This window comes from Lycorma delicatula, chromosome 2 (genome assembly GCF_047948215.1).
Source record: "Lycorma delicatula isolate Av1 chromosome 2, ASM4794821v1, whole genome shotgun sequence".
NCBI classification, from domain to species: domain Eukaryota; kingdom Metazoa; phylum Arthropoda; class Insecta; order Hemiptera; family Fulgoridae; genus Lycorma; species Lycorma delicatula.
The window spans coordinates 17,060,804-18,191,313 of NC_134456.1; the positions used below are offsets into that span (position 1 = coordinate 17,060,804).

At 30.8% G+C, this 1,130,510-nt stretch overlaps 8 protein-coding genes across 16 annotated transcripts in view; 1 reads left to right on the top strand and 7 right to left on the bottom strand.

Moving 5' to 3' along the window:
- The window catches only part of l(2)gd1 (lethal (2) giant discs 1), an 80,035-nt gene extending 73,361 nt beyond the window's left edge, over positions 1–6,674 (bottom strand). The window contains exon 1 of the mRNA XM_075357516.1: positions 6,513–6,674. Within this exon, the coding sequence (XP_075213631.1) occupies positions 6,513–6,578 (66 nt within the window). The 5' untranslated portion in view covers positions 6,579–6,674. The remainder of the gene's footprint in view (positions 1–6,512) is intronic.
- A 17,909-nt stretch (positions 6,675–24,583) lies between these two features.
- LOC142320508 (uncharacterized) lies at positions 24,584–550,048 on the bottom strand. The gene is made up of 33 exons (XM_075358371.1): positions 549,933–550,048; positions 162,588–162,782; positions 160,229–160,273; positions 155,001–155,222; positions 150,061–150,123; positions 148,225–148,488; positions 144,812–144,973; positions 141,676–141,805; positions 139,098–139,247; positions 137,732–137,908; positions 129,534–129,698; positions 121,488–121,649; positions 119,606–119,793; positions 116,374–116,623; positions 111,166–111,359; positions 106,467–106,673; positions 104,769–104,874; positions 98,974–99,153; positions 92,598–92,713; positions 84,036–84,126; positions 83,607–83,764; positions 78,249–78,447; positions 75,813–76,012; positions 70,590–70,689; positions 63,399–63,584; positions 59,766–59,868; positions 49,954–50,131; positions 47,139–47,229; positions 44,478–44,648; positions 42,576–42,761; positions 35,444–35,621; positions 26,799–26,913; positions 24,584–25,518 (listed from the first exon to the last, which is right to left on the bottom strand). Exons 1-33 carry the CDS (start codon positions 550,008–550,010, stop codon positions 25,204–25,206), a joined length of 5,325 nt encoding a protein of 1,774 aa, XP_075214486.1. The 5' UTR covers positions 550,011–550,048; the 3' UTR covers positions 24,584–25,203.
- Positions 550,049–550,137: 89 nt separating this feature from the next.
- LOC142320509 (uncharacterized) lies at positions 550,138–788,746 on the top strand. Of its 2 annotated transcripts, none has more exons than XM_075358372.1 (33): positions 550,138–550,227; positions 550,412–550,481; positions 631,782–631,952; positions 639,480–639,614; positions 646,320–646,427; positions 648,647–648,868; positions 656,451–656,639; positions 658,448–658,564; positions 668,215–668,379; positions 671,960–672,167; positions 676,528–676,622; positions 683,285–683,468; positions 686,168–686,364; positions 695,586–695,792; positions 698,859–699,027; positions 708,833–708,957; positions 713,047–713,209; positions 719,540–719,662; positions 727,490–727,642; positions 730,677–730,802; positions 733,822–734,045; positions 735,224–735,490; positions 740,231–740,402; positions 743,420–743,665; positions 746,207–746,329; positions 753,508–753,741; positions 755,373–755,588; positions 765,131–765,300; positions 767,912–768,113; positions 773,227–773,398; positions 781,837–781,951; positions 784,522–784,784; positions 788,113–788,746. In XM_075358372.1, exons 1-32 carry the CDS (start codon positions 550,205–550,207, stop codon positions 784,777–784,779), a joined length of 5,349 nt encoding a protein of 1,782 aa, XP_075214487.1. In that variant the 5' UTR covers positions 550,138–550,204; the 3' UTR covers positions 784,780–784,784; positions 788,113–788,746. The 2 variants fall into 2 exon arrangements, with proteins under 2 accessions (XP_075214487.1, XP_075214488.1); XM_075358373.1 differs by lacking the exon at positions 788,113–788,746 and adding an exon at positions 785,157–785,175.
- Positions 788,747–814,061: 25,315 nt separating this feature from the next.
- On the bottom strand, positions 814,062–866,687 carry SP555 (SPRY domain-containing SOCS box protein SP555). Of its 2 annotated transcripts, none has more exons than XM_075358375.1 (3): positions 866,586–866,687; positions 834,649–834,749; positions 814,062–814,763 (listed from the first exon to the last, which is right to left on the bottom strand). In XM_075358375.1, exons 2-3 carry the CDS (start codon positions 834,742–834,744, stop codon positions 814,146–814,148), a joined length of 714 nt encoding a protein of 237 aa, XP_075214490.1. In that variant the 5' UTR covers positions 834,745–834,749; positions 866,586–866,687; the 3' UTR covers positions 814,062–814,145. The 2 variants fall into 2 exon arrangements, with proteins under 2 accessions (XP_075214490.1, XP_075214489.1); XM_075358374.1 differs by lacking the exon at positions 866,586–866,687 and adding an exon at positions 854,833–854,959.
- A 64,885-nt stretch (positions 866,688–931,572) lies between these two features.
- Positions 931,573–954,207, bottom strand: LOC142319846 (uncharacterized). The gene is made up of 4 exons (XM_075357517.1): positions 954,096–954,207; positions 950,426–950,544; positions 947,723–947,921; positions 931,573–931,808 (listed from the first exon to the last, which is right to left on the bottom strand). Exons 1-4 carry the CDS (start codon positions 954,205–954,207, stop codon positions 931,573–931,575), a joined length of 666 nt encoding a protein of 221 aa, XP_075213632.1.
- A 69,397-nt stretch (positions 954,208–1,023,604) lies between these two features.
- Nup35 (nucleoporin 35) lies at positions 1,023,605–1,042,934 on the bottom strand. 3 transcript variants are annotated; one of them, XM_075358379.1, is made up of 6 exons: positions 1,042,775–1,042,934; positions 1,042,195–1,042,414; positions 1,038,931–1,039,059; positions 1,029,254–1,029,530; positions 1,026,164–1,026,325; positions 1,023,605–1,023,786 (listed from the first exon to the last, which is right to left on the bottom strand). In XM_075358379.1, exons 2-6 carry the CDS (start codon positions 1,042,410–1,042,412, stop codon positions 1,023,709–1,023,711), a joined length of 864 nt encoding a protein of 287 aa, XP_075214494.1. In that variant the 5' UTR covers positions 1,042,413–1,042,414; positions 1,042,775–1,042,934; the 3' UTR covers positions 1,023,605–1,023,708. The 3 variants fall into 3 exon arrangements, with proteins under 3 accessions (XP_075214494.1, XP_075214491.1, XP_075214492.1); XM_075358376.1 differs by having other exon boundaries at positions 1,029,254–1,029,533; XM_075358377.1 differs by lacking the exon at positions 1,042,775–1,042,934 and adding an exon at positions 1,042,603–1,042,756 and having other exon boundaries at positions 1,029,254–1,029,533.
- A 7,811-nt stretch (positions 1,042,935–1,050,745) lies between these two features.
- Positions 1,050,746–1,081,877, bottom strand: LOC142320513 (putative cytochrome P450 6a14). 4 transcript variants are annotated; one of them, XM_075358380.1, is made up of 6 exons: positions 1,081,702–1,081,875; positions 1,071,688–1,071,806; positions 1,062,879–1,063,869; positions 1,059,795–1,060,013; positions 1,055,053–1,055,298; positions 1,050,746–1,051,430 (listed from the first exon to the last, which is right to left on the bottom strand). In XM_075358380.1, coding segments are annotated over exons 1-6 (1,743 nt in total). In that variant the 5' UTR covers positions 1,081,703–1,081,875; the 3' UTR covers positions 1,050,746–1,051,263. The 4 variants fall into 4 exon arrangements, with proteins under 4 accessions (XP_075214495.1, XP_075214498.1, XP_075214496.1 ...); XM_075358383.1 differs by lacking the exon at positions 1,055,053–1,055,298 and having other exon boundaries at positions 1,081,702–1,081,877; XM_075358381.1 differs by lacking the exon at positions 1,071,688–1,071,806 and having other exon boundaries at positions 1,081,702–1,081,874.
- A 5,333-nt stretch (positions 1,081,878–1,087,210) lies between these two features.
- LOC142320514 (putative cytochrome P450 6a17) lies at positions 1,087,211–1,109,130 on the bottom strand. Of its 2 annotated transcripts, none has more exons than XM_075358384.1 (5): positions 1,108,942–1,109,130; positions 1,102,171–1,103,160; positions 1,093,623–1,093,841; positions 1,090,800–1,091,045; positions 1,087,211–1,087,576 (listed from the first exon to the last, which is right to left on the bottom strand). In XM_075358384.1, exons 2-5 carry the CDS (start codon positions 1,103,141–1,103,143, stop codon positions 1,087,410–1,087,412), a joined length of 1,605 nt encoding a protein of 534 aa, XP_075214499.1. In that variant the 5' UTR covers positions 1,103,144–1,103,160; positions 1,108,942–1,109,130; the 3' UTR covers positions 1,087,211–1,087,409. The 2 variants fall into 2 exon arrangements, with proteins under 2 accessions (XP_075214499.1, XP_075214500.1); XM_075358385.1 differs by lacking the exon at positions 1,108,942–1,109,130 and adding an exon at positions 1,105,277–1,105,356.
- Positions 1,109,131–1,130,510: the final 21,380 nt, after the last annotated feature.

Consider the following 1,130,510-nt stretch of genomic DNA (forward strand, 5'->3'; position numbering starts at 1 on the left):
TAGAAATTTTCTTATTCATTTCAATTGTCCTTTTGGGCAAAACTTGATTTTATGATTTACATGCAGAAAATGCATTTTAACAAATAAAATCTTTTATTTTAATCTGTACGTAATAATAACACATTTAGATTACATAAAGAAAAGCTGGATAGGCTACTCCAAGTATTAAAAATAATTCGATTCCATGTTCAGCTGTGAACATGGGGCTGATCAGAGCTCCATCACGCAGTACATGATTAATAACATAAAAAATAAACTTTATTAAAGTCCATATTACTACCGATTTAAAATATGTACAGATGAAATAACATTAAGGTAAAATACATGACATATACAAGTGACTGAAAAGTACTTCACCATGGGCAAATTCTTAATATTTCTTTTTTGTTTTGTCAACTTGCAGGTAATGATGCAGTCACAGTTGGTACATATATAAATCATCCTTCTGTGTGGATGTGAAAGTTATTTACATCATGATGGCTGTAATGAGTTCAATCGACATTATCCCGAACACCAACCTATATACACAGTATTGTGAGAAGATTACTGAAAAAGTTTATGGGGGCAGGTAATGCTGCCAATTTGCCCCTATTGGGAAGGCTATAGATTGTTGACTCAGTACAAGAAGCTGTGATTGGCAAGGACTACATCAGTGCAAAGAAATCAATCTGGCAAACCAGTCTGGAACTTAATGTTCCTGATCCATCATTCATGATATCCTGATTAAGGAAAAATTCACCAGTCCAACTACTGCAACAGTTTTCAAAAGATGATACTGATCATAGGATGGAAATGTGGTTCTGGACAGGATTGAGGAGAACGTTGACTTCTATCCTCATACTGTTTTGTGATGAGGCTAACTTTTACATGAAAGGTGAAGTCAACAAACAAAATCTGTGTTACTGATCGCAAGAGAACAGTACTGATCCCTCCATACAGCAGTGGTCTGATCATAAAGTGATGAGTGGTGTGGCATCCGAGATGATCGTATCATTACCATACTTTTTTGAAGGAAATGTGGATGGCAAAAAGTACTTGCAAAAGTACCTGCCAACACTGGATATCATTGGAAAGCAAACTGAACAGTTCATAACAGTTCAAGACAGAACTCCACCACACTATGCAAATGCTATACAACATTGGCTGGATTCCTGAACAATGGAATGGTCCAGAGGACCTGTTGAATGGGGCCCTATGGTTGCCAAATTTCAATCCACTGAACTTTATGGGTATCTGAAATCACAGGTGTACAGCGTGAAGATTCACATTGTGGCCCAACTGCACACCAAAACTGAGAATGGATACAATGCCATATACAATCAGTATGGCCACAGGGTTTTAAACAACCTATAGATTTGACAAGAGACATACTGAACAAATACTGTGATTTTGCCTATGGTGCAGAATTTTTCTTTCACCTCTATATAATAACTACAAAATAATTCACAATTTAAAAGGGGTTGATAAAGATTATTTTAGCACATATTTATATACTCGTTTAACAGAGATTCAGAAAATTCTGGGTCTATTTAAACTGTTTAATTAAAAATTCATTGAGAGAGTAATAACGTTTCTGTGAAAAACAAATTTTTTTATAATATTTTAAGGAAGGTTTTTAAATGATTCAATAATTTATTAAAAAAAGGGATGCAAAATAATATCCATATCATAAATATTGTGTTCGAGTTAAAAAACTAAAACAGTTCTACTGTCTGGTAACATCAAAAGATTTTTTTTTTTTTTTAATTAAAAATAAATAAGATCTTAATTATTATACAAAAAATTTGATGTGTTAAAAGTAGGTTCCTTTTGCAACCTATTACAACAGTTTTTTTAATGTTATTTACTCATTGAAAACATATTTCAGTAAAACTTTCAAAAGTGCAATAATTAAAACAAATAAAATATGACAAGCAAAATATTTTTTTGAAATTCTTTCCACATTCTGGTACTTTTCAAACTGGTACTGGAATAATTTTAAAATATGATGTATTATTTAATAATGTTTATGAATTGAATAATTTCAGGAAATATATAATAAATTTGTAATTTACATTACAATATATTTCACATAATACTATTTTTAGATAAAATATGGATGGGTACCTGAGAGAATTGCAAATTGTATAATTCAACTTTTATACTCTACAAATGAACATTAAATTTCTTTGTTTGTATATGTACAGTCTATAGCTTTAAATGTGTTACATAGTTTGACATACAATCTAATGTGCAAGTGATTTTGTTTATTGTATACATTCAACATGTACTGAATAATCTCTCCGTTTCTCCATAATATATAATGTGAAAGGATTTATAAAAAAAGCAATGCCTTAAAGCCAAGAAAGATGCACCTGTGAAAGATCGCAGGTTGGTGCTAACAAACTCTATAAAACAGAGTAAAAAAATGGCCTTGTCTGTTGTCCTAATTCTCTGTCAGTCTTCTCACATTACCTTCATGTATGAACAGTAAATTAAATTTTTTGAAACTTGATTTTTTTTTTTTTTTGAGTGAAAAATGCTTTCATTTTATCACCTGGGTTAAAATAACAAAAATAGGCTTCTTATTAGACATTAAAATATTATAATAAAATATCAAAATAGGATTAAAACTATGATGAAAATCGATATAGCAATAGAAATAGAATTGAAACAGTAAAAGAAATATAACAATTAGGATAATATATGAAATGTGAATAACCAAATAATATCAAAATATTGACAGTTAAATCTTCATTACAACATTAACTCTTTTTAGAAGTAGTAATACCCAGTCTAGTACATTCTTGTCATTTTCTAGGATGCACTGAATGTCAACTGGCAATTTAAATTTGTAATGTAAGGCCACATAGCATATGCGGTACACTGTCAAATGGCAGTAGCATCAAACACACAGTGGTACACTCTCCACTGACATCGAGTGTTCATGATTAGCTTTGGTATGTCCTAATTGCAATCAATACAGAACTACTTCCCCTCTGTGAATTTTCCTGCATGAAATCCCATGGTAGCACGTGTCTTTTATGTGTCTGAGTTTATTATCCGCTGTAGCAGTCCAGTCATCTTGCCACCATCATCAAAGTGTATGTTTAATGGAATTGATGCTATCTGTAGTTGTAACTCAAGTGGAGTAAAATGGTTGGCTACATGCATCTTTAGCAGCGGAATCCAGATGTTCGTAACCCAGTATTACCACATGACTAAGGATCCAGTGGAAATTCACCTGTGTGTTGTGACAATTTAATTTAGGGATTATATTATGTATTTCAGTGACAGTAGGATGTCTGGAACACAAATCCTCTATACTTGGAGAGCACTATATAAATCGCTACAGATAAGGATGACGATATTTTGATTTAATGATGTTCAAGGCCATTTTGATGGCATACAGTTCAGCATTGTATACACTTGTAAGTACAGCAACACATAAGTTCTATCATTTACAACAAAAGCGCATCCTGCAGTATCATTCTGCTTTGACATCTGTGTACTACTGCATCTGGATTTTTCTTTGACAGAAAATGGTAAAAGTTTGCTGAAAAATGAGTTGTTAATTTTTTTTATTATATACAGTAAGGTTGTAATTAAAATTAATGGCGTCAAATCTCCGAAGAGGATATGTACAGAGATAGTTTGGAAAAATAGAAAGTGGGTCAAAATGTAAAAGGTACATTAATCGCCAGGTACGGATACCCATTGGGGTTGTATTAAATGGATGGTTTTCATACTGTTGGAAATGAGGGTTTGCGAGGATTGCTTTAAGAACCGGGTAATCAGGTTGTCCTTTAACATGAACAGAGTAAGATGCTAATAGCTGATCCTGCCTATCCTAAAGTGATGGCTCACCACAATCAACAAGTATGATTGTGACAGGGCTTGATCTAATCACACTAATGGCAAAGTGAAGAAAAGAGTAGTATACAGCATCCAGCATCTTATGCTGAAAGCTTGCCACGCTTAAGAGTAGATGATACAACCATAATCTAATCAGAATCAGAAAAGAATAATAAAACCATAACATACATTATTGGTCAGCTCCCCACTTGGTGTTGTTAAGGACTCATAACATATCTAAAAGTTTTAAACATCTCACCTTTAACTGTTCTGTTCAATGTGTTTAGCCTACATACGGCAACTGTTGAAAAGTAAACCTAGAAATTTAATCTCAGGAGAGATAGCAACTGGCTTTCCATTGAGCAGGACTAGTGGAAGTGGAGTGAAATGGTCTTGTGGGGATGAGAAAAGACTACACATTTTTTATTTCTCTGGTGAGAACATGAATCCGGTGAATTTGGGTGAAGTTTCAGGGCAAGATATAGTATTCTGTAGTAGTCTCTCAGCTGAGGCTGTTGAATGAGTCGTGGTATATAGCAAAATCATTAACAAATAGAGAACCTGAAAAAGGTGGTTGCACACATTTAGTAATGTTGATGGCTATAGTAAACAAGGTGGCATTTAATACACTTCCTTGAGGCACTCCATTCTCCAAAGTGATGCTACTTGACAAAGAATTTCCAACACGAACACTGAATAAACGGTTATTTAGGAAGCCCCTAAATAAAGGCAACCATATTACCCATGACTCCCCATTCTTTAAGGATATTTAAAATACCTTGTCACCAGGCTGAGATGTATGCTCTCCTGATGTCAAAGAAAATAGCAATGAGTTGCTGGCCAAACAGAGAGGCATTTTGGACAGCTACTTCCAGTAATACCAAATGATTGATGGAAGATCATCCTTGGTGGAAATCACATTGTTCTGGAGATATCAGTGTGCTTCTCTAAATACCAGGTGAGCCTTCAGTTCACCATTCTCTCCGTCACTTTGCACCAAATGCTCATCAAGGAGTCAGGCTGATAGTCTGAGGAGCGTACACTGTCTCTACCACGTTTAAGAACTGGGATGACAATTACTTTCGACCAGATTGGTGAGAAGACTTGAATGGAGAACAAACTATTTTATATACATAGTAGGTGGGAAGGGCCAAATTGGGAAGGTTTGAAAGCATACAATTGCATGAAGTTTAATCCACAGCAGATGTGGAAGTAATGCGGAGGTGGTTTCTATTTAATTACTCCATGACATTCTCCTAGCTTGTATGAATACATGACGCATTCTGCTCCAGCTCTATGACATGAAACATTATGAAAGAGGCTATACTGTAGTCCTGATTTAACTTTGGCTAAATTTCATAACAAAAACTTGGTATATCTTACTTTTTTTTTTTTGAGCAAGACATGATATGGCTGAAGTCAAATAATATCTATTTGTAAAACCAACAAACTTTTGACTGCTAGATTTTGAAAAACTTCTCATAAAAAAAGCATATTTGTAAAAAAAACTACTGATTATTCAAAGAGAACAAGTGCTTCTTTTTACTACAGACTATAGTGAAAATAGTTAATTAGTTTCAACTTTTAACAATTTTTTAAAGTGCTCATTAAGTCCTACTCCTAAATTGTTTAATACCATTTCATTACGAATTTTATATACTAATACAGTTTTTCTTTTATGAATGCCATAAGGGAGATACAGCATTAGAAATAATAACTACATTAACATTCAGTTGATAATGTGGTCAGTACAAGTAAAGTACAGTACATGTGGTCAGTAAAAGCCTAACTTTTGATTCCATTCAAGAAGCTGACAGTTCTTCATCTTTTACCTATCATTCTTACCATTATGAATAAAAGTTATAGCAACAAAAGTCACGTATATGAGGAACATATTTTTATAACATAGTATCTTTTTAAATTTTACTTTTATGACATTAATACCAGGAAATTACCATTAAATTAACAAATTGCGATCAAAGAAATAATTTTCTATGATTTAATTAAAATATGATACAGATCAAATTAACCATTAAGGACCACACATACAAATTTAACTTTAATCAGATAACCTTAACCTGCACAAAGGCCAAATAGATAATAAGATTACATTACAAACTATCTTCGAAAACAAGCAAAATAAATTTAATTTTGATTGTAATGCAGTTCTTTGGATTGATTACATAAACTATATAGTGAATTTATTACAGTATGCAGTATATCATATGTTTGTTTAGTAGTTATATATATTTTTTATTTCATAATTTGCAGCATAACTTGTTATTTTTGAATAACTATTCACAAAATATGATAAATAAACAAATTTTGTAATTGTGCTTTATTTTTATTGTTATTTTTTGTTAAAAATTAAACAATAAAATTTTAATTTTAAATTAAAATTTTCATTATAAAGTAACTTTTTACTATTCATTTTAAAAATAGAAGACATAACAAAGGAAAGAGAGTAAACTTCAACATGAAAAACAATAAAATTAAAAAACACATCTAAAAATGCAAACTTATACAATCTTATAAAGAGATAAGGGCTATTAAAAATACAAGTTTTTGTAATCAGTTAAAGTGTATATAAAAACACATGGCGCAACGTTATATGTAATGATTATTAGTCATCAAAGTCTATAGATAAAAAAATTGTAATCTATTTGTAAATATATTACCTGGGCCAATCCCCCACTAGATCGTCGAGATTTTTTAGGATTATCAACTTTCTTTCGACCAAACATTATTTAATGACAGATAATTTTCTACTTATTTTTTCACACTGACTTATCTCACCTAAACGTAAACAAGAGATCCGTCCCCAAAATACATTTAACCTATAAACTGAATCAGCTGATAAGTAGCGGGTTTCTCGCGAACAAAGAGGCTAATTTTGTCAGCTGATCTCATTGATGTACGAATGAACGTTCTATATACAATAGCTTTGGAATGCTGTTTGAATTGAATAATTGCTAGGAAGTAAAAGAGCTTTCCTCACCTACATTTATCACCTACATTTATTTAAAAAATACGTACAATCCAAAATTGATTATTAATTTAAAATAATAAAGTAGGCTTTTTAGATACGTAGGTAATATTAAATAATATCATTAATATAAAATTTCAGATGCCGCTGAAAACTAAAAACATTAATATTTAAAAACTGATTTTTTAAATTTGAACTCACACTTAAACATCAAATAATCGGTACCGATAACTTAAAATGATCTTAAAAATTTTGATATGGTCACCACGTAACTTACTTGTACACCTATTAAATTATATGCACACATTTTTTAAATAAAAAGTACGTTAAATCTTATTTCATTAATAACTTCTGATATTTTATCATATCTTTTTTTTAACTGTTATTATTGAATTATTTATTGTAAAAATCTTTTTACAATCAGAGGTTAATAATTACTAATAAATTAATATATTTAAATTTAAAAAAAAAGAAGATAAAATCAGATTTGAACCAATGTGCCTTCCCCTTTAAGATCCAAAATTTCATTAATTAAAACTTTATTTGGCTGTAACTCTGGAACCAATGAAAATAAGTACCACTTATGATATGTCGTTGAAAAGCTCTCAATGAGGGCTTATTACTGAAGTTAACAAGAAGTCCAAAATCCATTTTTTTTTAATTTTTAGCTTTTTTGGACACTTTTGTGCACCTCCAGGGGAGGTGCACAACTAGGTGTTACAACAGTCCTAAATCCAAAATTTCAACATTCTACACCTATTCGTTTTTGAGTTATGCAAGATACAAATGTACATACATACAGACTTCATGCCGAAATCAGTCAAAACGGATTCAGGGGTGGTCAAATGGATATTCCCATTGAAATCTGATAACCGAAATTTTTCACAATCACAATACTTCCTTTATTTTATACAAGGAAGTAAAAAGTTACTATCTCAGCATTTACCTGAATGGATCAAACCTTGGTTAATCATGGTAAAACTGATACAAGCAGCATCACAGAATACACAATACAAAAAATTCATTTGATTAACACACAAAGTGGCACAAATTAAATTTAATGACAAAATATTCTTAAATACAGTATTTGTAAACATGTTCTTAGTTAAAATTTATGTTATTTAAACTTAGGTTATTGTATACAATTTAAATTAAATAATACTAAAAGAAACATTAGTTTTGTTTAAAAGGAAAATAAATGTGAGGGTATATAATTTTTTTTTTACAAAACTACACAAAAACAATGTAAAAATATGAACAGTTAAAAATTACAAATTCTTTAGATATAAGTCTTTTCAAAGTCACATTTTAGTTGCATTTTTTGAAACAGTGTTTGCAGATCTTCCTTGCACATCCTAGGCAAATGGTTGCTTCACTTTGCTGACAAACATATCTGGTCCTTTTTTTAACTCAGAAAGACAAACTGAATGTGTTTTTCCTTGAAAGAATTCTGGTAAATCTACTGGATGATTTTCAATCTTTAGTATCCTCCTGATTGAAAATACCAGTTCACGAGGTAAATTCCTTGTAGTTTCCATTCTCCTTGTCATATATGGATATATCAAGCTGTTTGCCAATATCTTCATATACTCAAATCGAGTGAATTTTTCAGCATCCTGAACCAACATCAATAATTTTAAAAACAATCACCACAGGCCAACGCCGGGTTCTTCAGTTTGCTGTGTAGCTAGCACAATTTTTGGTCGACTTCATCAACACTTCCCTTTTAGGTTATAAAAAGCAATGATTTCAGGCTTCCCTGAGGAAACATCATCAGCAGGTGCATGGTACATAGGCCCCAGTTGCTTTACTTTTGGTTTTAGTCCAGGAAGTTGAAGTACTATATTATGCCTTCTTGTTTTAAGATTAGCTGGAGGATTTTCTTTTCTCCATTTAAATGGTTCTTTTTTCCACCCTTCTTTTTTTCCATAAAAATACATTGGATCTTGACACTTTGGCTGAGCAAGAGGCTCATCTACATTCTGTTTTTTAATATCTCCTGCATCAACATATTCTTGGTCAATACTCTCATTTCTATCTACCTCCTGCTATGAGTCAGAGTATTAGAATTGTGATTACTATCAATTTGATAGCCTGAATCCTTAGTGCTATCATAAGGATCAAATTCTGAAGTTCCTTCTAATACATCACACACCAAATTTTGAAGATCACTTTCAAAATTCTGAGCACTTACACAGACTTTATTGATAACTAGTTTTCCATATGAAAGGCCAGGAATATCAGAATCGTTAGACACCATGTTTTATTTTAAAATATATTCAAGACAGTATTTACACAATTAATATCAATATAAATTCAATAAAAATCATAGTATAAAAGTTACAAAATAAAGTCACTCAAGGAACACAATATGTCTCCGAGATGGAAGTAGAGCTACACAATTAACACAGTACGTTTCCTAGACAAAACGGAGATAACAAGTATACCTGGAAAGGGCAATTACCATCAGAAGCATAAACCATTTGCACTGAACAAAGGTTGCTAACTGACTGAACGGTAGAGGGGAGAGTGTGCATAATTCCATAGTGAATGTTAACTATAAAGGTTTTTAATTTCTCACCTATCTCCTAAATGTATCATGTCTGTTAAGGGCTAATAGGATTAAGATTGTATATGTTAATTTCTGTATCTAGCCTTTCTATTGAAGGAAAAATGATGGAAACTTAGAATTCAGCTCAGATAATAGCAAACTTGTATAAAAATGTATCTCAAGTTTTTCTTCAAACCATCACTAAAATGACGAAGTCTGATAAACAGTTGATTTCACACATGTTATTTATTTCTCGATCCAATACTGATAGGAGCTAGAATTTGTCTCCTTAAAAAATTCCAATAATATGTGAATACTGAGGCTTCCTATTTAATTATTTCTAAAAGGATGAAACTGAATAAACATGGATAATTAAATCCCAGTGGTTATATCTAACACAGTGAATAAGAACAAATCTCTACAGAGATGCTAACTTTGTAATTCTGAGAAAAGATATCTTGAGTGGCCTGTTTAAATTCAAGGAGTTGATACTGGGAAAATGAATTTGATATATTTAGTTTATTTCCCAAAAGTGTTAAATCATTTAACAAAAAATTCATATGAAGAACTAAACCTTAACATCAGGTAGTCATTCATGCATTTTCCTTCAAAGATAAAATTTCAAATTCACGAAGTGCATATTGATTTGTAGGAACGATATGTTTTCTTGAGCTCGAAAAAGAAAATACATACAGTAGGGTGAGCATAAAAACTTAATATTTACCCATTCGATGATTTGGTACTTCAGTTAGTTTATTGTAACACAGTATACCGGACCTTACACGATCAATAATACTGTATTATTGATCGTGTAATGTGTGTATTGATGGATTTTTGGGGCATATTGAAGAATATCCGCCGGATATTTTGAAATCCAAACGTCAATACTGGGTGGAGCATCAATCCTACTTCAACCCGCCTCTTTTTAAAGAAGGTATGACAGTATTATTTGTCTTGTGCGCTCTTGCATCAATATTTTCTTCAGTACAGCTACGTTCTTATCTGTTCTTGTGTAATTACAATATAGATATTGAGGTTAACGTTTTTCGTTCTGCTGTTTGAAATGTCCAAAGTAAATGAATCTGAGGTGAACACGATTCAAGAGAATCGTGTTCTTTTTCTTAAAAGAAATGCTTAATGAATATGTTATATGAAAAGTTATCAGAATTATGGAACCTAATATTCGGAATATATTAATAAATATTAACGTAATTTGGCAGTTCAAAAACTGTTATACGTGTATTCTAAAATTATGGTTACCGTCACGATCCATGACGTCAGAAAAAAAATTAAAACTTTGAGGTCTACTTGCCGAAAAGAAATAAAAGAAATTACTAATTCAATAAGAACTGGAGCCGGTACAAATGGTATATACGAACCTTCTTCATGAGTGTTCCATGCGGTACAGTTTTTACGAAATATCAAAACACATTAGTGAAATTGAACGCCGATTCAAGTATAGAAGAGATAGGTATCATTATTTTTGAGTTAATTATTTACTTCAGTAATTTGTATCGTTTTCAGAAAATAAAATAGTCCACTTATAAAAACTATACTGAACATGCCGTTTAGCAGTACGATTCGATTCGGACTCGAGCTGAAGACAAGCTACATGACCCGAAACGTACGTCCTCAAAAGAACTAACTCGTACTGCTAAATGGCAAGTCTAATATACTCCTTTATTAGATTAATAATTGTAATAATAAAAATACAAGAATGATGTCATCAGAAGGAAATAAAATAGATGTTTTTTTTAGAATTTTAATCTTTCAAAAACAGTTACCAATGTATTTATTTCTTTACGAATTATAGTAGCTATAACTAAAACAGTATAATAAAACAAGTTAAGTATATTCTGCATATTAAATGCATTCAAGAATACAGTAGTACTAATATTTAAGGAACAATAACAATTTTATTAATATTACTTAACACGAAAACTAACAAGTGTCTTAAAAATTAATTTTCCCTTCACAGTTATAATATTTACCAAATCTGATTCCGATTGCTTTAGTATCTGTACAATCATTTCATTTCAATGTAGACTGTAAAGAAGTTAGTTTATCTTCGGTAACGTTATCATTACTCGAAGGCGAGTATGTCTTTGAAGATTCTTTCGTCAGAGAATTGTGTAACAACAAACCATTGCAATCGTTGAAGCTTTATTTGGGTTGAGAGATATAGGCTTCTGAAAGATTTTAAATCTGCTGTCGAGAATTTCGAAAGCATTTTCTACAACAGACGTAGCTCTACTTAATCGGTAATTGAAAGCTCGTCGTTCAGACGACTTATAATTATATTGTGAATACGGTTTCTTTAAATGAGTAGATAATACAAATGCTTCATCCCGAATAAAAAAATGGAAATGTTTCTAAAATATTCGGTAATGGACAAGGGCTCGACAGATTTAATGCTCTTTGCTCCATTAACTCTCCAAATTTTGTATGAAAGAGTACTGCTCCATCTGATACTCTACCGTTCATGCCAACATCAACCATGATGAACTCTTTATTTGCGTTAACTACGGTAATAAGTACAACACTAAAAAAAAACCCTTTATAATTATAGTATAACTATCCAGAATGAGAAGGCTTTTTATCTGTATATGCTTTACATCCAACGCTCCCAAACAATTCCAAAATTTCGTTCCAAAATCATCGCTAATTTGCTTCCACTGTTTAACTGTTGATGGAAACTGAAACAAAACGAGCATTTCATTTTCTAAAAATTTGAAATACAACTTTTATTTCAAAGATGTTTAATAAGTTAAAACAATGTCATAAATTACATTTTTTTTTATTTATTTTTTTTATTTTTAGGGAGCCTCATGAGCCAGGAAAGTTAATTGTCAACAGCGGGGACAACATTGCAACTCTGTAAACATCATTGTCTTCTGTCCTATCCAGGTCGCTTACGGCCAAAAAGCTTTAGGCCCCATTGCCAAGCAAAACGAATTGTTATCTGTGGCTTGCAGCTTCTTGGCCAAGTCAATTTCAGAAAACGATAAATCTAATACTGAAAGCAGTGCTATGGCAAAAGTTTGGACCCAAAAATTGTACCGCCTTGAACCACGTCAAAGATTATATGTCGAAAAAGCAATAAATGACGTTTTATTTGAGGCTGAGCTTGGTCATTTGAAAAAAGATTGGGTAAAAATTAACGAGCCGCCACCACCAATGACGTATCAAACTACTTGGTGTTCACATCTGCAGCAACATCTAGCGTTGTTAGTCTTTTTCCCTTTTCCCTCACCGGCAGCGCAGTGCAAGATGAAAATAATACTGTTTTATTTTTCTCGTTTACTGAGGACAGTTAATTTTTTTTTAATTGAAATTTGTTTTTATTAATTATACACAAAACTACAATCATAAACTTGCATAAAAAATATTTTTTTTAATCTTATTTACAATATAAATTGATTTATTTCATATATTTTATCTTTTCATTTGTATGACTAACCTTCATGCAGCTTTGTTTTACATAAATTAATATTCGCATGTCTAGGATTGTTGAAGTTACAGATGATGGTGAGATAGTGGCTAACAATTTTAAATCTTTGAAGCAACTTCCAGTAGCAAGGTATTCTAATGTCAATGCTAATCTTTCATGTATGCCTAAACGGTTTCTCATAACTGTCTCATTACGAGATAATATTGGGGCAAAAAGAACAACTAACTTGTTAAAAGTGTTTTCATTCATTCGTAAGAAAATATGCGGTAGTCTTCCACTTTAATTTGTTACTGGAATTTCACTCAATAAACGAATGTGAGAATATTCTTCCCGCCTTTTTAGCCAGTCTTTAACCAACGTTTACGTTTAATTGATCGTTTAGTGCTATTATTATCGCTAAACACGCTTTAGTTTTATCATCCGTGATCGCAAACCAACATTAAACAGAGCACTATTACAGAAAGTGCTGATTAAAGATATTCTCAGTATTATTGTCGTAATGTATAGCAGGTATTGAACCTATATTGATGGAGAGAGTATTGATAGTATTATTGATCATGTAAGGTCCCCAAATGTCTGACTAACCGGATTCCGTGGCGCCAGTGGTAGCGTCTCGGCCTTTCATCCGGAGGTACCCCGGGTTTAAATCCCGGTTAGGCATGGCATTATCATACACTACAAAAATTGTCATTCATCTCATCCTCTGAAGCAGTACCTACCGGTGGTCCCGCAGGTAAAAAAAAAGTATATCTGACTAATTCATAGTCAAATGAATGATTCTTTGATTAGTAAAGATTGCTAACACAGTAAGGTATTGAGGATATTTTGAATATCTGTTCAAAGTCTTGAAACATGTGATGTGATGCGTTTACTACTTGATAACATCTGTACTTAAGGTTTTATTGTTTTTGTGTACAATTCTCATGTTACATGTTAGTAATAAGTAAATTTATTTTTCATTAAAATCCACAGGTTTTGTTGAATTTTCTATACCACGTGAACTGCTGCCTATTACAACACATTTAAAATGGGAAAATTAAAAAAGGTTTTAATTGGAATGCTATACTGGTTATAAACACTTCAATTAAAGAACCAAAAAATTTTAACTTCTTTTGTTTATTTTCTTTTTACATTAAAAAAATGTTGCTTATTTTGTTATTATAATTACTGTAACAGATATTTGTACTAAAATTTTACGCATTTAAGGTTTAATGATTTCATTATGTTTCTTTTGAGGAATTATATGTCATCTGTTACTGTATGGTAAGTGTAAGATATTCATGACCGAAAGGAGTAATAACATAATTTTTGCTATAACTTTGTTGGTCCGTGAATATTGATGATTGTGGTATTTGACCCATCCACTTCAAGTATGCTGTTTTCTCTGAGAAAGATGATTTTCATTGAACAGTCAGTCCATATGGTGAACAGAATGAAGGTAACACTTGTAGAATTGAATGTCTTTTCAAACTGTTTGTTGTGTTGGTTGGGCATATGGTTATACATTAATATGCTGAATATAATTGTTACTGTTTAACAGATAATATTTTATTTGACCTTTTTAAACTATTTAATTATATTTTTATAGGTCATATTTATAAAAAAGTCATGTTTTAAAAGTAACAATTTCAATTAAAAACTATTAGTATGAATATATTTAATTGACACTGCTTAACCTAAAACCGATTTTATTAAAATAAACTGCTGTATGAGTCAATGTAACTGCTTTTTGAAAACTTTCCCTGTAGCTAACCAAAATTTTTTTTTGTTATTACCAAGCTAAAATAAGAAACATTGGTATGTTGGGAAACAAACTGGAAACCTTTTCACTTCTTACTATAGTATTGTTGGGCATTATATGGAATGAGCAACAATTTTTCAGCTTAGGTATATTATATTCAGGTGTTATTTGCTTATGTCAGATTGCCCATTTCATTAACAGCATTGTTATTTTTCACTTGTGGTGTATAGCCTGCTGATTTTAGGGTTGTTAGATGAATTAAATTGCTAGCAATCAAAATTTTCTATATTACATTCTAGTAATAATTAGTATTAATTAACATACTATTAATGTTGCTGTATTACTTATTTAATATCTCACCAGTAAACAGATATTTATTTATTCTGTAAGCATCAACAAAGTTACACTTAATGATAGTTGAAGTTTGTAGTATGAAAAAACATTAATGCTAATTAAATTCTTAGTTAAAACAGACTTTATTACAATTAAAATTAAAGAATAATTAATGTAATAAGACTGTAATTTAAGAATAATTATTTTAATATGACAAATCAAACCAAATATACTAAATATACACTGGGTTTTTAAAACTTTTATGCATCTGTTAGATGCATCATCTAACATAACATCTAACAAAGATGGTTTAAATAGTGAATGGAATTATTAAGTTTTTTAAATATACACACACACACACACACACACAAGTGATTCATCATTTCATATAAATATCAGATAAGAGCATAAAAAAATTATGGTACATAAACTTTAAAATTATGGTACATAAAACTTCCTGTACACTATTTACCATAGTGGAGTGTGTTCAGTTAGCATCAGATTTACAGTTTTAAAAAATTATTACTCTAAATTTTAGCCCTTTGAAAAAGAATTACCATGTTAAATAAATCATTTTGTGTATATGTGCTATGGTTTATTGATATATTAATTTTGAATTTATAAAAACAGTAGAGTTCTGTATATTTACTTTCGGACATTAAATGTGCTAGTGGCAGGGGGTTCAATCTAGCAATACTAAATTAGGAGTCCAATGCATGTGACTGGGGAAACTTTTGTTAGTAATAGTTTCCCTTTATGTGGCTATGTTGTGGAGGTGGATGGTTTATCCTTAATGATACTGTGCCAGTTAGACTGTGTAGTATTGTTTACTCTTTTTTACAATTGCAAACTTCTAAAATGAAAAATAGACTTTTTCAGATTAGGTTTGTTTAGTAATATTGTTAAAAATAATTTTTTTTCTTTGAAACTTCTTATTTTCACTATCATTGCTATATTTTATTCTTTCAGTAAGCTTCTGCTGCAAACTTTTACATTTCTGGTGATCCGTCCTCATTGAAATCCAACTTATATTAGGTATTTATGTTGTTAAACACCTCCTCTGATTGAATTAATTTTCTGATTATTTTTTTCTTTTATTGCTTTTAAAATTACTCATCTGTTATACATCTTTCTTTAAATAATCAATTTTTTTTTTGTAAATATCTTATTTTACACATAAAATAATTTATTCATTAAAATTGTCTAATTTTGCATCAAATCATAGAGTATCAGTATCATATAGCTGCAAACCTTAGCAAATGAATTGGTATCCTACAAAGTGTTTGTTTTTGCTTGTCTTGTTCAGGTATTGCTTGCATTCTGATGTTTTCTAAGTCATATTTTTAGATACCACTTTCTGTCTGCTAAACGTGAACTAACAGGTCACTGACACAGAGCTTGCTCATTAATAGCAATAGCTGTGTTTTATTGTTACACACTATTAAAAGAAGTATCTTTCATTAAGAGATATGATTAATAATGAATTCTTAATGTTTAAATAACACCAGAACAACATTCTGGTACCAGTGCATCTCTGGCAATTAGCAAGTAGTCTGTACAATCTTGAAATTGCGATTTCAAAGTTAGAAGACTAATGAATGAAAAAGATTAATGTTAGAAAAACAGAATTAATGAAATATCTTCTTAAAATAAGGAAGAATTTAATAAATAAAACAGTACAGAAATTTGCAGATGTAAAACGAAATCAAAAAAGGTAGTATTTAATAAAAAGAAACAGTTATAATGTACTAAGATTGAACCCTTTAGTACATTTTTATGTTTGAGTGTACTTCTTTATGTTATTTATGGTGTACCAAAATGAAAGGACAAATCTGAAGGTACATCATAACTTTTTAATTTATTTAAGTATGGAGGATATTGAAGATGATTACATTGATAGACAAAGAGAAAAATGAAAAAGTAATAATGAGAGTAAAACAAAATAGAAAATCTTAGAGTAATTCAAAAGAGTAAAATTTATTGGCTGCAACGTAACATAAGTGAAGTAAATGTGATTAAAACAATGCCAGAAGAAATGTAAATGACAAAAAAGAAAATAAGAAAAATGTTACACAATACTCTTGGAGTATGACCTTTTTTTTGAGTGATTATTTTTATGTATAATTCTTGTTTTTTTTTAATTAGAAGTGTATTATTGTATAGATTGGGATCTATAATGTATATATATATTGGGATAAGGGTAAGCGATAATATTTTCCATTTACTTACTGATTCTCTTAAACTTCAGTATATCACTAGACTGTTGGTAAGTGAAACTATCAACTTCTGTTCAAAAGTAGAGAACTGTATAAAGAGTAAAGTGGATAAATAACTGTTCAGAGTCAAGAACACGAAGAAGACTGACTTTTGTACATCAGTAACATATTATTGAAAATTGTCAGCTTTGATCAAAAGGGGATGCTTATTGATGAGCAATTATTTCAGCACAGACCTGGTTTGTTACATTGTTATTCTATAAAAATGCAGACTTGAAACCAACATATAAAAGTGAAATTAGGACATACAGAGCTGTAATCAAGGCAACTGGCGCTTGTTTAATACCGACGGGTCAGTTGAAAATCAGCAAATCCTACAAGTACATTAACTATATCAGAAAGTTGTTTTATGTACTCCACTCCCTACTACTCCTCAACACCTATTAGCTAAATCCCACCAAAATTCGACATCTCCTTATGCTGATCAAATGTTCAATTCACCCCTATCTCTGCCCAAGTTACCCATGCCTTAGGTTCCCGTAATAAAACGTGGTATATTAGTGCTGACTAAATATTATCTAAGGTCACGTTGGGTCAGAACTTGAACCTGGTCCTAGTCAGAATAGGAAAGGACAGGTCAGGGTTTCTATGTTAAACAAATCTCTGATGCAGTTAATGTCTTATAGGGTCTTCTACTTTTCTTCTTAATTGTCAGCATTAACCGTCTTCTTTCTTGACACCAAACACATGAAATAAAAACTAGGTTTTTGCAGCATTGAGCACATATAAGAATGGAAGTGTGTTATTTGCTCTTTTTTTATTCTTTACTTGGTCTTGGTGAATGAAAATATCAATAGACTGAGTTTATCTTCATAGGTAATTCTACTCGTCTGTAGAATTAGAGAAACACTCCTACCTTTACTTTTTTACTTTATCATATCATTTTCAGGCCTAATCTTCAGTGATATTTTTTTATAAATTTTTAGACTATTTACATTTACACATTACTCTATTAGTTTTTACATTTTGTAAAAATTGTTTAAAAATAATTTTTTTTTATATCAATATGAAATATTAAATAAGAATATTTGTCAATATCAGGGGTCTGGAAGAAAAAATAAATCAGGAAAAAAATTATTAGTATAATTTTTTTATCAGCAATGAATTTTATATATATATTAAGTGTACCCTGCATACCGCTGCTAGTGTCTTCTTCTAGTTCAGTTCTAACCTAACGAGGCACTAGTGTCACGGTAACATAACCTCAAGGGTGCACCAACTAGGCACTACATACTCAGTGTCGGCCACCTTGGAATTTATGTTTTCACTGTGGGAAACTTCCTTTTGTCTCATAATGTTGTCAATTAACAAATATTTCAAAGGTTGGCAAAACTGCAGATTCATCATCTTCCTTTTGTTCTTTTTCCTGTTTAGCCTCCGGTAATTACCGTTCAGATAATACTTCAGAGGATGAATGAGATTGATATGTATGAGTGTAAATGAAGTATAGTCTTGTACAGTCTCAGTTCAACCATTCCTGAGATGTGTGGTTAATTGAAATCCAACCACCAAAGAACACCGGTATCAACGATCTAGTATTCAAATCTGTATAAAAATAACTGACTTTACTAGGATTTGAATGCTGGAACTCTCGACTTCCAAATCAGCTGATTTGGGAAGATGCGTTCACTACTAGACCAACCCGGTGGGTCCGTCATCTAGTTCCTGCCTACTACCTATGTAATTACTGCCTGCTATTGATGAATGAAGCTTCTTTATTGTCTTACAGTGTTGTCAATTAACAAATATTTCAAAGGTTGGCAAAACAGAGGATTCTTCATCTTCTATCTTCTGCCTGCTACCTACCTAACTACCACCTACTACTGATGAATGAAGATATTTTATTGATATTTATTAGAACTATATCACAATCCTAATCGTTCGTCTTATGCCATCTTAACCATTTCTGGAAGAAACATAAATCAGAAAAAAATTATTAGTACAGAGTAATTTGTTTATGAACTATGAATTTTATATTTGTATTATACAATAGAAAAAAAAAAGAAAGAGAAATTTTAGATGGTCAGCGCTTTTATAAAATGGATACCCAATAAGGAAAGATTTTGAAAACCTACGTCTCAAAGGTGATGAAAAAGGCAGTGGAAAAATTTTTTTTATAAAAGTTCTATATCTCAAGAACTGAAGGTGTTACAGTCATGATAAGTGGTATTTAAAACCTTAAAACAATTTGACAAGTGTTTCACCATTTTCAAAAATCCAATTAGGAGGAAAAGAGGTGATACAAAATTTTGTGTGAAAATTTTAAATCTTAAAATTATTGGCCAGGCTCCATGCATGAGTGGTAAAATCTTGACCTTTCATTTAGAGGTCCTGGGTTCGAATCCCGGTCAGGCTATTTCATCTCATTTAGAAGCATTACCAAAACGGTGGTAAAACTTAAAATATTTAACGAATAATGACTGAATTCTAGAAGACTATTCCCATCCACTTTCTCCATGGTTTTATTGTTCAAATTCGATGCCAAATATTGTTAATTTGTTGCTCAACTAATGTTTTAAACCAGGTAAATACTCCAATTTCTCAATTCTTATGATGATAATATGTATAACTATGATAATATGATCATAGTTTATCATGATTATCATCATGAATTGATTATCATCAATTCTTATGATGATAATAGAATAGACTATGTTCTATTAACACTGCAATCTTCTTTTTCACTGTATATATTGTTAACACATATATGCGTAATTTAATATCGGTGGACAAACACGGTAGCAGCTCAGATGTTAGCTGGATCACAGTATACATACGCACTGGTACAGTGTCACTCCAACTGTGCAGTTCTCCCACCACAGCGACGCTGCGGCCCCACCACTCTCAGGCTCCAATAAAAGGTGTGCACTCTGTTTTGGTTTGTGGTGAATCTTTTCCAGAATTACTAATATTCGAAGCATTACTGCTGCTAGTAATCGGTTTTTGAAAAAAGTTTGTAATACATTTTTTCTTTTCATTGCTCAGTTTTAAGCGTCTGAAATATATCAAAAAATTAATGCCAGTTATTAAATAAACAATACATACTTCTTATTTTTTATGTCTAGCAAAAAAACAAATTTAACATTTTCATAAAGCTATACCACAGAACAAATTTAACTGTTTAAAACTCAGTAAACAGTAAAAACACCAATTTCATACAACTGACAGACAATGTTGCCTAATGTAAACCGCAGTTGTACGGTAAGCATGAGCTCGATTTTCTCAGTTGTATGCATTATTATTGTCATTAAAAAGTGAGTAATAATGCATTTGAAGATTGTAAAACTATTCAATAAATATAAAGGAAGTTCGCGGACCACTAAAATTTTTCTGTGGACCACCAATTCAGAAACAGCGCTCTAGAGCGATATTTAGAAGTTTCCCTTGTGTTTATATTTACCAATAATGCAAAAAAGAATAATCATTTATTCTTAAAAAATAACAATAAATAACTCCACCAAACCAGACAACAGAACTTTTCATATTCAACTCAGTATTTCAGTTGAAGAGAAAGGGAAAGTTTAAGAGAAATTTGTTTCTGTTACCACTTTTAATAAATCACTGAACCATTTAAAAACTTCCAACAATTTATTTAAAATACAATTAAAAGAATTTTTTTCCTTTAACAATATTACTTTAATCTTTAAATAATATATTTAAAATGTACATTTAATTTACTTATGCCGACCTTCGGGACTAAGTAGGTAGCTTCCGGCATTTCTTGCGTGGAGGTCCTGGGTTTAAATCTCATCCAGGCATGACATCTTTTCATACACTAATAATTTCCACCGGGTTAATGGCCAAAGGTGTTCTTGCTCGCTTTTTCATAACAGAAAAAGAAAGAAATATATTTATAATATATTTTTTAAAAATTGGAAAAAATTATTTTCCCTTGTAGAAGTACATTACTTTAGAAATCATATCTAAATCAATTGCTCTTTCAGACCTTGAAATACTTCAACTGCAAAAATACAAGACTTGAAACACAAATTGCATGAAACCATAATAGTTTAGAAAGAATTTTTTGATGATCATCTAGGTGAATATTAGAATCTAGGAATATTATCATCTAGGGTTCATTTAGAAGAATAACAGCCACAAAATTTTTCATAATCAGAAATTAAACTTCATTAAATACAACGCACCACATTTTTCTTTAGGCACTTGTAAAAAATACTGTGTGCAATAATAATCGTAATACCACCGAAAATTATTAATCAACGCAACAGATTAAATTTAAAAAAATTTCAAAAACTACATTATAAAAGGCATCAATAGAAATGAAAGAATGAAAGCTTGACTTGAGGCAAAGCTTCAATTTAAATGTAGTGCACATTTTAATAGTTCTTGTAAAATTTTATTAAAAATTATTTTTTAAATCATTCCTATGTTAAATAAAAAGAAATCTATTAAATTAAATACAAATTATTTTATTTTATTTTTTTGTGTTGAAATAATTATTGACCATCAATATTAGCTAAATCTAAAATGTTTGTCTGTACTGCTGATTAAGCAATTGCAAATTTCCATTTATCTTCTATTAGCATCTATCTAGATGTTAATAAATGCTACCTCCTTTATTAAATTTCTTCTTTCAGTGCAGACCCGTTAGAACCTCTTGGGTTATCTCTTTTTTGGATTGTAATTTTTATTTTATCTTTTTGCTTTTTTTGTTTGTGGTTTGTTTGAACAATTAAATATTAAAGTATATGTAAAATAAATAGTTGAGTAGGGAATGTGGTTCTTGATCTGTGCTACTGCAAAATTATTGCTTACCAAACTGGCTTTGTTACTCTGCTACTCAGTAGAAACTGCATATCTGCAAAGCATTGTCACAATTTAATTCTTTAAATTAAAAATTCAAGCAGCTACAAGCTGGTTTTACTTTCAATAATAAAAGGCTATATATTATTGCTTCTTCACAGTTATTTTTTTCTTTACAGATTTCTTCTTTGGTTGATTATTATAAACCAAAATGCAATAAACAACACATAAAATACTTTTCTCTTTAGTATGCTATGTATGAGATCAGAAAATTAAAGTTGAATACTGGTGAACATTTTTAAAACTAACATACGTTAAAATAATTTAATTAATGAGACATGAAAAATCTTACTGTTGTCATTTTTTATTTCTGCCTTATCAACACAATACATATTTTATATAAACACATGTTAATTGATCATTATAATGATCAATTAAAGCTGTTTTTCTAATGAACAGAACTACAATATGTAATATTGGCTTAATGTATGACAATGTGTAGTGAATTGCTTTTTTTTGCATTTTGCATGTTAAATGATTTTAAAATTTCACCAAAAAAAGTAATTAAAAATCTAATGTCCGGGTCATGTTCATATCACAAATCATAAGAATAAAATTAATGACATGAATATCAGTAACCCAAAGTTATTTCTTTCGATGATTTTAGTTGTAGAAAAATACATCTTGATAACATGAACTTCTTCATGTTGCTTATATTATTTATTTATTACACATTGGTTAAAATACCCACTAAATACTTCTTTAATATTTGAACTAAATAAACATGAAAACAATTTTAAAATACCCAGTAAAAATAAAAAGTTGTATAAATTTTCCAGTAAAATCCATAAGATTAAACAACTCATCTATTAACTCTGGCCACTCAGTGCTATGCTCTTGACGGACAGTTACTTGGGAAGAAAATTATTAATAAGCATATTTCTTAATAACTTTGTGGATTTGCTTTAGCATATTTTTGATTAATTTTATTGTATATTCTTGCTGATTTTTTTTCTTATTGCTCACTGATTATCTTACAAAAAATGTTAATTGATGTTAGTGGCACAATATAAAAGGTAACTTTTTAAATGTGACCACAAAATTTTTATAAGACTGATTTAAGCCTTGTGGTTACCAGACTAAAATCCTGATTGTTAAATCAATTCATGACTGATTTCGCTGTATGCTTTAGATCTTGACCTTGTTGAAAAATTATAATGGTTTCCTACAATGTTATTTTATTAATTATATATAATAATTTTGTTTTTAAAATATCTAAATACGTATTTTGATTCATAATCCCATTGATGAAATTTTTAGGCTATTCATTTTAGACTGATTGCTTATTCTTTTTTTCCTTTCCAAAATTTGCTTCTTTAACAAATGACACTTCATTTGTCATTACTGGGCAAGCAAATGTTTGTTTAACCTGAGATATTGAATAAAATAAAATTTTTTTCTTCTGTTTGAATAAAATTTTGAGATAATTAATTGAAATTAAATTAAATCCATTAATGCCCCTTATATATAAATCATCATCATCATGTCAAACTTCATCCAAATTTTTCAGTTCAGTCTGGAGATATGAAATAAAAACAGGCCAACATAAATGCATATGAATATATATATATATATATATCCTATCAGAATTTTTCATTGCTAATATTTTGTTTTTTGCTTAGAGGAGGTTATAAAATGTTAAGATGCATGCAGGAAAACCTAGACTTGCAAAATTTGACCCGATTATCAAACTTTCCCTTATAGTACACTGTGCAGGTATATAGTTTAATGCTGGAAAGAGAAAATTAATGGTGTTTACTGTGAATATAAATTTTTAACTATTAAAGTTATGAAATGGATTTTCTAATTTTAATAAATGAAAACAGTCAATAAAAAAAATTATAAAAGTAAAGACATTATATACATTTATTATTATTGTATTTTAAATACTACAGGCAGAAACTGAATTAAATTATATAAAACAACATATGAACAACATTATGGCAGTGTTCTATTCAATTAAATTAATATAAAGATAATAATTAATTAATCATTTTATAATGGCACAATATTCAAAAGCAATGGTCTAAAAACCATATTTACAATTCAAAAATACAATTATTTTACAGTTAATAACAATAATAATTATAACAATATAAATTTTATACAAATAAATCAAATGTTAAAAAAAAAAAAAACATTAAATTATAATCATAAAATAGCAATAAATTCATTTAGTAAAAAAAATTATTTTATGATTGCAAATATTCAAAACTAAAATTTATCATTTACAATTTTAAATAAAAATATAATTTAAAAAATCATAAATTCTGTAAATATATACTGATTCAAATATGTTTTATTCTATTTCAGAATTTTTCATTGATAAGCACCATTTAATTTAAATTTAATAATAAATTAAAATTATTTTTGACTAGTATAAAAAATATACAACAAAAGTATTTAAAATTAACTTAAAAATCTAATTAATTAATACAAAAGTAGAAAAGGAAAAGTACAAAATGCAAATATATATTTATAATATATATATATAAATTATTTCTATAAAGAGAAAAAAAATAGTAAAAAAGGAGATACATTCCAGAGTCAATGTGGAAAAAAAATACATAGTGTGTGTATATATGTGTATATATATGTTTTTTCTTTTTTTAATTTTTGAATATAGAAAACAGAGGTTTCCGTACCTCTCTGTCAGTGTTCCAAACTAGTATAATAGAGACAAAGAATTTTTTATTAATATCTCTACACCTTGAAAAAAATATAAAATTTTCTTTACTCTGCAATATTTACATCCAAGTCTAAGCAATAAATTTTAAAATTACTCTGAACAAACTGATTTGATCTCTGAAGTTTATATAACACTTAAGTTTTAGGTAATTAAGAATCCTGATTTTATAACTGTGATTACAAAATAATCCAGCTACTGTTTATCATTGCCTCTTACATAAATCCATTTTAACCAAAATTTTTATGCAAGAACAAAAAAATATTTATTTATGTAATTTTTTTTTAGAATGTTTTGGAACTAATTTCGTGCATTGGAAAAGAAATAGAAACATCATCACAATTCATTTCTACAATCACATACATTTCTTTAAAAATAATTTTCTTTTTATTTCAATTTCTTATGTTATATTACTAGTAACAATTATAAACATAAAATTATTATAAATATATACAAAATCACACAGTCTATGAGTCATTTCGATTAATAATAGATCATTAAATACCATCTACCAATTTAATTTAAATAAAATTATAACCACGATACGTATATGTAGAAGGGCGTGGATTGTAACCGTCACTCGTTTTCTTACGAATACATACAGCACATCTACTTATTCTACTCTTTAATTGTCCAGCTTTTAATGTTTGTTGTTTTGGTTTTCTGAACATCTCACGTTCTTCAATTGTAGCTAACCAGTATGAATATGCTGTAGTAAAGTAATTACAACGTCCTTCTCCGTGACATTCAATGAAAGGATTAGGCCGGAAGTCTTCTAAGCATGATCCAGGACTTACAAGCGATTGCCCACCTCCTTCAGCTCCTGCATCTGTATGCTATAAGAGATGAAAGATTATAGAAAACATTATAAGCTTATTCAAAGTACTATACAAAAAAGAAAGATGTATAACAATGTAGTATACACTGTTATACAGTACATTGTACTGTATACATTGTTATTATACAGTATAATAATAATAAATAATAATAATAATAATATATATATACATAACACTATAAAAATATATAATTGTATAATGATTTATACAATTAAAATTTCACCTTTAACTTTTTTTATGCAGTAAAATTCAAGATGATGCTGTGATTATTGTTCTTAAACAGCTGCTTGTTTGTTTCAATATACTATATTAAGAAAATGAGCCAACAGCACGATTTACTTTTTTACTTTAGATGCAATGTAGCTGCTTCATACTGATGCCAAAAAGCTAATCATATGGAACAGAATTCATCAGGAGGAAAGAATATTAGTGTGTGTTCTTAGCAATTAATACATATTATAAAACATATAATTACTACACTAAAAAATATTTCCTCAAACAATAATCTGGCTAATTAAAAGATCAACCTAAAACACACAAACATCATGCAACAATTAAGACTGTTCATTAATAACATAATAGTCCTGCTGTTGATCAAAATACTGTAAGTTGGTGGGCAATCAAATTTTAAGCATCAAAAGCTAGAGAAGTGAATATTGAATGGTTGACCAGTTTCTACTACTGATGAGATGCACCAAAAGAAGTTGGATGAATTAATTCAAAATTATGTATAGAGACTGCTAATACAAGACAATTTTTTTGAATTCATGCATGACTGAAAACGGAAAATTTCTATCTATTTACAGGAATTGAACAATCGATAGGAAGCAACAGAAATACATTATAGAGTTTTTCTCATCAAGTAAAACTATATATACTGTATCTAGTTATCATAATTGCTACTATTTTGTCTTTGTTAATATTTAGTTTCTTTTTCAGCTTTCTATAAAGCCTGAATTCTTTAATTATTATTTTTCAGTTTTTTTTTCGCTCTCATGAGGGTAATGGACTCTGTGTGGTTCAGGGGGCAGAGAGCTCTGGCTAGATGAGAATGGCAAGTGAAGCAAGCTCTGCAAGCGGTTCAGGGATTGAGTTCCTGAGCAGACAGGTATGGCAATTAAAGCAGCTGTGGGGTTGGCCTCATAACTTTGGGCAGCCATGGGGAGCCCTGGTGTTAGCCCCAGAAGTCCAGGGGGTGAAGCCCCCTAGCTATGGTCGGGGGAGCAAAATGACCCCTGACTGGCTAGTATATTAATAAAATCAGTAGCACAACTTACCATAATAAATGAGAAACCTATCCAAAGTTCTTCCCAGTTTGGTGGACAATCTGGAATTGCCATAGACTGACTATGAATTGCGATAACTCTTGTAGGAGCTTCACACACAGAACATCTAAACAGATTTAAATCAAAAGAATGAATAACATGAAATGAGAAAATTATCTATATTAAAAATAAATTTTATAAATACATAGAATTAAAAAAAATTTTATAGTATTATTTTGATTTTATTATAAATATTAGAAAAGGTTTTACATTAATGTATTTTCACGTAATATAGCTTTTTTTTTCTGAAAACTAAATCATATTCCTAACAAAACCTATTTTGGAATGGCTACAATTAAAACAGAATTACCACCCTTTGATGTACTAACCCCGGTTTAACAATTTTAAAAGTCACATTTTCACAAATATCTTTTTAAAACAGCCTCAGATTAAAAAACTGTTATGAATAATACTTGTAGGGCTTTTAATTTGATTTTTTGTTTGATTCTGTATGACTAAAATTTACTGAATTATGGTAGTTTGAAAGTTAAATGGCATTCTTTTGAACATTCTGCCACTCATCACCAACCGTGCTCTTCAGAAAACAGACAAGATCATTTGAAACAATGCAATTAGTGAAAGGAGGCTGCAAAAATGCCTCTTTTGCTGCAAATCAGTGCTCTCATTGCCTGAAATTCAATATGGCTGGGGATCAAGCAGAAGTTCACAGTTTTGCTATACTGAAGTCATTATAGAGATAACAGACTGCACATAAAGCTTGCCGACCACAAAAGCACAACCAACAGAACTAACGTTTTTAGATACGTCCATATGAACTGTAGCATCAGGATTCAGACTATTTATAATAATATATTATAAAATTTTCCTTGTAACATAACTGGATTTGTGTTTTTTTTTATGATTGACATAATTCAGCCAAAATTTTTGTTTAGTTCACCAAAACAATAAACGGCAAACAGCCTTTTCATTGCGGAAGGCGCAGAGCAATTCAGTCATAGGTCTTCGATTGAATATACGTAAAGCCCTGCGCTGATCCCTTAGTACATGTCTGCAGTCTTCATCCCACCAAGGAACAGCAGGCTGTATTGGGTTTTCAGATATTAAAGTGATGAATTCTTTTGCACTATTGAGAATTTGGTGTATAAATCTGGCAAGTAGCACTACATACCACTCTTGTCATATTGGCCAAAGAAATCCTTGTATCCAATCCAGACAACTTTCTGAACCACCCACTTGTGTGGCTGACTCTGAGGTAAATCACTGTTACTGATTGAGGTAATAACCAGAATATGATCACTTCAAAATAAATTTTTGGAGACACGCCAGGTAAGACATGGGGGTAGGGTTGCTGAACATAAGGACAGATCAATGCACAAAAATGTACCTGATGAAGATGATACAATTGTGTATGATCCATCATTCAATAAGCAGAGATCTAGGTTCTGCCTCAGTCGAACAACTGTACTGCCTTGGTAAGAACATGGTGATGAGCCCAATGAATAGTAACAGGCATTGAAATCGCCAATTATTAGGCAAGGTAAAGGAATCTATGAAAACAGGCTGGACAAATCATCCTCACTGATATCAGAATTTAGTGAAATATAAGTAGTAGATATTGATTTTAAATGGCACCAATATCTTCAATGAGACTGCAAGAATATTTGTCACTAGCGGAATATGCGCTACTAACACGATTTCCTTCTGGAAAACAGTCACACATTCACATCCTCTACCCTCAGTTTGATAGCTGGATCTCCTGCAGACATAATTGCAAAAGGATACATTATCCTGTGGATGAAGGTGAGTCTCCTGCAGACAGAGTAATAAAGGATTTTCTTCCTTTAGTAGGATTTCAATATCCTCACAGTGACAAATAGGTTTGCTCGGAAGGACTGTGGGTTGTCTGGCTGTCAAATGTACATGCTGTACCGAGGTGTCTTCGAAAGCATGATCTCTTACACAGCACCCGTTTGGGTGCATAGGTTGGATATGAATAGAGCACTTGTTCAAAATTTAAGGAGTGCCCAGCACAGAGCCTTAATTGTATGCACTAGTATTTTTAAAACAACCTCCTATGAGGCTACCACCGTATTGGGAAAGGCTCTCCCAATTAATTTAGTGGTGAAAGTTCAGGCAGCCATGTTGAGATTGTGAAGAGGCCGGGAGGCTGAGGTATTTGGATTGTGGTTTTGGGTCAGGCCAGTACCGGAACAGAACGGTGATCACAATGCACCAGATCTAAATTTTGTTCAGTTGCCCATCTCCTGCCTGCGGAAGAAGCTGCAGAGCCTCACGATGGAAGCATGGCAGCTGGAATGGGACACCACGACTAAGGGAAGGTCCCTGTACAAGTTTAAACGGGATCTGGGGAGAAGGTATGCCTCGAGTTCATTTTTAAGGGCAACAGGATCCCAGGTGCTCACCAATCATGTTAATTTGAACCAATATCTGTTACGGTTCAGTCTGGCAGCTGATGAGCTGTGTGTCTTCTGGGAGGTCCAGTCAAATAAACACCTGATGTTTGACTGCCCTGCTCTTGGGGGGCCACTGGGCCACCCTGGAACTTAGAGGTCAACGGGAAAATTGGCCACTCACAAGTGGTGAGTCAATGTGGCGAGACCTTGCCTTGCATTGCCGGACCTTGTGTGAGTTCCTTGATGCAGTTGCTATGTTCAACTGACATCAGTAGTTAACTTAAGGGAAAGAATCCTAATGCACTGCTGTGGGAAGCTAACCTTGAGATATATGGCTGACCACCAGCCAGTTAGGTCTCCAAGCGCAAGGTACTTGCTGGCATTCAGCGACCTAGGCATGGCAGCGAATTCCTGTCTTGACAAAATAAATTTTAATTTATGGATGTCATATATAGTTCTAGTAGTTGATGGGGTGCCTACCCATTTTAGTAAATATATGACAAGTGAGCAGTTGGGACATGTAAGCCAATGGTGTATGGCACCGCGCTTAGTCCGCTCATGCTAATAGGTAAGCTCTAGGAGCTATTTAGGACACTGGTCACTAAATTGTTTCGAGGCTCAGTTGCCATTTGTGGCACAGACATTCGGTCTTATGCTTTAGGGCGACCAAATGGGGTGTTGACAGGAGAAATGCCAAGCAAACCAAATCTTCATGGTGAGAACAGAGACCGCAAGCATTCAACTGAATAATATTTGTAGCCATAGGAATCACTTTTTTCCTGTTTTATATAAAATCTCTGCGTGCAGATTACTTATCAAACACTGGTTTTTCTTTTTGGATTTAATACCTTTTGGAAGTGATTTACTTCTTCAGACACTTTATCTCCCACCATATCCTCGTAGAGACCTTAAGGTGGTGGTGGGGATTCAGAAGCCTGGTTAGACGGAAATGCTGTACCAGGAGATGTTATTTTAATAGATCCTTTCACAAGGATCTTGGTAGTCTGCTGTGTAATCAGTACAGCAAGAACCTTCTATGGTGGTTTACCTACTGAAGTGGTTTTTGGTAAACCAGTATTGGTCTTTATAGCAGAAGTTACCTTCTTGCTAGTGTTCAATGGTGTAATTGCAGCTATGATGGACTTCACTTGTCCTGATAAAGCTTCTATCAATTTGGTCAGTTCTTTACAAGATTCGCATTTATCCTCTTTTTGTATATTGTTAGAATACAGGTTGTACAGGATTCCTCATGTTGAGGGACTTTCTGTATTCCCGATGAGCCACAGGAAAGGGAACTTTCTGTTCAGTACAAATCTTCAAAACACCTTTCTCTTCTTTGTAAATTGTAAATTCTTGCTGAGTGTAGACCTTTACTATATGCACATTTTTCTTCTTCAGCGCATGTGATGTCATTGTGTCCTGTACAGCTGCAACACACACAAACCTGTTCCTTTGTGCAACCATCTTTGTTATGACCAAACCCTGACACTGGAAGTTGCTTTTAGGGTTAGGTTTATATTGTCGCACACAGATAACAAGTTAACCTACATTTATTATTAGGTAATTTGGTCGTACACAGATAGAAAGGTAACCTACATTTATTTTTTTGGGAGCAGTCTGACTTGAGAAAGTTACAACTAACAAATATCTTGCTACATCAACACTGTTCTCCTTTCTCATAATTCTGTGCACTGTCGTGGCTGACTGCGGTGACAACAATTTTGTCACTTCAGGTAACTCTTTATCAGCCAAATCAACTAACAAAGAGATCACTCCCTTGCTGAAATACAGCATCTTATGGGATTCCCCTACCACTCTATCCTTCCCTATATATTTAAATGTTGCCAGTTTCCAACATGTTCTTTATTATTCATTTCAATAAGCAGGGTGCCACTTCTTAGCTTTTTAATCGATTTTGGAGAACACCAAGCAGGTAAAAAGTACTTATTTATCAGGAAAGGAGAAACTTTACCAAAGAGTTGCAAGACCCAAACAGTTTTTATGCAGATTACCATACAATTTCCTTCTTTTTTTTTTTTAATAGGTGGGGAAACCCCATTTACAAGCACCTAGGCAGTGTCGGGCTCGCTAACAGGTTCCACAAGATTTTATTAAATGCACACGTGTTCCTGCGCACTACCGACTAAACCTCCCCTCTGGCTACCCACCCTTCCTGACACAGCTGGTGTGCATTACTTCAGGAAGGGGGTAATACACCCTCACACACATTCAGACACCACAGTCAACAGACACCGACCTAACACCCACAAGATATCAGACTAGAATCTCACAAGATACTCCGTGACATCCAAACATCACTCAGAATACATACTTCACACCGCACACTCCACACATCACATCAAAAAATAAGTCACATCCAATCACATAGACAAACATTTCAGCATACTTACTTCATGGTCACAATCGGATGCAGGAGCAGAGTGCCCTGACCTCATCACACCCAGGTGACCCCCACATGTACAGGGAACCCCTCTAGGCTCTCAGCCATGTGCCTGTCTGCCCCCACACCCTCTGACTATCCCTTCTTCTACCTCTGCAAGACTCCTCCCAGACAAACTCTGTAATCTTCTTCCTGCAGGTGATCTCCAGACCAACAGGTAATATTCCTGCCAACACTTCCTGTGCCTCTTGAGAAACTGTCCGATATGCAGCTGTAATACGAAGGCAGCTGCTTCTGTGTATTGATTCGAAAACACCCCTGTATACGCCGTATCTTGTGACCCCTTCCCCATACCTTGGCACCAGAAAGTAACATGAAGTATATCACTTCAGACAGCAGCCTCCTTGGTCCCCAACAGTTCGGCAGTAATCTGGCAACCAGACGCATCACTTTTTCAGCCTTCGAGTTGGCCTTCAAGATGTGGGTGCCGAAACGCATCTTATTCTAAGATATTTTATCTCGGTGCTTGAAACTCTCCTTTGGCTCTCAAGCACCATCTTCAATGTTAGCCTTCGCTTGGTTGTTGTATCCATCACTACAATTTCCATCTTAACTGGTGCCAAAGTTAACCTGACTCCAGCCATCCAGGTTTTGATTGTTGTGTATGAGTCTTGTATCTGTGCGATGGACTCAGGGTACTCAACTCCACCACAAGGACCAAGTCATCTGCGTAACCTACGAGAGTAATGCCCGGCAGTAGAGGAGTGCGAAATACACCATCATACATTATATTCCAAAGGGCCAGCCCAAGGATCGACCCTTGTGGAACTCCTCTATCTATGCAACATTCGACCACTACGACCTACACTTCATAGATCAATTTGCACTCACTGTGATAGGAAAGAATTATCCTTCTCAGATATGGAGAACTCTCATGCTCTCTAGTGCAGTTCTAATGGCATCATTGATCACACAGTTAGATGTGTTGCGAACGTCAAGCGCCATGAACATGCAGATCTTCCTCCCTCCAATGATTCTCCTTGCCATACCAACAACTTCCAACATAGTGTCCAAAGCAGATCTTCCTCTACACAAACCAAATTGTCTATCCAAAAGTCTCCCTATATCCTTAACTCTGGTCAGCCTCTGCAACAGCATGTGCTCAAGCATCATTGGCATGGTGTCGATCATCACCAGCGGTCTATAACAGGATGGCAGCACATCCAAAACCAGGCGCTGCTGTCTCCACCTACCATACAATTTACCTTCCTTGCTGTATCTCACTGCAAGAAACCTTACATAGAAAAATTTCACCTCTGTATAATGTTTGTTTCCTCATCATTAGATAAATCTTCAGCTGACAAAGTCGGTCAAAGTCTTCTCTTGTAACTCCCAGGTTTTTTGGCTTTTTAAGTGGACCAAAAACCACTGAAGGAATATTTTTGGGATTGACATAAGGTTCCCACAAGTACCGGCAATATAATAGACCACTCCAGCAGAGTTTACACATACAGGAACTAGGGCTGTATACAACTGGGTTCACCCTGGTGGCCCAGAGAATGAGCCATCCACCCATTGGCACAACAGTTTCCACTTCGGGTTATGGTTGCATTTCGTAAGGTGTTGCAACAAATCGAGTTGTGTTGCTATGGGTATATGGTGTAATTTGTGTAGTGTTTGTAGTATCGTGCAAGTGTATGGTGTCAAAGGTTCTGCAGATGTGTGTGTAGTGGGAAGAAAAGCTGCAGAAGCAAGGACCATGGGGAAAATAAACATCCTTTAAAAGACCATGGTACTTTAATTTTTCATATATAATTGTCTGATTTGTCTTAATATTCAAAAAACATATCATTGCCAGTGCTTATCCATTCATATATAAAGTGACAAAGCCTATTTTGTTTATTTTATTTTAATCTGATGAATGCAACTCTGTTTTCAAGAGTGGAAATCAACATATATTAAAAAAAATATGAAAGAATTAATAAAAATATTGAAAAAGACAATTTTTTGATAAAATTTTAATTATTTGTGATATGGTATGAATAAATGAAATTAAAAAATTATATACTCCTTTCAAAATAGGTAGTTATAACAAAAGAATGAGCAGAACACATTATTGCATAACTAGCTTCCATAAAATAAACCAACTTCTGGCTTCTGAAATTTTATTGTGACAACGGAAATTACTTCCTTTTCTATGTATTGACAGGAGATGAAAACTGGGTGATTATTCACAAAACAAAAGAAAAACGGCAGCGCATGGGATATTAGCACTATGGTTAGTCGCAATAAAAAAAATTCAAAACACAATCCTCTTCAAGAAAATGTGTTCTAGGACTTCAAACGTCTATTCATAACAGACTACCTAGAATGTTGATTTTAAATTCTGTACAATACATAGAAAAATTAAAACATCTTAGGAGATGTGTGTTTTATGTTCAACAATCCATGGAGCTGATATATTTACAACATGTTAATGTTTGGTCATAAAAGCGTTATGTTGCATTAAGGTCACGTGTGTTTTCAAGTGTTAAGGTCATGTGCATCTGAAGAGGCTCTTGTGAAGTTGAAATTTGAACCTAATCTCATAACCTCCATATTCACCAATTATGACCTCAAATCATAATTTTTAATTTGACGGCTTCCAATTATAACTTCTTATCATATTTAAAGATGGATATTAAAAGTATTTATTTTGGTACATATAATGAACTGAAGGACAAAGACCTTCAAGGAAAGGTTCCTAGTAGATCAAGAAAAAACTGCTAGCAATCTTCATTAATGGATTGAGAAAAATAGTTCACCTTGGAAGAAATGTGTAGCTGTAAATGGTAACTGCATTGGGAGATAAGTTAATTTTTTTAGCAAATAAATATCCAGAGGACACAGTATACATTATCAATACAAAGTTATGACATCCTTCTAAAAAAGACTGACATTCCAATTAATTCATATTATAAAAATCCAACAGAAAACTTTGTCTGCTTCATAATACTGCCAAATTTATTTTGTGATCTATGACATAAAAGCAGAATAACTGAGCAAATAATAAGCAGTTAACAAATTGTAAGTTTTATCATCCCACATTGACAGTAATGTTACAATAATCCAGTAATAATAATGAATTTGTAAATCTTCAATAAACCCAAAAAAGTGAAGCTTATTAGGTCAAATGTGCTTAAAGCTTTTTTAAACATTCAGGATGACTGAAAAAAAGGTTCAGTTTGAAGACAAAAAACAAACATCATTATCTGGTAGTGATACAATGTCTTTAGTAAAAGATTTGAAAAAACATTTGAATTGTAAAAACACAACTTATGGTTTCTTAACTGTGACAATACAATGTGCAGTTGGTTTGTGATTTTACTACAAAGAAGAAAACTCTGCTAATCTTGCCATGTAGACTTTTTTTACGTCTAAACTTGAAATTCCTGTTCAAAGCAAGATTTGCAATTATAGAAAAGACAAAAAAAAATACAAAAATGAAATTATGTGTGATAAAAGTATAGTACATAGTAAGAGTGTAGAGCCAACAAATTTTTCCAACTTTGTCAGAAAAGTAATACAGTTCTTGTTATCAGGGGTTTTCCCTTGGTAAACTACTGCTTACAAGGAAAATTATTAATCACAAAAAATTAAAATTATAAACTCTCACCCCTGAATGAAATTGCCCAAATCTAGGAAAGGTGAATAAATTAGAGTACTTCTTTGAAGATAAAACAAATATTTAAAAAGTTATACCATTATAAATATAAGTTGAAAAACTTTTTGTAACCTTAATTTTCTATTTCTAAATATAATCTGGGTAATTATAAACATACCTAGAAATGTATCTGCTTAATTCATCAGCTGGTATCGGTCTCATATGCATCGGCATAGGCTCTGGTGTACTCAACCAATAACTGTAATCATTTCTACTTGAATAGTGGCATACATTATTTGGATTACAAAATAGGAAGGGCATTGTTGAAAACTTTTGTAAACAGCTACCAGGTGCACCTTAAACACAAAATAATTATTTTCATTATTTGAAAGTATAAAATAAAATAACTGTATAACAATAATTTTGTTAAAGATGATTCTACAACCAAAAATTAGAAAAAAAGTTCATACAAACAAAGCTCAGAACACAGTTCATTAGCAAGTTTCAGCTCGCCAAACATTTAGCCCTTCTTTCTCCTCTCTCTGAGAAATTAAACTACTAAAATTCTTGGGGTGCAAATTGAGGGATAAATTTTGTGCTTACTTATGGATTTTGATCTAAAAAATTGAATAAAAGTGGTCTCAGATCTCTGTCTTACTTAAGTTTTAAGAAAAACGGGGTAAAACTTAAAAAGGTTTTGTTGGAAAATACACTTTTTAAAGTTTTTGTAATAAAACAACTTTATTAATTTATCTTTTTTTTTTTTTGTCTTCAGTCATTTGACTGGTTTGATGCAGCACTCCAAGATTCCCTATCTAGTGCTAGTCGTTTCATTTCAGTATATCCTCTACATCCTACATCCCCAACAATTTGTTTTACATACTCCAAACGTGGCCTACCTACACAATTTTTCCCTTCTACCTGTCCTTCCAATATTAAAGCGACTATTCCAGGATGCCTTAATATGTGGCCTATAAGTCTGTCTCTTCTTTTAACTATATTTTTCCAAATGCTTCTTTCTTCATCTATTTGCCGCAATACCTCTTCATTTGTCACTTTATCCACCCATCTGATTTTTAACATTCTTCTATAGCACCACATTTCAAAAGCTTCTAATCTTTTCTTCTCAGATACTCCGATTGTCCAAGTTTCACTTCCATATAAAGCGACACTCCAAACATACACTTTCAAAAATCTTTTCCTGACATTTAAATTAATTTTTGATGTAAACAAATTATATTTCTTACTGAAGGCTCGTTTAGCTTGTGCTATTCGGCATTTTATATCGCTCCTGCTTCGTCCATCTTTAGTAATTTTACTTCCCAAATAACAAAATTCTTCTACCTCCATAATCTTTTCTCCTCCTATTTTCACATTCAGCGGTCCATCTTTGTTATTTCTACTACATTTCATTACTTTTGTTTTGTTCTTGTTTATTTTCATGCGATAGTTCTTGCGTAGGACTTCATCTATGCCGTTCATTGTTTCTTCTAAATCCTTTTTACTCTCGGCTAGAATTACTATATCATCAGCAAATCGTAGTATCTTTATCTTTTCACCTTGTACTGTTACTCCGAATCTAAATTGTTCTTTAACATCATTAACTGCTAGTTCCATGTAAAGATTAAAAAGTAACGGAGATAGGGAACATCCTTGTCGGACTCCCTTTCTTATTAGGGCTTCTTTCTTATGTTCTTCAATTGTTATTGTTGCTGTTTGGTTCCTGTACATGTTAGCAATTGTTCTTCTATCTCTGTATTTGAACCCTAATTTTTTTAAAATGCTGAACATTTTATTCCAGTCTACGTTATCGAAAGCCTTTTCTAGGTCTATAAACGCCAAGTATGTTGGTTTGTTTTTCTTTAATCTTCCTTCTACTATTAATCTGAGGCCTAAAATTGCTTCCCTTGTCCCTATACTTTTCCTGAAACCAAATTGGTCTTCTCCTAACACTTCTTCCACTCTCCTCTCAATTCTTCTGTATATAATTCTAGTTAAGATTTTTGATGCGTGACTAGTTAAACTAATTGTTCTGTATTCTTCACATTTATCTGCCCCTGCTTTCTTTGGTATCATAACTATAACACTTTTTTTGAAGTCTGATGGGAATTCCCCATTTTCATAAATATTACACACCAGTTTGTATAATCTATCAATCGCTTCCTCACCTGCACTGCGCAGTAATTCTACAGGTATTCCATCTATTCCAGGAGCCTTTCTGCCATTTAAATCTTTTAATGCTCTCTTAAATTCAGATCTCAGTATTGTTTCTCCCATTTCATCCTCCTCAACTTCCTCTTCTTCCTCTATAACACCATTTTCTAATTCATTTCCTCCGTATAACTCTTCAATATATTCCACCCATCTATCGACTTTACCTTTCGTATTATATATTGGTGTACCATCTTTATTTAACACATTATTAGATTTTAATTTATGTACCCCAAAATTTTCCTTAACTTTCCTGTATGCTCCGTCTATTTTACCAATGTTCATTTCTCTTTCCACTTCTGAACACTTTTCTTTAATCCACTCTTCTTTCACCAGTTTGCACTTCCTGTTTATAGCATTTCTTAATTTCCGATAGTTCCTTTTACTTTCTTCATCACTAGCATTCTTATATTTTCTACGTTCATCCATCAGCTGCAATATATCATCTGAAACCCAAGGTTTTCTACCGGTTCTCTTTATTCTGCCTAAGTTTGCTTCTGCTGATTTAAGAATTTCCTTTTTAACATTCTCCCATTCTTCTTCTACATTTTCTACCTTATCTTTTTTATTCAAACCTCTTGCGATGTCCTCCTCAAAAATCTTCTTTACCTCCTCTTCCTCAAGCTTCTCTAAATTCCACCGATTCATCTGACACCTTTTCTTCAGGTTTTTAAACCCCAATCTACATTTCATTATCACCAAATTATGGTCGCTATCAATGTCTGCTCCAGGGTAAGTTTTGCAGTCAACGAGTTGATTTCTAAATCTTTGCTTAACCATGATATAATCTATCTGATACCTTCCAGTATCGCCTGGCTTTTTCCAAGTGTATATTCTTCTATTATGATTTTTAAATTGGGTGTTGGCAATTACTAAATTATACTTCGTGCAAAATTCTATAAGTCGGTCCCCTCTTTCATTCCTTTTGCCCAGCCCGTATTCACCCACTATATTTCCTTCCTTGCCTTTTCCAATGCTTGCATTCCAATCTCCAACTATTATTAAATTTTCATCTCCTTTTACGTGTTTAATTGCTTCATCAATCTCTTCCTATACACACTCTACCTCATCATCATCATGGGCGCTTGTAGGCATATAGACGTTAACAATCGTTGTCGGTTTAGGTTTTGATTTTATCCTTATTACAATGATTCTATCGCTATGCGTTTTGAAATACTCCACTCTCCTCCCTATCTTCTTGTTCATCACGAAACCTACTCCTGCCTGCCCATTATTTGACGCTGAGTTAATTACTCTAAAATCACCTGACCAAAAGTCGCCTTCCTCTTCCCACCGAACCTCACTAATTCCTACTATATCCACATTTATCCTACCCATTTCCCTTTTTAAATTTTCTAGCCTACCAACCTTTTTCAAGCTTCTAACATTCCACGCTCCCACTCGTAGAATGTTATTTTTTAATTTTCTGGTGACCCCTTCCTTAGTAGTCCCCACCCGGAGATCCGAACGGGGGACTATTTTACCTCTGGAATATTTTACCAAGGAAGGCGCCTCCATTATTGCTATGTGAAAATGCAGAGCCACATTTTCTTGGAAAAAAAGCAGCTGTAGTTTTCCATTGCTTTCAGCTGCGCAGTACTCAGAGGACTGAGTGATGTTGATACGGCCGTTTAAGTCGTCCTGACTCACGCCCCTAACAACTACTGAAAGAGCTGCTGCCCTCTTTCAGGAATCATTCCTTAGTCTGGCTCTCAACAGATACCTCTCCGATATGGTTGCACCTTCGGTCCAGCTACTCTGTATCCCTGAGCACTCAAGCCCCCTCACCAACGGCAAGGTCTCATGATTCATAGAGGAGGATTAATTTAATTTATCAATAAATAAATAAAAATCTCAAGTTAACTTTGTAGAAATTTAATTCTGAAATTTTTTTAGAATTACCAATTTTTTCAGAATTAAAATTAAAATCTATTAAAATTAATCACAAATTTGAGATGTTAAACTTTAATTATGAACATTTATTATAAACTGATACGTATAATGCAATTTGGTCTAGCATACCGTTTCTAGATAAAATTAAAATTTTTCTCATTTTTTATTGTTTTATTCAGCTTATCTTACATAATTTAGTTCAAAATTAAATTATTTACAAGTTCTGTTTAAAAGTTTTACGTATTTATAGTTTTACCTGTTTAATAGTTACCATATATTAAACATAAAAAACAAGGTTTTTTACCCCAATTTATTGGTCTTTACCCCAGATTTCTTAAAAATTATTGCAGATATGATTCTGGGACCTTTTTATGCGATTTTTAAGATCAAAAACCATTAGTGATAATAAATCACTAATTCTGTCCTATAATTAACATCCTAAAAATTTCAGTACACCAGGGTAGCTGAATTCCAAGCGAAATATGTTTCTCTAGCCATAACTCATAAATAAATGAAGCATTTTAAAACTTATATTTATATGAATTTTTTCCATTATTTTCAAAAGTAGAATAGGTTATGAAAGTCTCAGGAGAACTTCATAATAATCTGTATATATAATATTGTATGTAATATAAACCACCAAATCAAAGAAATTAATAAGTTACCATACTAATTAACTAACCATAACTTATGTATGGTAACTTATTAATTACTGTGATTTGATGGTTTATATTTCATACAATATTATATGTACAGATTATTACGAAGTTCTCATGGGACTTTCATAACCTATTCTACTTGTGCAAATAATGGAAAAAGTTTGTATAAATATACATTTTAAAATGCTTCATTTATTTATGAGTTATGGCAAGTGATATATTATATATATATATATATATATATATATATATGTATGCGTGGGTGTGTGCGCGCGCGCGCGCACGTGCGCATGTGTAATAAAATTATAAATCTTTATAAATTAAAATTATATAATTGAGAATTATATTTCAAAAGCATTTGAGCGTTTATATTTCAAAAGCATTTTAGGAAGCAATTGATAGATTATACAAACTGATGTATAATATTAATGAAAAGGGGAAGTTCCATCAGACTTCAAAAAGAGTGTTGTAGTCATGATACCAAAGAAAGCAGGATGAGATAAATGTGAAGAATATAGAACAATTAGCTTAACTAACTTTGCATCAAAAATCTTAACTAGAATTCTGTACAGAAGAATGAGATGAGAGTGGAAGAAGTGTTAGGAGAAGACCAATTTAGTTTCAGGAAAAGTATAGGGGCAAGGGAAGCAATTTTAGCATTCAGATTAATAATAGAAGGAAAATTAAAGAAAAACAAACCAACTTACTTGGCATTTATAGACCTAGAAAAGGCATTCGATAACGTAGACTGGAATAAAATGTTCTGCATTTTAAAAAAATTAGGGTCAAATACAGAGATAGATGAACAATTGCTAACACTTACAGGAACCAAACAGCAACAGTAATAATTGAAGAACATAAGAAAGAAGTCGTAAAAAAAAAGGGAGTCAAACAAGGATGTTCCCTATCCCTGTTACTTTTTAATCTTTACATGAAACTACCAGTTAATGATGTTAAGGAACAATTTAGATCTGGAGTAACAGTACAAGGCCAAAAGATAAAGATGCTACGATTTGCTGATGATATAGTAATTCTAGCTGAGAGTAAAAAAGATTTAGAAGAAACAATGAATGGCATGAATGAAGTCCTACGCAAGAACTACCTCATGAAAATAAATAAGGACAAAACGAAAGTAATGAAATGTAGTATAAATAACAAAGATGGACCACTGAATGTAAAAATAGGAAGAGAAAAGATTATGGAGGTAGAAGAATTTTATTATTTGGGTAGTAGAATTACTAAAGATGGACGAACCAGGAGCAATATAAAATGCTGAATAGCACAGGCGAAATTAGCCTTCAGTCAAAAAATATTATTTGTTTACATTAAAAATCAATTTAAACATGAGGAAAAGATTTTTGAAAGTATATGTTTAGAGCGTAGCTTTATATGGAAGTGAAACTTGGACGATCGGAGTACCTGAGAAGAAAAGATTAGAAGCTTTCGAAATGTGGTACTACAGGAGAATGTTAAAAATAAAATTGGTGGATAAAGTGACAAATGATGAGATATTGCAGCAGATTGATGAAGAAAGAAGTATTTGGAAAAATATAGTTAAAAGAAGGGACAGACGTATAAGCCACATATTATGGTATCCTAGAATAGTTGCTTTAATATTGGAGGGACAGGTAGAAGGAAAAAATTGTGCAGGCAGGCAATGTTTGGAATATGTAAAACAAATTGTTAGGGATGTATGATGTAGGGGGTATACTGAAGTGAAACGACTAGCACTAGATAGGGAATCTTGGAGAGCTGCATCAAACCAGTCAAATGACTGAACACAAAAAAAAATCTTCAAAATTCCACCATGAATGCAACATGTTGTGACTCAAAATACAGTTTAAAAAAAAAATTATATATTGATTTAAAAAACACCTTTAACAATAGAATTCTATTAAAACACACTGAATTTCATAAAACATTACACAAAATGAACGTATGGAATTCATGATTATTATTAAATTTATACAAAGGAACTTCTTTCATGAAATTCAACACAATACTTTGACTTATGAGAAAGTACTTTACAATGCTCCCATTGATATTTTAAATAAATTACAGAACCATTTGTAAACTTTTTCCATAAATTTATTTAAAATAGAATTGAAAGATTTTCTTTTATGGTGCATTATATCTCTGTTAATGAATTTCTAAATAATACTAATAAAAAATAAATGAAAATGATATATATGCATCCTATTTAATGTGTATATAAATATTTGTTCAAAATAATTTTCAATAGCAGTTTCTGAGTTGTGAATTATTTTTATATTTATTGTATTTTCCTTAACATTATTAATTTAATATGTTTGAATTTTTATAATTAATATGGACTTTAATAAAATCTATTTTTTTATATTATAATTTGCTTTTATATTTATAATTTATCTTATACTATATTATTATTTAAAACATTTTTCATTAACCGCAATCAGAATAAAAGATCATTTATGTGTGTTTACCAAGTAGACATAACATAGCTAATAGCTTGAATCTATGTAATAAAATAATTTAAACTAAAAGTACAATAAGAATAAAAATGTATACCAAGATCTTGTCCATGTGCTTTTGCATCTCCCATAAAATGTAATAATGAGTACCCACTCCACATCTGTACAGTATGCTTAGGACATGGTGGTACCATATCAGTCTGTGAATGGTATGTGAAGAAGAATCCACGGTTTGGTACAGGTTTAGGAGGAGGTGGTGTTGAACCAGGTAAGCCGGCCATACCTGTAAGTTAAAAAAACAATTAAACTTATCAAGTTCATTTTTTATTATTTATTAGCTAAATTACTCTGTTTTCTTCCAGTTATCAATTCTTATCTAATGCAAAAATTTTCAGACTAGAATTGATGGTTATTGCTTGACTTTCCGATGAGGAAGGTGTAAGTTTAAAGCTTTGCTGTAGTATAAAACTAACAGTAATATTTAAATTTATGTGTGGATGGCATAATAAGATCAAATTCTATCAACTCGTTGGCATTCATCTTAAAATTAAAGTTCAGTGTACATTCATCATGCCCTAAGGAGAATTACATAACTTAACTATGCTTGCAGAATGGAATACCAAGAATAATGATTTGTCTTTTCGTAGATCTGATCTGCTGCCCACTGTTAGTTTAAATTTATCGTAATACATTCACCCAGCTTCAGATGTGTTCACATCTACTACTTTATGAGAAGATGTGAACACAAAAATACAAATTCATGCATAAGTCATGTATATATATATATATATATATATGTTCATAGTTTACGTCAATGTTTGACACACTAAGAAACAATAGTATTTTTAAAGGGTACAATGAATAATACTAGATAAAAAAGTTTTTATAAAATCTTGATTTTAATCTGACTGGTAATTTTTATTTGTACACAACATCGTTTTGGAAATAGGAATTTAATATTTGTGAATCCTTCCATCTTCTGTCTACTTGTGCGTTTTAAGTAGTATAACGTGTGTATTATATGGTTTATTTGAACTAAAGTAATTGCTAGTATACTATCAAAGTCAAGTAGTCTACCAGGATTGCTGATGAGTGTATTCTTAGATGAAGAGAGGAGCTTAAAAGTTTGCCGCCATTATCTGTTTGTAAATCATGTGTTTTAGAATTGTTTTGTGTAATTTCTATTGTAAGTAAATTTTTTCATTTCAGTATCTTAACTTTCATCAGCACACTCTCTAACAATGGATTAATAAAATCACACTTGATGATGGCAGCTTGTTCCCAAAACATGTCATTAAGAAATAAAGAAAGAAGTTGCTAGACAAATATAACTTATGGTTAAAATAAAATTTTGGTATTAATGTAGTAGGTGATCTGTCGCTGTAGTTAGTTATTCTTAAATGGCGCCACTAAAATGCTATATTGAAATAAAAAATTAAAAGATAAAATTATAAATATAATCTAACCAAACTTAACCTATGCTTGCTTTGCTAGCTAACCTTGACTAGCAAGCAAAAATTAATACCAAAATTTCTTAATTTAACCAAATTAGAGAACATGAAAATTTTAAGAATCATATCAGCTGGTACTATCAGGTAATATATGGTATGACTTTAAAAGTAAACACTTCTATTAAAATTGAGCATCAAGTACTAAAAAAAATTATCAAACCGAATTTAGGGGATACCTACAATCAGCGGTAATATGAATTCAAACTGATTTATTTTCAATGGACTTCAATTTAGGCAGTAAGTAAATTTCCATTTTTCATATTCAAAACCTAAAATTTGAGTAGAAGATTGGAAAATGGATCATTGGGGGGAAACAAAAATACAAATCAATAAAAAAGGGTATAAAAAAATCAGTAAATCAATAAATTTACAAATTAGATATGTACTGCAATGAGAATATAAAATCTGAAAAACTAAAAATAAAACATAAATTTGTTTTATTATAATTTCCTATTTGTATGATAAATAAGAAATTTTTTCACACATACCAATAGGACCACGTTGTCCTACACGACCTGCTCTTCCAGCATCTCCTTGTTCTCCTTTATTTCCAGCGAGTCCTTTGAAGCCCTTTAATCCAGAATATCCTTTTTCTCCTTCTATTCCCTTAAGTCCAGGTTCACCATGCCTTCCATCTATTCCATCCTCTCCAGGAAGACCTTTGGTGAAAAATCAGAAAATTTCAAAGAATTAAAATATACTTTCATGTATGAAAGGATATTTTAATTTTGTGATTCTTGTAAGAATCACAATTTCAGCTGCTGTATACAAATAACCTGAATGCAGTGTTACCATTTAAAAAATATAGTGTGTCTATAAAACTAATGATAGAGTTTCAAGCATTCATAATTTCAGAACAAAACATGATAGAGACATGAATTATGTGTCTCAAAAATGAAGAAATAAACTGTTCACGTTTTTGATATAACAACAAGCAGATTTCAGTAACAGTAGATGTGTCCTGTGTTGTGCTATAATGTCAGTAGTTGTATGTTACTCAATTATCACCATAATTACAGCAAAAAGGATGATTCAATATTGTTGTTGTTAAGATAATAATTACTATTATCTTTTCTACTAAGATCACTATAGTTTCTATGTTTAGCATTGCTTACCTTTCTTAGCTTCATTCTTTTATCTCTCATTGACACTTTTAGTCAACTCATAGTGTTTATTCAATGGCTGTGTTAAAGATTAACAGAAATGTAAAGTATCAGTACAATAAGTTTAGACAGTGGAGTGGTTCTGAAACACATTGACAAAAGATAAAAGAATGAAGCTAAGAAAGGTAAGCATAGTAAAGGTATACATAGAAAATATAGTTCAATATGTTTGATAGTTCTCTAAACATCACCATTATGTGTTCAGTGAAGAATCACTGCATGAAAAATGGTATAAACTACTCATAGAAACTCATAGCCTGCTGCAGCAGCTACATTCAGGATTACCATCAGTGGCTGCAAAGACTGTTGTAGCTGTGCAAACAAGTTACTTGGATAGCCTGAAAAAATCAGTATAGAGAGATGTTCTTTAGAGTGAGGAGTTTCAAAAACAATTGTTTATAACTGTTGCAATTTTAAAAAAATTCTGAAATGGACACCATATGATTTCCTTGTACACCTATTAAATTACATATTCACATTTTTTTAAAGTGAAAAGAACATAACATTTTATTCCACTAATAACTTCTGATATTTTTCTTTTTTTTACATACAGAGGTTAATAATTATTAATAAATCAAAATATTTAAATTTAAAAAAAAGTTATAAAAAGGAAATGAAGTTGGATTCGAACTGATGTGCCCCTTGTAAGATCCAAATATTTCATTAATTAAAATTTTATTTGGCTATAACTCTGGAACCAATGAAAATAAGTAAGAATTATGGTATATAGTTGAAAAGCTCTCACTTAATGAGGGCTTATTACTGCAGTTAACAAAAAATTCAAAATCAAAATTTTTTTGGCATTTTTGGTCAAGGCGATTGCAATCAAAAGGGGAGGTGCACAATTAAATGTTATAACAGTACTAAATCCAAAATTTCAACGTTCTACGACTAATCATTTTTGAGTTAAGCAAGCTACATATATAGGTATGTACCTACGTCATGCCGAAAATAGTCAAAATGAATTCAGGGATGGTCAAAATGGATATTTATGTTAAAATCTGAAAACCGAAAGTTTTCATGATTACAATACCTTCCTTTGCTTTGTATAAGGAAGTAAAAGTAAGTATGTATTTATATTTATTACATAAAATGTAATATTACTTAAATTTTATCTACAGGAAAAATAAAACATTTGAATTCACTCCACAGGTAATCTGGATATGGAAGACCATGATGGACAGCTTTTAAATGAGTTTATTTTCAGTAGTAAAGCTATGTTTCTAGATGAATTCATCAGCAAATTGTTTAAATACAGGTACTGAATCTCCATGTCATGTGGGATATAACAGCCCAAATTTAATGTGTGCTACATAATTGGATGAGCCAGAGTTATTTGTCTGTTCTGTTTAGCTGAGCAATCTGTATTGGGAAACAACTTTCTGGGTGTTTAGAGAAGTATGATGATCAAAATCCTAGGGAATTCCATTTTTTAATTAGATGGAGCTCCTCCACATTCGTACGGCATTATTAACGAAACATTTCCTCAACGATGGGTTTGGCAATAATAATAGATAGCCTGGCCTCCAGATCTTATTTCTATGAATATTTTTTGTGTGATAATGTGAAAACACAGTGTTCACTTTTCAAATAAGAGATTAGGACCTTTTAAACGAACGGATTACTGAAGATATTGTGTCTATCACGCAGAAATATTATCGTCTATGACAAGATGTGAAATATCATCCTGTCTGCAGAGCAACCATAGAAATTGCATATTGAAATCTACCTAACAGGTAAGATTCTTGGAGAGTTTTTTCTTTGTACTGACATAACTTCATGTCTCTAGTATGCTTTGATTCAAAACTATAACTCTTCCAACCATTATTTTAGGATCAAATTGTAGAGTATGGTGAATTTACCCATTCTTTGACTTACGTCCTTGAAACACCTTTCATATTAAATTTAATTAGATCAATTAATTACTATAATTTAAGTATCAATATTTATTAAAAATAAGTTAAAAGGTGAGGATTATAGACATACCAGGTGATCCTTCATCACCTCGATCTCCATGAGGACCGACTATATTTGTGTATGAATATTCAATTGTTTCTCCTCTGTCACCTTTCATTCCCTACAAGAATGAAAACACAAATTATCAAGTTTTAAAATTTCATTAACAATTTTTTTTAGGTTTGTAGGACAATAGCTTTGTTAAATGACTAATAAATGTGGAAGATTTAATAACAAAAATTGTAGAGTTTAATTCTAATAAAATTAATATAAATACAGTAAAAAAAATAAAATAAAAACTTTTAAAAATCATTTTTTTTATTGAAGCAAAACAAAGGAAAAATAGACAGAAAATTGTATTATTCCTAATAAACATTATTCTTCATATAGTAAAGAAAAAAATACATGAAATGATAAATGGTAACAGAGTAAAACCTCAGTTACAGTAACTGTTAGAAATTCCTTTCTTCACAATGTACACAGCACTCTGCCTGACGTAAAAATATTTCTGGTGGCTTTCCATACCCTCTAAGGATTGTTTGTATAATTCAATAGTTTATGTATTTTAATGAGTAATTCTTCTTTAGTATTAACTTTTTGTTGGTATACTATCGTTTTTATGTGGCCCTAAATGAAGTAATCTAATGGTGTTGAGTCAGGTGATTGTGGTGGCCAATCAATTAGTTCACCACATCTAATCCAGTTTAAGAAATTAGCATTCAAGTGATTTCTAGCTATTAAAGAAAAATGTGGCATTGTACCATCGTGCTAGAAAATCATTTGCAATCTAGGTTGTAAAGGTACATGCTCCAAAACAGCCGGAAAATTATTTTTCAAAAAATCAACGTATGCATCTCCTTTAAGGCTATCATTGAAAACAAATGGTCCCAGAATTTTTTCATAAATATTGCCACACCCAACATTAATGTTAATATATGTTGCAAACTAGTTTTCATGATGCAATGTGGATTGTCTTTGTTCCATAAACCTTTTCTCCTCTTCCTCAGAGGATTTCCCACACATATGTTAGCTAATTAAGCAAAGCAGCAAGCATTGAAACAGTTAAAATCAGTGGGAATACAATTATTGTAAGAAACTAACAGGGCCTGAATCAGTAAAACAAACACAATGTAAAAATAAAATACTAGTAATTAAGCCACATTTAAATTAGATCTCAAAATACAATTGTTTGCTAAGACCATCTTCTAATGATCCTTTTAACTTACTAAAAATAAGTGATAAATAAAAAAAAAAATTTTTTTTATTGCTGCCTGTTATGTATCATGGAAAAAATTAAACAAACTATTGTTTTATTCTCTCCTTTTGGCCTAAAACTTTCTTTTTAATTTTATGAAGCTCCTTCATTCTAATCACACTTTAATCATTTTACTTTTACTTTTTCATAACTTGAATGATATTTTTTTAACATTAACACATTTTTACGGCAGTGATTTAATATTTCTAAAATATCAATTTTTTTAATAATATCTGAATTGTTTAGAGAACCCATTTTATAATATTTTTTTATCACATTTTATTCAGACTTTTTTACAGAAACAATAGGCTGACATTCATATATTGATTTTTATGATGATTTTTTTAGTAAATGAAAGATATCAAGTCTGAATCCAGATCTTTCCAGTTGAAAGGCAAATATGCTACCATTTCGCGGCATTGACATCAATGCTGGAATGGAATGATAATTCTATTAACAATAAAATCTTTAATTCAAAGATTTTTTGTTTATGTTCTTGGGCATAGTACAACATCAAGCAGCAGCTGTTTTACATTTTTATGTTATTTTATATTTGTTGTAATTATTATCTTTCATCGTGTAAATTATGAAGATGATTAACATCGTAGTTTTGTATGTTTTAATGATATAGCAGAAAACAAAAAAATCAACTATTTCATAAAGAATTCTACAGAAGGTGACTTCTTCAGAAAAAAAGAGATTTTATATAAATACTAAGAGATTCAGGCATGAAATTAAATTAAATAGCTGCAAAATCTAAATTATCATGTTCAATTATAAGTTATGTCAGAAGAAAACAAGGATAAGTATTTGAAATAAACAAGAAATGTTACAAAAAAGTATAATTTGTGAAAGTCTTGCACTTGAAGTGAACTAAATTTTAATAGAATGGATTAACTAAGAACCTAATTGGCTAAATATCACTCAATCAGACATCTATTTCTGCAAAGGCAATGACAATATTTCAAACGTTAAACAACAGCTTTGTGAAACTGAAGAAGCTGTTGATGTCATCCAAGAATGATTTGATAATTTTAAAAGGTGATCAAATTAAAGATTTAAATATTGAATCAAGCTGCAGGCACAGATATAATATCCATTGAAGACTCTGCTTAATGTAAGCTTAAGTTGTAACCTTAATGTAATAGAATAAGACAAAAGTAGTCAAACTGTTTGATATTTAGTATAAATAAAATTGGTATCTGGTGGAAATGTAATCCATTTTTTAAAAAAATGTATGCAGCCAAAGAAAAATAAAGTTATATTTTAGTTAAAATATAATAATGCTGTAAAATCATGTTATTACACAATATAGATTGATATAAAAAACTTTTCTTCATTTAAATTTGAAATTTAATATTACCTATTAATACACTGATAAAGGATCTTTGAACAGTCAAGTCTGCAATTTACAACTACTCTATATGAACCAATAGGTATGTATGGTGTAGTAAATTAGTTAAAGATAATCATCACAATAAATAATGCAGTTTTAGATTTCCATTTGAATTACTAACTGCAGACTGTGAAAAATATTACATTTTGTTAGCCCTCAATAATAATATATCAAAAAATAAGAAAAATATTTACCTTAAGTCCTGGAAGTCCATGAAGTCCATTAAGCCCATCATCTCCTGGTAAACCTTTTGGTCCAGTAAATCCAGGAGGACCTGGTGGCCCAGTTATACCTATATCCCCTAGCATTCCTTTAGAACCAAATGGTCCAGGAGCTCCTCTAGGTCCAGTAAATCCAGGTAGTCCTTTTGGTCTTGAAATAACAATAAAAAAAAATTGCTGTTAATAATAGATGTTTCAGTTAAATTTTGATTTTGTTAGTATTCATTCACTTTTTACCTCTTACTAATCTTTTCATTGCACATTATTAAGGAAAAATACAATTTAAAAATATTATTAAGCAATCTATAATTATTTATGCAATTCATAAAGTTAAATTTATGTTTCAAATTATAAAACAAATTTCATAATATATTACATAATCTTCAAATGAACAGGGTTTTCAAACTGTAAAATAATTTATCATATTCATCAGTTAAGTCATGATAAAGGTTTTTCAAGATGAGGATTTACTTACATTACAAAAAAAAATGGTTAGTCATAAAATAATATTTTTTACTTCTTCTTTTGGCATATCAATGATAGGCTTATTCAGCCCATACCAATCTCCATCTTTTATTTACACTTCCTTGATCTCTCCTTCCACAAGGATTATATTCAAAAGCTTTGACTGGTAAACATTGTGATGACATTCTAATTTAATGGTCACACTAATTACCTCTATACTTCCTAATTCTGTCTAGCAATGGTGTCATATTGGGTTCTCATCAAATATTTTTGTTACGTTTCTTGTTTAGTCTGAAGTAACCAGCCACACCTCTTAGATATCTCATTTCTGCAGCTTGAATCATAGATTCTTTCTTTTCGATATCACCCATGTTTCACTCCCATAAAATAGGATTGGAATATTATTTATATTATATTAAACGAGAGCAGACCACTCTTACTTTATTACATATAAACACTATAATTCTCTTAAACTCATATGCTGACTTATCTGATTGCAAACATAGGTAGCCATATTATCCATTCGCCTTGATACTGTTTCGTTAGAAAGCGGATTTTTTTTCCTTCTTCCAACACTAATCATATCAATTACAGCGGTAGTATGAGCTTTTCTGTAACTGTATGATATTTGGACATCTTAGCTACTCTTAATGCTGTGAGATAAAATACTTTAAATCTACTTTTATCAGTATGGTTTGATTTACAAACCGAAGCTTGTTGTCTCTCAAAAGTATGTGATTTTCTTTTGAAAAATTCAAGTGTTTGCTTTTATGATCTGGATGTTTAGTTTCCAAGTGTTGAATTAATTTTGATGGCTTTATACTTTCATTGGAGATGTCTAGAAAGCAAATATATTTGCACATATTATGTATTACATAGCTTGATTATACACACACACCCGTGCATGCACATACACACACACACACACACACACACACACACACACACACACACACACACACACACACACATACACATGCACAATCGAACTATATATGAATGTATTATAACTAACTTATTAATTAATAAGTTAAGTTAATAACTTCTACACGTTACCAAAGTGATTTCAATAAATCTTGTTATCAAATTCTTTGTCATGTAAATTTCAGCGTAGCACACTTATGTTTATGTTTGCTTTATTTTTTATGTTAAACTCAGAGAATTATCTTGTGAAGGGCTATTTTAAGAGTGTGTACATAGTGACAAAGAAACATTGGAGGTGGATAAATGTGTAAGTGGAGGAAATTAAGTCAACAAATAGGATGAAAAATTGACTTGAATAGTGAATCATCCTTGCAGAAGGATAGGACACTCACTCGAAATTAATGATATATATATAAAAAATGTATTTTTAAGATAAAGAATTTGATGATGATAGTGATGGTTCTATTATGACTATCGATCAATCAAGAAGCAGATCTAAATCTATGGACAGTTTAAATCCCAATTCCATAATAAAAATGAGCAGTTTGACACAGCTGAAATGGTCAAACACTTCTCTACCTATTTCATTATCATGCTTGTTCATCATCATATTATGGGACAAATACAGCCAAAATATAATCATGTAATAATATATGAAATCATTTATATTTTTACTGAGAGTAATTCAGAATCTGAATGAGTGACTGCTGATTGTAACTGACGTAAAGAAAATTTTAAACCAAAGTAAAATAATTTTAAGAGCTACTGGTATTTACCCCCCTCCCATCATACACAAATAACAGATTTTGTTTATTCTATTTCTTAGTAGTGAAGAAATGTAGAAAGAAAATTATGTTATTTATTTATTTCCATTTTCAGATGGATCACCACCCAATTATAGCCATTGATGAGAGAAGAATTTTGATAGCATGTGAAAACTACCAAGAGTGAGTGGAATTTGAACCTAGAACCTACCAAATGAAAGATAGAGACACTACCACTCTATCACAGTGGTCTGCAAATTAATGTACTGAATTTGTAATGTGAAAACATTCTGAATTTTAGAATGTTATGTTAATGTAATTTTTTTCAGAAATCCACTGTTCTTTCCTGTCTTGCACGATTACTACATACTGCAATAAATTTGTCCAATCTACGTTATATTATTTAGTAGCATCATAAAAAACATCAAAAAGACATTGTCCTGTTGCATGACTAGGCATAGATTTGCAAAACAGCATATTTTCTTTGACTGATCTGTCCTTATCGCATTCATATCTCACAAAACATAAGAACTGAGAAATATTTGCCACATCTGTTGATTCATCAAATTGAATACCAAAAAGTTCACTTAAACTCATTTACTGACTTATCTTATGCAAACATAGACAACCATGTCATCCATTCATTCACCTTGATACCTGGATTAGAAAGCGGATATTTTTTTTCCTTCTTCCACACTTATTAAAACACTGACCATATCACTTACAGCAGGCAGTATGAAGTTTTCTGTGACTAGATGAGATTTGGACATCTTAGTTACTCATAATACTGTAAGATAAAATACTTTAAATCTACTTTTAGTATGATTTGATTTACAAACAGAAGCTTGTTGATCTCTCAAAATGTGTAATTTTCTTTCGAAAAATTCAGGGATTTGCTTTTATGAAAAACCAAAACTTCAATTATTATTATTATTTTCATTGAAACTAAGCTTTTAAATACTTAAACAAAGGCACCAGATGCACCCATCATTTTCGAAACTAAACTGACGTTCTGCAATCCCTTATACCTCTTCAAAACTGCTGAGAGCATGACTTGTTCAAACTTATCATATGCATGTTCGAACATGATGCTCTCATAGCGATTATTATGGAATACGATACTGGTTTGGTAATGTGATACCATTTTGAATTTTACAATGTTAAAATGAAAAACATTAGAGTAGAACTTTTTTGTAGGGTAAAATTTTGTAAGTACTATTTGAAAATTTAGAATTAACACTGTAACTTTTTGAAATCCTCAAACTAGTTAATTATGTAAATATTATTTACTATTGTGTAATAATTATTTACTATTATTGTTACTAACCATGGTTCATAGACACATTCCCTAAAAAGATTTCTGGCTAAGCAGCCATAGAAGCTTCAAAATAATCTAAAATATGAAACAAACTGCTGGAATAGATAACTATAAAAGAAGGAGGTATTAAGACAACATAGGAAGATCTTAAGATAATTTCTGATGTTATTTTATTTAGTTAAAGTAAAGATTAATAAATTGTAACTTGATATTATTTTGTAAAAACAACAACATTAATAGTACATTTTATTTGCGACAGAACAATTTTAAGATGTAACTGAAAATAATCATAACTATTCCATAATAAATAATTAAGTTAAAAATATTGTTGAAAAGCATCTTGGACAAAAATTGTTGTAGTTTTATTTATTAAGAGAAGGTATTGCAGTAAAGTTGTCAGATTCCTACAAACAAGTTCAGTTCACCCAACAGTCAATTTGTCACATAATACAAATATAGTACTGCAATTACCAATTAATTTATGAGTTAATAATTATGTAGGTAGTAATGTTCTTTATAGGAATTGGACAATACCTTATTAGAGCTTGAAGAAATCAGATATCTGTATAAAATTTCAGCCCATCATCATCATTCATATATAAATAAATAATATAATATTTTTTCAGCCTTCACAAAGTACAAAATTAAAGGGCCTACGCCTTTTTCAGGCCTAAGTCTATCAAAAATATATTATATAATATACTAGCAGACCCAGCAATACTTCGCTATTGCTAGATTTTAGTTTTAGTGTGTGTGTGTGTATATATATATATATATATATATATATATATATACATATATAGATTAAACGAACACAACTGAAAATTTGATAAAACATTAACAAATGAACATTACAGAACTTCACAAAATTAACCGTTCTCTTTTATGCCTTCTCTCTTTTCCCCTTTTCCTCTCCCACTTTACTTTTCCCCTTTTTCACATTTTCCTTTTCTCATTTTCATTTGTACCATATTCCAATTCCCATTTCCTTTCCCCATGTTCCCCTTGCCATGCCCCATTTCTCACTTTCCTCCCCATTTTCATTTCCTTCCCCAATTTTTCTTTTTCTCCTTTCTCCTCTTCATTTCCTTTTCCTGTTTTTCCTTTTCCCTGTTTTCCCCTTTTTCTTTTTTCCATTTTCCCCTTCTTCACTTTTTGATTTTTCCCTTTTCTGATTTTTTACTTTCTCCTTTTTTCCCTGCACGTAAATCAATCCAGTAGTTTTTTGTCTATAGCAGGCACAAATATCAGAAACATTGAAATGGAATCGTAAAGTATTTAGTATAGCGTGTGTTGCTTTAACATTCAACAAATAGCGCTGTTTTTAAAAAATAGCACCTGTCACAGGTGTGATGTCTTAGGTATATAAATAGTAGGTATGTAAAAACTTGTGCATATTCGAGTGCAACGTTGTGTCAAAATTTCAAAACAATGGCTGAAAAACGTTCGGAGATTTAAGATTTTGAATCAATGAACATTTACATTTTTATTTAAATAGATTTATTATATAATACTTATTAATAGGTTGATCACATTAATGTAATATATAATGTATTTTTGAGAGATTTTGTATACATAAATTTAAAAGAAGATTTAATCTGATTAAACTACAAACAGAGTATGAGGATAACACAATAATAAAAGCTGCAATAGATGGCAGCACTTTTCCAGATATTGGTTAATTATAATACTTCCATTTCAAATCTGTACATTAATGTAACATTGGCTAGCCAGGCCACAAGTATATTTATTCCATTTTAACCTATTTATTTATTATTTATTTTAATTTTAATATTTTTATTAATTGACATCATATTTTTATATATGTAATTTTTATTTGTTTTATTTTTGATTTTAAATTTTAAAAAATACTTAATTTTAATTTTTAACTTAAATTATTGATTTTTATCATTTATATATTTTTTTTTAAATTAACAAAGTTTTTATTGTACTTTATAAAAGAAAAAGTTATTACTCTTGATAATCTTTATGTGTAATAAATAATTTGATGTTAACAATTTAAAAAAATGGATTACAACTGAGGATGCGAGAAATTCGCGAAAACATTTTTGTGAACATGATAAAATAGGGTAAGTGTCATCCTACTTTATTGTTCTGTACTTAGGTTTATCAAGTTCTTTAAATTTATATATATATATTATTATTATATATTATTATATTATATATAATATAATAATATTATTTATTATTATTTTTATTAAATTTATAAATAAATATTATAGATGAAAAGCATCCATTTGTAAGTAAATATTGTGTAGATTAATAATAATAATAATAATCCCCCGAAGTAAATCTATCTTCATGTCCGGATCAGTAACATCTACGATCCACGTCCAGGGGGACAACGGCTGTGCACTTGTTTCAGACTTGTACGAATCTCCAAGCCGTCTAACGGAGCTATGGTCAAAGTCCATTCTGGATGATGTGGTCATGGGAGTATGGATCACTGTCGCTGTCGTTTTTCATCTCAAGACTGAACTCCCCTGCATGTTTGCCGTGCGCGGAGACCTGTTTAGCTGGAAATGGGGATCCTGGCGCTTGAGTGAAACCACGCAGTTGGTTTGGAAAACCACGGTTGGATGTAGCAATAGGGCACTTTGGCTAAACAGGAGGCCAGTTTGATCGTTTATGACTGAACCTTCCGCTTGCGGAGGAGACGGGTAAACAGGAGAGAGCCCGAGATACCTTGACAGGACTAGTTTCCTGTTTGGGGTGGATTGGAATCTATATTTCTCTGGTAGCCCTGGCGTCCTGATGGGCGTCCCAAATGTGTGGCTCCGTGGTGGGTGGGGAGCCAGAGAGACTAATTATTCTGTAATACTCTCATGGAATCTAAAACTTTAAACCCTCGTTCGGTAACCCCGAACAACCTTGAGGGAAAATGCCCTCGTTCTGAAGTCTCTCCTACTTCGACGTCATCATCGAAGAAGAAGAAAAGTGTAGATGTACGACATGCTCCAGTAGTTCCATCAACAAGAATTCCTTGACCAAAATATATTGTTATTAAAAGAAACAATGGGTCGGGAAACGGTTTTTCAAACATTAGTCCCTTCGTCATAGCTAAGGAACTCGTGACAAAAGCTGGTAGACCAGTTAAGGAAGCTAAGAAGACGCAGGCTGGATTATTCATTGAAGCGCTAAACGACGTACAATCAGCAAAATTATTAGAAATGAAACAATTAACGAACATTTATGTTACTGTGGAAGCTCATGGTACACTCAACTACTCCAAGGGAGTAGTAGTCTGTCGTGACTTACTTAATTATAGTGAAGAGGAGACTGTTAGTGAAATGGCATCTCAAGGCGTTATCGCATGTAGGCAATTGAACATGAGATGGGCTGGTGAAGTGCTACCCTCTTCTTCTCATGTCCTTACTTTTAATAAGCCATTGTTGCTTGAAAAAATCAGGGTCGGAATCCATCGGTTGGATGTGCGTGCCTATATCCCACTGCCGATCAGATGTTTCAAATGCCAATGTTTTGGTCATATCTCCGACAGATGCAATCATGAAGAGATTTGTGCGTGTGGCCAAGCAATCCATGAAGGTGAACCCTGTAAAGAAATCCCTTTATGTTTCAATTGCGGGGGACAACATTCAGCAAGATCTAGGAATTGTCCTGCTTTCAAGAAGGAAATTGCGATACAGGAGACTAAAGTTCTCGGGAAACTTAGTTATCTTGAAGCGAAGAAATAGTTAATGCACAGACGCAGGGGAAAAATCCTTTGCGAAAACAGCTGCGTCTAGCACAGATACATCTTCCCCACAAGTAGTTGACAGCTTAATCAGGCAATTGACACCAGTTTTAACCACGGTTTTAGACAAATATATAGGAAGGAAATTTGCTACAGTTGAACCAGTGCCATCGACTAGCAGTCAGCAATCAAACATCATCGCCAAATCAAATGAACCATTGACGTCGCAAACACGAGGGATTAGTCAGGAGATTGAAGGTAGCGATAAGAAGCATGTTCCATATGCATTCGTTAAAAAACTTAACGACGATAATAAAGCGTGGATGTTACACCTACTTAATAGAATATGGACCTCGGCCTCATATCCATAATTGTGGAAAGAAGCAGTAATCATACCGGTTTTGAAACAAGGAAAAGATCCTTTAGACACTAAGAGTTACAGACCAATATCTCTAACATCGTGTATCGGCAAACTCTTAGACAAAATGATAAATGCTCGTTTAGTATGGTTATTGGAAAGGAAGCAACTTCTTTCACCGTATCAAACCGAATATAGACAGCGTCGTACTACGACTGATAACATGATACTTATTGAGAACGCTATACAGAATGCTTTTATTAACAAGAAGCACTTTGTAGGAGTATTTTTCAACCTTGAGAAAGCATTTGATATGACGTGGAGGTATGGAATTTTAAAACAAATGTATGAGTGGGGACTACGTGGAAATCTTCCCATGACTATCGCAAGCTACTTATCTCAGCGAACTATAAAAGTACGGTTTGGCAACACCTATTCGACTTGTAGGCGATTACAGAATGGAGTTCCGCAGGGATCACCCCTTAGCGGCACCCTGTTTACAATTGCTGTCAATAGGGTTCTACAAGCAGTACCATTAGGGATTGGTAAATGTATGTACGTCGACGATCTGGTGATTTTTTATGCCAGCATGGAAACTGCAATGGCCTGCTAGAAGTTACAGCGAGCAATCGGTGATATTATTGATGCGGCTGAGAAGTCTGGCTTCAGGTTTTCAACCGAAAAGTCATGCGTCGTACATTTCTGTCGCTTTAGAGGTGCGCACCCTAGTCCACGACTTACAATAAAGGGTGTTAGAATTCCGTATAAAGAAGAAGTGAAGTTTTTGGGACTAATCTTCGATAAAGGTCTTACATGGCATCCTCATGTGTGACGATTGGCAGCAAAATGCAAACGAGCGTTAAACATAATTAAATGTATATAGAATATAATTGGGGATCGGATCGAGAGGTTCTTCTACGTCTGTATACTTCATTGATACTTTCAAGAATCTACTACGGCTGTTGTTTATTCCTCGGCTCGAAAGAGCTGTCTAAAAGCCTTGGACATCGTACAAAATGCCGGAATTCGATATGCTACTGGAGCGTTTCGCACCAGTCCCATTGACAGCCTTGTATGTGAATCATGACTGTCTCCACTATGTTTTCGAAAGACATCCTGTTACTTCGCTATGCGATCAATGTCACGTCTTCACCGCACCATGTAAATACACCAGCGTTCATTAGACATCCTCTCCAAGAAGCTTACTGCCCTGCCGGTAGTTGCATCTGTTTATACAGCTGAGTTTTATGCCATTTGGCAAGCTCTGAGGTATTGTGAGCACTATAATGTACCATCCTTTTTAATCTGCAGTGACTCAATGAGTAGTATTCAAGCACTGCAAGATGCGTACTCAACGGACCCCTTGGTGAAAATGATTTTTGCACTGTTTCAGGTGCTAAGCAAGAAGGAGCAACAGAGCACATTGATGTGGATACCGGGACACTCCGGTGTTGCTGGTAACGAGGCTGCAGATGAGGCAGCTCGAGTGGCTGCTGACGAGCCTGAGCCCGAGGGAATTCCCATCAGACCTGGCGATGTTAAGTGTCACATGTCTGCCTGTGTCAGACGTAAATGGCACAGAGTTTGGAACGGGTTAACCACAAAAATTAACGCCGTGAAAGACTTTTCTGGCAAGTGGACCACTCCGCTTCCGATCAAAAGGAGAGAGCAGGTTGTTATAACACTGTTGCGAATGGGGCATACGAACCTAACGTCTAGTTATATGTTGACTGGCAGCAATCAACCAGTTTGTGAGGAGTGTCAGCAATCATTGACAGTCAAGCACTTATTTGAGGATTGCATCGTACATCGCAGTCTGCGTCGTCAATTCGAAATAGAGGGAGAAATAAAGAGATTTTTGAGAAATGAGGAATGTGCTATTAGAGACTTGCTGCTTTTTCTTAATACGGCCGGACTCTTCTATGTATTTGAATTTCATTTTCGGAGGCATGTCTTTAACACATATTCTATGTCAAGAGAGGATAGTTAGATTTTCCTTTTCTTTGTTTTATTTTTAGTTTTTTGCATCCCATTCGGGTGTATGAACTTTTATCAACGTGTGTATACGTTTCATTTTTTTAGCTACTTCATGCTTTTCATTAAATGCTATCGTTTATTCATACTTTTTGTTTTGAGAATTGGCAAGGGTTAATGATCTTGGTAATCGATGCCCAATAACAAAAAAAAAAATAATAATTATAAAAATACTATAATAGATGTAAATAAACAGAAAATATTCACCCATTGATTGAATATCCCCTGACACCTTTTACTCCAGGTAAACCAATTCTACCATCATTACCAGGTAGTCCATCAGATCCAGGTCGTCCAGGGGTTCCAATTCCTAAATTAAAAAAACAAAAAAATATTTTCTTCATAAATAATTTGATTAAAATGTTTTAATATTGTTAATATTCATTATAACATTACTAAAAAATATTAATGTTTAAATAAACGCACATAGGAAGCAAAATCTAAAGTGAGCATATATAATATCAAACGATAATCCACATCTACTCTATTTATTACCACTAATTTTCATACCATCAGCAATGTAAATTGAGTGATGAAATTTTGCTACCCTTCCTTATTCTGCTCTCAAAACTGAGCAAGATTCTTTTTAATAATAAAGTTTGATTATTTAAAAACCAGATTTTACAGGTCATTCTTTTTTTTGAGAAGGAAAAAAGTATATTTAGAACTTTGTATAAATTAACAGTTTACTAAGACATCAATTTTCTAGGAGTATTCACCATAGAACTTCATCCTTACATTCCCGAAATTTGACCACTAGTATTACATTCTACCATTCTACCTAGTTTTATACCAAAGGGGGTGGGCAGGAATTAACTTCCATTGAAAATTGTTTATAACTTTTTTAATACTTAACCAATTTTCATGAAACAAAAAGCATTTTGTTCCTTACAATGGTAGAATTTATTACATGATATCTCAATAATGTCATTGCAGGTATCAGTGGCGGACCATGGCACAACGTCTAACCTTGCGTGAGCAGAGGCTCAGCTGGCATCCTGGTATGAAGAATGGTGGTTGGTGGTACAAGAACAGAGATGGTGGCAAAGTGTGAAAGGAGTGCCTTGGTAGATGCAAAGACCATAAGGAATTGCTACTTGAAGCTAATGGACACAGATTCTGTATCAGATGTTAGAAGACGCGCAGCAAATCATAAAGACAGGCATCTCACAAAAGTTGTTTAATGCGACACACAATCCAAGCTGTTCTGAAGATAGAGTTGAATTTTCATCCATGACAACCACATTACTACCAGGAATTATTGCTGGAAGACTGTGATCATTGGTTGGAGAGATGATGCTTGCTTGGTATGAAAGACTGGTCCAATATTTTCAGTAATATTCTGTGGTCAGATGAAGCCATGTTTCATGTTGGGAGACAATTGTTATTATTGGGCAAAGAGGATCCGGGGGTGGTTGTTGAAAGAAGCCCCAACATCACCCAAATGTCATAATGTGGTGCAACATGACATCCACAAAAGTTGTGGGTCCATATCTCATTCAAGACACAAAGAATGCAGAATGGTACCTTGATATGCTTTAAAATTAAATTCATAGTATTATATTCACATTGGACAATTACAATGACCTAATCTTTATGCAAGATGGAACCCTGCCTCATTTCACAAGTCCTGTCTGTGCGTGGCTTGACACCCATTTTCCAGGATACTGGATGGAATGTCCCCCCCCTTATATATATTTTATATATAAAATCATTCATTCTGATAAATAGTTCCCCTGTGCCACTTTGTATATGTCATATGTAGGTTCTTATAATTGTAAGAGTTCAAGAATAAATTGTAACCAATCATTCATAGTTTCTTACAAATGTTGTTCTCAGTTAATTATTAGTTTATTATGTCAAAATCTTATTTTTATTCCGCATAATAAAGAATGTGATGTAATTTGTTTTAAAAATTAAAGGAATTTAAGTAAAACTTTAATAAAATAAAGATACATTTATTTATTAATTTTTTGCTATTTAATACTAACTTCAGTTGTGAAAAATAACATCAAGAATATAATGGATGATAAGTAATGTCCTACAGCATCTAGGTTATTTAAATTTTAAATCACTATTTAAAGATGAGTAGGAAACAAAATCATTTCTCCTAGATGTCTAAGATTATTAAACATATTTGATTTCATCCTGATCAAGTGAATGTGCATTATGATATAAGGGATGCATGTAAGTATGCAAATATTTATTACACTTATAAGGGTATTTAAACCCCATTAAATATTAAAGTGGGGTTTCTGTCTTGTAGGTCTCATAAATTAAACCCACTGGGTTGATTTAGTGGTGAATGCGTCTTCCCAAATCAGCTGATTTGGAAGTCCAAAGCGTTCCAGCGTTCAAGTCCTAGTAAAGTCAGTTACTTTTACACAGATTTGAATATTAGATCTTGTATACCGGTGTTGTTTGGTGGTTGGGTTTCAATTAACCACACATCTCAGGAATGGTCGAACTGAGACTGTACAAGACTACATTACATTTACATTCATACATATCATCCTCTGAAGTATTATCTGAACAGTAATTACCGGAGGCTAAACAGGAAAAAGAAGAAAAAAGTCTCATAAACAGGTAATTTTCAAAAAAAAATTAAAAACCAGCAAAACTAAATAAATAAAATTTTGTGTATGTAATTGTACACATTTATTAAGTAAAAAAAAAATTGACAGTTTTTTAATCAATGCAAAAGTAAGGAGAACTGTTCAAAGTTGTGGTATCACTGAACGTAGCAGTAGATAACTGAAAATAATAATTACTGAAGAAATTATTTAAAATTATAAAATTAAGCAGTTTTATAATCAGCGCAAAAAGTAGACTAGAACAAAATTAAAATAATAAATTTTTACTGTTACAGCTACTTAAATAAAAATATTGATTTTATCTCTAAATTTTTTAACATCTTTATTGTATAACAGAAAAATTGTAAATATTGTTTTATTACTTAAATCTATAATATGAAGACGATATTTCGAACATTTAAAACTCAGAACTATAACTATTAGATAACTGGGTAGGTACTGAGAACCTCCATCAGTACAGAAGAAGTGTTTTCGAGAAAAGAGCATTTGAAGTTCCTAAGAATCACAAATAATACTGATGTTGATTCCAAAACCTTGTTTGCTTTTGTATAAAAATTGACCTCAATATCACATTTTTTTAGACTTCAGTAATGTTTTCAATATATATTTTCAAATTAATCTATCAGTTTTTATATTTTGTCAAAATACTCATAAACAACTGCTTCTTTTGTAAGTAAATTTCTATAAAACTGTTTTTTTTTTCTTTATGTCTTGGATGTGAATTACTTCCTCTTTTTCCTTTTGCACTGCCACAGACATCAGCATTACATTGGAACTCATTAATAATGTTTATTTGTGTTTTACATTAAGTGTTTAATGTTCTATGGATAGTCTGTGGAGTACAAATGTTTTATTCTGAGGATATGCTAAGGGTATCCTAGCTAGATCCCAACAGGTGATTTTTAGAATGTCAAAAGGAGTATAAAAATCATATCCCAAGAATGTCCTATAGGATGCTTTACACATTCTGTAGGTATAGCCCAAGCATATCACTGGGGCTAAACATCCTAGAATATCTCATAATATCAAGGGATTTAAAAAAGAACACTATAGGATATAATGCACATTTATAATCAGAGGATGTTTTTGTGTTGTCTGGATATTAAACAAATGATATAAACGATGCAAATGATGAAGCAAATGATACAAATGCGTTAAGCAACCACTAACATAGCAACTAGGAATACTTTCAAAATAATATTATTTTGAAATATTATTTCTTATAAATAAAATGAAGTAAGATTACCTGGAAGTCCTCTCATTCCTTTATATCCTCTAGGGCTAACTCCTGGTAAACCAGGTGAACCAGGCGGTCCTTCATCTCCATATTCTCCAGGTGCACCTTTTTGACCAGGCCATCCTCTAATTCCAGGTCTTCCATCAAGACCATTAAGACCCGGTTCTCCTCTTTCAGCATCAATTCCCGGTAATCCTAAGTAAAAAGAATTATATGTTAAAATACAATTTATTAAAAATCTTTACATTTAATTAAACTAAATTACATTATATTAATACTTCAGAGAACATAATTCCAGAGAATTTAATTTGTCTTCGAATACACATACTGTTTAAAAATAGTTATACTGTACTTTTAGTTTAAAATAAATTACATTGTAATATGTATTTATAAAATAAAAAAAAACAAAAACAAAAAAAAAATCAGAATTAAACAATTTTTTAATAAGGAGAAAATTTAATTTATGAGAGTTAATCAAATATAAACTGAATTTTTGTTTTTAACATTAATTAACACAGAATAAAAATAAAAACACAGTTATAGTTTTTCTATTTAGTTTCCCTGAAGTTCTATGGATTTTTCCCAGCATGTGGGAAACCTGTGGATCCCTTCTTCATAAAAAGTTTGAGGACATGTCACCAAATGAACACAAACTTCTCTACTTTGTTGTCACTCTGGAATCAATGCCCTCTCAGTGCCTCATCCGGAGGACCAAACAAAAAAAATTGCAGGGGGATAAATCAAAACTGTATGAGGTAGTTCAGTAAAATTTATCCAGTTTATCCTGAGTGCTAATGGCTGTGAGACCTGGGATTGTTATAAAGAAGAATCACATCTCTGATTGGTTGATGGCTTTCAGTTTGTCCAGGAGCTGGCTAGTATGCAGCACTCACAGAGTGACATTCATGGAGAAAATCAACAAGTAATATGGCTTTCCGGTTCCAAAAAATGATTTAAAAGTAAAAAAAAATAATTGCTGGGAGGTAAGTTGAAGTTGAAGTTGTAAGATTGAAGGTTTTTCCAACAAAAGTTTTCAAATCACTTTACTGATTTATCCCAAGAAGCAGTAGCCATAAGCTTCTTAACTGAAGGATTCGTATTTGAACCTCTTCGGTCTAGGAGATGGTGAATGCTGCCATTACACTGACTGCTGTTCTGTGTCAATGTTCAAATAAGATATCTAGGTATCATCTCCAGTAATAATGTGATCAAACAATTAATTATCTTCATTTTCATAACGCTGCAAAAATTCATGCTATGTAGCAAGACATTTTTTCATTGTGTGTTGGCTAACATATATACTACCCATCTAGTGTACAATTATTTATAGCCCAATTTTTCAGTAAAAATTTCATTAATCAATGTTGCTGAAACATCTGCAACAACAAAGATAATTGTGATAAATGAAGCGCCGGTTTTCTCAAAATTTTTGTCAACTTTTTCAATCAAATCATTCGTTATCACCAACAGTCAGCCTCTGTGTCCTTTATGATGAACGTTCATTCATCCTTCTTGAAATGAATGGCACCAATATCTTACTCTAGCAAAAAATAATATTCAGCCAACAAACAATGCAAATTTGCCTATGAATCAGTTTGAGAGTTTTTTTTTTACATCAAAAATCAGATTATTCCTTGTGCTTCACACTTGGTGAAATCATGAACTGTATTTCTCATTATAAATGGATGAATTTAATATATGCAACTAACAACAAAATGACTAAACTATTGTTTATAACAGCTGATTATGGATTGAAGTAACTGAGCTACGCAAGCACCATTTGTTTAAATAGTGTAAATAGGCGGCAAGTTCAAACCAGACTTTACTTTTAAAAAAAAGCCTTGTACATTAATAAATGAACTATCATAGGGTAATAACTATCTTAGAGTAATAAGACTGAACTCAATTTGAACAAATGAAAAATTTTCATAGAAGAAAGTTTTCTTTGGGACGAAAATGTATGGGCACAACCTATAGGTTTCACAAAGTATTTATTTGAGCAGTTCAAGTGAGATTACCATCTCCCACTTAAACTTTAAATGAACTTAAGAGAGATGAACTTATGGATGCACTGAGTGGCTGCAATCTTTTTATAAAGATGCATTCTCTGGCTAACTATAAAACCAATTAAGAGCTCATGGATGGGGTTAATATAATAACTAAATAACTGGACACCTCGGTTGTAAAGTTTTTTTGAAAAGGATCTATCTGATAAAGCAGGTATCATAGTAATGACAGTATGTGAGCAATAACTAATAATAATAGTAAAGAAATAGTTTAGTTTAGAAATAGAAAAGTAATAATAGTAAGAGAAATAATAGTAATGTGATATATATATATACATGGTGTCTCATGAAGAATCAAAAAGAATTTCAGGATGTGTTTTACAGGTAAATACAAAAAAAATGTAGTTATAAACATAAGTCCTTAAACGCTTCATTTTTGAGTCAGAGCTAGCAAAAAATTTTGCCCTGATTTCTGTTCTATGGGTAAAATGAAGTCATATTACAATTTCTTGAACTTAAATTATGGGATAGAGTTTATGGTTTTAAATGATTTTTAACCAGGAGAATGAAATAGAATAAGTTAGAGAATTGTATCACTTGTAATTTTTGAGAAAATTGTTGTGAAGCAGAAAAAAAAATTTGTGTAAGAAAGCATAATTTTTTTAGGTTGGCATACAATAAATTGGTTAAATTGACATTAAACAAATAAAATTTTTAGGGAATTTCATTATGAGAAAATTTATATACTAATGTATGCAGGAAAATAGTGACTTAACATGAAGAAGAGTTTAAGAAATCTGATTTTTATTAATAACAAAAAAGGTCAAAACATGATAGAAGAATATTATATTATAATTTTAAACCGAAGCAAATATCATTTCAATATTGGAGAATATGTAGAAACAAAATCAATAACTTGAAGTAAATTAAAAGAAAAATTAAATAAGATGATAGCTTAATAACAAATCTTTAGCTTGGAGTTTTTATTATAGTTTATATAGAATGTATCACAAAGTTCTCCTGGTACTTTCATAACCTATTTTTCTCATTAAAATAATGGAAAAAAATTATATAAACATATGTCCTAAATTGCTTTGTTTGTGAGTTTCAGCTAGTGAAAGATTTCATTCGGATTTCAGCTATCCTTGTGAAATGAGGTTAATTTAATAAGGACGTTAATTAAAGGGCAAAATTAATGATTTCTTATGGATTTTAACTTAAAAATTTAATAAAGTACATCCCAGGACTATATCTATGGCTGTTTTTTGAAAATCAGTAAATTGGGGTAAAAATCTCTGTTTTTTATGTTTGACATACAATAACTTTGTAAGATGGATAATAAAGGCATAAAACTTTCAACAAAACTTGTAGGTAATTTAATTCTGAACAAAATTGTGTAAGATATAGTTGCCCGAGCAAATCTACGAGCATGTGCTGTCGGCTCATTATATTATTGTTTTCCAAAACATTATTTTTGCATGTAATTATTATTTTTATTTCATTTTTCAAGTTTTAAACAATATGGGTGTCTGAAAATACATTTATGTTGTGTGTTCAATTTTTTCCACTTGAGTTGATTACATTACAAAAATACTTAATGACTCAATCTTGTAAACAATAACAATTCCTTAACCAATGACTAATGCTCTGATTGGTATTATGTATAGGCCTATAAAAATTTTTGCGTGCAGTTAGAAATTATGTCTTTCATCACGACTATACTTAGATTCGTCATTCGTAGTACACAATGTGTGTATAAAGAAATAAACTTTAGTCCATTTTATAATGTGTTCAGTGAAGGTATTTGGATAGCATTTTTGTGTGGTCATTTTATAATTACTCATTGTTTTTCATAAATTTTTTGTAATATATAATTTTTTGTTTTATTTTTGTTCGTGTGTTATTGGTGTGGTTTGTTACGACAGAATTTAAGTCTGTAGTTAAGAAAAAACTTAGGAGTCAAGCACATGAAATTATCAATGTTTATGATTTTATGAAAAAAGAAGTTCTAAAAGTCGGTAAATTAATTGACAATAAACATATAACTAGTATTCAAAAATGCAAAGAAAGAACTGCTGCTGCTTGTGGGGTATCAAGAACACAGGTTCAAAAACTCAGAAGAGAAAAAAGACATGACTCTTCAATCAACATTCCAATCGTGTTCTTTCAGCATGCCGAAAAAGTATAAATGATGTTCGAAACCTGCCAGTGGACTGGACAGTTTTGATTTAGGTGTAGTTAAAAGAACAGTTAATGAATTTCATTCAAAGAAAAATGAATTACCTACTTTAAAAAAATAAGGTAAGAACTTCAGTTCATCTATTGATTTTAAAGGCAATCAATCAACTTTAGTTGTTATTTTAAAAGAGTTAGGTTTCAAATGGCATAAAACTGAAAATAACAGAAAACCTTTAATTAAGAAATCTGCTTTCCGATATCAGGTGGAAGAGAATTGAATATTTGCAGACAATGGCTAAGTACAAACAAAGCAATGCTACAATTGTTTATTTGGATGAAATGTAGCCGTAAAATGACATGTGGCGTCATAACACTTTTCTTTCACAAATGTTGAAAAATTAACTACGTAAGAAAACTAATTCCATGAATGATGATGACTGAAAACCTTATTGTGAAAAAGTAAAAAATATTGAAAAAGAGTATGAAAAACTGGAACCACTGATAGATGAAATGGCAGAACGTTATATTATATGTTTAGACTCTGATAGTGAAAGTGAAAATAAAAGTGACAGTGATAGTGATTCGTTTAGCTAGGATGGTGAACTTGCTAGAAGTTTGAATTAGGTACATGAAGAAAATTCAAGTAAGCTTTTGTTTATTATTAAAAATTAATAATTTAGTACAGATAAAGGTTTTAAAAGAATTAATTACATATTGTTTATAATTAGTAAATGTAAATATCATTGTTATTATCATGTACAATATGATAGTAATACTTTGATGTGATACACAGAGTTGATGTTTTCAGGCCTAGTGGTAGTATGCAGTCTGCTCATGACATCACAAGCTCGTACATTGGCTGGGCCAAGTATAAGTAGAAAAACACACAGAAACCTTAGAAAGATTTGAATGTTATTTAGAAACAATACATTAATATATTTGTCAGAAAAGTACTTATTTAATTTAAACAAAAACGAAATTCTTTTTTTGGTGATGTCAAAAATTTGTAAAAACAAAATTTACTGTTAAATATTGCTGTTAAAAAATTAAAAAAAGACTGGAAATTACAATAGCAAAAAAATAGATAAATAAAAATTACTTAAATAATAATTTTTTTATTAATGACAGTAAATTATTTGAAATATTATTATTTCAAAGTTGGCAATAAAATAACAGTTGTTCAACAATGCGTAATACTGTATTAGTGTTTAAATCATTCTGTGAGGTACATTAAGTACATTGGGTACTGTGAACTGTGCTGTTCTTAGTGAAAATTTTCTGTGAATTTTTATTTGAATGTGATCTATTTGCCATTGAAGTAATACCGTACTTATTTACAAATTTGTAACAGAGGAAATGCTTATATGGTATTCATGTTGGATGTGTGTAATGGTAATACTACAGCTGGTGCAGTAGAATATGAAGTGCGTATTCCGAACAGCGGGAATCTAGATCCCAAAACAATTTGCATGATGTTTTGCAATCTTCGGGAAACAAGTTCACTACCTAGCATTCATGCCAGCTATGAATGATCTGTCCAATATGATGTTATTAATGAAATTATTATTAATGCAGTTTAGAGCAGTCCGGGCATCAGTACACAACATCTTTCCATGTGGATTAGAGTTTCGCATTTGATGATTTTGAGGATGTTTAAACAAAACGAATTTTATACTTATCATAAACAGCCAGTTTAACATCTACACCCAGGAGACAGCCCATTTGGCTTGGAGTTCTGCAATTGATCCAGCTATTTGAAGATGTTCCTCTAGCACTGAGACGCAAAGTATACTTCCAACACAATTATGCGCCTCCCCACTTCTCTTGTGCCGTGTCCAATTACTTAATTCATTATTTCCCTCAGAAATGGCTCGGTTGTGGAGGGTCACATAACTGGCTACCAAGATTGTCTGATCACCTTTAGATTTTTGCATCTGAGGATGGATGAAAAATGTATTGTATACAAAACAAAAATATATTCTAATGATGAATTAATTGTCCGCATTGTGGGTGCAGCTGAACAACTTAAGAACAGCCCTGAAGTACTAAAAAGAGCATCAAGAGTAGTACAGAAGTATGCCAAGAAATGAGTTGAAAATTGCGGGTTGAACATTTATTTTTAACATTTATTACAAACTGGTACATATGTATATTGCATTTTTGTCTAGTATACTGTTTCTAAATAAAATTCAAATTTTTCTAACTTTTCTTTGTTTTATTCATCTTATCTTAAACTATTTTGTTCAGAATTAAATTCTCTGCAAGTTTTGTTTTTTGTATCTGAAAGTTTTATGCATTTATTATCCATTTAACAAAGTTATCTTACATCAACCATAAAAAACAGGATTTTTTACCCCAATTTGCCTACACACCAATTTTTAAAAAAACTACCACAGATAAGGTTCTGGGAAATTTTTTATTCAATTTTTCAAGTCAAAAGCCATAAGAAATCACTAATTTTGCCATTTAATTAACATCCTAAAAATTTCAGTACAACCTCATTTTACCAGTAGCTGAAAAAAAAGGGTAGCTGAAATCTGAGCAAACTTTTTCACTAGTTGTAAATTGCAAATGAAGCATTTTAGGACATATGTTTATCTGAAGTTTTTACATTATTTTCACAAGTAGAATAGGTTATGGAAGTCCTGTGAGAACTTTGTGATAACATCTGTATATTAATTACTATATTAAATATTTATTTTGTTTGTTATTCAAAAAAAAAAAGCAGAGAAGAAATTAATTATTGCATTTGTAGTGTCATATTGTAAGAAGAGCTACAGTATGTAAACATTTATAAAAAAGTAAAATAAATAAAAAATGAATGCTAGCTGATGGATGGGATAATAAACTGATGAATTTTCAAAACAAAAATGATAGAAATAATTTGTAGAACTAGTATGTTTAACAACTAATTGACAAAAATAATTAAGAGAGATCCTAGGTAAATAGTCACTATGAGCTAATGTAGCTGCAAATAAATTATATAGTATGAAATAAATATCAACTAATAAATTACCTGCCATTCCCTGAGGACCAATATCACCAACAGGACCTGGGAAACCTGGAGCTCCTTGACTACCTTCAATACCAGCAAATCCTTCTTGACCCATTTTACCCTGAAATTAAATCATTAGAAAGATTAAAAAAATAAAAACATAAGTACATTAATAAAAATGTATAAAAAAATGTTAATTAAAATGTTACTTAAAATGTATTAATTTATTAAAAAATAAATACATAAAATTTATAACATCTCTATATTTGTGCACTTACAGGAGGTTTTTAAATAGTTCGGTTACTTAAAGGATTGAAATTTTCTTTAAGTAATTAAATACTAGCTGACATCTAAGGAAAATCCTGAAGCGACAGCTTTTTACATTTATCCTTTTGGGAAAAAATTTTCTTCAGAAAGTTGAAGTAGTATGAAAATTTTACATGCAAATAAATTTTGTGTGACAGCAAACATAAAAAGCACAAACTTACATAATATGTTTATTTAACAAAAAATTACTTTCAACACTCAAAAAATGAAAAATGTATCTTTTCTCTGTATTATATGAGTATATAATACATATTGAGGTAGTATCAAAAAATGTACAGCATGATTACCAATGAAATAGACATTTTGGGTGGTTTGTAAAAAATTTACTTTTTAAATTTGGAGATTATTACTCATACAGTTTTACCAAAAAAAATTTTTTTTATTTTATATAAGTGGTGATGTGTGCACCTTGAATTGCAGATAGATATAAACATAATAGTCTAAATCATCCCAAACATGTGAAAGTATATCCTACTCAAGACTAGCAACAGTGTTTGTGAAATTAAGTTTATCAGCATCAACAGAAAGGTGAGGGACAAAAACTTTGTCTTTAATAAAATCCTACAAAGAACAATCACAAGACGTTACATATGAGCTTCTGGGTAGCAAAAATATCAATGCTATGTTTTCATCAGCCAATCTAATATCGTGGAAGGTATTAATCTAGATTAGTGTTTCTCAACCTGGGGGTCGCGGTGATATGAAAGAAGGGACACAGAATTTTCCTACAACTTTACATGTACGTATAATGAAATAATTTACGAATAATGAGTGAATAATCATTTTCTGAAAAAAAATCATTTATTACAAACATTTTACTTGCAATTTTAAGTACTCATGTAAAGAGAATAAATTAATTAGACAGTTGCATTTGCTTTTTCCATTCAAAAGTTTCTTCCATATGTGGATCTATGTCAGAAACACACAAAAGCAGACTGTTTTCAAATGATAAAAGAGGATTCCTATATTTAATTTTTAGCACAACCATAGACTAAAAACCCTTTTCACATAGGTAAGACATGGTGAAAGGGGTTAATATTTTCACTGCTTCTGTGACTAAATTTCCATATTCACTTCGACAAGCAAGGCAAAATGTATCTAAATCTTCAGATGAGAATTGTAGTTGTTATGTTTTATCGACAGACATTTGGATGAGGTGGTCATTAATCTCAGCTGGTAAATAAGCAGGTGCAACAATATTTTCACTAAGTGAATTCAGTAACCATCTCTTTGAGAAATCATTTTTATCTTGCGGGAAATACTCTGCTAATTGAATTTTTGCCTAGCTCAAATGAATCATCATGCTATCCAAAATGTGGTGAATAATAGTGTCTCCTTATTCACCCAAATCTTTCTCAATATAATCAGAAGTGAATGGAAACATATCAAAATTTTTCCTTTGACGCAAATAATCTAAATATCAAGCTTCTTAATGAAAGCATGAACTTTGTCTGTTATTAATAAAATGTTTTTATCATGTTCTAAATTCACATTCAATTCGTTTAAACGTGAAAATACATCAGCTAAGTAAGCCAACAATAACATTTACTCATTATTCTGTAAAAACATTGAGAATGGTATTTGTTTATCCTGAAAAAATATTAATAATTCATCTCACAATTCCAATATCCAGGTTAACACTTTTCTTTTTGTCTATTTCATTGTGTAGTTTAGGAAACAGACAGCTTATTCTCTAATGGTCAACTTTAAAAAAATTAACCATTTTTACTGCTTTACAAAGAAATTGTTTGAGATTTCCCAACAAATTTTTTGTGGTAAAACATATCTGTGAAGAAAGTAGTGTGTTGATTCCACCCTTGGTGTAAGATGATATTTTAATTTTTTTAGAAATCCACTGTTCTTTCCTGTTATCATCTTTGCAGTAACACTACATACTGCTATAAATTTTGGCCAATCTATGTTATAGTTTTTAATAGCTTCATAAAACATCAAAAAAACATTGTCCTGTTGCATGACCTGGTACTGATTTGCAAAACAACATATTTTCTTTGATTGTTCTGTTCCTATTGCATTCATAACTCACAAAAACATAAGAACTGAGAAATATTTGCTACATCTTTTGATTCATCAAACTGAATACTAAAAAATTCACTTAAACTCATTTGCTGACTTATCTGATTGCGAACATCGGCAGCCATGTCATCCATTCGCCTTATACTCTGTCATTAGAAAGTGACATTTTTTTTCATTTGTTTACTTCTTTTCCATGCCTATTAAAACACTGACCATACCAATTGCAGCAGGCACTATGAGGTTTCCTGTGACTGTATGGAGTTTGAACATCTTAGCTACTCTTAATACTGTGAGATAAGATACTTCAAGTGTACTTTTATCAGTATGGTTTAATTTACAAATAGAACCTTGATTTCTCAAAGTGTGTAATTTTCTTTCGAAAAATTCAAGGTTTACTTTTATGATCCTGATGTCTAGTTTCCAAGCATCAAATTAATTTTGATGGCTTTATTCTTTCATCAGAGAGGACTTGAACACAAACAACACACTGGCTTTCCATCCAGTGAGGTAAAACCATAATTTAAACAACTGTCATTGTACAGTCTTGCCTTTTTACCAATCGATTCTCTGGATGTAAATAGCTCACTTTGTTTTTTCACAAATTTATCCTTTTGCATAAGAACCTAACTGAAAAAAAAAGTTGCGTTGTTTGGCTACACACTATAAAACCAAAACCTCAATTATAATTATTTTCAGTGAAACTAAGCTGTTAGATACTTAAATAAAGGCACCAGATGCACGTTTCATACTTGAAATTAAACTGACATTCTACAATTCCTTATGCCTCTTTTATACTGGTGAAAGCATAACGTGTTCAAAAGTACCATATGCGTGTTCGAACATGACACTTTCATAGCGAATACTATGCAAGCAGACCAAATTACTAGGGGCACGTACACATCAAGTTGGAACCCGAAAATTGCTCATGTTTGTACACTTCATACATGCATGTTCATAGCCATTGCTATCAATGCAACTAAAGGTTGCAACTAATGGTTTAAATAGGTTTCACTGGGTTGTGGTTGGGAGGTTTGCAAAATTATTTGTTATATTTTTTTTTTACTTTTTGGGTGTTGTGGAGACCGTAAAACTATGGTTCCATGTCTTCCTTGAGCTGAGGCGTTAGACATTCACTTAACATCTCTAGATGAATTCCTCCAACTACTCTTTGCTTATGAAAAATGTGGTCTGTACACCTTTTTGAGAGAAATAGCACAAATCTCATTCATTTAGGTGAATCATGTATTTACTACACACTTTTTCAACAATTTTCTATTCCCCATATTTGTATGTTGTATCTATTGACCCTTCTACTAACATGAAACCTAAACTAGTCACTAAAAATTAAGTGATGAAAAAACCATTTCCTTTGTCAAAAAATTCCCAGAAGTTATAATTTATAAGGCATCATTTTCAATCATTTTTGCAAAATTTTCCTTACAATCCACTATAGAATTTGTATTTTTAAACTAGACTGAACTAGCTGATTTACAAAAACTATGTCAGAACAAGGCAAGAAAACAATCAATTTGCTCTTCTGACATAGGGAGATCTCCCAGAACTCTTTTTTATTCCTGACACACTGTGTCTTCTAATATGTTTTTCTACTCCTAATGGATTGCCTTGTTGGTTGGAGGTTGTTTATCATACTTTCTTCTGAAACATCACTGCACAATAATAACAGATTTGTTTCAGCTAATTTGAACATAGAAAAACTTTCTCCACAGAAGTAGCAGCTATTTTTTCAGGCTTGTTATGCGATACAGTAATCAATATTGGTGTTAACAACAGTTGTACTAGCTTAAAAAGATTTCCTATAAAATCATATTAGTTAGCTTCTTTATATATAAAAGTTTATGAATCATAAAAAATATTTACTTAATTTGTAATCACTCTATATTATGTAATAATCTGATACTCTAATGGTGGATATTCTGATATTCTAATGGTTGGATGGTGGATATTCTAATGGTGTATTAGACTGAGATAAATGATAAACAGTATTTATAATTAGCATTTTACTGTGCATTATGGAAAGAAAAAGCTTGTCTTTGAGGAGTTACATCTAACAAATCACAATAAGAAAAAAATATCAGTTTTACATCAAAATAAAATTTGTAACTTTCTTTCATTTTTGCTGTACTTCTAATTTAATAGAAGAAAAATCTCTAGGAACTAAAAAATTTACCCATTAAAATATATCATTTTTCTTTTATTTTCTCAGTAAAGCAAGTTATTGTTCCATAACTTAAATTTTAATAAGTTATCAATTATGTGCAGCGATTTATCTATAATTTAATTATTTTAACTACTTTTTCAATATTGTGATCATTTATAAAAAAAAATTGGTGTATCAATTCTCAGTAGAAATAGAAATGTTGTTTTACAATGAAAAAAATATTTTTAACAAGACTATTATCATATGTACAGTATCATAATTTTTAATTTGTAACAAGATAAAAAAGAATTGTGTATAAGAAAGAAAATTTTCATTAAAACTACTGAAATATTAACTAATTTGTTTGTATAGAATATATTTGTTTCATTAAAGTATACAGAGAAAATGTAGTAAATGTCTGTACAACTGTTTTGGTAAGTGGCATTATGAACTTTTTGGAAGAATATTTTCAGACATCTTAAAGAAGTTATTTGAAATTTGTTTAGACAGATCCATTGATAAGGTGTTACTGATAAAAATTAAGCCGAACAAAATTTTTTATAGTACGTTTAACATTCAAAATTTTATAATTGAAAGAAATTTAACCTACAACAATAAAAAAATAAGCTCTTATTTTAGTAACTTTAATTATTTTTTTCTAAGTTTGAATCAGGAATATTTTATTTTAATATATTAAAAAAATATATAACATAATACATATGAACCTTCTGTCCACGGAAACCAGTTAAACCGCTATCTCCTGTTAAACCATCTTTTCCTTTAAGTCCAGGATAACCTGGTTCCCCTCTATCTCCTTTTGTTCCAACATATTGTGCTGGATATCCTGGCTCTCCATCAAAACCTCTTGATCCTTTAGGTCCTGGAAAACCTCGCTGTCCTGGAGGTCCTTGCTCACCGGGAAGACCTATAATGTGAGCAAAAAATACAATTAAGTAAATCTTATTTCTCAAAAACGCTTACATATAAATAATAATACTCATTACAAATATATCATACACACTGAATCACAAGTGCATACATAAAAAAATATCATAGAATTTTTTCTTGTGAGAGTACCTCTTTCACCCATTCATTTCTTATTAAGTCTATCCTTATAATTTCCTTAGTACTCTTTAGAAATTTTATTTCATTATCCTGTCTTTTGCTAATGTATATTTTTTCTATAACCTACAATTCTCCACACAAGTATTGTAACATAATATGCCTGTCATATCATTTACTTACTTTTCTGGGCTATGTTCAGTTCTTAGATTAGATTCCCACACTTTTTAAAAATAAACATATTTATGTACTCCAGTCATTATTATTTCTTCTTTCCTCTGGTCTCCTTTTCACTTAAGCGGCAGTATAAGTTGTCAACCCTATTTAGCTGCTCTACTCTAACATGATAATATAGTAATTTATATTACTTGTTTGTCTATTCTTTATCATGATTGTATTGATTACCACCACATACTTCTCTGCAGTAAATCTTATCCAATATTTCTCTAAAATTTCTCTTCCCACATCCAACTGTCTCCAAATTTCATGTTGTCATTATTAATTATCAACAACACCACTTTTATAAATCACTCTTCAATTTTTTTCTTTTTCTTCTGCCTTTCTTAGTAAATTTCTTACAACAATAAGTAGCATACATGAGAATGCATTACCTTGTTTCAGACAATTTTTCTGTTTTATCAAGTTTTTTTTTTGTAAAGGTAGGCAAAGAACCTTCTTTTTTCCTGTTTAGCCTCTGGCAATTACTGTTTAGGTATTGCTTCTGAGGATGATACGTATGAGTGTAAATGAAGTGTAGTCTTGTACAGTCTCAGTTCGACTATTCCTGAGATGAGATGTGTGGTTAATTGAAACCCAACCATCAAAAAACATGGTATCCACGAACTAGTATTCAAATCTGTATAAAAGTAACTGCCTTTACTAGGACTTGAATGATGGAACTCTCGACTTCCAAATCAGCTGATTTGGGAAGATGCGTCACCACTAGACCAACCTGGTGGATTAGGCAAAGAACTTATCTTTAAACATTTGAAACTTCCTTCATCCTTTAGACAATCTCTATCTACTCTCTTTATCACTAATAAACTATGTACATACTTTCCTCCAAATACAATAACAGTTTGGAAAATTCTAGGGCTGACAAATAAAACACAAGATATTTCAGAAATTTAAAAAAAGTTTTTCAACATAGTCACATTGTAATTTGATACATTCAGACCAACGAATTTCCAACTTTTTAATACATTCAATAGAATGCATATTTACAAAAATTATTTTCTTCAAAATAAGCAGAGTTATCTTAGATTTTGATCTCATCATTTGAAGTGAATATTTGTCTGGGGAGCAATTTCTTCATTTTTGGGAATAGTAAGTAAACGCTGGGATTCAAATCCAGTGAATATGTCGTATGTGAAACAACATTTAAGCATAGGTTGTGGAATTTTGCAGCAACCACTCAAGACACGTGTGCAGCCGCATTAACTCTGATTTTGGCCAGATGTGGATGTTTGGTCTGAACAGCACCCTTCAATCAGTCGAATAGTAAAGCATAATATTCCCCACTGATGATCCTGTCTTTTTCCAGATAGTCTACGATCATCACTCCACAAGAATACCACTAAAATGTACCTGTTCTTTACTCTTCCTGCAGATGGAACTGTTTTTGCTTTCTTTTGTACATTTTCATCTGCTCCTACCCATCATTGAGACATAATGATAAATTCATGTTTCATCTAATCTTACACTGAAAAAACTCAGTGAAATCATGTTTAAATAAGTCTAAACACCCTAAGGTAGAGTTTAGCTAACTATGTTTTGGTTGACTATTTGCAAAAATTTAAAAACAAAGTACTTTATAACAGTACAAAATTAAATTTATTAATTTTTCAGAAAATGTCAAAACTTGTTTGCTTACTCAGATCACCATTAGCAAACAACTAAACACACGCATTGGAACTTTGAAGTATGCTATCTAAAGGGCCATACTTGACAAAAATCATAGTTATTTGGTCATATTTGTGCCATTGTCAGGCCAAGAACTTTCCCAACAACGTAGTAGTTACATAATAATTCAAACAGTAACCAGTTAAATAGCTACTTCAATCTTTAGAAATCAAAATACAGAAAACTATAGAATTTACCTGGCCAGCCCATTTCTCCAGGATCTCCTTCCATTCCTTCTAACCCAGGTGCACCAGGTGGGCCATATGGACCTAGTTCGCCAGGTCTTCCAGGTATTCCAGGTCTTCCCTTATGTCCATTAAATCCATTCAAACCTTGCTCTCCTTTATCTCCTGGTAAACCAGCCATGCCATCAAAACCATCACGACCATCCTTACCCTATTTTTAAAAGGTAAAGAAAATATTTATACAAAAACAAACTCTATACATCACAAAAAAAGTTAACAAATAATCTGGCAAATATATTTTACAAGTTCAGCTGTTATATTCAGCTACTAAGATAGTAATAAAATCAATCAAAAATTTAACTATGGTAGAATCAGTGAATCTTTAGATAAAAATTCCCATTAATAGAAATGATAGTGTTTCTGTTGCCTACAAAGCAAAATTTCTAGGTGTTTTATTTGATGAAAATTTCTCTTGGAAAGATTCATTAAATTGATTTCATTTTTAACAAAATCAAGCTGTGTACTGTTGGTTCTGAGGCGCTTTAATAAAATGGTAAACTTGTCATCATTATTAAATATTTATTATACCTACAAATATATATTCTTGCTTACAATACAAATATCTCTTTTGGTTCCCTCAAACAGTGAAAATGAGTTTTTAAGATATAAAAGTAGTCTGTCACATTATTTTCTGGTGCACATAAGTATAAATGGTATATATTTAAAAAATTAAATATGTTAATTTATCTTTGTGTTTTTATTTATGAATATGCAGTCTTTGCCAAAAGGAACTCTGACAAATTTTTACTTCCCTAGCAATAGATATGCAGTTGTTTCAGTAGCTATTGCTATAAAGGAAAGTAAGGAGATTGCTCAAAATTTTGGGTGTGAGCGTTTTTGCAAATCTCAATGTTTCATGAGCCTCTCTGATCAAGACACAAAAACCCATGGAAAATTCTAGAAGAATTTGTATACATACACACATATGTATTTTGATAATATTTTCAGACTGTCTGAACATTAAACTTGAAATCTGGCTCAATTATTTTTATATTTGGGACACTGATGTATTAAATTTTTAAATTAAATTGTCCAAGGAGGTATTTACCCCACCGTTTTAAAATTAAAATTTTTTGTGGGGGACATTGTAGGAACTTGAAGTTTAGTACAGTGGTATTACTGTATGAGTCGTTTACATAACTGAAATTTTAAGTCGATTGGACTTAAGAGTGGGGATGCAATTAGCTTAATTATTGTGGAGGATTTTTTAAATAATTCTCATAACGGACCATTAAAAACTGAAGAAACCAGTACCTCAAAAATTGAAAACAATATTCGTCTAAATAAATTTTTATTAAAATTTTGACATTAATCCAACATGAGGTATCACCATACCCGAAAAAATTATTTTTTTAGATTGCCTAATATTTCTAAACCAGTTTAACCACTTAGCTAAATTAGGCCAAAGTATTTCCATCCAAGAGATCTTAATTTTATTAAGTTTTAGATCCTGACAAACCAATGGATGAGTCTGGTGGTACTCGATATCACAGTTTATTAGTTTTCTTCTGATAACATTAAACAGATTTTATATTAAAGGTGAAGTTTAATTAAAATGTTTCCTTAATCAAAGGGAATCAAACAAAAGCATATTAATTTTTACATGAAGTAAACACTATTACATCAGTGCCTTCTATCACCTAGTGAAATCTCACCAGAACCTTTAAAATTACTCTGTAGAAATCAATTTCTTAAGTCATTTTCTGATATTATTTACTAATTTTGACATCTAAAATCATTTTCAAGTTTTGTTCTTTAATAATTAATTAGTTTCATCAATTTTAAGTAATAATTATAATAAAGTCATTAGTATATAAACCTTATGATATATTTAAAATAAAAATTTGTCAAGAGCAAAGCTGAGAAATTTATGCAAACTTTGAATCCTTTTACCAATTAAATAAACCCAAATTTTTACAAGTTTTTTTAAAAAATATATCATTAAATAAGAACTAAAATAAAATATATAACTAACTTTATTAAAATAAAATAAAATAACTAATAATTACTTCAAAATTAAAAGTATTTTAATCTTTCAAAAGTCTAAGTTTATCATACTAAAAACAATTGTTTTTAATTTTTACAAATCCATAACACATCTTTCTGTTAAGTTTTGTTCTTTAATTCCTAAAATTTATGTTGCAGTCTGTTCAACCAGTGAATAATAAACCCCTAGCCAATGATATGTATGACATGTAAATGGGGTGTAGTCCTGTACAGACTCAGGCCAACCATTCCTGAGATGTATTGTCAATATGTTGCTTATTGTTCACTTGTTGAACAGATTGTTGTAATGTTAACATTAAATAATAAAAAAAAATTTTTGTTCTATTTAGTTTTTAATAATAAAGTTAATTTTTTTTATTTTTCATATACTTTATTAAACAGATTTATTATAATTTATAACATAAATTAAATTCTCTACAAGTTCTGATAATAAAATTTACACATTATCTGGTCATTTAAGAAGGTTAATGTACTTCAAACCTAAAAAAAGCATGTTTTTCATCACTGAATTTTTTTGTTTTAGTTGGATATCATGAAAGCTGCGGGAGATACAGTTGTGGAACATGTTTTATTCAATTTTTCAGGTTAAAAAACATAAACTCAAGTTTGCTCTTTATATAATGCCTTAAACATTTCAGTATGACCTCATTTCACTGGGGGAAATGAAATTCAGGTAACATTTTTAGCTAGCTGTAACCTGAGAATTTTTGGATGTATATTTGTATAACCTTTTTCCAGATTTCAAGCTCTAGAATCAGTTTCCAAATTATTTCCCTTTCCTCCTGAATCACTTTGTTTATTAGGCATATAAGGCTGGTCTATTTCAGTATGAAAATGTAGCTGCATTTGACAAATTAAAAAAAAAATGTATATTATAAGAAGAAAATACGTCAGGATTGTGTGAAGTTTTGCATACTGGTTTTCTCTTCCACCTTACTCAAAAGCTGAAGTTCACAAAGAAAAAGACAAGGCTAATGGAGGTTTAAAGAAATTAGTTCATATTACTGTACATCAGATCCCAATAAAAATAAAATCACTCGTGGTATCAGTATGACTATATGTAACAGTGTCTGCAGAAGATAATGATAATATTAAGACTATAGTTTATAATTTTTGGAATCAGTTTGATTTGGGGTCACATCTGATATATACTTAAAATGTTTTTTCTGTATCTGTAGTTGTGTAAATGTATATACTTGGGGTATTGGATAAGGATGTTGGGGTGCTGGATGCTCAAATGCAAGAAATGATGCTGAGATCATTCTTAGTATCCTAGATGTCTGCTAGGCATATATACCAAGTTTCAGTCAGATGAATTTAAAATTCTGTTGTTGATTGTCGTTTGAATATTGTGGTTCATAAAAAATTAATGAAAGAGAATTTTATGTGGTGATCAAATGTTAATTTTTGAAATGCAAAACCATACAGAAAACTGAAGCCAAACTGCATAAAATTATGGTGAGACAGCTCCATAGAGTAGAACAGTTTATAAATGGTTTAGTTGTTTTTGGAGCAGTCTTATGAGCACGAATGGTGCTGAATGTTCCAATCAGCCTGTTGAAATTATAATTGGAGATAATATTGAAAAACCGATGATACAAAGATGGAGGATAGAAGACTAAAAGTGTGTGAGATTTCTAAGACAATAAGCATTTCAAATGAATGAGTGTATCATATTTTACACTTATATGACCATGTGGGAAAACTGTCTGCAAGATGGGTGCTCGTAATTGCTCCCAATCATCAAAAGCATGAACAGGTTAATACATCTTAATACAGTTTGTGACTTTTTCAGTGTAATTGAGAGGAATATTTGTCCCATTTCATAACAGCTGATGAAACTTTGATACATCACTACTGATCTGAAATCAAGAAAAATTCAAAATAGTGGGATGTATCAAGGAAATTTGCTACTCCCACTATTCCCAATTTGCTACGGAGGTGAAAATTGTTCTATCAGGAAAGGTGGTGGCCACTGCCTTTGGTATGCTTATGGGATTATCTTCAGTGACTCTTTGGGAAAGTGGAAAATGATAATCATTAAAGGTAAATGATAGTATGCCTCTTTGTTGAATAGCCTAAATAAGGGAATAAAGAAAAAATAAATATATTTGATGAAAAAACTAAAGTTCTTTGTCACCAGGACAATGCACTCTTCTGCAATTATGGTAGCAAAATTGTTTGAATTATATTACAAGATTATTCCACAACTCCTGACTTATCAGACTTAGCTCCTTTGGACTGTTGTTTGTTAATGAATGTAGTCTATTTTAAATATAAAAAAGTGACTTGCCAGAAAGAGGTTTATGTGAAATGATGAGGTTTTACAGAAACATTTACCCCTTAAAAATTTGAATAATTCAAGAAAAAATTTATCTCTTGATCTAAGATAATCTAGTGATCCAGATCAAAAACCAGACCAAAACTTGAAAGGAAATTTTACTAAAAAATAAAAATAAAATATTTTTAAAAAAAATGTGTATTCTATATTTTTGTTCAAACTTTTCAAAGATTCTTGTACATATCTGTAAAATAATTCAAGTTTTATAACTGTATTCTATAAAAATAATTAAAAATCTAAAAAATTCATTTTTTGTTGCAAAAATGTCAGTACTGAAGATGGTCTAAGAAATGAAAAATTTCTAACAATTTGTGAGTTATGTTTAATTATTGATTACTTTACTTAGAAAGTTTTCATACTCTGATTGCACATATCTAATACTATAGTACTCTAATAATTGTGCGTGAGTGTGTGTGTGTGTGTGTATATGCATGTGTGTGTGTGTGTGTGTGTGTGTGTGTGTGTGTGTGTGTGTGTGTGTGTGTGTGTGTGTGTGTGGGTGTGTGTGTGTGTGTGTATATGCATGTGTGTGTGTGTGTGTGTGTGTGTGTGTGGGTGTGTGTGTGTGTGTGCGTGTGTGTGTGTGTGTGTGTGTATGTATATATACATATAAATGGTATGTTTAAAAACAGTTAAAATACAGCACAGCACATGAATAATTCAGTAGCATAGTTTATATTAGTAAGTATATTCAGAAAATATATACTGAAATTTTGTATTTTTTTTTAAATAGTGAATTAGCTGGAAAATTTAGGTACTAAGAAGTAAAACATACAAACATATTGAAAGAGAAATACAATCCTACTTTTATAAAGTAAAAAAATTTATTAATGCAGCAATTCATTTTTTTTTACTACAGTAATACAAAATCTTTAATCAGAGTAAACACCAGTTTTATTTTTAACAAAACTGTAAAAATTTGTTTAAAACATCATAGAATGGGCAAAAAACAATTGACTGACCTTTTCACCAAATCGTCCTGGAAAACCTGGCAGACCTTTATCTCCAAGATCTCCTTTACGTCCAATAGGTCCATATACATCATCTCCTTTTTCTCCACTTTGACCAGGTAAACCATCCATTCCTGGTAACCCTGGACTACCTGCAGGACCAGGAAGACCTGAAAATAAACAGAAAATAAATTTAAAAAATATCAAATGGCTGAATTATGAACAAACTTTTCATACGCAAAATCATAATCATGGTTAATTATTGACAATATTTATTAACAGCACTGAACAACAATTTTAATCCAATCTTTATTAAAATTATGCTTAACTGATAATTGTACTTTTGTGTACACACTCATACACAGACAATACAAAATTCTTTCTCTTTCATTCCTTCTTAGTCTCGCTACATAAAAATTATTTTTATCAATAATTAAATACCAGGTTCTCCCTCTAGTCCTTTAGGACCACTAAATGAGGAACTGCCAGGCATGCCAACAGGTCCAGCTGGGCCAACATCTCCTTCTTCTCCCTAAAAAAAAAGTTATAAATATAATATATTCTTGTACATATATGTGAATTGACAATTATAAATAGAAGAATAAAAGATAATGAAAAAAATTAACAAAAAATAAATATATCTGAACAATTTATAGATTAATCATTTTATTCCAGTCACTTACAAATATTTAGATATAATGATTCTTAAATCTATTTGATAAAGAAATAAAAAAATATTGTGATAAATACTGCAATAAATTACCTGAAGTAATTTATTTAACTGCTTCAGTTACATAGATAAAATAACATTTAATATCACATTTTTTATATTCTATTTATTTTCAGACTGTAGACTATTTAATATTATTTTTTGAGTCAACATTTCAGTCAGTGCTTAATATCTCAAAATGGCTTCATTTTTATAAGGACTGTACATGATGGGTAATTAAACAACTTATAGATGTCCTCAAAATAAAAATAATAGAAAAGGCATTGACTTGTTTTTCAGCAATACTAGAACAAAAAATTGAATTTCTTGATAGTATTGTTAATGGGGAAGAGACATGGATTTAGTACATCAACAATGTGGCAAAAGAACAGTCCAAACAGTGGATGCACACACATCTCTGTACAAGACAAAGGGTTCAAACAAATAAAAAATTGTGTTTTAGGAAAAAAATTTCCTTTTTTACAGAATTATAAACCCAGATATGACAACTGCAGAAATTTATTGTGAAACATTGACAAAAATTAGGAGAGCGATACAAAATAAACAGCAAGAGATGCTAACGAAGGGGATCGTTTGTTTTTTTTTAATTACAATGCACACCATCAATAGCATTTACGGTATACTAAACAAGTTTAAGTGGCAGATGTTTCACCATTTCCCTTACAGCCCTGATTTGATACCAACTGATTTTTTGTTCATGAAATTTAAGAATTTGCTGGCAACTCAATACTTCAAAAACAATGATGAACTCATGGATGAGTACTTCGGCGGCACGTTTCTTTGAAGAGGGAATAGACAAGCTGGTGTTACAATACGACGTTTGCTTGAATTTGGATGGGGAGTGTGTCAACAATTAATATAAGTAATCATGGAAGTTTTATGTATAATAATCTTTTTAATTTATTTTGTTCATTTTTATTACTTGATCAAAGGCTAATTAATAAGTAGCTTTGTTTGTATGTACTGGCATGTTTGAGTAGCTCAGTTTTCTTCAAAGTATTGAAAATTGTGTACTATAATTAAGACATATCTTAAATCTAATTTCATCAGTCAAGGTATAATACAGCTTTCAGGTTTGATAAAATATGTATTTTGTTAACTTAAGGGTTAATGTATTGATAATATAAATTGAAATTACATATATATATATATATATATATAGGGATAGAAGCATTATAAGATAGATAGTTGTCCAAACATCAAAAGGCAATTATAAATGTTAAAGAAACTGAAATTGGAAAGATGAAAAACAGGAAGAATAGGTCAGCAGTCTGTCTCCTATGCTGTATATGTACGAGGGTGGTCCAGAAAGTAACTTACGTTTGTGCCTAACATGGAGATGGGTGGGGATAGAGCCGCCATCTTGGCGTAAAAATATTTTTACACTCAGTATGCATCAAGCTGTTGTAGCGTGTGGACTGATTTTTCTACTTTGTTCATTGTGAATTATTGAAATGTGCGTTTCAATAGAAAATCTCACGAGTTGTGAGGTGCATTCAGTGATTAGGTTTTTACTGGTAAAAAATCTCAAACCAACTGATATTCATCGGTAACTTTGTGAGGTGTATGGAGATGGAATAATGAGTGACGGTGAAGTGAGGCAGTGATGCATTCAGTTTAAAAATGGCTGCACCATTGGTCATGATGAGGACTGCAGTGGTCGGCCTAGCTTTGTGATTGATGAACTGATGGTGAAAATGAACGATAAAATTCATGAAAATCACTGCTTTTCGATTACAGAACTCTCCCTTCATTTCCCCCAAATTTCATCAAGTTTACTGCATGAAATTATAACGAGGAAGTTTGGTTATCACATGTTTTATGCAAGATGGGTGCCAAAAATCTTGACGTAAGATCACAAAAAACAGCATCTTGCTGCATCGCTGAATTTCCTTGAAACCTATGACAAGGATAGTAATGCACTACTCGATTGTGTCGTAACGGGAGATGAGACATGAGTAAACATGTCAATTGTGAGACAAAAACAGAGTCCATAGAATGGAAGAACATTAGTTCTCCCAGAAAACAGTGTTAACAACAGTGGTTGAAATTAAGGCGGCAGATTTCTACAGAGAAGGAATTAGAAAAGCTTGTGCATTGTTATGATAAGTGCCTCAATTTAAATGGCGACTATGTAGAAAAATAGTTTAAGATTGTCTATTTCAAATGTATATAATAAATTTTTTTTTTGATTTGGTTGGTTTTTTATTTCAAAACATAAGCTACTTTCTGTACAACCCTCGTATATTAAGCAAATATGATTAAATGAAAGCAAAAAATAATTATAGGGGAATTAAAATAAATGACTATTGAATATACGTAATAAGCTTTGTGGATGATATTGTAAGTATTTTAAAGGATGAAAATGGTCAGAGAGGGTTAGAAATCCTTAATGTCATTTAAAAAGTAAATACAAAATAGAAATTAATAAACAGTAAACTGAAGAGTAGTAGTTTGTTCTAAGTTTCCGGAAACTATTCATATTAAAATTAATGTTCAATATCTCAAAGAAAAATAAAAAGAGAATTAATAATCTATTCACTCAAATCCTATAAACTAAATATTGTCCAAAAAAGAAACTGATCTCCTATTATTCATTAGTAACTCAAGATTGCAGTACGGAAAATATCTTGCTAGGGCAGCATTTATAAAATACACATCAAGCTTGTTGAAGTCAGGGAAAAGAAATTAATTAAAATCGTAATTAATGGAAAAAGTAAATATGTAGCATCATTTATCATTTTAGAAAAACTATATATACTATTTTTATGCTCTCTCTTTCTCTTTTTAAACATGCAAAACATCAAACACTAATTTGGTATACACATATTAGTCTCCAATAAGTAATTTTTTTAGTATTCTGAATCTTCAGTTGATATAAAATTCTATATCTATTACACTAAAATATATTCTTTTAATAGTATATTGGATACATATATATATATATATATATATATATATATATATATATATATATATATATATAAGTTTAAAGAACATGTACTTAAGTACAGAACAATAAATAAAGTAGGATGACACTTACCTTATTTTTTATAAAAACGTTTTCATGAATTTCTTACATCCTCAGTTGTAATCCATTTTTTTAAATTGTTCGTGTCAAATTATATATTATACATAAACATTATCAAGAATAATAAAAAAAAAATGTTCTCTTTTTTATAAAATACAATAAAAACTTTATTATTTTTTTCTTTTTTTAAAATATAAAATATAAAAATCAATAATTTAAAGTTATAAAATGAAATTAAAATTAAATATTTTTTAACATTTAAAATCAAAAATTAAAAGTTGAAAATTAAAAATTACAAATGTAGAAATATGATGTCAAATGATAAAAATATTAGAATTAAAAATTAATTAAATAGTAAATAAATAGGTTAAAATAGAATAAATATACATGTGGAGGGGCTAGTCAATGCTACATTGGCATGCTAGTGGCAATGTTACAATTCTTAAAAAAATTGACTTAAGAAAAAAAAATTATATATATATATATATATGTGTGTGTGTGTGTGTGTGTGTACTGTTTTAATAAAATAAAATATTATGTAAATATAAATCACCAAAACACAGTAATTAGATAAGTTAATATTAACTTTTAATTAATATTAATTTACAATAACTGGTTTTTGCCGTATTCTCCAATTTCAGTTGGTATTAAATTTTATAAATATTATACTAAAATACACATGTTTATTTAATTCAATGATTTTAACTAAAGCACATGTGCATACTGTATTTCATTTGCATGGGTGTGGCGGTGCCAGCGACCACTTTAAATCCTTTTTTACACTTTAAATATTATTCATACTACTCATGTGTGATATTACTGTGACATAACAACGTAGCCGACAACTACAACAGCTGTGTTTCAGTGTAGCACTGAAACATGGCAATAACACAGTATACCCACTTAGCCAGTTTATTTAGAGCATTTTTTGGGATGGGGTGCAATTTTGCAAAAAAATATTTTTGGAAATATTATTTTTTTAATTATTAACAAATGTGCCTAAGAAGAATAAGACCTTAATTAGGTGAAACCTCAAGATACTGCAATGACCTTGCTTTACAGCTTCACCCCCCTGACCCTCTAAATTAAAAATTGAATGGCATCAATGCCCCATATATAAAATTAATCTGACCAAGTTTGGTCAAAATCGGTAAAGTAGTTCTGAAGATACAACATAATTTATGGTGAACACCAAACACACATGCATACAAACATCCAGAAAATTTCCTTCTGGTTTTTTGGGTTCCTTAGGTGTCAAAATGTAAAGATCTGGTGAAAACTGCATATGCCCAAATTGGACCGATAACAATACTTACCCATGTTAGTCGGAAATCTGTCTCAAAAGTTTCCAAAAAACTGCTTGAAGTGGCTCCAGGGAAAAAGAGAAACAGAAAGAAACCTGTGACAGAACTCTATGACTAATAAAACAGCGATTGGAATGTTTTTTTATGATATTTATAGAAATAAAGAACTTTCTATGTTAAAAAAAAAAATATTTCATATTTTAAACGAGTGGAAGTTATTTACAGGCAAAACAAGTTCCTTGTGGAAAGTAATTCATAAACTTGGGTTTATGTGGAAGAAAGTAAACAATAGAAAGTTCCTGATGGAAAGGGCTAATACTGTGTCAATGAACTGTAATTGTTTACATTAAATGTCAAAACCCAATTAGTCAACAGCAGTATTTATTGATGAAATGTGGGTAAATGCAAGATATGTTAGGATAAAATTGTGGACCAATAAAACAAAACCAAGCTGTAGAAAGAAATCTACTAGCAAAGGCAGAAGAATCATTGTTGTCTATGCCAGCACATACAAGGGATTTGTACAAAATGCTTTATTACTTTTTAGGTAAAATAAACAGGGCGATTATCACTTGGAAATGAATGCGGTTACTTTCAAAAGATGATTTCTCACCCTGCTAGAAAAATATACCACAAAATTCAGTAATAATAGTGGATCTTGCTCCCTGCCATTCCGTTTAGATAGATAAGCCTTCTAATTAAACTGTTCTCAAAGCTGAACTGATTGGTTGGTTACATAAGCACAATATTCAATTTCAAGAAGCACTGATGAAATGCCAGTTACTTGATGTAATTAAAGCTAACCGAATGTCAAAAACATGATAACTGGCAAAGCAGAAAGGTCATAGAGTTATTTGGTTGCCTCCTCCTTACCACAGTCAGTTTAATGCAATAGAAGTAATTTGGGCACAAGTTAAGAGTAGGGTAGCCAACCAAAATAAAGTTTTTACTGTAAATAATGTTGAGTTATTGTTTCGAGAAGCAGTGGATGAAATAACTGAAGAAGACTGGAGTAAAGATGCAACTCGTACAGCTAAAGAGATTAAAGAGGCTTATGAAAAAGAAAACAGTTAGTAGAAACTGCCATAGATGGATTAATTATAAATTTAAGAGATTTCCCGGCTTCAGATTCCAGTGACTTGGAAAGTTCATGTGAATTTGAATCCGATGTAGAGTCGGAAGGTAACGTTGATGTTGATCAGCCCTGTACAAGTATAATTGAAGGTCTACAGCCTCTTACTGCATATTCAAATGAAACAGTTTAAATGAATTGTAAATAGAAATAAATAAGTTGTAATTACATCATAAAATTTATATTAGTAAACTTCATGTAATTATTGTAAATAATTTAGATTAAAAAAATTGTATCCTATGTAATTATTCAAAATAATGTTAATTACTTTGTAAAATGTAATTTTAATTTTTTTCTGCTGTATTTTAGTAAGTAATTTTTGTAAAATATTGTAAATAAACAGATTTAAAAATTTGTAAATATTGAAAATGTTAAATGGAAAAAATTTAGTTTTTTTAAAATATTGTAGTGATTTAAGATTGCAAAAAATAAAATTCCCCAAATAATAATAAAATATAAAAAAAGGGAGAAAAAATAAACAAAAGAAGACAAATAGAACCTACATAAAATTATTAAAAAAACAATTCAATTATTATTCCAAAAAATCTTCTTAACAATAAAAAAAATATATGTTCAGGAAAGTGTATGTAATATGCAGCAAACATCCTGACAATAATATGTAACAGTAGAAAAAATGAGTGCCTGGTAGTGCGCACAGTGCATCTGTGAATTCACATTCACTGCAGTATCTGAGATGAGTAGGTAGACATCACATGGGTTGTCATCTGTACAACCTTTTGTGGAAGGGGAACATACTTTCCTCCCATTATGAGTAAAGATACTATAGTAAGCGTATTCGCTTGTTATTTAGTATTTAGTAATATTTTTTTTTTTATGCATCTTTTAATACTGCTGATAATTTTAAAAAATAATTTGAAAACATGAGTAGAGATAATACACACACAACATCTTAATCAAGTTAATACAGATGTAATAAATAGACCAGATTAGTTATTTGTTTATTAATGTACTAGCAGACCCGGCAATGCTTCGCTATTGCTTAATTTGAGAATATATATATGTATATAGATTAAATGAACACAATTGAAAGATTGATACAACATTAACAAAATGAACATTATGGAAATTTACAAAATGTAACCTTTCCCTTTTCCCCTTTTACCCTTTCCATTTCCTCCCTTTCCTTTTCCCCCACCTTCCTTTTTCCTGGTTTTGTTTTACCGTATTCCCTTTCCCCAATATCCCTTTCCTCCCCTTTTCCTTTTCTTCCCATTTATCTTACCCCTTTCTTTTTTTTCCTTTCCACTTGCCATTTCCTTTTCCCTGTTTCCACCATTTTTCTTTATTTAATTTTCCCTTTCTTCCCTTTTTACCTTCTTCCCTTTTATGTTTTTCGATTTTTCCCTTTCTCCCTTTTTCCCTGTGTGTAAATCGGTCCAGTAGTTTTTTAGTCTATAGTGGAAATATATATGGGAACATTGAAATGGAATCGTAAAATATTTAGTATAGTGTGTATTGCTTTTCTGTCCAACAGATAGCACTGTTTTTCAAAAAAAGCATGTTTTTACCTGTCACAGGTGTGACATCTTAGGTATATAATAAGTAGGTATATAAAAACACACGCGTATTTGAATGCAACGTTGTATCAAAATTTCAAAGCAATTGATGAAAATCTTTTGGAGATTTAAGATTTTGAACAAACAAACATTTACATTTTTATTTATATAAATTGAGGTAACAATAGTACTTTAAGTATCTGATGTCTTTCTTAATTATTAAGAAGTAATATTATGCATACTTGTCTTGACATGGTAATTTAAATGGTACTTACTACAAAATTATATTATATACAATTAACCAATTCTAAAATGGATAAATATGTTGAGGTAAAATAACTCAGTGGAACTTCGAAGTCTTTAAACTTCAAGTAACTGAACAATTTGTCCACTGATGGAGAAATAAGAGAGATGTGAGATAAGTTTCATAATAAGAGGTAGCTATTTTCTTCAAAGAACCTCTATTAGCTATTCTGTGGTTCAAAGAACCTCAGTTTGTGTATGAATAAGAGACTAATAAAGAGCTCTAACGAAGTGTTGTTTTTTATGTTGATCCCTGTGGCGAAATTTTAGTGTCTTTGCCTTTCACCCTGGGTTTAAATCCCAGTCAGGCATGCCATTTTTTATACACTATGAAATCCATTTCCATATTCCGTGTTCGATCTTCAAAGCTTCGGTGTAATTTCATCAACCAAAAAAAAATATTTAAATATATTTGTAGTTCTGAAATGTGTACTGTGGAAAGAAAAATGAGAAACATTTTGGAGGCTTTTGAAGAATAGTGTTGGAGGAGAAAGATGTTTTGGTTAAATTAGAAAGAGTGATGAAAACCAAGATACCTTAAAATAGGTGAGGAGAGTAAGGTTGCTCTTAAAAACGTTATCAAACAGTAGACATACTTGATCAGGTGTGTATTGATTTTATGGTTAACCTTCTAACCAATGACAGTGTTAATATTTTAGTCAAGGATGTTTAGTTAATATTCTAGATGGTGTAATACCTGAACAACTGATTAGAGGAAGGCCTCAGTGCATTTTTTAACATAAACTGTCAAAGATTACTTAACAATTATGCAAATGACTTGTAATGAATTAAGAATACAGTTACCAATCTATCATAAAACTGAATTGGCAAAACACTGTAATAAAAAAAAATATTTTAAGAACTAAATAATAAATAACAGCTTTATGTATAGACATTATTACAAATTAATGTTAATGCAACATATATATACTACCATGTTAATACAAATATAATGTTTAATAAAATCAAAAAAATAGTATTATTACTTTTAATCCAATGGATCCTAGTTGTCCTCTGATACCTTCATCTCCTATAAGACCACGCAAACCTTTTTCTCCTTCAGGCCCAGGAAAACCTGGCAAACCAGGTAGACCTTTTTCCCCTATTAATAATAAAAAAATGTATTAAAGAATAATTTATTAATAAGCATCACGGCAGTAGAATTATTATTAACTATTAATTAAGTAAAGAAACACATTTACTTCTTTTATTTTCTTTATAAACTTAACAAATGTTTTTGCAGTGTTCACTGCTTCATCAGATGAACATTATATTATAAAATTGATCAAATGTTAAAACTTTAGAGAGATACTCTGTCAGTAAGCAATTTAAAAACCAATCCACAATCTATAAGACCAATGCTATTGCCATCTGGTGGTTATGAATTTAACTAAATTATTTAAATATATTTTATTATTTCCCACATCCATTCATCATTATAAAATTTTACTTGTTCATTTATAATACTGTTATTATTATTTTTTTATTATGTGTATTTTTTCAAGAATTTGAGTGATTAATTTTTTTATTATTTGATTCTATTATTGATATATCTTCTAATTTAGAAAATGTGTGTTTATTTTTGTGGATGTGATCTGCATAATTATATTTTTGTTTTCCATATTTATATGCTTGTATATTTTGTTGAAATTGTTTTTTAAATATCCTGTTAGTCATACCTACTACTAATTCTTTTTCTGGTTAGCCTCCAAAACCACACTGTACAGTATTACTTCAGAGTATGAAAGAGCATGATATGTATGAATGTAAACGAAGTGTAGTCTTGTACAGTCTCAGGTCGACCATTCTTGAGATGCATGGTTAATTGAAACAACCACCAAAGAACATCATTATCCACGATCTAGTATTCAAATCCGTATAAAAATAATTTATTTACTGCCTTTAGTAGGATTTGAACCTTAGAACTCTCAACTTTGAAATCAGCCGATAGTCATACCTACCATATACAAAATTTATCACAATAATTGGAACCATATTTTATTTTATTTATACCTACTTTGTTATAAATGTAACAAATTTATTATTATTAATTATTATATTTAATTCTCTATTACTTGTTCTTGGTGCTATTTTACTGAATGAAAGTTGTTTTTTAATTATACTATATATAATTTTGTTGTATGTTATGCGGGTATGTAGTGTGAGTTTTTTAAATTGTTTTAATATACTGTTTTTTTTTTTTTTATTTGTATTATTTATATGTTTAGTGAGTTTTTTAATAAAATCACTGATTACTCTTCTCTTTTTTTTGTTATAGTCATTATTAATAACAATATTTTTTATCAACTGAATTCATTGTTTAATCCATTTTTATTATTTAAATATCTTAAAACTATGTGAATCATTATCCTATAAGATGAAAATTTTGGTGATGTGGATGAATGGGTTTATTATTTATGGTTGTTAAGGGTGATACAGATTTTCTATAGAGATTTTAAAACAAACAAAACAGTAAGTTTTTTCTTTATTTAATTAATAATTTGTAAAATAATATATAAATTTTAATTTGTAAGAATTGATTATTTCAATAATGCTCATACTTTGAACAATTGTAACATTATTAACAAATAAGTTTGTATATGCAAGTGTTCCAGAAAGATGAAACCCTAATTTTGATAGTGTACAGTTTGTTCATAGTCACACAAACCATTTCAGACAACAATCCTAAATTATAAGTTTGTAATTATAGGGTTTTTTGCTGAGATTGTACTAGACAAGGCCAAAATCCATAGGTCATGTGACTCACCCGTCAGTTTACGTTAGTAGTATGTAACAGTACAATAAGAATGCTATTTTCACAGGATTAATATATATTTATTGTGATACATTGTTGAATTATTTGATCTTATTCTGAATGCAGGAATGGTTTTATGGCTATTTTTTTCAATTATGCATACAAAATAAATTGCTTATTTTAAAAATAAATTAATTGCTTAATTAGTATAAAATAAGTAATTTATTGCTTATTTTATTCTTGAAGTAGAATTAAACAGGAAATTCCACCAGATGTAAATGCAGTGATTTTCTGTCAGCATTACATAATGAAAATTTGCTGCATTAAGTTCTATAGAAAAGTTGCTTGGGAAACTTTTTCAACAGACTGGACTTTCATTCAAAGTAGCAGTTGATACGCCTACGAAAAAAAATTATGTTACATCTAAGTTCAATTTGAGTAGTACAAAAGTTCAGACTTCAACAGATGACTTCAATGCTATTGGTGGTTTAAATGTTTTATATGAGGTGATGTAGAGATTTCAGAAAATATTTTTATTTGAATGTATTCACAAAAAGTTGATGTGTAGCATGTGATTTCACAACAGAGTGTGGTAAGACTCATTTTCCCAGTAATATTATTCAGAAATTATTAAAAATTTTGTAGCTTTGCTTGAAACTGAAGTGTGAACTCTTGATTACAGCAAAATGACACTACATTCCCCATGGTCTGGCCTCCATAGTTCCTAGCTCTCTCACAATCAGATTTTTATTTATGCAGTAATCTGAAAGTTTTCAAGAACAACTTACTTTGAATGATCTGAAACTATCACAGCATCTCGAACAATAATCTAGACACTCTAAGAAAAATTGCTATTTAGAAACAAGTTGACACTTGAATCAAGGTAGAGATTTTGAACATTTTCTGTTATGTAAGTGAAATATGTAATATATAAATTGCTATTTAGAAACAAGTTGATACTTGAATCAAGGTAGAGATTTTGAACATTTGTTGTTATGTAAGTGAAATATGTAATATATAATATAATATAATCTGCTTGGTTTCCTGTATCATATAATTAAATTATGCTTATCATTAAAATAAATAAAAAAATGTTTGTCATAATAAAAATTATGCGTCATTAAATATGGTTTATTTAGCAAATGGGTTGGTTGTTTTTCACTCTGAATATTTAAACAGCTTTTTTCAATTTTCTAAAATTGAAATTTTAGATCATTCATACTCGTAATTAATTTCAAAACAGTTGCTGAAAATAATTGACACTAACCAGGATGTTAATTCTTATGCATTTAGTGGCCACTTTTCAAAATGTTTGTTCACTGATGTTTTGAATCTCATTTTCAATGTTAATTTTCAGTTTGTTGGGTGCTAAAAGATTCCTCTGAAAAACTGTTTTTTAAATAATATTCAAAGTAAAATATTTGGTATTGTAAGATCTGGAGAGATTGGTAATCAAAAAAGGTTTCTCAAATTAAGCAATAAACTAAGAATTTCTTTTGATAAGGCTATTTGTACCTCTTACATTTCCAAAGATAATGGTTGCAATTATCTTAAAATTTATCTTACAATTATATTAAAATGAACACTCTGTGTTTGTAGGTAATAAATAATTAATAAAAATCACCTCTGAATGCAACAAAATAACAAAATCTTTAATATAAAATATTTATATGTAAGAAGTTTTTACATATATACAACATAAGTTTTTCAAATCTGTGGATTCATCATAAGTTATTAAATACCACGTCAGGAAGTTGAATTCTACCATCACATGTAAAAATTGATAAATGTTATAATTAATCGATGTTAAAAAGAAAATTTTACAATATTAAGCATATTTTTAATTCTGGTGTCAAGTAATCAGCCTTCCAGAGTTGAAGTAAATTATTATATTTAAAAAGATATCTATCTACCTAATAAATATGTAAGTATTATGTAAGGATTTCATATGCTCTTGTATTTGGATGTTTAATGAATTTCTCACAGGTACCTATAAAAGTTTTACCATTTTTCATTTTCCTAATAGCTTCCTTCACTATCATTCATTAATATATTCTTCATTCAGATTTCTGCCCTATATAGTTGTTACAAAAACTGTAGTCAAACCATGTTTAAATCTCAGCAAAATACTCTTGCCATTTTTCAATAACTTGCATACCAGTATCTTCCTACCATGGGTTTAAATAACATTCAAAGCTTTCTTTGTTTTGGTATTTCCTGTGAAATCTTTTCATTCTACCACATATGTTTTCCTAATCATTGATTTTTGTATTTTTTACCTTTTGTTTCTCTCCTCTATATTTTTGTTGTTTTTTTTCTTGGATTTTTTTTTGTTATTAATTACAAATTGTAAAGATTTTTTCTGTTACTAGCTTCTTCAATTCTTTAGTTTACCAGTTAGCAGTTTTCCAGCTTTAATTAATCATGCATCTATTGTGTAATGCAACTCATTCAATTAAGGTGCATTATAGATTAAAATCAGGGAAACCATTTTTAATGAAACACTGCTAATGAAAAACATACATAGCACCTACATTTTAGTAAAATTACATTCTTACTACCCATTGTAGCTTTATAAAATCTACAGACGAAGAACAAAAATTAATATTTTTCATTTAATTTCTCTGCTTAAACTAATTTCACTTAAAATCTTATCTAATTTTTATAAAACTTGTTAAGGAAGGTTACTTTGATTTTGGTTTAAATTTCAGTAAAGTTGTACCAGAAAAGTTTTTGAAAAGACATTCCTTTTTTGGCAGAACCCAGGCAACTCCAGATATGTAAGTAATACACGAAGGTCATTTAATAATTAGAGACAACGATTATAGAAAAGTTATTATTTATTCAATAACACCCTAAAACTAACACTGCTTTTTAACATAAACCCCAGCTACATTTAGGCACTTTCTGTGTACTTTCTATTTCTTATAATAAAGAATTGTTCATCTTAGTGTCTGAGCCATTCTTGTACTGCATTCTTGATCTGTTCATTGTTATCAAATTTGATACTCTGAAAAATTCTTTGAGAGAATCTGTTAGTTTGAGAATCTGTGGAATTGAAGGATGAAAATAAGAATGTAAAGGATTGAGATTGTAAAGTGAATGTAGCAACACCTTTGACCCAGTTGTCAAGTAGCTTCTCATGATTTTTGAGCGATGTTGGAGCAGGTGTTATCAAGTAGAATAATTCCATCCATTTGAGAAAGAACTAGGGTACTTCCTGCTTGTTGCAGTTTTCACTTTATTTTTTAGCATATGACAATAGTACTTATTATTGATTGTAATTGCTCTTCTAAGTAATTGCTTTAAATTTGTCCTTTATAGACCTAAAAAAAAACCATTAACATTACTTTACCAGCAGATGGTAGGTTTTGAATATCTTCCTGGCAGGCAAATTGAGATGTTTCCGTTACATACTCTGATGTCTGGTTTCTGGCTCGAAATGATAAATGATAAATGAAGTTTTAATATGGTTACTTATATTCTGAGATCTAAAAATGTATTATCTTCCGCTAAAAACTTTCTTTTTTTTAATCTCCATACTATGTGAATTCAGCTGTTTTTTGATTTTGAATTGACCCATCAAAACTCATCTTAAACATGGTTTTTGGTAATGTAGCTTATCATGGATAATGGAACAGACAGTGCTGATACTCACCCTACAGATTTCAGAAATTTCCCTAATTTTTTTGCATCTATCCTAACGAATAAGATCATTAATTCAATTTCAGAAAGCATAGGCAAAACATCCACTGGTCTTACAATATGATGAAAATCGATAACACTTGTTGCCCGATTTAAATTCACTTATAAAATCCGCACAGTTTATACACTCTTTACCAAACTTTTTTAAGATCCATGAATGAATTTCAGCCAGTTTTACACTTTCAGAAAATAATAATCAGAGCATGCAGTTCTTCTATGATACACACTTCAAGCAAAGCTGACATTTTGAAATAACAGAAGAGATTGTAATAAATAATGAAAATTATTTTTTAACAGGTGATATTTTCTATCAGTGTCAACTTGAATAGTCAGATAATTTCAGTTTATTCTATTAAATAGTTTTTCTGCTGTTATTTGTTTCTTTAATTATTGAACAGCCCTTGTATAATAAGGTAAAAAATTCAGTTATTTAGTTAATAGAAATTTATAAAAATTGTAATAAAACAATGACAAAATAACTTGTAAAATAAGATTAAAAATTAATAAACATAAATTTTATTTTTTTCAAGAAATTAATTTAAAATGAAGTAATGTAATTAAACAAATATGTTGTTTCTGGATAAAGTAGTAAATTGTATTTCTTAGAACCTTATGGTTATAAAATATTTTGAATATCTCAGGGAACAATAACTTGTAAATCCAAAGGCATGAAGTCAGATTAAAGTGCTAATGTAAAAGCTGTTTTTAATAAATTATTTCTAACTGATCACCAGATTTAAACAATGTTGAGTGCAGTTATGCTGCATTCTGTTGATAGTTATCTTTAACAAATATATTATGATTTATTTATCTTTTAGTTAATACTAAAACAAACAAAAAAACAATAGAAAATTAAAAAATATCAATATTAATATTAGAAAAAAATTAACAAGTAACCTTACCTGGAATTCCAGGAAATCCAACACTTCCGACAGCTCCTTTCGAACCTGGTACTCCAGGACGTCCATCTCTTCCAACAATACCTGCAGGACCAGGTTCACCAGAAGGTCCTCTTGATCCAAAAAATCCTGATTCCCCTCTTAAGCCTTTTAAACCTGGTATTCCTTCTATGCCATCAAGACCTGAAAGAAAGTTTTATTTGTGTACAGTGTATTTATTTTTAAAAATTAAAAAAAAAATTAGGCGCTTTCATAAACAGTGTTTTCTGGTATATTACATAAGTAACACAATAAATTGCATTCAATTTAATCAGGATGCAACAAGTCCTAAAAAAGTTGACACAATTAAATAAATTAGCTCATATGCTTGAAATTATATGTAAAACAAAAAAAAATCTCGGTACAAAAAATTAAAGATAACTTTTAAGTTGTGTAAATTTCTTAACTTTCCAAATTTTTAAGATTCCCTTAATTCTCAATTCAATACTGACAGAAATCATCAATACAGGGATTTTTCAGTAATAAATCACCAAAATACATATCTGTAAAATAATTGTGCGTTGAAATAGTTTTAGTTTTAGAACAAAGCATGACAGGTATATGAAAAGTAAATGTCAAAATGAAGAGGAACTTTCCAAGAATATTACTTGTTCAGCAGATTTTGATATGCACTCTTTTATAGTCTGTTCAGATCAAAACCATATTCAACCTTTTGCCATGTAAATAGAGAAGATCTGGTAAGACAGATCAACACCTTCAGTGATTTGTTCTTTTAAATGGTCCATATTCCTTATTTGAACACAGAACACTTATCTTTTATAACCCCACAAATAAAAATCCATAGGAATTAAATCTGTAGACCGTGGGTAAGAAGGGCGTATCATCTTTTTATCCAACCCATCACTGAGGAAATGTTTTGTTTAAGTAATCCCGTATGAATTTGGCTCCTCCTAACAGGGAAATGAAATTCTCTGGTATTTGGAGTATTGTAACCTTTCTAACATATTCAGGAAGTTTTCACATTATAATTTTCAGCAAAAACATAGTGACCAATAACAATGACTTACTTGATTGTGGACCACACATTAACTTTTGAAGTGTTATGTTAATGTAACATAATGACATGTGGAGGTTCAGTGCTCTATATTTCAACATTAATGCCAATTAACTCATTCTGAAACATGAAAGTATCTTCATAATTGAAAATAACTTGTTTAAAAATTCTCCATCACAATCTAACCTATCCAGAATGTTTGCAGAGAACCCAAATTGATTATTTTATTAAATGTGACAGTTATCTTTAGAATACCTAATGCTTCAGAAAATTTCTGTGCTGACTTTTTCAGGCTAAGTAAATAACTTGTTCACACAGCTTTAATGATCTCATCAGACACTGATGATCGTTCTGGATGTGACTGCTTCAGTAGGCTGCCAGTTGCACTGAGTTATTTGTTCCACTGGTGAATGTTACTTTTGTGTGGTGGTTCTTTAATGAACATATGATCAAATTCTTGCCTAAAAAGTGTACCTGACTCAAACTTATTGAATCATAAAACAAACTGTAACTTTCTCTGCAGTATAATCATGGTAATTAATGGGCTTCATGTGTAATTAATCTTGTAGCACAGTGTTCTTGCGCTGATTCTATAACTACATATTCAAAACTTTAACAGTTTCTCTTCTATTTTGATGCATATTTAATATCTCTGGCATGCTTTGTTACAAAACTACAACTGTTTGAAACAGATTATTATTTTATGTGCATATTGCATTTGCCCAGCAACAAATAATGATAATTCTGCTACTGCCAATGCAGGATGCATGGTGTGATTATAATTTTGCCAGCTGAAGAAGCAATTCCACTAAGAAACACAGACAATTTTATATTGTTTTTATGTTAATAAAGTTAATACTATATTTAAGTGAACTAATGGGTAAATAACTGATCATAGGGCAAGCAAACAATAATTAAGCAGATACAATTGAAATAAGTATTTACCTACAGTGATAACACTGTAACTGGTACCACAGGTGAAGTTTTCTGATGGAAATCATGAAATTCAAAGCCAAAAAATAACATCAAAAATTTATTGTAAAATGCTGAATAATCTTCATAACTCTGTTAGGTCTACATAAAAGAGACAGTGTAAGTTGCCTATAAAGAGCCCTATTCCACCTGACAATATGTGGGCCCCCACAAAGTCTTTTATTTAACAATTTAACAGAACTATTTTCAAGCATCCCCTTATTTCTGAAATGGACCACCAAGTAATTAACACCTCTTTTCCAAGATAAAAGTTTAATTGGCTGATTGGTACCTTGAAATCAATGTAGAGCAATCTGTGAACAGTCAGCCTGGTACCAGTTATTAAGGGTGTAATGTTTAACCAGTTCTGACATCCTCAAATGGAGAGAGGAATCTAACAAGACATTTCTCTCTACAAAATTGAAAATCAGGAAGAAAGAATGAATACAGAAAAAGTAGGTGATGAAACAGTATGATTTGCTCAACATTCTTAGTAATTGGATGAATGATGACTGGAGACTTGATGATGAAGGCAGATTGAGTTAATTTACTTTACTGCATAGACCCTAAGGTAGGGGGTCAAAAATTGGCTTCTGATGGTGAATTTCCTTATCAAGACAAAGTTTTCAAAAGCGGATGTTAGTCAGTATAAATGCCTAAACATGTGGTCATAATTATCACCATCTGGTGTTCTGCTTAGCAGGAAATTCCTTACATTGCTGCTGTTTCTATCCATTTCTGTTCTAAGCTTTCTCCTTTGTCCCCTTATAATTTCCTATTTTCATCTTATCTATTAATTTTATCTTTCTTCTTCCTCACTTCCTCTTTAACTTCTACTGACCCTTTCATTGCAGTTGTAAATATTTAACTTTCTCTAACCACACATCCTAGTTACAGAAAAGGTTACAGAAACCTTTTCTTCCCACATAAGTGCTACCTCCCACATAATTGGTATTTTTCTTTAATCCTCTTCATTACTTCCTGATTTCCCATTTTAGCTGTCTATCTTAGTTTTTCCATTCTTTTCTGTTCCCACAAATCAAAGCCATTCTCCCACATTATACATCCTGTCACACAGTTCAACTATATCTTTCACTCCTTCCTCATTTAACCATTCATCAAATTGTATGGGAAATTCATCTATTCCTGTTGATTTTTTATTTTTTATTCTTTATTTCTTTAATTGCTTTCTGTACTCCACATTTTAATATCGATGGTTCTTTTTCCTCTTCAGCTGTTTTCCATCTCTTTTCTGTGTTTAGTTCTTCAGGTTTCTCTCTTGTCCTTATACATGTCCTTCAATTTTCTTCAACCATAATTTTTTTATTTTGTTCTCCTCCTGTAACATTTTGCCATCCTTATCCTCAATTTCTTTCATTTTACCATTCCCTTTCTAGTTCCTCCTCAATATCACTGCATTCCTCCCTGAACCATCTTTTCCTAGTTTTTGTGTTTCCCTTCTTAATGTATTATTTAACTTATGATTTCTATTCTTTAGTGTATGTGGTACTATGTGATAACTAGTTGGAGAAGTATGCAATTATGTGGAAATCTGGGGTAGAAGATAAAAGATTGGAATCAAAAAAGACACTTCTTTATGTCTGGAGTAAAATAACTTTATTAAATGGGTAATCAACATGTACAAGTTTGGAACAAAACTTATAGAGAATTTGATACTGAGTAAAATGGTGTGAATAAAGTTCACAGAAACTAAAAACAAACTTAAGAATTTTGAAGATTATTAAAAATAAAACATTTCAAAGTGTGGCAGATTTTAAACAGATATGAAACAAAATGTTCAATACTACAAAACAAAAGAATTAAATATTTTAGAAAAATGTTTAATCTTTACATCTTTTGTCTTTTACCCCATATTTCTTGAATATTACTAAAAATACAGTTCTGGGACTAACTTTATTTTCAATTTTTCAAATTAAATTTCATTAACCTCAAGTAGTAAGTACCTCATATGAGTTTAATATAAAACCATTAAATTTACCCCTTAATTTGTGTCTCAAGAATTATAGTCTGCCTTAATTTTATTGAAGGTGCACAAATCTTGGCACCAGCAGACACTCACTTATGAAGTGTTTCTTAACATATATTTATATGAATTCTCTACTTCATTTTCAACAATAGAATGTCCTGAAAGTTTGTTTTATACACTTCAATCTTTTTACCATTTTTTTGGAAGTCAGTTTTGGAATAGCAGCAATATAAATGGCTCTACCGGGTGTGGAAAAAGATAGTAATCACTGTTCCTAATAATCTGATGGGTATGGTCTTGTAAAGAATTTCAGGAAATAAATATTCATCCTTATCGTAAAAGAATGTAAAGTAGGGAGGATAGTGTGAAAGTTTGAAGTCACACTTTATAAATTGATTGCCATAGTTCATTGAAATTATAGAATGCATATAGAAGTTATATGCAAGTTATAGAAGTTATAGAATGCATTAGCATTTTTCAGTTAGGTTGGTACGATTTACATTTTTTGGTTAATAGCATTCATTATCTTAACCCTGTGACTGAGGTCCATGCAGCAATTGCGTGGTTGCAATGTTGCAATATGGTGCAGAGTACGCAGGGTCTGTATGGTCGTTTTTTGTAAAACAGTACTTGTGTAAAATTCCGCTCACCTTACACAGTCGTATTTTTGTTGATTCTACGCTTCATTTAGTGTTTGATTTGTGTAAATTTCACATCGTTCTGATGTTCAACCACTTTTTACCCGACCAGACAGTTGATTTCCATGCATATAACTCTGAGATAAATTTTATCATTTTATAAAATTATTTTAACTTTATTATCTTATAATGTATCTAATGTAATCAGAAATAAAAAAATAAATTAGTAAATTTATTTTAATGAATGTTATTATTGTATTTTTCATGTTTTATAAACAGCAAAAAATATTCATAAAATATGTTATACCTTATTTTCACAATATATTATTAAAGATGAATTTATGCACATGTGATGTGTGGTTGCCTACACTAAAGAAGTAAAATCGCTTTGTGAGGCAGACCACGTAACAGGTGCGTGGTGAAGGTTTCCCAAGTTTTCCGTCTTTATAATCACTTTTACCAAGAAATCAAGTCAGTGCATAATCAAAAACACTGATTTAACAAAAAACTAAAAAATTTCCCACCCTTAGATTGAGAATTTTATTAAAGTCCCGCAGTCAAAGGGTTAAGATAGTAATGAAAAAAATAAAATAATAAAAAAAGTAAAAATAATTAAAATTAGATAGTTAATAAAAAATAATTAATAATAAGGAATAGGTTCAGAATTTTGTTCCAGGTACTCATGTTGAAACTATTTAAAAAAATTCTATCCCCTAAAGCCAAAAAATCCATACTTTTATTTTATTTACATAATAAAATGCTAAAATTTAAAATATTTATTCAAAAAAATATTTATACTAAAAAAAAAAAACTATCATAAACTAACTGAAATAAACACAAAATAACTGAAAACAGTCCGGTCCAAAATTGATTGTAAAAATACTCTTCTGTCAATCATTACAGAAATTCAAAACCTCAGAGTCTAAATAAGTAATTTTTTTTTTTTTTAATTCAGTATTATTTTCAAGACTTCCAAAATGGTAGAAGTTTTGAACATTTGTAAAATTTAACAGTTGCAGATGACACATATATAAGAAATTGATTTAATAATTTTAATCATAGTAATCCTACAATAATATTATAGTATTACAAAAATTTTCAAGTATGATTACAGATGATATAAACAAATAGCTAAGTAAAAACAAACCTCTTGCTCCAAGTGAACCAAATGTACCAGGCATTCCTGGAAGTCCAGGATTTCCAGGTAGTCCTGGAGGTCCAGGTATTATATCACCATGCTGACCTTTCCTACCCTAGTAATAAAAATAATGTGTAAAATTACATACAATAATATTTGTAGTATTTTATTTCAAAATGAAAAATAAAAAGGAAAAAGCAGAATACAAATTACAAGTCAAGAGTAGCTAACAATCCTTTTGTTAAGAACATAAACTAAACTGATAAAAAAAAGAAATAAAAATGTCTTAGAAATGTTTCATTATACTCAATATAAATGAAAATTTACTTTATTAGTCAGTTTAATTTATTAAGAATTCCTATAAATATATAAAACAGATTAATCTGCGTTAAAGATAATACGATACTTTTGTAAGAGCATACCAACCAGTGCACAGAGAATGTTCCAACAAGTGATGCTGGCTAGAGCAAACTTTGAAAATGCACATTTTGACATGTCATGCCACCACTATTAGTTTTCTAAGCTATGACAGTTGAAGTAAATATTTATAAATAACCTCTCATCAGATTTAAAAAAAAATGAAAATGAAAAATTGTTGAACATGTTAGGGTAAAATTTTTCTTAAACTCAGTAAAACTTCAAGAGGCCTTTAAAATATTTTAGCAATCATTTGAAGAAGACTTTATGAGAAGACCACTGTGGTGTGGATGGTTCAATTGTTTTAAAGGAGTAAAATATTGACTAATGAAGATCCCAGACATGACAACCTTCTACATAAACAATAATGATAACATTTTTGTAATTCATAAAAATCATCACTTAACTAACAAAGAGACTGTTGAAAGAATAGGTATGAGCATACAATTTTGAGTGAAAAATATAATGTGCATCACATCTCTACAAACTTTTTACTGCATTGGCTGACTGATGATTAGAAAAAGAAACACCTTAACACATCAGTCAAGATCTTGATCATGCTGATAAACACTTTTGAAAAACATTAAAACAGAATTGGATTTATGGCTACAATCTTGGAAAACCAAAATGTAATATCGCAGTGGGTAGGGAAAAGATCACCCTGACCAAAAAAAGGATGCGTGAGCCAGTCAAACAAGACAAAATTGGTTTTTTTTTGACTGCAAAGACTTGGTCCTTTAAATTCCTTTCATTTGGTTAGAAGTAAACAAGTTCTAAATGAAAGTTTTATGACATTGATAATGCTGAACGTGGAAAGAGGTCTGAACTATGGAAAAACCAGAGTTGTTAAGTGCACTATGACAAACAGGCTTCACATGTTGAATCCTATCCATTATTATACTGCAAAATGTGAGGTTTAACTATCTATATATTTATGTACAATAGGTATAATTAATTAATTATTATCAATTTTCACACAAAATACTCAGAAGTTGTTCAAAGAATGTTGATCATGACAACTACTGGTTTTTGAATGTAAAACCTGATATACGTTTTACCTATATTTTGAAAACTTGATATAATATTTAACACTGATGAATTCATGGATCTGGAAAGTTTTTATGTAATTTGTTGTGTTTTTACACATTAATCAACATGTTTAATAAAATTATGTGTACATAAATTCATATGACAATTTAAAAGAAAAAAATTTAATTAAATAAACAGTATTTCTATAATTCTAAATGTATATTTAAATTTTATTTAAAAATCAAAAATCTCTGTACTTACAGGTAGACCAGCTAATCCAAAAACTCCAGGTGATCCTTTCTCTCCTTTATATCCTTTTACACCATCCGTACCAGGAAGACCAGCAAATCCAAGAGGTCCTTCTTTTCCAGGTTCCCCTTTTTCTCCAGCAATTCCTTTAGGACCTATATCTCCGCCAAGGATACTACGTCCATATTCCCCCCGTTCACCCTTTAGTCCTTTAAATCCCTATGAGAAAAAATAGATTTATTATTTATTTCATTAAATAAAGAGAAATTTTAAGAAAGTGCACTCATATTATCATTAACATTTTTACTGAGATTTAGATAAATCCTAATTAAATCAATCTTGAAAGTAAATCTTAGCGGTGATTTTATTTTATTGTTCTTTTCAAATTTATATTTTGTATTGATTTTAAGATGATATTTTTGGGAATCATTTACTTTTCTTTGTTTTTTATTTGCCCTTACTCAACATACATTCAGTATTTTTCTATTCATTAGATGAAATGTCTTTTTGGAGTTCATTTAGGTTCCTCAGTATGTCATATAGATAAACTAAAAACTTTGTCTGTACAGTTCAAGGATATATTATTTTGTTACAAGTTTATTTCATAAATACAAATATACTTTTGTAATGTGCAGTCGAATATGAGGATAAACAACTTGGAAATGAACAATCAGATTTTAATAAAATATTCACAAAAAATTTAGCTCATTCAGTTTTATATTTGTTGACAAAAAATTTTACACACATCAACTGTAGAAGTTAATAGTTTCCTTATCAGTATAAAAGTTGATTGCCCAAAAGGAATCAGGCAACATTGTATACCTGCAGTTCGATTAAGTTTATCATTAAAATTTGAAATTAGTCACTTTATATTGTAATATGATGCATAAATATATTGTAACCTTTAGCTCTGTCTTTTTTTATAAACAAAAAGCCAATCAATATACTCAAATGCAGATGAGGAAGTCAAACACAGATGCAATTGAAGGTAAAAGAGAGATGTCACCGTGGTTGGTGACTCCTGAGAAATAATAAAAAAATAAAAGTGATAGGTTTTATAGATGGCAGTAGAAATAAATAAATTTGATTAATAAAAATAATTTACTCATAATAGCTGGTGATTCTAATGCACAAGTCGAAAAATGATCAACAGAAGAGAAAGTTAGTAAATTTGGCGAAGCTGTGGCTAATTAAAAACATATTAGACTTATTGACTTTGCCATCCTTAACCACTAAGAATTACAAATACCTTTTTCAGAAAGAAAATTATTAAGTTTACTCAGGAATGTCGAGAGGTCTGTTAAGATTATGTGCTGATAAATCTCTAACAAATAATTGTGCATTTTGAGAAACAGAAATAAATACTAATCATAACAAAGAATGATTACATTTTATAAAAGGGTGGTTAAGCTTCAGGAAACCTCTCAGAAAGATAAAAAACCAGTTTATATGTTGCACTACTTAGAGAAGGATTGTGTAAGGAATTCATATTGGACAAGAGTGAATTATAACCTGAATTTTTCTCCAGCTAATGATGTTAAAGAAGACATACAGTTCCTTTTTTGGGGGTAAGGGATTACTAATAATGACAAAGGGTCATTATTAGCATGCCTGGAATCAATGATTTTACAATAAATAAACTAATTCTATAACAACATACACTAAGTATAACTGATATATAGACTAAATAACACAAAAATTAAAAAAAAATAAAAATTAACAAACTGCACAATAACACAGGAAAATTAGGAAAAAGTAAAACAATATAAAATACCAAAAATACTTATTAAAATAATTATAAAATAATTGAATACAGATGTACAACTTTAAGAAACAACCATTTATATGCTGCATTTATATTGTAGCAAGTGAAGGCCTAGACACAAGAGAATGTGTCCAGGATTGTGTCTAGACACAAGTCAGAATGTGAACCAAGGATGGAAGATCTAGAAAGCATGTGGATTTAAAATAAAAAAATTTAAAAATGTAACTGATAACAAGAAAATGAACTACCACATATACTTTCAGAGTAGAAGTAATGAGAATTACAATTATGTTCATTTTAACTTTATAATTAAAATGAATGTTGCTAAACAAACTGTTTGGATGCTCAAAATGAAAGGTGAAGAAAATTTGTGGCTTCCTAGAGTATAACTTACACAGAAGTCAATCTTATATGTTTATGAGGTTATGAAAATATTTAATCAAGAACTAGTATAGTGTTTATAAATATGAGGGCTAATCAGAAATTAACGTCTGGTCCTCAATATTGCGTGAAGGAGGGGAGGTAGCAATTCTATCTTTACACAGTTGAATAGCTGGTTCAGTGTGGTTCTAGTAGTGTTATATCAGTTTTCTTCGAAAACCTGTAAAGGCCCATCAAACGTTTTCTTCAAAAAAGCTGAGGGCATTGTTTTTTTAAGACCATAAAAGTGTAATCTTGGGTGATTTTATGGAAAGAGGCATGACAATTAACAGTGAAATTTTCAGCAAGATGATGAAGAAACTAAGAAGGTCTATACAGAACAAACAATGTGGTGTGCTGAGTTCAGGCATCGTTTTTCTTCACGACAATGCTTGTGCGAATATTGCAGTATGCACTCAACACCAAATCGACGGTTTCAAACGTGAGTTCTTTAACAATCCTTCATGCAGCTCTTGATTTGGCTGCTAGAGGTTATCACCTTTTCCTGAAAATGAAGAAATGGTTAGTAATGCAGCGTTTTGAAAATGGCGATAAAGTGATAAGCAGTGTTACTACCTGGCTTAATTCACAGGGGGCAGAGTTTTATGATGAGGGTATTCAAAACTTCTTTACAGATATGGCAATTTGGACAAAAATTTTGTAAAAAAGAAGCTGTAAGATGTATATAATAAATTAGTTTTTTATCAGTTGGTGTTTGTTTTTAATAACGACTCAGAAGTTACTTTCCAAATAGCCTCCATATGACAAAGAAGAGGATAGATTGTATAATTTTCACACCATTAAACCGATGATGACATTGAAGGTGAGAATAAGGCGTCAAAGGGTGTCAATCTGATTTCTTTAGATGAACTGGAATATAACATTAAAGGCAATTAGAAGTAGGAAAATGTGTGAGATATACTATTAATGAAAAATTATTTAAATATAGTAGCCTCCTACTGAAGCTAATATGTTTCTGTGCTTTTTGAATGTGATGAAGATGAGTAGAAATTATGGAGTATGAGAAGTGCATTGTTCAATCTGTCTAAAATGAGCAATAGATGTCTGTGAAAATTATCATAATATTTCATCTTTCTGTTCAATTAATATTAAAATCTAAAAATTAAAACGACATTTTATATAATAGCAGAGATGAAACTGCTAAAAGAACGCAATGGATTCCATAAATGTTGTTTTTGCACAGGTAATATTTTCACCATTCAATAAATCATTGAGAAAAGAAGCAAGTATAGTTTGTAGATACATTGCATTTACTGATTTGAAGAATAATTATTTGGGTCAACAAAAACTATCATGGAAGATATTAATGCATAATGGGCCATCTCATTACTGTATTAAACTAACTTACATCATGCATGATAAAACAAATGTTTGGATAGTCATTGGAAAAGAGAATTTATTAATTATTTTAGATGTTTGACAAAGGTGTTTATTATCATTCATTTTGTTTAATTTATATCTTTATGACAAGTTCTTTACGAAAACAGCAAGCTTCACTCATTATTTTAACTTATGATACTGATTTTTTAATGATTGTAGATTATATAATTTATTATAATTACAATATAGAATATTTAAGCTTTATAATTGGGCAGAACAATATAATTTTGACATATCAGTACATAAAGTTAAAAATTATTTATTTTAAAACATAGGAATATCTGTTATGAAAATTGTAATCAAGAATAACATTATTGAAAAAGTGAGTTCCTTGACTACCTAGGTTGTATTTTATATGATGCTGTAGAAGAAATTAAAAGGAAACCAAAAATTTTAGATCAGTATGCAGTAAAATTAGAAGGAATCTCAGAAGTAAAGAGAGCATCAGAAGTTTGTTGAAATTTATAAAAAAATTGCAATGCTGATACTTTTATATGATAGTGATGCTTGGGTATTAAGAAATAAATTGAGGAGTATGATACGGCCATCCTGACCCCATAGGGGAAGACACTCTTCATGTGACTGTTTTGGTTGCCATACAACCCCCTCCGTACCTAGCCCTTATGGGCTTTACCAGAAGTCACCTTCAGTATCTCGGCAATGACATCCTTCAGTCTGGAAATGTGCTTTCTGAGTGTGAGGGGCTCTACTCAATAGGGTAGAGTACAAAATAAAGATATTGGTCAGGATTTAGGAGCCTCTTGCATTTAAGATGACTTATATAGTCTTAACTAAGATGGAAAAATAGTCTTAACTATAGATGAAAATGTGAGTGACATTTTAGATGAATTGAACAATCAAAAAATTCTGAAGGAGGCTTGACTGAATGATCTGTCTGTAAGTGAGACAGAGGAAGACAAAGGAAATGCTGGAAGGAAGCTGAAACACGACTAGGAAGTAATTCATGGTGTGAAATAGTAATGAAATTTAATAGTTAATGAAATAATAATTCACAGGATCGATAAGATTTGAATGATTTAAAAAAAAAAAGAAAAAGCTATCAACTTCTGTAAAAAGTTACAATCCATTATTTAAACAAACAAAAAAGGATTAAAAAATACTTGCTTCACTTCCTTTCGGGCCAGAATAACCAGGTCTTCCAGGTGGTCCTTTTGGTCCAGGATCTCCAGGCAACCCTAGATGACCTCTAATACCTTTCGGGCCTTGAGGAGAAATTCCTTGAGGCCCTGGTGAACCAGAAGGTCCTGGTTCACCAGCATCACCAGAAATACCCATCTCACCTTTCCTTCCATCATACCCTGAAAAATAATACTTAAATATTAAAACACACATCACTTTTTATTTACTATGTGATAAAATCTTATTATGTTACACAATTTTTAATTACGTACGTCACATCAACAAAAGAGTTCTCAGATGTAATTTGTTATACAATCACCACTTCTGCTGTTCACTTTGACTCTGATTTGAAATTTTTTTTATTGAATACAATATGTCATAAATTATATTTATTATTAAACGTATTTTTAAAATGAAAAACATTTTTATTATTTAAAAATCTATCAGAAAATAAAAAATGTTTAAATTTAAGAAAATTATTAAGAAAATGAACAAAGAATTTAATTTATTACTAAACAAGAGAATAAATTTAATTATTAATTATAATAATAATTCTGGTAACATCATGTTTTGCATAATCTGCAAAAAATCTTGCTCCTTGTATTTTGCAATTTAAAGTGAAGACAAAAATATAAACAGCATTTTTTACAGCATAAAATTTAATTATAGTACTATTAGAACACAAACAATATATAGATAAATTAAAATGCAGTCAAGTCGGGATTGGTTGAAAAGTTTGTAAAAGTGGTAGTTTCATTACAAATAAGATCCAGTTTTTGGATGTTAACTAGTACTCAGAAATCTTGAGAGGAAGCTGTATCTGCTGTTAGAGGTCACTATTTATAAGTCTCATGAATCAGTGTATCATCTGTTACTGCGGTATATACTTAGAATTTTACCACATATAAATTTTGTAAACACATATTAAAGATATTTTGTGAACTCAGAAGAAGATTACCAAAAGTAGATAAAGTGTATTGGCTTTGCCATGAAGTTAAGATCCTCAAAGCCTTTTACCAGCCTTTTGAAGAGTAAGCTTTTGAATATTAGTGTGGTTTTTCAGCGATGCTCTGATTTCAGGGGTGATAAAGTATTGTTAGAATATGAAATGTACTCGGTAGAACCACTCTTTTTTAAAATAATTTTCAAAACCTTTTTGAAACTTCTTGATTTTGAAAATGTCAAAAATATTACAAGTCAATTACGATGATTATCCGTGGTACAGATAAATCACAGTGTCTGCCGATCTATCTTTAAGGGCAATTTAAATTGTAAATCATCCTCTAAACTTGATAATCATGCTTTTACATTAGAAGCAATACCAACCACAACATATATTCTTCATCTCATGGGTCGTTAAAGAAGATGAAAATTTTTTCATTGGTATGTCCAAAAATGAAAACAGTATATAACAGGTCATTTGTATATAACAGATCAGAGTTTTTCTTCTAACATAAATGATCAGTACTGTAGAATGACCATGATAATTTTATTCATCGATAATCACATGAAAGCCATCTATTATTCTATTATCCAGCAAACTAAATTTAAGCTTCTGGCTTTGCTTTTTTTTTAAAAAAACGCAATTAAGCTTTTTCTCAGTGCTTTACATTTTGATAATTTGAAAGAAATTAAAAATGAGTCAAAGGTAAGATGATTGAAATAGAACTTCCAGGGAATTTGGTCACTGTAAAAGATCACAAGGGGACTATATCAAAATTGATAAATCTAATAATTTTTATAAAGTTAAATTAGATAAATTTTTATATTCCTGTTAATGTACAACGTATACAAAAAAGAATATCAGGGTTTTAAAACAATTTAAGATCTCTTAACTTTGACTTACAATGATGAATCATAAATAATACAAAAGAGTAACAGCTCTTACATATGTTCAATGTGAGCACTTTTCTTAATGCGGCACATGTCCACCAACAAGAGTTCATCCTGTTCTTTAACAGTACACCTAATAGTACATATCACCTAACAGTCCCAAATCTGGATTAATGGAAGCAACAGCTCAATCCTGTGCCTCAAATAGGGTAGTTCAGTTGGTAGAGGAGACACATAAAATCCTTTATAAAACATCAAGGAAAAAATCGCAACGGGGTCGATTGAGTGACCTTGGAGGCTGTTGTAAACAATCAGGTCCATGTCAACCAATTCAGGAGTAGGAGTAAAGTAATTCAACTGATCCTGTACAGAGTTATGCCAGTGAGGAGTTGTGCCATCTTGTTGCTAAATAAAATTCTCAATCCATTTTATAGTTGAGAAAGGATCATGTAAGCAGCATATCCAAATAAGCAGCTTCTATTATACATGCTACAGAGTAAAAGAATGGTTTGCAAACTTGCCTCAGGATATTGCACAGAAAACATTTAATTTTGGGAAGAGTTTATGGGGATTGTACATTGTAAGAGTTTATGGGGATTTTCTGACCCCCCCCCCCACAGATAAGGACATTATGTATCATAATTTTTACACTAAAATGAAATGTTGATTCATTAAACAAAATAAGATCAGGAAAGTTATTATCTTCATGCTGCAACAGTTTGATCATGAAGCCGGCACGCACAATGTAGTTGGTAGGTTTCAATGCCTGTAACAGCTGTAAATGGTACAGATGCATATGTAAACTTTTCCTTAAAACATTCACATGATCATCACAGGCATTGTTAATTTACAGCCAGCTTTCCTAAAAGAGTTTTTGTAGGGATACATAAAAAAGACTCCCAATCAATATTTCAATATTTTCCCTGTTCAATATTTTCTTCAGACACTCTCAGTTGTCCCATACTCTTCCCTTTACCCAGACATCCAGTCGTTTTAAACTGATTATGTCATTGATGAATACTATTACCGCTCAGAGGACCACAGCTAAACTTACTACTGAATGCATGTTGAACTGTAACTACTGTTACACAATTAGCAAACTGCAAAATGCTTTCTGTTCAGGAGTCACCATCTTTGCTGGTGGTGCTGTCAAGCGGAAAGATAAGATATTAATAAATGGCCAAGGACGCAACTAAAACTACCCTTTTTGTTCTTTGATTCTAGCCTTAAATCAACAATCTACACCTCATCCAAGAGATATTATAAAAAAATTAAAACCCCATTTTTTTTTTTAACAGCTAGTATTTGTTATAAAAACAGACAATAGTGAATCATTTAAATAATATTTTACATACTTCTTTCTTATGGTGTTATTTTCATCTACTATAAGTTGATTACAATTGCTACAAATCTTTCAAAATAGTGAGTTAACAAAAAACACATAAATGAGTTTAAAAATTAAATTATGAGTAATGTTATTTAATAATCTGTTATTTTGGTGGAAATTTTGTTACTGATTAGTACATGAGTTTGTTCTATGCATTTAAAAAAGGGAGAAAAATTTCTGTTCTGGTAGGAAATAATACAAGGTGTGTGAGAAAATTAATGAGGCTGACTTTTTACTTACCAAAGTTTTTATTTTTTTCAAACAACAATATTATCCGCTTAAAGTAGTTCCCTTGGGCAGCTATACACCGGCAGAGTCGTTGTTCCCACTCCTGGTAGCAGCACTGGAAGGCTTTAACTGGTAGAGCTTTTAACTGGTCGGTCACAGTCTTTTGAATGTTCTCCAGAGTTCCAAAATCACGTCTTTTTAAGACACGTTTCAATTTCGGTAAAAGGAAAAAGTCAGAAGGACTCAAATCAGGTGAAGAGGGAGGTTGAGGAACCGTAGGAATGCATTTTGAGGTAAAATATTCCCCCAATGGAAATGGCCGTGTGACACGAGGCATTGTCATGAAGAAGCATCCATTTGTCTGCAGTGTTTGGTCTCATGCGAATCACTCTTTTCCTGAGTCTTTCAAGGACACCTTTGTAAAACTCTTGGTTGACAGTTTGTCCTGGAGGAACAAATTCTTTATGCACGATACTCCTACTGTCAAACAAGCAAATCAGCATGGTTTTGATCTTTGATTTGCTCATTCGACATTTTTTTTGGTCGAGGAGATGATGGAGTGTGCCACTCTTCGCTTTGCCGCTTTGTTTCAGCATCGTACTCAAATATCCAGGATTCATCACCTATGATCACACAATTGAAGGATTCTTGGTCATTGTCAATCCTCTCAAGAAGATCAACACACGTTTCTTCAATTGTCCTTCTGTTCCGTTGTGAAGTTTTTCGACACCAATTTCGCACAAACCTTTCGTATGTCCAAATCGTCTGTCAAAATTTGATGTATGGTGAAAGTGTTTAAATTTAACTGTTCACTCATCATCCTCATTATTAAACGATGGTCTGATCTCACAAGAACCCTCACACGCTCAATGTTGTCATCAGATTTTGAAGTTGAAGGTCTCCCTGAGTGAGGTTCTCGGCCTTCCAAAAATAATTTGTGCCAGCGGAAAACTTGTACTCTTGATAAGCAATGTTCCCCATAGGCCTGTTTCAACTTTTCAAAAGTCACACTCGCGGATTCCCCAAGATTAATACAAAACTTGATTGCACAACGTTGCTCTAAATTCCGATGCTCCATTTTCGTAACACACAACAAAAACACAACTTCACTGATGGCGCTGTAAAAAATAAGGTGTTGGCTGAACAGAGTTGAAACTCATACTAAGCATGTAGAAGGAATGAACAAACCAGTTTAGCACAGACCGGTAGACACAGAGTTGCCAGATCACTCATAGTGTAACCAATCTCATTACTTTTCTCACACACCTCGTATATACTTTTGAAGTGATGTTAAAAAAAAAAAATAAGCTGTCCTATAGAGGTATATATCTCTTTGGAATGCTAAGAGGAACATATGAATACAAATTTTAAGATTTAAGTGGGACTACACTCTCCCAGAATTATGTGAGTAAGCCCATCGAGCTAGTCTAGTGGTTAATCATAATCACAAATCAGCTGATTAAGAAGTCAAGAGTTCTAAGGTTCAAATCCTAGCAAAGGCAGTTACTTTTATATGGATTAGAATACAAGATTATGGATACTGGTGTACTTTGGTGATTGGGTTTCAATTAACTACACATTCCAGTCGACCTGAGACTGTACAAGACTACACTTCATTTACATTCAAACACTTCATCCTCATTTATTCTCTGAAGTGGTGGTTCCACAGGCTAAACAGAAAAATAGAGAGTATTATGTGAGTAGTTACTGAATAGAAAATAATTGTAAAGATTTAATTTAATTACCTGGTTCTCCTATAGGTCCTTTAACACCTTTGTCACCTCTGTTTTCAGCATGTAGACTACTAGAATCTCCAACTTCTCCTTTTGAACCTTTATTGCCCCTCACTCCTTCTCTACCAAAGTAACCTGCATAACCTGCATCTCCTGTTAGGTATTCTTTTGAAATCCTTGCATCATCACCTTTTTCCCCTCTTTTACCTGGATATCCTGGAATTCCATCTATTCCTGGAATGCCTTGTTCTCCATCAGCACCCTGATATGACAAATTGGAAGTGAAATTAACAAAAACACCTCATATTTTTTTTTAAATACTACCAGTTATAAATATTTTTAAAAAACTCATCATCAACTTTTTTCTTAAGTTCATCATAACTTAGAAGGGTTAACTCTGTCTATAAACCTCTCTTAGAAACTCCATATCATTTCATGTTCAATGGGTATACAAAAACCACTACTTTAAGAGGACTTTTACTTAAAGTTGAGCTTATACAATATTATCGCTCAGTGATAATCTATGACAAAATAGTGTGATCACTCACACTATTTTGTTTAATGCTTTTTTCATATCAGTTGATAATTCTTTAATTAAATAAGGTCTTTTATATGCTCTAAAAATTGCCACAAATTATCCTCTTACACTGAGTGAGTCAACTTGATGATTTTAAAAATGAAACAAAAAATACAAAATATAATTTATGTAAGTATGTTTTAATATGTAATTATAGTAAATACAACACCATTTATTGGCAAAATTTCATTTTTAATCCAGGATCACTCGTGTGTCTGAAAATCATATAGTTACTCACACATAACCAACATTGGTGTATACCAAATAAAATTTGATTTTTTCTACACAATTTATAATGGCAACAAATTTATTACTGATCTAAAAAATGATAAATTGCGTAAATCTTACAGCACTTACATTTATAAATGTAAATGAAATAGTATAATAAAAAATTTATTAAATTTGAAACTTTAAACAACATTTCAAAATAACATAAATGTGTTCTGACAATCATGAGAACAAAATTCTTACTAACATTTTAGGGCATCTGAAAACTAAAACCACAACTATATAAAACTAAATTGTATAATAAAATACATAATTATTGTATATTTAAATATTTAGTTCACTGACTGAAACAATATTGCAACATATTACGAATTTATTTTGAATGTTACATTTTTATTTCTTTCATTTTCTACGAAGACATTACACTGGGAACAAGTCAGAACAATCTTTACTGTGTGCTCTTTACATATAGGGGATGAACAGCTACCACATTGATCTGCATTAATCGGTTTTTGTGCACAGGGCTGTAGACACAGCATGGCCTCCCATCTAGTCACCAAGAGCTTGATGGTGGTGGTGGTGAGGGAAGTTATGCTACCGGATTTATTTTTTGCTTGAGGCTCACATGAGGGTATAGGATGGCTGCCCTTCTCACAAGGTGTGGCTTCACCAAGGATTTTACCAGCTGGTTGAGGTAACTCTGATATGGCTTGTTGTGTGTTTGATCTAAACACTATCTGAGAGTTTATAGCACCAAAGTTCAATAGGAAGAAGAACAAAGTTAGAGGCCGTCAGTTACTGATTTCAGAAACATCAAACTCATTTTTCAAGTGATTCACAACATCCACACCCCCTTTTGTGGCCTTATAAAATTTTATAACTTCTGGTTTCAAGTCTCCTGAAGTTACATCAATGGCATCATTGTTATGCATTGTTAAAAGAAGGAGAATGTTTTTGCTTTTCTTGGGAACGTATGAAGTCAATAGGCAATTATTGGGGCGTTTTCCAAATGCAAGCATAGAGAATTTCAGAAGACGACCCCTAATAGCAGTGAGTTCAATCAGGATTTGAGATTTGTTCTTGCAAATTGTACGTACAATAGTTAGTCTATGATTTAGAAATAAATCATTATCAAGAGGGACATTAGTAAAATAGCCGTACACAGCTACATTACGCTCTGTATTGTGTATGGGTTCAATAACATGTTTTATTACACTGCTGGCATCATTTTGAATAAAATGTGGTTCTTGAGGCTGTTGTCCAGCATCTACTTCCAGTTTACTTGTGTAAAAAGTATGGGCATCTACAATTGCATACACTTTTATCCCATACTTTGCTGGTTTATTTGGGATGTAAATTTCAGGTTTACATCCCAGCTAAAGCATTACGTCCAGCATTCCATCAATAGTGGCATATTCACTTATTAAATAACCTTCTTTACATTTTTGAACAAACTGTTCAAAAAGTTACCTAATTGAGGCTAAGTTATCAATAACTTTTCCTAGCAGCTCTGGTATTTTTTCATCAAACCATATAGCTTGAACCAATGTTTGAAATCGCCTCGTCTCTTTGACAGAACAGCCGAAAAAAATTTTGGAATGTGCCATCGTTGATCCATAACTCATCAATATTTAGATGACTAACTTTTTAACATCAGCTAAATAAAGTACACCCAAGAAAGTCTTGAATTCAGGTTTATCGGTTTGCAATACATCCCTGATGCCACATATATATGAGTGGCTCATTAGCAACAATTACTGGTTAGTGCAGCAAAAAATATCTTCAATTATGTCATCTGGAAAATAAAAACTCCAGCAATCCATAATTGTATTTTTTCCTCTAGCCACATTTCTTATGGCTGACAATCTAGTAACTATATTCTCTCAAGCAGTTCGGGTAGGTCATGACAATGCTGATTTGGGCACATACCAATTACTTATGAAGAAAGGAAGTCCTAAGGGTCAAAAGTGGCCTAAGGTAAAATTTAAGTAAAGCTGTTTCATATGTGTTTATAAATTAATTGGTGCTTGATATACATTTTATATTAACTGATTTTGATAGTTTTTTGACAACATCTTGATAGAAATAATTAAAAGTTTTAAATATTTTTAATGTGTTAGTTTTAAGTGGCAACGGCCCTATACAGCCTTGTAATCTATTGTTTCATGGGTTTCCAAAATCTTTGATAAGTTTTTTTATTAGATGATCTGTTTTGACAAGACTAGTCTTTGACTACATCACTGGTGTTTTTTTTTTTTTTTTGTTTTTTTTTTAACAAGGCGGGAAATAAATATTTTCTTTTTTCTTTTTTTTGATATGGAAAGGGGCTAATGAAATCATCAAACCGCAGCAGCTGATGCTCCTAAAAAAAAATTAAATAAATCTGCTCTGAATTATCATTAAAAAATAAGTTAAATTCTATAAAAACTAAGCTCTTACGGGATTTCCATCATATCCAGGTCGTCCTGGTAGACCATCGGGTCCAGGAGGCCCTACAAGTCCCATGGGACCTTCTGGTCCAGGAAAACCTTTAGGTCCAATATCTCCTCTATCTGCAAGCATCTGATTTAAAGCTGGAAATATAACTTGACCCTTATCACCCTTTGGCCCTTGTTGACCTTGTATACCTATACATACAGAAGTAAAAATATGTCCATGAACATTACTAACACTTTATTTATAATAAATACATATTTAAAAAATTATTATTTGTTATTTATTAACAAAATATGTTTTACTACTGAATAAAAGTATCGTCTTAATACAACATTTCATGATAAATTTGGTTACTACAATAATTTGCTGCTTCACATCATGGCTGATATTTCAGCCATTCAGTTTTGTAAATCAATTATCATTTCTGTTTGTCAGCAATGATTTAAATGCTGTACATTTAATATATTGTCATTTTGTACAAATAAAATATACACACATATGTATTTATAAATATGTATAGTAACTATATTCACACAACACAAACATATAAACTCTATCAGAATTATAGTCAAAATTTGGCTCTCTGCCATTTATGAAACTACATTTTAAACTTCAAATTTATATCAGCAAAATCAAGGTTAGGCCCACCCATTTTATAACCTGCCCACCCATGTGTTCTATGCTAGAGCAGCCACTGCCATCCTGTATGTTGTAACAATAAGAGGGACTTTGTGGCCACTCTGAGGTTATGAACATATATTTATAAGTGAAGTTTTGTATATTGGGGAGACTATTTTATCCTTCAGCCTACTCATTAATATTTAAGCCTACCGTGGTAAATCAGGAAACTTACCACAGTAAGCCACTAAGTAGTGGAATTACCACTTGCTATACTGGTAAGCCACCTGGTATTATCATATAAATGGTAAGCCACTTTTATTGGCTGCAACTATCTTTATTTACATCTCTTAAAACCACAATTTTATTAAGCTTAACTTAAAAAAGAATATAATCCAAATTATTTTAAAATGATTCTGCATCATTTACTGGAGGTTAGTACAATAAACGTTGAGAACAAAGAAAATTTCTTTTTCAATAGAGATGGAGCCAGAAGTCACTTCAGTATTTTTATTTGTGAATTATATATTGTATTATTTATTTTTGAAATTGATAACACTTCTAGTACGTGTAGAACACACCTTTGTAGTACGCCCTTAATTCAGTAAAATTATTTTTAGTAAAAATTTGGCAGTAGGAAATAAATACTCTTAATTCCTCCTTAAGCAGCCAGTGGTAGACTAACATATACATATCCGAATTAAAGTATCAACTAAAATGTCTTCAAAACTAAAAACTACTTTCATTTTATTTATTAAATTCTGAATATCATATTCTAATTTAATTATTATTATTCTGATTTGACATTATTGTTTAAGCTGTTATACATAAACCCAACTTGTTTCCCAAATTCTGAAGATTTATAATAAAATGTTTAAACATTATAGACTTTCAATTTAAACTTAGCAAAAGCTTACATCTACCATTCAAATACTAATCATGTCAAAATTACTGCTACATACAAATTTTAAAGTGTAAATATACTTAATAGTTTATTCTTTATCCAAGTAATATCTTTATTTGCACATAAACATTTAGATAGATCATATCTATGGAGTAAACCCACTACAGTAACATTTGTTATTGTATAACAAAGTGGATGTGTGGACGTGCTTCCTAGTATATGTTTTAGGAGAGTAGATAAATTTCCTCTGTCATTGCAAGCAATATCATTATTAAATAAATGCAAATATCAGATAAATAGCAGCTTTTAATACCTGTGTATTGAATAAATGTCAGTTAAATTTTAAGAAATAATAAATCATACCAGGATGTCCAGGCATTCCGTCAACTCCCTTCTGACCAGGAGGTCCAGTCAAACCTTTAGTTCCTTTAAAACCACGAGGTCCAGAATGTCCTGGAAAACCAGGTGATCCTGGTATACCATTTCTACCTCCATCTCCTCTTTCTCCTTTAGCTCCTTTCTGGCCTAAAATCATAACAGTATTTATTAATTATTTTATAAAAGTGTAATATCATAAAATATGATTATAATATTTGAATATTACTGAAGTAAAGAGAAAAATCTTACATGAGTGTATATTAAAGTTTAATAATAATCAAGCAAAAAAATATTTATGAATAAAAAAAAATAGTAACTTAGTTGTTCCTAAATATAAGAAAAAATGAAAAAATTGGCAGTCATATTGGTTATTTATTATTTCTGTGTTTTAAATATTTTATTTGTGGTTGTTAGATTTTCAATATCATTACAAACATTACTAAAACTTACAATAAAGAAATATTTAAACCAGTAAACTAACCAAACAAACGCATAATAAAATATTTAAAAAAATAACAATAAAAAATAAACAATTTATAAAATTAAATGTATTTGGCATTGTGATGCCATTTATATGGGAAAAATAAATAGATACTTTAGAAATAGATTTCTTGAACATTATAGAAATTACAAAATATAATATGGCAGATCATTTATTAAACAATAAACATTCTATTTCTGATATAACACAAACTTAGAAATATTAGAAATTAATAAAGATGACAGAAAATTAAATATATTAGAAGAATATTTTACATATATAAGTACAAACAAAATTTCAATTTGATAAACCATCAGACAATGTTTGAGGGAGACGATCTCATAAAAATGAAACAGATAGCAGCACTCTTTTAAATTAATATGCAATTTTTATTATTTTAATAATTTTATTTTTAGATTTTTATTATGCAATAATGAAATTATTTCAATCATGACTGAGGATGCAGGATCCTATGAAAGTACTTTCATGAAAAAGTAATTTAAGATATATCTGATCTCAATATTCTGTACTAGGTGGTTTATTTAATAGAATTTAAGTATAACAGTACAAAGGAATAATATGAATCTTAAAAAGATTAATTTCAGTAAAACAATTGTTATTTAATTGTAGACACATTACACAAATAATTTAATTTTAATGTTCATATTAAGTTTATATTGACTTAAAGAGTACATTTAGAACCTTAAAGATTTTGGATTTACAGTTTACATGCATATAAGAGATTTAATTGATAATCGAAAAAAAAAATTTTAATAAAATAAATGAAATGAGGAATCATTTATATATAAATACATTGATTAAATACAATACTAAATCACAATAATAAAATGGAAAACAAAATTTATATCACAAGGACTTTAACAAATCTCATAACAATAATCACTAAAATAATTATCAAAAACATGAAATAGAATCAATTAATTTTAAAAATTTAATTAACTTACTATTTTTTGATAATAAAGAAAAAATAATAATTACAAAAGCTTTTCAAATTTAATTTAACCGATGTTAATAAGTATAATATAATCAAGAACATTACATTTGATACTAACTGTAATATTGATGGAATGAATAAGTCGGTTAAGAATCAAATAAGAAATGTAATTAGCCATAATATAAAAAAACAGAACATAAATACTAAACAAGTGATTACAAAATATGAGGTTAACAGACTAAAGAAGAAACCTCATGATAATAATTTAAAATAATTAAAACCGATAAGACTTACACACTGATTATAGAGAAAGACAAATACAAAGAACCTATGAATAATTGCATTGAGGGAAATAATTTAAAAAAAATAAAGGACACAACATACAGGTATTTAATAATTGTAAAAGATTTAATATGTAAATTTAAACTGATATCTAATTATAACAAATTAAATTATCATTCAAGATAATATCTCTACATATATTCACCCTCAAAACTCATTGTACTTCCACAATTACCCTGTAAGACCTTTAGCAATAAGTTCTAAAACAGCATCTGCATATTTCATAGCACAAAATACTTGGAATAAAAATGAATGTAACCTAATAAATATAACATAAAAAATGTTTACAAAGTCATAAATAAATTAAATATTATTAAAGTTAATTACAACATAAAAATGGTAAGTTATGATACCTGTAACATGTACCATAATATACCGGTTGACAAGATAATAGAAATAACAAAAAACAGGTTAAATGAAACCCCAGAATACACCAATGCATTAATCACTATTATAAAAAATTGTCTTTAAGATAACTTTGAATATGAGAATAATTGTTAATTCACAAACAGAAGCCTTACCGATGAGAACAGTTATACCTGCTGTTATGTGGTTGATAATATAAGATTTTGAAAATGAAATAATTCATGACATATTAAATACACACCAAATAGTATTGTGTACAAGATATGTGTATAACATTTTGGTCATATATAACCCATCTAAAAATAATGAATATTTGATCATTTTAAGTAAACAACATTTATAATAAGTACCTAAAATTTGCATAAGAAACAGATAAATATATTTTTTAGATACTGAAATTAAAGTAAACAAAAAAAATGAAATAGAAACATCAGTTTATAGAAGTACTGCAAAAATAATATTACAATACATTTAAATTCTAACTATCCATCATCATAAAAATTAATATAATTAAAAACATGATATTTAGAGCAATTTATTATTTAAAAAAAAAAAAAATCGCTCAAAAATAAATATTCAAAATAAAAAAAATATCAGTATTTACTGGTTTCGATGGTGAAATTATAGAAAAAAATTATAAAGTGCAAAATAAAAATTACCAAGAGAATTACACCAAAATTAAAAAAAAAACACAAAGATTGACCCTTTGCACTCTTTTGTAAAATATAATTTGACATCATAATTTACTTGTACCGCTGCCTTGCCAAGTATAACTTGGCAATGAAATTTACAAATAGCACTCCTTTGTTGAGTATGGTCTGACATTTTTAAACTAACCATGGCTATGCACAGAGATTCAAAAACAAACTGACATCTGTTCATAAGATCACAAACCCATGAAATATTGATATTCAATATTGACATAATTGAAAATAGATTGTTTTATGCTTAATTATGTTCTCAAAGTGAGGTTGTGCATTCCGTAAGTCAATATAGCAACTACAAGTCATTCTAGTAGTTTTTTAATTGATTATCATATTGAAAAGAGTTTATGATAGTAGTGATGAAGATCCTGATTATAATTTTGAAGAACATGATCAAGAAAATGCTATTTTGAACAATTATAGTGAAAGTGAAGGTAGTGATGGTGAAATAGTTCAACCCCATACTCATAACATTCCAGAAACCCAGGCTTACACTCAGAAGATTGTTTCAAAAAATATCACAGTGAAAAAAATGATTGAAATTGACATGTAAGGCCTATTTTTTTTATTAAATGAAGGTTTTTGTAAAAAATTTAATTTTTTTGATATAAGCAATTTTACCATATACATACGGTAATCAACCGTACATTAAATTAATAATTGACAGGGCTTTTTTTTAATGACAGGGCTCTAATTTTTTGATCAAGTAAGTGATCAAAAAATTGGACACCCAATGGCACTGCTTGATTTCATAAATATAGGATAAAGGGTTATTAGTAGTTTATACCTAAAATACAATTACATAAATAAAATAATAAAAAAATTATTTATGTATATGATAAAAATAAATATAAGAAAGCATATATTCAGAAATAATCACGTTATAGAATATTTTAAAAGTAACAATAATAAAAAGGAATTAAGAATAATATATAAAATTAAATGGAACGATTGTAAGAATATTTATATAGGCAAAACCAATAGATCATTTATAAAATGATTTACAGTAAATTGCACAACATAAAAAAAAAAAAAAAATCAAAAACGTATCTAATGTAGCTGACCTTGGTTATTAAATAAAATAGAATGTAAACATAATATTAAGAATGTAAAAACAAAGATTTTGTGATAATGATAAAAAAATGAATATACTCAAAATATTTCATTTATAAACAAGCAAAAATATAAAATGATGAACTACCAGATCACGTTTAAGGATGATGATTTAATTAACAATATAATGAAATTATGCTCTAACAGTTGGCAACAATGGCAACAGAATTAAAGGAAAAGAATACATTTTAAAGATTAGATCATTCCAGTACTGGACAACACATGCACATAAATTTTTAAATTGTTATTTAAACTACAACAATGTAAACATATTACTGTTTCCGAAACAAGATGACAAATTATTAAAAATAGTCATTTATAATGTTATAAAAATAGAAATAAATGTCAACTGAAGATGTGGGATACTGCAAAAAATAATAATTGAAAATTAATAAGGTAAGTTTAACTTACTGTGTTTGGTGGTTTGTATATACATATATATGTATATAAATTTAATTTTTTTTTTATATTAAAAAACTAACTTGAACAACCCAAGTTCAGAATTACAAAGTAAATGAAATGACACTAACTTAATTTTTTATTCCAAAAACACTTTCGCAAATCCCGCATCATCAGTTAAATATAAAAGATATAATTTATATAAAATTACATATAAAACATAATTTTTTTTAAAAAATTAAAATATATATATATAAAAACATATAGTCAATTAATGTAATAACTACATATACAGGCTGATTCAAAGAAACGGGAAATTTTTGAAAGTTGTGTTGGTAGCCGTGGGCGATTGGTACCACTTGATAAGTGGCGCCAGCCTCTCAAACCTAACCTGCCATTTAGTTGTCATGGATCCTTGGAGTGGTGAGCAACGTGCATTTGCTATCAAAGCGTTTTACAAAAACAATGACAGTGTGGAGGGAGCATGTAGAGAATTTCATTTTAATCTGGGATGGCACGACCGTGTTCCATCAGCACGTGCAATTAAAACATGGATATCTAATTTTGAGGAAACCGGTTCGGCAATGATAAAGAAACCTCCAGGCCGTGAGCGAACCGTCCTTACACCACAGAATGTTCAAGCTTTACAAGATGCTGTCACACGAAGTCCACATCGGTTAATCTGTCGTCTCTCAGCATCTTTACAATTGCATAGTTCAAGTGTTCAAAGAATGTTAGTGAAGGACTTGCAATTCCATCCATACAAGTTGCAGATCGTCCAGGAACTGAAACCGAACAATGCAGTTGTGCGAGCACAATTCTGTAATGTAATGCTTCAGAAGATAAATGATAACGAAGAGTTTGTTCACGAACTATGGATGTCAGACAAAGCGCATTTCCACCTCAGTGGATTTGTTAACAAGCAAAATTTCAGATCCTGGGCACAAGAAAAAAATCCTACGCAGCTACACCAGATCGTTGCACAGCCAGAAAGTGACCGTGTGGTGTGCTATGTCATCTTACGGTGTTATAGGCCCTTATTTTTTTGAGGATGACAACAGTCTTGCGATTACAGTGACGTCAACTCGTTACGTAGCCATGCTTGAAACCTTTGTTGTGGAACAACAAAAGAGATTTCCACCAATTCTTAACACAGCTTGGTTTCAACAAGATGGAGCAACATCACATACTGCAAGCATATCGATGGCAGCTGTACGCCGATTGTTTGGACAACGTGTCATTTCACGAAATGGTGACATTAGATGGCCTCCCAGATCGCCTGATATCTCAGCTTGCGATTACTTTTTGTGGGGTCACCTTAAAAGCAAAGTGTTCCACAGTAGACCTGCTACAACAGAAGAACTGAAGGCAAAGATCCGTGAAGCAATTGCGGAAATTCCAGTTAAGATGTTACGTCAAACCATGAACAATTTAACGAAGAGACTTCGTGAGTGTTTACGTAGAAGAGGAGGTCACCTGCAAGATGTCATCTTTAAAAAATAAACTAAACTGTATGTATCCTAAAATGGCAACATTTGTACAATTACATGAAATAAAATTCATTTTCTAAAAAAATTTTTTCATTAACGTTATTTAATTTTTTTAATTTCCCGTTTCTTTGAATCATTCTGTATATAAATATATCATAATTATTTTTTTTTTTTAATTTAAAATAAAATAAATAGATAAAAATATTTTTATACTATGTAACATGGCCAGCCGTGTTACATTACTGAGTGGATTTGAATTAGATTATTTATACATTATAATTATATCTATTTTTACCTAAAAATGTGCTGCCATCTGTTGCCACTTTTATAAGAGTGTCATCTTCATATTCTGTCTGAAAGTTGATCAAGTTGGAAATTTTTTGTATTTATAAATATAAAATCTCTCCAAAATGTCCAAACTTTTACTATTATTATTTAAATTAAATTTCTTGATTTCCACTATTTCCAAATTTGTCAGAGTATCAGATAGTATGTTTGCTATTAATATGGTGGTCAGCAACATTAGATAAACCCAAATTACCATTTTTATAATTTCTAATGTGTTTTAAAAATCTAGATTACCAGTCAGGACCAAACAGGATTACCAGAAATTACCAAACAGGATTCTAAAAAAAGACCTTGATAAAAAGTTCCTTTTTCACTCCTACCTAAAAAAAAAAAACAACTAAATCTACAACTTATTCCATTATTAGAGAATAAAATCTTCACATTTTATTCCCAGTAAAATCTGTAACTGCAGACTTAATTTGGATAATGTAATAATAAATAATTCAATCTGTTCCACTACTGTATAAACTCCAATCTCTTTAAAGTATCTTCAAATTATAATCTCATTACAGTCTAGTCCTGAAGATTTTCTTCATTCAACAAACACTTGTGTCCTTAAATTCATATTATGAAGAAGTTATTTACCTTTTTGATTATTAAATAAAAGCTGTTACAAATAATTAATTATATTGGATTTTAAAGTAAGTAGTGCTGATAAAGCTACCTTAAAAGTTGCTAAAAGTCTTTTTACTGCTTTAATACTGCCTCTCATACACGTGTTTGTTTCTTCAAGATATTTACTTAAAACGTTTCAGAATACTTTTGTAGTTTTTGATACAATAAATGAAATTTTCCTTCAGTTTTTCCATCATTTATCATTAGATGTATCCACCATCAATTTTGATGAAAATATTAGGTCAAAAACAAACTAGAGGCCAAAGAATTACAGGTGTACAAAAAGTAATATTGAATTTTAGAACTATATAACTCTTAACTTTAACTTATCACAGTGAATCACAAATAAAATGAGAGTATCTCTTGCAGTTTTTGCCTGAAGTGTTTAGTGTGAGCACCTTTCATCATGCGGCACATATCCAATCAATAGAGAGTTCATCCCATACTTTAACCAGTATGTCTGCAGTAATGGAAGTGATAGCTGCTTCAATATTGAGTCTCAAATCAAGTGGGTCAGTAGGTAGCAAAGTTACATGCATAAGATCCTTTATAAATCACCAAAGGATAAAATCATATAGGTCAGATCAGGTGCACTGCAAACAAGCTCTGTCATCAGGTCCATGATGACTGATCCAGCAACAGGGGAAAACATAATTCATCCAACCTCATACAAAGTTTAGCAGTTCAAGAGGTAAATCTTATCTTCTTGTCAAATAAAATTCTCAATGCATCTTACAGCAGGAAAAGAGCCGTGTTCACAACATATCTCAGTAAGCAACTCCTTACTCTTGCTTCAGAGAAAAAGAACAGTCTTGCCGTTGGGATATTGCACTAAAAACATTTAATTTCTTAGGAGACCCTTTAGGATTTTAAGAGTTCAAGGGATTTTCTGATTCTCAGATACAGACATTATGTGTGTTAACTTTTTCATTAAGATGAAATGCTGACTTATCATTAAACAAAATATAATCTAGAAAGTCATCATCTTCAAGCTGCAACATTTTGATTATGAAGCCAGTATGCATAGCGTAGTCAGTAGTCTTCAAATCCTGTAACAGCTGTAAACAGTAAGGACACATATGTTAATATTTCCTTAAAACATTCACACTGTCGTCACCGGCACTGCTTGATTGCGACAGGCCTTTAGGTGAAAATAGAATAAAAACTGCTACGAATATGATAAAACCAAGATGTAAATTTATTATAAAAAGAGATTACCTGGAAAACATACTCCACAATCATCTCCTTTAAGTCCTTTACGTCCGTTCCATCCAGGAGTACCTGGACTTCCTGGTGTACCCAATTCTCCAGGTGGTCCTGGTGGTCCAGGTTCTCCAGGACCACCAACAATTAATGATCCTGTACCAGGGTGTCCTTTAGGACCTGCATAAAATCAAAACAGAAAAAATTATTTATATTTTAATGATAAATTAAAATATAACTAGTATCTTTAGCAAGGGAGTAAAGTACATCAAATCTATGAAACTTTACATTATAGTTAAACCTTTCATAAACCAATAAATGTTTGATCTTATAGTTAAATAAAATACAGTGTAAAGAAATAGAGATATAAAATCTATACAGCATATGATGTCAGCAGGTGGCACATCTTCAGAATTAATGGTTGTTGTTCTACTTAAAAGTTTTATTATTATCTTCACTTAGTTTCAATTATTTTAAAATTCCAACTGAATGGATCCAAGCTATTTCCAATTCATTATTTGAGACAAGAGATAGAATGAACTATAACTATGGGGCCATTAGTCTATTAATATCTAATACATTCAAACATTTTAAATTATAGTTTAAGGTGATTAAACAAGGGGATTAACAAGATTTACAGGGGTGATTAAATAATGAAAGACACTATTAGCTGTGGAGGCTCACCTTACCAACTGTTTTGCCTCCTTTCAAAATAGTAAGGTGGTAAGCCTATGATGACTTTTGATCAGCTGTTTGAGTAAAATTATTTTGTTTATAACCTCCAAATCTCATTTTATGATTGTGATGGTGAGTCTTCTTGAAGTTTGTGTATTAGTTAAAAAGTGTGCAGTGATCCATTTTTTGCTTTCTGAAAAACGGGTTAAAACAATACAGACAAAGTTGTACGTTAAGAAGCAGATAGGAAAATTTAGACAGTCAAACTTCAGTGACTGGCAAGCACCATTCTGGACATCCGATTGAAATTTCAACACCAGGCTTGAAATTCACATAAATTTTCTTATCAAATAAGACCAATGGCTTACAGTTGAGATTACAGCAAAAAAATTACAAATAAGTGTCAGTACAGTTCAAAACATTATCACCAATAAATGTAAGTAAAACAAGCGTAAGATGGTTTCCAAGAAAGTTGACAGAACACTATAATAAGACAACACTATAAACAACAGTTTCAGTATGAAGGTGATTATTTTTTGCATCATATTCTAAACTGTCATGAGACATGGATTTACCATTATGAACCATAATCAAAAAGGCAGAGCATGAAGTGGAAGCAATTGAGTTTCTTGAAAAGAAAAATTCTGAACCCCACCTTCAGCAGGAAAAATCTTGATGACAAACTTTTGGAATGCAAAAGGACCAGTTTTTGTAAAATTTTCAGAAGATCAGTGAACAATAAACAATGAATACTACTGTGACATGCTTATCAGTAAAGTGAAGCCAACAAGGTTTAAAAAATTGTCCTGGATCTCAGCCTAAAGGCATCATTCTGTTTCTTGATTATGCCTGGCCTCACACTACTCAGATATCTTGAGAAATCACAACAAATTACATCGAGAAGTGATACCTCACCTCCACATAGTTCTGACAAGACCTGATTGAATTTCCACTTGTTTGGCCCACTCAAGAAGGTGCTATGTGGTAAGAAGTTTAATGGCAATACGACATCAAAGAAATTGTGCTAAATTGGCTTCAACATCAAGACAAAGACACTTTGCCACAGGCATAAATAAGCTGATTTAGAGATGAACAAGTGTATTAATGTTGCTGAAAATTACATTGAAAAGTGAAAATGTTTCATGGATTAAATAAACCATTTTAGCTACAAAGCAACTTCTGTCTTTAATTATTGAATGACCCTTGTAAATGATGCAATTCTGCTACAAGAATATATTGGTTTTAGAAGTGTCAAATTACCAGTTGGCAATGTTTTTATATTGAAAGTTTTAATACAATGACAGAAAGAGCATAATCTTGAAACCTACCTATTCTTAGATTTAGAAAAAGACTTTGATAGTGTAAATAGCAATAGAGTAAGTAGTTTTCTTTTAAGAGGAAGAAAAGTGAGGCCTTCCTATTTTTTAATACAAATAGTTCAAAGTTTATATAAGGAAATATGAATTATTATTGATACTAGAACAAAGTTATTGCATGAAATTATCATCGATCAAGATGTAAGATAAGAATATATTATATATCCAATCCTGTATAATAATCCATATAGACGACCTTATTAGGAAATGGAGACCTATGGATCGACCATCATTAAAAATAAATTATAGATCCTTGAATACTATCTTATTTAAAGATGATCAAGTTCTAATTTCTGATTCTGAAGAGAACTTGCAAAAATCATTCTCCTTTTTCCTTTTACATAATTATCTTGAGATTATAATTTAATTATGCCCAGTTTAAAAACAAAAGTTATGGTAATCTTAAAAAAATCCTGTAAGATCAAAGGTAGTAGTTAGTGACTCAACTATTAAGCAGCTTCAGTGACTAACTACTTATTATATTATAACTTAAGATCAAAAGATTAAAGTAAAGACAGATTATTTTCATAACAATTACAAGAATAATAAGAAAAAAGGATTGCTAAGATATCTAAATGAGATTTTACAACATAGCAATTCCAATTCACTCCCACTGGCGAACAAGGGATGTTTTGCCTTTTTGCCGGTCAGTGCCAATTATCAATATAATTATGTTATTTATATTTACTTTAGTATATTTATGTATCCCAGATTAGGCTGCAGAAGGATACACTTCATGGATTTGTAAAAAAAAGCAGTTTCTTGTAATTGATTCATTATCAGATGGCGTGTGTATAATTTAAAAATATAAGAAAAGCTGTTTCTTCTTATATATTTTTAGTGACCATTGGTGAGTGAACATAGATTCTGTAGCTGTGTGAAATCTAGGTTAAGAAAAAGATGGCAAGCCTCCCTGACTTTCTAGTATATGGGTATCATATCTTTATTTATTTATCCTTAATCCTGAATCTAACAAAGATATAATCAAAAATGAATCTTTTATACTACAGTTTTATTGTTAAAAAAAAATGAAATAGTACATTTGGTAAATATTTGTTTAGAGACTTCCTTCTAGAAGAACTGTAACAGGTCAGGAAGAAAATGTATGACAAAAAATTTGAGTATACCGTTGTTCATTGTTTAGTACAGTTTTTTTTCTAAAATAAAGCAAGTCATTATAGCAGTAAACCAAAATAAACATCCAGTTACAAAGATTTTAGTTTGATTCCTCTCATGAGCACATCAGAATTTTTTTCATAGCACTGGATTGCGTTTCTTTTACATCATTTTATTGTTTATTCTGAACATTTGATTGCACTTAATATGCCATCTATTACTATTATTATTTTTTCTCATTATTATTATTATTATTATTATTTTAGTATTATTATCTTTATTTTAGGAAACCATTAACTTTGCATGAGCTCTGGATATATTGGAATCAAATGAAAGTGAAATTCCAGTTACTGGTCTGGATGTTTCATTGCTACCACCTAATAATGCTAAAGATGGCGTTACAGATGAGGACTCCAGTGATGAAGAAGCCTTGATTATCGACAACATGCCACTCAGTCAGTTAACTGCACGGTTCTTGTAGCAACATCTCCAACGTCAGTTGCATCAACATCTGAATTTTCTGTTCAACACCCTAAAAGAAGGTGCCAGTCCACTGTTGGTCCATCTGAAGGTGCAAATTCAAGAAAAGTTCATGATGAAGGGAAGTGGATAAAACAGCCCCTTGCAGTACATCCTAGTAGCTGGCCAATGCTTTGTACAGTTAAATGTCAGGAAAAAGCACCACTAAAGTATTTTCAACTTTTCTATGATGATGATATAATCAGCATGATGGTCAAGTACACCAGCAAGTCTGCTGCAAAGAGGAACCGGCTGGGAGACTGTACAGAAAATGAGACGACATGTTTCATTGCAATATTACTTCTGAGTGGATATATTTTTTTGCCAAGAAAAGACATGTATTGGGAGATATCAAATGATGCTCATAACATACTGGTTTTGGAGGCAATGTCCAGAGACAGATTCAAGTTCATCATGGCAAATCTTCATGTCTGCAAAAATGATTAATTTGACAAAAAATGACAAGTTTGCCAAAGTCAGGCCACTTTTGGAAGTAATAAATTAGAAGTGCTTGGATTTTACTCCTTTCAAGCAAGAACATTCCGTAGATGAGAGTATGGTTCCATATTATGGACATCACAGCTCAAAACAATTTATCCAACATAAGCCTATTAGATACGGATTCAAATTCTGGTGTGGTGGTCCAAGTAATGGGTATTTGTCGTGGCTGGAAGCATATCAGGGTGCTGGTACATTGCCAGAAAAATATGCCGGCATTGACAGAGGGTGGCATTGACAGAGCTAATCAAAACATTTCTCTGTATCGCATTACAATCAGGGGAAAGAATAGGTACTTTCCAATAATTGCACTCCTGATTGATGTTGCAAAACACAATTCCTGGCAGCTATATAGGCAAGATGGTGGAAGATTAGAACACCTAGTACTTTGTCGACAAGTTGCCACTTCAGTACTCGAATCAAATCAACGAATTGTGACTCAATGAGGACAACCATCTCGTATGTCAAAGGTGGAGTCTAGTTTTGATGGAATGGAGCATTATGTGACAGATTTACCTTCAGAAATCCACACAGGGAAAAATAAACAATTACAAGGTCAGAAAATGCAAAATCAATGCAAGAAAATGTGTGCCATACAGTGTATAAAGTACACTGTATCACTCCATTTGTCATGTTTCACGGGTTACCATATAAAATAAGGCCAAAACTAATTTATATATTTTCATATTCAAAACTATTTTCATATTTTAGACTGTAACAAAATGTGTAAACCTTTTAGATAGTGTTCAAAACTAAAAAAAGATTTAAAAGTATTTATGTAAATTTTTAACGTATGCCCATTGTACTGTATTTTATTGTTTGTGCCAAAACTTCATATTTTCATACTGCAGAGTGTAAAAATTTTTAACTTGTTTATTGTTTATCTGTTGTATTGTACTGCATGTGTCAAAAAAATGTAAATAATGTATATTCATATATGCATTATGCATGCTGGTATATTATGCTGCAATTCTCCTGGAAGGATGAGCAATATTTTGAAAACTATCACAACAAAAGGAAAATTATAATTTGCATAACATATTAACAGTATTGGAAACAATTATGTAAGAAATAACACAATTTAAAAATAAATAATTCAGCCTTATTTAGGATAAGTATGAGTATATTTCCTTTGTATTATTATTGCATCTGTCGTATTGTATTCTCTCTCTCTCTCTGTATTTGTATTAAAGAAATTTTTGGCATTTAACAAATAAGTAAATAAAACAAATTCTTTTGTATGGTAATGAACTCTTACGAAGAAGATTAAAAAAAAAAAGTTGGAAGCAGCTAAAGCAATTTTTATTAGAAATCATAGTCTACACCAGAGGTCAGCAACATGGCACCCTCGATGAGATTTTTATATGCCCTCACTATATTACATACCTGCTAAGCCCAATAACTGTATCAGCATCACATCTATATGGCAATATAATTACACAAGCTCAGTGTCAGCAAATAGCAATCAAGGTCATACACTGACATACTTGCTACTTAGCATGTAGGAATTCTTGCTTCTGATAAATTGGTAGTATGTTACTGTATTCTGAGTCCTGTGTATTTTGATTATTATTATTATTGACTATATTTTATTATTTACATTTTATTAGTAACCATATCACGCAAGATAGTCGCGCTTTTCACTATCAAATTTTTATCATTCTGGTTAAGCGGATTTTATAAATAACCCTTCATGAATAGTTGTAAAAGAAAAAGAATTTATTATTTTAATGTTGACTAGGAAGAAAAATTTTGTTTTATTGATTTTAAAGGCAAATGTATTTGCTTATTGTGTAATAATAGTGTGGCATCCCCAATAATGTTTCATGTGCCCCCAATAACTTTTGAATTTATTTTGTGCCCTTACTGACAAAAAGGTTGCCGACCTCTGTTCTATACAATAGAGGAGAGGAAATTAAAGACATCTGGAATGGTTTAAACATAGTTGGTATTGATAAGAAAGTTAGCAATTATTGCAGCAAGTGAAAAGATTACCTTCAAAGAATGGATAATAGTAGAATCCAAGAATGACTTTGGAACATGAACCTAGAGGAAGAAGAAGCCTTTGTAACATTTGGAGTAGTTATATTCTCATGTGGGAAGAGGTTTTTATAAACCTATCCCTTGAAGAGAATAAGAATACTTTGATTTTGTCATTTTGCAAAATAACAAGCCAAGAAACTTAGTATGGAGGGATCTATAAAGTTTATAGAAGATAAGAGGATTAAAAAAAAATGTTAGTAAAGGAATAAGAATAGACAAAGTGATGCACCAAAAGGGTAACCGCCATGTAAAAACAAAAGCAGCATTTTCCGTGGTTTGATGTTATAACTGGCTGGAGATCAGGAAATGTACAATCACTCTTTTGTTTATAATGTGGATGAAATTTTTAAAGAAATAAGGAAAAAACTAGGAAAGAAGGAAAACTTGGTTGATGATGATGATGATACATCTTTTGAGCAAATATGACAAAAGAAATTCAGAGAATGTCTGACATTTGTGATGAAAGGACTAATGTACGAGGTATGAAAGTAAGTAAAGTTAAGTTCAAGCCATTAATGGTAACCAGAAGTGAAAAATAAGAAGGAGAAAACTAAAACTGCAAAATAAAATTCTTGTAATGGTAAAATGTTTTTTAAATTTTGTTTAATGAGCTAGAAAAAAAAAACAGAAAAATGATGGAGAGCTAGAAAGAAGAGTAACCTACAGAGTGCAAGAAATTTTTGACAGCATTTAAGAAAAGTAGTGTATATACTAAGAAGGTGCCAAGGGAATAAAGAAGTCTTATGCTAGGTATTTGTTGTACGAATTCTGATATATGGTAGAGGGTTGGTTTTATAAACAGAAAATAGGTAATTGCTAGGACCATCACCATTATTAAATATTTGTTATGTTTACAAGTAAGTATTCCTGTTGCAATAAATCATCTCTTGGGCTCCCTCAAATACAAGTTTTCAAGATAATAAAAATGGGCCACCAAATCAATTTTTGGAATTGTGCAGACTAATATAAATAGAAAATAAAAACTGTTAACTAATCCTTCTGTTTATATTTATGTGTTTTCAATTTTTTCTAAAATGAATAGGCTCTAAAAAAAAAAAAAAAAAAAAAAAAAAAAAAAAAAAAAAAATATCCATCTCTACCAAATCAAACAACAGAACTGTTTTTTATATAACCCAGCACAATATTTTAACTTATGAGAAGGGCCTATGTTATGCATCTGTTGCCATTTTTAATAAATTACCAAACTGTTTAAAAGATCTTCTCACAAATTTATTTTAAATAAAATTAAAATATTTTCTTTTATAGAAACAATATTACTCTGCTGATGAATTTTTAAATGATATTAATCAAAAAAGTAAATATGAAACATGTGAATTTTCTACATCCCATTCAAAGTGTATGTAAATATGTCTTCTGTGAATGAGTATGAAGGTGTATGTAAATAATGCATTCTGAATTGTGATATATTTTGTAATTCTGCCACTGTGATCAAATGGTTTAAAAAAAAACTTTATAACACCTTGAACTTAAAATTCATCTATTTTTAAAAAAAATATCAACACTTGTTCATTTTACTTAATTGTCATAAATAAACATGGGTTTGAAACTTTACAGCACACCACCTAAAGGTTCATATTTGACAATTGTCATAGTTCTAATTGCATCATCTCTTTGTCAGACTGAAACTTTCCGAATGACCTTGGTACTTCACTTCTCCAGACAAATATAAAATCAAGTCAATGAAGCGTAAAAAAAATATTGAATTACAATATGATCACTGAAGAGTTAAAGGTTATTGGAATCAATAAACTGATATAATTATTTAATTTCTGGCACCCACACTGCATTAATACTGAAACTAATATTAAGTCTGGAGAAATTTACTTATCTTCAACATACATGAAACAATAAGAAGAATTTAAAAAGCAGAATGAACAAGGTGATGATGATTTTTTTTACAAACTGTTTCTGTAGGAATTACTTTTCTCCTGTAAAAAAAAAATATAATTATGAATATATAATTACCCCTTTCTCCAAGTTCTCCTCTATCACCAGGTAATCCTTTATAGCCATCTTGTCCTGATCTACCATCTGGTCCAGGTGGTCCTCTTATTGTCAATCCTGGATATCCTTTTTCTCCTAAAATACCTGGAGGTCCAGCAAATCCTGGCAGTCCTTGCAATCCTTTTGGACCCGCAGTACCTTAAATAAAAAAAATAATTACAATTTTAAATGCAATAATGATTAACAATAAACATATATGAAACACTTGGGACAGGTTAAATTTGGATTGTAATATTATTAGTGTTATTATTAAGTGAAATATTTTTTTAAATAATTTTCTTTATAATAATAATATTAATTTTAAACTAAATTTAAAAAAAACAATTTATAAACAAATCAAAAAATGAGTATTATATTTTATTTTCCTTGGTATAAACTTATACTGTGTAGCTATAAATAATTATGTGTATATTGTTTATAAGGGAATGCATGCTAATTAGGTCAAATTTTGCAAGACAGGGATTTTGCATATTTTGTTATTTCATGATCCCTTTAACCAAAAGATTTGATGTGGACACCACATGACTTCCTTGTATACCTATTAAATTACGTATACACTTTTTTTTTTTAATAAAAGTACATGAAACTTTATTTCATTAATTACTTCTGATATTTTTTCATATTTTTTTTTTATTCTTATTAATGAAATATTATTTATCATAATTTTTTTTTTACAAACAGAGGTTACTAATTATTAATAAATCAATATATTTAAATAAAAAAAATAAAAAAAATAGTTAAAAAAGGAGATGAGGTCGGATTTGTACCATGCCCCTTCTGCTTGTAAGACCCAAATATTACATTAATTAAAATTTTATTTTACTATAACTCTGGAACCAATGAAAATAAGTACCACTATGATATATCATTGAAAAGCTCTCAATAAGGGCTTATTACTGCAGTTAATTTTGATAAGTGGAATAGGAAGATTAGAGGGTTGTGTTATCTAAAAATTCTATTCAGAGGGAGATAAATTTTAGGATATACTTTAATATCCCTCAGATAGCTAAGACACTTTCTGATTTAATGAGTGTGAATGTTGAAAGATAGACAGGTTGATAATACCTTGCCTGTGAAGTAATAACTTACGGTGCTTCTGGAGGGAAAACAGAAAAAGAAAAAAAGAGTTGTTAAGATGAACAGTATTCTGTGGCACAATCTTGTAAACTACAAACCAGGTTTATTGGTTATATGTGAAAATATCCAGGTAATTTTACTGTGTAGAGGCGAGCAAAAAGTAAAACCCTTTACTCATCCCTACAAAGGAAAAACTAGAAAATATAAAATTGATACTATGAATGTAGATTATATTTAATAAATTCTTTACCATCTAAGCCACGCTCTCCTTTGATGGACATTCCTTTAGGACCTCTAGGACCTTGTGTACCAGGTAATCCTGGTGCTCCAGGTGGTCCAATAAATCCTACAATACCTTTTCTTCCTTTATGACCGGACTCTCCTGGATAACCTTGAGGACCTATAAAAGATTTACAGACACAAATTTTAGGTCAGCTTTTATAACAATCTTGAGTAATGTAAAATATAAAATTAAAATCCTTAAATTACATTCAGAAAAATAATACTTATCAAAAGCACATTTTTTTCTTAACTGTCAGATGTTATTAAGAAGCCACATACTTCTGTAGAGAGAAAGGAATATACTGCTTTGAGAAAACTCATAGGATCAACTTATACTCAATATTAATTCAGTATAAGTTGATGGTAACACTAAATAATGCAATCATTTCCAACAGCTAATGGAATACTGTTTGCTAATGAGAATGGAATAAAGCATTTATTTAGATACCAACAACAGGCTGATGCCCAATAACAATTGCTGGGAACAATAATGAATTTTTTAGTATGTGAAAGAAGGCCACACCTGACAGGTACTTTAACCTGGAATCTCTAAATAAAAAGCAGAGATGCTGCCACTTTCTCAATGAGATTAACAGGGTGATATATACATACATATGCGGACCCTTCTTATATATATGTTTATGTGAGAGAGAAGTTGTACAAAAAGGTAAATTCTGAAGAGCTCTTAAAGTAAATACTCACATTACACCAAAATACATACATACTCACTGTACGTATGTAAATACACTACTGTAAATACTATTCTATTATAAATATATGCTCACATTAAATTGTTATTGCTATTTAAGTACAGATCTTACTCTATCTTTCTACATAATTTTTGCCATTGTTGAGGCACTTATCGTAACTGGGCACCAGAAGTTGTATTAATTGGTCATAGAATGATGAGGCCTAAAATGCATGCCAAATGTTAATGACTTGTTTCATCTCATTGCCATTGCCATTGTGGAACTGTTGGCTGACAAGTGGTGATCAAATCACTCTCAGCCAAAAGTCATGAGGAGAAGTTGCATTGTCGTGAATCAACACAATGTTCCAGGTAAGTAAATCATGTTGCTTATTTTGGATAGCATAACAAAATATTTTCCGTGTTCTCAAAAGATATTACTATTGATTGTGCAGTCTCAAGACAAGAAGTTGTCAATTTTAATTCTTTTTTTGTCCTAAAACACCGTGGACGTGAATTTGAATGAAAAACATCAGCTCTAATTTTTTTCTTTCTGAGCATGTTGTCATACCAGAGATTGTCGTTTTATATAAGGTGTTACCTGTGACACCATGACTGCACAGCTTACCCACCACTATAATCCCTCATTGACTATACAGCTCAAATAGTCATTGCCTTATGTTCTCTGAAGTAATAAATTTCCATTTCTTGGAAATTCAATTTCTCATACACACTGTTGTTTAGAAGTTATGAAATTTCTGGAAAATACACTGAAAGAGATTTGATGGTGAATTGTCTGTTCACTTTAATATTGTCATAAAATGTACTCTAAATCAAAGGTAATCAAAGATGGTTGGTGGCTCTGTTCATCTTTGTGCACTTTATCACATCTTTTATTAAATAATTGCACCCATCTCTGTACTCACTCATCACTCATTAGTAGGGAGTCACTCATTACATTTTCTCTATAAATGTCAGAAATCCAATAATGAATTTCAATTGGTTTAGTGTCCCTTGGAATCAAGAAATGGATCACAGAGCGAATTTCATATGCAGTGAATGTCTTAATTTTCTTAAACATTATAAACACACGCTAAGAAATGTATGAACTAAACAACTAAATATAATGGTGACAATTCCTCCTAACATGTCAGGCTATTCAGCATGCATTAATAGAACCATTATGGTAGTGCTGCAATGATTATATATAGAAATGGAACTTACTTTCTGGATATGTAATCCCATATATAATTTGGCTATCATCGATTACCGTTAATAAATTTCTACCCCTACTTCTTCCTTCTACTTTCCCTACTTCTTTTTCTATTTCTTCCTTTCAACCAAAAACGTTGGTGCAGTGTAGTTTCTTCTCCCTGACACCAATTTCTTCATTTTCTTATATTATCTTCTTTCTTGGCATATTTAATAAAACTCCTTACCTGGTGTAACTTTCATACAATTTCCTTTTGTCATTCGCTCTAGCAAGTTGGTGAATGGTGGCAAGTTGGTGGTATCTCATTCTTCAGACTATGCATTCAAAGGATATTGATATTCAGTAATGTTCTTCAATATTACATCTCAAAATGCTTCAAGCTTCTTTTTTTAAGGTTCTATGTTCGAATAGTATGATGCATTTTCAAATCCATGCTATGATTGTTGAGCTCCTTTCTGTTTTCTTCAAAAGTCTATTGAAAGATATGTATCACTTAATCAGAGAAATCAGTGTTAAAAATTAAATAGTTGATGTAAGTTAATAAAACTAGAAATATTCTGGTTATTCAATTTTTTATTAAATTTAATCATTTTATTTTAAAATTATTTAATAATGTTTAATAAAAAAAAAAAAGAAGTCAATTACCAATTTCTCCTTGAGGTCCTTCTACTCCTATCTTTCCTCCTGTGTCTAGATTTGGATTATAGATACCAGGTTGACCAACAATTCCTTGAATTCCAGGTACTCCTGAGTTTCCTGGCTCTCCTATTTCTCCCTGTATCACAATAAACATAAATTATATTAAAATGTTATAATTTACAAAGTGAATTGTAATGTAAATTGAAAATAAGGAGAACATGTAAGTGTACAAATGTACAAGTAAAAAAAAAATAACACATATACATTTAAAAAAAACACAATTATTAAGCATTGTATACTACTATAATGAAAATAGTAGTAATGGAAATAGGTAATTTAATTACCCATTAAACCAAAACTATTGTTTCTCAAAGCGTTCTTATTTTTTTTACTGTATCAGATGGTTCAGTTTAATATATATATATATATATATATATATTAAATATAGATATATATATATATATATATATATATATATATATATATACACACACAAGTGATTCACAAAGAACGTAACAATCTTTCAAGACAGTTCTCCTGAAGAAAATAAAGAAGAAAGTTCATATAAACGTATGTTTGGAAACACTGTTAGTGTGTATTGGCTGGAGAAAGATTTCGCCCTGATTTCTGCGAATTTGATAAAATTAAGCAAGATTATAATTCTTGGGATCCAAGTTAAGGGGAAATTTTGCTAGTTTTATATGAAATCTGATCTGAAAAATTGAAAAAAAAAGTAGCTCTCAAACTGTATTTTTAGTAGTTTTCAATATTTTGATTGGGATCGAAAAACTTAATATTTTATATCTGGTGTAAAATAACTTTATTAAATGGGTTATAAACAAGTAAAAGTTTTTAAAAAAAAGTACAGAATTTGATTCTGAGCAAATTGAATGAATAAAGCCCAAAGAAACAAAATACAAACATAAGAATTTCAAAGTCTATTAGAAACAAAACATTAACTAGGTATTAACGGAACAAAATTTTCAGTATTACAACACAAAAGAATTAAATATTTAAAAAAATAATAAACACAAACAATAAACCAACTTACAAGCAATTAAATAAATTGCTGAAAATGTCAAACTACAGATGGGATCATGCCTAGTTAAAAACTTTTACTAATATCAATCTTACAAAATTTAAAAAAAATTTCAATTGTTGAATGAAATTTATAGGGATTATAGCCTGTCATGTTAAGTTGTTTTTGAGTCTTATAAAAGAATTAGTAATGGTCAAAACCAATCAGATGTGACTTACATATTTGATCTTTTAAAAAAAAAAAATGAAAATGTTTATACTGAAATTGTTCGAAACAATTAACAACTGAGCATTAAAGTATGAGGTCATTTTATAATTAGAGACAAATTGCAATAGCAGAAAGAGTATTTAATTGAATAAACAGAAAGTGCCTTACATTCAAGTTGACACCCCTGACAGAAAGTATCAATTATTTGAAAATAATTTCCATTATTATTATTAACTGTTTTGTTTATTTCAAAACGTTGGCTTCACTTGAAACACATATCATGGAAGAACAGTGTGCTACGTGCTGTGATAAGTATTTTATTTTTGGAGGATGTAAAACCGACAAAAATTCACTTGTGAATGTTAAAACGTTGTAGTAAAAGTTTATTAACCATGCAATTTTTATAAGTGAATTGAACAGTTAAATTTGGGCAGAACGAATGTCATCAATTTTCATTATAGTATAGAAGATGGATGAAAGTTTTGATTGATGCTTAGCAAAATCACATTATGTTCTTTTTCACAAGGACAGATGCATAAAAATTGTTGAAAGTGCTAAAAAATTTTGTGTGAGCACTGTTCATAATCAGTAATAAGCTCAGTTATTGCAAAATGTGTTTAAGATGGGTTCTGTGACAGTCGACTCAAATCAGAAAGACATCCTTATTCACATTTGTACAGAATTCAAACAATAGTTTTGAGCAGAAGGTAATGCTTTTCTTAGTCGTAATAATTGAGTAACTTGTGATGAAACTTCGATTTATAATTTTAGTCTGAATCCAAACATCACAGAATGGAAACATACAAGTTTGCCCACCAGAAAAAAATTCAAAACCTACATGTCAGCTGGAAGGTGATGCTAATGGTGTTTTGGACCTATAAAGACTCAGTTTATTGTGACTATTTAGAAAGAACAATGTACAATCAACATCAAATTTTGTAGCGTATTATTATTGTGATATACCACAAAATAAAAGAAAAAACTGCAATAATGAGGAAATCAAAAGGCATAAGTTTTCTACATGATAACTCCCTCAATCATATCACTTAAAAGACATGGGAAGCTATTCAAAAGACGGTTTGGGAGATACTGCCACATCCACCTTACAGACCTGATCTTGCACTATCAGATTTCTTTTGTTCAATCCTCTCAAGAAATTTTTATGTGGTGTCTGAGTCAAATGTCTAAATGTAGCCAAATTAATGTTAATTTCAGTGTCACTGAATATATAGTAATTTTTCTACAGTCATTTATCTCTTTACTTTATTTATCGATCAACCCTCATAATGGCAGAAATGTAAAAAATTTATTCATCAGCCAAATTCAATGTAAAATTTGAATGTAACAAAGGTGTGTATGAAAATGATACCAAAAGAGATCGTTATTAAATAAACGAAGAAACATTGTCATTTATTATTTAAAAAAAAAAAGGATAGAACAATAACCTACAGTTAAGTGAAAGCTTGTAACGTACAAAGGGGACTTGGGTATTTCAATATTATTCTAATATAGTGATCATCAATATTATGTAATGTAAATAAGTATTACAAAGTTCAATACTGTGTTTTTTTTGGCATAAAAAGACAATATTATTACTTAAGTGAGTATCTCAAGGTTATATAGTTAATAAAACATATTACCTTATCCTATATGTATGAGCATATTATCCTATATTTCATCTTATCTTATATTTAGGTCCTGTTTTCCTTATAACTTTAAACATTTTATGTAATGCAAAAGTCCTTAACTGGATCTATAGCATTATATGATAACTGATTTAATGATTTATAGAAAATACTTATAAAAATATTTCTTAGATTGTGGTCTAAGAATCTAAGAAACACAATCTAAGAAATATTTTTAAAAGAAAAAGATTAAAATACTGAATAAACTTACTTTAGGTCCATCCGGTCCAGGATTTCCATAATATCCTGGAGCACCTTTATCTCCTTTACTTCCACTTGGTCCTAAACGACCAACTAATCCTTGTTTCCCACGAGGTCCATCACTACCTTGTTCTCCTTTCATACCTTTAGGACCATGCAATCCTGGTAGACCCTAGAACATGATAATATAACAACTAACATTTTTAAAAGTGATGTAGACTTATCAGAACATTTTAAAGTAATACAAAAATATGTAATCAGAAAAAAAGAAACTAGTAAAATAATAACATATATTATTGTTATGAATAAGTTTTTCATTCTACATAGAGTGAAAATATACAATTAAAAACAAAATAATTACTGACTATTTTTTTTTTTCAACATATTGGTTTACACACTGCATTTCTGAACATTAATGTATGTAGAGTATTTTGAGGAGCAAAAAGGGGGACAAATAAATATTTTTTGCAAATAACTCAATAAATATTAATAATATCAACAAATTTTATCAAACATTGATGTAAAAAATATTATAAATGTTAATATGAAATGCAGTTTACAATGATTTCATTACATATAATCTCATATATATCCCATGTAAATAAAAACATACAATGACAATATTGTAAATGCCTAAATCATACAAGATAAATGCAGTTTAGAAAGAAATGCAATTAAGAAATTATCTAAATTATTTTGCTTTAGATTTTGAATGATTAATACAAATAAAAATATATTTAACAAAACTATGACTTCTTTCTTAAAATACTTTTTATATTAATATGATAAATAAAATTAAACAACTAACCTTTAGTTAGTTGTTAAATTTAGCTAAAGTTAGCTTTATTCCTTACTTATAAACTAAAAAAATAGGGTTGTCCAGAAAATTCTCAGCCTGACCAGAGAAGGCACAAGTATGACCAAATGAATATGATATTTATCAAGTAGATTCTTTAAATGGAGTATTGCAAAGTTTCAGATGAGTGCCTTTAATGACCTCCAGTAATGCTCACCAGGACTAGAAATGGAGGGGGTGATGTGGCGACCATGGTCATCAAAGGTAGATGACTTCCCCTTTGGAGGTCAGGGTGCTTATTTGTGGCAATCAAATAAACTAACAAATTTTGGAATTTTTTGAAAAATGGATAAAATTGAAGTTTGAGCTGTCCTAAAGTTCTTTGTTTTAAAAGGTTTAACCACTGTAGACATACAAAAAGTGTTAGATTCCACTTTAAAAACAGTTCTTTCCCTTCATTTTTAACTTTAAAAAAGTGGGCTGGTGAATTTAAATGTGGTTGTACATCCATTCAAGATATTGAAAACTTGTGATGCCCAAGAGCACTATAACCAACAAAATCTTCACAAAAATTTACAATTCTTATTAAATGATCCCTGACTGAACGTAGAAAACATCTCAATAGACCATATCCACTACATTTTACATGACCTTTTGGGTATGAAAAAGCTTTCTGCTGGATGGGTGCTGCGTTTGTTAACAGTCAACTAAAAATGCATTCAACTGAACAATTCTCTAGGTGTTTAGACTTATTTAAAAGCTAATCTGCTGTGTTTCTTCGATGTTTTATAACAGTAGATGAAACATCTACTCACTATATTACATGGCAGAGACTTACAAAAATTAGGTGGGAGAAGGTAAAAGTGCACCAAAGCAAATTAAAATTGTTCCATCTGTAGAAAAAGTCACGGGTCAGTTTATTTTTGGGGATTTTCATAGTGCTGTGCTCACAGACTAACCAAAGATGGCAGAATCATTACTGGCGAGTATTATGCTTTACTACTTGACTGATTGAAGGGTTCTATTCAGACTAAATGTCCATGTCTGGACAAAAAGAAAGTGATATTGTTCATCATTATAATGCGCCTGCACACTTGTCTAGGATTGTTGCTGCAAACCTCTATGACCAATGCTTCAAAGTGCTTTCACATGCATTGTATTTACCAGATTTGGCTTCTAGCAATTAGTTTCTCTTCCAAAATTTGAAGGAATGGCTTGCTGAAAGAATATTGTCTTCAAATGATGAGCTCAAAGCTGAGACAACTGCTTATTTTGCAGGTTGGACATTTCATATAACATTGATATTACATTATTGCATTAAAAATTTAGGAAGTAGTTGGCCTAAATATATTGAATGAAAAATGACTACGTTGAAAAAAAATTTCTTAAAGATTTTGTGATTCTTTGTCAGTCCAGAACTTTCTGAATCACCCTTTCTGATATAATTACATTATATCAATTTTTTTATAAACTTACCATGACTGAATAATTAAAGATAAAGATAATATTAAAAATACCTTTGTTAAGTGTTTGATTTATTAAAACTCTTAAATTAATCTCCAATCTTTTGATTTCAGACAACCAGAAATTTCTTTCATCATTTTGTATCATTAACCATTGTTATTATTTGATTAGTGTTTGACCAGTAGCATATACATATATTTTGCTAAAACAAACATTATTATACATTTTCTCCTAAAAGTAAATAAATTATTAGATTGAGTAATTTATCATCTCTAATTAAAAAATATTATGAACCTGTTGCATGGTGGCAAGAAATTGCATAAAAAAACAACTAATGACAGTTTATGAAAAGAATGAGGATTACTGATGTACTGCATTTAGTGACCATCTAAGTAAAACCTTGATGCGCCACTAAAGTAAAATAAATTTTAATTTAAAGACTCTCAGTCTCACTTATATTAATAAAAAAATTGAAAGAAACAATAAAACTGTAAATGTTTTTCACATTCCGGAAACATGCAATTTTGACTTTTTTTGAGAGACCTTTATTATGTAATCATGAACTTGTTGGAGAGCTGTAGAGTGTTATGTGTTCGCAGTATTACATGGAGTTGAAGGATGGATGTTAAAAACTAAAAGCATGTCAAGATCAGATACTTTTGAGTTGTGGCTCTATAGGTGTATTCTTGAAATTTATTTGGTAGATAGATTAACGAATACAACAGAGGTTCTTTGAAAAATCTGTAAGAAAATGGAGTTATTAATTAACATTAAAAAGGAAAGGGCAGCATTGTATTCTGGCAATATTTTTAGAGGTAATAAATATTGTATCTACAGTTAATAATTATTGGTAAAGTTAGAGGAAAATGAGAGATTGGTCAGAAGAGGTTCTGATTTCTTACAGATCTTTTATGGAATAGAGAAAAGTAATAGGTGATTATCATCAACCTCTGGTGAGAAAATGTTGCCAAAAGAAAAGAAGACAATCTTAAGTAGTGTAACAAATAGATATCAGACAAATTGAGTAATATAAAAGTAAACCATGCCTAAATTATCCACTTCATTCGAAGGGTTTCATCTGTTTTTAAAAACAAATTATTATTGCAATAAATTAATATCTACTTACAGATATATCATATCTACAGATATACGAATCTACTTACAGGAGGACCTCTATTTCCAGATTCAGCCTTTCGACCTCTTAAACCATATTCACCATATGTCCCCTTTTCACCTTTTGGTCCTTTAGCTAAAACAGTTGGATCTGGTAATACTGATTCTTGCTCACCATTTTCTTCATATGTTATAATTCCAGTCGGACCTTTTTCTCCAGTATCACCAGTCTCCCCTCTCGCACCAGGTAATCCATACTTAGATTCTCCAGCATCTCCAGGACGACCAGGATATCCAGTTGGCCCAATCGGTCCCTATTGACAAAATAAAATTTACATTACTGTTTTTTAATTTCTAACACTTTTTGATTCGCAAAATATTTAAGCTAAATGCCCAAGTACATAATAATGTAACAATTTATAAAAGAAAATAAAAAAATTCTACCAATAAAGTACACATCAATTTGACAACTCAACTTTATAATTAGTGATATTGATTATTTATTAATTCCTTTTTCAAGCCACTACATGCTTAATACCCGATTTTTATAATGAAAAATGCCAAGCCTGACTGGATTTTGAACCCAGGGAAGGCAGAAAGCATTACAAGCCCATAAAGGTCAGTGGAATTATCAAAGAAACTTAAAATATTTTTATAAAGAGAAAATTTAACTTAATTTAATGAAAAACATTTTGCTAATAAATTTTGCTTTGGGTATTAAACAATTACTATTAAACAGTATAGTTTATCATTTATAATAATAATAATAATAATAATAATAATAAAAAAATAGATTTAGAATAACAAGTTGAGTAATCATATTATCCCACTGAAAATAAACACCAATACATTTTTTAACAGCTTCATCCCAGGTGACTCATAAAGTCTATCATAAAGTAATGTCACTTATAAAGTGAGATAAAAATTAAACTTAAATATAATTAATTGTTAACCCACAACTATCCAATTTATTATCAGAGGGGGAAAAAATCCTTCTATGGAGTAAAGATATTTTTCAATTATAAACTGCACTATGGAAATAAACAACAAACAGGATTTAGTGATAAGATTAAGTAAAGGAAAAATAGAAAAAGTAAAAAATTACAGATATTTGGGAACTATGGTCCAGAAGACTGGAAGAGCACAATGAAAATAAAAGGAAGGTTACTGATGGGATGGTAAAAGAAGCCTTCAGTAAGAAGAGAAAATTACTATGCGGTAAAAGTCTGGACTTAGAATTAAGGAAGTGGTTAGCCAAATCCTAAATATAGCATTATAGAGTATCTTGTTGTAAGAAAGTAAGCTAAGATCATGAGGAAGAGAGAGAGGGATTACATTAAGAGTTTTGAGATAGGGGTGTGAAGAAGGATGAAGAAAGTAAGATGGACATATAGAATGAGAAACAAGGAAGTAATTAACCAGGATTAAAGAAGAAAGAACACTGTGTGAGAATTTCACAAAAGAAAAGGAAATTTGGTTTGGACGTGTGGTTAGAGGAAGTGGAATCTTGACTACTGCATTAGAAGAGTCAGTAGAAAGAGAAGTTAGAAATGGAGAAGAAGGATGACTTTAATAGGTAAGGTGAAGATTGGAAACTATAAATGGACAGAGGAGAAGGCTTGCGACAGAAATTAATGGATGGAGACAGTGGTAATGTAAGGGACCTGCAACCAAACAGAACATCAGAAATGATAATGAAACAGCTTTTAGGTGATTAGTTACTCTTCATCACAATTCTCAAGAGTTCATTTGCATAAAGCATATAACATTTGCATATAAGATGTAAATATGTATTTTACAACGATTAACAAAACCATAAGTTATATAGTAATCTATTATTAAATACTATAAAATAATAATATTAAATGCAGCAATTAAATACTTACAGGAATTCCAGGTTCTCCAGGATATCCCTCAGGACCGGGGTAACCTTTTGGTCCTGGTGGGCCCTTAAAAAAGTTAAAATTAAAGCAAACATAAAAAATAAAAAAAAATTCCTGCTAAAAGACAAATTATTTTATAATTTTTAATTATAAATTTAATGTTTTCATTTTTTTCTGAGTGTTTTTTGTGCCCATTTTGCTCCATCTTTTTTGGGAGGGGATTTGTCCTGTTTATTCATTTTTTCTCTATTTTTAATGTCTTCTGCAGTTATTCGTTTTTCATTTAAATCTTTAGAGTTTTCTTTAAACCGTGTAAACTTTTTTTTATTTACAAAGTGTTGAATACTTTCTTTTTAAATCTATCATTATTCAAGCGGTCATAAAATTGTAGTTTTTGCTTTTAATTGTATTAGAGAATTTTTCTGTTTGTTCATATACCTTTACCTTGGGTTGTATTTTTCAACCTTCTTAAGTTTTTAAAGGTTAAAACATTTTCTGCAAGATTTTTTTGTACTTCTCTATTTTTTCTACTAAACCTTTATTTTAGAGAGATAAGTCTTCAGGGGCTTATGAAGCTTCTGGCTTTAACATGGTATTCTAGTAACTTAAATTTGCAATTCTGGATAGGAATTTTTTATTATAAAGGTTCTTAGTTAATGCATAAATTTTATTTATTTTGTTATTCTTTATTCTAGAGCTTTCTCTTCTAGCCCATTTTGTTCTGTTACTTCACCTAGGTATTTTAATAATTCAAATTTTCTATCTCTATTTTTTAAAACTTTGGTATGGTTTTAAAGTAAGTCATATATTTTGTTTGTTTGCTGGAAATTTGTATGCATTTCTATTAGCAATTTTATTTAAGATTTTATTTGTTTTTGCATTGATTCTAGATATTTTGGTAGGAAGGCTAATCATCTATTAAGGCAAAACTCATGCATTTTATTTAATTTTTTTTTTGTAACCTAAGCCGCCAACAAAGTCAATTTTTTGATACAATTTTTATACAAAAAATTGTGTTTATGTTAGAGTTTCTTTAATTACGTTTTTGTTTTTTGCTCTATTCTTAATTCCTATGTAATATTAAATAGGGTTATCCTAATTATAGAGTCATATGCCTTTTTGAAGTCTATAAAAGTTAGAAAAGCTTCTGGAAGATCCATTTCTCTGTCTAATTATGGTTTTTAAGTTTTTTTTTTCCAGACATGATCTTTCTTTTCTAAAACTAGTGTTCTCCAAGTTATCATATAGAATTTTTTCAATTCTGTTTTATTTGGATACACTACAGCTAAAAAGGAGATTCCTTGATAATTATTTGGATCTGGCTTACTTTCTTTCTTATGTAATGGGTGAATTATTGTAATTTTCCATTCCTTTGGGATTTTTTCAGTTTGGCAAATGTTTTGGAAAATGTTACATTTGTAATTTATTAAGTCTTTTCTATCTGTTTTTAGAAGCTCTGCTGTTACGGAATATTCTCCAGATACTTTATAATACTTAAAAGTTCTTTAATAGTTTATTTATTTCTTGTTTAAAGGTGGATTAGAATTTGGAAAGTTTCCTTTTCTATAGTTCAATTTTAATCTTTCTTTGGCCATTTTATTATTATTATTATTTTGGCCGTTTATTTATTTTTTTCCAAAGACTTCTGAAGCAATATTTTTTATTCATTTCTCTTTCTTCTGGGCGTTTTCTTTTCTAGTCTTCCAATAGTTCTTCATTCTTTTGCTTTGTTTTTGCCTTCTCTCTTCTGACCATTTGTTTTGTGAGCCTGTTATCATTGATTCTCATAAGGTGGCTAAAGAATTTGTCTCTTATATTTTTTCAAGTTTCATTGTATTTGTAAAGCTTTTTATTACTTCAGAATTTGTATTTGTTAAGATTTTCCTTTTTTTATTGCATTTATTTTACCTGACTTTAAACTAATGCATTCTGATGGAAACAGGCCTTCTGGTATAATTTTCATACTGTAATGCTTAAGTTTTGCTTTTATTGAGATTTTTACTGACTTTAAAGAAAAGTAACTGAAAAGTTTTTTCAGTGTTACTTTTGGTCACATGATGAGTGATGGGGAGGGGGGGTGAAAATGTATTTTCTTTACATTTTACGGTATGAGGAGTATGGAAATATCATTCACATAAATTGTGATTTCTTATGTATTTATTTATACGACTATAAAAAAAAGCTTTTGCTCGAAAATCTCCAAAACTACTTGACCAATTTCACTGATATTTAGATATGCTTCAGTAGTGTATCTGAAGTTGTGAATGTGAAAATTTTATGAAAATTGGTTGAGTTATGTTCAATTTAAGGCGAAAACTTTGAGCGGGGAAAGTTAAAAGTATGTTTTTTTATGATGTTGTAAGTTGGAATGGTGATGTTTCTTTACCTATTGTTAGCAATATTGTTCAGCGTATTCATATAGCATTACCTACTTTTGAAGGCACTTTGAAGGATGACTGGGTATGTGTTTGAGTGCGACAAAAGGAAATAAACTAAAATAACAAAAAGTTGGTCTTCTGGTGCAGAACTGAACAAGAGTTTTTGTATTATTAATTGCTTATTTATTATTAATATTATTAATATTATAATTATAATCTTTAAAGAAAGCATATTGAGTGGCTCTATTACATAGACAAACCTAAAATACCTAAATAGGTTATAAAAAAATTTTTTAAAGAAAAATTTTTAATATCAAATGATTTCCACAGATCACCGACATTAAATTAGTTTGGTAGCAGTTTTTGCATTTCCATTAAGTGACTAGTTATACTTATTAGTTAAAACCATAAAACTTATGAAAAAACTAAAAAAAAAAAAAACAGAATTACATAAACTCATGCTCCTTTATTTCTGTTGCTATAATGTCAAACATGGATATACATACAAGTTACATTTTTAAAAGATGGGTAAAAAATAGATAAAAATTTAGTAGTTCATTACATAATAAAAGGTAGTATCTGTGATTTTGTTTACATGTCATTAAAGTTGTGTATATGTGTCTAAAGATTTTTTTATTCAGGTATTTCTGATTTATAGGTATTCAGATATTTCAATGTAACCACATGTCTAAGTTTAGTACATTTATATTAATGTGATTACTAATTAATTCATGAACTAACTACTGCAAGCTGTCATCCAGTTATAACTGCTATAATTTTTTTTATAAGAAATAAATTCTGTAAAATGGGAAAATTTATCTGATAAAGATTCAACCCCATAATCTTCTGAATGAAAAGTAAAGATTTTCACACTTTAGAGGATGAAGAAATAAAAGTCAAAGAAAATATATATGTACCTTGGTATCTGATAGGAATGGGGGAGATTATGCATATGAGGTGTGATCAAAAAATAACAAGAATTTTTTTAATTCTGATTGCTTCGTCTTTGTCTGCATTCATATTTTCTGACACGATGGTAGCACTGTTTATTATATACAAAAATATTTTCAGCCATATTAAAGGGCTTAGTTCAAATCTGTAACTGAGCACTTGAGAAGTATTTTATTTTGAATGTTAATTTATTTTGTTTGAACATTATGGAACAAAGGATTTGCATTAAGTTTTGGATTAAAGGTGGAATTAACCTTAGTGAAGCAGTGAAGATGTTAGAGAAGGCTTTTGGGGAAGATGTTATGTTAACATCAAGTGTTTATGAATGGTGCAAACAATTTCAAGAAGGCTGTCAAGATACTGAAGATGACAAAAGGCTTGGATGTCCAAACACATTAACAACCAATGAAAATATTGATAAAATAAATGACATTGTGGTCAATAATTGCTGAATCATTATTAGAGAACTTGCTGAAAAGTTGGGAATCTCTTACGGCTTATGTGAAACAATTTTGACTGACCTTTTTTTTTGGTATGAAACAAGTGGCAGCAAATTTGTTCTGAACTGTTGAATTTTCAACAGTGACATCGCAGAACAATTGATAGGTAATTGACAGAACAATTGATAGCTACTGATCACTAATGATTCACACATGTCATAACGTATGTGTATGGTTGTGACATTAAAACTAAGATCCAATTATCCCAATAGAATCTTCCTTAACAACCAACACCATACAAAGCTCACAGAATTTGTACTTTTGTTTATTTACAAAATGTTCAGTTACTATTAAATTTAGTCTACCTTTTGTTACTTTATTGTCATGAAGTCCACAAGTACACAAATAAGAGAAAACCAAATATTCATAGTGCTGGTGGAAATATTATTAACAATATCATTAAATACTTTGATAAAGAAAAAAATAGGTAGATTACTTCATGTACTTCATTTACAAAGTATTATTAGTTCACATTTTTCCCCGCATGTTAAATTAAGTTGGCTACATTGTAGACTGGTGTTGATTGTGCCAACCAAGTCCAGAAGTAATGTTAATATGATTGTGCAGTATGTATAAATATTAAATAATTTTTTTTTTAAAGAGCTTGACGAATCATTCTCAAGAATCAAACACAGAATGTCAGCCATTATTTTTAGTGACAAGTGTCATAAAGGTGGCTAATAAATATTGAATTGTTTCTTTGTTTTTGATACCGGGTTAAGTACATGACTCACATCTTATTTAATGCACAATTTAAATAATAAATGCTATTGCTCCATATTATTAAGCATACCATTTAATTCCTTCATACGAGTAAATTAGGTTAACTGGATGGCTAGATCAATTAATAATTTTGATGTAGTATTTTATATCAATTTTGAAATGAGGTCATCTGTCATTTAAATCTGCTGTCACTCAGTTTAACTTTCAGCACACAGCACCATTACTTATAATGTAAATTATAAGAATATACTATCATGACCTAAGTAATTATATTCAGGAATTACAGTGCAATAATAATTAAACATTTTTGTTTAAATAAAATCTGTCTGTCTGTGTCTGTGTGTGTGTGCACGCGTGGGAGAACAGAGTCTTATAAAATATATATATTTACCTGAAGTGCTGGAATTCCTGCTTCACCTCTATCTCCTTTTTGTCCAGGGCTATTTGCTCCACCCTCTCCTGGATCTCCTCTTAATCCTCTCAATCCATCATTACCAGGTGTTCCTCTAAGTCCAAATTCTCCTTTTTCTCCTGGAATACCCGAAAATCCATCAGTTCCGTTACATCCATCCAGACCTTTTGATCCAGTTGAACCTGGTAGACCTATAAGACCCTGTTAATAAGAGATTTACTAATATCAAATTTATGTTTATCTACCTACTTGATACCATTAAATACATAAGTATGATTATTATCAACAGTAAATACAGCAGGTCCTTCCATCATAAGCTATCTTTTAATACTACTCAATTTTTTATAATGCAATAAACAATAACAAATTAATATTATATTCTCTAAAAAAGTAAAAAAAAATATGAAATAAAAATAATTTTTTTCAGTGTTCCTTAAATTTATTTATTTTTTTAAAGTTTCTACAACATTTTTACTAAATCTCCAACTTCCTAACCTTTAATTTGACAATTATTTAAAATTTAGGAAGTGAAAGGTTTTTATTACTATTTAGAGCAGTTTTTTGAAGTCAACTGTATTATTCTTTGAAGTTTATTCCATTTTTTATTTTTATTTTATATATGGATAGGCCTTCAACAAAGCTGACCTATAGGAAAAAAATAACTAAAAATTGAAAATAACAAATAAAACGAATAGAAAATGAAAAAAAATAAATAAATAATTTTCAATAACCCCCCTCTTAATAGTGATTTATTTTGTAAAAACTATTTTATTACATTTAATGTATTTACATAAACATTTCATGAGTAAATTTAAAATAATTAATATGGATTTTTGTCTTATATTTTTTTTTTATATGAGATGAGTTTTTTTAAAGTAAGGCCCGTTTCAAAATAAAAACCAAAACTGAAAAATATGAACAAAATTTATTACATGTGCATAAAAGTTAGATTTACTACTTTTCTACATAGCTGCCTTCAAGTTCAACATATTTTTCAGAGCATTTTACTGGCATCTTCATTCCTTCTTCAAGAAAATCTGCTACCAGTTCACACCACACTATTAAACCACACTAAGTAGTATTAAAGCCACACTAGTAGTAAGTATTAAACCACACTATATTTCAATTCCTTGTCAGCATCAAACAGTTATGATGCAAACCACTATTTAAGGTGAAGAAAAATAATATAATCGCTGGGAGCTATGTCAGGTCTGTAGGATAGATGATTGAAGATTTTCCAACAAAAATTTTCCAATTTCTTCTCTGTCTGATTTACCATGTGTGGTTGGGCATTATCATGCAAAAACAAAATCCCCTGGGATAGCATCCCACGTTGTTTGATTTTTATAAATCTTCTAAGATTTTTTAATGTTTTGCAATATGTGCTGGCATTAACAGTAATTCCAGAATCACTAATTTAGAAAAGCAAGATACACTTTTTTACCAAAAAAATGAACAGCTATAACCTTCTTTACAGAACTTCTTTGGACATTTTGTTTTTCTGAATTTTTCAGTCTAGGAGATAATGAATGTTGCCAGTGCATCGACTGCCACTTTGTGTTGATGTTCAAATAAGGAATCCATGTTTCATCTTTGGTTTCAATGGAATTAAACAAGTCACTGAAAAATGGATGAATATAAACAATTAATAATAAAATGACTAATCTAATGTTGCTAACAGGTGACTATTGATGAAAATAATTGAGTTAAGCAAGTATCATGTTTACATCAGATATCTTGGAGGAAAATTCAAAACGGAACTTATTTTAAAAATATGCCTTTTATTACAATACATTATCTTATAATGGCATTATCTTATAATGTACGAGGGCAAGTCAAAAAGTAAAGTGAAATTCAAAAAATCAATATATTTATTTGTTCTTACATAAATGATTCATCATAATTCCCTCCTACTTCTACGTACTCAGTCAATCTTTTAACAAGCTTTTGAATTCCTTCCTGGAAGAAAGTTTTCGGTCATCTTTAAATGGGCTAAAAATATGAATATCACTTGGAGCCAGGTCTGGACTGTATGGAGGGTGATCCAGCAGCTCAAAACTGAGGTCTTGAAGGCAAAGGATTGTTTTTTTGGTTGTATAAGGTTGACCGTTATCCCGAAGCAAAATCACACCTTTAGAAAGTTAGCCACATCTTTTGGATCTGATTTTTTGTTTCAGTAAATACAGTAGCTCATAGTAGTTCTCCCTGTTTATTGATTGACCATTAGGTATGAAGTAAACCAAAAGTGAACCTTCCATACCCCAGAATATTGTCATCATCACCTTTCCTGCAGACACCTGAGTTTTCAACTTTTTTGCTGTGGGAGATGAAGGATGTTTCCACACTAAACTTTGTCGCTTAATTTTGGGTTCAAAGTGATGGACCCAAGTCTTATCAATGATTATTATCCACTTAAGAAATGAGTCTCCTTCATCTTTGTAATGTTACAAAGGCTTCTGGAAAATTTTCAAACAATTCTCTATGTGGATGTTGGTTAATTGATGTGAAACCCAGTGAGCACAGACCTTTTGAAATTTTAAAGAATCATGGATGACTGAAAATGTTGAGCTATGGCTTATATTCAACTCACTTCCAATGTCATCAACTTTAATTAATCGATTATTGGGAATCATTTTTTTAACTGCTTCAATATTGTTGTTAGTCTTTGAAGTGGAATGCCTACTTTGCACTGTTCATCAGAGAGAGAAATCCTACCATTTTTAAAGCAATCAATTCATTCATAGATCTTGCTTTTGCTCAATCAACTTTCTCCATATTACAGCAGCATTCAACAAATAATCTCTGCTGGTTTCACTTCTTCTGAACTGAGGAAACATATCTCTGCTCGCATTTCTTCCTTGGTGCAATCAAATAAAGGAGCACTCATTTTAAACAGACTTTTAAACATAATCACAAATAGCTAACAATGAAACAATACTTTCAATGAACAGCTGATAGAGGTAATGAGTTATAGTTGAACAATCATTGCTGCCACAGATGTGATTGGAAGGGAAATCAAAATTTCCCTTTACTTTTTGACTTACCCTCATATTATTATATACCATTCGGAATAATAAAAGCTTATTTCATTTATTTATAGCAACATACAGTGTGGCGCATGAAATGATCCAGTATTTGTTTAGGTTAATAATTAATTATTAATGTGTTTTATGTCGGCAGAAGTGACAGCAGTTCATGAATATTAGCTTTTTCTCTTTCTGAGGGCACTGCTTGTGTATCGTTACAAGATGACTGACAAAGGAAGACTGACTGTTGAACAGTGCATAAAGACTGTGTTGTTTTTTAATGAAATGAAAAGTGTGGACTTACACAAAGACAGTTTAGTGTTTATTTTCAAACTTGGTGCTCACCCTCATTAAAACGATACATAGACTATGAAAAATTTAATAGTAATGGTTCATTATTTGACAGTAAGCATGAACGGCCTGCCAATATTCATTCTCCACAGAATGTGGAAGCTGTCAGAGCAGCGTTGTTGAAAAGCCCAAGAAGAAAGCAGCAGCAGCACAACTTGGGATTTCTAGGCAATCTGTGCAACAAATTAAATTATTTGTTGTTAATTTTAAAAATTATTTGCATCCATACAAAATAACAATGTTGCCTAAATTAATGGTTGACAGCAAACATCAAAGAATGGCATACGCTGAATGGGCTGTGAACCGAGACGTATTGTTGAACAATGATTGGTTTTCAGATGAGGCACATTTTTACCTAGACGGGTTATTAATAAACAAAATGTTTGTTTTTGGGCTTCTGAAAATCCACATATGCTTCATGAAAAGGTGTATCACGCTCCAAGAATTACAGTATGAGCCTTTATCTCAAGTCGTGGGCTGATAGGACCTTTCTTTTTTAAACAGACAGTGAACAGTGAACGTTGTCTAAACTTGGTGCATAATATTTTTGTTCCTCAGCTTCTCGCAAAAGGGTTTCAATTACAAAAACAAGTGGTTCATGCAGGATGGAGCCAGACCATACATGGCTAATGTTGTTTTAGACTTTCTCCATGAAACTTTTAACACAAATGTCATTTCAAGTCGATTTCCTAATCGTTTTGTATGTGGACAGAACTGGCCCCCAAACAGTCCTGATTTGAAGCCATGTGATTATTTTCTTTGGGGATTGTTAAAGGAAATGATTTTCACTAAACATCCTCGTACAGTGATGAAAAAGCGAGTGTTGATGATTGAGACATACGAGATAACCAGCGATATGTGTCGTCGAGTTATTAATAATGTAGGAGCTCATGTTGAACAAATTGCTAGATTTGATGGTGGTCATATTGAACATATGATAAGCAGAACATCATCTCCAGGTATATAGTAAACACATTGTATTTTACTTTTCTGTATTGCGATTTAAATAAATATTTTTTAACAAACCCAAATGTTGGATCATTTCATACGCCACCCTGTAGAACTGAGTAATGATGAGGAAAAAACAACTAAGAATAACTTTAAAAATGATGAAAGTAGATAAATTTCAGTTAAAAAAATCCTCCACAAGTGTTTAGTAGAAAAATTTACATCAGTATTGCTGGAGGTACTTCTGATAAAAAGCATCATCAAAATTTGACCTTTTGATAAAAAGTAAGAAATAAATAAAACAAAAAAAAAATTAAAAGAAAACCTTGTTGAATTGAAAACCTTATTGAAGTTATTTAATAGAAGGAAAACTGAAAATTGCTAAGTAAGATTTCAAAGACCTTCTTTACATAAATAGCATTAAAGATAAAAAATTAAAGCCCTAAGTAATGACATAATGTTTCAAATTAAATTAATCTTTAAAAAAAATATTTATTGAACATATTCCATTAAAATATAAAAGAATTATTATAGTTTGTCCTAATTTTTTTTCTTTTAAACATTTATGTATGTCTATAGTTAGAAGAAGGCTATTAAATTGTTTGTTATAAACTGAACTGTAACTGAATAGCTGAAGCAGAAATAGATATACTATCAGAGAAAGAGATATTTTATGACAAAGAAATTATCATGAGCTAGTTTCTTGGCCATTTAGCGAGAGAACAGCTTATTATTCTTACTACTACTATTATTACAAAATGCTTACACGCACAAAACATAACCCATAAATCTGGATCATAAAATGCTTATTTTCTAATCTCCAGAATACATTCTAAATATAACACTATATGTCATGTATACCAACACTTAAGATAAACTTACTGGTATGCCTGGAGGTCCACGAGTTCCACCAATTCCTTGATCCCCCTGCAAAAATAAAAGAAAAGAAAAATAAATAAAGATTTATTTTTACTATTAAAAATCTACTACAAAAAGCTGTATTATAATGAATGAGATAATATTTACTTTTAAATCAACAACCTTTTCAACTGGTTTAATATTACTCTTTGTTTTTTATTTCATCCTATCTGCTTCTCAGTTATGTTTAATAAATTCCAATTTTTGTCTTCTCCACAGTTACCTTCTACTATAAAAATGAAGTTATCCTGAAATGCCATAATTTATGGAATACCAATCTTGTTCAGCTGTTTAAGTAGAAACGTATTGTTATGGGAGATATTAGATTAATAAATAATTTGTATTTTAATTAGAAAGGAAATGTAAAGGTAGGTAACAGGCTCGCTGAGAAAATAGAAATACAACAAGAAGTAAGACAAAAACTTTTACTTTCACCATTATTATTTACCTTATATTCAAAAAAAATAATTCAAAATTATTGTGGATACAACTAAAATTAAATTAATAAATCTACTGTTCACAAAAAGTGTGTGATAAAGCTATCAATAACAGAAGATAATCAATCAGTATGAATGATAGCTTTATCAATAACATCAGATACACAGATGAACCATACTTATTGTGGTTGTGGAATCACTGGAGAATTTACAGAGATTGATTGATATAATAGTAAGGAAAATAGAAAAACAATCAACTTCAAAAAATTAAATTTATGTCCATAGCAAAGTCACAAGAATGTGAAAATTAATGGATTAAGGTTGAGTTAATAGAAAAAGTCTACAAATATAAATACTTGGAAAGAAATGTAAAGAAAGTAAAGAGAATATAGAAGAAATTAGATGACTTAGGAAAAGTATTTAATAAAATGAAGATTGGATTTTGCAGATAGGTATTTGAACTTGCAAACCAAGAATTTTAAGTCTTAAAATCAGAATATTGAGATATTATTATTTTTTTTTTTTTGTAATATTATGTAATCGAAACATGGGATGATTAAGAAAATCATCAGAAATTGAACTAAAGCATCAAGATGTAACCATATTGATTGATCTTGAAATTGAGTTGGTTAAATAAAATAACAAAGAATGAAGTGCTCAGAAGAATGATTTAAGAAAAAGAGAGAAGTGTATCTTGCTGTAAACTATCCTGCAGGGAATGATACAAGGCAAAAGAAACAGAAGAAAACATATTTCTTGGTTGCACAATTTAAGACAGCGGTACAACTGTAAAATTATTAACTGCCGCAACATCAAAAGCAAAAAATGCCATGATTATTACAACCCAACATGATACCCATTGAATAAAAAGAACCTTCTTCATTTCTTTACAAGATTCTATACTTAAATAATTTTTTGACATTCACATTTTTAAAGAAATCAATTTTTTGCAGACTAAATTGTGAACAACAATGGAACTTTTTTTCTCTATTTGATCTTGAGGAGTAGACCTTTGAAACTATATGACATAAGTATTTTTTTGCTTAAATTATGCATAGCTATAAAAGTGTTCTTGCAAAGTTGAATAGATTTCTCGTGTAATTTAACATTATAAAGATACAAGTTGTTTTTAATGAAAACTGAATCATTTTCTACTATGTTGGACTTTCTCCTACAAATGATATTCCTTGATTTGATCAAGGATTGTAAATACATATCTTGCATCTTTACCATTAAACATACTTAGCCTTTTAATTAACATAATGAAACTTCATTATGACCATTAAACTTGAAAAAACTTTTAAATTTATATACTACCCTGTTAAATGTATGTACTACCCTGTTTAATGTGATGTTCACTTTTACAATTAGTTTTTTTGTTACATTTCTTTTATAATTATCAGAGTTAGTTTTACATGTTTTACTCACTCTGCAATGTTCAACATCACAAAATAATATATAGACACTAGTTAATATATATAACAAGATTATATATAAGAACACACAAAACTAATAGTTAACAAATACTAGATGACAACCTTTAAATACCAAGGACTGCACTACTGAAGAAAGGAAGCACCTGATTACTGCTCGATTGTCAACATAAAATCTGCACAAAGATGTGCATTGTGACATCTCACACATCCCTTTTTTTACAGTAGAGATTTGTTCTAAAAAACTGTATACCATAAAAACTGACTTCACATGTCCCTGCAAGTACAATTTAATCTATCCACCATAAATATATACACAGAAATTAAAAACTAAAAATTCAGAATTTTGTCACATATCCCCTTTTTTGTAAAGTTCAAATTCACTATGTAGCCTATATGCAGCAAAATAATTGAATTATAAAACAAAAATAAAATAAAATCATTATTACCCACCCGATATCCTTTTTCTCCAATATCACCAAACTCTCCCATCATTCCTTTCTCTCCTTTTGGTCCTGGAGGTCCATCTTCACCCATTTCACCTGGTACTCCATCTTGTCCCTGTATTCCCGGTAGTCCTATTTCTCCCTGCTCTCCTTTGATCCCAGTGCAATCGCATTTGAATGGGTTCGAACATCCTGTGCATGCCTGTAAATCAAAAGAAAATAAAAAAATTATTTATTTATATATATCAATGGTCAAAAATTGCATTAATAGATAATTATTAATTCTCAACTAAATGTTATTTTGTTGGTCTCCGTGACTGAGTAGGTAGTGTCTGAGCAACTTGTATGGAGATCCGGGGTTCAAATCACAGTCAGGCATGGCATCTTTACATATTTTATAAATCTCCACTGGGCCATTGATCAACTGGGCTACCGATTTCCATCAATCATAACTACTGATGCCAGCTCTTTCAGAACAGAAAAAAAATTTGAAATGTTATTTTATAGTTAATATAGATTACTCATCATGTTTTTTAATTAAAAAGTCTTAATTTTTTTAGATATCCACAAATATTTAATAAAATTTGAAGAAATAAACATTGCTTTTTAAATTATTTAAAAAATTTTTATTAATGCTAATTTTATTGTAAGAAATACATTTTTTTTTCAACTATTATAATATAATATACAGAATTTTAACAAAGTGTAGGAACCCTTAAATAGCTTTTCAGCAGTTAATCATACAAACATGAAATATTTTAGATGATCCTATTTCAAACAATTTTTTTTTAAGATATGAGATCACCACATCCAATGTTTATGATACAACTCAAAAATTTTAAGACCTTACCTCATTACCTCATTTAAAAGAGGTAACACGAAAAGAGGAATTTAAACAAAAAATTACTTAAAAATTCAACAATCTAAAACTCTAATCAAAATGAAGACAATTTAATAGTTTTTTCCACAACTAGTTTCAAAAGTGGTCTACTGCAGTACATCATATACAGATTGTGTATCATTAAGTTCTCCCAGGACTTTATAACCTATTCTACTCGTGAAAATAATGGAAATTAAGGGACAAAATTAGTGATTTCTTGTGGTTTTTGACCTGAAAAATTGAATAAAATAGCTCCCAGAACCGTATCTGCAATAGGTTATCAGAAATTTGGATTGAAAACTAATAAATTGGGGTAAAAAACCCTGTTTTTTATGTTTTACTTACAATAACTTTGTTAAATGGGTAAAAAACATATTAACGTTTAGACAAAACTTGTAGAGATTTTAATTCTAAAAAATGACAAAGAACAGTTAGAAAAATTTGTAATTTTATTTAGAAACGGTATATTACTACATTTGTTAGAAAAGTACTTATTTAATGTAAATAAAAACCAGATTCCTTTTTTGGTGATCTAAAGAATTCGTAAAAACAAAATTTACTGTTAAACAGTTTAAAAAACTGGAAATTAAGCTACAGTTGTAAAATAAAAATTACTTAGATAATATTATTTTGTTAATGACAGGAATACAATAAATTATTTAAAAAATTATTATTTCGAAGTTGGTAATAAAATACCAACAGCTGATTAACAATACGCAATATGGTATTAGTGATCAAATCACTCTATAAGATATATTAAGTATACCAGGTACTGTGAACTGTGCAGTCGTTACGATGGTCGTCGTTAGCGAAGATTTGCTGTGAATTTTAGTTTGAACGAGATAGGTTTGCCATTGAAGTAATGCTGTACTTATTTGTAACAGAGTAATACGTTGATATGGTATTCACTTTCGGTATTGCAATAGTACCGCTGCAGCTGCTGCAGTAGAATACGTTTTCCGAGTCGCAGGATTCCAGATCCCAAAACAATTAGCGCAATTTTTCGCAACCTTCGGGAAACAGGTTCATTACTTAGTAGTCGTACCACCTACGAACGATGTTATTGTTATTAACGTTGATGTTGATAATTGTTATCGATTAAATTATTATCGATACAGTTTAGCACAGTCCAAGTGTCAGTACACGCGACAGTATACGTCTTTCTTAGCGGATCGGAATTTTGCATTCGATGGTTTGGAGGACTAAACAAAACAGATTTTATCATAAACATCCAGTTCAACATGTACACCCAGGAGACGGTCTGCTTCGCTTGAACTTCTGCTGCTGGTGGAATACAAATCGACAACTCTATAAATATGTTTTGTTTATCGACGATGCAAATTTTACTCGAGTTGTCGTCAACATCTTACGCGATGAGCGTACATGAGCAGAAGTAAATTATCATGAAACGGTGGAAGGCAATTTTTAACACCGATTTAGCGTCAATGTACGGTGCGGCTTTTTTCACAACCAGCTGTTGAAACGTTCATATTACCTGGCCGCTTAAATTCTAGGGTGTACTTGCATTTCCTTCAAGAAGCATTGCGGCAGTTGCTTGAAGATGTTCCTCTAATTCTGAGACGCAAAGTATATTTCCAGCATGATTGCGCGCCTCCCGACTTCTTGTGCCCTTTCCACTCAATTTAATCATCATTTCTCTGAGAAATAGATCGGTCGTGGAGGTTTAACTTTATTAAATTGCTAATAAAGAAATAAAATTGTGCGAAAAAATTTATAAAGAGTTTTATTGTGAAAAATTATACTACATACGTTAAGTCAGCTAAACAGGAATAAGAGTTTAAGAAATTTGGCTTTTATTAAGAAAAAAAAAAACAGTTCGAAACGTGATAGAATAATAGTGTATTATAAATATTTTTATCTGATTATACCCTTTTTTTGTAAGAAAATAGGTAAATAACCTAATGAGAAAGTAAGTAAAATTGCTATGATACTTATTAGAATTTAATATTTCAGTTTTAAGCTCTATTAAAATACTTGAATTTTTTTAACAAAATCACGGTCAGTCTTTTTAAAGTGTTTAACTGTTATTGAAAGAATGATGTCAAAAGTGAATATATAGACTCTTCTTAGGAATCAAATATGAATTTTCATTTTTAAGCTCCCTAATAAAATACTAAGCTTGTCATAATTATTAAATGTTCACTAATATTATTACGTATATACCGATCTCTGTAGTAGAATGGTAGGATCTCGGCTTTTTATCCAGAGATCCAAGGTTCAAATCCAGTCAGGCATGCTATTTTTCATAGGATACAAAATTCCATTTCCATATCTCAGCGACAACCTTCAAGCTTATGTGACAAAATCACAAAAAAAAAACTAAATGAAAACATAATTCTTCCTAAAGTATGATATATCTCTTGGGGTTCCCTCAAAAAATCAGAATGAGGGATCCAGATACAAAAATGGGCCGTCAGATCATTGTTTTACACCCATAAATATTAATCATTTAAATAAAATTTAGTAAATTAAAAATTCTAACTTATTATTATGTTTTTATTTATGAATGTACAATTTTTAATAAAAATAATGAATGGCCGCTTTTTCTTAAAAAAAAAGTAATAATATCCATATTTATCAAACCCGGCAACAGAACCAATTACGTGTAACTAAAGTACTTTGGCGTACGAAAAAGGATGTTGTATTTTTTTTTGTCTTTTTAATAAATTACGGAACTATTTAAAAAATCTTTCCACCAATTTATTTAAAATTAAATTAAAAACCTTTCTTTTACAGAAAAATTATTACTCTGTAGATGAATTTCTAATAATAATAATAATAATAATGGTGAACTAACAACGTAAAATAAAGTGCCGCTTTACGGCACGAATGAAAAGTCTAGGCGACAAAACAGATGGATTGCTGTTCGACACCTTGAAGCAGTTGGACTCACGGCACAATCGGATGATACTGATAAATTTATCCACTGTGCATTAAAAAAGATAAAATTTATCTAAAATTATTTTGAAATTGTTGATTTTATGTAATTTTATTCAAATAATCTTCCGTATTTTAATTCGGAAGACGATAAATCATTTCATAATTAACATTTCTTCCTTTTTCCTGTTTAGCTTCCGGGAATTACCATCAGGTATTAATTCAGAGGATGAATGAGGATGACATGTACGAGTGTAAATGAAGCGTAGTCTTGTACAGTCTCAATTCAACCGTTCCTGAGATGTGTGCTTTGAAACCCAACCACGAAAGAATACCGTTATCCACGATTAGTATTCAAATCTGTATAAAAGAAACTGCCTTTACTAGGACTTGAAGCTAGAACTCTCGACTCCCAAATCAGCTGATTTGCGAAGACGCGTTCTCCACTAGACCAATCCGGTAGATTTCATAATTAATATTTAAACCCAGACCGGGGTTTATATATGTAATGAGGATTACGTATGTTTCAATTCGATATGGATGGTTTAAAAAATTTTTAATCGGCTTATAATAATATGTGAGATAGAAAAACGGCAAATGCAATACAGTTTACGTATAAGTACCACCCATCTACTTTCCCCCTTGGGAAAAAATTATTTTTTTTGATGCCTTGGGCCTCGTGTTTTTCTTGAATCTTTGATACATTATCAATCTTATCAAAAATGATCGTTTTCCATTTACGGGCAGTTTACATTACCGAATAAATATTTGGAACGAGACTCGTTTAGATCCGTACTTCAACGAAGATGTAAAACAGTTGATGGCAGGCGTTGTATTTCAGGTACAATTAAAAAACCGTTCGCCAAAGCGTATTATTTTATATTATAATTTATCGCGTATTTTATAATGTTATTCTGATGATAGTATTTACTATGGTATCCCAAGATCCATTCAGGCAAATATTGGAGCAGTTTATTATTTTTTTTGTCGTGAAGTAGTATATTTACTCGTTTCTGGTGTGTTATATGAAGTGTTTTATTTTTTACAGAATAAAAGATTTTTTTTATTTGTTAATGTTAGTAATTAAAAATTATACTGACTGACCCACTGAGCAATAGGCCACATTTTTATGCTTAATAATAATAATAATGACAATTTTTTTTTTTATGATGTAACATCTAAATTTAAATTTAAGTCAAGGAAGTAAGTTTATTCGCAACAATTACGCTGAAAAATAAGTTATCTTACTAAAAAAGGATACTTGTAACTATTTGCATGACATGAACTCGATATATATATATATATATATATATATATTTATACATCGATTAGAAAGGAAATTCGTAGTCACCAGTCGTAAAAGAGATTTAAAAAGATCATAGCACACATTACATTCGTAAAGGGAGTGCCACGTGTTTGTTCTGTTCCTCTCTTATTGAATGGAGCTCCTTTCAACATTTCTTGGAATGTAAACAAATACGATCGTAGAACACTCGCATACGCAAATATAAACGCACTTACACGAACACACACAGACACACACAATAGCAATGTATAATTTGTGCTGTTATTTTATGGTTATTGACGGATGTTACCGTACCAAAGCTTTAATCTTTTTATCTTCATCGCACAGGGTAAAAGACACTAGATAACATGACCTGTAATTTTTTTTCAGACCGGCAAATAAGAACACACACGGAGTTAAATTAATTAGTTCTCACAGTAACTATGAACCCAGTATATATTTTAATTCGTCGTTTTTAATTTGCAGTAAATTAAATTTATAACATAAAATATATAATTAATCTCTTTGAAAGTTTTTAACGATCAAAAAGGATAACTACCGGCAAAATAATAATTATTTCGCTAACCGCAGAAGAGGGGAAAAAGAAATTACTCTATTAAAAAATTATTTCGGACTTCATTAAATATTAAAAAATAGTAAAACGGTTAATAGATTAAATACTCAAAGATCGGCTAAGGTTTAATTCATTCGTTGCGTTAAAATTAATCAGCAAGGCTTCACTATAGACCTGTTTTAGAGGACGTACAGTCCGGTAAAAAAGTAAATTTCATCTGGTTTGTGGTTGTGCAGTAAGAATAGTGATAGTTATGAAATTCAGCGAGTCAATACATACGATATGATAAAGGTTATTTCTAGATCCGGTAAAGGGAGCAGCATCGGTTTTGTTAACGATATATTTAGTTTTTTTTGTTTTTTTTTTATAAGGAGTGCAAAAAAAGAAGATTTTATTACTATTAAAAATGTACAATTACATTTATTTGTGCTTATATTTATTAATATGTAATCCTTGTTAAAAAAGAATAGTTCACTTATTCTTAGAAAATAACATCTATCTCTCTCAAAACAGATAACAAAACTGTTTTTTTGTTGGTTTTTTTTATTAATTCTACACAATACATCACCTTACAAGAAAGGATATTATTACGCATCCGTTGCCATTTTTAATATATTGCCGATCAATTTAAAAAATCTTTCCATTAATTTAAATAAAATATTGAAAAGTTTTCTTTTACGAAATAGTAATACTCTATCGATGAATTTTCAAATAATACTATTTAAAAATTTAAAATTCTAAACTTTCTGCATCCGATCCAAAATGTTACGTTGTGTTACGTCCAAAATTCTATTAATACAAGTTATTGTATAAACATGTGTTGTTATGTATCCATCACACGAAAGATTTATCTATTTACATTCGTACAGTTAGGTTATTATTTAATCTTTTTTTATATGCCAAACCTATTAAAACAATCGGATTAAATTAAATTTTTACTTTTTACATAAAATAAGCCAATACTTTTTTTTTTATTCTATCAGATCAGTTTAAGTTCACAAAATTAAAAATAACAAAGTTACATAAATAAATAAAAAATTTATGTGCAATTGTAATAGATAATAGATAAGAGTTTTCACACTTGAAAGTAGATTAAATCAAATTATGTACTTAAACTTATGACTTATTTACTGAGAGGTGTAGTTAATTGAAACCCATCACCAAATAACCAATTTCTGTTGAGAAATTTTGTACACAAATTTATTAAGTAATATATTTATTTCAAAAAGTACTGTACTTCCGATATCAAATTTAAATAAACAATTTTAGTTTAACAAACATCTAATTTGTCGGTTGATATTGTCACGTAGTGTTACAAAATGTACAGTTATGATATCTTCGTGCATTGAAAATATAGCAGAAAAAAATTAATAAATTGTACTTGAATCTACTCGTACAGGACTCAACCCCTATTTATCGTTACTGTAACACCACAATCATCTGTCTGTCTATCTTCCAGTTCTATTACCAGTGTTCTCCAGAACCAGGAAAATTGACGCAGGAAAATCAGACTCCAGTAAGCCGCAAACTATTCTCTTATTATATATACTACAGCCATTTGTTAAGTTTTAGGTCTAACCAACAGATGGCACAAATACGACTAAGTGACTATGCCATTTGTCAAATACGATTCACATCCTGAGAAGCGTCAGACAAGTGTGCTTAGTTGCTTGTTTTTATGGTGATCAACTAAAAAATACGTTTCAATATTTACTGAAAAATGGGTGAAATTGATATTCAGTCTATTATAAGATATTTTGTTTTAAAAGGTGACTGAAACAAAAATAATTACATTTAATATTAAAGGATTTTTCCCGTTCGTTTTCAACATTAAAAACGTGTGCTACTAAATTTAAAGTGATAGTACATCCATTCGAGGTGATGAACGCTTGGGATACCTAAAAACCGCTACGACGAACGAAATCATCACAAAATATCAAAATGCCATATTAGATTATCGCTTCCTGATACGGCAAGCATCTCGTTGGACGTGTCCAGCACATTTTTACAAGATTTTTTATCTATTGAAAAGCTTTCCGCTCAATGGGGGCTGCGTTTGTAAATAGTCGACAAAAAGCATATTCGTCTGAACACTTTTCTAGGGTATTTAACGCGATTTCACTGAGTTCCTTCGATGTTTTATAACAGTAGATAGAACACGGACTCACCATTATACTCCGGATACCAAAGAGAAAACCAAAAACAATAGATGGGAGAAGGTGAAAGTGGACCAAAGAAATGGAAAACGGTTCCACCTACAGGAAAAAAGTCTTGAGTAGGTTTTTTGGGATTTTGGTGATCATAAATTATCTGGAAAAAAGACCATCTCCGCTTCCTCGCTCTGAAAAAAGCAGAGGAATATATGGTGTATTTCATTATTATTCTCGTTTCAATATTCGAAAGTCTCCAGATATCCCAAGCAGGTTTCTGTATTCAGGGCCGTCGGCAACTGCGACCCTTGTTCGTGATATGTGAGTGAGGTTAGTCTTGTATAAAATCAGGCCGACCGTAACTGAGAGATGTGGTTAATTGAAACCCACCACCAAATAATACCGGTATCCACGATCTAGTATTCAAATCCAAATAAAGGCAATAACTCGAAGTTATTGCTATTTGTTATTAATTCAAAAACTTATTAAGTTAACTTAATAAAGTTATTGTTATTAATTCAAAAAATTCAATGCGATAACTCAAAGTTTCTAAGGAATGAAAAAAAGACATGAAGAAACAAGTTGACACCTACATCAAGGCTCAAAGTAGATATTCCAAAATAAGAAAAAGAAAATAAGATAAGAAAAATTAAAAATATAGTCTACTTAATTTCGAATATCGTAAGATACTTTGTAATTTAAAAAAAATACAGTAATCTGTTTTACAGATGGGCTATGTAATTTTTGAACACCCTGTATAAATAGTACAGATAAATAAATGTATACTAACGTAATAAGAAAGCTAAATATACATATTTAGTTTTTTGTAAGTAAAAAGCTATAAAGAAATACAATAGCTTACAAAACTTCCAACGATATTTTAATTTAGTTATTTTGTAGGACGTTTAACAAGGTAAATGAATTTATTCATAAAAAATTATAAATTGAAAAAAAAATATTATGTAATTAGTAAACAAGGTGACTACAAAAAAAAAGTGATTAATTGTAATTTTATAACACAAATTTCACTTCTAACTAAATAGGCACCCACAAGAATCATAATAAACAATACATTTTATGGTGAGATTTCTAAAAATTTTATTAAATAAATTATAATATTTAAAAACATGTTTAAATAACATTCAAAATTTAAATTAAAAATAATTTATACATTTTTATATCAAAAAATTTATAATACGATTAAAACGGATTTTTTAAAAAAATTATAGCTTTTCCCCAACCACACTTTTTTTCTGAGTACTATAATTCTAAATCATACTGTACAGTTTGAGGAAACTTAAAACCAAACCGCTACAGGCTAAAAACAGTTGTAACATTTTACAAATGAAATTTTAAAAAAATCGTAAATTAAATTTTATATTTACATTAGTTAGCAAAAGTTTATATATTTATTAAAAAAAAAAAATTGATTTGAGCGCCCTGCCAATCACTCTCAACTTCTACTCGAATGATCATATTGAGAGCCACCTGACGTAAAACGTTGTCATCAATGCGATCGATTTCTTGTTGAATTTTGGCGCTCATAGTGTGGAGATTTGATTCATAATTTTTGTCCTTCAAAACAGCCCGAAGGAAAAAATTCCAGTCATAAAAGTCTGGGGAATGTAGATGCCACTTGGCTCTGATCGTAGTTCGTTCTGTAAAATCTGCATGAATGCGTGCTAGTGAGTCGTTTGGTGTACGATACGTTACTCCATCTTGATGGAAGAAGCCGTGTTCTTTGTCACGATCTGTTAACTGAGCATAAGAATTTTATAAAAATATTACGGTATACTTCTGTATTGAAAGTTCGGTTAAAAATACAGGTCCCCGATATTCGATTACCGTAAACAGCATATCACACATCGATTTATTTTCCTAGCACACAACGAGGTGCGCTATCATCACCCGAACGCAAAATTATTCAAATAAACGATTAAAAATTATCAATTAAAATTTACCTTAAAAATTAAAACAAAGTAAAACGCCTACATGGTATGTTAAGTGCGAATAAAAACAAAATTAAAAATCTTACGTAAAACAATAAAATTGCCGAATGTCAAAAGGCAAAGTCATACAATAGTTTTAATCTAATCTTTAAATCCAGATGTACGGCCCTAAGTAATCGTAAGGCAATAGACATCATCGATGTCTATTATCTAATATTTTACTGCCCAAGATATTTCTTATGTCAGTCCCTAGTTTAAACTTCCGACGCAATACCGCACTACAGACATAGTCCACAGGTTACCGTTAGTTGGCAACCGCAGGAAACACAAACGGATGGATCAGTCTGAGTCATCAGATATCCATGAGCGAGCCTAGTGTGCCCTATTCGCAAACGGCAAATAATAACCTCCTCAGGACAGTAGTTCCTGCATGAAGAACTTCAGGGTGACACAGTGTTCTTAACTGGACGAAGTTTATTGACGTCGGTAACATTCCATTCACTTTGCCGCTCATAAAAACAGACAAGATCGTTCGAAACAACGTGATTAGTGAAAGGAAGCTGCAAACAAGTCTCTTTTGATCGATCAACGCTCTCATTGCCTGGAATGCCAATATGGCTGGGGATCCAGCAGAAGCTCACAGTTGAATTACATCGAGTCCTTTCAGATATGAAAGACTGTATTACATTTCGCTAATGGTTTAAAGGCACATGGAATCTGAACAGACAAGTACATGTCGAAAGACTGGGAAAAGTATATTTAATCGCAGGCAGATCCGCGACGAAAACACTGATGATACTGGAAAGGTCAAGCATGTATATTCTATTGTCAACCACTAAAGCACGACCATTTTTTCATCGTGAAATGGACGCTTAAATATCCGTTGAGGATTTTCAGTCATCCGTTACCTGATTTGTGCGAATTAACATGCCTAGATAAATGAAACCACGCCTAATATGATGTGAAATACAGCATCTGTTCATCGACAATGTTTTTGGAAAGCTAGACGCAATAGTAAGACTTTTTTGTTTGTCTGTTCTCTTAAATTGTTACACAATACGGTTTCAAATTTGAATCGTGATCAATCTGATGGAAAAATGTGCATTTTATACAGCTTTTTAGTGACAGGTTAGGTATACAATTTGTCGGACCGGCAGAAATTCTTCTTTGAATATCGGCTAAGGCCTGTGGAGTACTAACGTAAGGTCGCTTATCTCATTTAGCGTTTGAAACAGACTCTGTTGTAAGCTACTTTTTAATCGAATCGTGCATGCTACGTTTTTCTGGAATATTGTCATTCAAAGATTTTCCTCTAATATTTGACTCGTTTCCTGAATGGATCTACAAGCAACATAAGCTTTCACTACATCAACCGTTTACTCGATAGAATAAAGAATGTTAGAATAACAACACTGTAAAGAACGATACTATACTGCACTGAACCGTGAACAGTTGGCAATTGACAAAAATAAGTCAGAATAGTAACAAACCCAACCAATAGTGGCGCTAGTAGTAGCAGGATTAAATGTGAATGGTGGGACTTAACTGCAGTTTGAGTCTGTTCGATCGATTTAAAGTTGTTTATCCATGACGAATTCTCTCATACTTAAATAGCAATGCATATTTATAACTGGTAATTATCAAATTATAAAACATATCCCTGCTCACCAAGGAAAGTAGTGTATCTAATAGTACTACCCTTTACTATTGTTGTTATTACTATATAATTATAATGTAAGGGTGTTTCATCAGAAAATAACACTAAACTGGAAGGTGATTTTTTCTAGAACTAAAAATACGGTAAAAAGTCATGTAAACATAGATCCAGAAATGCCTTATTTTCAAGTTACACTCATGTTTAAACAATAATTACGGCAAAAATATTTTTTTATGTTATTAGACCTGAAAATTATTTTCTAAAAATTCTCAAAACTACATTACTAATATATATATGTTATTTTTTTAAGAAACAAATAAACAAAGACAACAAAAATTACATAACTTTCCCTGTTTTGCTCTTGACAAAATCTTATTTTAAACATCCCACAGGATTATTAAATATTAATGGCTTAGTATTTAGAGAACAATTGCAGCAAATATTTAAAAATTTATAAAATTTGGATCCGATTTGACCCCTTGAACAAATAACGTATTACCTTAAAAATTTGGAATAATAAAAATAAAATTAAAAGTAAATAAATTTTGTATTCCAGTTGAATTATTTAGTATAATTGCTAATAAAAAACGTTTAGGCCCTATTTAACTACATTTCTTGACAGCTACCTTGCACAAAATGTTTAATAACAGCCATAATTTGAAAAACAGATAAAGCATCAGAAATCATAACAGATTTTTAAAATGTTAAAGTTAATTCGTTTATCGTGGGACCCTCTTTTTGTGGTCTACATTAACGCTAGATAACAATATTTAACACCCCTTTAAGTTTCATTTTGATTATAAAACCCTTAATCGGTGAAGGAAGTTGTCTGGGACCCAAAATATTTTATACTTTACCAGTATTATTTTATTTATTTACATTTTTTTTCGGAAATTGCGTAAAAAAGTAATAAATAAACAGATCGGGTATAAAAAATAATGGCCCGATTTCATAATCATACACCTGTACAATTACGCACTGTTAGTAAATGAAATTTCTACCATTTCAAAATGCGTATCCTAGAGTTTCAAATAGTGCCACCAGATTGCAATACTAATGCTGGAATATACGGTAACCTATGTTATATACAGCATGATCCTATACAACAGCAGGCGTTTTGTATTCTACAATTTAGCATAACTAAGTTCGTTAAAATGATTCAGCATGCGTTTCGAAGGCGTTTCAGGACCGATCCATCATCGACTAGGAACATTCATCGCTGGTATAAACAATTTGAGGAATCGGATTTTTATTTAAAGGGAAGAGTTTAGGGCGACCGTGCAGTTTACAGGAAAACGTACAACGAATTCAAAATGCTTTTCAACGAGTGGAAAAAGTCCACTCGTCACGCTAGCCCAGAACTTGCGATTTCTCGTATGACTATTAGGCATATGTTAAGACGACTCTTGCATTTCAGATCGTACTGATTACAACCGGTACGAGGTCTTCATATAAGTGACAAATTAAAACTAAAGATTTTTATGATATGCTCCTATCCGATGCGAAAGACAATAAGTTCTTACTGAGGTTAATTATTAGCGATGAAGCAAGATTTCATTTAACCGATAAAGTTGCACTTCACAATGTTTGCGTACGGGGACTTCAGAATCCGCACGAGATTGTTCAGCAGGAGCGAGATCATTAACCAAATATAATGTTTTACGTACGGTTTCATTTATAAATGTTTATGGCTCTTTTTTTTTAATGGACACATTAACAGGGCACTTTTCTTGAAATGCTGTAGGACTGACTTTTACAACAACAAAATGAAAAGGATTCATTTTCCGGAAGACGGGATCTCGCCACATCGGCGCAACTAATGCTTAAAGGCATTTGTCGGCTGCTAAATGAAACAACGGCTCAATAACAGGGTAAAGTGTACGGTAGCCCAAGACTTGTCAGTACACTCTTGGCCCCCAAGATCCCCCGTAAATTACACCTTGTGACTTTTTCTTGTTGGAATATGTGAAACAAAGCGTTCATCTTCCACCATTACCTGCTGATTTGGATGAACTGAAAACCAGGATCAGATCTACAGTAACTTTTATAACATAAAACTGTCTGCAACACGTTACGGAAGAATTCACTTGTCATCTTGCTGTAATCCGAATCCAGATGGAGGGCATATAGATATTTATAAATTAGTAAGTGAAATTTTAAACATTTTTGAGTAGTACGTATTTCGTCCTGTAACTGTAACATATTTTTATTTTGAAATAAACATTTTCAGAAATCGTTCATTCTTTTTGATACACGATGTATAATAAAGTGATTAATTTTTAAAAACCGTGTGAAGAGATAATTGAGGAAAAAATTTGTCAAGAGCAAAGCTAAGAAAATAATGCAACTCTGCCAGATTTTTTTGTATCTTAGATTACACTTTCTTATCAAGTGTTATACATGTATATGCCTTTACAAAGCAGTTGTAAGCGATCTGATGTGCAACACAAATTATTTTTTAAAGCAATACTAAATTTTCAGGAATAATAAGCATTCCGTATCAGGTTAACTATGATAAAAACTTGTTTTCTTCTTCGCAAATCGAATTTTATTATTTGAACATATCAAATTAGAGATGATATTTAGTATTATAAGTAATTATATATTAACATTATCGTTAATTTTAAAGAAAGCAATTCTGACTGATATATTTTGAAAATTTATGGTACTTTATAACATTCATTACTAAGTCTGGAATAGATAAAGTAACAAATTAACGTATCCTTTTCTATAGGAAACAATGCATTATATAAATAAATAGCTAGCACCTGACAAAGAAAACAAAATTTAATTTTATAGTATTTATATATTCACCTACCCCTCCGTCATTCCACCACACGCGCACACACATAGATGTGATAAATTAAAATAGTGTGCTGAACAGACCTAACAACTTTATGTTTTTTTTTTCTAGTTTTTGTTAATAATAAACTGCACTGAACCAGTATAATTCTAAATGACCGCGACAGATGAGATGTGGCAGATAGATTATACAAAGATAATATCGAGCAGGCTTTGGATAGCATTCCATAGAGGATTTAAACAATACCCTTGTCTTTTCATCCAGTAACACTCACTGTTTCTACCACCCCTCAATAACATTTATATTGTATTGCGTCGAACAATCTTCTATTAGAAGTCGACCGCTGTTACAAAGACATCATTTCATTTTATTACCGCGCAACAATAAAGAAACTTCTTGTCTTATAGGTTCAATAACTTATTTCAAGTATATTATTTCTTGTAAAAATAAAGTTACAAAGCTGAATGATTAATTATATTATTTAAAATATTTCGAGTTTTTTCGGTATCGATTAAAAATCGTTGAGAAGGACAAGTTTGTATTCCTAAAACCGACTTTAGATGTGTTTTTACCCTAGTGTTATTTAAAACAGTCTATTCTGATTAAGTCCAACTTTTCATCGAGATAGTAGGCTAGTTTTCAAACATGATTCACTATTACCTGTCTTTGTCTATTACCTGCCTTAAAATCTTCAATCGTATATTGTTACCCTAAATTTCATATCTGAAGATAATTATTTAAAGGAATTGAAAATTTTGCTATAGATATTTTTAAACAAAAACCGGTAAAGGATAGTATAACTGACTTGGCTTTATACTTAAAAAACATTTTTATTTTAGATACCTCTTATGTTTTTATAAATTAATAATTTAATTATCAGTTTTTGAAAATAAAGTAATGTAAAATATATATATGATATTATAAAATATATATCATATTCACGCAATTATGTATAAATTGTATTTATTGAATTTATATAACATTGCTACAATAAAACAAACATTTAGAATATAACATATCGTTTAATTTTACGTTTAAGCAATGTACTGTCAGAGTCGGCATCTGGAACGCGACTACCCCCCACTCCCTCTTGAACAGTGATCAGAGAGGAAAATCCACTAGAAACACTTAAAAATCAGTATTTAGAGTACAATTGCAAAAAAATTAGAATGTTTAGTAAAAAACAAATATGAATCCGATGTTTTAAACCCCTTGAACAAGTGATGGTTTAACCTTAAAAATTATACATTACCTTCATCAAATTGGTTATTTTTATCAAATTTTCACGTGCACAACTTCAGATACACTACTACACAATATCTAAATTTCAGTGAAATTTGTCCAGTAGTTTTGAAAACTTTCGAGCCGTAAAATTTAATACATAAATGGTATTTTTATGTTTCTCATATCTCAAAACTAAAAGAGAATTCACTTTTACATTCCAATCCCGCTACGCGGCCGGAAGATTAGCTCAAATGTTGTCTGTTGTCGACCTTAAATTGACCGTATCGTTAATTGTGTATCGTTATTGTGTCGTTCTGGAACGACACAAGTACGGATCCTATTTGAGCCCCTTGCTCAGTAGCTACATCATACAACTATTTTTAGTGTAGATGAAGTATCATAAATTGTATAAATTTTTTTTTTACCGACTTTTCGAAGAAAATTTTGTTTTACTTTTGGTCGATTTACGATGGGATTGGGGGTTGGGGTTGGGGATTGGGGGTTTCTTTGCGTTTTGAGGTATGAAAATACCATTCAGTTAAATCCTTGTATATCTCTGCATAAAATTATGGCTCAAAACTTTCCAAAACTACTGGATCGATTTCATTAAAATTTATATACGATGTAGTAGTGTATCTGAACTTGTGCATGTGAAAATTTAATGAATATTGGTAGAGCCATTACTGAGTTAGCCTCAATTTAACGTCAACAACAGGCAACATAACCTCAATTTGAGAGAGTTTTTCGGTATATGGCGGGATTGAAGGGTGAAAATGAATTTTTCTACAGTTTGAAGTATGAGGATTACAAAAATACCATTTACGTATAACATGTGGTTCGAAAATCTGAAAAATAACAACCATGTATAAAATTTTGTGGCACGAAAATCTCCAAAACTACTGGATCGATTTCATTGAAATTGAGATATTCTGTAGTAGTGTATCTGAAGTCGTGGATATAAAAATTCGATTAAAATAGGAGCGGTTGAGTTGTTCTTCAGTTACGTTCAATTTAAGGTTGACAACAGACAACACAACTGCAATTTGAGATTACGTTAGGTTTGTATTAGTGCATTTTTCATACGCGCTTATTAAGCGAGACACAATGATGAATGAGTTTAAACTTGATACTTGAGTGTAGCGTCTATCCGTTAATCAATTGCATGTAGTGCGCTGTACTCTGAAAATCAGTACTTTTTGACTGTAAAATAGTGAGGGTGTCAGAAATGGTCATCTTGCACTGGACTGTGCAAGAATCTTTTAACTCATATGCAGTGAAATCGATTTGCATGGGATCCTCTTCTTTTAAAAAGTTTCTATATCATATCAGTACTGAAGCAAGAGTTGGATTCCCATTGTTGAAAATTAATATTTTAATTATGGGTGTTGATTTAGTCCCCGTGTTTTTTTTTTGCGGGGGGGGGGGAGGATACAAATTTATTTTTTGGAGTTATCATTTACCTTAATAAGTCGGTCCAATTACATGACATGTTATTCAAAAATAAAAAAGTAATACCGCCTTGAATCAGAATAAAGATGGGATATACGTATGTACCGAGTGGTTGAAAAGTAAGTTACACTCCCTTCTAACCGTTTTTATAATTGAGATGACTGGATGCGGTTGGCGGCATTCTTATTTGTACCGAGGGGCTACTTCAATGAACATATGTATATATATTTCACTCTTTTTGATTTTTTGTAGCGGGCAGTGTGGGACAGCTCAAAAATTTCAAATGAGACCGATGATCATTTGATATATCATTTCAAAGGGTTCGTTGAGAAGAAAAGAATTATGCAATTAAAACTAAATTCTGATTGCCCATTCCAAAATGGCATTGAACAATGTGTCTATTTCAGATAGTTTTACCTTTTTCAATTCAACTAACCAAATGATATTTTTTGTTGCCATTTTGGTTTGAATAGACAAAATTTATTTATTTATTTTTTTTTTTATAGCTTTTTTCTTGCTCACCAAGTCCTTTAAAACGTGCATCACATGACCATATGTCCCATTTAACATTTTTGAGCCCCCTGCCCCCCTCCTCCTACTGAAGGTCGAATAATCTAAATTGGGACTTATTAAGTTAGCCTCTTTTATCAGGGAATCGGGATACATCAAATAAAGAAAAAAATAAAGGGGACCATACAACCGTAGTTCTAGCTATCTGCGAGCTTTTTAAAATGATATATCAAGTGACCATTGGTCCCATTTTAAATTTTTGAGTTGCCCCCATCCCTTGCCACCCAAAAATCAAAAATAGTAAAATATACGTTCAATGAAGCATTGAAGTATCTTCTCGGTACAATGAAGAATGCCGCAATTCGCATCCAGTTATGTCAATTATAAAAAAAAGTTAGAGACGGTGTAACTTATTTTTCAGCCACCCGGTATATACATCATTACAGTATATGGTATCATTGCAGTACTATAGTTTATAGTAAAGTTACAGTAGTTTATAAGTATATATAAAATATAGTATTTTATATTAGGGTAGTTTATAGTATGCAATATTACAAATATCAACGTTTTTTGTCAACAGGTTTACAAGATATGAGGCAAAAACTGTTTAGAAATAATATTGAATATCCCCCGCCCCATGAAACCGTTTCAATTAAAACTTTTGAATTTTAGGTAAATTAATAAGCACTTTCATCGAACTAAAGTTCAATTTTCTACAACAATTACAAAAAAGTCAATTAAAAAAGACAAAAACTATTCTTCCCTTTTTTTTAATTTTTTCCAAAATTTAATCCCATCAATGCCCTAAATAGAGAAATGTGTAGAAATGAGTCTTTTACTTTTACGGGTTGCCATTTTTAATAGATTACCGAATCATTTAAAAAAAACTTTATTTAAGACTAGTAGCCCGGCAATTGCTAGATTTGAGGATACATATATATATATATATATATATATATATAGAATAATATATATATATATATAGAATACAGATTAAATGAACACAATTGAAATTTTGATGAAACGACAAAATGAACATTACGGAACTACACAAAATTTAACCTTTCCCTTTTCCCCTTTCCTTATTTTCCTTTTCTCATTTTCATTTTACCACATTCCCTTTCCCCAATTTCCCCTTACCTCCACACTACTCTTTCCATTATTTCCCTTTCCTCCTTTCTCCTTTTCCTTTCCATTTCCTTTTTCCTGTTTTGCCATTTTTCTTTTTTCCATTTTTCCCCGCACGTAAATTGGTCGAGTAGTTTTTTAGTCTATAGCGGACACGCATATGGGAATCACTGACATGGAATCGTAAAGTATTTAGTATAGCGTGTGTTGCTTTTACGTCCAACAGATAGCGCTGTTTTTTAAAAAAAGCATGTTTTTACCTGTCACAAGTGTTACATCCTAGGTATGTAAATTGTAGGTATATAAAAAAACGATCGTATTCGAATGCAACGTTGTGTAAAAATTTCAAAGTAATCTGTGAAGAACTTTCGGAGATTTAAGATTCTGAACGAACATTTACATTTTTTTTATATAAATTAAACAATTAACATATATATATTTAAATAATAATACTATTATGGCGATGAATTTTTAAATAACACTAATTTTAAAATCAAATAAGTACCCACAATTTTTTGCAACCCGTTCAAAATATACATAAAACATGTTCAAATAATTCGATTAAAGTGTTCTGAATTGTGAATTGTTTTATGTATTTAGTGTCTCAAGTATTTATCTTATTTTTTATGGTGTTGCTCTGTTCAAAGTATTTAGACGTCCCCTTTTATCCCTCCAGGTAAATGCTGAATCAGTTCCTTTTTTATTCATATAGTATCACATCTACACATTCCTGATGTGATTTATGTAATATATATAGATATATTCTGATGTTCCGATCAGAATAAAAAAGCTATTTATTTATACTTACCAAAATAACCATTACATCATAGATGAAAATATAAATATATTTTATATTTAAATACGAGGCACGTTTTTAAAGTAAGTCCGTTTTGAATTAGTAATTTTATCATAATTGTTTATATTCGTCCATTTTTTTTTTCTTGATGATATCGTCATATAAGTTTGATGCTTATGAGTACGATACGGAAATGGAATTTTTGTAGCGTATGTAAAATGTTGTGCCTGACCGGGATTCGAACCCGGAACCTCCGGATGAAAGGCCGAGACGCTATCAACCCTCCACGGAGGTAATACAATTCGTTTTCCCTCCGAGTATGAAGTACGATCAATAATCGGATTTTTGATGCCAATAAACATTTCTACGGCTGAAATTCAGAGGAAAATTTGCAACGTTTACTGGGGGAATATTATAAGTGACGCTAAGTAAGACAGAAGTGTCGTCAATTTTAAGAAAGACGAAGGAACCCATTCATGATGAAGAACATAGCGGCCGACCGTCGGTAATAACCGATAATTTAATTGAAAAGGTTGAAAAAGGTTTCGAGAATATCGGCGCTTCATCGTGTTAAAATTATATTTTATATTTCACGAACTTTGTTTTATAAAGTTTTGACTAAAAAACTATGTGCCAGACGGGTGCCAAAGTTGTTAACCGACACGCACACAAGAAATAACGTCTTTCTACAGAGCATGAATTTTTGCGGGGATACGAAAATAAAGGTGACGAATTGTTTAGTCGCACTGTTACAATACGTAAGCTGAAAGTTTGTTCCTCACCAATCGCTGTGTCTAGAGTACTAGTCTGTTGTGTTTGCATTTTATATACAAATGTGACATGTAATCGGATGATATCATCTGGCAAGAAAGTATAAAAAACCCCGTTCGCCCGTCCCGCCGATGCCAGCCGACACTTCTGTTGAATGACAGGGGCAAATGTTCAGCTCACTTAGCGTACCGGTGGTGAAACCTGCGTTTCTTAGTTAAAAATTGAGACAAAACGGCAATCGATGAGATGACGGAATTCATCATCTTCTAATCCAAAGAGGTTCAAACGAGAAAATTCGATAAAGAACCTTACGGCTACTGTTTTTTGGGAACAAAAGGGGTGTGTTGCTAGTCGAATTTAATGATTTTAGAATTACTGTGAATATCTATACGTATTGCGAAACGTTCAAAAATCTTAGAAGGGTTATAAAAAACAAACGACGTGGGATAATAACCCGTGGGATTTTGTTTTTCTATGAAAATGCCCGACCGTACACTGAAAATCAGATTGTGAGGTGAATGGAAAAATTTCGTTGGAAAATCTTCAATCATCCACCCTATAACCCAGCTTTAATTCCCAGCGATTTTTTTTTTTATTCACATAAAACAGGGGCTTGCATCAGAAAGGTTTGACGATAACGACGAATTACAGATTGGCGTTACTGAGCGGTGTAAGTCATTGGCGGCGGAATTTCTTGAAGAGAGAATGAAGAAGCTAGTGAAACGCTCCGAAAAATGCGTTGAAGTTGAAGGCAGCTATTTAAAAAAGTAGTAAAGTAGAAAACCACATTTTACTTTAAAAACTCATAATTTTAAAATCCAGATTTTTGACAAAAAAAGAAATAATAAGAATTATGACGGGCAGTCTTTTTTTTAATCAATGAAATTATGTATAATATATATATATATATATATGCACGCACACACACACACACACACACACACACACACACACACACACACACACACACACACACACACACACACACACACACACACACAATTATACTCGCGCGCGCGAGTATAATTGCACGATATATAAGACGAGTAAATATATATATATACACATATGGTAGTAATACTAACATATGAGAACGTCTTTTTCGTTCGTTCGCGATAACAGTGTAATCGTTTGAACGAATCATTACGAAATTTTTAATTATAGCTTCCTCATGAACCCTGAATTATTTATCACAATTCAAACCCCCCTTACCTAACTACTATAAAGTATAAATAAAGAAAAGTTTAAATAAATAACCTAAACTTATTTTACAAAAATTAATGTCGTTATTTATATCAATAGATATTGTCTACATCGATTTTGTCATTGTCTACGTCGATATCGACTTCTTAAGACGGTAATGTAATTTACAAAATTTTATGTCATTTTCTATAAAAGATCAGTATTGTATTATTATCGAATATACATTAAAAAAATGATTTTTTTTTTTTGCTTCATAATATCACCACATAAGCTTGAAGCTTGTGTGTGGGGATATGGAAATGAAATTTTTGTAGCGTATGAAAAATGCCATTCCCGACCAAGATTTGAACCTGAGACCTCCTGATCAAAGGCCATGAAAGGCCGAGGCGCTACCATTCCCCCACGGATATCGGTGTCAAATTAGTTTGATAATAAAATTTAAGGAAATTTTGAATATATAAATATTTAACGACTGAAAAATTGTTATTTATCCAAATTAATGTATTTTATCCGGTAAGTTGTGAATAGCGATAACTCTGAGAGTAACATCTGCCACATAATTACAAAAAATTATTTCCAATTTTCGAAGGTCTATACGCATATTGCACGGGAGAAGCCACAACAAGGAATGCTAGTGTATAGTGTGCGTAAAATGGTAATCTGAAATTGTATAGCAAGTCCACTATTTTAATTACGGTACTATACTTTAATAAGTGTATGTCTATATATATATATATATATATATATATATATATATATATATAAGGGCCAGTATAGCACAAAAGTATACCGCTGTATTTTTATTCAGTTAGATACAATAACATCAGTTATTAGTCATAGCTTTTTAATTAAAAATTTGCTGCTGTTATTAGATTTAACAAATGTGTCAACTTTATTAATAATATGACAATTATTTTTTATACGATAAAAAAGAAAAGCTAAGTTAAAAAAGAGATTTCATCTTCTCTTTTATCGCATAGTCGTTTAAAAATAATTTATCTAAATGGAATGGCGTTATTTTTTATTTTATTTATTTTTTTATATCTTTACGTATAAATACTAAGAATTTATGTTTGCATCATGCGTTTTAATTACAGCTCCCCCGTATTATATAAATAAAAATGACATAATTCTGTTTCAAGTTATCAATTATAAAGTTGATTCTTTTCTTCAGTTAATTCCAGATGTTCTTTAATTACTATTAATGTGTCGATGCGAACTGACAATACTTTCATAACTTATATAAAATTATATATAGAGTGTACCTAAAATGGTCGGATAGTTATACATTTTCGGATTCTATATGTCAAAATGAACAAAAAAATCTCCTGTGAAAAAATGTCGATTTTCCTCCATTTTCCTTCTGTACGCTGTTTTATGTTTATTAATGTAAAACCTATATTTCAAAATCGGATTGAGGATTCAAAGTAATATTTTGTACACACATATATGCCAAATTTGTATGATAAATAAAAAGTTACCCTGTAAACACGTTCACATGTTTTAAAATGACAGCTACGTCTTTTTTTTTAGTCCTTCTTAACTGGTAATCCTTAATTTTACAAAAGACGCCTTTATGTTTTTACAAACGACCACGATCAGGTAGGTGGCGCTACTGAGATGTGATATTACTCTTGTTGTAAAAATTTGACTTTTTTATTGTTACAACAGCGGCAACTCAAAAATCGGCTGAGTAGTTTATTTACAGTGAGCGCTTAAAAAAATACTTTTGTGAAAAAATGGAAATTGCACGTGAAGGTTTTCGTTGGATAATTTTTTACGAGTTTAGTAAGCATCTAACTGAACAACAATGCCTCGAATCGCTTCGTTCTACTTTTGCTAATAAATCACGATAAGGAATTATAGAATTTTGCAATTGGTTTGCAGAATTTCATCTTAGTTGTGTTTCCGTCAGCGATAAATTTCGTAAAGTCCGACCAAAATCTGTTGTGTTCCAAAAAACATCGATGCTGTGCGTAACATGATTGAAGAGAATCGGCATGTGACTTACCGCGAGATAGAGGCATCGTTAGGTATATCGATAATTACAATGTATTCGATTTTGCGTGAACATTTAGCTATGAAAAAGATCTGTACCCGATGGATTCCGCATAATTTGACCGAAGCTCAAAAACAGGATCGTGTCAATCGATGTAAGGAAATGCTCAAAAAATTCGACCTAGGAAATGAAAAATCTGTATACAACATCGTAACAGGAGATGAAACTTTGATATATATATATATATATATATATTCGTACCAACCAGAAACTAAGCAATAATCAGCTGTTTGGGCTTTTCAAGATGAACCGAATCCAACAAAAGTGGTTCGTTCGCGAAGCACATCCCAGAAAATAATCGCTTGTTTCTTCGGTTATACTGGACATGTAGCAACCATTGCTTCATAGGATTGAAGAACAGTTAATGCTGAATGGTATACAACAAGCAGAAGTCATCAATGAAATCAGGAAAAACAACTCGGACACGTCGCATTATTCTTCATCAGCTCTCTCATTGCACGTCAAACAATTGATTATTTGACGGAGAAAAACATTGAATTAATGCGTCATTGCCCTTATTCGCCTGATTTACTGGCTAAAGACTTATTTTTGTTCCCGAATGTCAAACAAAAAATGGGTGGACAGCGATTTTTTTCACCTCAAGAAGCTGTTGAATCTTGAACCTTGAAAAACCATATTTTTGAGGTACCGATTTCAGAGTGGAATAAATGTTTTGAGAATTGATTCGAGCGCATGCAAAAGAGTATGTAAATCTTAAAATCGAATATTTTAAGAAACAATAAAACGATTTGAACCAAACAATTTTTTTTCTTTCATTGTTTCTGTAAAAACTTAAAAGGCGGCCATAATACAGGGTTATCATAAAAGAATGGTGAGGTTTCAGTAATTCATAGGAAGATTGTAGGGAAATTTCTAGATGTTATATTGGTATACCTGAAAGCCTCCAACCCAAAAGTTTGTTTATCAGCAGTTGTAACCACAACGTCAGTTCTTGTATTGTTGCGGTAAGTTTAGTGAGTTACTATGTTCTCGGATAAAGACAAAGCAAAGTGTGTTATATTGATACCTGAATTAAAATCCGTAATTTTAGTTCAACGTGCGTTTCAACGTGAATTCGGAAGAGATCCACCACACAAAAATAACATAACACGTCGGTTCAAACGATTCGAAGAAACCGGATCGGTTAAGAAACAGAAATCAACCGGCAGACCAAGTGTACAGAACGAAACGGTTTAACTAATTAGACGATCGGCAATTAGAAGTCCTGGGAAGTCCATCCCCTGTCGAAGCGTCGAATTAGGTATTCCAAAATCAACAGTTCACAAAGTTTTGTAAAAAACTGAAATTACACGCTTATAAAATCCATATACTGCAAGAATTGAAACCCGATGATGGTGTAAAACGTTATAATTTCGCTGTTGAAATGTCGGACAGAATAAGTGAAAACGAATCATTTTTAGATGATATAATTTTTACTGACGAAGCTACATTCCATGTGAATGGATGTGTTAACAGACACAATTCACGAATATGGGGCTCTGGAAACTCACACGCAATTATTGAGAAACAACGCGATTCGACTAAATTTAATGTTTGGTGTGGTGTGATGAAAAATCGTGTAATAGGGCCTTTCTTCTTCGCTGAAAAAAACAATTAATGGAGTCGTGTATCTTGACATGTTAACCGATTATTGCTTTCCTCAGCCGGATGAACTCGAAAACATTCATCGACTTCATTTCCAACAAGACGGTGGTCCCCCGCACTTCAATGCATCGGTCACGGACGCTTTGAACGAAAAATTTGGAGATCGATGGATAGGCCGGCAAGGACCCGTACTTTGGCCTCCAAGGAGTCCAGACCTGACACTGCGATTTTTTCTTGTGGGGGTACATCAAAAGCGTTGTTTATACACAAAAATTCGCGACCTAAACCGCTTAAAAAACAGGATTAATGAAGCGATGACAACCGTTAACGAAGAAATGTTAACTAATGTTTGGAGAGAAGTTGAGTCTCGTTTGGACATTTGTCGAGCGACTAAGGGCGCACATATTGAAATTTATTAATTATGTAAAAAAATGTTTGGGACGACAAATTAGAAAAATAAAAACATAAACTGTTAGTAATTTTGTTTTAATTTAAACCATGTTCAAAACCGCACCATTCTTTTATGATAATTCTGTACATTAAGCATTCTATTTTGACCAAAATGACGCCTTAGGTTTTAAAATCGGTTGATAAATCAGCTTATGACAGAAACTGTATGACATAGCTCTAGAGTAAAAAAAATGGAGACCTGCGTTTGAAAGTAAGAGTGAATATATGCGATTTCATTCATAAATACAATAGAATTAATAAATATGAAAAAAGGCAACTTTGTCATAAAAAATTTGATTTCTATAAAAAGATTTAACAATTTAATATAGGTAGACAAATCTACATTTTTACATCTTCAATGTATGCTTGATGCTAACTAATTCTGTGATTTAATGCTTCAAACATATAAAAACAATAAAAACAAACAATTTTTATGTAAATGAGTTATATTATTTTAATATAAAGTACTCTGAATAAACCTTATTAAAGAGTTTTAAAAGGAAGAGGGAAGGAAATACACCACCACCCCTGCCCTAAATTATAAGTTTTAAATTTTGTAACCATTTATTGACAAAAGTTTTTTATAAGATATGTTTAAAAGTGGCATGTGGGAGGATAATTTTAACTTTTACAACGATTTGTTTAAACTCTATATTATGTCTATATTATGTCCCATAATATATTAAATATCCCATATATATATGGGACATTTATCATGTTAAAATTTTATGCAAATTTTCCGAAGAGGAAGAGGTAGAGGAAATTTGGAATTTGTCGTTTAAGATGATTTACTTCGAGAAAAAAAATTGGTAAATAATATAGTGCGTCGATACTGCAAAAATTTTCAGAATTTATACCCTCACCATCAAAAATTGCAAGTATAAACTTTTATTTTTTTAGAATATTTTAGCCTGAAGTAGCAATACATTTAAAGTTATCACACAGGGACAATCTTAATACAAATGTCTAACATACAAATTTTAAAAATTTTGAACTTCGAATAGTGGTTGATACATAATTCGTAAATATTTTGGGATTATTAATTTAAGCAGTTTTAGAATTGCTTAAATCAAGTTGTGTTGGTAATTAAAATTACTACACATCCATCCTTTAAAATCATGAAGTTTCAGTATCATTGTAAAGATAAAAGCTTGCAAAAAATTAATTTTCGGATCTTCTAGAAATTTATCATTCAATATGTCTAAATTCTTCGATTTTACAATGTATTCACGTCATGATTTTATTTTAATTAAAATATAGTAATCTTTTTAAACCGGCTTTTAATTAATTTTATTTAAATAATAGTTTAAATGAAAATAGCTGTAAGGGAAAACGTTCGAGAAACCGGTTTTTGAAACAGCTTCAGTTCCTCAGGAATGGGAAAATACAGCAACTCCGTTATCATTTTTTAAAAATATTATTTAATCCCTTAAATCACCACCTTCTATGTTATTATTCACTTATTCCTGTTACATTCTATAATTCAACCAGTTTATTAAAACAGTTTAACAGAATGAAATATATATATTAAACTTTATTAAGAAAAAAATATTATAAAAAATTTGTATATTAGTTTTGCATATCTTTGTATATATAACATAGTAATTATTTGGTTATTCGATTGAAATTAATGAAATAATCTACGGTATAAAAACAAAAAAAAAGGAAATTGATTAATTTCGCAATATGTAAATCATAGCGTGGAATGAAGAACGGTAACGGAATACAGATTTAATTTATTATTTACAAACTTATGTAGGAAAACATTAAACGCAACATGTTCGAAGCAACAATTTTACCGTAATCTTAATGCATCCAGACACACTGACTGCTAGGTGTTAGCTTCAATGTCTATATGTTTCTCTCTCTCTCTTTCTTTCTTACCCTCTCTCTTTGTCTCTTCCTTACGTATTTGTGTGTGTTAGCAATTTACTTTTGAAGCATTCTATTATGATAATCATCATCGTCGGGATAGATGAGAAGTCGATAAAATGGGATGGGTGCTCTGTTACCTGTGTATAGGTTACATGTATATATAGTCTTAGTGTCTAGAGAAGTGTATTGAAAAATTTATTACTTTAATTTGGACCGTAAACTACTTCCCAATAAACTGAAATTAAGAATAAACGGAAAAGGTTTACTGTTACTGGCTAAGATTTATTAAACAAGCTTTGTGATATCTTAGTGTTAGCCATCGAAATAAATCCATTACTAACAAGCCCTAGATAAACATAATTTTTATTTCTTTACTTTTTTTTAATAGCGGTTTGTAGTACAAATCAAGGTTATTTACTCAACCCAAAACGCTATCGGTTTTAAAGTGTCATCATCTCACAGTCCTAGCTCCCCCTTAGCGTTCACATGACTCATCCAGCCCTTTCTCGGCCGAGCATTTTTTTCCTCTTAGCAGAAAACCAGGACCAATTTTCCTGAGGTGTCCTACTCTTGTCTGCACCTCTCAGATGACAATACCATATCAGTTGCCTTTCATAAAAGTGATTATCTATCCGTTTTCTTTAGGATATCATCATTTCTTACTCGGTCTAAGGTAGTCAGTTGATAAGTTTTTTCCAATATCAAAAACATTATATTTTAATTAAAACATTAATGTTCTTTTCCAAAAACATTACCTCCATAGCGGTAATTCTACTTTTAAGTCTTGGAGATAAAATCCATACTTTGGACTGTACTTGGAACAACTAATGTTATTTTTCCGGTTATATAATTATACAGTTATTTGGCAATACAGTTCGCCATAGAAGTGAAAGTATGCAAATCGGGCAAAATGTTCCACGTCCGGGTTTTAAAAAGTAACTTAATTCAACGGTTTTAAGTCAGAGTTGCGTTTCATCTGCGGTACGTAATATGATTTAAACATTTTCTGGGAGAGGAGATGGTTCAACGGTGGATAAAATTATCTAGTAATAATTATAATTTATTATTTTTCACTTCCATCTGCTCTGCAGTAATATTTTAAGCCGCAATATATTTACTTCATACTCAATTATCTTTTTTGTAGATTCTAATCTTTGTTTTCTCTTACAACTTTTACATTCTATATGTATACTTTTACATTTCCTTCTACCAACAAACTAACTTATCCTGGATCTCTTAATAAAATAGTCGACAAAACCTTCTCCATTTTCTTTACAAGATTCTGAAAGAAATTTCTCTCCTCATTTATTGGTCTTAGGATCTCGTTATTGTGAATTTTTAACTTCCTTAGAACACCATATTTCAAAATCTATAATCTGTTTTATTTTCTAATTTTCCCATTACTTATGTAGTATCATAAAAAATAATTTTTAAAATTAAAATTGTTCGATTTATATTAGATAAAAACATATTTATTATTTATTTCGATGAAAAGATTTACTGACTTAATATCAATACATTTTTCAAGTCATCCTTAATCGATTCATACTTTGTTATTTAATTAATTAAACAAGAATATTTTGAAGCCTCTGGTATATTGTTTTCTGTTTAGGAGATAATTCAAGACTCAAATGAAAACTTGCTTTCTAGTAAAGTTTGCTAAAAATAGTAGTCAATTATTTCTATATAATATCAAACCAGACAGCACAACTCTTTTTTCATGTAATTCAACACGATGCAAGAAAGGGCACACGAATTATATTTCCCATTTTTAATAAATCATTGAATCATTAAAAATTCCCCACCGATTTATTTAAAATACGATTAAATGATTAAATTTTAAAGAAGCAATATTTTTTTTTTGTCGATGAATTTTTAAATATACAAAAAATATTTCGTAATACCCTGAATTTACTGTAAACCGTTCAATAAGTTCAACAATAAGTGTTGAAAGTATTTTTCAGTAATGCTTTATGAATTTAAAATAATTTTGTGTTATTTTTTTATATTTAGTGTATTTACCTTAACATTACTTCATTTTTTTACATAGAGTATATCTCATGAAGTATGTGTTTATACAGTGTGTGCTTTTTCTATAAAAATTTCAACCTTTTACGATTTATAGAAACAAAATAGCGGCTTTCAAACTAAAACATCAATTATATGAACCACATTTTTTATTCATTACAAAATAGCTAGTAAAAATGATTAAAAACAGATAGTTAGTAGTGGTTATAACTAAATTATTAACTTGTTTTATTCAATTTGAACAGCTGTTTCTATAAATACTAAACGGTTGAAATTTTCAGAGAACATTTTTTAGAACCTTTGTTAAAAGGTCTGTAAAGTTTCAATAGAATCTGTGGGGGAATGGACGAGTGTTACTAAATCAAAAGCGTATACCTCTTCATGCTAACCTCCGTGGCGCAAGTAGTAGCGTCTCGGCCTTTTATCCGGAGATCCCGGGTTCGAACCCCGGTCAGGCGTGGCATTTTCACACACTCTAAAAATCATTCATCTCATCCTCTGAAGGGATAACTAACGGTGGTCCCAGAGGTTGAACAAAAACAAAACCTCTTCATAGAACACTCTGTATAAAATAATTAATATAAAATTTAATAGTACATTTTTTCACGTTACTATGTTTATTTTTATATTTATAATTTACCTTGTAATAATATGATCAGTATAATCTTCTATATGTATTAAGAAGAATGGTTGTCCGTTTTTCTTTGTGATCTACAGTTTTTTACCGATTGCGATAAAATTTTGCACACTTACAGTTCCAAACGAGAAAAAAATTGTTATTTATATTTAATTTTAAAAAGCTATCCCCATCCACCTTTTCCATCCCCTTAAGCTAAATCTTAACCCACAGCTTTGCTGTTTTTCACGAATGTCTCAAAACGGTGAGGAAATCGACGCAAAATGGATATGATTTTCTGAAACCCTATACAATTTTCTACAAAACTCAATTTGTCCGGCTCTGATAGCATTCCTACTTCAAACGTTAATAACAATCAAAGCTAAAAATTGGTGCATAACAGTTTTGTTCTTTTCCCCGTCGTGAATGTGTAACCATTTCTCTGCTGTTTCCTTCTCACCCATTTTCCACCTCATTTTCGGTCTCACTCGCTTAATGTTAGGCTACAAAAAAAACCACAAGCTGAACTTCTTGCAGCATTCGGAGCTTCCGAAACTGAAGATTAAACAAGGTAGCCGCGGGTAGACGCTACTATATTACTATATACCGATCGGAATAAAAGATTAGTTTATTTTAATCAATTATTTTTCAATGAAAGCCAATTATCACTACTATTCTGGCAGCTGATGAGATCTGCGTCTGTGGGGAGGTCAAGTCAAATGAACACCTGATGTTTGAGTACCCTGCTCTTGGTAGGGGGGGGGGGGCAGCGACCAAGCCACCCTGGAACTTAGAGATCAAGGAGAAAATTGGCCACTCACAAGCGGCCAGTCAATGTGGCGAGAGCCTCCTCATTGACGGACCGTGTGAGAGTTCCTAGATGCGGTTGCTTTGTTCAACCGCATCCGTATTTTACTTAATGGAAAAACTCTTACCGCATTGCCGTGGGAAGCTAACACTGAGTATGGCGACCGCCAGCCAATTATTATGGCTCCAAGCGCTATAAAATGGTGGACAGGTACTTGCTGTCATTCAGCGACCTAGGCGTGGCAGCGAATTGCTGCCTAGACGAAATAAATTTTATTACGGATGTCATATATATTTTTAGTAGTAGTTGACGGTGTGCGCCTACCCATTTTAGTAAATTATAACAAGTGAGCGGTTGGGACACGTTAGCCGGTGGTATGTGGCACCGCGCTTAGTCCGCTCACGCTGTTAGGTAAGCTCTAGGAGCTATTTAGGACACCGGTAGCTAAACTGTGTCAGGGCTCAGTAGCCGTTTGTAGCAAAGACATTCGGTCTTACGCTTTAGGGCGACCGAATAGGGTGGTGGCAGGAGAAATGCCAAGCAGACCGATCATTACTGTTTATAACTATAATTTTGTTATCAGGTTCATACGAACAACGTAGCTCGGTGGATATAAAATACTCAAGGTATTCATGATCAAGACACATCGCTGTTTATAAGCCCCGAACCGATAAAGTTGTACTAGATATCTTCTTTCTTTCTTTTTCCTGTTTAGCCTCCGGTAACTACCGTTTAGATAATACTTCAGAGGATGAATGAGAATGATATGTATGAGTGTAAATGAAGTGTAGTCTTGTACAATCTCAGTTCGACCATACCTGAGATGTGTGGTTAATTGAAACCCAACCACCAAAGAACACCGGTATCCACGATCTAGTATTCAAGTCCGTGTAAAAATAGCTGGCTTTACTAGGACTTGAACGCTGATATCTGGAGGTTAAATAAGTTTGGAATAGTATGATAAATATAAACAGTCTAGTTACGTTACCATAGTGACGTCACGGCGTTCAAAACGTTTAAGAGTTATATTTATCCGTTCAGGACGCATCTCTTAACAATAAGACTATAGTAAAGTGTTAAGATAGTCTATCTATACACATAAACAAGCACATTATAAGTAATATAAAACCAGGTGGTTGCCTTAGGCAAAATAAAAAATAATAATAGTATTAATATGAAATGAGAAAAAAGAAGTTTTAATTTCCGTGAACCGTAGTAATTGTAAACGTAGGAAGCTTACATATTTCTGATGATGATGCTATTAAAATACAATAATAATGTTAACAGTCGATAGCATAATTATTTCAATAAAATATTCCATTAAAGGAAATTTTCATTTAAATCAATCTATATAGAGAAAATAGATATTTTTATTTTTGCTAAAAAGAGAATTAAAAAATAAATTTGTAACATTACCACGATATATATATATATATATCGGAAATAATTTGTATACCTTTATTCGATGGTGAGTACATAAGAACTATCTAACTCGATTAACAAGAGATTTTATGGATGGTGCTGTTAAGTATCGTAAACGCTAGACACGTTACATAATTGGCGATACGTTTAAATTTTACAAAATTCGCTTTCGTATATTTATATTCGTATATTTTTATTTTTAGTAGAGTTTATATTTTTTTAGGACTTAGCACATAATATTTATTAGATGATTTCAAAAGTTAGGTGACATTATGTTACAACACGGAATAAAAATAAATATCTATCTCCAACGCCCCTAATACAGAAAATACGTATCGGCCATTAGAAAACAATATCCATTATTACAACCTCTTTCGCTTATTTCAAGATATTGGCTCCTCCAGTTGAAATGTGTTTCGTGGAAGAACAACGGGCAATGATAAAATTTTCGTTTTTTGAAAATGTAAAACAGGCCAAAATTCATTTTCAGATGTTAAAAAATACAATAATCCTACATATTTTTATAGGTGGATCGAACAATATAAATCGTGTAAAACAAGTGTCATAGATTTTCATCCTAGATGATCGGAGGAAGTTTCGCCTAAAGTTTGTAAAATCGTATTAATGATCTCATTCGCAAGTACATACGCATATAAATTTGGGAAATGTTAAAATTTGTAGTGAGAGTATCGGTAATATCCATTCCGTTTTCTATAATAATCTGAATTACCTTGAAACGTATTTAGGTTACAATGGTTGACTCAAAATCAAGAAAACACCAGAATTTACACTTATCCGGATTTAAACAAGGGTTTTTAAAAGAAAGTAATGTTTATTTAGATAGTATAATAACTTATGATGAAACTTGAATTTATTATTTTGAGCAGGAATCCAAACGTCAGAGTATGAAAATAAAACTTCCTAATCGCTCGCCAGGAAAAATTCAAAACTTATGCTTCACCTATTAGGAATTACTAAGGATACATTTTATTGGGATTATTTGGAAGAACAACATACAATCTATATTGAATATTACTGTGCCATTTACAGAATAAAGTGAAAGTTGCAATAAGGTGGAAACATTCAAAAGGCGTAAGCTTTCTGCATGTTAACGCCCGTTCCACATAGCTCAAAAGAAAAGGAAAAGTATTTAAAAGTTGGATCGAGAAGTATCACCACGAATACCTTGCAATTCTGATCTCGCATAATCAAATCATTTCTGTTTGGTCCTCTCAAAGAGGAACTACGCGGCATCGATTCAAAAACAATGAGCAGTCAAGAATGCAATACAAGAATAGTTCAGACAGCTACATGAACAATTCTTTACTAATGAATTAAGAAATCTCACAACAAAAAAATACATAGAATAAGGGCCTAAATGTAGCCGTTAAAGGTAAGGATTAGTTATGTCAGTTTCATTGTCATTGAATAAATAAATAATATTACTTTCCTGGCATTACGCTGCAAAAAGAAAAGTAATCAGTCAAAAACCGGAGTATGGTTTTTTTGCATTTCTCGACGTTTTAAAATTCAGGGACCCCTCCCCCCCCCAAAAAAAAAAGGTAGGAATACCTTTTGACTGGATAAACCGAATTTGATGAAATTTGGCACAGAGATTCTTGTATATGGGGCAAATTTGTTGGTAAAATTTGGGGTCAAGATCTTCTGTGGGTGGAGTAGATAGTTTCTTTGGGGTAAAGTTTTCAAGATTTTGTTACTTTATATTAAACTTTCATGTTTACATGCTTCCATGCATATCTTTGCATTTAAAAAAAAATTGCCCCCAAATTCTCTTTTTTCCCCAAAAATCTAAAAAATACTATCTTTACTGCATATTTTTAACCGATTTTTTTTTTGTCTTCCTAGGCGTACTAGTAGTGCAAGTGACTAAAAAACCCATTTGAAGCAATATTGGGAATGGGGGAGCCGATCAAAGTTTAGAAATATCGATTTTTGGAAATTTTTAAAACTTATTACTTTCTTGTACGAAGTAAAGGAAGTATTGTGATCGCGAAAAATGTCGGTTGTCAGATTTCAACGGAAATATCCATTTTGACCATCTCTGAATCCATTTTGAATAGTTTCGGCGTGAAATCTGTACGTATGTATCTCGCATAACTTATAAACGATTATCCGTAGGATATTGGAATTTTGGATTTAGGATTGTTATAACATCTAGTTGTGCACTTTTCCTTTTGATTGCAATCGACTGGACCAAAAGTGTTCAAAAAAGCCCAAAATTCCAAAAATTTGTATTTTGGACTTTTTCTTAACTGAAATAATAGCCCTCACTGAGAGCTTTTCAATGGTATATCATAAGTGGTACTAACGTTCATTGGTTCCAGAGTTATAGCCAAATAAAATTTTAATTAATAAAATATTTCGATCTTACAAGAGGAAGGCACATCGGTTCAAATTTAACTTCATCTCCTTTCTTATATTTTGTATTTTTTTTTTTTTTTTAATTTAAATATATTGATTTATTAATAATAATTATTAACCTCTGATTGTAAAAAAATAACAACAAAAAAATATATCAGAAGTTATTAATAGAATAAAATTTTATGTTCTTTTCATTTTAAAAAATGTGTGCATGTTATTTAACAGGCGTACAAGAAAGTCATGTGGTATTCACATCAGATTTTATTTGTTTTATTTAAACTTTTAATAATATATTAAATAAAATTTCATAATTATTCACCCCATCTCCAAAAAATAATTCTTAGGTAATTTTTTACTGGTTGTACATTTTTCAGGGGAATTGTTTAAAATGTCTTCCGTTCAACATAAACGTAATTCTTTAAAGATATAAATAATTATTATAAAAGTATAAATCTAACTGCTTTTCTAAACGTAGACAAATCAAAAACCTTTCTTGAAGGTGATTTTGTAGGTAGGGAAACAGAAAAAAATATACACATATTTTTTTCATTGTCATTTATCTCTTTAATTATGGAACGACTCGTACATAAATTTACAAAAGCTAGTATACATGTATACCTAGTACATATAAAAACCTAATACAGGTTTATTAGTGTAATCTTGACCTAAAGAGAATAATGCTTGTTTATTTAATGATAATAGAGGTAAACAAAAAATAATTGCTCTACCAAAACGTTTTTTAATGTCCAATTAAAACAAAAACAAAAGTTTATTCTTCGATGTAATTTAATGTAATTATTGATTATAATTAATTTACTAATATAAACTTGTAGATTTTTCTGGGCCTACGGTAAATATAAAGGATTAATAAATTAACCTATTTCTTAATGTTCTAAAATTATAGACGAACATCAAAAATAAAACTAGTTATTATATATTATAAAGCTAAAGTATTTACTAACAGCTATTGATTTTATAAATTTTTATGTATATAATAGTCATAATTAGAAAAACACTTAAAAAACCCGAATTTATAATTTCTACGTACTTTCTCTTGAAATTGTTACGAAATATATATACACACTATATTATCTAGTTATCCGTAACTTTCATTCAGAGAAGATCAAATGAAAATAAGGTTAACAAAAAATGATATGTTAAATTATTTAAAATTGTAATAATTGATTTTTATAGAATTTAAATCATAATAATTTAAACGCATTAAGGGACAGCAAAGATAAATGATCCATAAATCTAATTCAAATTAATCCGTTTCTTGAAGTTCGAACGACAATTACTATTATTGTTAACGACAATTATCTTGTTATTGATGGATAATTGTTCGGGGTTACTAAAATGGAAAAAAAGGCGAAGCGATTGGTGAATTATTAGGAACTGGTAAAAAGATACTTATGCGAATTTAAAACTGAATACGGTATTGAAGAAGAGCAAATCAAGGTATAATAGTGTTGGAAAACAATATCGAAGCAATTAGAATGTGACCGTAGTAGTAAATGTTCCAGTAAAATAATAGTGGAATTTCAAACAGTCATAGTTTTGGTAGGAAGTATGATAAAGACAAGAAATAAACCTCATAGTAAAGAAAAATTCTCCATGTTTGTTGATTCATAAACAATTTCTATAAAAAGCACTATGCGTTATTACAAGTTCATTAGCAAGATGCTCATAGTCATCGTTCTCTGTAATAAAACTATAATAGGAAACAAATTCATGGATATGTTTGAAGTGTGTACAGTTCTTGAATTTCATTTTCGTTTTGCCCATTTAGGTAATACCACAATATTCTTATGGGATTACCTAATGAAATATTTTTCTCAGCGATAATATTGGATTACCTGGTCTCCACGGTCTTCAGATCTTACCCGTATGAATTTATATTTGTGTGTTACGTGAAGATACAAGTGTTCTCTATTCAAATAAGAAATTTGGATCTTTTAAAAAAAAAGTGGATCATTTAAGCCGGTTTATTTTATCACGGATATTCTCTACCTTGTAAAACAAGAGTTTGAATATCGTTTTGATCCTCAGAAGAGTATCTCAAAATTTACTAAAAAAGTAAGATTTCTATTCATTTTTTATATATACTTCATGTCTCTGCCGTGCCTTGATCCAAAAATTGTTACTATTTCAAACTCCATCATCATATTTAGGATACACTATATATCAATCATTAATATTTTTTGCAGATAGCAATATCAAATAGACTTAAAAGCCTTTTCATGTTATACTAAAATCATAAATACCTTTTAAACATTAATAGTTGAACGTGGTTTCACGATTATCTCTGAATTTGGGACAAAAAGATTTGATAAATATTTTGCCAATTGACACACTGTTTATAAGGACAATTCAGAGACGAAATTACCAAATAATAGGATTCAGATAATTTCTTTTGACACGTTAAATTTTTTCCCTAACGTGTAAATGACAATCTGTTCAACTACTGAACAATAAGCAACTACTGCCTCGGTCCAATGAGATGTGAATGATATATACGGTATGTAAATGAGGAGTAGTCTTGTACAGACTCAGGCCGAACATTCCTTAGATGTGTGGTTAATTGAACTCAACTACCAACGTACACCGGTATCCACCGTCTAGTATTCAAATCCGTATAAAAACTAACTTTTATTAAGATTTGAACCTCAGAATCTTCCATTAGAAAATCAGCTTTCAATCAACTGCTTGCGACGAAGAGTTAATCGGTAAACCACCTCAGCGGGCTGCATATTAAATGAAGAGCAAAGTTTTTTTTTTTGGACGATTTGGAAAATCTCTGGCATTCAGAATTTTATGCAGTTAGTATTCTTTCCCTTATAAAGTGTAATGTTTAACTATACATATAATTAGTTCTTCAAGGGAAGATTAAAAGGCATAGAGGAATTGGAAGGAGACGAACCTCCTGGTTGAACAGTATTAAGGATTGAACCGGTATTCAAGGCGAAGAACCGCTTTTTTATACTGGTCAGAAGAGAGAGGAATACGTTAGACTGATATTCATCATCAGGGAGACCTGATATGATACTAAGAACAAGAACAAGAAGGTACATTACAGCTGTCAAGCCGGGAAACTCAAAATAAATTTTTTTTACAATTTACTTTTACCTTAATCAGCTATATACAAATAGACTAAACGGAAGAAAATTTTGTAAATATGTAGAGTAAAAAACAATTTACGAAGAAGTCCAAAACATGCGTTTAGCCGATAGGGAAGATATAATATTGACGTTTTTTAAACTTGTACTTCATACAGTTCTGCTACGTAGTGAGCTAAAAAAACTAGAAGATAGTAACAATGGAAAAAAAGAAAATTCCAGCAGTTAAAAAAAGTTCCAAGACTGAAGTGGAAATATTAGGGGAAAAAATATAAAAAAAAAATACCGAAAACAGAAATCTATTTTGATATGATCATATACATTGAATTATGGTAGACGGTTAGTGATGATAATAGATAAATTCCACGACAGAGATGAAAAGAAGAGAAAAAGCGGTAGATAGATGGAATAATAATAGAAGAAAGGAATATAAAAGAAGGTAACATGTTGCATAAGAAGAGGTGGCGACAGAGATGCATAAGATAAAACCCCATTATAAACCTATCTACCATATATAAATATAGATACGGTTGACATAAGCTGAACACATACCACAAAAAAATTAACTATCCTAGAATTAAAAAGTGGAATGTCTAAAAACTCAACTTGTTTCAACAAAAACTACTTTAACAGTTTAATAAGCACGATTGTAATTTATTATACCCCTTTGAACTAAAGTTGTTTTATAGAATTATTAGAAAGGGATGAAATAGGGTTAATAAGAAAACCTAAATCCATGAATTTTGATGTAACAGGTAGTGAATTTTACTGCAGAAGACTAAAATTTACCTCTTCAAGTATTTAGAATACTGCTTGGGAAGGTAAATCGTATGTAAATCGTATATATATATATATATATATATATATATATATATATACATATATGTGTGTTTAAATAATTTTAAAAATTTAAAAAAAATTCCCGTAATTACAAAAAACTGTCACCCACACGTTCTTTGATTATCCTATATTAAAGAACAGTGTTTTTTTTTGTTTTTGCTTTTTTTTGGCAATCATATTTTTAATATTTATCTTTTATTAGAAATAATTGAACAGTTTTTAGTTAAAATTTTTTTTAAAACTTCAAAAGAAATTTAAGTAGTTATGAGGACAATGGCTAGAGGACTTTCTAAACGCAACCATCTTCGTTTGAGTTAAATCAAATCTAAGTAAGATACCCGTAGAATCTGTTCAAGTTACCAAACTAACCTTTAATATTATTGCTTTTGATTTTATTGTTATTTATTATCTGCCCTTCATTGTCACTCTAATACTCGTAGTTGACGCGTTTCGTAGTACCTCCATTCTCAAAACTACTCCCCGACGGGGAGTCTTATTCTTTAAACTTTGGGGGTTGGCATCCCCACGGCCCTAACCTCTGCAGCGTTTCTTCCTACTACACATAACGCTGCAGAACGTTTTACGCTATACATATACACTACATAAAGAACACTAGACAAATTACAACATATACCCTTACACAACTATACAACACATCCTATACTACTTCTTACACTACTCGGTGGTATTGCGACACCTTACGATTTGCAACCGTAACTCAAGGTGAAAACTATCGTGCCGATGGCTCTATGTAGTAAGTCTCAAACGATGTCCTCTGGGCACCTGGGAGAACCCAGTTGTAGTTAGCTCTAGCTCCAGTACTCGTGCGCTCTGCTAGAGTTGTCCGTTATATCGTCGGCAATCGTGGAAACCGTATGTCTCTTCCATTAAATTCTTGTTCGGTGATTGTTGATCTACTTGAAAAAACCAACAAACCTGGAAGCTTAAAAACGACCGACGTTTTCAATCAAAGATATGTCTGATGATGATGGATCGAAAGATAAAATAAAGAATGTAAAAACAGATCGATAGGGTTTCTTGTAGTCACATATAATGAAGAAGGGAAATCATTTGCAAAGGTTTCGTCTTTCCTTATTAACAAGTGCGTGGTTACAGCGTGTGGACCTTTCATCCTGGAGGTCCCGGGTTCAAATCCCGGTTAGGAATGGCATTTTCAAACGCTACAGAAATTGTCATTCATCTCATCCTCTGAAGCAATACCTAACGGTGGTCCCGGAGGTTAAAAAATAAATAAAATAAAAAACACTTAGAAGTGGCACCCTGTTGATTGAAGTGAAAGATGGCGGTCAGGGTCGGAAGCAACTGGCCCTTAGGTTCATAGGAAAGGACGAGGTGATCGTTGAATCACTTACGACCCTAATTTCCAGCAAGGGGTTATCACCTGCCGTGATTTGCCTGATAGTATTGTTCTGTTCAAAGGATAATGAGGAAGGAAAATGGTGCTGTTGTGCCAACATCCTCTCTTATTTCAATCTTTTCGAATAAACGTAGACTACCTAACTGTCTACGTCCGTCGATACATCCCAAACCCTAGACGCTGCTTCCAGTGTCAGGGTTTTGGTCACAAAATGGGTTGCACAAAGGAACAAGTCTGTACGCGTTGCAGCTGTACGGGTCATGATGATAGTGCATGTACTGAAACCGAAAAGTGTATAAATTTTAAGGATTCATATTCGGCAAGGTCCCGAGAATGCTCCTTTTATAAGGAAAAACAGACAATATTAAAGATTATAACTGAACAAAAAGTTATAAGTTCCTTCCCGTGGCTCGTCGGGAACACATCAAGTCCCTCAACATGAGGAATCCTGTACAGCCGGGTGTTAGTTTTGTCCAGGCTCTTTACAAGAAGAGGGTAACTTCTGCTATATAAACTGATGGTGGTTTATCTAACTTCACATTAATCGTTACACTATCACAGGAAGTTCCTGCTGTACCAATCACGCAGCAAACAAACGAGATCCCTGTGAAAGGATTTAATAAAACATCATCGCCTGATACGGCGTCACCGTCCTTCCGGGCTTCCAAATCCTTTCCCCATTTCGAGATCTCTACGAGAATATGGTGGCGGAGGATGAAGCACCTGAAGAAGAGCACTTCTTAAAGATCATAAAATCAAAAAAGAAAAATCGGATTGTAATTGATAAATAGTTTGCACTCCGAGTTTTTATATATGTAACAGGAAATACGTTTTTCCTATGGCTACAAATATAATTCAGTTTGTGGTCTCCGTTCTCGACATGAGGATATTTAAATCCTAGTAACGGAAGAAAATCCTTTAATACTGTGTCTGCAGGAGACTCACCTCCATCCCCAAGATGATGTGTCCTTTCGCGGATCTGTTTGCGAAAGATGCGACTATCAAACTGAGGGCAAATAACAAGAAGGTGTGGCTGTTTTTCCTAAAGGAAATAGTGTTAGCCACTGCATACAAACATCCTTGCCGTCTCAGTAAAAATAATGGCGCCATTTAAAATGAATATCTACAAGTTATACCTGCCTCCTAGTTCTGATATCAGTGAGGATGATCTGTCCAGTCTGATTTTCCAGATTCCTGTATCCTGTCTAATATTTGGCGACGCTCATCACCACTCTCGTCATGTTCTTCCCGGGGAAGGATAGTTGATCGACTGAGGCAGAACTTAGATCTCCGCTTATTGAACTATTTATCGTGCTTGTTTGTATCATCTTCATCAGGTGCATCTTCGTGCATCGACCTGCCGTTGTGTTCAGCAACCCTATTTCCACGTCTTAACTGGCGCGTTTCCAAAATCGTTTTTGGAAGCGATTACACACCGGTTAGTATCTGGGTCGGTAGTAGTGATTTGCCTCACAGTCAGCTGCGCAGTAGCAAAAAAATACTCAGCATAATATATTAAATTATTAGCAGTAATTTCAGTGAAATAAATTTTCTCTAAGATTATTTTAAATATTTAATAACCACTGGAAATAGTGACATAACACAGGATGAACAATATTTAACAGTTTACTTGTAAAGAGTTTTTATAGAGAAAATGGATAACTATTACTATATTTCCGAGAACCCAAATTAAAATAAAATATTTTCTGGTAGCTAAATGTTTAATCAATTACATTCATAAAAAAATTAGTTTGCTACTTATTTCTGAAAACAAGTTTTCTGTTTTTGGGAATGACTTGTCGCTCATATCATACACCTTAAAAACTTTAATTGAACTTATAAATATAGCTTTTACTCGCTTATACTCATATAACTTTTATGAAACTTGTAAACACAACATACATCAGGAAAGAATATGTCTCATATTCTTTCCTTTAAGAAATTTAAAGGAAAATAAAATACCTTAGGAACAGGATGGGCTTTTTTTTTAAGCCACTGGAAAGGATACAAATTATTAGGATCGATCAACATATACAGTCCTCTCTACCAGACCATATTAGTACAAAGGAGAAGAATTTAGCTACACATTCTCACGCCCTTAAAGCCTAAAAGAAATGTGTGACCAAAAAACCGTAGACTATTATCGGGAAAGAAGGAATCAACGATAAGAGAAAAGGATGAATGTATTTTCTCACAGAAAAGGCTGCCCTGCCGGAAGTGGATGTCTATTCACTCATATTCGTTGGTAGATCGTTAGTCAAGACGAATCACCACATTAATAATGATTTTTGTTAGATCAGCTTAAATATATTCTGTAATAAATTAAAATTAGACAGTAGAGGATCATCCAAGAATAGCTCAAGATTCCTTAGGGAATATCCTCGTCCATTTTCAGAATTGTTTGTGTATGACATTTTTCAACTGAACGGTAAACCTTACAGTCAGAAGCCGAATGAAAGGTAAAATTTATGTTATCATGATGTATTTTGATAATGAGATTCATTTACCATTAATAATAAGGAACATTTAACTTTTCTGTAAAAATAATAACGATGACTTCCAAAATTTAATTTGGCTTAGAAGTTGTTATAACCCAGTTAGGCTTATAACCAATTTGATTTAAGCCAGTAATTTTTTACAAGTAGATACGTCTTGTAATAAAATAAACCCTGAGCTTTCTTCATTTTTGTTCAATGTATATTTGTCTATGTGCTTAGTTTTCATTACCGCTTTTTGAATTGTGTGATTTATTTGTGAAACTAAATCACACAATTCATATTACGGTGATAATATTTCTCCGGCCTGAATTTAGTTTTCTTAATGGTTTTACTTTTCAAAAAGTAATGTTTGATCACTGTATGAAATTCTTTTTTCATCCATCAATCATTTATTTATATTTTGTCGACTCAAACGACTTCCAACAAGAAAATTATTAGTGCATCTGACGGAAAGAGACATTACGTATGCTCCTAGCGGAGATAAGGGAAACTAAGAATGACTCAAAGATGTATTACTAGCGCCATCTCTTAGATTTCAGGCAAATTAACTCGAAATAGTAATCTTTATTTTTTTTTTTTTTTTTTTTTAAAACCTACAGGTAGTGACTGTAACAAATAAAGTAATAATAAAGAATGAAAAACTACATGTTTTGTTATATGTTCCACTCGAGATTTTCATTTGTTTATAAAGCAAAATGGAACGCCTCTGGGAGTAACAATTTCAATTTTGAAAAAATTAACTGTCTTTGAACTGAAATTTGGACCACTTGTTAAGGACATCAGGACTTAAATTTTCCAGTAAAATCAAAGCAAGATATTATTATTATTATTATTATTATGCTTTTACGGCCAACATGGGACCACTTAAGTCAATTTTAGTTGGATCTTTTCTGAGAAAAGCGTGTTATTTTACTCTTCCGAGCTGCCCAGTATTTCTTCATCCGTTCAGATCTTGCTTTCTTTTCTTCATCCGTAAACACCCTCTTCGTTGTATTTTGTCGTTTGTCTGTCTTTTGTTTAAATCAAAGCAAGATATATATATATTTTTTTTTTTGCAAAAATTACTGTTTATTAAAAAATAAGTTTTTTAGATTTTTTAAAGATCTACAACTTTCCATAAAAATCTTTTTCAATAGGAATTTAAATTTTCATTATAAACGTGAAAACCCGCTGAAAATATCACTTCAACATTTTTAAACATCTATAAAGAAGAAACTAATGAAAATCTCGAATGGAAAACATATAGTTTCTCATTCTCTTTTATTACTTTATATGTTACACCTTAGCTATCTGTCTGTATTTTTTGCATTTTAAAATCTTATTTGCCTGGACTATCTTGACTTTTCACAAACTTATCAATTATTCCTCGTATTACCACTAAAAGGCCTTTATTTTTATAAACATTTTTTTTTTAAATCTTTAATAACAAATAAATTAACCATTTTTTATAATTGAAACTTTATCAGGGTGAAAACAATCTTCCATTATTTTGGTCAATTATGAGGTAATACAAATTCCGTTCTTAAAATAGTTTCATTAACTTTTTAAACATTCCAATCAATCGATTTGAAAATTATTTTTAACAATTTTTTTTTGAACTGTCATTATCGAAGTGAGTTCCGTTTTTATGAAGAAAAGTATTAAATTTTTATGGATAATACAATTTAACGTTTAAAAATTGAATTTATCAGTAATAAAATAATGTATGAATCGGTTTCATTAATTGGATCCTAATGATGAAAGTATTTCCATAGAATCCATTAATAAATAACCTGTAATTATAATCGGGCTTAAAATACATTTGTACAGTGAGTAGTAGTTATTTAATAACTGATGAATAAAAATAATAAGTAATAATTTCACGTATAAAATCTTTACTTTTGTCTTGTTTAATAATGAAAACAATTTTTACTATACGACACACGTGTAAAATTCATGTACGTAACCTTAAAAATGAATAAACACAATTAAAAAGGAATTGTTTAAAGATAGAATAGACATAAATGATTCCATATTTAATATCATCTCTATTTTTAAGTCTGGAATAAGCAGTTAAACGAAACTGAGTATTAGAGAAAAAAAAAATAACAAAAATAAGAAAGAACTCCAGAACTAATCTAACAATGTAAACTATACTAAATCTGTTCTGTAACAACTAATCGCAATGTAAAGCCGGGCAAGGCAACGCAAGAAAAGGCAACCGCCGTTGCCGCCACAGATGCCATGCAAGAACAGAGGGAGAAGGAGAGAAAACGTCACGGCCGAGTATAACCCTAAGCTCATTCTTCGGTTTATAACGTCCAATATGGGATCGGTTACGTCACTCCGACCGACACATATGCGTTCCCACAAACTGGAATCTTTAACTCGGCTTGGCTTTAAAATAATGCAATAATAAAATAATAATTATTATTATTAATAGTGTGAAACGGATCGTTCTTAAAATATTAAATGCTGACATGATCTCATCTCTCTTAGATAACTTATTTTAATTTTATTACTGTAAGAATTATGTCATGCACTTTTTTGCAATGCAAATTACGCTACTTATTTTGTTTGCTTCTGCTTCTTCCTTTACGATATTACAACTTACTAATTTAAATTACAAATGTATTTGTGATTTAATATTTGTAATCGATATCACTATATCGAAATAAATTTTTCATCCCTAATATGTAAATTACTAAGGAAAATTTTAATTAATTTAACACTTGATACATTTATGTAACAGAAAACTAAAGAAAAGAAATGAGAAGGAAAGGAAAGGAAGCAAAGATGTTTCTTTTCTTTTTCTGTTACGGAACCACTCCAGCACCACCGTAAGGTATTACTTCAGAGGATAATATGTATGGATGTACGTGAAGTGTAGTCTTATACAGTATCAGGATGACAATACCGGAGATGTATAGTTAATAAAAACCCGACGACCAAAGAACATCGGTATCATCGATCTAGTATTCAAATTCGCATAAAAATAACTGCCCTTACTAGGATTTCAACCTTCGAACTCTCGACTACGAAATCAGCTGATTTTCAACGAGTTCACCACTAGACCAACCCGGTGGGTCTAGCCAAAGATGTTGTTCAAACATTTCATCACTTAAATGAGCTTAAAATTTTTATCTTTTCTTTATAGTAATAAATAAAGATACCTAGATGAATGTAAACGAACTGAACGAAACAATAGTCAGACCTGAATAACAAGCATTTCAAGGAAGACTTATTAAAAAAGAGTAGACGACAATATGTAGTGGTTTCCTATTATTTGAATCGATTTAATACAACCTGAGCTTACCACCCATTATTAATTATTATTATGCCTGAATATTCTAGTTTGAAATAAATATCATCTCTTGAGATTTACTTAAAAGGTCCGTTAGAAAATACAAAATGTTAAGTTATCCATAAAATTATAATTATGAATAAACAATTTTTGTCAAAAAGAAGGGTAACTTATTTTTTGTTTCGTAACGAATATGTTGCAATCTCTTCAACTAGTGAACAATAATCAATCCCTTCCACGGCCCAATGAAATGAGGATGATAATATATATAACATGTAAATGAAGTATAGTCTTATATAGACTGATGCCGATTATTTTTGAGACATGTGGTTAATTAACTCCTTCCAACAAAGTACACTGGTATTCACTGTCACTTATACTTTAAAAATAATAATAATATTCGTGTTTAAAAAACCAGATAAAAAATCTGGTTTCATGTAACTTCGGCTAATGAGAACGGTTTTTATATATTTAAGTTGCCATTTTTAATTAAAAAAGAATTCTCCCAGTAATTTATTTTAAATACAATCAAAAAATATTTCTTTTACGGAAAAAATGCTACTCTGGTAATAACTTTTAAAATAATGCTAAAAAAAGAAGATTCTTCAGCATTCCGTTCAACATGAACGTAAACGTGCCTTCAACATTCAACATAAATATGTAATCAAATAATTCTCAATAATACATATAAGTTGTAATTTATTTTGTCGTTATTTATTATATTCATGCTTTTTTTTCACTTTAGCATTATTTCATGTATTTATATATTTTTTTCTTTTAAACTCCAGGACCATCGTTAGGTATTGCTTCAGAGGATGAGATGAATGACAATTTTTGTAGCGTTTGAAAATGCCATGCCTGACTGGGATTGTATAAATTCATTTATATTTAAAACAAAAATTAAATGAAGTTTAATTAATTTTTTTTTTTTTAGTGCGAAGGTCTCGAGTTTCGAATCCCGGTCAGTCATGGTATCTTTTCATACGCTTCCAATTTCCACCGGGCCAATGCCCGTAGCTGTTCTTGCCCACTCTTTCATAACGAAAAAAAAAAATATATATATGCATTATTTTATAGTTAATTGTGTATTTTGTGATGCAGCGTTGATCAAGGTTTTACCAGGGTTGCCCTTGACTCATCCAAACAAATACTAAGTCAGTTCCTTTTCTTTATCTGTATATAAATAACTTTGTTATTATGATCGGTACATAATACATTGAATAGATTATATCATTGTAAGATAAAATAGACGTGATTAAAGACCCATACTTATTATTTAAATGCAAACAAATGAAATGAAAGGTTAAGAAAAATATATTAAGCACAAAAAAATTACTACAAAATAACTTATAATTCAGGAGTTAATGAAAATTATTTGGATATAAATATGAACATCTTGAAAGAAATTCAGAAAATACTGGTATTTTTTTAAACCTTTTAATATATACAAGGGACATTCAATAATTAAAGAGACAAATTAATGTATAAAAAACCTGTGTATTAATATAAAATGTGACTTTTAGTACTTCTCAACATAATCCCCACCGATATTAATACACTTATTTCAACGATAAACTAGTTTTTTTTTTTACCTGATGCAAAGAAGTCTTTGTCTTGTTGTTTGAGTCACTTTCCCACAAATTCTTTGACTTCATCGTTGTTGCTGAACTTTTTTCCACATAAACCAATGAAAATAGACCAAACAAATGAAAATACGAGGGAGCCAAATCTGGACTGTAGGGAGGATGTGGTAGTATCTCCCAACCCAATTTTCCAATGGTTTCTTGGGTCAGCTGGGCGGTGTGAGGGCGAGCATTGTCGTGCAGCAATATTACGCCTTTACTTTGAGATCCGCGACGTGATTCTGTCATTGCTGGCTTTATTTTTATCATCAGCGTGTCTAAGTAATAGACACTGTTTATTATACGCTGATTTTCCAAATAATCACAAAAGACGACACCTTGGGCATTCCAAAAGACGGTCAAAATGATTATTCCCGCTGATGCTTGCGTTCTGAATTTCTTTCGGACAGGTCAGCTGGTGTGCACCCGTTCTATGCTTTGTCTTTTAAACTCTGGTTCAAAATGGAGAACTCATGTTTCATTATACGTTAAAATCTTGTTTAGAAAAGGGTTACCTTTCCTTTCATATTGTTCTTTCAAGTCTGTACACACTTTGAGTCTTGTTTCCTTGTGTTGTCGCGTTAACTCTTTCGAGATCCACCTTGCACTTGTTTTGTTATACTTGATAACGTTATGAACTGTGCCAAAACTTACCGCAACTGTTTTTGCTATATGTTTAATTATAATACGTCGGTATTCACGAATAATGCCAATGCGGATTTCAAGCGATGGAGTTACACTTCAACTGGCCAGTCAGGACGTTGCTCGTCAATCACTGAGGTTCGACTGTTTTTGAACTGTTCTACCCACTTATAAAAATTTCCGCGGTTCATACAACTTTCCCCGTACTGTAAAAACATTCGAGAAAAGATTTTAACCGGTCTTTCACCTTCAGAAAGCAAAAAACGGATCACTGAACGTTGTTCAACTAATATGGAAACTTCAAGCGGACACGCCGGCGTTAAATACAATATTGAGGTTATAAACATAAAAATTTTTATCCTTCAGCTGTTCCAGCTCATCTCAGTGATGCCAACCTAAGGTTAAGAGGTTAACAATTCCCCTCTAAAGAGGATTGGGCACACAAAAACTAATCCACGCTCACCTGTTTGGCTCTCCTCAGCAAACCTCTGAGGCATGCAATGTAAAATGGTCCGTAAACTATTTACTCTTAATTTCCCAATATTCGGGACTATTCGTCATCAATTAAACCCGGGTTTAGCCTGTGAAGAGTTTGCTCAATCGGAAGAAATGCATCATAAGATTTTTTCGGCTTCTCTGCGATAATGGGGTGAAGAACTCAATTTACCTACTTTGATTACGTGAGATCTCTTACGGAGTATTGTGTGAAAATGGTCTAGCGGTTAAATCTTTACTAGCGGCTTCTGATTTTATAATTATTTTGTAGCAATTTTTTATATTTAGAGTATTTACCTCAATATTATTTCACGTTTTATACTTATATAATTAATATAGTTTAATGGCAACAAGTTTTTATCTCATAATTTATTTATTTTTTTATTTATTATCTGCTATTAAAGATCTAAATAATGTAGTTTTATTTTCTGATCAGAATAAAGTTTTATTTATTTACATGTTCAGTAAACATTACTTACAGTAGATTTTTTTCAGAATTACATCCTCTATAAAATTTTATTTACTTACTGGTAATTTAACAAAAATTTCTTTTATTGGTGTACATAAAAACAAAAACTTATTTTTGAAACATCAATTTTTTGGGTTTTACAATCATTTTTTTTTTTTTTAAATTACTGAATATATAGTTCTAAGACATGTTTTATTCAATTTTCATATTAAACACTATATGAAAACATCAATGTTATTCCTTGATATAAGTACCAATGGCTTAATTTTAACCTTCTAGAAAAAATCATAGCGAAATTTTTCGTGAGCTATAAACTGGAAACGTAATGTTTCCTTACCCGTGTTTATACGTAATTTTTTCTATATTTTTACATGTAAAACATATCCTGAAATTATTTCCGTTTCTTTGATAGATACCCTATTGGATATAATTTTCGGTATTTCGGAAATATAAAGGACGCCGATTTTCCGGATATACAACTATTCCGGACCGCTTAAATCCGCACTAGGCATTTAAAAAAAAAATTAATACACTATTTAAAAAATCTAAAATATTATCCAAATAAAGAAACTTTGCCTCAACAGGAAATGTATTTTTATCTTTGTTTATAATGGGAATTTTAATTTTTTTTTTCATTTCGTGTCACACAACGATATATAAATTTAGTTCTGTGTTAACTAATTAAAAATTTAATTATTTCAGAAAAGTCTGATGGAAATACATTAACTGATCGAGCTTTAACTATGATGTAATGATGTATGTTTTTATTCAACTGTACATATGCAATAAATAAAAAAAGTTATATTATTACTGTTTGCCTTATCTAAGTTTCATAACTTTACGCAGAAAGGGTCGTAATTTTCATGATTTATGATGAAATCACAGAGATTTACTCGATGAGATATCTTAAGCCTATATCGTTAAATCTCTTAACTATAAATTCATTGATATTAAGAGTCCCGTAAGCATAATTATTTAACTGTAGTGGTGTTAACATACATGTTGATGTCGTTAACATCATGTCTGCAACAAAACGAAAACTACTTGTTTTATCGATGAAAGAAAAAGTGAAATCTTAGAAAAAAAAAAATAGTGTATCGGGTAAATCGTTAACAGATGAATAAGGCGAAGAAACAACTATTTCAAACGTTAAGAAAAATGAAGACACCGTTATAATTTACGGGTCGCAAATCGAAAAACAAGAACGAATCTTTTCCAGAAAGACAATGAAGAAAGCATCAAAAGAAGAGGTAGACCGTGCTCTTTTCTGTTAGTATTTTCAAAACCGTTCCTTTGGTGACCCAGTTTCTGAACTAATTCTAGTAGAGAAAGCCGTTATTTTTAATGTGAAACGAAATGGAGATGAAAATTTTGAAGCAAACTGGATGAATTTCGAAGTTTAAAACAGCGGTATGGAATTTCACAACTTGAAATTAAAGAAAAACTCTAATGTGGAAACCACATGACTTCCTTTTACGCCTATTAAACTGCATATACACATTCTTTTAAAATGAAAACAACATAAAATTTTATTCCATTAATAACTTCTGATATTTTTTCAATCGTAATTGTTGAATTATTATTTATTGTAATTTTTTTTATACAATCAGAGGTTAATAAGTCAACTATTAATAAGTAAACTATTAATAAGTCAATATATCTAAGTTAAAAAAAGGAGATGAAATCGAATTTGAACCGATGGACTTTCCCCTTGTAAGATTAAGATCCAAATAGTTTATCAATTAAAATTTTATTTGATTATAACTGTGGAATCAATGAAAATAAGTACCGCTTATTATATATCGTTGAAAAGATCTCAATGAGAGTTTATTACTGCAGTTAAAAAAAGGTCCAAAATCCAAACAAATTGTATTTTGTGCTTTTTTGACACTTTTGCAGTCGATTGCGATCAAAAGGAGAGGTGCAATACTGTTGATATTATAACAGTCTTAAATCCAAAATTTCAACATCCTACGGCTAATCGTTTTTGAGTTATACGAGATACTTTCATATATACGTACGTACATACGTCACGCCGAAAGTAGTCAAAATGGATTCAGGGATGGCAAAATGGATATTTCCGTTGAAATTTATAAACCGAAATTTTTCGCGATGTCAATACTGCCTTTACTTTGTACAAGTAAATAAAAATTACATATTTTTTAATCCGTTGTACCTATGTTCCAAGTATCTTTTTAATTTTGATGAAATACATTTATCTTTTTTTTTAAATCCCGGTCTTTTTATTAAGTGTGAAACTTATTAAACATTAAAATTATACGTCCAGTTCGTACGATAAATCTTTTTAATTTCCCAATTATCTGAATTTGGCTTTGCAAAGTTCAATCGCTCCCTCCCCTACCACTGTATAAATAATTAAAATCTTACAGAAATTTTTTTAATAGAGTAGCATAAGATAAGGTCTTAACTGCAAAAAAAAAAATTATAACAAATTTTAGGATTAATCTGAACAATACATATTTATACGCTGCGTTATAAAAGTTAGAAGCATTTTATATCCCGTTCAACCGTAATAAACGAAATCGTGATTACCAGCAGTCAGTATAAGCTGTTATCAAAGCACACACGTCAAGCCAACATTTTTTAATAGGACCTATCCCGTAAATCGGAAACACGTTTTACAAACCACGCGGATAAATTTAACACCGGTCGTCCGGTTCGGGTTTGAGACTAGTACCTACATAGTAAACTGCACCAGGGGTTAAGGTACATATCCGACGCTGTATATACAAAGCCACTATTTACCCTATACTCCGGCTGTTCGGTTCAAGTTATTTAACAAGAACTAGATTCCAACACGCCGCTTCTTTACATTGCCGTTTGTATAAACAAGTCAGAAAAAGCAAAAAAAAAAGAAAACAAAATTAAAGAGGTTAAAAGTCTAATAAATATAAATAAGATTACATTTTAATTATTATTACCGTGAAGAATTGTTAAATATATCATGTTCTTTTTAATATGTACATCTCCACAAATTTTGTTTTTAATTATAAATCATAATAAATACTTCAATAAAATAATAATTAATATTTTCAATATTTATTATAAATGTCTCTTTTCTGGATTAATTAATTATATTTATTTATAAAAATGCAATATATATATATAGAGTTTTAAAATTAAAAGGTACAAGTTTTTTAAAAATTAAAATGAGTGTATCATGTCATACGTAAAAAATACTAGTTTAACTTCCGGGTTTTAAATTTATTTTTGTCAGATTAATAACAGTTTAATATTTAAATACTAATAATATGAAATTTATAATTAAACTATAAATAAAACTTTAAAATGAAAAACTGAACTAAATGTTTAAGATGCATTTTAAATAAGGTATTTTCAAATATTTTCTATCATATTTGCAAATATTTCTATTTAGGTTATTAAAAAGTTATGTTTATAAAACTTCGTTCAGTTACTTTTTTTTTTTTTTTTTTTTTTTTTTTTAGAAAACTATAATTTTTAAATAATTTCTATCTGTGAAAATTTTGGGGAATTTTTTAATTTCTACTCGGGAAACCGGTTACTTTAACAAGGTTATGCAAAAACTTATACTAAAGAAAAGAAATTAAATGAAATATTAATGTATGTAAGGAAAACTTTTTCTTCTTCTTTTTGTTTTGAGATATGAAACCCACAGTGACTGTATCTCCCACATCCTAGACCGATTGAAACCAAAACCATCATTGAACTGTATTCAGAAATTATTGTAAAAATCTCATGAAAGTCGGTCAATCCACTCTGAAGATATCAAGCAAAACAATAATTTAAGGAAAAGAAACAAAAATTTAACGATTTAACAGCCATATATTAGATTGCCTGAATACATAACCAAAATGACATACTAATCTAATCACCTAATTAATAAAAGAATGTCACCTGAGTCCAAAAACGCCAAAAAAGAAAAAAAATTCCCCCACTTTTTGCGGTGGTTTAAACAAGATCGAACACCACAAGGAGTATATTAAATATCTAAGAGATATTAAATTATATGACAAAATTTACGTATCCTTTGAGTGGAATTTAAGATACAGGTTCAGAAGGGCTACATAACCCTGCTTCCTGCACCAATTGTAACTAAATTAAATGACATAATTGAGCCGTATATAGAATTCATTGAGCCAAATTTTATCCATATCTGCTTATTCAGGCTGGAGATACAAACAAAAAACGTTTATACGTACATATGTATGTATATGTTGGCCTAATGCATATACATCCTTATATATGTATATACAGGCCCAGTATAATGGATTAACGTAAGGGATTTCTTCGAATTATTACGCTTCAAGAATTAAAGGGATGTGGCGGGTACTTGTTCTACTGGCAGGGGATATAAATACTGCCAGAAACCAGCGGAGAGAGTCAGTAGTTCTGCGAGGCTGTGTTCGGCGTAGTCGAGATAACAAGCGATAACAACGAGTAGCTTGGGAAGCCCGAGTTCGGCGCGGTTGCGGTGACGGCGATATCAGTAAGCGTAAGGTAAAGTGTACGTGACGAGCTTTCCATTGTGAACAGTGGATGAATGCAGGAAGTTGTTCGGAGAGTTACTGGTAAACAACAGCGAAAGTGACAGTTTTTATTCCCTCATAAGTGAAGGGTAAATCTTTTGTAAACAATAAAAGTAATAATAATTGGAGAAAGTGAATTGTATGAACTTCAGAATATTCTATTATCTTTATGTTAATGCAGTAGTAGTTTCTAACAGTCATTATAACGTTTTTAGTAAATTGGACTGTATTTCTACATTACATTTTTTAATTGTCAGCGAATCAATTTTGTCTTTTTATTGGAATTACTCTTCTGTATATTCTATATCTTAATGGTTATTATTATTATTTGTTCTATTTTATAAGTTCATGGAGTAATAAATTATATTTGTAAGATATTTTTACGTTTGTTAGCCTCTCAATATCCTTGTCGAACCGCAAACACGTATCAATCAGTACATTACACCGGCGATTCACAACCGTTTTTGACCGACGACACAATTCACTGAACGCCCACGATATCGCGACACAGTTATTTCTTTTTGATTAATAATAATGATGATTTCGATAATAATAATAATGTATAAGCATCAGATAATCAGTGTACATAGATAAATGTTAAGACGCAAGCGGCCGCATTCATCTAAATACAAGTAACTTGTCGAGAGCATCAGAGAAAGACAAATGTAAGTGCCTGGAATACCGACCTATCTATTACCGTAAGTTCAGTTAAAAAACAAACCCATATTTTTAATTCCCACTGAAATTAATCTGAAGTCTGCGATCGAGTTGTTATACAAAGTTTATCACACGAGACTTTATGGTGAACAGGCCAACATGCAAATCATTTTCAAGATTTACCAGTCTTTTTTTATCCCCCTCCCCTGGGCCGAACCTACAGCTAGTAAAACTCAGCCCAAGGGAGTGTACTTTGACTCTAACGGGCCTTCCCGCCCACCAGATTTATGTCTGGCAAGGCAGGTCTGCTCGCCGGTTGGATCTTTTACACCTGCCAACCTCTGACCCTCAGCGAGGGGGCAGAATCCAGCAATGCTGCAACCTTTATCCCCACGCCGAAGGCCGGGTCTTGGTCTAGTCTACGCCTTATACCTCAAATGAGGGGTCTCCAAGGGGATTCCCCACCGGGACTCTGATCTTAATTCCCCTTTATTGGATGTTGGGCTCTGAAGATCGTCATTACGACAGCGAACTGTGATAGCAGTGTACGTCATGTACGGAGACCCCAACTGATCATCGGGGCTGGCACACCAAGACGTACCAGTCCTCGCAGCTGAGGCTGTCCAACGCCTCCCGCAAGAAGCCCCTTCTCCGCTCCTCATCAATGATGTACCAGTCTATTCTTCTGTATAAATTTTCACTATTTTTATTGTAGAAATTGCTGATTCGCACAAGTGTGGCGTTGAAAACGGCAGCAAAATTTTTATAGCCATCTTTGCGGTTGTGGGATACTGAATCGCACGTAAATCCAAACGGACTGTACTAAAGCGCTTAGAAATTTTCATGATAGAATCGTATGACAAATTTTTACAATTCATTTTTTTCATTTGCAATTTTATGTTAATAACATTTTGAATGTTGATCTCACCAGAAGTAACAAAAGGAAAAAAATCTTGAAACGGATCAGGTAGGGAAGTATCTTGTAAATGAAATTTGTCACGCATTTAGGGTTAATTTTATTAACTTCTTCAGGCATTCTGTCTTATTTTGTGTGGGATGATTTATAAAACTCGCCTTTTGTTTTCAAAAAATATATAACGAAGTTATTTATTGTACGTCATATCTAAAAAAAAACTGTGTTTTGCGACACCAATATTTTGTGTTTTTCAATAATTTTCTTAAACATTTCTAGAGATACCGATTCTGGTATCTGTTTTATTCAGTTCTTCAGGCTAAGCTCATATGAAACCGTGAAATTTATCCCTTAATTTAAGTTTCATTAACTTCAATATGGCTTCATTTTATGCTTGGATCAAAACTTTGGGCAAAATATTTCACAGGCAAAAACTAAAAGCGAAACATTTCCGGGCATGTTATTTATTATATGAACTATTTTCTTTGTATTGTAGAATAATTCTTGCAATTCTTTCTTTTGCAGTGTCTTTCTTTTTTACTTAAGTATAATATTACTTTGATTGTATAATTCTATTCATTTGTAAAAGCAAACTTTATTGTAAACTTTATAACATTAATAATTCAGGTCGATTATTCAATAAAATACCAACGATCAATAGCCTCATAATTATTGATCTAACCTTTTGATATGATCATAAATTTATATAATAGCTTATATTGTATCGATATAGTAAATTTTTACATTTTAGTTTATAATTCAGATTATTTAATATAGCATTAATCATTATAATTTATTATTATTTATGTTTGAAAAAAAAAACATACAACTGTTAAACTCGTAATACCATACTTTGTTCACCGGCCTTATATGACTATCGTACGTTGTCATTGTCATATGTTGTCCAAAGATTTTCTCACATTTGTCACCGGGCATATTAAATTTCATTTCTATGAAGTTGAAGGATGACATTCTTAATTTTTGTTTAACTATTTAATTAATTTAAGTAATATGAAGGAGAAAATTAGAGAGCACAGTATTTATGTTTATTAGGATAAGAAGATTTTTTGTTTTACGTTAATTAATCATAACTGAAGAGTTTTTTAATATGTTTTATTTTTCAATGGGACTATATCTGTTTTTTATTAACGCTGTATTTATTATTATATGGAAACCCCTGAAAAATTGCTGTGTCAGTTAAGGAGATCCTATATGTAACGTAAATATGTATGATGTAAATGATGAATATGATTATATGTAAATGTAAACTGTATGAAATAAAAAAAAAAAAAACACAATAATTACATACAAAGAGTTCTGGGAGGTGTTGGTCAACTAGGGACTAATTCAGGACACCAAAATAAACAAAAAAAAAGTCATAAGGAGAAAAACCTTATCTCTCTTCATTTTCTCTCTGTCAGCCATTGTGTATGTTTTTCAACAAAAATTTAAACATCAATAAAAATTTGATGTACCCAACATGTTTTACATAACAAATAAGGTTTAACATTTAAAAAATGCGAAACGGCGACCGTTAAAATATTTCAATTATTAATAGCTATATAAATATTAATTTTATCCAATTATGTTTATCAGATAAAATATTAAGTTGTTTATTTTTATTATAAACAAAATGATAACCTAATTTATACCAGTCGGTTGAAGAACAGTGAGACGTGGCTGAAGCGGATAGAAAAGATTTTCCAATCTAATAATTTTGAGCCTGTTTTCACTTCCTTCAATAATTGGATTATAAGAAATTAATAGTAATTCTCTGTTACTTGTACTTATAGGCATCGTTTTATTTGCAATAAACATAGTAAAACTTAATTCAATAAATTTAATATTTACGTAGCTATTAACGATTAAAGAATTTAAATGGCCGCTATTTTGACTTCAAAATAAAATCGCATACGTTTTTTAAAAATATGTAATCTATTATACCCAACGAATAAAGAGATTTTTAAGAAAATGAAAAATTTCATTATTTGTATTTAGGATCGAAAATTAGGTAAATCTCCTAAGACATATTACATCATGTAAAAGATTATTCAACTTCGACTAAAATTTTGAGATATAGGACCCATAGTGATTGTATCTCTCCGCTCCCTTGAAACCGACTGTAACCAAAATTAAGTAGCATCAATATTAAGAAATCATCATACAAAATTTGATAAAAATAGATTAATCCTGTTTGAAGGTATGAAGCAAAACGACGATAAATGGCGAAAAAGCAAAAAAGATATAAATAAAAAAAATACCGCTTATTAATCTCCCCATCCGTGAATGAAATTTTCAAATTAGATAACGAAATAAAATACACTAAAGTAATGGAGTCATCTAATTAGTATAACATTTTTTGACTTTGAGTCCAGAAACAAAAAAAAAAACAAGATAAAAGAGTCTATTGCCCCCTCCCGCACTTTTTGGAAGTTTGAATAAGATAAAACACCATCATAAAATAAATTAAGGGAACTAAGTTATGTGAAGAAAATTTACCTACCCTTTGAATAAATTTTTAAGTTACGGGAACCGTAAAGTAACCATATCACATCAAATCCACATATACAGAAATTATTATGCCAAATTTCTTCCAAATCGGATTTGCAAAATGGAGATCCATTTTGGTGATACTAAACAAAAGATATCCCAACATCCTTGCATACATTTTTCCTGAATTGTTAAAAGCTAGAATTTTGTGTTTTTATTTTTTATAAGAGGTTATACGTAATCAAGATGAGAATAAACTTCGAAATGCAAAATTTTATTCGATTAGCATTCTTAAACCTTATAATAGTATAACGTTTAACTACACAGTATTACTATTTTACAGATAAATAAAAATAAAATCAAAATTTAAAAAAAAATATTTTCAACTTTATATTACTGCTGAAAGGATAAATTTTATTTTTAATGTAAATGTGAGGTTAGTTCAACGACAGACAGTGTTGCCAACATTTCGTAACTGAGAGATTGTAAAGTAAGGTGTTAAAATGTAAAGGTACACGATTAATGTTAGTCTGAAATCTCTACCCTGAAGCGATTGGACCAGACTAGACCTGCCTCGACTAATTGGAATAATTATATACATACGGATCGCTAAACTCAGATGATTGCTCTCGGCTATAATGTATGCATTCCTTTTAAAATGCATTCTTAGTAAAATTTTTTGTGAACCTTTTTTTTATCTTCTTTTAAATTCCAAGTAAAAAATATTCTATGTTATTAATTTTTAAGAACGGGAAAGCGGTACTTTCTTTATAAGGTGCTGTTCTGTACAGTACATATAAACATTTTTTATTTTAATTTGTAACATAATACTTTACAGTAAGTGTGTGTGTGTTGCCTACATATGCAGTTATGCATCTTAAGTTAATAATTACAACTTGTTTCCTTCTCGCTGCGTGTGGGCTAAAGGTCACACTACCATGTGTTTGTATATTGACACCCTAACCGCCCAGCATATCACACAGTACACGCTCACATAAACAGGGTGTATTTGATATATTAATGCTAACATATTACGATTTTGTAATTTTATATCTAGTGGTCTCCTCTCCATATTAATCGGGCAATCCGGTTGAAGAAATGGCAGTGTTACCAGAAAACACATTGTAAAGAGATTTTAAAAAAGTTATGCTTAAAAAAAAATGTATTTTTTATATTCGCGACTATAGCGACATATGCTGATGTAGCAGTAACGAGAAAATAAATAGATCAGTCAAAAACTGTTGGTTTTCTTTTTAAGTTTTGTGCCTTAATGTGACATTTAAAAAAAAATGATTTAACCAAAAAAAAACTAATAATTTAAAAAAAACTTTAAATAAACCGTGAAAAAATTTTTTATTTCGATACTCCCAGGTCAAAAAAATTTATTTTTGTCAGACAGACGTTAGTGTGTGTATGTACGTGTATATATTGGCCTGTATTTTGTCTTATAACTCTGGACACTGTTGACCGAATTTCTTCAAACTTAGTAGAAGGATACTTTTGTCGGAAAAAATGAATTAAATTTTGCAAAAATTGGAATTAGGGTTGGGGGGGGGGGGTGTTTTGGACGAAATAAAATTTAAATCCTTTTCTGGGGCCTTAGCAAGAATTTCTGTTTACAAAAGTTATCGCGAATCAATCAATCGCAAATCAAAGATCGCGAATTATCAAAAACGTTTATTTAATATTCACCCTCTCCCCAAAAAAACACTATAAAATTTTTTTTTAGCTAAATCTTACTTCAAAAAAGGAGTTAGTTAATCGAAGTATTTTCATCTACATTTTTTACATAAATAGGAGTTCAAAGCAATATAAAAATATTTTTCCCACCCCACTTCAACGGTCTGCGGTAACAAAAAATATTTTTTTTAATTTAAAAAAAAAACATGTTTTTTAGATTTAAATCCATCTGGAAAATTATCCATTGCATTTAAATATAAGGATCTTAATTTTTTTTTGTAGCCCTTACCGTTTACTCGCTTTTCTCAAACCAGTTTTCCAGCTGCCGCCGTGTCTGAGTGTGTGTATGCAGGTAAATGCAATTACTGTTGCTATCGACTTTCCAGGCATGGCGTTGCTGCCGATGTAGTGTAATGTAAGTTTAAATATAACGATAAGCACGTAGCCTGGAACAGACTCAGGTCGACCACTCGTGAGACGTTTGATTAATTGAAATCGAACCACCAAAGAACACCGGTATCCATAGTATAACGTTCAAATCTATATAAAACCAAATGCCTTTACAAAGACTCCAATCTTAAAATATTCGACTTCAAAAATCTGCTGATTTTTCAATGAAAAGTTTCACGAGTAACGGATTTACTTTTTAGTAAATCTTGAAAAAAAAAAGTCGCTAAAAGTTTTCATCTCCTTTCTAGAAAATTAAAACTTTATTTATTTAGAATTATAGCAGTATTTTTTAACAATTCGTTTTTAAAAAACAAACATTAAAAAACAAAATTTTACTTCCTTTTTTGAAGTAAAGGAACTCTTGTAATCGCGAAAAATCTCGGTTTTCAAATTTCAACGGAAATATCCATTTTGACTAGTTTCGGCGTGACGTCTGTACGTATGTGCGTTTGTGTGTATCTCGCATAACTGAAAAACGATTAGCTGTAGGATTGTGAAATGTTGGATTTAGGACTGTTATAATATCTAATTGTGAACTCCCTTTTTGATTGCAATCGACTGAACCAAAATTATCCAAAAAGCCCAAAATAAAAATAAAAAATAAAAAAAAAAGTTTTTTTTTTTACTTTTTCTTAACTGCAGTAATAAACCCCAATTGAGAGCTTTTCAACAAAATATCATAAGTGGTACTTATTTTCATCGGTTCCAGAGTTATAACCAAATAAACTTTTAGTTAATGAAATATCTAGATCTTACAAGGGGAAGGCCTCCAACCGAACCCGATTTCTTTACGCTAATTATTCTTGCTAGTTCCATTCTTTAGTTTCTCCTTGTCATTTTAACCGTTTTATTTTCTATTTTTCCATACGTGTTTTAAAAAAGAATTCCAGTTAATTACTCTAATAAATATTTATTTTTGAAATTAATATCACGTTTTAATTTATTTATTTAATATTATAAAGATTATCGCGTCTAGTTTATTCCAATATCTATCTATTTTACTACTTGAGAGGTATATACACGTTATTTCGATATAAACTATACACTGTAGTTAATGCATTTGAACCTTAAAAAAGGAACAAAAACAAAACGAATACAACAGACACACGTATTCACACCTCGTTCGTTGGTCCCAGTAGTCTGTTACCGGTTTTAATGTTTAGACTAGAGGGATTTGTTTATTTATTTGTTCAGATGATTAAACTTACACGTAACTAATACGTACGCTTATATATTGTTTGTTTGTGTATGTGTTATTATTATTATTCCAGCCCCCTTCGACTACCAGCATCCAGTATCATCTACCATTTCTACAACGTTGGAATTAATGATTTTAATTGATGTAATATCCACTCTGTACGGTTTAGCCTGTTGATAAATCTGTAAATTCTACTTACCTCTTTGCTAAGCTTAGTTTACCTTAACTTAGCTATCTCTTTGTTTAGTACTGTACATTATTTTACTCCGCTATCATACTAATACGATAAACGTGGAAATAAATTTTATACGTAAATACATCAACGTATTTATTACTTTTGTTTATTTATAAAATCTGCATTCTTTTATTATTTTTATTGTTTTTTTTTCTAGTAGAGTATTTCAACGAATTAAAAGTAATTATATTTTATAAAACATAACAAATAATTTATATTATTTTTTTATCATTAAGTCCGCTTAGTAAAGTGAAATTTATCTAAAAAAATGATTTAATTGAAAAAAGTCTGCAGAGTTGTACAAACTATCCCGACTTAACTCTTAACAGAATTTTATTTCGAATACATTCTACGATTTTTAAATATTAATAACTATTCTGCAATATTTTGAGTATAATTCTGAAAAAAAAATCAAAATGTTTAATAAAAAAATTTGGTTCCTGTTTTATCCCCATATCAAATAAAAGTTTAATCATCAGTATTATACCGTATAAGAGTATAATTTTAAAACAAATAAATAACATTTTTATAAAAGAATTTTGCTACCACTTGATGAACCACTTGCTTAAGAGATATCTCATATAATATTTTTAAAATAGTCTCGATTTGAAAATCAAATAAAGTAGGATATTTTTTAAATAATTTTTAAATCGAATTCCATGGGATTTCTTTTTTTATAAGTGTTCCCATTTCGTTAAGATTAATACAAGATATTGTTTGTAATTCAATCTTGAAAATTAATGTTTCAACAAAATTAATATTTGAAGTACTTTTCCTTTCTTTTTCCTGTTTAGCCTCCGGTAACTACCGTTTAGATAATTCTTCAGAGGATGAATGAGGATGATATGTATGAGTGTGAATGAAGTGTAGTCTTGTACATTCTCAGTTCAACCATTCCTGAAATGTGTGGTTAATTGAAACCCAACCACCAAAGAACACCGGTATCCACGATCTATTATTCAAATCCGTGTAAAAATAACTGGCTTTACTAGGACTTGAACGCTGGAACTCTCGGCTTCCAAATCAGTTGATTTGGGAAGACGCGTTCACCACTAGACCAACCCGGTGGGTTGGATATATTTGAAGTACTGGACTCGGTCAACCCTCTTTTCTTTTTTTTTTTTTGGACTTAAAGTAATATTACAAAGCTAATTTAAATTACAGCAATATTGGACAAAGATAAAAAAAAGTTAGTTTATAAAACGAAAAAATTATGCGTACCGCTAAAAGGAAGATGTCGAAAATCAGATCAAACCTGGGATATATTTCAACTTTATTTTATTTAATAGTTTTTCGAGATAAGAGGCAAAAAGTATTTGAAAATATTTTTGAATATCTCTCCATATTCCACAATTTTTAATAGATTCCACAATTCCACAATAGATTTAGAATTTTGGAATTTTAATTAACTTAATAAATTATATCATCGTAGTAAAACTCAATTTTTTTTGATCATTAAACAAAAGTCAAAAACTAAAAATAGTGTAATGTACTTCGGCCATTATCTAATTTTGTTTAAACTCTAATACTATCAAGGCCCCCTATAAAAGAATATTCTTTTATATTCTATAAAAGAATAGATATTTTTGAACCATTTTTAGAAGAATTTATGCTGAGAGAGTCCAGAGATATTTATTAAAATATATGTCAACACTCACAGTTATAAATGTCTTTCAGACGCTTGCATAATTTTTTTTTTTTTTTTTTTTTTTTTATTAAGAAGATTTTGAAACGTCGAATTTTAACAGATCTCTATACTTTACCTGAATAACTATTCTACTTCAGCAGCAATAGAGATGTACCAGGAAAGCAACTGACTTCAAAGCAGTAAAAATTAATCAATTTTTAGATTTCCATTTCTAAAGATTGTAGAATTAAAATTTACACTCCGATAAAATAGACTTGCAACAATATAACAAGCCTAGTATTTACTTATTATGAAACATTATTTAATCACTCGGTATTACTGAGTGCCAGAATACGGCTAGCAATAAATCTACTATTTTTTAATTAATATAACTAATCATTACAACATGAGAGTTTGCAAGACATCATCAGTCATTATTATATTTTCCAGGAAAGTTTCTGGAAAACAGAAACTTTCTGTTAATGTGTCCAGATTTTCAATTTTCTGGACACATTAACAGCCAAAAACAACAGCGTATGTAGTTCTGAGAATTCTTTCGTTTTTCATGAAAGGCTAGTTCATTTTCAAAAACTTGATGTTCGATGAGCGATTTTTTTTTTTAATAAACATTAATTCCATAATATTACTAAGAAATTATTGCAAATTTCTCGTTTGAAACTGAAGAGCTAAACAACAATTTACAACAAGTAGGATGTTGCGTGACACAATGCCGTTTCGACTACAGAGTTGTTATTTGAATTTTTCAATGACCTTGCAATTTCCTCGGAATATGGTTTCCAAGGTCTCTGGATCTCTTACTATGAAATTTTTATTTATAGGGTTATCTGTAATACATTTTATTCAAAAATGATTCGCACACTTTGAATGGGTTGAAAAAAAATTTCGAAGACAAAATCAATGCATTATCTTTAAGTAAAGTTACACTGAAAAAACAAGCTCATGCCTGTATTAACGCTTAAGATGGGCATTTTGAACATTTATTAAGAGCTGCAAGTGGGAAAAAATGACAAATTTTGACTTCTAATTTCTTATATTATACGAGATGTGGTCAAAAAGAATCCGACCTTGGCTCATAAAAACAATAATATTAACTTGTGCCCTTCAAAGTAGGTTCCTTCTGTTGTAATATACTTATTAAGTAATGTTTCTATTATTGGAAGCGTTTATCAAACTCATTTTCAAGGAGCACCATAAGCCTTCTTGAACATTTCTTTTGACTTTCAAATCACTTTCCTTTAAGGTATTAATTTTAAGCTTAGGAAATAGCCAAAAATTGCAGGAAGTCATTTATGGTGTGTACAAGCTTGTCGAAAATGTTCGATCTCGTGCTTTGCCAAGAATCTCTAGATAAGTTGAACGGGCTGGAGCGTTGTCTTAATGAATTTTCCCGACAGAATAAAGGCTGTGCTGACATTCTGTTTGATTATTAAGGCATGGTTCATCACGAATATGCTCCTCAAGGACAAACTGTCAATAAATAGTTCTATATAATTGTTCTTTATCGAGTAAGAGATGCTGTTTGAATCAAGAAACCACAGATTTAGGAAACTGGCGATTAGAAAGCCATCAAAAACATTGTTCGTTGGACAGAGTGCTATATCAGTTATAGTGGAGGACATTTTCAGTAGTTTATTTAATTGTTTATGTAGGTTTTATTCTTTTCTTTTTCCTGTTTAGCCTCCGGTAATTACCTTTCAGATAATACTTCAGAGGATGATATGTATGAGTGTAAATGAAGTGTAGTCTTGTACAGTCTCGATTCGACTATTCCTGAGATGTGTAATTAATTGAAACCAAACCATCAAAGAACACCGGTATCCACGATCTATTTTTTTTTTCTACACTCATACATATCATCCTCATTCATCCTCGGAAGTATTATCTGGAAGGTAATTACCGGAGACTAAACAGGAAAAAAAGAAGAAGAAGTCGGTTTTATTGTTTGTATTTTCATTTGTTATTTTTTTAAATGTTTATTACTTTTTTTATTGTAATGAAAATTTCGTTTCGTTTAATGTAGTTAAAATAAATTATGAAAATCACATTTTGATATGTTCTGTTTTTATTAAAATTTTTACCTTTTATTTAGTTTCTGTGGCCTTTATCCCACCGCTTTAGTCAAAATCAAATTCTCTAATTTGACAATTATGTGTTTATACGTATAACCATTCAACAAAGTTATTTTATGCCAAACATAAAATAGTGTATTTTTCGTACCCAACCTTTTGTCTTTTACCTCAGATTTGTAAAAAAACTAGTAAATATACATTTATGGGATACTTTTTTCCAATTTTTCAGATCAGATTTTTTTTAAAACCACTAAATTTACCTCAAAATTTGAATCCCGAGAATTACAGCCTGGCTTAATTTGACCGAATTCGCAGTCTTTCGTTTACCGACACTTTTTTTTTTCTTCCCCTACTCCCCCGGGCCGGTTATCCAATTAAGTATACGCAGCCCGAGGGAGTGTCCTTTTACTCTAAGGGGGCCCCACCCACCGGCTGTATGTCCGGCACGGCAGTTTGGCCCCCCCGGTCGGATCTTTTCTTTTATTATTGCCTGCCTCAAATTCCCAGGACCAGGACCGAGTCCGGCTATGCCGTCCCCAGCCCCAGCCCCAGGAACCGGGTCTCGGTCTTGTACTTTGCCTGCCTCTAACCCCGCTGAACACCGGCATGGCCCGACTATGTCGTTCCCAACCGCGGCCAGCAGGGCTGGGACTCGGTCTTGAATTTTATTACCCCATTATTAATGTTAAAATCCTCTCCTTCTTCCCTCATCATCCTTTATCCTTATTACTTGGGTCACGAAAGATTCAAATTTGTGCCAGTTGTTATTGGCAGTCAGGAACGATAGCATATCTAAAGCAGTCAAAACCTGTATCCCGTAGCGCCATCTCAAGGGTAACCATCTGGGGCATGTGAATAAGTTATGTTCCACTGTGTCCTCCTCAACACAAAACATGCATGTTGAGGAGTCTCGACGTCCGAATCGATGTAGGTAATGTTCGAAGTTTCCATGTCCTGTCATGGCCTGTGTGGTATAAAAGCTCATTTCACCATGTTTTCTTTTAATCCATCTACGGATGTCAGGAACCATTCTTCTTGTCCAAGAGGCAGTCACGCATCTGTCCCATCTCTCCTGCCACTTATCATATATAATTTCGTTGGCCTCTTTCTTGTCCATGCCGTGAAAACGTAGCCATCGCTCAAGGACCAACAGTTCTATAGGTGGGACCGATGCCAACACGCACGCTGCCTCATATGAGATGGTGCGGTATGCGCTTATAACCCCAATCAACATCCTCCTGTGCACACTCTGAATGCGTCTGACATTTTTTACGCAGCTGTTCTTGACATAAGGCCCAGCAAAGATTTCAGTAACCCCTCAGATTGCCCACATTCATTGGCTATGTGGGAGCTGAAGGTCAGCGACTTGTCGATAATTACTCCTAGATATTTAGTGTGTTGTACTCTCCTACCGACACTTATTAACGAAACATTTCCTAACGTATATTTATATGAACTTTCTTTTATATTTTCACTAATAGAACATGTTGTGAAAATTGGTTACATTTATTGTGAATCACTCTGTATATACAAACGCAAAAATAATTTTCTCATTTTTAGCATATAACCAAGGATTTGGGACTACGGGGTGTAGGTGGCCCTCCTCTTTTTTCTGTAGCTATAAGATTATCGCCGGTAATTCATTCAAAGTATAATATATAACTCCAATAATATGTGCCAAAATGTAAATAAAAACCAAAACATTTTAGAAACAATAGCTAATATTTTAGTATAATTTATACCTAAAAAAGAAAGAAAGAAAAATTACTCAAACAATATAAATGCACCTATCCTAACAAGCATTGATTGTTAAGGCGTCACCCTCGTTCGGTGATAAATGCTAAAACATGTTTCGTGTAATAAATTATATGCCGTACAAGTTTACAGTTGATAAAGTTAGCTGTTGTAAGTAATATTAGCATGACACAACATAAAGTTTTTACACTTCGTAGAATGCAGAATGAGAAGAAATAAAAAAAAGGAATTAATAAGAAGAAAAAAATTAAAATTGTAATCTTACAGTTAAATAGCAAATCAAATGCAATACAACTTGTACTGCACAATAAGTTCTTGTTATTTATGAATATGTTATGCATTTTATTAATTAGCTTAAATGAAATAGATTTTTATTACTTCTCCATCTGTAGCTCTACTGCTGCTGCAGCAGAAAGTATAGTTAATGAGTGATCAGCTAAAATTTTGCGTATCGGGTTTATTGCAAATTTCCAGGTTTCAATACCTTAGTCCATAAACTCACAAAAGAAATATAGAAGTCTCAGAAAGATGTATGTACGTGTGTTGGCCTATTATTTCTATTAATAACTCTAGATTGACTCAACATAAATTCTTCGAAAAAAAATTCTGTATATGGCGCACATTAGTGGCATTCAATTTTGGAAAAAACTTAAAAAAGGGAAGAGTTAGTTTTTGTCATTTTTAATTTTTGACTTTTTTAGTGATTGTAGAATTTTAAACCTTATTACGATTAACTTAATTATTTAAAATTCCAAATTACGTCATCTTCTTTGGTTAACAGCCCTTAGGTTGGTTGGCAGCAGCTCCCCATTCTTCTTGCATACCAGCCTTTTCCTTTAGCTCCCAGTAAGAATCACAGTTCATACCGTCCATTTATCTGTTTTATAACTCAAACTGAGGCCTTCCCCTACAATTATTCCCGTCCTTCTGCCCTTTATCACCCTTTTAACCAGACTCTGGTGCCTAAGAATGTGTCCTGCTAGCTAAACTCCTTTTTTTTCTTTCAAGAAACTTCTCTCTTCGTTAACTCTTTTAAATCCCTCCTCGTTTGACACTTTTCAATCCAACTTATCTTCATCATCCTTCTGTAACACCATACTTCAAAAGCCAAAAGTTTCCTCTCCACCAATTGTTCATGACTTCCTCCCAAACGATCCAATACTCCACTCCAGGTAATTGTTTTCTCGACTCAAGGCTTATATTATTTCCTGTAAAAAATTTTTTTTTTTGTATAGGCGTTCTTTGTCTGGTGTATTCAGCTCACTAATTCTTTGCTGTTGCTTCTTCCATCACCTGTTATTTTACTTCCTAAATATTTAAACTCTTCTATTTCCTGAATAGTCTCTCCTCTCAGTTTTGTTGTTCTGTTCGTACTGCTCTTAGCGCATTTAAAATTTCAAGTTTTAAAACTTTCACAATATTTTACATTTCCGTTAGATGTCATAATTGATTTGAATGTTTTAAAACATTCGCGTCTGAAACGCGTCAACATCGTAGTTGACGCGTTTCAGAGTACTTCAATTTTCAAAATTACTTTTAGCACTCAAGTACTAAAAAGTATCGTGCTAAAAGCAGTTATGAGAATGGAGGTACTCCAAAAAACCTCAACTATGAATGTTAAGAGTGAAAATGCTAGGAAGGGCAGTTAGAATGACAATGCTAGGAGGGCAAGAGAATAACACTCAAATCGATTTCAAAGTTTTAAGCCGATCAGATTTATGAATAGGGATATTAAATATTATTTCTAAACAACTTTTGTCTTCAAAAATGGTTTAAATTCAATAAAAGAGCATCAGGCTACCAAATTTATTTTTTCTAAATGAATTAATTCACCTCAGAACCTTTGAAAGTATGAACATGGGATTATAGAAATGGAATTTTATAGCGTACGTAAAATGCCATGCCTGATCGGAATTCGAACCTGGGACCGCTGGCTGAATTGCCCAGACAGTACTACACCGCTACGGAGAGCAGAGGAACGGTAATAACATTGCACCAAATAGAGATAACTTATAAGTTAATAATTACTCCAATAAATAAAATTTCGAGGCCCGAAAAACAAGGGGCGAAACGGGAAACCGTATTTGAAATACCAGTTTTTACTTTCCCGTGTAGATAGTTTCTAGATGGGAAATTTGGATTAGATGGTACGATATAAGAGAAGTACATTATTTTTTTATTTATACTTTGTTTTCTTATTTAAAAAAATAATAATAATCCAAAATAACTTCTTTAATGGATGACAAAAAATTGGCCGTACTGAAGTAATTCAATACACACACTTCCAGCTACACTAGTAGTTACACTGTGCAACTATACAGTATATTAAACAAGGGAACGTATTCTAATCGAGTGAAATTTTGGATATCTTGTTCTTTCATGACTCTCTTTTAACTAAAAACACAATTTTATCGTTGAAAATTTCCAGAAAATTGTATGTATGTTGACTATTATTTATTTGATATCTCAGATCCCGGGACCGATATGGATAAAAGTTGGCACGATGATCTATATAAAATGGTATTTTCTTTGAAATTCAGCAACATACGATCGCTGCCACCTTCCCGTACCCAGACAAACTTGCTTAATATTAAATTGTAAACGTTCCCCACAATCCTTTATCATAGCAAACTAGAAGATATTGAAGACCGCCGGAAGACGGCGACGACGAATGGAGAAGAAATCGAGCTATCCGTTGGATAGATCGAAGAGGCCTGAACTATCCACTGTAATGCCCTTCTGCAGGATTTTATAAGATTACGGTTGTAAATATTTACAATCAACAAACTCGAAGATTCACGTAAAAAGAAGAAAGATAAAAACCATTCCACGATAGCGAATTTGGCTTAGCCCCAAGTCAGCTGATGTAATAAGAAGAAGAAGAAGAAGAAGAAGAAGAAGAAAAGTCTAAAAACCTAGATTCACTATCCCTCCTTCCCTCATCTTAAAGTAATCTAACCTACAGATAACACATGCGATTCCCTCCGCGAAGGGAGTGCATTGCACCTTCCAAAAACTAGGGCCTTATCAGGAACATTCCTACTAGACCGAAAGGCCTTCGCTAGACGGACTGAAGGTAAATCACGTCAGGAGATGGACGCAAATCTTAATAATCTCTCCCAAGGTATAACTCAATTAAAAATAATATTTCAAAACACGATCTTCAAGGATTGGAATACATCGCCGAGTCGTCTATCTTAAAATAAAAACAAATATATAACCGCCGAAAAATTGTGTAGGCAGGCCACGTTTGGAATATGTAAAACAAATTGTTAGGGATGTAGGATGTAGAGGGTATACTGAAATGAAACGACTAGCACTAGATAGGGAATCTTGGAGAGCTGCATCAAACCAGTCAAGTGACTGAAGACAAAAAAAAAAAAAAAAAAAAAAAACCGCCATTAAAATTTAAATACCCGCCTAATAATAGTTAAAAAGACCCAGCACCAAGGGACGATGTCCAGGCTCTGCGATTAATAAGGGGATAAAATAGCCCCCTTGCATCCCGTTTCTATATAAGGGCCATTAACTCTACTTAATTTTGATCACAATTGGTCAAGGTGGTAGGGAAATATGGACCTGATGGATTCCGTATCTCAACATTTTATTCAATAAATAAGTGAATTTTTCATATAATTTAATGTCCCTAAGATAACTAAGATATTTTCTGATGGTATTTGTTTTATTCAAACTCCTATAAAGGGGTGGAAGAAAAAAAATTATTCTTTTTTGTCGCTTCTGGCTCCAAAGTCATATTCTTATACTATGACTTCATTACATTAGTACGCTTTATTATTTTACGTAACTGGGTAATTTCACTCAGGGTTGTGAGATAAAAAGTCTAATTTGTTCACTTTTTCGTCAGTTAAACTCCCATCACCCAATTTTTATGAAATTTGGGAACGATCCTAAATATGGGTTATTGATAGCATTTAAGTTTGATTATATTCAGTCGTGGGAGTAGTGAAACATGATCACGGTAGGAATCATAACTAAAACTTTACTCAAATAATATAATAATTTGTTTTACCTAATTCAGTACCTCATAGAAGGTTTATACACTTGGTATTTTTTTGTCATAAATTAAAATGATAAGGACAAAAACCGTTTTTCTTAATTTTTCTGTTACTAAAAAATGTCTTTATTTATTAATATAATAGGTCACATACTTAAAAAATTAACCCAGCGGGTTAGTGTAGCGGTTAAATTCATCATCGTAAAATAATCTGATTTTTAAAGTCGAGAGTTCAAAGGTTCGAGTCCTTGTAAAGGCTCCTTTTATATGGATTTGAGTGCTAGATTGTGTGCGGTTGAAATTAACCAAACGGTTGACCTGAGTCTGTTTAAGACAACATATTTACCGGTATATTTACACTTACATTGCACTACGTCTGCAGGTAGGTCAGGCCTGGTAAGCCGATAGCGGTGATTGCAGATGCTAATTTATATACAAATATACAGACCCGGAAGTAGCTGGAAAACTAGTTGGAGAAAACAAACAAATTTAAAAAGTTTATAGAGTTTCTTCTGTAATTAATTTCTTAAGAAAAGGTAGACTACAGTTAGAACTATTTAAATATCTCGATAAAAGTTTGCCATAAAATTTTGGACAATGAACTGGATGTTGGGTTCAATAATGACGTAATTTATATAAAAGATTAATAATATATTTAAAAGATATTTATTCATACAAATAAATTTTGTTTTGTTAGAAAATAATTAAATTACTAGTAACTTGCTAAGGCCGAACCCTTAGCAGTATCCTAATTTACTCAACTTTCCGTGTTTCCCCGAAAAATTTATGAATCTCCGTTTTTGTTTGTCATGTGTAATTTTACTCACTTATTATGATTTGTAAAAAGCTCGAACAAATATATTGATCTATAGAGTGACTGATGGAAAGTTATTAAACAAAAAAAAGTGACAACACAACTGTAGGACTTTCCAGCTACGCGGCTTTTTTCTGATGCACGGCTTACACACTCATACATAAGTATTATTTCAAATATTTATCATTTTATTTAAATATATTATTTAATCCAATGGTTCTAACTAAAGCGCACGCGCATACCGTATTTCATTCTTGCGGGTGTGGCGGTACTAGCGGCCACTTTAAATACTTTTTTACACTTTAAATATTATTCATTTATTTAACTCTACCGCTCACCTGTGACGTCACAACATAGCACACGACTACAGAAGCTGTACGTCAGTGCTACACTAACGTTAATTGTGATGAGAGAAGGTGATAATGACACACTAATCCCACTTAGCTACTAGTTTATTTAGAACATTTTTTGGGTGGTGTGATTTTACAAATTTTTTTTTGAAATATCATTATTTTCTAATTATTAACAAATATGCCAAAGAAAAATAAGATACATCAGTTGGCGAAATCTCGAGGTACTGAGGTTGACCTTGCTCTACGCCTCACACTCCTGACCTTTTACGTTGAAAATTTAACGGCATCAACGCCCCATATATAAAAATAAGCTCGCTATTATGCGTACATACATTCCCGTTAAAAGCAGTGTCATCTCATACTTGTTCAGCAAGTTAAAACGAGTTTTCAGGAAGAAGACGGGTACATTCTAGGGCTTCATAATAAACATTCATGAAATTCATAAAGTAATTACGTATTAAGAAAATTAGAAATGTTAACTAATCCTTCTGAAAAAAAACAAAAACAATATCTATCTCTACCAAACCAGATTTCAGAACAATAGTTTTAAAAAAAAAATCAATATAATACTTTGGCTAATGACAAATAACCTTATTATGCTTCTGTTTTAGTTTTAATAAAATAAAAAACTATTTAAAAAATCTTTCCAAGAATTTAATTAAAAATATAATTAAACGATTTTCTCTTACAGAATTACTATTACTCTGTCGATAAATTTTTAAACAATATTAATTTAAAAATTAAAATAACCTCTTAGACATCTGCATAAATATGTTCTCGAATACGAGTAATTTTCTAATTGTGATTTATTTTGTATATTTTTTACCTTTGTGTGTTTACATTATCAATACATCATGTGTTTATATTTTAAATAATTAAATATTCTTAAAAACATTTGATTTTTATTTTATTATTAATTTTTATATTGCGATGATTTTAAATGGTTTCCAATGATTTTATGGATTCTCCATGATCCGCTTCAGGTAAATGGCCAACTGAGGCAGTTCCACCTTTTTTAAACGTTGAGTACCATACCTACCCATCCCTGGCGTGATATATATATATATATAACTAAATAAGTTAGAAAATTATCCAAATTAATAGAAAATTTTCTAACAGAAAATCTTGACGATGTTTTCTGCTTTTGTTTTTGCGTTGTTTTTTTTTTTTTTTGTTTGGTTGTTGGCCTAATGATTTGCATTAGAAAATTTTCTATTAATTTGGATAATTTTCTAACTTATTTAGTTTTTTTATATTTGTCTGATCAAAGAATAGAGTTTAGTTATTATATATATATAGTATATATATATATAGTATTATTATTATTATTTTAATATTATTATTATCAGAGAAAGTTAACGAGGTGTATAACAGACACCTTGATTCACAAGGAACAATCATATCCAAGATTATTAAGAATTAAGGTCTGTACGGGAAGAAATACAGCGTTTCAGTTCAAAAAACCAACTTTGGCTTAACTAGTACATAAATCACTTGGCAGTGAATCTACCTACCAAACAATGAGAATGACATTAAAAGGTTTAATCGACTGCACGTTCTAGATCTAAGTTTCCCTATAGTGTCTTAATGTGTACGTATCTAGAGTAACCTCGGATATGAATATTGTACATTTTCTATTTGACTCTTGTTTTTAAACTCTAAATTTAAAATTTGTTATATATATTTTTCTCCTTTTTCACACTGGTTCATAATTTTTTTTTTTACTTCTACTCATTATATCTTACTTTTATTTCTGTAGTTCTAGTGGAGATGACTGTCATTCATAGTTGGTAATTGTATTTGCTTTGCATAAAAGTTTTTAATATATTTTTTGAGGAGTTTCGCTACGAATACGTTATCACGTGACTTGGAAAATGATCCAATTTATTAAAGATTTATGCAAATGTAACCAATCGTAAATAAACTTTGAAATAATTAATTTTTTTAAAAAATGTTATTGTTATTATTATTATTATTATTTACATCAGAATAAAAAAAATGTTAAATTTTATATATATATATATATAGGGAAAATGATTATCTTTATTTATTACTTTTTTTTCACCGAATTTTATTGTTGAATATAATGAAGACATTCTTGTGTAATATAAGCTATATATATATATATAGGCTATCTGAAATAATTTATTTTCCTGTTGTTTTGTTCTAAAAAATAAAAATAAAAGAAAAAACCGCAAAGTAATTAGTAACATTTATTATTATTTATATATATATATATATATATATATATATATATATGTATATATGAGACTATTAATTAAAATTTTATTAGTGTCTTAAAATTACGGTTATTAAAGTAAATTAATTTTGTTATTATTATTTTCAGTAAAGAATTTTTATTTGTGACGTAAACGTTTACTGAGATATGGTATAGGCCGATATAAGTACAGAATATATATATGTATATAAACTTTAGAATTTTGTTAACTACGTTGAAATATTGTATTGCATCTTTTCCGGTTTGTATAAAAAATGCCATACCGAACGCAGTTATGATGCAACTGGGCTATAAACTACGATAAGAATAATTTTTTGTTAACTGGTTCACTGTATAAGTGGACCGATGCTTCCGGAGTTGTACGGGTCAATTTTCTTATCTCTTCCAATTACTGTAAAATTTGTTTTTTTCGAGCAATTTAGGTTATGTATGAATTCACATTCTGATAATATTAATGATTATTTTTATTATTGTTATTCAGTAATATTTTATACATTGTATTATTTTGTACGTATATTTTTTATCATAAAATAAATAAATAAATCTTTTGTTCTGATCAACATAATTATATTATATTTATATATATCACATATACCATTCCAAAAATCCAGAAATGCCTAAGCATTTACCTGTTTGAATCAAGGAAAACTGTGTTAAATCTTTGATAAGAACAGCATTGAAAAATATGCAATTAATTATAAAATAAAAAATATATGTGAATAAAATCCAAATTAATTTGTAAAAATATAAACACAAATTCATGTAGATAATAAATATACAAAATAATTCACTATTCATAAGCGTTAATGAAAATTAATTCTGATTTGCGTCTATCGATCTCCGTGATAGAGTAGTATCGTATTGGCCTTTAACCCGGAAGTCTTGGGTTCGAATACCGATCAGGCATGAAATTTTTCATACGCTACAAAATTTCATTTTCATATTCTCATGCACAAGTTTTAAGCTTTGTGGCTAAATCACCAAGAAAAAAATTTAAATATTTGTTTTATGTTCACGTTGATCGAAATGGAGAAAATTAAGCGTTTTTCTTTATGTTTTAATTAGTATTAATTAAAAATTCATTAAAATTAAAGAATTTCATTTCATAGGACTTAAATTTTCTGGCTTAAAATGTGGTTTGACCTGACAAAACTGAAAATAGGTTCAAAAAATATATGTCTAGTAATTTTTTAACAAAATTATCGTAAAAGAAAACAATTAGTAGCGTTAAACCCAATTTTTTTTAGGTTTGAGGTACAATAACTTTGTTAAATTACGAATAAACGTAAACAATTTTGAAAGCAAAATTGCTAGAAAATTAAAGAGAAAATTTATTTAAGTAATGTCAACTGAACATTAAGAAGAGTTTGACTTTTATGGAAAACAAAAAAAAAAAACTAAAATAAATGGAAAAATACTGTATTATATAATTTTTAACAGAATAAACAGAACAAAAAGTCGTAATATAATATTTATTAATCCATTACTCATACAGACAAAACGAAAATTTCCTGTCAAAGGAATAGTAAAAAAATAGAATGCATATATATATATATATATATATATATATATATACACACACACACATAAATAGAGATTGGTATTGTTAACAACAATTTATATATAGACAAACTACGTTGTTGATTTAAAAGAGAGTTCTAAGTATCCTTGGTAAAACCTCCTACACAAGGAAACAATTTTTAAAATGTAGGTCACTCGCTAAGTGATAAAAAATTGCAAAAAGATTAGGATGTTTAAAAATAGGCTACTTATTTAATCATTTCCTATAATAGGCTATATTATATCTTTTCTGATTAAACTGAAAAAAAAAATGGAACTACTAACGGATGAAAAAAAAAAAAATTGTTGTCTATTTTTTTTTTGGTCTCATCATTTAACTGGTTTGATTCAGCTCTCCAAGATTCCCTCTAGTGCTAGTCGTTTCATTTCAGTATACCCCCTAAATCCTACATCCCTAACAATTTGTTTTATATACGAGTATTTAGCGTATGGCACCAAAACACAACACCAATTACAGTCAAAAATTACAAATAAGCATTTAACAAATTAATATTAGCTACTGATTCTGGAGCAGCCATTAGGAAATCTTCAGCAGTCCCTTCATAAGCTGTCCTAGGGCAAATTTCTGTGATGTGTTTAGTTTGATTTTCACCACACTCACAAAGGGGCGTCGGTGTTTTACTATTTATACAGGAAATAGGCATACCTACCGTGCTGAGTTCGTATTCTGTTTAGCGTTGACCATGTCTTATATGGCAAGTCAAAACCCGGCGGCTTTTGAGTAATACATGGGATTTGGTTATTCTGCTTTGTGGTCCATTCTTGACGCCAGACGTTAGTTAGGTTGAATCCTCTCTCTAGCAACAATTGCTGTTTTAATAGGTGGCCTTCTAGATCGAAGGCGACCACGATTGGCATCCCCAATGTCCTCATATATTGGTAGGTTTTGATTGTCCATAATCTTCTTGTACTCTCTTACAAGAGCGTTCATACGGCCCAGGTTTGGGGGTGGTATGTGGCTCAATACTGGGAGCCATTTCACAGGAGTAGACCTGATAACCCCGGCAATCATTCCCGTAGTGTTATTAAGTTGAGCATCAATTCTATGAACATAAGTGCTGTTAAGCCACACTGGCGCACAATATTCTGCAGCCGAGAAGACGAAGTTCAGAGCCGATGTGCGCAAAGTGGAAGCCGATTTCATTAGGTACTCCTTAATTGAAAGTGTTCTATCAAGTGTCACGCCTAGATATTTTGGTGTCTTATTGTGAAAGAGCAATGTATTCTCGAATAGAATTTTAAGCTCCCTATTAGCGAACTTGTTACTCAGATGGAAGCATGACACTTCTGTTTTACTAGCATTTTGTTGGAGGCGCCATCTTCGGAAGTACCTTCCCAGTTTCTCCAGGTCACCCATTAGGACCACCTCCGACTCTTCAAATGATCTCTCTCTTTTTCCTGTTTAGCCTCCGGTAACTACCGTTCAGATAATACTTCAGAGGATGAATGAGGATGATATGTATGAGGGTAAATGAAGTGTAGTCTTGTACATTCTCAGTTCGACCATTTCTGAGATGTGTGGTTAATTGAAACCCAACCACCAAAGAACACCGATATCCACGATCTAGTATTCAAGTCCGGGTAAAAATAACTGGCTTAACTAGGACTTGAACGCTGGAACTCTCGACTTCCAAATCAGCTGATTTGGGAAGACGCGTTCACCACTAGACCAACCCGGTGGGTTCTCTTCAAATGATCTACATTTTGTTGTTAGCACCCAGTCATCGGCGTAGCCGTGCTTTTTAGATCTTGTCTCTGGCATGTCTGCAACATAGAGGCTGAAAAGGAGAGGCGCAAGTACCGACCCTTGTGGTAAACCGTTCTTGAGTATCCTTGGTGAGCTTATATCGGATCCCATAATAACTTGGAACATTCCGTCGTTCAACGGGTTATTAAGGAGGCGAGCTGTTAGTTTGCATGGTATTACACGGAGGACCTTAAAAATCATGCCTTCTCTCCAGACAGTGTAAGCGTCTGATAAATCAATGAATGCAGCACAGGTTTTAAGATTTCTTTGGAACCCCGCTTCAATGTACGTTGTAAGCGAGAGAACTTAGTCGGTGCTACTTCGTTTTGGCCTAAAGCCTGCTTGTTCAATCGGTATAACATCAAATATTCACTGACAGATTCTGTTGTAGATAAGCTTTTCTAGTAATTTATACGTCACTGATAGCAATGCTATAGGCCTGTAGCTCTTAGGTAAGTTTGCCGGTTTCCGTATATATAGTTTTATATATTCCAAACGTTGCCTTCCTGCACAATTGTCCTTCTACCTGACCCTCAAATATTAAAGCGACTATTCCAGGATGCCTTAATACGTAGCCTATAAGTCTGACTATTCTTTTAACTATATTTTTCGAAACGCTTCTTTCTTCATCAATTTGCCGCAACACCTCTTCATTTGTCACTTTATCCACCCATCTGACTTTTAACATTCTTGTAGCACCACATCTCAAAAGCTTCTAACCTTTTCTTCTCAGATACTCCGATCGTCCAAGTTTCATTTCCATTTAAAATCTACTTTAAAAACTCTTATCTGGGCGTTTAAATTAATTTTTGATGGAAATTAGTTATATTTCTAAATGAAGGCTCGTTTCGCCTGTGCTATTCTGCATTTTATATCGCTCCTGCTTTAGTAATTCTACTTATCATATAACAAAATTCTTCTACCTCCATAACCTTTTCTCTTCCTATTTTTATATTTACTGGTCTATCTTCGTTATTTCTACTACATTTCTTACTTTCGTTTTGTTCTTTTTTATTTTCATGCGGTAGTTCTTGCGTAGGACTTCATCTATGCCGTTCATTGTTTCTTCTAAATCTATTTTACTCTCCGCTAGAATTACTATATCATCAGCAAATCGTAGCATCTTTATCTTTTCACCTTGTACTGTTACTCCGGATCTAAAGTGTTCTTTAACATCATTAACTCCTAGTTCTATGTAAAGATTAAAAAGTAACGGGGATAGGGAACATCCTTGTCGGACTCCCTTTTTTATTACGGCTTCTTTCTTATGTTCTTCAATTATTACTGTTGCTGTTTGGTTCCTGTACATGTTAGCAATTGTTCTTCTATCTCTGTATTTGAACCCTTATCCTATCTCTGTATTTGACTGTCTGTAGAATATAACAAATTTATTTTTTTATTTTTTTTATAAATGTAAAAAGAGGCAAAGGGCTGCGGGCTGCATAACATACTCGGCTTTTCCTTGACAGAACTTTATCTCAAATGTACCCTGTGTTTTTATAGACTTTATTATTTTTAGTTAAAATCTATTAAATAGATTATTATAAAATAAAAATAGAAAATTATTTTGGATATTTTATTTCAGATAAAATATTTAGAAATCGATTTCAACAGAATGTTCCTAAAAATTTTAGTAATATTTCACTAGGTGGTTCCGAATCTAACAGTATCTTATATAAAATTAACTCATTGTATACTTCACTTATAAGGAAATATTTTAATTAAATTTCACGGATAAATATAGAATCTGTTTAATGATATAAGAAAACTAAAATATATGAAATCGGGTACCACGTTACCCGTTTCTCTGCAAGGTTGAAGACTGGAAATTATGCAGTCTAACATTTTTATGATTATTTTCAAGCATCTACTTTAAAAATTTCAGTCATATAGAAGTTGTTTATAAATCCATTTTAATAAATAAATTGTCATTTTATTTACAATAAAATGTTTAACATTTTATCTAATTCGATAAAACATTTTCGAAGCTAACTATTAAACAATTTTAATGACCGTCATTTTGGAATTTCCAAAGGTATAATTTTCAAACTTATTTTTTTTTAATAGAAAATGATGTTGGGTACATATATATCATAATTCATTAAAATATCTCAATCAGTTTTTAAGATATAGATTTTTATTTATATCTAAAAATACGAAAATGGCGAGCAAATGAAAAATATACTTAAGGAATCTAAATAAATTTTTTTTATTTATTTGGATCCCCTGAATGAGTCTGTTAAGTTATGGCAATAACCCTGAGACATCCTATCGTGGAGGGGGGGGGGAAATATGAGTATATGATGCCCCCTTATTGGATGGAGATTGAAAATTATGATAAAACTTGGATATATATATATATTTATAACGATTGTAAAGTTTCACAGTTTTAGGTTTTTTTTTTGTTTTATGTAATAATTGTAATATTGCAAAATTGTATTATGGTTGATTTACCTGAAGATTTATGAAAACAGAATATGTGTGATCTAAGTATTTTATCTGTTGTATTCGTACTTATTTTTACCATCTACGTAGTGATTTTTTTGTGATCTGAATATTTTATGCTTCTTTTTTTATTACAATATCCAACCGAGAAATATTAATTTATGATGTTATATATATATATATATATATATAGCCAAATTTCAACGTTTTTAGTCAACGGGATTTCGAGGTTTGAGGTGAAAACTGTTTAGAAATAAAGCTGAAATCCTCCCACACCTAATTCAGAGTGACTTAAAATTTTGAAAATTTAAATTACTTAATAAATATTTTCAACCTACTAAAGCTCAATTTCTACGACCGCTATTCAAAAATTCAAAAGATTAAAAATGGCGAAACATTCCTTCTCCCTTTTTAATTTTGTCGAAAACTTAATGCCTTCAATACCTCTATATCGAGAAAAGTTTTGAGGTAATATTCGTTAAAAAAATACAGTTCTGTTAAAATTACATTAATTAACGGTGGCAGAAGAGGTTTACTAAGATAGGACCTCCAACACGGTGAAATATTCTATTGACATACGTGGAAACCGTACTCTACAATTGATATAATATTACTTTTAGCAATCGTAAATAAAATTACTATTATAAATTAATTATTCCATTAATGATAATTTAATTTTGTTTAAAAAATTATTTTAGGATCTTATGTAAGAGGAATAATTCCTTGAACGAATTCGTATCAATTTATGTTTATAATTCGTGGAATCAGATTTACTGTCATCAACAGTTATAAAAATATACCAATATCATTTCCTGTTACGCAGTCCTGTTGTAAAAAAATATTATTACGTTTTTTTAAGTTATTTGTCCCTTTTTTATGTAACATTTATCAGTACACATGTTACATGAATCGGTATCTTATCTACAGAAGTCAATCAATCTATTGAACTTCTCTTTCCAAGGTTTTTCTGCGGCATGTACTGTGTTACTTTGAAGTGTTTTATAATAAGATTGTCATCATTATTAAATATTTATTATTTTTACGAATATTCGAATTCCCGTTTAAAGTATATTATCAGTCTCTTGGAGCTCCCTCAAAAAGTCACAACGAGTCTTGAAAATACAAAAATCGGTTATCAGGAAATTATATGGCGCCCGTATACATGAATCATGTAGACCAGTGTTTCTCAACCGCCGGTCTGTAGTAGCAATACCGGTCCTTGAACAAATTGGGCCGCAAAAAAAAATTAAATAAATTGCTACTTTTATCTGCATCCACGTATTTGTGTTAAGCTGGATTTTCACCTATTATACTTATTAAACTAAAACAAGAAACTGTTTATCAGTAAATTCATCTCTTCGATTAGATTTAAGTAATTTACAATCCCACAATGAATCAAGTGTGCAAAATGAGTCACAACAAATTTTACACCGACTTTCATTATTTACAATTAGTTTGTAATATGATTTGTTTGTAGTTCCTATTTATAAAAATAAAACAACCTAAATTTATATTTTATTTAGTTTCTGATTTTCATTTACATATTATTTTGTTGTTTATAAACAGAAATTATATTAATTAATATTATGTATATGTAAAATTAATTACTAAGGAAATAAAAATATATAAGTTTTTTCTCGTCAAAAAATTTAAGCGTGGGTCTACAGGTTCTTTTATATTTTTCTATAGTTTTACCGGTCCTCCGTAAAATAAAATCTGATGTAGACACTACATGACTTCCTTGTACGCCTATTAAATTATACATATATACATTTTTTTTTAATATGAAAAGTACATAAAATTTTATTTCATTAATAACTTCTGAAATTTTTTCTTTTTTTTATTGTTATTATTTATCGTAATATTTTTTTTTACAATCAGAGGTAGAAAATTATTAATAAATCAATATATTTAAATAAAAAAATAAAAAAAGATGTCTGATTCGAACCGATGTGCCTTGTAAGATCTAAATATTTCATTAATTAGAATTTTATTGGGCTATAACTGGAACCAATGAAAATAAGTACCATTTATGATATATCGTTGAAAAGCTATGAATGAAGGCTTATTAATGCAGATAAGAAAAAGTCGAAAATTCAATATTTTTGGATTTTGGACTTTTTGGACACTTTTGGTCCAGTCAATTGCAATCAAAAGGAAGGTGCACAACTAGATGTTACAACAGTTCTAAATCCAAAATTTCAACATCCAACAGCTAATCGTTTTTGAGTTACGCGCGATATATACGCACATACATACGTATTTACAGACGCCACGCCGAAACTAGTCAAAATGGGTTCAGGGATGGTCAAAATGGATATTTCCGTTGAAATCTGAAAACCGAAATTTTTGGGATCATAATACTTCCTTTACCGATACTTAGAAAATAAAAAATGTTAACTTATCCATACATTTATATTTATGGATGTGCAATCTTTAATAAAAAGGAGTCACATATTCACTAAAAATTATAATATCCATCTTTAACAAACCAGACAACAGAAATGTTTTCATGTAACTTCGGCTAACAAAGTCGGTTCTTATTGTACTCGTAATTTCGTTGCGACTTCTAATTAAAAGGAATCTTCCTACCGACTATTTTAAATACAATTAAATAATTCCCTTTTATAGAAATTATATTATCCTGTCTATGAATTTAAAAAAAACAACTAATTAAACATTTTAAAAACCCCTGAATACCTTATATCTCGTTTAATGTTTACGTATATATTCATTCATAGTTTTCTACTGTTAGGGTAGGTCCTGTCACGGCTGTTGCTCTCCACCTTCCTCTATCCTTTGCCAACTCCTTTGTTTCCGCATATTTTGCCTTTTCCATAACTCCGTTCATCATTTGAAATTTTTCCTTCCTCTTCCTTTCCTTCCATTTACCAAGCCTTCTGTCGTATCCGCTAATAAATACCTCATACAATGTCCTAGCCGGTTCCTTTTCCTGTATTCAATCACATTTAGCATTTTCCTCTCCTCTCCGATTCTCCTTAATAGTTCTTCATTTGTTACATCGTCTTGCCATCTGATATTCTGTGCCAAACCCGCATCTCAAAAGCTTTAATTCGTTTTCTGACTGCCTTTTGCATCGTCCACGTTTCGGCTCCGTAGAGCGTCATACTCCAAATACAACATTTCATTAATCTCTTTCTTAAATACTAATCTCTATAAAGTTAAACGCTAAGTTTAACTTTTCACTCAGAAAATTTGTATTACTGTTTTAGTTTCTGTTTATTTCTATTCTGATTTTTATCTACATTTTATGTTTTTTTGGTTTCATTTTTTGTTGTTTTTTTTATTTTAGATTTTATTGAGAAGAGAAGCTGCTGTCTTCTCTTCTTAATAAATATACGCTTACTTCTTGATATTCTTGTTTTAATTTATACTGTGCAAGTCAGGTGTTCAATTATCATCAGTTGTAAAGTTCCCTAAGTACTGAATTTTTCACCTGCTCTAAATCTTAAATTCCTTTCTTAATCACAATCCTACCCTCTTTTCCACCTAACACACTACACACTATTTCTTCTAACCTATTTCGTCTTCTTACATATATACGTGCTCAAATAATTTTCATTAAGTTCTTCTGAATTGTGAAGTTCTATTTTAGTTTTTTACCGTATTTAGTATCTTCATGTATTTTTACTTTAATATTATTTTTAATAATTAATATGAACTTCGTTGTTCAAACCTTCTTTTTTTTAAATTAATATTTTTTTGTGGTAATGCTCTGATCAAAGTTTTACCATCCCTTTTTTCCCATCCAGGTAAATGGAATGAAGTAGTAGTATCTTACTTTTATCCATGAAGTAGTACATCTACCTACGTCCAGTATCTGACGTTATCTATATATTTACTATTATATACTGATCAAAATAAAAAATGTATTTATCAATTTATGATATTTTCTGAATTTTGCAATTTGCCGCAAGTCACCCCTAAATGAAATCGATGTAATACATAATCGAAGAGACTTACTAATGTAATGGAATCATCTAATTAGTACAAGAATATGGGTTTGAATCTAGAAAGAACAAAAAAAAATTGTTCTGCTCTTACTCCTTTATGGAGTTTTTTAATAAGACAAAACACCATCAAAAAGTATTATTACCAAGAACCATTAAAATTGTGTGAAAAAATCTAACCTACTACTTCGGTAAAATTTTGAGAAATTTTACAGTAAATCTATTTTTTAGTAAAATTTCTCAGTCTTCTGAGAAAATCAGAATCTGATTGTAACTAAAGTTTAAATTATATACAGAAACTATTGTTCCAAATTTCACCTAAACAGGTCAGTGCATCTGGAAGTATAAAACAAAAATTGTTCAACAAACATACTCCATCCTTTCGAAATTTTTAATTACAAAAATTGAGTTTTAAATTAGATAAACTCATGAAACCGTCTAGGTCTGTTAAAACCCTAATGTGGAAATTTTGACTGATTAACATTATTTTCCTTACATTATTATATGCTGTGTGAGTACATCCGGTCAGTACATCCGGAAAATTAAAAGTATACTATTTATATGAAGCCATCAATACATCGGTTGATTTTTTCTGTAAGAAAATCAGCCAACCATGGAATTTTACAAACAAGAATACTTAATAAATGAATCCGTTTAGTTTAAAGCTAAGCGCTATTAATAATTTTTCTTCTAAGTATTAAACTTTTCTTTCTTTTCTTGTTTAGCCTCCGGTAACTACTGTTCAGGTAATACTTGAGAGGATGAATGGGGATGAATGCAAGGTGGGGTGCCACAGGGATCGGTCCTGGGGCCGCTGCTATGGTTGCTAGTTATAGGTGATCTCCTGCACAGAATTTTCCCTGCTGGAGTTGAGGTTTTGGCATATGCAGATGATCTCGCTGTACTAGTTGAGGTCAGGACGGTAATTGAGGTCCAAGAGAGGGCGAACGCGGCCACTCAGATCATTAATGAGTGGATGATTTCTAGGGGTCTGCAGTTGTCATTGGAAAAATGTAGGTGTATCGCCTTCACTGGAAGAAGAGTACTGGATCCTATTACTATTTTCATCGATGGTAAAGTTATAGAAGAGGTGCACAGTTTGAAATACTTAGGAGGATACTTTCCTCTACCTTCCAGAGGAATTGTAGATACACTGACCGTATAAGTAACATATGTAGGAAGGCTGAAGCAATGGTAAAGAGTCTTAACATTATAACATTAACATTGTTAATGTTATAAAACGGCAACGCAGTTTGTAATGTTAGGGCAACGCAGAATGGCCCTAGAGCATCAAAACGCAAATTGTTGGTGTCAACGATCGTATCCTCGTTGATGTATGCTGTTCCCGCATGGAGTCACGCTATAGATATCAGGCGTAACAAGGAGAAGTTAGCGAGGGTGCATAGGAGAGGGCTCCTAGGTGTGGTGGCCGCGTATAGGACAGTGTCGTATGAAGCCCTTTGTGTTCTCGCCGGAGTACTGCCGATAGACCTCATCGCGAGATATAGAGTCGAAAGATCGAAGGGCAGAGCAGATCACATCATCAAAGATCAAGATTCATCTTCAAAGATAAAGTACCTGGCAGGAGACGTGAACTAACAGCGGTGTGGGTCGTTGGACAAGACAACTCATCCCGGAGATCGAAGCGTGGATAAGAAGAGGTTTTGGCGAGATGGATCACTTTTTAACGCAATTTTTCACCGGGCATGGCTCATTTAATAATTACTTAAATAAAGTAGGAAGGAGAACAGAGGCAATCTGCATGTATTGCGAAGAGATCGACGATTCAGAACATACTTTCTTCATATGTGAAAGATGGACCGCCCTCAGATTTGACATGGCGATCGACAGGATGACTCCCGAAGCTATAGTACCTTTTATGACTAGTCGGGAATCCAACTGGAAGAAAATAGCGTGTTACACCAGACAGATCTTATCGCAGAAAAACATCGACGAAAGGAGACTGGGTTTTTGATTTAGGTTAGGGAAGGGAGGACAGCCTCAGCGGGGAGGGCCGGCATGACGAGGTGTGTCGGTTCCAATGAGCCGCTGAGGTCTCCTGGGGATATAGTTTAGGGAATAATAGAATAATAAAACACAAGATATAGAGAAAAGACCTCGACACCACGTCACGACACTCCAGGTATGGCGTGGTGTCTGAAAGGGGCATATAAAATAAAAGATTACTCTCAAAAAGAGCTACCGGTAGGCCGACCTGCCATGCCAGTATATAGCTGGTAGTCGGGAAGGCCTATTTGAGTATAAAGACACTCCCCTGGGTGGCGTAATACCAACAAGTCCCAGGGGAGCTGAGAGAAAAAAAAAGGATGAATGAGGATGATATGTATGAGTGTAAATGAAGTGTGGTCTTCTACGTTCTCAGTTCCACCATTCCTGAGATGGTATCCACGATCTAGTATTCAAATCCGAGTAAAAATAACTGACTTTACTAGGACTTGAACGCTGGAACTCTCGACTTCCAAATCAGCTGATTTGGGAAGACGCGTTCACCACTAGACCAACCCGGTGGGTTTCTAATTATTAAACTGTCTACGGGGAAGCCCACGAGTTACATAACTTTGCCGGTAAAGTCGGGAAACAGATTTTAATTTTTTAATTATATAACCGATTGTGAATAATTTTTTTAATGTAAAATATAAAATGATGAAAAAAATTAAAATATCATTTTTTTGTTTACATTTGTATTTTCGGTAAGAAGAAAATTCTAGGATCTTACAAATAAAGACTTTCCTCAGATATTTGTTTAATTTTTATGTTTGTAAAAAGGATTTATATGTTATTAATAAAAATAAATCCGCAGAAAAACACAGCTGGTGTATTTGTAACCCATATATTAATTATTGTAGAATCTATTCTTACCTTAATATTATTATTATTTTTTTTATAACATATGTTTATTTTTTTTTTAAAGAAGAGAATAGTTTCTCGTGTGTCTTTATACGTACTTTACATCTGCATGACATAAGGGTGTAATTTATTTTAATAATATAAAAAACTATAAATAATAAATTCGGCAACAGATTTAAGACGTATTTTTTAGAACTACAATAAAGAAAACTGTTATTTTTATTTTTATTACTATTACTGTTTTTTTATTATGTGTAACCCAATTTGGTAGAAACCGTCCGCCCAAGGCACAAAAGCAATGCGTGGTACAACATATACGCCTCTCATAGATACCAAATTTGGTTCTACGGTATACTAATCAACTTTCAAATATACTGTATCAATAAAAGCATAAAAAAAACATGAATAGAAGTGTTACATTACTTCTAAATTTGCTGTAAAGAATAAATTCTACGAAAATTAAAATTATGTTAAATTATAAAAGCATTAACATTATTATTTATAGTAAAATTTAGGTTAACTTTTTTTTTAAAGTAAATATTTTTTTTTTGTCTTCAGTCATTTGACTGGTTTGATGCAGCTCTCCAAGATTCCCTATCTAGTGCTAGTCGTTTCATTTCAGTATACCCTCTACATCCTACATCCCCAACAATTTGTTTTACATACTCCAAACGTGGCCTGCCTACACAATTTTTCCCTTCTACCTGTCCTTCCAATATTAAAGCGACTATTCTAGGATGCCTTAGTATGTGGCCTATAAGTCTGTCTCTTCTTTTAACTATATTTTTCCAAATGCTTCTTTCTTCATCTATTTGCCGCAATACCTCTTCATTTGTCACTTTATCCACCAATAAAGTAAAATTTACAACCAAAAGTAATACTACACTTTCTTTTTATTTCCGTTCAACGTGCGTTTCGTTTGAAGTTCCGTTGTGATCTCCCGAGTGAATAAAATTCCTAGATGATATAAACGATTTGAAACCCCTGATTCTATTTAAAGGGAAGAGAACAGGACGACCAATTGTGTCCGAAGACAATGCTGAACGTGGAAGAGAACCTTTTCTGCATAGTCCAAGGAAATTTGTTAGGAAGACTAGCCACGAATTAGCAATTCCAGGGACGTCTGTGTGGATTGTATTAAGGTAATGCTTATAACTGCATCCATATCGTTTACAGCTGTTACATACTGTAATGCCTACAGATTATGGTTTGCGTGCTAGCTTCACAAATAAAACAATGCACCGTGACGATGAAGAGTTTGTTTATAGTTCGTGTTCAGTGATGAATCAACATTTGATGTTAATGGAAAAGTACATACTCGTAACTTGCGAATCTGGAGATCAGAAAATCATTTTGAAATGTTGCAATGTGAACGAGACTCCCCAAATCCGAATGGATTTGTGCCGTATCCCGACGGCATATTTACGGGCCGTTCTTTTTCGCGGAAGCAAGTGTGTCTGGAATGAACTTTCTTGATATGCTATAACTATGTTCTTTTCTCAACCGTAATACGAACCACAGAACTTTATTTGTCAACAAGATGGTGCGCCTTCTCACTGGCATAACGCTGTACGTGACTGGTTGAATGAAATTCTCCCCGACCGCTGGATTGCTCGCCGGCGACCAGAGGACAGGACCACCACGGTCCTGTCCTCGAGGAGGTGGTCGAGGAGACCCCCTCCTCGTTCACCCGATCTAACCCCTTTCTTTGAGGGTTTATAAAGGATCAAGTATATATATGCCACTGTACCTACCCGACTTGAGACAAAGGATTGAAGCAGTTTTCGCATCAATTACGCCAAACTTGCTAATTAAAGTATGGGATGAACTTTCCCATCGGCTGGATGTGTGTCGTGTGACGAATGCTGTTCACATTGCACACTTATACAAAAAAACAGTTTGAGTTGCTTTTTTATTTATGTATAATTTTTCAATGAAAGTAAAACTTAATAAATATTAACATAACTTTAAAACCCCGATAATTCATTTTGAAATTTACGGTATTAGAGTACCATGATGTCCGTAGTCAATGGAGTTGAAAAGCAGGCCGAAGTTAGATATATGTACCAAAACATTTTAGCAAAATTTCAGCTTCTTTGGTCAATGAGTTTTTCAGATATGAAGAAAAAACTGTATAAAATAATGTTTATCGACCCGTTCCTACATCCAGTCGATTTAAAACTTAATAAATAATTTAAGCTCAATTTTCTACGACCTCAATATAAAAACTCAAAAAGGCTAATTACATCGAAAACGATTTCTCTCCGTACTTAAAATAAACTTTTTTAAATTGGAATTACAAGATCCAAATCTAACTGTATCTGATATTAATACACAATCGTTTAATAAATAAAAAATATAATTTATTATTTTAGATTGTAAACTTTATATCTATTTTTCATCTTGTGTCTTTTATTAAAAATATTATATAAGATATCTGTCGAGTAAGGGACTCAAATGAACAACCCAAATATTTTTACTAAAAATTATGAATTTTTTTCTTATCATTTATATTCTACATACAGTACAGTCGCCCCAACGAATCTACGAGCTTGTGACGTCACGTGCTGACATTTCATATTATTGTTTTCCAAAACATTACTTTTGCTATTTTTATTTCATTTTTCGACTTACAAACAATACGGGCGCCCAAATAATACATTTGTTGTATGTTCAGTTCTTTCCACTTGATTTGATTACGTGTATAAAAAATGCTCAATCTTTTAAACAATAACTCCGTAACCAATAACTAATGCCTTGATCGGTATTATGTACAGGCCTATGAAAATTTATACATGCAGTTAGAAATGATGTCTTTCGTTACGATTACATTTGGATCCGTCATTCTTAGTACACAATGTGTGTATAAAGAAATAAACTTTAATCCAATTTATATCGTGTTTAGTGAAGGTATTCGGATAGCGTTTTTGTGCGGTCATATTATTTCATAATTACTCGTTTTTCGCAATTTTTTTGTAATATATTATTTTTGTTCTACGTTATTAGTGCGGCTTGTTATAGCAGAATTTAAATCCGTAGTTAAGAAAAAAAACTTAGGAGTCAAGCACGTGAAATCAATGATGTTTATGATTTTATGAAAAAAGAAACACTAAAAGTAGATAAATTAACTGACGACAGACATATAATTGGCATTCAAAAATGCAAAGAAAGAACTGCTGCTGTTTGTGGGGTATCAAGAACACAGGTTCAAAAACTCAGAAGAGAAAAAAGACATGACTCTTCAATCAACATCCCCAATCGTATTCTTTCAGCACGCCGAAAAAGTATAAACGACGTTCGAAACCTCTCAGTGGACTGGACAGTTTTGATTTAGGGATAGTTAAAAGAACAGTTAATGAATTTCATTCAAAGAAGAATGAATTTACCTGCTTTAAAAAAATAAGGCAAGAACGTCAGTCATCTATTGATTTTAAAGGCAGTGAATCAACTTTAGTTGTTATTTTGAAAGAGTTACATTTCAAATGGCGTAAAACTGAAAATAACAGAAAACGTTTAATTGAAAAATGCGATATCAGGTGGAAGAGAATTGAATATTTGTAGGCAATGTTTAAGTACAGACGCTAGAATTGTTTATTTGGATGAAATTTACGTTTTAAGTTTGCATTGTACGACAAAGTTGTGATCTGTTGGTATTGTTGAGAGACTTCATATGCCGATTAATAAAGGTGACCGTTTAATAGTATTCGTGCTGGAGGAGAACTGGGTTTTATTTCAAACGCATTACTAACTTGGAAACCCAGTTCGAAAAGTGGCGACTACCATGACAACATGAACAGAGACAATTTTATGAAATGGACGCGTGAAAAACTGATTCCAAATCTTCCACCAATGTCAATAGTAGTTGTTGATAACGCCCCTTTACAGGTTTTGATAAAGCGCCAGATTCTAATTCCAGAAGAAAATATAAAACCGATTGGCTGGAGAAAACCCATATTCTGTATAGTTAAAAAATGCTGAAACCACAGTTATATGAATTAGTAAAATACATAAAACTAAAGTACAAAAATATCATTTGAATAAACTTTTGAAAAAACACGGGCATCGAGTTCTTAAGATTCCCACCGTATCATCCTGATTTGAATCCGATAGAGATGGTATGGTCAGCCGTAAAGTGACATGTGGTGACATGTGGTTTCAACATTTTCTTTAAAAAATGTTGAAACATTAACTAAGGAGAAAATTAATTCCATGAATGAAGATGACTGGAAACCTTATTGTGAAACGGTAAAAAATATTGAAAAAAAGTATGAAAAACTGGTACACTGATAGATGAAACGACAGAACTTTATATTATACGTGCAGACTCTGATAGTGAACTTGTGCTAGAAGTTTGAATTAGACGCATGAAGAAAATTCAAGCAAGCTTTTGTTTATTATTAAAAATTAATAATTTAGAGCAAATAAAAGTTATAAAAGAACTGATTACGTATTGTTTATAATTAGTAAATGTAAACATAATAATTATTACCGCGTACAATATGAAATGATCCAAATTTTTCTATTGAACACTTTGATGTTTTTTGTGTTTCTGTACCCGGTCATTCAAACCATTAAACTATTTTCACTCTTATTAATAATAATTATAAGCGTATATTTAATAATAATAATAATAATAATAATATTTAAAATGTTTTTTATAATTAAATAGATTTTATTTAACAGCTTAATTTTATTGTATTATTTCCATTTAAAAATTTTGTTGTACGTAATGGATTTTTAAATCCATTATGAAGGATTTTTTAATCCTTTGTCAGCTTGCTTTAAATGTTGATATCTTCAAAAGAAATTTTAATTTGTAAGCTCTGTAAAAGCTTAATTTTCTTAATCAAATATATTTCTTAATAAATTCTTAAATATAAGTAAAAGAAGAGGAAATTTATTTCTTCACGCATTCTCTGTTCTTACTGTTGGATAAAATACATAAAAGACATTGTTTCACGAAGAAAAGGCTACATTAATTTGTCGATTTACACTAATTATAAATCAGCATATTCTTTATTATGACGATGATGCAAGTAAAAAAGCTATTATACAAGAAACAATAATTAGCGTTGTTTTCTCTTAGAGTAATGATGTTAAAAATAAAAGTTCTCTTAGAGTAATATCTAAGTGAACGGTATCACTTCAGTACATGAATATGTATTGAATTTTAATGGATTTAACATTGTGATATATGAAACTATACAATCTTCTTAATGAAAAGGCTTACAGAAAACCACTTAACTCCCCAATTTCATACTTAATCCCCCCACACAAACATTTAATTTCGGTAATTTAAGCAAACATGTTTCTTGTACAAATTAATTCAAACGTTTGATTATGGAGTCCAATACAGTATCAGTATATAATCGAACAACATGTATTATTCCTACTTTTTTATGATTTATTTTAAATTTGTTTAAAGATAATAATAAATGTACCATATATAATATAATTTATTAACATATAGGTGTACATATAACGCCTCAATAAAATGGAATAAATACATATATATCATATTTGACACGTTTTAGTATCAAAACAAGCCATAAAGTTAAGATTAAAATATACGAAATTAATTTTATCGAAGCCCAAATTTAAATCTGTTTAAGTAGGTGACTGATTTTTCTTTAATAAAACACACTTTGTTGAATATAACAATATATACCAATACAATAAAATAAATTGGCTTGTTATCAAAAGATTTTAAAACCTACACAATTATTATGAAAATGAACAGACCTTGATTGATTTATTGTTTAGATAGGTTAATCTGGCCGTATGTACGAGTAATTTATATAACGTAATGTAAATTTTAAAAAGTAGCGGTAATGATATTTATAAATTTAATTGGAGTATAGGTAAATTTAATTCAACTTAAACCCTCTGTAAATGAAGAAAAATTATTTTATCTTACAAAAAGAAAACAATTAACAGATTGAATTTTTAAAACTAGTTGAAAATTTCACTCCTATACTTTACCCTTTCAAGCGATCAATATTAATTTAAAAATTCAATGGAAAAATGAAATTAAAAATGTATATCGGAATGAAAAAAGTAAATAAAATTATTATTTATGTTTTTTATTATATTCTTTTTCCCTGTGTACGTTGCAATCTGTTCAACTAGTGAACAATAAGCAACCTCCCTTTACGACCAAATGGGATGAGGATGATATGTATGACATGTAAATGAGATATTCTTGTACAGACTCAGACCGACCATTCCTGAGACGTGTGGTTAATTGAATCTCAACCAAAGTACACCGGATAGTATTCAAATCCGTATAAAAGCAATTAATATTTACTAGGATTTGAACCTGAGAACCTTCGACTTCAAAAATGAGCTATTAAAAAACTGATTGCGACGAAGGTTTACCACTAGACCAGCCTGGTGGGCTTATTTTATTTTATTTTATTTACTTTAAGAACAAATAAAATTATTTTCTTATAAGAGAAAATGAAAACCGGCACAAAATTATTTCTTTTAATTTCCATAAAAAGCCATTTATTTAATATCGTATTTAAATAAATTTGGTATAAGTTTGTTTTTAACCGAGATATTAATAATTTAAAAATTGTGTAGGCCTTCATTTTGAATTTTCATAATTTATAAACGATTTTTTTATTCTCTTTAGTATATAATAATAATACATTATATAGATCAGATAAGAAAGGAATAGATATGCTACTCCATACAAAAAAAAAGAAGACCTAGTATTTACCCCATCTACCGATCTCCGTGGCGGAGTGTTGCATCTCGGACTTTCATTCGGAAGTCCCGGGTAAGAATACCGGTCAGGCATGGCTCTTTTAATATACTATATATTTCAATTTCATATTCCGATGAAAAAGTTTCGAAGCTTATATGTTGAACTGATCATCCAAAAAAAACTATCTGCCTAGATGGATAAACAAAACAATGACGAAAACTTTATCAAAACAGCATCGTGAAATTCATAATTTGTGGTAAAATAAAAATTAATTATTTAAAATACAGACAAAGAAATAATTATAAGATGAGTAAGTAAAGCTATCCTTATTATTATATTTCTAAATATAGTTTTATTCTCATCTTTTGCAAAGTACATATTTCTTACAAATTTACATGGTAACTTAGAAACAATTTTTTCAAACTTAAAAAAAAAAATACAGTTATATAGACTGAAATAAAACATACATATCTGGATATATATAATTATATGGAAATATACCTATATATAGTACTGTTATAATAATAATAATAATAACCCGTGTGGGGTTTTCTGTCCTCCATCGGGCGCGTTCCCAGGTAGCGGATTGGGGAACGCTCCATATTTATGTGGGTAGGTGGGAAATAAAATACTACCCTCGGACCAAAAAAGAAACCCAGTGACAGGCTAACCCCCTACACTGGTGATAATCCGGTTCCTAGAAGAGGAAACCAAGCCTCGGACTCAACGCGCAACGGGAATGCAACTGATGTGATTAGTGGACGGTTCCCCTTCTGGAGAGAGAAGAAGCCGTACCCCGAGCCAGAGTATGAAAGTACGGTAACTGGAAATGGCAGCAAAAAACCTAGCTGCGAATGTTCTGCCTGACTGTCAGCCAGTAGCCACCAAAACCGGGAAACCAAAAACGCATGGCATGTTGGGATAAAATGAATAGACACATTATGCGGTGCTACTACCTCACTTCAAAGTTAAATTGGAAATACGATCCGTTCACAGGCCTCAATTAAGACAAGGCTTTTTGAAGAAATTTCCGGAATACATAAATGTTACAGAACAGAGATTAAATGGATCAGAAAAGTGTCATCATAAACAACAATAGATTACCACTATCAGAGAGAGAAAATGTAAAAAGACAAGCAGCAGAGCACCTTTATCAGCAGCGTCAACCCGCGGATACCTCTGACCGCCAAGCACAGAGCACTGTATTCAAGCACAATTTTCAGAAAACATTGATCGGCAACAAGAACATCATCAATCATCATCTTCACATACAACAGAACCAGAAGCATCCACAACCCAAAATGAAGAGCAAATATCCCGACTTATTCCACCCTGAGCCTGTAAATGTTTTAAAACAGTCATTTGTACAAGCATTCGAAACGAACTTGCTGAAATGGTCAGAAGTAGACCCAACTCTCAAACCTAAAATTTCCAATAAGAAGTATGACAATAAGAAGTCATTACTTTTAGTTCGAGCAGCAAATGCTATTCTTCCAGCTTTCATCCACTCGGGCATGTCTCTCGGTCAGCTAAATTCCATAATATATTGTACAGCATTATCAGTGTACACAATTTACAAAATAATTACACCAGCTGTTGTTGTAAGTATCTCGCACCGCGTAGAGACAAACAATTTACTGGCAGAAAAACGGAAAGCGTGCAGAAAACGAAGCTTTGGATGTAAAGAATAACTTATAATATGACTGTTAATATGAAGGTGAAAAGAAACAGAAGTCCCTGTACGTAAGCTATGTAGATTACCAAAAGCATTCGGTTCGTTTCATCACTCATGGCTACTTGAGTGTCTTAATCTGTACAGAATTAATTCTAGTGTAGATCAGGTTTTCTCACACGCGATGAGCAATTGGCGCACAAAACTCATACTCGGTAATGAAGAGATACGGATCGAGACAGGAGAAATTCAAATAAACACGGGCATATTTCAAGGCGACTCCTCGCTCACCGTTATCAATGATAACGGTGGAAACATTCATAATGAAAGAACGTTAAATCGACATAATTTCAAACACATGACGAGCACTTTATATTTTATATACAACAAAATTTTAGTTTTATTAAGAATATAATATACATTTTTAAGTTCCTGATGAACTTAAATTCTATTCGGAAAGCGCTCGAACGCATAAAAAAATTGTTAGCGAGTTTTTTAATCGTACCAACGGATCGTGTTTGATAAAATTATAATAATAAAATTATTTAAATTATTATTACATTACATAATAGTAGTATCTGGGTAACGTTTATTAAATTTTCCGCTGTACATTTCATCGCCTGTATATTTTGCATTTAATATAAAAAATGATCCAACTTCGGTTCAGTCGGAATCTATAAAAATATCGAAAATCAAATATCAATTGTAGCATAAAATCTAAACTAAGAAACAACAGCGTTAAAAAAATTGATTTCCTGTAGGCTAAAATGTGTAATTAAAATAAGGTAACAAAATTATTAGAAGAATTTTATCCCAGTGGATTAAAAAAAAAATCAAAGTTATACTTTAAATTATTATTAAATTAAATAATTTACTTAAATTTATAGCTTATTGCAATTGAAATAAAACACCTGATTTTATTGTCACTCGACCTTTTGTTCTAATCTTTGATTCTAGACCTTTTATTCTAACTTAGATTTAAATGACTCATTAATTTTATAATACTTACTAATAACTACAGTTTAAATAAGAAACGTATAGATAAAACAGAAATTGGATTCTTACCTGAAACAAATGAAAAAGAAATAAATTAATTAAAAATAATTATAATATAAGGGTAAGGATAAATTAATTTGTGAAGGAAAGAATAAGGGGTGAAAGGAGATATGAAAAAAGAAAAAAATGAAAGAGTAAAGTAAAGAGAAGATTGAAGAAAGAAGTGAGGATAAAGGATCGTAAAGAGAGAAAGGTGTAAATGAAAAAAGAAAAAGAGATGAAATTGGAAGTGGAAAATGTGGAACAGAACTTAAAGAAGGGGGAAAACGTAAATGATAAGACTAAAGGATAAGACTAATTTTAAATATAAATTAAATATATAAAATAAAATAACATCTATTAAAAAAAAAAACACAACTGCAATAAAATGTAAAAAATAACATTTTTTTCTTGAAATTTTTAAAGTTTAAGGTAAAATGTTTAAAATTTTTTAAATGTAAAAAGGTTTAAAAGTTTAAAAATAATAATAAATGCTAATAAGATTTTTAAATTTTAAAAATTGGAAATTATTTTTTTCTTTTTTAAGTCAGTATTATAGTTTTTTAATTTTTAAATTCATTATGATTTCTGGTTTTATATGTAGATAGAAATAAGACTAAACAGTAATAATAATATAAAATTTATAACTATACAGTAGTTAATGAAAGAGTAACTAATTAAAACCGTAAAAAAGAAGGAAGAAAAAATAACAAATCATTACGTAAACTATTTATTAAAAACGTTATTCATATATATATATAAATTTCCATATAATTTTAATGACATACCATTTAATGAGAGTATAATTTACAGCAGTATGATAACAAATAAAGCCCATCCATTCATAAAAGACATTCTTTAAAATAAAAAATACAAAAGGAATCCGTTCACTGATAAAAAAATAAGAAAACGAAAAAAGTTGTTTAATTTACATTATTAATATTAATAGATGAATCGATAAAAGAATAAATATAATATCAAAGTTATCCATAAGGAAGTAATTATAAAATATCTTGAAATTTAATAAAAAAAAAAGTAAAAAATATAATGGCTTAATTGTGATATAACCATTGCATATAACCCAATACGGTCTTAATATAAAAAGCTATTGAGTACCGAGTATTTACCTAATATCATTATTATTATTCTTATTTGATCGATTCATAATATGATCTCTCTGAATTAGCGCTTAAGAATATAACATGAATGAAACCTAATCGGAGAGAGAGGATCCGAACCTGAAACTTTCTGGATGAAAACAGCCAAAGGATTGCCATTAATATTGATTTTATTTATTAAAAATTATTAATTTTTACAGTAAGGTATCATTTTGAAAGAAAGATGCTTTTTATTCTCCTGTTATATAATTATATTGCATAGCTATACGCTGTAATATACACACATATATATATATATATATATATATATATATGTAAAGGAAAGTAAGCTAATTGGGTTAAATGTTACACGACGATGTTTTTTCATATGTTAAAATTTCATTAGATATATTAACTAAAAAAAGACAGTTTTAGCATTAAAGAATTTCGGAACGATGTATGTCTTATATCCTTGTATATACATTGGTCTGTTTATTGTTTAATATCTCCAAACTGGATGGGACGATTTGTATGAAATTTGGCACAATGATCTGTATTTGCAAGGCTGTAATGCCAATTTAATTTTGGTAACATTCGTTCCAGAGGCCAGGCGATACTGATCTTATGAGTAACTGTATTCCAAATTTTTAAGTTTAAAAGTAAGGTACTCTGAATGAAGCTGTTCCAGAAAATATTCATCAGCAGCCGCAGGAAATTTGTTCTGAAGGAATACGGAAGTTAACCCAAAAATAGTGCTAATTGCATTTAAAAGGAGGGTGATTATGTTGAAAAATAACATTGTATAATTTACTTGTTTTTATTTTATTTTTTTAATAAATTATAATTTAAATTTGAACGCTCCACGTATATATATATATATATATATATATGTGTGTGTGTGTGTGTGTGTGTGTCCGCGCGCGCACGTGCGTGTGGGTGGCTTGTATCATGTACGTAAATTATTCACTTAATTAAATGTCCCTAGGGTAACTAAGATATCCTGATGGTGGTCGGTTTAACTCAAACCCCAGTAAAAGGGTGGGTGTAAAAAACCCTAATTATTTTTCCTGAATTTAAAGTTCCATTTTTATATTAATTAGATGATTCCATTACATTAGTATATCATTTCGTTTATACATTTAGATGATTTTATCTACGAATGGAAAACCTTTTGCTTTTTCATCGGTCATCGATTTACTTGTTATCTTCAGATTGGATTACAATCGTTTCTGAGTACTGGAACTGAGTACCAAAATTAAAAATGATTAAGCCCCGGTTTGACTCCCATGACCCGTCTTTTTTTTCATTTAATTTATACTACATTTAGAGTATAACTGTTAAAATAAAAACAAGACTTTTAGTAAAAAAAAAAAAAAAAAATATTAGGGCCCATTTGATACCTTTAGCCGACTTCATACAACATTTTTAGTAACAGCCACAACTATAAAACCAGATAAAAAACAAAAACTAAAAAATATTCGATAAACATTATTTTAAAAATTCTATAGTCCGGGTCTTGTGGGATCTCCTTTTTTATAAAATTCTCGTGATGTCTACATCGATTCAAGATCCAGTTAGATTTTCAATCTTGAAAATTAAAAGCATGTATATTTTAAGTACACGTCCTTATCAGCCCCTTTTTGGCGGGAGAGGGGTTAAACGTTTTTTTACTGGGAAAATTATCTATTCAATATGTTGGCCTGGTTCGGTTATTTTAAAATTTTAAGATCAATTTATTAATGCGGACGATAAACGGGCCCTTTTAAAAATATTATAATTATTAAATATTATTATAATTTTTGATACTTTACGTGTTTTTCCAAGTTCTGGTTGGTATTATAAATACTATATGAGATAATGTTTGAGCAAGGAAGTTAATTGAACCCGCATGTTTTTACAAAAAAAAATTGATTTAATTACGCATTTTTATTCTAAATATCGCTCTATTAAATCATTAATATTTAGAAAGTTTTTGCGTAAAATAGAAGTCTTATGATTATTTAAAATAAAAAAAACCGTCAGGAGTAAAACCGGAAAAATTATTCAACCTTTTCCGACTTTTTTTCTGGTAGTTATGTTATGAAAAAGATCAAGTTGAACGAGTTAAAATATCTATTTATAAGGGCTGTACAAGACACGGTAAGGGAATTCCTCGCTAATGCCGCAGATAATCCCTTTGTTTAATCCGATGAATCGCATCGTAATATTTATTGGGACAGTGATAAACGATTTTTTTTTATAAAGACTTAATTTACATATTATTCTTGCAGTTGTTATTAATCAAAGATGCACACGCCTATGGATGCTTAAATGTAAGTTATTAGAATTTGATTGCAAACAAATACAAGACATTTCATAATAAATAATTTAAAATAATAATAACAGAAATATAACGTAGCAGTTGGGTTATTGAACTGTAGTAAGGAATAATAAAACGGGTTGAATATTATTTAAGCGGTGAATAGAAATAAGCGTGGACAAGCATAATGCAAATAAATTAAACAGACATGAATTGGAAATGCACATTTAGTCTCGAAGTACGTATAAACCGACAGTTTTAATTAAATCAGTTGTCAATAGTTGTACATCATTTTATTTACTGATGTTATTTTTCAGCACAATATTTCTAAAAAAATCTCACGCTGATACCCATTCTATTTTACATCACACACGCGCGCGCGTATACGACGAGCGTTCATATTTAAATTATAATTTATTATTTAATAAAAAAGTAAAATAATCATTTATTTATAGCGGCGTCAACATTTAAATTGTCGACTTCCGATGGATCGCAAAAAATTGGTGTAAAATACGTATCTTTCCGTAAGATTCCTCAAATTTGAAACTTTATCGTATAAAACCCGTTTAACAACTTAAGAGTGTAGATAAATGAAAATATACTAACCTTTTCTACCGGCTTCTCAAAAATATTGCCGACGGATAGATAGACTATATAGTTATTACATGACAAACGAGGCAGGGTTTCGTTTAAGTCTACTTCACGATAAGAAAATCGGTGTAAGATATACTGTTTCTGGTGGTCGTACAGCGGGGTAAATATTTTTTTGACCGGACTGTCAAAACAGATTGTATCATATGATTTTCGAAGAGTTCTTCCCTCAGTTAACACATTGTAAAAAAGAATACATCTTCTACCAACAAGACGGAATAACATGTTACGCATCAAAAGATTCGCTAACACGTGTTCATTTTGCTTTTACAGAAGTACAAGAAGAAGAGGATGGTGGCAAGATTTTTGACTTGCTCCGATTTTTTCCTTTGATTCTATTTGTCGGATAGATTTTACGAATTAAATCCCCACACTATGTACGGTCTGAAAACGAAAATTTAGCAAGAAATCGACGGCATTGACAACAACGTTTTACGTTAGGTTACTCTCAATATGTTCACGAGCACTAAAGTTCATCGCTGCGGCGGGCCCTCACTTTGAATATTTTTTTATAAAAATATGGTAAATTTCTTCTAATGTAAATAAAGAATTTAATTTTATTTACGTTTCATAACTGCGTTTAGTCTGTAGAGGTTCGGGTTAATTTGCTCATACGGCTTTTATAAAAAAACACTCTCAACACAGAGTGCTGGCCTCTTCGCTTCTCAGATTTGTCTAGTTTCAATTTTTTCCTTCGAAGATGTTTGAAGGATAGAGTCTATGAATCGAATTCTTTCATTATCGCTGAATTGAAGGCGAATAACCAACAAGAAATCGACGATATTTTGCGTCAGGAAACTCAATGTGATAACTCCAGGACAAAAGTGCATCGCTGCGCTAGGCGCTCACTTCGATCATCTTTTGTAAAGATGTAAATATAGAAATTTAATGTTTTCATTTCATTTATATAATTTTAAATGTCGCAACTGTGTTTAGTCTGTAGCGGTTTCGTCTTAAGTTGCTCGTGTTTTATAACAGAAAATGATATTAAAAATAAAGACACCTTTAAAACCAAAATTATTGTGTTGAAGGGTTTTCAAGAACAAGAGTCCAGGAAAGAAAAACCGAAAATAAAATGGTCAAAAGAACGCAAATAATAACATGAAGTAATGGGAATAAAGAAATCAACAAAGAAGAAAAGCAAAGGAGATTGGAAAGTGGTCCTAAAGTAGATAAAATTAAAAATAAATTAAAAAAAAAAAATCATTTAGATATAAAAATTATTAAATAAGTATAAAAGAAATAAAAAAAAAACTGATAACGAATTAAAATTGACAGCTCTGGAATGCAGTCTGAAAATGTAACGGAAAGAATATTTAGAAGAAAAACAAAAAAACAAATCAGATGATTAATGATTCTCAAAATTATATACAACCCTATCTTAATTCGAGTTAAAAAAAAAGTAAAATAATAAAAACGCTTCGAAAACAAAATATCCATTAGCAAATATTAACATTCCAAATTATTATTATTACTATTATTTATTTTAATAAAGTGGCGATATTTTTTTAATTAATAATAATAATAATAAAGTTATTGAACTGAAATAAATGATTAAATTTTGTTATATTAAAAACCAGAAAGATTGGTAGTTAAAAAAAAAAAAAAACATTTAATATAGAATTAGTTATGTTATTTCGTTGAGTTATTTACAATCAATGGTCTCGGTCAGAGTAGTCGCAGTTATCCAACCCAGGCCTCAGGCGGATAGTTGTAAAATGTTATTTGCATAATGCATATATTATAAAATAAGACATGATTCTGTACGGTGGAGTCGGACCAGAATTGCGGGGGGGAGGGTGATTCTAAGACTCGGACACGGTCACGGGCCCCGTTCTCTTTTTATTTATTTTATTTCTTCTTTCCTATTCCTCACTCCCCCACAGGTAAATCTTGTTCTTTGGGACACTTACATATTTAAATTTTTTTTTTTAATAAAAAAAACCGTAACATGGTAAATGTTATATTTAATCTACGCGTTCCTATATTATAAAGATAAAATACGTAATAAAATCATAAGGAATGTAAAATGATAAGGAAACAGTCAAACGGAATTTCATATTATAAGAAAAAATGTAAAGAATCATGTTTCTAGATATTTCCGGTATTTGTATGAAGGTGAAAAAAATAATGATCTAATCATTATTAAAAAAAATATATACATAACAAAAAATTACTTTATTCTTAGTATAATTTTGTTTAGAAAGAAAAATGATAAAAAAATTTAATTAGTTTCTTAAATCAACAAAAGTTTAAATAGATGTTCATCACCGATTATACAAAAAAAATTTCTTACTATAATAACTATGCAGAGCTGTTTGAATAAGAAATATTTTTTAAAACCTACAATATATACTTATCTAAAAATTATCATATTCTGATAAAGTTGCATATTTTCTTTTTCATCTGTATTTTTTGGATTTTTGAAGATCGGGCTTTAAACACTGGCAATTTAACCAATTAACAAATTGTTTTTTAATAATTTCACCTCATAAATACAAGACTTGTGAGTGGTAATTCAATACATATAAAAAAAATGTTCTAACAAAAATATTCTGATAGAATTAGACCCCAGTATTTTACACTTCCTCTTTAATTAAATAAACAAAAATATCAACAAAACAATAATCAAAAATTATTAACAAAAATATTTCTTTGCGTCTTCCTCTTTCCTCTTTATGAAAGAGGAAGACACCGGTTTTAATGAGGCGGTAGTTTCGAGCATACAAAAATAAGGATGTGTTGACCCTATTTCCCAGTGTCTTTGATACTGCAGCTAACTTGTCAACCCTACAGCTGAGTTTATCTTCCCCTACTAAGTGTTAACTGCTTAACGGTAAAAGGTACGTAAGAGGATCTGAGGATTCGAGGATTCTATTGTGCTTGGGATGAGAAATTATGACTAAAGATGGAAAAATCGCATAATCGATCAACCTCATTAGAACGCAGAAAACAACCATTAAAAATCCAGATGAATATCATCGGGCAATAATATGGTATAACTTTATTTGTTGTAAAACCATCCGAAATTTCCAGGAATTTCATAAACGATGTTGTGACTGATCGAGTTGTGATTTATTTGTTTTTAGAAAGCTGTTGTCAAGGTCATCTTAATGAAAATGATAACGGGTGTGATATCTAACGATTGATAGCGGTCATAGCATAATAAGCAAACATTTCAGCGTAGACCTAGCATAACCAGATCTATAATTACTAAACCCAAAATAGAAAATAATAATAATTATTGATACATTTAATAATAAAAATAGTATTTCTGTTTCCCGTAAAAAGAAATATCTAACTGTTTCATGTAATATAAATCCTCTATGAACGACGAAACCGAGTTAGTTTGCAACTACAGAATCATACCATCTTGTTTTGCTTTAAAGCGGCTTAATGAAACATTAAACTTGTCATTTTTATTATTAAATTTGTATTATGCTTACATACATTTTCGTGTAATATAATAGAACCTATTGGATATTCCTAAAAAAGCCAGACCCAAATTTCAAGGTACAAATATGGGCTATCAGATATTTGATGGCCGTAACGTGAATCATGTGGATCGGTATTTAGTAAATTAAAACTTTTAACTTATCCGTGTATTTACATTTATAAACTTGCATTCTTTGTTAAATAAGCTGACAACACAGTTGTAGGACTTTCCCGCCATGCGGCCAAAAAGCCACGTTCCGGGAAAGATCTACAACTGTGAGTTGTTTCTGATGCACGGCTTGCAAACACATACGCACACAACATAATTAAAAATATTTATAATTTTATTTAAAAATAATATTTATTCGTTTATTTAATTCAATGATTCTAACTAAAGCGCGCGCACATACCGTGTTTAATTCACGTGTGTGTGGCGGTACTAGCGGTGACGTTCGGCATTAACTAAACAAACAGAATTTCACAACTTACATAAAACAAATTCCGCTTTTACGGTCGGCAGACTGGTGTAGCCGCGCGACTTAACGCACCAGGTACCGAGTCAACCGGGCGATCGAGTTTGAGATCCAGCCAGACTGTGAGTTACTTTCTTATACTTTAAATATTAATAATTTACTTAATTCTACCGTTTACTTGTGACGTCACAACATAGCAGGCGACAACAGCATTTTTTTGGGGGAGAGGTGCGATTTTGCAAAAGTTTTTTTTTGTGAATATTGTTATTTATTAATCGTTAACAAATGCGCCTAAGAAAAATCCTTGACCTTTTAAGCTGATAATTCAACGGCATCGTATACAGAAGTAATCTGATCAAGTTTGATCAAAATCGATCCGGTAGTTCTGGAGATATAAGATGATTTAGAGGCCAACACCAAACACACGTACATACGAAAATTAACATCCGGAAAATTTCCATCCTGTTTTTAGGATTCCTTAGGTGTCAAAATGTCAAGATCTAGTGAAAACCACGTATGCCCAAATTGGACCGATTGGAATACTTTCCCTTCAGCTGTAGACGGGAAAGTAAAAAATACAAGTCACTTATAATTAAAAAATAACAATATCCACTTATATTAAACCAGACATCACAGTTTTTATGTAATTCAACCCGATTCTTCGACTTACCGGTAGTTGCTTTTATATGGATTTCGGTGCTAGTCTGTGGATATCGGTATTTTTTGGTGTTTGGACTTTAATTAACCACGCGTCTCAGGAGTAGTCGACCTGAGTCTGTTCCAGACTTAATGTTTGCCGGTGCATTTACACTTAGGTCCGGTGCAGTTAGGTCAGGCCTGCGAAGCTGCTAGCGGTTATTATTTACCTAAACACACACACATACACACACTCAGACCTGATAGCTGGAAAACTGGTCGGAGAAAAACAAAAACTTCGGATTACAAGAAAACCCAACATCCGGTTCTCATCAATAATGTACCGGATACGTTAAACAGTTAGCGCCCGCCGTGCTGATACATACGCCGTTGGAATCTGAAAATCGGTCGAGCGGTTGCCGAGATATTAAGTTGGCGCCCCGTTAGGTACCACTTGGAGCGGATGAGTATCAACGATGGGGATCGAAAAAAAATTTCAGAGCGCTAGTACCGACCGCTTTCGAGATATTTGCGATTTTCTTCCGAAAATTCTGAACCGGTTAAAAAGTTAAACCGGTTAAACATTTTCCCAAAACTACGATATATCGATATATAATAATATAACAAATATACACCTGAACATCACGGGACATGTACTAACGAATCGGGATTTTCCGCTAATGATCGGTACATTTCGGTGGTGAGCTAAGGGGGACACAGACATACATACAAATGCCATTTACTAGGGTAGGATACTAGATAGAATAAAAGATTTATTCAGTTAAAAATTATTTTAAAAAATAGGTTATTTATCTGTAATTTTTTGGAAATTAATTTTTGATTAATGTGATTATATTTTTAAAAACTAGACTGGGAAAAAAATAATGGTATCTTTTTTAACGTTTATCTGAAATGAGTAATTACAACTTCAAAACAATGAGAAAATATATAAGGCGGCTGTTATAGAAAAGTAACAAAAGAAAGACAATATGGATAAGTAATTAAAATAGTAATGTTATTTTTTATGTAATAAAACCATATTAAAATAACTAAGAAGCGATTCATTAACAAATTAATAATGATTACGTATGACCTCTACAAGTAAAGACGGCAGGGCGCTGGCATTTAAGTAGTGGAGTCATTAAATAAAGCGGCTTCATCCCAACATAACTAAATAACTAAGAACGCTAATAGTAATCGGTTATAATAATAATAAAAAATGTACTACCGGTTAGGTTGATCGATTATCAAGTTTCCGTTAATGTATGCACGCACTCTAGAGCCAACGGCGGCATAGCAGCTTTGTGATTTACTGCGGTACAAGTTTTGTATTATTTATTGACTTATGATCAAGAGGCAACAACCGAACTGACCGCTAGTTTTTTATTTTTATTATTCACGTAGGTTCATAAGGTGTTAATTAAATTAAAAGAAAAAAATATATATTTGTATTAAATTAGAAACAGAAATAGCAATAATTCTATAGTTTAATCCTTTTATTTACACACACACACACACACACACACACACACACACACACACACACACACACACACACACACACACACACACACACACACACACACACACACACACACACACACACACACACACACACACACACACACACACACACATATATATATATATATATATATATATATACATATATATATATATATATATCCTCTTAAATAAATAATTTGTAGCTGAAATTAATCAATCTGAATAATTTTTTTAACTTGATATCGCCACATAAGCTAGAAGCTTATGGAAGCTTTTTTCCATATGGAATATGGAAAAAAAAATATTATAGCGTATGAAAAATACCATGCCTGATCTGAAATTAAAACCCGGGAGCTCCGATGAAAGGCCGAGACACTACCACTGCGCCACGGACATCGCGGCGAAAATATAAAATGACAATGTATCCGACAAATATTTCATGTTGAGTATTTTATTATTATACGCTGCACAGTCTAAGATGATCCATGGCTTTTAAACCGTAGATCATCATGTATCCATCTTCTTTTTTTTTTGCGAATAGGCCAACTTAGGACCACGCAAATATCACTACTTTCTAGCCTCTTTTCTTTTTTTCCATGCGTTTCTCATTTTTTCGGTATGGCTTCGCTTCTTCTCATCTCTCCATTTCCTTCCGGTTTTCCTTTTTCCTGTCTCAAGAATCTTTGCGTTGTAAATTATTTTTCAAAAGTTATTTCTATCGTAACAGTCGTCCTGTTTCAAGCCAATCCTTAGGAGGTCCTTTTCCATCTCTTTAAGGTAGTTCGACTTACTTTTCATGTTCTACAGGTTGTCAAAGATTTGTCTATTTAGCCTGCTTGGATTCATCCTGATGATACATCCCAAGAAACCTTCTCTTTCTCACCGCTGTTTATAGGTCTTCTTGATTTTGGTAGATCTGCTCGTTAGATTTCAGTCTGTATCCTTCCTGTTACTCTCGGTCCATGGATGCAGGCCAAAACGAAGAGGTCTTCGGAAGAAGAAGAGGGAGAAGAAGAAGAAGAAGGAAGACCAGCCACTCGTCTCAACATCACGGACTGGAGTACGGAACAGAGCCCAGCAGAGATGCGTCCTGAAGGGCAGCCATACCAGAAGCGGATGAAAAGCTTCTAAACATCCTCTCCTTTTCAAAACTTACAATAAGATAAAATAACCCAGCAATTGCGACTCCTCCGGAAAAGGGGACGCATTGCTCCCTCCTTACAGGTAGTGCCCCGTTGTGGCGTATTCCTGCTAGCCTATTAAAGAGTTAGCACCGAAAGGACTTCAGTGGACGGTCTGAAGGGGAATTACGTCGGGAGGACAGGCTTTATAAGCCTAGCCTTCCGCGGTCGGCCCGTAAAATGGGTTCGATAACGCTGGTTTAACAACGGAATTGGAATGCAATTAAATCCGTCCTTAAAACACTAAATAATAATAAACAAAACTTGTAAAAATTAGACCCGCTATTTAAAATTAACCCTTTAAAAAAAAACAAGCCCGATTAGAAAGATCCAGCAGCAAGGGACTCTGTCCAGGTTCTGCGATAAAGTAGGGAGTAATAGATTCCTGCCAACTTTGCACTCCATTCCATGGATGCGCCTTAATATGTTTCTTTCGTTCCTGAACAATTTTTCGAGATCGGTTAGGTACAACGTTTCAGTACTCTCCTCTTTATTTTCATTTTTTTACAGTTTTTTTTTATGGATCGGCAAATTATTAACAACGTTTAACACTCTTATTAGTACCCATCTTCTTCATTTCCTGCTTGTACTGTTTCAATTTTTCCACGGGCCATTTATCGACAAGGGACTTTTTAAATTATCATTCAGAAGGGCAGTGGATGAATAGGGATTTCAAAAAATTCAGATGCCATCTATAAATCACCAATTCGTAATAACGCCCCGAGGGAGAAAAATCTCCCATTTGGAATTAAGAAATATTGATGAACTAAAAACTCCTGTCGGACCGATTTTACGACTGATATTTCGACAAGGAAGAGAATGTCTGAACGTATTTGGCGACTGATAAAACTATCTGCGGATAATGGAAGAGCAGATATAATTGTAATCCAAAGTTCTTCTTCTTATTTTCCATCAATCATTAGGCTTTCCCGTCAATTAACTTTTATGTGTAAAAATATTAAATTAAGTAATGACAAAATAAATCATGTTTATTACTTTATATGAAAAAGAATTTTATAGCCGTTCTCTAGATGTGCATCAAATAAGTCAAGAGACCAGCACAGAGCCATAGATCTCTGTGAGTGAGTGAGAGCGCGCGTTGTTAATATTAATAGATGAATAAAATTAAATCTGGTAATACGGAGATATTCTGAGATAGTTGTATCAGATTAAAACTCTGTCATAACTTCAACTACTTATTGTAAATAATCGTTGCTTAAAAGTAATGTAGAATTTCTGTCAATGTATAAAATATTTAATGAAAATTTATCAGTTTGATAAAATGTAACCAAGCCATTATAATTAATATACGTATGACGTAAGCTTAATAATTTACTATTAGTGAAACAAATCACAAACTGGCGCAATCAATCTGTTGCTAGTACAAAACTTAAATTAGCTACATATACCTATTATTATTCTACACATCGTATATGCAGGTACAACAATAGGAATAATAATTTATAGTAGCAGAATTATACATATCTTATGATACGACGTGAAATTAAAGTTTACGACAATTATTAATTACCACCATATACCACCATATAAAACAGAAATGTCGTAAACCAGTTTTATATTAAAAGACATATATCGTACAGTTCATAATAAAGATACGATCGCAGAAATAATAATGAATTAAAAAAAATTAAATAAATTTTTTTGTGAGGTCGGGATGAACTTTTTGTAATTTTTTACATATTTAATAGATGTGAAAGTATTAAAAATGTAAACTTTACTAACGGACCTCAAGTATATCCTTAAAGTTTTACGTCTATAAGACGGCAGGCTTCCAAAAAAGAAGTTAGCACTTATAATAATAAAAGAAGTTAGCACTTATAATAAAAAATCAGTTGATGTCGTATTTTGGCGTGCTTTTATGCAGCAATTTGTTTTGGAGCCGGAGTTAAGCTTAGATAATACTTAGATAGAGATCGTAATCTATGTTCGACGTTATATTTTTGAACGTATGAAAACAGAAATTAATACAAGGATTCATTCAAATATAAACCGGAATTTTGCCGCGCGGACTGAGAACAGCAGGGAATGTGGTGAGACAATACAGGAGGTTATTTGGATATGTGTGGAGGGGAGCAACTGCTTAGCCACCCCGTAGGTCACGTTCCACGTCGGCACCAGAATGTCTGAGCAGGAGATACCACCGTCTTTGCCCAGTGAATTATAATCAGACTTCTCGCTAACAAAGGCGAGATCTAATCCTCTAAAATTTGTCACTGGACTCCAGCAAAATTCGGAGATGCTATTCTGTCAAAAACTCAAGTGTTTAATTGGAGCAAAAAATCTCGAAGTGGTCATGACGCAGTGGATAAAGAAAGTCACGAACGTCGTCCGCGGACCAGCGTCAATGCTGACAACATTCAGGCCGTTTGTGACCTTGTGCAAGATCACGCATAACCGAATCGTTGTGCCGCATAACCGTAACTGAAACTGCATCAGAGATGGGCATAAATGTTGGGAGTGTGCATACACTTCCAACACTCAACAGTATTGTCAGACACTCTTGAATACAGCAAATTGTTGGCGAGGTGAGCTCCACGTCTTCGCGACGAGGCACAGAGAAATCTCTGAAAAGACATCTCTTAGCAGCTTCTAATCGTAATAAATGGTTTGAAAAGTTAAACGCATCAAAATATCATAAAATTTATGTTGAAAAGTTAATTTAAGGGAAAAGGGATCCAAAAGGAAGGAAAATTAAGAAAGAAATTAAGAATTTTTATCTTCCCCGTAAGGACTCCTCGCTGTCACTTAATTGCAACTAAATTAAACATTAAAATTATACTACTTTAATAAGAAGCTATAAATAGAATATGTTCCATGTTTAAGAGTGACTGAGGAAAAAGACAGATGTGGGATACTTAAAGACCTTAGAACAAGGGAGTGATTTAATAATTAAAGAGACGAATGGCTACAGCTTAATAATAATCTATACTACTATACAAAGAGGAAGGGGGACTGTTATTTGTTCGGTATAAACGAAAAACTTACCGATATATCGCTACTAAATTTTTATATTTATCAGCAAAATTGAAAAGGCTATTGGATATATTTCATCTTGAAAAAAAAAAATATATGTAGTAGTGAAGGTTTGCCGGTTGAATCACAAACTTTAATGAATTGTGAACAGTGAGTGTCTATCACTGTGTAAGCTGGGTTTGGACTGATTGATTATGAAGATATAAAAATCAATTTCTAGATTTTTGAGTTTCATTTCGAATTTCAAGGATTAAAATTGATTTTGAATTTTTTTTTGAATCCCTGTTATTTTTTTAATTTCTCGGTAACAAATGAAGAAATCAATCTGATTTTTGATGAGTGTAATTTTAATGTTAATAAAAAACCAATTTCTAGAATTTTGAAATTCGACCTTGAAAGGGGATGAAGAAAGGTAAAAAAATGTTTGAACAATGATTGTAAATTTTCCCAATCCCGACTGTAATAAACGAGATCTTCAGTAGATTTCAGTAGGACTTGCAAATACTCTTCAGATAAATATTTAAAACCATTTTCGAGTTTTTTTTTCATTCCGATTTTTTAAGGGGTGCGAAAAAATTGTGGCTCAACCACTTCAGCCACTGGCACTGTTACTGTAAGTACGAGTGGGTGCACCTGCCTCCGGTTACTTGACTAATAAACATAAAATAAAAAGACTGACAGCTACGGGAAACGCAAGTAACCATATAGCTGAATATATATATGGGTACATATATATATATACCAAAAGAATTTCCATTATTATAATATGTTTTGATTATTTTATAATCACCTCCCCTCAAAATATATTCCGTGGAAGAACAGCATGCATAGACCAAGTAGAGCATTTCATATGACAAATTCTTAGGAGTATACCGAAAGTGCCATCACATGGAAGGGGATTCGTACTTGTTTATTTTTATGTTTTCTACTCGCAAATATCTTTTTTTTTTAAATGGCGTTTCTTTTAGTCTTTGCTTGTACTACCAAAATTAATGGAGAAATTTGAATGCTGTAATGGGGTGAATTGTAGAGAATAAAAATGCAAACAAAATGAGCTTTGGAACGACTCGATCAGACCATTAGAACCGAAAAAAAATCTAGAAAAACGGAAAAAATCATCGTTATTCAAAAATTCACAATTTTGTAATTTTTCAAGTTGTAGCGCAAGTCCTTCGGATAAAAGTAATGATTGATGTATTCTTTAGTTGTACAATAGACAGGTGCTGTAGAATGAATAGTTTTTGCACAATTCCAATTTGAATTTTTTAATGTACTATATTGCCGTAGGGCTGGATGCTCGGGAGGTAGTCAGATTTAATTTTTTTTTTTTAAATTATGAAAGAAGAAATAAAATACTTCAAAACGTATATTCTTATTTTGCGTTAAAATACTGCAGAGTAGGTGAAAATGTTCCCGAACATGACCAAAAATGGCCAAGCGCTTGAAAGCACCTTGTAGTGGAGGTCATCAAAAACGAGGGGAGCGCATATGTATAGTAATAGAAGCGCGGCGTGTAAAGGTTTTTATTTTCAAGGTTTTTAATGTCAGCTCTTGGAGTTCTTTCAAAAACTTAGAACAAATTTTTAAAATACAAAAATTGAGCTATCAGATTATTGTTTGGGGATGTAAATACGCCCCCAAACAATATCCAAGCCAATTTTCCATCTCCAAAAAATAAACTATCTCCTTAAAAAATACATTATTTTTTAATTGAAAAAATAGTTCTTCGGTTTAAAAAAAGATCCTTATTATGCCACCGCTGTCATTTAAAAAAATCTAAACATTTAAAAAACTTTCCAAAAATTTATTTAAGATTAAACAATTTTCTTTTATAAAAAAAATGTTACTCTGCCGATAAATTTTAAAATAAGATAAATGATTATTTTTTAAAACCCCTGAATTTTCTCTACCCTGTTCTACGTACACATCAATATTTTCTCACATAATTTTCATTAATACCTTTGTGATTTTTTATTTGTAACGAATTTTTTATTGTACTGTATTAATTTTTTTTTTTAAATGTACTTACTTCGACATTATTTCATGTGTTAATATTTTAAAGTAGAACTTTAATTATATTTATTTTTCATTTTATAATAAATTGCGTATTCTGCGATGCTTCCTTGATCAAGGATCTACTATGGTCTTTCTTGATTCATCTAGACCAGGGGTCGGGAACCTTTTGAGTCGGAAGAGTCAAAAATTACATTTTATAAAATTTCAAAGGTTTTAAAGAGCCACAAAATTTTATTTCAAAGTTTTTAAAGAGCCACAAAACGTTTTCAAAGATAGGTTTATGAAATAACAATTTATAGGTACTTACATTTATAATTATTATTTTAAATCTACTTTTTAAATAATAAAAGCTATAAAACAGATAAATAATAAAATAGGTAATTTATTAAATATATATTTTAATAAAAACACTTTCGCGGTAATATCCAACAGTAGTACTTTGTTTCTTTTTTGACAATTCTTATCGACTTCAAAAAAGTAGTTAGGTATCTTATTTGGAAAAAAAACATGTATATAATATGTATTTTAAAAATATAATACTTATTATGTTACCTATCTTTACTTCGGTTTTTTTATTATATTATATATATGTACATACATAACTTTGAGAAGATAATTCGCTTTTAACTCTTTTACTTGAAACAACTAACTATACGTCACAGCCAAAGCACTGGTGAAGACGCCAAATTGTCTTGCGTCGAAAGCGAATTAAAACCTACATAGAAACATCCGACGACGGCGTCATTAGAGAGCTTCTGACGGACTGACAACAGTGACGACGCGTGTCACGGGGGAGGGGTGCGGTGAAAAGCGAGTACAAGTGGCAAAGAGATAGAATCGGTGGCTAATCCTCGTTAATCGATTCAGAATGATTTTTAAATGTTTTTTTTTTTTAAATTAAATATTTGCGTATGGAACTAAAGAGCCGCATGTGGCTCGCGAGCCGCAAGTTGCCGACCCCAGATCTAGACAAATACAGGGGTAGTTTCTGTTGTATTTTTTTAATCCGTAGAATAAAATGTCTTCCTTTTCCTGAAATTACCTATATAATTCTGCTATGCATCGATCAGAATAAGATTTAATTTTTTTATTTTAATTTAATTTAAATTTACGATTTATTATTGTTTTTATTTAAGATTAATCACATAAAATTATACGTATCATTTTAGTAATAAATAATTCGCTGGGCTCCATAGCGCGAGTGGTAGTGTCTCGGCCATTCATCCTGAGGTCCCGGGTTCGAATCCTGGCCAGGCATGACATTTTCACACGCTACAAATCATTTCATCTTATCCTCTGATGCAATACCTAACGGTAGTCCCGGGGGTTAAACGAATAAATAAAAAATAAAAAAAAGTAATTCGCGTAGATAGATACTTTTACTAAGTAATTCTCAGTTTTAAATTACAATATTATATTAGAGATAGCAATTAAATCGATTTTGAATTCCGAAGTTTTTTTTCTAATAGGATAAATGATTATGATGAGAGTAGAAAATTTATATAATGATTTAGTAAAAAATTAATTCTACTGATTTCCTAATAAATTACCGATTATTTCTGCTTAAAAAAATTTAATACTGTTTTATTTTACTACTGGAACACTTTGCGTTTTTTTGTAGTCTTTACAGGTTTTAAATTTTAATGCATAGTAATAAGTTCATTAGTTTGCTGTTCCACGTAACTCATCGCGTGAGTAAAATCTTTTTCATCTTTGTCAGTCGTACTTCAATTCCACTTCTGTTTCTTCCCCTTTCTTTTGTCCTCTTCTTCTTTTCTTCTTTAATTATCTGATTTGTACTTGTTTTCTTTTGTTTTTGGTATCATCAATTACTTGGCTGGTCTGATGCTGCTTCTTTGTATCGTGCCTTTTCACTTTCCTTTCTGCATTGTGCTAATCTTTTAATCCGCAATATAATTACTAACTATACCCTACCTTTTCAATTACCTATTTGATACGCGAGATGTGACCAAAAAGTATCCAACCTTATTTTTTATTGCTGTAGTCAGTTGTAGCGCGGGAAGGAAACCATCGTGGAATCTAACCTTGACTCGTACTGGTTAAGTACGATTCGCTGCTTTACTGACATTGCAGTCGCTGCTTAGCAGTTGTGAAAGTATAATCTCTGCGTACTGCTCTCTTGTTTTGGTCACCGTTTAAAATGACTTAATGGGTTGAGGAAAAATCTGAATTAAATTTTGTCAGAAACTTGGTGATACATGAGATAATAAGGAAGATTCAAATAGATTTTGACGATCCAGTTCTGGCTGTTAATCAAATGAAAGACTGGTATCGCCATTTTTAATATGCCCGAACTTCTGTCGAAAGTAACGAAAGCTCTGACAAACCTTCCACCAGAAAGAATCCCGAAAAGATCGAGCCAATTTGATAGGTGATGATGATGCATCATCGTCAAATAACAATTAAAGAGCTTGAACAAGAAGTAGGAATTTTATTTGGCTCGATGCAATAGATTTTTAACGGATGCTCTCAGGATGCGGCGCATAGCAGCAAAATTTGTACCAAGACTTCTCATTTATGAACAAAAGTGAAAAGCCGATTGCAAGTTGCGCAAGACATACTGGAATGTGCTAATAGTGATCCTGAGCTGATGGAAAAAAATAGTAACCGCATATGAACCATGGGTCTGTCTATGCCTATGACACAGAGCCAAAGACATAGTTATCCCATTGGAAAAATCCAAGTTCTCTACGGTAAAAGAAAATTAGGCAATCACAAACTAATGTATAAGTCATGCTGACAGTCTTTTTGTTTATCAAGTAATGATTCATCACGAGTTCCTTCTCGAGAACAAACTGTCAAGAAAGAGTACTAATAACTCTTCTTTATCGGCTGAGAAATGCTGTTCGACGCAAGAAATCAGAGCTTTGGGATTGGAAAATTCTTCACGACAACGCACCGGTCATTATAATTTATAATTTATTATAATTTATTCAGAAATTCTTGGCAAAACACAAAATTGATCAAATTCAGAAGGTGCCTTATTCACCAGAAATGGCTTCCTGCGAATTTAGCTGTTTAATAATTTTAAGATACCGCTTAAAGGAAAGAGTAGACTTGAAATCAGAGAAATCAAAAGATAGCGGCACGAAGACTTTTATAATGCTCACTAAAAATCACTGAAAAATGACTTCAACAATGAAAATATCACTGATATAAGTGTGTTACATCAGAGGGCACTAGTATAAAGAAGACAAGTCATCGAACTAAATAGGTTAAGTAATTCTGTTTTTATGAGTCACGGTCGGATACGTTTTCATCCCCATCTTGTATTTCACTAGTACTAATTTGTCTTCCTCTACAGCTTTACCTTGTGCTCGTCTTTCCATCACCAAATCAACTAACCTTGGATATCTTAATGCACGGCCCACCGATTTAGTTTCCTCTCTTCACAAGATTCTACCCCAAATTTCATACTTTCTGCCTTTCATCTTATCTGCTACGAAGTACAAGCCAAATCATGATTTTTAAAAGTTTTTCAAATCCTTAAATCTATTTATCACACTTCTTATCTGGATAAAAGCTCTCTTTTCTTTAACCAGCCGACTTTTGATCTCTATCTTAATTTATTTATTCTTTATAATTATATATTCTAAACAACTAAGTTATGTAACTCCTAAATATTAAAAAAAAATCTATTAAGAATGAAAATAAATATTGATGGGCTTCTATACATTGTATACAAATCATTCATATTAATTACGCCATATCTTTCAAATTCAGCATCCTTAAATCAACATTTAAAAAAATTCAGTATTCAATATTTTATTAATTGGGTATTATATTTCGTTAATAATATTTTAACGTTCTCTTTGTAATAGTTTTTTCAAAATTTGATATCTATTTTTAAAACTGATATTTCGTCTCATGCTATTGGTACATTACAAAGCAGTGTTAAAACTTTTTTTAATATTAAAAAAAAAATTAAATTAGTACTATAATGTAATAACATAATATTATATAAAGTGCATAAAATTTTATTTCACTGATAACTTCTGATTTATTCATTGTTTTTTACTGCTATTATTGAATTATTATTTATTGTAAAATAATATAAATTATTGTTTAAACAATATTACTAACTATTATGCACTGTTTTGTAAAATTAATGTCACCGGAACGACCAGTTAACTGAAAGTGTCGGTTGAACGGTAATCGGTTAACAGAAAAAGTATTATATCACTGATTTGCTATAGGTTTAATGGAAATTAGAAACCAGATTCTAACATAAAGTTCCTCAGCCTTAAACCTTTATAATACAACTTATTTTAATCAGCCATTATCCAGAGTGTATAAAAAAGAATTTCGGTGTTTTAAAGCTACTTAATATCTCTAAATTTGACTTACAGTATTGAATCATAAATAAAATAAAAAAAGCCTGATGTGAACACCACATTACTTCCTTGTACGCTATTAAATTACATATACTCATTTTTTGCTGCACTTCATTTAAACTTATTTCATTTGAAAGTGAGATGTGATTCTCCAATTCTTTAATAAAGTGGACAGTGTCACAATTGCTAATATACTAGTATTATTAATATCAAATATTTATACAATTATTAATTCAACAATACCTGAAATATTAGGTTAGAGTAAAAGTCTCTTTATTAGTCTAAATAAATATAAGTCTTATATGTTATCATATAACATGATATATGGTATACGTATGTTATGATATATGTCAAAATGAAAACAAAAATGAAACAGAAGAAGGAATGCGATGTGTATTATCAAGTAGACTAAAACAAATGCATAAATAAAAATAATACGTTTCTAAATTATAATTCTCAATAAATATTAAATAATCAGATGTTTCACCAAATTTGATATGGACATAACATGACTTCCTTGTACGCCTATTAAATTACATATACACATATTTTTAAAATGAAAAGTGCATCAAATTTTATTTCACTAATAACTACTGTTTATTCTTTTTTTTTTTATTGCTATTATTGAATTATTATTTATTGTAAAACTATTTTTACAACCGAAGGTTAATAATTATTAGTAAATTAATATATTTAAATTTTAAAAAAAATGTCAAAATGAAGTCGGATTCAACCGATGTGCCTTCCCCTTGTAAGATCCAAATATTTCATTAATTAAAATTTTATTTGGCTAAAACTCTGTAACCAATTAAAATAAGTACCACTTATTATATAACGTTGAAAAGCTCTCAATGAGGGTTTATTACTGCAGTTAAGAAAAATCAAAAATCCAATTTTTTTTTAATTTTGGGCTTTTTTTTGGACACTTTTGATCCATTCGATTGCAATCAAAAGAGAGGGTGCGCAACTAGATGTTACAACAGTCCTAAATCCGAAATTTCTACATCCTACGGCTAATCGTTTTTGAGTTATAGGAGATACATACGTAGGTATGTACCGACATCACGCTGAAACTAATCAAAATGGATTCAGGGATGGTCAAAATGGATATTTCCGTTGAAATCTGAAAACCGAAATTGTTCGTGGTCACAATACTTCCTTTACTTTGTACAAGGAAGTAAAAATAATTCTTATAGTTTTTCCTATTTGTGTTCAATGTGAGTACCTTTCATCAAGCGGCAAAACCCAACCAATAATAAGTTCTACATTTTAACGAACGTGTCTGGAGTAATAAAGGCTACAGCTGCCCCAAATCGGATAATCAATATATAACTCCAAACGAATAAATCCAATGAAGTCAGATCGGTTGATTTTTGAGGCCGCCGCAATCAAACTTTATCATTGGGTCCATACCAACCGATCCAGCGGTTGGGAAAAGGTCTTTCAACCGATCCTGTACAGAGGTATGCCGGCGAGGCGGGGCACCATCTTCTTGCTAAATAAAATTGTCTGGTTCATCTTTAAGTTGAAGAAAAAGCCGTGTACGAAGGTTAAGAATAGGCGAAGAAAAATATCTCCAGTATATTTACGGTCAGAAAATTGCACAGAAAATATTACATTTTGGGGAGTTTCTTAGGCATAGCATGCTCCTTGTGTATTATATGTGTTCAACTTTTTCACTAAGATGAATGATTGACTCGCTGTTAAATACAGTACTATCGAGAAAGTCATAATCTGTATGCTGCAAAATTTCTATCTTGAAGTCGGCATTCATACAGGTTTATTGAAGCCTACCGACAACCTGCCGACTAACAGCATCGCTGTGACCAGCCTTCCTAACAGATTTGTTAGAAGTATACAGGAAGATACTCTGACATATTCTTCCCTTTACACAGACATCCAGTCGTTTCAAACTAATCATACGAATATTATTGTCACTTGAAGGATTACAATAAAATTTTCAAACTGTAACTAAAGATTCATATTTAGCAAACTGCAAAACATAGTTTTTCTATTTAGGAGTCGCCATCTTTGTTAATCTCGTTGTCAAGCGATAGGGAATCAATCTAGGCAATCGCTCAACTAAAAATTTGCTCTTTGATTCTAGCTTAAAATCAAAACTCCACGTCACATTCAAGAGATATTATAACAAATTTAAAACCGTTATATTCTTTTTTGTACACATGGTATTATATAATGTATCCAGTAAAAAAACTTTTATTTAAAAAAAAAAATGTATTTTTTTCCTTAATGTTAATCTTATAGAAATATCAAAATATTTTAGAAACATAAAAAATTTTACCGTTATATATATATGGTAAAATATAAAATTACTAAATTAAATTTATGATAAAATCAAAGGGGGAAAATTAAGATGTTTTTTTTTTTTTTTTTTTAAAGGGAAGGCATTTAAAAAAACATTAATTTTTTTAATATACTCTTTACAGTGATTTAATCTTTAAATACTTTAACATGAACAACACAATACGAGAAAATGTATAATAAAAATATAAAATTCGTTTGTAACACAAAAACCTACGGATACTTTATGTAATATACACAATAAAAGGTGTGATAATATACAGAATTATTTATTATTATATTAATAATATGATAACTTAATTATCGGCTGAAAGAAAAATATACTAACTAATTTTAAATAAACCCTTTTATCATTAATAAAAGAGATGTAAAAATAAAACATAAGGGCCTATTAAGAAGTCTTTATATCTTTAAAGAAAAATCTTTACGTCTGACAAGTAGCTGTATTAAAATATAATCAACTATATCTTCAAAAGTAAAACTTCTTTTATCTTCATATTTGAATACATATAGGTCTAGTCTTGATTAAGACAAGATTACAGATATTGGTTATTGTATTTAGAATTAATAAAACAACTTTGAGTTTAAAAAGCTTAACGGATAGGATTGATTTGAAAACATGATAGAACGTGATTAAAAAAAAAAAATGAAAACCAAATATGTTAATTTAAATTAAACATGTTTTAAGAACTAGGGCTTCGTTCTCAGCAGACTACCGGTTAGAAGAAAAATTAAGTGGAACATAAAAAAAAAATACAAAATTAAAAAATTATTCAACTTTTTGAGTTAAATTTTAAGATACACAAAATTGACGTTGAGGACATGTGGTAACCTGTATATTCCCACCCACTTGAACGATTGTAACCAAAATTAAATGGTTAATGATCCGTATTCAGAAGTAACCGTACACAATTGAATAAAAATTAAAAATATCCACTCTGAAGATATCGTGCAAAACGATAACCCACAATAAAATATTAGGCTTATTATCCCTCATTTTATCAAAAGCTCAACTAATGAGTGGTTAACTCATCATCACAAATCGGTTAACATCTGAGTCGAAAGTTCTGAGGTTCAAATCCCGGTAAAAGTTAGTTGCTTTTATACGGTTTTGAATACTAGACAGTGGATACCAGTGTGCTTCGGTAGTTGGGATTCAATTAACAACACGTCTCAGGAATGGTCGACTTATAAAATTACACCTCATTTACGTGTCATTCTCATCTCTTTGGGCCGTGAGGGGAGTTGTTTATTGTTGATCATATTGTAACGTACACGTTAGGAAATAAAAAATTAATATCGTAGAATCATTTAACTAATAAAAAAAGCGTGATTTTGAGTCTACAAACGATAACAAATTTAAAAAACTGCCTTTTATCCTCATCCCTTTCTTTTTCTTCTTCATAATCCTGTTGACTTCTTCTGGAACATAGGGCTTTACTGTTCCTTTCACCTGACCCTGTTTTCTGCCTTCCGCTAGATCTCCTCTTTCTTAGTCCTTCCTCTCTCCCTCAATTCCTCCATCAGTGTCTTCCTTCAAGTATTCCTCGACCCACCAACCCTTCTTGTACTAGCAGGAATCCACTCAAGGGCTTTCCTAGCCACCTCACCAGGTCTCCTTCCAAAGAATGTGGTCGAACCATTGCCACTTCCTTCTTTTGATTTGCACTTCTACGGGATCTTGATTAGACCGGTGCCATTTCCAGACTCTTTTACTTTATTATGACCATCTCACTCCCAATATTTTGCTTAGAATTTGTTGACCCGTACATGAAGATTTCTTGAGATCGTCGTGCTCAGTTTCCAGGATTCAGACTCGTTCAACAACACACTCTTGATATTTCAGTTGAAAGTCCTTGTCTTAATCGTTACAGAAAAGTTATTTTTTCACGTATCTTACTCGAAATACGAATACTCAAATGCTTTACTTATTCTTCTTCTTATTTACCACGTTATGGGGGTTTTAATTAGATCGAACACAATCAGAAAATATTTTATCTACCTAAAGGGTATTATAATATCACATGAAAAAAAATTAATATATATTTTGTTAAATTTTGAAGAATCATAAGATTCGTATCTCTCTTCTCCTTGACTGCAAATAAAATTAAGTAGTATTAATGTTTCATATACAGAAATTATCGACCCAAAATTCATTTAAATCGGTCCCTCCAAGCAAAAAACAGGCCAACATACATCTTTCTGGAAATTTTGTTTATTCCTAATGTGTACGTTGCAATCTGTTCAGTTCCTGAACAATACACAACCCTCCACTGCTCAGTGAGATGAGGATGATATATATGACATGTAAATGAGGTGTAGTCTTCTACAGACTCGGGCCGACCATTCCTGAAAAGTATGGTTAATTGAACCCCAAACTACCAAAGTATAGCGGTATACACTATTCAGTATTGAAATCTGCATAAAAAGCAACTAAATTTTACTAGGATTTGAATCTAAGAACCTTCGATTCAAAAAACATCTGTTAAACAAGTGATTTCCGATGACGAATTTACCACTAGACCAACCTGGTGGGCTTATCTGAGATGAATTTAATTAAAATTAAAACTTATTTTTTTCGCAATCTTATTATTACAGTTTTGATAATAAAAGTTACATTTTACATGTGAAATGGAATATAAAAAATAAACAAATCACATTTTGCTATACTTAATATGATAAAATAACTTAAAATACTTGATTAGAACCATTCGAATCTATTTTTAATATGTATTTTTCGGTGTATTCTGTTTAGGATGCACTACAAACCACTTTTTAAATTAGCTATGAAAAGCTGACAAAAAACTTGTAATAATTTCTTGGCATTGGTTATTTAGTCTTACGTTGTGGGAAAAGTACTGATTGATGAAAATAAACCAAAAACGTTTTAAAAGAATTAAAAAAACGATATTTTTAAAATTTGATTGCCCCCTCCCCCATCCTCATTATTACCTCTAAAGTATTTTTTTGAGTCTCTTGCGCTATTATTATGCCTAATAATTAAAAAATATGTGTTAAAAAATATGCAATAAATAAGAAGATAGCTTTTTCGATTTTTGGTAAAAGGGAAAATTTTTGGGAAAAACTATTATAAAAATCATGTACTCATGTACTGAGGTTAATATAATGTGTGGATATGTTTGCAAAATTTTGAGAAAAGTTACCCCAAAGAAACTACCTACCCCACCCCCTGGAGATATTAACCCCAAAATTGAATTACCCCATACACACGAATCTCTGTACAAATTTTCATCAAAATCAGTTTATCCAATAAAATGTTATTAAGCTTCAAATACGTTAACACATGTAAGTGTTAACCCTTTTTTTGGGTTCCTGAATCATGAAACGTCCAGAAACATCATGAAAACCCATTTTTTTATTATTAGCATACTTTCCTTTTTTTCAGCATAGCAACAGAGCTATGTTACCAGGAAAGTTAAAATATTATGAAAAGTTTTGAGGTAGAATCATGTATTAAATTACATTTTTGAATGTTTAATGTTTCAAAACTTATTTAAGTATTACTCTATATTCTGAAAAATATGTTGACCGCTAACAATGAGCTGACTCATATAAAACGGAATGTTTCTCTTAAAAAGGTAAAGCTTGAAAACAGAATGTAACAAGTTTTTATATTTGTGTTACGAACATCATTTTTATTTTCATTTTATCGTGTGTGTGTAGTATGTATGTATGTATGTATGGGTGTGTGTGTGTGTGTGTGTGTGTGTGTGTGTTTAAAGAAGTAAGTTATTGCAGAAAATAAATAATTAACTTTCACTTATAATATGATATACAGTATAGAATGTTTAACTGTTTATTTTCATCTTCATAATATTACATTGCAATTTACTGTTACTGAAGGTTAAAGTTACATTAACCATATAAGATGACGAACGCATAACCTCAATTAATTTGTTATGACAAAAACCTGTTTCTTTTTATTTAAAATTTTACTCTTACTATGCACCCACACAAATATACATATTTATTAAAACTAGTAACACAAAAGATTACATATTACTTTCATAGGAGTTAAAGTATATCAAGAAAAAAACATAATAATCCCGTCAAACTTAACTTTACACTTTTTGTTTCTTTTGGACTGAAGAAGGCATGAAATGTCAAGAAATATAGAAAAATGATAAATTATGTTAATAGATATGAATGCACAGGTCTGTGTGTGGTGGCATCTATTTAAATTAAAAAAATCTGATGTGGACACCACATGACTTCCTTATAAACCTATTAAATTACATATACATTTTTTTTTTTTTAAATGAAAAGTACATATAATTTTATTTCATTAATAATTTCTGATTTTTTTTTATTGAATTATTATTTATCTTGTAACTTTTATTACATCAGAGTTTAATATTTTTTTTTTGTCTTCAGTCGTTTGACTGGTCTGATACAGCTCTCCAAGATTCCCTATCTAGTGCTAATCGTTTAACAATTTATTTTACATATTCCAAACGTTGGCTGCCTACACAATTTTTTCCTTTCGCCTGTCCCTCCAATATTAAAGCGACTATTCCAGGAGGCCTTAATAATAATAATAATTAATAAATCAATATATTTAAATTTAAAAAAAAAAAAGATGAAGTCTGATTCAAACCGATGTACCCTTGTAAGATCGAAATATTTCATTAATTAAAATTTTATTTGACTATAACTCTGGAACCAATTAAAATAAGTACCACTTATGGGGTAAATCGTTGAAAAACTCTCAATGAGAGCTTACTACTGCAGTTAAGAAAAAGTCCAAAATCCAATTTTTTTGTGGATTTGGGGGTTTTTTTGGACACTTTTGGTCCAGTCAAAAAGGAAGGTGCACAACTAGATGTTACAGCAGTCCTAAATCCAAAATTTCCTAAACATTTCCAAAACATCCTACGGCTAATCGTTTTGAGTTATGCGAGATATATACGTAAGTACGTACAGACATCACGCCGAAACTAGTCAAAATGGATTCAGGGATGGTCAAAATGGATATATCCGTTGAAATTTGAAAACCGAAATTTTTTGCGATCACAATACTTCCTTCATTTCGTAAAAGTAAGTAAAAACGTCTGGCTACGACAATCCTAACAAAGACAGTAGGCGTTTAACGTTTTTTACATCTTTTTTCAAAAGTGGTATATATTATCTCTTCAATAACTTCACAACAGTGAAACACTAAAAAAGAAATTAGGAAATAGGCCTACCACAAAAGTATCTATTTTCTTCTTTTGCATGAGAAAACTACTTTGGTTGTATTTTAAGTCAATTTGAAAACGAGCAGTGAAAAAAGCATTTAGTGATCGCTAGTTTGGGTAGAGCAGTTGTAATTCGAAATTGTTTATTAATACAATGTTTTATCTTTCAACGCTCCTTAAAACGATGTGTCATCCCAACTCCACCCTTTTCTAAAATCTGAGATTTCCCATGATTCAAGAGAATCTCCTGGTAGTGAGAGTAGAACAATTTGTTAAAAATTTCATTTTTCTTAATTTAACTGTTGAAAAGTTATTTAAAAATTGCCATATTTTAATAGCACAGTACTTGAAATAAATATCGTACTTATATTGTTAAATTTGAAATGGAGATGTTTAAAAATAGTGAAGAATTAACTTTAGGGAAAAAAATAAAAAATAAGATAATTATAAAAAATAAAATTGTTTTTTCTAAGAATTTTTTTTTCAAAATGAACCCCCTCTCAAAAAACAATATATCTTGAGATTTTTAACTTCCTCCAAATATGGTGCTAGTAGGAGTTCGCTTTTTCTGAAAGTAAAAAAGTTGATTATACAATCATGTCCATGGTACACAAAGTGAAAATTGTTAAATGTAAGGTTGAATGTAACCTGCATTTCATTAATATTGGTTTAACGATACGACACAGCAAATTTGGTTCGGTAAAAAAGGCTACGGAAAAAAGCACTCCATTATTCTTTCTCTCTCTTAGTGTTTTCCATAAATATTTATATCTCTTTGTCAGGAGTGGCTTATAATTTTCCTTAGTCTGCTTACAACAATAATTACGGCAGGTAGTCATATAAATACAGATTAACAATGAACAAGACGTAAATCGAAATGATTGGCTACTTTTTATTTTTTTTATTTTATATGAAACAGTGTTTCACCGAGTGGTTTACACGGTGTTGTGAACAATGAACATATAAAACATCAGTTGGATTTATAAATCTTCATTTAATTCACGAAAATTGTATAACAAGATTTCAGAACATGTTCTATTGGTGAAAATAAAAAAGAAAGTTCATAAATACATAAGTTATCGTCTGGCGAAAATTTTTTCCCTGATTTCTGCTCCTTCGATAAAATTAAGCGAGCCTGTAATTCTTGGGACCCAAATTAAGGAGTAAACTCAGTAGGTTTATACAAAATCTGATCTGAAAAAATAAAAATACGTGACTTTATTTGGATTAAAAAAACTGAATTTTTTGAGATTAAAGGTTTCACTTTCAGTAAATATAGTCCAACAAATTACACTAGGAGAAAAAAGAAACTGTAACCTGGACTTTTAAAAATTGGAAATGATAAAGGGGCTTATAATAAACGTAAAAAAATAAATGCATGACGGAGGTGGTGGAGGGGTGATTTGCGAGGTTGGGGGTTGAAAAAAAATTTAATTTTTCAGGTCGGATTTTATAAAAAACCATTAAATGTATTCCTTAATTTGGGTTTCAAGAATTACAGTCTAGCTTGAAGTAGAATCAGGGCGAACGTTTTCGCCAACCGAGACTCTCTAACGAAGCGTTTCAGAACCTATGTTTATAAAAGTTTTCTTCTTTAGTTTCATCAGTAGTATATGTCCTGTAAGTTTGTAAAATTCTTCGTAAATCATCATGTATATATTATTATAAATAATAAATTAGTAAAGGAGTTAAGAATTAAACATTTATTTTCTACTACTTTAAAAGTAGATAAAACTAAAGCCTCGATAATGATTTTATACACTAGTTCATGATAATGAATAATTCATGTACGGTAGATTGAAGTCTTATCCGTATCTACTTGGAAGTGTAAAATAAACTACAACACGAGAGGTTACTTTTAGTCGAACATGTTTCATGTTGGTTATGTTATCTATCTAACCGATTTAATCACATATTTAAAAATAACTGAAAGGTCAACGAAATAATTCTTTTGTATACTTACAAACTAATAAAAATATATCGTAATATTTATTTAATTTTACTTTTTCGGTAATTGTCAAAATCAGTATTGGAGTTATAATAACTTCTGATGTAGCGCAGTATAATTAACATTTTATACCAATTAAAATGTTAAATGGATTGACCTTGTAAATACACTGAATTCAAGAATAACTATAGACCTTAATTACATAAACAAATTATCAGTGCTCTATTTCCTACAGCGGTCAGTATATGAGACAAAAGGCATAGTCATTCTCAAAAATAGCAATGACTCCACGCTAAGCTTGCTTTATGAGTGAGTATTTTCCTGATGAGTTTTACGTTAAAACAAATTTATTTTTTCATTTGAAAAATTTAATAATTAATTTTTTTAATTTTTACTTCCTTGTACGAAGTAAAGGAAGTGCTGTGATTGCGACAAATTTCGGTTTTTAGATTTCAACGGAAATATCCATTTTGACCATCCCTGAATCCATTTTGAATAGTTTCGGCGTGACCTCTGTACGTAAGTTCGTACGTATCCGTGCGATGTTGAAATTTTGGATTTAGGACTGTTGTAACATCTAGTTGTGCACCTTCCGTTTTAATTGCAATCGACTGGACCAGAAGTGTCCAAAGAAACCCAAAATAAAAAAAAAACTGGATTTTAGATTTTTTCTTAAATGCAGTAATCAGCCCTCATTCAGAGCTTTTCAACGATGCATCATTGTGGTACTTACTTTCATTGGTTCCAGAGTTATAACCAAATAAAATTTTAATTAATGAAATATTTGGATCGTACAACGGGAAGACACACATCTGTTCGAATCCGACTTCATTTCCTTTTTTTTTTGGGTAGATTTCAGAAGAAAGCTACCTATTGTAATGGGTACCATGATTCAACTTCCGGAAACTTACGACATATCTTCGCGTTTCACAATCCCCAGACCCTATAACCACTGTCAGTTCAAATATACATTTATTTGATACAAAACTTGTGTCTGAAACAATTTTTATATAACCAACCCTTACGGCAAGGGTTGACCAAAATGTTGCTGGAATTGTAAGAAGGTGGAGCTTGTCATATGCTAAGCGTGGGAAACATTTTTTCACATGAAACCATTGTCGTATTGAGTAAATTTGAAGTTTTTCTTAAGTTTAAGGTGGAAATAACTTTATCACCTACTTAGAACCGGTGAAATCTACCTCCGCCTTCCACCTGCCGAAAGGGATTTTTTTAACTTTCTATCTTTTAATTTAAATATATTGATTTATTAATAATTAACACCTCTGATTGTAAAAAAAAAAGTTTTACAATAAATAATTCAATAATAAAAAATGAAAAAATATCAGAAGTTGTTCATGAAATAAAATTTGACATACTTTTAATTACAAAAAAAATAAAATTATATGTAATTTAATAGGCGTACAAGGAAGTCATACGGTGTCTACATCAGATTTTTAATTAACGTAATGACATTTGTGATCGTTTGGTCTAAATAGTCAGAATTTAATTTTTTTTGATACCGTTTTTCTTGTTCCATAAATACCTTTAAATCAAGTATCACATGACCATATTTCCAATTAAAGTTTTTGAGCCATCCCTCAAAAAAAAAATTAAATAAATTGGAGAGAGGTGTAAGTTACTTTTCAGCCACCCGGTATGTGTAAATATATATATATTCATCATAAATTTTATAGAAAGTAATTTTTCAGTTAGATGCATATCTATCGCTTTACATTTGTTATTTAATGCTAAATAAAAATTGAAAAAATGTAAAAAAACGAATTAATTCCTTTTTACGAGAATCGATGAATGTACATTTTTTCCATTCAGAAGAGAAAAGTTTTAATTTTATTATATATTATTAATTTTATGCATTTTAATTTAATACGACACTTTTATTTTATTGTAAAATACTATATTTTATCATTGTTATGATTTATTCATTTACATTTTTTTTCAAACGTTTTTAGATTGTGGTTTGAGTATGGTACCTGTAAAGATTTGTTTTCTAATATAGTCTAATACATGAAGTTATTCTTGATGGGTTAGATCTTATTACGGAATTTTTTTTAAAATGAGTTTAATGAAGTATAAGTATTTTATTAATAAAGTATTAATGAAGCTACGTTTTATGTTTCGTAATAAATATACAGGCAAACTGTTCAAATATGGGGTACTGGACCTCGGTATTTCTGATGGAACATTAACTGGATTACCCAAAAGTTAATGTACGGTGTGCAATCTGACGACACAAGTTATAGATCCTTTCTTTTCTCCTGAAAACACTATTAAGATAAATAGCTTTAAGAATATCATAGAAGGGTATGTAGAGCTCAAATTATTGAAAAATTCCATTCTTCAGTTAGACAGAGCTCTCCCATAATTTACCATATTCCAGCAAGATTACATTACATAAACGATTAGGATTCGGTCGGATGAGAAGAGTGAATAGCCTTGCCTCCACGATCTCCAGATGTTACCTTTATGGATTTTTGTCGGTAGGATTGTGTAAAGACAAAAGTATTCTTTGATCAAATAAGAAATTTGGAGCCGTTTTATTTATGAACCGAATGTTCTGTGTCATGTACGGGATAAGGTTGATTACTGTCAACCTACGTGCAAGGCTTCTAAAAGAATACGCATAAAAATCTAAACAGGTAAGATTCTTGGAGTATTTCTCTTCAGTTGGACGTATAATTAATGCTTTGTTGCAAAATTATGTCAAAATAATATAACAATTAATAAAATCCACCTTACCAGCACATTGAGATAAGCTCTAGATCTTTCGACTTACTTGAAAGCCATCATCAGGAATTAAAAATATTACATTAAAGTCAAAAATGAAAAAATCGTAGGTTAAAATGTATAAACAGTCATGACTATCCGGTCCTAACAGTATACTAAAGGGATATACATGCACTCTGGTGGATTAAAATGAAATCAAACGGAACCATGTTATCAAGAAGATAATTATTAGATTAAATTATTTCTTTATATTTATATTTAGTATGTTTTTAAATAATATATCATCTTTAAACATTTTTTGTTCATTAATTAAATTTTCATTATTACATTAAATCTGAAAAATTAAAATTATGACTGTTTAAAACCCAATTATTGTTTTACAGACACACTGTATTTGTATGTACGTCTTGTTTCTATACGATAATTTTTAAAAATTGATCCTGTTAATTTGTGTAGTGTTCTTTGATCATTGATTGAATATTCGTCTAGTCTGTTCGACGTAATTTGTGTACTCGTTATACTTTAATCAATATAATCCTATAATCTACTGGTTGTCAAATGTGTGCTTCGTATAATCTTGTTTATTGTATTAGTGGTTTTGAAACAGATACGGCAAACTTCTTTTCTAAAAATAATGGCAATTTATAAAAATAAAAAAAATTCTAATATTATATAGAACTATATTTTTTATTTTATTTTATTTAATATGTCATTTTTAATGGATATGGGTAGTCGCTACTCTATACCATATTTTATTGCAGATAATTATTCTTCTAAGATAATAATAAATCTAGAATGTTCTTGTCATATATAATGGAAGTACATATAAATTTATTGTTTACAAATTTGATAATTTTATTAATAACTAATTTTTTAGAACAGAGGACAACATAATAAAAGGGCAGTGACTTGTAAGTTAAAGTTCAAAACGTGAAGTCGTGGAGAAGAAAACTGTTGTATTTTTTTTTAGACATACTATAGCGTGAGGCTGTAGAGCAGTAGTAATACTAGTAGTACTAGTACTAGGAGAAATAGTATAGTATAGGGCGTCGTTTCGACCGCTGCTGCATCGCATATACACGGAGTTAGTCGAGTAGCTTTCCAGTCGGGAGACGATATCGAGGAGTCACGTTCTTAGATAAGGGAACGCGCATACTCAGCACCAACATACACACAATCTTATATTCTTGGAATGAAACGGGAACATGTGTGTGAATCTGTCATCGTATTTCTTCTTCTTCCTTTGCCACCGTTTAGCTTCAGCTTCTCTCATTCATTTGTTTTATCCAATTATCCCATCTCTTTTAAGATCTGTAATCTTTTTCTAGACAGCTTAATCTTATTCTCGTTAACCGACAGTCTTTAAGCCTTTCATATCCATTGTAACATCGGTGAAATTCCTGAAATTTTAAATGTTCTAGTAAAATCTGAAATGACTCCGTCCACCAATATTACAAAATGCGATATTATTCAAAAATTTAAAATTTTAAACTACTCACTTTCAAAATACTGGAAATTTTTCTTTTAAATAAGTTTTAGGAACTAATCAGAAAAAATTCATCAGTGGAGTTACAGGTAGGTGTTGTTGTTCTTTAGAAAAACTGTAGACCTTTTTCCAAAGTAAAAAAAAAAGGTTCTTAGGAAAGAGTTTCATTATTTTGGAACAAAACTTTTAATATTTAAAAAATTTAACCTTTAAATTTTAAAAAACCTTACCACTTCTCGCCTCCCATTTCTTGTTATGTTACGCCTTATTTAAATAAAAGAACTACCCGTACTATGGAAATAAATATTTTTAAAGATAGAATTTTTATTTGTAAAACTTTTTTTTAGCTTTTATTTCCACGTTAAAATGGTGCTATATTAGGGAGAAAAATCTACATGTCAACTAACTGGATTATAAGCACGAAAAATTAATGTACACATTAACTTTATAAAATAATATAATTTATTTTATATAGATCAACTTTTTATATTTTTATTTTTAGAAATTTATGTTCAGCTTTTTTCGTAATTTTTTCACTGTGTTAAAAATGACTTCAAAAATATTCAACTAAAATTTTTGGGAATAAAAAAAACTAAGTCAAATTAAATATGAAAAGCGATTGGAAATTTTATTTGTTTATATAAGACCTGAAATAAATATGAAGAAAGTAGACAAAGTAAAATAACAGATGATAATTCCAGTGTGCTCGTAAAGATAATGGCGGGTTTTCAAACAGTAGTAGTTTCCGGGTAAAACATGACGGACATATAAGCTTTAAAACCTTTAAACCTTAAAAGTTCACAGCGAATTTTTTAATTAAAAAAAAAAGATTTTTAATACTTTACCTTTAAATTTTAAAATCATCATTTCTCACCAACCATATATAAATATATATTTTTTATTACGTTTTTAGTTGGATTTCATAAGAAAGCTACCTATTGTAATGGGTAGTATGATTCGATTTCCGGAAAATTTTGAATACCAAAAGTCAATTTAAAAGTTTATATTTAACAAATTTTATATATATATATATATATATATATATATATATATATATATATATTTCACTTTCTTGTGGACACGATAACTGCCGTAATTTTGCACCAATCACTTTCAAATTGATACATAAAATATAACAATCCAAAATCTAGGTCGAGTTCGTTAATGGGCAAAATCGGACCCAGGGGGTGGAAATGGAGGGGGGCTTTTTTGAAAAAAAAATATTGCTATAACTTTCTTATTAAGTAAAATTTCGGATTCGTTTAAAATTCGACTATTATCTGGATAAGAGACTAAAACTTATCTGTGTAAAGTTTTTTGATATCACCAATTATTGGCCCAGGGGGGGGGGGAAATTGGGATTTCGAAGACAAAAAAAAGCACATCTTCCTTACTAGGGAGAGCATCGAATCATTTTAAAGTGGTCGTTAGTCTTCTAACCATTATCTAAAAGCTTTGAAACAATTTTTGATATGACCAACCCTTACGGCAAGGGATGACCAAAATATTGCTGTAATTGTAAGAACATGGGGCTTGTATGCTAAACATGTGAAATTTTTTCACATGCAACGATTGTCGTATTGAGTAAATTTGAAGTTTTTCTTAAGTATAAGGTGGAAATCTTTTTTTTCCCTCGTAGCACCGGTGAATCTACCTCCGCCTTCCGGCGTGCGAGAGGTATTTTTTCTTATTTAAATATGAATAGTATCCGTATTACTTGGCTAAATAGTTTAGAAGGTAAACTTCATGTTTCTAAACTTTAAATTTTAAATATATACATCAAAATGAAGAAAATCTCATCTAGTTTTCAATATGTAAACGATTTCTATTTCCAGTGCATGCTAAGTAGGTTACAAAGCCAGTAGTCTTATGAAGCTCATCAATTAACAGCAAGGAGGCAACTTCAGCATGTTTTATGGCTTATTTAGTTTGATTCGGTAAGGCATGAAACCGTCGTGTGTTCAATGAAAAACTACATTCGCCGATGGGACAAATGATTCATAGAAACGGGCAACCTACTGAAGAAGTCACATCGAAGGAGAACACAAGTATTTGACTAGAACATTAAAAGAGCACGAAGAAGTTCTTTACGTTGCTCGAAAAATCGGTAAGGAAGTATTCTGTGTAGTTCCAAAAACAACTATTTATAATATCGTTAAAAAATATTACCGTGCTTATTGTTATAAATTCAGATATTATTTAATTTATCGATAGACAAAATTAAACGATTTGAATTTGCTAAAAATATTCTGGATAGATTAAAATAACGATTGGGAGTTTTTAAACTAGTTTATTTGCAGTGTAGAAACTAAATTCAAGCTTCGGGGTGATCATATTGGTATACTGTTCAAATATGAATTACATAAACTTGTCCTCATGGCATATCAACATTTCAGCCGAAAAATTAATGTCGGGTGCACAATCGGGGCGAGCGAATTATTAGTCTATTTTTTTTTTTTTTTTAATGAAAAGACTGTAATGGGAAACAACTTCCTAAATAAAAGTGTCCAAATTATCGAAAAATTCCATTCTCCAATTAGAAGAAAGTCCTCTTTATTTTCCATATTCATACAGAATAATCGGAACGATGTGTCGGATGAATACGGCCGATAATCTAGCTTCCATAATCTCCAGATCTTATTCCTATGGATCGTTTTTTTTTGCGGGATTATGTAAAGAAAAGTCTTTTCTCTTGAAATAAAAAATTTGGACCGTTTAAAAGAAAGGGTTACTGAAGCTATTTATTCTACCACATTGAACGTTCTTTGATAGATATGGCAAAAGGTTGGTTATCGTCTTGATAACTTTAGGTAATCCTAAAGTAGACTATATCGAAATCTAGCAAAAGATAAGATTCTTTGAGAGTTTCTCTTCATTTTGATGTATACTTCATGTTTTGTTCTAAAACCATGATCATCTGAAATCCAACTATTATATTATAGACACAATGAATTTAGTAGTAAATAATATATAAATATATTAAATTAATATTAATATTAAATATATATTATTATATATATATTGCTATTATATAAATATGAAGAGGGTTTTTACTTTTATTCGGGTTAAACAAATAAAAATACTCGATCAATCGCAATCTAATTTTTACCCATGTTTCTTGCAATAAATGAGAAGTTTTTTTTAGATATATTTCATCTCAAAAAAAATATATATGTAGTAGTGGAAATTTGCCGGTTGAAGTACAAACTTTAATGAATTGAATTAATGAGCTGTGAGTCTCTCTGTGAGCTGGGTTTGAACGAATGATTCGAATTAATCAAATGAATAATATTACAAAAATTAATAGAATTAAATTTCGGTTAAATAAAATAATATTAAAAAAATTTAAAAAGTTTCTCTTTAACAATAATGGGCTTCCCGTGGGGACTACGGGAGGCTAGATCAATCATCACTATCAAATGGTAACAAACGGGGTGCTGTTTAGGGAGGTGCAGTGGAATGCTCTTATAACATCTCTGCAAACAATCGTCCGATTTTCAAAATTCAAACGGGGTATTTGTTAGTAGGTTGAAGGCTAACCTTTGGATGCATCAGGTACACTCTCGGTCTAACAAATGACGGTTATTAAGAAATATATACACACATATATATATATATATATATACATTTCTTTATCTGTTATCGCACCACGCGAGAACCAACCGACCGATTAGTTAATTTGCAGGATACCATTCGTGTCATCTCTCGATGATGGTTAATGGTTTTAAGCCATCAACCGAGGGTCTAACTCCCTTGAAGGTTAAAATATTCATTATTTTTTCGCCCCCAAGGAGCGTGAAGTTGTGATTTAAAGATATTCATTGAGGAAAAATAGATTAATCCTTTTACTTCATTATTATATTTCTGCACCATGGGAAAGAAATATGTTACGAGTTTTCCATTGTCAAAGGTGTGTATGTACTTTAGTTACCATAGTTAATATTATTCTATCTTTAGTAATTTAGAGCCCCTGAGTCTGGCCCGGGATTTGCCTGGGCTGACCTGAGCCCCGAAGGTTCAGGTTCTGGCTAGACGGTCCGGCTAGTATATATATATATAAATTATACGTTTGACTTTTTATATTTAGTCAGTTCCTTTTATTGTAATAAACAAAATATATTTCTTTATTAATTTTCTAACCCTTATCCAGAGGAATAAAATATAAATAAGTATCCCTTCCACAAATACAAAAGTCTATTACTTAATTTTTAAACTGTTTATAACTTTTTTTAAATCATAATAATTTATATAAGTATTTTCATATTTTACTTATTGTATAAGTTACGTATAAGATACGAGTACATGCAGACTGGAGGAGCAAAATATAAAGCAATAAATTATACAGTATTTATAACTACTAGTTATATATGCATTAAAATATTTTACTTTCTACGTTAGTACAACATGAAACTGCGGACTTAAAACAACATTTATAATATTATTTAAAATACACTCTCGCAGACAAGAGTAGAACACAGGAAAATAGGAAGAAATATATTTATTACTTTAATATATCATCGTTTGTAGTAAAGGTACGTATAAAAGAAATTATATAGTCTAATAAACAATATTAATTTTAACATTTTACGCACACCAAATTACTATTTGATATAGAAAAAATGCATCTTTTTATATAAAGAATGATTTACAAAGAAACGGAATTAATTTCAAGGACATGTTTTACAAAATAAAATAAATTACTTCACATATAAACTTGTATCCAAACCTTTTCAAGATGTAACTGGCAAAAAATGTTACACTGATTCTGTTTTAAGGGTAAGCCACTGAAACTTACACTAAGGGAAAAGGTTGATGGTTTCGTATGGCTTTTGATGTGAACGATTAAAAAAAAAAGGTCCGAGAACACTGTCTCTTGTTATTTTTTTTTAGAAAATTCTTGTATAACACTTTTTTTTTTTCTTTTTCCTGTTTAGCCTCCGGTAACTACCGTTTAGATAATTCTCTTGTATAACACTAAACTCACAAAAAAACAACTGTTCTAGATTTTGACGTAAATAATGTAATTAAAATGCCAGTGAGGTTGAAATTACACAAAACGATTTTTATTCATTAAGAAAAACCACCGAAGAAATTTTAAATCAAGCAAAATATTCAGTAAATAGTGAAAGAGGAAATTTTGAACAACTATTTTAATAGTAAGTTTTTATTTATTATATTTAATAATTGATTTTATTTTTACACTGAAATGAAATACTTTTTGTTCGTTTTTACTTCCTTGTACCGTACGAGGAAGTAGTATAATCGCGAAAAATCTCAGTTTTAAGATTTCAACGGAAATATCCATTTTGACTACACCTGAATCCATTTTGACTAGTTTCGGCGTGACGACTGTACGTACGTATGTATCTCGCAGAACTCAAAAATGATTAGCAGTAGGATGTTGAAATTTAGGATTTAGGACTGTTGTAACATCTAGTTGTGCATCTCACATTTTGATTGCAATCGACTGACCAAAAGTGTACAAAAAAGCCCAAAATTAAAAAACATTTGGATTTTGGACTTTTCTTAACTGTGCAGTAATAAGTCCTCATTAATAGTTTTCAACGATGTATCATAAGTGATACTTATTTTCATTGGTTTCAGAGTTAGAGCCAAATAAAGTTAAATTAATGAAATATTTGGATCTTACAAGGGGAAGGCACATCGGTTTGAATCTGACTTCAATTCCTTTTTTTAACTTTTTTTTTAAATTTAAATATCTTGATTTTTTTAATAATTATTAACCTGCGATTGTAAAAAAAATTACGATAAATAATAATTCAATAATAACAAAACAAAAAAAAAAAAAATGAAATAATATCAGAAGTTATTAATGAAATAAAATTTTATGTACTTTCCATTTTAATAAAATGTGTATATCTAATTTAATAGGTGTACAAGGAAGTCATGTGATGTCCGTATCAGATTTTTTTGTTAAATGATTCATCATTCAAGCTTCATATAAGCTTCAAATAATCATAGAAGCTTCGAAGCTTGTACAATAGAATATGAAATGGAAGTATTGTATCGTATAAAAAATTACATGTCTGATCGGAATTCGAACCCACGACCTCCGGATGAAAGAGTAAAAAGTTATCACTCCGCCACGGAGATCTTTTAAAATGTAATACACTATTTTTGTGTCATGTTAGGTAGATTTCATAAGAAAGCTACCAACTGTATGAGTACCATAATTTGACTTCCAGAGAATTTCAACATATTTCGCGTTTCACATTCCCCAGATTCCAAAACCACCGTCAGTTTAAAAGTTTATATATATATATTTCACTTTCTTATATAACTACCCAAAATCTCGGTCAAGTTCGTTAATGGACAAAATCTAACCACGGGGGAGGAATGGGGGGGGGGGCTTTTTCGAAAAACCAAAATATTGCTGTAACCTTCTTATTAAGTAAAATACCGAATACGTTTAAAGTTCCTATTATTGTTTGGATAAGGACCTAAAACTTATTTAAGTAAAGTTTTTTGATATTACCGACTTTCGAAGACAAAAATATCATACCTCCCTTAATATTCACAGTATCGAATCGGTTTAAAGTGGTTGTTAGTCCTCTAAAAATTACCTAAAACTATTGTCTGAAACGACTTTTGATATGACCAACTCTTACGGCAAGGAATGACCAAAATATTGTTGGAATTGTAAAAATATGGGGCTTGTCGTATGTTAAACATGTGAAAGATTTTTCACATGCAACCATTGTCGTATTGAGTAAATTTGAAGTTTTTCTTAACTTTGAGGTGGTTTTTTTATCCCCTACTTAGTACCGGTGAAATCTACCTTCGCCTTCCGACATGCCGAAAGGGATTTTTTTTATCCATTTTGAAATTGTTTAATGTTACTTTTGTCTTTGATATTACTTAAATAGTTTTTCTCAGAATTAATTGATTCGATTAAAATCTGTTATTGTCCTTTTAATCGGTTAAAATGTCAAGTCTATTTAATAATTTTTTTACTGATATGTAATCAGGAGAAGAACTATTTAGAGTCGTTAAACTGTGAAAGAAGTATAACCTATAGCGGTTGCGCCAGCCATACGTAAGTGTCCTAACATTGGTCTGGTCAATGACCTTTCCATTAGTGTGCAGCATTTTCGTGTAAATTTTATTTTATTACTGCGAATAAAAAACTGCCGTATTTTACGTGTTATCATTTTAGATTATAATTGAAGTGCAATGCCGATTGTATGTAAACGTTGTACTAAACGTATTAAAATATTGTGAATAGAAACTAAACAAAAATATCTTCGTTTTCTTTTTGTGAAGAGTACCGAACAACCGTCAAGTTAATATAACGTTTTGATATCAACTATAAAATTTATAGGAATATAAAGCTCGATAAATTGAAATTGAATTCTAACGACAATAGGAAAAAACAAAAAAATGCTTTCAATATAAAAATACTGTAATCTATGACTTTGTAATAAATAAATTAGTAGAAGACTTTTATTTATGACAGAAAATTGTTCCTAACTGCAAGAAGATATTACAAATATTTCAGAATAAAATAGATTTTAAATAAAAAAACTTATATTTTTTAAAAGATTTTGGAAGAAATGAATTGTGATGATGTGAAAAGTGGAAAATGTGATTATCTAACAGAAAAATTTGACTGAACAATAAAATGTTGTATATGCCAGATTTAGATTCTTAAAAAACATAAGATGTAGTTACACAGGATGTAGACCTCGTGACGAAAGATGCTCATATTAATACATGTAGGGAAAATCCGTAAGAGGTATTTTTTCATTTTATTTACGATTCCCTTACTGTAAACCAAAATTAAAGGCATTAAATATCTTTAAAACCCTCATATTTTGTTTTGTACACTCTTTATAATAGTACATTTACACCCGGTTTTTACAAGTTCTCACAATTTTGTTATAACATTTATTTATTCTTTTATGTAAACTAGCACTACATATTTACATGTTTACTGCGCTAGTCTTTTTTAATTATAATTTAATTAGATAAGGTACATAAAATAGTAATTTTTCTATGTAGTATAATTTTTATTTTTATAATCTTATAGATAATATTAACTATTTATAAAAGTAATGAAAAAGATTATTTCAACAGATTAATATACATATATAAGAAGTTATCAGAAAACAAAGCGTATAACAATAAAAGCACAATTTATTGTGCACTGTTAACTGGCGCCTTACAACTGATAATTTTATTCACTAGCATAGATAATAGAAATAAAACATCAAAAATACGTGAAAGAATGAATAAAATAAAAAATCCTAGAAAATCCAACCGTATAGATGTCGATTCAACAAAATTTCTTAACTCAGTATTATCTTCATTTTATGCACTAGATAAAGCAAAACAATTTTTTTTACTTCCTTGTAAGTAAAGGAAGTATTGTGTTCGCGAAAAATTTCGGTTTTCAGATTTCAACGGAAATATCCATTTTGAACATCCCTAAATCCAGTTTGACTAGTTTCGGCGTGACGTATGTATGTACGTACGTATGTATCTGGCATAACTTAAAAACGATTAGCTGCAGGATGTTGAAATTTTGGATTTAGGATTACTGTAACATCTAGTTGTGCACCTCCCCTTTTGATTACAATCTATTGAAGCAAAAGTGTACAAAAAAGCCCAAAATCCAAAAAAAAAAATTGTTTTTTTATACCTTTTCTTAACTGCAGTAAGAACCCCTGATTGAGAGCTTTTCAACGATATATGGTAAGTGATATTTATTTTCATCGGTTCCAGAGTTATAGCCAAATAATATTTTAATTAATGAAATATTTGGATCTTACAAGGAGAAGATACATCGTTCGAATCAGACTTCATCTTCTTTTCTTTTTTTTTTTTTACCTTTCTTTTTAACTTAAATATATTGATTTATTAGTAATACTTTTAGACGGATTTGAATCCTAGATCGGATCTTATTCAAATCCGCATAAAGTAACTGCCTTTACTAGGATTTGAACAGTAAAACTCTCGACTTCGAAATCAGCTGATTTGTGATGACGAGTTCACCAATAGACCAACCCCGTGTGTTAGGTTCGTACTTACAGGTTAGGTTAGGTTCGTTTTTTTTTGGTCTAGATGAACTTGTTGGACTCTAAAAACACGAATATTACTTAAGTTACCATAGTTACTACATTCTGTATTTTATAATTTAATTTAATTTTCAGGTTTCTATAAAGCCTGAATAATTTAATTGTTATTTATCTATATTATTCTCACAAACATGATGGTAACGAACACTGCAGGGGTCCAGGCTAGAGGGAAATGGCGAGCAAAGCACACTTGCGGTCCCGTGGTCGGTCCCCGGGAGCCCCGGTGCCGGCCCTGGGTGGCCTCCCCTGAGTCGGCCCCAGGTCTTGTCTGCGCCAAACAGGGCCACGGGGATCTTGGTTAGAACGACCGGCTAGTATATATATAATGTTAATTAATGTACAAAACTTTAAATAACTTTTTAAAAGTTAAAAAAAAAAATTAGCAAATGCTAAACTTGAAACGATTCTTTTTTCTGTACGAGACCACTATACCCTAAACACACATGGGGATCCTTGATGGGAAACACGATAATTTTAAATCAAAATGGTACAGATGTAGCACATCATTTTAAAAGCCAGTTGATAAAAAAATAGTTGGCCTAAAAAAGGGTTTGTTTTTTTTAGGCCAACTCCCCACTCCCCAGGTAGACCGTCCCTGGGTTCTTAGGACGTACCGAAAAATAAATCGTTATGAGGTAAGAAATGTTTTGCCAAATTTAATTTTTTGCATGTTTAACTGTTGACAATTAATTTTAGAGTTATCATACTTTGTTAACACTGTACATTAGCAGATACTGAGTTATAGATTTTACAGAACAAACACAAAAACACAGAAACAAACACAACAAAATAAAAATAAAAGATTTTTACTATAACATTTCTATAAACTGTATGACGAGTAGTTTTTGTTTTTATTATAAATCCTTTTAAAAATATTTTATAGGGTTAATGAATTTTGATAAAAAAGAAAGTTAAACAATTTAATATTAAAGAGGTGAATGCTTTGAAATTGCATTCCAAATAACAAATTTTGAATGTATATATATAAAACAGAATGTGTAATAGAAAGGTCACTTTTTGTTATAAGATTAAAATATGCACTAATAAATTTCCTTTTTTATTTCATTAATTTTTTTGTGATGTTTTTCTTCTTCTTTATTTTATTCTGTTATATCATAAACCTTGAAGATTATCACGACAGCTAATAAGTATACCAATACAAATACATACATACATAAAAACATGTGCAAACAGAGACGTTTATAAAAAAATGCTTGAAAAGGAATTATAAGTATTTTTAAATAATTACAAATATGTCTGTAAAAAAATTTAACGTGTAAAAAATTTCACGTAATAATTTTTTCGTATAATCTACAATGGATAAAATTAAAACAACTTTTTTTACTATAATTTTAAAAATGATTTAATGATACTCACTTAAAATTAAGAAATATTCTTAAATATAATTCAGCCAAAAAGTAAAAAGGAAATCTTACCTGAAAAACATAAAACAAAATTAATTAGTTAACATATTTATATTAAAAGGAAATAAAACATGTGTGTATGTGTGTGTTTGTACTATTTCGTTCGTTCTAATTTTTAATAACTTTGAACTGCATTATAATTTAAGTTTTGATAGAACGAAATTAATCAAGTTTAATTAAAAATAATTCCCATTAGTAAAGTATACATTCGTATAAAATCATCAAAGTTTAGAAAGCTCAGTCGATGCTTAGGCTTGGTTAGGATTGGTGTATCGATGACTGAAGTTTTTCTATCAACGACATCTTGCAGAGTAGATTCCCTTCACTGTATTACTAGCACCGCTGATACTACTTCAGACCAAGTATTACCCTAGCTAAAACTACTCAATGTGTTTACTCCTTATAAACTAGGGTTGGGCATAAATAACTGACGATATGTGAATAATATTTTGAAAATGAAATACTTATAGATAAGCGGTTTATTGAAAAAAAGTAAATAATACATTGGGATAGTAAGAAAATAAATATTTATACAATTTATTACGGTGATTTTATAGGATTACTTGTGGTAAGGTAGATAAGTTAAAAGAATGTTTACAAAATTCAACAATTTAATTCGAAAGGGAGATTATCACAACTTGATAAGAGCAATTTTATACGATTCTGCTAATAAATCTACTATGGAATCTAATGGAGAATTATAAACACAAAAATAAACAGAATTTAATAGAATTTAAGTTGATAAAATTTAATTTTTGAAAAAATGTCCACCATTTTCTAAACACTGTTTTAATTTACATTAAGGAATGTATGATTTTTTTCAAAGAAATTATGCAGGATATCACTTATGAAACAAAAATAGCCCCTGCAAATAAACTTGAATTTAAATAAAAGGTTGTTAAGTGTTATATATGGAGTGTAAGCATGGACTTTGGGTAAAAGAGAGAAGGATATGATCCAACCTATGCAAATGAGGCTGTGGAGGAGAATGGAGAAGATTAATTGGGTAGAAAAACTGGGTGACGAGGACGTATTGCAAAGGATAAAGGAAGAAAAAACACTATTGAAACAATTAAAAGGAGGAAGGGCTACTGGATTGGTCATATATTAAGAGGAAAAGATATATATTAACAACCGTGACTAATAAATCTTTTTCCTCTTTCTAAAGGAGAAGAGGAAAAAGAGAAGGTGATAAGAAGTCAAGAATGGATGTTACAAAGATACCAAAATGGTATCTTGGGACAGAAAGATCTGGAGAAATCAGTGATGTCAGGGACCTGCCATTGGGCAGAATACCTCATCATGATGATCACGTACGACCTCTTGAATGCGCTCTTTCAGTTCACTAACTTTGCCGTAACGTACCTCGTAGACCTTAGCTTTCAAATATCTCCGAAGGAAGAAATCCATTTCTGATAACTCGGGTAGGTCAGTTGATTCCCTATACTGCGAAATATGGAGTCTTGAGAACATTCTTTAAATATGAAAATACTGTCATCCATCGTGTGAGAGGTACCTTCATCTTATAGAGACAGAAAGAGACTTGTGGAAACTAAAATCTTCATCTTTCATGCAAACAGATTTATTTAATGAAGAAATAGCTTCAAGAAAAAGATTTCCAAGTCGTATAGATCATTTACAATTTACGGTTACCATCGTCTCATTTGGAAAGGAAAGGTTCAATATTTACACAAAGGATTTGAAAGCACAACACACCACAGCTAATTTTCTGTTTTATGGTGACCTTTGGTGTAATTCCAAGGGGTTTTCTTTGCTCAGTATCAAAATTTGTGCTTTCTATAATACCGTTTAGATGAAAGTGTTCTTAATCAGATATCACAAGATCAATTATTAAGCATCTTGAAATTTATCAATGCTAAAACATTTTCTCAAAAATAACTCTCGCTAGTTTATCTCTCACGACACTTGAATAACTGAATTTTGTGTAGGTGAAGTTGTTCTTAACTTTCAAAAAATATAAGAATATGATAGAACTGATTGTGCGAAAACTCAGGAATACTGAAGCAAATGTTTCGGATTTGGAATCCTTCTATTAGGGAATCTTTCCTGAATTCTTCATGTGCAGCTTACGTATTTAAATTACAATATCCATAAACAGAAATAATGATTTATATTCTTTATCTGTGTTCTATATCTAAAGTGTTCAGAAGTGGAAAGAGAAATGAACATTGGCAAAATAGACGGAGCATACAGAAAATTTTGGGGTACATAAATTAAAATCTAATAATGTGTTAAACAAAGATGGTACACCAATATATAATACGAAAGGTAAAGTGGATAGATGGGTGGAATATATTGAAGAGTTATACGGAGGAAATGAATTAGAAAATGGTGTTATAGAGGAAGAAGAGGAAGTTGAGGAGGATGAAATGGGAGAAACAATACTGAGATCTGAATTTAAGAGAGCATTAAAAGATTTAAATAGCAGAAAGGCTCCTCGAATAAACGGAATACCTGTAGAATTACTGCGCAGTGCAGGTGAGGAAGCGATTGATAGATTATACAAACTGGTGTGTAATATTTATGAAAAAGGGGAATTTCCGTCAGACTTCAAAAAAAGTGTTATAGTCATGATACCAAAGAAACCAGGGGCAGATAAATGTGAAGAATACAGAAAAATTAGTTTAACTAGTCGTGCATCAAAAATCTTAACTAGAATTCTATACAGAAGAATTGAGAGGAGAGTGAAAGAAGTGTTAGGAGAAGACCAATTTGGTTTCAGGAAAAGTATAGGGACAAGGGAAGCAATTTTAGGCCTCAGATTAATAGTAGAAGGAAGATTAAAAAAAAAAACCAACATACTTGGCGTTTATAGACCTAGAAAAGGCATTCGATAACGTAGACTGGAATAAAATGTTCAGCATTTTAAAATACAGAGATAGAAGAACAATTGCTAACATGTACAGGAACCAAACAGCAACAGTAACAATTGAAGAACATAAGAAAGAAGCCGTAATAAGAAAGGGAGTCTGACAAGGATGTTCCCTATCACCGTTACTTTTTAATCTTTACATGGAACTAGCAGTTAATGATGTTAAAGAACAATTTAGATTCGGAGTAACAGTACAAGGTGAAAAGATAAAGATGTTACGATTTGCTGATGATATAGTAATTCTAGCCGAGAGTAAAAAGGATTTAGAACAAAACAATGAACGGCGTAGATGAAGTCCTACGCAAGAACTATCGCATGAAAATAAACAAGAACAAAACAAAAGTAATGAAATGTAGTAGAAATAACAAAGATGGACCGCTGATTGTGAAAATAGGAGGAGAAAAGATTATGGAGGTAGAAGAATTTTGTTATTTGGGAAGTAGAATTACTAAAGGTGGATGAAGCAGGAGTGATATAAAATGCCGAATAGCACAAGCGAAAAGAGCCTTCAGTAAGAAATATAATTTGTTTACATCAAAAATTAATTTAAATGTCAGGAAAAGATTTTTGAAAGTATATGTTTGGAGTGTCGCTTTATATGGAAGTGAAACTTGGACGATGGCAGTATCTGAGAAGAAAAGATTAAAACCTTTTGAAATGCGGTGCTACAGGAGAATGTTAAAAATCAAATGGGTTGTGGATAAAGTGACAAATGAAGAGGTGTTGCGGCAAATAGATGAAGAAAGAAGCATTTGGAAAAATGTAGTTAAAAGAAGAGACAGACTTATAGGCCACATACTAAGGCATCCTGGAATAGTCGCTTTGATATTGGAAGGACAGGTAGAAGGAAAAAATTGTGTAGGCAGGCCACGTTTGGAATATGTAAAACAAATTGTTAGGGAAGTAGGATGTAGAGGATATACTGAAATGAAACGACTAGCACTAGATAGGGAATCTTGGAGAGCTGCATCAAACCAGTCAAATGACTGAAGACAAAAAAAAAAAATTTTTTTTTTGAATACTGAAAACACATTTTTGATAAGTGATACTCATGACCAATAATTTTCTACAATTTTAAAAGGATACAAAATTATTCAAATGAAATAATGAATTTCAATTGTTGATAAACTTATAATACTGAGGTTTTACAAAATAAAAGATTTCCCAACTTATTCTTTCAAAATTATTTCTAAATGATGATAATGAATTTTAATTGAAATATTCTTATCTCCATTTAAAATAATGCAATATTTTTCTGCTGCCTTCGGTTTGTTTTGTTTATAATAAAGGTCAAAATTTTATAATCTTCATTTTCAGTTAAAATAACGTGCATAGTTTTTCAGTATTTAATTCGTTACAGATTTTCTTATGAATTCTATTTTGTTTACCTGCAATTTAACCAAGTTATTGCATATTACACCTAAAAAATTGCGTTTTGAGACATATTTTTATGTTTTGTAATAATCTTTTTTAATAATAATAAGATATATAATTGTGGGACCTGTTTAGTTTCTTCAATATTTTAGGTCAAATACCATATAAAACCATGTAATATACTCCTTAATTTAAGTTAGAAGAATTTCAGTAAATTTTAATTTTACTTTCAAGAGAGAAATCAGGGCGAAAATTTTCGCAAGCTTTACCTCAAAAACGATGCTTTTCCGGGTGTATGTTAAATAATTTTTTTTTAAAACGTATCCTGAAATTCTTTCCGTTTCTCAGTGAGATACTCTGTGTGTGTATGTGTTTTCTTGCGTGTGCGCGCACGCGGACGCATGCAGAGTACCTAAATATAGAGTGCACATAAAATGGTGGGGTATACATTTTCGTATTACACCTATCAAAATGAATAGAAAATGTCGTATAAAAAAAATTCGATTTCCTCTTCGTTTTTCTTTTGTCTGCCATTTTCGGTTTCACTCTATGTAAAAAGGATGGGGCGTGAGTCTGTCTGTTTGTTTGTTTGCTGTATGTGCTCACATTTTTATTTTAGCTGTTATTGGCGCAGAGCGGACCAATGGTGGTCCGCTGGGCGGCTGTGCACGGCGACTCTTTCTCGGCCGACTCTCTCGCGCTAGAAGCAGTCTGCTGTCAATTAATTTACAGATTATTTAATCCAATTTCTAAGAGTAGATTATTTTTATTTATATTATATCTGTATTTTTTTTTTACTTATTATTATTATTAATTTTATTTATTTAATTTCATTAATAAAAGAAAGGAATTTTTAGGATATATTTAGCAGTAAAAAAAGGATTCTTTATTTAGCGGGAGACAGTCGTTGGTGCGCATCCGGCCGACGCATCATGTGGTCCGCTTTGCGCCAATAGCAGCAGCTGGACTGGTAACTAACACAACCTCACACCAACACACACAAGATTAAACGAAGACGTCGTCCCCAAGCCTAGCGTTAAACATTATATTTCTATAAAATACTATTAAATGCTATATATATATATATATATATATATATATATATATATATATATACTCTCTCCTTAAGCCTATTTTAAAAATAAAAATATTCTCTACACAATAATATTTATTTTCTTAAAATATTTCTAAAAAATACTTAATTATCTCAAACACGAGGATACGAACGCGTCGAAGATCTAGGGGGCAGAACCCCTCTGGCTAGACGGTCGGGTGAACGAAGCCCTGACCGGCTAGAATTAATAAAAAATCTATATCTCAAAATCGGATTAAGGAATCACACTTAACTAACGTTGTGTAATAAATAAACAAATTCAGTGAAAAACACGTTTACAAATTTCAAAATGGCGGCCATAACAATTTTTCAAATCTCGGAAATTCGTAGTTTTATTATGATTCGCTTTTATTTTCAGAAGTTTTAAGAATTTTATTATGAAAAAAATGACCCTGTAGTTGTTAAATTCGGTTGACAAATAACCACCGACTTATAACAACTTAAAATGTATGACATAATTTTCTGCCAGATATCATTTCCTCCTTTATCTATCTGTAATCTGATTTCAAAGAAAGATTATTTAACTTTTCTTCTCTGCCAGCATTCTATTCACAGATGAAGTTTATTTCAGTAGGAATAATGAAAAATTTCACAGCTATCGTATTTTGAGCGAACCGAATTCACATACTTTCTACCAGAATATTTTATTTTCTTCAATATTTCAGGTCATATTTCATATAAATCCTTTAAATTTATCCCGTAATTTAGGCCCCAAAATTTACAGTCTGGCTTAATTTTGCCAAAGGCGCAGAATCAGGACGAAATCTTTCGTCCGCTGACACTCGTTAACGAAGTGTTTCCATACCTATTTTTACAAGAATTTATTCTTTGTTTTCATCAGTAAAAAATTCCTGAAAGTTTGTTACAATCTTCCTGAATCCCTCTTTTTTTCTGTTTAGCCTCCGGGAATTACCGTCAGGCAATCTTCGTGAATAGTTCTTTATTTTAAATAATTTTTATTTTATAATTAATAATGTAGTTTATGATGTTCTGATCGATGTTTTATCTCGAGTTTCCTTATTTAATCGAGTTAATTTTAAATAAAAATTAAATAATTTTTAGATTAATTATTTATCAAGTACGGCAGAATAATAATTTAGCTTTTCGTTTTATAAGCACGAATGATAAAATTAATTTATCTAAGAAAAAATAGCGTAGACTATGAAAAATGCCACTACTAGTCGTGTATTGAAAAGCATTAAAATTTTAATGACCTATGTCAGTTAATGTATATGCTACACCCATATACTGTAATATTAATGAGTAAAAATAGAGAATGACGTAAGTGTCTAAAGAAAGCTTCACATTAACAAAAGCTAATTTTATTAGTTAAAAGAAAACAAATTGAATTTTTTTAAAAAAATCAACTAAAAGGCCATTAATTCTTGAAGTTAGCAACTGCATCCATCAAATTCATAAAATTTATGTTTATTAATAGAAAGACTGGAATTGAAACGCATTCAAAAACAATTCTTTTGGTAAATTACTTTATTAAAGGGTTTATTTTCTAAACAAAACATCTACTTTTAGATTCAACCTAATTAGAACAAAACAGTACACTTTACTGTACACAATTTCTGTTCATCATTATTTTTTTTACTGTTCTAACAATTAAGCTCAATTTAAACGGAAAGTTAGAAGAACTAACAATATAAATAGACATAAAAAAATGTAATTCTAAAAATAAGTTTTACATAATCCGTTTTATAACGTAACTGGTATGCTTATGTAAAATAAACCCATTTGCTCTATATTTTTGAGATGCTTCTAACTAGAAACGATCTCTCTTTTTCTGTCTAGCCTCTGAAACTACCGTAAGGTATTACCTCACAGGATGAATTAGAATGATCTGTATGAATGTGAATTAAGTGCTGCAGTCTTGTACAGTCACAGGTCGACCGTTCCTGATATGTTTGCTTAATTGAAACTCGACCACCAAAGAACACCAATATCCACGCTCTAGCATTCAGATCCGTATAAAAGTAACTGTCTTTAATATTATTTGAACGTTGAAACTCTCCACTTCGAAATCAGCTGATTTGAGAACACGTTCACCACCAGACAAACCCGGTGAAATCGAAACGATCTAGTTTCCGGTATAAAATTCACTCATTCAAACTCTTAGGGAACCTTCGTTGCGGCAACTCAAAAATGTTAAGTGGAAGCGGTAGGTTGTGACAAGTCATTATAAATTTACATCAATAAACAAATGTTTTTTTTTTCTAAAAAAAAAAAAACATTCTGATCTCAACAACATTAATCAAAATTACATCTTTTAATATTTTTTACAACATGTTTCGAAAGTAAAGAACAGTACACACCCAAAGTAATAGTCTAATACCGGAAATAGATCGTTTTAGAAATAACATTTTTATATTTAACGGTTGAATTTTGATTTAAGGGATTTCAATTTTCATTAATGCTTTAAATAAAAGCAGGTAAAGTAGCGTATAATTTTCCTACATTTTAATAATAAAAATTAAAGGAGTTAGAGCAAAAAAATTATATATCTTCTTTTATATAGAGATGGGGAATAAATTTTAAGAAACGTTTTTTCAAAAATATTCATATATGTTGGTTAAACTTAAATTTGCTTAAGTAAAGCTTTCTCTAAATCTAACACTCTCTTCAATAAAGGCTAAAATAGGAAAGAGAAAATTAAAAGAAGCTTTTCTGTATTTTAAGTTCGGGGTCTATAATATAAAAAAAAAAAAATTGAAAAATTTCTTGTTGCTTTATATATGAAGAACAAACTTTTAAAATATATTTGAACCGAAGAGAGGTTGAACAAATAAACGAAAAACATACTGTATATTTCAATTTTAGGAGGTGTGGGTTAATTCTTTGAATAGTTTTTTTAAATATTTACATCTGCGTTGTAGATAATAGAATTGCTCTAAAAAACGTTTCTCTAAAATGTTTCTGAAGAAAATCATAATTGTTTTTTTCGCGATATCCCCCACCCCTTAACGAATTTATAATAACATGATTAATGCCCGATCATAAAAATATTTGAGTGAAATTTGAAGAAAATTGGTTTGGTCAATCGTGAGATATAAGGCTAAAAGCAGTGTGACACACAGACGTACGCACATACAAACATATGTTTTTGTTTTTTTTTTTTTGGTTTAGATTAACTAGTTGCACTCTAAAACGAAAAAAATTGCAAAAAATCCAGCACTCCATTTTTTACATGATCACCCTTTAATAAAGACATTCCAACAATTTTCGCCAAGATGTTCTTCTGACAAATTGAGCTAAAATAGAATTAAAACTATCAGGAAAGAAACTACATCTGGCAAATTAAACAACTTAATTAACAATCTTAACAGCTTTGAGGATAGAACAGGTAAAATGACACAAGAAGAATAGCAACTGCTGAGAAAAATTATTGTCTCTTAAATTCATTATGAAAAACAACCAGATAAATGATATACAGAAAGGTAAATTATTAGACAGTTGTGTAACACATTCTCTCACCTACAGTTTACAAACTTAGACGTTGCCGAAGAAGTCCAAATAAATAACGGGAGTGTTACCAAACGATCAACAGATATGAAAAGAAAAGACAAAGTTAAATGTGAAAAGATATGGTAACACATTGAGTGATAAATCAATCGAGAAAATCGAAGCGGATAGGGTGACTACCTTTCAAAGTGGACAGAACGAGTTATGTTTGGGAAACCTTTCAATGAAAAAAGACAACGAGGTAGCCAGAAGAAACGGCGGGAAGATGATTCTAAAATCGCTGCAGGAATAAATTGGTGTAGGTTGGCATCGGACAGGTAAGCACGGATTACCCAGCGGGTCGGTCTAGTGGTGAACGCGTCTTCGCAAATCAGCTGATTTCAAAGTCGAGAGTTTGAACGTTCAAATAAAGGCAGTTATTTCTATATGGATATGAATACTAGATCGTGGATAACGGTGTTCTTCGGTGGTAGGGTTTCAATTAACCACATATGTCAGGAACGGTCGACCTGAGATGTAAAAGACTACACTCCATTTACACTCATACATATCATCCTCATTCATCCTCTGAAGTAATACCTGACGGTGATTCCCAGAGGGTAAACAGAAAAAAAGAAGAAAAAAGGCAAGGACGGATTATTGTGGGGGGGGGGGGAGACCTGTGGTTCAGTAATGAGCCTAGTTTCAAAAGTAAAAATGAATCAAATGGCCCTTTTTTAAATAAAATATTTTAACAGGTAACTCAAGTATTACTTTTAATTTTTTTTTGTACATAATAGTTTGTTTGTTAATTCTGTTCATTTAAGTATATATATAATGTAAAATCTAAAACCAAATTGAAACCACTTGAAACCAAATAAAAAGCTTATTTATGTTTATTAACATTCTATATGCAGTATTTCAATGGACTTTCAAAGATTTTTACGGTGCATCATTCAACTCTCTTTATAATGACAAAGACAAATTGAAAAAATTATAATGAGTCTTCATAAAAGAATGGTGAGGTTTTTAACAGGGATCATAGGAAAACAAAAAAAAACTTACAGTTGATGTTGTTTATTTGTCGAATTTGTGATCTCAAAAATTTTTTTACGTAACTAATAAATTTCAATATATACACCATTAGTCGCACCGCAAATTGCCAATCGATGCTCAGTTTTTGCCCATACTCGAATTAATACGTCTTATGTTATGGTTACAATTGCTTCATTAATCCTTTCCTTTAAGTGACGTAGGTGCGTATTTTTTGCGAAAGAACATTGTTTTTTATATACCCTCAGAAGAAAAAAATCGCAAGCTGTCAGGTCTAGACTTCTTTGAGGTCAGTGTATATAGATCCTTGCCGGCCTATCCGTCGATGTCCAAATTTTCCGTTCAAAGCCTGGCTGATGAACGCATTAAAGTGCCGGGGTGCGCCAGCTTGTTGGGAATGAATTGATTATGTTTCCAGTTCATTCAGTTGAAGAAAGTAGTAATTATTTAGCATATCGAAATAAAAATTTCCATTAATAGTCTTTTCAGAGAAGAAAAAAGGCCCGATTGCACGATTTTTCATCATACCACACCAAAAATTAACTTTGGGCGTGTCGGATCGTTTCTCAAAAATTTCATGTGGGTTTTCAGATCCCCATATTCGTGAATTTTGTCTGTTAACACACCCATTAATATGAAATATAGCTTCATCCGTAAAAGTTACACCGTCTATAAATGTTCCTTTTCATTAATTTTGTAGAAAATTACAGAAGCGAAATTGAAACGTTTTTCTCTATCATCAGGTTTCAAAACCTGAAGTAACTGGATTTTATAGGCGTGTAATTTCATTCTTTTGTGTAAAACTTTATAAATTGTTATTTTCGGAATATCTAACTCGAGGCTTCGACGAAAGTCGGATTTGCTCGGACTTCTGATTGCACATTATTTAATTCGTTTAACAGTTTTGTCTGATTACTTGTGGTCTGCCGGTTGATGTTTTCTTGAGAACAGATCCTGTTTCTTCGAGCTATTTGAACCAACACCGTATATTATTTTAATGTGGTGGCTCTTTTCCATCCATATTCACGTCGAAATGTAGTTGAACTAAAATTATGGATTTTAATTCAGCTTGCCACTAACACACTTTGCTTTTTCTTGAACAGTGATAAACCTCAAAAAAAAAAAGAAATACACTAGTGTGGTGGTTTGAACTGCTGTCACACAAACCTTTGGGTTGGAAGCTATCACGGCTACCAACATAACTTCTCGAAATTTCCCTTGATTTGAATTACAGAAACCCCACCATTCTTTTATGAAGACCCTTATTTTAGGGTTTTCAAGAAAGTAATATCATTTATCACAGACAGAGAGGTTTATGTTTGTTTTGAAGGACTTCTGTCAATGTTATGATTTCTTTTAATTTTGACATTTGATAGCTGTGACTTTCAGCCTACTTTAAAACCAAATTGCACGTAATTTTGTTTCCACCTGTTACGTTATGGTCAATTTTAATACGGAGTACAAAAACGAACATTTTCGATATATTTTACTTTTTTATTTGCGTAAAGACGAGGAAGTTGCTGAGGTCCACGAAGAATTTTTGAAGTTTACGTTATTAATTGCCTAAGACGCACGTGTCAGAATTGATTTAAAAAATTCCATTTTGGAGATTTTTCATTTAGTTGAATCAGATCGCCATATAACTGTGCGAGAGATTACACAGAGGTTAAATGTAATACTCGTAACAATTGAAAATCACATCAAATATCTTGGACTGGTTAAGAACCTTAATATTCGCGTTTCAGCATGAATTGAAAGAGATTTACTTAAAACAACAAATCATTGTTTGCGTTACGCATTTCAGATTCAATGAAGAAGAAACGAATCATCACCGGTGATTAAAAACGGATCGTCTACAACATCGATCGTAAACGTTCTCGGCCTAAGCGTGATGAACCGGCACAAGCCACGTCGAAAGCTGAATCGCATCACAAAAATATCATGTTGTCTAACTCGCTGGGATTACAAACGTGTTGTGTATTTTGAGCTGCTTCCAAGAAACAAAATTATCATTTCAGATGTTTATCGTTAATAACTAATGAAATTCAAAGAATCATTCATAAAAAAACGGCCAGAATTGGAATCGCAAAGGAATGGCATCCAACAAGACAATGCAAGGCCTCACACATCTTTGCTTGGTCGGGAAAGAAATTATGCCTCATTCGTCATATAGCGCTGATCTTGCACCTTCAGATTACTATTTATTTCGATGTTTGCAAAATTCTTTGAATGGTAAAACTTTCACTAATGATGATGACCTGAAATCACATTTGCTTCACTTTTTTGCTGATAAGCGCCAGAAATTTTACAAGCGTGGAATCATGAAGTTGCCAAAAAGATGGCAAAAGACTATCATATAAAATGGTAAATATATAAAATTGATTAAATTTTATTCTTTCTATAAAAAAAAATTGAGCTTTATTTCACACTACAAAAACCGAAATTACTTTCTTTCCAACCCATATTTCGCTTATATAATAGCAATTTTCATGAAAATTTATTCACTTAAGTTATATACAAAAAGAAACTCTTACAATAGATTCACCAGAGAAGGTTTTTCATAAAAAAACAAAAGAAGAGCAATAGTAATAAGTTTATAAAATCCATTGGTTTGGTGAAGAATGATACTTGAATGTTTTTTTTGTCTTCAGTCATTTGACTGGTTTGATGCAGCTCTCCAAGATTCCCTATATAGTGCTAGTCGTTTCATTTCGGTATACCCCCTACATCCTACATCCCTAACAATTTGCTTTACATATTCCAAACGTGGCCTGCCTACACAATTTTTTCCTTCTACCTGTCCTTCCAATATTAAAGCGACTATTTCAGGATGCCTTAATATGCGGCCATAAGTCTGTCTCTTCTTTTAACTATATTTTTCCAAGTGCTTCTTTCTTCATCTATTTGCCGCAACACCTCTTCATTTGTCACTTTATCCACCACCCATCTGATTTTTAACATTCTCCTGTAGCACCGCATTTCAAAAGCTTCTAATCTTTTCTTCTCAGATACTGCCATCGTCAAATTTTCACTTCCATATAAAGCGACACTCCAAACATATACTTTCAAAAATCTTTTCCTGACCTTTAAATTAATTTTTGATGTAAACAAATTATATTTCTGACTGAAGGCTCGTTTCGCTTGTGCTATTCGGCATTTTATATCGCTCCTGCTTTGTCCATCTTTAGATACTTGAATATACTTAATAAATTAAAAATATTTCAACCCCTTTCTAAATTTGAAGAGGTTTTAAAAGGAAACATTCAAGTGAGTTTACAGGTGAATTATTTGTACCTTTAGAAGGAGGAAATTAGTAGTGAAACTAAACAGCTATAAATTAGCAACATCTGTATCTCATTTTAAAACGCTCATCAAGATAAGAAAAATTATGTAAAGAAAAACTCTTTACTATGATTTAATCTAAAATGAGAGAGGGACAAAATCCCCTTCATATTTTAATTGGGAAAAATTACAACTCCAAAAATTAAAATTTAAAAATTACAAACTAATTTGAGATTTAATAAGATTTTCAAAATAAAAAATCATAATCCCGTTCGGAATCTATTTTCAAACATTTTTTTTTTGTAATTTCAAGAAAGTATATAAATGAAATTTTCATAAATTTCAGCTCTTTTAAGCTGTAAAACTCCTCAATATATCTTCACCCCTTCGATAAATTAATTTAAAAATTAATAATGTTTAGACCGGAAAAGTAAAAGCTGTAGTGATTGTTGTTTAAATACAAACCTGAAATATAAATACAAACAAAAGTCAGCGTACACAAACACACCCGCACAAATGTAAAATACTGTAATCAAAATTTTAGGATGCCCCGAGGGACTTTAGAGCGTCAATAAAACATAATCAGATGACGTAGCAGCAATGTTTTTTACCGATAGTAATCATCTTTTTTTTTTCTGTAGCACTAAAATACAGGCAAAATAAAATTGACAGTTTATTAACAATCTATAATACTTCTACTACGGTAACCTATAGTTAAATATATATATATATTTTTTTTTTAATTTATAATTTTAAAAAATTTTTTATACAACTATTAGTTGTAAAAAAATATTTATTATAATAGAACAATATAAAATTTACAATAATAATAATAATAAAATCTTGTAAAATCGTGAGGATAGCTGAGCTGTATACAACAGTTCTTTGGTTCATAGTAGAGCAACGCGATCCGGCGTGCAGCGTGACCTCACCGGATATGACCCTAAGCGAATCAGCTAAGCTGGGATATGTAGTCTTCTTCGCAATATATTATATTATAATATAAGAAACAATCCAGAAATAAATTATATTTTATCTTATTATTATTACTATTATAAATTTAGTAATTATCTTCTTAAAATATACTTAAGAATGAAGTTATTATATTAATAATAACTTTTTCTTTTAATTTCCTTTTATTAATTTACAATCCATTTTTTTATTCAGTAAAGTTTATTATTATTATTTTTATAATACTTATTCAACGAAATCCCCCGAGATTTCTAAGAATTTCAGAAATTGTTAATGGAAGGGTACATAATGTACCCTCCTTGAAATACAATTTTCAAAAGCATTAGAAAAAACAAATTTATGAAAAAAATTCCTATTAGAACAACTCTAATCAAATTGGCAGAAATTAAATTTTTTCCGTGCTAGTTTCAAGAATTGATTTATAGTACACCACATACCGAAAAGTAGACCGTTTTTTGGTAATAATATTTGCTAAATTTCGTTTTTTTTCTTTTAATATTTCACTGTTAAGCAATTATTTAAGATATAAACTGTCAATTATTGAAATTAGATGTGAAAACTTATAAATCATTTCAAATTCAGTTTTAAATCGGATTAAAACATTTAAATCTATTATGAATATATCAAATATTTGAATCTTAATTTTTAAAACAAAGATGTTTAACAAAGTAAAGCAATAACCGATATTTTTAAATTAATACATTATCACAATTACTAAAAATATGTTTTTAAGTTTTTGAAAATTAGGGAGCTCATGCATCTTGCATAATTTTTTACTTCCTTGTAAGAAGTAAAGGAAATATTTTGATCGCGAAAAATTTCGGTTTTCAGATTTCAACGGAAATATTCATTTTTGACTATCCCTGAATCCATTTTAATTAGTTTCGGCGTGACGTATTTACGTATGTATCTCGCATAGCTCAAAAACGATTACCCGTAGGATGTTAAAATTCTGGATTTATAACTTTTGTAACATCTAGTTGTGCATCTCCAATTTTAATTGCAATCGACTGGACCAAAAGTTTCCTAAAAAGCCAAAAAAATTGGATTTTGGAATTTTTCTTAACTGCAGAAATAAGCCCTCATTGAGATATTTTCAACGATGTATCATAAGTTGTACTTATTTTCACTGGTTCCAGAGTTATAGCCAAATAAAAGTTTAATTAATGAAGTTGGATCTTACAGGAGGAGGGCACATCGGTTCGAATTCAACTTTTGTTTAATATTCTTTTTTTATTATTTTTTTTATTTAAATATATTGATTTATTAATAATTATTAACCTCTCATTGTAAAAAAGTTTTACTATAAATAATAATTCAATAACAATAAAAAAAAGAAAAAAAACAGAAGTTTTAATGAAATAATATTTTAAGTAATTTTCATTTTAAAAAGATGTGTATATGTAATTTAATAGTTGTACAAGGAAGTCATGTGATGTCCACATGATTTTTTAATGATTAAAATATTCACTAAAATTGATTTTAAATAAATTCTGAAAAGAATTGTATTTTTTTTCAAATGAAATTTTTTTTTTTTTTGGAGGCGCCATACACAAGGGGAAGCATTGCGGTAAAATTAATTTAAAAAAATAATTATAATCTCTAACTAGTGATAATAGATTTAAGAAAATAATTTTTTTCCTCCTCTATGAATCATGAGACCTTGCCGTTGGTGAGGGGGCTTGAGTGCTCAGGGATACAGAGTAGCTGGACCGAAGGTGCAACCATATCGGAGAGGTATCTGTTGAGAGCCAGACTAAGGAATGATTCCTGAAAGAGGGCAGCAGCTCTTTCAGTAGTTGTTAGGGGCGTGAGTCAGGACGACTTAAACGGCCGTATCAACATCACTCAGTCCTCTGAGTACTGCGCAGCTGAAAGCAATGGAAAACTACAGCTGCTTTTTTTTCCAAGAAAATGTGGCTCTGCATTTTCACATATACAATAATGGAGGCGCCTTCCTTGGTAAAATATTCCGGAGGTAAAATAGTCCCCCGTTCGGATCTCCGGGTGGGGACTACTAAGGAAGGGGTCACCAAAAAATTAAAAAATAACATTCTACGAGTCGGAGCGTGGAATGTTAGAAGCTTAAAAAAGGTTGGTAGGCTAGAGAATTTAAAAAGGGAAATGGATAGGGTAAACGTGGATATAGTAGGAATTAGTGAGGTTCGGTGGGAAGAGGAAGGCGACTTTTGGTCGGGTGACTTTAGAGTAATTAACTCAGCGTCAAATAATGGGCAGGCAGGAGTAGGTTTCGTGATGAACAAGAAAATAGGGAGGAGAGTAGAGTATTTCAAGACGCATAGCGATAGAGTCATTGTAATAAGGATAAATTCAAAACCTAAACCGACAACGATTGTTAACGTCTATATGCCTACAAGCGCCCATGATGATGATGAGGTAGAATGTGTATACGAAGAGATTGATGAAGCAATTAAACACGTAAAAGGAGATGAAAACTTAATAATAGTTGGAGATTGGAATGCAAGCATTGGAAAAGGCAAGGAAGGAAATATAGTGGGTGAATACGGGCTGGGCAAAAGGAATGAAAGAGGGGACCGACTTATAGAGTTTTGCACGAAGTATAATTTAGTAATTGCCAACACCCAATTTAAAAATCATAATAGAAGAATATACACTTGGAAAAAGCCAGGCGATACTGGAAGGTATCAGATAGATTATATCATGGTTAAGCAAAGATTTAGAAATCAACTCTTGGACTGCAAAACTTACCCTGGAGCAGACATTGATAGCGACCATAATTTGGTGATAATGAAATGTAGATTGGGGTTTAAAAACCTGAAGAAAAGGTGTCAGATGAATCGGTGGAATTTAGAGAAGCTTGAGGAAGAGGAGGTAAAGAAGATTTTTGAGGAGGACATCGCTAGAGGTCTGAGTAAAAAAGATAAGATAGAAAATGTAGAAGAAGAATGGGAGAATGTTAAAAAAGAAATTCTTAAATCAGCAGAAGCGAACTTAGGCGGAATAAAGAGAACTGGTAGAAAACCTTGGGTTTCAGACGATATATTGCAGCTGATGGATGAACGTAGAAAATATAAGAATGCTAGTGATGAAGAAAGTAAAAGGAACTATCGGCAATTAAGAAATGCTATAAACAGGAAGTGCAAACTGGCGAAAGAAGAGTGGATTAAAGAAAAGTGTTCAGAAGTGGAAAGAGAAATGAACATTGGTAAAATAGACGGAGCATACAGGAAAGTTAAGGAAAATTTTGGGGTACATAAATTAAAATCTAATAATGTGTTAAACAAAGATGGTACACCTATATATAATACGAAAGGTAAAGTCGATAGATGGGTGGAATATATTGAAGAGTTATACGGAGGAAATGAATTAGAAAATGGTTTTATAGAGGAAGAAGAGGAAGTTGAGGAGGATGAAATGGGAGAAACAATACTGAGATCTGAATTTAAGAGAGCATTAAAAGATTTAAATGGCAGGAAGGCTCCTGGAATAGACGGAATACCTGTAGAATTACTGCGCAGTGCAGGGGAGGAGGCGATTGATAGATTATACAAACTGGTGTGTAATATTTATGAAAAAGGGGAATTTCCGTCAGACTTCAAAAAAAGTGTTATAGTAATGATACCAAAGAAATCAGGGGCAGATAAATGTGAAGAATACAGAACAATTAGTTTAACTAGTCATGCATCAAAAATCTTAACTAGAATTCTATACAGAAGAATTGAGAGGAGAGTGGAGGAAGTGTTAGGAGAAGACCAATTTGGTTTCAGGAAAAGTATAGGGACACGGGAAGCAATTTTAGGCCTCAGATTAATAGTAGAAGGAAGATTACAGAAAAACAAACCAACATACTTGGCGTTTATAGACCTAGAAAAGGCATTCGATAACGTAGACTGGAATAAAATGTTCAGCATTTTAAAAAAATTAGGGTTCAAATACAGAGATAGAAGAACAATTGCTAACATGTACAGGAACCAAACAGCAACAGTAGCAATTGAAGAACATAAGAAAGAAGCCATAATAAGAAAGGGAGTCCGACAAGGATGTTCTCTATCTCCGTTACTTTTTAATCTTTACATGGAACTAGCAGTTAATGATGTTAAAGAACAATTTAGATTCGGAGTAACAGTACAAGGTGAAAAGATAAAGATGCTACGATTTGCTGATGATATAGTAATTCTAGCCGAGAATAAAAAGGATTTAGAAGAAACAATGAACGGCATAGATGAAGTCCTACGCAAGAACTATCGCATGAAAATAAACAAGAACAAAACAAAAGTAATGAAATGTAGTAGAAATAACAAAGATGGACCACTGAATGTGAAAATAGGAGGAGAAAAGATTATGGAGGTAGAAGAATTTTGTTATTTGGGAAGTAGAATTACTAAAGATGGACGAAGCAGGAGCGATATAAAATGCCGAATAGCACAAGCTAAACGAGCCTTCAGTAAGAAATATAAGTTGTTTACATCAAAAATTAATTTAAATGTCAGGAAAAGATTTTTGAAAGTGTATGTTTGGAGTGTCGCTTTATATGGAAGTGAAACTTGGACAATCGGAGTATCTGAGAAGAAAAGGTTAGAAGCTTTTGAAATGTGGTGCTATAGGAGAATGTTAAAAATCAGGTGGGTGGATAAAGTGACAAATGAGGAGGTATTGCGGCAAATAGATGAAGAAAGAAGCATTTGGAAAAATATAGTTAAAAGAAGAGACAGACTTATAGGCCACATACTAAGGCATCCTGGAATAGTCGCTTTAATTTTGGAAGGACAGGTAGAAGGGAAAAATTGTGTAGGCAGGCCACGTTTGGAATATGTAAAACAAATTGTTAGGGATGTAGGATGTAGAGGGTATACTGAAATGAAACGACTAGCACTAGATAGGGAATCTTGGAGGGCTGCATCAAACCAGTCAAGTGACTGAAGACAAAAAAAAAAAAAAAAAATTTTTTTTAAATTTTTTTAAAAATACAAAGATACAGACATAATTCTAAATAAACAAAATTAGATTTTTCCAGTTTACCGGCAAAGGGTAATTTGGGATATGGATTTAAATTTAAAATAAATTAAAAAAATATTTTCGTTAATACAGACCGTTGGAGTGAAACGGGCAAAATATTTTTGTAAAGATTTGAAGGCCTATCAGTATAGAAAATATGGATGCAAAAAACTCTAATCTGTAACTAGAGTGGTTCACAACTAGATGTTACAAAATTCCTAACTCCAAACTTTCAACATTCTACGGCTAATCGTTTTTTAGTTATGCGAGATACGTACATACGTACGTACAGACGTTACGCCGAAACTTGTCAAATGGATTCAGGGATGGTCAAAATGGAAAATGGATGGTCAAAACTTCCTTGAAATCTGAAAACCGAAATTTTTTGTGAAAATCTTCACAAAATCTTCGTTGCACGCTTCATGTTAAGTAAAAATGGTAACTGTGAGAAATTTTTATTTAAAAGTAATTAGTTTTGATGTTTCAGATAATATATTATAAAAATATATATTTCATAAATTTTTGATTTTAATTTTCATTAAAAATAATTTCATTTATCAATGAATAATTTAATTAATAAAAAAATAATAATTAATAATTAGATTGCTTATATGCAGTATTTAATAGTTAAAAAACTAAAAACAAACCATTTAGCTACACATTTTCCTATTTTACTATTTCCCTCTTTGCGTACTTATGACAAAACTCCGTTATCAGTTTTAATACTAACACTAAACTTCTGATTTTGTTAGAACCTTTTAAAAACACACAATCGTATCTTCTTACTAGATCGTCAACCGTATTTTCTTTTATGATAACATAAGGGGTAACTATATGATTGATATATTTCACAAGATTCCCCTCATTTAAAGATTAATTTAACGTTTTTAATTGACTAACAAACATTTTTATCACCTCTTCCATTTTATCTTTATTACACAGTGAGAAAAATATTTTCCCAACAGAGTTTATCAGCCACTTCTCTGCACATGGGTATACGTCTATGATTTATTTTAAACTAAATAACAGAACACTCGAATCCTAAATTTCTAAGAACACAGTAAATTATTAGCTCGCAATTAATAGAATTCTTTCTTTTCCATTTATTATTTAGATCATTAAACGCGCGATAAAAATCGTTATAACAGTTATTCGTAGTATCTTCGTAAACATCGTTCACGTCAAAACCTAATCGACAACTTACCTCTAATAACGTCTTCTTAAAGTACTTGAAGCAGTTAGGAACTAGATATTGTAACGGTTATGATAATGGTCGTAGTAAAAACTCATACCACAAAACGTTTAGTACATACAGGAATTCCATTATAACGAATTTGTGATCACACTCTACATTACTGTCAAATAGGTAAGATTTCTACCATATCTTGTAACTTTCGACTACTACTTCACATTTTTAACATAAAACGTCCCTATTTAAATTTTAGCTACCACGATATTAATGAAATTTTATATTTTAATTAAAACTTCACCTTGGCAGGCTGACTGCAAAACAAAAGAAGAATATGAACTTGATATTCACGAGAAGTTGGGAATAGAACAACATATTGAAAACGTGGAGCCAAATCCTGGTAAGAGAGTTGTATCAATGATTTGCCTAAATAGTTTACGGGGTAAGTTTTGGTAAATATTAAATATTTAATCAAACTAAATATGTATGTAATGTATTGGAATTTATAATATACTTTTAGATGATAGACTTGACAAAACAAATTTTATTTAACAAATTTGATATAGTATAAATAACATAAAATTTAAAAAACCGTTTTATACAAGATCCTAAAACCACTAATGTATATTTGTAGCTGCTTTCACAGCTAATGCGAGAATGAAATCGTATATGCTGGATAGACTTGATAAAAATATAGTGTACTGTGACACAGATTCAGTTACATATATTGATGACGGTGACAATAGAGACCGGTTGTATGCTTGGTGAGCGGACAGATAAATTAGGAGGTGATTATTAATAACTGAATTTATTCAACATGCCCTAAAAGTTATGCTTATACAACTTTCAAAGGTAAATGTGGGACTAAGATGAAAAGTTTTACTTTGAACTATACAAATTCAAAAATATTGGATATGAATATGCGCAAAGTAGTCGAAAGAGAAACTGAATCTATAGCTGTTACTTATAATCAAATAATGAGAAAGTGAAGACTAAAAATTTAATAAATAAAGAAATCACAAAGAAATTTCAGTTTGATTGTGAGAAAAGGATGATTGTAGAAGACAAAGATGGAATAATCGATACATTACCTTGGGAAAAGTAAAATTGGATTTTAATGGGCTGCGATTAATTAAAATTGCGAAAGGGGTCTGGGGCCCCCAACAATTCAAAGATTTGTACACTAAAGTCAAAAATTATTGATAACCATGAGAACTCAGTGGAAATTATAAATTATGTGAATTCAAAGTGAGAAATTGTTTTAAGAGAAATTAAAATCAAAATTATTTAAAGAGAATGATAAATAATTATTTAAAGAGAATTCAAAGTCAGAAAAAACAAATTCTAAATCATCGCCTTTACTAACCACAGACAGACACATATGCATGAACAATATAGCATGAACAGATGATAAACCAATCAGCATACAATGAAAAAGTGCTCTCCACTGAATGACAGACACGAGTCGTATTGTAGATCGACGAGCCACGCGGTACATTCGGGAGCAAAAAAAATTAGACTACGCTCACACCTTAGTTATTGTTACCAATCGATGATTTTTTTTTGGCGATGGTATGTTAAATAATATGGAATATCGGATAAGCGAAGGTTGGATAAGAGAGACTCTGTGCCTGTGTCTGTGTGTGTGTGCGTGTGTGTCTGTGCGCGCGCGTGTAGAAAAACCCGCCGGGTTAATCTAATGGTTAAACTCGTCATCGAAAAATCAGCCGATTTTCGAAGACGAGAGTACTAAGGTTCGAGTACTTGTAAAGGCAGTTTTTTTATATGGATTTGAATATTAGACTACGGGTACCAGTGTTCTTTAGTGATTGGGTTTTAATTAACCACACGTTCTAGTAGTGGTCGACGTGAGTCTGTTCCAGACTGCATGTTTATCAGTACAGTTGCACTTAATATTGCACTAAGTATGCAGCTACTTCAGGGATGGTAAGTCTGTAGCGGTAATTACATTTGCCTGTACACACACCCAGATCAAGCTTGATAACTGGTTTTAGAAAATAACATATATCTATTTATATATATATATATATATATATATATATATATATATATATATATATATATATATATACTGAATACGTAAGCATGCTAATTCCTATTTATAATTTATAAACACAAAGGAAAAACAACTAACTATGAGTAATGCATGGAAATATACATTATAGATACAAAAATACTACCTACATTTACAAGTACGTTGCTTACAGTATAATATAGCCTAGATTCTTGTAGATGTAGATAAAAATAATTGTTAAATCCCGGGAACTAATCTGTATTGGTATTATAAAAAACAATGAAATAATAAGGAGAAACTTGGGCACATATAATTCATCTAGTCATATATGCATTGAGTAATAAAAAGCCTTTTATCGTACGGTTCCCTTTTTATTCTACAATCTGATAAATTGTTTACATAAATTTTCTACGATTTATTTACACGAATCTAATATACGTTCACAGAAAACAGTACAGAATAAAGTTTTATTTAAAGAATAAAGTACATGATATATACTTTAATTCCTGAAATAAATATATATATATTTATGTATAGGACGTGTTTTAAAAGTTAAAAATAAAAAATAACGTTGATACGTGGGTCCGAAACTGTTTCGTTTTCAAGTTAGAGGTTATGAAAAATTTTTCTCTCAAACCTAAATTAAGGTATAAATTTAATAGCTTCCATACGATTATTAGACTTGAATAAAACAGAACCAAGAACTGTATCTCTAATATTTTTTTAAAAGTTATTATAAAACACAAAAAGCTGATGTTACAAAACAATTTTATTTTTAGGTTTGATGTTTAATACTTCGGTAAATTGCCGGTAAAAAAAACTTTGCAAACAAAATTTGTAGAGACTTTAATTGTGAGAAAACGTAAGTACAGTCAATTGAACATGAAGAACTTAAAATCTTGAATTTTTATAATAATAAAAAAAACAAAAAATCTGAAAAAGTAGCAGTGAAATTAAATTATCATCTTAAGCCAAAAGAAAAAGGGGTTTTTTCACTTGTTCATGTCATGAAATTCTTTCAATTTTTCATGATATATATATATAGCTTAGTATTGTTATATTTAGTATGGTTCGTATGTACAGCTTAGTCTTGTGACTAATGAAATAAATTATTTAAAATATTTAGATAAAATTATATATTTATTTATTAAAAAGCGGGTCTCAACGGCTATGGTCATTAGCCCGGTGTAAATTGGTAGCGTATGAAAAGATGTCATGCCTGATCGAGATTCGGACCCGGGACCTCCGAACGAAATGCGGAAACACTACCTACTCAGCCACGGAGATCGGCAAATTAATTTTTAATTAGCTTTAAAGACGTCTAATAAATTATTTTATGAATGTGATTCTTTTTATATTCTCATTTATAGTCGCACCAACAATTAAAGTCATTAGCGACATATCATTGTAATGTAACTGTAGCGGTAAATGTGTAGTCTTGAACAAACTCAGGCCGACCATTCCTGAGATGTGTAGTTAATTGAAACCAACCACTAATTCAAGCCGGACTCCGTGTCGCGAGTGGTTGCGTCTCGGCCTTTCATCCGGAGGTCCCGGGCTCGAATCCCGGTCAGGCATGGCACTTTCATTTTCACATACGCTACAAATCATTCATCTCATCCTCTGATGCATGCCTAACGGTGTGGACCTGGAGATTAGAAAAAAAACCACTAATTCAAATCCCAACAAAAGCCACTATCTATATTAGGATTTGAAACTGATTACGCTCGACTTCAAAATCAGCTGATTTACGAAGACGAGTTAAACTAAACTCATTAATTAAAATTCCGTAGATTTAAAATTTTAAAAACCGTGGGTTTTTAAATTTTGGTTTTTTATTTTCCTGAAATATTTTATTTTTTTATTTTGTAATATTGAACATTTCGTTTTGTTAATATAAAGTATTTGATTTACCACATTTTTACATGTTTTGTTTTCAATAAACGTCAAAATTCTTGCGTTTGTATCTCTAGTTTCTATGGACTTATTCATGTTTTACTCAAAATAAAATTTTCTACAAGACTGTTTAAAACATTTTAGTGTTAATTTTCCACATAACAATGATATGTAAACCAAATGTAAAATAATCTGTTTTTTGATCCTAATCTTTTGATTTATATCCCAGATTTCTCAAAATAATATAGTTCTGGAACCAAATTTTTCCAATTTTTGAGGCCAGCTTTCAAAATAAACTAAATGTACTCCTTAATCTGAATCGTAAAAATTACAGTCTGAGTTAATTTTACCGAGTGATATCTGGAAGAAATCTTACGCCATCAGAGACACGCTAACGAAGCGTTCCCGAACATATGTTTAACTGAACTTTCTTCTTTACTTCCTTGTACGAAGTAAAGAAGTACTTCCCTCTCCCCGACGGGAAGTCTTATTCTTTAAGATTTCGGATTTGGCGTCCCCACGGCCTTAGCCTCTGCAGCTTTTCTACACACACAGCTGCAAACACTTTACACTGTACACATACACTACACCAAGAACACTAGACAAATTACAACTAATACCCTTATTAAGCTATACAACATCGTTCACTATCTCTTCTGACACTTACACTAGGTGGTCTTACGACACCTTACGAAACGCAACCGTAACCCAAGGTGGAAACTATCGTGCCGATGGGTGGATGGGTCTACGTAGTGAGTCTCAAACGATATCTTCTGGGCACCTGAACGAACCCAGTTATATTTAGCTCTTGCTCCTGCTACGCATGCGCTCTGCTGTAGTGGTCCGTTATATCGCCGGTACGCGTGGGAACTGTACGTCTTTCTCAATAAATTTTTCTTGTGGTTGTTGGTCCACTTGAAAAAATCAACAAAAAACCCGGGAGTTTGAAAAGACTTCGACCGAGGACCTTTAACTACTGAGGAAAGCCCTGATAAATGCGTGGAGATTACCTTGGACACCCCATTCATGAAGTGTATTTAGGGCTCCTCTTCTCCATGCCTTGTCGTACGACTGATGCAAATCAATAAATACAGCAACCAGGCGTTGGCAGAATTACAAGGAGTACTTCCAAGGCAACTACGTGATCCATAGATAATCTATTCTGCCGGAAATCGCATTGTTCTGGGTAAATTAGGGCGTTTCTCTCCAGTACCTTATTAGACGACGGTTGACCATTAGTTCCATCTCCTTAGTCAATGAGATAGGAGGATAATTTATGAGGCATGATTTATCATTGCCTTTACCAGGTTTCATATCGGGGATTACTAGTGCCTCTGATCAAGAATCATCTAGTTAGGGAATATTCTATTAAATAATAAGTCCATGTCGGTGTCTTTATATAAATATATATATGTGTGTGTGTGTGTTTACACGAAAACAATTTGATTTTTTGGTTGATAGATCTATATATTGTTATTATTATTTTTTAAATAAGTAATTATTCTTTTAAGCAAAGATTGCATGTTCAGAAATAAAAACAGAAAAAAACGTTTTGGGAGCCAAATAATGATCTTATAGCCCAATTTTATATCTTGATATATGTTCTTAATTTTTGAGGAAGCTTCAAGTTTCCTTAATACACTTGATTAAATGTAAGCATAATAAATATTTAATAATCATACAAACTTAACGTTCAATTGTTAAGGTTATTCTAATCAAGAAATAAGAGATGAAATAAAGAATATAATTTTTATTCATTTCCCGAATTTGAAGTGGGAGTTAGATCAATGTAGGTTGAAAATAATAAACCCAACGAGTTGGTCTAGTGGTGAAAGCGTCTTCCCAAATCAGCTGATTTGGAAATCGAGAGTCCAGCGTTGAAGTCCTAGAAAAGTCAATTATTTTTACACGGATTTGAATACTACATTGTGGATACCGATGTTCGTTGGTGATTGGGTTTCAATTAACCACACATTTTAGGAACGGTCAAATTTAGACTGTACAAGACTACACTTCATTTACACTCATACATATCATCCTCATTCATCCTCTGAAGTAATATCTGAACGGTAATTACCGGAGGCTAAACAGGAAAAAAAGAATGTTGAAAATAATAAATAACGTTTCCTTTAGTTTTCTTATAAGAAAATCTTGTAGAAGTGAAATGGAATTACATAGTTTAACAAAAAAGTGATCGGGGAAAAATCACCCGCTTTGTCAGGTTAGTTAAAAGCTTTAAATTAACCGGCAAAAATATAGTGCGCCTAGTTTAATGCGTTATTTGTATAAATAAATAAAGAAAGAGATGGTCAGAAGATAGAGAGGAAGTAGTATCAATAGTAGCCTTGCAACCATCGACCATCCGTCTTCCCGATACAATGAACATCAGAACACCGGTTGTTACATTTTATGTTATGGCATAATATATGTGTTAGAGTCCTTCCACAAATATACCAACGTTATTCTGTAAACACCTGTTCCAACTCGAAACTACAACCCCGTACATTTTACGTTAATAAATTTTCAATACGATTCATAAATTCTAGAACAGCATAACATATCTTATCTGTTTAGACCGTAAACTGTTTATGTAAATTTATTTTAGTCTATATTTTACTTTGAATTATAGCAAAAAATACTTTTTCTATAAAATTTTAACTGGAAATTAATCATTAAATATATTACTAACAAAATATAATTAGCTTAAGTTTATTACGTTGAATAAGCTAACAAAGAGAATATTCAATATCCATTTATAATAAGTTTAAAACTAAGTACGCATTTCAATTTTTAAAAGTCATCATCAGTAGGTATAAAGTAATTATTAAAACTATCATTATGTCTGTCCCTTGCAAAGTGATCTTTTCCATTCTTATTTGAACTTTTAAGATCCTAGTAGCTCCCATTTCCTTTTAAATTGTCTATAATTTAAACTATTTTCCAAATTCTCTGTACCTTCTAACATTTCTTAATGAATCCTTCTACTCTCTCGTAATACCAAGTCGTTTGGAAAGTACTCAGCCTGACATAAAAATGGATCAGGTACTATGATATGACTAGGTTGTTTAAGTATGTTTCTTTAGATGGCGTGCTGCAGTTTTAGGCGTTATTTGCTTGTTTGTGACCATCGAGCGGCGTACAGCAAACAAGTACTGAGATTTTTTGAAAATTAGATTTTTATTTTTTTCTTATTTCTACGTTGCAATCTGTTCAACTAGTGAACAATAAGCAACCTCCCGCTCACGGTCCAATGAGATGAGGATAGTATGACATGTAAACGAGATGCAGTCTTTTAGAGACTTAGGCCGAACATTCCTGAGAAGTGTGGTTTATTGAAACCAAATCACCAAAGTATGTCAGCCTCCGTGGCGCGAGTGGTAGTGTTTTGGCCTTTCATCAGGAGGTCCCGGATTCGAATCCCGGTCAGACATGGCATTTTTACACAAGCTACAAATCATTCATTTCATCCTCTGAAGCAATACCTAATGGTGGTCCCGGAGGTTATTAAAAAAAACCGCCAAAGTACACCGGTATTCACTGTCTAGTATTCAAATCCGTATAAAAGCATCCAACGTTTACTAGGATTTGAACCTAAGAACTCGATAATCAGTCTATCAGGATGCCACCGATGCAAATGCCTCGGCAGATGTTTCGTGAGTGTATTTACACAAATTATTATCGCTTTGGTATGGCTTCTTCCAGCCACGACTACCTACCATAACTTATAATGCTCAATTATTAAATTAACCGATTTGCAGAAGCGCGATCCCCGCGTCTTCCTCTAACATCGAAGGTTTTACACAAAAAATCTTAGATATCTAACTTCAATTAGACTATGAACTCAGAACATTACTTGACTGAATCTTTAAAACACCAAAAATATTCTCATACCAACAAAACAAGTGTTGATCGCAACAAAAACAAATTTGATCTACATTCAATTTATTCAATCCTCTTGATTTATTCAAAAATTAAGAAAAAAACTCACAAATTTAGTAATTTTCTAATGAAACCATACCCATCTCTCTCTGATCTGGTTCGCTTTCGGGAGCGATGTCAATGCAAACACCCTCCCACAACGTAACTCTACCACAGAGTTCTCCACATATTCTCATCCTAACAACGAATATCTCAGCTAACGGGTCCTAGATGTATTCTACCAATACACCGAAAACAGCATCAGACTCCCTCAGTCATCCTTCACAGGGCTAAGAATCTCAGTAAGCTAGCAACTATGTTTCGTCCCCTTTCGGTTTACACTTAACTATGAACTGTACTGACACTTAATTGTAATTTTTCATCTCTAATCTTAACCGTAATCCACTGGTTTTTTTAGATGAGAGAGTCTATGCGATTTTCAAGCGCTGGAGTTGAAACTTCATTTGGATATTCAGATTAGTGCTCATCAGTCACTGAAGTTCTACCGTCTTTAAATCTTTCTACCCTTTTGTAAAGATCTCTGCAGTTCATTCAACTTTGTCCGTATTGTTTGGTCATACAAGAAAAAATATTAAAACGTTTTTCACCTTTGGAAGCAAAAAACGGATTATTGCACGCTGTTCAACTAATTCGTAAACTTCAAGAAACCCGCCATCGTAAAATGACGTTTTGATATTATAATCAAAACAATTTTACTCAAACAGCCGATCAGAAATTATAACAGGGTTACCAACTTACTCTTCTGAAAATACAATAATCCTTTTACCATCTGTTTTGCTTTCACACCTCTTTAATTATTAAACGACCCCCTTATAACAAACAACTTAATAGATTTAAATAAATCCAACGCTAAATTCAATTGCAATAATATCCTGTCCAAAGTTATTAATTTATTATATATATAAAATGATGTGTAGGCTTTTTTAAAATCATTTCTTTTTAATGCTATAAAAACGTCTTGGCATGTTCACATGTTTGAGTTGGCCGAGTGAAAGTGTAGGATATATATACATATATATTAATTCATATATATTTTGTTTAGACGAATAACCAATCAGAACGGTTATAGTAATGGTTGGAGTATATTTTTATTCATTCATATGATTTAAGAAATTTTAAACCGAGGTCGGCCGGTTAAACCTACTAACCTTTCTTTGCATGAGTACATAAATACACAGTATAATATGTGTGTATTGTGTGTATATATATATATATATATATATATATATATATATATATACAGAGAGAGAGAGAGAGATAGAGAGAGAGTGAGAGAGAGAGAGAGAGATCACTATTTGGTTTAGTTAGCTTCGCCCACTTATATTTACTAGTTACTATTCCAATTTCTATCTGTACTATTTTCAATGATGTAAACTTTCATTCCCATTGACAATCTTTGTCAAAAGTTGTCTGTCAAGGACTAGATTTTTTGATTTTTTTATCACATCCATATGTGAATGGACACGAGTGAAAAATTTCAAGGACGAAAATAGGCGGACAACGGTAAGCGTTCATTGTTAACGAAATAAAAGAAGAAATGCTTTGCCCGAATATATAGTTTTGTTCAATATGAAGAGTGATAAATGCACGTTAAAACGAATAGGGTATTACTTGTTTAAATATAAAAAGGAAGGAAGGAAGCGCATTTAAAATTGCTGACCGTCTTTCAGCCTTCTTTATGTCCTTTCTTTTAATAATATATATAACTAAATCTCTTTAGCACCATAAAATCTAAGCATACATCCCTGAAAATATTTTATTATTATTTTAAATATTACAATGTTAATTTGATTTTCCTTTCCTGCTATTTAGTTTTATTACTGCTGCAAAAGCGTAGCTGTAATGGAAAAATATAAAGATTGAGTGAAAATTCAAGCGAGGAGATTTTACATTTGTCAACCCTTTATCCAAAAGACACAAAAAATATTGAAAGAAATTATTGGAAAATTTATAGTATGTAACTACATACGTGTGATGGCCTCTATTTTGATTAATATCTCGGATTGGCTCAACGTAAATTTTTTGTAACAGATTAAAATATTTCTATAGATGGAATTAAATTTTTGACAAAATTAAAAAAGGGGAAGAGGTAGTGTATGCAGATAATTGGATGATGTATATTATGTTTGTTCAAAGTATGAATTGATACGCACGGAGACTATCTGTCGGCTCGATAATATCGGATAATATCTGGATCTCCGTGTCAATTGGCGAAACCAGGCCCAATGGACAAACCCACCGGGTTGGTCTAGTGGTTAACGCGTCTTCTCAAATCATCTGATTTGGAAGACGAGAGTTATAGCGTTCAAGTCCTAGTAAAGCCAGTTATTTTTACACGGATTTGAATACTAGATCGTGGATACCGGTGTTCTTTGGTGGTTGGGTTTCAATTAACCACACATCTCAGGTGTGGTCGAACTGAGAATGTACAAGACTACACTTCATTCACACTCATACATATCATCCTCATTTATCCTCTGAAGTATTATCTAAACGGTAGTTACCGGAGGCTAAACATGAAAAAGAAAGAAAAGGCCGAATGGATAATAGTTAAGAATTTCATACACTATTTGGCGAAAGAAAGAATTAACGAAGGTATTTAGGGTGCTACCTGGTTTTTCCCGCGTTCTTTTGTTTGTTTTGTAATTGGTATGTTCTTGTTAATTTATTTTATTGTAATTTCGTGTTGAATTCACTTCTTTCACCTTCAGGTAGATGGTGAATTTTGGTTCCTTTCCGTATTTTGTTCATTCAGTCTTGTTTAAGCCTAACATAATATGTATTCTGTTTTTTCTTGTTTTTTTTTTTTTTATTGATAGTACACCGATGGGTAGGTCACATCAGGCATTCGCATCGGTGGCATCCTGAGTGAGGCAAGAACAATGCAGAGATGCCTTTTCCCGAGGTTTTGAAGATGACCTCCGGTAAAGTCCATAAGGGCTAGGTAAGGAAGGAGTGTCGCGGCGACCACAACTGCCATATGGTGGGTATCTTTCCCTACGGGGTCAGGATGTACGCCATTTTTAATTTTTGACTTTTTGTACTGCAGTCGTAGAAAATTGAGTTTTATACGATGAAAGAATATATTAGGTTATTTAAAATTCCAAAATTTTAATTCGAATTTTGGAGTAAAGAAATATTCGAAATTATTTGAAAATAAATAATTTTACCGATATCTCGAAAACCCGTTGACCAAAAACTTGAAATTTGATTATATCTCCCTCTGCTTCGGCCAGATTTTTCATCCTATGGATCAAGAGGAGCATCATGGAGCCCGTACTTTTTTTTTAATAAACTGTAATTTGTTTAACAGTGTTGAATGAAATCGCAGCAAATCGGATCGACTTATTGAAACAAATAATTGCTCCAATAAATACCAAAAAAAGCAGAGTGTGGAAAGCCACCCGTAGTTAAAATATCAATATTTTAAGCTCTAATTTTCAAGATTAAAAATTCAACTGAATCTAGTCATAAGTTTGACGACATGCGACAGGTTTACAAAATAAAAGTAATTCCCTAAGTCCCAATTTAAGAATTTAACAATTTTTTTTAATAATTTATTTTACTAAGGTGTTATAATGGGCTTCACATTTTTTTTAAATAAAATGTTTAATTTCTTTTTAGTAATTATACTAAGTATAATTGAAATAATTAAAAATGTAATTTGATCACAATGTTTGACTGAGACCAAAACATTTTAAGACTTTTGACTTTTTTTTCTAAATTATGCTTTTAATACTGCACGTATAATTTTAAATGAAAAAAATACGTTATTTCATTAAGGATGTCAAATCGAACCCAAATTTTTTATTGAATATTTTATTTATTTTTTATTTTTTTAAATTTTACACTAAATATTTCATAATTAAGTCATTAATACTTAAAAACCCTATGGTAACTCAGTCAAGGACAAAGCTGGGAATGTTGTCGGCTATTTTTTACTATAAATTTAATAATTATTTAATAATACTTACTTAAATTAAGAAATACTCATAAATAAAATTCAGCAAAAAGATAAATGGGATTCTTACCTGAAACAAATTAAACAAAAAAAAAAAATTAGTAAACTAGTATACATTTAGTAAAGGTCTAAAGTGTTACAAAACTTATCTTTTATTAATAATAAAGGTTTAGATTTAATTTAAAATCAAATCATTGGTTTATACGTTATCGGAAAACAACAAATTAATTTTATTTGTCCTATTAAAAAAAAATTAGCAGAAAAATTAAAGATATCTCTAAGTAATCGGTTTCATAAAAAAATATTTTTAAATTTTAAGGGATTTACTAACTGTACGGAATAAGGGATGAAATAAATTCCATCATTTGGTTTTCCGTCTGACATGGAAGATTTGTATCAGGGAGAAAAGGACGCAGCTTAACATTAAGTTTAGGTAGATTATTGATTGTTAAGTATCGGGTCGCAACCATCATAACCTAACAAGCAATTGCTGTACTCAGCGATCTTAAAACCGATTTGAATCTACGGAATCCAACTCTTGGGTACGACAAACGAAAGAGTAGCATAGAAGTTGTACAGCGATTTCAGAACAAACTATTGAGAAATAAAATTAGAAGCGGCAAGGTTTAAGAAAAACACTGCAATATAGAGTTATCGAAATTGCCAACCGTTCGAGAGGAAATTATAAGGCTGAGATTCGATACGGTAATTCGGTAATAGATCCGAAATATTACTGAACATACATTTGAACTGCCACCCGATTAACCTCCTAGATAACAATTAGGACATTAGGCGCCAAACACGACTGCATATATTAGATTTGTAAGTTTTCCGAGACTTGAGGTGAATCGATAACAGATTCACCTCAAAGGGTGAATCGTGCAACGCAAAATTCTTCATTTCATTTTCCCCACTTACTTTTGTTGGCTTTTTGATTTGTTTCAACGTTTCTTTTTTTGATTAGTTATTCTTTGTGCAACTGATAAGACTAATTTTTGGTGTTTTCTTTACTTTTTATATTCTGAACTTTATCGATGTTCCTTGGACTCATTTTTGTAAGTATTTAGTTATGTTAATTATATATTTATGAGCACTGTATATGTATACATATACAGTTCTTTGAGAGACTTCAATGGAAACCGCTCTTACACATCATTTTTTTAAAAATTTACTTATGGTTTCGGTAAATTGAAACCGATTGTAAATTAAACACGAAAAAAATTCAAACAAGGCTACATACCTTGAACAGTTTTGTTGATGAATCGATATTTTTATTTCCCGCTGATACCTAAGAAGTTGAAGCTTGTATTATAAATACAAAATTCTAAATACAAATTCTTTTGTATTTGTATTCCAAATATAAAGAGTGAAGTTTCAACGGCTACTATAAAATTCCTGCTAGTATTTTAACAGAAGTTGTAAATACTATTATTATAATCCGTCACAAAATTTAATTACTCAATCTTTCAACAACGGATTATTTCCCAGCCACCCTAAGACTTCCATTATTATTCCTCTTATTAAGAAAGGGATCGGCACTTAATTTAGAAACTTTTTTTATTTCTGCTCTACTTGGGACGGATTTGCATTTAAGCTTAGTTCGGCCCAATCAGAGTATCTCTAGACTCTAACGAGCCTCCCCGCCCGACGGCTGTATGTCCGGCAGTTTGGCTCGCCGGTAGGACACTTTTGGTTCAATCGATTACAATAAAAAGGGGAGGTGCACAACTAGATGTTACAACAGTCCTAAATCCAAAATTTCAACATGCTACGGCTAATATTTTTGAGTTATGCGAGATGTATATGTACACCTATATATGCTTTGAAGGCGAATAATCCGGATATCAAGCTTCTTAATGAAAACATGTGTATCACTAATAAAATGTTTTTATCACGTTCTTGTAAATTCTGATTCGACTAGTTTGAAAGCGAAAATACACCGGCTAAGTGAGCCGACAGAAACATAATATACTCACTATTCTGTAAAAATATTGAGAATGGCGTTTGTTTATCCTGGAAAAAATTAATAATTCATCTGCTATTGTAATAACCAGGTTAACACTTTCCCCGCGATATGTACAACATGGAGTGCTCAGGAAAGTTTTCCTCGATCCCTTGCATTTTTTATGACTTTTTAAAAAGGCCTACCACAAAATCTTGAACCGTTCATTATAACCTTCACCTCAACGCAGACAAAACTATATATATATATATATATATATATATATATATTTAAAACTGAAGATTCTTATTTAAAAGGAATTGAACATTGTAAGATACCGAAAATTATTCACTGAATGGATTGTGGCCACCTAAACTTAAATATGGGTATAATCGTTGAATTACGCTTTTCAAGATGTCATAAAGTTACTGATCGTATGGATAGAGTATTATTATCTATAATAATACTCTCTACAACGCAATAATTCTTGGTGTTTACTGGATGACAAGTTGCAATGGGATGATCAAATTGATTTCATATAAAACAAAATGAAGCCGTACTGTTTTACTCTGAAGCACATTAATAAAAAGCCAAGAGTTTTATCGTTATTAAATATTTATTTTGCTTACATGTATTCTAGTATAAAGTATAATTTCATCTTTTGGGGCTTCCTAAAAAAAAAATCAGAACGAGATTTTAAAATACAAAACTAGGCTGTCAGATTAATTTACCGTTCTCAAAAGATTGAACGATATAGACCGATATTTAGAAAATTAAATATGTTAATTTATATTTGTGTTTATACGTATATGTATACAAATGTGCAACTGTTGCTGCTAAAAATTAACGTTCACTTATTCTTAAAAGGTATTCATGTTTATGAAAAATTTATAACGGAACTGTTTTCGTATAATTCAATAAAGTACTTGATCTTACGAGAAAGATATTATCATTACGTTGCCTTTTTTAACAAATTGAAGGACCATTTAAAAAAAATTTCCCGCCAACTTATTTAAAATATAATTGAAGTATGACATAATATTTACAATCAAATACATAATATTAAAATTTGTATGATAAATTTAATTATCTCCTTTCGAAAACATATTATTCTGATGATAAATTTTTAAATAATACTGATTAAAAAAAAAAACCATTAATCTGCATATAGTTCGACGTGTACATAAATATGTGCTCATAATAATTCTCAATAGTACTGTTTTAACTGTGAATTATTTTTAATATTTTTTACTTTCTTGCACGAAGGAAAAGAAATATTGTGATCACGAAAAATTTCGATTTTTAGATTTCAACGGAAATGTTCATTTTGACCACTGCTGAATCCATTTTGATAGTTTCGGCGTGACATCTGTACGTACGTACGTATTTATCTCGCCGTAAAAAACGATTAGCATTAGAATGTTGAAATGTTGGATTTAGGACTGTTGTAACATCTAGTTTTGCACCTCCCCTTTTGATTGCAATCAACCGAACCATAACTGTCCAAAAAAGCCCAAAATCCAAACTAATTTTGGATTTTTTCTTAACTGCAGTAATACGACCTTATTGAAAGCTTTTCAAGGTATCAAACGTGGTACTTATTTTTATTGGTTCCAGAGTTAAAACTTTAATTAATGAAATATTTGGATCTTACAAGGGGAAGACACATCGGAACGAATCAGACTTTATCTCTTTTTTTAACTTTTTTTTAAATTTAAATACCCTCTGATTGTAAAACCGTTTTACGATAAATAATAATTAATAATTACAATAAAAAAAATATCAGAAGTTACTAATGAAATAAAATTTTATGTACGTTTCATTTAATATAATATGTATACGTTTCATTTTTATATGTAATATAATAGGCGTACAAGGAAGTCATGTGGTGTCCACATCGATTTTTTTAATTTATTTACTTTTATATATATTTGTATTTAAATAATTAACAATTGGTGTTTAAGAGATCCCATCTATTATTTATCGCATAATATTTTTTTTTATTTATAATGCATTTTATATTAAAATTATCAATGAAATGTATTTTTATGTAAAAATTAGATTAAACACTTATTAATTTATTGTAGCGAACGAAACTTAAATTATCGGACAATTTTATTAAAATATGTTAAGTACAAAAGAAAAAAATAGCACACCATAGACTTTTAAGACTCTACTAGACATACAGTATAAGCTGTTGGTTTTATTTTATTATTATTTTTTGGCATTCTTTGAAGTGACCATGACGATTAATGCGATCGTTGTGGCAGTGGCTGGCCAGCCGACTAGAAGGACGACGAACTCGACCCGGTGCTGTGCAAGAGAAAAGAATGACTAGGATGATGATGATGATGATGATTACAATGACACGCGACAATAGCTGGAGGAGATAAGCTCTCTTCACACCTTATAACCTACCACCAAAGACTAATTGTATTCAGACACACCGATCAACCATCACAACTAATTGCGGTCGGTTTTTCTCTTCATATATTTTCAAATCGATGGTCGTTGATAAAACGAAATAACGAGTAAAAGATTGTAACTTTGCAAACATTAAGTTCAAGAATTAAAACTTTCTTGAACTTAACGATAAAATCATTTTAGGTGAACCTTTTCGGCTGATAAAATAGAAAGTCATTATTATTCCTCGGAAATTCTACATTGCTTTATAAAATCGGTTTCAAAATCCCCTTCTGAAAATTACACAATTATCACCAAGAATAATAAACATCCATAATCAGGCTTACTAAAGAAAGGAAGAAGGAAATCGGTTTCTCATTGACTTGCTAAATTATATTAATTTAATATTGAATCTTAACATTGAAATCTGAAAACTATTACACTCTAACTAAAAACTTTACTCTTTTAATACAGCAACTGACAGTAACAGATTGGTTTATCTCTTTCTGTTACAAAATAATTCATTATTTAAGGTGGTTACAAAATAAATGATTATCCTCTACAGTAGGGAGTTAGTAATGGCGTTAGAAAAGAATTAAAAAATAATATTTGACAGTTTCTACAGAAAATCGGTAGTAGATAGAATAAAATAAACACATCGTTGATTTTGATTAATGCTTAACAACATATTGCGTAGATCACGTTAGGAATCGGTAGATATGCTACTAACGCGGATAAAAAAGAGAAGCTGTCCAATATATAATTAATTGTAGAATAGAACATAGATGTGATTAAAGTATAGATGTAATTTAATTTAAAACATAAACAACATAAAATATAAAAAAATAAATATATCACAATTCAGAAGGGCGTTAATGATAATTGTTTGAGCTCAATTTATGTACTGGATGAAGAAAATTTAGAATTTATTCTAATTATTTAATATGTATTATTTAAAAATTCATAAACGGAAAAATGTTATTTCTATACAAAAAAATATTTTAATTTCGTCTTAAAAAAAAAATTGAGGAGAAAATTGTTTAAACGGTTTGATAATTTATTAGAGATGGCAACGTAAGAAAAATAAGGGAAGACACTTTCTCGTATGTCAATGTATTGTGTTGAGTTATAGGAAAACAGTTCAGTTGTCTGGTTTTATTTTTAAAGAATAACTGAGTGACTATACTTCTTAATAAAAATTATGCATTCGAAATAATAAACACGTGGACACGTTAACACATTTAATTTTCCAAAATAAGTCTACACGATTTATATTATTATTTTAAAATATCAGTTAGTTAATAATAGTTTTTGGTGGATATTTAAAAATTAAAAACTGTAAAATATATGAATGTTAAAATTTAAAATATAAAAACTGATTTAATGTTTTTAAAATTTAATTCAATAATAATATATCTAAAATTTAAAAATTGAATTTTGGTAATTTCAAACTGAACCTTGAAAACATATTCTGACTTTTTGAGAAAACTCCAAGAAATTGATATTTTATTTAAACGGGAATGTACGTAACAACAATAAATATTTTATAATGAGATAAGTAAGGCAATGATGATAACAAAAAAAAATTCTATTAAATAACAAAAAAAATCATCGATAATGGGTGCATTAAGTGATGAGTAAAGATTGAACATAAATATTACAAAAAAATTATACGGGTTGAATTTAAAAACTGGTCCCTTTTTTGTCTATTAAAAATAGATTATTACAATAATAATATTTTATATTATTATGGAGTAAAATTTTAAATTATACTAATACATGGCTGAGAAAATTATCTTCTCATAAAAAAAAACCCTACAATTAGATAGCTTTTAAATTTTTATTCTGACAAAGATAAAATAGCCGATTCATTGACTATATAATATACAACGGACCATATATCTTTCAGTATACCTCTCAAAAATATATTTTGTGGCTTAGCAATCTGGTTTTTGTTTATACATGTTTTTTAAATACTTGAGTAATTTTTTCTCATAGAGTTCTAGGGTAACACAAATAAATTTGTAATGATTTAATTATTAAAAAACAGTTTAATAATTTTTAAATATCACTTTCTGGTGGATATTTAAAAATTAAAATTCCAAAATATATAAATATTAAATTTTTAATTACAAAATAAGTAATAATTTTTTTCTCTTTAATTTAATTTACGGTAGTAATAATAAAATTAAAATTTTACTTTATTCGAACCATTTATGGGAAAACGTTTAGTTACAGAGCTATATTAATTTATAAAAGAAATTCTTTTCAATAACATTAAATATCATTAAAAAAAATTAGTGTGTTAACCGAAAATCCGAAGGTTTTTTAAATAATTATTATCGTAGCCTCTCATCAATACAATTGTGATTAAAAAACTGGATCTAAATACCCAATTAGAAATTTTAATAGGTAAAATTTGAGTTTAACAATAATTAAACAATGAGTTAGAAAAAAACCGTAACTTCCAGAAAATTATTCATAATTTTGTTCCTATTACGATTTACATTATATAAAGTGTAATAAAAACCTGGGCTTATAAGCTAATAAAACATTAATTTTAACCTTCATGATTTTGTCCATTACATAGAATTATTATACTTACCCTAGTGTTTGTTTGTTTGTTTCCTCAACCGGTTACCCAGCTACTGCCGGGTTTGGGTAAGTTTGTGCAAAGATTAGCAATTGGAATCGCCGCTACTAGCTTGCCAGGCCTGACGTAGCTACTCACATAATGTAATGTAAATATTAATATACCGGTAAACAAGTAGTCATGAACAGACTGACGTTGGGCATTCCTGAGAAGTGTGGTTAATTGAATCCCAACCACAAAAATTATAACCCTATGTTGGCTAGGGATGCGATACTCTGATATATAAAAAAAAGATCATTTCAAGAGAGGATTTGCTAATTTTATTTGTCTACGTCTAAAGGTTAAAAAATTACTACAGATATTCTATACATTAAAATCCATATAAAAATTATGCATAGAGTACACAAAGTTCTCTAGGAACTTTCATAACCTATTTTACTCGTGGAAATAATGGATAAAGTTCATATAAACATGTCCTAAAATGTTTTGGTTTGTGAGTTACGGCAAGTGAAGGATTTCACTCGAATTTCAGTTACCCCGGTGAAATGAGATCATACTCGAATTTTTAGAACGCTAAATTAAGCAGTAAAATTTGTGATTTCTTATGGTTTTTGATCTGAAACAGTGAATGAAATAGTTCTGAGAACCGTATCTGTAGTAGTTCTTGAGAAATCTACGTTGAAAACAAACAAATTGGGATAAATACATCCAGTTTTTTTGTTTGATGTACAGTAACTTTATTAAATGGGTAATAAACACATAAACTTAAAAAAAAAAGTTGTAGAGAATTTAATTCTGAAGAAAATGGTTTAAGATAATTTGAATAAAACAAAGAAAAGTTAGAAAAATTAGAATTTTGTTTATAAACAGTATATTAGACCAGAATACATTATACGTACAAGTTTATAATAAATGTTCAAAAATGAGCCCGCCATTATCAACACATTTCTTGGCACGCTTCTGTACTGCTTTTTTTGCTCTTTTTGATTCTTCAGGGCTGTCTTTAAATTGCTCAACCGTATCCATAATGCGAAAAATTAATTCCTCACGAGAATATTTTTTTTCCTGTATACAATATTGTTCTCCCATCCCCAGACGCAAAAGTCTAGAGGCGATCTTGGTGCCCAGGAATGTGGACCTCCACGACCGATTCGTTTCTCAGGAAAGTGATGATTTAAGTGTGTGGAAACGGCACAAGAGGAAAGGGGATGCGCACCATTGTGCTGGAAGTATACTTTGTGTTTCAATGCTAAACAAATATATCTTCAAGCAAGTGCGGCAATTCTTCTTGAAGAAAGTTCAAGTAGACTCAGAATTTAACCGGCCAGTTAATATGAACGGTCCAAATAGCTGATTGTGAAGAAGGCTGCCTCATAGATTGACGCTAAATCAGTGTTGAAAATTGTTCCACCGTTTCATGAGGGTTTACTTCTATCTACTTGATGGTATTTAGGATAGGATTTACTTTTGTGTACTCCATGGTTTCCTATGTTTTTTGACCGAACAAATAGAATAAAATAGGTTTCAGAACCATATCTTTAGTAGGTTTCATAATATTCGAAAAAAATTTATTCTAAAAACAAGTTTTTTTACGTTTGTAATACAAAACGTTGTTAAATGACTAATAAATGCATAATATATGCATAAATGCATATTATTAAAATTTGTAGAAATAAAGTATTGTAAAAGAGCAAAATAAAAAAAAATCCAAGTCCAAGAAATGTAAATTTATTATTAACACTTACCATATGAAAACGAAGAGATTATACGTACAAAACATATTTGGTTTACAAACGTAAAAAAAACGTTTGTTTAGACAACAAATTTATCTGTTTTAAGTTTAATATTATGAAAACTATTAGAGATATGGTTTGAAATCTGTTTTATTCAATCATTCACCTAAAAACCATTAGAAACAATCAAGTTTACCCCTTAATTTTGGTTCCTAGAATTTCATTATTGTTTTACTTCACTCTGCATAACGAGTCAGGGCGAAATCTTTTATTAGCCGTAACTTGTTAGCGGAGCGTTTCCGGACCCATGTTTATATGAACTTTTTTCATTACTTTCGCTAGTAGAATGAGTTCAGACTCCAATTCTATATATTTAAACCAATGACTTCCCGAATTTTAATCTTCAGCGTTATGTGATTTGTACCGCTCTGCAGAGTAACTTGTCTCAGGTTTTACCTCATCATTTGATGTTAATTTTCGTCCAGCGATCGGTTTCTTCAGGTTTGGAAAAAGGAAGTAATTACTGGAATCCAGTTCCGACGAGTACAGTGCATCTACACACTTCGAAGCGTAGATCATGAAGTATTGCAGCAACAATCCGAGATTCATTATCGTGCTGAAAGAGCAGTTTATTTTTAGCCAGATGTAAACGGTTGCTGAAGTAGCATCCTTTGGTGTAGTAGTTGAAGTGTAATACTCCTTTTTGATGCTCCTACCTTTTTCCAGGTAGCCTATGAGCACCACAATACGAGAATCCCAAAAAATTATAGCCCTGATTTTTCTTGTACATGGAACCATTTTCACCTGTTCTCACCCATTTTTCTTTCCTTGTACGAAGTAAAGTATTGTGATCGCGAAAAATTTCGGTTTTCAGTTTTCAATGAAAATATCCATTTTGACCAGTTTCGGTGTGACGTCTGTACGTAAGTACGTATCTTGCATAACTCAAACTATTAAATGTTGAAATTTTGGATTTAGGACTGTTGTAACATCTAGTTGTGTACCTCCCCTTTTGATTGCAATCGACTGGACCAAACGTTTCCAAAAAAAGCCCAAAATCGAAAAGTATTTGCTTTTTGGACTTTTTCTTAACTGCAGTAATAAACCCTCATTGTGAGCTTTTCAACTATTATCATAAGTGGTACTTATTTTCATCGGTTACAGAGTTATAGCCAAATGAACTTTTAATTAAAGAAATACTTAGATTTTTTAAAGGGAAGGCCTTCGGTTCAAATCAGATGAAGAACACGTCATCTCCTTTTTTTTTTAAATATATTTTTTTAATTTAAATATTTTGATTTATTAATAATTATTTACCTCTGATTGTAAAAACATATTACGATAAATAATAATTCAATAATAATAATTAAAATAAATAGTAAAAAAATATCAGAAGTTATTAATGAAATAAATTTTTATGAACTTTTCATTAAAAAAAAAAAAAAAGGTATATGTAATTTAATAGGCGTACAAGGAAGTCATGTGGTGTGCACATCAGATTTTTTTTACTGCTGTTTGGTCTAAGCATGTAGTGGTGAATTCATATTTCAACTGCTGTAATAACATGTAGAAAAAGTCAATGGAATGGGGTTTGTATAAGCCTAACCACTTCTGAAAACTATTTAATTAAATGCGTTTTCGTTTGACTGTTAATAAACGCGGCACTTATTCACCGGAAAGCTTTTTTCATACCCAAAACATCAAGTAAAATGTAGTAAAAACTGTCTATAAGCTCGCGTACGCTCAGTCAGCGATCATGTGACGATTTCGTCTGACGTAGCGGTTTATGGACTATCGAACGTTCATGAAGTACAACCATGTTTAAAATCAGCAGCCCACTTTTTCACCACCGAAAACCATTATATCAATTTTTCAGAAAATTTCAAAACTTGTTCGCTTTATTCGATCATCACAAACGAGTAATTAATGATAAGCGTCTGATAATACAACGCAGCACTCCATCTAAAGCATTGATTCCCAAAGTGGTCCAGGTGGACTCCCAGGGGTCCACGGGAGACTCGACGGGGGTCTACGTTGGCGTGAAAAAAAAATGGGGGTTCACAATTCGCTTACGAATTGTGAACCCCCATGCGAAAAATATCCTGGACTGTGGGGAATTGCGAGAAAGCTTTTGATAGCGTTTCCCTCGTCATATCTTGTCGAAAAAAGTTTTAGTGTCGTTACAAACCTTTTATCAAAAAAAAGAAGCAGATTCAGTATCACAGAACGGGGAGATTTGCGCTTATTCCTAACAAAACTGAAGCCAAGTATTGATAATTTGCTGTCGATCCATCAAGTACATCCCTCCCATTAAAATTGTAACTATTTTGTGATTGTCACTGTAGAAGTTACATTACGTTATTAATGTTTAATTTTAATTATATTACGACAATTTTATTATATTACATTGCAATATGATAACAATAATAATTAATAGCGTAACGATTAATTACATATTTGAATAAATGCAACACAAAAAAATATACTATTTTTCTTTTGCTTTTTACCACTCTGAACGGGAAGTTTTCTAAATAAAATAAGTGAGAATTGATTGCTTTCTTGTGCTGTGAGTAGATGTCAAAAATGTAAAGTTGAATGGAAGCATTTTTTTTGATCGGCCAACTTTACTTTTTTGACATCCACTCACAGCACAGTCAATCAAAAATTAACCGATCAATTCTCACTTTTTTTTCGGAAGCTGTTAGTTCGTGGAACTCAGCCGTAATGCAAAATTTCATATTTAGATCTAATCTTCACATTTTCCGTCGACTGGAAATATGGTAGAAATGTAGCTGCAGGGGGTCCACCGGAACCAGCAAAATTTTGAAAGTGGTCTATGAGAAAAATAAGTTTGGTAACCTCTGATCTAAACGATAATACTTTACAAATAACATAGTTATTTACTATGTGTCATCTCTATGCCATTTCGAGAACTTTCCGAACGATTCTGGTACAAATGATACCTTTTCTCTGTTTATCACTGGTGGGTTGACTGTCATAATCATCATCATTATTAGAGAAAGGTATTACTAATGCCGCGTAAGTCTTTTGATGCTTTATTTATGTTCTGCTAGAAGAAAAAATGGAACATTTATTGTAGAATAATAAATTAATGTTATCCTTTCTGTTCACAGATTATATTTTCATTATATATTCTATTCATTAAGGAATTAATTTTTTTTTAATTAAGAAGTTGAAATGGTAAAAACTTTTTAACATATGTAACCGTAAGGAAGGATTTAATTAAATTAAGTGTTATGTAAATATCAGGTAAGTTCATTAACATCGTAGATTTAAAAAAAAAATCTTTTTCTATATGAGTAAAATCAGTTGGTAAAAATAAACTTAGTTAAAAACTATAACAAAATAGGAGATTAAAGTAACCATTAAGCTTGAAGAGCAGTTAAAAGTCGAATTGATGTATATTTGGATCGAATGGAAATGTCGTGCTAGTGGTCGTGATAGGAAAAAAACAAACACGAGCCTGAATAATTAACGAAATAGTTCCCACAGGTTGTACCTTGTTGTCTCCTATGACCCCATCCATGATGTTATCCCCTCTCTTATAAACTCACCCCTCCACCTTCTTCCCCACTTCATTCTTTCCTTATTATTCTTCTTTAACACCCCCACCCCTTACTTCAACATCAACCTTTCATCGTAGTATAAAACATCTACAAGAAAGTATTCTTTTGATGTTATAAGTCCTGTTCCGATAAATCGATACAGTGACATTCGATCCAGATATTATCCCTTTTCTCTCTGTTTTAAGTCATCCTTATAATTTTTAATCTACACGGAAACCTCATCAAGGTTTTTTTTTTTTAATTTAAAACTAGTATATGTTCGTGTCTCGTTTATCAGTTTTACTTGCATAGTAAATTAATTCTAATAAACTTGATGAAATTCCTGTATAAATTATTTTTCCAATTAAACTTTAATTTCTACTTGAAAAACGAATTAAGATTTTAAAAAAAATAATAATAAATTCTTGTTAAAAAGAATAAAAGAACTTGTATACTTACTTCTTTAATCTTTCTTTTTATTTGTAAAACCTTTTTTTTTAAATTTAAGACATCTTTTTGCTGAATAATTTTACATAGCTCATTTAAACAGGAAATTCCCCACGCTACACAAATTTTGAGATGTAAAAATGTTTGTTAAGAAAGCCTAATCACCCCATAATGGTTCTTTAACATATCTTCAGAAAAAACGATCAGTTATATCGTGGCTGGCAATGTGTAATAAATCCAACTGAGTAATGAGTATTTGTCAGCCGGATGATTGTTTTCAACGTGGAACGATTTTGAGGTTTTAATTGTCTAACATTTTCCATCTTCGGATAGATTGTTCCTTTACTAGAAATCCTATCTCCACATTAGTTATCTACTTATTTACTTCACGCCCACTGGATCAGTGTTAAGGATATAAGGAATACTTATCGTTACTATTTTCTTGATATTTCTGTCTTTTAATGAGGATAACTGTATCTGTAGACCAGCTGTACAAAAAGCTGACCGACCTGAGGATAAGATGTTTAATAGGTAAAAATTAGCTTAGTAATTATTTTTAATACGATACAATAAAATTCACCGACTAGCACATTGAAACAGGACCAGTATAATGGACCAGGGTAACGTATTTTTCCAAATTTAGAAGAAAGAAAGAGAAAATAATAATGAAAAGTAGAATTATAAAAGGGATTTTTTTTTTCTTAGATTAACAGGCCCGTTTAACAATCTGTTCTTTGTAATTCAGATAATGGCACCTCCAAAAGCAGTTGCTCGATCAGAAGGGTTATCGGGACGGAATAAGAATTTATAGAAATTCGTAAGGATGAGGATAATTAAAATTATTACGCTTCAACGATTAAAGGGATGAATCAGATACTGGTTCTACAGGTCAGGGGATATAAATACTGCCAGAGACCATCGGACAGAGTCAATAGTTCTGTGGGACCGTGTTCGGAGCATTTGTGATAACACCAATATCAGTAAGCGTGTGAGTGAAGAGTATGTCACCTGCATTCCTTTATGGACAGCGGTTAAATACAAGAAGTTGTTCGGTGATTCAATGGTAAACGACAGTGAATGTGACAGTTTTGGCAATAATAATTGCCAAAACATATTTACAGTCGGTGTATTCCACCTCGGCAAGGGCATTTAATATGCAATCCTCGGTGCCAATCCCTTTCATGAAGCCATTCTGGCCTCGATTTAGAAGTGAGTTCATATCGATGCTTTCCCAGAGTCGTTGCCCAACCAGCCTTTCAAGCAACTTTTCGATTACCGGCAAGAGGCTGGTGGGTCGATAACTGCTGACCTCACTCGGATCCTTTCCTGATTTTAAGAGCACCCTCACCAAAGCCACCTTCCAACAAGTCGGAAAGCGACTTCAACTTAGGCACCCCGAGAACAGCCTGCCAAGCGGCTCTCTTATGACAGGCAGCAGATGATAGAAAATATCCGGGTCAAGTTGGTCAATCCCCGGTGTCTTTCTCAGTGCCATTCGAGAAATCACTCGGTCTATATCTACGGGTTCCACAGCCCGTACGCCAGGGAATGGTGTCTCACCCACCCTATCGCCGACTTCTGCTTCACCCTCCGGAGCATTTGGAAACAAAGTATCCAGAAACGCCTGTTAAGTCGCCGCAGATGTTAAAGCGTGTTCACGACCACCAAACCCGGACCGAACACTGGACAGCACGTGAAATGGCTTTGGCCGGTAACGTGACTTCGCGAGCTGCCAGGGGCTGCGCTGCAACTCGCGCATGGTGTCTTGCCAAAACTTGAGTTTGGCTTCCTTGATGGCATGAACGTACTCATTACTGGCGCGCCGGTAAAGCCACAAGCCCTCAGCGCGCACGTCATCAACGATAATCCTCATTAGGAGGATACACTGGTATTTTCTCCTAGCGGACCTAACTCTTGCGCGCAGCTCGCTAAGGTCAGAGGACCACCAATTTTTCCCGGGTATACGCCTGCGTTTAACAGACGGCTTCCCGGAAGCAGCGGTCATGTCGGCTCCAGGCACTCTTCCGATCAGCGGACTAGCCACTACCTAAGGGTCCATCTATTGACCGAGGCCGCTATAGGATCCTATCACAGCCAATCTTGATAGCCCGGCCGAATTGTTCGGCCATCAATTCCAACTCCTCCCTGTGCTCCATGCGCCATTCCAACCCCTGTAAGGCAGCCGCACACTCGCGTCGCAGCCTGTGCTGATCCAGGCCCCTTAGGTTATAGCGACCCAAATCTGGAGCTCTTGGACCCCCACCGTAAGCGATCTCATAGGTTCAACTAGGTCCAACTAGATGTACACCTAAGCAGATCGCCCGTCAACTTAACTTAAACTTTTCAGATAATGTACTAACTTTGCCAACTAATAAATAAGTAGAATTTTTTTTTACTTTCTTGTACGAAGTAAAGGAAGTATTGTAATCGCAAAAAAAATTCGGTTTTCAGATTTCAACGGAAATATCCATTTTGACTGACCATCCCTGAATCTATTTTGACTAGTTTCGGCGTGACGTCTATACGTACGTATCTCGCATAATTCAAAAACAATTAACCGCAGGATGTTGAAATTTTGGATTTAGGACTGCTGTAACATCGAGTTATGCAACTCCCCTTTTGATTGCAATCGACTGGGCCAAAAATGTGTATACAGTCAGACCTCTAAATAAATTTTGATTTTGTACTTTTTCTTAACTGCAGTAATAAACGTTCGTTGACAGTATTTCAGCGAAATATCGTAAGTGGTACTTATTTTTATTGGTTCCAGAGTTACACCCAAATAAATGTTTCATTAATGAAATATTTTGATCTTACAAATTCAAGGGGAAGGCACATCGGTTCGAATCCGACTTCATATGCATATATATAATTTTTTTTTAAATTTAAATATATTGATTTATTAATAATTAACCATTGATTGTAAAAAAAAATTATAATAAATAATAATTCAATGTTAACAATACAAAAAAAATCAGAAATAATAGTGAAATAAATTTAATCAGAGGTTAATAATTATTAATATATCAATATAGTTAAATTTAAAAAAAATATGTTACATATGAAGCAGATTCGAACCGATGTATGCGTAGTTACGGATCCGACACGTCCTCACTTAACCCAGTTACCTACTTAAGCGTCGTGAAACAAAATTAATATATAAACAAATATGAATTGCTAAGGAAATCTTTAGGGCTATTCTTCTTGAGTATAATTGAATATTGCGTGTTAGTTTTTTGTGATGAACACACGTAGAGAGTGTAATTTTCAACACGCAGTATGGTTCAAATCGGTGTCCCGTGCCTTCCCCTTGTTAGCTAACATAATATGGATCTTAGGTGCTTTATACTGATTTAACTTTTTTTAAAAAAATGGTCACTAGTAATTTTTAATGAAAACTAATACTTTAGCAATTGTGTAACTGTCTACTTTATTAAAGAATCGGAAGATCGTAACGTATTTTCAAATGAGATAAGTTTGAAGTGAAGTGCAGAAAAAATGGGTATATGTAATTTAATAGGCGTACAAAGAAGTCATGTGTGTCCACATTAAATTTTTTTTTACTATTTTGACTGGTGGAATGTCCGTATAAAATATATTTTTATTATTAAAAAAAAAAAGCTGTAAACAAGTTATTGAAGAAATATGTATTCAAAGATGTTAACTTCCCACATTGTATACTGCTTGAATCATTCACTCTTATTACGCAACATACACAAGTGTATTAATTTATAATAATCTTTAAATGGAGATATTTAAATATTTAAAGGGGTAATCCCTTCCGTTATAAATGTTTATATGATGAAAAATATCCTCAGTTTGGTAAATATTTCGATTTTGATTTCTTGTTTAAAATTTTAAATTATTTGTTTAGTTATTTAGATATTTATTATTATTCTATTATATCAATTTATAAATTTTTCCTCGGGTGATTTTTTTTAGGTGAGATAAATTTTTCAAAAGTTAGCGATTCGAATCGAAATTGCACCTTTTTGCGCTTTGTCATTCATTATTTCTTTATTATATGACAATTTTTTAAATTATATAATCAATCTTGTAATCGGTAACAGTACTATGATCAAGGTTTTACTATGGTTTTACTTCATTTTTTCAGGGAAAATTCTGTATTTTATCCGACTGAAGAAAGTTCTTTATTCACTGTAAGTCCGATGCGATTGTCGTTTGACTGCACCACATCCTTGTGGATTGCGTAAGCTATGCGGCCATACGTCATAAATTTAAATGACTGAGGAAATACGGCGCGTCCTAGGAAATGACAAGAATTAACTGGACCGGGTATTGTTAGTTCTAAAAATAATTACTGTACTTAATAAGATTAAACCCGTCAAAATTTTGATATTATTTTATTATTCACGTTTCACGTATTAACCTAATTGTTACGTTTCTTTTACTATATTAATTTCATTCTTATTATTATTATTACCTTAGTTTTCATCATAATTTTAACCCTACTTCACTAATATTTTATTATCAAAGAAGAGCCTCTTGTTATTATTTTGACCCGGGTGATGATAAAGCGAAAGCGTTTTTCGTCAAAAAAAAAAAAAATTTATTTTATCTTTAGAGCAACACTTATACTTATTCTTGAAGTGATCAAAATAATATTTATTTTATTTTATTTTTATTTGTCAATCTCATCACCTGTTAGTGTACCGTTATCTTTGATATGAATAAATAAAAACGCCTACGTCATTTCTTTTTATGAAATAAAATTTTTGGTCCAAGAGATATGTTTGATTTTTAAGAATTCAGAATCCTTGAAATGTAACAAAGTAAGCTGTTGATAAATACGCATGATGACGTTATTATAAGGTAAATAAATAAATAAAATTTGACGTATGACTATAAAATTTACGACCCGATTGCAAAAATATAAACGCATCCCATTCATATACAGAAATAAAAATAGTCTGCAATAAAATTAAAATAAATAAATCAAACACTGTATATTCGAAAAGTAGATTTTCTCGATGAATACAACGTTTCTGTTATATTTTTACAGACGACTGTGTAAATATAATAACAACAGTAGTAGAGATATTATTATATATTTTAAGCAGGCATACATAAACCTTTTATTAAAAAAAATACACGTGTACAGACACACTTAGTAGTTACAGGATGTTCACGAGCGGTATATCTTTTAAAACTAATCAGCTAAACTAACGAGATGTTTATTGGGATACTGAAGTAAAAAAAAAAATGTTTAAAAATGGGTGTGGACAATAACGATACCGAAATTTTAACTGACGGACTGACAACGAGGAGGGGTTTATGAGGGTGAAAATCTTAGGTCAGGTAAGAAGATTACTATAAACCCTTATTATTATAAATAATATTTACTATTTACTCTACCGGAACACACACACACACACACACATACAACTATGTATATGTATATAAAACCATTATTATTAAAATAAGAAAAAGGACAATAACCAGTATACTTTCTTATGGGTACACTGAATGTTTCGGTAGAGTCCTAATAAACTTTACAAAATGTACTTCTAAAAGTTGCTATAGTGGTCGCCATAAAAGATAGCGCTTGTGTTAAAATATTCTATCTCGGTTAAAAAAAAGTGTACAATAAAATTTTAAGTATCATCAAAAATTGCAATTATTTTTGCAAAAACAGAATTTAACCGATATTAGTTACCGCCACCCGTTTAAAAATTACAGGCGTAAAAAGTGGAAAACTCACGATTTTTTGCTCTTTTTTTGAAAACGTTAAATTTGAATTATTATAAGCCCAAAACCGATTGAGATAAAAATTTTCTTCTATCGGAGGTAGATTAAATAATTATAATTAAGATTTATCACAAAACTACTAATATTTAAGCGAGAACGTTTATTACGAGGCGACCTTATCTTTAATGTCAATGAATATTGTTAAGTAGAAAAATATTTTATTCTGATGAGTACGTAATAATAATAATAATAATAACCCTAGAAAAATTAAAAGAAATTAATCTCAGAATACAGAAACCTTACAAGTTTTTTAGAGTTACAGTTACAGTTTTTACAGCTTTACAGTTTTACTTGTTTCTTACAAGTTTTGATAATAGATTTTACGCATATTAGTCATTTACAAAAACTTTGATATTACAAACGTAAAAAAACGTGTTTTAGACAACAAATTTTTATGTTTTACGTCGGATATTATAAAAACGACTGTAAATACGGTTTAGAAACCTATTTTATTCAATTTTTCAAGTTAAAAACTATAAGAAACCATCAAGTACACACCTTAATTTGAGTTCTTAGAATTCCAGTAAGGTTTTATTTCATTCTTTGCCAAGGAATTAGGGCAAAATTTTTTGCTAAAAGTTATTCGCTAACGGATTGTTTCCGCACACATGTTTATATGAATTTTTCATTATTTTTGACAGTAGAATGAGCTCAGAAAACGCCAGAACACTACGTTAATCACTCAATATAGATTCTAGAATTAACCATCTTAGTTTGTTAAATTGTTATAAAGCTCCAAAAAAATGGAATGAAAACAATTTTTTTTAAACTTTAACATATATTTACTTTATTAAACTATCAAGTTATAATAACTTAGTTATAATAACTATATTAAATTATAATAAACTAAGTAAATTCCTATAGAAAATTAATTTTTGAGAAAAATTAATATAAATAATAAAAATTAACCGAAAACAAATAAAATTAAAGAATTATTTAAAATAAAATACAAGAAAATCTTATAATAAAAAATTGCTATAGTTTTAAATCAAACTTAAAATCATTTTCACGTAGGAAAAACTATAACATTTGATTTTCTTTCTGTTTGATGTTTTTCTATTCTGTTCATTTTCAAAGAAAATGATTTTTCTTTAGATAAGGAAACAAATAGAAACGAATATACATAAAATTAATTAATAATTTTCATTTTTAATGTCGGATGATGAGTTTAATTGTAATATCTACGCAAATCCCGAATAAGTTCAGGAAAAATTTAGCCACATTATTTTGTATAAAATTTAATAGAACGAGAAAAAAAACAATAAAAAAGCCCAAGTATTGCATAACCCAGCTTTGTGGTTGAAAAACTTTTATTTGAGAAATATACCTTATATATTTATATTTGAAATATACCTTACGGTTTTAAATATTGCAGACTATTATTATTATCTTTTTTTTGGTGGGGTTATAGGCATTGACTACTTTGGTTATTAGCTCTTTTCTCAAACAAAAAAAAAAAAACAAAAAAAAATAGAGAAATCACTTTCACACCCTGGTAATAAAAACTAACAACTATTTAAAACATTTTTAAAAATAAAATATATTAGAAAACTTAGAAAATCTATATTGAAAACACATAACGTTTGATTAACGCCTAGGTTTTCCTTTAAGCCATCTCTTCTTATTTCTTTTTCTCCATTCTCCTGACAGCCTCCACCTCTGATGACAGGGTATCGCACATGGGATTTTCATCCTGCTCCGATACTAGGGATGTTTTTCGGCCTGCATCATTGATACCGACCTAGATGGAGCGGTTAACATTGTTGTCCAAAGACAAGAGTCTCAATAGACAAGTCTCAAGAGTCAAAGACAAGAGACAATGGTCATTCTTGTCCATTGGACAAGAGTCCAAAGTTGATGCAACATCCAGTAATACTTTTGGGGCGGTTGAGGTACTCGCCTTCTCCATAGGAAACCTCCGGACTTTTGGAGGTCCATAGCAGGATGTTGTACAATCTCTAAATCTAAGGCAATCGTAACTTGAACCGGCATCGCACCATGCACGGACTTCTTCTGCGCCCTTGCCACACCTTCCTTCACCTAATGACCGGTCGAAGAACTGATGTTTTTGGTATTTTTAGACGTTTCTTAATATTATTACGTACAACGTCCATCAGCGGCAGCATCTTCGCGGGTTATGCTGGGGAATTTTTTTTTCTTTTTTGGTCTGATGAATATAATTCTCTACAGAAGCTTACAAAGAGGCTTGTGCGTGGGAATATGAAAGTGGAAATTAATAGCGAATTAATGCCATGCCTGCTCGAGAAATGAACCCAGAACCTCTAGATGGAAGGTAAAGACGCTACCATTCCGCCACAGAGATCGGCATTATTACTATTATTATTATTTTTTTGTTTTTTTTCCCCTACTCCCTCGGGCCGGTTATCCATTTAAGTATACGCAGCCCGAGGAAGTGTCCTTTTACTCAAAGGAGGCCTCCCCACCCACCGACTGTATGTCCGGCACGGTAGGTCAGCCCCCCCGGTCGGATCTTTTCTTTTTGTTTTCTCTACATTGCCTGCCTCAAATCCCCAGGGCAGAAACCGAGTCCGACTATGCCGTCCCCAGCCCCAGCCCCAGCCCCGGGAACCGGGTCTCGGTCTTTTGGTGTTGCCTGCCTCTAACCCCGCAGAAGGTAGGCCAGGCCCGACTATGTCGTTCCCAACCACCAACTACGAAGCCGGGTCTCGGTCTTTACATTCCCAGTCCGCTCTCGTAACGCCTACTCGCGGTCGTAGGTTTCATAAAGAGACAATACTCATGAATATCCTAGTTCTACAATTACTTCAGTCTTTATTAGTACCTTATACGTCTTTCAGTATCATTTTTCTCTTTTAAAACTAAAAAGGAGAATTTTTCAAAATTATTCCAATTTTGTCTAGAACTCAATATGAAGCCGATTAGTTCCTCGGGTGTGAGATTCTGTATTCCCGTGCGAAACCTATGTGTTGTCCATTTATCGCATTCAAATATTGTATGCTCAGCTGTGTCATCGCGTTCACAGTACCGACAACGTGGAGAGCTTCTTTTGCCAAAGCGGTATAAATATTGCTCGAAATTACCATGTCCAGAGAACATCTGAGAGACATAGTAGCTGACCTCGCCGTGCTTTCGTTTGACCCATTGGCTAATGTCTGAGATCAACCTTTTTGTCCACATAGCCCCCTCATGTTGACTCCATCTACGCTGCCATGCCTGCATAACCACTTCAGAAGCATCATCCCGTTCCATGCCCTGAAAGCGAAGCCAGCGTTCCAAGACCTGGAGTTCTATGGGTTTTGTGGACGCCAGAACGCATGCCGTCTCATAAGATATTGTGCGGTATCCGAACATCACCCCAACTAGAGCCTGTCTATGTAGACTCCTCAATCGTTTAGCATTCCTTTGCTTGAATATGGCTCTATACCAAACAGGTGCAGCATACAATAAAGCCGAGGTGCATGCGGAGACTAAAACCCTACGTTTAGATGATCTTGGGACATCTCGGCCAGGTAATAGCCTTATGAGGGCTTGTAGTAATCCTTCGACTCTCTCGCATATATATATACTATATGAGCACTAAAACTCAAGGTTTTATCAATTATCACTCCCAGATATTTAGCCTGATTGACACGTTCAAGCCTAAGTTCCCCTATCTTAAGTTCAAGATCTCGCAGCCGTCTCCTTCCCGCCAACATAATATATTGACTTTTATCTACTGAAAGTGTTAATCCTTTGTCGGTTAGCCAGTTATTTACGATCTCTAGAGTGTCATTGCTCCTTTGTTCGAGGACATCTTCTGATCTCGCAGAGGTGAGTATCGCTAAATCATCAGCATAGGCCACTATTTCCGTCTCTTCAGGTAGCTGTAGTCGTAATACATCGTCAATGACCAGTAGCCAAAGTAACGGTCTTAGTACTGAGGCCATTAGTACTGGGGTCAGTACCCCATTAGTACTGACTAATAATTATTATTATTATTAGTTAAAATCCATAAAACATATCATAAAATACAAAATTGAAAACTATTTTAATTATCAAATTTATCAAAAGATTTTAGAAAATGACTATTTTAATCGATTTCTATAGAGTATTTTTAAAATTGCTTGCATATTTGACTAGATGATACAGGGCGCTGAATGTAGCAATATTTATCTTGTGTAAAAATTAATATCTCTTTGTATGAATTCCTTATGAGGAAATATTTTAATTAAATTTTCAGCTTTAATATAGAATCAGTTTAACGATATTAGAGAAGAACTGATACATGTAAAAGATTTAGGGACCTAAAATTTAACATTCATACGTAGAGACCGGATTATATGCGTTTGCATATTAAGCCCATTATCACCGGTTATTGCATATTTTCCTAAAAATCTAATGATGATACATATTTTCGCTATATTTACAATATTTTTTGGTAGGGTACCTTGTTAATAAATGAAATTTTACGTTTTAGCCGGCCAAACCTATTAGCTGCACGGCTCTTTGAGTTCACTTATCAGTCGCGGAACAGTACCTTTGATTGTTTATGTTTTCAAAAGTAACGAAATGTTAAATACTTGTTAATTATCGAATTTATCGATATGTTATTCAACTACTTACTAATTATATGCTGATTTTTTTATTATTTAAAATTGCATATTTTGACAATTTCAATACTTATTTGCATGCGTATTTCATTCAAGCTTTTTATGTTGCATAATCCGGTTTCTACTCATAAGACCTAATGGAAAGAAATACTTTTCTCTAACTCGCGGCTGAATAGTTAAACCGGTTTAGAAATGTTAAGAAAAATTTAAATAACAATTATTTGGATTTGGCCGTACTCGCTTGGTTAATTAGCGCCAAAATTTAATAAAAGTTAGAAGTTATGCAGACGATATTTTTTCTGAGATTCATGAGTTTTTTGTAATGATTTTGGAAATGTATTAGAGAAATTAAGGTACTTATGTCATCACCATATCTGATCGACTTAAAATTCCAATATTAAACAACTGATGGAGTACTGCCATTAAATGGCAATTTCCTCCGATACCCATACAAAAAGAGGAAATTCTAGAATGGCAGTAAAAACCACATTTCCTGACCAGATTTTGTTAAAAATTTAATCCCACCAATATCCCATATTAATAAAAATATTTGAGCCAAATTTCAACGTTTTAATATTCAAGCAGTCCGAAAATATTTATCAAAATACAGGCTATATGTACATATAGATGTCTTTCTGAAATTTTTTACTGGATTTTTGTGATTTTTTGATGGGTAGGATAATTAAAAAAACTGTAACTTTTATGATTATTTTATTTCAAATTTTAGATATTAGAAAATGTTTGAATTTACAAATATTGAATATTGCTATTGAATTAAAGACGTATCCGCGTTTTTAAAGTAAGAAATTGTTTGTTAAATTCCATGTAATATGTTATAAATACTTGCAAATTTATTAACACACGTTCTACAAGTGAGAATAAAGAAAAAAATTTATATAAACTATGAGTCCACAAATACTTCATTTTTTAGTTATAGACTGGGAAAAGTTAAGCCATTAGAACTTAAATTGAGGCGTAAATTTTATTTTTCATATGTTTTGTATTGAAAAAATGAAGAAGAAAACAAGTTCCAGATTACTGGTCTACATGAATTTTGTTATTCAGATAATTTTGGCTTATTCTATTTATTGATGCTGAATCTAAATATGCCACAAAATTTATCCTTAGGGATTCATTTCTTTTGTACTTGTCACTATTAAAATAATTAACATTGTTAAAACGATTTACATTCTATATTAAGACTAAATATTTGCAAAAAATCTGTTGCGAGTCAATTTAAATATTAATAATGAATGACGGAGATATTTTTAAACAAACCATATTTATATGGTTATTTACAAATCATATTTACGGCTTAGAGTGGAATGATTTGGAGGAGTGACCGGTGTGACTACACGGTATTACATTATAAAATGACGTCAACACTAACTATTTAACTGCCGAAAAAGAAAAGCACTCATAGGTGGTCAGATAAATGTTATTTCTCAAATTCTTGTAAATCCGAAGAATTTGTATCTTCGGATACAAATTACATTTAAAACTTGTTTTTTTTTCTTGATATATGCGTTGCAATCTGTTCATCTAGTAAACAATAAGCAAACCCACCGGGTTGGTCTAGTGATGAACGCGTCTTCCCAAATCAGCTGATTTGGAAGCCGAGATTTCCAGCGTAAGTCTTAGTAAAGTCAGTTATTTTTACACGGATTTGAATACCAGATCGGGATACCGGTGTTCTTTGGTGGTTGGGTTTCAATTAACCACACATCTCAGGAATGGTCGAACTGAGATTGTAGACGGCTGCACTTCATTTGCACTCATACATATCATCCTCTGAAGTATTATCTGAAAGGTAATTACCGGAGGCTAAACAGGAAAGAGAAAGTAAACAATAAGCAACCCCCCCTAGTATTCAAATCTGTATAAAAGCAACTAAAATTTTTACTAGAATTTGAACTTGAGAACCTTCGACTGAAAAGTCAGCTCCTAAACTACTGATTTACGACGACGAGTTAACCAACACTAGACTGGGGGCTGGTCTAATGGTTAACTCGTTAATTTTCAAAGACGAAGGTTTTCCGACTTCTAAAATCGGTTTGAAGAAAAATTTGGTAAAGCAATATATCGTAATAGCCAAGATTTCTTTTAACCTTAAGGTTTAAGGTTTTAACCTTAAAAGCAGGTTTCCCAGGGTCAGCGAGGCGAAAATCAAAAAAGAAATATTTCTTGAACCACAAATACTGAAACCATCAAAACTTTTTTACATTTTTTAATGGTCTTTATCCCTTTAATTTTATAAACCGTCTAATTTGTCTTTACATAAATATTAAGATGATGATAAAGCAAATTGATATTTTACAGACAATGATATTAAATTTAACAAAACACATAATAATTGTTTGAAGAAGTTTATATTGACAATGATCGATATAGGCAACAATTACAATAAATTTAGTAAAAGAAGTTCTAGGTTATTTATTTCTAAGCTTTTTTTTTATTTATGATTTACATAACAGTGAGATTGGTGAGGTTTAAACTGTGGGACCATAGTGTTTGAACTGTAGGAAAACAACAGTTAAAATTTCTAATTAATTAGTAATTTTTGCGGTTATCAAGTACAAATGAAAGAGACGTCGTCTCTTTGTACAATATATAAATCTATGTATATAACTAAATTGTTAAACGTACAGGAAACTATTTTATTTTACTACAATTTTAATAGCTTAATTATATTTGAATGTGTTAAAAGTCAAGATATATATACTACTAATTGGTGTTGGATTACAGATTTCTCAGGTAGTATTTAGTTGAATCTATTTATCTGTGAACAACTAGGGAGGAGATAGCATTTTTCCGGTGCGTGGGCACAAGTATATACGTCCTACACTGTGTTAGTTGTGTAGTATGCTGTATGAAGGAAGGTGGGGCAAAACTACAGACTGAGATACAGCGATTCGGGAAGAAAAAAAAAATTAAAAAACTCTGTGTATATGTGTTGTGAAACAAACAGTAAGAGCATCTGGTTAATCATTAGATTTTTAAGTCAACAAGTCGGTTCAATTCAAATTAAATGTCAGAACTACGGGCGCTCTCCCTAAGCTAACTAAATAATTCTACTCTGTTCTAAAACACTTCCAGTCATATTTTCATAATACATACATTATATAATGTAAATATATATATATATATATATATATATATATATATATATATGCATTGAATACAATGTTACAAGCTCTCATTACACTGTCGATATATCTACCTTAAATTTGCATACAAAAATCTTTGTATAAAAAACAACATGAATAAATCTTTAACTGTTCTACTTTGTTTTGACCTATTAATAACTATTTAATTTTATCGAAATAACTTCAAATAAACATCGATATTATGTTCAAAAAATATTTATTTTATTTGAAACATTTTTTTTTTTTGCCTCGGTGTTTAATTTACAATCGGTTCCAATTTATCGGAATTACAAGTGAATTTGATTACTAAAAAAAACATAATATGATGTGGACACCACATGACTTCCTTGTCCGCCTCAAATTGCATATACATATTTTTAAAAGTACATAAAATTTTATTTCACTAATAACTTCTGATTTTTTTTCATATATTTTTTTTTATTGTCATTATTGAATTATTATTTATAGTAAAACAATAAATACAGTCATCAGTTAATAAATTATTATTTATATAAATAAATTATTTTATTAGTTAATTAATTAGTTAATAAATTATTATTATAAATCAATTATTATTCATGAGTTATTGTTAATAAATCAATTTATTTAAATTAAAAAAAGGAAATGAAGTCAAATTCAAACCGATGTGCGATCCCTTGTAAGATCAAAATATTTCATCAATTAAAATTTAATTTTGCTATAACTTTGGAATCGATGAAAATAAATACCACTTTTGACATATCCTTGAAAAGCTCTCGATGAGGGGTTATTACTGCAGTTAAGAAAAAGTAAAAAATCCAATTTTTTTTTTATTTGGCCTTTATTGGAGACTTTTGGTCCAATTGATTGCAATCAAAAGGGGAGGTGCACAAGTAGATGTTACGACAGTCCTAAATTCAAAATTTTAACATTCTGCGGCTAATCGTTTTTGAGTTATACAGGATATATAGGTACGTACGTAAAGACGTCACCCCAAAACTAGTCAAAATGGATTCAGGGATGGTCAAAATGGATATTTCCGTTGAAATCTGAAAACCGAAATTTTTCGCGATTACAATAATTCCTTGTATTTCGTACAAGGAATTAAAAAAATCATACAATAAGGAGTTTCCGTTGAAATTCCTCAAAGAACTATACTATACATATGCATACTTATGTATACATATCTTATACAATATAAATAAATATATAATAAACATAAATAATTACATATAAATATAAGTTCAAAAAACATTGATCAAGTCTAGAATAAAAAAAGTAAAAAAAAAAGAAGTCTTATTAATCAGACGAAGAATAACTAATCAAAGAAACAGTGAAATATATCAAAGAATCAACAAAAAGTAAGTTACGAAACGAAATAAAGCGTTTTGACAATAGACAACATCCAATAGTAGCTGATTCACTTCTAATCTCGGAGAACGTACAGATGTAATATGCAGTGGTTTAAGGCGCCTAACGTCTTCGCTGTTATCCAAGAGGTTAACCGCGAGTCAGTTCATATGTTTGTTCAGTCAAATTTTGTATCTTGTACCGAATCGTCATCTCTAGAACAGTTGGTAATCCGAGATAATCGTGTATTTCAATGTTTTTCGAAAACCACGACGCTTGTGCTACATTTCTCAATAGTTTGTCCTGGAATCGCTGTACAATTTCATCGTTAATCTCGCTTACCTCACTGTTGGATTCCGTAGGTCGAAATCGTTTTCAGGACTTTTGAGTATAGCAATTACTTTCTCGATAATGATAGTTGAGCCCCTTCCTAGCAACCAGTACACCTCCCAGAACATAATATCAATCTGCGTCCTTTTCTCCCTGACATGACTCCTCTACGTCAGATGGCAAATCAGATGCAGTCTCCTTGGTATCGCATACAGTGATATCGTATCGCTATGTTCCGGTTAATATTTGCATATCAAAAATCCAACCCAACTGAAATACAAGTGATGTAGAACTAAAAAAAAAACTTCACCATATGAATTCTCTGTTTGCTGAACATCATTACTTTCACAAAAAACTACACTAATCTTTTTCTATTATACTTCAAACATTTGAGATGAATAATATCTGTTAGAAAGTATAGAAAGGAAGGTATATGGTGATAAACCATACGTCCCCTAAAAAAATAATGACATTTCGAACAACCGTTGTTTTGTAACAGAGCATGATGCAGATATGAATTATATTTCAAAATTGAAAAACTCACTGTTTTTAATAAATAAATAATTTCTAATACACATTAGAGTCTGTATTATAAAATCAGTACCCGTGGCGTAACGGTAGCGTATTGGTCTTTCATCGGAAGGTCCCGGTTTGAATTCCAGTTAGGCATAGCATTTTTCATACGCTACAAATTTCCATCTTCATATCTCCATTAGAAGCTTCTTTATAATCTTATGTATACTACGACTTGCTAAGTTCGAGTCGTTCACACTTTTTACGAGTGATTGTCGTCGTATATTCAATGAAGAACCATCAAAGGAAAATAAAATTCTCCGATGGGACAAATAACTCATAAAATTGGGCCATCCTACTGAAACAGTCGCGTTCAACAGACTGATGAGACGGTTGAAGCTGTGTGAACAAGTTATTTGGTGGCCGGCAAAGATTGGTGCGGAAGGTCAAAATATAATAAAATTTATATACAAGATAAACTTAGATTATACATACATTCTAGATGACTAGGTAAGGATTTTTTAAACAAGTTTACTTTCAGTGATATGAAGTAACTTTCATCTATCGGGATAAGTACATAAGATAACATGCGATGCACAATCTGATGAGACCATCGTCGGTTCCATTTTTGGCTGAAAAGACTGTATTAGAAATTGATTTCTTAGGTATTTCAGGTGGTATGCAGTGCTTTAAATACCGAAGAATTCAATTTTCCAGTTTGACGAAGCTCCTCCACATTCTGACAAGTTCATGTGAAATTATCTAAAGGAAACATTTCCCGATAAGAAGGATATATGACTTGATCTCCTTGGTTTCAGATCTTATCCCAGGATGTTTAATAGTTGGTATATATAAATATCAAGTATTATGTGTTTCAATAATAAATGAACCGCTTGAACAAGAAATAAAAAATGGACAATAAGAATTGGACCACTTAAATGGACTCAAGCTATTTTGGTCTACCATACCGATGTTCTCTATCATGTGTGACATGAGGTTAAGTACATTCTTGATGTTTGAGAGCAATTAAAGGAGTGCATATTAGATTTAACTGAACAATTGCTGATCTTCGTGACGAAGTGGTAGAGTCACGGCCTTTCATCGGGACGTCCCGGATTTGAATCCCGGTCAGGCATGGCATTTTCATACGCTAAAAAATTTCATTCCCGTATCCCACGCACAAGGGTAAAGCTAATGTAGCGATATCAAGCCAAAAAAAATTAAATTTGGAGATTCTTTCTTAATTTTTATTTATACTTTATTTCTTGATCATGCTTTGTAATAAAACAATGAGTTTGAAACTGTACTACTACTTTAGCGTAAAATAAAGTTATTTATGCTGAATTATTCTAAAATAAATAATAATAAAACAATTTTTTTTAAAATAAAATATGTATATTTTATTGCATGTTACACGAAAAATTAAACTAAAATAGAATAACTTTTTTTTTATAAAATAAAATACGGTTAAGATACAAGAATCATTTCTATAAATAAAGAAAAAATAATTAAGATAAACGTGACGTGTTATTCACATAAACAGATTAAAAAGAAAAAAAGGAATGGTTGCATTCTGACAAGCAATTACAGAATGATTTCTTTTTCTTTCAATTTTTTTTTTTTTTTGAGAAGATAAACTAATTGCCGGTAGGCAGTTTAGTCAGTGGTTAGGTAACGAAGAAGTAGTTGTAGATTACAACATTAGGTTATATTTGAATGAACAAACTAAACAGCTGTTAAACCTATTCAATTCCCATTTTCACAGTAAACAATTACTGACAGTAAGCCAAATTTAGTAACACGGAAGAAGGAAAGAGTACACGAGTGAAGCAAAGTGTTTATAAAATTTATAACCAGAAGCATGTATGCCCCTCTCATCTTCATCCCTTGGCCCAAATACACATGATATCTGTTCTATTTCAAATAGTTTCATGTATTTTTTATATATATATATATATATATATATATATATATATATATATATATATATATATATATATAAAATAAAACGAACCCTTTTTTCACTTAAAATGAAATAAAAATATGTACCAAATGTATATTTAATGTAACCATTAATTAATGTAAACAAATTAACATAACATAAAGTATATTAACCTACCCAAACAGAAATACAACTATACTGTTTACACAATAATTCATTTGTTATATTTACTCATGAACAAATATAGATTCAAGTAGGATACTTGACTACGTTAAAATGATATTCTGTTTAAGTTGTATGTATGATTAAAATTGTTAAGCATACAAGTATCTCGTAAGAAAAAAATGATTAAAAAAATAAGTAAAAATGTTACTGTAATTTAATAATATTTTAATTTCCATACATTTAATAAACTAAATATTTTATGAAACATTTAAAAAATGTATCTTCTTTATACTACTTATAAAGTATATATATATATATATATTAGCCGTCTAGCCACGGGGGATCCGCCTCCTGCACCTTCCGGGGCCAAATCGAGCTAGGTCAGCCCAGGAAAATCTCAGAGCCAATGCAGGGGCTCCTCGGGAACTCTTGGGGCACGGGGCGTACCTCAGGTGTGTAGAGCTGTTCTAAACTTTATTGCTTTCTTTTCTAATGCATTCTAGCTGATCAGTTCAAATTTACATTTAAAGTATTCTAATCCTTTGATTTTCTGATTATTAACCTCGAAGTTTTTAGTATTTCTCAGTATTTTATTTTTATTTATTTTTTTAAAGTTGATTCCTATTTTACCTAACATTTTCTATAATTCTTAATTTGTATTTCTGCTTTGGAAGATTTATTATTATTTTAATATATATTTTTTTTTTTTACTGGGACTGTATCATTAAATCTACATCTTCCTGCTGCAATATTTGATACGTGTATTTTGGTTTTTATCATCTGCAAACTTAAATGAATAAATATTATACAAGTTAATAAAATTGGTACGGTATCATATTATATATCGTTTAGAAAATACAGAAATGTATGCTAAGATAGAAATTGAATTTATTTATATATATATATATTTAAGGTTAACGATTACCATTTTTTGCGAAATAAAATCATTTATTACATAAATAAAATGTAGTTAAATTTTTGCAGTAAAACCTTATAAGCGGTTAAAATAGACATTCACACATTTTGTCTAAACGCAGAGATCGCCCACAAAACAAGTACGGCTTTTCTAATGTTCATATATGGTGAAAAGTTGTGGCTTAGTTCAAGGCACATGTTTATGAAAATTGGTATTTATACATACATGTACGTAAAATATCTTTTTTTTTAATAAATCAAATATGAATTATAAAAAAATAAATTCATACGTGTGAGCTACGACAAAAAGGTTACTCAACCCAAATAAAAAAAAATCACAAATGGAAACCCATATGTGAAAAAACTTCATTAAATTTTAATAAATAAATGTTAAATAATTTCATAACTTACAGTAAATATAATAAGTTTTTCAAATGTCTTCCATTCCGGTTATATAGACGATCAACTTATTTTTTCATATTAGCAGCCACTTTTTTAATGTTTGTAGCGCTAATACGGAATACATCGACTTCAGTACTCCGTTTGAATGGACAAACTGTGAGAGGATTATTTCTGAACAATCTTCCTTATAAATAGCTCCAAAGAAAATAATTCAGCGATAGATAAATCTGGTGACGTAGTTGGTAATAGAAATTACAAAATAACTTTCTCCCCGAAGAACTCGCGTAGTAGGAAAACATATTATTGGCATCGTGGGCTGATCCAGCCTTGGTGCAACCAGGAATTGTTTTCAACTTCTTCTAGCAGCGCTATAAAATCAGTTATTTTCTATCGGTAGCGTCCAGATTTTACCGTTGTAAAAAATATCGGGTCCTTTATTATCTTCTGAGAAACTGAGAAACAATTTTCGATCTTTTCTAAATGTAACGTAGCCTCGTGGAAAGTGAGATTTCTTTGCACTCCAATATTTGTTTTTCTTCAAACAGGTGAAGAAAATCTATTCAATCTGGTGTTTCTAAGGAAAGCATATATAAATCCAAATTGTAGTAGTTTGTGATATAATTTATATCAGATCATTTAAAAAAAAAAGTAAAATAAATTTTATAGGTCAAAGATCATCGTTTTTATTTTACTGTTTGGGAAGAAAATTATAAACGACCACGGTTCGCCAATCTAAGCCTTCCGCGAACCAGATTCTCGTATATATATATAGCCCGCTTATTATAATTTAAAAACAAAAAAATATTATAAAAAATAAAAAACATAAATATGGAAGCACCTATAATAATATATTTCATAGAAGTATATTTATTTAATCAATTAAAGAATTTACAAGGAAAATTCACACACACGCGTGCGCGTTCACACACACACACACACACACACACACACACACAAATAATATTAACGAACAATAAATATTACTTTCTATCCTTCTGTAAACCAATAATATGTTATTTTACGCTTCACTAATAAGAAACAAGTGAGCAGAACAATTTTTTTTTATTATTATTCTTTTTTTTAGTTGAATGTACTGGAAAAAAGGTTAGCATAAAATATGCAACTCGTGCAAGAACTATAAACAATAGCTCACAACTATCTATTCTTATTTCCATCTGGTTTTTTTTACATTTTTTTATTTATTTTTTCTTTTTAAATATTATGAATTTTAAATATTATGTACAGTAAGGTTGTGTAAAAATATATTTGTAATGAATACAGTAAAATGTAATGTACAAAAACTAGCTTAAAAAGTATCATTTTTATAAAAATGTTAAATAAATTACGTTTGCAGATTATTAATATCTAAGGAAACTGTCTGATTCTGATTTTTATGATAACAATAATAATAATATTTTTCAGAATCTATTTTTTCATCTTTTTTAGAAAAAATATAGATAATATTAGATTGATTGGTTGCAGAGGACCCAAATTATAATTCTGAGGAAGACGAGATGGTGCAGAAACCTTATACAATATCATTACTTTAAACGTTTGCTCAAAAAGGTAGGAAAATCAACTTAATGTACTACCTTTGTCACCAAAAAGAGCAAGTTCAGAATTTCCGTGAAAAAATTCAAAAACAAAAATAACATCGCCATATTCCTCGTTAGAAAACTGAAACGGCATTTTCCACAACGATATGGTAACACTACATCCTTTATCTGTACGATAATTTATGAGAACAGATTCGAACGAAATACGCAATTTTCATTTTTGACCGGCTGTTAGTCTTGCCAACCTTTAAAATAAAATTTTATTAAATATTTCTAAAGTAACATAAGTTTTAATCTAATTTTTTTAATAATTATTTCGTTTTACCTGTGTAAATTATTGAATATACAGAGCTAAAATTTTATTTTATAAATTTTGTATTTCTTCCAAAATACTTATTTTCAGTAATTAGCGGCTTTTTTTAAAATAATTTTTATTAGGTACAGGAAGAACTGTCTATTTTTCGTCTGTTTTGCCACAATAAAAAACCGATTTTCAAAAGTTTTTGTTCACTTTTTATCGGCTGTATTTACATTAATTATCTACAAGTTTTGTTACTAAAACTTTCGCATTTATTAGTCATATAACAAAGCTATTGTACTACAAACCTTAAAAAAAACTTGTTTTACGACAGCGAATTGTGTTTTACGTTGAATATTTTAAAAACTACTGGAATTACAGTTCTGGGACCTATTTTATCCTTTATCCCAACTCAAATTACACAGATACCACCAACTTTACTCCTTAATTTGGGTCTCAAAGAATTACAGTTGGACTTTATTTTATTAGAAGACCTGAAATCCGGGCGAAATCTTTCGCTAGCCGTAACTCAAAAATAAAGTGTTTCCAGACCTATATTTAAATGAAATCTTTTCATTATTTTCACTAGTAGAATATGTCCTGAAAGTTTCTCCCTTTATTCTTGGAACACTCTCTATATTGCTATAAAGAGAAAGTACATGGATAGGTCGAAAATTTTGACGTTGAGTTTTTTGCATGTCTACGTTTCAAGACCTCCTGAGTTCAAAAATCTTTAAAAAAAGACGATAAAATTTCATTATGTATGCTAACATTCGTACTTGTGTTGGTCTTATTTTGATTACTTTATGAAATATAATGAAAAAATCTTTATTAATCCGTTTTTAAACGGTAATATCTTCTAACATTAATGCAATATTCCAACTTACTCAAAAAATGTTCTTCGAAAATGACTCAAAAAAGTGTACGTAGTGATGGCATTACATTTTGTACAAAATTAAAAACGGGATAATATTTTACCATTTTTAATTTTTGATATTTTATAAATTAGTTGAAGAAAATATTGCTTTGGTACAACGAAAGTATTTTATTAATTTATTTAAAACTCCAAATTTTTCATTTGATCGGAATTTATTGTGGCAGGTATATTTAGCATTATTTCTAAACTTTTTTTTTGTCACGAAAACTGATTAAACAAAAAATTTAAAATTTCGTTATATATATCGAAGCTTCGGCCTGATTTTTGAACACATGGAATAAGGAGGCAACTCAGTACCCATATTTATTTTTATTAAATGATATTTTTTTTTAGGATTTTTGAATAACTGAAGTATATCAAACAGAATTATTGAAGTAAATAATTGTTCCGATAAACAAAACTTTTAAGGCCCAAAAAACAATGAGACTTGAAGTATTAATTTTTTTTTAAACTTTAATTTTCATTATTGAAAAACCACTGTATACAAATTTAGACGATATGGGAAATTTTTAGAAAAGAGGTCGACTTAAAAATGGGACCCGATTTAAGAATTAGATTTTTTACGCTAAATTTGCAATTTTACGCTAAACACTGCAGAATTAATTTATTAATATACAAAAACCTTACGGCATATTTGAAATAAATATTTCCAAAGGTAAAGCCGGGAAAATTATGTGTTACCCTTTCCAGGCTTTTTTTATCTTTTAACTTTTGAATAGTATATTTAGTGGTTGAACACAAATATTTTAATAATATTATTCTTGTAATTTAGAAATGTTAATAGAATGTACATTTTCTACGACTACTTTGCATCAATTTTCTCTAAGTTTTCGACAAGCTTTTATAGTAAATTTTACGCATTTTTAGTCATTTAACAAATTTTTTGTATTAAACGTAAAAAACGTGTTTTTAGACAACAAATGTTTCTATTTTACGTCGGATATTATGAAAACTATTGAAGATATGGTTCTTAAACCAGTTTTATTCAATTTCTCAATTTATTCAATCGATGGTTTCATAAGAAACCCTATTTTACCCTTAATTTTGGGTTTCTAGAATTTCAGAATGGTTTTATTTCACTTTTTACTCAGGAATCAGGCGAAATTTTTCGTTTGCCGTAACTCGATAACGAAACGTTTTCAGACGTACGTATATATGATCTCTTTTCAATATTTTTGCTAGTAGGATGAGCTCAGAATGCATTGGCAACACTACGTGAATCAGTCTGTATATTTTATTTATTATTTAATAGAAATTACGGTTAATTATACATAAACAAAAAAAAAGTAATTAAATTGATAACTACCGTTTAATAATATATTTTTTTAAATAAATAATAACATAATTCTATAGATGAATCATAATATTTTTTTGCGGGATAGATTATTAAAGGGATTATATTTAAATGTATATAATTTTCTATTGTTTGTTACAGTAAATTTAAAAAAAACATAAATGGAAACTATGTTATACAAATTATAGTACAGAATAAAAAACTGTAGGATTTAATACAAATTTTATAACTACGTTAAAATTAGTACATATACTTTATTAATCCCACGATTTAGTTAATATTATGACTGCAAAAATAAAACACCACAAGACGTATTATTACAAGTATCTATGTGTAGCTACATGTATTTGTATGCGCACATTACATAATATTAGTTCAACTAATAAAAGAAATTTTACCATAAAATTGTTATTATTAAATAATACATAATTTAATAGAAAGATCAAGATTTTTTGCCTAATAATTATTTAAAAAAAAAGACTTATTAAATTAATATGTATGTAATTATAGTAATGAAATATATAATATAAAAAGTTAAGTGGTCTATAATTTAAAATTCCATTAAAATCTATTTATCATGTTTATAACTGAAACCGATAAAAATTAGCCCATTTTTCTTTATTGGTACTATTATACATTTTAAAATTATTTGCGGTTTTTTTTTTACTGCTTCATTATGGTAAGGAAAAAAAAATTGAAGTATTCTTATGTATTCGTGTTTAGAAGTTATATTTTGTTTTTATTTTAATATTATTCCACGTATTTATATTTTAAATAATTAATATAGATTTTAATTACATCTATTTTTTTTCATTTTACCATTAATTGTGAAATGCTGATCCGATCAAAGTTTTGATCACGATTTCTCTTGACCTATCCAGGTAAATGCTGTAACAGTTCCTTTATTTCTGTCCGTGGAGAAGCGTATTTACCTACTCCTGGTATATTTAATATATTTATGAGAAAAAAAGTGACTTAATTGTTTTTTGAGCCTTAAGAGTTTTATTTATCGGAATAATTATTTACTTCAATAATTTGGTTCGATTTAATCAAACGTTATTCAACAAAGGTGAAATAATTATCGTTTATTAGAATTAATTATGGGTGTCATGTTGCCCTTATGAGGCCTTTTAGAGGCGGTTGAAGTTTAAACATTGCATATTTAACGCCGAAAATACATAAAAAATAGTACGTGCTCATATACGTTTTTAAAGGGGTTCAGTTTTCTCGATTCACACAACTTGAGAAAGAGAGAGCTGAGCGAGAGAGTGGAAGCGCACGGGTGGAGGGGAGGAAAAAATGGTAAAAAAGAAAAAAATACGCCGGCCTAAGCTGGTCTATTATACCATGGCCCACCCACTTGTTATTTACAGATCAGAATAAAAACTGTGATTTTTTTTAAGTTAGGCCGAATGAGAACTCCGTAAAGCAACATTTGTTTTTCTTCCGGGCATTTTATTTTTTGATCTTCCAATAGTTCTGCAAACTTTTGCTTTTTTTGCCTTCTCTATATTGATCAGATGTTATTGGCGTCTTTTTTCTCTCCTTCTCTTCGAAACTTTGCACTTATCTTCTTAATTTTTTTCTATCTTTTTCTTCAAATATTTTCATTTTTCTAGGTCTTTTTGAAGCTCTGAGGTCCATTCATTTTCGTTATTTTTGTTGTAAAAGTGGCTGAAAACTTGTTTGCGAACCTGTTATCATTCATTCATTCTCATAAGGTGACTGAAGAATTGGGCTTTTCTTTTAAAAATTTTATTTATTTATATATCTTTCCCATGTCAAAAATATGTAGGTCACGATCGATGGACATTCATATTCATATTTTATGAACGTTAATTTATATTCATGATGCAGTTTTCCAAAATTTCCTATCTAGTGCCAGTCGTTTCATTTCGGTATACCCTACATCCTACATCCCGATCAATTTGTTTTACATATTCCAAACGTTGCTTGCCTGCACAATTCTTCCCTTCTATCTGTCCCTCCAATATTAAAGCGACTATTCCAGGATGCCTGAATATATGGCCTATAAGTCTGTCTCTTCTTTTAACTATATTTCTGAAATGCTTCTTTCTTCATCAATTTTCCTCAACACCTCTTCATTTGTCACTTAATCCACATTTTTAACATTCTCCTATAGCACCGCATTGCAAAAGCTTCTAATCTTTTCTTCTCAGGTACACCGATCGTCCAAGTTTCACTAGTTATAGTTACTATATCAGTTTTGCTAGTATATTTTAATATTATAATTAAAAGTATTAATAAGTGGTATATCCACCTTACCGGCAAATAAGTGTTAAGTCTTCGAGATCTTTCGGTTTTTTCGAACCATCATCAGGAATTAAAATATTACAATTAAGTCAAAAGTTAAAATACGTATACAGTAATGACTGCTTGCATATTAACAGTATATTCATGTTTGCGTATACTGAGGTTTGCACGAGTATACTTTTAACATGCTAACAGTCATGACTGTATACGTATTTTTACTTTTGACTTAATTATAATATTTTAACTCCTGATGATGGTTTGAAAAAGCCGAAAGATCTCAAGAACTTAACGCTTATTTGCTGGTAAGGTGGCTATGTTACTTATTAATTAATTTTAATTATTTTATGTTTTTTAAGCTTTAATATTTTTTAATTCCAATATTCAGAAATAAAACCATTCTAATTTAAGCCTTCCGTTATAAAATGGTATTTAAATTTTCTGAGGACAACACTGGTGAAGAATAAAAATAATCGATTAAGTTTTATATACACCATAATATGATGAAACACATTTATTTTATGAATGAAATAATTTAACATAGAAAATATAGAAATACTAGGATGACGATGGTTGTAAGTAGGCGTGCAGGATGCAGCCTATGGGACAAGGGACTTCCGTTATCAACTGATAAAGGATAAAAAGCATTGATAAAACGACTAACGACGTTTCCTTTCATGACAGAAATCATCTTTTCTGTTTAACACGTGCAGACTGCATTTTTACCATAACAGTTAAATCATATAGACTTTTTCTTTTTCAATATATTGCACGTTTAAAAAAAAAAATAGGAGCCGCTAAATAATTATCAAGATTAAAAAACCAAGGTAAAGAGTAACATAATTTTTGCGGCTTTGCCCTTTAATTTCAAGTATGCTAAGGATTTTTTAAATATTTAAAACGATTTTATATAAAAAAATTTAATAAAAGATTTTGGAAATCCTGGTTTCTGTTTAATCGCCTTTTTGTCTGATAGATTCTGGAATCTTTAAAATAATATCCCGTTATATAATTCTCTAATAAAAAACAAAACGTTTTTATTTATATAAAATATTTAATGATATTAGAAGAGAATAATAAGATATGACATTAAGTACCGCCTTACTCACTTGTCTCTTGAGCATCTAAAACTTAACACACTTAAGTCCTAATACACAAAAATACTTTGATTTAATTCGGTTGTTAACGGTAAAACCATTTAAAAAATATTAAACAAAAAATATAAAACTATTATTTTGGGGATAGCCCTTTGTTAAATCATTGACAAAGTTTTTTCTTATGTCTACGTTGCAATCTGTTCAACTAGTGAACAATAAGCCACGACTTAATGAAATGAGAATGATATGTATGACATGTAAATGAGGTGTAGTCTTGTACAGACTCAGCCCAACCATTCCTGAGACGTGCGATTAATTGAACTCCAACGACCAAAGTACAACGGTATCCCCTGCCTAGTATTCAAATCCATATAAATTTAATATAAGTTGGAACTTATATAAATCAATATATTTTCCTAGTTTTTTTAGTGCCCTGTTTTGTAGATATATAAAAAAAATTCTAAAATAAATAAGGTAATTAATTACATTCTTTCTCTACGTCCAATCGAATTAAAATGTCAATTCTGTAATCAACTTACATAGTACTATTTAATTTAAAATTCCTACGGTGCGTTAACAAAAAGTTAAAATGTTAATATTGGAGTAAATATCCCACCGTCTTGTGGTGTCTTGTACTGTGGCATCAATGCCGCATATATAAAAATGATTTAATATTAAATTTTAATGTTCAAGACGTCGGGAGGTATTTATAAAAATACAGACCAACAATTTATACATCTTTCAACAATTTTTCGATGCTAAAATTGTGGTTTTAAGTGGTCATGATCAAGACGTTCGTTAGAACTTCGCCGGTAAGAATCCGCAGAACTAGACGGCACGGCGAAATAATGTATACATTTGAAATAATAAATTAAAAAATATATACATACTACAGCTTGTTTTAACAGTAAATGTTCATATGTAAATGAAAGTACTGAAGATGAAACAATATTTTTAATCCCCCATCAGTTCATCAAAAAAAGAAAAAAAAGTATTAGTTTACAAGAGATTATAGCTACTAATAACACACGAACAGTACAAAAGTGTTGCAAATGTGGCAACAAAGATTTGTTACATAAAACAAAAAATAAATTCGATCGGTAAAATTTTTATTCTACAATTAGAACTAATTGATGGAGAAATAAAAAAAACGTTCATTTAATAATAATAATAATAAAAGAAGTGTGTCCACGGATGCGATAAAAATCGTGGGTTACTCTTACTAAGTAATAAGTGCAATATTACATCACAGATCTTTCGATTTGTAAAGGTTGTATATTAGTTTTATTAAAAAAATAAAAATATGGTATGAAGTGAATGATATGATTATCAACAAAGAAAATTGGCGGAGACATTCAAAAAATGTATATTTGTTTGTTCTAGAAAGGCAATAAATATTAATAACAAATCCATAAGATAACAATCAGTAATTCATAAAAAATATTAAAAAATAATCTTACATAACATAGTAATATCAACAAAAAAAAAATTCCAATGAAATTGTAAACCGTACGGTAAGAGTCTAGCAGATATCATTTCTTCCGCTCAAAAAACAAAAATTTCTGTAATATAATTAAAACTTGTTTTTAACAGAATGATACTGATATCCAAAAATGTTAGACACTACATTTCTATTATCAAAATCTGTTTTAAAAAAATACATGTTAAATATACATAATAGACAATAGAAATACAATATTAGATAATAAACAATGTTTAAGCGTTCCATATAATAAGCAAAAAATAGAAAAATTTGTTATAAAACTCTTACCGACCCGATTTCATTTATTATAGTTAGAGAGGATCATAATCTGCAAAATTTAGACTTGGAGGTTTTGACCCGGTTATTATATTTTCCCTTATATTATGTATACTACACATATTATAACTATCTGGTTGAAAAAGTAACAAAACATTAAAGATTTATCATCTGGAAACTTCTATTTCGAATCCCCCGTTTCTTTTTCCGTTTTAAGCAAAATCTTCATTTCAATTTATCATCAAAAAAGATACCTGCAACTGGTTATAAAAATTCTATAAATAAGCAAGTTGTAATTAATTTTTTTAAACAATTTTACAAGTTATATATATAACTATATATATATATATATATAAAAAATATAATCTTTTTTTTTTTGTTTTATTTCCAAATAAGGAAACTGCCAACTTGATATAATTTACTATAGGTTTTAATATATTAGGGCGAACAATAACAATGCTTCGACCTTAAAAAATATTTTCTAAGTATAGATGCCAAAATTTGTTAAGACCTTGAAATTAAGATAATTCAACGCCCCCTCTAATGATGTCCCGCCTTTTTAAGCCAGTCAGTGTGTCTAGTGATTATTATTTATAGAATTAAATAAAAAAACAGAATTAAAGCTGATCATATATTGATAATTCTTAACGACCTCTTATATTTCTTTATATCATTATTATTCTTATCATTATTATTATTTCCATCAATTAAATATTTCTACTTATATTAACTATGAAGGTGAAAGAGAATTTGATACATTTTTTACTTTAATACAATGAATGACCTTTGGTATTACTTTTTATTTGACCAAAAAAATAAAGAGATAAAACATGAATAAAATTCTAAGAATAGAAAATGACATAATTTTAAAAATAGAATAATTATATTGTATATTTTATTTAATATTAGTTAAATCGTTATTAAGAAAACCAACAAACTAATAGACCGAATAAAATTTTAAAAGAAATAATATAATATTTCCAATTTTAACAACAAATTAAATATTTTTCCTTCCTTTTACGAAGAAAAGGAAATATTGTAATCAGATTTCAACGGTAATAACAATTTTGACCATCCCTGAATACATTTTGACTAGTTTCGGTGTGACTTCTGTACGTACTTATGTATGTATCTCGCATAACACAAAAACGATTAGCCGTAGAATGTTGAAATTTTGTATTTGGGACTGTTGTAACATCTAGTTGTGCACCTTCCCTTTTGATTGCTATCGACTGAGTAAAAAATGTGTATACAATCAGACCTCTAAACAAATCTGAATTTTGGAATTTTTCTTAACTGCAGTAATAAACCCTCGTTGAGAGCTTTTCAACGATATATCATATGTGGTACTTATTTTCATTAGGTCCATAATAATAGCCAAATAAAAATTTAATTAATGAAATATTTGGATCTTAGCAAGACATCGGTTCGAATCCGACTTCATAAACAAAAAACTTCTTTTTAACCTTTTTTTCTTTTTTAATTTAAATATATTGATTTATTCATAATTATTAACCTCTGATTGTAAGAAAATTTTAACAATAAATAATTCAATAATAACAATACAGAAAAAAATCAGAATTATTAGTGACATATGATTTTTTCTACTTTTCATTTTAATTCAAAAAATTATACAATCAGAGGTTAATAATTTATTAATAAATCAATATATTTAAATTTAAAAAAAAGTTAAAAAAAATTATATGTATATGAAGCTGTATTCAAACCGATGTGTGCATGATTACGTACGGATCCGACACGTTCTCTCTTACACCACATATCTACTGGAGTGACGTGAAACAAAATTAATATATAAACTGACCCATCAGGTTGGTCTAATGGTGAACACGTCATTGCAAATCAGCTGATTCTGCAGTCGAAAGTTTTAAAGTTTCAAATCCTAGTAAAGGCAGTTACTTTTATACGGATTTGAATACTATATCGTGGATACCGGTGTTCTTTGGTAGTTAGGTTTCAATTAAACACACATCTCAGGAATGGTCAACCTGAGACTGTACAAGACTGCACTTCATTTACATTCACACATATCATCCTCATTCATCCCCTGAAGTAATACCTTACGGTGGTTCCGTGGTCTATTCAGAAAAAGAAAATATAAATATATATATATATATAAACTAATATAAAATGTTAAGGATATTTTTAGGGCTGTTTTTCTTGAGTATAATTGAATGTTGTACGTTAGTAATTTTTGATGAAGACACGTAGTGTACTATTCACATAAGCAATATGGTCCAAATCAATGCCCTGAAGCCCGTGCCTTCCCCTTGTTAGTTACAGTAATATGGATCTTAGGTGCCTTATACTGATCACTGTTAAGATGATAATTAAAAAAAACATGTGTATATATATATATATATATATATATGTAAAATGATGATGAAATTTGTATGATATGCGTTAATAGGTAACACTTATTCTGCTTTCAATTTTTTTTGTATAAACAGATTTTTTTTTTTTTTAATTTATGCATTTGTTTCAATCTACTTGATAACAAATGTCGCTATTAAATTTAGTAACCTTCTCCTGTTTCGTTTTTGTTTTCAATTTGTTGATGGTTCATCATAATAATTTTAAAAACATAGTATTAGATAGATATAAGACTTACGTTTATTTAAAGGAACTTTCACTCTATCCTAATATTTCAGGTAAGATTGTTGAATTAATAATTGAATAAATATTTGATGTTAATAAAAACTAATAGTTCAGCAATTGTGTAACTGTCCACTTTATTTAAGAATTGGAGGATCATATCTCACTTTCAAATAATGCAATTTTAAATAAAGTGAAGCAACAAATGTGTATATGTAATTTAATAGGCGTACAAAGAAGTCATGTAGTGGCCACATCAGATTTTTTATAAAAAAGAAATAAAAAAATAATTTTTTTATTCTGATTAATGCATAATAATGCACTGTATTAGATAAAAAAGAACGGGCTGATAAATGATACTCCAAACATAAAAAATGTGACTGTATCATTAGCCTAGATGAATTGAGGAAAATCGTAATAAACTGTTATTCAGATTAGTACCACAAAATATACAATAAAATATAGGAGTGATTAAATTTTATATTAATTATTACTTTTCTGGCATCATAGCTTAAGAGCAGTGGTCTCCAAAGTGGGGTACGTGTACCCCAGGGGGTACGCAAAGTGATACTTGAAGGTATGCCAAAGAAGTAGTAGAGTTTTATTACGCGCGCGCCCGCGCCCGCGCACACACATATATACATTTATATATTTTGTATGGGTTACGACTTATAACTATTTATTTTCGTTTGAGGGATACGCGATCAAAAAAGTTTAGAGATCGCTGCTCTAAAGCTGTGCTTCATGAAGGAAAGTATGGTAATCAGTCAAAAATGGGGTATGGTTTTTTTTTTTAATTTCTCGACGTTTTATGATCCAGGAACGCCAAAAAAAAATTGGAGGGTAATGTTCATACGTACGTATTTACGTGTTTTGGCGTGTTTGAAGCTTTATAACTGCAGACTGTATAAACCAATTTTCATGAAATTTTGTGCATACGGGACCATTTAGTTGGTAAAAGTTTGTAGTCAGTATCTTCAAGGAGTGGAGTAGATAAATTTTGTGGTCAATTTTCAGAAATTTTTTAAACTTAATCCCACTTTATATTAAGCTCCGTACATGCAAGAATGCTTATCTTACAATCTTAAAAAGAAAAATGTTGCCACAAAATTACCCCTTCCCCAAAAATCGTAAAAAAACTATCTCTCTTTATTTAATGCATTTTTTTTTTTAATGTCTTCCTAGGCATAGTAAAAGTGCATGTGATCCTTAAAAAAAATTCTTTGAAAGCAGCAATAATGGAGGTAGGGAAGCCGATCAAATTTTTGAATTTTTTGATACTTTTTTTGTTTAATTTCACGTATCATTATTTTTCCATTATATAAGAATATAGTTTATAGTAAACCCTATTAATGTCCCTAAAGTATTACAACTTCGTTGTCAGCTTTATTAACATACAAAAAAATCAAACTAAATACTTAAAAATACTAATTATGAAAAACAGTTCACAATTTAAAAGACGTTAATGAAAATTATTTGAGCTTATATTTACGTACACGTTGAACGAGATACAGAAAACTCAGGGTTTTCGTAAGTATTATTTAAAAATTCATCGACAAAGTAATTTGTTTTTATAAAAGAAAATAGTTTAACTGCATTTTTTAAAAATGATACAAGGATGTTTTTAAATTTTTACATAATCTATTAAAAAATGTCAATGAAACCATAATAAAGCCCTTTCTCGTAACTTGAAGTATTGTGTTTAACTCTATACAATAAAGGTTCTGTTGTCTGCTTTTATAAAGATGGATATTGTTATTACAAAGAATAAGTGAATGTTCAATTTAGTAAAGATTACACATTCATAAATATAAACACAAGTATAAGTTAAAATTTTTAATTACTGATAAATGTCATCATATAAAATATCCTTCTTATAAGTTTTTTTTTCTTTTAAGTTAACGAACAATTTTTCCTCATTTCCGCTTCAACCGCATAATAAAAAGTTTTTGACCTAGATCAAAATTTAATTGATTAAATCAAATTTAATAATTTTGTTAATTTTTTACCGGTAAAATAAATATAATATTTGTATATGTATATACGCGCGCGCGCGCGTGTGTTCTAGAATTGTAATTCATCAGTCATCTAGAAAATTGATACAGAGCCCAAATAACTGAAATCGAAAAGCAACAGTTTTTTAAGATTAGCTTTATTAAATCTTTAATAAGCCGATAAAACTCAGCATACATGTTCTGCAGAAATTTACAAGAATGGGTAAATATGCTACTCCATGGAAAAACAGCAAGTATTCTACCATTTGCTTGGACGGATCGACAGAAATCATGATAAAACCTCTACAAGAGCAGCATCACAAATTACAAAACTGATTACAAAATTTAAAAATAGATGTGATTAAAATCCGTATTAATTATTTTAAATATAAACACATGACATAATATTAAATTAAATTAATATATGAAGATACGAGTAAATAACCCACCGGGCTGATCTAGAGGTTAACTCGCCGCATATCAGTTGTTTAACAGCTGATTTTCGAATACAAAGGTTCTGAGGTTTGAATCCTGGTAAAAGCTAGTCGCTTTTATACAGATATGAATGCTAGATAGTGGATACCGGGGTACTTTGGTGATTGGGGTTCAACCATACGTCTCAGGAGTGGTCGACCTCAGTTTGCACAAGAGTACACCTCATTTACATGTCATGCATATCATCCTCATTTCATTTTCTGTGGAGGGGGGGTTACTTATTGTTCACTAGTTAAACAGATTGTAACGTAAACAAGAGCAAAATAAAATAAAATATTACATGTAAAAATAATTTTAAAGGCGTTATTGTCAAACTATTGAGGATATTTTTATGTACATGTTGAACGAGATCAAAAAAATTTTGTTTTCTTTTGTTTTAATTAAATTAAAACTAAAGAAAACCAGACTTTTTATTTCATTTTTATAAAATTTCTAATACTTCATAAGTTTTTCATGTCGTGCCTGTGATTAAAAATTTCTTATCTTAGCCGTGAAGCAAGGAGATTAAATGTGGCTCAAGATTTTTGAATAGAAATTTTGATTTTCTAGCAATTATTTAAAAAAAAAAAAACAGTATAATTTTGATGATAAAGACGTCATTTGTTGAAGTAGGTCAACAAAGGTCAATAACTTTTTACTCAAAATATTTATTTTTTATCTCAATTATACTTTAATATGGCATAATTTTTAAGGTAATACCATCATTTAATGTATAGATCCAAATCGGACTCTCATGTTTTAATGGAAATTTTAATTTTTTCTCAGTTAGATTCTTAAAATTGCATAATTAATTTTAAAATATTTAAAAACATTATAGGGTATCAGAAATAAAAGTTTTAGAAGGGAAAAATCAGTAAATTTTATGCGACTCTTCGCCAGCTTTTTTTGAAGATAATTCTTTACTTGCATTATAACATACTTTATAATTTCGCTTAAATTTTCTTTCTAAGTATAGTTTTTCGAGGAGACCATCTTAGTAGCCAGAGTTCCATAACTTTTCCAGCTTTTTTTATTGTTATTATTCCACAGAGATATTGAAAGCTAAGTATTTTACAAGGTTGGTCAGAATTGATCCTCGCAAGCTTTCTATCTACTTTGATACGTTCAATTTCGTACCTGGGCCACATATAAGATATGGCGTACATCATCAATGGCTTTACACTCCGAACACAAGCCTGAATTAATGAAACTAAATCTGGTCAATCTATCTTGAAAAGCATCATGTCCAGAAAGAAACTGCGTAGTATGCCGTTTGGGGGAAATCCACCTAAATACATGCATACTTCTCACATCATACCCGTATTGGCCATCGGACGATTGAGTCCATTTAACCTGCCATAAATGTAAAACTGCCAGATTGGTCGGTGTATTTTGAAAGTATATGTTTGGAGCGTCGCTTTATATGGAAGTGAAACTTGGACGATCGGAGTATCTGAGAAGAAAAGATTAGAACCTTTTGAAATGCGGTGCTATAGGAGAATGTTAAAAATCAGACGGGTGGATAAAGTGACAAATGAAGAGGTATTGTGGCAAATAGATGAAGAAAGAAGCATTTGGAAAAATATAGTTAAAAGAAGAGACAGACTTATAGGCCACATACTAAGGCATCCTGGAATAGTCGCTTTAATATTGGAAGGACAGGTAGAAGGAAAAAATTGTGTAGGCAGGCCACGTTTGGAATATGTAAAACAAATTGTTAGGAATGTAGGATGCAGGGGGTATACCGAAATGAAACGACTAGCACTAGATAGGGAATCTCGGAGAGCTGCATCAAACCAGTCAAATGACTGAAGACAAAAAAAAAATTATTATTACAGATGGATTTTATATTCTATATTTCAAGAATGTTAATAATTTTCTGTGAGTTTTACTAAATGTTTATTTCTTATTATTTTTTCTACAACATGTTCAGGTTTTAAACTATTCTATTGCACTTTCTCCCTGCCAATGTTACTCCGACTTCCATAATTCTGTTTCACTGGTAGGTTGTGGAGGCCATAAAAAAAACTAACAACGCAGTTGTAGGACTTTTCCGCCACACGGCTAAAGCCGGTTTCCGGAAAAGTCATGCAACTGTGAGTTATTTCTTATGCACGGTTTCACACACATACACACAAAACTTAATTTATAATTTTATATAAATGTAATATTTTTTCGATTATTTAATTCAATTATTCCAACTAAAGCGCGCGCGCATACCGTATTTAATTCGCGCTGGTGTGGCGGTAGTAGCGGTGACGGTCGGCACTAAATAAACTATTGTAATTTTAAAACTTACATAAAACAAATTTCGATTGTGTGGTCGGTAGGTAGGTGTAGCCGCAAGGCTTAATAAATCAGGTACCTAGTCAACCTCGCGATCGAGTTTGAGACCTAGCCAGACGAGTTACTTTTTTACACTTTAAATATTATTAATTTATTTAATTATACCTTTTAAAGAGAAACGGACCAAGAATTGAACTCTGGATCACACCTCAACCTTGCTTCACTGAATTTCCAACCGTATCTCCTATTTTAACAGCTACTAGTCTACTGGAAAAATAATTCTGAAATTATTCTGATAACTTTCCACCAACACCAATAGCAGCTAATTTTTTAAACGTATATTATACTGATCAGTGTCAAACGATTTAGAAAAATCTCTTGGAACTTATCAAGTGACTCATTATTATTAATGTTCTACATTTCAATTAAAATTTATTTTGTATTTTTCAACAGTAATCATTTTTTAAATTGATTTTTTAAGATTCTTTTCTAAAATCTAATGATCGTTTAATAATCAAAATTCTAAAGTAGTTTTAAATTTTACTTAATGTAAATAGTTTTAAGCAGCATTTTTTTATTTGATTATTATTATCTAAAATTTTATTTATTTATTCTTTTATTGTTGTGAATAAAACATTTTAATTAAATATTGGATGACCTTTTAATTCACTTAGTTTATAAAATTATTTTAGCACGATCTACAGTATATTAATTTTTTCTACTTTATATTGAATAACCTATTAAAATTAAATGTTTTGCAATAAAATTTGGATTGATAGACATTTTATGTGTGTGTATATATATATATACCTCTATATTCCTCTGGGAATATAAAGACGGTTTATAAGTTCATCTTCAAGGATGAAATAGTAATAATAATAATAATACAAAGATTGATGATTAAAATTGCTGTAATGACAACTTGCATAGAAATATAAGTGAGAGGGGTGATGTGAATTGATGGAAGGAGGATAGTTATTATTATTACACTTATTGTGAAACTTATAAATAATTACTTGTAATTTTATACCATGTAAGAAATGTTCACATATTCACATATGTTTCTTAATTGGTTGCATTTTAATTCATACAGTTTTTGTAATTAACTATAATTATTAAGAGTAATAAGAGATAGAAATGATGTTATTATAATTGTATTCTTTGTTTAATAATTATCATTTTTATTAAGTTTAATACTTTTCATAAATTACATTTTAAAACACATTATTCAGTATCAAAAAAAGGTTATTTATAAATTTTTGACACAGCTGTTTTCGCTGTTGATGGCAGCCAAACTAGCATCGAATAGTCTACAATTTGAGTTGGTTTAATCAACAGATGGTTGATTACAAGGAGATTACCCGTTAACCAAGCAAAATCGAACCAAGTAACATTCACAATGAGAAAAGGTGACTGCCCTCGAGTACACCTTGATGGCGTTGTAATTTTGAAAACTTAATGTGATGTACCTACCTTGGTCTACACCTTGACCGTCGGCTAACGTGGAAAGTCCATATAAGAGAGAAAAGAAGGCAACTCAAGAAAAGTTCAAGGAAATGTTCTGTTTGTTGGGCCGACGTTCTCAGTTATCTTAAAGCTGCTGTTATATTCAACAATTCTAAAACAGATCTTTCCTCTCGTTTTCCTGTTTAGCCTCCGGTAATTACCTTTCAAATAATACTTCAGAGGATGAATGACGATGACATGTAAGAGTGTAAATGAAATGTAGTCTTGTACAATCTCAGTTTGACCGTTTCTGAGATGTGTGGTTAATTGAAACACAACCACCAAAGAACACCGGTATCCACGATCTAGTATTCAAATCCGTGTAAAAATAACTGACTTTACTAGGACTTGAACGCTGGAACTGTCGACTTCCAAATCAGCTGATTTGAGAAGACACATTCACCACTAAACCAACCCGGTTTTTTTTTAAACAGATCTGTATCTATGGAATCGAACTATGAGACACTGCAAGAAGAGCAATGTTGATGTTTTACAGTGGTTTCGAATAAGCTAGGAAGGAGCAAGTGAGAAGATTTACTGAGGACTCCTAATTATGTGATTTGGAACGTGATCCAAATTAGTAAACGTTTATGTAAATGTAACAAATTGTAAACAAGCTTTGAAACAATAAAGATATGTATCTTAGCTTAAAGCTGTAAATCCATTTTCTTTCTCCTTTATTCTGATCGGTAGATGTTAATAATAAATGAACTACACTACCTATAGTGTAAATAGTGTAGTAAATCATATATAGAATAAGTAGATAAATTATTCTACAGATAAGAAAGAACTACACTACCATTTGCCTGGATGGATCAAGGAAAACCACGGTAAAATCTTGATCAGGGTACCTTTATAGATTCCACTATTATTTAAATAATAAAAAAAAGTCACAGTGGTGACTCGTAGCTAAAATTAGTGGTGATGCTGTTCCAGAAAATGTTTTTCAAGCCCTTTTCAAGGCCATGGTTAAAGTTTTCTCTAAAATAAAAGAACCGAAAAAATGAATCAAGTAAAAAAGCTGGAAGCAGGATAATAATCTTATTCTACACTTTATAACATTCAAGAATATGTACACGTGTTTGGTCTAACCGAATAGATAACAAAATGTCAGACAATACAGATAATATTTTTTTTGCATCATTAGATAATAACTTAATAAAATGTCCGCTTAAACACACTATAGTCCAACGTTGCTTAATTTAAATTTCTATGTATAAAGAAACAAATTACCTTCTCTTTCGCCCTTCCAGTGTGTTTTAGGACAGATTTGGCAATCAAAGTGCCCACCTTCTGATCACTACTGAAAAAAAAACTAAACCGCTTTCATATTACTTCCACCGACTAAACTAGAAAAGGGAACGAACAAGGAACGTTCCATACGCACTCGGAGTAAAAAAAAAACTACGTGCAGCACGCCAGGGTCGGCACTGCGGAAGCGACAGTGCTCTGTCTGTCTCTCTCTCTCTCTCTCACACACACACACACACACACACACACACACAAACACTCTCTCTCTCGTAGCCTCGTTTGCAGATTCCTATGTGTACATGCGCACAACAGCCAAACACCACGCCGCTAGAACTGTGAAACGCACAGTTCAATATAGACTTTTGTACCATTTTCATAAACTGGGGGATGGCTGCTGATATTAAGCTTAAGGACTATATATGGTACAAGAACAAAGAAAGAATTAAAGAAAAAAGAACTCATTATATTAAATGTTATCGATAATATCAAGTGGAAGTAGGAGGTACTACACTTCCACAGTGCCTATACGCGAACCGCCACTGTAACATTATATAAAAAAATAATGAACGACAAAGGGCAAAAAGGTGCAAACTTCGATTCGGATCACTAACTTTTGAAAATTAAAATAAGATTTATCTCACCTAAAAAAAAAATCACCCCAGGAAAATTTCTAAATAAAAAAAAATAAAAGTTTAAATAGCTAGAAAATAATTGAAAATTATAAAAAAAGAAATAATTGAAAATTAAAATTTTCAATTATTTAACAACAAATTAAAAGTTGTAATTAAAAATCGAAATTTTTACCAAACGGGGGATATTTTCCATCAATAAAAATGTGTAGCGGAAGGAACTAGCCCTTTAAATTATTTAAATACCGCCATTTAAACATTATTGTAAATTAGTATAAATGTGGATGTTATGTAATAAGAATGATTCAAGTAGCATTTGATGTGGGAAGTTAATAATTGGTTAACATCTTTGAATATATATATTTATATACGTCTTCAATAACTTGTTTACAGACTCTTCTTAATAATAAAAATGATTTAATAATTTCTTTTTACATTTATAAAGAGTGTTTCAAAAGGTTTTGCTATATTTTATAACCACATTCCTCTCATCAAAATAATAATAAAAAAACGCATATAAACATAATTTAATAAAAAATGTTTAATAGATAAAACATATTTAATAGATAAATCTTCTATTCTGATCTATTCTGATTAGGCAAATATTATGTACACGTTGAATGGAGAAGCAGAAAATTCAGCGGTTTCTTTTTAAATTTATTAATTTTTGTTTTATCATGGAAGGAGAAGTAATATTACTTATGTAACAAAAACGTTTTAAACGTATTATAATAAATTAATAAAAAGGACGCTTTCTTGTAAACCGAAGTAAATTATAAGAAAAAAGTTCAGTTGTCTAATATGATGGAAGTAGATTTGTTATTTTTTTATGAATATGTCCCAATCCTTTTTAGCAAAGATTGCACATTCATAAATACAATTATAAGGTTAGGTTAACTTTTTGAATTTACTAAGTATCGGTCTACAATCCGTAAGTTATATTACAGCCGACAGCTATGGTTTCGCATCCCATTTGATGGTATATCATCCCTTTATGGCTATCCTTTCTCCTTTCTCCAATAGCTTTGTCTTGATTTTTATTAAAAACCTTCATTGGTAAAAATATAATGACTACTTTATTTATCACGTCCTTATTTATACGTTTTTAAAGTACAGGGAACTAAACCTGTTACCGGTAGAAACTTAAAATTATCGTAATCTAATTAATTCTTGATCTACAGAGTTGTCCTTAAACGTATTTGGACATACGGGATCCAGCTACGGGGTACGAAGAATAACATATTTAAAGATTAAAATATTAAAATATTATATTATTATATTAAAATTATATTATTATTATTATTATATATTATTATATTATTATTATAAATTATATTATTATTATATTAAAATATTATTAAAATATTTCAAAGATTACAAAATAAATTGGTAAGGACCATAACATAGGCGCCGTGGTTTGTTAGGGCTAGAGAAATTCACGACTAGGATTACCTACTGTTTACAAAGCGATCTAAATAATTAGCTCGCGGTAAAAACAGAAGTTAGAAACAAATAAATTTTCTAGCAGTAAACAAGTAAATTTTCTAGGCGATTGAAACGTTTCCATGCGCTGGACCCGGGAGATATAACCAGAAAACTTATCTGGAGAAGGACCCTACGAGTAGGAACACAGGATGACTGTCACAGTGAACGTCATTTCGATACTTTACAAATAACATTATTTCTATTTACCGACGAATATTTTTTTTATCTATAGCGTTATTTTCTTATATTCGTATCGATGACGTTGTTTTTATTTTTATTTTTATTCCTTTCTACGTGTGATTTATTTTAGTACGTTAAGTAGTGAACTTTACTCGGACAACTTAGACGATTGCTTTTATTATATATGAGATGTTGAACCTTTGTGTGCTTTAATGAGGAGTTTTATCGGGGATTTCTTTTCGCGTGATTATCATAAATCAGATTTGCTTACGGTTACCTATGAGATACCGACTGAAATGCTAACAGACAACCAAAAAAATTGTATGTTTTGATGGAGACAACCCTGTTGATAAATTTGCATAGACATTTTCCTGTTCAGCGGCGTTAATAAAACCCGATCTAGTTTTGAGCAATTTAATCCGATAAAGCCCAGAATCTTCTAATGTATTACGATATAAAAATATTAAAGAATTTTGTTATAAAAATTTATAGGCCATTGTAACCGGTATTGCTGTTAAATTTCAATCGTATTTGCAAATTAATTCTCAAATATCAATAAATAAAGTAAAACCTAAGTTCATTAAAAAAGTAATAATAATATAAATAAATTCGTGAAATCTTAATACTTCTATTAATATATATATATATATGATGAAGTAGATATATTTAATTGTCATTATTTAATAGCTTGAAATATAGACACGGCTTGCCTACTCTCCTTGGCCTTGCACTTGTGTATCTTGTAGTCCACAACAAAAGCTAAGGACGATTACATCACTTTATAAATATATTTATAAGCGCATTTTCATCAATCCACATCATCACTATAAACAAATTGCCATTTATTTTTTTGTTGTTATTATTCCGATTAACAGTAACTATTTTTAATAAAAATTTAAATTAAGCTATAATGATAACAGGATATTACGAATACAAAATTAAAAGAAAAAACAAACAAAAAACATGTGCGTTTATCTTAGATAGTACTCAATAAATTAATGCAGATTTTTTTTTGTCTGGTTGGGTATTAACCTTTGTAAATCGTAGAGGTCACGTTTATATAAAAACAGATCTATTAAAAATTGGCGTTATTTCATAGTTACCGAATTTAATTATCCTTGAATATTGTTAAAAATTTACTTGAAAGAAAAAAAATTAATTAAAAAATTGAACAGTTAAATAAAAAAAAACTAGTTTTTAGTTAAATTATTAATTTAATAAATAAAAAATTATATAATTTATAGATTTAAAACTAAATTTATTTAAAATGATCCTGAGATTTATCGCATTTCAACTTTATCTATTTATAAATTTCCTTCATTAAATATACATAAAAACTGTAAATTTATATCATTTCAGAAATTATTTATTCAGTCCCTAAAAATCATCATAAACCGAATGACATTAATCGGTACGTAGGAGTTGGTATTACAAAGCCGAAAGTTTGTATGTTTGTCCCCGCATCACGCAAACACCAACCGACCGATTGCTTTAAAATTTTCAGGATACATTTGTGTTATCCCAGGGAAAGTTTTAAGCCGTAGAAGGAGGCTTTGGCATCCTTGGGGGTGAAGTTGTGAATTAAAGATGTTCACATTAAATATCATAAAGAAAAAAGATTAATCCTTTCATTTCATCGTTATATTTCTGTTACTATAGCAACAGAAATATGTTATGAATTTTTCATCATCAAAGGATTACTTTAGTTACCGTAGTAGTTACTACTGTTTTGTCTTTTGTAATTTAGTTTCTTTGTCGGCTTTCTGCAAAGCCTGAACACTGCGGGAGACCAGAGACGAGCTCTACGGCCCTGTGGCAGGCTCCGTAATCCCGGGAAGTCCCTGGGTCAGCTCCCAGATTCGTCTGAGGCGATGTGGGCTCCGGTGGTTCAGGGGGCGGAGCCCCGACCAGCTAATTGTATGTTATAAATAGATGAATAAACTGCCACAAAAACTAAAAGAAAACTATACTACAATTAAATAAATAAGAACATTAAAATAATTATTATGAAAATCTGAAACTAGGCAAGATAAAGAACACTCTAATTTTTATTGAGATTTATTTTCTAATGTTTATTATAAGCAGTATAAATAAATAAAACTTTCTTCTGATTAGTTCATATAAGGAATAGATAGAAATAAAAAAGGGATCCAGTATTTACTTGGATAAGTCAAGGGAGACAATGTTAAAAACTTGATCGGCACATCATAAATTTTTTTTTTGTCTTCAGTCATTTGACTGGTTTGATGCAGCTCTCCAAGATTCCCTATCTAGTGCTAGTCGTTTCATATCAGTATACCCTCTACATCCTACATCCCCAACAATTTGTTTTACATACTCCAAACGTGGCCTGCCTACACAATTTTTCCCTTCTACCTGTCCTTCCAATATTAAAGCGACTATTCCAGGATGCCTTAGTATGTGGCCTATAAGTCTGTCTCTTCTTTTAACTATATTTTTCCAAATGCTTCTTTCTTCATCTATTTGCCGCAATACCTCTTCATTTGTCACTTTATCCACCCGTCTGATTTTTAACATTCTCCTATAGCACCGCATTTCAAACGCTTCTAACCTTTTCTTCTCAGATACTCCGATTGTCCAAGTTTCACTTCCATATAAAGCGACACTCCAAACATACACTTTCAAAAATCTTTTCCTGACATTTAAATTAGTTTTTGATGTAAACAAATTATATTTCTTACTGAAGGCTCGTTTAGCTTGTGCTATTCGGCATTTTATATCGCTCCTGCTTCGTCCATCTTTAGTAATTTTACTTCCCAGATAACAAAATTCTTCTACCTCCATAATCTTTTCTCCTCCTATTTTCACATTCAGCGGTCCATCTTTGTTATTTCTACTACGTTTCATTACTTTTGTTTTGTTCTTGTTTATTTTCACGCGATAGTTCTTGCGTAGGACTTCATCTATGCCGTTCATTGTTTCTTCTAAATCCTTTTTACTCTCGGCTAGAATTACTATATCATCAGCAAATCGTAGCATCTTTATCTTTTCACCTTGTACTGTTACTCCGAATCTAAATTGTTCTTTAACATCATTAACTGCTAGTTCCATGTAAAGATTAAAAAGTAACGGAGATAGGGAACATCCTTGTCGGACTCCCTTTCTTATTAGGGCTTCTTTCTTATGTTCTTCAATTGTTATTGTTGAAATAGACAATTAATTATTGAATAAAATAAAAAATAGACAAAGTTAAGTATATTAATTATTTAAAATATAAATGGGTAAAATAATATTAAAATAAATACATGAAAATAATAAACGTATATATATAAAATAATTTACAACTCAGAGAGAATTAAAGAAGATTATTTGACCGCGTATTTATATACAAATAAATGGAATATAGAAAAGCAGTGTTTTTTCAAATAATTTTTTTATTAAAATTATTTTTAAAAAATATGGACATAGTAATATTGTGTCCACAAACGAAAATCTTTGAAACGAAATTAAAGTGGTGGGAAAATTATTAAATGAGTCTATAATTTATTAAAAATTGCAAGAGAAGCATAATAAGTTCCCCTGCTCGTATCGTATTGAGTTACATGAAAACAGTACAGTTGTCTAATTTGATAGAAGTGGATATTGTTATTTTTTTTTTAAAGAATAAATGACAATTATTTTTAGCAAAAATTGCACATTCATAAATATAAACATAAGGAAAAGTTAACACATTTAATTTTCGAAATATCTGTGTAAATGATACATACTTACGCCGAAAAAAAAAATAATAATTTGACAATCCATTATATATATGTATAATATGAATAGGTGAATAAAAATGAATAAAAAATGCTGATCATATGAAACAAAATCGGTTGCAAGAAACACGCACGTGACAAACATACAACATATAATTTTAATCTAAAAATATTTTAAAGTGATATCAAGTTATTTTTTATAGTGTTATATGAACACACTAAACTGAATACAAAACACGATGAAGGGAAAAAGAAAGAAAAACAATTTTTTTGTTAAAACAATTTGTTTTTAAGAAAAACAAATTCTTAAATTTTTGTTAAATTTAAGAATTTATTTTCGTTTAAGTTATTTGGAAAAATAAAAATAAAAAGTCAAAGACTTTTTGTTACAAAATAAAAAAAATAATCATAAAAATCTCGTTTTTTTAAGAGTAAGATTTGAACATGTATGGTACCAATCGAATTGAGAAGCTCCTCTTTTTTGAAATTGGCTAAATAAGATTTTTCACCATCATTTTAACAGAAAACTGATTAATTTTTTTCTATTATGAGAAAACGGGCATCAACTATGGTCATTATCCCGGTGGAAATTGGTAGCGTATGAAAACACGTCATACTTGACCGAGATTCGAAACGGGGACCTCTGCAACTTAAATTCTGTTACTCTAAATAATTCACGAAATTCATTTATTTTCTAATTAAAAAAGCAAATAATAAACAAATATACAAATACAAAATGATGTTTTCATTTAATATCATATAATCTGTCACATTTTGATCTTTATTTTTTTAATAAAATTCGAAATTTCTACTTTGTATTTAGTTTCTTTAAACTTTATTCAAACAATTTTACATAAAATCAAATTCTTTACGAGTCTTATTTAAAACATTTATTTGATTATTACCCGCTTAACAAAGTTATTTTGCGCCAAACATATAATAATATGTTTTAACACCCCCCAAAATTTTGTTTTTACAACAGATTTCTGGAAAACTACTAAAAATACGGTTCTGTGAAATATTTCTTTCAATTCTTCAGATCAGATTTCATATAAAACCACTAAATTTATCCCTTAATTCGGGTCAAAAAATTATAGTCCGGCTTAATTTTACCGAAGACGTAGAAATCAGGGCGAAATTTTCCGCCAGCCGACACTCACCAACGAAGCGTTTATGAATCTATGTTTGTATGAACTTGTCTCAAGTAGAATACGTACTGAATATATATATATATATACATTATAAAGAAATAAATTAGTAAAAAAATATAAAATTTTTAATTAACTAACCGTACTTTTTATTATACCGGAAAACGAAAAATTAATCTGCGATAATAAAATCTGAGTAATCAGTTTAGCGTGCCCACGATCAAGTTGCATAAATTTCCGCCGGAAAAATGATTTTATGATTCAGATTTAATTAAAATGCAATAGTGTCATACATTTATTTATATGTTTATAAATACTCCTATACAGAGTGATTCAGAAGGAAAGTGATATAATCTGGGAGCTGATTCTAGAGCTTGAAAAACAAGAAAAACGCTCATATAAACATTTGTCCGAAAAGACTGTTATCAGTTACGGCTAGCTAAAAATTTCTCTCTGATTCCAGATCACCGGTGAAATGAGGTCATATTGAACGTTTTTAGGCAGTATGTAAGGAGTAAAGTTATAAAACTTGTTCTGTTTGGTTTTTAATAATAAAAGTAGATTCTTTTTTTGTTTTAAATAGACTTTATTACGTAATTTTTCTCATAATTAAAATTTCTACAAGGTTTAATAATAAGTTTACGCATTTATTAGTCATTAAACAAAGTTATTGTATTTCAAGCCTAAACAAACGTGTTTTTCGACACCGAATGTTTCCGTTTTTCCTTTGGATATAATGAAAATTATAGGAGATACAGTTATGGGACCTGTTTTGTTCAAAGTTTCTGGATAAAACCATAAAAAAAATCATCAAGTTTACCCCTTATAAAACGCCTTAAAAATTTCAGTATGATGTCATTTCACCGGGAGAACTGAAATCCGAGCGAAATTTTTCGCTGACCGTAACTCGATAACAAACCATTTTCGAATATATGTTAGTACGATCTTTTTTCCTTATTTAAAGCTAGAATCAATTCCTCAATTTTTTTCCTTTCCTCCTGAATCATTCTGTGAACACATTTTTGTCCCATTTATTAGTTTTTTTTATTTTATAGTTTCAATTTTATTTTTTTGATATTTTTTTTATTTTCCTAATGTTCATTAAAATAAATTAATAAATAAAATAAAGTCTATCAGTCAAAACTGCCCATTAACGTGGATTACAGTATTTTTGAAAGATAAAAACATGTGAGTTAAAAAAATGAACTGTACGTAAAATATATAATATAATAGATAAATAAATAACAATTTTTTACTCACATAGGTGTAACAAATTATGTCAGGAACGGGCAGAATTGCTACTCTACGGATAAAAAAATAAACTGTCTCGGTGTTATATCTAAGTAGATAAGAGAGAAACCATCGTAAAATCTTTATCAGAAAAGTATCGTAAAGTAGAAATTAAATATAAATAAAAAATTGTATTATAAATAAACTTTTAAGCTGCTAAAACAACAAGGGGCTGAGTAGGATTCGTACTTAAAATATCAATTAATTTAAACTTTAATCTTCAAGATTAAAAATCCAAGTTTATGAAATATTAATGTAGATGACAAGAAACATTTTTTAAAAAAGCGGGTCCTTTGTGATTTAAAGAAAAATTAATCTTTTTTTCTAATTTCTGCTATTTAAAATGTCATATGAAATAGCTGTTGAGCAGGAAATTGATCAAACGGAACACAAATTCTTATAATTTTTTTTTTTTAAATCATAATTTGCAAATAAAGTTTAATTTTAAACATAAAAACGTTGGCCAAGGGAGTCGATTGGGACTCAACATTTTTCTATAAATTTGATATTTTTTCTTAAATGTACTTTAAATACTGCATCATTTTTTACGTAAAAATAACATTTGATCAATGAGGTCATACCAGAACTAAATTTTTTATACTAAAATTTTATAGCTAAAAGAAGAGACAGACTTATAGGCCACATATTAAGGCATCCTGGAATAGTCGCTTTAATATTGGAAGGACAGATAGAAGGAAAAAATTGTGTAGGCAGGCAACCTTTGGTATATGAAAACAAATTGTTAGGGATATAGGATGTAGGGGGTACCGAAATGAAACGACTGGCACTAGATTGGGAATCTTGGAGAGCTGCATCAAACCATTCAAATAACTGAAGACAAAAAAAAACTAAAATTTTGTTCATTTTCATACTTGTAACCTGAATATTGAATAATTAAGTTATTAATATTTAAAAAAAAGGTTCACCTTTAATTTGCTGGTAAGGTGGATTTTCATTTTCTAATAATTTAAAAAGCCTATGGCTTATTTAAAATAAAAATCTGTCAAGGGCAAAGCCGGGAAATTTATGAGGCCCAATGCTGTATTGTGATATTTAGTATTTTCATAATGTATTTTTCTTAATAGTATTTCATGTGTTCATATTTTAAATATGGACGTTAGTGACGTATATATTTTATTTCGTAATTAAGTTTTTTTTTTTGATGCTGCTCTTATCAAAGTTTTACCATGGTTTTTCTTGATCTATCCAGGCAAATGTTGAGACAGTTGCTTTTTTATCCGTAAAGTAGCATATCTATCTACTATATTATTATATATATCTATCAGAATAAAAGATTTATTTCACTTATTTTTTTTTTAATTAGTTCATCAAACTTGAAAATAAATCTTCGTGGCATATGATAAAGTTTTTATCTGGTAAAAAGTAGCATTTAAATTTTTTTTTAAATTACCTTTCCTTACATGAGAATATAAGTAATGTTATTGATGAATTAATAATAATAATAATTTACAACGTTGAAAATTTATTCATTAGGAATTTATTTTATTTAATTACATGAAAAAGTGTTTAAGTCTTAACAAATTTATTTTCTCACAAAAAAATAAACGCACGTGATTAAAGGTTACAAAACATTAACTTACAATTACTTTCTTAATTTATGGAATGGAAGGGTTTAAATAAATAAATAAAGCTGTAAACTAATTCCTAATTATGAACATTTCATATCCATTCACACAATTTACTAATTAATAATAACTGGTTTCAGATAGTTGTTTTTATTTTTATTATTCCATTTTTTCAATTCGTATCTAATGTTCATTCATAATTGTAGTCAATCAACGGTGAATGAAATAAGAAATAAAAATAAACGAAGAAAACTAAATAAAAAAAATCTAAGGTGGACACATGACTTCCTTGAGCACCTTTTAAATTACATATACACATTTTTAAAAGTATATAAAATTTTACTTCACTAATAACTTCTGTTTTTTTTTTCATAATTTTTTTTATTGTTATTGAATTATTATTTATTATATTTTTTTTTACAATCATAGGTTAATAATTATTAATAAATAAATATATTTAAATTACAAAAAAAGTTAAAAAAAAAAGGAAATGAAGTCGAATTCGAACCGATGTGCATTCACCTTGAAACATCGAAATATTTCATTAATAAAAATGTCATTTGGCTATAACTCTGTAACCAAGGTAAATAAGTACTACTTATAATATATCGTTGAAAAGCTCTGAATGAGGGCTATTTACTGCAGTTAAGAAAAAGTTCGAAATCAAAATTGTTTGGTTTTTGGGCTTTTTTGGACAGTTTTATTAATTCGATTGCAATCGAAAGAAATGTGCAAAACTAGATGTTACAACAGTCCTAAATCCAAAATTTCAACATCCTACGGCAAATCGTTTTTGAGTTATGCGAGATACATACTTATGTACGTACAGCCGTCACGCCGAAACTAGTCAAAATGGATTCAGTGATGGTCAAAATGGATATTTCCGTTAAAATCTGAAAACTGAAATTTTTCGCCATCACATTACTTCCTTTATTTCGTACAAGGAAGAAATTAAAAATTATGATAAAATTTAAAAAAAATAAAAAATGAAAAAGATCTTGTGCAGTTCTGCGGAATACCGACTGTTCGTTTCCGACGCCCTCACTATTTCCCAGACAGAAACGCATTACATACCGTCGATTTACGAATAGACCCTACACACAAGTATTAAGTTTATTCTGTTCTTTTCAACGATCAAAGAATGAGAAAAAAAATTTATTTTTGATGTCAGATATGAAAAAAAATGTTACATTGAAATTTCTTCCTTTTTATAATTTAAAAAAAAATTGTATAATCGAAGCGGTGCAGTTATTTTGTTCAGATGAAGTTTTAAATGTTTAGTCAGTGCTATGTTTGTACTACTTCTTGAAATTTCTGCTTGAAGGGCCAAGTTTCTGATAGTCTTTTATACTTCGGTATTTATTTATCGTATACTGCATAGCATTGTGATGTGGAAAATGAATATCTGGAAATATTTGATGAAACATCTCTTCACGCTCGGATACAAAATTACTGTAGTAAATGATTAAAATTTTCCTTAAAAATTAAAACCATCAAAACGACTATGCGGTATGCTAAGTACGAAATAAAACCAAAATAAAAAAACTTTACTTTTTTGCCGAACGTCAAAAAGTAAAAACATATTACAGTTTTAATCAAATATTTGAATCCAGATTCGCGGCCTTAAGGAATAATAAAATACTAGACAACATCGATACATTGTTGCCTACGATACTTCTTGTGTTAGCCCCTAGTTTAATCTTCCGACGCAACGCCGCATAGCAGACATAGTCCACAAGAGTGGTGCAACGTTAGTTGGCAATCGCAACAAACACAGATGAGTGCATCGGTCCGATTTATGAGGTGTCCATGAGTAAGTTTAGTGTGCTCTACTCGCAAACGACAAATAATAACCTCCTCTCGACAATTAGTCCTGCATGAGAAGCTTCACTATGACACAGTGTACTTAACAGGATGAAGTTTATTGTAGATGGTAGCACTGCATTCACTTTGCCACTCATCATGAACCTACTCACGCTATTTATAATAATAAAAACTTTTTCTCTAAGATAACCGGATTCGTGCCTTTTTTTTGTTGTCGACTGAGATTAAAGCAATAATTTACGAGGGAAGGCCGCCAAGGGTGATAATAACGTTGAGTAAGAGAAAGTATTGGAGATTACCTGGGTTGGTCTTCTCCATTCCTCATATTGATTTACATCACTTTTTCTGTGTATTCACCACCACAAAAAAAAACACATTTTCAAGCAAAAATAAAAAAAACTGGCATTTTATAGTGTTGAAGCCTTATCTCACACACTGAGAATAAAAGACTTAAAAAAAATTTTAATGTTTTATTTTTTTTCTTCAGTCATTTGACTGGTTTGATGCAGCTTTCCAAGATTCCCTATCTAGGGCCAGTAGTTTCATTTTGGTATACTCCCTACATCCTACATCTGTAACAATCTGTTCTACATATTCCAAGCGTTGCCTGCCTGCATAATATTTCCATCTACCTGTCCCTCCAGTATCAAAGCGACTATTCAGGATTCCTTAAGATGTTGTTTGTAACTCTGTCTCTTCTTTTATATATTTTTTTCCAAATGCTTCTTTTTTCATCAACTTGCCGCAACACCTCTTCATTTGTCACATAGTATCCCCACCTGATTTATAACATTCTCCTATGGCACCGCATTTCAAATGCTTCTAATCTTTTCTTTTCAGTTACTTCGAACGTCCAAGTTTCACTTCCATATAAAGCTACGCTCCAAACATATGATTTTAAAAATGCTTTTCTGATGTTTAAATTAATTTTTGATATAAACAAATTATTTTTCTGACTGAAAGCTCGTTTCACCAGTGCTATTCAGCATTTTATATCGCTCCTGCTTCATCCATCCTTAGTACCTTCTACTTCCCAAATAACAAAATTTTTCTAACTCCATAATTTTTTCTCTTCCTATTTTTATATTCAGTCATCCATCTACTTCATTTCTACTACATTTCATTACTTTAGTTTTGTTCTTGTTTATTTTCATGAGATAGTTCTTGCGAAGAACTACTTCCATGCCATTCATTGTTTCTTCTAAATATTTTTTACTCTCAGCTAGAATTACTATATCATCAGCGTATCATAGCATCTTCATCTTTTCACCTTGTACTATTACTCCGGATCTAAATTGTTCTTTAACATCATTCACTGCTAGTTCTATGTAAAGATTAAACAGTAACAGGGATGGGGAACATACGGACTCCCTTTTTTATTAATGCTTCTTTCTTATGCTCTTTGGTTATTACTGTTGCAGTTTGGTTCCTGTAAATGTTCTTCTATCTCTATACTTGAACCCTAATTATTTTAAAATGGTTAACATTTTATTCCAGTCTACATTATCAAATGCCTTTTCTAGGTCTATAAATGCCAAGTATGTTGATTTATTTTTCTTTAATCTTCCTTCTACTATTAATCTGAGCGCTAAAATTTCTTCCCTTGTCGCTATACTTTTCCTGAAACCAAACTGGTCTTTTCCAAACACTTCTACTCTCCTCTCAGTTCTTCTGTACAGTATTCTAGTTAAGAATTTTGATGCATGAGTAGTTAAGCTAACTTTTCTGTATTCTTCACATTTTTATGCTCCTGCTTTCTTTGATATCATGGCAATGACACTCTTTTTGAAGTCTGACGGAACTTCCCATTTTTTGTAAATATTACACATCAGTTTGTATAATCTATCTATTGCTTCTCCATCTGTACTGCACAGCAATTCTGCAGGTATCCCGTCTATCCAGGAACCTTTCTGGCATTTAAATCCTTTAATGCTCTATTGAATTCAGTTCTCAGTATTGTATGTCCCTTTTCAAACTCTTTGACTTCCTCTTCTTCCTCTATAACACCAGTTTCTAATGCATTTCCTCCATATAACTCTTCAATATATTCCATCCACCTATTGACCTTTTCTTTTGTGTTATTAGTTGGTTTACCATCTTTATTTAAAATATTATTAGATTTAACTTATGTACCACAAAATTCTCCTTAACTTTCCTGTATGCTTTATCTATTTTACCGATGATCATTTCTCTTTCCACTTCTGAACACTTTTCTTTAATTTACTTTTATTTCGCTAATTTTTACTCCCTGTTTATAGTATTTCTTAATTGTTGATAGTTCCTTTTACCATCTTTATCTCTAGGAATCTTATACTTTCTACATTAATCTATCAGCTGCAATATGTCCTCTGATATCCAAGGTTTCCTACCAGTTCTCTTTGTTCCGCCTAGGTCACTTCTGCTGATTTAAGAATTTTCTTTTTACATTTTCCCATTCTTCTTCTATATTTTCTACCTTATCTTTTTTACTCAGACCTCCTGCAATGTCCTACTCAAAAATCTTCTTTACCGTCTCTTCCTCAAGCTTCTCTAAATTCTACCGATTCATCTGACACCTTTTCTTTAGATTTTGAAATCCCAATCTACATCTCATTACCACTAAATTATGGTCGTTATCAATATCTGCTCCTGGATAAATTTTGCAGTCAATGAGTTGATTTTTCAATCTTTGCTTAACCATGATATAATTTATCTAATACCTTGCAGTATTCCCTGGCTTTTTCCATGTGTATATTCTTCTATTATGATTTTTAAACTGGGTGTTGGGAATTACTAAATTGTACTTTGTGCAAAACTCAATAAGTTGGTCCCCTCTTTCATTCCTTTTGCCCAGCCCGTACTCACCCACCCATAATGTTTTCTTCCATATATCAATTCCATTGTATAGACATTCACTTCATCATCATCATCATCATGGGCACTTGTAGGCATATAGACGTTAACAACCGTTGTCACCTTAGATTTTGATTTTGTCCTGATTACAATGATTCTATCGCTAACCATTTTGAAATACTCTACTCTTGTCCCTATCGTCTTGTTCATTATGAAACCTACTCCTGCCTGTCCTTTATTTGACGCTGAGTTAATTATTCAAATCACCTGACCAAAAGTCGTTTTTTTCTTTCCACCGAACCTCGTTAATTCCTACTAGATGTTCATTTAACCTACCCATTTCAGCTCTTTAAATTTTCTAACCTACCAATCTTTTTTATACTTCTAACATTCCACGCTCCGACTCATAGAATGTTATTTTTTAATTTTTTGGTGTCCTTCCTTAGTAGTCTCTACTCGGAGAGCCAAATGGAGGAGTAGTTTACCTCCGGAATGTTTTACCACCTCCATCTTTGTTACATGAAAATGCAGAGAGCTACATTTTCTTGGAAAAAACAAAACTGTAGTTATCCAATGCTTTAAGCTGCGCAGTATTCAAAGATTGACAGATGTTGATATGGCTGTTTAAGTCCTCCTGACCTACGGCCTTAACAACTACTAAAAGAGCTGCTGCCCTCTTTTAGGAATCATTCCTTAGTCTGGCTCTCAACAGATATCTCTCTCAAATGGTTGCACCTTCAGTCTAGCTAGTCTGTATCACTGAGTACTCAAGACCCCTCACCATCGGCAAATTCTCATGATTCACAGAGGGAGTTTAAATGTTTATGGAAACAAAAAGAATTGTTAACAATGGAACATGGAAATCGGTTATGAATACAGTCAGCTTGGCTGTTAATTTCACTACTGACATTATCAAAAAACAACTTAACTAATATTTTATTGATTGATATCCAAATGCTTTTGTTTCATTCTATTTGACTTGATGATATCACCATACAAGCTTGAAGCTTGCGCGTGGGATATGAAAATGAAATTTTGTAGCGTATGAATAATACCATGCCTAACCGGGATTGGAACCCAGAACTCCGGATGAAAGGCTGAGATGCTACTACTCTACCATGATGATGTTTAAGTATACAGTTCCTTTTTTAACAGGCCATATAATATAATACATAATTCTGTTAGTAATTTTTTTGTAATTTAATAATTACAATAATTTTATTATTTGTAATTTCATAATCAAGCCGTTAATTTTTTTTATTTTTTTTTCAATTATATTATTTATATTATTAACTAATATTATTATTATTGTGTTTTTAAATAAAATAATTATTAAACTTCTTGTACATTTTAATATGTGTACGTATTACTGGTAGAAGTGGAAGTTTATATTTCGCAAGTTTAGTGAAAGTGAGATCTTCTGTTAAGAGATGGAAATATGTTTTACGTTCATTCATTTAGGAATGATGATGAAGACTGTAAACAACGGTACAATGTGCTATCGACAAAACCAAATAAGGCATGTTTTATCCATAACCTTTGACTTTAAATATAAATTTAAATAGATTTATTGCTTATATTGTTTAATAAATGAATTGTATACATATATATTTTTATTATGTATTGTATTACCATTTTTTACTGACACGACTTCTTTTTTCATCTCATTTATTTAACTCTCCACGCAATTTATTATAAGATATTTTTTTACATTTACAGAATTTTTACACGTTTATACATGCGCAATTCCCCAGGAGCTATTACCAAGTTTAAGGGACTGATTCAGTAAATTAAAATAAAAAAAGTTCAAGCTGTCCAGCTTAACAATTTTGTCCTTGTTTTCTTGCACAATTTTTTCAATCCATTTTAACAAATACAGAAATATCTGAACTATTTATCATTAAATTTGAACATATAAGGTATCATTCTGTTCAAAATAAAACGTTTAACATTTATAATTTTATAAAAATAATATTTACGAAGCTATTCATGATTAAACAATTTTAATGGTCAATTTTTCAAAGGTAAAATTTTCAAAATTATTTTGTTTAAAGAATATATTGTTGGGTTCATTTATACCAAATTTAATTTAAATATATTAATTCGTTCTTAAGACAAATAAAAAACAAAAACAAAATGATGGACAGAAAGAGAATGAAATGAGGTAAGATATTTTTCCGTATAAATTCCTTTTTTTTATGTCATGATTCAGCTTCTTAAGTATGGTCAACATATTGCGGGATTCGATTTATATATCTAACAGTATATTCACTAAAACGGGTTTATTAAGATTTTATCAACTTTAAATAAAAATATTGAATTTTTTTTGATAAGATATAAATCTTTAAATCCAGCTTTTACTTATGTACCGGAGATTATCATGTACAAGTTGAAAAAAGTTTCTATTATACTAAATCTTGTTGAGAAGTTTTATATATATATATATATATATATATATATATATATATATATACAGAGTGTCCCATATAAAACGCAATCCAACCTTATATTGGTAGGCATTGAAATAATAAAAAGGCATATGTAAATGTAAATGTATTTTTATTATTACCATCCATTACATTACATTTAGAGTAAATGTTGGAAGTGGTCGCCGTCTTTTTGAATACAAGCTTCAATCAAAGGAGGTGTAAATTACTTTTCAGACACCCGGTGTAAGATTGTACAAAAATTATAAATAAGGTTATTTAATTTTTCTTTTTATCGGATAATGGCTGTTTTATTTATTTATTTATTTTTTTTTAAGATGTTAGTTTTCAAATGCTATGTTTAAAATACGCATGTTGTAGTTAAACTCAATGTATCTTGTTTCTATGAATTAATTTGAATAAATTGATTCTTTGTTGTGTCAAGTCTATATGTTTGTTTTTTATCGCAAACGAATGACTTCTATTATGTCTGTCTTAGTATACAGTAGAGACATTTCAGTTTAATTTAAACATCCGTGGGTAATTCAGTAGCTTGATTTGAAATTTATCTGATCTTTGAGCCAATTTAAGACTGATTTCGATAAATTCTCAGGGTATCGACCGAGTTGAAAAATTATATCGGTTTTCTTCAATATCATATTATTCACAGTATATAATAATTTTGATTTATAAATATTTAAAAACTCGATCATTCTATTTTATTTTCTAAAATTTTACCGTATCTTTAGCGGATGACGTTTCATTTGTAATTATTACTCGATCAAGTGTTTATTTAACTTAATAATTTACTCATGACTAATTTACAAATGTCCTGTATATAAATTAAGATTTTATGAGCGTTACAATTCGTTTATATTGTTAAAAATTTCAAGTTCTTACGACAAACCGTTAATGAGGTACATAATTACTTCTGTGTATAAATTACCCCATCACCTTTTTTATGAAAGAGCGGTTCAACAGCTATGATGGAAATGGGTAGCGTATGAAAACATTGCATGCCTGACCGGGATTTGAACCCGTGACCTCCGCATGAAATGCCGAGACGCTACCTACTCAGCCACGAAGCACAGCAATTTTTAATTTTAGCTTAATATAATAATAATATTAATAAAAAAAAAAAATTATATATAAAATTAAAAAGAAAATCGGTTAAACTCAGTTTGAAGATATCAAGCAAAATTATAACTTAGGTACTCCACAGAACCAGTTAAGTAACTGCATAATAACGGCACATTAAACAATTAAAATAAACAAAAGTTTAAAAAAATTATCAAGTGCTCTTATCCAAGAAACGATTTAAGTTTTAGAACGAGAACACAACCTGAGGTGTACTGCACGGTACGTTTGGACGTAACTGTGTACTAAATGACCACAGCAATTATGGTTAGTATTGCCATTTGTCCCGATATTTTTTACATAATTTTTTTTAATTTAAAAGCTCTTTCAAATTATGTTTCATATCCCTCGTCTTCTATTTAAAATTTTTGAGTTGCCCCTCCATGTTGGCTTAGGATGTGACTGTTTCATACAAAAGTACAAGTACAAAAGTAGATCGTTTGTGGTAGAGGCTTTCATTAAATTAAATTTTTCTATGTTTAACTGTTAAAATGTTGTTTAAGGATTACTATATACTTTGTTTACACTCTGTACATTGTATCCTATGCATAATAAGAGATATTTCCACAGTATTTTTTTTTTTTTTTAGAAATCAGTCTAATACAAGCGTGATATACGGCCTGTCCAAATAATTATATTCTGTTTTCTTAGGCAAATTACATTCATAGTAGGATTTTTTTTTTATTTAACATCATTTACCGTACGGATGGTTTACATGGTGATTGGGCTGTATTGTTTTTATGTAAAACAAAAATTTTTCCCTCCTTGTACTAGTTTTCATCGTATGTGTAAAAGCCCTATTTACTGACTTGCAGATAAATAAACTGCAAGTCAGTAAACAGGTTCTGGATTTTACTGTTTGCTAAAGCGAATATTGATTTTTTTTAAATCTAAAATTTAACGGTATTTTTTTAAAATTTAATTTTATGTATGCGTTCTGATGTCGACTATAATTACTTTATAAAAGGAAAAACGTATCTTTTCTTTTATAAAAAAAAGCCTGCAAAGGGTTGCCTAAGTCTTCTGGCTACGTTGTAAAAATTATACATCACTTCCTACCTAGGGTTTCGTTCTCAAGAGATTACTTTTTAAAGGAAAATTAAGCGGTACATAAAAGTATATAGGTATTTCAAAAAAGGAAATACGTAAAAAAGTCATAGTCCTCCTTGAGTAAAATTTTGAGATTCGAAACCCATTGTTAGTTATCACCCCACCACCTTGAAACTAAAATTATAAGGTATCAATGACCCGTATTCAGAAATCATCATACAAAATCGATTGATCCGATTTTGGAGTATCAAACAAAATGATAACTCACGAAAAAGGTAAAACAGTTGGGGTTATCCCTCTACCCTGAATAAAATCCTCAAAATACATGATTAAAGTAATATATTAATGTAATAGAATCATCTAATTAGAACAAAGAATAAAAAAGGTTTTTTCTCCAATACTTTTACGGCGGTTTGGTACGACAGAAAGTATCTTAGCAACCTGAGGGACATTTAATTAAATGAAAAAATTACCTAACCTATGAATAATATTTTGAGATCCACAAGGTCTTCTTCTTGTCTCCTTGATCTCTTGTGACCAAAATTAAATGGATTCAATGAGTCATATACAGAAATGACTGCTAAATTTCATCCGAATCTAGTTTGAAGATATCAAGCAAAAAACAGGCTAACGTTTATAAACACATTTCCGAAATTTTTTTGTTAGACCAACCTGGTCAAAATCTACAAAAACCCGACGTGAAAATTCGATCCTACTGGAAAAAAATTCTTTATATAATTTTATTTAAGATGGCCCGTTGGTATATATATTATATAAAAATTATAAATCCTCTTATCAACAAATATTTGTATAAATTTACGTCTTAGCGCTTTCAGAAAATTATTTCCATTTTCAGGGACGTATCGTAACTAATTATACATATAATAATAATAATAATACCTCACATATTAGTTAATTTAGACAAATATTCATCCAAATATTTTTTTATTTATCTAACTTATTTAATATGTGAAGCATTATTACTATTATATATATAATTAGTTACGATACGTCCCTGAAAATCGAAATAATTTTTGGAAAACGGTAGAATGTAAATAAATTTATACAAATATTTGTTGGTAAGCGGATTTGTAATTTATATTTATTATTTTTTATTCTTTATGTATTTTATTGGTTAACTACATACTCGGAAAAAATTTTTTAAAGTCACAAATCAGTTAATTTTTCTGAATCATTGGACAGATATGGTCACGTAATTTTGACTTGAGCCAATCTTGTAACAATATATACCCTTTAATCCTAACATTATAGATACTTGGTTTTATAAAAGTAACCCCAACAACTTTTAAACTAATCAAAAATATGTTTATTAAAAAAGGTTCAACATTTAAACAAATTTAAATTGTTTTTTTTTATTAATTTTATAAACTGGCAAAGTATTTCATGACTTTCCCGTGTACTCCAGTGAAGCCAGCTTTTTCATTGTTCGGACTTGAATACTAGATCGTGGATACCGGTGTTCTTTGGTGGTTGGGTTTCAATTAACCACACATCTCAGGTATGGTCGAACTGAGAATGTACAAGACTACACTTCATTCACACTCACATACATATCATCCTCATTCATCCTCTGAAGTATTATCTAAACGGTAGTTACCGGAGGCTAAACAGGAAAAAGAAAGAAGCTTTTTCATTGCAATTAAAATATTAAGGACTTGACTTATTTTTATAATAAAATAATCATCTTTTTATAAAAGAATAACAATAATATACTATCAAGATTAGAAAACCTTTTTGTTATGCGAATTGTTTAATATTCTTAATAAGAAATTATAATATTAAATATAAAATTACAAAAAAAAAAAATTACAACTAAAATGTATGTAAATATATAATAATATAATATCTATATAAATATAAATGAACAAATAGAATTTTAAATTATACATTTTTAAATAAGAAAAAAAAATTTCAAAAAACGTTTCTTCATTTTAGGTCTGGGATGTGTAATTGAAAAAAAATTGTATAATTTATTGATGATGCTCTATATATGAAGTATGAACTTTTAAACAATTTTTTTATAACATTTAAACGGAAGGGAGGTAGAGCAAAAGAACAATAAACATATATTTCAATTTTAGAAGGTAGGAATTGATTTTTTGAAAAAAAATGTTTGATTATTTTTATATCCATTGTAGTAAACTGCTTTATAAAGGTTTCTATAAAATGTCTCTGATGAAATTAGGTTTTTTTTTACCCCCACTTCCTTTACGAACAGTTAATATGATTAATGCTCCATATATAAAAATACGAGTATTTGAGTATAATTTGAAGAAAATCGATTAGGTCATTTCTGAGATATAAGGTTAAAAGTAATGTGAAACATTTACGTAAATACATACGATCTATGTTGTGTTTTTTGTATTTTTTTTTTATTTAGATGAACTAATTGGACCCTAAAAGATTTCCAAAAAACCCGGTATCCCATTTCTAACATGATCACCGTACTTTCCATTTTAATGTTGTTAAATAAAATAAAATGAAGAAGGAAAAAAAAAGATTTGTAATAGTGAGGGGGTATTCCCTCGCTAATTTTTTTGTAACATATAAACTAAGCTTGAATGAGGGTAAAGAGTAAATCAGCCTTCGATTTTTATTTTAAAAAAAGAAACAGTTCAGGAGTGATGAGTGATTTAAAAACACCCACAGACAGATACGTTTCTCTATAAACACCTATGTCTAACATTCCATCGAATTTAAAATGCCCTTCAGTTATGGAAAATGTGTTAGAAAAAATTAAATAAAAGATAAAGTATCAAATAATGTATTAGGATAAAAAATTAATAGATAAAAAATCTATTTTATCAAAGCAATAAATTCATTCATTATTTCAATATTACTTACTTAAATTAAGAAATAAAGTTCATAAATAAAGTTCAGCAAAAAGAAAATGATTGATTCCTTACCTGTAACAAAAAAAAAATAAATAAATAAATAAATAAAATAATAATTGGTCAATATATATATTCAACAAAAAAAATACATTTAACTACATAAAGTGTTCCAGAAATGTTCCGCCTTATTTGATAAGTGTATTCCTTTCATAAAAATAATGAAAAAAATTCGTATATAAATATGCATCTGAAAATATTTTGATTTTGAGTTACCGGTAACCGAAAGATATCGCCCAGTTTTCTGGTTTATACGTCAAAGAATGCTATACTAGAACTCTATAGACAAAGATTATTAAGAACATTTAGTGTTTACAGATGTAATCTTAAATGACCTTTTTTTTAAAATGAGTTCAAAATCATTACCTTCAGTAATTTTTGAGAAATTTGTCCTATACTCCAAAAATTGTAGTTGTAAAAACCCATTTTTTAAATTTCAGATTCCTTTGTAAATTGCCAGTAAAAAATAAAATTTTTTAGAGAATTTAATTATGAGATAACTGATGAAACTAAAGCCAATAAAAAAATAGAATACAGATTTAAAAATCTCTTTTTATTGAGAACCATAAATTTCCTTTCAAAATTAGCGGTTTGATCGATGAAGACCACAAGCATGGTAGCAGAATGATCCTATTTAAATTCTTTAGATATGTCTTCGTACGGGGACACATGAAGAATTTTAGCGTTTGTATAAAAATCTACAACGAAAAGGAACTTTTACGAAGAAAAGCATGCGTCTTCGTGTTCAAGAATGTTCGAATAATTATTTTTAAAAAAAAGCAACCGACATGAAGACCATGTAATGTAATGCACGTATATAGAATTGTAAGATTCCCACTGCCCCACCGATGCTGTATATTATATATAATATATATTGGGTCTTAAAGGTTTAAAACGAGATATCTACGGGGACACATGAAGAATTTTAGCGTTTGAATAAAAATCTACAACGAAAAGGAACTTTTACGAAGAAAAGCATGCGTCTTCGTGTTCAAGAATGTTCGAATAATTATTTAAAAAAAAAAGCAACCGACATGAAGACCATGTAATGTAATGCACGTATATAGAATTGTAAGATTCCCACTGCCCTACCGATGCTGTATATTATATATAATATATATTGGGTCTTAAAGGTTTAAAACGAGATATCTAGATTTTTGATAATTTTATTAACGGTAATAGAGTATTGAAAAAGTGATGCAACCTTATGGAAGAATGTTTCCTTCTCTTGTTACATGCTTAGTTGAGGAAAATAGAGGAAAAGTGAGTTACGTAATACAGCAGAGAATATTCATTGTCTCCCAATACATTAGATATGCTAGTTATGCCCAAACCCAGAATGCCTTCACAGAAACGTATGGTGTGGACGCACAAACAAGTCCTCATCAAGCGGCTGTACAAGTTCCAGGAGGCAGGAAATGTGGCAAATGCAGATTAAAAAAACTGAAAAATAAACTAAAAAAAAAAGAGAGAAAAAAATAAAGATATAAAAGCGGTCGATCGATAATGCTAACACCAGAAAAGATGATCGACGTGCAAGCTACATATTATGTTACTCCCAAGAAGTCTGTGAGACGCCTATCTAGACAGTCTGGTCTCTTTGTTGGTAGTGCCCGCACTATATAGCGCGACTGTTTAGAGAACCATCCGTACTGAAGTGTTGTTCGCGAGTTGTTATCTGCAGACACTGGAAAACATGTAGCTTTCTGTCAGCGATTCATGTCATCTGTAATGCCAGATGGGGAAGAACTTGATGACAGATTTTGGTCTGACGAGGCATTGTTCCATCTTGATGGATACGGTGAATACGTAGAATCGATGCATTTAGTGTATGGAAAATCCAAATCAGCTGCACGGACAAAAGTGGGTGTTTGGTGTGCAATATCACGTAGACGAATCTTCATGACATACTTTCATTGCAAAGTGAAATAAAATGTGACCGCTACATACAGATGGCGCAACAATTTTTAAACACTATACTTGCAGACCGGATACAGTTTACGTGATTTCAACAGGACAATGCTACGGTTCATACAGCCAACACTTTGACTTTTTTGGATCAATGTTTTCACGGAGAAGTAATTTAAAAGTGGTTGTGGCCCCTTCGATCTCCTGAATTATCTCCTCCTGGCTTTATCTTGTAGGGGAATACCTTAAGAATACTGCTTACAAAGATCATCCTCATATCATTCCCGAATTGCTGAGAGAAATTGAACGATATGTCACTGCAATTCCTCAACAAAAGTTACTACATATATTAAGATCATGTAACGTCGTATTTAATTATGTGAATCGCATAATGGAGGCCACTTTCAACTGTTATTTTAAATTGCTCATTTTCCCCTAAGGTGGCGACACGTTTTGAATAAGCTGTACGTATCTTGTACAGAAACTCACATACCTGCCTTACAAAAGACCATGTAACATTATCTATTGTGAGAGCATATACTCGTATATTGAATTTCAGGATTTCCACTGTCCCTATCTAACCGCCAGAAGGCGAAAAATACTTTTTTTTTGCAAACTTTTAAACCGATTTTTGTGTATCTTAAAAACTTTTTGAACATCACACTACCACCACGAATAGCAGTCGAGTCGATTGATACAAGATTTATTTCAATCCGATTAATAGGGAAAAAAGGTATACGCGAACAAACATAAAAATAAAATATACGGGTCGAATACATAACCTCCTTTTTTGAAGTCGGTTAAAAAACAGTCGTCCCCCGCCCCAAATTGTATACCGAAAATAAATGCCACCCGGATTACATGTCGAAAGAAAAGGTTATTTCACACTCGGGCTACCGTAAAATTTCTTAGAAAAGCACAAAAACAACGAAAGAGATTTATGAACAACGTCTGACAGGCTATCTTGACGGGGTAGATGACTTCCAATTTTTGTAACGGAAGACGTAACTTGGTTGCATCATTACGACCCAAAAGAAAAACGGTAGCGCATGGATACCTCACAATAAAAAAAATTCATAACACAATCCTCTGAAAAAAAACTCTCTTGACAGTGTTCTGGGATTCCAAACACGTGTCACGTAATTGAGTATCTGGAAGCCAAGTCGACTATAAATTCTATACGATACATAGACAAGTTATAACACTCTAAGAGACTTGTGTATCGTGTTCGACAATTCACGGAATTGATAATTTTGCAACACGATAATGCTCGGACATACACATCGCGTGCAACCGCTGAAGCTCTCTCATGACGTTGAAATTTTAACGTATTTCACACCCGCTAAATTCACCATATTTGTCACCCTGCAATTTTTATTTCTTTTCCCAAAGAGTTACAAAAGTTAATTAACGGTATTCATTTCACCTCGGATGATTTACTCAAAATCACAGCGAGGTCTTGGATCAAGAAAAGACCGCTAGTACTCTTCATTGATGGAATGAAAGAACCGGTTCACCGTCGGAGAAATGTGTAGCTATAAATAATGATTGCTTGGAAAAACAAATGTATTTGTAGCAAACAAAAAACACTTCTTATGCCATATTTATTTCAATTGATTATCTGTTTTCATTTACGAGTTGTGTGACTGTTCATTAAATATCAGCCACCCTATATATATATTATCGTTAATTTCCGTAAATATTTTTTTCCGACAACGGAAATCGTTGCCTGACATACTTACTTTTTTCAAAGAGATGAAAATATTTAAATTTTAGAATCATAAAATAATTTCAATGTATATATATATATTTTTTTGTGTGCGTGTGTATGAAAGTGAACTCCTCCTAAACGGCTGGACTGATTTTGATGAAATTTTGTGTGTGTGTGTGTGTGTGTGTGTGTGTGTGTGTGCAAGGGGATTCGAGAATGATTTAGATTCACAATTTGGAAAATGTTTTTTTAATTAATTTTTTATTTATAAGTAGTTGTTGATTTTGGAATGTTTTACATTGGATCCGACAGACTGCACTACCATCGCAGTATAGAATATTCAATAATATTCTATTTTAATTTTAGTTTGTCCCGACAGTTGGTGCTGCGATCAAATTGAGAAAAATATTTCGTAATTTTGTGTTATTATTGTGTTACAAAAAATCGCGAGAAAACAGTTTTTTAATAAATAAGACGCTAATAAATCAGATGGAAATGTAAACAAAGGAAAACCAATCAGATCAATGCAAGATGGCCGCTGTCAAACACAACGACCAATCACAAAGAGCCCGTATGGCCGTTTCAAAAGTAAACAAAATCACAACTGATTAAGTAACAAGTAGGGAGCACTGCAATCGCCTTTAGAATTGTGCGCGTATTGAGAAATATTATATTATATTATTATTTATTGAAATAACGTTTTAAAGTGTAATTAAAAATATACAATGTGCAAATTTGTAAGGTACAGTATTGAAGTGAAAATGTTTTTTTAATTTATTTATGTGTTGTTGATCTTGGGATTGTTAAGGTTCACAATTGGGTCCGGTAGGCAGAGCTGCGATCGCGTTTTAGAAGTTTTTTTTAAATTTTTGTTTTATCAGTCAAACCCGGTAGTTGGTGCTGCGATCGGATTCTAGGAATTTTTTTTATTTTGTTGCTTTTTCGCATATCAGTTACTTGCGTCGTAGCTTAGTTTTGTTCTTACATTAAATTTCGTATTTAGAGAATAGTTTGAATTAAATCCGATAGGTAGCGTTGTTCTGACATTTGGATTTATTTACATTCTGAATTTTATAAAGTTAAAGGTGAAATTTTATAAGGTTCCGTAATGTTTTGTAAGTTTCTTAATGTTCAGTATTAATTGTAATGATTTTGCAGCCGCAACACTTTTCGTTAAAAAATTATTTTCCACCGAATACTGTGATTAGAGAGTGGTGTGAATTAAATCCGATAGGTAGCGCTGTTGTTTTGCCATTTGGATTTATTTACATTCTGACTTTTATAAAGTGAAAGGTTAAATTTTGTTAAATTGCTAATGTTCAGTTTTTTAAGGTTTTATGAAACTTTTAATTGTTGTCATTTAATCTGTATGTATACTCAGATCTAGCAATAGCGAAGCATTGCCGAGTCTGCTAGAATTGCGCGCTTATTGAGAATATTATATTATAGTATATTATTATTTATTGAAATAACGTTTTAAAGTTTAATTAAAAAATGTACATCGTGCAAATTTGTAAGGTGCAGTATTGAAGTGAGTATTTTACATGATTTTTCATGAATTTTAATGATGTATACACGCGCATTCAATAACAATCAACTTAACCTACAAATTTCAATTGCCAGTTCTAATTTGATTCTATGCAACTTATGAAGTATTGAACAGCTCTTTGAAAATAAAAATTTAAGTTTGTAAAATAAATTATAACATTTATAAAATTAAAATATGAGTTACTTATAATATAGTTTAAAGAATATTTAAAAATTTGAATTTATAATGTTTTAGCCGATTAATTTTATAAAAAGTTTTCTAAAATTATTTTTAATTTACAATTATCTAAAATTTGGTAAAATAGATGTTGAAATAAAGAATGAGAAAAATTATAACAATTTCTACTAAAATTTTAACTAAGTTGCTTTTTTAGAGTGCTTTAATTTTTTTATTAATTGATTAATTAAGCTGTTACATGGTTATGAAACATCAAAATTATTAAATAAAAAAATAAATATGTAGGAAGTACTTTTTTGGAATGATGTTAAGTGAAAATTAGTAGTAATGTGGATGAAAATTTATTAATTTGACTAATTATTAATTTTACGACGTTTCGATTTTTTAATTCAATTTTCATCGGACATCTCAATATTTAGTGAAAAAAATATTAACCATACTACATATAATTAATCAATAAACCCATTACAATAATATAACAATCACAAACTGATAATATCATACTAATAGTCATTTTAATGAAATTTAGAACACATTCCTGCTAAATTTAACTTAATTAAGTTACTTATATTTATGTGTGTGCATTTATTACAGAATAATGCCGCGTCAGGACAACGTCTGTCGCGTCCGCTAGTAAAAATATGAATGTTTGTTTGTCCCGTATGCGTTCCTAAATATGAAAAGAAATACCTCTGCAAAAAATGTTCCCTCTAGATGGCGTTGAGTGTTGAGATATTTGGAAAAATTCCATTTATGGACTGATATGGCTCATATTCAAAATATATACGTCAAAAGAGTTATGTGAAAAGAAATAATTTTGCAAAAACTATACCTGCTAGGTGGCGCCGTGTCGAAATATTTACGAAATAACAAACTTTCTTCTTTATATATATATATATATATATGTATGTATAGAAGATTACCCGTGCGAACAAGACGTATTACAAAGTTTTACATTTTTTAAATTCGTCCTGAAGATCTCGCAAGCAAAAAAAATACATAAGCCTGAAAAAAGAACGAAAGCCTGAAGATGTCGTAGGCAGAAGTATCTAGCTCTGACACCTTTTCTTGAGTGGTCACAAAAAGGACTGTGAAAATGTGCATTAGTGAATGAAGTGTAAAAAATAAATAAAAAAAGTGTTTAACAAATTTGCATACGGTTGCAGAATTTAGATAATAAGATTTTATTAAAGTTTGTGAGTTGTGTGCACGCCCGCAAAGGTTTCTGAATTAGTATGGACCCGTTAGGAGGCGCTCTGGTCGACATATTTCGAAAAATTGTATTTATAGTCCGAAATGATAAAATGTTGATCGACACACAATTAATCATATGTAATCAAATGACGCGAGCGAATCCGCGACGGACATTCTAGTATATGTATTAAAAACGTGTGTATATGTTTGTTTTTATAATTTGCCTAAAAAACTTTATTCATACCAGTATTAGTATTTTAACGAAAAACAATAAAAAATTATGTAACATTCCTTTTTAATCTGACCAAACTAACTTTAAATTAATGAAAGAGTTTAATTTTATACAAATTTCATCCGATAACAATTAACATAGATGCCAAAAGAGAAAAACTAATTAAACTTTTTTATTATTATTCGCTTTTAACAATAACAGACAGTAATAATATTAATTATAGTGTGTTAACATAACGTTAAAGTTCTTTGAACGATTCATTAATGAACTAACTTCTCATTAGTATTATCATCATGTTCATTTTGCTTGTATTGTAGTCTAACCGGAGCCTAAAGACATTCACAACCTGTCGGCAATATTTATTCGTGTGTATACCTTACATACCATAGAAAATAACAAGGATCTAGACTTTTAAAATTTAAACGTACTGGAATAAATATTACATTTCCTTATTTACATATGAATCGTCGGTCTCCTACCATTATACATACATATATATACATTCTTCATATATACATAAACTCTTCTTCATATATACTCACACAAAAGAAAAGAAAATTGAATATTTAATTACTGTGCTTTAAAATTTTAAATACAAAATGTCTTTATAATGATCAGATAATAATAACATAAAAAAAGTTAGATATACTCAATTTTATGAAAGGGGGATATAATTTTTAAATATAATTAGGAAAGGCTTTTTTTGTCTTCAGTCGTTTGACTGGTTTGATGCATCTCTCCAAGATTCCCTATCTAATGCTAGTCGTTTCACTTCAGTATACCCTCTACATCCTACATTCCTAACAATTTGTTTTACATATTCCAAACGTTGCCTGCCTGCACAATTTTTTCCTTCAACCTGTTTCTCCAATATTAAAGCGACTATTCCAGGATGTCTTAATATGTGACCTATAAGTCTGTCTCTTCTTTTAATTATATTTTTCCAAATGCTTCTATCTGCATCAATTTGCCGCAACACCTCTTCATTTGTCACTCTATCCACCCATCTGATTTTTAACATTCTCCTATATCATCACATTTCAAAAGCTTCTAATCTTTTCTTCTCGGGTACTCAGATTGTCCAAGTTTCACTTCCATATAAAGCTACGCTCTAAACATACACTTTCAAAAATCTTTTCCTGACATTTAAATTGATTTTTGATGTAAACAAATTATATTTCTGAGTGAAGACTCGTTTCGCCTGTGTTATTCGGCATTTTACATCGCTCCTGCTTCGTCCATCTTTAGTAATTCTACTTTCCAAATAACAAAATTCTTCTACCTCCATAATCTTTTCTCTTCCTACTTTTACATTCACTGGTCCATCTTTGTTATTTCTACTATATTTCATTACTTTTGTTTTGTTCTTGTTTACTTTCATGCGATAGTTCTTGCGTAGGACTTCACTGGTCATCTATGCCGTTCATTGTTTCTTCTAAATCCTTTTTACTCTCGGCTAGAATTACTATATCATCAGCAAATCGTAGCATCTTTATCTTTTCACCTTGTACTGTTACTCTAAATACTTCTTTAACATCGTTAACTGCTAGTTCTATGTAAAGATTAAAAAGTAATTGTGATAGGGAACATCCATGTCGGAAAAAAATAATTTTTTTTTGAATAATTAAAATTATTTTCTGGTTTTCTGTATACACATATAATTAAGTATTTATACTGGTAAGATAAAAGTGTAGACAGGCCTACAGTACTGGTTTTAGTCATAATTATGTCAACATATCTACCAATGATCCTGTGAAATTATCTAATTTTGAGACAGAATTTTACTTTCCCTGTATATAGTTATGCACTGTAACATACAAAATAATATACAAGAGAAAGTATATGAATCGGATAACATTATTGGTCTCCTTTTTTTACAGATGTTGACGTCTCATGCCTCCCTTTAATAATAAAAAAAAAACCATCAGTTTATTATGGAATATATTCCAGAAGGATTTTATGTTCACTTGTTTTTTGTTTGATATCTTCCAAACTAGTTTGACCGATTTTGATGAAAACTGACACGATGACTTTCGTATATGAGTTATTGATGTCATTTAATTTTGGTCAAAATTGATCAGGGAAATAGAGAATTATGACCTAAAGGGTTCCATATCTCTAAATTTTACTCAAAAATTAAGAAACTTTTTTCACACAATTTAAAATCGCTTAGGTAGCAAATATAATGTTTGACGGTATTTGGTGTTATTCAAACCCCCATAAAGGAGTGAGGAAAAGAACACTGTTTTCATTATTATCATTTTTGAACACAAAATCACATTCTTTACTAATTACTCCAATAATTTAACATATATCTTTGGTTATGTACTTTTTTCGACTGCTTTATGTATTTAAGGCTGTATGTTTAATATTATTCGCATAAAAGATAGAATTTATTCGTGCCTTTCGTACGTCAAATCTTCCTTGTAAAGGCAGTAACTTTTATACGGATTTGAATACGAGATCGTGGATACCAGTGTTCTTTGGTGGTTGGGTTTCAATAAACCACACATCTTAGGAATGGTCGACCTCAGATTGTACAAGACTACAGTTCATTTATATTCATACATATCATCCTCTGTAGTAATAAGTTAAACAGAATAAGAAGAAAGAACGTCAGATGTTTTACACGTATTCTAATAATAATAATAAAAAAACTGGACAGAAGGTGTGAAGAAATTAATTTATGTATAGATCTTTATGATCAGATAATGAATATTACGGTCAAACTTTATTCAATAAAGGAAATATACACAGTTTAATTATATATAAATATGTTAATACAAATTATTCACACATTTCCAAGCACCGCATAATTCCAGGAATAAGGAGTGTTTTTAACCTCCTTCTACAAAGCAAAGGAAGTATTGTGATCGCGAAAATTTTTTGTTTCCAGTTTTCAACGGAAATATCCATTTTGGCCATCTCTGGATCCATTTTGACTAGTTTAGGTGAGACATCTGTACGTACGTACGTATGTATCTCGCATAACTCAAAAACTATTAGCCGTAGAATGTTGAAATTTTCTATTTAGGACTGCTGTAACATCTAGTAGTGCATCTCCCTTTTTAATTGCAATCGACTGGGCCAAATATGGCAAAAAATAAAAAAAAGCCAAAAATCGAAAAAATTGGATTTTGGACTTTTTCTTAACTGCAGTAATAAGACTTCGTTGAGAACTTTTCAACGATATATCATAATTGGTACTTATTTTCATTGGTTCCGGAGTTGTAGCCAAATAAAATTCTAATTAATGAATTATTTGATTCTTTCAAGGGAAAGCACATCAGTTCGAATCCGACTTCATAAACGTATATTTTTTTAAACTTTTTTTAATGTAAATATATTGATTTATTAATAATTACTTACCTCTGATTGGTATTATTGAATTATTATTTATTATTAATTTTATTTTACATACAAAAAAAATAAGGAAAAATTCATAAGTTATTAGTGAACTAAAATGTTATGCACATTTCACCTTAATTCAAAAACTTTTACAATCAGAGGTTAATAATTATTAATAAATCAATATATTTAAAAAAAAAAAGTTAAAATAAATATATGTATATGCAAGTCGGATTCGAAACGATGTGTGCAAATTTACGAACACGACACGTTCTTACTTACACCACATATCTACTTGAGCGACGTGAAACAAAATTAATATATAAACTGATATAAAATACTGATACGGATACCACAAAACAATGTGGTGTTTACCGCAATGCAATTGTGTAACTGTCCACTTTATTAAAGAATCGGAGGACCGCATCTCACTTTCAAATGAAATAAGTTTAAATCAAGTGCAGCAAAAAATGTGTATGTGTAATTTAATAGGCGTACAAGAAAGGAAGTGTCCACATCTGATTTTTTTTTTACAGGAAAAAGTGGGAAGAAATAGGTATCTTTTTCTGCTTCTTCAAGGTAAAGAGAAAGAAATAAATTCCGGTACGGGTTTTCTTAAACGAAAAAATATGCTAAAGACTGAAAAAATCGGTAGACGTTCTGTTAAAATCATCAAAAGATAATTAACCAGAAAAATAAAAAAATAATTGATAAAAGCTTTTAGCTATTTATTGTATCGTTTAAGAAACTTTTTTCTTCTTTGTATTAGATCGATGAATGTGTGTTGATTTCAATAAGACATACAAAATTTATAGGTACAAATGACTGATAAAAAAAAAAACCAAAAAACAACCACTTCAATGAAAGATATTAAACTGAAACACTTTATTTTTTATTTTCAAATTTAAACTGTTAAAAATAACAGTTGATCGTAAAAAGTAAAACTTATTTGTGTGAAAAAAAAATCTTTAAAAAGATTTTAAAATTTAAAAAGAAAGAAAAAGATAAGAAGAAATACTTGGTGTTTAAAAATGGAAATAAGTAAATATTAACAGCAGAAAGGCACATCTGTTTTAAGCAACCGGTAAGAATATCTTGGTATGTGTATATGTACGTACATACATATATATATATGTTGGGTGAATTTGTTTAAACAAGGAACTGGAAAAAGATCCCACACACATAAATGACGGTATCTCTGAAATTAACTTCGGTGGGCGCTCTCTCATGCCATTCTACATAATCTCCTTCACATTACTGCCTACTACATTTATGTAATATTTAAGAGGTTTTACTGTTTGATAGCTGTTCACCGGTTGCTGACTTACTTTATATTATTATTATTATTATTAAAAAAACAGGTTGTCAAGTGAACGCTAATTTTGTCTTAGATATAGACGATGTTATGTTATCATCATTTAAGGAACATATTAGATGCGCTACATTACCTTTACATTTCTTTTTAAAATTGAAATGTTGGATTTTTCCATTATATATTTTTAAATTCTGTAGATATAAGTTAATAATTTGAATTAAAGAAACAAAAATGTGAAACCGGATACCACTTAAACCGCTTACCCCTCTTTCTCTCTTTCTCTGTTTATTTTCCGGAACCACCGTAAGGATGAATGAAGATGATTGATGAATCTAAATGAAGTTTAATTTTGTACAGTCTCAGGTCGACCGCTCCTGAGAACTGTGGTTAATTGAAATCCAACCATCAAAGAACACCGGTATCCACGACCTAGTATTCAAATCCGTATAAAATTAAATTTTAAGTAACCTTTACTAGGATTTGAACCTTAGAACTCTCGAATTCTAAGGTTCAAATCCTTAGAAGATCAAACCTTAGATTCAAATCCTTGGGTTCAAACCCGCTTGCGTCTAGGTGAATAACTTAATACAATTAAGACCTCATGCGCACAAATATTTTAAACATTATTTGACGCTTGATGGTTAAAATGGCATAAAAATATTTTTAAAAAATCTAAAAAAAAAAATATTTTGGGTATCCCCTTGTCAGATACGGGACAAAATTAATAGAAGTTGAAAAATATGTAGAATATCTTTTCCAAGTCTCATGGGGTTTTCATAACCCGTTCTTGTAATATATAAAATGATTTTAAAACTATTATAAAAATTAATCTTCACTCAATTAAATTCAAACGACTTAAAATTTCATTATTGTAAAAACTAATATGGTACAACCACTTGTTGAATTTTTGAATTTTAGTTCCCCATGATGCCTCACAAAAAGATGAAGTTTTAAAATGTTGGTAAATACTCCACCCCTTGTCTTATTAAGTTCAAAATTTAAAGGCATTATGCTATATATATGTATGTATATATAAACATTTGAATAAAATTTCAAATTAAAATTTTTAGGTAACCAAGAATATTTATCAAATATAAACATTCACGGACCAACATATATGAATGTTGATCAGTGAATGTTGGTCATGTACATGCTTATACATATGTAAGTGCGTGTAAGCACATAGAGAAAGAGGCATTGTAAATCTCGTCGAGATTTACAAAAGAGGCCCTAAATCAAACATTTTGACATCATCATAGTTTCTCTCATAGGTACAATTGCTGCAACAGCAATAACATTGTTATAACTTTGCTGTAGAACTTCAACTTTGATTAACGGTTTTTGAAATATGAGGGAAACCCGTTTAAAAATAATGTTCATTATCCGTCCAACTCTAAATACTATCGACTTAAAAATTTTAATTTTAAAATGATATATATTTTCATTATACTGAAGCTCAATTTTCTACTCTCAATACAAAGTCAAAAATTAAAAATGTCAAAATTATCCTTTCCTTTTTTTAAATTTTGTCCGTAATTTAACTCCAGCAAAGTTAAATTTACAATATATATTTAAAGTTACATATACAATCTTTTTGAGCTATTTTTTTTAAATTTATGTTCAACCAATCTGATGATATTAATCAAATACAGAGCATCTCTCTTACATACTTCTTCCAGAAATTTCTATAATTTTTTAAATGCGTTTTTTTTTATTAAGGAGATGTTGAAACGTCGACGTTTGCAAAAACCCCGATATACAAATTTTTTTGCCGATGCTGTACTTTATATCATTCTGATGCAGCAGCAACAGAGTTGCAGTTGGAGAATTAACAATTAAAAATGTTAGAAAACACTTTTTTAACCTATTCAATTTATATATATATATATATATATATATATATGTGTGTGTATATATATATGTATGTATGTATTTTTTTTTATTATTTCTGTCAAATGTAATAATGTAAAACTTAAATTATTATTTTATTTTTTACGTGCCTTTTGAGATAAAGATAAATTGATATTAAAAAAAAGAATTTAAATGAAATTAAATTAGGTAATATTTATGTTACATTTAAAATTTAAAATACATGAATTGGTTATAGAAAAATAATAACTAACTATATTATATACTAAAATATTCAGTTATCCAATAATGAACGAAATTTAAAACTATTTTTTCTTTTTAGTTATCAAGGAGTGTACGTTTAATAACAATAATAAACAAAAAACTTTGTATTATTATACATGAGGAAGAGATTAAAGACGAAATTTTAATTCAGGACAACTATTTTTGGAACACCTATTGAATTAAGAAAATTATTGGGATTGGTTATAAACACACCTTATTTAACAGCATTTTGAATATTAAAAATAATAATAATATGTATTTTAATTTAATTTTTTCTGAGGTAATCAAAAGAAAGTGTCTGGCGCACCTTCAACAAATTATATTTTTTTTGTTTTTATTTTTCGACATTTAAACTTTAAAGAGTTTTGCACTCGTCTGAAAAAAAGCTTCATAACCTATAATTTATAAAATGGAATTTATTTATGTAAAAAAATTTCTTCTCACTTCGAATCTAGTTTTCATAAAAAGAATAAGCATATATTATCAATTGTACTCGTAGGTTAAGACCAAATATAGATTTAAGAATTAGAAATTCTAAGAATAAGAAATTTCTTGAATTTATTTTTTTTAATGAAGGAGTAGGCATAAACAACTATGGTCATTTGCCTGATGAAAATTGGTAGCGTATGAAAAGATGTTATGCCTGACCGGGATTCGAATCCGGGACCTCAGCACAAAATGCCGAGATGTTACCTACTCAGCCACGGGAGTCGGGAAATTAACATTTTTGAAGCGTGCTCTTTATCATAATGAGACACAGAAAACAGAATTGAAAATAATCTTAAAATTATGATATAAAAGAATAAATTGTAAGAGAAAAATTTAGATAGAAGTATGACTAATTCTCTTTCAAAATTTGTGGCCCGGAGCTTGTGACGGATTCAAAATTAAGGAACCAACAATTTAGGTTGTACAAAAGTAACTTCAATCGGTTCAGTAGTTTTAGAATTTTGAATTTATCTTCTTTTTGAAGCTTCTGGGTAAATGCTTGAAAATTTGAACGGTAAAAACAAAATAAAAGTTATGATAAAAAGCATCTTGTCGTTGATTCTTCTGATCGAATAATATTTTTAGATGCGGGTCCCAAGGTGACCGACCGTACCTTTTCACTGATTAAATACTGAGTAACCAAAATTAAATACATTAATTAGCCGTATTTGGAAGCGATCGTACAAAATTTCATAAAAATTGATAAATCACTCTGAAGGGATTAATGTAAACCACTAATTCACAAAATTATTATCCCTCATCAATGAATGAAATTGCTCAAATAGGTGACTTATTACGCACTAATCTAATCAAATCATCTAATTAGTACAAGAATGTTACTTTAAGTCGAGAAACGACAAAAAAGAAAAAAATATTTTTGGTTCCCAGTTGTTTATGGGGGTTTAAATAAGACCACATATTAATAAAATCCCTTTCGGTACGCCGGAACGCGGAGGTAGATTTCCACCTTAAAATTAAGAAAAACTTCAAATTTACTCAATACGATAATGGTTACATGTGAAAAAAAGTTTCACATGTTCAGCATACGACAAGCCCCATCTTCTTAGAATTTCAGCAACATTTTGTTCAACCCTTGCCAAGGATTGGTCATATCAAAAATTGTTTCAGATAAAACTTTTACGTAATTTTTAGAGGACTAACGACCACTTTAAAACGATTCGATACTGTACCTATTAAGGAAGGTATGATCTTTTTTGTCTTCAAAATCCCATTTTTTCCACCCTCTGGGCCAATGATTGGTGACAAATTTCTAATTTGTATTTTTTTTTACTTCAGAGACCACAGTTAGATATTGCTTCAGAGGATGAGATGAATGTTTGGTACTGCGTGAAAATTCCCTTAATTGACCGGGATTCGAACCCGGGACCTTCGAATGAAATGTCGAGACGCTACCACTCGCGCCACGGAAACCAGCTTCTAATTTGTACTTAAATACATAAAGCAAGTAGCAATGTTTTCCGGCCTCCGTGAAGCGAGTGGTAGCGTCTCGGCCTTTCATCCGGAGATCCCGGGTTCGAATCCCGGTCAGGTTTGGCATTTTTCATACGCTGTATTTGTCATTCATCTCATCTTATGAAGCAATATCTAACGGTGGTTTCGGAGGTTAAAAAAAAAAGTAGCAATGTTTAATGTTATCGTGCAGACACGGTAGACAGACTAAGTACAAAAATAAAAATATAAATATGCACAATGAAGTTCGCCGAATAGTAATATAAAGAGGCAAAAAGTATATGCTATTTAATTATATTACACTTGAAACTAATAAAATCATAAATTTACTCAGAAAATAAATCGGTACACAAATAGCATATAAAACTAACAATAACTTAGAAAAGAAAATTAATACAAATATTTAACAAAAAGATACGCACAACAGTTTTAATGTATACAAAATGACTTGCGAATCGTATTATAGAATATTTATATTGAACAAACAATAAATTATAAAAATAGTTACAGCTGCTATACGATTGAATCAGCCAGAAAAATCAAGTTATGCAAGTCATATTTTAAACACGGGACATGAATATAATGTAACTGATAAAACAATGAAGATAATAAAAAGCTTATAATAAATCTACTTAGTATTCGTTTTCACTGATGAGCTACCAAATCAAACTTTATGCAAATGGTTAAAATCTTTTTAGATATATAAACGCAACTTTTGAATTTTGAACTTTTACATTAATTTTCTGCCATAACTCGAGTATTTTTTAACCGATTTTAAAAAGTAAAATGTCATTTTGTTAAAAATGAAAGGCTTAATACTATAGAAAATAAAATAAATTTTGATAAAACTAATATTTATAGAGACATAACGGATTGAATAATAAACATGGCCGCCATTTTGTAATTTGCGAAAGTAATTAGATCCTGATTTTTTTCTAATTTTAAAAATTTATTACCAAGACGCTTACCAAATATTAATGTGGTTCATCGATCCGAAATTGACAAATAAATTATTATAAAAAATAACAAAATGGCGGACAGGAGGAGAACGACGGAGAAATTGCCATTTTTCTTAAGGATATGTTTTTTTTAGTTTTACAAAAGAAACCAAAAAAGTATAGCCAGACCAAAATTTAAAAACATTCTCTCTCTCTCTCTCTCTCGTTATCTATATATATGAGAGAGAGATTTATTAATTTGTTCATCAGTATACACTATATAATACATTTTAAAAATATTATTGTTAGCAATTTTAAAATTTAATTAAATCATAAATCGAGTATTATCGTAACCTTTTAGGAAGTAAGATTATATATTACTTTACTGGTAATTAACCGTACACGTAGTTGGCGATAAGCATGCATGCTTTAATAATATACCAATACCAGTTGTGGCTTCCAGTTAATTTCTTTTATTCTTTTTTTTTCTTACTTGAAATAGAAATATGTTTTAGCATTAATTAATTAATTCATGTTATCAAACTCACCTCCTCTGCATTTTTTATTGTAAGTTTTTTTTTTTTTTAATTTAATCTATTTCTGAAAATTTTTAATTAAAATAAAAATGTTTTTTGTTGTTAAATTGTATTTCATAAAACAAAATCCCTTTTAGCACGCTGAAAGGCGGAGGTAGAATTCACCGGTGCTAAGTAGGCAGATAAAAAAGATTTCCACCTTAAAATTAAGAAAAACTTCAAACTTACTCGATACGACAATGGTTGCATGTGAAAAAGAATTTCACATGTTAAGCATACGAAAAGCTTCATCTTACAATTCCAGCAATATTTTGATCATCCCTTGCCGTAAGTTTGGTCACATCAAAAATTGTTTCAGACAAAAGTTTTAGGTAATTTTCAGAGAACTAACGATCACTTTAAACCGATTCGATACTGTGCCTATTAAGGGAGGTATGATTTTTTTTTGTCTGCAAAACCCTATTTTTTCAATCCCCTCCGACAATGGTCGATGATATCAAAAACGTTTATTTGCATAAGTTTTAGGGCCTTATCCACAGAATCGTAGGAACTTTAAACGAATTCAATATTTTACTTAATAAGAAAGTTACAGCAATATTTTGTTTTTTCGAAAAAGCCCTCCCCCCATTTCCACTCCCATGGTTGAATTTTCGTCATTAACAAACTCGACCGAGATTTTGGATCATTATATTTTATGTAACAATTTGAAAGTGAGAGGAGCAAAATTACGGCAGTTTTCGTGTCCACAAGAAAGTGAAATACACACACACATTATAATATAATCCACCTTACCACCACGTTGATACGTTCTCTAGATCTTTCGGCTTACTTGGAAGCCTTTATCAGGAGTTAAATTAAAATTAATGCATTAAAGTCAAAGTTTAAAAATCATAGTTATAATTTAAAAACAGTCATGATGTCCCGGTCCTAGTAGTATACTCAGACTTTAGTATATTAGTACGAGTATTATTATATATTAAGTATATTAGTATTTAGTATATTAATATATATTAACTGCAGTAATAAGCTCTCAATGAGGGCTTATTGGGGCTTCTTACTGCAGTTAAGTAAAAGTCAAAAATATTTCTTTTTTTTATTTTGAGCACTTTTGGTTCAGTCGATTGCAATCAAAAGGAGAGGTGCACACCTAGATGTTACAGCAATTCCAAATCCAAAATTTCAACATCGTTCGGCTGATGGTTTTTGAGTTATGCGAGATAGATACGTACGTACATACATACGTAAAGACGTCACGCTGAAACTAGTCAAAATGGATTCAGGAATGGTCAAAATATATATCTCTGTTGAAATCTGGAAACCGAAATTTTTCGCTATTACAATGCTTCCTTTATTTTATACAAGGAAGTAAACAACTGCCTTTAATTTTTCATCTGAAGGGATACAATAGAATCATTAATGTATAAGCATACTAAAAAATATTAAATTATACAACAAAAAAAAATAATTCTAATCTTTGAGAAAATTTTAAGAAAAGGGATCCATGATGACCATATCTCTTCACCCCGTTGACCATTAGTAACCGAAATAAATGACGTCATTGACACGTAATCAGAATTCAACTTATAATATTATAAAAATCGATTAACACAGATTTAAAATAACAAATAGGACGATTAAGGGCAAAAGTATGAATAATAATCCTTGAACAAATCTCCTGAATACATAACCAAGTTACATATTAATGGAATGGAATTTATACGAATGACACCTTAAATCCAGAAACAAATAAAAATTGTCTCCATTCCTTTACGGGGGTTTGAATAAGATCAAACGCAATTAAACGAGAATCTTAATTAGTTAAGGGGTATTAAATTATATAAAAAAAATAATTGTGGTCTTTCAGTAAAATTCTGGGTTACAGGAATCAACGAGATCAGAATTTTCCTGACTCCTGGACTGATTGTGAACAAAACTAAACGAATCAATAACCCGTACAAAGAATTTTTTTTGGTCAATATGTTAACATTTACAATCGATACCTCATAAATAAATACGAATCATGACAGTCACGTGAAGAGAGGTCCCAGACGAAACCCTCATTAAAGTGTACAAAGTTCAACTCGAATATAAGAGAAGCGATTGTTCAGGTTGACCAAGTAAACTTAACGTAGCACTAGAAATAAATGACAGGTAGAAAAAATTAAAATAAAAACAATGTCATTAATACAACTATATGAAAATAACAGTATCAATAAAATAAATATTTGTCGGTAAATAGAAATAGATATAATTCGTAGATTATCAAAGAGATGTTCACTACATAGCGGCAGAGGCGCCCTGTGTTCGCATTCCTAGTATCTTCTCCAATTCACTTCTCTGGTTACATCTCCCGGATTCAGCGCATGGAAACGTTTCAGTCGCCTGATTTCATCGCTGTTGTCCGATAGATTTACTGCTAGATAATTTATATGTTTGTCTAAACTCTGTTTGTACCGCGAATCAATTTTTTGGATTTGTTCGTAAACAGAAAGTAATCTTAGTCACGAATTTCTTTACCTTAACAAACCCCAATGTCTCTGTTATGATCCTAACCAATTATTTTTTAATCTCTAAATTGTTTCAATATTGCTGTTACATAGCTGGATTCCAAATGTCCAGATAGGTTAAAGGTAACTCTGTAGATCAACAGTTTATAGATAACGATAACCGTGGGTTTCTATCCGGCAATCATTTAGTTCCCTATAAGAGATGTTGTTTCCTCCTTTCTACCACACAAATCCTTGTGCTAAATTTATCTAAATTAGTTTAATTACAATTTATTTAAGTCTATTTTCTTAATTTTTTTTTTTTTTTGAGAAACATCAGGAAAGTATTCTTTTACCCGTTCCTCGCCAGGGAGATTCTTAGATTCTCCACTTAGATTCTTAGATAGAAATAACGTAATTTACTTTATTACGTGGTGGAGTAGGTGATCTTTGTTATATTATAAATAATAACTCGGTTTATTTTTTTCAATGCATGTTCTTTTTTTGAAAAAAAAACAATTGTAACGGAGAAAACACAACAGAGAAACAAACATAACCGAAAATAACATTAAAAACATTTAAAACAAAAATAAAATAAGGGAAAAAATGAAATTATTTATAAAAATGTATAAATGAAAGGTGAACCTGGATTAGAACTTCGATCTTCGTCGAAGTTAGCTTTGCTTATATCAAAATGAGTGTCTTCTTTGATGTTAGATGAGCCTGCATCAGTATTATTAACTTCTTGGAAGTCAGTTGAGCCTATATGGAAAATATGATCGTTTTGAATGCGGCCAAGTAATGTACCGCCTAAAACTATTTGGTACCGTTATAATGAACCCTCCAAAGATGCATTCTCATCATCATGTCTGGAGGTATAATGCAAAACAGACCAACCTTCCTTCCGAAGTTTTTTAATGGTAAAATTGTGTTTTTTATTCTGTTTTTTTTTTTTTATTTATCTCCCAAATTTTTACCGATACTGTACTTTCCCTTTATAGCTAAATAATCTAAATCATTAATAGTTCCGTAAATATTACTTTAATCGAATTACGTTTCACTAGATAAATTTTAAGCCTTTTATAGTAAACAAAATGGCTTGTCTCATTTGTTTATAATTAAAGCTGAAATTGTTAAATTGGATCGAGAAAATTACGCAATTTGATAATTTTTTGCTTGTTTTCACTTCCTTAAATAATTGAGCAAAAAATAATATTTTCTAATACTAATAGAACACATACACTGTTTTTTATGCATCCTCGATCCAAAAGGGATCGACGAAAAGATTTAATAGATGTTAGAACAAACGTAGAAGAATTTTTTTTTTTCATGTTTCATTAGTTTATGAAACTCATGAATACATTACTTCGTAAACGGATTACTATCCGTTTTATAAAAATGTATATATATAAAAAAACCTCTAAATTAATTAAGCTAATTATACCTACATATAAAATCAACTGAATTAAGATTATAGTAAACGACTCGTACAATACTATCATCGAGTACTTTTTCGTATTTCAGAGCCAAAAAAAAATATCAAAAATTTAGTTTAAGTATCACTTTTGTTATTAATAATTTAATATAATCTGTTAATTTAATGTTAACTAGATGAGGTTAGCGAGCGAAGCGAGCGTAGGTTATATTTGATTAGGTTATCTTGTTATACGTACGATTCATCAGTACACAGAATCAACATAATCTAACCAAACATAACCTATGCTCCCTAACTTCATCTAATTAACGTTATACCTTCGTATGTTTTTAACATAATCATAGTTTAACATAATTTCTATGCGATATTTAAACTAGATTTTTTATATTTTTTTTTTTATACCGAACCGTTCCCTTCCCTAGCCTGAATAAATTAAAAATTTAACGGCATAATGCCTCCCTCATAAGTAGAAATATATGAGCCAAATATTAAGTGTTAGCGTGGAAATAGAGGCCGATGTATAACCGTATATCCTTCAGGAATTTAGTTTGTGTTTTTCGGTTAGAGGGGGGAGGTGATGAAACGTTAAATATTAAATATCCTCCACACTCAAAATTTTGATCGATCATTAACTATACTTTACCTTACAACTTACAATTGTGAATCAGTTATATAGCTGTTGATGGGAAATGAAAATAAATCTTATTTAAATTTAAACAAAAATAATGTTTTTTTTTAATTTAGTGGTCATTTAAAAATTAAATAAACTATTTTATATGTAAAGATATACTTTTTAAAAATTAAAAATATAATTTTATTTATTAACATTAATAAAGAAATTAAATGCCACAGGGTAGTGTAGTATTATACTATATTAAATAATAATAATTTTATTATTAGTAATAATAGAACATGGAAAATAAATTGAATATCTTTTAAAATTTTATTCAATTATTTCAATCTATTTTTAAAATATAAATGTTATTTAAAAAAACAATCGTGAACAGAGGGGAAAAAGAAAGATAGGGAATTTATCCTTACGAGTTTATTTTCTTGTTTTGGTGTAGTGAATCAACTACTTAAATTTGGCCAACACCTTCCAGAATACTCTGTATATATATTTCACACCATTAAACTCTATGAAATTACAAAAAAAATAGAGGGGGAGCTGTATTTATGAATAAATCTAACAGAGCAATCGTATGTAAATCTATTTTTTGTTTAATTATCAATACATTATAATATGTTAAGAAGATACAAAAAGGTATATTTTAATATCATAAATTAACATGTATAGGTAAAGGAATTTTAAAACAGATAGATAATTTGAAATATTTACGTACTCCAAGAAAATGTAGCACATAAATTTTGTAACAACCTGTAGTCGAGACCAGTGTAAATCTTTGCTGACATTTAGTGCGATACGGAGAATGTGTATCTGTGTGTGTATGTATTCAGTCATTGCACTTGGCTATCTATATATTATAAAGCTATACAAGATGTATAGATGTATATTGTAACTACACTAAGCAAGACGTGTATTCTGTTTTGCTTAAGAGTGCGTGTCGCTTGTTACTTGTTAGTTCATCTTCTTGTTTCAGTTTAGCTTGGCTCATCTCATCGGTCTGAGTTATGTGTTCGGTAGATTATATTTTCTCATCGACCAAAGAACGCTTTAATACTACCATTCATATTCACAAACAGCCGTTGTAGTGTAATATGTAAAACTATATATTAAATACATAGCATACAAATTCAGTATTACGGATAAATTAAAACATATTACTTATTATATAATCGATGCGATGTTACATGTAAACAAATTTGTGATTCCTAAAATATTAAAATAAAATGTTGGCGTAATAAGGAACTAACTAAGGGTACAATGAAAATTTAATAAAATTTTTGTTTCTTTATTTATTGGGGTAGCTTTTATTTATTTAAGGTTGAAGGTTTAAAAAGAAAATTGGTTTTCCTTGAGTAACTCAAAAATTATAAACGCTAGGTAATCCACATATTTTTTTCCGAAAACTACAACAGATTCCTGGCAAAAATGTTTCTGAAGGATCCTTCTACGACCAAACAATACAAAATATATAATTAGTTATAAACAAACAAATATGGTGTGGACACCACATTACTTTCTGTGCGCCTATTAAATTACATATACAAATTTTTTTTTGAAATGAAAAGTACATAAATTTTATTTTATTATAATAACTTCTGATACTTTTTCTTACTTTTTTTATATTGTTATTATTAAATTTTTTTTTACAATCAGAGGTTAATTAATAATTATTAATAAAGCAATATAATTAAATTAAAAAAACTTCAAAAAAAAGAAGAAAATGAAGTCTTATTCGAACGGATGTGCCTTCCCCATTTAAGATCCAAATATTTCATTAATTCAAATATCATTTGGCTATAATTCTGAAACCAAGTACCACTTATGATATATCATTGAAAAGCTCTCAGTGAGGGCTTACTACTGCAGTTAAGAAAAAGTCGAAAATCCAAATCTGTATGGATTTTGGCTTTTTTTGGACATTTTTGGTCCAGTCTATTGCAATCAAAAGGGAAGATGCAAAACTAGATGTTACAACAGTCCTAAATCCAAAATTTCAACATCCTACGGCTAATAGTTTTTCAGTTATGCGAGATACATACTTCCGTACAGACGTCACGCCGAAACTAGTCAAAATATATTCAGGGATGGTCAAAACGAATATTACCGTTGAAATCTGAAAACCAAAATATTTCGCGATCACAATACTTCCTTTACTTTGTACAACGAAGCAAAAATAATACTCTTGAGTAGTTCTGCGCAAAAAGACCGACGTTTCGTCTTCGATGTCGTCACTATTTCTCAGTCAGAAAAACACTGATTTTCAGAAGAATATAACGCACTATATACGTTCGATTAACCATTAGATGCTACTCAGAAGCATCAAGTTCAAATTCACTCACGACTGTAACTCACCGCATAACCACGTATGAAAAATACACCAGGAAAAAGTCAACGTAACCTCAAATTGAGGTTATGTTATCTGTTGTCAACTTTAAATTGAATGTTACTCAGTAACGACTCAACCAATCTTCATATGCACAACTTCGATAGACGTATATAAATTTCAATTAAGTTGATCTAGTAGCATAGAAGTTTTTCGAGCCACAAATTTTATACATATGTCTATAAATTTATGGATATATATATATAACCTGAATAAATATATCAGGTTGTCTTAAATGTATTGAGCCTTTGGAGGCGAAAATTTAGAATACATTTATTTTTATTGGAAAATATCATCATGAGACCACGTATGAACCGTTTGTGCAGACTACTTTCTGCCATTTTTTCGACAAAAACATAATCCCGTTGCTGTAGAACTTCTGTAGTTTCCGGTCAACAAATTATGACTCGTGGTTTTCACAGGCCTCTTTTCTAACTAAACACCATAAAGGGAGTTCTGAAGAGAGCGAAACAAATGATAGCCTGACAGTGCCAGGTCCGGGCTAGACGGTGTGATATATAAAATCTCACAGGCAAGCTCTTTCAATTTCTGACGGGTCGTTAAAGATGTATGCGGTTTGGCTTTCTTGTACCTCAGTAGCTAAAATACAAGAAAGGTACAATACGACACTTTTTTGTTGATCGGTTCAGGCCGTTTCTTTTAAATTGCTAGATGCAATCGCGTCTATCTTTCTGCCTAGCAGCAGCAGCAGCTCGTGATATACAATTCCCTTCCAATCCCACAAAACACACAGCATAACCTTCCTGGACGTCAGTATAGGCTTTGCCACAAACTGTGGAGCTTCTCCTCGCTTCGTCCACGATATTTTTCGCATATTGTTGTCGTAGGTTATCCACTTTTCATCACTCGTGATCAACCGCTACAGAAATGGAACGATTTTTTTAGGTTTCAGTAGAGATCGATCGAGTAGATTTTGCTGAGTCAGATCATTTGGCACCTAAACGTCGAACTTCTTTCTCTAAATGGTTTAACACTTTTTAGCGATGGATGATTAGGTAATTAGCGATGTCACGATTGCTTACATGCTGGTCTACCGGTCTTCCTCGACTTTTTCCAGAATACGCTAACGCTATTTCGTACGCAGAAGGCTCAATTTTTTTTAGACTACTATTATATAAAGAAATTACATTTTAAGTAAATAGTATTTTCGTACTCCTCATACTTCAAAATGTAAAAAAAATCAATCCTTTTGATATTTTGAAATATTTATATTGAAAAAATCAATTACACCATTCCGTATAAGATTGTAATGAGTTGTAAGATTGATTGATGAGTCGTAACGATTGTAAGATTATAACGATGTTTGTTGTAAATTGAACAAACATCTCAATACCTTAAAAAAAAGATTAGAAGCCCATAAAGATAGAAAAAAGTAAGTGACAGCGCTCACAAAACACAATAGAACATGAACACTCGTTCGATTTCAACAGCACCAAAATATTAAACAAAGAACAAAATACATATAAAAGGACCACTCTAGAAATGATATACAGCAAGAAAAATACAAACGCTGTCAACAATAAAACGAGCGTATCCGGATTAAGCAACATATATGATAATTTAATTTAAAAAATCATATTTATATTTAAATTTAGTATTAAGAAAAATAATGTTTAATGTTTGTAACTTTTTTGAGAAAATTATGCGCATTGTAAAGGAATACAGGAAATAGCAATCAGGTTATATAAAGAGATAATTATCTAAAGATAAGTTAAGTCAGGTACGAGGAGGGGAATCTATTCCAACAAGGATGGGGATAAAATATTGTTATCTAGGATGGGTAGAACAGTTAATTTTTTAGTATGCAAGAGAATTTTGTATGATGCGTTATGAATGTGTATAACCTTATGAATGTGTAACCTTAGGAAGGTTAGAGAATTTTAAGTGAAACGTAGTGCGTTTAATTTATAAGTTTATATAGTTGATTGGTTAACCCAAGAGATTAATAAAGATAATACTTTTATTTTAAAAATATTAGAATATGTCTTATTATATTTAAATCTATCCAATCAAGAAGAAAATAAATATAAATAAATTACATTTAAGTCAATATTCGTATATTTTAAAATAAAATGAAATTATTTTATCGTCTATCAGTTGTAACATTATATTAATCCTAAGTAAATCATTAGAGCAAAGATTTCATTATTTCAGCGCGAGACTTACAAATGTTAAGTAACACTAGAGGTGAACATATTGAGCAGCTTATGTAATATTACATAATTATTTACTTTAAGAAAATTAACAGGAAAAATTAAAGTAAATTAGAAAGGCCGTACATTACATTCATGTTCTATATATATGTTTGGTAATAAATATTAAACCTTTTCTATTTCCATTATTTTTTTAAATTTTCTATTCGAGATATAGTTTACTTTTTTTTTATAAACAACTTCTTTTTAATCCAATACTTTTTAATATATATATATATTTTTTTTTTTATGAAAGAGCGGGCATCAACAGCAATGGTCATTAGCCCGGTGGAAATTGGTAGCGTATGAAAAGATACCATGTCTGATCGGTATTCGAACCGGGGTCCTTCGCATGAAATGCCGAGACATTAGGTAGACAGCCATCGATTAGGTAAAAAACAAATAGATTTTTGTTTTGTCTACTGATATCATTTAAATAAAAGTAAAATAAATAAATACTATTAAAATACACTAAAAACCCTAAAAAGTTGTATTTTCCTTTAAATCTGGAAATTATATAATTCTACACCAAATGTATGCTTGTATACTTTATTGTTTGTTATTTATTTTTAAATCAAACTGTTTTTGAAAGTTTGAAATTTAAAGAATTATTTTTTACATTCCAGCCAATTTCTTATAATGATTTTATTTATTATTATATATTTTTTTTACAGTCGCTGCATACATAGTGTTTTTCATTTCAAATTTTACTACATTGAATATGCTACTTTTGTTATTTAAATTAAAAAAAAAAAATGAAAAGGAATGTATAAAATTCCCATTTTCGTTCTTGCCAAATCTTTATTTTACATAAGTCAAAGGATTTTTAAATATTAATAACTACATCATTAGTATTTAAAATCAATCATATCAATTATAAAATAGAAAATGATAAAATATGAAATTGGGTGCCGCCTTACTAACTTGTCTTTTTTTTCTGTTTTGCCTCCGGAAACACCGTAAGGTATTACGGTGAATGAATGAGGATGATATGTAAGAATGTAAATGAAGTGTAGTCTTGTACAGTGTCAGGTAGACCGTTCCTGAGATGCGAGTTTATTGAAACCCAACCACCAAAGAACACCGGTATGTATTCAAATCCGTATAAAATTAAATCGAAATTTTTTTTGGGGGGTATAGCCTCAATCCCTGACTGATCAAGGAAATATTTAATGAAGTTAGATCGTATTTAAACGAGTATTTTTCCTAAGTTTCATGAGTTTATGGTAATCCGTTTTGAAAATATTATAAGAAAAAAAAAGAGCTAATTATATCTCCACTTTTAAGTCCGATTGACCTAAAATTTTAATACCGTAAACGACTCATATAGCAGTATCTTTGTACGGAGTTTTAAGTTCCTAGAAAAATACTCCCTAAAAAAAGTTAAATTTAAAAATAAATAAAGCTTAAATGGTGAGTTTATGATTAAAAAAAAATACCCCTCCCGTTATTTGATTACATTAAAAAATTTAATGGCATTATCACAAATGTAGAAATAATTGAGAGAAATGTTAAGTTTTAATATTCAGATATATGCCAAATTACACTGAAGTATATCGTTGAGGATCTAATTGTTTTTTTGACGGAAAATAAACATAATTTTATTTAAATTTATACAAAAACGTTAGAACAAGATTTTAATGGTCTATTTAAAAATTAAATTAATCATTTTATACGTAAAAAAATATATATCTTTTTAAAAATTAAAACATATTATTTTATTTAAAAATTAAATGCCTCAGGGTATGAAATATTATACTATATTAAATAATAATAATTACAAAAACAATAAATAAATTACGTCCGTGGATTTATCAAATTTAAATCTAATATTAAACAAAAACTTGTAAGAAAAATTAAATTAGGAAATTATTAATAATAATAATAATAATTTACCGTTATAATTAAAACTGTTATAATAATAATAATAATAATAATAATAGTTTGAAGGAACATTATAATAAAGTTTTTTTTTTTTTTTAAATTTTTCATAGAATTAATGGTAGCAATAGTAGAAGCTTCATTGTTGCATTCGCTTCTCGTATCAAAGTAGTTGTAACACCGGTTTTTGTTTGTATCTCTGTGTATGTGTGCGCGCGCGCGCGAATTTTATTAGATCATCACTTAAGATCTATATACATTATACTATATATACACTACACCCAGGGCAAAAACCCAGTCAAAACACGGTAGGAAATATGTATTCAGTAGAAAAAAAATTAAGTTTTATTATTTAAAAACAAGTTAAAACAATAAGATACGTATAAATTATTATTGTAAAATGTAATTCATAATTATCTAGCTCATATACAGAATTTATATACATGTTCTAAAAACAGTTTTTTAAATAATTATTTTTATTTTCTTTCAAAAAAAATATACATAAATAAAATAATGTATAATAAATTTATAAATGCCGCTTCTAACTGAATGATCATTTATTACAATTACGTTGCTTGAATTATATATATATATATATATATATATATATATATATATATATATATATATATAAAATATTTTGTTTTATCTAACAGTAAATTAAAATTTATGATAGCATAAAAGTGATACAATTAAGAAAATATAAAATATATTATATGAAAAATACTATAAATTGAAATAAAACTGTGCGGTAGTATTTTAATTAAAATTTTAACTGATTTAAATCTGGTTTGTTATTTTTGATAATTATAGCAAGTAAGAAAAATTAAAATGGAATAATTATTACAAGAAGAAAAAAATTTGTTGATTACATTGTTCTTTAGACAGGAAAAAAAACTAAATTAGAAAAATTCTAAACGGTATGAGTTAATAGCTATAGAAAAAAATTCCGTTTTAAAATGAGTAACAGAAAACTAAATTAAAATAAAAATGATGATTGTACGACGGATGATAACAAATATTAAAGGAGAAAAACAGAATAAAACACAATTGTAATAATTTTGTTATTTCGGAGTAAACTTATAAAGAAAGAAAGAATTTTTTTTTGTGATAAAAATCAAAGAGATTTGCAAAACAGAGGATTCATACAAAAAAATAATACTAATCTACGGTCAAATAAAGAATTAAACATTCTTAGAGATATTTGTAAGGAGTGTAATATTTATAGTAATGAAACAAAAACAACATGAATAATAAAAAGGAAAATGAAAGAGGGCCTTTGAAATATGGTACTTACGGAGAATTTTGAGAATAAGGTATACTGATAAAATACTAGACACAGAAGCCCGTAAGACAAATAAAATAAGAAACAAAAATATGTGTGGACTACATATTGATATATCTAGGTTTAGTGTTAATTTTTTGAGAGTTGTGTAAATGATAAAAAATATAACGAAAATAAAGAATAGAATATAAAAAATTCCTCTCTGCCGGAAGGCAGAGGTAGATTTCACCGGGGCAAAGTAGGGGTAGGCGAACTCGGATTGTGCGAGCTCGTATCAAACATTACTTTCCATGTTTTACGGAATTAGAATACTAATGAGAATAGTTTTCTCATTAGACTACAAACTATTGGTAAATTTATCAAGACCTCCTTAAAATTTCTGTGCCTATTAAGGGAGCTCTGATTTTTTGTCCTTGAAACCCCATTTTTTTCACCCCTTGGCCCTTATCCAAAGAATGGTAGGAACTTTAAACGAACTGGATATTTTACTTAATAAGAAAGTTTAGCGATATTTTGTTTTTACTGTTTTTTTTTTTATTTCGGTCATCCCTTCCCTTAAGGGTTGGTCATATCAAAAATTATTTAAGACAAACGTTTTAGGTAATGTTTAGAGGACTAACGACCACTTTAAACCGATTCGATACTGTGCCTATTAAGGAAAGTATGATTTTTTTTGTCCTCAAAATTCCATTTTTTTGATCCCCTGGGCCAATGGTTGGTGATATCAAAAAACATTATTATATAAGTTTTAGGCCCTTATCCAAAGAATAGTAGGAACTTTAAACGAATTCAATATTTTACTCAATAAGAAAGTTATAGCGATATATTTTTTTTCGAAAAATCTCCATATTTCCACCCCAATGGTCCGATTTTGCCCATTAACGAACTCGACTGAGATTTTGAATCGTTATATTTTATGTATCAATTTGAAAGTGATTGGCGCAAAATTACGGCAGTTATCGTGTCCACAAGAAGTGAAATATATATATATATATATATATAATAAAAAGTTTATATATATATATATATATATATATATATATATATATATATATAATAAAAAGTTTATATATATATATATATATATATATATATATATATATATATATAATAAAAAGTTTATATATATATATATATATATATATATATAAACTTTTGGACTGACGGTGGTTTTGGGGCGTGGAGGATGTGAAACGCGAAGATATGTTGAAATTTTCCGCTAGTCAAATCATGATACCCATTACAATAGGCGGCTTTCTTATGAAATCTACCTAAAAATGAACAACATAAAACCGGTTCCAAATTATTATTTACGATTACCACTTTTATTCATTACTATAGCGCTATTATCGATTGTTTGTAGTACTAATAATTTCTATTGTTATTTCATAAAATCTAATACTTAAATTTTTTATACTGATATGTCGTATTAATGATAAATTATATATATATATTTACTAGAAAAAAGGCGGCCTATGACACGCCGCGAAAATTTTACATGGTTTATGTTTCGTTACTCATGATTTTGTTAAATGTTTTTGCCAACTGTAACTAAATAACATTCCTGAATTTAGCGTACTAACAATAAACATTTTTACAACGAAAAGCTTCAAATTTCTGAGTTGTGAAATCTGTTTCTTGAGTTATGATTTTTATAACCCCCAATGTTTTCCTTTTTTACCCCCAAAACACAAATATAATTTTGGATAAATCGTTCGTATAAAGAAATATAAATCGTTAGAATGATCGTTCTTGCACTGCGCACAGCTGCCCGGCGCACCACATGGTCTACTCTACGTCAATAGCAGCTAAAATAAAACTGTGAACAGATACATCAAACAAACACACGCACCATCCTTTTTTATAGAGAGTGATTCAGAAAAAGTAGGTATGTTACTGTACCGATAAAAAAAACTACCCCACGATCCTTAATCCTAGAAGTATCAAGAGAAACCGAGGTAAAACCTCGATTAAAGCAGCATCAAAAAAAAAGAAAATTAACTAAGTATAAAATTAAAAATAATTTTACTGGCGATTTTGCATTTTTATGAGAAGACAAACCTATTTCAATTGATTTAAACAGGCTTACGAAGAGAAATTTTGACAAGTGTAATGGTGACAAGACGAACATTAAATGGTTTAAGTAAGTTAAAGAGGACCTAAGGGTAGCAAACATAAACGTAACGGATTTAAAAGGTGTTTAGGATTAGGAAAGCGATTAGGAAAAACGTCTTAGAATTCAAAGCGATCCAAAAGAAAAAGAAAGAGTGAATTAACCAATAGTGGTTGGAAGAAAGGAAGAAGCGGCACAGTAAAAGAATGAGCACAGTGAAAATATTGGAGAGTTAAAATACTAACTAGAAATTAACTACGTGGACCTATAATGACCCGGTGTCGAAAAAATCATAATTTCGTGAAGTAATGAAATACGAAAAAATTAGAATTGATGAATTTAACTATCTTGGTAACACCAACAAGAGATCCAGTAGGATTTCCTGTTGGTTATGTAGTACATTTCATTTTTTATAGTAACATATTTAAAACCCACCGGTTTGGTCTAGTGGTGAACGCGTCTTCCCAAATCAGCTGATTTGGAAGTCGAGAGTTCCAGCGTTCAAGTCCTAGTAAAGCCAGCTATTTTTACACGAACTTGAATACTAGATCGTGGATACCGGTGTTCTTTGGTGGTTGGGTTTCAATTAACCACACATCTCAGGTATGGTCGAACTGAGAATGTACAAGACTACACTTCATTCACACTCATTTATATCATCCTCATTCATTAAACTACAAAAAGTCATTAGAGTCATTAGACTCTGAAGTATTATCTAAACGGTAGATACCGGAGGCTAAACAGGAAAAAAAGAGAGAGAAAGTAACATATTTAAAGGAAAGAGGAAGAAAGATAGAATCACATTATTAGATCTGGCAAAATAAATATAATAAAAAATGACTACATATCGGTGCCAAGATAAGACATTATTAAACTCTGGTTAACTATATACTACAAAATTTTTACCACAAAAAAAAAGAAGTTGTAAATGGAAATAATTGAAAGAAAGAAAAAAAAATTGAGGAAGACTCTAAGACCGATTAGAATAGATAAAGAAGTAATAAAAATCTATACAAAAACTTGTATCAAAAATTAACAACGAGAAGGTTGATGATCTGTCATATTAATGAGAAAAAGACTGATTAGCAAAGAAGCTAATAACCAATTATGAAAAATAAAACACGACAGTTGCTTTAAAGAAGTTAAGAAAGACATGGAAAAGGAAAATATCAAAATCGAAGATGTAGAAAATAAGAAAATAGGAGTGATTATGTAAATATATAACAAAAGAAATAAAGGACCTTCAGATTAAGAGAAAACATTAAATATGAATTTTATTTTATTTTATTTATTTAATTTTTTGCTTGGTGATATTGCCACACAAGTTTGAAGCTTATGCGTGATATAAGGAAAATTAAATTTTTTAGCGTATGAAAAATGCTATGCCTGATCGAGATTCAAACCCGGGACCTCCGGATGAAGGACCTCCACCACGAAGATAGGTCAAATTGAATGAAAAAAGAAAGAAAACACATCGTGGACTTAGTGTGAGAAAATATTGGGAAGGAAGAAAAAAAAGCAGAAGAGGAAATCGTAATTGGAAGCTTATGCGTTTTCTATGTGACAAGAACGAATACAAAAAAATAAATAAATAAATAAAAAACAGATGTGATTAAAGTTCATATTAAGTATTTAAAATATAAACACATGTAATTATTTTAGAGTAAATACAAGATTTTTTTTAAAATGACGTTACCAAATTTAAAAAAAAAATAAATACAAAATAGTTCACACTATTTAGAAGGCGTAAATGATAATTATTTGATCGCATATTTTCGTACATGTGTGAACAAATATGTAGAAAATTTAGGGGGTTTTACAATTTTTTACTTAGTATTACTTAAGTTCCAAGTATCCAATATTATTATTTAAGTATCAAATTCCAAGTTCTCAAGACTGTAAATATTTAGATTTTCATCTTAACCGACGGCTTACCTGGGTAAAACATATCAAATCTAAGCGGACCTCAAACTCTAAAAACGCGTACTGGCTAATAGGACATAGAGAAAGACGGCTTTCAGTAGAAAATAAACTAGATTTATAAATCAATTTTGAAGCCTATTTGGGCTTACGGGCTTGAATTGCGGGGTACAGCGAGCAATTCCAATATTGACGTACTTGAACGCTACGAGACAAAAACCCTGAGATAAATGCTGAACATACCCTGGTACATAAGCAACAACCTCATAAATAATGATTTTAAATTGCGAATCGTTCGACAGGAAGTCTCTCTGGCGAGCCTGCGATATCAAACTCGTTTGGATCGGCACTGAAATTATATGGCAGCCAATTTGTACTCCGACAAAATTACATTTAGAGGAAAAAGAATTATTACCTGGACTTTTATAAGTGGAAATGGTAAAGGGGTTTATAATAAACGTAAAAAAAATAAATGTGGTGAGCGATCGTGGAGGGGTGATTTGGAGGCTTGGAGGGGATGAAAAAAGTTTTTCCAGTACAAAATTTGTAGATCGTGCAAAAATCTACAACTTCTGTAGAGGCCAATTTTTAACATAATCTTAAAATGTCTGATAAAAATACGAAAATCTTTTTTTCGTTTCTTATTTTTCATTTCCGCAAAAATAATTTAATTTTGATGAAACTTAATGAAAGTATACCTTTCTGTATCTTGAATAATCACAAATTTTTTGACGTCAACTTTCGCCGGAAATCGCAATAATACCATTTTTCATTCCTTTTCAACCCCCCAAAATCAACTAACCTTCCCCCACCACCGCTCACTCATTTATTTTTTTAACGTTTATTGTAAGCCCCTTTACCATTTCCACTTATAAAAATTCAGGTAAAAATTTCTTTTTCCCACTAAATGAGTTATTTCGATCGGTCTTAATAGATAACACAATCAGTGATTTTTCAAGATTGCTGAGAAACAATATTCTTGATTTGATTTAGCGTTTCAATTAGGTGACTTTACGGAGTGCTCTTTTACTTCGTTATTATCATTAAGTCACAAACCACTGGGTCTGTGGCTACTTAATGTTAGTTCAAATAGATCTTATTTACTTATTGTTCAATTCTCTTACTGATCAGATTGTAAAGTCGCTACAACGTTACAATAAAAAAAAGTATTACTTAAAAAACCTCGGTAGGGCATTGTTATTTCTAGAAAATAAAGTCTTTTAATTGTATTTTAAATAAATTAGTGAAAAGAATTTATTAAAAATAGCAACGGAAGCATCATACGACCCTCATACAAGAAAACAATTTTATTATCTAGTTTGATAAAGATGACATTATATATGGAACAAAAGTTAAAATATTTTTTCTATTCCGCAAATAGTTCTACTTACAATCAACAAAATTAGCATATTTACAATCGGCTCCTTAAGTGGAACTATTATAAGTAAATAGTTTGACAAGAAGCATATGATAGGAGGTTGTTAAGAAATTCCCATAATCGGTCAATCCATAACAAAAGTTATTAGTAAGTAATTTTATTAGCAACTTTTTTTCAGTGCGACTTGCACTGTTCTTAACAAAAAAGTAAAGAAGTAAAGTAAAATAACATCACTAGATTTGGTGACGGTAACTGAAAACTGTCATTCAGTAACCTTTAAAACCAGCAAATGGAGACGTTTCAACCTTCGGATTCCCCCGCTGTTATCAAGCATATTGATCGCTAAGTGGTCGACGTGATTTTCTAGACGTTGTTGAAATTTAACACTGTACTATCTCACAACCTCCTGAACCGTCAGAAGCTCCAAATATTCGTGAATCTCATCGTTCCGTGAAGTGCAAAAGTTTAAATTTAAACACTTAAATATGTAAAATATATGGCAAAAATCAAGTGGAACCGTTTTCAAAATAACCGTGATTTTGACGGTAGAAAAATTACATACCTGTTGGGGTTTTTGTTTTAGATATTAAAGATGAATAAATAAATCTTTTATTCTGACCAAGTTATAATAATACAATATATTTATCGTTTCAGATACGGGTAGATTTGTTATTCGAAGGATAAAAAATGAACTGTCTTTGCATTTGTCTGGTTGGTTAAAGGGAAACTATGGGAAAACCAGTGCATTATCCAAAAAATACACGATTAAAAAAAAAAAGAATAGATGTAATTAAAGTTTATATTAATTATTTAAAATAAAAACACATATGTATATTTCTACACCGAGTTTTCCAGCAATTGTCGGTCTCGGTGTCTGTGTTTATATAGGCAAATACTCGTTCAACTACGACTACTGGCTTGCCAGGCCTGACGTAGCTGAAGATGTAGTGCAATGTATGTGTAAATGTATCGACAAAAATGTAGGCTGATGCAGACTCAGACTGACCATTCCTGAGACAAGTGGTGAATTTAAAATCCAACCACCAAGGAACATTGCAATTTACAGCCTTTCCATTTCTAAATAATTTATTTCTTGCTAATTTTTTAAAAATTTATCCTATAATCTTCATCTATTCTTTTGGGTCCAAAAATGTTCCTTACGATTCGTCATTCTTCTTTGAAAAGATTTCTTATATCAAATTTTCTGAACACTCTCTGGTATGCAAGGCTTCCGAGAAAGTTACTGTTTTCTAGTGTTGTAGTTTAGCTTTGTTTAAGATTTCTTATTATAAACATCCGTTGTGTCTATAAGCTGTTTCCATTTTAGGAATCCTAATTTTAATTCCTTCTTTTTCGAGTAAAGTTGGTGTTCTCTCCCTAAAATACTTAAATTTACCTACTTTGTGTACTTTTGTCCCTTTTCAAAGGTCATTTCTTCTACAGAGTACTTATCATTGGTATAAATTTTGTTTTTAATACATTTCTAAGCCTATTTTTTGCTGTTTTCTACTAATAGAACTCTTATTGAACTTTTCAGGTTAAACACCAATGAATCCATCAAGTCATTCTCTGTTAATTTAAGTTCCATGAATTTCTTTACGGTTTCGTTTATCCTTTGGAGCAGAAACAGGGCGAACTTTTAGGTAAATTATAACTCGAAAACGAAATGTTTCCGAACCTAAGTTTATGTGATAATAAGTGATAATTTTCACTTACAAAAAACACGTCTTGAAATTTTTTCCGTTTCTTTTCGAGGCATCTTGTATATTAAGCTTAAAAAATATGAATACGTATGAAATTCTGTTGCAATGATTTTAATATTTTTTCAATTCAGGGTACGAGAAAATATTCAGAAGATATAAAACATTCCAGAGCGGTGTAACTTTTTAAACGATACCAATAATCATTATATACTACAATACTGAAAAAAAATAGAAACTTTGATATATATTTTTCGTCTTTATCATTTATAACTAGATTACAAATTATAAACGAGTAACGTGACTCGAAATGTGGTAGTTAACAAAAGTACATTAAAAAAAGGATTCAATAAAAATCAATTTAAACCGGATTGGAATATAACAACTCAAATTAAAAGAAATAAAAGTCCGTCTTATAGTAATTCATTAATTTACAAAGATATATATATATTCCATTCTATATATTAGGGTATATAAATTTATATATCTCATTAATGTTCTCTTGCAATTGCTATAAAAAAGCTATTTTAATCCAAATATAGTTAATCATCCATTGACCTAATAATTATTTATTATATGTAGTTAACAATACAGTCTCTGTGATAAAATATTCTTTCTACGCCGATATATATATATATATATATATATATATATATATATATATATATACACAAACACACACATTTAAACAAAACAAAAACAACAAGAAAAAATAAGCAAACAACTGTCGAGTTATTTCTTTGCCAATCAGCTTCAAGCTTAAAAAAAATAATGTTGAAAATTCAAGGGTGGTCCTTTTTATTTTATTTCCCTTCGTCGCTGCCACCATCTATGATAAAACCATACAATTTAATTTCATTAGTGATATTTATCTATAAAAATAAAAATGATTTTACTATATATATATATATATATATATATATATATATATATAAAATTAATTATATTATTAGACTTTTGAGCTGTGGGTCTGGAGGAGGATTGAGAAGATAAAATGGGTGAACAGAGTAAGTAGTGTAGAAGTATTAAGAAGAATAAATAAAGATAAAACGATATTGCCAACTATCAGAAGGAGAAAAGGAAACTGGATCGGACATATAATTAAGAGAAAACGAATAATAAATACAGTTCTTGAAACTGAAAAAAGAAGAGGAAGGAAGAAGCTGAAGTTAATAAAAAGACATAAACGGTAGAAAAGATTATGATGAGACGAAAAGAAAAGGGCGGGAGAAACAGATAAAGACAACAGTGGTGCCAGGGACCTGCCAACAAGCAGAACACCGCATCATGATGATGCGGTATTCTATCCAAAATTTTAATTTTACGGTCTTATTGGACCACTTTATTCGATCTGTGTCCGGTCATCTATTTCGATGAGCACGTTGTTCTGTTCTTTCAAATTTTCCAATACTTCTTCATTCGTTCTACTCTCTCCCTTCTTTCCTCATCTGTTCCTTTTCATCGTATGTCGTTTGCTGTTTTTGGCCTAAATCTTATTTTCCGTTCTGTATTTTCTTGAATCTTTTTTTTGTAAATCTTCCAGAGTTATTCGCAGTTCCTCCTCATCCTCCTTTTTTACTCGATCTATTGTAAAACTTTGCTTCCGAATCTAAAGCTTCTCTACAATCCTTCTTATTAATTTGATTTATTTCCCGGGGGGGGGGGGGGGAGTTCCTTATCGTTCACTAGTTGAACTGATTGCAACATACACATTACGAAAATAAAAAATTTAACTAAATCGGCCTGTTCGGTCTGAAAATATAAAACAAAAAACAGGCCAACATACAAACATCGATAAGCGGTAAAATTTTGTTTTTTAGTTAGAGGGGGTAATAAAATTTACATCCCCAAAACCTTCAACCTGTAAAATTTGTTCCAGTTCGTACACCTCCTTCCCTTATATTTAGTACACTGTATAGTTATTCAGTGTAACTACAGAACGAGGAAAGTAAAAATTATAAGTAATTTAAAGGATAATTAATCGTTTTTATCAAATTTAACATTTGATTTTTTTTTACTTGTACTAGATTTTTTGTATGCTATGAATAATGAACACATATAATATTTAAACTCGTTCTGAATTGTTTCTATAAAATTATTTGAAAAAGTTCATTCTATTGTTGTGTTTAACATATGCATTTGTTTTTTAATCTATAAATTAAAGAAATTCTACCATATCTGATTTAGTATTTAGTATAATCATTGCATCTTATTTTCAACAACCCTGAGTAAATTTGTTTGTTTCATTGTATTTAGTTTGACGTTTTTAACCAATATGTATAGAAAGTGTGAGTTATCTATAAAGCTTTCAAAATTAAAAAAAAAAAAAAATTAAAAAAGCTTGCTAAAGATTACAAAATTTTCCGGTATCGTCCCTTATATTCAATAAAATCTTAAAATAGAAATAATACAAAAATTAAATATTTAATTTTAAATAAAAATTGTAAATATTATTATTATTCAGCATATACGGATGCAAGAATCAAACAATATTTAGTGTCATAAAGTTAATAATTCTAATAAATAAAAATAAAAATTGTGATATTGTTATTAAATAATATAGATTATTATTCATAATATTGAAAACGGTGTTTTTAATTATTTGGCTGACTAGGTGCAGGAAGCAGATTTGTCTCACAATTGCGAAAAATATCAAAAAAAAAAAAAATATATATATATATATATATATATATATATATATATTAAATGACGGGTATCGATTGGTTTGGTCATTTTGTCCTATGAAAATGGAAATTTGTAGCGTGTGAAAATGGGATGCCTGACCGGAATTTGAAGCCAGGACCTCTAGATAAAAGGCTGAGACGCTATTACTCCGCCACGGAGATCGGCAAAATATTTGTTACAATACTTTCGGTTCGATTTGACCCTCCTTGATCAGATGCCGTTTTTATATTAAAAAATTAAACTTAAAATATTAAAAATTATGCAATATTAAAAGTATAACTAATCCACCGGATAGGTCTAGTGGTAAAACTCGTTATCGTAAATTAACTGATTTAGAAGTTGAGGGTTCTTGGTTACAAATCCTAGTAAATGTAACCGCTTTTATTCGGATTTGAATACTAGATCGTGGATAGTAGCGTTCTTTGGTGGTTGACATTCAATTAATCACACGTCTCTGAAATGGTCGGCCTGTGTATGTTCAAGACTACATGTTTACCGGTCTAGTCATATCAGTGTCTTTAATAATTGATGCGACTATAAGTAAAAAGTTATTAAAAAAAATATAAACTGCAAAGAAAAATCAAAATTGTTAGTAAAATATTTTAGTTCCTGATTGACCTCCTTGACTAAATGATAATTTTATCACCATAATTATATTTAGAGTATAATTACTAAAATATAAAATTTTTAGTAAAATTATTCTCAAATTTGATTCCCTTAGTCGACCACTACCTCATCTAACATTTTAAACAACAGTAACAACCTATAAAGCAGATAAAATATCAAATGTGAAAAATTAAAAAAATTTAAAATTTTTAAGATTGATCCCTGACTCTTTTAACTGAATCGAAGGAAGACACAATAGCACAAATAGGATAATTAACAGGAATAACCCAAAAAGCAGGCCTACAGGTATCCTTTATCATGTCGAACATCAAATTATTCATATAAAAGACAATAGGGACTAAATACGGAAAGATAAATGTCACCGACCACTTTAAGGAACTAGCAGAGTTATAAACAGAACAGGATTAGATAAAGCGTCAATTGAAAATAGAATATTAAAACTTGAGATGAATTTCTCCAATATCACAAGATTAAGATATTGTACAATTGTGGTAAGACCAGTAATCTTATATGGCACTGAAACATTACACCTAATTGATCTCGAAATATTTCCCAAGATCGAAAGAAGCTTACTAAGAAATCTCCTTGGTCCAATGGTTTTAAAGGAAGGATACTGACTGAAACTTAACAAGGAGAACTAAAAAAAAATTTAGAATACCTAGAAATAGCGATAAGGAAAAAAAGATTAAATTATTTCTTGGGATATATGATCAGAATGGATCCGAAAGATTAAATAAACAATTCTATAAAAAGCTGTAGAACATGAAAAGCAAATAAAATTACTTTAAACAGATAAGATAGGATCACCAAAGTGTAGACTTGAAAAAAAGGACTGTTTCGAAAGAGGTAATGGACATATAAGCAAATATGAAGCCAAGCGGAAAAATTAAGAAACGCATGGAAGAAGAAAAAAAGCTAAAAAGAAGTGATATTTCCATGTCCTAAGTTAGGCTTTTCGCATTAAAAAACTGCAGCTAATAGAATTAAATGAACTCAGTATTTCTTTACATCTAACTTAAATTGGTGTTAATACATTAAACTCAACTCTTGACACAAAAAGATAAAGCACGATATCTTGTATAATAATGTGTTCTGTATCATTTAAAAAATATTACATACGATAATTATATATATATATATATATATATATAAAACTTCAACAAACATATATGGATATACGTCTGTTGAGAATAAAGAAATATTATTTTCATTGATACACAGATGGATTTAGTACACTGTATTCGGTATTTAATTAGATTTTTCTCGATAAAATGTCGTCATAAAAAATAAATAAGAAATCTAATAAATTATTTTATTAATAGCATTTTTATTTGTGTTGTTTTTGTCACTTTCTCTCGTCTTTTCTGTGTTTACCACAGAACTTAGTTATATAGTGAGCATCATTACTTTCAATAAAAACAACTCTGATTGATGCAACTTGAATTTAAAAAGATATTATCGTTTAATGATATCAAAATAAAATTAGTATTATTGTAAGATATTTATTCAATTTTATTTCTATTTATTTATTCAAAATTTACTGTTTAAGTGGATGGATTATTGTTGAAATATTCATTTGTTTATAAGAAAAAAATAATAATAAAGAAACTATCATTTTATTATTTTTTTTAATAATATAGAATTTAGAAAATTAAAATATATTAATATTTTTTTCTCTTACAAAAAATGATACAACTGATGAGATTTTTACTTCGTAGAAACATCGTTTTTAAACTACAATATTGTTTATGTTAAAGGTTTGAAATGTTCGAAGGCTGCTAGTGGAATTTTTAAAACACACAAATACACATATACAAATATACACACAAAAACCATAAGATTTTATAGCTAGCAATTCTTTGAGTTAGTTTATTGTTCGCTCTCTTTATTGTAAAATATTAAAGCAAGACCAACGACGAGGCCAAGCTTGAAATATCAGAAATAAATGGTTGAACTTTGTTATAATAAAATAAAAAACAACTCTCCATGTTTTTATGAACCAGTTTTGACTCGTTCAAAAAAAAAATTAATTACAAAAATAAAATAAAAACAATAAATTGAGTAAAATAAAATTTAAAAAAAGATATATATATATATAACACACACACACACACACACACACACACACACACGCACACACACACACAGAGAGAGAGAGAGAGAGAGATTGAGTGAATCACGAAGTTCTCCCGGGACTTTCATAACCTATTCTACTTTTGAAAATAATGGAAAAACTTCATATAAACATATGTCCTAAAATGTTTCGTTTGCGAATTACAAATAGTAAAAGATTTCGGTCATATTTCAGCTACCCCCGTTGAAATAAGGTCGCACTGAAATCTTTAGGACATTAATTAAGGGGCAGAGTTAGTTATTTCTTATGGTTTTTGACCTGAAAAACGAACAAAGTAGATCCAAGAACCGTATCTGCAGTAGCTTTTTAGAAATATAAGGTGAAAACCAATAATTAAGGGTAAAAACCCTGTTTTTTTATGTACTGACTGTCCCAAGAATCACCAAAAAAAACTTCACCCACTAATTTACCCTCAATATTTTTCTGCAAAAATTAAAAAAAAAATTAATTACTTGAAAAAATAAAAGGTAATGGTATAAATTTTCGTTAATTTAAATATGTTCATTTCAATTTAAAAAAAAAATGTTTGAACGACGTTACAAAAACATTTTTTTTAATTCAAAATGTTCTATGCAAATCTGGCACACAATTTTTTGCATTTATTTGAAAACGTAGTCCTACGAGAAAAAATCATACACAAGAGTAAAAATTTATATAACTTCCAAAATTATATAAGTTCTATAAATATTTTTTTTATTTCAAAATCCCCACGTTACGACGGTAAATGATAGTAATTTGCTTATTTTACGAAAAGTTAGTTAATATATTTAGTTAATTATTCAATCAATTAAATATTAATATTATTATTTTTTTAAATTCAACCAATCCAAACAAAGAAAATAACCGTTACTATACAGGTTTATTCCTTTTTCATACAATAATAACACGGTTTAGGTTTTTTCCATTTGTTAACGGTGTTGCGGAGAAATACCATTTACCTACCCGCCACAAATGGAGGAGTGTCGGACTCGCACGGGTTCGGCTAGATGTTGATATTAGGAGCCTATGTGTCCCCGCACCCTACCGACTAAAACTCCTATTTCACCGTTACTCCCCACCCGAGGACGAATCCTCAGTTAAGCAATATGCGACCCCAATACATAGTTTAGGTTGACGCCCAATAATAATACTATAATGAATGATATATTTTGAATTTTGTAACTTGTGATAAAAAAGTCATGCCTTACCCGGGAATCGAACCTATTACTACTACTGCGTTTGATTTTCTTAAGATTCGTTTTAGAGAATACTTATATTATTTCAGCAAATTTGTTACCTGCGTGCATATATAAATAATACCCCCCCCACCCAAAAAAAAATTAAAAAATCAACAACCATCTCTTAAAATTGAAATATATATATATATTCTATTGTTCAATTATTTTTTATTTTATATTTCATTTATAAAGCTATCAATAAATGTTAACTTTTTTTTTTAATTATAGACCCCGGACGTAAAATGCAGAAAAAAATGTTGCAGTGAAAAAGCTCTGGAAGACACTGTACTGGCTTGAGCAGCGTAACTGAGGAATTTTTGCAATACTTAGCCAGCTTCTTTTTTAATTCACATTTTAAGAGAATTAAGTTGCTTTTATTAATTTTTATATGAGTTTCTGTTTTAGAAGACCACTATTAAATGTCTTATTTTTTAATTACTGTGATTTTTTTTAAACAAAACATTTTTCAGGAGAAGTGTTTAAAAAGAATCACAAACAGACTTTTCTTTATAAATATTCTATTTCTTTACATCTAACATACCATCGAATTTAAAGTGCTCTTTAGTTATACAAAACATGTTTGAAAAAAATGAAGAATAGACTTTAAACATAAAAAACGAATAGGGAAATAAATATAAATGAAAGCTATTTTAAGAAAGCGATTAATACACGTATTATTTCTGCATTACTTACATAAATTAAGACATACTCATAAATAAAGCACAGCAAAAAGATAAAATTGATTCCTTACCTGAAACAAATAAAAGAAAATTAATTAGTCCACATATATATAAAAAAAAAAAAACAATAAATACTTATAAAGATTATTTCAGGAAGTTTCTTAATATTTTTTACGGGTTTTAATTTTATGAAAATAATACAAAGATACATATACGTGTATAACTTTGAATTGGATATATTTTATTATCGAGTAACGGTTGGCGAAAGATTTCGCTTAAATTTCTCTGTAAAACTCAATTAATGCTACACTAAAACTAAAAGTATTAAGCAAAATTAGTGGTTTTATATGTAAATCTTTTCTTTTTTTTTGTTCACAATCTTCTCATTAAGTGGAAGCATAAGTAAATCGCTTAATCGCTTGATAAGAAGCTCATGATAAGGGGTTCTAAGGAACTCCCATAATAAGTAATTCATAATAATAGTTACCAGTAAACAGTAATCTTAAAGTCCATTAGAAAAGATATTTCTGCCAACACTTAATAGTCCATAAAAACAAAATATTAATAAATTTAAAAAAACCAATAAACACATAAATAATCAAGAATAATATCATTAGATTTGGCGTTGTTATTTATCAAACTGTTATTCGGAAGCCCCTAAGTCAAGCACATGAAGACATTTCAACCTTCTGACGTCTGCTGTTATCAAACAGATTGATCGCTAAGTGGTTGACGTGATTTTCAAGTCATTGTTGGTACTTAACACTGCACTGCCTCATAACCTCACGAACCATCGGATGCTCTAGATATTCATGAATTTCATTATTCCGTGTGAACCATGGTGCCTCTGCAATTGATCTCGTTATATACAATCTTAAATGAAGTAAATTTTTAAATAACACTCAGAACTGTATTTTCAGTAGTTTCTGAGAAAATTGTTGTAAAACAAAAAAAAATAGAATCTAAAAACATATTTTTTATGTTTTAAATTGTTTATAACTAATTGAAACTTCAAGAAAAGATTTGCAGGGAATTTAATTTTTAAAGAACTAAAAAATTAAAGGCAATAAAACCGAATAAAATTTTGACAAAGCAGTATTTATTGAAATTCAAATACAACAAATGCAAAAAATCTTACTCCACAAATTAAGTCTTGACTCAAAGAGGCACTTCTCTCAAAATAATTTTATAACAAAATCGTATTATAAAAAAAATATATAAAAGCAACCAGAAAAGTCTCTGGTTGTAGGTGGAGACATACAAAACATTGTTTTGTACGGAAAGATGGCCATGCGGGGAAAATGTATTCATTACACAACTAATCCCTAAATAAATCAATCAATCTTTCCAAACTCCCTAACTAAGCGCAGAGAGATTATTTAATGCACTGTTTCTTAGAAAAATGGTTACTTTTATATGTTACTTTGTACTACCAGCTTGACCTTCTTATGATTGGTACACACGTTAAACAACTTTAAGTACAAGCAGTACTAATCACTTTCCTTTTTGAGTTACAATGTGTCAACCGTTTAAAACATCTGTTTCAACAGTCTCACTCTCATTCTTTAACGACGATATCGTGTATAAATAAATCTTTTATTCTGATCGTTATATAATAACACTTATAGAGATCCGAAAAGCAATGAATATATTATAACATGAATAAAAATAAAGGAATTGCTCCAAATTTTACCTACCTGAACCAGGGGAAATTAGAGTGAAATCTTGATCGGAGCAACGTTACGAAATAAAAAATAAATTATAAAGTAAAATAAAATAAATTTAAATCCATATTAAATATTACTTAAAATATAAATACCTGAATTTATGTTAAAGTAAATAAATGAAGATAATAAATGGAAAAAAATAATTAAAATATAATTCAGTAGGTATTACAGAAAATTATATGAGTACATACGAGTATACGTCAAAAAATGTGGAAAAAATTGAGATTTTTTTTTAATTAGTATTATTTAAAATTCATCGACAGAATAATTTTTTTTTTTCGGTAAAAAGAGAGATACATCTATTTTATTTTAAATATATAAGTGAGAAGATTTTTTTTTAATAGTACGATAATTTATTAAAAGTGTCAACGAAAGTGTTATAAGGTCTTTTCTTGCAAACTGAGGTATCATGTTGAGTTATATGAAACCAGTTCTGTTGCCTAGACCCACCGGGTTGGTCTAGTGGTGAACGTGTCTTCGCAAATCAGCTGATTTCGAAGTTGAGAGTTCCAACTCGAGAGTTTCAAATCCTAGTAAACCCAATTATTTTCATACGGATTTGAGTACTAGATCGCGGATACCGGTGTTCCTTGGTGGTTGGGTTTCAATTAACCACTCATTTCAGAAATGGTTGACCTGAGACTGTACAAGAATACACTTCACTTATACTCATACATATCATCCTTATTCATCCTCTGAAGTAATACCTGACGTGATTCCCGGAGGCAAAACAGGAAAAAAGAAAAAAAAAGAAAAAGTTCTGTTGCATAGTTTGATAGAGGTATTTTTTTTTTTAGTTTTTTTTTAGATCCAGAGTTTTCAACTTAAAAGAGGCCCCATCACTCAGAAATTTATACTAAATGCATATATTGTTTGTGATATGGGCAAAATAAAGTGGAAAATTTGGTATGACTGGAGCTGGAGTGGGAAGACTTAATCCTGCACGTTTGAGTTTTGCCAGTCTTTGTCGAGCATGGGTTTAAAACAAGGTTGCGTAATCGTGTTTTGTTGTTTGTTAAAATGCGATTAACTGTTAAAGAACGTGGTTCGTTATGGAAGCTTATTTACATACGAAATCTCATGTGTGAGTAGGCGAAAGTTCAGGGATTATTCGGAAGTTAGTTAAAAAATTTTGTGAAATAGTTCGGTGCCACACCAGAAACGTGCCGACACTGGTCAGTTTTAACGACGCAGGTCATACAGGGCATTAAAGCGGCAGTTACAAGATCTCCTTATAAACTTTTGTGGAAACAGCAGCGAAAAGAGAATTTCAGTTGGTTCAGCCCACACTGCAGTGAAGAGAATGCTGAAATTTTATTCGTATCGAATGCTGAGTTCCCATGAGCTAACTAATGCTGTTTATGCTGAAAGGATTTACTACTGTCAAGAGTTGAAGAACTTCATTAGAGGCAAAATTGGCATTTTAGATCAAGTATTTATCACAGGTGGAGCGTGATTTCACCTTCATGAATATGTTAACAACCAGAACCACCAGACCTTTTTTTTAACCTCCGGATCCGCAGTCAAGCAATTCTTCCACAGAGGATGAGATGAGTGTTTTGTAGCGTGTGTGAAAAATTTTATACTGGTTGGTTACAAGCCAACGAATTTTTATTGCTGTTTATTTAGAGTTAAAATATTTTTCTTTTAATTCCGAACAAATTTGAACTTTGATTAATACTTTAAAAAATTATAAAAGGGCGTTAACTTAATTAACGAACAGAAAAAGTTATATTAGATCATCAGCCAACCGGGCTGGTCTAGTAGTTAACTCGTCGTCGCAAATCAGTTGTTTAACAGCTGATTTTCAAAGTCAAAGGTTCTGATGAACATCAGAACCTAATAACTCCTAATAAAAGTTAGGTGATTTTAACGGATTTGTTTAGTATACGGTGTGTACCAGTGTACTTTGGTGGCTTAGGCTCAATTAACCACACGTCTCAGGAATGGTTTCGGCCTGAGTTTACAAAACTACACCTCCTTTACATGTTATATATATCATCCTCATCTCATTGGCTCGAAGGGGGGTTACTTATTACTCTTTAGTTGAACAGATTTCAACGTACACATTAGGAGAATAAAGTATTACATCGTTAAAAAAAAAAATTAACCGCTGATGAGCATCTGGCTGATTAAAAAAATTTTAAGAAGTAATATTAAAATATTTTTGGCTAAATTAATGAGTATATTTATTATAATTTAACGGTTTATAGTAATGCTGTATAGATGGGAACAAAGATATGTACGCATGTTTTTCTCTTCTAATGAATGAACGGTGTTCTCAATGAATAGATAATTATGTCCTGAAGTGGTTCATTAAGTCTTTTAAATATTATGCTATAGGTTGTACACATGTTTTGCATACTATTCTAACGAATATCCTCAACATTTAAAATTGCCGACAAGCAATAAATATTTTTTTTTTGTTCATCCACCGCCACCGGTGTTTAGGTAACCGCCACTGTTTAGGTAATCACAACTAAACAAAAAATGAAAAAAGGCTAAGTTTTTAAATTTAACATATATAATTTTTTTTAAGTGTATAGCGTAAAGTTCCAACTGGAAGTATATAAAATATTTATAACCGGGTTTTAAAATTAAATAGATCCAAAAACAAGAACAACAAAAAAAATCAGGTTTTAATTTTTTCTCGTATGAAGGGGCAGTTCAAATCAAAAAAATAACATAAAATTAATGGAAATTCAATTTAATTTTCTCAAAGAAATAACAGTAAAAAACAATAAAATTACAAATACCCATAGACAAAATAAATTTACGGCAAATACTAAAAACACAGCAAATACGTGTATATTTTGTACATCATTATTATTATTATTCGTGCAAAAATCAAAAATACTTAGACCCAAAAATGGTAACAATAATTAATGGTAAAACTGATTAATAATAATAATAATAATCTCTGATTAAACGGTTTAATTATGAAAATATAAGTAAAATCTCGAATCTTTAAATCATTTTAGACAAATATTAAGTCATTTGCGAATGGCATGGCATCATGGCTGTAGATGCTGATCCTATCGTAGCTTTTGCTACTAAACTGCAAACTGTATCGGATCTAATTAACAAGTTGCTAGCTATATGAAATACAGAGGTTAGTCCCTCTAAGTCTACGCATGCTACGTTTACAATGTGGAGGAATGACTGCCCGCAAGTTAAACTTCATGGAGTTTTCATCCACCAAGTTAACAGCCGTGCGTTACCTAGGACTACATTAGGATAGGCCGTCTCACGTAGCAGATTCATGTCAAGGAGAAAAAGACGCAGTTTAACATTAAATTCAGGGAGATGTACTGGATGCTAGACAGAGGATCGCAGCTATCATTATATAACAAGCAATTGCTGTACTCAGCAGCCCTGAAACCGATTTGGTCATACGGAATCCAACCGTGGGGACGACAACTGAGAGTAACATCGAAGTCGCACAGTAATTCTGAAACAAACTATTGACAAATATAACAAACAGAAGCGTCGTGGTTTGCGAAAAACACTGAAGTACACGATTATCTGGAATTGCCAACCGTTCGAGGAAAGATACGGCGATTCGTTACAAAATTCAAAATGAGAATAACAAACATGTGTACTTGCTCGCGGTTAACTTCCTGGATAATAGCAAGGACGTTAGGAGCCTAAAGTGGCTACATATACTCTAATTTCTAGCCACCAATTGATAAATATTAATCGGTAATGATAATTAATTAATGATAAGTAAATTTCATTTAATTCATTTTCTTTATTATTATTATTATTTGCGTATCAATTAAATACTAAATTTTTTCTTAACTATAAAAAATTTAATAACAGCTGACCCAATTTTTTTCCGTTAAATTTTGCAAGGATTATTTAAAGAAAAATATATTAAAAAAATTATGGTATTTTTGAAATAAAATTTTGTCATGGGTAAAGCCGGGAAAGTAATGCAACCCTTTGCCGGATTTATTTATTTTTTAATTTAAAATACCTTAAGCACAGGTATACGTTTAGTTAGATTTTATGGTTTAAAGACGCTTTTCTTATTGTTGCTTTACTTACATATTTTATTATGCAAACTGCAGATCGTTAAATTTTTGTTGCTTTTGTTATGTAGTTGTTGAATGCATCCATTACATCAGTATGTGTTATCTACTTCACACATACACATACACACACACACACACACACACCATACTTCGAACCCTCCCTAACCAGTCCTTTGTCTATTACTCTAGAAATAATCCTTATTGTCTACAGGACGTGATGAAGTATAATTCTTTTTTTAAAGCAGTTTGAAAAATATAATACAGAATAAAAGTCTTGTTCTACTATATTTAAACGTATAATAATTTTAATTTATTTCCGTTGTAAATGAGGAAATTATTTACAGGATTTGTTATTTATGAAATGTATTTATCCTTGTGATATTGCTGTAAGAGAATATAAATTGTTTAATAATAAAATATTTTTATATGTTTTTTATGACCAAATTTTCCAATGGTGGAAAGAGAAACAATTTTTCCATCGCTTAAACGATTATTTATTGTTAATTTCTTCGTTATCTCGCGTAATATTAAAGATTTTATGAAATTGGTCCATCAAAAATAATTTGTTTCTGGATGGTATTATATATTTTCTGGATATTTAGTAACTTGCTTTAAGCTTTCGTAAAATTACATTTTATTTTATTTTTCTTGGAAGTACTCAACAAATAGAATAAGGCATTAAAGATGAATTAAGACTGGTTAATGGTCGTTCGGAAAGTTCTCAGTCTGATAAAGAAAACACAAAATTTTTTAAACATGATTTTCTATATTTGATATTTTGAATACATAGCTCGTTTAACCTTTTTTCAGTTCTGTAATCTATTCGCTTTAACAAGAGGGTGTTTGGAAATCACTTGTCATTTATATTCTTGTTTTGTTCAGATTCCATTTTTTAAATTATCATCTTTTTTGCTTATCGTCTATTTTTGCCACACCCATATGTTTTTCTATTCTCTTTTACTACACTCTTCGTACGGGTTTATATTTCTTTTACGTTTATTTTTTCAATTTTAGTTCTTTAAACTATGTTTTTGTGGTGGGGGGAGTGGGGATTTGCCTTAGTTTGGTAATTTTATAGATTTTCGAAAAGTTCTTTAAACAATCTTTGAACTTTTGTTTCTTTCACATTCTATCAGTCTCAACCATTCTCCCTCTGACACAATATTCTCTGTCAAAATCTCTCCTCTCTCTCTCTATATATATGTATATATATATGTGTGTGTGTGTGTGTGTGTGTGTGTGTGTGTGTGTGTGTGTGTGTATGTGTTTTAACTACTTTTCTCATTCCTTCAATTTCTAAACATCAGAAACGTAAATAAAGCTATAAATACACATATATTGTCTCAAACAAAAGAACTTAGGAAATGTTCTAACAGTAAAAATAAAGAAAAAAGTTCCAATAAAGTCGAGTATTGAAAGGCTTTGTTTTTCTTTATTGAAATTAGTGCTGTTTTTCTTTAAAATTATAATCTAATATTTTTTTTGGCACGTTTCAGTCTGTTTTGTTTATAATACAAGACAAATTTCTTAAACTGTTCTTCATTTTTAGTCGATGCTAATTACATATGTTTTTTAGAAATAAAATCACTATAAATTTTATTGACAAAAATTAATTTGTTTATTGAAATTTATCGACCAAGTCATTGTACGTCAAACCAAAAAAAAAAAAACTGTGTTTTTTGTCATCAATTGTTTGTTTTATAATAATTACCTCAAAAATTTAATAGTGAAACAGTCTTTATGCCTGTTTCATTGAAACCTTCACATCAAAAAACGCATGAAACTATTAGATCTACACTTTAAGTGCCAATATCTTCTTTTTTTTGGACGATTAATTCATATAAGCTTTTAGCTCGTGCATGGGAATATTAGATCCAAATTTTTGTGGTGTATGAAAAATGTCGTGCCTGACCGGGATTCTAATCTGGGACCCCCGGATAAAAGTCAAGATGCTAATACTTCGTCAGAGACATTAGAGTGGTACATCTTTATTAAACTCTTTGGAGCAGGAATCACTACAGTATTTTTTGTAAACTATAACTGTAAAACAAAGCGTTTTTGGACCCATATTTATATAAACCTTTTTCTTTGTAGAACATGTTCTGAAATTATTTTCGTGAGATACACTGCATATATACGAGGTCTGTAAATAAAGTATTGAGACTAGATTTTTTGGCAACCAAAGTGACAATATTGTAAACTAACGAGTAAACATATATATGAACAGCTGATTTATATAAGGTATTAATATTTTTAGTCTATTGTTGCCACGTTAGATGTAAACAAATTTTCGTGAAACGATTTTTTGCTGTGCGTTACAAAAATGAGTGATACTAATTATGAGCAATGTTGAGGGATCAAGTTTTGCGTTAAACTCGATGAGAATGCTACTGAAACTTTTTAAAAATTGAAAAGGGCGTATGGAGATGACGCTCTGTCACGAGCTCAAAATTTTAGGTGGTTTAAAGCATTTTCAGATAGCCGGGAATCAGTTGCGGACGGTCCACGATCTAAAAGACCTTTAACGTCAAAAAGTAACAACAATGTTGAGCGAATCAGAGACTTTTATACGGTACGACCGGTCATTAACTGTCACAATTATTGCAGAAAAATTGTATTTGAACCGTACAACAGTCCATCAAATTTTGACAAAAATTGGACATGAAAAAGGTTTGTGCAAAATTGGTGCCAGAAAACCTCACTGTTGAACAGAAAAACAACAGGATGTAAGTGTACCTTGATCTTCTACAGCGAATTGAAACTGATTCTAATTTTCTAAAAAAATGTTACCTCTGGTGATGAATCTTTGGATATTTGAGTACGATCCAGAAACAAAACGCCAGAGCAAGGAGTGGCACACTTCAAACTCAACACGTCCCAAAAAAGCAAAATTGAACAAATCAAAAATCAAAACCATGTTATTTTGTTCCTTCAATAGTAATGGCATTGTCCATAAGGAGTTTTTGCCTACGGACAGAGTGTAATTCAATATGTATACCAGAAATTCTTGAAAGACTGCGGAAAAGAGTTGCCCGCGTGAGACCAGCCATCAAAGACAGTTGGATGCTGCATCATGACAGTGCACCTTGTCACACTGCACCCTCAATTAATGAATTTTTGGCAAAGAAAAACATTCCTGTAGTTCCTCAACCATCTTATTCACCTGACTTGAGTCTCTGCGACGTTTTCCTGTTCCCGACTTTAAAAAAATAAGGGACACCATTTTGGAACAGTAGAAAACATTAAAAAAATATAACGGACCATCTGAAGGATATTTGTAATCTAAAGAAACATCATATGTTATTTTTTGTTTGAAATAAACTGTTCTTTTACCAAGTTAAAAAAGCATAAAAGAAGTAAAATATACTATTATAAAGAGGCAACATTTTATGCCTGTTTTTAAAAATTAATTTCAAAAACTCCCAGACAAGTTGTGAATTCTTTTCAAGTTTAAATGTTTATTCATTTTCAAGTGACGTAAGTTATTTAGGAATTATTTAATCCAATATGTGTATCATAATTTCCGACTGTGTTTTTTGTTATAAATGGGAATTTGTAACAGGTTTACAAATAAGGTCACAAAAGAGCGTATTTAATCTTACCTAATATTCTTAACTTTGACTTTTGTAATTAATTAAAAATAAAATAAAGAGTAACTCTCACAGATTCTCCTTACAAGACTTCAATGTGTACAGCTTCGTCACGCAACATACTCCAACCGATTGGAGACTTCTTCAGGTATTTTAAACCAAAACATTTCTAGTAATGAAAGTGACAGTTGCTTCAATCCTGCGCTTCAAATCGGATAGGTCACTGGTAGTGGAGGCACATACACAAGAACCTTTATAAAACAACAAAGGAAAAATCACATGGGGCCAAATCGTGTGACCTTAATGGCTACCGTAAACAAGCTCCGTGATCGGGTCCATGCCAATTGAACCAGCGGTTTGAGAAAACGTCATTCGACCAATCCCGTACAGAGTTTTGGCGATGAGGAGACGATCTTCCTGTCAAATAAAATTCTCTAATCTATCTTGCAGTTGAAGAAACAGCCATGTATGCAGCACATCCAAATAAGTCCAGTTACGATTGCTTCAGCAAACTAAAAAAGATTGGTCCCAGTCATGCCGTCGGAATATTTTACAAAAAAAAAAAACATTTAATTCTGGGGAGTTCTTTTTGCATTCGGAATTTTCTGAACCTTAAATTCGGAGATTACCTGTGTTAACTTTTACATAGTAAGGTATAATATTAACTTATCACTAAACATGATAAGATTATGAAAATCGTCATCTTAATTTTGCAATATTTCGATAGCAACTCCGCAAGAACAGAGAATGGGTGGGTAGGTTTCAAAGTTTGTGATAGATGTTGACAGTATGAATGCATATATAAGCATTTTCTTAAAAGATTCCTCATTGTCATCAATAGTATCGCTAGTTCGCAGCCGGCCTTCCTGACAGACTTTTAGGATTATGAAGGAAAAACTCCCTGAAGTATTCAAAATTTTCTTCAGACACCCTAAGAGGTCTTGTATTCTTCCTTTTACACAGACATCCGGTTGTTTCAAACCGACTATACCATCGACGAATGTTATTGTCACTTGTACGTTCACAATTAAACTTTCCAACAGCAACTACAGATTCATATTTAACAAATTGCAAAACATAGAAGGCTTTCTGCGCAGGAGTCGCCATCTTTGCTAATGGTGCTGTCAAGCGGAAAGATAAGGAATCAATCTTAGTCATGTGCGCAGGTAAAAATGTTCTATTTATTCTTTGATTCTAGCCTTTTATCAAAACTGTACACGTCATCAAACCGATATTGTAGCAAATTAAAACTTGATATTAAATGTAGCAAATAAATAAGCCCGATATTCTTTTTTTGTAAATTCTGTATATAAATATAATAATTTAATCAATTTTTGGAAATCAGTTCATGATAGTGTCATCAAATATTGGCATTTTATTTTTCCTAGTATAAAGATGAGATCATCAGTAGATTTACTAAATATAACAACTCCTGTAACGCTAAAGAATCAAAATAGAGCAAAAATAAAATATTTTGTAATATTTTAAAGGATCTTTATTAAAAATGTTTTCCATCTTCAGGAAAAAGTTTTAAACAAAATATTTTTGGAAATGTTTTTTGGAAAAGTCCTTATTTCATTTATTCCATTCAATTTTGATAAAAATTGAAACGTTACCAAAATGATCGATTTTTCTTTAAAAAAAAGGTTTTTCTGTTACCGAGATTTGTAAAACCTCATTATTTTCATAAGAGTTCAAACCGTACCTTGTATTTTTAAGCATCTTGGTCATTTTAACTCTTCTAATATTTACTTCAAAATATTTTCTAACTTTGTGTACAAGTTAAAACTTATAAATCTCGTTTGGTTTTATGTGAATCACCTCTATCAAAGCAAATAAAAGAATTCTTTCCTTAAATTCAACACAATCCTCTGTATTATGAGAAAGAGCTTTATTTGACTTTTTTCATTTTTAATAAATTCCAACAACTTTTTTATATATTTTCTTAATATTCCCACCAATTATATAAAATGCAATTAAAAGATTTTCTTTTATAAAAACTAAATTACTCTATTGAAGAAATTTTAAATAATAGTAATTAAAAGCTTTAAAAAACCCTGAATCTTTTGTATCCCGTTCAACATTAATATAAATATATATATTTATCAAACCAGTTTATCAGTTATTGCCGGATCTGGGTGGGTGTATGTACTCGCATAGGCAAATGCAATTACTACTACCGACTTGACGTAGCTGCAGATGTAGTGCAATATAAATGTGCCGGTAAATATGTCTGGAACAGACTCAGGTCGACTACTCCTGAGACGTTTGGTTAATTGAAACCCAATCACCAAAGAACGCCGGCCTCCGTGGCGCGAGTGGTAGCGTCTCGGCCTTTCATCCGGAAATCCCGAGTTTGAATCCCGGTCAGGCATGGCATTTTCACACACGCTACAAATCATTCAACTTATCCTCTGAAGCAATACCTAACGGTGGACCCGCAGGTTAAACAAAAAAAAAAAAAAAAAAAAAACACCAAAGGACACTTATATCTAAAATTAAAATTCAAATACATATAAAATCAACTGTCTTTACAAGAATTAAAACCTAGAACTCTCGAATAATACCAAAACAGACTTCATAATTGTATTTGTGAAACTCAATAAAATATTTCGAATTACGAGAAAGAGCTTATTCCAAGCCAGTTTTAATAAATTACAGAATTATTTAAATTATTCCAAACTACTCATTTAAAATACCATTAAAAGATTTTCTTTAAGAGAAAAAGCATTACAAAATAATCTTTCTTTTTTTCGGTAATGAAATTAAATGATATATTTATAATTAAAAAATATATATATAATGACTATATATATATATATATAAATAAAATGATATATATAAAACTAAAAACTAGCTGGGTATAAAATGCATATGAAATCTGTTTTTTATTAAGCCTCAAATTCATCGGTAAAGTGATAAATATTATTTATTTTACTTATTTTTTATTATTTATTTATTTATTTTATTATTTGATAAACGTTGTAATTAATCTAAGAATAGTATTTATTTTAATTTTTATTAATATCAAAATGTTATCTTTTTTGGAGGAGTGTTACCGTCTTTGCCCGAGTACGGAGGATGGAGATAAATAAGTATGTATCTCAGTCAGGCTCTTTACTTTTTATAAGTTAAGTAATTCTTCAATCACACAGTGATTATATTGGGAAGATGAACCTTCTACGCATGTTACTTTGAGAATAAATAAATGTGGTATATGTTAAAACGTGTAATAAATCTACATCGTCATTAAGAAATTTAAACACCTAACGTTATTTTTGTTAAAGAAAAATTCCCTTTTCATTTATTACAAGTTTTAAGAATCTTAAACAAACAATTCAAGTATTTACCTGCGGTTAATAAATAGTTAAACGAAAGAAAAATGGGCAAAAAATAAGAAAAAACAAAACAAAAAATAATATTTGTACATCTAAAATACATACATGTATATATATATATATATATATATATATATATATATATACAGAACAATCTTTTTACATGATAATCAACCAAATGTTATTTTTAAGTATACGAGTAGACTCATCGCTTTAAATAAATAAATCACTTGTCTTACACTTATTTATTTCACGATGTTTTTTACCGATCTCCGTGGCTGAGTAGGTAGCGTTTCGGTATTTCGTGTGGAGATTCCGGGTTTGAATCCCGGTTAAGTATATAATTTTTTTCATGCGTTGCCAATTTCCAACGGGCTAATGATCATAGGTGCTAATGTTCGCTTTCTCATAATAATAACAATAAAAATAAATAAATTTCTTTAGAACATAAAGATTTAATTTAAATTCTAATCAAATAAAATTATCATATTTAATACAATCAGTACCTATAAAGTAACTTGTCCTGACTGACTGGTTCATCAACGCTCAGCAAAAACTACTGAAGATAAATTGATGAAAATTTATATATACACGTTCTTCTTACGGTGTAAGAGCACAATAAGAAAGTACTTTTTGAAATTCCGAGTTTAAAACTTAAAATGGGGGTAACAATGAAATTTGCTATTTCTTCTATTTCACTGTAATAAACGTAGATATCAACTTGATTTTAGATGTTTGTAATCTTCATATGAATATCTAAAAACGAATTTCTAGATTTTTGAAATTTCGAGTTTCAAGAGCTGAAATGGATTTTGGATTTATTTTGAAACCTGGCTATCTTTTTTTTTAATTTCTCAGTAAAAAATGAAGATATAAACTTGATTTTTGGTGTTTGTAATTTTCATGTAAATATCTAAAAACTAATTTTTAGATTTTACGAAATTCGACCTTGAAAGGAGTGAAGAAACGTAAAAAAAAAAAAATAACAATGATCGCAAATTTTCTCCATTTCCGGCTATACTAAACGATATATTCACTAGATTGGGGCTTGTAAATATTCTTCAGATAAATATCTAAAAACTGTTTTCGGGTTTTTTTTAATTTCGATGTTTTAAGGGGTGCGACGGGGTACGACGCGACGGTTCAACCAACACAGCCACTGTTGCTGTAAGTGCAACGCGACTGGCTGCACCTGCCTCCGGTTACTTGACTAAAAAACATAAAATAAAAAAGTATTTAAAAAAAAAAATGAGATGTAGGTCAACTCCAAGCGGTGTTTGTCGGGTAACGATTAGAATCGGGAGACTTACATTTTAACCCGTACTTCGTACAGATAACGAGTTATAACTAATATTTTTAAGATGGAGGCCGACTATTTTGAGACCAACATTCTTGAATCGCTCAAAGTTTCGGGTCTGTATTGATCAAATTGTTACTCTGGAAAAATTATAATACACTATTATATTTTAAAAATTGAACAAACTTTAATTACTGTTTATCACAAGCATAATTTTAATGAACACAGCGGGGTCTAAGGGACAAAGCCCTCTGGCTAGACGGGAAGGGTGAGCGAAATGAGCCATTACCGGCTAAATATCTACTGACCAACACGAGAAACGCAAATAACAATATTAGGTGTCAAAACGTCAAGATCCGGTGAAAACCGCATATGCCCAAACTGGATCGATTACTATACTTTCCCTCTAGAGCAATAGCTCTGATACAGAGATATCTAGTCGGGAAAATAAAAAGAGAGTTTCTCAATAGAAAAATTTTTTTAAGTACATTAAGTCTTATATATTAACGTTACATTTAATGTTAGTGATTAATTTATTACGACGTAATGAAAATTTCTTTACTGATTATATATAATAAATTTGTTCCAGGTAAATATTAAAGAAAGATTTCTTTTAAACGAAAGGTTAATTATTTACGTGGAACATTTAAAGATTTTCACTATTTGGATTTTTATGTATTTAAAAATATGAACTATTTATTGTTATTTCTATCAATGTGATATCTTTGATAAAAAAAAAAAACAATAATAATTCTTCACAATACATCGCCTTATGAGAAGCGCCTATTTATTCACACGTTATCTTTAATATTAATAGATTATCTAACCTTTAAAAAAAAAAATCACCCCCCCCCCCTCTTACAATAGGAAATAAAATTAAACGATTTCGATGAATTTTTTAACAAATAATTCTAATTTAAACAAATTTATAAACCCTGAATTTTTGTGTCTTATCATGTTTCAACATTTACATAAATTTGTGCTCAAATAATATTCATAATTTAGAAGGCGTTAATGAATATTAACGCCTTCTAAATTACGAATTATTTTTACATTTAGCATCATGTAATTTACTCTAATATTATTTTATGTGTTTATATGTTAAATAATAAATACAAACTTTAATAACATCTAATTTTTTTTCCTGCCATCAAACTTTAGAGCTCTGCTGCAAGAAGGAAAGTAGGATAAACAGTAATAAAAGAAGAGTACGAGTTTTTTTTTCATTTCTCGACGTTTCATTATTCAGGGCCGAAGAACAACAAAAAAGAAAACAGGTTGGGCTTTTCCGTACGTACGTGTGTTGGCGTGTTTGAACTTAATAATTTTTACTGGATATACCGATTTTGATGAAATTTGGTACAGAAAATCATTTATATGGCGGTTTGTTCGTAAAAGTTTGGGGTCAATTTCTCCAAGGGGTAGTTTCTTTGGGTTCAATTTTCTCAAAATTCTGTTAAGATAATTCCGCTTTATATTAAGCTCAGTACTTGCGCATATGCTTATCTTACCATTTAAAAAAAAAATTACCCCCAAATTCTTGCTTTCCCCAAAAATCGAAAAAAACCATTTTATTTATTGCATTTATTTTAACCAACTCATTTCTATGACTTCCTAAGCATAGTAATAAGTAAAAACGACCTAAATATACTTTGGGTTCAAAATTGGCGATAGGGGAGCCGATAAAAGTTTAAAAATATCGATTTTTGGAACTTTATAAACATTTTTGGTCAATTTAAACTTTTACTAATAATATTACATCAATATTAACATTACATAATAAAATTTCATCATAATTCACCCCATCCCCAAAAAAATGCTTTGTCTAGCATTCATCGATTTTGATAAGGTATTCGACTCTGACAGTCATTCAAAACAGTAGAACTCTGACAGCCCTACTAACCTTGGGAATAGACACAGACTACGTTGAAACACTAATAATATCTACAAAGAATCGGTAGCGCTTGTTAACGTTGGAAAAATACTGACGAGTTTAAAATTGAAAGAGGGGTGAAACAAAGGGACTCAATATCCCCAAGGATATTTACAGCGGTTCTAGAAATGGCATTTAAAAAGCTCATTTGGTATGAGAAGCGTCAAAGGATGAAAATTATTTGAGAACAACTAACGAATCTGAGTCGCTGATAAAATTGTGATCTTTGTTAAAGATTTAACAAAATTGCAAAACTTAATGAACGATCTTGTTGCGGTCTGTAAATAGGATGACCTACAAATTAATTATTCAAAAACAAAGTTATGCGTAATTAATGGGTAAGACACGAATGGGTACACGTGAAAGAATTACAGTGTAGGTCAACGAATTGTAAAGTGTTGAAGAATATAACTACTTCGAACGACTCATCAAAAAGAATAAATTACTACTTCCAAAAGTGCTACGGCGTATAAAACTGGGAAGGAAAACATTTGGACGTAACTCAACAATATTAATGTCCAGAATGCTTGGAACTCTAAAGAAACAAGTATTTGATCAATGTGCCTGTCGGTAGTTAATTATGGCTGTTAAACCTGAACATTAAACATTGGAATAAAAAGAAAATTAAGATCAGCACAACGAGAAATGGAAAGAAATATGCTGGGACCGACCAGAGTAGATAGAAAGACAAGATCTATTAAAAAAATAACAAACGTGCTGGAGTATATAAAACATCTAAAGTGGCAGAGAGCACGGCACGATGCAAGGAGAGAGGATGGCCTTGGACGGCTTTGCTGCTGGACTGGTCTCCAGATATCTGACTCGGCCAAGAGGAAGACCCGCAGATTGATGAACTCAAAGGGAATGCCGAAATCGACTGAAGTAGAAGGCTCGAGGCAAAGAGATGTGGAGATTGGAGGCGGCCTTTGTCAGAGACAGTGATTAGCAGGAGTAACTGAAAGAGGCTGCACCACAACGGATTGATGTGGATCCAAATACAAATAATAATAAAACCAATGCCAGGAAAGTATAACTTTGTTCTCAGCTTTTTTACCTTATAATTAATTACAGTTTTGTGTTGCTATAATAAGGTTCTACTACGGTTTCCCTTGATCCAACTTAGCAAATCCCAGAGCAGTTTTTTTAAATGATGTACGAACTTATCTACTCTTTCCTGATCTGATCTGTATAATGTATTATTTTGTACAGATCTTTTGACAATTCTTCCTCATCATTTGCATTGAATTGCAATCATTAGCTACTCAATAAGCATTAAACTGTAACGAGCACTGTTTAATGTCAAGTCATTTTTTCAGATATTCCAGTACTGGACATTATGAGTTTCATATCAATATCAATATTCCTGTTGACAGTTGATTTTTGAACTATTCCTGGTTGGGGATTGTAGGTGTTTCAATTACAAATACCCTCTTTTCTTTTTTTGTTTAGCTTCCTGAACCTGGTAAGGTATTAGTTCAAAGGATGATATGTATGATTGTAAATGAAGTGTAGTCTTGTATAGTCTCAGGTCGACCATTCCACTCATACATATCAACCTCATTCCTCCTCTGAAGAATTATCTAAACGGTAGTTACCGGAGGCTAAACAGCAAAAGAGAGAGGTCGACCATTCCTGTGATGTGTGGGTAATTGAAACCCAACCGCCAAAGAACACCGGCCTTTACTAGGATTTCAACCTTAGAACTCTCGACTTCGAAATCAGCTGATTTGTGAAGACCTGTTCACCACTAGACTAACCCGGTGGGTATCATTTCGAAATAACCCACCCCTTGCCAAATCTATTTCAAGCTTTACTGGCACAAATACTCCACGTACAGAGATATTTGAACTAAATTTCAAGTTTTAATGTTCAAGCAGTCTGAAGACATTTATCCAAATTCAGACAACTATATATATTTAGTTATACATAGATATAGTTCCGAAATTTACTATTGTTTTTTTTTTGTATTTTTCTGATGGATGAGATCATGAAACGTCAAGGTTTTCAGAAAAGCTCCACACCTAAAATTTTAACCATATTTTCCCGCACAGCTGTACCGCTACGAAATGGTTATTGAAAATTACCATTAATTTGTAATTAAAGTAATATTTTTTTTATATATCATGAAAAAACTAAAACTTTGAGGGTTTGTTTTCTCCAACCATTTTTCCAGCTACTGACGGATCTGGATATGTGTGTGTATAAATTACTAACTGTAATCAACGTTAGCGGGCTGCCAGGCCTAACGTAGCTGCAGACAATGTACTATGTAAGTGTTAAGTATACCGGTACACATTAACTGTTGAACAGACTCAGATCAGCCACAGATCAACCTGAGACATGTGTTTAGTTGAAACGCAACTACCAAACAACACCGGTATACACAGTCTAGCATTAGAATCAATATAAAAGCAACTGCCTCTACTAGGGCTTGAACCTTAGAACTATCGACTTTGAAAATCAGCTGATTTTTATAATGACGAGTTTTAATCATTAGACCCTGAGGTTTACTACACCTTTAAAGTAACTTTATTTTAAATACATACATCATTTCGGATGTTTTCATGTTTTGTTTAATGTTTTTTTATCAGAGAGTACCATAAAATTGTGAGATTTGAAAAAAATACAATACACACCAAAAGTATTTACCAAGCCCCAAACTTTCTTTTGAAGTTGTACAACTTCAGCAGCAGGTATATTGCTGGAAAGGAAAAATTAGAGGATTTATTATAAAAATATTCTACTCATTAGTCTGTTATGTCGTCCATGGAAACATTGCTTGCGATATTGCTTCTACAGTAAGATCATTTTTAGCTTAGGGTAAATCTTTGCGAAAAAGAAATTGCGATGCTTACCGGTAAAATTACGGTCAAAAACATCCGTTATTTCATGTATAACTTTAATTTTATTTATTTTATTGTAAAATTTGTTTATAGATTCAATAGAAAATCTTATTACATACAATTACTGATTATTATGTTTTGTTGAATATAATTCTATATAATGCAAAAAAAAAAACTAAAATAAATCTATACCTATATAAATCGAATAAATAGTAATAACTATTAAAAAATTAAATTAAAAACGTAATTAAAGAAAAAGAAGAATAGAATGGTAGATGAAAGGATGTTGGTAATTTTAAGCGACAAGAAAAATATCATTAAACTAAAGAAAGTACAAAAAGAACAAAACTAACAAGCAAAGTAAAGCAAAAGCAAAAGGTTTACGTTTATTGAAGCGAACAAGCAAATCATAGAGGGTTGTGATAGCCTCTGGCATCTTTCCAGTCGGCCGTATATCCTGACCACCTGGGCAGCAGGTAAATATATATATATATATATATATATATATAATATTAACTGAAACAGAGAGAATGGAATGTATACGGTGGTCGTTTGACGGTTTAAAAAGAGTTGAAACACTCGATCTGGACCCGACTATACAATCCGATATTTTACAATCACCAATACCACGTTGGTAGGTTGTCTGTAAGAGACTTGGGTACAAGAAACTAAACGAAGAAGTTATGGGTGAATACATACAACGAATAAGTTTATATATATATATATATATATATATATATATATATATATATATATATGTGTGTGTGTGTGTGTATATATTTATAAAACCTAAATCATATATCATTGAAAAAGATATGCAATGTCATTTAAAATGACATTTGTCTCACACATACACATTAATATAAAAAAAATATATATATACAAAAACATGAAGATAACAATAACAATACTCACGCACACGTTTACGTATACGCAAAGGTAAAAAAAAAACAATAAAATAAAATGGATTCTGATTTAACAATACATTTATTGTTAAAAAGTATTTGATGATACATTCCTACATGGTTGGTGATCCATTTAACATCATTTTATTTAACTCAATTATTCATAAATATTTTCGCAATTAAATCTTAGCTCACCGGGCTGGTCTAGTGGTTAAATCGTCATTGCAAATCAGTTGTATAACAGCTGATTTTCGAAATCGAAGATTCTGAGGTTGAAAATTAGTTACTTTTATACGGATTTGAAAACTAGACAGTGGATACCCGTGTACTTTGGTATTTGGGGTTTAATATATGTCTGAAGAAATTTAATATATGTCAGGTCGGCCTGAGTCTGTAAAAGACTACATCTCATCTTCATGTCATGTCAACAGATTGTAACGAACACACATTAGGAAAATATATATTTAAATCATAAAAGAGTAGCACTCAAAATATCTCTTCAATCAAATTTCACATTATACGTAAACATAGAGTTTTATTTATTTATTTTTTTAAGATGATTATTTACCATAAAATATAAAAAGCTTATTTAAAAGAATATTGAGTCAAAAATTTTAAAATGGAAAATAAAATACCTTTAACCGGAATTCGAACCTGGAATCTTAGTAACTTATATGGTAGCTAAATATTTTATTCGTGAAATATTAAAAAAAAAACAAAAAAAAACGGAAAAAATTATAAAGTTTATTCCCTATTTTTTAAATTGCTTAAACGTTTAACCAAAGTGATATATTAACGTAATAAAATCACCAAGTTAGTAAATGAATATGATTTTTAATTCAGAAACGATAAAATATGATTTTTTTGTCCCCACATCTTTATTGAGGTTTGAATAAGAACAAACACCTTCAGAAAGAATCTAAAAGATAATTAAATTAAGTTAAAAAGTTTATCTACTCCTTCAGTAAACGTGTGAGATACAGGACCCAAAAAATTCATATCTCCCTTTCCCCTTGACAGATTGTGATGGAAATTAAATAGAATTAATTTAGAAATCATTGCGGCAAAATCAAATCGGCTCACCAATTCTGAAGCTGTTAATTAAAAAATAATTCAACATTCATACATAGATCCTTCCTGAAATTTTAATTGTTAAAATTCTTCTTTTTTACTTCCTTTTATGAAGTAAAGGAAGTATTGTGATTGCGAAAAACTTCGGTTTTCAGATTTCAACGGAAATATCCATTTTGACCATCCCTGAGTTCATTTTAACTAGTTTCGGGGTGACGTCTGTATCTCACATAACTCAAAAACGATTAGCCGTAGGATGTTAAAACTTTGGATTTAGGTCTGTTTTATCACCTGTTGTACCTCTCCTTTTGATTGCAATCGACTGCACCAAAAGTGTCCAAAAAGTTCAAAATTCAAAAATATTTGAATTTTGTAATAAGCCCTCGTTGAAAACTTTTAAACGATATATCATAAGTGTTACTTATTTTTATTGGTTCCAGAGTTACAGCCAAGTAAAAGTTTAATTAATGAAATATTTGGATCTTAAAAGGCACATCGATTCGAATCGAATCGACTTATCTCCTTTTTTTAACTTTTTTTTAAATTTAAATATATTATAAATCAATATATTCCTGAGACGTGTGATTAATTGAAACCCAACCACCAAAGAACATCGGTATCCAGAGGTACAACCAAAAAAAATTTAATTAATGAAATATTTGAATTTTGGGGAAGGCACATCTGTTCGAATCAGAGACTTCATCTCCTTATTTTTAACTTTTTTTTAAATTTAAATATATTGATTTATTAATAATTATTAACCTGTGACTGTAAAAAAAAAATTACGATAAATAACAATTCAATAATAAAAGTAAAAATATATAAAAAATTATCGGAAGTTATTAATGAAATAAAATTTTATGTGCTTTTCACTTAAAAAAAATAGGTTTATGTGTATGTACAAGTAAGTCATGTGGTGTCCACATCAGATTTTTTTTTTTGTTAGAGATTGAGGTCATGATACATGATAAATCATGCAAATAACACGTGAATCATATATATATATATATATATATATATATATATATATATATATATATATGATTTACAGCAAAACTATGCAATAACCGGGTAAGTAGAAATATTACAGATTTTAAATATTATTTTAAAATCTATAAAAAATGTTACAGAACTTAAATATAACAGATTTTAGTTGTATTATTTATAAAATACATAAAATTACTTGCTGCAAAAAATTACTCCAACCACCAACCTAAAAAATGTTTTATGTAATATATATATTTTTTTATATATATACCTGGTATTTCTAATAGTATGTATATTATCCAACGAGCCTATAATGGCAGTTGTTAATGCACTCGCCGAAGCTCGTGTCGTAAACTTCCCAAGAGTGCATAATGGCTATTATAGAGAGGTGCATACCGTGTTTTTTTCTATGGCTGAGAATATATTGGAATTATTGAATTAAATCAATGATACATATATTGCCAAATATTATTTAAATTTAAATAAAATGCATCAAGCAATTTCTGTGGCAGCAGGTAATTAGTCATAAGTTCTGCCTTTTCTTTAATATCAGTCGGTGTTTAAGACATTTCTTCCTCAGAATTCGACATATTTAATAAAGCTATAAACAGTGTAATATAGAAACTTAGTTACCTATTGGTGCAGTTTCAAATTAACTCTGCTTGCTAACTACTAAATTGGATTGAAATCAAAGTAAAAAAACAGCTGATACATTAAACTTCTTATTGGTCAGCCGTTGAAACGTTTTGATTGGTTGAACACCTACGAGTATATAATAATAATAATAATAATAATAATAATAATAATAATGAAAATTTGTTTCATAATTATCCTCACTATGATACAGGTTCCAGCTGCCTAATTCAAATGTTATAATACAATTGCAGAAAAAATAATTTAAGTGAAGTTTAAGAAAAAGACCAAGTTATATTTATTTAAATTAGAATTTAAATATATACTATGTATATACCTAGTTAAAATATTAATACTTGAAAAAAGCGTGTTTAAAATACGATATTAATTAAATTTTTATTTTACTGATAATTTTTATTAATAGAAAAATACATATCAATATACATCTAAAATCAATCTGAAACTTTAATATGAAGGTCATTTAACAATTAAAGAAATAAACAATTGTAAAAAATAAATTAATATTTATTCAATAACAAGGAAACTAATGCTTTTTTTCAATATAACCCCGGTTAAATTTAAGCACTTGCTTATCTTTCTATGAACTTTCTTATTCAAGTAGTAAAGAATTGTCCACCTCCATGTCTGAGCCATTCTTGTACAGCATCTAGACCCACTGTTGTATAGCCTATTATTGCCAAATTTTACTATTGTTGCTGAATCCAGTGCAACGTAAAAATTCTTTGAAAGAATCAAACAACAAAAAACCTGATGGAGAGAGAGCGAAACAGTAAGATGGATATGGCAACACTTCACGACTCGACTTTTAATAGCTTCCCCCTTATCTTTTGAACGATATTGGGGAGGTCATTACAGTGTAAATGAATTACATCTTTTTAGAGAGAACAGGGATCTTTATTACAGGTTCCACTTTATTTTCTAGCATGCCAGAATACTATTCGATGTCGATTTTCTTCCAAATAATCACGATAGATTGGTCCTAGGCAGTGGTGACTTGCGTATAGGCACTGTGGAACTGCAGCAACCCCTATTTCTACTTGGTATTATCGATAACATATAATTGTACAATATATAATCCTTAAGATTAATGTGCCATCTCCCAGTTTTTGAAAAAGATACAATAATCTTTGTACGGAACTGTGCGCTTCACAGTTCCGTACAAAGATACCCTCGCGAGGCTGCGAGGGAGAGAGACCACTGTCGCTCTCGCAGGGCCAAGCCTGGCGTGCTGGTGGTACGTAGTTTTTTTTTTACTCCACGTGTGTTGTGCTTAAAAACTGTGTACCGTATTCCTGAATGTGATAAAGTGTAGAATTAGACTATCATTCTGTTTCCAGCTGTTCTATTTTATTAATTTTTTTTTGGTTCTTTTATTTCACAGAAAAATTTAACCGTGGCTTTGAAAAGGCCCAGAAAAAAAATTTCTGGAGCAGTATCCCCACTAATTTGAGCTACGAGCCGCCATTGGTTCCAGGACACCGTTAGCCTAACCTTATCGGTTGACAGGCAGGTTTTGAATTATTTATGGCGAGGCGAACTCGGATGTTTCCATTTCATACGTTGATATTTGAATTTCGGCTCAAAATGATGAATCCAAGTTTCATCATAAGTTACAATATTCTAGTAAAATATTATCTTTCGATAAAACCCTTCTTTTAATTTCGAGTGGCTTTGTGATTTTCAATCAACTATCTTGGAGCCTGCGTCGAACATTTTTTGGGGTAATTCAGCTTGTTATGGATAACGGATTGAACAATGTTGATAGACGCTATATTAAGTAATTTCCCAACTTTTTATGTGTCTCTTTTTAGAATTAAGATCATTAATACAATTTTGCAAAGCGTGAGTCAAAACTTCCACCGGTTTTTCTCTACTATGAAAATCATATTTTTTTAGTTTAAAATGTTCCATCCACTTATAAAAATTTACAAGGTAAATATACCGTTTACATTACTGTTTTAATATTTGAGAGTGAATTTACGCAGAATTTATTCATTCAGAAAATAAAAATCATATCACAGCACGTTGTTCTTTCACTGTACACTTTTAAATCCGAGTTGTCAATTTGAAATAAAGAAGAGGTTATAATAATAGAAATTCTTTTTGAGCTGATATTTTTTTATGTCAGGGGTGCCAAACCTGAAAGTCACACAGTTTTTGTTTATTCTATTAAATAATCTCTCTTTTATTTACCGTTTATCTATTTAATTATTTAACACTTGTCAAAAAAAAAAAAAAAATACATTAGTATTGAAGTTACTCAGATCGATCCAGCGATTCTTGAATTTTAGGTGAACATATGCATACAAACATACACAAAACAATTCTGTTTTCTGTAACGTAGAGACAGCTAGTTGGAATAAAAATATGGGATAAATAAAAAGAATTAGAAGAAAGCCTGATGCAGTTATGAAGTAAAAAAGAAATAAAAAGTTAAATATAAAGTTAATTCAATCCAGATGGGCATTTATAAGCCTATACATATAATTAAAATAATTATAACAAGAAGAATATTTACTAAGCATAGACTAATAACAGGCGGAATATAAACAAATGAAGTTAACGGCTGAAAAGGAGACGGAGAGGAGAATTTTGACGTTCAGACAACATAACATGGTTTGGGGTCAAACAAAGTGAAGCGGTCGAGTCTTGAATAGTAAGCCTACCCTCAATTGAATAGAGTCGGCTTCCCTGTGAGTCATAACGATATAATATCAATTTGCGTTGCGGGTTCTTCCTTTATAATGACCTAATTGCTCATCTGATTGATAACAAACATACAAGACTGTTGATTCTTCTCTTTTCCTCCCTCCCCCTTCCCTCTTTAACCCTCCACCGTTTCCTCTTTCTCTGGTTCCAAATAGGACTATACTAAATGAATTCCTTCATAATCTTCCATATAAACCAGCTGTCAGTTGTCTTTTTTACTGACTTTTTGATATTAACGTCTTGTAATGATCAATGCTTCCTCTTAGATGAGGTCACATTCTTTAGAGTTAAACCGCTATTTATTTTATTAAAAAGTAACACTTTAATGAATTTAAAATATTTTTACAATAAATTAGCTTATATACTTTCTTTTTTCAAAAAATATATTACAATGAAATTATATATTTAGGAACGCGAAAAAAGAAATTAACCAATAATCATTTAGTCTTTGCAGATAATGTAGTTATCCTAGCCGTAAATACGAGTATGAAGAAGCAAAATTAAAAGTACATCTGTTAACAGAAAACGGGAAAAAATAAGTTTGCAGATATCCTATGAAAAAACAGAACTGAAAACCAATAATAAAATTTGTGTAGAAGAAATAATATTTAAAAATAGACAAAAGATACACAAAAAAGGCAAATTTAAGTATCTTGAGGAGATAATAATACCAACAATAGATTGACAGCGGATATTTATAACAAGAAATTCTTAAGCAATAAAGTTAAACTATGACACTACAAAACAGTAATTTGCCTGGAAACCTTATATACAAGCGAGTGTTTAGGAAAGCTTAACGTAAGAGATTTTTTAAAAGAAGAATTTTAAGGAAATGTTTGGACACAAAAGAACGAGAAAGGTTATAGGATAAAACCTAACAAAGAAATTTACCAAAAAATAAAACCCGTAGAAACGGAAATGCGAAAAAAGAGGTTTTTTGGACATATTTATAAAATGAGTGACAATAGCCTTACAAAATGATTATTTAACTTTTACAAAGTTAAAAAACAAAAAATAGGGTAGCACCGGGAAGTAAATCAAGACCTTGTAAAACCAAATAAAGACTGGAAAAAATAATAACAAACAGAATAGAGTTTCAAAATAGTTGAGGATTTCAAACTAGAAGAAAAGGAAAAACCAAAACCCAGAAAATTTACAGAACAGCAAACACAAATCTCCGAAGGAATTAAAAAGTAGTGGAAAGAACAGAAAGAAGAAGAAGAAGAAAAAGGAAAGATTTAAAAAGGTCTAATCGAAAGAAGAAGAAGAAAAAATCTGGATAATGTATATTTTATTTCTATCTATTAAAATAAAAGGAAAAGTGGAAAAACTGGCCAAAATAGGGGTTAAAAATAATAGTAAAATGTATATATAATACAAAAAAGACGGGAATTTTATGCAACATATCTCCACCTATGAATGAAATTTCCCAAATACAAAACCAAATTGACATACTCGTACTAATATAATTAATACACAAATGAAACTTTGAGCCAGAAACAACAAAAAAGAAATAAAAGGGTCTTTTGGCACCCCAGCTTTATTGAAGTTTGGATATCCCAAACACCAACTTATTTAAAAAAGGGTCATTAAATTATGTGAAAAATCTACCTATCATTTTTTTATTTTCCTAACGTGTACGCTGCAATATGTTCCAATTAGTGAACTATAACCAACCCCCTCCCGGCCCAATGAGATGAGAATAATATGTATGACATCTAAATGAATTGTAGTCTTGTACAGACTTAGGCCCTGAGATCCCTGAGATTTATGGTTAATTAAACCCAACCATCGATACCCGCTGTCTAGTATTCAAACCCGTATAAAAACAATCAACTTTTACTAGGATTTGAATTTCAGAACCTTCGACTTCGAAAATCAGCTGTTAAACACGTGATTTACGACGAGTTTTCCACTAGACCAGTCCGGTGAGCAACCATTTGAGTAAAATTTGAGATATTGGTGCCTCTATCTCCTCAACCCCTCGGTCGATTGTAATGAAACTTAAATGACATTAATGATTTATATTCAAAAGTTATCGTTCAAAATATTTTAAAAATCTGTTTATCCAATCAGAAGTTATGAAGAAAAACGATAATTGTCGAAAAAAAAAAAAAATAGGGTTATATCCTCAATCCCTGAATTAAATTCTCCAAACACATATTTAAAGGACATATTAATGTAATGGAATCTTCTAATTTATTATTAGAAGAATCTGGAGAAACAACAGAAAAGTGTTTTTGTCTGCTCTCCTCAATACGGGTTTGAATAACATAAAACAATATCAAGAAGTTCTTAAATTAAATTATGTAAGATTAGATCGTGTAATCAATCTTATCTAAATTAAATTACGTGTAAAACTTTATATACTTATTGAGGGTAAATTTTTGAGATACGGAACCCATATATAAGGTATGTATTTGCTTGCCCCCTTGGCCGACCAAAATTAAATTGCATCAATGTTCCTTATGTAGAAATCATAAAGTCAAATTTCAACAGCCAAATCCCTATGATCTGTCTGAAGAAATTAAACAAAAATCAGGTCAACACATATACTTACGTACTTAATGAATAATTTTCTATTTTTCATAGCTAAAGATGTATTTTTTGGGATCGTGAAATCTCAAAATCTGAAACCCCCCCCCCAATATGCAAATAAAATTTGACCCTATTAGAATTTTAAAATTCTATTAGAATTTGACCCTATTATACTTTCTCTTGTGTATAATATACGGTACAACCTTATACCCGGGAAAGTAAAAATCAGCTATGGTAAATTTTTATTGATATAATATACCAAAATAATGGTTAAAAATCTTTTACTGAAAAATTGAAATGCGTATTTTGACTATTAAACAATCATCAGTAAATTATGAATTATGAAATTACTATATGATACCAAAGGAGAGGTTGTAAGTGACCTGACATGAGACACACCCAGAAAATCTCACAGTTATATGGAAGAATGATGGTAACCAACCTAATCTAGGATTTCTACAGTAGGTGACGAATGACGTAGTTCATTGTTGCCTTCTTTAATGAACCGAATATACTAGTGCTTATCAATATATCAACTCGTCGAAATACATTTGACATTCAGCCTTAGAAGTAATGCCATCACTTTGTTCGTAACAGAGACTGATAGTAATACTAGCTAGTAGTTCCAAGTCGAAGCGGGTGGTGAACCCTGGGAATGAGGTGATAAATAGGATCGTCTCGCGACTGAAGGATATCGGGCTGCAGATTTTGTCATTTAAAACCAAGTGGTCGTAGTCTCGAGCAGGCTGAAACTTTCCCTTTTAGGGTCGGAGGCACCATTGTCCATCCTTCTCCAGCAGTGATCTGGGGGTATGGATAAATACAAACGCCAAGTTCTTGAGCCATTTAATTTAGGTATCTCAGAAGGCCGAAAAAAAGGATGCCGCCATTGTTCGGATAACGACCAACATCGTGAGTACCTGCACATCAGACTGGAAGTATTGCCACCGATGATGCTGTGGAAAGTGTTGCACGCATCATTAGCCTGATCTGTTGCGCTGGAAACTGGGAGATTCTAGGTAATTTTAAATCGGTTGCACAGGGACGTCTCCTTTTTACGGTACGCTACAGTATGCAAGATCATCTCGGACGATACCACCAGCGTATTGGCCGGACTTGCATCACTGGACCTACTCGTTCAGAAGAAGGAGGCGATATATACGAGGTGCGACAATAAAGTAATGAGACTGATGTGAAAAAAAGTGTTGCTTACCGTTTTAGTCATGTTTAGTGTTGTCTCCTTCAAAGTAGTTCCCCTCTGATTGCACACACTTATTCCAGCGCTTCTGCCATTGATGGTAACATTTTTGGAACTCATCTTCTGTAATATCCTCCAAGACCCTCGTCACAGCTTTTTAAACATCTTGTGTTTTTTGAAAATGGTGTCCCTTGACCGCCATTTTGACTCTTGGAAATAGAAAAAAGTCGCACGGAGCGATATCTGGTGAATAAGGTGGCTGTGGTAGTACAGAAATTTGTTTTGAGGTTAAAAATTGCTGTACTGACACAGCAGTATGGGATGGCGCATTATCGTGATGCAGAATCCAATTATCAGCAATGTCGGCACGGACACGAAGAACTCGTTTACGAAGTCTTTCTAAAATTTCTTTGTAGAAATATCGGTTAACTGGTCCAGGAGGCACCCGCTCTTTATGAACAATTCCCTTGGAATCGAAGAAGCACACAAGCATGCATTTCACTTCTGACTTTGACATGCGAGCTTTTTTTGGTCTGGGTGATCCTTTTGAGCACCATTGCGAACTTTGGCGTTTTGTCTCTGGATCGTATTGAAAAAACCAACCTTCATCACCAGTGATAACACGGCTCAACAAATCTGGATTGATTTCCGTTTCATCTAACAGATCGGCTGCCACATTTTCCCGTGTTTCTCGCTGTTGTGTGAGATTTTTGGGGACCATTTTTGCACAAATCTTTCTCGTACCAAGATCTTCAGTTAATATTAGACGAACCGTTTCTCGATCGATGTTGAGTTCTTCTGCAATCATTTTCACGGATAATCTTCGATCAGATCGTACGATTTCACGCACCCCGGTCAAGTTGACATCTGTCCGTGAGGTTGATGGTCGTCCACTGCGGTCTTCATCCTCAACATTCGTTCTGCCTTCACTAAAAATTTTATGCCACCGATAAACTTGAGCTCTTGACATAACCTCCTCTCCAAAAGTCTTCTGAAGCTTACCGTAAGTTGTCGTCGCGTTTTCACCCGATTTAACGCAAAAAGAAATGGCATACCGTTGCGCAATATTTTGCGGTTTCATTTCTGCGACGAGAGACACAAACACGTGTTCACTTATTACAGCACAATTCACGACTGAGCAATTGCATCAATGTGCCGCTTGGACTAGAAGTAGCTTATAGACCAAGGTCAAAGATGGTGTGCCTACGCAAGCTACAGGGTTGCCCCATCTTGCAAAGAAAAATCAGTCTCATTACTTTATTGTCGCACCTCGTATATATATATATATATGTATCAGGGGATAAGTAAGGTAGTGTTGGATGCATTGCTTATCCGTAGATGCAAAAATTCTGGAATTTTTCATTTTTAAAAATTATGTTTTTTGTTTAGAGCGGGTCAGAAAATGAGGATTTGTAAAAAAACTCCGACAAGCAAAAAATTTGATTCGATTAGAAAGAATTATACAAACATAGTCCCGGAAATGTTTTTTTTTTTATTTAGGGCTTGCCAAAAAAATTTTTTACCCTGATTTCTACTCCAAGAGGATGAAGCACGTATTGAAACTTAAATTAAGAGATGAATTTGATGATTTCATGTGGCTTATTGTTTAAAAAATTGAATAAATTAAGTTCCACAATTGTATCTTAGTAATTCTTGAGTAAATGATTATTTTGAACACAAAAAAATCGGTTACTTTTCCTTATATGGTATATTGTATAGGAAGTAAAAATAAAAATAAATTTGAAAATTCAGACATGTTATACTTATATGTATTATACTTATTCAGAGTTTATTCATAAATTACTTTACAAGTAACGCGTTGTATTTCAGAAAACAACGCAATATTAAAACTTTATTATTGATAAAAATAGACAAATTTTAAAAATGTTAGTTATCAGTTTAGGCCGAAAAATCTCCCAAAATATTTATAATTAAATTAGCTCTCATGTTTATATACTTTTATCAAAAGGAAGAATCATTTTTGAAAAAGATTTATCTTTCAAAATATAAACAATTTGCGAATGTCCGTTAAGTTATTTCCAGCGATAAAATCTCAAATGAGAAAATACGTTTTGTACTATTTCCAAAGTAAATGTATTTCTTTCTTTTGAATTTTTAACATCTTATTTTCTTTATAGTTGAAATTCGCCACACATTTAAGAAAAATAATTTCAAAACTTTTTAACTTTTATTGTTTTTGTTTTTTTGTTCTACGACTTTGTATGCAGTAGCCATGATTCACAAGAAAGCAAATACCTTACTGTGCCTATATATTTACTACTTAAGGTGTGGTATATTTATTTAAGACATTATTTTATATTTTTGCCTTAATGGAAGTGTTAAAAAGGTGTTTAGTTAGTATTCCAGTTAATACTATCCCTTTAATTTATACGCCTTTTCATTTTTTTTTTTAAATAAGTTTATTTAAAAAATAAATGTTTAAGATATACTTTATTAAACGATACTCGCATTTCAATACTTTATCATAGTATTGTTATGTATACATAAGTACTCTACTATATCTCATGTAGTGGTCACGGTTAACTGCATTTCTGACCTCAGAAGCATTAAAAATGACTATTACTATTGTTATGAAGATAAATTTCGGGCGTAAGAAACAATTTAAAATAAAAAATAATAATAATTTTGAGTACATGATTAAATAAAAACTTATTAAGACATTCATAAAAAAACGCAACATAATAAAAGAGTTGAAAAATAAATTTAAAAAAATAAAATAAATTTATGACTTCAACATGCACGATTTAAAACCGTATTCAACAAAATAAAAATGTAACTAACAAACTTAATGTTCTGTTACTATTCCAGTTAAACTAACCATTCTCACTTTTACACACACATACAAGCGGGCGCATCATACGCATACACATGCACAATCAAACGGAAACAACATGAACCAGTACCAATAATCGATATACAGAGTACCTCATGAAGAACTAGAAGGAATTAAAAGACGTGTTTTACAAATGAAAAAAAAAATTATACAAACATATTCTCAGTAAATATTTTGTTTGTACTTAATTTTAAGAAGTAAAGGAAGAATTGTGATCGCGAAAAATTTCGGTTTTCCGACTTCAACGGAAATATCCATTTTGACCATCCCTGAATCAATTTTGACTAGTTTCGGCGTGACATCTGTATGTACATGGGTACGTATATATCTCGCATAACTCAAAAACGATTAGCCGTACGATTTTTAAATTTTGGATTTAGAACTGTTGTATCATCTAGTTGTGCACCTCCCATTTTTATTGCAATCAACTGAAGCAAAAGTGTTTAAAAAAGCCCAAAATTCAAAAGAAATTTGGATTTTGGACTTTTTCTTAACTGCATTAAGAAGCCCTCATCGAGAGCTTTTCAACGATATTCATAAGCGGTACTTATTTTAATCGGTTCCAGAGTTATAGCCAAATAAAATTTTAATTAATGAAATATTTGGATCTTACAAGGGGATGGCACATCGGTTCAAATCAGACTTCATCTCTTTTTTAACATATTTTTCTTCTTTTTTTTTTAATATATTGATTTATTAATAATTATTAACGTCTGATTGTAAAAAAAAAATATATATATAAATAATAATTCAATAACAATAAAAAAAAATAGGAAAAATAAATTTTATATTCTTTTCATTTTTAAAAAAAATGTGTATATGTAATTTAATAGGCGTATTAGGTAGTTGCGTGTCCACATCAGATTTTTTATTTATAGCTTACCAAAAAATTTTGTCCTGATTTCTACTCCAAAAGGAAAAAGCAGATACTGAAACTTAAATTAAGAGGTAAATTTGATGGTTTCGTATGGTTTTGGTTTGAAAATTTGATAAATTAACTCCCAGAACTGTATGTTAAGTTGACGTACAATAACTTCATTAAATTGCAAGTAAAAAAATAAAATTTCTCAACAAATTTGTGGAGAATTTAGTTCTGAGTTCAATGTAATTAAAATCGATTGAATATGAAGAACAGTTTAACAAATTTTATGTTATTTATTAGAAATAAAACAGACCGAAATTGAGAAAAAAGATACTATAATAATTTTATCTCAACCACAACATTAATTTCAATGTTGAAAACTACTCGTATCTAGAAACAAAATTAATTAATTAAAATTTATTATAATTAAACGTATTTTTAATAATTAAATATGTTTTGGTCAAAGAGTCTGACATACTTAGCACATTGTTGTAAGAAGGTCAGTCAAATGGACTTTTGTTTTAACATCTATTCTTCTTTTTTAGTGGTACTGTTTGTTGACAGATATCAAGGAACAGCATTTTTCATGATGGTCTGTCCTGAGCTTTTTCTTTTAAATTATAGTATTCTTTTCTCCCTTTCAAATCATCCAACATTCCTGTCCTCCTTCTTCCTCTTCCCCTAACACCGGTAATCTTTCCTTCAATTATTACTTTTTGAATAAAGTTATGTTCTACTATGTGGCCTAAACAATTAGTTTTTTTTCTTTGTCTTAATCATATTCCTATTCTCATTTATATTTGTCAAGAACTTATGATTAGTTACTCTGTCTCGCCAGTTGATACTAGGATTTTCCTCCACAGCCGCATTTCAAAACTCTCCAGATATTGAATTTCATTTCTTTTTATTATTCATATTTCTGTACTATATAATACCATACTCCAAATAAAACATCTTTAAAATCTCTTTCTCAGATTAATATGAATACTTTTTGTTATAAGCAATTATCTTTCCTTCCTGAATACCATTTTACTATTCGCAGTTCTGCTTCTAATTTCCTCAGTGAAACTTCTGTCAAACTTTATTATGCTTCCAATTTATTTAAAACTACCAACCTCTTTTAATTGTTTCTCCTCATTAATAATCTTTGTTGTGTATTCTCTCGATATTTTCATTTTCATTATCGTTGAAATATTCTTTATTTTAATGATATTCTCATTAGACTTTGGATTTACCATCGTTTATTCTCATTCCGTATTTTCCTCCTACCTTGGTTATTCTATTCATCATTTGTTGTGGCTTCTCTTCAGTATTAGCCATTACTTTTCCTTTCTTTTTCCTGTTTAGCCTACGGTAACTACAGTTTAGATAATTCTTCAGAGGATGAATGAGGATGATATGTATGAGTGTAAATGAAGTGTAGTCTTGTACATTCTCAGTTCGACCATTCCTGAGATTTGTGGTTAATTGAAACCCAACCACCAAAGAACTCCGGTATCCACGATCTAGTATTCAAATCCATGTAAAAATATCTGGCTTTACTAGGACTTGAACGCTGTAACTCTCGACTTCCAAATCAGCTGCTTTGGGAAGACGCGTTAACCACTAGACCAACCCGATGGGTTTAGCCATTACTTGGTCATCTACATATTTATCTGTCTTTACTTTTCCTCCTACTTTCACATATTCCCCACTCTCTACGTTTTTCTAAGCTTCCTGAATAAGTTGGTCTCCATAAAAAAAGGATTAAAAGGATAAAAACGATTACTGGCATGTATCATCCCTGTCTAACATCTCTTTCCATCTTCATTGCTTCTGCTTTCTCTCGTTCTTTTCGAGCATGTATTCTTTGTACTACATATAAATCCTTAATAAAAAATCTTCTATCTCTTCGATTGAATCCGATTTCCTTAAAAGTTTCATTAGTTTATCCCGTTTAACCCTATCAAAGGCTTTCTCAATCAGTGAAACATTCTCCTTTAAGTTTGCTGACCTGTTCTTAGACATGAATTCATGTCATAGTCATATTCACAAATTTTTTGGGCAAATTTTTTCACCATCATTTCCAAATTTATTTTAGATGTTAACGCACTCATTCGCGTGAAATGTCATGATAATAAATGTGGCAACCGACAATAGAACATCTTGCTTTGATATGATACTGCTGATCAGAGATGCGGATCCCGAAGCGATTTGAATGTCCATCCCCTCCTCATATCTCTACCGTTAATATCCCTCCAAGAGGCGTAAAGACAAAAGCCTGATTTATATTTTATCTGAAATGCTTAAAAGTAACTTTTTATGGTTATAGATGACAGTGCTCTTTGTAAGGGGCAATTAATTTTTGGGGATCTATTATCGGTTCAAAGTATCAATTAAGATTTTTATTTTATTTTAAGAATGAAATTAAATAAATAAATAACGTTCATATTTATAACATTAAGAGAAATATTACATTTTAATATCCATGTAAATTTGGGAATATTTTAATCAAAAATTTATCAATAATTTTATAAGTTTGAGTTAAATAAAAAAAAGTTCATAAATCACTTTTTCAACAAAAAAAGGGTAAATATTTAATAAACCATATTTAAAGATCATAATATCTATAAAAAAAAAAAAAAATTGTGACGTAAAACTAAAGATCCAAGGTTTAATAACTTGAAAGAGACTAAGACTTAATTATGTGATTAATTCGCCTTTTAAATACAGATAAATTACTTTTTAAAAATCATTTTCTCATAAGAATGTTTAATTTTTAATTGAAAGAGGGTATCCAATTATCTACGGTCAGCACTTATTAATTTCAAAGTACAATACCTTTAGCATATGAGTCGATTATTTTAACGTAACAAAGTTAAATTTGCTTTCAACCATTTAACCGATTATTTAATCACACGTTTTTCACACTTTCTCGCCTTTCTAATTATTTTTATTCCCTCATTTCTTATCTTAAATTTTAATCTGGTTTTTCCGTATCTTTAATTCTGTATTCTCTGTTAGTATATAATTCACACCCGAATGGCACCTCGATTCTTACACAGGTGTAGGTGTTATTGGAGTGCAGCCAAGAATTAGTATAGTTTTAAATCTTGGTTGTTACTCTACTGTATTTCAAGTAGATTTATTTTCTGTTTTATTTTATATTATATCTGGAAAAAGTAGAAGATTTTATACTGTGATAAATGCAATATCCTTTTGTAATTTGATACTCTTTTTGAATTATTTATCGATTCATTTTCATAGATTTAATTGGGAAAAAAGTTATCTATAACTATAATTAGGTAAAGACGTTTATATGGGTTATGTTAGCGTTAACAGAAATGAAATGGTATATTTATAAAAGAAAAAAACATTATCGGGTTGATTTATTTCTAACGCGCAACTGGAAATAAAATTTTTACAAGGGAAAAATTTAAAGTAATGATTTTTTTTACAAAATGAAATGGCAGATAAATAACATATTTTTAAAAATCTGCTGGATAACAGATGACTTCCTTGTATGCCTATTAAATTACATTTACACATTTTTTTAAAATGAAAAAGTACTTAAAATTTTATTTCAGTAAAAACTTCTGATGTTTTTTTATTTTTTTTTTGTTGTTATTATTGAATTATAATTTATCGTTAAAATTTCTTACAATGAGAGGTTAATAATTATTAAGAAATCAGTATATTTAAATTAAAAAACAAAAGTTAAAAAAAAAGTGATGAAGACTGATGTGCCTTCCCGTAAGTTCCAAATATTTCATTAATTAAATTTTTATTTGGCTATAACTCTGGAACCGATGAAAATAAGTACCACTTATGATATATGATTGAAAAGGTCTCAATTAGGGCTTATTACTGCAGTAAGAAAAAGTCCAAAATCCAATTTTTTTTTTATTTGGGCTTCTTTGGACACTTTTGGTTCAGTCGATTGCAATCAAAAGGCCAGGTGTACAACAGTCCTAAAAATTTCAACATCCTACAGCTAACCATTTTTGAGTTATGCGAGATACATACGTACATACATACATACATCCATACGTACCTACGTACAGCCGTCACGCCGATACTAGTGAAATGGATTCAGGGATTGTTAAAAAGAGATATTTCTGTTGAAATCTGGAAACCGAAATTTTTCCCGATGACAATACTTCCTTAATTTCGTAGAAGGAAGTAAAAAATCTCAAACAATTACAAAATATTCCAGGTTTTTTTTGCTTAATGATATAGCCACATAGCTTGAAGCTAGTTTGTGGGGTATGGAAATGGAATTGGTTAGGATATGAAAAGTGTCATGCCTGACCGAGATTCGAACTCAGAACCTCCGGATGAAAGGCCTACACGCTACGACTCTACCACAGACATCGGTATTTAAATAATAATTATTTTATTATTACTATTTAAAATCAATTATAAAATACAAAATAGGATTACATTTTAATATAAACTTTATTAGTATAATAATAGGTAGATTTTAGATAATGACTTTAAAAATCAATTTCTAAAAAATTGTTTTTAAAGGATTTCGCGATGTTTCAGTACGCGATAGCGAATACCGAATGTAGAAATATTGCTGTGATGTAAAAATTAATATCCCGTTGTATGATTCCCTTAATATAATGCTTTAATTAATTTTTCGCTTTAATTTGAAATCTGTTAAACGATATTAGAAGAAAATTAAAATAATGTGAAATCAGATATCAGTTTGCCCGCTTGATTCTATGAACCTAAAAGTTTTCGTGCATAAAACTAGTTAGGTCTAATTTAGTGCTTAATATTTAAGACAGTTAAAAATATTGTTTTTAATCTAATTAAAAATCAATTATTTTGATATACTGTCGTATCCCTTTATCGGATTGGGATCAAATTTTATGAAAAGTTTTATTCGTCTACATATAACTTACGTAAATCAATATTTTTTCTTAGTTTTATGAGATTTTAGTAATTTGTTCAGAAATATATAACAAACATGCTAAAACAATTAAACTAAATTATATTCGCACCTTTAAGTCCGATCGATTAAAAATTTCCAGTACTGTAAAGCTGCTGTTATTATACTACTACTGTATTAAATTTCAAGTTCCTACGATAAGTCCCCGAAAAAAATAGAATCTTAAATATCGGTAAATACTTCTTTCCAATGTCAGATTAAGTTAAAAATTTAATGATATTAATGTCCCATATATGGAAATATTTCGAGCCAAGTTTCAAATTTTAACGTTCAAAAAGTACGTCATATTTTGTTAAAAAAGAGGTCATACATAGATCATTCTTGAATTTTCCATTAGTTTTTTATGGTTTTTGGTTAAACGGAGTCATAAAATGTCAAGATTTCCATAAACTCCACACTCAAAATTTTGATGGTCACCATAATTTTCCTTATAGCTGTAGTTGCTGAATCATTTATATAGCTAATAAAAGAGAGTAAAAAAAAAAAAAAATATGAAATTAATGGAATTTTCGATGAAAAAAAATCTGAAACTATTTATAAAACATAGCTCAATTATTCTCTATTGAACAGAGACAATACGTCTATATATTGCATTGTATCCCGCAGAAAGGGGTTCATTAATTTTTTGTTCTCCAAATCAAGTATTCACCTAAACAAAATTAAAAATCTACATTTTTTTCAATCTAATATCAACTTCTTTTAAGAAAAAAGTTAAATTTGATAGGTGGTTAAATAAAATTTAAATTGCCAACCCTACTTACAAAATTTTCTCGGTTATATTTAACACAACCTTCTTATAAAATATATTAATGTTATGTTTAACAGTATTTATGATCATCATCTGATAACAAAAAAAAAAAAAAAACTTATCAAATACTACCGACCTCCATGGCAGTGTTGCGGAAAGTTTCCTTTTCATCCGAAATATTCTGGGTTCGAATCTCTGTCAGGCTTGGCATTGTTTTTTTTTACAAGCTTCAAAAAAATAAACTTCTGATTTCTATTACATTTTAATATTATAAACGACCAATATATAACAAAATCTATTTTATATAAAGTTTAATAGATAAATTCACCCTAAACTCTCGCATAAATTCACCCTAAATTCACGCTTAAATTCACCCTTAGAAGATCATTTAAATGGTTCGGTTATTTATTTATATATTTTTTTTGTCTTCAGTCATTTGACTGGTTTGATGCAGCTCTCCAAGCTTCCCTATCTAGTGCTAGTCGTTTCATTTCAGTATACCCTCTACATCCTACATCCCTAACAATTTGTTTTACATATTCCAAACGTGGCGTGCCTACACAATTTTTCCTTCTACCTGTCCTTCCAATATTATTTATAAAAGATGTTAACTTAAGAATAATAAGGCCCTGTCTCATTGGTCGAAAGTATTTTGCTGTGTTAATCGAAAATATTTCTTGTGTGGTTACATAGAAATGAATTTTTTACGAAAAGTAATTAATTAGATTAGAAAATTTTATCTATTTATTTAATATTACAAATTGGACTGATCGTTCAATTTATTTATTTTTTCACGATAAATAAAAAAAGAATTGTAGAACCTGAAGAAATATTAGTTTTTGAATATTAATGACTTTTATCATAATTCATTTATATTTAAAAATCTTTTTGTTATTGATATATTCATTCGTATTATAAATTTAAAATCAACAAATACGAAAAAGTTCAAAATCTTCATTAAAAAAATTTGGTTGAGATTTGATCCTCTTAATAAATTGACGTTTTTAACTTAAAAATTATGTAGCGTAGCATTTAAAACATTAATTTCATTCATTGTGTACTGCCATTAGAGCAGGTCTTAAGGCCAAACTCCAGTTTATTCTATCCTACGTCAATCTCTTTGGGTTTTCATATTTCCCGTTTTTCATAATCTCATCCAGCATTTGTAACTTTTTCTTCTTCCTTTTTTCCATTTACCAAACACTCTATTGCATCCATCATTAAATGTTACTTTTCTTGCTTTTTTTCTATTATTTCTGATACCTTATCATTCGTTATACCATCTTGCCATCTGACATTAATCATTATGACTAAACATTATAAGCTAAATGGAAAAAATAAATCGAAACTCTTAGTAAAAATAGTTCGATCAAATTTGATCCCCTTGCTTGTGAACGACTTCAAAACGTTTGTAATAACAGCCATAACTTGAAAACAAATAAAGCATTAAAAATTATAAAAAAATCAACAATTTAAAAAAAAATTTTTCCCAAGTATCCTCCTTTAAAAAGTTTCCAAGTCTACATTAATTCATAGGACAGTTGGATTTTCAATCTCAAACATGAAAGTTAAAAAAAAAATTATATTTTATGCGCGGATTTCTTTTATGTAACATTGGAATTTAAAACCGTTATATGATTTTTAAAATGATTTAAAAATCGTATTTTAATCTTTCTAATATACAAACTTCCATTAAAACCTATAAACAATATTAAGCATTTTTGGATTGAAGGAGGTGCCTTAAAACGTTAAAGATAAAATAATTATTTCATGTTTTACGGAATATTAACTTAACAATCGATGTGTAATATCCGTTATAATAATGATGATGATGATACTACATGACGGACAGCGGTCGCATTAAAACGGAATAATAATAATAAGAAGAAGTAGATGTAAAAGAAATATAAAAATAAAGTCGGTTCATCACCACCAATCTACTGTTATTTTTGTTGTTCGTTCGTAACCTAAGGCGTAATAATTTTTTACCGATCATAAAATGAATATATCTTTGCAAATTGGTTAACATGCACTTTCTTCACTACCACAACAGCACTCACTCGCTCTCTCGCACGCTATATGCTGAATGTTTTTAAGTGTTAAAAGGCAACAAGCAAGAAAGATATGCGAAGATATTGGAGAAGATGCAAAAGTGCAATGGCCGATGAAGAACATCGAGAACACCAAATAGGTTGTGTACAAAGTGTTTTATAAGTACATCTATCTTTAATATTATTATGTTATAAAATTTTGTGAACGATCTAACTGCCAAGAAATAACTAATGAATTTTTTTTTTACAAAAAAATTAATTGTTTTCCTTCTTATTATTATACAGTCTTAATAAATAACTTTTCAACAGTTAAATAAAGAAACATTTAACAAAATTCTCTTACCTCATAATGATCTATTTTTCGGTACGAGGCCACAATCCCAGGCAGACCCCTCAAACTGAGGAGGAAATATTTTAAGTGGAAAGGATACGATTATAATATTTTTTTGGATATTAAGAAACATAACTTTTTGACGTATAAACATCAGGCTACGATAACTTTTTCAAAATGATGGTAATTTATTTTTGCAACAGCTAATTTCAAAAGTGATCTATACTACCTCTTGAATAACTTCTCAAAAATGAACCACTAAAAAATAAAATTTATTGAATTTTATTAGCCGATTTTTGTGGCGAAGTGGTAGCGTTTCGGCCTTTCATCCGGGGGTCTGGGGTTTGAATCCTAGTCAGCCGTGACATTTTCATACGCTACAAAATTCCATTTTCATATTTCTAGTTACAACTTAATGGTGAAAAATAAAAACTCTTCCACAAAAAATATTAATTTTTCCACTATTTGGGATATATTGTAGACCACTTTTCAAAGACTAGAAGTAAAAAATAATATATGGCTGTCATTTTGGTTAGATAATAACCAAAAAATTTTGGGTGTATAATTTTTGTTTTTCAGTTTCGTTTAAAATGATTCGTCAAAATACTATTCGGTTCAATCCTTTCTATTCCCACGGGAGCTTGGTCTCATTCCAGAACAACAGATCTTATTGAGGTTGAAATATTTGCAGAACTTTATTTACTTATATTTTACTGTTTCGTTGTTAATCAACTATTTAAAAGGAACTAAAGACACTTAAAACTAACTGCGAAAAAAAATATTAATATCTGCCACTTTTCTTAAAACTCAAAGTTTTTTACATTAATTTTTTTATCTATAATTTTCATGTATAATTTATTTTTTCACTATATAAGAAAAAGATAACCAATACCAAGAAAATATTACAACTTTCTTGTAAGTCTTTTTTTAATAGTATTAAAAAAATCTGTTAACAATATTGCTGAACTTTCTCATAACTTTTATAGAGATTAAAACATAACGTTAGTACAAAAGACAAAAACAAAATTGATTGATTATTTCTCTTAGGATTTTGATAGTAACTTTCTTCTTTTACAAATAATTTTTAAGAAAATAGGTCCTATAATTTAAAGAAATATTTAAAAAAAGTATTACAAATTTAAGATATTGTCCGTAAGAAATACCAGTATTAAAAGTGAAAAAAATTAAAAACACTAATCAACAAAATATTGATCAAACTGAATATCAATAGATAACAAAAACGGAAAAATAAATATCATAAACCCAATTTAAATGTTTAGGAGAAATAATCATTAAAAAAGGACAGAAAGGAAGCTTTGGAAATCCAGAATTATGAATTAAAATTAAATTTCCTTACCGAAGAAATTTACTGAAAAAATAATATTTCTATAAACTCAAAAATTAAGGCCAACACTCTAATGGCAATACTCTAATCAGACCAGTAATCCTATAAGGAATTAAAACAGTAAATCGGATTAGCCTAGAAAATCTCCTTCAAATTGAAAAAATGTGAACGACAATGGTGTCTTGATCTCACCAACCGAGTTTGTGAGGTACCTAGGACTGCGCCTAGATCGGCGTTTGACATGAAAGTATCACATGAGAGTAAATAAAAAAAAAAAAAAAAAAACAGAATGCGAGTATAGGGAACTGCAATGTCTACTGCGTGGAAAACTCATACGTCACATTGTCCGATACCCTATCCTAGGACCGATTTGGAATTAAGGTGTTGAGTTGACATCTAGTAATAGTACTCTTTTTTTTCCTTTTTTTTTTCTTTTTTTTTTTTTCTTTTTTTTTCTTCTCTCAGCTCCCCTGGGCCGGACCGACTTGTTGGTATTACGCCGCCCAGGGGAGTGTCTTTAAACTGAAATAGGCCTCCCCACCTACCGGCTATATACCGGCAAGGCAGGTCGGCCTACCGGTTAGCTCTTTTTGAGAGTTCTTTATCAATATTGCCCCCTTGGGGACCCAAAAGGGCAATACTAATACACCACGCCAGACCCAGTTCGCCGCGACGCGGTACCGGGTCCCTTCAGTATTCAGTGTGCTGTTGCCTGACTGTTACCCGTGGAGTCCTTGGTGGCTCATCAGTGCCAACACACCGCAGCATGCTGGACCTCACCAGCAAGGCTGTCCACCCAGTCCTATTCTAGTCAACACCTTGTCTTCTCTCATCGGAGTATTTCTGTAGAACAACTTGTCTAACAAAACTAGCAAAATTATTCCAGTTTGACTCGCTTCTTAGCATGTAGTCTTTTGTTGTCTGTGGAGTTATACCTGTGAGTGCCTTACTATGTCTAAGTGTGTCCCACCTATTGCACTCAAAAAAGGTGTGCTCAGCATCATCTATCTCGTTGCAGTAGTTGCCAATTGGCTCTTCTCTCTTGCCTATTTTGTGCAGGTAGTTATTGAAGGAACCATGTCCTGTAAAAAACTGCGATAGGTGATGATCAACCTCACCAAATCTTCTCGACAACCACGGCTTGATGTTGGTGATGAGGGTTCTCGTCCATCGACCCACAGCTTCCTGCGACCATCTTTCCTGCCAGATATTATAAACGGCATCCCTGACCTCTTGTTCTGGCTTGCCTTGTGCCCTCTCCACCCTCTTTTTTGCGATTAGGTCAATAGGAGGTGTACCCGATAACACGCACAGGGCGGCATAGGACACTGTCTTGTATGCGGACACAACACCTAGGAGCACATACCTGTGCGTCCTCGCCAGTCTCTCTTTGTTGCGCCTGATGGCGATAGAGCGCCACCAGGCCGGAACGGCATACATAAGCGAAGACACGACGGTGGTCGCCAGTAAACGGCGCTTTGAGGCCCGAGGGGCATTGTGCGATGACATAATGATGTTTAGACTTTTTATCATCCTTTCCGCCTTGTTGCATACATTGACTATGTGCTCGGTGTATCTACCGTTTTTCTGGAGGATAACTCCTAAGTACTTGATGTAATTCGCTTCTTCTATAGCATGACCGTTGATGGAAATATTGAACGGTTCTAGCACTCTTCTACCCGTAAAGGCAGAGCACTCTTCTACCCGTAATAGTACTCTTACGTAGATAAAATACAACGTTTTCAAAACAAGACGAAGAGGAAAATTGCGGTGGCTCCATGATTCACACGCAACGATGAGATTCACGAATATAGAGCTTCTGAAGGTTCGTGAGGTTGTGATATAATACGGTGTTAAATGCCAATAACGTCTAGAAAATCACGTCAACCAATTAGCGATCAATTTGCTTCTTAACAGCGGGGACGTCCGAATGTTGATACGTCATCATGTGCCTTGAATTAGGGGCTACTTATTGATAGTTTACAGTTACTATTGCCTAATTTATTGATTTTAATGTTGTTTATTTCTTACCTTTTTTGTTTATGGCTACAAATTATTTTGTTCTTGTCAATTTCTAAATTGCTATGTGTTTATCGACTCGCTATCGCTTCATTATTTGTTTGTTTTTATCGACTATTTATTTGTTTATTGTTTGTTTTTTACGGACTGTGAAGTGAAGACAAATATAATCTTTTACCGATGAATTTTAAGAAAATGCTTACTAATACTTTTATACTTTTGTTATAAATCGACTTATTATAGGAGTTCCTTAAGAACCAGGTACCATGTACTTATTATCAAACGATTTTCTTACGGTCCCCGTTTAAGGAGTCGATTGTAAATATACTCGTACTAGTCGTGGAACAAAAAAAAGTTCTAAGTAAATTCTATAGCTCCGGAAAAACAGAAGGGAGCAAATTAAAATCAAATACAATAGTTTATAAAAATCAAGATTTGAAAACTAAAATTAGTAAAAGAGAATTAAATTCTTGTAGCAGATGATCAGAATCCAAAAACGATTAAGTAAACAGATTTTCGAAAAACATTGAAAACTACAAAACCAATTAGAATACATAAAACAGATGAAAGAGGAATTTTAAATTTTATTGATAAAAATGAGGTCTGTGTTGGATAGAATGAAGATTAGAGAAATAATTCTTGTAGATGAAGGGAAAAAGAGCGCTCCAAGGAAATTAAAGAAATACGAAAAAGAAAAAAGATATTATATTGGTATGGTCCCAAGTAGGACACTTCAAAATAAATTAAAAGAACAGCCTAATAAAAATGAATCCATATTATTTTTCATTACTTCATTTAAAACGTAATAATATTTGAAACAATACTTAATTTAAATAAATCGTTTAAACCAAAATAAATTATTATTATTATTATTATGATTGACAAATATTAATTTCTGTCATATTTAAAATCTGACTTCTTACAATTAGCCTACATATACAACTAAGTGCAGTGTTTTCTTATTAATGCACTACCAAAATGCAGTTATTTTAATTTATTAAACTTACTTTAAATTAATGTAGACGTATAATGAAAAATGAAGTACAGTACTACGATTATTATTATTAATAATAATAATTATAATGTTGGATGATAAATAACGTTTATTATTACGTCATCAGAGACAACAAAAGGCAGGCGTCCAATTATATATAATTAGGATTTATCATTGCCAGTGAGTTTTAAGCTTAAAAGTTTACTTTGTTATAACGGTAAAAAAAATCTATGATTGTGTAATTTTATCTCCAAATCACTTTTACTTTTGTGTTAATTAATTTAATTTTAACATGATTAAAATATTTCTTAAAAAAATGTTAAACTGAAGGAACACTTTTCAAAATAAGGTTCTTTTTTGATATGAATATATTTTAACATTAATCAACTTATAAAAATATAACCTATTAATGCCAAAATAAAAATCCCTTTTAACTTCCTTATACGAAGTAAAGGAAGTATTGTGATCGCGAAAAATTTCTGTTTTCAGATTTCAACGGAAATATCCGTTTTCACCATCCTTGAATCCATTTTGAAATGTCGCAGAAGATCATCGTTATTATGATTGTAAAGTCTGAACTTTCGACGAGCCAGCGTAGAAAAATTATTCTGCACCGATTCTATTTTATCGATTGTATAATTCTACCTCCTTTTTCATATCACCGAGCAGTATTCAAGAACACTTCGCACCAGAGTGTTAAAGAGCCACAATACAAGTCACAGGGTCTTGAAATGCCTTCGAAAGTCATTTAATAGACCGAGATTTTTTTTTGCCTTACTTGTAATTACAGGAACACAAGGTCAATTAAATACAGTTAAGCATCCAATAAAACGACCAGATCTTTAACGGAATTCTGTCGACGACTGACACATGACATATTAGTTTTCCGAGAGAAAGAGACCACTTGGATCTTATCCTCCCTCAAAGGCATAACATTTACCTCTGACCGATGAAAAATTGCATCTTTAAATCGTCAGCATATAATACAAAATTAACAGAAATACAATCGGAAAAGTCATTAATGAATAAAGTGAAAAACAAATGGCCCAAATTGTAACTCTGCGGCACGCCAGATGTTGAACGAAATAATAATGAAGACAAAGTTATATATCTTTGGACTTTTTCATACAGTTTTTTCGAACCGATGTGCCTTCCCTTTAAGATCCAAATATTTCATTAATTAAAATTGTAATTTTAATTTCGATTGCAATCAAAAAGGGAGGTGCACAACTAGATGTTACAACAGTGCTAAATCCAAAATTTCAACATCCTACAGCTAATTGTTTTTAAGTTATCGAGATACGTACGTACGTGCAGACGTCACGCGAAACTAGTCAAAATGGATTCAGGAACGGTCAGAATGGATATTTCCGTTGAAATTTGAACGGAGAAAGTATTGTGATCGCAAAACATTTCCGTTTTGCGATCACAATACTTTCTTTATTTCGTTCAAGGAAGTAAAAAAGGTTAAAAAAAAGAAAAAAGGAGATGAAATCTGAAGACCGAAATTTTTTGCATCGCAATGCTTCCTTACTTCGTACGAGGAAGTAAAAAATAGCTTGTTAAATAGAGATGGTTACAATTTCCTGCCTAATAACCAGTACAGCTCCTTAAATCTGATATCAAGCTTTTTCCTTTTTACTTTAATGTGAACATCCATTTAGACGACGATCTAAGTGTATACCTAAATACCGTACACTTTCAGCTTGCCGGATGTAACCTCCGTGTAAGTGGAATCCTGGGCAATCACCTTTTCTCATCGGGAATGTCATGCGATTCGATTTCGCTTGATTGACGTTTATTTTCAATTTCTTCAACCGTTTGGCTAGAAAGTCTAACCCAGGTTGCAACTTAATCGACGCTTGAGTTGGATCATTATCAACAACGACGATTGCCATTTCGTCGGAAAAAGATACAATAGTAGTAAAAAAAATTATCTTCACTCCATTATTACAGTTTTGAAAAATTTTATTTGTTTTACTTCTATTATATCATAGGGACATAAAATTTAATCATATAAAAGTCTATGATGTTCAGCAACGGTGTTGCCAGTTTTTTCTTTTTGAAGAGGTTAATTAAAACAACATTAGGATAGAAAATCTGATTTACGGTCAAAGATTAAAAGAGTAACTGAAAATATAATTAGTTCACAGGTTAGTAAATAAAATGACTATATATAAAGAAAAAAGAAATATAAATATACTAAATATTTTTTGTTAGAATATCAATAGATAGATAGGATTTATTAATAACATTATTGTATTATGCAATAGGAGTGACATATCAACAAATAAATCATCGTTACTTAATTTTATTAATTATCCTTTAAAATAAGAGATAATAATTTAAGATGATCCTTATGAGGTCAATAATAAAACGGTTTTATAATCCTAGGACAATTATAAAAAAAAAAAAATTATAACAAATAATGAATAATCAAATTATTCTATAAATTTCATTATTTATTATTTTTTCTTGACTTTATTTACTACACTTATTTTATTCAGTTATAGATTTCATTCTATTATGCGTTAAATCTCTTTATATTTTTTACGTACACATTCATCACATATTCCTGCTGAAAGGAAATACTGCATTTTTTCCTACATAGCAATTTTAAATACAGACGTAATTAAAACGGTATTGCTTTTTCTGAAAGTGATGATTTAATTACGTATTTCGGCCAATTTGTCAGACGAGTTACATATTACTGTATATTGTCCTAACTACATTATAAAATGACAAGAAATATCCTGAAAACTATAAAAATCACAATAACTCGAGACCTAAGTGATTGATGTACCGGGACGCGCAACGGCTTAAAATACTTGGAGAATCAAGTCACATCTGATGAGGCCGCATCCAAAATTTTTCAACAACTCTGAGCCAAGACATGAGTGAACCCTAAATTATTTCACGGTAAGAAAAATGCTGAAAAAAGTTTTTTTTAACAATATTTTCCCACCAGAAACATTAATTTCATCGTTTTAAATTTTTTGCCCCGCTGTAGCCGGGTTGGACCCGCAAATTGGTCCAACCCCGCTAGTGTATATATTTCGATTTCTTTAAAAGAAATAGGGACGTAGCCCTCTAGTACTAAATAAAATTTTAATTTGTGTTCATTTTTTATTATCGTTTTATAAAAAGATGTCTGAATCGAATTTTTATCAAATTTTCGGGATGACTTTATCTTAGTTTTATTGTGAATGTTTTAATATTTTTAAATATTTTTTTTTTAAGTCCGTTACTGTTATACGAATTTTTTTTTTTAATTTCATTTAAAAGTAAAAATCTAAAAACTACAAATTTAGATATAAATTTTACTCTGTCAACTTACACTTTAATTAATAAAAAATAAAATGCTAAACGATACATAAATCTATTATCGTAAAAAAACCGTCGAAAATTTATTAGCTGCTTTTTACCATTAGATATATTGTAAAGTGTATGAAAAGAACATTGTATTTTGTTTCATGGTAGTATTCGAAAATAATTAATTTTATTACTTATCCGATTTTTTTTTTTAAATCCATTTTCTCTGTATTTCTATTGGAGATTTCTTTTTTCCAAATTTGAATAATTCTATAATTTATATTACATAGTAAATCAAGTTATCTTTTTTTAAACCAATATTAATAAATTAAGTGAACATTAATTAACCTTTTTAAAAGATTTCTTGGCAAAAAAATATAATATGTTAACTAAAATATCAAATAATTTTTGCCAGAAAGGCCACGTTTCTGTACAGAAAAATTCCATATTTGAAACTTTAAAAAGATGGAATTGATTATTAAAACTAAAATCTAATTAAAGGGACCTTAACAAACATATTTTAAAAAGTAAAATTAATGCAGAAAATTCCAAAATTTTTCAAAATTTAAACAAGGCGATGATACTTCTGCACTTCACTTAACTGTATTTTAGATAAAATAATCTGTGAATGGTGAAAAGAGATTGAAAAAACTAAAACTTCCCATCAAAACACAAAAGAATATCAATGGAATGTGTTTCTTTAACAAATGATCTAGAGATTTTTTCTAAGACCTTAACACAACACAAAGAAAAATTTAAGGAAATCGCCGAAAGAACTGAACAGTAAATTTCATTTCAAAAAATCGGAAATAATGACAAATCTAAAAGAATACTCAACAGAAAAAGAAAAAAAAATCAAGAAAATTAAAGCCGTGAAAAATTTTAATTTCTAAGTGAATTAATCCATTAAAATGTACTAGACAAAATAAGTTTATAAATAAAGTGAAAATGGCATTCCAACTAACCAAAAATCTTTACAATAAAATATCTATTTCTCATAACATGAAATTCAGACATTAGAACACGATTATAAAACCTGAAATTCATTACACGGCAGAAATTTTAATATTAAATAATGAAGGAAGACTAGAGATGGAGAATATTTTGAAAAAAAGGAAATAAAACCTCTAAGAAAAATATTAGGCCCTAAGTATAAACATAACAAAAATGTTTTAAGGTTAAAAATTTATAGAAAATTTGAAAACATAATCGGCACAAGTATAAAACACGAGAATAGCGTTTTACGGTCGTACAGAGAAAGTAAATGAAGTAAATTGTGGCTGACAATCTGCTGATCGTAGCTAAAAGCACTCAGACATTACAAGGAATGATAAAAGTATTGGAACTAGGGATGAAGGAATACGGAATGGAAATAAATGTGAGGAAAGCAAAAGTTATGAAGGTAAATGAGATGGATGATACGGCTGTTGTAATACTTGAAGGAAAAATTGAACAAATAAAAATATACAGATATCTCGGGACAGTACTAACTGAAGAGTGGAGGATTAAAGAGACGAGAATTGGGATGGCAAAGGAAACCTTTTTTAGAAAGATAAACCTACTTTGCAGCAACGTGGATCTGAACCTGAGGAAGAAATTGGTAAAATGCTATGTTTGGACTATTCTTTTGTACGATAGTGAAATAATCATATACGATAGTGACACAGACACTGAGGGAAAAAAGATAAGATCGAGGCTTTTGAGATTTGGGTCTAAAGGAGGATGGAGAAGATAAAATGGATGGACAGAGTAACTAACATAGAAGTATTATAAAGATAAATGAAGTTAGAACAATAATGGCAACTATCTCAAGGAAGAAAGGAAACTGGACCGGGGATATATTTAGGAGAAAATTAATAATAAATACATTTCTTGAAGGCTCCATTAAAAAATAAATAGAAAAAAATAGAAAGGAAGAGGCTGAAGTTAATAAATGATATAAAGGGTAGTGAATATTATGATGAGACGAAAAGAGAAGCATGGGACAGAAACAGATGGAGAAAAAGCGGTGACAGTGACCTGCCAAAAGACAGAACAGCACATGATGATGATAATCTTAAAAATAAAAACAATTGGTTTATGGAAATAGGAACGGATAATAACAAAAATAAATAGGAATTAACAAATCAGTATAAGAAGAGAAGAACTTTTAGAAAGGGGCATTTTCAATAAAAACGTGTACGAGTTGAAAAGTTTTAAAATGCCTAAAGATGTAAAAGAAAACATTAGGATAATCACAGAAGAACACAGAGAAAGATTAAAAAAGATGTCTGAAATGATAGAAGATTAAAGTCTCAAAGAAAAACTAAAGTTTGTTCACGCGGTCCAGAGATCGCCAATTCGAAAAAAAAATTGTTTTGGCCAAAGAATTTGAGTAGGAAGTTCAATTTAAACGAATCATAACAGTGTTACAGTTGCCTCATATGCAATGACACGGCAATCTTGGCGGTTAACGATAGCCTTGAAGAAATTAACATCTGCACTGGATCCCATCAGCGTTTGGCTACATAACTGGAGGATAAAGAAGTTAAATCCGGAAAGTCCAGCTACGTAACCTTCACGATGAGAAGAGAACACTGTCCTGAAGTTCATTTAAACACAGTGTTTGAATACGTCATGCCAGTAAGGTATAGTATCTGGGCTTATACCTTGATCGCCATCTAAATTGGAGAGATCATGTAAAGGAGAAAAGGATGTTGCTTTACATTAAGCTTAAAAGGATATACTGGATATTGGGTAAGGATCTCAGTTTTCTTTGCCCAAAAAGTTGCTGTTGTAAACAAGGATTTCTTGAAGCCGGTATGAACTTAAGGAATTGAACTCCGAGCCGGATTCAGAATAAAATACTACAGAACATATTACAAGCGCCGTGGTTCGTAAAAATACTATTATTACAAAGGAATTTCATACTTTCGAGAAGTTGAACGCCTAGTTTTGAGATACGTGTCCAGATTGGAGAAGCATGTTATCATCTAGCTTTGAATTTACTTGACAACAGTGAGGACATTAGAAAGTTGAAAAGACTGGTATGTGCTGGTCTGGTTCATGGAGCGTTATGATAGTGGTGCTTGTTGGAGATACAACTTCTTATAATTCTTTTTGTTTTATTTTTCGGATATTCAAATTTATGGATATTTACGTTCATTATTTATCTAGGTTATCTTAAATTTAATGTTTCATTTATTGCTGTTCAATTTACGTACCCGACTAAATTAATGGTGTGAATATATGTAATAATTCTGCATTTAACTACATTCTTAGATACTACAATAAAGTTATTTCATATTTCGTAGTTTAATTGTATTTATTTATACTAATTGTTTATGTACTCGTTGAGAATTATCATTGAATGATCCTATTTCAAATGATAGTCTATCAACGATTTACATATAACTTCAATATGGAAGCTGATTGTAAATAAACTAATCCAGAAATAAATTTGTCATCGAGATACCAAAGTTGTTTTAATCAGCAACGGCCAAGAAATCAAGTGAAGAGTGGAAATTTATAAGTAATGTTATTAATTTTGAATTTAATTAAAGATAAATGAATATAAGAAATAATTTTATCGATGTTTTTATCTACAGGTAGGCAGGTAGGTAGTTGTTCCTGCAATACTGCAAAGATATTATCGCACCGTAACGTAAATGAAACTACACTAGTAAAGAATACAAACTGAATCTGAACAAAGAATGAATATTGGCTACTGTTTGTCCGACAAAATTATCTATTGTACCCACCCGACGCGTCACCTTGTGTCTTTTTTATGTCTTATTCATTCTATAGACACAACACCTTTATTATAAAAGCAAAAGTAGAAGAGACCTTTTACTACAGTCCTCTTCTTTATAAATGAATAATACACGAGAGTGCCCGCGCGCGCGCACACACACACATATTTATATACATATATATATATATATATATATATATATATACACGAGTTCTTCAGATAACTTTTTACGTAAGAAAATGTAGTACTACACTTTCGTTAATACAAAATGTAAAATATACTGCTGGACTACAAAATTATTAAAAATTGAAAACCTCAGATTAGGGGAGGTCTTACAATTTTTTTTTTCTTTTTCAGGAGATTAAAAAGAAAATTTCTAAATATTGAAGACATGAATCTTTCACTTATTCATGTCTAAGGAAGTAAACAACGGACTTAAACATTAAGTTCAAAAAGATATACCGATTGCTAGGCAGGAGGTCGCAACTATCATTATCTCCTTTCTTTTTCTGTTTAGCCTCCGGAACCACGTAAGGTATTACTTCAGAAGATGATATGTATGAGTGTAAATGAAGTGTAGTCTTGTACAGTCTCAGTTTGACCGTTCCTGAGATGTGTGGTTAATTGAAACCCAACCACCAAAGAACACCGGTATCCACGATCTAGTATTCAAATCAGTATAAAAGTAACTCTCTTTTCTAGGAATTTAACCTTAGAACTCTCGACTTTGAAATCAGCTGATTTGGGAAGATTCGTTCACCACTAGACCAACCCGGTGGGTAACTATCGTTTTCTAACAACCGATTGCTGTACTCAGAAATGTCGTGAAACCGATTTGGACATACGGAATCCAACAGTAGGATACAAAAAGCAAGAGCAAAATCGAAGTCATATAGCGAATCCAGAACAAACTATTACAAAATATAACAGAAGCGCCGTGGTTTGCGAAAAACACTGAATTACATTGATTATCTGGGATTTCCAATCGTTTGAAAGGAGATATAGCGATTCAGTTCAAAATGAGAATGAACAAACACATATTTACAAATTTACTTATGGTTCCGATAAGTCGGACATACAAGGGGATCTCTGTAAGAACTCCCCTCCTATGAGATGCGTGATCGGTACCTCCCTCCCCACTCCTCCAGCACCGACCGTCAGTTGTTTACTGAGGGCTACTTTTTCGTGGCCCACTCTGTACAAACTCGCTACTAGTAAAAGCTGTTACACCCAACAAGTAATTTGTTTTAAAGCATGAGCCCCTTATAATCTAATCTTATGGCAGTATCATAGCTGTCTACAACGCGTGATTAAATGCGGCTACGTAAGGTATCTTCTAATTATCAGAAACCGATCTTTTAATAATGTCCAGCGATACTTTTTTTTATTACGATTACAGATAACCTTATTTAAATTTTAAAGACAGATTGTTGTTCTGTGCAAAAAGTTACGTAAGATTATTTTTACCAAAATAGGTTGCTATTTCTAACAACGAGGTTATTAATTATGACAAGAATAAAAAATATATCTTCAGTAATTTTTGAAAAATTACTGTAAAATATAAAACGTTGATATCCTAAAACACAATTTTTTATTTTTGATGTACAATAACCAAATTAAATTTCCCGTAAACAAGGCGTGTTTTGTTTTTTATAAAATTCGTTAAATCTCCCTGTTCGGTTGAAATTACCTACATCGAATTTCTCAGAATTAATTATGTATAAATTTTGTCGTAAAATGTTATTTAGTTACTGAAGTTTTTATAGTAAAACCTAAAAAATTATGTTCTTGAACCTATTTTAATCGATTTATTTAAGTAGAAAGACCGTATGAAACCTTCAAATTTATCCTTCAAAGAATTTTTTTATACCTTCATTTTATTCTTAGAGCAGAAAACAGAAAGAAATTTTACCCTAGGTATAAATGGAAAACAAATCATTTCCGGATGTATATTATGTTTATATGCAATTTTTAAAAAAAATTATTTCCATTTGTATAGCATATCCTGAAATCATTTCCATTTATTTGTGAGACAATATACATGATAAAAAATATCTAATCAAAATAATTTTTCCTTTTTGTCGAGAAATAATGCGACGAATAGTTAGGGGATATATTATCTTTCTATTATAATGGTAAAAATACTGTAATAATGTTAAAATAATAATAATATAATTTTTAAAAAACATACAAATACAAAAACAAAATAAAATAAATTTTTGAAATTTACCGCTAAGAAAACAAAACAGGATATTGTGCAATTTAATATTTATTGTAATTTTTATTGAAATAACTTATAAGATAACAAAATAATATTAAACAAATTAAGAAACCGTTAATCTATAATTAAACAAAAGTAAATTTCATTCATTTAAATAAAAATATATAAATATATTTAAAATAGGGCATTGATTTAATAGAATTATTCATATACGTCAATATTTATAATAATAAAAAAATTAAAAAAAAAAAAAAAAACAAGGGCCAAGATATCAGAACGAAGAGGGCATTCAACTCTGTTTTAGGCAAAACAAGAATGAGGACATTTATACTATGAATGAACGCTTATCTCGTCTGGTTGTTACTGACACGACTCAAATAGGGGGATAACAAGGAAAAGGAGGGGAGGTCATAGGGTGATTCAAGATAAAAATAAAAAATATCCCCGTTATAAATCAATCCCTACCCTTTTAACTTAATCTTCTTCGACAAAATAATTATTTACTATTTATTACATGCAACCGCTTGAAATTTTAAAATATTATAATTTAATAACACTTTTGTTTCGCTTTGTTATAACAAAAGAAAATGCGTAACCTAAATTTTTATAACCGCTGGTCATTATACACTATCTGCCTCAATGAAGTTTTGACGCTTGTGAAGCGTGTACAGATATATTTGGCGCAAATTAATTACTTTTTCTGGCAGTAATAGTGTAAAATATACGCGGGAAGTCCGTGTAATTAAAAAAATTAGGATGTGAAACAACTCGCGGTTTACCGATTTTGATATATATATATATATATATATGACAATGTATTGGGCTCAATAAATAAGACATTGGAATCCCATAACACTTCTTCACGTAAACATGATATTACGTATCACGTTAAGGTTGACATGTTGAGATTGACTTTGGAAGTACGTAATTAATCGGAGATCCTACAAATATTACTACCGTATTCCTACAAACCATTTAGATGTACATCTACATCTACAATATATATATATTCATTTCAAGAATGCTACGAATAAGATTTCATAATCTAAAAAAACTACGAATAATTTTAAATAAGAAACGATTTTTAGGTATAATAATGCATTGAAGATACTCTATTGGCATGTTCGAAATCTCAGCCATTTTTCCAGTACGGCGGAAAACTACACTTTTTAAATGGAAGCTCTTAATTATTATAAAATTTTCTAATATAGCCCATTATTCTAAGATATTCTCCCCTCTAAACAGCACACACAGGCGCGCCTTATCTCCAGTTGTATCTATCAGTAATACGTAACATTACGAAACACACTTCTTGTAAAGTGAGGCCTGCTTAGATTTTCATAAATAAAAAACAAAAATTAACAAATAAATAAAAATTGTTCTGGTTACCATACCAGATAACAGAGTTCTTTTTCGTTTAATTCAAAAAAATATGTCCATATTATGCACCCATTGTCATTTTTAATAAATTATCAAACTATTTGAAATATGTTTCCACTAATTTTTTAAAAGTAAAATCAAAACGTTTCCTTTTGTAGAAATAATTACTTTGTTCGTGAACTTTTAAATAATATTAATTAATAAAATATAAAAATCCCTCAACTTTTTAACTTTCCGTTTAGCGTGTACATAATATATGATCAAGTAACTTTTATTAACGACTTCTGAAGTTTATTTTATTTCGTAATTATTTTTTATATTTAATTTATTCGTATCTTTACTTTAATATTGATGTATTTATAATTTATTTACAATTTATTTTATGTATTTATAATTTATTTTTACTTTCCCACCAAGCGCTATAGCTAAGAAGAGAAATTATGGTAATCGGACCAATTTGGCTTATGTAGTTTTCACCGGATCTTTACATTTTGACACCTAAGGAACCCAAAACACCGGATGGAAATTTTCCGGGTGTTCATATGTACGCGTGTGTATGTGTGTGTTCGGTATTATGTGTTCCATCCTAAATCACCTTATATCTTCAGAACAACTCGACCGATTTTGACCAAACTAGTCAGATTATTTCTATATACGGAGTATTGATGCCATTTAATTTTGGTTACTATTGGTCTACGGGGTGGGGGATACAGTCACTCTTTGTCCGTATCTGAACCCATTTAAATCAAACGGCTCAACTGTTGCCATTTAATTTTGGTCACAATCGGTCAAGGGTGCAAGGTGAAAGGGACCTCATGGTATCATACCTCAAAAATTTTGCTTAAAAGATAGGTACATTTTTTCACTTAATTCAACATACCTATGGTAAAATATTTTCTCTTGTTATTTGCATTTATTCAAACCGCATAAAAAGTGGGTTTAAGGATTTTTTTTTTGTTTACGAACTCAGTGTTTACTCTTGTACTAATTATATATATATGATCCATTATATAGTTATATCATTTTGACTAATACTTCAGGATTTTATATTAACTTGAATTTTATAAAATGACTTCTGAACGTGGATTATTATTGCCATTTAACTATGGTTACAATCGATCAAGCGGATAGGGGAATAACGGTCAAAATGAAAATTCGTTTAACAAGAATTTTACTTGAAGAATAACATTTTTAAAAATAATAATTTCTGACTGAGATTAATATTAATACTTAGTAAATAGCCAATCACTCACCAAATATCATGAGATTGAGATATTTCAGAACTTGAAACAGGAAATTTTTGGTCTAAAAACACCAAATTATTATTTCTTATTTTATACTTGCATAATTCAAAAATGATTTAAAAAAATCTCTTTCGGCATACCGAAAGGCGGAGGTAGATTTCACCGGTGCTAAATAGGAGATAAAAAAGATTTCCACCTTAAAGTTAAAAAAAAACTTGAAACTTACTCAATACGACGATGGTTGCATGTAAAAATTTTCACATGTTTAGCGTACGACAAGCCCCATCTTTTTACAATTCCAACAATATTTTGGTCATCCCTTGCCGTAAGGGTTGGTCATGTCAAAAATTGTTTCAAACAAAGGTTTAAGTTAATGTTTAGAGGACTAACGATCACTTTAAACAGATTCGATACTGTGCCTATTAGGGAAGATATGATTTTTTTGTATCTTCAAAACCTTTTTTTTCTACCCCCTAGGACAATTGTCGGTGATATCAAAAAACTTTACTTAGATAAGTTTTAGGTCCTTATCCAAGGAATAGTACGTACTTTAAACGAATTCGATATTTTACTTAATAAGAATGTTATAGCAATATTTTGTTTTTTTGAAAAAGCTCTCCCATTTCCACCCCCGTGGTCCGATTTTGCCCATTAACGAACTTGACTGAGATTTTGGGTCGTTCTATTTTATATATCAATCTGAAAGTGAGTGGCGCAAAATTACTGCAGTTATCGTGCCCACAAGAAAGTGAAATATATACAAAAATGTATATTTATTGTTTTTGGGGAATGTGACGCGTGAAGGTATGTCGAAATTTTCCGGAAGTCGAATCATGGTACTCATTACAATAGGTAGCTTTCTTATAAAATCTACCTAAGATATTTTTCTTTAATATTCATCAATATTTTGAAGAGAATTTATACTATATTTCTTTATAAAATATGTTATTTTAAAATTCAATGATGTATTCATTTGCAAAGATGTACAGCAAATAGTATACCGTAAGATTTTAGAAAACAGATTTATCTAATGCAGTAGGATTTTGTAATGCATTCTATTCAATATAATCGACCTTTCAACCGATCGTTGGTTTTTATCTGTTTTAAATAACATCATACAGAACAATACTGCTTATCTAGATTTGTTTAAACCTGCAAAGAATCAACCGTTCACACGTATGTAAAATTAGGTAAACTTATACAATGTTTTAGTCTATTTGTTTATAACATTCTAAATCAATAGCATCATTGTTTGGATTTTTTTTTATTTCATTCCATATCTATTACTTTTTTAATTTAAAAATATTCCTTTGAATCAGACAACATCTTTTTATAAATGAGCTGCATAAAGAATTTAGTAACAACATTATAGTGTTCAGACTTCCGTATGTGATGCAACTTGTAAAACATGAAAATTTCTTTCACAATTGCTAATTTTAGAAGTTTATTAATTGTTTTAAGTAGCAATTGTAAAAAGGTTTATACAATTTTTTTTTCAATTAATCTTAGTTAATTTCAATCTTTCAATTAATTAATAATAATAATAATTTTAATAACAGGAGGGCTGCGCCCCTTGGCCGCTTCGCAATCCAAATTCGCTGCAGTGGAGCAAATATGAAAACGATAAAATTAATGTTTTTGGTAGGAAAATAGTATTTTTTTTACCATATAGGAAGTTCCAGTATTTGCTCATATCTCCACTCAGAGTTGAGGAAAAGTTTCGGTGAGGCCTCATTAGGTATAACTTGGTTCTCCAAATATTTTAAGCCATTGCCCGTCCCATAGATAAATTAGGTCTCGAGTTACTGTAATTCTTGTGTTTCCAGCATTTATAATATAGGTATGATAATAGTAATTTGACTTAGTTTCATTGATTTTGGGACAATAAAATGAAAATAATAATACCTTGATATATTGTTCTAATATAATAAAAGCAATAACAATTCTTTAACCTATCCTTAAAATTCTTCACCTACTTATATTTATCTACATCGGTCATATTAAAAACACCGAAAGCCATAATTTTTCATTCTCTTTATAATTTATCATCCGATCATAAATTGAAATCAATGAGATACGTTCTTCTTGAAGACGCCAATATTATTAAAAGAAAGGTTATCGTTGTCGCAAACCTTATTAACTGCGTCTTAAAGTCTCGCTCGTAGGAGTTAATCAACCGTTCTATAAATACCGAAATAAGTTAATTTTTTTTTAGACACATAACACTCCGTTTAAACAACACTCGAAATATTAATTATACTTAATCCACGGACAGCTTTATAGGTAAACATTGAAGCTCTTGTTTCTTGCCCTAAGAGTCACGATTCTCTAATAGTTGCGCACTCATCCTCATACGTCGAATAACGTTCAACAAGATGAATGACAGAAAACAGTTTTCTTTGGATTGTTTAAATTTTATCGCTGGTGTCATCTCTCTTATAATTCAAAATCGTGGAACAGTATTCAAGTACCGGTCGAATTAATGTGAGGTATAACCGCAAGACTATGTTTGCCGATTGAAAGTGGCGACAAATATCCTAAAACAATAACCCACCAAAGGGTTTTCAATATACAGAAATGTGCTGTCAGATCATTCTTCAGCGCCCTGAATATAAATCATGAAGACAAGAAAATTAAAAATGTTAACTTATCCTTCTGTTTATATTTATGAATAAGCAATCTTTGTTAAAAAAAATCCCTTTCGGCACGCCGGAAGGCGGAGGTAGATTTCACCGGTGCTAAGTAGGGCGTAAAAAAGATTTCCACCTTTAACTTAAGAAAAACTTCAAATTTACTATATCCCACAACGGCTGCATGTGAAAAAAGTTTCACATGTTAAGCATACGACAAGCCCCATTTTCTTACAATTCCAGTAACATTTTGTTTATCCCTTGCCGTAAAGGTTGGTCATATAAAACGTTTTTTGTCAGACAAAGGTTTAATGTAATGTTTAGAGGACTAACGACCACTTTAAACCGATTCATTACTGTGCCTATTAACGGAGGTATGATTTTTTTTGTCTTCAAACCCCCATTTTTTCCAGCCCCTGGTTCAATGATCGGTGATATCAAAAATCTTTAGTTAAATAACTTTTAGGCCCTTATCCAAAAAATAATAGGAGCTTTCAACTAATTCGATATTTTACATAATAAGAAAGTTACAGCGATATTTTGGTTTTTCGAAAGAGTCAGAATCAGAATTTGGAAATAGGGGGAGGGGTCATTTCCAAATTCTGATTTTTTGGGGTCTGAAGGATGTGAAAGAGATGTCGAAATTTTCCCGAAGTCGAATCATGGTACCCGTTACAATAGTTAGTTTTCTTATGAAATCTATCTAAAAGAATAGTCAAATATTTTTTTTAAGAAATAAAAATATCTACTTTTACCAAACCAAATATGAAAACTTCTCATGTAAGTCAGGATAATATTATTCACTTTACCAGAAAGGTTATTATTATACCTTTGTTAATATCTTTAATAAGTTACAGAACCATTTAAAAATATATATTCCAAATAATTTAATTAAGATTTTATTTTACAGAAATAATCTCTGGTCATGAGTTTTTAATAACACTAATCAAAAAATGTTAAAGAACCCTTTTTATCGAGTTTTTTTATCCCGTTCAATATGTACATAAATATATTCTCAAACAATTTTCAATTACTTCTTCTGAATTTTATAGTAGTTTTTTTTTTATATTTGTTGTATTTACCTTAACATTATCTAGAGTTTTTATATTTTAAATAATTAATATAGATTTTAATCACATTATTTTTAACTTATAAGTTGTACAAATACATGATGTGATCTATGTGTAATGTATTAAATACGTATTGATCAGAAAAAAAGATTTATTTTTATCTAATTATATATATTTAGTCAATTCTTGTAATTTTATTACGCAAATACCAAAATCCTCAAATTTCTGATATATTTTAATCCCTTAACTCAATATTTTTTCTTCATTAATGGTCTTCCTGTTGTTACATTTCATTACCTTCGTTTTACTTTTATATATTTTAAAACTAAGATTTCTCTTAGTAACAAATGCAAGTCTTTTGGTATTTCTTCTAGCTTACTTCTGGTTCCTGATAAAGAAACATTATCATCAATGAACACAAACATGTTTATTTTATTTATTTATTTTTTGCCCGTTTCAATCACATAATTATCAATGCAGCGTGCTAATTTTAACTTTCACCTTAACGATGTATAATTTATTCGGTCGCTAGAATGTATTAAACCATTAGTCGGCATTTATCTAATGGACATATCTGCAAATCATCAGAAATCACGAGAAACCAATGTGTCGTGCCTTGCGTGAAGACAACCCGATAAGATGACTTCTTTACAGCGATTGATTTACACTGACGGTCTCCGTGGTAAATTATTGTGTTATAATGTATCTTACTTTATTTCTAATTATTCACTTTGTCATATCAACATTTCAATAAATCATATATGAGATGCGATCAAAAAGTATCCGACTTTAATTTTTATTACCGTAACCGGTTGTAGCGCGGGAGGGGACCGTCGTGGAATGTGACCTTGACTTGTATTGGTTGCGTTAGATTAACTGTTTTGCTGTCATTGCAGCCAGTCGCTGTTTACCAGCCGTGAAAGTAAAACGTGTGATTAACGCTTGTCGTGTTTTCGTTGCCGTTCAAAATGATTGAACGAATCGAGCAGATTCTCTACTCGACCAAATTAAACAATGAAAAAATTGAGCGGTTAAATGATCGTCGAATAACAATCGGAGAACTTGAACATAAAATAGGAATTTCATTTGGCTCAGTCAATCGATTTTTAACAGAAGATATATGGTTGCGGCGCGTAGCAGTAAAACTTGACCCAAAACTTCTCACTCATGAGCAAAAGAAAAACCAACTGCAAGTGCAAGACGTGATTGAATGTACTAATAGCGATCGTGATTTTATGAAAAATATAATAACCGGAAATAAAATGAGCCTATGGCTACGATCCTGAAACAAAGGAATAGTCATTCTATTGGAAAGCTACCAAGTTCTCCCCGGCAAAATAAAGTCAGACAATCAAGAAGTAATGTGAAGGTTATGGTGACAGTCATTATTAATTACAAAGTCATGATTCATCACGAGTTTCCTCCTCCAGGATAAACAATCAATAATTTCGTCGTCGGCTAAGAGATGCTGTTCAACTTAAGATACCATAGCTTTGAAGAAATGATGATTGGAAAGCTCATCGCAGTAACACTCCAGCCAGTGCATCACGAATATCCAGAGATTCTTAGAAAAACATAAAATCGAACGACTTTAGCAGGCTCGTTACTCACCAGACATGGCTTCTTGAGATTTTGACGTGAAACATCTTTAAAATCACACCGAAACATACCGAAACAAACTAGAACAAAAATCTGTAGCGTAACGAAAAGGTCTATATCGTCCTGCCTTAATAACTCCCTAACTATTAGTCTAGAAAAGTAAATGCTCTGTAATTTTATAACTTACATGGTAAGCTTAACGAAACGACTTCGAGATTGCGTCACCGGTGAGTGGGTTGGCGGGGAGGGGGCACAAGCGCAGATTGGCCAAAACTGGCGCTCCCGCTCATTTCCATTCAGTGTAACTCACGACTTAGACGTGATAGAGTGGTGATTCGCTGGTGTGTGTGTGTGTGTGTGTGTGTGTGTGTGTGTGTGTGTGTGTGTGTGTGTGTGTGTGTGTGTGTGTTTAGAATTTGTTAAGATAGATTGATTTAAGTAACAAGTGTATTTTGGACAATATTTATGTGCAAAAAATTGAAGTAAAGAAGTATAAAAATTCAATATGTCACTCTCAGCCCGCCCAAAACCAGCCGGAAATATAAATTACGCATATCGTAGGAAAGGGGAGGTTATGGGCCACGCACAGGTACCGCAATGTCCGGTGCCGAGCGAACGAGATATTTCGGGAACGTCGCGAAGCTGGTACGGCGCGCTCAGTGACAACGTCGACGGCGCGAGCATCTCTATTGCTGCTGTACCCGACCTAATCGATATAACGAGTGAAGATAACACTCATACATATATCGAAGACTTCCCCGGGCTGATGGATATCAACATCAGAAGAATTGATGCGATGCAGGACCATTGGCGTGCAGCGGACAAACGCTTCAAAACGGTATTTGAAAATAATCCGTTTTATGTCTCTTACCTCTCACATCACAGACCCATTTTGAACAAAATTGTCGAATATTAGTCACAATAAATATGATGAATCGTTTAGTGTCCGTTTTATGTTAGAATTAAATTTACTTCGCAATCAATATCTCGTTTTTATTTCAATCCATTACACTAAAAGTAACTCGCTGACATACAGATTGAGGCTCCATCTCTCTACAATCTCAGCTAACTCAACCTGGACTACATAAGCACCCTGGGCATTTAGTTGAACGAACCTAATCATCTAAGGAATTAAAATACAGCGCAACGGCCCTTACGTAGCAGCCACACTCTTTACTAACAACTGGACGTTCATGATTCTTGTGCAACCTTGTTAGTTAGCACAGGCCAAAGCCTGTGCTTCGGCCTATCGGCTTCGGCTTCGAAGGACCTATGCAAAACAATCGTCACGTTTTTGGCCCTCCTCGCCACAATCGGCACATACCAAGGCAAACTTACAAAATTTAGCCCTGTGACCATATCTGCAGCACTTGAAACATCTTTGGACAACCACGTACTCTTTTAGTCGGCAGGACCCTGAATCAATAAATAGTCTGTCTGCGGACAGACTATTTATTGAGACCAGAACTCACCTCAAAGACTCCGTGATATTTCTGGGTATCACGCCTACCCGTTTTAAAGACCAACCTGCAATCCCGCCAGAAGGCGACTTCAACCGAATCAGTGTTCTGCTTCCCGATGAGAGACAAGACATCTTCGTCGGTCAAGTTACGGTCAATATCATAGACTATAATATGGGGTCTTCGCGTTCTCTTCGGGTCTATTTTCACATTCAATCGCTTAACCGCCGTGGAGTCTCTAATTGCCTGAATGGTCTCTGTGTCATCCGCTACCACAACTAATCCCTTGCCGGTCTCTTTAATGTTCCTGATTTTAAGGCCTTTCCGGTCTCCTCGAAGGGCAACCAGGAGGTCTTTTTTCAGCTGACTGCTGGACACCGTCGAGCCCTCCGCCCTATTAACAAATGCAACTTCAGGTTTCTTAGAGGTTTGGCTGGTTTCATGTCTGCCCCTGACCACCTCAGCATACCTATGCGGTTGCTTTGGGCCGAGGCCGGTTTCTGAGGTACGGTTATTTCTATAGGCTTCGAGACAAGATTTTCGAAGCCCTCGACGAGAGCTGTGAAAGCCGCTCGGAAGAATTCGAACCGAGGCAATAATCTCTTCTTGGTAACTGCACTAAAAGTGCTCGCTGACATACAGACCGAGCTATTCATCTGTAGAGTTGGCCAAATGAAGGAACTAAAATTCTCCATTGGAGACCTTCAGTTTCGTTCAAAAAATACGATGGTGGCTCTCCCATTTAACTCTACACATAAGTTAGTCGATCTGTAGCTTGGAGGAACTTCATCCAAGGTCTGAAACCTTTTCACGTTAAACCAACGGCCCTGCGCCCCACCGATTTTTGGCTCTTTTCTGTTTAAAATTCCACTTAGAAAAAAGTTGAAGAAAGAGAAGATATCAAAAGGAACGCGATAAGAGGACTAAAGGTGTTCCTAAAATTGACTGTGAAAAATGCTTCCAACAAATAGAAACCTCGCTGGGATAAATATGTTACATCAGAAGATGCTTACTTTGAACTAAAGTTAAATATTTATTTTTTTATGAGCCAAGGTCGGATACGTTTTGAACACGCCTCGTATAATCAGAAGTAATCACATGTTTTTTGAAAGTCGCTGAGACCTTCCGGTCTTCCAGACTATAGTACGGATTTTAAGAACAGAAGTACTAATGTGCATACTCTTTCTTTTTCCTGTTTAGCCTCCGGTAACTACCGTTTAGATAATTCTTCAGAGGATGATATGTATGAGTGTAAATGAAGTGTAGTCTTGTACATTCTCAGTTCGACAATTCCTGAGATGTGGTTAATTGAAACCCAACCACCAAAGAACACCGGTATCCACGATCTACTATTCAAATCCGTGTAAAAATAACTGGCTTTACTAGGACTTGAACGCTGTAACTCTCGACTTCCAAGTCAGCTGATTTGGGAAGACGCGTTAATCACTAGACCAACCCGGTGGGTTAATGTGCATACTCGTATATGAAATAACTAACTGTAATTTAAAAATATCTGATAGTAGTAGAAGTAATGCGTGCTTTCTGAATTCTGCTTTCAAATTTCCCCTTAAATTCTTTCTGTATCGCTTCTTTTATATGTAGATTAAAAACCAACAAAGATAGATAATACCCTTGCGTCAGCCTTTTTGAATCAGAGTTTAGTTTCTTCATTTTCTACTCATATTTACTTCCTGATTCTTGCCAGTAACAGTTTTTTTTCAAAATTTAATTTCAAATTTCGTTAAAATATTAAACATTTCATTTCTTTTCAAATTATTAAATTTCTTTAAATAATCGTTTAAACTAAAAAAGGCTTTATTTTTAAAGTTTTCCTTCTTATATTATTATGAGGACCAAAATGGTCTCTTTTGTACCCATGGTATTTCTAAAATCAAACTGGTATATTTGTCCAATATTTTTTTTACATTTTCAACTTTCAATATCTTTCAATATCATTTTCCTACAATATCTTATTGAGAATTTTTATTGCACGTATAAAATAATGTAACCGTTCTCACAATTATTTACTGCTGCCTTTTTTGCTAAAATAAACGCACATTTTTTTAAACATGACGGTATTTTTCAGTCTTATAAAATTTACCAACTAATGCAAAGATCTTAATCAGTTGTAGCTCTGTTATACACCATAATTATTCAAATGATCACAAAAACAAACTCAAATTCTGTTTAAAAATCTCTATATTCAGAATATTAATATATATTATTAATTTAAAAAATAAAAACGTTCTTGAGAAATTCGTTATAAAAATATCCAGTGTTTTACAGAAATATACTCCCTTAATACAATCTACAATCGGTAAAATGCAAACAGAAGACGTGAAGAAATTTCAGGCTTAGACGGAGTGTGACTTAGATGCAAGATTGGATAAGAATTCTGCCCACTACAATAACCATACGTATAAGTTTTGTAACTTAATTTACTCCTTACTTCTAAGAAAACATTTATATACCTTATTTTTGGCTTGGTACACTTTATCCTTACCGATTATTTACAGGCTTAGTAACACTAACTTTACAATACAAAAAAATCTTGTTATTTATTTTACTATCCTATATATATTTTTTTAATAATTTATAAGATTCTATTTCATTTTTTGAAATTTTTGAACTTATGAATTGTCATAAAGGTAAAAGTGCTTGAAAGACATTTTGATGAAAAGTAATTAAGATAGAATTTAGTTGTAATTCTAAACATTAAAATTAATTTTTAGCAAAACAAATAACATATCATTTTAAAGCTGTAGTATATAATATTTGTGTGAAACCAGTATCTTACCTCCTATATCGTTCTACCATTTCCCACACGCTTTGAAAATTAAGCCACCTTCAAAAATTCTTGGACGCGAGTAAAGGAAGATGAATAAAGAAGTATAAAATTTAGTGATTGTATCTGAACCCTACAAAATGTCTCACAAAAGATCATATATATACAGATCCGCAGAGAATGTTTTTTTGTTTTTAGATGATGCGAGTTGGAGAATCATTTTGTGTCAAATGCTTCTCACACATCTGACCCAACCGGTTTATAAGTTTCTAGGAATCAATAATAGTCGTCTACTGGTATATAAATCATTAAAACACCTCTTATAGTTTCCAATCGGAAATCGTTTCAAATATTCTTATTTTTTTTAGGATATCCAAAACTCTGTACAAAACTCCCTTATCCAGATTCAGGGAAGGATAAATTTCTAAGTCAACACAAAAGAAAAGTATATTAAAACTGTAAGTAAGCTTATAGCAAAGTTATTTCTAACATTAAATAAATTTACTTTTAAATTAACTCAATTTCTTCTGGTGAAGTACATTATTTTTAGTTGATATCTTTTTTCATTATCATGAGGTGTTCAGCTTGGACAAGTCCCTGGCGTCACTGTTGCTTCCATCTGTTTCTATCCCGTGCTTTTCTTTTCGTCTCAGTATCTCATCTATTAATTTTTTAATCAACATTTTCGTTATTAACATCGATAAGTCTGAAGAGATGGTCAAAGAGTCAATAACTTTTATAAAAGTTTGGAAAATAATTTTCTTTATAAAGCAAATATTAATAGTAGTAAAGATTCGATTAATGCACTAAGTAATATAATGATAAGAAATTAAACATCAGTACATCTCAACAAAACAAAATTTATTAGCAATCTTATTAAAAAAAGGTACCTGGTAAAATGTTTTTACTCGGTACAAATATTTTTGAGGCAAATTTTGTATTTTGTGGAGCTGACTTAAAGCGAAACTAAATTGAGAGAAGGATTGACTTAGTACTATTATTAACATTAGGTAGTAGATCTTTATCTTTTTTTTTCCCTACGGAAAAAAAAAGCACAGGAAAAAGCTCTGCCAACCGCCGTCAGGCCCGCACTGACGGCAGTGCGGGGCTTTTACCCGCTAAAAAACCTCTCCTTCTACCATGCAGAGACCGGATCTAAGCCATATGGTATGTACAGCTCCTGCATGATCACCCAGGCACTCCACTATCCGAACCCGTGTGACCGGAAGGCGTCCCCAGAGGGCGATCGAAGAGCGACGACTCCGAGGAGCCCCCGCCGCCACCACCAGAAGCTGATCACCCGTCATCGAACTCCAAGTCTCCATAGATTCGCATCTACTCAGCCTGCCGTCCCCTCTCTTCATTGGCCTTCTCCCGTATCGATGCGATCGTACTCGAGACACACTCCCACTTGTTGCTATTGCTGAGCATTACCTCGATTATATTGTTGGACCCCTCCACACCCTGATCCTCGGGCACTACGCGGAAGTTGCGCCATCTAGGGCAAAAAAATACTACATGCTCTGCTGTATCCAGTCCGCCGCAATCGTGACAGCGACTTGTATGGCATCTGCCCATCCTGTACAGGTAGTCCCGAAAATATCAATGTCCAGACAGGAATTGGGTGAATTCGTAGCCTGTGTTACCATGCTTTCACTCCACCCAGTTCCCCGTTCCTTTGTCCGAATCTCGCCATCTGTCACGCCAAGCCATGTAGAAACCGTCAAGTGCCTCCTTTCTGTCGCTTCCATTCACTATTGAAGCTCTCATTTGCGCTTGTAAGTCTATGGGCGGTACTCCAACTATTATTATTATTGTTATTGTTATTATTCTTGTTTGACTGATATTTTTAATTTTTATTCTAGATAGGAAGGTAAAAAAAATATAAATCATTTTAGATATTTTTATACCTACTTTATGCAGGTGATTTGGTGATCCTGGCAAGAAACTGATCTGATATTCAACATAAATTACACGTGTTGCAGAACTAACGACTTAAAAACCAACTTATTATTAATACAGATAATCTGTTTAATTTTTTGATAACCTAGTCTCATTTTCAAAATATAAAGAAAATTACAGCTAAAAGTATATGTAAGCTCGTTTGAGATAACATATTTTTATAAATTTATTTTCTTTGTTTAATGATATTGCCGCGTTAGATTGAAGATTGAGGGTGGAATATGGAAATGGAATTTTTGTAGCGTATGAAAAATATTATGCCCGACCGGATTAGAACCCGGGACCTCCGAATGAAAGGCCAAGACGCTACTACTCCGCCATGGCATATTCATATACGTTGAATTTCAAGATTTCTACCTTGAATTCTAGGATAAACTTTAAAAAACGCATAATTGGTTCCGTACAAAAAAATGTTACATTTCTAAAAGGTAATTTATTTAGAGATTAGTATTCTTTTATATAAAATTTTTAGTTGAAAATAATAAGCTGTTTTGTTTTGAAGCATGTTAAAAAACTGTAAGCTTATCATTATTATGAAATATTTATTATGCTTAATCAGATCTGAAATATATTATAGTAGGCTGTTAAAACTGTTTTTCTTGCGCCCATAAATATATTTTATTAAGACCGATATTTAGAAAAATAAAATTGTTAATTTACTCTTATTCTTCTGTTTATATTTATATAAATGTACCATCTTTAACAAAAAAAATTGTTATTTAATCTTTAAAAAATCTTATGTGGACACCACGATATCCTTGCACGCCATTACACATACACATTTTTTTTTTTTTTTTTTTTTTTTTTAATGAAAATTACATAAAATTTTATTTTATTAATAACTTCTGATATTTTTTTCCATATTTTTTTTATTGTTATTATTGGATTTATCGTAATTTTTTTCAATCAGAGGTTAATAATTATTAATAAATTAAGATATTTAAATTAAAAAAAAGAATATGAAGTCTGATTGTAACCGATGTGCCTTGTAAGATCCAAATATTATTAATTAAAATTTTATTTGGCTGTAACTCAGGAACCAATGAAAATAAGTACCACTTACGATACATCGTTGAAAAGCTCTCAATGAGGGCTTATTACTGCAGTTAAGAAAAAATTCAAAATACTTTTTTTTTTTTTTCATTTTCAGCTTTTTGGACACTTTTGGTTCAGTTGATTGCAATCAAAAGGGGCGGTGCAGAACTAGATGTTACAACAACAGTCCTAAATACAAAATTTCAACATCCTACGGCTAATCGTTTTTGAGTTATGCGAGATACATACGTACATAAAGACGTCACGCTGAAGCTGGTCAAAATGGATTCAGAGATGGTCAAAATGAATATTTTCATTGAAATTTGAAAACCGAGATTTTTCACAATCGCAATACTTCCTTTACTTCGTACAAGGAAGTAAAAATAAAATATCTACTTCTAACAAACTAGACAACAGAACTGTGTTCGTATACAAATAGTTCTTCAATTTAGAAGAGCCTTTCTAGATATTTCCTTTTGCCATTTATGATAAATTACCGAACCTTTTCCACCAATTTATTTAAAATTCGATTAAAAGATTTTTTCATGAAGAATATTAGTCTGTCGATACATTTTTATACAGTACTCTTAGTACATTTAAAATAATAAACCCTAAATATTCCGCATCCCGTTTTAAAGTGTTCGTAAATACGTGTTGAAATAATTTCCGTTTACACCTTCTAAGTTATGATTATATTTTACTGTTATTTAATATTTTTTTTTTTTTTGTAGCGGCATTAAAGAAAATAGGCAGACAGTTATTTTCTTTTGGAACTGGTTTATTAGTAATACATTAAATAATAATAATTTTGGAATTGTTTTCTTCGAACTGGTTAACGCTGATAAACCAAAAAAAAGCTGGCAAAGTATTCCATGACACGCAATACCGCAACGTTTTCATTGAAAAATCTTAATCTTTTTACAATTCAAATATTAGGAGGGTCTAACTTTTATTTAAAAATAAATAAAATTGTTTAAAAATATTGAAAAAATAAAGTTTAATTAACTTTTGTGAAAGTAAAATATATAGGCGGTAAAGCTACTTTAATAGTTATTTAAGTAAATGTATTTAATAAAGGCTATTTTAATACCTTTAAGTAAAACAATTGAAAAAACAATTTAATAATAAAAGTTAAAGGAGTTAGAGCCAAAAATCTAAAAAAGCAAACAGAATGTATATTTTTTAGATGTGGGAATAAATATAATTTTTTTTAAATATCCATATATTGGTTAAACTTAACAAATTTTCTTCATTAAATTTTTTTTAATCTAACACTCCCTTAAATAATGGCAAAATTGAAAAAAAATTGAAGCTTTTTTTCTTCATTCTACATCCGGAGTCTATAATTTTAAAAAATTGTAGACACTTCTTGGCTCCTTATATGAAGAACATATTTTGAAAAAAGATTTAAACCAAAGAAAAAAGAGTAAAACAAAAAAATATATATATATTTCAATTTTAAGAGGTGGATTTAATTTTTTGAAAAAGTTTTTTTTAAAATTATTTAAATGTGCATTGTAAGTAAGAAATCTGCTTTAATAAAGTTTTCTCTCAACTTCCTGTGAAAAAACTCGAAATTCTTCCTTTTTTTGCCGTATTCCCAATCCCTTAACAAATTTTGAAAAAATATGATCAATGACTAATATATAGAAATATTTGAGCTAAATTTAAAGAAAATCGGTTCGGTCAATCCTGAAATATAAGGCCAAAACCAGTGCGACACACATACGTATATAAAAATACATATAAGTTTTTTTGGACTATATGAATTAGTTAGACCCTAAAACGTAAATATTTGCTACTCGATACCCAATTTTTGAACTAATCATCATACTTTCCCCTTAAAAACAGTTATTCTAGGTATGTTCTCCCGGGAAGCAAAACCGATTAGTGACACTAGTTAAAATACTTCAGTTTATTATATACTTCAGTCATAAGAAGGTCATGGTCAGATGGTAGTGTTATTTAATAAGGTAGTGTACCTCTTTTCTTAGAAACAGTGCATTATCTACATTTATTTGTAGAGTTTAATCTTTACCAAAATTTTAACGAAGAAATAATCTTGTTAACTTGTTAGTATTTCTTTGAAGTAATTATAAGTTTTGCAAAATAAATGAAGGGACTGATAAACAACGCATAATTATAATGATAATAAACAGTAAATTAAAATTAAATTTAAATAATGTAATCTTTTCCAAATTATTTATTTGAATATTATTACACTATAATATTTACATTAAAAAATATAATAGTAATAATACCGTATTTTTTTCAGGAGTGGAAATAAAATGAATTCAACGAGAGTGATCATTACTATTATTGTAAAATAATAATAAACGATAAATATTTACCCAAGGAATAGAAAAACATTCTATTTTTTTTAAATTTAGAAATTAAGGGACCCTTGGATCTGTTCACCCTTTAATCCATTTAATCCAAAATTAAATGACATCGATTACGCGTATTCAAAATTCATCATAAGAAAAAAGTGCATAAAAATCGGTTAATAAATTCTGTAAGATAACAAGCAAAATGAAAAAAGGGGATGAGGCTTATTATTTCCCACCCTTTCCGTGAAATTACTCAAATACATAATTAAAATACCATACTAATGTAATGATGTCATCTAACTGTTCGGTTCGAATAAAATCAAACACTATCAGAAAGTACAGTAGCTGTATAAAGGACATTAATTTTCATAAAATACTAAAGTATTCTTTGAGTAAAAGCTTGAGATACAGAATGTACGAAGTTAATACCTTCATGCCTTCTTGATTAGCTGGAACAAAATTAAATGTAATCAATGTCCTATATATAGAAATCACTCTGCCAAATTTCATCTATCCAGTCTTGCGAAAATAATAAAAAAACAGGTGAACCAATATACACAATATATAAATCTGTATGTACGTACATACATCACTTGAAATTTTTCAATAATTGTATTTTTTCTGTCAGTAAGTGTCACGAAACGTAAAGATGACCGCAAATTATGAACACATTAGTATACTTTACCATACATAGAATAATAATATGCCACCGGTAAAACGCTGAAAGCAAAAACGAATTTTTTTATTTTTTATAGTTTCTAGATTCAAGGTCAAATTCTTGTAAAAAATTAGATTATTCCATTACATTAATGTATCACTTTGGTTAAATATTTAGGAGATTTTATGCATGAGTAGAGGACAAATTGCATAACTTTTCCTTTTTTTTATATTAAAAAACAAAATATTTATCCACTATATAAGATACTACTTACCTACCGGGTTCAAATCCAGATTAAGTATGTCATTCATTGTTCATATGTAGTTTTCATTTTTCCAAAAATTACATTCTATATTTCCATATATTAGCTACTAATATTTAAAGATAAAATTAAGTCTATAAAAAAAAGAATAATAAAAAAATACTTTGTGTTGTGTTTAATCTGGAATTTTATTGAAGAGGTATTTCTTTTGTTCTTCAAATTTAAAAAAAAAAAGATTAAATTCGAAAATATTTGTGAATGAATAAGTTGAATGATATAATGTTTAATTAATAAACAGATCGAACCTAATAAAAAAAAAAAAAAAAAAAAAAAAAAAAAAAAAAAAAAAAAAAAACATGTCCTGTTTTTTTAATCACTAATAATGAAGGAATGTGGTCATCGAAATCTTTAACAATAAATATATTGTTAAAATTTTATTCTCGTATTATACTTTTGCTTTTTTATTATTTTTACGTGCTCGAACCTTTGCTAATGCATAATATTACGTAAACGTGTGCGTGATTATTGTTGTTTTCACACACACACACACACACACACACAAGTATATATATATATTACATGTGTATGTGTGTGTGTGTGTATGAGACAAACGCCATTCTAATTGACTAGCCATATTCATTTCAGTGAAAAATATGATTTTATGTTTTATAAATAAATAATAAAAAGGTATATATATATATATATATATATATATATACATACACACACATAAAAAAGTAAAATATATGTAGTAACTTATTCCTTGAATGTATGTATGCAGCCATAACTTCGTTTAGATTCTTGTCCCTTAGTCTCTGAGTTACCAGTTATCTGAGTTATCAGTTTAATTAATAATATGGACAAAGCAGTCGAACGTATGATAGTCACCAGACTCCAGGAAGAACTTGATTCAAAAAACTGCTTACATCCAGACCAATATGGATTCAGAAAAGGTTTCTCTACAATTGATGCACTAAGCAGAGTAACTAACTAGGCAAAATCAGTCAGAAGCGGCACGTGGCGAACAAGACGATTACCCATAATGATACAGTTAGACATACAAAATGCTTTTGGGAAAGTGCCATGGTCTGCTATAAGCGTTGATGAGAATGGACATTTCCAGCTATATAATTAATCAAATTAGACAATACCTACACGAGAGGTATATGGAAGTTAATACAGAGAAGGCTTGGTTTCCTATCGGGTGTTCGGGGGTGTTCCGCAGGGGTCCGTGCTCGGTCCCCTGCTTTGGAACATTTTTTACGACCCGTTACACTATCCGGAGGGTGTGACTATCGTCGGGTATGCAGACGACATAGCAATCCTGGTAGAAGACGGGGATATAAACAATTAAGAGAATAAAGCCAATAGAGCCTTGATCCAGATTGACGAATGGCTAAGGGACAATCAGCTGCAGATATCTACGGCAAAACGCATCCTGTTCTCGGGCCGGAGAAGAATTAGGAATGTAAATGTGGAAATAAGAGGGGAGAGCATACAAGAAGTTAATAACACGAAGTACTTGGGGGTTGTGTTGAACAAGAGCCTCAGGTTTAGTGCACATGTAGAAATGATATGCAAAAGGATTGCTTTCACCACCAGAGCACTGAGGGGATTGTTCAACAATAATAGCTCACCCGAAACGTCGGTTAGGAGGTTGATAACCTCTGCGGTAATGTCATCGATGCTGTACGCTGACCCAATTTGGGTAGAGGCAATAAATGTACAGAGGAACATGCGAAAACTGAGGAGCATACACCGTCTAGCACTAATAAGAACAGTAGCAGGATATCGAACAATTTCATATGGTGCGTTGTGTGTTCTGGCGGAGGTGCCACCCATAGAATTATTAATAAAAAAGCGAAGATTGAGAACAGCAGGAATGATAAATAGTGAGGTGGAAAACATCATTGTGAGTGAATGGCAGAATGAATGGACTGGATTGCAGACTGGGACATGGACTAGACAATTGATACCTAATTTAGATAACTGGCTAAACAAGGAAAAAGGAAACATGAATTTTTACAAGACGCAGATAATGACCGGTCACGGGTCCTTCGGCCAGTATCTATACAGATTTGGTAAGCGTACAAGCCCTCAATGTATCTATTGCCAAGAGGTAGATACCGTAGAACACACGGGTTTCACGTGCCGGAGATGGGAGAACTTAAGACAAGAAATAATAATAAACAACTTAAATGTGGAAAATCTAGTGAGTTGGCTAACTAGTAACAATAATAACTGGGATTGGTTTGCAAACTTCGCTGCAGTGGTTCTCCGGACGAAAGAGGAAGACGCGAGGCGTCAAGGACTTTAGGCACTGTGTAGGGTAGGGAGGACAGTCCATCCTCGGAGGGCCCGTATGATGAGATGTGCGGGTTCCAATGATGGGGATTGGACTCCTGGGGATACTGTGAGTGGGGAAGGGAAAAGAAAAGACCGAGTCCCGACGGCGGTGTTGGTACCGGGGCTCTGCAGAGATTCTGGGGCCGGCATCGTCGGTTAGAGGCAGGCATTATGACCGAGTCCCGGTTCCCCGTGGAGGGGTTGGGGGACGGCATAGCCGGATCTCGCCTTCGAAACGGGGAATTAGAGGCAGGCACTGAAAAGAAAAAAGAAAAAAAAAGATCCCAGACCGGGGAGGCTAACCTGCCGTGCCGAGCGCACATCCGGTGGACGGGGGACTCCTCCTTAGAATATATGGACACTCTCCCCAACTGAGTATACTTAATTGGATATCCGGTTGTCTCTTATAGTTGGCCGGCGTCCGTGGCGCGAGTGGTAGCATCTCGGCCTTTCATCCGGAGGTCCCGGGTTCGAATCCCGGTATGGCATGGCATTTTCACACGCTAAAAAAATTGTCATTCATGTCATCCTCTGAAGCAATACCTAACGGTGGTTCCGGAGGTTAAAAAAGGAAAAAATTCTCTTATACGCGCAGGTAACCATTAATTTGGGTTGTCCCCCACCAGCAATTTATTTTCAGAAAAATAAACTTTTTTAGAAAAATAATCTCTATTTTTCTGCGGTTTTTCGTCAGTTATCGTTTTGCTCAATATCTTTAGATTAGATTAACCAATTTTTATTAAATTTTGTACGAAGGTAAACACGGTTGATTGATGTAATTTAATTATGGTTATAATCGGTCAAGGGTGCCAGGAAATATGGTTATCAAGTTTACATATCTAAAAATATGTTTACTTAAAAAGTAGTATATATATTTACATAATTCTTTTTACTTAACATATATGTTCCACTTAATTTTCCTAAAGTAGTAGTCTATCAAAAGCGAAGCCCTCGGTAATCAAAACTGCTTAATTTGTCAAATTTTACAGGGAAATTTATGTAACTTCTGTCTATACTATATCTCTCGTAGTAATAATTGAGAAAAGTTTTTAAAAGAAAAAAATTGGTACCGAAAAAAGGTTTTTAGAATTGAGATACAACTGCTTCATTAAATTGCCGGTAAACAAATAACATTTTGAAAAAATAAAAAGATTTGTAGAGAATTTAATACCTGTAATTTCAACAGAACGTGAAGAATAGTTTAAGAAATTTAACGACTTTTATTAAAAACAAAACACATTTTTTTGTTGAAAATTTAACGAAGTTATTGTATCATCAATCGCAAAAAATTGTGTTTGAAACATAAACGTTACGTGTTTGTATTCTCAAACGTTACTAAAGATGCAATCGTAGAACCTGTTTTATTTCATTTTTCAGCTTAACAACTATATAAAACCATCAAATTTATTACTTAATTTAAGTTCGAATAATTTTCGTGCGGCTTTATTTTATCTTTAGAGCAGAAATCACTCCGTTAAATGCAATAAATTGATTGAATTGTCAACAAACAAATAAAATTTTGTAATAAGTAAATAATGTCTGCTTAATACACTCATACTTCGGTACTACGGACCTCCCTTTAACGGATTTTTGAAGCAGCGGAAATAATATGAAGCAAACGACATAAAAGTCCCGATTTTGGGTAAAAAATGTTGAATTTATTGTATATTTATAGTAAACAGGTAGGTATTTTAGTGCCAGATTTGGTAGTGCGCTTGATTAAAAGTACAGTACCGTATTTATTCCTGTCTTTCGTAATGCAGTTGTTGATAATTAGTCAATCCTAACGTAACCTGACCTTAGTGTCAGTACTTACGGACAATCGGATTTAACAGACCGACGATCTCCCCTTTTAGTCCGTAGTACCGAGGGATGAGTGTTTGAAGAGGATTTCAACAAATTAAATTTTTACTAAAAAACAAAATATGCCAGAAAAATATTATATTATAATTTTAAACCGAAACAAGAATAATTTCAATATCGAAAAATATATAGTAATAAAAATTAAATAAGGCGATGTTTTAATAGTAATATTTAAATTTCACTGTGTTATGTTTAAAATATTAAGAACCAAAAATTCATTTATCAGAAACATTTTTTTACAATCCAGAGCTCAGTACTAGAAGAATTTTAAAAACTCACCGATTTCTCGTGTAGTACAGTATACACAATATTCAGTAAAAAAATTCTCTATCTGTACCACTTGCAGATGGGACAAAATTTAATATCTGAAGACAGCCCTGCTCTAAATTTCTGCCACCGGCTTCAAAAAAATAAGTTTTATTTTATTTACTAAAGAGGTTTTATTTCAATTTAGAGGTAATAATTAACGAAATACACGTTGAAGCTTTAAAGGTACACATAAAATAATAGAAGATCTTCAGTAGAAAAGTCTAACACAAGATTTATGTTAATATTTGGTGCGGTACTATTGATGAGCGTATTATTATGAGGCCTATCGATTTTGAAGATCGTGTTACAGGAAATTTTTACTTAAATGTTTTAGAAAATTGTTTGCATTATTTTACTTTCCCGACGAATACACAGCCAGAATAGCTACAATTATAGGAAAAGTATGGTGATTATATAAAAAATGAGGTATCAGATTTTTTAAAAAAATCTTTACGTTTTAGGATCCAATAGTTCATCTAGATAGTGAAATCATTTGTAGATATTTATGTGCGTACTATGTACTTATGTATGATGCACTGTTTTTGATCTTATATCTCAGGATTGATGTTTTTCTTCAAATTTGACTCAAATATTTCTATACACTGAGTATTGATCACATTAATTCTTTTTTTCTTCAAAATTCGTTAAACGGGTGGGGATATAGCGAAAAAACCAATTTCGATTTTCATCAGAGGGATTTAAGAGAAAATTTTATTAAAGTAAATTTGTTATCTAAAATTTATGTATAAATTAAAAAAGGTTTTTTTTACAAAATCAACCGTCACCTTTAAAAATTTAAATATATATTTTTGCTTTTTTGCTCTATCTCCCTTCGGTTTAAATGTTCTTCAAATCTTTCTTTATAATTCATATATGGAGCTGTCTACAATTTAAAAAAAATGCAGACCCTGAATCTAAAATGCAGAAAAGGATTTTGCAATGATAAATCTCAGCAATGTATTGTAAGACTTGATCGGAGTAACCGGAAAAGTTAAGCAATATTTTGCCAGCTTTTTTTAATTTAACATTTTAAGAGAATTAAGTTGTTTTTATTAATTTTTGTTCTAGAGTGGGAGTACCTCTTACAAACAAACCATTACATGGTTTGTTTTTTAATTAGTACGTAGTCTAAGTTTTAATGAGGATAAAGACAAATCAACGAGTGATTTTTATTTTTTAAATCTTCTCAGTAGAGATGCTTAAAAAGATACGCAGACAAGCCTTTCTTCATGAATACTCCATTTCTTTAATTTTAACATTCTATCGAATTTAAAGTGCTCCTTCAATTACGGAAAACACGTTTGAAAAAAAAAATAAGAATGAAATTCAAACATGAAAAACGAATGGATATAAATACAAATAAAAGCTGTCTTAGCAAAACGATAAATACACAGATTATTTTTACATTACTTACGTAAATTAAGACATACTCATAAATAAAGCACGGCAAAAAAATAAAATTGATTCCTTACCTGAAACAGATAAAAAAAAAATAAAATGAATCAACATATACATACATCTATTAAAAAAAACAGTAAATACTTATAAAGACTATTTCAGGAAGTTTTTGTAATATTTTTTACGGGTATTCCTCTCATGAAAATAATGAAAAGAACAAATATAAACCTTGAATCGGATACATTTTATTTTCGAGTTACGGTTGGTGAAAGATTTCTCTTAAATTTCTCTATAAAACTAAATTAATGCTATACTAAAACTCTACTGACAGAAAGTATTAACCAAACTTAGCAGTTTTTATCAATTTAAATGAAATAATTATAAGAATATTAAATATTATAAGAATAATAAAGAGGAAATCTGATAATGTCGAAAATTGAATATCTGGTTTTTAAAATTTTTTACGTTTAAGGGTCCAGCTAAATCATCTAGACCAAAAAACCGTATACGTATATGAATGTGCGTACGAATGTATCTATGTGTATCGCACTGCTTTTGGCCTTATATCTTAGGATTGATAAAACCGATTTTCATCAAATTTGGCTCAAACATTTCTACGTATGGGGCATTCATCATATTAGTTTTGTCCAAAGGTTTTTTAAGGGGTTGTTGTGACGTGAAAAAACCAATCTTGATTTTCTTCAGAAAAAAATTTATAAATTTGTTGCCTATAATGCATATACAAATAATAGAAAAAAAGATTTTTCAAAGAATCAACACCCCTCTTAAAATTAGAATATATATTTTTTGTTCTTTTTCTCTATCTTCTTTAGTATTTTTCAAAACTTTACTCCTTATATGAAGCTGACAAGAAATGTATTCAATGTTTTAAAATTATAGTCCTTAGACTAAAGAAAACTTTTATGAAAATTTTCTTAACTCTTTTAATTTTTATTATTAAAAGCCGGAAAAAATGCAGTATTTTTCCAGATTTTGTTTTTTTTTTAAATAGGTTCCATTACTAACGAGACAAGAAGTGATTTTTCAATATGACTGGGCTCTTCCTTTATTTAAAAAAAACGTTAATTGGAATATAGGATGTAAGAATCGGGGAGAGATTGACCAATTAATTGGCTTTATAGATCATCTGATCTTAAACCAACGAGGTTTATATGGTAAATCGTTCTATTTTATAGATATACAGAGTATCACAAACATATGGAAAGAGTTTCAGGACGATCTCATATCCGGAAAAGTTTTTTTTTTTCAAATTATAGCTTGCAAAAGATTTCACCCTGATTTCTGTTCTAAAAAGAAAATTAAATTCTACTTTTTAAATTAAGAACTAAATTTAATTATTTCGTATGGTTTTTGATTTGAATAATTGAAAAAAAGAGACTGTCTCAGACTTTAATCTGAAGTAATTTTTGAGAAAATTATTGTAAAACGCAAAAAAGTCGAAAAAATTCGTTTTTAGATTTGTCGTTTAATAAATTTGTTAAATAAATAATAAATTCGATTTCCATGGCTGAATAGGTAGCGTCTTAGCATTTCGTGTGGAGGTCCCGGGTTTGAATTCCGGTCAGACATGGCATCTTTTCATAAGCTACCGATTCCCACCGGGCTAACGATCGTAGCTGTTGATGTCAGCTCTTTGATAATAATAAAAAATAAGCAAATCGTTAAATTGTCAGTAAAGAAATAAAAATTTTAACAAAATTCGTAGAAAATTTAATTCTGTGCAAAATCTATACTTGCAAATCTGTGCAAGTAACGTAGACTGAAGTTCACGGGAAATTTGACTTATTGAAACATTCTTTATAAATTTAAATTAAATACCGTGAAAGCCGATTTAAATAATTCAGCAAACAGAGGAGCGACGAAATAAATATATTTAAGTTGCAAGAAATATTTATATAAATATATTACTTAAGTTACTTATTAGAAAAAAGTGAATTAATCATTTTTAAGCGCGCGTGTTAATAGCATAATTGTACACAAATACATAAAAATTATCTGCATAAGCTGTTTAAATTATAATAAATAATAAACAAAAAATATTACCGTAATTAAATTAATCTAATACTTCCGGTATTTTTTACTGCTGTAACTAGTATAATTTTAACGGTGCAGATGCATGGAAAACGAGACAAATCACATCTGAAAATAATATTTCTCGCTTATGTGAATTTATGTAGAAGGCTTAGCTTTTCTCCGTTTGCTTTTGGCAGAAATAAAAAATAGGATAGAAGAAATTACTGAATGACGTGTATTTATTGCTAGAGAAACGCTTAAGTATGTAAAATAAGAGTGAAATAATAATATCGATGCGTAGGGATGTGGCGATAGCGTCGTCTAGTGCCTTTAACATCAATCGACCTACCGAACCTTTCCTGGGATAAGAAGAATTCTACCTTCATTACGTCAGGGTTGAGGGCAGTTTATTGCCTTTACGGTAGAGATCACACCAAACAAAAAAATTTCATCGGTTGACAGTATCAGGATGCAGAGAACTACAGGAAATTACTGTATTAGAGATCCTGATGGATATCTTCAGTAAATCGCGTGGCTGATGTAAAATCTTGTTCGATGTAAAATCAACCTTAGTTTCCCAAACCGGTAATTGTAACGGTGAACGCGATGTTGTTCAAAAGGTTTACTCTTTTGTTCATAACAATCAAAACACCCATTATCCATCTAGGTTTAAATTTTATGTAACATTTTTGTAAGTTTTTAAAACGTAATTTTTGGTTTTCAATTTATTTCAAACGAACAAATCATTATTTCCTTGTACGAATTTGTTCGGCCACTTTAAAATATTACCTGAAAAAAACCAGACACAAATCAACCTAATCTGCTTTCCTTTATCTACTTATTTTTATTTTGTCAAACGTGAAATCACTATGATTTAAAGAACTATTTTTGAGATTTTTAACTGAAAAAATTTCAATATAAAAGATGGAAAATTAAAATTTTCTATCGGCAGAAAAATTCAAAAAACTAAGTTTAGAAATATCCCGTGGAAAAAAAACAGAATTTACAACAAATGATAAAAACTGTGTACAAAAAATATTCTTTGAAAAGGGACAAAAAAACACAAAATAGGCAAATTTAAATATTTTGGGGAAGTAATAACACCAAATGTAATCGAAAAAGAAGGAATAAACAATAGGATTCATAAAATAGAAACAGCTTATAGACTAACAGCAGATGTTTACAATTAGAAATTCTTAAGCTGTGAAGCTAAACTACAACACTTCAAAACAGTAATTGCCCGGAAACCTTACATACAAGCAAACGTTTAGGAAATTTTAACGTAATAAATAATTTAAAAGAAGAATCTTAAGGAAGGTTTTTGGACTTAAAAAAACAGAGGAAGGTTATGGGACAAAATTTAACAAAGATTTACCAAGAAATAAAAGGTTTAGAAAAGATAATGCGGAAAAGAAGAATAAGGTATTATAGAATGAATGACAATAGACTTACAAAACTATTATTTAACCTTAAAAAGGTAGAAAAACAAAACTAGGGTGGCACCGGAAAGTAAACCAAAACCTAGAAAAACTATATAAAGATTAAGATTGGAAAAAAAAATAATAGATTGAATTGAGTTTCGAAAAAACGATTGAATATTTCAAACTAGATGAAAAAAGGAAAACCAAACGGTAGCTCCACAAAAATTTACAGAAGGGCAAAAACAGTCGCTCTCGGAAACAATAAAAAAGTAGTGGAAACAACGGAAAGAAGAGGAAAAGAAAAATAGAAAATGCAACGAGATCTTTAAAGGTCTAATTGAAAGAAGAAAAAGAAAATTTCAATAATTTATTGATGAATTATTTGAAACGTAAAAATTAATTCTATAATAATTTTCCTTGATTGATTGATTGATGATTAATCTCGTTTGCATGTGTATTTTTTTGTATGTGTATGTACATTATATATATATATATATATATAAAAGAAATGTAATTCGTATTAAGTGCAACAATAATCAATACACCCTCCCACTTGCAAACACAATCATCCGCTTTCTTCCATTCATATAGACACTAAACAGGGATATATGTTACTACACATTTCCTGCCAAATAAATTATCAGTAACATTTCTTATCGACATAATAGTTACTGCCGCATTATAAGCACAAGTATATATATAAAACATACATATATCTGTCGCATGCGATATTTTTAACGCTGCTAAATAACCTTTGTTCTAATTTTAAATAGGAACAGATACACAAACACAGAGAGATACATGCACAACTTGCATATACACGCCTACTAGAATAAAGATGATATACATGTCTAGGGATAACTTATCGATTTAATATTTCCGTATGTAAGGTCGATAGATCTAAATATATAATTTGTACTATATAAAATTAAAAGCTGTATTTCTCAATTCTGTCTTTTATTATACAGAGTGTTCTGGGAAGTATTAACCGAACTTCAGGAATTGATTCAGGCAAACAAAATGAGCAAAAAGTTCACAATCGGCATAAGTCCTATTTTGCTTTGTTTTCCTTCTGGACGCCATTTTGTGATTTTTAACAAAAAATTATTTATCAGGAACGGGTAAACCTACTTTAATTAAATTTGGCAAATCTAAGACTAGTGTGTTGTTCTACAAAATAAAAAAAATTAAAAACGTCACGTTCAAAGATATCAAAATGACGGCCATCTTAGTTTTTTAATCTTCAATATCTTTGTAATTATTTGTTTGATTAAAGTTTTACTTCCACAAAATTCATTAAGTATTTTATTTTGAATAAAATTACACCTCATTTGTAAAAATCCGTTGACAAACAGTCCAGTTATTGCAGACAATTAACCCGGCAGTACGCGTCCGCAGGCAAGCTGATAATTTTTTGCCTGTTTTTATTTCCTCTATTAAATGTAATGAAAACTTTAAATAATAAATAATAACAGTAAATTAATAAAAATTATTACGCTTCCAATATCATTTTTAATAAATTACCGAATAATTTAAAATAAGTCTAACAATTTTCTTTCACTCAAACAAAATTACTCTTTTGATGAATTTTTCAATAACGATAACCAGAAATTTTTTAAATTCTTGATTTTTTTTATATCTTCTTTCAACATTTACATAAACATGCTCACAGATAATTTTGTCTAATGCCTTCTTAATTATTTTATAGTTATATTGTGTTACCTTAACATTATATTATTTTAAATAGTCTTTGTATTTTAAATAGTTAATATAGACTTAAATTACGCCTATTATTTTATTTCATTATTGATTGCATATTTTGTGATGATTCTCTGATTAAGGTGCTACATTTCCCTCAATTAAAATACTGAGGCAGTTACATTTTTTATCCCTGAAATAGGATATGTATCCTGATATGATTTATATAATGTATAATTATACACCGATAAAAATAAAATATTTATTTATTGATTTATCTAAATTATAACTTATGTAGAAAGTTTCTCGAGAACAATGAATGAAATTACTAACGGGTTTCAGTTAAATAAAGCTACACTATTTATATTGAAAATTTCCAGATGATATATTATGAGAGTAAATCATCCATTTATAATAGCGTTTTCATTTTTACTTCTCTGTCTAGATAGCGCTATAGCTCTAGAAGGGAAACTATTGTAATTTATCCAATTTGGACATATGGGATTTCCACCGGATCTTGACGTTTTAACACCTAAGGAACCCTAAAAACCAGATGGAAATTTTCCGGATGTTCGTATTACGTGTGTTTGATATTGACCTCTAAATCACCTATATCTCCAGAATTACCGGACCGATTTTGATCAAACTTAGTTTGACGAAACCTTAATTGACCAAATAGATTACTTCTATATACGGGGTATTGATGTCATTAAATTTTCAACTTAAAACGTCAAGGGCTTAAGACTGTGAAACAAGGTCACTATCAGTATCTCGAAATTTTGCCTAATTAAGGTCATATTTTCTAGGCGCTTTTTTAACAATTAAAAAATAACAATATTTACAACAAAAAAAAAACTTTTACACAATCGCAACCCCACCCAAAAAATGCTCTAAACTATGTTGTGACGTCACAGGTGAACGGTAGATTTAAATAAATGAATAATATTTAAAATGTAAAAAAGTAACTCAAGTTAATTATAAGGCTGGGTCTCGAACTTGATTACCCGGTCGACTTGGTACATGGTGCGTTTAGCCTCGCGGCTACACCAGTCTGCCGACCGTAAAAGCGAAATTTGTTTTATGTAAGTTGTGAAATTGCATTACTTTTGTTAGTGCCGTTCGTCGCCGCTGGTACCGCTAGACCTACCCTACGGGTTGGTCTAGTTGTGAACGCGTCTTCCCAAATCAGCTGATTTGGAAGTCGAGAGTTCCAGTGTTCAAGTCCTAATAAAGCCAGTTATTTTTACACGGATTTGAATACTAGATCGTGGATACCGGTGTTCTTTGGTGGTTGGGTTTCAATTAACCACACATCTCAGTAATGGTCGAACTGAGAATGTACAAGACTACACTTCATTTACACTCATACATATCATCCTCTGAAGAATTATCTAAACGGTAGTTACGGGAGGCTAAACAGGAAAAGAAAGAAAGAAAGTACCGCTAGACCTGCACGAATTGAATACGGTATGCGCGCGCTCTTTAATTAGAATCATTGAATTAAATAAACGAAAAAATAATTATATTTAAATAAGATGATAAATATTTTATATTAAGTTGTGTGTGTGTGTGTGTGTGTGTGTGTAAGCCGTGCACCAGAAACAACCCGCAGTTGTAGGACTCTCCCGGAACGGGGCTTTTAGCCGTGTGACGCGGCTTACTGTGTTGTCAGCTTTTTTTTAAAGGGAGAATTTCAAAATTTAAATAAATATTTAATTTGGGTAAATTTAAATTTAATATCGATGATACCGGGTTCGAGTACTAGCTCGGTCATTACATTTTTCCTAACAATTTCATTTAATTGTATTTGCATATGAACAATGTATACATTAAAAAAAATGCACCGATGAGCTGAAATATTTTAGTATTTATTATGAGCTAATATATAACCTTTTCACATAAAAAAATTTGAAAATTTAGTATATTATTTTCTTAATTCAAATAAAAGTAGCAATAAAATAAACAATTTAAATAATATGATTGAAAAAATTAAGAATATTAGCACAAATTCATCCTTTAAAAGGTAATCTATAGCGAAAAATAAGATATTTTTTAATACATTAATGGTAATTAAAAATATTTCTTTGTCTACTTGAACGAAAATTAAATATGTGGCTGAATTGTAGTATTTCAATATTTCACTCGGTAGATAGAACTTGGATTAAAATCTCAGTTAGGCATGATAGTGATACACTTGATTTCATTTGACTGATACTCTCAAAATTTCCATTCCACATTCCCACTCTCAAAAATTTAACCTTATTTGGTGAATTTAAAAAAAAAAAAAAATTAAATAGTGAAAAGTTGAGAACTATTTTCCTCCTGCTAATACTTTATTTAAATAATTAAAATTTGAATGAAAGTATAAAAAGCTATAATAACTATGATAATATTAGAAGGGCGTAACTCATGATATTGTGATTTACCCTGTTCCCATCCTGAAAATACCTTATTCATAAAGAAAAAATAGTTTTTGCTGAATAAAGTCATGGATTACTGCAGGAAAACTGATGTAAAAATATTATATCAATGCAGAGAGAGACACGGAGGTTAGCATACTGCCAAGCTGTAGAGAGGTTGGTCTAGTGGTGAACGCGTCTTCCCAAATCAGCTGATTTGGAAGTCGAGAGTTCCAGCGTTCAAGTCCTAGTAAAGCCAGCTATTTTTACAGGGACTTGAATACTAGATCGTGGATACCGGTGTTGTTTGGTGGTTGGGTTTCAATTAACCACACATCTCAGGTATGGTCGAACTGAGAATGTACATGACTACACTTCATTCACACTCATACATATCATCCTCATTCATCCTCTGAAGTATTATTTAAACGGTAGTTACCGGAGGCTAAACAGAAAAAGAAACAAAGAAAGAAGCTGTATAGGGGAAGCATTTTAAACATTTATGAAGAATGGTATGTCCCAAAATTTTTTCATTAGTAATTTAAGGATCAATTTAAAAATTTAAATAAATATTGTAATATTTAAAGTAAATAATATCGGTTGATATGACCGTTTAGTTTGTTGCTGTGTTGTTAATTATTAGTTATTGTTTATTATCAAAATTATAGTACTGTTTAACGTTCACTATTGTATGCATTTTGAATGTAAAATGCAATAAAATTGTTCACGCAGCGCGATTTACCTCGTTTTAGTGTTTTTATTTTTCTGATTAGCCTCCGGAACCACCGTGTGGAATTACTTCAGAAGATGATATGTATGAATGTAAATGAAGTGTAATCTTGTATAGTCTCAGGTCGACCATTCCTGAGATGTGTGGTTAATTGAAACCCGACTACCATAGATCACCGGTATCCACGATCTAGTATTCAAATCCATATAAAAGTACTGCCTTTACTAGAATTTCAACCTTAGAACTTCCATCTTCAAAATCAGCTGATTTGAGATGACGAGTTCACCATTAGACCAACAACCAGGTGAGTTCGTTTTATTGTTAACACGATTTTTCCGTTATTGAAAATTTGAATGCTTTCAACTCGATAACGAAGATATTAACATAAAAACGGGTTTCACCTTTGTTTTTCTTGTGGAAATTTTAATAGAAATCATGTGTCATATGTCCATCTTCCTATTTAAAAAAAAATTAAGTTTGATTCAATATGGCGGATCCAAGATAGTGGACAAAATTTAAAAACCTACCATAATGCAGATTTTTTTTACCTATGTAGAACCCTATTTCTTTTTGCCTCCAAATACCTCTCAGATATACAGTATAAAGCTGTTTCCATACTTAAATATCACCCGGTGTATAAAGAAAAGTATAAGTTATAGTTTTTCAATCTCGAAGTTTCTTACCCTAAGGGATCCATGAAACAACAAAAAAATTACGAAAATGTTATTTCTATATTACACATGGGGTATTGATGATATTAAATTTCGGACAAAATTAAAATAAAGGGAAAGAAGTAGTTTTTGCCGTCTTGATATTTTGTATAGTTGTAGTGGAAAATTGAGATGTTATACGATGAAAATACTTTTTCAGTTATTTAAGATTGCCAATCTTATTTAGGGGTTGAGAAATATTTTACATTATTTCTAAACAATTTATGCCTCATATCTCGAATTGCCGTTGACCCCAAAAAATTGAATTTTTTCTATATACGAGCGTATATAGAAATATTATTTCTCGTATATATTGCAGCTTCAGCCTCATTTTCAACCGCAAAGGATAAGGGAGCATCCGGATACCTATACATGTTTTTCTTATTTGTTAATTTGTTTTATCCTTGCTTAAATAACATTCTACCGACTCAAAGGCCAATTTATAGAAGAAAAATAATTACTCCAACAAATAAACGTTTAAGCTCAAATAATAAAGGGGGAAAAAGACCCGTACTTAAAATATCAATTTCTTTTGATAAATTCTAATTTTCATGATTTACGGAATCGAACTCTGGGGTACAGCGAATACCAGCAATATAGAGATTATTCACAGTTTTCAGAATAAATTTGCGAGATGCATTAAATAATTCGTTCCGAACAACGAAATTCAAGAGTACTTAGGGTTATCGTATGTCCAAGAGGAAGTCGATCGATTTGCTACTAAGTGCTAAATAAGACTTGACGACCACGTAGACTATTTGGCTGTTAATCTCTTAGACAATGAGAAAGATGTAAGTCGGTTAACGCAAATACATGTACTGGACCTCTCTTTTTTCTGTAGCCTCCGGAACCACGGTAAAGTATTACTTCAGAGAATGATATGTATGAATGTGAATAAAATTTAATCTTGTACAGTCTCCACGATCGTATCCATGATCTAGTATGCAAATCCGTATAAAAGTAACTGCATTTACTAGGATTTGAACCCTAGAACTCTCGACTTCTAAATCAATTGATTTACAACGACGAGTTCACCAATAGACCAACCCGGTGGGTTACATGAATTGGACCATTTTTTTTTTGCCTTCAGTCATTTGACTGGTTTGATGCAGCTCTCCAAGATTCCCTATCTAGTGCTAGTCGTTTCATTTCGGTATACCCCCTACATCCTACATCCCTAACAATTTGTTTTACATATTCCAAACTTGGCCTGCCTACACAATTTTTTCCTTCTACCTGTCCTTCCAATATTAAAGCGACTATTCCAGGATGCCTTAATATGTGGCCTATAAGTCTGTCTCTACGTTTAGCTATATTTTTCCAAATGCTTCTTTCTTCATCTATTTGCCGCAACACCTCTTCATTTGTCACTTTATCCACCCATCTGATTTTTAACATTCTCCTATAGCACCACATTTCAAAAGCTTCTAATCTTTTCTTCTCAGATCGTCCAAGTTTCACTTCCATATAAAGCGCATTCCATATAAGGCTCGTTTCGCCTGTGCTATTCGGCATTTTATATCGCTCCTGCTTCGTCCATCTTTAGTGATTCTACTTCCCAAACAACAAAATTCTTCTACCTCCATAATCTTTTCTCCTCCTATTTTTCATTCAGTGGTCCATCTTTGTTATTTCTACTACATTTCGTTACTTTCGTTTTTTTCTTGTTTATTTTCATGCGGTAGTTCTTGCGTAGGACTTCATCCATGCCTCTCATTGTTTCTTCTAAATCCTTTTTACTCTCGGCTAGAATTACTATATCATCAGAAAATCGTAGCATCTTTATCTTTTCACCTTATTCTGTTAATCCGAATCTAAATTGTTCTTTAACATCGTTAACTGCTAGTTCCATGTAAAGATTAAAAAGTAACGGGGATAGGGAACATCCTTGCCCGACTCCGTTTTTTATTACGGCTTCTTTCTTATGTTCTTCAATTATTACTGTTGCTGTTTGGTTCCTGTAAATGTTAGCAATTGTTCTTCTATCTCTGTATTTGAACCGTAATTTTTTTTAAATGCTGAACATTTTATTCCAGTTTACGTAATCGAATGCCTTTTCTAGGTCTATAAACGCCAAGTATGTTAGTTTGTTTTTCTTTAATCTTCCTTCTACTATTAATCTGAGGCCTAAAATTGCTTCCCTTGTCCCTATACTTTTCCTGAAACAGAATTGGTCTTCTCCTAACACTTCTTCCATTCTCCTCTCAGTTCTTCTGTATAGAATTCTAGTTAAGATTTTTGATGCACGACTAGTTAAACTAATTGTTCTGTATTCTTCACATTTAACTGCCCCTGATTTCTTTGGTATCATGACTGTATTGGACCTAGGAACCTAATAGTGATACTCAAGACGAGGCTTCTTTTCTTAGGTTGTGCATCATCAGAGTATTTATGCTTATGTTTACGATCATTTATCGTTTTTATGTTTTGGTTTTATTTTTAGTACTGAACATTATTATGATTTTTAATTCATTACTGGTTGGACTTTATCAATGCTAATTCTACCTTTGATCTACTGTTGATGTCTAGAATGCAATTAAGGTGTTTCAAAGGAAACTCCTGAATATTTTTATGATATTTACTGTTGGTTTTAATGTATGAATCCGATTGTAAATATAATTTGAAATATAAAAAGAAAAATAATCATGATTGAAAACCCAACTATGTTTAGTATTAATGTAGACTACAGAGGATTTCAAAAAAAAGAAGGGATCCAGTGACTTAAGAATTTAAAAAAATTGTTTGGAATTTTTATAAATTGTGACACTTTGTTTTTCAGGTAGTGGTAGTTATTATAATTGTTTTATGAAGTAGAGCTGTTGAGAAACATTTGACAATTTTTTAATAAGATTTTTTATTTTTTCAGCGATTATATTCCAAACACAGACGGTTTAATTCTGATTATAAAAACGTCAGTTGCAGAAAGGGAACAAATCGGACCCAATTTTTTTTCTGAACATTTTGATCTTTTTACACAATAGTACTTGAAATACTTTTTAATTAAGTTATTAATATTTGAAAACCCTATAACGTTTTTTAAATAATTATCTGCCAAAGGCAGCGGGTAAAGTTATTCAAACTTTTCCCAGCTTTTTTACATACATTGCAAAATTATGAATATGTCTTCACTCTCTTCACCGATTAAGGATGATAAATTTCTCACAACTACAAATTAAAATATAATTTTACCCAATAATATTACAATCGGTTAGAATTTATAAAAACAGATACAGATATTTGGGAATCATGTTAAATAATAATCGAAGGAGTGTTAAAATAATTAAGTAATTAATAGACATGGCAAAGGAGGTGTATTATAAAAAGAAGAAATTTCTTTGTAGCAAGATATACTTGGAGCTAAAGATAAGGATGGTTAAGTGTTACAGATGGAGTCTGCTTTTATACGGATGCGAAGCGTGGAAAGCTATTGAAATGTGGGTGTGGAAAAGAATGGAGAGGATTAAGTGGGTAGAAAGATTTAGTAACGAGGACGTAATGAAAAGGGTAAAGAAGGAGATGACACTGTTCGAAACCATTAAAAGTATGAAGGGCCACCGGATTGGTCATATATTAAGAAGAAAAGGTATATTGAGGATACTGTGAACGGAAATGGAGAAGAGGAAGCAAAAGATTGAAGATGATAAATGATATCAAGAACAGAATTTAAAAGATACGAAGAGCTGGCCTAGGAAAGAAAGAACTGGAGGTGTCAATAGTGTCAGGGACCTACCGATGGGCAGAATACCTTATGAGGATGACAATAACAACGAGAATTTATAAATATTAGGTAGATTTTTTAAATTCTTCAACAAGACTTTATTGTATTTTAATAAATATCGTTAAAACTAAATGTATAAGTGTTTATATACTAATATATTAAAAAATCAATAATTAAAGATTAAATAAATGAAAAAAGAAACAATTTTTGCTTCAACCATTATAAAAATAAAATAAAAATCAAGTTTTTCAGACAATGCATCTGTTGTACGGTTAATCAATGATAATTGACTTTTCGCACTTCGGCCACGTGCGCTTAGATCACAGCAGGATGTATAAAAATAATCTATAATTTACGATAACAAACGATATATAAAAATGTTCGACAGATTTATCTTTAACATCATTACTTTGTTTATCTTTGAAAAACAACCTGTACATCTTTTTTATTTTTTCTTGTACTATTTTTATAATTATTATTAATTGTTTTTAAAAATCTATTATAAAATAAATTTAAGTATTTTTTTAATATTAACTTAGTATCTGTTATTTATATACTACGTAAGATTATATACCTACATTTAAAATAATAGATATTTAATCGCAGAATAATTTATTATATGATCTCAACAATTAGAAAAGATTACTTACTGACCTTTTGAAAATCTTAAGGTCAGTAGGACAGTATTCAATGTCTATTAAACTAAAAATCCTCGGTTCGATTCCTAATCTACATTTTTTCTGACATTGAAAAATTACCAACTATTTATTTTTTCCTTTCGTTTGTTTTAAAAATTAATAATAAATAAAATATTTTATTAAGATCGGTGTATAATAATACATTATATATAAACCAGTTCAGAAATATTCAGATGTACAACTGCATCGATACGAAAAGGAAATGTCTAAGCATTTACTTAGATGGATAAAAGAAAACCACGATAAAACGTTGATCGGAGCAGCATCGTGAAATATAAAATTTAATAAAAACTGATAATTTGCCAATACTTTTCTGGTATTGGTTATTCATCTTATATAGTGAAAAAATAGTAGTACATAAAAAAGTTACCCAAGATTTCTTTATTGGGGTGAGGGTAACTTACGATGTTTTAATGTAAATCTATCATTGTATTTATTTAATTTATATATTTATGTAATACCAGGTTACAGAATAACAGCACAGTAAAATGATATCAACAGTACTCTACAGAGATGCCAGGGCATCTGTGTGCATTCTGGCGTGTAAGTGTAAATGCGTAGTCTTGAACAGACTCAGGCCGACCACTCTTGAGACGTTAATTGAAACCCAACCGTCAAAAAACATCGGTATCCATAGTCTAGGCTGTAAATCCAAACAAAATCAACTGCCTTTACAAGGACTCGAACCTTAGAATTCTCGACTTCGAAAATCAGCTGATTTTGCGATAACGAGTTTAACCGCTAGACTAATCCGGCAGGTCATATGTTTAATAAACTAAACAGAGTTTAAAAAACTCAAAAAAATTGATTTTTTTCTGCTCATTCACCTCAAAAATCACCTTCAAAAATTTATTTATTTATTTTTCTACGTTTACTTTGTTAAATGGAAGAAACTAAAAGTTCCATTGTACAACCAGTAAAACTTTGATCCTTTTTTTGAGGGTAGGGGTTGAATTGAAAATGACATTTTTTGGTAATATTATTATTAACGGTTTAAAAAAAAACCCAAATTTAAAAAAAAAATCATAAAAATCGATATTTTTAAACTTTGATCAGCCGCCTCCAATACTTTCCCCAATATATATATATTTTTTTTTTTTTTTTGAGTCACCTGCACGATTACTATTACGCCTAGGAATACATAACAAAAATTGTTTAAAAATAAGCAATAAAGAGAAAGATCTTATTATCCGATTATCTTTTTTTCGAATTTTGGGAAAGGAATTCTGAAATAAATTTTTAAAAAAATAGTAAGATAAGCAAGCATACACGCAGTCACAGAGCTTAATATAAAAAGGGGTTATGTTAACGAAATTTTGAGAAAATTACTCCAAACCCCCATCCCCTGGATATATTGACCCCAAAATTTTACCAATATATTATCCCATATACACGAGTCTGTACCAAATTGCATAAAATCGGTTTATCTAGTCAAAAGTTATAAAGCTTCAAACATGCCCCGATACCGTCACCACCATGCTAAAGTAACGAATGTGAAAAATCCCATTTTGCAGATTCGTCAGCAGACGACTGATCTGAGTGTCCTGTGCATCTTGTGGTAAATTATCCAATGCACATCTCTTTTAGGAAGGCTAGTTTAAACCTTTTCACTTTTACAAATATGCATTCCTATTTAAAATTTAACACTGAAACTGCTGTTTAGCTCTCCTGAAAAATTGAGTTTTTCACATTCGTACTTTAGCATGGTGGCGACGATACAAACATTACTCTCCACTTCTTTTGTACTTGGGATACCTGGATCGTGAAACGTCAAAAATACAAAAAGATTTCATATCACATTTTTTGACTGATTATCCGACTTTTCTTTTTACATCGTAGTTCTAGAGCTATGAAGTCAGGGAAATAAAATTAAATGCGATTAAAAGTCCAAATTAATTAATTATTTAAACTATAAACAAAATAAAATAGTGTTAACATAAATATATGACGATTATAAATCGTTTTAAAAAACCTACAAAATAAACCATTATTCTGAAACATCGATGATAATTACCTGAACGTAATATGTTGAACTTTATACAAACAAATTTAGGGTTTTTTAAATTTTACTTTCTCGCCTAGCGCTATAGCAGAGCTGTAACTGTAGAAGGAAAAGTGTGGTGGTAATCGGTCCAATTTGGGCATAAGCGGTTTTCACCAGATCTTTACGTTTTGACGCCTAAAAAACCCCAAAAAACCGGTTGGAAATTTTCCGGATGTTCGTATGTACGTGCGTGCGCGCACGCACGCGTATGTGTTCGGTATTAGATGTCGCATCCTAAAACATCTTAATCTCCAGAATTTCACGATGTATTTTGAGCAAACCTGGAGAGATTACTTCTACTTATGGGGGATCGATGCCATTAAATTTTCCACTTAAAAGGTCAACTTAGATGAAGTATCCCGAGATTTCGCCTAATTAAGGTCTTATTTGTTTTAGGCACATTTGTTAACAATTAAAAAAAATATTTTCAAAAAAAAATTTTGCAAAATCGCACCCCTACTTCAAAATAACCCCTAAATAAACTAATGGCTAAATGGGCATAATGTGTCATTAGTACCCCCTCTTACCACAAAGAGCGCTAGTGTAGCACTAACGTACAGCTGTTGTACCGTCTTCTGTGTTGTAACATCACAGGTGAGTTTAGAATTAAATAAATTAATAATATTTAAAGTGTAAAACGTTTTTAAAGTGGCGCTAATTTCATTCACGCAAACTCGCGAGAATGAAATACGGTATGCGCGCGCGTTTTAGTTAGAATCATTGAATTAAATAAACAACAAATATTATACTTAAATAAAATGATAAATACTTTAAATTAAGTGATGTGTGTAAGCCGTGCATCAAGCCGGCCTCCGTGGCGCGAGTGTTAGCGTCTCTGCCTTTCTTCCGAAGGTCCCGGGTTCGAATCCCGGTCAGGTATGGCTATAAATCATTCATCTCATCCTCTGAACCAATACCTAACGGTGGTCGCGGAGGTTAAGCAAAAAAGAAAGAACAAAAAAAAGCCGTGTATCAGAAAAAAGCTTAGTGGCGGGAATTTCCCACAACTGTGTTATCAGCTTTTTTTAATTAGCATTATTAAAAATCCATCGGTAGAGTAATATTTTTCTATAAAGAAAAATTTTAATTAAATTTTGAAAATTTTTTTTTAATTGTAAATTTATTTATTGTAATTTGCAAAGAAAAAATAAAGCCTTTCTCGTATTTTGTTGAGAGTTATACGGAAGTAGTTGTCATCTAGTTTGATAGAGATGAATATTGTTATTTTTTGAGATAAGTAATTCTTTTTATCAAAGATATTACATTCATTAATATGAATGTAATGTATACATAACGACAGGTTAACGTTTTTAATTTTCTAAATATTTATCTACATACTTATGGTCGGCAAACGAAAATCTGATAATTCAGTTTTGTATCTTAGAAACTCGTTCTGATTTTTTTAAAGAAAGCCCTAAAATATTGAATACTTTAGACGGAAATATACATATAAACATAATAAATATTTAATAATCTATTTATTTGTACAGTAACATCAGGCTTACGCCCACTTACAGTTACCGATGGATTAAAATGAGATTTATGGGGTTGCAAAAATGCCATGACCGGGATTCGAACCCGGGACTTCCGGATGAAAGGCTGAGACGTTATCAATAATAATAATAATAAGTTGTATTTACTGTTAATAATATCAATAAAATAAAACCAACATAGTTTTTTATTAAAGTCCTTTGAAGTAAAACAGTACGATTTAGTTTTGTTGTAAAAGAAACTTTATAATATACTATTAGAACTAGTCATAATAAACAACTGCCCAGAAATTTCTGTTTTACGGGCAGCAGAATACTATAATAATTATCATTAATGGGAATTTTATTCGTGCGATTAGCAATGTTACGTCAACCTGATAAGCGTAATACAATGGTTTTAAACCGTTATAGAATTCTGTTAATCAACAAGATTTGTGTACGAGGAATTACAATAATCAGAATAATAAAACTGATAACAAAATTACGGTATAACCAAATTTATAAAGCTCATGCTTTAACAAATTGTATTTTGTTTTAATTACCTATTATTGGTTATTAAATGAGTATTTATCTAGTATTAATCTTTTTTAATGTTTTGTGTTTATATGTAGTATTGCATATGAGCCATACGATATCTAGTATTGGCTAGGTTAGTAGTAGGTAAAACATACTATATAGTACATATATAATACACGTACATATGTAATACATATAGACTAGTATAGTCTAGTCTACGTAAAATGAGAAGTTTATTTTTTTAATTTTTCGCGAATTTTTATAAAGTTATTTGTGTAATTTATAAATTATAAATAACTTGAATGTTAAAAATGTATTATAGTGATAATTACGTATTACTTAAAACCTCTGTTGAAATATAAGCTGTCAATGATGTTGAAATTTTACAGAATCTTTATAGAGCTTAAAAAAAATTCTGAATAGTAATGTAAAAAAAAATAATCGCTATTTTAGCATATCTTATTTTTCTTAAATAAATAAAAAATTATTTTTACATGTTTTATATAAAAGTCATCGGTAAACTTTTTTTATTCAATCCTCTCTAAAAGTATTAAATTAAATTAATTATTTACTCCATGGTATCCCATAATTTTAAAGGATACAAAGATCTATGAAGGAGTGATCGTTATTTTACATATAATAAGTACATCGTACTTATGATACGTAATAATATCCGGTAAAATAAAAATATAAATAAAATAAGTTATATTATAATCACTAATTAACAGAAAAGTTCAACTGATTTTTTAGCTAAATATTTACATTCAGGTAGATCCAAATTTAAATAACAATAAACACCAAAAATTATTTAAAAGTTAAATTACACATTAATTAATCAAATTAATTGATTTTAATTAATAATATAGTGATTTTAAAACAAAATAAAAATCTATTTAAATTTTATCAATAGATATTTGATTTTGTATATAAAAAAGTATTGTAGTGTAAAAAAACGATTCGGATAATCTAGGTTCGGATAAACGAGGTTACGTAAAAATTTGTTGCTGCACTGCAGCAGCAGCAGAATTAGTAGTAGAAGTAGTATAGTAGTAATAGTATTTTATTTGATGATACCTTACTTATTACTAAAACACATGATTTTATTAATTTTTAAGTAGATAACAATTTTAATATCGTTTAGAAGTAATGTAAATACGATGCACTCTTGGGTAAGGACATAAAGGAATAAACATGACCTTAAAAAACGAAAATATATGAAGTTCTTGACATAAGAATTATAATATTATTATTACCGAGACAAAGAAATGAACCGAGGTACAACACAAGAAAGAGATTTTTACTTACAGCTTGGTCGGAGAATTCAACGACGCCTAAGAGCAGCAGGAGTGTTAGAACAAGCCGGTGTGGCATAGTTGTACCCATCTGACTGTAGTCGAGTCGGCAGTCGTACCCCGGGGAGGGGGGTACCATTTCATCTTATTGTACGGGGAGGTAAGAGGGGTAAAACAGGGAGGAGAGGAGCGAGAGACACACAAGGCAAGGGGGGGCAAAGGGTGTGTAGCTCCGAGACGAGCCCAGTGCAGTGGTGATCCGACGAGGATCCAGAAGGGACCACCATGTATCCGCGGCTTCCGCAGAGGTCAGTAGATCTACTAACCAACAACGAACGATCTTTTTCCATTCTTACATACTCTTCTTCACGAACACAATCCTTCACGTTTTACTTTTATACCTTTCTACTAAAAACTAAGTATATTATAGTTTCAGTGAGAGTATATATATCGACAGTACACTTATGCATCTTTCGTATCTTACTGTTCCAGGGTCCTCCTTTGGCAGCCTCTGCTTTGGCTGACCCTCGGATTTAATTATTTTGTAACGGGAGCGATACAGGTAAGCAATCGATTTATATTTTCATTTTTTCATAAAATCTATTTTTTATTATATTTTTTATATATTTATAAAATAAAATTTGTTTTTACATAAATCAATATAATTTGTATAATTTTACTACAAAGTGAAAATCAAACCGTAGAAAAAATATTAATCTAAAAAAAATAATTATTTGTGTTTTAATTATTAATCACAGTGAAAGTTAATGATAAGAAATTCACCCACACACGCACGTTATATATACTTTTTTTTTACATACACCCATGCCCGTTTCATCTTATTGTAATGTATTTACAGTTTAGAAACTCTTGGTAAAACTCCAAAACAAAACCGCCTTAACTGATCACTTTAATCATAAACTCTACCTACTTTATCAAATTTTTATTTATAAATATTAATATTTTCTTTTCATCTTAAAATCAAGAAAATGATTTTATCTTCAGATTAAAATATTAATATTTTATAAGTATTTATTAGTGACAATAAATAACTGTTAATAATTTATGGTAGCTCCCGAAACTATTTATTAATATCCGGAATAATGCTATTATTATTACATAATTTAATTTTTGTTTGTTTGTAAAAATACATATTAAATAAAATATATATATATATATATATATATATATATATATATATATATATATATATACATATATATATATATGTATATATATATATATATACGTTTTAAATCTCTTATTTATATATATATATTTTTTTTTTCTCCGAAAAAAAATTAATAATTTCGGTAATTTTTTTTTAATTTAAATGTCTTATTCGGGTAAAATATTTATAAAAATTATTAAATTAAAAAACATATATGTAATTTTCTTATCACAACAAAAATTATAAAACGGAACCTGTTATTATTTATAAATAATTATATTTTTATATTTATTATTGTAGTTAATAATTTTGATGAGAGAATAATCCAAACAATGTTTATCTATCAATCAAAAATTGTGTAAGAAATTTACCGTAAAATGACATAACTTAAGTAAAAAAATTTACGGTAGAATAATAATTGAACGACTATAGATCGGGGATTAAGCATCAGGTCAGGGATTTGCTAGTTCAAATCCTAGCTCAGAACCCGTTAAATTTTTATAACAAAACGAAAACCTTTTCTAACTAGGTTAATTTATTATAAAGTTACACCTTTCAGTAGAAAGGAGAACTAAATTTTAATTTACCGTAACATTATGTTATTTTATTTAATTTAACGTAGGTTAGAAGTTATACATGCAATCATCACCTCCTTATAGTACCGTTGGCAAATAGAAAAAATAGCCAACGGTAAATGATTATTTTAACTAAATATATTTGTTACAAGCTATAATTTGGAAAAAAATTAATTGATTTTAATGAAAATAAAATTGTGAAAGTGGTGAGGTACAGTTTCTTAAATTATTAAAAATTTCTTTTAATTTCTCTCATGGTCTAAAAAATCACTTAATATGTTTAGGGTATAAATTTAATAAATATATTTATTATTTAAATAAATTTAAACGATAAAAAAACAAGAACAAAATTAGCAAAACTTTAAAAATATGTAAATTTGTATTTTTCACAATATTACGTAGTATTTCTGTTTTTTTTTATCATAAAACGTAATGAACTTATAAAAATTGTAGCCGACATTCGTAGCTGAATAGATAGCGTCTCGGCATTTCGTGTGGAGGACCCGGGTTCGAATCTCGGTCAAGCCATCTTTTCATATGCTACCAATTTCCACCAAGCTAATAACCATAGCTGCTCATGCCCGCTCTTTCATAACAAAAAAAAAAAAAAATTGAAATAAATAATATACTGAATTGAAAGAGAAGATAAATTAGAATATAAAATAAATTATTTAATAAAAGAAATATTTTAAAATATGCAGAAACATATTATAAATGGATTTTTAATTAATTATTTTAAATTAATGAAAAAAAAAATTACCTAAATTTAAAATACAAGAAAAGATTATTAGATATTTAAAAAAAAAAAACTTATTTTAACTATTCATATTTACCAAAAAAAAAAAAGATTAATTGCATTTTAAAATTAAAAAAACGGCAAAAAAAATGAGATAAAAATTGATTAAAAATAAGGCCATTTAAAGTTTAAAAAATATATTTTTTTTAATATTAGTTCTAAATAATAATAATAGTAATAATAAGTCAGTATTATTAATAATAATCAGTGAAAAAAAGAGGAGGCTGTTTCCGGTTCCTTTTCCTTTCCTCCCCCACCATACATATTCCCCTCTTTTTTTAACATCCCCCTCTCCTTTTAAGGCATTCCTCCTACACTAAAATTTATCTATAGCTACTTTAATATCCCTGCTTCATCTTGTTAATTATCTTTTTATAAAAAATAAAACAGTAGTAATTTATTAATTATTTATTTTTTTTTTTTACAATAATTAAAATCTATTAAAACAAACCTTTGTTCTGATTCCATTTTTGTTTTCTGATTTTATCAACTTTTTAATTTATTTTGTGTTCTTGATAAAATTGTTCATTATACAAAGATAATGATATCAGTTCTTTATTTTTTGTGTATTTTATATATATATATATAATATTCAAGAGTATCTCATAAATAAAAAAAATGAAAAGAAATAGAATTTCATGATGTTCTGTAAAATTAATAAAATTTCACATAAAAAATGTTGTATCGGCTTCCTTTTCAGTTAAGTGCTTGCAAAAACTGTTTTCAGTTCAGAATAAAGAAAAAAAAAATTCAAAATTGTTAATACAGTAATTGTTTAAAATGCCCTTCACTCATTAAACAATATTCCGATCGATTTAAAATTGTTTTGATGGGTCTTCTTAATGAATCAAAATTGTTTTATATTTCAACTTTGTTGAAAAATCATATCTCTAATTTTTCTGTTCTAGATACGTTTTGTTCATATTACGATCCAATAGACAGTAGTCTATTAAGACTCTATCTGTGATAAGATCTGATGACCTAGAAGGCCGCCAATTAATTGGTTCGCCTTGACCGATCCAGTTGTTCGTAAATCTTATAATCAATAATTCCTAACTTCTTAAAAAAAATAATAAACGAGAAGCCCTATTATTTTCAAAAATCATTTCTTGTCTCGTTAATAATGGGAGTATCTTCTAAAAATTGTGGAAGATTACTTTCTAGAAAATTAAAGTACACATTTTCCGTAAGGCGACCGTAAAAACTTAATTGTTCTATAATATGCTTGACAGAAATACCACACCAATCATTAACATAAAACACCATTTCTTAAAAAAAACCTTATAAATAAAAAAAAAAAAAAACGGACTTTGTGACGGTTGATTTGAAACCAATAACAGGAATTTATACGTAGCCCAAAGCTTCCAGACAGTAAATCTGAACCATCACCGACTGGTAGGGGTAGAGATTTTCTTTACGAAGTATTTGACGCACGGTACTGCACGACAAACCGGTGAGATCTGAGATTCTTCTAGTACCAAGCTTCAGGTTATAAAATATAAAAGCTATTTTTATTTATAATAAATTTTTACTTTCATCATAATGAACTTAATAACTTTCATCACTTGGCATCATAGCTCTAGAGCAGTGCAGTAAGAAGAAAAATATGATAAACATCAAAATGTCAAAAATTGGGTATGGTTTTTTTGTATTTCTCGACGTTTGATGACCTAAGGACCAAAAAAAAAAAAGAACAAAAAAAGTGAGGGGTAATGTTCAAACGTACATAAATAAATATATTGACGTGTTTGAAGCTTAATAACCTTTAATTGGATAAGCCGATTTTGATGCAATTTTGTACATAGATTATGCGATTTGTTGGTAAACGTTTGGGATCAATTTTCTCAAAATTCTGCAGATATAACCCCACTTTATATTAATACTAAGCTCATTACATGTAAGAAAGCTTATCTTATCATTTTTTTAAAAAAGTTTTTGCCCAAAATTCCCACTTCCCCCAAAATCGCAAAAACTATCTTTTTATAAATTGCATATTTTTTAACAGATTTTTTTTATGTCGTCTTAGGCATAGTGTTAATGCAAGTAAATAAAAAAAAAAAATATTTTGGGAACAATATTGATGATGAGGAAGGCGATCAAATTCAAAGATATTGAATTTTTGAACTTTTCAAATTTTTTTGGTTTATTGAAACTTTTAATATTAATAAAAGTTTAAATAAAGTTTTAATAATACTCGTAATATTACAATACAATTCATAAATCACTCCCCAAAAAAAGATTTTTGCTAACTATTTATTGGTAGTATGTTTTTCAGTGGAAATTTTTAAAATTTTTTCCACTTAATATAGTATAAACTTAGAAAAATAAAAAAAAAAAATTCTTGGAAGGTGATTTTGGACGCGGGGAAGCAAAAAAATTAACAAATACCAACTTTTTGAATTTTTTTAACTTTTTTCGTTTATCTAAACATATAATGATAATTTTTCAATAAAAGTTTATTATAAATTACCCCTACCCCCCCCCCCTTCCCAAATTAGGTAACTTTTTTCATATATCATTATCTTTCCATTATTTAAAAATTAATAACCAATGCAGGAAATTATTATAACTTTGTTGTCAGATTTTTTTTAAATGGAACTCAATGAAATTAAAATAAGTTATTAAACTATTGTATTTCATAATTTTTCTATCTATTAATTTTTTTCTAGTTTTTGTTTCTAAATATTTTCTAATATTGATTTTTATTTCGGTTTTGTTTTAAATTACAGGCGACCTTAAATTCCTTTTCATTATATGAAGATATTACTAAGATATATTTTTTAAGAATTAAGTTCTGTACAAATTTTCTTGGAATTTATTATTCGCTTTTTTAGCAATTTAATGAAGTTATTACGTCAAACCTAAAAAATAGTGATTTGAGACGCTAATTTTTTGTTTTGAAAAATAATTTTCTAAAAAGATTATGCTAAGTACTTAGGACATTTTGTTCAGTATTAAATTCTCTAGAAGTTTTGTTTAAATGTTTTACGTTTTTATTACCCGTTTAACAAAATGATCGCACGTCAAACTTAAAAGCCAGAGTTTTTTTACTCGACTTTATTAGTTTTCACACCAGATTTTTCAAAACTTACTGCAGATACGGTACTCGAACCTATTTCATTCGATTTTTCAGTTCAAAAACTATAAAAATCATTAATTGATTTCTTTAATTAACATTCTGAAAGTTTCAGTTCTACCTTATTTCATCGGGATAGCTGAAATCCGAGCGAAATCTTTCACTAGCCGTAACTCGCAAACAAAGCATTTAAGACGTATGTTTATACAAGCTTTTCCATTATTTTAACGAGTAGAACAGGTTATGAAAGTCCTGTGAGAAATTCGTGATACACCTGCATACGTATAATTTTCATTTCAATTAAACTAATATTTTTTTAGAAGCGAAATAATAATTTTTTATTTAATTATTAAAAAATGATAATTTTTTAAATACTTCGAATGATAAAATGAAAGTTTTGAAATTTATCCGTCTGAAATTATTTTATGTATTTTTCTGTCTTACTCTTCATAAAATGATTCGGTCTGGATTATTCTTTTTTTCTTTTAGAGAAAAAATTCCTTGTTTGGTCGTATCGTAAATATTTATCTAGGTAAACTAAGGAAAACCCATCGGGTTGGTCTAGTGGTTAACGCGTCTTCCCAAATCAGCTGATTTGGAAAGTCGAGAGTTCCAGCGTTCAAGTCCTAGTAAAGCCAGTTATTTTTACACGGATTTGAATACTAGATGGTGGATACCGGTGTTCTTTGGTGGGTTGGGTTTCAATTAACCACACATCTCACGAACGGTCGAACTGAGAATGTACAAGACTACACTTCATTTACACTCATACATATCATCCTCATTCATTCTCTGAAGAATTATCTAAACGGTTGTTTACCGGAGGCTAAACAGGAAAAGAGAGAGAGGTAAACTAAGGAAAGTGTTATTTTTTGTCTACAAATCGTAAGACAATATTTTTTATCATCATATCTTAAATAATGACAAATAAAAAACTTCATCCCTTCACATATTCAAAGCATTTTTGCAAGAAAACGTCAGGGTAAAAAAAAAATAAATTATTACATCTATTTTTTTTAGTAATATCCTATCTCATACTCTTTATTAGTTTCGTTAAGTGTTAGTTTGTTCTTTTACCAAATGCAATTTTTTTCCTCTTTGTGAATTTGACTAACAGTTTTTTCTTACTGTAAACAATTTTTCAAAGTCTTACTTTTTTGTTACGCCACTTTGGGGCCGGACTTGCTTTAATAAGAACATAACTCCAAGGAATAATCAGGGAGAATTATTCACCACTGCACTTCCTCCACCATCTTTTTACGGATGATCTTGATCAACATCGTGGTATCCGCATGCCACGCCCGTTAGCTCTGCAGCGTAGTCGTCCTAATGATGTTATCTACGGTAAGCACCCCGATTTCCCTCCGGCATACTTCCCTATGCTGCAGAAACCGATTATAAATTATCACAGTTTGTTCTGTGGTGTTTCTCTCCCCGGAATAATCACATTATTGCGGATCGCAGAGCTATGTCTTAAAACATCTACGACCGATAAGGAACTAGGTCAACTCGTACCCGAGCTCTTCCTGTTTGCAATCCAGGCGTCTCTGGAGGTCAGGGATCAGTCAATAGTTCAATCTGCTCTTCGATATTTAATCCCGATCTTTAAAAACTTCCTAATTTCCATATGACGTATTCTATATCATAATTTTATCGTCTTATCTTTTATCAAGTATTCGTCCAATCAATTGGACGGTTAATCAAAATTTCAAATATGATTTCTGACTTACAGAAGGAGGCAAATCGCTAAGTTTTATCAGGGTAAGATTTCTATAACCTTTATCAAATAACATAAACAAAATTGAAATATTGTGATTTAATTTTTTTTTTTTTTTCAAAAAAATGTTCTGTTACAAGGAAAATTATTTATTGATACCAAAGAGGTCATGGTCAATTAATTATTCAGTTTGGCTATAAACGTAACGATTACACCGAAGTTCATCTTTTGTACTAACTATTTCTCATAGTCAGTACCGTTGATGCCAAACATAAAAAATTAAAAAAAAGAAGATGTTTTTAAATTTCACGGGATCCCGTGATCCCGAGAGGCCCCGTGAAGAAACCACTGAGTCGGCTTCGGGGTTCACCTGGGCCCTAAGGGTCTAGGTTCTGGCTAGACGGGCCGGCTAGTTTAATTATAATACAATCAAAAAATTTCATTTTGTAGAAATAGTATTTCTCTGTGATGAATTTCTAAATAACAAAAATTTTAATAAAAAAATACAAAAAAGACATGATTTTTCTGTGACCCCTTCAACGAGTGTTAAAAACAATTTGCAATACACAGCTTCTTAACTGTAATACATTTTTAAAATGTTTAATATATTTAACTTAAACATATTTCACATGTTTGTATTTAGTTAATTAATATGGGTTGAGCCAACCATTATTTTTATGTTTCGCTTGTCACGCATTGGCAAGCAGCATGTTACCAGCTGCTGACAAGCTGATGCTTGCCAGTGTATGACTAGCGAAAGTCGTGGCTCAGCCAACCATTGGTGTCACGCCGTGCGTATATTTTATTAAGTAAGATAAAATGACATCTTGTCTTAATCGATTCTGTATGCACGTATTGCTGTATATATGTATAACTGTATGTATTATTCAAGTTATCATAACATGACATCTTATCTTAATAAAATATATCATAGCATGTCGCCAACGGGTGCCTGAGCCGCGGCTTTTGTCACTAGTCACCTACTGGCAAGTAACAGCTTGTCAGCCGGTCCAACTGACAAGATCCTGCTTGTCACCCGCATGCTGCCACGTCTCTGCGATCCGATGCTCAAAAAGCCACCTCAGAGGCGCGACCTCAGTTCTATTTCCCACCTTAACTTTAGGTCACCAAAAAAGATTTACTAGATTTTGTATATTGAATCTCCATATAGTATGTTGCATATCGGTCCGTTTTGAATAAAACCTTTTGTCACACTTAAATAATTTATGTAGATATTGAATATAAAAGCGCGCTCCATGCTTTTCATTGTGGTCTTGCGAAAATAGATAACTTTAAACATTTTATTTTGTTGAAATCAAAATTGTCTTCTATTTATGCTTGCCGGATAATCCATTTTTTAGATTTTTTAAAAACGCGTTTATAAATTTTATTTTAATTAATACTTTTTATTAGTACGATGTTTAAATATCCACAAATGCCACCTAAATAACCACAAATGCTACCTAGATCAACGCAAGATGCAGGAATTGTGGTTGTTGCAGACATCTTGAAAACTTGTCTATAATACGGCAGTTTTCGATATCTCTTACAAGGGTCTTCGAAGCGTTACGTTAGTCGATCGACTACATCGATGTTCATCCCGAAAACCTACTGCGCATATTTACTTACTCCTCTCCACCTTCTGCGCATGAGCAAGCGGTAACCGTGGAACGAAATCGTTAACCGTGGAACGAAAGTGAGTTAAAGAAAAGCACCTAAAAATGCCGATCTTTTTGGCAGGGCGGTTGTAAGTTCCTAGGCTTTCTAGGTTCATAGACTTCCTAGGTTTTAACTTCCTTGCTTTGATCCGGTAGATCCCGGTTTCGAATACCGGTTAGGTATGGAAATTTTTATACTAAAAAATTTCCAAAGAAGTATTGGAACCGCAGAACATAAAGTAAAATTTGAGCTTTTTGGCAAAGCGATAGCGTCTCGGTTAGTCTACCGAGAAAGTCCTGTGATCAAACAGTGGATTAAGATTTTTATAAGTACATGTAATAACTAAAAAATAAATTACACATTTTTTTAATCAAAAAATATTTTTTGAAGAAAACTGTATAAATATAAAAATGCTGCCATGTATTTAAAAAAATTATATGAATAACATTTTAAATGTAAGTAAAAATGAAAACGGTAGCAATAATAAAAACAATGGTCTACTTTTATTCAAAATAGTAAAAATAAGTATCGATTGTAAAAATTTATGCTAAGTTCAGCGATAAAATGCCTTCTTCCATTAACCGCTGTACCAGTGGAATTTAAACCCTTTCTAACACAGTATAAAAACCTAACTGCACATGATAAATATTATTTGTTATATATATATATATATATATGAATATACTCTTTCTCTCACTCTATATATATAGTCTAATTAAAACAAGTATTTGAACAATTTTAATAATTAATTTCTTCAATTTTTAAATAACGTAATGATGTTTATAGTCGTCATTATGGTTTATATAGTCAGAATTTAATATTTTGATACAATTTTGCTTGTTTTGCAGACATTTAAAATAAGCATCGCATGACCGTATGTCCCATTTAAAGTTCATGAGCCGCCCCTGCTCACCCCGCCATCACTGAAGGTCGAATACTCTAAATTAGAGCTTACTGAGTTAGCTTCTCTTATCGGAGATGAGTTTCAAAAACAGAATCGGAATACTTCAAATAACAAAAACATTAAAGGGGAGTATTCAACCGTAGTTCTAGCTATTTGAAACAAACACAATGTTTTCGGTTGGGCGATCAAAATTTAGTTTTAGTTGTATCATCTTTCTCGTCTTATCGAGGTCTTTAAAGTTAACTTTAAATAAAAATATCCCACCAAATGGTGATAATAAATTGAAAAAAAAACAACTTTTTAAAAATGTTTAAAAGGTAAAAACATACAGAAATAATTTTAATTAAGCGAAGTTGTGATTTTCTAGGAAGGTGGTGAAAACTTTTCTCTATTATTTTTTTTTTTTAAATACTAAAGAGTAAGGTCTTTCAACAAATGTAGATTTTTACATACAAAATGCAACGAGTAAATGCAAGATGTATTTAAATTTAAAAAAAAATTAAGCTTAAAAAATATTTTTCGTTATAGACCATGTGAGTTTCATGGGCAAAAATCTTTTATAATGATTTGAAAACCTATCGATGCAGAAAATATAGATGAAAAAAACTCCCATTAGCTCCTTTTCTGAAGCAAGATATATCTAAAAAAAGAAATATTTATACAGTCATTTTCTGGGGAGGGGATGAATATTAAATAAACATTTTTGGTAATTCCTGATCTCGATAAAGAAAACTTCATTCAACTTATGTAAGAAAAATTTTATTCCAAAGTGTCGCAGTAATGATTTAAAATTTTATTTGTGACAAAACACCCTTACCCCTTTATTCCAGAATATTAATACATTCTTTCCCCCGAAGAGCTACCATATTTGAAGAAAATTGGTTAACGGTGTCCAGGGTATTATAAGACCAAATACTGGCCAACATACATTCGTACACACGCACAAACGTCCGATGAAAAACTATTTTTTTTGAACTTAGGAGTATAATTTGTAAAATTTTGAGCGGGGCAAGTTAGAAGCGCGATTCATTAAAATGCTGCAGTTTGGAACGCTGACGTTTCTTTATCTGCGGTATCTATTGTAAACAAAATTAAATCAAATTAAAAAAATATTAAAATCAAATAAACGAAAAAAAATTAGGCAAAAATCTTTTATAATGATTTGAAAACCTATCGATGCAGAAAATGTAGATGAAAAAAACTCCCATTAGCTCCTTTTCTGAAGCAAGATATATCTAAAAAAAGAAATATTTATAAAGCCATTTTCTGGGGAGGGGATGAATATTAAATAAACATTTTTGGTAATTCCTGATCTCGATAAAGAAAGCTTCATTCAACTTATGTAAGAAAAATTTTATTCCAAAGTGTCGCAGTAATGATTTAAAATTTTATTTGTGACAAAACACCCTTACCCCTTTATTCCAGAATATTAATACATTCTTTCCCCCGAAGAGCTACCATATTTGAAGAAAATTGGTTAACGGTGTCCAGGGTATTATAAGACCAAATACTGGCCAACATACATTCGTACAAACGCACAAACGTCCGATGAAAAACTATTTTTTTTGAACTTAGGAGTATAATTTGTAAAATTTTGAGCGGGGCAAGTTAGAAGCGCGATTCATTAAAATGCTGCAGTTTGGAACGCTGACGTTTCTTTATCTGCGGTATCTATTGTAAACAAAATTAAATCAAATTAAAAAAATATTAAAATCAAATAAACGAAAAAAAATTAAATTAACAAAAAATTATCTTTTCATAAAGAATTCTTTTAATATTTTTTGGCGTAATATGAAATTTGAACAGTGTTATTTACTATCGCCTTATTTTATTATTGTTATTTATATTTAGTAATTGATTTTGTTTCTATATATTTTGAAATGATTGCTGTTACGGTTTAAAAATACAATATTTTTCTACCACGTTTTGTTTTGGTTTTAATCAAGCGGGTAGACGATGGAGTACTCTACCAAATCAGACGGGCGTATTTTTATCTCTCTTACTCCTTTGCCCTTACTCTGACTCTCTCTCACTCAGTTCTCTTTTTCTAAAGTTGTGTGAATCGATAGAAATCGAGCTCCTTTACAAACGTATATGGGCATGAACTATTACGATACGTATTTTTGACATTAAATAAGCCATTTTTAAACTTCGACAACTACTGAAGGCCCCCCGATGTTTCACTCAAACTTTCCCGAAATACGACCCCCAAATTTTTATGGAGAATTCGAATCAGGTCTCAAAACCCGGAGGGCGAATAATCTGGATTCACCGGAAATTAATTTGTAGATTACTCGGCATAAAAGTAGAATTTCTTAATTTTTTTTCCTGTTCATAGATTTTCTTAGAATTAAAATCTCTATATATTTTATTCGTTTATTAGCAAATTTAACAAAATTATTTTACGTCAAACCAGCTTAACATTAAGTTAAGAGAAATGTACTGGTTACTAAGCAGGGAGTCGCAACTATCTTATCTAACATGAAAATGATGTACTCAGCGATGCTGAAACCGATTTTGATCTACGGAATCCAGTTGTGGTGTAAGTCAAGCGAAAATAACATCGAAGTCGTACAACAATTTCAGAACAAACTATTGAAAAATATAACAGAAACAAAAAACTCTAAAATACACGATTATCTGGGATTATCAACTGATCGGGAGAGGATACGGCGATTCGGCATAATATACAAAATGAGACTGAACAAACATGTACATTGGCTTGTGGTTAACCTCCTGAATAAGAGCGAGGACATTGTGCTTAAAGCGACTGCATATAAGATCTGTAAGTTCACCGAGATTTTAGGTAAATCAGGTACTTTAGGTGTGCATCGTCAAAATTCTTCATTTCGTTTCACCACTTTAGTTGGTTATTTGATTCGTTTCACTGTTTTTTTCTTTTATTAGTTATTTGAGTGAATGATAAGACTGTTTTTTGGTGTTTTCTTGGCTTTTTATTTGTTCTGAACTCTGGAGTTTGATCAGTGTTCTTTAGACCCTTCTTTGTATGTACTTATTTATGTTTGGATATACTTATTAATGTTTATTATATATTTATGTATACATGTACAATTCTCTGACAGATTTCAATAGAAACCCTTTTCTGCATGTCGTTTTGATTTGGTATTCAAATTTACTTATGTTTCCAGTAAACTGGAGCCGATTTAAAATTAAACATTGCGGCAAAAAAAAGAAAAAATGTGTATATTTATGTATGTGTTGAACAGGATGCAGAAAATTCATGATTTATTAATATTATTTAAAAATTCATCATCAAAGTAATATTCTTTCTTTAAAAGAAAATATTTTAATTGTATTTTAAACAAGTTTGTGAGAAAATGTTATTAGTTGATTCTGTAAGTTATTAAAAATGTCAACGGAAGCGTAGTAAGGTCCTGTCCCATAAACCGAAGTATTGTGTTGTAGAGTTACACGAAAATAGTTCTGGTGTCTGATTTGATAGAGGTAAATGTTTATATATATATATATACATTTTTTTAAAGAATAAATGGCTATTCTTTTTAGCAATGATTATACATTCATAAATATAAATACAAGGATAAGTTAACATTTTTAATTTTTATAAATTTCTGTCTAGATGATTCATTATTTATATTTGTCAAACAATGATTTTGATTTTTGTATTTGAAAACACTTTATAACTTTTTGAGGGATACCCAAATATGATATATTTCAAACGAAAATTACGTAAGAATAATAAATATTTATTACTGACAAGTTTACTATTTTATTAAGCGACTTCAAAGCAAAAACCATGAGCTTTATTTGATCATTCCAAGAAAATTTGTCGTCTAATAAAGCACCCGAGTTTTTTTTAATAATTTTTTCTTTATGTGTCTGCACTTAGGCAAGTCCTTGGCGCGACATCTCTCTCCATTCTCCTTTATTCTAAGATATGTTTTGTTAAACCCGCTTTACAATTAGAAAAAGGTAAGTTGTACGCTAAGGTATTCTGTCATAAGGAACTTTAAAATACACTTAAAAAAAAACCACGTCAAATTTTAGATTATAAGAAGGAAAACATTTATTTTTAAGTAACGTAAAATATTTTTGTAAAATTATTTTGTATTCCGTTAAGATAACGTACAATGAATAAAAACGCTTTTATATTTTACTTTATTGTAATTAAACAACTGTCTGTCATTGCGTATTTTCATACATTATTCTTTTTAATTATGCATTAATTAATTTTTTGTGTTTTGTGATAAAAATTAAAGAATAATTTCATTTGGGAATGTCTTGTTTATAAGCAATTTATTATATAAATTCGTTTGAAAATATTGTATATAAAAAATATTTCAAACAATAGTTTAAAGAAAAAAAAAAGATAACACAGTTACAGAACTTCTATTTTTAATAGTGAATATATCACCTTTAACTCTCTGATAACATTAGAATATTTTTTATCATCCTAAAAACATCTCATGGCAAAAAAATTTTATGTAAATGTGAAAACTTTGAACTATTAGACAAAATTTGATCAGAAGATCTAAAAGGAAATTACGTTATCAAGTCATAAAACATTTGCATGGAATAGAGGAGAATATAGATGATTCTCCATCGTCAAGAACCTGTCAAAGAAAACTGGTTACCTAGAGGCATTAAATTATACGAAAAAAATTATCTACCGAATAAAATTTTGAGGTTTGGGAGGTATGACTTCTGTATCTCCTTAACCACTTAGTTAAATGGCATCAACACTATATACACAAATCATATTGCCAAATTGCATCTTTTTCTTTTTATGTTTAACCTCTGGGACCACCGTTAGGTATTTCTTCAGATGATAAGATGAATGATTTGTAGCGTGTGTGAAAATGCATGCCTGACCGGGATTCGAACCCGGTGTCTGTAGATGAAAGGCCGCGACGCTAACACTCGCGCTTCATCTAAAATCGGCCCATAGTCTGGAAATAACAAGGAAAAATAGGCGAACAAGCATATTATATATATATATATATATATATATACAGAGAGAGAGAGAGAGAGAGAGAGAGAGAGGAATCGTGAAAGTCTATAAAAAACCTCGAAGTGGAAAAGTTTATTTAATTACCATGGTTTTCCGTTGATAAAACAAAGTATAACTATTCGTATCTAGCTGCGATAATAAACATAATGAAATAACAATTGTTTTTGTAAGAAAACAGTAGTAGTTTATAAGTATAGTCGAGTAGATATCTTTTATCTATTTCTATTTTTAGACATAGAAAAAACAGAAAGAAAGCTACCTACACAAATATTATTTAATATATATTTATGCCTGTTTGTATGTTAACAGCAACAACATGCGTAATAATTTACCGTCTGATTTAATGTAATATTTAGAATAACTTAGGCGGTACTATTATAAAACATTTGCTTTTTGTCAGGAGTTAAGGATACATAAAACTTATTTAATGAGTTGCCGATTGTGTGCGTGTGTATTTGTATCTTACAAAGAACCTCAATACAATATATCCATGCGTTAACCGAATCTATACAGAGTTGCTCAATTTCAAAACAATTCAAGTAACCCACACGTATAAACATAATACATATTAAATAAGAAATATGACCTCCTGTAAATTAATTTAATAGTAATTCCTGTTGACTTTTTTTTTGTATCGGTTCAATAATATTTCTATTAAAAAACAGGTGGTAAATAAATGATTTGTAAGATACTATACGAATATAATTAATAACTCAATTGAATAATCGTATTTACGGGGGGGTCAGTCAAATATAAACCGAACTGTTGTCTTCACGACTCGCGTACAAATATAAGTGGGCTTATGTTCGTACGGAGGAATATTGACGTTGACGATATGTAGAGGGGATGATAGACTCTCCAATCGCCTCGGCATTTGCGTCTCTCTGGTCAGTAGCGTCATGTCAGAGCAAGAGATTCCACTGCCGGTTGCTCGACCTGTTATCGTGAAGTTTCTCACGAATGAGATTGTCAAACCCAAAAAAGTTTTAACTAAACAATTTGGGGATATGATTTTGTGATGTACTTGAAGATACAAACAACCGGGCCAGTAAATTTAAAGGAAAACGTAATGCCGTAGAAAATGAAACTCACAGTAGGCGTTCCCAAGGACAAGTGTGACGTACGGTAACATTTGATTGATCCTTGATCTCATTAAAAACGATTTGTTATTAGATTGATGAAATCGCTTCAGAAGTTGGTATGTCCATTCCATTATCACAAAGCACCTCGGGTTCTACAAAATCTGCGCGAAAAGATTTTCAAGACTTTTGACCCAAAATTAGAAATCAGCCTGAAAGGAAATTTGCCAAAGGCTCCTGAATCGCTTTGACAAGAGCGAAATAATTTTTTGGATCAAATAGCCACATATTATGAGACAAATGTTAATGTATATATTATGAGACACAGGTCAATCACTAAACACCCAAATCGAAATCAGCGAGTATAAAATGGCATGAATGGGCAGGCTTGCCCTGTAAAGGCAAAAACGAGTCGTCAGTCAGTTGGAAAAGTCCTTCAAACCGTCTCTTGAGACAGGAAAGACGTGTAGTTAATCGATTTTCTTCATGAACTTCACGTCTGAATGCTGCGGACTTTAAACAGCTACTGGGCAAAGTAAAGCCTCCTACAGAAACAAAAAGCCTGTCAGCTGATAAGAGACGTGAATCTTCTTTACGGTAACCCAAGGCCTCGCACAGTTGTTAGCAGTCATTACTCCTTCCAGCTGTTTGCTGGAAATTTATTATTTCCAGTAAATTTTAACCAGTAAAAACTTATTTTATTCCAGATTTATTCCCCTGAAATTTCTTTTTGTTTGGACAATTGAAGGAAGCCGTGAAAGAATATCAAAGTAGAATAGTTCGTACGCAATTAAATCGCGGCATGTTCTCATACTTTTGATGAAGGGATCTACAGGTTGTCCCATATAAAACGCAACCCAACCTTATATTGGTAGGTATTGAAATAATAAAAAGGCATATGTAAATGTATTTTTTATTATTACCATCCATTACCTTACATTTAGAGTAAATGTTGGAAGTGGCCACCGTCTTATTGAATACAAGCTTCAATTCTTTTTACAGCGTTTCTTGCAACTTTTTTCAAAGTTTGTGGCTGGATATTTAATACAGCTTGTTTAATATTGACTTTCAATTGTTCAAGTGTTCGTGGTTTGTTGCTGTAGGCTTTTTCTTTGAGGTAACCGCCGGTCAAATCTGGAGATCTTGGTGGCCACAAGCCTCGACCGATAACACGATTACCAAAGAATTCCTCGACGAAATCAGAAGTTGAACCTGCGTAGTGCGATGTCGCACCGTCATGTTGTAGCCAGCAGTGTCTGTCTTCCTCTTCCAAGAGTGCGATGAACTGAAATAAAATACCCTGATATCGTTCTGCATTAATGGTGTACTCGAAAAAAATAGGACCGATTATTTTCTTCCGCGATATCGCACCACACGCCCGACTTCTGCGGGTGTAATTGTTTTTCGTGATAAACGTGAGGATTTTCAGCACTCCCAATTCTACTGTTTTGGCTGTTTACGTAGCCATCAAAATGAAACCGTGCTTCATCTGTGAAAAATAACGAATCCGTAACATTAATTCCCTCACGCAGAAATCGACGGAACCGGTGACAATATTGTAGCCGTTTTTTTTTGTCGGGCTCAAGAAGTTGATGAACCGTTTGAATGCGATAAGATCGTAATCGTAATCGTTTGGTCGCCCGATGAACGGTTGATTTAGACAAATTAATTTCAGCAGACAAACGTCTGATCGATTTATTTGGCGAGGCGAGTAATCGGTCTTTGATTTCGGCGACTGTATCTGTATTCAACACTGACGCAGATCTTTTGTGTTCCTTGACACATTAACAGAACCGGTCTCTCTAAATTTTGCGACTGACCTTAATACTGATGTTTTGTTAGGAGCCGGTTTATCTGGGTACGTATGGCGAAACAAATCTTGTACTGCAACCGCTGATTTCGTACTGAAGTACGACTCGACAATGAAAACACGTTCATCTAGCGAAAACACCATCGTGTTTCTAACAATACACTGAACGTTAAGACTGCATTGTTTTTACTATCGGTAGTGTTCTCCCGCGTCGCCGCGATGTTCAGATGTTGGACGAGTCCATTTCAGTAACGAGTAGGGGAGTAAGCTTGACTTTTGAAATTTCATGGATGAGTGATTGATGGGTTGCGTTTTATATAGGACACCCTGTACCTATGAGCACCCCGCACGTTGGGAAAAAATGTGTAGAAGTTCAGAGATACAACACAGAAAAGCAATGTTTTGTATCTTTACTGTGCACTAATAAATTAAAATGATAAAAACAACAGTCGATTAATATTTGACTGATGTAGTATTTTTTTTTCTATTTTTCCGTACGGACCACTTTACAATTTTCATTTCGCTTTAGTTTATTGTTTTCTCTTTTTCCAATATTCCTTCATTATTTAATCGTGCCAAAAATCATTTATAAAAAAATTTATCTAGCAATAGATTTGCTTCATTTGTCTTTTCAAGTTGTTTATGAGATGTTCAAGATACTCGATTAACTGTAATAAAGAGTAGGAGAAAGCATTTCTTCGTTTTTTAATGCAAAAGTAAACAAAGTTTATTATATTTGAAATAAAGTTTATTAAACCAAATATGTGTCATTTTGATCAACCAGCTTTTACCATTTTTGAGGTAAAATCATAATCCCTTCACTATTAAATTTCTGTGTTTTCTGGACGATAAACAGTAATAAGTGATTTTCACGGGCTTCTTTTGAAGCTAACTTTATACCGTTAACAGAGTTCTGTAGGGAACGAAAGAAATACGAATAACAGTGTGACTGTGAAATCAAGTCCATACGATGGATGCATCAAAACTACCAGGCCAAGCTCTATCAATTTTCACGGTCACCAAAGATGTATGGAGTCTGGCATTAAGTGGATGACAGACCGGGTTGGCCTAATGATGAACTTGTCATCACAAATCAGCTGATTTCGAAATTGAAAGTTCCAAGGTTCAAATCCTAGTAAAGGCAATTACTTTTGTAAATATTAGATCGTGGATACCGTGGATCGTTCTTTGGTGGTTGGGTTTCAATTAACCACACATCTCAGGAATGGTCTACCTGAGGCTGTACAAGACTACACTTCATTTACATTCATGATCAACGATCTAGTATTCAAATCCGTATAAAAGTAACTGTCTTTACTAGGATTTGAACGTTGGAACTCCCTGTATCGAATCAGCTGATCTGCGAAGACCACTACCACTAGTCCAACCCGGTGGGATAACCAAACATAACCTACGCTCGCTTTGCTTGTTAGCCTCGTCTAATTAACGTTAAATATACAAATATTAATGTTATTCTCTAACATTAGAGATAATTAATCAAATTCGCCGGTAATTATGCGCAATCACCGGATTAATCAAATTTTACCGTAACATATACGTATATTAAAAAATGTTATTACAAATAATACAACATAAAACAAAATAGTGTAGACTAATTGATGAAAAATTTATAAAACTGATCTAGTTGATTAAAAAAGTTATATTTCATCGTCTAATTTGTGATATAAGTTCCCTGAAAAAAATAATTTTAATTTAATAAATTTTCATTTAATATTTTTATTAATAGATACGATACGTAACAGTTCATTTATGATAATCTTTTTCTTTTTTTAATTATTCATTCATTAATAATAATTAATTGTTATAAAAAACTATTTGATTAAATGTGTTATTTTAATCACTGATAAAATATGAAAAATCGGGTTTAAGCTATTTATAAACACCCTAGCTCAAATTATATGAAACAAGATTAATTTTGTAATACTTTTTATATTGATAAATAAAATAAAATAAGTTACATTAAAATAATTTTTAATGTTATGTTCTCATTTAGCTTAGTATATTATCAAGTAATATTTTTATACTATTCGGACATCGAACTATTTCAATAATTTACACTTTTCGTGAATTTCTGCTTCATGAAATCAAATATATCCGCCCAAATGATAAAATTATCATCTCTTTAATTGTGCAATCCATTTTCCTGAGATTGTTCTTACAAATGGACCAAAGATTTTTAATGGGTTTTATATCTGATGAATTCCCATGCCGATCGAGAATTTTTGTTTCTTTATTCTAAAAACATTTTATGTTATTTTTGAACGCTACATCATGTGAAATGTTGCTGAAAAAAGACTGATCTATCGGGATGAAGTTTTATTAATCCAGGTTTTTTTATAGAAACCCATCGGGTTGGTCTAGTGGTTAACGCGTCTTCCCAAATCAGCTGATTTGGAAAGTCGAGAGTTCCAGCGTTCAAGTCCTAGTAAAGCCAGTTATTTTTACACGGATTTGAATACTAGATGGTGGATACCGGTGTTCTTTGGTGGGTTTGGGTTTCAATTAACCACACATCTCAGGAACGGTCGAACTGAGAATGTACAAGACTACACTTCATTTACACTCATACATATCATCCTCATTCATTCTCTGAAGAATTATCTAAACGGTCGTTTACCGGAGGCTAAACAGGAAAAGAGAGAGAGGTAAACTAAGGAAAGTGTTATTTTTTGTCTACAAATCGTAAGACAATGTTTTTTATCATCATCTTAAATAATGACAAATAAAAAACTTCATCCCTTCACATATTCAAACTGAGACTAAACAGGAAAAAGAGAGAGAGAGGTTTTTTTATAGAGAAAAGTAGCAAATATTTTTTACTATTAAATGACATAGTGAACCCACCCCATTAGCATCATCCCATCCCAAAAAAGCGTCCCCACGATTTTCTTTTAGTCATGGATAAATAGAAAATTGAAAAATAAAATTTTCTTGAAAACAAAACTATTTTTTACATTTTAGTTCGAATTATTTTTTTTTTGTTACTTATTTTCAAGTTCATACAAATATATGTCTAAAAATACAAAAAAAAAAAAAAAAATACAAAACTATATTTGATTACATATAAAAAAATATTTGTTAAAAAAGCTTTTTTTTAACTAATATTAATAGACAAAAAGTCTATTAAACTAATATTAATAGACTAAACTAATATTAATAGACTAACATTAATAGAAAAAAGGAAACAAATTAGAAAAACCCTTTAAAAAGTAAATAATAAGAATTAAATCAAATTGGGAATTTTAAACAAAAAAATTAATATATTAACAAATATAAAAATGGACTGAAAAGTAAAAAATAAATTATATAAATATCTAATAAATAACCAATAAATAAATGTAATAATTATTAAAATTTAAAATTAAAAGTAATGAAAATATTTAGTTAAATAAAAGCGTGGCGCGGTTTTTATAATTTATTTAAAACAACACAACATTTATTTTTACAACAGTTAATCTTCATTTTCAATAACGCCGCGAGGAGGCGGAAAGGTCTGCTGGAACCTCTCCAGTTGAGACTGACTAGCTACAAGTAACAATCTGGGGAAATGCACTCACTCGCTTTCTTTGTACGTGTTCTCACATAGTTGAAGTTCATCTTCGAATTCCGCTTGTAATCTAAGCCAAATTGAACGCACTCTTTCTGCTAAAGATTTTATTTTAATTAATTATGAATTTTTATTTAACGAATTCATAATTACGATTACAATTATAATAATTAATAATTTTTCAGATTACCATCAAAATGTAATAACTTTGTGCAAGATTTCTAAATTTAATTTTTATTTTTAATCTTATTAACACTTAAAGGTCATCTCGGTTCAAATTTGAACCGTCAAATTAAAACTTGGGTTATTTTATTACAGATAAATAAAGTATATACATATACTAAACAACCTCATTAAACAAAAAATATATTTTAAAATACAACAAATGTCTATAAATACTTATTGGAAAACATTGTTATAAAAACTATGCCACGCTTTTATTTAACTAAATATTTTCATTACTTTTAATTTTAATAATTATTACATTTATTTATTGGTTATTTATGAGATATTTATATAATTTTTTTTTTTACTTTTCAGTGCATTTTTGTATTTATTAATATATTATATATTTTTTTTAATTCTCAATTTGATTTAATTCTTATTTTTTACTTTTTAGAGGGTTTTTCTAATTTGTTTCCTTTTTTATTAATGTTAATATTAATATTAATTAAATAAAAGTTTTTTTTTTAAAATAATTTTTTATATGTAATCAAATATATTTTTGTATTTTTTTTAAGACTAAAAAAAAGTAAAAATATTTATTTTTACACATCGAAGTTACATAAGTGTAGCAAATTTCAATCGTTTTCATACGATAGTTCACGATAAATCAAAAATGTTCAACTAAATCCATGAATTTAGCGTAGGGGTAGCGCGTGGGGGTGGGTCATATCAAATTCCGACACCGTAGTGCTGTATTGTCATCGAAGTTTACATACGTGTGCCAAATGTCATTAATTTTCATTCGATAGATCAAAAGATATTGCAGTTGCAAGATTTGATTATTCCTAAAGCGAGTTAAATAAAAGCTTTTAAAAACGCTTTGTTATCTAGTAAGTTAACAAAATATTTCGCCCGGATTTCAGTTCCACAGTGAAATGAGGTTATACAAAAATTTTTAATGCGTTATAAAAGGGATAAATTTAATGGTTTCTTATGTTTTTTGACCTGAGAATTCTAATAAAACAGGTCCTAGAACTGTATATTCTATAATTTTTATCATATCCAACTTGAAACAAAAAAGTTCGGTGACGGAAAACAATTTTTTTTTACGTTTCAAATAAAATAACTTTGTTAAATGATTAATAACGCGTAAATTTTATTACCAAAACGTATAGGGAATTTAATTCTAAGAAAAGTGATGTAATAAAGTCTAGGTAAAACAAAAAAAAAAAAAAAAATCTACTTTTACTCGAACCCGAACCCTCCGGATGAAAGGTGGAGACGCTACCATTGAGCCTCAGAGATTATCAAAATTATAATATACATAATTTTACTTTTAAAAAAAATCTTTTTTAATACGACATTCTTGCTTTTGAAGTCACGGATACATACATATTTTAATATTTTAAAATAAAGAATTTTTATTATTAAAATCAAATAAATAATTAAATGAGAATAACAATAAATCTATTAGGTATCGATTACCGTATTTAACATAAATGTATCATTTTTATGTCATCAATTCATAATATTATTCATATACTAAAAAGATATTTAATAAAATTGTATTTATTTACTTTTCTGATAAAATAATGTAAATTTTATAACAGTATTTGAAAGTTTAATAAATAATAAAAAAATAATAATAATAACAGCATATACAGTGGGCATTAACTTATGAATAAATTGTACATTAATTTAATTAAATAAAAATAAATAACCTTGTAACACTGACTGAACAAATTCATTGTTACGGTAAACTGTAATGGTAAGCTTAATTTAAATATAATACGCAAAAATCACAAACGCTAGCTGTATCTCCAATTGCATAATCTTATATAGTACGGCGTTTTAATCTGTGTAATATTTTACTTTAATTTTATTTATTCCAAGATTTGCGAAGACAATTTTGCATTTTTTATGAAGCTTGCAAGAAATAATTGTATTCATCATATCAACCTCTAAATCTCTATTAGTTTATACAGTTTTATGTATCCTAACATCTTAAAAGTAAATAAACAATAACAAGTAAATTACAAATTTCACACACACACATATATATATGTATGTATCATTTTTTGAAGAAACGGAAAAATTTTAGGAAATATTCTAGAAGTGAAAATAAATAAATAAATAAATATATATATATGGGTTCTGAGGTTGCAAAAAATTTCGACCTGATTTTTGGTACATTTGGTGATTTCTTTTTAATAAAAGGCAAGTTTCTCTCTCTCTCTCTCTCTCTCTCTTTTTCGTTTTCGAAACCCCATTTTTCCACCCCCTGGGTCAATGGTTGATGATATCAAAGAACTTTACTTAGATAAGTTTTAGGCCCTTATCCACAGAATAGTAGTAACTTTAAACGAATTCGATATTTTACTTAATAAGTAAGTTAAGGCGACTTTTTTTTTGGAAAAGTCCCTCATTTTCATCCCCATAGTCCGATTTTTCCCATTAACGAACTCGACTGAGATTTTGGGTCGTTATATTTTATGTATCAATTTGAAAGTGAAAAATTACGGCAGCTATCATGTCCACAAGAAAGTGAGATAGATTTTATATATATATATATATATATAAAGTTTAAACTGGCGGTGGTTTTGGGGTCTGAGGGATGTGAAACGCGAAGATATGTCGAAATTTTCCGGAAGTCGAATCATGGTACCCATTACAAGGTAGCTTTCTTATGAAATCTACCTAATATGGTAAGAATATATTATTGAAAACATGCAATATGAAAAACTTCAATAATTTGAGACACAACTGATTTACTGGGATGGGAAATGGCTTAAAACACTAAAGGAATCATGTCATACCTAATGGGGCCTCACCGAACATTTTTTCTTAAACTTTGAGTCGAGATGTGAGCGAAAATGTAACCTTTAATTTAAAATCAATGACTTCATTTTCCTTATATATAGTTGTAGTATTCAATTTTTCAGGTAAAAAACAAATAAATTTACTCTCCCTTCCCAGAATTTTAGTATGGCTTCATTCTATACTTGGAAAAAATCCAATGCGAAATCTTTTGCTAGCTATAACTCGAAAACGAAGCGTTTTCGGATCAGTGTTTGTATGAACTTTAATCTTTATTTTCACTTGAAAAATAAGATAAAATATTATGTACTAGGGAGCTGTTCCCTAGTACATAACATCTAACCGAAAAAATACAATTTTAGTAGTGAAAAATACCGGAAGGATGTATTTACTTACGTTTATGTATATTTTTTCTTGATATTTTCAAACTGGAAGGACCAATATTGACAAAATTTGACATGATGATTTTTATATAAATGTGGTATGTCATTTAGTTTTTGTCAAAATTGATCAAGGGGCGGGAAAAAACAGCCCCGTATCTTAAAATTTTACTTTAAGAGTAGGTAGATATTTTCACCTGATTTAACTTCCCTTAGGTAGCTAATACACTTCTTTTTTTATAGTTTCTGGACCTCCAAATCATATTCTTATACTAACTAAACGATTCTATTACATTACTATGTAACTGGTTACGCATTCGGGCAATCTTATTTAAGGGTGAGGAAGTAATTGGCATTATTTTTCTTTATAATTTTATGGTATTGTCTTACTTTATTGTTTTGTTTGATATCTTTACATAGATTAATAGATTTTTATGAAATTTTGTAAGATGATTTTTGAATACGGGTCACTAAACCTATTTAATTTTTACTAGTAAAGGGAGTTAGGAGATATGATCACATTGGTTCCCGTATCTCAAAAGTTTACTCAAGAATGTAACCGTTTTTACGAAATTCTTTAGTTGCACTTATATATAGTAACGTTCCATTTAATTTTTTTCTATAGAATATATAAATTACAGTTTTTTTTAATAAATTTCATCATTTTTCCTCCCCCCCCGTACAAAAAAAAGAAATCTTAGGTAATTTTTTATTGGTTATACATTTTTTTTTTATTTTCCATAGAAAAGACGTTTCTTGAAATGTGATTTTGGAAGTGGTGAACAGGAAAAACTTAAAAAATACCGAAATTTATACTTTTTTTAAATTTATTTGAACATATAATGATAGTTTTCCAATAAAAATTTATCCCCTGTACACTAAAAAAGAAATCTTAGGCAACTTTATTCTTATATCGATATTTTTCCACTACCTAAATATAAATAACCAATGCCAGAAAAAAATTACTACTTTGTTGTCAACTTTTTTTTTTTTAAATAAGGGTTCCTTTTAGGATAGTGATACCCAAACGAGGTTTGAGTTATTTAAACAGTAGGGTATAACATTTCATGAATGGATTTAAGGGTGGGGGAGAAAAATGTCGACTAAAAAGTGAATAACTACCCAACTGCAATATTTATTATAAATGTGTTTATATTGCGCTAAATCATTTCTTTTGATGTTTACCGACAACATATGAATCCTTTTTTATATAATTCTAAAAAGTGTCATAAAGCGGCATTTGCAATAAAATATCTTTTTGTTTCGTAACATGTTTGTCACATTTTTCTATAAACCGGGCCTTACAGTTATAAAACGTGTAATTTAAAAAAAATTAGAACTATTGAGTATAGTTCAATTTTTTTTTCTTCTGACCTTTTTACGCCCCAAAAAGGACATTTAACTATATATATGTAATTGGAATTAGGTCAACAAAGAAATACTGAACGATATTTTTTAACAGTTATTAATAAAACACAGTTTATATATTTATATTTACAAACGTTTTGCAAAAAAAATATACTGAAACAACTATTATATTTAATATCTGCGATCTCTGCTTCGCCCGGATTGTTTCTTACTTTCAAATATTGCTAAGAATTCACAAAAGATTTTCTTTTTAAACTGGCTGAAGTTTGAGGCCAGTCATAATAACTTCAATTAGAAACAAATTTGAATGCACTTCCACGGTAAGAAATTAAATTAAATTAAAGATGACACCAATCTCTCTCTCTCATAAAAAAATTGAATTTTGTAAGTCTGCCTACGTCATCAAAAATTATATTTACAAGTAAGCAAACACTATGCTAATCTTTATATACATATATATATTTCTTGTGTGCGTGTGTATGAAAGTGAACGTAGCTTAGTGTTGTTCTTACATTAAAATTCGTGTTTAGAGAATAGTTTGAATTAAATCCGATAGGTAGTGCTGTTCTGACAATTGGATTTATTTACATTCTGAATTTTATAAAGTTAAAGGTTAAATTTTATAAGGTTCCGTAATGTTTTGTTAAGTTTCTTAATGTTCAGTATTAATTGTAATGATTTTGCAGCCGCAACACTTTTCGTTAAAAAATTATTTTCCACCGAATACTGTGATTATAGGGTGGTGTGAATTAAATCCGATATGTAGTGCTGTTGTTTTGCCATATGGATTTATTTACATTCTGAATTTTATAAAGTAAAAGTTTAAATTTTAAACTAATGTTCAGTTTTTTACGGTTTTACGAAACTTTTAATTGTTGTCATTTAATCTGTGTGTATACTCACATCTAGCAATAGCGAAGCATTGCCGAGTCTGCTAGAATTGCGCGCTTATTGAGAATATTATATTATATTATTATTTATTGAAATAACGTTTTAAAGTTTAATTAAAAAATGTAGATCGTGCAAATTTGTAAGGTGCAGTATTGAAGTGAGTATTTTACATGATTTTTCATGAATTTTAATGATGTACACACACGCATTCAATAACAATCAACTTAACCTACAAATTTAAATTGTCAGTTCTAATTTGATTCTATGCAACTTATGAAGTATTGAACGGCTCTTTGAAAATAAAAATTTAAGTTTGTAAAATAAATTATAACATTTATAAAATTAAAATATAAGTTACTTATAATATAGTTTAAAGTATATTTAAAAAAATGAATTTATAATGTTTTAGCCGATTAATTTTATAAAAAGTTTTCTAAAATTGTTTTTAATTTACAATTATCTAAAATTTGGTAAAATAGATGTTAAAATAAAGAATGAGAAAAATGATAAAAATTTCTACTAAAACTTTAACTACGTTGCTTTTTTACAGCGCTTTAATTTTTTTATTAATCGATTAATTAAGCTGTTACATGGTTATGAAACATCAAAATTATTAAATAAAAAAAAAAATATGACGGAGGTACTTTTTTAGAATGATGTTAAGTGGAAATTAGTAGTAATGTGGATGAAAATTTATTAATTACACTAATTATTAATTTTACTACGTTTCGATTTTTTAATTCAATTTTCATCGGACATCTCAATATTTAGTGAAAATAAATATTAACCATACTACACATAATTAATCAATAAACCCATTACAATAATACAACAATCACAAACTGATAATATCATACTAATAGTCATTTTAATGAAATTTAGAACACATTCCTGCTAATTTTAACTTAATTAAGTTACTTATATTTATGTCTATGCATTTATTACAGAATAATGCCGCGTCAGGACAACGTCTGTCGGGTCCGCTAGTATATATATATATATATATATATTATATATATTATATATTTTGAAGTTTTATGCATGGTACTGAGGCAATCCGATCTTTATTTTCTTGTATTTTGGAATATCCCTCCCCAATTTTATTACCCCAAATGATTTTATAAATTGAAATTTAGAAATCAACAATTTATTATTTTTCTTAATGCGTATACCAAAAATAAGATCAATCGATCAAGTAGTTTTCAAATTTTCAATTTCCCCGTTTTTGGGGTCTCTGAACACGTTTTTGAAATTTTAAATACCTAAAATTCAGCCTCGTAAAATATAGAACCGTTTTACGAATTTCATCATGTTCGGTTGAGTTTGTTCCGATGTGATGCTTTAACAGTAGACTTTTATTCTAATTAATACAGATTAAAATTTTCTAAGTAAGGTGGAGAAATAAGTTTACGGTTTTTTATTATGATATTCGGGTATTTGAAATTGATCATAGTAAAATAACATAACAGGCAATTGCAACATAATTTAATTATTTTTATATATAAATATATTTTGTTTATTTTTTTTTGCAACAGAGTTTAATTTACAATCACTTCCAAATACTGAAAGCACAAGTAAATTTGAATACTAAAAAAAATGACATACAAAGAGAGGTTTTTATTGAAATCCCTTAAAAAACTAAAGAACTAACTGTATATGTATACATATGTTATAGAATATATATAATAACATAAATAAGAACATACAAAAATGAATCCAAAGAACATTGATCGTAGTTCGAAACACAGAAAGCCAAGAAAACACCAAAAAATATAGTCTTATCAATTACTCAAAAAATAACTCATCAAACAGAAAAATAGTGAAACAAAAAACTTTCTTTATCAGGAATTATTTTTTTGTTTTAATTTATTATCACCACCTTAAGGATTGATTATTTTCTTAAAAAATTAATTTTACTTTTAAATTTGACAAAGTTTTAATGATATCAAAGATACGAAAAATTAGATTCGTTCATCAAGCATTCCCTATCTATTTATTTATACAATCTTCACATAATTAACCAAGCCAAACTAAATTTACCAATTTAACTGATCTATAACTTCGTATCTATTCAAAACTCTAACCCTAAACCAATTATTTTAATTTCTGAGAGAATAAATTCTTACCAATAGAATGAAAGACATAATCCTCCTAACCCCTTATATGTCTCTATATAGTCGATTATTCGGCGGCAATAAAGATCCTTCCGACCGAAAATTATGTTTATTATTATTTTTAATAAATGTTTTATCCGCATAAAACATAAAACCATTCTAGATCTACTAAATCGTAATTGGGATAATTTAATACACAGTAATAAAATAATTTAGATCGGTCCAACGGTTCTTTAATTAAAAAGGAAAAAACAAATAATCAGAACGCACAAACAAATAGATGGAGATTTTAATTTACGTTTAAAGATAGCAACACACATAAATAAAGGAGAAATAACGTAAAAGAATGAAAATAACAACGAGTAAATTGTAATTTATTATCGATATAAATCGCAAATTATGATTTCATCGTGATTTGTTAATAATATAAAATTATATTGTATTTTCGATTTAATTTTTATAACGATCATCCAATGAGTATAGTTTTTATTAAATTCCATTTATAACGTGATGTAATCCACCGTTAAATGAAACGTATATCGTAGATGCGTTGTTAAGTCGAAGAATCCCCGCTCTTACTTAATATACTCGACACCCTGGCGTCGATATAATATATCATCTTTAGCTATTGTTACAATTTCTTCTTTTTTATTCTTTCTTTCTTTATTCACCTGTCGGTGTTTGTTACATTCCTTTTTTGTATTATTTTATGTCACTGTAATAAAGAATAATGACGATGAATGATAAATGAGCTGACCAAAAAAAAAAAAAAAAAAATTAACATACGAGTTAATTACATTTATATTATATGCAAATTAATGGGGATCTGTACATATATTATTTTGTATAAATAAATGTTCTTTTCAAAAGATTAATTTGTTTTATACTTAACTCGAACAAATTGTTTTCTCTAGTTTAACATTCCTGTCTATTGCTCTATTGCTGCAGCAGCAGCAACATAGATGCAGAGTGATTTAGGTAGTGTTATCAGTGCGAATATAATTTATGAATTCTTTCTACTAGTAAAAATAATAAGGATTCAAATAAAAATTGGTCGGGAAATGCTCCGTTAGCGAAATACGGATACCGAAAGATTTCGTTCTGATTCCTGGGTAAAAACTGAAAGAAAACCATACTAAAATTCTAGGAACCGAAATTAAGGGGTATATTTGATGGTTTCTTATGGTTTTGACCTGAAAAATTGAATAAAACAGGTTTCAAAACCATATATTCACTATTTTTCATAATATCCGTCGTGAAACTGAAAAATTTGTTGTTTTTTACGTTTGTAATAGAGACGTTTTTTAAAGGACTAATAAATACGAAAAATTTATTTTCAAAACTATCAGAGAATTTAATTCTGAAAAAAATTATGTAAAATACTCCAATAAAAAACAAATACAAATTCAAAAATTTGATTTTATTACTAACCGCTTACCTTTTTTTCTCTTTTTTTTAGAAGTTTTTATCTTCCATAGAAGTTTGTTCTGATACCGTTGTTGAATAACCTCCACGTTTCTGTTACTGGCCTTTTCTCAGAGTTCCATATCGGTTTCAAGAAAGTCCTGTAGAACAGAACTTTGTTAAACAAAGAAAGTTGTAATATCTTACCCAACACCAAGTACATCTTAAGCTTAATTTCAAACAATTTCCTCTTCACCCTAACATGCTCCCTCCACGTCAAACGAGAACAAGGTAAAAGTCTAGGAACCGTACCGTACTGACTTGAGGTATCCTGACACCGTTTAACCGAACCGAAGGGCAATCTTCCCTTCTCATCGTGAACGTAACGGGCTAAACTTCACCGGATTAACCTTTATCTTCCATGTACATAACCAAACGCTGATGGCACCCGTTGGCAGATTGCAATTTCTCCGAGGCAGTAGCCGGTCTATCGTCAACCGCCAAGATTGCCGTGTCATCCGTGTACGACGCAACCGTGACATTGGCTGAAGTAGGCAGATCAGAAGTGTAGCTCAGGGACAGTACCGGCCCCAGAACTGTGAGCCCTGTGGAACCCCCGAGCTGTTATCGAAAAATGCTGACATCTCTTGATTGTAATTAACGCGCAAGAAGCGTCCATCTAGATAACTGTGTAGAATTAAAAAGTACGGTTGTCGTAGGCAGGATTTCAATTTGAAAAGAAGACCTGGTATCCAAACTTACCATAAGAAAATTTTTAAATGTTACAACTATAGAAAATGAAGTTACTGATACAATTAAAAAAAAAAAAAGTAATTGATACTTTTAACAAAGTTAACAGTAAATTTTCTGTTAAAACCCACAAAAAATGTATAGAAATTTCCGGTAGGTGTATATACGTAAGTGTATTCCTCTTTATTTCTATTAATACCCCTAGTCCGGTTTAAATAAATTCTCCTAAAATGGCTCAAGGAATTTCTATATATAGAGCACTGATGATGGTATTAAATTTTAAAAAGTATAAAAATGAGGAGGGGTAATTTTCCCAATTTTTAAATCAAAATTTTTGTATAATGGTCATAAAAATATGAGCTTTAGTTTGATGAAAATACATATAAAGTTAAAAATTAAAATTCCAAAGTTTTAAATCGTTGAGATTTATGAGCGGGAGAAATATTAAACATTATTTCTAAACAGTTTTTGCTTCATTTGTCGAAAATCCATTGAATCACAAAAGTTGAAATTTAACACAAATACTCTATTTAACACTGGTATAATATTAGACCCCGTCGAATAAGGGGTAAAATTTTTTGGCTCCTTTAATTTCTTTTTTTTAAATATTTTAACATTTAAAAAATTTTATCATTTTTTTAAGAAGTATCAGTTATTAAAAGTGTTACATGAGATAGTTGTCAAACGAGGGGACCAAATAAGACTCAAATATTTGTAAAATTTTTTTATTTAACAATTACATTTAAAATATATCTTATAAAGATGTGATACTTCATCATTTGGATTTAGATATCGTGTGGATGCAATTGACTTTGACTACAAAAAAGCACTTGACAGTGTTAACCACTAGTGTAATTTTTAAAAATGAATTTTTTTGGGCTTCACATTACATTAATTTCAAAAACTTTTCGGTACTTACTTAAAATGTCGAGTAATTTTGTATTATTTAGAGACTATAGGTCAGATATGCTTTGTAATATTTCGGGAGTTCCCCAAGTAAGTAACCTAGGCCCTCTTTTATTTTTTATTATTAATCAATGGTCATCTCGATTATTCAAGTTGTTTGGTGTATGCGAATGATATTAAAATTTATCACTTATTCCTTTCTAATGATGATCGCATTCTTCTCCTTCAAAATCTTGATATGATTTTAAGGTGGTCATATAAATTTTCTGGAATTAAGTATTCAGAAGGATAATTACATAATATTTAGCAGTAAATAAAATTATCAGATTTACAACTAGCGTATAAATGATACAAATTTGGTAAGAGTATTTACGAAAGACGATGAAATATTACTGGACCCTACCGTTGACTTATTCACAACAGATTGATTCCCTAATCAATAGTGTCAATAAATTACTCGGGTTTGTAATTAGGAGTTCAAACTGTTTACAGATTCAACCCGATAATAAAATTATTTTATGCATTTTTACGGAGCAGATTAGAAAATGGATCTGTCATCTGCAATTTATTCCAACAAACGTGTGTGAATTCAATATTACAATAAATTCTAAAACTTTTGTTCTTTGGAATATCCTACTCAGAATCTGAGAGAAATATTTAACATCTAATCCTTAAAAGTAAGGCGGGAAATTGCCTCGCGTTTTTATAAATTTATGAATCACTTTGTAGAGTTTCTGACGCTGCTGGAGATGTTCATTTCTTTGTGCCTCCAAATAAGACCTAGACCCGATATGTTGTTCGTTATTCCAAGAAATAACACGATCCATCATTCTATGTCTTACCTGTTAAGAATTTTTTCTCTTTTTAATTGATTAAATCCGACTATTGATATATTTAATTATAGTTTATCTCACGTTGTAAAGTTATCAACAATCGCTCACTGTGCCATAACAAATGAATAATTAAAACCGGTATTTATTCTTAGTATGAATATAAATGAAGTGTAGTTTTGTACAGTCTCAGGTCAACCAATCCTGAGATGTGTGGTTAATTGAAAGCCAACAATCAAAGAACGCCAGTATCCACGATGTAGTATTCAAATCCGTATAAAAGTAATTATGTTTACTAGGATTTGAACCTCAGAACTCTCAACTTCGAGATCAGCTGATTTGCGATGACGAGTTCACCACTAGACCAACCAGGTGGATTATATAGAGCAATCTGTTAGCCTTTATATTACTGTTACACAAATAAAAAAATAAAATATATATATATATTAAGCATAATTCTGATGATAATAAAAATGTCATGTGGTCAATGAGAACCAACCACGGTGATTCTAACTTTTTTTTTTACCAAAATTTATAATTTTTTTTCAATTGTACATATAATACTGTAAAATTTTTAAGGTAAACAGTCTTTTAAATTCAAGGGGGTAAAATCGAATTCAAAATTTGTTAATGTAAATTTTGTTTTATTTTGCAATTGTATTATAACTATTGCATAATTAAATAATTTTAAAAATTTTATCGCGCATTTGAAATAAAAATATAAAGGGCAATGACGAGAAAATGATGTAATCCTTTGCAAAATTTTTACTATGTTTTGCCAAATAAATAATTTATCCGAATGATATTCAAAGGTAACACTTCTAATCACGATATTATACTGTAGAATAGCTTGAATTATAACTATTTAAACAATTTTTAAATCATTTATATTCAGAATTTTCCTTAGCTAATAGATTTTGAAAGCAACAAAATTGTGTTTATTACATTAAAATGTGAAAGGTTCATTTCCCCTTAGAATATTATCGACCAAAACGGTAAGGTATTTTATGAAAGAAACCTTTTCTGTATCCGAACAATGGCATGAATTCATATATACATCATTTACATGGAATTTCAATTTTTATTAAACTCTGGTTGACCGGTAGCCTATACTGAGAATTAAGTCTATTTTGTTTGTTTTTTTTTTATATTAAGATTTAAAGTACGTATAATAATATTTCTTGAATTATTTAACAGCTTGTTTCAATTACATATATAAGATAATATGAGCACGTATTTAACAAATATGTTTCTAATATTCGTAGTAAATCTTTAATAGACAGAATATCCTGTAAGAACTACTGAAAAAAACGAGTATCTTACATTAATTGGTACGCTAATTCCATTTTTTCGTTCTTCTTTGATTGGGCTCTATATAAACCACTGATTTGGGTTATTTCAATTTATTACGCTTTTGTGTATTATATTTCTTTTATTTATTATTTTTTATAACTAAACACACAGCTAAAGACATCACAAAAAAACTGGTAAAAATTAACGCAGTAAATGTGTATATACATATATATATATATATGTGTGTGTGTGTGTGTGTGTGTGTGTAATATTTTAATAAGTATGGGGAGAACCGGGTTTATTTTAAGCACAAAAAGTAAAAAAAAAAATTGTATTATTCTCACTGATGCCGCGAAGTTACCTCACAATTATCTAATTGTGTAAAAAATGAAAACCTTTTAAAAATTACCATTCTGAACTCTCCGGATTCTAAAAGGGAATTTTGACTACTATATTTAGTATCATAAAACGGGGGACATAAAATTTGATTTGGTAAATTAAAAAATTTGATATTTAGGGTTAATTAATTGTAAACAACAAAAAAATCATATTCATTTTTTGTTCTTTTTCCTGTTTAGCCTCCGGGAATCACCGTCAGGTATTACTTCAGAGGATGATGTGTGTGAGTGTAAATGAAGGGTATTCTTGTACAGTCTCAGGTCAACCATTTCCAAGATGTATGGTTAATTGAAACCTAACCACCAAAGAACATCGGTATCCACGAGCTAGTATTCAAATCCGTATAAAATTAAGCCTTTACTAGGACTTGAACGGTGGAACTCTCGACTTCGAAATTAGCTGATTTGCGAAGACGGGTTCACCATTAGACCAACCCGGTGGGTTATATTCATTGTTTGTTAAATGATATTAATCTAACGGTTTTAGGGATAGATCTGACCGTAAACAAATAAATCACTCCGAAAGATTAGACTACCATTATCAAGAATATAAGCATTTCATCCCAGGTTTATTTAGGAAATAAGTAATAAAATGCTTTCCCGCAGTAAAATTATAATTCAAAGTCTATCTAAATGCAATTGTGGTCAAAAGTACGTTACATCTTCAGTTTATTAACCATAGAGAATGAATTTATATTGAACATCCGAAAAATATTTTTTTTTTAACATGCGAAATTGTCATCTGCTAACAAATTAAATTTATTCTTTATAATTAAATTACGTGTATACATATTCGTAACTTTATTTCGTATAAAAACTGATGCAAAATGTTTTTTTTTTTTTTTAAAGAAAAACTAATTAAAATTTTTTTCTCTTATTTATAAATAACAAAAGTATAAAAAAATAAAAGATTAATCTTCCACATGCAAACTGAATATAACCAGCCTAGTAAAGTACAGTTTATGATATAAGGTTTTATGTAACTTTGAAGACAAGAATAGCAATGACTAAGTATATAGTTGTTATAATACTCTTATATATGACTGTACCGAGAATTCTAAAGGACATAAAACATATAAAAGCAATACTCAGTACTAATAAACATGGTTAAATGAACCTGTATGCATCACTATTAGCAGATTTATTGTTTATCACGTACTGGGACGGGTCTTGTCGGTAATTAAATCTGGTAGAAGCAAATTTCATTATTCTGCTAACAGTAGAAAAATAGTTATAAGATATCACAGTTTTTTACAACGAAAAACATCTGAAGAAACATAAAATGAAACTTTTACTATCGTTTAACTTTCAATTTTTTTTTTTTTTTTACATAAAACAAAATCTGATAAACATTTTTTAAGCTTTCGACCTACATATAATGTTTACTTATTTTTTATTTTATTTTGTATTTTTTGTATACAAAGAAATTTATATAAAAGTATGTAAGTTTATAGGTTCATCTGATAATTTTCCAAAAAAAATCTTGAAGGATTCATTCGATTGTTATAACATTTTCAACATTTCATCTTATCAATATCTTTGGTAACTCGATCAAATTCAATTATGATTCGAATTCAGTTACAGATTAACAGACTATATTATGGAATCAAATATTAATTTAAGATAAAATAAAAACTTTTGGAAACAAATACACACACACACACACAAGCGCGCGCGCGCGCGCTTATACCGGGTGGCTGAAAAAGTAACTTACACGTAATTTTAATAATTAATTTTTTCAAAGTTTAATTAACGTAATGATATTTGTGGTCGCCATTTTGGTTTAAATGAACAAAATTTATTTCTTTAGATTATACCGTTTTGCTTGTCTGACAAAGACCTTTAAAACAAGCTATTATTTGACCACATGTCTCATTTAAAATTTTGAGTCGCCCCTGCCCACCGCCCTTTCTGAAAGCCGAACACTCTAAACTGGGGATTACTGAGTTAGCTTCTCTTATCGGAGAAAATTTCCAAAGAGATATTCGGGATACCTTAAATAAAAAAATTAAAGGGAAATATAAAACCGTAGTTCTAGCTATCTGAAAAAAAAATACATTATTGGGTCCTATTTTTGATCGGACGATCAGAATTCAGTTACAATTGTATCATTTTTCTTGTTTTATCGAGCTCTTTAAAATTATTTATCAAATTGCCATTGATCCTCCATTTGAAATTTTTGAGTTGCCCCCTACCGCTGCAGCCTAAAAATCAAAAAGAGTGAAATATTTGTTCATTGTAGTAGTTCTCAATACAAGGAAACTGCCGCGAAATGCTTCCAGTTATCTCAGTTATAGAAAAAAAGTTAGATGGAAGCGTAAGTTACTTTTCAGCTACCCAAAAGTAACAACAAGCTTTTAAACTTAATTTATTAAATTACTATTGATTTCTCTGACTGCTTTACTTGATTCTGAATAAAGAATTCTTATTTTGTTGTGCGGGTGTTATGTCACTTACACCTTAATGAAACGTACTGTACCCTTATGCTTGTATATTAATGCTCACTCCGTATATTATAAAACTGTAAGAAAAATTCAGAAAACATGAAAATAGCAATATCTCGAGACCTAATTGATCTAGTGGGACGGAAAATGGCTTACCTCAATTCTGAGTCGAGATATGAGCAAACATTAGTTCTCCCTATATAATGAAATGGTAAGGAATGGAATGGAATGCAAAGTTGGCAGGAGTCTATTACTCCCTACTTTATCGCAGAACCTGGACAGAGTCCCTTGCTGCTGGATCATTCTAATCGGGCTTGTTTTTTAAAAGGGTTATTTTTAATCTCTTATTTTTTTAATCTCGGATCTAATTTTTCAAGTTTTGTCTATTATTATTTAGTGAATTTAAGACGGATTTAATTGCATTCCAATCCGTTGTTAAACCAGCGTTATCGAACCCATTTCATGGGCCGACCGCGGAAGGCTAGGCTTATAAAGCCTGTTCTTCCGACGTAATTCCCCTTCAGACCGTCCACTGAAGTCCTTTCGGTGCTAACTCTTAAGAAATGGTAAGAAAAATTCTGAAAACACGAAAATTGACTGCGAAGCGGCCAGGTGTATATGTACAGCTTCCTTGTGTGCATACACACACACACACACATATATATATATATATATATATATATATATATATATATATATATATATATATATAGTAAATTAAAAATATCAATGTTATTAAAATAGTATGTCAATTTCTAATCTAACACGAACTCATATGGGCTGGTAAAAATATTTTTTACCTTTTGCTTTTTTTGTTTTTACAAAAATGTATGGTCAGTTCAGGGTGCTAGTAGATTTAAAATATGTGACTGTTAGAGTATTAGTTAGGAGGGTTAGTTTCGTTGTTTGATCTGGTAATGCTTAGGGAGAGAAAAGAAGGGATGTTAGATCTCTTCTTTTTTTTTGGAGTGGGAGGTCAAGGAATGCATGTCAGTAATGGTGAATGGGGTCACACGCTGTTCGGACCGACCATTCATAATATTCACAGCATTTGTCCATGTTCCTTATAGTCTACTAATATAGTATAATTATGTCTTACACTGGATCCCTTGTTTTCTGTTTTTATTATTTTTTTACACTTCATTTATTCTTTTTATGTGTAGGCAAAGACGTAAAAAATAATTATAATAAAAAATAACAAAAATTAAATCCTCATATGGTTTATTTCAAAACAACTTGTATACCAAATATAGAATACTTCAATACTACATAATACCTATAAAGAGTATTCAAATGAGGTAACGCGATATATTAAACCTGCTGGTATATAAAGAAAGCCAAAACTATATAAGCAAAATAAGTAATTTGCAGATGTAATTAGATTTTGAATAAAGTTTAGTTTGCATTTTAAATTTTATGAATATAAAGTTTATATTCATTTTATTTGCATACAGGAATTTTAAAAAGAAACGGAAAGAATTTTATAATATTTTTACAAGTGAAAATAAAGAAAACACCTGCAATGAATTGCATAACTTTCCCGCCTACAGCGGTCAAGTTCTTCAATTCAGTTTTAACCAGAAAGTATTTTCAGTTAGGTAGAAAAAACCTGTTTAGCCAGAAAAAAAGTTTGTTTCAATTGAATTACTTTAACCTCTAGAAAGTAAAACTACGTGTTAACCAGAAATGCTCAATTACCCAGCTTCAGTAATTTCTTTCATCGACGTATTAAAAAAAGCATGTATCTTAATACATTTTAACGTTATTGATTTAAAAAAAAATTTTTTATTAAATATAAAATTACCTTTTAAATCTTTTAATCTTTGAAGCCAAGATGCTTAACATTTAAAACAATGACCGACATTTTTAATATTTAAAATTTCTAAAAATATGTTTTCGAGTTTATAAAATTTGGGGACTCATGTATCAGGGGTTTTTTTATTTATAAGAACATTCACTAAAATTGATTATAAAAAAATAAAATCAAAATTTAAAAAAATGTTTTCGAAGTCGTTTTTATTTTTAATTTCGGAATTCCTCATCAAGGGAGGAGTATTAAGTTACTTTAATAACTTACTTACTTAGGTTACTTTAATAACTTAGAGTAATAAGTTACTTTAATGACTTTATTGTTTTACAAAATACATTTGAGCAAGAAGAATAAATAGAAGTGCGAATTTTTTTTTTTTTTTAATTTTGGAGGACCCCCCACACTCAAGGGAAAGCATTCCGGTAAAAATTAATTTTTAAGAAAATAATCCCTAAATGGTGATAATAAATTTTTTTTAAAAGTTTTAAAAATTACAAAGATACAGTCATAATATTAAATAAATAAAGTTGTAATTTTCTGGGAAGGGAATTAAAATTGTAGCTAATTTTTTTCCTGCAAGAAATTCTAATTAGTAAGAGCTATCAAAAAATTTAAATTTTAAAAGCAACGAGCAATTTGAGAGATGGAATTTCGTTTATTTTTTTTTTAAACCACACATCTCAGGGAACGGTTGACCTGAGACTGTAAAAGATTACACTTCATTTACATTCACGCATATCATTCTAATTCATCCTCTGAAGTATTACCTTACGGTGGTTCCGGAGGCTAAACAGAAAAAGAAAAAATGAAAATGAAAAAAACATTTTTAGTTACCACAGACCATTGGAGCGGGATGGGCAAAAAAAGTTTAGCTATCTGATTAAATTAAAATGTAATGTCATCAATACCTCGCTCAACTATAGAAATATCTGAGCTAAATTTTAAGTGGTAATGTTCAAATAAAGGCCAAATTACATTCAAACTCATCGGGTTAGTCCTGCGGTTACTCGTCATCGCAAATCAGTTGTATAACAGCTGATATTCGATTGGCGAAGGTTCTGAGATTCAAATCCTAGAAAACGTTAGATATTTTTATACGGATTTGGATACTAAATAGTGGATACGGGGTACTTTGTTGATAGAGATTCAATTAACTACACATCTCATGGGTGGTTGGCCTTGGTCTGTACAAGACTACATCTCATTTACATGTCATATATATCATCCTCAGCTCACTGAGCCGCGGGGAGGTAGCTTATTGTTTGCTAGTTGAACAGATAGCAACGTACGTATTAGAAATAAATATGTAAATTTTACTTAGAGAAAACTGGATACTTGTTAATTATTTCAGATACCGGTACAGGATTATAAATTTAAAAAGTACAATTAATGACTGAAAATGTAATAAATTCAGAATAACAAAGAGGTTTAACAAGATTTAGATTTCAATTTATTAATCAGTTATATGATGCAGACCAGTCTAAACCACCGATACTGAAATTCTTGGAACTTAAATTAAAGAGGTTTTATATAGGTTTTAAAATAAATTAGAAATTTTACGTATACATACGATAATAAATTCCGTTACTGTTACAGTTTGAGACTATTTTGACATATTAAAGAGACTATTAACAATAACTACAAAGAATACCATGGATCCCAACGATGTCTAATTGAAAAAGTTAGAAATGAAGTGGTTTCTCAAAAAAAAACAAATACCGAATATGCAATCGTATATATCACTCCAGACTAGACCGCAATACAAAGATATTATTTAACACAAACTGTTCATTTTACCAGACCATTGTGACTGACTGAATAACTGACAACATTACCTTCACAGAAAGCAACTCTGATTAGTTTTAATTGTCTCAGTATATATTATAATGAATATTGAAATAGATAGTTAAATCAATTAATTCAAGTATCCATTTCTGTGGAAAAAAATTTATTTTATGTTCTATCTCCATTCACTGGAGAAAAAACACATTAATTTAAACAGAGTGATTTATGAAAAATGTAAAAACTTTCAGGACATGTTCTACTGGTGAAAATAATGAAGAAAGTTCATATAAATATAGTATCTACACTTTGCTAGCGAATATTGGCTGGCGAAAAAGTTCACCCTGATTTCTACGCCTTGGGTAGAAATCCAATGGTTTAATTTTAATTCCAACGGTTTAATTTTCTTTTAAGAGCAGGAATTAAGGCGAAATATTTCGCTTTAACTCGAAAAATACGTTTTTCGGATCCATGTTTATATGAACTTTTATTATTTACTTTCACTTATAAAACCTGAAATTCTTTCCGTTTCTTGGCGAGACACTCTGTGTGTGTTGTTTGTATATATATATATATATATATATATATAGTATATATATACACGCATATACAGAGAATATTTATAAAGTATGGGAACGCATAAATAAACTTTTAACACCAAAATTAAGAAAATTGAAATGTAGGAAAATCTCCTACCTGGAAATGATCTATCTTTTTGATATGAGAACATCATAACCATAAGTTAACAGAGTCTCCCACGGAGGGGTATCTTGAACATTTGAAAAAATAGCCTAGGGTTGTTTTTCTTAGGTAATATCGTATCCCCTTGTTTTATTATCCTTTTTGATTCTTATTTCAGTTATATTATCCTTCTTTTCATCATTTTAAACTTATGACAAATTTCCTTATATAGCCGATTCAAACCAATTTTTTCTTATAGTTTTTATAATTTTTCTTGTGTCAAAGACTTATTGAAATTTATAATCAATAGAGAATAAAGAAAATCCGTAGTCCTCTGCTTCATCTCTTAAATGGTATTAAACCATTTACTTTTAATAGAAGCGCTATTAAAGCGCTTCTATTAAAAAGGATCTCCGGAATTCTACCTGGTCTTTACTAAGGGAAAACTCAGTAAAATATTTGTAACATCTCAGTAATAATAATCTTTATAAATAACTTATATTAGATTAAGAAGACTTAGCAATCTAGAACATTAAATATATTTATACTTATGAATTGTTTATCTATTATATATATATATGTGTGTGTGTGTGTGTGTGTGTGTGTTGTGCATCATCGTGCTTTTTTTTCCTGTTTAGCCTCCGGTAACTACCGTTTAGATAATTCTTCAGAGGATGAATGAGGATGATATATATGTATGAGTGTAAATGAAGTGTAGTCTTGTACATTCTCAGTTCGACCGTTCCTGAGATGTGTGGTTAATTGAAACCCAACCACCAAAGAACAACCGGTATCCACGATCTAATATTCAAATCCGTGTAAAAATAACTGGTTTTACTAGGACTAGAACGCTGTAACTCTTGACTTTCCAAATCAGCTGCTTTGGGAAGACGCGTTAACCACTGGACCAACCCGATGGGTTTGCATCATCGTGCTGAATTCACAGAGCTGTACGTCCTTACAATATTTCCGTGATATGTTGCTTAGCATCTCCGGAATTGTGGTTACAAAACATTCCACTACGCAGTTTTTCATTTGCTACGTATACACGTCAAGTTAAATATGACTTGATCATTCACGACAATTAATTGTCGGGTGTAATGAGTTCGGGTTGACTATTCCATTGAGCAGGAGTCGGTTGTTAATCGTTTTCTGGAAATCTTTCATTCATAAAATCCGCGCAATTAAAGAGTAAAATAAACTGAAGCCACGTCTTTTGTGAATCCAAATAAGTTTCATGATACCTTCTATTAATCATCTTTCAAAAATTATCAAGTAAGAATCACTATTCATATAATCTTCAAATATATATATGTCCAAAGTATTGCGATACCATTCCGGTCCATGTCATGAGACATTTCGTGGATTCCTTTACGACTCGCTCACAAAATAAGGACTTCCCTAAACTTAGAAAATTATATTCCTCGCTACCGAACTTTGACAGAATTCACATTGATTAGAAAACAACACTCTTGTAGAGGACATCCCATTTGGAATTTTTGCTAATAATGCACGGCAGGCTGCAGCATACTGTTCCACGTCTGTTCATCCAGTAATTAATTCACAAAAGGTTGGTCAAAACGGTTTCACATTAATTCCCTTTCAATGTGATTATGCACTTTTTGACCGTGGTGTATCAGTTTGGTCGCTCGTTTACGAATGTTGGCAAACGAAACGTGGCAAACAAATTAACGGCAGAGAAGGGTACGGGGACTCCTCGAATGATCTGTAGAAATAATTTTACTGGAAATCAATCTTCAGAAAATATATAATTTCTGTAGATAATTGTCGAGTTAATAGTCAGAAAGACTGAATATTTTATACTGCCTTTAGGTTTAATATATTGTAACTCCATTCCATCGAACCTTCAGGTTTTTCTTCTTTTGTCATTTTTACCGCCCACACTAAGTACCTGTGCTTTCCATATTTTCAGTTCCCACTTTTCTAATATATCTATACCGATTGCCCGGACCGTGTAATTTACTGATCATTTCCCTTCTGATAATAAACAGGTTTACGAAAATATTCTGGTTTCTCTAGGAAAATTATCTCCTATCCTTATCGTTACAACTTAATGATACGTACTATCCAATTGCCCTCTTGTGTATAAACCGTTTTATTAGATATTTTTAACTGTTTTAAAAAGAGAAAAAATATTTTTCTACTTATTCTAAATAGTTTTGCGTAAAGATTTTTTTATAGATAACTCATACAAAAAATAAAAATACTCTCCGAGTAAAATTACGTGACCGATTGTTTATTATGCGTAAAGAAACAGAATACTTGGGAGTAACATACACATATCAAATGCTCAAATAGTGTTGACGCCATGATATAAACTACGATATAAACTGTATACGATAAAGTAAAAAGCTGACAATACAGTTGCTTCTGATGCACTGATTTCATACACTGCATAATTAAAAATATTTATCATTTTATTTAAATGTAATATTTTTTAGTTTTAATTCAATGATTGTAACTAAAGCGCGCGTGCATATCGTATTTAATTCGCGCGGATGTGGCGGAACTAGCGGCCACGGTCGGCACTAACTTACATAGAACAAATTTCGCTTGTACGGTCGGCAAACTGGTGTAGCCACGAGGCTTAACGCACCAGGTACCGAGTCAACCGGGCGATTGAGTTTGAGACCCAGGCAGACCGAGTTACGTTTTTACACTTGAAATATTATTCATTTATTTAACTTTACCGCTCACCTGTGACGTCACAACATAGTTGTAGTTTAGAGAATTTTTTGGGGTGGGGTTGCGATTAACCAAAAGTAGTTTTTTTGCCGGCCTCCGTGGCGCGAGTGGTAGCGTCTCGGCCTTACATCCGGAGGTCCCGGGTTCGAATCCCGGTCAGACATGGCATTTTCACACAAGCTAAAAATCATTCAGCTTCATCCTCTGAAGAATGCCTAACGGTGGATCCGGAGGTTAAATAAAAAAAAAAAAATTTTTTTTTGCAAATATTGTTATTTTTTAATCGTTAACAAATGCGCCTAAGAAAATTAAGACGTTAATTTGGCGAAATCTCGAAATACTGAAGGTGACCTTCTCTACAACATCAACCCGTTGACCTTTTAAGTTGAAAATTTAATGCTTCTCCATGCGTAGAAGTAATCTGTCCAAGTTTGGTCAAAATCGGTCCGGTATTTCTGGAGATATAAAGTGATTTAGAGGCCAACACCGAACAGACGTACAAACAAACATTAACATCCAGAAAATTTCCATCTGGTTTTTTAGATTTCAAAATGTCAAGATCGGTGAAAACAACATATTCCCAAATCGAACCGATTACAATACTTTCCCTTTTATAGCTATTGCTCTAGTATAACGCTATATAGACGAGAAAGTAAAAACAGTATGTTTTAAATTTACAGATTATTTTTATAAAATTAAATTAGTATTATTTAAAATACTTTTCTTTTTATAAAAGAAATTAACAAATTATCTTGATTTGTGTCAAATTTTTATCCACGTAAACGATTGAATAACGATTAGAACTAAAATTTTAAATTAAAAATCTGAAATTTAGTTTCCATTTTGGATGAAAAATATTTTTTTCATTATAAGAAATATAATTTAACAAAAACGTTATATTTAACGTAAAAATATAACAAATTTCAAAGTAAGTACTATTAAAGTAATGTTAGTACAGATATAGAGCGTGTTAATTATTTATAGGTACCCTAAAATAACTTTACAATTGTTAAACATGGAAAATGAAAATTTAGCAACCGCTTCTATTTATAGACGTGTTATAGTTTTTCGGTATGAGATCACTACTCAATTTTGAAACTAGATGTGTTTCTAATGATTGAAACTAGATAAATTTTTAAATTAGCTGTGAAAAATATTAATTGGTTGCCGTTTTTGTTAGGATAATTTTAGAAGCATGAATTTGTTCTTGGAAATATTGTTGTTTTTAAACCTTTTCAAAGATGTCACAACCCTACTCTTTCAATTTAAAACGTTTAACTTGCTCCCATATGAAAATTTAGGGTTGTAATTGTAGTGTCATTGGCCTATATCAAAAAATTTATCTTTTTGAGGTAGGATAATCTAAGTATTATATTTTTTAGCGTTTCATTATTTCGAGCAGTATTTAAGAACTATTGTAGATAATTTTTGAATTAGCTATTAAATATTAAATGGCTTCCATTTTGGTTAATGTCGGCATAATCCTAAAATTCTACTTATTTTTAAATGCTCATTAAATTGATTTGTCATAATCCTACCCTTTTCGTTTAAACTTTTGAGTTGCACTTTCATAGCGGGCCGTCGGATGCTTGTTGTGTGGTCTCATGCCGATAAAATAAGGAGCATTTGCTGTTTTAATTTTTCTACGTTTAACTGTTAAAAAGTTATTTAAGTGTTGTGATTCTTTATGAATAAGCAGTAAATATTATTTTAGTACTCTAAAAAAGAGACTTAAAAACTTCAACCTGCCTCTTCCCCAACAGTATCATCAACAAACTCAATCGTAGTTTTAAAAGCTCTTCTGGAAGCGCATTTTACTCGTACATACTTAAAAAATGAATCGTTTTTATTTATGATAATTTAACCAAATATCTCAACTTATTTATTTTTTCATTTAAACAATGAGGATCTAGGAGGCGCCTCAAACTAATTAAATTTGGTAAAATTAAAAAATAATTTTCAGATTAACTCTACTTGAATTTATTAATATGAAATCCAATACTGATTGAATAATCCAGATTGGAATTGAATAATCCATTTACAATTTCGAAAGAGATATCCCGTAGAATATGAGGGTCATTCAATAACAGAAAACACAAAGAGCTGTGGAGGTAAAAGTTAGTAAGAGGGTTATGATAATTTCAGAACAGAAAATGTGTAATCCTGTGATAACTTGAACGCTGTTTCAGATAAAATTGTTGGTTTATAACCTCAAAATATCATTTTACGATAGCGAGTCATCTTGAAGTTTGCGAATTAGTTGAAAAACGTACAGTGATCCATCCGTTTTTTGTTTTCCGAAAGTGAAAAACCGATTAAAATTTATTCTCGTTAAACCAAATAAGATGGACAAAGTTGTATGAACTACAGAAATTTTTACAAGCGGGTAAAAATGTTTAAGACGGTCGAATTTTAGTAACTGAAAGGCACCGTTCTGGAAGTCCAATTGAAATTTCAACTCCAGCGCTTGAAACTCGCGTAGCACTCTCTCATCTGTGAACACCGACGGATTACGGTTGAGATTATGAAGTGTTACGTTTGGGTTGAAGTATATAAGCTCAAGTACCGTAAGACATTAGTAAGGTGGATTCCAAAAGAGTCGACAGATCATCATATGGAGGCAAGACTTCGCATTTGTTCAGAGCTGAAACAGTGGTATCAGCAGAAAAGTGATGCATGCATTTTCTACACAGTACTATATGATATACTGTAAAGCGATATACTATACACACACACACCTTATTATTGTTCACCAGTTGAACAGATTGCAAGAACACATTAGGAAAAATTAAAGAAAATTGGTGAAAGATTTTTAAACTTTTTCCATTATAATTTATTAAAAATATCAAAGGAAGTAAAACAAGGTCCTTTTTCGTTTATCGAAGTATTTTGTTGAGTTATGTGTAAATTAGTTGATTTGTCTGGTTTGATACAGGTGGATATTATTAAATTTTAAGAATAAATGACTCGCTTTATATCGGAGATTGTATGTTCATAAATATAAACACAAATACACATTAAATAAACACTATTACACGTTAAACAAATATTTAATAATGATTACAAGTTTAAAGTTAAATTAACGCTCTTCAATGTTCGGTTTCATTTTGTTGCAAAACGAAACGAGAACTTATCAGCTAATAAAAAACCTAGAGATTTTGATTGATAGCCAATAAAAATTTTTTCTATCACTGATGGGAATTCAATTCAAAAAAATTAGCAATGTTTCATATATCTGAGAAGCATAATGCAACTTTTTTTTCTATATTAAAGCTAGATTTTATGATTTATTTACTAAGTGTATAATATTTTGATCTGCAGAAATTTTTCAAATACTTTTAAATTATTATTTTAGAATATAGGTACAGTTATATCACCTAAGGAAAAGGTGTAAATGAATGGTTCAAAATTTTGAGACACGTTAATAGACAATAAGAAAACCAAGCGACCAAAATAAAGTGTGTGTGTGTGTGTGTGTGTGGGCGCGCGCTTGTGTGTAAGTTTGAAAATTAAAATTTATTATTGAACAAGAATTAAAATCTGCTCCGGAAGGATTTCGAGTGTAAAAAAAAATGGAAAAACGGACTGCATAATTTTTTTTACAAATTAATTGTTTGTGATTTTTTTCTAAATTTCTTTTTTCCCTAATGGAGAAGTGTATTAAATAAGAGCAAAATAAATAAAGCGTATAACCTGCATTCATAAAATTTTCATACAAATATAAATGAATAAAAATTAAAAATACTGATAATTAAAAAAAAAAAATATCGTAATTTTTATAATCTGCAGTCATTCACTTTGATTTTATGTCGTTAACCTAAGTATTTCTTTCAGTTCATCGGATAATTTAATGAATACAGTAATGACACCGTAAATTATTTAATTATTAACGCATTTTTGCTAATATCAAGATAAGATTTTTAAAAAGTTGTTCCTTATTATAAAATAATATATTAGAGTTCAATAAACTCTGAACAACAACAAAACATTAGTTTTTAATATCAATTAATCGTAGCAAGAGAAAAAAAAAGTAATAATAATAATAAAGTAAAGTGAAACAAAGTTTTAAATCTTTCGGTAAATATTCTAAAAGATAAACCACACGCAATTGGACACCCATTTTTTTTTAAATATTCGTCATGTCGTTTACATTAATACTGGATACAATTAAATTGATTATAAGTCATGAAAATTAAAGTTTAAATAGAATTGATATTTTCAGTAAGGGTCCTACTCAGCCCTCTTGTATTTTTGGACTTGAAAGTATATTTATTGATATAAGTATTTAATTCAATAAGTCGGCTCGATTTGGTGGAAAAAATTTAGTTTAAAAAAAAATTAATAAAACATAAATAAGGGTACCAAAATGTCTCATTAAATGAGCCGTTATAAGCCAATTTTTTTTTTTTTTTTGTCAACGGAATTAAGAGATGAGAAAATCTGTTTAGAAATAATGTTGAATATATCCCCCTACTCCTAAATCCAACTGACTTAAAACTTTGAAATCTTAATATAAACGTGTCATTGTACGTATGTAAGCATATTTGTTCTTCCTAAACCACATAACCGATTTCAACCAAACTTGGGACAATTACTTAACTAACTGAGCAAAAATACTGTGAATGTTAGACATCTCTATCGAAACCGCTGCGGGAGAGTTGAGAGGTGAGAACATTATTACAGTATTACAATTACTTTTAAACACTATTACCTTTTGGAAATTCTTAGAACGTCCAAAACGTTTCTACGTTTTATAGTAATCTAGATTATTCTGTAATATTATAGAACATTTTTTAATTTCGACGTATAAAACAGTGTGGAATTTTCGAAATCTTTGTAGAACATTCTAGAGTATTCCTGCATTAAAGAAGTTCTCAAAAGTTCTTTAACAATATATGTGTAAAAGGAAGTATGAAATGTCAGTCGCTTCAGTTTGAACTTAAAAATGTATAAGTTAAGATCTTCGGTGCCAAACTTAATTTTTTGACAGCGAATAAGTTCGGATTGTGTATTGTACAATAAAATTTCGGATAATATCGTCATTGAGAAGTGTATAAACTTTAAAGTATTTATCTAATGACGCCTAAAAGGAAACGTAAGTCTATCGGTCAAATTCAACCGAAAGCAAAGCTTTTGTGAGCAGACGAAATACATGATCAACGACAGCTTCAGACTGTGCGGTAACGTGCAAGACCGTCTTCAAGAAATGCGGTCACACGCTAGCACATCGAGGGTCACCGAATATTAGGACCAACGTAAACGTCGTCTTCAAGTAAAGCAAATCCAAGCTAGCACATCACGGATTAATTAATCCAGAATTAATTAATTTAATAGTCGCATAAATTATATACAGTGTATTTGTATATATTTTATAGTCGCATTAGTTATTGTTCTCTACATTGATTGAAAGTTTAGGATACAAGCACTTTCTTCAAACTTCTTGCTTTTTTTGTATGAAACGCGAGCAGTTTGAATAAAATCTAGCCTGTAATAAACAGACTATATTTGAAAGGTTAAATTCAACACAAAATAATGCAAAGGAAATTTTTGTTTGTTTTGGAAAGTTAGTTACAGTTTTTGTAAAATATACGATGGATGGAACTGTAAAACGAGCTTATGATCCCGAAAAATGCCGGTAGATAAGGTACTTTTAAATTACTTAATAAATACTTTTGCTGTACTAAAGATCAATTTTCTACGACCGCTGTGTAAAAATTTAACAATTAAATCGGCTAAAACTTCCACTGGTATTGTTTTAATATTGTGAAAGTTGAATGCTTTCAGTGTCCCATACGTAAAAATTTGTAGAAAAATTTTTGAAGAATTTATGTCAAGCCAGTCCGTAGATAATAATCAAAATACAGGCCAACACACGTATGTACGAGGTGTGATAAAAAAATACGGTGAATAATTTTGTTTTAAAAAAAGTAATAAGGTTACATAGAACTCGATTTAATCTCCTTCAAAGTACTGTCCTTGGCTAGCAATGCACTTATCCCAACGTTGACTCCATGACTGGAGGCATTTCTGGAAGGCGTCTTTCGGAAGGGCTTTCAGCTACTCGGTCGTGGCCCTCTCAATGTCAGCAATGGTGTCAAAACGTTTTCCTTCAAGCACAGTTTTAATTTTTGGGAAGAGCCAAAAGTCGCATGGTGCTAAATCCGGTGAGTATAGCGGATGTGGACAGACAGGAACACTTTTTTCGGCCAAAAACTCGCAAATGAGAAGCGAGGTGTAACACGGCGCGTTGTCGTGGTGAAGAAGGAAGCAATCGGTCCATTTTTCTGGTCGCTTTCTTCGTACGTCGTTTCGCAAACGTTGCAGTAGACCCTTATAAAATTCAGAGTTTACAGTTGTTCCCCTTGGAACGAACTCTGATCGCACTATGCCCTCGCTATCGAAAAAACAACGAGCATGACCTTGATGTTGGATTTTTACTGACGTACCTTTTTAGGGCGAGGAGATGAACCGGTTTTCCATTGGGAACTCTGCATTTTGGTCTCAAGGTCGTAGCCATAGACCCAAATTTCAACTCCAGTTACAATTTTGGCCATGAAGTCCGGATCTGCATGAAGACGACCCTTCAACTCCGTGCAAATTGACACGCGATTTTCCTTCTGCTCATCACTCAAAAGTCTGGGAACAAATTTTGCACTCGCTCGTCTCATTTGCAATTCATTAGTTAAAATGCATTGAACGGATCCGTACGAGATGTTAAGGTCTTCCGATAGCTCTGGAATAGTCAATCGCCTGTTTGAACGAACCATTGTTTCCACTTTTTGCACATTTTCAACTGTTTTTGAGGTTACTGGACGTCCCGCACGCTGCTCGTCTTCAACAGACTCATTTCCGTTTTTAAATCGGTCATACCACTTGTACACAGTCTTCAAAGTTACCGCATTATCGCCGTACACCGATTCTAACATTTCGTGAGCTTCTTTGGCACTCTTTTGCGACTTAAAACAAAACTTAATGTTAATGCGTTGTTCAAAATCCATGTTGCGCGACAGACACGATAAACACAACCTCCCTCTAGCGGCTCTGGCAGCTGACTGGCAAGCTCGAACGTGTTACAACTTGTCCTGTGTTACCCTGCCTGTCTCAGTCGATCACACTATTGGACAAATTACAGCATATGGATGTAGTGTCGGCAGTTGCCGCTATAAAAATTCATTCACCGTATTTTTTGATCACACCTCGTATAACATCTTCCTGAAATTTCTAAAACTTTTCCGTGTTTCTTAATCTAAGGGCGAATATATGAGTTTGATAATATATTTGAATTTCTTAACTTATTTACGGCAAATATTTCATGCAGAAGAAAGAGCCTGTAAAACTGGCATGGCGGTGTACGAATAGAAGACCGGCATAAAACCAACTGATGATACGACCCTGTTCGCAGTCTGTGAAGTTGAAATGAAGGAGATACTTGACCGAGTTCAGCAAGAAAGTGAGGCGCTAGGGTTGAAATTAACCATCGGAAAAATAAAATTTACGATCGTAAACAGAACCAAAAATCTTCCAGCTAATAATGCGCTGTGTGATTTCAAAAATGTCGATAGTTTTGTAAATTTAGGATTTACATTAGATAAAGACGGGGGCTTATCGACCGAAATACAAAGAACAATTATATTGGCGAAGGAGGCGTTTACGAAGTTGATATCTATTTGGAAGAATAGGGCAATCACGAGGAACACAAAGCTTGAAATTGCTTCAGGTACTAATCTTCCAGAAGTCATACACGGCGTTCAGACCTGGACCATCAAGGTGGAAGACCGGAGGTGAATTGATGCATTCGAAATGTGAACCTACAGAAAAATGCCTTGTGTCGCATGGACGAAAAAGGGAATGAAAAACTCGATTATAAACGAGAGGGTGCACAAACCAGATTGTCCGCAATATGCTTCCAGCGCAACCGTTTTCGGCCTGATAGTTCGCAGATCCGGCGAAAATTTTGAGAAATCAGACATAAGAGAAAAATCGAGGGTAGCAAGTCACGCGGAAAACCATCGAAAAGATGGCTGGACAAAATTGAAAAGGCGACTGGAGAAACGTTAGACACATTGATTCAACAGCAGAAGTCCGTAAACTGTGGCTAGAAATTGTCAGCGGGATATGAATCGGATCACCAGCTCTCAGACATGAGAGGAAGGATCACTGATGCGACTAAGGGAGTCTTTAAACGTTAACATTTGCAAAAAACCCGACACCCAAAATTTTGGTCGAATGTTGTTTTTTCCCTTTACGGCTACTCGGAAGCTAATATTTGGCAATCTACTTCCGGAAAAGTAAAAAAAAAATTACTAATTTGATTTTCGGAACAGCTTATATTTTTACTGCAATCTCAGCACATTCAGTACATGTCTGTAATGAAAATCTTTTTCCCTAATAAATACCTTCCTAGATCAACTAGAAGCTGAGTTAGTACATACATTCCAAACGTTAATATATATATATATATATATATAGAGAGAGAGAGAGAGAGAGAGAGAGAGTACGCGTATGCGCGTGTGTTTTTTTTTGTATGCATGATGGCAAATAAATCACCTAAGCTTTTCTTTTTAGATGTCTTTTAAATATATATAATCCGACAACGTCTGGATTTACTTTTGATTAAAAAGACTTCACTTTTTACTAAATGTTAGCAAGATGAATGAAGATAAATATTTATAAATTTTTAAGCAGCCCGGTTATAAATAATGCAACGAATATTAAAGTAAGGAATACTGATCCACGTCAGTGATAAGTGAAAATATCTGATAAGAAGACTGAACCGGTATGAAAACAATGATGATGAATAACACAAGTGATATTTTTTAAACGTACTGTACATACAGCGATAATAATTTCTCAGTGACAAACTGTCAAACAGCAGACGACTTACGTATAAACATAACCTATACAAATTTTCTTAAGAAGATTAAACAAGTCTAGTACAGTCTTTTCGGAAGATGTTTTAATATTACTATACTTAACATTTATTTATTTTATTATGAAAGGATAATACGTCATACGGTTCAGACCGTTATTGTTTGTATTACAATATATAGGTAACATTTATTCTTTTAAAATGTTTTTAAGATTGAGCCTTGAAGAAAAATGGAGAAGTATAATTATATATTTTATTTTATTTTCATTAATAATTCTATACTAATCGCTCTATATTCTTACCGATGCGTTTTAAGATTAATAACCCGCTTTATATCCCCATGAAGCAAAAGTTAGAGGGTTTTAATTAAACGACAATTTTTCTTCCGTTGGATTTTAATTTTGTAACAAAATGGAACCGTACTGTTTTGTGTAGTCTTAATAAATACTAACTAAACTATAATGCTTTAATTATTGAATATTCAATAATTATTATTCTATCATGTATTATTAAAATGCTTGTATGCTTGCATGCTTATATAAAAATTATTTATTATTAATAATTTTTTTTTTTGTCTTCAGTCATTTGACTGGTTTGATGCAGCTCTTCAAGATTCCCTATCTAGTGCTCGTCGTTTCATTTCAGTATACCCTCTATATCCTACATCCCTAACAATTTGGTTTACATATTCCAAACGTGGCCTGCCTACACAATTTTTTCCTTCTACCTGTCCTTCCAATATTAAAGCGACTATTCCAGGATGCCTTAGTATGTGGCCTATAAGTCTGTCTCTTCTTTTAACTATATTTTTCCAAACGCTTCTTTCTTCATCTATTTGTCGCAATACCTCTTCATTTGTCACTTTATCCACCCATCTGATTTTTAACATTCTCCTATAGCACCGCATTTCAAAAGCTTCTAATCTTTTCTTCTCAGATACTCCGATCGTCCAAGTTTCACTTCCATATAAAGCGACGCTCCAAACATATACTTTCAAAAATCTTTTCCTGACATTTAAATTAATTTTTGATGTAACCAAATTATATTTCTTACTGAAGGCTCGTTTCGCTTGTGCTATTCGGCATTTTATATCGCTCCTGCTTCGTCCATCTTTAGTAATTCTACTTCCCAAATAACAAAATTCTTCTACCTCCATAATCTTTTCTCCTCCTATTTTCACATTCAGTGGTCCATTTTTGTTATTTCTACTACATTTCATTACTTTTGTTGTAATAATATAATAAATATATTATTATTGAATATTTATTACGCTTATATACATTCACATCTGAAGTATAATATCATCTCTTAGGGGTTTTATTAAAAAATCTCAACAAATATTAAATTTTAAAAAAAAGTTCGTTTTTTTACAAAAAAAAAAGATTTTTTAAGAGCAAATATGACAATTTATCTATATGGAACACTATGAACCGTTCCCTCTTCAATTCTATGCAAAAAATTAAATCAAAACACATTCTGTCAAGCTTAAACTTTTATTTGATCATTTTCCTATTACATGAAGTTTCTTTTATATTTCAATATAAGACATTTACTTCTACATACAACTCTAAACATATTTATGTTGAACTAATGTTTTTGCAAACCATTTATATATTAAGATTTCAACGAAAGTGATGTGATGAACAAAATGTATCGCAACTTATTTTTAAATGTTATTTTTAATAGCGTTTCGTATCTTACTGAATTCATCCTGTAGAACTCATTGTAGACAAAAACAACATGTCTCGTATTAAAATGGAATTCTTATAGAAAAAATGGAATCGACCAAGTAACCCACATCATTACTCGATTTATTTCCAATCGAAAACACACGGGATTTTGATCATACTTGATCGGTCCGTCGAAAGAAATTTCAGAATAAGTTATACTCTTATATGGAAATAATTGGGCTGCTTGGACATGTAACACTTTTGTATTACAGTATGTCTTTAGAATTTTTGTACATATTCTATACTTTCATTCAGCAAAAGATTATGAGGGAGCGTCACCACCTTTCTGTCAAATTGTCTTAGTTGCCATAGGTGGCGCTAGCGATGTCCCTCGATACCTATTCTTATATCCGCCTCTATTAAATCAGAGAACTATTTTCATGTAACTCAAAAAAAAGAAACTTCTTGGACTGACAAAGAAAAATCTTGTAATGTTTGCTACTTTTAATAAATCACCAAACCATTTTAAAAGATCGTTTTTTTAAAAATAAAATTAAAAGATTTTCTTTTACAGAAACATTCACTTTCAATAAATTCCTAAATAACATTAATTAAACCTTTAAAAAAAACAACTTGAACTTTTTACATTCAGTTCAACGTGTACATAATTACGTGTTCAAAATTATACGTGTTTATAATTAATACGTGTACATAATTAATATATGTTCAAATTATTTTCATTAACAGCTCCTTTTGAATTGAGAATATTTTAATAGTAAGCGTAATAAATATTTAATTATTATGGCAAGATTAATCTTTGATTATAAGTTACCTCAAAGCAAAACAATAAAGTTTGAGTTTGTTACAAATTAATTAAATCATACCAAGAGAAATTTAAGTTTATGGTTAACAGAAATATTTTCATTAACTCATTCTCTCTCCATGATTAGTAATATTACGTCCACCGAGAAGCCCGATTAAAAACTTTTTCCATATTTAAAGTTAAATGGTTATAATCCGTCCAGCGAATAACATTTTCAGCTAATCACGTAGAAATTTAAAATAAATTTCATCTCAAAAATGTTCGATTGATGTATAAAATTTCTTCTTTTTTTTAATAACCATAATGAAATTTGCTTATTAACTGACTGGTAATACTTAAGTATTTTCATTTTGGTGGAACTTCGGTAAATTATTTTATGGTTCCAATTTTTGGTCGTTTTTCTTATAGTAAAGTAAGATTCCAAAAAACTGTTCTTCATGTTTAGTTAATACATAGACTTTCTAATTATTAAATTATCTGTAAATTTTCTTTAAAATTTAAATAAGTTATTTTATATCAAATCTAAAAACTTGTTTTTGACTCAAATTTTTTAATTTACAATAATTTTCTCATATAATTACTTTAAGTACAGTTATATGAGCTACTTTTTTCCAATTTTTCAGATCAAAAACCATATGAAACCATCAAATTTACTTCTTAATTTATATTTCAAAAATTTTAGTATGGTTTCTTTTTATCGTTGAATTCTTCAGTTAGCCCCTCATGGGGTCTTGGGGTGTGGTGATCTCATACCAAAAAAAATCTCTTTCGGCATGACGGAAGGCACAGGTAGATTTCACTGGTGCTAAGTAGGGGGTAAAAAAGATTTACACCTTAAAGTTAAGAAAAACTTCAAATTTACTCGATACGACAATATGGTTGCATGTGAAAACCCGTTTCACATATTTAGCATCCGACAAGCTTCATCTTCTTATAATTCCAGCAATATTTTGGTCTCCCTTGCCGTAAGGGGTGGTCATATCAAAAGTTATTTCAGACAAAAGTTTTAGGTAATATTTAAAGGACTAACGGCCACTTTAACCCGATTTCATACTGTGCCTATTAATGGAGGTATGATTTTTTTTTGTCTTCGAAATCCAATTTTTTTCACTCCCTGAGTAAATGGTTGGTGATATCAAAAAACTTTACTTAGATACGTTTTAAGCCCTTATCCAAAGAATAGTAGAAACTTTAAACGAATTCTATATTTTGCTTAATAAGAAAGCTATAGCGATATTTTGTTTTTTTTCGAAAAAGCTCCCCCATTTCCACCCCCAAGGTCCGATTTTGCCCATTAACGAAATCGACCAAGATTTTGGATCGTTATATTTTATGTATCAATTTTAAAGTGATTGGCACAAAATTACGGCAGTTATAGTGTCCACAAGAAAGTGAAATATACGTATATATATAAATTTAATTCTTTTTGTTTAACGATCGAAAAGCTATTTTTAAGTGTTCCTATGCTAACACTGTATATATTATATATATATATATATATATTTTTTTTTGCATCTTTAGTATCTTCATGTATTTACCTTAATATTATTTAATATGATGATATCTTAAATAATTGATAAGGACTTTAATCATATCTCTTTTTTACCGATTTTTCGAAGAAAAGCACGGTATTAATCTCGGTCGCACAGTGGGAGTAGGGGTGAAAATGAATTTTCTTTACGTTTTGAGGTGTGAAGAGTACGAAAATACCATTCATATAAAAAATGTATTGACTAGAAAATCTCCAAAATAACATTGATTTTTAAAGTATTGTGGCTCGAATATCTCCAGAACTACTGAATCAACTTCATTGAAATTTAGAGATGCTGTTGCAGTGTATCTGAAAGTTGTGTATGTGAAAAGTTGAAATTTGGTTGAGTCTTTCTTGAGTTACGCTCAATTTAAGATCGACAACAGACATCGTAACATCAGTTGAGGTTATGTTGTAGGTAAAAAAATTCTAATGTGGTTTTTTATTCTCATCTGCTAATATATTAATATATTTTTATATACATATTAATATTTTATTTAAAATAAAGAATAATTATTTTAATGGGAATTAAAAAATAGAACTTTTGATGTAAAAGAAACTTCAGGCTGCGATAATTCTAATCAAAATGGAAGGGGGGCGTTCAATATTTTTAAAATAAAAATCTATAGTAAATCCCAAGTAACCAAGCATCTTATTCCAAAATATGACAGCTGGTTTAGTGATAGAATCGTTTATAAATTTTATTTTTCTATTTTTCACTGTTCAAAAGTTTTTTTAGAGTTCCCATATTTTATTATATATACGGGATTATGTGTGTGTATATATATATATATATATATAGTATTATTTTTTTGTGATCAACGTAGCTATAGACCTGTGTCATCAAGATACTATCTTCTCAAGGGATTTAAAGTTGACCTATAATCATTAACAAAATAACGATTTAAGAAGTAACAACATTTTTACTTCCTTGTACGAAGTAAAGGAAGTATTGTGATCGCGAAAAATTTCGGTTTTCAGATTTCAACAGAAATATCTATTTTGGCCATCCCTGAATCCATTTTGACTAGTTTCCGTGTGACGTCTGTACGTACGTATGTGCGTCTGTATCTTGCATAACTCAAAAACGATTAGCCGTAGGATGTTGAGATTTTGGACTTAAATTGTTGTAACATCTAGTTGTGCAATTCCCCTTTTGATTGCAATCGACTGTACCAAAAGTGTCCAAAAAACTTTTTCTTAACTACAATAATAAGCCTTGAATGAGATATTTTCAACAATGTATCATAACTAGTACTTATTTTCATTGGTTCCAGAGTTATAGCCAAATAAAATTTTAAATAATGAAATATTTTGATCTCACAAGGGGAAGGCACATCGGTTCGAATTCTATTTCATTTTTTTTAAATTTTTTTAAAATTATTAAAAAAAAATTTACAGTAAATAATAATTCAATAATAACAATAAAAAAATGAAAAAAATCAGAAATTAGTGAAATAAAGTTTTACGTACTTTTCATTAAAAAGAATATTGTATATGTAGTTTAATAGGCATACTAGGAGGTCATGTGATGTCAACATCAGTTTTTCTTTTTAAATTCATGGGTTATATATAAATAATCAGGGTTTACAATCTAAAAATGCACACAAAAATATTATAATGTTTTAGGGGTTGAATGGTGGGAAATACTTTACTTGATTTCGTACTATATTTTTAACCCCTGATTCCTTCACTAATTTAAATCTTTTATGTGTAATCAGCGAGATCCAGTAACTCATAGGTATTATTATATAATGGTTTCTTCTTTTTTTTATATTGAACGAAAAGTTTAAGAATCCTGACAAGTAAAGCAATACTTATCTGTTACATTAAAACCGTTACCGAATTTGATTAAAGTCATAATTTTTATTCTAAGACATGATTATAAGACTATATGAAACGTTGTCAAAAATACTGAGATGACAGAATTTGTCAAAGAGAGAGAGAGAGAAGAGAGAGGGAGAGAGAGAGACAATGAGAGAAAGAGCGACGGATTAGTATTTGTTCGGTAATGCAAAAGAAATCGAGTTAATCTGCCACCCGCCGCTATTGACCTCGTTGCGGTAAGCGCGAGACTGCTTCTAAGTAAACCGGAGGATGATTTTATTATTGTTGAAAGCGGCGGCTGGTAGTAAAATGTAGAATCGCATAGACTACAACCGATGAACATGTAAAAGACAGAGACGTAAAATAAAGTCAGGAAACTAACGAACGAAAGAACGCTTCATTATTTTTTATTGCGATAAGTACAACCTTGAAAAGCTTCCATAATGTCATTGACCTAACTCGGTTATAACTGTTGCAAAATTAATAAATTCCATAAGGCGTGTAGACGATATAAAATTAATCGTACCAATTCATAAACAAGTAATAGTTTTCTGTTTTATATCTAAATAAATGACCGTAAAATATTTAATAAATTCAGAACGTACTAAAAGGTATTTTTTATTATTGTTATGAATAACTCGCTTATATACAAATATTTTTAAATTTTATCATAAAACAGTCATGTTTTTTTAAGTATGTTTAACTATCAACAATCATTTGAGGGTCATTTAATAATTAAAACGACAAATGGCGTCGGCGAAAAACTACGAAGCGTATTTTTAAAGTAAGGTCCATTTTTTATTTTCCGCCTATATAAGCAATGTAAACAGACGGAGCTTATGCATCTCTATTATTTCGATCAATAGTCAGCTGTTAGTAACAATAGTTTAATAATTTGATTGCTGCTTGTTTATATTCATCCATTATAATGAGTGCTACAATTCATGATCCACCGATTGTGAAATACGAGGAGTAATCTGATTTTTGATGGTAAAAAACAATTCTCCGGCTGAAATTCACGAGCAAATTTATGTTGTTTAAGGGTCGAATATTATTAGTGACACTAAAGACAGTGGTAGTACTTATTTCGAGAAGGATAAACGAACGTTCATGGTGAAGAATTTAATGGCCGATCGTCAGCAATAACGGATGAATTGATTTAAAAAGTCGATTAAACGAATTCGAAAAAACCGGCGCTTCACAATGTGAAAATTGTTTTTCATGTTTTATGATCTTTAATTTATGAAATTTTGATTGAAAAGCTGGGCTATAACAATTTTTTTACCGAATTTGTTAATAGACACACGCAAGCATAAACGTCTTACGAAAATAAAGATGATCAATTGTTTGATCGCATTGTTACTGGAAATAAAATCTGGATTTCGTGTTTGAATACAGAGGCAAAGTCGATGCGATTGGCGGCATTCACCTTCTCCTACTTCGAAAAAGTTCAAACAAGAATGTTCGGTAAAGAACGTTATAGCTACTGTTTTTTTTTTTTTAACAAAAAAGGTGTTTGTCAAATTTAGAGATCGCGGAACTATTGTGAATGCTGATACCTATTGCAGAACGTTAAAAAATCTAAGAAGAAAAACATGGGATGCTATCCCGGCACCTTTTTATACATGACAATGCCGGCCATACAAGGCAATCAGACAATAAGGTGATTGGAAAAATTTCGTTAGAAAATATTCAATCGTTGACCCTATGCTCCGATTTAGCTCTCAGTGATTATTTTATTTTTCTTTGGCTAAAACAGTGACTTGCATTACACAAGTTTGTCAATGATAACAAATTGAAAAATGGTGTTACTGCATTAACTTCCTTTAGTTTCTGTGGGATTTATTCGTATCAATTTACTCAAAATCAAATTCTCTACAAGTTTTGTATAAAACTTTTACGTGTTTATTACCCATTCAACAAAATTATTTTACGCCAAAAATAAGATAGTGTGTTTTTCGACCCCAATATTTTATATTTTATTCAACATTTTTCAAAAACTACTAAAAATACAATTCTGGGAACGTTTATTTCAATTTTTCGGGTCAGATTTCACACAAAACTTTTTAATTTTGGTACTAAGAGTTACGGTCTGCTTTTTTATTTTTTTGTTTAGCCTCCGAAACCACCGTAAGGTATTACTTCTGAGGATGAATGAGGATGATATGTATGAATAAAAAAGGCGGACTGTAGTGCAGTCTTGTATAGTACCAGGTCGACCATTCCTGAGATGTGTGTTTAATTGAAACCAAACCACCAAAGAATACCGGTATCCATACAATCTAGTATTCAAATCCGTATAAAAGTAACTGACTTTACTAGGATTTAGAGTTACGGTCTGACTTAATTTTACCAAAATCAGAGCGATATCTTTCACCGACGGACACTTTTTAACGAAGTTTTTCTAAACTTCTGTTGATATGAACTTTCTTCTTTATTTTCACCAGTAGAACATATATTGAAAGTTTGTTACGTACTTCGTCTCCGGTATAATAGCTATAAGCTTATTAGATAATTTATTTAAAAATTTTAATACATAATTAATAAAAACGGAAATTATATATAATTTTCATATTTTAATTAACTTTCAATAACAAGTTTATGAAAACAACTTTAAATAAATCTATGTAAAAATTAAAGTGTAATTAAATAAATTATTAAAACTGCACTTGATAATTTTCAAAGGATTAAAAAGTAATAAATAATAAAATTTGTCTATGTTCCCTTATCGTAATTTAATTATTATTTTTTTTTTATCTATTTAATTAAAACTATAAATAATCCTTTTTTCAGTTCTATAGCCCTGTAGGTGGCAATATAAAAGAAAAAGATAAAAAACCAAATTATATATTTACATCAAGGTTATCAAAACGCAGCAAACGTCTAAGTAAAAAAAAAAAAAAAAAAAAAAAAAACTATCAAATTCTATGTGTGATCCGGATTTTAAAACATTTAATTCAGTGATTACAAAATATGGGTGCTATAATCCCTCTTTAGGCGCTGGAAGACTATTGAATATTTAGCAACAAGGATATGGTAGGAGAATGTAATTAAAGCTAATTTATAAAAATTTAGAACTTTAAATTAAAATAGTTTCGTTAATCTCAAAAAATAAATTAAATATATTATTTCTTTTATTTTTCCCGAAAATAAAGCTAAAATAGCTAAATTAAATGGGAAAATATGATGATCAAATTAAAAAATTGAATTTTTTTTCAAATTTTTACTTTTTAGGGTCCAACTAATTCATCTAGATAAAAAAAACACATGACATATGTGCATACATATTTGTAGCACACCAAACGTATGTGTGTGTCGCAACTACTTCTGGTCTTTTATCTCAGGATTGACTAAACCGATTCTCTTCAAATCTGGCTCAAATATTTCTATATATGGGCACCGATGATGTTAATTTTTTTTTCAAAACGCCTTAAGGAGGGATATCGCCAAAAGATTAATTTCTATTTTCTTCAGAGGTATTTTATAATAAAATTTATTAAAGTAAATTTTTTACATACAATGCCTCAAAAAATTTTTTTTCCAAAAAATTAATCCCGGCGTCGACTCTTAAAATACAGTTATTATTCATTACATCTTGAGATTTAGAATTTTCATACAAAAAGTTGGTCCATCCCCTTATTTTCCCAAATATGGAATTTTTTTTTGATTTAAAACAGTTTTTAAAGAATATTCTAAATACAGATTTTTAATAAAAATTTTTTTTTTAAATTAAATTTCAAGCGGTATCAGCTACGACATTTATTAATAACGATAAATTATAATACCGTGCTGTGTTGATAACTTGAAATCTACTACAGAGCGTTTAAAATGTGACGCAATCTTATGGGAAAATGAGTATGCTAAAATAGTTACTTATAGCGGACTCCATTATGGGATTAACATAATTGAATATGACATTGCAAGCTATTAAACATGTTATAACGTTTGTTGAGAAATTGCAGCGACACATCGTTCAATTTCCCTCTGCAATTCGGGGACGGTGTGAAGATGAATTTTGTAAGCAGCATCCTTAAGATATCCTCACAAGAAAAAGTCAGGAGGGAATAAATCAGTAGAACGAAGGGACCACGACCCCTTCGAAATCACTTTTCCATGAAAGTACTGATCAGGAAAGTCCCAGTGTTGTTGGCTGTATGAGCCGTAGCATGGTCGGCTGAAACCACGTATACTCTAGCCGGTCTGCACGTATAGTGTTTACAAATTGTTGCACCGTCTGTATATAGCGTTCACTGTTCACCGTGTCGTGAAAGAATGTCATGAAGATTCGCCTACGTGAAATTGCACACCAAACACCCGCTTTTTGTCCGTGCAAAGACTCATGCGACTGATGTGGATTTTCCGTATACGAAATGCGTGAATTCTGTGTATTAACGTATCCATCAAGGTGGAACAGTGCCACGTCAGATCAAAACCAAACGACTCACCGGGTTGGTCTAGTGGTTAACGCGTCTTCCCAAATCAGCTGATTTGGAAGTCGAGAGTTACAGCGTTCAAGTCCTAGTAAAGCCAGATATTTTTACACGGATTTGAATGCTAGATCGTGGATACCGGTGTTCTTTGGTGGTTGGGTTTCAATTAACCACACATCTCAGGAACGGTCGAACTGAGAATGTACAAGACTACACTTCATTTACACTCATACATATCATCCTCATTCATCCTCTGAAGAATTATCTAAACGGTAGTTACCGGAGGCTAAACAGGAAAAAGAAAAGAGAAAGATCAAAACGAAATATCGATTCTTCCCCGTCTGGCGTTACAGACGACATGAACCGCAGACGGAAAGGTACACGTTTTCCACTGTCTGTAGATAAAAACTCGTGAACACGAATTCTGTACGGATTCATCTTTAAAAACTTGCGCAATGTGGTCTTGGCACTACCAACGGAGAGACCAGACTGGCTAGATAGGGATCGCTCGTACTTCTTGGGACTAACAGAATATGCAACTTCACATCGATCAACGTTTCTGGTATAATCACTTTCGGTCGACTACTTTTGGCTGCATCTGCCACACCCCCGTCTCTTGGAACTTGTCGTACAACAGCTTGATAGAGGACATTTTTGGTGCATCCACACTGTATTTTCTGTGAAGGCATTCTGGATCTGGGCATAACTGGCACAATTAATGTATCGACAGACAATGAATATTCTCTGCTGCATGTGTAACCCGTTTTTCGTCAATTAAACTTGCAAAAAAAAGAGGAAAAATTCTTCCAAGTTTTCATTACTTTTTGAGCACACGTATTACATACGTTTTCTTAACGGGTTTCTTAAATATGGCTTTATTCCATTGTGATTTTAGTTTACTTTACAGTCTTCAGTTTTCAGAATTTTATTCTTTTTAAGATGTTGCTTGTCGTTTTAACCAGAACTTTCCATTTTGATAATAAAGGTACGATGGAGTGTAAAGAGCTTAGAATACAAGAAAGTCTACGACATGATTGAATTGTATTATTTTTGCAATTTAATGCAGATTGTAAAAAAAAATGCTACAAATATTACGATACTGTAATTATTTAAAAATAGTTTTTCAGTAATATAATATTTCTGCGTAGAGAAAGAGCTTATTATGCTTCCGTTGACATTTAAAAAAGTATCTGATGTGGAAACCACTTGACTCCTTTTACGCCTATTAAATAAAAAAAAAAAGTCAAATACATATTTAAAAGATATATGCACATTTTAAAGGTATATACACATTTTTTGTTGCACTTCATTTAAACTTATTTCATTTGAAAGTGAGATACGATCCTCCAATTCTTTAATAAAGTTCTTTGTGGAGTCCGTATCAGCATTTTATATTAATTTTGTTTCACGTTGTTCAAATAGTTATGTGGTGTAACTGAGAACGTGTCTGATCCATAACCACGCACACATCGATTCGAATTCGACTTCATATACATATATTGTAAATTTTCTTTAAAATTTAAATATACTGATTTATTAATAATTAACCTCTGTAAAACAAATTTGAATTAAACTGAAATTACATAAGGTTTTTATTTTATTAATAACCCTAAGCTTCTCTGAATAACCTTCTGATTTTTTTCAGAGGTTAAATAATTTGATTCTGAATTATAAGTTTCAATTAATATTAAATAATCAGATGTTTCACCAAATCTGATGTGAACACCACATGACTTCCTTGTACGGGTTTTAATCCCGGTCAGGCATGAGATATTTCTTTCACACATTACAAAATTACACTTCCGTATCCCACGCACTAGCTTCAAGCTTCTGTGGAGATATGAAGCTAAAAACAAAATTCTTTGTTGATGATTTTTTAAATAATACTACAAATAGTTCAAAAAGCCCGCAATGAATTCCATAACCTTTTGTTTTACGTTTTTTATTTTAATCTTTTTATTAATTACAATAATAACCAAAATTATGAATTTTTTTTATAACTTACAAATTTGTTACAAAATATCAATAAAAAATTTTCAATTTTTCAGCTTCAGTTACTTCTTCATTGACATACTAAATAAAAAGTGTATCGTTTTATAATTTTAATATTATTGATTTTTTTAAATATTTTTTTTTTTTGTTAAATATAAAATTATTTGTTTGATTATACATTTTAAATCTTTCAAATTGATTGAATGAATCTTTTAAATTTTTAATTTATTGTATTTAAGTATTTTAACTTAAAATACTTAAAGCCAAGATGTTCAACAAAATAAAACAATAATAAAATTTTTTAATATTTCTATATCGCAATTTCGAAAAATACTTTTTTCACTTTTTGAAAATTTCGGGGTCTCATTTAGTTAATTATTTTTTTCAATATATACTATTGAATTGTATATTGCGTCTGAATTGTATCATTGCATTTTAAATCCGATGGGTAACGTACAATATGGATCTAAAGTTAACACATTTTTTTTTAATTAAAAAATATTTTTTGCTACCAAACACCATTGAAGTGGGATGGGCAAAAAACTTTTATGGTGGTTTGACGACCTATTGATGTAAAAGATTTTGATGATAAAACTCCCATTAACGCATTTTCTACAACAATGTATAGGTAAATAAGAAAAATACATAAAGCCTTTTTTTGGGAAGGGGTTGAATGTTAAATAAAACGTTTTGGTCGTATGTGATCTTTATAGAAAAAAAAAACAACTTTTATGAAAAAGGTTTTTGCTAAAATGCCCCAGTAAAAATTTAAAATTATATTTTGACCAAAACACTCCCATCTCTTTTTTCAATTTTTGAAAAAGTTTGTCTACCAAGTTTGAAAAAAAATCAGTCAACGGGTCCAGAGTTATTAGAACAAATACAGGCCAACATACATACATACACACTTATGCGCAAACATCCATCAGACAAAAATAGATTTTTTGGATTTCAAATAGCAAGAAATCAAATCTTAATTTAAGAGCATTGAAATAAAAATTTTTTTCGCAGATTATTTACAATTTATTTAAATAATTTTTACTACCTTGTACGAAGTAATGGAAGTATTGTGATCGCGAAAAATTTCGATTTTCAGATTTCAACGGAAATATCCATTTTGACCATCCATGAATCCATTTTGACTAGTTTCTATTTGAATAGAAATATTTGGATCTTACAAGAGTAAGGCACGGTTCGAGTCAGACTTCATCTCCTTTTTTTAATTTAAATGTATTGATTTATTAATAATTATTAACCTATGATTGTAACATTTTTTACGATAAATAGACATTCAAAAAAAAAAAAGAAAAAATATCAGAAGTTATTAATGAAATAAAATTTTATGTACTTTCATTTTTTTAAAAATGCGTGTATGAATTTAATAGGCGTAAAGGAAGTAATGTGGTGCCCACGTCAGATTTCTTTCTAAAAGAAAATGTTTTTATGGTCTACTTAGGGCAGAAAACTTCACGATAATTTTTTTTTTACCGATCTACATACTTTCTCGTTATACTTATAGCTGATTAGCGTTATATTGCCGATATCCGTTAGAGTGGAAGCGTCTCGGTCTTTCATCCGCAGGTCCCGGCTTCGAATCCCGTGAGGCATTGCACCATCATCATTTTCATATGATACAAAATTCAATTACCACGTCCCATGCACAAACCTCAGGCTTATGTAGCGATAATAAAAAATAATAAATAAATATCGGTATAGCAGGGAAAGTAAAATTAAAAAAAAATATCTGTCTGATGTGCTTGAATAGCTTTTATTATCTCTTTTCAATTATGATTGATTTTTAATTAATTTTTATATTTAGTACGGTTACATATTTAATTTACTATGACTTCATTTTTATAGCAATTCCGCATATTTTAAACCTGCATTGATCAAAGTTTTACAACGGGTTCCCTTTATCCATTTAGACAAATACTTGAGCAGTTTCTTTTTACACGCTTTCTTTGACTCGCTTTCGTTCCACAGTTAAAGGTTACACATGCGCAGAAGGTGAAGAGGAGTAGTACACATGCGCGTAGGTTTTTGAGATGAACGTCGATGTAGTCGATCAACCAACGCTTCGCAATCAACGCTTCGAACACCCTTGTATACAAGTTATCGATAACCCCCAGTTTTTAAGGAGTTCTATAACAACCACAATATCTGCATCTTACGTCAATTTAAACATCGTACTAATAAAAGTATAAAAAAAAAAAATTAGAAACATGCTTTTAAAAATCCTGAGAGATTGCCGCGCAATTTGGAATAACTCTGAATGATATATTTTGTCTGTGTGCGTGCGCGTGTGCTTGTGAATACGCTTGCTCGTTCGTGTATATATATGTACGTATGACTAAAAGAGATGTTAAGTAGAATTATGTGATGAAATATCACAATCTACCAACCTCTTTATTCGTTGGGAAACAATGAGTATATTTAAAACAGTTGATGAGTGCGCATCTATAGCTAGAGGAAGATTTTTTTTAAAAACATGTCATACAGCTCGAGCTAGAATTCCAACTAATCAGCAATTTCAGAAGAATTTTCTCATGAATTATTAACGTTATGTAGTAGAACTTCTATAAAGTATACTGTTTATTCAGTGTAAAAATTTATTATTTTTTCTACTTTTTATAACTAAATTAAAAGTGTATATTTATCCAATTATACCTTAAGAACCGCTGGTCCGATGTAACACTTCTGTTAGTATTGTTATTATTGAAATATACAGAGCGTTTCATAATGTTCTTAGAAGTTACAAAAATTCAGTACAAAAAAGTATTTCACTTACCTAAATGAAAGTTGTACGAGGTGATGCAGAGACTCAAACGGTTTTTGTTAAAATCTATAAATGTTCAATATCCTCTGGTGACACGGCACACATCAACACGAAAGTCTAGCTTTTGCCAAACTCGTTCTAACATGTCATTTTCGATAGAGTTGATCGCATTGATTACGCGATCCTTTAGCTCAGCGATATCGTGCAGCATCGGTAAGATAAACACCGTATCTTTCACGTAACCCCAGAGAAAGAAATCGCATGGCGTGAGGTCTGGTGATCTTGGAGGCCACAGCATAATGTATTGGTCTTCTTCAGACGCACGTCCTATACAGCGCCGAGGTAATGTTGTGTTAAGGTTGAAAATGGGCAGGACAACCATCTTGCTGGAAGATGAAGTCGTTGAATAGCAGAGGCATAAACCATAATTGTAACATATCCAGTATATCATGCCGGTTACTGATGCTTCCATAAAAAAGAACCGCTCATACACTACCTCACGAGAGATCGCACAAAAAACGTTTACTTTCGGAGAACCCAGAATGTGTTCCACATAAGCGTGTGGGGTTTCAGTTCCCTAAACTCGCACGTATGACGGTTTACTTTGCCGCTAATATGGAAAGTAGCTTCATCGCTGAAAATTATCTTGTTTAGAAAACCTTCATCTAACAACATCTTTACCTGTAACTGTAAACAAAAATCGTGTTTATCGCCTACATGTTTTATCTCCATCAGAAAAACGCTGGATTAATTGAAGACGGTACGGTTTGCATAATAAACGTTTACGGAGAACTCTCTACACTGTTGTTTTCGGAATTCCTAATTCTCTGCCTGCAGCCGCAGTCGATTTTGACTGGCTGCGAATGAAACTTGCACGCACACGTTCGACATTGACTTCTGAGGTTGATGGACGACCGGTTGATTTTCGCTCGCACATGCGACAGGTTTCACTGAATTGTTTATACCGTACACGAATTGAATTGTCACTTGGTGTCTCCTTATGAAATTTCAACCGAAACGCACGTTGCACAGAAATTACTGACTTTGACGAGTGAAATTCTAACACACAAAACGACTTCTCGCTTCCCGTGGCAGCCATTTTCTCTACTGTCGCCGCCTAGCAAGCAAATGGTTTACTAACTGCCTAGTATGTGTGGGTAAAACTATTTGAAGTAATCTTTTGTACAGTACTTGTTTTATTCTTATGAGTGAAATAGTTTTTTGTTAATGAATTTTCGAAACTCCGAAGAACATTATGAAACGCCCTGTATTAAAGTTTTCATTCAGTATTATTCTGTAAACGGATGAAATATATGACTTAAACCGTGTGTGTAATATTTTAAGGATCATATCTCTAGTAATACTATTTTAAATCCTTTAATAAATCATTATTCCCACGAATAAAATTAAGACAATCCAATTTTCTTATGAAAAACTTTAGAAATAAAGAAAATAAGATTTGAATTTTTTTTTGGTGTTTTATGTATCAAAACCAAACCCCTCCTTCTGGAGATATTATAGATTTAATAGAAAATTTTATTGTATCAAATTTTTATTTTGTAGGCTAGTGATGTTACCTTTAGTAATCAGCCTTATAAACATAACGAGTTACCAATTTTTCCAACCATTAAAGACAGTCATTTGTGGTTGAAATTTGAAATAAAAAAGATTTTATAAACATACATTCAAAACACTTTTTATTGACTTACTGTTATCAAAACTTTAGCCTTGATTTCTGTTGTAAAAGTAAAATAATGTTTTACTAAAATTCATGAATCATAAAATACGGGAGAAAATTAATGGTTTTATATATAATTTAAACTAAAAAAAACAAAAACAAAGCAAAACTAGATCCTAGAAAAATGCCTTCTCAATGGTTTAAATGAAAATTTTTGTAAATTTGAAATGCTACCATTTTTGTAAGTCGAATAAGGTATGTTTTTAGGTTTGGCATAAATTAACATTTTTAAAGACTAAATAAACAAAAGTTTGGAAAAATTATAATAAATTATATTCTCAAAAAATAAAATCTATCGAAAATAAATAAAAGTAATGAAATACAATTTTATTTAAAACTAGCTGAAGGACATGCCTAAGGCACGCCTCCGCAGCTCCCCGATTCCCGAACGGCGCCCCGGGAGCACTTCAAAATACTCTCATCCGTCGGGTTACCACTGGGAGCAGATGGCTATTGGCGGGTGTGTCAAAAAAAATTTTCAGAGCGCTAGGACCGACAGTTTTCGAGTTTCCCAAAACTTCGATATATATATATATATATATATATATATATATATACAGTATATCGATATATAATAATATAACAAGTATACACCTGACCACCACGAGAATCGGGATTTTCCGTTAGTGATCGGTACCATTCCAGTGCTAAGTTTGGGGAACGCACATACAAATGCCGCTTAGTAGTAGTGTAAGATGAAACACTATAAAAAATTTTAACAAAAGTTTTAAAAATATTATTGAAATTCGTCGATCTCCGTGGTAAAGTGGTAACATCTCGGTTTTATAACTGGAGATTCTGAGTTATAGTTCCCGTCAAGCATTTTTTCTCACACTAAAAACAATTTATTTCATTATTATCTACTAGTATTTACTATAGGCTGCCACCAGAATTAAATGAAATACAGAGGAGTTAACTGCTGTTGGACTTTCTTTCATTCATTGTTCCGAGGGAACAATAGTAGTTATTTAAATGTGTCGAAAATTAATATTTAGCTAATCGAAATTTAATTCCTTCATTATACATTACCTTCTCTCCGATAAGCTTGTCATAATTATTAAATGTTTATTTTGCCTTCCCGTCTTAAGTAAAATATCTCTTGAGGCTTCCTCTAAAATTCATAACGAGTTTTGAAAATACAAAAACGGGATATCTGACCGTTCACCCACAAATATGACTAACGTAAACCGATATTTAATAAATAACAAAAATATTAACACTAAAACACAAACTTAGAATTTCCTTTCCAGTTTCATATGTATCGTTTTTTTTTTTAACTCCGGCACCACCGTTATTGTATTGCTTCCGAGAATGAGATGAATGACAATTTTTTTAAGATGTGAAAAAAATGCCATGGCTGCCCGGGATTCGAACACGGGACCTCCGGATGAAAAGCCGAGACGCTACCACTCGCGCCACGGATGCTAACATGTGACGAGTTTAACCCTTTCACGGCTAAATTTCTGTAACCAAGTTACAAAACTGAAAGTCAGTGACATTTACAAATTGGGGATAAAACCGTCACTGGTTTATTGCCCTGCCACTTTACGGCAGAAATGCCATTTTTCACTAAAAACTCAAACTCTCCTCTTTTCAGTTCTGATTTTTCTTTCATCATGTCCGGGAGACCTTTCTATTTTCTTTGACTGTTCAGACAGCATAAATATTTTTCACTTTTAAAGATCCATGTAGTTTCAAAGTTGTAAAAAAATTGTCAAAAGCTACAAGACAAGGGACTCGATGAATATTATCACACATATTCATAACTACCTGCTCACACAATGAAACAGTTCTTGGAACATTCGAATCTGATTTACCGACATATGGATCAAATTTCAAAATAAATCCAGATTTTGAGTCTGCAAGCACCCGTATTTTATATCCTCCTTTGACTGGTTTTAATGGTAGGTATTGCTTTATAGAAGTTCGCCCTTTGAATGCCACCATAGATTCATCAACAGATAATTGGTTTGATGAACATAGTTGCACTTAAATGTCTAATAATTGGTGTTAGTTTATGTAATTTATCATAGGCAGGTGAATTTTTAGGATGTGCAGTTTGATTGTCATTACAGTGAATATTTTCAACTATCTTTTTGAACCTAGTTTTTGTAAAAACATTTGAAATAGCAGCCACACCTAAAACAGGATCAGTCTACCAATAATTATCTAGTCTGGGTAATTGATGTATTCCCATCAATATCAGGACACCAATAAATGCCTTCAATTCCTTGATATCGATATCAGTCCAGTTACGGGTGATTATTCTTACCACATGGCTTTTTCGAACTACAGATCGTTCCTGAGTTGCATATTTATTAGTTTTATCACAAATTCTTTGTAAAATTTCATTATCAAAGAAATTCATAAAAAAGTCAATTTCTTTACAGTGTGAAGGAGAGCTACATTCAGGAATACGTTCAAAATCTTTTGGCAAATTATCAAAGCAAATAACATCACTGGACCATGCTACTTGCATTTCAGTATTGCATAGGTCTTTATAAATTCTAATCAATGAGTTTTGTGTGTTATCAATAGGTTCGTTCAGTTCAGCATCAGTATGCATCCCTTCATTGGGAATATTGTCATGTTGAATGTTATTTACCGGGCTATTTTCTTCAATAGTCTCATCGGTATTTGAAGAATGAGAATCCAAATGAGTCTCACAAATAATTGAGGAATTAGAATCTAAATGAATCTTACCAGTATTTGAAGAATGAGAATTATCCAAAGGAATTTCACCAATTTTTGGAGACTTAGAGTAATCCAAATTTTCCAACTCCTCCCTTGCACCATCATCTTCTTCTTGATCACTGACCTCCCCATTATCTGGCAATGAATATAAAAAATTCAATATCTCTTCATCAACTGTTAGACGAATCTGCAAAAGGAAACAAAAAAAAAGTTTGTTAATTATATGTCAAAATGACAATATTTTTACAGTAAACTTACCACTTAGTAATAGTTGATATCAGCTATCAAATATTTATGACAGAAATTTCACTAAGACCTGCCTAAATGAACATTTAAGCTATTACAATGTAACTAACGCTTATAAATATATCTAACTATTGGAAGGCTAACATACATTTTCAAGTAAAAATATTCATTATGCTATATATTAGAAAAAAATTTATTTGGATTTTTATTCAGGAAGTCAGATTCAAAAACAATACTTATGAGTATGTATAAAATAGGTCAACAGGCTAATGTAAAAAATAATTTCCTGTCAGAATAATTTTTTGAATGAAAAAATGTTATTGAATCAAACAACTACAAAATGCAAAAAACAAACGTGATGTACACGATTTTATGTTCTGTTCTAAGAACTGAGCTAACCTTGTTTTGACTCGTGGGAACTATGATACCCACTTCTTAAAATTTCTCTGAAATTGTAATTAAAAACGATACATAAACTATCTATGTCTAAAAGTTACCATAATAATATAAATAAACAAAAATAAATGAGAACTACTTACTTGATCAATTATTTCATTTTCCATTTTTAAATATATTGCCAAAGTAGTCACTCAGAAACTATAACCTCACACCACGTGTTACTAAAATCTTTATACTGGACGCATTTAAATCCCGCAGTTGATTTGAATGATTTTTGTCTTGTTTTGAAAGCTTCCTAATAGACTGCAGCACTGTTCAGTAGTGGGTATGACTGTTGCCAATAAAAACAGAAGACAAAATTCATGGTGGGACCTTGTTCCCAACAACCACAAAAGAGTTAAAACATTTAAATGTTACCCCCGCCAACGAGTATCAAAACTTATTTTACACTTTCAATACTGGTTCTTTACCGTGTATTTGTCTGTAATATACAAACAAATGTATTTTATTTATGTCATATCTAGTCTAGGTTGTAAATAAGTGTAAAAATTATTGTCAAAACATTCATTCATTGGGTTGCATAACGTGTCGATTGCATGTCGTGTAGTTTCTGTCGCTGCGAATTTTATAACCTTACTTTTTGTTTATTTACAACGTATTTATGAATTTTTTGTTTCTTTCTGAAGGCTTGCCTATTTAAATTGCGGCTGTTATAGCAGTTTAGTAATACTATACAATTTTATAGTATAGTAATACTATATTTTATAGAAGTTATAGTAATAGTGATTTTGTGTTCGTTGTAAATCAAATAATTTTTCATTTGATTTAGACGATATTTCTTCACGTAGTGAAAGCGATGTTTGTGATTCTCATTTGTGTCTGATATAAAGCTATCACTCTACTTCCAGTGATGTGAATAAAAAACAGTGAAGTGAATGAAGAAATACAGGTAACTTATAACAAATCTACACACACCTTGTCTATCACAAAAGAACACAGGTTGAAATATATCTAAAATCGAATCGCTAACTACAAATATCTCTCATGAAATAGCTGTACTAAAAGAAATTATTTAGCAAAAAAATTCTGGTCTCGGTTCTGAGAAAAAAATTGGCAAAAACACTACAGTTTTAGAAAACACATAAACTCGTTGCTTCTTACTTAGAGCTGGGTCTTAAGTTAATAGTAATCAAGGGCTGGAACTAAATTTTTATTAATATTATTAATAACATTTTTTATAAACTTTTCGAAGAAAAATACGGTATTTACTTTTGGTTGGATGATGAGATCGGGGCGTGAAATTGAATTTTCTGTACGTTTGGAGGTATGAAGGAACGAAAATATGAGAACTTAAATTGTAATTCAATATTTTTATATATACGTACCTAAATATTTATATAAGCCTATGTATCAAATTTGTGTTTAAAAAATCTCCGAAACTAATTGATCCATTTCATTGAAATTTAGATATGCTGTAGTAGTGTATCTGAAGTTACGTATGTGAAAATTTGATAATTGGTTTAGTCGTTTTTCAGTTGCGCCCAATTTAAAGTCGACAACTGGCTACCTTACCTCAAATGGAGGTTATGTTCATCTCTTTTAGTTTTTTCATTTAATTTATTTTCTGTTTATTTCTTGCAAAAAAATATACATGAGATTATAAAACAGAATAAAATAAAGAAACGTCGGTCTTCTTGCGCAGAACTACGCAAAAATTTATTATTACTACTTTATTTTATAAAATTAACATTAAATTTTAATAAATACTTATAATTTTTTTTAAATCCTGATTTTTTTTTATACCCCATTTAAAATGTGATTAAATAATTTTGTTTAGCCTTTTGGATGATTGTTTAATATTTAGTAACTTTACATGTTGATGTTAATATTATTTGACTTGATTATTTATACTTCATAAATAATTAATACAGAATTTGATCTCATCTATTATTTTATTTTATTTAAAAACTAATTTTATGATGCTTCTGTGATCAAGGTTTTAATACAGTCTTGCTTGATCCATCTACTCAAATGCTGTGTTTTTTGTTATCAGTGAGTAGCATATCTACTCACTCCTAATGTGATCTATATAATGCATTATGTATAGGGTAGAATAAAAGATTTATTTATTTAAACAAAGCCTCATGTGGTATACTAAAAACAAAATGTATTTGTATTTTTAATACTTCTTAATACAGCAAAATCAATTGATTGTTTCTGCTTGACCGATTTTTTGAGTATTTTTTTATAAATTATTTAATATTTATTTACTTTTTCTTTCTGGTAACTATTGGTCTGTGCTCAATAAAATTTGACCTGTCCCTTTTCTTTTATGATGTGAATTTTATAGCATGTGAAAAAAATCTGTGCTGACTGGGATTCGAAAGTAGATAGATGAAAGGCAGATAGACTGTTTTACCATGGAGATCAGGGAAATATTACATATTTATTTATTGACTGATGAATCCACTGAAGTTTACAAAGAGATTTGTATGTGGTAATATGAAAATGGAAATTTGTAGAGTATGAAAATGCCATGCCTGACCGGGATTCAATGATTTGATCCCAGTACTCGCAGATGAAATGCTGAGCCACTATTAGTCCACTGTAGAGGTTGGCATACACATATACGAATATATATTTTGTACAAATATACATATAAATACGTACATAGAGGTTTCTGAATTCACTGCAGTTACATACAGTGTGCAATACCTTAGTGTGTATTAAAATGTTAAAAATTTTGGCAGCAGCCAAAGTACCTTCCTGAATTTAGTCATAGATGTAATTTTAGTGAATTCAGAAACCTCTGCATACGTATCCGTATGTTTATGGTAACATAATATAGAATGAATAATTTTTATGATTACAGTGTATAATACATATCAGGCTGGGTTTATCATGTGAAATAACTGAAACTAGGATTTCATACTGTTATAATGTATTTTCCTTTAAGGTTTTAGTACTGTCTATATCAATTCCTTTGGAGTGAGAGGGACAGAGGTATTTTAAGTTCATTTTATTAATCTCGCCTAATAAATTTAAAAAAATAATAAATCTTTTATTCTAATCTGTGTTTAATGATACATTACAAAGTTAGTGCTAGAGTTGCTATGCCAAGGATAATAAGAGCATTGCTACAGCATTTGCATGGATGGATCTAGGGAAACCATGATGAAGCCTTGATCAGAGCAACATCACAGAATACATAATTAAAAATATATGTAATTAAAATCCACATTAATTATTTAAAGTACAAACACATGAAATAATGTTAAAATAAATATATGAAGATATTAAATTTAGAAAATAATTTGCAATTCAGAAGGCATTAACAAGCACATCTTATGTACATACATATTGAGCAGGTACAACAAATTCATTAAATATTAAATTCTTTGTTTCTATGAAAGGAAATCTTTTAGTTGTAATTTAAATAAATTGGTTTGAAGATTTTTAAATGGTTTGGTAATTTATTAAAAATTTCAACAGAAGCAAAATAAGGTCCTTTCTAGTAAGCCGAAGTGTTGTGCTGAGTTACACAAAAACAGTTTGTTGTATGGTTTGATGAGGGTGTATGTTGTTACTTTTACAAATAAGTAACTATTCCTTTTAGTAAAGATTGACGAAATACATACCTGATATATAATCTGATCATATATTAGACAGATTTCATAAACAAAACATGAACACTATAAACAACAGTGCTATCTATATCACTGATTAAAGTAACTTGGACTCCTATAAAGTCAGAGTATTTTGGTTAATGTATTATCCTGGTTTCCAGATCTACCGGTCTCAGATACAATTTCCAGCAAGAGTCTGGCATTTTTCACTGATCATTTTGCCCTTCTTTTTACCCAATACATGTGTGGTATCTCTGAAGTTGTAACAATAAAAATAAAATGAAAAATAGTTTTGGATAGATTATAAGCAGATTTTTATCTGCTTATGAATTTATGGATTTTTTTTTAGTTTTGGAAACAACCTATTCATTCATGAATAAAATTTAATAATTTAATTAGTATTTTTTGAACATACATTTTGTAAAAAAAAAAGTTCAACATATGAGGTATGTTCAGAAAATAACCGACGTTTTTAATTACGCGCCAATGGAGATATTTGGTGACATGCGGTTGACAGAATTGGGTTTCGTATAACTTCCTCTGTAACCATATGTTCTTGGATTGTTAATATCACTTGTAGTTTTCATGTTATTGCTATTTGAGTGCAACATGTATACACTTTTTAAATCTTTTTAAAAGATTTGTTAGAAACAGCTACTCTAATGCACAAGCTTCTATAACAAGTTCCACGATTTTATATAAACTATTTGTAAAGTAAAAAATCCACAGACATATATACCCAAATTTTGTGCAAGGTTTTAGTTTTTTGAGTCTGTAAAATCTTAAAATAACTGAAAATATACATATGATTTTTTCCAGAGAGTATTTTTATTATATACATTCAGAAAAGTAAATTGAGAGTAAATAGGTTGGGTAGATGTTAATCTATGGTGAATTTCAAAAATAAATAAATCTATTATTCTGACCTCTATGTAATAATTCATTATATAGATCATATCAGGAATTTGTAGATGTACAAGAATCATTCAATAATTAAAGACACAGATTTAGATGTGGAGGTAAAGAGTTGGTAAGAAGTTTACGATAATTTAGAACAGTAAGTTGGTAACTCTGTGATGACTTTTGATCAGCTGTTTCAGTAAAATTCTTGTTTTGTTTATAACCACAAAATCTCATATTACAATGGCGAGCCTACTTGAAGTTAATAAATTAGTTGAACAGCATGGAGAGATGAGTTTTTTGTTTTCCAAAGACGAAAAATCTCGTAAAATTAATTCTTGTATGACCAAACAATACAGAGAATGTTGTATGAATTGCAGAAATTTTTACAAGCGAGTAGAAAAAATTGAAGACTCTTTGTCTGACAACATAGTGACTGACAACCACTCAAAGGTAGCCAATCAAAGTTCTGTGACAGACAGCCGATCATAGTTTCAACACCAGCACTTAATATATGTCTGTGACAGACAGCTGATCAAAGTTTCAACGCTAGCACTAAATAATCATAAAGACTCTCATCCATAAAGACTAGAGGATTACAATTGAAAAAATTACAAGTATTGGTATATTACATAACATTACCATCAACAAGCTCAAATACCATGAAACAAGCGCAAGATGGTTCTAAGAAAGTTTACAGAACACTATAAAAAGACAAAACTTCATGTGCACAGAGCTGAAACGACAGTATTGGAAGGAAAGTGGTGCTTTTTTCTACAGTGTTCTAGCCTGGGATGAGAAATGGATTTACCATTATGAACCAAATGAAAAAGACAGCATAGAGTGAAAACACAAGAGTTCACCTATCAAGAAAAAATTCTGAACCTGATCTTCAACTGGCAAAATCAAGATGATAATGTTTAGGGATTCAAAAGGTCCATTTTTTGTTTATATTCTAGAAAATCCATGAACAGTAAACAGCACATACTACTGTGACATGCTTATCAAAAAAGTAAAGCCAACAGTGTTGAAAAAATGTTCTGGATCTCAGTGCAGAGGTCTCATTCTACTGCACAATAATGCCTGGTACTGCACATCAATAAGATGTGTACATTCAATAATGCACACATCTTATGAAACTAAAGAAACTGATCAAGAGATATAATTGAGACCCCTATACATTCCTGACTTTGACCATCAGATTTCCACTGGTTGACCTACTCAAGGAGGTGCTACGTGATAAGTTTAATGACAATGACTTTTTCAAGAAAATGTGCTAAAGTGGCTCTGATATCTAGACAAAAATTTCATTACAGCCGAGATAAATAAACCTACCAGGTTGGTCTAGTGGTAATCTCATCATCACAAATCGGTTAATTTTGAAGTCAAGAGTTTTAAGGTTCAAATTCTAGTAAAGGCAGTTACTTTTATATGGATTTGAATACTAGTTCTTAGACACTGGTGTTTGGGTTTCAATTAACCACATATCTCAGCAATTATTGACCTTTCTTTTTCCTGTTTAGCCTCCGGTAACTACCGTTTAGATAATTCTTCAGAGGATGAATGAGGATGATATGTATGAGTGTAAATGAAGTGTTAGTCTTGTACATTCTCAGTTCGACCATCCCTGAGATGTGTGGTTAATTGAAACCCAACCACCAAAGAACACCGGTATCCACGATCTAGTATTCAAATCTATGTAAAAATATCTGGCTTTACTAGGACTTGAACGCTGTAACTCTCGACTTCCAAATCAGCTGATTTGGGAAGACGCGTTAACCACTAGACCAACCCGGTGGGTTAGCAATTATTGACCTAAGACTGTGCAATGCTACACTTTATTTACATTCATAAATTTCATTCTCTGAAGTAATACCTTACAACGGTTCTAGAGGCTAAACAAAAAAAGAAAGCAGGGATAAATAACCGAGTGATGATAACGTAAAAAAAAGGGATAAAAAAGCAGATTCAGAGACGGAACAAGTGTATTATAATGTTGCTAGAGATTGTGTTGAAAAAAATACATGTTAAACAGGATGGAGAAAATTAATTTTTTTTTTTTAATTTTTTGATTGTAATTATTTAACAAAAATTTTAAATAAATTGGGGGTTTGCATAATAAATAAATAAACTGGGGAGAGGAATGCATAATAAATCTCTATTTCATAAGTCATATTGAGTTATACAAAAACAGTTCTTTTGTTTAGTTCGGTATTGGTAGATATTGTTATGAGGCTTGGCTGATAAATTTTGCACATATATGTGTAGCATGGGAATGAAAAGAGATATTGGAATGAAATAAAAAATGAATAAAAGTACAATACCTTAGCTACAAAATTCAGTATTTATTTTTCAATATAATCCCTGTTTACACTGATACACTTTTCCCAATGTGTGACAAATTTTTACATTCCGTCATTTAAAAATTCTGCTGGCCTTTCTTGGATCCAAGTGGCCACAGCTTCCTTCATAGCATGTTAGTGTGCAGAATATGTGAAAAGCTGTTGTGTTTCAGAGAGGCACATGATTCTTCCTTTGTATGATAGTTGATATCAATTATACCGGGTGATTCAAAAAGGATTTCACATCTTTAAAATCATATAAAAATTTATTTAGATAACTTAAAAATTTAGTTGAGGTCTCATTTCATGGAAAAACACATCAAGTTTGTGACCCAAAATTCACTTTGGTTCGATATGGCTTTCATTTGTAATGGAGTATACATCCCACCTGAAATCAATTTTATTCCAGACTGTAGCCAACAAGTCGGGCATTACCTCTGCAGCTGCAGTGTTAATTCAAAGTCTTAGCTAAACAAGATCAGCAGGCAAAGGTGACACATAAACCCGATCTTTCATGAAACCCCATAAGAAGAAATCTAGTAGAGTTAAATCTGGGGAGCGAGGTGGCCTTGTAATTGGACCTTCATGACCAATCCACCGACTTGGAAATAAAGTATCAAGAAAATTTCAGACTTCTACGTGGTAGTGAGGTGGTGCTCCATCTCGTTGATTGTAATGGCATCCATCTTGGCCAAATCATTGTCTACCTAAGGAATTAAAAAATGTTGAAGCGTGCTCAGATAAACGATACCATTACAGTTGTCTCCTGAAGAAGAATGAGCTGTTCAGTTTCTGTTTGCTTAGCGCACAAAAAACATTGACCTTAGTGTTGCAATGAATGTTCTACAAAGTTTCACAAGGGTTTACAGTGCCTAATATTTAACAGTTATGGTTGTTCACCTTGCCACTGATGCAAAACATTGATTCATCATTAATAATTATGTTGTCCAAAAATTGTATAACTGTCTGCAGTTGTATCAATCATCACACAAAACTGCAGATGAGCAACTTTGATGTCATCTGTAATGTATTGTACCATGGTTAGTTTGTATGGCTTCAAGTGCAGTCATTTTGTAATATATGCCAAAGAGTCATTTGTGGAACACCAGTCATACATGACGTACATCGAGTTGATTTCTTCAGACTATTTGCAAAGCTTTCTCTGAATTGTTCCACAGCAGCTTCAGGGACATGGACACGTGGTCATCCTGGTGATTTTGAACAACCTTTTTTCAGTGACAGATTGGTGCCAAGATTAAATTACATATGTACTAGGAAGCTCCCTACCGTTCTCTATGAAAATTACATTGAACTGTAGTTGCTGACTGCAAACCGTGAAGTCAAAACACACAGCAATCATGTCCAGAACCGGTAAATGTAATCATGTTTAACAACACTGGTGACAGTGCAGGTGGCTGAATTCGGTACTAATGAACTACATGAGCAAAACTTGATGTGGTTTGCTATGAAATGAGACCTCAACCAAATCTGTAAGTTATCTGAATAGATTTATATATGCTTTTAAATTTTGGAAGTCCTTTTTGAATCACTCACTATTTTAATGCTAACAAATATGTAATACTGTTTACAATCACCATCTTTTGTTCTAATTAACAATACATCCAACTTTCCCAGTGATCTATGGATGTAACAAGTTACAAGTAAACTTATTGTGTGGGCAGCTACCTGTGGACCCCGATTCAAGAAGCTGCACTAATTATCTGGAGACTTAAAGAGTATCACTTGGAATTAGTGAGTCAAAACATTGTTGACTAATTTCAATCTATTTGTAATACCTGGTGAAGAGTCAGTGTCCTAAAGAAGCTAAATCTGTTCCATCTAATGAATATAATGCATGGTTGTTAAAATCACTAATATATTTTATTAATCTATTTTATATTTTTATTTGTTTCAGAATTGGTATAATCCATATAATGACTCTCGTTATCTGGATTCATACAATGGTGGTAGAACAGATTATCCTTCAGCTGGATTGTATGATAGAAAAGATCAATATAATGTGTATAATCAAAGAGGCAATTCATCAAATTGTGTCCCAAAATGTTTTGCAGAAAAAGGAAATATTGTAAGTAAATAATTATTTAAAATATAAAATATTGTTTACACCAAACTGTTGAAGCCCATTCTGCAAAAGTATAAGTAACAAATTATAATTTATAATTTCAGATATTATTTGTATATTTTACAAGATGCAGATTTTCTATAAACTATTAGAACACTTAAAAAAACTAAAATTTTACAGGTTGGTAGCAGAATAGTACAAATTGCTGCATAATTAAATATTTCAATTCCCAGAATATCCTCTTCGACATTAATTTAAATAAATGAGAAAGTTACACTTACAGATCTAAATAATATTTTTTTAAAAAGTGAAGTTTATGTATATTGAAAGAAATTAATATTTTTTATATTGTTTACAACAAAATGTTTTCATGTTAATTAACTGACTAATTACTAAATTAACTGACATGTTAATTAAATGACTTGTTAATTAACTTGAATTTTGTGTGTGACAGTTGTCTCATTTATGTAAAATAATTAAATATCTCCTGGGTGAAAAATAGTAACATCCAATAGTAACAAAATAGTACATAAAATAGTCTTGTGGTTCAATATTTGTACATGTGCAACATCAGGAAGGTATTCATTAACTATTACCTTACTAGCATGATCGTTTTCATATAAGCCGATTTCAAAGTTATTGTTCTCTTCACTTGTAATATTACACAAAGCAATATACCATTTAAAAATCTGGAGTGCAAAAACAGGCTTTACCCACAAATAATTTAAATATGGAAATTTCTTTTTTTAGAATCTCTAAAGAATTTTCCCTTATTCTTCTTGTAGACTTGTAGGCACTGTTAAATCTTCTTATTACATGATCATCTACATTGACAATTGCAGGAGGAAACTGCCAGTCTTTTAGGGGATAACCTCCTTAGTCCAGAGATGTTACAAGAACCTGCATGTAAATAATTTTTCTGGAAAAAGTAAGTTTTATTTTAATGAAAGAATTTAATATGGTTTTATATTTGTTTATTATAAATCATATGACTCTGTTTCCGTTTGCTCATACACTGTACTGTTTCTTAATACAATTACATCATGCACACTTCCAGAGTATCTGATAGTAATATAATATAATGCATAATCCGGTCCACATACAATCATACATTTAATTTATTGAATGATTTTTGTGATGGTCTACAAAGTTATTGTGCTGACATCCATTTTCTTGAGAAACATTGATATTAATTGGGAGTTCCATCAACAACTCCCATTATAAGTTACAGTTGGGAAATATATGTCTTTCTTACTATGTCTAGTACATTCTCTGGCTGATGTATTACTTGTGGAAGTTCTACATTATTTGTTATATTGATAACTGCATGACAAACACTAGACTTTGCTACTTCATCTGTATGTCTGCTACAGAGTAGTAGTGTTTATCTCTTCTAAATTAGTAAAGAGCATTCTAGGCAAAGTGACCATATTCTGGAGGTAAAGCTTGGTTTCTGTTAATAAAATGATTCAGTCTATAACCTATACCATTTTGTAATGATTCTTTAACTCCTTACTGGCGTTTGACGAAATAATTTGTCATTAACTACCTTGATAAAAATTGCCCTTGACGAAATAATGTGTCATCTACCTTTTTGCTGAAAAGTGCCATTGACAAAATAATCCATCATTATGAATTGATATGTTTTATTCTGTTTTTTGATGAGTTACTGCTACATTGTGAGCCTAGTTCCATTTTTACCCGAATTTAATGGTGAACCGCTAGTAGCATATTGGTTCTCTATTCTGTCTTGTTTCGTATTCTTCTTAACACCTGTTACCATGCACTTTTTTGTTGTTGTTTTAATCATTCAGTAAGTTGCGTTTGTGTTAGTTTTATTGTTTCTTTGTGTTATTTATTGATTTTTTCATAATTTTCATAATTGTACTGTTATTGTATCTGTGGATGCAACAATATTAAATAACAAATGACAGAGTTGTTTATTATAACCTAACTTTAGTAATCTTTTATGTAAATAAACTATCTTCTTGTTATTATTTGAATTACTTAGTAGCGTTTTGCAGTATTATTGATATGACAATTAGGAATTGTAAGTGATATTTATTACTACAACATGGCCTGTTCATCATATGTAAATGATAGTGATATAATTGAACTTTTAAATGATTTAGCTGATAGCGATTCAGGTAGTGATTCTGATTTTCTTGGGGATATTACCGATGATGAGCATGATGTGGAGTAGGATTTACAGCCTCTTGTTCAGATAGGTAAAACACTTTAAATATCTGTTGCTAAAAAAAAAAAAATACAAAACATTGGACTTGTGGTAACATCAGATGTAAGACAGAATGTCTTACTGTTACCACAAAGATTTGTAACCCTCAAATATTTATCGGTATTCCGGGAATAAACTTCCCTAATGATGACCCTAATATTGTGCATTCTTTTTTCAGGTTATTTTTTGCTGATGAATTAGTTTACATTCTAGTGAAGCAGACCAATCTTTATGCTTAAAATTTCTTAAAAAATTAAATGCTAAAAAGTTTTTGAGGTTTCACCTGTAGAGACAATCTGATAAAGATGAGATGCTTTTGTTTCTATATGCTATCAGGAATTATTTGGAGGGCACAGACTGAAAGTTGATATACAAACTAGTCTCTTTTTACTATTCGTGAAAAAATGTTATCCCATAAAAGAGTCAACTTCTGTCATGTTTCCTCCATTTTACTGATGATAATAATACTAATCCACTCAAAAAAATAAAAAATTCAGAAAATAAAGCCAATTATTGACTACTATGTTAACAGATTCAGAGAAGTGTATACACCAGAAAAAATTTAGCTGTTGAAAAAGTTTACTGCTGTGAAAAGTTAGGCTTTCATTCAGTTTATATAAACTTCATTTAGTTTATTTGAATAAAGAGGGCAAGTTTTGGTATTAAGACATATGTTATTTCAGAGTCAGAGACTGGTTACATTTATAACTTGATTAGTTTATGTAAGTGCAGACACAGAAATTGTAAAAAACTCAAACCACGGCTACACCACTAATACTGTCATGATCTTTTAGAAATTAGTAATCTATTAGACAAAGATTACTGTACTTACTTTGAAAATTATTATCGCAGCCCTGAACTTGCTCTGGCTTTGTGTGAGTGAAATACTGACTTAGTGGGTACTGTCAGAAAATACAGGCATGGTATTACAAAAGATAGACTACAGAAAAAAATTAAATAAAAATGAAATTCATGCAGTGTGTGATAGGGAGGGTGTTAAGTCACAGTTAGAATCAGAATTTTAAAACCTTTGTTAAGATGATGGAAATTGAAAGTGTTAGTTTTCCTACTGACTACTAGGGCATTCTAGCCTCTTCAGTTGCTTTGTCAGTCATGTCTCTCTACTCATTGCATTAACATGTCTCACATGAATTCATTCATTCATAACAAATCTATTGCATTTTCAATTACTATAATTGTGTTGTGTAGTTTACATACAAATCAAATTTAACCGTCTTCCATAAGTGTGCATTTTGTAATTTATCTTGATGCTTTCAACGGTTGTCATCAAATAACATAATGTATTCGTTTAAGTCAATAAACATGGTTGCAGTTCGCTTATAATTCAACAATTATTTACTATCTCTAACATTCTTAACAATTGCAATCCTTGAATGATTCAAGGAAGGTTGTTAACAGAGGGTGAAATGATGTTGAAGTGGCAAGATAAACAAGATGTCTTATGTTTGACAACTAAACACAAATTAGATTGTAGAAATAGTACAGAAAGGAAAGAAGGCAATGGTTCCAAATGTTGTCAATGATTATCATGTTTTTATGAGTGGAGTTGATCGGGCGATCAAATGCTGTGCGCATATCCACTTGAAAGAAGAAGATGAAAAGTATAGTATAAAAAGAAGTTCCACCAACTTTTAAATATCACTATATTCAGTTCTCATGAATTACATAAGAAACGTGGTTGTAAGTACATACTTCAATTCAGGGAAATCCTTATTAAGAAAATTGTTGAAATTTATCATAAAGTCATTCCCAAAAAAGGTAGGCCCTCTGTAAAAGATGATTCTCTCAGACTCCATTAATGATATTTCCCATCGTATATTCCAGCTACAGAAAAAAGGCTACAACAACAAGAAGATATGTTGTTTATTATGCAAACAACATAAAAAAAGGAGTCGAGATATTATTGCCGTGAATGTGATGTTGGTCTTTGTGCCCCCTGTTTTAGAAATTTCCACATTAATAAGGAACACAAAAATATTTCTTAAAACATTTTCATATTTTAGAAACAATAAGATCATTTTAAGAAAATAATTATTTATAACGAGTTTTAAATTGAAAATGTGTGTTGCTATTGTGTGATCTTGAACTCTAATTGCTAAATTCATAAATATTTGGGAACTATTTTCGTAAAAAATAATTTATTACTAGTTTTTAGTTTAAAGTGTTCTCATGTATCATATATGTTTTTTAATTGCGAAAAAAATATATATTGAAGATGTATATTCACATCCTTCAATCATCATCATGTCAATTAAGTTTCTTATTTTTATATTGCATGATAAAAGTATATGAACAGGTCCTTAAATTAATTTTTTTGTCATATTTCACTGCATAGGTTAAAAGTATGCAGGCAAAATGACAAAGTGTTTGTGAAAACAAAAGGGCATATTAATATGATTTTCCACTAAAATAAAGAACCAACAAGGACTTAACTGAACTCATTCTAAATGTTTCTTTTAATTCAAAGAATTTTCTAAAATTATCATTTACAGTTGGAGTTATTTATCATTATCTTTATCTGATGATGAATCAATCATTTGTCACTAGCAAAATTAAAATATTAAAACACAGTAATAAAATTTTACCTACTTTTGATGATCTTTTGATGAACTTATGCATATGTTTTATGGGAGATAGTACATAGTTGTATTTTTAAATGTTTTGGTTGTTTTATTGGTTTTAGAAAAAGCCTGTAATTTGTAACGTTTCACAGGGATTTACAAGTGTTTTTACTTGTAATTTTTTGGAACTTGATTACACTCTACTTGTTGAAAAATTATTTAAGTAATTACTATTTTTTAATTAATCTATTTTTGTTGAATACTTTACTTTTGTGGAATAGATCTCTGGTTTTATGTGAGATCAGAAGTGCTGCTGATTTAAGTAAAAAGACTTCTTCAAAATTTACTAATGCTAATTCTCCAGGTATTTACTACCCACATTGAGACATTTTTTATATTTAAGTGCAACCCTTTGCAAAATAACAACACAGTTATTACTAAACTGTTAACAATTAAATATCATTTACAATACATATTGTAAATGATTCTTTAATCCTGTTTCTAAACTGTGCACTAACTTCACAGTGCTAGATAACAGTTGTCTTCATCTTGGTAAAAGATCTTTCAAGAGTAGATTGCAAATTATTTCTACAGCCTCACAGTGATGTAACTCAAAAGATAACTATGAATTGGTATGTACTCAGTGGTATATGTCTTTCTAGTTGTAAAAAGTAAATCGTCTCACCCATTATTCCGGTAGTGAAAATGATGAGCTCCATCAACTGGTCTTTACCATTGTTAAAGAGAAAGAATAGAAAATGGGTTTGTTATGACGTAATACTACTGGCTATTGTACATGCTACATGTTAATTTGTTAGCTGGTTTACTTTCAACATTCATCAGTTGTAAATTTTGGAATAGCTCTTGCAAATTGGAAGTATGGTTACATTTGTTTGGATTTAAATGTATGGTGTACATTGAATTTAAAAATGTCATTAGTATTCAGTTAATGTAATTGTTTCTAAAGTTAGTAAATTCCATTATCTCAAGACCAATAGGATTGATTATACTAACTTTATTTTTGCTTATGTGTGGAATAATGTAAAATGAATTGTAATAAACCTTGCTAACTTGAACCACACTGGAGAATTAAAATTATTGAATTATCTAAAGTTTGATGGAAGGAAAATAGTTAATGTATCTGAATTTTCAGGAAGTTTCTTCAAAAAATTCTAAATTATTATTTTGTGTACAATACAAACTGTGATAAATTTCCCTCTACCGATACCATAAATATCTTTTTGCCTTCTCGCTGTGTTGATCAGTTAGAAATTTCTGTTTCTGAAGTAAGACACATTAGTTTGTTTGTTGTTTTTTTTTTTAACTCTTTCATCACTTTCTTTTTCTTGTTTTGCTAATACAGTCACATGAGCTTGAAGCTGGGGTATGGGAATGGTATAAAAATTGGGTTAGATTCCTTTTCCCCAATCACCGTGATCTTACCCATACATTTTGAATTTTTTAAGGTTTTTTTATGCTTTTTTTGTAGTCAGTGTGTTTGGTTTTGTTCTACGTATTATGTAATCTTTTATCATGATCATTAAATTTAATTTTTTAGGTGGATCTTATTCCAAAAATATAAAAACTAAATTCATAACTCCATGTTTTTGGATTGTGCAGCAATATTGTGTGCGTTTAAAAATGATTGATTCAATTATCTGATGGAAAAAAAGAGATTGATTTTATCAAGTTACAAATAAAGGTAAAATGTGGCTGATAAAGAAAGTAATGATATTTTGCTATCTAGGTTATCTGAAGTTGATTTCAAAGGAAAAAATGGTCGACTTCAGTGTCAAAATTCATGATTAATTCTGCAATGAAGGTTGCTTGAACAAGATCAGAAAACACAATATTTGCTGGAAAAGCAGCTCCTAATGGTAAACATAGAGACCATAATGGGCTAAAATTGATGTAAATTAGACTTTTCAAAATTGGTCAAAAGTGATTTTGTTTTTTATGAAACACATTTCATTATGGAAGGGAGACCTGTAGTTTGTTCAAAAGATAGATGCTGACTCTTCCAAACAAATGTTTCAATAGGTAAAAAATCCAGTAAAACAAGTGCTTTTCTGTCAAAGGACCTCATGTCTTTTTTTCTATTAAAGGAATGATGGATGCAGACAAATGTATAATGATTTTGAAAGAAAGCAAAGTTCTCTCGCTTGTGGAATGCAAAAATTGGGTGCTCCAGTAAAATCTTGCTCCCTGTCATTCTTTAAAAGTGGCAAAAAAGTTCATGAGTGATAATAATAATAATAATTTATTTTAGTCTGGCCAGGACAATCTAACAGTATAGCTCATTTAATTCCAACCCTGTTGAGAATGTATGTGTTGTGTCTAGAGGGGATGAGAAAGCTAGACTGCATGACAAAGGAGAAGATGATTAATGTACAACTCAGTCGTGGTTTGTGGTTGAAAAATTTAAAGAATAATTTATAAAACTCATTTATTCTATGCCATAAAGAGTAAAAGAGGTGATAAAATATGAAGTTATTTGTCCTAATAAAATTATACAGTGTAAACTCATGTAAGTAAAATATAAAAATTTGTTTAAACTTCAAAGCACTTCCAAAAAAACTAATTTGTATAACACTAATTGAATCTGCTGTTGAAATTGTTCTTGCATTATGGTTTTATCTTATTTATGCATTAACTGAACAAATATAAAATATAAATTAGAGGAAATGAAACTAAACAGTAATTGTGTTGCAGGGCATTCCTGGTATTCCCGGTACTTCTGGTCTTCCAGGGGTGCGTGGATATCCAGGAATGGAAGGTTTACCAGGACCTCCAGGTGAAAAAGGAGATGCAGGACCGCAAGGACCTAGAGGAATAAAGGGCGATAGAGTAAGTAACTATAAGTTTGTTTTATCAAAAAATGTTTTCAATTGAATTTTTTTTCACATCCTATTTTCTATTTTTAGCGTAATTAAACATAGTAGTATTATATGTATAACGGTAAGTGTACTGCATTGGTTTTATTGGGCTTTTGATGGCATAACTAAAACAAACTGAACCTTGTTTTAGTTCAAAAATAAGAATCTGACAGATTGCAGAACTGTACAGAAGATTACAAGTTAATTATTATTGTTTGTAATATAAGTCTGTTTCAACGTCTGTTTTTAACTTACATTATGAAGTTGCTTGTTTATTTTGTAATTGTAAAGGTATATTATGTAATTGCAAAAATATATGAAACAGCTTTCACATTGATTTAAGTAATTATTCCAAAAATTTTAACTAAAAATTTAATTTATAAGAAAAATTGTGAAAACATTTTTATTAAAAATATTTCTTTTTATTGTAATAAGTTGAGTTTGTACTTTTTATTAACTATTTATTTTTTAACTATTAGTTTATGAACTATTTTTTTTTTTGTGGATTGTTTAACAAAATTAGTTAACTAAAATTATGATTTCAGATAAAAGGGGGTTTATAGCAAAATTATAAAATTCCAAAAGTTGTCTAATTAATATTTGCTAATATTGATTATCATATTTGTCATTCAGATAAGTGTATATTAATTCTCTTTTTTCTCATTTTCATTTAGTTTTGACCCACTTGTGAACTAAATCTATTCCCTGCCAATAAAATCTGTGACCAAAAATAAAAAATCATGCTACTCTCAATAAAAATATGGACAAAATGTCTTTATTTAGTTTAAATACAATAAGTTTTAGGAAGTAATTATTGGTTTGGTGACATTTTTAATAATAATCATAATAATAATACTTATATTATAGTTATAATTATATTTATTTAATGATTATTTTTAATTAATGTTTTGTGAAAATAATAAGGGATCTAAAACTATATACAAAGTATTAATAAAGTATAGAACCCTTAAATTATTTTTTATTAGTCAAATACAGAAAATAAGATTTTAGCACGAAACAATTATTTTTTGGTATGAGGCTGCTTTACCCCTCAAGCTCCTGTGAGGGAAAACTCAAAAATTTTAAACAGAAAGAGTAGAGTTGGAACATCATTTTAAAGGGGATTATAAAACAAAGATTTTGATGCAAAAACTCTAGGGTATGATAACTATGTAACAAAATTGGCAGCAATTTAATGTTTTTTACACATAATTTCAGAAGTGGTCCTTTAAATGCTCGAAGTAGTCTTGCACCAAAAAATAAGTTGTTTCGAGTTAGCAGCATTTGCAAAATTTTATTTTAATATGTTTAACAGTTCAGTTATTATTTAATGATTCTCATTATTTGTTAACAAATATGTAGATTAAATTATATGTAGATAAATTTTTTAACATATGTAGTTTTATTAGCTTCAGAAAAGTTTCTAATAAATACTACTTATTTCATATGTCTGTCAATGAAAATATTTTTGGATTTAATTGTTTCCATTTAATTTTAGCATTAATATTTCTATTGAGTTCTCAATCTATGTTTATCACGAGAAACAAGAACAACCTATTCAAATAAAATTTATATTTTTTTGAATGAAATTAGTGCTGTGATGTTCATAAAATATTTAAAACTGGGGAAAATTTTCTATTTTGATTCTAAACAGTCTGATATATTATATGAAAAAAATTAATGCAACTATTATTTTGTTATACGACAATAAAAATGTAAGTGATGTATTGCTTGCTTGGTTAATTAATGTATCATCATATTTTATGATACATACTTTATGTATGTATTACATACTTTATGCCAACATATAATGTTCATATATTTAATAAGTACAAAGAAAACATATTTTTATTTGTTTCTGTTAGTCTGCATAGATCTTTAAAAAAAAGTAAATGATGTATTTAGTTATTTCAAAAATAAACTTTAAATGATGGCGTTAATTTTAAATAAATGTAATAAAATTATTTAATTTTTAAATATATGAAAATATGCTTCATAAAGACCAATCTTTTTACAGCATTTTTTTCTGGTACTTCATGAAGATATTTTGAGTTCAAGATGAAAGTCCAGTTCTTATTGACTAAGGAGTTTCTTTTTGTTTCAATTCATTAAGCATGATTAAACTTTTGAATAAAGGATCTTACTTGCTCATATTGCATATGGAAATATTTCTTAAGTAAATTACGCATTGTTTAATTAAGTTAGATGAAAAATTTTATATATTATTCTCATACTGTTTGAATTCCATTCATTATTCATGTTATAACTGAATTAAGAAAAACTTGCTGCTGAAATTATCCAGTTTACAATTAAAATGTATACATAAAAAATAGCTATCTAAAAAAGAAAGAGAAAAAGCTTTTTACTGATTTGATATTTAAGTCTATCTACATTATCTTTTTACAAACCCCACTTATTGTTACTTAAAAATTTTTGTGATTGAGAAAAGTAATGTTTTATATTCTTTATGTAAAAATATCTCCTGGATGGTTATTAAGTTTTCCTTAATGTGGACTCTCATCACTGTCCACGGTAGCTCAGTAGGTCTCCTCAGGTCTTCTTTAAACCTCCCAGCTTGCCTGAATATCTTTTCTGGTTTACTCCCTTAAGTTCTTTTGACATTTGAACTGAGAAATTCTCCTTTCACCTTCAATACCTTTGACATTGGCTATTTAATGCTGATGTCAAAGCCCTTACTACTATTTAATGCCCTTACCCACCATATATATATATATATATATATATATATATATATATATATATATATATATATATATATATATATATATATATATATATATTAAATACTACTAAGAAAATCACCCAGTACAAACTATTGAGATGACATTTATCACCTTAATTTTATCATGATAGTAGTTTTGCAGGATCTTGCATCCTCAGTCATGATAGAATTCATTTTATTAAGTTATACATTATTAAAATAAAAATATTAAAATGTAACAATATACCAGTTCATTTTATTAAATTGTACATTATTAAATTAAAAATATTAAAAATTAAAAATATACCGTGTCACTAAAATTAAACCATGCACATAGTGTAATGTTATTTACACTACCAGTACTATAATGAACATTAGTAATGTTAGTACATCTTTGTACAGTCTTAATCATCTTAGTACAGTAATAGTACTGTAACGAACATTATACTAAGTTCATGGTACTATTTTAGTGACACAATATTTTGTTAATTTTTAATATTTTTATTTTAATAATGTGCAATTTAATTAAATGAATTCAATCGTGATTGAGGATGTGGGATCCTGAAAAAGTACTATTATGATATAATTAAGGTAAGAAATGCCTTATCTCAGTATTTTTATTAAGTGATTTATATTAGTAGAATTTAAAACATAATTTACCAGTACAGAGGAATAATATGAATCCTCATATCTTAATATGAAGATATTAATTTCGATAAGTAATGAGTAGGATTTAAATAGAGCAATCCTGCAGTAGATTTACACTTGCCATATTCGAATCATTTGAGCAGATATGAAGCTGCTTCTTTTTTAGAGACCCTTATTCACAGCTAATTCACAAATTTAAGGCCAATTCACTATCCACCAACTGCTACTTCCCAGTTAGAGGTAACTACTCAACTAGAAGAGGTAAATAGTTATAACTATCTGCGAATTTACAAAGTAGATAGAGAAATAAGTAACAGTCTCGAAAGCGGTATCTGTTTATTATCAGATAACTAGTATGGCTGTGGTAACTGAGAATATTAGTACACGTATTTGGTATTGAAAATTGATCAATAAATATCAAAATCATGTAAGTAGCACTGAGATGAATTATTTGAGAAGAATAATCGGGATGATGATAAGAGACTGTGTGAGGAGTATAGTAGTGAATTGGGAACTCAACAGACTCTTGATACTAAAGAGCTAAAATGATTTTCATATGTTGTACATATGAGTGAAGTAAATCTAATCAGAAAATTATTTGAAACAGAACCTGTGAATAACAGGGGTAGTGAAGACCTTGAAATGGGAAAGATATGTAAAGAAAATTGTTGAGAAGAGAGCGAAGAAGTATTGGGAAATTAAGAGGTTGGCTGGAGACTGAGATAAATATAGAAAATGGGAAAAAATTTAATGCTTAAAAACACAAAAGGAGTGGATAGAAAAGTAAAAATCTGCTGCCATGGGATTCAGCTCGTTAAGCCACGCATCCTTCTTCTTGAGCTATTGAGAACAAAGTCATTTCATTAGATGAAGAACACCATGTAAATCACTAATAAGGGTTGGTAGTTAACTTACAACAGAGTCTGTTAATGCCCTTTTGTAGGCTGGAAGGAGGGGGTCTTTACTTTAAATCCAAAATTAATATTTCCAGCTAGACTTTAAACAACATTTAAAGATTTTTTGAATGGTTCATGTAGCTTATTTGTATACCTTTAGTCACAACGGTGACTGTCAACAAGTCTTTTTCCCGTATCAGTGACAATGACTATGGTATTTGTCAAGCATATTCCGTTAGATAGCATGCTGAGAAGTTTCAGGATTAGATCCTTGGTTGTGGCAATCGAGTAAAGCTAACAAGTTTGTCATTTTCTGAAAAAAAGGACAAAACTATAGTTTGAGCTGTTATAAATTACATTGTTTATAAGATTTAATCCTGACAGATTTGGAAAAAGAATTAGATTCAACTTCAAAGGATTCTTCCTGTTACTGCTAAGACTGATGAAATCTTCACAAAAATTTACAATTCCATATTAAAATGAACATGACTGAACATAAGTGAGCTTACTGACATTGCAACTCTCTCAAACTTTGTCCACTATTTTACAGTTTGTTTTGTGTATGAAAGTGCTTTCTGTTCAATGGGTGCCACATTTGTTAACAGCCAACCAAAAATGCATTGAACTGAACACTTCTCTTGAGTGTGTACGTGCATATTAATGCAATTCTGCTGAATTTCTATGATGTTTTATAACAGTAGATGAAATGTGGATTCATTGTCAGAAAACAAACAGCAGTCCAAACAGTGATGGAGAGGAGGTGAAAGTATGCCAAAGAAAGTGAAAAAGGTTCCATCTTCAGGATAAGTCATGGCAACAGTTTTTTGGGATTCTCGTGGTGCGGTGCTCATAGACTACTGGAAAAAGCAGGACCATCATCAGGGAGTATTATGGTTCACTTTGTGGGCATTAACCCATATCTGGCCAAAGAGAAAGTCACTGCAATTATGTGCCTGCACATACTTCTCACATTGTTGCAGCCATGAACTGCGCTTTGAAGTAATTCTATGTGTGTCGTATTTACTAGATTTCTCCCCCAGTGATTACTTCCTCTTTTCAAACCAAAGAATTTACTTGCTGGACGAAGATTCTCTTCAAATTATGAAGTCAAAGTTAGACACCCATTTATTTTGCAAAGTTGCTCGAGTCTCATTATACTGACTTATTGAAAATTGGAAAGGCGTTGGTCTAAATATGTTGAATTGCAAGGTGACTACATTGAAAAATAAAAAAAGATTCTGAAAAAATTTTGTTTGTTATTATCAGGCCAAGAACTTTTCAAATGGTCCTCATATTGCTTGATGATATAATTCTTCGATCTAAGTTTATTTTATTGATTTGTATTTTTTAATATTAAAATATAAAATGAGAGTTGCCAGACTTCTGATTTTGTTCATCTTTTCTTTTTTCTTTTGTGTAAAACAAAAGTTTAATGAAAGGAAACAGTTATTTACGTAGAAGAATATAAGAATTAATGGTACAATATAAAACTATAAAGACATTATAAATTATATAATGAACTTAAGTTCCCTGACTGAACCAGTTTCAATATGCAATATGATGGCTTCTTTATACTCCTTTTGTTATTTTTATCTATGTGCTCTACTAGAATGAGTGACATGGTGGATGGGTCAGCTAACATCCTGATTCCATCTACAGCCGTATTTTTTAGTTGCCAGCAAGGCCACTATTTCTTATTGGAATATTATGGCATAACTATCCGTTGTGCCTATAACAATTAACAAGAACTCATTATTTCCTATCTGGAGATAGAACAAAAACCTAACTAGCAGCAGTTTCCCTATTGGATAAAGCTAGGCCTATTGTTTCTTATAAAATTTAATCTAAATTATGTTATGAATTTTATGTTACATTATCTTAAAGCAAATTTAGGGTTTACTGGATTTGTAATTGTGGGCTTTAAAACGAGTTGAACAAATTACTACACCTTTAAAAATTTTTATTGAAAATTTATTTTAAAGTATGAAGATTTTATTTACTATATATTAACATTGATTAGTGTTGCAAAGATGTAATTAATGTAAGAGTGATTAAAATTGAATATAAAGGCATTAATTGTTTAAACTTAATATAAAATAATGTAAGGTTTGCAAATATTTACTGTTTGTTTTTTTGAAAACAAGCCACAGTAAAGAATGTGAAGAACATGCTGGTAGAAGTATTTCTAAAAATAAAAATAAAAAACTTTTGAAATACATCCTTCTAGCAAGAAGAGTTATCAGAGGATCGTGATAGTGAGCAGGTTAATACTCTAAACTGTAAATGGATATGATGGTCAATTCAGTAAAGTTATGATTATCTATTATGAAACTATTTTTATTATAAATATGTTTTTTAATTAATTAGCTTTAAAAATATTATTATATAATAATCAGTTAATGTTTTTCAGGGGAAAATGGGTATGCCAGGGTTTCCTGGTATAAATGGCATTCCAGGTGCAGCTGGACCTCCTGGATATCCTGGGACTCCAGGTTTAGATGGATGTAATGGAACTGATGTATGTAATCCTTTTCCATCAATTTCAAAAATGTTCAGTTATTTATTGTCTTAATATAGAATTTGCTTATTTTAATTTATGCAGTTATTTTTTCAGATTTATATTTTTATACTAACCTTTGATATCACAATATTTTAACCTGAATAAATATTGAAATTTGCTATGCAAAATTTATAATAAAAATTGTTATAATATATAATTATTTTTATTATAAAAAATTATTATAATAAAAATATTATAGTATGATTTCAAGAATGTGAGATTACTGGTTAAAAGAAAGCATTTTTTATGTTTAAAAAACCCAGTCTCAGTTCTTTCCTCGTATTATTTGTTTTCACTTCCACTTTATTTGGTAAAATACAGACTCCTCTTGCTTACAAGTTATTCTGCATGAGTTATTTTGTATATTAAAATTTCTGAAATGAAAAAAATAAGATTTGTAATATCCTTTTATTTTTAAATAAATAAATAGCAAAAGGAACTAGCCCTGTATTTGCCTGACTGGATCAAGGGAAATCATGAGAACAAATTAATATTTATGTAAACATAACCTCTAAAATCTTAGTTACAACGGCATGTCTGCTCAAAGAAAGTACATATGAAGAACAGTGTTCTGTGATTTGATTTTTACTTCCGGAAAGTATACAATTGTCAGAAATATTCTCTTGGATGAACAAACAATACGGTAGAAGTTGCATGAACCGTGCAAGTTTTTACGCATGGGTGGAAAAGTTTAGAAGTGGTCGCAAAAGTGTGACCAATGAACACCGCTTCAGGTGTCTGGTAACAGTGTTAACCTTAGCGTTAGATTCTTGTATTGATTTACTTATCCAAATAGAACGATGACTTACAGTTGAACAAATTGCTGAAAAATGTCGAGTAAGTATTGGCACAACTCATTCCATCATTCAAAACAAATTGAACTATTGTAAGACTTGTGCAAAGTGGGCTCCCAGAGAGCTTACTGTTCATCACAAAGCCAAGAGATTTTGCATTTGCACCGAACTTAAAAATATTTTCAGTAATGAAGGTGACACATTTTTGGAAAGGATTTTAACCTGTGATGAAACTTGGATACATAATTTTGAGCTAGAGTCTGAGCATCAATGTGTACACTAGAAATTCCCTGAATCGCCCTGAGTTCGTAAGAAATTCAAAACGCAGCCATCAGCTGATAAGGTCATGTTAACCATCTTTGGAGTGGTATCACTGAGGGGATAAGAAGACTCTTAAAAGATGGGGCAAGTGCAGAGAAGTTTGTGGGGATTAGATGGAAAAGTAGATAAAAGGATTATATTTATCTAATAAACCATTTTTGCTATACAATTCAGTAGATATTAATGAAAGTTATTTGAATGCATACTTATGTTAACAGTGAATGATACAGAAAGTTCAGTTTAAAAAAACCTTTTAATTATTATTTAAAAATATTATTAAAGCATAACAAGGTCACTTCTTGTAAGCCGAAGTATTGCCTTAAATTATAAATAAAACGTTCCATTATCTAAATAAGTAGAGGTGGACACTGAAATTTTTTAAGAATAAGAGACTATTCTTTTAGCAGAGATTGCACATGAATAAATATGAGCAAAATCCAAAATTTTTAATAACTAGTCAAAACAAGACATTTAAATTATTGAACACTTAAGTGAAAAATAGAGTAACTTTAATTTACAGTAATTCCTTTCTTTGAATTAACTGAAAATTTCAAGAATTAATATTAAAGGAACAGTGTTTAGCATGGTGTAAACTCAAGTTTTTCGTATCAAGTAATTCATAGGTCTTTTAAAAACAAAAGTACTTGTATTCATAAGTGTTACTTTTCAAAAGAATTTATTTTAATTCTAATAAATTCAGTAGTAGTGGCAGTGCTTCATTAATAGAAGTAAAGGAAAATTTCAATTACTGTTGTAGTAGTGATGAAGTCCACTGAATATTGATCTGTAAGTAGCAGAAGTAAAGAGTTACATAATGTTTCACAACTTTAAGAAAGGTGTATTCTGTGTATTTTTCTAGTTTCATTAGAAAAAAAATCATAAAAATGATAATTTTTAGTTTGATTATTTAATGCATTTTTTTTTGCTAACAACTCTGAAGAAAGTGTTTTAGATTTTGAATTATATATCAGATGTAGGTCTCTCTTCTTTCTAATTAAAAAAAATTATTATAAATTTAGAAATAAATGGTGTTAAATTAAAAATACATATTGTTTTTTATAGGGTGCTCCAGGATTTCCTGGTGGAAGAGGTGATCCAGGTCCTAGAGGTTATCCTGGGATTCCTGGAGAAAAAGGATTTAAGGGTGAACCAGCATATTCTGGTATTTATCCAAAAGGTCAAAAGGGTGAACCTGGAATAGATTGTGTTCTTGGACCAACTGGAAATCCTGGTCCTGTTGGAGATGCTGGTCCTCCTGGAAGAAAAGGAGAAATTGGTAGTAATGTGAGTTATATATTTTGTAAATTAATTTTATATTCTAGATATGAAAAGGCAGTTTTGATAATCCAAATAAGTAAAATTATGCTTTTTCAAGATAAGTAAAATATAAAAAATAAGTAAGATTATGGAAACAGTAGTTTTATAACTAACTATTAATTACTGAAGTTCATTGTAAATAAATGAAATAAAAATAAACTTGACTACTATTTTCAAATATTATTCTTTAAATAAAGTAAATGATAGATTGTTGTGTTATTTTACCTTTTAAATTTGGTGTCTATCTTAAGAACTGTGCTAGTTATATATAGGCTTTCCTAGCATCTGCGAATACCATGGACAGTCCGCTTTTTCAATACTCGTGCACGAAAATGTTAGCTGTTGTAAAATTTTCAGTTTTAAAAACATCTCTGCAGTTCTTAATCTACAGGCATAACATAAATATAATATACTTAGAACATGTGACCAATTTAAAATTGCCTTGATTATATTTACTTTTCTTTAGGTTAGACTCGATTTGGTTACTGTTGTTATGGCAGTTTGCTGCAATATAAAGAACTGTGACTCGCACTAATTTATGCCTGCCTGCCAGCCAAACTAGTCGAGCCTGTGATGTGATACCAATAAGATACCTGCCAAGTGGCTTGTTGAGGTTAGATTTGTCTTGTAGCTCATGTATCAGTTGTGAGTTGTATTCAACTACAAACTAACTTCTTGCGCAGTTAGTTTTGCTATGGGTAAAAGGAACTGTACATTCAATGATAAACTAAGAAATGAGTTCAAATTTTTGAAACAAGTTTTAAGTTACAGTGAAAGAGTGTCAGGTTGCATTTGTTATGCAGTGTTTTCAATATTTCATTGGGGTCGCGGAAACACTGAAGATCATGCAGGAACTGATAAACACAAAAAGCTGTCACTGCCACTACAAGAAATAATTTGGTCAAATTCTTGAAGGACAAAAACCTTCCAACTACAAGTAATTTAGATATTGCCGCTAAAGAAGCAGCATTTTTATTTCCTTCTGCAAAACATGATCTTAGCTTTAAAACCCCGGACTCTACGTCTAAGATTATTAAAAAAACCTTTGTAGATAAATTTTCATCAGCAATGAAAATTTTAGGTGATTATTTATAATGTTATTGCCCCTTTTATTCAGCAAAATATACTTTAAGATATTGAGAATGCAAATTTTCTAACTATAACATGGAAAAATTCTAATAGAAAAAGGAAAAGAAAAATGATATCTATTGTGGTTAGGTACAGTATTAAGAAAGACTGAGTTCAAGGGAACTGCTAGAATTTAGTGAACTTGCAGGTGAAACATTTGAAATGGCCATTGAATATTTGATGAGTGTAATAAAAAAGCACTTATTACCAAGTAAAGTTATTTACTTCTGTGCAGATAATACAAATTCTAAGTTTTGGAGGGTATCTTTTTTTGATACCGTCAACAAAAAAACTTGTTCAAAAAATTACAAACAAACCTAGAAAGGCAGATAATAGGGGTAGGCTGCTCGGCTCTTATTGTTAATAATAATGTAAATTAAACATGTGGAGAACTAGCAATTGACATTGAAGTACTCATTGTAAAATTGTATAAATATTTCCATATTTATACAACACACATGACTTCTTTTAAAGAGTTTATGAGCTTGTAGTTGTAAAATACAAACAACTCCTGTCGCAGAGCCGAAGTAGATTTTTGTGCTTGCTGCCATCTGTGGAATGGATTTTGAAGTCATTCAATGTTCTGAAGTTTTATTACTTGGAATCAGATGGAACTAATAAATATAAAACTTTTTTACTTCTTTTTTTTAAAATACACAAAATGAAATTTATTTGACGTTTTTGCATGGATCCTTACAGTTGTTCCACAAAACTGCGTTAGTCTGGAAAGTGATAAGATTTCAGCTGCATAAGCAAGTAACTGCTTACGCTGATTTGCTTTCTAAACTTAGAGAAAGACAATCATTACTTTTTATACCATTTTCTATAAAATGGTTACTAATAAAACAGTTACTATCAAAATTAAAAAAAAGATGGTATGATTAGTGAGGAAATGTTTTTGAGTAATGTTTCGTCTTTTTACGCATCTGCCATCTCTTATTTAGAAGAATGGGAAAGTAGCTTTGATAGACTAAATAAATTTTCATGGATAAGTTCAAAAGGTTCACTTGATTGACCACAACTAGAAAACACAAGTAATGCTGTAAACATTATTAATGATAATTTTGTAAACTCTGATGAGCTGTTTGATGAAAGAACTTCTGTAAATCTTACCATTGAAAAACTCAAATGCCATTGGATAGAAAAAGAAGGAAACAACCAATTACTACTGTACAGAAATGGCAGTTAATTTTTGATGCTCTTGAACAAAACAGCACAGCATATACAAATATGTTTAAATTGGTAGTGTTTTGCTTGTGTTTACCAGGAACTTCTGCTCCAGTTGAAAGAGTTTTTTGATAACAAACGATATTTGGAATGCAGAAAGGGGGAGACTAGAAGAACAGATAGTGAAACAGTTAATTTTAATAAAATATAATTGCCAAATGACATGTTCAAACTTTATGACAAAATTAAAGGGGACAGAACTTTTTTGAATAAATGTATCTCAAGTGAAAAGTAAGGAAGAACTCTGATGATAAAGAAGATGAGACAAATGCAGTTACTGGACCTTTTTTTACGTTGGAGGAGGAAAAATCTGCTACCACATGCCCAGCAGCCCGTACTACAGGTATGTGGGATTTCCCACCTATGCAGGGACCCATTAAAAACCATCCCCCTACACCATATGGTGATGGTAGCACCATCACCATATAAGCCATCATCACCATCACCATGCATGTCTTCAGGAACTCCCAGCATCGTCCTAAGGGTGACAGCTTTCAGTGTCTTCCGGGGGCATCCAGGAATGGTGATCCTGTTGGACTCCTCTGCTGCCCACCCTTAAAGGCTGGCCTTCCATTATCTCCCTTGGACTTACTTCCTGTTCTCAGATCCGTTTTTATTCTTCTTCCAACTTTTTCGTTAACACTCTTCTAAATCAACTACTACAACGGTTCCAACCTTCTTCCGAACTGAGCATATGTTAACCATAATCTCCTCTGGGAGTAATTCTGACTGGAATGGGTATTCTGACCTCCATCTAGAGCACCTTAAAAATGTGTGAACCACATTGTCATCATCCTCACAATACAGACACCTAGGGATCTCCCTCCTTCTCTTCGTGTGGAGGTAGACATTGAATGACCCATGTACCATTAGCCACTGGGTTGTCCAAAAGTCCACCTGCCTGTGCCCCCTGTTTAACCAGGTCCTGATGCACAGAATTAAGTGATGTATCCATCTGCCCATGCAATCACTGTCCCATCTTTCTTGCTATTTGCCCATTAACTTATCTCTGGCCACCTTCAAATCTTCGCCCTCCTCTCCTTCCATAGAGACAATTTTCAACTCTCTACCTGTCAAGTATTCTTGTATCGTTCTGATCAGGTAGGGAGTCACCCTCTTCTAATTCAGTTAGTCAATAATAGAGGTCCAAGTGATACAGTTAAATAATGTACCATTAGCCACTGGGTTGTCCAAAAGTCCACCTGCCTGTGCCCCCTGTTTAACCAGGTCCTGATGCACAGAATTAAGTGATGTATCCATCTGCCCATGCAATCACTGTCCCATCTTTCTTGCTATTTGCCCATTAACTTATCTCTGGCCACCTTCAAATCTTCGCCCTCCTCTCCTTCCATAGAGACAATTTTCAACTCTCTACCTGTCAAGTATTCTTGTATCGTTCTGATCAGGTAGGGAGTCACCCTCTTCTAATTCAGTTAGTCAATAATAGAGGTCCAAGTGATACAGTTAAATACATTCTTAATATCTAACGTGACAACGGTAGGAATTCTCCTGGTGTTTCTAGATCCGGTTGCTGCTTCGTTAGAGATCTCCATAATCCTTCTAACTGTTTCAATTGTAGATTTCCCTTTTCTAAAGCCTTATTGGTTTTCTGAAAGGCCTCCTCGACTCTCCAACTCTAATTCCGGTCTTCTAGCTAGTGTCTCAAACACTTTTCGTACAGTGTTAATGAGGGAGATGGAATGAAACCCACTCCCTCCTTCCAAATCTTCACCAAGCAGGGCGCTTTCCAGCTCCCCGGGGTAGTCCCCCTCAAGAGAGCCAAATTATAAGCCTAAATTGCCAAAGGTGACGCCCCGGCAAAAATTCTAAGAATATCCGCTGGAATGCCATCTGGCCTCGAACTCTTGCATAGTTTAAGTTTAGATTGTGCATAGTCCAATTCTTCCATGGTAAATCTCCACTGCTACCATTTCCCTCCTTCTACAGCTGGTAGCCACAGGAAGAAGCTCTCGAAGGGACTCCCTCAACTAATCTTTAGATAGCTTGGGAAGTGCCCTTCCAAATTTATTCCTCAATATTTTAAATGTGTCACCAAAAGAATCCTGTTCAAGTTTGGCACATATCTCGTGTTTTAAACAAGAATTTTATACAGAAGAATTGAGAGGAGAGTGGAAGAAGTGTTAGGAGAAGACCAATTTGGTTTCAGGAAAAGTATAGGGACAAGGGAAGCAATTTTAGGCCTCAGATTAATAGTAGAAGGAAGATTAAAGAAAAACAAACCAACATACTTGGCGTTTATAGACCTAGAAAAGGCATTCGATAACGTAGATCGGAATAAAATGTTCAGCATTTTAAAAAAATTAGGGTTCAAATACAGAGATAGAAGAACAATTGCTAACATGTACAGGAACCAAACAGCAACAATAACAATTGAAGAACATAAGAAAGAAGCCCTAATAAGAAAGGGAGTCCGACAAGGATGTTCCCTATTGCCGTTACTTTTTAATCTTTACATGGAACTAGCAGTTAATAATGTTAAAGGACAATTTAGATTCGGAGTAATAGTACAAGGTGAAAAGATAAAGATGCTATGATTTGCTGATGATATAGTAATTCTAGCCGAGAGTAAAAAGGATTTAGAAGAAACAATGAACGGCATAGATGAAGTCCTACGCAAAAACTATCGCATGAAAATAAACAAGAACAAAACAAAAGTAATGAAATGTAGTAGAAATAACAAAGATGGACCACTGAATGTGAAAATAGGAGGAGAAAAGATTATGGAGGTAGAAGAATTTTGTTATTTGGGAAGTAGAATTACTAAAGATGGACGAAGCAGGAGCGATATAAAATGCCGAATAGCACAAGCTAAACGAGCCTTCAGTAAGAAATATAAGTTGTTTACATCAAAAATTAATTTAAATGTCAGGAAAAGATTTTTGAAAGTGTATGTTTGGAGTGTCGCTTTATATGGAAGTGAAACTTGGACGATCGGAGTATCTGAGAAGAAAAGGTTAGAAGCTTTTGAAATGTGGTGCTATAGGAGAATGTTAAAAATCAGATGGGTGGATAAAGTGACAAATGAGGAGGTATTGCGGCAAATAGATGAAGAAAGAAGCATTTGGAAAAATATACTTAAAAGAAGAGACAGACTTATAGGCCACATACTAAGGCATCCTGTAATAGTAGCTTTAATTTTGGAAGGACAGGTAGAAGGGAAAAATTGTGTAGGCAGGCCACGTTTGGAATATGTAAAACAAATTGTTAGGGATGTAGGATGTAGAGGGTATACTGAAATGAAACGACTAGCACTAGATAGGGAATCTTGGAGAGCTGCATCAAACCAGTCAAATGACTGAAGACAAAAAAAAAAAATATATATTATATTTGGTGAAATTATTAAATAATAAGATTATGTTCCTACTTCTTAGAGAAAGCAGTGAGAACTGATTGCATACTCTTCGGCAGAAATCATGGGCAGAAAAACCTGCATGACAGAGATCAACACTGTTGATTTTTCAGTTGATTGTGAGAGTCATCATTTAGTTCAGTTTTGGTTTTTCTGTTGTGTGCCAGAATATACTGAGTTTAAGCGTTGAATGATGCAATTTTCAGTAAAATTAAACAAACGCCAATGGTATATTTTCAAACTCTTTCTGAGGCCTGCGTGTTTAGTCCACTAGTTTGAACGGCAAAAAATTCAATGAAGGATGTCAGAATATGGAAGTTTGGAATGTGGAATTTGGAAGAACCAAAAAAGAATGTACAAAAAATTATTCAGATTGCTTGAGAGACATCTGACTCAGTATCAAATGATACTGAAGATACTGAACTTTGATAAAGATTATGTGGAAAATATTTCCTAAGGAACTGAACATGACAAAGGTTTTTGCCAATATGGTCCATAGGATTTTCACACTGAAGCAAAAAGAACATTGCTAGGAAATTTGTACTGACATGCTAAAGCAACTTCGCACCAACACCAATTTTTTTCAAACAATCATACTTGTTATAAAATCTACATCTTTCAGTATATTCCGAGATGAAACGACAGTCAGTAATGGAAAACATTGTCATCACCAAGAATGAAAACGACTTGTCAATCAAGTCCAGACTCAAAACATATACTCATTGTATTTTTATGTTTATTTTACGTTGAAGGGCATACTTTTTAAGAATGTGTTTAAGAAGGTACAACAGTGATGTAGCATTATTATAAGGAAGTTTTGACAGAAATGTGAGAAAAACTACCTGAACTGTGGAAAAATTTTTCATTCTTCATCAGGACATTGCATCTGCTTACAAAGCAGTTTCTGTGAAGCAGATTTTGGCTAAGACAACTTAGCTTCTTTGTGCATTGCCTCGTTCAAAAGTTACTCAGCTATTTCTAAAAAATTACAAATCTTAACATTATTTTTATAAAACAATAGCTCATTTTTACAAAATAAATTTTATTTGTTGAGTACTTTTGTTATTTAGTTTGGCAAAAAAGTTAAGATCCAGAGTCGGATTGAGCTGTATGTATGTATCTGGACTGTTTTTTTCTTAAATAATTATATTTCTGTTATCTCAAAAATAAATGTAGATAAAAAGATTTGTAAATAGTATACATAAATTTCTTTTAATATTTTTAAAAACTGCTACTTTCATTAGAAATATTTTATTTTTTCCATGTCAAAGTTGTTTTTGAATTATTTTTTACAAAGTAACAAATAAAATCAAAAGTTGAGCGATGATTTTTCTTTTGTGTTATAGACACACAAAAGACACACAAAATAAAACAGTGTATTGAAATTATAAGATCCCATTTATATCTCATTCACTGAACTGCCTTTTTTTTTAAGCGCCAGTTAGTGTCTCACTTAGTGAAATGCTGTGAGGTACAAATTTATACCTCACTTTTTTCATTATAATTATACAGAGTTTAAGATGGAATGATATTGTACATAGAAAATGCCCAGATTGAAAAGAAAAAAAATTGTTATAGTGTAGTCAGATATTGCTGTTTTGTGTGTAGCAGCAAAATACCTGTCAATAAAATTTGCTGAAATAAGTTTTAATATTTAATTTATTTTGTCCTATTTATTTGTTTGAATTATTAATTATATAATATAAATAATATATTTTTTTTAAATTTATTTTATGAACAGTATTAATTTTTATTATTAAATGGTTAAACAACTTATTAAACTTATTAGACTTTATTTTATTAATAATTAATTTTTTTTTTTAGGGACCTCGAGGACCTCAAGGAATGTCAGGTGAAAAAGGTAATATGGGTATAGGTTATGAAGGACAAAAAGGAGACAAAGGACACAAGGGTGAACGTGGACCACCTGGCAGTCCAGCAGTTTTACCATTTACTCGTCCAAAGGGTTTAAGTGTTGGTCCAAAAGGAGAGCCTGGCGATAAAGGAGATGTAGTAAGCTTAATTTTATTTAGTTATGTATTAAAAACAAAAACATGTATGAAACTACAAAATTTCTCTGTTATTCATTTTTATAGAATATTTATGATTAACAAATAATTGTTGCAGATTATGTTAATATGCATAAATGATTAGTTGTAACTGTCCTTCGTTATTTTATTATTAGTTCTGTATAGTTTAAAGAAGTGTAAAAGTTGTTGTAAAATTAATATGCCACAAAACTATTACTTCTTATACCTTAAAAAAGTTGAAAGAATTACATTTATATACAGAATAAAATACTTTATTAAATGAAATATCTTTAACAATGTTTTTAAATTTATTTCATTATTTAATATTCTCTTTAATTTTATTGAGAATGAAACAAAACTTTACAGAAAATGTAATAGTTTTATATTAAGTGTGTCTGTTTAATAAGAATGTATTTCTACCTCTTGAGAAATCACTAAAAACTGATTATAAGCTCATTGGCAGAGATCTTGGACGTGTCGGAACTGATAAAACAAACATACGTAAACACTCTCAGCTATTCAGTTGATTATGAGTCGTTTAATGCTTTTGTTTTCTGTTCTGTGCTAGAATAATACTGAGTTTAAAAGTAAGGCAAAATCTAAAATTGAAAATTGTAGTAAAATTGAACAAAACACAACAGAATGTTTTGAAATGGTCAATGAGATTTTAAGAGAAACGCTATGCGTGTCATTTATTTGAGTGGAAAAAATTATTCAGTGAAAGATGTTAGAATGTGAAAAATGATCGATTGGCCTTGGATGGTCTTCCACTTCAAGAACTAAAGGAAATGTAGCAAAAATTAGCCAGATTGTTCGAGAAGACTGCCGATTCATTGTCTGAATAACAGCTGAAACTGTGAACATTGACAAAGATGTCATGTGGGATGCATGAGAATCTCGACATAGAAAAAACGTTTGTACCAATTCAATATCGTCCCCAGGGTTGTCATTCCAGAGTAAAAAGATACAGCAATGAAATTTTAAAAACATGCTGCAGCAACTTGATGCTGACCCAAATTAAAAAAAAAATCATCACTTGTGATGAAATCTAGATTTTCAGATATGATCCTGAGTTAAAACAACATTCAATGCTCTAGAAATCATTATCATCATCAATAATGAAAAAAGCTTATCAAATTGAGTCTGAATTAAATGCTATGCTTGTTGTGTTTTTGATGCCAGTGGAGGTAACTTTAGAAGAATGAGTTCTAGAAAGTACAAAATGAACTGACATTATTATAAGAATGTTTTGACAAAGCTGTGAGAAAAAACAATCAGAATTGAGGAAGAATGATTTCATTGTTCATCAGTACATTGCACGTGTTTACGTAGTAGTAGTTTCTGTGAAATAGCTTTTGGTCCACAAACACATCACTACACTAGAATATCCTCAATAGTCATTAGTTTTGCACCAAATGCCATTTTTCATTTCCCTAGAATGAGATTTGAGATCTGAGCTTAAAGAAATACGTTTTGAATCAGTTAATGAAATAAAGAAGAAAATGACTTATGTGTTGAAACAGTTGACTTTATTGGTCTGCCTCATGTCTTTGATCAGAGAAAACAAGATTGCATTGGTTTATAAGTGTTAATGAGAGCTATATTAAACGAGACAAGCACTAGAATTGTTTTACATATTAATAGAGGTGAGCTGTTGTGTCAGGCTTGTTATTTAATAGACAATCTTGTACAATTTAATGCATTTTGCCGTAGTACAAATAATATTTATTACATTTATTAATTATTCAGTTAGGTATACAGTTCTTTTAATAAAATAATGTTTTAATTTAGGGAGCAGTAGGTCCAGTCGGTCAGAAAGGTGAACCTGGTGAAAGGGGTGAGGCTGGACTTATGGGAGAAGTTGGTATGAAAGGAGAAAAAGGATTACCAGGTCCTGCTGGTCCTAGAGTAAGTTTACTGAGTTTTTTCATAAATAAACTATGATGTTTAAGTTTTTTATTGGTATTTAAAGGAGGAGTGAGAGATGATTAATCATACTCATACTGGAGATGATTAATAATGTATACTGTCTTCAAATCAAATAAATATTTTACTTGAAAAGTTTACATTAATTTATAAAGAAATTTTGTTCATATTAAGTTTTTATTAATCATTGATCTGATATTAATTACTGTAAGTATGATTCCTATCTGGAATATTCAGGTATTAAAGATACAAATCACAAATTGTTTGTGAAACATTTCAATTTTTAGTAAAGATTAATAAAAAACACAACTTAATGAGGCAGTTGAAGGGCAACAGCCATACAGATTGAAGTGCTACTTAATGGTTAGGCAAAACTCCTTTGAAATAATTTTGTATTGTTGTAGTTCCATGACCTGTTGTGGATGAAGTCCTCTTTTAAAATAACTGTTAAGTTATTTTAAAGTTGACTGCAACAGTGAGATAAATATATTCTGAGATAATCTCAATTTTTCAGTGATCTTCTTTGAATTCAGGTATTACCATGTAACCCACCGGGTTGGTCTAGTGGTTAACGCGTCTTCCCAAATCAGCTGATTTGGAAGTCGAGAGTTACAGCGTTCAAGTCCTAGTAAAGCCAGATATTTTTACATGGATTTGAATACTAGATCGTGGATACTGGTGTTCTTTGGTGGTTGGGTTTCAATTAACCACACATCTCAAGAATGGTCGAACTGAGAATGTACAAGACTACACTTCATTTACACTCATACATATCATCCTCATTCATCCTCTGAAGAATTATCTAAACGGTAGTTACCGGAGGCTAAACAGAAAAAAGAAAAAAAGGTATTACCATGTGGTGTTTACAACTCACATACTTGCCTTGATGAACACATGCATAAGGGAGTCCATGCTTTTCATCAGTCATTTATTTAGTTTTTATTGCTATATATCTTTTCTAGGTAACCATGAAATTGTAACACTAAAGTTAGTATTGTAGCTACCTGTTTTTTAAAAATAAAATATATAAATAACACTATTTAAAATTGTTACACTTATTAAAATAAACCAAACTGATACTATAGAACAGAAAGCATATGAATAAACAAACATTAATTCTTTAATTCTTAAAAACAACAAAATGAAACTTTAAAAAAATTCCAATTCCAAGAAAGCTGACAACAGCCTCACATAAAACATGCTGTTTTATTAAATAATTATCAAAAACACTGTTCAGTTTGTTGTTTTATACCATTTTGTAGTTTTGGACCGAGTTAAATATCTTTAAAACATGCATTTACTTTTCAATATAATCATTGCGATGCATTTGGTTAGCATTTTTTGATTTTGCTGCAACAAGTCAAACTGTGTTCATTTAGTAGGATTTTGAATTAGTGGAAATATTTTAAAACACAAACTGCAAGAATAATGTAACTGTTATTAAGGCTTGGTAAGCTATACTTGTCATTTAGACTCTTTTGCACATAGTATGTTGCCAAAACATTTTTTGTATTTTTATTAGTATTTCTTTTACAATATTAATAATAATTGAACTTTTATGCTTAACATTTGATATTATTGCCATTTACAAATTTCATATTCATTGTAAAGAAATTTTTAGGTAATTTTTTACCTTGTAATGGCTGATACATAACGTCTATATTTTTAATACTGGTTGTCATAATCCATTGTTTATTTTATTCATTTGTACTATTTACAAGGTGTTACAGGGTGTGTGAGCTAAAGTTATCCAAAAATAACAGCTTACATTAAGAGAACCAGTTAATATAATTTAATAACTTTTTTTTTAATATATTCAACTCACCAAGTTTTAATGTAGGTTAGTCAAGTTCAGTGCGTGCACCTTTTACAGCTTGGAAGATATCTAGATGATAATGTAGACATCAGCTTCAACAATTCTCCATTTTAAATTGTCCAAATATTGAACATTTCTTTAGTACCAACACCTTGTAATAAATCCCCAAGTAAAAATGTCCGTAGGAGTGACATCTGGAGATCTAAGTGGCCATGCAATTAAACCTGCTCATCCTATTCAACATATGGGGAAAGTGTTGTTCAAGAATATGATAAAATTTTGATAAAAGTGTAATGGACCACCACCTTGTTGAAACTAAAGCTTGCTGGAATCTGAGGAACATCAAAGATCTCAAGCATGTCAAGGTACAAATGTACCTTGACATGCTTGAGATTTTGTCCTGTCATAGTAGGCTTGGTCCATGAAAAATAAAAATTACCAATGATGCCATTTTTGTGCAGTCCTAACCAGACTTTCAGTGTGTCCCTTATATTTTTGATTACTGCATAGGAGTTTTCACTACCCCAAATTCAACAGCTGTATGTGTTAACTTTCTCACACATATGAAAAGTTGCCTCATCATCACTAAATAACAATGCATCAAGATAATTAGAATTGTTTTTTATATGGTCCATTAGCTCTGCAGCAAACTGATATTGTAACAGCAATCATTTGGTTTAATTTTATGAAGGAGTTGTAACTTGTATGCTCACAAATGGAGCCAATTATGAAAAATGTCATGAACTGTGGAACAAGGAATTTTCAGTTTGTAAATAGCCCACAAAATTGATATTCCAGGACTGGCAGTGAATTTGTTGCGTACATGATCCACAGTCTTGTCATTAATTGAAACTTTTGGATGATTTCCAGTTTATAAGACAAAGCTTCCAGCCTCTCTTAAAGCTATATCCCACTGACAAATAGATTTGGATGTAGGAGGATAGATATTCCACCTTTAAACACACATAACTGATTTAAACTCGACTAACCAAACCATACATTGAACCTTCTGTTGTGGAGTCTGTATCTTGACTGACTACTACTAACTACAACTGCATTGTGAGTCGTCTTGCCTGCGACGTACATATTCTGCTGACCTTCGAAGTACACAGAATGAATCTTGGAGGTATTTCCAAGAGGTTCTTGGAACCTCTTGGAACCTCCAAGAGGTTAGGACATCTGGTTTTCTAAATATAGGCCATTAATTTTGGATACCTTTAGTCTGGACACTGTATATAGTGAATCACCTTATGACAAAAGTATATGTTTAGTGTAATTGTTCTGTATTATGTTGTATTGTACTACTACAAACGTTACTGAACATTATTTAACTGGTTTTCAAGGGAGTTTTATTGATTAAATTTTGTAGTTTTAACCCTGTTTTAAATAACATTTCAGTCCACAGTTTTTTTTGTTCAATTTTCTTGTGCCCTGTCATAATCTTTGTTAGTTTTTAATGTACAAGAGGTTATCTCTTAATTAAAGACCGTTTCATTGTAAAACATTTATTCTGAAAACTTAATAAATATTTTTTATTTCTCTTCAACTACATACCTTATACTACTTCTCTATATAATCGCAACATGAATTAAGACATTTATCATAGCAATACATCAGTTTCAATATACCCTCATTGTATTCTTCTACTGCCAGTCCATTTAACCACTGATTAACATCATTTTTAAGTTCATTATCACCTGCAAATTGCTTACCACTCAAAAATTCTTTCAATTTCCCAATCAATTGGTAATCAGAAGAAGCTAAGTCTGGACTATATGATGGGTGATCTTAAATTTCCCATCCAAATGTTCTCAGTAAATCATGTGTCGGACCCATTACAGCTTCCTACTTCGGCTGCCTTTGGTCAGCTGCCCAGATCACCAATTTTGATTAGTGCACCGTAACTTATCTAGAGTTTCACAGTAGGCTTCTTTCATTCCACGTGGCATGAAATCAATCAGCAGTCTGCCAAACAGATCCCAAAAGAGTGTGGCTATTAGTTTGCATCTAAATGGCTGTGGCTTGACCTTTGTTGGTCTGGTTGGTGATTGAGGATTATGCCACTCACTTGACTGCTGTTTTCTCTCTGGCATGTAATATGAAATCCATGTTTCATCGCTGGTAACAATTGAATTAAGGAACTCATCACCTTTTTCTGTATAACGCATAAAAAATTCCAAAGCAGATTCCAATCGGATTTTTCATGATGTTCTGTTAAGACGTGCGGCACCCAACGTGCACAAACCTTTCTGAAGCCTAAATGATCATGAACAATGCGACTGGTAACAACTCTTGAAACACCATTTTCAGATGTTTCTTTCAATCATTACATTATCACCGTACACAGCAACCAACTGCCAATGAATTTCAGCCGGCTTAACGTTTTGATGGTTTAAAAACTTATTACTCCATGTATTTCACACTTAGCGGCAACATCAATTTTCCTATTCATTTTATAATGTAATAAAAAACACTTAATCAAAGGTACTATAACGTGACACACAACGAGTGTGTACATTACATAGCGTGGCTATAAACGATACAGGTTCATCAACCTTAGAGAAATTTCCTAGTGGTCTTTACTTTAGAGATATCCCTCGTAATATTTAATTGTATAAGTTGTATATTTTATAATAAGTATATTTTATATATTTTAATTGTATATTTTATTGTATAAGTTGTAGAAATAAAACTAAAATAAATAAAATTTTTTGTGTATTAATTTGAAACATTATTCATTTCAAAGAGCACACTACAAGATATATATGATAATATAATATATATATATATTTTTTTTTCATAAACAGGTCTGTAAATGGAAAATACTGTAAGTTAATTTAATGTTTATGAAATATTTCTTATTTTAAATAGTTAGAATCTTTGCTATGGTGGTTAAAGTAATTTACTGTACATGAAAGAAACCTCATTGTACCTAACCTAACCTGACATAGTTTGAACAATTTCCAATAGATCTTACTGGAAATAATTGTACAGAAAAGTGGAAACAAACATTGATTACTTTGTTTTGCCTTATGCAGTGTAGTTCAATTTATTTCTAAAAATCATTATTTGTATTAATATAAATAATGATAGGCAAACATTTGTGAATATTTTAAATAATTAAAAATTACTTGTTTTTTGATAGATAAGGTTATGACATCCAATCAGAATTAAACCATTATATAGGTTGTATATTAGTTAATTATTTAATATTATTTCTTCTCTTTTTTATGTTAACTTTTCTCTATGTTCTGTTGCATATCAATAGTAGACTGAGGATGAAGTACATGCAGTAAATAGCTTAAATTTAAAAGATCAGTAAAATTAAAAAAACAAATCTCCTTGTAATTATTATTATCTATTATATACGGATCTTTCTTCAGAAGTTAATTTTCATTTCTTTTTTTAACTTTAAAATAAGGCAGAAGATGTAACCTTTTTACTGAATAAGTCAGAAGAAGATTTAATTATCATTTATTTATTTTTACTTTCTTGTATTTAGTTATATTGTTTCTGCAGCAGCATAAAGGGAAAGTATGTTGATCAGCTAAAACTTTTAATATTGGGGTTTATAAAAATGTTGACATTTCAAGACCTTAGTTCAAAAAACCACAAAATCATTTACACAAATTTTCAAAAGATGTATTCGTCTTCCCCTGTATGAACAATGTTTTAATTAATTAATAAGTCCTATATAAATTCTTAAAAATTAGCTGAAAAAGTTTCTAATTCTGGATCATTGAATGCATTAATTTTTAAACAGAATTAAGAAAGGGGAGTGGAAGTTTTTTCCATTTTTAATTTTTTACTTTTTGAATAGTGGTCGTAAAAATTACGTCTAGTACCATGAAAATGTATTTAAGTTATTTAAATTTTTTTAGTTTTAGTTTAGTCGGATTTAGAGGTGGAATTCAGCATTATTTCTAATCATAATTTTTTGAAAATCTGTTGATAAAAAAAGCTAAAATTTGGCACAAATATTTGGTTTTATATATATCTCAGCTATGAAGACTGCACAGTTTAACATTATTTAACAATAATAATGTGTTTTAGGGGTTTTTATCATACAAATAAGTTATTCAATTTTTGTGTTGAACAAAATTTGTTTGTATCTGCGGACGTAGGTGGTGGGATAAGTAATTTATTATTTTTGTAAGCCTTTATACACACACAGTTGTTAGACATTTACTGAAAAACATGTAATCTATCATCAAATAAACAAGCATATTTTTAATCAATTTCTTTTTAACAATTTTTTTAAGTTTTTTGTTAGTGTGAAAAATGGTAGACAAGATATTATGCAGAAAGTAGTTTTTTGAAGAATTATTAAAAAAAAATGGAAAATAGAAAAAAGAAATTTTTATTGCTCTTTGAAGGACATATCTTATCCTATTTTTTTTACGTAGTTCATCCCAGTTTTGAATCTCTTATAGCTGGGCATGAGAAGTATCGTTTCATCATAGAATGATGCTGACTGAGATGCAACCCATGAATTAACGATTTGTTACAGGAAGTAAATTTGACACGTAATTGAAAAAAAAGATCAAAATGTTCATTTACAAAAAAATGTTGGGTTTCAGTTGATCCTTTGACCAAATGATGTTTTAATCATTAAATGTATACTGTATTTAGAGTGTAATTGCTAAAAAAAAAATGAAATAAATTTTTTTGTAAAAAATTTGACCCTCTTGCTTATTACTTACCTCATATATCATTTTTAATAACACCCAGAATATGAAAAACAGATAGAAGTATCAAAAATGTTAAAATTCCAATTTAAAAGTTGGATTTAATGGAACTCCTTTTTTTAAAAAATTCTCATTCATCTACATTAATACTAGATCACAGTTAAATTATAACTTTTTAAAATAATTGATATCAGATCCCATTCAGTCTCCTTGCTTTTTAGGGCTTAAAAGTTTCTTATTGAAGTAATTACTTATTGTAATAAATTTGCTCTACTTGACCCAGTGTTATTCAACAAGTTTAAAAAAATTGAAGTTCAGTAAAAAAAGAAATTAAATCTTTAAAAAAATGAAACATTTCTAAACATTAAATGCTAAAAATTGAAACTGTCAGACCAACTTAGCTGATTAAGAAAACAGTCCAAAGCTGGTACACATACATCCAAATTTCAACTTTTTTGCTCAACGGGTTTCAAGATATGAGGCAAAGACTATTTAGAAATAATATTTAGTATTCCCCTGTCATAAATCCAATTGACTTAAATCTTTAGACTTTTCAACAAGTACTTTATTCTACTAAAGCTCAATTTTTTACGACCATTATACAATAAGTAAAAAAATTAATATTGGCACAAATTACCCCCTCCCTCTTTTAATTTTTTCAAAAATCTAATTTCATCAATTTTTTGAGCCACTTTTGAAAAATTTGTGTTGAGCCAGTCTGAAGATATTAATATACAGATCAACACACGTATGTATACATACGTACTACTTATGGAAATTTTTTTGTGTTTTTTTTTTTACTTCCTTGTATGAATTAAAGGAAGTATTGTAGTCATGAAAAATTTCAGTTTTCAGATTTCAATGGAAATATCCATTTTGACCATCCCTGAATCCATTTTTACAAGTTTTGGCGTGACTGTACATATGTATGTATATGTATGCACGTATCCTGCATAAATCAAAAACGATTAGGCATAGAATGTTGAAATTTTGTATTTAGGACTGCTGTAACATCTAGTTGTGCACCTCCCCTTATGATTGCAATAGACTGAACCAAAAGCGTCCAAAAAACTCAAAATTAAAAAAAAAATTGATTTTGGACTTTTTCTTAACTGCAGTAATAAGTCCTCATTGAGAACTTTTCAACGATGTATCGTATGCAGTATTATTTTCATCGGTTCCAGAGTTATAGTCAAATTAAGTTTTAATTAATGAAATATTTGGCTCTTAAAGGGGAAAGCGCGGTTCAAATCTGAATAATCTCCTTTTCTTTAACTTTTTTTTTAATTTAAATATATTGATTTATTAATAATTATTAACCTGTAATTGTAAAAAAAGTTTACAGTAAATAATAATTCAATAACAATAATAATAAAATATGAAAATAAACCAGAAGTTATTAGTAAAATAAAATTTTATGTACTTTTAAAAATGCATATAAGTAAGACATTGTTATGTATTTGTATATGTAATAGATTTGGTGAAACATCTGATCACAGAAACAACATATACACTGAGGAATACATGCCCAATCTTTAATAAATTGCAAACAGTTCTTGTCTTTTACTTGATTACCCCTCTGATATTGTCGGACAATAATCCTCCCTCAGTCAGAGTTGATCGTCATTTTGTTTATTTGGTTTTTGTTCCCGATCATTTAATCGCTCTTTGGTTTGATATAATTCTTCTGATCTAAATTTGTGTACACGTTCTGTAGTTTTCAAATTTTCTCTCTATATTATTCTTCCTCTCTTAATCTTTTTATTTTTTCTTTTAACGTTTTCTTACTCTTTACATTTATCATCTTCTCTTAATTTTTTTTATTCTTACCTTGTTCTTAACATTTTCTTCTTCTACATATTCATCTTCTAGTTTGTTTTATTTTTGAGATATATTTCTTCATATTATCTTTCTTTTTCTGTACGATTGTTTCTTTTTCATTTTTTATTATTCACCAAACAATCCGATAATAAAAACTGAATATTTTACACTGTAAGGTCGAAATTACCATTTGTAACTGGTATATAGGAGTTCACTAAACAGAATTGTTTAATTATTATTAACTTTTATTTATACGACTTACTAGAAATCTGAAAATTTTATTAATCAGCAAGTCATGAAGATACGAATAATACTACTGATTTAGTTGTACGAGTAATAAAGCGACTTTTACTCTATTCTAATATTCATTTAAGATTGTTGAATTAATAATCGTATAAATATTTGATGTTAATAAAACTAATATTTCAACAACTGTGTATTTCTGTCCACTTTATTGAAGAATTGGAGGATCGTATCTCGCTTTCAAATGAAATAAATTTAAATGAAGTGCAGCAAAAAATGTGTATGTGCAATTTAATAGACATGTAAGGAAGTCATTTGCAGCACATCAGATTTTTAAGCTAAGGATTCTTGAAATGTTGATATTTGCAAAACCTAATCGCGTCATTAAACTGATCGTTAACTTGTTGCAGCAACAATAGAACTAGAGCCTGGAAAGTCAAAATTCGTATTTTTCATTTTGAATTACTTTTATTTTATAAAATTCTATCAAATAATTTTGCCTGCACATCATTTCATGCCCCAGATTACTATGCAAGTTACCTTTACTTTTACAGATGTAAAAGTAGTCTCCATGTATTTTTTTTTTAATAATTAGTATAGCATGATCAGTAGTTTATAAAAAAGAAGATGGTCTTCTTACATAAACAATTTCACCTGATGCCAGATGACCATCATTCCTACATTTTAATGAAATTTGTTAAGTAAGCCCAGTTAATTTTCAGAATAATCTTTTAATAACCTCCAATATTTTTTTAATTTTCTGTTAGATCAATAAACAGTGTTACTGTAATTTATCTTAAAGTTTATTTCAATTTGTAAATTAATATTAAAATTGTTTTTAAGTTTGTAGAATTATCGTTTATCTCCTTGATAGTTAAATTTAGTTCCTAAGTAACCTAAGTAAGTTATTGTGATTTATAAAATTGTTACTATTAATACTATAAATAATGGTAATTGAATAATGTTGTTCGTAATAAAAATAACGAAGATGTAATTTTAAGCGATGTGCGTTTTGTACTAATTTCAAGTATGTAGTTTAATCTTGATGTTATTTTATGTGTTAGGGGCGTGATGGATTTTCAGGTCCACCTGGACCTCAGGGACAGAAAGGAGATCGTGGAATTGATGGATTAAATGGATTACCTGGAAGGTCTGGATTAAAAGGAGAACCAGGTAGAGATGGAGCACCTGGATCGAGAGGATTACCGGGACCCCAAGGACCACCTGGTGTAAGATTTTTAATCACTCTTTAATGTAAATTCCTTTTTCTGCCGAGTCAAATTGGTGAATATAATGCATTTTTCACAGCAGAAAGGGCTATCTATGATTTTAACACACGTAAAGCATCTTAGGCACAACGGTACCAATCAGCATTTGCTTTCTGTGACAGTAAAGATGTTACTAGACAGCCGGCTGTTAAGTGAATAGAGTTTAAATATCACTTATCAAGTTCAATGTAACTTGCATTTCAAGCTGAATGTAACTTGGGTTTGGCTTGCTGATAGGAAATTTTATATTGAATTTGGTGATAAAGTCATGGGAAACCACTCTGTTACTTATCAAACCTGGAATCTAATTATGTTGTTCCTGAGAATGGCTGAGTAATTTTCAGGACTTTTTTTCAGTGACTTTTGACTTCCGTCAGGTCATTAAACCACCAAAGTTAAGACATTATATATATATATATTCAAATTCCTTTAAAGTTTTTAAAATGAAAAAGATAAAAAATTATAGTTGGGAAAATTTTTTCTACATATATTGGGGTTGGAGAAAACATTTTTTCATATAGTCCTGGTAGATGGCTTTAGGATTCCATAACTCTGGTAAAAATAATCAAATCTGGCAATAATTGTGTGCTTTTGAAAGGTACTATTTTTAGAAAGGTTATGATTATATTAGTTTATTTAAAAGTAATTGCATTTTTAATATCAGTGAAAATAAAAAAGAAATTCTGTAGACTTTGAAATTTTATTGTCAAAAAAGGGAAGCATGCTATCCAGGCTGTTAAAAATATTTGTGATGTTTATGCATATGATGCAGTATCATTGTGTGTGGCATAACGCTGGTTCATGCGTTTAGCGATCATGATATCAGTAACAACCTAAATATCAACCAATAAACAGTTTAAACCATCTAAAGAAGGCTGCTAATTACAAAATACCTTCATGTCACATCATTTAATGATGAATTATTTAATGGATCAGATTTCCATCTGCAAATTGTTGCTAAAGCACAGCAAAATCAAAATATTTTTGAAACAGCTCATAGAGCAATAAAAAGTAAATACGTATGACAATAATGTATAGAAAAGATCATGGTCAAACTGAGATGAAGCTCCTCAAATGATGGTAAAGCCAGGATTGATGCCAAGAAAAGTGATGCTGAATGTGTGCGCGCGCACACATGTAATCAGACAGAAATCACTTTGAACTGGTGCTACCCATTATCTGGTCAAATAATTGATTCTAACCTCTACTGTCATCAACAGAAAAGAAATCAAATTAAAGGAATTAGAATTAATTGATATGAAAGGTATTGTCTTGTAGTACAACACCATGCCCTGCACATCTTTGTTGACAAAGCAAAAATTGAGAGAGCTGGATCAGCAAGTTTTGATGCATCAACTATATAGTCCTGAGCTTGTGATATCAGATTGCTGTTTGTTTTGGTCTTTACAAAACTTTCTTAATGGTATAAATTTGGATTCAAAAGAGGTATGTGAAAATCACTTAAAACAGTTAATTGTACAGAAAATCCAGAAGTTCTATAGTGATGGGATTATGATGTATCTCAAAAATGACAAAAGATTGTTGATGTTAATATTTCAACTTCTTTTGAAATATAAAAAACCTAGTTTTAATTTGGCATTAAAATAAATAAAAAATTTTTCCAACCCTTTTATAATGAGTTAACATTTTCAGTAATGAATTTTTTGCTGTTCTTTTTTACAAGAAAAGAGAAAACTTATTAAGATAAATTCCTTAATTTTGAAAATTGATAGTGTCACAGCTTATATATTGGACACTGAAAGAATAAATAAATAAAATTGATTTTTAAGAGAATCTTTATGAGGCATGCTCACGGTAAAATTTATTTAATATGAATTAAAACTAAATTATTAATTACTTAAACAATTAATTAAATAAAAAATATACTGTAATTTTTTTTTTTTAATGTGTAAAGTATATAATATTCTATCACTAATATAATATGTAAGGGCCATAGGAAAAGTCATGTATCTTCCTGGTTAAAAACCAATATCACAAAATCCTTTGAATATTCATAATGTTGTAGATCATCTATTTTAAGATATAAATTATAAAAATTGGGTAACTTCAAATCTTAGTCAATTTTCATTGTAGAAAGTCACTTTATGTGCATGATTGTGGGTGATTTAATCTACAGTCGTTAAAACACTAAACCATCGTAAATTTGGCCTTTCTGAAAAGTTCTCAGCCTGACACAGAGATTGCACAAGTATGATCAAACGACTACGGTATTTATCAGTTGTCATCCTGTAGATGTTATGCTCCAAAATGTCAGGTGCTTGCTTTTAGGTGCTTGTTTGTGGAGATCAAGTAAAGGAATGAGTTTTGACAATTTCTGAAAAATGGATAAAATTGAAGTTTGACCTATTATGAAGTACTTAGTTTTAAAAAAAGAGTTAGATAACACTTAATGGATTCTTCCTCATAATTTTCAAAGGTAAAATAATGGTGAATAACTTTTCAAAGGTAACTTGGTGTTACATCCGTTCAAGATTGTGAATACTCCAAAATCTTATAATAGTGCATCCAAAAACAGCTGCAACTGGATGAAAGCTTCACAAAAATCCATGGTTCTGTTTTATGATCATCAACTGAAGGTATTTGAGGTTGCTGACATAAAAAAACCATCTTTATAGACCTGTCTATTACATTTTATATGATTTTTTTGTATGAAAAAGCTTTCCACTCAATGGGTGCAAAGTTTTTTAATAATCAACCAAAAACATATTTGACTGAACGATTCTCAAGGGTGTTTAAACTTACCTAAATTCAATTTTGCTGAGTTTCTTTAATTTTTTATAACAACAGATGAAAAATGGATTCACTGTTACATTGGACACAACTACAGGTTTTTTGGGAGATTCTCATAGTACAGTGCTTATAGACAACCTACCTGGAAAGGGAAGAACTTTCACCATGGAATGTTATGCTTCATACTGGACTAATTTATTTGTGCTATTCAGGTTGAAATTTCCAGATCTGGCTAAAAAGAAAGTGCTCTTTCACAAAGATATGTGCACACACTTCTCAGGTTGTGCTGCAAAACTCCATGACCTGCACTTCAAAGTGCTTCCATGTGCACTGTGTTTGCTGATTTGGCTCCCAGCAATTACTTCCTCTTCCCAAAGCTAAAGAAAAGGCTGGCTAGACGGTTATTCATTCAATTGATGAAGTCAGAGCTTATTTTGCATAGCTGGACAAATTGCTTTTTACATTAATATACTGAGGATATTAAAAAGTTGGAAAGTCACTGGTATAAATATATTGAACTGTAAGATGACTGCATTGAAAAGTTTTTAGAAATTCTGAAAAATCTTGTGTTTCTTTGTCAGCTCAAAAACTTTCTGAATGACCTTTGTATAATATATTTGATGTTTGCTTCTGTATTACATTTAGTAATTATTTAAAAATAAATTAAATAACTGATTTTATAAGAGATATTCAGGTCACTAATAATTCATTTATATTTGAAAAAAAGAATAATAAAACAAATTTTTTACTGTTATGTTTTAATATTGTTTTTTTCCAACTTATTGTATAGGGTGGTAAAGGAACTCCTGGACCACCTGGACTGCAGGGACCCCGAGGTTACCAAGGACCTCCTGGACCAAAAGGACTTGATGGATTAGAGGGTGAAAAAGGAGATAGAGGTCCTCCTGGACAAATTGGAGGGCCAGGTATTCCTGGTGCAACTGGACCTGAAGGATATCCTGGAGAGAAAGGATCGAAAGGAGAACCTGGATCAACAGGTATAAATATATATATATATATATTAATTTGGTGTGTTAAAAAAAAAAAAACTTTGTGTGTATTTCTTTTATCTGATTATGATAACTAATGGGCCTGTCATTGTCTGCTATTATAGAAGAAATTTTTATGTAAAATTTTGAGAAATATGTAGCATGGGTTGTAATACATACACACAATATGCTTTTTTATACATTTATGCAGATGTGGATGATAGTTAATTATATTTAATGATTATAAAAAAATAATATTAATTATGTTTAATAAATAAAATTTTTATGAAAAAAAAATTACTGTATAATTTTTTATACAGTATTTTATACTTTTTTATACATTTTTTATTACTGTTGATAATTTTTCTTTTAGATGTAGGAATAAACAGATAATAAAATAGAAACAATAAATTAGTTACAGGAGTTTTTAGAAAACCTACACATCATAATAATACTGTTGACAGAAAATCAAATCATCCTAGACAAAATAAATTCATATTACTATGTGATATACAAAGCTTACAAATATAAACACGTTGAAACAAAGGAGTAAAACAAATCAAATTGTTTTATAAACCAAAATGGGTAAAAGGATATTTTTGTAGAGTATATTAATAAAAAATACATAAAAAGAATACAAAACATAAATACACTGCTAATTTCATTTAAAAAAAAAAGCATGAAGCAAACATGTGATTTATATTTTATATAATTGTATTAATAAAAATACAAATAAAGTAGTTAATTTCTGCAATAGTGAAAATTACAGTAGAGGTGATTCAGGGAAATGGAAAATTGTGTAGGTAGTCCTGGGTGACTGCCAGCACTGAATAATTTATAAAAGGCAGTTCACACCATCTTATCATTTGGTTTTCATGGATACTTGGGAGTGATACACAACATACTTTTGCCATCAAAGCTTTTTATAAAAATAATGATAGTGTGGAGTCTGCACTTAGGAAAATTTTTCCACCAGTTTAATTTAGGTCGCCATGATTGTCTACCATCAACATCTGTAATTAACATACGGATATGTAATTTTGAGGAAATAGGTTCAGCAGTGAGAAAGAAACCTGCTGATGGTATACAGATTGTTTGTACTCCAGATGATATCGAGACTGTTTAAGCTGCTGTCATTAGAAGCCCACATCATTCAATTCATCATAATGCAGAGTCTTTATAGTCACATAGTTCAAATATTTAAAGAATAGTGTTGCAGAATTTACTTTACCATCTGAACAAGTTGCACATCATTCAGGAATTGAAACTAAACTATCACATAATGCACCATAAATTCTGTGAACGAATGAGTATTTGTAAAGATAAACGAGGACAATGACTTTGTTAAAAAACTTTGATTAGATGTCAGAAAAGCCCATTTCCATCTTAACAGATTTCTTAACAAACAAAATTTTTATTTTTGGGTACAAGAGAATCCTACATAGCTACGCTAGCACCCACTACAAATAAAATAAATAACTAAATTAGTATACATTTATTGGTGTAAATGTGTGTACCAAATATTATTGTGATTCCTACCTGAAATCTGATCTTGAGATATAAATTTTTCATTAATAAACACAAAATAGCAGAGAGAAGGAAAATGAGCGGATATCAAGTCAATCAAATCTGATCAGTACATAATAATATATTATATAGATCATCTCAGGAACTTCATATACTTTCAGATGTGAAGTATTCATTCATGAAAAAGATCTAGCATTTGCTGAATAAATCAAGTAAAATCATAGTAAAGCCTTGATAAGAGCTCAATATTAAAATGCATATATAAAATTATAAAATAAAAATACATTTAATTAAATTCTATATTAATAATTTAAAATGTAAATAAAAAGGAGTAATATTAAAACTGTGAAGATACTGAATATAAAAAATTATTATAAAATAAATTTCAGAAGGCATTAATGAAAATTATTTGAGTATATTTTTATATTTTTTTAAAGAACAGTTTAGATCTGGAGTAACAATACAAGGTGAAAAGATAAAGCTGCTACGATTTGCTGATGATGTAGTAATTCTAGCTGCGAGTAAAAAAGATTTAGAAGAAACAATGAATGGCATGGATGAACTGCTATGCAAGAACTACTGCATGAAAATAAACAAAAACAAAATGAAAGTAATGAAATGTAGTAGAAATAATAAAGATGGACCACTGAATGTAAAAATAGGAAGATGAAAGATTATGGGGGTAGAAGAATTTTGCTATTTGGGAAGTAGAATTACTAAAGATGAACAAAGCAGGAGCAATATAAAATGCTGAATAGCACAGCCGAAACAAGCCTTCAATCAGAAATATAATTTGCCTGCATCAAAAATTAATTTACTTAAGATTTTTGAAAGTATATGTTTGGAGCGTAGCTTTATATGGAAGTGAAACTTGGACGATCAGAGTACCTGAGAAGAAAAGATTAGAAGCTTTTGAAATGTGGTGCTACAGGAGAATGTTAAAAATCAGATGGGTGGATAAAGTGAGAAATTTGCGGCAAATTGATGAAAAAAGAAGCATTTGGAAAACTATAGTTAAAAGAAGAGAGACTTATAGGCTTTATATTAAGGTATCCTAGAATAGTCGCTTTAATAATGGAGGGACAGGTAAAAGGAAAAAATTGGGCAGGCAGGCAACATTTGGAATATGTAAAACAAATTGTTAGGGAAGTAAGATGTAGGGGGTATACTGAAATGAAACGACTAGCACTAGATAGGGAATCTTGGAGAGCTGCTATCAATCAAATGACTGAAGTCAACAAAAAAATTTATTTACAAATTAAACAGGATGTGAAAGATTCTTTTTATTTCCTTGTACAAAGTAAAAGAAGTTTTGTAATCACTAAATATTTTGGTTTTGAGATTTCAATGGAAGTATCCATTTTGACTATCCCTGAATCCATTTTGACTAGTTTTGGTGTATGTCTGTATGTACTACATTTTTATGTGTGTACGTATATATCTCGCATAACTCAAAAATGATTAGTTGTAGAATGTTGAAATTTTGGATTTAGTACTATTATAACATATGGTTGTGCCCCTCCCCTTTTGATTGCAATCAACTGAACCAAAAGTGTCCAAAAATGCCCAAAATTCAAATCATTTGGATTTTGGACTTTTTCTTAACTGCAGTAATAAGCCCTCATTGAGAGATTTTCAACAATATATCATAGAATACTTATTTTCATTGGTTCCAGCATTAAAAACCAGATACATTTTTAATTAATGAAATATCTAGATCTTACAAGGGGAAGGCATATCGGTTTGAACTCGACTTCATCCCCTTTTTTTAACTTTTTTTTTTTAATTTAAATATATTGATTTATTAATAATTATTAAACCTCTGATTGTAAAAAAAAATTTACAATAAATAATAATTCAGTAATAAAAATAAAAAAAAAGAGGAAAAAATGTTAGAAGTTATTAATGAAATAAAATTTTATGTACTTTTCATTATAAAAAAATGTGTGTATGTAATTTAATAGGTGTACAAGGAAGTCATGTGATTACCACATCAGATTTTTTTTTAATATGTGTTATTTAAAAATCATTATCAAAATAATATTGTTTAAGTAAAATGCTTTGATTTTAAATTATTTTAAATAAATTGATGGAAAGAAATTTTAAATGGTTCAATAATTCATTGAAAATGGGAGCATAATAAAGTCCTTTCTTAGAAGGTGTAGTATTCTGTTAATTACACAAAAGCAGTTCTGTTGTCTGGTTTGATACAGATGGTTGTTGATATTTTTAAGAATAAGTTATTGTTATTCACTTTGGCAAAGATTATAAATTTATAAATATAAACTCATGGATAACATTCTTAATTTTCTAGATATATGCTTATATGAGTCATAGTTATAGGTGCCAGTTGGTGATCTGACAACCCATTTTTATGTCTTAAAAACTTATTTTGATTTTTTAGAGAGCTGGAAGTGATAATATTGTATTTTAGACAGGAATATATTATATATAAGCATAATAAACATTTAACAATGATGGCAAGCTTAACATTTTTTATTAAGATGCTTCAAATTAAAACAGTAGGATTTGATTTTGTTATAAATTAAATTATTTTTCTTCCAAAAATGAATGGGAATTATATTCATGCAATAATAAATCTTCTGAATACCTGAGAAGTAACTGTTTAATATACAGAAGACATTATTTACTTTCATCATTTTTTTTTTTGTCTTCAGTCATTTGACTGGTTTGATGCAGCTCTCCAATATTCCCTATCTAGTGCTAGTTGTTTCATTTCAGTATACCCTCTACATCCTACATCCCTAACAATTTTTTTTACATATTACTTTCATCATAAACTTTAATAAATCAGTACAGTAAATGATATAATATGTTTTAGGTTTCCCTGGAGAACCTGGTGTACAGGGATTCCCTGGACCACCAGGACCTCAAGGGGCACAAGGATTACCAGGAGAAAAGGGATTATCAATTGTTGTAAGTATTACTTAATTTTAGTGATGAATGATAATCACTAATGGCATTTACAGATCATAAATAAAATAACTAATAAAAAAAAAATTAATAAAAATCACAGTTACTTTAAGAGTTTTGACTTTAGTATGAACTATTATTGTAATCAAGTGGTAATTGTTTTTAAGAACATACTACAAATAAAACAAGAGAATAAAGAAAATATAAGTTAATTGTTTGAGTGTAATGGTAAAATTAAAAGATTAATAATAATAATAATTGTGTTTATGTATGCTTGACTGTTATTTGAGATGGGAGTAATGCATACGAAGATGCAATATTAAAAAAAAAATCTTTTTTAAAATTCTTATTTGTCTTTATAAAATTAGTAAAAATGATCCTGCAAATAAACTCTTATAATAACTCACCTTGCCTCTCTTTCAGAGTGAGTTTATCAAATTATGCTATTACTACTGGGTAAGGCGCTTATAAAAATGCATGAGATTCATTGAAAATTATAAAAAATAGAATGATAAAAATAGTTATTAAAAAAAATGTCCTTTCCCTTTAAATCTAAAAGATTTATATTTAAATAATTTTCTTATTATTGCTGTGAATTTAGCGACATTTATGAACTATTGACTGATATAACAGCAAATAAGAACCTAATTTTTTAAAAGATTAAAAAATACTATAAGTATCTCTTGATATTAGTTATTAATATATTAATTTATTATTAAATAATAAAAAATATACGTGAGTAGCTATCTGTTATCATGATGGTTCCATTAAAATACTGTCATCTTTTAAAAAAGTATTAATGAAAAAATTATGTAGGTGGTTAAAAAAATTTTAACATATTTAAAAAAAAATTATTAACAAGTTCCAAAACAAAAGAGAGCAAAGAGTTAGTTGTTTAACTTTCCGATTGAAGCTTGGAATTGAACCCTTGTGTGTCACATTGGATCCTACACAAACCAAAAGTGTACAAGTTTCTAAAAAGTTATTGAATTACTCTATTCTTTGAGTAAAATTTTACATTCTACTTGTCATAGCTCCCCACCCCCTTGACCAATTGTGACCAAAATTAAATGAAATTAATAGACCATATTCAACAGTCATAAAAAATTTCATTAAAATCAGTCAGTCCAGTCTGAAAAAATAAAGCAAAATGGTAACTGATGAAAAATAAGCAAAAATATTTGGCTTGTTATTTATTACCCATCACTGAATGAAATTGCCTAAATACATAACCAAAGCACATACTAATGAAATGGAATCCTCTAATTAGTACAAGAATATGACTTTGATTCCAAAAATGACAAAAAAGAGATTTGTTTCCCCTCTGCCATTACGAATGAATTAGACGAAAAACCATCAGAAAGTATTTCATCTATCTAAATAATATTAAATTATATCAAAAAATTTATCTACTCTTTGAGTAGTATTTTGAGAACAGGATCCATGAAGTATATTTTTAACCTAATCTATTCGTTCAAGAAATTGATTAAAATTAAATAGAATCAGTGCAAAATGTACAGAAATCTTTCCAAATTTCATCCTAATCACTCCATCCAGTCTGAAGATTCAAGAAAAACAAGCCAACATGCTTACGTACATTATTCATATGTCCTGAAATTTTCCAGTGCTAAAATTGTGTTTTTTGTTAGAAGGGATCAAGATCTGTTAAAATCCAAACATGTAAAATGTGACTCGATTAGGATACTCTCTCTAAAATAGTATAACATACCACTATAGAGTATAGCTATGTGGTCAGAAAGTTAGAAAAATATATATATATATATTAGCATGTATGGGTTTTTTAATGTGTAAATTATATGTGGTTACAAATACTATATGTGAATAATATTTGTAATCATTACAAGATGCAAACAATTGCATATATTTCTTACAAAAAAAATACTAATATTAAAAATAATTATTATAGTATTTCTTTCTTCTTAAATTTCTTTAACTTATATATATATATATATATATTTTTTAAGGATAAGTGATGGTTTCATTTATATAAATATATGAATTTTATTTCTTTCTTAATAACATTTTGTAATTTTGTTTTGTACTAAATAATGATAATATGAGAAACCACAATATTTTCATTAAAACAATAAAGTAACAGAGAAATAGAAGACACAGTGAGACTAAAAGAATAGATAGCAATGGCAAAGAAAGCCTCAGTAAAAAGAGAAAATTACTTAGTAGTGAAACTTTGCACTTAGGGATTAGGAAGACGTTAGCCAAAAGCTGTGTGTGGTGTCTTATGTGAGGTCTGCAAATTAAGTAATGAGACTAGTTTTTTGACAGCCAAAAGTGGCAACACTGTAAACTAATGAGTAAACATATATATGAACAGCTGATTTATATTAAGTATTAATATTTTTAGTCTATTGTTTCCACATGAGACGTAAACAAACTTTTCATGAAATGAGTTTTTCTTGTGCATTACAAAAATAGTGATACTAATTATGAGCAATTTTTTGCAATCAAGTTTTGTGTTAGACTCTGTGAGAATGCCACTGAAACTTTATCAAAATTGAAACTTTATCATATGGAAATGATGCTCTGTCATGAGCCCAAGTTATTAGGGGGTTTAAAGCATTTTCAGATGGCCAGGAATCAGTTATGGACGATCCATTCTCTGGAAGATCTTTAACATCAAAAACTGACGACAATGTTGAGTGAATCAGAGACTTTTGGAGTTTTTGTCTAAAGGACAGAATGTAAATTAGTATGTTTACCGACAAATTCTTGAAAGACTGCGGAAAAGAGTTGTTTGCGCGAGACCAGCAATCAAAGACTAGGGGATGCATCATGACAATGCACCTTGTCACACTGTACTCTCAATTAATGAGTTTTTGGCAAAGAAAAACATTCCTGTAGTTCCTCAATCACCTTATTCACCTGACTTGAATTCCTGCGACCTTTTCCTGTTCCTGACTTTAAAAAAAAACACCTCAAAGGACACCATTTTGGAACAGTAGAAAACGGTAAAAAAATGTAACCGACCATCTGAAGGATATTCTGGTTTCTGAGTTCCAACACTGCAATGAAGAGTGGGAAAACCATTTGAAGTATTGCGTGGCTTCCCAATGGAACTATTTCAAAGCTGATCCTAGTAAAGGCAGTTACTTTTATACGGATTTGAATATTAGATCGTGAATACTGGTGATCTTTGGTGGTTGGATTTCAATTAACCACTCATCTCAGAAATGGTCAACCTGAGACTGTACAAGACTACACTTTATTTATACTCATACATATCATCCTCATTCATCCTCTGAAGTAATACCTGACAGTGATTCCCAGAGGCTAAACATGAAAAAAAATATATTTGAAGGGCAGAGTCTGTGTATATTTGGATTGTAAATAAAAAGTTTTTCTGAACCAGTCTCATTACGTTATATACAGACCTTGTATGTTAATGAAGCTTGCATGATGAGAAAGAGAGAGAGAGGGCCAGTTTGTTGATTACTATTGGCATTTTTTAATGGCTAATGACCATAGCAAAATATGAAACTTAGATGGTGTTCAAATTTAGTGTTGTAAGAGAATATTAAAAATCATTTAGATCGGTGAACCTGAGTTATTTCAGGTTAATCTGAAAAAAGAATTCTATTTAGTACATCAGTTTTTTGACATATTTAACCATTAACCTAAATAATGTTTTTCATAAATCTGAACAATTAGGAGTTGTAATTAATGGAAAAAGTTTGAAAAAATTCTAATTGATTGGAATTTCCCTAAAAGGATCATCTAGATGAGTAGATGAGTGTTATATGTTTCTTACAAAACCCTAGTAGTGTTGTTTTCCATGTGGTTTAGAACAAACCTGTTCACTATGGCTATTGAACTTCATATATTTTCATTTATATACAAAACAAAGAAAAAGTCTTTTTGTTGATACTACAGGGTGAGCAACTTAAAAGCTGAACTGCAAGTTAAATTCTGTAATTACATGTGTAAAGGTTTACATATTAATCATATTTTACAGAACGTATTCAACGTGAGCAATGCATTTTTGTGATCAAGTGATCATATTGAAAGATCAGTAACTGAACAGAAAGCAAACATTCTAGTTGATTGTTCATCTTCAGTTCATCAATTGTGAGGGGATTTGATTCATGAAATCTAATAGTCCCAAAGGAAAAAGTCACAACTAGACAATTCAGAGGAATGTGGAGGGCAATTGTTCTCTGTTTTTCTTCTGTAAAAGCTGCTTGAATCATACTAGTGAATCGTTTGATGTGAGACACATTGCTCCGTCTTGTAGGAAGAATCATTACTCCTTTTCATTATCTGGTAACTAAGCATAGAATTCTTTAAAATATCTACTGTAAATTTCTACATTGACTATTTGGTCAAAAAACATTGATCCTGCTGTACATTTACCAGAAGCAGCACACTATACACTGATTTTCTCATCGTTAAGTGGGCATTCAAACATCTGGTGAGGATATTCAGTCATCCAATACCTGATGTGGAAGTTTACATGCCCACGTATATAAAACCATGCCTCATCTGACATGAGTACAGCAGGTCTATCTGCACATCAGTAATGTTTTTGAAAAGCCAGACACAATAATGAAGACACTTTAGTTTGCCTATTCTCTTAAGTTATTGCACAGTCTTTACACTGTACAGTTTCAAATTTAATCCATGAAACATTTTACAGCAAATGTGTATTTTACTGTAGTTTTTTGTGATGACTTACTTGTAAATTTTTTTCATATCAACAAACTTCTTTAATTAAATATCAGCTATGGTCTCTGGAATAATAACAAAGGTCGCATATTTCATTTTGCATTTGAAGCAAATCATTTATGCTATTTTTTAACCAAAATGTGTATGCTACTCTTTGTTGGGATACTGATATTCAGAAATTTTTCTGCAAATATTTTATGTATTTCTTGAAGAATCCACAGTGCACTTAAACTTCCATTATAACCATCCTTTCCTCGATTGAAAAAGGCATTTTAGAAAAACAGCTATAAAAAATCTAATTGTATTATATTAAAGGATGAAAATTTTACAACTGACAACAATAGATAAAGTAGTAACATAAAAAACGATAATTGCACTAGTAGTAGTTGTAATAGCGTTAAAGATGACCTCAAGTAATTGCAGTTTGAGCTAGCTGAGTTCGATTTTAAGTTTCTCTCTTGGTACATGATTTGAATTAATTAATCTGAAAATATTTGGTGAAATGAATCCCATAATAAATAGTAAGTTCATTGTAATACTTTGTATAGAAAATTATTCAAAATTACTTATAAAATGTATACAAAAACAAGAGAAAGGAGCTATGAATATAAATACCATCATAAACAAGATCTTAAAGAAATATAGAGCACTTACATATGGTAAAGTGCTAGTTATTAATTTATAAGGAAGAATATTAATCATTTTAAATCATAATAAATCGCTATGATATAATTACTATGTTATTGAATAAATTTATTCAGTATAATTATGAAAATAGACATTTATAAGACTTAAAAGAGAAAAAAAGAGTGATAGTGAGAAAGAAATTTTACTACAGGAATAAATTTAAAAGAATTTTATATATTTTACAGATTAGAAATTTGTATAGAACATTGAAATATATGTATAAATAAAAAAGTTAACTTTTCACTTTATTATTTTTACTATTTCAAATAAAAACTATAACTTTCAAAGAAAAAATGATGTTTTCCATAGAAGAAATGCGTACTGTAGAAACTAACAAGTGATCAGTGTATTATATACTATGAAACATTGGTAAGAACCATTGCCTAAACCAAACGCAAACTGTGAATCTTTCATGTAAATCTATGTTATCTGGTAGAAAGACAAGATTAGCCATCATACCGATCTGGGATGCTTAATTTTAAAGAAGAATTAGATTGGTAGATTGAAATAAGAAGATATCTTGAAGGATATCTTTATTGATAACTAACTGCCGACTAACTTTAATAACTTTGAAGAAGATATCTTACAGTATGGTCAGACTTCTGAAATATAAAACACAAGAAACAAAAAGCAGTAAAAGCCATGATACCAATGCAGAATTAAAAGTCAATTTAGGTAGTTTTAAATTGTGAAGTAGACTTCATCTGCATATATATCTAATCTGTAATGGTGATGCGATACATCATGCCCTACTCAGTCAATATGTGATAATGAAAAGAAGACACAATGAGTTTTTCAGCTTGTAAAATTTAAGTCAGTAACTTGTTTAACATGAATATCATTGGATTTTTTTAAATAAAGAAGTTCTACATAAAAATAAGAAGTAGTAATCACCTTCGGAATCATTGACTTAAGGGAGCCAGCAACTCAGTAGATGGGATGTGTTCAGACAGGCTGGTTTGCTAACGACAAGTAATTTAAGTAGTGCAGGAGAACTATATGTCTTGAACATGTTTTCCTCTGGCTATTGGGACAGAGCTGAATTGCCTACATTTCAGTAGTCTTCTCCTCTGTCTTCTGCCTTCAGTAAGTCTGTTCAGTTTCTTGAATAAACTTGGGATTAGGTAACTGTTATTCATGAGAAAGCCTATGTAATTTTAGAAATGGATTATGATTCTTGTCAGGCTATCTGAAAACCATAATAGTTGTTGTCGCTTAGTGTTATTATGGTTATGATATTTAACGTACAGCGACATATTCTTTTTTTGATTCTTTAGGGACCAAAAGGATTAGATGGCCTATCTGGACGTGATGGAGAAAAAGGTAGCAAAGGAGAACGAGGATATCCAGGTCTTAGAGGTTATGATGGTGATTCAATAGGAATTCCTGGACCTCAGGGACCTATTGGACCTAGAGGAGAAAAAGGAAATGCTGGATTACCAGGTTCTCCTGGAGTTCCAGGTATGTTTTTTGTTTTTTATTATTATTTTTAATATTATTAAAATATCTTTGTTTATATTGTTTACCACTTTTGAAACCATCTTATTCATTGCTGGTGAAATAATATCTGATCTACGTTTGATATTATTTAATACATTGGATATCTTCATTGTTTTCAACGTACATTCTATATCTGTTATTTATCTCTCTAGAGTCATTCTTTAGTTCTGTTATCTAAACATTTTCAGCAGAAAAGTTAAGTAATTATTATTAATTTCATTTTTTGCTTCTTTGTAATTATATCACTATTTATATTGTTTTTTAAATTTTTTTATTATATTTAAGGTTATCTTTCCTCCCCAAAGAAATGATTAACCCACCTGCAAAACCTAGTATTTGCTTATAAAATTTCAAAATTTTCATGGAAAATGAATTGAAATTGTTAAAGGTGTGAAAAACTTTATCTTTTCTTAATTAAAAGAAAATAAATCTTTTTTACATAGTCCAAAAATCTCATTTTATCAGAAAAAATTGAATTTCAAATAAAATTATCATAGAACAAGTTTTGCAACTGTTTGAGAAGAAAAGCTAAAAAATAAATGGAATTGTTAAACAAAATTACTTTAATAATTTTTACTTGCTGAAACTTTAATCTCCTTCAAACTGAATGTATTTGTCTCAGTAGTTTCCCCAATGGAAACATTTTTGGAATCCCTGAAGAGGAACATTGCCAAGACCTCCAATGATTATCTTTTACTTGCTCTAAAGTACTTAAACATTTTCCTTCAATCTTTTTTCTAAATGTAGGAACAAAAAGTTGAAAAGAGAAAGATTGGGCAAGCAGGGAGACTGAGGGACAGTGGTAATTTTGTTTTTTGACGAACGAATTAAAAATTTCACTTAATCTGTTTTTGTTAGTATTTCTCTGATGCTATTTCTTATTTTATCAGCCATACTAAATTCTTTTAGTTTTACAAAAGGGATTGTTGATCTACAGAATCATTTGCATTCTTAAAGTCAATAAAGATTGCTACATAAATTTTAGACTGTTGCTTGTGCTTCGTGGATAAGAAGTTTAACAGAAAAAATTTGTTCTCCACAAAATCAGTATTTCCTAAATTCACCTTGATATTATCCTAACTTTTTTTCTGTTTTAGGTAGATTTGATTCTCTATTGCTTTAGATAATATTTTATATGAAATGGATAACAAGAATGATTTCCTTTTTTTTTACATTTGTTTTGTCATTGTTTTTTGTATGGAGGATGTATCAAAGCTAATTTCCATTCATGTGGAATTTTTTCAGTTTTCTATATTTTTCAAAATGTTTGAAGATTTCTTAAATGATTTAAAATTAGCTGTTGCTAATTAAAGTTTTTAATTCTTTTATTTCATCCATTTTTGGTGGAAGTGGATCTGGTTAAACTTCTTAAGTATGATTTGTGTTTTCCCCTTTCTGGGGGAAGGAGTTGTAGTATTATAATTTTTCAAATTAAACAAAAATTATTTAATAATTTTTTAAATCATTAAACTATTTTTCAAGGGTTCTCTTGTTATTATGGATTAATGTCATTTTAAATGTTTAAACATATACTTCAAGCATTTAATGTATTATTTTTATTTTTATTTTTTAATTCATCAAAACTTTGGCTGTTTTCTTTTCTTTTTAGAAATTCGTGAAATCATGTGGATTTTTCAAGAATGTTTTATTTTTTCCAGACTTCAGCTCTTTTGAGAAAAGCTTCTTTCCATCTTGCTTTCCACCATCTGTGTTTCTTTTTTGTGACTAAAAGGATTGTTTTTCTGCTGCTTTTTTGATTTTTTGAGATATTTCCAACCAAACAGAAGGATTTATTGTTTTAATGTTTTATTATTTTTCTTTTTTTCTTTATTTAATTTTTATTCTACTTTATTTTTGTATTTTTTTTCTTGATTGTTGCTCCATTTCTATTTAGGATGAACTTTACTTTTATTCTTGTTAAGTAATGATCTGATTCTTTGTTGGTAAATTTTAAACTTTAAAATTCATTATTTCTTTGTAATTTTTACAAGAGATGGTAACACAGTCCATTTGAATTTCTCCAAGTTTTACAATTGGGGATTTCAGTTTATTTTAGTGTAATGTCTTAACACTCTTCAAAATTGTATACTCTTTTTAAAATGTGATGTTATAATATTTACAGAGTTTAATTACTCTTACTCCATTTTGATTGGTTCTTTTGTGGGCTGGATACTCTCTGATAATTTTAGAAATTTTTTTTCTTTTTAAACTACTTGAGTGTTAAAATCTAGTAGAATTTTCTTGTTATTGTGGGGAATTATAGAAGTTTCTATGTTGAAATCCCAAAATTCTTTGATTTTTTCTAATTGAATAGATATGATTTGAATAGCAGAGAAACGCTTGAAAAGATACTATGAGGTTTAATTTATTTTCCATTCTGGCTCTCTATCTGAAAGCTTAAGGATACAGTAGTCACTAGAAGAATTGCTTTAGGAAGGATAGTGACTGTGCTTTTAGAGCTCTTCGACTTCTGAAAGTGAGGTTCTCACTTTCCGTCCAACTAATATAAAAATGGTCCGACTAGCAACCTCCTTGGCTAAAGCCAAGTCCTCCATTCCAAATATTATCCAAAATCAAAATCATAATTCTTTTTTTAATTTTAACTATTACTATTAAAGTGAAATATAATTACAGATTTGTGATGATCTTTTTTTTTTCAGGATTTGATGGACCAAAAGGTGATGCTGGTGGGAGGTGTCAAGACTGCATGCCAGGTGAACCTGGACAGAAAGGAGATCATGGTTTTAATGGAATTCCAGGTAAGGAAGGTCCCAGAGGACCAACTGGTGAAAGAGGTTATGTAGGAGAGGCAGGAGATATTGGAAATCCTGGAATTGCTGGATTGCCGGGTACTCCTGTAAGTATATAACAATTTCAAAAATATGTTTAACAAATACAGGGTGTCTCATATAAAAACCTACCCATCTGTCATAGCCTTTATATTAGCAGGTGTGTTTAAATGTAAAAGATATGAGTAAATTATTAAATATGATTTTTATTTTTATTTTACAAACTAAATTCTAGAATAAATGTTCAAAGTGGCTGCATTTGCAACTGTTAAATGCAGTTGTGACTGGCTATTTAATGCAGGTTCTTTGAAACTGACCACCAATTCTTATAGTGTTTGTGGTTTGTTGATATTGCACACCAGATGTACATCTTCAGCAAATTCAATAGTTTTTCATGATTTTAAGCACTTCAAATTCTACTGCATTGATGGTTTACATAGTTGTCCAAAAGGAATTACACTTTATCAAAGAAATATAGCAAGTTCATTGTGATGAATCACCTTGCATACAAATTATTGAAATCGATGACAGTTCTAACTATTGAATGGTTTTTTTTTGGAATCAGTAAGTTGATAAACTCTTTGAATTCGATATAATCATAGGTTTAACTGTTTTTCCTCTATGAACAGTTGATTAATGCAAATTAATCTCAGCATACAAGCATTAATTACTTTTTTGGCGAGGCAGTTAATTGGTTTTTTTTTTTTTTTTTTTAGTGACTGTGTCATCTAATGCTGTCCTATATCTTTTGTCTTTCTTGTCATTAATAGAACCAGTTTTCCTGAATTTAGTCACTGTCCTTAGTACTGATGTCTTATTAGGAACTGGTCTGTCTCAGTACTTCAGCGACAAAATTCTTGAACTTCATCACCGATTACATAGTGAATTATGACTCAATAGTAATACAAACACGTTCTCTTGTGAAAAAACCACCTTCTAACTGAAACTACACTGAATGTTCTGATCACTTTGCAATAGCTCCAATAATTGTCTACTGCAGCTGCATGATATACAGAAATTAGACAAGTTCATTCCAGTACATCCACATGCTTGAATAAACTCCAACATCTACTTCAGTTTGGTAGACGTTGGGAGTATTCTCCCAATGTGGGACGTAATAGGTATGGGAGTAGAGTAGTCAATTCAAATTTTATAGAAAGTTGATTGATGGGTTGTGTCATATATGAAACACTTTTTAACTAAAAAAAACTGATCATATGTAATTCTATATTAGCAGTAAGCTAAGACTCTTAATTGACTTCCATCCAAAAGAATGGTCTTTTAATCACCCAGTTTGCATGAGTATATTTTAATCAGTAATATATGAAATTTATTAATATATTTTGTCTTCTTGATGTAATGAATTTATTTTTAAATTTTAATATTTTCCCATTTTAGTGATTACATCAGCCAACTATACGTGAGTCGCTTTGAGTATGTGTAATATATATTGATGTGATTTCCAAAAATTCAGTGTCGAGCATTTATTTTAAGTTAGAGAATTTTTCAAGATTTCATTTATTTAAACAACAGATGTAATGTATGATTACATATAATAATGGATTTAGGAAAAAATAAATTCAAATAGCACTGAATCTGAATTTGAATTTTTGGCTTTACCAGTGATTTGTAGTAGAAGAATTATGTGTTTTCAATCATTTATTTTTGTTGATGTTATCCTAATTGCCATTTAAGTTATTTCTTTCTTAATCCTCATATTTTCCTTCTTCTTTCTATATAATCCTTCGAACTATCAAAATTGTCTGGTTTATCTTAATTTTCTTTTAGTATGTCTAAAACTTTTGATTGGGCTTTCTCAGATTCAGTTCCATTCTTATAGAAAAAGTAAAACAGATTGTATATGTTTGCCATATGAGCTTGGGTGTTATAATAATGATGAGTCGATGTCTGGTGAGTTTATTGTCGTTGAATTTTTCTACCAGATTGAGATTTGTTGATCTCAAAGCATTTAGAATGATCTTCTTTTTTTTTACTGATGGTAGTTCAGTTATGTATATTAAAAGTGTACCATATTATGATTCAGATAAATTTAAGTTTTATTTTCAAAATAATTAGAATTTACAAAGATAAAAAACTGTCAATTATATGAAAACTTCGAATGATAGTGTATTGGAGTTGGGGAAAAGTTTCTTTCTATTTTTCTGCTAAATTGTATGTGAATTACATATCTCTAGTATTATTAAGCAAATTTGTCAACACTTGCATGCTTTTGAAAGGTAAAATCATTCACTATTTTTAGAAAAGTTATGATTATATTAGTTTCTTTATTTAAAAGTTATTATCTGTTAAATATGAGTGAAAATAAAGAAGATACAGTCTGAGATTTTATTACAAAAAAGGGAACAGTGCGACTAAGGCTGCTAAAAAAATTTGTGTTGTTTACGGATATGATGCAGTATAAGTACATGTGACACAAAGCTGGTTCAAACAATTTTAATCTTGAAATTTTATGTCAGTGAAGCATCTTGTTCTGATAAGCTAAAAACTGGGAAGTCTTTGAAATCGTGGAACATTTTGAGTAAGATTGCTGCATTAGCAGTTGTGATATCAGTATCATGACTGTATACCGATCTCATGTTTAAACATCGACCACAAAACAGTTTCAAGCCATTTGAAGAAGGCTGGATATAAAAAAAATCCCTTTTGGCATGCCGAAAGGCAGAAGTAGATTTCACTGGTGCCAAGTAGAGGATAAAAAAGATTTCCACCTTAAAGTTAAAAAAACTTCAAATTTACTCAACAGAACAACGGTTGTATGTGAAAAAAGTTTCACATGTTTAGGATACGACAAGCCCCATTTTACAATTCCAGTAACATTTTGGTCATCTGACTTAACGACCACTTCAAACCGATTTGATACTGTGCCTATTAGGGGAGGTATGATTTTTTTTTCTTGTCTTCAGAACTGCCTTTTTTCCTCCCCCTGGGCCAATGGTTGATGATATCAAAAAACTTTACTTTCATAAGTTTTAGGCTCTTATCCAAAGAATAGTAGGAACTTTAAATGAATTCAATATTTTACTTAAGAAAGTTATAGCAATATTTTTTTTTTTCAAAAAAAGCCCCCCATTTCCACTTGCCCATTATTTTGCCCATTAATGAACTCAACTGCAATTTTGGTTCATTATATTTTACGTACCAATTTGAAAGTGATTGGCACAAAATTACAGCAATTATCGTGTCCACAAGAACATGAAATATATATATAAACTTTTGAACTGATGGCTTTTGGTGGTTTTGGGGTCTGAAGGATGTGAAACGCAAAGATGTGTCGAAATTTCTTGAAAGTTGAATCATGATACCCATTACAATAGGTAGCTCTTATGAAATCTACCTAATAAAGTTAGTATTTGAATGCCACATGATTTAATAGTGAAAAAATTAATGGATCGAATCTTCATTTGTGAGTAATTACTGAAACAGAACAAAACCATTTTTAAAATGGTTCATTATGAAAGATGAAGAATATATCATGTGCAGTTATGTGGGTAAAAGAATATGGTTGAAGTGCAGTGAAGTTTTGGAAACTGTGGCAAAGCTTGGACTGGCACCAATAAAAGTGATGTTTTGTGTGTGATGGGGCCAGAAAGGAATGTTTGCTATGAGCTGCTACTGCCCTGTCAAATGATTGATTCTAACCTCTACCATCAACAACTGGAAAGATTACGCCAAGCGATCTCAGTAAAATGACCAGAATCGATGAGAAGGTTAAATGTTATCTTCCATCACGATATCGCTAGACCACACACATCTTTGGCGACCCTGTTGAAAATTGAGATAGCTTGCCCAGGAGGTTTTGATGCATCCCTCATATTGTTCTAACTTTGCACTGTTAGGCTATTGTTTGTTTTGTTGTCTACAGAACTTTTTAATGGTATAAAATCAATTTTAAAAGGGGACTGTGGAAAATCACCGTAGTTTTTAGTTTAGAAAATTCAGAAGTTTTACAGTGACGGGATTATAATTTTATCTCAAAAACAGCAAAAGGTTGTCGATCAAAACGGCAATATTTTGATTAATAAACTTTTTTTGAAACATAAAAAACACCTGTTTTACTTTTGCATTAAAATATGAACAGACATTTTAGACCGACCTCTATATATATATATTATATTTGGTTAATTTATTAAATAATAAATTATGTTTCTGATCAAAATTTTATAAAATACAAATATTAAATACACACTTTGTATATTAAAAATAACAATTTACCATTCCTGAAGGAAGAAAAGTAATTTAATCTTACAAAAAATTACATTGCTTTCTGAATAGGCATGGATTATCAAGCTGAATGTGCTACACTATGTACAGAAATATAAACCACTAAAAATTATTTATTAACTGTAAGAGCTTAAAAAGTTATATTTTCAATATTCTTATTTCCTAAAATTAAAGTGAAATTATTTATTATTCATCGGTCCATTCTAGCTTCAATATGGATTTTGTTAGGGGTTATACTTACGAAAGTAATATTAAGCTACATTAAGTAATATTAAATATCACACAGTAAAGAAGATTATTCAAGATTATTTAACTAATAAGCAATGCTTAGAGTGTAATTTTCCCTCTATTTTGTGAATTTAAAATTTTACCTCTTAAATGTTTATTTATTTATAAAGTTTTATAAAACCTTTTTATTAGTAGTGTAAGTGACAACAACAGTGCTTTCAATGTAAGAAGACGAGATTTAAGATCAGCAAACAATTATCTTTTACTCAAACCCATAAGTAAAATGTTTAAAAGGAATTTTTATTATGTCACTCCTAAGATCTATAACAAGTCGGCACAGTTTGTTAAGGAAAGCAACGCAGTTAGTAAATTTTTTCATTATTCAAAAGAACGGTTGCAGAATTTTGTTGATGTAATGTTTTTTTTAGTTCAAAGTGAATAAATTATTTCATTTTTCTTATCTAAAATAATAATATTACTAAGTATTATTTTTTCAAAACAATAAATAAATAAGTGAATTCAAATACAACCTTATAAATTGTGATAATTAATTAGAAGCAACATGCTATGTTTTCAAGCTATGGAGCATTATCCAGTGAATAGTAGTAACCTTAGCTCTTGAATTTTTCCCTTCAAGATACCAGATTCGTAAATTTTAGGTAGTAAATATTTTGTGCTAATTATTTAAAGTTTTATGTAACACATTTATAAGTTTTTATTTATTTATTTATTCATTATACATAAATTTAGTTCAATTTTTCTTTTTTTTGTACAATACTAAATTGTATAAATGTAAGTTAAACTATTCGGCAAGGTTCCAGTAATTTTATAGAATAAATAAATAAATATAGGAAGTGACTAAAAAGTATAATCAAACAAGATAAAAACTAAAGAAAAGAATTTAAACTCTGTAATCCTGTAGTCTAAATTTGTGTGGCATGGGAACACTGAAGGATTAAATAATTTTATTTAAATAAACCCTATAACTGACAGACTCCATTGAGATATTTATTAAATCTTTATTTTTTAATTAACTACTCTACAAACCCACATTATGTATAAGTTTAATCAAAAATAGCTTATTATAAACTGGAAAAAAATAATTTGTTTTGTCCCAGAACAAATTATTTTTTCACCGACAAAAAATGTGTAAGATGTTTTAAAATACTTGTATGTTAAAACTTTTATACAAGTGTTTGCAAGTATTTATTTTTCTAAAATTTTAATTTTTACATTACATAGAACTATTTTTTCAGAAAATAAAACTTATTTTTATATATACAGAGCATCAAAATTTTAAATTAAATATAAAAATTAAAAGAAATTATTGTATGTATACTCACACCTCCTTCCTCATCTGAATTATTCAACATTAAAAGTAATAAAACCACAAAAACAAAATTTGAAAACTCTTTATATTTTTTTGTTGGATTATTTGTTATCAGAGAAGCATTTTTAACAGCTAATACATTACAATTTTAAAAACATATAAAATAATTATCAATTATAAAACTCTTCCACTTATAGCTAAAGAACATGATTTTATTATTGATAATTGTTGTATAAAAAGATTTTTTAAATTTTTAATAATGATTTTTGATTATGATGTAGTAAGTTGAAAAATGTTTAAGAAAATATTTGAAAATAAACATAGAATTTAAAAAAAAAAATGTTTTTATTCAGACTGTAGCATAATAATAAATTATGTAGATCACATCATAAATAGTAGAGTGTTTTACTCCATTTAGAAAAAAGAACTGCTTCATCATTTGCCTGAATGGATTAATAAAAGTGACGCTTTGTATGGGGTGGGATCAGAAAGCAATTTTTCACTATGAGCTGCTGTTGCCCAGTTAAATTATTGATTCTAACATATACAGTCAACAACTAGAAAGATTTTGCCAAGTGAAAAAAATGTTATCTTCCATTGTGATAACGCTAGACCTCATGAAACCATGATTAGAGAAACCATGAAGAAATGCTAATTAAAGCAACATTATATAATACAAAATTAATTATAAAATAAAAAATTGATGTGATCAAAATCTATATTAATTATTTAAAATCTTAGTGCTAAAATGAATACATAAAATACCAAATATAAAAATAACTATAAAATAATTCTATTTTAAAAGATATTACTGAGAATAGATAAATTAATGAGAAATTTCTTTTTAAAAAATAATTTGGTAATTTAAGAATTCATTATAAGGCCCTTTTTTGCTAGCCAAAGTACTGTTTTGAATTACATGAAAATAGTTGTTTTTTTTTTTGTTTGGTATAGATGGATATTGATATTTTTTAAGAACTAGCGACTATTTTTTCCAGCAAAGATTGCTATTTCATAAATTTAAACGCAAAGGATAATTAAAAATATTTTATTCTATTTAATTGGTATACACCGTTCATAATTATGGGTCCCAAACACTGATCTGATAGCTCATTTTTATATTTTGAAAACTTGTTCTAACTTCCTGAGAGAACCCCATATCATCTTATGGAGATGATACAGCAGTGTATGTAAGTAAAATAAATATCTTATAATGATGAAAAGTTCAGCATTTGTTACTAATGAAATAAATTTGGTATTCTCAAAAAATTTATCATCTAATAAAATACCCAGACATTTTGTTTTACGAACAACTATCTTACTATCTTTATCATTAATGGGAATTATATTAACTATATACGTTTACCTGAGAAGTCAATATTACAATGGTTTATCCGTGTTTAAAGTTAGATAGTTACAGTCATCCAGTGAATAATCTTTTTAATTGTTAATGTAGAATTTTCAAATCCTTTCAGACTAATAAATCATTAAAACAGTTTTACTAAATTGAAGGTAAAACATACAGTGAGTATAGATATCTCAATTGTCTTGTCTTAAGGTCTGGATAAAATAATTTCATTCTTCAAGTTTCATAAAATCAGGTTTTGCTGCTCATGTCTAATACCCTACAAATAAAAAGACAGTCTTAAATTAAAATAATAGACATTTGCTTCAATTTCACCATTATAATTTGGTATCCTGCCTGCTCACAGGTCCCTTACGCCATTGTTGTCTCCTTCCATGACTGTCCTAAGCCTTCTCCATCATCCCCCTGTAGTTTCTAATCTTCACCTCATTTATTATCTTATCCTTCTTCTTCTTCAGTTCCTTTCTCCATCTACTGACCCTTCTGATGCAGTTGTCAAGATTCCACTTTCTCTAAACACATACTCTTACCAGTTTTCTTCAATTTTGTACTCTTCCCACATAAGTGCTCTTTCTTTTTTAATCGTGTTAATTATTTCCTCAATCTTCACTTTATTTGTCCATTTTACTTTCTTCATCCTTCATCTTATCTACATTTCAAAAGCCTGAATCCAGTCCCTCTCCCTCTTTCTCATCGTCCATGTTTCACTTCCAAACAACGACACTGCTCCAACTTTCTTTTTCTGTTTAGCTTCTGGAACCACTTTAAGGTATTACTTCAGAAGATGAATGAGGATAATATGTATGGATGTAAATGAAGTGTAGCCTTGTACAATCTCAAGTTGACCATTCCTGAGATGTGTGGTTAATTGAAACCCAACCACCAAAGAACATCGGTATCGATGATCTAGTGTCATGAACACCCTCCATACGTAGCATTTGGCTAACCTCTCTTTTAACCATAAGTCCAGACTTTTACTACACAGTAATTCATTCTTCTTACCATTTCTATCTTAAAGGCTTCCTTTGCCATTTCTATCCTTACTTTTATTTCCACATGATCTTACAGTCTTCTGTCACCATAGTTCCCAAATATCTGCAGTTTTTTCCTTTTCCTTCTCCTCATTTATTTTTACCACTAAATTCTCTTTGTTTTTTACTTTTATTACATACATTTTTTCTATATTTATTTTCATTCCATATCATCAATATTACTCTACTATCAGGAAGTTTGTGCATTTTTTTTGTCCTAAACTTATTTCCTTCTTCTCTTTCTTATAATATACTTTGTCATATCTACAATTTAAATGTTGAACAGTGTCTAGGGGCAATATCTTCCCTAATACCTTGACCTAGACCAAGCATGTCAGTCATATTCTTATTTACTTTCATTACTGGTATTTGTCTCATGTATAATTATTTAATTGATCTTCTGTCTTTCCATTCTACTTTTTTCTGTTTAAGAATCTCCATCATTTTCTTCCGTTTGACTCCTATCAAATGCCTTCTCTTAATCTATGAAACAGACTCTTCTTCTCTCAAGATATTTTTCAGTTTGAGATCATACAAATGGATGTTACTCAACAAGGCTCCCCGCAACCGTAGCATCCATCCAATGGATATCTACCCATAGATCACAGGATGCACCAGGTAGAAATTGATAATTCTTAAGAAAGGGATGGTTACTGTTACTATTCATTAAAGTACCACAAAACAAGATAAACACCCTTGCCAGAAGGACTGTCTCCTAGCCTGTAGGTATTCATCTAAACCTGTAGTTATTATGACAGCCAACACTAAAGCAGCAATCTCATATTTTACACCATCCAGTTTAAATACACACTGCAACAAAATTTTTTTCCTTGATTATTAGAAACCATCTGAGAAGAGGCTTTTTCTTAATTAAATTCAATTTTTGTTTACCTTAAAATGGTGTGTTTTATGAAAATATATCACTGATATAAAATAACGTACAAATAATGAAGATAAATGTGGTCATTCTTATATAATTAAATCTAGTCCCAGAATTTTCTGATTCCATCATGTATTTCAGTTTTTATTACAATTTTGTGAAAATGTTGAATTTTACTGAGGTGTATTTATTTTGGTTGTCTTTTATTTTAGGGAGTACCTGGTAGTCAAGGTTTACCTGGTTATCCTGGCGACAAAGGTGATGCTTGCTTTGTTCCATTAAGTTTAGTGAAAGGTGAAAAAGGAGAAACAGGACCACGAGGAGAACTAGGACCTGGTGGTCCCATTGGACCCCAAGGATTCAAAGGTCCAGTTGGAAAACCTGGTCCACCTGGGATTCCAGGAAAGCCAGGTCTACCGGTAATTTTTTTACATTTATTATTATTATTATTTATATTGATTTTTATTTGTAATTAATGTAGGAAAGGACAAGTTCATGTATAAACAAATGTTTTTTAATCGAGGTCATGTTAAAATTCATATTTTGAAGAGTTAAATTGTAATTTTCTATTTATAATTTTATAGTTTTGAAGTCTTTTTTTTAGGTGGGAGTCTGAACAGAGTACCTTTTATTAACAGATTATCACAGTTGCAAGCTATTCCTTTTACCCAAAATGCATATTAGGTGTACAGACATATTGTAAAAATAATTTCTAAAATCTTGAAATGATTTATTGGAGTATTATATGTTTCTAATAGGTATTTCTAGGTCTGATCTTCAAGTTATATTAGTTACATACTTAATAATTTAGGGATTTATAAATCAATAGATATTTCATTCAGATCAGTACATAATTTTAAATTATAAATATCTTATCGGTAACAAATCAGCATGCTAATCAGTCTTTGGGTAACAGAAAAACTGGTCTATCATTTGGTTGTAAAGATCAAGTAAAACGATGGAAAAACCTTGATCAGAGCAATATCAAAAAATTCCAAATTAATTTTTTTTTCTAATTCTTGTGAGTAAATAACCTGATAGGTTGTAATCACTTGAAAAAAAATTTGACAACACAGTTGTAGAACTTTCCTATCATGCTACTAAAGCCACGTTCTGGGAAAGTCCTACAACTGTGTGTTGTTTCTGATGCACAGCTTACACACACAACTTAAACTATTTATCATTTTATTTAAATATATCTTTTTTGTTTATTTGATTCAATGATTCTAACTAAAGCATGTGCATATCGTATTTAATTCATGCGGGTGTGGTGGTACTAGCGGCAATGATCGGCACTAGCTAAACTAATGTAATTTCACAAGTTACATAGATCAAATTTTGATTGTATGGTCGGCAAACTGGTGTAACTGCGAGGTTTAACACACCAGGCACTGAGTCAACCAGACGATCGAGTTCGAGACCCACCCAGACTGAGTTACTGTTTTACATGTTAAATATTACTCATTTATTTAATTCTACCACTCATCTGTGATGTCATAACATAGCAGATTACTAAATAGCATTTTTTGAGGTGAGAGTACAAGTTCACAAAAAGTTTTTTTGTAAATATTTTTATTTTTAATAGTTAAAAAATGTGCTTAAAAAAAAAAGTGACCTTATATAGGCAAAATCTCAAGATACTGAGGGTGACCTTGCTCTATAGTCTCATCCTCTTTACCTTTTAAGTTGAAAATTTAGTGGCATCAATTCCCTATTTATAGAAGTAATCTGACCAAGTTTGGTCAAAATTAGTCCAGTAGTTCTGGAGATACAAGGTGATATAGATGCCAACACCGAACACACACCTATCTACTAACATTAACATCTGGAAAATTTCCATCCGGTTTGTGTCAAAACATCAATATCTGGTGAAAAACGCATATGCCTAAATTGGACCAATTATAATACTTTCTTTTCTAGAGCTATAGTGCTATCTAGATGGGAAAGAAATAGTAGCAATAAATAACACTACTTGTTATTTATGAAAAAAAAAAAACATTTTTTAAATTATAACAAAAGAAATTGAAATAAAGGTTTAAAAATGAAATTTTGCTTGCACCAAATTACTCAAAAAATAGAGAAAAAAATAAGGGGTTGTAAAGGGACTCGTACACATTTAACATCAAACTAAAGTAATTATAAGAAAAGCCGACACTCAGCAAAATTACAAGAGTAATGTAAAAATAGAAATATGAAAGTAATTAAAATAAAGTAACAGTGTGGTCTGTAAAGGTATAATTGATTTGGATTTTAAAGACCCCACTAAAAATGAACAGAAACTGAAAATATATTGAATTTCAGATTTAATTAATTTAAAATGTTTGTCAGTTTCAGCTAAGAAATCATGTATAATAATTTTTCAGCTTATATAATCACCAGTGCCCAGTTCTATGCAATTGCTTGAATCTCTGCAGTCTAATGCCCGCAGTCAAAAATAATATGATATATTGTTATATGGTAGTTATCCAAAAATTGACCCCTGATTAAATATGGCGATTGGAGGATTACCAAACAATTTGAAAAGGTCCCTGCATTAACCTGCTGTGTACTAAAAAAAATGACAAAAGACAATTTCTTCATTACTACTTGTAATGATGTCTTCTCCAGTCTCTTTTGACTGTCTTGGGTTGGTAGTTCTGTAGATTCAATAGTTTACTTTTTTTGAGTTTGATTATTTTTCCTGATAGCAAATGTTTCTGTGATGGTTATTTCCTGATGAAAGTATTTTCTATGTTTGTCAATCACAGTACAAAGATTGTTAGGAGGAAAAATCAAAATATGAACCTAAGAAATAAATTTTAAGTTACCTATAGTTTTTAAGATCTTTTACAAGATCTACATAGTTATCAAAGTTTATGATTTCATTTTATCATTTCATATTTGAGAATGATTTCTGTGTGGTATCCATAACAGCCATTAAATTATTCAAATTAAGAATCATTAATTTACACATAAAATTTGAGAATTTTTCTTTTATAAGCAAAACATGCACCAATACGATTCATTGCTTTAATAAAATTTTCATCAAAAACAGCGTAATGTGGTGGAAAAATAGTTCCTGATTCACCACATACTTTTCTTACACAATATGCCTTTCTTTTGATCAAAGGATTTTTATATAATGATTTTTATTATTCCTGCTGCCCTGCTAGTATAAGAATTACAAAATTTAAAGAACTGATCTGCAATACACATACATGCGTAATCAAGTTCAGGTCTGTGCAAACATTAAATTAATATTTCTCAAAGTGAATCCTGCTTGATATCTCCCATTTTATTATGACTCTTTTAAGGAATTGCAGTAGATATTTATTTGCAGTGAGACATAGGACTTCTTTGTAGAATTTGTAAAAGTATATTTTTGGTTATGATAGAGATTTAAAACAATACATTTGAATAAAATGAATGAAAAACTTATTTTTGTTATTCATATTTATTGTTAATTGGTTTTATTCAGAATGAGTAAACTTTATTTTATTTTATAGGGAAAACGAGGTCTCCCGGGAACTGATGGTATACCAGGAATAGCAGGATTAACAGGTGATAAAGGTGAAACTGGACTTTCAATAAAAGGAGAGCGTGGACCACCTGGACCTAATTGTTATGATGGACCCAAAGGAGAACCTGGTGGTCTTGGACAGAAAGGAGAACCAGGTGTGTAAATTTGTATTTAAAAAAAAATTCATCAAAAGTTACCAAATATTTCAATGGATATGGCCCTAACAAATTGTTTAACTCAAATTTAACTTTTATTAAAAGTCATTTGTAAAAGAAGTTGCTATACATCAGAAGGATGGTATCTGGATATTAAGAAAGTATACGGTTGTATTAGTTTTGAACTGGGATGTAGAATAGGGTTGTTAATAGAAAAAGGTTGCAGGTAGCAAGAACAATCAATCTACCTTGTAATAAAAAAAAAAAAAAATAGAAAATATTTAAAAATAATTTTTTTTCTAAATCTAAAACTAGATGTCATGCCTATTTTGATTGTTAATAATCAAAATCAGTAAATAGAGAGGAACTAGTATATAAATAAAAATCTAAACACTTAAAAAAATAGTAATAAAAGATAGAACGACAATGAATAATAATTATTAATTATATAGAGTAGGACCCCATTAATTTGTCACTTTTGAGACAATTTAATTATCGAAAATGGCAAATTACTGTATAGTGTAATAAAAGTCAGATTACATAAAAATTAATACTGCATTGACCTAACTGTTATCACCCCTCTTCCATTACTAAATGTGTTATAAAATGACTGCAAACTGATGAAATTTAACTACAGTATTCAACTGAGCATTTAGTATTTTATTATACACCAACATGTAATATACTTAGATAAGTAAACCATTCACTAACACAATTTTTTATAAAAGTTACGTATATACTGCACTGTACTGTTCTGTACTGTACTTAAAAAAAAAATCACTACACATTCAGCACTATAATACGTAAGTCTGTAACACACAGTAACTACAGAACATTGTAGGCCTATGTTAAAATTTGATGCCAACTTCAAAAAATAAGTTCCAGAAATTGTGTTGAGGATGTAGTAGAAAATTATTTTTTCCTTTTCAGTGCAGTTTTTTAAAGTGTGTTTTACATTATTTGTAGAATTGGTTTGATTTTTTAAAAAGAAGATTTTATTTTATTCTTTTTAGCTTTGTAACTTTCAAAGCTGTAATATGGATGACCACTTTTAAAATCATGAAAACCATTCGCAGCATTGTCCCCAGAGCATCATCTCCGTAATCCTGTTTCAAAACTTGTAAAGATCCTGTGAAAGCTTTCCCCAGTTTCACACAAAACTTTACATTGTATCATTGCTCCTGAAAAACACACATTACAAAAATCGCTTCTAACACTTAAACATATTGCATTCAAATAACAATAACACAAAAACTAAATAAGATATCAACAATCCAAAAACATGTGGTTACAGAGAAGGTTATGCAGAACACATTACTGCAGTAAAACAGTAATAAAGCGACTTTTGAGAATGTGATTAATAAAGAATATTGTGGTAAATAGAGGGGATGAATCATCACTTACTGATTGTTTTAGAGTGACTCACTTCTTTTCCACAGTAGCCACTTCTTTTCCTTTATTTGTTTACAAAAATATAACACGTACTGTACAGTATACAGTCGATTGTGTTTATTTTATCGTGTAGTATCAATTTTTATTCAGTCTACACTGTTAGATTTTTTTTAACAGTTTTTATGGAAAAAAGTGAACACGTTATATCTTACAGACAAAGGGGAGTGTACAACAAATATTGCACTTGAATTAAGTATCAGGAAACAAACTGTATCTGACTGGGAAAAAATAGAAAGTCAGTTTAAAATCATTGCATCAAAGTGGTAGCAAAAGACAGTTTAGGAATTAGAGATACATAAAAAAGCCAGAAAAACAGAGTTAGATAAGGGTTTGTACATCTGATTCTGTCTAGAACATGAACAAGGAGTTCCTGTTTCAGGTCCAGTTCTTCAAAGAAACGCTATAAACCTAAACAAAAAATTAGGTGGCAACCTGTCATTTACAGCAGGTTTTGAGTGGCTTTAAGATTGAAGCAATGTCATTGTATCTGACAGTAGCAATTTTCAGTGAAAGACTTTCGGCAGATAATGTCGGTAGTGAAATTTTTATTTTTTATTTTAATTTATAAAGGTTATTAATGAAAAAAATTTACTTCTATCTCAAAAATGTTGAATGCTGATGAGAGCAGTTTAAATTTTAAAATGTTACCAAATAAATCACTGATCTCTAAATTCAACTCTTCTGCTAAAGGGCATAAGTTCAATAAAGAATGACATTGTTATTGTGCATCCTAACCCCGTAGGGGGAATCACCCACCTTCTGACGTTACTGGTCTCTATACCACTCCCTCTGTTGCAAGCCCTGAGGGGCTTTATTGGAGGTCGTCTTTAGACCCTCTAACTGATTACATCTCACAGTCTTCAGCCAGGCCTCGGTCGGGATGCCACCGATGTAAATGCTTCGGCAGATATTTGAATCAGTAAAATACATACAAATTAACTGTACTGTTATTGTGCAGTAAAACATCAGCGGAATTAAAGTTACTGTTGTTTATAGAAGGAAATCTGCTAAATCCCTTGCTCTAACATGAACTTACTTTCAGCAAAGTACAGAATACACAGATCAGCTTGGATGAACACAGATCTCTTTAAAAACTGGGTTTTCAATACATTATTCCATTATTTCAAAACTTTTTGAAGGGTCAAGGATTAGAAGAGAAAGCAGTTTTATTTATTGACAGTGCTCCAACCCATACAGCAGAAAACACTTTAGATCTGGCAACATCTTTGTAAATTTTTGCCACCAAATGTAACAGCTCTCATACTGCCATATGATCAGGGTGTAATAGAGGAAGTGAAGATACAAAATGAAAATTATTGCCCCTCTATTAGAACAAGAGACCTAGAAGGAAAATAACCTTTGTGGACCTTCTCAAAAAATTGACATGAAGGCAGTAATTTATTATTCTGTTAAAGGTTGGAATGATATTGAAAAAAAAGCCTAATAAAATGCTGGAAAAATTTTTGGCCAGATAATCTGATACTAGAAAGCCTAAAAATGAAATAAATATTTGATCTGATTTTGATGGGACAAACGATGAGGATTTTGTCCCATTATGTAAAAAATTAGAAGACCATCTAGTTGTTAAGACTGAAGATGTCACTTCTCAGGTTTCTTGCAACAGTGACATCGGACATCAGATTCTCAGCAAAGATGATATCGTAGAAGCTTTTATGTCAACTTCAATGGATTCAGAAGGCAACAGCTCAGACAATGAAGAACATGAAGAAACAGTTAATCCAAATCATATTGAAGCTGCTGATATGATGGAGCAGCTACTGACCCATTTTTAGAAGCAGGAAGACACTTTTTAACTTAAAGCATCTGCAAGATTATGAAGACATGAAGCGACTTTAAAACAACAGAAAATAAGTGAAAGTGGTTCAAACAGTAATTCATTTTTTTTTTTTTTTAATAAGTGTATTTGTGTATAGTCAGTTATTGATTTTTTTCAAGTGTAATTGTTTTCATTTTTTAAGTGTGTTGTCCTCTATATTACAAACAAATAAACAAAATTTTCAAAACTTTACTATAAAACTGTTACAGTATTTTCACGATCGCCAAAAAATGAGTGTAATATATTTAGGGTGTATGTATGTTTGTTCCACTGTACAAAGCTGTACACAGCTTTCGCTCAATGGCTAAACCAATTTAAATGTAGATCCTGCATTGGAATCCTTATGTTACCAGTGTTATATGCAACATAAATATATATAAAAACACTCATGAGTGTTTTTAAAAATAATCTTTATTTCTAATAAGCACTTATTATTATAATAGACTTATCTCTTTTTTATACACACAAATACTAATTGTATAATATAATGTAAGTTATGCGTACATGCTTACTTTAAAATAAGTGCATTGAACAAGTGCCATACATGGACTTTTTATGTTACTTGTTGATTGTAACAAAGCAAGTATACAGGACTAATTTATTACTGTTTCAATTAACAAAGGATGCAGCTGCATTCCATTACATGGTGGCTAGATTTCTTAGTATTTTAGTGATATGCAGCATATGTGACCTATGGAATACAATGCATCAGAATTTTACTGTAACATAATTCCGCCTTCCCCAAATAAAACACCCTGGAGTTGATTATCAAACACAGGCATTTTTCTCTTAAATATTTTAACATACAATGACAATCAATATACAATATAATATTATAGACCAAATTGATATATCACTTGTGACAATATTATTTTTCCTGAGTACTGACAAATTATTCAAATATATATATTTTCTAATTCTAATGGCTTAAGATTTATTGATAAGTGAGATTTATTGATAATGCTGGACATTTTCTATATTTAATTCATTAACATCAGGAAATTTCAGATGCCAAGAGCTTTTACTTATAACTGTAGTGGGTATCCTTGTACAATATTTTACTATTATTTGAATCTATTAAATATATTCCTACTAATACTTGAGTTATAGCTTCTTTATAGTTCATAATTGTTAACTTTTCTTTATGTGGCATTATTGCCATAAAATATTGCAATTCTGATGTCCATTTAATCATATTTTCTTTTACTTCAAGTAAAAGTATTTGCATAATAATAATTGCAAATATAATCATAATAATGAACAAAATTATGATACGTATTTTCTAACTTAGCTATACCTCAATTAACCGGTACAATTCTAGAATTAATCGTAATATTTTTAATTTCTGCTGGACAGAAGCAGCAGATCCCAGATGGGGATCTGGGATTATTCTCATTTAAGGACATGAGGATGTACCTGCAACAGGATTTAAGTTAGCATTAGTTTCTGTATTGGAAGGTTGGTTTTATTGTCAAATTTTCTTAATTTTTCAAGGATCTTTTATATTTGATAGATGAAACTTATTTTTTGTATTATAATGTCCTCCTTCAGTCTTCGCCGTTTTTCTTTCTTCATTAATCAATGTAATTTTTTTATTATATTTATTTTTCATTTTACTTTGTTTTTGTACCGTTTTGACATATACTTCTTGCAGTTTTAATTGTATTTAATTTGTTGAATTTTATTTTAATAACACATGTATTGGAATATCTCTTCAGAAATTCCAATAGTTAAATTATCTTAGGTTTTCCTTTATATTCAGATAATTTAATACGTAGTTTACTAAATATAATTATTTTATACAACATTACTAAATTATTCTACTAGTTTAATTAAATCATATGAAACTGTATGTTATTTTATTTCAATCCTATATACTACATTTTTATTTTATTCCATTGTGTATTATTGTAATATAACTTTTTATCTTTTAGGGTATGTGAGTTAATTTACTTCTTGAAATTACGGGATCTGTATGTCTGCAAATAACTTCATTCATAAAATATTATTACTGTTAAATTACTAAATATAATTATTTCATTTTCAGACGTATATTGCATTCATTAATATCATTCTGTATGTGTACTTTTAAATTTGGAGCATAGTATTTTTTTTTTAATCTGTTGATACGTTTTTTGTATTCCATGATGATTTGTTTTTCCTACTTGATAATTATTTATTATTTCTTGTAATTCATTATTATTAATAATATCTAATAATGTAATGGTGCACTTAACTAATTGCAATTGGTTACTTTTACATTATATTTACATTTACATTACATTACGTTACTTTTATATTATATTTTATACTTGGTATCAAATATTCTTTAAGAGAATTAATTATATTTTCAGCAAAACTATTTTCAGCTATTTCTACATTTATTCTTGTCTTATAGTTTTTGTATTTTAATTTTACTTGGATTATTTTTAACTAATTTTAATGTTACTTGATTTTTACTATAATTAACTAGATCCTTTGGTATTGGTTATCATATTACCTTCAAAATTTGTGTGTCATTTGGTCATTTAAAATCCTAAATTTTTATTTACTTTTTCATTAATATTTAATTAAATACATGATAAGGCATCTGTATTCTGATTTTTCTTTCCTTTTTTATGCTATTTCATAATTAAATTCTTCTAATTTTAGTCTCCATCGTAATAACTTTGAACTTAGTTCTTTAATTGAAAATAACCATTGTAACAGCTTGTGATCAATAAAATATTTAAACTTCCTACCATTAAGATATAGGCGAGAATATTTTGTTGCCCAAACTATCACAAGTAATTCTTTTTCAATTGACAAATAATTATGTTCAGTATCATTAATAGTTCTACTTGTGTATGCTATTGGTATATCTCCATCATTTTTATTTTGACTTAATATTGCACCTACTGCTACATTAGCTAAGAAAAGCTGCTTTACATCAGTTATAAGAAAAAATTCTTTATTAAAATTGGGTATTGTAATAATGGTTCATTTAATAAAACATTTTTACATAATTCAAAACATTTAATATATTCTACATCTTCAATATTTATTTTAGCATTTTTTTCTTTAACATTTAGTTAATGGCTTTCTTATATTGGCTTAGTTTTTAATAAATTTTCAGTAATAACCTAATAATCCTAAAAATCCTTTTATTTCTTTCATAGTTTTTGGTATTGGATATCTTTTTATTGCTTCCACTTTTTTGGGGTCCAGCTTATTCCATCCGGTGTTACAATATGTCCTAGGTATCCTACTTCTTTCCTTAAAAATTCAATTTTATCTTACTGTATTTTAAATTTGCAAATCTGAGTCTATAATTACTTTTTTTAATCTTAATATATGCTCTTTTAAACTAGTAGAATATATAATAATTTATCTAAATAAACTAAACAAATTTCATTCTGTATTCCATGTAATAGATTATTCATAACTCTCTGAAACATTGGTGGACTATTTTTCAATCAAAAAAACATTCTTAAAAATTTGTAATGTCCTGTCTCAGTCTAAAATGCGGTTTTCTCTATACTATCTTGGTCTATTTCTACTTTGTGATCCTCAAGCTAAATCGAATGTCATAAAATATTGAACTCTGCCTAATTTATCCAAAATATCTGTTATATTTGGTAATGGAAATTTATCATCGATTGTTTTAGTATTTAATCTTCTAAAGTAAACTGCTAATTTGTATTTCTGTTTGCCTGAGGCATTGAGTGTTTTGGTACTATCCATATTGGGGAATTCCTGGAATGAATATGATGGCTGAATAATTTTCTGTTTTAATATATCAGTAATTTGATTTTCTACTTCCTTCCTAAATTTTTCGGAGTATTTATAATTACAAGTATATACTGGTATTTCATCTGTCATCCTAATTTTATGTTTAATTTGACTGGTAAATCTTAAATTGCTTCCATGTATATGAAAAATATCTGCATATTCTTTTATTAAGTTAATTATTTCTTCTTTCTCCTCGCTATTCATACGTCCTAATTTTTGAAAAATCTAACGCTTTCATTTGATTAATTAGATACAAATTATTATTAATATTTTTCTTACCTTTCTTATATTTTTTTCACATTTATTACTAATATTTTCCTTTTCTTTATTTATATTATTGTTATTATTTCTATTTTATTAGTTCCTTTCTTCATTTTACTAATTAAATTAAAATTAATACTAGTTCCAATCATATTTTTCAACAACATATTACTATTATTATTTATAATATGATTATATATTTCATTATTCTCATCAATAACATCTTTATTAACTTTGCTTATTTTCACAACATATTTTTATTATTTCTATAATTTTTCTTCCCATCATATTTATTAGTGTTTGGCAATATTTCAATATTATTTATTTTATTTCCTTCTTATTTCTATACTTCCATTTACTATAATTAAGTTCATTATTATTATGTTTGTAGTAATATTTGAGAATATACAATTATTATTATTCCTACCTTTCTTCTTCTTATTATTACTATTATTATATTTATTACCCTTATTAGTATTAATCTCATAATCATTACTTGTAATTGGCAACTTATTTCTATCAGTATTTTCTTTACTGCATTTATTAATATCGCGCTTTCTCTTATTATATTTATTTTCATTGTCTATAACATTTGGTACCATATTTATAAAATTTGTTACTATATTATTATTATTATTATTATTATTATTATTATTAACATTGGGCAACATTTTACAATTATTATTATTACTATTCTTCCTATTTTTCTTCCTAACGTATTTATTGGTTTATCATTATTATGCACCGGTACACACTTATAATTGTCTAAGGGATCTACATATAGTGGTGTATTACATAATATTTTCTATTTATAAGTGTAGGATTCATAACTGTACGATAAGCTTCACTATCTTTGACTGAGGAATTTGTTTGTAGGCCATCTAAGTTCCTATAATATAATACTCCATTTTTAATGTTATCCACTGGAAATTTAATGTTACATTTTGTACATGCTTCTATCTGGTACACATTTTTACTATTAACAGCTTTGTCTTCTGTCTCCACTTTACTTGTAAATAACGGATTGGTATTGCAATATTTTTCTACATAATTTATTATTTACAAAATCTAAATTAATTTTCATTTCCTTCAAATTATCTAGCCCTAACAGTAAGTTAAAATCTTTATGGAAGTCAAATAAATAGTATTTATTTATTCCTCTTACTGCCTAATACTGGTATTAACATACTAAATTTTTCCTTGGAAGTGCCATGTGCTGTGGTCACTTCAAATGGTTTTTTACCTAAATATTTTTTATAATATTCATTTCCAATAAACTTTTTTACAAAATACCTGATACTTACAGTATCAATTAAAATTCTACATCTAGTGCATGGATCTATAAGGGATCATGCATGCTAAATTGCAAAAGGATATTGAATTTTAAATGGTTCCATTAATTCTAAGCTGAGCCATGGTGCTACACAAATAAACAAATTCATAAGGCATTATACTTAATAAAACTGTATTGATTTTGGCAAAAAATTTTTTTCTAAAGGCCAAGCATGTGTTGCCCTAAGCCAAATGAAAAGTTTAGAAGGAATTAGCATTGTATGATTTGGACCCTTACAAAAGCTAAATAAACCTCATGATGACAAAATGCTGGCAGATATGCAAAAATTATAGGTGTTGCCTACATGTATGTTATGTTTCTTTTTTCTTAAAACATTATATATATTTTTTTTATTTATATTGATATTAACCAACCCAGAAACACACAAGCACACCCCTCAAACTCCATGATCAGAACCTAACAAAAAATGACCTTTTCTGATTTTTACTGAATTTATAAAAAATTCTATATAGATTTTGTAAAATTTACAAGAGGCCACTAGGAAAGTATTCCCTTTCAAATAAAAAGACCGGCTGAAATATGTTTAGTTAATGAAATTTATGGAATTATATATGAACATCAAAATGTAAAACAAGATATTTATCAATAAGAACCTCCTCCTATTTTGAAGTCAGTTAAAGTATTAAAATTCAAGCAACATACACAAAATTTTGTAATGCATGCCAAACACCAAAAAAAAGTCAAATTCATGAATAAAAGGTGTAGGTGCTGATAGAATGTCAAAAAAAGTTAAGAAAGAGAAAAACAGTTTTGGATGTAAGAACAGAGTGTAGGATAAGAATCTATGTGAGGTACATTTTATAATAAAAAGAGGAACGCAACAGACATAATGGAAAACTTAAAAAGGTGCAATGACATAGAAAAATAAAAAAAAGCATTAAGTAACAAAAGTCAGCAGAAATATTTTCTGGAGAGGTTTAAATAGACACATATAGTAACTGACCCAACTAATGAAGACAGAATAGGGAACAAATAAAAGGAGTAAGTCATTTCCTTTGTAAAATGTTGAAGAAGACAAGAGATTTTATTATATGTTTATTAATTAATTATGAAGATTAATTTAATAATTTTCAAATGCAGTATTTCACAGTTTGTCCATTTTAAGTAATTTTTCTTTTTTTCATTTATAGGAAAGTGTGATATATCACCGGAAAATCTGTTTAAGGGGGATGCTGGTACCCCAGGAGATAAAGGTGAGCCTGGAAGACCAGGAAAAGATGGATTACCTGGCGAGAAAGGTGTTCAAGGATTACGGGTATGAATTAAATTTTTGTTGTCTTTTCATGAAGATAATTTTTTTTTGTAATTAATCATGTGATTTATAGACAATATAGCTTTATAAAAATTAAAAGATCATTTATTTAAGGCAATTATTTTACAAATAAATTACTTAATACTTTTGTTTAACTCTCTCATCCTGCACAAATCGCAGATGCATCTCCTTTTCACCATATTCTTATACTGGTAATGCACAAATTCATTACATCATAACTGCTCTTTAAGTGAAGCCTTTGTAAAGATTTCTGTCTTTTCAACAGAAATGTGTTGTAATATTTAATTGTATATTTTTTTAGAAGTAATAATCTGTTAATATAATTATTTTGTTTTTTAATGACTAGATTTGAAATTTTTAATCGCATAAAGAATCAAATTTTTCCTATTCTATCACTCTCCATAAAAAAGGATGGTGTATGGGTTTGTTTGTTTATGTGCTCGCATTTTATTTTAGCCGCTATTGGCTTGCAGCAGACCAATGGTGGTGCACCAGGCAGCTGCACGCAGTGTACGAACGATTCATTCGTTTGAACAATTTATACTTCTTGATATTAACAATATCTAAAATTATATGTGTGTTTTGGTAACAAAAAAGGAAAGCATTGGGGGTTAGAGCTGTGTTAAAAAAATCACAACTCATGAAACAGCTAAGAATGTTCAAGATTTTGAAGCTTTTCATTGTAAATTTTTTATTGTTAGTACGCTAAATTCATGAATGTTATTTAGTTACAATTTGCAAAAACATTAACAAAATCATGTGTAATAAAACATAAACTATGTAACATTTTTGCGGTGGGCCTTAGGTCCACCTTTTACCCAGTTGTTCATTTTTGTTGGTACGTAAGTATAATTGTGTTTTTTATAAATATATGAATTTCAGTTTAAAATATTTGTTATTTATAGTACACTGTTTATATAAAATGCATTACAAAATGATAATATTTTTTAAGGTATCAAAATACATTTGATGAATATCTTTTTTCTTTTTTTTAATTGTGGTGTGAAAGATTAAACTAAATGTTCATAATTACGGTTTATTCTTATATTGTTTATAAGATTTATGAAAATATGTATAAAAACTATATTATAGAGTTTTTATCAGATACAAAACTATAAAATTTAATAAAGGTAACTTATTAACTTGCACAAAGCAAAAATATTTATTTATAATTGTGAACAGGATTCAAAATTAAAACTTTGGGAGTCAGGCTAATATTACTAAAAAGTGGGTAACCGGTATATTAGAAGGTAGTGGTATTTTTTCTTTATTACTGTTTTTAAAAAGTTAGGAAATTTAATAGAGATAAATAAATTACAAAAATGTTCTGCCCGAGTCCAAGCTCAGAAGGATATGAAGGAAACAGGCCAGCCATAAAAGTGTGTAATGTATTTCTACAACAAGTTCTTTTTGTACTTTTTTTTTGAGATGGGGAATCCTATTATGGACAGCTGGATAGAGCATGTCAGACTCGCAGTTGGTTCCACTTGATGTTACTTAGTGCATATGTATGACTGTGCATACTGACTAAACCACCACTCTTCTATCCTCCTTCCTAAAACTGCTGCAAGTCATTACATTTTGAAAGGAGTGGCTTTCCCTTCATTAGGTGTGACTACCTTCGGCTGCCATCATTAGAGATGTCATCATTGGGAGTGCTGCCTGCTTCATCATTCCAGGATGATCCCAGTGGCCGACACCCTCCTAGCAGCCCATTTCGAGACCTTAGCGCCAAGCCATTACCATCCCTCTTCCTTTCCTAGCATTTTCTTGGGCTTGTAGTTTTGGCATTATAGTACTGGCCCAGTCTGACACTACTTGCCAGCTCTCAGCCGAAGTGACCATTATCTCTTCGAGATCCTCATTGATATAAAAATTAATTAAGTTTGGAGTAACAACTTAGACAGTGAACTTCAGCTGGTTGGGTCAGTAGCTGTAGTAAGGTACAAACACATATTTCCCCTTTACAATATCAACATACCGTTTCAATTACAGGGAGTTAGAACTTGGATTCAGGCAGTAAGAGGGTCAATCAAATATAAACTGGGTTTTTGTTTTACCATTCAGCTATGAACATGAATGGGCTGGCATTGAGATATACTGAAGCTGGAGATGAAACAACAGGATGGATGCTCCAACTGCCTCTGTATTCATGCAATATGTCAGAGCAAAAGATTTCATTATCGGTTGCTCAATCTATTGTCGTGAAGTTTTTCTTGAATGAGAGCATCAAACACTCCAAAATTTTGATTAGCTTGGTTGAGCAGTTTGGATATGATGTTGTCATGTTTCCAAGTCTATGACTTGTTTAAGCAAATTTTAAAGAAGGTGTGAAGCTGTAGACAATGAGAGTCACAATTTAAGGACAAGTATGATGGATGACAACATTCAAAATATTCTACGATCGATCTGTGTTCTCATTGAAGATGATTGGCATCTTATGGTCAATGAAACTGCTTCAGAAGTAGCTGTGAGTTATGGAAGTGGCAATTCCATTATATCAATGCACCTTAGATTCTGCAGAGTCTGTGTGAGATGTCTTATGACCCAAAATCAGAAAAAAGGATTGATAGGAAATTTACTGCTAGGTCTCTAAATTGATTTAGATGAGAAAGAAATAATTTTTTACATCAAGTAGACACAAATGATGAGTCATGAGTCCATCAGTACATTCCTGTGTTGAAATTGACAACTGTGGAGTGGTCTGTTGCCCTGTAGAGACAAAAACACCTATTAGCTGGAAAAGTCCTGACAACCTTTTTTGGGACTTAAAGGCATATTCTTCAATTATCTTCTCCATGAACATCACAGTGTGAATGCTGCTTACTCATGCCAGCTGTTAGACTAAATAAAAGCAGCCTGCCAAGATGAAAGGTGTCATCAGCCAATCAAAAATGTGATGCCATGCCTAACACAGTTGTTAGCATACGGGATAAGTTGGATGAAATTTTCCAGGAATCCTTAGAACATCCCTGTACAGTCCAGATTTATTCCTCTTGAAGGAGGCTTTAAGAGAAGGAGGATTCTTCTCTTCTTCTTCTAAGGATCCTTAGAAGGATGCTTATTAGAACATGCTTTTGAAGGAGGCACTAGGAAGACATAGATTAAAAAACAACTAAGTGAGGGATTACGTACGCAATTGGCTCGCAGTATGTTTTTATGAAGAATGTCAAATTTTAGGGAACTATGTAGAAAAGCAAAAAATATGTTTGTATTTTTATTATCTACTAATAAATATTAAAAACAAATCCTCAGTTTATATTTGGCTGACCGTTTTATTATGACTTCTTTTTCTTTTTTTGGTTAGAATCGCTCTCAAAGCAACCAGTCTGGAAATTCAGTATCACTTGCTCACCTCAGGGTGTCATGGCAGCAGCCTGTCCTCCCTGTCTTGTTTCCTGTAGGGGTATCCCATCAGGGTCTCCCTAGTGTCATCAGGACACACCGACCTCCTCTTCTGGATAGCCAGCTCATCCATCAGCTGGATATCTACCCTTCCCATCTCTTACTTACAAACCACCAGGTGTGTGTTGCACACATCTGGTGCTTACCCCATGTGGCAATCCCCTCACACCTTGAGGGTTATCCCCCATACCATCATCGGGGAGCTGCAACCCCCCCAATCTTGCATGTGGGTGGACCAGAACAACCTAGGCATGGGGACTATCTCCCTAGCCTTAGATGTTGCCATGCTGCATCCCAGGCTTCAGTATTATTTGTAGATCCCCTCATGAAAGCAGTAGTCTCCTTGCCACTAGACTACACAACAGTCTGCTCCCCGCCTGCTGTACTCTGACTCCTTCGTTCGTAGGATCACATTATGACATTTAGAAAACTTTATAGACACAATCTATCTTAAATTTATAAATTAAAAAAAAATCCTTTAAATCAGGACAAGTTTAAGAGTGTAAAATAAATCAAATTTATACAAATCTAAATATTAATATTTAAATGAGTTAATGGATATTCCTGGATGTCTTAGTTTACAGTAATAAAATTACATAAAATTAAAATTATTTTACATATGTATATACTTGTTAGTAATTAGTTTGTTAAATCTTTTTTTTTAAGGGTGAGGTAGGGCTACCAGGTCCAGCAGGTCCACTTGGATTAACTGGTCCTAGAGGTTTGTCCGGTGCTAGAGGTGAAAAAGGTAACACAGGACCAATGGGTTTCCCTGGAGATAATGGTGCTGACGGGCCTAGAGGTTTCCCTGGTGATATCGGACCGAGAGGTAACTAATTTAACTTATACATTACTTCTTGTTTCACTTTTAATACATTAATGTTAAATTAGTTTAAAAACTGGATATATAAAGAAATTGAACAACAAACCATACTGATTATTAACAAAGTTATTTTATGCTCACAAAATTACTATTGTGGAATTTTTTTACGGGACCACATAATATAGTGTTTCGAAAAGTCAAAGTGCAGTATGCTTTAGAATTATGTGGTAAATTCTGTTCTTTCAGCATTAGGTTGGGTACCTGTACGTTTGTTGGATGTTTGTTGGATTAAACCGAGATGTCAGTTGTTGAGTTTGATTGAACATGCTTCGATTTGTTTCATACTGTTTCATTTATCGGAATCAATATTTGCGAGACATGTTACGGTTCTTTCGGTAGAGGAACACATTTTTCTCATTGAACATGTCTTTTGTAAAGTATACAAGTATACTGATTTAGTGAAGCACAAGTTTTCTGGAAAGTTTCCAAACACTGCTCTTCCTCATCACAATGCAGTTTGAAGTCTTATCTTAAAATATTGGGCAACAGGCTCTGTTGAAGACGCTGATCGAAGTGATTTAAACATTTATTGACAAAACTTCTGTAGCCATCCTTGTTATTACGTTTTTTACAGATGATGCATGGTTTCATCTGAAAGGGTATATTTATTCACTAAATACATGACTGCGGTTGACTACTAACCCCCATGAATTACACAAAGTGAAAATTGGAGTCTGGTTCAGTGTGAGTAGAACACACATTGTGGGTCCGATTATTTTTAAAAATACATTTAATAGTGATCGTTTAGTGTGCTGTTTTAACAGACCTCATAATTAGTTAACAGAAGTGAAAATCAATCACAGTTGATTCCAACAAGATGTAGCTACAGCGTACATAGCTAACAGATCAATGACTTTTCCACTTTTTAAAATTTGTCTTTGGTACCAAATCATTTTAAGGGGTTTGTGGCCTATACGATTGCTCGATATGACGCCTTCAAATTATTCCCTATGGGGAACACCAAAACAAGTATTTATCGCATCAGACCATGCATGATTGATGAACTAAAAACTACAATAACAGCATTTATACAAGACATTCCAGTACATCAACTGGTTAAAGTGTTTGAAAACAAATTGAAATGTGTGCAGTATTGTATTGACGTTGGAGGAGGTTATTTTCAACATCTCTTTAAACTATTCCAGTTATTGTAATATCCGTCTCCATAAAGTAATGAAATAAAAATACAAAGTAATAATTAATAAATTTTTGTCATCACACTTCTATAATTCCACAGCACATCAATTAATGAATGCTCTGTATATGAACATCCACCGGTTTAATTGTGAACAGGTCTGTAATATGTGTCTGAGGCTCAAGTAATAAAATGGAATACGTCATGGGGATGTATCTAGAATGATAAACTTTAATATTCTTTAAATATATATGTATATGTATGACTCATTCCATGTCAAATGGTCCAGTTTTGAAAATCATCCCCAGCTGACCAGTTCCAAATATCATCAAATTTTTGGTGGAAGTTCCCCATGATCTGAAATGCCAGTTTACCAAATTGCATCTCTTTATCTGCTATGGCTGATTTTTGTGACCTCTTGAAAAAGGGGTTCTTACTTATAGTTTGTGGACACATGTAAAAATTGTTATATTTGACTAACAATTTTGACAGCAATAATAAAGGTTCAGATTTTAATTTTGATAATGCATTACAGTTGGTGCTGCTGGCACACATTCAGTTTGTGTTTGTACCATTCATCAAAATATTAAGCTCGTGGTAGCTGCAATATCCATCAAGGATGACTGCAGGTATTGATTGAGAAAACTGTGTGCAGCTTAGAATCTAAGGATTGCATGCTACAACATTGCGAACAGTGTCCTGGAAAAATTGAATTAAGTCATATTTATTAGATGAGCTTAATGTATGACTTGGAGGAACTAATAGAATATAAGCAGTGGATTCATATAGACAGAGACACATTGGAGATGCAACATGCGACTGGAAAATTTTATTAAAAAGCTTTCCTTAAAGGTTTCTACCTGACTAGCCACCATTTCATTTCAAAACATCGAAGTTCATATTTAAAACAACTGAAAGAATATTTAAATGATAATCATATCATTATCCTGATGGATTTTGCTGAGATCTATTCATTTGTGCAAGATGCTGTACAGGGATTCCATTGAGAAAACAGCCAAGCTACACTGCATCCATTCATGGTTTATTACAATAAAAATAAGCTTCAGATTCTTAGCATTTGCATGGTCAGTGCATGATATTATTGCTGTTCATATATTTTTGACTGAACTGATCAAATACTTGAAGACTGACTGAAATAAAGCATGTATACTACTTCAGTGATGGTTCAGCTGCTCAGTACAAGAATTTAAAGAATTTTATCAATTTTTGCCACCATGAAGAAGACTTTGGGATAACAGCTGAATGGAACTTATTTGGTACTAGCCATGAAAAATCCACCTTTTGATAGAATTGGAGATACTGCAAAATGATTAGCAGCATGTGCTAGTCTTCAGCGACCTATAGAAGACCAGATATTGACACCAAGAGACTTATTTGAATTTTGTAAAGAAATTATGCCAGGAATCAGGTTCTTTTTTATTCCAAGAGGAGTTGAGAGAATCCGAGACAATTGGTCACACAATTGCTGGAACAAGAGAGAACCTCCAATTTAAGCCAATTAGCAAAGCTAAAATCCAAGTCAGCAGAGTCTCAAATGATATTTCAGTATTGAAGCTGATGTTAATGAAACTGATAAACCTATTCAAGGCATATCACTTAACAGCTTGCAACCAGGCCAATATATGGCTTGCATGTATTACAATACTTGGTGGATTGGAAATATATGTGATATATATTGAAAAAGATGAAGAAGAACATGATGCCTTCATTAGTTTTATACACCTTCATGGTGCAGCTTATTCTTATCATTGGCCCCCTAGAAAGGACACTTGCTGGATTCCATAACAGCACTATTTTGCTACTTTTGAAGCACCATCAATGGCATCATCAAGATGACAATGTATGTATCCAGGCTACATCCAGTCTATGATTGAGAAAGAATTTAAGCTGAAGTGGAATTAAATGTGCTAAAAGGCTTCTGACTACTTTAGATATTTTTATTTTATTTTGAAGCTGCTGTGTTCTATAATATTGTAATACTTTGTTGCACTCTGTTATTACTACTATGACTATATTTCATTTTGTTTGTGATTTTAGTATTTTTGTGCATATGTAAAAATATTTTAAAAAATTGTGCTTGCCATAATAGATATAATTAGTTGAAAATGTCTCCTCTATATTAAATAGGAGGCAAGTTACAGTTTAATACAATTAACAATTTTGTATTAACAGACAGCAAAACGAATGATATTACTTAATAAAAAATTACTTTCTACTAGAGAGTATTCATTTAATCCATAAAAATGACGAAAAACTTGCTCCCTGTGTGAAACATACATTATCTTTCAACTTGTTTTTTCTGCCGCTTATAAACTACAGGTCAAAAAACAAACTGCATGGATTTTTTAGTTTAAAAGTTGCTCTTTCTAACTGTTATAAAACTAACAAAATCTAAGAAGGTATACCTCAGATATAACTTTCAAAGGTAGATCTAAAATCAAGCTAAAAAATTTCTGACCAAATTTGATGAGTATCTCCTGACATAAGCCTCCAGTAGCTTTGAAATTTTAGGATGTTATATACAATTATGCCCTTTTTCAGGTTACAAAGTCTCATTCCGGTTAAATCCTAGATAAAGAATTATATAAGCTCAAACTTTAACTTACAAAATGTCACAACTTTTTAACTGAATTTCAGCTGTTATATCTCAAAACCAGGTACTAAAAGAAACTTGTGAATAACATATTTGAATTCAACATAAAATGTTAACCGATTAAAACTCAGATCTATAGCTTTATTATTGCCTTCAATATTATAAGTCAAAGTTAGAATATTTTGCATGTATGCGCGAACTACCAGTAAGTACCCTTTTTTCAACAGATCAAGAAAATCAGCAATAGCAGATATAGAGCTGCAATTTGGTAAAATGACATTTAAGATCACAGCAGATTTCCATGCAAAATTTTATGAAGTTTGGAGATGGTCGACTGGGAACCCCTGGTCCACTTGATATGGAATGACTCATGTATTATTTCAAAAATGCAATTTTTTAACATGATGTATAATTATATCATTGAGGACGCTTGATTACATTAATATTCAAAGATCTATCTAGCACCAATCAGAATTTCAGAAGAAATTAATATCCTTATTTGGCAACAGTTCCTGTATTGCATTTGCCATAAAACATTTGATTTGTTGTGAAGTAAATAAATCCAGTGCTATTCTTGGAGTATAATTTAAATTCTTGATATGATCAATTGTACAAAATAATTGTATTCTGTACAATATCAGTTGTAATTGTGTGATGTAAAATAAAATGTTCAAAATAAGATTTTGAAAAAGAAAAGAAAATTTATTTTCAAAATAAAATTTTTTTGTTGATCTCTGTGGCAGAGTGGTAATATGTTAGCCTTTTAGCCGGAGGTGTCAGCTTTGAATACTGGTCAGCCATTGCATTTTTCATGTGCTGCACATTTTCATCTTCATATTCGCACTTACAAGATCCTATGTAAGCTTCTGTGGTGAATTAATTCATCTTTCAAAAACAAAACAATAAACTTCTTGGACTATTTGCTATTCTATAAGTTTCCCTATTCATTTGGTAATTTACATCATTTTCTTTGTTGTAAAGCAAATGTATCCAAACTTCAGGAAATACACAGTTGGCCTCAAACTTAATCATAGTAAGTATGCAATTATCTCATATAATCTTCTGACTAAACCTATCTCATACAGTTTTTCTGTAAATAGTGGTACTCTAGATTTTCTATTTTTTTGCATTCCCTGTTATAGAACCAACTTTACAAATCTGTGTGAATAGTTTGGAATCTATGTAGTGGAAATTTTTTAAATTAGCTACATACATATTTAACATTCAGCCATATAATATCAGTTACGAGGTGATCTTGAGAAGCTTGATTTAACAATTGTACAAAAAAAATTAAGCAAATAGGTAATTCTGTACAAAATAGTCAGTTTGGCATACGATTGTAAAAATTTATTAAATCACCTTTCATTTTTAGTGCTAGCTTGAATACTAGAAAAGTCTTGGCCTTTTTTGTAAAAGAATTACAGTCTAGATTATAAATGCATGTTTTCATGGTGCCTTTTATCGATGTGAAGTGTGGACAATAAGGAACAGAAAGAGGGAATGGATTGAAGCTTCTGAGATATGGATATGAAGAAAGTAAGATGGATGAATAAAGTAGAATTACAAAAAAGAAAAGGAAACTGGTTTAGGACAGTACAGAACACAAGGATAGCAGGAGATTTATGTATTCTGTCTAATCGCAGAGCCTGGACTAGAGTCCCTTGCTGCTTTATCTTTCTTTTTATCGGGCGGGTAATTATTTATTTGGTGGTTATATTTTGATTTGTTTTATTTATGGACAGAAGTTTGTATTGCGCTCTGATCTTTTAGACCAGATGGGAATATTTACTAATTCTGACCTTGGGAGACTAACCACGTATGTGCTTTGCTCTCCTGGTGTTCTCCCTTCAGTCCGTTCCATGAAGTCCTTTCGGTGCAAATGCCTTCCAACCTTGCTGGAATGCGCTTCTTGAGGGCCCTAATTGTTAGAGAATGCAATGCACTTTACCTTTCCATCCCCTCCCCTCACCTCATCACTACTGGAGTCGCATGTGCTGGCAGTGGTTAGGACATGTGAAATGTAATCTGGACAACTGCTTTGAAATGGTCAGTAGAAGGGGAAGGAAGTGAGAAAGAAAAAGAATGAATTTGATAAGGATGATGAAGCTTGGAAAATAATTGGGCATGAAGGAGAAAGCTTGTATCAGAAATGGATGACAAGATTGGTGTAAAGAACCTGTCATCAGACAGATGGTGATAATGATGATAGTTTTTATTATTAATTATACATTTTTATTTAACAAAACACTTTTTAATCATTATACATTTATATTGTACAGTCCCCGAAAGAACCAAAAGATTATATCGGTTTAAATGATTTTAGAAGTCTATGTGTAGCTTTTTGTTCATTTGGGGTATAAGAGTATTTTGCTTAATATTTTAAATTACAAGCCATTTTTATTTTGACCTTCTTTTAAAAAAGTCCACTTTAAATACATATAAAAATATTTTGTGTTAATTAGTTATGACTTTTTTATTATTTTGTTTGTGCAATTAAATATAATCATTATTTTTTTAAACATTATAGGAGATAAAGGTGAGCAAGGCATTCCAGGAATTGGTCCACCAGGTCCTCAAGGATTCAGAGGTGATAAAGGAGAACAAGGATTACCTGGACCTTCTGGAAAGTATGGTCCACCAGGAACACCAGGTATAGTTACACAAGTCATTCTGGTAACAGTAATTATTTATGATTACCAATCATACTAATTTGATCTTAAAATTCAGTCGGTTTAATTTTAATTATTTGGTATCTTAGTTAATAAAAAATACTTCAGAAGAAGTGATTTACATATTAGAAAGTAATTTTAATAAATGTTCAGTCAAAGGAGCTAGGTGATCAATTAAGATTCAATTTGAAATTTGAGAACCTTGTTGTCAGAAACTAATTGAGGAAGTAAATAACAAAGCTTAGCTTAGCTTTTATGAAAAATCAACAATTAATTTTCTTAATGCATTTCAGAAGCTTTCTTTCTAGCTTTCCCTTTAGTAAAAAAGAAACAGTTTAAAAATGAAAAAAAAATCACTTGAATTACAGAAAAAATTGTAAAATCTACCTCTGTGCTAAGAAATCTCTCTCAAATGTCTAAATTTAATTTGTCTTATAACTTCCAGAATTATTTGAATAATTAGAAATGAATTTACATTAAAGATATTTGTTCCTCTTCAGATTATATTATGTTAATTTAATATCTAATTCAAACAATAAATGTTAAACCATTTGAGCAGTTATCAAAAGTAAAAGCAGATTTGAAAATCAGACAGGTCAGATAATTCACCAAAAAGAAACAGATAATGATCTGCATTCTGTTCAATGGGTACATAAATATACACTTAAAATAATTTTCAGTACTGCCTTCTGAATAGCAAATTATTTATTTAATAATTTCTTATGTTTAATGCATCTCTTTTTAACACTATTTCATGTATTTGTACTTGTATATAAATAATTAATATGGATTTTAAAAATACCTGTTTTTATCATAATTTTGTTTTTATATTTATAATTTATCTTATAAAGAGATCATTTATATAACGTATTATGTACCGATCATAATAAACTATTTATTTATTTACCGTATTTACAAATAATTTTAAGTATGGTTTAAAGAACAGCTGTCAAAACTATCTAGGTATTATTATTATTCTGTCTGAAAGTTATTATACAGCTGTATAGTAAAGATTAGAAATGAAAAAGTAAAAATAAAGGTGTATATTTACTAAGTGCATCTCATGCTTAAACATATGTTAAGAGAAATAATATTAATGCTTCTGAAGTGATGAAACTTACTTAAATATGGTTATTTAGGTTACTAATAATGCCTGGACTGAAACTGACCAGGATTGACCTGAATGATAGTAATGTATGATTGGATACTACTTTTTTTGTGACCTTCATACATACATACATACACACATTTTGGTCTGATACAATTATTGATCTCTATGGCAGAGTGGTAGTGTCTTGGCCTTTTATCCAGAGGTCCTAAGTTTAAATCTTGGTCAAGCATGACATTTTTCACATGCTACAAATTCATTATCATCCAACAATAAGTGTGAGTGTAAGTAAGCCTGTTGTTTCTGTATAAATTAATAAATATTTAAAAAGTTTATCGTGAAAAAAAATTTACCATTTTTATAACTTGTTAAAAGTTAAAATTGATAACCAATGACTTAATTTAATTACTTAAAACTAATTGCTTAAACTTCAAATTTTGGAAGGAATTTTGAAAATATTATTTTAGAACTGAATTACTTAGTGTTTCTTTAGATATTTATTTTTTCTTGTAACCCAAAAAAATCCCTATTCAAAGTTTATAAAAAGGATTGTATAAAAAGAAATTTCAAATTTTGTTGGTTTTAATTCTTATCCGCTGGCAGTCTTTTTATTAAAATATGTACTCGATGAGTAAAATGTAAAAATCTTCCGGCAAGATGGGGAAAGGAAATACCTGTTAGAAATTTCAAAAATGCTTTGTGAAAGCGGTTTAAAATTTGTTTTTCTTTTCAATACTCAGGAATTATCTGAAGAATGTGTAGAAAGATGTTCATAAAAAGAATAAAATGCATTTCTCAGCTGATGCATCTTAAATGTTTTACGATGTAAAAAAAGAAAATTGAATTTTTGTTCCCTATTCTAAATTTAATGATCATTTTTAAGAGAAGTTACTACAAATGTAACTTTCATGCTATTAATTTTTTTTTATTAAGTGTATGTTTTATGGGGGTGTGGAAAAACAACTTTTCATCAAGATAGGGCTGCTGATAAATACTTCATGTAAAGACATAAATAAATAAATTTTATATTTTGGTTGGTACATAATACTACTTTTTTAGATGATTTCAGAAATTGCTAGTTATGATAGAACTAGTCTAGCGTTTATTAGAATGGATCAAGGAAAACCATGGTACAACCTTGATCAGAGCAGTATTACAAAATACACATTTAATTATAAAATTAAAAAAAATCCGATTAAAATCGATATTAATTATTTAACATATTCGTTAAAAATTTATGAAATAATTGTAAGATTAACAAATGAAGATATTAAATAAAAAAAATTATTACAAAATAATCACTGTTTAGAAGTGAATAATGTACTTGTTTATGTGATGCAGAAAATCTATTTTTTTTTCTTAATTATTATTTAAAAATTAATAACTGGGTGATATTATTTCTGTAAAAGAATCTCTTGATTATATTTTATATAATTTGGTGGGAATATTTTTCAGACATTTGTTAATTTATTAAAAATGGTAGTGGAAACATAGCACGACCCTTTCTTGTAAGCTATAGTATTGTATTGAGTTGTAGGAAACCAGTTTGTATAGTTTGATATTAGTGGTTGTTATTATTTTTAAAGAAAAAGTGACTCCTCTTTTTATCAAAGAAGGCTGATTTTTAAATATAACATGCTTGGATAATTTAACATTTTTAGTTTTCTAATTATCATTCTATATGATTCATACTTTTCACCGGCAAACAACAATCTGACAGCTTATTTAGTATCTTGAAAATTCTATCTGATTTATATTGGGAACCTCACTTTATGATACTACACATTAGATGGAAATATATTTAACCATAAATATTTAATAATTATAAGCTTAGTTTTCTTTTAAAACATTTCAAAACAAAACAAAATTTTTTTATTTTGTTTTTGTTATTATTACAGATTGTTAATATTTTTATCATATAAATTGCAGTGTCTGATTTAAATAAGTTCATTCTGTATTAAACTTGGTTTTGGAAAATCCTGTTTAAACAGAAAGGCAGTACGAATGGTGATAATGAGCCTTTCTTCAGTTGTATATTTATATTAATTTGGAATTACAGATTGTTAACAATTTACAGTCATACATTTTATTTTATATAGTATATAATGTATATTACAATTTTATACAAATATGTGGTTTGTTCTCGTAGATAGGCTTACTAAGAAAAATTACATCAATCACCTATGTAAGAAATTTAGAAACAATATTTTACTAGATTTCTGATATTCAGAGAACAATTTTCTTGATTTTTCATGATTGAAGTACTAAAATATTTTTCTGTTATCATTTGGTTTGCAATGGGTATCCAGATACTTCTTTCTTGAGTCTTTTTCCTTAATTGTTCATAGCTTAGATATTCATATCATCCATAATCTGTCTTAAGTACTTCAGTCTTCCCCTTCCTTTGAGGCTTTTCCCTTCAATCATCTCCCCCAATAATTTTATTCTAACTCTGTCAAATCCCATTGTATGTCCAATTAGTGTATCTCAAGTTTTGTTGTATTTTTTTAAAGGATTCTATTCTAGTTCATTCATTGAGAAACTTAACATTAGTGATTTTTGTCTATCCATCTAATTTTTAACATTCACCGATCGCACCACACCTCAAATCCTTCTAAAACTCTTTTTCTCTACAGTCCAACTCTGACTCCCACACTGTGTTACACTCTTGATGAATGTTTTAAGAAACTTTTTTCATGTTTCTTAACTAATGTTGTTAGCACTTAGCAGCTCCTTTTTGTTTAAAACTATCTTTGGTAAACTGATTCTTAATCAAGAATGAGCTACTCTTTTTTGAAGCTTCCTGAGTATTTAATTCCCTTGATTTGCACAAAATTTTCATTTTTTAATTATATTTGTATTCTTCCATTATTTTGTCCACAAACCATTGCTTTCATTTTGTCTTTGATTTTAAGGTTGTAGTTGATAAAAATCATGTCCATTATCACTCGTATCATGCTTACTACCCTACCTGTAATAACTGCTGTGTTATCTGCAAATCTCATCATGTCTATCTTTATCGACTGGATTTTGATTCCTACACTAAATTTTACTCTTATTCTGTCTGTTGCTTTTTGGATGTGAGTTAAAAAGAATTTGTGATAAATTACACCCCTGTCTTATCCTTCCTTTATTGAAGCTTACTCTTGATTCTCCTCATTCTGATCACTGCTGATTCTAAAATATAAGTATATCTAAATTTATTTGAAATTTTGATATATTTATATTTTAATTTCTTTTCTAGAAGCGTACAATTCCAACAGAACATTTAGGGAGAAAGTCTATCTCACAAAAAATGTTTTTTCTTTTATAGCTACATCTTTCATTTTATGTGTACAATTTATGCAATAAAATACATGAAAAATGATATAAATATATTTTTTAAATTTATAGAGCAACCCTTAATATATGAGTGGGGGGGGGGGGGTGAAAATGCAGCTACCTGCTAGGAAGCAAATATCTCAGCAAGGAATTGTTTCATAGTAATTATTTTTTTTTAATATTTAGAAAATTAAGGTCTATTATCTGATGTATTAGCAATTTTTTTTTTTTAGAATTATTAAAACATTTATAAGAAACATTAGAAAAATTACTCATTATTTCAGGTTTCAACTAAAAAATAAAATGTTCAGTTAGGTTTAATTGTTTCTCCATACATCAGATAATAGACCTTGAAATAATGAACAATTTTTAAAAAAAAATTTAAGGCTAACTATTATAGAACTCAAGATATGGTCTTCCTAGTTTAGAAAAAAAAAACAATTTTCAGAAATTGCCTATTAAAAATGAAGAGTGCTTCTACACAGCTTTCCTATATGTTCTCAGATATTAAAATTCTTCTAGTTTATATGTACATCCTTCTTTTTCTTTATTCAATTCTTCCTTCCTGGTACTAATTAATTTCAATAATCTTTTCCTTTTTTTGTAAGTGACAATAAATGTGCACTTTTAATTTTGCGTCTTCTGTCACGTCTTCTTGCTAAAACGTAGTATTTTGTCCAGGGGACAAAGAGGCAGTCTCCATGACAGTTTTAGCTGCTATATTTTCAAAATTATACTATAAATTATAATCACATTTGGGCCAAATAAACATGTCGGCTTTCATTGATGTTTTGTATCTAACCTCTCAGACACTTTTTTAATAAAGCAGGATCATATAGCCTCTGATATAAGAGCAATATGTTTTAATACTTTCAAATTAATAGGTGTTCTGAAATTTTCTTTATGACTACCAGGTTCTTTATTTGAAGCCAACACACAGTTGTAGACCAGCTGGTAATCCCTTCAGGACACTTAATGTGCCGTGGCTCACCATTGAATCAGTGAAATCAGCAATGGTTTAATGTTGCCAGAACTGCCTGTTTCATTGAGTTGACGTCTTTATTTATATTAACATTTAATTATTTACAATAACAGCAGGGCTGTGCTGATCCTTCATCAGTTTCTGAGGGAACTTTTTGAGAACCTAGCATTTTACCTTTCCACCTTTTTTCAATAGCAGACTGAGTTTGTAATTTCTATAAACTCTTATTTATCTTTTTTACTACAATCTGTTTGGTTGGGTGGCATATTGTAAATAATCACATGTTTTCAAAAAAGAAAATAGAAAACAACTTACAAAAAACATATACATTAACCTAAATTTTAAAATAAGTTACTAATACACTAAGTTCATGCACTGCACATTCATTCATATGCAGAAATGATTCCAAAAATTTTATTTTAAAATGGTCCTTTTATTAGTTTTTAAACAAAAAGTTAAACTAATAAACACTTCATTAATGTTTAGCATCGGTATACAATATGGACATCAGCATGCAACAGAACTCAACCTGTAACCATATGTTTCATTTTGTACTATAGAAATTTCATAAGTTCTGCTATCTTCTGAAATGTAAGAATCGTTTACAGAATGCATTCAGTTTTCAAATGACATTTAATCGTTTTTCTACTTCATTTCCTTCATGTGCTATTCAAATTTGTATCACGCATAATTTTTATCGAAAATTTCAAAAATTATTGCATCGCATGCAGTACTGTTAAATTTAATTAAACATATTTATAATCACCTTAGGACAGAGATAAATACACCATTTTTTTTTTTCAGAAATATTAGACTACATATTAAATAAAAAAAAAAGGTTAGGAAATTTTTTTCCATGTATAATTGAGGTGACTGTAATGAGTGTTTTAAAATATGAATACAGTAAAAATTACTGTAAAATTCAACATACTTCAGTTTAAGCCTTAAGAGAAATCTAGAGAAATTTACACCTAAAACTGCCCTGAAGATTCATAAATAAAAGACTTGTAATACATTGTACCGTCCAAGTTATTGATTTTCTCAGTTAAATATTGTATTTTCCTGTTTATTGTACTTTATGCACAGTTGAAATCACCTGTATAAAAATTGAAAATATAATGTATATTGGTCAGGTAAATAAATCAGTCTTTGCTGTGTAGAAATATTAATTTATAGTAGAGAAAATAAATGCACGGTAAAGTAGTGAAATCACAGAAATCTAGTGACACTATGAAACCAGTTATGTATTTATTTATTTGGATGTTCAATTGTACATGTATGTATGTACACAGAAACTTTACAACTACAAGGTTTATCAGGTCTAGTTTTTTTAGGGGGTGATTTCATAAATAATTGTATTTCAAACCAAAATTATTTCATTTAAAAAAAAATTATACCACATGAAATTATTGAATTTTCTTGTTATGATATCTACTTTTGGTGACTAAAACCATTAAAAATAAAAATAATTTAAAAAAATTCATAACATTATTTTATTTTCATCTTTGTTTCACTATTCAATCTGTGCCATGTTGATTTTGGATGGGCAACATCATTTTTTATTAATAGAATTTTTCTCCTGGTGGAATTTATTTCACCTTTTGTGGAGGTCCAATCATTTTGAATTCTATTTTCAATCCTAGATGTTTACAAATCATTTTTTGGTAAAATGGCAGTTGGTCATATATATCACAATCTACGAGTACTGGCATGTAACTACAAATGAAACACCAACAAGAGTTTCAGCAGAGTATACTTTAGGAATAAGATTAGTAGCTTTGGTTGAATTTACTGTATTCTCTTCATAACATTGTGTTAATTATGCGCATATATGTATAACTATATGCATGGAAATTATGCTTTTCATATATAATGAACAGGCCTATTATATACTATGTATCTATTATTTATACTGAACATAGTTAATTTTTATAGAATGAACGGAATAATAAAATACAATTTCAATTTAAAAACGAAAAGTGAAAATAAAATGTATGAATATAAATATTTTATTTAGCGTTAGTAATAAAACTTATCATAGTCTATTCTTTACAAAGTGATAATTTACTGATACTTTCCACATAGCAAAATGAGAATATATTATGCAGTTAAGTTTTATCATAAATATAAGTAAAATAGTATATTTAGATTAACCTAGTCTTTCAACATAACTTTATAAAATAAACAGACAGCACTGATATATATAAAGATATAATATGATTCGTTCTTACATATCTACAAATAAATTTATTTTATGTCATATTATATGTTTTACTTATATATTTTATGTTATATTTATATGAGAAAATAAAAAATACATGTTATACTTTTATGTTTTTTTTTTTATATATGTTTCATGTTTATTTTGTGTATTATATGTTTTTTCTTTGTTGCAAGGTATACCGGGTTCTGTTGGTGAAAAAGGCGATCAGGGTGTTCCAGGACTTAATGGTATTGTTGGCTTAACTGGTAGTAAAGGAGAACCTGGTCCTTTAGGTCCTCCAGGACCAAGAGGAATAGATGGAGCACCTGGAAAAGATGGTCCTAAAGGTAAAAATAATTCAACTTCATAAAATTACAAGTTGAACTATTCAGTGTTCCTCTAGGCAATTGTACTACATTTTATTTTTTACCCAGAAGAAAATCCTATGCCAAAATTTCACAAAACAAATCATTCATTTTAATCTTTTCCCAGTAAAATCTTTTATCAACATTTATCCATGGTATATAGACTTTTTGTTTTAAAAACATTGTGTGAAAATCTTTACATTATTTACTTAAATTTTTTTTGAGAAACTCATCCTAATTAAATTGAAAAAGTAAGTTTACCATATAATAATAAATTATTATTAATGGGTTATACATTTATTTCAGTAAACCAGGTTTCCTTCAGGAATTAATATACCAGGTGTGTAAATATGAAACTGGAATTTGCCCATAGATGGCCCTAGCTGTCAATGTAGTTACCATCAAACTGCATCATTGGCACCATTTTCTTTCTTTGACAACTGACAAAGATTTTCACCTCACAACAGTACAAGTTTCACACAACAGCATAGTTTTAATTAGCGTTGAAGATTTCAAGTTTTGTACCTACAGACTATGATTTGCAGGCAGCATTGATTTTCTGTTACCATTTAAAGAAAACGGCTGCAGAATCACATTAATTGCTTGTTGAAGCTTATGGTGAGCATGCTCTTGGTAAATCACAGTGCTTTGAGTGGTTTAAAAAATTCAAAAGGTGCGATTTTGACATGAGAAACGAAGAACATGGAAGACCACTGAAAAAGTTTGAAGACAGCGAATTGCAAGCATTGTTGAATGAGGATGATGGTCAAACACAACAACTCACAGATCAATTAAATGTAACACAAAAAACCGTCCATACGTTTGAAAGCCATGGGAAAGATCCAGAAAATGGGTTCCACATGAACTGAATGAAAGACAGCAAGAAAACAAAAAACCACTTGCGAAATGTTGCTCGCCAGGTACAAAAGAAAGTAATTTCTCAGACAGGTGATGAAAAGTGGATACATTTTGAGGATCCGAAGCGTAAAAGATCATGGTTAACTCCACGCGAACTATCAACATCGATTTCAAGGCCAAATCGCTATGGAAAAAAGACAGTGTTCTGTGTTTTATGGGATCAGAAGGATGAGATCTATTATGAGCTGCTAAAACATGGTGAAACCATTAATACTGAACGCTACCGACAACAAATGATCAATTTGAATCAAGCATTGCTTAACAATCCGAATATCAAAAAAGGCAACACAAAGTGATTTTGCTTCATGATAATGCACCATCACACACAGCAAAATCGGTCAAGGAAACGATTCATGCATTCAGTTGGGAAATACTTTTGCATGCAACTTACTCACCAGACTTGGCTCCGTCCGACTACTATTTATTTGCATTGATGGAATACACACTAGCTGAGCAGTGCTTCACTTCTTATGAAAACGTGAAAAATTGGCTTGATGACTGGTTTACCTCAAAAGAGCAACAGTTTTTGTGGCGTGGCATTCATAAATTGTCAGAGAGATGGGAAAAATGTATAGCTAACGATGGTCAATATTTCAAATAATATTTTTTATCATTTTCATAAAATAAATGTGTATTTTCTGTACAAAATTCCGGTTTCATATTTACACACCTGGTAGGTAGACCTAATTTAACATGAGTCCAAAATAGTAATATTAATTTAGAAATTTTTACTTTCATAAATGTATGTATTTGAGGTATTTGATAAGTTAGTGCAAAAATATACAAAATACAGTTTTTCAGGAAAAATCTCTTTTATTTCTCAACATAATCTCATTTCTAGTCTATATTCTTAGCCCAAACATGTTCAAAATTCTTTATTCATCCTTATAGTATGATTTGTTCAAATCTTCAAAATAGTCAGATATTTGGCAATAACTTCATTGTTTTGTTTAAATCTCTTTCCAGCAAGCACTTCTTTGAATTTGGAAACAGATAATAGTGTGAAGGTGCTAAGTCTGGTGAACAGCAGGATGCAGAAGAATTTTATAGCATATTCAAATAATTTTGTCAGTCAAATTGTTCAATATTGTTTCATTGAAAAAGAACCTTCTTTTTTGTCATATTTGTCATTTGTTTTTTGGTTTCTCATTGTTAAGAGATAATCCAGCAAATATACGTAGTACTGTCTGGTTATAATTTTACCTTTTTTCAAAAAGCCAATAAAACTTATGCCACAAGTATCCAAAAAGACTGTTTCACCTTTTCTACTGATGGAATTTTTTTTGGCTTCTTTTGAGTAAGCTCCTTAACTGCAAACAACTGTTGCCTGTTCCTCAGTTTTAGATCAGTGGTGATGTATCCATTTCATCGACTTTATGAATTGGTGCAGAAATTTCTCTTAATTAGTTTGAAACAGCCCCAAACTGTGCTTAGAAATATTTGCTCATTCATGCTTTTGACTGACTGTGAGAAAACATGGTGTGCATGTTGTGAATAATCTTTGCATGTATGTATATTTTTATATATTCATGAAAAGAACTATACAGTCATTCATTTGAGATGCCTGTAGTTTTAGCAATCTCATATGCTTTTAATCTTCTATCCATCATTATTATATCATGAATTTTTTTAACATTATCTGCAATTATATAACCTGAATAGGACATTTGGAGCGTTCATTGTCATCTGTGCGTATATGATAACTCCAAAAAATAACCAAATTGCTCATGAACCTGAACCATTCTACTTAATAACCATGAACAGTTCTAATCAATAAAGCCAATGCACTGTGATATTTATCTGCCTTGGCTTTAGTTTCCTGAACAGTTAATCTTTTCAAAAAGTAATGTTTGTTCGCCCTACAAAATTCTCTTTTATTCATTTTTCACAAATCACAATTATTGATTACTCAAATGAGAATAACAAAATTATGAATATATCTAACTGAAACTTGGTGTATACTCCTTGCAAAGATGAGGAAAATTTAAGAATGACTTTAACACTATACTATGAGCACCATCTTTTGACTTTGTGCAGACTTAAACATCCCTTATTTGTAGTTGGATGATGAAAATTAATGTAATTTTTATGTTTTTAGGTGAACCAGGTTTGCCTGGGGAAGGAGGTAGATCCGGTCTTCCAGGATTTCCTGGTGAGAAAGGTGACAGAGGAGCTCCAGGAATAGAGGGACTAAAAGGATTCATTGGACCTAGAGGTCTTCCAGGTAGTAATATAAAAAAAAAATATTTCACTTAATTTTAAGAATATAATCTCATTAAATGCTGTAATGTGGAATTTTGTTATGTTTTACATAAAAAATAAAGAAATTATAAGGTTTTCTAGGCAGTGTGAATAGACATGATTTATTCATGAGCAGTGGTTGTACTTTGTTTATAGATGTATTTTTGAAATTATGGTAATTTTTTTCCTGATTTTGATCATAAGATTGTTATTTATAGTAAAAAAAAAAATTTCATTATAGCATATATAATAACACCATACCGTAGTGAACTTTCACTATGTAAAGAATGTTTACATGTACTGTTTTCGGGACAGCCGAGCTAGGGATAAACATTATGTTACCAAAGAGTGGAAAAAACGAGACAACTTAACTCCAAATGGATAAAATATTATTCATGAACTTTAATTTTACCCAAAAAAATATTTTTGCCCCCTCTCCATATCAAGCTAGGACTAATGAAAAATTTTGTAAAAGCTGTGAAAAAGGACAGTCCCAGATTTTTGTACGTCAGACAGAAACTTCTAAATGTAAGTGAAGGAAAAATTAAAGAAGGAATATTTTTTGATCCTTAAATAAGAGAGTTGGTCAATGTTAAATAATGTAGAAAGTGCAGCTTTGGCTTCATTTAAAGACGTTTGCAAAAATTTTCTCGACAAACAAAACTCTGACAATTATCACGATATTGTTAATCAACATCTTACTTCATACAGAGCTATGGGATGTAATGTGTCTTTGAAAATACATTTCCTCCACTCACATCTGGATTTTCATACACAGTCAATTAAAAATCACAAACACCTGAATTGACATTTGAACAGAGCATAAATAAAAATTTTAAAAAGAATTTAATGCTTTTAACTTCTGGACTTTTCAACAAGTACTTTATTCTACTAAAGCTCAATTTTTTACGACCATTATACAATAAGTAAAAAAATTAATATTGGCACAAATTACCCCCTCCCCTCTTTTAATTTTGTCAAAAATCTAATTTCATCAATTTTTTGAGCCACTTTTAAAAAATTTGTGTTGAGCCAGTCTGAAGATATTAATATACAGATCAACACACGTATGTACCTGTATACATATGTATTACTTATGGAAATTTTTATATAATTTTTTTGTGTTTTTTACTTCCTTTATGAATTAAAGGAAGTATTGTAGTCGTGAAAAATTTCAGTTTTCAGATTTCAATGGAAATATCCATTTTGACCATCCCTAAATCCATTTTTACTAGTTTTGGCGTGACTGTACATATGTATGTATATGTATGCACGTATCTTGCATAAATCAAAAACGATTAGATGTAGGATGTTGAAATATTTGATTTAGGACTTTTGTTACATCTAGTTGTGCACCTCCCCTTTTGACTGCAGTCGACTGGACCAATAGTGTCCAAAAAAGCCCAAAATCTAAAAAAAATTGGATTTTGGACTTTTCTTAACTGCAGTAATAAGCCCTCATTGAGAGCTTTTCAACGATGTATCATAAGTGATACTTATTTTCATTAGTTCCAGAGTTATAGCCAAATAAACTTTTAATTTATGAAATATTTGGATCTTACAAGGGGAAGGCACATCTGTTCAAATCAGACTTCATCTCCTTTTTTTAAATTTAAATATGTTGATTTATTAGTAGTAATTAACCTCTAATTATAAAAAAATTTACAATTATTAATAATTCAATAAAAAAAATATGAAAAATAGAAGTTATTAATGAAATAAAAGTTTATATACTTTTAATAAAAATGTATATATGTAATTTAATAGGCTTACAATGAAGTCACGTAGTGTCCACATCAGATTTTTTAGATTATATAATAACTTGTGATAAAACTTAGAATTATCAACCCAAATGTCAAAGTATGGAATGGAAAAATCAGTGTTTTTCTACCAGGAAAAATTCAAAACCTACGCATCAGCCAGTAAAGTGATGCTAATAGTATTTTGGGACTATAAAGGCTCTACTTTTTGCAATTATTTGGAAGAGCAACAGTCTATCAACAGTGAGAACTATTGCGACACATTAGAAAGTTAAATTAAACGTGCAATAAGATAAAACATCTTTAGTCTCTCTCAAAAGACAAAATTCTTCACAATAATATGTTTCCCCATACTGATTAAAAAACATGGAAATGTATTCAAAAGTTGGCTCAGGAAGTGGTGCCCCATCCAGTTTATAGTTCAGATCTTGCATCAATTTTTTATAGGCTTGTAATAAATTGCATAATATAAATTACGATTTCTTCAGTTAAATATTCTTTTTTTTAAGTGAAAATAAAATATATAAATACAAATATTTTACCATGGCTTTAGTAATAACAACTAATCATTTATAACTTACGGTTAATGAAACATTAATATACTGATACTTTCTTTGCACAAAGGAAAATGGAAATGTATTTTGCAATTAAATTAATGTACTGATTATATGCCTTTATGGACTAACAATCTCTAAGAGAAATTATTAAATGTTATAATCTCAGTACTAAGAAAAAAGGGATAATTTATTGTAATTTCTACAGGTGTTCTTCAAACAAATGGCAAATCACAAAAATAAAACAAAATAGAACAAGGTTTATTGTGATATAAAACTTGATATTTTCCATCAAATGATTAATTCACAAGTCAGCTTTTTTTCTTTTTTTTATTGATTATTTATTTCATATAAATTTAAATTACTATTTACGATTTTGGTTACGTAATTAATCCAGCATACCTTTAATTTTTTTAACTTACTTTTATATTTCATTTATTACTTCTTTCAAGCAACTACAGGTTAATCACCCAATTACAGCTGCTGGTGAGAGACAAATTCTTGTAGTGTGTTAAAAATTCCATGCCTGACTAGCATTTGGCCCATGTATCCCGGGGGTTTTATTTTACTCTGTTAAATAATTTAAAAGAAATTATTTAATATTTTTCTGTTTAGTATTTTTCACCTTGAAAACATGGATAATTCAATAAATTATTTACTTAATTTATATTTTTTCATTTTTTTACAGGAGCCCCTGGAAGGCCTGGATTAGAAGGTAGTCCAGGAGAAAAAGGAGATCTTGGTCCTTCTGGTAAACCAGGATATCCAGGACTTACTGGTGAAACTGGGCCCTTTGGACCACCAGGTTTACCCGGTCCTGTGGGTGAAAAAGGTTTTCCTGGACCGCAAGGACCTCCTGGATTTCTTGGACCTCAAGGCATAAAAGGAGATACTGGACCACCAGGACCACTTGTTAGTATTGTTTTTTATTGTTATTATTTATTTACCATCACCATTAGGCTGACAAAATATTTTACCACAACTAAATTTCCACGTAAGTGAATGTGATGATATTTATATACTAACTTGTTATGTGATGATATGAAAATTTTCAAAAAGAAATAACACTATTATCATAATTGTTTCTCTATTCAAACTACAAAAACATTTCATTTCTCATTTACATGTGTGTGTGTGCGTTTGTTAAATGTTTATAGTATTTTTTTTTAAATTCCATATTTTAAAATCTGGTTTTTGACATTAAAAGATGTTTGTGGATTCCTAAATAAAAGTAGAAAAACACATATTCATGTATTTTAACAGCTTATTGTTTTTTTAATTTGTAAATCATTACCATTTTGTAAATTTATTCAAATTTTAAGTGCATTTCTTTCAATTCTGTTTCAATTTTAATGTTATTACCTTAATTTTTAGTGCCAAGCATGGTGATTATAAATGCAAAACCTTTTGTAATGATTGTTGTTTTATAATGATTTATTAAAATTTTTGTAATGATTAACAATCATTATCATTGTTATCATATAACATAATTAGTTATATAGATTTTATATACCAGTATTTAAAAAGCTGACTTTAATGTTGTTGAAATTTCTTGCTATTTCCTTTATTTCTTGCTTTTCCCAAGTGTAGCTTTATGTTATTAATTTTCTTATTTATTTATTATTTTTTAATCAAAATTTAACATACTGCATTTGAATTTATATCACTATTCTGTTATATATTACTATTCTATTCTTTTTGAGAGATTCCAGGTAAAATATATTTAGATATAAAGGATTTTTCTTTACATAGAAATTAGAATATACCTAGATTTCATTTATTATTAACAGACTTGGACCTCATGCTTTTAATCAGACCTCCAAATAATACATACAGTTCTGAGCTTTTCAAAGGTAGATTATATTAATTTACAGTGATTGCAAACTGAATGAAAATTTATTTTTGTTTTTAGCATTTGTCTGCTGTATCTTTGTAATAGGACATTAGATTAGTGCAGACAAAAATTAAGTCTGTTTTTAATTAATGATGATTTGAAATGTATTTAAATTTAATTTAATGATCTGTATTCACATATCTATTTTATTTTTTATTTTTAGTTTTTAATTTATAATTTTTTCTTTTATTTTTAGGGGCCAAAAGGTGATGCTGGAAAAGTTTCAGAAAAGGGACAAAAGGGTGAACCTGGAATTCCAGGATTACGTGGATCACCAGGAGCTCCCGGTAATGATGGATTTCCTGGATTAAAAGGTGATAAAGGTGTACCTGGGTATAGTATTCCTGGGCTGAGTGGAGAAAAGGGAGATAGAGGAACACCAGGTCTTCCAGGACAGTCTGGTGAACGCGGATACTCAGGATTGCCAGGAAAAGATGGTGAACCAGGACTGAAAGGACAAAAAGTAAGTATTTAATGACAATGAATCATAATTAATTAGCTGTAAGAGCATCTGTACATTTGGACATGTAATGTGACAAAGTACTCTAGTTTGTATTATTGCATAAGAGGCACTGACACAAGTTTGCATTGTGAGATAATCTTAAGTAGTCACATTTACTGGATGTACAAAAAAAGTCAGGGTTTTAATTTATTATGATATCTCTTTAAGGTCTACAGTGTTGATTTAAAACTAGAATCAAAGAGCAAAACAAACAGCTTTAGTTGCATGCATTACCAAAGATTAATTCTCCTATCTTACTACTTGACGGAGCCCAACAAAGGCGGTGATTCATGAATAGAAAGCCTACTGTGTTTTGCTGTTTGCTAATTGTGAATGTGTAGTTATAGTTCAATGTGAGTTCCATAGAAAGTTTAATTGTGATCCTCAAAGTGATAATAATATTCATTGCGATGGTGTAATCTGTTTGAAATCGCTGAGTGTTTGCGTAAAGGGAAGAGTACAGGGGGATTGAGAATGTCTGAAGAAAATGTTGAACGTGTCAGGGAGTACTTCCTTTATGGTCTTAAAAAATTTGTTAGGAAGCCCATCCACAAACTAGCAGTGCTCTTCATAGAGCCCATTCAAATACCTTTCCAGGCCATACATATTCCTTCATGCTACAAATATGACTGTACCATTATAGCCACTTCATCTCCCAAACCAGTAGTCACTGTGGTTTTGCAGCCATTCCCCTTTTATTTTTTACATTTCTTATGGATTGCATTGTAGAAACTACAACCTCTGCAATATGCATCTATCTCTTCATTAATAATCTTTCTTCATCCTATTTCCATATCTCCCAAGTTTCTGATTCATACAGCAGGTTATTTATAGTAATACTACTACATACCCTATATCAGAACTTTCCAACCTGGGGCCTGTGGGCGTCATGGTGCCCTTCATTTTGTCTTTTGGCGCCCCTGCCCATTTGCCAATTTTTAATACTAATTCACATTTCAAAATAACATATAACATATTTTACATCTTAAAAAGTATATCAAAAATACATTTTAGCAGTTATATTTTTCAATAGTTCAACAGAAGTAATTCTGCCTGACTTTGTAACAAGTGTTCATTTCTTTGTCATTATTGTTGACAAGTTCATTTCCTTTGTAATGGTATAAGTAGGTATAAGACCCTCCTAGCAGCAGGTCTAGCTCAACAGAACAAACTACCTAATTGTCACTCATTTGGTGGTCTGCTCTCTACTCAAGCTATTAGCATTCTTTGTAATAAATTTCAAACTGACATTCTTTTCTGTTTTTTGGTAAAACCGAGTCCCTTTCTTTATTTGTATTTCCTAACATTGATTTTAATAAATTTTAACTTGACCTTCCTAAAATAGAAACAGATGTTTCTCATGAGAGAGTTTTTGAATTAATTTGCATGTGGGTGTGGCCAATGAATTTTCTGTTATTTAGAAAACCAGTGAGCTTCTATCTTTCAACATACTTAAGTCTTCAGCCAATAAGGAGATGAATTTGACACATTTTAACAATTCTGACTCTTTCAGTGCCATCCAATTCTTGTATTTTAACTTCAGTATAACTTGATGTTATGAAGTGAAGTAAGCCTACGTTCTGCTGATACAATTTATTATGTTATCTTTTGTTGTGATATGCTATATATTCCAAATGTTATCAGTGTTTTTAAAGTGAAATTCTTTAAATTATCAGATATTATTTTAACATAATATTTAGTATAGTCTTAACATGGCTAAAAGGCAAAGAACTTACAGCTTTAACAGTGAATGGGAGAACCAATATTGTTTTATTGAATATAGGGGAAAATCTGTGTATTTGTTGTGTAATCCTAACATGTCTGTTTCTAAAAGAAGTAATGTAGAGCAATATTTTTTGATTAATCACAAACTGTTTAATAACGCATTTCCTCTGAATTCTAAACTGGGAAAACACAAAGTGAAAGACCTTAAATCTAAATCACAATTGCAACAATCCGTGTTTATGAAACCTGTTCAGGACACCAGTTACTTGACAGAAGCTTCTAACAAAATCTGTTACGTACTAATTAAAAGGGAAAAACCATTTAGCAATGGGGAAGTCGTAAATGAAGCAATGATCAGTACTGTTTTATCTCTGCTCGAAGGTCACAAGGATAAATCTGCACTTATATCTTCTTTAAAGGTCTACAATTGTCTCACCAAACTGTTGCTAAGCGGGTTGAACATATTTCTAATAATTTGGAATCTCAATTACATCAGGATTTGCAATTATGTGAATATTTATGACTCCAGTTTGATGAAAGTACTGACATGTCTGATGATATTGCCAAGTTGTGTGTATTTATTAGAATGGTTTTCTATGATTTCACAGTAAAGGAAGAGTTTGTCAAACTGTTGCCACTTGATGGACAAACTAGGGAAGTAGATATATTTAATGTGTTCCTGTAATTTGTCAGAGATAGTAACTTTCCACTTTCAAAGTTTGTTGCTATAACAACAGATGGCATTATTCACCAGGAAGTCTTATGCACAAAGGTTTTAAAGTTTGATCATGTCATGAAAGTTGTAAATCATATGGTGAACTACATCAGATCATCTTCTACACAGCATCAATTGTTTCAAAATATTTTGACTATATCAGATAATCAGAATGGTGATGCAATTAATTCTTCATGTAGATGTAACATGGCATAGTAGGGTTAAAATACTGAAATGATTCTGCTGTTTGCTAGATGAAATAAGAGACTTTTTGAAATCATCTCCCGGACTATATTATCACAACTTGATATATCATGGCTACTAGATTTACATTTTCTGGCAGATATCACCTCAAAATTAAATGAGTTAAATCTCAAATAGCAAGGTAAATGTAGTATTTTACATATGATAAGTGTTATAAATGCATTTGTAAAGAAAGTGAAGTTATGGATTACATATTTAAACAGCAAATCCCTTTCACACTTTCCGAATTTCAAATCAATTCTAGACACAGTAAATGATGGTGAGTCTGATCTTTGCTCTTATGCCAAGCATCTTGAAACTCTTGTTTTTGAATTTGACAATAGATTTAGCCAGTTTTGAGTTCTTGAACCAGTGATATTGTTAGTCAATAATCCATTCACTTCTGTTGATGTTAGTGAACATGGAAATAGGATGTGTGAAATATTTGGAAAGCATAAAATTGAAGAATTGGAAATGGAAATTTTAAATTTTCAAGAAGACCTTTCATTAAAATCCTCATATGCAACTTGTAGCAATGTATGGATTCTGGTGGACAGATGTAAATACCCCATTCTCCTTAGTGTTGCACTGAAAATGTATTCATGCTTTGATTCAACGTATCTTTGTGAAGTTGCATTTTCATCAAAAACAAGTACCGATCTTGCCTGACAGACTCCCACTTATGGGGATCTTGCTTGTGGGACATACTCCCATAAGCATTAAGAGCAGCTTTTTCCAACTACGCATCAGATTTTCCTCAACTTGCAGCGAGCATGCAGTGTCAAATTTCACATTAATTATGTGGTGAGTAAATATAATTGATTTTTGTTTCAAATGTTTTTGTCATTATTATAATTTATAATTATTGATTTTGTTAGTAGCAGCAGTAGTGTGGAGATAGTTGAAATGAATCCTGGCGCCCGTGCAATCTTTGTAATCATTCAGATACACCCCTAGTTGTAAAAAGGTTGGACAGCGCTGCCCTATTCTTAGTTGCTTTCTATATATTATCTGACCATAATAGCATGAAATTCTTGAATATTAACTAACCCTTCCTTATGAAGGCAGAAGATGAGTTAAAAAAGAAAAATGAATCAATTTTTTTTTAAAAGTTCCCTCTCTAGGTAATAAATAAGCTAAATAAATATTTTATTCTAACCACTACATAAATAATACTACATTAAACAGATCTTCTCAGGAACAAATAGATATAATATTCCACTGATAAAAAAAGAACTGACCCAGCATTTCCTCAGTTAGGTGATGGGAAATGATGGTAAAACCTTCATCAGTGCATCACAAAGTACCAATTAATATTATAAATTAAAAAATAGATGTGATTAAAATACATTTTAATTATTTAAAAGATAAATTCATGAAATAATATAATATAATAAGACCAAATTAGATTAAACAACATTAAAGTACTATTGTAGGCTACAAGTGCAAACTTATAACCGCTGAAGACCTAACAGATTAGTTAAAGAGATAAAGGATGATGGATACAGGTTAAGGGAATAGAGTAGGGAACTCGAGTCATTTGAGATAAGCAGTGTTGATGGAGCAGATCTCTACTTAAAACACGTACTGTATGTAGCATATATGGCATATCTAGCATATATATCCAATATACCAATCCAACCAGGATTGGTATCTTGGTTATATCCAATATAACCAGGTAACTAAAAAATATGCTTGGTTTCAGCACTATAAAAGACCATGTAATAGAATCCTACTATTCAATTAAAATAATGCAATTTAATCTTAGCTAAACCAATCACAGAAGTCAAGTCTGTATCAGTACAGCTTAGAATGCTAATGGCTTAATTTATGATTACTCTACAAATCAAATATGTTGTTCTGGTAGGGATTCTATTATATTAGTTTGGTTATAGCAAGTATATTTTTATCTTGGAGTAATTCTTACTTAGATTTATTGAACCTTGAGCAATCATATAGACTGGTTTGTTTTATTTTTTTTTATACCAATGTGTTTTATATTTTTATTTTCTGTATAGGGTGTATCAGGAGAACCTGGAGTCCCTGGATTACCAGGAATGGAAGGCATACATGGTAGTGATGGTGCTCAGGGCCCACCAGGCCCTCCAGGATTCCCTGGAACAAAAGGAACTCCTGGATTACCTGGACGACCAGGATTAAATGGAACAAAAGGAGAGCCTGGACCTACAGGTATGGTTGACTTTTATATATATATATAAAATTATACATTAAATTTTAGGACTTTTTAATTATTTATATAATTTTATTAAAACTAATGTTGAAATTTATAAAAATGGATTTAATGATTCAATGGATTTAAACATAAAAAAATTAGTAAATTGATAAAAACAAAATATAATGATAATGATAACAATAAAGTAATTATATTTATAACAATAATAATAATAGTAATAATTATAATAATAATAATAATAATAATAAATGTTTAGGTTATTATAAAATACATGGAGATTTAGTAAAGAATGATTACTATGAAGATTTACAATTAAAGAATGTACATGTAATTTCGGGTTCATTTACTGATAATTGTATAAGCTGATAAATTTAACAGATGTTGTCCTTAATGAAGAACAGTTCATTGTAGCCAATGCTTTCAAATTTAATCTAGGAGATAGTGATAAGAATAATATTACTAAAAATGTCTTAGTGAATTTTAAAATAAATATTAATAAAGTAAATCCTAATAATAAAGAAATTTTATGTAATACCATTAGGTTATACTATTTAATTAGTTTACCGTTTAATACCATTTGGTTAGTTATGATATTAGTAATATGTACCCTAGTATACCGATAGAAAAAACTGTTAACATATAAAAAATGTGTAACCACAAAGACTCTGTATTTTTTGATAATATTATTACTACCATTAGAAATGTATGGCAATTAAATTATATTAAATTTAATGACAAATATTACACTCAGGAAAAAATTTTACAAATGGGTTTTCCTTTATCAGTTATTATGGCCAAAATTTATATTCAGGATTACAAAAATAAAATTATTTTTTGGCATTGCTCATTCTCATAATATTTTACTATGGCCTAGGTGTGTTGATGATATTTTTGTAGTCTATAACCCTATTTTATATAATGAGCATCTAATAGTTTTTAAAAAAATTAAATTCATACTGTAATGTATTAAAATTTACTTTTGAAATTGATATAAATATGACAATAAGTTACTTAGATGTTAGTATTGAAATTAATAAAACTAATCATTTTATAATGTCAGTATATAGAAAACCCACTACTAATAAAACCTCAATACATAGGTATTTAAATCATCCATGTTCACACAAAATTAATACATATACAAAAACGGTTAATAGAGCAATTAATTACACACAGTATAATAAAAATAAAAATAAATTAAACAAAGAAATAGATATTATACAACAAATTGTTATATATAATGGTTATAGTGAATTTTTGATTGATAATATATACAAAAAACAAATATTAAAAATTAACAATAATACATCTATAATACCAATAAATGAAACACAAAAAATTGACAATGTACATTTAAAATATGTGTATACTGACAGCATAGTTGAAAATATTACAAAGGTTTATGATAAAATTATGTTTAAACAAACAATCACATAATAAAACATTTAAAAAACATTAGATTCACATAATAATCTGGGTGGAATTTACAAAATAAAATGTAACGACTGTGACCATATTTATATAGGAAAAACCACTAAATTTTTCAAAACTAGATTTTCTGAACAGTTCAGATATTTAAAAAATGGAAAATTGGGTTTTTCTATTGTTTCTGACCATCTTATTAATAATAAACATTCAATATCTGATATTTACACTAATTTGGAAATATTAGAAATTAAAAAATGTAATAATAATAATGCAAGATAAACGCTATTGTGAGGGGAAAGTTTCACCAGCTGCAAAATTACGACCTGCAGACCCAAGGTAGCATAGAAGAAATGAAAGAAGAGGACATGTACAACTACGTAGGATGCGATCATACGATAAAATTGGAGCACAAAGACATTACAGAAAACTTAAGAAAACGTATGAAAAGAGATTAAAATTAATTTTAAAATCGGAACTTAATGGGAGGAAATAAAGTGAAGGCAGTTAACACATATGCAGTACCAGTACTAATGTATGCATTAGGTATAATAAAGTTTGTTGAAACATAGTAAAGAACAGACTCACTAGAAAAATATTCTACCAAGAAAAGTCCCACTACATCCATTCATCAAAAGAAAGATTCATGCTCTTGAGAAAGGAAGGAGGAAGAGGAGTACTTGATATTAAAAATCTATGCTACGGCCAGAACGAAAACTTAAGGGCTAACTTCCATAGCAAGCAACACCCCTTCTACCAAGCCATTGCAAATCAAAACTATATGCCATTAAACCTAGCCAACAGGACTAGCAATGTAGAACACAAGAAAGAGTGCAATGCACATAAAATCCTAGATTGGGGAAAGGAAAGAGCTGCATGGGAGACACAGGCACTGTCTAGACCAGGAAGGAGTCAACAAAGCAGCCATAGAATTAGAAATAAAATATGAAAATATAGGAAACAGCAGACTTAACTTTGTCAGTTGGAATTAGGTCGGTTCCTTTAATTTCTGACTGTAATCTAATTGGATTGTGAGTGTGTTTGCCAGTTCTTGTGGCATAGCATTAGTAGTATTGGCTTTCTAATGTAAAGAGTTGATAGTTCAAGGCTCAGCCACACCAGTTATATTTTATAGCTAAGGCTTCTTGATACTGCACCTTACCACAATTGTATTGCTGAGTACTAATTAACTACACATTCTGGCCTGATAATCTGTAGTTTTATATATATATATATATATATCAAGTGGTAGGTATGCTTATTACATGGGGAAAATATTTATCTGCTTACCTGAGTAGAAATGCTTCATATCTGGAAACTTCCAGAGTATCACATTAACCAATCAGATAATGGTTTATTAGAAGTTTAGGCAGTATTTTGAAAGTCAAGTATGCTAAGATTTGTTTATATTACATGGTCAGCTCCTTTCCGTTCGCTACTTGATGTGTTCATAAATTGATAATAAATCGTTCATTATTATTCTTAATTAGTTATAATTTTTTGAGGTTATAAAAAACGACTTTAAGAATATCATTTACACTTATGTTTTACTTTAATTATTTATATAAACATGTAACTTTTTTTTTAGGATTAACGGGTCCACTTGGTTACTACGGTCCACCAGGTGACAAAGGAGATAGAGGTCCACCTGGTCCAACTGTTGATATAAAGGGAGATAAAGGTGAACCTGGAATTTCAGGTAGTCCAGGTTTAAGAGGAGAAAAAGGTGAAAAGGGATTTGATGGTGTAGCTGGTTTAGAGGGTGAAAAAGGTGACAGAGGATTACAAGGTCCTCAAGGATTCCCTGGACCACCAGGGTTGGTAGGTCCTAAAGGCAAGTAGATATTTGTTATTTCATGAATTTCTTCTTTGTACATTTCATTATAGATGTCTTAAGGGCAGACGATTATATCATTTATTTTAACGACATTTGTGTTACTGAATTGGTACTACTAATAAAATCGATTTGTTTTTTGTCTGTTTACAATATCTGCATCCCAGTTTAACAAGTTCTCCCAGTTTTTCATTTATCATTGTCATTAATCTAGTTTTAAAACCGGCAGTTCTTCAGTATCATGTAGTATAAGATTATTATTTATTCAGAGTTTCTACATCAGTATTTCTGTTTCTGTGACTAGTCTTTAAATTTTTCTTTTTCTTTTTTAACTGCTTGATTTTAATTGTTTTCATTCATAATAACTGTAAGTACATGTTGTGTATGCTACTGTAATTTTTTCTCTAATCATTTATTTGACTTCATACTTGATATCCTGTTTCAGATCAACTTATAATCCCTTCAGTGCTTCAATAAAACTCACAATGTTAATTGCAAAGCTAGATGTAAAATTCAGTTTCTTTTTTAGATTTATCAGTTTATAAAATTAAATAAGATAAATTTTCTTGTTTATTTTTTCAAGCTATTTTTTTATTTCAATTTTCCCTTTTATTTTAAAACTAATAATAATAGTAGCTCATTTATTTAATTTTTAAGATCTTATATCCATTAAAGCATAAATAATTTTGCAAAATAAAAACAGAATAAGTTATAAAGGACTTTATTTCAAGTGAAATACTGAAATTATTTAATTTACAGTAGGTACATTATCTCAATTAAGTATTTAAATTAGAAACGTGATTTAAGATTTATCTTTTCCAAGAATAGTGAAACTAGTAGAGTTCATTCGATAATTAGAAACACAAATGTAAAAAAATTATTATTTATTCACTGACAATGAAACTAAGTGCTTATCAAACTTTTCAGAGTAATCCTCAAATACATTTAGCCACTTGTCCCATCTTTCTATGAGCTTTTTTATTCTAGTAGTAAAGAATTATTCACCTCTATGTCTGTGCCTTTCTTGTATCGGTTTTTGACTCGTTCATTGTAGTTGAATAATAAGGTGCCACTTAAAAATTCTAAAATGATTAAACAAAACAAATGTGGAGGTGCAAGATCAGAATTGTAAGGTGGATGTGGCAATACTTTCTGACACTGACTCATTGAATAGCTTTCGTGTCTTTTGAGTAGTATGCAATATGGCATTATCTTGGAGAAGAATTATTTAATTATTTCGTTTGACAGAGAAACCGCCTTTTAAGGAGAAGTCCTCCTTATTGTGGGTTTCATTTTATTCTCTAGCATGTTACAATAAGTATTATTTGTGCATTGTTCTTCCAGTTAATAAATTAGGTCTGTACAGTCCCAGAACATTGTTTCATCACTCTACCGGTTGATGCATAGATTTTGATTTTTTCCTGTCGCGCAAACTCTGATGTTTGGACTTTGGCTCAGAATGATCAATCCAAGTCTCATCGCAAGTTATTATGCAATCTAAAAAAATCATTACCTTCTGTTAAAGACTGTCACCTATGTTCCATACGGGTGTGAATTTGTATGTTTATGATTTTTAATTGACTGCCTCAGAACCCATCACGAACATGTTTTGCAGTAATTGAAGTTATTAGGGATAATAAAATGGACAGTAACAATACGTGTAGTACAGATTTCAGGAATTTCCATAATTTTTATTACATCTATCCTTGCAAATAAAATCATTAATGCAATTTTGCAAAACGTCAGTTGAAACTTCACAAGTCTTCTGCTACGATGAAAACCAGTGACACTTGCTGTACCTGATTTAAATTTGCACAGTTAATATACTGTTTACCGTGCTTATTTAACTTCTATTCTGATCAGTACACAATATTGCATTATATAAACCGCTTCAGGAATTTGTTGATGTAATATATTCGCAGATAAAAAAAGGAACTGTCTTAGCATTTGCCTAAGTAGATCAAGGGAAACTGGTAAAACCTTGATCAAAGTAGCATCACAGAGTACACAATCATAAGATAAAAAATAGATTTGATAAAATTTTATATTAATTATTTGAAATTAGACACTTGAAATATGTTAAGACAATATATTAAGATATTAAGCGTAAAAAATAATTAAGGTGTTAATGTAGTTTATCTGAGCTCATATTCACATACATCTTGAATGGGATAAAGAAAATTCAAGGATTTTAATTTTTTAGGTTTAACCATTTATCAGTAGAGTAATGTTACTTTAATAAAAGAAAATTTTTTGATTTTAAAATCGGCGTGAAGATTTTTTTAAATAGTTGGATTATTTCTTAAAGGTGGCAAAAGAAGCATAATAAAAGTCCTTTCTAATAAGCCAAAGTATTGTGATGAGGTACACAAAAACAGTTTTGTTATTTTATCTGGTATGATAGAGGTGGATATTGTTATTTTTTAGAAATGAGTGACTTCTTTTTAGCAAATATTACACGTTCATAAATATTAGCGTTGATAAAATGACTTTAAATTAATAGCTGTGTTGAATTATATAAATGTGCACGATTGATTTTAGGTGATCAAGGTCCAGTTGGTCCTTCAGGAATACCAGGACTTACAATTAAAGGAGAAAAAGGACTTCCTGGAAACCCCGGAAAACATGGTCGACCTGGAGTTATTGGAGCAGCTGGAGAAAAAGGTACTTTTATTGATTTTATTATTATGTTGTATAAATTATGATAAATTAATAACAAAGTTCTAAATAGTTTTTTTTTTTATTTGACTATAACATGAATATAATTTTGTTTTCTTGTCATCAGTCATTTGACTAGTTTGAAGCACATCTCTATTTCTTTCTATCTGCTCCAGTTTTTGTAATTTCTATATGGTATTTGTTTAAACCTACATCCTCAGTTATTCATTTCATATATTCTAATGCTTATCTCCAGTTTCTATCTTCTAAACTTAAGTCAGTTACTAAATTCACTGACCCTGCAGCTGTAATAAGAAACTGTACTTTTTTCCGTATTAAGAATTTTCCACAACTTCTTTTTTATTTACCTGTTTATCTGAAAAACATTTAATTTTAAATGTGATCAATGAGCCTAATTTTGAATATCCTTTGTTGGGTATGTTTGTTAAATAATGAAACTACCTCTTAGAAAATGCTATAAAAAGTAATTATGACCTTTTTGGCAGAGACCTTGTATGTGTCTGAACTTGTATGACAGACATTAACACTCAAGAACATTTAGTTAATTGTGAGTCATCATTTAGCGAAGTTGTGCACCAGAATAATGCTAGATTATAAGTTGAACAATATGTCAATTGAAAGTGTTATTAAAATTAAACTAAACACCAGTGTTTGAAAATATTCCAAATGGAATGTTTTTAAATACTATCGGGGAAAAGTATGCACATCTTGAGGTTATGTGTTTGAGAGCACAAAAAATTCAATGAAGAACATCAGAAAATGGAAAATGATGAACGCCCTGGATGACCTTCCACTTCATTATTGTTTTAATAAAAAATTAGCCAGATTGTTTGAGAAGACCATCAACTTAGTATCTGAAATGATAACTAAAGCCAAATACATAAAAAAAGACACTGCATGGACAATTTTGCATAGGACCTTAACATTGAAAAAGTTTGCATCAAGATGGTGTCTAAGGTTCTTATACCAAAGCAAAAAGAACTGCTCTGACATGTTGCAGAAATTTGATGCCAACTCAACGTTTTTCAAAAGTCATCAGTTGTGATGAATCCTGGATCTTCCAGTATGATCTTGAGATGAAATAACAGTCAGTATACTAGAAAACACCATCGTCATCAAGAATGAAAATAGTTTGTCAAAGCAAATCCAAATTCCTGTCATTGTGCTTTATATGCCACATAAATAATTTTGGAAGTATATTTTTCAGAAACCATTCAGCAAACCGGCATTTTTATAAGGATGTTTTGACAAAGCTGAGAGAAAGAATAAAAAAAAGACTAGGAGTGTAGAAAAATAGTTTCATCTTACTCAGGACAATGGGCCCACTCATACAGCACATTTTGTGTAGCATTTTTTAGCCAACAAAAATATTACTACAATGGAACATCCTTCTTATTCATCAGATTTTACACCTTGTAACTTTTTCTTTTCCTTAAAGAGAAATTTGTGCTTAAAGGAACACATTCTGAATCAGTTGATGCAGTAAAAAATGAAACGCAGAGGTGTTAAAACAGCTGACAGAAACTGATCTGCTTCAACAAGTGGAAAACAAGACTACATCAACATCTTAAGTATGGATGAGGACTACTTTGAAGGGGACAAGCACTAAAACATTTATATAAATTGTATTTGTCTTTTTCTTTAATAGATGCATCTCCTACAACTTTACTTTTCAAAAGCCTAAATTTTTGCATATTGCTTCTCTGGCTTTCCTGTAGTATATGTTTCAGTATGTTAAAGGGTTACACTCCAAACTTTCTTTCTAATATCTTAAATACTTTTTAAAAACTTTCTTTCTAATTCCGTAATCTATTTCTGATATTATTAAATTCCTTCAAAAAGACTCATTAGTTTTTTTTATGCGCATCTTGTATTTTTATTTTCTTCCTTATATCATTTATTCTCCAACATAATAATTTCAGTGAATAAATTAATATAATCATTAAATCTTAACATTTATTTTTCTGTATGGCTTATTACTGTGGCTCAAGTCTTTTTTTACAAATTTTTATTGCTTTCTAAATATGTAATTTAAAAATCAAAAAGAATAATTTTAAGATATTAAATGCTACTGTGCAATTAAAAAATATATATACTGGAGTAGATGGTATATTTATATATAGAGAGAGGGGTAAGATGTTTTAATATTTGCAATTTATCTCAAAAGAATACTGTGGATCATTCAGAGTTGATTTTTTTTTTTTGGATGAGCTGATGAAAGATCAGTTGAACTAATACAGTGTATTCTCAGGGAAATTCAGGCTATCAAACTTCACAAAAGTGTTATGATGTGTGTCAGTGACCGACTGAATGACCTCATCTAATGTTTGCATCCTTGAATGACCAATGAATGTCTAGTCCTTGAATGACCTCATCAAAGATTGGTGATCGAAGACTCACTTTAAATCATAAACTAGCAACTAATTACAGACCAATCTCCTTAGTTTCTAATTTCTACTAAAATTTTTGAAAAAATGTTGCAAAGCAGAATTATTAACTCCTGGATAAATATAGTATATCTTTTAGTTTGCAATTTGGCTTTAGCAGAAGTGCAGGAACTACACTTCTGATTATGCAGTTGCAAAAGTAGTAAAATAGTTATTGAAAATTTAGATGGTAAAAAGTTTGTTATTGCTGTGTTTATTGATTAGCTAATGCCTTTGCACAGTCAATCATTCGCTTTTACTTTAAAAATTCATAAAATTGGAAAAGAGGAGTTATTCTGGAAATGATAAAAATTTATTTAAAAAATAGACAATATGTAGGAGAAAAAAAATTATTCACTGACCCTATTACAATGAACATTAGACTACCACAGAGTAATATGGTGGGATCACTGTTATAAATGTCATTTATATAAATGATATTTTTAGTGTAAACTGTGATCATGATTCCATAATTATTTCCTATGCAGATAACAAAAGTTTTATACTCATCTAACTACTGGAATAATGTAAATTATAACTTGCAACATTTCTTAAATTGTATAAAAATTTGGTAATAAATAAAATACTTGAAGATTAGTTTTGTTTTGTAAATTGGTAGTAGATAATTCTCACATCATTATTATTATTATTTGCAGCCATATCAACTCGTTATGGATATAGCCTTTTTTGGTTACTCCTGCTAATCACTCTCTCTGACAAACTTCACCTCCAGTCTCCTCCATGCCTTTCTGTCGAGCCTTCTGCTTCCAGTTGATTCTTGCAGTCTCTTTGATATCTTTATCCCATCAATCTGCAGTTCTTCCTCTTGGCCGAGTCAGATATTTCGGAGACCAGTCCACCACCAAAGCTATCCAATGACCATCCTCTCTCCTTGCAACATACCCTGACCACTACCACTTTAAATGCTTTATATACTCCAGCACTTTTGTTATTTTTGTAATAGTATAATCTACAATCTTCAATGTAGTTATTGTTCATTATAATTTATAATACTATATCTAATACTGACTGCTATCTTTCTATCTAGTCTAGTCAGTCCCAGCATACTTCATTTCATTCCTCATTGTGCTGATCTTAATTTTCTCTTTATTTCATTGCTTAACAGCAATTTATTTCATTGCATTGTTTAACAGCAATTTATTTCATTGCATTGTTTAACAGCAGTAATAAGTACTACCAGCAGGATACATTAATGATGAAATACTTGTTTCTTTTGAGTCACAGGCATTCTGGACTTGAAAACCAATTAGTTACATCCAAATGCTATCCATACCAGTTTTATACATTGTAAGACTTCTGGAGGTAATGAGTTATTCATATTGATGAGTTGTAAATAGGTATATTCTTCAACACTTGCCAATTCACTTTCTTCCACTGTAGTTCTTTCATGTTTTACCCATTTATTACACATCATCTTTGTTTTTGAAGAACTAATCTGGAAACCAACCTCTTCACAAACTGCAGCAATATTATTCACAAGCATTTCTAGTACCGCTGTAAATATCTTTGGGAATATTGAATCACCTTGTTTCACCTCTCTTTCAGTTTTAAACTCATAAGTATTTTTTCCACCATTAACGAGTGCTAATAACTTTGTAGATATTGTTCAGTATTTCAGTGTAGTCGGTGTTTATTCTCAAAATTAGTAAGGCTGTCATAATTGCTGAATGATTGTCAGAGTTGAATACTATACCAAAATCTGCAAATGCTGTGCTAAAAGGTATACAGTACTGTTCCGTTTTACTCATTTCACGAAGTACCTGCCTACTCTTTTCGTTGCATTTCATCCAGTACTCCATTTATTTGATTATTAATGGCTTTCCAGTACTCCATTTATTTGATTATTAATGGCTTTCTTGAAGACTTTGTACACAACTGGAAGAAGACATATTGGGCAGTAATTTTTTTTATATCTTCATGCTACCTTTCTTGTGTAAGAAAATTATTAATGATTTGTTCTATTGGCTTGAAATAAATTCATTCTTAAGCCGTTGAGTAAAGATTTGGGCTAGATAGATATCAGTTATAATACATTTTAATACATCTACCATCAGTTCATTATGCCCTGCTGTTTTGACGTTCTTCATATCTTAACTTTGTAACTTATATGTAACTTTTTATATATGTATGTACATTATCTTTTATGTATTTTTAATCTGATTTAATTAGTAAAGTAGTAAAAAGTATTAATAATAAAATAAACTACATACTTTTCTCACTCCTTTATTTGAAAGCATTTCTTTTTACTAACTGGTTTAATAGAATAGAATATTATTAATTTTCAAGATTTAAGTGTCTATTTAATATCATAATTATTATGTTATAAGTATATAATATTAAGTAATAATAATGTAATATTAGATCCATAATTATGTTCTCAAAATAAATGCTCAGTACCTGAAGTATTAAAAAAGAATTTTAAGGAAGATCTGTTGCTAATGGAAATTAATTTTAGGTAATGATTATAATTAATTAAAATATTAAAAAAAAGTTTCTTCCAATAAAATAATTGTTTCATATGTCCAAAAATTAATGAAAAATTCTTTTGTATGTCAAAAAAACATATAAAATTTGTTTTTTTAATAGTGTAATATGAGTAGATATATTCACAGGAACAAGGCTGCTTGTATTTGCATTTATAAACTAACTACAATACTGTGGTGTTTATTGATATGCAAAAGGCGTACAACGCAGTTTGGAAGAGAGGAATCCTAAATAAACTGCATGAATGGGGTATACAAGGAAATCTCCTTGCATTTACCAGGGGTTTCCTCAGCAGTCTGTCCTTTTGAGTTCAAGTTGGAATGACGATATCCAAAAGTTTCACAGTAGAAACAGAATACCACAGGGAGGTGTCCTAAGCGTTACCTTATTTGCCATAGACATAAATAGTATAACAAACTGCATGTGAAAATCCATTGTGTATTCTTTATTTCTTGATGATTTTTCAATTTACGTAATGTCTAGAACTTTAGCTACTAGTAACCTGTTTACAATCGTGGTGTAAAATGACTGGATTCATGTTATCTCCGGAAAAAACAAAATTCATTTGTTTTTCATGCTTGAGGGAATATACTAGCCCTCAAGTGTTTATAGATGGTGAGCTAGTTGAAGGATGTACTTGGGTTAGATTTTTAGGAATGTGGTTTGACCAACAACTAACCTGGGTAACGCATTTAAAGGAGTTGAAAGTAAAATGTTTAAAAACGTTGGACATGCTGAGAGTTTTTCTAATACTTGATAGTGAGCTGATTGAGCATGCATGTTTTCTTTTACCAAGCTCTAGTCCATTCCCGCTTCGACTACGACTGTGTGGCTTATTTGTCTGTTCATTAAGGTGCTTTTCGTTCAAGCCCTCTGGCAAGTTTATTGGTGGAAATTGGTGAGCAGCCCTTTTTGAATAGACAGAATCAAATGATCTGCACTTAGGTAGTTCTCATTATAGCGCAACAAAATCATCCAACATTTGATGCGGTGTTCTCTAACCAGCATCTGATTCGATACCACGAATAGCTGAGAGATCTCCCCCAGGCATCAGAGCTTACCTTTTCTCAGCACTAAATATACAATTACCTTCAGTCCTTACTGTTGCTCAATGTTATTACCCTCCCCCTTGGCAGCCTTATCTTATTAATTACTGCTTTGATCTTTGTCAGTATAATAAAAAGAACACAAATCCAGTTATCTTAAAAAAACAAATTTTATAATATTATAAATAGCATGAATTCTGATGTTACTTACAGTTTATACAAATGACTCCAGAAACATTAATTCAGTTGCTTGTGGTTTTGTGCAACAGAACATACGTATTTGACCTTCCCACAATCACCAGTATTTTTGTTGAGTGGCAAAGTGAATGGGATAGTACTGTAACAATAAACTTCATCCAATTAAGAACACTATTTCTCTGCAGAGCTCCTCATGTAGAAATAACTGTTGAGAGGTTATTTTCTGCCATTTATGAATAGGGCACACTAGGCTAGCTCATGGATATCTGATGACACAAATAGATGCACACCTTTGTGCTCGCTTTGACTGCCAACTAACAGTGTACCACGTCCTTGTGGATTGTATCTGTTACACAGCATTGCATATGAATTTAAACTAGGAGCTAACATGCGAACTATTCTAGTGAATAATGAAACAATTTTTTTGCAATAAAGTTATCTTACGTTTTACAGTTTCTTGAGGTCGTCCATTTATATTCAAATATTTTAATTACTAAATTTATTAATATTTGAATATTCAAATAATTTAATATTTGAATTTGTTGTGTTTCAGCTATTTATCCCATTTGCCACAAAGCAGATAGTAATCTTATTATCTTAAATGAGATGTGTAGTGTGATATATCTTTGTGTTTTTATTTCGATTTAAGGTTACAGGTTTTTTTTCATTTTAAGATGTATCTTTATATTCCTGGGTTTTATATTTTAATTAAGTTTTAATTTTGAATTTTTAATGTTTAGTGTTTTACAACAAATACATCATGTCCGGGCAATGATAGCACAAAAGCATTTTTCACCCTGGAAAAAATTCCACACTTTCCATATAACCTATGGCATGATAGTACTTAAATTTTGTATATATTTAAGGTAAGTATCAGATCTAAATTTTAAATTGACTTAAGGTGCATTAAATCAATTGGTTTAAATTGATTTTTTAAGGTACAGGTTTGTATTAATCTCAATCAATTTATAGTTAAATTTTTGTACAGGTGAAAGAGGATTTGTGGGACTTCCTGGAAAACCTGGAACACCTGGCCCATCAGGAATTATTGGACAACCCGGTGAAAAAGGAGATAGAGGTTATCCAGGTCCTCCTGGACCACCAGGTTTTGATGGACAACCAGGATTACCTGGTAAAGATGGTCCAATCGGACCTGCCGGATTACCAGGAGATGCAGGTCTCCCAGGATTACAAGGAATGCAAGGATCTGATGGATTACCCGGTATATAATTTTATAATCTAATAAAATTTTGTGAATATAATTACGAATATTTATCTTGATAACATATTATAGTACTCAGCTGTACACCAGAAATTCATTTTTTCAAATAAATAGACATTTTATTCTGATTTTTTTTTTTGTCTTCAGTCATTTGACTGGTTTGATGCAGCTCTCCAAGATTTCCTATCTAGTGCTAGTCGTTTCATTTCAGTATACCCTGTACATCCTACATCCGTAACAATTTGTTTTACATATTCCAAACGTGGCCTGCCTACAGAATTTTTTCCTTCTACCTGTCCTTCCAATATTAAAGCGACTATTCCAGGATGCCTTAGTATGTGGCCTATAAGTCTGTCTCTTCTTTTAACTATATTTTCCCAAATGCTACTTTCTTCATCTATTTGTCGCAATACCTCTTCATTTGTCACTTTATCCACCCATCTGATTTTTAACAATCTCCTATAGCACCACATTTCAAAAGCTTCTAATCTTTTCTTCTCAGATATTCCGATTTTCCAAGTTTCACTTCCATATAAAGCGACACTCCAAACATATACTTTCAAAAATTTTTTTCCTGACATTTAAATTAATTTTTGATGTAAACAAATTATATTTCTTACTGAAGGCTCGTTTTGCTTGTGCTATTCGGCATTTTATATCGCTCCTGCTTTGTCCATCTTTAGTAATTCTACTTCCCAAATAACAAAATTCTTCTACCTCCATAATCTTTTCTCCTCCTATTTTCACATTCAGTGGTCCTCTTTGTTATTTCTACTTTATTCTGATAAGGTCATTGTACAGATCACATCAGGAATATTTATATATACAAATAAAAAACAGATTAAAGAAAGAACTGATTTATCTGAATAGATCAATTAAAACCATGTTAAAATCTTGATCAGAGCAACATCACAGAATACACTTTTAATTGTAAGATAAAAATATAGATGTAATTAAGGTCCATATTAATTATTTAAAATATTATTTATAATCTTTATTTATCCAAATAATATAAAGGAAAATAAATACATGAACTTGTAATTATTTTTTTATATTAAATATAAAAAATAACTACAAAATAATTCACAACTCAGAAGGTGATAATTTAAAGTATTTGAGCTTTCTTTATTAACACACTGAATTGGATGCAGAAAATTTTGAAGTTTTTATAGTTTTTAGTTAACATTATTCAAATATTCTTTGACAGAGTAAAACTACTTTGTAAAATAAAATGTGTTTTAAAATTGTATTTTAAGTAAATCAATTAGAAGATCGGTTCAATAAAAAATTTAACTTCATAAATTAACTTTGTCAGTCTGAGTGTTTAGTCAAAGTGTTTTTTTTTTTCAAAGTAATACCTATGTATCTGTTCACTGATCGGAAGTAATTTTTTGATAAATTTTTTACCACTTCCATCAATTGAAAAGTTTACTTGAAAAATTTCCTATAAGTATACAGTCATACTGGTTGTATTCATAAATTGAATGTAATACTTATTTGTTTATGTATTCATATTGTTCTGTAACGTTTGTTAATTTATAGGCGAGCATAAAAATCTCTACCCATTAAGTATTTAAGATTTTTATAATTATATATTAATTAAACACTGCATATAATTTTTTTTTGTGTAGGCCCGCCTGGTCAATCTGGATTCCCAGGCTTGAAAGGAGACAGAGGATTCCCGGGACCTCAAGGACCCCAAGGTATTAGCGGATTAATTGGTGAGAAAGGAGATTCTGGACGAGATGGTACTCCAGGTTCAGATGGTGTTTTTGGACCTAAAGGTGAAAAAGGTGAACCTGGGCTGCAACCACCAGTTGGGCCTAAAGGAGATAAAGGAGAAAAAGGTATAAGAACTTACTATTTGATCAGTATACATTTTTGTACAAAGATAAATTAAAATAAAGGTTTGACAGTTTGGTTTGACACCATTGTTTTATTGCTATAATTGATTACTGTATGAAGTCCTGCTGGCAGCACTTGTGTGGGATAGTGTGGATTTAGAGATATGAGCAATTTCGTTCACATTCAGAAATATTTCCTTAAGATTAATTATTAATACAGTAGCCCAAAATGTAGCTGTACATGAAAATAAATGTACGTCTATTATCTACTGACTAGAAATTACTAGTTAACCTGGATAATTACACAAATCTGTAAGAAAGTTGAATAATATAATTGCATTACTTTTCAGTTTGGATAAAATGACAAGGTGCACGTCTATTAAATAATAAGATTGGGCTTCTAACTCTTAGAGAATTGTTGTGAGCTCTTTGGCAGAGATCTTGGACTTGTATGAATCTGCACACTGAACATCACCACTCTTGACCATTCATTTAATTATTATTGATTAGTGGATTTTGTTTTTTGTTGTAATTCTAAATACTGCTAAATTTAAAAACTGAACAACAATTTGAAATTTTTATTAGAACTGAATAAAACACCAACAGAATGTTTACAATTGCTTATTGAGTTTTACAGAGAAGACTGCATGTCTCATGCACGTCTTTTATTGGCACACAAGATTCAATGAAGGACTTCAGAACGTGGAAAATGATGATCGCTATAGATGATATTCTACTTCAAGAACCAAAAAAAATGTAGAAAAACTAGTCAGATTGTCTAAGAAGACCACCAACACAGGGTCCAACTGTTAGCTGAAGCTGTGAAATTGACAAAGACGCTGCATGGAAAACTTTATGTGAGGATCTTAACATAAAAGATTTTCTTGGCAAGATAGTTCCTAAGGTTCTTACACCAAAGTAAAAAAACACCAAGGAAATCTGTACTGATATGTAGAAGTAACATAATGTTGACACCAACTTTTTTCAGAATATCAGTTGTGACAAAGCCTCAATTTTCTAGTACAATCCTAAGATGAAGTGACAGTCAATACATTAAAACATCATGATCACCGAGAATCAAAAAAAGCTTGTCAAAGAATATCCAAATTCAGATCCATGATCATTGTGTTTTTCCATGTCAAGGACATAAATTTTGAAGACTTGGTTCCAGGAGGCAGAACAGTGGACTGGCATTATTATAAGGAATTTTTGATAAAGCTGATAATATTTAAGTCAGAAAAAATGACCAGAACTGTGAAAAATGGTTTCATTATTCATCATGACTTTCTGTGAAGCATTTTTTTGCTGACAAACACATTACTGTACTGAAGATCAGTCATCTGATAACGTAGATTTTGATAATTTTTTAGATAATGTAGATTTTCATACTACAAGATAAGATTTTTTATCTGTAATACAAGATTTGGCGCCATGTGATTTTTTCTTTTTCTTAAAGTGAAATTTGTAAAGGAACACATTTTGAGTTTGTTGATGCAGTAAAAAAGAAAAATGGCTGTTGTGTTAAAACAGGTGATAGACACTGATGGGCTCCACATTTTCTACCAGTAGTAAACAAGACTGCATCAGTATATATGTATCATTGAGGATTTAAAGTAGGCAAGCATTAGAATTTTTAATGAACATAAATAGAGGTGAATTATTGTATCAACCTCATTATTTAATACAGACACCTTATACATGCAAATATAGTCATATCTTGTTCCTCGTCGATATATATCTGTATAAGTCTTTTCATTGTAATGAAATTTAAAACTGCTCTCTAATATTTTTGTTGCTTTACTTTATTAAAAAATACCATCAAAAATATGTGAACAGATGATATTCTAAAATTAACATAAAACTTAACCACAAAAAAAATCCTACATTTTAATCAACCCTCATAGAAATAAAAGTAAACCCTCAAAGCAACCCATGTAAAAAAAGTGAATAAAATAATTGTTTGGAAAGGATCAGAAGAAAAAACTATTATTTCTGGTGGTAAGTTTTACTTGTTAAAAATATACAGGAATAATCTTTTAACAGGTATTCAGATATTTTGTTTCACTGCATGTACCAATGTTTCGCATATAGATAGTAAAGAAAGAGTTTGTTGCTGCCTTACTTATGAAAATACATTTTCCATTTATTTTTAAACATGCAGATTCACTATTTAAAGCATAATTTATTGATGTCATATATAACACGTATTAATTTTTACTGGCACCAAATTTGTTTTTCTCTTTAAAACAAAAAAAATCTTTTGACTCATATAATATATTTATGATTATTTGTACAAATTTATACACTGTTTTTATTAATAATTTTTCATTAGTAGTATTTTTAGGAAACATAATATAATAGGGTCTCACTAATCCAAATTAATGTTGAGTGAATGGTCCTTGAGTTATTAGAAATTTAAAAAATAAACTTATTCATTTCCTTATGTTACAAAATGGGGAGTTAATTAACATAAAACATAAAATAGTAAGTTGTGTTAAATTACATAGTAAATTAGATTCTATTTTTAAATAGATCATTTCGATATATTTTTATTCCTTTTTTGAAAAAATACTATTAATTTGTATGTATTCTTAACCATTTTGATTTTTTCAGGTTTTCAGCTATGTAATATCAGTTTTACAATTCTTAGACTAATCGTAAGATAGCCTTTTATCTGTCTTCCTGTACACTGATTTTACCATTCATAGTCAGATAAAAAAATTATGCTAAAGTAATGTAGTAGCTTTTTAGTTAAACAAATTATGTTGTAGTCATACAAGGGTGTTTAAGAATTAATATTTGTTTCAAATCCACCAGCACAAATACTGCTTCTAGGTCAAATAATGAAGTAAATATATCATTCCACTTGTGTCAAATATTAATTTACCAGCTTCTGTGTGAGTTTTCAGTCCAAAGAAATAAACTTTAAAATTAGTTCAAATTTTTAGTTTATATCCAAGAAAAGATGCATTCCATAATTTAATTTTATGGCAAAAAAAAAAATAAATTAAATAATAATAAAACCTCACAAAATTCTTGAAACATGAGAACAAAAATTCCAGACCACTGAACATTCAGGTATCATGGATACAGGAATTTAAGTCATTGATGTAAAATAATCAGTAATGGTTGGGTATCCAAACCTGATGAGGCAGATGTTGAATGATATGAGGCACACCACATCATCATTGAACAATAATGTTTTTTATAGGTGTTATTCTTATTTAATTTTGGAGCAAGTAATGACTACCATTACTAATTGTTCCAAGTAAACTCTTAAGGATCTTCCGCAGGCATTAAAAAAAACAAGCATCATTTAGACTTTCATGCAGAACCAACACAACAATATCCTCTTCCATGTCACAGAAACTACTGCCTGTCTTAAAATTATACTGTTAGGAAACCATAACTTTTCCACCATATATTCTTATTCTCATTTACTCAAAAGGTTTTAGGAACATCTCAGAGGAATGTATTTTGTTGACAGTAAGGAAGTGAAAGAAATATTAAAAGTATTTGTACTCAAATTGGTCAGAAATTTCTTCAGAGAAATTTGTTTAACTCATTTACTTCTGAAACAAATACTTTTCTAATCTTAATGATTTTGAAATGTGATGAAAGATATTTAATATCAAATATTTGTTGTAAATATAAATTGGACATTATAATTTGAATGTCCCTTGTATATTAACATGTTTACTGCTGTGCATTTAGTAGCACAAGTATATATATCACCTAAGCTGAAAGTTTTTGGAGAAAATAAAAATATTAAAAATGAACATAAAACATATATATATATATATATATATATATATATATATATGTGTGTGTATGTGTATGTTCATGATTGTGATGTACAATGCATCAGATTATACTGAAGTTTCCAAGTATATGGAAAAAATCTCATTGTTACAATTAAACTGTAACATTAAAATAGATAATGTTAAGTACCAATACAAAATAAATCATTTATATTGAAAACATTTTTTGAAAGTTAATCAGTATAGTATATCAATTTTTTTATTAACCTTAAATCACAGGATTATATCTAATATAAAATTAATGCTTTTAAAGAAATATACATTGTTAAAACTAACAGTTCTCATTTAGAGCACCTGCAAATAAAGCAAAGAATTTTTCAAAAGTTGCTGATCACCTCATCATTACATACAAGGTCTGTAAATAAAGTAATGAGACTGGTTTATAAAAATGTCTTATTTACAATCCAATTATACATGGACTCTACCACCTTCAAAATAGTTCCCTTGGGAAGCCACACAATGCTTCAAACAATTTTTCTACTCTTCATAGCAGTGGTAGAACTCAGAAACCAGAATATCCTAAACATGGGCAGTTACATTTTCTTTATGTTTTCTACTGTTCCAAAATGGTGTCCTTTGAAGTGTTTTTTTAAAGTCTAGAACAAGAAAAAGCCGCAGGGATTCAAGTCAGGTGAATAAGATGGTTGAGAAACTACAGGAATGTTTTTCATTGCCAAAAACTCATTAATTGAGAGTGCTGTGTGGACAAAAGGTGCGTTGTCATGATTTAGCATCCAGTTGTCTTTGATGGCTGGTCTCACATGGCAACTCTTTTCCGCAGTCTTTTTTAAGAATTTCTCGGTAAACATATTGATTTTACAGTCTGTCCTGTAGGCAAAATCTCCTTATGGACAATGCCATTACTATCAAAGAAACAAATTAGATGTGCTCATTTAATTTGATTAGCTCATTTTTGATTTTTTGGGATGTGGTGCGTTTGAAGTGTGCCACTCCTTGCTTGTGTTTGTTTTGTTTCTGGGTTGTGCTCAAAATGCAAGATTCATCACCAGTAATAACTTTTTTTTTAGAAAATCAGTATCAGTTTCAATTCGCCCTAGAAGATTATGGCACACTTCCACCCTGTTGTTTTTCTGTTCAACAGAAGGTTTTTTGGGACCAATTTTGCACAAACTTTTTTCATGTCCAATTCGTTTGCCAAAATTTGATGGACCATGTGGTATGGTTCAGATTTAATTGTTCTGCAATCATTCTGACAGTTAATCACCTGTCATACCATATCAAGCCTCTCATTCGTTCAATGTTGTCATCACTTTTTGATGTTAACGGTCTGCCAGAGCATGGATCATCCACAACTGATCCAGGCCATCTGAAAATGCTTTAAACCACCTAAAAACTTGAGATCGTAACAGAACATCATCCCCATACACCCTTTTCAATTTTGAAATAGTTTCAGTAGCATTCTCATCAAGTTTAACATAAAACTTGATTGCACAACGTTGCTCATAATTAGTATCACTCATTTTTGTAACGCACAACTAAAACTAGTTTCACGAAAAGTTTATTTACATCTCACATGGCAACAATAGAATGAAAATACTAATACCTAATATAAATCAGCTGTTCATATAACCATATGTTAACTAGTAACTTTACAATGTTGTCACTTTGGCTGCCAAAAAAAAACTACTCTCATTACTTTATTTACAGACCTTGTACAATAATAAATATAGAAAATAATTAAGAAATAAATAGCAATAAACTTGAATATTTCAAATATAAATACATTTATAAATATAAAAATCACTCTTATAAATGAACAAATCAACCTTTAAAAAAGTATGTTGAAAATTGGTTTACCTGTCTTGATAGTGCTGACTTAATTGTAATCAATTTTAATTAACTCAATCATGGCAACTGTCAGTTTTAATTACCTGAGTGTTTTATAATGCTTTATTTAAAGAGCTGATGATGAATCAGTGGGTTCAGAAATTACTTAATGATTTACATTATGCTTTCTATTAATGTAGTAAGTATTATTTGTGTTTGCTATTAGTTTTTATATTGGTTTTTATTGGTAATATATGTAATAGTTATTGAAAATTATTATATTATATATAATATTAATTTATTATTATAATATTAATTGATTTTTAAGAAAATTAATTAAATAATTAATAATGAATGATTTTAAATAATTAATTATAAGTAAATATACAGAGGGGGTCCAAAAAAATATACTCACTGTTTGCTAGTCCATATCTCATGACAAATTTGAGTTATGACAATTCTTGGCACTGAGAGAGTGTTATGGTATGTGTTTAAAGTGACCCAGCAGCTTCTATACAACGCCCATGGCGCCAAACTGCACACTGAACTACGGCTGAAGTCAGAGTTGTCAAATCCGGACACCAAGGTGAGTACTCAACAGCACCTTTTCGACCCACCCACCAACTGGGTTTAGTTTTATCGAGGTACAACCTGACATCTCAATGGTAGTGACTTAGGACTCCGTCTTGTTGCATGTAAAATAGTTCATCACCATACAGGTTTTGGATGGCAGGCAGAATCCGTGTCTGAATCATATCATGATGCGCCTCACCATTTACGGTAAACATAAAGAAGAAGGACCATTCAAACCACGCATTGGTAGACCACACCACACAGCACCCCACAGCAGATTCACTGCTCTGTCCTCATGAGCGTGATGATTTACAGGAGCCCAGTAGACACAATTGTGACGATTCACAGAACCGTTAAGTTTGAATTGCGTCTCATCAGTCACACAAACTTCACTGCAAATTCCTCATCCTTGCCACCCATGTGCTGAAACCATTCACAATACTCCAGCCTTCAATCTGGGTCGTCCTCATCATGGGTAGCAGTCTTGGAATGTACTTTCTCCACTTTGCACTCTTCAGAATACACTTGAACGGTTCACCCAACTTTCGCACGCTCCCTTGTTCACTGATTTTTGCGATGATCTGGTGAAATGTTGACACTGCAACACTGGATACCGGACTTGTAGCTGTTTGTGATCAGCCACATCTTCCTTGTCATGAATGCAGGCAATTATTCAACATGTTGGTGGCGGTGTTCCAAACTCTCTCTGCCACTGCCGTTGTACCTCATGAATGTACCTCCAGTACCACTTCAGTACAGCCTTGCGCTCAATAAACGATAAGCGAACCTCAGCCATTGCTGCTACTTGACTGTCTTTTGCTGCACTAGCTAGTATGACTGACTCATTCCACCACCAACCACCCACGCATGTGTGATATAAATTGGCAGCATCGCCTTCCACAACAAATTTAATACCTTACATGACACTCCCATATTAGATTAGTGAGTGCAAGTCTTTTTGTTTAGATATTATTTAATTACAATTGTGAATATATTTTTTTGAACCTCTCTGTATTTAATATTATAATTATTATATTAATAAGATACAAGCAATTATTAATTTATTCTTTCATTATTAATATTTTTAAAATTAACTTATATTATGATTATATTTAAAGTAAGGTCCATTTTGAAGTAAAAACAAAATTAAAAAAATATGAACAAACTTTATTACACGTGTATAAAAGCCAGATTTATTTACTACTTTTCTTCATAGTTGCCTTCAACTTCCTACACATTTTGTAGAGTGTTCCACTAGTTTCTACATTCTCTCTTCAAAACATTTTGTTGCCAGTGGCTTAAACCAGCAGTAATGTTTTTCAATTCATTTCCATTGTCAAAACTTGTGATCTAAGCCACTGTTTAATGTGAAGAAAAAGAAAATCGGCAGGAGCTAAGTCAGGGGTGTAGGATGGACGATGGAAGATTTTCCTATATATTTTTATCAACTGCCTCAGAGTCTAATTTGTCACATGTAACTAGGCATTATCAAACAAAATCAAAATCCCACCGTATAGCATCCCTGCCATTTTTTTTTAATACGTACCAGTATTCCTAGTAGTTCCACAATCACTAAATTCAACGAACAGGATATCTTTTTACTCCAACAAAGTAGCCATAAGCTTATATACTGAATGTTCTTGTTTGAACTTCTTTGTGTAGGAAATAATGTATAGCGTCATCACATTGCTTGCTGTTTTATTTCAACCTTCGAATAAGAAATTCAAGTTCCATCTCTGGTAACCATGTGATCAAGCAATTCATTATCTTCACTTTTATAATGCCACAAAACTTCTTGCGCTGCAGCAAGACATTTTCCGCACATGCATGCATGCATGTGGGGGTGTGTGTGTGTGTGTGTGTGTGTGTGTGTGTGTGTCAGTTAACATCTTTGGCACTCATCAAGCACAAGTCTTTTTATTACCCAGTTTTTCTCTCAAATCTTCATTTATCAAAGATTATGAAACATCAGGAAATGTCAAAGATAATTGTGTGAAACATTGAAGCCACCCATGGTTTTGTAGAATATTTTCAATCAAATCATCCGTTATCACTGACAGTCAACCTCTATTACACTTCGTTAACATTAGTTTGCACTTCTCAAAATGAATGATACCACTGTGTTACTTTTTCATTACTCTTAATACTCAGAACTCACCAATTTGCTTGTAAATTTTAATCGTAAAATTAATTTTTGCCATAAAAAATTGGATTACTCCTTGTACTTAACATTTGGTGGGATCAAAAATTGTAATACTCCTTATAAATGGAAGAATTGTAATTACTAACCTTATGGTAGCCCCGAGAAGGGCTATTGTCATTGATTGGCTTTGATGGTTCATAATTCATTACCTTGTGGTGGCCCTGAAAAGGGCCGTTTTTGGTGTTAACTGTGAGTAGAGCTGTTGGGTCCAGAAGCTGGTCTCCAGCAAAGTCGGGGAGTTGTGGCTCAACCATGTGTTCTTTGGTGGTTGGGTTTCAATTAACCACACATCTCAGGAATGGTCGAACTGAGAATGTACAAGACTACACTTCATTTACACTCATACATATCATCCTCATTCATCCTCTGAAGTATTATCTGAACAGTAGTTACCGGAGGCTAAACAGGAAAAGAAAGAAGAAGAAGAAGGAAGTCCCGGCCAGGGAACTTCTGTCTTCTTCTATCTTCTTATTCTTCCCCAGGTGGTGGTTGACATGAATTGAAAATTCACTCTTGTGCATGCTCTTTTATTGGAACCTGAGAGTGGTGGGCTGCAGCGCTACTATGGTGGGAGAACTGCATGGTAGGAGTGATGCTTGTATCAGTGTGTATGTATACTGTGCACCAGCTCAAATCATTGCTACCGTGTTCACCTGCCGATATTAAATTAGGCATATTGGTAACAATATTTACAACAAACAACAAAATGACTAAACTATTGTTGCTTACAGCTGACTATTGATTGAAATAAATTAGCTATGCATGTGTCATCTGTTTACATCACATATATAGCCAGCAAATTCAAAATGGACCTTATTTTAAAAACACTTTGTATAATACAGTAAACCTTACTTCTGGTTGTGAAAATATTACTTTTTATTTTTGTTTCTATTGATAACAGTCCCATTAATAATTTAGTTGTGTAAGTAAGCCTAGATATGTAAATAACCCAATATGTCCAAAAAAGTTAAGAAAAATACAATATTCACCAAATAAACCAAATCTGTTACTTTCAGCTTTGTTTTTAATTTATTATTTAAGAATTATTATTTATTTTTTAAAAAAAAACCTTTTTTTAATGTAATTAAAAAAATATTATTAATGACACAGTTTAGTAAAATATAGTATGACACAGTTTTAATCTTTATTTGATTTAATAGGTTTTCCAGGAAGGTCTGGTGTGCCTGGTCGTCCCGGTAAGGATGGTCCTCCTGGATTATATGGTCTTAAAGGAGATAGAGGTACACCTGGTACTAATTGTCTTGCTGGAGAACCTGGTCCACCGGGTATGAAAGGAGAAAGAGGAAATGAAGGATTACCGGGTTTACGGGTATGTTATATGAGATGTCTATTCAGGACCAGTATCATATTTAATCATAGTACACTTACATAGCCACTTACATGGGCAGGCAGTCAACTGACAGCAGAGTTTAATGATACCTTTTGTAGGGTGTAAGGAGGGGGGTGGGGTCCCTACTTTAAATTCAAAATAGCAGCTTCCAACTTGACCCCATTTCCGAGTAAACTTCATTTAAAGATTTTTAAGAAGCTTATTTGTATATCATCAGATACATCATTTAAAAGGGAATTGAAAAATAATGTTCATGTAAAAAACTCCAGACTACGGTAACCCTAAAAAATAATCTCCATATAGTATGTTTTACATCTAATTTTAAAAAGTGGCGTACAGTATACCAAATGTAGAGGTCTCATACCTCAAAGTAGATCATTTTGAGGTAGGGGCATTTGCCAAATTCTTTTTTCATGTTTCATTATTTAGCAGTTATTTAAGTGGTACTACAGCTCACTTTTGAAACTAGGAGTGAACTATATTAAATGGATGCAACTTTGGTTAGGGAGTTGTCATAGTCTAAAGTTTTTTTACATCAAGTTTTTTTTTCAATGCTTTTTTTTCAGTGATTTATTTCAATTAGAATAACTTATCATGTCTATTTAAAATTTCTGAGTTGCTCCCCTTGGATGCTTGGTATGTTATTGACTCACAACAAACAATAGATTGTTTCAAGGTAGTAGCATTTGCTAAATTTCATTTTCCTATCATAAAATATTGAAGAGTTATTTGAGGGTTCCCACACATGAAAAATGAATTTCTTTGTGATTTTTTTCTTTGAGTTGATTACATATTCTGTTACTTATTGTTTTGTTGAAATGTTAATCAATAGTAGAGAAATATTTTGTTTTTTTTGGAAAGTGGTACTTTATTTTTTCATCTTTTTTCATCTTTTTTTAACTTCTATTACTGTTAAATTAACTTTCACCTGCGTAGTTTCATATAATTTATTACATATTATGCAAGTTATGATTATTGTGATTTTTTTGTTGTAAAATGTGTTCAAATAGTAATTAAACATCTTTATAAACACGATTATGTTGGGTGATTGTATTTCACGCACTGTGAGTAGTATTTTCTGCAAAGATTGGTAATCCTCCTTTGTGTGCACGTTGCTTCCTTGAGCCAGCAGGCAGGTGAGCTTGAGTCTTGCTTCTTTGTTGTTCATTACATTTTTGTCACCTTTGAATGATTGAGACTGCATCTTTCTGTGTGCGCTCAGAATGTTGTTAACTTAAGAACAGTAAATATTTCTCATCGAATATGTTTTCCATGTGAATGGTGAAAACACATAGATAGTGAAAGACCAATTTTCCATTAGATTTGCCAATGCTTCGGTTCCTAATCAAATGCAGTGTAAGACTGCTAATTGAGGAATTGTGCAAGAGGAGATTGGTAAAGCACTATGAGCATAGTGGTAGACCAGCAATACTCAATGAAGAAAACACTGTAAGACATATCAGCTGCTATGTAACATAGTCTAAACAAGTCTATGTGAAAGTTGACCAAACAGAAAAACATTGGTGTAGCAACTGCATACAAGGTATTTCTTAAGAAGCTCAGTTTCATCCCATTTGAAGTGAAAGTTGACCAAACAGAAAAACATTGGTGTAGCAACTGCATACAAGGTATTTCTTAAGAAGCTCAGTTTCATCCCATTTGAAGTGAAAGTTGTTCAAAAGTTATTGACCACAGACTGTGGAAAGCCAATTCACTACTGTGAATCATTTCAACAGTTTCTAGCAAACAATTCGGAGATATTTTTGACCATGTTTTTTATTTAGCGAGGCACGATTATGTTTATCAGGATATGTGGACACACAGAACTCATATTTATGATCTGCCAATAACGTGTACACCAGACATAAAATTCCAGATTATTGGGTTGTAGATTGAAATATCCAGAAGAATATTCTTCCCAGAAGTAATAAATTCAGCTCATTAGTGTGAAATCATTCACATATATAGATAGAGGTTCATTCACCAGTAGAGGAAAAATAAATAATACTTGGATTCAATAAGACAACACAATTGCACATATAGCCATATTATTCTTATGAAGTTACTTCAAGAGAGTTTTGGAGAACGAATCATTTCTAAGGGTTTTTGGCCACTTCTTTCTCTAGATTTAGCCGACCGGATTTTTAGTTCTTGGTTATGCAAATAGTAATGTTATCAAAGAAACCCCCACACAGCCTCCTAAAACTTCAAACTGCTATTCATGATTTCACCAGAACATTCATATAAACAACTTATGAGAGCCTTTGAGAAAAAAAAGAAATGCATGCATATGTCTGTATTTTCATGGAAACCATTTCTAACAACTACCATAAGGTTAGTTGAAGTTATAAATTGCTGTGTTTGTGCATAACAAGTATACTACTTGACTCCTACTTTTTGAATGCACAATATTATTTACACAAATTTTTGAAGGTAACAATATTTTATACTTCCACAAACATTTATTTATTTATTTTATATCAACAATATGAACAGACAATACCAAATATTTTGATTATCTAGATTTTTTTTCAATCTCTGTTACCTTATACCTGTTTTTTTTTTTTAATTAAATATTATGTGAATTTAGGGTGAATCAGGTCCACCGGGTATTCCTGGAACACCAGGAACCCCTTGCCAAGAGGAACGTGATTACTTGACTGGTATTCTATTGGTAAAACACAGCCAGACAGTGACTGTACCAGAGTGTGAAAGAGGGCACATTAAATTATGGGATGGGTATAGTTTACTTTATATTGAGGGCAATGAAAAAGCACATCATCAAGATTTGGGTAAGATTATGTTCATTTAATTATCTTATTTTTTTAATTATTTTGAATATAACGGTAGTGTGATATTTTTAAGGATAATTATTTATTTAAAGAGAAATCACTGTTCATAGTCAGCTGTGATATGGCTTTTTAAAAATGTAAATGTTATAGACACTTGTCTGTGATCAATTCACGAAGTGATACACAAATTAGTTGATTGTTAATTACTACAAATTTGCTACAGGATGAGTAATTTATAACTGAACTGCTTCACACTAGACCCAATTGCAATGTATAACAGTTTATAAATTAAATGAAAAAATGAAAATGAAATGATGAAACATAAATTAAATTATTTTTATGTTACCAAATAGTTTACATATTTACCATATATATTTTTTCAAAAGTTGTTTGAAGGGAGAACTTTGCGCTGCAGCTTTTTTGTGTTCAAATGATCATATTGAGACTTACCTGATGCAATACATTGTTGTCAATCAGTTAGGGATTTGATTCATAAACTGTATCCTTCAAATAGCTAAGGAAAAAAATCACAACTATACAGATCTTTGAAACACAAAGGCCACCACCCTCTGCTGAGAGCTCATTCTTCTGTAAAAGTCGCATGATCATGTGCTAGTAAATTGTTTGATTTGTAACATATTGCTTCATCTTGTTGGAAGATGTACTCTTTTTAATGATATGTTAACTTAAAAGTTGTACAGTAAACTTCTTTATCGACCATTCTGGTCAAAAAATATTGACCCTCCCCTCACTATGATTATCAGAAACAACAAGCATACATCATTTTACTCAACATCTAGTGAGGATTTTATGTCATCCAATACTTGGTGTTTTTCAAATTACCATGCCCAGAAAAATTATAGCATGCCTCATCTGGCAAGAAATACACTGTTAGATCTATCTGTTCATCAACAATGTTTTTGAGATTGTCATTGCGATAATAAACTTAAGAATTAATAGACAAACTGAAGTGGTTTTGTCTATTCTCCTAAGTTATTAGATGATATGATTTAAAATTTAAATCTTGAAGATTCTTACAGGAAGATGAGGAGTATTTTATACCACTTTGTTGCGATAACTTTCAAATAGTTTTTTGGATTGGTAGAACTTTGAATATCAACTATGGCCTTTGTAGTCCTAACAGAAGGTTGCCTATTTCATTTTGCATTTGAAACCCATCCCATAGTACAATATTTTTAACCACATCTTGTGTTTATTCTGTGTTGGGGCATTATCAAATTTTTCCGCAAATACTTAATGTTAAAGTGACACTCAAATAACTTTAGTTCAAATCCATTCACTTCCGTTTTAAGTAGCTCATCCATTTTTTCCATCCTCATCCAACATTGAGCTGATCATACAACATCTCCTCCTTTAGAAATTACATGCCCTGAAAATATCTCTGAAATCAGTGCTATAGATGCTCTGGCAGCATGTGCTATAGCTCCATCTTTTTGTAACCACATCTCATCCAACTCAATACAACAATAAAGCAGTTAAGGAACAAGGAAATCTTGTAACATCTTTGTGTTCCTGTCAGAATTGATTATACCACTGCATTTCCTTACTCTTTAAAAAATAAGGGCCTTTGATTCCAAAACTTCCAGAGCACATCGAACAGTTACATAAGGACTATGAAGAAGATGTATATGAAATTTGTTAGAATTTGTATCAGTCCAGCAATGACAATTTTTTTTTATTCATTGTGCCCAATAAATGAAAATGCACTTTGTCACTCATTAGCAGACCCACATCATCGGTAAACAAGTTAATAAAATTTGCACAAAATATCAACCAATTTGCTTTGTCATGCTCACTTAGTTCTTGAACTACCATCATATTATATGGTTATCAAAGTTCAATTCCTTGAACTTTATATCTTACTTGGTCCACTCTTTATATAATTTAACACTGGTAGTTGATCTAAGGACTGAAATATGTCTTATTGATACTTATTTCATTATATACTTCATTTATTAATAATTTTTTTAACAAACTGAAATGAATATAAAATTTTAATGAGAAATTGCTGGTATTCAATAATTTATAATAATAATGTGTTTGCTTGAAGACCATACATGCAGTGATTACAAGAGGTAATTATCTGTAAGCAGATATGAATCATAGAAAAGAAATGTAAGGCAACATTTTGAATGTTACAGCGATAGAAACAAAATGTAAAAGCTTGCCTTCCTGTTTTTCAAAGGAATATAAAAAAACTGAAAAAAGTAAACTGGTATCAAATCTTGTCGACATTGTTTGCACATAGATGATGTGCAAACATGTGAAGTTGCCATTTTGGCAACATCGTTGTTCTTTGTTTGGTTTGAATGAAGAAAAGGGAAAGTTAAAAATGAATGAAATATGTTTAAAGCATTTTCATTATATTGAAACTGGTAACATTTTGGATGTTACTGGGTTTAAAAATGAAGTAGGAGAATCTAAAAGTTTGCTAGAAACAGTCAATTCTCATGGTAAGATTTTTGTAGACAAAGAAAGATCTTCTTCATCAACCAGTAATGAATATTAGTTGTGAAATGTTGGATAGAAATAAACTGGAAGAAGCATGTAATGAAATTATCAGTTTTTTAACACATTTCACCACATTATTTAATAATGTAAAATAAGTTGTAGCTGGTTAATTACAAATGAGAATTATTGTAAAAAGTTTCAATTTATTCAGTTTTCAATAAGATTATAAATTATTGATTCATAAAACTTTTTTAATACATTATATAGGTATACCCACACTCATACTCTTTCATCTTCAACTTTCAGTTCAGCTTATGCTTCATATTAATCCAATTTTTATCAAGTGTATCATTTAAAGGCATGTGCTTACCTGCCCACACTGACATACTATGATTCTGTTTAATTCATATCTAGTGATTGTAAATGAAAAAAAATTTTAACTGTTGGAAGAACTGGAGCTTAATAATCTGCTATTAAAAATTTGTTTGTAAAAATCTTAAACAGCATTCTCACATTAAGGAAAGGTAGACCTACTGACTTCATTGTGATGTCTTCTGATGCTGAATGATTTCCTGATCCTGTGCACTTTCCCTTTTCTTCATTCAAACCAAACAAAGAATGACGATGTTGCCAAAATGGCAACTTCACATGTTTGCACATCATCTATGTGCAAACAATCTCGACAAGTATTGAAACCAGTTTACTTTTTTCAGTTTTTTTATATTCCTTTTACATTTATATTCCTATACATTATACATTTATATTCCATTTATATTACATTTATATTCCTTTTACATTTTGTTTCTATCGCTGTTATTTCAATATTTGCTTTACTGCTCAAATCTGTTAAGACACCATTTCTTTTGTCTTTATTCTAGTTCAGGTCCCACAATAGGTTACATGTCCAATAGTGGTTGGACGTAATTTCTCAATGTAAAATTGAGAAATTTATTTAATAATTTATTATTATTTAATGTTAACTTTAAGGGAAGAGTTGACAAAAAAGTTTCTTGTACTTTAATGCAAATGTAAAACGAAGTTTTCTTTTTGTGTTTCAAATGAAATCTATTTAACTAAGTATGTGCCATTTTAGCTAATCACCTTTTGCCTTTTTTCAAATAACATCATAATCCCACCACTGTAAAATGTCTTTATTTTCTGGACAAACAATTGTGGTAAAGGATTTTCTGAGGCCTCTTTTGAAGTCAGCTTTAACCATTAAGAGAGTTCTGTAGATATTGTAACAAATAACAGCCTGATGGTGCAAGATGAGGAACAATCTTGATCTTACAGTCCTTGACTGTATAGACAATGGATTCATCAAAACTTCCTGGCCAAGCTCTGTCAGTTTTCAACAGATCACCAAAGTATGTGGGGCCTAGTGTTGCCGTTAAGGAAAATGATTGTTATTGATCAATTCTGGTCATTTTGTCTAGAAATTGCCTGGCATAATCTCTCCATTATTGACTGTAGAAGTTAAAATCAATTCTCTGACTGGGCAGCAGAAGCTCATAGTAAACAGTTCCTTTCTGATCCAACAATACACACTGCACCACTTTTCTTGGCATCCATCCTAGCTTTGCCATCATTTATAGAGCTTCATCTCACTTCGACCACAATCTTTCCATACATTATTGTTGTATGTGATCCATTTTCCATTGTTTGTAATGAGCTATTTCAAACATGCTTTATTTTGTTCTATTTTAGCAGGAATTCACAGAGTTTATTTTCAGTAAGTTTTTCATTATTAAATCATGCAGCACCCAAAAATCAAGTTTGTTTTGTATCCCACCTTCTTCAAACAATTTAAAACTCATATGTTATCGATATTTAGTTCATTACTGATATCTTGAATTAATTGCCAGTTTTTCTCAATTTTTTCTGATTCCATTGTCTTTTTGTGATGGTAACCAGAGTGAGGTACATCAAAATTTACAGATTGAAAATGCTTAGACCAGATTTTTGTTACACATATTGATATATGACATCATATCCATAACCATCACACATTTTTTAGCAGCATGAGTCACATTGTTTCCTTTATGGGAATAAAATGTCAAAATGTATCACATTTCTTAATTATTTTACTCATATTTTTAAGAAGCAATAACTTTTATAAATAAACTAATATAATGATAACCTTTCTAAAAATAGTTCCTTTCAAAATAGTTCACAAGTGTGGCCAGATTTGATTATTATAACCAGAGTTATAAAATCCTAAAGCCATCTACCTGTAGAATATGACAAGATTTTTACTCCCAATGATTGAATATATGTAAAAAATAAAAAGTATGAGAAAAAAATATATAAAAAAGAACTACTAGTATTAGAAAAATAGTATTAAATATATAGACAGAGAAAATAAACACTTATAAGTGTTTAACTGACAAACAAAATGCAAGTCGAATTGAAAGAACATCATCAATTGCAAGATCACTTGCACTGAGTTATGTATAATCAAAACAGCTACACCATTCATCACTAAGAAGGTGTACAATGTTGAATACCTGTTTGTGCGCATTATGACACATGCTCTTGTTGAAGAGAACAGAGCATGAGTGTGGACAAACCATAAATGCGATAAACTTAGAAAGAAATATTGTTTACAATAAATCTAATTATTTTGTCATATTGTCTTCAGGATTTGCAGGATCGTGTATAAAACGCTTTTCAACACTGCCATTTTTATTCTGTGATATGAATAATGTATGTAATTATGCAAGCAGAAATGACAAATCATATTGGTTGAGTACCAATTCACCAATTCCAATGATGCCAGTCGAAGAAACTGCCATTACACAATACATTTCAAGGTATAGTAGTGAACAATCTTATTATTTATTTTAAACATTTACTTTAATCTTCCATTTCAGACAGCATTTTGTAATTTAATATTTCAAAAGGGTTTTTCAATGTAAATCAGTCCTTCAAAGTATAATGTTACACTGTTTTTTCCTAGAATACTATTTTTTTCATTCATTTTTGCTATTTTAACATGCTTATTTTACCATTGGACATGTATGTTATTAGTAAAAATCTCTCATTATCTCAATAAGTTATTGTGATAAGTAATGTAAACAGTAAGACAAACAAAAATCTAATTAAAATAATTATGTTTTTAAAGGCATTTTTATAAAATTGTCAGTTATTCAAATTATGAATAACAGACAAAATTCTCATAAACACAGAGTGGCCGAACGATTAAAAACTAATAATGAGTTTTGTTTTTATTATTCAAGCCTTCTATTTAAATTAAAATTCAAATTCTACTGAATAAAACTAAGCGTATTTAGCGTAAAAAGCTGGAAAATATGGGGTAAAAAAAGCCAATGTTCAAGATATGATTTCTAAATCAATGATAAAGCTGGGAGTTTTATTAAGTTCTCATGGAATGATGAGATTGATTTTGTTATAAACAAAATCAAAAAACTGATTTGCTCGAACTGTCTTAATAAAACACTAAGCTTGTCTTCATAATTAAATATTTATTATGCCTATATATACATACTATTTTTCTAAAATTGGTCCTTTCGGGAATCATATCCCTCTGCACTATACAAATTATATCAATCTGATCAACCCAAGTGCAGAATTAATAAAATAGGATGACACCTACCTTATTCCATAATCCAAGCAAGACCGCTTTTGTGAGTACCTCGCATCATCAGTTGCCCTATAATTTTTCAAATCTTTCGTTGCAAATTACACATTAAAATTAAAATTGTTCATTGTAAATTGCACATTAAAATTAAAATTGAGTTTTAAAATTGTTAAAAGATCCTTTTCTAATGAAATCAAAACAGAAATAAAACTAATTTTTTTTTTTTAAATTCAAAAACTTTTAATTGTAAATTAAAACTGCATATATATAAAATATGAAGTCATTAATAAAATTTAATTAAAAGTCTAATTAAAATTTCTATTTTATTTGCATTATTAATTTTAATTTTGTTTTTTAATTTAATTTTATTAATGACTTCTTATTCATTTATATGCAATTTTTAATTTTAATTTAATATTATTTTTATAATATATAAATATATATATATATATATATATATATATATATAATATATTATATAAATATATTATTTTTATAATCGATAACTAACTTGAACAACCCAAGTAAAGAATTATAAAATAAATGAGATGACACTTACCGGTTTTTTTTATTCCAAAAGCACTTTAGCAGGATCCCGCATCATCAGTTGTATATAATATATTTACATAAAATTATATATCAAACATAAGAAAAATTAAAATTAAAAGATTAAAATTACAATCATATATACAAAAACATAAGAAGTCAGTTAAGTAAAGTAAGTACATATGTATAAATGTGATGTCATAAATAAAAACTTTAAAAATTAAATTTAAAAATAAAATAAATAAAACAAATTTATACTATATAACCTGGCCAGCCAATGTTACATTACTGAATCATCAGTAATCAGGTGAGTCATCAGGCTTTATTATTATTCCCACAAACATGAGTTTAATGAACACAGAGGGGTGTATGGGCAGAACTCTGACCAGGTAAACATTCCCTGACTGCAACAGGATACACAAGTAACCATGTAGCATGGGCAAATCTGTGACAGGATGCTAGGATATATATATATATATATATATATACTAGCAAGTATTTATTAAATTAAAATTTTATGTATTATTGAAAATATTATTTTATTTATAATTTTTTTAGCTAAAAAAAATTATATATATATATATATATATATATATATATATATATACATGCGCGCGCGCTTGTGTGTGTGTGTGTGTGTGTGTGTGTGTATAGAACATTCAATGAATGTGAAACCCTTGAATGAATGTTTCATCGTAATTGGCTTGTTCAAGAAGCTGCTGACAAACTTCTACTCGATGTTCTTTCTGCTGTTCGGTCATCAAACAAAGAACAAACTTTGCTGCAACTCGATTCATATTCAATTTTTCAGTCAAAATGTCATGGCATAATCCAGTTGAGATGCTAACCTCTTCTGCTTGTTCTCTGACAGTCACTCAGCAATTTGCATGCACCAGATCATTGATTTTCTGAACAGGCTCATTGACTTCTGGGCCTTGACCAGAAGTCAAAGGCCCTTCTGGTCAAGGGTCATCTTCAATTGACTGACGACCGCTTTTAAATTGTGGAAACCATTCATAACATTGCATACAACCCAGAGCATCATCTCTATTAGCTTGTTTCAAAAGTTGAATTGTTTCTGTGAAAGTTTTCCCCAATTTCATGTAAAATTTTATATTGTATTGTTGGTCCTGAAAATTTTACATTACCAAAAACCACTACTAACACTTAAACACATTGCACTCAAATAACAATAACATGGAAACTAAATGAGACCAACAATCCTGTAATACGTGACCACCAATTCTGTAATATGTGATTATAGAAGGAGGAGGTTATACAGAACACAATGCTGACAACCACGTATCATTAAATGTCTTCATTGGCGCCTAATTAAAAAATGTTCAGTTAATTTCTGAATAGACCTCATATACTTTTTTAAAACTCTGTGAAAGAGATTAAGTAAAGCCATGTACTGCTAGTCATAAGGATGAACCGTCATTTATTATATAAAATGATATAATTTGCATCATTATAATAGTATTGAATTTTCAACACAATTGTTTATTTTCATCTGCTCTTTGAGTCTGTTACTTTGCTGTCATTTTATAGGTACACAGACTAATATACGATCTTAAAGTATTACCTTCCCTCAGAAGTAATTAAGTAACAAGGTTAATTACAGATTTATATTAGACTTTCACATTCTAACACATTTATTTTATAAATTTATGTATCATTTATTAAAAACGTATTATCAGTATAATTTTTAATAAAATGATTTACTTTGCTGTGTTTTGTATTTAGGTTGTTACTTTTTTATATGTTTCTCATGATAAAAGAAAAAAATTAATTTTAATTTGTTTTAAATAATATAAATAATTTAATTATTGTATTTAATAGACAAATGTTTATTACATAAATAAATTACTTTTATTCTGATCAGTACATAATAATACATTATATTGAGGCATGTTTTTAAAGTAAGTACTGTTTTGAAATTCTGCCGCTGCTACACTGTAGTTGGCATTCCACACATGTACACTGTGTACCTGCATTTGTTGGCAAGCTGCAGACACCATTATGGAAATATTCGACTGTGTTTATGTTTGTGAGTATTTAAAATGTCTCTGCTGATCGAGAATCCTGCTGACTGTGAAATACATGGTGTAATTTGTTTTCTTAGTGCTAAAGGTGTGAAATTGGCTGAAATTCATTGCCAGATCAGTAAAATGTATGAAGAAAACATTATGAGCGAAGAAATGGTACGAAATTGGGTTAGTGCTTTTAAAGATGACTGCCAGAATGTTCATGATGAGGAACATAATGGACAACCTAATGTCATTACTGAAGATTTGGTGCAAAAAGTAAGAGAGAACAGACACTTTATGATTTCTTCGCTGTCTGAAGAGTTTCCTCAAGTTTCAAGAAGTGTTGTCTGTGAAATTGTGACCGAACACTTAAATTATCGATGATGATGCTGTCAAAGCAACCGTGTTGCAATAGTTATTAAGTCAAGCAGCAGACTTCTATGATGACGGTGTTCAATAGCTTGTTGCACGACACAAGTGCCTTAATATTGGTGGCAATTATATAGAAAAGTAGATTAAAGTACAGGCTTTCACATAAAAATAAAATTGTTAAGAATAGTTTTCTTGTGTTTTTTTTTTAATTTCAAAACTGTACTTACTTTAAAAACATGCCTTCAGGAATAGATATGCTGCTTCACAGATAACAAAAGAAAGCTGCTCCAGCTTTTGCGCAGATAGATCGAGGGAAGCTATGGTAAACCTTAATTAAAGCATTATTCCAAAATACATAACTAATTATAAATAAAAATAGATGTCATTCAGTTACATACTATTAATTTAATCACATTAAACAATTCCGGCGATCTCCAAGGCAGAGTGCTAGTGTCTCGTCCTTTCATCTGGATGCATGGCATTTTTCTTATGCTACAAAATTTTGATTTCATATTCCCATGGACAATTCAAGCTTATATGGTGAATTAATCATCAAAAAAAATAATAAATAAAAGATATGTACACTTTTAAAAAGGTATTTATTTTTCATAAATTAAAAATAATTCAGAATTCAAAAGGATGTTACTGAACAATTTTTAAGCATATATTTACATTGATATTGAACTACTTGCAGAAAATGCAGGATTATCTAGATCTTTTAATTAGTATTATTTAAAAATTTATTAATGTAGTAATATTTTTTGTGTAAGAGAAAATTTTTTAATTATACTTTAAATAAATTGGTGGAAATTATTTTTTTAAATTGTTCAGTAATTTATTCAATAATAAAATTGAAAAATTAAAGGTCTTTTTTCATAAAAAAAAGTATCATATTAAAAATATTATAAATTTCTGTTAAGTTAAATGTTTACTTTCTAATGTAAATGCTTTTGTAGCCATTAGGACAGTTCATTATTTATAAATTATATATGTAAAATAAAAAAATAATAATAGTAACTGGAAAATAGTGCACATTAAAGCAGGTCTGTAGTTTGTTGTTTATTTGTAATTGGTTAAGTTGATTATGTTACTCAAGGTAATTAAACCTTATTACATTTAAAGAGGTATTTATTTAAACTTTATAATTACATAATCATTCTATTCTGTCTATTTACATTTTCGTTCATTTAAAAAATGAATTTATTAGTGTTCTTTTAAAGACTAGTTCTCTTTTATTTTATGGAACTGAACTTACTTATCAAAAAAAAAAAGGTCTATAAATAATGAATGAGACTAGTTTTTTTTTTGACAGCCAAAGTGACAACACTGTAAAGTTATTAGTAAACATATGGTTATATGAACAGCTGATTTGCATTAAATATTAATATTTTTAGTTTATTGTCACGTGAGACATAAACAAACTTTTCATGAAACGAGTTTTTGTTGGGTGTCACAAAAATGAGTGATACTAATTATGAGCAACATGTGCAATCAAGTTTTGTTTTAAGCTTGATGAGAATGCTACTGAAACTTTTTCAAAATTGAAAAGGGCGTATGGAGATGACACTCTGTAACGAGCCCAAGTTTTTAGATAGTTTAAAGCATTTTCAGATGCCCAGAAATCAGTTGCGGACGATCTATTCTCTGGAAGACTGTAAACATCAAAAAGTGACAACAATGTTGAATGAATCAGAGACTTGATACGGTACGACTGGTGATTAACTGTCAGAATGATTGCAGAACAATTGAATTTGAACCATACCACAGTCCATCAAATTTTGACAAATAAATTGGACACAAAAAAAGTTTGTGCAAAATTGGTCCTAAAAAACCTCATTGTTGAACAGAAAAACAACAGGGTGGAAGTGTTCTGCGATCTTCTAGGGCGAATTGAAATTGATCCTTATTTTCTAAAAAAATGTTATTATTGGTGGTGAATCTTGCATATTTAAGTACGACCCAGAAACAAAATGCCAGAGCAAGGAGTGGCACACTTGAAACTCAAAAAAGCAAAAACACACATCCCAAAAAAGCAAAAATGAGCAAATCTAATTTGTTTCTTCGAAAGTAATGGCATTGTCCATAAGGAGTATTTGAATATGTTTACCGAGAAATTCTTGAAAGATTGCGAAAAAGAGTTGCCCGCGTGAGACCAGCCATCAAAGACAACTGGATGCTGCATCATGATAATGTTCCTTGTCGCATTGCACTCTCAATTAATGAGTTTTTGGCAAAGAAAAACATTCCTGTAGTTCCCCAACCACCTTATTCACCTGACTTGAGTCCCTAGGACTTTTTCCTGTTTTGACTTTAAAAAACACCTTAAAGGACACCATTTTGGAACAGTAGAAAACAAAAAAAAATGTAACCAACCATCTGAAGGATATTGTGATTTCTGAGTTCCAACACTGTTATGAAGCGTGGGAAAACCATTTGAACCATTGGGTGGCTTCTCAGGGGGAACTATTATATTTCATAACAGCGTGTGAGTTTCAGTACCCCATATTTGAACATTTTGCAAATGTATTCATCATTAAACATGAAATTTAGCTTCATCACTAAAAATAAAAACTCCCCATCATGATACAAACATCTAGAATGTCTGTAGCAAATTCAAAGCATTTAATTTTCTCCTGTGGATGAATTTTATAACCAGAAAAGCCAATCATTTTTTCTAAGTGTTTTAAACAGTTGTTTTTGAAATGCCTAACTCTACAGAATACATCTGCATTGGTTTTTTTTTTGGATTATGCAAGTAACTTGTTTGCGTAGCAGACATTATGGTTATTCTGAACGTAACTGTTTCAGCAAGCTCCCTGTTTCTCTGAGGTGATAGTTCCTTTACCTTATGTTACTTCCATGTGATGGTTCTTTGTTAAACACATGTCAGTATACAATTCCTAACAAGTGTAACCAACAGAAACTTAGCAAGCCACAAAACACAGTGAACCTTCCCCTGCAGTGTAATCATGGTGCCGAGGGAAGTAACAACCTTTATGCAGCTATTAAGCGTATAACACAGTGTGCCTGCACTGATATGGGAACTAATATCGAAAATTTGGGCAGTTCTATTTCACTTTACCATGTACTTCATGCTTTTTTGCTTTGTTCTAAAATTATGACTTTGAAATCCTACCAGTACTTTATAAACACAATACACCAAATTAAAATTCGGTCTAAATTTATTTTACAAATTATCATTCCTGAATCTATAGTCTCATTTTTCATACAAAATATGATTTTGTCTGTGATTTAAGATATTATTATGTAAAATCCTGTAAAATATGATTATTTTTCTTTTAATCTTTGTCGCACACCTAATAACATTTTCTGAATGAATTTAAACTTAAGATTATTCTCAAGGTTGATAAAATGCGATAAAAGAACCATTAAAAATAAAATACAAATTAATTGTTTGTAACATTTTTTTTATTATTATACTTGTAGTCAAAGTACTTGCTGTGAAAAATTATGGCAAGGAATTTCTAAATTTTAAGTTAACATTAGAACATATAAACAAATAAACATTCACTCAGATATTCTTACTAACCATAGGCAAACCAAGAGAGGATAATAAAACATCCAAAACTTGAAAACCTTTAGTTTTTTTAAGTTTTATTGTCAGATGTTATGCCTGATATCAGTATTTGATGTCTCACTAAGTATAATTTGTTTTGATGAAAAAATATTTTCTTAAAAGTCTTCTTGGACACAAATAACCATTTTAGTGGAAGGAATGATCTATGATTTATCCAATGTATTTTAATATTTTTATTTTTATTTTTTTTTTTTACTTTCTCTATTCTTGCTGAAACAGTTACTTTCAGAATGACCATTAATGTCTGTGCTACGCAAACAAGTTACTTGCATAATCCGAAAAAAAAACCAGTGCAGATGTGTTCTGTAGAGTTAGGCGTTCCAAAAACAACTGTTTACTTCTTCTTCCAGTTACCAAAAGAACATGCCTTGCAATAAACAGCTAATTTTATTCTTAGGATGGCTAACATATAATTATTGAAATATTTTAATTATTGTAATTTTTTGGTTGAGCAATTAGTTTATAGTGATTTAATTTAGAAAAGTTGTATTCATTTCTTATTCTTAAAATATGAGTTATAATGACAGCACTGATGACCATCCAGCAGCACAAAATGATTGGTTTTGATATCATATGACAAGTTCTCATGGAATAATCAAATAGATTTCATTTGTAACGAAATCAAACCAAACTCTTTTGCTATGAAGCTCCTTAATAAAACACTAAGCTTGTCATCATCATTATTAAATGTTAATTGTGCATATATATATATTCTATGAGTTTTGATGATACAAAAATGGGCTTATAATTTTAATAAATAAAAAAAAAATAAAAACGCGTGTGCTGGTGTAGACTGAAGTTCACCTGACATATACTGGGTAGCATTGTGCTCTCTGATAGTAAGCAAAGAATTTGGACAGTATATAAAAAATAACACATTTCACAGACTAATCAATATAATTTTGTTGTATCTTAATTTATTTCTATAAAGATTCATACAAAATATATTTTTTAATAATGTATGACTCAGAAATAAGCAGAAAATTCAAGAGAATTTTTCTCTATTTTTAATATAATTGGCTGCTTTAAGTTTTATTTCTCTCTTCATCTTATATTATTTGATTTTTTTAACAGTACTAATATTGTCTATTTAATCTGTTTTAGATGTGTAGTATGCGAAGCACCAGCAAATGTCATAGCTATTCATAGCCAGAGCCTTAATGTTCCTGATTGCCCGCAAGGTTGGAATGGCCTATGGATTGGATATAGTTTTGTAATGGTCTGTACATATATCTACATATATTAATCTTATATCAATATATTTTGGTGTCAACAATTTATGCTTAAAAGATCACACAAAATGTACTAAAAAAGTGAGAAAAGTATATTGTAAATCATGATTATTTATTAATAAATATATATCTATCATTCGTTTCAAATATGAGGGGCAGCTGAAATGTAATGCACTCTGGAAAGGATACTGACTGAAATGTAATGGGAGAATTCCCATTACATTTCACAAAATGTAATTGGAAAAAAATTTATATTCACAAAATATAATATAAAGCAACAGGTACTGCAATTTTATAGTTTCATTTCCCTCTACCACATTTCAAAACTGCTTGATCCATGTGCTCTCATTTTCTGCTGGTCACTGTTGTTATGGAGTCAAGTTTGGCTGCTAGGTCAGTGCATCTGAAACAGCCTGCAGTGATTAAGTTTTAAGAGTGGAAAACTTGAACATTATTAATCATCATCATCTAAAAGCCATTTGTGGTGATGAAACTGATGATCAATTTACTCTGAGTAGGTGGAAAATAAAATGTTTGTATCAGATGCCAGTAAAGTAAATATTGAAGATGAAGCTTGGTCAACTGGTTTGTGTGACCAATGAGAAGCAACAAAAGAAGGGGAATGAATTGATTCAAAATGACCACCACATCACACAACAACCCATCACCGCCCAGATAGGCAGATCAATGAATGAGTAGAACAGATTATTGAAAAACCAGGCTACCGTAAAATCTGTTCATGATGGATGCCACACAAACTCATGGAAAAGAACAAACAACAAATGGAATCTTGTGAACTGCTTCTAAAGCATTATTGAAATGAGGGAGATGACATCCTTTTCAATATTTTGACAGTAGAGAAGTATAATTTTAACCCAGAAGAAAACCAGCAAGCATGGAATACCATCACTGTGATTAACCATAATCAAAAAAATTCAGAACAATCCTCTACAAAAAAAATTCTCTTAACAGTATTGTGGGATTCCAAACACACATGCACGTTATCAATTACCTGGAAGCCGGGTCGACTGTAAATTCTATGTGATACATAAGAGATGATAAAAAAACTTTGAAGATGTGTGTGCAATGCTCAATGATCAACAGAATTAATAATTTTCAATGTGAAAATGCTTATCCACAAAACATCACGTTCATCTAGACTCTTCTGAAGTTGAAATTTAAACCTATTCCACAACCTTCATACACACCAGATTTGGTGGCCTGCAATTTTTGCTTCTTTCTGCTGTTAAAAAGGGATATTAAGAGTATTTGTTTCACCACAAGTGATGAATTGAAGGACACAGTGAGGTGATGGTTCAAGTAGAGATTGACAACTTTCTTTACTGACAGTAAATTTATTACAGATAAAGTTTAGCAAATAAAATGTACTTTTTCGCCATCTTTGTTTCATTTGACTTTATATGTTTTCATTTATGAATCATTAACTACTGTGCACTGAATTTCAGCACCCCTTGTGTAAATATTAATTGTCATTATTTGTATAAAGAATTACAACACCATCCTTTTATTAAATTTAAAAAAATAACTTACTTGTACTGGTAATTTTAATTATATAAATCATTTCTAATTACATTTATATTTACAATCACTAATCATCTAGATGTGTACTTACTGTAATATAAATTGAAATACATTTACTAATATTATCAGTGAACTGTACAGTTCATTACATTTTGTTTCTCCATATAAGAAAGTAAGCTAATCAGATCAGATTTTTGCATAGCCAGGTTTTTGCAGATATTGATATTTGGTGATCCTCTTACTTACTTAACTTAAGGAACTAATTCAGGACATCAAATAAATAAAAACGTTCATATTGAAAAATGTTGTATCTCACTTCACTTTCCCTTTGTTACTATATTGCTTTTTTTCCATTAAAACTTTATACCTTAGAACAGATTGAGATAGTTTAATGAAATTCGGTGTACATTTACCTTATAAAGTTTTATCTTTGAAACTTCCAAAATGGTGGTAGTTAGAATATTTTTAGTCATTAATCGCTCCATAAATATTCGTTTCTTCGAATTGTTTTTATTAAACTGTTACATTTTTTTTATTGTGAATAAAAATGACATCTTATTTGTTCAGATAAGTTGATAAATAGCTGAAATTGGTAAAGAAGATCACAAAAACTGGACCAACATTATTGTTTCTTTTTTTTGAATTGTTAAATACAATTACTAACAGTAGAAATTATTTTAATTACTTTTAATTCAATTAGTGATGGAAGTAAAAACAGGTCTAAAACTGTCAGACTGCTTAATTTTTGAAATCTTATAAATAAAATGCAAAATGCGTTTCTGCAAACTCTTAATTTGTAAAATTTTTCAGTAAAGTCTAAAGTCGAAAAAATTTAAGTAGACTTACTATTTACCAATTTAAAACTATGTACTTACTATTTTAAAAGTAAAGTTGGTTAATTATTTTTTACAGAAATACCAATTTTTTCTAATATTAAGCATTTTATTGAATTTCATACTACAAAAACATTTTAGGAAGCCGTCTCATATGATTATTTTTGAACTTTCATTTATAGCACACGGCTGCAGGTGCAGAAGGAGGTGGTCAGTCATTAGCTAGTCCTGGTTCTTGTCTAGAAGACTTCAGAGCCACACCATTTATTGAATGTAATGGTGCTCGTGGTACGTGCCATTATTTTGCCAACAAGCTCAGTTTTTGGTTGGCAACAATAGAACCTAGTGACCAGTTTAGAGCACCACAAAAACAGACACTAAAAGCTGGTAATCTCCGAAGTAGAATTAGTAGATGCCAAGTCTGCATAAGAAGCACCTAGTCTTGGTTAGTATTACTTTTATGTATTGTTAATAACAATTTTATATAACTTTGAAAATTGTAATTTACAGATATTTTCTTAAAGACTTTTTTATTTTTACAAGCTTAATTTACTTATCTCAAGGAATTTTTTGCAGCTCTAACCTTATACATTATCTATGCATGCAGTCATTAGGATAAAAGCTAGTTTATTTGATATCAGCTTTTATAAATATTGTTCAAAAAGATTCTGCATGCTGTAAATGTGTAATTTAATGATGTAGTAATACTTTGGATGATATGGATATTAAATTTTTTAATTTATTTAAATTAAACATTTTTTAAATTTATATATTATTTTAATCATTTTATAATAATATAATGTATAAATCATGACAGGATTGGGTTTGCTCTACTCCATGTTTAAAAAAGGAACAGCTCCAAAATTTATGTGGATGGAGCAAGGAAAATCACTGTAAACCCTTGGTAAGAGCAACATAACAAAATACACAATTAATTATAAAATTAAAAAAAAACTCGCCTTCAATTTTTTTAACCCTTTCACAGTAAGGTTTCCAGTGTCCGTCGCTCATCGATTTCATTTTAGCTTTACATAGTTTCTGTACTTCTGATATTTTAAATATTGTGTTGTTGCCTGCAACATGTCATTTACCTCTGATCATACCATCTCAATCTCGGAGTTAAATCAGGATGATAAGGTGAATGCCACAGAACTTGATGCCCACCTTTCCAACAATTTGTCAAATTGGAATTGTTTTCTGGTACTTTTGTTCAACTTAATTAGTTCATACAATTGTGGTTCAAGTATTTGAGGCAAAAATGGAATATGATATTTCTGTAGCCAAACAGTCTCATGCCTTGTTTCTTGCTTGATGACAATGGAAGTTTTTCAGGAAGGGAAGGAACTAATTTTTCTTCAATCCATTTTAAATAATTTGTAGTATTCATGCTATCAAGGTAATCGCCACTTTTTTATTTGGCTGTTCAAATTAACATTGCGTTTGAATATAGCCTATTTCACCTCCAGCATGAATTTTAATTAAGCGTTCACTCTTATTTATTACTAAATGACTGCACCGCTGTCATCAGCCCATGATTTTGCCATTGAATGAGATGATAAAACATAGGATTCATCTAAGTATATGATCGCTTGGTTGCATTTTTAAAATCACTGATTTCCTGCAAATATGAAGTCCTTTTCTGCCTGATATCATGTTTGTCAATTAAAATTTTCTTTTCATTTTTTGTTCTGCACCACATAAAACTGAATTCTTTTAAAATTCTTCTTAAATTATTTCACTGCCATTAAAATTAATTTTCATTTTCATTTCTTTACAGAACTGTTCACAGCTCCTGTATCTTTCAGTGAAATTCATTCACAGTTCACCTAACCACACCTTTGTCAAAATCATCTAAATCAGTAACCAACCATTGTTTAGAATGTTTCTTTTTCTTTTTCAGGGTGATGAATGAACATTCTGGCCCCTGAATGAAGAAGTTCTATTCTTTCTTTTCTTAGGCTTTCAACCTGAGTCCTGGAAATGCCACAGGCAATTGCAGTTCACATAATTGTTTCACCCTCTAAGATAATAATTAATGAAAATTATTCCACATGATCTCAAACAACAGTTACCATAACTTTTTCACACAAATCCCCTACTTTTTTTTTTAATCCATTGTTTTCTCTCGAGTGTAATGATGAGCCCAATTTCATCAACCATAACAAATCTACAAAAAAATTTCTCTGGATTGCACTGAAAGAGCTCATGAGAATCATTTAAAATGTTTTTTTGGCAGCTTTTCGTGACAGCACCCATCTAGTGCACAGCTTGTTCATGCCCAAATGTTCATGCAAGATATTGCTCACACATTATGTTGACATGCCTACAGTCCCTGCTAAATCTGTGGTCCATCGCTAATTCAACCTATTTTAAACTCTGCAACATAGTATATATTTGTTGTATTTGATAGTAAAGACTCTCCCAATGTTGTATCAAGCTCTTATTTCTTTGCACTTAAGCCTTTCAGATAAAAGTATTTAATCACTGCATGAATTTCCAGATTTTTCAATTTTCCAAAAAACTCTCTAATTCTCCACTTTGATAGACTGTAAATACCACACTAAGTGATGCAGCAGCTTAAAAATCCTGTAAACTAATGAAGAATGGAATCATGTGATGCCCATCGAGAAATTAAGCATACTAACACCATCTCTGTGCCTGGAAACTTTTGCCCCACCCTTGTATTCTAGACAGATGTTACAGGATGGAATTTATTTATTTATTTCTTAATGAATATTATGAAACTATCCAGATACCCCACGCAGCTTTCTGGATTCAGGGTCTATAAGCAACCACATTCCTTGTTTGTGACGTGTGAGTGAGTTACGATGATGGGTTTACGATGATGAGTTAATCACTAGACCAACTTGGCAGGTTTACAGGATGGAATGACTATGATCACTTTTACCCACCTCTTTTTTACTATAATTTTTGAATTTATAGAATTAAACAAGTATGCATTATACTGACTGAAATTAGCTGTTATTGCTCAACCACACTTGTACAAGAGTTATTCAGTAATTAAAGACACAAATTAAAAATTAAAATAGACAGGCATTTGGCAAAGGGTTATGATACTTTCAGTACAGTAAGTTGGTGACCCTGTAATAACTTGATCAGTTGTTTGAGTAAAATTGTATTGTTGATACATTCAAAATCTCATTTACAATGATGAATGCTCTTGAAATTTGTAAACTATCTGATTAGCATGCAGTTATCCATTCTTTATCAGAATAAGGTGAAAAACCAGTTAACATTTACTCTCATATGACCAAACAGTACAAAGTTATATCAAACACAGAAAGTTTTACAAGCGGGTAAAAAAATTTAAAGACTGTCAGACTTCAATGACTGCTGGAATGGAAGTCCAAGTGAAGTTTCAGCTCAGTGCTTGAAATTCGCATAGACTCTCTCATCCAAGAAGACTAATGGATTACAATTGAGATTATAGCTGAAAAATTACAAGTAAGTATTTGTACAATTTGCATTACCACCAAAAAGCTCAAGTACCATAAAACAAGCGCAAAATGGATTCCAGAGTTGACAGATCACCATAAGGAGATAAGACTTCATTCACAATGTTAGTGCACAGAACTGAAACAACAGTATCGCCAAGACATGGATTCACCATTATTAACCAGAATAAAAAAAAAAAACACATGAGTTCACCTGTCAACAAGTTCATATGAAATGTTTAACATAGTTTGATTACATTTTATTTTACCATTTTCACTTATATTATGCCTTTTATTTATTTATTTATTTTTTTGTAGATATTTATTCATAACTAATGATAATGATGAAGAGAGCAGATTAGAGCACCATCTGTTATAACATGATTTACAATCAGTAATGCAGTTAAATACAGCAGTGTTTATTTCAACCAGTGCTACCTTATTTTTAATAACCATAAAAATATATATATATATATAAAATCGTACATAATGTATTTACATTTAATGTTATAATATTAGTGTTCATTTATTTTTAAGCTGCTACACCACTTTTTGTTGTCTTTTTTCACTGCCATATTTTTTGTATATTTATAATAAATATCATCATTATTATTATTATTGTATGTATATTTAATTAATTATTAATAAATTAATGTGATTGTTGTTGTTTTGTGGAATGAATGCGTGTGTGATGCTTTTTTTTTGTAAACGTTTAACGTGTTTAGTTATGTTCACATATTGTTATAAATTTTTGTAAATAATAAATATAAAAAAAGATATGTATGATTATTATAATGAATATAACCTTACTTTATTGTTATAGATTTTGTATTTTATTTGTAATTTTTTATTTTTATAAAATATTGTTTTTTTTTTTTTTACCATTTTTTAAAATGTAATTTTAATACATGTTAGATAATGTTAAGATCAAATAAATTTATTCTTTTCTTCAGTTAGTATTACATTTTTTTTATTTTTCAGAAATAATTGTTTTGTTCTATTACATATTAAAAATATATATATATTCTTTTTATCTCATCTAATAAAATTTTAAGAGAATATTTAAAATATCTTAAAACACTTTTCAGTGTAGCAAGTTTATTTTGTAATAATAATATTCCAAAACATATTTTGTAACAAATTGATATTTCTATCCATATATTATTTATTTGTTTGTTATTAGTTTTTATAAAACAAGTATTTAAAATCAATATAATTATTCTTAACATTTTTTCTTTTAGTATTTTTTTTTTTCTATAAAACATCATTCAGCAGTTTATCTTACTTTTAATTGTGATTAACATTATACATTTTGATTTTTTTTTCTTTAATTAACTGGTAAGTTTAATCAGATTAAAAAATTAATTGTAAAATTTTAAATTAGTAACATTTCTTTCTCTTTGAAATTAATCATATGACTGTTATTATTTCTTATATTCTGTTTTATTTAAAATTAATATCTGTTTAAATATTTAAAATTTATGTATATATAAAATAGAATATTAAATCATACCTGCACACTATCAATATATATAATTTAAATTTTATGCTAAGTGTAATTTTTCTCTGTAAACTTTATTTGTATTTAGAAATATATTGTAATAATTAAGAAACTAAACAATTAATATATTTATTTATTAAATAAATATCCTATAAGTATCAGCTCCATTTCCAACTTTTATTTTAATAAAATAGATCTTTTTTGACAAAATAAAAATAAAACTGATTTAAAAAATAACTGTTAAAGAGTAACAAATAATAATAATTAACTTTTCAGAAAGGAGAGTAACAGATAATATTATTAACTCTTCTTTGAAATTAGGCTTTTAGTGTTCTGCAACAATTAGTAGTGAATGACCCCCAACCGGTCTACCAAACACTAAGATATTTAATTTATTTGGACTTGCATACCCTAAGCCCATACACATTTATATCGATCTCAGCTAATCTCCTTCTACCAGTTACCGCAAGTGTAATTGTTTTATGTGGCACAAGCCTTATAGGCTTGACTGCAGTTGTTGATAATCGCAACCAAGACATTTGCATCTGCTATGACTTGTCGCTCCAAGTATCCTATGTGAGGAGGGCCACGTCATTTGCATAAGCAATTAAAACACAATCTTCCTGCACATCTTGCCTCAGCAGGTCATAAAAGGGCACATTCTAAAGGATGGGGCCCAGTACCAAGTTTTGCAGGACCCCACTCCCATCTGAAAGTGTTTCTTACCCTCCTCTATAGGGACCATAATATCTCTATCGTGCAAGTCATTACTTATGACTGCCTGCAGGTAGTCACTTATACCCCTGTTTCTTAAGGCTCCTTTATTAGTGCCCAAGGAACACTGCCAAGGCATTTTTTACATAAAGTAAAACAATGAATGGAATCTTCTGAGTTCTCCATGTCCCTTCTGCTTTACTCCTAGCCCAATTCATTGCCCTGCTAATTGCATCTATGGTCGATTTTCCATGTGTAAACCCATACTGTTGTTTCAATAGGTCCCCCTTTTTCTTAGATCTCTTCTTTTAGTTGCTTAGCTATCAACTGTTGATACACTTTCCCCATAAAATTGAGGAGGCAGATCGGTCTTAAAGTCTGAGCCCTGGTTAATGGGGGAGGAGGTTTAACGAACTTCTTCATGGTAATTTTATAAGCCCTTCCCCCAAAGATTTACATCCAGATCCTCAACCATTTTCACCCAAGCTTCCTTCTTACCTAATTTCATTTCATTTCGGCATAGAGTCTGGCCTTAGCTGATCTGTAAGCCTGTTCTAATGCCTCCATCGGCCCATTCATACTCTTCTTCCTTCTTTGAAATACTCCCCTTGCTTTTATAGCTGCAGATCTTAGCATGGCTATTTTCTCTGATCACTAGTAGACTTCTTCTGGCTGGAGCAATTCTGGAAGATAATCTGATATTTTCTTCCCTTAGAAGAGTTTGAAAGTCATCTGGACTCCATTCTGACATAGATCTTAGTTTATTTAGTACACGATCCGCAAATTGTTCTGCCTGCATTGGTATTATTCTAAAGTTGGTATTTTGAACTGTTACATTATCACTTCTGACCACAAACATTGATGGTCTGTGGTCACTGTTGTATTCACGCTTGACAATCTGCCAGTCAGTTACTCTAGTCAGTAGATCTTCAGAAGCAGCAGTGATATTGATCACTGAACCTCTGCCCCTGCCAATATATGCTGGCAGAGACAGGGTATTAATCACTTCTACTTTTGTCATACCAAGGAGGGCAGTTGGGGCATAACCTCTAACCATGGCTCTAAGACCCATGAGCTCTACACACTCCACGTTCATGTCTGCAACAAGCACTATTGGCTTTGCAAAGACCGTAATAAGGTTTTCAAGCCAATTCAGAAAATCGTAAAATCTGTTCATTCCCAAATTTGGGGAAATGTAAGTACAAATTATTAGGAATTCAGACAATTCCAGCCTGACAATACCCTCCTCACCGATGTGTTAATAACAGCAAATCTAGAAGATGTCTGGATGACTGCTACATTGAATGAACTATCCACAAACTAAACATCAGAAGCACCAACCTGGACGTTCAGCTCCGCAATCAGTAAGAAGTACACACTAGAGTTAGTTGCTGTTACCCAGTCCTGGGCTCTAGTCCTAAGCTCCTATTTCCTTTGATAGAGGCATTTCATTCTCTAGAGCACAGTCCCTGCTCCCCATTCTATGACCTGTTTTGGCACATAGAATGCATTTTTACTTTTCTTTGCAGTCAGCTTTCTTGTGATCAGGTCCCCCCACAGTTGTAGCATGAACAACTCCTATCAATACCCCTGCACGTAGCCACGGTATGGCCAACTTCCCAGCATCTAAAACAATGTAAATTTAGTTTTCTAAGTTCATTTCAATTTTTCTGATTATGTTCAGTCACATTCAAACTTCTATAAAGTAGTAGGCATAAAGGATTACTTCTTTTTGTTTTTGAAATCATATTCTTGAACTAATTAGATTATTCTGTTACATTATTATGTCACTTTGGTTAAATTACACATTTTCATTAGGGGTGGAGGATAATAAGCCTAATCTTTTTTTTATCATTTATCGTGTTTCTTGATCTCTTCAGATTGGATTACTGATTTTTATGAAATTGTGTACAATAGCTTCTGAATTCAGTTAATTTATTCTATTTAATTTTGGTTAGAATCAATTAAGGGGGTGGGGAAATAAGTCATTGGTACTGTTTTTCAAAAGTTTACTCGGAGTAGAATAACTATTTAAAATAATTCTTTACCCTTATATTTACATACTTTAATGTTCCACTTTATTTTCCTCCCAACTAGTAATCTTCGAAGGGTGAAGCCAGAGTTACATAGTTTTCATTTGGAATGACAACTTTTTCCACTACAAAAATGTTTCATGGTTTATGCTTCATTACGCATGATTTTGTTAAACGATTTTGCCAGTTATAACTAAATAACATTCATGAATTTAATATACTAACTACAACAAAATCGTTTACAATGAAAAGCTTTAAATTCCTAACTTCTTGAGTTGTGATTTTCTAACTCAGCTCTAATCCCAATGTTTTCCTTTTTACCCCCAAAACAGAAATATAATTTTAGATAAATCATTTGTATCAAGAAGAATATTTTGAAGAATTTATTGAGGACTGATCATCCATAAAAAAATGTTACATTCAGATCAAATTGGGAACTTATGCTTTTATTAAGATCAGTTAAAAATTTATTTTGCATATTATAAATTCATCGTTTACAAGTTTATTGTTTAGTATACAAAAAATTTAAATTTCAAATAAATAAAACCCATGTAGATAAAATATGTAAAATTATATAGATAAATCAAATTTGAATAGTTATAAATATAAGTAGAGGTTTCAAACAAACAGCAAATTGTATCAAATAAATGGACACAGTCCAAATCACTCACGACACTTTTTGACTACATTTCTTATGCCATGTCTTACCCAAATCTAAAAATTGCCAGTTGTAACATCAGTTGTTGCCAATGTAAGAACAGTTGTACCAGTCACTGCAGTTGATCATAAAGATGTTTGTGAAGTAAATCTTTTTAAAATATTTATTAGAGAATCATTCAATATTTAAAGAGAAAAATAACAACAATGGAAAGGCTATTCATTAGAATAAACTAAAACTGACTGATGTTCAAGTTGGCATACCTGACATAGAAAATATTAAATGTTCAAAAAATATTTTGATTATTATAAATGTTTATTTTCTTTATTTCAAAATGTCAGCTCCGATTGAAATGTGTACCATGGAAGAACAGTTGTGATAACATTTTTATTTTCTGAAGATACATTGAACTCAACTACACATCATTTTGACTTTACAGAAAAATTTATTATAATGACACTTACCTAAGTATAAACATGTCTACCAAATATTTTCATAAAAATAAAAAAAATATAAGTTGAAAATAAGTTACTATAAAAGAAAAATTAAATCTTCACTGCCATTACTAGATTCAGTATGTGACATGATTAAAAAGTCTTATATTATAGTGCTATCTTCCTTAAAGTATGTTTATATACTAATGCAAGATTTCAACATAGGTACAAAACTATAAATTGCATTCTGAATGAATAAAATTCAGTTATACATCAGAAGTGTTGCAGAAAAAAAAATCGTAATATTTTTTCATAGCATAATGAAAGGGGGGTATGTTCATCAGTAACAGTGATTCATACCCATTTCATCAATTCTGTTCAAAAAGTTATAGACATTATGCTTGGCATTTCTGAGATAACAGTTCTGAAGTTTGAATAATTATATGTACGAGGATTGTCCCAAAATTAAGTGTACTGATTTTTTATTTAAAGTGAAATTACAAGTTATCTCCTTTGAGATATGACCTTTTTTGAAGTTACACAACAGTTCCAATGTTTCTTACACGTTCGTAGCAGTACCAGAAGTAATTTTTCATAAGTGTGTGTAGCTTATCAGTTAACAGTTTTTTTATGTTTTCCATTGTCCTGAAATTATGACAGTTCAATTTCAACTTAGGGAAGAGGTAGAAATTGAAGGGAGCTAAGATCTGGGCTGTGGAAGTAGAGGAATGTTTTTCTTCACCAGTAATTCTTGAATTGAAAGTGAAGTGTGAGCTGGCACGTTATCATAGTGCAGCACCCAATCATTTACAATGTCTTTTGGATCCATTTTCAAAGTTTTTCCAAGACATCTTTGTAAAAAGCACTTAACTGTCTGTTCTGGAGGTACAAATTCTTTGTGCACAATGCCACAGCTGTCAAAAAAAAAACAGTAATCATTGTTTTTACCTTGGATCTGGTCATGCATGCATTTTTCTGACGAGGAGAACGTTTTGTGTATCTTTCCAAACTTTCCCGTTCAGTCTGTGGATTGTATTCGAACACCCATGATTCATCGCTGGTTATTACTTTATCCAAAAAATTTGGGTCAGTTTTGAGTCTTTCCAGTAAATCCTGACAAATTTCCACCCAATTTTTTTGCTCCACAAGCAAGTTTTTCGGTAAGAGTTTTGAACAAATTTTTCACACATGCAAACGATCTGTTAAAATTCTTTGAACTGCATTATTATCCAATCCCATTTTTTCTGCAATCATCCTAACACTTAATCGGTGGTCTTTCACAGTTCGCACCACTTCCAGATTTTCATCATTTGTTGACAAGGTTGGTCGTCCAGAAAAAGGGTCGCCTTCAACATTTTCTTGGCCCTCTTTGAAAGCTTTGTGCCACTTAAAAACCATAGTTCTCAATAGAATGAAATCTCTCCATAAGCTTTGGTTAAAGAATCAAATGTTTCTGTGGCAGACTTGTTGAGTTTCACACAAAATTTGATAGTGTAACGTTATTCAATATTTTCCTCCATTGCAAATGTAATGAGGTTATAAAACACAATCATACACAAACAGCCGTAGCACACAACTAACTCAAATGATCCAGTTGAAACAAATATGCACGTGTAGCCAAGGTCACCTATGCACTGATATATATCAAGGACATTTTACATTACCTGTTCGTCCATAGGAAAATCAGTACACTTACTTTTGGGACAAACCTCGTATTCTGGTTATCAAATTAAATCATCCAAATCTTAGGAATGAACTAATTGTTGTTATTACTGAAAAAATAAAACCAATAAATCATTTAACAAGAGATATCTCATAAGATGAACAAATGAGAATTTATATGATAGATCTAGGATAGAATGAGAACCTTTAGGATAGTTTGATGGGATTTTATAAAACTGGTGAAACCTTTAGTGCAGACATATTTTGATATCATTTACTAATTATAATACATTATTGTATTATAAGGGGAATAATACAAGTCTGCATGTGTCCCTTTTGCCAATAATCTAATGGTAATTACCATAAATATAAACACACTGGTCACTCATGCTACCTTAATGAATATCTACCCAAAGCATTGATGAAAGGAAATAATAAATTGGATAGTTCAAATTAGGGTAAAATTATTCTAATATCTCTGTTATGACTAGTAATCTAAAATTAAAGGAATTTTTTTGTAGAAAACTGAAATTATTCAGAATTTCATTATTTTTTTAATATTTTATGTAAATTTAATTTATCTTTTTTTAAGAATATTTCCTCTTTTTTGTGTATATTTAGTTTTACTTTGTAAACAGTTGTGGATGTGTTATTAAGGTTTAGAAATGTAAGATCTAATAAACTAAATATACATAATGAAAACCAAAACTGAAAAATCCTTGACCACTTAAAAAAAATTCTTGTTTCAGTTTATAAGTTAAACTAATGTTTTACTATTTGATTTATCATGGAACGAAGCATTGTTGTGTTTCAGAACCATAGTTTTTTCCTTTTGGCCAAATAGTAAACAACAGATAAAAAATTTAATTACAAAATGTAAAGAAATTTTCACATAAAGTGTCCAACAATCAATCACATATTGATTAGCTCTGGAAAACCTAAGTAAAAAAATTCAACATTAAGTGCCTTTTAGATGATATTTTAAATAGCGTTCTAGAACTGCAAATCATTTTTTTCAATAACTCTAATGTTTTAAGAAGTCTTAGAAAATTATTAATAAATGTATGGAATGTCTAAGAACTCACCTTCTGTTGAAGTCAATTAGTTCCATTACTGTTTCTTTGTTTCATCCAATATCTTCTGGTTTTGAATCTCATTCAAGGTTGGCATTTTTCATTTGCTACAAAGATTCATCTCTTATTAACAGTTGTAACTGGGTGGTGAGCTTGTATACTTCCTTAAAAAAATTATTTGAAAGAAAATTATTAAAAAATTGGTATAATATGAGGTGTGTGAGAAAAGTAATGAGATTGGTAACACTGCAAGTAATCTGGCAACACTGAGTCTGTGCTAGACCAGTTTTTTCATCCCTTCCACATGCTCAGTACGAGTCTCAACTCCGTTCAGCCAACACATTATTTTTGACAGTGCCATCAGTGAAGTTGTGTTTTTGTTGTGTTACAAAAATGGAGCATCGGAATTTAGAGCAACGTTGTGCAATCAAGTTTTGTGAGGTAGCTACCTCACAACCTGCATTACCTGAGGTAGCTAATACACTGTCTGGTCATATTCAGTCTTATTCAAATCTCCATAAAAGGGAGGGGAACAAATACTTTTTTTTCTATTTTGTTGTTCCTGGACTCAATCACTTTCCGATTAAAATTTGTACAATATTTTAGATTTTATATTTCTACTAGGGTTATCGTAATTGATCTTCTAATACTAGAAAGTGATTGAGTTGAGTGTTGTTTTCTGCCCTTCCTAGCAGAAAACAACATTCAACTCAATCGCTTTCTAGTACTAATTAGGCGATTCAATTATAAACAGACAATTAAAAAAAACTCACAATAATAATTAGAGTAATGGCAACACCAAGCAAGTTTTATATGTATATACAAGAGGTGGATCAAAAAATAAGTTAAACCCCTGCCATATTTTTGAACTGAAAGGGATATTTTAATATAAGTCATTTTGATTATGTGTTTGAGCACTCTCAACAGGGGTGGAGGTAATAAGCAATTTTGTATTTGCTTCTTTCCATTAGTTATCATGTTTGCTAACTTCAACATTTTATGAAATTTTATTTGATGACTTCTAGATGTGAATTACTGATGTCATTTAATTTTGGTTACAATCTGTCAAGGGGATGGGAGTTACAGTCATGATGGGTTATCAAAATTAATTCAAAGAGTAGAACATTTTTTAACATAATTCTTTTCTTGCATACTTACATACTTTAATGTTTGACTTAATTTTTTTCCTTAGCAGAGTAGGAGGGGATAATAACACTATTTTTTTGGCTTTTTTTATCAATTTTCCTTGATATCTTCATATTGGATTAAATGATTTTTAAGAAATTTTGTACGATGATTTCAGAATACATTTATACCATTTAATTTTGGTTACGATCAGTAAAGGGGGTACAGTAATATAATCACTTGGATTCTGTATTTCAAAATTTTACTCTGAATAAAATAATCCAATGTCTCTTTGGAGGCTTACAACTTTTGGTTCATGTTGAAATCCCATCAGATCATAAATTAAATGGTTAAAAGCAAAGAACCTTTTTTCATAAATTGTAAATTTCTTCATTTATTGGCTAAAATAGATCACATATTTTTTTTTTTAAATTTCTCTCCTCTTCCATTCAGATGTAATATACCTTGATACTTCTCAAATAGGCAGAATCATTAGAAAAAAATATTATTTGTATTTTGTTCCAGGATGAGGAATAAAAGCATATTTGGTTATAATTAATAAACAACAATATTAAATAAAATATCTTTTTTAAATATATTAAAAAATGGTAACAAAAAAATTAAAATAAAACAATATAAATCAACAATTCGTATGACTAGTTTTAATAACTACAAATAGAAACAAAAGAAATGTTATACTAAAGCATTAAGTGAATAACAAAACAACATGTAAGTTATGTATAGGTTACTTGACACAAATAACAAATAGACAAACATGAATACAAAAAGTAATACAACATTCAAAAAACTTGTTAAACAAAAAGCACAGAAGCACAAACAAGCATTAGAACATACATCATATTTCATTTGGTGTAGCTTAATAATATTATTTTTACAGCATATAATATTAATGTAAAGCTTTTATTTAAATCGCATTATATTTATATTCTGCGATTATTGCACATAAGTATGCTAATTAATAGTATATTTTCATGGCACGTAGAAAAGACATCCACGGGTTACCTTATTTCATTTTTAAAATACAGTATATCTTAAATAGTATTTACAAATTTTTTATTGTAATATATAATTATTATGGTTACTACAAAAATAGATTGAACTTATTGTTAATTAAATAATAATAAACTTAGTATTTCTTTATTGTTTATATTGTGTTCTCATAGGAGTTTTTTTTTTTTACATAAATTATTCTATATAAAGAAAATCGTATAATATAAATAAACTTAACACTGATTTCATAAACCACATAAAAAGAAAACAATAAATAAAATACTTTTTCTATTTCTCTTTAAATTTCAACTTTTTGAAAACACTGGCAATTGAAAACTACCGACTTAGGATAATGGGACATGATGAGCAGGTTGGGATAAAAGTGTAGTTTGAGTGCAGATCACAGTTAAATATATAATAAATCATTGTCATAACTTATATGTGTGTACAGTGAGCAGTGTAGGTGTAGCTTATGGTTTACATTGAGGGCTTAACACGATGATTTAGAATATCAAGTAGTATCTAGTATGATTTTGCAATACTGCTTACCTAAATCCAGCTTTATGATTAGTTCATATAAGTTCATTTCTTCCTCCAAATTCTTTTCAAAGAAATCATTTGTACTGTAGAAATGATTATCACTACAGCAAAAAGCTTCCTTTACCAACAACAGTAATGACATGCAGAATATTTAACTTATTCATTAACTTTGGTTTGATCAAATCAAAAAATTACAAAATGTTTTCTGTACAATTCTCAACTGCAGTTGGAATTTGTCTGGTTTTGTTTCTGATCTTTGTGAAAAGATGGTGATATTCATCCAGTTCTTGCCATTTTATTTTATATAATATACTGTAAACCTGTGGTTACTTAAAGAATTTATCACCCACCACTTTTTTGCTGATGACATCTCGTCACTATCATTACTAATGACATGCAATTAAAATACTAAAAATTAAAATATTACCACATTCTGGATGCCTCATTCAGCAAGACTCAAGTCGGATAGATTACCTCATCATAATGTTCTGTCAACTCTATGCGAATTGCATCTCCACCGCATCATAAACTAAATCTTCACCGTGACCTTCACTAATTTTGTACAGCTTCATTTATTTATTTCATTAATCAATAAAGACTAATTTTACATACAAATAAAATATATTTTTCAACATTTACTAAAAATAACTCTAACAAAGTATTATAAATAAACAAGAAATTAACTATTCATTTTCAGAATCAAGTCGCATACAAATCTAATTGAGTTTACAATACAAGTTACAAAATTAAAGTAATCTCTGAGGTGGTATACAATCACTAAAAACAAAAAAAGTATTTTATAATATACTCACTCATATTAAGCATTTCTGTCAGTCAATTGATAAGTAGCAAATACAATCAATTGTACATAATTATCTATGGTATAACAATAATATTTAGAGAGCTATTTTATCTCTCTATTAAGTACGCTTGTATAAGTATGTAACAGAAACAATAATTAATTATTAAGTCATGAACTACTCTTTAAATTAGTAGTTAATTAGTAATGCAAGGTGATAAAACTAATTTTATAAAAAGTTAAACAGAAAATAAAATCTTACTTAATACATTATTTGTTCTTTCGTTTTTCCTTCCTTCTCAAAATAGTACACAACAAATTTTTAATTTTAACTTTCCCTATCATTCCTTTTCCCCAAGTTTTCTGTTAAATATTTTATTAATCTGCATAGCTTTATAATAGCTAATTCTTATTTTTCTAACTTTAATCAAATTTTCCGTATTAGATTTAACTGACTACTGCAATCTGGCATTACAAATTTTTATGGCTTTAGTAACAAAAAAATAAACATTATTAAGTTTTGATTTACTTTTTATATCCAATATATTTATTATTTATACTTTGTTGCTGACAAATAAATCAATAATATGAGAGGTAATATAAATAATAATACTTCTAAACATTGAGCAAAAAATATATATTGTAACTACAATTTGAAAAGATAATTAATTTTAATCTACATTATATATTGCAGTTTTTATCTTATATCTTAGTTATTACAAATTACATAGCAGTACTATAAAATTATAGTATCCTACATAAAATTTTACTTTAATTCAGTTTTTAATTTTTTTCCCAACTTTTGATTTTTAGATTTTCAGAATATTTAATTTTATAAACATATTAAGTATAATTTTTATTTTTTATATTTGCATGTATAAAATAGTTACTTTTCTTTCTAGTTTTGTAATTGGGATGATTTTTAATACTTTTAAAAATCAGATATTTTACAAATACAGTAATATTTTCAGATATTCTGGTGCCTTTCTTCTAGCTGTTTTATATATAAAAAGGTAGTAAAGGGATCATAACTTTAGAACAACTCCAAAGAGAAGATTAAATTGTTTATTAAGAAAATTTGACTCCCTCGATCAAATGATGTTTTTACCTAATAAATTGTGCAGTATTAAATATAAAATTTACAAAAAATCGAAATTCTTAATAAAAAACATTTGAGATCGTTACTTTCCTTGACTAAACAATTTTTTTTAAAATTAAATTTGTATTGTGTTTAGAGTATAATTATTAACAAACTTAAATTTTAATTTAAAAAAAACAGGTTTCATTTGACCTCTTATTCAACAGCTGTAATTTCATATAACTTTTTTAATAACGGCCACAATTTGAAAAACAAATTAAGTATCACAAATTATTAAAAATTAAAAACCTAAATTTTTAAACTACAGGAGTCCATTTTTAAAGCTCCTGTGTAATCTTCATTAATATAAGATACAGTAGAATTTTCATTTTTAAAATTATAGGCAAAAAAAATGACATTTTAAATACAAACCTTGTTCAACTCCCTTATTTTTTGAGGTTCAGAAGTTTACTTATTGGAGTATTTACTTCAATGTAACTGTCCAATTTGATACAGTGTTATTCAACAAGCCTAAAAAACTTTACTTCATAAAAAAAATTATACAAACTGTGATATCCAAGTTTCGACCTATATATATATACATAGCGCCAAATTTCAACTTTTTTGATCAAATAGTTTTTATGATATAAGGGAAAAAATGTTTAATAATAATATAGAATATTCCTGTGCTCCTAAATATAAGCAACTTAAAATTATGAAATTTGAAAGACTTAACAGATACTTTCATTGTACTAAAGCTCGATTTTCTATCACCAGTATAAAAGAATAACAAAAATTATGAAAATTACCCCTTTCCATTTGGTGAACAGTTAGATATGAATCTGTATAGAAAATACAGTAAAAAAAAGTTGTTAGTGGAATAAAACATACATGTAATACATACAAAGCTAAAGAATAAATCATTTTATCATTTTTTTTTTTTGTGGATTCATCAAAGACATGGTTATGCTAGACAATACTTTGCTATAAAGAATAGTTACTTATTATTAAAACATAACAATATTCTCTGTCAAATCAGAAAAAGAACTGCATCTTAAGATAGAGTGAGGTTAAAAAAATTTCAAATGACAAAAAAATTATTAAGTATGTATTTTTATAGTAAAAATTTCAAATTACTTCCAGCCTAACAACTTTTTAGAAAAAGATAAAAAAGAATCTTAAAGTTAATAAGTTCAAATCATAAAAAAAGTATATGTGTTAGGGCTATCTGATATGAGACAAAGTCAATGTATCATAACCATTTCCAAAAATAAAAACATACCGTACAAAATATTCCATACCATACTATTATAAAAAATGAGAAGGAAAGCGGTTTTCCATTCATTGCCTTCTTCACTTAATTGAATACATAGCGGCATACCAACATATCGAATCCACTGAATGAAGATAATATTCAGCCCTCCAATTGATACATTTACTTTTTTCACCAAAGGGGCCTGACTATATAATGAACTATGTATTCAGAGAAAGCTACTGTGATTAATGACCTCATGGTACTGAAATATTCCGGAACCTTCATCTTTTAAATAATCAATTCCTTAAAACTATTATATATCTAGTAATAACAAGATTTATTGTACTTAAAAATGTTATCTTTATTAATCTCTTGGGTTAACCATAGTTATCAACTGTACAAGCTTATTAATTAAATTCATTTTGTTTCACTTAGAATTCTCTAAGCTTCCTCAGGTGACAATACATATTCATACACACATCATAGAGCATTCTAAGTGGAACATAGTGAATTTAATTTATAAGTTTGTATAGTTGATTGGTTAACCCAAGAGATTATAAAGATAATATTTCTAAGTAAAATATATCTTGTTATTATATTTAATTCTATCCATTGAAGAGGAAAATAAACTTAAATAAATTTAATATTCATATATATATATATATATATATATTAACAAATTCTTTTACGATTATTGTTACTGTTTAATCTTAATATAATATTGATAATTTTATTTGACAAATTACAATTAATTACTGTATGATTCTTTTATTTCATATGAAAACAGAATTAAAAGCTCACTAAAATTAATCACATATAAACTCACAAACATGTTTACATACACACAAAACTTTGATATATAATAATTTTATATTTATTGTATTATTATTGTTAATAATAATAATAATAATAATAATAATAATAATGAAATGTATAAAATTACCATCTTAGTAAATAATTCAATAAATTTGTTATAAATTAATGGACTGGAATTTCAGTCTTCATGATTAATATATTAATATATGTGACTAAATTAATTTTTTATACCTATAAAGTTAAATTACATTTATGTTTAAAGGACCTGATAAATCACAGACATTATGACTGATGGTATGAAAGTTTAATTTTAAGAAATATTAAAAAAAAAATACAAATTAGACTGTTCAATTAATTTACCAAAAAGCTTATATGTGGGAATATGAAAGTGGAAATTTTTAGGTAATGAAAAATGCCCCTTGTGACTTCTGGATGAATGGCCAAAATGTTATAACTCCGCCATGGAGACCAGAAAATATTTCATATTTTATATTAATAATAATTTTTTATTGTTTTATTTCACTCATTAAATTTTATTAATTAAAAGTCAATATTCATATGTATATTTTTTCTTATAATTTATACAGCTGTTATAAATTTTTATAATTTTTTTATAATCTATGTCACTGTTATCCAAATCGATCATTTTAAAGTTAAAATTTTGAAAGATATACAATGCTGAAGAAGAAATGGATGTAACTATAAGAAATATTTTAATTTCACAATTATGGTACTTAAAAAGGTGATATTTACAGAGTGTCCCAAGAGGTGTTGGCCAAACTTACTGATTCAGGACATCAAATTAATTAAAAAAGTTCATATGGACAAATGCCCTGTCTTGCTTTATTTATCTTCTGCCTGCTATTTTGTGCTTTTTCAATAAATATTTATATAAAAATAGTTTGTCATATTTTAATGAAATTTAGTATAACATGTATCCAACTTTCAAAATTTGATTATTTTGTAGAAGTTTTTGTTGGGTAGACGTAAACCAAATTTCATTAAAGTATCTCAATTCATACTTAAAATATATATTTTCATTGAAAAGGTACAAAATGGTAGGCGGAGGAAAAATGAAGCTAGATAGGACATCTGTCCAGTTGATTTTTTATTTTCATGTCCTGAATCAGTCCTTTTAGCTCAGACAACACTTCCTGGGGCACCTGCAAAAAACACTCAAATCACTCAGAATGTTTTACATTCATTGAAAATGGGATATCAATTATATAGCCAAGTTTTCATTCATTAGATTCACAAATTTTTATCAGTTGTAGCAAGATGTGAAACCCATCGATTTGAATACTAATGTTTTATAATATTTATTTTATTTATCATATTTTAAATAAAATGGAGATCAAAATCAGTTTGTATATGTAAAGGGAGCTCTCAATAAAAAAAGTAGTAAAAAAAAAAATCAAACTTTTCAAACAAATTGAAAACATTCTACTGTCGGAGACCATTGCTGCAATGAGCCTTCTGTATTTAAATTGGGGAGGGTCCCCAACTTTCGAGAGGAGGGACCAGCAATCCTAGTTGGATATTACATTTGCAACAGAGGATATTGCTGCCAGAGTTACAGAATGGCAGGTTTTGGAGGCTGATTTTGTAAGTGATCATCATTGTATTGAGGATGACACAATCATACCTCAGAGAATAAAGTGCCTGACAAGAGTTAGTACTAGAGATTTAGAGAGGTTTTGTGTGACTGAGCTCAGTCGCTGAAATGTGTTGCAGCAGATGAATTAACTGATTTAGTGTAGGAAATTGTGGAAACATGTTTGGGAGATTCAATCAGAAGAGGGAAGTGTACTGGTGGACACACGAAATTGAGAAGTGTACTCACATGTGTAGGACTGCTTGTAGAAGATTTCAACAGTGGAGAAGCAAGGGTCAGATGGAAATGGCGGAATTTGCACATGAGGATCTCAGAGAGGCGAGGAAGAATTTGAAGATAGCCATTCTTAAGTCTAAGAGAGAAATGGAAAGACTTATGTGAGGAACTCAATGAAAATCCATGGGGTACTGCATATAAGGTGGCAACGAGCAGATTTGGCACGATGCTTCTAGTTTTATCTAAGCAAATGACTGATAGGGTTATGGAAACCTTGTTTTCTTAGGCGATCAATAGTTGGAAGGAGATAGTAGCAGATGATATTCCGCCTTTTACGTTAGGACACTTCAACCGGCTTTGGCTAGACTTAAAGGAGGTAAATGTTCGGGCCCGGATGGGCTTCCAGTGGAGATAATGAAGGTGGTGGTGGAGATTATCCCATTTACAATTTTGGATGTATTTAATCATATCCTGAAGGTTGACCATATTCCACCAGGGTGGAAGTGTGCTAGGCTTGTTCTTTTAAGGAAAGAAGGGAGAAGTGTGAATGATCCAATGGGTTACCGGCCTACATGCCTTATAAATTCTATTGGCTAGTTGTTTGAGATTATGTTGGAGGATTATTTAAGAGAGGAGGTTGGAGAGGAGTAGTAATCTGTCTAAAAATTAATTTGGTGGATGTCATCAGCAGTGGATGTCATTGTAAGGGTTTTATCACCAGAGCTGATGAGGCTACTAGTAGATCTAAATGCACCAGAAGGATAGTTGTTACTGTCTTGTTGGATGTGCACAATGCATTCGGGAGTGTAACCTGGAGTGCAATAATAATGGAGTTGGAAAGGAGATAGTTCAGTCCATATCTTATTAGAGCTGTGCAGGAATGTTTATGGGGCAGGAAAATTTGGCCTCAGCAGAGGGGGAAGAATTGGTCAGTACTATGAACATGGGAGTTCCTTAGGGGGTCCATTTTGGGGCCACTGTTATGGAATATTGTGTATGATAGCGTGCTGGTTCTTGGACTGCCTTCAGGAGTAGCAGCAGTCAGATATGCCGACGACTTGGCCCTGATCGTTACTGCCAGGGAGGTTGATGCAGTGGTCCAGAAAATGAATTGTGCGTTTGCTATGGTCAGTGAGTGGCTAGCTAAGAGAGGGCTTTCCCTAGTGGCTGACAAAACCAAAGTGGTCACAATGACAGGTCATAGGGTACTTGACGACTGTCGTGAGGTTGATGGTGTGGAAATCCTGCCAGTCACCTGGGTGTGGCTAGACAGGAGTAGAAAATTTACTGTTCATACGGATGAAGTAACTAAAAAGGTGGCCAGGTTGGCTACTGTGATATCTCCAATTATGGCAAATATTGGTGGACCTGTGTCGTCGAAGCAAAGATTGATTGTTTCTGTGGTCACTTTGACTGTCTCTTCCATCGCTGACTTCCAGTTCAGGAAAGAAAAGAAAAGAAAAGAAAAGAAATTGCGGAGGGTAGAATGAAAGAGGAGGCGAGGAGTCACTTCTTAAACATCTGGCAGGAGATGTGGGACCAGTCGCCAAAAAGTAGGTGGATGCACTGTCTCATTCCAAATGAGACAGTGGAGAGTGGGTGCTAAGACAGCACGGGGGTTGGATTTTTAGATGACCCAGAGGCTTACGGGACATAGATTGTTTGGGATCTACCTCCAGGCGATTGAAAAGAGGCCTTTTTCAAATGTAATAGGTGGAAAGATTGCAGGCCATTGGATGGGAATCTAAATAACCCTGAAAATGTAGTAAAAGCCACGTTGCAGGATCGTGGGACGTGTGGCGACCCAGATAGTTTGAGTATCTGCATCTGCCAGGCTGTGCATGAAGATGAGGCAGTTTAAGGTGATGTGGCGACTCAGGTAGTTTTAGTGTCAGCATCTGCCAGGGTGTGGAGTCAGGGCCATAATACATGGAGAGGGCTGGGAAGGGATAGCTTGCACACAGAGGCGGTTGTTGAGGTGTACAGGACTCTCAACCCAGTTCTCAGGAGACCCATATGGTGAGCGGTGCATCTTGAATAATGCCGCATAGGTGGTGATTGGGGCATGTCGGCTCTGGGGGGAGGTTTTTTTTTAGAGGGTCACTGCTTCGGCAGGAAACTCCACACTGTGAACTGTACTGTTTTGCTTTGAAAAACATTAATAAAACACTAAGGTTTGTTATTATTATTAAATATTTATTATGCTTTCTTATATTCCCATCTGAAATATAATGTAATTGCGAATCTCTAAAAAATTCAGAACAATTTTTCATGTTAAAAAATGAGCTGTTAGAACATTGTTTCGTGTCCACAACTATGAATCATGTAGACAAACATTAAGAAAATTAAAAATGTTAATTTATAGTTGTGTTTGTGTACGTTTGTGCAATCTTTATTAAAATATTTTTATCACTAACTCTTAAAAAAAAAAAAAATATTAATATCCAACTATGTTAAACTAGACAATAGAACTAATTTCATGCAGTCATCAATAACTTCTTTGACTCACAAAAAAAGGCCTTATTATAATTTTATTATCAGTTGCAATAAATTACAAAACCATTTTAAAAATTCTTTCCATCAATTTATTTGTTAAAAATTTCCTTTGTTTTTGGCATCTTTCTCAATGTGTACATAAATATATACACTCAAATAGTTTTTATAAATGATTCTGAATTGTAAATTATTTTGTAATTAGTTATATTTAGTATCTACATGTATTAAATTCTTCACCCTAAAATTACTTCCTGTGTTATATTTTAAATAATTAATATGGAATTTAAAAATATTTATTTTATTATGAATTGTGTATTTTGTGATGCTGCTCTGATCAAGGTTTTGAATTGCATAGTTTTCCTTGATCCATCCTGTCAAATACCTGAACAATTTCTTTTTTTTATGCATTGAGTAGCATATCTACCTATTTCTGATGTGGTCTATATAATTTACAATTATTCTTTTAAATGTACATTATATACCTACTGATTGGTTGTGATAATTTAGATGGTATATTAGATTTAAAGTATTAATTAAATTAAAAGGTTTATTAATTTGTACAACCATGATATTTTATTTTGAACGGAATATCAAGAAACATATTTTACATTTTAATTCTTTTCCTTAACATATGTAAAATTATAATGTTTTAAAACATCTTAAAAATTGGCTCCAGTTCTAAGAATTAACGTACCTAGAGTTAAATCAATAAATACGTTTTTAAAAGAAAATGATACACCTACCTACACTAATTACTCAGAATGTTCATAAAACTGATTCTGGTCTATGGTTTTACAAAAATATTCCAATCTTTAAAAGAATTTTGAAATTTAAATACAATAATAATAAAAATAAACTGAAATATATTTCTTACAAGGAAAGAATATTTTCATTATATATTAATATCTACCACATTACTCTGTGGTTACAATGAAAATAAAGCAGACCAAACTGTACCAAAAATGATTAGAATTTCCATTCATTTGCTTCCTGACTGATAAATTAATTTTTGAATGGAATTCTTTATTATGGTAACAAATATAACGAATACTGAATTATACTGTAGTAAATTTTTTATTTTTTGCATTTCAAAGAACTAACCTCAGAGCTTAACAAAAATAATAACATATTTTTAACATTTTATATAACTCGTAGTCACATAGTGAAAATAATTAATATTTTAAAACATTTAAAAATTGGCTTTAAATTTATATTCAAAACATATGATGTTTGAATTGTTTTTGTAGTTAATATGCTGATTTCTAAATCAGCAGGTCTTAGATTTGATTCCTAATAAAAATTAACATTTTTTCATCCATTTTATTTTCCCCATTAAAATATATATAAATCATGTCAAGTTTAAAAAAAAATTAAACATTTTAATTTCAATCATTTTGCTTTAAAACTATTAAGAAATAATGAAATAGTTTTAAAATTTTACCTAAAAAAGACTAGTGATATTAAAATATAATTAAAGAAAGTACAACAAATGAATTTTTGAGTAACCCATTTTCCAAAAAAAATTATGTAATGTCAATGTGAAATCACTATGAAACTACAAAATATAATATAAATTTAAGCTGCCAGAGTAGAAGTAAGAAAAAATCTGTTTCTTTCATGATGAACACAGAGTGAACATGAATGATCACAGAGTTGTTCATTAAAAGACTTTATTTTCTTGTGATTTATTTCATTTAGCTTGGAACCAAAAATCTTTTGACTTAGTTCCTTCATTCTGATTACCCTCTCTATTTCATCCTTATTTTATTCTTAGGTACTCTAAGGTATCATCTTATTTTCTTCAAATTCTTTCATTTTTACATATTTAGCTTATTCTCCTAAATACAATCAACTTTTAAGCAGTAATTTAGAGGAATGAGGTTATCACTATATCCTTCTACATTCTGGACTATTTACTTTAAATCTTTTAGATAAACTGAGGTAGGTAAATCTATAGTAGGCTTGTTGAAGAATAGTCGGTTGGTTGAACATTTGCTAGGCCTAGGTTTGAAATCAAAGACTGGTCAAACTCAATTATTATTATTATTTTTCTTTACTAATATTCTGGATTAGCATCATTTGGTAAATATAAATCAAGATTTTCATTTAAATTTATTCTAATTCTATCTATCTCTAACCCTAGTCATTCAACTTTTCACAATGCTTTTGGTATGAGAGCATACTGGTATCAAAAACATACATTTTTTGAATGATTACAGACCCACAAATTTCATAAATAGGAATTATTTTACATGAAAGATTTAAATCATGATAAAGTGAACAGTAACAAAAAAACTTTCCATGCTTTCAGTAACAAGCAACATAATCATAAATATTTGGAAATCTTGTATCGACTGTGAATAAATAGCCAAAAAATTGGTTTGACTGTTGTTTGTAAGGAAAAAAATTCCTGTGCTTTAATGATTTACCAAACATTATACTAAAAATGTGACTTTCTTAACAGACCAATGAGAAAGCATGCCTAAAACATATTATAAAGGTGGTTACACACCATAATGACTATAAAATTAACGGTTAAATATAATTTGAAATGTTCATACCTATTTCACAGAGATATACCGCCACTGTAATTAATTTTTTTAAGTTTTTTACCTTCATTTCTTGCAAAGTTTAATGGTATTAGAGAAAATTATTGAATTTATTTATTATTATTTTTTTTTATAGAGTGAAACAAATGCATTTAAAGGCAATAAAAGATAATGTCAAAAAAGATAATTTTTATTTATCATAATGTACAGAATAAACCTTTTAATCTTTAATATGGAAAATTAGTAGATATATTATAATCAGTTTAAAGATTATGTATCAATTTTAATTATAATTATGCCTCACTTCAACATCATATATGTTATAATTTTTAAATATTTGTGAATGAGTTTGGTAGAATGATAAATAACTTTTTTCAAAAAGTAATAATTATTGTTACAATATTTTTCTGACAGGAAATGTTGTGGGAATACTTGTTTGTAGTATTAGGAAAGAAATCATCTTTCTGCCCATTCCCTTCTGGCCCATTCTTATCATTTTATATGTACTCACTCACATGGAATATGATTGTTAAAAAATTAAAATTATTGTTAGGTTCATTAAGTTTTAAATGTAGATGGCAGACCATTCATCAACACAAAGAGCAGATCTTTCATCATATTTTAATTTTCAGTTCATGGTAGACTATTTATTACACAGAATATGGGTTCAGCCAGTCAAATTTAATTCTAGGTGCTATTCCTGATGAAATTGTTGAGTGATGACAAAAGTCCATTATCTTATTATTAACTTTTCTTGGCATCTCTGCCTTTCATCTGAAAGTTTCTGGATTTAAATCCTTGATTAGGATTGGTTTTTTCATACACTACAAAATTCATTTGTCATAAAGCTATCGCAATCAGGCATTAGCCTGTTTTAGCTTTAAGATTAAATAAATAAAAATATGAAACTATCAATTTTTAATAAAATGCAGTTTGTGTCATGCTGAGGACAAGATAAATCTATAAATTACTTTTTTATTTTTTCTTACCTAGTTAAATATATTCGTAAGCTACTTAAATTCTTTATTAGTTAATATTTATATTTTTTATATTTACATCTGAATAAATTCTTAATGTATTCTTTTTTAAATTATAAACATATGATCTTCACATGTCTTATGTTAATAATAATATTTTTAAAAAAACATAATAATTACAAAATTATCAACATAAATAAATTTTTACATCTCATTTTTAGTAGAAAAATAGCATTTCCATTTTCTTTTATTGTATGTGTGTGTATATAAATATAGACTTTTTTCTTCTGTAAATGTATTAATATTAATAAATTTGTTATATATGTACAAGTGATTTTAAAATGTTACATGTTTCTTAACTAATTAAAAATTATATCTAAATTAATTAATTTAAAATTTTTTAAGCATGAAAATGACAAATGCAATACGTAATAAAGTACTTAGAAATTGGCTAGTTGGTAACATAGTGAGAGAAAAAGATTAATTATTTTGCTTATACAAGCCAACAAAATTTCTTTCTCTAGCCAATTTTTCAGTAATTTTGTTAAACAACATACTATGTTAAATTTCAATGTTTCATAACCTAAATTAAAAGCTTGTCTAATCGTACTTTTTCATTTCAAATAATCTTAAAATTTAATTTTGAATTTAATTAATTACATAAAAGCACTGTACATTTTATGTATGTATATATATATATATATATATTATTGGAAAAGGATTTTCACTAGCAATTAGTGGATTATTATTTACAATATTTTTTTTTTTTAATTTATGTATTATGTATATTATTTTTTTGTATTTATTTTATAATTAAATAAAAACCTGTTTATTGAGATCTTTATTTGTTAATAATGTTATTTGGTCTTTTTTTCTTTTTTTTTTAAATATAGTTCACTATACAAGAGCAGATAATATATATTTACTTTTTAATATTTGTAAAATATTCTGATATAATGAATAATAAAATTAAATATGAACATTTCTTTCTCTTTGTAACTCTGTTGAGTCACAAAGGAAGAAAGGTGTAGTAGAAAAAGAAAGACTACTAAAAGATATGTCTTATAGGCTGCAATATCTAAAAGTTGATTTTCAAAAATAAAATCAGGGTCTTTAAAGGGAAACAGCAGGCTTCAGTGTTGAAATTCATGATTCATTTGTAGATAAAGGTTCTTGGTTGGAAAGCATAATATAGATTGAAAAAGCAAACTATAATAGAAAATATGAAGAAAAAGAGATTACTTTGAACAAGAAATATTAAATTAAACTTTTGAAGATTGTCTGACTTTCTCTGAGGATCAATTTATCATTGTGGAAAGCAAGCAAACACAATTTTTTTGAAGGGTAGATAGAAAATCTGTTTCTTTGAAACATATTGTTCAGTCTTTGAAATGTTTTCGGGATGTTTTTCTGTTGAAAAAATCATTATCGTGTTCTTGTCAAAGGAATAATGATTACAGATTAATCATTACACACTAATTTAAAAGAAAGAAGTCTGCCTCTTATGAAAAACAAAAATTGACTTTTCCAGCAAGACCTTGTCCTTTGTTGATCTTCAGAAGCAACAGAAATGATCATGAATGACAATAATATTCACTTCTTATAGACTGACCTGGAAACCTGCCCAACTGAAAATTTATGGGACATATTTAAGAGGGAAATAAGGAACTAGTCTATGTGATAAAAGAGAAAAGAATTAACAGGACAATTCATATACATTCTTGGGATGAAACATTTACAGAAAAACTCATATTATTCCAAAAAAATGAAAGAGGTGATAAAATTTGAAGGTTGACACATTGCATACAAACAATACTGCACAGTGAAAATGCATGTAAATAAAAAAAAAAAAAGATAAAATATAAGTGTTTTCATTGATTGACCAATACTTTATATAAATTATGGTTCTACTATATCTCAGGCTTTTATCCCTACATCTAAGTCAAAACTAACACCCAAAGAATAGAATGTGCTGTTTTGCCTTTCATCCATAAAGTTCTTAGTTGAAATCCTGATTAAAAGTAGAATTTTTTTTTCAAGGCTTCTATTTCTTGTAGTATATTTATTTACATGCACAAACATTTGAACTTCTATGATGAATTAAATCATTAAAAAATACTCCTATTTACAAATCACATTTAATTAAACTATTTTGTCCAAATTTATTAGCACTTATCAATAGCATCATGAATCATATTACTATTATCAATAAATATTGTACACACAACTGTAAGAGACAATATATTATTTTTTTATTGGTATTCCAAATTATACAGCGGGATGCCGATTTTCCAAACTCTGATATCCAACTATCCAATCTACATACAGTCGCACTAGACCACTTAAAAAAAAGATTGACTCTTTAAAAAAATGTAAAACACTATTCAAATAAAGCTTTGCTTTAACAGAAAATTTATCTTTATCAATTCATTTTTTTACTGGGTTCTTTAAATAATTTTTGCAATTCATATAGTACAAAACATTATCAACAGCTAAATGCATTCAACTGTTATACATCCATATGAGAAAGCTCAAGAATATTTGTCCATCACTAAGGACTAGTTGGGGGTGACAAAAAGAATGTGATTCTTCATAAATTCTTTGTTTAAAATAATTATGTGATCTTAAAGCTCATAAACAAAGATTAAATTGAAACAAGTACAGAATATATACATATATTTCTTTAAGAAAAAATTGCATCTTTAAAGATATGTTTTGATTACTGACTGACACTAAGTTTTATTCTATTAAGCATACTACAATTTGTAATTTTTAAGAAGTGATAATTTTTATAACATAGTAATTTACTCAATTTTCCCTCAATTGTTATTTATAAGTTTATTCTCATTGTTTTATTGGCAAATTTCCACCCATTGGATTTTTTTATGCTTTTATTTAACTCCTCATGTACGAGTATGTTGTTCTGTTGACAAGGGATAATCAATACTTTGCTATTGATTTTTAACCTACTTTTCGATAAGATAGAGAGTTCATAACTGGCATATATATTCATTGTAGATGACAATCCAATGCTACACAAGGATTTTTCTCTAATAAATAGTTTCCAAAAGAAAATTCATTTTTTCAAAAATTCGTAAAAAAGACTCATTTATTTGTTCAAAAGGTTCATGGTTTGTGGAAATTCGTTGAAATTCAAACTGGTTCTTTTGATTTGTTCAAAAGATTTGTAAATATTTTTTATTTTATTTTAAATCACTCTAAATGTCTCATTTTTGATTAATTTCTTTTTTTTAATAAGTTTTTAAATAACACCTTTTATAAAACAGCAGGATAGTAAATTTTACTTTCTTTTAGTTATTTTTTTATAAATTTTCATTCTTTTATTACCACATTTCTACTCATTTAATTTTTTGTAACTTATTACTGTATCTATTTTTTTATCACATTGTATACACATTCAGAGTTTCTTTTTAATTTTACTGAAATAAATTTATTTTTTATGTTTTTACCTTTTTATTAACTGTGATGTCCATCAAACATTAGAATGATATGTTACTTATGATAAACCTTTCTTAATTATTCAGATTTGGCTAAAAAAAGTCAACCTGAAGAATTGGTATTCAACTATATTTGATTAATTATATATTAAATTTGATCTCATTTCATTAAATAAACAGGTTTTTTATTTCTGTCAATATTTATATTAAAAAAAAAGAAGATATATATATATATATATATATATATATATATAGTAATAGAATATTCTACTGTGATTTTATATGTACACTATTTATAAATAATGTGTGTATTTTTGTATACATAGCATAAAAGTTTTTGACTAGACATTGACTACATAATGTTCTACCGGGTTAACAGTCCTATGCATTGCTTCAGCTAAATATAATTTAATTCCATAAGGGAGTAGTAACGACTTTAAATCGCTTTCTGTTTTATACTCTTCTAATATAACTGCTCTACAACGATCCTGTAAATTGACAAAATCTCGTTTCATATAAATCAGTCTCATTTCTGTTTTAGCGGCAGTCGATGATACCATAGGATATAACGGTTCTCTAATTTGTTGAAGCCCTTCAAATGCAACCCCCAGACATTCACCGTCTTTATAAAATGTTATCGTACCTTGAACACCATCAAATAACACTCCAACAGTAGTCGGTTGATTTTCTCTAAATGGTTTTGTATAATGTGACCATTGCCCGTTATGCCATAATAACCCTTTATGGGATAAACCCCAACTGTGTTCATCTTCTCCGATTAAATTAATAAAATTACTTACATGAAGTCTTGCTTTTTTTGTTCCTACACCAAACATCATGCTCGTACCAAATATACGTGGAGAGATACGTAGTTCCCAGTAATATCGACCGTTATTCAGTACACGAGTACCTCTTACACCTGCCGTTCCACTACTCCATTTTGGATGGAAATGTGCCACCTGCAACAAAGATCATATAAATTCTTGAAAATAATTTTTCTTTACTGAAAATTATAAATAAAGAGAAATTAATTGCTAAATTAATAAAGAGAAGTTATTGCTATTAAATAAAATTTAACTCATTGAGATATACAACGAATTTCATGATAAAATTCAAAGAGGACTGGAGTGAGTTACTACGATGCCCTATCGCAGTAAAGTTCTCAGCCAGACAAAGAAAACACAGGCTTTTTCGAAAATCTTTTTTTTAACATAATCACCTAGCAATTTGATACATTTTGATCAACGACTTCCTAACTTTTTAATACCTTCAGTATAATGTGTTTAATCCAACTCTGCAAAATAAACGATTGTCTCAGAGTTGTAGTAAATGTGTCTGAGTTGAAGTGTGAATGAGTTCATCTTTTGAAGTAAATCTTCATCCAGGAAGCCATTTCTTCAGGTTTGGGAAGAGAAAGTAGTCTGTAGGAGCCAAATCCGACAAATAGGTGCAATGGAAACACTTTGAAGATTAGGTCATGAAATTTTGCAGCTACAATCCGAAAGTGTGTCCAGACACATTATCATAGTGAAAGAGTACTTTTCTTCTGACCAGATGCAAACGTTTACCCACCGGGTAAACTCTTCATCACTATTCAACTGATTTCATAATCGAGAGTTCTAAGATTCAAATCCTAGTAAAGGATTTGTAATCCTAGTAAGGGATTACTTTTACACAGATTTGAATACTAGATCATGGGTACAGGTGTTCTTTGGCGGTTGGGTTTCAATTAACCATACATCTCAGGAACAGTCGACTTGAGATTGTACATGACTACACTTCTACAATCACATATATCATCCTCATTCATCCTCTGAAGTAATACCTTATGATGGTTCCGGAGGCTAAACAGAAAAAAATAAAAATGCAAAAACGTTTAACCTGAAAACGCCCATCAATCAGTCTACAAGCACCACGCCACGACAATCCCAAAAAACCGTAGCTGTGATTTTTCCTGCACATGCAACCGTTTTAGCTTTCTTTGGCGCACTTTCATTCGCTCCCGTTCACTTTTTGGACTGCTGTTTGGTTTCTGGTATGTAATAGTGAATTCATGTTTCATGTACTGTTAAAAATATTGAAAAAAACTATGCTGATTTGCGTTTAAATAAGTTGAAACACTCTGGAGAAATGTTCAGTTGAATTTAACAAACGCAACGCCCATCTAGCGGAAAACTTCTTCATACCCAAAAGATTGTGTAAAATGTAGTAGACACGGTTTATCGAGGTTGTTTCAATTTTAGGAAACTCGTGTACCTTCAGTCGGCAATCATTTAACACGGCAATGTGAATTTTTGTGACGATTTCGTCAATCATAATGGTTTCTGGGGGTCCCGAGAATTCATCTTGAACACAGTTTCTGCGTATATCTTAAAAATTTTAGATCTTTTTATTAAAAAAAAAATTGAAATTTTTGCCCAAATATTTAACTATATATATATCCCAGCTTCAGCCTAATTTCTGACATCACAGAAAAACAGGGGTATCTCGATAAACCGTTTTTTTCTTTTTTACATAAGTTTAATACTTTTAGCCTTGTTGAATCACCTTCTATTGAATGGAATGGCCGACTTACGGAATTAAATAATACTTCGATAAATAAACTTTTAAGCTCTAAAAAACAAGGGGCTGAATGGGACACCTTACAACATAAATTATTTTAAAGTTTAATTTTCAAAATTGAAAATCTAACTGTATGTAATCTGTAATATATGTAATCTAACTGTACGTAGACTACATGGTAACATTTTTTTTTAAAATGGGATACGGCAGGACTCAACCTACGAATTAGACTTTTTTAAAAAAAATTCAACTTGTGGTTGTCATTAAAAAGTTATAAGTGGTAGGGCGGGAGTAAATTGGTCTAACAGGAGCCAACTTTTTTAATAAAAATTTTGATTTTTTTGTAGCAATTACATTCTAAATACAGCACAACTTTTATGATAAAATGCCATTCGATCAAGGGGGGGGCCAAAATTTTTTAATAAGAATTTTGAGCTTTTCTAAATTATATATATATATGTATATATAATTTTTTTTTATGAAATAGCAGGGATCAACTGCTATGATCATTAACCTGGTGGAAATTGATAGCGTATGAAAAGATACCACGGCTGACCGGGATTCGAACTTGGGACCTTCGCAAGGAATTCCGAGACACTACCTACTCAGCTACGGAGATCGGTAAATTACACTATTATAGTGCTTTTTTTTTTCAGTACAAATATTATATTTTATCAAAGAATTTAACTGGATAAAGATAAAAATGTTCCTTTACTGAACATTTTTATCTTTTTCGCAGTTTTACTTTAAATATTTCATAATAAACTAATTTAAATTCACCGATAAGCTCAACGCTTGTGCATGTGAATATAAAAGGGAAATTTGTAGGTATGAAAAATTGCCATGCCTGACCTGGATTCGAATCCTGGACCTCTGGACGAAAAGGCAAGATTCAACCACTTTCCTACGGAGATCGGCCACAGAATAACTCTTAATATTTAAAAATTCTTTGGAGTAATTTAAATAAAAATCTGTTAAGCACAGTTATGCAATCCTTTGCAGGTTTATTTCCCATTTATTTGGAAAATATTTTAGTAATAAAATGAAAATGTATAGCTTCCATCTTTATTAATATATATATATATATATATATATATATATATATATATATATATATATATATATATATATATATATATATATATTTTTTTTTAAGTTTATGGGGCGTCGACTACAGTGGCCATTAATCCCTTCCACCTCAAAAGAAAAAAAATAAATAAAAAAGTAAGCTTAAATCATGACATTTCGTACGAAGCTAAACACTGTCACTTAAATCCTGATTATACATGAATCTAATAAAGAAATACGATCCCGAAAAAGCTTCATTCTTGAACATATTGATTGATATTGTTTGGTTTACCTCCTAGGCTTTCCTTTTGACCATCCTTTCTCGAGTTTTTCTCCATCCTCCTTACCGCTTCTACTTCAGATGACAATGAGTCTGAAGCCTCGGACATGGCATCTTCCTCCCTTTCAGATACTAACGATGCTCTGCGGCTGACATCCGGTGATGGCAATTTAATAGGAGCGATCAGTATGGATGTTACTGAATCCAAACTCGATTCAATCTCTATTGATAGCCCTTCATGCCCTCTGGGCTTTTAGAGGTTCTGTAGCTGCCTGTTCTATAGCACCTAGGTCTGGTACTTTCTCCTTTGTTACTTGCACCTCCATCGGGCTATTTTCACGCTTTTTCTGCGCCCTTGCCACATCCTCTCTCGACCTATGACTTGCGGAAGCAATGATGGTTTTGGCCCTTTCAGATGTTGCTTTATCTTTAGGGTCAAGATCAATTGGTGTTTTTATGATTTCAGGTTTTGTTGTTTCTTTCCGTTGAAAGGATTCGATCCCAGCGTCCATCTGCGTATGAGTTTTCTCAGGTGTAATTATTTCCTTTCGCTCACTAGATTCAATGTTTGTTTCAATGATTCTTTCTTAGTCAGAAGGCTTAGTGCAAGCGTAGAAAGCAGCTGCTCCACGTTAACCTTGATTGACGAAGGGCAGCAGCTGCTACAGCATATGTCGTTGTTGGTCGAGGTGTTCTACTACTAACGATTTTCCTCGCTTCAGAGTAGCTTATTTTCTGCAACGTCTTGACTTCCTGAAGTTGTCGTCTCCAGTTTATATACAGGACAGTTTCTTGAACGACAGTTATGATGTCCTTTACAGTTAGTGCAAACTGGAGGATTTTTACAGGGATCGCCTTCATGAGTTTCAACTCCGCACACACAGATTTCTTGCCTTACACATCTGACTGCAGTGTGTCCGAAACATTAACATTTAAAACATCACATAGGTTGCGGGATAAATGCGCGCACATTTAGACGATGAATTACAGCAATTCTGCTTCTTGCAAATTAAATCGATTGAAGGTCAACAAATGTGACGCTGATGGAAGAACTTCACCATTTCTCCGCATGGTTAACCTGCGACAATGAATCACTCCTTTACTTGACATCTCTTCTACTATTTCCTCTTCCGTGAAATTAAGAAGGTAAACAACGACTCCTTTCGATGAGTTAAGTGTACTGTACGGTTGAAAAGACACAGGGAACCCACCGATCTTCTTTATAGCTTGAACATTTAGGCTTCGATTGTCGTTCACGGTTTCGACATACAAACCGTTAAAAGTCTTGCGAATCTCCTTAACAGTACCACCAGCACAATTTTTAATTTCTCGAGCAATTAATAATGGACTGACTTTCTGGAAGCTTCCATCTTTCTCGTTATCATGCCTAGGTTTCAGCGCATTACTGCTGAACATAGCCTTTCGCAAATCTTTTCTAATTCTATCAGTATCTTTCTTAATCCTTTCGGATTCCTTACTGCATTTCCTCTTCGTTTCTAAACGAGGGTGTTTACGTGCACCCTCTGCCACATTGATTTATTCAAGGTGTTCCATTAAATTTGATCCCTTCTGTAACAAGGCTACCCGCCGGGTTACACCCCCACTCCAGGGGTACTAACCTTGGAGGTTCAATCCGGTACTCCGGTGGAACCGGCATATGTCCTGGCAGAGAGCGGATGCGCAGTCTCTGCACTGACTCCAGGCTCCTACTCACCGAACCTTTCAGAGCTTCCATGCACCGACATACATGGGCACCATTGCTACATGATTGCCATCGCAGGGGGCATGTAGACAACGGAAGGGTCTCCGTTACACCTGCAATTACATCAACCCTGGACGCTACATCGCCAGCTCTAAATGCGGTATAAGTCCATTTCCAAAACATTTAATTGTCCAGATCTGAAGGTGGCCGAAAAAATCCAGTCTATCTTGGTGACCTGAAGGTGGAAGACAGATCAAACAAAAGAACACAATTCCGAGGAAAATACTCGGAGCCCCGTTAGCCAGCTATATGTATTGTACGTATGTACAGCTGTTGCCGCCCTGGTCATGGAACGTAGGTGTTGTGTTCCGGACGTGGGGAGTATCTACCTCAGGGCATTATTATTATTATTATTTTTATTATTATTACTATTATTATTATTATGAAAACGTGGGTAAAGATATAAAACGACTAGTATAGCCGTAAAGTAATTAAATTGACAATTTACTGTATCGTGGTTCCGAAGTAATGTTTTTTAATGCCGGAGATAAAATTAAATACAATTTATTTTTAATTCCTGATAAATTATCAACATTAATTATTATAATTAATGTGACGTAGAAATGATAATGAAATCTTGAGTATCTGCATGCATTTCAATGTACAAGTAAATACACATGTATACAAAGAGCAAATACAACAGTGTATGTATTACACCGTAACTATTACAAAACTGCATTTTAATAGATATGTGTTGGTGTATCCGTAGGTTAATAAAGCATAATTATTATACAAAATTAGTTATTTCCAATTACAGTTGTTTTACAAGGACGTATGAATTTACATAGAAATTTGTTTACTGAATGATGTAGAAATATTTAATGGATTTTTTTTTTTCACTTATTTTATTCGTGTCTTTTTAATAAGTAAAAGAAATATTTTTTTAACGTACTGGAAAAATCATAAATATATTTTTACATTTCCGGCTATCTGGTTATATTGCACATTCTCAAAAATGGTTGACCTGAGACTGTAAAAGACTATACTTCATTTACATATTCATCATCCTCAATCATTCTCTGAAGTAATACCGGTGGTTCCGGAGGCTAAATAGAAAAAGAAAAAAGTCTGATGTGGTTTTAATTTCATTTTAATTTTAATTATAATATACATATAACATTATATGCACAGATACAAATTCATAGTTTTAAATAATCCCTGATGATGGAGAAATGACTCTGAAAGCACTTGGATAATACATTAAAAAAAAAAAATATGTTGGTAAATGGAAATGTATGTTTACAAATTATGTCAACATACGGTGCCAGATGTTAAGAAAATTAACTTAAGAAAATTATATATATATATATATATATACAGCGTCCCGTGAAGAAACGGAGAAACTATCAGAGCATGTTCTACTGGAAAAAAATCATACATAAACATAGGTCTAGAAACGCTTTGTTTTTGAGTAACAACTAGCGAAATATTTAACCCTGATTTCAGCTATTTAAATAAAAAGAAATTCTACTTTAATTTTTTGGATACAAATTATAGAGTAAAGTTTGTGGTTTCTTATGTAATTTGAGCTGGAAAATAGGATAAAACAGGTTTCAGAACTGTAATTCCAGTAGATTTTAAGAAATCAGACGTAAAACACAAAATTCGGTGTCAAAAAACAAATTTTTTATTAGGTTTGTAGTATTAGCTTTGTTAAATGACTAATAAATGCGGAAGATTTAGTAACAAAAATTATAGAGAATTTAATTCTGAGATAATTGATGTAAATACAGCCAATAAAAACTAAATAAAACCTTTAACAATATTTTTTTATTGAAGCAAAACAGACGAAAAATAGAATTATTCTTTCTGTACCTAATAAACATTCTTTTTAAATATTCTTCGATGTATCAGCATTTACGAACGGAAGGGTCATTTCTAGCGTGTTCGTTTTCTGTTGAACGCCAAGTTAATCATCGTATTAATGATGAACATCGTGTGATTTAGCATATTCAGCGTATTCCAGACACTTGTACAAGGCGAATTTCATATCGCACTGATTTGTCAAAAAAACAAAGTGTGGTGCATCCTACGGAAAGAAAATATTTATGCTTTCCGCCTGCAGAAAGTTCAAGATTTGCGGCCAACAGATTACTGCCAGCGGTTAAACTTGTGTCACTGGCTTCTAGACAAAGCTGATAGGTAAATTCAATTTTATTTTCTGATGACGCTACTTTTACGAGAATCGAAGTCTTCAATTCTAAAAATAGTCATTTATGGAGGGAAGACAATCCATAAACATAGATTTCATATTAAAGTTTGGTGTGACATTATTGACAAAATTCTGGGACACTTCTATAGTCAAATGCTTAAATACGCACAAGGAATTGTATCAAAAACTAGCAGTCACGTAATGGCGACTGTAGCAAGCCAATAAATATAATTTCTCTGTGCATATGCGCGAAACGGCGATAGCCGCGCTGCAGCGGATATATGTCAAAACGGTACTATGTTCAGTTGTAACTGAATCTATTTCAACGAGGAACTACCGTTCCACGTACTAATTTTTAATTTACAAAATTATTTCAAATCTACATCCATCACAAATGTAAAAATAATTTTATTTCGATTTCAAATTGTTATTAGATTCGAATTAGTATTGCAGTAACGATTCTAATGATACGAAATTTATCATAAAACCCCTTAGATCTCATAAGTAATAAAAGTCATGGACCTTTTAAAAATCTTTTAATCGAACTGGTACTAGGTAGACCGAACAACATTTTAAACCGCAAAACCTTTTTTCACCATCGATTATTTTTTTACGGCTATCTAAATTTTACTTTTCCTAAAAAAATGTTCTTAAAGACCATGTTTTTTCTTTCTATTTTCACGTTAATAAAAAGAAAACGAAAAATTTCCCGGAGATTTTTTATACATTTTACGCAGAAATTATTGATGATTCTAATATTTTAACAAAATATTTTGTACATTTTTTCTGACGATAAAGTAACACTGCAAATTTAACAACCAAATTATATGGTGCGTAGTATATATATATATATAATATATATCAGTAGATAACGTACGAGTAGATATCAGCTAGTCCTCTTATAAAACTGCTTCTTTGTAGAAGTATACGGTGACAGAGACTTAGATAATTTTTTTTAATTAGACACTACATGTAGCGTAGAAATATTAATTTACCTAATTATATAAATCTAATGAAAACAGTGTAAGAGATAAATAATTTATTAAAAGACTGAATTATGTGGTTAATATAAAAAAACTAAACGTTTTTATGGGTTTGTCACCACAAATATCGAATTACAGATATAAAAGTGAGTAATTTTTATAATTATATCCGGGTAGCAAAAATTTAATTTTTTTTCTTTATAACAAAATTAATTCTATTATTTATAATACAGCTTGTGTATACGAAACTGAATACAGAAAAAATATTATTTAAAAAAAATTCTGTCAAAGAATGACAAACAGAAACTTTAAAGGCGGGCAAAAATAATCGCTATTTTCCCTCGGCATTGATTAACTGAAGCTGTATTTAAAAAACTGATTTCTTGAACGACTTCAAGATTTTCAAGATTCAAAAATTTTCCCTGTTTTCATTTAAATAATCATTAAATGAAAATAAATTGAAAGATATTTAAAAAAAATGAGTTAAAACTATAAAAATTAATAAAAGAATCATTAATGCTACAATACCGAAAAAATAATAGAAATAACATTTTAATAAAATAAAAAAATAAAAAATAATAAAAACATTTTATTTATTTAAAAAAATTAAAATTTAATTTTAATATAATTAAAAAAAAACAAAAAAAACTGTGGGTTATTTCTCATGCTTGGCTTACACACATATACAGACACAACTTAATTTAAAATATTTATAATTTTATTTAAATATAATATTTTTAATTCAATATAATTTAATAACTCTAACTAAAGCGCGTGAAAATACCGTATTTAATTCGCGCGGATATGGCGGTATTAGCGGCCACAATCGGTGCTAACTAAACTAATGTAATCTCACAACTTACATAGAAAAATTTTACTTGTACGGTCGGCAGACTGGTGCAGACGCGAGGCTTAACGCATCAGGTACCGAGTCAACCGGGCGATTGGTTCGAGAAGCAGCCAGACCGAGTTACTTTTTTACATTTTAAATATTATTGGTTTATTTAATTTTGCCGTTCACTGTGACGTCACAACATAGCAGACGATTACAACAGTTATCGAAGTCTAGAGTTATAGCAGTCGAGGGTTGTAAGGTTTAAATCCTAGTAAAAGTAACTACTTTTACTAGAATTTGAATACGAGTATTAGATCGTGGATACCGGTGTTTTTTGGTGGTTGGATTTCAATTAACCATACATCTCAGGAATGGTCGACCTCAGAATACGAACATTAACATCCAGAAATTTTCTATCCGGTTCTTTGGGTTCCTTAGGTTTTAGGTTCCGGATTTTTAGTGTCAAAACGTCAAGATTCGGTGAAAACCGCATATGCCCAAATTGGACCGATTACAATATTTTTCCTTGTAGAGCTATAGCGCAATCTAGACGGGAAAATAAAATAGAAAGTTTGTCTCAAATACCAAAATAATTTATAAACATCATACAGTTTACGATAGAAAAAAATAAAGAGCTGTTTAAAATCGTCGCGATAACAAAATTTGATAAAACACAAAAACTTGTTACATGTAAAACTTTAAATACATTCTCTTGCATATTTTCGACAACATATAGTCTCAAATTTAACTCCTCTTTACAATTTTTATTTGTTTAAATTTTAATAAAAATTTAAAAATGTTTTATAAAAATTTGGGTAACATTTTAGCATCCTCCTCGCTACAGTGTGAGCGAAACCAAGTGAAATGTTCTTTTTCCGACTTATTCTCTATAAAGATTAATGTCAAAAAAATTTAAGTGGTAGTAACAAGATGGTGGCAGTTTTAAGTTACGACCTGCGTCGTTAAAACAGATCTGTGTCGAGCACGTTTCTAGTCTAATACCGAAGCTGTTTCACGAAATCTTTTAACCGACTTCTGAATAATATTTTTCTCTGGTGCTTCTTTTTTAAATTTCTTCCCAAACTTTCGCACACACACACACACACACACACACACACACACACACACACACACACACACACACACACACACACACACACACACACACACACACACACACACACACAAATTTATTTATAAAGTGTAGGGTAATTCTTTTGTAAACAGTTAAAGTGTCTTGTTCAACTGCCGGACGTGGGCTGCTGTGAGTTGGTGACTGGGCCCCTTACAGTTGACACACAATCATAGACTGTATGTTATCAAAGGCAGAGAGGTTTCGTTCGGTAACTGACTTTGTGACACGGATACTCCAGCACAAAGACAGGGAGGATGGGATAGCGAGGGGTTGAGGGAGGACAGCCCCTTGCGGAGCTGCCGTTCGTCTGTGCTTGCACAGATGGGAGCCAGTGATGAGGTACTGGGACTCCCTCACCCCTTCTCGAAAAAGACCGAGACCCGGTGTGAGTGTCCTACACAGGTTGCTCTCACTAGAGGCATTGGCATCAAGAACGAGTCCCTGCTTCTGGGATGGGGTCCAGGAACGATATAGTCGGGCTTGGATACCCCGCCCTAGGGATCAGAGGCAGGCAATGGAAAGATCTAAGATCTAACCGGCGGGCTGACCTGTCGGACTAGACTTGTGGCTGGCGAACGGGGAGGCCCGTTTGAGTAGACAATCCCCTGGGCTGTGCTTTGTTTTGTTGTTGATCCGGCTCGGGGTGTAGGGTTGAAAAAAAAACTGTAAAAGTGAATAATATTTGCATAAGGTGAATTGTACGAATTGTATATTTTTTTCAATATTAAGTTCTACTAGTTATTACAAAAGATTTAGTAAATCGGAATTTTATTTTGTTTTTTAAAATTTAACTGTTTTATTGGTTTTTAAAATTTAACTGTTATATTAATTTTGTATTTAAATTTAATTACTATTTTTTACATTATAAATGATAAACTGTATTTGTAAAAAAATGTTATGTATGCAATCTCTCAATATCCTTGTTGAACTGCGAACACGCGACTACATATACATATATATATCACACACAAATTATATATATATATTTTTTTGTGCGTGTGCGTGTGTGTGTGTGTGTGTGTGTGTGTGTGTAATAATAAAAAAATCTAAATATGCTAATAATACCAAGCGTTTGAAAAAGAACTCCGGGATTTCAAGAACGAATGTAGTTTTTATTTTGCAGCATTCAATGCGTAATCTTGAAGCGATAACAACAAGGTTTGTTTAAACATTCTCCTTCAGATAGCAGGTGCATTAGATTGCTTCACAGGCCAAGCTGTTACGAGCCCGAGCTTTAATACAATGGCGTCATCATAAGAGAAATAATAGTGCCTATGCTGCTTCGAAGAAACAAAATCAGTGACTGTCATAGAAAGAAATTATACGGAGTCTATCGTAGAAATTTTCCGAGTGAGAAGCACACATAAGTGGTGAAAACAATTTTTGGAAACCGGAAGGGGTTTTGAAAGGACAATCATCAGATAGGTCGAAAACACAAAAAGATTCGGCCGTCATTCTAACGTTCATTTTGTACTGTCCATAAGTTGATCAGAAGCGATTGAAAATTCGTGCTTATAAAAAGCAGCTATTACGTACAATTAAACCGAATGGTTAGAAACAGAGTTCAACTTGTAACGATCATCTTAGACTTCATTTCTGCTGATGAAAATTACCTGCAGCGCATTTTATTTTCTGATAAATCTACATTTCATGTTTGTGGAGTCTTGAATCGTCATAATTGTTTAGTATGTGGCTCAGAAAATCCATACGAATCGGTGGAATTAGTTTCGAATTCCAACTTCAACTGTCCGAAAATGAATGCGTGGTGTGATATCATACAAAACCGAATTTTTGAGCCATTTTTTTCCATGAACAGATTATTACGGGGTTTCAGAATTTAGAAATGTTAGAGAACGTTTCCGAAGATTAAACATATTGAGGGCCTAATTTTCCAACAGAATGGAGTCCGTCCATATCATGGAGAAGTTGTGCGGACTGCGCTCAACTCAATTTCCCAGAAGGCCAGACAGGCAGAGAAGCTCCTATCGCTTTGCCACTGCGAAGTCCCGATTTGACGCCAATGGTTGTCTTCTTTTGGGGCTACATAAAAGACATCGTATACCAAGACATCCAGTCACTCGACTACCTGAGCCAAGGAATAACAGCAGCCGTGGAAGTGATTCCTGCTGACATGTTGGCCAAAGTGTGGAATGAGATGGATTTTCCTTTGTTGTCTGCAGAGTTGTAAACTGTTCTCATGTTGAGTTACATTAAGAAATAAAAAAGCTTTAGACTTTGTACTTTCATGTAATAAAACACATACATTTTTTATTCTAAATGTAACAAAGTAATTTTAATTTAAAACAGCGGAGTTCTTTTTACACGCTGTATTATAAAAATAAACACATAACTTTAAGTTTAGATAACATGTCAATATTTGAAATTGATATTAATCTTGAAATTTTAGAGATCTCAGTTGATGTGGTGAGTAGGAGGTAAGTTACCACGACGTCCTGTTAAGACGTAATATCCCTTTCACTATAGTATCAACAGTACCAGCACTACTTCAGACACCCCGGATAGAACTACTGATCTATATTTTTACGCTTTATAAACTTTGACAAGTAATAACAAAATTTAATCTTCGATATTTGAAATAAGGAATTAGAAGGAAAAATGAAAATGTGATATTAATGAACAAGCAAAATTTGAACACGACGAGTGGTTTAATAAAATAATAGATTTAAATTATTAAACATGTTATAGTTTTTATATAAATGTGGTACAAAAATAATAGTTTTATTAAATAATATTAGATGGTAATAGCAGAAGACTTTTTAAAAAAGGGAATATCTCACTTAAGATTTAATTTTTTTTTATAAACTGTAATATTTTCTGCTCCCTCTATGAATCATGAGACCTTACCGACGGTGAGGGGGCATGAGTGGTCAGTGATACGGAGTAGCTGGACCGAAGGTGTAACCATGGGAGAGGTATCTGTTGAGAGCCAGACTAAGGATTGATTCCTGAAAGAGGCAGCAACTGTTTCAATAGTTGTTAAGGGCGTAGATCAGGACGACTTAAACGGCCATATCAACATCACTCAATCTTCTGAGTACTGCGAGGCTAAAAGCAATGGAAAACTACAGCTGCTTTTTTCCAAGAAAATGTAACAACTCTGCATTTTCATATAACAAAGATGGAGGTGCCTTCCTTGGTAAAATATTTCGGAGGTAAACTAGTCCCCCGTTCGGATCTCCGGGTGGGGACTACTAAGGAAGGGGCCGCCAGAAAATTAAAAAAATAACATTCTACGAGACGGAGCGTGGAATGTTAGAAGTCTAAAAATGGTTGGTATGTTAGAAAATTTAAAGAAGGAAATGGATAAGATAAATGTAGATATAATAGGAATTGGCGAGGTTCGGCGGGAAGAGGAAAATGACATTTGGTCAGGTGATTTTAGAATAATTAACTCAGCTTTAAATAATGAGCAGGCAGAAGTAGGTTTCGTAATGAACAAGAAGATAGGAAAGAGAGTAGAGTATTCCAAAATACATAGCGATAGAATCATTATAATAAGGATGAAATCAAAACCTAAACCGACAACGATTGTTAACGTCTATGTGCCTACAAGCACCTTTGATGATGATGAGATAGAGTGTGTATGGCGAAGAAATTGACTAAGCAATTAAACACTAAGCAATTAAAAGGAGATGAAAATTTAATAATAGTTGGAGATTGGGATGCAAGCACTGGAAAAGGAAAGGAAGGAAATATAGTGGGTGAATACGGGGCTGGGCAAAAGGAATGAAAGAGGAGACCGACTTATAGAGTTTTGCACGAAGTATAATTTAGTAATTGCCAACACCCAATTTAAAAATCATAAAAGAATACATACATGGAAAAAGCCAGGTGATACTGCTAGGTATATCACCTGAGGTTATATCATGGTTAAGCAAAAATTTAGAAATCAACTTCTCGACTGCAAAGTTTACCTTGGAGCAGACATTGATAGCGACCACAATTTAGTGATAATGAAATGTAGATTGGGGTTTAAAATCTTGAAGAAAAGGTGTCAGATAAATCGGTGGAATTTAGAGAAGTTTGAGGAAGAGGAGGTAAAGAAGATTTTTGAGGAGGACATCTCAAGAGGTCTGAGTAAAAACGATAAGGTAGAAAACGTAGAAGAAGAATGGGAGAATGTTAAAAAGAAAATTCTTAAATCAGCAGAAGTGAACTTAAGCGGCACAAAGAGAACTGGTAGAAAACCTTGGATTTCAGACGATATATTGTAGCTGATGGGTAGAAAATATAAGAATGCTAGTAATGAAGAAAGTAAAAGGAACTGACGACAATTAAGGAAAATAAAGTAAAAGGAACTAACGACAATTAAGGAATACTATAAACAGTGAATGCAAAATAGCGAAAGAAGAGTGGATTAAAGAAAAGTGTTCAGAAGTGGAAAGAGAAATGAACATTGGTAAAATAGACGGAGCATACAGGAAAGTTAAGGAAACTTTTGGGGAACATAAATTAAAATCTAATAATGTGTTGAACAAAGATGGTACACCGATTTATAGTACGAAAGGAAAAGGCGATAGGTGGACGGAGTATATTGAAGAGTTATACGGAGGAAATGAATTAGAAAATGGTGTTATAGAGGAAGAAGTGGATATTGAAGAGGATGTAGGGGGAGAAACAATACTGAGATCTGAATTTAAGAGAGCATTAAAAGATTTGAATAGCGGAAAGGCTTCTGGAATAAACTAAATACCTGCAGAATTACTGCGCAGTGCAGGTGAGGAAGCGATTGATAGATTATACAAACTGGTGTGTAATATTTACGAAAAAGGGGAAGTTCCTTCAGATTTCAAAAAGAGTGTTATAGTCATGGTAACAAAGAAAGAAGGAGCACATAAATGTGAAAAATGCAGAACAATTTGCTTAACTAGTCATGCATAACAAATCTTAACTGTACAGAATTCTGTACAGAAGAATTGAGAGGAGAATGTAAGAACTGTTAGGAGAAGACCAATTTGGTTACAGGAAAAGTATCGGGACAAAGGAAGCAATTTTAGCGCTCAGATTAATAGTAGAAGGAAGATTAAAGAAAAACAAACCATCATACTTGGCATTTATAGACCTGGAAAAGACGTTCGATAACGTAGACTGGAATAGAATGTTCAGCATTTTGAAAAAAATTAGGGTTCAAATACAGAGCTAGAAGAACAATTGCTATCATTTACAGGAACCAAACAGCAACAGTAATAATTGAAGAACATAAGAAAGAAGCCGTAATAAAAAACGGAGTCGGGCAAGGATGTTCCCTATCCCCGTTACTTTTTAATCTTTACATAGAACTAGCAGTTAATGATATTAAAGAACAATTTAGATCTGGAGTAACAGTACAAGGTGAGAAGATAAATATTCTACTATTTGCTGATGATATAGTAATTCTAGCAGAGAGTAAAAAAGATTTAGAAGAAACAATGAACGGCATGGATGACGTCCTACGCAAGAACTACCGCATGAAAATAAACAAGAACAAAAAAGAAAGTAATGAAATGTAATAGAAATAACGAAGATGGACCACTGAGTGTAAAAATAGGAAGAGAAAATATTATGGAGGTAGAAGAATTTTGTTATTTGGGAGTAGAATTACTAATGATGGACGAAGCAAGAACGATATAAAATGCCGAATAGCAAAGGCGAAACTAGCCTTCAATCAGAAATATAATTTGTTACATCAAAAATTAATTTAAACGTCAGAAAAACATTTTTGGAAGTATATGTTTGGAGCGTAGCTTTATATGGAAGTGAAACTTGGACGATCGGAGTATCTGAGAAGAAAAGATTAGAAACTTTTGAAATGTGGTGCTACAGGAGAATGTCTAAAATCAGATGGGTGGAAAAAAGTGACAAATGAAGATGTTGCGACAAATTGATGAAGAAAGAAACATTTGGAAAAATATAGTTAAAAGAAGAGATAAACTTATAGGCCACATATTAAGGCATCCTGGAGTAGTCGCTTTAATATTGGAGAGACAGATAGAAGGAAAATATTGTGCAGATAGGTAACGTTTGGAATATGTAAAACAAATTGTTAGAGATGCCGGCCTCCGTGGCGCGAGTGGTAGCGCCTCGGGCCTTTCACCCGGAGTTCCTGGGTTCGAATCCCGGTCTGGCATGGCATTTTTCACATACGCTACAAAATATTCATCTCATACTCTGCGGAATGAATTGCTTGACTGCGGCCCCGGAGACAAAACAAACAAAAAAAAAAAAAAAAAATTGTTAGGATATAGAATGTAGACGTTTCATTTCAGTATACTGAAATGAAACGACTAGCACTGTATAGGGAATATTGAAGAGCTGAATCAAACCAGCCAAATGACTGAAGACAAAAAAAATATTTTCTAATAGTTTTCAAGTTGTGGCTGTTATTAAAAGTTTTATATGAATAGATGTCGTGTGAGAGGGTCAAATAATATTTTTTCCTCTCTCAATTGTATTCCAAGTATTACATAATTAAGTCATTAATACAGTATGGCGTATTTGAAAAAAATTATGCAACCTTTTCACGGTTTTTTTTTTTTAGTTGATAAACGTTAATTTAATTTTCTTTTCGATAATTTACATTATTCAGTTGTTTTATGGATTATGCTTTTTATAATTAGACTGCTTCTAATTCACTTAAAAAACGACCATATATTGTGGGTTTTAGATTACTATTAAACAGCCTTATACTACAAAACTGTTTTACAGTTGATGGCGTAACAGGAATTAATTTTATACTCCCTAGAAACATTTAACCAATTAAGTTAATGCAATACAGAAAAAATTACATTACAGCTATTTATACATGTAGATTCACTAGCGTCACCGCATGGCGACGTAAATGTTGCAGCGACATCGCTACGATATTTTACTCATCGTATCCAATTACGAAAACAGACATTGATTAATTTCATAATGACCTTGAAAAGAATGGGAAATAGTAAACTGATATACACACAAAAACACAAAGATTTTTTTACGATTGGATTGCATAACCAACTTGGATTTTCTATAGGGGGAACTCAATATAACAGTCTCGCTAAGAAATAAAAGGAATTTCAGCACACATGCTACAAGTGAAATTAAAAAAGTTTATATAAACGTGGTTTCCGAAACGGTTCGTTGTAAAATTATAGCTTTTCTTCACTTTCTCTTTTTCTGTTTAGCCTCCAGAATCACCGTAAGGTATATTACTTCAGAAGATGAATGAGGATGATATGTAAAAATAAATGAAATTAAAAAAATTAGTTAATTAAAATTAATTAATTACGAGTACTTAATTTTTTTTTTCTTTTAGTTTGGTGGTTGATAAGAGTGGACATTTTTCACAAACATATTGAAACATTTACTTGGTAAGGCTTTGACAAATTACTTCATCAAGCCTAACTTGATATGCAGAGATGGAAGGAGAACTTTATTCGGATCTATGAGAGCTTTTCAATGCACATTTTGTTTCCAGGTCCTTATGAAGCACTTTTTGGCCAATCTTTCCTTATCCAATGATTTTCTCTGTCCCTTTTATCCCAGTCACACAAAAAACAAGAAAATTTTAAGTACTGACGTTTTTGAACTATTATTGTACATTATTTACTTACTTTTAGTAACTGATTTCATTGTTATATGCTTTCCAAAATTGAAATGATTTTTTTTCGGTTTAAAATTTAAATACAATATTTTCCTGCTTATGTTTCGGTCTATTTAAGTAATAGTAAAAGTAAGATTTCTTAACAGCCTCTTCACGTTTAGTCAGATACATAGATTTTCCCTTGTAACCAAATAAAATAGAGTTTACAAACTTTTTTGCTTACTGGAAATTTAACCGTGTTGTTATACGTCAAACCTAAAAAAATATATTTTGCGACACCATTTTATTGTATTTTACAATAATTTTCTTAAAAATAACTCAAGTTACAGTTTTGGAACTTGTTTTTTCAATATTTCAGGTCAAAAACCATATGAGATCATCAAATTTATCAGTTAATTTTTATTTCCAAGAATTTCAGGATCATTACATTTTTGAGCAGAAATGAGGGTGAAAGTTTTCTTAAGCTATAACTCTAAAAAGAACCATTTCTTTATGAACTCATATTTATATAATCTATTTAATTTATTTTCACTTCTAAATATGTCCTGAATTTTTTTCATTTCTTGATGAGATACCCTGTTTTATGTTACCTGAAACGGAATCATGAAATTTTGAGATCCGTAAAAAAATCGCTTACAAAAATGTGTGTGTGTGTGTGTGTGTGTGTGTGTGTGTGTGTGTGTGTGTGTGTGTGTGTGCGTGTGCGTGTGTGTGTGTGTGTGTGTGTGTGTGTGTGTGTGTGTGTGTGTATGTGCGTGTGTGTGTGTTGGCCTTATTTCTTATAATATACGAGAAACAAGTTCACGCTGAAGTTTGATTCTATATACACTTCGAAAAAATTCAGATCGCTTATTTTACCATCTGTAGAGAAAACATAGAAAATTTTCATAAGGTATACTTAAGAAGGAAGCGTTTCCGCAGCAGTTTTTATGAACTTTTTTATTTATTTTATTTAAAGAATATGCCTAAAAACGTTTTTTGGTGAGACACACTTTATATTTAGGATCCTCACAAATTGTATATTTAGTTCAGAAATTTCTCGTGTACGTATTTTATTTTATATTCTGCTCGACACCTGATACGTTTAAAATAACACTTAATTCGTTACGTCTAATTATGTTGTATCTAAATAAATAATTCCCTATTTATTTTGAATATCTAAAACAATATAAATATTGTTTAAAGATTTTATTTTTTAGAAATAACAGTAAATATGTTCAGAAATATTGCTTGACTTTTTTTTTTTTTGTCTTCAGTCATTTGACTGGTTTGATGCAGCTCTCCAAGATTCCCTATCTAGTGCTAGTCGTTTCATTTCAGTATACCCTCTACATCCTACATCCCCAACAATTTGTTTACATATTCCAAACGTGGCCTGCCTACACAATTTTTCCGTTCTACCTGTCCTTCCAATATTAAGCTTCTAACATTCCACGCTCCGACTCGTAGAATGTTATTTTTTACTTTTCTGGTGACCCCTTCCTTAGTAGTTCCCACCCGGAGATCCGAACGGGGGACCATTTTACCTCCGGAATATTTTACCAAGGAAGGTGCCTCCATTATTGTTAAGTGAAAATGCAGAGCCACATTTTCTTGGAAAAAAAAAACAGCTGTAGTTTTCCATTGCTTTCAGCTGCGCAGTACTCAGAGGACTGAGTGATGTTGATATGGCCGTCATATTGTCATTCTGACTCACGCCCCTAACAACTACTGAAAGAGCTGCTGCCCTCTTTCAGGAATCATTCCTTAGTCTGGCTCTCAACAGATACCTCTCCGATATGGTTGCGCCTTCGGTCCAGCTACTCTGTATCCCTGAGCACTCAAGCCCCCTCACCAACGGCAAGCTCTCATGATTCATAGAGGAGGATTGCTTGACTAACAACATAAATCTATTTCTATTCGTATACCAGAAGGATTATCCAGTGAATGATGTACTGGATAATCCTTCTTATCCTCCTGCTCTTCTATATTCTTACTATATATATATATTCTCTTCTATTCTCTTATTTAATTATTCTATTTCTATTTACTTTTTCTTATTATTCTCATCCCGTATTCTCCTTCTTATCTTAATGAATAATGCTTCTTATTACTGAAAAATGTTTTAGCTCAATCTAACCCAAAAAATTATATCTTAAAATTAAGTATTTACTTTTACCACACAATATGTCTCGGTGTAAGTTTAATAACTTTTGACTAAATGAATTATTCTTACTATACTAAAAGCAAATGAATACTAAAAGCCATATAACATGACGGGTGATTTTTTTCGCCTTACTGCACCAAAAATCGCAGAAAAAATTAATTACTTCATAAAAATCAGCAGTTTTTTGCGTAAATTTATTAAAAATAGCACTTGTGATTTTTTTTAAATTTTCTTTCCAGAAATATTTGAAAAATTAAAATTTAGACATCTATAAAAATTTAGCAATTAAAAGGAATAACTTTCCATAATTAGATATAATTAACGGCATATTAATATTACCTTCAATCCGGTTCCAAACAATCTAACGTCAGGACTCCGGGCATAACGACTCCAAGTCCAGAAGTCATCGCACCCATGGCGAATGACTCCTGCCATCTCATCTGAGAAAAGAAATTTTTACTTTCAAATTGAAATATCCTATAAAAAGAATAAAAATATTAAACATTCTTTTCAACAAAAACTGAAAATCTAAAAAAATAAATATTTAAACGTCATACTAAAAAGTAAAAAAAATAATATTTTCAAAAGTAAAGGACAAACTGAAAAATTAGATTTAATTTAGTTTTATATGGGCGCGTTTTCATATTCAATATCTACATAAATTCTTTAAATATAACAAAAGTTTTGATGCAAAATGGAAATTATAGCTTTAATATACAATATCTAGTATATCTCTTTGGATGAACTAACGTTAAGATGTCGGTCTTGCGAAAATCGACAACTTTATACATGTTATTTTGTTTTCTGTAAAATTATCTTCTATTCTTATTTATATTTACTGAGTAATCCATTGCTTGGATCATTTTTTTCCTCGAATTGAATTAAATTATTTCGTATGCTAAGCTTAATTTTTCAGTAGTTCTTTAGTTTGAAAATATTATTTTTACTTTCTTGTGCGAAGTCGAGGACGTATTGTGAAAAATTTCGGTTTTCAGATTTCAACGAAAATATCCATTTTGACCATCCCTGAATCCATTTTGACTAGTTTCGGAGTGACGTCTGTAGTTACGTACCTATATCTCGCATAACTAAAAAAAAAAATGATTAGCCGTAGTATGCTGAAATTTTAGATTTAGGACTGTTTTAACATCTAGTTGTGCACCTTCCCTTTAGATTGCAATCGGCTGAACCAAAAGTGTCCAAAAATCCTAAAAAATTTGAATTTTTTCTTAACTGCAGTAATAAGCTCTTATTAAAAGCTTTTCAACGAAATATCTTAAGTGGTACTTATTTTTACTGGTTCCAGAGTTATAGCCAAATAACATTTTAATTAATGAAATATTTGGATCTTACAAGGGAAGGCAAATCGGTTGGAATCAGATTTCTTCTCTTTTTTTTTAATTTAAATATATTATTTATTAATAATCATTAACTCGTGATAGTAAAATAAATTTTACAATAAATAATTATTCAATAATAACAATAAAAACAAAAATATAGGAAAAAATCAGAAGTTATTAGTGAAATAAAATTTTATGTACTTTTAAAACTGTATATATATAATTTAATAGGAATTATTACAATGTGTATATGTAGTAGATTTGGTGAAAAATGTGATTGTTAAATATTAATTGAAAATTATAATTTAGAATCATATTATTTTTGGATTTTCTGCTTAATTTAAAAACCTGAAGAAAAGGGATCAGATGAATCGGTGGAATTTAGAGAAGCTTGAGGAAGAGGAGGTAAAGAAGATTTTTGAGGAGGATATCGCAAGAGGTCTGAGTAAAAAAGATAAGGTAGAAAATGTAGAAGAAGAATGGGAGAATGTTAAAAACGAAATTCTTAAATCAGCAGAAGCAAACTTAGGCGGAATAAAGAGAACTGGTAGAAAACCTTGGGTTTCAGACGATATATTGCAGCTGATGGATGAACGTAGAAAATATAAGAATGCTAATGATGAAGTAAGTAAAAGGAACTATCGGCAATTAAGAAATGCTATAAACAGGAAGTGCAAACTGGCGAAAGAAGAGTGGATTAAAGAAAACTGTTCAGTAGTGGAAAGAGAAATAAACATTGGTAAAATAGACAGAGCATACAGGAAAGTTAAGGATAATTTTGGGGTACATAAATTAAAATCTATAATACGAAAGGTAAAGTCGATAGATGGGTGGAATATATTGAAGAGTTATACGGAGGAAATGAATTAGAAAATGGTGTTATAGAGGAAGAAGAGGAAGTTGAGGAAGATGAAATGGGAGAAACAATACTGAGATCTGAATTAAAGAGAGCATTAGAAGATTTAAATGGCAGAAAGGCTCCTGGAATAGACGGAATACCTGTAGAATTACTGAGCAGTGCAGGTGAGGAAGCGATTGATATGAATTACTAAAGATGGACGAAGCAGGAGCGATATAAAATGCCGAATAGCACAAGCTAAACGAGCCTTCAGTATGAAATATAATTTGTTTACATCAAAAATTAATTTAAATGTCAGGAAAAGATTTTTGAAAGTGTTTGTTTGGAGTGTCGCTTTATATGGAAGTGAAACTTGGACGATCGGAGTATCTGAGAAGAAAAGATTAGAAACTTTTGAAATGTGGTGCTATAGGAGAATGTTAAAAATCAGACGGGTGGATAAAGTGACAAATGAAGAGGTATTGCGGCAAATAGATGAAGAAAGAAGCATTTGGAAAAATATAGTTAAAAGAAGAGACAGACTTATAGGCCACATACTAAGGCATCCTGGAATAGTCGCTTTAATATTGGAAGGACAGGTAGAAGGGAAAAATTGTGTAGGCAGGCCACGTTTGGAATATGTAAAACAAATTGTTAGGGATGTAGGATGTAGAGGGTATACTGAAATGAAACGACTAGCTCTAGATAGGGAATCTAGTGCTAGATTGCTTTGACTGCATCAAACCAGTCAAATGACTGAAGACAAAAAAAAAACTGCTTAATTTTATTTAATTATTTTGGAATTTCTGTTTAATTTTATAGTTAATTACAGATTGACTGAAAAATAGACCCTCTCAAGAACAACATATACACTGAGGCATACATGCCCGATCTTTAATAAATTGCAAAAAATTCTATCTTTTAGTTCTTCTGATGTTGTCGAACAATATTCTCCCTAAGTAAGAGTTTATCATCATTTTGTTAATTTTTTTTTTGTTGGCAATCATTTAATCGCTCTTTGGTTTGATATGATTCTTCTAACCTTAATTTGTGTTCTCTAATTATCTAATTTTCTATCTTTTTTATTCATCATCCTCTCTCAATGTTTTTATTCTTTCCTTGGTCTTAACGTTTTCTTTCTCTTTATATTTATAATCTTCTCTTATTCTTTAATTTTTTTAACATTTTTTCCTCTTCATATTCACCTTCTTGTGTTTTTTTTTAAATTTATTTCTTCATGTTATCTTTCTTTTTCTGTATGATTGTTTTTTTGTCATATTTGATTACTCACCAAATAATCCAATAATAAAAACTGGATATTTTCCACCGTAAGTTTGAAGTTAACATTTGCAACCGGTACACAGAGAGTTCACTAAACGGAATAGTTTAATTATTATTAACTTTTATTTATACGACACACCAGAAATCTGAAACTTTTGTTAATCAGCAACTCACGAAGATACGAATAGTACTGATCTAGTAATACGAGTAATAAAGGGACTTTTGCTCTATCCTAATATTTCATGTAAGATTGTTGAAATAATAATTGTATAAATATTTGATGTATCAACATCAAATTTGGTTTTTTATTAAAAAACTAATATTTCAGCAATTATGTAACTGTCCACTTTATTACAGAATTGGAGGGTCGTATCTTACTTTCAAATGAAATAAGTTTAAATGAAGTGTAGCAAAAAATGTGCTTATGTAATTTAATAGGCATACAAGGAAGTCATGTGGTGTACACATCATCTTTATTTACTTTTTAGTACGATGTTTAATTATTTATTTTTTAGATTTTTAATTTTTATAGAAAAGCATGTTTTTAAAAAAAAATTTAATCACAGTAAATAAAGTTTTTATGAAACAACACTAGTTTATTAATAAAGTAATAATTAAATTAAATTATATAATTAGTATACATATTATTATAATTAGAATGTTTTTAATAGAATTTTAGTTTTTAGGGTTGTAAAATAAAAATCAAACAAATATCAAATTGTGAGAAATTAATTTCTATTAATCACATTTCATTTTATAATTAAACCAAATTATTTATCCCGATAAATAATTTATCGGAATAAATATAAATAAATTTATAGTTTAATCTTTTTTGACTAATCAAATTATATTTAAATTTATAAAGTATAATTCACATTATATTTCTCTCACTGTTTTGATGTTTCATAAGCTTTACTTTTTAAATAGAACTGGCGTTCTCTTTCTGAACTAACATTAAACTGTTGACTTATTTCTATTGAACAAAACTGCGATTGACACTGGTTTTGTGAATTTCTACGATGGGCCAATTTCTTTTTGGTTTTTAGTTGTCAATTTCTAATCTTTTAATCTCTAATCTCTTGGCTTTATTCACATCAGCTTGATTTCTTTGCCGTTATCCGGTGATTTACCTATCCGGCTCTTGCGTGAAGATGATGACTATTCTGATGTAATTTCCGTCTTTCCTATTTCATAACACACTGACACAAAACACCACTAACTGTTATAATATCTATGAAAAAGATGTTAATATTATTAGTATGTTAAAACACATGCAAGTATGTAAAATTATATCGAAAAGCATATAAAAATATATCGAAACTTATTCATTCAATCATTTTGTAAAAAAACGTATATAAAAAAATTCGACCTCACATAGTGCGCACGTATACAAGCCACACCTACTGCGCATATGTACTATTCCTCCCCACATACTGCGCATGTGTGCTACCCACCCCTACTCAAACTTACTATGCACGCCAGTACGCGCGCGCGTGCGGTACACGTGCTAATGCTATACAAACATTTTTTTTATACAAATTAAATACAATTCAGCAAGTGGTACCCGTGAGCTAAAGAAAAGCACGTAAAAAATTAAATTGTTAGTTATAGATTACGGATAGAAGAAATATTATTATAATTTACTTATAAAGGTTAAAATAATGATATTTACAACAAAAAAATTTATTAAAAAACAACATTAATCTTACGTAATAAAGTTGATTATTTGTTGTGCTTTTTGTAGTTAAACATTCACTAACACCATTACTTAGATTAAATATTAAAAAAAATTATAATCGTGCAAAATAATATAGTATCAAACACTAACATATGCTGAGTATAGGTTTATTGTAAAGTGAAAATATTTACGTACTACATGATGAAATTGATAACCGTTTATCATTATTATTATGGCCTTGAATTAACAGTATTATTAGAAAAGTTAAAAACAGTGTATTATTTACTCAAAACTTTGTTAAGTAATTTTCAAGTTTTAATTTTTAAATTATTATAAATAAGTACAACAGAAGGAAAATCGTTATACCTGGCAAAAAAACAAAAAAAAAAAACTATTTACTCTCCTTCAGATATTTTTTTTATTTCTGGTCTTTTGATTTAGATTATGTTAAATATAGTATCGAATGACCCAGAATTGTTTACAATTCTGGATACCGAAATTAAGAGGAATATTAAAGCCGATCTACGTGGCGGAGTGGTAGTGTCTCGGCCTTTCATCCATTTACGGTCTGTAATTTGATTACAGTCGGTTCACGGAAAGGCAGACCAAAGAAGAAAGAAGACCAAAGAAAAAAAAGAACGAAGAATCAAAAAGCGACTCACCACCACTGACTGGAGTCCGGCCGGCCGGCCGAGATGCAACATGAATGACAGCCAGAGTGAAGAAATCCCCTAACTTCACCACCTTTCCAAACTTACAATTTTACTTCAGCCAGCACATGCGACTCCCTCCGGAGAAGGGAGCGGATTGCTTCCTCCAAACATTAGGGCCTCGAAAGGGGTGTTACTCTTAGATCAAAAGGCGCTAGCACCGAAAGGACTTCAGTGGACGGACTGAAGGGGAATTACACCGGGAACACGAAGCTCGTATGCGCCTAATCTCCTACGATCAGTCCCGGTCAATTAGTTCGTGTTGGTCTAAAAGACCAGAACGCAAAAACCAACTCCGTTCATAAATAAAACATAAAAGTCTATAACCGCCGCTAAATAAATAATGACCCGACCGATAAAAGAAAGACACAGCAGTCAGGGACGTTTGTCCACGTTCTGGGATTAGTAGGGAGGTAAACTTCCGCTACCCTTGTGTTCCGTTCCTTTCATCCAGAGGTCCCGGGTTCAAATCCCGGTCCGGCATAATATTTTTCAGACGGTACAAAATTCCATTTCCACATTCCACGTACAAATTTCAAGCTTAACTGGGGATATCGAGTCCAAAAAACAGAGTGTAACTACGTAAAAGGTTATTAAACCGTAATAAAATTTCGAAGTACGGGACATAATGGTGACCGTATTTCCCCATCCTCATGAGTAATTTTAACTAATATAAATAGCATAAATGACCAATATTCAGAAATTATCTTACAAACTTTTATAAAAACCAAATGATCCAGTACGAAATTATTAACTAAAACAAAAAATTAGGAAAAAATCAGGATTATTATTCCCGCCAATGAAACAAATTTCCTAAACTCATAACAACGTGAAATATTAATGTAATGGATCTTCTAATTAGTAAAATAATGTAGTTTGAAATCTGTAAAAAAACAAAAAAGTGTTTTTTAACCTCACCCATTTATAAGGGTTAATATAAGTTGAATACCATACATAAGTGTCATTAAATTATATAAAACAATTGTATGTACCCTTTGGGTAAAGTTTTAAGATAGGGAACCACGGTGACCGTATCTCATCACTCAATAACTAGTATTAGGGAAGTCATCCTAAAAAATTTCATAAAAATTGTTCAATCCAGTCTAAAAATATCAAATAAAATATGATCTTTATCTTATCCTTTGTGCTGTTAAGCGTCAGGTCCACCTCCATTCCTTGTATTCATTTCGGTCTGTTGACATTCTTTTCCCTCCTGAAAAGTTTTCCAATTATGTGCTCCACCCATTCCATTCTTCCCCGTACTCCAACACTCTCTTCTTGCTTCCAACACCATTCTTGGCCTTCTATTTTCGTTCCTTCTCACTACATGATGAAACCGTTCCAAAACTCTTTTTTCCACTTTCTGTATTAACGGTTCTTTCAATAGTTTCCAGTGGCTGTAATAATAGTTTTTGATTTTATCGTTTTATTTTTTTGCACTAACCCTCTCGGATATTTCATTTCTGCTGCTATAAGTTTACTCTCATAATTTTCCAGCAGTGTCAGGCATTCTATACTGTACATTAAATATCGTGTCGTAAATTTTCATCTTGGTTTCCCAGTCGACTTTCCTTTTACCTATTAGTTTATTACTTAGCCGGTAATATACCAGGTTAGCCTTATTTAGTCGATTTTTAACTTCCCCATCGATATTTCCATCCGAAGATATCGTAGGTATCGTTCATAGGTACTGAAAAATATTCACCTGTTCCGGCCTTATTTCATTCCACTCTATAATTAAATCCGGTTTATCCTTCCGTCTCGTCATTACCTCATTCAGTTACCGAATTTTGTAATTCTTTCTGATTCATCGCTACCAGTGCCACATCATCAGCATTACACAACCGACTGGTTTTACACATTCACATTCGCATTATCATTCTCCATTCCCCAGTGTGACTAAACTAAAACGATAACCGACGAAAATAATTTATTCATCCTTCCTCTACCCGGGAACAATATCGTCTACATAAAAAACCAAAGTAACGTAATAATGCAATGAAATTATCTAATTAGTACAAGATGTTAATTTGAATCCGAAAACGATGAAAAAGAAAATGTTTTTCGATTCCCCCTCTATGGGGGTTGGAATAAAACTAAATGCCATCAAGGGTATTAATTTATGTGAAGAAAATTTAAGTACTATTTTAATAAAACTTTGAGATACTAAACCCATAATGTTCATATCTCTGCATTATTGGCCGATTTTGCGCAAAATTAAATTGCAGCAATTCCCTATGAATAGAAATAATCCCGCTTAATTTCATACATATTTCACTTCTTCAAATCTGTAGACGGGTACGTATATACACTCTTCCGGAATATGTCTATGTTTAAAACCGGGTTATATTTTTTTATTTTTTTTTTATTAGAAGGTGAAAACCGAAAATTTTCAAAAACCTTGACAACCACAATTTTAGCGTACTTCCTTACACAATATACTGTGTAAAGATTAACTTATAACCGGAAAGATAAACATACAACTAAGATATCTTTTTAAATTAATTCCAGAACTGTATCTTAATAATTTTCGAGAAAACTATTACAAATCTCAAACAAAATTCGAGTCGATAAAGAAATTAATTTTATATCTGTCATAATTTATTTATTTTATTAAACGACCAATAAATAAATAAGAATGTATAACGCTAATTGTACACAATTTTTTCCTAATGTCTACGTTGCAATCTACTCAACTAGTAAACGATAGGCAACCACCTCCCCCCCCCCCCCCCCTAATAAGGTGAGGATGACATGTAAATGAACTGTAGTCTTGTACAGACTCAGACCGACCATTCCTGATATGTGTAATTAATTAAACCCCAACCACCAAAGTACACCGGTATCCACTATCTAGTATTCAAATCCGTATAAAAGCAACCAACATTTACTAAGATTTGAAACTGAGAACCTTCGATTCGAAAATCAGTTGTTAAGAAGTGATTTATGACGACGACTTTTACCACTATACCAGCCCGGTGGGCTGTACACAATTTAACGGTGAGAAAATTTATCTAAAATAAATAATAATTTTAATTTAAAACAAAACTTGAGGGAAAAAATCTTATAATTTTAAACGGAACCAAAAATTTTTCAGCTGTTGGAAAAAATTGCATTGTAAATGTCTATCTATACATTGATCTGAAGTATTTTTTGGTGTTCCCTCAAAAACTCTGTCTGAGAACAAAAAAGTCTGAGACACAAGAGTAGAATATCAAATCATTTTTTGGCGCTCAAAAATCAAATAGGCCGATAACCATATTAAACTTTTTTTCATATTTTAATTTCTCTACGACTGTACTATAACTTTCGAATTATGCGGTTGGAACCTGCATCATAATGAGGCTCATTATCAAACGGATTTTCATTATGATGTAGGTGTTCAACCAATCAAAAGCCTATTCTTTCCACCACTGACCGATCAGAAGCGGGTATTGTTTAATGTAGCAGCTGTTTACTTACTTTGATTTTAATCCGATTTAGAAGTTAGCAAGCAGAGGTTAATTTGAAAGTACACAAATAGGTAACTAATTTCTGCATTACACCGTTTATAATTTTGTTGGATTCTGAGGAAGTCAGTTTATGTTTTTAAAACCGATCGATATTAAAGAATAAAAAGACTAATAACTTATTGCCACAGAATTGTATTGTTTAATGTATTTTTTAAATATTAAAAACATATTCCGCAAACAATGTATTTTATCGTAATTTAAATCAACAATCTCTCATTATTTTCTCAGCCGTAGAAAAGGTACGGTATGCAAGTCTCGATAATGGCCATTAATGCAGTCTTTCGAAGTTTACAACACTCGTCAAAGCTGGTTCGTATTTTACTTCGCACTCGTATATTAATAAGCTCGTTGCATAAAGTACTATTATAGTCACATCTACAATTAAAGTCATTAGTATCATCATTGATACTCATCAGTATCTGTGTGAATGTACCGGTAAACGTGTAGTTTTGAACAGATTCAGGTCGACCATTCCTAAGTCTTGTGATTAACTGAAATCCAACTACCAAAGAACACTGGTTTCCACGATCTAGTATCCAAATCCGAATAAAAGTAACTAACTATCTTTATTATAATTTGAACCTAGAAGTCTCGACTTCGAAATCAGCTGATTTACGAAGACGAGTTTACCACTAGACCAAGCCAGTGAGTTCAAAAAATGTAATTTATCCATATGTTTGTGTGATCCATATAAATGTCATATTTTTGTTTAAAAAAAATAATCAGTTATTCTTTTTAAAAAAATCCACCTCTACTAAACCAGACAAAAGAACTGTTTCCAAACGACTCAACACAACACTGCGGCTTGCATTAAAAGGGCTTAACATGCTTCTGTTTCCATTTTTAGTTAATTATCCTTTAAAAAAAGTTAAAAAACCGTTTAAAAAATAATAATCCTATCATCAATTAATTTATTTAAATTAAAATTTAAACATTTTTATAGAAACGACAATTCTCTATCGATGATTTTTAAATAACTACTGGAAAAAAATAACACGAAAAAATCAGAAACTTCTACATCTTAAATTGTACAAAAATAAGTGCTCAAATAATTTTTAACCCATCGGGATAATTTAATGGTTAAGTCATCGTCGCAGATCAGTTGCTGAACAGCTAATTTTTGAAGTCGAAAGTTTTGCGATTCAAATCCTAGTAAAAGTTAGTTGTTTTTATACGGATTTGAATACTAAACAGTGAATACCGGTGTACTTCGGTGGTTCGGATTCAATTAACCACACGTCTCAGGAATGGTGTGCCTGAGTCTGTACAAGACTACTACTCATTTACCTATCATACATATCATCCTTATCTCGTTGGGCCGTTGCTTATTGTTCATTTCCTGAACAGATTGCAACATATACATTAGAGAAAAAAAATAAAATATATATATATATATATATATACTATTTATAATATGTATAAATAATTTATTAATGTCTTCTGGATTGTGAATTATTTTGTAGTTAATTAATTTCTTCATATGGACTTTATTACATCAATTTTTTATTTTATAATTAATTTTGTATTCTGCGGAATGCTCTGATCGAAAATTTATCAATGTTTCCCTTGACCCATCCAGGCAATGCTGTTACAGTTCCTTTTTTTATATCCGTGGAGTAGTATATTTATCCATTCCTGGTATGAATTATGTAATGTATTATTATGTACCGATGAGAATAAAAAGTTTATTTGTGTATTCATAAATATAAAATACCTCGAAATATTCACGCTTAATTTTCTTATTTCTTAAATATAGATGATCGTGTGAAGAACAAACATTTCAGCAAGTAAAAAAATAACTAAGGTTATAATGAAAAGAATAATCGAATCTCTATGAGATGGTTGAAGAACATTTGAAGATTTTTAAGCATAATTGTTCCCAATTATTTTTTTATCACAATTAGAATTTGATTTATTTTAATATGATTATCATCTTAGCAAATTTAACGTATTTCTTTATTCTAAAAAATTCTACAATAAATATTTGAAAAGAAACCCTTATCTCTCTTTTTACCGGATGTGTTATGTGATATACTTTGTGGCCGATTCAAAGATGAATAAAACAAAAACCACGAACTTAACAGAGGTAACCTTGAAGCTGTTCTTGATCATTTTTATTATAACTGACCTATTTAAATGTGCGTTAATTTATGTTCTTTTATCCAGGGTAAAATGGCGGGGTGAAGTTATGAAACCGTACACGTCTACGTTTCTTTTTTTTAATGTCAATTATAATTCTTTAATTTTCATTTAGCACATAACACGAATTGTTTAAACGTTATCTTATTAATGATACTAGGTCTTATTAATGATCGGTTCTTATGTGAGTATAAAACGGCACGTAATATTAAAGTACGCTTTATTAAATTAATACTTTTCTATTTAGCTTTCTGAAGTCCTCCACATTTTTCCCAATGTGTCCCAACGTTTAATTTAGTCCAGTTTAACCCTAATGCTAAAGGGCTTACATGTAACGATTTTATTAAAAAATAATTTCCTTCTCTTCGAAAACATTCAGAAGTTATTGGCAAAATTACCAATCGGATTTGTTTCTGATTTAAAGTCAAACATTCTGGAATTCACCTAGAACAATTTTTGTTAAACCAAGTGAAAAAAACTTTGAGAAAATATTTTGTGATAATGGTAATGGTACGGGCACTTCCGAAGTGGTTGATTTCATCGAGAATAACGTGCGGATCGTCTTAAATGAGGTCACGGATCGATCGAATGCTGTCATACGTCACCCTTGTACTTGAACTCCTATTACGATTCTCATTTTTTACAGCTTCACGACTTGGTATAAATTTTCTGGACCAATCGTAGATTTAGGTACGTAACAAGGTCATATCTCCAATCTGCGCACCCGATCTAGTCAAAATTTTGCGTTGTTTGACACCTCATTCTTGAAAATTTTCACAATAATGCATTCCCCAACTGACGATGAAACTTCTTGCTCTGATAAAACGTTACTGACAAGAAAGACGCATACACCGAGGTGGCTGGAGTGTCCATTTTCTCCCTACTTCATCACTGACAATACCCTTCCCAGCTAATCCACTCAGGTGGTTACGCGAGCTGTGAAGATAAAAGTCCGGTTTATATTTGACTGACCCTTGAATTAAAATAAAAAACAGAAAAAACAGCCCTACAAATATCTTTTAAATCCGCAATACATGACAAATATCAAGAACTTTAAAAAAAAGTTAAAAAAGTATTAAAAAATAAAAAAAAGTAAAACGGTTTAAATACCAAACAGAAACTATAGGATATAAATTGGTTCCCTTGGCATTTCTCCCGTCACTACCGATTCGGTCGCCTTAAAGCATAAGACCGAATGTCTGTGCCACAAACGGCTACTGAGCCTCGAAACAGTTTAGCGACCGGTATCCTAATTACCTCCTAGAGCTAACCTAAAAGCGTGAGTGGAATAACCGTGGTGCCATACACCACTCGCTTCCGTGTCCCACCGCCAACTTGTCATATATCACTAAAATGGATAGGCGCACTCGATCTCGTCAAATACGGCAATTTGCTGCCACGACTAGGCCGCTGAATGCCAGCAAGTACCTGTCCACCTTTAAAGCGCTTAGAGCCTTAATCTGGCTGGTAGCCAGTCATATCTCTCATTTGGATTCCCACAGCAGCGCGTAGAAGTATTTTCCCTTAGGTAAAGTACTGATGTCGGTTTAACAAAGCAACCGCATCAGGAACTTCCACACGGTCCGACAATGTGGCTCTCACCACACTGACTCGCCGCTTGTGAGTGGCCAATTTTCCCCTTGACCACTAAGTTCCAGGGCGGCCTGAGTTTTGGCTCCCCCCCCCCCTAAGAGCTGGGCAGTCGAACATCATGTGTTCGTTCAACTGGACCTCCCTGCAGACGCACAGCTCATCAGCTGCCAGGCGGAACCGAAAAAAATACTGGTTTAAATTTACATGGTTGGAGAACACTCGAGCTCCCGTTGCTCTTAAAAACGAAGGAGAGACATATCATCCCCCCAGATCTTGTATAAATCTATACAAGGACCTTCCTTTAGTCGTGAAGTGCCATTCTTGCTTCCATCGCGAGGCTGTAAACCGGTGCATTGAGAACAACGTTTCGCTCCAGTACAGACCCGGCTCGAAACCGCATCCCAAATCCCTCGGCCTCCCTGCCTCTTCGCAATCTCCACACGGCCACCCGAACTTTCACCATATATATCAGTGTATGAGGAAGACGGAGGCTAAGATTATTACCCTGAATACCTTGCAAGACAATTGGCGGACAGGTAACAAGTCGTTATTGACAAAGCGTTTGATTACTGATTTATCAGCATGATGTAATAGGAAATATGGGGAAGTAAATTTTTATATCGCTCAAATTTTAACAGGACATGGGAATTTTGAACAATATTTATTCAGGATAGGTAGGAGAGATCCCAATAGGTTATGTATTGTAATAGTGAGGATACGGTGGAACATATTCCCAACGTACGTTCAGATGCCCGAAATGGACTGTGCGCCGGTCACGTACCGGTATCGAGAGACTGACGCCTGACAATTTGATTGCGTATATGACTCTTCACCGGATCGCTGGAAGTTAGCGGATGAGTACACAATAGCAGTGCCACGCTGCAAGGATATGGAGGGTCGGTGCAGAGGAGTTTAGCATAGGGATGGGCGGACAGCCCCGGTCGCTAGGGTCGGGGACGTCACTGGAACCAGCCCCGCCGGTTTCAGTGAGCGGTCGGGGACGTTTGTTAAATTGGGTTCAAATAAGAGATAAAAGATAAAAGGTGAAAAAAAGACAGAGGCAGATACTATTAAAGTTATAAATTGACGCAATTAAAAGTCCTGAGTCCAGGTGAAAAACAGACCGGATCATTCGTCTACGTTTGTGCGGATGGGCGATGGTGTTGATGCACGGGAACTCTTAACCCCTCCCCCCCAAAGCTCAAAGGCACCCCCGGGGTTGTGCTATGCTTAATTGCTGATCCGACTTCGGGTGGGGAGGAACGGTGAATTAGGAGTTTTAGTCGGTAGGGTGAGGGCACACGTAGGCTCTTAGTAATAACATTTAGCCGAACGGTAACATGTAAAAAAAAATAAAATGAGTTTGTCCAAGCCGAATTGGCCAGATCTGGGCTAGGCGATGGTTGCCTAGCTAGCGCGGGGCTATAATTTGCTACTTGTGGAAGACAGAATATATACGGTGTATATATATATTAACTCGCTCTTGGACTAAATACGTGAGATTCATGGTACGGAATGTTTCAGTCTAATTTGTAAGCACTTCCGCTTATCCATTCGCTCTGAAATTTTTCATACATATTTGCTCCTGATGACAACACATTTTACCAGCAATTTCAAGTCACTAAGATGCCCCTAAGTTGCTAAGCTGTTAAGTGAAAAAAATGTAACTTGAATTTATGAAAGAAAATTCGTTTACATGCATATTTTCCTAGTGAAAAAAATTGGAAAATTTAGTACTTTTTAACCGTATCCAAATTTTTCGGACGAAAATCTTAAATATCTTGAAAACGGTCGGTCATAGCGCTCTGAAAATTTTTTTCGACCCCTGTATGCGGTAACTCCATCCGCTCCCGATAGTACCCGTCGGGTGATAATATTTTCAAGTACTCCCTGGGCGCCGTTCGGAAATTGGGGAAGGGGTGCCACTGTAATATCTCGGTAATCGCTCGTCCGATTTTCACGATTCAAACGGCGTTTATCAGCAATTCGAGCGCTAACTGTTTAACGCATCGTGTACGCTCTTGACCGACCGGATTTTGGTTATTCGGAAATTCAATTGTTTAGTCCTATGTTTTGATTGCGCTCATACACCTCATACAACGTACCGATCCGATCTTTCGCTAAGTACACTCAAAACTGTGCGCTAACGCACCTGTAAAGTATAAACTTATGAGGAATAAAAAGTAGAAAATAAAAAATATATAAAAAACACTTTTTGAAAACCGCTCTTATATTAAATTCACTAAAAAGTAGTAAAAAAAAAAATGTGTAAACAAAAATTTAAAAAAAATTTTTAAATTCTTAAATTAAACGCATTAAAAGGTAAAAAATAATTTTAGACGGTATCTCAGAATGGATTTCACAGCAAGCTTGATTATATGAAAGTCATAGATTCAAATTAAAAATTTGATGTTTTTGCTAATTTTTTCATATGCGTGATCAATGGCCTAAAAAGTGGCGTGGACGCACCCCTCTCTTTAGGCCATACCTCCCAGAACAAAAGGCGAAGAGCGTAAACATAAACAGTAGACATCAATCTTGCGCGTGTTTAGCTTGGATATTTTATACAATTATAAAACTATAAATGAATACATTTAGGGTTAAACACTAATCAGTAACAGCCGATCAGTCTGCATAATATTGACCCACCGGGTTGGTCTAGTGGTGAACGCGTCTTCCCAAATCAGCTGATTTGGAAGCCGAGAGTTCCAGCGTTCAAGTCCTAGAAAAGCCAGTTATTTTTACATGGATTTGAATGCTAGATCGAGGATACCGGTGTTCTTTGGTGGTTGGGTTTCAATTAACCACACATCTCAGGAACGGTCGAACTGAGAATGTACAAGACTACACTTCATTTACACTCATACATATCATCCTCAATCATCCCCTGAAGTATTATCTAAACGGTAGTTACCGGAGGCTAAACAGGAAAAGAAAGAAAGTCTACATAATATTGTATAATATATATATTTCAGTATCTAATAAAGAAATAAATTATTAATTTAATAATATATAAAGTCAGAATTAAATAAATAACTAATAAATATAAGACATGAATTCATTTAATGATTGGAATAAACAATAGTCGTACGGTATACATGATGTCTTTAATAGAGTAGTATTATAAACCCGTACTTGTTAGGCAGCAAGATACCTATGCTGTTTATCAGATCTGTGACGATTCGGCTTGGACAAACTATAGTTCATTTTACTTTCCCGTCTAGCGCTTTAGCTTTAAAAGGGAAAGTATTGTAATCGATCCAATTTGGATATATACGGTTTTCACCGGATCTTGACGTTTTGAAACTTAAGGAATCCAAAAAACTGGATGGAAATTTTCCGGATGTTCGTATGCAAGTGTGTGTGTTCGGTGTCGCGCTCTAAATCACCTTATATATCCAGAATTATTGGACCGATCTTAACCAGACTTGATCATATTATTTGTATATATGGGGCATTGATGTCATTAAATTTTTAACTTAAAAGGTCCAGTGGGTGAGGCTGTAGAGGAACATTACCCTTAGTATGTCGAGATTTCGCCTAATTATGGTCTTATACTTCTTAGACACATTTTTTAACAATTACAAGTAATAATATTTACAAAAAAAAAACTTTTGAAAAATCGCACCACCACCACCATCCCAAAAAATGCTCTAAGCTAGTGACTAAGTTGGTACACTGCGTCAATAGTACCACCTCCTGTCACCACAAGGAGCGCTTGTGTAGCGTTGACGTGCTAAATTAAGTTGTGTGTATATGCATGGGTAAGCCGCGTGAAGTAAAGTCCTACAACTGTGTTATCAGTTTTTCAAATGCATGTAAACGTCATATTTTTATCAACGGAAAGAATACGCACTTTTTTTTGCATATTTATTTTAATAGATTTCAAGAGCTTTTGTAACTGAATATCAACACCGTTTTCCACCAAGAAATACTTTCGCCAGACAAAAATTTTCAAAATTTTTTCAGAGTTTTTAAAGAGTTATAACTTCGTAATAGACAAGATGATGTATTCGGTGTTGTAATTAATGTAATTAATCTTCGTACCGGTGTTGGAAAAACATACAGGCCTACAACTATTAATTCTTCAAACACAAACATGAAGAATAATTACATTATGACATTATTAATTTTTATTCTTAATACGATTTAAAAATATAAAAATGAAAACTGTCAAACCGTTTATATTTTTCTGACAGGTTACAAGAAAATATAAACGTACTAATTATTTTTTTCATAGTAAACATATTAGAATTGTTTTGTTCACTAACACGGAAAAAAATAAGCCCGTTGGAATCCTCATATTGTAACTGAAAGATTTTTTTTTTAATTTTGTGTAAACGTATAGGAATATTAAGTGGAAAATTGATAAACTGACAAGTGATGAGAAAAAAACTAATAGGACATCCTATTGAGGATGTCCTTCTGGATACCAGAATACGGTTTCAGCTTGATGGTGCCAGGCAGCGAAAAAGACGCATAACTGTATTGATTGCGTATATGAAATCCGCTGAATTGGAAGATTAGGATCAATAAAATGGCTTGCCCGATCATCCATCAAACCTCACAGCGAATCTTTTTCCTTTTAGAAATATATGGAAGGCAATACATATCTTTGTGGAAAAACCAGAAACCTGGTAAAAAACCGGCAGTGAATTGTAGTTTCAATCAATGATGCAATTCAATAATTGTTAACTATTTGTAGATACAAATAAAAAAATTATTTTGTCTTAAATAATTTCTTATCCTTATTTTGTCTTAAGAAAAAATTAATTCCTTTTTTACTGAAAAAAAATAATGCAAATTATACATGTCGAGGACTTAATGAAAGTTGAACGGTGGGGATCTTCGAAGATGAGTTAAAAATCAGTTTCATGTAAAATGTAATAAAAATTAATTTTACATAAAATTAGATATACGATTTTATTAAATAAATCTGCTCATATACTAATAACAAAAATGTTTGCGTATAAAAATGTTTGCTGTATTACAATACAGTAAATGTAGTTGCTAGGAAAATATTATAGCTCATATTTGTGTAGGAAATATGAACTAGTATTGCAATAAATTTCTATTCTTCCGTCTTTGGACGATTTCTTTTCATTTGTTGTCACTTTCAGCCGGCAAATGTAATTGAGATTTAATATAATATTTTTTATATCTGTGCAATCTTTCCCATCGATCTCTCTTTTTCAAATCCTTCATTCAATTTTAATTTTACAATTATTTCATTTCTTTGAAAATAAAGGATCATAATTAAAATTTATTTAATTATGAGTCTCATAGTAAAATTTTTTTATATTAAATACATATAAAAAGCCATTGTAAGATTAAATACTCGTATTTAATAACAAAGGAATAAAATGAAAAATAAACATTTAACATGTATCCACTAGGAGAGATGCCATAAAAGTGAAGAACACGTGTTGGCAGCTTGGCGAGGGAAATTTCCTCTCTACCAGATTTCTCATACACGGTTGTCTAAAGAAAATATTAGTCGCTATTTGAAATAAAAAATTTTATGAAAAATATTTACTCCCACTTTAGTCCGCTCAATAACAGTTAACAGTAACGTAAACGTAAAATTTCATAATGATCCAGAAAAGGTGTTAGGTATAGCCGATTTGGTCAGGGTAAAAAGGACCTTCCTATGCTCGGGGAAGAATGGATAATAAAGTAATTTTTTATGGTGAATTAGTAATTATGCTACAATAATAGCTTATTGTAGCAGTAAGAATTATTCTGTAAGCTAAGAAATCCTACTTAATTAAAAATACTGCTCATACAAATGGATATAATACTAATAAATAAGTAAATTATATAATAGAATAAATAATAAAATTAATACAATAAAGACTATAAAATTATTACCAGAAAAAACCGAAAAAATACATATAAAAAATGAATACACGCCATGCAGTCAAAAAATCAGAAGATTTTACAAAAAGATTAACATAACACCGGCGTATACTACAAATGGTGCTATAGGAGAATGTTAAAGATCAGATGGGTGGACAAAGTGACAAATGAAGAGGTGTTGCGGCAAACAGATGAAGAAAGAAACATTTGTAAAAATATAGTTAAAAGAAGAGACAGACTTATAGGCCACATACTAAGGCATCCTGGAATAGTCGCTTTAATATTGGAAGGACAGGTAGAAGGAAAAAATTGTGTAGGCAGGCCACGTTTGGAATATGTAAAACAAATTGTTGGGGATGTAGGATGTAGAGGGTATACTGAAATGAAACGACTAGCACTAGATAGGGAATCTTGGAGAGCTGCATCAAACCAGTCAAATGACTGAAGACAAAAAAAAAATTATTTATTGCAAAAATTTGTTTACAATCAGAGGTTAATAATAATTAATAAATAAATATATTTAAATTAAAAAAAAGTCGGAAATGAAGTCGAATTCGAACCTACACTTGTAAGTTCCATATATTTCATTAATTAAAATTTTATTTGGATGTAACTCTGGAACTAATAAATATAAGTTCCACTTATGATGTATCGTTTAAAATATCGAAATAAGGGCTTATTACTGCAGTTAAGAAAAAGTCAAAAATTTTATTTTTGGGGATTTTGAGCTTTTTTGGACAGTTTTGGTCCAGTCGATTGCAATAAAAAGGGAAGATGCACATATAGATGTTACAACAATCCTAAATCCAAAATTTCAACATTTTACGGCTAACCGTTTCTGAGTTACACGAGATACGTACGTACGTCCAGACGTCACGCCAAAACTAGTTAAAATGGATTCAGGGAAGATCAAAACGGATATTTCCGTTGAAATCTGAAAATCGAGGTTTTTCGCGATCACAATACTTTCTTTAATTTGTACAAGGAAGTAAATAAGAAAAGAGATCTATTAAACGTTGTAAAACAATGATTTTTAAAAAATTTTTACTAATATTCATTCATAAAGTGGAACTTAAAAACTAATCACAAAAATTGACATTTTTCAGTATAAAACTCTTAACGTTACCGACTACTATTTTTTAAGTATTAACTAGGGACTGAAACTCCATACATAAGAGGTTAGTTTTTTCATATATTTGCTTAAAAAATTAATTTAAAAAACTGACGACACAGTTGCTATACTTTCCTTACACTGAAAACTTTTTTAAAACTAATTTCTTGAACGATTTTCCCTTGGTGTTTTTTTAAAAAAATTTTATTTAAACTATTATTTAAAAAGAATAAACTAATTTTTTATATATAAATATATATATATATCAATTATGTAAGATTACCAAAAAAGGGTCGAACAACTAATGTACGTAATATAATTGCGTATAAGATTAACTGCCACTCCTGTCAGTATGTAACTTTTGTGTTAAAAAAATAAAATATACACATGTTAATACTAGTATGTTCTCTTAAATAAATACTGTGAAATTATATAGTTACATATACAACATTATAAACCTACCTTTTACGGCCTGTTTTAATAATAATAATTATAATACGAAAATCATTAAATAGATTCAGTAAATTGATTAACGCACATTATTTTTTTAAAACTTAAACGAAACGGTAATTCCCACGTAAGAAGAGAACTACTTATGATAACATAACCTAAAGTGTACTAATAATAAATGCATGTACATTAAGATAACGAGTTAATCTGTTCATACCGCAAGTTGAAACTAGTGTTGTACTGTACTAGTAGCAGTCACTACTGCCATCTATCGACTATATTAAACAACTAACATGTCAATTTTTTTTTTCTTTCAGGCTAATCGTACTCGTTCGTGATATATCTCGGATAACCTATTTTTAACATGTAAAAAAAAAACAATACTTCAATAATTTAAATTTTCTGTTAAAATTTTAGGATCTTTTCCGTTAAGTATCAATTATATTTCATTATATTATTTTGTCTATTTTGTCATTTTTCTTTTAAACTTCTCTTTTAAAAATATTAATTAATGTTTTCATTTCAGAGTTTATAAAAATTATAAAATCAGATAAGACATAACAACGAGTCGCATATTAATTGTAAACACATGTTACAAACATTCTTTAAACGTTCTTTTAATAACGCGTGTTTTGCACGTTACAACATGTAGCTCGTATGTTGGCTATTTTTAAAGTACTTTTTAAAGTACGTATTGTGAATCGCGTGTTTATTTCCATTCAGTCGCTGCAAATTTTATTCGTCTTGTGGAAAAAGTTGCAAATCAAAATGATACTGTTGCGTTTTTATAGGAGCACGGTATTCTATACAACCCTCGCATTTATCAACGTAGTCACGAAATGATTTTCGTATAGATACACTTGCTTGCAGGACATCCTCCCTGGATAGTTGTACGGAATACCAACATTTACATCAGGAAACTTTCCTTTTGAATCTAGATTACCATTCCGCAAAATAGTGTTGTTTTTTTTTTTTTTTTTACTGCTGGGCGAAGAGGCTAATAACCGTCAAATTTTGTCTGGAGGAGTTGGAGATTAATCGTACCAAAAACATTTATCGACGCATCTACTACGAGTAAAGTTTGTTCCCACAGTATTATAAGCAATCTCTTAGCGAGCGGGAAGCTCGGCTTAAAAGTTAAAATCGATGAGAACTTGTTCTCACGTCAAAAATAATGTCGGAGGGTCCTACCACAGCAATAGGTTTCTGCAGTTTCTGCCGTGGAACTAAAGAATGTTTTCTGGTCGCTGTGCAGGACATAAGTGCAAAAACGTTTCTGTCTCTCATAGCGAATTATATTCGGCCGGAACGGTAATTATTTCAGACGAGTGGCGAGAGTACCGTGGCATTCAAAATCTACCGAATAATTATAATCATCGCTTCCGAGTGAGGTCAATCACTCGGAAAATTTGACCAGCAAACAGGAAAGTTGACCAGCAAACAGGAGCCAGTGTTCAAACGATAGAAATTACGTGGAGGTCGGTAAAACAAAAAATAAAATTGTCTGTAGTACCTGTAGAACACTGCTTGAATCGTATCTCATTTGAGTTTATTCCACGCCAGTGCTACCAAGATCGCAATTTTTTTCAACGAATCCTAAGAGATATTGCCGCTTATTAAACTTCAGAATGATAAATAAGGGAAGATTTTTTTTTTTTTTTTTTGTTAAGTACATGGCAGTTTAATATCACGTAATTTCAGAAACAACCGTATTTTGACACTTAACGGAAAAGATACAAAACTGATATGGAATCTACATATTATTTTTTTCAAATTAAAAGAAGTATAAAAAAAAATTGATATCATTTTCTGTTTAAAATTAAACATAATGTTCATAAAGTTACTCAACCCAAGTTTAAATTAGAACTTTATTATTCGAACCCCAAATTTTTGGACGATTAACTATCCGGATTGCTAACATCTGCATTGGGCAGAAAAAATTAATATACTATTTAAAAATCTAAATTACTATTGAAATAAAGCTTTATTTGTGCAGAAGCTCTATCGATCTTTTATTTTTACTGGGTTTTTTAATTAACTTTTTTGTAATTCTTATTGCATGAAACATAGTAAATTTGGGCATATGTTGAAGTAATTATAAAATTAACTTCTGAAAATATTAATGGACACACATTATGATGTAATGTAATTTAATGTAACGGTCAAGCATATGATGTAATTATATTTGTTTTAATTCTGCCGCGCGTACACATTAGATCGAAACAAATGACATCATTACTACATTGTTTGCCAAACCTTTTTAAAGGTAAGGTTTTATTATATTGACCGTCACTAAGTTTTATTCTATCTATTAAAAACAAACAAATCCAATTTTGCAGAATATCTAATTTTTGTAAATTCTGATTCTTTTATTAGCAAATTTCTATAATTGGAAGACTTTTGCCATTAAGCGACAGCATTTACGTTTATGTTGGAAGTTGCGCAAACCCGCCTCGGTGTCGGATGGAATGACATCAAAGCCGCATGACGTGTCATTACCGCCGCCACCACGCAGTAATTAATTATTTACAATATTCCATTCAGGAAATCATACATGCGAGTTGAATCCTTCATTGATTGTTGTCATTCATATATTTACTTTTGTATAGTGTACGTTGATAATAAATTGTACGACGTAAAGCTCCGTGAATTGCCTTTGATTGCCGTGGTTACCCTATTTATTTTCTGGGTGGCTTCGGTAATGTTTGTCTTCAATTTCTGCAGGGTGTGTGGATTGCTTCTATAAAAAATTTATTTTAAGTAACCCCACAGAAAGAAGTCTAAATTAGTTAGATAAGGAGATGTTGGTGGCCACAATCCTTTAGAAATTATTCTTCCAACGAAAAAATCCTTTAGTACCTCTATAGCAGAGCAAGCTGTATGCCAAGTCGCGCTGTCCTGTTACAACAAGCAGTCACCCTCATCCTTTGCAGTACACCTATGAATTGTTGAATTTCTTGATGGAAGGAAGCACCCACAGTTTTTTTCTTTCAAAAAAACAAGGATCCTATTATTCGTCACCTTAAAACCGCACACCATAAGCGTATTTTTTTGTGGGTGTGGGGGAGATTCAAAAAAATCTATGGGTTTTCAGTATCCCAGGTTCGGTAGTTCTGATTATTAACATAACCACCAAGATGAAACCACGCTTCATCTGTGAAAAACACTTGATCTAAACCGCCAATGTCGCCTCTAATGAAGTTCTTGAACCGTTGACGATAATAAACCCTTTTAACATAATCAACATTAGTTAGCTCATAGAAAATCTGCATTCGAAACGAATAACATTTCAGCATACTCCTCGCTGTAGTGTGGACTGAACCTAGTGAAATGTTCTTTTCCTGGTTTAGTCTTCGCAAAAATTTATGAGCAGATCTTAATTAACTGGCGCTTTAATATCCTGTACGATCTGTGTCATTAAAAGGCTGTGTCATTCGGGCACGTTTCCGATCTAACACCGAACCTGTTTCGTGAAATCTTTTAATTAACTTCAGAATAAGATTTTTCACTTGCACTTCCATTTTAAATCTGTTCCTGAAGTTTCGCCGACACGCAACATGAAATTTCGTCTTTAAGTAAGTTTTCATCACGAATATACGTTCTTTAACAGTAATTTCATTTTAACAAAAAACATATGATTATGTAATCTTGTTTAAAAGAAAATGCTCGACAAAGATTGGCAATACTCAAATCTGCAGGCAATAAACAGTCCTTTCCACTCCAAGCTCCAGTCATAACAATAATGTAACTAGTTATTTTATCCATCGCATACCAATATATGCATTTAACAAAAATATGTATTTAATTTCTAAGAGATGAGAGCTCTTTTAAGTTGAATATTCCGTAGTTTTAAAAGTTGTCTACAGTAACTCTTAAATAACTACCTTACAGGAAAAAATTAAGAAATAAAATTTAGCTAATCAATTTTAATCTACCTTTAATCTATTTTTAGACATGAAATCACTACTTAAGATATATTGTAGGTCATCTTTGACCTACCATGTAAACATGTCTACAACAATAGCATCTCCCGCCAAGTGTGAAATGCGTGCGGTAATTAGATTTCTTCAGGCTGAGGGGTGTAATGCTGCTGAAATTCATCGACGAATAAGTAATGTGTACGGTGAAACTTCAATGAGTAACAGCAAACTGCGACAATGGTGCGGGACTTTAAAGCAGGACGTACAGATGTTCATGATGCAGGCGGTCAGGGAAGGAAGCTAGTGTCAACCGATTATCTCGTTGAGCGAGTGGATGAGCTATTCGAGAAAATCGTCGGTTCACAATTTCTGTATTGAGTGATTCGTTTCCTGAAATTTCAAGGTCAGCTCTCTATACCATTGTCAGTGAGAGACTTCAGTATCGCAAACTGCGGGCGAGATGGGTTCCCAAGAAGCTGTCCGACCATCACAAAACAATGAGAATGTACACCTTCCTAACGTTTCTCCAGCGCTACCACAATGAAGGAGAACATTTTTTGAACAAAATTGTCATAGGGGACGAGACACGGGTCCATTTCGAAACCGAAAAAAACAAAAAACAATCCAAACAGCGGATGCATTCTCATTCTCCCAGTAAACCAAAGAAGTTCAAGCGAACCTTCTCCAACAGAAAGCGTATGGCTACAGTGTTCTGGGACTGGAATGGAGTTCTCTTGGTGGAATTCATGGAACGTGGCACGACCATCACTGCAGCCTCATACTGCGTGACTCTTCAACGTCTACGAAGGGCGATTCAGAATAAGCGGAGAGGAATGCTGTCATCAGGCAATGTCTTTCTTCATGACAATGCTCGGCCGCACACTGCAGCTGTAACAAAGAAGCTCCTGCAGCGTTTTCGTTGGAAAATGTTTGATCACCCACCATACAGCCCGGCCGTGGCTCTATCCGATTTTCACCTCTTTGCTCACATGAAACGCTGGCTAGGAGGACAACATTTTGGCACAGACATCGACCTGCAGACCAGCGTAGAAACATGGCTGAAAACAGAGGCGGCTCCGTTCTATGACGAGGGTATTGGAAAGTTGGAACCACGCGGAAATGTCTAAATCGGTGTGGCGACTATGTAGAGAAATGGCGTAACTATGTAAGTACTTGTTACAATAAAAAAGTATTTATTTTCACTGTGGTTTTAATTTCGTGACCGATCGGACCTTGAAAAAAAAATAACCCTCGTATAAGATACATATATATATATATATATATATATATAATATCTTTTATGTCAAATATAATTCCCTAACTGAAAAAGTTTTAATTAATATCCGATCATTTTCTGCGAAAAAATATATTATACATTTTTCAAAATAGTAAACGTGACAAGAATTACAGAAGCGCAGCGCTTATATGAAGCTGGGAATTGTACAATAATAATAGCAAGCCTACACATAAAAGGTATAAAATGCGAATCAAAATCTGTTACCATCATTGAGTGTTGGTATTCCATTTTATTTTCAAACAGATATTCATAAGGTAATACAAGATATTGATTACAGACACTAAATAATGGAATCTTAAATTACACCAGAAACTAATTATTTTTAAATACTAGAACAAAATAAAATTGTTTTAATAATAAGAGGATGAATGCCAACCACTTTGCAAGAAATATTCGAATTTACGAGGTTACTGTCATCAGAATCATCACTGTCACTTTCACAATCTTCTTGTAAAGCAATAATAAATAATTCAATAGCATTGTCAAAAATGTGTCCTTGTGGCATAAAAATACACCTTCAAAATACACCTTCCAATCTTTTTTCTTATTCAAGCCCGCCACTTTATTTTCACGTAGCCTTAGAACATCTTTGATATCAAATGTTACGTTATGAATTGCTATGTTCTTTTTCTTCTGACCAATCCATCTCGGTAGAATTTAAATCTGGGTGGTACGGAGATATTTGGAGAACGTCATGCCTCTTTTTGCAAAAGTTCGACAAACACATAAGCAGTAAACGTTTTCTGTTTGCTTTTATCAGTTTGTACAATTGTTGTTTCAGAATTGAAACCGTAGGGATGAATGAAGAACAGAACGCTTCTGCAACCATATTATCATATCTTTTTTTTTTGAAATGGAAATTTAAGATATTTTCTATATTTTAAGATAATTTGCTATTAGAAAATTAACAGCGTTCTGTTCATTGTGGAAGGGTGTGTTGTCAAAAATTACCGCACAGTTATTGGGAAGGTTTGGAATTAAAATTTCTTCTGCCCATTTTAAGTAATTTTCCGCTTTCATTTGACTTCTGCAATTGCCACTTTTTAAACTTGCTTGCCAAATTAGTAAGTCGTTTGGTATAAAACCTACGACGTGCACTATAATAAGTTTGCTGCCTTTTGAAATAGGAACTTTAATCCATCAACTGCATCACTACACCACGATGTAGTGAGAAAAGAGATTTGTCGAGATACACTCTCGGCTTATTTTCGATTCTAAATGTTTTTACGGCAGTCATATACAGCGACTTCTCCAAACATCAGCAGTCAAAGTAGTGTATTTAAAAGCTCGCATCCATTAATTTGCAATGATTTGCATCATGTCTAATTATTACACCACTATTATAGTACGTAATATGTTCTGGTCATTTATTACAAATAAAATTATTTATGCGTAATATTTTGTTCAAGATGTATCTGAAGTAACTTATTTATTTCTTGAAAGTACATCTTTTTTCGAGTATTCTAAACTAAAGTTTTGCTGTACGAGGTCTGTTCAGAAAATAACCGAACATTTTTAATTACGCGCCAACGGAGATATTTAGTGACGTGTAGTTAGCAGCATTGCGTTCCGCATAACCTCATCTGTAAACACATTTTCTTGGATTGTTGATATCTCGTTTAGTTTTCGTGTTATTGTTATTTGAGTGCAACATATTTAAGTGTTAGTAGCGATTTTTTTAATGTGCGGTTTTTTATGATTGAACTTTTGCCTCGTTGTCATAGCCGTAAACCCAGCTTTCGTCTCCCGTTACGATCCTTCGCAAAAATATTTCATCGTCATCGGCTTGTTCAAGAAGTTGCCGGCAATTAATAACCCGATGTTTCTTCTGCTTTTGGGTCATGAAACGAGGAACAAACTTTACTGCAACTCGATGCATGTTCAATTTTTCAGTCAAGTTATCACGGCACGATCCAGTCGAGATGCTAACCCTTTCTGCAAGTTCTCTGACAGTCAATCGGGGATTTGTACGCACCAGATCGTTGATTTTCTAAACGTGTGTATCATCAGTTGAAGTTGAAGGCCTTCTTGGTCGAGGGTCATCTTCAATTACTGACGAGCACTTTTAAATCTTGAAAACCATTCGCACCATTGCGTACGTCTCAGAGCATCATCTCCGTAAGGTTGTTTCAAAACTTGAAAAGATTCTAAAGTTTTCCCCACAAATTTTGCGTGAAAGTTTTCACGCAAAATTTTACGTTGTATTATCGTTGCTCCTGAAAAACTCACACTACAAAAATCGCTACTAACACTTAAACATGTTGCACTCAAATAACAATAACACGAAAACTAAACGAGATATCAACAATCCAAGAAAATGTGTTTACAGATGAGGTTATGCGGAACACAATGCTGCCAACCGCAGGTCATTAAATATCTCCGTTGGCGCTTATTAAAAACGTTCGGTCTTTTTTGTTGAACATACCTTGTAAATAATCAGTGACAATGACGCAATACAAAAGTATATGAAATGAGTTGTTCATTTTTTATAGGGTATAATGTTATGATTTTCTTTAAGGTGGCGTAGTTATTTACGAAAATTATTTCTAAATAGCACATACGCACGAATAACTAATATTCTTTTGAGCTTTGTAGGCCTTCGAAACTACAAAATAAAAACATTACAGTTATACAAAAAAATACATAAATAATAAATTGTAATAGAAACGTGAGTGAAAATAATATAATTATAATCATTATTAAATTTATTATAAAAAAATTATTAATATTAGCAAAATATTAAATTCGTATTATAATAACGTTATATTCACCAGATTATTATAATAACGTTTTATTCACCCGAAAATTTTAACATGTGCAAAAGAACTATAAAGTTCAAAGCTGTTGTTCGTTTTTTTAATTTTATTATTTATGTCAGACTTCAAAAAAAGTGTTATAGTAATGATACCAAAGAAAGCAGGGGCAGATAAATGTGAAGAATACAGAACAATTAGTTTAACTAGTCATGCATCAAAAATCTTAAATAGAATTCTATACAGAAGAATTGAGAGGAGAGTGGAAGAAGTGTTAGGAGAAGACCAATTTGGTTTCAGGTAAAGTATAGGGACAAGGGAAGCAATTTTAGGCCTCAGATTAATAGTAGAAGGAAGATTAAAGAAAAACAAATCAACATACTTGGCGTTTATAGACCTAGAAAAGTCATTCGATAACGTAGACTGGAATAAAATGTTCAGCATTTAAAAAAAATTAGGGTTCAAATACAGAGATAGAAGAACAATTGCTAACATGTACAGGAACCAAAAATCAATAGTAACAATTGAAGAACATAAGAAAGAAGCCGTAATAAGAAAGGGAGTCCGACAAGGATGTTCCCTATCACCGTTACTTTTTAATCTTTACATGGAACTAGCAGTTAATGATGTTAAAGAACAATTTAGATTCGGAGTAACAGTACAAGGTGAAAAGATAAAGATGCTACGATTTGCTGATGATATAGTAATTCTAGCCGAAAGTAAAAAGGATTTAGAAGAAACAATGAACGGCATAGATGAAGTTCTACGCAAGAACTATCGCGTGAAAATAAACAAGAACAAAACAAAAGTAATGAAATGTAGTAGAAATAACAAAGATGGACCACTGAATGTGAAAATAGGAGGAGAAAAGATTATGGAGGTAGAAGAATTTTGTTATTTGGGAAGTAGAATTACTAAAGATGGACGAAGCAGGAGCGATATAAAATGCCGAATAGTACAAGCGAAACGAGCCTTCAGTAAGAAATATAATTTGTATACATCAAAAATTAATTTAAATTTCAGGAAAAGATTTTTGAAAGTATATGTTTGGAGCGTTGCTTTATATGGAAGTGAAACTTAGACGATCGGAGTATCTGAGAAGAAAAGATTAGAAGCTTTTGAAATGCGGTGCTATAGGAGAATGTTAAAAATCAGATGGGTGGATAAAGTGACAAATGAAGAGGTATTGCGGCAAATAGATGAAGAAAGAAGCATTTGGAAAAATATAGTTAAAAAAAGAGACAGACTTATAGGCCACATACTAAGGCATCCTGGAATAGTCGCTTTAATATTGGAAGGACAGGTAGAACGGAAAAATTGTGTAGGCAGGCCACGTTTGGAGTATGTAAAACAAATTGTTGGGGATGTAGGATGTAGAGGGTATACTGAAATGAAACGACTAGCACTAGATAGGGAATCTTGGAGAGCTGCATCAAACCAGTCAAATGACTGAAGACAAAAAAAAAATTATTTATGTACGTATTTGATTTTCTTTATTGTACGTTTTAAACGACTTTTCTTTCTTTTACACTTTAACACTTGTTTTCTAAACAAAGTAGTCCCTCGTAAATATTTTAAGATAATACATTGATTAAAATTTAAATAAATTCATCATGAATGGTTATTAAAAAATTTCCGTCATAATCATGACGGAATTTTTATATAATTTGTTCGCACATAATCATGTGCGAATAAATTATATAATAACTAGCCGGTCAGGGCTCCGCTCCCCGGACTCCCGACGTGTTCGTCATCCCTATGGTTGTGAGAATATTAAATGTTTTACAAATATTCATTAAAAAAAAATTGTCATTTTACTTTATTATATTTTTGTTGCTATGGCGACAGAAATATAAAAAAATTAAATTATTAATTTTTTTTGCTTTAATATCTGAACCCCATGGAAGTAAGGGCCTCTTTCTATGGCTTAAAATATTTCCTAGGGCAACATAAATGTATCTTGAAAATTTGAAAGAAATCGGGCGGTTGGTTCTCGCGTGATGCTGTTGCATACAAACAAAAAACTGACAAACTTTCGCCTTTATATATAAGGTATATTTAAATTTAGATATGATTTTTCTAAAAAAAAACAAAAAAAAAACGCAAAACGTAAATGAATATTTTTAGAAATCCTTAGACAAAATTCCAGATTTATATTTAGGTAAAATGTGGGTGGCTATTGTAGCTACGAAGATGAGGTCAATGTCCGTAGACAAATCGATGAGCGTCGGTTTATAATGTCTGCCCGCTAAAAATCGATATTATCCTCTCTCATGGTTAAAGCAAGAGTTCTCACTCCTCAAGCTGATAAAAGAAAAAAATTAAATAATATTCTCGTTATGTATTGATCGTAAACAGTTCTACCATTTAGTACTGGATTGACGAGGGGCTTACAACTGGAAACACACTAATTTAGCTACTATATTATTGGGTATACTATACTTTGCTGACAAAATTATGTGGATTTGCTACAAACACGAAGTATTAGCAAATTTTATTCACTTTAAAATTAGTTAAGAGAATAAATAATAATAATAATAATAATAAATCTTTTATTTTGATTGGTTCGTAACAACATATTACAAAATCACGTCAGGAAAGGGTAGATATGATGCTTCACGAATAAATAACAGGAACTGTCATTTACCTGAATAATTTAAGGGAAACCGTAGTAAAACTTTGATCACAAAATAATGTGTAATTAATTATAAAATAAAAAATAGATTTGATTTAAGTTCATATTATTTAAAAAAAAATATAAACCCGTGAAATAATATTTAGGAAATACATTGAATTAGTAAATTTAAAAAGTAATACACAATTCAGAAGGCGTAAATGAAAATTATTTCAACGCACATTTATATATATGCCGGCCTCCGTGGCGCGAGTGGTAGCATCTCGGCCTTTCATCCGGAGGTCCTGGGTTTGAATCCCGGTCAGATATGGCATCTTCACACACGCTACAAATCATTCATCTTATTCTCTGAAACAATACCTAACGGTGGTCCCGGAGGTTAAAAAAAAAATGAAAAAAACACATTTATATATATTTTTAACTAGATGCAAAGATTCTGGTATTTTTAATTAATATTATTTAAAAATTTACTGGCAGAGTAATGTTGTTACTCCAAAAAGATCTTTTAATTTTATTTTAAATAAATTGGCAGAGAAACCTTTTAAACATTTTGGTAATTTATTAAAAAATGTCAACGGAGGGATAATTAACCTCGACTTATGAGTACGACTTTGTCGTAAGCCGAAATATTGTGTTGTTACAAAAAAAAAAAAACAGTTCTATTTCTGTTTTAGTTGGGGTTGATATTAACTTTTTTGTTTTAAATAATTGAAAATTCTTTTCGTTAAAAATTGTACTTCTACATGACCGATTGACAACTAAATAATGTTCACACTGGATTGACAATACAATGTTCACATTGGGCCGCTTGTGGAGAGTGATCCAACAAGAATTTGTTATTATGCCAGGTCAGGAATTATTAGATAGTTGACCAGTTACTTTCCTCAATCAAAGTACACATTTTACAAATTAATTATCAGTAAATTAGCTAAACAATATTTAATAACATAGTAAAAACGCTTCCTCTATGTTCTTACTTTTAGTCAGACTATTTTGTAAAAAGGGGGAAAATAAAGTAATAAAACGACTTTAAAGAAAAATTAAACCATCAGTATTACGAAAAGCGTTTAACTAACGTAATACTAAATAATATTTTTTATATATTTGACAATACGTAGTAGACTATACTAAACTATCATAATTTAAAATAATTTACTTACGAATAACTTAGTTTTTGTCATAATACTTTATATTTTCGCTTTATGCTCTTCCTAACATTGTCACTGTAACATTTGTAGGTGACGTGTTTCGGAGTATCTCCATTCTCAAAACTACTTTTAGCATCGACTCTTCCTTAGTTGGGATAATCGAACAAATAGCGACGATAAGCTCCTCCCACTTCTCACTGTCATGGCCTCTTCTGCTTTGTCCGTCCCGCTCAAATGGCAATCAGAATTAGTTTCAAGGTTTATTATTAAACTTTATCATTATTATTTGCTTGTATAACATGAAGCAAACATAAGAAAATATTAAAATTCTATTGGAACAATTTCAATATAATAAATATTGTTGGAAAATATATTACGTTTTAAAGATCAGACTGGGTTTACAGCTTGGCTAAAGTTTGTTGTTTCTTGTTTCAGTAGGACTGAAGGGTGAAGAAATGTAATTTCATCAAGAAAGAATGGGAAAAGCGCGAATCATTTACCTCTAGACAGAAATATTTTGAATCATCCCTTAGTAGTCGACTCTTGAGATAACTTTTGAGGGTTTTTGAAAAACGTTGTTAAGACGGGGGAGAAAAATAGTGCTGGGTTTCATTATTTGAAAGAAGAATTTCTTGAGCTAGTGATTCTAAAATCAAGTAAGGTATTTTCGTTGGTCCCCCAAGTAAGAATTTTGATTAAGGGATGAAAAATTTGAATATCTATTAAGCAGATTTGAAAAAACAGCTGAGGATCATTTAAATGTATTTTGAAAAACATTTTATGACTCATAAAGCCCTGAATTACCATGACATTGTGGGTGAACAATATTAAAAAGATAAGGGGGTATACCCTCAAAATTCAGTTTCTGAATTACAACCTAGGTTTTTCCTTAGTCAATCTTCCACTGTCAGTGACGAATATGGGGAGTATTTCCACCAAGATATTATTGCCATGAAAAAGAGGTACTAGAGACAGTGAAATACAATAATGCGTTTACATTACTGTTTCTATGCTGAAGAGGGGTGCTCCAGATACCAAAGACAGAAGGAAACAACACTCATAACATTTTAGGTTTTTTCATGTTAAACGTTTTTTTTTTTTTAAAAACAACACATGGGTACATAGAAAAACTATTTACCTATATGTATTCTGTGTGAAAATCTTGATTAGATCAAATATTTTCCTTTTTGTGCAAAAAAATGTATATATATTTCGTTTAGCAGTGTAATTTTTTATTAGTTTAATTAAATTGATTAAATGTGTCTGAAATGAAATAGCTTGATATGCCACAAATATGATTCTTTTCTCAACTTCAAGACGAACCACAGGACTTTATTAGCAACAAGATGGTGCGCCTATTCACTGGCATAACGCTGTACGTGATCGTTTAAATGAATTTCTCCCTGACCGCTGGCAGGGACCAGATGACAGGGTTTGTTTTCCGTAGCCTCTACGTTTGCCTAATATGACCCGTGCGATTTTTTTCATCGCGGTTTATAAAAGATCAAGTGTATGTACACTTGCCACCGTTACCAGCTGACCTACCCGACTTGAGACATAGAATTGAAACAGTTGTAGTATCAATTACTCCAGATTTGCTGATTAAAGTATGGGATGAACTCTCCTATCGGCTGGACGTGTGCCGTGTGGCGCATGTTGATCATATTAAGCAATTATAATAAAAACTGTTTGAGTTGTTCTTTCATTTCATGTATGATTTATCAATGTTAATGAAACTTAGTAAATATTACAAAACTTTAAAACACAGATATCCATTTTGAAACACACGGTATATGTTTTTTTTCATCTTAAGAGTACATTTTACTTTCGCAGATACGTAGTTTTTGTATAGTTGTAAAGTGGAATATGCTAATCAAGTCAAATTCTGGATGATCTTGGTTTTTGTAGATATTGATGTATCATAACTCTAACAGAAGAAAAAAATCGTTTGAGGACACCACATGACTTCCTTGTACGCCTATTAAATTATATACATACGGTTTTTTTAAATGAAAAGTACATAAAATTTTATTTCATTAATAGCTTCTGATATTTTTTAATTTTTTTTTTTTTTTTTGTTATATGGATAAGATTCCAATCCGGTTTCCAGATACAAACTATAAGCTGGAGTATTTCGGGGTAAACAAAATACTGTTTTTATAAAAATTCTCTACAGAATCTCAACCTTATCATACATCCTAAACCCCCACATTTGGGCACCGTATCGATCTACATACCGCATTAAAAATAACTTTTTCTCAAATGCGACATTATCATTTCACAACAGATTATTAAATTTATTCAAGGCCAATTTCACCACTTGTAATTTTTCCTTAAAATGAATTTCTAGAGAGGGCGATTTTATTCTCGGATGTGCGATAATAAGCCTATTTTTGTTGCTTTTTCCGTCAATTATTTTTTTGTTTGATATCTTAAGATTTAACTGATTTTTATAAAATTTTGTAAGATGATTTCTTGATACGGATCACTGGTATTACTTAATTTTAGTTACAATTGGTCAAGGGGTTATGGTGATTTGACCACCATGGGTTCTCTTTAAGTTTTACTAAAAGAGTAGAATTTGCATAGTTACATATTTTAATGTTCCACTCAATTTCTTTCCTAAATAGTAGTCTATAGAGTGTGAAGCCCTCAGTAATCAAAGTTACAAAACCTTTTACCCGGCTTGGGAAGAAAATTTACGCAACTGGTTGCAAGTTTTTTGAATATAAGTGGATTTATTAAGAAAAAAAAAAATATATATATATATACACAGTAATTCTATTAACAAAGAAATAAAATCTAAATTATTATTTTTACTTCGTTGTACGAAGTAAAGGAAGTATTGTGATGGCGAACAATTTCGGTTTTCAGATTTCAACGGAAATATCTTCTGACCATCCCTGAATCAATTTCGACTAGTTTTGACGTGACGTCTGTACGTACGTACGTTTGTATGTGCATATGTATCTCGCATAACTCAAAAACGATTAGCCATAGGATGTTGAAATTTTGGATTTAGGACTGTTGTAACATCTAGCTGTGCACATCCCTTTTTGATTGCAATCGACTGGACTAAAAGTTTTAAAAAAAACCCAAAATCCAAATAAAATTGGATTTTGGACCTTTTAATTAATGAAATATTTGGATCTTACAAGGGGAAGGCACATTAGTTCGAATCAGACTTCATCTCCTTTTTTAATTTAGATTTATTGATTTATTAATTAATTTATTAATAAATTTAATAATAGATTTATTACCCTCAGACTGTAAAAAAAAAAAAAAAAAAAAAAACATAACGATAAATAATATAATTCAATAATAACAATAAAAAAAGCATATGAAAAAATATGAGAAGTTATTAATTAAATAAAATTTTATGTACTTTTAATTTTTTTTTAAATGTCTATATGTAATTTAACAGGCGTACAAGGAAGTCATGTAATGTCCACATCAGATTTTTTTTTAATATTCTGTACTTTATTTATCTGTAACGAATCATCAATTATTTACTTTCTACAATATTTTATCTTGAAAAAAAAATATTTATAAAAATTAGTTTAATTTTTACTATACTTCAAACAAATTATTGTGAAGGTCATTTGGTTTGGTAATTTATTAAAAGTAGCAGTAAAAGCATAAAACGGCCCTTTCTGATAAATAGAAGCGGTTTTTTTTAACAATTATATGAAAATAGTTTTATTGTTTGGTCTTATAGATGCCGATATTATTATTTGTTTTAAAAATAAATAACTATTCTATTTAGAAAAGAATACACATTCATAAATTAACTGAATGTGATGATTATAAATATAACACGTGAATAAATTATCACATAAAACAATAATTAATTATTTCTAAATGATTAATTCGCCGAGTGGCGAAGTGTAGCATCTCGGCCTTTAATTTGGAGGTTCTGGGTTCGAATCCCGGTCATGTAAGGCATTTTTCATAGGTTACAAATTTTCTATCTTCATATTCCAATGTGGTTTAACTAACCAAACGTCTCAGGAATAGTCACCTGAGTCTCTACAAGATTATTCCTCATTTACAAATAATTTATACACATCAACCTCATCTCGTTGAGCCGGGAGGGGTTGCTTCTGGTTCACTTCATGAACAGATTGTAACGCACACTCTAGGTAATGAATATAATAAAATAATTAAATAATAATTTAAAAACGGCTGTAATGGATATGGATTGTTCATATTTATACTAAACGGGATCCACATTAAAATCACAATTACGTAGGATGAAAAATCTAACATGAATTAATTTTGTTTAAATATTCATTAACAGAGTAATATTGTGAATGTAAAAGTAAATCTTATAGTCATATATTAAATAATAATTAAGTGGAAAGATCATAATCTTAATTACGATCTCGTAAAGCTGAATATATTATTTTTTAAGAATAAGTGTCCGTTCTTTTAGCATAAATATAAACACAAGAGTAAATTAATTTTCTAATTATCGTTCTAAATGATTCGTAATTATTGGCCGACCAAGTAACTTTTGTAACTGGCATAACAATTCTTAAAAATAATAATTCAGCTATAACAGATCTACTAGGATAAGTAAATTGGCTCCTTTATTATTTTACATCACCAAGAATCAAACATTATTTTGTTTATTAGCATAATAATTTAAGTATTATTCAATTTCATAAGTTTACCACCTTAGAAACGAAGCGTGTAATAAACATAATTACTTTCAGAGAAATCTTCTTGTTTAATATGTCATTGTATACGTCACAACCGTAATAAAAATGCTGTGGGATAGATAAAAATGTACTCCTCTGTATGCAGAAATAAAGGTATATTACAGTCTTTATATTTAGAAAGAGGTTAATCTTTAATAAATCTATAAAACTGAAAATAAACGCGTGAGTAATTTTAATAAATCACCAAATGTTTTTTTATAGAAATTGACTGAATTAATGCAATAAGAAATACAACAAAAGTACCATATGTAATAAAATAAATATCCAATGAATATTAATTAAATTTTAACGTTATTTTAATTTTTATTAAGGTACTAAATTCTTCCCTTATTAGGTATGAATTATTATAAATTTGGAAAAAAATATTTAACCAAAATTAAAAAAAAAATACTAGTTTTTGTGAAGTCCTACGGCAATATCCGAGCTAGATATTTCCATCTTCATCATCACCGTAATAAATAATATTGTTTTCTTGGTTTTTTTTTTGTTATAAAAACAATAAATGTTTTTATTATTTTGTCTATATGAATATTTAACCTTTAATAAAAAAAAAATAATCACTGATTCTTAAAAATAAGAAATATTATTTACTACCTCTATCAAACCAGAACTGTTTTTTATGTAACTCAGCGTCATAATTTGACTTAAAAAACCGTCTTTCATTACCATTTTTAATAAATTTCCTTTTTTTTGTCTTCAGTCATTTGACTTGTTTGATGCAGCTCTCCAAGATTCCCTATCCAGTGCTAGTCGTTTCATTTCAGTATACCCTCTACATCCTACATCCCTAACAATTTGTTTTACATATTCCAAACGTGGCCTGCCTACACAATTTTTTCCTTCTACCTGTCCTTCCAATATTAAAGCGACTATTCCAGGATGCCTTACTATGTGGCCTATAAGTCTGTCTCTTTTTTTAACTATATTCTTCCAAATGCTTCTTTCTTCATATATTTGTCGCAATACCTCTTCATTTGTCACTTATCCACCCATCTGACTTTTAACATTCTTCTATAGCACCACATTTCAAAAGCTTCTAATTTTTTCTTCTCAGATACTCCGATCGTCCAAGTTTCACTTCCATACAAAGCGACACTCCAAACATATACTTTCAAAAATCTTTTCCTGATATTAAATTAATTTTTGATGTAAACAAATTATATTTCTTACTGAAAGCTCGTTTCGCTTGTGCTATTCGGCATTTTATATCGCTCCTGCTTCGTCCATCTTTAGTAATTCTACTTCCCAAATAACAAAATTCTTCTACCTCCATAATCTTTTCTCCTCTTATTTTCACATTCAGTGGTCCATCTTTGTTATTTCTACTACATTTCATTACTTTTGTTTTGTTCTTGTTTACTTTCATGCGATAGTTCTTGCGTAGGACTTCGCTGGTCATCTATGCCGTTCATTCTTTCTTCTAAATCCTTTTTACTCTCGGCTAGAATTACTATATCTTCAGCAAATCGTAGCATCTTTATCTTTTCACCTTGTACTGTTACTCCGAATCTAAATTGTTCTTTAACATCATTAACTGCTAGTTCCATGTAAAGATTAAGTAACGAAGATAGGGAATTTCCTTACTATTTTTAAAAAAAATTCCTACAATTAAAAGATTTTCTTTTACAAGAAAATTACGATGAATTTCTAAATAATATTTTTTAAACATTTTTTTTAAAATCCTGAACATTTTACTCCCATTCAACGTGTATATAAAAAGTGACTCCTAATAATTTTTATTAAAGTTTTTTAAATTGTGTATTATTTTGTAATTATTTTATATATTTACTATATTCATGTATTTACCTTAATATTATTTCAAATGTTTATATTTTAATTAATTAATTTAAACTTTCTATTATATTTATTTTGTAATTAAATACCCGGCTTCACCCAGGTTTTTCCACATTTCTTTCTTATATATTCAACATCAAATATTATGAATGAAACCGAAATCCACCGGTTCAGCGTTTTTTAAATTTAATTATCGATTTCCATAATAGCAAATTTATTTTATTGCTATATTTTTGTAAAGTTAACTGCAAAATTGTTATATTTGTAAAATATGACAATTTTCCTTTTGTATGGAACTGTAAGTAAGAAGAAAGCTTCATCACAGTCAGAATAAAAATATTGATTTGTTGAAAAGACAAACGGGCACACACAAACTTTATTTATTATATTCTAGCAGACCCGGTAATGCTTCGCTATTGCTAGATTTGCGTATATAAATAGATTAAATAAACATAATTGAAAGTTTGATAAAACGTTAAAAACTGAACATTACGGAATTTCACAAAATTTAACCTTTCATTTTTTCCTATTCTTCTTCGCCCCTTTTTTCCTTTCTTCCTTTCTCCCTTTTCCCTATTCCCTTATCCCCTTTTCCATCCCATTTACCTTTCCCCTTTCTCGGTTTACTTCTTGCATTTCCTCCATTTCCCTTTTCCACCTTAACACGTTTTTTATTTCATTTTTCCCTTTTTCCCGCGCATAAGTCGGTCCAGTAATTTTTTAGTCTGTAGTGGACACACATGCAAATATTGCCTTTTATATATATAGAAGAAGAAAGTCTGTATATTTGTTTGTTTGTTTCGTAAATATCTCGACACCGGCGCCACCTAGCGGGTCCATTTTTCGCCGAGGTATTTCTTTCCATGTAAGTACACATATTCTGAATATGAACCAAATCGGACCATAAATATAATTTTTTGAAATATCTCGACTGCAGCGCAACCTAACGAGTCCAAACTAAATCAGAAACCTTTGCGGGCGTCCGCACAACAATTCATCAAAGTTTCATCGGAGTCGGATGAATGGTATAGAAATGCATACGGGAAAAACATACAAACATTGTTTTTATATATATATATATATATATATATACTAACTGATTCGGCAATACTTCGCCATTGCTAGATTTGAGTATAATATATACTCAATCATACTAATCATCATACTACTCATACTTGATTAAAGCTTGATAAAACATTAAAAAATTGAACATTTCGGAATTCACAAATTTTAATTTATATTATTTTATAGAAATGTTCTGACAATTTATTAAAGATCTATTGTAATTTAGGGATGGCCTTTTTTATTAATAGATAACAATTTTCCTCTTGTATGGAACTGTTAGTGAGCAAAATTTCGTCAAACAAACGAACAGACAAACTTTCTAATAATATTAAATTAAATATGCGAAGAGATTTTAAATATATTATAAAATATTTTGTGCGTCCGTTTGTCTTTCAAACAGATCTACAGTTTTATTCCGATTGTAATGAATAAGTATCATGCTTGTTATTCTATTAATTAAAAAGAAAAATAATAATAAAACATTTATAGAAAATTTTTTTTTAAAAATATTGATTCTAAAATATGTTCCGAAAATTGTGCAATACTAGTATGTAATTTTGTATTTTAGTTTGCCGATGAATATTTCAAGGTAAAATATTCTTAATATAACTGTAATGTATGATTAAGTGACAATTTCATTAATTGATATCACCTAATTTCCTCTATATACTGAATACATTATCAATCGACAGAAGTAATCTGTTGATGAATACACGTTATCATTATAAATTATATCATTATATTGTGATAATACCACTCGAAAAGGTTTGTATAATGATAAAAATGTACTTTGATATTTTAAAAACAGTAATATTATTAGAGAAATATATTTCTTAATAATGAATTAAAAACAAAATTAGCAAATAATATATTTTTACCTGGAACACGATGGTGCCGACATGTCGCGCTTATTGACTGTACTTTCCATACAGTCAGTCATACGATTAATAGTCGTTATAGATAAACTGGTTAATCCAAAACTATACGGAAGGCAGGAGGCAAATGCTGTCTCTCTCGTCTGACTCAGCGGCTAAGTTATCGACCGCCAAGTATACCCTGCTTTTATCAACGTAAAAATCCACCCTATATGCCTCCCTCCCACCACTTACTACTCACAACCCTTAATTCAGTGCACACGCGCATTTAACATGCGTCAAATTCTGTTTCTAAAGTACTATATATATATAAAAAATACACATACACCAATCCTTTCTCATACAATAAATTTTATAACACCTATGATACGTTTGATTCCTGGCTGACGTATAATTTTAATGTTTCAATTTTATACATTTATTTCTAAACATTATTTGTTCCAATCATTCTTATAATTATGACCCATATGAGACACAAAATGGAACTAACTAGATTTGTTTTCCCTAGTGTAACTATATACATTATACAGCCAATCCCTAAGGTGAGCATTTATACTTTTGTTTTCCTGACTACACAGTTATACAGTATATAAGGAAAAGAATGCTAATTGAATCAATTATTAAATGTCATTCTTTTTGGAGATCTTGATGTTTCATAACTCCTTCTAATCAAAAATTTTAGAATTGATATACTTCAGAAGAATGTATATACATTGGTCTGTTTTTTGCTTGACATTTTCAGAGTGAATGAACCAATTTGGATGAAATTTAGCATAACAATTTTTTTTTATATGGGCCATTGATCCGTTTAATTTTTCACAATAGGTAAAAGAAACAGGGAAATGTAGAAATTATGGGTTCTGTATCACAAAATGTTTACTCAAAGAACAGCTGAAACCCATTTACACATAATTTAATATCTCTTACGTAGATTAGATATTTTCTGATAATTTTCAATCTTATTCAAACCCTTAACGGTAGTAAGAAAATACTTTTTTCCCCCTTTTTTTTGTTACTTGATTCAAAGTCAAATACTTGTACTAATTAAATGATTCCATTATATTATTATGGCGCTTTGGTTTTATATTTAGGCCATATTTGACTCAGAGTTAATAAGCTTAATTTTTTTCTTTTTGTTATTTGTAGTTTAGCTTGATGTCTTCAGATTGGATTAACCAATTTTTATACAATGACTTCTGAATACGGGTCATTGATGCCATTTAATTTTGGTTAAAAATCAATCAAGGAGATGGGAAGATGTGATCAAAATTTTACTCAGAGTAGAATAATTGTTTTATATAATTCTTTACTTGTACATACTTTAATGTTCCACTAAATTTTCCTTCTAAGCAGAAGTCAAGAGGGGAACTTTCCTGGCTTCACCGGGAAAGTTATGCAATTCTTTGTTTGTATTTAAGCTGAATATCCCATACATTTTGGTTGTGTTGGTGAAGAACATGAGACAGTACATTAAGTCTATTGAATATAGATCAATTCACTATTTACGTCTCTCTAGTACTAGTAAGTCTAGCAAGTCTGGGATTGCATCCTTATTACTTTTATAACACTTATGAGTCAGTTTTCCTATGATCATTATTATATATAATTATTATTACTGATTTCATCCAAGTATTCTAATCACCTGGAAAGTCCAGAGTTCAAATTTCTTGCAGACAGGAATGGAATTTTTTCTTACCCAAAAAAAAATTCATACTCCATATTCCCATGCACAAGCTTAGAGTTTATGTGGCAATTCAATCATTAACAAGTAAAAAAAATGTGTTTGGACGCTCCAGATTTTTTACAATCTAATAATAAAATCTTTGTTAAGAAAGGATCAAGGATCAAAGGGAACCCCTACTCAAAAAAAATTCAAGTAAAATTTCTTCAAATGATTTTTTTTAAATGATTGTTCCTGAATCAGTATATTTTATTTAAGTAATATATTTATATATATTTAAAAGTAAATGGAATAATAACAGTATTGAAAAATCAAAGAGCAGAATATCTATGGTAAATAGAGCTTTTGAAGAAGTAAACACAGTGACGGATTTACCATAAAGCAAATCAAGCAGGTGCTTGAGGCCTCACTTTGACAGAGGCCTCAAAGTAAAAAATTTTGAAAAATAAAAGTAAAATTAACAAAAAATAAAGAATATATTTATAAAGCTTTATGTATTACTTTTATAACTTATGTATTATTGTAATTACTATCTTCGTGATAGTAAATGTTTCAATGAATATTACGTAAAAGTTTCATTTATATTTATAGCATAGATTAAAATGACAGTATATTTTAAAATTGGTTTGTCATGCAAACCATTTTTTCCCTTCACAAAATGAACTTTGATGATGTCATTCAAGATTTTGCAGCAGAAAAAAGTAGGAAGAAACTGTAAATGTACTGTACATAAAACTGTAAATAAAATAAATATTTATTTGATCTTTCTTTTATTAAAAAAAAAGGAGAGAGAAGACAAAAAGTTTATTCAGGGGGAGGGGGCCTCAAAAATATCGATTTGCTTAGGGCCTCGTCCAAGGTAAATCCAGCACTGAGTAAACAAAACGTTAACAACAAAAAAAATCCTTACTGGACTGTGAAAGAAGTTTCCCAAATCTATTTAATCAAGTATAAATCTGATTTATGAAATTATGAATGTCAGAATGAAGGAAAAAGAGTAGCTGAACAGTTTTGAAGAGCGTTTAAAGAAAAGAAATGGAAAACTAAAATCAATAAACAAGTGATAAATGAAGAAGTAGTGAAAAGAATAGGAAAAGAGTAGAAGCTTATAAAAATAATAAAGAGGGAAAACATTTTGGTTAGGTCATATCCCGTGTAGAAGTTTTTATCAGTATAAAGAAAAGATTGGAAAAAGGGTAAAAAAGATGAAGACAGGAGAACTGGAAGGCATCATGAAAACAACAGAGAATAAATAATCTTATATGGAAATGAAGGAAGCAACTCAAACCCAGAAAATATGGAGAGAATTCAATTGAAATCAGGTAAAAGAAAGATTCAAAAAAGATGAACAAGAAGACATATAGAATGTCTGCATGAAATACATACTAACTATTCCTTTCAACTACCCAAATGATACTGAATCCATAAAAATTAGAGAAAAAAACAAGTAGGTTTAGCAAACCTTTTTCAAAATAAATTGAACCAAAATTTTCTACAAAGGTGTTGTGATGTATGAACAGATGAAGTTCGACGCTGATTCTTAAATAATTAAAGTTATAAGTTGACTTTATTATCAATTCTTTATTATATTTGAAAATACTTCTGTATTTATAAATTGAATGTTTAATATACTTAAAATATTAAATGAATTATTTATATATTATTAAATGTTTATTATAACTGAATTATGAACTGGAACTGGAACTGTTACTGAATGCGATCGTACAAGAATAATGCAATTGCCATTTGTAGGTGATTGGCTGTAACTGCAACTGGTTGGAACTGAGCAAGCGTGACGACTGAAGAATGAATAATAAATGATGACCAGAAGAATGACGATGGACTAGCTTAAATAATTTTGCTGGACCCACTGCTTCCATCAGGAGCTGAGTGTATCCGAAAGGAGTCGTGTAAACTGTCAGAAGCCAAGTGATGTCAAGAGTTGAGTGCATTCAAAAGGAGCTGATTGTACTGTAAATATCTGAATAAATCTGACCAAAACTGAAGATATTTAAATTGAAAAATCCTATTAAATACATTAAAGCTACAACATTTAACAACAATAACAATATATAAATAAGTTGAGTATTTAAAAATTAAAGAAACTTAATTCTGAACAGGTGCATCTTATTTCTTCCTAAATAAAAGCCGAAATTATTAGTAACTTATCAAAAGAGGAAAATCTTTCAGTTATTAAAAATTGAAAAAGAATATCACTTAATCTTAAAATAAATAAAAATATTCACCTTTACCAAACCAAACCACAGAACTGTTTTCATGAAGCTCAACACTATATTTTGTCGTATAAGGGCATTGTTACACTTTTATTTTTATTAAATTATGGAATCATAATAAATCTTTCCATTAATTTATCTAAAATAAAATAAAACGTTTTCTTTTTCATAAAAAAATGTTATGTTGTTAATAATTTTTTATATAATGTTAATTAAAGTAATTTAAAACCCCAGATTTCTCTACATCTTCGTTCAAAGTGTACATAAACATCTGCTCAAATAATTTTCATTAATGCGTTCTGAACTGTGAATTATTTTAAAGTAATTTTTCTTGTCTCTTCACATTTACCTTTACATTTTTACATTTACATCGTTTAATGCATTTACCTTAATATTATTTTACATTTTAAATAATTAATATTATTGACTTTAACCACTTTTATACTTGATTTTATAATTAATTGTATATTTTTTAATGCTGCTTTGTTCATTGTTTTATTATTGTTTCCTTTGATTCATCTAGGGAAATGCTGACAATTTCTTTTCTTATCCGTGGAGTATCATATCTACCGGTTCCTGACATGATCTGTATTGTGTAGCAATAAGAATAAAAGATTTATTTATTAAAAGATACTTATAGCATCAGGTTCTATAACTATTATACATAAGAGTAACATACATTTAAAAAAAATGTAATTAAGTACCATACATGAATTAAAAAAATATGAAAATAATTTTGTAAATATCTTATCACAATTATTATGAAATGATAATTTTTGAAAATGAATCATTTTAAATCATTAGAGTATATTTTTAAAATAAATGGTAATAAAAATATTAATAAAGGTTAGATAGAAATTAAATTAGTAACTATGCTTTGAACGTTAATTTAAAAAATTTTAAAGAATCTTTACATGTCTAAAAAATCAATTGGTTTTCATGTAGGAAATAAGTGTGTTATGTAACAAATATAAATAAATAAATATTTTATTCTGATTGGTACATAATAATAAACAACATGAATCATCTAGGGAACGGGTAGATAAAAGTACATTACTCCATATATAAATAGGAACTGCTTCAGCATTTGGCTGGTTAGATCAAGGGCGATTGTAGAATTGATCAGAGCAACATTACAAAATTCATGATTAATTGTAAAACAAAAAGTAGATATGATTAAAATACAAATTAATTATTTAAAATATAAAAAAACATGAAAAAATGTTAAAATATTTATTAAAAAACTAATTATAGAAAAGCAATTCATAATTAAGAAGGCACCAATGAAAATTATATGGGCACACATTTATGTACAGGTTGAAAAGAATGCAGAAACTTCATAGGTTTTAATTTTTTTTTCATTGTTTATTTATAGATGCATAAACAATAAGTGTCATTAGAGACTGAAATAAAACAAAATATTCATAAGTAATTAGTCAATAAACACCAAACATTGGATAAAAACTGTTACAGGAACATGACCACTAGACTATTTTCACTGCGCATACAATACTCCGTAAGGGTATCACAGAGAAACCACAACATCTTTTTAATTAGTGTTATTTAGAAATTTAGTAACAGAATTTAATATTGTTTCAGTAAAAGAAAATATTTTAAATATATTTACAATAAATTGATAAAAAGGTTTTTTTCAGTGCTTCAAAAGATTTTATAATTATGTTGGGATCTCTTTAGAAAAACACTGACAAATTTCAGTTTGGTAACTATTCATAAAATGGGAAAGGAAAGTTTGTGATGAAAAAGACAATGACAGTTTTTTTCATTTATATAGAAAAATAATTGACACTAGAAACATTGTAACTTGAAAAAAAAATTGTAAAATATTGTTTACTATCTAATGAAACTCACAGAGTGAATCTATTATATCAAAATTGAAATAGTTTATATTTGAACTTATTCAAAGAGAAAATTGTGTCCACTAAATAATAAATAGAGTATTATTTGACGAATAATAGAACTACCAAATCACAATCAAATATTTTTTTTTTTTGTAGCCTGAAAATAGTATTAGGAAACTGTAAATATTATTGAATCAATCTTGTATGATTTATTAACAAACACTCTAAGTAACATATACGAGAAATAAATATAAACGTAAATTTAGCCCAATGAATCTGCAGTAGAATTTGATGGAGACATTCTTATAAATACGAGTGTTATTTAAGTTGGTAATACATTGATAAGAATTTTAATAAATCAAATAATCAGTATTATCTGTATTAACATACAAATAACATATTATAAGAAAATTTTAAATAACATTTTACATTTTTTTAAAAAAGATTTTATTGACTGAACAAATATTTGTTCTATAGATTTTAACATATTATATTTTATTTTAATTTGAAATTGTATAAAAGAAAAGAATTTTAAAGAAAACATTACTGAAGATGGGCTTATGTCTGAAAGAGCTATAATGAGCAAAAAAAAGTAAAGGTAAGAATGATCTTTAGTTCTGTACTTTGTGGAGAGGCTTGAAAAATATTGTATTATATGATTAGCTAATATATACATGCGTATATTTTCTCTTATACTGTACAGAATATTGTTATCTGTATGATAAATGATATAACAATATTAAAATATTTTAACACCTGATAAATAGAGGTACTTTAGAATAAAACAATGAAGTTGTGTATTTTCAATTTAATTGAATTATACATTTACCAACCAACACTTTCTTCAAAATATAATTTGTTTTTTATATAATCATAATTTTGTGTTCCATCAATTCTATTTCAAAAAGGAAAAAAATATTTTCATTCCACTGCATGAAATTCAGTTCACACATTAACAATTTAATATATTAACTTTAATTTCCAAAAATAAACAATATTACATATAAAAAATTTACAAACTTCAGAGTTATATATTACATTATAAGGAATGGAATAATATGAAGAAAATTCAGCAAATTTATGGCACTATCACAAGAAGAAATGTAGTAAACTGATGGCTGTAGTGAAGATTATCAAATAGATTATGATAAACTTCAAAACTTGTTAAACTCTGAATGTTAAATAATTATTTAAATGAAATCAGCTGTGAAACAGCTGTAAGGAACAAATATTGATTTCTACCAAGTCAGAATAGTGACCAATTTTCAAAATACTTTGTTTCTCAGTTCCAGGAAAGTATAGCAACTTCATTGGCAGCCTTCTGTTATTATTTGGCTTTATTTTTTAACTTTTATTTATATCTACTTTTAATAATACCTGAGAATCTAGTGATGATGATTGTTTCAAATTCCAAATGTTCATCTATTGCCAGATATTTTTATTCATTTATTGTTATTTTCTTTTCTTTTGTGAAACTGATTTTGAATTTTCTTCTTTACAATATTTTAGAGCAATGATTCTCAACCTTTTTAGTTCCACAACCTCCAAAAAGAAAAAAAAGAATGTAATGAATGTTTCACGACCTCACAACCCAATGAAACCTCCTAGTTAATACTATTTAGCTACATTGTTATCAACGGGTATGAACATGCATGCATGAAGTGTATAAACATGACCAGTTTACAGGTTCCAATTTTATGTGTATGTCCTCCTTGTAATTTGGTCTGCTTGTATAATATTTGCTGTGAAAGCGTAATGTTTGAACACCCATATGATATGTTTGACGTCATGCTCTCAGCAGTATAAAAAAGAGACATAAGGGATCGCACCTGAACGTCAGTTTAGTTTCGAATGTTAAAAGTGCATCTGGTGCCTTTATTTAAGTTTTTAAATATGTAGTTTCACTGAAAATAATAATTGAAATTTTGATTTTTAGTGTGCGCTCAAACGGTGTAACAGTTTTCTTCTCTTTTTTTCCAATTAGATTCTTATGCAAAATGGATAAACTTGTGAAAAAACAAAGTGAGCCATCTACATCAAGTGAATCGATCGGTAAATGACAAGATGTACAATGACATCCTGACCCCCAAAGGAGAAGACATCTGCCATTTGACGGATCTAAACGCCACACTACCCCATTTGTATCTAGCCCTGAGGGGCTTTACTGGAGGTCATCTTGAAAGGCTTCAAGACATATTCCATCTTGCCTCAGTCAGGATGCCACCAATGTGAATGTCACACACAACATCCCATCAATGTAAAATGCCTATACATATCTTACTATTAACACAAGTCTTAAACAACAACTTACCGATTGAGCTGATTCATGAAACCCACCCTACAGTAGAGTGAGCTGAACACATAGTGCCAAGGGAGCTTGCCATAACTAAACAACACCAATTACACCAGTAAAACAAAAACCTAAAAAAAATCTACAAAACCAAACAAAACAACAATTAAACAAAAACAAGACAACTAATTAAACACTAATAAATCAAAATCTTATTCTACAACCCACAACAAAAACAAATCAGAACAGAAACCAATTGAAACCTAAATAATCATAAAACAACTAATCAACTCAAACAAGAAACCCCCCCTCCCCCTCCAGCCATTGACCCACGTAGCTGTAAAGCTAAAAATCAAATTTTGCTATACCACCACAATAAGATGAAAGTTCCTTTCGTTTACATACCTTAGCCACATGCCCTAAACTATTACATCAGAACCACCTACTCACTCTCAAATAATCTTTAACCTTACAAGAATAAAAAATCTACAAACAACCGACCACCCTGATCAAGAAAAGCTTGACGAAAACCCTTATCTACCTCTACAACATAATACACAGTACTACTACCCCTGTTGTCTGCCCTAAATACAATCTTGAACATGCCAGCAAAGTCTTCAGAGGTGTCACAACTGGTGTTTTGTGACCACACTACTTCCAAAAACTTTTTTCCTCTATACTTTCGAGGGACATCGTATATGATCATACGCGGCCTGAGAGGCTTTGTAGTCACAGTCATTATCGGATACTGTTTGATCTTATCATTGTCCTTGATTTGGTCTTCAGTATAACTGTCATTAGCAGTAATCTTGCTCTTGGGATTGTCCTTCATGCTCACAATTTGCAAGTCATCCTTCCTAGCTTCTAACTGTTTAATAATTTCGTCTTTAAAAGCCACAGAGGTTGTTTAAACACGTCCCTTAATGCATCTTTCAGTATTCAAATCATATGCCGCTGGTTCAATAATACTTTCAGATAAATACCCTTTACTGAGATTAATTATATTTTTATTGAAGTAGAATTAGATGCATTTTATTTATTTTACATTTTATAGTATTAATTACTTTCATATCATTAGGTCATTATTTTTTCTTTTTTTTTACATTTTAGGGGCACGACTACTGTGGTCATTAGTCCCTTCTACAACAAAAAAGAAAAACGTACTATTCCCTCCCAGTAATAAAACACTAGCGAGATAATCCAATAGACTTGTCTTGTCAACAAAAATCATCTAAAAACACTGACTCGTCAGAGGTAAAACCTAAAAGAACACAAAAACTGGCAAGGGTATAAATTGTCCTTGCCACTTAAAAACAAGAAACCATTTCTTTCGAAATGTTGTCAATTAATTCAAATTTTATATCTAGTAAAAAAAAAAACCTCGATTATTATCAATCATCATTCCAAAACATCGATATATAAGTTATGACAGAAGTGTAAAGGGCTCTTGTCACTTAATGTTTCGCATCAAAATAGACATATCTACAAATTATTTAAAAATACATATCTATCTATAAATTATCCATAGAAATATAAAAACAATTGCTTTTTTTAAATGTATCACCTCGGTTTTCATTTCGGCCATCTTTTTTACTCCTTTTCTCCATCCCCCGAAGGGCCTCGATATTGACATCCATGGCGTCCGAGTCCTCCGAGATAGAGTCTTCTGCTCCTTGCCGTAAATCTCGGAGGATCTCCTGCTCCCGGCGTCGGATGACACCGACTGGCGCATACAAAAGAACATCACAGTCCATCCTGGATGCACTTACAGCTAGAGTTTAGAGGGGCGGTCGATTGTCTTGCCCTCTCCGTTAAAGTTCTTTGCACTTTCGGAGGTTACACTTTTGGTATCTCAAAGTTCTTCTTTTCCAGAATCATCATTTCTAGTTTCGCAGACCCCTCGGCGGGGATTTTTACCTCCTGCACTTTAACTTTCGTCGGTTCAATCTTCTTATCAGTTGCTGATTTAGTTGTAGGATTGAATTTCGCCTTTACGGCGCTGCTGTCGACAGATTTATCTGTTTTCTTCGGCAATGGCTTCGGACTGATTCCTCTTAATCGTCGACTCTTCATTTTGTCCTCGATGATGCGTTCGATCATCGTGGCTAAGGCTGGTGCCAATTCTGCAAGCACATCCTTTGATCTTACAAAAGCTGTAGAAGCCGCAGGAGCTGCCACAACTTTCGCATACGAAGCTGTTTTGGTGTCCTGGCAAGCACAATTTTCCTTGCGTCGAAGTAGCTCACTTTCTGTGCTATCTTAATTTCTTGAACAGCTACTTCCTGTTTGTATATAGGACAATTCCTAGACTTTGCAGAATGGTGACCGTGGTAGTTGAAGCAGACAGGAGGATCCCTGCACGGGCCATCTGGGTGTAGTAACTGCTCACCACACACGCATATCTGATTTCTTGTACACCTTGCCGCCATATGTCCGAATCGCTGACACCCAAAGCAACGCAGGGGTGTTGGAATAAAAAGACGCACATTCAACCTATGAAAACCAGCCTTAATCTTCTCAGGACACTTTAGTTTCTTGAAAGTAAGCACATGTAATGCGGAGGTTTGAACTTTCCCATTCCTTGTTTAAGCGACGGCACTCAACAACACCTTGATTATGTAGTTCATCAACAATCTACTCTTCGATGCAGTTCAACAAATCCCTGCACACAACAACGCCTTTTGAGGTGTTCAAAATACTATGAGCAGGATAGATCAATCAAAGAAAATATGTTGAATTGCAAATCAATATCTGCAACAGGACAATGTCTTTTTGATGTTTTTTTTATGCAATCTATGTTTACAACATAGATTGGATATAATGTATTGCAGTATGTAATGAAGGTTCAAAAGCGATAATAGGAAAATTCAGTAGATTTCTGGAAAAAAAATTAAAAGATCGTCTTCTAGAAAGAGAGAAATGGACTCTTTGCTTCCTTCACAGTCATGCTCTTGCCACAAAAAATATTCGGGAAAAATCTTCAACAAATTCTTTGTAAGTCTGTAAAAATGGTTAATTTGATTAAAGTCTACCATTACAAAATAGGCTGTTTACTAAACTATGCGATGAAATGGGCGAAAAGAATAAATCTATTCTTTTCTATACAGAAGTCAGATGGTTATCGCAGGGGAAAATGTTAACCGGGTTATTGGAATTGCGAGATGAATTAAAAATATTTTTCCAGGATGAACAAACACCATTCCCAATATTTCTACATGGTAGTGAATATGTGCCGGCTTACTTAATGATCTATTTAAACAATTTGAATGTGAATTTACAAGGGCGTGATAAAAACATTTGATTAATGACAGGTAAAGTTCATGCTTTAATTAAAAATCTGGATTTGCCTTCAAAGCAAAAATGTTAATGTTTCCAATCATTTCCGATTATATTGAGAAAAACTGAAGAAGTCGAGACGTTTTGAAGAAGAGACTATTATTCACTACAGTGTGCATAGCATAAAGATGCATTTACGTGAACTAAAAATTCAGTTGGCGGAATATTTCCCAAAAGAAAAAAATGATTTCTCGAAGAGGTAGGTATAGAATCCATTTAGTGGAAAGGTTTTTGCATCTGCTAAATTATCAGTTGAAATTCACAACCAGCTCATCGAAATTCTGCCTATAAAACTTTACAACTGCAATTTATCTGAAGATTTAGATACATTTCGGCTTATTCGTCGAAGTGAATATAGAAATTTAGTTGCAGAAGCATTGAAAATATTAATCTCTTTCGCCACGCCTTACCTCTGTGAAAAGTATTTTTCGTCTATGGTTGCGTTATAAACATAAAAACTGGAATCGTTTTTTATCATTTGAAAACTACTTATAATTACAAGCAAAATGTTTATAATATTTTTTTTCTCATAAATTGATTTCGTAGTTTACGTGTAAAGTTGTAGGCTAATTTCGCTTCCCGCTTTCATACCACCGCGACCCCATGGTTGAGAAACGCTGTTTTACAGAAATGTTGTTCATAACAGTAAAATACCTTGTAGGACTTTCTTACTGGCTTACATATATCTCGTATATATATATATATAAAAAGGAAGACCACCAACATTGTTGTTATTATCCTTTATAATACACAAAAGTGTAGAGTGTATTTGATTTGTAAAATCGTCTTATTGTGCATCACAGCGGGGAATATCAACAACAATATAAGTTACTGTGCGTTTCTATTACACGACATTCTTCCTTTAATCTTTCAATATTGTATATTTTATTGAGCTGGTTATTATGAAATCTACCCTAAGGTTTATGACGTATTCACCTATTCAATATTATTAAACAAGCGGATTTCCTATTTACGTCATCTTATTATGTTGATACCGTCTACCACTGGTATTTATTACTTATTATTCCATATTGTATTGTATATAGAAAAATAATAAAAATAAATAATTTTTATTATTTAACTTATTTAGGGGCAATAAATAAATAATTTTTTTTTTCAAATATACGGGTTCTCACAAAGAATGGAAATAATTTAAGGACATGAACTATAAGTAAAAATTAAAACAAATATGTATAAACAATTAAACACGGATCCGACAAATCTTCTTTTCTTCCAGTTTTACTTAAGAAACATTTAACCCTGATTTCTGCTTCAAGGATAAGATGAAATAATACTGAAAATAAATTAAGGCATAAATTTTATGATTTAATATACTTGTAGTTATTGATCTAAACAGTTTAATAAAACAGGTCTCGGATAACTCTTTCCAATAATCTTTTTTAATTAATTGTAAAAAAAGTAAATAACCCGCCGGATTAGTTTAGTGGTAAACTCATTATCGCAAAATCAGTTGATTTGAAGTCGAATGTTCTAAGGTTCGAGTTCTTATAAAGAAAGGTTTTTTTGTATGGATTTGAAGGCTAGACTTAACTAAAACGCTAGACGGTACACTAAGTATAAAAGCACGCTGTCTAATGTATCATTTGATAGTTGGGTTTCAATTAACCGCACGTCTCAGGATTAGTCGACCTGAGTCTGTTTAAGACTACATGTTCATCGGTACATTAACACTTACACACACTACCTCTGCATTTACTTCAGGCCTGGTAAGTAGGTATCGGTGATTGCAATTGCTAATCTATACTCTCACACCCAGACCCCGGCAGTAGCTAGAAAATTAGTTGGAGAAAATAAATTATTGTAAAAAAAAAAAAAATAATTGGTGTGGCAAAACACAATTTGTTTCAGATTTGACTTACATAATTTCTTTAATTTTTAATAAACAAATAAAACTTAGAGAACAAAAATTGTAAAGAATCTAATTATTAAAAAATCTGGGTAAATAACGACGACTAACGTGAAAGAAGGTTAAATAAAAAACAACGCCGAAATGTGGAAAAATACTGTATTATAATTTTAAATTGAAACAAAGATTTTTTCAACATTGAGAAATATCTACAAAACTAAAATTACTTATTAAAAATAAATAAAAAGAATAATTAAATTGCATTATTTAAATTTCCTTTTAATAATATAAAAGTATTAAGAGAAAAAAATTTATTTTATAGAAATAGTTTTGAAAAAATAAATTCAAAAAATTTATATTTTCTACGTTGGCAGTATTAATCATTTAAATTTGTGAATTGCATTTGATTTTTTGTATTCTTTCAAAACTGAATAAAATACAACGCTTGAGTATCGCTATCTAAAAATACGTTTTCATTTTTCAAATAAAAAATATGAAGTCATAATTTTTGTTTATGGGTATTGTAAATGGAAATATGCTAGGTGAACATCGTGAATATCAATTGAATATCAAGAAGGATTCTAAATCTGAAAACCATTGCTATTTCAATGTTTTCTCACTGTAGTTAGTATAATGAAAATAAAAGCTTGCGTTGGAGAAAATATGAGACTGCATTACTACCAAACCCGAAAACATTTACATTCTAATAGGACAGCAATAATAATAATTGCAATCTTTTTATTTATGCACGCTTAATTTATTATCGCTTTCATGTTTTATTAGTTACAATTCATTATTACGGTCAGTTTTCTTAAATATTCTATTCTCTTGCACCAGATACCTTCTTTTTTAATAAAAGTTTCCTATTATTATCAGTTTTACACCACAAACCCTAACTCTTTCAGGATAGCTGCAATTGTAGTTCTAGAACCTTTAAATTGGATACTCTTTTGAAATTATTCGCGTAATTTATTTAATGTAGGCAGTTCATTACGTTTTGCGTGAAACTCGTTAGGTGTTCGTCTTACAATGCCTTGATCACAACTGTCTCATCCACTAACAGGTTTTGAACGTTGTTTAATTTTTTTCGATGTGCTTAATGAGCTCGACTGTGATTTATATTTAAGATCCTGCTTTTCTTATCGGGGTTTTTCAACTTGTGATTTTTAAATTCCACAAGTTTCAGCTGGAGTGGTTCTTTCTTCATTTTTTAATTGGTATAAATGTTTGTCATTTTCTAATTTTCCTAACTTTTTAGATTCTGTCTTCATAAAATCGGGTACATTATTACCTATTTCACTTGCTTGACTACAGAGCGTTTTATTCTCACCATAAACAACGCGTACAATAAATAACATCTTTAATGTGTTCAGGACTTCCACCCACTCTCCAGCCGAAATCCGTCTATTATCCGCCCACTCACCGACTACCAACCATCCATAATCCGCCCACCAATCGTCCATCGACCATCTACCCACCGTTCGTAATAATACTTTAACACAATAAATAAAGTGTATTAATATATTAATACATTTCTGTCAAATTAGTGTTTATTATGATACAGACCAACATGAATTTAAGAATTTCAACCCCTTATATGTATGTTTATAAGTTAAATAAAAAATAACTATTATATTAAATATTTTGTTTCGTTTATTATCTAGTTAAAATCTGTCAGGTTTTGATACGTTTTATTTTGATTTTAATAAACTTCGAAATTATTACGTTTGTATTTAGTTTCTGTGAAATTTATTCATATCATTTTATTCATAATCAAATCCTTTACAAGTTTTACTTATACCTTTTATGTGTTTACTAGCTGCTTAGCCCGGATATGCAGCTGAACAGCCAGACATCGCTTCGCTCTACGTTTTGGAGCGTAAAAGAAAATTTAGTTTTTGAAAAGTGATTTATTTATCGTAATCATGTAAAAATACGTAACTTTAACGTTAGTTATAAAATTCACTAAAATTTTACAAAATAATTGTAACTACTTTTCATACAACCCATGAGGTACAACCAAATGTGCGTTTTTATTATTTTTTTTATAGTACTTGAAAATTTTTTCAAGACAGAATTCATTTTTGCGTGCCCCACATTAACTGCGTATTACGAAAAATTACTGTAATTAAAATATTTTTACTATTTATTTTTCCGGTACTTTAATTATTAATTTCAATTTCTTATTTCTATTTCATAATTTTAACGTTAGCTTTTGTACTGCACCAAATACGCTGTTTGAATTTTTAATATTGGTTGTACCGTTCCGGAGATGTAACTGAATTTCGGAAAAAGAGAATGACCGGAAACCGAATCATCTAGAGTATGCCTTTTGTATACAAACGTATACTGCTAGCAAATACGCTGTTATTATTAAAACAACGTGAAAAAAAAAATATATATATAAAATTTTACTATATGTATTATATATATATATATTATCGCCGAATGGCTTCGACGGCACGTGGCACATACTAACCTTATGGCTTGTTGTAATTGCAAACCTTATGGTAGCCTTATTGTAGCTTTTGTCGTCGAATGGTTTCGACGGTTCGTATTTCATAACCTTGTGGTGGCCCTGGAAAGGGCCGTTTTTGTCATTAGCTCTAAGAAGAGCTGTTGTGTCCGAATTCTGGTCTCCGGCGAAGTCGGGGAGTTGCGGCTCGTCCATTGAAGTCGGACCGGGCTTTCCCTCAGCGGCAGTTGGGTCCCCACTACAGCGTGGCAGTGGTGGCTCCCAAAGCCTCGCAGTGTCGGGTCGGCGTCGGTCGTCCTTTGCCGGCACGGCCGAGGCGGTTCTCCCCGAGCGATCCCACGCTGGGCCGGCTCCAGCTGCTGAGTCCGCCGGCCAGGGTAATTGAAGCACAGCGAGCTGGAGCTGGAGCGTAAAGGTAGCGTTCGCGTCCAGCGACTCCCTCAGTGGGGCGACCAGGCCTGCTGCTCCGGCGGGGATGTTGGCATCCGCCGGGAGGTCCCATGTTGAGTCGTCTAGGGAACTTCTTCTTTCTTCTTCTTCTTGGTCTTCTCCAGGTGTGATTGACGATGAATTGCAAATTCACTCTCTTTTATTGGAGCCTGAGAGTGGTGGGGCTGCAGCGCCGCTATGATGGGAGAACTGCACGGTGGGAGTGATGCTTGTATCAGCGCGTCCGTATAGTGTGCACCAGTTCGCATCTGAGTCTATACCGTGTTCGGCCGCCGATATTAAATTAGGCATATGTGGCTATTAATTAAATTAGGCATAGGTGGTAAAAGTATATATATATATCGATATGTATGCGATATATTTATATATATGCGATATTTTCATTGACAATAAATAAATAATAATATATCGATTTATAATAATATAACAAGTATACACCTACCTGACCACCACGAGACATGTACTAACGAATCGGGATTTTTCGCTACTGATTGGTACATTCTGGTGCCAAGCTAATGGGGACGCATACACAAACAGATACACATACAAATGCCCTTTAGTAGGGTAGGATTAACCATTTAACAAAGTTATTTTACAAAAAACCTAAAATAATCTGTTTTCAAACCCGGTTTTTTTTCTTTTACTCCAAATCCCTAGAAAACCACTACAGATAAAATTCTAGGACCTATGTTTTTCAGTTTTTCAGGTCAGATTTTGTGTAAAACCACTAAGTTTGTATCTTTATTTTACAATCGCAGAAATCAGTTTTGGGGCGTCCTTAGCGCTCTCTCTGGCAAGTATGACAATTTTAGAGAGGCAATTTTACACTATCTCTTTATTCTTTAAAATAGGGGGTTTCGACACTTTAAGTACCCTCAAACTCATTTTATTAAATAAATAAGATTTTGGATATATCAGTTGTGTTTAAGAATACTGAATAAAAGTGTAATCTTATGCGCAAAACAGTTTTTCGATAAGTATGTCGGTGTTTTTTTTATTTTTATTGGAAGCACATTAAAATACCACAGTAATTATATTTTTTTGACTTCAGATATGCAAGTGATCCGACTGATATCAGCTGATCAGCTGATATATGTATGATATATGAGAGAGAAAGGGAAAGGTATATATTTCGAGTGTATGATACACTACCGCTCGCATATAATAACCTAGATAATGTATATACAATATACAATAGCGTGTATATATATACATATATATATAATTAAACGTTTATTCGACAACTTGCCCACTACATAAAGTTTATTTTAAAATAATGTTTATTAATTCTACATGAAACTCTATGTACAATTCCATCTTCAACTATATGCAGAAAAGGAGATCAAAACACATTCTGTCAAGCTTAAACTTTCATTCGATCATTTTCCTACTATATGAAGTTTCTTTTATATTTCAGTACAAGGGATATTTTTCTACATACAAAAACTGTACGCCTAAACATATATGTTGAGCTAATATTTTTTGCAAATCATTTATATACTAAATCTCAACGAAATAATGGGTTGAACAAAATGAACAATAACGTATTTTTAAATAGTATTCTTAATAGTGTTTAGTATTTTACTGAATTTATCCTGTCGAATTTGTTGTAAGATAAAAACAATACGTCTCGTATTAAAAGGGATCCCTATAGAAAAAAAGGAATTGATCAAGTAACCCGCATCGTTAGTCGATTTATTTTCAATCGAAAACCACACGGGACTTTCACCGTGCTTGACCGGTCCGCCGAAAGAGATCTCAGAGTAAGTAATACTCTTATTTGGAATGGGCTGCTTGGACATGTAAAGTTTTTGTATTATAATTTGTCTTTAGAGTTCTTGTATATATTTTATATTTTCATTTAGCAATGTAATTTATAAATGTGGGAAAAAAATAGATTCAAATAATTCTAACATATGGCATCTACGCTTACATCGATTTTGTCACTTCCGCTAACTTCAGATTCTAAGAAAGTTGGTGTATACTCGCTTGGACCAATATTTGTTCTTTCTTTAACTTCAGGTCGCTCCAGTTCCATTTAAAATGTACAGGATGACGAGCAACCTAAATTACCTAAGAAAAAACACTTTTTTTTCGTGACTCCATTTCTAATATAGAGCCTCCATCTTCTTTAAGTTAAAAAAGGTAAAGTGTTGTAAGTGGGGAACTAATTTAATCCGATTATGTATGAAATTCAAACTATCCAAATGAAAAGATAAAAGTGAAAATTATAAATTCATTAAAAACTCTTAGTATAGTTAGATAAAGTTATATTTTTTAGATGCTTCAATCTCTTTCGACGGACCTGTCAAGTGTGGTCAAAGTCCCGTGTGTTTTAGATTGAAAATAAATCGAGTAACTATGTAGGTTTTCTATAGGGATCCTATTTTAATACGATATATATTGTTTTTATCCTACAACGAATTCTACAGGATGAATTCAGTATGATACGAAACAGTATTAAGAATATTATTTAAAAATAAGTTGATCGTCACATCTCTTTCGTTGAGATCTAGAATATAAACGGTTTGCAAAAAAACATTAGCTCAACATAAATATGTTTTGGCATAGCGTTGTGTGTAGAAAAAAAGTCTTATATTGAAATATAAAAGAAACTTCATGTAGTAGGGAAATTATCGAATGAAAGTTTAAGCGTGTTTTGATTTATCTTTTTGTATAGAGTTGAAGATGGAATTGTCCATAGTGTTCCATGTAGATAAAGTCATATTTGCTCCGAAACAATTTTTTTTCTAAAAAAAAAATTTATTTGGAAAATTAATCTGGTAAATTATTTTTCTTCCTTTTCTATTTACTTATTTCAGTTATTTATATTAAGAGAAATCCCAGATCTTCATGATAAAATAAACGATAATATGATTTATGTTGAGATAATTTATAAATTTTTAAAAAAAGTGTAAATTCCATTGTCGAGAAAAAAAAATGTATTACTGAATATTTAAACAAAGAATAAAAGGCTCGCTTAGGTGCGAGTATTCCTCTAGATACACTGTTTATTGGATTGAGTCGTAAATAATGTTTAGGTTACTATTACAACAAAAAAATGGATTAAAATTCTTCCTCTTTATTTTCCTAATTATTTCTTTCATTATTTTCTTATTTAAGCCAAACTATGTTTCTTTTTTTAATAAATCAATATTAAACACGAGATGAACGTAACCTTTATATAGTTTGAACGGTGGATTATTCCAATAGTTTATTAAATATTGAACAGATAGCGCGCTTGTCAGAACCTTGGCCAGGTTACTATTGAATTTATGGTTTTAATAATGTTTATAGAAACTTTTCATAAAACGAAGTTGAAAAAAAATGTATTACATGTAATCATTAAATTTCTTGTTTTTAATGACTTGTTAAACCAATAGTTAAAACAGAAAAAATTAAATCTATAAGAGATCTATCAACAGATCAATAAATAAATCTTTTATTTTAATCAATATATAATAATAATAATAATAATAATTTATATAGATTACATCAGCAATGGATAGGTAAACTCTACCACAAATAAAAGGATGTACCTACATTTGCTTGGATAGATCAAGGGAAACCGTGCTGTAAAATGTATTTCACAAAATACAATTACTTATTTAAAAAAAAAAAAAGATGTGGGTTAATAAGTTCTTAAAATATAAATATTTAACTGATAATATTGAGGTAACTATATGAAACTATTAAATAAAAAATAAAAAAATCACAATTCAGAAGACATTAATGAAAATTATTTGAGCAAATGTTTATGAACATGATTAATGGAATGCAGAAATTCAGGGATTTTATATTTTAATTAATATTACATAAAAATTCATAGGGAGAATCAATATTGTTTGTTTAAAATAAAATCTTGTAATTTTGTTTAAATAATTAAGGAGAACATTTTTTAAATAATTCAACAATTTTTATACAAATGGTAATAGAGCCATGATAAGGTCCTTTTTTTCTTAAGCCAAAGTATTGTACTGAATTAAATGAAAGCAGTTATATTATCTACTTTGATAACAGTGGATATTATTATTCTTTTCTTTTTAAGAATAAGAAACTTTTAATAAAGATTGTATATATGTACACAAGGATTAACATTTTTAGTTCTTTAAATACTAGTCTAGATAATTCATGTGTATTAACTCCAAACAATGATTTAACAGTCCATTTTTGTATATTGAAACATGTTCTGACTTTTAGAAGGAGACCTGATAGATGACATTATACTTCAGATGAAAACATATTATGCAATATCTAAAATTGTCAATCAAATAAATACCTCAAATTATATCTCAGAGAAAAAAAAATAGATGTATATATTTTTTGTATATACAGCTCACATGTAAAAACATTTCTAATCATTTAAAAATCTATATATGTCCATCTTAACATGCGCTGGCAGATTTAGTGAGCACCGTTGAATATGTGCCTCCATTTTTATTGTACTGTTTCTATCCTTACCGAAGAATGTGAAACAGTGTTTGCATATTTTCATTTCGTGATCATTTTTTATGGAATTGTTTATCTGGTGTTCCACCTGGTGACAAGTCCCTCAAACACTGCAGTCTCCAACCATTTCTGACTCAAGCCTTCTCCTTTTTACCTTTGTATTTTCTAATTTTGACCTCATTTATTAACTTCTGCCATTAACTTCACTGCCATTAAAAGATTTAAATGGCAGAAAGGCTCCTGGAATAGACGGAATACCTGTAGAATTACTGCACAGTGCAGGCGAGGAAGCGATTGAGAGATTATACAAACTGGTGTGTAATATTTATGAAAAAGGGGAATTTCCGTCAGACTTCAAAAAAAGTGTTATAGTAATGATACCAAAGAAAGCAGGGGCAGATAAATGTGAAGAATACAGAACAATTAGTTTAACTAGTCATGCATCAAAAATCTTAACTAGAATTCTATACAGAAGAATTGAGAGGAGAGTGGAAGAAGTGTTAGGAGAAAACCAATTTGGTTTCAGGAAAAGTATAGGGACAAGGGAAGCAATTTTAGGCCTCAGATTAATAGTAGAAGGAAGATTAAAGAAAAACAAACCAACATACTTGGCGTTTATAGACCTAGAAAAGTCATTCGATAATGTAGACTGGAATAAAATGTTCAGCATTTAAAAAAAATTAGGGTTCAAATACAGAGATAGAAGAACAATTGCTAACATGTACAGGAACCAAACAGCAACAGTAACAATTGAAGAACATAAGAAAGAAGCCGTAATAAGAAAGGGTATTCCCTATCTCCGTTACTTTTTAATCTTTACATGGAACTAGCAGTTAACGATGTTAAAGAACAATTTAGATTCGGAGTAACAGTACAATGTGAAAAGATAAAGATGCTACGATTTGCTGATGATATAGTAATTCTAGCCGAGAGTAAAAAGGATTTAGAAGAAACAATGAACGGCATAGATGAAGTCCTACGCAAGAACTATCGCATGAAAATAAACAAGAACAAAACAAAAGTAATGAAATGTAGTAGATATAACAAAGATGGACCACTGAATGTGAAAATAGGAGGAGAAAAGATTATGGAGGTAGAAGAATTTTGTTATTTGGGAAGTAGAATTACTAAAGATGGACGAAGCAGGAGCGATATAAAATGCCGAATAGCACAAGCTAAACGAGCCTTCAGTAAGAAATATAATTTGTTTACATCAAAAATTAATTTAAATGTCAGGAAAAGATTTTTGAAAGTATATGTTTGGAGTGTCGCTTTATATGGAAGTGAAACTTGGACGATACGGAGTATCTAAGAAGAAAAGATTAGAAGCTTTTGAAATGCGGTGCTATAGGAGAATGTTAAAAATCAGATGGGTGGATAAAGCGACAAATGAAGAGGTATTGCGGCAAATAGATGAAGAAAGAAGCATTTGGAAAATATAGTTAAAAGAAGAGACAGACTTATAAGCCACATACTAAGGCATCCTGGAATAGTCGCTTTAATATTGGAAGGACAGGTAGAAGGGAAAAATTGTGTAGGCAGGCCATGTTTGGAATATGTAAAACAAATTGTTAGGGATGTAGGATGTAGAGGGTACACTGAAATGAAACGACTAGCACTAAATAGGGAATCTTGGAGAGCTGCATCAAACCAGTCAAATGACTGAAGACAAAAAAAAAAAAAAATTAACTTCGTCTTTCTTCTTACATGCTTCCCTTCTCCTTGTATTGAGCCTTCTGATGCAGTTATGAAAATTTGATTTCTCCTGACCACATGACCTTACCACTTTGCTTTTCTTTGGTGAACTTCTCAAATAACCATTCTTTCTTCTTTATCTTGTTCAATACTTCTTCTTTCCTTATTTCATCTGTCAATCTTACTTTGTATATCCTTCTCCATATCAAAAAACGTTCCTCTCCTCTTCCTCATCACGTGTGTTTCACTTTTATACAAGATACTCCACACATAGCTTTTGGCTAACCTTTTCCTTAATTCTTTAAGTCCTGATTTTTACTAAATGTAATGTCATCTTCTTACTGAAGATTTGTTTGCTGTTCTTTTCTTCTTTATATTTCCATGGCACTCTTCCATTCTCTGACACCAAACTCCCCAAAATGTTTGTAATCTTTTACCATTTTGCAGTTATTTTTATGATAGTAAAATGATAAAGTTCTAATTTTTTGTGTGATCTTTATTTATTTATAACAAGCAATTTTTTTTCATACAAAAATTCTTGACCTGTAACTAACACATAGAATCAATCATTTCCTTACTTTAACTACTTTATTTAAACACTTTATTTTTCAGGCTATAGTTCTATTGCTGTTGTAAGAACATCTCTAAAGGAAAAGTATAGCGGTTTGACAAAATTTTGAATATTGTGGTTTTATCAAATTCCAGGTTTAAAGATCCCCTTAGTGTAAAAAACACAAAAAATTACAGAGATTTTTGGAAAATGTATGTACTTACGTGTATTTTGATTAATATCTCAGGAGTGGTTCAACATAAATGGCTTAAAAATAATTATAAATGGTGCATTGATGACATTAACTTGAAAAAGAGGAAGATGTAATTTTCACTGTTTCTAATTTTTAACCTTTTGTTCAGTGTTCGTATAAAATTGAGCTTTAGTACGATGAAAATACTTAGTAAGATATTTAAGTCAATTGGATTTACGGGTGGGAGATATTCACAATTATTTCTTAATAATTTTTGCTTCCCATCTTGAAAACTCATCGATTAAAAACGTTGAAATTAACATAAATGTTTGGCTATAAATATATATCCCAGCGTTGGTTTAATGTTTTATCCCATTGGACAAGGAAGAACTACGTTACCGATATTTTATTTATAGTAAAAATTAATTTTTCTTTCATTTATCAGATATTACATTACAGCAAATACAAAAGTAAATTTTTTTACTTCAGATTGAAATAAAGATAATGATAATTTCTATAAAATAATTATCTTTCTTAACGTAATATTTACAACATAACTTACAAAATTTAAAAATAAAAACATACACCTGGTCGCAAGACTGTCAGAGGAGTATAGCTGCAACAGTTTCGTAAAAAAAAAAAAAAAATAATGAGAAATAAAAAAGTAATAATCAATCAGAAAAAAAATTAATGATAGAAAAAGTAAACAATAACTTTTTACTTAGCGAAATATAAACACAAAAGTAACAACTACGTAAATAGCAGAAAATAATAAATACAAAAATTTAAAAAACTTCGCAATTAATAAAAGATACAGCCTACGAATATATAAGGAAAAAAACAACAGAGTTCATAAAAAAAAATTATGTATCCAAACACCTAAGCACAAGAAAGTTAAAAAAGTTTTTTTCAATATGGCTTTTATTATTTAAAAAAAAAAGCTAACAACATTGTTGTAGGACTTTCCTCTCTCTTTTTCTTGTTTACCCTCCGGTAACTACCGTTTAGATAATTATTCAGAGGATGAATGAAGATGATATGTATGAGTGTAAATGAAGTGTAGTCTTGTACATTCTCAGTTCGACCGTTTCTGAGATGAGTGGTTAATTGAAACCCAACCACCAAAGAACACCGGTATCCACGATCTAGTATTCAAATCCGTGTAAAAATAACTGGCTTTAGTAGGACTTGAACGCTGTAACTCTCGACTTTCCAAATCAGCTGATTTGGGAAGACGCGTTAACCACTTGGCCAACCCGGTGGGTTTTGTAGGACTTTCCTGTAACGCGGCTTTTTTCTGATGCAAGGCATTCACACACATACACGCACAACTTTATTTAAAATATTTATCATTTCACATAAACATAATATTTTTTGTTTATTTAATTCAATGATTCTAATTAAAACCCGCGCGCATACCGTATTTTATTCGCGCGGGTGTAATCGTACTAGCGGCCACATTAAATATACTTTTTTACACTTTAAATGCTGTTCATTTATTTAATTCTACCGTTCACCTGTGACCAAACAACACAGCAAACGACTACAGCAGCTGTACGTCAATGCTACACTAGCGGTCCTTGTGGTGAGAGGGGGTACTATTGACGCAGTTTATTTAAAGCGTTTTTTGGAGTGGGATGCGATTTTGCAGTATCATTATTTTTTAATTGTTAACAAATGTGCCTAAGAAAAATATGACCTTAATTAGGCGAAATCTCGAGGGGCACCTTGCTCTAGAGCCTTACCCCTTGATCATTTAGGTTTAAAATGTAATGGCATCAATGCCTCATATACAGAAGTAATCCAACCAAGTTTGGTCAAAATCGGTCGAGTAGTTCTGAAGATATGAGGTGATTTATAGAGTGAAATCGAAGATACACACGTACTTAAGAATATTCGGAAAATTTCCATCCGGTTTTTTGGGTTTCGTAAGTGTCAAAACGTCAAGATCCGGTGAAAACCGCATTTGCTAAAATTGAAATGATTACAATACTTTCCCGTCTAAAGCTACTACAATGGTGCTAGACGGGAAAGTAAAAGCACTTTTTACAGTGTAGATATATAATATTTAAAGGAAAAACAATTATTTTGCAATACATATTTCAAGTTAATTGTCAATCAGTGCTGTTCCCACCTAGATAAAGATATACAGGGTACCCAGATCCCATTGCGTGTAGTGTCTTGAAGCATAGGAATGAATGGGGTATTTGTATCATGTTGTGGCGGTCCCTCTAGGGTTACATTTTCTTTTTTTATCGTCCATTTTGGGTTTTTTACTTGTAGGTTAATCCGTTCTACGACTATACTGAAGATATCGATACCAGTAAAGCCAATATTCGTAATTTTGTATAATTTTATCCTGCAAGAATAATTATTAGTGCGATAATAAATCCAGTATTCCTAACAAATCTTTAATTACACAATCTAATATACAATAAAATAATAATTCATAACAAACATTAAAAAATGGACCCGAACATCTTAATACAAGAAATGGTAAAATCTATAGAGCTTGCAGCTTCAAGTAGCTTGAGGAAGTAATACTGCTCGATCAGGTAGATAAAGAAGCCGATAAACCAAAATTGAAAAACTCACAAAAGCTTATGAAATGACAAAAAATATATATATAATAAGAGACGAATTTCATGGATGGGGAAATTGAAGCGTTAAATTACATTGGCAAGAATAGAGGTATTATACGCGGCCGAATGCACAACCTTAAACCAGGGAGAAATAATCAAACTTGAAAGCACAGTAAGGAAAACACTAAGGAAAGTACAGTGAGTAAACCTAGAAAAGTAGAAGATGGTTGGAAAACACGAGAAAAAATTAAAATACCGTATAAACTCTACTTTAGTTCTAAAATAGGAGATCTGAACAGTCTTGGGCCCCTCAAATCTTCTATAATTATGTGTATAATTTTATTAAGCAGATAGATATGTGGGAGCAGTTAAATATATCTTTTCTGTTTCTGTGGTATAGGGAGAGAGCTGACTCCCAAAGGGGAAGACGCTCGCCTTGTGACAATTTCGATCGCTGTACCAACCCTACGTTCCTAGCCCTGATGGGCTTTACGGAGGTCGTTTCTAGATCCCTCTAAACCTGATAACAAATCACAGTCATCAGTTTGCCACAGTCAGGGTGCCACCGATGCTAATGCCTCGGGAGAGATTTCCATCAGTTTATTTATACAACTTACTATGACCTTCGTATGGTTACTTCCAAACTCAATCACCTATCATCATTTACAACCCGCAAGCATCAAATAAACCGATTGGCAGAAGCGTAATCTCCGCGCCATCCTCTAACACCAAAGGTTTCACACAAAAACTCTTCCCATATCTAACGACAATTAGATTCTGCACTCAAATCACTTCCTAATCGAATCTTTAAATCACCAAAAATATTATTCTCAAATTATCAAAACAAGTGTTGATCGCAATAACGACAATTTTGTTTACAAATCAATCTACTCAAATTCTTCTTGATTGAGAGAGAGCTAAAAACCACTCGACAGACTATTAATTTTTTTATCTCAAGAATCAGAGTCATCACAAGTAAATTCAAGAAATTTGTTGTATATTTTAGCCTTTCTTCAGCCAAAAAACCTAGTCTACACATTGAATAACCTGTTTCAGTTAGGCAGAAACATAAAGTTTAGAAGAGGATGATGATGAAGAAAACTATGGTGATTTAGAAGACAATGAAGAAGAGGATCCATATTTCCGAGATTAAAATATTATTTGAGCAAAATTTAATATTTGTAACCTTGATACAAATATTAGACTGAATGTCTATAATACATTCCAGAGTTACTGGCTTCAAGTTAAAATGCTCCATGAGCTCCCTGAGAGTGGAGTTAAAACTCCACTCTCATGGAGATCCATGAGAGTGGAGTTTTGGTCCACTCTCTCATGGAGATCCTCCATGAGAGTGGCACCAAAATATATTTCTTCCGTATTAGGCAGCAAGAATTTTAGCACCTGATCTCCCTACAAGGTAATTAGTGTAATGCAATGATGAAAATTCACTATTGGACAGCATTACAATCCTACGGAATGGAAATTGACTATATATTCTTCAAAACTAGTTTGAAAGCAGTTCTCCTTTGCAATGGATATGAGTAACCACAGTTGTAGAGGAGAAATGAAGTGGATGTACGACAATATGAAATTTTTACTGACGATGATGTTATTTGAAAAGTATTCTTGGCCTAAAGAAGGTAAAGAAGATCTTATTAAAATTGCAGCTCGGTTATACTAAGTACTGTTATTACTTATAGGAGTAGAGCAGTAGTGTAAATTGTGTAAATTCTTCGAATTTACACAATTTTGATATGTTGTGGGGAAAGATACACATCTTTCCCCACAACATATCAAAATCCATGTAATGAAAAGTTTTTTCAAACCGATGAGTTGTAACGACTAAGGTTTCTTATACCTTAAGAGTAAGTTTCCCTGGACCAGTAATATAAATATTAAAGAAGGAATAATTATTGGACCGCAGATACGAAAACTAATGAAGAACTCGTACTTTAAGAGGAATTTTAATGAATTTGAGACATTTTTTAAAACGTTCATATTTGGTTTACATTAATACTAGATACTGTTGGATTTTCAATATTAAAAATTAAATTTAAAAAAAATATATATATTTTAAGTACAGGTCTCGTTCAGTCCCTTCAGTCCCCTTGTTTTTTGTGGAATTAAAATAAAAAAGTTATTTACTGTAGATCTTTACTATTCTATTAACTTCGATTTGATGCATTGATATTCAACAAGGCTAAATAATTATATTTTACTAAAAAAAAATAAAGAAAAAAAAAAAATATATATATAAAATATGCATACGTCCGAAAATGATGATCCTTGTCCGAAAATCACGGCAGAGCTGGCCGGCATATACCAGGTGTCTGAAAAGTAAATTAACTTCCATCTACAGGTGAGATTACTGGATGCGGTTTGCGGCATCCTTCTTTGTAATGATGACTACTTCAATGGTTGTATATTTCACTATTTTTGACTTTTAGGCGGCGGGGACAACTCAGAATTTCAAATGGGACCAATGGTCATTTGATAAATCATTTTAAAGAGTTTGATGGAACTAGAAAAATGATGCAACTACAACTAAATTGTGATCACCTAATCCAAATCGATGGCTAACAATGTGTTTGTTTTAGACAGCTCTACAATTATGATTTTATACTTCCCTTTAACTTTTTTGTTATTTGAGGTATCCTGATTATCTCTTTTGAAGTCTTCTCCTATAAGAAAATCAAAAAGAGTGAAATATACGTCCGTTGAAGCAGCCACTCGCCACAAGGAAGAAAACCGCAAACCGCATCTCTCTTCTAGTTATTTCAAATTATAAAAACTTTAGAGGAGATTGTAAGTTACTTTTCAGCCACCCAGTATAAATATATATATATATATATATATATATATACCTAACTTTATTATTTATGAACGAATTTGAATAATAAGATATAATTTTCTTTGTCATAAAATACTAATCATTTTTCTCTTGTTTCATGCTTGTCTTTTATTTATATATATATGTCGGAGAGGCGAGGAGATTTGTCAGGGATTCAACGTTTTGTGTTTCACTCATTTTTATTATTACAAGTGGAGAATATATAAGATTATAATAAAGTTCAATTAATAAAAATGAGTAGATAACTCGTACAATGAAATAATTACAAATGATAATTATCACTTATCAATAACTCAGTAGTACACGAATTATAATATAAGATTAATTTAATTTAGAATTCAAATAATATTAAAACAACTTGCGATAGACCGAGGCTCAGGGAAATAACGAATTCGCGATCACCAGGACGTCTGTTCGATCTGGGTTCCAAAGCAAGACTGCCTTTTCTCAATATTCTCAAATAATATGCCTACTGCATATTTCCTTTTCCTTATTAATTTTATGATACCCCTATCGTCCTGGGATCCCGACTACGTTGACAACCATGTGCCTACCTAGGCCTAAGCCTACCGCAATAAAACAATTTAAACCTTATTTTACAAAATATTACAAGTAATAGTACATTTCTTAAAACTACTAAAAATACAGATATTCTAAAGAATATTCTCATCGTTTTGTCGGAAGATACTCCACTGTACTTTATTCTCCGACATATATATAAAATTAATGGTTAATTTCATATTGGTTAATATTTCATATTCATGGTTAATTTCACATATTTCATCTGTTAATTTCAGAAATATTATAGACTATAAAACTTTCAGAAATATATAAGGACTATTGTATTGTCACCTTACATACGTCACTGTGTAAAATTTCACCTTTGTATGATATCGGAAAATGAGTTTAATTAGGATTACAAGATTTGAGAATACGATTAAGTCATTGTAAGTTAAAGAAAAGTATGTAAAAATACTATAATACACCTTACATTATTGAGAGCATGTAAGAGGAAAAAAAAAAAATTTAGACCACTTCAGTGATCAGGGATTATTAAAGTGATTAGTTTTCATAGAACTATTCTTAAATAAGAAAACCGTTAAATCCTTTAAAAGTTATTAATATACGTATTTATTCCTTTGTAATGGTTATTCCACCTTTAAATTCCATTCCTGACAGTAGTTAAAAATCTTCATTACAACTGATTAACTCAGTTACGGTAATTTAAATGTGACATAAATAGGGAAGAGTATTATTGTGTTAAAAAAAAAAAGGAAAGTGAATTTGTGGGAATATAAGGGCGGTGGAAATATTGAACGAGAAGAGAAGTGGTGAGACGAATTTCGCAGATGGTATAATTTTTTATATTTCTTATCAGGCGAAACCCAGCAAAGTGGGTGGCAGATATTGTTGCGGTTCCTAGCGACAACCTGTCTACCTTGTACCGGCATTCAACTATAACTATATTGCGGTAGTAAATTTCATTTTATAATGCTCTCGATTCGGTGTCAAAGAGCTTTCCATTTGTCCCATTTACTGTTACGGACCATTTAACTTAATTTATATCATTTTTAAAGACTAACTCTCATTCATTCCATTATGAAACATTAAATTTCAATTAAATAATTTTAAAAAAAATTTTAAATCAAAAATATAGAAATCTTTCTCGATGAATTGACTTTACATTGATATCGTTTTGCCATAAAGTCTTTCTGTTTTTTTCATTGAGAATACACTCGAATAATTCAATGAAATAAACTTTTCGCAAAATTTACAATGCTACGAGTATAACTTTTTCACGCCTATGATTTCTCTTTTCCCGTTCTCTTAAAGTTAAAAAAAAAAAAAATATATATATATATATAAATTGAGATATATTTAATGATTTTCTAGTTCTCATGCTGGTCAGTCTATGATAGAACGTATTAAAAAAAAGCATTATATACGTCGTTAATAGCCCGCTTCCAGTATTTCAGGAGCGCGCGCGCAACACACATACCAATAGTGAAAAATAAACCACAATAGTCTACAAACCACTTTTTTCCTTCATTTTTATTATATACCGAAGTGTAATACGATTATAAGAAATTCCCAACATTTTTTAATAAAGAACAGATAATATTTCAACCGATAAACTTAAGATTAAAATAAAAAAGAAAACCAACAGAGTATTTTCTCAATTTACAAAGAAAATATCCAGTAAAGGGTTGCGTACTTTCTCGGCTTCGCCCTTGACATAATTTTTTTTCAAATACGGGTTTTAAATATTCATGACTTATCGTTCAATAGTTATACTACAATTGGGAATAAAATAAAAATGTTCAGTAAATAAATTTGGATTTGAACCTCCTTCTTAAATGGACGATTTTACCTTAAAAAAATACGCAATATTATATGTATAATAATTTTTTTTCCTAATGTATGCTTTGCAATCTGTTCAATTATCTGAACAATAAGCAACTCTCCCCTCCCCCCCCACGGACCAATGTGGAGAGTGATATGTATCATATATAAATAAGGTGTATAGACTCAGGCCGATCATTCCTGATAGTGTAGTTAATTGAACCTCAACCACCAAAGTTTACCGGGATCCACTGTCTAGTATTCAAATCCGAATGAAAGCAACTAACTTTTACTGGGATTTGAACTTGAACCTCAGAACCTTCTTCGACTTCAGCTATTAAACAACTGATTTATGATGACGAGTTAACCACTAGACCAATTTGGGCTATACGTATGATTGAGAAAAAATCAAAATTCTTAAAAAAAAAATTTGGTTCCCTTTTGATTTCCTTGAACAGAAAACTATCTCATATAAAATTTTTAATAACAGCCAGGACTTGAAAAGTAAATAAAGAATCAGGAATCGGGTCTCATGGGTGCCCTTTTTTTAAATTGTTCTCATGTTGTCTACATTAATACTAGGATTTTCATCTTAAAAATTAAATTTTAAAAAAATATATATTTTAAGTACAGGTTCCGTTCAGTCCCCATGTTTTTTAGGGGATTGAAATAAAAAAGTTATTTACTGGAGATCTTTAGTACTCCATTAACTTCGATCTGATGCAATGATAAATAATTATATTTTACTAAAATATATATATATATATATATATAAAATATGTATGCGTAATGCTCCTTGTCCTAAGTCTGAAAATCACGGCAGAGCTGGCCGGCATATACCAGGTTCTGAAAAGTAAATTTACCCAACAACTATAGGTGACATTACTTTCTTCTTTCTTTTTCCTGTTTAGCCTCCGGTAACTACCGTTTAGATAATTCTTCAGAGGATGAATGAGGATGATATGTATGAGTGTAAATGAAGTGTAGTCTTGTACATTCTCAGTTCGACCGTTCCTGAGATGTGTGGTTAATTGAAACCCGAACACCAAAGAACACCGGTATCCACGATCTAGTATTCAAATCCGTGTAAAAATAACTGGCTTTACTAGGACTTGAACGCTGTAACTCTCGACTTCCAAATCAGCTGATTTGGGAAGACGCGTTAACCACTAGACCAACCCGGTGGATAGGTGAGATTACTGGATGCGGTTTGCGGCACCTTCTTCATAATTATGGCTAATTCAGTGATCGTATATTTCCCTCCTTTTTGATTTTTAAGGCAACTTTTAGGGCAACTCAGAAATTTCAAATAGGACCAATGGTCATCTGATACATCATTATAAAGTTTGATGGGACTAGAAAAATACTACAATTGTAACTAAATTCTGATCATCCAATCCAAATCGGCGTCCAACAATGTGTTTGTTTTAGAAGAGCTATAGAATTATGGTTGTATGCCCCCTTTAATTTTTTTGTTATTTGAGGTATTCTGTGTCTCTCTTTTGAAATCTTCTCGTATAAGAAAATTAAAAAGAGTGAAATATACGTCATTGAAGCAGCCAGCCACTCGGTACAAGGAAGAATACCGCAAACCGCATCTAGTTATTTCAATTATAAAAAAGTTACAGGAGAGTGTAAGTTACACTCTCCTGGTTGGCGGAAAGACCACGATGCAAAAAAGATGTCCTTGTCGATACAGTCGCCATTATCTTATCTGCCCTACCTGAAACAGACTATCTGTAAAAATTTGCTACCGTTTATTAAGATAAAGTAAGACAAATGTAAATTTTTACATTACTCAAAAGAACCGTGATCTTAATTTTGTTGATGTAATCTTTTTTTAGAACACAAATGTGAATAAATTCTTTTTTTTTATCTAAAGTAATGCGCTAATTTATTTTTTCAAAATATTAAAAAAAATGAATGAATTCAAATACAATTCTTTAAGTTGTGATTAATTAGAAGCCATCATCCAATCTTCAAGCTATGGAAAAAACAGCTACGAAAAATATAGTAGGCCATTAACGAAAACTGAAAAAGATTATTACATTGATGAAGTGCATGCTACTATCTCAGTGATGGTAAATCAGCTCTGGGTTTTCGATCTGAGGTTACTAATTCCATAAATGTTAAGCAGTAAATATTTTGTGCTAGTAATTAAAGTCTTATTTAACATATGTATAAGGTTTTTAATTTTCAAGTACGTAATCTCCATTATTCATTAATTTTATATATTTTTTTAGTTTTTATAAAATACTGATTGTAAGCAAAATTTATTTGTAGCGCTAATTTTATGAAATAAATAAATTAATTTTTAGGTGGAACACTTAGAAAAAAAATTAAATAAGTAAAATTAACGCGGTAATGGTATAGTTTTATCTGTATTATGAAATTCTTCATCGTAATTTTTGCATACAACTCTTAGACAGGGTATCGTTCAGTTTAGACTTTATAATAACTTAAATAGGGTTATGTTCAATTTTTATGACGATTTTATTGGCGTATAAAAATAAGAGTATTCAAAAAATGGTGTATATGTACGAGCGCGCACACGATCATATGTTAAACTTGGTTTAAATTGTGGAAAACTTTCATTGGAATTCTTAATTTGTTACAGAAAAGAAATACATTAGTTGTATGTAATGTTGTAATTGATTTAACCGTTTCAAATTAGGCAAAATAGCGATTGAAGACAATGAAAAATCTAGTAGGCCATTAACGAAAACTGAAAAAGACTATTACATTGATGACGCTATTATCTAGCGAAAACCGATTTAACTTTTTTTATGGGACAAATTGATCTAATCGGACTCTATTCATAGGACTACTTATCCGTCATTTAATTTTTTTTTATAATCCTGCTGTTTGTATAGGTCGGGATTAATTTACTTACATACATACTTACTTATTTTAATTTACTTACAGACATTAAAAATAAATTATAATTTAATAGTATAAAAATGTACAATAGCGAAGCGTAAGACCAAATGCCAAAAACAAGAGGTAGAGGTAAAGATAAGATATAAATTTTAAAAAAGAGTCAGGATTGATTTTATCTTGAACAATATTATTATTACTTATTTATTTATTTTTTAAAATAATTTTTACACCTCTTAAAATTAAATTCTACTAAAGTTTATTATAATACATAATTAAATTTATTATATTTTAAGAAAAAGATCTGATATGGACACCACATAACTTCCTTGTACGCCTACTAAATTACACAAACGCATTTTTTACTGCGCTTCATTTAAACTTATTTCATTTGAAAGTGAGATACGATCCTCCAATTCTTTAATAAAGTGGGCAGTTACACAATTGCTGAAATATTGGTTTTTATTAACATCAAATATTTATACAATTATTAATCCAACAATTTTACATGAAATATTAAGATAGAGTAAAAGTCCCTTTACTATTCGTATTACTAAATCAGTACTATTCGTATCTTTGTGAGTTGCTGATTAACAAAAGTTTCAGATTTCTGGTGTGTCGTATAAATAAAAGTTAATAATAATTCCGTTAAAAAAAAGTTCCGTTAAAAGTTAATTTTGTTATAAATGTAACAAATGTTAACTGGTTACAAATGTTAATTTCGACCTAACGGTGTAAAACATTCAGTTTGTATTATTGAATTATTTGGTGAATAATAAAAAATGAAAAAGAAACAATCATACAGGAAAAAGAAAGATAACATGAAGAAAGATAGCTCAAAAAAGAAGATGAATATGAAAAGGAAGAAAATGTTAAGAACACGGAAAGACTAAAAAGAATAAGAGAAGATGATAAATATAAAGAGGAAGAAAATGTTAAAACCAAAGAAAGTATAAAAAGGAAGAAAATGTTGCAAACCAAAGAAAAATAAACAGGAAGAAAATGTTGCGAACAAAGAAAGAATAAAAATATTAAGAGAAGATGATAAATAAAAAGAAGAAGAAAACGTTAAGACCAAGGGAAGAATAAAAAGATTAAGAGAGGATGATGAATATAAAGAGAAAGAGAAAATTTGAAAACTGGAGAACGTGTACACAAATTAAGATCAGAAGAATTATATCAAACCAAAGAGCGATTAAATGATCGGCAATAAAAAACAAATAAACGAAATGATGATCAACTCCGACTAAGGGAGAGTATTGTCTGACAATGTCAGAGGAGTAATGAACTAGAAGATAAGAACCTTTCGCAATTTATTAAAGATCGGGCATGTATGCCTCAGGGATCTACTTTTCAGTCACTCTGTAGTTAACATTAATGTAGATAAAATTAAACAGATATTCCAGAATAATTAAATAAAATTAAAGAGAAATTAAACTAGAAAATCCAAAAATAATACAATTCTAAATTATTATTCAGATGTTTCACCAAATCAATTACGTATACACATATGTCACAATGCCTATTAAATTAAATATACATATTTTTAAAAGTACATAAAATTTTATTTCACTAATAACTTCTAATTTTTTTCATATATTTTTTTTATTGTTATTATTGAATTATTATTTACTGTAAAACTTTTTTATTACATCGGGTTAATAATTATTAAAAAATAAATAAATTTAAATTAAAAAAAAGTTAAAAAAATAGATTAAAAAAAAAGAAAAGAAGATGAAGTCTGATTCGAACCAATGTGCCTTCCCTTGTAAGATCCAAATATTTCATTAATTAAAATTTTATTTGTCTATAACTCTGGACCAATGAAAATAAGTATCACTTATATATATCGTTGAAATGCTCTCAATGAAAGGTTATTACTGCAGTTAAGAAAAAGTCAAAATCCAATTTTTTGGGGATTTTGGGTATTTTTGACACTTTTGGTTCAGTCGATTGCAATCAAAAGGGAAAGTACATAACTAGATGTTGCAATAGTCCTAAATACAAAATTTCAACATCCTATGGCTAATCGTTTTTGAGTAATGGGAGATACATACGTACGTACAGACGTCACGTCAAAACTAGTCAAAACGGATTCAGGGATGGTCAAAATGGATATTTCCATTGAAATCTAAAATTTTTCGCGATCACAATGCTTCCTTTACTTCGTACAAGGAAGTAAAAATATGAAAATAAATTGTTTAATAATAAATAAATGAATAAATAAATAAATATATATATATATATATAAAACGTATGACGGTCACAAAGCTGAAGTTCAACTTTTTTAGCCATTTACCAACACACGCATATTGACTTACGACTGGCATGGACGTTTGTTTTAACTTCATGTAACACCATCGGTTTCGTAAAGAATCATAACGTGAATTAGTTGTCATCAGCAAAATTAAATTGCTTTCACGATAAACACACTGACTAAATAACCAGCTGCAATACGTCAGATTCAGATACCGAGTTGAGTTTACGTCAATGTGATGACGAAACTTACTCATATCCTTTCCGTTGGAGGCATTCAATCAAATAGTAATCCTTATTATTAAAAATAAATAAATAATTGATTATTTAAGTAAATAATCAAAGGTGCCGGTATTCGATAAAAGTATCCATTTTTCTATGTTTACCAGTTGCAAAATTATTTAAGTGTTCCCATGCTTTATATGCAAACATAAATAACTTATGTTGGTTTTTTATTGGGCTGTTTACATGAATATTCTCAGAATTAAATTCTCTATAACTTTTGTTAATAAATTTTACGCATTTTTGATCATTTAACAAAGTTTTTATATTAAAAAGTTAAAAAAAGTGTTTTTAGGCAACAAAGTTTTCTGTTTTACGTCGGATATTTTGAAAACTATTAAAGATATGGTTTTGAAACCTGAAGAATTAAAAAACTAAAAGTAAAAAGAACTAAAAGTAAAAATTTACTTCTCAGTTTAAATACTTAACAATTAAAACACAAAAAAATAGTGATAAAATTAACACTTCACGAAGAGATTCTATAACTTCAGAGAAATTAATTTGTTCAAATATGATTTCAAACAACTCAGTTCTACGGAGGAAATAAAAAATGGAGTAGTATAATTCCTCAGGAATTATATTAAAAGAAGAAATGTCGAAGACACCGAATCTTGGCAAGCATGTAGGAAACGAAACAAACAAAATTCTAGGACGAAGAAGAAAGAGACAGCGGATCAGCAACAGAGACGGTTAGAGAAAGAACGTCAGAAATACGTACAAGAATTTTTTTTTTTAATTTTTAAAAACATCTTTTTCTTTAAAACAAAAACAAACATAACAAAAAAAAACCATACTAAAGTAAAAAATAATTTTGTTTTCAAGAAAAATATTTAAAAAAAATAAATTTATTTCAAGAAAATTACTTTAAAAAAAATTGTCTACTTATGCATAACTAAAAAGAAAATCATGGGGCGCACTTTCATATAAACCATTTTATAATTAGAGCGCACCCCACGCTTTTCTTTTTAGTCACGCATAAATATAAAATATTTTTAAAAGTAATATTCTTAAAAGCAATATTATTTTTTACTTTTTAGTACTAAATCATATTTTTTTCTCGTGTGGCATTATATTAAAACAGTTTATCTGTTGTATTTTTTTTTTTATTATACAATAAAAGAGCAAAAATAGTATAAACATTTGTTCAGCTCCAAGTTTTAACTTTAAAAGAAAAGATGGCATACTATATTTTCTTTCAGCCTTAAACAATAAAGAAAATTTTGAGATCCTATCTGGATATTTTCAAAATTTAAAACTGCAAAACTAACTTTTAATTGTAAAAAATCTAAAGAAGAACAAAAATTTAACCTTACAGAATCCTAAAACACATTTTATTCTTTATCCCGACTCTAATCAACTGTACAAAGAAGAAATTTAATCTGACAAGAAAATAACAAAGGAAAAAGTAAAGATAGCACAATAGCAGAATTATGGAAGCTTTTAGATGAAAAATTCATCAGAAACAACCAAACGTTTCCAGAAAATTTTGACCGAAGAAAAAATCCCAGTTAATTAATCGGAATTAATCCCATTAATTCATCCATTGCACAAAAGAGGTCCAAAAACTGACGTCAGTAACTACAGAGAAATCTCACTATTACCTGTCACGTATAAAATATTTCCCAAACTACGTCTTAATAGTCTTAAACCACAGACCGACTCGAAACTTGGAGAATATCAACGTGGATTCAAAAGAAATAGATCTTGCGCAGAACAAATCCTAAGCCTAAAAATGACACTAAAATATTACAACACGAGACCGAAAAAAATCTTCATTTCAATTATTAATTTTCAAAAAGCTTACGATTCAGTGGATAGGAAAACTTATTTAACGTATTAAAACAATACCTAGTTGACCAAAATAAATCTAATTAAACTCACTTGAACCGACATTATTTCTGAAGTCAAGTTTCTAGGTGAAATCAACGAACCATTTCAAACAAAAACAGAACTAAGAACTTTTACTGACGCTTTTCAACTTGGGCTTGATATAAGAAAGTTACGGGAAAATAATGATTCTAGTTGAAAAATAGGAACAAAGAACCAGAAAGTCGGAATTAAATCTCCAGGTTTTTTCAAAGATTTAGCGCTCTTTGCAGAATTAGAACAAGAAGCAAGCAACTAAATAAGCCGATTAAGAGAAGTATATGAAAAATCTCCTTAAACAATAGATGTTTTTTTCAAAGACAAAAGTGATGACAAGTGACAATAAATATACAAAAAAAAAGAAAAACAATGGAAACAAAATACAGCAAAATTAAAACCATAAACCATTTCAAATATTTTTTGGAGAAATAATTAATAGAAACGGAACCGATAAATTAGTGATTGAGAGAAAAAAAAACACAAACTAGAACGACTAATCTTTAACACAAAGAATATTTACAATATAAAGAACCTTTCAGTAAACATAAAATTAAGACAGTATAATACAGTTATTAGAGTGGTCATCTTATACGGAGAAAACCAAAAGTGTAACTGGGATTGAAAATCTATTCAAGATAGAAAGAAAAATTTTAATAAAAAGGATGTTTTGTCCAAGAAAAACACAAGAAGGTTACAGATTGAAATAAAAACAGAGGGATGTACGATAAAATTGAAGAAACAAAAAAGAAAAAGATCACTAAAATTCTATGGACACGTAATTCGAATAAACCAATCGAAGCTAAATAAATAAATTTTTGATAGAATGGTCAACGATAGGTAGGTCAAGACTGGGGTGATGACCTACCATCACCTATTTACCATAGCATCCTTGACCTACCTTCAAGGATGCTATGATAAATAGGTGAAAGAAAAGGTCAAAAAGTTCGATATAACAGAAAAAACTGCCTGGATAGAGAGGAATATAGAAGGAAGATTTTTGAATTAAAGGTTCCTGTAGGAGTAAAGAAAAATTCTACAGAGGAGAATGGACTGAAAAAAAAGAGCTAAACAGTTTGAAATATTGAAGAACTTCTGGAAGAAAAAGAAAGAAACGAGGTGATGTGCACATGGTCCTTGCAGGCCATCCGTGAAGAAGAAGAAAAATACAGAAATCTATTACTGGAATGGCGATTAAACTTTTTACAGTAATTACACTATTTCTGTTATATACGGTATTATAACAACCGGGAATTTAAATATGTAAAACAAATAATTAAAGTTGCAGGATTACGTAAATATTTTAAAATTCAAAGATTATCACGTAATAACAGGGGGTTGAACATCGGATCAAATCGATAAAATTACGAAATTATTATAAAATTTATGATCAATGACAACAATAAAATTTTAATAGTTACTGCTGTGTTACATTTAAGTGGTATAAAATCAACGTACGTTATACTATTGTTACTACGGTAACTGTTGACCAACTGGCATTAATATAATGTGTATGCCCTCCTGCAGAGCGTGTACCGAGTTCAGACATCACTGGACCTAATTTATAGTTTTCCTTCTTTTGTCCGGTCAGTGAGTAATGAATCGTCAGTTGAGAATTCTGAAATCAATGTGTCTGTATGTATTCTTATATACGCAAAGACCTAATACAGTTCTGTTATAAGGTATTGAAAACTAGGAACAAGGGGGAGACAGCCATGTCAACACATTTAAAATACCTCTCAGGAAGTTATCTAATCTTTCTTTATTGTATTCACCGGTATATTTTATTTCCTTATATTTATAAATTTCATTATAAAATAAAATAACGACTTCTTTTTTTTTACAGCTGAATTTAAATCCTACTTTTTTGTTAAACGTTTTTAATATTCTATTAACTAGAAATGATTTATTTTTAATCAATTAGTTCACTAACAAAATATTTTCTAGTTTTCTAGTTTAGGAAATTTTCTAAAACTTCGACAAAAGATTTTATAAAAATTTAATTTTACTTTCCTCTTTTTTTTCTGTTTATCTCCGGAACCACCGTAAGGTATTACTTCAAAGGATGAATGAGGATGATATGTTTGAATGTAAATGAAATCTAGTCTTGTACAGTCTCAGGTCGAATATTCCTGAGAGTTGTAATTAATTGAAACCCAACCACCAAAGAACACCGTTATCCATGATCTAGTATTGAAATCTGTGTAAATGTAACTGCCTTTACTAGGATTTAAACCTTAGTATTCTCGACTTCAAAATCGACTGATTTGCGATGACGAGTTAACCATTAGACCAGCTGGGTGGGCTTTAATTCTACTTTCCTAGCATCATAGAACTCAACTTTTCCAATATTTTCAGGGAGATTAACATTTATCAGTGGTAAATTTGAACATTATTTACCAGTAAATAATTGAATTTATTATTTTTTTCTTTAATAAACAATTTATTAATTTAATTTATTAACTTTAATTTATAAAAAACCTAATTATAAAAAAAATTTAGAGTGATTTATTAAAATAATAGGCAGTTATATATGTAAAAAAGGTTACACCTTTCCACGTCTCGTTATACAAGAGTAAGGCTGTGTCCTTTATCAAGTCCAGCAATCTTATATATATATATATATATATATATATATATATATATATATATATATATATATATATAAATTTTAATTGTATTAATTTTAATAAACGTTATTCACATAATTTTTTTCAGAATTAAATTCTCTATAAAGTTAACTAGAACTTTGTTTATTTGTAAATTTACAAAGTTACTATTATATTCAAAATCTAAAAAAAGTGTATTTTCCGACAAAATTTTTTCGTGTTTTACCCTGTTTTTCTATACTAAGTGAGATAGAGGTCTAACACTACTTTTATTTAATTATTTTAGATCCAAAACCATAAGGAATCACAAATTTATCTCTCGATTTGTATCCCAAGAATTTTAGTATGGTTTAATTTGACAGAGGTAGCAGAAAGCAGGGGTAAATGTTTCACGAGCGGAAACTCGCTAACTAACTGTTTTCTATGTTTATATGACCTACGGTTATTGAACTTTTTTTTATTTTTGGCTATAGAATCATTTCCGGAATCACACACATATATATATATATTATACTTTAAAACTATCGATCAATTTAAAAAATGTAATTTTTGATTACTTTTAATTCCTTGTACGAAGTAAAGGAAATATTGTAATCGCTAAAATTTCAATTTTCAGATTTCAACGAAAATATTCAATTTGACCATGCCTGAACCCAAATTGGCCAGTTTCGGTGTGACGTCTGTACGTACGTATGTATCTCGCATAACTTAAAAACGATTAGCCGTAGAATGTTGCAATTTTGGATTTAGGACTGTTGTAACAACTAGTTGTGCAGCTTCCCTTTTGATTGCAATCGACTACACCAAAAGTGTACAAGAAGCCGAAAATCAAAAAAAAAAGGACTGAATTTTTTCTTAACTGCAGTAATAAGACCTCATTAAAAGCTTTTCAACGACATATCATAAGTGGTACTTATTTTCATCGGTTCCAGAGTTATAGAATTTTAATTAATGAAATATTTGGATTTTACAAGAGGAAGACGTATCGGTTCAAATCCGACTTAATTTCCTTTTTTTAACGTTTTTTAAATTTAAATATATTGATTTATTAATAGTTATTAACCTCTCATTTTAAAAACATTTTTATAATAAATAATAATTCAATAGTAACAATAAAAAAAATATGAAAAACTATCAGAAGTTATTAATGGAATAAAATTTTATGAACTTTCCATTTAAAAAAAATATGTATATGTAATTTAACAGGCGTACAAGGAAATCAAATGGGGTCCACATCAGATTTTTCTTTTAAATTTAGCGTGATAGAGAAGAGATAAGGAAAATCTTTTTTACTTTTTTTTGTACACATTTTCTGCTAATATTATTTGAAAATATACAAATAAATTTTCATCAAAACTACATATGACCCGATAATACATGTAGTATAAGTTTCAAAGAGATCTCACAATCATATTGTTTAAATTTTTAATTTAATTTTTACTTTCCTAGAATCATAGCCCTATAGCTACGTTGCAAGAAGTAAAGTATGGTAATCAGTTAAAAATGAAGTACGAGTGTTTTTACATTTCTCGATGTTTCATGATCTAAGGAACCCAAAACACCAAAAAAGTACGGGGTAATGTTACCCTCCCCCCCCGCCACACGTACGTCCTTATAAAAAGGATGTATATTCACATATATGATTAAATGAAATATAAAAAAAAGCTGTCACCAAAGTTATTATACTTTCCTGGCATTGGTAATTTATTCCTAGGTTGTCATATTTTCCTGGCACTGGTTACGTATATACGTATGAATGTTGCCGTGTTTGAAGCTTAATAACTTTTCTCTGGATTAACCAATTTTTATGAAATTCGGCACAGAAACTCATGTATGTGGGGCAATTTATTGATTAAAGTTTGGGGTCAATATCTCCAGGGCATGGGGTAGATAGTTTCTTGGGAATAATTTTCTCAAAATTTTGCAAACATAACCCCACTTTATATTAAGCTCTTAGTAGATGCATGATTATCTTACTTACCGTTTAAAAAAAAAATTCTCCAACTTCTCCTTTTCCCAAAATCAAAAAAGAAATAAATAAAAAATCTATATATATTACAGTTTTAAACCAATTTTTTTTATGTCTTCCTGAGTATAGTAGTAGTGCAAGTGGTCCAAAAAATACTTTGGGGGCAATGTTGTGGGTGAGAGAGCCATAAAAGTAAAAAAAATATTGATATTTTGAGGTTTTAAACATTTGTAATGCATTATTATTTCTTCACTATATAGGAATAAATGACCAGTGCCATGAGAGTATAACAACTTCGTTGTCAGTTTTTTAATATTAATGTAATCATGTGTGTAAATATCCTTTTTAATAAAATGTTTACCTAATTTATTTAACCAAAAGTCCTATTTACGATAATAGTGATTTCATATAACTACAAAACTATTTCTACAAAATAATATCTATTATAAATAAAATATACTAAAAAGTAAACAAGTAATACTAAAGTAGTATTAATAATTACATATTAAGTTTGACATCATTATATATTACGCTTAAGTACTATATTCACATATGAAGTATAATATTATCTCTTGGAATTCCTCAAAACGTCACGAGTTTCAAGATATATAAACGAGAAGTTAGATTATTATTCGGCACACTTGAGTATGAATCGTGTTAAAAAATATAAAAGAGATTAAAAAAGTTAAATTTTAATTACTAATTTTTAACTTATATAGTACAATAATCATCAGCCTCTGTGGCTGAGTAGGTAGTGTGTCGATATTTCGTGAGGAGGTCTCGGGTTCGAATCAAGAGGTAATACCATACCTCTTGATGTTCGCTCTTTCATAATAAAAAAAAAAAATAATGATAATTTCTATTAAATCGGACAACAAAACTACTGTTGTCATGAAATTTAACACAATACCTCAACATATAAGAAAGGGATTTATACGGTTCTGTTAAAATTTTTAATAAATTGGCGAATCATTTTAAAAATATTTTCCCGCCAATCGATTTAAATATAATTAAATAATTTTCTTTTATAAAAAAAAAATATTAACCTTTCCGTGAATTTTTAAATAATACTAATTAAAAAATTTCTGAATTTGTTTGATTCCGGTCAAAAATATAAATATACACAGTGTTCCACCCGCGTAATTATGGCCAAACTTTAGAGATTGATTCTGGATATCAAAATATACTGACATATAAATCAAATAAAAGACCGAGATATTTTATTAAAATTTACTAATAAAAGAGATTATTTTTTATTCAATTAGCGACTTGGAAATGAAAACAGGCACAAAATTTTCAGACTGCATCATTTTTATCATTCTCTTTAACAATTTTAACTATTTATCAACCGATTTGAACAAATGAAGTATTACTTTATTTAAAAAAAAAAGCTTAACATTTTTTCTAATAAAGCATAATTCGATAAAACTAATATTAATGTTGGTATTGCTGATTAAAAAGTTTAAATGGCTATCATTTTTATATTTATAAAAGTAAAATCTTGATTTATAAATGTCTTATTTTGTAGATGTCGTCGGTTATATATTACCACGTAAATCTGTACCTAAGAAATACATTTTTATTAAAAACAAAACAAAATGGCGAACAGAGAAAAAATGAAGCGAGATAGAATTATTGTCCGCATAAACGTTTTTGGTTATTTTTAAGTACTAAATACCTTAAGTTTGGCCAACACTTTCCGGAATATTCTGTATATGCAAAAATATTTTTCATTAACATCTGAATTGTGAATTATTTTGTTGTTTTTATATTTAGTATCTTCATGTATTTATTTTTATATTATTTCTCGTGTTTATATTTTAATTAATTTGTATAGACTTTAATCACATCTATGTTGTATATTATAAATGAATTTTTGTAATGCTCCTTTGATCAAGGTTTTACCATGATTTTTCTTCATCCGTACAGACAAACGCTAGGGTTGATCCTTATTTTAATCCACCAGATTGGTACTCCGTGCAAATGAACCAGATTATTTAACAAAATGAATGGTTTTATATGCAATCCTACATGAAGGATTTTTTTTAAAAATTTGTCCAACTTTATTTCCAGTAGTTTTGGAATAAATTATTATAAAACCCCAAAAAAATTGAGTCGAAAAGTACGCTATTTTTTAATTTGGTGTAAATTTACTTTTTACTAAATTACCAATAATCAAATAAAACTTCGTAACATTTTTTATTAGAGAATTGAAAACTTCAAATTTTCTTCTATTAAGACAGGTTATAATTTAATTTTTAAAAAAACGAAAAAATAAGCATTAGAGACAAAACAAATGCAGAGCATATACTCGTACAAAAATAAACATTTACAAACATAGAAATTCATTTAGCATAATAAGCAGTTTTGTTAATTGTTATTATAGGCTAAAGTTGTCGTGGGTTTTCGTTGGTTTATTCATGAGGGAAGTTATTATTGAAAGTGGATGTTGCGGTTTACAACTAACACTGCCGCCGCCATGTTTTTCTCATCTCTCTTATTCTTCTCTTTGAATATGAGGGTTGCAACCCCTCTATACGCTGTATATTAAAACCCCCCTCTAAACTATACTAATAAAAACAATAGGGTGCAAAGTGGGTGAAATCCGCCATTTTCATAGTACGTTATGGCTAACCGGATATGTTCAATTTTTTTTTATTATTTGTTAGCGGTTTTTTTTTAACAATAGTAAATTGTGTATGTATGTATAAATACATATATACACTCACACACACACATTATAGTCGTGAAAAAAAGAATATATATTTTTCTTTAAAATATAATACATGAGTCATAGTCTATCATTAGGTCACCCGCTTCATGCGAATTTATTTATCACACGCACATTCATTGAACAAATGAACTGTTATTATGTACTTCATTTTAGCTTTCACGTACATAAAAGCTAGCTGATATATCAGTTCTTCGCCCGGAAAATAATTAATTTTTAAGGTAAATTATCTCCTATTTTAACTCCTTAGGACTGTTAATTAGAATAATTTTTCTTTATGTTTTTTAAAGGCCCCCTTTAGGAATGATTATACCGAATTTTAGATTTCCTAGTTGTAAGAAGAACGAGATAATTAGTGATATATGAAAGAGAGACTGTCGTTTTTTGTGTGGGAATCTGATATGAAATTATTTTTGTAACGTATGAAAAATGCCAAGCTTGACTTAGAACCTAGACCTCTTGGATGAAAAACAAATACGCTAATACTGCTACTATGGCGGAACTTATACGTCGGTATAAGTTCTTGACAACGTTGAGGTGCTGATGGACTGGCCTGGGTGGTGGACTTGACTTCGAACAGGATGTGGAATCTTGAGCTGATTCAAAGATGTTGGAGGAGATGCCTTGGTGGGGCCGACTGCGGACTCGCTGCGGGCTCGCTGCGGACGGGTCAGGTAGTCGCTGCTAATATTCGGTCCTAGGACCTGGCTGGCGGGGCGGTAGCAGTGGGTGGAATGAACATCGTGATAGCAGTTGATTCTTCCGACGGTGAGGAGCGGTTGGTCTCACGTATCTTGGAGTCCGCCAGGTTATCGTTGGCCGCAAATCCTAGAGTTTGGTTTTGTAGACCTCAGGGGAAGATGGGGCAATACATCCACAAGGTGGCTGAATACTTGGCCCAGAGGAGTTCCACTAAGCTTCGTATGAATTATAATGGGTCTTCGTTGCGGGTTAAGGGAAGTCGACCCCAGGCGAAGAAATCAGTGGGGCCCCGAACCGCGACTGTGGTGGTGAAGGCGGCGGGACGATCATATGCGGACCTTATCTGAACGGTTCAAGACATTGTGTCGACGGATGATGTGAACATCTTGTCGGCGCGCAGAGGTCAGGGAAAGGACCTTCACAACGGGTCCAAGATACAGGAGATGCGGTTACCACGTTAAGGCAACAAATATTGGACAAGGTTAAAGGCACCATGGTCACGGCGGATAGGGGCGGTCGGTGGATACACTTATTCATTAAAGACGTTTACGCCCTTACCAAAGAGAAGGATTTGGTGCGTGAAATGCACAAGACTGTTGGTTATTCGGTTACCATCGATGTCCTATCCCTGAGAGCGTCGTATGGTGAAACAGAAGTGGCAACGGTGGCGGTCCTTTCTCTGCTGGCGACAGAATTATTGAAGGTTGGCCGAATTAGAGTCGGGTGGGTGTTTTGTCGAATGTCCAGGATGTCTGACGAAGAACATTGCTGTCGATGTTGGGGTATAGATCACCGGGCGGGGACGTGCGGCGGTCCTGACAGAAGGGGGCGATGTTTCAGTTGTGGGGCTGAGGGGCATCTCCATAAGGACTGTCCAACGGAGGCTAAATGTTCGCACTACAACGCCCGTGGGCCGTGGCTGCAGGGCCGGCGCCCGGAAATGAATTCTGTCGTATTCATTCTGGGGATGAATTTAGGGTTGGTACAGCCCTTCCAGCAAGGGCGGGCCGCTTAGGTGTCCCACCCTCGATAATTGGGCGAGGAATCCTTTGTGATTTTGGATTTTGGGGGATAAAGTAAGACCGTAGTCCCGGTAGGGGATCCCTCCAGGGATTCCTCACTAGAGGCAAGGCGTAAAGACCGGAGTCCTGATGGGGGCTCCCCCTTGCGGTCTCCTCATTAGAGGCATGGCATATCACCAAAAGACCGAGTCCCCAGCTGCCTGGGGGAACATTAGTTCTCGACGAGGCAGTTTGAGGCGAAGGCACCCTCTAGAGCTGTGTTAAGACTTAATTGTGTGTCCGGCTCCCGGAGAGAGATAAGAAATGATGCTCTCAAAAAAATAAAAAATAACAAAAATAAAGATTTTCTGTAATATAATTTAATTTTTAAATGAATCGTTTTAATTTTATTACGGGTATCCCAAAAATAACGCCAGATTGTGAGCCATTTTTCCCGCATGGTTGGAAGCATTTTCGGAGATCACATACTGTAGTAAATACGTTACGCTACACGATTTTACACGATGTAATTGGCGATAGTTAGAATTCATCACAATTACGGAGAATAACTGTGCCCAAATATTTGGTAATTTCGGTAGGGTAAACGTCCTAAATGAAAGAAATGTGAAAGATTAGTTGAAAAATGTTAAAAAACAGGTTTGATTGGAGAAAACAAAAAGATAGACCGAATCGTACCGGTCGTTCAACTTGAAAACATTTCTGCATAAGCGATATTATGACGGAGTGTCCCCAAATCTGTATTTACTCCTGGACACTGCAGCTGGATATTTAAAAAAAACACAATGCAGTGGATTTTAGCAAACGATCTATATCTGTTCAAGGGACAAAAGCTAATCAACAAACTGAAGCCGTTTTACCGTTTTAAACACCTTCTATTGATCAACTGGGTGTGGAGAATCAATAAATGGACGGCTATTTTACTAAAAATATCAACCTTAGCGAAGAAGCACATTTTATCTTAGCGGTTATGTCGACAAGTAAAATTATCTGAATTGGTGTGCAGAAAATCCTGAGATCATTCAAGAACTGCATATGTATATCCCCAACAAATAATAATTTGGTGCGGATTTCATCTGGGGGAGTATTGAGTTGTTCTTTTTTTTTAATTTAAGGATGAAAATGCAGTGACTGTAAATGGTGAAAGTTATCGTGCAAAGAATCGTACTTCTTGTAGTGTCATTTGGACAGCATGGTTTTGGATGATTTGTGGTACCCGCAAGATGGCACTACCCGTCATACAGTGCGTGAAACAATAGACTTATTGAAATTTAATGCAGAGATTTAATGAGAAAGTTATTTCAACCTTGCCCTGGTTAATTCTCTTTGCAACAGCGAAGTGTAATCTTACCTCGTCAAATTTTTTCCTCTGCCAATTTATTAAGTCCAAAATTAAAATTGAGAAATAGAACTATTCCTGAATTGAAAGCAGAATTAGAAAAGTTAATGACGCTACTAGACCGCAATTAAGCAAAAAAAGGATCTAGAATTTTTTCAAATACGTATTGGAGAACTTTGTCAATTATCCTATACCATTAACGGCAATGTTTAGCTTTTAAAATAATGTAGTAACTCCGTCAACTAATATCTAAATAAAATAGATTTTTTTCTGAAATTAAATTCTGCGTTTATTTTGGAACACTTTATATATGCAGAATTTTTCAAAAAGTTTCTGTAATTTTTAGAGGCTTATTCTTCTCATTAATAAAATGAAAAAACAACTATATACATATAGAATTTGAAATGCTTTGTTTTGAGTTACGACTAGCAAAAGATATCCCCAATATTATTACTTAAGGTCAAATAATTCCATACTAAAACTCCATAGGCATAAATTATTGAACAAAATTAGTGGTTTTATAAGCAATATTTCATGAAAAATAAAAATAAATAATGGTTCCAGAACTGTATCTCCAGTAGTTTCCGAGAAAATTGGTGTAATACTCCAAAAATTGGAGTCAAAAAGTAAGCTTTTTTAGGTTTGACGTAATTTTTGTTTTAATAGCCAATAATATAAACTTTAGATTAAAGATTATTTAAATGTAATATAAAATTATTTGTCCACCAATCTGTCCCATTTTTAAGGAAGTTCGAATTTAAAAATTTTGTCTTACTTTCAGTTGATTTTATTTTTGTTTGTTGTTTGTACGTCAAACTTTTATTATTACTATTTTTTAAATGGCACTTTATTGAAGCAAATTTATATCGAACATAAAGACTGGGTTTTTTATCTGTGTTTTAAATTTCAAGAAAAGTTTCTTTGAAACTACCATAGACTGCAAAATTAGTAGTTTTTTTTTTTTACCTTTCAAGAAAAAAAAATGATTGATCAATGTAAATCGGTGAAAGTTTTAACATTCATTTAATTGTTTATGTAAGTAGAGCAACGTTTTTAATCTGTATACGTATATAACTCTATTTCTTGTTCATAAAGTATGAATGTAAATAGAACTGCATTACATCTTTTGTCAAATTATCTTGTCTATAGAATTAATTACAAATACAATAAAAAATCGTAGATGATAAATAGAACCACAGAATTAATATCAATAAAATTAAAGTGGTATTGCTAGACCTCGACGTGTCGACTTTGTTCACATTTATACCAGTCATATAATACAAATTATAAAATAAAAAAAAAAACATATTTTTTTTTAATCGGTTATAAAAATTTATTGCTATTACATTATTTTACAAAAAATATAATTTTTTATCATTTATTTACAGAAATACTTATTACACTATAATAATATGTAAAAAAAAAATATTATTAATACGTCTTATACAATATTCTATGTAAAATAATTATTAAATTCTATTAATTAATCTTCTATAAAATAAGAAATAATTTAATTATGCATTAACATCATGTACATGTGATCACAGATATTTATAATTGGCACTCTACATTATATTTAGAAACAATTTCTTCTGTTATATGATATCGCTTTAGGAAATTAATTCTAGGCTCATATGCCTGACATTTCTTCGTTTATATAGGTTTTATATATAAATAGTGGTCATAAAACAAATAAAAAAATAAATTTGGAGAGCTCTTACCTTTAAGATATATTTTGTACTTAAAAAAATGTTTAAATAAAAAAAAAATGTTAAAAGGAAGAGTAGGATTTGACAGATTATTTTGAAGGCATTTAAAACCAAACAAAAAAATTAATTTCGAGGGTTACGAGGATCTTAACCAAAGTGAAGTCACTTAATGTTTTTCAAAGCTAGTTTCAAAGATAGCTTACAGTACCAATTAAATAACAGCGTCTACAGTGAAACACCAAAGAAAAAAAATAATTTACCAAATTTTCCAAACTCAAAACGGTTTTTTTTAATATGAAACCACTATTTGGCGCATTATTTTGGCTACTTTTGAAATTAAATATGAAAAATATTAAATTACCCCTATTTTGGTTAGGGTTGTCGTTATCAAAAGTTTTGTTTCTGAATGCCCTCTAAAATAACGTGTCACAACCCTATTTGGGCCCCCTGGATGTATGAAGGTGTGGTGGTCTCGTACCAAAAAACAAATCGTTTTTAGATAGAAGCTGGTAAATTTAATTTTTCTGTTTATCTATTAAAATGTAATTTAAAGGGTTCCTATTCTTTAATAAATCTCTGTATATTCCATTCTGAATGAATTTTGTTATTTTCAAAACTCTATTTTTTAATCTCCCGTGGGAGAATATGTAATAAGAGATAACTTTGATAATTTAAGGCACATGGTCAGAGAAATATTATTTTTAATAAAATAAACTAAAAATTATTAAACTGAATTAAAAAAATAAATAAAAAGTAATATAACTTATTCGTAATTATTACTTTTTGAATTTGGCTTCAAATTATAATTAAAAAAAAAAAAAAATATTAATAATTCGGGAAGATTACAAGAATTGAAAATTGTAAAAAAAATTCTAAAAGAACTTTTTCAATTTGTTTTTCTTATTTGTGTTTATTTCTTATTTTAAATTATTACTTTTAGTATAAACCATTTAAAGTCTAGTCGTGTTTTGACGGTTTTACGGCATACCTTTTTTTAAATTATTAGAATGTTAGTTTTTTCGCCATTCTTGGGGTCTCACACTTTACAAAATTTATATTTATATAGTTTATGCGTTATAGGAGACCGTACATGTGTGCGTCTGAACCAACTTGCCAGCTAACACCGTTATTGTGTAATGAGTACAAAATTTTAATTTTGGCGGACATTTTCAGGTGAATCAAAACCGATATAAAAAGTGTTTACATACATAAATTTAATAACGAAGTGTTTGTTCGTTGAAAATTATTTGTCAGTCTGAAAAGATATGAAAAAATTATTTTGATATTTCCGCCGATCACCTTTGCAGACAGGTTAGCGTCCCGGGCTTTTATCCAAAGTTGCCGAGTTCGTATCCCGGTCACATATGGCATTTTTCATACGCTACAAAATTTCAGTTTCTATTTAATATTCCCTTGGTACAAGCTTCCAGCTAATGTGATAATTAATCGTCATTAAAACAAAGCTAAAAGATTAAGTTGTTTAAAATAAATATAGATAATTTTTACATAGAAGACTTACTAACTTTCGTTTTTGTTTTTTGTTTCACTTTTGAACAGTTATTTAAGAATTTCTGCACACGTCATTTTTGAAACTAAGTAAAATAAAAACATAAATGGCCTCCAATTTTGGTTAGGGTTGTCGTGGTCGGAAGTTTTTTACATCATTTTTTTTTTCGATGCTGTTCAAAATGATTTGTCAATCTTACCCTTTCCGTCTAAGATTTTTTAGTTTTATAAATTTAAAATTAAATTTGAATTTATTTTAAACTGCTAAAATTAACTTCTTTATATAACATTAATAAAAATCTATTAAAATAAATAATTATAAAAATATGACTAAGTAATTACAGAATAAAAAAGCCATTACTGTCTACTTTATATACAGCTTCAATGTAAAATAAAAAGAATCTAAGAATATATACTACAACTTGTTACATCTTAAAAAGGACTAGATTTACAATTTAGATTTATACTTAACTAGTAATAATAACATAACTACAAACGTCTAAATATATATATATATATATATATATATATATATATATATATATATATATATATTTTAATGACACTAAAATAGCGAATTAATGGTTTATTTATATATTTGTTAACCTCCGGGACCACCGTTAAGTATTGCTTCAGAGGATAAGATGAATGACAATTTTTGTAACCTGTGAAAATGCCATGCCTGACCGGTATTCGAACCCGGGACCTCCAGATGAAAGGCCGAGACTACCAACTCGCGCCACTGAGGCCGGCAGTTTATTTGTAAATGGTTTATTTGTACAGAATATTACTGGAAAACAAAACCGGCAGTGAACAGCATAACTTCCCGGTTACGTTGGATAAATTATACAATTCATTTTTTTTTTTTTTTTTAAATATTTTTCTATTCAAAAATATAATTTTAAGCTTTATTTCTACCCTTATAATAAAACAATTCCTTTTAATCGAAAAAGTAACAAATATTATGAATTCTCTTTTTTTTAATTTTTATGTAAAAATATTTATTTCTAATTTTATGATAGAAAAAAACAAAATTATTTTTACACTTGTGGTGGACTTAATTATAGTTGAACGATTGGACTATTGTATTATGTTCTTGTTCTTTCTCAAATTCTTCTATAACTAAATGTACTGAAAGCGAATACAGAACCAAAAATGTTCAATTAACAAGCTTCAGTTAACTCTTCATCGATATACTCGTATTAAAAAAACACATTTATCAAAATAAATGTTAATGTTACCGATTGAAAAAAAAATATTAAATATAAAATTAGTTGTTTGATTATATTGAAATCTTTTAATTTAAATTTTTGAACCCAGGATGTTCAACAAAATAGAGCAGTAACCGAAATATTTAATATTAATATATTAGCATCATTTTTGAAAATTCGACTTTTTGAAAATTTGAGAGCACATGAATCGAAGAGTTTTTTTTAATGATTAGAATATTCACTAAAGTTGATTTTAAATAATTTAAAATCGAAATTGAAAACAAAAAAAAATTTTTTTTTTAAATTTGGGTGTTCCAATCAGATGAGGAGGATTAAGTAACTTTATGTTTTACAAAATACGTTTTTACCATTAAAAATTTAATATTACAAAAAAAAAAGCTTTTTGACGTGAAATGTCTTTAAAATCACACCGAAACATACGGGTACCAGAATAGAAATTTGTAGTGTACAAAAAGGCCTTTATCGTCCTGCCTTAAACACTTCCTAACTATTAGTCTCAGAGGCATAAATGCGGTGTCATTTTATAAATTACATGGTCAGCTTGCCGATACGACTTTGAGTTTGCGTCCCAGGTGAGCGGGTTGCTGGTGAAGGGGTAACAGTGCAGTCGGCCAAAAATTGCGCTCTCGCTCATTTCGATTCAGTTATCTCACGACTTAAACGTGATAGCGCAGTGATTCGTGCGTTTGTGTTTAGAGTTTGTCGAGACAGATCGATTTAAGTAATAATAATGATTGTATTTTGGACAATATTTACGTGTAAAAAATTAAAATAAACATGTAAAAAAGTATAAAAATTCAATGTCAGCCTCAGCCTGCGCAAAAGCCAGCCGGAAATATAAATTACTCATATCGTTGGAAAGGGGGATTATAGGCTATGCACAGGTATCCCAATGTCCGGTACTGAGTGAGCGAGACTGTTTCGGGAACGTCGCAAAGCTGGCACGGCGCGCTCAGTGAACGACGCCGGCGGCGCGAGGAACTCTACCGCTGCTGTACCCGAACTAATGGACATAATGAGTGAAGAAGACACCCCGGGCTGATGGATATCAAAGTCAGTCGAATCGATGCGATGCAGTACCATTGGCGTGCAGTGGAAAAAACGCTTTAAAACTGTATCTAAAAACAATCTGTTTAGTCTATCTTACAGCGTTTGTGATCGAATTTTGTTCGACAGAGATTTAAAACAGGCGTTTTTATTTCAATCCAATACACTAAAAGTGACTCGCTGACATACAGACCGACCAATTTATCTGAGAGTTGGTCAAATGAAGGAACTAAAATTTTACATTGGAGGCTTTCAGTTTTGTTCAAAAAATACATGGTGGCTCTCCCATTTAACTCTACAGATAAGTTTGCGGGTCTGTGGCTCGGAGGAACTTCATCAAAGGTCTGTAACGTTTCACATTAAACCAACGGCCGTGCGCTTCGAGACAGCCCTACCCGATATTTTTTTTTTCATTTTTGGATCCCATACTCATACTCGAGGGAAAATATTCCAGTAAAATTAATTTTTAGTAAAATAATCCCAAGTGGTGATAATAAAATATAAAAAAGGAATTTATAAAAACGTACAAAGATACAGTCATAGTTCTAAGTAAACTAAGTTTTAATTTTCTAGGAAGAGGGGTAAAAATCTTTGGGTAATTTATTTTTCAAGAAATACTAGAAGTACTAGAGTAAGGACAATCAAAAATGAAGATTTTTGGATATTAAATGCAACGGTAACTTGAGAGCTGGATTTAAATTTTTAAAAAACATTTAATTAAAAAAATATTTTTTGTTCCCACAGACTATTGGGATGGATGGACAAAAAAGATTTTAGAACGGTTTGAAGGTCTACTAATGCAGAAAACATAAATGCAAAAAATCGCAATAACTTCTTTTCCAAAGCAAGATAAAGATAAAAAAATAAAAAATATATAAAGTCAAAGTTTGGACAGGGGTTAAATGTTAACAGTTTTTGGTAATTTTTGATCTTGATAAAAAAACTTCAACTTTTGTAAAAAAAAGTGTTTTGCTAAAGTACCTCAGTAAAGATCTAAAATTTTATTTTGGCCAAAACACCCCCACTCCTTTTTCAAATTGTTGCAAAATTTAATACATTTTTCCTCCCGAATCTTCGTAGAAAATGAGCGTGAAAAATGTGAAATTGCAAAAAATCATTTTTTTTGCAATCGGGCTAATCATTTTAAAATCGGGAAATGGTGTTCATAATTATAAGACCAAATAGAGATCAACATACATACATACATATATAATACATACGCACAAACATCCGTTTGAAGAAAAAAACTTTTTGTATTTTGAATCATTGGAATAAATTTTTTTCACAGATTATTTATAATATATTAAATTTACTTTTTTTGTTAAAAAAAGTAGATTAATTTTATTTTTTATTTTTATTTTTTTAATTACTCCTTAAGTACAAAACTAAAAAAAAGAACAATTAAAAAAAATTTTTTTACTGACATGTATACTTACTCGTTATAGCTATTGCAGCATACAAGTATATCGCTTACAGCCAGTAAATTAAAAGTTCAAAGTTCGAGATTCTTATAGAATAAATCGCATAACCGGTATAGTTTAAAATCTTAAGTTTATTAAAATTAGTTGATTTGTGTGTGTTCGGTTGGCACCACTGATATCTACACAAGTGGCAATAGAGTATCATCATCACGTCCGCATAAAGCGAACCATCTTGCTTCATATAATTTAGAAATATTGAGACAAATTTTTTCTTCGACACCTGTAGGATATCGCGTCATCTTTTTCAGATTGAAACGGTAAGTGTTAACTATCGTCGGTGTATAAATGATCTGCGTATCAACAATATAGTTAGAACACGGTATCATAATTTACGTTAGCCACCCGACAATTTACGTCAGTTATTATTTGAATTTCTTACCGTGAAAATATATTTAAATTTAATATTATATTTTCGATATGGGATCACTAGTTAACGTGTATTGCAGAAGGCTACTTTTGAATCATACTGTAAAAAATATAAATATTAAACGGCTGTCGTACATTTCATTCGGGTTGTCATAGCCCGAAGTTCTTTACCATAATTTTGTTTTGATCTCAATATGTGTTCAAATAAAATATATGTGAAAACCGTGCTCATTAATTTAAAATTGTTTTCTCCTTATCCGGGCTTGGGAATGTGGTGATCCCGTGCCAAAAAATATATAATTTCGTGCATTTGCTATATTTAATTTTTTTCTATGTTTAGTTATATAAGGGTTGCTATAATCGGTTAATACTCTGATGTACATACACCAATATAGCTTCTATATAAACATCGTTATGTTTCAATCTACTTTCTGTCTACGGATAAACCCTTTCAGCATATACAGCTGCATTAGCATTACTAATATAACACCTCATTTTGTTATACAAACTTTTTTAAAAATATTATTTATGTCTATATTATGACATAAACTTCATATATGAACTAATTACAACTAATCGATAGTCGAGTCAAAATCCAATTTTATTTTACTATACACATCACCGATTTATAACAATAAAAAAATAAAGAAAAAATATATATACGTGATCGATCATTTTGAATTTGACAGTACCGTTTTTATGTATGACAGTAAGGATAAAAGTATGGATATAAGGCTATTGGAAGCGGTATAGGTTGAGGTAAGTGCGTGCGTGTGTGTTTTTTTAAATGATCCTTTCGACCGAAACGTTTTCCGCAAGTATTACAAGAGAATGGTCGTTGTCCTGTGTGTATCCTTTTATGTCTTGTTAACTCTTCATTCCTGGTAAATTTTTTACCACATCCTTCTGAATCACATTTAAATGGCCTTTCTCCTGTAAAAAAAAAAATAAATAAAATGTTTATTAATGTCATCTTTTAAAAAAAGACTTTCACTAGATATAATTTTATTTATTTATCAAAATGTGTGTGTGTGTAGGATTTTTTTTATATTTTCCTGTAGAAATAATTTTAATCGCTGAATAAATGAGTCTTAAAATTTGAAAAGTAGCTTTAGCCCCTTTAAGTAATTTTTCAATATAAGCCAGAGACAGTCAAAAATGATATAATAAATGAATAATAAATAAATTTGATATTAAATGATTAAATCAGAAATTATTTAATTTAAAAAAATAACGTACATGATTTTTTTTATAGTATTTTTATAATAAATTTAAATTTGGATAAGACTACTTTTGGAATTCATAATCGAATAAAATTAGTTCTGAAGAAATGAAAAACTTTTCCAACTACGATTATATTATAGTTGCATACTTATATATACAGATAGAATAAGAGAAAGATAGGATAGACTAATCGGATCAAATTTTGTATGCAAGGATTTTTCCAGATCTTGATCTTTCATGAGTTACGCCTCTATAAAAAAAAACTGATTTTAGTAGTGAAAAATTCCAGGAAGTATGCAGGTATGTTGGTTTATTTTTTGTTTGATATCTCCAGTATGGAAAGGCGAATTTTTACAAAAATTGAGATGATTATTTCTATAAACAATGCATTCCACTTACCGCTTAATTTTAGTCCCAATCGATCATGGAGCATAAAAATACGGATCTTACAAATTTCTTATCTTAAAATTCCATTCAAAAGATAGGAAATTTTTTCACTTAAAAATTTCCTATCTAAAATTTCCTATAAAAGTATCTTAACAATCATGAGGCATTTAATGCCTCATGATTGTTAAGATACTTTTTGATGATGATCTGTCTTATTTAAACCTTCACAAAGGGGTAGCAATGAAAGTTTTTTCTTTTAATCCTTTCTTGACTCATAGTCGCAGTCTTTTACTAATTATTATAAAATAAATCCACTTCAATACTGCATCCCTTTGGTTAAGTGTTTTTCCGATTTCATTCAGAGTTGAGGTGGGGGATAATAAGCCAAATTTTATCGTAAGTTATCGACTTGCTTGATATCTTCAAACTGGAGTAAGAACTTATGAAATTTTGAACGATAGCTTCTAAATAAGGGTCATTAAGCCCATTCAACTTTAGTTACAATTGGTTAAAAAGATGGGAAGATACGACCACCACGGGTTCTGTGTTTCAGAATTTTTCTAAAAGAGGAAAATGGTGTTTTTTTTTAAAAATATTTCTTTACTTACATACTTTAATCTTCCATTTAATTTCCCCCTAAGTAGTAGTCTGTTGTGAGTTAAACCCTCTTTTCGATCTTTTATCGTAATTTTTTATTTTATTTTAAAATAAATTTAATGCTAGAAATGCCCTATTTAAAAGGTTTAGAAATTTAACAGGTTAGAAATGTTCTATGAAAAAACAGAATTTATAACCGATAATAAGAACTGTGTAGAAGCAATAATCTTTGAAAAGAGACAAAAAGACAAAAGTAGGCAAATTTAAGTATCCTAAGGAGATAATAACACCAACTGTACTCGAAAAAGAAGGAATTAACATTAGATTCTAAAATGGAAACAGCTTAGAGATTAACAGCGGATATTTACAATATTAAGAAATTCTTAAGGTATAAAGCTAAACTACAATATAGTATTTCGCCCGGAAGCCTTATATACAAGAAAATGTTTAATAAAGCTTAATGTAAGAAATCTTTTAAAAGGAGGAAAAATCTTTTTTGGACCCAAAAACAAAGGAATGTTATAGGCTAAAATCTATCAAAGAAATTTATCAAGAAATAAGAAATTTAGAAGCGGAAATCTGGAAAAATAATGAAATTTTTCGGCCATATTTATATAATTAATGACAATAGACTTACAAAACAATTATTAAACTTCAACAAAGATAGAAAAACAAAAATAGAGTGGCAGCAGGAAGTAAACGAAGTCCTAGAAAACTAAATAAAAATTATAAAAAAATAATAGAATAGAATTTCGAAAAACAATTGAGAATTTCAAAGTAGGTGAAAAGGAAAAACCAAAAAAACAACTCCAGAAAATTTACAGAAGAACAAAAACCAGCAGTCTCCGAAAGAATGAAAATGTACTGGAAACAACACAAAAGAAGAGGAAAAGTAAAAAGGGAATGCAACGATATCTAAAAAGTTTTAATCGAAAGAAGAAGAAAAAATTTAATATTGTTATTAAAATGTACAACTTAAAAAAAGAAAAACTGATCTCGAACTTCTGTGATTTCACTGTGTTTCTCTTCCAGCTGCACATAATACGTAATTCATAATAAAATTTTAATAAGTGTTAAGGGTTTGTGTTGTTTTCTACTCTTTACCACTGTTTATGTTTCTACAATGATTTTTTAACATCTACTTTTTATAAATTGGTGCAGAATAGTTTTTGTTAATACAAATTTTTTTAAACTCTCACTCTTCTATCGTTGCACCACATGATTTAATCTTGTTATTTAAAGTCTTATTATCGTTTTCAATAGTATAATATTAAACTGTCAGTTATTTGGGAGCTTGACAGTTTTTTAGTCTTCAAATTACAATCATACAACAAAACCATATTCACTTTTTATAAGGTTGAATAAATGTATTTTTTTTCTATTTTTTATTAATTAAAGAAAATATTGTAAAAAATAATATAAAGTAGTTTTCTACATTTGGAAACACTAATTATAAAAATCTTATACGGTGCACTGTACTTTGGCAACTTTTAGAGGAAAAAAATTTAATATTACAAATTTCAACACTTAAAATCAGAGAAGATAAATAAATATATTGCATTAATGAAATAAAACCAAACTAAAACAAAAAAGTAAAAATAAGCCGGTGATACAAGGAAAAGAATTAACGATTAAAATGATAGGGAACAGATTGCATAAATAAAGATTCATGTAAAACTTCCATTAGTATTTTTAATAAAACATTAGAACAATAAACTCCAGCAGTAAAATGGCTTAAATTGAAGCACGGTACTATGGGTACAACGTAGTAAGTAATTGATAGCAGTGTAAAGCTATATATTTTCAAACTAAAGTGTTTTTTCGGGTACAAACAGGGTGATAGAGAGGTTATCTGAGAAACTTGTAAATGAAAATATTAGAATAAGAATACTTAATCTTTTGAACAATGGAACAGAGAAATAGAAATTTCTGATAAAATTACAGTTAAATGAGATTCCCATTTAAGTAAAATAGTTAAAAATGGAAAATATGGTGAGTTAGTTGTTGTTGTTGTTGTTGTATGGTAATTTAGTTGTTGGCGATGTATATTTATTTCGACATTTTATGTTAGAGGATATTTTACATATATTATGATACATGGTGGTAAAAAATTTACAGAGAAAACCTGTAAACTTTAAATTAACTATGGGGTTAACAGAATGGAGTATAACATTTAAATAATTGCATCTTAACCTAACATAAATCTAAAAAAAGAAAAGGAAAATAACATTTTCATTATATTATGGTAACATAATGATACCAGAAAAACACCCGTTTATACCAATAAAAATCAGCAATTCTTCTTGATTAAATCAACTTACCAGAAAACCATTATGTAAAAAAACGAATTTCATTTCAAAACGATCAAAATTTAGTTAAAAAGAGAATGTACATTTAAAAATATACATTCTCTTAAGATAATACTATATATTTGAAATATATATATATATATATAATGTACTATCATACTTATATATTGATCACAATCATAATTTATGTTAGAATTCTGTTATCATCACAATCTTTAAAAAAAATAAAAAAATATATATATATAGTTGTTGGCGATGTATATTTATTTCGACATTTTATGTTAGATTTAGGATATTTTACACACATTGTGATACAAAATTTACAGAGAAAACCTGTAACTCAAATTAACTATGTTAACTATATATATATATATCGTAATCGTATATATATATATATATATATATATATATATATATATATATATATACGATTACGATTGCAGATAATATATAACGAAGAAAATATTTTATTTTTTTATAATTAAGAAAATATATGCATACCCTGCTGTTTCAATTATGATTATTATTGTTGGGATTATTACTGGTGTTCCTTTTAGTAAAAGGTGGTTTCAATATTTCATTTGTGTAATAATTTTTTTTTTCATTTATTTGTAAAGGGACTAAAATGCTTTCATCCGGAGATCTCTAAATGTTTTTAGGTTTTTATACGATCGATTAAGATCGTTATTTTATCCCTTTATCTGTTGCGACAAGTGTCTTTAAGATAAAAATTCCGAACCAGGAGATACATGAGGAAATATCAAATAACACTTGGTTATATTATAGCAAAAAATTTAATTACTCTTTAATCCGGAGATCCCGGATTCGAATATCTCGGTCAGACATGGCATTTTTCATACGCTACAAAATACGATTCAGTAGCTGTACAAAATTAGGTAAGCGTGTATTAAATTTGTTTATTCACGTAGATAAGCGTGAGAAAGAAGCAGAGCTTCAGAAAGCGATGACTGCATTTCCAATTTTTTATAGAGAATTTAACAAAGTTAAAAGTTAGGCAAAATTCTCATTTCTAGAGAATAGAAGTCAGGAAAAGAACAGGTAGGCCTAAATCGAGCAGTAAAACAAGAATAATGCCTTGGTACTGTTTTATTGATTTATAGTCTACAAAGGAAAAAATAATACATGAATAATATTTGAGCTTACATATTTCAAAAGGGATGCTAAGAAAAGATTCTCGTGAATTCGGGCCTAGAACAAATCATAAATAACAGATATTTCAGGATTTTCGATTCTGGTAAGTATAATGTTTGTAAGGGGTAACAAAGAATATAATGTTATATTCTTAGTGACGTTACGAATATAATATTAGTAATAAGCTATATAAAGGAGTTCATTAAAAGAACCGGTTAAACAATTGGAGATCCACAATGTATTGTTAGCAATTTACATAATAGTACAGATTTGAAAGACAATAAAATATGTGTAATTGTTTAATAGGGTATTGTGTTTAATAATTAATTATTGTTGATAAGTTAATTTACCAAATGATCAAAGATGTTAAAGCGCGTCTAGTAATTTTGTTATATTGTCCCGACAAGTAGTGGAATATTTCGTAATGTTATTATTACTTTCCCTTCTATCTAACGAATGACAATCGGTCTAATTTGGGCATATGCAGTTTTCACCGGATGTTGACGTTTTGACACCTAAGGAACCCAAAAAACCGTATGGATATTTTCCGGGTGTTCATACGTACGTGTGTGTGTTCGATGTTAGGTGTCGCACCCTAAATCAACTTATACCTCCAGAACTACTCGACCGAATTTGACCAAATTTGGTCAGATTACTTCTGTGGGGCATTGATGCCATTAAATCTTCAACTTAAAGTCAAGGGAGCGTAAGGTCACCCTCAGTATTTCGAGATTTCGCCTAATTAGGGTCGTATTTTTCTTATGCGCATTTGTTAACGATTAAAAGATAATATTTCCAAATAACATGTTTTTGAAAAATCGCACAACCCACCCGAAAAAATTCTCTAAATAAACTAGAGGCTAAGTGGGTATAGTCTGTCATTAGTACCTCCTCTCACCAAAAAGAGCGCTAGTGTAGCAGTGATGTACCGCTGCTGTAGTCGTCTTTTTTTCTGTTTAGCTTTTGGAACCACCGTAAGGTATTACATAAGAATGTAAATGAACTGTTCCTGAGATGTGTGGTTAATTGAAACCCAACCACCAAAGAACACCGGTATCCACGATCTAGTATTCAAATCCGTATAAAAATAACTGACTTTACTAGACTGAACCTTAGAACTTTCGACTTTGAAATCAGCTGATTTGCGTGACGAGTTCACCACTAGAACAACACATTGGTCTAGTAGTGTAGTCGTCCGCTACGTTGTAACGTCACAGGAGAGTGGTAGAATTAAATAAATAATAATAAAGTGTGAAAAAGTATTTAAGTGGCCGCTGGTACCATCACACCCGCACAAATGAAATATGTATGCGCGCGCGCTTTAGGTAGAATCATTGAATTAAATAAATAAAAGATATTATATTTAAATAAAATGATAATTATTTTCAATTAAGTTTGTGTGAGCATCAGAAAAGAGCCGCGAGGCAGGAAAATCCAACTGTGTTGTCAGCTTTTTTTTATGTTCTGAGCGACTCCAACATGTGTAAGAAATTAGTTTAACTAACGACTAATTAGTTTACGTAACAACAAAAGGTAATTTTCCTCTTTGTTAGAAAATAAATTTTATTAGTTAGTTTATTATTAGTTAAAGAAATCTCTATTTAATAAATAGTTCCAAAATACAAAAATAAATCTTGTTTCATATAAGTTGCATAGAGAATAGCAGTTATTTAAATTTAGATATCATAAGCTTCAATACTTAGTAATACGCGTTATTTTTCCATGTTAGTATATATAAATTCCGGTTGTCAGATTACACTATTTAACTTTTTTTATGATCTTACAGTTAAAGGATATTATTTTAGTGAATAGTTAAAAATAATTACGTGGTTTTAGGTAGAGTCACGTTATTTTAAGAAGTTATTAACGTCTGACAACTTATAAACGATCGATTAAGATCGTCCAACGGTTTTTAAACTCTAGATTACACTTTTTAAGATTAATTTACGTTCGTTTGACGTTTGATAGACATTTTATTAAGGATGTGAAAAGTTAGTTTGCATTTTTTAAACGTTTGATTACGTTTTTATGTCATTTAACGTTTGAAAAATGAATCTTTATAAAGTCGGTAATTTCTATTTTAATAGAATTTTGTTATATGTTTCAGAAACAAGATCATATGTAAATAACCTTCCTATAATTTAACAGTTTTGTTCAAAAGATTTTCTTTAATCTTTCTTTATTTTAAATTTACATTTCTTTATATTGTATAAATGTAATTTATCTACCAGTAGAATTTTATCTATTTTAAACGCTTTTATAATTGTTTTATGCAATTCTAATAATTTCAATAAATTTTTATAATTTTTCCAATTTTTTAGTAGCATATAATTATATGAAGATTATATGAAAGAGGAATAAACTGATTTTATAAACCTTCCTCTTTTTCAAAGCTTAAAACCATTTTGTGATTTTATGTTTTTAATTACTTTGCCTATAAGCAACTTAAAACTTAAATTCTAATCTTATAAAATTAACTTAAATTCTTATCTATCATGCATCCTAGATACTTGTAGGAGTCAGTCAACAGCTTTAACTTCTAGGAAGATACAATTGTACAATCCTTGTTAAGATATCAATATAATTATGTATCAGAATTCTGTTATCGCCATAATCTCTAGAAAACTCTATTTATTCTGTTTTGCTTATATTTACCGATAGTTTACTGGCTTGCAGCCAATGTTTGATACTAGTTAAATCATTACATTTTAGAAAATTTAATAACTAAACCTATATTGTCCGCAAAAGATACAATTTCCCCGTTTAAATATAAATTTGTAATATCATTTATGTATATATTAAATAATAATGAGCTTAAACAGGATCCCTGTAAAGATCCGTAGGTTATTTGTTTCCACTTTGCTACTTTTTATTTTAATTCTATTATTGCAATACCTTTCCTTTAAAAAAGAATTAAATAAATTCCATGCGATTTTTCTATCCAGTTTTTCCAGTTTATCCATTAATATAGAGAAGTCGACTGTATCAAATGCTTTTTGGAGATCTAAAAGCGTGTTGTATCGACTTTTGAGATTAATTTAGAAATAACATCTTTTATATTCGATCTTGTTCTAACACCGAATTGAGATTTCGAGAGAATTTCGTATTTTGTTAAAAAATAATATAATCTACCGTAAAGGTATTTTTTTTTTTAATTTTATTAAATATAGGTAACAAATGTATGGGCCGGTTATTATCTTGGATTACATTTTTCGCCTTTACTTTTGTAAATTAGTACATTTTATGTTTTTTTTTTTAGTTCTTTAAAATACACACCTTTTTCTATATAAAAATTAAAAATGTATACCAATGAATTACATAAATATCCTTCTAATATTTTAATAACCGGTATATGGATATTATCTAGACCGCAAGCTTTATCCATTTTTAACCGTTTTATTTTGTATGAAATTTTCTGTTCTGTTATCAATACCAGATATATAAACTATTAATGTTAATTTTTTCTTTTATTCATTTTTTGTGTGGAATGGAATTAGATAATTTCGTGTCTTTATTTACAAAATAAGAATTAAAAGAATGAGTGTCGCTTGTAAAGAATGTATTGTTACTCATTTTTAAAAAATTATTTAATAGATTCCATTGTTTTTAGCATTTTCTATGTGTACTTTAAAATATAAATGTAATATTTGATTTTAGATTTGTAAAATCATTCCTTTTTTTCGAATTAACTTATTTCTAATTTTTATGGAGTTAATTAAACCAACTATTATCCAAGGTTTTTCCCTTTACAAATTTGAAGGACTGTCTTATTGTTCTTTTACAAAGTTATTGTAGATTATTTCTGAAAATGTGTTGTACACTATCTTTGGGTCGTTTGTGCTATAAACTACTTCTAATGCTAAAGCTAGATCACGTATCTTAAACTCCATTTTGTTTTTCGTATAGTTGAAGTTAATTGATTGTTCTTTCCTTTTTATTGATGTTTGAAAAATTGTGTATCTTGTATGTTGGAAATTTGTATCTTACGAATGAAAAGAATCGCGCGTGGAACTACAGTTCACATGTTCATGTAAATCCTTTCAATTGGCGTACATCTCCTGCATATAGAAAAATACGTTTTTTTCTTTCTTTCTTTCTATATAATAGTGTTATTAAGTAATAAGTAATCCATTAAGGAAACTTGGATCTTGAAATATATATTTTTCTTAATTTTTTGTTTCATTTATCATTTTTTTCCTGGCTTTTCTCTTGAATTTCATATTTGTTGTTAAAGTGAATTAAGTTAACACGTTTTCAACACAACTTAGAATTTTTTAGAAATTTCGTTATTGAATATTTTTGATTTGAATTGAGCTAGAAACGTAATTTTTTTTCAGGCTGAATGTAATTTTTCACTTTTTAGAGTATCATCACTGCCATTTTTGTCCCGCGCTTCTCTACAATGTTATTGAGGTACGTTAGTTATGATAACATGTACTAAGGTGAAATAGTTTCCTTAATGGGATTTAGTTTGTAAAATTTACATTTGTAGGATATAAGGAAAATTTTCTTCAAAACCGCTAAATATAATTAGATTATATTTTCAGGCACAACAATCAGGTTAGAATACAGCATAAGACCAGAAGATATTTTTATTTAGTTAAAAATCAGATTGAACAATTTTATATTCAACGGTGAAAATTCTGAATATCAGAATAAACCAGAAAAAAAAATTCAAGATTATTTGAACGAATATAATAAAGTTCTACGGTCATAATATTTAAAAAAGAAGGAAAAAACACGTGAAAATTTTAAACGGATTAAATACAAGCTGAGAAAATGTTCCTTACATTACTACGGGAAAGCAAAGTGGGTCCGATCCCCTTAAATTAATTTTATTTTATGAATAAATCTTCATCGTTTATTCATAGATACGGTTTACTCTAAGTTATATCGACCACAGTAACTCATATAAAATTTAATTCGCGCAAAAATTAAAGAACTGTAAATATTATTAAATAATAATAATAATAAGGAAGGCATTTTTTCACAGAAAACATAATATTGTAATATAGTTAGGCTACTCAATAAAATTTTAGGAAATAAGAATTTATTTTTATTGTTTGATTATGATAATTCGTTATTATTTAAAGTAATTTACATACCTTCTAATTATGAAAGAATCTACCTTGCCTAACCAAATTCAATTAAAATAAAAACTATAAAAAACCCAACCCGGTAAAGGACTGCAAAACTTTGGACTGTGTACCGCCTTGTCCCATAAGTTTAACGAAATCTTAAAATTTAAATAATACAATTTAATTAAGCTGTTAAATAAAATTTATTAAATTTTAAATAAAAACTGTTAATATTATTTTTGTTTTTTTTTTGTCTTCAGTCATTTGACTGGTTTGATGCAGCTCTCAAAGATTCCCTATCTAGTGCTAGTCGTTTCATTTCAGTATACCCTCTACATCCTACATCCCTAACAATTTGTTTTACATATTCCAAATGTGGCCTGCCTACACAATTTTTCCCTTCTACCTGTCCTTTCAATATTAAAGCGACTATTCCAGGATGCCTTAGTATGTGACCTATAAGTCTGTCTCTTCTTTTAACTATATTTTTCCAACTGCTTCTTTCTTCATCTATTTGCCGCAATACCTCTTCATTTGTCACTTTATCCACCCGTCTGATTTTTAACATTCTCCTATAGCACCGCATTCCAAAAGCTTCTAATCTTTTCTTCTCAGATACTCCGATCGTCCAAGTTTCACTTCCATATAAAGCGACACTCCAAACATATACTTTCAAAAATCTTTTCCTGACATTTAAATTAATTTTTGATGTAAACAAATTATATTTCTTACTGAAGGCTCGTTTAGCTTGTGCTATTCGGCATTTTATATCGCTCCTGCTTCGTCCATCTTTAGTAATTTTACTTCCCAAATAACAAAATTCTTCTACCTCCGTAATCTTTTCTCCTCCTATTTTCACATTCAGTGGTCCATCTTTGTTATTTCTACTACATTTCATTACTTTTGTTTTGTTCTTGTTTATTTTCATGCTTTTTTTATTGCAATTATTATTATTAGATTTTCACGAATGCAAAAATCAAACAATATTTAATATACGAAGTTAATAATTTTATTAAATAAAAAGTATTTTTATTTTCCTAATGTGTGCGTTGCAATCTGTTCAACTAGTGGTCAATAAGCAACCACTCCCAAGGCTAATGAGATGAGAATATGTAAATGAGATGTAGTCTTGTGTAGATTCAGGCCGACCATATTAAACTCCAACCACCAAAGTACTCCGGTATCCACTGCCTAGTATTAAAATCCGTATAAAAGAAATTAACTTTTACTAAGATTTGAACCTTAGGACCTCCATTTCGACAACCAGCTGTTAAACAACTGATGTGCGAGACGAGTTAGTTAACCAGCCTGGTGGGCTAGATAAATATATGAAAGTAAAGTAAACAATATTCCATTTCCATATTCCACGAAAAAAAAATTATTATTATTAAAAGTTATTAATGATTATAGTCATTATGTTATTAGTAATAATAGTGAAATTAAAAAATTGTGTTCTATTGATTTACCGACCGGCTACAGGAAGAAAGTTTAACCCATAATTACAAAAAAATCAAAATATCCAATAAAAAAATTGTTCTATTTGACCCCTTTAATCAAATTTTACGATTTAATCTTAAAGAGTGTATGCATTATTAAAAGTAAATAATTTACAGAAAATACAAATTCTTAATGAAATATTTAGGGTTCCGGTTGACTCCCGTTGACGAAATGAAGTTTTTATCATCAAAATTATATTGTCTAAATTGGATGGTTGCTAATAAAATCAAATTTTTTAGTAAAAGAATATTGGTTTCATTTGACCCCTTGCTCAATAGCCTTCCCAAATAACATTTTAAAGAACATTAAAAACAAATAAAATATCAGAGATTACAAGCAACTCAAAAAAACCTTTTAAGTCGAGTCCCATGGGACTCCCTTTTTTAAAAAAAAGTTCTCGTGTCATCTACATTAATAATAAATTTTTAATCTTGGAAATTAAATTAAAAAAAAAAAAAAAATTAAATACAGATCCCGTTCAGCGCCTTTGTTTTGGATTTTGAAAGTTTATTTATAGGAGTAATTATTTACATCAATAAGTGGCTCGATGTAATTGTTTCTGAACAAGGCTAACAAAAGTTACAGTTTACTAAACAAAAAGATGTGGGTACCGTGAAGATCCCTTGTCGAGATGCTCCATCGGTAGTAAAAAAAATCAGACTGTAACCGTGAGATATGTATATAAATAAATAAATAAATATATATATATATATATATATATATATATATATATATATATATATATATATATATATATATATAGCCAAATATTTGTGTGCCAAATTTCACCCTTTTAATCATCGGATTAGCAAGATATGAGATAAAAACTGTTTAGAAATAATGTTGAATTGGACTTTGTCCACCCCTAAATCCGATCGACCATTTTTTTAAATTTTAAATACTGTAATAAATACAGTTAAATAAATACTTTCATAAATAAATAAATACTTTCATCGTACTAAAGCTCAATTTTCTACTACCACTAAGCAAAATGTATATAAATACTTAATCGTACTTAATAAATACTTTCATAGTACTAAAGCTCAATTTTCTACTACCACTAAGCAAAATGTATATAATGTTACGGTAAATTTGATTAATCCGGTGATTATGCATAATCATCGGTTAATATGTATGATCGCCTACAATGTTGGAGAATTTAATAAATATATAGCAATTTATTACATATACCGGCATTTTACATTTTTTTCATATTAACATATTTTGCATAATAAAATAACCGGACTATAAGCAGTAGTTACTGAATTTTTTATTTAATTAATCAAAACATTCCTATTTATAATTATTTTTGTAATTGATTTCAACATAAATATTATGTTGATTCTGTGTACTGACGAATCGTACGTATATCAACATCAACTAACCAAACATAACTTACGCTCGCTTCGCTCGCTAACCTCGACTAATTAACGTTAAATATACAAATTACATATGTTACAGGCGATTAATTAAATTTACCGGTAAATATACATAATCACCGGATTAATCAAATTTACCGTAACATATATACCCCAAATTAAAGTGTTTCCATATTTAACATCATCAAGCCTCTTATTTCAAAGTTTTTTGACCCATTTTCGAAAAATTTATGTTTAACCAATCCTACGATACTAATCAAAAAACACACATAATTCAGTACGTAAATACACCTTCCGGAAAGTTTTATAACTTTTTTATTTTTTATTTTTTTTGACTAAGAGAGTTCCTGAAATGACGAATTTCCAAAAAATCTTGATTACCAAAATGTTTGCCGATTGATATACTCTACCTTTATAGGGTTATATGTTACTATAGCACCAATAGAAATATAACAGGGAAATCAATAAAATAAATTAAGATTATTCTAATGAACGAGTGTTTAAATATAAATACAATGAGAATTTAAATATATACGAGGTAGTACACTCTAAGTAGTGGTCCGTACCGAGTAATAGATCATTACGAAATAGGAGCAACTGGTAAATTCAATTTTTTTTTAATGATTTTTGACAATTTTTACTCCCTCTTTCTCTCTCTCTCTATACATATACATATATACATATACATGTATTATTACATGTATACATGTATTATTACAAATGGGGAGAGTTGGTTATATCTATTTTTAAACCGTTTTTGAAATCAATTACAAAGATAATACGAGTATATAGAAAAATATATATTTGAGTATATATATTATTAGTATATGGAAGTGAAACTTGGACAATCGGAGTATCTGAGAAGAAAAGATTAGAAGCTTTTGAAATGTGGTGCTATAGGAGAATGTTAAAAATCAGATGGGTGGATAAAGTGACAAATGAAGAGGTATTGCGGCAAATAGATGAAGAAAGAAGCATTTGGAAAAATATAGTTAAAAGAAGAGACAGACTTATAGGCCACATACTAAGGCATCTTGGAATAGTCGCTTTAATATTGGAAGGACAGGTAAAAGGAAAAAATTGTGTAGGCAGGCCACGTTTGGAATATGTAAAACAAATTGTTAGGGATGTAGGATGTAGAGGATATACTGAAATTAAACGACTAGCACTAGATAGGGAATCTTTGAGAGCTGCATCAAACCAGTCAAATGAGTGAAGACCAAAAAAAAAAAAAAATATTTGAGTTTTCTGTCAGTATTTTTTTAATTTAATTTTTTATTTAATCCAAGTAAATTTAAAAGTAATGACTTATTTACAAGTAAATTTAAGTAAGTAAAGTTAAGATGATAAACAGTAAACAATAAGAAACTATTATTAAAAAAAACCTGTATCTAAAGACCGTATACGCCGATAATAAAAAATATTTCTTCATGAAATTAAACATCCTTTATAGATTCCTTAAATTATTTAATTAGATTTCGTTTGTATCTAATAGGTTTTAATTCTAAAACCTATCTGGACCTATGAGATCGAACTATGGGACACCCCGAACAGAAACAATATCGACATCTTACAGAGGTTTTAGAATAAGGTAGCAATTTGTAAAACAGAATCACATTGGTTTGCAAGATACGATGAGATACAAAATTATTTAGCATTACGGTCCGTGCGGGAGCAAATAAAACGTTTCAGTTGAAAGTACGAACTTCGCTTGACTACCACTCAAATCACTTGAGAGTAAATATAAAATACAATCAGGATGACATTAGAAGGTTTAACAGATTGCACATTCTAGACCTAAGTGTTCCTACACTGTCTTAACATGTCTATAGTAACCTCGAATGCGAGTATTGTGCGTTATCTATTCGACTCTTTAATTTAAAATTTGTTACGTATACTTTTTTTTTTTTACGTCGATTCGTAATTTTCTTTTATACTTCTATTTACTATGATATATTATTTTCCTTTCTATTGTTTTAGTAGTGTTGAGTGACATTTATAATTGCTAATCGTATGCTCTTAGCATAAAAGTTTTTATTATACTAGTATGCAATTTTATAGCGAGTTTCATTGAAGATTCCTTATGAGATTTGGGATGTAATTCTATTTATTAAAGGTTTATGTAAATGTAACAGATTGTAAATAAGCTTTGAAACAATAATTAAAACAACGCTTTTAATTTCGTACACCGATATTTACAAAATTTTAAAAATGTTTTAAATGAAAAATTGTTTTAAACAATATGTAACCGTATTGGTTTGCTTTGAAACGTTTTAATAAAACGTTAAGCTTGTCATAGTTATTGGATATTTATTATGGATTTTCCTATCTCAAGTATAACATCATTTATTAGGATTCCTTAAAACATTCAGGAGTTTTTAAGATACAAAAATCTGCTGTAAGATCATTTTGTTAGGGAAAATAAATATGAATCATGTAACTTGTGCTTCTGCATAAGTTAATCCTATATTTATAAAAGCAATTATCTAAATGAGTAATCTTTGCTTTTAAAAAAATTATTCTTTTAAATATCTAACAAATCAGACAGCAGAACTGTTTTCGTGTAACTCAACTTTATATTTCAGTTTACAAGAAAGGGACCTTATTATGCTTCCGTTGATATTTTTAATAAGCTATTTTAAACTATTTTTATAATCTTCCCACCAATTTATTTAAAATATAATTAGAAAATTTTCTTTTACCCAAACAATAGTACCATTTATATTGATTTTTTAAATAATACTAATTAAAGAAAAAATGTACTCGATTAATTTTCACTAACGCCTTCTAAATTAAGATTTATTTATAGTTTTTTTAAATATACATATATATAGTATATTCACGTATATGCCTTAATATTATTTCATGTGTTTATATTTTAGATTAATATAAATTTTTAAAATATATTATATTTTATTTTATAATTAGTTGTGTATTTTGTGATGCTATTCCGATCCAATTTTTTTCCATGATTTCCCTTGATCATACATGTAAATGCTGGAGAAATACCTTTTTTTATCCATGTAATAGCATGTCTACTCATTAGACATCTACATAAAGTATTATTCTATGAAATGTCTATAATGTATTATTATATATCACACAGATTAAACATATATTTATTTATCTATTTATGATATTATTTTATATAATAAAATTGATTTCTTAATAATTTAGCAGTCTTAACGTAGTTAAAATTATAAAAATAATAAATATTTTGTTACCTGTATGAATTCGTACATGTCCTTTAAGTTGGCCGTTATTACTGAAACCAACTTGACAATGTGGACAACGAAATTTTTTCGGCCGCTGTTTAGTTCTTGAATTCTGTTGTGGATAAACGTCTACTAATGTAGGATTCCAGTACGGATCTAATACCGGTAAATAACCATTGCTGTTTGTACAAGATAAATATTCAGATTGCTGCAAGTAGGATAAATTATTTACGTTATTTTTATCTGTTTCTTCGACCGCTTTTATCGTATGTTTTAATTTATAATTTTTTTCTTGTTTTTCTTCTTTAATTTCTGTTGAAGTATTAGAACAATTATAATTATTATATTGATATGTTTTACTAGTGGTCCATGGACGAAATATTTTTATTTCTTTTGTAGCCATTTTTTTTTAATAAAAAACAACTGTCCAGTTCACGAATAATTAATCAAAAAATTTTATATTTCATTTTTTTCTAAAACGTTTTAAATAATTACAACACTGATAAATTAATTATACTTTCTCGTAATTTAGAGAAAAAATAGAATTTTGATTTTCTTCTGACAAAATCCTAATTTAATTATTATAAAATTTAAATAACGAAGAATTTGTAATTATAATATTGCATTTATTTACTTATTTAACAAAACTTTTTACTTTAATAACATCAGAATCCACGTATTTAAAAAAATTAATATTAAATTTTATTTTTTATAAAGATATACACGTCAAAATACACGTAAAAATGAAATCAGTTACGTGAGTAGCGTACGAGGAACACTTTAAAACTGATGATATACTCTACTATAAGTTCACCTGTACAGTGGCCCTGGCCCCTTCAGACTGAATGACTAGCCCCAAAACTGCCCCTGAATGGAGAGGCTTTAACAATAGCATTAAGGGTTCTCGACTACCCTCCGATTGTCCAATACAAGATGAATCGTCTATGATATGTATACATATACACACACACAAATCCATATACTATTAAAGAGGGGGTAATTTGACTGAAGCCATTTTGCAATGAGTATCTGTTGTCTTTTTATACATAATGTATGTATTTCACATACACACACACACACACACACACACACACACACACACACACACACACACACACACACACTCACACATACACACAAATATGGGTGATGCATATACTCGTATACTTCATTCCATGCATACATTCAGAAGTAAAGGACTAAATATAAAACCTTAACTAGTATATCATCCATCATACAGATTTGCATTTTTCCAATCGAATTCAAATTAAAATGAAATTAGGGTTATGGTTACGCCCTTATTTTTAGAATAAATATACATAAATTATGATTATATAGATATTATGTGTTATACTTTACAAACAGCACTTATTTATTTTTTTATGTAAATTATTGGTTTATGCAGAATTTTACATGCTTATATTAAAATTTAATTTTTATTTATTTTTTTTATATAGGTAAAAGTAATACTCCCCCAGCTGAATTTTTTTTATTTCTTAAAATTTTAACGTTAAATTTTTCACCACAGTAATAAATTATTATTTTATTCTGATTTGTCCATAATGTTAATAATATATTATACAGACGACTTCAGGAATAAATAATAAATATATATGTTACATCATATATATATATATATATATATATATATATATAAAAGGAACTACCATAGCATTCGTCTAAATGGATGAAGAAAAACTTTGATCAGAGCAGAATAAAAAAAAAAAAATTCCATATTAGTTACTTAAAATATAAACTCGAAATTATATAAGACAGATTTAATGAAAATCCTAAATATAAAAAATTAATAAAAAACGATTCAAAATTCAGAAGGTATTAATGAAGATTATTTGAGCACATGTTTACGTTATCTTCACGTTAAACTAGATGCAGAAAATACAGGGTTGTTTTAAATTGTTGTATGCTTTTTTTTCTTTAACTTGCAATGGTTCAACCGTATCCTCAAATCTTTTAGCCTTAATTAAACTCATTTCCCGATATCATACAACGGTAAACCTTTACACAGCGAGGTAAGTCGGATGACAATACAATATTCCATTGTTAATGTCATATATTTATATAGTTTACATATATAAAATATGTTTATATATAATACAAGAGGAACAACAACTTGAGAAAGGGAGCAGAATCAATAAGACATAGCTATCATTCAGATTGATTTTGACTTGTCGATTCAGTATGAGTAGATCAGGTGGCTGTGCTTCGGCACATAAGGAACAACAGCGAGAAAGCTGAGAGAACCCCCATGACTCTTTCCAGAGTAATGGCGAATACTGTACGTCCTCTACAAAAGAAAAGAGTGCTGCTTGCGGGAGTGATAACCTCCATAACTTGTTATGCGTGCCCAGTGTGGTGTGATGCCCTAACTGTAGACAGGAATAGGAGCATATTCAATAATGTTCAGCGGCGTATCGCATTTCGTGTGGCGGCAGGTTACAGAACAATGTCGTCGGTTGAGGATATATTTGTAGTGTCTGGAATCCCTCCGTTAGACTTTAACATAGAGTCCACCGGGTTGGTCTAGTGGTGAACGCGTTTTCCCAAATCAGCTGATTTGGAAGCCGAGAGTTCCAGCGTTCAAGTCCTAGTACTAGCCAGTTATTTTTACACGGATTTGAATACTAGATAATGGATACCGGTGTTCTTTGGCGGTTGGGTTTCAATTAACCACACAACCCAGAGCTGATTTACCATCACTGAGATAGTAGCATGCACTTCATCAATGTAATAATCTTTTTCAGTTTTCGTTAATGGCCTACTATATTTTTCGTAGCTGTTTTTTCCATAGCTTGAAGATTGGATGATGGCTTCTAATTAATCACAACTTATAGAATTGTATTTGAATTCATTCATTTTTTTAATATTTTGAAAAAATAAATTAGCGCATTACTTTAGAAAAAAAAGAAAGAATTTATTCACATTTGTGTTCTAAAAAAAGATTACATCAACAAAATTAAGATCACGGTTCTTTTGAGTAATGTAAAAATTTACATTTGTCTTACTTTGCCTTAATAAACTGTAGCAAATTTTTACAGATAGTCTGTTTCAGGTAGGGCAGATAAGATAATGGCGACTGTATCGACAAGGACATCTTTTTTGCTTCGTGGTCTTTCCGCCAACCAGGAGAGTGTAACTTACACTCTCCTGTAACTTTTTTATAATTGAAATAACTAGATGCGGTTTGCGGTATTCTTCCTTGTACCGAGTGGCTGCTTCAATGACGTTTATTTCACTCTTTTTTATTTTCTTATACGACAAGATTTCAAAAGAGAGACACAGAATACCTCAAATAACAAAAAAATTAAAGGGGGCATACAACCATAATTCTATAGCTCTTCTAAAACAAACACATTGTTGGACGCCGATTTGGATTGGGTGATCAGAATTTAGTTACAATTGTAGTATTTTTCTAGTCCCATCAAACTTTATAATGATGTATCAGATGACCATTGGTCCTATTTGAAATTTCTGAGTTGCCCTAAAAGTTGCCTTAAAAATCAAAAAGGAGGGAAATATACGATCACTGAATTAGCCATAATTATGAAGAAGGTGCCGCAAACCGCATCCAGTAATCTCACCTATCCACCGGGTTGGTCTAGTGGTTAACGCGTCTTCCCAAGTCAGCTGATTTGGAAGTCGAGAGTTACAGCGTTCATGTCCTAGTAAAGCCAGTTATTTTTACACGGATTTGAATACTAGATCGTGGATACCGGTGTTCTTTGGTGGCTGGGTTTCAATTAACCACACATCTCAGGAATAGTCGAACTGAGAATGTACAAGACTATACTTCATTTACACTCATACATATCATCCTCATTCATCGTCTGAAGTAATCTAAACGGTAGTTACCGGAGGCTAAACAGGAAAAAAAAGAGAGAGACTTTAAGATAGAGGAGCTCTTGGAGAGGAGGGGTACTCCGAAGGCGGTTGTATGATTCGCCTTGTTGGAGAGATGGCAGGAAAGGTGGGATCGAGCGGCAGGCGGCCGCTGGACCTACACATCGATTCCTGATATCAAGAAATGGATTAACAGGAAACACGGTGAGGTGGATTTTTGGACAAGCCTGTTCTTAACCGGACACGAGTGGTTCAATTCCTATAAGGCGAAAATTAGTAGATTTGATAGCGATGCATGTCAATATTGTGCATGTCAACATCACGCCCGCGCATGTGATGTTTCACTGCATCCGATTGAAGGTGGAGAGACGGCTCTGCTGCAACATCACCGGGCCACACGACGAGGGATGCATTGTGGAGCAGATGTTCCTCTCAGAGTCCCATTGGAATGTTGTATCCAACATGTGTTACAACATTCTAAAAGTGAAGATGACTGAAGGAGCTCAGCATGGAAGTGTCTCTGCACGAGGAGGATTCGTAATAGCGTTTAAGGGGGTTAGATAGCTCGGCAGTTGTGTGGGTGTGCAAATGTGAGTAGAGCAAATAATGTTCGAATGCGTTCGGGCCTTACTGATTGTCATTCTTTCGGTAAACAAGGTTTTAAGCATATACTAAGCTGCGTGAGTGTTTGGACTACTTAAGTTCTCCCTCTGTCTTGGAATTCAGGCTTGTTCAAGTCTTACGGCTAAGGCATCTATGGTCTTTAATCTTGTTTTGTGTTGCGTCTGGGTAGTGGGTTGTCTGGTCGCCGGAATAGGGAATCATTGTGGTTTCCATTCTCTCCGACTCGGCTTCCCTTCTCCTGATGTCTGGTGACGCAGCGGGCACGTTCCGAGTGATGCCCAAAGGTTGGTATCGGGTATGTCGCTGACAGGGGGGGGGGGGTTTAATCGATCCTGGCTTGATCGACCCAGGTCGGTTTGGCTGGAATCCGACATAACCACATACGGGTCCGTTGTGGTATCTGCGAGCAGATTTTTTGGCCTTCTCCTACGTAAAACAAAAAAAAAATTGGTTGTTGAATTAGTGTAAATTTACCTTCTAAATTTATGTAAGCTAATCATCTGATTTAGATATAAATAACTAGTATCACCTATACAAATAAAAGACAATCTTCGTTTTGTGTGCCCTATGTAATCGATTTCGCTGAAAATTTCAGAATTTATTATTATTTGTTCCAGTAGTGTTTACATATTATTATTTCCATAATATTTAATAATTTAGTGACACAGTAACTGTCCGAGGAAGTCGATATTGATATAAACAACTATCGTTATAGACAACGACAATCGATACAGATGATATCTCTCGATATATACAATGACATTAAATTTATTAAAAGAAGTTTTAGGCTATTTATTTATACGTTTTTTTATGATTTATATAGTAATGAGTTAACTCTCTCTGTTAGAAATGGAGAGAGTTAATTCATTCGTCCATAGGTATGACAGGCATGCTGAGTGTATACGACCTCACAATTTATTGGCTATTGGTAATACTGGTAGTTTAACAGTATTAAATTTTGTTCACATGCTCAGAGTGTCATTTAGGAGGAAGCTACTAAGGTAGCAGTCAGTTGACGCTCTATTCTTGTTTACTGTAATTCTTAAAAGTGTGTATAGTTTCACAAGTCTTAAAATACTCCTAAATTCTATCTTACAAAATTCTGTATATGTACGCTCATATTCACTTGTACGCATCTGTTTTTCCTGCATTTATTTCATATCTTAGGGATGGTTTAAACTACAATCTACAAACATGGTAGGATATCTTGTAATTTAGGTGAATTAATTCTATAATGATTTTGAAAAGTCGATTTGATTAACCTACATATCTCGAATGGTGAAGGACTTAACAAAGATTTCATCAAGTTTATTTATATTATAAAATATAATTAATAGTAATAATAAGTCTCACAAAAATATTGTTAGAAATAATACCAATGGAAAATGTTTTTGAAAAAATCAATTATAACATCATCCCTATTATTAAAAATAGTTGCTTTTTAAAATCATTCTTTCTAAATTTTGATTTAATTTTGTTTCAATTAAATAATGCTAACGGTCTTTTTTAATATTATTTTTACTTAAATAAGTCATTGTTCGAATGACACAACACACAAATCACATACATTTTTCAATTTTTAATGTTAACTGATTTAATGTTCAACTCGATTAAAAAAATAATAATAAAATAAGTGAAGAAATAAAGGAAAGTAATGTTCAGCGGCCTTTTTGGAGGTTGAAACAAGCATTTGACAATGTGTGGTTGCCTGGTCTTTTTTTCAAATTAAAATCGTGCCTACGACAACCTTATTACCTAATCCTACGCAGCTATCTGGATGATCGCTTCTTATGAGTTAACTACAATCAAGAGATGTCTAAATTTTTCGACAATAACTCAGGAGTTCCACAGGGCTCAGTTCTGGAACCGGTTCTATTCCTAGTCTACACCGCTAACCTACCTAATCCAGGCAATGTTACAGTTTCGTCGTATGCAGATGGCACAGCAATATTGGCGAGTGACGGTAGCCCAAATATAGCCTTGGAGAAATTACAATTTGCACTGGATACCATCAGTATTTGGCTACGTAAATAGAGAATAAAGGAAAATCTAACAAAGTCCAGCCACGTAACGTTCACGATGAGAAGAAAAGATTTTTGGGGACCATTTTTGGACAAATCTTTCTCGTACCAAGATCTTCAGTTAATATTAGACGAACCGTTTCTCGATCGATGTTGAGTTCTTCTGCAATCATATTCACGGATAATCTTCGATCAGATCGTACGATTTCACGCACCCTGGTCAAGTTGACATCTGTCCGTGAGGTTGATGGTCGTCCACTGCGGTCTTCATCTTCAACATTCGTTCTGCTTTCACTAAAAATTTTATGCCACCGAAAAACTCGAGCTCTTGACATAACCTCCTCTCCAAAAGCCTTCTGAAGCTTACCGTAAGTTGTCGTCGCGTTTTCACCCGATTTAACGCAAAAAGAAATGGCATACCGTTGCGCAATATTTTGCGGTTTCATTTCTGTGACGAGAGAAGCATTATAGCATGCTATCTACCACTTATGGTATAATGCTTATAGCATTATACTATCTTCCACAATCTTAATTATAACTGTAAACTGTATAAAGCATAAAAGGTTCAAGAAGTACTAGGCAGATGTTTTCTCTGAAAGCAATGATGTTCATTTTAATTAGTAATAACTGCGGTGAACTCGCATGAAATCGTTACTTGTAGGCTTAAACAGGTATTACCTGCGTTTATGATTCTAGTATATAACAATATATTAAGCTCAATGGAGAAAGCATTCCATTCACCTCAATTATGATGTTTTTTTATTCTTGATAATACTGTATCGTTTTTGTGATTCATGGTAGATCGCTTATAACAAATTGTTGCGGTTTAATACATAACTAGTTTACGGTCTAATATTTATTTACCAGTAAAAGTGCGAATTAACAAATAATTTTTGTTTAATTTATTGACTAGTAAGTTATTTTTATTTTTACTTTTCCTTGTATATAACTATATCAGGATCGTAAAACTGCACAGTATATTCTATGAAAGAAATATGCTAATCAGGTCAAATTTCGAATGTCGGTGTTCTATTTTTTTTTTATGACCACCTTCTAATAAAATAATTAAAGTATTGAAAAATTCTGGAAGAATTATGTATATATATATATATATATATACTTACAGCAAGTTAGTCTTTTTTTTGTTTTTTCTTTATATTTTCAGACTGATTAAACCCGATCGAATAAAATTTTGCACCAATATTTCTGTATACCTGGCATTGATATCGGTTAATTTTGGTCACAACTGGTCAAGGGGGCAGGGAGATACGGACCTTATCAGTCCCTTATCTTAAAATTTTATTCAAAGGTATACGGTTTTCCATAAAACCGATTGTTAAATTTAATAACATATTAGGTAGCTAAGATACTTTTTGATGGTGTTTGTTCTTAGTCAAACTTCAATAACGAGGTGGGGACCAAAAACATTTTTTTCCTTTTTTAATCCCGTTTTAGACTTTTTTATTTTTTAGACTCAAACAAAAATTCTTGTTTTAATTAGATGATTTCATTTAATTAGTTTATCAATCGATTATGTATTCCAGTGATTTTATTTAGGGTTGGTTGATAATAAGCTTTATTTCTTTTTTGCTTTTTTCGTCAGTTGTGATTGTGACAATGACTTCTGAATATGAGTCGGTGATGTTATTTAATTTTGGAAAAAATCGGTTAATGGAGGGCAGATACGTTCATTCGGTATCATAAAATTTTACTCAAGAGCATAGAATCACTTTTTACATAATTATTTATTTGTATATTTACTTACTTTAATTTTCCACATAATTTTTCTCCTAAGCATTATCTATCAAGGGCAAATAAATTGTAACATTTTCAAAGTTCAATACAGTTGAATATGAATACAGGTGTTTTTAAACACCTGTATCATAGATTTAAGAGAATAAATTTAAAAATATAATTTGGTGTTCGTATACCCTACAGTTTTACTATTTAAAAATTTTTATAGCAGAGTCAAGCATGGTCAAATTTACGCAAAATTTTATAACATTTTACTAGCCTAATATTTAAATTATTACAGAACTTTTTTTCTCTTTATATAAGGCAAAAATATATTAATTTGAAAATTCACAATTTTTTTTAGTTATATCATAAAGAAAGTTAAATTTAAGCTCTATTCATACAATATAAATATATATATATAACATTTATTTTTTTAATTTTATTTTTGTAAATTAAGCAGTTTGATATTAAATAACAACAATAAATTCACAATTTTTTTGTGTGTTACGGTATATATGTACTCTATATGTCAGCTAATATTGTAAGAAGGGTAGGGAAGTCTGCATCCCGCTTACCTCCTCTCTTTTTTTCTTAGTATGAAATAGGCGAGCGATCGATCAATCATCATTTGTCCTAAACTGACATCACTACTAAACTACACTCAACTATTTTATTTAAAAATTCTAAAAATCAAAAATCAAGCCTCTTGTAGGTTAGGTTTACTGTATTGATTCGATATAAAGAGAATTCTTTCTTTAGAGTGACCCAGAATGAACGACTGACCATAAAACTGTTCGTCGTTTTATTTGGCATGGTTGAATTTATATTTTGTATCATTCTTTTTTTTCTAAATAATGTTTTGTATAATAAGAAATATTTCAATAGTATTATGTACACCCCCTCAACACATACACATACTCGTACACACACACAACAAATAAAGTAATTTGTTGTAACAAATATATATATATATATATACTAGCTCTACCCGCCACGCTTCGCTGTGGCACATTGTGGTTGCATGGATGAGAAATGAGAAACAAAACAAAGCATACGTTTCATAGAAGTTTAATTTTGCAATACTTGTGGATATACAATATTTTTTGTTTTTCCACTGTCTGCGTAGATACAAAGGCTATCTGGTTTGCCGACTCGGGAACACGTACGTACAGCTGTCCGTGTGAGAAGCAATCCGCATCTAAATCTAAACCACACAATTCTAAAGATTGACCTTGAGCTTTATCGATTGTGATTGCAAATGCCAATCGAATTGGGAATTGCTATCTTTTAAATTAAAATGCTGTATCGGTCGGGATTATGGGTATTCGAGGAATGAGGACATCTTCACCTTTGAAAGGCCCCGTTAAAATCGTTGCTTCCACTACGTTATTCATCAATTTCTTAACTGCAAGTCGCGTGCCGTTGCAGAGTTTTGGCTGATTAATATTCCGCAACAGGATAATTGTCATTTTTTGATCGAACCGTTGCTAGAATCAATCTAATGAGGAATGTTTTCCCAGTTTCTCCTGGCGCATCCAAGAAGAAGGTCCCCCAACCCTGTCATTTATCATTTGCATTATACTATCATAAATGCCTTTCTGTTCACGCGTTAATTTGGGAATGTTTGATTGGACATATGACTGAAGATCACCGATGTTGTAACTCTGTTCACGGCGTAAATCCACATCAAATGAAGCAATCGCAGCTCGGGTGGGTGCTGGCATTCCCGATTGACTAAGAACTTTATTTGCAATGGCTAAACACTTGTCTTCAATATTTATCAATGCTTCGTTGTAAATGCCTTCTATAAATTCCATAGTCATATTGATATTTTCTAGGCGTACTCTATGCAAAATTTCCTCAGCCATATGCAATCGATATCTTTCCCATAACTCTGTGGGAGATGAAGGGAAGCAAGCGGTCAATATAATTGCGAATAATGCGCGAATTTGGTTTGGATGTGCAGTGTTGCACGAGTCATTAATACATATATCCCACTGTTGGTCTTTTCTAATAAATTCAGAGCTTGGTGAAAGGCGCAGCTCAATCACGACACGATCACACAAAAGTACCTCGATTAAAGTAAATATTTAATTCAGATTGTATATTAATCTGAATCAGATGCAAGTGGATACGTTTTTTTTTTTTTGTTAATAAACAATGTAATTGGGAACAGGTATTGTTTCACATGTGACTGCGGTTGTCGTTAGCTAGTATGGTGAGTGTTCTCCTCGCTTCCGGCAAATGGCGCGGTCACTGGTACACAACTGACCGTTAAAAAAACTGTTTTCTCGCGGTCGCGGATATGTGACTGATGCGAAAAATAGATAAAAACAATCTTTGATGCGGGTTATATATCGTGTAAAATATGAGCTCAATCGGTGCAGAACATTTTGAGTTTTTGAAGCGTACACAAACGAACTTAACATTTTTATATATAAAGACTTGTGGGCTGCGAAAAAAAGCCCTAAGTCGTGCGAAAAAACACATCACTTTAAATGCTTACAAAAGCAGAGTAATGCTTACAAATTACAGAATAATCAAACGGCGTTGATTTCAGATGTTAATAAACTGCTAACGTAAGTAGAAGTTGTGCTGCTTCAGTGTACAACGTGATTCTCGAGTATGAATCTACTAATGAATTACGGTCTCTAAAGAAAACAAAACCCCGCAGATCAATTGAGAAAAAGGTGAGATTTTGATAAAAACGCGATTCGTAAAAAAATTACACGAATTTGAATTATTTAGAAATAGTTTAGCGGTGTATTATGTCCTTTGGAAGAGAATTCGGTTATTGTCTTCGACAACGCTTCTTATCATTAAACGAAAAGAATTCCAGCCGTGTTATAGAAAAACAATAATATCAAAATGCGGCTTAGTTCAAAAGGAATAATTTTTGAAGAGGTTTATGATGTTCAATCATTGCAAAGGGTTTCGCGTATTAAAAGTAATTATAGTCCGTATAATATTGGTTTGACACACAACGCCATATTGGTAAGTCGTGTTTTTATTCGGCTCCTAACGAATATGTTTGCCGGCCTCCGTGGCGCGAGTGGTAACATCTCGGACTTTAATCCGGTGGTTCCGAGTTGGAATCCCGGTCAGGCATGGCATTTCTATACGCTATAAATCATTCATATCATCACCAACTGCGGTTGTCCTTCTTGGTGGCTTTTCTTTTTGTTTTGGTGTTTTTTTTTGTTTTGTTTTTTAATAAAATACAGATGTTTTAGCTGTTAAATATAATTCAAAAAAATTTGTTACTTAATCAGTTGTGATTTTGTTTACATTGGCAACGGCCATACGGGCTCTTTGTGATTTGTCGTTGTGTTTGACAGCGGCCATCTTGCATTGATCTGATTGGTTTTCCTTTGTTTACATTTCCATCTTAACATTTATATATATATATATATATATATATATATATATATATATTGATTTGGTAACAACAAAACCATAATAACTGCATTACATAACCATGGTGTAAACACAGTTTACACAAACTTGCTACAATCGATATACGAAAAAGCAAAAGCTACTATCTGTGTCAACGAACATAAAGTAGTAATAAATGTACAAGAAGTGAACGAACGACAAGAACACACTATATCATCCATGCTCTTCTCGGCCTGCGTTGAGGAGATATTTAAAGAGTAGGAATGAGAAAAAAAGGGCATACAGATGAATGGCAAATATCTAAACCACAGGAGATTCACAGAGTATATAGATCTTCTCACAAGGTCCAGAAGAACTACAAAGACACGTACAGGAACTGCAGGTGGCTGGCAAACCCTGTGGTCTAAGGATGAACCTTAAAATGTACCAGATCATGTTCTACAAGTTTTTCGAGAAAAGAAAACTTTTTGTCCCTGGAGAAGAACTGAAACAGGTAGTTCATAACAATTTGCCTTAAAAATAAAGTTTTCAATCAACGCATCCTGCCAATCCTTATCTGCAGAAGTGAAACTTGGACATTAACCGTTCAATCATTAGAAGCTACTGGTAGCACAAAGAAATGTGGAACGATATCTACTTGGAGTTACCAGACGAGATAGGAAGACCTGTAAATGGATTAGAAAACAGATGAAGGTACATGATATCATCATGAAAGTTATAGAATTAAAATGGCGGTGGGCAGGCCGTGTAGCAAGAAGAACTATAGCAGATGTATTACATTAGCACCTGAATGGATGTTAAAGTTCACGAAAAATATCAAAGGCTTTTTTTATTGATGAATTGACTGACGTTTATAAAGTACAATGAACCGACTTGGCAGAAGATCGCACAAGAGCGTATTAGTTGGAACGTGCTGAAAAGGTCATCATCCTCCAGTGGACGATTACAGCTAAAATTATAATGACCAAATATATATATTCTTTTCTTTAAATAATATGTTCCATTGCAGGCTGTTTGTACAGATCAAGATATATAGGCAATTCTAAGAAACTGTAAATTTTGAAAATTAAATATTCCTATGCAAAAATTACATTAAATAAATTTAGTTATAACCATTTAAACAGAAAAAAATGTGATCTTAATTTTTTTTTTTTAAGATCACATTTTGTATGTGAGACGTACAAACGGAGATGTAGGGACTACGAAACTCGTAGTGAAACTCTGCACGGCTAGACGCAATATTTCAACAGGAATTTCAGAAATTGCTGTTCGGATGTCGGCTGTTAGTTCTTCTATCATAACAGGTCAACTATTATAAACTTTGCTTTTAACGTAATCCACAAGAAGTAATCGCGCACTGACAAATTAGGAGACTGGGAGGCCATGTAACACATTTTTTTTAAATTATACGGTTGCCAAACGATTGGCGTACAGCACCCATCAGTATTAGTGCTGTGGCATGTTAATCCATCTTACTGAAACCAAACATGGGGTTAATCATTTTTATGGAAATGTCTGTCATTTTTTCAACTAAGTTTTTCATCAAGGTGCCGAAGAAGCTTTTTGAAAAGTTTTGTCAAAATAATAAAAGCCTATTATGTCATACGATGACATAGCCAATGGTGGCTCATAACTAAAATTAGCGGAGGTGCTGCGCAAGAAAATTTTTTTCTGTTCCTTTTCAAGGCCGTGGTTAAAGTTTTCTGTAAAATGAAATAACCGAAAAATATGAATCAATCAGAATAGCTGAAAGCAGGATAATCAAGTGATCACCTTTATCGCGTTCAAGAATATGGTACACGGTTTTGCTTAAAACCGTATACATTGTGCTTAAAAGTCGTATTCGGTTTAAACGAATAAATAATAAAATGATAATACAAATAATATTTTTTTAGAATTATTAGATAATAACTTAATAAAATGCCCGCTTACAAACACTATAGTCCAATGGTGCTTAATTTATATTTCTATGTTCACAGAAACAAATACATAATTATTTTTTACTAATTACCTTCTCTTTCACCCTTACAGCGTGTTTTTGGGCAGATTTAGCAATCAAAGAGCCCTTGCTTTCCGCCATCTTCTGATCACTACTGAAAAAATAACTAAACCGCTTTCATATTACTTCCACCGACTAAACTAGAAAAGGGAACGAACAAGGAACGTTCCATATACAAGCGGAGTAAAAAAAAAATACCTTCCACTAGCACGCCAGGGTCGGCACTACGGGAGCGACAGTGCTCTTTCTCTTTCCCTCGCAGCCTCGCGTGCAGCTTCCTATGAACGCATGCGTACAACAGCCAAACACCACGCCGCTGGAACTGTGAAACACACAAAGATTTTTTATCTTTTTCATAAAATGGGGGATGGCTACTGACATTAAGCTTAAGGATTATATATTGTACAAGTATAAAGAAAGAATTAAAGAAAAAAGAACTCATTATATTAAATGTTATCGATAATATAAAGTGGAAATAGGGAGTGCTGCAGTTCCACAGTGCCTGTACGCGAGCCGCCACTTTTTTTTTAATTTAACTTCCGGGACCACCGTCAGGTATTGCTTCAGAGGATGAGATGAATTATTTTGATGATTTGTAGCGTGTGTGAAAAATGCCATGCCTGAACGGGATTCGAACCCGGGACCTCCGGATGAAAAGCCGAGACGCTACCACTCGCGTCACGGAAGCCGGCTACGCGAGCCGCCAATGGACATAGCACTGCACTGTAACAATATTTCTGTGTAGCAGTTGCCGTGTAATGTTTCTTGGGTCCAAAAACGCTAATTTTGTTTATTAAAAAATCCGTTAAGGTGGAAATCGGCTTCGTCCGACATGAACAAGATCATTATTCTCGTTCATCTTTACAACCGTTTGTTTTTTCACAGAACTGTTACTGCATTTTGTAATCATTCGGTTTCAGTTCCTGGTGACCTGCAACTTGTACGGATGGTTAAGTCCTGCGATAGTATTCTTCGAATAGTTGGACTATGTGAACGTTCACTAAATTATGCTAAAATTAAAACTTTTAATTTTACGTTTTAAAAGTTACTCCCTTACCTAGATGAATCAGGTATTTAAAATTATTGAACCTTGATATGTTACAATTTATTTACCCTAGACAGAATACTGGTTAGGAGGAAAATTAAATGTAACATTAAAGTATGCAAATATACAAGTAAATAATTACGTAAAAAGTGATTCTATATTTTGAGAAAAGTTTTGAGACAAGGAACCCGTGGTGAACATATCTCCGCTCTTCCTTGAGTCACTTTTTCGAAAATAAAATAACATCAATGAATCATACCACACTCAAACTATGTTAAATAACTGACACCCGAGAAAAACTTGGGTAAAGAATATAAATTAAATAAATTTTAAAAAACATGCACAAAATTTCAAAGGTTACCCCTAATAATGAATCAACTTCTTTCCCCGGTAATTTGCATTATAATTTTACGACTCATTCACATGGAAAAGGATTTCCGATTAACATTTATATTCTATTGACATTAAAATAGTAGAAGCTTTTATGTAAAATCTGATTTCATTGCCATATAAAAAGAGGAAAAAATGTTAAACTTTTAAATAAAACTGTAACCGACACATTTTGATTAAACTGTGAATTTTTTTTATCAATGATAGAATATAAAATTATCTGTCTATCCCCTACTACTTTATATGCATTTATATATAATAAGTAACTTATATATTTAACAATAAAGCAATTATCATTGCACTCAATCGATCAAAAATATCTGTCAATAGCTGTGAGAATCCAGATTTACGGAAATTGCATTATATGTCACGCAAGATTGAGAGGCAGATGTTGAATTATATATAACTAACATTGTATTACATGCACCAAATGTTCGTACTTTGTAATTTTCCCATAAAAAAAGATCGTTAACTTGACATTTTATTTTACATTTTAACTGTTAAATTACAAACTGAATTTTTTTTTTTCTAAAAACGATTTGATATAATGAAGCTAAACTTTCCTGATATTAGTGTTAAATTTATATCTTGTCCAAATTATTAAGTTATCACAATATTTATTTTTTATATTATTAATAAATAAAACAAAAGGATTACATAATTTTCCCGTATTTTCGCGGTAGATTTTTATGTCAAATACGCCGCAGGGTTTTTAAATAGTAATGACTTAGTTATACAATATTAAGAGTATAATTTCGAAAAAGATTAAGATGTTCAGTAAAAATAAATTTAGGGGCAGTTTGACCTTCTTGATCAAATTACGTTTTTACCTTAAAAATGATGCAGTATTAAAAGTACAGTGCAGTTTTAAAGTATGCATATCTGTTTTAAAAAACAGATAAAGTATCAGAAAAATTAAAAAATTCTTAATTATGGTTCCATGAAATTCTCTTTTTTTAATAATGTTCCCATGTCGTCATACTAATAGTACACATAGTTGGATTTCCAGTCTTGAAAATTAAAGTTTAAAAAAATTGATATCTTAAGAATGGGTCCTACTCAGTCCACTTTTTTTTTTTTTAGTAGTTATTTACTTTAATAAGTCGGCCCGATTTGGCACAATATTATTTACAAAACTAAAATAATTATTTATCATTTTATTTTTTAAAATATACATATATATATATATATATATATATATGTATGGGTACTGTGATGGCTCATTGTCCGATGGAGTCGAGAATATAACCAAAGCTGGGATAAATACAAGGACGAATCAAAAATTATCTACACCTTTCGTTCTAAAATGTATTTCCAAAAAGGTAGGAGTTCATTAACATGTATATCATTTTTCTACCAAGTCACTTACTTTCCTTGTCAATACACACGATCCAGCGGTACACAAGCTATTTTCGTAACTCTTGCAGGCTTTAGACGGTAACAGAGCAAATATTACTTGAAAGTATTTTTCGCTTTTGTAAATATGAACTGTATATAATTTTTTATTACTCTTTTATCTTACTTACTCAAAAGACCTAATCTGTGCATTTACCCTTTTACATTCTTAACAGAATTTGTACGTATATCCCGTCACCGAATAAAAAAAAATAAATATAAAATCAACAATAAATTTTAATTAACGAAAAAATAATAAATATGAAAGTATTTAAGTACTAAATTTCGAAGTTAACAATAAAATACTAAGAGTGATAAAACTGAAAAATATATTCGTAATTAACTAAAATATAGACGATTATCGTTAAGAAAACAAATCAACAGTAAGTTTACAGAAAAATATAATAAACTGAAAAAGGTCCCCTCCTAATTATACTCCTATATTAACTAAACCTGAACGCCATATTTCTGTAAAATCGCATCTTTCTTGCATTTATTTAATTGCACATAACTGTTGCAATTTCAGCGGCTTTTTAATTCTTTTAATTCTATAGACAATTTAATAAACTACCGAACCTTAAACTCAAACAACAATGACAAATTGCTGTAAAATGTTTTTATAACCTTTATTTCCCCATATTATAAAAAAAAAACAAAGCAAGAAGCTAGAAGGTACTTGTCCATGAGTATTTATTTAAGTAAAGTAGCTCTGCGATTGCTATAAAACACGAGTTTATTACATTACAATCTTCTCATAGTTAACATTAATTTATGATCAAACTTTAGTCTGTCCCTTATTAATCTTAAAACCTCTTCTATATAAAGATTTTTGGGTATGCATAATTATTTGGTATATTATGCCAAATAAAAATTATCACTATACCCTACAAACAAATAAATCTCTTTTTTTTAAAAATAAATACTAATAAAAGATTTGCATTTTGGAAGTAAGCAGTTTCAAACAACGCTGCATTAATTTCAAGACAACTTAATTATACACAAATAAACTGTTTTAAAAATATAAAAAAATCTGAAGTGAACACCACACGATTTCCTTGTACGCCTATTAAATCCCTTTTTTTTTTTAATGAAAAGTACATAAAATTTTATTTCATTAATAACTTTTGATATTTTATCATATTTTTTGTTTTATCATTGAATTATTATTTTTGTAAATTTTTGTTACAATCAGAAGTTAATAATTTATTAATAAATCAATATATTTAGAAAAAAAAAAAGTTAAAAGAAAAGAAGATGAAGTCGGATTTGAACTGACATGCCTTCCTCTTGTAAGATCAAATATTTCAATAATTAAAATTTCATTTGACTATAACTCTGGAACCAATGAAAATAAGTACCACTTATGAATATATCTTGAAAAGCTCTCAATAAGAGCTGATTACTCCAGTTAAGAAAAAGTCCAAAATTCACATTTTTTTGGATTTTGGAATTTTTTGGACACTTTTGGTTCAGGCGATTGCAATCAAAAAGAGAGGGGCACAACTAGATGGTACAACAGTCCTAAATCCAAATTTTCAACATCCTACGACTAATCGTTTTTGATTTATGCGAGATACATACGTACGTACGTACGTACTGGCAGACGTCACGCCAAAACTAGTCAAAATGGATATTTCCGTTGAAATCTGAAAACCCAAATTTTTCGCCGTCACAATACTTCCTTTACTTTGTACATGGAAGTAAAAACGGGTTGCTGCATTATCGGGAAATTTTCCAGTATTTTTTAAACTCATTTTAAATATTTACCGGATATCCAAAAGTTTTTGTACGCAGTTTACAGTAAATAATACCAGAATAAGAAATAAACATTGGAAAAGTTTTAATTTCTACTCACGCGTAACTAAGTATTTATTAAATAAAAATAAATATTTTTAACTATATTAAATTTCCATAACTACTCCGGCTTTGCCGTTGACAGATTTTATTTTAATTACGTCATAGAGTTTTTAAACATTAATAGGTAATTGTGACTATTTAAAGTATGAATAGGAAAATATCAAATTTATCAGAAAAAATATTTGGATCCGATTTGATGAAACCCTTGATCAGTTGATGTTATTTACCTTAAAAATTAGCAGTATTTAAGTATTATAAATCGAAAAAAATCAAAATTTTTAGTAAATCATTTTCGATCTGATTTGATCCCGTTCACTAAATAACGTTTTTATCACCAAAATTAAACTTTATTTAAAGAACTGTATGTTAAAAATAAAATCAATAAAAATATTAAGGTCCCACTTGACTTCTTTGCTCGACAGCTACCTAATATAACATTTTTTCACAGCTAAATTACAAAAAGGTTAAAAAAATTGTTTTAACTTTTAAAACAAGGTTTCATGGGACCTCCCCCCTTTAAAGCAGTTAATTTTTTACGTACGAGTCCAATCAGCCGTTTGTTTTTTTCGCGTTTGAAAATGTATTTATTGGAGTAAAACTATTTACTTCGGTAGGTTGACGCGGTTTAGTGTAATGTTATCCGGCAAGGCTAAAAAAAATTATAGTGTACTAAAAAAAAATGTTTAATTTTTAAAAGTAAGAAATAATTTTGTTTTCAAGAAAATTACTTTTAAAAGAATCTTCTATTCATGCACGATTAAAAAGAAAATTGTGGGGTGCAGTCTAATTATAAAGTGGTTGTATATGAGAGCGCGCCCAACGTTTTTCTTTTTACTCGTGCATAAATAAAAACTTTTTAAACCACTAATTTTCTTGAAAAATAGATCTTTTACTTTATAGTACGAACTGTCTTTTTTAAACTGTTTTTTAAAAAAATGTAATTAAATTTTTTATTCTTAAGTATACATAAAATATATGATATTAACAATGGAATATTGAATTGTCACCCCACTTACGTCGCTATGTAAAATTTCACCACTGTACGACGTCAGGAAATGAGTTTAAATGGGGTTGCTAGATATGAGGACACGGTTGAAACATTGTACGTTAAAGAAAAGGTGATAATAAAAAAAATGCGGATACTTTGATGCCCCCTTTGAATCAAATATCGTAACAAAGTTGCGATATATTTAGCAAATTTTCAACTCTCCTGGTCAACTGGTTTTTGAGATAAGAGACAAAATATGTGTAGAAATATTGTTGAATATCCGACTACCCCGAAATCTGATCGGTTAAAACTTTGGAATTTTAAAAACCTTAATCGTACTTTTTAAACTTTCATCGTACTAAAGCTCAATTTTTTACGAACACTTTTCAAAAGTCAAAAGATTAAAAATGACGATTACTACTCCTTTCCCTATTTTTAAGTTTGCCCATTAATTACTATTATCTAAGCCCCATATGTAGAAATTTTTTGAGCCGTTTTCGAAGAATTTATGTTCAGCCAGTTCGGCGATGTTAATCAAAATAGAGACCAATATAAGTAAATAAATACATCTTCCGGAAATTGCTATAAGTTTGTTGTTTGAACTAAGGGAATCTTCGGACGTGGAAATATGCAAAAACATTAAAATTAAAATTTTGTTCGATCGCTATATTTAGCCTTTGTAGCTATGCTATTCCAACAGCGACAGAACAGGACGAGTAATAAAATAAAAGGCTAAAATCTGAGTTTGATATACTGTAAAGCCATACAGTTTAATTATACCGGTTAATAACCCCTACAAACAAAAAAAAAAACGCCACTTTGTATTGAAATATTCTGGAAGGATGTATGTATATATGTTAGTTTTTTTTTTTTTGTATGGACTAAGTTTTATGAAATTTGGTACGATAATTTCTGTATATATTGCATCGATAGCTTTTAAATTTGTTCACAATTTGTTAAGGGGACAGGGAAATACGGATCTTATAATTTTGAGATATGTAATATTTCAAAATTTTTCTCAAAAGGATAAATAAGCTTTTTCATGTAAATTCAAGTAGCTAAGACATTTTTTTACGGTCTTCCGAACTTATTCCATAAAAGGGATGTGCACAAAAAATCCTTTTTTGTGTTAATTCTGGACTCAGGTTCTTCTAGTAACTGATTTCGATACATTAGAATTTAATTTAATTTATGTATTTGGAACATCACATTCAAGGTTGGAGGAATATAAAATATATATCTTTCTTTAAAATAATTCCATTACATTACAATTAAACTTATTAAAAAAAAAAATTAAATGATTCTATCGCATACGAGAATAGCTCACCGGGCTGGTCTAGTGGTTAACTCGTCGTAAATAATTGTTTAATAGTTAATTTTCGTAGTCAAATTTTCTGAAGTTCAATTCCTAGTAAAAGTCGGTTGCTTTTATACGGGTTTGAATACAAGACAGCGGATATCGGTGTATTTTGGTGGTTGGGGTTCAATATTAACCACACGTCTCAGGAATGGCCCGTCTGAGTCTGTACAAAACTATAACTCATTTGTATATCATACATCTCATCTTATTTTGGCGTGAGGGGGGATTGGTTATTGTTCAATATTTGAAATAAGCAATAATTTGCTTATTGTTCACTACATTGCAACGTACACTCTAACAAAATAAATTATATTAGAATTTCACTTTATTTGTGTATTTTGGGAATTACATTCAAGGTTGCAGGATAATAAAAATACATTTTTTTTTTTATCAGTTATAATCTTTCTTGATATCTTCGGAGTTGATTCAACGATTTTTTTTAGAAATTTTGTGCTATGTCTTCTGAATACGAGTTATTGGTGCCGTTTAATTTTGATTACAATTTGTAGAGGTGAGGGTACCGTGGTTCCCTAATCTCAGTTTTAATCAAAGAGTAGAATAATCTTTTTTACAATAATTCTTTTCTTACATACTTTAATGTTCTATTTAATTTTCTTCCTATTTAACAGTCTCTCGGCGAAACCGGGAAAGTTATGAAACCCTTTACCAGATTTTAGTATTTTAATCTCAATAGATGTCGGTTTAGTTATACTACCTTCCGAATTAGAATTTCATCCGATTGATAGACCACATTCCCAAGAATTATTTAAAAATATTAATACAATGTCATCCGTAAACGATTGGTATTTTACTGTTGCTAATTTCTTACACGTATTTCTTATGTAATTTGAAAAATTAAATTTTTCTGTTAATTTTTTAACTGGAAATTTATCTATTCTGTCAATCTTAACTGACTTCATCCTTCACGAAACCATTTACTTTATAAAGAGAAAAAAATTGATTCTGTTTAATGTATTTTATAGGTATACATTTTTACAACGGATTTACTATGGATATATATATATTTATTTATTAAATTTATGAACATTTTATGGAAAAGAATAGACCAAAGTCAGTAGCAGCTGCCGTACAAGAAGTACTAGAGTGTGTGTGTTATGCGTGTGCATGCTCCACAAGGGAGGAGGGTTGTTTTCTTATTTGAAGCGAGCGAGTGGTTTTTATTGTGTATGAATTATGTGATTGGCTTTGTGGTCTGTGCAACATCTGTACACCGGAATAAATAATTAGATGGTCTCGCGATCACTACTATTGGTCGGTCAGGGGTTTGTTGGAGGGGCGACTGGGCGTGGTGTCACGTGAGAAACAAACAATAACGAAAACGGGGGTTTCTTTTAATATAATCAATCCTATGTAGTGTTATATAAGAGGAGGTGGGTACATAGTCATCACCCTTTTTTTTACTTAATAATATTTCGTCAATACCTTTTTTCATCCTTTACCATTTTTATTTATTATTATTTTAATTTCTCAACTAAGATTACGAGTAGATGTTCAACGGAAATATTGTCAATATTAATTTGCGGCAACCCTTACCCTCAAAGTACTACGAGTATTTGTTCTCCCCTTTAGACAACCTTCGCTTAAATATTTTCTTTTAATAAATAACACGGATACTTCATAATAAAGTATAAACACTTTTTTTTCAACATTAATTATTAATTTTCATTTCAATCTAGCGATAATAATAAATAAATTTTTTATTCAGATCAGTAGATAATAATATATAATGTAGATCACGTTAGGGACGAGTAGATATGATACTACACGGATAACAAAAGGAATTACCCCGATATTTGCTTGGATGAATCAAGGGAAACCACGATAAAACATTGATAATTGCAACTTCACAAATACACGATTAATTATAAAATTAACAATATATGTGATTAACGTTGATATAAAATATTTAAAATATAAATTCGTGAAATAATATTACGGTAAATACATAATGATATTAAATATAAAAAATAATTCATAATTCAGAAGGTGTAATGAATATGAATACATACTTATATACACGTTGAATGAAGATGCAGAAAATTCAGGGTTTTTTCAATTTTACTTTCCGGCTAATTAAGCTAGTATAACCATATTAAAGAGAAAATATAGTGATCGTTTTCAAAAAATGATTTTTTTTAAATTGCGCCTCAAGGGGACCTTTTAAAAAACTTTTCACAAAAATAAGAACTTAACTTTTCATATTCTAATTGCAAAAATAATTACTGTTATTCCTAAGTCCAAAATAACTTTTTTTATAAATACATTTTTATATAAGTATATTAAGCTGTTTGAATAAGTCCAGACTCCGTAAACGGATTTTCTTCAAACTTGGTAGGAAGATCCTACTCCAGAGGGATTAATTATTATATTAATTTTTTTCAAAAATCTGAAAAAGGGAGATTTCGGTCAAAATATGAAAATTTTACAGGAGCATTTTATCAAAAAATTTATTTTATAAAAATTGAAGCTCTTTTTAACAGAATAACAAATGGCCAATTTTTAAAAAAAATATTTAACCCCACCCCCAAAAGTTGACAATTTTTTTAAGCTATACTTGCTGGAAAATAGAGTTAATGGGAAATTTTTACAAAAATATTTTTACATCAAGGGCCATTAAGTGACAAAAAATTTCTTTCCCTTCTATTTCTATCGTTTTTGACCACAAAAATTGTTTTTTTTTTTTAAGTTTAAAAGCTCATTGCATATATCCATTCCGTTTAAAATGTAAAAATATTCATATTTCATTATCCCCCAAAAAAAACTGGAAAAAATGTTCACACCCTTCCTAAAAAAAATTACATTTGAATTCATTTAAAATTACGGCTGTATCTTTTTATTTTTTCAATATTTTTAACATTTTTTTTTTTTTTTTAATTTAGTAATTAAAACTAATCCACCACTTCCACTTTGGGCCATTTTTTTAACATTAATTTTATCCAATTACTCGCCCTGGACTGAGGGAACACCCAAAATCAAAGATTTTTTTTTATTGCAATTCCGAATTATAAATGGCTAAAATTTGTTTTTGTAAACATACAAATCATAAAAATGTCCCCTTTTTAATAAATCATATAAATTGAATTCTAAATCAATAAAAATTTAGAAAAATAGGATTTCGATTTTAATTTATTTAATACTAAAGCATATTAATCATTAAAATAGTTCCATTGATTCGAGGGCCATAAATGTTTGAAATAAGTGTTGTTAGACTTTTTCTTAATTAATATTATTTAAAAATTCATCGATAGTAATATTGTTTTTGCAAAATAAAATTTTTTAACTGAACTTTTATTAAACCGTTAGGAAGATTTTTTAAACGGTTCAGTAATTTACTTCAAATTTCTAAAGAAGTATTATAAGGCCCTTTTTCTTAAGCCAAAGTATTGTGTAATTCTCCTTAGAATTACATAAAAATAGTTCTATTGCCCGGTTTGATAAAAGAAAATACCTCTATTGTTTTTTGATTTTTTTAAAATAATGACTATGCTTTTTAGCAAAAATTCATTCATAAATATAAACACAATAATACGTTAAAGCAGATAACATATAAATGGCAGTAATAATAATTGCTTTCTGAAAAAGAAATGATGTTCGTTATACAGCCAGCTGCTGTGCCGAGAAATGTTATCTTTTTTAGGACTGAATATTATATTAATTTCACGTACCTTTAGTATAACACTTGTTACATAATGAACAAGGCAAATCACTCAATATAGCAAATTTGAAAGCGCCTAATCGAAATATTGACTTCGGTTAGAAGCACTTCATGCATTTTGTCATCAAACGATTTCATTCGAAATTTTTCATAAATTAAATTAGGAGATGGGAGTGTAACTAAAAATTTCATTTTATAAGATATCCCTGTACTCTAAGCAGTGTAGAATTATTTGTTTAGCGTAAAAAGTACCATCGGTATAAATGAATTTTGTTAAAAATGGAGGAAAGAATAAATAGATTTGTAACAAATAATTTATGTTGGTAGAATTAATAATATTTCTTTTTAAAGATATCCTCACATAAGCTTTAAAGCTTGTACTTGGGATACAGAAGTGGAATTCAGCGTTTGAAAAATGCCATGACGAACGAGATTCGAACCCGGGACCTCCGGATGAAAGGCCAAAACGGTATTTTAATTATATTTCAAAATATTATTATAGAAAAATTAAAGTTATAAAATATAAGGTATAAATTACAAACATTTTAAATAGAAATAGAAATTTACTAAAACATAAAAAATTGCTTGGCTTAATAGTTTATTATTTGAATTACTCTAGGCTTTCCTCCGGTAATTACCTCTTATTTAGTACAAGTAGAAGGGAAGCATTTTCATTACAGTCAAGAATTCGATAAAAAAAGATAATTTTTTTTAGAGGAATAAAAAATTTAATTAAAAAATTCCCTTTCGACACGCCGGAAGGCGGAGACAGATTTCACCGGTGCTAAGTAGGGAATTAAAAATAATTCAACCTTAAAGTTAAGAAAAACTTTAAGTTTATTCAATAAGACAATGATTGCGTGTGAAAAAAGTTTCACATGTTTAGCAAACGACAAGCCCCCATCTTCTTAAAATTCCAGCAACATTTTGTTCATCCCTTGCCGTAAGGGTTGATCATATCAAAAATTCTTTCAGACAAACGTTTTAGGTAATGTTTAGAGGACTTAACACTACTTTAAACCGATTTCATACTGTGCCTATTAAGGGAGATATGATTTTTTTTGTCTTCGAAACCCCATTTTTTCTACCCCTTGGGCCAATGGTTGGCGATATCAAAAAACTTAGCTAAGTTTTTGGCTCTCATCCAAAGAATAGTAGGAAATTTAAATGAATTCGATATTTTACTTAATAAGAAAGTTATAGCGATATTGTTTTTCTAAAAAGCCCCCATTTCCACCTCCCATGGTCCGATTTTGTCCATTAACGAACTTGACCGAGATTTTGGGTCGTTATATTTTACGTATCAATTTGAAAGTGAGTGGTCCAAAATTACGGCAGTTATCGTGTTCACAAGAAAGTGAAATATATATGTGTAAATGTAAACCTTTGAACTGATGGTGGTTTTGGGGTCTGGAGATGTAAAACGCAAAGATATGTGAAATTTTCCGTGAGTCGAATCATGGTACCCATTACAATTTACAAATTTCTTATTAAATCTACCTAAAAGGAAAATATTTAAAATTTAATTTAAAATATATAAATTTTCACTTTCTTACCTATCTTTTATCTTTTTGTTGCCTACTTTATACAAGTAATATTTCAAAAAACTACCCTTTCCTTTAAATATTGTAAATGTGTAGATTTCAATCAATGTTCATTTTTACTAATTCTATTGTAAGTTAATAATTAATTATTCGTATAAAATTAAATTATCTATAGGCCAGATCTGAAACCTTCAAAAAAGTTGTACACGGAATGTTGTTTTATGATTCTACATACCCTCTAAGAGATCAGGTCGTTTGGTCTCCCAGTAATGTCAAGAATATCTGAAATTAGGCAGTACCTTGATAGATTCGTTGAAGTTAACGGTTCGTTATTTTTCATTGAAAGAAATAATAGGGCTGATTCGTTGGGGAAGCGAAGAACCCAAATAATTATGACTAAAACATGTAGCTTGTTTTATCACTCCGTTAAAAATGTTACAAACCGAAGGTTTAAACGAAAGTTCCTGAGTTACCTAACAACTCAGATGGAAGGTAAACAGCTCTAATTATTGGCGAGAATATAATTCCTGACAATTCTCGAAGGAAATCTGTGGAAGTCTTCAGAATGACTGTGGGTCATGACTGCATTACAGAACATTTTTTCAGGATGAAAATCCTTGCATTTCCTGTGGGTTTTATCTGTAGAAGTGAAAATTTTGTTTATGAATTGGGAGCATTTGTGTAAAGAACTGATTGATTCTAGAAACATGTCTGACGAAACATTGTACTGGAAGGCCAGCAATCATTGATATTGTGTCAATAGATTGAATATTGAATAAATAAATAAAATTATCTGTATAAAATATGTTTTAGACAACATAAGTATCACATAGATACATTTTTGAAAAGGATTGGTAAGGATAACGAAATTTAATTATATTTCGAACTTCGTTTAGGCAAAATTGAAATTTTTTGTAGAATTCTATATACGGGTAAATCCCAAAGAAATCCAGGACATGTTCTGCAATTGAAAATAAAGAAAAAATTCATATAAACATGGGTTAGAAAAGGCTTCGTTTCTTAGTAATAGCTTGTAAAAAATTTCGCGCTGATTTCTTCTCTAAGGATAAAATAAATTTCGACTGAAATTCTTGGAACGTAAATTAAGAGGTAAACTTTATGACTTTTACTTAAAGATTTAAATAAAACGGTTTTCATAATAGTATCTCAAGTAATCTCTACAAAAACTGTTGTAAAAAACAAAGGATTATGTCATAAAACATAATTTTTTTTTTAGGTTTGACGTAGAATAAGTTAGTTTAATTGACGCTCGTTTTATTCAAGATTATATCACTCTCCTGGAGTCGTGGCTTACATGTTGGAAAATAAAAATAAACGACACAAAATCAAAACACGTCATGTTTACCCTTCGTAAGAAACGTAGGGTAAACGTTTCTGTCTTCAATGTTTCGATTCCGAGGTCTCAGGACTGTTTGGGTTTTCATCTTCACCGACGATTTACTTGGGCGAAAAATATCAAATCTAAGCGGAAACATTGATCTCAAGTTTAAAAACATACACTGGTTGATAGAATATAGGTTTCGGCTTTCAGTAGAAAGTAAATTATTGATTTATAAATCAGTTTTGAAGCCTGTTTGGACTTACGGGTTTAAATTATGAGGTACAGCGTCAAACTCCAATATTGACATACTTGAACACTACCAGACAAAAACATTGGAAAAATGTTAAACATACCCTCGTACATAAGCAATAGCCTCATATATAATGATCTTAAGTTGCGAACTGTTCGGCAGGAAATCTCTCTGATCATGCCTACGAAACCAAAATCGTTCGGATCGGCACCTGAATTATTCGGCAATCAATTTATTGGCTAACACGATCAGTGATTTTTCAAATTTGCTAAGGAACAATATTCTTGGTTTGCCTTATCGTTTCAATTAGGTGACTTTATGGTCTGGCTGTATGGAGTGCTCTTCTACTTCATTTCTTTCATTTCGTTGTTATCATTAAGTCTCCAGCGCTGGGTCTGTGACTACTTAATGTTAGTTCAAATATAGATCTTATTTACTTATTGTTCAATTATCTTGCTGAACAAATTGTAAGGTTGCTGTGTCGTTATAATAAAAAAAAATTGACGCCAAAAGTATGTTCAAGAGCAGCAGCTCATGCTCAATGCGCATGCGCGAGGGTCCAGGCGCCTCGGACTGCCTCAGGTGTGACATCACAGGCGGGGTACCTCGAGACGGTCTATCCGCCGAGGTGCAGAGCATGTGACGTCAGAACAGTCAATCGAAATTTAGTATCTTTTTACGGTCGGATGTAAGCGTAGATTTTACCCCCACCACTCCGCCCGATCTAAACCTCATACTTTATTATGGTTTTATCTTGGCGCAAATTTTACCCTCACCACTCCAACCGCTCTAAATCGTATATCTCACGTAGGTTAGATATTAGCACAGGTTTTTACTCCGCCCGATCTAAACCTCATATGTAGATCTGAAAGTAACTTATTATTATTTTCTTTTCGTTGTATCAGCGCATGGACATTGTTCGCTTCCATATGTTTATGGCCTTTTAAAAAGAGTTTATGACTAACGTAGATAATGATTATGATTTATGTAAAATGTAGAAAAAACACGTAACAAATAGCAAATTGTTTGTTCTGGTCATAGCAGTTGTCTGAGCCTAATACTATTTCTTCAATTTCTGAAATAGGAATATTTTGTTCAGCTCATTTTAAAATGCAAGAAGCTATTTAAGTCCCACCACCTTCTGCCTTTGTTTCATCCCACATCACACAGAATTAGTCGATCATTGGAATCACAATTTGTGAAATTAAACGTCTACAATTTCCTGCATTAGACATTTTCGGTGTTTGTTAACAGTGATGTTGGTAAACATTTTTGTAAATCAGCTGTCAACACTTTTACTATTTGGCTGTTCTTTACACTTTCAGTATCATTACTTTTTTTGTTCATTCAGCTTCTGTGATTTCTTAAGGTGCAATTTATAATTACTTTGAATAGATTTTTTACTATCTGAAGTTAATTCACCCTTTAATTTTACTAGAGATGAATCACAGGTATTTGTGTTTGTGCTGATTAAATTATAAGTTGAATTTTTTTTTTTTAATATATCTATGTAAAGTCACTTGTTTGCTACTTTTCTTTGCCTATTTTATTTTCAGCACAGAATTCTTGATATAATGAACACAATTTTTCTAAATTTAAATCGGGACTTAGTTTTCCAGCGTGAATAATAGCTCTCATATTTTGGGTTAACATTTATGTGTTGAATAATGTTTTGAATTATTTCTTCGGGTGTTTTCGTGATGCCGACTTCTTTTGTATATTTCTAGAACCCTTCAGGTTCTTGTTTTTTAATTGCGTTAACTACGTCTGTATTAGATACAGCTAGTGTCTTTGAAAACATCACTTTGCACGCCCTTATTTTTATACATCATTTACGTTCCAACTATATTGAAAAGAATATTCTTTTGTTTTATACCATCCGTTCTTGTACATCTTTCTTTTAGCCTTGCTTCAATGCAGGGCGCAGTAAACTATCTTTTTAAATCGTGAACCTTTCTTGAATCCCGATAAGCCTTAAAAATTTAATTCCATTGTAATTCAGTAATTTTTGGTAACACTTAATTTTACACATATACGAAGGCTTAATTTTATAATAAGGTATTTTAGAAGAAAAGTTATGATGGAAGGATGGCGATGAGCAAAGAAAATTAGAAAAAGCGATTTCAAAACAGCAAACAGCTGTACTGTAAAATCGTAAAAATGGAGATGGTGTCCTTTACCTCCGGGCTACAGATATATAATTATCTATTGGTTCTACGTAAATCGGATAACTACGTACTAATTTTTTATTTCTTAACGTTGGATTTATTATTGTACAATAAGCTTCGCCGTTCTTGACCTTAACTATGCATTGTGGAATTTCTAGGCCATTAATATTTTTATAATTAAATACGCCTTCACTGTTTTCCATATTACTGACAGGAAATTTAATATTTAAAGTCGTACGTGCAATGAGATAATTTATAATCGTTTTGCTAACAGATGTTCTTTCTGTTTGCACTTCCTGACTAGTATTAAAATAATGTATTTGCATTATTACATTTCTATACGTTTGTTTATTATTTACAAAGACTAAATTAGTTTTCATTTTTTTTAAACTATCTAGTCCTAATAAGTCAAAACTTTATGAAAATCAAAAAAATAATGTTTATTTCTTACTACCTGATATTAATGTGCCAAAGTTTTCTTTTGAAGAACAGAGCGGCGTGGTTACTTCAAATGGTTCCTTTCCTAAATTATATTCCGATCCAACTATGGTTATTATCATGTTTATGTCAGCTAATTACTTTGGGTGGCGTGGCGACTGAAACTGCCACATGGGGGGTGCCTTCCTATTCGGGGTCAGGATGTACTATTGCCTGTCGAAGCACAAACATAAATGAATTGCGGCATCACTGTGCGAGCTGGGTTTGAACTGAAAGATTCGAATCAATCGAATGAATAATATACAAAATAACAGAATTAAATTTACATTAAATAAGGTTTTAAGTCATCAACCGAGGCCCTTGAAGGTTAAGATATTAAAAATATTCATTCTTCCCCCCCCCGCCCAAGGAGGGTGAAGTTGTGAATTAAAGATAGTTATTAAGGAAAAAATAGATTAACCGTTTTTATTTAATTATATTTCTGTCTTCACGGCAAAATAATAAGTTATGAATTTTTCGTCGCCAAAGATTTGTGTACTTTAGTTACCATAGTTACTATTATTCTACCTTTGTAATTTAGCTTCTTTTTAAGGTTTCAATAAAGCCTGAATATTATAATTATTTATGATTATTACTATCATAACCATGGAGATAAAGTACAGTACAGGGATCTAGGGGGCGGACCCGTCTAGGTAGATGGGAATGGTAACCGAAGCAAGCTCTGAGGGTGCTTAGGGCTCCGGTCCTCCTGGAAAATTGAAAATGGCGAGTAAAGCGAGTTCTACAGCCATGGGGGAGGCCCCGAGGAGCCTCTGAGTTGCCTTCGGAATTCGCCTGGACTGACCAGAGTCCCGAGGTTCCAGGTTCTGGCCAGACGGGCCGGCTAGTATATATATATATATATATATATATATATATATATAATGTAATAACTTTATTGTCGTATTTTTTAACCACTATTATTATTAATATTAAACAAACTTTGCAGAAGTGTTACATGCATAAAAGTATATATTTGTCACCAGTTTGATAAATAAAAATCAACAAAATATTAATGACGTGGAGGCAATTCCATATCTTGAAAACATGGATAACTCTTTCAAGCCCAAAAGTTCAACGTTCGATACGGTCAACCCCGATGGATAGTCGTGTTGATTTATCTGCGGGGATGGATCAGCCGGCTTGGGCGTTTGTCGTCGAGACCGAAGGTTGCTCACGATTATCGGTTCCGTTAGAACGGTCCGATTCTGTTAAGAAACGGCAGAAGCTTAAGCAAAGAGAAATTAATCAGCCGGACGAGGGATCTAAATTAGACGGGCTCGTTGAAGGATTGTGGACGTTGCCAAAACGATCCACAGTCGCCTAGACAAGACTGCTAAGAGAAAATTGAAGCCGGCTGAGGTGGAACTGGGTAGACTTGTTTTGGAGTTAAGCAGTTTAAGAGGCAAGCTGGGATATATTGACCGTTTCAGGCCGCGTCTGTGTGATGGAAGTCCTGACTCTCCTATCTCCTATATTTAAATTAATTTTTGATGTTAACAAATTATATTTCTGACTGAAGAATACGGTAGAGCTGCAATAGTCGGTGTTCTCAATGAATGACAGAGACATCTCTCTGATATATGATTCGAACTGGTAATACGGAGGAGGTGATACGGTTAAGTTACACATTTTAAGATTATTAAAATTACACATACAAAAATATAGACACAAGGATAAGTTAACATATTTCTTTGATTCTACATTGTCTTATTCACAACAGATTGACTCCTTAATCAATTGACAAAATTGATTAAGGAGACCTAATTAAGGAAACCAAATTAAGGATTAAGGAAACCTAATTTTTCGGTTTTGAAATTAGGAGTACAAAACTATTTACTGATATCATTCCAGTTATAAAACTATTTTACTCTTTTATACGAAGCAGATTGGAATATGGATCTCTTATCTGGGATTTTTTACAACAGATGTATTTGAATTCAATCGAGATGGTGCAGAATAGATTTCTAAAATTCTTATATTACAATAAATTCAAGAACGTTTGTCCTTTGGGATATCCCACTCAGAATCTGAGAGAAATATTTATTATCGAATCCTTAAAAGTAAAGCGGGAAACCGCCTCACTTATACTTTTTTATAGTTTATGAATCACCTGGTGGAGCTTTCAACACTGCTGGAGCGTGTTTGTTTCTGTGTGCCTCCAAATAGACCTAGAACCGATATGTTGTTCGTTATTCCAAAGACTAATACTGTCCATCATACCTCATAAGAATTTTGGCTCTTTTTAATCGATTAAATCCGACTACTTATTCATTTAATGATAATTTATCTGACGTGAAGTTATGTCAACAACCGCCCACCAGCCGCAGCAAATGAATAATTATAACCCATTCTTAATTTTATATCTAGATTAGTTTAGTTTTTTACAGTTAGATGAAATTTAGTTAAGCTGAAAAATTTATTGAATGACAATGGAGAGGTAGCGCCTAAGCCTTTTATCCGGAAGTTTGAATCCCAGGTTCGAATCCCGGTCAGGCATGGCTTTTGTCATACGCTACAAATGTTCCTTCTCATAGGGCAAAATATCCACAGCAGTCGAAACCCGTCATCTCAAAAAAACAAAAAATTATTATATGGAATAATTTGTTAGCCTTTTAAATATTACTATTAAATAAATAAATAAATATCTCATTTTCTAAACGTAGGTCTTAAATACTTTATTTTCTTGTTTCATCCCAAGAGATAATATTATACCCCTTTAAAATTTTCTAAACATCTGTTCATACGATTCATATTTCGCTGCAAACAACGATCTGTTAACTCATTTTTGTATTTTAGAAACTTATTCTGACTTTAGGAAGCCACAACAGATAATATTTTACTCCGAACATGCATTATAAATGTTTATTAATGATGAGTGTTAACGTTTTATTAAGATGTTTCAAAGCAAAATAGTACGGCTTTATTTTGTTACAAACAGAACAATTTTGATCAACAAAAATCTGATGTGGACACCGCATGACTTGCTTATACTAAAATTTTATTTCATTACTAACTTCTGATGCTTTTTATTTTTTTTATTATTATTATTATTGAATTATTATTTATTGTAATTTGTTTTTACAGTTAGAGGTTAATAATTACGCGTATTAATAAGTCAATATATTTAAATTAAAAAAAAAAAAATTAAAAAAAGGAGATGAAGTATGATCGAATCGATGTGCCTTCCCCTTGTAAGATCCAAATATTTCATTAATTAAAATTTTATTTGGTCATAACTCTGGAAACGATGAAAATAAATGGTCATATACCACTTACGATATATCGTTGAAAAACTCTCAATGAGAGCTTATTACTGCAGTTAAGAGAAAGTTCAAAATCCAAATTTTTTGGTTTTTGGACTTTTTGGACGCTTTTGGTTCAGTTTATTGCAATCAAAAGGAGAGGTGCACAACTAGATGTTACAACAGTCCTAAATCAAATATTTCAACACCCTATAGCTAATCATTTTTGAGTTATGGGAGACACATACGTTCACATAGACGTCTCGTCGAAAATAGTCAAAATGGAATGGAACTAATCAGGAATGGTCAAAATGGGTATTTCCGTTGAACTCTGAAAACCAAAAATTTTCGCGATCCGATCATAAAACTTGCTTCACTTCGTACAAGGAAGTAAAAAATATTTTGTCATTTTTTAAAGATAAATCGTTTAATATAATTGTTTATTATTACCTATATAGCACATCAAATGATATTATTATTATTCAGGAGATGATTTAAAAATCTTTTGAAAAAATATTTATTAAAAAAAATAAAATAAAAAAAATATTTATATTAAGCCTCAAATCTAAAATCCATTAAACGTTTATGGTAAGTTTAATAACAATCGGCAGGCTCAGAATCATAGAATACGGACAATAACAGGAAACAATTTTAAATTCCCCAACTCTTTGGGGAAATATTTCAAAAGGAAACACTTTCAAGTATGGGGACACTTTACAAGAAAAATAGAGAAAAAGGTTCATATAATATTGATACGGAAATGCTCCGTTTTCCAGTTATACACTGCAAAATGTTTCACCCTGATTTCTGCTCTAAGGGTAAAATGAAGCTGTACTGAAATTTTTGTTTGGTACATAAATTAAGTGGCAAATTTGAAGTTTTCATACATTTTTGACCTGAAAAATTGAATAAAACAGGACCCAGAACTATACCTCTACTATACTATTTGAGAAAATTATTGTAAAACACAAAAAACTAGTGTTGCAAACTAGGATTGATGTGCAATAATTTCTTTAATTTTCCAGTAAAAAAAAAGTGAAATTTCAGTTTAAATTTATGATAAAATATATTTTGTCATCTTTCGGTCTGTTTTATCTGTATAAATAAAAGACAATCTTCGTTTTCTGTGTTCCCTAATAAATAAAAAAATAATCAATTTCGCTGAAAATTTCAATTTATTATTATTTGTCCCCGGGAGTGTTTACACGTTATTAGTTCCATAAATATTTAATCACATAACTGTCTGAGGAAGTCGATATTGACATAGACAACGATCGATGTAGATAATGACAATCGATATAGACGATATATCTAATATATACAACACTTGAACGTACTGCATTTCATTATATTTCTGAAATTTGATATAGCGTGCATCCCGTTCAAAAGACTGAAATTTCCAATTAAACTGACTTTTGCAATAATGATAAAAAAATCATAAAGTCAATCGTTGCAAGTATGCGGATTGAATTTGGAAAATTCATGTTTTTCTCATGCTCCCGTGTAGGAAAACCTAGCGATTTATTTACATATGCGCCAAATGTAATCACCACAATATTTTATATCCCAGAACATAAAAATAATTTTGCTTTATTTAATTGAAATTCAACTAACTTTGAATTGATATTATACATATTACTATTTTCGTAATATAATTTGTCAAAATATAATACAAAATTTATTTAATCATACACTCAAATTTAGTAATAGCGAAGCATTGCCGGGTCCACTAGTTTTTAAAATAAGCGAAATATTTTTAAACCCTTCAAATTCAGTAGACATTACTTAAATACAATTTCTCAGAATTTTAATTCTTGACAAATGTTGATGTAAATTTACTGCTAATTTGATAAAGCTATTGTACATCAAATCTAAAAAAAGAAAGTATTTTACGACCTCAGTTTTTGTGTAATTAAAATAATTTTCTCAAAAAATATTACAATGCCATAGTCAAAAACCATACGAAACCAATACAATTTTAAAATTTCTGTACCATTTTATTTTATTCTTCGAATAGAAATAAGCGCGAAATATTTATCAAAATATAACTAGATCACGAAAAATTTCAGAATCCATTTTTTTTTTTATTTACTACAGGTAACCTATTTGAAGGAATCTTAAGTAAATTATACGACGTATATACACATTAAAAAGGATACCCCATTGAAATTTCTCAAAAATTATATACTAGTACAGAACTTCTGAGGATAGAACGTAGAACGTACATAAGGTAGTTTTGAAGAACTGTACTATCAGTGGCGTAATAGAAAACAATAAAAAGAATCATAAAAATAGCAGATTGATGAAATACTTAGAAAAGAAAAAATAAACTGAAAGCGAAGCAGAGAGAAAGGGAATGAAGAATTGATTAAAGCACAACATTCAGCCGATGTAATTACTTTATAGAGATTCTAAGGTCCGGTACATGTAGCCGCTTAAGTCTTCTAACATCCTCACCGTCGTCTAGCAGGTTTACGGCAAAATTTGAAGTTCCCATTTCATTTGAAGTTCACATTTGAAGTTTCAATTTCATTTGAAGTTCAAGTTCATGTTTCAAACTGAAACATTTTATTTCTTTCTTGACGTATCGTAGATGCAAATATTCGTGGTTCACTGTGTTTTTTTAGCAAACCTTATATAAATAAACTTTTTATTTATTTTTAATTATATAACCTATCTTGAAACTTTTTCCGTTTCTTTGTGATACATTTTGTATAACAATAGTTCTGTCGAGTAATCTCTTAGTCTACCCCATATAATCTTAAGTAAGATATTTAATTAGATTTCTAACCGTCTAAAATGACATCTTACATTCAAATAACAATAAAGAATTTTAAAAATTAACCATTAATTTTATGAACATTAGTTCATAAAAATAAGTTCAGTCGTTTTTTTTTCTTATGAAATAAAATAGTTATGTCGATAGGACATAATATGCTAATAGAAGAATGTAACCTTCTTTATCTGTACAATAAAAAGGTTATGTAATTAAAAAAACGAACATTTTACCGGAAAAATTTCAATTTTATAAGAAATATATTATAAAGGTGTAGTCGTTTATTTGTAATTTATATTATTCTTATTAATACAGTTGTATTAAGATCGAGTGAAAAAGTAACAAACCGCAACTGATATGCGATTGTTAAGTTAAGAACTACTGAAAGATTTCGTGTTGCCGTTTCTGCTCAAGATTACAAATGACCCGGCGACATATAATCATAAAAATAATAATAATAATAGTATACTAATACAAATGAATGAATGAATAAAAACCTCCTTAGCAGCTGGCCGTGACGATTGATTTCACAGCTAGCTTTGATACCTGACACTAGCATTATAATATCTGTGAACTGCCTTCGCCATATATTATTGCTTGTGGTTCCCAGTTAGCTTTTGTTTATTTTGTTTGACTTGACACTTTCGGTTTCATCGGTACAAAGAGTACCGCTTTAGCTCGATCCATCCTAGAAATTAAAACTAAGAGAATTTCTTTTAAATTTTCTGAAATAATTATAATTTAAAACTAGTATAATGATAATAATTTGTAAAGACAATAATTACATATTAAGAATTTGCGTGAAAAGATAAAAGAAAACACAAACTGAAATAATGGAAGATTTGAATTATTTTATATATATATATATATATATATATATATATATATATATATATGTGTGTGTGTGTGTGTGTGTGTGTGTGTACAGAAGATCAAATAAATTCAAAAAAGAAAAATTATGATAATAATCTAATAAGTGGTCATACAACAACCATTGAAAATTTAATATAAAATAAATTAGAAAAAAATATATTCGATATTAAATAGGAATTTGAAAGTTTGGAAACGACTTCATTAGAAAATTCAAGTAATTAGCATAGGAGCAATAAGCAAGAGTAATTTTTTTTTTTTAATTTTTTAATAAAAAATTTGTGATAAATAGTGGCCTCTTTCTGTTCCGCAGCATTATTATTACAATGTAATATTATATATTTTAAAAGCCTAGTGGACCCGTGCTGCTCCACAGTATTATTATTAAAAAATAGTGTTATTTATTTTTTAAAAATCGGATAAAAACTTATTACATTTATAACACGTCTCATCCTAACCAACCCCCTTGTTTTTTCTCTTCCCTTTCCTATCACAGTTAAAATGCGTGTTCAAACCCTATTTTCAGTCCGTTCAAACGTTTCTACTTGAATCGGACTGAAGTTTTTTTATTCTTCTCGGAATGATCTATTGCTATCGGATTAAATAAACATAAGACTATTATAAGTTATATAAAATGAATATAACAATAAATAGTAGGCAGTCTAAGTAAAGAGTTTAAGTGGTATATTATTACAACAATAGATCACTAAAAACTTTCAACATGGGCTATCTACAGCAAAGTATTACTCATCAATGTTTAGAAAACGTAAACATATAGTTGATGCGTATTAGTTAAAACAGTGTTTTGGGTATGAAAAAGCTTTGCGCTTGATGGAGTCGACCGAAAACGCATTTGATTAACTCTTCCCAAGAATATTTAGAATTATTTTAACGCGATTCCAGTGCGTTTCTTGGATGTTTTATTACAGTAGATGAAACAGATTCACCATTATACGCCAAAGGCGTATACCTAATCTAAAGTAATATTGGCAGAACTGCTAAAGTGGAGGTTGTAGTGTAGCGTGGCAGGACGTCGTATGTACAAGAAACCAAACCCTGCTCGTCAACTGAACTTTCTAAACTTTGACGAATAATAATTATTTGATATAATTAAACATTAATTATTGTTTATACTGTACTCAGTTTTTACCGCATTTACCGATAACAAAAATAATTTTAAATAATTATTATAATAAATCGTGTAAGTAAAGGAATTATTACATACCAAGGTCTTTCGCAAAGTTCTCGGCCTGATACAGAGATGGCGCAAGCATGACCAAATGGCTTTAATTTTTGTCGAGTACAATACTTTAGATGATGTGACTGAGAAGTTTCAGACGCTTTTCTTACTTATTTGTGACGGCCGAATAACTTAAAGGAGTTTTCACATTTTCTGAAAAACGAATAAAATTTAAGTTCGAGATGCTGTAAAAAGTACTCTTTTTAAAAAAGAGTTTAGAGAAAGTTTACCAAATATTCCTACCTCAAATCAATCTGTTTTTGGGCATGAGATCATCCCAAATTTTATGTTTCAAACAAAAGATGGAATGAGACCATCCCATCTTTTTGTTTTTATTGAATTTGGGAACTCAAAAAATTTTAAATGTAAGGATATATTATAATAAAATATTTTACAGGGCATTAAAAAAGAAACATTTTTTAACGTAAAAATCATTGGGCTACAACAAATCCTTACTAAAATGGCGACAATATAATATTTTTCATAGCTAATTTTAAAATGGGTCTAGTGTAATTCTTAAATAACTATGCAACAATGAAACAATAAAACAAAATATATTTAGCAAATGTTACTATCTCAAATCGATCAATTTTTCGGTATGCTACTAGTTGTGTACTGTAGATCTTCTTTGAAACCAGCTGTGAAACTACTAACTGGCCGCTAATTTGGTTTGGGTTGTCGTAACCCGACGTTTTAGGCGTTAAAGTTTTGTTTTTCAACGTCCGTAAAATTATTTGTTACAAATTTACCCTTTCCTTTAAAAAATCTTTAAGTTGCTTTCCTTAGGAGTGTGATGGTCTCATACTAAAAAAATAGATTGTTTTTATGTAGAAACATTTGTTAAAATTTATTTTTCTATGTTTAGATAGGGAATCTTGGAAAGCTGCATCAAACCAGTCAAATGAGTGAAGACAAAAAAAAGTTAAAAAAAAATTATTTAAGAATTTCTAAACTTTATTAAGGCTGTGTAATGTTCTTCTACTTAGGGAACCTTAAAACTCATGAATGTAAAAGCTGAATAATTAAGAAATCACAATTATAGAACTTGAGTGTGGGTTCTGTAATATATGATGGTGCTTTTTTTGAATGGAGAAAGTTTGATGGAGAAACTGTTCACAAAATAATGAAATATTTTTTAGATCCATTCATTTCTCAAATTCATTCATTCATTCATGTCTTTTAGGGACAATTAGAAACTTCAATGGTTAAAAAAAAGATCCCCTGGTTATTTAAATATCCAGCCACCTTGTCTTTCAATTTAAAAGTAACTGAAAAACTGCAAACGATTTTTATTTTTTACTTTCCCGGCTATATAGGTATAAAATATAATAAATAATGAAAAGTATGCAGATAAGAGTTTTACGCAGACCTTGACTTTTATGACTCCCTCTAAACCAAAAGGAAAAAAAAATTAAGAAGGATGTGTATATGTTGCTGGGCTGTAAATTGCTTGATACCTCTAGACTGAATGAACTTACTCCTATGAAATTTAGTCTGATGATTTCTGAGTACAGGGTATTGATGTCATTTAATTTTGGTCACAATTGGTCAAAAGGGCAAAGAGGTACATGGGTCCCATATCTCAAAACTTTACTCGAAAAAAGGTAAGTTTTATCACAAAATTTAATGCTCTTTATGGATAGCTTTACTTTTTCTGTTTAGCCTCCGAAACAACCGTAAGGTATTACGTCAGAGGATCGATGACGATGATATATATGAATGTAAATGAAATGTAGCCTTGTAGACTCTCAGGTTGACCATTTCTGCGATGTGTGGTTAACTGGAACCCAACCACCAAAGAACACCGGTATCAACAATCTAGTAATCAAATCCGTATAAAAGTAACTGCATTTACTGGGATTTAAACCCTAGAACTCTCGACTTCGAAATCAGCTGATTTGAAATGACAGTTCACCGCTAGACCAATCCGGTGGGTTAATTCAACTGTATCTAGTATTAATGTAAACAACACAGGACATTAAAAAAAGGCGTCCCGTGGATCTCGACTTAAAAATTTTAAATATTTATAATTTTTGATACTTTACCTGCTTGTCAAGTAATGGCTGTTTTAAAAATGTTAGATGTAGAAGTTAGGGAGGCAACTGGGACCCAAATTTTTTACTATAAAATTTGTGTTTTTTTCAGCAATTATACTCTAAATACTGTGTAATTTTTATGACGATACAAAGTCATTCGATCTAAGTGGTCATCAAGTCCCAAAATCTATTACTTAGTTTTTATTTCCACCTCAATTGTACTTTTAATAGCTTACTACATAATTTTTAAGGAAAAAATATAATTGATCCAGGGGGTCAAACCGGATCCATATTTTTGTAATAAATACTTCGATATTTTTTTCAATTATACTCTAACTAATGAAAAATTAAGTAATGAAAATGTTGTACCTTCAAACCGATGTGCCTTCTCCTTATAGATCCAAATTTCATTAATTAAAATTTCATTTGGCTATAATTCTGGAACCAATGAAAATAAGTACCACTTATGATATATCGTTGAAAACCTCTCAATAATAGCTGATTACTGCAGTTAAGAAAAAGTCCAAAATTCACATTTTTTGGATTTTGCGCTTTTTAGGACACTTTTGGTCCAGTTGATTGCAATTAAAATGAGAAGTGAGAAGTGAAGAATAACTAGATGTTACAATAGTTCTAAATCCAAAATTTCAACATTCTACTGCAAATCGTTTTTGAGTTATACGAGACACATACGTACGTACGTACAGACGTCACGCCGAAACTAGTCAAAATGGATATTTCCGTTGAAATCTGAAAACTGAAATTTTTCGCGATCACAATACTTTCTTTACTTCTTACAAGGAAGTAAAAAAAATCAAACGGCATATTAAATATAAAAATTTATCAAGGGCAAAGCCGGGAAAATTATGCGACCCTTTGGCAGATTTTTTAAAGTAAAATTTCTTACTAGAATACTTAAATACTTTAATTTTCTACTTTTCTCCTAGATTGTAGCCTATCGATGACAAACTTATGCTACTCTTTGACGGCTTTTTTTAAATTTATAAATTATTTATGGTCTCTAAGAATATTGGAAAAAAAAGGATTTTTTTTAATTTTTAAAAATCTAAAAAAAAATTTAATAAGTTTTGGTAGTTCGTAACCACCGTCTGAATACTAGAGTTAGTATTAAATAAATAAATTTTAAAATACAGGACAAGGTAAGGCGTGCCATAATAATACTACATTTACTTGGGTTTAGGGTTCGAGTGGAACTCTAGAAATTATGATTGTTCGTATAAGAGCTCATTCCACCCCACAGCACTTTATTAATACCGAAATGACTGCAACACTCTTCACTGTTATAATAGGACACTCTTATATATATAATGTACATCTGTGATCTCCTCCTCAGCCCCTTTTCTATCCCGTCAAACGTTTATCTCCCTAATCCAGTGTTCTATATGAACAGATAATAATCGCACGCTTTCCACTTTCCTGTATTCATTTCCTTTTTATTTTAATTTAATATTTTCATTATATTATTAATTATATTAATAATTACTACATGCGATTGGGTAATCGGTTCAAAGACTGCTTTTCCTCCATTAATACTAACTTCAAATTTTATGAAACTTTTTTTAACACTGAAGAAATATATTCAACCGAGTAGGTATTTCTCATAAGAGTTAATATCTCATACTACATTCAGGAAGATACATTGCCTTAAAATAATCAATTAAATTATTAATAAGTTTCTAAAATTTATTATTACTAGCCACAAGGCATGTCTCCGCAGCTAGGCCCTCCGGGCAGGTTGTCCTAGCGGGCGGCGTCTCGGAATGGGATTATTAGGTGTCAAAAATTGTATGCCTCTCGTGTAAAAATATATTTTTTTTAAATAATGAAAATTGATATCACGAAAGTTATTTAGTTGCTGTTTAGCAACCGCATTAGGCAAGTAGCGGCGGACGCCATCTCAGTGGTGCACAAACTTAGGAGGATTGCTCGGAAGAATTATGGGTTTTCTGGACGTAAAATGTACATGGTGTACCGAGGTGTCTTCGAAAGCATGACCTCTAACGTGGCGCCCGTTTGGGCGCATTGGTTGGATATGAATAGAGCACTTGTTCAAAATTTAAGGAGTGCTCATCGCAGAGCTTTAATTGTATACACTGGTGTTTTTAAAACTACCTCCTACGAGGCTACCACCGTATTGGGAAAGGCTCTCCCAATCGATTTAACGGTAAAAGTTCGGGCAGCCAAGTGGAGATTGCGAAGAGGCCGGGAGGCCGAGGTATTTGGGATGCGGTTTCGAGCCGGGCCAGTACCGGAGCGGAACGGTGATCACAATGCACCGGATCTAAATTTCGTTCAGTTGCCCATCTCCCGCCTGCGGAAGAGACTGCACAGCCTCGCGATGGAAGCACGGCAGCTGGAACAGGACACCACGACTAAGGGAAGATGTACAAGTTTATACGGGATCTGAGGGGATGGTATGCCTCGAGTTCGTTTTCAAGGGTAACGGGTACCCAGGTGCTCACCAAACATGTTAATTTGAACCAACATCTCTTTCGGTTCCGCCTGGCAACTGATGAGCTGTGCGTTAGCCGGGAGGTCCAGTCAAATGAACGAACACCTGATGTTTGACTGCCCTGCTCTTGGGGGACTCCTACCGCACTACTGTCGAAAGCTGACCTAGAAATATATGACTGACCACCAGCCAATTAAGGCTCCAAGCGCTTTAATATGATGAACAAGTACTTCCTGGCATTTAGCGACCTAGGTGTGGCAGCGAATTGCTGTCTAGACAAATTAAATTTTAATTTACGGATGTCATATATATTTTTAGTAGTTGCTTTGGTACGCCTACCCATTTTAGTAAATATATGACAAGTGAGCGGTTGGGACACGTAAGCCGGTGGTGTATGGCACAGCGCTTAGTCCTCTCACGCTGTTAAGTAAGCTCTAGGAGCTATTTAGGACAGTGGTCGCTAAACTGTTTCGAGGCTCAGTAGCCGTTTGTGGCACATACATTCGGTATTATGCTTTAGGGCGACCGAATGGGGTGGTGGCGGGAGAAATGCCAAGCAAACCAATAACGAAAGTTAAATTAAAAATTTAAGAGTGGGGTTCCGTGACACTCCAGTCTTTAGGCCATTCATCACGCGTATGAAAAAATTGCCAAAAATATCAAATTTTTAATTTTAAGAAATGACTTTCACATAATCTTACGTATCACCATCACAGCTTGTTATCAAATCCATTGTATGATACCGTCCTAGAATTATTTTTTACAGTTTAGTGCGTTTAATAGTGGTGTTTAATTTTTTTTTTTTTTTTTAAGTCTTTTATATATACTTTCTATTTCCTACCTTTTATTTTTCATAAGTTCACACTATACAGCTGCGCTAGCGCACAGGTTTGAGCGTATTTAGCGAAAGATCGGATCGGTACGTTTTACGGTGGGTGAGTGCAATCAAAACGATTTAATTTCCGGATAACCAAGATCAGGTCGATCAAGAGTGTACTCGATGCATTAAACAGTTAGCGCTCGACCTGTTGATACATACACCGTATGTATTGTAAAACTCGGACAGGCGGTTGGCGAGATGACAATACGGCAACCCATCGCAACCCCATCCTCAATTTCCGAATGACGCCCCGGGGGCACTTGAAAATATTATCATCCGACGGGTATCACTGGGAGCGGTTGGCGTATCGACGAAAGGGGTCGAAAAGATTTTTCAGAGCGCTAGGGCCGACCGTTTTCGAGATATTTGCGATTTTCGTCTGAAAATTCGGATCCGATTAAAAAATACTAAATTTTCCCAAAACTTCGATATATATATATATATATATATATATCGAATATTATATTGTTATTATATAACAATATATAATATATTGTTATATTATAATATAACTAGTATACACCCGACCACGACGAGACATGTACTAAGGAATCGGGATTTTCCGCTTGTGATCGGTACACGGACACACAGACAAATGTCGTTTAGTAGGGTAAGATTATTACTATTATTCTATCTGATAATTCATAAATCATCAGTTGATAAAAGAATGCCGCTTAATTTTGGCAAAACATCTCTTGTAACCTACTCTAGGGAAACCCTTATGACGAAATATATCAACAGAATTGGTCGGTACTCTATACAACATGTTGAAAGTATTTCTGATTTCGGAGTTACTTAGATTCGAAGTTAATTTTCAGTGAGCATGTAAGTAGGGTAGACTTCAAGTGTAGAAGAAATCTTGGTTCGTTTCTTCGGGTCAGTCGGCACTTTCAGTGAGCAAATACCATCTTGACCCTACGTAAGACTACGGTTATACTTGGTTATTCATGAATATTGTGCCGTCATCTGGAAATATGATAGGCACTATACTTGTAGTAGTAGTACAGAAGCGATTATTCTATAAGCTGCATCTGCATTATGATGTCTCTTTCTTTTAAAACTGCAGGGATGAATGCTATTTTTGGAAGATGCACTCGCTTAAGGACAGGCGCACTGTGCAAGAACTTGTCTTTGGTCGTAAAACTGTTAACGGGGTTATTGAATGCGATTCGGGAAATATAACCTTACGAGTTCCTTTTATTTGTTCTACTAGACACTGTTTAAACGGTTTAATGACAGCAGGTTGACCCCTTTAGCAAGATGTGTTAGCAGGCTAAACGAGTACGATCTTTTTTTTTTTTGTCTTCAGTCACTTGACTGGTTTGATGCAGCTCTCCAAGATTCCCTATCTAGTGCTAGTCGTTTCATTTCAGTATACCCTCTACATCCTACATCCCTAACAATTTGTTTTACATATTCCAAACGTGGCCTGCCTACACAATTTTTCCCTTCTACCTGTCCTTCCAAAATTAAAGCGACTATTCCAGGATGCCTTAGTATGTGGCCTATAAGTCTGTCTCTTCTTTTAACTATATTTTTCCAAATGCTTCTTTCTTCATCTATTTGCCGCAATACCTCCTCATTTGTCACTTTATCCACCCATCTGATTTTTAACATTCTCCTATAGCACCACATTTCAAAAGCTTCTAACCTTTTCTTCTCAGATACTCCGATCGTCCAAGTTTCACTTCCATATAAAGCGACACTCCAAACATACACTTTCAAAAATCTTTTCCTGACATTTAAATTAATTTTTGATGTAAACAGCTTATATTTCTTACTGAAGGCTCGTTTAGCTTGTGCTATTCGGCATTTTATATCGCTCCTACTTCGTCCATCTTTAGTAATTCTACTTCCCAAATAACAAAATTCTTCTACCTCCATAATCTTTTCTCCTCCTATTTTCACATTCAGCGGTCCATCTTTGTTATTTCTACTACATTTCATTACTTTTGTTTTGTTCTTGTTTATTTTCATGCGATAGTTCTTGCGTAGGACTTCATCTATGCCGTTCATTGTTTCTTCTAAATCCTTTTTATTCTCGGCTAGAATTACTATATCATCAGCAAATCGTAGCATCTTTATCTTTTCACCTTGTACTGTTACTCCGAATCTAAATTGTTCTTTAACATCATTAACTGCTAGTTCCATGTAAAGATTAAAAAGTAACGGAGATAGAGAACATCCTTGTCGGACTCCCTTTCTTATTATGGCTTCTTTCTTATGTTCTTCAATTGCTACTGTTGCTGTTTGGTTCCTGTACATGTTAGCAATTGTTCTTCTATCTCTGTATTTGAACCCTAATTTTTTTAAAATGCTGAACATTTTATTCCAGTCTACGTTATCGAATGCCTTTTCTAGGTCTATAAACGCCAAGTATGTTGGTTTGTTTTTCTTTAATCTTCCTTCTACTATTAATCTGAGGCCTAAAATTGCTTCCCTTGTCCCTATACTTTTCCTGAAACCAAATTGGTCTTCTCCTAACACTTCCTCCACTCTCCTCTCAATTCTTCTGTATAGAATTCTAGTTAAGATTTTTGATGCATGACTAGTTAAACTAATTGTTCTGTATTCTTCACATTTATCTGCCCCTGATTTCTTTGGTATCATTACTATAACACTTTTTTTGAAGTCTGACGGAAATTCCCCTTTTTCATAAATATTACACACCAGTTTGTATAATCTATCAATCGCCTCCTCCCCTGCACTGCGCAGTAATTCTACAGGTATTCCGTCTATTCCAGGAGCCTTTCTGCCATTTAAATCTTTTAATGCTCTCTTAAATTCAGATCTCAGTATTGTTTCTCCCATTTCATCCTCCTCAACTTCCTCTTCTTCCTCTATAAAACCATTTTCTAATTCATTTCCTCCGTATAACTCTTCAATATATTCCACCCATCTATCGACTTTACCTTTCGTATTATATATAGGTGTACCATCTTTGTTTAACACATTATTAGATTTTAATTTATGTACCCCAAAATTTTCCTTAACTTTCCTGTATGCTCCGTCTATTTTACCAATGTTCATTTCTCTTTCCACTTCTGAACACTTTTCTTTAATCCACTCTTCTTTCGCGAGTTTGCACTTCCTGTTTATAGCATTTCTTAATTGCCGATAGTTCCTTTTACTTTCTTCATCACTAGCATTCTTATATTTTCTACGTTCATCCATCAGCTGCAATATATCGTCTGAAACCCAAGGTTTTCTACCAGTTCTCTTTATTCCGCCTAAGTTCGCTTCTGCTGATTTAAGAATTTCCTTTTTAACATTCTCCCATTCTTCTTCTACATTTTCTATCTTATCTTTTTTACTCAGACCTCTAGCGATGTCCTCCTCAAAAATCTTCTTTACCTCCTCTTCCTCAAGCTTCTCTAAATTCCACCGATTCATCTGACACCTTTTCTTCAGGTTTTTAAGCTCCAATCTACATTTCATTATCACCAAATTATGGTCGCTATCAATGTCTGCTCCAGGGTAAGTTTTGCAGTCAACGAGTTGATTTCTAAATCTTTGCTTAACCATGATATAATCTATCTGATACCTTCCAGTATCGCCTGGCTTTTTCCAAGTGTATATTCTTCTATTATGATTTTTAAATTGGGTGTTGGCAATTACTAAATTATACTTCGTGCAAAACTCTATAAGTCGGTCCCCTCTTTCATTCCTTTTGCCCAGCCCGTATTCACCCACTATATTTCCTTCCTTGCCTTTTCCAATGCTTGCATTCCAATCTCCAACTATTATTAAATTTTCATCTCCTTTTACGTGTTTAATTGCTTCATCAATCTCTTCGTATACACATTCTACCTCATCATCATCATGGGCGCTTGTAGGCATATAGACGTTAACAATCGTTGTCGGTTTAGGTTTTGAATTTATCCTTATTACAATGACTCTATCGCTATGCGTCTTGAAATACTCCATTCTCCTCCCTATTTTCTTGTTCATCACGAAACCTACTCCTGCCTGCCCATTATTTGACGCTGAGTTAATTACTCTAAAGTCACCCGACCAAAAGTCGCCTTCCTCTTCCCACCGAACCTCACTAATTCCTACTATATCCACGTTTACCCTATCCATTTCCCTTTTTAAATTCTCTAGCCTACCAACCTTTTTTAAGCTTCTAACATTCCACGCTCCGACTCGTAGAATGTTATTTTTTAATTTTCTGGTGACCCCTTCCTTAGTAGTCCCCACCCGGAGATCCGAACGGGGGACTATTTTACCTCCGGAATATTTTACCAAGGAAGGCGCCTCCATTATTGTATATGTGAAAATGCAGAGCCACATTTTCTTGGAAAAAAAGCAGCTGTAGTTTTCCATTGCTTTCAGCTGCGCAGTACTCAGAGGACTGAGTGATGTTGATACGGCCGTTTAAGTCGTCCTGACTCACGCCCCTAACAACTACTGAAAGAGCTGCTGCCCTCTTTCAGGAATCATTCCTTAGTCTGGCTCTCAACAGATACCTCTCCGATATGGTTGCACCTTCGGTCCAGCTACTCTGTATCCCTGAGCACTCAAGCCCCTTCACCAACGGCAAGGTCTCATGATTCATAGAGGAGGGAGTACGATCGGCTGGTAAATATATTTCACGTTAAACCCAGCGATATAATGAGTAGGCTTTCTTAGTGGCATCTCGTTATGTTGTTTGGATTTTTTAGCGATTTGATATGAACTTTTTATTGTGTTCGGTTTGTCGCATTACCAAACTAGTTTCGTAGTTTAGTATCATATTTATGTTATCAGGGCGTTTTGAGTCGCCCTGTTTTACATCTTCCCTATTAGGACTGGTGCATATTCCAAGGTTTTCTTTACTTTTCTATGCACTTTCTTCATATTAGGGTAGGTCACTCAGCTTCCCTGTTAGTTAGATTTTCTACATAGTGGTTGGTTTGGCTGTAAGGTAAGACGTGGAGGCCATCAATGAAAAAAAATTATGATTATGGTTATTATCATTATTATTATTATTATTATTCAGGTCACGGGTACTGCCGCGCTTACCTCCTTGTCATAGGGAAAGCGCCGTCCCCCGATTGCCTGTATTGCCCCCCGGTGTACGGGACGACGCTGAGCACACCTTTTTCAAATGTGCTCGGTGGGCGGCAGATCGAGGGACACTAGAGGCGGATCTCGGAGCACTGAGTCCCCACAATGTGGTTGCAATGATGCTCCGTGACCTGAGCGGCTGGGAAAGTGTAGCCCGATTCGTCGGCAACATTCTCAGAGCCAAAAAGGTTGACCTGCATAGTTCTGAAAATTACGTAGCACCTAATCAGGCTAGTATAGGAGGACTCGACCGGAAGTAATGTGTTAAACGGTTCCGGGTCGAGTCCTGGTAGAAAGGGGAGTGGTTTTAGTCGGTAGTCTGCTGATAGTAATTGGATAATACCATCAGCGGAAGCCCGACAATCCGTGCGTAAATGCATTTCCACCTCCCTCCGGAAAAAAAAAGTTATTATATTTTACTTTTTTCTAATATAGAATACTATGACAACAGAATCCATTGGATATCTCGGTTTTACATTTCTCAAGTTTTATTGTCCCTAAGTATTGAACAGGGTGTTAACAAATTATGACTACCCTTAAATAAGTTTATAATAGTTAAACATGAAAAAACTAAATTTAACAAATGATTCTATTTCAAAACGATATATTTTTTGGCACGAGACTACAATATCCCAATCATCCAGAAACGCCCAGGAGGAACAACTAAAAAATCTTAAATGTTAAGGATAGGTTTATGACAAAGAGTATTAGAGGGAAAACAAAGGTTTTGAAGTAAAGGCTTCAGGCTAGGACAGTCCTAATTAAAATGGTGGCCATTTCATATTTTTTTTAATAATTAGTTATTACCAAAGGATATAGAATATGATACTCGGGGATATAGGAAATCGGTGTTGTTAGATTTTATTTTAAGGAAATAGCCCCAAAAGATTGAGGTAGTTATCCTTTAAAACGTGATTTCTATCTCCAGATTAGTGCATTTTTCTGAAAACTTCCCTGGAAAACTTTAAAATGTCTCCTACTCAAAAAACTAACAACAAAGTTGTAATACTTTGCTGGCATCGGTTGGTTATTTATTCTTATATAGTAGAAAAATAATGATTCGTGAAAACAAACCAAAAAAAGTTCAAAAAATCTATACTTTTAAACTTTGATCGGTTTCCTCACTCCCAATATTACACCCAAAGTATTATTTTTAAGCAATTGCACAACTACTATGCCTAGGAAGACATAAAATAATCGGTTAAAAAATATGCAATAATTAAAAGAATAGCTATTTTCGGCTTTTGCGGAAGGGAAAATTTTGGGGGAAACTTTTTTTTTAATGGTAAGTTAACCGTGCATGAATGTACTGAGTTTAATATAAAGTGGAATTATGATTACAAAATTTAGAAAAAAATTGACCCCAAAAAGCAACCGACCCCTTTCACTGGAGATATTGATCCCAAAATTTTACCTACAAGTTTTCTCATATACATAAGTCTGGGCCAAATTTCATCAAAAAAGATATTTAGCTTCAAACAAGCAAACATAAGTTCAAACGTACGTACGAACATTACCCTCCATTTCTTTTTGTTTTTTTAGGGTCCCTGGGTCATGAAACGTCGGGAAATAAAAAATATACCGTTCCTAATTTTTGATCAATTAACATACTTTCCACCTTGCCATAGCTGTACAGCTATGATTCTAGGAAAATCAAAAGTTGAACAAGTTTATGAAACCTCTTTGGGATTTAGTATCGACCCGTACCCAGTTTTGATGAAAAGTTTATTGGTACATTTCTAAATAATATTAGTAAAAATAGTGCAATGAAATTTTTTTTTATATTCCTTATCACTCTTCCCCATCATGCTAACTTTAAAAGAAAAAAATAATCAAAAATTACCTTTTTATTAAATGAAATTTAATAAAAAATTTTATAAATTTTATAAAAAAGTTTTATAGTAATATAAATATGTCTCTTATATATATGTCTTATATATATATATATATATATATATATATATATATATATATATATATATATATATATATATAAATTATAAGAGGAACCAAACGACAAGTCAAAAAAAACTTGATTCAGCAAATAGAAGAAAGTTCCAAGAAAACTAACTCCCGAGACTATTATAAAATTTTTGGTCAGGCTCTTCAAAGATATGAACCACCCACCCTTATGCTGAGAAGAAAAAAAGGAAATATGGCCCACACCAATAAAGAAAATGCTGAAATTTTGGCAGAAACCTTCAATAGACTTCTCAACTGTGGCGACCCACCAGAGCTTTTTGAGATTGACACTGAAAATCCAGTTAAAACTTCACCGGTAAATATCAACCCGCCAACAATTCAAGAAGTTCTCGCAGCCTTAAATGAAATAAAAAACTACAAAGCAAGCGGAGAAGACCAGCTTTTCGCAGAACTCTGGAAACACTCATCAGTTTATTCAGTCAAAACTTCCCTACATCTATGCCTCGTGAAAATATGGAACGAAGAAAAACTTCCAGAACACTGGACCACAGCCCTCATTCATCCATTACATAAAAAAGGGGATAAAACTAATCCGGAAAACTACAGAGGCATATCTCTCCTGGATTACACATACAAAATCCTGTCGAGAATCATATACAACCGATGCAAAGACCAACTTGAACTGGAACTTGGGGAATACCAAGGGGGATTTAGGCCATGGAGAGGTTGCCCGGAGCAAATAATATCCCTAAAACTTATGATGGACTTATATAAAAGACGGAAAAACAACTAATAATCACCTTCGTCGACTTTAAAAGGGCCTATGTTTGTATACACCGACCATCCATGCTGAATATTCTGAGAAACCTGGACCTTCACCCTAAACTCGTAAACATGATAAAATTAACTTTAACCAATACCCAGTCGAGAGTGAAATTCAGAGGTGAACTCTCTCAACCCTTCTACATAAAAACTGGATTGAGGCAAGGAGACGGGCTCTCACCACTCTGAATTTGTCATGAGAAAAACTGCGCCCTCGAATTTGTCATGAGAAAATGGTATGAAATAAATTCCAAAAATATAAAAATGGGTACTAAGAAAAACTCCATCACACTAAATTGCCTAAGATTTGCAGATGACCTCGCTCTTTTAGCAAATAATATTCAAGAAGCCAAAACACAAATAATGAGCCTTCAAAACCTAGCACAAAAGATAGGGCTTCATATCTCTTTCGAAAAAACTGAACTAATGGCCATAGATCCTCTGGTAATAGAGCACATTACGGTAAACAATCAGAAAATTAAAATAGTAAAACAATATAAATATCTAGGGGAAATAATAACTTATAATTTAAATGAAAAAGTGACATGGCAAAACAGGACAAATAAAATGATTAAATCCCAAAAATTAACTCGGTCAACATATAACAAAAAATGCCTTTCTGCTAAAACAAAACTTAAACATTATAAAACTGTAGTACAGCCAGAAGTCACCTACGGAAGCGAGACCCTTTTCAAAATCACTCAGAAAAACCGAATTGAAAAAATTCTGAAAATAGAGAGGAGAATTGTCAGAACGTGTATCAATAAAAAACACCAAAAAGAAGGCCGATGGTGGATTGTGCCAAATGAGGTGGTGTATCGAGAAATAGAGCCTGTTACTGATACTATGCGGAAAAAAAGAATCTCTTCCTTTGTCATCTCATAAGGACACCGGAAACAAGACCGTCAAGAAATATCATTGAAAAGCTCTGCTTCCAAAAGCTAGAAGTAGGATGGATCAAAGAAATTAGAGAAGATATGAAAGAATTCGGAATTTCCCTGACCGACCTACAGAATAAAACTGGAAAAATTACAAAGCTAAAAGACAAAAGCATTAGATTTAAACAAAATACAGACAAACGACAAAATACAACGAAGAGGGTGTTTACGGATGAAGAAAAGAAAGCAAGATCTGAACGGATGAAGAAATACTGGGCAGCTCGGATGAGTAAAATAACACGCTTTCTCAGAAAAGATCCAACTAAAATTGACTTAAGTGGTCCCATGTTGGCCGTAAAAGCATAATAATAATAAAATATATAATAGTAATTTTATATATATATATAAAATAGTGCTTGAGGTGACGAAGGGAACACAGTCATACTCCTGTATAATAAGACGTGGAGGGGGTAACTTTTTTTACATTTGTAAACTGCCCACTACTTTAATAAATCATTCTAATTTTTTTTATAAATTAGAAAAATTGTTTATTAAAAAAATAATAATAAATTCAAACGTTTAATAATATTATATATTATTTAATAATAGTAAATAATGTTCAAATTTACCGCTGATAAATATAACAAATGTTAACCTACCTGCAAATCTTAGGAAAATTTAGCATTGTCGTTGCCAATGTTTTTTGTGTTTTTTTTACTTGTTGAATCTGTCCAAGCTGAAAGCAAATAGAACTAAGTTGTCATGATACGCACATTTCTTTATTTTCATAAAATAAAGCATACATCTATCTCTTTTCAGCCGATCAAAATCGCGTGTCTACTTACTTTTTGCGAGTTCTCATCGCGTTCTTTACACTTTTCTTGCTTGTATGCGAGTTTAAAATTCATAAGATAATAGAGAATTCCGCCGCGTGTAAAGTGATATCTGCAATTCGATTTTTTAATTCAAGAAATTTTTGATCGTGGGATATTCATCGTCAAACGAAGGAAGTTTATGGAGATATAAGAATGAATCATCAGTACGGGGGGGTTGATGTTGAAATTTTAACGTAGGGAGAGAGGACGTCTCAGATAATGAATAAACTGGTCGCCCGTCTGTCATTACGAATGATTTGCTGCATCGTGTTGATAATGAATTCATCAGAGAGATTGACGTATCACGCTTGATGAAATTAGTGCAAACCTTTCATTTGCTTTTCTCACAATTATGCGTGAATCACTCCTCAGCTAAGAAACATTTGTGCGGTATAAGTTCCTCGCAAATTTAGTGACGAACACAAAAAAAAATCATATAGGTTCTGCGTTGTCATGTTTTAATCGTTAAGAAAAAGTCAATGATGAATTTATTTATTAATTTTTATTACCTGTTTCATCATTATTTTCACAAATTATTTAATGGATAAAAAAATAACAAAAAACAAAATTTTTGACATCATACTTACATCAATACATTACTCTTTGTTAACAATTTCTTATCTCATTGATTAAAATCCGTTAGTAGAACCCAAGTTCGTACGCTACCGGATTAGTTTTGCAGACTTTAGAAAATAAATTATATATATATATTTATATTCGTTAACAAGAAAGTTGGACCGTAGATACAAGAGAGAAATAAAAGGAGAGACAAAAAGAAAATAAGGAAAACCATCCAAAACTGATTAGCCCTCGTAATATACAGTGCTCTGATTTCTGCGCCTTCGGTAAAATTAAGCCAGATTATAATTCTTAGAACTCAAATTAAGGGGTACATCTAGTACATTTTTTATGTTTGAAGTAAAATAACTTCGTTAAATGGCTAATAAAAACATAAGTTTTAAACAGAACTTGTAGAGAATTTGATTATGTGTAAAATGATACGAATAAAATCCCCATACAAACGTAAGAATTTCGAAGCAATTACAAACAAATGCCCGCCCGACAATAGAGGGACCCAACATCAAGGGATTATTGTCCAGGTTCTGCGGTTAATAGGGAGATATGTATCCCTCTTTATCCTTGCGTTCCGTTCCGAATAGCTAAATTTCGAACAGTTAAGAAAATTGAGGTGGAGCATTCAAAATCGCTGGAGGAGCTTGTCATCAGCGAGATTTTGTTTTTCCATGACAATGTATGGCCTCATGTTGCTGAGATATTAAAACGTCGCTCGTAGATTTTAAGACTGAGTTTTTTGAGAGGACGACATTTTGAGAGTGTTGAAGACTTGAAGAAAACAGTAACGACTTATATTAATGAACTGGTGGTAGAGTTATATAATGCAGGAATTCAAACTATCTCGATGGATGGTAGGAAAAAAAGTTTAAATATACACGGTCGAATGAACACCGATTACGAATTTTTTTGAAAATTAACTATTTTTCGAGAGAAAAAAATAGTAGAAACCATTCTTTCAAAAATTAAACTTGATACAAGAGTTCATTATTTCCAAGTAATAATTTGGAAGAACTGGAAGGCAACTGATTTAGCAATGGCAACCGCTTAAATACTAAACTAATTTTTATATTTATTTATTTATTCTACTCCGGTAAAAACAATCAGTAACCTATAACTATTTATAGAATACTAAAAAAGTCAAACCTAACCGGTATTCGAACCCAAAACCTTTTGTATAAAAGACGGAGTCGCTACCAATTCATCACAGAGATAAAAAATCTGATATGGAATCCACATGACTTCGTTGTACGCCTATTAAATTACATATAGACTTTTTTTAAAATGAAAAGTACATCAAATTTTATTTCATAAATAAATTTTGATTTTTTAACATTTATTTTTGTATTGTTATTATTGAATTATTATTTATTGTAAAAGTTTTTTTTTAAATCAGAGGTTAAAAATTATTTATAAATTAATATATTTAAATTGAAAGAAAAGGAAATGAAGTCGGATTTGAACCGGTGTGCTTTCCTCTTGTAAGATAAAAATATTTCATTATTTAAAATTTTATTCGGCTATAACTCGGAAACCAATGAAAATAAGTAGTACCGCTTATGATATATTGTTGAAAAGCTCTCGCTCAATAAGAGCTGATTACTACAGTTAAGAAAAAGTCCAAAATTCACTTTTTTTTTATTTTGGGCTTTTTTGGACACTTCCGGTCCAGCTGATTACAATCAAAATGGAAACTGCACAACTAGATGTTACAAAAGTTCTAAATCAAAAATTTCAACATTCAACGGTTAATCGTTTTTGAGTTATGCGAGATACATACTTGTACGTAAAGACGTCAAGCCGAAACTAGTCAAAATGGATTCAGGGATGGTCAAAATGGATATTTCCGTTGAAATCTGAAAACCGAAATTCTTCGCGATCATATTACTTCCTTTACTTCGTAAAAGGAAGTAAAAATAGACAACCCCTCAGTAATTCGCTCATAATTAAAATTCCCACTCTCCCAGTATTAAAGGGAGAAATTTAATATATCTAATAATTTTAAAATAATATTGTAATGTAACATTATTAAATTTAAGCATATAAAATTAATTTAAAAAGGCGGCAAAGAATTTAAAAATCTTTCCCACCGCTATCTTTGTTCAACTATGTTCTACAAAATGTTAACATAGTTATGACAGTAAAATGAATCTGTTAAGTAAAATTTATTTAATTTTAAATAAAAATTGAAAATATTATTACTATTCGGCTTTTACGAAAACCAAAATCTAAAAATATTTACTACCATGAATTTCATTAAATAAAATAAACGCCGATCTCCGTGGCGGAGTATTAGGATCTCGGCCTTTCGTCTGTGGTCTCGGGTTCGAATCCCGGTCAGGCATGGAATTTTTCATACGCTTCAAAATTCCATTTCTATATCCTACGCACAAGCTTAATGTGGTGATATCATCAAGCAAAATACTGTATTATATTTTTAAATAAAATGTTATACATTATAATATATTTATATGTATATATATAAATTTTGAATATTATTATTAATAATAACAGCGAAAATAGTGTTTTTATTGATTTGGCTACAGGAAGCAAATTTGACCCGTAGTTATGAAAAAGGTCAAAACGTTCATTAAAAAGATTTAAGTTCGATTTGCTTCCCTTGATCATGTGACGTTTTACCTTAAAAATTATGCAGTTAAAAATATAATTGAGAAAAAAAGTATTTATAAAACTTTGGGTGACCGGTTGACCCCCTTACTCAAACGAAGTTTTTATTATCAACAGTAAACTGAATTTGGAGAATTATCGCTAAAAAAAAAATAAAATATTTAACAAAAAAATTTGGGTCTTATTTAACACCGTTGTTAGATAGTTACTTGGCATAGATTTTTAAGTTTAGCCAAAACTTCAAACAAATAAAGTATCAGAAATTATTAAAAAAATTAAAGACATCTTTTTGATTCTTAGGTCGTTTCCATTGTGATCCCTTTCTTTAAAAAGTTCCAAAGTCGTCTACATTAATATTAGATACAGTTGGATTTTCAATCTTCAAAAATGAAACCTCAAATGTTTAAAATGTTCAGTCCTTTTGTTTTGTTTAGAAGTTAAGAGTTTATTTATTGAAGTAATTATTTAGTTCAAATTGGCCGATTTGTACAACGACATTTTTACACGGCTAAAAAAATTATATTTTATTACAAAAAAATATGAGTACTGTGATATCCCGTTGTCATGATGCCCCGTTACAGGGATTAAAAATCAGAACAAAGTTGCAATATATACACAGTCAAATTTCAGCTTTCGTGCTCCACGGGTTTTTGAGATACGAGCCAAAAACTATTTAGAAAAAATAATGAACACCCCCACATCTAAATTCGATCGACTTAAAATTTTTTTACGAGTTAATAATAACTAAATAAGTTTAACTTCCATCGTACTAAAGCGCAAGTTTCTACCATTACTACAAAAAAAATTAAAATAGCAAAGACTATCCCTCCCCTTATTTAATTTTGTCTAAATTTTAATGACACTACTGGCCCATATATGGAATTTTTTTATCTATCTACGAAAATTTATGAAGAGCCGTCCGAAGATATTAATCAAAATACAGACCGATTTAAGTACACACCGGGTATTTCAAATACAGACCACAGTCTGAAAATTTCAACAATTTCTTTTTGTGGTTTTTGAACTAAGGAGGGTCTTGAAATATCGAAAATTGCAAAGAACTCTGATATTTAAAATTTTAATGGAACAGTATTATTATCCTTTACAATTATAAGTGTTCAGCAACAATACAACTACACCCGAGACGTTAAAAATTAAATTGTTAAAATTAATATTTCTATTTCGTAATTTGAAATTTAACAAGAAAAAAGTCCCTTTGATAAAATTTTATGAAAGAAATGCATTTTGATCTGAAAGAAAAAGAGTTTAAAAATGTATCATGAAAAGAGTAAAATAGGTATGTAATGGCATTTTCAGTTGTTAAAACGTTAAGTTTGACTTATAACATGATGACAAGTCGGACCTTTTATATTTTCAACAACAAAAAAAAATAAGAAAAGAGAAAGATGTTTTTGAGAAATTTTTCGCGGTCTACTGTCGGCAATTTCAAGGTGTCACAGAACAAAAGGCATTGTGTATCGATTCCAGACGACCGATCATCGCGGCTCAAGTCTTTGACGACTTCTTTTTCTGTTATAACTGTGGGTAGACGCATTATCTCTTCTTCAATTTCATTACTACTCCGTTATTTGTGACCGACCCCCGATGACATTTCACGAGCACTAAAGTTTTCTGTCAAAAATCAAATTGTCCTGTTTTATATATAAGGCGGTATCCTTTAAAATGCCACCTCATAACGCATACAAGTGCTGTTAACATTTCATTGAATCCTATTAACTTAAGGTAAACCTGAAATGTAACAAAATGCTGCAGTATATTTAATTTTTTTTAAAACCTGTAATTTTCACAATATAAAAAACAATATCCTTCAACAACTAAAGCTACTAATTATTAAAAATAATAATATAAAACGTTTAAATAAAATATGGCAATCCTTAAATAACTTTTTCAGTATGAGAATACCCGTGTGACTGGACGGAACAGAACTTGACAAAACAGAAGATGAAAAGACAGAAAAGCAAAAGAACAGAACATATCATATTTACATTCGTCTAATTTCAATTGATTAAGAAAATACAGTATTTATTTTTTCGACTCGATAGTCGAAAATTTCTCTATTTATTCCCTTCAATTTGGGAATAATCAGAGAAAAACTTATTCGTATAATATAATTAAATTTTCTAATGAAATTTATTTAGGATTCCTGACTTACACAATGCATGTGTTTAAATAAAGTAAAAAACATAAAATTAATATTATATTATCTATTTATTATTAAAGTAATTTTTTATTAATTTTGTATTTAATAATTAATATTTATCCCGTAATGGTAGAACAGGGAAGAACAAATATCCATTATTATTTTTCTTTTGTCATTTAGTTCGTTTTTGTATAAATACTAAATTAATGGTCTGATGTCTTAAAATACGAGTATCAGTATCATTTCACTGAATCTGATAAAGTTATTCTATAAAAAACAGTATTTCCACTAACTAAATAATTTAAGTTTTTACTGAATCAAAATTAAAATATCGAACGCTAACTTTCATAATTTTCACCAAAGAATTAATAAATGAACGAGTATTATTATATATTTATTACTTTTTTGATAAAACAATGTTGTACTTTCTTTTCTTTTTCTTTTTACTGTTTAGCCTCCGGTAACTACCGTTTAGATAATTCTTCAGAGGATGAATGAGGATGATATGTATGAGTGTAGTCTTGTACATTCTCAGTTCGACCGTTCCTGAGATGTGTGGTTAATTGAAACCCAACCACCAAAGAACACCGGTATCCACGATCTAGTATTCAAATCCATGTAAAAATATCTGGCTTTAGTAGGACTTGAACGCTGTAACTCTCGACTTCCAAATCAGCTGATTTGGGAAGGCGCGTTAACCACTAGACCAACCCGGTGGGTTAATGTTGTACTTGCCGATCAATTTTGCTACTTACTGGAACTATTTATTGAATTTTTTTGTAATAAAACAGTATTCCTGATCTCTTGATGATTATTTTTGGATTATTTTTTTTTATTATAACGCGAAGGTCTAACCTAAAATATACAAATCTGAAGATGTGGCTAAACAAAGACGCGAAACGTCATTAAAAAAACATAAATAAATAAATGTGGGTTTTAATTATGCATAAATGTTAATAGAATACGACGGTATAAAAATTGTGAAAATGCCATAAGTAAATTTTCTTTGCCCGGATTTATTGTTGACAATTGTCTATGTATCGAAGATGAAATAAAAATTTAAAAATTCAAATTGAGAATCTGTGATGCGATCACAAGTAGTTTTTTTCATTTCTTGGAAAAGCACATTAAAGTCCGTGTAATGGCTTCGTAGAATTAATTATTAATCCGTAATCTTTCTAATATGACTTTAAGAAAGTTATCTGTATATTATTATATTATTTTTTTCAAAAACCAATCAAATATTTTAAAGAATGATTTAAATTGACAATGTTTAAATTTTGTAATTTTACTTACAGTTAAGTTTTTTCAACCTATAACATTCTACAATTCTTTTGACGATTATAGGTAAAAGTGTTTACCTTTCTAAATTGATTTTAAATTTATAACATAGTGTTTTTAGTATTTATAAGCAAACAGTATATTTGTATTTATTCTAAAATCTATGTGTTTTATCCCATTACTTAAACAGTAGATATGATGAAGCAATACAATTAATAATAAACATTTTGTTTCTTCCCCTATTCTGCGATTATGGCTTAAAATAATGACTAAATACAAAATAATAAAATAAAATATTTTACTTGTTATTATTGGCGTTCGTTATTTTGTTTAAACACATGTTTTCTGTCAGGAATCCTAAATAAATTTCATTAGGAAATTTAATTATAATTATATTATATGAATAACTATTTCTCTAATTATTCCCTTCAATTGTCAAAAAATAATTACTATATTTTCTTTAATCCATTGAAATTAGACGAATGTAAATATATGTTCTGTTTTTTCACAGTTCTGTTCTGTCATAGAACCGAGAACACCACACCTAAGTTGTCCCCTCCTATAGGTGTCATCACAAGAAAGGTGGAAACTCAAAACTGTTAACTAGAAAGAGAGAAACATAACAATTTAAACAGCGTTGAAAAATAAAAATTTTTGACATAAAAATCTTCGGACTACGTACAATCCTAAACAAAATGGCGGCCATTAAATTTTTTTCACAGCTAGTTTCAGAAGTGACCTACAGTATGTACTCTGCATACTGACCTCATCGGGAAGGACAATCTGCTATATTTTATATTTTTCTAAGTTTAACTGTTTAAGTTATTTAAGAGGTACTGTGTACTGTTGATATTTTAATGCAAAAGAACACTTTTGAGACCAGCTTTAAAAAATGTACGCGACAATTTTACGGTTTACTTCGATATAACAAGCTATGATTAGCATTTCAGTCGCTCTGAGATTCTATATAAACCTTTCTCTAAATTTTAAATCTTTTTAAAAACTAGGGTTGGCTTAAATATAGTGCACACTGGAACGAAACATAGGAATAAAATGTCATTAAAAGCGATGAGTGCTTGTAATTTATTCCCCTACTACTAACATTCTAAAACTCCTTGATCCAAGCATTCTCCATTTGCCGTCAGTCACCATTATTATGAAGACGAGTACAAATGCTATGTCTATGTGTAACGGTCGAAGTTTCAATAGCGGAAAAAGTGAACCCCAATAACATTAATCACAATCTAAAGGTCGTTGATGGCGATGAAACTGTTGATCGAAGTGCGTAATCTGAACGCGTAATAAAATTTCGTTTATCAGAAGCCGGTGAAGCAAATACCGGTCCAAATTTGACAACACCGTTCGTGACTGTGAATGCCTCAGAAAACGAACGAGTTGTAAGTTAAATCGGTGCTACACTCATACCGATCAAAATTATGTTTTACGCAACATAGAAATTCAGACCTACATTCAAATAAGTCGATTAAATTAGGTCACCTAACAAGGGGAATGTAGCCTCATTCCGGTCCGCGCAGGAGCCGGGGACAAACCCCAAACTCCCATCATGGAGTCTTGCACGGCCAAGTCACAATCAGGAACCGCCACCGGCGGAACGAAGCCACGCCCCCGGTCGCACGGGCTACCATATCCGGGTAACGCGAGCCCCAAATCGAATCACAAACGATACCAATATAACCGTGGCACGATGCCAATGCGCCTATCTCCAAGTAATCCAATGCCTAGGCCGTAACCCTACTACGATCGAGTGCCTCGATAAAACTCCCTCTGCACACCGCAAGGGTGCAAAGAAAACCAGTCACTATAGACCATTCCTCGCGGATCATCCAGTTAATACAGAGATCCAGAAAGGAATGTATTCTCTCAAGTTCCTAACAGCTCGTGAACGTTCGACCTCATATCGGGGACAGACATAGAGAACGTGGTCCACTGTATCATCAGTCCCACAATCCGAGCATTGACTCGAATACACAAATTGTTTGGTTAGCTGGAATTTCTCCCGCCACCACCCCATTCGGTCGCCCTAGAGCATAGACCAAATGTACCGTGCCAAAAAACGGCTACTGTGCCTCGAAACAGATTTGCGACCTCGTTACCTAATTGCTCCTATCTTGCGTGAGCGGTTAAGCTGAGCGCCATACAGCACCCGCCTATGTGTTCCTACCGCTCACTTTTCACATTAAAACTAAATCGGGGAGGCGCACCCCTTGTTACAATTTAAAACTATAAAAGTTACAAACAAATAAAAGACGGCAATTTAAGCCGCCACGCCTCGGTCGCTGTTTGCCAGCTAGTGTCTGTCCACCATTTAAAGCGCTTGGAGCTTTATTGGCTGATGGCAGCCATTAATTCAAGGAAGGTTTTCCACCGACACGCCACAGGAATCAGTAAATCCCAATTAAATTCAACTACCGATGACGGTTGAACATCGCAACCTCATCGAGGAACTCCCACACGGTCCGACAATGCGGCTCACGCCACATTGACTCGCAGTTTATGAGCGGCCAGTTTTCCTCCTGACCTCTAAGTTCCAGGGTGGCTCGGACTCTGGCCCCCCCAAGAGCAGGGCAGTCGAACATTAGATGTTCGTTCGACTGGACCTCCCCGCAGACGCACAACTCATCAGCCGTTAGGCGAAACCTGAACAGATATTGCATCAAATTCACGTGGTTCGTGAGCACTTGGGCACCCACCGCCCTTAAAAATGAACTTGAGGCATACCATCCCCCCAGATCCTGTATAAATCTATACAGAGATCTTCCCTTAGACGTGGTGTGCCATTCATGCTGCCATGCCTCCATCGCGAGGCCCCAAAGCCCCTTCCGCAGGCGGGAAATGGGCAACTGTTCGAAATTTAGACCCGGTGCATTGTGATAGTCGTTTCGTTCCGGTTCTAGCCCGGTCCGAAACCGCATCCCAAATACCTCGGTTTCCCGACCTCTTCGCAACTTCCACATGGCTGCTCGAACTTTCACCACTAAATCGATTGGGAGAGCCTTTCCCAATACGGTAGTAGCCTCATAGGAGGTTGTTTTAAAAACACCAGTGCATATAATTAAGGCTCTGCGCTGGGCACTCCTTAAATTTAGAAGCAGTGCTCTATTTCTATCCAACCTATGCGCCCAAACTGGCGCCGCGTATGCGATCATACTCTCGAAGACACCTCGGTACACCAAGTACATTTGGCGACCAGACAGCCCGTAGTCTTTCCGAGCAATCCTTCTAAGTTTGTGCATCACAGAGACAGCGTCCGCCGCAACTTGTTTCATGTGGTTGCTAAAAAGCAACTTATCATCAAACAAAACACCTAGGTACTTATGAACCCTTACTCGGCTGATTACACAGCCTTTATACTTAATGTGGGGGTTTCGACTGCATGATAATTTGTCTGCGCCCTTTAGAAGCATAAACTTCGTCTTGGGCACAGAAATCTTTAAATTTTGCATGTCCATCCAGCCTTCGGCGGTTGACAAGGCCGCCTGCGCTCTACTTTCCAGCTGTGGTCGTGAATTTCCACGAACTAAATGGAGACAGTCATCAGCGAAAGCCTGGGCCGTGACTCCTTCTGGGAATGTCAACCCCAGAAATCCATCGAACACCAGGTTCCACAGCAGGGGACCGAGAACGGAACCCTGCGGGCTTCCCCTGTTGACGGATTTTTCCACAACTAGGTGCGCATCTTTAAACAGGGCCGTACGGTTAGACAAATAGTCTCGTACCACGGCCTGTATGGCTTCGGGAACATCGCGGCGTTCCAAAGCATAGAGGACAGAACTCCAACACAAGGAAGGAAATGCTGCCTCTATATCAATAAAAATAGCCAACACATATTTGCAGTCGGCGCTTTCCACCTCGGTAAGAGCATTTAAGATGCAATCCTCGGTGCCAACCCCTTTCATGAAGCCATATTGGCCTCGATTTAGAATACAGCTCATATCGATGCCTTCTTCGAGCCGTTCCACAACCAGCCTTTCAAGTAACTTGCCGAGAACCGGCAAGAGGCTGATGGGTCGATAACTGCCAACCTCACCAGGATCCTTTCCAGGTTTCAGGAGTACCCTTACCAAAGCCACCTTCCAGCAAGCCGGAAAGCAGCCCCAGCTTAGGCATCCCGTGAACAGTCTGCCCAGTGGCTCTCTTATGACAGGCAATAAATGATGTTAAATATCCGGGTCAAGTTGGTCAATCCCCGGTGCCTTCTTTAGTGCCATTCGAGAAACCACTCGGTCTATATCTTCGGGTTCCACGGTCCGAACGCCAGGGAATGGTGTTTCACCCGCCCTAACGCCGATTTCCGCTTCCCCCTCCGGAGCATCTGGAAACAGAGTATCCAGGAACGCCCGGTAAGTCGCCACAGATGTTAAAGTGTGGTCACGACCACCTAACCCGCACCGAACACTGGACAACACGTGCAATGGCTTCGGTCGGTAACAGGTCTTCGCGAGCTGCCAGGGATCGCGCTGCAATTCCCGCATGGAGTCTTTCCAAAACTTGAGTTTGGCTTCCTTGATGGCGTGAACATATGTATTACGGGCACGCCGGTAGATCCGAAGACGCTCAGCGTGCACGTGGTTAACGATGGTCCCCGTTGGGGGGCAACGCTGGTACCTTATCCGCGCGGACCTCACTCTTGCGCGCAGCACGCTTAGGTCAGAGGACCACCATTTCTTGCCGGGCCTCCGTCTGCCTTCCACAGACGACCCCCCGGAAAATGGGGTCATGACGGCTCCAGGCACGCTCAGATCAGCGGACTGGCTGCTTGTGACGGGTCCGTCCATTGGCCTAGGCCGCCGTAAGACCTCGTCGCAACCAGTCTTGATGGCCCGGCCGATTAGCTCCGCCATCAATTCCACCTCCTCCCTAGACTCCATGCTCCACCGCAATCCCTGCAATGCAGCATCGCATACCCGCCTCAGCCTGTGTCGATCCAGGCCCCTTAGAATACACAAAACGAAACCTACCCAAACTCGCCCGAAAGGCACCATGCCCGTCTCTCAGATTCCAATCTACCGATTGGGGGAAACCAATCTAATCGCACCTAAATCAGAGACTATAGGAAATATAAACGCATGTAGCAGGTTGCTACATGCGTGTAGCGACCTGCGAGGGATTCGTCCCACCTGACCTACCAAGACGCAAGGCCCCGGTCTTCAATCTCCTGTTTTCGTTTTGACGTCAACAGGTTATTTACGTTGTAAATGTAGCGTTCCTTACGCTCATTAACCATATGTCTATCGGTTTGACTCGAGCTATAGCACAGAATGGACTACTGAGATGTGGAAAAAAGTTATTTTTTCATACGAGATTTACTTCTTTGTCCAAGCGGAGAGAGTCTACATTCGTAAGTCAGCAGATGAGAAGACTCTACACCAGCACATCTGCAACAAGCTCCCAATCACCCAGCCAAAAAGACGTTTTACACTCGAAAGGGCAGTAGCACTTATGCCTGTGGATGGGATGATGAAATCGGACCGATACATTAATACATGCCAAAGAAAAATAATCCCACTTATGCGGAAGAACCCAGAACTCACTTTCCAACAAGACCTTGCACCATGCCAAAGAAAACAAAAGTTCTTCAAAAACCAAAACAATTGAGTATTGTTGTGGCGAGGGAACTCCACCGACCAAAATCTCATTGAAAATTTATGGGTCACACTAAAAAGTCTTGGGAAAATCAATTTTAGCACAAAAACTGACCTTAGTAGTTCAGCGATACAAGTTTGGTTTCGAGATGAAATAAAAAATCATTGTTCTACCTTAGTGGAATGAATGCCAAAGAGGTTTAATGAGATAATCAAAAACAAAGGAGAACACAAACTATTAAATCGAGTAAGTTTGACTATTAAACTTTTTTTTTTTTTTAAATAAAATTTTCTGTTAAAAATACCGTGTTCAGATTAATTTGTTCGCCACTGTAGATACGTTTTAACACTTAAGAGACCTGCGTATAGCGTTTGACAATCTAGGGGCCGATAATTCTGCAACATGACAGTGCTCAGCCACACACGTCTCATGCAACCGCTTTGACTCTTATGTAGCAGAAATCTGAACCTAATCCACATCTTCAATACTCATCAGATCTTGCGAATTTCATTTCTCTTTACAATTAGAAAAGGTTTTATTAAGGGAATTAATTTCATCATGGATGGTGAATTAAAAGGAAGTAGTGAGATTATGGTTCACGGAACAACTGCCAACAATTCTTCAACATAATGAGAAAACTGGTTCATGTTGAGAGAAATGTGTAGCTGTGACTTCATAGAAAAATAAATGTAAGGTTTCGTAGCAAATAAAATGAATTTTTATCCCCCTATTTGTTTCATTTGCAAGTTTTGAATGACTGAGTATTACACTTCAGCCAGCCCTAATGTGTTTGAAATCTAAATTCCATTAATGTGTTCTAATGAAGCAGGGATTAATGCAAAGAATTAAATATAAAGTAAAAGAAAATATAATAAAATTAATTTTAATTGTTAAATTTATATATACTCAAATTATATAACTTCAGAATGTTAACAAAGTATGGCACTCATTAAATAACTTTTCAACATTTAAACGTAGAAAAATAAAATTTTCAAACGCTCCTCTATTTCAAAACATTTTTTTGATATGAGACCAACATTCCCCTCGGTATACAATAAACCTCAGCGGTGGTTTTTCATAAGATTTAAAACTAGAAAAGTCAAATGTTTTCAGATCCATGTTTATATGAACATTTTGTTTTATTCTTTTAGAAAATGTCCTAAAGTTTTTCACTTAATTTGGGAGACATTTGGTGTAATCTACCATGTCAGCATTACTTTCTTTTTAACTGTATTTACTTTTAAAATTTATAAAGATAGATTTATTTTCAATATTACTTAATAACCTGAATAAAATGTTAATTAAGTGGATGTACATTTATGAAAATGTTTTTCAATAATATTAGCATTATTACATTGGATTTTAATATAAATTATTTTAATTGCATGTAAATTGTTATTATTAAAGTACAAGAACAAGTGGTATGATTTTTTTTTTTAAAGCAGTACTAGTTGTTTACAGTTTTAACACAAAGTGATTACAAAGAAAATGAACTGTTTTATTAAACAAAATCAGGATTTCTAAAATATTATTCTATTTTTATTTTTGCAATTCAATTTAAATTTATCAATATATTAACTTCAATTTATAAATCTAAATAACTTGAGAAAAAAAAAATTTAACTGTAGAATCACAATTTAATAAACCTAATATTATGCCAAAGTTTTTTTTGCCATCCATTTGAGAAGATAACACTAGTAAAATTTTGACAGCAGCCAGTTTCATATGACCAAACATTAAGTTTGACATAGAGCAAACATTACAGCAATTTGTATTTCACTGTACAAGATATATCCAAAAATTAAATTTTGTTTTCAAAATATACTGCTGCAACACTATGATTGTAATTCTATGCACATGTGTTGAATCACCTGTTAGAAAGGAATTGACGCCATTCTTATTCAGTTGCTTAGTCTGAAGTCGCAACACTTGCCACTAATGAAATTCGGTAGGTGATCCATTTCTTGAATGCAAGGAACATTAAACCTGTTTAAATTCACAGTTGCAAGATTTTTTGGAGAAAAAACAATGAAAAATTCACGGTACAAAGATGCGACTGTTTAATGAAGGAAACTAAAAAACATACATGATGATGAACGTAGCAAGAGACTGAGACTATCTTTAATTAAAGATGGTTCCTCAGTTTTGGTGTAAACAACTGATGACAAGATCAAAGAGAATAGAAGATTAACCATCACATCTTGCTAAATGTTTTTCAGAAATTTCACATTCGCTTCTGTACAAAATTGTGTCTGAGAAATTGATTTATTGGGAATTGTTTGCACATTTCCATAAGATTCTTATCAAAAATCACAAAATGAAACAGTTGGGCAGCACACTGGAATTTTTGAATCAATATAGAGTATAAGGCGACAATTTCTTAAGCCATTTATAGTCACTGGAACGAGACATGGGTGTCACATATAATGCCTTAAAAAAGAGATTATTTACAGAATGGCAACATAATTTGTCAACCAGAAAGACAAAAGTCTATGTTTTTTCCACTTGGAAGATCATATGCACATTATTCTGGAACAAGGTGGAGTTTTGTTTGATGACATTTTGCCTCAAGGTTACACATTTAATTACAATATATATTACAAAAAATACTGTGTTCTGTAACCAGAACAAGAGACATAACTTAATTACTGTTGTTGATCCACAACAAACGCTCACACACATGCTACTGCCAGAACACATCTCTTCACAACCTTTGTCTCGGAACAGTTTGATCATCCTATGCAGAGATCCCTATCTCCCCTGTCTACATTTGTTCCCGGGTCTTAAAAATTGCTGGCCAACAGTTCCACAATGACATCAAACAAGTCGTTAATATGTGGCTAGTGTCACGGACAGTACAAAAAGAAATAAAACTTCTGGTATCCTGCTAAAATAAGCATGTCAACAACAGCAGGAACTGTGAAGAAAGACAAAGTAAGATTTGTACTTCAAAGAGCAATAAAAATACATGAATTTTCATCTCTTTTATTAGCCCTTCAGAACTTACTTCCTGAATAACCTTTCATAAAAATCATTGTGTAAATGAGTACAAAAACTTAGGATAAGTTGAGAAGGCAGATATGTTAATGAATTTAGTTGGGAAGTATTTTTCATTTAGCAGATTTATGCCCCATAAATGCTCAATTCAATGTATAAAATAAATACTGGGATAACTGCATCGCTCCAGCTTAAGTATTCTTGCAAATATTTCTAAAATATGGCCAAGCAACAGAAAAAATCATCAGGGGTTGTGCCTACCATTGCTGATCATTTCCCTAAGTTTGTTCCTGTTTCAGGGGAAAGGAAAACACCGAAAATACTTGCTATGTTTTTAAACAAACTGAGTTGAGAGAGAAAGTAGGAAAGAAACTAAATGTTACTGTAATGAATGTATGCCAATACATAGTATTGGCATACATTCATAATTGTATATAATCATAGTTTAGAAAAGTTATCATAGGTTATTGAAATACTAATATTATTTTTTGAGTTTTGATATTTTTATAAGTACATTTTATTAAAAAGATTGTAATTTTTGAAAATTAATTTATCTCGACTATAAAAAATTCTTTAAATCACATCAATTTCTTCCTAAAATCATACTAAAATAAATACGGTATTTCAATTGAATATAAATATTAAATAGAAATCATAAACTATTGTTTATAAAAATTATTATTATCATAAATTATTGTTCTTAAATCTTAAAGACTCTTACACAAGAGGCTTTCTTACGTAGAAATCAGTCCCTTAATTTAGCAGTTAAAAAGTTAAAGGACATTAAAAATCAAAAATATTTTCAACAAATCTTGTTTTATTTATAATGCTTTTTAAAATGAGTGTCACAAACCTACTGTTTCCATTTAAAAAATTTTAGTTAACCATCCACGAGGGTTTAGGAATGTGATGGTCATGTATTAAAATATAGATAGATCATTATTTTATGGTAGCAGCATTTGTTAATTAATTATTTTTTGTTACCGTTTCACTGTTTAGCAGTTATTTAGAAGGTAGTGTATACCACTTTTAAAACTAGCTACAAACAAAATTAAATCAATAACGGTTAACCTCTTACTGGTCTTTGACAGAATGTCTCATCAAACACTATTCCAATAAAAATTGCCCCTTACGTAATACCTCGTCACTCACTACTTCAACAAAAAGTGCCCCTGACCATATTTTATTATTTATGTTCGTCTGCACATTTTAAGGGATGTTATTTTGTAATTCGACAAAATGTTTCGTTGCTATGTACTTGTATAGTTTTTGATAGCCCGGCTTCATACAGAAGCACTGATTGCAGTACCTTAGAAAATATCAATGTTTGATCTAAACCCAGTGTTGCTAGGTTATGTTGACAGTTTTTAGTACTGAATATGCACATTATTTTGTTGTGTTTTGACTAATTTATTGCTTTGAATTGCTTAGTTTACAGATAGTTTTAGTTAGTGTTGTTATATATTTTCATTAGGAATGGCCAGTACATCCAGAATAAATTGCAAAACAAACAAAGTTAAAATTTGCTGCACGATTTATATAGTGATATTTTGGATAATATTATGATCAATGAAGTTATTTCAGAAGAAGAAGTACCCCAAATACAAACATACAGTAGGCTTAAAAAAGTTAAGAATACAAAAGAACAAAAAACCCGTAGACAAAACATATAAAGTAGTTAAGTTATGATCATGCGGAAAATCCAGGTATATAAAAGGGACAACTGATGATCCTAATGATGTTTATTCTTTGTTTAAATTATATTTCACTGATGAACTCATAAATTTAATTGTTAAATAGATTAACTTCTATGTTGAAAACGTTTTGCAAAATAAGAGGATAAAAACTTTTCACGGTTTCACCACTGGAAACCAATTAATAGTATGACGTTATTATTCTTAGCTGTGTATATGACCAGTGTAATTATATTACACCGGTTAAAATTATACTATTTCAGTATGATCTCAAACTGAAAAAATACCTTCTTTCAAGGTAGGACGACCATTTGCTAAATTTCATTTTTCTATGTTAAATGAATGAATAACTATTTAAGGATTGCCATACTTTATTAACAGCATGTTATTAACACATACTGTGTTTCAGAGTACGTATTAATAATAATTCATTAAAATATCAATAAATCAGACCCACTAAAATTATGTAAAAATGTATAAAAGTAATATGTCAATTTAATACGTCATCAAATTTCCATTGAACTCAGTTTTAAAATGCTTATTAGATTAACACACTGCATATATAGTGCAAGCATGAGTTCTTTCCTAACAGATGAAAATGTGCTTGCAGTGGAGGATTTAACCTACTAAAATTTGTATATTTGCTTTACACACAGTAAAAAAGTGTGTTTTACTTTTTAATAACAGTATACCTATGATTAAAAAAACAATTTTTTTTTCCTAAATGGGTGTAGAGCCTGCATAAAAAATACATCAAGTTATGAATTAAAATTACTAGTTATATAAATAGCATTATAATGCTAATTTTTACTAATGTACTTTATAAAATGTTTCACAATTTAATGATGGTTATTGGAGTGGGGGGGGGGGGCTGCGTCAAATCATGTGCAATAAACATTCTTTATTAATTATGTTACAGTTTTCTTTTAATTCAAAGTTCAATAGTAATTTATTCAAGTATAGAAATTAGTAATAAAGTGGTTATTTCATCCTCTCTCCACAGAACTATGTAACAATATAATTATTTAAATGAAGTTTTATGATATTGAAAAGGCAGATCAAAATGTCAATTTTGAAAAAATAATCATAATTACATTTTTTCAAGCCCCAATGTATTAAATTATTTTAATATATGACAATAAAATATTTATATACAGAATGGCTAAGTGCCTTTCTGTGAAACATACAGGTCGGCAAAACTGTATGCATCAGATGATTGGTACAGCAGCTTTTATTTATTCAACAATGTCAAATTTATTAGAAGTTGATGTTATTTTCATGTGTTCAGAGAGAATTTCGATTTTACAAATGTTAAGTTAAAATGGTAGACTCAAGCAAGAATTCAATTGAAGGAAGATTTAATGTGTTTGAGTACGCTTTTACAAAGGATCACTTCTTCTTTTGAAATGAACTGGATGTCCTTCCAGTAGATCGAATAGCTCTGATATTTTTTAACAATCCTGTTTACAACCAGGTAAAGGTCTTCAGAGTTAAATACTCCCTGGTTCTTCAACACTTCAGAAATTAACATAAAAAGTTTTGGTTTAAACCATTTATCCCTATTTGTATTAATGAGTTCTCTGACCAGGCCCTTCTTCTTCGACAAGAGTACCATTTACTTGTGTAACAGATCTCCGAGCATGTGATTCTGATTTACAGAAAATCCCAATTTTATGCGGAAATCGCAGACGACACCACGTCTTGATGTGGACAGCGCTATCTGATAGGACCATACTTTTTTGAAGGAAGTATTAACAGCATTTCATACCTTAACATGATTGAAAATTATTTTACTCCTCAGCTTCAATCAATTGGTATGAAATTATCTATCATTTTACAGGAAAAAGGAGCTACAATTCATTATGTTTAGTTCGTAAAGAACTTTTTAAATGAACATTTTGAAGAGCAGTGGAATAACACAGGCTCTAAAATTCATGGCCACCTCTGTACGTCCAGACTTAACAACTTCTTATAACTCCCTTTGGGGCATAATCAAATAAAAATATCAAATTTGCAACTAAGGCATGTTGATGAGCTGAAAACTGCTGTCAGAGAATGTTTTTTGACTTTGATCCTTCAACATAGAAGAGAATGTCCAAATATATTTGTCAACTGATAACTGTATGTGGACAATTGGGAAGCACATATAGATGTAATTTATAGTAAGTTTAATGTGTAATAATATTAAATAAACTAAAAACAAGCAATTTTTGCTTATTTCTTTACATGGAAAGGGTGACTATAGATAACTGAATTCAATAAATAAGTAATAGGAAAAATTTATAATAAAATGTAAACTCAGTCTGCACTAATAAATAAACATGAATGAAAGGTAAAACTGAATCAAAAGATAAAATGTAAAATATAAAACTCACAAAATAAAAACAATAAATTATACATTCTTTTTGTGTGAATAACACATTTTGTATGTAGTATTTGTCACAAAAAAAGCTCATCTTCAAAATAATGTTATATTTCACTAACTACTTGTTGGTAAAATTGAACTTCATGCCATACTTAACCTTGTTCTTTTCAATATTATTCTACTAAGTTGCAATACTTGTACTTAGAAATCTGAAAGAATAGCAAATTATGCATAAAATTTTCTAGAAATGCAATTTTATCATTTTATTTTTACTTTAATTTCCATTTTATCGTTTGTAATTTTACTTAAAGACAATATACTACAACAAATAAAATACAAACTAGAATTTTCATACAGCAGTTGACAGAGAGAACCAATCGCTATGTAGCCTTGAGTTGATGGTGGTGGAATGTATAGAAAGTCAATTTCCCTCCTTAACCTATCATGTAAGTCTCACATCTTACTAATGGCACTGTAAATGAGAAATCTGTACCCTCATCAGTTGCATAATGAAGAACAAACATTTTCATCAATAAAGATCTCAAATCTTCAAAAATTTTTAAGAATACCCCAAAATTTGAGAAAAGGACACTTTAGAGAGCAAATCCTTTCAAAGACCCATGTATTTAATCTGCACAAAAAAATTACAGCCAGATGGAAGTTCTGGAAAACAAACCCCACCAGAGAGCCACCTCACCACACCCCACTCCTTTAACACCACAGGCAAATCTTTATGGAAGAAAATATTCATGCTGTTTGTGATATTGTCAATTCAGACTGATGTATACAGGTTTCCCAAATTACTAAGAGGGTAAAATGAAGCTTTGGAAGTGCTTAATGTCATTACTGATGACTTAACTATCAGAAACTATCTGCCAGGTGTGTTTTCATTTCCTTACCTAAAAACAAAAACTAGTTCATCTGAAAGGAAGAGTTTTTGCACCATATTCTCAGTTGCCATGAAAAATGGGTCCACCACTAGATCAAAACAAGCAATAATGAGTAGAGGAGAAAGGGGAAGCGGCAACAATCAAAACCAAAACACCCTTCTCAGCTGGAAAGGTGTTTGCAACTGATTTTTTTTGCAGGAGTTCTCTTTTTTGCGTTGAACATTTCTTTTAACAATATTATTAAGAGTACATACACAGTTTAATAATTCTGATTGAAAGGATGAAAAAAAGGATTTTAAGGAAATAAGAATTGCAATGGGTCAGAATTTTGTAAATTACAAATAGTTATTTCATAGTGCTAAAGTTTAAAATAATTATCAAGAAAAGTGCAGAAGTCTGCACTAAATCTATGTTTATGTGAAGCAGCTATTCTCTTTACTAACAAACAGTTGAAAATTGTAATTGTTTTTCAGGAAATTTTTCTTTCCTTCATAGCCCTTTTTCATTTCATTATTAGATGTAATACATAAATGTATTTATGGCCATATAATATATGTATCGGCATAAAATAGTATGTTTACAAAATATATAATGATACGTAACTTTCCCATCTTCACCATGATCCAAACCTGCTGTTAAATACACTTTAACATTAATTTTTGATGTGTTATTTACTATAATTATTACATAATTCTCTCAGAGAAACTATAATTCACAAAAAAAACAAGCTTTAATGTATTGGAATTGGGAAAAAAGTTTCTTTATATTCTCCCAGTAAATGGCTTTTGGATCACATAATTCTGGTAATATTAATTAAATCTGGCAACATTTGCATGCTTTTGAATGGTGATATATCAGTGAGTATTTTTAGAACATTTACAATATATCAGTTTATTTATTTAAAAGTTATTGCATCTTGAAAATGAGTGATAATAAAATAACAATTGATTCAAAAAATTTGATATTTTAAACAAAAAAAAAGGGAAGAACATGACTCCGTCTGCTAAAAAACAAATTAATGAACACAATGTGGTATCAGAATGTATGGCATGACGGTGGTTTCAAGCATTTTCAGTCAGGAAATTTGATGTCAAATATGTATTCCGGTCTTGTTGACCAATGACTAAAAAAGTCTATGAAATCGTGGAAAAAATTGACTAAGACCGACACATTAGCAGTCATATCAGTAACAAACCAAGCATCAGTAACAAAACAAATTTTAAACAATTTCAATAAGACCAGAAATAAAAAACTCAACGTTTCAGTGTAAATGATATAACAATGAAAAGTTTAATGAGTTGAATTTCAATCTCCAAATCGTAGCTAAGTAGAACGAAATCAAACCATTTCGTAAGGGCTCGTTACAGGTAATGAAAAATGAACCACAAACGACAGCAATTTATCAAAAAGAATATGATCAAAACAAGGTGAAGCTCCCCATATGGTGAGAAAGCCAGGATTGATGCCGAGAAAAATGATGCTGTGTGGAATCAAAAAGAAATTGTTACTGCCACCCGTTCAAATGACTGATTCTAATCATAGAGGTTAGAAGTCAACAACTAGAAGATTATGCCAAGCAACCGAGATAAAACAGCAAGTACTGATCCAATGCAAAAGGTGTCGTCTTTCAACACAACACCAGATACCACACATCTTGGTGACTCAGTGAAAATTGGGAGAGCTTACTCAAAAAGTTTAAATGCATCACTATAGTCCTGATTTTGCTCTGTCAGATTATATTTGTTTTATCTACACAGAACTCTCTTAGCAGTATAAAGGTAGTCAAAAGAGACCTGTGAAATCACTTAACACAGTTTATCAACCAGAAATCACAGAATTTCTACACTGTCAGGATTATAATTTTACCTAAAAAATGACAAAAAAACGGTTGATCAAAACAGTACATATTTGGTATAATAAACTTCATTTAAATATTAACAAAACTTGTTTTACTTTTTCACTGAAATGTGAAGCAACGTTTTCTACAACCCATTATTATAAAACTTAATTTTCTCTAAGATTTGTAAGATGCAACAGTAAAAAAAACATGTTTTAATGTTTCTTTGCAAATTACTCAATTATAAGTCTAACTTGCAAAGAAAGAAAATGAATTTTTAAAATTATATTAATTAAGACTAAATCTAGTCTTATAAGTCTATATAAGAAATAAATAAATTATTTATTTATTTCTTATATAAATAATTAAGAAATATTAATAATCAATAATAATATTATATAAATAATAACTACTTTAAAATTATATAAATTATATAACTACTTTTAAAATAGATTAATTACAAATAAAATAATATTGTCACATGTGACTTATGTGATCCAAAATATTTTGCTCTTATCTGAAGGCATCAGTATCCTAATTTATAATAAACAATCTATTATAATTATCATGACAGAAAAAGAAATTTAACAATTTATTTTTCTGATAACATTATTTTAACAATAGGAAGTGTCTATATCTAATAAAAATTAAAAAAAAAAACGCAATATTAATTAAAAACAGTATAAATATTTCATTTAAATATACAAATTTTATTTATTATTTTAATATTAGAATGAAGAAATTAATAGTACTATAATTAACAAAGAAATACTACCAACCGAAAATATAGTCAAGAGTTCTAGAAACTAATCCATTATTTCTAATTGGTGCATTCTGTTGTGATAAAACCTGAAAAAACAAAACATATATAAATAAGTTACAAATATAACAATTATAATAAACTACAAAAAAGGCGGACTGTAGGCCCGCTGCGAAAATGTTATATGGTTTATGTTTCATTACACATGATTTTGTTAAATGTTTTTGCCAACTGTAAATAACATACATGAATTTAGCGTACTAACAACAACAAAAACTTTTACAACGAAAGCTTGAAAATCCTGAACATTTTTAGCTGTTTCTTGAGTTGTGATTTTTAACTCAACTCTAACCCCAATGTTTTTTCTTTTTTATCCCCAAACACAAATATAATTTTTGATAAATTGTTTGTGCACTGTGCGCAGCTGCCCGGCGCACCACCAGTGGTCCGTTCCTACACCAACAGCAGCTAAAATAAAAATGTGAGCAAATTTAACAAACAAACCTACACACCATCCTTTTTTATGGAGTGAAATGATGCTGCAAACTAGTAAATTGACTCACTTTCTATTTCACTATAAAATATTCTAGGTTAAGGTAATGGGATCAGTCATAAATAATAAATATTAATATTAGTCAAAAAGCCAAATCACCTTAATCTGGCTCCATTAAATTTAATGTATTCCAGTAATGTGAGAAAATGTCAGCTGTTTTATCAGACTAGTTTTCCAAGTGATAATAACCACATCTTGAAATAATTTAAATCTGAGTGCAGGTGTCCTCTATAAAACACAACTCATCTATTACTACCTTAGGCAGTGATACCGACTGACCACCTACAGTGGTCATCTACACCTACTGACAATGGTAGGTAGATATTCTTAAATTAAAATGGCATGAAAAAGTTATTAAATATGTTTTATCATCAAATTTTTTACCTTAAATCCTGAGGTAAATGCTGAATATGGGCACCATTTTCCTGAATACATGCTTCGACCCTCTTTACTGTGATTTTGACAACTATATGCTGAGTTTATGACTGAATATTTAATACTAATTATATATAATCATAGGTTGAAACCTTTTTTTTGTCTGATGAATATTTTGTTTTGAAAATGAAAATGAAAATTATCTCACTGATTTTTTCATGAGGCAATTAATCAGTTACATTTTTAAGCAACTGCGTGCCATTTAACACTGACTTTTGTGTTTCTCATCATTAATAGAACCAGTTTCTCTTAATTTGGTAATCAATGACAATTCTGATGTCTTAATATGAACTAGTCAGTACTATCTATCAGTATCTCAGTACTTACAGAAAATATATTCTTGCACTATTGTCACCAATTGTGTACTGAAGTATGACTTTATAATAAAAACATGTTTCTTTTGTGAAAAAACAATTTTCTCACTAACAAATGCACTGATCATTAGATCACTTTGTTATGGCTAAAAGTAGTAATCTACTGCATCAGTGCAGTATTCACATGTTGGACAAGTCTATTCAAATACAAGGGTTATACAGAAAGCTGACTGATGGGTTGCATTTTGTATAGGTCATCCTTCATTTGCTCACATCAACTATAAAATTGAACAGCATTAGTAAAATAGTAGTTTTTTAAAGAAATATTTTTATAGCAAATTCTTCATAAAACTTATGTTCCAACAATATACAAAACAGATAGTTCAGATAGTGTAAAAAGAAATATAATCAAAGATTAATAATTAAAAAAATAAATAATGCAGAAATGTAAAAATTAAAAACTGGAGTTATTAATATGATGAAATAAATTGTTATAAATATTCATAAAAAAATTAATGAAAGGCCTCTTCTTTAATGTTCAATTTTTCACAAACACTAATCTGGTACAGAAATTAAGCAACCAATGAAGTATACATTACTCACAGTATAAAATGTCCACTTCGTGACACTAAATATTATTTGATTTTTATACTTGTAAAAGCTGAATAATAATAATATTTAGTATTTTTATTTAAAATTATATAAATTTTGCTGAACAGCTTAATCTTATTTTATTCCATTAAATTTTGTTTTTAACTTAAGGAAAGTGCTGTGAAAATTTTGCATTCCTTTGCTGGCTTTTAATAATTTATCCTATGTTACAAATTTAAAAAAAAAAATATGAATTTATTCAAATTTTAGTTCCACATTCACAGAAATTTGAAACATACTTTGAAAAACATATCTGATTGCCAATAAGCTTACTGCCAACTATAATTCACATTCCCATGGTAATCTAAAAATCAGGTTATATAAATCTTCTGGAATGTAACCCTAGTTAATCACATACTAACATGATAATACACTTGGAGTGATTTTTGCAACACTTTATAATCAGAACAAATTGGTTTTAAAGTTTTTGTACCTGAAAACTTATTACAATATATATATACTAGTTTCTCGTCAATTAGGTGAATATAATATATATGTATGTTAAAACTTTACCTCATTATCCATACGATGTGACCTAGATAGTGGTCGAACATTAGGTGACTGAAGATATGATGTATCAGCTACTGAAGTGCTATAATTTGTTGGTGATGAAATTAATCTATTAGGTAGTACTGAAGCAGGTGACTCAAGAACACTAGAATCCTTATTGACATTCTGATATTAAAATTAAAACAAATAATTAGCTAAGCTAATAAGTTAACAAAAAATAAATAAATAACCATAATAATTAATAAATCTACCAATATAATATCTTTAGCACTGCGAATTAAAGATGAAACAGAAAAACCATCTTTAACCCTAGAAATGACAGAAGCTGTTTTTTATGTAGAACTTTACTGCCTTAAAAGTTATTTATTACTTTCCGACAATATATCTTCTTCAATTTTAAGGCACTTGATTATCTTCCACAAAATGTTGCTGAAATTACGCTATATTTTTTATGATGGAAACCTAAATTCACTATTAATAAACATTCTTAAAATCTGAGACTACCACCACTTTACATTTTAATTGCTTCCCAAGGAGTATAATCAGAGTCAGAGTATGTGAGGGAGGTAGGTTTGCAATCCAATATGAAACAGGCCAGAAGGGATTGTAGGTGTTACTCTGCACACAGGAAATACCTAGTATTGTTTCGGTTAAATTTCAAGGTATGGGTCAGTTGGAAGCTGTACGAAATAACTACTCAGCTATTATAAACTAAACATTTTCAAAATGAATACATTATAATACTGCAAGAAAAAAAATTATATAGCACACAGAAGAAATGAGGACAAAATTGCTGAAAGGCATTTTAAAATAAGTTTTTTTTTTTAATTTCAGTAAACACTCTTGAAGGTGTTGACTTATTTAAGCACGATTGTACTGAATTTATTCACTGTTTTACAATAGCAGATGAATCATGGATTCACAATCACATGCCAGAAACCAAACAGCAGGTGGGAGAAGGAGAAAGTACGCCAAATTAAGTGAAAATAGCAGAAAAAGTGATGGCTATTTTTCTGGAATACTTGTGGAAGGTAGCACCATCACTGGGGAGTACTACACTTCACTACTGGCTCAATTGAAGGTGGTATTTGGGCTAAACATTCACATCTGGCCAAAAAAATGATTTTTACCTGGATAATGTGCCTGCATACATGACTCAACTTATTGCTGCAAAACTCCATGTTTGAGAATAAAGCAAGGTGAAATAGATATACACGCAATAATTTATAACTTGTCGCTTAAATTTACGTTTAGATTTAAGAAATACATTTAAATTTACGTTTAGTAACAGCACTGGACTGTCCAAGTCGGCATCTCGAAGGAGACTGGCAATAGACTACCCCAACTCCCTCATGAACAGTTAGCAGAGAGGTCGATCCAATAGAAACGCTTAACACTCCACGACCTACATTCCAACTGTTTTGACATGCACTGTATCAGCTACTAGTGATTTTTTTCTATTTGCAATCATAAAGAAATGGTTAGCTGGATAAAGATTCACTTAAAATGATGAGGTAAAAGCTGAGATACAAATGCTTATCTTGCAGAGTTAGAGGACAAATCACAGTATACAGAGGGTATTAAAAAGTTGGAAAGTTGTTTAAATGTATCGAATTGCAAGGTGACTATGTAGAAAAATATGTAAAAAATGTTTTCTTCGCAGGCTAGGAAAATACAAACAGCCCTAATATATAGTTAATATTTATTTGATAATAATACTTCATTTTCTTTACAATAATTATTTTCATTTTGTCAGTTAATTTGATGGTATAATTTTAAATTTATAATTTAATTCTAATTTTTTGACATTCTTGTTATGAATTTCTTTCCTTGAAACTTTTTTCATTCTTGAAAAGATATATTTATTTTTTTAACAGAGACTATTCTTAAAATAAAAAAAACAAAACAGACATTTTTTAACATTACAATACCAGTAGATAAGAAGGGTGAACATAAAGTTAAGTGGTTTTATAGTACAAAACTTTGCTTGTATGCAGTAATTGAATTTTATGCTTTAACTGCCAAAGATATTTGCTATCAGCCAGCCATTTATACCTTATTTCTGAAATACAGCTAAAACCGTTTGTTTCTGAACTCTTTCTCTCTCTCTCTCTCTATATATATATATATATATTATTTGTGACTGCACCCTGCTGGATCATGCAAAGCAATTTTAATTCAATTTTCTGCATTTCCATGCAGCTCTCATTTTTTCCCTATGGGTTCTTTTTCTTTCTTCTGTCCACTTAGTTCCTGGTCTTAAGATTTCATTCTCTGATTGTACTTCCCATTTCCCAATTTTTTGCCTGCACAATTTTCTGTCAGAGATTTCTGACAAACTTATTTGAACTTTTTCTAGATCTTTTTTTAATTGTTGGATCCAGGGGATGATTTTCAGTCATTGAATGTAAGTCAGAATTTTGTGGGTGAGCCTTGCTGCTGGGATGTTGCGTAAAAGTGCAATCTTCTTCAGATGTTTGCTACAAGATTGGATAATTTTTCAGTTGTTTTCCATGACTTCAATCTTTTGCCATCTGTTCTTTCCAATTGAGAATCTTTCTTAAATTTTTCTTTTTTTTAACATGTTAGGCCACCTTTTCTGTGGAGTGTGGGGGTTCACTGTCATATAGAGCTTCAGGCTTGATTACCATGTTGTACTGCCTGACTTTTGTGCATATGGTCATGTAGATGGTATTGGTTTCCTGTAGGTTCTCTTGAGATTTTATAGGGGAATATTCTGTGCTGTTTTCTCTCCCACTGGGAGAATACCTAGGTTTGAGGATCTCACCTAGGTATTTGAAGTATGACTCTTCCGATTCGTTTAATTTTGTAGTCAATAATTGGACGTTTAGTTTCAAGCAGATGAATTCGGCGATATTGAGGAATTAAGAGGAAAAATTTAATCTGTCAATTTACCCATAGTTAGGAGAATCTGCGCAAACTTTAAATCTATACAATCAATACTGATAGTTTACGGTTACAGTTTACAATACTGTTTTACCCGGTCTCCTATTTGATAATGTAAACCTAAAACCACTTTAACAATAGACATTTTGTTTTTACAAAAATAAAGTCATAAAAATTACTACTTACAGGATCTTTACAAGGCATAACACCGATCATTGTAGTACCACCAAAAACTTTGCCATGATACGTTAATGCACGACGAGCTTCCATTTTTGAATAATAATGTAGATTAACCCAGTTACCTTTAGGTGGAAATCTACTTTCTAAAAGCTGTCCTAATTGTGAAAAATGATTTAATATTGTGGAAGAGGCAGAAGGTGGAAAACCAAACACAGTGACCCAGTTTTCTATGTTTGTAGACTGATCTGATGGTCTATATGGTGTAGATGTTGAAGGTAATGTGCTGCTGTAAATTAACCAATGTTAAATCAATGAATAATATCACAATAATTTAATATCAATTATTATTTAATGGATAACAGATATAAAAGAATTTCTTTAAAAAAACCCAATACATTAGTATATTTAGCTTACAAAATTCATACGACCAATTATACACAATTAAAAAAATTGCTGGATAGTGTCAATTTTTTCTGACTTCTTATCCAATAATGGTAAAACTTAAATCACTCAATCATCTGATAGATGACAGCTTCAGTATATCACAGATCCAGTACATCTTCACTGTTGAGGTACATTTATAATCATAATAAACTGTGAAATGTTGAGAAGACATTTCACTATATGCATGTTTACACTAAAGTCCAAAGATATTTGCTGTCAGCCATTTAATACTTTGTTTCAGAAGAGCAAACACTATTATTTCTGAGCTATACTTATTCAATCATGTTTTATGATGAAAAATAGGCAGTTTCAAAATCTTTTGATTTTAAAAACATTTTGTAAATATATAAAGCCAGTAAAGTAATGGGACTCTAGCTACCAAGGGCTTTGCTCTTGACAGAGAAAAAGAAAATTAAATGGAACATTGAAGTATATTATAAGCATGCAAATAAAGAATTATATATATATATATATATATATATATATATATATATATATATATATAAGTTCTACTCTTTTTAGTAAAAGTTAAAACATATAACCCACTAGTATCTCCCCACCCCCTTGACCGACTAACAAAAATTAAATGGCATCAGTCACCTGTATTCAGATGTAATCATACAAAATTTCTTAAAACATCAGTTACAAGCTAAATAATAATAGATGAAAAAAGCAAACAAATTAAATTTATCATCTTTCATCCCTGAATGAATGAAATCACACCAATACATAACTAGTGACATACTAGGATAATAGAATCATTTAATTAGTACAAGAATATGATCTGAATCCACATTCAACACAAGAGAAAAAGTGTTTTTCCCCATCCCTTCTTCATTTGACTTTTAATAAAAGCAGAAAGTATCTTAGCTATCTAAAAAAAGACATAACATTATCTACCCATATGATATGGGATCAACAAGGTCCATATTTCTTTACCCTTCTACATATCGTGACAAAAATTAAATGACATCAATGCGCCGTATAAAAGAAATCATCATTCCAAATTTCATCAAAATCAGTCCATCTGGTCTGGAGATATGAAGCCAAAAATCATACTAATATATATAACTTTCTAAAAATTTAAATAATTCACCATTATACTGATCACTGTGCCAATTAAACAAAAAAAACAACTTAATCACCAAACACAACAACAGAAAAAAATAATACCAATCATCGACCTTTGCAGAATTCTGCATCAGTCAGTAAATAATTCTACAATAAAATCAACAAGTAACAAAAACAAAAAAAGAAATAACTACAGAATTTATAACACAACTTCACTGCCACACTAGAAATGATGTGTATATATATATATATACACACTATATATAACATATATATATATATATATATATATATATATCATATACACACTTCACACATAAATGTACTGCTGGAAAACTCAGAGATTTACTTGTACGAGGTGTGATCAAAAAATACGGTGAATAATTTTTTATTAAAAAAAGTAGTAAGGTTACATAGAATTCGATTTAATCTCCTTCAAAGTACTGTCCTTGGCTAGCAATGCACTTATCCCAACGTTGACTCCATGACCGGAGGCATTTCTGGAAGGCGTCTTTCAGAAGGGCTTTCAGCTGCTCAGTCGTAATTTTTGGGAAGAGCCAAAAGTAGCATGGTGCTAAATCCGGTAAGTATGGCGGATGTGGACAGACAGGAACACTTTTTTCGGCCAAAAACTCGTGAATGAGAAGCGAGGTGTGACACGACACGTTGTCGTGGTGAAGAAGGAAGCCATTGGTCCATTTTTCTGGTCGCTTTCTTCGTACGTCGTTTCGCAAACGCTGCAATACACCCTTATAAAATTCAGAGTTTACAGTTGTTTCCCTTGGAACGAACTCTAATCGCACTATGCCCTCACTATAAAAAAAAACAACAAGCATGACCTTGATGTTGGATTTTTATACGTGCCTTTTTAGAACGAGGAGATGAACTGGTTTTCCATTGGGAACTCTGCATTTTGGTCTCAGGGTCATAGCCATAGACCCAACTTTCATCTCCAGTTACAATTTTGGCCATGAAGTCCGGATCTGCATGAAGACGACCGACCATTCAACTCCGTGCAAACTGACGCACGATTTTCCTTCTGTTCATCACTCAAAAGTCTGGGAACAAATTTTGCACTCACTCGTCTCATTTGCAATTCATTAGTTAAAATGCTTTGAACGAATCCGTACGAGATGTTAAGGTCTTCCGATAGCTCTCGAATAGTCATTTGCCTGTTTCAACGAACCATTGTTCCACTTTTTGCACATTTTTAACTGTTTTTGAGGTTACTGGACGTCCCGCACGCTACTCGTCTTCAACAGACTCATTTCCGTTTTTAAATCGGTCATACCACTTGTACACAGTCTTCAAAGTTACCACATTATAGCCGTACACCGATTCTAACATTTCGTGAGCTTCTTTGGCACTCTTTTGCAACTTAAAACAAGACTTAATGTTAATGCGTTGTTCAAAATCCATATGCGCGACAGACACGATAAACACAACCTCACTCTAGCGGCTCTGGCAGCTGACTGGCAAGCTCGAACGTGTTACAACTTGTCCCTGCCTGTCTCGGTTGATCACGCTATTGGACAAATTACAGCATATGGATGTAGCGTCGGCAGTTGCCGCTATAAAAATTCATTCACCGTATTTTTTTTATCACACCTCGTATAAAGACAATAACCTGATATCTCATTCCATTTCAAAAGTGTGACCACGTAAACTACTTAATTGTTAACATCTTTGCAACCATAGGTTTATTTAAATGTCATGTTGTACAAATATTTTAGGCGTTTTATGACAATGATATGAACCTTATTTATTCAAATCTGTTAATAACAAAGTTATGGGAAATATTTTTGAAAATATTTTATTTTATTGTAATTTGTTCCATATTATTAAATTATCATTTATTACGTGATAATGTTAATAAAATTACTCCAGTTGAGATCATGTCAAGTTATTTAATTCTATTTAGGAGGAAAAGAAAATGTTTTTTTTCAATCTAATAACACTGAAAACTTTTGCTAGAAGTATGTGGCAAATTTGTTTTTACACAAGTAAATCTCTAGGTACCCTAGCAGTATATGATATTTCAGCTGGATATAATTAACCATTCTTAAGAAATAAATTTTTATGTTAAAAATTCAAAATGCCAGATAGTTGGAAAAATGAAGCGTTTCTAGACATATATCGATACTGAAGGTTTTCCTTTATTTCAATGAGGGGGATCATCCCCTGAATTCTTGAAACTGTTTTTATAAACACCTGTATATATATTAATTTGTTTTTGGCTATATAGACTGTCATGAAGTTCTTCTAGGCCTTTCATAACCTATTCTACTCATATGTTTATATGAACATTTTCCATTGTTTTCACACGCCTTAAATTGCTTTGTTTGCAAGCTATAGCTAGTAAGATTTAGCTGGAATTTCAGTTACCCTGGTGAAATGAGGTCACACAGAAATTTTTAATACATCATTTAAGGGGCAGAATATTGATTTATTATGGTTTTTGACCTGAAAAATTGAATAAAATAGGTTCCAGAACCATATCTGTAGAACTTTTTGAAAAATCTGGGGTGAAAACCAATAAATTGGGATAAAAAACACTGTTTTCTATTGTTTCATGTACAATAACTTTGTTAAATTTGTCTAACCTTTCTTGTTTTATTCAACTTGTGTTACTGTTTTGTTCAAAATTAAATTTTACTGCAAGTCTGTTTCAAAAATTTCATGTGTTTATTATCCATTTAATATCAAAATGCCTTCCTTCACAATGGTCACAGCACTCTGCCCAATATAAAATAATACCAGTGGTTTTCCTTATCATTTCAGGATTGTTTCGTATAAATTCAATAGCAACTTGTATTTTAATGAGTAACCCTTTAGTATTAACTTTTTGTTGGTATACTATTATTTTCACATGACCCAAATGAAGTAATCTAGTGGCGTTAAGTCAGGTGATTTTTGTGATGCCCAACTGATTGGTCTACTACATCTAATCCAGTTTAAGAAATTAGCATTCAAGTGATTTCTAGCTACTAAAGAAACATTTGGTGTTGCACCATCATGCTGGAAAATCATACAGGTAGTATGAGTTTATATCATTACGCTATAATATAACAATAATTCTAATCAAGATCTATGTCAATTCAAAAATTTTAGTTTTTTTTATTAAAACAGAACAGAGCCATCAAGAAAATCCAGCATTGATACATGCAAAAATTCAAGCTCGCAAATTAGACCTTTGTGGAGCATCTGTTCATATTGTGCATAAAGTGATAAAAGAATCAAATAACTGGGAGAAAATGAGCATTTTAGTACGCCGGGAAAAAGTCCTAATAGAATAAAAATGAAAGTTAACATTGACAACTTCCAAAGATGCGTGTTACAAAATATCATATACAAAATAAAGCCCTGCCGACAGCGAAAAGGTTAGTAGTATTCATTTTAAAAATTGAATACCCAGATCTGCAGATGAATTGCAGTCACAAAACTCTAAGGAAAATTCTGAGGAGTATGGGTTTTAGATGGAAGAAAACTGAAAATAACAGGAAAGTTTTAGTAGAAAAACAACATATATGTATGAAACAAGTAAATTATCTAAAGAAAATGAGCATTTACAGATGGGAAGGGAGACCAATAATTTTTTCGGATGAATCTTATATTCACTCGACACACAGGAAAAGTTATGGTTGGACTGATGGCTTAAACAAATAAAGGCTATAGAACCCCTGAATTCAAAAAGACTGAAGCTGATTTTGGTTCATTCTGGAAGTGAAGCAGGAAAAATTCAAAATACTCTTTTAATTTTTATATTGGGCCAAAAAAAAGCAGAATACCAGAACAACATGAATGCCAATAATTATGAAAAATGGCTGAGAACAACGTTAATCCCAAATCTTCCACGTCTATCAGTTGGTAATCGATAATGCTCAGTACCACAATGTAAAGTTACACAAGGTGCCAAATTTAAACAGCAAAAACATGAACTGTTAGAGTGGCTTCGAGACAGAAATATTCTGTGCTGAGTAATATATAGATCTCTGATGGTTTAGTTAAAGGAGCTGAGGGAATTGTAAACAAATTCAAATGGCCTGCCCTATGAAGGGGCCAACTAAAAAGAGGCGAGTTACCAAAAACTTTGTTAATAAAATTTGATGACGAAACAATAGGTACAAAAATGAAAGCTGTGTACCTACTACACCAGTAAATACAACATTTCAAGCTACTAAATAAAGTAATGAAGAAAGACGTACGCTACCTTTAATTTTAAGTTGGACTGTAACAACGGAAAAATTGCAAGGTACAGAATAAAATACAGCTGTAGATTTTGTGAAAAAAGTATTTGCAAACGGACTATTTTGTTGCACTAAGTCAATTCAGAAGCTTAGATGGTTTACCTTTGAGCAATTTAGATCCACATAAAATAATGAATACCCACAATATAAACCCACACAACAAAAAAGCACTTGCTGAGACGGAAAGATTGAGAAACCATGCGCAGGATTGAACTATGTGCTACACTTCATTCCAGGCACCAATATGCTGATTACTCATATGCTGTTGATATGTCATTATCAACAGCATTAAGAGTATTATGATGAAATTTAGTTGTCCAACTATGCGAGACTGCAAAAGATCATGCAATGTGATGCATGTATATATGAGAGATATCTCTAAAGTAAAGAATGCTGGGAAATTTCTCTCCTTAAGGTTGCCAAACCTGTGTCATTCATGACCACACTAGTAATGTACACACTGCATTGTTGTCTGTAAGTTGTCATGGTTGTTAGTATCTTTGATTACGTGAGTTATTACATTATAAAATGAATAGGAAAATTGATGCTGCCGCCGACTGTGAAATACATGGAGCATACATTTTTTAAACCATCAAAACATTAAGCCGGCTGAAATTCATAGGCAGGTGGTTGCTGTGTACAGTGATAATGTAATTAATGAATGAATGAAACTATCAAAAATGGTGTGAAAGGATTAGAAATAACAGAATTGATGTGCATGATGAAGAATGTTCAGGGAGGCCCTCGATAATCAGAGAGGACTTGTTGAAATGAGTTGATGATGAAATCAGAAAAGATCATCGCTCAATGATTTCATTCTTTTACCTGATGTTTCAAGAGCTGTTATCAGTCACATTGTTCATGACCACTTAGGCTACAGAAAGTTTTGAGCACGTTGGGTGCTACACGTCTTAACAGAACATCAAAAAAAAATTTGAATGGGATCTGCTTTGGAATTTTTTATGTGCTAATAAGAAAAAGATAATGAGTTCCTTAATTCAATTACCACCAGCAGTGAAACATGGATCTCGTATTACACGCCAGAGAGAAAACGACAGTCAAGTGAATGGTGTCATCCTCTATCACCAACGACACTAACAAAGGTCAAGCAGCAGCCATTTGCACGCAAACTGATAACCACATTCTTTTGGGATCAGTTTGGCATACTGCTGCTCAATTTCATGCTGTGTGGAACAACTACAAATGCAGAAGCATACTGCAAAATTCTACCTAAGTTAAGGCACACCATTCAGAATCAGCGACACAGGAGGCTGAACAATCTGCTGCACGATAATGCATGTCCACATGTTGCGGGTCTGAGACGTGATTTACTGAGAGCATTTGGATGGAAAATTTACAATCACCTGCCATTTAATTTGAACTTAGTTCCTTCTGATTACCATTTGTTGTGGAAATTGAAAGAAATTTTGAGTGGTAAGCAATTCGCATGTGATGAACTTAAAAATGCTGTTAATCAGTGGCTAAATGGACTGGTGGCAGAAGAATACGACAAGGGTATATTGAAGCTGGTGTATTGCTATGATAAATGTCTTAATCCATATAGCGATTATATAGGTATATAGTTTGAAAGAAATAAGAAGTATTTACACAGTTTTCAGAATAAATGTTTTTACAATGAAACGCTCTTCACTTTAAAGATAACCTCTCATAGATTTATAAGATTCCCACTCTCCTTTTCAATGCTGTATATTACAAATAATGTAAATTGAATCTGAAAGGTTTAAGACGAAATATCTTAATTCTGTTAATGGTGCAACATATCTTGTGCAGAAATATCAGGATTCCCACTGTTCCTACCTACCCGTCAAGACAGAAAAAGTTTTTTGTCAATTTTCAGACCGACTGATTTTTTGTGTCTACAGAATTTTTTCAACATCATGGTACCACCACGAAAAGCAGCTGGGTCGATTCCAACAAGATTTACTTGAATCGGATTAATAAGAAAAAACCGTTATGTGCAAAAAAATATATACAAGTCAACATAACCTCTTTTTTTGAAGTATGTTAAAAAAGAGGCTACTTTTATTTAATAACTTTTGAAAGAGATCTTTAAACTTAATGAGACCTCTTGAATCAATAGATCAGAATCAATCACCTACATTACTTTTTTTTATAGATCTACGGGCAAGATTTTTTTGATCAGTTGCTGCAAATTCCAAAAGAAAATATAATTTACAAATTCAAATTTACAAGAAGCTGAGAACCCCCAAAAATTCTTTACCTGACATTTCTTAAATAATTTTTTTTACTTTCCTGTCAAGCACTGTAGCAGAGCTATCTACAGCTTTAGAAGGGAAAGTATTGTAATCAGTCCATTTTTGGTAAATGTAGTTTTCATCAGACCTTTACATTTTGACACCTAAGAAACCCAAAAACCAGATGAAAATTTTCCAGATGTTTGTATGTTCAGTGTCACCCTCTAAATCATCTTATATCTCCAGAATTACTCGACCGATTTTGACCAAACTTGGTCAGATTACTTCTATATATGGAGCAGCATTGATGCCATTAAATTTTCAACTTATAAGGTCAAGGGGGTGAGGCTGCAGAGCAAGGTCACCCTCAGTATCTCAAGATTTTGCCTAATTTTTCTTAAGCGCATTTGTTAACAATTAAAAAATAATTATACTTTCAAATTTTTTTGCAGTCACACCCCCACTCCAAAAAAACCTCTAAATAAACTAGCGGCTAAGTGGGTATACTGCGTTAATAGTACCCCCTCTCACAAAAAAAAAAAAAAAATATTTAAAGTGGCCACACTAGTTCAATCTAAAAATAAGAAAGGATGCAAAACTGCAGGAAAAAACTGAATTCCCTACAACTTACAAACATTTATTAATACTAACTACATACTAACATTATCTAATAACATTTTAAGAACAACAGAGCTAGGCTTAAAGCATTAATTTACAAAAGGGGATGAAACAGACATTTTACTTTTAAACTTCCCAAGTCAGTTTTGGTCTATAGAGTTGAACAAAAAAGCAAATAGTCAAGAATTGAAAGCTGCAAAATAGTTATTTGAAAAATGTCTGATCCCAGACTTTTTTAAAAAGTGATTAGTAAAAAATGAGTGAAACTTGTGCCTTTCCCAAAGTTAAAAAGGAGGTAACACTTGGACATAACTTTGTCAATTATGATTGTACAAAGTCGCTCAAAATAAAAAGGGTTTATTCAGGAATTTGACCTAGTTTTAATTTAAAAAAACCTGGATTACTAATTCATAATTTTTTATTTATTTATGAAAAATGCATTTTTTAACCTTCTATCCTTAATAAAAAAAATGTCCCCTCCCCCTACCTAGCAATCAGGTTTGTTCAGTTTCATAAATTACATGCCAAAACAAATGTTTTCCCAAAGTTTTATTGAGTCCTGAACTAGTTCCTTCTTAAAAGTTTATTTGTACTAATAAAAAAATATAGGAGATGATTATTTGAATGAATGTACTACCAAATATGTGAGCAAAGACTTACTGAATCCGTATTATAAAATTGGATGATTTATAGTTTTTGTTACAGTAACTACCATGAACATGCACATCACGTGCTTTAGGGAGTATGAACAAAATGATAAATGAAAACAAGATGCCAGACCCTTATAAGGTTTGAATCAAAGAGTAGTATATTTATAATTCAACGTAATAATTACTAGAGAAATTTTAGGAGAATTTTATCAGAACATTTATCTAAGTAGAAATGACAATAACTCTGTTTTGTGTCAGTAAAGAGTAAATTATTTCTTGTGGTTTTTCTCGTGGTTACGATGATTTTGTGTCAGAAGTCATGTCATCTCAATTGTTATGAATATATCATCAGACAAATATCTATTCACCAGTTATCAAACAAAATAAAACATCAAAAAAGAAATTTTAAAATAATGAACAAACAAATGAAAACTTACATAGATTGATTAGGATAAACATTAATATTAGAAGACGATGAAGCAGGCACTGTTGTTGATTCTAAAGTATCAAATAAACCCTGTATAGGTGGCCCAGATGGTTTCTCAACTTGGTTAACATGAACAGTTCTGTAATAATAAAAATAATTATTTTATTAAGCAGTAAAATATTGAAATATTACAAATATTGTCATACAAAGTAGATAAAAGAAAATATTCATTACACAAAGAAATAATTCCCTCAGCAGAGTTGCAGCTAATTAACTACTACAAAAATAAAAAATAAAAACTATATATAATTATCAAATATTAACATAACATAACAAAAGAGTAGTCTCAAAGTCACTTTCCATGATGTAACACAGGTTGGTATCACTATGCCATCAGATGATTTAAAGATTAATCGGTTGTTTTCATTTACTCAAAAAAGTGCCAGGTTTGTTAAAAGTTTACATTACTTTCACAAGGAATAAGATTTATCTTAAATGGTAGACACAAGAAAGTATTTGCCTGAAGAAAAACTCGCTGCTAGTGCTCAGGAATAAGAGGATACAAACACAAATGAAAATTATGAAAACATACGACAAATTTCTTCAATGTTTTGATAAAGATGCTACATCACCTAGTAACACTCAAAAAGTGGGGAAAAAGAACATTTTCCACAGGATCAGTTCCCAATATGAAATGATAATAGTCACATTCCAGCTGATTGAACAGCTCTGGTATTGTTGAGGAATTCTGTTTTATTTTAGGCAATCTGCTCTTAAGTTGACCAAGAAACGTAATTCAGAGGTAAATATTGTCCATTTAACACTTCAGAAAACAATGAAAAAGAAATCTTTGATTTAAACCATTTATGCCTGACTGTGTTAAGAGATTTCTGGCCGAGACTTTCTTCCTTGACGAATATACCATTTTATCTGAGTAACAGATCTCAGAATGTTTATTTTTGGTTTATTCTCACTTTTATGAAAAAATCACAAAACTTCCACCAAATGTAATGATGTGGGCAGCAATATCTGATAGGATCAAAATTTTTTTTTTGATGAAGTGTTAATAAAATTTTTCATACTTACGTGCTTGAAAATTATTTTATTCCTAGGTTACAACCGATTGGAATAAATTAACAACCACTTTACAGGAAGATGGATCTCCAGACTACTATGCTATCAGGTTACGCTACGTTCATTTAAGAAGGGACTTTGAAGGACAGTGGTTCGGAATGGACTCAAAAATTCAGACTAAACAACTTGTTACCTTTGGGACATAACCAAAGAAAAAAGATCTCCCATTAGCAACTACAGAATGTTTATGAGCTGAAAACTACCACTGAAGATGGTTTGTACAACTACGATCCTTCAACATGCGAGAGATTGTCTAAAACTCTGGCAACTGAAGCAACTGTGTTCAAACAAGGAAGGAGCACATACATATATAATTATTATTTAAGGAAGTTTTATGTGTAAAAATAATAAATAAATTAATAACAAACAATTCAAATTTAATTATATGGAAAAGGATTTTGTGGCCACTCTGTACATAAAGCTCTTCTCAAAATATTAAAGGAAATTTATGTCTAACAAAGAATATGACTTATAAACATACATTATATATATATATATATATGTATATATACAAAAATATATATATATTTTTGTATGGTTTTAAAGTATGATAGTTAAATTTAATTTAAAAATTGTTTAAAAGATTTAATATATATATCTTCCCAGACATCTTTGATGTATCTGGAGAGAGTGTGTGTGAGAGAGAGAAAATTATTTTCACTGAATGATAATGAAGGAAAATGATTTTGAATAGTATGTTTCTTACTCCTAAAGTAATATTTTTCATTCTTAACATAAAACTGTAACATAAGACAAAAGTAATTTAGAAATTATGCATTCGATTTTGGTTTTGGAATTTCCATTTACATAAATTATTAAAAATACAACACAATATTGTTTCACAGTCACTAAATAACAGAAACATATGAATGAAGCTAAATAAAACCCCTTTCGGCATGCCGGAAGGCGGAGGTAGATTTCACCAGTGACCAGTGTAGGAGACAAAAAAGATTTCCACCTTAAAGTTAAGAAAAACATCAAATTTACTCAATATGACAATGGCTGCAGTGAAAAAAGTTTCACATATTTCGCATATGACAAGCCCCATTTACTTACACTTCCAGTAACATTTTGGTCATCCCTTGCCATTAGGGTTGGTCATATCAAAAATTGTTACAGACAAAAGTTTTAGGTAATGTCTGGAGGCCTAACGACCACTTTAAACTGATTCGATAACCACAAAAAAAATAATAAAAAAATATTAATATATTAAGGGAGGTATGATTTTTTTTGTTTTCAAAACTCCATTTTTTTCCACCTCCTGGGTCAATGGTTATATCAAAAAACATACATACATACATTTACATAGATAAGTTTTAGGCCCTTATCCAAAGAACAGTAGGAACTTTAAATGAATTCAATATTTTACTTAACAATAAAGTTATAGCGATATATTTTTTTTTTCAAAAAAGCCCCCCTCCCTGATTTCCATCAGCATGATCTGATTTTGCCCATTAACAAACTCAATCGAGATTTTGGGTCGTTATATTTTATATATCAATTTGAAAGTGATTGGCGCAAAATTACAGCAGTTATCGTGCCCCCACAAGAAAAATTTCAAAATTCACAGAATTTTGAATCCTATATATCCTCCTTAGCAATTTCCTGACTTTAAAGCCAACTTCTCTTTTGTTATTGTGTCAAGGAAGATTAGTTTCGTATTACAATAATTTGATTCATAAATTGAATATATAAATAATAAATTAATTTAATTTATATTTAAGTTTTCAGCTCTCGAACTGAATGAATTTGCATATGAATATTATGGATCATGATGAGAATGTTGAGTGTGCAATCTTTAAAAGATGCCTAACCCTATCTAAACCAAATTTAATTGAGAAGATTTGCTGACATTTTTTCACTTTCTCTTGATCAATTTTCATCATCCAAAAAAAAATCATTTTTACACAAGAGGTAATCAATTTTGAACATCTAATAATCCCATTCCGAGACGCCGCCCACCAGTGCAACCCACCCGGGGCACCTAGCTGTTTTTGTAACTACTAAGCTGTCTATGAGTGTGTTGGTAATAAACAACAAAATACATATTTTAATGCATGCAACTTTTAATAGATAATATATAAAATAAATAAACTATTCTAAATTAATATTATTTAATATAAAAAAGTTTCACACTAACCGTGAACGCCGCTCAGAAACAGGGCTAACATTGTTAAAATTGAGAGCACGAGGAGTTGTTTGAAGTGAACCAATATTAACTTGCCTAGCAGTTTTTGTTGGGCTACTTGGATGAGGATTATGAGTTTGCTCACCCATCAAAAACGCAGGAAGAAATGCTGATCCGCTACTAGGAGATGAGGGGCTTCCAACAGGCGAACCTAACGACATCGGCTCCATATCTAAATTAATATAATGTTTATTGAATTTAATTATGAATCATTCTTACATAAAGTTTTAAACTAACAAAATGCTGCAACAAATTAACTTAAATTTTCTAAAACTTACATAAAATTAAAAGTAAGCATAAAACTAAACCGAATGCTAAGAATGAATGTAAAGTAATACAGATTAATATAAGTTAACGTACCAGTAAAACATATTAGCCTACACTCTCAAAAACAACATGAAAACCAAACTGCAACAAATGCATCGTCCAATCATATAAAATTAATAAATAAATAAAGAGGTGCAATTCCGAAATTAAAAGCTAACATAATGAAAAGCACGATAATTATAAATAAAAAACTAACACACGTTACCTTGTTTAAAAAAGTACGTTAGGTCCTATCGTTGGTTGAACTGAAACTGTGCGTCTAAGACGTAAATACCAAGACAGCTGAGAGTCGGAAACGCCATGATTCGTGTTTTTGCTGGTATTAAACACTAGAAGATAACAATTGAATGGCATATATTAAAGACAATCAGGATTTAAAATTTTATGGGCATTAAATTATTTAATGACAAAATTTTGTTAATAACATATTAATGCAGAATAGATAACAAATAATAATCATTATGATTATTATAAATTATAGACTAAAATCCATAAATTTTCATGTCCGTATTTTTTTTTATATATACAAAAATGTAGTAAATATGTAAGTCACAATTTTTTTACTGAAACTCCAAAGCAAATTTTAACCTAACGTACTACCTTTAGTTACGTCATGTTTTCAACTTGTAGACCAACGGTGGGTGATACAACCACTATTTTTTTTCTGTTATTGTTGTCGGTTTTTTAGTCATGTTTTAAACATTAATGTAATAAATGTCTTGAAATATGCTTGAACAGTTTTACATATTTTAATGTTAATTGTTTTGAATTTGCTATATTAATACTATTTGACTATTTTTATTATTAGTATTTGGATATATTAATTGTTATTAGGTGTACATGTATAATATCTAGATGATTGGCAATCAACAACACAAAATATCAGCCTTTTTTCATATTATTCAATCAAAATCTTAGCCTTGCAAAATACAACTCCAGTTTAAATAGAGTAGGAAATTCGTTTTACAATTCTTATTTCTGATTAAAAGAAGAACATTTCCCATAATTGTAAAAGAAAAAAATTGATGTTTACTTAAAATAAAATCCATTTCAGCTATACACACTAATAACAAAGCTTTTATCACATTTGTAAGCTCACCTGAAAAACAGATTTGAAGGCTTCAATGATCCTTTTTAAGGATCATTATTATTAATTTTATTTATTTACTCACTGTTATTAGTAGCTATGGTACTGGAGGAGCTGCTTGCAATTTAAAAGTCATACCTAACCAATTGTAAACAAGTAGTTGAAATTTCATCTTTTGGTAAGAATACCAAAAATTAATATCCTCACTTCAAGATATAGAATGCAGAAGGTGTCAGAAAATTGTTCAGTCCCTTGCTTTTTTTATTGGTTATTTATATGACCTGCCCCAATTTCTTGAGCAATTCAATATAATTCATTATAAACAGCAGATGACACAACCGTACCTATATCTAAAGATTATTATTTTAAAAGAATTGAAAATTATATTATAACTCAAAAAAATTGTTCACTGGATAGATTGTGACCATCTAATTTTAAATATGGATAAAACCATTGAATTTTTTCTACTTGCTTCTCAAGTCTATGTAATGTTGCTGAGCACTTGGATAAAATTCCAGTTAATAATAATGGTATTATTACTCTTCCCCACAAAGCAAAGTTTCTGGGTGTTTTATAAGATGACAACCTCTCATGGGATAATCAAATTGATTTTGTTTATAATAAAATCAAGCTGTATTGTTTTATTCTGAAATGTCTCAGTAAAGTGCTAAGCTTGTTATAACTATTAAAATATTTATTTTTTCTATATATATTCTCATAAGTATAATGTCATTTGTTGGGATAAAAAGGAAAAATGTCAAAACAAGTATTTTAGACCTATATTTAGAAAATATTTAGTTAACTTTCCCTTGTGTTTATATTTATGAATGTGCAATCTTTGTTAAAAAAAAATTTTAACTTATTCTTAGAAAGTAACAATATCCATCTTTAGTAAACCAGACAACAGAATTGTTTTTTGACAACACAGCATAATACTTTGTGGTGATAACATAATTTACTTTGGTTCATGAGGAAGGACCTTATTATAATTCTGTTGCCATTTTTTATAACGTACTGAAATATTTAAAAAATCTTCCTACAAATTTATTTAAAATACAATTAAAATATTTTCTTTTACAGAAACAATTTTCTTCTAATCTGTCAATAAATTCTTAAATAAAATACTATATTAAAAATTATTAATTTTCTGTTCTCATTCAACAAATACATAATAATGTGCTAAAATAATATTCATAATCGCCTTCTTAATTGCGAAATATTTTAGTTATTTTTATTAAGTACCTTCGTACAGTTATCTTAACATTATTTCATCAACTTAAGAATAAGTGACAACAATTTGTATCAAAAATTGCACATTCATAAATAAAAATACAAGAATAAGTTAACATTTTATATTTTTTAAATAATTGTCTCCATCAGCTCAAATGTTTTTTTTGTTTTACTTGCCGCTCACATTAATTTTAGATCAGTGGCGAACTGAACTATTAAATATGTAATTAGTATAGCCATAGAGTTACATCTCAGAATGGTAAATTAATAAAAAATTACAATGTTTTTGAAAGTATTTATTTTACAAAAAAATCATATATTACAATTTTTTATTTATTACAGATCTTTTTTAATCATTTTTTATAGAAACATTTATTTACATTACAAAGAAATGTTACTATACATTTACTAACTTTCTTGATTTCAATATTCTTCAAGATTAAAAATTCAGTGAAAAGGTTAGTACTGCATGCTTGAAACAATTGAAAATATATCTGGTTCAGTTGAACTTATTTTAAGCAAAAATCTGGTTTTCGGTTTATAATGAAATTTACTTCTTACTGCCATCACAGCCAAAAATCCAGTTTTACAAAGACATGTGGCAAAATATAGAATTAAAAATAACATTGACAGTGATGGATATTCATTTTTAACCTTTAGCCAAAATTCTCATAATTCTAATTTAGTAAATTACATTTTCAAACCTCCATCGTAAGATACTTCTACCAAGGATTCTGTTTTGTTGTTAGGGTTTCAGGAATGATTTGCAGTATGATAGAGTTTCATATCCAAAGCGATTCAGAATATCTTCAAATGTTCAGTGAACATTAGGCAATGGCATTTAATATAACTTATGAGATTTCTTTCATTTCAATTTTCTACTGTCATAAAACTTGTCACCTTACAAACTTAGGTTTAAGCTATTGGGGCAGTTAAAAATAAGCTAAAATATATTAGGTTGATAAGCAAGCTTGTTTATGGCCCATAGTTCATCTGTCAATCAGTCACACAGTTCAAAATCTGTACCAATTAGGAATACCTGAACACCTGAATGTAGCTTGCATAACCTCCTTATCATTTTTCTTTTAGAAATTCATCTCACTAATATGTGTATATTTTATGGGTGTTGGTAACTGAATGTGTTTACCAAATTTAGATTTGTAGCTAACATCAGAAATATTTTAGGGAATGATATGACTATGTTATTGAATGTCGTACTGTTTTAAGACCACACATCTATATTCAAATGTTTGATTATAACTATAAAGTGTTTCTCCATTTATGCAGTTTGGCATGTGCCAGATGGCAACTTCATTGTTTTTGTTGTTTTATGTTAAATTTTAAAAATTGTTTTTTATTGTGTTTTCATTTGGCATACAGCATAGGCATTTTACATATTTTTATTAAGTTAGTTTTAAATTATTAATTAATTGTTTACTGTAGTAATATTGTGTCCAGGCTCTTAAACAACACTTTGTTTTGCATCCTGAAAAAAAATTAATGTGGTCACTACTCATTTCAGGATACAGTTTCAAAAATAAATGAGCCTTTAAAACCTATGAGATTGAATGAAATTACCTTCTTGACAACCTTCTAAGAAAATGTTTAAATGGTTGAAAATGCTGCAATGAATGAGGGTACAATTTTCTGTAACCGTTTTACTGTAGGGGCAACGCCTTCATATTTTCTTGCCATAGTTCGAACACAATCAGAAGAGAAGCTGATGCACTCCTTCCAGTCCAGTCCACTTTCAAGAAGTTAAACAGCTTTTTAAATATTTCATCAGTGGTAGTTCATGTTGATAGCTCACCGAAAAATAAATAATCCTCTTTAATTATACTTGGGAACATGCCATAAACCATAATTTGGTCACAGTTTCTTACAGCTGTGTTCTTATCAAGTTGTATGGTGAAAAAAAATCACTATTTTTGACTTAAGCTATTAAGTTCTCTTTAACATTTAATGCCATGCTTTCAATTCTGTGGTGCATGGTATCATTTGTCTGTGATATCTATCTAGCTATTTAGTCAACCAACATACAAGTCACTACGTCTTTTGCAGCCAGTAACAACAGCCCTTCACTGATTATATGAGTTTTTCCACACTTTGCTATTTAAGCTCACTAAGAAAGACGCCTCAACTGGTTTTTGGGTATTGTCCATAAAAGACTCCATAACTTTCTTTGTGCATATTGTCATTGCCAATTTTGTTTGTATCCGTGACAGTAAATCCAATACTAATGTACTCAGGATCACATTTTCTTATAACATTTTGTATTTTAAGAGGAGCTTGTACTATGTATCTCACCCATGTTAAATTTGGTAAAGTTAGATACACTTTTTGAAAAAACCACTGCAGCTAGGAAGATGAGATTTTTACACAGAATATAAGGCATTTGGTTGGGCTTACTCAGTTTTTTATTGAAAAAACACTTAATAAATTTTGTGCAAAAAAAAGTTATTTTTGATAATTGTTTTTCACTTTTTTTTTATCAATTTTTGGTGAATATTAATTTTTTGTAATTTTTCTGCTACACTTAGAATGCTATAAAAAAATTCAGTAGGTACATCTAGATGTCCTACATGCTGTGTAAAAATTTCACCTTCCTAGCTGCAGTAGTATTGAGGAAAATGTACCTTAGTTTTAAAAAACGAAATTTGCAGGAATATTAAAAATAAAGAAATTGTGACATACTCTTCTTAGTTCATTCCTGCTCCATATTCAGGATCAATTGGGTTATCTTCTTCTATTCTAAGCCTTCTCTTACATGTATCTGCTTTATTTCTTCTTGAAAGTATCTTTTCCATTTCCTTTCCTGCTTTCGAACTTCATTTTCTGCTTCCTTTTGTGTATCAAATTGTTCAAAGCCTTGCAGTGTACTTCTTCCAACTGTTAGTCTCAATTTTTCTAACACTTTCACCCTTCCTGCATTTCCATAATTGAAAGTTAACACAGAGTCATAAACACCTAATTCTAATGTATTTTCTAACAAATATTGATTTTGGCATCCTCAACCATATAACAAACCATATAACAGAATTAAAACACTCACTCATTAGGGTTTTGTGTCTTCCCATGTAAACACAAGTTCATCTTACAACAATTGTCTTTATTGAATCCATGACAGCTGCAGGTATTACAGTTTTGTGAGTGTAAGGAACCCCATTAGCCAAACCTTATTATACCTGCACCAACAATTTTCATAAGGCACAGAAAGTGATGTGGTTTGTTATTGATCAATTTTTTGTCCAAATTCATTGCCCAGAAGTCTTTTCGCATATTGTTCACATTATCTATGTTTCTGCTGATGGCCATACCATAATATTTTTGTAAGCTGTCAATAGCTTTGTCTGGAAACCTATCCTTACCAGTGATCTTCTTATCTAATAGAATTTTTCCTTTTAATTCTTGCTGTAGATTACAAAATTGAGTATCCATGCGCTTTGTAATATGTGCTAAGCATTCTAGCTTTTTTATTTCTTATGTTCCGTAAGTAGCAATCTTGGTAACTCTTTTCAATTCCTGTAACAATTTCATAAATATTGTGAAGCTGTTGTGAACGAGCAAATATTGCTATAGCACCTTTTGCCTCCATTCCTCCACTTATTCCGACAAAATTTTTTGAACACTGACCTCTTTCCAAATGAACTGTAACCTTATCTTGATCCATATCTCTCTTATATACAGTACAATATTTAATCAGAATTTCTACATCTAAAACCTTTCCCATACTCACAGACATAGCAGAAATAAGTTCATTTGTAATCAATATTATATTAATCTATGATCATTATATAATCTATATTATTACAACTTTATTATCTAGACTAGGCAGAAATACATGGAGTGATGCAGAGAAGAAAGAACAGAAATTTCACTATATAGTAGAAAATTTCACAACAGAAATAGAGGAGTAATTTTCTTTTTACAAAAAGAAGTGTAACAGTCAATACCTTAGTACCATACAAACATAAATTAAAACTATTAATATTACTTGAAAGGGCATACTTAAAGTATTAAAAAACATTAAAAAAAACGAAATCGATTTTTAAAGAATTTCATGGTATGAGCTCCCCTTAATATGAAGAAGATCTTGTTGACTAACTACAAATTGTGGTTCTGAAGTAGAGAGCTCGATGGTACAAGATTTTTAACTGATGATGTTTGTCTTTCATTGCTGTATTAAGTCACATATTAATGTTGATTTATATTTTACATTGACTAAATTAAACCACATTAATCCACGTAAAGTTCATAAATAGTATGTATATAAGAAAAAGTCCCTTTTGATATACGATTGCCAACACCAGTACTTCAATTCTTTAAGATAGAAAAGTGGTACAACAATATTTTCAAATCAGATTATCACTGAATATATCAAACAAGAGAAGCAAATTTGTCCATCTTCTGTAAGTTAACTATGACCAAAAACACGTAACTGTTAGAGTAAAGTAAGGCAATACTTTTATATTGGCCTTAAGAAACTTGTTTATACATGGGATGACAAAATGCTACTTGTGTACTGTGGCATGAAAGAACCCGTTTTTCAGTGTTGCATGTTTGTTCTTGCTAGGCAAATGACTAATATTCTTTTTGTTGCTGTGCACAAACAATTTCCTCAGATTAAGGGAAAAGGAAATGCACGATGAAATACTTTTATAATATATCAAAAAATGTTTCAGAATTGATTTTCCACTTTATTAATAATAATAACTATCTTTTTCCAATAATTTTGTATTATAATAATTATAAAAAAAAATTTTTGTATCTTTTGAATTACATATTATTTTGTACTGTTGTGTCTGCATATCACCTTGAGAAGGTCTAGTCTACATGATTCATATTAATGGGGACCAAACAATGATCTGACAGTCCATTTTTATACCATGAAAATTCCTTCTGGCATTTTGAGAGAACCCCAAGAATTAATTTAAACTTCAGTCAGTAATACACATAAACAATAAATATTTTATAATGACCACAAGGGTATTATTTTATTAAAAAGCATTTTAAAGCAAAACAATGCAGTTTAATTTTATTGCAAATGAAAACAATTTGATAATCACAAAAGAATTTGTCATATAATGAAATGCCAAGAAATTTCACTTTATGGCCAGTAGAAAATAATTATCATTAATGTTAATTGCTGTATCACTATTATTAAGTTAAACGCATAATACAATGATTTTATCCACATTTAAAGTTACAATCCATCTGAATAATTTTTGTATTGCAAAAAGCATTTTCAGCTTGCTTAAAAATTTATGAAAACTTATAAGTTTTAATTTATTTATTTAAAGATAAAAATTCATTAGTATGTAATTTATCTTAGAGCAAATAAAAACTGATGAACAGCACTCATTTCAGATAATTCACGCCCAAACAGAAATAATATCTGCGTAGTAATCAAGCTGATTTCTGTAATATAAGATTTTGAGATTGCACATAGGTGGTACCTTTAAAACATGCATCACATTTTTTAAAAACCACCTATTTACATATTAATTCCATCATAACTGAGAAAATGTTTTAGAAAGAAGATTATAAGTATTACAGGTTAAACATTGGAAAAGATGTATATATTGTAAAAAAACAAAGGATGTAGGTGAACATAAGGGGATTAAAAAAGAAGTATAGAAGAAAAAGAGGATAGAAATTTACATTACAATAGTATGTGATTATCTGTCATAAATAATTTATGCATTAAATTAAAAAGTTCAAATGGAATTTCAATAAAAAAAATCAAAGTCACAACAGAATTTTATTATTGCCAGTTTTTATTGTATGATTTTAAATATATCTCGTTTTTCTCAAGGTTTCTCGCAACTTTAATTATTATCTGTCATACAATGTCTTGAGGTATAATATTTTTTTTTTTTTTTTTTATTTCATGTTGGTAGTTTATTAAGTGGTAGCTTGAAACATAACTGTAAAATCTGTGTTAATTGATTAATATCATTTGTTTTCAATTGTAAAATTGTATCAAAAGATTTCATGAGTTATATCAAAATAATAAAATAATATTAGATGTTTATTTTTTTTGCCAGTAACATAAGAAAAAAGATGGTAACTGTAAAGACAAAGTTTGTAATTAGAATACCACAAGCATAATGTTTTAATTTTTTGTACAGTACAGATATTTCATCTTATAATTGTAAATAATTTAACTAAGATCATTTGTCTTTTGGCCATAGGTCATAGATCTTAGAGACAGTTGTTATATGATTTTTGTAAATTATAATTAATAGTCTTATTTTTACGTCAATATTTTTGTAATTACATTTCATTATCACTTAAATTGTACTAAATAAAATTTTTAATAACCATTAAAAAAAATAAAATATTAAAATAATTTTTCTTTTGCAAAAATAAACCAATTATTTATCTTTTTCAAATTTTATCCATATACCACCATCAACATTATTAAAGATTGAATGCTTTGTGATTTTCAGAGGTAATTTGGTTTTCTCACTTAATACTATGGTGTAATTCAATAAAAAGTTGGCCAGAATGATCTTCATTTCAACTGTTGCTAATCGCATACCTATAAAAAAATGTTTAACAGTATTAGTGAATTTCCCCATACTTTAATACAATTCTAAATTTAATTGAAAACTAAATCTGTTAAATTGGATTGTAAGAGTAGTGTTTGTTTATTTATAGTGTGTTACATTATATATATATATAACAAAACTGGTATAACGGACCTGAGTAACAGATTCCTGCCAATGAAGAAGAAAGTAATAGAAAATAATAAATGAAAAGAATCCAGAAGGGAACTAAAAAAAATCGTTTTTCTAAGGCTAACAAGTCCGTTTAACAATCATTCTTTGTAATACTGGCACATCCCCAATGACACCCCTACTACAGAACCAGGGTAGGAATGTATGAGAAAATGTCCCTGAAGATCATTTTCATGATTCAACTTGGGTCTGTATGTTGGCCTCTGTGGCATGAGTGGTAGCGTCTCAAAAAGACACTAAAATATAATTGCAAAGCAAAGCTACAAAATCATAACCAACATAATTTAATCTGGTGACCATATCTTTATAATATTTATTGAACCCATCAAAACTAAATTTTGATGTCTTCAATAATGAAGTTAGTCATCAATAATTTTTTTGATGACACAGGTTTTTATGAACTATTTCATTATCAAAGAATCATTAAAAAATTAATATATCACAATTTGTAAAAACTTTTTTGTGTAACAGCTGTGAAAAATAAAAATTGCTCTATTCATAGTTAGTAGAACAGTCAATAATCTAGAAAACTTACAACAAAGAACAATTATTACATTTTTGAATAATGATCTCTAATCAAAAATTAAGAAAACCATTACTAAGTAAACCATTTATACTTTCTATTTTGGTGGTCAGCTTATTTTAAACATTGAATATATATACAAAATGATTCCAAATTGCACGGAAATATCTCGGAAGATGATTCTGTGGCCAAAAATAAGAAAAAAATCATATAAACATAGATCAGAAAACGGTTCGTTAGCGAGTATCATATCGCTCCCTCAAAAATGCAGGCCATTTAGCCCTGCTTTCTGCTCCCTTTGTGAAATTAAACCTTACTAAACTTTTTGGGGTACAGATTGAGGGGTTAATTTTGGTGCTTGTTTATGCTTTTGATCTAAGAAAGTGATTAAAAGTGGTCCTAGACCTCTATCTCACTTAGGTTTAAAGAAAACGGAATAAAACAGAAAAACGTTTTGTCGGAAAATACACTTTTTTAGGTTTGGAATAAAATAACTTTGTTAATTTTGCCAATAAACAAATAAAAATATCTAGTTAACTTTGTAGAAAATTTAATTGAGAAAATTAATATAAACAACATTTATTATTTTTAAACATATTTGAGAAGTTAACAAAAGAAGGAAGACTATTAAATACTTTAATAAAAAACAAAACAAGCAAACTGGATCGGAAAAGTGATAGGATTTTAAACAGTACAATTCACATAAAAATGCTAAATTATAAAAATAGATTTGAAAGATATTTATCTAAAACATATTACTAATGTGTATTTTCCATAGGTTGGCAATAACATTTGAAAGTTCATTTGAGTGGTGTTAGTACCATTATTGTCGTCAAGACATTCACAATGGGTGATACCACAAATTTCTTCTCATTTGGAGATTGGACGGATATATTATTAATTTATGTTAAAGTATATGAAAATGGATTGGCTGCTGTGTGTGAGTACCGTGACAATTATCCAGACTGAAGAGTACCAGATCGTAAAACATTTAAGACTTTGGAGAGGCGAGTTCGAGAAACAGGTATTCTTAAACCAAAACGAATTGATGCTGGTCGTGAACGTTTTCTGAGAAATGCCAACGGCTGAAGAAGCAATTTGAATGCGGTACAAGTGTCTCCTACCCCAAGCACCAGAACATGTTTCGCAATCAAGTGTGTGACGAATGTTACGGGAGCAACAATTATACCCATTCCATACAACAAATGTTATTACCACTACAAGTGTTATTCCATACGTGTACAAGTGTTATTACCACTTGTACTACTAATTTCGATAAACGGATGAAATTCTGTCAATGATTAATCAGAAAATGTAATCATCCCGATTTCCTAAGTAATATTCTAACATTCACATTTAGGCAGAAGAAAATCCCCATGAGACTGCTACAAGTCATTTCCAACGCACTTTTTTGTTTAATGTGTGGTGTAGTCTAATTGGTGATAATCTCATAGGCCCTTTTCTCTTACCGCCAAAGCTCAATGGAAAGGGATACTTGCATATTTGCAAACAAATTTAATGGAATTCTTGGAAGATATTCCATATTCCACTTACAGATGTGATTTTAAAATCGTGGCTCACCTGCTCACTGCTGTCGTGATGTGATGAATCATTTAATAAGGAATGGATTGGTCGAAACGGATCAGTAAAATTGCCACCTCGATGTTACGCCAGCGGACGTTTTCCTTTGGGGTTGAAAAAGTCGTTGGACTATTCCGCTCGAATTATCACACAAGAAGAACTGAGACATGGAATAATTGAAGCTGAAGTACTGTTAGCAATAATAATGGTGCTAATATTATTATAATCCGTGACAGGCTAGCATAGATTCGCCGAGTTGAACCACGCATTGAACAGAATGGCGCCCATATTGAGTAACTGCTTTGAAGAAATGTTTGCAGCTTTATCAAGTAACTATTTTAATATTTAATAATTTAAAAACAAACCAAGTACAAGATTTTTATTCACTTAAATATATTTTTATTATTTTTTTCTGTTATCAATAAGTTTTCTATTTGCTTTCATTTACATTTATGCTGTTCAAACACTGTTCAAAAATTATTCTGTTTAAAATCGTATTACTATTTCCGATCCAGTTTCTAAGTTTTGTTTCTAATTTAAGTTACACTCAAATTTTTGTTTAATCTCAATAGAAGTTATTTAAATCAATTTTCTCAGAATTAAGTTAACTAGAATTTTTTTTATTGGTAAATCAACAGTTATTTTATTCCATACCAAAAAATTGTATTTTCTGACAAAACCTTTCCGTGTTTTACCCCGTTTTTCTTAAAACCTAAATGAGATAGAGGTCTGGGACCACTTATATTCAATTTTTTAGATCAAAAATCATAAGGAAGCACCAAATTTACACCTCAATTTGTAACTCAAAAATTTTAGCACAATTTAATTTCACAGAGGTAACAGAAAGCAGAGCTAAATGTTTCGCGAGCCGAAACTCGATAATGAACCGTTTTCTGACATATGTTTATATGATTTATTTCTTACTTTTTGGCTACAGAATCATCTTCAAGAATTTTCCTGGCAATTTGTAATCTTTCTGTACACACACACACACACACACACACACACACACTCACTCTCTCTCTCTCTCTATATATATATATATATATATATTAGTGCATGTGCGTGCGTCTCTCTCTCTGTGTGTGTGTGTGTGTGTATTTAAAAGTTTAAACTTATAAACAATAAAGGAATAAGTTTGTAAGAGTATTTATACTCTTCACATGTATTGACTGAGATTTTTTTGTTGCTTTGTGAGTATGGTTTGTGAAATTTTTTGTAAAGATTAATCATAATTTTAATAATTAATAATAAATCATAATTAGGTAGTTATACTAAAAAATATTATTTTTAAATTTGATATTTTGTAAATTCATCACCTATACAAATCCTTGGTCCAGAGCCAAAAGGGAAGAAAACACCTTTTGGAACTGCCTCCATATTTTCAAAACGGTCTGGATTAAACTTATTAGGTTCAGGAAAATATTGAGGATCCATATGAAGGCTAACAGCAGGAATCACCACTGCTGTTCCTTTATCTAATATTACATCAGTTTCTGGGATACTGTATTCTTTTGTACAATACCGTGCCAATACTGGAGTTATTGTATGCAAACGTAAAGTTTCTGAAACATTAAAAATGATGTGTTATCAAGCGATTAATCTTTATTTATTATTTAATTATTGTAGATTATTTTGAATGGTGAAATTAGTTTATATTAAGTAAAACTACAATTCAGTTTTTGATCCAATCAACACTTTTGGCAATCCAATAATATAGAGATCAGAAATATCAGGATCACCCAGAAAGTAAAAAAAACTTGCAACATCAATAACTTTAAGTAGGTGCATAGCATTTACGTGTCACCCCACATGATTTGTTTTGTAAAGTGCTTCGTGCTCAATTTCTGGTAATTGTGTGGAGTTGTACCGTTCAAGAACATATTGATGACTGGAAATCTCTAACAGGTGTAGTTGTCGTGATGCTTTACTTCAAAGTTAACAAGGGCATTCCTTACACAACATATGTTTTTGCCCCAAAGAGTATCTTTGCTTTTTGTATGTTTAGTGCTGTGATTGAAGTTTTCTTTTCATGGTAATTTTTATGAACTATTCATTAAATTACATCAAGCATTATACTCGTAAAATATCTTTATTTATTCTGTGAATTATGCAATAACTTTTGAAAATGATTTCTTGTGAAGAAAACAATTCCTGGGCAATGTCAATTACATTTTTAGAAAGTGAACTGGATGACAATGGAGATGTTGACTCAAGTCCCTTAGACATATCTGTCCATTATTAGTGTTTAGAAAAGCTAAAACTAAGAAACTGAATAGAAATTTTCCTAAATAAAGTGCAAGAAATTAGAGAGCAGAAATAATGTTATTCATGCTCATAAAATTTGGCTTTGATATATAACAGGCAAAAATCCTGTCAAATGTTTCACAATTTAGAGACAATTTTATTTTAAGATTTGATACAAATTTATTGAGTGTATTACAAAGATATTGAAAAAATTTCAAATGAAAAGACTTGTAAAGTTACTGATGGAATAGGTGTGGCAGGGAATATGGCGGATAAAAGCACTTAAATCATGTAATTTTCCCGGATTTTGTCTTTTGTCACATCCTACAGCAGAAAGCATTAAAATGAAGCATATACTAGGGTGGTATTATAAATAAGTTAAATAACATGAATATGGCAGCACTATTGTAAAAATTTTTTGTCAGATATTTTCTTTCATTATTAAAATAATTAAATACTATACAACAATTCAGTATGTTACTCAGTTTGTATTCAACAGTTCACTAAACAAGATACTCTTATCGATTTTAGTAAAACAAAAAAAAAGGAATTTCATGCAATAATAAAATTCTACTCTACTAAAGGGAAAACATCTATCCAAATAAGAACTTAAACCCAGTTCCTGCTTAGTCTACACTGTCATTTAAAACCATATGCAAATGGATTGACAAGTTTAAATATAGTCAAACAAGCTGATAAGACAAACACACAGTGGTTGGAAAAATGAGGTGACAACTGAAGAAATGATTTAAAAAACTCTGTAAAGCTGTTTTTACAGACTATAAATTGAGAATTGGAGAAATAGTTGAGATATAAGCATCTCAAAAAACTTGTGCACAATATCCTAAATGAACATTTGGGTATGATAAAACTATGGCATATTTGTTGTCACATTTAACCATAAAATTGCCTGAACATATTTTTCATTTAGAATTTATAATACTTAAAGTGAAAACACTAAATTTTTACACCAGTTTGTAACCATAGATCACAACACACCCGGCACAAAGGACAGTCAAACCAATTGACACCAAGAGACATAGAGGGCAAATCAGTTCTGTATGCTGAAAAGGTCATGTCATTTTTTTTTAGGATCCAAAGCACATTATTTTCATTGATTATTAACAAAAGGAAAAACAATTATTGCCAAATATTATGCTAATTTATTGCAACATTTGAGCAATGAAATTAAGTAAACTAGATCGTAATTTGTAAGAAATATGTGTTGTTTTATGAAGACAATGAAACAGCACACTTCAGCAGTTGAAATTATCAAATTGTGATTTCACTGCTATCATTTCTTTCCTGCTCACTGTTTCCAACTATTTTCAAATGTAAAAGAGTGGCTCAGATTAAAGACATTTTCTTGTGATGGTGAAGTGATTTTTTTTCTGTGAGTGGTTATTTTGAAAGGTGGGATGAATTACTGTATAAAAATAAAATGTTTGCCATTGAACATCATTGGGCTAAATGTGTTGAGCTAAAAGGTGGTTACATTAAAAAAAAAAATGTATATATATTTATACAAATATATATTTCAATCTAGACAATTATTGTTTTGTTGTTTTTTTTTTTTTTTAATTTACTGTACTTACCAAATTGTCCTCATATGTTCCACAACAAATATTTACTATAGAAGAAAATCAAATTTAATTCCTAGTATACCTTATAAAATCCAAAATACCAAGCTAATGTAAAATATATTCAGTAACATGGTAATTATAACATAATATCATATGAAATTATTTTCTTTTAGAAAAGTGTAGGGACAAGGGAAGCAATTTTAGCACTCAGATTAATAGTAGAAGGAAGATTAAAGAAAAACAAACCAACATACTCAGCATTTATAAACTTAGAAAAGGCATTTCATAACGTAGACTGGAATAAAATTTTCAGCATATTAAAAAAATTTAGGGTTAAAGTATAGAGATAGAAGAAAAATTGCTAACATTTACAGGAACCAAATTGCCACAGTAATAATCAAAGAACATAAGAAAGAAGCCATAATAAAAAAGGGAGTCCGACAAGGATGTTCCATGTCTCCGTTACTTTTTAATCTTTACATAGAAGTAGCAGTTAATGATATTAAAGAACAACTTATTTCCAGGATTAACAGTGCAAGGTAAAAAGGTAAAGATGCCACAATTTGCTGATATAGTAATTTTAGCTGAGAGTAAAAAAGATTTAGACTATACAATGGATGGTATGAAGTCCTATGCAAGAACTACCACATGTAAATAAAGAAGAACAAAATGAAAGTAATGAAATGTAGTAGAAATAATGTAGATGGACCATTGAATATAAAAATAGAAAGAAAAAAATTATAGAGGTAGAAGAATTTGTTATTTGGGAAGTAGAGTTACTAAAGATGGATGAAGCAGAAGCGATATAAAATGCCAAATAGCACAAGCGAAACGAGCCTTCAGTCAAAAATATAATTTGTTTACATCAAAAATTAATTTAAATGTCAGGAAAAACTTTTTGAAAGTGTATGTTTGGAGTGTCGCTTTATATGGAAGTGAAGCTTGGACGATCGGAGTATCTGAAAACAAAAGATTAGAAGCTTTTGAAATGTGGTGCTACAAGAGAATGTTAAAAATCAGATGGGTAGATAAAGTGACAAATGAAGAGGTGTTGCAGCAAATTGCTGAAGAGAGAAGCATCTGGAAAAATGTAGTTAAAAGAAGAGACAGATTTAAAGGCCACATATTAAGGCATCTTGGAATGGCCACTTCAATGTTGGAGGAACATAAAGATGGAAAAATTGTGCACATAGACAACGTTTGGAATATGTAAAACAAATTTTTAGTGATGTAGAATGTAAGTGGGGTACACCGAAATTAAACGACTAGCACCAGATAGGGAATCTTGAACAACTGCATCAAACCAATCAAATGACTGAAGACAAAAAAAAATAAATATTTAATTTAATATTACCAATTCACAGTGGATAATAAGTAACCAAGTAACAGTAGGTAATTCAGTGAAATCACTTGTCATGATGGGGCGTTGCGTACACCCCAGATGCCTTGTTACATAAAGATAAATTATATAGTTACATGAAAAATAATGTTAACTAACAAACATATTGCCTGTTTTCAGTACTGTGCTTTATTCAATCCATCATAAAACCCACATGAATCACTGGGCTGTGATAATATAATTAGCCTAGCACTCATTACAGCATTGACCACATTACAACAGGTACAAGAAAAGAAGCTTGGAAACCTATAATTTCAAAAAAATACAAAAATTATTTTAGCTTTTTAAACTGACTGTTTACCATGGTTTCAACATTAGTAAGTTAATGGTAATTAAATTACTGTGATGCCTAGCCTACTTAGTATAATCTAAAAAAAAATCATTAAACAGTTTTATCGTCATAGTAAAGGTTTTACTATATGAATTAAACTCAACAGCATGCATTTGTTAAGTAAGGTTATTGTTAATCAGAATGAAACTGAGATGTAATATAACAGAACATTTTTAAACTACTGAAAAGTTGTAATCATCTGTCAATATAATATTACAAAAGTTGTAATATTGAAATTATGAGGACATGTAAGACAGCAGTATAAAATCACCTAATTGAAAAACAATAGTAAATTCTGAAAATCATTTTATTTTTAATTATTTACATATTCAATTAGCATAATTTATCGTGTAATTAGATGTAATGTGTATCTACAAAAATGGAACTTATATTGATTACTAGGTATATTAATTGTATTCTTGGTATTACTAGGTTGTTACCAGATTTAGGTTGTTGCTAGATATTACTTATATTGTATACTAGAAAAAAAAATTATTATACCATTGATAACTTGTTCTAAGTACACCATTTTTTTGACAGCTTCATAATCAAACTCATGAGATGAGAGAATATCTGTGATTTCTTTTTTTACTCTTTTTTGAACATCCTGATTTACAGCTAGTTCATATAAAACAAAACTTAATGTAGTTGCAGTAGCATCACTTCCACCAGATATAAATAAAAAAGTCTGTGCTGCTATAAATTCTTCAGTAAACATTTCTGGAAAAAACGTAACTTTTATAGTATCTAGTTTTTTAAATACTATTCTTAAATTTATAAAATTGTATCACATTAATAATTTTATTTGTGCTGCTTTAAATATCCTAATAATTAATCTCCCGCTTCAAGTGTTTTATTTTTATTTTTTTATTTTTTACTTTTTAAATGTCTTGTATGTAAAGGAACAAGGACTAGTGATAGACATTCTACAAAAGGCAAGGAAATATGAAGAAATACATGAAACTGTTTTAAATCTAACCAAGAAGATGGGAAATATTAATTAGAATGCAATATCAAGTGCTAATGAGATGAGAATATATAGAAAGAATGCATAGAAGAAATACTGAGCAAATACAAGCAAAAAATAATGAATATCTAGAAAATGAGGAAATTCAAAGATTCAATAATAATACTGAGGATGAATCGTAAAATATTTAAGACTGAGGTATAAAATTTCACTGGATATAATGAAAATAGATGCTGGTAAACTCATCAAAGATCTTTCAGAAGTAAGAAAATTTACAGAGCTATTAAATAAATTGTATAATTCATGTAGATGGATAGATCTAAAAATAGCAGTGATACCTCTAACAAAGACAAGCAATATGCAGTAATACAATGTGTCTTTTATAATTAGTTTCATAGAGCACACAGGAATAGTAGTGTCTAAGATTATATATATATATTAATACCTAGTTAAAAATGCGCCACATTTTGATGTTTTATTTTTAATAAACTTCAAAATTTTTATTTTTTATTTAGTTTCTGTGGACTTTCATTTTGTTAAGAATCAATTTCTTTACAACTATAAATTTAAATCCCTAACCAAGTCATTTAATTCACCTTGTGATATAATATGTGGCTTATTTGAAGATAATTCAAAATCATATTCATTGTTTTCTTCTTTAATTGCCTGATTCTTCATCACTACTTTTGAAACATACATTTATTGGCGGCTCAGGAGACTGGAATAATTTCACTGTGAGGTACAGCCCTGATTGTAGATTACAATGAAGGATATTTTACAATATGTTTAGATTTTTTAGAAATTCCAGGCACACTTGTTAAACAGAAGTAATGATCGGTTACATGATCCTTTGGTTCACGCTAAACCATAGGTACACCAAATGGCAAAGCCTTCCATGTACCTTTCAGCCATCCTCTTAAATGTACAGAACAATTAGCGCATACTATATGAGGAGCCCACATCTTATCCTGATCACCAATTTTACAGTGAAAGTACAAATGATATGCTTTTTTAATTAAAGGTGAAATGTTTTTTCTATTTGATTTTACGGTAAACTCACCATATACATAGTAAAAGGCATTCACATCATTTACACAGTTTCAAGGCATTATGACACTGCACTGGTAAGAAACTTAAAATACACTGAGACTGAACAAAATTAATTCATTCCTAAATCCAGTGCTTATTACAAACAACACAGCTTTGTTTTTAGCTACATGCTTTGACCTGCACAGATATGATTAATCTTGTCCATGAAGGCTTACTCTTTCATAATATGTGGCATAAGGTGATGGCATAATATGTGACTGTGATATGATTTAATTCTTTGTCTAGTATTGTTTATTTATAGCTTACAAATTATGTTGACAAGGTTCAATAATAAAAAATTAGCTAACAAAATGCAATATAGGAGCTTAAAATGCTAACTATACGTAGAAAAATATCCTTTAATTAAGATTTAAAAATTTTTCAAAAATGTTAGGTTATAGAAAGATTCTGAGTTCATATTCATTTTTAGCATCAAAAAACAAGTTAAAATCATGTATCGCATGTTAGGAAAAAAAATATTTTTTATCAGTGTTATAATTTAAGATTTTTCTTTTGTTCAAATTAGATGTGTATTTTTTTTTTTTTACTAATTATCAGTATCTACCATTTATTAATCTTTAACAACCAAAATCGTCATTTAGTTTCAAATTTTTATTTAATTTTTTAAAAACTGTTTCTCAGGATTTAATATTTTTGGATTTATAATATACATAGGAAATGTAAAAACCCAGTTGTGGTTTGAAAATTATAAACCACTGCATCGTTATAACTGCTAAATTTTGTAAAAAAATTTACTGAAGTGATCATTAAATTTTATTCTGTTCAAATGCCTTTCTAAATCTCCATTTAGATGTTGATAAAATTTGGCAACAATAACATTATTTCTCATCATTGTAACAATGAAAATTTAAAATTACAAAAATGCTCTCATTTCAAACTTCTCATTTCACACCCAAAGCATTCAGGAGGCCCTGATGCAGGAGAACGAATCTAAAATTTTAAATAGTAGAGTTATGACATATCACTTAAAAGAGAATTTTAACACAAAACATTTTGGGCTATGAAAACCCTAAATAAATTACAAAAAATTATCTCAAAAGGATCTATTTTTTGGTATGAGACCTTTATTTAAAGTTTTAAAGATAACTTATATCTGCCATTTTATTTAGATAGCTGTTTGATAACCATAATCTGAAGGTTTTATGTCAAACAATTTTATATTTTAATGCCACTTAAAGTGATGCATTACAACCCTAACTTTCCATTTAAAATTTTTGTGTAATTCAAAACCGAAAATGGGGGCTTGAGGATTTAATAGTCTCCAGTAATAAACAGATACCAAAAAATGTATAGTTTCAAGGAAGAAACATGATACATTTTCATACTTTGTTAGCACTGCATATAACAAACGCCATATTATGTATATTGAACAAAATAAATATTTATAACAGAGCAAATTCTGTGTTAAGTAGATGGTTAATTATTTTTATGACAGATGTTTGATTAAAATAAGATTATTAAAAATTTTTCCATTTTATTAACTATTATATAATTTGATTCATGCTTACCAGATGAATTAGACCATTTGCTGCTTGAAGCTGGAGTATTCTTAAGCTGATCCAAAAGTTCTTTATCTTCGTTTTCATACTCATCACAGGAAATAGGATTTTTTTCATGATGCAATAACTCCTGTTCTTTTTTCTTTTCATCTATCATAAGTTGAATGAAATCATTTCTTCTTGTACCAGTTTCTTCTCGAAATTTTATGATGTCCTTTGTCAAGTTTATAAAAAAATTATTGGTATCTTCGCTTATCATTTTGAATTTAAAAATTTTCCTGATAATAGGTAATGCATTTAAAACCGTAAATTTCAATAACAAAATCCGAGATGGGTTAAAAGATTTAGAAGTTGCTTTTATGAAGTCATTATACATCGCCTCCTTTTCATTAAATGTATTTATACTTAAACCAAAAGCCGCACTTGCTATTATTTTTACAATAATTTTTCTCAATAAATTTATTGTTTCCATATCTTGACCAGTTTTATCTTTCAGAAACAGTACAGCTTCTTCACTACACTCTTTCATCGATTCAAACATAATTTTTAATTTACCAGTAGTAAATGTAGGTGTTAATTTATGTCTAGCAGCTCTCCATTCATCACCGCTAAGATTAGTAACACTCAAACCAAATAAGTCAATTGTTTTATCTTGAGGTGGTCCACGATCTTCAAAATGTGTGAAATCTTTAATTAGAATGTGATTAATTAAATCAATATCTCGTATCATTATAGTCGGTGTGAAAAATTGGAAGTACCCAGCAAATTTCTCACCTTCAATTTTTTTGTACATAGCACTAAACATTTCCATGATACTTTTTTTGCCTGTTATGATGCCTGAAAAAATTTCACGTTGGTCTGAACTGGAAATAGTAGGCACACCTTTTTTCTTCCAATAATTACTGTTCCTGTCTTTTAGCCAATAAAAAAAGTAAAGCACTGAAATGGCTAAAACTGCAGTAATTATCATCATATACACCATTTTTTTATAATGATATTTCTGAAAATTAAATAAGAAGAAAATATAGTTCAGGTTATGTATTTAGTAACATTTAGTCATATTGAAATGGAATAAAAATTTACTGCATTTCTTCACTGATAAAATATGGGATTACTGTTTGGTTACTTCTTTTCTGCAGTACTTTTCTTAAAGCATGACAGTATTTAATGATGGAAAGAGGATTACTCCCATTGTTGCTAGTATAAGGAAATTATTTTATACTGACTGTAATGAATTCTGTATTCTACTACCTTTTAATCATTGTTCTATTATAAATAATGAAATCATATTGATTAGATTTGTAATTAAACTACAAGTTCTTTACTAACCATTATATTTAGAAAAAATCATTTAATTACAACTCTGATCTGTTTTTGAAAAAACAAATCTGTTTTGATTATTTTTTCCAGCTAAATCAAAATGTATATTCCAAACTACACTCTTTTATGACATGTTTTCAAGATATGCTACCAGAAATAATATGTTATACCATTACAATTTTGTATATAAAAGAAACACACATATTAGGAAACATTTTAACTCATGTATGATTATCTGTATGATTAATATTGTAGGTAAAACTAATGCTGCTATAAAAATGAAGTTGGAATTTTAACTCTAATGTGTATAGGTAAAATATTAATTCATTCAATTAGATTAAATTTCCTTCAGTGTGACTTCAATTTTCAATGGTAAACTTTGTTTTCCTTTATGGTGGTGTTTCATTGTATAATTTAATCAAAGAAGAATAATTAATATAATAAATTTTAGTGAGAAGAATCTATTTCATACTGAAAACATTTTTGGGAGTATGTGAATTGTAGGTTGATATATAACTTGGACATGAGTTATATGATAGTATTTTATTGTATATCAAAAGTCAAAGAATTATATTAAATATTCATACGTACTTAATACATATCAGTATTAGTAGCAATCAATTTTTATAGGAAATATATGAAAGTATGTCTCTTGTTTTGAAAGCTATTGAATATGATGAACACTTAGGGTGAATTTGTAGTGACCTGAAAGTTACTAGGTTTAACTATATAAAGGTTAGTTAACTCATCGCATACTGTTGTTTTTGTGTTTATGGAACAATAGTCTTACTGATAAACATTACTTAGTTATAGACTGGCCAAAAGAATACCAAAATATTTCACTTCAGAACAGCAAAATATTTAAACTTCACATAATATTTACAAAATATTTACTTCACTTGTTTAACCTCACAGTGTTATTTTAATCTATAAGTAATGAAGAATCTTGTGAAAGGATTAGATAAAGATGAGGGAGGCTTTAAAAATTTAATCTAGATTTTTACATGACCAAGTGATGCTTAATCAAAAGAGAGAATATTTACTGAGCCTCAAATCAGAAAGTTAATATTAACTATATATTTGATGATAGCAAATTAAATCCTAAGGAACTAGCAGCATGTAAATTACTCAAATACATTCAAGGTTTTATAGGAAATAAAAGCTCTTGGGAAACTATAAAAATTTAGGCTCTGAAATGTTACTAAAAATTTCTTTTTTACATAGTCAATTTGACTTCTTCCCTTTTACAAAAGGGTAAATATATATCTGTTAATAAAAAAAATAATAATTTCTCAATTAAATAGATTATATATTTGTAGCTATTTATTTTTGTAGATTTTTTTAATGGAAACTGTATAGAGAAATATTTAAATGTGATAATGTAGATGATAATTACACAACTTACATATCACAGAGACCTTAAAGTCAAAACATTTGTTATTTTTGACAAGTCGTAGCTAAAAATCTGAAAGCAATAGAGAAATCTGATTTGATTTTAATATTCAGCATAAAAAATAAATTTAATCTCATCTGCTTGTGTTTCAGTTCCAAAACTTTTCTTTTAGTTTGAAGACCAATCTTATTTGTTTCAGGATTCTATGCAAGAGTTTTATTCCTTTTAAGTCGTAAATTTTTCACCATTCATGGAATCTGTCCCACTTTTCATCATTCATCAAAGTTCTTCTTTCTTTTAAATTAGTGCTCTTTCCTACTGCACAGTTAAATTTCCATATTTTAATTTTTTGTACATTATAAAGAAAGAAAATTATTTATTTAATCACTCTATCTTCCCATGCTAAAATACATTTCGATAAGATTTTATACTTCAACTCTTCAAAATGCTGTTAATGACAATTAAGATTTTTTATTTAATTTTATTCTAATTTTAATAACTTTCAACCTTACTACGACAATTAATACTGAACCAGTTCCCATCATCCAATTTTTTCCATTTTTTATTCTCTTTAGAATTCCCTTTTATTCTTCTTTAGATTAATTTGATCTTTTTTTTAATTATTCTTTTTATTAAGTTTTATCCTTTCCATAATTTTGTAGTGTGATAAAGAAAATTGTTTTAATTGGAATAAAACTATTATTAACATATATTTTTATTTCCATATCTATATTTACATAATTACTTCTAGTATTAGCAATAAGGCTCTATGGTTTGGATATCTGAATTATGGATGAGAATTTTTTACTTTACTATTATTATCTATTTATCTTTGTCCATCATAAACACATTACATAAACCTAAAGGGGAATATTTTTACAAATATTAGTAAATAAACACTTTTTTTTGTTTGTGGCATTTTTGTTGTTTGATTGATTATATTTATAATGTATATCTATAATTATAAGCAATAATGCTTATATTTTTAATATGTACAATATTGTAGATATACTGCTAAAACTGCCTCGTCAAAAAATCTAAAAATAAGTTAAAGTGCCCAACTGTTCTAAAAATATATCTGTTTCAAAAAAAAAATTGACCAAGTCAATATCCTGTAATAAAACAACTAACAAACTTCAAATATCTGTAAACAAACTTCAAAATGACCAAGTACCAGGCCACATAATCTGAATAGATAAAATTGATTAACTCCACGTAGTTATTTTTATGTGCTAGCACATTTATTTAATAACATTTAACAAATAAACGTAACTATCTGTACATAATCACTTTTACTTACCTACTATAACACTTTTACCTACTATAACACAGTTATCTGTAAAATGGCCAATTACACTTGGTCATTTTCAGCTGAATGAAAATAGGTTACATCAGCTGTCTTAAATGAAATAACATGTAATGGCTGTTATTTTTCTATATCCTGAGTTTTAATTTGTGGTTTAAGTTTTTAGTGAAATTGTTAGTAAATATGACAAGAGGTTTAATGATGGTTGAAATGATAAAAAAAGGAAAAATGAAGTTAATGAAAGTAAGAATGCAGTTATATTAGTAGTTAATAGTAAGTTATAGTTTTAACCTAACCTGCTTTTTCATTGCAGGTTAGGTTTTTTTATTTGAACTGGTGTATTTACAGTGTGTGATAGGCTTCTCATTCAAGCTGGTTACAAAAATTAATCCGTGTTTTCAGAAAATATTTTTGTTAACTACTGCATTATTATTCACAAAATTTAACTCTAATCCAGTGCGACATTAATTTACTATAGACTAGTCAAGTTGCTTTAGTTTTACTAACTGGTTATACCAGATCTAGTGAGCTCAGCGCTATTATGCCTCCAGAAGAGTAGATGACTTTCAAAATTTAATTCTTTTGTAATGTTTCTACTATATAATTGTCATTCAGTTTAAAATGAATGGTACATTGTTCATTTAAAGTACACTATGTATTTCCTACAGATTTATTCACTGTAGGCTCTGAGGCATTCTGAAATATTTATTTTATTCCGATTTTTCATTCCGATATCACTAGTTTGAATACACTTTTGTATTCCACATTCATTTCATTTCACAAAAAAATGTAGGCCCAGTATAGTTCTTAATATCCATCTGTGACAAATTGCTCAACTAATAGTTACTGTTCTTTACGTCACAGAAAATGGTCATGTAATAAAGTTACCTGAGCCAACTAGTTCTACAATCCAAATGAATGAAGATTTACAAAGTGGAACTGGGCCCGGCCAAAGAAATCATGATGTACAAACAGAGCTGTATTGTAGTAGTAATAACAATAGTAACAAAAAACAATAATAATAATTTTGAGCTTTTACGAGAAGATTTAATGTTATTTGAAGATGGTAGTGATGATTTTTTATACGAACGGTTCATATAAAAAATGAATAAATCGAATTCGTCTGAAGAAGAATGTAGAAAGAAAAATAAACAATTAATAACCAGGCGGAGAAAATCTGATCCAAGTAACTGGGAGAAAAACAAAATTGCAAAAAAATCAGGATATCAAGCCAATCTTATAAAATAAATAAAGATACATAGACTTGTAAAAAATCAAAAGAAGTGAACTATGATTCACGTAGGTGGAAGTGTTCTTTTGATGAAATTTGATGATGATATGAGAATAGAAATTTTTTCAGCATTTTGGAGACTCGATTATTGTCGTCAAAAAGATTTTTTAGTTAACCTTGTTTGAAACGAAGCGACAAAAACCAAAAGAATACGTAGTGGAATAGGAATAATCAAAAATAACAGTTAAACTAATTTTCTTCAAAAAGGTAAAGAACGAATACGTATTTGCAAACCCTTTTTTAAAGACTTTATGCATCAGCCATGGTCTTGTAGAAAATGCATTAACAGGAGCAAATGAGGCTAAAATATTTAAAGAAACTGATATGCGTGGGAAAAAGGAACTTCCTAACAAAACAAACCCAGCAGTAATGTAAGGAGTCAAGAATCATTTTGTAAGCTTTCCGACTAACGAGTCCCAATATTGCCGAAAATCAACCAAGAGGCGCTACCTACATGTTAATCTATCAATTAAAAAATGTATCAATTTTATGTAGAAGAGGCAAAAGAAAAAGAGAAAAATTAAAAAAAATTACTGAATCAATTGTCTCAGAAATTGCGTACAGAAGATGTTTTGGTGAAAATTAAAAAGCTTTCATTTTTTCAGCCCAAGAAAGATCAGTGCATAATTTGTAAAGATTATGAAAAAACTACAGATGAACGAATAAAGGCAGAGTATGAAGCTCATATACAAAGAAAAAATGAAGCAAATAGAGCAAAAGAAGAAAATAAATTGCGTACAGTAAACGGCAGTAGTTTTACGAGTTAGATTTGATTTGCAGATTGTTTTGCAGCTACCTTCCTCTGAAGCTTCACAAATTTACTACAGCAGAAAGATTTGTGTATACAATCTAACGATTTATGAAGCTGCTCCACCAAACAAAGGGTACTGATTTGTTTGGTCTGAACTCAATGGCCAAAGAAGTGGTAGAACATAAATTTTTGGAAAAGGGTCACACTCTAATGAAGTGTAATGCAATAGAGAGTGCCAAAAGATATGTTTTAGCCTTTTCTTTAAACGACTGGATTAACATTTTTCATATGGCCCGTTCCTGTAAAGAAAAGAAGAAAACTAGTGGCAGCTACATAGTTAAACAGTTGAATTATTCAGTTTTTATCGATTTGAAAAGTCTTGCGGCAAACTTGTTAAGAACAAATCAATAGACACTAAAGGCGAACGGGTAAACTGATTGAAAATTAAAATTTTACGATTTGAAAAAAAAGCCTAGTGTCCATTGACTTCAAGTATAATCATGAGGACCCAGAATTCCGAGTTATTCAAACTATTGGTCGCGGTCTTTCTTCAATTGTTTCGGCAGATTTACCGAAATTATATAAAAGTCTAATCCCGATTTCAGAAGCTAAAAAAAAGATGTTATTAAGCTTTGCACTATGAATGTAATTCGTGAAGAATTTGATGCTTGGTACAAGTCACTTCCGACGGACAAAAAGCAGAAACATCGTGCTCCAGAACCAGCCATTGATTACTCGGGCGATTCGGACGAATTTTTAGATTAATTTTTTAATTTTATGAGTGAATGGTTACTGCGTTTGGAAAAATTGTTTTAGTTTTTTATTAGATGAAATGATTATTTTTTAGGCTATTTTTTTCAATAATTTTTAACGAAGTTACCAGTAAGTAGCTGAACAAAGTAAGCCATCTTTTAGTTTGCAAGAATTTTCACTTTATTAATGAAATATTGTGATGTAATTCTTTTGTCTAAGTTTCACTCTTCATTACATGAGAATAATAGTTTTCAGTGCAAGTGCATCGCTTGCTAGTTTAGATTCAATAGCAACGATGGTAACTGCACCAACGATGTTTTTGTCTCCTGACGTCAGCCGCAGAACGTCACTGGCATCGGAAAGAGAGGAAGACGATGCCATGTCTGAGGCCTCAGATACGCTTTCATCAGAGGTTGAGGCCGTTAGAAGAATGGAGAAAAGGCGCAAGAAAGGATGGCCGAAAGGAAAGCCAAGGAAGTAATTTTTTGGATATAAGTTAAAGAAGAATGCAAATTTTGAACATTTTCGATTCATGAAAATGAATACTGAACTTTTTTTTTCTTTTTTTTTTTTTGAAGTGGGATGGGGCTAATGACCAAGTAGTCGATGCCCCTAAAAACGTCAAATAAAAAAAAAAATAATAATTTTCAATAATTTTTAGTTGAATGCGTAAGTTTATCTTTTTCTATAAAATTGTGTTAACTCAATTTCTATAAATTGAGTTAATAATGTTAAGTATTAAAAGTTTTTTTTAAAATTTTTGTGACAGTTTTTTTTGTTATAAGTATTTCTGTTTGTATGCTTTACGCCTGATTACTTGGCAATATTTCTTTTTTTTAAATTTTGAATACTTTTAATATGCTTGTAATTCTTTAATTTCTGAAGAGTTATCCATTTTTTGTAACATTTGGTTCTACTTTTTAATATTTTTTGTAACTTTTATCGTAATATAATTTATTGTTTGCGATTCATCGATTAAAAAACCATATTTTATTTGCACTTTGCCATTTTTCATTAATAATTCTTATTAAAAAGTGACCAAATCACATTACGCTGAAAATGTATTGGTGACCAAGACATTCCCCACCACATCTTCACTGCATATAATAACATTTTTATAAATATTTACCAAATTTGAAAAGTGCAGATTGATTAAGAGGTAAAAACATATATATACTCGTGTAAACAAAATATTTAAAACTTTATTTTTCAAATCGCATAGAACTTTAAATCGTGTTTTCCTAGAAAGTAAATTTCTTGAGTTGGTCACTTTTAGCAGTATACCTGCGATGTGTTAATATGGAGAATGTTTAAAATGACCGGTGTAAAAGAGCATGTTAGTGTGTTATCGGGTTATTTCTCCAATCTGGTTATTATTAATATCAATATTTCCTATTATTTTGAAACGTGCATATTCCCACCTAATTTTTATTGGGTATTAAAAATACGTCGATTTTTGGCCTACTGGTTAAAAAATTAATTTTTTTTTGGGAGGGAGAATTCCGAAAAAGATCTTTATTACTGACAAAAAGAGTAAAATGGTATAGTTACGAGCACTATTATTTGATTAAAAAAAAAACATTACATTTTAATAATTTTCTTCCATACAATTATTTGTCAGACAAGTGCTTACGTAGCTGTTGGTTTATTGTTAGAACCGACAGAAATTAAAATAGAATTACCAGTCATTCGGTTAATGAACTTCAAGGCTATATATAATGTTGTTACCGTACTAAATATTTTTTTATTAAACAAATGTTCTTAACCTTTTACATTACAGCATACTTGAACAGTACTTTTACATACAGTACAGAATACTGGGGCACCCTAGTATTGGCCTTAGTCCACTGATTTTCATATTTACAAATGATCGTTATCAAATTATAAAACTATTCATTGTTAACCTCTTTATAGTATATAATTATACATTAAAATATAATACAAAGTATATCTAAATTAGTTATAAATAAGTAACCTTTAATAATAAAAAAGTAGATAACTTACAGATACATTTGACACAACACTGAATCCGGACGAAAATGAGTCCGAATTATTCGGATGAACAGATTCCAGACAATCGGGATTATAATATAATGATTTACATGTTTGTTCGTAGAATTTCACTATTAAAAAGAATAATCAAATAATAGTAATGATTGTTATTATACTTTTTAATGTAATGGAACTAAAATTGTAATGTACTGACAATATAATAATTGTAATTACAGTATAAAATTTAATGATAATTTGAATAGAATATGTTAAAAAAAAATGTGAATACTTACAGTACGTAAATCAATATTCAAAATACGAATGTTCGTTATTAAGTGTTAACTCATGAATAGATGGTGTAATATTATTTATACTAAACATATAATCAGTTTTTTTTTCTTTATTAAGAAAAAAATATTTATCTGTTATACTCGTATTTAACAGTGTTATTAAAGATAAATTTTAATTTCATACGTACAATAATATTGCCATAGTGTTTTCCCCGGTTTAAATCTTTAAAAAAAGATTTTTTAATTAAAAAAATGAATAAACAAATAAATAAAAATCATGTGGTTTAAGAAGAAATCAGACTCGCTTAAAATAAACAAATGACAAATTAGCATCGCCTCAAGTAAAGCACATGACGAGAAATATAAATGTAATAAAATACGGCGAATACTTACCACAATAATAAGAGTGAGTACGAAAAATATTATACTCAACATGGAATGCAAGAATACGTTTAACACTTTTCTTACCGTCTACCTCCTTCCTTTTTTTGCTAGTAGTCTCTCATGGGGGCTTTTTTGCTGAATTTTTTTGTTATACCTTTTTTGTAGCTTCTTCGTAATAAAACCTTCCTTTACGAGATATTTCTTTATATTTTTACTTTCCCGTCCAGATAGAGATATAGAAGAGCTACAGCTCTAGAAGGGAAGTATTGTAATCGGTCCAATTTGGGTATATGAAATTTTCACCAGATCTTGAACTTTTGACACCTAAGCAACACCAAAAAACCGGATGGAGATTTTCCGGATGTTAATGTAAGTATGTACGTGTGTTCAGTGTTGGCCTCTAAATCATCTCCAGAGCTACTGGATAGCTCTAGAGCTCCAGAGCTACATATCTCCAGAACTACTGGACCGATTTTGATCAAACTTGGTCAGATTACTTCTGTATATGGTGCATTGATCCCATTAAATTTTCAACTTAAAAGGACTTATAAAGGGTGAGGCTATAGCGCAAGGTTGACTTTAGTATCTCGAGATTTCGCCTAATTAAGGTCATATTTTTCTTAGGCACGTTTGTTAAAAATTAAAAAAATAATATTTGCAAAAAACATTTTTTTTGCAAAATCGCACTACCATCCCCAAAAATGCTGTTGTAGTCGTCTGCTACGTTGTGATGTCACTGGTGAGCGGTAGAATTAAATAAATGAATAATATTTAAAGTGTAGAAAAATAACTCGATCTGGCTGTCTCGAAATAGATCGCCCGGTTGACTCGGTACCTATTGCGTTAAGCCTCGCGATTACATCAGTGTGCAGACCGTACCAGCGAAATTTGTTCTATGTAAATTGTGAAATTACATTAGTTTAGTTAGTGCCGACCTTCGCCGCTGGTACCGCCACACCCCACACCCACGCGAATTAAATGCGGTACACGCGCGCGTATTAATTAGAATCATTGAGATAAATGAACGAAAAAATATTCTATTTAGATAAAATGATAAATATTTTTAATTATGTTGCGCGCGCACGTGTGTGTGTGTGTGTGTGTGAGCGAAACAACCCACAATTGTTGTAGGACTTTTCACCGTTATAGTCCGTCACGCGGCTAAGGCCGTGTTCCGGGAACTGTGTTGTCAGCTTCGTTTGGATGAATTCTCCATTTTTTAGGTAACGAATTTCTATTCCTGATTTTTTAAGTCATTCTTCATGCTTTTAGAAATCATTAAAACAGTATTTGAGAAAGTATTTTTTGTTGGTATTATATATAATTATATAAAAAACCCTTTCGATCGGTTGTATTTTTTCGTTAATTTAAAAATAATGATTATTAAAACAATATAATAAGATACCAGTATTTTAATTTTTATCTGTTTTCTCTCGTAAACATTTTGTAACTGAAAATTTGAAAAACCCTTGAATGATCAAAATTTTGCCACCGTATTTTTTTTTCCTGACTTGAATTAGGAAGAACATACAATAACTTATTTAGAAAACGTTTTGGTGTCTTTTATACCTGTTAAGAACTTGCGCAAGTCTTTTTTTATCGTCTTAATTGGAAATTATGACAGAATCAACCTTCTCATTAAACGAAAGGGTACAAAAATGGAAGTATGCAACTGAATTTATAATTTTTTTCTTTTCATATATTAAAAGATTACTTATTTAATATTTTTGCGATATACTATTATAATTTTTTTCTTTCGATTAAACAGATAAAAGAATAATAAAAAGTAATCAACTTTTGTAAAAATACTTGTAAAGTTTTATTATTTTAAATGATAATAAAAAACAAAATGCTCCACTACTTTTTAACCGTGCTCTTGAAACGGTAGTTAAATAATGGAACAAAAATAGTGAAATAAGAATAGGGGATAAAGGACAAAAGATTAACTGTTCAGCTTTCGCCGATGATAAAACATTATTTATTAGCTAAAAACTAGAAAGATGCTGAACAACAAATTAAAGAATTTGAAAAAAGAGTAGCTAAAATGAGACTAAAATTGAGAAAATGTAAATTTTGAATAGCGATAAAAATTACCCGAATTTCCTTAGCATAATAAAAAATAGAGAAAATATATAATTTCAAATATCTCGAATAACGGATCAGTTGGAATTCTTTAGATAAGAAAGCGTTAACAGTTAGAGCTAATAAAATGTAATTTGCTTTCCAGCTAACGAAAAACACTTTACTTATTTACGAAAAAACAGTCTTTATCACGGAGCTCAAAATTTTGACACTATAAAACTGTGGTAAAAGGCGGAAGCGCTCTATGCGGCAGAAATCCTAATACTGTGCAACAAAGGTCTATTAGAAAATCTAGAAGAAAAACAGGAAAATTATAGGAAAAAATTTAGGTCCTAAATTTCAAAATAATCACGTAAAATTAATTCCAAATAACAAGCTTTGTACTAAAAATTGAGAAATTGTCAGACACGATAAGGAAAAGACTAATTGAATTTTACTCATATTTATTTAGAATGAATAACAGTAAACTGACTAACAGATTTTTGATTTCTTCCAAAATTAAAGGCAAATGTCCAAGAAGACTTAACCGAAGAAATTATAAGAGAAAAATAAATTTCAAAGAAAATATTAAAAGATGAAAATAAAAGGTTCCAAGAAGCGCCAAAACGCAATAACAATTGAGGTGACCTTTCAGAAGAATGAAGGAAAGAGATATCAGAAAGAATGAAGGGGTACTAGGCAGATAGAAAAACAGAAAAAAGAAACAACCGCAAATAAATTAATGATCTAACCTCTTCCAAGGTGAACTATTAGGAGGATAAAAACAAAAATAAATATTAATTACTGTAAATAATGTAATTTATAAACATTAAATTACCTAATGAAAATTACTTCATAAACAGAAACACGAGTATATGAATTTATTGTCTCAAATTCATTGTTATAGAAATGAAAGAAATATTATTAAATTGATTTTTCTGATGAATTAATTAATCGATAAGATAAATAATAATTTTAATAACAGTGTTCATAATTAATGAGTTTAGTCCATAATAAATGTTTCTACTTATTTCAAAGATGCTGGTCTGTACGCGCGTCAAAATTTACCGTAATTTAATGACAAAATGTTTCTTATGCTGAGCTAACAAAGATCCTCCGGCTTGGATTACCCCACCACGGACGTATATTAACAATGTATGGTAACTGTCTTGGAGAAAGGTGATTGTTGTGCTACTTGCGTTGACTTAACACGCACTAAAACTGGCCTAACTCGAATGATGTTGCGCTTTTTAACCCTTAGTTCAAGCCAACGATCTAATTTATCGGATGAACGGTAACGCAGAAGATGTAGATCGAACTTCAGAATTCTACAGATGTAGTTACATTGTGGTGAAATATTTGCATTATTTTTTTTTAAATATAGTTAATAACAAGCTGTTGAAAAAGTATGTAAATCAAACATTAAACAACTATTTTTTAAATGTTTTCAAATGCTGGTTCATCGACCTCCTTGGCGGAGTGATAGCGTAATTACCTTTCATCCGGAAGATTCTGGGTTCGAATGACAATCAGGCTTGGCATTAACGTACTATGTAACTTATTTTTCAGAATAAAATAAAAGAGGTTGGCTTACAATAAAATACACGATTTGATTGATTTCCTCTGTTAAGCTTACTATTTTTTTTAGAATATTATATGTTAGCAAAGTTAGACGCCAAAAATAAAATTAAAAAAACGATATTCGAGAGATGTTCAAAAGGTTCTCGGCCTGACAAAGACCACAAGAATTTCACAATTATTTATTTTTATTTTTCAACTTCTGAACAAGCTTGAGAAGATCAGAAGAATGCGTTTTTGGTGAACTTATAACCGACGCAGTACCGTCGAGAGGAAGAAATTTTATTACCCAAAACATCGAATAAAATGTATTGGATACGGCGTCGAGATGTTTATGTCAGCAAGCCGCGTATCTTCAGTCGGCGATCGTTTAACACAACATTGTGGATCTTTAGATCAGTGGCCGCTCGTAGCTAAAATTAATGGGAGTGATGCTCCAGAAAATTTTTTTCTGAGCCTTTTCAAGGCCATAGTTAAAGTTTTCTGTAAAATAAAAGAACCGAAAAAAGAATCAAATAGAACAGCTGGAAGCAGGATAATAATCTAATTCTACACTTATCACATTCAAGAATATGGAGCATAATAAGCACATTATGCTTAAAAACCGTATTCGGTTTAACCGAATAAATAATAAAATGTCAATACAGATAATATTTAAAAAATACAGATAAATGTATTTTCATTTATAATTATTTAAATACTTGTGCATAATTAGTTTTCACTAATTACCTTCTCTTTCGCCCTTCCAGCGTGATTTTGGACAGATTTGGCAATCAAAGAGCCCTTGCTTTCCGCCATCTTCCGATCACTCCTGAAAAAACAACTAAACCGCTTTCATATTCTTTCCACCGACTAAACTAGAAAAGGTAGCGAACAAGGAACCTTTCATACACACGCGGAGTTAAAAAAACTACCTTCCACCAGCACGCCAGGGTCGACACTGCGGGAGCGACAGTGCTCTCTCTCCCTCGCAACCTTGCGTGCAGTTTCCTAAGCACGGATGCACACAACAGTCAAACACCAAGCCAATGGAACTGTGAAGCACATAGTTCCAGTGTGCTTCATACAAAAAGTTCTAATTTTTTCATAAACTGGTGGATGGCTACTGACATTAATCTTAAGGGTTATTTATTGTACAAGTATAAAAAAAGAATTAAAGAAACAAGGAATCGTTATATTAAATGCTATCGATAATATCAACTGGAAATAGGGGGTGCTGCAGTTCCCTAGTGCCTATACGCGAGCCGTCACTGTTAGAATGATTTCGTCAGTCGTAGCAGTTATCAGACGTCCCAAGCGTTCATCATCTTGAATGAATGTAATACCGCGTTTAATTTCAGAAGCCCAAATTTTTACCATCGAAATCAAAGAAAAAGAATCCTTTAAGATGGAATAGTATTCTTTCTATATCTCGGAGTTAAAACTTTTAAAATACTTTAGAACAGCTCGAATTTCAATTTCATCCGTTTTTCAGAAAATTTGAAAATTTGTTTCCTGTAATCGATCACCACAAATAACTAAACGCACGCGTCTGAAACTTCACAGTACGCCATCTAAAGAATCATATTTTACAAATATCATAAATTTTCTGAACAACCCTAGTATAACTACGTTGTTAAAAACACTGTTTGCCATGTAAAATTAGTGTTCAGTAACAAAATAAATGCGTAATAAATATCAATGAACGCACACAGTAATTGTAATCTATGCCTAGTACCTAATCTAGTACCACTACGAAACCTACTAATTATCTGTTTATATTATTTTCAACTGTACAGAAACTTATAATGGTCACTAGAAGGATTTGTTCTGTTAAGGGAAAACTAATAAATTATTTTATTCTCAGTTCTTATAATAACTTTTTTAATTGGAATTCTTACTTTAAAAAAAGTAATAAAAATTACATCGCAATATTATTTAATTTTTCATCATAAAATCTACATATGAAGAAAACATAAAAATCCTAAACTTTTTGTTTTGGGTGGGGGCGATTTCTTTTTTTTTCTCCTAATGAAATATTCTTCTCCTTTGGTGGAAGCACAATAATTTTTATATTAATGGCAGTACCACAATGTACTGGCAAATTAATCTTTTTTCTTTTTTTTTTGTAAAGTGGTGAGCAGTTATAATTAACATTAAATTTTCTACGATTTCTTCCATGAAACTGCAAGGTGAAACGTCTAACTAAAATTTCAGCAAAGTATGTAAAATATTTTAAGTGCGGGAATCATAACTTTGGTCTGGAATAATGGAGAATTCCTTTTATGCCCTGATGATTTAACTATGCGCTACGTGACAACGTCTTTATTTTACATAATGAATAAACTTTCAAGAAAAGTATAGGGACAAGGGAAGCAATTTTAGGCCTCAGATTAATAGTAGAAGGAAGATTAAAGAAAAACAAACCAACATACTTGGCGTTTATAGACCTAGAAAAGGCATTCGATAATGTAGACTGGAATAAAATGTTCAGCATTTTAAAAAAATTAGGGTTCAAATACAGAGATAGAAGAACAATTGCTAACATGTACAGGAACCAAACAGCAACAGTAATAATTGAAGAACATAAGAAAGAAGCCGTAATAAGAAAGGGAGACCGACAAGGATGTTTCCTATCTCCGTTACTTTTTAATCTTTACATGGAACTAGCAGTTAATGATGTTAAAGAACAATTTAGATTCGGAGTAACAGTACAAGGTGAAAAGATAAATATGCTACGATTTGCTGATGATATAGTAATTCTAGCCGAGAGTAAAAAGGATTTAGAAGAAACAATGAACGGCATAGATGAAGTCCTACGCAAGAACTATCGCGTGAAAATAAACAAGAACAAAACAAAAGTAATGAAATGTAGTAGAAATAACAAAGATGGACCACTGAATGTGAAAATAGGAGGAGAAAAGATTATGGAGGTAGAAGAATTTTGTTATTTGGGAAGTAGAATTATTAAAGATGGACGAAGCAGGAGCGATATAAAATGCCGAATAGCACAAGCTAAACGAGCCTTCAGTAAGAAATATAATTTGTTTACATCAAAAATGAATTCAAATGTCAGGAAAAGATTTTTGAAAGTGTATGTTTGGAGTGTCTCTTTATAAGGAAGTGAAACTTGGACGATCGGAGTATCTGAGAAGAAAAGATTAGAAGCTTTTGAAATGCGGTGCTATAGGAGAACGTTAAAAATCAGGTGGGTGGATAAAGTGACAAATGAAGAGGTATTGCGGCAAATAGATGAAGAAAAGCATTTGGAAAAATATAGTTAAAAGAAGAGACAGACTTATAGGCCACATACTAAGGCATCCTGGAATAGTCGCTTTAATATTGGAAGGACAGGTAGAAGGAAAAAATTGTGTAGGCAGGCCACGTTTGGAATATGTAAAACAAATTGTTAGGGATGTAGGATATAGAGGGTATACTGAAATGAAACGACTAGCACTAGATTGGGAATCTTGGAGAGCTGCATCAAACCAGTCAAATGACTGAAGACAAAAAATAATGAATAAACCAATTATAAAAATATTTCACATTTTGAATCTATTATTTCTGCTGAGCGTAATTAATGTTCATTGAACTAGCAGAATAATAAATTAGATTTTAAAAACAGTAAAAATAAAATAAAATATATGAATGTAAATATTTTAGAAGCGATAATATACTAATACTTTGATATCCTAAGATGGAAATGCACTAAGCAATTAAATTTAACCCAAAAACCTTAAGGATAGCTGTAATTGGATGTAGATGTTTTGGATATAGAAAAAGGCTATTTCTGAAAATTCATTTTATTTTTTAAATTTACCAGGAATTTTTTATGAAATATGATGACATTTATACAGAGGTTTTTTCTGAGCGGGGAAGATCGTTAGATACAACTCTAATATTACATTTTTTAAATTCAGAATAGCATACCCAAAATGATCGACTGAAATAAAAGTAAAAAAGATTTATATGTTCATAATATTTCAAAATAACGCAAAATTACATAGCCGCTGGATCATAATGTGTAGAGGAAAATATTATTTATTCATTGGAGGCGATACGAATCATGAACAAATTACTAAGGCGTACACACGTAATTCATTATGTCATATATTCTCCAGTTCTTTGTTTGATTTTTTGATCGCTTTAAAATTTTTAATTTTTATTAATTTAAGGGGTAAGAAATTTAGGGTCCCCGGGTGTGCAAGGCAACCCAAACTCGCTAAATATTATCTGTACAGGCCTCAAAGCAATAGCACTAATATTTTTTTTTTAAACAGAAGAACGGTATAAATGTAGAAATATTCTACAATATTAAATGTTATGGAAATATTAAATATTTACAGAAATATTTCTATATTTTTGACACCATAAAATATTTTTACTTGCCTAAGAAACCAGATACCGTTAGATAAGGTTACGGTTAAAACATATCAGAATTTTAATTTTTCACACATTTTTATCAAGGTGGGTAAGGGATGAAATTTTGGGAGTTTATCATTTTTTCAAAAATTTTAACCTAATTGATCTCCTTTCTGGATCAAAATTATTAAATCTCAGGATTTGGCGGGCATATGATTAACTGTTTTCTCGCATTAAGACTTATCTTTTATTTAATACAGCATGTATAAAAAAGACTCGTTTTCAAAATACCTGTGCAACTACGCCTGGTCTGTTATAAAATTCGTTGTGAGGAAAATATCCTATCCGCCGATTGCGGATAGGATATACGAGGACTACTCACGGGTATCTGATGTCAGCAGTAAACGCACCAGTATGCATGCGATGTAACTACCGCTTGACTGTGCGCCACATTCTTGTGGAATGCACACGTTATGCGGTCCTTGCGTCTTAAATTTAAATTGCCCAGGAATTTTAGTCAAATCCTAGGCAGTAATAAAGAAGTTTTAGACCAGGTGTATTTATTTTTCCAGTGTGCTAATATTTAACATATTTTTTAATATTATTTTTCAATTCTTTTTGTGGTAGTTTTAACATTTATGTTTTAACATTCAGTTTAACTTTTTTGTTTAGTCTTTATTTTAATATTTTAGTTTGTTTTCATTTTGTTTTTAAATTTCTACTTTAAGTTTTCATTTTGTTTTAATTTTTTTATTCTGTTGTTTTTGTATTTATTTTTCATGTTTTGTTTTCCGGGCAGATTTTTTTATTAATTTTTAATTGTGGAATTTTTTTACTTAGTTTTTAAAACACGTACATCGAGTTTGGGCAATGATAACGCCGAAGCGTTTTTCGCTCAGAAAACCAAATAAAAAAAAAAGTAGTTTATAAATTTGCACAATTTGAAAGTGCACGTCCTAGTGTTTCAAATTCCGGTCGCCAGATCGCAATACTAGTGTTCAAACGTAAACTAACCTCAGTCATAAACAACATGGCATCTGTGCAACAGAAGACGTTTTGAATTGTATAATTTAACAAGACGCAGGTCATAATAACTAACATATTTCCAAAACGGATTACAAAAAACTTACGAAACCTTGGAAAAAATATTATTTTACTTAAGTTCTAACTTCTGTTAAATTTTGGCCCCGATCGGGCGACAGGGTAAACCCATAACCAAATTAATTTTTTTTTATTTTGCCCATATCTAAATCGGCTTAACCGTTAAGCACCGAATTAGGCAGAAATATTTTTAATCAGTTTAATTGTATTAAGTAAAATCTTATTTAAATATGTAAGTTGCATATAAAACGCATTTTTTGTTATTACTTACTTTTAATATAAAATTATTAGTAAATATTCAAAATCACTAATCAACTAAGCACTATTAACTACAAACTATTTTTTAGAGATGAAACTAAGTAAAAATTGTAAACCATTACATCCTTCGACTAACACGATAGACCAGAACTGGATCAACAATAACGCAGGACTATAAACAGAGGAGAGGATTTGTTTGTTTTTCATTTATAACATTATATCACGTGAACCCACTAGCTCAAAGTACGTTCAAGGACGGGAATTACAAGTTACTTCAGCAACTCATCACAAATACCAGAGTATTTCTAGCATTTATACATCTTATGCATATTTCGGTAGCATTTATATATCGCTTTGGCATCTCTACGGCGAAATGATAAATATTATTATATGGAAGGATTCGGGTTCAATTCATGAACCTGAATCCTTGGGAATTCGGGTTAATTTCTATTTCATTACACAACAAAGAGAGAAATTTAAACTTTAATTAGGGGTCAAACTGTTGTTATTGTATTAATAAATAATTAAATAAAAACCATAAATTTTACGGAAGTAATAAATAATATTATTAACCGACCGACCGCATCAGCCAAAAACAATTAGCTGCCTAAAATTTATTTATTCTTAATCGTAACTTGATTTAAACAGAGTGGCGTTATAAAACGTTTTATGATTGTCTCATCAATTGTAAATAAATGAATTTGTTGCTCGTTTCTCAAACCGTCAGCAAGTAGCTTCTGCCCATTCCCTTACAACTCAGCCGTACAGCACATATAATTCAGCAGCCAAAGTTAAAGATTCTCCAAACAAAACCTTTAACGATAAGCGATTGCTGGACTTCTCGCCGTTGAAATTTATCCATGTTGATTAATCAGCATTTCCTAATAAAATTTTATCATGGTTCTTGCCTGTGCAACATATAATTGTTCGAATAGGCATAAGAAGGGGAGAGGATTATTATTTCTTGTGTAAGAATATACTTCTGTGGTTATTTCACGATTGTGTTTCATTCGGGATGAAATATAAACAGTATCGGTTATAGCCCACCAACATGGAAGAATCCCTGCCCGAGGCAATTTTCATGAAAAAATGATTAATTAAAATAAATAGAAAGGAGACAATTAAAATTTTATCTCTTTTTTTTATAGATCTCACAGGATTTATGATTAATTACTCCAAACAAATAGTTTTTAACATAAAAAATAATTTAATCAGAAAATATAACTTTAGCTTGTTACGTATTTTATACATATTAATATCCTATTTGGATAATATTTATTGGACTAATAAAAAAAGCGATGAATTAATTAAATTCATGTACGATTTCACAAAAAAATAAATTTGTTTTGCTCATTTTGTACTCAAATTTTTCTGCCTGCGCCTATTTGTATGGATGTGAGATACATTTACTCTCCTTACGTGTCAGCTCATCTTATATTTTTATCCTCTAAAGAGTTGCAAATATTTAAGAAGATTATATATTGGCATCAAATCCTTCAATTTTAAATGGATTTTGCGTTTTAACTGTTATAAAAGTTTTTTTACAAGAAGTCTAGTAAGAAAAAAATATTTTCGCAAATAATGTTTTAATAATTTCCAAAAACATGAAGAAAGATTTAGAACAATTAGGGATATAAATTTGTGGCCTAAAAATGGGAAATTCATCCAACAAACAAAACTAAAGAAATCTTGTAAAGGAAGGTTTTTTACGAATTAAAAGCTGCAAAAAAAGAGTACAACAAAAGAATTCAACAAAAAACAAAAAAGCACGACCAGAGACAGTACTAGCAGAAAAGGAAGGAAGTAGACGGTAAGAAAAGTGTTGAAAATTATTCTTATATTTCACCGAAACGAAAAAAGAAAACCATAAAATCCAAAGGGTTTAACTACGTAAACGTATTATATTTGAAATTGGATGGATCTTTTTTCCTAACTTATGATTATGGATGGTGGAGTGAGTGGTAGTGTTTCTGAATTTCATTAGAAAAATCTCATTTCAAATCTGGGGTGATGATGATTTTTTCGTACTCAATATTATTATTATTATTATTGTGGTAAATGCTATATTTTATTACATTTACATTTTTTTGTCATTTGCTTTGCCTTGCGTTGGTGTTAATTACTCATTTGTTTATTTTAGCGAGTGATTGTTCTTAAACCACATGATTTTTGTTTATTTGTTTATTCATTTTTTAAGTCTAAAATAGTTTTTTTTTTTTAATATGGAGCATACGTTCCGGCAATATTATGTTATTGTACGTATGAAATTTAAATTTAACTTCACTAACACTTTTAAATATAACAGATAAGTCACTTTTCGTTGTAAAGATTAAAAAAATAAATAAACTGATTATATATTTAGTACAAGCTAAATAATATGACACGATCTGTTAAGTGGCAACACTTATAGCGAACACGTATTTTGTATATCGATTTATGTTATTACATTTACTAATTAACATTAAGTATTTACATTTAATATTTTTTTTTACATTTTATATTCAAATTATCACCTAATTAAATATTGTACTCTAATTACAATTATTATATTGTCCGTACATTTCAATTTTAGTTCCATTCTGTTAAAAAGTATAATAAAAATAATTGCTATTATTTGATTATTTTTTTAATAGTGAAATTATACGAACAAACATGTAAACCATTATAGTATAATCCCGTTTGTCTGAAATCCGTTCATCCGGATTACTCGGACTCATTTTCGTCCAGATTCAGTTTTGTATCAAATATATCTGTAAGTTATTTACTTTTTTTATTGATAAAGGTTACTTTTTTATATCTAATTTAAAAATAATCTGTATTATATTCTGATTTAGATATAATTATATAACTCAAACTTGCAAAATTTGTGTCGAAATAAAAATATATGTTAATAATACTTTTATTTCCATTAAAACAATTTTCTTTATCGCACTACAAAATTTGAGAAAGGTTAAAATTCAATAAAAAGAGTAATTAAAAAAAAACAAATTAATTTAAAGAATAATAAAAGAGAATTAATTGTAAAGAGAATAAAAAATTTGGATGATGAAAACTGGTCCAGTATTAATCTTAATTGTTAACAGTATTTTGAAGATTTAACAGTATTCACGTCTTTTGCAATACGCTGATGATAGTGTTTTAGCATTTGGACATAAGCAATTGGAAGAAGCAGAGTTTTTAATGCAAGAAGATTTTAATAATCTATTAAAGTGGCTTCATGACAAAGGCCTAATTATTAACGCTAAAAAAACTGCTGTTTTACATGTAAGATCTCCTTATCTTCGATCCCAAAGACCAATAAAAATTATTTGTCATACATGTGACTGTTTAAAAAATTACCACATAAACTGTAATTGTGAACATCTCTAGAATGCTGACAAATACAAATATTTGGGTGTACATTTTGACTCTTTTTTTAGATGGGATCACCATATAAAACATATATGTAAAAATTTAAGAGTGGTTGCTATGAAATTCCACCACATCTCACCCCTATTACCAATTCACTGTAAACGCTTACTCTATTCATCCTTGTTTGAATCTGTTATTCGATACGGCTTGACAGCATGGGGATCAGCCGCAGATTATCTCATAAATAAAATAAATTTAATACAAAATAGGGTCCTCAAAGATATTGCTCTTTATGATTCTGATAACAATTATGACACTAATTTAAATAATCTTACAAGGTTTCTGTCAGCTAGGGGTCTATTTAAATTCTTAATTATTTTTAAGAACTTTTACAACAGTGAATACAGGGTAAATGTAGAAAGTGGATACAATTTGAGAGCAATGAGCTTTATCACAGATAGATGTAATAATACTTACGGTAAACGATTAAAGAAGTACGTTGTTCCTGCATTACTTAATTCTTTACCGAATCACCTCAATAATGTAAAAATGAAAAAAAATGATTTAAAAAACTTCTCATTGAGTGGGCATTAACTATAACGTAATAGGTACTAACAGGATTCATGTTGGATTTATACTGGCAGTTCAGACAATTATAACATGATTATAGTTATTATTTTAATGTTGATAATTATTGTAAATCGATAAATAATGTATTGTTGAATGGTTAAAGCTTAGTTATTTATTTTCTTTATGTAATTGTTGCAACAAGATATTAATTGTGTAATTCGTTGTTGTAATTAAGTATAGTTTTGTTTCTTGAATATAGTTTTCGTTACTAAATCTAATACATTACAAATATTAAAGAAATAATTTGTTCATTAGTTTTTAAATATATAGTTTAATTTTGTTAAATTAATTTTTATAATTGTACTACTATTATAACTATTATAAAACTAATAATATCTTTAGTTGTTACATAAAATTGGTTATTGCATTAACCACTTAATAATGTAATAATAATTTTTTAGTATATCTGTCGACAGACTTAGGTCTGACGGATGATCATGTAAGTTTTAAATTGTAAATAAATAAATAAAGAGATGAGTCATGGTGGGGATTGTCTAGTATGTTCATTTGTGGTTAGATGTCCTTAGTCGTGGTCGAGTGTGGAACAATGGCAGATACAAATGGGTTCAGTATCGAAGAGCATTTGTTAGCTAGTGTGTAGGTCCACAAACATCTACATACTGGTAAAATAATGGATAACATATGAATAACTTCTTTGTGTATTTTCGCGAAAAAGGGAAGAAGGGAAAACAAAAAAAGAGGAGGAGTTCAATGGGTGAAGATTAGAAGATGGAAAAAAGGAAAGGTTAAATTTTTGGATGTTCTGTAATGTTCAGTTTTTTAATGTTTTATCAAACTTTCATTTGTGTTTGTTTAATCTATATATATATATATATACTCAGTCTTGTAATAGCGAAGCATTTCCGGATCAGCTAGTAGTATAATAAAATAACAAAATTTCATCAGTAACAACAAAAACATGAAATAAAATTGGAGATTTTTACTTTTTCACCAGTGATATAAGAAAAAAATGGTGACTGTAATGAACACCATTGTGCAATTTTTTGTACTATTTAATTTTGTTCAGCAAAGATTTTTTGTAAAGAAATTTTTTTCTGTTGAAATGCAACATTTATGTAAGATCATTTATCTTTTGTTTATAGGTGATTATAGACACTGCTACTAGGGTTTTTTTTGCTGACTTTTCAAAGAAAAGTATAGTATTACTTTCAGTCACATGATGGTAGTGGGGAGGTGAAAATAAATTCTCTTTATGTTTTGAGATATGAAGAGTGCAAAAATACCATTCACTTAAATTGTGATTTCTTTATATATTTATTTATAGGTCTACGTATAAAATGTGGCTCGAAAGTTTCCAAAACTACTAGATCAATTTCATTGAAATTTAGATATGTGTAGCAGTGTATCTGAAGTCATGCATTTAAAATTTGATGAAGATTGGTTGAGTTGTTCTTGAGTTACATTCAATTTAAGGTCAAAAAAATTTTGATGCTGCAAGTTAAAACATTTATGTTTTAACAGGTCATGATGTCTGAGTATTGTTTGAGTGTAGCAAAAGAAAAAAAGAAAATAACAAAAAGTTGGTCTTCTTGTGCAGAACTGCACAAGAATTTTTTTAATAAATTATTTTATTATTAATGACTAAGTTAATATTAAGTTAAGTTAATATTTTTGTAATTACATTTCATTATCACTTAAATTGCACTAAATCACAATTCTAACAACTATTAAAAAATATAAAATATTAAAATGAATTTTTTTTCTATAGAAATAAAATACTTAATTATCTTTTTCAAATTTTATCCATATACCACCATCAATATGATTGAAGAGTGAATTCTTCATTATTTTCAAAGGTAATTTGGTCTTCTCGCTTAAAATTATGGTGTAATTGAATAACAAAGTGGTCAGTATGATTTTCATTTCAAGCATCGCTAATCGCATAGCTACAAAAAAAAATTGTAAAATTATTTTAAACAGTATTAGTAAATTTCTTCATTCTTTAATACTCTCTTAAATTTAATTGAAAACTAAATTTATTAAACTGGTTTGCACAAGTAGCGTTTATAAATATTTATAGATATTGAAGGTGTATTTAAAAAATTTATTGTCCATGTTCTGTGTGCATGTTGAATCGATTGAAGTCCTGGGTATTTGGGTCGATTTTACATCCTGATTATTATTTTCTTACTACCTACTTTTTCCCTAATCTCTATTCACTTTTTCCTTGGTTATGTTTCACTACACATTATGAAGCCTGTGCACTTACCTTAGGTTATTTTCCACAAAACGTCTATGGTGAACTTCAGATGATTATTAAATAAGAACTTCCTATTATGTGCTTCCACTACAACCTTTAAAAAATTGGTGTTCAAAGATTGAAAGTTGTTGAAAGTTAAAAGTCATTGAGGAATTGAAGCACGGTGGCTGTTACGAATGACACTGAGGACAACTTCATAACACTTATGTTTAAAAGAAATACATCTTTTAAAGATTAATGAACTACTACTGTATTTTTTTTTTCTACAAAGTAATGATATATTACATAACAAAACTTCTTGCCTAGTTTGTGGTCACAGTTCTAAGGATTTTTTTGTTAGACAACTAATGCGTACATATGATAACACAATTATACGATACTCCCTCTGTATCATATAGTTGATAAACTTTAACTATTAAACATTAAACTGAGCATTTCCTTACCCCCTCAATATGACAACCAAAAAACAAGTTTTTTGTGCATGATTATTCTATGAGTCCAAAATCAGTTCTAATGCATCAGAAGCCTGTTGAAAGATTTGTATGACATTTGGAAAAGATGCAGTAAATGAATGAACTGCTCAGAATTGGTGCAAAATGTTTACTTTAGGCGGTGAGAATCATGAAGACAAACCTCCATCTGGAAGACAAATTTCACTTAATGAGGATTTGAGGACTGCAACTGAGATTAATTTAAAATCAAATTACAGAGGACTTGCCAATACATTTAATGCTGATGAAGAAATCAGAAGATCGCAGCTTCATTGTTTTGGAAGAATGTAAGTTAATTGAATGGGAGGCCCATAATTTGATACCTGAAAACAAATCGCAATGGCTCATAATATGCATTTATCAATTCATTCAGCAAAAAATCAGAGCTTTTATTTGACCAAACTTTAACATGTGATGAAAAATGAGGCAAGTAATTGAAATACAAGAGGTGTCATCATTGGTTTTTAACAAATGACTCTTTATCTCAAACACCAAAGGTAAAACTGATCCCCCAAGAAAAGTTTGTTATGTTCAATGGCCTTTTGCATGAATCATTCATTTAAATTCATTAGGGGAATAACTATTATTGCTAGCTTTACTGTTATCAGTCAAAAATAGTTCACGGAGATTATGAAAAAACAATTGACATTGTAAAAAGACAGCAAAACCTTTTATTTATGATAAAACTGAAGCTCATGAGCCAAAATAACTCAAGCCAAGATTAAATGAAAGATTATGTCCCATTCACCATAATCAGTAGACCTCTCAAGAATAAAATTACACTCATTCATGAATCTCTGGTAATCATGTCATGACCAAGAAGTTCTACAATGAAAGTGGTATAAAAGAAATGCCAAGATTTTTCTTTATTAAAACAAAAGATATTTATACAAACAGCGTTTGTAAATTATTTGACTATTGGGAGAAAGCTACAAAATGTGAAGATTCATAATTTGATGAATACATTAATTTTAAAACAAGGATATGTTTCTTCAACTTTTCACATGAAAAAAATAATAACTTTTCTGTACACTGACATTTTCTTAATGATATTTGTTTTCATAAAATATGTTTTGTTCAAATCACATTTTATAATAAAAACTATCCACTTTCTCTGGAGAAGTGGTAATGATTCTTTCTTTTATCTTAAATATCCAGAGACAAATCGCAGTATGATTAGACACTTTTCACATATTACAGATATTCATACTGTATTCCCACACATGTATTATTCTAATTTGTTTCAGCAGGGCCTATAGGTTGAAGGCTAGATTAGATTATAAGTTATAATACTTTTTTAATTGTATAAAAAGATATTTTAAATTCTAGGGAATACAGCTTTTGCAACTGTCATACTTTATCTACATATATAGTGAAATTTTAAAGAACAATCTACTCTTGAAAAGCAATTTGTTCATTCAGCAATTACAAAGGTATAAAGGGATTTATATTCTTGCCTCTAATTTCTCTGTTTCAAAAAAGATAATAATTGCATAATATTGCATAAATTATGACAATTTTACATTTTTGGCACTCTTTTGCCTTCAGCTTCTCTGTGGTCAGTCTACACGTAATTCAATCTACTAGGTAGTCATTAGATCCCATATGTTTTCAGCCTAATGTTAACTAGATTGATTTTGTCAGATATTTATTCACAGATACACACACACACACACACACACACACACACACACACACATATATATATATATCAGACTGAAAATTTCTTTACTAAAATAATTTCGCCTGACATTTGACATGATACTTTTGAGCTGCCTTGAAAATACGTTTACTAAAAATTGATTGGTTCATGTAATATCATCCCACAAAGATTTAATAGTGTGGGTTTGTTATGTTTTTAAAAATATGGAATTTTAATTGTAAGCACAGTCTTGAGTTCAATTTTTTTTTTGTTTTTAATTTCTGAATAATTTTCTTAGAAACTACTACAGTTCTGGACAGAAATTAAAATATTTTTTTTTTTTTGATCAAATATAAAAAACTTTACTCTATATTTTGTGATTCAAGGATTTTAGCATGGCATTATTTTATATTTAGTGTAGGAATCATGAATAACCATAGGAGTCATTTGGTCTATCTGTTATTCTACAACAAAGCAACTCTGGTTACATACTATTTAAACTTTTGATTCAAATGGCTTTCGTAAACGTCCTTCAGAGTATAGATAAAACTTTGTGAATCAACCCATTACCAAGATATATACATGCAAGAAATATAAAAAGAATGAAATGTAAAAAAATCCATTTTGCCCTAAGTAATCTTACTCTGCTTTATGAAATATACGGCTTTATGAATATATGTCAGATGTTAGGTAAATACTAATAATAATTCTAAAATAATTAAATATTAATATAGAAATCTATTATTTTTAAATTAGGTATTGTGTAAATTCATCACCGATACAAATCCTTGGTCCAGAACCAAATGGAAAGAAAACACCTTTTGGAACTGCCTCCATATCTTCAAAACGGTCTGGATTAAATTTTAAGGGATCAGGAAAATACTGAGGATCCTTCTGAAGGGAACCAGCAGGAATCATCACTATAGTACCCTTTTCTAATATTACATTAGTGCCTGGAATTTTGTATTCTTTTGTACAACTACGCCCCAGAACTGGAGCTATTGTATGCAAACGTAAAGTTTCTGAAACAATATAAAAAATGTGTTAAGTAATTAATCATTATTTGCTATTTAAACATCATAAATTATTTTTAGTGATGAAATTTAATCTATAATAGGTAAAAATACAATCTCTATTTCAGGGCATTTGACAAATATCCTTGCAACCCCATAATATAGAAATTATAAATATCAGGACCACTTAGAATGAAAAAGCTACCAATAAATTTAAGTAGATGCACAGCAATTACAAAATATTCTACATGATTTTTTTAATAAAATGCTCCGTGCCCAATTGCTGGCAATTTTGTCCATGATCAGTACCTTTCAAGAACATACTGATTACCGGAAATTCCTAACAGATGAAGTTATCATGCTGCTTAGTTTCAAAGTTAACATCCCTTACACCCCACACACTTCCGTAAGCAACATTATCATGATTTTTTCCTTAAGCAGTATCTTTGTTTAAACATGTAAATGTTTAATATTATAAATAAGTTTTTCTTTTCGTGATAATGTTTATGAACTATATTAGATAATCAAAAGGTTCCTGGACTAGTTCTGTAGTATGCCAACAGATGACAGCACAGGTTACGCCAGCAAGCCTACCCTCTAAACCATTTAATGCAGTGTGTCAAGTGACTTTGTTGTGTTTACATTGGAAGTTGTTAAATTCATATTCATGTGATTAAGTGCCTGTGACAGTCTGCAATTATTGCAATAAATAAGAATTTAGAACAATGAACAAACGGGAAATTTTGCATTAAGGTAGGAAAATCAGTAACATACATTCAATTTGCTTCTGCAAGGTTTCAGCGATGAGTAAGTGAGTCGCACACAACAGCAGTTGTTGCAGTGGAAGAACCCATCATCTCCGTAATCAAAGAAGGTGAGACAGGACTACAGTTCACTCAAGAGTATGCTCATCATCTTTTTGATATACTTGGCATTGTTCATCAAGAACTCATCCCCAAGGGCCAGATTATCAATAGATAATTTTATTTCCATGTTCTGAGGCTTTAGAGGGAGAGCATTTGATGAAAGCAACCAGATTTTGGGCCCACGATGGACTGGATTCTTCACAACAATGCATCTTGTTATCAAGCACACCTTGTTCATAATTTTCTCACAAAGAACAATATGTTATTATTTCCGTTCTCTCCTTACATGCCAGATTTGTCAGAAGTTCCACTATGCTGAACCAGTGCATTACTGCCAAGATGACTACTTTGAAGAAGCAATGTTCAAATTTTAGGTAAATAAAATACTTTTCCTTAAATAGACCTTGTCTGGAAACACTTTGGTTCTAACTAATAATAAATTAATTATAATATATAAATTTGTGTTACTGTGAACGTTATAATATAGTTTATTTCAAACAGTTGTATTTATTCTAAAAAATTATGAAATGTCTTGAAAATTAATAATTTTGAAGAATACATTCAAACAGTGTTAATGACACTTTTAAAAAGTGAACTGGAGAATAAAGGAAATATTGACTGAAGTGACTGAACAAAATATAATTTCAATAAATAATTTGCTGATCTGGACTATGAAGCACGTGATAAAGGTGTACAGACTGAAGTAAAATACGTCTAGTCATTAGTGTGTTAGAATAGATGAAACCAAGAAACTGGACAGAAATTGTCCCAAACAATATATAAGAATTTAGGAGAGGGAATATGTTATTCATGTTTAAAAAATTTAGTTCTGATACATAAGAAGCAAAAATCCCTGTCAAATTTTTCATACTTTTTAAAGACAATATTATTTTAAGAATTAAAACAAGTTTGGCCCTACAAGGGTAGGACCAAAATTTCAAATGAAAAGGCTGATAATGCTATTTATGAAATCACTGTCACAGGGTGGCAAGGTATAGAGTAGTTAAGAGAACTATTGGTAGGTCCCTATCCTTTGTTATATACCAGCACTATTAGCAATATTTTTTTCAGTCGTTTTCTTCCATATTAAAATAACTGAATTCAATATGTTCTGTAATTCGTTTCAACAGTAAGCTAAACAAGATTCCCTCAGTGATTTTTATAAAAGGAAGTAAAAGGAAGTTCATGTAATCATAAAATTTACTTCCGTACCTTAAGCACGGTTGTTAATCAGAGTGATAAATTGAAATGTGATAAATTGATGACAGTTTGTGTTTGAGATTATTAGATATTGAAGGTGTGTATGTATTAGTTAAACAGTGTTTCAAGGAAGCTGAAATATAATATAACAATAAAATGACCTACATTTTTTGTTTTTGTTTAACCTCCGGGACCACCGTTATGTGTTGCTTCAGAGGATGAGATGAAAAATTTGTAGCGTTTGTGAAAATGCCAAGCCTGACTGGGATTCGAACCCAGGACCTCCAGATGAAAGGCCAAGATGCTACCACTCGCGCCACAGAGGCCGAATAAATGACCTAAAATGACCTACTTGGAAAAATAAAAGCAAACTCTGCAGCCAATATTAAAAAAAAATTAATTAAATATTTTTTTAATGACACCCAACTAGCATAATTTATGGCAAAATTAAATGTAATGTGCATATCAAAAAATATAACACATTGATTTATAATACGAGTAGATTAAAATAAATGTTTACCATTGATAACTTGTTCTAAGTACACCATTTTTTTGATAGATTGATAATTAAACTCATGAGATGAGAGTATATTTGTGATTTCTTTTTTTAATTTTTTTTGAACATCCTGATTTACGGCAAGTTCATATAAAACAAAACTCAATGTAGCTGCTGTTGTTTCACTTCCTCCAGATATAAATAAAAATGTCTGTGCAGCTATAAATTCTTCAGTAAACATTTCTGAAAACACATAAATTATTTTTTTAAAAGTATCAAATTTTTTCAATACAGTTTGTAAAATAATTAGCTTGTATAATATAAATGATTTTATTCGTACTGATTTAATAATTATCTTACATCCCACCACCCACTTCAAATGTTTAATTTTTGCACTTTTAAAATATGTTGTACTGATAAAAAGAACAATGACAATCTAAAATAAAATGCAAGCAGGGGAGATGGAATAAATAAAGTTGCTATAAATCTAACCAAGACAAGTTACTTGAAGGGAATTATTAACAAGAAATAATATCAAATGCTGACAAGACTGGGATATGTGGAAAGAATATAAAAAAAAAAATACTGAGCAAATGCAACGAAAACTAATGAGTACTAGAAAATAAGGCATTCGAGAGTCCAAATATTTAAGAGGAACTACTGAGACTGAATGTGGTAAAAAGTTCAATAAAAGGACTCCGGGATAACTGCAATCGGTTCGACGAAGTTAAATGATGGTAAACTCAACAGAGATCTGTTAAGCAACATACAGCAGTACGAGTCTAAGATAATTAGTTTTTTAAAACACACAATGTTCAAAGTTATTTACATAAATAAAGAAGAATAAATCACAAAACAATGGAAAACTTATTAAGAATTAGTTTGGTTACAGAATCATTGAGGATCAAGTTTTATGAAGAATAAATGAGGATCTAGTGAAAGAGGTGGTATTAGAGAAGAGCTAGATCAGTATTATAAGATTATGTTTACGATTTTATAAAAGGAGTAAAAATTATGACTTACTTTATAAAGAAATGGAAATCTGGCTCTATTAGATCTTGAGATTATGATCCATTACTATCGCCAATCATCTTACCAGTTGAGATGTTGTTATTGTTGTTTGACTTACGGTAGCCAGGAAACCTGTTTATCATATGTGTACTAATTACTACAACTGGACATTGAAATACCAGTTATTCCTGAAACTGCTACAGCCATTTCAAGAAAAATAAGCATACCGTGGTAGACTTACTAAAGAAGTGAATTTTTTATTGGTTACCTGTTTGCGTTTTTACTATTCCGAATATACTGATGCATATTGACATTTCAAGTCTACTGAAGACATGCTGGTGATGTATATGTGATTTCTTCTTTCTCTTCATCAAAATACTGATTTATATAAAGAAAATTGTTACTTTCAGAGAAGGAAACTTTTTTAATAGTGTCGGGAATGGAATGGAATGCAAAGTTGGCAGGAGTCTATTACTCCCTACTTTATCGCAGAACCTGGACTGAGTCCCTTGCTGCTGGATCATTCTAATCGGGCTTGTTTTTTTAAAAGGTTATTTTTTTAATCTCGGATCTAATTTTTCAAGTTTTGTCTATTATTATTTTAGTGAATTTAAGACGGATTTAATTGCATTCCAATCCGTTGTTAAACCAGCGTTATCGAACCCATTTCATGGGCCGACTGCGGAAGGCTAGGCTTATAAAGCCTGTCCTCCCGACGTAATTCCCCTTCAGACCGTCCACTGAAGTCCTTTCGGTGCTAACTCTTTAATAGGCTAGCAGGAATACGCCACAACGGGACACTAGCTATAAGGAGGGAGCAATGCGTCCCCTTTTCCGGAGGAGTCGCTATTGCTGGGTTATTTTGTCTTACTGTAAGTTTTGAAATAGGAGAGGTTGTGTAGAAGCTCTTCATCCGCTTCTGGTATGGCTGCCCTTCAGGACGCATCTCTGCTGGGCTCTGTTCCGGACTCCAGTCCGTGATGTTGAGGCGAGTGGTTGGTCTTCCTTCTTCTTCTCCCTCTTCTTCTTCCGAAGACCTCTTCGTTCTTCTTTGGCCTGCACTTTCCAAGAATTGGTAGTAACCGAAGTTACATACCATTAACCTTGTAATTCCCGAAGCCCCGAAGGGCTGAATGGGGGAAAGTGCAGGTTTCTTCGTTCTTCTGTGCTGTCAGTGGCTGCTGGGCTGATGGCTGCTGGGCTCGTTCCCTCTTTCTTCTTTCTTGAAGGGAAAGGAAGGTAATAGGGAACTTACAGATGGTGATACCTATTCACGATCGCGGTCAATAGTGTCACTTGTATTACAGAATAGTCCAAAAGTACCTTTTGTATTACTAGAGTTTTACTCTAAAGTAGATTAAAAAGTATTTTTTTGGAATTTTTGTTCACACATATTGACTTGTTTGATGTGTTAATTAGGTACTAGATTACAAAAACAATTAAATTTTTACTGATCACAAATGATTGTACCCTAGTATTGCCCATAGTAAAACCTATTAATATAATAAAAAATAAATTAATGTATAACCACGAAGACTGTATTTGTTGACAATATTATTTCTATCATTAAAAATGTATGCCAACAAAATTGTTTTAAATTTAATGGCATATATTACACTCAGGAAATTACTTTATCAGTGGTTTTCCTTTATCAACTATTATGACTGAAATTTATCAACAGGATTTCAAAAATAAAATTATTTTTTTTTTATTGTTCATACTCATAATATTTTACTACGGACTAGAGTAAGTTGAGTAGAGTTTAGTTGAGTAGAGTAGAGACAGTTGATTATATTTTTGTAATCTATAACCCTGTTATATATAATGAATATCTACTAACAATTTTGAAAAAATTAAATTCATACTGTAATGGATTAAAATTTACTTTTGAAATTGATAGAAATAGAACAATAAATTACTTAGATGTTATACTGAGATTAATAAAAATTATCATTTTAAAATGTCATTACATAGAAAACCTACTACTAATAAAACCACAATTCATAGGTATTCAAATCATCTATGGTCACACAAAATTATTGCATACGCAAACACAGTTAATAGAGCAATTAATTACACACAACATAATGAAAATAAAAATAAATTAAACAAAAAAATAGATATTACAAAACAAATTACTATATATAATGGTATAGTGAATTTTTAATTGATAATAAATACAAAAAACAAATATTAAAAATTAACAATAATACATACATCTATAATACCAATAAATGAAACGCAAAAAATAGACAATGTATTTTTAAAATATGTATATACTGATAGCTGCAAATATACAAAGGTTTATGATAAAAATAAGTTTAAACCTCCACACCAGACAAACAATCACATGATAAAACATTAAACATATTGATTCCCATAGTGTATATAATTTGGGTGTTAAAATGTAACAACTGTGACCATATTTATACAGGAAAGACCACTAGATCTTTCAAAACCAGATTTTCTGACCACATTTTGATTTTGTGACCATATTACAAAAATGGAAAATTTGGTTTTTCTAATGTTTCTGACCATTAACTTATAGAGAGATTTTAATATATATATATGTATACACACACATACATACACGAAGAGATTTACCAGTTTATGTAGATACTTATACATGAAACGTCCAGAAATCTTAGTTAACGAGTTACGCTGGCAAAAAATTTCGCCCAGATTTCATCTCCACCAGTGAAATGAAGCCGTACAGAAATTCTTGGGATGCGCAAGTGTAAGCTAATATGATGGTTCATATGAAATTCCAAATGACAATTGAAAAAAATGAGTTCGAGAACTGTAACTTTGGTGGTTTTTTAGAAAACCGGCGAAAAACGCAAAAAGCGGGTTCTGAAAAACGCAAAAAATAAAATTAACTAATTCTAAACAGAATAGAATAAATAAAGTAAACACAAAGCGAATAACGGTTAAATAAAATTGACTTTTATATAGAGCAATTCAAAGCTAAATGTAACTGGAAAATGATCTTTAACGTAAAAAATTATTAACACTTACAATAAATTTTCAAAAATCTTTCCACGACTCCATAATCAACTGATTATGAATAATCCGGCATCGTACATTAAAGGCAAATGACTGTTGAAAATTACGTTCCACAGTCGCATAAGAGTTCACTTCTACCCATGAGTGTTGTTTACTCATGTTGTTTATGCCATCACGAGTGAACTGTGACTCATCGGCAAATAAAATGTACTTAAGAGTTGTCTGTGAGTATTTGATCAATTACAGAACTTCAAGCAAAGAGCAGGGCCTCCTACATGTAGTTGTACTTTTTGTTTATGACACTGATATAGGATGTTATTTTTAAGTGTCCTCCATAATTTAGTTTGTGAAACTCTCAACCGGTTAGAAGACGTCTTGTACTGTTACCGGGACTACGCTGAACAGCATCAATAATGCTTACATCGACATTAAAATCATGCTGGAGAGGACGGTCATAAGGATTACGATTATTATGCGCTAGAACCAGTCGTTTTCAAGATATTTGCGATTTTCGTCTGAAAATTCAGATCCGGTTAAAAAGAACTTTGAATTCAACTCTTTTTTGTCTTCAGTCATTCGATTGGTTTGCTATGATGCAGTTCTCCAAGATTCCCTATGTAGTGCCAGTCGTTTCATTTCGATATCCTACATCCCTAACAATTTGTTTTGCATATTCCAAACGTTGCTTGCCTTTACAATTTTTCCCATCTACATGCACCTCCAGTATTAAAACAAGGATTCCAGAATGCCTTAATATGTGCCCACCAAGTCTGTCTCTTCTTTTAACTATATTTTTCCAAATGCTTCTTTCTTCATCACATTGCTGCAACACCTCCTTATTTGTCACTTTATCCAACCACCTGATTTTTAACATTCTCCAATAACACCAATCATTCAAAAACTTCTAATCTTTTCTTCTCAGGTACTCCGATCGTCCAAGTTTCACTTCCATATAAAAGCTACACTCCAAACATATACTTTCAAAAATGTTTTCTTGATGTTTAAATTAATTTTTGATGTAAGCAAATTATATTTCTGATTGAAAGCTTGTTTCGCCTGTGCTATTTGGCATTTTATATCGCTTCTGCTTCTTTCATCTTTAGTAATTCTACTTCCCAAATAACAAAATTCTTCTACCTCCGTAATCTTTTCTCTTCCTATTTTTATATTCAGTAGTCCATCTACATTATTATTATTTCTACTACATTTCATTACTTTCTTTTCTTTTTGTTCTTGTTTATTTTCATGCGGTAGCTCTTGAATAGGATTCATCCATGTCATTCATTGTATCTGTGTCAATCCATCAGAAGTAATCCAGGGGTGGTTACTTGACCAATTCAAAAAAAAAATTTAACTAATTGACTCCCTTTTTTATTACAGCTTCTTTCTTACGTTCTTCAATTATTACTGTTGCAGTTTGGTTCCTGTAAATGTTAGCAATTGTTCTTCTATCTCTATACTAGAACCCTAAATATTTTAAAATGCTGAACATTTTATTCCAGTCTTCACTATCAAATGCCTTTTCTAAGTCTACAAATGCCAATTATGATGGTTTGTTTTCTTTAATCTTTCTTCTACTATTAATCTAAGCGCAAAAATTGCTTCCCTTGTCGCTAAACATTTCCTGAAACCAAAGTGGTCTTCTAATACTTTTTCTACACTCCTTTCAATTCTTCTGTTCAGGAAAAATTGAGAAGAGAGTATATACAGATAAATGTGTATTCTTCACATTTATCTGCTCCTGCTTTCTTTGGTATCATGACAATAACACTCTTTTTGAAGTCTGATGGAACTTCCCCTTTTTTGTAAATATTACACACCAGTTTGTATAATCTATCTATCGCTTCCTCACCTGTACTGAGTAGTAATTCTGCAGGTATCTTGTCTATCCCAGTAGCCTTTCTACCATTCAAATTTTTTAATGCACTCTTATATTCAGATTTCAGTATTGTATCTCCCTTTTCACCCTCTTCGACTTCCTCTTCTTCCTCTATAACACCAGTTTCTAAGTGATTTCCTCCATATAAGTCTTCAATATATTCTACCCACCTATCGACCTTTTCTTTCGTATTATAAATCAGTGTTCCATCTTTGTTTTAACATATTATTAGATTTTAATTTATGTACCACAAAATTCTCCTTAACTTTCTTGTATGCTCTGTCTATTTTACCAATGATCATTTCTCTTTCCAATTCTGAACTCTTTTCTTTAATCCACTCTTCTTTTGCTAATTTGCAGTTCCTTTTTATAGTATTTCTTAATTTTCAATAGGTCCTTTTACCTTTGATATCCAAGGGTTTCTTCCAGTTCGCTTTGTTCCATCTAAGTTTGCCAAAAATCTTCTTTATCTCCTCTTTCTCAAGCTTCTCTAATTTCCACCAATTCATCTGACACTTAATCTTTAGGTTTCTAAACCCCAATCTTCATCTCATCACTAAATTATGGTCGCTATCAATGTTTGCTCCGGGATAAGCTTTGCAGTCAACAAGTTGATTTCTAAATCTTTATTTAACCATGATATAATCTAACTGATACCTTGCAGTATCACCTGGCTTTTTCCTTGCATATATTCTTCCATTATGATTTTTAAGCTAGGTGTTGGCAGTTACTAAATTATACTTCATGCAAAACTCAATAAGTCTTCCTTCCTTTATTCCGTTTGTCCAGCCAATATTCACCCACAATATTTCCTTCCTTGCCTTTTCTAATGCTTGCATTCCAATTTTCAACTATTATTAAATTTTCATCCCCTTTTTTTGTGTTTAATTGCTTTGTCAATTTCTCCAAATACACACTCTACCTCATCATCATCATCGTGGACACTTATCATCATCATTATGAGCATTAACAATCGTTGTTGGCTTAGGTTTTGATTTTATCCTTATAATGATTCTATCACTATGCATTCTGATATACTCTACTTTTCCCTATCTTCTTATTCATTATGAAACCTACTCCTGCCTGCCCTTTATTTGCTGAGTTAATTATTCTCTTAGTCGTTAATTAAAGGCTTGACCTAAAGTCGTTTTCCTCTTCCCACCCAACCTCGTTAATTCCTACTACACCTACATTTACCTATTCATTTCCCTGTTTAAATTTTCTAACCTACCAGCCTTTTTTAGACTTCTAACATTCCACGCTCCGACTCGTAGAATGTTATTTTTTAATTTTCTGGTGATCCCTACCTTAGTAGTCCCCACCTGGAGATCCAAATAGGGGACTAGTTTACGTGTGGAATATTTTACAGAGGAAGGCACCTCCATCTTTGTTACATGAAAATGCAGAGATCTAGCTACATTCTCTTGGAAAAAAAAACAGCTGTAGTTTTCCATTGCTTTCAGCTGCAAAGTATTTAGAAAATTGAGTGATGTTGAAATGGCTGTTTAAGTTCTCCTGACCTACACCCTTAACAACTACTGAAAGAGCTGCTGCCCTTTTTCAGGAATCATTCCTTAGTCTGGCTCTCAACAGATACCTCTCCAATATGGTTGCACCTTCAATCCAGCTACTCTGCATCACTGAGCATTTAAGCCCGCTCACCATCAGCAAGGTCTCATGATTCATAGAGGAAAAATTCAAATATTTTTTTAAAGATATTTTTATTAATTTATATTTACTTTACTAGAAAAATTATTTTCATTTATAATAACAAAGATTTGTAAATTATTAATTTCAGAACACTTACTCCATCCTTCAAATTTATACTTCTATTTAATAAAAATGAAGTATCTTTCAAATGACATCTTTTCTTTTTGTTAAGAAGAAGTGATTCTGGTCACAGAAAAATTATAGTACATAACTTGACTTGTAACTATTATGCACTCATGAAAATAGGTAACTTTTTTCACTTGTGCGCAATATGCTTCTTACAAGTCTTGTTACATAATATAGTATTCTAGATCACTATTAATGGTACCTTCGTGAGTTGCTGATTAACAAAAGTTTCAGATTTATGGTGTGTTATATAAATAAAAGTTAATAATTAAACTATTCCACTTAATGAACTCTTGTATACTGGTTAAATAAAGTTTAATCAGTATAAGTTTAAATGAAGTGCAGCAAAAAATGTGTACATGTAATTTAACAGGCATTTAATAAAAGGAAGTCATGTGGTGTCCACATCAGATTTTTTGGTATGAGACCACTACTTACAGAGTGAAAAATATTTAATGGCTGCCTGTTCAGGGTCGTCATGGCTTGAAGGTCAGCACATTAAATGACGTGCTACAACTCTATCTTTCTATTTAAAGTTTTTGGATGTGGTTGTTCAAAATGGTTTGTTTTGAGACAGAAACATTAGCTAAATTTTTTCTGTTTTGTTACTGAAAAATTATTTAAGGGTTCCCATTTTTTTAACCCTCTCTATATAACACCGCCAAATGTATGTTGTTCAAAGTAAATGTTTACAATAGAACAAATTCTCTGTTGTGTATGGCCAAATGTATGTCATACAAAGTAAATATTTATAACAAAACAAATTCCCTATTTTTGTTATGGATATAGGATTCAAATTAGATTATTAAATTTTTCTGAAATGGTATGACTCATGCTTACCGGATGACGTAGACCATTTGTCACTTGAAGTTGGAATGTTCTTAAGCTGGTCCAAAAGTTCTTTATCTTCATTTTCATATTCATCACAAGAAATAGGATTTTTTTCATGATGAAATAAACCCTGCTCTTTTTTCTTTTCATTTATCATAAGCTGAATGAAATCATTTTTTCTTGTACCCATTTCTTCACGAAACTTTAAGATGTCCTTAGTCAATTTTAGAAAAAAATTATTGATATCTTCACTTATCATATGAAATTTAAAAATTTTCCTTATTTTTGGAAATGAACTTATAACACCAAATTTCAGTACCATAAGCTTAGATGGCTTAAAAAATTTAGAAGTTAATTTTATAAATTCATTATGCATCGCCTCCTTTTCATTAAATGTATCTATAGTTAAACCAAAGGCCACATTCGCTATTATTTTTAACATAAATTTTCCCATTAAATCTCTTGCATCTATTTCTTGACCGGTTTTATCTTTCAGAAACAGTACGCCTTCTTCACTACACTTTTTTATCGGTTCAAACATCATTTTTAATTTACCAGAAGTAAATGTAGGCGTTAATTTATGTCTAGCAGCTCTCCATTCATCACCACAAAGATTACTAATAGCCAAACCAAATATATCAATTGTTTTTTCTTGTGGTGGTCCACGATTTTCAAAATGTGTGAAATCTTTAATAAGAACATGATTAATTAATTCAGTATCTCGTATCATTATAGCCGGTGTGAAAAATTGGAAGTACCCACCAAATTTTTCACCTTTGAGTTTCTTGTACATGCCATCGAAAATATCAGCCATACCTTTTTTAGCTGTTATGATGTTTGTAAAGAATTCAAGTTTGTCAGATCCAGAAATAATTAGTACTCCTCGTTTCTTCCAATAATTATTGTACCTAGAATTCAGCCAATATAAACAGTAAAGCACTAAAATGACTAAAACTGCAGTAATTATCATTGAATTCTCCATTTTTTATTATGATGTTTCTGAAAATTAAATAAAATACAATTCAGGTTAAATATTTAGTAACATTTAGTTATATTGGAATGAATTAAATATTTACTGCATTTCTTTACTAGTATAATACAGAATTACTGTTTGTTTACTTCTTTTCTTCAGTTCTATACAAATAGCACAACAGTAGTTAACAAGGGAGGAGAGAGAAGATTGCTGTTAGAATATTACTTAGTTAAAAATCACCCGAAATAATTTCATTCCAGGACAGCAAAATGTATAATGCTTCCTTCACTTGTTCTGTCTCAGTTCTATTACATGTAAATTTAGAACTAATTCATCGGGTATGAAATCAGAAAATTAATATGTAAACATACCTTTAATGATAGTAAATTGAATCACAAGTAACTAGTAGTATGGAAATCACTGAAAGATGTTGTTCAAGGTTTAAAGTTAATGATCTTTTAATAAAGAAACTCTTACGTGAACTATAAAATTTCAGGCTGTGCAATGTTTTCAAAATTCTTTTTTACATTTTCACCTGAATATTCTTCCCTCCAAATTAAAATAGTGTGAGCAACGAACAAGAAAAATGTTCAAGGTATGAGTATATTAGTACTTATAGCTTGAATCTTTTCATTGATGTAGGATTAGGAGTCAGATTAGGGAGAATCTATAATGAGTGACTATTGTTGGTTTTTACAAAAACTTTTTGGACAATAAAACTAATTTCTCAGTAAATTTACTAAGATTTCAGCAGTAATAAATATTTAATAATGATAACTAGCTTAGCGTTTTATTGAAGAGCTAAATCTCTTTGCTGGAGTGGTAGTGTCAGGGCCTTTCATCAGGAGGTCCTGAGTTCCTGTCAGGCGTGGCATATGGAGGATGTAATTGCCCAGCAGGAGATGTGGAGCCCCTCCGCATCAAGCAGAAGTTGGGCAAACTATGCTCAACGACAGGTTCCCAGAAAGTCAGGTAGACAAAAAAGCTGCTCCTAATGCTTGGCCACTGTGAAGTCCCAATTTGATGCAGATGGATCTCTTATTTTGGGACTACATAAAAGTCATCATACACAAAGGAAAAATCTGATCAACCAACCTCCTGCACCAAAGAATAACAGCAGCCGTGGAAACGATTCAACAAACATACTTATTAGAGTGTGGAATAGGTGAATTATCGGTTTGACTTCTGCAGGCTACAAACTTTACATTAAGAGGTAAAAAAAACTTTATTGTTTGTCAGTTTAATGTAATAAAACACATAAATTTGTAATTCTAAATGTAATAAAGTAAATTTAATTTAAAACAGCTGAGTTCTTTTTCAGATACCCAGTATTAAGTGATATTTAAATGACACACTACGCTTCTTTCAACGAGAGGTGGGTGAGTTCAGTGAACTAATGTGGCTACAGCAGGTTATGCTTGTACATAAACAATTCACCTAACTTATAAGTGATATAATCTATATTGTGTATGTGTTTAAATATCTGATCCAAAACAGTGCGAATATTTCGGATGAACGGTCTCTGGACAAACGAGATTATACTATAATGATGTGCATGTTAGTAGAAACTTCACTATTAAAGAAATAGTCAAATAATATTATGTATTTTTATTAACCTTTTCTAACTACAAATGGAACTAACATTATTTCTGAAAATTAATTATAGTATAATATATTTAATTAAATGATAATTTGAATATAAAAATTAAATACTTAAATCGATTCTGAAATACAAATGTTGCTGTTAACAAATTAACAAATGTTCTTTTTTTCGGATACCCGGTATCGAGTGATATTTTCGAGAGGTGGAGGAGTTCAACGAACTGTTGTGGCGCAGCAGATTACGCTTGTGTATAAACAACTCATCTTACTAATAAGTGATGTAATCTACTGCGTATGTATTTAAAATAATCCGACCCGAAACGGTCCGAATATTCCGGATAAACGGACTCGGGAACAACGGGATTATACTATAATGATTTGCATGTTATTTAAACTTCATTCGTGAAGAAATAATCAAATGTATTTATTTTTATTATCCTTCTCTAACACCAAATAGAACTAAAATTATTCTGAAATGTAATTACAAGATATATATATTTAATTATATGGTAATTTGAATATAAAATTTTAAATACTTACATAAATCAATACTGAAATGCAAATGTCCTGTTAAGTGTTAACTCAATGAATAAATCACGTAATCTAATTTATACTAAATATTATCTTTTGTTATAGAATATTTCCTTTTTTAAGCTTTACTGCGAAAAGGTTGCTTTTATCTATTGTATTTAGAAGTGTCGGTAAAGATAACTATTAATTTCATTCGTAGAATAATATAATATTGATAAATAATTATCTCTTTATTTTTAAACAAAAGCGATTTTAGACTTAAAAAATAAATACAAAAAAATAGGCTCAACTTGTAATAAACGGATGACAAATTAATACCAGTACAAATAAAACGCGTGACAAGAAATCTAAATGTAATAAAATACAGAAAATATGTATAATAACAATAATGCTCTCCATTATTAACAGCAGAGCGTGATAAAATATAATTTTTAACTTGGATTTGAACCTGGAAATTTCGGATGGGAATTATAGACGCTACTACTCCGGGGTTCGGAGGTTATTAGAAAGTAACTATCCATCGTCACTTACAATACGGTATTTATTCGGTAAAACCAATTGGATTATATTTTTTTCTTTTCCCATTTCAGGCAAAATAGACAGACAACGTTCAAAATTTAACTCTTCTTCCCTCATTATTCTGTTTCTCTTACCTTCTTCCTTGGTCGCCAGTATTTTTGAGTCTCTCATTGGCCTTTCTTTCTTGTGTTACTATTCTTTTTTGTGTTACTATTCTTTTTTGTTGAATCTTCTTACTCAAAGATAACCCTTCTTACCGAGATTCCTTTTGGTTTTTTCTTTATTAATTCCCGATTTCCTTAGTCCGGATTTGTATTCCTGCTTACTTTAATTTTTTCTTAAAGTCATCACGATATTTACTTTTAGTTTTCCTTTCTAGATAAAAAAGAATGGTTTCCTTGGAACTTATATTACCACTAATCCTTAAAATGCGGCCTATGAAAGCCTTTTTCCTCTCGAAACATTATTTCTGTTACTTCTTTTAATTTATGATTTAGCATTTTGTGCGGGCACTGTATACATACACCATGTAATCAGTGTAACACCACACTGGTCAACTTGTTTTCAGCAAAGCTCATTATGATTACGCTTTTAATATATAATGTTTGAATTTAAAATTGAAGGAAATAAATTTCCTTACTGTTAATATTATTATTATTATTTCATTCATTAGAAAAACAAATAGATCTGATCAATCATGTTAAAGTATTCTCGACGACTTTATGTAATATGCGATTTCATATCCCGGGTCTTATATGTTTCCCCCCCTACAATGTCTTTTTTTGTTTTATACGTTACGCATTAGAAATTGCTCATGTTATAATTATATGCTTACAACAATAAATGTAATGTAACCAACTCAACCTACGCTCGATTCGGTCACTAAGGTTCACTAGCGAACGAAGGTTAGCGATCGTAGGTTAAGTTTGTTACAGTACAAGATTCGGTAGCATATTTCTGGAGGTATCTGTTTTTTTAATGAAACGATTTAGATGAATGCTTAATGACAATTTAATACATTATTTCCGGATTGTCTAGCAAAAATTAGCAGCAATTACCTTTAATTAAACATATCGTAATTAACCAATTTTAACGAATTGCAATTGTATTTTTTTTAAGTGAATTAAACGTCACTTGAAAGAATTTTTTTTTTGCTGAATTCCTTTATCTACTTACAATCAGCTTCTACAATGAAGCTATAAGCAAGTCGTACGACTGACCATCACGTGAAAGAAGACCACCTGATGATAATCCTCAAGTAATACAAAAACAATGTTATAACATAACGTTCCAACAATAGCATAACATAAATAATATAACATTTAATAGTGCCTTTGAATGTCCAGTCAAGATAACCATTAAAACAAGATAAATATTACATTTTAATAGAACAGTAAACGAAACCAAATTTCATGAAGTTTATTGCATGAAATTGTATCGGGAAACATTGATTATCACAAGTTTTGTGCAACATGGGTGCCAAAAATTTAAGGCGGCAGATTTCTACAGAGAAGGAATTGAAAAGTTTTGCATCGCTATGATAAGTGTCTCAATTTAAATGGCGACTATGTAGAAAAATAGTTACTTTCTGGACAGCCTTGTATTAACACAGCCAACCATCAAATCCAAACACCTGTTTGCATTCCCCTGATTTTTCAACTCCAGTTTGGAAAAAACTGAAACCTGTTAAAACCTGCTGCGCTACTCCTAATAAAATATATCTCCTGCCAAAAAAAAATTAGTCGAAAATAAAAATTATCATCAATAAGAAAGAAAACAAATTATTTGATGAATGAAATTAATATTAAAAATACTAATACGACTGACGTTAAACGTTAAATTACAGACACTGCAGTGTCTCTATTTTGAAACCCGATTGCATCACTCTAAAAATTTTGAAATACCGTGGACTGAAAATGCATTACAGCTCAATCGCTTTATGCGAACAAATGCGTAACGATAATTTTGCAATTCCTGCTCGGTCAACCATTGCTAGTGGCTGGAAATTTTTAATTTAAAACCGGGATAATATGATGATTTTTTTTTTTTAGCCTGTTTAAGGAAAAGGTGGATTGTACGGGGAAAAAGATAAACAAACTGTCTTATTAATCGATGACATGTAATATATATTTCTGTTTATTATTGCAAAATTATTATTAAAAACCTTGAAATGGAAGCAATATTATTAAATTGATTTTTCTGATTAAGTATTTGGTAAATTAAATAATAATTTTCAATAACAGAATTCAAAATCAATGAGTTTACTATATATAATATATGTGTTTACTTAATCTACAGATGCTGAAGGGTGTTGCGCGTGCGTATAATACAATTTATCGGTGAAATATTTCTTATACGCAGCTCACACGTTCCTACAGCCTTGATTAACCCCCCACCATGAACGTATATTAAATATGTGAGGGTCATGAAAAAAGTGATTGTTATGCTATCTGTTTGATCTAACACGAACTAAGATTCGCCTAACACGAAAGATGCTACGCTTATTAACATTAAAATGTGTTCCATCAAGTTAATAAATTAACTCATTAAATAACAGATAGCAAAGAAGATCTAGAACTTCAGAATTCTACGCATGTAGAATTATTGATAAAATATTTTCATTATTTAAAATATATTTAATCAATGACAAAATCTTACTGAAAAATTATAAATGAAACATTAAAACATTTTTTTTTCAATTGCTTTCAATTCTTTAAGTTCTTCGTTTTAATTTTATTAATGTAAGGGGTAAGTTTGGGATCCCAAGGAGTGCAAGGGAACCCGAATTCTGTTGCATTACTTGTACAGACCACAAAGGCATAGCACGTTTTTTTAAAAATAAAAAAACGGTAAAATGTCGAATTATTTCATTTTCGGTACACCATGATGGGCTGAGGGGGTCTAGGTTTGAATATTTTTGACACCATCAAACAATTTTACTTGCCTCTGAAATCAGAAGGCGTTAGATAAGGTTGCGGTTCAAACATGTCCAAAATAATTGTTTGTTTTTTTATTTTGCTTATTTCTAAATTGGCTTAAGCAGTGAATTAGCCCAAAATATTTTTAATCAACATAACTGTACTAAGTTTTTATTAAGTAAAATGTTATTTAAATATGGATATTGCATTTAAAACGTAATTTTTGATGTTACTTACTTTTAATATAAAACGATAAGTAATATTCAAAATCACCAGTCAATTAAACACTATAATGATTAACTACAAACTAAACACGAAATAAAAATTGAATTTTCATTTTTTTAAAGATGAAACTAAGTAAACATTGTTAATCATTACAGCCTTCGACTAACACGATAGACCGGAACCAACAGCAACGCAGGACTATAAACAAAGGAGGGGATTCGTTTGTATTTCATTTATAAAATTACATCACGTGAACACATATTCGCTCAAAATATGTTCAAGGACAGAAATTACATGTTACTTCAGCATCTCATCACAAATACTAGCGTATTACTAGTATTTATACATCTTTATATATATTTTTGTAGGATTTATCCTAGACTTTGGCTATCTCCGTGGTGAAATGAAAAATATTTTTTTTTACGTAGGGAAGGATTCGGGTTCATTTCTCATTCATCCACAAAAAAGAAAGAAATTTACTCTGTAATTAGGTGTCGACCTGTTATTATTGTACTAATAAATAAGTATGTAAAGACTGTAAACTCAACTTAATAATATAACTCCACTTTATAATATAACCGACCGACCACGTCAGAAAAAAAATTAGCCGCCTAAAATTTATTTATTGTTACTCTATCTTAATTTAAACAGAGTGACGTCACGAAACTTTTTCTAATTGTCTCATCAATTGATGTAAATAAATGGATTGCACTGCATGTTCTAATGTTGAAGTCATTTCTGCAACCAATCATCAGCAAGCAGTTTCCTCCGTTCCCTTATGCCAGCTTAGCCGTACGGCACATGTAATAACTACACAAAATTAATGATTGTCCGAACAAAACGTTTACCGATAATAATTACTGCACTTCTTGGTGTTGAAATTTATCCACGTTGATTAAATATCATTCCCTGATAAGTTTTTACCACGGTTCTTCCCTGTGAAACGTATAATTGTAAGAATGGATGTGGAATATCGTTTCTTCTGTAAGAATACAGTACTTTTGTGGTTATTTTATGATTGTTTGTGTTTCATTTAGATGAATGTAAATTGAGTGTCGGTTCTAGCCCACCGGAAGGGAGGAAACTCTCCGGCCGAGCCAATTTTAGTTAAAATAAGTAGAAAGGAGATAATTAAAATCTTTTTTTTTTTATAGACCTCACAGGATCTCTGATTAATTACTCTAAACCAATATTTTTAACCTAAAAACTTAAATCAGAAAATACGGGTTTAGCTTGTTACGCATTTAATATGTATAATAATGATCTTTTCTTTGGGTAACATTTATTCGGCTAACATAAAAAATGAATGATGGAGTATACAAAAGAACAAAAAAAATTGTTTTGCTCATTTTGTGCTCGAAATTTTTTGCCTGCGCCCGTTTATCTGTGTGTGAGAAACATTTACTCTTCTCAGATGTCAACTCATCTTATATTTTATTCTTTAAAGTGTTGCAAATATTTAAGAAGTATATATATTGGATTATCAAATCGTTCCATTTTAAATGGATTTTACATTTTAACTATCCTCCCAAGTTTTTCTACTAGAAGTATTTTTATGTAATAATGTTAATCCCTAGTTTTCCAAATTGTGTTACTGAAGGGAAATTTCAAAGTATATCATGCTACGAATGAATTACACTCCTAGTATAATGTAAACAATGACTGTAACATAAACAATGAGCACCAGGAATATATGTATAGTAAGTAACCTATTTTATATTAAGGGTCGATGATTTGAACTACTGTAAATCACTGAACTACCTCTAATGTTCTTAACCTAGATGATCTACAGAAATCGATTAACTGAATGTTGACTTGGATTGACATTTACCTTTATTCAAACCCTAAATTTTTAGATTTTCTCCAAGAAATATCAGATTATAAGTAATGCAGTTTTCCGCAATAATGAAATAATGATGGTATGCTTATTGTATCTTATTAAGGTGTTTAAAAACAAAAGAGTATGATTTAATTTAGTCGCAAATGAAATCAATTTGATCATCACAAGAAAATTTTTCACCTAACATACCACCAAGAAATTTTACTTTACGGGTAACAGAAAAATTATGGTTATCATTAATGGGAATTCTATCCAGACCATTAGCCCAGTGTTATGTCTGTCTGAGAAGCACTATGCTGCAACAGTTTTAAACATTTTTAAAAAGTTATAAACCATCCAGTAAATAATTTTTTTGTACTATAAGGTTATTTCCAGTAAGATGTTTAAAATTGTATTCTTTTTGAATTATAATAAATTATATAATAATAAATTACATAAACTTTGAAAAACACTGAAAAAAACTTTAAATTTTCAAAAAAATAGATAAATACGGATAGTTCTGGAACAAAAACTTGGCAACTGTCCAAGATCAAGGATCAGGTAGGCTAGAGAGCAAGCTTTTCCAAAAGTGTGCAGGTTAGCCCACAGGCTTTTCCAAAAGCATAAAGGCTGCTGAGCGCCCCAGCCTACCCGACCTTGGACAGTTGCCAAGTTTTTATCCCAAAACCATCCATATTTAATTACTAATATAAATGCTAACAAGATTGGGGTATATGAAAAGGTTGTGTAGGTGCAGGCAAAACTAATAATAATTTAGAAAATGAGGAGTATCAGATGTTCAAGGATAATTGAGGATGAGTGCAGTAAAAAAACTGAAGTGTAAAAACTCACTGTGTATAAAAAAGCCAGATGCTGGTAAGTTCAAGAGAGATTAGTCAGAAGTTAGAAGATTTACAGTTATTAAATAAAATGTACATGTAAATAAACAAATAACCTCCTAAAAACACCAACGGTAACTCTAACAAAGGTAGCAACATGTAGCAGTACTGATGTACATAAAACAATATTTTAAATGATTTTAAACATAAGACAGAGGGAGGGGAATTATGAACTTACCATTATAAAGGCGATAAGTATACATGCAAGATGTTTTATTCACCGAAGCATTTTGACATGTCATTAGACAGCAGTGTGCTTAGTGATACGTGATCCTTAATAAATAAGCCAGTATTTCTTAAACAATTACTATAAATGAATCTAATACAGTTTTATTCTGATTTTTTTTTGTGATTTATAAATTCTGTGTGAAGGATATTGTGTAGAGAATAATTTTACACTGAGGAATTGTGTAAATCATCTGATTACTTCTGTTGTATATGGTGGAGATTTAATGTTTAAAATTCAGAGATGAAGTTTGACTTCACTATTTAATATTTTAAAAATATTATAAAGTATATTTTAATATATAGAATGGGTCATCGAGGTAATTACTGGGCCCCTAATACCTATTGTTCTTCTTCTGTGAAATGTATACAGAGTGGACTAAGATTTCTTGGTATATGAGCTTTGTTAGACCTATAACATGGCTTTAATCGCAAGACAGTTGGTGAACTGGTATTGTATTGCAAAGATAAAAGAAATACCAAATAAATAAATACAGTAAAGTATCCTAAACCTGCCTTATTTTCAAAACTTTGAAAGTGGTGGATAAAAATGGCGCTAGCTTTCATTAATTAAAGGAAAGATTTCCTGGTATTAGTGATACTTACATCAAGGAAGGAAATTTTAACAGCCCCTAAATAAGAAATTTGATTAAAGATAGAAAACTTTAAGATTGTTAAGACAGGTTGAAAAATCAGCATGGAAGATGTAACTGTTGTGGAAACCTTTTTAGGAAATCACTAAGTCCTGAAGTGCTATGAGATTATCAGTGAATTGTTGGGGTGTAATATGTCCCTCAAAATTCATTTTTTGGATTATCACCTGCATTTCTTCTCAATCTTCGACCGTCATGATGAATATGTGTAGCATTTCCACCATAATAAGATATCATTGGATAAATGAAAAGTTCCAGAGACACTGGATTGCCAGAAAGTTTGGGCATTAGCGCTAGAGCTGTGGAGAGATGGTACAGATGCCAAATAGAAGAAAAATAATACATTTTAATTAGAATGATATTTACATATAAACATAAACATTTCTTTCATATTTTTTAATTCACGTCACAAAAAAAAAGGTCACGGATAATAGAGAAAAACTATTTACAAATTTGAATTCAGTGTGAAAATTTTAATTAGGATCAGAGACTTACCCTTTTGACCTAAAAAGAGATTTTTATTGTTTCACAGTGTCATAATTTAAAATTTTTCCTCTCTTTTTTCTAATTAGTGTTAATAAAATTTAGGAAAATAAAATAATTTTTCATCACTGAAACAAGAAAAATAAAATTTAGCAAATCCTCCTAACTCAAAATTATCTATGTTTTGGTTTGAGATTGTACACCCCAAGCACAAATGCAAACCTCTTCAGCAGGAACTCAAAAATTTCAATAAAAAATGTTTGGTCTGTGACACATCATTTAAAAGAGAAGTGAAAATAATTTTGACGTGCAACACTTTGGGTTGCAAAAACCATAACTGTTTTTTTTTAACAAAATCCATTTCAAGCATTAAAAGTTTGAAATTGCAAAAAAACATTTTATTTAATCTTGGGGATTCCATTTCTCAAGGAAAATAATTCGGGTAAAATTAATTTTTAAGAAAATAATCCTTAAGAAGTGATGTTAACTTTAAAAAAAGGGTTTTTTAATTTTTATTAAAAATGCAAAGATATAGCTATAATTATTACTACAGTAATAATTAACAAAAAAATTTGTAATAATTAATAAAGTAATAATTACTTGTATTACTTAAATCATACCTGTTGATTTGATACCATTTGATTTGATAAAAAAAGAGTAAATTCTTAGTAGCATGTCTATCGAGCAAAGAATTTAACTACAAGTTAGTTGATCAATATAATTTTTTGATCATTGCTCAAAAATACCTATAGAGTTAGATTTGAAGAAACATCTTGTAAGTTGTTATGTTTGGAGTATAATTCTATTTGTATATGAAACAAGGAAAAAAGAGAACTTGGAAAAAAAAAAGGCTGGAGGCATCTCAGGGCATAGAATGGGAAAGCTATACCAACCTAAACATATCATGGTAGAAGAAAGATTGATCGAAACAGTGCTAGAAGGTGCAAAAAAGAGAAACAGGAAAAAGTAATCATTAAAAAAGTTCTAACAAGAAATAGGAATTTTGAAGATCTTACAGGTTTAAGCTGGGAATATAGGAAAATATGCTTCAGGATAGATAACTATATGATGATCTACTGAGTGACATTTAAATGTCATATTACATTTCTTTTGAATGTGAGATGGGCGAATTCAATGAACTATTATGGCTACAATAGGTTAAGCTTGTATAAAAATAGATGCATCTATCTAATTTGAGATATAATCTATAATTTTTAAAATAATCAGATGCAACAAAGATTTTTTTAAATAATCGGATGTGAAATGGTCCAAGGGTTTAGGACAAACAAGATTGTACAATGATTTCATGTTTGTAGAAATCTCACTATTAAAGAAATAATAAAAAGAAAAGTATTTATTTTCACTATTCTTTTTTGACACCAAATAGAACTAAAAACATTATTCTGAAATGTAATAACAGAATAATATATAATTTTAATGTAACACATTAAAAATAGTAGATGTAAATACTTATGTAAGATGATAGTAAACTGATGTTAAGTATTATCTTAATTAATAGTACTTGTACTACAATTTATACTCAATATAATATAAAGTTTATTTGTATACTTTTTTAATCTTTACAACAAAATAATTGACCTTTATCTTTTATATTTGGAAGCGATTTGTAAAGATAAGTTTTAATTTCATATATTCAATAATGTAATACTGAAAAAAATATTTTCACCGTTATTTTTTAACAAAAATGATTTCAAGAACAGACTTAAAGAATAAACAAATAAATTGTTTTAGGAAGAAATAAAACTTAATTTGAGAAAAACAAATAACAAAATACTACTGATAAAAAAACTTCACGAGAAATTTTAATGTAATAATGATAAATAATTAGTCGATAAATGAATCAAATTTTTTTAGAATTTTATCTTCTGCCAAGAGGGTGAAATCATCTGCAAAGAGCAGACAATCAATGTTCAGATTCTCTCTTGCATATCCCAATTTGACTTGTTTCAGGTTTTTATTTTGGCAAGCTTTCCTCCATTCTCTTATGACCTTTTCCAAGACAACACTAAAGAGAAGAGGAGACAGCCCTGCCTGCTTGTGTTTCACTTTGGATGGTGACCCTTTTTCTTCTTTCTCCTAATGAGATTAATTTTTCCTTCGGTGGAGGCACAATAATTTTGAATCTTATCGCCAAGATGTGTTTGCAAAACATTTTTCTGTAAAATTGCGGTCAGTCATATGTGGTACATATGACTGACCACCATATGGTGGTGGGGATTTTCCCCCTACAACTGCAAGGTGTGATGTCTACATAAGGCACAGTATATATGTAATTGAGGAATTGGGAATCAGAGCTTTGACTCAGTATGCCGGATCCCTTGTATCTATGTCACATGTAGAAACTGTGCAGATCATGCTATTCGTACGGAACAATATCTTTCGTTTATAAAATGATCAGCATATTATATACTTACTGTGTGCCTATTATTCCTACCGATCATAGTTAATTATTTATTGAACGAACAGAATAATAAAATACGATTTCCATTTAAAAACAGGAAGTGAAAATAAAATATATGAATGAAAATATTTTAGTAGAGATAATATACTATGAACAAAACAAGATGGTAAAAAATTACTAAATTTAACCGAAAGAAATTAAAGGTAGCTGTAATTATTATTGAAAATTCAGTATATGAGGCCTCTCTTTAAAATAATATCCATTATGAAATAATATCAGAACTAAAAAATTTGAATAACCTTTATTACTTTCGCATAAAAACTTCATTTATTTACTACTTTTCCACATAGTTCTCCGCAGCCAGTTCTCTGCGGATGAAAAATTGTATGAAAAAATATTGGGAGCAAAAGAAGAAGTAGATTGATTTTCAAATAATAGATTGATTAATGCGCTCTTCAGCGGGCATAACAATTTCTCATTAAGGAATCGAAGATTGTTTTGTCGATCGAAGGTCTGATCTGTCACCTAATGAGCGATGTAAAAAGGTAGCCGATGCTTTACAATGAGGAAATTTACTTCTTTCAGTTAAATGAAAACAAATTCAAAAGTAAAATTAAGGAGGTACGAGTAATATGCTCATAAATAATATGTCCAGAACCGATTGGTTCCCTGTACTGCTTGTACAATAAGTCAAGGTTAAAATAATTAACAAAACAGATTTTTATTATAATAATACTGTTTGTATCTGCTCTTTCTGTTGAAAAGTGTTTAATAATGGTTGTATTTGTTTACTTTTTTCAAATTATAGTCTTTATCTGTACATAAAATCTTTATTGTTGAATGTACAATATACAAAGGCTTTAGTGGCCGTTCTGTTGTACTAAATAAATTATTATTATTATTATTTTCTTACTCGACTTTTTAAAACAAAATAAATTTATTTTTAAATAAACACCTCTGATCTGAAATAGTTACTTATTTTGAAAATTAGTAACAACTGGAAAAATAAAACACATATTGTTAGATTAAAAAAAAAAAAACAAAATTAGGCGATGATAGTGAAAATAGATAAATTATTATGAAATTAATTAGGCATTTTTAAAGAAATTTTTGTCGGTCGTTTCAAACGGTTGGAAATTAAATATAAATTTAAGTTAGATAAAAAATGTTATTCAACTCTGTTATTTTCCGTATATTTTAAATTTATTCTTTTTTAAGAATAATATTTTACTTATGAAATGATATTACACTGTTTAACAGAAAAATAATGTAGAATAAAATAAGATCATATGCGAAATGTTTTATCGTTATTAAGCTTAAACTTACCGGCGTACCAAAATAAAGTATTTACAAAGAAAAAAATCGATATATATATAATTTTGAATAAACTTCTCTAGATTAGATAATCGAGAGGAATTCCCGTGAGCAAATTCGTGTAAAATATCGAGATTTATCATATGCTATCACATTTTTTATTTTCAAGAATACTTCATATTTCTCTAAAAAAAAGATAGTCTTTTTTAGAGAATTGTAATTGTTATCATTTTTCAAAAGAAAAAAATTTATGAGCTGTTATTTCACGATTTAATGAGTCAAGAATGTTGCTATTAATCCTGTTTAAAATTAGCAACAACTATCGATAAATAAAGAAATACTTCTATTCTGATCGGGCCATAATAAAACATCACTTCACGAACAGTTATCTCCAGTCCTTCAGTCCTTACTGTTGCTCCATGTTATTACCCGCCTTGGCGGTCTTCTCTCGTTAATTACTGCTTTGTTCTCTGTCATTATCATAAAAAGAACATAAATCCGGTTATTTTGTGAAACAAATTTTATAATATTATAAATAGCTTGAATCCTGACGTTACAGTTTATACGAATAGGTCTAAAAACAATAATTCTGTCGGCTGTACTTTTGTGGTAGGCTACAGAACATACATGTTTGACCTCCACAGCATCTCCAGTATTTTCGTTATGGAGCTGTTTGTTATTACTCGTAATAGATGGACTTAAGTATTATTAGCCCAACATTTCAACGTGTATCTGTTTGCTCGGATTCCATGAGTGTCTTCCAGATACCCATTTGTTTCTGAGATTCAGCGTGTTAATTTTACAAATAACTAGACGTAATACAACAATGAGCTTCTGCTGGATCCCTAGCCGTATAGGAATTTCAGGCATTGAGCGCGCAGATAGTGAGGCAAAATAGGCTTGTTGTCAGCCTCCTTTTACCGATTTCCCTTGCTTCTAATGATCTTGTCTGTTTCCTGAAAAGGGTAGTTCATGATGAACGGCAAAGTAAACGGGATGCTACCATGAACAGTAAACTTCGCCCGATTAAAAACACTGACCGTGGAGCTCCTCTTGCAGAAATAACTGTTGAGAGGAGGTTATTATCTGCCGTTTAAGAATAGGACACAATAGACTCACTCATGGATAACTGATGAGGCAGATGCGACCGTTTGTGCACGCTGCCAAGTAACAGTGCGCCTTATCCTTGTAGATTGTATCTGTTACGCGACGTTGTGTCGCAAGTTTAACCTAAGGGCTAACATGCGAACCGTTCTAGGAGATAATGAAATGTTGTTATGTTGTGTTTTACGATTTCTTAGGGCCGTCCGTTTATATTCAAGTATTTGAATTACTGTAGTGTGTTTCAGCTATTCCTGCCAAATGCCGTAAAGCAGAGAGTAATTTTATTATTTTAATTGAGATTTATAACGTGATATGTGTTTGTTTATTACAACGAATATATCGTGTCAGGGCGATGATAACGCAAAACCGTTTTTCGCCCAGAAAAAAAACGAATACGTAGATATGCTATTCCAGTAATGAACTGTCCTAGCAGTTTATCATGTAGTTCTCAATCGAGTCCAGCATTAACATTAGTTAATATATTTATTATATCGTCATATCCAGTAAATCTTTTTAGCAAAAATATACACTTAACATTGATTTCACATATCGTTCAAAATCGGTAATATAATCCTTTCTCGTAGATCTAAACAGAGAGGAAGTGTAGAAATTAGTTACTTAATTTAGATAAAGAGGAAGTGTAGAAATTCTAGACCAAAATATTAAATTGATATAATTTTTCGTCCTTTATAATATTGATTGTTAGTAAAAATATACAGCTCCTATCTCTTCGATTAGCTTATTTTGGTCTTTTATTTGATTTTTATAATTACTTCATTCTTTACTTTAACACACTTTCCCTATTTTTCATAACTGTAATCAAAATTATAACCTCTTCTAATCTTTTACCCATCTGTCTCTTTTTTTATTACTTTTTACTTATTCGGTTAGCTTACTACTTGCCAGGCGAGGTAAGAATCCTAACCGTGTACTTAAATGAACTCTTAAAGACTGTGCAAACATAACTGTAATATCTATTTATAAATAGACAATAGTTTAAAAATAATCTTTAGAAACTTCTAAATCTTCCAGAGTTCTAAACCACTACCAAATTTCCATACCAAACAACAAAATAAACTTACACGCTATTTTAAAACCTTTTTTTTAGCAGATTATAGAATACCATCTTTTGTCATCCAGTTTCTCTTCATACGAGTATTGTCCGACGCTAACTAGGAAACCGCCACCCTTACCTTAATTTAAGAAAATTAATGTATGAAACTATTAACACGATAAATATACTTTTACTAGCCGGTCCGTGTAGCCAGAACCTGGACCCTCGGGGCTGAGGTCTATCCAGGCGAATCCTGGAGCCAACTCAGGGGCTCCTCGGGGCCTCCCGCGGCTAAGATACCTACTTTTCTTACTGCAACATAAAGTTGATTAAATGAAATTAAATATTCTAAACAAGAAAACGAAATAAACTAATAGTGCAATTTCACAATTTTATGTACTGTTATGTCGAAATAACTGAACTATACAAATCTGAGATAATCGTCTGTTTCAGTAAGTTGTGTGGTAAAAAGTTTAAAAAGTAAATATTCACTTTTTTAATCAATTTTATTAGCGTATCAACATCATCAATATTATCTTCAACATCAATATTTTTCTTCTCTATTTCTCTCACTCTCTCTCTCTCTTTATCTTTAGGTCTATATCAAATTCAAATTACCCGAATTATTCGTTTTGCAAGATAAAAAATAAATTTACTTAATAGTGAGAAAAAAAGTTAAGCCAGTATTTTTCAAAATAAATTAAATTTCTGTTTATTAAAAAAAAAAGAAAAAAAAGAGACAGAATACAGGAAAATAAACTGGCTAGGAAATTGTACGAGAAGGTATTTATTAATGAATGCATTAGAAGGCATTCATGTCTTCATGAAGGCAATGTGTCTTCATTTTGTTAATGTTTCATGAAACTTTCAATTGTGTTCTTTAACATATATATATATACATATATATATATTCAAAAAGAAACAAAGGCTTTTAAATATTAATATCGACTTAAAACAACAACAATAATAATAATTATAATAATAATATATTGCCCTGAGGTAGATATTCCCCACGTCCGGAACACAACATCTACGTTCCACGTCCAGGGCGTCAACAGCTGTACTCAAGTACATTACATATAGCTGGCTAACGGGGTTCCGCGTGTTGTTTCTCGGATATGCTTTTTTCGGCCGATTTTCATCTATAGGCCGAATTACAGGACTGGACTTTGCGGCCACCTGCAGATACGAAATTCTTAACGATTACGGAAATGGATTAATACCGCCTTTAGAGCTGGCGATGTGGCAGCCACGGTCAAAGTTATTTGCAGGTGTAACGGAGACCTTTCGTCGTCCACATGCCCCCCGCGATGGCAAGCATGTAGTTAAGGTGTCCATGTTCGGAGCATGGGAGCCCTGAAAGCTTCGGTGTGTAAGGGCCTGTAGTCAGTGCAGAGACTGCGCATCCGCTCTCTGCCAGGACATATGCCGTTTCCACCGAAGTACCGGAACGGACCTCCAGGGTTGGTAGCCCTGGAGTGGGGGTGTACCCCGGCGGCTAGCCTTACTACAGAAGGGATTAATTGTTCATGGAAACTGAACAACTAAACGTGGCAGAGGGTTCACGTAATCACCCTCGTCTAGAACCGGCCGTTTCGCCTGAGGCGAAACGCCGAAAGAGTGCGGAAACTAGAAGGATTGAGATTGAGGCTAGAAAAAGCTTGCAGAAAGCTTTTTTCAAGAGCAGCATTCCGAAACCGAAATACTTAGTTGTTACAAAAGAAGACGGTAATTTCTCGAGGGTGAGTCCATTCCTCATCGCTCGAGAAATAACAAAATGTGCTGGAGGCCCTGTTAAGGAAATTAGGAAAACTTTCACAGGACTTCATGTAGAGACTGTAAATGATATACAGTCACAGAAGATCCTAGGTCTTAAAAAAAATGGAGAACTAACTGTACGTGTTGATCCCCACGGCACGCTCAACACCTCAAGGGGTGTTGTGGTCTGTCGGGATCTTCTTAACTGTACGGAGCAGGAAATTGTAGAAGAATTAGCGCCGCAAGGAGTATTAGAATGTCGGAGCTTGAACATGAGAAGGAATGGCGAAGTCCTACCTTCAGCATCCCATGTTCTTACATTTAACCGGCCTACTTTGCCGGAGAAGATAAGAGCGGGCATACATCGGTTGGATGTGCGGGCATTTGTCCCGCAACCAATGCGATGCTTTAAATGCCAACGCTTTGGACACACCGCTGTTAGGTGTGAGAGGCCGCAAATATGCGTGTGCGGTGATGAAGTTCATGAAGGAGAGCCGTGTAAGGACTACCTGTATAAACTGCAGAGGACAGCATTCCTGTAGATCCAGGAACTGTCCTGTTTACAAAGACGAAGTAGCTGTGCAGGAAGTAAAAACCCTGCAAAAAGTCAGCTACTTTGAAGCAAAAAAGATCGTAAACGCCCGCAGACCTAGAGCAACAACAACCTATGCTCAGGCTGCGGCTGCTCCTGCTCCAGTTGCTGTTAATGAGAGTGCAATCATCAACAAACTCGCACCTACCTTGGCTGACTTAATTGAGAGGATAATTGAAAACACAATGAAGCCTCTCAGCACTAAAGACCTGTTAAGCCAAGAATAATTGTACAGCCTCCTGAAGACATATCTCCAAAACAGAAAGTCGCTCCAGTACAGAAGAAAACGGACACTAAACCTGAAATCCAAGTCCGTCTTTGTGAGATTTTAGTTGAAGATAAGAAAGTGACAGCTACAGAGTCTGTTATGGAGGCTCCCAAGCCTCCTGTAACTGAAGTGGCCTCTAAGCCTCAGAGGCCACAAAAAAATTTCATAGGGGGGACGAGTTTCCCCCCTTCCACAGGCGGTGACCGGTGCGACCCCCGTGTCGGGGAGCGGCCAGGTTGCCGCCTCTCAATCGGCGCCGATCCATGCCCGTCGTCGACGGCGGCTTCGGTGGTCTCCGATTCGGAGGCCGGAAGCTACGCCGGCGACGACGTTCTCCGCGAACTTGATGCAGTACGCATAATGGAGAAGAAGAGAAAAAAAGGATGGCCGAAAGGCAAACCCAGACAATAATTTAATTAAAAATTAGCGAGTCGATTGTACAATGGAACATCAATGGATGTTTTTCAAACATCCATGAGCTCCAACGCTTGGTACATGATGTAGACCCGATTTGTATATGTCTGCAAGAAACGCATTTCCGACGAAATGAAAATTTTAAATTAAAAGGATTCGATATATTTCGGCGAGATCAACCGCCAAATGTAAGAGTTAGAGGTGGAGTAGCTATATTAACATCGACTAGAGCTACCACCGAAGCGGTTGTTCTAAACACTAACCTACAAGCGGTCGCCGTTAGAATGAAGCGTCTGCTTCAGGTCACTGTCTGCAGCATATACTTGCTGTATTTTGATTGGAATAAGGATGACATAGCAAGACTAATTTCCGAGCTTCCCCCACCTGTTTTACTGGTGGGTGACTTTAACGCTCATAATTCTCTTTGGGGATCGGATCGAGTAGATCCCCGTGGAAGAGAACTGGAAGGGTTCCTGATGAATTCAGAACTTATTATTTTAAACGACGGATCAGGAACCTTTTTCAATGCCAGAGATGGATCGACGTCCTGTATAGATCTTGCACTTATAAGCGGATCGATAGCACCGAGGTACAGCTTCCATGTCATAGACGATCTGCATGGAAGCGATCATTTCCCGGTGCAAATTGTAACTGATGTTACAAGAACAATATATCCCATCCCGGAAAAAAACTGGAGTTATCGGAGACGATGTCGACGCCATAACAAATGCAATAATTGAGTCGGCATCGAGATATATTCCCAAAACATCTGGGAAACTTACGAAGAAACCCGTTCCATGGTGGAACGATGAAATAAGTGAAGCTATAAAAAGAAAGAAAAGGGCGTATAACGCCTTTAAGAAGCGTCCTAGTATAGAAAATCTTGTTGCCTTTAAGAAATACAGGGCGTATGCAAAACGTCTTATGATAGACTCGAAAAAACGATCCTGGCAGCAATACGTGTCATCCATTGACAAAACTACTACTGCATCAGATATTTGGAGGAAAGTGAAGGCGATTTGTGGGCGTAATGATTATGCTCCCATAACTAGCCTTCAAGATGAAGATGAAATAAAAGACACTTCATATGAAATTGCAGAGCTGTTATCCAATCACTTCGAAAAGGCCAGCAGAACGGCCAACTACGAAGAAGATTTTTGTACTAAAAAAGAACAACTTGAAAAGGTCTACTAAACTTCAGAACTGAGTATAATTACTCATATAATGTACCTTTTAAAATGGAAGAATTCGCGAAAGCGTTGGAAAAATCAGGTAACACAGCTGCTGGTCCGGATGAAATCCACTATAATATGATCAGGCAGCTGAATACCACTGCAAAGTGTAGATTATTAGAACTTTATAATAAAATATGGCGGGATGGAACGTACCCGCAGCAGTGGAAAAAAGTTCATGTTGTTCCAGTACCAAAGAAAAATAAAAATTTAACAGACCCCAATAGCTATCGTCCTATTTCTTTGACGTGTGCTATGGGAAAAATACTGGAAAAAATGATTAATAATCGACTCGTCTGAGTTTTGGAAAAAGAAAACCTGATATCACCGTATCAAGCAGGTTTTCGGCAATACCATTCTACCACTGATCAAATGATCAGCTTAGAGGACGTTATATATAACAGCTTCATTAAAAGGAAACATTGTGTCGGAGTCTTCTTTGATCTTCAGAAAGCTTTCGATATGACCTGGCGTCATGGTATAATGCTCCAGATACATGAATGGGGCATTCGTGGCAACCTGCCAGTCTTACTGAGCAACTATACGAATGACCGTACTTTCCAAGTACGAGTCAGTAGCGAATATTCATCTGTAAGAAATTTGGAAAATGGCATACCACAAGGTTCGCCGTTGAGCGGTACCTTGTTTACCATTGCCATTAATAAATTGATATTAGCCATTCCAGCAGAAATCAGCAAAAGCGTCTATGTTGATGATCTGGCAATTGTGTATGCCAGCAACAAGACTGCTGTGGTGAGGTACAAATTGCAACGAGCGATCAATGCTCTAAATGAAGTTGCAAAGAATAACGAATTCCAATTCTCACCAGAAAAAAACGTGCTGTGTACACTTTTGTAGGAAGAGAATTCCTCATCAAAGTCCTGCGTTGACAATTGATGATAATCCAATACAATATAAAGACAATGTAAGATATTTAGGATTAGTATTGGATAAATCCCTTACATGGGGATTACATATACAGGACTTGAGTGATAGATGCAAAAGAGCCTTAAACATTATAAAATGTTTATCGAACTTAAATTGGGGCTCAGACAAAGAGACATTATTGAGATTGTATAAAGCATTGGTTCAGTCTAAACTAGACTACGGATGTATCGTATATTCATCCGCTAGAAAGTCGCATTTAAAAAAGTTAGACGTAGTTCATAATAGCGGAATAAGATACGCAACAGGCGCTTTCCGCACAAATCCGGCGGTTAGTCTGATGTCTGAAGCGGGAATAATGCCACTACATTATAGAAGAGAGATCCTCTTGTTAAGATATGCAGCAAATATATGGGCTTATCCTGCCCATATAAATAATAAACTTTTAAACAACCATCCTATGGCTGCATTATACGAACGTCGTGCTACCTATACCAGACCAGCCGGAATTAAGAAGTAAATATGAAATTGCCATTCCAGATACACTGGCAATTTCTACTAGAGAAATACCGCCATGGCTCTTGCCAGCGGTAAATACAAGTTTGGATCTCTCTCAAGGAGAAATAAAAAAGAAACCAGCAGTGATCATCCAGCAGGAATTTTTGGCAACCGTCAGTAGCTACGAACAACATATTAGAATTTATACTGGCGGTTCTAAAACCGAACATGGTGTTGGATGCTCATTATATGTAAATGAAGAAGCCCACTTTTGGAAACTGCCAGATGTGGCCAGTGTCTACACGGCAGAACTCCCTGCAATTCAGCAGGCTCTTCGCTACACTGAACACTATTGCGAAGAGAGAATGCTAATATGTTCCGATTCATTAAGTGCACTTGTCGCAATTGGGAACAAGAACATTAAGGATGTCCTAATTGCAAACATCCTGTCCATTTTATACGTACTAAAACAACGAGGACAGCGATGCGTATTTGTATGGACTCCGGGGCATGCTGGTATTACAGGTAATGAAATCGCAGACGAAGCTGCCAGAAAGGCAACAGTCTGCGGTGATTTGGATGCATTTCCTGTAAGAGTGGCAGATGTTAAAAACTATCTAACAAACATAGTAAGAAACAAGTGGAACGCTGAATGGAGGAGTTTAAATACAAAATTAAACTCAGTAAAAACTTCTTCTTATAAATGGAAAAGCGACTTTAAGTTGACTCGCCGTGAACAAGTATCGGTGACCAGACTTAGAATCGGTCACACGCGATTAACAAATTTATATATGTCAACTGGCGAAGTGAGACCAATGTGCGGTGTTTGTAATAAAACACTGACAATCAAGCATCTAATATATGAGTGTACCATATATGAGGACCTCAGAAAGAGGTTCCGTCTTACAAATAATATTAGAGCTGATCTGGATAGTGGAAATGAAGAAAATATAGTTGCATTTTTACACGCCAGTGGACTTCTTAAAAGTCAATAAAATGAATGTTTAAAGCTGTGACAAAAGAATCTCTAAGCGGTAGTTTTATATATATATATATAAGGGAGTCTCGAAGCGTGGCACGTATAGTGACGGGAGGTAGCCCTCTTGCCTAGACCATTTTGGCTCACCTGCATTCAAGAGCAGTGAGTCAGGGTGTGTCCGATGATGGCATGGGGGACCCTCAAGGGTGGATTGAGGGCGCGAGGCTGTGGGTGTGCGCCGTGCATGCCTATAGCCTGTTTATAAGAAGGATTCAACTGCCACGGCACCCTGGCGCGACTGATATACTGCTCAACGGCGGTTCCGGTCGCCCCGAGGGTGCTTAAACAAACTATAAATGAGACTCGTAGAAGAAAGAAAGAAAGAAAGATATGGTATTGATAAGCTGAAATTTTAATTTTATGGTCTTTTGAGAACCTATCTCAAATTTTAATATTGGGGCCCTTTACACCCCATAAGTGTTTGTGATTGTCCTTGTCTTTTATGTCTTAATGTTTATTGTGAAGTTTGTGTTTTTAAATAAAATGTAAGGGCCCTTTACACCCTTACATATGACGATCCTGATGGAGATAATAATTTCTTTTAAAGAATGTGACGAGGGCAATGACCTTAGCAGTCGATACCTGTAAAAAAAAAAAAAAACCTTTATGCCATGACAGCATATTAAATTCAGCCAAAAATTCATGTCACAATGGCATATCTAATTAAATTAGTGTTTGGAATGTCTCAGAGGACCTCAGGTCTGGTCCATTCGGGAGCTGTGTATAACCTCTAGTCTCCCACTTCAGCTCCAACTTTGAGGACCGCTTGGATTCACAGCTAGGTTGATCACAACCAACATTTACTTATTTTCCCCTTAATAAGTGTGCACTCCAATTCAACAATACGCCATGTTAAGTAAGTAAATTACACCCAGGAGAATGAAAATCACATTCCCGGGCACAACCCCCACTAAACTTGAAATACTCTAACCGGCTATCCTTTGTAGTTGATGCAGATGGCAGGATAATTGCATGGTTCATGGTTCCCTTTTATGAGTTTCTTCACCATGCAGATCTTTTGCATTGAACAGAGGTATAGCCAAATCGCTGGCATGAAGCACCGCATGGTTGCATCACAAAAAATCATACATCCAGATAGTGTATAGCAGCGCACACTTTCTGTGGCAAGGAAGGTCTAATAAAGGTGAGGACATGAGAAGCAGAAGGTAGAATACTTCACCATTCCTTTTCATGTTAGAGTTGGCACTCTATTACTCCCTACAATGACAGCTTCTCCATAATTTCATTCTCAGAACAATTTAGTAGATCTTGACAAACCACAATATCCTTTCAGGTATTGAGGATTGACACGTTCGGTGAACTCATCTATTTTGTTAAATCCAAGAATATTTTGCGACTCAATATAAATTTCTTATTCTCATCTTGACATAAAGACCATTGAAAGTTTTTTGTATTTCTTTTACTTGACCTCCAGTGCAAATAGTTATATCATGAGTGATAAGAAAAGGAGCTAAGGGTAAGCCCCTTACCCTTATGAAATTGTGATCAGAAGATAAGAAAAGGGGCTAAGGGTAAGCCCCTTACCCTTAGCCCTTACCCTTATGAAATTATCATCTTCCTTTGTGATCGATCAGAAGGCACTTAGGTCTGGGTGAACTGTTTTTGTAGACAATTCTAAGCAGACTCCACACCTCATATCGAATTTGTCCTGATTCATCCATCATTCTTCTTCCTTTTCATTTATGACAACACGGCTGGTTATAAACGAGGTTGTTTACGTGAATCATTATCACGATAGATTGTTCAAACTGCATGATGAGTTAATTCCTTCTGTCGCTTTGCTACAGAAGTGATTGGGGGCATACCCCCAATCCAGGGCTACCAACATGCATGTCTGGTGGAACCGGCATATGTTCTGGCAGAGAGCGGATGCGGAATCTCTGCACTGACTCCAGTCTACTACTCTCCAAAGCTTTTCAGGGCTTCCTTGCACTGCCTCACATGTCATCTCAGTGGTACAAATCGGTGGTCACAGTAACAAAATGTTTTGTTGAAAATGTACCCGTTGATGTACAGCTGATTTCTGCCCACCAACAAGAAATAGAAGCCAACAAGAAAATTGTTGCATCAATAATTTCTGTGATATTAAAACATATGATATTATTGACTGTGATATTATAATGACTGTGATATTTTGTGGTACACATGACCTACGTTTGAATGGCAAAGAAAATCATGAAGGCGTTTCTGAAGACTTGATCGACTCAAAATTGACGCTGGTGACCACACTTTAAAAGAGCATATAGAAAAGGGTGCAAAAAATGCCATTTACTTGTCACCAAGTAATCAAAATGAAATAATCAGCCTATGTGGCGACGTTATTAGAGACGATGTCACTACTGATGATGTCACTACTGATGTAAAGAAAGCATGTGCTTATGGTATCCTACCAGACCAAAGCAGTGACATATCAGGGAAAGAGCAACTTTCCATTGGAGGTACATTTTTTGACCAAGAAAAGATGGTGGTTTGTGAGGAATTTCTAGGTTTTGTAGAGTTGACTGACATGGATGCAAAATCTGTAGCATCTGCAATTAACAACTTTGTAGAAAAGTTAGGCCTTGATCCAGAAAAGTGCGCCAGAGAAGGATATGATGGGTGTTCCAGTATGGCAGGAAAAATGGTGGGTGTCCAGAAAATTATTCGAGAAAAGTATAGAAGAGCATTATACTTTCACTGTGCTAGTAACAAACTGAACTTAGTTGTAAACGACTTAAATGAAGTAGCAGTGATATGAAATATGGTCTCAACAATGAAAGAAATGATAAGATTCTTCCAAGAATCATCCCTTTGTCGAAAATGGATATCGAATATACCAATGCCCTGTATTTTTGAGACCCGTTGGTCTCAAAAATATAAAAGTATCGCCGCAATAAGAAACATTATGTACAAATCGTAATAGCGCTTGAAAAATGATCAACAGATGGTAACAATGCAATGAGAAAAGCAGCTTTTCAAATGCATTGCGCTGCTACAAAATCAGAATTCATTGTTAATGTTTCTCATAGCAAAATATTTGGGACTCCTGCAACCGGTGGTAAATGGTCTTCAGTCAACAAGTGTGGACTTATTTCAATGTGCAAATCACAAAAAAACAGTTATAGATGTCATGAGAAAACATCGTGGAAATGTGATTGTTGACAGTGAAAGTGTTGTAGCAGAGGCTACATCTTGAACAAACAAAAAATCTTGGAACAGAACAAACATCTTGGAAAAAATTTCAATATGCCATGAGACATAAATCAGCAGAAACGTAGTGCAAATTCACCAGCACAGACTCCTAGTGAGTTTTGGAATCACTAATTATTCCATACATAGATTCATTAATAATGTCTGTGGAACAGTGTTTTTCTGAGGAGAACTTGCCTGCATTCTTATTGCTTATGTTACACCATGTAATGCTTGATATGATGTATGAGGATTTTTTAAAAACTACAATTCTTTTTTTTTTGTAATTACAATTCTTTTAGTTACATACATTTGAATGACTTCCTCAGTGAAGCTGAACTTTGGTAAAACCAATGGAAACGAAAAAATGTTCCAAATGCCGAACTGAAGGAAATAGAACTAGTTGTACTAGTTAAAGAAACCCAATTGTTCTACTCATTCATAAAACGGGCTTATCTTATTTGCACCGCCCTGCACAACGTGCACTGTCGAAAGATCTTTCAGCACTTTATGCAGGGTATAAAATCTTGGTTACGGTCAGGGTAAAATCAGCTTGTCAGTCTTTGTATGATGAGTGTGCATAAAAAAAGGGTACTGGAAGCTAAAAATAAATTTGAGAAAGAAATTTTGTCAAGATTTAGCCAGAACTCCTGTAAGCTAGTCCTGAAATAAGATTTAGATATGTTTGAATAGCATTGCAACTAATTACTTTTAGTGTTTTCAGATGTAAAGATGATAAAACCATTTTTTAACAAAAAAACATCTTATTTTTGCCCCCCCCCCCCCCCCCCCAGGACTAATCCTGGCTAAGCCTATGTGTGAACTTGTATACTGTATATCTGCAAGAAACACATTTTTGCCGAGATGTAAATTTCAACTTAAGAAGATATAGTATTTATTTGTGAGATCAAACACCAAATAATTAATAGGTGGAGTAATCACACTAGTATTGACTAAAGCTACCGCTGAAGTGGTTGAAATAAACACAAATCTGCATGTGGTCGAAATCGGATGAAGCATCCGCTGCAGATCACTATCTGCAGCATATAAATTATGTCATCGCCCATGTAGCTTCCAGCTTTCAAATCTGAGATCATGGAAGTGGCAGATGAGGACGGATATGGCTTGGCGCTCTGTGTAGGCTGTACAGAGGCGGAACAGGAGAGACAGTTACAAAGGGGGTCGCACCAGCTGTCACCTCAGAAAGGAATGAAACAGTCATCCCGTGTGTGATTTCAGGTGGTTCTGTGGTTTTGGTTGTGAGACCCCCTCAGAAGAACATGGTTAAAATTTTCCATAGGGGTTCCAAATCCTTCTTTACTAGTAAATTTGTCAAACTATGTAGTTGTACTTCCTTTTTGTTCTGTTCTGATGCACTTTTATTTTTACTAAATAAATTTCCTAGTTGCTGTAACTCTTTTGGTGTAACTAGGTGGTATAGAGCTTCCTTCTGAGAGATTTAAATTTATTTATTATTCTCTCTAGCATCGTAGCTAACATTGGAACAAGGTTACTTAGGACCTGGTCTGAATCAAAATTTGTGGCTATGCTTTGGAGTTGACGCAGATGGGAGGATAATTGCATGGTTCCCCTTCATGTGCTTCTTCATCTCACACACACACACACACACACACGCGCGCGCGCGCGCGTGTGTGTGTGTGTGTGTGTGTGAAGTCTCTTACATCAAACCACGGTATGGCCAAACCACTGGCACTTGAAGAACTGCAAGGGCT

Excerpts from the sequence above, each read along its gene's own strand:
- SP555 (XM_075358375.1), bottom strand. The coding sequence starts at position 834,744 with ATGGCAGGAGTCATTCGCCATGGGTGCGATGACTTCTGGACTTGGAGT. Across the intron at positions 814,764-834,648 it reads TGTTTGGAACCGGATTGAAG|GTGGCACATTTCCATCCAAA; the intron begins GTAATATTAATA and ends TCTTTGTTGCAG.
- Nup35 (XM_075358376.1), bottom strand. The coding sequence starts at position 1,042,412 with ATGGAGCCGATGTCGTTAGGTTCGCCTGTTGGAAGCCCCTCATCTCCT. Across the intron at positions 1,039,060-1,042,194 it reads GTTTCTGAGCGGCGTTCACG|AACTGTTCATGTTAACCAAG; the intron begins GTTAGTGTGAAA and ends TTATTATTACAG. Across the intron at positions 1,029,534-1,038,930 it reads GTTTATCCTAATCAATCTAT|CAGCACATTACCTTCAACAT; the intron begins GTAAGTTTTCAT and ends GTTAATTTACAG.
- LOC142320514 (XM_075358384.1), bottom strand. The coding sequence starts at position 1,103,143 with ATGGAGAATTCAATGATAATTACTGCAGTTTTAGTCATTTTAGTGCTT. Across the intron at positions 1,093,842-1,102,170 it reads CAAATGGTCTACGTCATCCG|AAATGTTTACTGAAGAATTT; the intron begins GTAAGCATGAGT and ends ATGTGTTTTCAG. Across the intron at positions 1,091,046-1,093,622 it reads CTTAGAACAAGTTATCAATG|AAACTTTACGTTTGCATACA; the intron begins GTAAACATTTAT and ends ATATTGTTTCAG.
- LOC142319846 (XM_075357517.1), bottom strand. The coding sequence starts at position 954,207 with ATGGTATCCAGTGCAAATTGTAATTTCTCCAAGGCTATATTTGGGCTA. Across the intron at positions 947,922-950,425 it reads ATGCTACTATCTCAGTGATG|CAATCTGAATATTTATCTTG; the intron begins GTAAATCAGCTC and ends TCCTACTTGCAG. Across the intron at positions 931,809-947,722 it reads ACATGTACGAATTCATACAG|GAGAAAGGCCATTTAAATGT; the intron begins GTAACAAAATAT and ends TTTTTTTTACAG.
- LOC142320508 (XM_075358371.1), bottom strand. The coding sequence starts at position 550,010 with ATGGGTACAACTATGCCACACCGGCTTGTTCTAACACTCCTGCTGCTC. Across the intron at positions 104,875-106,466 it reads TTGGATTAGCTGGTCTACCT|GGTAGGAAAGGTCAGCATGG; the intron begins GTAAGTACAGAG and ends TTTTATTACTAG. Across the intron at positions 70,690-75,812 it reads CTGGTTTCCGTGGACAGAAG|GGTAAAATGGGTCAAGAAGG; the intron begins GTTCATATGTAT and ends ATTTAATTTCAG.
- LOC142320509 (XM_075358372.1), top strand. The coding sequence starts at position 550,205 with ATGTATCCGCGGCTTCCGCAGAG. Across the intron at positions 550,228-550,411 it reads TATCCGCGGCTTCCGCAGAG|GGTCCTCCTTTGGCAGCCTC; the intron begins GTCAGTAGATCT and ends TTACTGTTCCAG. Across the intron at positions 765,301-767,911 it reads AAGGATTACCGGGTTTACGG|GGTGAATCAGGTCCACCGGG; the intron begins GTATGTTATATG and ends ATGTGAATTTAG.
- LOC142320513 (XM_075358380.1), bottom strand. Across the intron at positions 1,063,870-1,071,687 it reads GTGTTGTGTCAAATGTATCT|AAATATCATTATAAAAAAAT; the intron begins GTAAGTTATCTA and ends TTTAATTTTCAG. Across the intron at positions 1,060,014-1,062,878 it reads CAAATGGTCTAATTCATCTG|AAATGTTTACTGAAGAATTT; the intron begins GTAAGCATGAAT and ends CGTTTTTTCCAG.